This window comes from Bombus huntii, chromosome 1, assembly GCF_024542735.1.
Source record: "Bombus huntii isolate Logan2020A chromosome 1, iyBomHunt1.1, whole genome shotgun sequence".
In the NCBI taxonomy this organism is placed as follows: Eukaryota; Metazoa; Arthropoda; class Insecta; order Hymenoptera; family Apidae; genus Bombus; species Bombus huntii.
The window spans coordinates 10,088,319-11,074,541 of record NC_066238.1 but is presented as its reverse complement, the minus strand read 5'-3'; the positions used below and the strand labels follow the sequence as shown (position 1 = coordinate 11,074,541).

The following is a 986,223-nucleotide window of genomic DNA, read 5'->3' as shown; positions in this document are numbered from 1 at the left end:
CGGTCTACCCACCGTGCTCGACATTAGCTCGACAAGATTACCAACCGCGTAACATCGTGTACCAGCATTGTGTTCGTCACGTTTTTCCACAAACGAAGCAAAGTAGATACGTGCTACCGGTGTAGGGGCATCGGACCCCGATTACGTGACCTGGCGAATAGAAATACTTATAGTCGGGATCAGGGTGACCCTATAAATCTGGCATCTCCCCGATCCGACAAATCCGGCGTTAATACGTCAAGAGGCTCGTGCCTGGTTCGTTAGCCGGTGTCGCTTATGCATACGTGACGCTCACTGAACGCAATAGTCGATCGGTAGACGCGCGTTCCATTGTTCGAGTGACTCCTGGCGTCGATCGGCCTCCGAACCACGGCCAATAATACGAATCCAAGCGCGCATCGAATGGCCCGGCACACGAAGATCCGACCATTGTGACGGTTTGTTTAGTGCGACATTAGAAATTTGTTTCCGCCGCGACAGCTGCAAGGGCAACGGGCATTGTGCGACGCGGCACTCGACAATGGAAACGCCTGGCATTCCCCGTGGTGTCCAATGAGAGCAGAACGAAGAGGGAAAATTTGTGGCCTCGCTCTGAAGGAAGAAAAGGAGCTGGGACGGAGGATAAATGCGCTGATCCGCCCACCAACAACCCCCGTTCGCGTGCGCGCTCCTCGTTTTCAACGTAGAGAACCATCGTGTACCACCTTCGAACGATTAACGTTTAAAAATTCAACCCCGTTGAAACTTCTCTCTTTTTTTTTTCACGTGATCGCCCAAGCTTTACCGCTTTCTCGAAAACACGTAGTATAGTGTATATACGTAGGTATGTATGAGTGCCTGCATTAACACGAGGAACAGATTAGCTTTCTTATCAACAAGGGAACAGCGACGTGATGGAAGATCCTCTCGCGAGATCTCCTCAAAAGTGTTGAGTTAGACTAGGCGGCCGATCGATACCGGTTATGGATGAGAATGACGCTTTAAGGACGGAGGAAATGATTTACAAGGGGGACGCGATCCAGATCAGATTTTTATACTCCCTTCCTGTGCGCCGTTCGCTGTGACTTATCGCACGAAATAGTCGCAAGGGCCGAGAGTCACGTAACGGTCGAACGACAAAATGGAACGATGTACGATCCGCGAGCTGAGACTTCGACCGGTCGCTTTTACGCTCTTTTTCCCTCCACAAGCCGTTACACGTTCCTTTAAATCGATCGATATTCCTTCGCTAACCTCTGACGTCGCCTCGTCTTCTACATTGTCGCACTCCGTACGTGTTCCTCCCCTCCCTCACCGTCCTTCCATGGTCTTTCAAAAGGGCCCCTCTGTCCTCGTCGACTAGACGCTTTTCCAATTTTCCGTGGCGGCCACACGAACGGGCTGAAACAATTTAGGTAACGTGGAGTCTGATCGAATAATATGGAGACTTCAGACTCCGATATGGAGAGTGCATTCTCCTTTTACGATCGCGTTCCAAATAGGTTCACTCGAACGAGCATTGCGCCGCGAGACGATGGATTTTTCTCTCGGAAGTATGCCTCTCAAATACCCCTTTCCTTTTTACCTTCTCCCTAGTTGTCCCTCGAGAATAGCGACCAGAGTCTTCCATTTCGTCGACTATTCTTACGTACCGAAATAAGGATACTATCTTTCATCGATCCCTGTTGTTAACAAACTGCCGGTGTCAAACTGGAAATCTCGTTGAAAATCAGTTTAGAAGTTTCGAAAGAGAACATCGAGACCAGAATGTAGCGCCGATCGAGAATCTAGAACGTCCCAGGTACCAGTGTCCAGATGATTTGTGACAAACTGTATCGCTATAACGATCCCGAAGTGTCTGTCAGCTTTATGTACGACTGATACTCGTTGAACATTTATTACATCTGACAATTAAGAGTTAAGAATCGTTTGAAAAAGTCAACTCGGAAGAGAAAGCGCCATCGCTGGAACGTTCGATAGCTCGAAGCTTCGGTATAGTAACGTTTGTCAACGAGAGAAATCTTGATATCGGCAAAGTGACGCGTGGCCACGCAAAACGCAACTTTTGTCGCAGCGTTATCACGACACAGGTATTAATTGATATATGTAAATCACGACAATATCGATGAACGTAGCACGTAAAAGAAACGCGTTCGCAACTTTGGCAGACGCGAATTCATCTCGATTGGAACCGTATTCTTTATCGATGGGAGCACGCTCGAGAAGCTATCATTATTTAAAGGCGATGCCATAAAATATATAGATAAAAGCATGGGCTGACGCGTTGTATCTGTGCGCGCCATCGAGATGTACTCCTGGACGTTAGGTATGCAATCCCTCCCTGGTGAAGGTGCGTTTCGCTTCATACTTTTAACGATGCCTTCTGTAATCAACCGACAGATATTTTCCTCCGTAAACACGATAAACCGTGGGGCAATATAAATCAGTGAGATCGATTAAACAGCGCGTCCGATCTTTCTATATATGGGATCGCGTTATAAATTCAAATCGAATTCGAAAGCAGACGTAATTGGTCGCTGTTCATTGGACTCGGTTGAAAGAACTCTTATGATAAATGTACTATCGAATGGTCGACTGAATCACGGGCAGCACTACAAAATCGCTTAACGCGTATCCTTTATACATATATTCGAGATTGTTTCTTCTTTTTCTTAAGCAGAATATTTAATAACGTGGGACATTAAGTGGTTATTAAACGATCGTATGAATAATAACGAAGCAGAATCTGTTTCTCGTAAGCCTACGCGTTTATCATGGGAACCTTCGAAAAACGAATGGTCGTATTTCTGGACCGACGTATCTTCTTTCCAAACGCGTTCTCAGAGAAAGCAACGTCACCCTGTGGGAGGCGCGCGACTTTTATTCCGTATTTCCTACATGGTTCAACCCTCTCTGGTGCAACACGATATTCGGAATCTGCCGTTCATCTGGTCGCACACGTGACACGTATACTCGTTACATACGCGTTTGAACGATGTGTTCCTGTAATCTTACGCTAGAAACGTCGACGAGGTGTAGGTCTAGCAGACGCGTCGGTATTTTTTTTTTCTACGGCTGCCGCATCGGGAAAAGGGGTCCTTCGAAAGGGGCGCCACATTTTTTCACGCTCACGACCTTTTGACAGGCCCTGAAAAAATTATACGGAGGGGGTCGTGTAATTGTTGTGCTTAAATTAATGACAGACGTAGCCGAGAGTAAACCTCGACCAATACGAAATTAATTCTGTCCGTCGTTCGTTTATCATTCGTTCCCCTTTCTTCCACGAAGGACAAAGAAAAGGATAACAACGCGAATACTTGTGACAACGGTTCGTGACGATAAAGCACGATTAGCAATGCCAGTTGATCGAGCAAAGGGCGAACATGAACTAACGATCGCGACACGATACGACACGAACACGTCGGAATCGTCGATGGGAGTTTAGGCCAATGAAATTATATGAACCGTCACCGAGGTGTGTATGTCTGACGGGCTGGCGCAACGTTACATTAGCCAGAGGCGTGTCATGATGAGACAATGAATTCAAGATCACGTCTCGTGCCGGTGGCGGGAGGCGCGAACTTAAACCGAGTTACGAAATTAAGTAATTTATATTTATGTATTCACCGAGTGTAACAAGATAGGCGCGCATTGCCGCGTCAACTAGCTCGCTCGCTCACACGAGCGCGACGAAACGCCGTGCCACGTCGCGTTGTCGCTTCGGTATATACAGGAAAACAAGCGGCCAACTAGCACTCCGGCACTCGGCCCTTTTCTGTTTTACACCGGCCCGCAATTTGAGAGAGCTAGGGTCCCTTTAATCAAAGAACTCGCGGACCATGGAAACATCGTTTTGATGCTGTGTCAATTATCTCAATCCTTTAAACCGAGACGCGTATGTTTTTCCTCTCCCCTCTCACGCCCATTTCTGTCCTTGTTTACGATTACTTTTTATATTTCGCTCTTAATACAGGCGAATTTTTCGAGTTGTTTCAAAGAGAATCCGGTAGTAAGAGAAATTTATATTTTATTCATTTCACTGGATTATCGTTATATCGTCGGATCGATATTGAAATTTCACGGTTCGTGGGATTTTATTCGCTTATTGGTCGATTTTCATTAATACGTTTCCTGCTTTTTCGAGAATACCTCCTTTCGTTGATTCAATTTCGCTTTTGTGGCCCACATCCGATTCGTCTCGTTTCATCTCATCGAGTCAGGCCCACATCCGTGTTACCGATTTAACTCGGTTCGTAAGTAAACAAAGCTAATTAAATTGACTTCTAAATTCACCGGGATATTCCGCGATTCATCCGACTTAATTGATTTCATCGAAACCAAACCTGTACCTCGAATTTTCCAGTAAAATTACTTCCTTTTTGCTTTGAAAAGCAAATACGAAAGATAATAACGATTTATTATAAAACCACAAAGAATTAATCTTTCAGCCGTGACAGTCTTCGTCCAAGATTCTACGCGAAAGGCTTGTTAATCATTTAGTTCAGTACATTTAATAAGCGAGCTCTCCACTGTCTAACCAGCGAACCCCATTTGTCTTCTGGTCCGCGAGACGATGAACAATTAGGACAGAGCCACAAAGCAGTCGTCCCTTTGCTTTCCCGTTTGCTTTTTTTTTCCTTTCTTCGACGAAGCGTAAGCGTGGCGAGCGTGGTCCCACGGGTAACCTATCGCGGGGAGCCGAAGTGAGAAATTCGCCGTCGTTCGTCACGCGGTGACATCCCCATCCGTGTGGTACCACCGGTAGAGATCTGCTCGACTCTGTTCCTCCTCTGGGGGAAAATGCGGAAATACCCTTGTCATCTCTTTCTCTTTTCCTGACTGCCGAGACGTAGCTATTGCCTTTTGGTTGCCGCGTCGAAATTGCGTGTCAGCCACGAAAAGCCACGTGGTAATTGCTCCTGCAAAGAGCAAAAACAAAAGGGGAGGCGTGAAACGTGCGTTCAGTGAGAAGGGACCGACTGGTGGATCGTTTTCTCAATAGGTGGTTTCGTTTTCGGTGGTGTTGCCTCGACGATGCGTCGTTCCCATTGATCGTTTAATTCGCCACAAAATTGACGACGAAGTTGACGAAGTGCATCGTATTTGGATAAAATCGATGCAAGCTTCAGCTTGGAAGCTCGACCGAGCGGTGGCGCCAGAGGTCAGAATTCTACGGAAACGGTCCCACCGGGTAATTCGTTCGTCAACGTTCACGGGACAAATCTGACGCAACGTCCATTGTATTAACAACGTTTTGGAATAATAGATCGATGCCAGTTTGTCCGTTCTCTCGGCTTGTCTCCGGCTGGACTGACACCTGTCCTATTGTCTCGCTTGACCGTGCTGATGAAGTCGTCGCTCTTAATCGTCGCTCCGACCATATGCTGTCACGTGAGCTACTCATTACTCGTATTCCAAAAAGAGGGAACGAGTGGCTCCAACATTCTAAACCCGAATTTCTCTCGCCAATATACGAAGCTTCCAAGATTAAATCTAAATAATCCAAGCCGAATCACAGGCGTTACGAATCACCTGTACAAACGAAGCTACACCAATTTCTCAACCAAACGAGCAGACAAGCAGCCAAATTACCAAATTTCATTATTCATGGCCCCAGATTCGAACTACCTGACCGGATACTTTGCATCGGCCCGAATCTCACGCGAGGAGCAAAAGAAACACCAATTCCCCCCGAAAAGATATCTGACCGCGAATCAACGAGAACTGCTCGCTTAGAAGGATCGACCTTCTCTCTTTCTTTTCTCTCTCCTCCTTCTTCTTACTCTTGATCCAAGGCTCCAAGCAAAGCGAGAGTTCGCCAGTTAGGATTATTTACGCAACGACGACACTCGACGAAGGATGGGCCAAGCGTACGTAGAAACGCGGCACACGCATTCATGGCATATGCAAAACATGGGCGGCACTGGACACATACTCGTCCGACAATCTGCACTGTCATCAGCATGCGACGAAACGCGACGTGGCTCGCCGTGACGCATTATAGAGGCGTCGTTGCGCGTCCATCGTACACAGTGTAACTGGCGTCCGTGTACGTAACGTATATAGGCGGGCGTTTAAGCGGACGTGTTTAACGAGTGCGATCTCGCGAGCTTATTTCCCGAACGGAATCGTAATTGACGGTTGTGGGGCATAATTTACGCCCCGTGGCCTCGTTCACAAAGGAAGAACGAAGGAGGAGGAGAATGAGAGTTGGATTTCGTGCGAACTGGCCGCGAAAAGGGGCAAAAAACAATGGGGAACGGCTGATCGGCTAAACTGCTTCTCGTGTACTGTCCGGCAGCGTGTCGTATAGATTCGAACGTGTCAATTGCAGCTAAGGTAACGAGGACGTCGTACAAGAAAGACGTCGCACGACCAGATAAGCGACCGAACTCGCTTCGTTCGACCATTAAACTAAATTCTCGTTTCGACGGCTCGTTAGTCGAACACATGGAAACGTCCTCAAAAAACCTGCCCCTCCGAGTCTCTGTTTTCACCGATATTCGTGAACGTTGTCTCCTCGCCTTAGATCGATTCGATCGTTCTTCGTGCTTGACGAGTCGCGATTATCGACAGACCTGCGCTGGTCCCGTTTTTCTCCTCGTTGCTTCCTCGAACGTTTCGTTTTTTTCTGCTCCATCGACGAAAGTAAAGTGAAATTATTTCCTAATTTTCCAATGCTCGTCGTTCTCAGTAACGCGGACGAGATTCTCAGTGAAATACAGGTATTACTTATTGGGATAAAGGAAGTTACAGTGATCGAAGGAATCTTTAAGTGGCGGATCGCGAGTCGACAAACAAAATGCCATTTATCTGAATTCCGTCTAAATCTTGGGTTCGAACGGTCCCGCAGCACGATAACCAACGAGGACTATCTGGGCTCGTAGTTTCCAATTCGAACGTCCATCAGACCGACCGCGTTGTTCGCCGATTCGAGGCCCCGTTCTCGTAGCTCGTTAACGGCGGACCAACCAAGAGAAAGGAGAAGGAACTCGAAGATGGCATGAGCCGATACAGAGTGAGCTATGCCCATCGCGAGCCTCCTTCCAGAGGATCTAGAGCTTCTCCTCTCCATTTATCAATGGAACAACGTGCAGGAAGACTGGGAAAGAATTGGAGAACGAACAGGAAGAAGAGTAGGCGGAGAAAGAAGAAGAAGAAGAAGGGACAGGCCAGTGCAAACTCATTCGATCCTGGAATAGCGTCTCGTTATTTATCCACCAGCCTAGAAATAGAACCTAGGTAGTCTATAAAGTCGCGTAGCTGGCCGGTAATTGGGAAGAAACGAAGCTCGAACAAGGGAAATTGAGAATGAAATCTGTCTTCGATCCGCAACGACGCGACGTTCGTGACGGCAACGCAATTGCAATTTTCGACTCGTCCTGTTTTTCCTCTATATGCTACGCTTTACTTCCTGGCGTCACTGCTAAAAATAAGAAAATCAATAGGTAGTGGACTAGAATCGTGGTAACTGCTCAAGCTTCCAGTGCTCTGACCTACTTTACGTTCTTACGTATCTCGCTCGAAATCCTCGGCGTTTAAAATATTCACCGTAATAAATATGTAATCTGTTTTGAAAGTTTGCAAAACGTAGAATTCTACTGGTAAATCGCAAGCATCAAGCTGTGAATTGAAATGTTTGGTAGTTTTTGATGGACCGTATTTTAGTCTGGTTTGGTTAGGAAAGGTAACAAGATACGGAGCAAAGATTCGAAATATCGGAACGAGCAGCAGTAGGAACTTGCGCCAGCCTACTTTTCACTTATTTGCTGGACCCTGGCGAATTAATCTTCCAGGAAACTGCGTCTGCCTTTTCGAGAACGAGCAAGCTAGCGCGAGACCCCTTTTCTCCGATACTTTCCCGACAAATCACGGGGAAAAATCTAGCAGAGTTTGCCGTCAAGTTCGCTCCTAACTCGAAAGACGCTAGTTCGACGAAACTTCCTAACCGAGGAGGTGTTTCGAAACGAATTCACGCTGTTTCGGTATTTCGTGGCTGTAATCCATGAATGCCTCGGTATCACTAAGAAGTTCGCTAAAAATGCGATGCATTACGTACGCTTCGTCTGAATATCTGGATATTTTCGTTTCAAACTTTCGCGTTTTCGAACTTCTTAAATTCAGAAATGAAGAAATTAATTTTTCGATATTAAAATGTTTTAACGACAGAAAACAATGCCGGAAATTTTATTCGCGCTATTATAGCGGCTCAGCAAAGTTTCACAAGCCCGGCCTTACGTAACTCACTGTGAATTTTAACGGAATTCTTTCCCCGTTTGTTTCACATAAACACAGACACGTTTTCTTATTTTAACCGTGCGTAAACCTTCCAACGTAACTTAATGCTAACTAGAGTTACGGTCTAATATTTACAAGGAATTTCCAACGGTCGAAACTTCTTTCTCGAAGGAACTTTATTAAAGCAAACTTTCGCAATTCGGTAAAGATTCAAGGAAAAATATTTTTCGAGGTAGGCTAGCGACGTGACAACCTAAGGGAAACTCATCGCCATGCGAAAGGCAAATCGTGGCGCGTGACAGCTCTTCGAAGGGTAACAGTGTCGATTTTTTTCTTCGTAGCCACGCACGGAGTGGGCAAGGGGGTTGAAAGAGGCCCTTGGCGAATTAACTTGCTGCGATGAGTTCCGGTCGTGACTGCACGAGCGGCCGAGCTCCCTTTTTTTCCGCTCGACGGTATTTCAATGATAACGCGCGCGACCTTTTCCCCTGTCACACAGCCAAGTGAATCTTCGATGCTCGACGCTCGTGAAACTGAAGCGCATTACGGGCCCGTGAGTCTCGATGCACGTAATTTTCGTTCCACGAACCGCGCTCTTCCTTTGAGATGTCACGCATTGTTCGGCCAAGTGCCGCTTACGAGGGCACGAATCGAGAAAGAAGCGAACCGAAATGAGCAATTATCGATCGACGGCCCACGCGTGCTTCGCGGAAAAAAGTCATCGAGCATGAGGAGGAAGCTCGTTCGTTGAGCTGTAATAGAATTAGCGGGCGAACACGCACCGCCATGTCTCCGGATACTTTTAACGTATCCTTGAGACAAAATACGCGCGAGATCCACGAACCGGGCACGAGCGAGCTTCAAGGGCGAGGAACGTTCGTTTAAACGCAACTGTGGAAACGTTGAATCAGCTATTCGTGAATTACCTTCCTTCCAATTCCGGCGTTACTTCGTGAACTACGACGCCCGAGGCAGGCGTGTTATATCGCCATCGCTAACGTTTCCATGGCCGTTGCTAAAATACCAGAGCACGGCTACACGGAAGCCTCCTGCTAATCTGCCAAAGCACGCTGAGTGGGTCCTGGAAATCATATTAGCATGCAAATGTGTATGGATCTTCTAATTTTCACGAGCGAGGATTCGTCTAACACCGAATCCAGCTGATCCGAATTTGCCTTCGGAAAATCTTGGTCCTGCTTCGATGCACGTTCGAAGGTACCTTTGAATGCGAGATGTAAATTAGAATGTACATTTGAACTCGGAGGTTAGGTAGATCGATAAACCCTATAAGGGAGTTTGAGATAACATCGTTAAACACTTCGATGTATTACACTCTAATAATAATCAATCTAATTATTTACTTTGCTATACAGAACCTTTCTGAAAGTCTCTGCTTCTATAATATCCTCGGATTGAACTTACCCATGATATTCTATATATTATTCAGCACGTCCTACCTGAGATAAAAAAGGAATGGAGCCTTCATCTATCTTTATTCGGTAATCACCGATACCCTTGCACTTCTCACCCTGACAACGTCGTTCCCGCTCCACTCCTCTCACCCCCTCTCGGGGGTCACTCCTCTTTATCTCGGCATTCGAGCCACCCACCTCCGTGGTAATTGTTAATTTACTTCGGGCAAAGAAGTGCGTCAATGTCAGGATCGAGCGGAGGACAGGGAGGGAAAGGACGAGGAGAGACATTACTCAAATACTCATTAGCACGGTCGAAATAAACGCGCGGTCCTGGTCGCTAATTAACGCACGAGACAGCTCCGGCGTACAACTCGTCTCTCGCAGTCCCGCAGATGGGTTAGGGCGGGTTCTCAAGATATTGTGCCGCGCGTCCCTCTTCTTTCTCCCTTTCATCCTTCGCTCTGTTCTCTTTTATTTCACGGCCGCCTCGTTTCAGTGTGCGTCTACGTACCTGGCATTACCTGTTTTAATTAGCTACGAGACTAATGCGAGATCAACGTGGCCAATCCGGAATCCCAAGATGTCGCGGCCACCTCGCCGCCACGAGGACAGAGACCAGAACTACCGAGGAGACAGAGATCGTCCGAATAAAAGGCAAGCCAAGTGTCTACGTGGATATCATGAAAATTCTAATAGGTTCATTTTTCAACTGGCACGGCCGTTTAAACCGGTTAATGAGAACAAACGCGTGTCGTTATGCGTTTTCTACTTCACTCTTCTTCTTCCCTTCTTATGTGGCGAAAAATTTTACCAGGGTTTAAGGGCTTGAAAGTTAGAAATTCTTCGTAATTTCGTACCAGCGTTGCTGAAATATTTTCTTCTATTTGTACTAGTACATTTTTATTCCCCGGTCTTTCCCCTTCAACTCCACGAATTTTCGCTATTCTTTTCAATTCTAAATTACCTTACAACTAGATTTAGATTTGCTGTGATTTTTACATTTATCTTGAAACGTCGATAAGGATAGGTTTCGAATAAAATGAAGCATATATATAAACGTAACAGCGTAATCTGTGAAGCTAAATATGTAATTATAAAACTACCATAGAAACAATTTCAATTTTAAACGTATTAACGAAAATCGTGGAAATTTTATTTCCGTTCTTTTTATACCTCGTAACTAGGACCGACAGAGCGGAAAGAAAGAGTATCCAAATATTTAGACCTTCTTGCCGTACGAACGTATAAACTTTCCTCCGAATCATGTTGGGATCCACGGATCGGTCACGTTGAAAAAATGTTATGAAAGGAGGGTTTGTAAGAGCCGGCGGGCTTCCCGTGGCGCGCCGAAAGAAATCGTTAATTAAATCGTAGCCGGGGTCGCTTCTTCTCCAACACGAACGACGAATAACCGCTTATAAGCAAACCGTGGAAACGGTTTGCCGAAATTTATGGCGGCGAAGTTTCTTAACAAGGCTGTAACTGGTGCGCCGCTTAAGGTGGATTTCAATTGATAATCCGGCGCGCGAGTGGCGGCGCGGCGCTAGGCCGGGCGCAAGACCGTCAGCCATCGCGGATGAAAGATCGTCATAATTTCTTAGAGACAGGGCTACTTACTCATTCGCAGCGGTTCCAAAGAAATTCAAAAGGAATCGTCGAAAGACGACGAAGGACGAGTAGAGAAACGACGGCCATAGCGAGATCAAGAGGGATCGTGAATTCGCGACGAACGAATGGAGGGTTCCCTATGAAATTTAAATGTACGTCGAGGAGCATTTCGCGGTGGACAAGAGGAAGAAGGTTGGCCGTTCGACCAACCGGAAAGCCAGTGGCGGAAGGGACAGAGAGGCAGCGACGCCGGCCAAATGGAAGAGTCGTACGGGCCACGTAAAACGAGGAATAGAACGAAGGAAGGACCGGTTAAAAGAAAGAGAAACGAGAGAAGAAAGGTACCGCGGCGGTGGCGTTCGACGACACAAGCCCTCTCATTAGCGGATCTGCATGTCTCAGTCCTCAATTATCTCGTCCCCACGGCAGCCGTCACTCTGTTTTCCCTTCGAAATTCCAGCTGGACGCCTAATACAATATAACAGAGTTCATTTCGTGCCAATTTGCATGTACCGCCGGCTAATTCCGCGAAATTGAATTTGTCGTCGCGCCTTCCTCCAGCACGTGCTTCGTCTCACTAGCCGCCTCGTAAACCGGCCGGACAACAGTCTCTCTTTCTCTCCGCCTATCCAATGATCGTTCCATAAATTCGTTCTTCCGTTTTACACCTTTGTTTCCCTTTGTGGCCTGCGGCAGAGGGGGGGTGGGATTTGTTTCACACTTGATAGGGACTTGGAGAGGAAATTTATTCCCTTGTGATTGTAACTTGTATACGTGCAATTAAAATATAAAATATCCTGGACCTCTGCGAATGTCCACGTCTATATCGTTAAACACTTTGGTGGGTATTTACGAGCAGTTGGACGGCAAAGTTTTGCTGATCATTCATCGGCGACGAAACTGAAACTTCATGTTGGAATTCCCAAGAAATCCGGATCCAAACGAGACGAACTTCGGAGCGGATTAACCAGGAGTCAAAAGTCGAGTATAATAGAGCGCGGCGAGTGTAGACGCGTTTAACTGTACGAGCCGACTATACGACGACCTATATTCGTATTTGTATACGAATGTTTGCGGTAAACGCCAACGCCGTCGCGCGAAAACGATCGATAAATCAATTCGAGGCGAGTCCGCAAGCGCGCAGGCCGAGCAATGCCACGTCGGGAAATCGTTCGTACTGCGGCCAGCACGGCAATTTCTTTTTTTCTCTTCTCTCTTTCCCCGCCTCTAATAAAAAGAAACAGCGGGCCGCCTACGGTCGAAGAAGATACACGCGAGCTCGAGGGACGCGTATAAATTATAATCGATTAACGCTACACGTGTCTTAGCGTGCGACGCTTGTAAACGTTCCGCGGTACGATCGTGATACATTCGTCTCGAACCATGGAATTTTTTTTAAATACATTTCCATATTTTTACGGTTGGGCGAGCTTGTAAATAAAGACCTCGCTATCGCCTGTCACAGACAACGAAGAAGACGAAGAAGAAAGAGAAGAAGAAGAAGAAGAAAAAGCAGAAGAAGAAGAAGAAGAAGAAGAAGGGGAAGGAGAAGTGTAACTCAACGGGAATGCTAATGCGTCGGTGCTAGAATTCCGAGTCCAATCGCGAACAATCACGTTCCGTAGTGAATGAGCGAAAAACTTTTTTAAAAGAAGCAACAACCGTCGTCGACGTTCTTATCGCGTCTCGATACGATAGGCGATAGCAAGACGGTAAGATGTAACGGAGTTTCGAATAAGAGGCAAGTTTCGTCCGTTCTGTTCGCATTCTTGGTGGCGCGCTACTTTTATCGGCTGTTCGAAATCGTAGCGGCGCGGCGGGCCGACGCGACGTTCGATACGACGCGCGTGGAACCAACGCTAACGATGTTAAAACGCGCGGGGACGAAGGCACAGGCCGTGATTTCTTCGTTGCCATTTCCCGGGAGAAATTTAATTTGCTTAATCGGCGCGAGGGGCAGAGCAGCTACGGTGGACGGCGGAGAAACGCCGCTAGAAAGTTTGAACAGAGTTGTACTCTCGAAAGCAGAGAGAATTCATTGGCGTAATATCGGGCCTGGCTGCTCCATCTTGCGCCAGTTGTTGATCAACCGGACCGGTATTACGTGATATCGAGCGGAGGCGGAGAATAAGTAAAGAAAAAAAAAGAGAGGGAACCAGGCGCACAGAAGCCACGGAATATTCTTCTATCTTCTTCGACGCTTCCCTCGCCGTTCTTTCTTCCTTACCCTCTTTCTCTTTTCTTTCTTCTTCGCCCTATTTCCGCGACGTATTTTTTTAATGCTCTTTTAAATTATACTTCCATCCCCTGCCTCCTCGTTGTTTTCTTTTTTAACGACGTTTGTCACGTGTCTTTTCTTCGTCGCGTCGATTCCGATCTCAGACAATCCAAGTCGCGTGAATGGCATCGAGGTGCCGTTAGAACTCATTATAAAATTAAATGCGACGACCGCGTGAAAGCTGTCTGCGATTAACAAACGACTACGCCGTCGAGACAGTGAGCTTTCCCGCTGTGGAAGGTGTCGAATGTCGCTGGTGCGAATGTCGACACGAATGAATCCGTGTCGAGGTTCACCAACTAGATGGTACTTGGGTGGCGTATCTGGAAAACGATCGTTTTAACGATCACTGGGATGGTGGAAGAATGAACGACGTTGTTCGATCTGTCGTTCTCGGAGACGTCGATCTAGACGCGATCTATTTAAACAGCTCGACAGAGAACTCGCGGGAAATTCATATGTATCGTTGCAAAGAAATGTATATAGTAAGCTGCGCTGGTAATTAATACGTTCGTTAAATTACATATTTTTGAAAATAATCTTCAGAATTATTAAATATTACGGATTTATTGCGCATACAAGATATACTATGAAAAAGAAAAAGAAAATACTAAAATGCTACGAAATAGAAATGGAACTAGAAATAAAATAAATATGAAACACAGGAAGCAGATACGAAGCGTCTATTAAGTCGAGGATTCGAGAAGCGAGGAAGAAAAGCAAGACTAACAGCTTACAAGTTTCCACGCACCTCGGAACGATCGCCGACGAAGACAGAAGAGAAGACTCGGCAAAGTTTCACGCGGCGTTTTAACCAACGGGTGGCATTGTTCGTAAGGGTTAGTCGGAAAGAGCAGCTAGCGCTAGTTACGCCCATGGTCGTCGAGCTGACGCGCGAAATGCTTTTCTCGGGCGTCGGTCGGGACGACGGGGGTGTGAATGGTCTAAGAAAGCGTCGGCGGAATACAATAATTACTTCACCTCAGATTTACGAGGACCGGGAAATTGAAATTTTCGTGCCACGCCGGGCACGAAGGCACCGTGCCGCGCTCGCACGCAGTACAGAACATTTTCAATTATGGCATTATAATTTGTTGCCTCTGCCGCGGCGAATGCGCGGCTGCTGCCGGTAGAGATTATATTAATTTAATTTCGTCTTCTTTGACCGTGTCGGCCGACCCCGCGGCGTCTCTCCTCTTTCGCCTCTCTCCACCTCTTTCTGCCCTGTCGGTTCTCCATCGCCTGGCTAGGTCCGACCTACAGAAAACGTGCGGCTGTTGCGCGCGAGCGCCTCTCCACCTATGCAAATACCTACGGGAAATTTATGCCTCGACTCGTGGACGGACGCTTTGATATATTTTTCAATTTTTCTGGGTGTGCGCGCGCGCGCATCCGTTCGCCCGCTAGCACACGCCACTCCATTTTGCGGTGACTTTAAAAGGGAATTTATATTTATGCCGGTGGATTTCACGAAGATACCATACTCCGGTTCTTCGGAGTGGAAGTTCGGCCAAAGCCGAAGAAATTAAGCCGCGTAATTGGATAGTTACGGACTGAAAGCTACCAGACGGGGGGAACCAATCCGACCGGTCCTCGTTGGATCGTGTGTAATCAACACGGTTCTCGTTAATGCGACGCGTTCATAATCGAATCGAAAAATTCGAGAGACGGGCGGCTGTTTATAACGAGCCCTTCCGTGACGCGAATCCGACGCGCGTGCAACACAAAAGCTGCGAACGAGGAACTCGTCGGACGAAGGGGTCTGCTCCGAAACCACACCCTCCGATTCCACGCGTGAAAGAAAAACGAAAGGAAGCGCGTTCTCGTGCACGTTCGCGACGCACGAGTCGCTCGCGCAGAAACGATTGATCGTTACGCGATCAGTTTCGTGCGAGGCTTCGCAGTTGACCGTCGAAAAAAATAGAGTGCGAAAGTAATTATAGCCGAGCGGGCGGTTCGGGTTGCTAGAATAAAAGACAAAAAAGCACGAGAAGAATAGATGGAAGAAGAAGAGAGAGTAAGCGAATGGTTCTAGTTCCTCTTCTCCTTTTTACATTCTCTTTCTTTCTTTTTTAAACGAGGTGAGAGTTAGAACAGTCAGGCAAAGTCGGATGTGGTAACGTAGGAGGTGGTTCGGTCGGTGTTAGGGTTGCGTACGGAAGGTGGATACAGACTGGCAAAGGGTGGCTGAGCGAAGGGCCAGAGGGATGGGACCAAAGAGCGGGGGTGGAGTGAGCGGCTAGTGTCAACACTCGCTCACTTTGTGAAGCCGGCAACTCGCTCGAAAGCGGGTAGCGCGCGATATTAACGTTTTCTCCCCTAGCACCGAAAATCCAACCCCTGGCGTTCGCCACCGCCCCGACCTCCGCAAGGCCGTGGCCACGAACGGCCACTTAAATAAACAGCGCGCGCGTTTTATTTGATATTTTACACATGACTCGGCCGAAAATGAAATAACTCCGCGCGATACGTTTATCGAACGTCGCCGTAGCAAACGGTGCCGTCGGTGCACACGCATATTGCGGTGCGTGGAACACGCGGGGAATGCGGGGACTCATCTCAAACAGAGCGCTCCTCTCTTTGACGTCGGCTGACGATCCTTTCTTTTTACGTTTTTGCCCGGCGGGCGAGGCGCGGCAAAGTTATTTTAAAGCGAGACGGACGGGGTGGAGCCGTAGATCGACAGGGAACAGAATCGACGAGTAGTTACGTCACGAGCAAACGGAGCGGCCGCGATTCGTTCGTCAATGTATCGTGAGAGTAATGCTAATCAGACGACTTGTTTGCGGACTGGATGGCTCGTCTGCTGATCTTTTTGAGAATGCTATTGCCACATTAACTTGTCATATCGATTAATAAGGTACTCGGTAAATCGTGACGCGATACAATTATCAGCTTCCACGCTGTAGCCAAGCAGACGTCGTCATCTACCTATTTCATGGTTGTCGGAATCCAAACATCGTGCTCGTATAACGAAAATTGATAGATCTCGCGTTTTTCCTAGATACTCGCGTTGCAAGTCTGTGATTTGAGAAACTTTGATGGAAAGATCGTTGAACTGTCGTTAACCGCGATCTTGATTATCCGTTATCTATCTATACATAGATATACAACATCAAACAGAAGGAAAGCTATCATTATGTTCTTAGCCTATTCTTACCTAAGATTGTTTCTATTATCGATCGAACGCAATGCATCCTCTTCTTTTCTATAAAGAACAAACTTCAAACATCACCGCAGAATGATAACGGTAATATAAAATCTTCGTACCATTCGGTTTAACACGATCGAGTTTCCACTGGCGTATCAGAAATGTACGTACATAGACGCTGGATGTTCGAACACCTGTAAACCATCGGTCGAGCATCTTGCATTTGATTAAAAAAGAAGAAACGAGCTACAAAGAAGGTACACGCACTGTGCACGGCCGTTAGACGGTCAATTTCCGGCGCATTGATTGGCGGTAGCAAGGCGGGAAAACGCTATATCACCGTCTGGCATGACGCTGCAGCGTGGAGTGCAATTTACTGCAAACGCACGCGGCTTAAACCGATGATAAACGAGCTGGCTTGACCGAGGGAAAAGAAGCGAAAGCGGAATGACTTTTCGACGATTTCTACTCGCGTATCGCTTTAGATTACCGTTTCCGAGGCGAGATTGGAAAGGCCCGTTCTTTACGACCAACCAGACCGGAAACCTGACTATAATTAATCGTCTAAAATGTACATGAAATATGAATTGTGGCTGGCGTTTTCCACTGCTTGACCAATTGCTTTGACAAAATGAAGCCATTGTACATATAAATTCGATTAACCGATCATTGTTTCGTTCAAGTAAAAGGAGAACATGTGGAGGAATTATTAAGTGTGATAAACGACTAGCAATTTATTAAACGCAATGACGAATAACGGCGAATTCAGGAATTATATAATTTTAGGACTGTTGTACAATTTTAAGAACAAACGCAATAGATTCGAATAATGTAAATGACTCACACAATTCAACTATTCATCCAGAACTTTCTTGCGCTTTAGTCACATTGCAGTCATAAATATTTCACATACACTATGCTCGTTCTTGTCATTTGCACTTTTTACACGACACTGTGCATTCCACCTTAAGCGTACATTCTCCGAATTCCTCACTTCGTTCAGTTTCTTATCACTTTACACGAATCCCATTTTCGCGTTTACTCGAAATTACGATGCTACAAAAAATAAATGGGAAAGAGCAAAGCACGAAAAGAACGCAATGAAATCTGCGCGGAGTACTCGAGCCTCGTTCACACGCTGCTACGATCAGAGTCGGATGAACAATCGGTCGAACCACCAAACAAGCGACCACAGATAGGCCCCTTTCACACGGTCTACTGGCTCGATACGAAATCGTCAAGCAATACACGGCAGTCGCTGAGAGACAATCTCCCGTCGACCTAGTCGACCGTATAAAGGAAAACTATCGAAACGTGCCAGAAATGTCGGTATCGAAGTCACCATCGAAGAAGTTGGATTTATCGGATGGATCCGTCTCGTCGAAATTTCGTCCCATTTCTCTTCAGCGTTGGCGGTAAATAACGATTATTAAAACGGTCAGTTGAATCCTGACGACGATTAAATCTCGAGTTAGCGATGCGTTCGTCAGTAGAATACGTTGGTATCGAAATAGAATTGGAGAGGTAGGTCCTTTATTCTTTGGTTTTATTGCAGTTACACTATATGGTAATGTCGAGGTTGATACTATGGTTGAGTCATGGCACAGATCAAACTCGTGGTCGATTTCGTGATGCATGTCTGACTACGTTCGAAGTCGAATAATGTACGTATTGACAGCTCGATCTAGATAACTAGATATTAGAAACACGTATCGGAATCAATTACCTTATAAAATATCGTTATAAAATCATTTGATACGTTCTAACTGCTGACAAGATCCATTATTTTCTACCGTTTGTAAACTTTTCTATCAGCCGTAGTAATTAAAGAATTTTTTCTTCGGTACTTTGAAATAAATTCGATAATTTATTATATCTATATTCTACATTATTAATCTTAACAACGTACATAACGTACATAACTCGCCATAATGGAAACCGCGCGAGAAATCTTTTCAGAGCCGTCTAATCGACAATGACCCATGCGGTTGATAATGAGATTATTAAATGAACACACAAACAGTTCTCGTTCATTTGACACCCGAGACTGTTGAAAATTGAAATCAATTTGAAGCCGGTGCACGCTAGTGCATCGTCGTGCGTTCGCACTGGTCCACGAACAGGATAAAAAAGGGGCCAACACGAAATTTATTTCCAGGCTGTCAAGACGATTCTGCATGCACTGTAGGTGCCAGTCCCGATCATTACGGACGTGGTCAGAGCAGCGCGGAGAAAAAATCGTTGGAACACCGCTGGAGAGGCGAATACGGGTCTAAGGGAACGGCAACGGGTCTGCCATCAGTTCTCCGTTCCTTTTCTTCTTTCACGTTCTTCGTAATCCCTACTTAGAACTGTGCGAACCGAGCGAGACGATGCACGTGTGCGTGCTCGATATTCGTCGCCCCACCCACGCATCTGTCACGAGCCCATGGGGATCTGCACGCGGGGCGATCCATGGCCCCAAATGCAGAAAGAGAACCAGCGAATCTTGTTTATCCCTGCTACGCTCGGAATAATAGAAGCGTATATTTTAGCGGGCACGTTAATCGTCGGTTATTAATATTGCATCGATCCCCGAATCCGGGATTAGTCACATATCGACTGAAATATTCCCTGTCACTCTCTTTGCCACGCGACTCGATAATTGATTGTCACGGATTCGTCATTTTGACCCTCGTTTTCGTTCAGTTTGACCCTCCTCTTCGTCGATGGTATTCAGGTCCTCCTGTTTGCCCATGTAATTCATGGAAATTCGCGGTTCTCTCTCTATCTCTTTAATTCATTCACAAAGAACAGTTTTATATGGAGGATTCAGAGTGTTGATTTTTCGGATTACACTGCTGTCGATGATAGAGTTTCGTTGCGTTTTAAAGGATTACTAGAATTATACAATTTTCTTAATGAACACGTCAAGCGGTAAGTGGCTTTAGCCAGGAAACAGACAGGAAAATTTGCCACTCGAGAATACCTACAGGTAATATGTAATAGACGATAACGTTGGAAACTTATGTATATCCAACGTCAATGTTGAACACAGGCAGGTTTTATTACCGTCTGGAGGGTATCTAGTACAACTGGTAATAACATGATCATTCGTCGAACCAGTACTAGAATCGGTACCAGTACTAAGCACACGAAGTCATGCTAGAATTATCACTGAGTAATGATCATTGGATAGACAGGGAACAAGGTGCCCGTGAATCGATATTAATTCCCATTTCTATATTAAACAGCCACGCGAGTGACGGCCGGTAACCCATGATCGGGTAACGAGTATCGGTGCCCGTTGATCAGAGTCATTTATTAATTTTACGATTCGACGATTCAGCGGATTCCGAAAGCTCTGCAAACGGTAGGTACACGCGGCCAGCACGGGATCATTAATCACACGATTGATCGGTTCACGATCCATTTTTCGCACATGCTAATCGCGGTTTATTAATATTGCATCGATTACCGGATCGGCGTACGGCTTACGCGCAGGGAGAACCAGTCCGGCACTGTGTAATTGATGATCGTTCGAACCGTTCTCCGATTCTGTTCTTCCTATCCGTTATACATACGTGTATCTGCGGTAGGATTATGCGTATGAGTCTTTATCCTCTAATCGGTAACCGGGCGTCATCGCGCACATGTTCGCTGCCTCTTATGACGAATAACGCGGCTACCCTACTGCAGATTATCCAGGTCCCATTGTATATTTACGGGGGGTTAGGTGACATAGTGCTTGGATCAGCTGCGAGACAATCGAGCCACCGTAAATTCGGCCCCCATTATGGATAATTCTTCGGTTATTACACGCAGAATGAACGACCACGTTGTTTCTAGTAGCTTACCGGAGGTTTATTAGCTCATTGAGGACCAAGGTTAGGTTGATATAACGTTTCGTTTCAACGTGATCGAATTCTATTCGTTTTGTTAAGAATTTTTTTAATACTTCTGCAACTATTTCTTCTTTTATTCAGACACTACGGTTTTATGAACTTTTCAAGACATTGTATTTTTCGCAGTGTGATTAATTATTTTTAGTCGAGTCGTTGAAATGTTTTTCGTGTTTCTAATTTTTGGAATATTCCTCTTCATAATATTTATTATTCTGTTATAGTCTTTATACATTAAGAAAACAGTATGAAAAGTTACCGCGATAATGTTATTAAACGTTCATTTGGAGTTTCTTGCATTAATCTTTGAAGTTTCGGTCGTCAAGTAAATGAAATTAAATTTCTTTCAAAAATCTACTTCGTGTTAAATTTACAAGATAAGAACATTCAACTTTTCCATTTATCATCTATGGAAGTTTTAAATCACATTCCCCGTTGATACGAATCCTACAGTGAACAGAAGCGAACGATTTTCCGAATATCCTTGCAAACAAAGCCGATTAATCACGCTTTTACGCGCAATACGTCACAAACGCTTGACAATGTCTAGTTTTCCGTACAAGTTATAGGCATATGCTCGCACGGAGAAAGACGAGCGTAAACTCGAGCGTAGTCGCGCCCCTTCGTGACTTAATGGATTGGAATGGGGCAAAGGCCGATCACGTAATTGCAAGTACGACTAGACATCGAGGAAATGGGGGCCAAAGTGATATTTCGTACTTGGTTCGCAAAAGCCATGCCCATTTGTACATGAAGAATGGACCCCTGGTTTCGCGAGATTGTACTTTCCGAATTGGTAGCTCTCCGTTTCTTGCAACCCTGTCGACCGATCGGTTGAAAAGACAATACCGTTGGATCGAAGCCAGGAACCGTTTACGAATGTCGCTTTGAGCTTGCAATCGATCGCTATCGGTACATAGCGAATAGCAAGAGGTACAGTTAAATGAGTATAAATTAAAAGATAATTAAAAAACGCAATACCACAGAATTAACATTCGATACAGGATTTAAATCAACGAATAAATTAAATACAAGGATTAAAAGTTCGGAACTTGTAGCGATCTAACGTAAAGCCTAAAATTACAAAGATTCGATGTAAAAGTCAAAAGTCTCATAGGTTTCGATATTAACTGATCATTGAATCTCACAGTGAAAATTTGTTAGGGACAGAGAACAGTTTATTTTAGAAATAAAAGCATCTGTTTGTTTTGAAATCGTTGTTTCGTGGCAGCGTCCATTGTTACGTTAATATTTATGAAAACCGATAATATCCAACTGGAACGAGGATGGCAGACCCGCATCGATTCAAATTCCCCCATAAAGCTTGGATTTTAATTATGAAACAAATCAATTTGCTCCGCGATAAATTGTTATTAATCATTATCAGCCGGTCAAAGTGGTCGTTACATCAGCTACTTTTCCACTTGCAGTCGCATGATTTATGAGCAAACCTGTTCGAAATCCACGCTCGGTGTGGTCCTTGTCGCGGAATACACTGAAGAAACGTTAAACTAAGGGGAAAAAAGGACCTAACCACAGTGGAGAGAACTATTCTCCATGGTACGTTCACGAAAGTAATCGCGCTCTTTGTGACCAAATACTGGCTACGTATGAGAAACCCTCCGGTTTTTGTTCGTCGAATACGAACAGGCGTGTCGGATTCTATGCAAGCTAATCGTCGCCATTAATTGAGCTGGATTTGTATTGTGTATTATCTGTCGGGAGGGCGGTTAGTTATGAAGGACGATCCATCATTTCTGTAGATACGCCTCCTTGCCCCGTAATCACGGATGCACGCGTGTTCGAAACGTCGAGCCGAAACACGGCCGAGTTTTAATGGCGTTCCCGCGCCAAAAACTTTCTTCTACCGGCGAATTAGAATCCCGTAATTTAACCGAAACTTTTACACCCTGACACGACAGCCTGCTGGAAACGTTGAGAAATACTTTCTTCGTCGTCTTGAACGCACCCTGATCGAGAAGTTTCGTCGTCGTCGTCGTCGTCGTCGTCGTTGCGAGAGAAGCAGGCGGAACGTTCGACGCACGATTAACCAGCTGATAGATTGCTTTGGAATCGGTCCCTTTAATAAATAGGCCATACTTACGCTCTCCATCTCAGCCTGATTTTTCTACCCGTCAATTATTTCGTTTCTGATCCTGCTTGCTCGAACGACAGTGAAGCGGAAATCGTTGATCTTGGATAGGTTTCGTTACGACGTCCCTGGCTTCCTGCCAACACCGGATGACGGAAATTACAAAGTTCTAGGAAACAAATCTCTATTCGTTCGACACTTACTATCCATCACGTATACCTATACTATCTTTACAGCTATTATTACTGGTTAATCCAGTGATATTAAAATCATCGGGACGGGAAATTGATACACGAATAATTTCGAGACCTGTGTCAGCCTCGGCCGACCTTATCGGAGAGATTCAAAGGATGGCTGCAAGATTGCCAGCCGGACGAGACCGGTGTGCATGTTCCCCCGCGGAAATGAAGCTCTTCCTTTTTCGTAATAATCGAGCCCCGTCAGACCAAAATCGTCCGTTGAAAATTGAGGGTTATGTAATCGAAAGCTCGACCAATGAACTACACGAATAATTCTCGTGAAGCCTGGTATCGTGAATGAAAACGGCTACTCGAACCCCTGCCGACAATAATTGAAACCGCATTCTCCGTGCCCATTAATGGCTCTCCTCTCGCCATCGTCCGTTTTTTCTTTCTCTTTCTCTTCCCCTATTCGTTCGACTTTCCCTCTCTCTCTCATTTTCTCTCTCTCTCTCTCTCTCTTACTCTCTTTTTCGCTGTCTCAGTCCAGTCAGTGCTCAGCTGCGCTCCTCTTTTCCTCTTTTCCATTAGCTTGCTCGCCAGGCGAACCTATGATTTGGAAATTCACCGGAGACGATGCGAACAGGTAGGTGTGCAGTCGCGACCGGGAGATATATGGGTTACACGGAAGCGGGGGGCTTCATACAAATTGAATTTGTGCAATTACGGGAGTAATTACGTCGGGATTAGGGCCATTACCTGCCCACCGCACAGATACTCGGCCCTCGTCCCTTCGCTTTGACTTCTTCCTTCTTTACTAATGAACGACTCCCTGAGACCTCTGTTCTCAGTGAACGGCTCCGTTTGTTACATTGACGACAGAACAAAACCTTTGTTATGTTCATATTCGGTTTCGATAAGCGAATGATCGATCGAATTTGGCTTCTTGTTTGATTTAAATAATTTAATACCTGACTTAATTCGAGTTTTGTTGATTTTTGTACGTATCGTTGAGAAACTTCTGCATTGGGTTGAATTACGCTGGATATTTCTTGAGTTTTTTGTTTTCCTAGGTAGATTATTAATTTAAACTTATATTCAACTCTATGCAGGCAAGAGTTTATTTTATCCTGAAGCTTCATTTCCCCTTTCCTCTGGATTTTTATTTTCATTCGAAAAAGTTCTAGACATTTGGCCTAACAAATGATTGTATAATATAGCTATTGTATGATATAGGCATTGTCAAGTGCCTCGCTATTATTTCATATTATTCCGGAGCCTTAAACAACGAAAGAATTTTAGACTTGACCACAAATCATGCAGTTTACTTGTTTAATCCGATAATATATATATCTCTGTTGAGAACTATGTAATACTTTGAAACGATACTCCAAAAGACTGGTTGTAAACCCCATAGAAGGCACTTTCCTGGATCTGTATAAAAGCAGAAACCGACCACTTCTTCTCTTTTATTCTCATCCTTAAATCCACGATCCAAATGGTACCGGTTGCTCGACAAAGGGGTTCGGCCATAAAAATCACGGCGTTCAATGTCAGAAAAACAGCACAGACACAAAGAAGGCAAGACGACAATCGTCGTCGACCCTCTGGCCGTGTATTCACCCCATGATCACGAGGCCCCGTGACAGCCTAATCGTAATCAACGTCCGTGAGCGGCGAGCAGCGCTTTCGCAGCGGGAAGAGTAGTCGTCTGGAGTGGCGGACGACAAAAGAGAATGCTGGCAGTGGCTGTTCGCGGCCGGAATGAGGGGAATCGTTGGACGTAACGCGAGGCTGCTGCGTGTTCTATCTCGTTGAGGGAGATGCAAGGCGCAACCCCCAGGAGCTGGCAAACAGTTGTAAAGAATTCGTGCAACCAGAGCCGGCTAGGCTGGCTCTCGTGTACGCGGACGTCGCTATCTACCTCGAGCAGAGGCTCCGTTAACTACCATTTATCGCGAGCCACGCCGCTGCGTAATCAATTCCTCTGCTCGCGCCCGGAATTTCAAAACTTTTCAGGCTTCCCTCTTCTTCCACTTCCAACCTAGCCCCTCGTCGTTCTCCTCCTCGTTTCTCGACTAGGGGACACGACGAGGACGTAAGAGTAGAGGAGAAAGAGAGAAGGCCTGTTGCGAGGTTTCGCCGAGTGGCTTATATCAGATTAACCCCGCGGCACTCGTGCCGCTAATTTCCAATTAATTATCTCCGCGCTGACGCACCGTGAGAATGTGACGTGATTATCGTGATTTCCAAGTTTCTCGGTTCCTCCGTTCGGTTTTTTTGCCACCCGCTAGTTGACGGAGAACGATTTCCTGTTTCTTTTTTTACCCCCATGTTCTCTATCTCTTTCCATCTCGTTCCTCTTTTGCCCTAACTTTCATCCTCCGACGGTGACTCTCGTCGACGATGCTGATGCGAGAGTATCCCCCGCTGGCACACCTTTAATACGTAATTAAAGTTTGAAGCGTTAACGTACCCACCAAGAATGCGGGGAATACTAATTCCACCGTGAAGTATAATTACGCGGATCTACAATAGGATACGTTTGCTATATCGTTATGATCGAGATCGATAATAAACTTTCAGAATTTTCGTTACTTTATTTCTTCTTCCTTGAACGTTCCATCGAAGCAAACCGTTTAACATTCTGTAATTCCTCAAAGAAAGAAATCCACCTGGAATCAGCATAATCACGGTATCGGTACTCGAACGCTATCGGTATAACGATCCAATCCAGCTCGGCCGCGTTATAACTTCACGAACGCAATTTAGCGGCACAATAATCCTTAATAACCGCGGATGAATTTATCTCGACCAACGACGCTTGAAATAAGAAACACGACGGGGTCCGGATTCGCGGAAGCCTGAACGAAACGATTTTCTTTTTCCGTTCCTTGACGACTAGGCAGATGGAAGCAGGGGACGGCCAAAGAGAGAGAATGGTTACGAGAAAAAAAGAAGAAATGGAAGGAGGGTTGCGGCCGTAAGACGTTTTTTCAACCCTCCACTTAAAAACTACCACCTCGCGGGGTCGCCGCTTAATGGACGCGAAAAATATTGCGGCTGCTCAGGGGATGGTAACTGGGGTAGCTATACACACCGACGATGATCGCAGCGGACCTACGGTGAGAAGCAACTCTCGTCCCCTCCTACGTGACGGCTCATTACGCTCTTTCCATTATTCAATTAATCGCGGCCATTTATTATCATCAGATGGAAGGCGTGAATCGAACGGGGACACGCATTGTCAAGCGTGATATTATGCTCGATAAAGGAGCCACTCCTCCTGTGTGTGATGGTAAAGATGGTGTGGTGGTTTCTGTGCTCGAAAGGGGATGACAGGGGCGGTCTACCAATTGCGAGGTTCGCTGTCCTAAAAAGCATTAAATCGCTCGGGCGTAGCTTCGCCTTCGTGTTCTTTTAATTTCGTCGTGATAATTGACTCGCGCCTCGAGGATAGATTTTTTTCTGCCAATTAATATAATGGTAGAAGTCTCATAGTGGTATATATTTGAAAAGGGAGTAACGATAGGGTGATGCAACAGGGGGATGAACTTGTCACTGGCTGCCTTCGGCGATATTCTTTGTGTTTACGTGTGCAATTTAACATTGTAAGCTTCTATACCGCATAACATTGTAAGATTCTATAGGTTTGTTCTGAGAAATTCTATCAAGCTTTCTATAAATAAATTTAAAGAAAAACGTACAAAATAGCAAAAAGTTCTTCGTGCATATTCTGCGGTATCACACGTTTCATCGGTATCATTAGGAGTAATATCGATGTTATTAGGTTGTAAAGGAAACGTAGGATACTCGAAAGAATATAAAGAGTCGCTTATGATGTACAAAACGAAAAAGATGACGAGAACGCGACTAGTAGGAACGAGGCAGAACATAACGCGTGACGCAAAGGACCAGAAGGGTTGAGCGATGACACGCGAGAGTAGAACAGCCGACGGCGATACTGCGAGAGCAGGAACGGAGGATCAGATTGATTAATAGGGGGTACATCTGTTACCGGCCGAGCGAGAGGGTGGATGGCAATAGTCCGGAGAAGGGTAGCTCGCAGTTAGCATTAATCACTGCAACACGCCGCGGCCTGACTGTCAGGTCCCGTATAATGCCCATTGGCGTGGAACCAGTCGGCCTTTCCACCTGGGACAGATCGAGGGGGTCCCGTTCGAGTACATTCGACCGTATAAACTTACCATATTACCGGCAATTCGGTTACGTGCTCGCGGAGATCCTATGGATTATGGTGCTGGCCAAGCGTAAATTAATTGGGATTGTGTAACTCTCGGGACACCCCAAAGTCGCGTCGTAGGATTATTGAGACGTCTGCTCTGTGTCCTCGAGGTTTGGTAGAAAATTGAAGATTTTCAATATAATCTCAACGTACCGATATTAGAAACGATAAACCGTGAAAAAATTTTTAAACGATTTACGAATCGTTTACTTATTAAAAAAGAAAAAAGGGGGTGATATATTATTTATACTTTTGAAAGAATCATTGTAAAACGACAAGTGTGAGATCCGATTGTAAGACATTATTTTACAAATTGAACTGCCGAATAAAACCTAACTATGGTAAAAATTTTTAGAATTGATGGGATTAGATTAACAAAATGGTAGTAGCACTCAGACTGTCGCTAGGTTGACGGTGTTCGAAAAATATGAACACCGCTGAAAAGCGTCGAAAGCTTTTCCACCTCGTGCTCTGTCGACGAACGATGAATGCGTACACCGACTTCGCGAAAATCCATCATCTGCCCCTAAGCAGAGTAGATTTGACAGATGCAGGGTTCGCTCTGTAAGCATGGGTTCGAAGTATCCAAGATTCCTGGCATATTGCCCCCTCGTGACTGTAATTAATGAAGGGGGTACCACAGGGTTCTTGCCAGAGGGTGTCGACACCGACTCATGGACCCCTGTCGGCTTAGAATTCTATTTATTATATTTATTTCTGTAACTCTCGGGCACAAGTGTACACCGAGTTGGCTATAAACCCCCTGCATTATGTATCGTGCAACGTGTATAAAATCGATTCGTGGAATGAAACTTTGCAACGTACCATGTTTCCTTGCTTTCCAATTTTACTGTCTAGCTTTCGAAAAATATTCAAAAATATTTCAATACTTGAATCGAAGCTTTAGTTAATTAAATAATGTTGTACGTATATTTATACGGAACCTTTACTTGTAACAGCTTCGGAATAATTTAACTCAGACAGAAGCTGTGATAAATACAATCGAAATCTCACACAACTAAATTGACCAGTGATTACAGTGTTACAGCCAAATTATGTTATTCCCAATTATTAAGTCTCAAGGGGGAAACGGCACATTGTTTATCTATTTACCGAACTAACGAAATACACCTATCGTAAGATACATGTACAATACTGTCTTCAGGATACAGAACGCAACACATAAGGAAACACTCAACACATAAGGAAACCGACATCACTCGCAATCGCACAACATATTAGAATTCAGGCATCATGCACGTATAATCGTAAATATAAACGTACATCTAAATGTACACGTGGATCTTAATCAAACTTTAACCAAAACCCAATCGATCATTGTGTATAATCCTGTAAAAATAAAGTAGGTCGTTTGCTCGATTGCTCGCTTCGAGTATTGATTTATTCAATGACTCGTGATGCATCCAAAGTAATATCCTCTATATTATCGTCGCTTTTACCACTATATTTGTTACATCGAATATTTTTACACAATCCTATTTCGTTCTGAACATTTTATATTAATGGTAGGTAAATGTTTTTAGAAACAAGCTTACAAGACCGTTCTTCGAGCTTTCACGTAACTCATTCTGTACGTCGTATATTCTATTGGAATTAATTAACGGGTACACCAGGTGCGATACCTATTGGTCTCTGTACACGCGTACATGGAACGAGTGGACGCGATGTAACCGCGTTCGTAGACCACAACCACCGAAGAGGAACGATCTTTGAAGCGAGAGGAATGTAGAGCCGTACAAGACGCATGTATGGACAGACTTCGTGCAATTGACCCGGGACGAATTAGTATCCTCTTCATCAGAAGAGGAACGCGTGCTTCAGCATAACCACGAAAATACAGTATCGCCTGAAACGCCACGGAATTACGATGCAGCAGAAACGTTTTAACGTTAACATCGGCAATTAAACTTTTTAAGCGCTGCAACGAGTGGATGTTTCAACTTTCAGAGACAAGCAACAAAAGCAGCAGGTCGAAATCCTTTTTCACGAGAACTGTTAAAACGTTCTGTAACAGATTTTTGTTACACAGGATATTTCATTACTCGTTCGTAATAAACCCTGTGTTACAGTCCTTTTTAATGCTGGAACACCACATACGGTCGTTTTGACGATTTTTCTTTTTCCTTTGTGGTTATTTTGATGCTGTTAACTTTAATGTTGTTTAACGTTTGATGACTTCCTGTACCTTTGATGAAATACCGTACGTAATCACTATGATCACGTGTTGAAGCTAATTTCCGTACAATGTAATATAACATGTGCAAAGGGAACATTTAAGATTTCTATATAATTGTTTAATCATTATTGTTTAAAATTATCAATCTTTATAGCTCGATTTTAAATTATCTCAGGTCTAGAAAATTGGATATTCCTTATGTTTCTGTTGAGTATCAAATGCTTCAATCGCTAGACTTCAAAAAACAGAATATCGATAGAAACAACACACACAATATTAAATAAAACGATACATGGATAGAATAACCATTAATAGAATTCCAGATCAAAACTTCCATTGTTCTAGAATGAAGGATTCCATGGTGGAAGTATTTTTGCACAAATTTTACATAAATACAGGAGCGAGTCTCAACAGCTCCTAGCAACAAATGTAGCAACGAGGATCCTTGTAGAACAAAATCCTATTAGGAACGGTTAAGGCCGGTAACGAATATCCCTCACTGGAAACCTGATTCCAATTTCGACGCAACTTCCTATCAAACTAGCGTCGTAGATCACACAACAATGCTCGGCCACGGACACTCGATTATACCGTGCCACAGAAATCGCAAGCATTCAGCTGCTTTAACGCGGAATTAATTAAGAGATACGTTATCCCGGGCATCATTCATCGAGCCTCCACGGCCCGGAGCTAGTGCCAGCCAACTCGATGAAGCGACTGCTTCCGAGAAGGAACCGGTACCGTCTCGAAACAAGGCTGCGATGCACGGTTGCGTAGGTGCTTTGTCGTGTGAAAGACGCGTGTTCGCTTCCAGTCGAGATCGCGGCACAATGTGAATCCCTGGCCACGGTATTCTAGTTACAGGAAAGCCGGTAATACGTCGAGCCTCCTCGACCGAGTTCTAACCACGCAGCGTTTACATTGGTTCCGGGGAAATTACCCTAATTAGCCGCGCCAAGTCGACCTACGAGAAACGACTTCTGCGTTAGGGCGTGTCTACACTTGTGTAGATGTATGTATACACAAGAATGGAATACATAGAACGCAATTGACATTACCGTACGTTGAACGAGCTAGCACACGGCTCGACTCTTTTGTCGTGTTCCGATGTCTTCTTCGATGATAAGGTTCGTACAGATGTATCCACGTAATATAGTAGAATAGCGAGTAATTTACTAACTTACCGTATAGACACTAAAATTTAGTCGAGTAGTTTAATGAAACTATCCACAAATGTGGATGTTAATATATCGAATTTTAAAATTCCTCTTCTATAAAGAATAAGATATGTGACTTATATGTGACTGATCATATTTTTTATCATTATATCTGTAGAAGCACATGAGTCAACGGAAGATTTGAATCGGGAGAGACTCATATTATCGTGCCTTGGAATACCAGCGTCATTTTGGTTTGCTAAGTTCACAGGTAAATGAATTCCGGACAAAATATTATCGTTGTTATTTGTAATAGTCAACCGGAGTTACATTTCAACTTTTTATAATAACACCGGTCGATACAAATAGACGAACGTGCTCTCTAGGAGAGTCATTATAGCGACACATATACGACGAATAGTTAGTCGAATAGCGAGCGTAGTGTTGAACAGTAGCATTGAGCCAGCGACGATTACGACCGGCATACATTATCTTTGTACCTGTACTTAAAGTGATTTTAACATAATTGACTATTATAATTTTATCACTCGTCTCTTTAATAAACCAACACGTTTAATAATCCACCTCACATCTTTCAATTCTGTACAGACCTCCTAACGATATAATTAAGAATGTATAATATAGATATTACGTTAAATTGGGATAATTTAACTAGTCTCTTTATTTAACTATGGCGAGACAGATTTAGAGTCAGATAATGCAGGGTTAAAGTATAAAAATCCTACTTTAAGGAAGCATTACCTCGTTCCTGTTGAACCCCGGATTCAGCAGGAACAATAGGTACTATTCCTAAGACTTCTCTTTGCTTTCCTTCTTCTTCCTCCTCTTTACGCTTTTATCTTCTGTTCCATTGACCTTTCTCTACTTTCTTCTTTTGCTAATTATCGTTCAACTAGCCAGAGATCAGAATCACGCATCAATCACGTAAAATTATCGACTCAGAGATGGAACAATATCAAGCGAAGTTCTCCCATTTGGAAAAAGTTTCTCGATTAAAATGCTCGTTCCTCCTGTAGAGTTTCGTACGTAACGCGAAACGAGGAACAGACACCGGTGGTAAACAGCATTTGTGGGCAACTCCGATATCGGTGTAAATTTTTAACGAATTTAACATAACTTTATATGTTAGTTGCCCTGACTGGACGGCTCCCACGAGAAGTAACTCGTGCATTCTTTCGTACGCGAGAAAGTTGCGGCGGAAAATCGTTATTCCTCGCTCGTAAACGGGATTCGTTGACGCGCTAATGGAATAAGAAAATACGCCCGCTACCAGGAATAATTAATTAACGCGATTAAAATTTTGCCTCGATGCCCCGTGGTTGTCGCCCGTTCACGTAGCTATAACGCAACTTTTTATTTCGCCCATTCCACTCGTCGAGTTTTCTCCACGGCTCAATTTCCCTTCAGAAGCATCGTCGCTAACGACCAAGTAAAAATAAGATATACTTCGCCCGAAGTAACGAACTTCGTTACAGTAATTACGTTTACACTTGAGAAGTTCCTGTCCAAAGCGGAAGTGCCACGGATTCGAAGTCAAATCAAAGCAAAAACGTTTCGAGATATTTCCGCGACTCATGTTTCTTATGTAATTTCTAATTATTTTTACACATTATGTTACGGATGATGGTCCTATTACATCAGGATTCAATCGTCCGGCCGCAAACTTTTCTTTACGAACTCCTACTCACGCAACGCTATCCAACGTTATTCGACAAATTACGTAAATAAGTTCGAAGTTCCAATATTTAAACTTGTAAGTAAATTCTGACATGAAACTACCGAAAAATTAATGAAAATTCGAAGCTGTTTCATCGTACTTTCGCCGGAAAGTAGAAAATTCTAAAAAGAAATATACCGGTTAGTCATACTAGGGTTAAAAACAAACCATTTGGTTCGGTATCCCGGGAACGATCTCTCGTCGGTTCGTCTCGTGGTATCGAGCTAACCAGAGACGAGGGTGCAACGTGTGTATCCGTTTCTGCGAATCGCGCGCGTCGACCAGAAGGAGCTCTGCTGTTTTCTTTTTTTCAAAACAACCAGCAAAACGATGCGACGCGAGCAGAGTGGAGGAGAAGAGCGAACGCAGGCCAGCAGCATCGTTCGAGCGCAAGTTTAGTCTACGGCGGCGCACGGCCACCATGTGTCCCCCATCGGAAAACATTCAGAAGAGGCACACTGACAACTTGTCAGCGCGGCGACCACGTTTGAGGGCCAACGAGACGTCAAGACGGTACACTGTAAACACAGGAAGCGATGACGACGTGGAAGCAGCCGTCCAGGAAGCAGTGACCTCTCATGATCGCTCATTCGCTCTTTTTCTCGTCGTTTATGCGCCATCCGTGCGCCTCGTCGATCTTTGTGGACGTTCCACGTGAATATACATATACCGTGAAATCCATGATAATTCACATCTGTGCAGTTGTAGCAACCGTATGCGTATCTCGGAACACGTGACACGTTCCATGGTTTGTCGTTACGAATTTATTCGACGCGTTCCATTCCACTTACGGGGTGAAAAAAAGTCGAAGAAGAAAGGAAAGATACGGATCGTTGGATGAGTTGAAGCTGGTCGTCGGCGACATCGACATCGCCGTTCGCAGCCTAATTGTGGCTGACGTGGGTGCTGAAAGACGACACAGGAACGGACCGTGAGACTCGGCCGGTTGACACTCGATATCGTGTTTTGGATTCTAATGGCATTTACCGGCGTGTCAGATTGAACGTCGGCGAGCAACAGTTGGCGTAAGTTACGCGTGTGTTAACACGTTGTTGCTGAAAACACTATGCCCGTCCGGTGGTTTGTTTGTTCGTTCCCTGCCCGGTATATATTCCAGGGGGTCCCGTTCGATGTTTGCGCGCGCGTCGTTTTGCACCGTGGACCGTGGGGACGATTCTATTCCGATTATTTGTTTGCCAAATAGCTCGTTGGCTTGCGAAAAATTCCAGCCGCGGCCATTTGGCTCGCGCGCAATCTCCAAACGGAAATTCTATAATCGCTCGTTTAACGCTTGCTGTACGTGCTCTCTACGTTCACCGAACGTTTCGCGTTCCACCGTGTCTCTCATGAGTATCAGGGTTCTTTTTTTACAGTAATTTACAAAAATTATAATATTAGAGAATCGACCAATTACTATTGTTGTAGCTTCTAGGTTTTCTTCCTACACTTTTATGATTTTATGTCGAACAAGATAATCGAAAAACTTGGATTAGAATTGAATTTTAAGTTATTCTAACAATACGCACTCAGAATATCTTATTCGTTGCCCGTCTCTACAAAATCTTATTTCACATTTTCCGTCAATTAGTTATTAAACATTGAATTTACCTTCTTCTCGAAAAACAACTGGACCCGACAGTACGGAATTTGAGCCAGAGCACCTTGTGAATTCTAGTTTCACTAATTACATTTATCAAATAATTCGTAATTTGTAAAATTTATACTTCATTCGTCCCACTGCCATGCTGTTACTGCCACGTAAGAGTACAGTAATGACTTGTAACCAGTAACTCGTAAGATTTCACTAATGCTATGATAGTTCGATCGTAGAAGAGAGATCAGCTTAATCGACCTGTAACTACAAAACGCCAACGTAACTCGGGTAACTATACAGTCGGGATGAAACAATAGACAAATATCGTCCCTCGTAAGTTTCGACTGCCAACGCCTTAGACTCGATAAAATATGAGAGAAAGTATCGCGAAAGGATGTTCTCGCGTGGATTTTCATTGGAAACGCGCTCGTGCGCAGATGGCAATCTGAGATATACGCCGTATAACCCGTTATGCCCGACGCGATGAAACTTCACTGTGCACGAGCCTCCGCTACAATCTGCTACCCATCGTCTATTAAATCTCTATTACACCCGCTGAAAATCTCCAAGTGCAACATAACCGAGCTCTAGCATTTCGGTGTCAGGGGTCGCGCGATATTGCAACCTGACCTACGACCCCGCGCTTCCCACGCAGTTATACCTGAACACACATTCGCCGTGTCTGTCATCACGGTTTCGTTATCGAACGCTTTCTCACGACCGATCGTTGTGTTCCGCCAGCCTCTCTTTCGACTTCGTGCTTTTTGATATGCACCGTGCTGCGAAAACACTCGGTATCGAGACTGCCGGCTTTCGATAAGAAATCAGCCGCTGCAATTGAACGGGTAAGGCGTTCGTGTCGGTCGAGATGAAGTTTGGATAAAACTCGTAGTGGGCTGGAATCGCTGTATGTGTCTATTCGGATGTAAAGTATAGAGGATAAAGTTGTCGATGACTCGGGTAGATTGATTGAATTAAAGGTTTCCCGATTCTAATCGTTAACTAGCAGCGATTCTGCCGATCAGGAGTGTACGATACAGTCTGTTTTGCCATCTTCATTTCCTTCTTTATTTGCCGCATCGTAGAATATAAATGTTAAATTACAGAGGGGGTGGATTGTCGTAGATGCTTTGTCAATGTCATTACGAATAATTACAGAAAACCACAGAAAATGCCCCTGTTGTTTAACTTGCCATTTCAATTATCGTGCAGAATAGGTCTAGTTATTTTTCGGAATTTCGCACAATCAACAATGAAACGGATCGTAACGATACCGTTCACATCGCCGTGTAATAAAAACTTTTGAAAATCGTATTTCAACTTGGTATCTTTGCAACCGTGGAAAAATATCAAAAGTCACACAGCGGGTCAAAAAATATCGTTTACGCTATTCATCGATACATCGTTATCAAATAACACAAATAACGAAAAACGCGATATCATTTTACTGGAAATAATGGTTTCCTATCGTCGATCGAGCGTGCGCCTACCATCGCGAAATCGTCTCGAATCGAAAGCGTTTTCATGGTCAAAATTGCAACCTGGACAGAAGCGCGCCTTCCTGTCGAGAAATCAGATTGCTCGTAGAGCTATGGAAGGTTACGAATTTTCCACGGTACATCGATTCCTCCTGACAGCTTGTATCGCGTACTTCGTCGATGTGCTCATCGATACGGTATTTTTCGCGAAAGGAAACGTGGGCGGATAAGCCTGGAAGTGGCACAACCGGGTGTGATAGAGGCAATCAGAGAACCCATTATATCGCTGTCACTGACTGAAGAGGGTAAACTCGCAGCACGGCAATATTACTTATAAGCCTTTTACTTCTGATTCTTAATACGTTATTACGAGAACGGTTTCACGTAACAGTGAGTTGCGTTACGTATCGGATGCGACGCAACCATCGATCCAACAGGGAGAGGCTTTCATATAAATCGGCTAGCTGCTCGCATTGAGCGAAATACCGCGGCTAAACCGGCGAATAAAATATTCGAAAACTATTAGCGGCGATCAACGATCGGCCGGGGCCTTTCAGCCCGCGGAAAAATGTTTCCATTTGGACGGAACGAGTCACGGTCGGACGGGTTGGCTGGCCGTGTCTACGACGCACTGGCCCCAACCGATTTAAACATTCAACGAGGCTCGTAATCAATGAAACATGCCTGTAAATTTGTTACGGCCGTGCACGGCCAACGATCGATAAGCTTTATTCCACGGCTTCAAATTTTGAACGACGTTGAATTATAGAAGTGACTTTCCTGGGACGTGAAAAATCTATCGAACGAACCTACAAATATACACGTAGCTGGAGTGAAAAGAACATTTTGAGTCGATGTTTTATTATTCTCTTCGTATGACAGTTTCTTTCGAACGTGCCTCTGAATTAATCGAAGTAGATCTATGCTGATCGGATAGCCGAAGGTCTAAGCTTTGTCGGGTGAAGATCGATGTTTGAGCATTAATAGGTAACTGAGATCGAGCTTCGTCTCTCTGTATAATCGGAATGCCGCGGTCTAGAGGTCACAGTTCGCGGGGTCAGGTCGTCGCCAGGTGCAGCTGCAGGTAGACACAATCAGGGGGTGGGCCGTAAGGGCGCAAACGCGAGCGCCCCGTAGTCGAAACGGGAACTATCACAACTTAATATCGATCCGGTAATTCTCGCGGCGCTCTGTGCCTCTCTCCTCCGGAGTTCCCTCGGTTTTCGAGCTCGCTCGTTCCCTTGGCCGGTCTCTTTTCCGCCGAGGCATCTATACGTTTTCTCCGCCGCTCCCTCGCTGCCTCTCTTTCTCCAGCGACTTGCACGGCCCGTTTCTCTCTTCCTCCCTCTATCGCTCTCGAGGCACCCGTCTTTCCGGCAATGGCCGGTTCCTCACTTTCAAACTCCTGACAACCGTGGTGGAGTCAGTCGCAATCAATATGGCATCCTACTTATCTTCATGCCAGTGCTTTTCGACTCTATCTGTTCCATTCAGCCGTTCTTGCGGACCATGTTCGATACCCTGCCACGAACACGTCCTTCGAATCGCAGCTAAATCGCGCCAGGAGCAACGACGATGTTCTCCGCTTCCACTTATCCTTCGTGACGCTCTATGGATCGACGATCACGGATCAAAGTTTCTCTTTTTTTCGTTTGCATCGTTGGAATTCGTTTGAAGGAAATTTTGATGGGATAAACGAACTGCTACAGTATATTTTTCAACGTGGTTGAAGACACGTTGCATGCGAAATTTTCTGCTTTCAAATTAGGGTTCGGTTGCTCGGTTTAAATCACTGCATTATTCGAGTCTTTGATACGACAGTTTCAACGGTTGAATCTTTCCAAGGACACCGCTGAAACCACCGTCGCACCGGTTCGTTGCTCCGTTTAAACTTGAGAAGTGCGAGCTTCCAGCGTGGAAAGGAAGCAGTTTCCAGGGCGACGTGAACTGCAAGTGCGCGACTCGAGAACTGGGTTGTCCGCGAACGACATCGTTCGTGGGATCGTTCGAGCGAGAATACAACGAAACTTGAGCGAATTTTGGCCATGGCGCCGCATGAAAATACACAAGTCCAAGCGAAGATTTTGAGATAACATGGTTTTCTATAGACGTAGTGGAACATGGGTCGCTCGTAATTGTCTCTTGTCGCGGAAAATCTCGCGTAAACCAAAACCTGCGCCATTTCGAAAGAAACTCTGCTCGTTACGTTCGAAATGGCGAACTTTCACCGTGCACCATATCGACGTTCCGTCGAACGATATATTAGCGAGTTTTCAAGCGACGCGTTTGGAGCAGAGCCAGCGGAAATCGGAGTCGTTCTCGCCGACACCGACGTCTGGTGGTTTTCGATCGAAATCTGGAGCGGCCTCGAGACTCGAAATACGTGATTAGCGGTCAGACCGGGCACGGAATTTTATCGATCACGCTCGAGATAGGCACACGCACGGCCTCATACCTGGTACTCGCCTTTAGGCGCTCTGTGTAAACGCGGGTTTCCGGTTGACGACCGATAAAGCGCGGCTGATTCGGATTGCGTAGCGCGCCGCCGCACGCGCGTACACGCACCGCCTGGAATGTTGATCGAACGCCGATAAATACCTGGCTACGGTGTACGCGGACACGAACGGTGGCCGGTGGCCGGTGCCTGGCCATTGGCGGCCTGAAATTTCCACCGGCCTGGCGAACTGTCCCCATCGATCGATGTCTCGTCGAATTTCGAGACATTCAATCGAGTAAAGACATAATACGATATATTACCCAGTGATAAATCGCGGCCTTCGGCATGTAGAATTTCTCGTTGCGAAACCAGTGTTTGCAAAACAAGATACGATTTAATTCCGTGCGTGACTTGAAGGAAAGCGAGCGATTTTTGAAGACAGGATTTTAAATCGGATTTCAAATTATTTGAAGTCGAATGAAAGAGTTATTACGTCAAAGTATCTAGTCAGACAGGAAATTGTGCTAAATGCGCGATACTTTTAAAAGGAAGAATGCTTTTGTTTGTCTAATGTAGATTTTACTTTAGCCAAAAATCATTAGATGGTCTAAAACACGAAAAAAGTATTAAACAATTTTCAAAGAGAAATACAAATCTGTCGTCTACTTGATATGAATGTGCTACTTGATAAATATAGTACCCAAACATAATACACGGAAAAGCATAATTTTGCAAGCTGTATTTTATAATATCTGCACAATTTTCGAGTTCTCAACATTATCGTACGTCAGAAAGTTTTTACACGATCAAAATATGTCGATAGAATGTTGAGAATCTTAAATATTGACAAAAATATTGATCGTCTGAACGCTCCTTTATACGTCGAAGTGACTCTGAAATTTCACATCGCGTAATCGGTGTTACGTTACAAGTGCCAGTACTCGTCGAAGGGAAGCTCGATATACGGAAACGTAACTCCAACTCACGTCACGTCTATCCAGCGTCCACGGACATGTTCTATCAATTACAACAAAATTCTCCGCAACACGCACCCTTATCGCCAGAGGATTCGCGAAGGCGATGGATCACGGAAGATCAAGATATCTCCGTAGATTAGCGGCGGGAAACGCGAAATAAATCAATTAGCCTGACACGTCTCGCCGCGACGTTTTTACTTGGTTTTGTTGAGTCTTCGAACGAATACACGTTCCTTTTTTTCCCTTCCCTATCGTCGCTGGTCACCCCGCCTTAGTAATAAAAGCCACGACGAGATTTTCTTGTCAGTGAACGGCGTAAATAAACTTGCGAACGGCAATGTATATACGTTGGGAGGAATGCTATTCTTTTTGTTTAGTCCTGTGAGCGTGCGCGAACGCCCGGAGATCGGCCGGACGTGTCGGGAGATAAAATGACGCGCGTCTGCATCGTCATCCGTGATAATGGTGGTGCAGACCGCGTTCGAGGAGGCGGGATACCAGCCGCTCGTTTTCGCTGTCATTTCGTCACGTTATTGTTTTGCCTACGCGAAGACGCGTCGAGACTTTGAAAAAAAAGAGACACAGTTGGAGAAAGATAGTACCGGTACCGATCCTCTAATTCACGGGTTTGAGAGAACGGAATTCGCCGAGGTCGCACGCGATCGTTTAATAATTCAGCGGCTGCCTCTTCCCCTCCCTGGATTGCGAGCAGTTGGGAAAATGTGAAAATTTTGAGCACATTTTGCCACATTTTACGACAGGTAATATTATTACCGTTATTGATGTTTGAATGACAGGACGAAGAAAGAAATTTCTCACGTTTTTCTAACGCTAAGTTAATTTGCTCCTTGACGTTTCACCGACAGAATAGCGAGAAATCAATATATAATGAAAAGATAGATAGTTGAATCTGTCAATATTTTCATTGAAAGTAACGCAATGGAGGTTTTGTATATTCGGTCATGCACTTGTTCCAACCATTTACACAGAAGAATAGCATTAGATTTTAACTATAACGTTTTTTAATTTCTAAAACATTCTAACATTAGATAGGATAACGTTAAATTTTAATAGAAAAATCTGTTTTATTAAAATCCTCGAAAAGAATATACTTGTACCCTATTTCCACTGAAACCTTCAAATAATAAAGGACATTTTACTTTTCTCGTTTATAAAAGACAGCTGAAGGTTTAAGACACTTGTATCTAATTCGAATTAGGATTATTTGCCCTTTCCCATTGTCGCCATTTATTCCCTACGAAAGTACCTTCGATAGGAAATAAAAGCAGTTCTTGAAAATTTGCCGCCAGCCAAACGTTTATCATTGAGCCTCGACGGGGTGCACGAGCCCGAACCTGTAAACGGGGCTAGCTATATGTTGAGAATAAAAAGAAGGGTAATTACGGAACGCATATCCAGCTGTGTCCCCGAAACTCAACCTGAACCCGGTTTTGTACGATTGGTAGGGGGTCGCCATACGCCTTTCCTCGGGCTCGCTAGTTGGCGAGTAAGTTGCCTTATGATTCCATTGAAACGTACATATATAAACAGCTTCTATGTATGTACTATTTGGATCGAACGAATAAATTTTTTAATGAATTAAAAATCACGACATTATTGATAAAGTATAAAAGTGGTGCATAGGATTGTAGCGGTACATGAGTCAACGGAATACCTGCGTTATTTTGGTTTGCTAAGTTCACAGGTAAACGAACTCCGGACAAAATATTAGCGCCGTTATTTGTAATCGTCAACCGGAGTTACATTTCAACTTTTTATAATAACACCGGTCGATACAAATAGACGAACGTGCTCTCTAGGAGAGTCATTATAGCGACACATATAGACGAATAGTTAGTCGAATAGCGAGCGCATAGTTGAATAGTAGCATTGAGCCTGGCATACATTATCTTTGTACTTGTACTTAATGTGATTTTAATGAACACTGGCTATTACAATTTTATCACTCGTCTTTTTAATAAACCAACCAACACGTTTAATAAATCACCTCAGGATCAATCGACTATATCTGTCCGAGAAATTCTCCAGTCTTGTGGCACATCTATGTAAGTACGCTGATAAAGTGTGACGAACGTACTGCATTATTTTCGATTGAATTCCCGTTAAATAAACGTGCATGTAGCTCGTTGCAGCACCTCTATGACCGAGCGATACGCACACTGCGTACGAATGAACTCCGACCGGTTCATTTGGAAACACTCTCCACGCAACTGATCGCGCGAAATATGTTTCTTTCACATTGTTTTTACGATACGCTCATATATCCATGCCATCCTCAGACCGGAATGCATCTCGGAATGTAAATAAGCTGTGGCCTCTGAGCGACCTGTTTCTTGCCTCCATGTGATCTGTTAGCAAATAGTTCGATCGTGCTACTATTTAACGACAAATAGTTGTTCTTAAAGAGAGGAATGGATCAGTTTCGGTAGATCTAATACACGGCTTCCTTCTTGCTTTCTTCGTTGCCTTCCACTATGTATTGGATATTTTTTGGGATATTTACTCTGTCCGACCCTCGTTTCTGAAGGCAAGCTGAGGACAGAGAATGACTACTTTGTAATCGGAAACCATTGTGAAACGATCTCGTGTAAATGAAGATTAGATCGTGTACATACCGATAGTGTCGTTCCGCCGAATAGATACAGAAATAAGATCGTAAACGTACAATTTAATTCTTGATATGTAGAATAAATTGCGCAACGTTCTAAGCAGTTCAGTTTATCGAAGTAGCGAAAGATAGATTGAATTTGAAATGATATCTTATTTTGATCGATTTATATCGTTGTCATTTATTATTTTATCATTTACTTATCAGAGGAAATAGTCACTTTTTCGTATTCCGAAGGATACGATGATGAAATGAATGTTTGTCTAGAACAAAGAAGAAAATTGTCGTATATATCTTTTCTACCACCTACTTCTCAAATTCTCTCTGTCCACCGTCCCACGTTACGATCACACAATATACAACATCATATCAAATGACAAATTTCAGTCTTCGTCGCTATTATCATTTACACGAAAGCCTTCGGATCGTAAAATCCACGAGTCATCGACGCTTCCTATAGATTCTCGCATAAAAAATGCGATCTCTTGAAACGCCTCGAGATGGTAATTAACATCGAAGCAGGCGCGTTAATATGCTTGCCGAAATCCTTGACATTCCCCCGAAGAAGGCGTGTAACGCGTTATGTAATAACAATGGGCGGCGTGGCCGCGCGAGTCGTGAGGATCGCAGACAGCGCTTATTATAATAGCACCGGAGGACGTCGCCTTCGGCTACGATGGTTTTCGTGTTATTTGCAGATCGTGCACGCCCGTAACCGTGCAACGTGGATCAATTGCAATGCAGCTCTTGTAGGTAGAGAGCCACGAGGCAGTGCATAGCGAGCGGTACGACCGACGTTGGAGAGACCCATGGCTCTGGAATGGAGAACGGAGGGAAAGGGTTCCCGTATCGAACAGAGAGCGACGGTCAGAAGGAGCCAGGAAAGGGGAGGAGAGACGGGAGGATCCTGAATTGGCGAACAGATGCGCAGCACGATCGCGAAGCCCGATGTATTGCGTTTGCTAATCCCCAGCATGGCTGACAGTATAATACACCGCTTTGCAAACAGCAGCAACATCGGTGCTGCCGGTGGTGCTGCTGTTGCAGTTGCCTTCCAACCCCTTCGGCACCTCTCTCGAGCTAGGTAAGTATGCACGTATGTACCAGCGGCCGGATCCTACGTGAGAGTACGTGTCGCACTTGTGTCCGTGTATATAAGGTTCGGGGGACGTGTACTCATTCATAGGGGACACACGAACACGCGGTCAATGCATAGGGAGTTGGGTACATTGCGGTGGAAGCTGAACGAATCAGCCACCATTTAACCTTCCGATCCATGATCCTGCCACGTTGCTTAACTCACTCCGTCTTGCTTACACGCCCTATAGTCTCCGGAGCGGAGTATTTTAGTACCTGCTGTATTTAAATTGTTCGTGAATACAATCGGAGAATCGAGTTGTTGATGTGAGCGTTGTACCATGATCGGTTGACTTGGCCCGTGAGACGCGACCCCGTTCAAGGAAACCATCCCTCGATGGTATAGAGCGTCGACGATGGCTGGTTGGCTTTTTGTTAAATACGCTTGCTGGAACGACGAGCGCCCATTGAAAGGATTGGAATCGTTCGACGCTGAAACGCCGTGTCGAATGGAACGGCTCGATTAATTCTCACGAATGCCTCCTCTGCTCGAGCCATCCCCGAGGAACGAGGCACCGAAGAAAGGGAATAAAAACAATCGACCGTGAACTTGTTCGTGCCCGTGGAATCGTTCGTTCAGCCGTCTCATAGTATTCGTAATGGAAAGAGAAAGATGTCAGAACGAACAAGGTGGAATAAGAGAGAGAAAAAAAGCGAATGGAGAAGTTTAAAAAAAAGAGAAGAGAAGAAGAAATCGACGGTCAAACAACGTTTACAAAGGCTCAGCGAAGCGTCTGGTATCCACCGCGGGGGTAATTTCATTTTCCTTTTCTTCTAGCTCGAGACGACGAATAGCTAGTGGAGAACCGTTGACAAAACGCATATACGCGTATTTCTAGGCCTTGTTGATCAGGTCCTCGAGTACTCGGTGAATCAAACTGAAACGGGCGACACTTGGAATCGCGTACGTACAAAAGCGCGAACAAAAGCGGTATTCAATGTAAGAATGGAGCTGAATGTGACCCCAGGTTTCCTGGATCCTCTCGATATGCGTATATGTACTTACATACTTAAGCTATTCCGTGGTTGCTGGGCCTGAATGGAGGACAAAGTCTTCCTGGGAACGAGATAATCTCGCTTATAGAACACCGAACTCTCGAGCGAGCGGGCCCCTCGAGCATCGAGCCGCTCCTCGTCCGCTGAAGCTGATAGCAAAAAGAGGGAAAAAAAGCGTGTTCTTCAAACGAAGAAAATCTCGGGTGAAAAGGTTCGTCCTCTTTGATCTCGTCAGGAAATGAATGCAAGGACTGTTGACCTTTTTGCGGCGGACACGGTGAAATGGGGTTAACGCATATTGCCAGCCAACGTTTCCGTCCCTCTTTTGCGCGACACGGCAACCTCTGCGATAGAGATTTTCCTTGAGATATCGATTCAGGCGCTTCCACGAGTTCTTTCTCTCTCTCTCTCTCTCTTTCTCTCTCTTTCTCTTACTTTTATTATCTTTATTATCGCTAATTTCGTCTTGGGAAATTTATTAAAAGGCAAAGATTGAAATATCTTGAAATATGTTTGCAGCGCTGCAACGTATTTCTAATTATTTGGTGGAAAGTATTTTCCGGAAAATGAAAATGTCAACCTTACGCTGTAAGAAATTTTTATGACGCTAAAAAGCGAGAGAAATAGCGACGGCATTGCCGATGTTACTTCCACACGAGTAAATCGTCCGATTCGAGCAACTAGCGGGTAAAGCACGCGATTCTTCCCTTTCTTCAGCTTCTCAACCTCTGACGTGCATTGTCTCTGATTCAAAGACGACACGAAGATTGCCGGTTGATAGGTTATCTTCGGGTGGACTGGTTTCCGTTGGAAAAAAGCCTTCACAGACGGGGGACGTCGAAAGGCTTCGATTGTCTTAATTTTAAGAGAAAGATGCCAGCCGCACGATTTCATCGAGCGAATCTTGGGGGAGAAATTTCATTACTTCTGTCGGTCTTTTTGTCGACGAAAACTTACAAGAAAGTGTCTCCCTTTCCTGTCGGCGTTGTTTCACTCGTTTATTCATTTCGCTCCTTCTAGAGATTTCATCGATACGTTCACATTGTTTTCAAAACGTTAAATCTCTTCCTTCGTGTATCGTAAAAAAAAAAGCGAAGGAACATTCGCTTCAACTCTTTCGAGAACGATGGGATAGTTTTTCTACCATTTTCCTCTCACAATTGTTGCACGTTGCAACACAAATTGTGCGGCCGTAAATATCGCTATAGATATAAGAACTCCTACAGAAAAGAAATAAACTTGCCTCTTAATTGTTAAAAATGCAACATACAAAAATTAAAATACATAGGAAAGAACGAGCAGGTTTAATTACTTTTCATAACGTAGTGTCGGAACGTTCCTCGGTTTTTGTACCTGAAAGAGTTAAGGAAGCAAAATAATTACCCCGAATTAATTATCCCAGCGTCTGGATACTTTTAATAGCCGAAAAAATGGGGAGCGTTAAATTCGTCGAGTTAAAAAATGACTCGAAAGTTGCCAGTGGACGCGGGTTGAACGATCGTCAGACGCGAAGGGCAAGGAATTTCCTCGGTGCCAGGCGCTAAGTGACTGATAAAGCCCGGTGAAATCCAATTAGGAGCTTTTAATACTTATCGGGCCCGTCGCGTCGGCTCGATGCGAACCGGCGCAACGCGGCGCGTCGCCGACGATACTTTACGATTTCTCGAGGTGCAGGCCACGCTCGTAATTGCGCGCACTTACCGCGATTTATCAGTGACGAGGCGAACATTCGAGGGCAAACGGAGCGATCTTTCGAGAAGCGGGCCTGTTCGACAAACAAACAAGCTGGTGTTGCGTTATTGCGTGCGGGATGTACGAAACACGCGTGCAGAATTCCGCGAATCGAACGGAGATACGGACCGATACAGAAAGCAAGGCATCGTTTGATAAACGAACGAGCAAGAACGATGAGATAATGACCGGCCGCGGAGCGATAGACCCTCGTTTCGAGTGAATCGTCCTGTTGTACGCCAGCCTATTCTCGGAAGAAATATTTTGCACGATATCTACGAGCTGCGGACACGTCACGAGTCCAGGAAACGCGCATGGTTTGAAGTTGAAGTTTAACGTGCCGGCAATGTACCGTTATTGTGCTGCGAAAATTGTATTGGAAACGAGGATGGTTGAAACGTATAGAAGAATGTAGGAACATTTTGTAGAGAGTTTGATTTGCTTATTTTTTGTAAAATCGTGTTGGAAAGTGAAAGAGAATAGCTATTTGCTGTTCACCAGGAACAACATGTAGTCATGTTCGACGACCTCGTTCAATTTTACTTTTTACTAACGAATCGACTTATGATCGTTAACATGGGACTGGATTATGTATGTGTATACGTATGTGGAATGCGTCGCGGATTGTACTAGATAGTCATTAACGTCGTTACGCTAGGTTCTTTCGACGTGTTGTTTCTTTCCAGTCGACTTGATTAATAACAGGTGTGAAGTTGAGTCACATCTGAAACAAAGTCCTCGATGCCTCTTGCGAGCCCTACAATGGCACCGATGCGGCGTTGCGTGAACAACCGATAAGCAAGTGAATGCCGACCATCGCGGGTAAATTTCTTTCGTCATCTGGCAAGAACGTCCCCGAGTTCTCGTGATATTTTTGCGGGCAATTTTCACTGCACCTGTTGTTCCCCTCGTTGTCTACGAGATTGCCATTTCTCCTGGCTGTAATTGGGTACTTCACGCAGCGATCTCGTAATGGGCTATTGTCCATTAGAATACGTCTCTCGTGGCTCGTGTACCACCAGCTCAAAGGAGACCTTAGCTCAATGTCTGTGGACCAAATTACCATATACTCGATTTTGCGAAGGAAACGTGAAATTTAACGTAATAATAGGCTGCATATCTTGGGAGTCTCGCCTCTATTTAAAGACCTCTGTTTATTTAAAGACGCTAAACAATAACTAAAATTTGCAATCGTCTTGAGGCGAAGGTTGATTCGTTAGGAATTAAAGGACAATACCAACAGACACGGATGATTAAATAAAATATGTATCTCTCTCCGAAACAGCGTGAACAAACCGCGACTTCGAGGCACCTCTCTCACCCTTTGTACAAGCGAATTGAACCATGGAGAAAACAAGAAATTTCCCGAAGGACCACTGCAGAGCTGGTCTCGAACTCGCTCTGCAAATATACCCGGAACAGTCGTCCACTGAATCTTGTATGTTGATCCTACCGTCTAATCTAAATTTAAGACCTCGCGTTTTCTGCACCGTTTACGTTGTTAACATTGGATCAAAGTGTTTCCGTATCCTTCGTCGATTTCAAATAAAACGATACCGCGCAAAGAATTATTACCCCTTTCTCCGAAACAGTTAGAAACTAACTTATCCCCTTCGTCATTTTTTACTGTTTTACTTTTCTACTTTCTTTCAACAGATCGCCGATAAACGTATCGTTTGAATCTTCAACCCTCTGCCAATAGAGCACGATCGCGTCAGAGAAATAGTCGCCCTCTAGGGCGACGACATTAATTAATTGGCTGCCGGAAAGCGTATCGCATCCGCGACACCGCGTTCGAAACAATAGCGGTATCGTTTTGCCAGCGTATGACAAGATGATCGATACCGTTTATCGAGTCGCGCGGCCTGTCCTCGACCCATCCCCTCCGATTTCGAGTGACTTCGCGTATGACCTTATCGAAAGTTTCGAGCCACCACGTGTGTGTACGTGGAACAAACGTCCGGGAACATAGCCGAAAAGCGGGCAACAGAGGCTCGTCTCTGCCGTTCGAGCCAGGATATTACGGAAGCAGGTGTGTAGGTTGCTTAACAAACAAGCAGTGATTAATGGCGGCCTCTCGTTGGTCTTGGTAACACCGTGTCTTCCTGGCACGCATCATCTTCAAAGAACGTAGCACGAGAGGATGAAATTAACGGTGCGACCAATCAGGAAAGGGAACGGCGGTCACGAACATGATATAACGAGACGAAAAGTACGCGACGTCTACCATAAAGTGCCTACCTGAAAACAGCGAGCACAGACGGATGAACGTTTCGTATCTCGTGTAGATTGTAGACCAGCAGCCCCTCTACCGACGATTACCGCCAACTCGCTCCAATGGAGGCAGACTGACGATGACGACCGATCTGGAATCTAGTTGACATCCCGGAAATTACGTTTCACCGTTGGCGCTGCGGTAATGGGGATGCTGAACGCGATAGGCTGTATTTCGGCAGCCGGCCATGTGGTATTTCGCAGGGATCGAGCGATCCAGACTAGAGGGAAGCTGGAGGGTGAGTTCCCAGCCAGGGAAGAATGACTACCTTGTTTTCGATAGCAGGCCGATCTATCATTCGGTCTGTCTGATATTTTTGTACTGTCATCTTGAAGGTCTTAAAAAAAGAGGGGACTAGAATGACATCGATGAGGAGAAACACGGGGAGGAGGAAGCAGGTGTTGCTCGCGTTTTGCATGCAAAAATAGTAGAATGATACTGAACTGACTTGGTTTTTACGGAATGATACAATTAAAATATATAAAATCATTCTAAAAAGCGAAATTATAAATCTCGTGGCAAAATGGAAAGTTTAGTTCGACCTGGAACCCTGTTGAATTTTAAATTCAAATTTTTCAATTCAATCTCGGCTGGTTCGATCGAACCAATTTCATCTATCCTAGACGAGATTAAATTTGATTCGACGAGCAATTTACTTTAACGAACAATCGAACGCGATGTAAATTTCATGACTATTGCACGGCCACGAATTGTCGTGCGCCGTATTAAAATCTCGTCCGGTGGACGCCGATGTCATTTTCACCTCTGTCTGCCCCACCCGCCCGCCCTTTTTTTCCATTAACGTAATTGTTTATTTTCGAAAATGAAGTTTCGATGACACTCGAGCGCGGCTACGGGCATCGTTAAAACTTTTGTAGACGGGCCATAGGAAAATTCTAATGAGGTGCAGCTTCGTCACGTTTCGCGTTCTGTAACGAGACGTTCGGCTCGCTCTGAATTACGCCGAGAGGGAACGGGTCATCCGGATCGATATACGGCCCGGTATAATGTATAGTGCATCAAAGGTAATAACAGTCGGCCCGATATTTGCCTTCCTATGCACGGTCGCGGCCCGATCGATCGATTATCTACTCTCGCTTTTAAACGGATATCGAACTTCATTATATTTGCCTGTTTAGCCAGTGCCGTTCAATTTCGCGGTTAGTTTTCTGTCCCGCAGGCGCACCGATCCTGATACCGGTTCTCATTATTGCTACCAATTACTAATATGAATATAGAAAAATTTACATACGGCCAATCGATTAAAGCGAATGATTTAACCGTCTTGTTTTATAACAGATTATCAAGCGTGCAGAGAATATTCGTGGCAAATTTCCTTTTGATGAGAAATTAAAGGACGCCTTTTATCGTGTTGCTCGTCGACTTAAATATCGGAACATTTATAAATATTAATAAATGATCGAATTTATCAACAATTTTCACTGGAAACGGATTATAAAATTTTAGATTATCAGGTTATATTGAGAAAATTCGTGCTGGATTTTATTATCGATATAGGCAGTGATAATAAAACAATATCCTTTCAGCGAAAAATTAAAAAAGCAATTTTATTACGTCGCTGGTCAATTTAAATGAACGAAACGTCCATAAACGCGTATAAACAATCGGATTTAGCAACATGTTACAGCAGTTTCGTCGAAAACAAGCCGCGCAACTTGACGTTTTATTCGCAACCCCGTGCCGCGTATAAATATGTAAATGCGCTCGGTAGCGCAATTGCACGAGCGTACGAGGGTCTATCGTTCCCGAAAGGCCACTTAAAAATCAATTCGAGCGTGAAGCGTTAAGCACTTTTGTCAGACGGTTACGTAGCCGTGAAACAACGATCGTCTCACAGAGAATCGTCTTCCTGCGTCTTTTCGCACGGAAAACGACGCCGGTGACAGAGGGAAGGAAGCGCCTCCTGAAAGAGTCGGTTCACTCGGATCGTAAGTACAGCAAGGGACGTACAGGAACCAAGTCGAGGGTCGTCGATTCAAATTTACATTGATCGACCAAGCTCCCGTGTCCTCGTGCCATTAGCAGATTGTATCGCGCACTTTCTGCCCTTAATTAATTTCCAAGTTCCACTGACCCGACGACCGGTGCACCAATTACGAGAATGCGTCGTTACGCCGATTGCCGATGATACGATTTGTTGCCGACGTTGATTTCCAGACTAGAGACTTATGAATCTGTCTCGCGGCATTCTCCCACGTTCGCTTCAATTCTCTCTCTTCTCGAATGGAAAATTGATGATTTTACCCGGGAAACGCAGACGCGCTTTGATCTTTCGATATTATTACGGCGGGTATAGGTACTAGTCGCGGTAGATTCATTCGATATAAAATTTCCTGTAAAAAGCATTGCGCTACGACGAATAACGGGATAAAATGAAAAACAAAAGGGTGAATGCGAAGTAAAGAGATTGGTAATCTGGTTGAGAGGAAAATATGAACGGGAAGGAATACGTGGTTTGTAAAGGTATTCGTATATCCTATAAAAGAGTTAGATTTATGGAAATATCTTATATACTTGTATAATATAATATATTTATTTACTGACATATACAGTAACTATCTCATAATGCAATTTTACAGCGCACTTTTATTATTTTAAACTATAGATTGTGTTAATATCTTTTGAACTTCGGTCTATTTATAAAGCGACTTCTAATCGTTCTACTTGACGTGGTACGAATTAATTACATAGAATTCTATTTGAGTAAAAAGTAGTCTCGTTATAGAATGTATCTTTATAAACGACTTTATGAAGTCGGAGCAAATTTAAGATTGTAAAAATTTATCTCGTGTATTCAGAATTGTTCGTGGTGCCTATAAGCATGCACAATCTGTCGATTTTTCGAATCACCGCTTCTCACCGAACCAGCGCGAGGAATCGTTGGTACCCAAACAGCGTGAAAAACAGCCTCGCGCAAACTCTCGACTTGCAGGCGGTTCTCGAGATCAGGGCAGCTAGAAAAATCCACGCTAGAAAATACCGCAAATCGATTACGGGCGTACGAGGAACAGCGATATCACATCCAGATCATAAATCACTGTCGCGCTGTGGGTAATCGAGCGCGGAACGTTCTCGCGGTGCCAGTCGAGGCCAGTCGATATTAATTCCTCGATCGAATCGGTACGAAGCTTAAAGCATGGAACGCCGGACGTGGCACGGAAAGAGGCTCGTGCATTTCCTTAGGCTTTCCATTTTCGTCGAGCTGCCTGGACCCTTCTATTTTACCAAAAAGAGCCCCATTTCCAACCAGCCGTGCCGATCGTGTCGTCATCCCCTAGCGAGGCAGCCTCCTTCTTTACCTTACTCTCAGAGGCAACCCCCGCCTCTACCCTTCTAGCGAATCGCTAAGTGCACCTCGTCTTCGGCGTCCCTACTTTTCCACTTCGATATTCCTTCTTCCCTTCGAAGCTAGTCCAGTGCGATGAAAAATTCTCGTAGCAAGCAACACTTCTTCCTTCACGTTTCAGCCTTCTTTTTCCTTTCTTATAAATCGTCTACTTCTTATATGTGTTCCTTCTCTCTTTCTCTTAGTTAGATATCGAAAGACGACCAAAAATGAAAGTTCAACAAGTATTTTCAACTTTCGATGGTAGTACCAGACGCGTTCCCACGTTCCATCGAGGAAGCGTATCCACCTCTTGCTCGCAGGATATTTATTCTTCCCTTCGTCCTGGTAAGTATTCTCACCTCGACCGGATACGAGAACCTGTCTCATCCGCCCGGTAAATAAACTTCGTAAATAAGGTATCAAGGCAACGCTTACGCGAGCCTTGGACTTTCCTCGAACCGGTCATTCTCAGCCAGCGTCCAGCCAGCTTCGAGTATGCTATTTGGCGAGGGGACGCAGAAAAATTAAGTTCTTGGTGTGTTGATGACGTAGGAAGGGAGGAACGGTTTCTAACCGCATGTTGGTGAGCGTAGTTGGAACGATCTGTCTAAAGGTCTGCTCACACAGCCTCCTCCTCCTCCTACTGTCATTACAGTGGTGTGTTCTCTGGATCTGACGATTGCTCATCAGTATGTACTTTGTATATCCTCCAAGCATTTCTAACTTCATAGAAGCGTCTGAATAATTCTGAAGAATTTCAAATATCAAACATATTTAGATTCCATACGATTGTCCTTTTTTGATATAATTTTATTAACCCTCTATAACACTGTGCAATTTAAAAGCTACGTACATGTCCATGTATTTTTATGCATACGTATGTATGTATATATGTTTTATATTTTATTACTATCATATCATATTATACCGAATAATTTATCTACAGCAATTATTGTTTTACAATTCTCAAATCGTAGCGAGAACCTGTAACCGATTACAATTTCTCTTCTCATAAGCAAGTAAAATTCCTGTTACAGAACATTAACACAGTATCCGCTTCCTCTAAACGAGTTTAGATCCATTGCTAATAGCTTTGATCTTTTCGTGTCAAAAAGATAATCAGCAAACATAAATAACAAAAAGCTATCGTTTCATAGGAACAGCTGAAGGAAAAATGAACGAAGTATGTACAGCATTTCAGGGTTATAGAACTACAAACATCTATCTCGACACACGTCGAATTTACTCAGGGATGGAAAGATTTGTCGACGGGTCCGACGATAGATCGTGCCGTGTGCGAAACCCTTAAAGGATAGTCCTGTCCGCTTGGAAACGATCCAAGTTGAACAGGGTCGCTGTTGTGTGCCACTGGCATCGGGCAATGGGCCGTGCTAATCGTTCTACTGAGAGCCCCTTTGTCCCCTCCATCTCTACGATCCTCTTTCCCTCCGTAAACCTCCCCCTTTCATCACCCACCCTCTACGACACGTCTCGCCAAGGTCTCACAATGTTCCTCTGTCCCCGAAATTGCGTGAAATCATATCGGATCCACCCTGAGCGTGCCATACTTTCCTAACTGCCGACAGACGTCTTCACCGATGGTAACGCCCTTTCGGCATTCGTGAAAAGTTCCGTCGATTCAACTCCAAGTTTTCCAGGGACAATAGCATACTTTGCTTACTCACGTTCGTTAATCGGTCGCGCGTCTCGCATTCAACCGAATTTTCATTTTCGTCGTTCAATAGAGGGAGAAAAGTTGGTTTTAAGCTGTTCGCTCGCTTCGTTTCTTCGTGATTTTCCCTGTTACGAGCTACTGTTTTCGGAGAGGAGCCGTTGGTAGTGTTTTGTATTAAGATTTAAGAAAATTGCATGGGGCAGGCGAGCTGCAGTGAAGAATCGCTTAAAGTATCTTTAACATCTTTATTCCTATCGAAGGAGTTAAGAAAATTGTATTATAATTCTTTTAGAATTATGCACGAGCTGAGAATTCGCTACTCATGTTCGCTACGGATTGAATTTTTAACGACTTGCGTTCGGTAATAAACTTTACCTAAAACTGTACATCCTGTATTATATTTATGAATTATACATATGTACATTGAATATTAAGATAGATATTTCATTTTCTATATTTTATATATTTTTGTATATTCTGCATTTCACGCTTTAAGACATCCAATGAATACTCAAACAGAATTTCATTCACAATTCCTAGTTTCCATCTCGCTTGCATAAAAGTATATGCGTATCAGCAACAATCCGGGACAAACACATGAGCGTGATCGCGCGAAATTTGAAAGGATTCTCCAATGCTCCAAAAAGGATAGGCGTTCGAGTTACTCTCGTTTTACCTGCCCGATCGAACCAATTCTGTCTTACTAATGACGGTCGACCCTGACGGGCATTCGAAAAAAGGGCGAACGTCCGACTCTCTGGCTTTCTTTCTGATCGTCGTGGAATTGCCGGGAATCGGCGAGCCTCATGCACCCTCGATAATGAATAAAAGGTGAGCCTATTTGTAGGAAAAGAGGGACTCGGCCCGGCAACGATAAAATCGCTACGGATAAATTGAATCGAGGCAGCCTCATCGATCCACGGCCGCCTTTGATCTTCGAAAGGTCAATCCTCGTGAAGTCTCTGGTTGAATAGGGGCTGGCTAACCTTGCGGTCGTGGCAACCGTTGCGATGACTCGGAGAAATCGATGTACCACCGTCGTTGTCGTCGTCGTCGTCGTCGCGAACCCTTTCTCTTTGGAAAGGGGTCCAGTCTACTAAACTCGAACCCCTGTTCGAGAACTTGTCCCATCCTTGTCGCCGTCGTGTAATCACGTGGAAAACGCGGCTACGAAACCCGCTTGTCTACGGCAACAACACACAATCGTCGCTGGAATCCACGATCGGTCTGTTAATTCACGATGGCGATGTTCACGGACACGACGATTTACACGGCGCGATGTTCGCAATCTGACAACTTAACGGTTTAACCGATCCTAGATCTTGTTCGTGAATCGAGACGATTGTTCGATCGATCTACCTAACTTCGTTTATGAATCGCATCGAATCAATCGAATATATCGCTGTGATTGAAAACTGACGAACGCAAGGTATTCGGAGTAGCCCGTATCGTGCACAGGCAATTACATGAAGAGCCGTTTGGGTGGTCCAATTGGAATGGATTTCGCGCATATAATTGCTTAATGGCGCCAGCATGTTTAGGCATTATTACTCACGGCAAACGGAAGGGTGGCGCGTTCGGTATAATAGAGCAATGGTATTGTAACAGTTTAGGGCTCGAATTATTAGAGATTAAATTGTTAGTTTTACGAGTGTATTGTCCGCTTTACGAGAACATGTTGTCGGGCCATTGAAGGCATAAGAAGAGAATTGTGCGGAATGTACGTAATTATCATAATTACTTATACAACAAGAGAATAAATTATTAAGTATCGTGTTAGTGTCAGTAGAAGCGAAAATTGAGATACTAATAACAATAGGAATTCGAAATAATTCGGAGTTAATTCCATATTTCCCATATTTTGCATAACATCTTCCCCGTCTCCCTCGTAATAATTACCTTTATCACGAAGGAGAACGGGACGCAAACGAAGGCAGACATCGTGCAATAAAATATGCAACTGCAATAACAGAGTTGGTTAGAGGTTGAGAGAACTGTCAGAAGCACAAAAGGCGTATAAGTTAATGGGTCATTAGGTAAGAGGTTCTTCCTTCCGGGGAACTCGAGCAAAAATGGTAATTAAGCGAGCATTCACGTATATCCAACAACCTCTGAATTAAACATAAGAAATTTAATTGGGTCAACACAATTGTGCCTTTCGTCTATCTGTCAAAGAGGCTAGAACGGATAACAAATCTCGTCCCTTCTATATCATGCAAATTCCTGAACCAGCTCTGAGGTCACCCCCAATCACTCCGCGAAATTAGTTCTGGTGCTTCTTGAATGGAAAAACAATCATGGTGAAACGACGATAAATTTAGATATCGAGACAAAATATTCAATTTACAACGATAGCTCAGACACTAACGATGAAAAACAAAGCGATAGAAGAGATAATTGGACCTAAAATAGAAAGTAAGAGGGACGTTAATGTTTCTTGATTTACGACGTTCGATATCGAAAAGGAACTCGTTTCGCGGCGGCATTAACAATTCGCGGCAGCACTTTGGAAGATACTTTCGGGAAGGAACGCATTACTCCGCAGCCCGTGCTCGCTGATTAGTGTCGTTTTAGTTTTGAGTGCCAGCGACGACGACGTCGACGAGGAGGAGGAGGAGGACGATCCATCCCCTCGAACGACGCTATTGTGCCTGCCGGGGAAGACAGTGGTGGCTTTGATTACGACATTGTGCGGAGGAGAGTCCCAGACGCGTGACTTTGCCGGCTTAAGCTGCATTCACAACACCCGGTGCCGCGACGACAGCAAATCCTTCGACATGGCCAACATTGTCTCACGCGCTGCGTAATATAAATGACAATTTGTCGAGATTGCTCTAGCCTTTGTTCAGGCGTCGCTTTTAATTCCTTCGTATCGTCGTACCAGACGATTCACAAACGGCACAGGTTTATTAAAAATTCATTAAGAGGATGAGAGGAGAATACGTTTGGTATAGAATGGATAAACGTCTTGGGGATGTTAGCAAATTTTTGGAAAGTTTTTCTTCCGTGAGTTTTGTAAACTTTTAGCTTGTATCGTTTAAAATACACGCGAAATGAAGGTAAAGTTAAAGAGATACCTGTAGTTTAGGTAAATCATATAATATTCTGTACTTATTTCACACCATAAATTGTAGATAGCAAATATTGAAGAAATGTTTCAAAGTACGATCGTTAAAAGTTTTATATCAAGTGTCCTATCTATATCACGTAAGAGTTATCGCGTTAACGCATTCTGAACTCAATCCCAAACTATGGAATTTATCTACCGTAACATCGTATAATGGTAAATACCGTTATTAAATTTTCGAATTAATAATAATAATATAAAATAACATACTTCTTTGCGATAAGTCTATATTATACAGGTTATACCGAAATCACTGATTCCGGTCTAAGTAACCCGAAACGATAACACGAAGCACGTTAGATAACTCACATCGTATCGCGATAACAAATATTATCTCGAAGATCAATAACGTTTTGGATGAAAATATATCAAAATCGAACGTCTAATTAAAATTTTAAGCCCAGACGTGGAAGGCAGTTGCCGCGTCAAATAGACGCACACCTGGAAGCATGGTAACGCGAAATCGCTGGTCTATTCAGAGAATATCGATCGCATTACGTCGGTCAGGCGGCGTTACACCTGTCCACGCTGGCTGATATAGATCTCCAAATTCGCGTAGGAGATGCTCCTCGCGGTGTAGTGGATAGTGGAATTCAGAAAAAGCGACAGCCTCTCTTTCACGCAATTACGTCGAGCAAAATTGCGAGAATCGGTCGGATCCGATCGGTTAAATCGATCAAAGGCCGCGGTCTCCGCGTGCGACCGACAGTCTGCCGATTGGAAATTTCGACAATTTGACGCGACCTATTCGATTTCCCCGAGTGGTGGCGTTCCCTCTCCCGAGGAACAACGACAGAGACGTTCGCGATCCTATGCACAATAAAATTGCACAAAAGAACGGACAATTGTTCCGTGCTCGTGCACACGAATCGCCGTTCCAAATGCACCGGTTTTCGGTTGTGTTTGTAAAGTGACCACCGATTGTGCTCTCGAATTCCACGCGGTGAACCGACCGATGTTATTCGGATATTCTTGGATATTCCTTCTACCGAGAGTCTTGACGCTTTTGTGGCTGGAATTATTATATTTAACGCGTGTTAACATCTAACGGTGAATCCAAAAGCTCACGCAATGTTGGACGCAGCAGTATTAATTATAACATTGTTAAGCGTGGTATTTTTTCTATTGTTCGTGATTTATCGTTGTTCTATGATCGTTTGTAATTTCAATCGTTTATTGGGAGAACGTTGGGAATTAGTTAGGGGAACTTGTTGCGTTAAGCCGAATTTTTATTTTGTATACATATTTATCGCGAGGAGACATTTCAGATAAATTGAATTTTTTCCGGATTTTCTGATGGGATTTACCGGGTTTAGTGGGATATAGGAAAATTAGGGAGTGCGAGAGAGGAGAAGAATGGCACGGAATAGAATTTATCATCAGAGCCAAATGCCACGCGAGGGTTGGACAACGACCACAGTAGCAATTGGGTGCAGTAATAAATTCTGTTCTATTCTGGTCTTCCATTTTCCTTCCCATTTTAGTTCTACAGTTGCAATTCAATTCTTATTTTTCTTTCCTATGAAATTTTAACACATTGGATAATTTAGATTCCTTGAAAGATTGGATCTGCTCAGTGATATAGTACAATAAACAATTATTCACGGGATTTAAGTTTGCAGATTTTACATTTACTGAAAATACTCAAATGCTTTTGACACAATTAATATTATCTTTTATACACAGTAGAGATACATAGTAGAGATAGAAAAGATTTTCATCGTACTATTACACGTACGTATATACGTTTGTATGCCGTACATAGAGCTATTACAGGTTGATAGTTCCAGCGGTAAACAGTAGCATAGGTACATTCGAGGCAAACAGGTGAAGTATCGCGTGTAAAACGGAAAGCGGCTGTTCACTCTGAAGAGGAAAGCGTGAAAGAAACGATAGGAATTATTTACTCAGGGAATTACTTTTCAGTCCGTGTTCTCCTTTTTCAAATTTAATCTAGTTCGGTGCCGGTCAATTTTCAACAACCACGTCCGAGCAGAAGATCGTAAATCTACCGTGGGCGAAAGCGAAAGAGCGAGAGGGTTGTATCTATGGTACTGCAACGCGGACCTAACCCCTTTCGCCAGGAGTATTTCCCATAGGATCGAAGGATGCCCTTTTTAATCCAAACGGACCTCGAAAAATTCCAATTCAACCGTTCCCGGCCAGTTTCCGAACCCGTCTGGAACCAATTTCCATCGGTCTGTTTCTCGTTCACCCTGCCTCCTCCCTTCCAACTCTCACTTTTTCTCCTGCTCTGCTCCTGTCGCGAGTTTATGAAACGCGGGATCCGTACCCCCCAAAAAAAAATTTGCAGAAAAAAGATAAAAAATGTAGAACCGAGGATGGATGAGCACGGACGATAAAAAGCGATGCGCCACCTGTCCACGGAGGAAACCGGTTGGAACAGCGGAACGAACGACAGAGTTTCAAGGGTGGAAAGGGAGGCTAGAACGGTGGATCGTACTCCGGGGACCAGCGGAAGCGATCAACTTGGAGAAAATTACCTTCGATCGGTCGACCTTGAACTCGATCGTACCGGAAGAAAAAACACGGAGAAAAAGAAAACGGATGTCGTTGGGAGAGGAGAATAGCGATAAGAAGGGAATAGATAAGGAAAGAAGAGGGAAAGATCGGTTCATAGCGAACCTCGACGAACGAGGAGGAACGTTAGAGGATGAGGAGAATGAGGAGGATGAGGTCCAAACGAGAAGGAGGGAGAAATGTGAATGGATCGTTCCCGTGGGACGTTCGTGGTAGCCGTGTTCCATGGCGTGCCGCAGGACGTGTCCATGGTGTGTTTCGTGTCGTGCTGCGGTACACCGTGGTACGAGGGAGACTCGTGTGTGTTGTAGGTGTGGCTAGGTGAGCGTACATGCGTACACGTATGGTAGATACAGGACGCTGGATAGAACAGGCATAGAAATACTATAGCTGCCGAAACATCGTACCGCCGCCAGCATCCCCGAGGGACTCCCCCTGGCACAATTAGTGGCCTGGTCGCTGAGAGCCGACCAGCTCCTTAATTATATCTTTTAAAATATCGGACTTAAATTGAAAAGTCGCCTCTTTAATTATATTTCGGATACCGGGTATTATATACCTCGAAACACCCTCCGCGAGCAACCCCTTGTGCAACCTCTATCTCACTCTCTCTTCCTCATTTGCTCTCTGTTGTTCTCTCGCTCTCACTTTCCGGACCACGGCCCTGTACCGATATTGATTTACGGAACCCTCAATTATCCTAGCCGACGAGGAATCTTAGCGACGATGCTCCTTGGACCGAGTCCCCTTTTGCTTCTAACCGCGCGTCCCGATCTCTCGTTTCTTTTCTTTTACGCGGAGGCTCGTGGATACAAAGCCGATCGTGAATCATAAGCTCCGGGCTTAACGAGCCGTGCCTTTAAACGACGAGCCGGTTCGATGATGAATTTAAGGATCCTCTTTAACTATGTTCCCCCTTCTCTAATAGCTCGTTGAAGAATTTGTGGAAGTGAACTCTCGTTGCTCGCAGGACATTGAAATTTTAGACAATCGCCCTTGTTTTCCGATCAAATCATAGCTGATTATCGGTTTCGTTATTGTGGTTAGAATTTGCACGAATTTCTCCGAGGTACGACGCTCTTTTTTTAATGTACTCGCGGCGAGATTCACGGGGACATTTCACTAACGTTATTAACAGGGGACCGCTCTTCTCGCCCCCGGAATCGGCGCAGTTCATAAATAAAATATTAGGTAGCCAATTAGAAACTCCGACTTGGAAATTAATGAATCCAACGGCGAGACACGGGGTGTCAGGTCTTTCGCCTCATTATTAAAACACCGTGCGTACGGGATTTTCGAGAGGTCGAGAACGTCTTTCGGACCGGAATGGAATTCTCCTTGCGTGAAACGTCTAATTTTCTTACCATCGGTTCCCCTTCCGGACAAACTGTGCAAACGGAACCGGGATAATTCTCGCTGAGTTTCCGTACAATCGCACTCTATACAGCTAATCAACAGCTGCATTCGAATTGATGGAATTCAATGATGGTTGGTATATAGTATACAAGATAGTATGGTAATTTAGATGGAAATTGACGGCAGCGGGAGTTTGTTCAGTATTTCTCAAGCTATAATTATCCTATAAAATTTTGATAAAAATCAATATTTTATAGAATTAATCGGTAGCACGAATATTCGCTTTCTACGCGTATACATGGCCGTAAGAATCAAAATCATTCAGTTATTCAAGCACAATTTACGTCATTCTCATAAAATAACCATTAATAACAGGTAACTATAATTCTAAGGTATAACGGTTGTTTCCGAACCAATTTAATAACATATAATCTTCTTTTAAGTGGCGTATCTTACTCGTAATAACAACCCAATCCACGAATCAAAATTTTATTTCCAGATATTCATAGCCATTTATAAAGTTGGAGAAATTCTTAAAAACGAAGCAGATCTCTCCTAGAATTATCGTAATTCGATTTATGGTTTATCGACGTTTCGACATGAACCGAATCGCAGGCTCACGGTATTTTTTAATATCCGAATATTCGGGTGAAGCAAGTTGCTGGAAAGTTCGCTGCAGAAGTTGAAGAAGAAGCGTAACAAAATTCCGTCCTGTTAAAAGTCTGCCGAAAGTTCACGGTATAAAAAGCGGTGTTAAATACGGATACACGAAGGCGGGCTGAAAAACAGTAAGTGATTAATTGCGGCTTCTTATTTAACTCGATGAGAACTTCGTCGGGAATTTCTCGAAGTCCGCCTTTAAAAAGACGAAGCAGCGAGGAGAAGGAGGTGGAGGAGGCTGGCTGCTTCGTTATGCAAATAATAACAGCAACGCGGGACGCCTCTTTGATGCGTTTCATTTATCTTCGTTCGGCCAAGACTTCTCAACAAAAATTGACTCTCGAACGGTTCTTCCATTTTAATCAGCGTTATACAATCCGGAAAATAATCGACAGTTCTTGAAACTCCGTATTTCTTGTGCGTCAATGGATCAATGCATCGATCGTAATCTCATAGAATATTACGTTGTACGCGAAGAACAGAAAGATGTTAACGAGTACCGCGTTACGATCTTTCACTGAAATTTAACGTTCGACGTTAATTGATATAGTGCGACGATTGATCACTACCGATTTCCGGAACAAATATACATTAATTTAGAGATTCGTTCGCAATGCTGATTATCAGATATAAACATTTTAATGCGAAATACATTGCGTCCGGGGGCAAGCTAAATGACCAGGGTAAACATTTTAACGCGGAATTAATTGCAATGCGAAACCATCGTTGCCAACAGGTACGCACCGTTTCCAACGTTGTACTCGATAGAATTCATTAAAACGAAGATCCATGTGTTGCTCGACGTTCCTCTACACGATATATAGCCTATCGTATAATCCTCCGATGGGCATAGTTTTCCACGAGAATCGCTCTGCATGCGGCTCACAAAAGCGTCCTCTTTGTTGAACCAATACGGAGATGACGGTGCTGTCAAAGCTGCACAAATCGAAGATCCGACGTATCTACGTGAAAAGATTCAAAGGAAAAGGTCCTAGACATCTTCGAAGGTGATCCCCTTTGTGAAAAGCCAATTGTAGCCGTTGATCGTAGAAGAAGATTGGTCCCCGTGTTGTAAGAGAGCCGAGAATCGAATCTCACGTCGGCGTTTTCCTCCGCGGACACAATATCGACACCGATCGATTATGTCTAATCTGACTAAAACTCCGCTCCCTGTATGTATATACCTGCCGCTAAACGACGTCGATGCCTCCGCCGAATTTCGTATCTCGATCGGACGATCGTTGCCGACGTAACACCTGCTACCTGCTACTTATACTGACCGGCTTTAAAATCGTCCCACGCGCCCCGTACTCTTGCGTCGCAAGGTCCATGGTCAAGATGGGCCCGTTCAGATAGCGTCCCGACAGTTATTCACTTTGTCGACATTCGATCATGCGCTTCTTGTCGATGAAAGAGGATCGCCGTCCCGTCAAAGGCAGTCGGGTCCTGTTTTTACGGCTAAACCGGGCTGTGATTATAACGAGCCAATTCTCCGGATTCCGGAGAGTCCTCATTGTATTCCATCGATCGATCGATATTTCTTTCCTGCCAGCCTTTGACGATTTCTTGCCCGAATCAGATACTTTCTACCCTTAATACGACGCTTCGTGGCCGAATCCCACGGTAAGAAGGGTCCGAATTTGGAAACGGGACACGTAATTTTGTTGCGAAAGATTTTTGTCGGAATTGCAATTTTTGATACGGAAAACAACCGGATTGATGTGTCTTGTTTCTGACGAAAAATGCACCGTGGACATCGTCGTGATTTCTTTCAGATTCTCGATCGTAATTAACTCTTGTTTCTCGGTTTAGTTTGCTATTAAACTGCGCACATCTATCTATGCATACTTTTATCAACACAACTTGGAAAATAGAACTTAGGGATTTGTTTCACTTAGTAAATATTGTAATAGGTACTAAATTTCGGATATTTTATATATTTTTGTATATAGCGTACATTCTGTGCATTTTTGCACCCTTAAATTTCGCATAAATTCATAAACGTTCGCAATCTATGTGATTATAGTGTATGCTATAACAGCAACGATATCTCTTACGCATCAGAGTGGGACCACTTAATTACCTGTATTTTAAGTCTATAAACGAATCATGTGTCGAACTTGTGCGGTCTGTAATTAATAATACACGAGTCGCATTTACGTCGAAATGCAAAGGGTTAATTTTTGCGATTTCTTATCAAATTCTAATTCTTCGGTAATTACACGTTTCCACGTAATCTCAACATCGATATACCCAACAGTACAAAGTTATCCACCTTTCCGGCCCAGTCTCATTTCTCTCAGTCATGCCCATCGACGTTCCCCAAAGAACATTCGTTTCTCGGCCGATAAAACTGTTTTTTTTTTTTTTCAGGTTTAACGGCGAGCGGAGCGCGCGACAATTAACTTTGTATAATTGCCGGGAGCTGGAAGAAAAATACGCACGGTATGTTCGCAGACCACGAGACGTCAGAAAGACGGATGTCGTGACGAACCGAGCGGCGCATAAACATATTCTTCATGGTTCGCAACACGGCGAATATTTATAGAGAGAAAGGCATTGTTGCGTGCAACTTAGAGCGCTGATCGCGCCTCCATCTTTTCCCTCCTTCGGTTTTTTATTCTGCTCGTTCTAGCGAGTCTGCTCGTTCCGTTCGAGTCTTTCGCTCGGTTTCACAGCAAAACAGCAAAGACACGACAAGCCGACTGCGTATCGCTATAATTACGCGGGCCTCGATAAGTGATCTAGGCTGTAAAAGACACTATACACGGGGGCCGATTATGCACGCCATCGATTCTGGTCACTTTGTAATTTTCATCCCGCGTTCTCCCACCGATGCCCGTTCATTACTTTCACCGGACGGCCGATTATGCTCCGTTATGATATACTCCATTTTTTTTTCTATCCCTCAACTTCTTTCTCTTTCTTCGCGTTCCTTTTTCCCCAATGCCTCGTTCCCTCGGTCGATCTATTCCCCTGGTTTACTTATCGGCGAAACGTTTCCTCGCGTGTGCGCAGATCTCGCGAGCCATCGCCGTCCAGCCAGATGCATTTTCACGCGCCCTCGCGTCCCCGATACGACGATCACCACGGTTAATTCCACCGATTATTAAACTATCGAGGTTGCAAAGCTCGTGCCTACCAACGTTACAGGATCACGCGGCTGTTCTTGACGCAGCAATTACAGAAACGTTTAGAAGTAACTGTTATTACGGTGTGTACGTCACAACGTGTACCTCTACATGTGAGGTCGCGAGCATTAATGGCGCTCTAAAAAAGCAACATTAAACGCGATATCTTGATCGTTCGTCGAGTAGCTATATTTTTTCGGACTGCTTCAGACGGAGGCGAATAATCATGATTCATCTTTTACGGTGGAAGGTTCTTGTAAGTTTCCTTCGTAGCCAAGTTTTATCGAGATAGGCCTGGCGAGGCGGTTATACAGGAACTCGCAGCAAAATGGCCTAACGAAAGTTGCAGCGGTTAGTTAAGCGGCGCCACAGCTGCACCGTCTTCTAAATATTTAATCCTCCCGATGCATCGAACCGCATGGTGCAACGCGCCTTAAACGACACGTTAAATAACGCGCAATAACGAGTGTTCTTCGAGCACTTATCGAGCAACCTCCTGGGTTTGCCCGGCTCGCGCGCCACAATATCTCAATCGACGCAGTGATTAAATAATACAGCGTCCTCGGAACGTTTCGCATGGGTAAAAGCGTTCTCCCATCCGGCGCGTCATCGTCGAGTTATCGGTCAATTAAATATGCCACCGATGTGAGCTACGTTCACGAGAGCTACGACGAACGATAATTCCAGCATCCCGCGAAACCTCCTTATTAACGACGCGTAAACGATAAGTGAACGATAATGGCCGTCAAGAATCTATGTACGCGAGGTTCCTTTTGCTTGCGCCGCGATAAACTACGCGTTATCTTCCGTCTTCGACAACGTCAATCCCCTTTAGCGACGGTTTTAACGTTCCCCGTCGAACGATCCGTGAAATTGCTTAATAAAATCAATTTACGCTGCTCCGTCGATTAGCATATCGTCGCGCGTACGGAACGAATGGAAATAATAAAAGGAAGGGCGGAAAAATCGAGACGAAAGAAGGGAAGAGAGAAGAAAGTAAAAAGGGGTGAACAATAATGAAAGCGCGATGGAGAGGAACGGCCGGACGGCAGAAAAGAGAAAAAAGAAAGAAGAATCGTGTAAACTGTGAGATGACAGAGTTTCGAGGTCCGAACGGTCCGAAATTTTCATGGAAAATCGTTTTTCCCGTGCAACCCATCGACCGTGCAGCCAATCAAATATTAATGCTCGCAGTTGTTACATAGCCGGGCAATTTCGAAACGAGCTCACCATCAAGCGCCGGTTATATGCCTCGGTCATAAATTCGTTCCGACTCGCGCCCTTCTCGCGCCTCTGCTTCGCAAAAACCCCACCTTTCGCTCAGAACCGAACCGCTTTACCCGAACAGGGGATGGTCGTGAAAAGGGGTGGTGCCGAGTTCCGTTGGCCACCAGACGCACAGCGCGGGGGGGGGTGGGGGTTGCGAGCACCTTTCGCCCCCTGTACGCGAGACGTGTCGTAGCTGATATTCCGGGTATTGATAAAATAATGAGTGCATTATTAACTCGGTTTAGCCGCGGGGGGTGACGGTGTAATGTGTGCTGGCATGCGAACCATCGTCTGTGCATGCTAGTCAGCCACGCGTACACGCGCGTTGAGAACGCGAAAGCGTTCCTTCGAGCACGCGTTCACCGGGTGTCCGTAATGTAGCCGCGTTTCTGGCGTTGCAGCGTTGCTCGATTACTGGCTTGAATGTTAATTTTCTGGGCGTCGAGCGGGAACCAGGCAGATAGAAAGGAAAACAGGATTGGCGAGAATTCGTGGTATTGATTAATTTACGGTGGAGATTGCGATTTAAGTATTCCTCGAGGTGGGGATTCTTCTAACATAAAGCAATTTATGTCATTAATATAAGTTGTGTTAATTGTCGCTTAGTTTTTGAGCACTTTATCCTAACTTGTATTCTGTGTTTTATAATATAATGATTGTTATTGATCCCAATATCGCCATATATGATTCTAGAATGGCTCAAGTTTAGTAAAAGAACATTAATTAAATTCGTTGTTCGTACAGATGAAAGTGAGAGAAGAAAAAGAATTTTTAGTTAGAAGATCACCAAAACTACACAAATTTAGTATTTGGTACGAAAAATGGAATGATCGAAGACAAAGAAAATGCGAAACACGTTCGAGGCAGTAATTCAATTTGAAAATTCTCCATACCTCGCTGAACCATAAAGTCGATGGAATACCTGATCTTCCAGCTCGATTGACCCTCTCGGCTCTCGCAACAGAGCGAAAGTAGACTGCACACCCTGAACACCCTGTACATGTGCACGCACGAACGCCGCCCCTTTCGCACATTTTTTTGGTGGATAGATAGGAAAGGCCAGGGAGACGAAGCGGATACCAGCAAGAGGGTGAAATCAGGTACGTGAGGATATGCGTGCACGCGTTATATTGATCTTATAACGGACGAGTGCGTGTTGGCAGGCAGGTAACGCACACGCATTAAGCACACAAGCGTCGATCGTACGAGGGAGTTCCCTTCTGCTTCGATGCGGCAACGTTTACCGACCTTCCCTTGGCTTTTGCGCCCGTTCCACGGCGCGGCTACGATAGCTACTTCTAATTCGCGTTGATAAGCAAAAACTGCGCGTGATAATTCATTGATCAACTGATATCTAGCGTACACGCTCGTGTCCCTCGCCGTATGCATGGAAATTTCACGCTGCCTCTTGCTTGATCGCTTCAAAGAACCATCCCCTTTCTCTATGCGACGTCGTTGCTAGCCCACTTGGAACTTTCAGCGTGCTTCGAATTTGCAGAAGGGAAGAGAGGGGACAGCATGCGCCAAAATTATCTATTAAAATATGGGAACATCTGTGGTTATCATTAAGTGATTATCATATTATAATTACGTTCGAATCCTCGGTCGTAAATACCAGGATGTCTGTTGATTTCATACGAAAATAATTCATCCAGGTTATTCAATCATAAATTATTAAAAATAGGTACAATTAATCTTTACTATAAATACATGTGGCAAAAATTGTCAAAAGTTTCGCACGCAATACAGCAAAATAATGAATTATACTTAGTTTCATTGGAAACATTTACACAAACTCAAAAAAGCTTGTCTAGTACCTGCGTTTGACTCGTGAAATCATATACATTATACTTTAAAACAAATAGCAGCAAATACAAAAGATAAGTTAATAATGTAAATGAAAAAAATATTAAATTTTAATACAGCAACATTCTCGATAAGATATTGATTCTTGAGGATTTTTGTACGGCTTCCTAATGATTTTTCTAGTTCATCATTTTTCTAACATTTTCATGTTAATTAACAAGAGTAAGCTCTACTTAAAATTTAAACCTCATAAACTTTCAGCGCTAATCCGACGAACGTTCGCACAAAAATCGACATTCCTCGTAATCACGGTTTTAATGCTCTCAAAGTGATACGCGCATCATCGACTTCGACAAATTACCACTCACACCAGCAGATCCTAACATTAGTCCGCTTTTCGACGATCATCGATACCGAGGCGAATACAATTCTCGGAAAAATCACTTTCGAAACGGCGAGTTACGGCTTGGTCCCCATTCGATTCCAGAATATGGAGGAGGATTAACGACACGCATGGGGTGTTGTTTAAAAACGTGCTACTCCGTATGCGAATCCCGCCACGTGGCCTAGGTGCAAGCAACGCGCGAAGGGATGGAAGTGGCACGAGTCACTCGTCCAAATGGGATGGTGGCCAGTCGCAGAGGAGGAACAGGGGGTGGTCGGGAAAGCTGGCTCGACGTAGACGCACCTGAGCCCCCTTCGTTTCCCGGAGCATGCTAATTCCCACAGACGGGGCTCTTTAAGCGGCGTCTGTGCGCCACGAATGCCGCTCATTGTGCCAGCACGGAGCGGCGGGAAAAACGAAAACAAAGTGTATCCTGGCGGAAAGGAGACAGTGGCAGGGTGGGAGGAGAGAGAAAATCTTGGTCGTGCTACTGGCGAGCGCAGCTGCAAAGGACTGATACGGGGTTTTTTTTCGGGTTGCGCAGCAATGGGTTCGACGGCGCAGAAATGGCGCACACCGTTTGTGGAAGTGGGCGCATTATCGTCGGGGAATATTTAGAAATTTTCCCGGACGCTTCATCAGGACGAGAGTGCCCTGTTGCGTGTACACACATATTATATGTATACTGTTTTTGCATATACATAAATGCACGGGAGCATTGTACGCCATGGAAAAGCGGCTGCAATCGTCGTAATTATCATTCGTACGGTGGCTCTCATGTATGTTAACATATCGCTGATTGCGGCATATCGCGGTATAGTTTTTCGAACAAAAGGAAGAAGGGAAACAAATGATGGCGCGTACGTATGCGAAACGAGCCGTGGCGTATCCTGATCGTCGCGAATCCACGCGAAGAAACCAAAAGGGAATTTCCTGCAATTCGAACGTCGGTGATAAACGTCGATAAATATTTGCCCTCTGCGACGGTCCGCTCTGCCTCCGACTCTGTATCAAGCTCGAAAAAGGATCTCGTGTATTCCTTAAAAAAGGACAAGCAAGAAGTCTAGATAGACAGAGAGACTTCTCGTTTCTCTCGGAAAGCTGAATGACGCATCTGAAAACCAAGCGACGCCACTAAAAAACCACTACTTGTGTCGGTATACGGTCTTTCGAGGGTGCATGAAAGAATATAAGCGGCGCGTTATCCTTGAGACTGGCAAAGAAGTCGTCTGGTACACTAGCAGACTCTTTGAACGAGAGGTATAACCGGGCAGGCGATCGGCTGTTGCGAAACATCGTTACTCATCCGCGGGGACGGACGTAGAAAACCGACAATTTCGTGTTTTCAAAGGCTGGTCCCGATTCACTAAGCTGTACCGCGATTCGCCGCTGGCGAATGGCCGGTAACCGCGATAAAATTATCGCCCGGCGAACTTGGCTACGCGAAACGAGTGGAGGAACTGCCACGAGAGAACGATAGGAATGGAAGAAGTAGTAGTGGCGCGAGTAGAAGACGCGAGAGGGAAAAAGAGAGAAACGGTGAGACGAAAAGGTGAGGAGTAAGAGCGACAGAGAAAGAGGGATAGAGAAACGCTCGCGAGGCATCAAAGAGCTATAATTGGACGTCAGGTTGTAAGGGGATCTATATTTAGGACGATGCCTGCAAAACCGTATGGGAGGCCAAACGGCCACCTTCTCGCAGGGCCTACGAGCGCAAAGGGCAGACCTCTTAACGTCACGAGAGCCACGAATTATTGCGCCATTCCGGTCACTTAGGGTGCGACCGGCCCTTATTACCGGTACACCCACCACCCCCTTCGCTCTCGCGTCCTCTTTCGCTCGCCACTACCTCCAGGATCGATCAGGAAAACCTGTCGATTCTATCGTTTTCATCAGCGTTCCTACCTCCACGCTTTTTGCTTTGTCCGCTTGAATTATTCGCCGTGTTTCTATTTCCGACGACGAAATATTTGCTCTTTTTGAATAATTGAGCGTTACCCCTCGTTCGATAAATTCTGATTACTATTTTCATTTAGAGGTAAATCCTGAGTCGAAGATTTTTTTTTTAATCGGCGTATTATGAGTGATACTCGAAGATAATCTTTCTTTTTTCTTTTCCTAATAACAGTACAAAGCTTAAGGGTAATTAGTGAATAATTGATGATTACGAATATACATAGTAACTCTGTAGTAAGATCTCTAAATTTGTCTTAGAACTTTAATCTCTAAATAGAATTTCGTATCGATCAGATGAGTCGGCAAATACCACTAACGAGACGTTTACATTAAGTTACCAATGGGAACAAGGAAACCGTGATGAGGAACGAAAATCCACGACGCTTATTAAAAATACAGGAAATATTAATGTCGCAGACAGTCGATGGTTTCCCATTATAGGGGAAACTGCAGGAGGGTGAATAAAATCAAATTTTCGTCTAAGAACGAACGGAACATGATTAATGTATGTCACGTAGGACCACGGATAGAGGAAAATGAGAGCACCCACACAGTTAAACCTGTTTTTCGGCTAGGAACTTTCCTCATAGCTGAATAATACGTTTATCCCGGAGTGAAAATGGCGAGTAAACTGCAGACTTTCTCATACATTCATTTTGGAAGTCTTTAGTAGACCAAAATGATACGGAGATACATCGTCTGAATGATTATTTGTATATTTTTCTTTCAACCCCGTAGTTCTCCACGCCGCGCGTAATTTTATTAAAGGGATCTTGTATTCAATTTAGAAAGGATTCCGAAAAGACATTTTTTTCCCCGACAGATATGGTTACCCTCTGCGGATGGAGAAGAAAGAGAAAGAACTTGTAAGCCCGTAAGCTCATCAAAATATTTACTGAGCTCGTTTCTTTTTCTTCGAAGCCGACCAACGATGTAGTATTTTAATGCGGATCGATGAGGTACGCAGATGTGCTTCCGAAGTTCCCGGGAACACTAGCATGCGACGATTCTTAAGCGTTCTTCGTGGAAATCGTTTGCAGGATGGGTATACGGGGTCATCTGGAACTTCGAGGAACCCAAGGAAAGCGTTTATTCCTTATGTTTCTTAAAACATACACAACGGTTTATTTGGAAAATATTCATCGTATTCATCTCTGATATATTAAAGATACTCACGTCCATGTATGTTGCTATTTTGTTGACTTTTCTTATTTAAAGTATACCGAATGATTCATTCGCAACATTGTAATTATTATTATCTACTATTAATATCATTATTAAAATCGCATTCCTCCAAGAACATCGATTTTTATATTCATTTTCCTATTTTCTGAAATGATGTCTATCAGAGGCTAGTCTGTTTAACGTAACTGCATTCTATCGTTTACCAAAGAACGAAGAAAACCACGAGCAACAATCTTGACTTGTCGAGAAGGAATAAACCTCGTGCAATCGATCAAAGGACGAAAGAAAGCGAGGTTAGAGTGGATTGAAGCTTTGGAAAAACTACGTGCCCATTTAATTAGTGCAATCTATCGATTGGTCGTGTACACGAGCAAAAGTGTCTACATATTCTCGAGCTAGCAGGAATATTGCTCTCCGATCAGCAATTTTCTGACCCGAGTACCTCGAGCACCTTCGACCCGACACCACCCCTCGAAGTGCTCGAGCGTTCATCGAGTGTTTCTGTACACCCTTGGGAAGTCGAAAGGGTAGTGCTCCACCGGCCGCTTGAGCAGCTTCGTCTCGATTTCCGTGGAGCAGTTAGTAACGCGATCTGTCGTCGATATATTTTCCTCCCCTCCTTTTCTTTCTTCTCTTTTCTTCCTCATTTTTTTTTTATTTTTCTCCTTTTTACCTCTGACCATCCCCGCGCTCTATTTCCCGCTGCTTGTTGGCCAGGAGTATCGGGAGCGATTTAACCGACGATATTATTAGAACGCACGCCAGACATCGTTTACTGAATAATTAACAAAGCCAGGGAGCGGACCGAGCCACATCCTAATTGCAATATGAGACACGTCGCTCATTGTTGACGTGAGTATTTACAACGACGATTCCAGTTTCGAACACTCGCTTTTCGGATATATTTCCCATGAAGTTCCGCTAGTTTGATTGAGTGTGTGTAATTGTACTGTCGTAGTTGCTAGGAGAAAGACGTGACATTAATATAATATCAAGATAATAATTAGGTAATATAATAGAAAGATTGTACTAAAAATATAAAGGTACTCAGATATACAAGTGTAAGTACAATATAGAAACCTAATACGAAGATATACAGAAAATTATGATAAGCGAATTGGGAAAAATAAAAGAGTAAGATAAAGACAAATAAAGGAGTAACATAATATAAAATGAAAAACAAATTTAAAAAATACACATCTACACATATCACCTATAAATTATTTCAGGATTGTAAAAATTAGGATTACAGATTAAATGAAGGATGATAAATGACTAGATTGTCTATTCAAATTCATGAACCCACCAGAAGTCTAAACAAGAATAACAATAATAATGTCAATCTTATTATGAGCCATCTATAATCGGGGTTCACAGTCAGAATCCCATGATCCCATCACGTTTTGCAATTGAAAAACGGTAAGAACGTGATTGTCTACGGAGCGGTTGGAAAGTATGCTAAACGCTCGAATAGCGGACCAACCCCTTTGCGATCCCTTCTGGGGGATTAACGGAGTCACAGGGTGCGGGACATAAACACACGTTCCTGTGGCGGGTCAGGATGTGGGTCCTGGCTACATCTGACAGAGGCTGAAGACGGCTCCATTCTGAAACGGGATTAACGCCGACACGAGGAATTCGAAAAAGCAACCCTTGACAGCTTAATGCCGATCAAAGCCTAAGCCGGCCATTTAACCGCGGAGATCACTTTGGTCATACGCGCAGCTGATTTCCTTCAGCCGTCTTATTTAGCTACGAAAAGTTTCTCTCACCCCCGTTGCTTTCCCTTTTTGCCTCGCGGTTAAATTCTTTGACTCGCTCGTCGGCCAATTTTCAAGTAGCGGTGAAAGGGGTTTGTTGCGGATTTTGTCGACGTTGAATATTTTCCTTCGAAGTTTCGCGTGATTTTTGGTAATCCTTTTGCGTTAAGAAGACGTTTTTGAGTTGAAAAGAAGAATTTGGTGATTTTTCGTTGTGAACGAAGAATAGCTGCATCGCTCCTTTTAATCCTACGGTATTGCAAGTTTTATTAAAAATTATATTAAAAATTTTATTAAATACTATTTTTATTCAAATAAATACCTATATATTCTTTATAACATTCCGTCTATCGTAATTTTTGCTTTTCCACGGGAATTTAAATTATGTCCATGAAATTATTATTATGATAAAACGTTAAAAGCAGAATCTTCGGTTTCGAAAGACGGAGATAAAATCGTTTATATCAATCCATCATTTCCTTATCAATACGCTTCATAAATACACGGAAAAATAATATCGCGTAGGAATGTCATGCATAATGCCAGAAATGAATTTCAATTCAATCAACTTCCTTCTCGAGAGTAATTATTCAGACTATACTTTGAGAAAAAGAAAAAAACCTATGATATTACAACTGGTCTCGTAATTAATTCGACGAATGTTCCTCAATTATTTTTAATCCGTTCTCACTCGAGCTTTTTAACTGCCAAAAACCGTATTGTTCCGAACGAATGGCGTTGTTCTACAGGTATATAACGTGGAAGCATTTATTACCGGGTAAAAGAGCGTTGTAACGATAAATTCTCCACACGTAGCGTTGTTCATTGTTCGACGTGATCGAAGGTTCGGTACAGCGCGTGAAGCCTCTTATCGAACACAAATACGCGGAATCGTGGCAAGATACGTTCGATGACCTTATTGTCGTCGCCTTTGTGTCCCAAGGTACATAAAATACGAACCAAGGGATTAGCTCGGACAAGATAAAAGTAGTCATCGTTGTCTCTTATCTGTTGGATTTTAAAACCCTCCCTTAATCGTGCATCGTCCTCGACTTTTTACGTCGGTTTCTCGAAACAGCGTTCCGTGTTTACAATGTCTAACCATTAGCGGCATTATCTACTTGTCGCGTCGCATCATCGTTCAAAATAGAACTCTCTTTGTTTCATGAGAAACCACAGAACGTCTTCTAGTTATCTGATAATGTCATTTTACGTCCCATTAAGGCGCCCTATATTGATTTTTCGTCTAGACGAGCGGGCATTAACGTTAAATATGTACCTTAAATCATTTGTATTGCCGTAAGAATCTTCAAGTAGTATTCTACTAATTTGAAATCTTATTCTTATCATACGACATGTATATTTTGTGTCGATGAATTTAACGATGCCTTTAGAATAGAGGAAACGATAATTTGCTCAAAAGATTAAGCTGGTATAACAGGATATTTCGAAACAAAAATAACCCTGTCGGTCCGGCCGAGCGGTGTTACCTGAAATTTTTATCCGTGTCTAGTCGCAGATGGTGACGTTATGCCTTCGAAAACATCAGAGCTGGCAGGCATCAGCGTAGCCTAGCCGTTTCTCGTTGTAGTTCCCCTGGGATTTAACGAGGGATGGCCAGGATCTAAGCTATGCCCCCGAAGGAACGGCCGGGATATAGGAAATACAGGAGCGTCGATCTCCCGGCACAGGGCAAAGCTCGCGAGCTTACCCATCTAAGCTCCTCTCGGCGAGTAGCTCGGCCATCTTTTGCGCTCGAGAAGGCTTTCGGCAAATCTCGGCCTGGCAACAATATTTCTCATATTCACGCGGAATCGAGGAAACGTCGAATACGCGGTTACCAATTTTTATCGAACGAAATTTCTATCGACGATTCGACGTATTATACATACGATGATATCCATTGAAAAATCACCATGGAAGGAACGATCTTGCGGTGTGTAATATTTTTATAGCGTGCCATTTTTATTCAATGAAACTTCCCATCGGCGAACAACTCACTCGTACATATATAATACTATACGTTCGTTTCTGCAAAAGTGGTGGAGGTTCGAGGAACCCGTTGGAGCGTTGAGGAATTTCGTTTTCGACTTCGACGTTCGGTTTCTCGACGTTCGTTGAATCGATTCCGAAGCGGCTTCGAAACGTCGACGAGTTCGCGCAATATCGATCTACGTCACGAATCCTTCTATTTTTTCCTCATTTCCGTTCACCAACGTTCGACCTCTCTTTCCCTCTTCGAATGCAGGTCAAAAGAGTTCCAGCTCCGTTCGTTGTCGGAATTTCGACTCGGCCCCGTGCACACGGAAGAAGGGAGACAGGATGGGCGATATCTTTCCGGGGTCGTGAGTCATGCAGCACACGTCGACGGCCCGTTCCCAATATATTTCAGGTATGCATGGCGCTTTCCACGATAAGATATTTCAATATTGACACCCTGTCAGTATTTACCGGGCGGCGCGAGAGATTAGGCGAGCAGTCGGTACATATTTGTACGAGTTTCACTTTGGGTGATTGTACTCGGCTCTCCTTCCACAACGATCGCCGGCGAAACGTCCAAAGAGAGGAGGGACGCGCTTTGACGTCCACGTCTTACGATTTCGATAACGTTGTGGAAACGCGGCCACGCGAGCCGTGTTAAAGGTCTGTCCTCGTGCTCGATCGATACGATCAAGCGATAAATATCCTGGCAACAACGAACGCTTGCTTTTGTTTCTACTTTGAAAACAATCATCGAAATACACGTGGAATTCGCGTTCAATTAATCTACAACTGTTCTTAGAAAAGGTGGACCGAGATTAATTGAAAATTTAAAATATTGGGAAGGTTTGTGGAGGTGGAAGCATGGTTCAGACTCTCATCACGACAAAATCGCATGTTTCAGGAGTTAACTGATCTCTTTATTCATGGACTTTGAGCGGAATATTATGTACTTTCTAATTATAGTTGCGAAAATCCGCGGAACTTATTTGAATTTGAAAATACGTTTACGATTTATATATCCCTTTTAATAGGATACATGTGTGTATTTTGCCATAGAGAGACATATTTTGCGGCATGCAGATTAATTCATTTTTCATAATTTTGAAATTCTCTTTTGTCACAACTTTTTAATCTTCTATCGCAACGGATTTCGCGGATTTGTTGGAGGTAACGTTTTCTTTGAAAACATTCCATGACGTTCTAGGATAATCGTGGATACACACACTGCCGTATTTCCCTTAGTATGCTCTTTTATATTACAAATGAATACATAATATTTTTACACCTATTCGCAGAACGTTCGTGCAATCCCATGGAGACGAGAAAACCACGGTTAACTACCACGATCTTTTCTTCGCGAACGGCAACAGCGAAACTGCAGATTCGTCGAGCATCGTGTTTTAACGTGGCAGTAGTAATTACGCGAGCAAACCGCCAACGATGAAGTCAAAAAACGACTTACAAGGAAAGATCGCGAATGATCGCATAGATACGTATATACTTTTTAATCGCTGTAACTCAACGTTAAGAGCTGTAACCCACCCTCCAAATTTCAATTCCTTAAAAGCCAGCTCAGTGAACGGTTACAGATAGAAACAAATATCTTGAACAAAGATTGGATAGATTTTAACATGTTTTACAGAAAAAGTTAGAATGGAAGAAGAAAGTTTTAAAAATGTTTAAAAATGTCACGTCGGACATGTTTATTTGAAAGAATATACTGCACGTTTAAAAAGTACAAAATATAAAAACCGACTGTGCATTTTCAGACGTCTCGTGCAATCAGTTTAGCGCCATTCGCGAAACCGCGTAATGCCGGATGATGGGCGCCATTAATGCAACGCAATTAGTGGCTACACGCCTGCTAGCTATCCTACCACACACCTCTGTTGGCCTCTGTTCTTCGTGAAATCGCGTTTTCTCCATGCGTTCGTAGCGTTGAGTCTGTTCGTAAAAAAAGAAGACGGAGGAACGTTGCTCGAAAATCATTACCTCGTACACTCCGGTAAACGCAGAAAGGATTTATCGAGAATCAGAGGTATCAGCGACGATAATTTCATTTGAAGGTTTCAATCGAGAATTTCGATGCGTTTCGCGATAGTAGTAGTACACACGCAACGATGATCAAAGTTAATATCATTTCGTTAATCTGGCCAGTAGAGTCCAGCAATTTTCATTTGACCGTCTGTTTACGGGGAATCGAAGAACACCGTGGCGATTGATAAAACGTATCGGATAAAACGGATTATAAAATAACGCGGCACGACGCGTCCGTTCCACGCCTCGCGCGGGGGACGGTAAAATCAAATTTTCGAAATTGACGCGCGATTACCATGCGTTAATTTCCGTCTCGCTCACGGCGGAATCGATCTCTATGCGAACAGCCGTGGTCCCCGCGACCGACCCTGGCGATTGTGTTTTCTGAATTATCGTTAGCCGTAATTGTTTCACGACTGATTTATAGCGACACAGACACGGTTCTGTGCTTTTCTTCGTGGGATTGACAAATATTTTCCTATTCGTAATTGTGTTGGAAGAACGACTAAATGAAAAGGATTATTTTAAGATCTTAAGCATAAAACAAAACGTAGTTAAAACACAAGATGAACGTTAAACATGTGACGTTACGTTACAATGAGAGAAATAAAAGTGCATTTTGTCGAAGAATTACTAGTGAACTCATCATAGTATGAATCATAGTAGTGTTAATTGATTACAAATTGACAATGGTAATAAATTCTTTCGCATAACCCTAACCAAGTTTCGAAATAAAACAAACGAGGTTTTAGAAGGAAATTTTACTAATCACAAGGTAGTTGTTACAAATGAAAGTTACAACTTACAACTTATCGATTCGCTAGTATTACTAGTTGGTAAATTATCGTGTGACATCGAAGGATATATGTGTCATAGAAAAGATGGTTAAACAAAAACTCCAAAAAAATCGTGTTTGATATACATTCTCGTAGCAACGAGTGGTAGTTGCGTATGGTTTTATTATACGCCATCAACATTTTTTAATCGTTCGAGATCATACTACACTTCATATACATATCCCACACATGTATGTGCTACGTACACTTCCAATATAGTACCTCGACAACTTCACCCAATCTTCCATCGCCTAATCATACATGTATAATGTCAGACGAGCATAATCTCAAACACCCAACACGATAATACGTTTCATCAAACGCGACGATAAAGGAAGTCATCGTACGAACGATCGTCCGTCGACGCTTTCGAGCAGAAAGGACGAAGGAAATAGAGTAAAAAGCGCGAAGAAGAGGGATAGCCACATTGACCGGGGAAGTTTGCGTGTTCCTTCGCATTCTTCGACTTCGTACGAGCGGACAAGGACACGTTTCAACGACCCTACGATGTACTGTATCCCCGTTGCAATATGTATGCCCGCATTATCTGTCCTAGACTACGCGAGTTACCGAAGTCAGCCGCCGGGGCTAAAGGTCATAGATCCGGACGGCGACTTTGATTATAGCTTCGGATTTCCGCGGAGAAAATTGAGAGGTACAATAAACCGTGCTCGTTCGTACTTTTCTGTTCCCGACGAGAGATCGTACGAGAGGGATCGCCAAGCGTGTGCAATATTCGTTACTGGCCTGCGCGCTCGTTGCGAAGGGAGATTCCTCGAACCGTTCGATAGAACGTTTATATGGAAGTATAGAATTGCCTCGTTATGAAATCAATTTTAGTTGGAAAAAGTGTGTTCCTTCGTTAACTAGACTCGTCGAAGAAAATTGATATTTTTACGTATGTGGTATAGGGAAGATGAAATTCTTACGTTTCTCTGGAGAAATTGAGAATGGTATAAGATAATTTTATATCCTGGCTACACGACAACGCGATACGATACATTGCAAGAAACTTCTCATCCCAAGTATCACCGCAAAAAATAATATCTGGTAGGCAATGATCGCCAGATGTGCGAGACGATCACGGGCCAGTCGTGTTTCATTGTCGTAACGGGTTGTTCATAACTTGAGAACGAACAGGAGCAGCTGGATAGTTGGTATTTAGCATGCGTATTAAACTTCAAAGCTCGACCTGGGTGTTCCGCCTTAACCAAGATCTTCGTTCCATCCACTCAGCTTTACTCGATCGTGCACTGGTGTAACGTTATTTCTTCGAACACCGTTCGTTCCACAATTCTACGATTCATCTGCACCTCATTTTCTCCTCTCGTGTTATACTTCTGCCGTTTCTTGAAGAAATTCGATTCGAATATCGGTTTACGATTTTATACAATGTTGCTCGATAATCGTATATCCGGCACTGATCCGCGAAACCATGACGTTAATGGGGCCCAATAAATGGTCTACAAGAATGCGCACTTTCGGCGCACCCTCTACACCCCATCGTGTCCCAGGCCCGTCGCGTTATGCCTCAAAGTGGCTCTTTATTATCCCGCGATAAACGCTCCATAAAACGGGCAAAACGCGATAAAACTGTGTACGATTCACGTGCACGGTATAAATAGTCACGAAGGTTCTTTCACCGCGGAACGAAAATACGTTCGTACCCATGCAAACGTACCAATCTCTCGCGACGTTCCGCCGCGCTTAAATCAACAGTCTAGCCGCTCGTACGTTTCCTCGTGGACATTCTTTTTTTCCTTCTTCTTCTTCTTCTCCTTCTTCTTCTGCGTTCTCCACTCGAGTTAGATGCTCGCAAAGAAAGCCGTCGCGTATCGTTTTGGGTCTCCTTCGCGCCGCGAAACGACGGCACGACCGGATCGGAAAGCAAACGAAACGCTGCGAAACTTTCCGACAGAGCCAGAAACGAGAACTTTGAAAGGCAGCGAGAAGTACAGTCGACTCGAGAAGAGCATCGATCAGCGTTACCGCTCCTCTCTCAGTCGTTTCGTTTCCTCGATCGAAGCAGGAAGCTTAAACGGTATACGATTCGTAAACTTCAGATTCGTATGCGATTTTTGAGTCCTCCGACTGTGATTTACGCGGCGATCGAATTCTCTTCTTCTGATAACGTCGTATGTAAACGAGAGGTTAGAAAAATGGTAACTGATTTGTAGTTTTAATTATTCTTACGCGTTTTTTAATCCTTTGTCTTATAATAGATTACGGTTACAATAGATTCGACAAAAGCGAATCATAGATGTTATTGTAACAAAAGTTTCGTTTCAGCTGTAGCTTCAACTGCAGTTCTATATAGTTTGAAGATCTGAAAGTTATGAATGATACACTTATCTGAACTTCATAGTAGAACATTTTTCTAGGTCTCGTTATCGGGAATATCCTGTGTGAGGAAAGTTTCAACGCAATTAAAAATTGAAATGAAAAAATGAAACAAGCGTTTCCATATCTCGACTCCAATGCGATGTTGCAACAATGAATAGCTAACGATCGTTTAAGTAGCTGCTAGAAGAACAGTAAGGCAAGGGGTTAATCACAAACATAAATCTTTCGCAAGAAACTACCATCCAAGAACTATAAAACATACGCGACTTCGAAATCGATCACGCCACAAGCTAACACTAGCACTCCGAGTTCGTTCACCGACGTTTATCTCAAACAACAGAAGCGTCCGCGTAAAATCTAAAAATCTCCCTCACGAGATAAACATATCAGGAAAAAGCGGCCCTTCCGACCGGACGTAGGTCCGAAGGAATACGACAATCCACCGAAACAGTTCTGACACTAATGTATGCGGTCGTCCCGAAACCAGACGTCCGTATTCTTATACTCGTCGCGCGATGTTTTCACGGTGGACGTAGCGCGTGTAGTCGAATGTACGCTCGAGTAGCGTGTAACATTAAAAGGACGGGGCTGGTGGCCTGTCGGAATGAATAAGAAGTCGAGAGAATTCCTGGCGGATTTTCCGTGGAAACGCGAGTCTCTCAGTCAGTCGGGTCAAGTAGAAGTTGCGTTGTCCGCGAAAACAGTTGCAACGGAGAGAAAAGAGGGCTAGCCTCGTGGCACCTGCAACACCTGCTTGTTAGCAGCAACTTTCCGCGAGCAAAGCCGGACTCTCCTCTTTGTGAGGTCTCTGCCTCCCACGTGGCGCCTGTGTGTGAGTGTGTACGTGGATATATGGGTGAGCACGTTGGGTATATACGTGACCGTTGGGTGCATACGTATGCACGACATCAGGTGGGAACACGACATGCTGCCGCGTCGAGTCGATGCCGAGGCGGGCTGCATGTGCGCCACGAGAAACCTGTATTTAATCGAGCCGCGTTCTGGAAAGCGATAGTTTACGCGCGATACGTGTAGCGTAAGGCGTTCGGTATCACCAAGCTGGTCGGCCGTCGGTTTTTGCACGAATTTTTGAGGGAACAACGCGAGCCAGGGATTTCTAGTTGAATACGGAGATCCGATGAAATGAGAGGTTTTTTTTCTTGGTCGGTTAGAGTGGTAATAAGGGAGAATGGGCTGGGATAGTGGGGTAAATTTCCACCAGGAAATTCCGCCGCTACTCTTATATGCACTTTGTAGGGATGCGTAGTCTGTATTCTGATGCTTTAGTATCCGAGTTATATGAATAACTACTATTCTGAAATGTAATTGTCAGGATCCTTTCGCACAATGGAAGTAGTATTATCAACGTAATCTTGTAATGCAAAAATGATAAATCATCCGACAATTGTGTTCGACGTAAATTTTGTTAATTTCTAAATTCTACAATGTTACAAAAGGGAAGTCTATAACTTATCGGTTTTAATTTCCCAATTTGCTAGAATTGGCAAACCAATTCGTTAAGTAAATAGCGAACTACGTGCAAAGATTGCTTTAAGAAGAGAAGAAGAAAGCACGTGGCAAATGAAAAGTATGACTACAAGAAAAAACCTTAATCTTAAATTTCTTCGTACCAACCCCATTCGGTAGGAACTTGTGAATGAAGTATCCTCCTGAATAAAGCTCGCATTCAACCCGGGAATATTACGCAAGATAGTGGTTCGTGCAATAGAAACTGAACGGTCAGGGATATGCCTATAGGGTCGCCGTGTAGATTGACTCGGATAATCGAGCGACGGTGGCGTTGCATAAAGTAGAAAATCGCCGCCGTCGCCGCCGCCGCGGGCTAGTAGGCGCGTGAACAAAGAACGGAAGTGCGGGAATCGGTGTATGCACTTCCTCCGTATGCGTTGCTATATGCGAGTCCCAGGGTACAACACGCGGCGCGTGCGTCACTTATCGCGATTACGCGCGCGAGCGCACGTGTGTCGCGTGAAACACGAAACGGAAATCCCCGTACGATCTACGCGTACACGCTGCTGCTCCCACACTACTAAACCACACGCGATACATTCGTACGAACGCTTCCATATATTTATGTATATGCACGGCAGTGTTACTCATTTGTACGATCGTGTGTGTATTGGTAGGCGAGAACGCGCGAGCAACAACGAGGCATACGCGAGTAACACCGGCAACATAAAGTCTCCATTTAATATCTTTACGAGAGCCGGCGAAAATGATGAGGTTTCCTGTTTTTTAATAATGTACCGGCGTGCACCTGAGCCTCGTAATTCTCGCCTTCGCGCGGCTCTCTTTCTTTCTGGAAAAGCTGGTTGCCTCCCACTTTTTACCTCTTATCCCATCGTCCTTCTCTTGCCAGTCACATGCGCCTCGTCCCTTTCAGAGTTGCGGTGTCCGCGCCTTTTGCTCGTTCTTTTATTCCTCGACGATCGTTTCCTTTCGTCACTCGGCCCTCTCCGACGCCAGTCTTTTTCCGTACTTTCCTCAAAGCCGTTACTTACATACATGCATCCTCCTCTTCTCGCGCCTGCAGGTGTTATTGTATCATTCGTTCTTCTCCTCGTCCCACCTAACTCTTCACGCTTCCCTTTTGGTTTCAACGAGGCCGCGATTACCGTTCGTATTCCACCGACCGTTTCTTTCTCTCCCCTGCGAGTTCAACTTCTTCTTCCGCTGCGCTCGTAGATTTTCTTCCTCGTGCATCTCCTTTTGCGTTCCAACAGGCGTCCCTCGCGCCTCTACCTCCTTCCATCCCCCTCGCTCTCCTCTTCTTCCTCTATCCATCCTTCCATCCACCTATCCGGACTGTGTCTTTTTTCAAAGTGAGCCACCTACCGAGGCAGTCGCATTTTCTGCCTGACTTTGCAAATCCTTCGGTAAGCAAGAATCGCGCGTCTGAATTCCCGAGGATCGTCTTCTTTACCCCCTCTCCGGCAACCTCGTTCTTCGTGCCGTTCCTTCCGTATCTATTTCCTGCCCCGCTCCACTCTCATAGTTTTCTTTTTGCCGCGGCCCTCTTTATCCATCGTCGACCTGTTTCTCTTTTCGACGTTGATCTCACTCCGCGAGCTTTTAAATCGCGACCTCCGAGTCGAGAGCCAACCAGTCGGCGGTTAGTTAGGGCTGATTTCCCCTTCGCGAGATTCCCCTATCGCTCGCTGGATCCTGAGGTAGAAAAACAATTTCGTGGTGAAAGGGAAATTGGCGTTTTCATTATTAACACGAGAACCTGTTCGGTACGGAGATTTCATTCGTAAACATTTTCTAGGGAAACTCCAAATGAATGCTATTATCATAAATTATTCCTGTGCATATTAGTGCGTTTCTTACCTTTCGTTTCCAATAAATTGTGGGATAGAATCGTAGTATTGCCTCTTGGAACAATTACAATAACTACATTATTCAATATCATTTTACAAAAACTTCATTGTCGAATTAATTTTGGCCACTTACGAAGATTTGAGAACGTTGACTTTTATGATATTTGTTGCATCCTTGATTTTTGACAAGACTTGGTAAACCTATCATCCACTTTTAACAGATTTTCATTTTTCAATCATTTCATAGCAAAGTACTCCATTTTAGCCGTCAAATGATACCAAAACCGAAAGCTCTGACAAAAATCGATTTCTTATATCCCTCTTGTGCGGTGTTCCAATAGAACAAAAAAGTCGGCTTTCCTCGTAGTTTAACCACGTATCTGTATTAATTTCGCAAAGTATCAAAGGAATTCCGTGAAACTCTGTTCGAGGTGGTGCGGGAGGAGCTTTGAAAATTCCACGACGATGGCCGGTGTAAAACGTCCGCTGGAACGCGGCTGGTTTCCTCTGATGTCCGATATTACAGGCGGTTTCGGCCGTGTATCCACCGCGTGATAGTAAAAGTGACAAAGGGATTCCCGGATAAATACAAATGAAGCGTTTTAACGCGACACTCTCGTAAGTGGTTGGTCGCCGGAAGTTGCTCGAATAAAAAGAGGAACGCCAGTGTTGCCGACGGATTCAACCGCGAATATACTTGTCGCGACTCGTGTCGTTATCCCGCGCCCTCAACGAGCCGGCGATGCTGAATTAAATGTGAAGTGTGTCCTAATGAAATTCGTCGTTTCGCACGTCTATTTCCGGCAGAAAATTAACGAGCACGGCCATTCGCGCGATTTGTTTCGTGTCGTTCGCTGGCCCTGGCAACTTGCGAATTTTCCGTGTTTTCTGAAAAGCTTTTATCGAAAGCGTTTACGAGGTCCTCTGGTGCTTGTTTACGAAACGAAATTATTCGAAACTTTGTTTAACTATCGAGGGAAACGGAATTTTTGAAGCGTATATATTACAATTGTGAGAATCGATTTGAAGACAAAGAAATGAAAAAATTCCCGGTTTGTATCAATTAATAGAGATTTATGATCATTATTCATATTGACATACTGTATCAGAGAATGTTGAGAAAAAAGAACTGCGAAGAAATGAAAGAATTACTACGTGTTATATAATTTTTAAGATATTATTATAAAACAAAAATATATCAAAAGAACTCGTACATTGGGATCTCCCAACCTCGTTGAATTAAAATTCCAACTTTCGCAGCGTCGAAATTCTTTTCTACTGACCAAGTATAAACACAATATATTTCATCAAACATAGTATCGTAGCTCGAAAAAACACGAAAAAGCACGAAAAAACAGAAACAAGAATGGGAAAAGTGCGACGCGTTTAGCAAACAAGAGGAAACGAAATTTTATGTCGCATTATCGCCGCAGATAATTCACCACACCCATTCAACACACACTCTAAACACACACGTCGAACACACCCGCTCGCTCGTCACTCGAACGTATGTAAACGTGTGTATGCTGTTACAGAAAACGTGGACACGGACGCCGGTGAATTTTTCAGGTAATTTTGCAAAAAAACACAGAAAATCAATATACGAACGATTCGATGTATATTGACAGTCGCCGATGATTAACAGTCAAACGAAACAAATTACTTTCTCAATTTATACCGTATGACGATAACACTTGTTCATACGATATGGTATCGGAATATTCCCATGAAATTTTTATCGGGCGTTATATGAAATATAAAAAAAGGGTAGAAAATCTTCTATACTGAATATGCAAAGCGCGCGTCTCTGAAAATTTCATTCGCCCAAAAAAGGATGTTATCGAATATATCCTCGAGCGACCAATTAATTTTAATTCTGCAAAAACACAAATTAAATTCTCGCGTGTATAGCACATTCACGTGAAATTTCTTCTGCAAACGTACTTTGTGTAGGCGCGAACGCCATCGATCGTATGTACCAGCGTTCGATTAATTAGATTCAACGATCCGGCATCTTCGACGGCATTAATGATTCTCAGAAACGCCTTTCTCCTTTCCAAAGACGGTGGCCAATATGAATGCGAGCACACACGTGCTGCCGAATTTTTTTTTGCGCAAATCTGTCACGGACCGGATGAGATTTATCAACGCTGTTGCAAAGTTCGCGCATCACTGGCATCGTCGAAGAGAGGGAAGGCGCGAGGATAAGTGGGTTCCAGGGAGTTTTTTGGCAACGTGGGTATTTTAATTGGGCAAGCCTGTCGGAAGAGATTTCCCAAGGCGTGGTTTCGCCGCAAGCGTTCGTCGCGTGATTTACGGGCGTGCGGTCATGGCGGGAAGACGCGTGGAAAAAACGTGTTGTCCGGAGCCACCCGGAAGTTGGATCGCCCTTAAATGGCGGGGCGTGGCCGGGAATTCCTGAACGGTACGCCGATACGGCAGACCGCGGTGACCGCGCGATAAAAATGGAGCAGCGGGACTATCTCAACCTTGCATGCAACGTAACGAAAAAAGTGGAGGAAGAGGAAGGCGGTGGGAAAAATGGAGGGAGAAACGTAGGGATTTTTTTTCAACTCCCGGCGGACACGTGCAGAATTTAAATCACCCGGCGCGCACGATTCGTTTTATTAGCGACGAGGTATCGCGCGGATTTTGCGCCGCGTTGCCCTCGTAATTTTGAAAGAAGTCACGCAAATTCGGCGTTGCTGTGCGGCCACGATAACGACTGCGCGCTCGTTCTCGGATTAGCCAGTCCTTGGAACGGCCTGAAACGAACATCTGTTAATTTTGAGACTTGTATTTAACTTTTAAAAATTTGAAATTTTATCTCATAGTACATTGATTCTCTAGAATATTAATATCGATGTACCGCAGGACAAAGGAATTCGTAAACTCGTGTCGCATTAAATATTCAAGATCAGTATCCTCTGAAAATTCCAGCATCACGAATCCCTACGTTGCTTTGTATGCACGTAATTCTATGATTCAAACAAAAATTCCGATCACATAACAGCGTGGATCGTTTATACGAGCCACGGCGCAGGAACTCCGCCGATGAGAACTACCTTCATCCCCTAATCACGCTAATATCCGTTTCACGGGCATCCCGGAAAATCCATAAGCCGAAAAGTCGGCCGTCAACGTTCGACCGGATGATTCATTCGTTGAAATCGCTTCTCATAGCGATTAATGGTCCGGGACCACCGCAGCGAGCGACGGATTAAAAGCGGTCGAAACGTTGAAATTTTCACGGCCAATATTCGTTGTTACACACGTATATACACACGTACGATCGTATGCAGACGCACGCATACCGGTGGAAACGAACAAGGAACAGGCATGCAGGACCGGCATGCAGGGTCGTCCTTCTCGAAGCGAGCAAGCTTTCCGAGGGCGAGAGAGGTTCCACGCACAATAGCATTGTGCTAGCTCTGGTATAATGGCGACGGTATTATAAATGAAACGTCTGCAACTAATTTGGGACAAGGCGTAGCTATGGGATCTCTTTAGAGGACCGCCGACTGCCATTTACACCACGCATTACTCTATTCCTCGAGATTCTTGGTTTTAGTTGAGAAAATATAGCGACTATAAAAAGTATTGACACATAACTTATTTTTATATCGATTCAACATATAATTAATATCATATCAATAGAATATCATCCAAGTTATATGAAATTTCTAAACAAATATTTGATAATCAACTGCTGATAAAATTGTACGAGAACAGAAGAAAAGTTTTGTATAATTTATTTTTCTTATTCAATTGCGAGATTGCACATCACAGTAGCCGAAATAACGTTCTTTGACCACAGTCTCAACTGCTGCATTTGGCGGAAGACAATTACAAATGGGCCACTTTGCCCGTAATCGTTTTCCTTTTTTGCTAAAAAGTTTTCACTCGCTAGAAACTCATTGTCTGTTAAAAAAATCCAAATCCACCTATTTGTTCCTCGTTATCCTATTTCTTCTTCTGGTGCGAGCTCGTTTAACTCGACTTATTTCTTTTTGGCCGGTGCGATTCCAAAAACGTTGGTAACCAGAAACTATCGTATGGTCACGGGTGAAAAAGGAGCCAGCGGTACCGGTAAAATAACAGGCATGACAAACGTTCGTAGAATAGATTTCCCACCCTACCAGCCTATGTACCCGCCCCGGCTTACCAGACTGGACTTCCGCCACTCTCGCTGGATCGCCGGGAAATAGGGCCTGGCAGAGTACCAGAGACCAAAGTCCTGCGATATCAGCTTCTCGTTTCGCCTTCCTTTTTCTATTTTCTTTGAGGATGCCCCATGAAGAGGAGCCTCATCCCCTATTGTACCGATGATATCGTCGATATTCGTTCTTGGATTGAAAATCAGCTCGTTCGACGAGCGTTACGCGCTCGTTTCTTTATCGTTCCGTGGAGATGCTCGATCGTTTCGCCGTGCTCGGGAATATTTTAACCGTCAACCGACGGAGTTGCGAATGTTCCGCGTATCTGGCCGTTTAACGATAAAAATATATACCATTTAGATAGCGTGACGTCTCGATCGCGTCTTATATTTCTTAGAGATTGTAATTGCGAACATTTAGAATATTTTCTATCGTACCTTCCGATGGCGTTACGTATACTCTCCGTTGTAATTTCTCTGTATTTTTCACGCTCAAATACCATTATTTTATACACTGTACGTTCATCAAGAGAAGAAAATTCTTTCCTGATGAAAAGTTATCCGTTTTCGTCTAATCACGTTATCCGTGCCATTGGATCAGATACTTTCACGTATATATGTAATTTCTTTCACGCACAAACGCGTCTCTATCCGTTTTCCTTGAGGCAATTGAGGGATCATCATCCGCGTAATCGAGTAAATCGCCAGAACCGTGGAGAGACATGGAAGGAAGGAATTTCTTTTGAGAATTCCCTGCAGCCGTCAGGCCACGTGGCTGTCTAGCGATTCTAGAACCGATCGACCGATGGTTCACCTATTTTTCGTCGGACGAACATCGAACGCCCACCGAACGACTCAAGACCACGTTCACAGCATGTTTGCGTCGGTGGTTTTCATAGAAACCGGAAAGCCATTCGAGGCGATGAGCTATACTCGCCTTCCTGTCAACGACTAACGAGACCCGCCCTCTTCTTGCTTCTGTGTTCGCGCCGCTTTTCACCCTGCCAGGCGTCCCGCCGCGCTTTAGTCAAACACTACCGGACACTTGCGCAGGTCGTTCTTTCTGCCCAAGGAAAACTTGATTTACTGCTCAGGAAGTACTCACATTCCCATATTGTAACACACCTGCAGAATATTCGCGTGTCTGTATATACATGCATATAGATAGAATCGAAGATAAAAATCAATGGCAAGTACTTACCATAATAAGGTATGAACGAAACAGGTATTAGGAAATAAGTATTAATGAAGTCCAGTCAAACTAGTATTAGTGTTACATATTTAACTTTTACTTACCGTACATCTTTGTAGTACATAAGATTAATTAGCAAATAATTAAAATTAATATTTCCATTTCTTTACAAACGAGCCGTATTTAACGAAACTTCATTGATATCTCCTATTTCTACTACCTGTCCACTTACTTTTGTGCCCGACTGTGTATAGCTTCTGTGACTCCTATTATAAGGTACAGCCATTTTAAACCTGAGAATCTCTAACTATAGAAACGTCGAAAGTCAGCCCGCTGTTCAGCCTATTGTCGCGTAACCTCAAGTGGAGTGTCCCAGTGACAAGTTCATCGAAGAAGACTGAAATGAAATCAGGTCGTCGTCGAGTGGAAAGCGTTTCACCGTTCAAAGGGAGGTCAGATCCCGTTCGTTGATTGTTTTTAATTAAAGACGCAAATATAATTGGACAACGAAGTAGACTTTCTGTCTCAAAGGAAGAAAGGTCTAATCACGGGGGCGTAGACAATGGGCCGGAACAATGAAGCCACTCTTTTCAAGGCTCGTTATTAGCCCCGCGACCGTGTTTATGGCAGATTCGTTTCACCGTGAAAAAATCAGCCGCGACCCCGAATAGCTAGACGAGCCAGCAGCAGTCCGCCCCGGTAATTAACCATCGTCGGTTCGTTTCCACGGTCGAGTAGAGCAGCGCAGCATCCGGGGTTTTGCGCTTTTCTTCGAACGCGCGAGCGATATAATGGCGCGTCGTGGGCGGGCCGACAGGTACTTCTGGGAAATCGAAACGTGTCTGGCCGTTATTAATCTCGCATCGACCGACGTGAAATATGATTTCGGCGGAGCACCCCCCGTGCCACCCACCACTGGCAAACCTTCTTGCTATTCTTTCGCGGCGTCGGCAAATGTTTCTTGAAATGCGAGGAATAACATTTTTTCGATGGAATATGTAACAGGTTGTCTTACGAGGAACCGATGGAAAGTAATATCCGGCATTATTGCACTCTAGTGGCTCAGAAAAAGGGAAATACTGAGCCAGGTCGTTGGGTTTTAGTGCACCCAGAAGCGACTCCTTTTGGCTTTACCGACGAGACGGGAACGTTACCGATCACATGTATCTTGTTCCGCTACAAATATCTGAAAAATAGTTTATAAGAATTTTTGCAAATATCGACAAGCTTCTTCAGACTTCGCGCTGAATAATTCATGTGCAGGGATGCTCTTGAAAGCATCGTTTTTGCAGAAGAGAAATTGCGTAATTTCAAACATTTTTTCATATCACTAGTGGATATAATACAGTGACTAACTACAGTGTCTAAATATAGAAATATTTCGTGAATGTATTACGTGTGTTATGCACATCTTTTTGGAAGAACAACACTTACTGGTGCTTCAATGGGATATGACTACCAGAACTATGTTAGCAAGATTTGAAAAACATTTTTTAACGTGACCCAGCTTAAACGTATAATTACTAGTAAAATATAGAAGCTTATTAATATAATGGATAATTAATTGTTCGAATATTTCCGTACATCTCAGCATGTACGTAACGATGAATATGTTGTAACTTCTGTAATATATATCGTTGGATTTATTTCAGACGTTATTAGTATAATCCTGATAGTCGTATCTCTTTTGTACATTGCGTCGTTATCAAACCATACAATAAAGGGAAATAAATGTTAACCGTGTCTGCCTGCAAACCTAAATCCCGCAATGAACGGTTATGTAGCAAAAAGTATAACAAGCACCGGATACGTTTCAATACAAAACTTCAACCTCTCACTCCGCCTCTAATATCCACCTCTTCTCATCCAACGATACTTCACACGTATATATCACGTACACGTTTAAACGAAATTTTTCCACGTAGATTTCCATGTATCACTTTGCGAGGAACACGCGGCGAGCGTTCGGCCGTGCGTGATTCTCATTAATAACAGGATTACGCGGTTTTTAGAAGCTTCTGTTACTAGGTGAGACGCGTTGGTGCGAAACTGTCGGCCGTGCGCGAGTTAAGCTTCGCGACGGGGCATCGCGCGTGAATTATCGCCGTGGACGTTGGTCCTTGGATCGCAGGATTTTCGAATCCCGCGCTCTTCGCCGACATCCGTCCCTCTTCTCTCCAACTTCGCTGTACAGGCATTTTTCTCCGAGTCTCCGTTGGGGGCACACCCGTTGCATTAAGTCCGACGTTGCACCGCATAAACAAAAGGGAAGAATCCAGGGACGTCGCTGTTCCCTGTTTTTGAGAACACGATGCGTCCTGAGTGCGTGTTCGACGCACAAATAAACGAACGTAAGCACGTAAGGAGCCACGTGCGTCTGTATGCGCGGGTGCGCGTACCAGGCGGAGTAAAACGACGGTGGAGCTTTCCCAAGTGGCATGCGGGATCCGTCAGGGGTATTCAAATATACAGAGTGGTATTATTTACGAGCGCTGGATACACGGGGTGCCTTGGATTCCTCTGTAAAAAACAACACGTGTCTCACTACCCCTCGCCCCACGGCCTACGATGAAACCGTGGCTTCAGTCTCGATCTGCCCCTTGCGAGATTTGAATTTAGAAATGACATTGCGTAGCTCCGAGAAGCTGGATCGTTCGAGACAATTAGATATGGATTTCGAACGTATACTTTGTTGAATTGGTTCAGGATGCTGAATTCGTTCTTTCGGAGGCTTCAACTTGTGGCTTAACTTGGTACCGTTTAAGCCTGTTAAGGGATCAAGCGATGGTATAACGCGTAGGAGGTGAACGAAATAAAAGTAACTAACATATTATTTTTTTTTTTTAAACAAACACATATCTTAGAATAATAGATACTTTACTAAAGCTTCTTATATAGATGGTAAATGAAAAAAATATTATTGTGATTTAAAAAAGAGTGGTTTACCATGGTACTACACATATTTAAATTCACTAGCGGAACAGTGACGAAAGATGTATTAAAAATTCTTTGAAGTACTCTTTCATAACCGCAGTGAAAATAAAATTCGATAATCAACGTTGGTTCTTGATAGGTTAAATTTGATCGTAATTCATATAAAATTTGTATCGAGTGTATTTTCATTATTGTGAAACTAGTGATGGATATAATTGGAAAAATCAAGTACGATTTGGAAATATCGAAAATTCGGTGGTATCTGTAGCGGAATATGAAAAAGAAAATATGGAAATATATCGGATGTAAAATAAAGGAAACTGTTCGAAATTCATCGTGTTTTATTTCTACAAAATAAACTAACGTTCATCGGCGTTTGTTCGCAGTCTAAATAAAGCTAGCCAGCCAGTAGCAACTGCAACGCGAAATACCGACGTCAGGTGATTTGTTTCGATCGCGATGCTGGCAAAGCCGGTGTTTTTTCACGTCATTCAAACAGCAAGCGCCCGTTCAACGAGCCGCAAGCTCGCCATTTAATTTCGTGACTGACATCAGTTTACCCGACCACTGGTAAAATCATCGTCGGCTGTCGAAGGGTCTAACTACCATGGCGCAGCGTTTGCCGGTACTTCTGCCTGAAAACTCACATAAATATTCGACTATTTGTTTGGTCGCTGCTAAGGAGAGAACACAGCACACGTCCAGACGCCGGAACTCGTCCTGCTCCAACGAAGTTTACCCACCCGCCACGATTCTTCGGGGAAAGATGAATTAGGGTCATCCTTTAAGTATCGCGATGAACATGGAAACGTATATACCAAACGGTTCCCAGAAAAATTCCGGTTAAGAGGAAACATTTTTTACCATTTAGCATGGAGCCACATTCGAGACTATATTATAATTTATTTTCGTTGTTTTTTCATGCGATGTCTTCAATTAACATTAATGATTATTAACTTTTATTCAAGATTGATCTCTAAATAACAGACAATTTGTAGGAACTGATATTCCAAAGATCATCTTTCTTTATCTTGAAATTAACACCACCTTTTGACTCGCATAATGTTTGCAACATTTCTTCTATTCGCGAGTATTATATTTCTCCGATTGTCTTTCCTATACCGCCTGATAATGATGACACGAATTCCATTATACGATACACACGTTGCGTCACCAGTTTCAAATAGATTAAGAAACTTAATATTCGAAGTAAGATTTTTCGTCTCTTAAATCTTTACAATCATTTTACTTAACAAACGAGTATCAAGCAATCTCATTTACACGGCACATTTTAATCAAACCCAAGAAAATATCGTCCTACTCAAACCATTCACCACGGTGTCACTCTTTCAATGTTGAATATCTCACGCCAGGGCTCAGCACGACGTTTGTAACGGTGCCAATCGAATCGACGTTAATTTCACGCAGCACGTAGAACGATCGTTCTCCACTCGAGCTCGTTCAATGCCAGGCAATAATTAAACGTGCACCATAAGTCACGAGATTAAACGACGAACCGTCATCCACTCTTCTACGTCGTCCTATTGGGTGGCACCCTAGCCGCCCCCAAAGGAGAAACTTAGGGTGTGTCCATATACCCTTCACCTTGGGTGAATCGAAACGAGGCGGCGAACGAGCGGTTTAAGTGTCGGCCGAATCTCCATCCGTTCCCCGTCAGCACGGAGAAATTTCAATAAGCCAATTCGGATAATGGATTGGCACGCACGTGCGTGTGCGCGCGTGTCCGTGCGCCTCTGTACGGCCGCGTCGAAAATGCAACGTATTGTCTGAATCCCTGATTCGTTTCATTCCAGGGGATGGTGTGAAAGAGAGAGAGAGAGAGAAGAGGAGGAGAGAGAGTGAGATGGGTTTCAGTCCAGACCGTCCGTTTCCCGCCGCGAAACTCCAAGTGGACCGCTGTTTCTGACGTGGGTGCAACCGAGGTTCGTAAATACTTCTCGACATTCGTTACGCGTCCTGTTTATTGGTTCCGGCAAATTGTTCCTGAACGCGGCTCGGAAATTCGAGATGCCCACGCGAAGAGCAGGAGCACCACGAAACAACGATACAAGGGAATGTGTAAGAGAGAGAGAGAGAGAGAAACAGGGTGAAAGGGTGGCAGCGGTGTCGGAGTGTATCGATGCGGTGTGCCCACCGGTCGACTGCGATCGACGCGATGATGGGTTGTCGTGATTTCGGCCGGGGTTCACGAAAATTATGGCCAGCTGAATACGGGTTACGAAGCGGTTAGCAAGTGTATGCTTGGAACGAAGATAGAGGGAGAAGAAGAGAGGGAAATAGGGACGAGCAGAGGATACGTTATACAAATCAAGGTGAACCGGTGGCGTTAGAATACACCTGGAGGAGAGAGTACGAAGGTATTTCAGCCCGAGGGTGGCTGTTATTATTTGGCCATCGTGCACCAGGGTAACCTCGTTTCTTCAGCGATTCGTGTGAGTCACGATCAGCCGGAGGATCTCACGTAAATTATTAAACCGGCGTGGCTTTTATGTAGATTTACCGACGACCCAGGAGTGTTCGTTCTCGAGTTGGCTGAGAAAGAGTCGAAGTTAACATGGTTGGTGAGTGAAAATGGTGGAAATAAATCTTTAGTTGGACAGAGTGGGCATTATCGGACATATAGAAGTTCGTCTCGGTCACGAGGGAAAGAATATGCCTGGTATTACATAGTACTGTGGTGGTTCAAGCAAGAAGTATTCGATATTGTTCGATGTGAACACGATAGTTAGCCTTCACTTGACATCGGATGCTTTAAACGCGTTTATACTCGAAATTTCATCGTCACGGTGTCCGCGTCCGGCTCGCAAATAATTCGTAGTTTGCATACAGAGTGGTCGTTCGTATTTTTTCGCGGGACCGAATGCTCGCGGCCGATGGGTGGGGGTTATTTATGTAAATGGCGAAAGTATTTAATGAATAATGTAAATAACGTTACTGCGCGGCTCGCGGCAGGGCCATGTTTTTCAAAATTCTTCGTACGTTCACGCTCGTTCGCGTCCGGTCCGAATTTTGTATAATTAAAACGCGACCCATCGATCTTCCGTATCTTTTGAATTTCATTGGTCGGTGAGCTCGATCGACGTGCAGAAAAACGTACACGGACAAAGATAGAGATAAAATCGAAAACTTAAAGGGGCAAAGAGGGAAAGAGGAGACGTAATTTAAGCTGTTGAGCTCGCCTTGAGCCAACCTCCATTTGCATGCGAGATGAAACGAAACTCGGCGAGGGGACGCCGTGCAGAGCATTTAACAGGTAATGCCGAGATTTAACCGTAAACAGGCTCTTTGTCGCGTGGCGAATTGTCCGCTAGGAGCGACGTGTCGCGTTCGTTTCACGAGCCACGTGAAAACTTCATGAAAAATTCCTTCGAGTGGACTCTTCGGCGATCGAGACGCGTTCGTAAGGCGTGCAATTTATTCGAATCCCCGACCACGAAGCACCCACGCGGGAACGGATTTCCGTTTTCCAATAAAATCTCCGTCCGTATGCCGGCTTTATGCGAGTGCCGCGAGAATCAACCGACCTCCGTTCCCTTTTCCCTTCTCCACCGATCATACCCCTCTGTGGCCGTGCAAACAGCCATCAAACTCCCGTGGAAAACATCGCAGAGGCGAGCGTAATGGCTTCCTATCGGCCACGCGCTCCAAGCTTGCGTACAACCGCGATAAATAGGCGAGTTTATTTTGCACCTGGTTAAGCCGATGCATCTCGCGGTCTCTCGCGCTCCCATGCTATTTTCTTAACGTGTTTGTCGTGTCGGTTTTAAATATACAAACAGGATCGATACACGCGGCGTACAGGTACGCAGATAAACGTCGCAGTGTATAACGTTAAATATAAGAGAAACTATGGTGTCCATTAATAGCCAGTCTCTCCTCGTAACGGTTTCTTTTTCATCGTGACGCTGTATACGATGTTGCAGAAGGTGTCTCTCGCGGAGATGAGAAACCATTGGCTGAATAGGAGCCGTGCATATTCCAACGGATTTCTTGGTCGCCGCGTTATTTACTACCGGTACGTGACCCGTAGCTATGGTACTCCCAAAGACGCTCCAAAGTGGCGGACAAAAAGAATCCGAACTTCTTACCACGAGGATTTAAAGACGTTGTAAAACACCGGGATAAGTTGTTGGGTCGGATGGAATATGGCTGGAAAGAGAAACCAGACCTTCTGACCGAGTTTTTCCCCTTTCTTCTTGAAACCGAAGTCGAAAGAACTGGCCCCTTTGAAGGATTCACGGAGGACACTAGCGTTTCCAGTTGACACAGTGACCTGCTGTGACTCGTTCTTTTTACTCGCTCGATTGTAAACGTCCTTCCACGGTAGCCCAGATTTACTACGACCATAAATTATCAGATGCAGCGCCGTAACGTCTTTAACGAGAAAACGTCTCAATAAGGATAGATTCTTTTCCGAATGGAACAAATCTAATCAGAGAGGCTGAGAAAAACTCAGGAAGATAAGGAATAAGAAAGAAGTTCGAATACTTCTTTACCTCTAAGGGAAAGTTTTTCGTCACGAAACAACCATCGTTCATTTCCGATCCCATCGACACACTGACCTTGTCAACATTTGCACCAGGTATTGTCCCTGATAGCGATAACCGATGCCTGGTCGCTACGGTAACGAAGATTTACAGCTGTCATAAAGAGTTAAAAACAGTTCCTGCGGCTAAGTCCAGCAGACAGAGCTTTATACATGTCATATATACGCAGACCATGCCATACCTGCTATATTGTCGCTAGAGAACAAACAAGAGTAGCGACGAAACGCGCGATCTCAACTTGTCGAAAACTTTCTCGCGGCTACCTTCTTCGATGAAACTTTTCACCAACGCCAGCCATTTCTTATTCTATGTCGCTCCAACAACATAGTGTATGGTGTATAGGTATCCGAGTGCTCGGCGAATGGACTTCGACGACGTTTCTTCTTTCATAAATAAGAATGAGCTTAGGCTCCTTCCGGGCCAGCGTATTTGTCGTTGCCTGGCGAAGCGACAAACGGAAACAGCGAACCGAGGAACATCGAAAACGAGAGTCTGGCTGCATAGGAATTGCCAAAGTCAACAACGTCGAGTTATTTAGATTTTAAATTCTTTTAACTCCTTATCGCAGAAATTTTTCACCGAATTGCTGATAACAACGAAAATGGCTGTGATATTTCTTTTATAAGATATGCAGGATATTTTCGAATCGATGGTGCTATCTGTAAAGAGAGTAAATCTACATGAAAAAGTAAAACGAAAATGTAGAGTGATATCTTTTCGCATGAAAATCTTTTTCCGAGTAAATCAATGTTAAAAATTCAACCAGTATGCATACATTTATACATGTATGATTTCACTCGTACATATGTACTCGATACACCTTCAATATTCGATTTAGTCGAGAAAAATATCACTCTATATTTTAGACTTATTTTCTTTTATGTAGATTCACCCGTTTTTTTAATTGTACCTTCAATTCGAAAAATTCTGTAGAATCTAATATGAAGTTCCTCGCATAACTGATATCGTTATATTCGGAATATATGTTCACGAATTGATCAATCGACTTGCGTTTTTTTTGGGAATAAAAGGATTAATTTACTATTTTTTTTATCTGAAGTTGTACTGGAAACTTAAGCAACATGTTGCATAAACTTATACACATTTAGTTACATACATGCTGAAAATTTCATCGAAATAAGTTAATGTTTCGACAAGCTACAAGCGGTTAAAAATGGTGAAAATCACAATTTTTCATAAAATCGAAAGATTTTTACGTCTTCCGATGCCTGATGTTTGTTTTCCCACCAATAGATCTCAATATAATTTTCAACCATATGTATGACATAAATCTTCAAATTGTGTCGTTTAAATTTTCATCACATGTTCCAGATAAAAAAGTTCTAAAGAAAGAACTTTCCTTTCTTTCTTTGTGATTCTGATGAATTGCAATTGTTTTCCAAACTTTTGTTACACGTCATCTACTAAACCAATCCTCTAAATTTCTAAAAAAAAAAAAAAAAAAAAAACACCCAGTTTGATTCAATGCTTAAAAAATTATTCTGTTTTAAAGGTTATTTGATCAATTATGTAAATAACTCTATGATAAGTTGTATGAGTTAGGACGAATAGTTAAAATAAGAAAACTGTCAAACGATAAGCGTATTGGCTTTACCCATATACGTTGCGGTCGTGCGCCGTTAAGTGGTTAATAGTCTCTTGTGAAGTAAGTGGATCATATCGCTCGTGAATCCCATCAAGCTTTTCCTGTAATGTAATTCCTTTGACGTGCAATATATTCACTGCTATATCAATATTTAAGATCTGCCTTCATAATATTTACAAAAGAATGAAAACTCCGAAGCAATATTTCTGACTTTCAATTACTAAACGCTATTAAAAATTGAATCTACCGAATCTACGTTTCCAGCGGACTCGTTACACGAAAATTTCTAATTTCACTCTAACTACTCGACCGAGAGCACTATCCACAATTAAACAATGAATCTCGACAACTATTTTTCTACGCTCCTCTTCCTCTCTACCTCCGCAATCCAATACTCTGCTACTCTGAGCGTTCTCGGTGCACCGAATCCCATTCACCGAGCGTCCCGTTCCCATTCATCTCCCTAAATACTTAAAAACCCCTTCGGCTGCCATCTAATTTCCTCCCGTCATTACCCACGGTGCTCGCGAGTCTGCCGACATCAATTATCACGGTTGGTGCAAGGGCAAAGAAGGCTCGCGCAACAGCCTCGAATGAGCTGACACTGGCGCTTTCGTTTACACTCGGCCAGGTGAAACACGTCGCGAGAAGAAGAAGCGGCGAATGCTCGTCACGGTGATTTTTTGCCGTTAATGAAGCTGTTCCCGTCCCTGCACCCAGCCAGCGAAACGGCCGAGCATTAGCGGCTACAATGCCCCGGTTCTCGCCGGTGGAAGCTTGCTCCCACGGCGTGCGACAGCGCAATTACAATAAACCGGTGGCATCTAGCTACCAGCACACACACAGCCACCGTCTGTCGACTCGATCTTGCTGCACCCCAAACCAAACCACCGCCTTCCGTTCTCTTCCTTTCTCCACCGGAATCAACCGCGTCCTCGAATGTAAGCTTCGCGCTAGTCTCGCGGCGAGGTCGAGGCTTAAATTAAATCCGGCTAATGTAACCGTCGGGTATATTAGATCTCTTGTCTGCGGCCGCGTGTCCTTCCTCTTTCGCGTGCCGGGATTGGTTCGGAGAGAGGGTGTTCGAGGTAGAGACGGAGAAATTGAAGGACCGCAAAGGGAACCTCTGTGATCCTGTTCTTGGTCGTGGTGGCTTGGTAAAGGGTCTGGGTTAATTTGTATCGGTGATGTATATAGATACGAGCACTTGAGAATGATTCTTTTTATTCGGGATATAGGATTCCCGGGATATAGAAGTCCCGTTTGACGCGATTAACGCGAGAAAAGGTATAGAAGAGGGCCGCCTTCCTCTTTCTAGTATCACGTTTTTTGGAGGAATTGTCTGGGATCAAACGCTACGTGGCTATTCCCTCGTCTAATTTCTGCTTTGTAGCTTTGTTACGATCGCGCCTCACGGAACGCCTCGTCGCGTGTGTACGTTGAACGAGAACAGAATCGTCGTGAAAGGATAGCGATGAGAGCGAATTGAACGAAACAGGGATGACGGGGGATCAAAGGGAATCCAGGCGAAGGCGGCGACGTTGTCTCCCTGGCATCGGATGCCCCGTGATCGAATCGCTAATTAGCCTTCGCTCTCTCTCGGGCGACGAACTCTTTGAGCCGGAGTGGCTGCTCCTCGACCCCCACGCGGCAGGTAATACATTCGGATCGAGTAAATCCACTTTAAGGCTCGTCGCGCCACAGCAACCGGAACTTCGTGGAACGGAGTTGTCTGAAACGATTAATCGTGTTTATTTCGTGATCGACAGAGCGCGGGCGGTACGGACTCGTTGATCGGTTTCTAACTTCTCGAGCAGTGGCCGGCTTGATCTACCGTGAAATCTGCCAGATCGAGGGGGTCTGATTTCATCTGACGCAAAACTAGTTTTATCCTTCTAATTATTTCGATCATTTCGTGGTGTAATAAACCAGATTCGTTAGAATAGTTCAACGAACTTTCCTCGTCAAAACGTCTATCTACAATAGACCTTTTAATTAATTTTTAACTCACGGTAAGATATTCTTGCGCGATTGAACTAACGTTATTAGGAAAATTTTACAAGTAACAAATTCCAAGTTATCAGTACTACGATTTACAAATATTTGAGTACAAAGTTTAAAAACTGTAACAATTGTTTATATTGCTCTCTATAAATTATAATGTATCGATTGAATAATATTATTGATTGGTAAATTATTCCACATCGAAATTCCAAAAGTCCTTACGATTTCATACAAACTTACGAAGCTATTGTTTCCATAATCATAACACGAATACTAAACCTTCCGACGATGCCTTAAACACGATAAGGGACCATAAAGAATTTTCAGCGGTTGTACATAAACCGACTAGCTTATGAATTTCGCGGATACGTCGTAAGAAAATCGTTCCGAGGTGACGTTAATTATCGACTAGGCAACCGTCGCCTTAATAACGAGCACAACGAGAGACGTTCAGTGTGAAGATGATAAGTCATAAAGCCGCTTCGGCGTACAGGCTCCTATCGATTCTTAATACTTGTCAGGTTGTTATACGCTGCTGCCGGTAGAAGGGATTCCACCATGTACTCTGGGGCGCCATAAACATTAATCCGAATCTGGATGGTTCGCGCTGCCCCCACTACGATCGAACGAGTCGAAGCTCGGAAGTGACAAGACACAATATCTCACAATTCTCGCGATTTTATGGGCCTTTAGGGCTGCGATAACGATAAATCCTAGTGAACAATGACGCCTCGAGAATTGATCAGTTAGGGATTAAGAATCCCGCCTCGAACAAACTCGTTAATATCTCCCCGTTGTTTTTCGTTCGCCAATATTATTAACAAACTATATTCGCTCGTACAGATTAGTTCTTACGCGTAAAAGATTTTTTCACGAACGATAGAGTACGCTTGGATAGAGAAAAGAAGAAGGGATGGGAACACAGGCGATTGAAAGACAATTGAGAAACATTCTAGAAACAATCGTGTCAGAAGCTTTAATTGCGGTTTCATAATATTATAATACCTGCAAAGGAAATTTTTAAATGGAAGATTACAATGATTTTTAATAAACTTTGTTCTTCGTATAATAATTCGACTATTTAACTAAAAGAGATAAAACCTCTCTCTTGATATAAAAGAGATAAATCCGCACGTATATATTATGCCACAAATCCATAGACTTTTTTCTTAGAAAACTCCTCAATTTTAGCTTCGTGTTTTAGGAATAAAAATTGAATAAAACAGACTAATGATTAATCGCGACAAAAAATTACACTTCTCCTGCAACATGATGAATCTTGAATAGATCCACGAAACGAAGGTTAAGTACAGACAAGATGATAAGATCGTAATCGCGATAGGCGCGACCTATTCGAAATTCAATCGAGGAATGGCCCGTCGGCGGCGACACGACCGCCCAGAGCTCGGTTCGGCCCGTTTAATTTCAATGGGCTCGAAGTTAGCCGCAAATCGATCGATGGGCTCGTCGACCGGGATTCCAGCCGATCGTCGAAACGCGGAATGACCGGAGAGAGTCCCGGCGCGGCGTGGTAAAGCGTGCTACGAAGGTATATACGCGACGTAAGTCCGGCCGCTTAATTAAGCGTGCGCGAGTGTACGCGCCGCTGCTACCCCTCTCCCTTCCAAACACCCACCCCCTCTAGGTTCGAGCGTGGGGTGGAAAAAAGATCAATAAAATCTCTAGTCTACGGGCGACCGCATTCATCGGCCACCCCATTTCTACAACATATTTTGCAACCTCACCCCCAAGCCGGCCTTGCCTCTGGCCCCCACTACGCTCACGCGCCACGGACCTCCCTCTTTAGCTGCCCCCACGTGCTCGTTTCACCCCCCACCGGATTGCCTTGGTGTTCGTCAAGGGGAGGTGGATGCCCGTACCCGTGAACGAGTTTGCGAGACCGCCACTAGGTGGCGATAGAACGCGAGCAAGAGAGACGCGGCGAGATTGAACGCGAGCAAACCGAACGTTCCTCTAGCCGGAGCGAGAAAGCCTCTGGTAACTGGGTCCCCTTACCCCTCCGGTTCGGTCGCCCCAGCCGCTTCACTCCTTCGAGCAACTGGAGGTTCTCGTCAGCTTGTCAGTTAGTGCCGTGGCGCCGTGACGGTACGGTTGTTGCTTGGTGCGTTGTTTCGTTTGATCGTACGGCTCGCGAAACGTGTCTGCTATTCAATGGGGACCTTGCTCCGGACCCATCGTCGCGACGGACACTGTTACGAGCAGGGAGATAGTCAGTGATTCAGTTTGGTGACTGGAGATTAGTCGCGTGTGCTTATTTACATCAGATTGTTTCGTTTTAGTTTTCTTCTTTAGTTCTTTGACTTTGGTTTTTACCTTTCTTTGAGGGGGGCGGAGGATATATTTTACGTGACTAGTTCGGTAGACCTTGTAATAGTGCGTTTTTGTAATTGCAACGTGTATTGCAAGGTGCGACGAGAGAAAGCAAGTGAGGTATTCTGTATTTGAAGCAGAGTAAGAGAAGAAAAGGCGGGAAGAGAAGATCAGGGCTGTGATCGATGATTTCTTACGTGCTGTTTGGTGTGTGCGCGTTCTATGCCTGATCAACGTCCGTGCAGTACGCGGTATTGTAGATAAGGTGAGCTATTTGTTATGTCCTACTTTAACGTTTGGTTCGCGACGCGCGCGGCTATCGGATTGACGTTACGCGGATACGCCACGTGAACGGAGCGCCGGATCGCGGATACGACGAGCCACAGTTTTCATTGTGCGATGTGACACGAGTATATGACCGATAAAACGTATTGATCGATAAAACGATCACGTTAAATTACCTGAAAATTTTATCCCCGTTTCACCCTTTCTATTACTGAAAAAAAAGGGAGAAAAAGAAGAAACGATATCGACGATATATCATATGAGACATTGACTTCTTTATTCCTCGGTCTTCATAGGATAATTCGTCTCGTTCCTTCAAATCCTGTAACACCAAAGCGTGTTCTTCCGATCGAAAGAATCTTCTTAACGCCAGTATACAAAAAGAGGAGAAGGCTCTCGAAAAAGAAAGGAAAGAGTACATAATCTCGATCATAGAGTGTATCATTGTTCGGCTGAGTTCCGCGTTCGCCAGGGCGAGCCACCCTTAATCCGACTTATTGTTAGAAAGCCGACGGCCGCCGGCTGAAATCTGATTTCGTTCTTCATTCAACGTCAGTCGAGCTTGCATGGCATCGCGTCTGGTCCCGAGTCGAGTGACGTTTTTCACGGTTTTCGGCCGAACGAGCCGGGATTAATCGATGTTATCCCGGCTCGAGTCCCCGAAGTTCTCCAATGAGGAAACTCTCGAGAGCAAGTTGAAAAGGGATAGAAGCGGTGAAAGATGATAGAGACGAGACGAAATAAGGTGGATTAGCGAGAAGAGACCCTCGAAGGGGTCGACTGGATCGGTTGGCACGCAAAAGGGAACGGGACAAATGAAATTTTCGTCGTGGCAAATTGTCCGAGAGCGACGCCGCAGAAATCAGCCCGACGATTAACACGGAGGGATCTCTTAAGACTTGCTAATTTCCTGCCCGGAGCTCGAGGGGGCAAAAAGGTAATATCGAGAAGGAGCGACCATCCATTAGCGAGCTGATCTATTTGCTGGTACCTCTGTAAATCTCCCGGATCGAGACGTGGCCTGCCTCTCGAACGATGCTTTCTTTCCACGGTTTCTCGGAATACTCCTCACGTTCCGGCCTCGGAGTTGGCAAAATGACGCAACAGGCAATGATAGACGAAAGAGAAAGGGTCACGAGCCAGAGAATTGGAGATGGTCCAAAGGAACCGAATTCGCGATCCGATTGAACGATCGCTCGTTGAGTATTCCTTCGACGAACGCGTGAATGTAGCGTAGAACGATCCGACAGAATGGATCTAATCGAATCGAATCTATCTCGTTTCTTCGCTGAAATTCGAATTTAAGGCATACAGAGAAATCTGGGAAAATCGCGGATGTGTCAGAAGATGAAATATGTAGTACCAGCGTCAGGTTATTGAAATTGATAGATTTCAGGATCTCATCTTTCGTGGCCGTCGCGAGAAGGAAGACACGAATCCAAAGATCGTAAAGATTTACGATGAGAAACCATGAATCGTTCGTTCTCGTGACAGGGTACGAGCGTCTGGGAGCCGGTCACATCCGATTTCAGTTGGATTTAAGCGTAGGAAAGTAGGTTTTGAATATTGATGAACTCGGTATGAATATATTCATAAGACTAACAGTTTATTTCTGCAGTCGAGTCGATTCGCTTTCCATTGATCAATCGACATTGATTCGTGGAACCCTTCTCTCCACTGGCAAATTCGAACCAATGTTTAATATTCCCAGGTACCTGCTGCAGGTGTCCCCATGTCACGATGAAATTCCTATAGCCAATCGATTGTTCCTCGTAAATTCTGCCATTATACTCTTCCGATTCGACAATATCTGATTTAACCTTTTGTCATTTTTGACATCATACGTGTTCGGTCTCTCCCTTCGTGTTATGACACCTTCATCGTGAAAGGATGATATTACAAGCTTCGTTCGTACGAAGAATTCTTGTTTAACGACCGACCAATCGAAAGACAAGCGAACAAAGATTTCGCGCGTCGAGATTTATCATACTTATCGAACTTCTGCTGAAAACTTCGATAAAATTTTTACGAGCGTATGCTCGTTTCAGTTAAATCGTATTTGAGTTGCAAGTTCCAAGCAAAAGCACGCGAGGAAACTAAGGAGCGCAACCCTTCATCGAAGAGTAGCCAATGAATTTGCTTACGGTCGAATCGTCGAGATTCCAGACGGCTAGCGTGGGTGGCGTCGTCGAAATAATCGAAATGCTAATTATTCATTTGCATAATTAACGCGTACGCGATAAAGCGACCTGCGGCGCACCGTGAGTGGTCCCACATGCCATCGAAGATTAACGGTAGCCCTGGACCCCCCTGTTAATGTTCATTTTGAATATTAACTCCTTGGAAATGATCGTTGACTCGTAGCCGGCGAATTTACCGTGGCTCGATGAAATTCGCGTTCGACCGCGCGTATCCGACGCTCATGAATTTTCAACGATTTCGAAAGTTGCCCGACGTTTAACAATCGCGAATCGACTCGCAAAGCCACCGACATTTCGTCAACGTTGTTGAACAACGTTCGTTTATTTTTTAAATCGATCCGATGATTTAAAACGTGGAATATTTCTGAAACGTCTTTTTTCTCCTTCGACGTCGCTGCAGAAAGAGCGCGATTTAACTCTTTGTGCCAGCCACTCCTTTGTCTTCGGCTCCAATTAAGATTCTAGAAAGCTTCGCGTGGCAGAGGTCGTTTAAATTCCCATTTTTCCACCACCCTTTAAGGGCGGCGTAGATCCCCGGAATCGATTGAAGAGAACCGAGCCGTCACTTTCCTCGGAGAGCGTAAATTGACCCGGTCGTTTACGGTCAATTTCCGAAAAATCTCGCGTTCCTTCGCTACCGGCTAGAACCACCCTCGAGACGTCTGGACGCCATAACTTCTTTCGGCTACATTTCCTTCCTCGACGCTCGAAATGACAAGCGGGCCAACAATTGGCCGTGTAAATCTTCCGCGTCTTACAGGAAGACTGGTGTGTATGTTTGCGAGTCCTCTGTGTGTTCGATTTCTTGCAACGCTTGGCAGATATACGCGTGTCATCCGGTCGATTTATTCGGACTTTTAGTTGCTACTCGGTTCATTCGACACTCGTAATAAGCACCCTGTACGTTTATTTTACTATGATTACATTTAGTTATCCGTTAATTAGTTTCATTTACGAATCGTTGAATTAATTCAATCTTTGATACTGATTTTTATGAATGATATGCTGGTACATCAAGTATTCACTACTGATTTTTATAAAGATCATTATGATTTCGTAACATTGTTGAGCACATAAAGTCACCTATTAGTGATTGTATTTAATATGACAGTTAGAACCGATCAAAGATATTCGATCTCTGTTGGAACGCATATATCTTGAATTACACTCTATCGATCATGTGTTTGAGATTCGTTACACTGTTAGATATAACTCTTTCAAACAATAACAACAATTTGTACGATAGGAGACAATACATCCAAAGAAACAGATTCTAAACATTTGTTTAACATATTAAAAATTACAATCAGTATCTCTTTACATACATCATACGTACTTTTGCGTACTTCCTGTACAGTTATGCACATTCGATTTCCTCATAGATGCATAAAAATCGCAATTTAACAGTAAATAAAGACGCAATAAATTCACACATCAACTATGGTCGTCCCTGCTTGAGACTTTCTCTTCGTTCACTTTACCAATGAAAGAAACAACCCCTTCCTCTCGACGCCCTAACAGGGACTAACAGCACGTACACTTTCGAAAAATTCTGCAACTTCTGACACAGGGGCGCGAAGTTGTCAAGGGACGAGAAGAGTAGCTTCTCGACGGGGTGTCGGTATCTCGCACGCGTCACTAGCTACGCTAGGCGTAAATCGTTCACGGTCAATTTCCGAAAAAATGTACGGTCCAGTGACGCGTGGTCGAATCTCTCGGCTCCTTTCCCAGCCGCGTTTCGACGTTGAAACACGAAAACGAAGCAGCGGGCGGCCCGTGGCCACGATGATGGTCCCGCGTCAACGAGAATATATCAGGCAGCTGCCGCGCGGACGAATTCAAAGGCAGTTGGGGGTCTGTGCACCTGATTGCCGGACATCCATCTAGCCCCGACAGAAGGTGTGTAGAAACTCCACGGGAATTCGGCCCCTGTCCGCGCGTTCATTGCGCGACGGCAGCGCGCACACACGCTCCGCGGATTATAATGGCTTTCTAATTGCATCGTGCTGCGGCGGCAGTTGATTTGCCATGGAGCGAAGAGACGCGGAAAAGCGAGCGAAAACGTGGATGGAGAACGAGGATGGAGAGGATCGGACGCGATGCGTGTCAGCACCGAACGAAATTGAAAATTGATGGGAGAGATCAGCTCGGTGGTCCGTGGTCTTAAATTGCTCGTGCGTCCAACGAAGGTTTCGCGTGTTTGTCGAGGATTTAGATACTTCGCTGTAATTTAGTAGCTAATAACTAATAGCGTAATACTATGATAAGGATCGACTTTAAGATGATCTTAGATTTTAAACTTTCACGACGATCAGGTGTATTCGAGGTTCTTCGGATTTCAATCCTGCTTTTATTTGTACGTTGCGCTTTGTCCCGACGTTTCGCAAACATTTCTTCAGAGCTCAGCTCTTCAGAGCACAGCTGAACCTGAAGTCTATGATCGTGTGACAAAAGCACGATTTTAGATAATTATTGAAGAACAATGTACAGATGTAAGGATGGATATTAAAATCAAAGTGCAGAAGAATGGACACGGAAAAAAGTGCTTTAATTATTTCGAGCAATGTATATGAAAATTATTTGTGTTGCAAAAACGAAGCTGTCTCTATAATATTTTAGTTTCGCTTCTTCTTTTATGTTTTAAAAAAGTAGCATCGAAAATGTAGTCTTAGAAAAATTGTTGTTACGTACCTACACTTCTCTACACTTTATTTATCAATGTACACAGAAATCAATCTCTAAGTGAAACGAGTGAGACGTCCGATTTTTTATTCCCTTCGTTAGAGCTTTCTGAATGAGACTCGATTATGGCCCCCAGTCCGACATCAAGAGATCGCGAACGAGACCCGGGGGCATAACTCTCGCTTAATAAAGTAAGAATGCCAGGACCGAGGGGTTGACCGCAAATGCGGTTTACTCGTCGAATATCGCGGGGAAAAGGGTTGCCACTCGCGAGCATGACAATTAGCGGCGATTTCTGCTAGTCGATCGTTTGTCAAGGCCAGTACCCGGCGACCTACACGCTTAATCAGGGTCCTGGATGTACAGCAACGACTCCTTCCACAGCTATAAGCAATCGATTCTTTGATCCAGCTGAGCCGATCGTAAATCCGAATAGCTTAGCTTAGACCTAACAACTCACAAAAGATAATGTGATGAGATAAGAAGGAAGAAGATCGAAGACAGTGTTCTATGGTGTATGCTTGGTCTGTCTAAAAAATAATGCGACTCTATTTATTAAAATATTTTTAGGTTACATTCTGGAGAATAAAAATGATGGTTTTAAAAGAGTTAGGCGAATGAGAACTTATTTATTATCTCCTGAATTCTCCTAGTTAGCAGTCTTCATTTTAAAAAACTTGTTCTTCAATGGTATAAGATTGAGGATCTCTCTTTGTCACGTACGAGGATAATTCCTCTGTAGCTAAAGATTCGATAGCAGATCATTTTTATCGAAAAAGAATATAAAATCACGATGAAATATTAATCAAATCGATTAGGAAATATAAAATGTAAGCGAAATACATAAATATAAAAAGGTTCACAAACCAAATATCGATATTAGATATAAAGTAATCCTATTACTTTCGAAACAAACCACGTACAAAGGCACAGGAAGCAAAGAAAGTTCAAATAGTTCACCGTGCACCGCCATCTTCAATTTTAAATGATAGTACAGTTGATCCCTTTCTTCCTGACCTGCAGCAGCCTACCTTCCGTTGTTGCGTTCCTTGAAGAAAAGCGTGTTGCAAGAAGAGGGACCAACGGTGCGGGATAAAATATGCAAGATATAATGCTGCCTCCTGTGGGATACACCTGACGTTGGAGAGAGGCAGAGAGAGAGAAAGAGAGAGTGGAGTCGAGGTTGTACCGAATATATCCACCCATGGGGATAAGCGAACCGGCCAATAATTCATTCTAAATACTTGTATGCTAATAACGATGCCGCGTTGTAACGAAAATTTACTATTCCCAGGCGTTCTCCGAAGTCGCTCGTCCTCGCGCTGTCTCCGCCCGTTCCTTTCCCTTTCCCTTTCGTTCTTTTCTTCTCCTTGTCCCTCGACGTTCGCCAACCCCGCACAAGCGTTACGAATATCCCCCACCGCCTCAGCTGGAATAACCAGCGTATTAGCTTTACATTATATCCGTCGGTGAAATTTATGCAACGAACCCCGGTAATCCCGCGGAACCATAAAGTCCGCTATCTAGATCGTTTATCCGCGACACCCTGCCACCCCATCTCCTTTCATCTTTCAATTCTCTCTCGGTTCGATTCCTTCCTCTCGCGTTTTCTTCTTCTTCTTCTTCTTCTATCGTTTGTAAAAGCGAGAAATGAAAGAAGGGGAATTGAAATCCATCTCGACTCGAATGACCCGCGAGAAACGAACGACTGAGACGCGTCGTCGAAGCAGCGAATGTGTGGCAAGATGCATGAGACGGGAATGTATATCGCGTTCTATAAGCCAGAATTCGATTATTGGCGAAATAGACGGGGCCAAGAGTTAAGGCTGGATCTTGGCATGGTGCTTCGACGCTGACCCGAATCTCACTGAAGGTGAACCGACCAGGAAAATTGACCTTGATCAGTGATGAATGCAGAGGATATGGCTGTGCTTATTCCTGCGGAACATTTGGCTCGTGAATTTTAATGCGAATGAGTTTATTTAAGAGAGAATTGGTCAAAGGTTTTGGTTAGTAAGTAGAAGAGGCAATGAATATTAAGAAATAGTAAAACTTTTTATAACTTTGATTTGCCCGTGTAGACGATGGTAAAAATTCTAATTTTTAATTTATGCATCATGAAAAGATCAAAGAACAATTTCGCCATTACATTTCCCCACCAGAATCTCCCCCTCCGGCCTCGTTTCAACGATTTCATTGAACAAACTGGACGAACGGCTTTCACGAGCCATATATTTCCGACGGGAGTAAGAACAGGTGTTACAGGTGATTAAACGAAGAAGCAGAATGCCCCAGCTTTTTTCTTCCATTAAATTCTTTTCATTTGGTCGCTTTACATCCTTGAATCGCGTAAAAGTCAGGGTTACTTTACAGGCGTGGTTCGATGTTTCCTTTGTACCAACTTTACGACAGCACTAAATCATCTCCTTTCTTCTCTCTCTCCGCGTGCAGCCCTAGGGTTCGATAGGGTTATTACTAACTATTTCTGTTGCAAATTGCACTTTAATCGCGACGACCAATCGTGAACGAGAATCATCTGTCAGAAATGAAACGTTTCAACGTTTCAACTCCTTTCCCTTTGGCACGGAGAAGGTTCGTCGCTGTTGGATATCCATTTTCCACGTTCGAGAGCATGATCGTGAGATGTTTGAGAAACGCATACGCGGACTGACGCGGCAGCATAACCGTAAATCACGCGGTACCGGGTAATTACTTGAGAACGTGCGCTTTCGTGTTTGCTAAACAGTCGGAGTCCGTCGCGCGACGGACTTGTCCCATAACGAGAAAAGTCCGGTCAATAAATTAATTAAACTGTCGTGACTCCGAAGCTGGAATAGCCAGGGAGGTTGGCCGTGGTAATGCGTTCGGTCCTGACCTCATTACCATTCGTGAAATCATAATCGTTTCGAAAATTGCGGAAAGCTTTTAGCCAAGCTGCCACTTCGAAGTTAGAGCCGCCACCCGTGCTCCAATGCGTTACGGGTTGCCCTGTAAAATTTCAAACGATCACGGAATAGCAATGTATCTGCCTGGCCGCGATTAAACCACCCCTGTTTTCAACGATCGAGGGTAGTTTTACCCGTTCGTGGATTTTTATAATCCTTTCAGTAAGAACAGTCCTTTCAGGAATCCTTTTCTGAGAAAGAAAAGTAGAATTTGTTGAAACAATGTTTAATCTGTCAATCAGAAGCATCTGTAATCGTGTAATTAAAAAATTAATGGAGCTGAATCAATTTCAATTACGATGGTTTTGGCTCTTACGAATAAATATAAATAAATAATAAAGAAACGAAAGTTAAACGAAATCTTAGTCTTTAGCATATCAAAGTGGATCGACGTTGTTTACGAAAAGAAGTTCTTACAAGACTTCCGGGTTCTTGCTATTACTGTATTAATTTCTATTATCGCGTTCTTGAAATGTCTATCGAAAATCATACATTTTCTTCTCTACAAATATTATTTATTAGGTGTTAATGATCTCATCGTGATATGCTAAGAATTAAGCAAGAATATTTTTACCAGATTTTGAATTTCATTTCTGAAACTGTAGCATAACCTTAATAATTCCTCTGCAGAGTTTCAAGAATCACACTGCCCCGAAGCAACAGTCTGGTGCAATAATTATTCGTATTAACCGCGCGCGCGAATTTTTACGAGGCCGTATCTCGCCACCACCTATGCAAGCCATACGAAATAAAGTTATCTCTGTATCATACGATCCATATTCCCCCGTTTTAAACGCAAAGGCCCGCCAGCGGCTCACCGGAGGGTTCCAAAAGTCGAATGATATTTCTCCGTTAGCCAGAAGTAAAACTGCGAACATATTGCCCACTTTATCAACGAATATATTGGTAGGAGAACATTAAAATTTTTCCAAGGTGTCAACAGCTGGCTGGCTCGACCGACACTTTATGTAAATCGCGACGCATCAATTAGACGTTGTGAAAGGATGGGGGAGATCGGTCGCGGTTTCACCGAAAAATCGTGGATCGCCTGGAGGAACGACTGAATGGTGAAGAGGGGGAGAAATATAAAGAGAGAGAAAACGAAGACGAGGGCGAGCATACGCGTGGCTAACAAGGCTCTTCCTTTGCGTCTCACTTTGAATGCCCCGCTAACGAGTCAGGCTGGTAAATTATTTCGTAAAAGGGGGCGTTTTACGCGGCCCGCCGCGGCATCCGAGTTATAATTTCCGGTGTGGTGACTTTATAGGGCCGGTCATCTTCACGCAGATACAGCCTCTAAACGTTATCCATAAGCTGCAATCAATTCCCTGGTACGATCGTGCGTGAGCTTAAGCTCGAACATCGATTTCTCGTGAGGATTCGAAGATATGCGTGGTTAAGGATCCGCACAGTGAACCGCTAGGGATCCCAAGGACGTCATTAATTGCCCGTCAAACTGGTGTTGGCGACAGAAATAATTAGTTGAACGAAATGCTACTGGTTCTTACTGATAAGCAACATCTGAGGATGTTTACGGACTTATGGGAAATCTCAGTCTGTAAAATTATATAGAATAGACAGTCATCCACAAGTTATTTTTATATTCTATAAAAAGGATATTTTCTTTTGTTGAAATAACTACTTCAAGAAAAACTTTACATCTTTATTTATGTTTATTCGTGACCTGCAGACTGCTATTACGCAGAAATATTCTAAATAAGGAGCGGTGCATATTATTGTATCCTTGAATATACATTATGTTTTGGGTTGCAAGGTCTAGGAACAAAGGAACTAATAAACAGACTTCTATTTATGTTCCCTGTAGCCTCTAACCAAAGCTATGAGCTTAACTTTTTTGGTAATGTCTTTTTGCTATAAATATATGAAAGTACACCATATCATTCCATTGTCTAGTAACACTAAGAGAGTAAGGATCTGAATTAGTATAAGCTTATACCTTTAATTATTTCAATATACTTTTCTATTACAAATTCATTAACTCGTTCTTCAATCAGTCAACCTCAACATTTTTAAATAAGATGCTAAAAAGATATGTGTTCTTTTTCGAAAAAAGTAGATTTGAACATTTGCACGATTTTTTGCACCGATTACTAAAAAATTGGGCTCCTACGTATTTTGCATTCTAATGACATACTCGTCCTGTTAACTAGCAAAGCTTTGTTCTTTTAAAATTGAACGATCTTGCCTCTGCATAAATTAACAGGCGTAATAACTTCGTTAAGATCGTATAACATCCTCGTATTTTAAAGAAGTAACTTTTTTTAGCAACAAAAGATAGATCAAAACTAAGTCATTTTTCAAAGCCGGTTCTTTGAGAATTATGTTCTATTGGAGATTTTAAATAACTTGGCTTCTTAACGTCGAAATCTTTCGTTCTACGTTCCCTGCCTTGGCAGCAACAGACTTTTGTTATTTTACTGAGGAACCGTAGAAGGAGGTAGAAAAACCCGGTAATCGGTATATACATCTAAAAACCTTGTGTGTGCGTCTGAGATTCGTGGCAGCCGCAAGCAGAATCTCTCCTAACGAGATATCCACCGAGGCACAGAGGCGCATACGTTCTTCTCCATTTTCACGTTCCCCAAGTGCCATAATTCGTCATTCTCGGGCAAGGGAAGGACAAAGGGACCAGGTCTAGCGTGAAATTAGCATGCAGGTCCGTCTGTTCGCACACCTATATGCGCCGTCCTACCGTTGGATAAAATGAACGTTATCCGTATGAGGGAAGCTTTAAAAAAGGAAGGAGGAAAAAGCAGCATGAAAAAGGAGAAGAAACGGTTGGAAAAAAAGTCGATGGGTCGCGTGGCCAACAGGCAGACGAATTTCCAAACGTCAGACCACGTAGAATCGGCCTCTGTCGTGAAGGAATTGTTACCCTTTAATGCATGCGGGCGTCCTTTGTGCCTTTTGAGGATTTCACTCTCGCCCCTGGACCCGCTCGCCTGGCCACACGATCCTCTCCCTCTTTCAGCTTTCTCTGCTTCTCTCGTCTTCTCCCTTTCGAGCACTGGCCACTGTGCGGCGGGGCTGCTCACCCCGCATACAAAAACGTGAAAGTAAAGGGACCCGGGACCGGACATACAACGCGTGCCGTGGTGGGTCGAGAGGTGGTCGAGGGTGTGCGGTGGGAGGGAAGACAGGAGGGTGAGTCGTGTGTGGTGTAGATGAAACGAAAAGGAAGGTATATATGACCAGAGGTAGGCCGTAGCCCGTAGAGTGGGAACGAGGTGGCAACCACCACCTTGACGGACAACACGACATGGACACAAGAAGCCTCCCTTCATTTCGTATTCCATTTCACTCTCATATTCCCTTTTACCCTACTCCACGTTCATTGTCTACTTTTCCCGTGGCTGTACGTATACACTCGCAGCCCACACGTCCTGCTTTCTCTCTTCGACTCTTTCTCACCTACGCTACTGCCAATCGTACGAGTTTGATCGACCTACCGTAAATACGTACAACCAACTCGTTTCTTGTATCGATTCGAGTATACGTTTCCAGTGTACGTTGTCGACGAGGTCTCCCTTCGAAGAAATCCCCCAACGTCGCACTCAAAAAGGATATCTACATCGTTTCCTATGAAACAATCGCGATCCTACTTCTAGTTTCTGGAGTCGTGGCCGTTGAATAGCCGCGAGCACGCGACTGTTCGCGATGCACGGAATCAATTTCGTCTCGGTTTCCGGAGAGAATGTGCGCCACAATCGCTCGTATACCGACGACGATCGCGACGGGGACGAAGGTGGAACAATGAAGGCTGTCATGGCGCTGCGCTTTAAGAATTCAAAACAAACGGTAGACGCAGCTACGGCTGAATTATCCGGACGCGCTTCGGCCCGTCTCTTCTCCGTGGAGGAGCGCTGTTGCTGCTGCTGCTGCTGCCTCGAACCAGATGAATCCACTCCCCAAACAAGCGTGAAGCACTGCCGGTTTCAGCAGGACAATGAATTATTCTGTTCGGGCGAACGTTTTCATTTCGTCTCTACTGTGCTCACCAGCGAGGGAGGCGGCCAGAAGAATCGTGAAAGGGAAAGAGGAATCGAGACACCGCTAGCTACCGTTCTTCCTCTCTCGCCCTCTTCGACCCCTTTGCACGCCGCAGAGAAATTCTCTCTCCGATGCACGAAGGTTGTCGCGGTGGAATCGTTGTATCATGAGGCAGTTTTATCTCGCTCCACAGCGACCACAAAGCCCGGCGTTCGATCCCTCTCCAGACCGTATGTCCCACATTATGCGTCATATGGAGAGAAATTTCCGGCATGACACGGTCCGGATTATACGAATCGAGGGGCGGACTTACGCCAGCTCGTACGGTGACCGGTACGCTATTTGACTGGAATGATTTTTTGATCCGGGATATGGGGGGTTTTGAATGTATTTATTTCACGAGGTTCTGCTATTCTACAATTCGGGCAAATCGTAACGGGTTTGGGGGGATGTTGAAGATTTTAGGGGAGATATATGATATTTAGTGAAACGTCGGTCCTTTTATGCCAAAATTGCGAAATGCACTATTCAACATAGAATAATGTGTATGATAATCCTGGAGATTATGATTTAAGCATAGAATAGAAACACTATTGTAATACCTTTGTTATGTATTTCATATTCACAATTAAAATTTAAAAATATAACAGAAGACATTTAGATTTCTCTCTTAACGGGCAAGTAAAAATTTGTCCATTCGTGGTTTTAACATGGTAATTTAGTCTTCTTCGAAATAGGACGTATTGAACAAGATATTGAATAGAACCTCCTGATAAGTCGACATTCTGTTTTCTATCTGTATTTTAGGTTTACCTAAGCCTTAGATAAGGGATTCGTCAATTTCCAAACAGCGTCCAGCCTATCAACAACTCAAACAACCACCACTATGCGCGCAACTTTTGGCCATTCGATTTAGAATTTCATGAAATAGGGAACAATTACGCGGAGTAGCGGTGAAAAACTTAGCAAAGGCTTAGGGGCCGTATTATTTACGAGCACCGGACGTATTCGCGAATTCCAAGTTCATTCCGCAAGAGTCGAGCAGCGAAGCGTGAGGTATTCCGGCGAACGCTCGCGTTAAATTCCACGGAAAAGCGACTCTGGCGAGGCGGAAAGTCGACGATAAAAATGCCAAAAAAACAAAACAAAACAAAAAGGTTATGTATATAAATATATATACACCGGTTACGTTCGATAGAACAACGGGCGAAGGGTGCACATCGAAACGAGAACGCGGACCGCATTTGTTCCGGAAAATGAAGACGATGTATCTTTTCGATGTTTGCAAGCGCGGTCGCATAAAAGCTGGTTCCCTTTTGTGCAGCACAATTTTATCTCGGAGCGAGATCACGTGGGCTAGATCCCCTTTCCGCGTGTGTTCTTCCTGCACTCACGCCCCTCGTTGTTACACGTCATACGGTAGGAAATTTCCGGGGCGACGCAGCCGAGCGATTAAACGAAAAATCACGACGAACGGCCGATCCCGTGAACAGGAACAGCTACTCCTAGGCGAACTTTTCATCTCTTCCTTTGCTGCCAGTTGCAAAACCGAACCGGCATTCTCATTCATCGAGCCGAACTGGGGCCGCTTTCTCGGGGACTCCGTTGATCGACAGTCTGCTTACGGATTCAATTACGCCGGGTTATCGACTTTGTGACTACGATCCAGTCCAATTACCGCGTCGTTCTGCGAGCGAGCTGCGACAGCGATTAAAAAGGAACCTAACGAAAGCACGGGGGAGAATCGAGCAAGAGAAGGGGGGGGGGGTGAAGCAGGGGAAAAAATAGAAGAGGTAGAAGAAGAAAAAGAAAAAGGAGTTTCCGCGTCCGGTGATTATATAGATCGACGTTTCGCTTACCAGCCAGATATCGTTCGATCGTCGATGGATAAGCGTATCCTTTGTGCGTTCGTTCCTTCCGTTTCGTTCGAACCTTCGTGCATTAACGTAAAAAAATTCGATTTCATTTTATCGCAGTCAAACATCTCGCAGTATGCTGAAACACGCGGCTGATGTTCCATCGATTCGTTTCGATCACGTGTTTACGCTATTAACCGACACGAACGTTCGTTGAAACCGCAGCTCGTTTCCCACTTGCGCACGAGAGTCGAGACGAAGGGTATTGTGTCCCGCGGCCAATTAGCCGCCGCTAAGCTCAAGTGCATTAGTCGACAAAAGCGTGTTCTCGATTAACCGCGCGTTCGCTTCTTAATTTACCGTGGCGCGTGTTGTTGCTCGAGCAATTAGCGCCGGTTAAAAATCGAGAAAGCGGTCGTTCACTAGCGTGAAACTCGGGATAACTTGGAAAGCACGTGCCTTCGCTTCCCCTCTACGTTTCCGAGAGGAGCTTCCTTCCCCTTGCCCTTGCGGCCACATCGTAAACGTTCGAGGCCTTTATTAATCCCGTTACACGGTTCGGCTGGCGAGCACCACGCGAACAGGTCAATCAGTAGTAATTGCTCTTCCGGTTCGGAGATTTCGCTGTGAGGCGCGCGACGCGAGATTTAATCCTTGACCCTTGCTCGGTTTGCCTTTCACGATCGGGTTGGCCACGGGATTATTAGCTCACGACCTTGATCATATGCTTCGTTGCCGTGACTTCATCGAGATTTCGTCGGGCGGTTTCGTTGGATCAGCCGGGACACGGCCGTCGATGTATCGAGTTAATGATAGGGGCGAAAATGTGTTAATAGTTGGTTACAAGATGATTAGAGAATTAGTTGCTCGAGTGACTTTATCGATCTATCTGTTCGACAGCGTAATAAAATGAGAAACATCAAAATTGTTTAGAACATAATTATCTCTTTATCGTCAACGTCCACTGCATTTCTCGTATCGAATATGAAAAATACGCGTATTTACAGGGAATAAATATTTATACTGCGTTATATATAACATTAAACCCACGTGTTATACTGGAGATTAATCTGCGGACTACTTAAAGAACCTATTATGAGAGTAAACTGAGTTTGAAAAATTTCAAAGTAGATTCCTTTTAGATCTTACAAAAGGTAAAGATCGGAAGCTTTATGATATCCACGTAGTACTAGTGTTGTAGTAGGACAGATCGTAGTGAATGGGTGCTTAGGCTTACACGCTCCTTAAGACCGTATAAATACGGGAGGAACCTCTGTGTCTTGTCAAGCACTCTTACGACCTACCGCGTTGATGTCAGACCTAGATCCTTAGCACCCCATCGTGAAACTCGAAACAGATTCCTTTCTATTGCTATTCGTAAACTACATCGTCTCCTATACTCGTCTTTGAAAGTTCAGGATAACCACATAGGAACCAAATAGAATACTAAATCTAAACAAAAATCAGAAACCTACTATTCCAAACACATTAGCCACCGCTGACATTTTACTATCAAACTTATGCATGCTATTATGCAGATTATTCATGCAAGACTTATTCATTTATTACGAGACTTATTTCAATCAATGATAATAAATAAAGTCAATCTATTCAAATGCCAATTTCTATCTTAATTACACAATTGTTTCTGGTTCTGTACTTTAAGACAGCGAATATGTAGAGACGTCTAAATTGGTTATCGAGCCAAAAATTTCCAAGTGTGTAATATTCGAATCTCCATTCGCTTGGTACCGATATAGAAGCATTTCACGGTCTATCGATCGCGTCTGACATCGATCGTAAGACGAGAAAAAGAGTGGATGGTGGATTAGAGGTAAGGGAAGGGTGAACCGGAAGCGGAGGAGCGTTAAGCCATCCGAGTGCCATGCCGGTCCGCTACCCCTGTTCAAATAATAAGTTCGAATGGAAGTTAGATTCCGGTGCAATTGCCCGGGGCAATTCCAGCACGAGTCGCAATATCCCAGCCCCCAACGTCCCTCCTCCTGGCTCCTGTTCTCGGTCCCAGGCGGTGAAGATGGAGGCAGAGGGCAGGAGGTAGAAAAAGGGGGAAGAGCACCAGGCAAAGAACTCGCAAGGCTTTCTATCGCGCTTCGCCTCTCGCCGAGCTTTCGGGGACTTTAATCGCTTTAACTGCTTTTTGCGCGTCGAGGGACTCTGACGGACGGGCTGGTCGAGTCGAACACACATACACACACACGTACACAGAAGAGATAGAAAAATAGACGAGACGAAAGTGGCAGCGAAGAAGAAGGGTATAGGGTGAAAGAGAAGGTTCGGTCCTCTCATTGTTGGATGCGCCAGCGGAGAAACGACTTTTCTGCGGATACAGAAACGACAATAAGATTGTCACACGTCTCCTCGTTTTTCCACTTCCCTTTTCTTTCTTTTCACCTCTGGACGCTGCCCTCCCTGAATCCGCCTCACCCCCTTCTCTTTTTCGCCAGCACCGGTGGATCGTGCTACCGGGCGAGCGTGACTCGTTATTTCGCTCGGAGATCCCTCCAGAAAACCCCTTATGGAAGTTCTTTCCCTCGTCCAAACTCGGCTCCATTGTCGGATCATCGCGACCCCATTGAATCGAAACCCCTCATGGAGGAAGTCATCGTTCTCGTCTGTAGACGCGAGCCTCGCAACAATCCAACAGCTTCTTTTCCTACGTGGCTACTGGTATAAGTAGTTGAAAATCGTTGTCGACGTTGCGGCTACGGAGCCGTGGTTCTGACGAAAACGACTCGACTAAGAACCAACGTGTACCGCCGACACACGGTCTAAAAGCGGAAAAAAGAGAGGCAGAGGGAGTCGAGTTTAATCGATACCACGTTCTCGCTCGTGTGGCTGGAACACCGGGAGAATAGAAAGGGCGGAGTAATTAGAGGGAACAATCGCGTCAACGGAGAAGAAATAAGTAGGGTCTCTTCTTCGTAGTAAATTTCACGCGGGAGTGGCGTAATGGAATGAAATTGCACGTCTCGCGATTCTAACTTTCTCGATAACAGAATGATCGTGCACAGCCTGCGGCAAGAATTAGTGGATATTGTGGGCAAATAATTGAAGTAACTATCAATGAAGTTTAATCGAACTACGAACATTACTCGAAGCGTTATATACTTGAATTTTACTTATTGTGTACGTATACTTATTTTTGTACAAACCAGTCGTATTGAACGAAGCCTCGTTGACACTTATTTCCACTATCTGTTCACTTATTTTTGTGCCAAACTGTGGATGCTCTGGAGTAGAGGGACGTGCTCATTTCGATCTAAAGAATTGAAAGTCTGGGTAGGTGTGCCTGAAATGACAACGAACAGGCGCCATCCCTTGACGCTCTACGAAGAGAGAAGTTCGTGAAAAATTCAATACCATCCTCGTCACGGTGTCTCCGACTGTCACGCGCGCACGAAACGAAAGAGACTTATCCGGTGCACCTGCACGAGCTTGCGAGACGTTCGGAAGTTTATCCGAGTCGCCCCTCTCGGCCGAGAGATCAAACGGATATCTCTGATAATCCACTTAGTCGAGGCGGGGAGTCGCGAAAAAAAAAGAAGAAAAGGAGGGACGAGGTGGAGGATAAAGAGAAGAGCACGATAATAGGACGTCCCATGGAGAGGAACACTCGAGGCCTGGCGCAAATCGCAGTCTCTTCGAATAAACCAACCGAGCGTGAGCTCGCATCGACCAACTGGAATCAAACTTCTCTCCCTAGCTCTCTCTTTTTCTCTTCGAGTGTATTTTTTTTTCTTACTGGCCATTGAAAAGGGGCCTTAAAGAGGGGGCCTAAAGTCAGTGTCTCTCGAGTCCACGGCAGGAAAACTAGATCACCGACAATGGAATAGACGCCCTTTTAAACGCGACCCTACTAAATTCTAGTTTCAGCTGCAGCGCATTATGAACGGGCTGTCAGGGATCATTCGACATGGATCAAATAGGGGATTTCTTTGGGCGCGTTTAAGAGGAGCCGGCTTATTAATTCGCAGCGTGCTCCCTTTGTCGTGCTACGGTTCGATAGATGGCTAGAGCGTGGCGGAGGCGAAGGCGCGGAGGCCGTGTTCGACGGCTTCTACGGAGCGATACCGATCCGCGTGACTCGGTTTATGCGAGATCAGCCGAATCATGAGATGAGATGGAGGCGGTTCGTGATCGAACGGATTTCGCGTAGATTCGATCCGCCGGATTCTCACAGGGAGAAAACGTGCACCGTCGTGCACCACAGGGCATCACGGTATCATAGTTCCTTAACCTAAGAGTCGCGCTGTTGCTTCCATTGATGCGTGGAAATCAGCTTACCCCGGTCAACGGATCTTCCTCGTCGAAGTTCTGTTGGAAATAACACGTTCTCCATTGATTTCTCAAACAATACTCGATCAAGGGTGTTCGTTCGAGGATCAGAAGTTCGAGTCGATGATTCCTCGTCTCGGAATTTCTGGATCGTTACTTCCATGAACTACGCAGTCCGTGTCAGAGAGGAACGCAGCTAACGCGAGATACGAGGAAGATTATTGCCGTTAAAGCGTAACGAGGGCACCAGGAGGTACGCGATTAGCTCAGGGAGAGGCTTCCAGCTTAGAAATGCTCGTTCGACGGTTTCTCGAGGCTCCTAATGCTCCCTGAAGCGTATCTAACGTCGACTCTGGCCCGCAAAATCGACGAGTCCGTGGGGGATTTCGGAGCTTTGTACACGCGGCTTCCACCAGTCTAGTCCAACTGCATCTGCCCCGATAGAATGAATTTCCTCTTCTCTCCTTCGATTCTGTTCCCATCTTGCTTCCGTAACCCAGCTTGATCGTTCGTATATACGTAAAACGAGCTGGAGGCGTCCTAGTTACGTATGCCGCACGAAAGTTGCGATCGACTCGTGTGCAATTTGATCTTTGCTCGCGTAAAAGGGACGTGGCGAGCACAGTTTATGTCACGGAAGTCGATTAAAAGACGACGACCACCCTCGGTGTTCTGGACGACGTGTCACGTCGTCGTCAGATCGAAAGAATTCGAAACATTTTATTGGCGAGGACACGGATATTCATGACTCGCGGTGAAGCATGCGTACTCGGTCTGGTCCGAGCGAAACGTCGAACGAAGAGGCTCGTGGCAATAAAAATGGTTGGCCCGATTCCAGATGCTCGGAATTTCAACGTGGAACAGCATTCCACGATATATCGCGGCCGATTCCAGCGGCTACATTCTCGTGAAAGGTCCGCTCCCGCGATGCGCCACGCGATATTTCTAATAAACGTATTCCTCCATTTTCTTCCGTTCTTATTCGTCCGTTCGCGTCAGGGTGTTTTTCTCTTCCGGTACTTTCACTGTGCTGGTTACATTTCAGATATCTACAAGAGAGAAAGTTATACTTGAGGTTTATTTAATTGATAGTCGTAATGATTCTAAATCACGCAGTACGCCGATGATGAAGTATGTAATGGAGTGCGAGGATGATTTTCAAATAAAGAAATTTTAATGGATACGATTCGTTGTACGACTGCGTTTGTAAGACAAACAAACTATCATTTGAATTACGTTACGTGCATTAACGATTACCAGAAAAGGGCCAAGGTTAAAAAGCATAATTTTATTAAATCATCGTCCACAAGAGAGTAGTAAATAAATAAAACGAACGACCCAAAATCCACGACTTACTAATTACAAAATATTGTATCGTGTAAAAGTTATTGTTTCTCACATATACAAATACCAATTTAAACTTTCTATCTTGCGTCTCTACATATTCATTTCCTGCATTAATTAAACCCTTGGTACAATAATATTCAATCGCAGCTCTCTCAAGCTTATTTCATCAAACGTTATTCGTTACCCCAACATCCAAACTTCGTAACTCGAATGAAAATCGTTGACGCAAACGGCGTCAATTTCTCGAAGTTTGTTGCGATTTGGCCTTTCCACGGCGGAGTCCGCGAAGCGACACGACGGGGTGCCAGAAGGGGCGCGCGCTGTTGCGCGAAAATTAGCCGGACGATCAGTGTGTTCGGGATTGCGCCACGCAGCTGGCCTTTTACGGGGCGAATCTGTATGTAAACGGGTTTCGATCGGTCGGTATCAGCAACTGGGGCCCGAGAATTGGAGTTGGAGAACCCGTTGACGGAAATTAATGCTATCAAGCCAGTGCAACAACGTGGAAAACACGAGACGATCTAAATTCGCGAGCGGCACGTGTTACCGTCGTTGTTGGTGCTTATGAATTCCAAGCGACGAAATCTTGGATCTGCGAGGGGTTTGAACGATGCAGAGAGCGACGACCTACCGTTTCACGGTCGCACCGTGTGTCGATCCTGCCTAACAGTGGAAACCGCATCTCCTGTTCTCCTTGCAAATGGCTTAAATGTCTCGCGTTTATACAATTTGATATTTCTGCGTTGAAAGCTATAAAAATTAAATGTCTTAAAGATTCTTATCCCCGCGTCGTTTCCACGACGGTCAAGCGTTTTAAATGCAAATTGACGTACACAAGAAGATTTCTCGGGAACTTGCTCCTTCGCGGTCCTCAATTTGAATCGTCTCGCGAGAATCGGATTCGCAACGAACTGGGTCCGTGGAAAGTAATCTCACCCGGCGAACCGACCAATTGACTTCGCATTCGGCTCGAATAGAAAATTACAGGCAGCAAATTAGTTTGAAATCGTGTTAGCGGACGAAGGTGGAGGGGCAGGAGCGATATAACTGGGTGCATTTGTATGTAAACAAGCTTCGATCGGCCCGCGACGAGCAACGGGCACGGTCGTTATAATCGAATCGAAAACGCGAGGGCGGACGATGGCGAAATCATTGACGGAAATTAATGATATTAACTCGATACGTCTAGCGACCGACCGGATACGGGTCGACATAACTTTCTAGACCGCACGTTTTCACACCATCCCCGGTATATATTCTCTCGCGTCGAGACAAATGCGTCCTCACGGAAGCCAACCGACTCATTCCTCTGTCCCTTTTCCTCTTCTACCTTTGGTATCCCTTCTTCTCTCACTCTCTCTTTCTCTCTCTTTTGCTGCCTGGTTTCCCGTATCGAAACGTAGAACCGACGCTACGCGACGCCAGGCACCAGCTGTCCCATTTAATAGAGCAATAAAGACGCGAATGGGACTTTGATTTATGCCTCTCCTATTATTAACAATCCCGACTCGAGGCGAGAGGGTATCGTCGATACCACCGCTGTCTTTGACTGGTCGCTCGTTCCAGTTGAATTTACCCTCGTCGATCACGGGGATTTCATCCCTCTTTGCGAATCTCTTGCGAACGATCAAAAGCTTAATAGCTCATCCCTTGATTCATAAACTGCTTCTTTACGAGCCACGCTGCGTCGAAGTTCGTGATATTCATCGATAACTAGTGAACTATATAATGCATTCGAGTAAAAGCAAGTATGTTGTAGTCGAGTAAAAGCAAGTCGAAAAGTACGTCGTTGAAACTCATGCTGAAAAGTTTGAAAAAAAAAATGCACGCTGATGACAGCTTGTCGTCACGTGCCACGACATTCGTCACCGTCTATGGAACAGGAAAGCACCGTGAAAAAACGCCGGTTGAGGGTCGAAGAAGTAGCGACGACGTCCTCGGTTAACGATCCACCTGCCGTGTAGCTCGAGCATAAGTCGGTCTAAATATAGTCCCTGCCACGTGGTCTCCGGCTACCGGAAACGACCGCGAGATATTGTGTGTTTAACGATAATTAATAACAAATACACAGAAAAAGGCAAACACTGTCGAGTTATCTGGAGATAACGATATTGCCTGCTGTTTTACGTAGCTTCTGGTCTTTCTCACGCGTTACGAGTCTACATTGTGCTTGTTTTAACGAAATTATAGCTCAGTTTCCTGCCCATATATTTTCCCAAGTATAAGAAAAAAATAATACGTAAAAGTGCACTCCGTATACGCAGCGCAAGGTTTAAAATGTGAGACCTTGAGATTTTGAAACTCTGGAATCTTAAATCTTAAAGATTTGGAAAATCATGGAAGATTGAGATTTTGAATCACTATACGTTGTATGGAAGCTAAAAATTAAAAATCGATCGATCAGGTCAAAATCCTATTACCTTGGTAAATTTTTCTTAGGAAGCTATCGAAATAGAACAAAGCTGCTATCGATGTATATAAAATTACTCTCAAATTGATAACAAAATTGACAAAAGATACGGTACAGTTACAATTTAGAAATTTTTAGCAAGTAGCGTATAATCCAACAGTTTCCATTGAATTTTCTTACAAGCTGCCGATCCCTGGCACAAAAATTTAAATTTCAGTGTTTTCCTTGGAAAGATCAAGTTTAGAGTCGCGGACTCATTCGACATTCTTGGCCGGTCTCGACTCGTTTGCATGCTGGCGCCACTTCGATGATCTAGACATCGTGCAAGACCGTTTTCTTTCTCTTCGAGTCTGGTTCCGATGGCTCGGCTTGGTCAAGTGTACGCGCGATAGCGCCGATAAGCACCGCCCAAGGAATAAAGGGTCCCTTTTTTCGTGGATCTCTTCCACGGACGTGGAACAAGAGTGAAATCCCGCGGAGGATGGTAATACTCGAGGGAGACGGTTCTTCGAATAAGACTGTGGAATAGTGTGTGAGTGAAGCGTGGTTTTCGGGAATTTAGCGGTTAAATGATTAAGAGAGGACATTGACTTTATTCGTGAAAGTGAGGATGGAATGAAGGGGAGAGATAAATGAAAAGAGTAATAAACTTGAAAGGATCTTCGTATCGTCGGTTTGATAGAAGAGTGATACATCTAACAAACCATCAATTTATTTGTAAAAATACCTATTAAAGTAAGAGCGTAATAAAACTATGATACTTATTTAAGAAGAATAACGTTTCAATTCAAAGTAGCGAGTTATAGTGAATAAGATATTTTGATATTCAAAGAAAGGAGAAAGATTCCAAGATTACTAATTGATTCGAAGGAAAATTATTTCGTTGTTAAGTAATTAATAATTGAAATTTTCTATTTCAATCTTCCTATTTCAAAGTAATTTTCTGGAAACTTTACTTCTTTTAGTTGTAGTACCGCTCCTCTAGGAAACCGATAATATGTAATTCGAGTAGAAGGCGTACCTGTTATTAAGGGTTCCAAGCTTCCATCGATTTTTTTTCTGAATAACTCTGGTGAATAGACGCGATAAAAGAAAGTGATTATAATATTTATGAAGGAATCGCTTATTACGGATTTAATGATAACCTGGATACCGTATAATTTAAAACGATTTTAGAAAAGAGCTGAAAAGTGAATGAAAACACGTTTATGAAGCGTAGTCGTATCATTGACTCTATCTTATAACACAGAAAAATGCGGAAAACGTTGTTATTTCGAAAGCAAGCAGTTTCGAAGCGTGTAGGCTCTCGTAATTTTCTTCGAAGTCACTTAGACGAGTTAACCTTATAAAAATCGTCCGAAAATAACGAACAGAAGTGCGTGTAACATTTACAGCGTTATCTCTATTGAAATCTCAATAATGATCTACCTACATTAACCACCGATTTCTCGTTAAAAGATCAACTTTCTCGGCTCAGGTTGGTTCGCTAAGCGGACGCCCACCTTTGCGCGAATTCTAAATCAAGAGCAGGAATAGGAAAAGGATACCACACTCGCGTAACCATCCAAACGTTTCTAATTAACTTGGAAATAATGCTCGTGTCGCGATTAGCGCTAGTTCGCGTCGATTAAAATTCCATCAAGAAAAACCAACGGCGGTCGCGACAATTTTATCTTAACCACCTGTTTCCTGAGAGCCGCAACCGGTCCACCTACGTCACGTCGCGTAAAACGTAAACTCCCCCCCTCCCGTGTTAGGATCTGTCGGTTGTACCTTTCGTTATTTAAACGGAATTACCGCGACACCAGCGTGACCGTCGCGTCACGTCGGTGCAGTGTGAAGAAAAATTCGCTCGTAAATTCGCGTCACCGGACAGGAAACGATCGAGCAACGTGTTTTATTTCGATTTCGAAACGGAGGATCGTGTCACGGTGAACAACGGGGCAACGAATAGTTGGCCAGTGGCAGGACGAGCGGTTATTACGGCGTTTAAATTCGTAATAGCCCGTTAATTTCGAGGTTTCGTTTGCTCAGCTGCAATCGATTACAAAGAGGGTGGCTCCGAACGAGCCTCGTCGACCCTCGTCGCGCGCGCGGGTCAACTCCGCTACGAAGCGTTAATCGCCGCGTTTTTCCTCCCAGTTTAAACTACTGTTTTCCGATTCATCAATCTCGGACAAACCTCGTTGAAATGCATCGAAGTCGAAAGGGTTTCGACTGGCAGGACGAGGGGCGGTTGGCCCGGAGAAAAACTGCCGCTATTTCTGTCTCCTCTCGTCTTTCTCTGTGTGTGCCTCTCCACGGCAAAAATTGTGTAAACTGTACTCAGGGGCAGAAGAAACGTCCCTTATTATTTACCCGCGCATTATGAGCTTTCGTGAAATACGAGCGCCTCGAGGGCGGGGGTGGAACTCTTCGTCCGATGGTCAACCGAACGACCGTTGCGCTCAGACGGATTTAATTAACGATACGAGTAATTAAAGTTCGGATCGGATACCAGGGGTTTTCGAGAGCGCGCGTATGTGCACGGTCGATCGAAAAAGCCAAAAAGATGTAAAAGAAAAAAAAATATGATGCAGTCGCCGCCGAGAAAGGGTCATTTTTAATTTAATCGAATAAAAAATCGGACGTAAACCGACCGCGTTGTACGACTATTTTTCTTGCAGCGTATACGAGCTCGCGTGGCCGGTATGCGTCCATTTTGAAATATTACTCGATTTCGTTTTGCTACACCCCACCGTCCAGTGATTCCAACTGGTACAGTACGAGCCAACGATGTATTGCATTAACAACCCTCGCTCATTCGCTACTATATAACTCTTTGTTTTAAATATACTTGTTCATTCGATGCAGTCACCAACGAAGCCTTTTGTTCTGTTCGATCGATTTCCTCTTTTTAAGCGTTTTATAAAGACCCGAGTTAAATGGAAGACTTTGAACGATGAATCATCCGACTTGAAAAACTGTCGCAGAGTGTTAGAGAGACGAAGGAAATAAATTCGTGCGCGGTATATAATCAGCTTATAATTAGTCTGTCTTCCGTTGCTACGATCCTCGCCTGGTTGACACATTCGAATCACGTAGCGGCCACGCTTCCTGACGAGAGAGAAAAAAAATCTGTGTTGGCTGCGCGTGTACGTGGAAGATTTTTCCGTGATGCAACGCAAACGCATGCACCGTGCAACGAGCCACGGGGCACGTGCCAGTCGTTATGACTTCCTCCGCAACCGAATTTAATTTACAACGACCGCCCTTGCCGCTCAATTTTCGTCCTCTCTGCACCCTCGCAACCCCGCACCCAGTCGTTTTCTGTGTTGGCATCATTCTCGGGAATGGTCCGCGCGTTTCTGGCGTGCCGTCTATATTTCTCTGTCCAAAGAAACGCCGCCTCGTAAGGAACCTAATTTCATGTTTTCTCCTCGCTCGCGCCTCGCGCTCGCTCGTGGACGAGCATACGAATCGCTGAATTAGAGACAAAACTGTCTCCAGTCCTCTCTCCTTCCTCGGGTTATATGTACCCTTCGTTCCCCTTTCTCATGGAAACGTGGCTCGTCCAGACCCGAGGAAATTTATGCGGATGCGTTGCTGCGCTGGGATTTAAATGGAGAAGAATCGATGGGGAAATTTAGCGAGTGCAACGTTGGAACGCTGAGATTGTTGGTTTCATGGTATTCTTGAGACGAACGTGTCGTGATTTGATTTCTAATTGAGGATAAGGGAGTAATTTTAGAGGTAGTTTCAATGTAAGAATTTCTTTTTAATTTCAAAGATTCGGGGTAGTTAATCCTTTCGCATCTGTGGATCTGTAAAAAATCTTAATGTCCTGTATACGACGTTATGAGGTATCCCTAATGCAACGCTGTCGTTAGTTTTGGTAAGAAATTTGTATGCTAGATATTTCATCTATGAATCCATAGATTCCTGCAGAAATTGATTCAGACATTTTATTCGTGGATTTGTAGAGACTACAGTAAAGTTCTTGATCTTTTACTTTACACGAAACGAAACATTTAGTATTATAGCATACTAAATATTAAATACGTGAAATATTTCGTCGAAAATGTCACACGAACGAAATTATGCGAATGCGAAGGGATAAAATTAATTTCCTTCTGAAGGAACACTTGCAAAATCCCAAAGTGGATCCTAGTAGACCCTAAAGTAAATCCCAAAGAAACCCAGCGAATTTTGAAAGTTCACGTAGCGAAGACGGGTGTGTGACGCGACGCGCGATGATATTTAAATGTGAACGACCGTCTCGAATCGCGCGTCGTCGAATCTCGCAGGACTCTTGCTCCGGGAACAGACGCGCGCGCCGACGACTTACGAGACCGTGTCCTTAACAGGCTGTCGATGATCGATTTCCGATAATCAGGAATCGAAGCTCGCCGAAACGAGAAAGGACGAATCGAGGGAAAAAGAACCGGCCACGGTCTGGTGGACGCCCGGTCCGGTGTATTTGGCGAAACTCGAGAATCCTCTGGTCGTACGCTGTTTCCTTCGTCTCTCTCGATGTCAGTCAAATCGAGCGGCGCGCGCATTAACGGTTATTAAAGTGGCCGACAGAATTGCCCAGAGGGGAAATTGAAAATACTCGAGAGGCTCGATAGGACGTTTCAATTAAAAAGGGGGAAGCCCCCTATCGGCGGAGGATCCCGTCGAATTTATTACCAAAATTAAACGCCCGCGCAAACAGCCCGATGAACGTCAATCTTTCTCGGGGCAATTATTCTCGCGGTCTCGAGAACGGCCAGATACACAACGAGATGCACAGCGAGCTTGGTTGCGATAATACGTCGCGGAAAACACAGAAGGGGTTGGAAAAAACGTGTGTACGTACAACGAAAACAACGGAAGAAGATCGCGAGTCCAGCGATTGTACGTTTATCCTGGCGAAAGCGGAGAAGCACAAGCGAAGGCACACCTATCGCTTAGTCAACCGTGTCCTTAACGGCCTGCCTGGGATCGATTTCCGATAATCAGAAACCGAACACCATCAACGAGCTTGGTTGTAATCGGAGTGGGTGGAGGAAGAATATGAGAGAGGAACCTCGGGCCGTAGGAGCGCGAAGAGAAGAGAAAGGGAAGCTTCACGGAAGCTTCGGAAGGATGAAGATAGGCAATGCACACTGCACAAGTGCACACGTATGTAGAGTGCAGACTACGGTCGAACAAAGTACCCTCGATCCTAGATCGGACTTGTTCTTCGTTTTTCCACCGCATCGGCTCCGGACGGTCGGTTTAATTAAAACTTTTCGCGTCATAATTGCGGGTCTGGTTGCTTGTTGGCGGGGCCATAGTCTCGCGAGTGACGTCTCGCGGCGGGCCGCCCGCTCCACGTCTCGACGCACGAAAATTTATCGTTAATTGCTTTTTATTTACGTCGACTCGGCTACGCGTTTATCAGCCTAAAGCATACTAAAAGGTATCCAGGATTTTACGTCCCAGTCGTTCGACGGATTTTACGAGTGGCTGTTATTTACAGTCGGATTGATTCTCGCGGTACGCAGATGGTTCTCGAGACTGTTCGCGAGAGAATCTTAAAAACCACAGGGACACTGTCAGGGACACGTTTGCGTGTACCTGTACGTGTACGTGTAGAATACTCTTTCTATCTCTTCCCACGGGAGAATACATTTTTGCGCACAGTCTCCGGTTGTAAATCTGCCCTGTTAGTTAGTCAAACGCATAATTCTGCGGCTGGGCCGCGTCCAACGAAAAAATATGTACGCACGAACCCGCGAAATCGCCGTTTCCTGCAATCGTAAATTTCATTAACGGCCAGATAAGCGTTTTATCGTTATCTGGTATCGGTCCGTGAAAAACAAAGGATGCCGTATAAAATAGTCGTTCGACTACCGAACTACATACTTGCGTAAACCCATCGGCGAACGACAGCGAGAACCGGTTAAAAACCGATGCGATGCGACTGGAAAAGGGGGAGAGCTCCGCGAATCGAAAAGCGCCGTGTTCACGGTTGTTCGGATCTGTTCGCGCGTGACGAGTTCTTTTCTCGGTCCATTGGCTTCGAAAGTTGAAAAACCTCGCGAATCGACGATTCAAGCGTTACCCTCGTCTCTGACTTATTAACTCGAGTAGTAAGGTAGTTGGGAAGTCAACCTATGAAAATATAGCCATGACAGTTTTAATGAACCTAGTCGGACGCCGTGGACCGTCCATACCGATTTTCTATCTTCTTGAGAACCAGTTTCTTCGAAACTGCTCGTCTTTTCTTACAGGTACACACACTGCCGCACATCTTGATCGATTCGGACGTAACAACAATACGTGAATCTCATTAAGCTGTATGAATTAATGGAAAACAGAAGATCGTAACCAATAGTTGTTTGGTAAATTATGTTCTTCTGGAATTATTATGAAATGTAAGTTGTTTATTTACAATCTTATCGATGACAAATAAAAAGGACACAATTAGTATAAAAAAGTAAAGGACACAATTTATTGGAATTAGATGCATAATTCGTCTCCTTATTAATTTCGAAGAATCTAGCGTATGTGCAATTTGACACTCAAATAATCTAAGAATAATGAAATAATAAAATTTCTCCATAATACTTGACACTTCCAAACACTAATTTTTCTATATTATATTAACTTCTAACTTTAGCAGACCTTATCGTACCGTAAGGATAAACCATCCTGAGGTTCTCTGTGTGTAATTTCGAAATAATATTCTGTCGAAAAGAGTCCGCTCACGCTTTTCACCAGTAATGTACACATATAACACACTATATCAAAGGGATTACGGTCATAAATAAATAAAGAAGGTGTGTGTCATACGAGGAGGAAGATGACCCAACTGTAAGAGAGTACTCTGTCCAATAGATCATCATTGCAGTCTAAGACGATGGCTCGTTACGTTCACCACTACGATACTACATATCGTTCAACCTTTATGAGACTTTTTGATTAACACGAGAAAACTCTTGAACGTCTCGTTTCCGAGCGTATAGCAATTCCGTAGACGTTACCCCGACGACGACAATAGCTATGGTGGTCCTGTCACGGTTTTTTCTTTCTTCGTCTCTTCGTTTTGCTTTCTTTTTTCTTCCGTCTGAGCTCGCCGGTGCACACGAATCCAGCGGGTTATTAGCCTCGTCTCTTCTATGATTAATGCCCGCTGGACTTTGGAAAATTGGCCGTGGCTCGACAAAAAAGTGGACGGATAAATGCGAGTCACGCGCGCCGACGTGCGTACTGCCGTTGATGAAACCTCGTGGTAGGTGGTTTGACTCTTTCGTGACACGAACGAAGAACGGTAGAGGGAATAGCTACTGAAGAAGAGCGTGGCTACTTGGGTGGGGAAGGCTAAAGAGACCCGGTCGGATGCGTGGCAGGAAGAGTTCGCGTGTAGCTCGTAAAATCGTGTCCCATAGGGTTCGTACATCCGGTCAGTTTGGTCGCACCTGAGCGTGACGCGTCATCGAATATTAATTAAATTTAGTACTGGTTTCGCTTTCGTGGTAACAGTGTCACCGTCGTTTTCGTTTATCCTGTGTTTATTTCCTTCCTTCTTCTTCGTTTGTTTTATAGCTAAAGGGAACAACGAAAGATTGTAAAACAATAAAGAATTCTAAGAAACTAAGTTACAAACTAGGCATCCTAATATCAGTTAGTTTCTATCAATTTCCCCTCCTGTCCTGGATTTTTTCTATAGTCAACCAGTTGCGTAGACTTCCACTTTCATTTCCTCCCACTACAAATTTCACTTGGTATCCAATTATATGCCTTGGATTTTGACTCCTCCTCTTTACTTTCTAATTTCTAACCAATCAACGTGTAGCATATATGTTATACGTAATATTTCCTACGTCATATGGAAAATTATTCACAGTCAATAAAAAAGTGTCAAACTTATACTCAAAACAATGGCGAAATAAATCACAATTAAAAATTATACAAAAATATGAAACAAAATATTTTTATATTTTGAAATATAGAACAGTCAATTTTACCTAACCATTTTAATCGACAAAGCAACCTCGTGCTATTAAATTGTACGAAGAGCATTCAAAGATCCACGAAACTTTAACACATTGCACAAATCTCGCGTTGTTATTTTTGCGATTGTTCGTCTTAATTTGAAACCGCGTTCTAGTATTTTATATACATATATTTTTATACACATATACACGACGCAATTTTTGATACATCATGTATAAACTCTTGAGTAATAAATTGACATTCGAAGTTTTCGTGATGGACAAAATTAATCGAAGACGAATGAACGCGATAACGTCCAAAAATAATTGGTCGATTAAACGCGTTAAACTTTTATCTAAAATAATGCATTACACTACCAGGAACGGTCCAAAACGTGCATACCGCAATACTAGTTATTAAAGTTGGTACATTCTTCTACATCCTTTTCCATTTTGTCATTGTCTCCTGCCATTGTCTTCTTTTATCTTTCATCTTCGTGTCATTGGTATTAGTAATGGCCAAAGGCGATGCCCTTTCGAAGGCATTTTTTTTCGTTGTGCGCCCCTCTCCGTTCGTTGGATGTAAGGGGTGGCTCAAGGAATGCGTCGACACACGTTTCGGATGGATAACGTTCGCAGGAACAAGGAAAGAATTTTAGTGAACGACGATCCCTGTTCGGTACGCTTGAGAAATGGAGCCGGTGTTCGCCTAAAATAGGAGCCGCGGACGTGGCGACAGCAGAGGAAAAAATTGGACGAGTGACGGGTCCGCGATAGGTTGCCACAGGGCGATCTGTTAATTGCTTCGTCCGTTTTTCACGTATGGTGAACAGCGATCGTCGTTATTTTTGTGGTTCATTTAGTCTCGCGAAGGAACAAGAAATAAGCAGGATGAATCACGAGAAGAACTCGTTCATGAAAACTTATACGATTAATTCATCCTTGATTAACACTCGAGTAAAAAGATTGTCATAAAAGCTTGTCGATATTCTCGTGATCAGGTTAGGTTCAATAACGGTGTTCATTGAACTTCGTTCTTGTGTATGACTTCCTTCTTTCTTTTCTTTGTTCTTGCACTTTGCCTCTATGACTCGTGCGAGTCCGGTCGATGCAGCTAAACGATACATTCGCGTGTAAAGCACGTGATAGAGCCGTGATAGCTACTCCAGTTATTGGCTGGTATAAGACAGTGTTCGATGCTTAGGAAAGGACTATACCGGAGAAAAAAATGGTACGAGTGACAAAATCAGAGAAAAGTATTGGTACAGTTAAACTAAACGAATGGAGAAAATCGTATGATCCTAAGTATTAAAACACACTAGCGTATTTATTCATAAAGATTTGCAAATGCATAATAAAGTACTCTAAACAATTAAGAATGTTACGTATCGATTACTGTACTTATCTCGTTTATCGCGCTTCTTTAAAAATCCATTTTTAGCATTCTTCTACCGAGCCATTGAATTGCAATTATAATCTACTTTGCAGTTATATTCATTAGACCATTTATACAGTATAGTTAATAAACTAATGCTCAAAATAGTAACTTCCTATTCCACCTAATTTTACTTACCGAATTATCACACATATACCCAAAACTCTACAGTTATTTCTGCTACGTTACTTTGGTATTAAGTACTTGCAACTTTCATTACTGCTCATTACATTACCATCATTATTAGCACTCTTGATCGTTCCGAGATTGACAAGCAGCTGCTCATCTCGAAGTCCGCAACGAGAGGCCGGTGACCCTTTTCGCTATTGATTTTTGGGATTTCGAACCGCGAAGGGCCACTACTCTGCTGCCGCGAGGGTAAATATTGGATCGTTGAGTCTGACGTTGATTGCGTGGAAGGGAACAAATGTAATTTTAATCGGTGCTCGAGAGGGGGAACGAGGGTCAGGCTCTGTCAACGTCGGGGCCGAAAGTTAGAACAATCCTGTACGTTCTTTCTCTGCTTCTCTTTCTCTCTCTTCGTCCACGCGACACGCTCCACGGAAGTGGATGAAAATATCGATCCACCGTCCGATCGATAGGTAACGGGGGGTGCTAGGGGGTGGCTGGTTTATCGAGCTCGTTGTATCGAGGTCAGTGGACACGTCGGTTGTCCGCAAGCCACGGAATATACAGATCGATTCTAATAAAAATCGATGCGACCGGTTCTATTGTCGCCAGTCGCAAAACGCGCAAGTTTATAATTTTTTTCCCTCGATCTTTGATTCCATGTGAAACAATGATCGTTTCCGGGTTTTCTCTAAAGTGTTTCTAGTAGGCGAATTCTACGGTTATGCGTTCATAAGACGCGGGTGCGTGGCTAGGTTGCTTTTTCGCGTTGGTACTTACGGATGTGTTCGAGTACCAAGATCGAGGCTGTTCACCGCAGTTTCCGATTTCATTGTCGGCGTCGGTAAGCCTGTGTGCAATGTGTCGTGAAATATTTAGATGGACACCGGAAACCATTCCGATGAGCAATATACCGAATGGTCGCGATCTAAGGACAAATTGCTCGAGCAGGCTAGGAAAATTTGACAAGTCTATAAAATCAATCGGAACCTGATTCGTATACTATATTAAAAACAAAGTATAAATACTCGACGTTACAGATCCGATATCTATGATGCCGATAAGTTCAGTAAATGTACCGCTTTATTTGCCAAGTCGGTTAACTTCACAAGATAAAAAGTAGAAGAAATTGATGGAATTATATGAGATAAGCGTAAATCGAAATACTTTGACACCAAAATTGGAAAAATCTGAGAAAATGGAGCTAACCACTTTAGCTTATGAACGCCTCAAATATCAACAAATTTACATATGTATATTTCTCTGAATTGCTTCATCTGAATTTCCTGAAATTTCTGTTTCACGATATCTTCGTCTCACGGTGTCTTTGTTCCAAACAAAGACGCAGAGGAACTTTGACAAATAAGGGAGCGTAGGAGACGACAAAAGACGAGTGAGCGTGCATCATATATCGGCCCGCAGGAATCGCGAGTCATCGAGTGGCCGACGATGGATACAATAACACAGTGATATCCGCGAAAAGATTTAACGATCGCCGTTGCTGGTCGACAGGCCGATGGGTGCAGTAACCTGCAGGGGCGTGACCGGGGCTTCTGGGCGCGACACGATATCGATTCTACTTAACGATAAGAGGACACGACGAAGCGTGTGTCATACAGAAGGAGAACAAATGCTAGCCCGACGATACTTTCGTTTGGAACGCAACGATCTCGCAATCCACGTGCGAACTTTACGACGCCGACGATTGATAGGAGCTCAAACGAGTATCGTATGTTCGCGTTAAAATGCGACCTCCGAAATGGCACGTAAATATAGTCCGTTTTCGTAGATGGTAATTCAGAGAGTAAACTTCCCTTTCGTGGTATCTAGTCGCATAAGGGTAAACTTTTCCATATCGAACACGTTTAATAGAACGTCAAGAAGTTCCTTATACGCAGAATGTTTCAGTTATTAGAATCAAATAGGGAACGATTTTATGTGTAAAAAATAACGATAGGCACGTATAGAGCAAATTTTTTTCAATTTAATGCTTTCTTGTAGAAAAAATTTGCTTTGAAATTCCGTGAATACACGTGTCTGGATAACGCCTACTTCGAATCAAAGTTTTTCCGGAACAAAAGATCATATGAAAAAATTGTATTCTACGTTCCCGACTTGTTTTTTCATGTAGAATCATCCTCTTTTTCGATTGTATCGTGATAACTGGGGCAACGTGTACAGTGCATAGAATGGTATAGGAAACATTCGAGTAGATTGGATCTCAAAAGCGAGCGGTCCTTTTTATCGACACGCAAAGTGTTTGGCAGGTGTATATTTGTTATTATTGTTTCGAAGTCGTTCTCTCGTTGGAGAACACGAAGGGACAAAGGACCCTCGAAGCCCCTTCTAGCCCGGTTAAAATATTGTTTCACCTCCGTGAACACGACGACTCCGACGACGCCTTGGTTGTTTCCCGTTTTTTCAAATTGAATCGCGTCAGTCCATTCTCCCGACTGCACACATACGTAACGCGTAGCTGCAGGAGAGAGAAACGGGATTGTGTAAAGAAGAACAGGAGAAGAAGGGAGAGAAAAGAAATGGAGAGAGGCAGGGCTTCGGTGAACAAACAGCTAGAATTCGATTTGTCGATTCGTACGTTCGAAAATCGAGCAGTCGTTCGGGCGATAAAACGGAGAACGGATGCCTTTCTCTCTTGAGGAGCTCCTCGAGAGAGAAGGGGCCGGGGAGGAGGAGGAGAAAATGGCAGAAAACCCTGTAACTCACCTGACGTTGAAGATTAGTGGCGATCCCAGGGAAATCAATACTTTAAACTTTCGTGTCCGTATGCTAGGGTTTCTAGGGCCTCCGGAATACGTTCGTTCCATGCGAGTTGGCAAGATTCTCTCTCTGTAAGATGCGACCTCGAAATTCGTGTATAACATAGTAACAAGCATTAGATGATTACAGGATCGGGTTTCAAGTTGGTTACAATGTTATTTATACGAGCGTCTAATTTTTAAGGCACACGGTATATTATCGCGCGATGAAGTCATCCCGAGTAGGTGACCCTTTAATTCTATTGAACGGTGAAACTTTTTGCGAACACGCGAGACAATAGAATCAACCACGTGCGGAGGAACTTATAGGTGATAATCAGCTACGAATATAAAATTTAGTAATATAGAATTTATGTATTAGATTAAAACTAACAATAAGTAGATAGTTCACTTGATTAGAATAATTGGCGAATCTCTCCGTTCTACAATTTACTTTCGTTTAGAAACTCGCGATGTGGTTTCGCTTCGCTTACCAAAAAAACACGAATCCCACGAGTGGACAATTCATTCGATTGTATAGTATAAATAATATTGTATCAATTATATCTTCATCTACGAAATCAAAGATTGTGTGAAAATACACTTCAGTCTTAGCACATTCGCTTGAACAACCGAAACGGCAAATTTTCCAAATTCTCGCTCGATCTGCGAATAAAATCTTCAGAACCGACCAGCGCACATCTATTCCGCGATATCAAACGAAATCAACGAATTCGTATCTCCACCCACGTGCCGCTGTCACGTGTGTAACACGTTCGAGCTACGTATTCCGATGCAACGTTTCGCAGACGGCGGAGTCGTTCGACACGTAGAAAAATTGGCTGGTTCGTGTGAAACTAGACGGTGAAACGGCCACGGGTAGAGTTGAACGACGGGGTATGCGTTTTTCGGTACGTGCTCCGCGCGTCGTGCTCGATAATAAAGGGGGTGAGCAGGTGGATGAATAAGGAACAGCAAGAAAGGGTGAATAAGGAAGGTCGAGGAAGGGTGTGTAACGCGAAGGAAGAAAAGGGGCGCGACTCGTTTCGCGCGAAGTTTCAGCTATCACGCGGTGGAATTTATTCCCGTTTCTGGCTCGCTCACCGTGGCCCCCCTCAACCTGTGGCTCGGCTGGCCTGTTTACGATTTATATTTTCGTGCCGCGCGTCGATGACAAATGCCGGCAAAGTCTGCGTTATCCGACGACGAGCGGAAAGAGAATCGGCGTAAACGGACAATAGACAACGCCGTAATAGACAACGATTTGACACTTGGTGAATTAATTTAGAAAACGTGTTCACTTTTCTGGGAAATTTAGTTGCTGTGATTTTTCTATGTTTTTAACTGACGCTTTATGTACACATACGTACGATCGCGTATGTGTTTTTACACTTGTCAGAGAAAATCATAATTCACGAAACAGCAGGAGCGAAAGCTACGCGTTTTTATACATTATTAAGCTTCGTTCACAGTGAGTGACATTTACTCATTGTTAGAGGCATTACTCGGTGACAAGTGGGCCGTATTCGACGTTTCAGATTTCGACGATAACATTCATACATTATATCCTATAGAGAGAAATATTTTGTGATTTAATCTCAACTGTTTATTCAACGAAGCATACCTTGCAGGTTGTATTCGATCTCTATCATTATTTTATAATACTATTACTTTTGTTCTCCTATATTATTTTACCTGACAATAACAAATGGTATTATCCAGAACGTGTTCAGATAAAAAAATACACGATCATTAGTAAACTCAGGAACAAAAACACCCATTCTTCGCCTCATTATCCTTTCTCCAATTCTTCCTCGAACGTAACCGCACAAAAAATCGCACGGGATACGCGCTACGTAAATTTTCGCGCCACTTTCTATCCGTATTTTGTATGTGTCGTGTCCAGTCGCGATTTTCGACATTCGGAACAAACGAGAAAAGAATCCTCGGTTAACGAGCGGTCGCGATAAATAGCGACCGGTCGCAAACCAGCCGAAAATGAATCGCTGAGCAATCGGCTACGGGCCTTGCTGGAGGGAACGACAAAGGCGTGTTGCAGTCGCGTTGGCACAATGACCACGTGGCCATTAATAACGATCAAGCCGTGATCCGTGCCCGTCGCCGAAATCGTGACGCATTGTAACCGTTCGCCGTAGCTGCCGCGACAAGAGAAACGCTCGATCCGCGTTTGCAGAAACGGCTCGATCCTTCCTTTAACCCTTTCACGACGGATTTAACGCGTCTGTACGAGAAACGGGGACAGGAACAAGCGATCTCCCGAGGCTGTCGTAAAGCGAGGGATTCGAAATGGTGAGAAGCGTTCGCCGGTTTTTGTTCGACGATTTATTCGCTGACAGCGGTCCGTATTTCCAGCCACGCGATCCTCCGCGTCTACAGGAGATCGCGCGGAGAAATCTCTGTCACGTGGACCTGTAAATCTGTCCGAAATCGCTTGGTACGGCTCAGTTGAGCGCTGATCGGTAGTTGAAATAGTTGAGATGAAAGCTTGTAAAATTGTAATTATTGACTCCATTGGTATACTTACGTTTTCACACTAAACGTTGGGTATAGCAGAGCGGCAGATTTCCTGACGCGTGACTGTGAATGCTAATGGATTAATATTACAAAGACCAGCAGCGTTATTTGAACCAATCGTGCCGTTCTGATTGATTGATATTAATTAGCAGAATTAGTTTCGTTAACAAGTATAATTATACAATTAGTTAAAAGAAGGCATTATCTGAATTTCTAGGAATAAATGGACTTGAAAGAAAGTGATGAAGTATTTCTTGTATTTTATTGAAAATAATAACGGACATGACAAGGGCATACTTAAGAGGAATATCAGAAAAGGAAACTAGTATTTCTAGTATCGAATAAAAACGGAAGGACAAATTTAAATTGGAAGTAGAGATTGTAAATTTCTACCTACCTGCTTGTCAACGGTTGTCATTAAGGTGTATCTACGCGAGCGATAATCATAGAACGCAAAACTTTCGTGTTCGAAGGTTTGATCTAAGTGCAGACTATACTTCCAGTCGTAGACTTAAGGCAGTAACTTCTATTTGGTAGCTACTTTTTCATCGAGTTAGAGAGATTCGCGTTTTCCTTCGGTGGCTGGACTGCGTAATAAGTAGTCCGGGCGACATGGACGGCGCGGCAAACGAGAAACGCGAGTTTTATGCGAGTTGAGAGGCATTCAGAAAGCACCGTGTGTGTCTTGAATTATACGACTACACGTGGTTACGGTCGTATACGCGATGGCCGCGAGCACCTCGTTAAACCTTTCGCTGTTGCGCATAAATACGCTCGTTGCACGCTACTTGTTTTTCAGATCGGGTAAATACGTTGATTATATTGCCGGTGCCACGAATAACGTATCAATTTCCCTCTTGCCGGTACACGTACGCGTCCAAGGAATTCGTTCGTGCCTCGAATCCGACGTTTCGAGCACTGTCAATGCCCGATCTCTCAGCGAGCACTTCTTTTTTCGATCCGACTAACGAACGAAAATTACTACCGGTACACGAGCGATTAGTGTAGCGTAATCGCGTTTAACTGGCGTCCAGTACGCCTACTCGACTCGCATAAATTAACCGTTCTTTAACACCATAGTTCCGACTCGCAAGTGAAAATCAAAGACCTGAAAAGTATTTAAATCGACAGCAATTCGTCATGCGCGACTTGTAATCGTTTCGCTTGACGATCTATTAATTTCGCGAAAATTATCCTTAACGCGAATTCTGTGTTTCGAGTTACGGTTCAGGTAGCGCAATAACGTACGCAATAAACGACAGCGCATGCATTATACGACACGTACGCGTGCTAAATTGCTGAATTACTTCACTCATGCGACAAAACTATACTACTTAGTTACAACGTAGTTAGTGACACACCACTTGCTCTACTTCGAGAAGATGCGTTACACTTATCCACCATTGACCATTATGTCCGTCATTATATCGGCAGGGTCGTGAACCCTTTACGATATCGCAGCTAAGTAGTTCTTTGAAGCGACGTTGATAGGATCCTTTCATCGAAGGATATAATAAGATTTTAGTATCTCTGAAGCATCGAAGTTTACACGCCAGAATGTAGAATGGACGAATTGTCAAAGTCTAGAATCAGGGACGAATGAGGGTATATCTCAGTTTAATTCTTTTGATTCGACGTGCCAATAGATAGATTGCCAAAGTATGGATATACGTAGATTTTAATCATAACCACCGTCAATTCTATCAATGACTATAATAATTTTTCTCGCATCTAATTCGCTATATCGATTCCATTTTACCTTTCTTACTTGTTGGTATTCTGAAATTGGATTTCTGAAATCCCTTCGATTTTTCTTATCATCGAGTAATTTACAATTTCTATTAAAAGAAGTAAAATACTCGTCCACAAGTATCCACTCTAACAATAACTGTCGCTTACATCAATCGGTATCACTACGTAATGCTTTAATTAAGAACCTCGCCACAGAACGTTACGCTTTTACAAAGATACGGCCGTATCTCTTCAAAGTGTCCGACGTTGTAGTAGAGCCCGAAGCGGACAAGCAGAAACGGCTAATAGAATCGTATGTGAAGGGGAGAGAAGAAACGCGTGGGAGGAGGCGGGGTAAATCGGATTTCCCGCGAAATTCCATTTTTATCCGTCAGCCGTTTTCCCCGTTATTGCGGCGAAGGAGGTAGGCAGCAGCTTGGCCGGAGGTTCGGCTTCGAAGTCGTGGTGTAGGCGTTCCAACTGGCTCTCTTGGAACGCCTAAAGCGTCGGCAGCAACGCTAGAAGGACTATTATGCCCATCTGCCGGCATAACGAGGCGTAATTGAAATCTCTCGTATATACGAACGTACGGTCAGGCTTTCTCACGTTAGGGCCACAATTAGCTTTATTGTCGCGTCTGCTTGACGGGGACATCTCTCTAAGCGCGGCGCGACGGTATTGCTCGACGACCAACGACGTTCACGAAGACACAGGCGCCGCTCTTCCTGGTAGGAGGACAGCTGATTGCTCGGTGTCACGATGATTCTCTCTTCCCCCGTTGTGTCCTGTTGTTATCAGTCTCCAAGCTGACCCATCGCGAAATCCGATGCCAACGAGAATTGCGAGAAAACGAGACTCATAGGAGCGTGCGTTGGCGTAGCGTGCCACTTAGACCTCCCCTCTTCGCAATACGCGGAATTATTGAGGCGCACCGACGTTACGATAGCGCGGTTTCCTTCCCTGCCTGTTTCCATTCGCAAGACGATCGGGCAATGTTACGCCGTAATTGAATATTTTTCGAGGGTTGGTTAATACCGTTGGAGGCGCCAATGACGAAACAGGCGTTACCGTCAGGCAATATTAGCAGGATAGATTTAAACGTATTTTCTAAATGGAAGATTGTATCGAATCGAATGGAAGACAGAGAAGATTAAAACGAGTTTATAATTTTCTGTTACAGGTTTCAGGAAGTTGCAGTTTAGAATTTTTAAACTCTTCGCATTTAGGGGTGAGATATTTTATGATTTCATTTATTTGAATTTATATTAATATTAATTTCTATAAATATTAATCTATGGATTAAATACTTCTTATGTTTGTTTTTCAATATTTAAGATTGAATGTTGTTTCGCGTAAGTGAAGATTGAAGTGATTTTTGCCTGAAGATTCCGACTATTAGTAGAGTAGATTGTTTAAGGAGAAATGGAAGTGAGACATAAATACAGTGTCAGTTTACGAAAGATCAAGGTGCTCATATTTGCTAATTTATGTCTCTATTGTGTTGAGCAAAAATTCAAACAACTGTCTTTGATTTCTATCGCGTGTCATCTTTTCTTCTCAGAACCGAATGATGTATCTCGCCCTAGGTGGCCGACAAGTCCCAGCACGTTGCATCAGCGTCATCGACATCGCGAGATATCTCGTCCATAGATAAGAGAATTTACACTCTCCTTCCTTACGCAACAAAGACGTAAATTATAACGAAAGAATGAGATACTATCTAACAATTCGATCGATCCAGTACGAAACGCAAAACCCTTTCACTAAGGGGGTGAAACCAGTCCAGGAGCTTGTTAATTATTACCAGCAGCTATCGAACATCTGTTCCGAATCATAACTCTGGCGATAATTAAACGTGAAACTTTCAGATCGCCGTTGCGATCGTTTATGCTAAAAAATACTTTGATCTACGAGGGATAAGAAAAGTGGTTCGGTGTCGTGTAGCGGTATTTTTCCGTGTTGCACGAGGGGGGCGAGTTGTCGTATTGTCGTATCGAGAAAGTGTCTCTCGTTAAGGCTTATCGAAAGGCGGCCACCACGCGAGAAAACGAGAATCACGCGTGTATACGCATTCGTACTTCCTAGGGACCAGTGATTGGTTATATCGATACGCATCGGCCGACACGTCCGCGTCAGGACGACAATAATCTCGTTAAGAGAGGAGTGCGTAGAGCTGGCCCTTGCCCTGGGGAAATAAACGACACCGGAGCCCACGATAATTTCGTCACCAAGGAACGTGGCTCGGGAGCCACGTTCGCCGAGTTCCTTCCTAACCTAACTTTCACGGGCACAGACGGACCTACGAGGAATCTAAAAAAGACCTGGTTCCCGGTTCTCGCCGGCTCGCGTCGTCCTCGAATCTTGTTACACGCTCGTAAATTTGATCCCACGATAATGTAGTCATCGACGACACGGAATGGTTGTTCGTTATGAAAAATGACTCGGATTCGAAGCTCGGAGGTCGAGTTAGTATTTCCAAGATCGGTAAACCGCTGGTTTTTACGTTGAATTAAATACGGCTGCTGGCCGCTCAGGCTTTTAGTAGTTGATTTATACGGATGTTAACATAGTCATTAGCGTTCGTTGATGTCCGGTTGTAAGAAATGATTATGCATCAACTGGATTGGTTACTTCCTCGGGATACGGCCTGGAGAATGGTCATGTATTATAATTTATGAATACGAGACACGCGAAATTTTTGAATGTTTAACTCCTCGTGAGGAGCGGTAGGAGGATGTTTTAGTTTACATAAGTAACAAGATAGTAGTAGACCCATCTATTAATCTTGTAATATATTTTAGTCGATGACTGTTTCGTACGTGGATGGAAAGAAATAAATTTGAATAACTACACGATTAGTTTTCAACGACAACTATTTTATCTACTTATTTGAAAAAAGAAAACAGAACACCAACGTTATCTGATTTCGCAACAAAATAGTTCACTGTTACTATCGCCATCTATGCGGAGGATTACAAGTTCTGCAAAACTTACGTCGTTCCAAACGTTCTTCGAAATAAGAATTTCATTGTGAACCTAACTCAATAAAGAGAAACTTGCGAAATTCGATCCGTGTAAATTCCACGGTCCCTGGAAACGATCTCCTTGCAGAGCGAGGCGTTTCCAGGTGAACGGGAGTTAGATCGTTGGTATCATTAGCCGTAGTCTTCGTGCAGCCTTCTTGCCGCGAATAACTGAACAGGGACATTAGGCACGTAGGTAGTTCGCGTGCTACCTAATGTAGGATCTTGATCTGGTACTAGAATAGATCGACGGGGAAGAATGTTCTTCCGAGAGAGGTGAGTCGCCCGCGGAATGTTAACCAGACGTCGTAACTTGCGTTTATCGGTTCTCGATGTTATTAGTTCCGCCCCGTGGTACTCGGAGAGCCATTCAGCAGAGGCGCTCGTTCCTCCGTTCGCTATATATCCACTCCTTTTAATTGTTTACCCGTGGTCCCAGTAAATTAAACTTCACCGAGCACGATCGATACCATACTCGCGCACAACTACCAAGGGCGAAGGTAAGAGGAGCCGAGGCTGACACAGGCCAAGTCGTCGCGTGCGACGAGATTTCAATCGCGTTCAAGATTCCTTTAAGTTCTTCCTTGAAATCGGAAAGTACATATCACGACCGAGATCGTACGAGCTATAACGGTACAGAAAATACGCTATTGTCGAAGTCGTCAGAATTCTATTACAGGGTCAGGATCAACATTGAAGTCTCTTCTCTTTCTCTTTCCGTTGGCACGGTTTAGCCCGAAAATTTTCGATTCACAGCGCGAACTCAATCACGTTCGACTTTCTATAGATAGATACTTCTTCGAATTCGTGAAGCGTAACAGCCTTCGAGCTGGCGAAGATTCCAGTTTCATTTGTTACGTCTGTCTGACGAGCCGACGAGCGTCAAGACGATCACGAGGAATTCTATCGAACACGTTGAACGCGTTCCAAAATTCGTATCGAGTCATCGTTCCGATTACGAGCAACGCTATACTCAAGATCCATCAACCAAAGTACCATTTAGCGAGTCTATGTAACGAACCATGGCAAACGTGAAAGCGTGCTTAAAACCCGTGTAAAAGCAGATCGAGTTAAATAGCTTTATCGAGGTGCGTTAAAACAAGCCTCCTCGGAGGATCGATCGGCTTGGCTCTGGTCGTTGCAGACCAATTACAGTCGAAAGTCATTACCAGCGGGGGGTTGAATTTTTCTGCCGATCCAGGGACCAGTATCTCTTCGACGTAATATCCGTCAGGGACGAGTTCCGTATTTCAGGACGGATCGTTGGAACCGCGTTCAACGTCCATCGCTTCGTAATTAATACCCTCGCGCCGTGGCACGTTGACGGCTCGTTTTAACGCTCTGTCGAGCTTCCCGTTAAAATATAGACGAGCCTTCGACTGTGTTTCGAAGCTGACTCTTCTCTCATTTTCTCCATCTCTGTCTATCTGTGCTGGTGTCCCTTTCTCTCAATGCCAGAGCCGCGGCTTCCGTTCGATTCTCTCGTTCCTCTCTCTGGTCGCCATTCCACCGTGTACTCTTTCGTTTTACGCTAGCCGGCTCATCGATCAATCCGGAATGATGCCGCGCGTTTATACACCTGCGCTACCTGGTCCACTTGATTGATGATATAAAGGTGTAAACGGTTCGTTGTCGATCGACCTCTCGAAACGCACATCGACGCGAGCCAATCTGCACACCAGACGCGTACACTCGGCCGTTTCCTCTTCGACATGCGCGAACCAGCTTAGGGCTTGTTCGTGTCGCAAACAGATTGGACTGAGCTTTCTTTCGACACTGCTCTTGCCTTTGTACATGTATATAGGCTGTGTCCCGATTAAATGTAGAAGAGTTATATAAGTCGAAGGAAGATGTTTCAAATAAAAGCCGTAGAGTATCATTAGGAGTGTAGGGTATATCGTATCGGAATTTAATTAACTTTGCAATGCTGTTAAACAGTTCTGAGAAGATCACGATTAAATTTTCAAATAACCTATACGTAGAATAACGAGTTCTTCTGGAAATTCATATATTTGGGAATATATGTAAAAAGGTAGAATCTTGTTAGAGAATTGTTTTACCTATCAGGTATTATAGAAAGCACTATACTTTGAATATTTTACATATTTTTTCATATTATGTATATCCCGTGCAGCTTTGCACTTTCAAATTCCCCATAAATGCATAAAAGTCACAGCTAATTTATATACATGTTTCGTGTACACGTCTACGCATATACACGTTGTGTTGCATATTCGCATAACTGATATCGAAACATTGTCAAAGCGCTATTCATTTGCACACCCTCAATGCTGATATATTGCGAGCTAGTTAGAACGGACATCTTATACATACATACTAGTTTATATTCGCAGGACGCGTATACGCCATAGGGAACGAATGTCCGTAGTAACCGGTCGAAACGCTACTGACCCGTTTCCTATTCTAATTTCGAACGCCTATGCGCGCCACTGAACGGCAATGGATCGACATACGGAATCATTTTCGTCAGAAAATACAATAAAACGAGATATTTATTGTTCGTTAGTTCGACTGGTCTGCGTAGTCGTAACGAACGATTCGACGATGAAGTGATTTTTTTCCTCGCAAGTAATGTATCTATGATTGGTCGAGCCAGCAACTCGACACTAGCATAAACTCCATGGTCTATTTAGAATCAGTGATCGCCACACGTCCTGGTTAAATAGCGATCAATTATCCAACCGACGTATAGTGACCTATACTCGTAGAGTTGTCAGGGACACAATGCTCCTTGTAGGAAACACTTTCCTTCATGATCAGACATAGACGCGTTAGGTCTTTCTCGTGGCATTTTTTCAGACGACGTTACAATGGAACGTCTTCTTAGAATATACAAAACGGTACAGGAGATGTGTTACACTTTAATAGTCCACAGCCCTAGGACTGAGAAACTCACGGTTCTGTTTAGATCGCAAATCTTTACGACTGATTTATAAAAGCACTGTACCAATTATTACAACAGAAATGCTCCAGTGCCGGTAGTATTAGGCTATTTTTACCCACAAAAAAGATAGATGTAGTACGCCTTATAAACGCATAGCTTTCATTTAATTCTTTAAAACGTGAAAATATCCAATCTCCAATTACTTCAGTTAGACTTACATAAACGTAGTAGTTATATAAACTCGTAACATAGCCAGCCAGTCCATCGAATAATCATCCAAATCTTGAGTTAACGATACCGAACAAGATTCATAGCTCATACAGCAAGCAACTAGGCTGGTCACAGGTTGGTTAGACGTTCTCGAGGAATCTCGATTTCGCCGCTAACAGGATTCTTACTTTATCAGTAGGAGCCGTGGCTGATTAGTCTCGCAGAAGGAAGCGGGAGTAATTTCAAGTCCGGGTGGCGCAGCTGAACCCGGCAGCCAGGATAGCTATGACAAGACGAGAGTTTACACGCTAGACGGGAGTAATTACATCCAAGTTTCGGGGGCTGGCCTCTCTCTCTTTAATTCGTCCCATCTACCTTATCCTGTCTTTCTCGTTCTCGTCGAATCGTCTCTCTCTCTCTCTCTCTCTTCCACCATCATATATTCGTCCTTGTCTCTCTATCCGTTGCCGTTTCCGTGGTTCATCTCGGTCTCTTCGCGCTGTCTCTCGACTTGCCTGGATGCAACCGCTGCAGCTCTCCTCCGCGGCTACAGATAATGCCCGCGTGCGGTATCAAGACGGATGCCGAGAGGAACGAGATGCGGAGGATTAATCAGCCAAAGACGTTGCCCTCCGCGAATTTCGCGGCTGTCTCGATGGCTGTCGGGGACGAAAGGTGGCTCGTATCTAACTGATGGATAGACACGGCTAACGAATCGAAATGGAAGATCGAAGTATCCGTGTGTAATGATTTTTTCTTTTTTGTTTGGAATTTTCACGCGGATCTAACTATCGCGATACTAACCATCGCCGTCAGGTGATCATTCGTGCAAAAGGATATTGATAGCATCCGTGAAAATAAGGAAGCGGTAGATGGTTAATATACGGCAGGAAATTAATCCTGATGGAGGTGCGAGCAATTTGTTTCATAGGGGATACATAATACGGATAGGGGATACGGTTTGATCCATTCATCTCGGCCGCCATTTTCGATGGATTTACGATTAGAAACAGGATAGAAATTACCTATAAAATCAGTTGGCACGAGCTTCGTGTGTTTGGAATAGATGTAATTTACTGGTTTTAAGGTCGATGATATTAGGATTGCAGATATAATATGTACGGGTATTATATCTCTTATGGGAAATACAAACAAAAATTCAATCATAAGTGAATTTCTTTTATAAGCATATTTGTAATTATCCAAATAGATAAATAAATAACTGGGTATAATGACTTTGCGAAATAGCCTTGGAACGAATGTAATTTACTGATTTTAAGGTAGCTTGGTATTAGGTTTAAAGATACGCGGTTGTTATGTATATCTTTCAGGGCACACGAAAACAAATATCGAATCATAAGCGAATCTCTTCTGACAGCACATTTGAAATCATCCATATAAATAAATAAATAACTGGATGTAATGGTTATTGCAAGATAATCTTACTTTATCGATCGCGATCTCCATTCTAAATCCTTCTGTTTGCTACCATAAGCCGACTATAGTTGATTCACGTACAAAAGGCAAAAAGGGATAACCTCATAGCAAGAACGAAGCAGGGGGTGTAATATAAATTCGCAGGAGGATTTTTCCCGCTACGATGCTTGATTTATGACTCGATTTAGCTGTTATAATAAGGAGGTACCAAGGAGCCAATAAGGAAACGTAAATCAATAGTCGTTTGATGGTTTAATGGATCGTTTCGAATCTGTGGCTGCCAGCATACGCTACGTTTCTCGCCGTAATTATAGTTGATCCATTTTCCGGCACTCCACTTTTCATTCTCGCCTGCCTTGTATTGTCGAACTTCTAAATGCCTTCTGGTAAAATCGTAACACGTACTTCGTCGTTCTTCAATTCATTTTATTTCTTCGTTCGATCGTCCATGGCGAATTAATCATAGTTCGACTTGGGGATAGACTCGTGACGAGTACGTTAACCGAGACCATATGTTATAATTTATGGAAGCTCGATACATCTTGGAAGGCAGAGAGAAAACGCATTTCTCTCGTGGGACAGCCACCGTAAGGCGGAAGACGAGAGATTCGTAATAAATAATAAGTCACCGACAGAATGGTGGCGACTCTCGCGCGAGATGATGAATGAACGACGGGATGCATTCCAGCGCAATGATACCGCGGCCACTATCATTAATCTTCCCGGTGTATTGTGTATCTGAACAACGTTTACCATCCTGCCGAGCATCGATTTCCCCTTTGATACACCTGTGTCACAACTCTCTGTGATACGTAAACGCGACTCGAAGAGGAAGGGAATCTGCTGGACAGGAATAAATAAGAAGAAGTATAGAGAAGAGAATAAAAGAAAAAGAAGAAAGGGAGAGAGGGAGAGACACAGAACGCTCTAAACCATTTCTCTTTTACGCGGTACGATCCACACGCCGCAGACTGTGCTCGTCAACTAGATTGCGACACAATGTTCCATTCGCCGAGGCGATTCGTTCGGCAGCCACGAAATCCTTGGCCGCGTTGAAACCCGAATTCAGAGGCGAATAATTGCGCCGGAAGAATGCGGCTAACGAGGCGGCGTCCCGTTCCAACGGGAACGCAAACTTCATTTCCGTTCATTCCGCGTCTCTAAGTAATACTCTGTTTTTTATTATCCGTGGAAAATTGAGTTTCCCTTTTCTCCCGCTCCCTGTCTCGCTTGCCACGCGGACGAAAACGGGGAATTGCGAGGAGAGAGAGTGCGACTCGGGGGATGAAACGGTCGCACGGAATGATGGAGAAAGCGAAGAGGAAACGGGCAGAAGGGGTTGGAGGCTGAAGGTGGTCCAGCTAGATGGACTTTGTCTCCTTCGATTTTCTCTTTGCGCGCGAGCCTTAACACCTCCTTTCGAACTTTTCGTCAACGCAATTCTATCCCCGCACGAGGTAATGAGATTTCTTGGGGCGCGAACACAGCCACTCCGTAATAAGAATTGTTCGTCCAAGTGCCGCACAATAAAAGGGCTGGCTCCTCTCACCGGGCGAGCAGAAGAACCTGCTTCCAAGGAGAACGCCTCGCTACGAATTCTCCAGAAAGAGACAAAATAGTTGTCACGAGAAGCGAGAGAATGCATTCGAGCGCACCATGGTGGATATAGTCGGTGGTAGATGACAGGGGTAGAGGCAGAGCGGGTGGGTCCACGCGATCGAGGAAGAATTGTCTTCTATATTACGTGCGGACTCATGAGGGGTGGAATGATTTATAAACAGGACAACTGGAAATGCCACGAATGGCTTCATGCAGGCTCGTCGCGATCCTCGTAACTTCCAATTAGTCTCCATGGTTTCGAGCATATTCGGCAACTTCCACAGTCTAAATACATAGTGTGTTACTATAAGTACGCGTCACTCGCAAGTACTACACTTGGCAAGTATACAATTTAACTTTTTAATCGTTCGCAGGTAAAAGTTCACTTTTGTTTAAGAGCGATGACAAAAGTCGAAATTAATCAGCAGAAGTGTTAATTTATCGAACGATTTCATAACGAGAGACATTGAAAAATATCTCGGATTTTTCAAACATTTCTGATGTTTTAGGAGATTAGAATATGAACGAGGCTGCTTGTTTACGAACGATTAAATATTATAGTTCTAATATAGGGCGAGGTTTAAAATATCGCTATCAGACTAGTAGACTCCTATTTCCTCATTCTACATTCAAAATGCCCAACGTTCCCCAATCGCGTCGTGGAATATCCCATCAAGAAATATAATAACAAGCAAAACCGAAGTTACCAGATCGGTTTACCATGTAGAGAGATTTTACGAGTGGCAATTCGGCAACGGCGACAGGTTTCATAAAAAGAAACACAGGTGTTCAGGGCCGTGTGGCGAGGTGCAATCTGTGCCACCTGTCTTGCCGTGGCAGGGGAAGAGCAAAAGAATTCAGCGACGCGATTCGGCCGTGCACGAGAACCGAAAGCCACAAGGGGCCACAGAGAATACGGCCACGTCTCCGAGTCATTCTTCATTTCCGAGCCCCACCTTGTATTCTATCGTCGGCCCTCGGAGCAGCGGGAACGCGGCCGCCGTGCGCCGTTGCGATGTTCCTTCGCGAAGATGCCGTTCCAGACATCTGTTGCTCGCTCTCTTCTTCCCCGCAACAAGGCATTTGCATAATTATAATCTCGCCTCGGCCGTCTCGAAAACTCCAGCTCACGGACGAGGGCCCAGGCTACCAGACTTCTTCTCTGCATCCGTTTCTGGACCTGTTGTTGTTAGAAGAGAAGAGAAAAAAAAAGAAAGAAGAAGAATGGAAAGTGGAGGAGATGGAGAAGGAAGAGGAAAGAACGAGTTGCTTCCGTTAACTAGACGGGCCATGACCGTGTCTTATTGAGGCAAAAACAATCTTGGCGCCGGCGAAGGGCAAGTGACGGGTTGGTTAAGTCAGCTTTACAGGAACACGGAACACGACCTTTGCATACGATCTCCTTTTTAAACAAGAGTTCTTGTTATTCTGGGAAACGTTTGACTTTGCGTAAGATCAGCTCGTTTTAACCGAGGTTTTTTTGGAGAAAGTAATGATTTGTACAGAAATACCTGTAGTTGGGAGCGACTGGCCAATCTTCGTCATCTTGAATCTAACGTGGTGGGATCCATTCAAGGAATCTGACCGGATTGATCTAACAATTGGTCTGTCCAGATAAGTTTATCCAGATCAATTGGCGAAGCTAAATTCTACTTAAACAATTTTCTTACAGACTTATCGAAGCAATTTTCACCTTAAAGGGATTCTTCTTTATCCCAAAATTGTTTACTTGCCGATCATCTGGTTGGAGGGAGAAGCCCACTCTATCTTCCACGTAATCAGCAAAGTGACCGTATGAGAAAATTCGAAGAAATCCATCCTTTGTGCAGGTGGGGAAAAAAGATCGCGGCCGACTCGAGGAGGGTGACGATGTTATAAATGGAGCATTTTGGACTCGTGAAAGGTGATGAAAGACCCACGGGGCCACCGAAGAAGCGTTCGACAATACGAGGATAGAGGCGTCCTCCGGGAGAATCCTCGAGGAGCGTCCGAGCTCGTGGGTTCGTATAGATAGGATTACCGAAGGACGTTGGCGAGCTGGTGCAAACGGAAGAAAGGAAGGAAATGAGTATGAACGGAGGTATTTTCGCGAGGATTTCGCCGCTGTCAGAACGCATCTTGGCTATCGTTACTCGCGTCGAAAAGAGCCAAAAAGGTGGGAAGCTTGACCCCTCGAGAAGCGTAGAGAAGCGGAAAGATAGGAATGAGTAAAAGAAAAAGGAGCGACAAAGAAGGAAAATAGCGCGGAAGAGAAGTAGTGGAATGAAAGGGAAGCAGCTCGAACGGTGGATCTTAAGGGATTCCGGCGTCGATATAATTTTTCTTCCTCCTCGGCTTCGAGATCGTCTCATTTTCCGCGATTTCGTCGCGTCATATAGCGCCCCGACAATAGCAGTGATTTCTATCTATTGAATTCCGTGTCCCGCTCTTGCCCTCGCGCGCGCGTTTCCCTTTACCGAGGAGAAGCAACGGCGTTCGCGGTTCTTCTCTCCTTACGTCTACCGGGTGTCAAATGATGCGTATAGAATGGAGTGGAAAGCCGGCTGGATCCATTATCGATCCTTCTTCGCTGCTGGAATTGTGGAATTCAAGCAGCGAGCGACTAACGGGCAGAGGGGCAGGTCGAGTCGAAGTGAAAAAGGTGGGAGCGTAGAAGGAGGAGAAGGCTGAAAGAGGAGGAGGTGAAATAGGTGGAGAAGGAGTTGGGTGGAGGCGGTAAGAGGGTCGTCGGCGGGATGGTAGAGAAAGGTGAAATCCTGGAAGAGAGAGAGAGAGAGAGAGAGAGAGAGAAAGGAAGGAACAACCCTCGTGGAAGTTCTATAGGAGGAGACCAGCTCCCGTGTCGAGGCTTTGGATGCCGTGCCACCCGGTGATAAGCCCTTACCAGCCACGGAATTGCCTTGAAACATCGACCGGACTTTCTGATGACGCGGAATTGCTTCGAGCTTTCGTTCTTCGAATTATTCGATCGCGGGGGAGGATCGTTCCGCGATTCGAGGGGGATAGAGGGTGACCGACCGTCTCATTGGCTTCACGAGACTTTGGTAATCATCCGGACGCACGCATCGAACAAGGAGACATCTCGCGTGACGAATAATCTCTGTCCGTCTACGATCGGTCCCGAATTAAGAGAACAACGACGATCGCATTTCTATTAAAAGCTTCGACTCTGGAAGTCGAATTTCGTGTCTCGAAATTGTCAAATTATAGTACAAGAAGAAAGAGAGGAGTGGGAAAGATTGAGTACGGTGGTCACGTTAAATACTTCCAGGACACGAGCTCCCCTTTGTTCGCGATTTTTCAACCAACGATCGCGCATTGTCTCGCGCAGGAAAGGTTTCTCGGAAGGCTCGACGAGCTTAAAGGTTACAATTCTGACGATCGTTCCCCTCGTCGTTATCCGTACGCCGATCAGAGCAATTTATTATAATCGTGCATGAGCTTCAACGTGTTACGTATACGTAGTGTGGTCGCAACAGTCGTTATGTTTTCTTCGTTCCTTTCCTCCTTCTTCTCGTCGTGTTTTTTTCCATCCCTGCGCGCGGGAGCTCTCGTTCTTTCTCGTTGGTTCGCGGCACGGGCCGCTATATATTTTCGTGGCAATCTGCAATGACCGTCGGCGTCATTTGCATTCGACGTTGCATGTTCCATCAGTTTACTCTAGGAAAACATGCAACCGAGGCGACCAAAGCATTTACATTCAAATTCCTTTCTTAGCTGAAACACATGCGACGTAGAATGCAAACGTTGCCAACAATTGATCCTCGTACGTCGTAACGGAAATAGGAAGGAACGCTTAAAGGAAGAAACAAAGTGAAATGGAGTAAATAGGAAGCGTGCCTCGGGAATTCCGAAATAATCGCGCCATACTCGAAATACGGAGAAGACCGTCGTTTCGACGTTCGTGTACCTCTAACCGACGTGTTCCGTTTTACATTCCATTCTCTCTTTGTGCACACACAATTATTCCGAGTGTTTCTAGTCGACGGAATGCACGAAGAATATTATCGTTCACCAGCATCCGTTGATAAACGCGGCGAGGCAAACTGGAAGAGATTCTCTGCAGACTTACCCAGATATAATCAAAATTCTTCCCTTTCATACCAATTACCTTTTACTCATCGCTTGAGAGAAATAGAAGACTTATATCTCTGTAACAGCAAAACTTATATTTCTATCATTCAAGATAACAATAAAAGAAAACCTTAATAATAATACTTTTTAACTCTAACAATCGTAATGATACCAACAAACCAGAGCTACCTCCTTATTCTTTAAAGCTACTCTTCGCCATTATATCGCGTAACTTAGTTGGCCAACCGCGAACAAAGTCGCTGAAAAAGTTCGCAACGTCGATTCGTTGGTCGAAAAAGAGCAGAAGCTCCTTACAAATTTTAATTAAAAAAGGGGTGTGGCGTCCGAGGTACGAAGAAACGGATGATGGTCAAAAGGGCGGAAGAAATGGGCAGAGTAAACAGACACTAATTGGAGCTCGACCGCCGATGTTTACCGGATTACCTGCGATGCCGACATCACTCGCCAGATGGTTCCTCGCAGACGAAACCAGGGAGATGCTAGATTTCCCGGTAGACATAATAAAAATAGGGGGGAGGGGTTCGGTTCGGGACGGGCTAACAAACGATTCGCATGGACCTTCGACCCTGATCGAACCTCGGCATCAGCATATATTGGATTATGTAGATACCAGAGGGAAGGGAAAGAAGCAACGCGCGGGGATAAGCTGTATACAGAACGGAAACCGAAAAGAATCGGTCGAGTTGAATGAAGTCGGACTACATGAAACGCTCGAAGCCAAATGCTCGGTCGAGCGGAGAAAGAACCAGCGGGGATAGTTAAATTTTATCGATTCGACGAAAAGCTTCCTTCCCTGTGATCCGTTCTGTACAGTCGATTACATTCGTCGTTCGTTTTCTAGTTCGGAATCGACTGGTCTTCGATTTCTTTTCTTCTCATCGACAGCCTGATTTGTCGTTCGTGCTCGATTCGTAGAATACCTGGTAAATTTTTGAGAGCGTGAGGAGAATAGGGTTCCTTTAGAACGTATCTATGTATCTGATTTCAGCTGATTCTAGGAGCTTGAAAATTGTATTTGATTCAACTCTGGTTTTTACCATTTCTTTAGTAGCTATTACAGCTATGTCGTATAATATCAAAATATTGTACGTAATTTATGTTTGATAATATTCAGTTTGAAAAATTGTAACTCGAGTTGAAACTAACTAACTAACGTGCAAACTAAACTTTCTCGCGACTACTCTCCATCTTTTATAAAGTTGGAACTATAATCTCTACCACGAGTATGAGTTGAAGTTCTAAGACAAAGAGTTAAATATGCAAGCATTATAGAACAGTGTAAAATAGAAGACACCATACACCGGGCAACGTCTCGTCTTCACTGGAAGTCACAAAAAGTTTTCCGTATACAAAACTACTATGTATTGCCCTGTAAAAAGAAGCAAACTTCGATATTTTTATAGTGCGTATAAAAAGAAACTTTAAATTCCTTTGAAACATTTGAACTCTTCCAAAACCGAATTGCGGAGGAAGTAGAGTTTTACAACCCTGTTCGAATCAAGGCAAACACTGCCCGAAGATACGTAGCTGTTGAATAAAAGAACCCTTTCGTAACTCCAAAAGCGAAAAACTTGTCGAATCCAAAAAATAACTCACGATTGAAGCGGCGCAGTGTGCAAAAACGAAATTTGCGAGGCTGTTTCTTATTGCCTCATAACGTGGTCCGTCAAAGCGTCCTGGACAGGGTGGGACACAAGTAAATAAGCGAGCCGCGTTCAAACGAAACAACGTTGTGTCCCGCCCGGATTCGGGCGGCTTGAAAATTGCTGGGAACGCAAATTGGCCCCGTTCAAGCATCAATATCGCCGGTCTTTAATTTCGACCCGTTCGAGCTCTCCTCCCGTTTACGCTCGTACTCGCACGCCAGCCCGGAAACTTTGTGCCCTGCAGCTACGACAACTTCAAAAAATATTTGCGTTCGACCAGTAGCGACTGATCTGTAAACTCTTACTTATTTTTCACGGCCAGTCGACGCGCTTCTCTATTTACATAGATCTTGAGGGATCTCTGGTGAATTCGCGTCAGCCGTGGATTAAATTTGGAACGTTATTTCACCCCTGCGCCGAGATCCAAAACGATTTTCGTGCGTTTGATTTGACGCAAAATTTGATCCTGTATATTTTGTTTATTATTTGGGAGTTGGGTATAGTGAGAATCTTTTGAAACAGGCTGATTTCAATTCCTTTGAGGAGAATAGGATGTAGGATAAAAGGGATAGTAACTACACGGTGCGAGACAGATATTTTACACGAAAATTTCTTTTTAATAGGAAATTTTGTTGTTGCGAGACAGTCACTGTTTCGTTTATATGAGAATCAAATTTTTCTTTTGTTTAGCGATATAATATGTCGAATAAATAGACTGCGGATTTTCGTGTATATTTATGTTCCACTTTGAATATTTCGTGTATTTTCTCATGTTGTATGCGGTCTACGTACTTTGACAATTCACATAAAAGTACAAAAATCCGCAATCTACTAATGAACATCGAAACAAACTGAACGAACGCCCGTTGCGAAGGATCAAATTAAATCATCACGGAATCGCGCGGGAATAGCAGGTACGTAATTTCAAAGAACTCACGAACCTCTCTCGCCTCTTATTCGACACGCAAGGTGCGTCAAAAAGCCGGCAGCTTTCATGTCCCTTCGAACGGACCATAAGGTTAAAAGTGTCAGAATTTCTCCATCAGCTCCGTTGGCGGTCGGTTTCAGGGCATTTTTGCGACTTCGTCACGCTCCAGCTGCGCCGGGTGTAAGATTTACCAGGCGCGATGAAGTTGCAGCGGGGGTTCGCGATTGTATTCCAAATTGGCGGGAACCGGTACCTCCCTTCATCTTACGAGTATATTTACGGCGTTTCGCGCGAGGAAAGTCTCGAATCGTTATCCCTCACGAGGTGGTTAAGTGTGAACGCAATTACCGGCGCAACCACCTACGGTGGTAACGGATAACACGTATTAAGAGGGGTGGAGATCGGGGACAGGAACGAGGAGGAGGAACGGAGGAACGAAGAGAGAAAGAGGAGAGACATCGATGCGAAAGACCGACGCTAACGAGCATACCGAACAGTGTACCGCTGGGCAACGCTTGCAAAACAACTTCGATCTCCTCTACCTATCTCTCTTACACATTTTTATCGAACCGTTCGATGGTCTTCGTCGAGCAACACGCGTTACTCAGTTCGCGCCGTACGAACGCGTTCATCTTCGGTCATTGATCGCAATCTCTCGCTAACGAGCTTACCGCCGGGTGCGAAAATCTTACCTGGGGCAGCACGACCTGCGGCTTCTCCTCCTTTGCACGAGTACGCTGGTACCTTTCAGTCTGGTCCGGTTCGGTCAGCGCAGCGTTCAGATTCCTTCGGCGCCTTGCCTGCGTGCTCGACGATAATCGAAGCAGCGGGATCGCCGCTTGCATGTAACGCGTACGGAGAAAGACCAAGTCGAGTGGGACGTGATCTTTATTTACACAATCGATCAACGAGCAAGGCTGCATCCTTATTTATGATCGGTTACGTGACCACCTCCGGGGCCAGGACGCCGCAGGTGCAGCCTCCGGGTAATCACGGAGCCTGTCCTCGTTGCACCGAATCTCCTTGACACTCTCCGATGGAAGAATGGAAGAACGATAAGGGATGAAAGATAGGGAGAAAGGAAAAGGAAGCGAAGAATGGCTTTCAGTGATAAGGCTAGAGATAAGAGGACTTGGTAGATAGCAGATCTTAGATATTGGGAAAGCGGAAGCTACTTAGGTAAAGGATGTATGAAGATGCATGAAAAAGATGATTAGGTGATTGTAGAAATGTCGTTTTACTGCGCGTTTCTCTAATGGCGAGAATTCACGTGGAAGTAGAATTTCCCGTAAGCGATAGACACGTACGACTGACTCGAATACAGCAGTTGGAAACTATTTAGAAGTATATTTGTTCAATGTATCATAGTATATGATATAGAATGTCGCTTCGTTGTAATGAAAGCACAGTGATGGCAGATTTCTATGTACAAACGCGTTTTCCGGTAAAAAGTATATGTCTGACGCGTACAGAAAATTCCACTTAAGAGCTGCTACGTATATCGAACCACGCAGGGGACAAAATAATCAAACGCATTAAAATCGATCTTTGATTTCCAAAAGGTAAATCGCTATTCACATATTGTGATACTAAATTAGGAAAATTGCCAGAAAATGAAATTGACTAATTTGGCTTCGAAATAGCTCATACATGTTAATTGAGAAGGATCGATTGCATAGAGATTACATTCAAATTTAATATAATTCTGGAACGGTAAGGTCGTTAGTTTGAGTACGATCGTATTCGGATTAATAGCATTTGGACGGATATAGGTATAATGTCATGGATTCCCATAGAGCGACGATATTAACGGAGAGCGTTAATGCTATCGATTTTCCATTCGACTCTGGTAGTAGTACATAAAAGAAAACGTCTTCGAATCGGAGTCAAACGAACTGACTCTGGGGGTCATTTCTAATCACGGAAATGGCAATGTCACTACGGCCGGACGACGACCCCCTCAGGATCGGTTTCGCCAGTGAATTACATTGCCCCGAAATCTTAAGGGGGATGCCCGCGACACAATGTCGTGCACGCCCACGCAGATGGCGCACTCCGGGTGTAGTAGTTAATTTCCTCTGTCCAAACAGCGCTAATCCCGAGTGACATAAGCCAACTGACGGCTAGAGCCACGTATATACACCCTAAATAGAGGGGCACAGTGTTAGAGGGACAAACGGACTTCGAAAATGGAACTGTGCTAAACGGAATAGACAGGATAGATTTCTGTCTTCAGCTTCGTTAACGGAGACACTGGATTGATTTTCCTTTTTATTGCCGTGAGAATAATAGTTCCATCTTTTCTATGTCCCAGGGATACGGAAAGTTTTATCGATTGTTTAAAGAGAGATCGGTATTACTCGTGTTTTATGGTAAATAAAAGTATGGAAATATCCGTAAAAAGCGCGAGGTATATTGAAGAAGTTACTTTCTTCGAATTGCATGGAGAACATGAACTAACGCATCACATCTCCTTCTTTTATATTTGCTGATAACACGAGGCTGATTTTCACAAAACCGATACCAATTTTTATTCAGATAGAAACAGAATTATGTGTAGGTTATTTATCCTCACTATACCATTTCAATTATAATCATTTGCATAGAATATTTACGAACATATCGTAGATTAATAGTTGTCCAAAAACTAATATCGTAACACCAATACGTTAAAAGTTCATTGAACTACATGTACACTCATAACAAACACACTACAAAGAAACAAGCAAAAATTGATTTCCTCCCTGATAGAGCACACACTCCACGTGTTCCCACTTTCCCGGCACGATGCAGAATTTTTATTTACCATTGGTTTATTTGCCAGGTCGTTGTATTCATACTCTGATCGTTACAGGACGGGCGGGGGATTCTGACTCAGGCTCTACCCTTTGTACCCCCCGCTGTAAATAGAAGTACGCGCCGTAAAAGGATTTATAGGATACCACGTGACACGCCGTCATCCCATTACGGATCATCGTAAGCCTATTTGTTTAGGATCGGAACGGTCACGGGCTTAGATCGTGGCCTAATTGTCTGGCTGGTGCAGGCTGCAACCTGACGGTTCGATTGGCCGGATCCTCGTTCGCCAGGATCCACCCTAGTCTCTCTTCTTGTCTAGCCCCGGGTGACGCGTCACTTTTGTTAGCACCGTGAGAAGCAGATGCACCAAATGCTCGAAACGTTCCCGACTGATATTTACTTTACTAACAAAGCAAAAGTAGAGTCTTTTCCAAAGCGATGAAGATATCGTCAAAGTCAGAGGAAGATGGACAGTTGTCATGAATAAAGAGGAACCATCATTAAGGAACTCGTTCTGTATAGAACGCTATAAGGAAAAATGTATGCGTGAGATATTAAAGGAGTAAACTTGTAATGCGAACGTGAATTTTTATTTTGGTGTTCGATAGAAAGTACCATTGTATTAAACATTTTTTCGTATGGCTCTCTGTCCAGAACTTTACCTGCTCCTATTTCTACAATCTGCTTGTTCTAACACTCCACTTCACGTTTGATATTTTGTAAAAGCCGAGTAGTGTATGCATGTAATTGATGGACAAAGATCAATTCCCATGTCTTTTTCTCGTTAGTATTCGACTGTTAGTAGTTAGCTAATCGATAGAAGATACTTCAAAATGTTATACGCGACATCTTCGTCATGTAACGCATGTATGTTAATTAATAGGCGCGAAAAACTATGTTTAATAAAATACATGGATTGTTCGAAACGAGACTGAGGCGATGTCGGTACAAGACAGCTTAATTCACGGTGGATTAATTAAGCAGCAGAGACAGCGAGCGAGGGAAGAGTGATCGTTCGAGTTAGAGGAACGAAGTAGATTCATGCTGCTACATTGGAATCTGTTATCGTTCTCTCGCTTGACAGCTGACGTCTTATTTAAAGAGTACAGCTTTCTTTTTCTTTTCGTAACACCGGAACTCAGTGATATATCGACTCCACAATTCGATATCATCTATTTCGCTAAAGCAATCGATGATTCAAGCAGAGTCTTACACGGTGTTCCAGCAGCGAGATCCTTCTGGTTGAGTTTCGTGACCGAATCTTCTTCGTCGATGTTGGTTATCGCGCATCTCTCGAAACTAATTAATCGTGTGTCCAACCACCGATCATCTGAACGAACGTTATCCAGCGAACGATCGACGGGGGGTCACTGAACTGACGCATCGTAAGTTGACTTACTTAACAGGGATCAATCGGTCGTGATACGATCTCTATTGATGTTTTGTCTTCTACGCTCTGTGGTTGTGCTCGTCGATTAACCCCGTCGAGTAGAGGAGAAGACTCTGACAGATAGATTGAAGAAATGTGTACTTGGAACTATGTGAATTGAGGGGTGAAAATGCTAAACGATAGCGGAGAAAAAATGGAAAACGATTTTTTAATGGACTAAGAGATAAATTCTATGTAGAATGAAGCGAGGAAGTTGTGAGTGAGAGCGTAGAGAGGGAATACAATGCTAAAACAATTTATTTTAGCTTTTTAGATCTATTGTAAATGCTAACTAAATTTTTGTTGGACAAGATGTTTACAAGTTATCCTTTCGCTTGACATTGCGTGCGTATAATATTGTATGCTAACAAACTATCAAGCTATCTATTATCTAAATGATAAGTGTATTCAGTAAAGCTGGTGTTAAATTTTAATGCATTAATCTTTTTTACACAAGTCTCGTAAAAAATGAATTTCTATTATTAATAATTCATGACGAAAGTTTTTCTCAAATCTCCAAAATAGTTTGGTCCTGAAACAGATAGAGATAAATTTAACTACCTGCGAACATTTTTCACTACTTACCCTTTCTCTAAAAATGTAAAAATTGCAAACGTTGAAAGTGCACAGCGTCGAAGGAATTAAACTATTAGAAATGAAATTTGTTTCTATTTAAAATCTTCATTCTTTCACTTAAATCATTCTCTGTTTCAGCTCCTCGATTGTTCGATTTGTAATTTTACGTTCATATCGAATTCAAATCTATCGTAGGCAGGAATATTGGAGTGCAATTAATCGGATCAAGTTAATTAAATATCGTCGGTGATCGAATTGCGTTTAATTTGGTTTTAGGAACAGAGGATATTCTAGGAATCGATTGCGATGATAATTTGCGTGGTGTGTTAGGGCAGAAGTTTATAGCAACATCTGCCAAAATTCGGGACAATGTGCGTTGTACGTGTTTTGGTTGTAATTACGCAGGCTCTCCGAGGTTTATCAGAGCCACGAAGCACCGCTGGTAATTGCACAAGTACGAACGAATAGAACCGCGAATGAATGTAAACTAGGAATGAACTACGAAGTGAACCAGACCAGTGCAAAACAAAGCAATTCCTTTTAACCTGTTAAAACCCGCGTAACATGGCAACGTTTAAATTGCTTTTGTAATCAGAATCCACATTCCCGCTGCAGTTTTAGAGCACCTTTTGTTTTTAATGAAACTTCAATATTTTGTGTAAATTATGTACTTCCATTTACATATGATTTTTTAAATAAAATTATTGATATATTTGTACTTTATACGCGTAAGAATGCTTATATTAGCATCTTCCGAGTAGACACTACAATTTATTCTTCGTTAATAAGAAAAATCATTGACACTTTGACATGGAAACGTTCGTCAAGAATTCGTTCGTCGAATATATCAAGTTTGTATTAATTGTAATATTTTATTAAATTTTTCTTTAGAAGATATCGAGTTAAACGATACTTTTCATTATATTTTTCATAGTTAATTAGACTTGTCTAGTTTCGAAGCAAACATAATAATTGTCACGAGATAATTTAGAGCGAAGAACGGTAAACGATAAAGTTATATAATTAAATTGCTCCACACGAACGAACTTTAACGCTTCAAACGAATGCTTGATTATTACGAGAAGAAATTAAAGAGATATACATGTATGTATATATCCGTGAAAAGTCTGAAAAGCAAACTTTCCATGGGGTGTGTCTTTGCACGTAGAACGGATAACGGACTCCCTCTATGAGATATCGAAGGGGCACGTCTGCAAGAGTGGAAAGTAAAATAAAAGTTTGCTTCATTAAGGACTAGTTACCATGAAGACATTCAATTGACGTACCATCTCCCTTGCTTTCGCGGAATTTCTCGTTTTACTACCAGCATCGTTCCAGATTGCAAACTCTTGAAAAGAGAAAGAGAGAGAAGACTGGGCGAACAGGAGGAAAAAAGGAGATGTGCGAGAAGAAAAGTTTCGAGCTGCGAAAGTTTCAGCGACGCGAGAGATCGAAATTACGAGCTTGCCTCGGTCGAAAATCGAGGAATTCGCCAGCAGGTTACCAAGAGACGCTCCTTTATCCCAAACACTCGAGATATCTCTCTAATCGGTCATTAATGAAACTGGCGGATCCCCGCTGTAATTAATTCCTTAATCATAAAACTTTCTCTAGGGCTTCTGCCTCGTCGTTGGAGCGAAGTTTCACCGCGCTATACCGCCACTCCTCGAGTGTCAACGCGTGCAGGCACTAGCGACGCGGCGTAAAAGGCGAACATTAGCCTGCTCGTGACACTGTTTTCGCGAACTTTGCTCCCTGTTTGCCTTCTTGCCTCGAGATTATGACGTTCCCTCTACCGGTTGCTAACTGCAGTCAAGAGCGAGTCAGAATTTCGTCGATCGTCAATGTCAAGAGTAGTTTACGAGGGAGACAAATTAAACGTTATTAAAGCAATAATTGGATCGCGGTGTAAAATTAATTACAGCTGGAAACAAATGAAAGAGATAGGTTAACATAACGCGTTTAGTACTGACAGTGATATACGTTCGACTATCTAAAGTTTCCACTTTGTCTCGGAGGGACGCGTCTTTTTCGTCATTGTCGTTCTTAGATGCAAAACACGCAACAAATCATCAACGACGCGAACATCGGTAAACGTAACAATCCTGTCTGCGTCGCCGATCTCTGGTGTAACAAACGGCTGCGTTGAACCGTCCGGATAGATTGCGAGAGTTACGTTACGATCAACGCGCGTTTACACAGTCGGCTGCCTCGTGGCCGGTCAGTAAAGGGAGTTACTAAATTTAAGCCGTCCCGTCGGTCGTTTCTCAAGTGTACACGCTTGTCTGCTGTTCGTGAGTCCTGCTCTGACGGACCAGATAATTGTCCGCTGTCGGATTAGAGAATATCGTTTCGAAGCCGCTAGCGGCGTCCTGGTTTCGCTTGCCAATTACGAACCTCCTTCTCCTCTTTTGCTCTTTCCCTCGACTTTCCTTACTTCGTTTCTTTCTTTTTCTTCTAGTTTTCAAAAGTATGGTTTCTCAGACTAGTTGCGAGACCATTTGCCTGAAACGATTAACGAAACGGTGGCAGAAAGTGGTAGGATCTTTCGGACCGGTTCTAAAATTACCTTGGAAAAATTCGCCGAAACGGATGAATCCTCCAGCCGGGCTTTGAGGGTAACGAGTTGAGAGTGTCGGTGATCTAAATTTACTGCCAGCCGTGTAAACGACACAGGAGCCCTTCTACATACCGTAACATTCACCAGCAGGCTGTTGCTACAAGTACCGTGAACGGACTGGAGGTTGGAGGTGACGGCAGCTTATCTATGCTCCGATTTCTCTGTGTACTACCATTCATGTTGGTCATCGTCTCGCACGCGTTACGTCCTCCCCAATGTTACAGAGAACACAATGTCCTGATGATTCACTGTTCACCACCTTCATTTTTCAACGCCTTTCTTCTCGCATGTTCACTGAAAAAATATAGCACTGCCTCTAAACTAAAGTATTAACACGAAGCATCGATCTAGATTTCAGATTCTTACACGTTCAAATATTTACTATAGTTTAGTTATTTATTATAGTTATATCGTGGAGCTTTATTTATTGAAGCAAAATTTTAGTTCAATCCTCGAGTAACTAAACTCCCGTCAATTGAACCTACTTATTTGTAAGTGAGTGTGATAATGGAAAAAATTGGTGAACTATCGTATGAATTATTTAACCCCGATGAGTTCTAATAGAGTTCTACACTATTGGCGATGATTGACAAAGTAATACGTAATAAATAAAATATATTCCATACGTTGCTAACGTCAATTTTCGAATTGTTCTTTTTTCTAATTTCTTTATCGTTCGATTGAATGCTCGTCCATAGCAACTTTGACTCCTAACCAATTATACAATGCAACATATATATTTTCCCACCTACCGTATCTTCTCATACTTCCTCCGTTACTTTCTTCAGTATTCTAACTTTCTTCTTACTTCTCTTTCACTTTCGTACCTACGCCTACCTCTCCTTCATGAATCGCGTAAGATCCAAACACAATCCGAGAGATCTTCAGATAGAAACGCGACACCGCGTTCAAGCGAGAACGATGACGCATTATCGGCGTTTTGACTCGGTCCGTGAATTTCAGTCGGCTATTTCTTATCTCCTTTTCTCGACACCCACCTGTTCGCGAGTTGTCGGATCAGAGCACACACGGAGAGACGACCAGGCGGCGTTGGTGGAGAGAAAACGACGAGGAAACGAGCATGGCTACACGGGCACGGCCGTTATCTGGCTTTCAACGGAGAATGGAAAGAAGTGGTTCCACGGTGATGTTAGTCCAGCACTGACGCGATGAAGGGATCTCTTCGGTGTATTGCACGCACCGAGTGATAACGGCTACGAGGGAATTGTACGGAATTACCGAGGCTCTCGGGTATCTGGAACGAGAAGTTGGTTTTATGAGCGCGGAAAACGGAGTACGTCTGATCCCTCCCGGTATCTGAGTACACCGGCGTGTTCCTGGAACAGCGAAACGCCTTTGAACCCAGAAACTTTCGTTTAGAGATAATCGCGAAGAACGCGAATGGAAGTCGAAGCTCCGAGTGGGTTTTAGTCCGTGTGACGTATGCAAGACGTAAAAGAGCGAGGTTTATCGCGAGAGAAGGGATATTGCGTTAAACATTGTATGTACTGTTTCGGTGATGTAGGAGAAACGTCGTTTTTTGTGGTATCATCGTCAAGATTTCTTTTTACGTAGATTTCTGTAGACAAGTCTGACGATCATTTTAGCGATTAAGATGAAAGATTACGTTCAAAATGTTATTCTGTTTTTATATCTACGTTCAAAACAATGGTAAGAATATTTAGTAATTACGTAATCAAACATTTACAAAAAGAAGCATATTGTATACATCCTCGGAAGCTTCTGAGGAAAGTGACACGAATAAGGGGAACAGATTCGTGTTGTTCATATGTTCCTGTTGAATCCATCTGGTCCACAGTTGAATGAACTGACGCCTGAAGATAAACGAGGATTATGTTGGCTACGTTGCGTTGTGTGGACCCAAATTAACAATTATTTTCACAATTCCAGTCGTGTACGATCTTCGCATCTCTGTCTTACACTTCCCTGTACCAAAACTCTTAAATCTTCGATCGACAAGAAGAAGCCCAATATTACTCCAAAAACGTTTCCAATAGCCGGGAAATCGAGCAAAAACTTCACCCTGAAAAAGGATCGATTTCCCACTCCACCCGAAGCAACCAACTACCATGATTTCACGACAAAACGTCGCGTCAGAATGATTAACGAGGGGCGAGATTAGAGCGTCGTCGGGAAGAAGTAGACAAGCCTCGGGATTAGACGCTGAAGGCGCAAGAGTTCGATGCAGCATAGAGAAAGAGAAAGAGATAAAGAGAGATGGGAGGAGGAGAAAGAGAGAGAGAGAGAGAGTATGTATGTGAGTACTCAGCGAGTAGGTGCAGAAAGCACAAGGGATTCAGGCAGTTGGAGTGCGCTCTGTGCTCGCTGATGCGAGAGAGCGCGAATGAGATTGCACCGCCACCGTGGCTTGTACACCACCGTCGCGCCGCCGCCGCCGCCGCCGCCGCCAATTGTAGCAGCGGTGGAGCGAAGCAAACCCCCCTCAGTTCCAGGCCTCTTGTCTCATTCCCCGCATCGTCATCCACTCTTGCTTATTGTGTTTCCATTGTGCCTCCCTTTTCTCTGGCCGCGGCATTTTTATTGCCTCCTCCACCTACGTAGTGGGAGGTGTGCGTAACGCCGGGCCAAACAGCCGTGCAAATATCCATCGGGTCCTGCCTTGTAGTCGCACACATACGGAACGGTCACGAGGCTCTTCGTTTCCCTACTCGATCAAGCGTGCATGCAAACGCGCACATCGCTCTTTTTCTCTCGTTTCCAGCTTCTCTTTGACTCGATAATGAGAAGAGGGAGAGGAACGTCGTGTCGAAGGACTCGTGATTTCGATACGCTATCGAGGATTGTTTGAGAGTTTTGCGAATTGAAGTTGCAGGGAGAAAAATATTCGGTGGGTCGGCTTGCTCTGGTACGGAATTCGAATCCGGATCTCCCGCTTGCCGGGTGGGTGTTCTCCCAATTAAGCTACCCAGGTCGTCGGCGGATAATTCCTCCCAAACCCTCTCAAGTATCATTAAGCGGCCACCTACAAAGTATCATTGGGGGATGAGATCGAGGCCGTGTTATGCTGCATGCACACTGGAATTCACGAGTGATTCCTGGACACACCGCAAATCGTTTTTCGATAAGAACAGATTCAATGTAGACACTTTTGTGAGTAACGAACAGAGAATTCGTCAGCGAACGCTGTAGATTGCTCGCTTAGAAGATGATGCGTCGGACGATCTGTTCGCAATTTCTTATGTTTTTATGTTCTTTGTGAACTACCCGTGAATATCAATGTGGACATGATATTACTTCTGTTCATAATTTACACATACGCAAGCTATAATGAGTAAACACAGTATTTGCACACCATTGCATTTATCATAATATTTCCATACTAATTAATTAAATCCAAGTATATTAAATTTCGTATCATTTGGTAGTATGTACTTTCGTATGTCCCCAAAAATTTGGTATTATGAAAATGAAACGTAGAATCTGATAAAAAAAGCTTCATTGGAAAATAAGAGTATGCGCAAGTTCTCTTTGTAGACGCTGCATTCACGGACAGTTTTAATCAATGTGAACGCGACATCACAGCTCGAAGCTTAGGGAAACTTAAATTGCTATTGAGAAGAAGAGCGAACTTTCTGAAGATTCTACAAAAAGTGATATTAGGATCTTGAGGTACCGTTCAAGTCTAGTAGATGACTGGAGTCAATAAAAAAAGCCTTTGAAAGTATATAAATGGGAAACATGTAATAGTAAGAAGGGAAAGGCTCTCTCTAATACTTTCACTTTGTTGGACGTATTCCTTTCCCCTAAACCTAATACCCTGCAGCAAAGTGTTTCTCTGTTAACGCTGAAATTCATGCGTGATTGATTTTTATTATTCGACGGAGGAAGAAATATACGCATTTTTCCCTGGAGCGATGGTAACATTCTGTTCCACAGGGAGGAAGGAAGAACGAGACGAGGAAGCAACGGATCGGATTATTCTCGTCTCGTGGGCTGGGAAACTAACGAAGGACTTTTAAGACGTCAGTTTCCAAGTCTGGTAGCCTGTCGGAGAAGAAGAGTCGAGTATCGGTTCGACGATTCTCCGGATCGAAACTCTCTGCTTTCTTTTGCCTCCTTTCTTCGATAGGAAACGGCCTCGTGGATCGACCCTCTTCAGGGAGATTAGCCTTACTTAAACAACAGCGTCTCGCGTTGCTCCGATTCAGAGATTTTTCGAACAGCAAATATCCTTGACTTGAAATTAAGAAGCTTCTCTATTCTTCAATGAATCCTGATCCTAGGTAAACAATAAGACACTGTTTAAATTAAACGACAAAATATTCGATCGTAGTTTCGTTGGAATATGTCGATATATCATGAGAACCGTAGTGCAAACTTTCAACAACATAGACGTTTTTTCTGATCTATGAAATCGACGAGGATGGCGTGGAAAGCATTCGTGCAGAGCATTGTTTTACCGATTCCATCTACTACAATTTTTTTTCTGCGTTCGCTTCATAAAACCGAGTTTGCTTTAGGTGTTTTATAAACTGACTGCAAATTTTTGTACAATTTAACATTGCTGCGAACAGAACTAAAAACGTGGAATCTACATAGAAATTTGTTTCATTCATTGAAAATGATAAAGGCTACTCCATTTTAGATTATTATAAATGCATATAAATACGAAGATTATTTATAAATCACTTTCAGAATTACTAAAACTCCTTCTGAATTGTATGTTATGTTAGTTTCTGTTCATTAACTTCAATTGAGAAACAGAATTATTAGTTTATAAACAATAAATATTCAGCAAATTGGAATTGAATTTCGAAGAGAAACGTTACGATTCCTCGCATGCAATCTATTTCACCCCTGACAATTTCGTGGACAATCTAACCGAACGATCTAATAAAAAAAATGGGGTTTTGTCGTATTAGCACTTCAGCTTCCTTTATGCTATAGGTAGGGTGTAGGGTTTCGTGGATCCCGATACTATTGTTCATCGAAATCGCAGTAACGTATTGACACCTCGAGTCATCACCCCAGTGACGATCGGTCCTGCTTGCCCAGTAATTCGAGACCCATCGTTCTCTACCCTCCATCGTGCTGCTGGAGCTCACGTTGCGTTCCGTTTCAAATGAACACGTGTCTGTACACGTTCAAATGCTACGGGAACGTGCGATCGAATATTGTTTCGCGTTCTCGTCGCATTGCCCCATTCGTATTCTACGTTAACCCGGACTGGGTATGAAAAGAATTTGTTCCACGAGTAAGACATCCGAATAGGAAGGGAGGGTAGAACGAAATTTATTTTATTATATTATATATCTTTTGTCATATTTATTAATTATTTTGTCAGTGGCAAGTATTATTTCGTTCGTATCTCTCGATGCTTGACACTAAAAATATTTTAATATTTTTTTGCAACGTGTAATTGTAGGAATTTTCTGGTAACTAAATAAAAAACATGTAGTACATTGTAGCAAAAAAAGAGAGCATCTCGGTTTGTTGAATTTACTCCTTTTCTCTAAATCTAACACCTTGCAATAAAGTGTTTCTATTTCAATGCTGAAATATATAAAAATTTACTTATTCTGTAAGAGGATCTGAAACCTTTAGTACACAAAATTACGTTTAGTACTTAAAAATATCTTAATATCTTCTGATATACGATAGTATTAGTAGATATACGATATATTTTATATATCGACATAAATAAATATTTGGTTCATCGCAAATGCTACTGTAGAACGGTCTCAAATTAGACGATCTATCCCATGAAGAGCCAAAAAAAAAACCCCAGCTGGAACGTCTGACTCATACCTACCGAAGCGTGAACGAGGCTGAATCACAGATGGAAAGAAAGTTTGAATCGTAGCCACCTCACACTTCGTTTCTAACCAGCTTCCCGTGTAGATCAGCCTTTTAACCTCAATTAACGCCTCGACTTTGCACGAGCCGTATAATCACGGCACAATGGGGAGTAGGCTTCACCTTTGTCTCGTTCGACAATTCGAACCTTCAGTTCGTTCGCGGGGGTGTTCTCGTTAACACGTAGAGAAACGGTAGCAAACGAGAAACGGTGTCTCTCACGAAACCACCGAGACGTTTGTCTACGTATATCTTTCTCGCGTGTCTCGTTCGAGGGACATCAAAGGAAGAACAAAAAAGAAAAAAAAGAAAGAGACGCGAACGTGTTCGAGTCGCGAGGGTTGCGCCGTGAACACGAGTTTTCCTATTTACGCGGTGACGCGAGCCAAAAATGCAATCGTTGGTGCGGCGCCACGCGATGCAATTACTGGGGGAATTCCAGGCACGCGGAGTTTGATACCGACCAGCCCGCACGCCGCAGATACGCCGTGCCTTTGCACGAAAACAACCCCTCTGTCCCTCGGTGGACGGACGTCCCCCGGTGGAAGGAGGCACGGCTGAAATTCCAGCCGGATACGAGCCCCCCAAAAAGCGTCTGTCTCCACGAAATGCTTCGATGTATACCTATCTGGCTCACCCTTTGCTCGGTTTTGTCGCTGGACACGGATCAATCGACCCACCGGACGATTCATAGAATCGTTTGTGGCAATACTCGCGTCAATGTTATCGATACACCTGTTCTTCGCCGAGACACGGGATACTGGCTGCTTCTGAGGTGATCTTCCTCGTGTGTGATCTTGTGAATGTTTCATAACATTCCCCTAATGGACAGTAAAATGTAGAGATTGTTACGTTCCAAGATTCTTAATGGTAAATTACAATTAAGTAATGCTCCCGAGTTACTCGTTGCGAATGAATATAATGTAAATGCCTAACATTTTCTAAATGATCAAAGAATTTTCTAACGTGGTTAATAAAGTACAAAAGTAACCTCGCTCGAGTAAAGTCACTCGTTTATATAAAAATCTTTTCTTATCACTTATTTTCCATCATTGAAGTGGGTGCTAGTGCATTTTAAAGAACACGCGTATTGTTTATCGAACTTTAACGATAAATCTAGCAGAAAATATAGAACGAAACATTGTCAGGATATATATTCAATTTATGAATCAGCAGCTCCTCTGTATAGAATGTACACTTTTAAACACAATTGGTCGAGAGTTTGAAATAAATTGCAGATATGGTTGATTTCTTGGAGAAAGTAAAAGTTTCGTTGTTTCTAGTCAATATGGTGCGCAAGGTAGCTGATTTGACGTCTGAAACGGATGCTTCCGGCGGGTTGCGGTGAATAATTCATGGACAGGTAGAGAGAATGGCGTCCGATAAATAAATCGACGGGCTCCATTGGCTGTCGCCCGCGTTATTGTTACGCTATCGATCAATCATCCGAGGGAATTATCGTCGAACGATCGGTTTCGATTGACGTTTCTGTTCTCGGGAGAAGCGTACGCCGAGCGATCGTTCTTCTCCTCCTTGACGATCGTTCGTGTCCGGCTGACAGATTCAACGGAACGAAGAGTAACTAGGAGCAAGAGGAAACGGCGTTTAATACATTTCGCGCGAATTCAGGAAATAACGGGACGTAATTGCGCACGGCCGAGCAGACTACTCTGGTACAAACTTCCAAGGGACGACGAACATAATAATGGCAAGTAAACGGTTTTCGAGTTCCATGGTCGCGTTTGCATTTAATGAAGACCCTGGGTAGAAGTAGGTATTCTCGGTTGGAGTGGCAACCGCGAAGAGCGGCGTAATATTTATTCCATGACAGCGGAAAAAAGGTCTATGTCGCCTAGTCACATTTCCACTTCTTTCTATCCTTCCTTCACCGGGAGAATTTTTTTATCCCTTTCCCGTTTCTTTTTCTTTCCTTTTTTAATGTTTTCCACGGTGGGACGAAGAAATAGCGCGAACAGACGCAAAAATAATGTAACACGAGCATACCACCGCTAGCGTAATCCAAATGGGAAGTTAAAAGGTGGTTGTTCGCGTTCTTTTGGCTATCTTGTCTCGTGGCAGGGGTTGCGGCCACGTTTGAAATCCTCTTACTCGCAAGGCAGCAGAAAAAGTCGAGTTACTGTTATGGAAAGGAAAGAAACAGCGAGTAGGGGAGATGAAGCGGAAAAGACGTGGCAGGGGAAAAGAAAGAAACCGTGGCGAAATGTGCGGATGACGTCGAGCGGAGAAAGAAGGAACGTAATAAGAATACCAATCGCAATAAAGAAGGATTTGCATTTGATAAGCATCGTAAAAAAGCGCCGCGTAAGGTCATTACGTATACGCGTCCGCGAACTGCAACAGCCTACGCCTCCCTGTTCCAACCTTTCGAAATACCTCGTTTGCCGTAGCTCATCCCGTACACGGCGATCCCGGGTTTGGATCGAGTCGCGGGGTTGCCTTTGAAAGATGACTTCGGGACGTCGGTATATCGCTGACTACACTCGTTCGATTATCCAGGGCGTGGAGCTATCGAAAAAAAAAAAAAAAAAGAAAAAGGAAGTGAAGGAGAAACGGAGACTTGTCGTAAAAATCCAATGCGATACGTTATCTTTTTAAGAAGCCTCTTGGAGATTGGAAACGAGAAAGTAGGCTGTATTGTATTTTTCTTTAATTCGTTGATTTACGGTGAAGATTTTGCAGGAGTATCAGAGATCGTGGTATGTAAATAGCGGAACGATTAAGATTTTTAAATTGTTACTTGGTTTTCAATATTTAATTACGATATTTAAAACTAACCTACAACAAACTAAATACAATGCCTGTTTGTGTCGTCAGCTCCATTTCATTGTAAAAGGTTTAATCATCCCTGACGGATAAATCAAAGAAAAATTTGTATTAAGAGATCAGTATCAAAGTGATAAATGGCTGAGCCATGTGATTCGTCTCTCAAAGGATTTTCAAGACAGCATGTTAGAACCTATCTGCTATTACTTGCTCTCTAATATTCTAATAAATCATAAGTAATATAAAAATGACAGAGAGTTGATGGTTCCTTTCACAACTGAACCGAAAGAATCCCCAAAAAATTCCGTGAACCAGCTCGTCACAACAGCCCGCCAGAAGTATAAATCCATGGAACGGTTTCAACGGTAGCGTCCAAAGTCAACGATGCCGAATAAAAGCGTCACTTTTCGAAAGGATGGGAAGAGGGCTAGGGAAAACAGAACGCTAAAATGATGAAGGATCGGTCGGTGAAGATGTCATGGCAGGCAACAATCCCGACGCAAAACTGGAAAACGGGCACAATGGAGTCGGAGGACGATTCATTCGTGCAACCATAGTCCAGACAGACAGCTGGACGCCCCGCAGGGATGAAACAGGAAGCCATTGTCGCCCTCGATCCTCGAAACGTGGCAGCAGCCGCATGCTTTTTTTTCTTTCGTTCTTTTTTTTATACTTTCCGTACACGGACAACACACGCGAACGTATCTACGTGTGGGTACGCGAATGCACGCGCGTGTACGTGCATGCGTGCGTTTCGCTGCACGTCGGTTCCACGTCGCGTGCAAATGTTGCCTTTTGAGCGATGCCTCCGCGCACCGAAAAGTAATTACTCCGCACGCGACCGCGCATAGAATCGTTGCTGATATATGGCTGCGTGGCTAGCTGGAATAACATTGTCCCTGAATATATTCAGAGAGTTCGCGAAATGGCTACTCCGTACGACGTTATTAAAACCGGACGCGAGATTATTACGCGGCGCGTTAACACTCCGAAACGTGCTTCACGGACCACTCTGTGACCAGTATCTCTGATTCTCATAATTAACTCGGGTCCTCGATGAACCTTCACGAGAACCTTGATCGAGGAATCACTCCACGTGTCTCTCTGAGACGTATACAGAAAGTAGTTCTCGTCTCGCCTGTGGAGTCAAAAGCTACGTTGAATAGAGTTCGTTTGAATGGATGATTACCTATGAATTCTATAGGTAGCTATAGAGACATCTAATTCTCACCTCGACACGAAAATATCTAGAAGCTTCACGTGTATCGTCATCCATAACTCTGGCCAAAGAACCTCGGGCTATGACCGAATGACCATAATGGTTCAGCTGCTGCTTAACGCAAGAAAGGGAACGAGATGATCCTCTCTCTGTAGCAGGACGGCGTGAATGCAAACACGTCCGACGCTAAGCGTTAATTAGCGGCCTAATGAACAGCCAGTCGAAATAAAAGAGGAGCCATTTCGAAAGAGGAACAGAGATACGCAGCTTGGGTGTCAGAACCGGAAACCGGTGCTCGAGAGTGTATTCTCGCCTTTCACGGCCGCCGCTCGGAAAGGTCGTTGCAAAGAAGGGGGACAGTTGTTTTACCGTGTGGACCGGTAACGTGTTCGGGACACTCCTTTTTGCTAATAGCATGCACGCGACCATCCGGACCACACGTGCGCAATAATGGGCAGCGCGTGGGTGTGTGTCCCAACCAGTCGGTCGACAGACCGACCGTGGCCAAAGGGTCTGTGCTATCCAACTTTCTGCCATCGTTCCATCTGCTGCTTGTTACCCGCGGTTATTAATTAGCTAGTCCCGATGCATCGTTTTCGTTATGCGACGTCGCGTCACTGCAACACTGTATGTATACATTAGTGTCTGCTTAGTTACAACTCCAGACTTTGCCTTGCAGCCATCCGGAAGTGTGTTTTCTACGGCCTTTCTCAGGCTCGATTTTAGCTTGTCTATGCATAGTCAATTAAAGTAAGAAGCTAGATCGAGTTCTTGTAAATTTCTCAATTTCAGCAGTGAAATTGATTTAAATTGATTATACAATTTTTCAAGAAACAAACGACTTATTTTCACGAGGTACTTTATCATATAAGAAAATCATATAAATACTTGTAAATTGCAGGGTGAAGTATCAGAACTTTTTAAGCGGATAGTGGTGTGAAAGGGAGGAAAAGTAATAATGTAGTGAAAAATACATATGAGGCGTTCAGGAGTCAGATTGATCGACTTCATAACTTAAAAAGTAGAAAAAATAATGAAGTTAGAAACAGCATTGCTAAATCAATCTTACAATTTTCTATCATTTATTCCATCTTTCTTCAATGAATGTACTTATAGAATTAAGACATTTGTTTTTTAATAGCAGAATATTAACTTATGTAATGAAGTTACGAAATTAATACATATCTAGTTATATTTATCCATCGTACATGATCGACTTCTAAACTTCGACGAAGTCGTAATATACGCGTTAAAGTCGAGGATGGGCGGCCCAAGGCGAGGAGAAGGTGTTGAGACACGGAACACCGTACCACGAGGCGGCGACAGCGCAATTAACTCTGAATCTCAGAGCGGAACGTTTCTCCGCCGGGGGTATCGTAAACGATCGTCTCTCGCGCGTTCTTTCTGCCGTGTGCCGTCCTCTCGTCGCGAGATAAAACGCGTCGGGCCTTGCTCGAGGGTGGTTCGAGAGCGATTGTTATTAGCCCGACGGTGCCGCCTCAAAGGGACTTCGCTTCCCTCGTGATCGCCCTTTTTTGGAATCCGTTTGCAACGACACGGTGCGATTGTTGGACGGTGTATAGCGAGACGCGACAGACGGTTCGCGTTTCACTCGAGCTCTCGTTGAACGCATCCGGGTGTATGTTCGTTTTCCAATTGCCTCTCCGTTTGTTCGGAAAGAATCGGGTAGTTTGTTAAATTCCATCGAAACATAGAATAGCTTCAGCGAAAAATCCCCTACTTCAATTCTTGCTACTACTATTGTACTTTCGTGAGTAGTCTTTTACGTCCGGAAGACGTCATTTGAGATCGCAGAAGGGCAAGAGAAATAGCAAGATGTTATATGAGACATCGATAAGACAGATGAGAGCACGAAACATTTAGAATGTTCATTGCGAGAGCACAAATATTATCTGGGTTTTGAAAAAGCGAATCCCCCGCTACTTTTCTATAATTGATACAGATTGTTGGAATAAGTAACTGTTTTAAATTCACAGAAGAATATCTGGTTTAGTTCACTTTTGCTCCCCTCGCATGACCTGATATGCAAACATACAATTTTCAGTCAACGCTTGTTTATTTTTATGATTGCATCATATCTATCAACAACACCGTGTCAGCCACCGCATTTCTTTCAAATGCCTTCTCCTAAGTAACGAATAATACATACCTCAACGACCATAAACTATTCCGTAGACCGTAGACGTCTCTATGTAACATTATGCCAGAAGATACCGAAAAACTTTTCTCGCTGAGGCCTCGTTCTAGCGAGATACCGGCAACTTCCGGCAACGAGCCTCCGGACAAACTTCCCGTGTCCAACTTTCCCCGGGAAGCAACTTCTTTGGCCACGATCGTAAACCGTGAAACCTGGAACCTGGCGTGTGAACACGGACTAAAATTACCGGTCGAAACGAGGCTGTGTGCAAGCTTTCGTGAAAGTTACACCGTTTAATTAAGGATCGATCGGTCGCGTCAAAGCGTGCTTGTTTTAGGGAATAATGGTCCCGCAAGAGGTACTCTGTTGTCGAGAGACGACGACTTTTCGTCTCCAGTTTGCATGGTTCGTCTCGTCGCGGGAGCCGGCAGTCAGCCCTCGGTGTTCTCTGGTCTCGAATCTCCTGGCGATGCTCGAGGCAGGCTGCAGAGGCAGACTTGCCCGCAGAAATGTAAATACCGGTCGGCCAATCAGTCTGATTGGTCCCATTCGCTCGAATGCTCGTCATTCACCGGCGCATATAGCGAGCCGTAAGGCACGGTTGCCGTTATATGCTCCTGGATCGGGCCATTGTTCGTGCAGATATGTGTGCATTCAGTATGCGCGCACACACACCTGTACGTGTACCTTCATGTTACGTACGGTAACAGGTATGCGATAGGTACATAGCCATCGACCGAAACGCGTATCGCTTTTGATATTGCGGATCCGAAAATGTGACTAAGTTCGTTTGCAACCGGCGTAGTTTTCTTCTCCTCTCTGCGGTGAGAACAGTGGCAAAATTTAGTCGCTGGTAATTGAATCTGATATAGCATGCGTAATGACATTTCTATTTCCTGAACTTCATTCGGCGTGTTTATATATTATCGAACGAATAATAGATTAATTAAATTGATCGGGATTAATATAGACTTTGTTTGGAAATCGGTCCTACTTGAAAGGGGGAAAAAGATATTGGACCGTGCCAGATGGAAATATTAATTAAAATCTCGGTGGAGTTTCCAGTAGAAACCCATTGCGAATGGTGTGAAATTTGTTTCATTTTCAAATTGAATTTATTCCATGGAGTCAATGGAACGTAGTATCTCTGTTGAATTACAGGAACATAAAAATACGTATGTACTACCATTTGATTCGACTTTCCTTTTATATTTTACATAAGTGTAGAATTTTCTACAGTATATGACAAGAAAGGAGCGCGTACAAGAGCATGTGTACATATGCTCGACTTCCTTTCACGATAAAGCAGGAGCGAGGTGTTGCGAGAGCTGGCAGAGAAATCGATTCATTTCGCAGTCGGCCGTTTTCTGCGCACTCAGGAAGTTCGCTAAGCCGGCCCCGTGTATGCGGCAACGTCCGTTCAATTTGTACGGTCGTTAGACGGCATGGACGAGGATCGTTCGGTCTACGTGGAAACGCGCCGACGCGACGCGACGATTCCTCGTGCTGATCCCCAGTGACGGGAATCGTTGCGTGTCGTTGGCTCATTGTTATGGCAATGAGCGTTCCCGCCGGTATCTTCCAATTTTAGACCGGCCCCTGCAAATTGTCTTCCTAATCGCAACGTGCGTTTTATTCGCTCGATTACCTGGAAACGTTATTTACCAAATCGTTCGCGTATCATCGCGATGAAACTTAGCGTCTGAGCCTTCCACCTAGACGAAACCCCTTAAACCCATCATCCCTTTCTAAAAACAAATAGAATCGAATTGAATTCGAGTTCGTTTCACAATTACGCGTGTCTTTCTACTATTTATCCTTCTTTTCTTTGTCTCTTTCTTCCCTATGCCCTGTTTGTATATAAAAATCTTGAGTCACGAAAGACGCATCCTAGCGTTTGTTTCTCTTACTTATTCCTTCCTCTCTACATTTTCTTTCCTTCCTTTTGTGTACACAAAAATCCACGAGCCAAGGAAGAGCCAGTGGCGAAGGATCACTAGTCGCGACAGCGTCGCCCATTCCCGGAGATAACGCATTCTTTCGCGAGCTTGTTTACAAGAAAGTCCAAATCCGGTGGAAATTCAAGGAAGAGGAAGAAACAGAGAGGCCCGCACGAGAAGATGAAACGCCTTGTTCTCTTTTCCTAAGTATTCGGTCTCCTCTGTCGCAACCCTTTCTCGCTACGATCCACGTCACGTGTCCTTTTGCTTCTATCCTCGGATGGTACGGAGACGGAAGTGCGAGAAAGGAAAGACCAACGCGCGTGCAACGAGTAAAAACCTCCTCTCCTGGTTTACTCGCTTTACGCTCCTAATCTGGTTTGACTTGTTTACCGGACTTCGATAAAGGAGCAACGCTATTCGCGAGTGGCCAAGAGTCGCGCGACCGTGTCTACCAGCCTCGAATCTCGAAATTTATTATCTCGGTAAGTATAACCATGAAGGGAGAATCTGGGAAAAAGTCAGACCGCGAAAGTGGCAAAGCGAAGGATAGAAAAAGAGGAAATCACGACAGTCGTGATAACATTGGTAGCCACGGTTGATGGTTTATCGGAAAGTCTCGGCTCTAGCAGCCGGTGTTTTTACGACCGCACCATGGTATTGGTTATAAACTGGCTGGTTGTCCTAAAACTGTTTGTCCCGTGGCGTTATGGTCGCCGTTTCAAGGAAATTTCAGATGTCCTGAGAACCGTATATTCTCTGTCAGGTTATCGAACTTTTCGTAAGTTCCGATACCTTACGCGCTGTCGTTTCTTCCGGGGGTTGGAATTGCGAACTTGTCCCGCCAACGAAATTCCTTCAGTTACACGTAGACCGGTATTGCTTGCTGGTTACGCTTTTTATGTCGTTTGTCATATTTTCCACGTACTATTCTACTCGGTATCTTTATACAACAAAGAGACACGAAACAAAACTTCTATAAATTTCAAAGTTTAGTACGGAAACCCGACTTAGGTAGATACATATATTTACCATGGAAATGCTAGAACTTAGATTTCTGAAACTTAACATTTTAAATTACGTTTTAGACGGTTGTGCGTTTTAAAAGTGAAGAAAGGAGAAGAGTCGTTCTGTTTCGTAATCCCGTGGCCCGGCCGCCACGGAATAACGACCCACTCGTCACGTTCGCCAGACAACGAACTTTCCGTCACAGGACACCACGTAGTCCGTATGCGCGGTTACGTGGTGCACGATGACTACTACGACGACTACTACGACGACTACTACGACGACTACTACGACGACCACAACGACAATGGCAACGGGGAACAGATGCCGGCGGTTTTAGCATCGCCGCTGTGTGTCACAGGATTCGCTTTAACGAGGTTGCTCGAGGGGGTTCATTGAGACGCCGGCTGGTTTGGTAACCATGTGACTTATCCTCTCCCACCCCCGCCACCGGTGTCGCGTTCATTTTCTCCGTTCGTTTTATTATTCGCCTCTTACTCCCTTCTGTTCCTCCATTCTCTCGTCGCGTTCGCCGTTACCATCGTCTAACCTTTATTTTCTTCTTCCCCGAATTCTCGGCATTATTCAACGGGCGCACGTCTCTCATTGAGGATGCACGCACGTACCGACTACCTGCGACGACGACGACGACAACGAAGACGAGCACGGAGACGACGACGAGCGGCAGAAAACGACGTCCCCATAGTCGCTCGAAATCCGCGATAAAAACGTCTCGCCTTGTGCAGCCGGTTCTACGCAGAGTCGGGTGCTGGCTTCGACTCTCCCTCGAAACGGTTCGAATATCTGCATCGCAATGAGCTTCGCTCGATCCTTCCTTTTCTTTCTCCGTTCGCCCCTTTTTTTTTTATTTCTTTCTAGTTTCTTCCCGGCCGACATTGCCATTTTACCGTTTTTTGCTCCTCCGCCAGTATCCGAACGATCTTGAGATATAAAAGATCAGCGGATCGACGTAAATTCGTTTCGTTTTAACGCGTGTTTCACGAGTTTTCGCGTTCAAATTTTATTAACCCGCCGCGTTCCTCGACTCCCTGGCGGTGGGTGAAAATGAAATTTGTATCTTTTATTAGTGGGTTCGCGGCCTCGGAGCTCGTTAAACGTCACCGGCGTTATTATAAATTTTATAGACGCGGTTCGCGGCCCGCACGCTTCGCGATATCCACTCGTCGACGTTGAATCCCGATTACACTAGCGGCGTCACTAATTGCACGTATCACATTATAAACTTTAATCACTTTAATTACTTATCGCATGTAATTAAGCATTTATTGCTGTTGCTCCTCGCGTCGGTCGTTCGATGATTTCGGCTCGCTGATGCGCTCGACCTCTTCCGCCCACCGTCCCCTGTTTCCTCTCCGCCGCCGCTAGGGAACCCCCTAATGAAAGTTTGAATCGCAATTTTACCAAATTAAAGCCAGACTAATTGTCAACGTTATTTCGAGGCGCAGGCTATCGCTATTTTAATTATTCTTGGCACCGCGATACGTTCCGCGATCCAATCTAAACGTTCATTAGCCAATTCGAGCGGTGAACGTGGTCACCCCTTTTATTTATTTTTTATTTATCGAGCCCGTACCAGCTGACGTTCGAATATAGGAAAAACCATGCTCCATTGTACTATAAAAATAAATCTGTTCGTAATTATAATTCTGTAAATCCATAATTCTCATCATCGATCATGTCCCTAATTGTCACGTGGTAAAATCACTATTAAGTTTCGTATGAAAACTTTATACTACAAGTTGATTACCAAAACGCTTTCGTGCAACGTATTGCACCAATATATTTCGATATAAACTTTCGAGCACGAAGAATCGTAAGGATGTTAACGACAGGATGTCGCGTCGTAGGAATTTTTTTATTTCCGACATTAGGCATCGTTGGACGTTGTGAGTAGTAGGCTCGAGCACATCAACGCGAAACGCAACGGCGGCCCAGAAATAAAGTCACGCACGAATTTGCCAGCCATTTTGAAGGCTTAACGATCGAGCCAGGCCAAACGGTCGCACGCGTCTCGCCATTCTTCACCACCCCGTGACCGTTTCTTACGGGGTGGCACGGTGTAACGAGCTCGAGCCCTCCGTGCTGCTTTTCTCATTAAAACGCCGGAGAACGTCTTATTATACGTCGTGTTATTATCATTATTGTCGCGTGGATTGCTTGACGTCGCGACACCATGGTGCGAGATAGATATCGGTAATAGCGACGTTCTGTTAGTAAATCTCGTTCGTTGCGCGACGTCGATCAATGTCGAAAATCGAGAAACGTTGGATAGGAATTTCACTGGCACCGGGTAAAATAGATTACCGAAGATACAATTGCTATGTCTGATATTAGAGGAAATGTCATTCAATCTGAGTCAGGTGCTATACTTTGGGATATTTCCTGTAAAATGTCCATAATTTACAGTCGGAAGCTTCAGTTTTGATAATTGTGAAAATTACATTATTTTAATAAATAGTAGATTGTCTTTCTTATATCTATTTGAAGATGTTACATCGAGTAATCACAGAATACAATTTGCAATTATTGGAGGCTTCAATTTGAATAAGACATATACACAAGTAAAATTGAGCAACATCATTCTCTGAAATTTGCGAATTTTGGTACTAGAATATATAACAAGTACTTAATTGCACGGAAATCGTATAATTAACCTGGATACAATCGATCGATTTGATTTCTGAGAGACTCAAGCGTGAAGTGCTTTCGGCCGTAGATTTTTCAATATTCGAATAATTAAATTATTCGGTAAATTAGCGATTATTTTTTTTCGTACGTAAAATCAGATCTACATTAAGCAATCAAAAGCTAATTACGAAATTTGCCTTTTCTGTTACAGGTGAGCGCATCAATTTTGGCCATTAAGCCCTATAGAGAGTGAGACGTTAACGCGATAGCCGAAACGGTGAGTCCCGCGCTCGCGGCTTATTAAATCCTGTTAGCGTCAGTATCCGGCTTCATCCTAGGCGCTTTTCAACGCATTTTGCGAAATAATACGGAAATTCGACGAGGATCGCGAGAGAGGCCACGCAGACTGGGATCAAATGAAACGGCGCTTAACGCATTTAGCCGAGGAACAAAGGCTCGGTAATTTCGAAATGAAGCTCGGTCTCGTGTTTCTGCCTTCTCTTCTCCTCCCTATCATTCATTTTTCTCTTTCTTTTTCCTTTTTTTTTTTACATCTCTCCACACTCGACGTATACAATTGCGTCGTGTTTGATCGCAGAAGGGAAAGACGTAGAAGAGTGAATCCTAGTAGAAAACTGCTCCAGTCTCGGCGCGTCCTACCTCTCTCCCGAGAAGGATCCCTCTTTTCCTACGAAGTAAACTGTTTTCTTAGGCACTCGGAGCTCTTCAAAAATTCCTAAATATTTACTCGAGCGAAGGACCCCCAGACGGACGACACTTAAACGGTATTCCACGGGCACGGTACACGAAGATGGGCTTAAGCTCGCTGAAGGACGGATTAGAGCCACTCGTGCGCATCTCCCTTTCTCTTCTACTCTTTTTCTTTCTTCCTTTCTTTCTTCCTACTGCTCCTTCCCTTCGATGGATGGATCATTCTTTTTCTCCTTTATTTCTTTCCTCTTCTTTTTCTCGAACTTCCGCTTCTCTGACTCACTTGCACCGCGTATTTGCACTAAGGGAGAATGATCGTTCTTTGAATCGGCGGTCCACATTCCGGCTTTCTCGATCCTATCCACGAGGAAACGATCGAGCGCGACAAATCGTCCGTAAAAATCGGGCATTTTTCTACGTGTACGGAACTATAGAACGAAAAATAGAACGAAGCTTTCGAGACCGACAATTACAGCGACAGAGATCCGTTGGTAGTTCCTTCGCCAAGCGACATATCGAATTACCAGCCCTTGTCCTCCTTCGCGAAACCCAAATCTTCTCGACCCTGTTCTCTTCGAGGTCAAAGTAATTGTTACACCGCGGCGTGCTTATCCACGATCACGAAAGTAAATACGTTCCATGCGCCATATTTCTCTGCAACATGAAATTACGCTCTAATTACCAGTTGGTCGGTTTTGTGAACGACGAATAAGTTGGAAGTCATAATCATCGTGATGGAAGAATTCACGAAACGTTCGGACATGAAATCAGAGCGGTACAGAGTCACGCGATTTGATGAGAAAATATATTCTGAACCTGCCATTTCCTTCTCGTATCTTCTACTTTATCGTTTGCTTATTCCTTGCTTGGTAGAGACTGGGTCATTGCTGTCACGAATGTTCCATTCTATAACAATGAAAAATTCGCTTAAAATGTAAGCTTGCTTATATAGTTCAAGATCGTATAAGAAGATTTAATAGAATACAATCTAGAATTTAAAAAGTGAAGGACTCAATAGAATGTAGTCTAGAACGTCAAAAGATTTATCAAGATATATTCTATTATAATAAAGTACAGCCTAAAGTCGTAAAGTTAATTCAGAAAACAATAAACCCGTAGAAATATCTCTGTATGTATCAAAAGCGGACTCAGCTTCCGCCGTCTGAGGGTTAAAACTCCGCTATCTTTACGCTATCCTCGGTATAAGGAAAAGAAAGATCCTCCGATAGTTAGACGACGGGAAGCTCGATATCGGGATCCGACTCCTCAGTTTCTGACGACTTTCTTTTTTCTCAGCCGGTTACAAGGCTCGCGTCGATGCAAAAGCATTCCCTTGTTCGAAGTTCCCGCGCCTCCATCCACCGTTTCCCTAACGTCGGATCCGCGATTTCCGTCTGAGAGCTTCGAAAACTTTCGGCGGCGGTCGGAATACCGGGTTGCATTAAACATGAATAAACGATTTATGAGGACGAAATGGCTGCAGGGGGGGCTGCGCTCGAAGGAGGTGGTATCCGAATAAAAGCAGGTCGACTGGAATAGGCGTCGACTTTTTTTCCATCGTTCGTATACGTGCACGCGATCGCGATCCAGTCTCGCGTTGTTGCACGATAATTAATCGCCGCTGTGGAACACACGTACGAACCAGTTTGAAGTTATCTTCTTTGTCATCGCAACGGGTAATAATTCCTGGACAATAGATACGTGTTCGTCGATCGTCGATGCGTTTGACGCGATAACGTGTACAAGGACTTCAATTTTTCCAGCTTTACAGCTTCTTTTTTAACGCAAGCTGTATTTGTATTTATATACTGGCTAGTTGGTTTTGTTTTTATATGTCGGTTTTTATCCGAGTTTATTCAATTTTATCAACTTTAAAGAACGATGGAAGTTTTGTGTAATAATTGCAATGGAAGTTTTGTGTAACAATAGCGATGGAAGTTAAATAGATATTTGAAATAGGGAAACGCAAATGGCGGAGAATCTTCAGCCACTGTTCGTCGATCGCTTCTTTAAACCTGACTGGAAAATCTAGTAATTTCTAGACTTGATTCAGCCAATGAGAGCGTGCAACGAGTGATGGAAGAGCAGGAATATTTGCTTAGCACTCGCGATATCTCTCCAACTACGTACTCACGTACATATATCATTACCAGACTGCAAATGTCTACTTACTTATCAGAAGTGTAAATTACAAAGATTGGCAAGAATACGTACAAACATATTAAGAATAAGACGTACTTTCTAATTATATCTCACTTTTCTATCAGTATCGGCAGACACGAATTTATAATATTTATTGTACGAACTGTTCAGAAAAACAGTGCTTAATTAATATATAACTCTTTGTTAATCAACACATCTTATAACGAAATCATTAAAAATAGAAACCGTTGGACAACAATTATTACATCTTATACGTGTAATTATTTTATTTATCAGAGGTTCAAAGAACTCAGAAAAACATCGCGCAGTGCGTTCCTATAATATCGTTATTAAAATACGAAACTTTCCAGTTACCTGGTAATACGCCGTTTCTTCAATTATATCGAGCAGAGAAAGATCGCGGAGTTCCGCGGAAGTTCGTACGGATAATTCTCCCAATGTCGTTCCATCCCATCCTGAAACAGATACTCGAGCCGGTTAGCTATGTCTTCCAGAGCGGAACGTGAGTTTTCGAACAGAGATTACGTCGGGATGCATTATCGATGAGAAAACAGATAACGAGCGAATAATTCGTTTTCGCGACGTCTCTATCACGGATCGGGATCAGAGCTCCTGTGGCATCGTTTCACGAGTTCGGAAAGTTTGCTTTGCCACGCGGTTCGCCTCGAGCTAATTTGCGACCGTCAGCTGCGTATTTCTGCGACTATTCTGAGTTTCTTGTGGCGTTCACCCACTAGTCACGCGGAGTGTTGCTCGCGGAGTAGGCGGAGTATCTTTAAAAACGAACACTGTGAAACAATATTTCTCTTTTCGCCTTGTGAGTGATTTTCGTTGCAAGATCATTTTTTAGGGCCTTTGAGGCGGCAAACTGTGTTGAAAAGTCGCGTCCCGGACCAAAGAAACTCGCCGTCATCGTCGGTATAGTGGTAGTGATCGTCGCGATGGAAGGTTGTCTTGAGTGTTTATTGCGCGGGGTGAAAGTTCGACGTTGGTCGGAAATGTCCGCGTCGTGCAATCTAATTATCGCGTTCGCGGGTGCCAGTAACGACTGGTCGTAAATCCGCGTGTAGTTCGAAATAAAAACAGGTCGTCGACAACAGGGCACGAAGAATCGAGTGGCTATCCGTGACACGTCTGTCAGCGTGTCTTACGAAACAAAATGCAAAAACCATTCTTGGAGGTGGTCAGTCGTTAATTCGTTTCGTGAAGAGATCTTTTATTACGCTGTAACTCTTGGTTGTCTAGAAAGATGCGTCGTACGTCTGACATGTTGTTTCTTCTTTCTCCTACGGTGAAAACACGCATGTCGTTGCCTCGATCCGAGGAATCGTCGTCAGGTAACGTTAATTGGTCAGCAGATTTAATTAGCCCGTAAAAAGAGCAATCTCGTTCTTCCTCCGTCTCGAGTCGTTGATTAACTGAGCAGGGAGGAGCCTGTTAATCGATAATTAATTTGCGTCGAAGGCTAATGCTCCGCACCGTTCTCCCCCGGGGAGATAAGCAGCGAAATAAAACGAAGTTTTAGCCAGGTTGGAACGTCACTTGGACGTCGCCTTGTCAGCAATACGCGTTGTTCTCGATATCCATTCCCAATGGAGCGTCGAGCTTCATCCAATTGTCAGGGATCTCCATTTCGTCTGGACCGCTCGCTGTTCGACTGCGGATTTCTCGGCCAATCGAGTTCTCGTTAATGCCTCGACCGACCAGTCACTGAAATCTGAATGGCAAGGTGGCAAAGGGAGTCCTGTTCTCGGGGATATCCATGGCTCATATTTTATGCGCGGGAAGTAATTAAAAGAACGGCAGAGATTGGTGATCCAGATAGGTATTCAGTTGAAGAAAGTTTCACGAATTGATCATGCGATTCCAATTTACTTTTGCCCATTGGAGACTGAGAATACCGATATTCTATTCGCGACTACTTTCCCGACATTGAGGATTTTACTTTGATAGAAGTAAACCGTGCCGCAATTTACTAAGTGTACACATAGTCAGAGACAGAGAGATAGAGAGGCTGGTGCTTCGAATTTCCGGCAAAGTACGCATCCTCGACAACAAGTCACTCGAGCTGGCTCAGCATCAATCACGTGCTCCAGCGTGCGCCATTCGAGGAAACGACATAGGCAATCTACGTGAAAAGGCAGGAAAGAGAAGTGCACTCGAGAAATATCGACACGCATTCAACGTGGGTGGTTATCGTTCGCTACCTCGTGTTCAAACACCAAAACGAAACAAGTGAAAAGTAGAAATACGAAATCGTCGATGATAACAGAGACAAGAAGCAGACAAAAGAAAGTTGATGGAAGGACGAAACTATAGACGAGCCTTCCACTAACGTAACTAAGAAAGAACAACGAAGGTAGGGAAGAAAGGGAGGAGACCCCGAAGCGAAAGACAGAAGAAACAGAAGAAGACGGCGAAAGACGTGGATGGTGAGCGACGTTTCACTTGTTCCGAACATAAACTAGAACGGCAGACGTGTCGGTATGAAAATTTCAATCGGCTCTGCTAAAGTGTCGGCGTAGCGACTGTCGAGGAGGCGACGTCGCCGAAGCTGCAGCAGGGTGGTGATGTAGAAATTCAGGTGGAAGATCCAGAGGGGGAAACGTGGAGGAGGTAAAGAAGGGTAAAGTGGCTCTGGGCCGCGTATAGGTGCGCCCACCTTTATCTCTCTTTTCCTCTCTCTCTCTCTTTCTCGTTACCACTTCGAATAACGCGAACGTTCCATCGTCTCCCTTCGTGGTATTCTCCTCTTCTATCGTGCGAGGCCTTAGCCCCCGGCGAACTGCATAATTCATGGCCCTGCTACACCAACCGCCTCCCTAACGGACCCTCTTCTCGAGGGTCGACGTCAGCCAACCCTTCTCCTCCTAGGTACTGCCACCTTCTCCCTTCCTCGCGATCTCCTGCGCTCTTCCACCTGGCTTTCCAGGGTCAAACTTGGTCGGTCGCGTTATTGTATGTCACACTGCGTGCGCGTCGACTCTCGAGGAGCAAGGTAAAGCTTGCACGCGTCCGGATACAAGGACACGTTAGTTAAACGAGAAAGGGGGAAAGGAGAGGGTACGGTATGCCCGGATAAAGTTGGCCCAAAGCGTTCTACGTGCATCGTAAGCATCGCGCCGGCGACGCGCAGAATGTAGGCGAATATTTCGGCTGAGTTATGAACGGCACCCCCCGTCGAGGTAGCGGCGACCTAACGAGAGGAACGCCACGGGCGCTTCGACCGCTCTCGATCCTCCTTGAATACCTTCCCTGACAGCGAACAAGATTCGAACGCCGGAGTAATGGATTTTTACGAGTCCAGACTGAACGTCTATACACGAACAGGGGAGGAACGCGTCTATGCGAGCCATTGTAACGCGATCGTGTCACTTTTTATTCGGCATTGTGCTCCTTTGGACTGTATTTTAAGCTGTCCGATGTGGTAGGCTGTGGGGTGACTGTTTAGAGGAGATGGATTCCGCGAGTAAGACCGAGTCGAACATGCTGATTTACGTTCGACGAGATACATGTTTCTTAAAGTGCCTTTGGCGAGGATATATTGCTAGACATTATCGAAACATGTATGAATGCTTATGTACGTATACGCTGCTTGAAACAATTAAAGGGTCATTTTCTCTGTCATGTTGATTTTATTAAAATCAGTGTATGAAACTTGTAAAACTTCTTCGCTTGTCAGTTCCTTTGGTTAGCGCAAGAGAATCGTTCGTGGTAGCGGCACTCTAAATGCTTGAGCAACGTACGACACGTAAGAGAACATATAAATCACGCAACATATTATTACAACATTTTACGTTATCATCGACTTGTCTGGCTTAATAAGATAATAATATAATAAACCACACTTTTCTGTCGAACCACGTATACAATTAATATAATGTCCCTGCCCCTCGATGATTTTACATCGCAATACATCAACAAGAAACTACTAAATCAACGAAAAAAAGAGAAGAAAAGACGGAAAAATCAAAGCAGGAAGACGTTCTACGCTAAACGAACCAACGATCGTTCGCCCCATAGAAACCAGCTTCAATCTGATTTAGATACCTGGGGAATGTCGTTAAATCCACAGCACAGTCTCGGCCTGTCGCCGTCGCCTGTGGCTATGTCGCGCTCAGGGTGCGAGTTGTTTCAGCTTTCGCGAGATCGTGTACGCGCCGATAGAAGACAAAGTGTTCACCCGGAGCTACGAAACCGCTGGAAATTAATACGAAACCGGCTGTAAAGCGTTCGCGGGGAGAAACGCGTGATGCGTAGAGCCAACGAAGACGAGTGGAACAAGATGCAGATATCCCGGAGGCTTGGGCCGTTTACTCTCGTCCTACCGGCAAGAGCGTACCGGTTTCTCGCGTTGAATAAATGGGAGATGCACTGCCATCTTGGGCTCCCATCGCTCGCGTTCGAAGATAAACATCAGCGCCAGCAGCGTCCGCGCGAACAGCACACGGTAGTCGAACAGAACCCTCGTAATTAGCCATGCTTCGAGCGCTCCTCTCTTTTTCGCGCGTTCCGCGACGCCGATGCGCCCGAGAATGTCCGATCACGACCATTTGCAAAGTGTCCAGCAACCGATCAAAGCGCTCTGCCGTGCCGAGCCGCACGCTCGCGGAAGAAATTTCTCCCTGATGGATGGCCGAACCCCTGGGTGAATCGCTTCTTTGAATTTCCGCTGATGAAGATTTTTACTAGGAGGAGGTATAAGAGGATTATTGTGAGGGGTATCAAAGCTCGATTCACATTCCATAGTTCGTGGTATTATTTTATGGTGCAAATTAGAAGCTGGCTGCGGGTTACAAGCGCTAAAATGCTTTGGTGGTGGTTTTTGATTGACAGAGTTCTGATTATACGACATATTAGTCTGAAGTCTAAAAGTAGATTCAAAGTGTGAAGTTAAGCGAACCTAAGGAATGTTCGAGGGACTACGAATAAATATTTTAAAATATACTTTTTATTTGTTTTATTTTTGGCATTACGAAGCAAATGGTATCTTGGTATTTTTTGTATTTCGGTCTAAATGTGATCCTTGCCGTCTCTCTTTGTACTATATTTATTAAGTAATTTGTGACGTAGTGTTACACGTTTCAACACGTAGAATTCCCTTATATAAATTATTCGCAGGATCGCGTTAATCTTTTACCATAAAATGCGATGAAATTTACAGTCTAATTTCATTTAAAGGGATTCACTTTCATAGCACATAAAAAAAGGAGCAGATATACCAAGTCATTGGTTGTCAAAGCTACGACGTCTTTCAATTTCATTTTTTTATGACACTCGTGATTGATAGTATTAAGGATAACTCGGACCCCTGTTACATCGGTTTAACAACGGTTACGGCCGTTATCTCGAAAAGGAAAATCGCCGGATGCCAGGAGACAGGAGGCTCGTGTAAATTTTATAGATCCTGCTCGAAGCAAACGGCATACGTCCGGGGACGCACGATGTTGCTTCTGATTTCGCGGAAAGGCCGGCTGTAAAACCTGTTTGTACGTCTCTTCGAGGAGACATCCTCCGACGTAGGTACACCGGGGAGAGAGCACGTTGCATTTCCGGCAAGATACTGTAAAGCGTAAGTGACTCGGTTGACCGCCGCCGGTACTCCGTGGAAATGCTATTTGCGTCCTAGGGAAATCCAGCCGACGTCCATTTCGCTTTATCTCGTGCTTTCTGTCTCGCTCCCCTTGCTTCAATTTGAATCTTGACGACGTCGTCAAAGTGGCCCTTCTCTTAAGAGGAATTTGAAACCGTACAGAATTGTACAAATGAAATTAACAGATTGAATTCCTCTGTCTGATGTGTACAAACGAATTGCGATACTTGAATGGAATAATAAACAAGTTAGTATATAGAAATACCGAATCGGGCAATCTTATAAGGAATCTTTTAAATTTTTTAACCGGGCAAAACCAATTAACTCGTCGTTTAACTCGCCGATTCTCTTGAACATTGTACCGTGTCGTTTCTATCAACATTAAGAATAAATTACATCGTATTTATATTTGCGGCGGCTGAAATTTCGCAAGTAAAACTGCGATGCTTATTTTTGTACTTCTTTTAGCAATATTCTTACGTTTCACTGAAAGTATCGTCGGTCCGCTCCGAGTCTCTACTCGATTGGGTACTTTTACGAAATTTATGCAAAATTTGACATTTTAAACCTCCTAATTCGTTTATAAACTTGTTGAATAACCACCAAATTTCACTCTCTACCTACAAGTTAGATATCAACAAAGTTCCAGTAAAATGAACGTAAATATATACACTAGGTAGAAAGTTTTTTAAAGAAAATTAAGAATACAAGTAAGAATTCTACTCAAAAAACCTATATCGAATTTAACACCAAACTTTCCTAATGCTTTGCTTACATACTACTTGTCTAAATGACACACCCCTCCTGCTACTTTATTCTCTACGATCGCGCTTCGCGTTAGAAGGGTGTAATAGAGGTTCGGATCGAGAAGCCTAGAATTAGTCGCAGGGATTTGCAGGAGTATGAGAAGAGAAGAAAAGAGGTTTCGCGGAGCTGCACACGTGTTTCCACCTTCCGCAGCGTTCTACTATTAAAGCGGTGGCGCGCGGACCCACCCGCGTCGCGATTTCTCTTTCTTTCTCTTTCTCTCGCCGGCGTCGACGTCGTCGTCACGAGAGGGTCTACGAAAATAAGTCGCGTCGCGCCCCGGCAATTACGCGAGGACGACTTCGTCGACTTTTAATTTGCCTGGCCACTCACTCCTATCCATTTCTCTCCCCCTTTCTCTTTCAACCGGCGAAATGCGCAGATTCGCGAGCGCAAAAGTTGGCTTTCCGCGAATTCGCGCGCAAATTTACGCGACATGAAAACGACTGTGCCTTTGAACGGCACGCGCGACCACTTCCTTCCAGCGGCCTCGTAAATCCCCTAGGGGCGGAAAGCGTGCGTGTTTTTCCGCCACGGAAACCGTTGCCGCGAGTTTTCTCGAGCGAACTCGAGGATCTCGTTTTCGCCAGCCGCCACTTAACGATCCGCCAGCCATTAGTCGCGCGAGAACCTGCCGCCGGAATAATACGTTAATTCTAGCGTGCTTCTTCGAATAGGGGTGGAGCCACGTTCATTTGGCTCATTGGGTAGATAGGTATTAAAAGTTGACGTTTTGGTTCTTTTGTAAGTCGGAGAATTATTGCAGGGATTTGAATATGTAACAGCGCGCTGTTTCTTGGAATTTTTTGATTCGATCCACTGGTAAAGATACATATAATTTTTTTAATGGTTTACATTCTACATTTATGGAACAAGTAATACTAAATGTATTATAGAATGTTTGATATAAAGTGTTTAGTTTATCGAAAGACAAAATATAACGAAATGGAAAATATCCGATGATACTACGGATATACTATATAAAATATAACTTATTATTATAATACTAAGGAATATGATAATAAAATTATAGGATATTAAAAAGCATGTAATGTATGTAGATAATTTTCAATAGATTAAGTTCGATTAGATTAAAACGTTATTTGATCGCGTAATTCAATAATTGATCGCACTAGAATTCCCTATAAAGTTGATAGCAACGGCAATGGTTACTTTACCCTCGCTTTACCCAATCAAGGTTTTACCTGGTCGAATACCGAGACTCATTCTCTAACTATTGCAGTTAATGAAACATATCGGGGAAAATAAAAGTTTCGCGAACTTGTAGGGGTAGTTTTACTCCGCTACAATGAACGTACGGTCCCCGGGTATCGAGGAAGTTTCATCGAAATCGGAATTATCGAATGGAGAAACGCCTGTATATTGTTGTATCTCTTTTTCTTCCTCGAGCAACGAGGGTAGAAAGTCGAACGCGATCGCGGAGGATTTTCGTGGCTGTTGAGGAAATGATTAAAAAACTTACGACTACTAATGGGATGGCCGATGTTTTAGGATTTATCGATGGTAGCGAGTGCGTCATATTTTTCACCGAGGTGAAACTACTCGTGGGTGGAGGGAAACTAGTTTGGATACAAATTTTTCCCCGTGCTCCAGAGTTTCCCGACGAGCCCCGGTTAACGATCCAGAAACGTCGGTAGCGTGGGGAACTTGCACGGTCGTTTATATGCCTGTACGCGAGTTCTGCTACTTTTTTCATGGCCCCCTTCCTCGGTCGCCACCATTACGGGAGCGTGTCTTTTCAAGAAAATCGCGGCAGTTCTGCAAAACGACCGTGCAAACGGTCTCGAGCGGTAGGAACTCGCCTCCGTTTTAATTGCGCTCAAATTAGTGGAACCAGACTTACAGAAGCCCGTCTAGGTAAAATCTTATTACAGTCTCAGCTTGAAACGCGAGGATATTCAATAGATTTTCGAATAGAGAAGCGGTAAGATACGATTGTAAAGCATGTTTTTCTAATGTCTTTAATCCTTTTCTTCGCTTGTAGAAAGTCTGGTACAGCAAGAAGGCGAATTCCGTACTTTTAATTTAGTTTCCGTGGAAAAACAGACTTCTGTGTTCGGTCGTGCTATAAATCAGGGACGCGACTAGCAGAAGAACGTCGAACACGTTAAAAGAAAGAGTCGGGTTTATGAACGATGAGTTATTTAAGAAGAAGGAAACGGCGAATAACGTGGAAATCGAGCGTCCAGAGTGAAGTACAAGGGCACTTTATGTAGCGACCCGCGGTAAAAGGGCGAAGGTGCTGCTTCAGCGGATGAGAGATGGCTGTGTGCGTATCCGTAGGAACAAACCGAGCCACTAAATCCACATGATTTCTCCGTTTCCAGGCCCCCGTATCGTCGTCTGAGAGATTTACAGAAGACGTTATGTCGACGCCAATGCTGGAAATAGCGCAAACCGTACCGTTTCAACTAGCGACTATAAACTCACCCCTTACAGCGATTCCTCGCTCGTTTTCTAGATATAGATTTCACGATTGAAATTTATATTGTTGGAATCGGTGCTCGTAGGAATTCCCCAGGTCGCGTTATTTTCACCTAAAATTACTAGACCAGGTTGAAAAGTTCCCCTCGAAATTGGAGAGTTTCTCTCTAATGACTCCACGGTCGTCTGGCGGTCGCGTCGGGTGGTAACACGAAAATCAGACAGACGGGATCGATATTGCGCTCGCGAGAGTAGAACAGAACGGTACGTTGAGCACGAAGCGTTCTAAATAGATCCCGCGGCCGTGACCAATGATTAATCGCGCGTCACGGTGAATTCAAGCAGTCGACGAACGGAACGAGTGCACGAGTCTACGACACGGTCTGTTGCACCGACTCGAGTAACTCGAGCTTCGATGCACCCTATGACCTTAATTACTGCGTCGACTAATCGATCCTCCGCATTGTGATCGTACTATCCCCGACACCGGTACCAACGTAACCGCTTCATGCTGAATGGTATCTTAATTGCCGGTCGGATAATCCGATTCAGCCACTTAATCGATTATGCGCCTCTATGGAGCTGTCGCAGCCGCATTCACCGAATCTTGATGGAATTTCCCCATTTACCGATTAAGTAGAATACCGTTCCCGGATGGCCAATGTACAAGTACACAGACAAACACAAGGCATTACGTACATACACACGCATACATGAAAGAGAAGAGTTACGGATTGCCGAGACGATTTCTGGGAGACGATCGACCCTCCCGATCTCTCAACGACGACTTCATTAAAATCACTCGGCTTACCCTTTTTTCCACGATCCTCTAACGATATCCAAAGAATTACCTGTGGAATTCTCGTCTCGCCCGAAGAGAAAGGTTCAAGATTATTCGCGATGGTAGCCGCGATATACACCGTGGAGAAGAAGGCAAGAAACGCGTCATCGAGTCGAGATTTTTTCCATGGGTCATTGAATAACGAGCTACGCACGAAAGGGGGTCCCTAAACTTGCCAGATAAGCATCGCAAAGTAGTTGGTAGCCGAAGGAACTGCCGTTAATTAGCCAAAAAGTGAAGGCTCGCCTATGCTCTCTCCGGTAGGATCCCTCCTTGCTTTTTTCTCCGGTACGCGCCACGACGGCACCACTGTGAATAAAGTACAGTCCTGCCTCTTCCACATCCTCCTCTCCTTGGCTCCCTCGCGTGGCTCACCCTCCTTTAGTCTCATCCGGTACACACGAGTTTCGCCCCCTCGTTCAAGACAAGAACAACCAGCCCAAAGGGCCCCACGGGCGTTCTCCGTACCTTCTCTCTCGCTCCTGTTATCTTTCATGCTGCACTAGCTCTTTTTCCCCTCTTCTTTTCCCTTCCCTCTTACTCACTCGTTCTTCTTCTCCTTTCAACGTCCGAACTCCCGATCCTAATCTCGATAATGACGCGTAATGGCTGCTGGCGTGAATGTAGCTCTTTGTTCGTGGCTGCTGTACCGGTCGTATATCTGTCCGGTGCGAGAGCCGCGCCATTTCACCCCGGCGAAAAGCACGGGGAGCTCGAAACGGCCGTTTCCAGCCTGTTTTTCTACGTTTACCATGATCCCCGTTCCTCGTACCCCACCCGGATCGGTCGCCGGTTCCCGAGAAGTTACGTTTAATTGCTTTCTTCCAGTCTCAGCCCGCTATCGTTAGCGTAGTCGTGATTTCGTCCCTCTTGCCGGGCAACGTTTGTAATTTTACTTCTTTCTCTATAATTTTGTTGTTTTTCTTACAACAAGTATATACTACTTTCTCATTTACTTCTTGATGTTCGTTCTTGCAGATACGGTTATGAAAGTTCGATGACCAGTGGATAGCGGACCATCCATCGACGCCACCATGGACTACCTGCAGACGTGCCTCATCTTCTACCTATTGATCCTCTGTTTCTGTGGAGGACGAACTATAGACATATGTGAGTATATATGTGCACGTAGAGATGGTAGATCTCTGTGACGAAAGATCGAGTATGTCGCCGAAATCGATGATGCTTAATGATTCTGGCGTCGCTCATCTCACGCCTAGCTAGACGGTTCTCAATTAAACGTAATTGACGTTAAGACAGCGATTGGTAAAAAATAAACAGCGCGCCAGAGCTGTCGACGTTACCGAGAATCCTTTATTGATAATTAACCAGACGAATTAAGATCCTACAATAGCCTATTCCCGGAAGAAACGTACGAAACATCTTCATATTATCTTTATTTAATTTCAGCAATTCTTACAAGGCGAAATTAGTGCACGCTGTATATTATCTGTGGTTTTTCCTTTCTTGTCATTACCTTATTGTCTGATATCGAAAAAACTTACGCTCGTTACGAAACAAATCAGTTGATGAATAACAAAACAGAATACTTCTGCTTTTTTCCATAACCTTAATATTACGTATAACAAATCCATATTATTGGTATTTGTACGGAAAGTATTTGTATAATCATATAATTTGATACGTAGTTTCTACTTAGGTCTAATTGATTGTTACGCAAATGACCTAAACGCAATGGTGTGCAAATACTTTGTAACCACTCTATTTAAGATTGATCCATTAAACAGCTTTCCAGCAGAGTAACTAGCAGAAAAAGGATAAGTTACCAGCTACAAAATAGGTAACAATCAAGTAAAGTAGAACTACCCGACATCCTTAACCAGCCAATTGATTCGAAACGAGCTCCGAGAAGCATGAGACGCGTACTCGAGCGAACCGTGTGCGGTTGTCTTCGACGGCGTATGTTACTCGTCCCGGTGGCAGAAAATCGATGCCACCTTCCCCGTTTCTCCGTGGTGCGAGGTAGAAATACGTGTTTACATCCGAGACCATAATTCTCTTTGGTGGTAACAGGCTCTGCCCGTTTGGGACGGCCGATAAAAACAGGCGCGACCGAGAAAACGGATCCCTCGCGACGCCCTCCGGGGTTGTTCCGCTTCGACCCCCGTCGCCACGCATTTAAACCACCGTTTCTACTCGGCTTGCTTTCCATCCCATTGGCTTCGGATACGAAGTCGACCCCGCGTCAGGTAAACAGGCCGAGGAAACTTGCAAAGTATCCAGCAAGGAGTTCCGGTCTGTGAAGAAAGGCTTTTACGTACTCGTTCGTGAAATCGGGCCCGCGAACCCCGACTACGAAACGTATCTCGCACCCCCGAGGCTGAAACTCCGCCGCCTGGCGAACGTACCAAAAGCGCGAAAGATGGATGGCCTTGGCGTTTCGGTCTGGTTACGCGTCTCTCGGCCTCTCCGCGATACACGTAACAGTTTTAGAAAGAAATAAATCTACGCCCGGCGGAATGTTTAATGGAGTGGGCGGATGCGCGTTTTTGCCGAAACCACGGGGTGGGAAGGAGAAGGTGCGAGGCGTTCTTGCGAGCGAACATTGAAATTTATCGCGACGCTCTAACGTTGGGAATCGCCACGGGCAAACATCCACAGAGACGTTTTGAACGATGTGGCCATTACGTTATATAAGAATCAATAACACAAGACGACGATTTCTACAGATTCTCGCGTTTGTTGGTGGATCGTGCGATAAGTAGAAATGGACGATTCGCAGGTTCGAAGCAATGAAATCAGAGAGAATTATCCGAGAGAGAATTCCATCACGGCCGAGGCCTAGAATCTCCCGCGCAACCCCGCTCGTCCACTCTAGAATTCAATCACGCCTCTAAACTTGGCCGCAGCCGTATATACCAACGTGGCCGTTTCGATCTTCGCGAACGTGCAATAAAACGCGGGTAAAGACACGACGTTCCGCAGCGTCGTTCCATTTCCAGCGACAAGCTTGGCTCGTTTCTCCAAATTTAATAAGCGAGCGGATCGTAAGTCGGTCTCTTACGACGCGAGCGGAAACGATAAGTAACGATCGACGAAAATATAAATAGCGTGTCGGGTCGACGAAAGCTGGTTTAGGAAGGGCACCAGGGGAAACCGTAGCGACGAGGGAGCGGAGATACTCGGCCCTCCTGCGGTGAGTGAACTTGTACGTCGAACCGCGTTGGTAAATTCGCGGTTGTGTTAAGCGGGCCAGCCGACGGCCAAGAGGACGAGAGCCGAAGAGGTGGAAGGGCTGCGGGCCAGTTAAAGCGCGCATAAATTGCGATGTTAATGTTGCCTGCGATACATAAACATGTTGTACGTCGGTCGGATTGCGGTCTGCGCGCGATGCACGCGTAACGCCAGCTTGCACACAGGCGCGTGCACGCACTCGCGCGGAGGTGGGGAATCGAGCCGGTAGTCGCGTTTGGTTTCGCGTACTCGATTCACCGAGTGTACCTCGACTACCGGCCGCGTGTGCAAACCTGCGTGTGCAGAGGCTCCGTGGAGCCGAGCCACGCGACACGCCTGTGTCCGTCTTGCGTGCGCCACTGGACATGATTCGTGAAGCTGCCGCGAGAAAACGAGCAAACGACGATACGCGCCTTCCTCGGTTACCCGTGATTGCTGGCTACTGCTGCAATTTTCTTTGCTCTTTCCCTCATGGGAATTGAGATGATGCGGGTGATTGTGGTTTTCATATGCAAACGATTGATTCAAACGAATACATACCTCGCAGTAGTAAATAAGTACAATGAATAGCGAAGAAAATCATGTTGATCTTCCAAATCTATTTTTCTTATTGTAGAAATTAAGCATCAGAGCAAACAAGTTTGTCCAAGCTTTTAATAGATATTTATGCGAGGAGGTGCCACCTGCGCGTAATACCATTCTGCCAACCACACCTATTTAACGCGATCACAAAAACAATGGTATTTGTTCGGAAGAAGTTAGAAAACGATGAAGGAAGTTGAAAGAGCTACGATAATTTACCACCACGGAGCGCCAACTTCGTCTTTATCACTTTTTTCCTACCTTTCTTACGGAAAGAGCTACGCCCCGTTCCATTCGCATGAATCATGTGCTTCATTCGTGGGAACGAGGCGCGAAGAAAGTGCTTTATTTTGAGAACTTACTTTTCAATGCACCATCTGACACTCACGTTTCTTATCTCCCTTCCGGTTTAATCATCCCAATACAAATCAACGATCGCTTTCAATCGCACTACTGTAACATCCGGTAATTCCTTACCTAGCACGAACATCGAATTCAATTGCCCCCTGATAACAATAACATCTATCAAAACGTACAGTTCACCGCATAAGCGTCTGACGATCAAGCGTTCTCACGTGCATAAGTATACACACACAAACATAATGTGTTTGTACGCGTGTGTGTGTATGTGTGTACGTCCCTACACATCGTCGACGACAGTAGGAGCAGTACACGAGCGTGTCCAGGGTGGGTGAATCGTTACGCGAAGCCCTCTTGCGTTATGGCATTGTCATCGGCCCGTTGCCTCCCTCGAATCCCCATGACCCCTCTGCCCTTCCAATTATCCACAGATCCATTAGTTACGCGCGCATCGTTGATGAAATTGTCGACGTATTAACATAACCGAGCGACAATTAAAGCGTTATGGCGGAGCCGGCATACCGTGCTGATTTTAGGCTGGCACATCGGAATTTTACTGGTGGACAGCATCTTAAGAATCTCTGGAATTCCGGCGTAATTTTTTAATTGAAATGAGTCAGTGGTGTTGGAGGTGGAGCGGATCGCGTCACGTGTGATCCTCGAGCGTTCAGAATTTCCGGCGAATTCAACACATTCCACAGCAAAAGGGTCGAGTCTCGAGATTCCAGCCACCTTCGATTCTCGCTGGCCCCGTTGGTCAGGAATTGTGAAACTAACTTCAACAGTGTGTTACACGTATATAAGTTAACTTTGAACATGAATGGAATTTCGTGGGCGTGTGTCGGTCCATGTAGAACGGCAAACCTAGCCTTTACTTTTGTATATCGTTTTCTGTTTAAGAATGGAGGTGGAGGAAGAGGTTCTGTTGGATTTGCTTAGGTTTTTATAAGCTGTTTTTCTTATAGCGTGGAGGGAGAGTTACATAACGAATTCCATTTGTGAGCAACGCTTTCGTAGTTAATATAGACGTCTCTTCTTATTACATCGTCGCATAAACGAGCTACTCAGAAGCAAAATTAATCAACTCCACTTTCTCAACATATCTTGCTTTTATCTATAATATAGGTGAAATTAATTATCTGTAATAGATGCACTTTATCACTTTACTTCCTGTGTAATATTATTAGCGTGATCTTTCCGAGTGTTAAATTTAAAGCAATACAAATTTTTGCGATTGAGTTTTTACCAAAGTACGGACAGCTTGTTAGATAAATAACAACCGATCGTGGAAAGCACCGAAAAAGACATCGTTATTTCCTCGAACAAAGCTTAATCTCACCCGGCAACATCCTCCGTCACGGCGATCTTACGAACCCGCAGATTTCGAAACAGCGAGCCGAAGCTGCAGACAGACCGACACGTCCGTCACAACACGCCGCGGCAGTGATCGTTGCAATTTGTCACGGCTTTGTACGGGTCGCGGCGTCATTAACACCGCGCGCGTCTCTACTTTCGCGGAGTTTGTTTAAACGTCGAATCGTTGGCACGACAAAGGGGCCGTCGAGCTGCACGTGTGCGTCGTATGTCTCTCGAATATAAAATCCAGCCCGCGTAAACATTCCCAAGCGAACGTCCCGACATCTGTTCGCTCGGCCTGGTTCGCGCGATTCCGTCCGGCTTGATCACGTGCCAGAAGCGAGTCGTTCGCGCTCGTCTTTCTCTCACACGTCTACACACGCGTCTAATGATCACGTTAAATCGACCGAAGTGTCGGGCAATCGACTTAACCGACTCCTTCCTTGCCGTATTCAGAGAAACTCGGAAAGGACGAATCGAAGGAAGAAGGAAGAGAGAGAGAGAGAGAGAGAGAGAGTAGACAGGTTGAAGGGACGTCGACTGTCAGACGTCGACGTCGGGTGTAATAATCCTCGACTTTCGACCTCGAAGGGCGGCCGTCAATCCGACGTTGGATCTGTATTTTCATAAGTCTAGGCCGCGAGAGCAAACACTATATTCCCTGGGTCGAGTACCGTCTCCGAAGGGTTGAAACCCTTCCTCTGTTCGGTCTACATCTCGCACGTGATTGCGGAGGAATCGAAGGAAGAGTCTTTTCTTAAAGGGTGCCGTCTAGGAATTCCGACTTTAAAGCGACGCTCTGTTGAACTTTAACGTATTCGGCATACGCGTATTTTCACAAGATCGTTGCCAGTAGTCATAACTTATATTTCGTATATTTCGTAAATTGACAATGTTAAGCTATGACTATTTTATGTTTTAGATACGTTATTCCGCGATTCTATTCTTCGTGCAGAATTCAATCCAATCGAATCCAATACTTCTTCAATCGCAGTTCGAGAATTGACTGACAAATCGTAGATCTTAATTAGACTTAGGCGACCCAAAGTCGTCATAACTTAACGTCTAGGTTACCATAATCTCGAATATGTTGGAGAGTAAAAAAATAGATAATAAAGTATACACGTTCGATGGAAAAAATTCTACTTTTCCTTTAACCCAATTACGCGAACCACTTTACAGGCGAGATTATATCCAAAATTAATTAAACGCGAACGTCTTGCGGAGACACGATAAACCAGTTCGACATATCACGGTGCTGTAACGAAGAGAACGTTGGAGGTCAGAAACACGAGTCTCGGCCAGCGGCGACGTAGGTTCGCTTTTGATAAATCCAGGCCACGAAGGCGAGCGTAACACATGCTCGCCACGAGGCACGCACGCATAAAAGGGGTTGCAGCTCCCCTGAGAAGTAAGCGCTGCACGCAACTCGAGACGGTGATTTCAAGACAGCGGGGATGGGTCACGCCTGAGGGGTGGTTATAGCGAAGGGTTGGCTTGCGGAGAAGGGTGCAAAAAGACCGCGGACGTGGAAGGAGGGCATGGGATGGGTCATGAGGCAAAAGGGGGACGAAAGGGCCGTGTAAAAGTAGTACTTCCGTTTCTCCAGCCGTCCCGGCGCCACAACGACGAGCATGCGCCCTCGCTGACTCGAGCCGCGTTATCTTCCGGCTGCAACGACTGTTTGTTTTCTCTGAAAGAAACGAAAATGGTTTCGACGATATCGTGGAAAACCGTGTTTTGGTGTTCGTGGCGTTCACGGAAAGAGTGTACTTAAGTAGGGTACCCGAGGGGCGAGTCATCGTCTGACGTGGTCGTCACTCTTACAAACATTCATTCTAATTTCGCCTGGCCCTGACGAGGAAGGCAGAGTTTCACCGTAACTATGGAGAATAAGGAAAAAGAATACCACAGGTGTCCACCTGCTAATCCCGTTAAGTAAATAAACCCGGCTAGGCGTTGTCATAATACGGCAATTAAGGAGGGTCGTACTATTACCGCGCTACGGGATACGCCTTCTTCTGCTCGTCCTCCTTTCCATCATTCCTGGCGCTTTGTAATTTCGGGTTTTCTTGGTTTATACAAACTTTTTGGGCATTTAAATTTTTTGCATCATGAGTTGTTATGTCGGTGATTATCAAGTATAGGATGGTAATTGGATGAGTAATTTTACGAGGAATACGCGATAGCATAAGGTGAATACCTCTTCATTCCGGAATCCATTAACGGTTATTTGGTGAGGGATTTAGTTCAGCAGGTTTTCGGGATTTCGATTAGCCCAGGGAGCCGGCGCTTCCGGGTATGAAAAATAGTAATCCGTAAGTGAGTCATGATTTATGCTGTAATATCGTGCCGTAATAAGGTGGGGCGCTTAATATGTTTTTCGCGAAATACCCGGAGAGTAATTAATTTACATTCACGCCCGGTGGAGGAGGGAGGCGCGCGGCAAAGGGAGAAACAAACGAGGTGTGGGATGGAGAAGGAGAATCAACAGCGGCGTGGCCACGACCACGACCCTCTCGTACATCGTCATTAATAATAATTGTAGAGTTAACAAAGGCGGGCCAAGGTGGAATTATTAAATCCGTCGAGATAGAAAATCTCCGTTGTTAGCCAGGCATTTCGCCGATCTCGCTTTTCCTTTTCGTTTCTTTCGCCGGCTAACGAAAACCTACCGCCCCCCCCCCTCCTCCCTTTGCTTCGTCTAATTCGCTTAATATCCTGCTCGCGGCCGTACCGGAGGCAACAAATCTTCGTGAAGCTCGCTGGATTCGTAACGATTCCGTATAATTCTTGTTTTCGTTCCTCCTTCGAGGTTCAAAGTGTCGCATAAATTATTTAAATCGTCGAAATCAACTTGTCCCGGGGACGATAATACCTCGCGCAGGGTGTCTGGTTTCTCGACGAACGGTTTCGTTCGACTTCTCCGGAAGCTGACGGGTTCCTGAAGAAGACGCTTACTGACGCGGATAGGCGAAAGAAGCGGTTATCAATTTGACAGTGACGTTGTTAAGGGAGGAAGAAGGAGGTCCAGATGGCGTAGAAAAGAGAAGAGTCGCGAGGAGGGGTTGCGAGAAGGCATTCAATTTCCCTCTTCTCGCGGATGGAGGGCGGCACACACCCTTCCGTTCGGAGCTGTCACTCCGCGAGAGTTATGGTCGCCGAATGAGTGGCTGGGGCGGGCCAAACGTCGCATAACTTACTTCTTCTTCTCTCGTTTCTCTGCTCTTTTCCAGGATGTCTATAAATACAGGGATCGAACCTGCCTACCGCTCTACCGTCCGTCACTGGTCCCTTCGTTGTTCCTGCGGGATCCTTTCGCCGATAGGACGAGAAAAGGGGAACCGATATCAGCGTGTAAACGATCGTAATCGCTTGAGAATGTCGATCGATTTGTTTTATTCCCATTTACTTAGGGGCTCAGGGATCTTTCCTCTTTTCAGTAGAAGCGAGGGTTATTTTTCAATGAAATTTGTTATCTATACGATTGGTATTTGGTTTTCGGTGGAAACTCTGTTCTTTTTTTTTCCAATTTAAGTTGATTAAGCGTTTCAGAGTAATCCAATTTCCGTCGAGGGATAGGAGTAGAGGGCATGCTATCTATGGTTTCGGTTGAGTCACGAGATACAAGTGGTCTGTCCAATCTCTCGCTTTATTTTTACTAACTACACTTGAATCACGAAGACTGGCGTGTTTGTTCGAATGTGTCCTGTAATCTGGGGCCTGTGTTTTCTTTTCTCCTGTCACTCTTTCATAACAAGGCTTTTCTCTAATCACTCTCTTAAATACCTCCGCCATAGTTCCCCCCTTCCCTTCCTGTCGCTCACGGTGTCTAAACAATCAATCTCTCGTTCCTCGGTTTCAACTTGTCTCGTGCTCCATTAAGCAAATGGCGTTTCTAAGTTCTACATACTTTATTTCCTTTAACGAAAAGATCTTTTAAAATAATAATTACAACGAAGAGAAGAACAGCGACTTGCAATCAATACTATATTGTCAAAAAAATTCGTCACTGTCGATATTTCCGTCAAAAAAGGGAGGGAAAAAAATATAAAAAAAGTTCATAAATTCGTCAAAATACCGGTTCGGTCGGGTGTACGGTCCAGCGGCAAAGTAAGAACGATTACGCTGAAAGGATTTCGTTGTAAAATCGCGTAGCGCTGGCCGACGAGTTCCCGCCAGGGGGAAAGAAAGGAAAAAACCGGCGGCGAAGAAATTTCATATGGCAAAAACGGTGTTGTAAGCGCGCCGGTTCAACTCCCGGGAACAAGTGGCTCCATGTAGAGGAGTTAATTACCAGAAATAAGCAGCCGCCGAGTCGTAAAACTCGTACGAGGCCGCGACCTACGCTCGGAACCGGGCGTATATCTCGTTAAAAATTTATTTACGTGGAAAGTTCGTCTAGCGAATTAAGACTTGGTGGTGCTCGCGAAAAACGCGTCGCGTCGCTGCGACCGGCGGACAGCTTCTCGCCGGATATAAGACAGAAAGTGGAAGTGACAAGTACGGATCGATATTTTGAAATAGAGAAGTTTGATTTTCGACTTTAGTCAGCCTTTTCAGAAATCACTCGTGAACAGAATAGTATCGGAGGAACAAAAAGAAAAAAAAAGAGAAAAGAAAGAAAAAGGACGAGAGAGTTCTCGCTCCTAGGAATGAGAAACTTTACATCGCTTAATTGCTGTTATTAAAATCATTGGAATTCATTTTGAAAGTGTTAAAGAATCTACCTCTTAACCAGGGAAGATTAGTCGCGTCTCTCGGACGTAATCCTAATTGAAACCCATCTTTTTAAGTTTCTTTCGATTTGTACGAAAATAACTAACTGAAATTGATTTGCCTTTATCAATGCTTAATTGTGTGATCGTAGGAATTTCTGATTTAAAAAATCGCTCAATCAACAGAGGTTAGAGAACGTATAATATAAACATCCATTAAAAGAAACTTCTTCATTATCCTACACGTTGGATTCACATTCCACACAAACATCTCTCCTCGTCCACTCGTTCAACGACAATTCCACGAAACACCTCGACGTTATAATTAACGGCACGACTCTTCCAAATAATTAAAGCCCTCGAATAGTCCCTGAAACTGTTTGTGTACCCAGGCGGTCGTGAATTTAAGATGTTGGAGGCAGCAAACGATCGTGATAGTAATTGACGCTCTCGTAGCTTGAGGAAACGGCTGTCGTTGGCCACCGTGTTCCGACGAATCCAATCCTCCTCCGCACACGGGTTTATCGTGTGCTCTCGCCACAAACGGTGGACGCGTCCGTTTCTCTGCCACGGTTTCCCACTAAACGCTCGTATATTATCCTCGTATTCCCGAGAAGTCCGATTTCACGCGTTCGAGTAAACAGATCCGCTTTGATGGTCTCTCCCCCCCCCGTTGAAGGAGGCGGAGAGAGGATGATGCTCGTTTTTATCCGCACGACGACGGCTCGATCCGGTCGCGTGTTCCCGCACCGTAGCGAAAACCAGTTCAGACGTGTAATTTCGGGTCGTCGAAAATGTTTCTCGCGCCTCCGGACTGGTGATTGAAAAGCGTTTCTTGGTATCGTGCCACGGTGTATCGCAATTATCGCCGGGCCGCAACATCGTCCCGAGAAAAATACGACGTGCCTCCCTGTTTCACCGCCTCGTAATCACGCGCCAGTTGGTTCGAGGCTGCGCACAGGCAACCTCATGCCTGTTTGAGACGTGTAATGAACGCTCGATGAACCGTACACGGTACTCGCCCGAAAATAACGGCGCGAAACTCGCGGATATCATCTGACGATGGAACGTCCCGTCGAAAACATATGGTGGACTCTTGCCACGGTACGCTCTTTTGATATACATCTGAAGTTTATGGTTAAAGTGCATACTTGTACTGTTATATTTCTAAGGGCAGTTGGCGGTACTTGTATGGCGATTGTTGCGGTTCAAGTATGTCTAAGAGTGTTTAATCGCTTGCATTCAGGTTATAAGATACGTGTAAATTCATGAAAGGCGTGCATACGTGTAAATATGATTTGTTCTCTTCTATTGTAAAACCGGGATTTTATTGTTTTAAATTATTGAATTTTGTAATTGATTACCATTTTCCAATTTAATTTTCGACTTGGAGAGGAATCAATCAGTTCGATGTTATAGTATAATGATATGAACCATTCAGAAGCTACATTGATCAACTGTGTAAAGTAAAAAATACAGGAAAGCGATGATGTTATAGATATTACTTCTAAAATTTAGTATTATCCATTGATGAATGAACTTATGGAATCGAGTCATTTGTTTCTCGACAACCAATTATCAATGGTATAATGAAATTAAGAAATTGAAAAAAGCTGGAGTTGATTAGTTTAGCTTTCAAGAGGCTTATTATATTAATAATAACTCGATGATAAACAAATCAAACAAGATTAAATACATAAAAAAAACGATATTTAAAGAACAGAGATGTATGAATAACAGTACAAAACAAACATGCTAATAATATGACTAGAATGTTACTATACACGAGCACAAAGGAACGTGTTCAAATTAATATTATGATTGTTCCGAACAATTAAAGCGTTCGTGCAGTAATCACACCCTTCTTCAGGGCTAAAATACGCGTGGAACGAATACGGACGTGTATATAATCAAAGCAATTTCCTTTGTTTGCAGCACAATGCATCGCACCCCTAGGGATGGAATCTGGTGCGATTCCCGATGCAGACATCACAGCGAGTTCGAGTTTCGATAGCGGAAACGTCGGGCCACATCACGGACGGTGAGTGAATTACCGTGTATTACCGTCTCGTTTATAGAACGCATTATGCAGATGCTATGCAATACACATTCGGAAATATGATAAAATTAACCCCTTTGTGCGCTGCGCCTGGCCAACAGAGATGCAATTTCCCGAAATCAGTGCGCTTCGTTAGGCGATCTATTCGGGGATGAATTGTAGCGATCTACACGACGAAAGATTCTGTTACGTTCCATGAGAGAATTCGAAAATTGTTTCGATACTACAATAGTATGCGCGATATTACACGAAATTTCATCAAAATTGAAAAACTTTCTTTAACAAATTTATCTCGGTATGTCGTTTGCTGATTCAATGTTATTTTTCACTATATAGCTGTATCTTCTCTAGTCGACGAATAAGACAAAAGCGTGATATTAAACAAGTCGCTGGGAGCCACATTGACCAAATCCACGCTTTTAGAAAATTTTCAATTATCCAGATACATGAATGATGTTTAACTTTCCAGGGTACAATATAACGTTATTTTACAAAAATAATTAATCTATTACTAAATACATGGAGTTTATGAGTAAAACTACCGAGCAGTTAAAATAGGAATAATGATCAGAAATCGTAAAACAAAATTAGCCCGTAATCATCCTTCTGAAAGGATGCTACCTAGGTGTGAAGAAGCAGAGACGTTAATTATCCTAACCTTAGCCTCTTACCCCCACCTAAATGAAATTTGTTTTTACGCTCTAAATTCCATCTAAAATTATGTGACACACATTTCAGATTCCACTCTGAATCTTCCCAGTGAGTCATCTAATAACATTGTCTTCCAAAATCACGTCTGAAATCGATCGAGTATAATTCACTATGAAATTTGTCAATGAGATAAATAATATAGATGCGTTTTTTTCCGGGCGCAAAGGATTTATCAAGCGGGTTGATGGACAGCTTAAAACGCGATGCAGATTGATGCGCGAGCGCGATTGTGCGGCGGAGAGTTTGACGACAGAAAAAGAAAACGAGTCTCTGCTCGTGCGGCACGATAACATTTCTGACTGTGAATGCTTTCTACGGCTTAAACGGATGATCCTCTTCCTGTCCGTCATCCTGTCTACGACCGAGATAGCTCACGATCGGGACTCGACCCCGGTCACCGTATTAATCACCGACTACTAAACTGCACGTCTAATTCGGCCTTCAAGCCGCAATGAGGATTAATGACGCGGGATGTCCCGCATGCACAGCCATTTGTATCGAACGTTCCGAAGCTCTTAGGCATCGTTAACGTGGACTCCGCGTATTCCTTTGATTATACGTGCCAGCTAATTACCATTCCAAAGAGAGCATTCCACCGGGTTTGCCAGATATAGACAGAATGCCCGAATTACGATGCTGCGAGACAAGGACCACCAGCGATGTTAACAAACCGAGGCTCGCCAATCGTTTACCAAAGAAGAAATCCTCCTTTACGGGAATCTTAACGATCCACGACGTCATCTGAAATCGTTATCGAGTCGTTTCACCAAGCATAAATTTCCATTGAAAAATGTTGAGAATATAAAATTAATTGAAGATAATATACGATAGTTGTCTTCGGTTTAGGAATGATTTTTTTTATGGAATTAAAAATTTACATTTTCTAGAAATATGAATTGTTAGCATTTCACGGAGAGTAAATTTGCATTAAAAGAACCGGAGAGTATACAATTAATTAAGGTTGATATACGACAGCTGTTTTAGACTTGGAAGTAATTTTCTTATGGAAATAAAAATTTGTATTTTCTGAAAAGATGGAAGTATTATAGCGAATAAAGGGTGACAGAAATTCACGAGCAGAATATCAAAATATAAAAAGATTCTTCTGAAAGAGATGGAAAATAGGATTCTTAAGAAAAACGAAAAGAGGATGAGTTTGCTAGTTTTGTCCGTTTTACATGCATCCTATTCAAAGAAGAAATATTTTATTAACGCGAGTGACATTTACGAACTTCTTTGATAGCGATGGGTGGTCCCTGGCTTTTAAGCGTCACCGTGGGATTCAGAGAAACACGACGAGGAGGCGTGAACATGTTTATGGTCCGGGGAATTTCGTTGAAAAGCTGCATTAATGCCAGTACGATAATTGGAAGTTTAACGTGTAAGAAGGTATCTGCGACGTTTCCTTTTTTCTCTATTCTTTCCTTTTTTCTCTCGGCCATGATATAAAGCAAGGAAAGCCTTTTCGATGCAATACCGATATCGTCGCTTGTGCACACACTCTTTACCGGTAGAGACCGTCTAGACCTTCTTCAACGGCACTTCCATGGCTTCCTGATACTGCGGGCTTCCCGGTGAATACCCTATTTACCCCATACGACTCCCGTTTACCCTAAAATACGCGAATCTAACTCGTATTACGTGTACATGGCTTACCTTTTCGTGAAACGTACGTACATTTCGTTCTCGAATATTTCTGTCTACCCCGTGGACTTCTACATTACCATACATTTTGTCGCAGGAACTCTTACAAATTCTAACCGATTTATTGGGGAATTATCGGATGAAATAATCGTCTAATTTAAAAAATATTTTACTTGCAGTTATATTTGTACATTTTGAATTGTATATTTGATGATGACAATATAGAACTAATTAGCTGATACTAATCTCTAGCTCTATTTCGTATATTCCCGAATCGTCTTAATTAAGTGGCTCTAACTAATTTCCTGATTATATGATTATATTATTTCTTAAATATGATCTTCAATATTTACGGACACTTTACATTTTAATTGCTCCAGAATCATTTAAAATCCCTTTTTCTGCGATACATATTTAAAAATTTAATCTTTCCATTTTCTTTATTCGAGGAAAAGAATCCAAAATGAAAGAGTCAAAGAAACATATTCACTTTCCTTTCATCCACTTTCCGAGAGGACCGCAAACCTCACGTACGAAAAGGTAATCCAAAACCCTGGTCGCTCTCCGGGAGCAAACAACAAAAAGCTAGGAGCCTGGTAAACTTCGCAAGGAACGAAAAAGAAATCCGACGCGTGTAAATAAGAGAGCAAGCACGGCTCCCAACCTCCCAGTACCCGTCGTTTGTCTTCGCGTTCGTGCGCGGCTCGTTCGCGTGCCCGCTCGAGTACAACGTCGCTCCGGGTCCAGGCTCGGCACGTTCACGAAAGAACGTTTTCATCGAGGCGATCCAAGGTGGATCAGCGAGATCGCAGAGAGTGAAATAGCTACGGAAACTGGCTTCTTCTTGTCGCCGGGAGCAACAAATCATCCCCGAGGATCCAGACGGATCGTTAGTTCTCTTTTTCGAAGAAGAGCTTCGAAAAGTGTCTCGCCGCTGGCTCGCGTTCGACAAACCATTCCTCTCGATAATCGACCCGTTCGTCTCAGCGGTGTCGCGCATTCGACGATTTCGCCGACGTAGCTCGAACCGTTCTCGTGGCTAAAGTCCGCGTAATCGTCCGACTAGAGATTTATCACGGGAGCCGGGTGGCACGAGCGAAGCCGCGGAATGTCTTTGATGCCCTGAACTGTATCAAAGTGGCAGCCAAGACAGTTCGAGCTCACTTAATGGGCTATGAGTTATGGTCTTTCGCTGTGCTGGATGTATCCTCTCCCTCTTTCGCGCCTGCCCTCCGCGCCTTCCTATTTACCTTACTGATGCTTCTCTTTCCTTCCATGCCCTTCTTCTTCGCTCTCTCGTTCATCCGTCTGTGTACTCCCTTTTATCCCCGGCTCGTTCTTTTCGACGACGCACTCACAGTTTCTTCGTTCTCCTCTACGAAAGAGGGGTTCGTTCACTCGTTCAGGGACAAGGCCGCTTTTACCGGGGCCCTGCGTCAAAGCGACGCTTAAAATTCTGACGCTGCAGAGAGGCTGCCATGACAGCCTCACCTCTTTATTGCGAATACTTTCGCCGACGTATATAACTCTGGACCCCTGGTGAATTCGTTCGGCTCGGCCTACTCTTCTGGTTCCTCGCGCTCTTCCCTCTGCTTCCGTTCGCGTTTCCAACCGTTCGAGACACCGGCGGCTTCTTTGCGCTCTTTGGGGCGGTGCTGTTCGAAAGTAATCTTGGCCCGAGAAGGCCTGCCGGCAAGAAAGAGAGTGTTCTCGTTTTTTATTGTTGAAATTGAGTTTCAAAGTGACTAGCGAGGGAACGTGTTTGTTGCTCGCGTCAAAGGTGAAACACGGGAAGTTCGATTTTGGGGAAAGGTAAACGCAGTAAACAGTTGCGCTTGTAGGGTAAACTTAGCGTAACTACTTTCTCTGCAAACTGTGTGAGAAATATAGGAAATTGAACAACTGTGTTTCTCTCTCGTTTAGCGCGTCTTTCTACCAGATGATTTTTAATTTGTTGGAGAGTTTTGCATTTTATAAGACTTACCAGAGAAACGAATATTTCCTCCAAGTTTTAATTCTTTTCTGAAAGCTCTAATTATATCGTAATTATAATTCCAACCAAAAGATTAGAAAATCTCGTGAGAAGTTGCTTGGGTATTTTAAAATATGTATAAGAACGAATCAACATCAGACGTCTAATTTTAGTAATGCATAAAATAAACAAATTACTTTAAGATAGATCAATTATCAACGACCTTTAAAAGGATGAATTTCTTGCATCTATTTTAATTAATAATTACAAGTAATACAACGCGTGATATTTGAAAGAAAAACTTCCCAAATTCTTGCCCTTAACTTGATCGTAAATTTCGTTATTAATAAAAATACAAGTCGTAAGAGTATTAATCTCCTTGAACGGTTGATCGATTCATCAAAGACTAAAATTCCTTACAAAAGATATCTTTCTTATTTTACGTCTCTCTTTAACCAGCACCTAAAAAGCGTTATACAGAACAAAACAGCGATGAACAGTTAACAAAAACAATCACAATGGTCAAGTGAGATGTTTCTGATCGCCGACCGAATACAAATGTATACGGACTCGTGAATTCCTTTCGATTTTCTTGGCGATCGAATCGGTGCCAACATTCCTCTCTGCGCGCGTTTTTCACGACAATCACGGACTCTCTATACTAGTCTATAGAGAAGAAAGGGAGCTTTTTAATGCCGTAGACGAAAGGTATGTGCGAATACAATTATTAGCCGGCTCTCGAAGAGTGGCTTCCCCGTTCTCTGGCGTACTCGCTCCAGCTCATCTTTAATTCATGCCATCCAGTGGCTCGACTCGATCGATAAATTATAATTTCACCCCGTATCGGCCCGGCAGAGGTGACGGTTATCCGTCAGCTACCGGCTGGATCACGTATTTATACGATTTCCTTTCCCGCGACGATGTAACATTTCCGATTATACCGTCATCCTCTCTTTACCCGCCGCCTTATCGGTAGATTCTTATCGGCACGTCAATTGCGACTTGCAACGTTCGCATACGATTGTGCGAATACTGCGACGAAAAGGCGTCGTGAATATGTACGATGTGTGTACGGGGGACTCGATTCACTGTAATTGCCGACTTTGCGAAATCCCGGAGGCTACCTGCAAACGTTGAACACTATTTGCGCGAAATGAGCGGATGTCTCAGGCGTCTGATAAATATTTTGTACATATTACGATCATTTACATAATATATTAATTTTATCTTATGGAAAGTTGGGAATTTATCGGTTCGCGTGGTTGTATTTTTAATAAGAGTGTTCATGGATATAACCATCATCTGCGTACGTTACGCTTATTTCTTTTTTAATTTTAGAATTTATGGATCCTTGTGTGCCGTTTTTTAAAAAGAATATTTACGCATACCACGATCATTCGCATACGTTTTTCTGACTTTTTTGATACTTGAAAATTTATGAGTTCGCGTTTGACGTGTAATAAGAATATTTAATATTTATGGATTATCACAATTATACGCTATCCTTATTTTTTACAACTTGAGAATTTATGGGCTCGTGGTTGTCATCTATAAAAAAGGTGCTTCACATTTATGGATATCACAATTACTCGTACATGTTCTCTTCACTTTTCTAAAACTTGAAAACTACCAGTTGGTTGATGGTTGTTTAAACGAATGTATACTATACGTATCGCGATCACTTATATACTTGGTTGTTATCCTATAAAACATGGACGTTTTTTGATTCCTGGTTATCGTGAAAAAAGAGCATGGAAAGGTAAAACCAAGGGAAAGTAGCACGTCGAATAGTTCAAATATCAATTACGTTACTTAAACATTCCGACGTCGGTTCTCCGTGTACATAGCCCATATTCGTGGCATGAAAATTAAATTACACACCGAAATTCCCAAAGAGACCTAGAAAAAGTCTCCTGTTTTCCTACAATCTACATCGACCGCAGTTTCCCCGGAAATGTTTTAGCGTTCTCGTTTCCCTGGATTAAAGAAAAAAGCTAAAAAATTTTACCTTGGAAGAACAGCGGAACAACGAGGACGCAATAGAAACAGGAGGAAGAGATAAAAAAAGAAAAAAAGAGAAAGAGAAGAAATAGGAGGCTGGTAATCTTAGAGCAAATATTTACTCTTGCAGGTTGAGGCAAGAGAGCCACGGAGGTGCCTGGTGTCCAAAGCAGCAGATCACGACGGAACCACGCGAGTGGTTGGAAATCGATCTTCACACGGTCCACATGATCACTGCCACCGGCACTCAGGGACGCTTTGGCAACGGCCAAGGTGTCGAATACTCGGAGGCGTACATGCTGGAGTATTGGAGGCCGAAGCTCGGCAAATGGGTTCGATACAGGGATGTTCGGGGCGAGGAGGTAAGTAATCGCGTCGTTTCAAAGGTGTCGCGATAATTGACCGGCTTACAGGCGTTGAGAGGTGTCGATTGCGCTTTCTATTAGACGAGTATCTAAGTAGCTTTCCCGTTACGTCGAAAGAAGTATCCAGGAAAGAGAAAACGAAAGTACGAAGCATGGAACAGGAAAAGGAGAAAATTCTTCCTCTGGTCCCTTTTTAGAAGACAGTTATAAACTGTCGCGTGTTGTCGGAAGTCGGGAATAGTACAGTTCCTAGCCTTTCCGGCAAGCCGTTCGATTAAATGAACGAGTAGAGAATTGACGTTGAGTTGAGAGAAATTTACGATGGCACGTTTGTTGTCTGACAGGAAATAGAGAAATCTACTTAGGTCAATGAACAAAGATAAGTTGGTGGTTTCTGTGATTTTGTTCGAATCCGTGTAGTTCGATGAAATTGATAGTGTATGGTTAAATGGACGGAAAAATTATACTACAACTTCTATCCCGTTCGTTCAGAATTCGTGTGAATATCTTACATTCCAAGACACGCATGACGCGAATGATATAACAGACTCGTAACGAAATAACTAGGAAATAAAAGCGAGGAAAGATGCTCAATTTGTACTGAAAATTAGCCAGTATCCTAATACTTACGACAGATAATATATGTCTTGCTCACCGCGATTCGTAACTCTATTCTATTAGGATCTCAAATAATAGAAAAAAAAGAACTCTTTCACGTCAAACCTAGCGATGCCTCCTAATAGCGCTCGAAGAGCAACGCGTAAGGAACAGAGAGTGAGAGGTCAGTTAACGATCAATACGTGTGTTTGGCATTCGCGGTCATGGGAGCCGTGTACACGGCACACAGGAGGCGCATAATTCAATTCAATTAACCGGTCGCAACAATTCAGCGGCGGGGCGAGATCCACGCGAGAGGTCGCGCGTAAGCGGAATCGCGGTGGTTAAATTTAGTCGGCGCGCGAGTATACGCGTAAAACGAGCAGAACACTGTGGATTATTGGGAATGATTTGTGGAGGTTGTCCGCGGGTCCATGTGTAGACAGTGTGCTGGGTCCTGGTAACTAAACCGTGACGTTAACAAGACGTAAATCTCGGACGCAATATGCTCCGCCTTGAAAATGGTCCCGCGGTTCTGCTTCGATGGCAATTTACTAGAATAGATCGGTAACCGTGAACTCGGCGACTTTAATTAGCAACACTCGACAATAGAAGGCGGCGGTCGTTCATTTATTACCATCACGAGAAATATAGGTATGTCCTCTACCGCGTTACTCGTTCGAGAATCCCGTGAATTCTACGGGCGGAGAGAAGAGGAGAACCGGGTTGACGTCGATGAATGAACTGTCCTTCGCGCGTACCGGCCACGCGTCTGCCAGGAATTCCGACCGTTGACGTGGGTGTTATAAGTCTGCGCTGCATGCGAAACGTATATTATATTCGCCACATGCTTGGAATGTTTTCGAGCAACACAGGAAGATACGTCCCTTTAATATATGCGAATGTAAACGTGGTTCTTGAAAAAATTTCTTTTTTATCAGTTGTTAAGGATAGAAATAGAAATATTTTTCTGTCGTTGATTTTTCAAAGGAAGACACTAAAATTCGGGTTAGTTTCAAAATAAATATATCGTCTAGTCCAGTACGATGTTACGAGTATGGAATACCAAATGCGGAGGAGTAAACTAAACGGTCGCGTTTTAACTAGAAATTTTTATGACCATGGAATTACAAATGAATTTCAATTATTTGTAATGTAAATGTGGTACATTCAAGATTTCTGAATAGAGAAATTATTATGTCCAAAAGATCGACGATCCCAAAGATCAGGCAATAATTCTACGGTTACCAGGTTAAGAGTCCATCCACGTCCTTCGCAAGAAAAGAAACATTCTCGACATAGATCTCGATCGAAGAAAAAGTAGTCGAAGCGATTCATTGAAGTTGCGAAGTTAACCACCGGTAGCCTACTCTACGTTGGTACGGAATAGATACAAGCCAGCTAGGACTTAGTGACATTGTTTTCGGTTGCACCGTGCGATTTATCATCGTCGTTGGAAAGCCGGTGAAAAAGGAGGAAACGACTAGGTGGTTCCGCAAAGAACTTCCCTTGTTTCGTGATATTTGTTCCGAAGAGCGACGGGGAGACCAATATAAGTCATTTCGTCTTGTCGACGATAACATTATTTTCGAGCCGCGTATTTTTATTTTATTTCCTGACGAATAAGACGCGGACGTTTATTCCGACTGGTCGTGATTCTTGAGACCAGCAAACGGACGAAAGGTGAAGAAGGGCGGAAGGGAGGGAGGATGAAAAGCCAGGAAAGGAAGAGAAAAAAAAAAAATTGAAAGATGAAAAAGAAGAAAGGAAAGAAGGAGGTGAACGTCCAGTCGACGAGGTGGATTTCCTTGGAAGTTAGTACGTAGAGAGGGTGCTTCGAGCTTATTTGTATAGGAGGGTGGATCAATAAAACGAGGGAAGGGAAAGTCGTCGCGTGCTTGCTCGCGGGTCAGACGATTTCGACTCACCTACATAGGCGTACATGGCTTGAATAGCCGAGGTCGATCGAACCTACCAAGCCGCGCATCGCACGAAGGTCGAACTCGACAAAATTTAACCACCCTTATTCAACCATCGCGACTCCATTTACATGCCGCGGCGAAATAACCTTCCAGGCATCGAGAATATTTTTCTCTTGGAAAAAGAACTTTCTGGCACGCACTTTCTTCTTGTTAACAGGGTGTTGGAAAAGGCAGTGAAAGTGTTCGTGGAAGAAAAACTGCCGTCCTCTTGTACCTGTCAAGTTTTTTCCTTCAAACTTTCTGTCTCCGGCCGCTGTACAATGACAGATTTCTTTCAAATTCAATGTTAAAATGATCTTGGTAATCTATAGTAATGCGATAGTCTATATCGCATACTATCATAATGATCATCGATTGTCGGTAGTATCAGGTTGTCCGAAAAGTGTCTTTCTTTTACAGACACGTCTTTTACAACGACGCATCTTTATACAAACATGAAACCTAATCTGCCGAACGTTGTGATCTTTATTTTGATAGAACAAGATGGATCATACGTAATTCGACAAAATAATATAAAACGGAAAATCTTGTGCATCCATTATTTCCTTATAAAACGAAAGAAACTTTTCGAACGACCTAATACATACTTCTGTGGACGAGATGACTATGACTACAAGAAATAATGGATTGCGATCGTAAGCTCGTTTGTTTTGAACATTCACGAAACATTATTCCATTGTATGATAACATGAAACATACACTGTAATATAAATAATAACAGTAACGTAATAATTGTAAATTCATTTCTAAGATTTTACGTATTCGTGAAAGTATTCAATTATCTTAATTAGATAAACAATTGAATTCCTAGAATATTCAATATTTGTAATATTTGTGTTATGACTTAATAATCAATACGTTGATACGTTTAAGTATCTAAAACTATTCTTTCAAAGCAAAGAATTAAATAAGAACACAACTCAAACGCTATTCTCTTTTTGTTACTTACTTAATGCCAACACTTGTCACAGCCACGGAATTTACGCTATCGAATATTAGTTATAAATCATGATCGCTTCCACTCATTTCCACTGATTCTCGTTTTCGTTTAATCTGTGCCATAAACAGTTCAATTAAGCGAGGCCGGCATGCGACGACCGCGAGCCAGGAAACCGGTTGAAAAAAGTGAAAGGAAAGCGAGATTCTCGCGTATCGACGGTTCTTCGTGGAAGCGTGTTCGCCGAGGAAAAAGTCGTTCGTTGAAGCCAGATTCGTTAGAGCGGTTCGGAAACAGGTACTGATTCGAAACGAAACAGCCCACCCAACGAAACTCCGAGAGCAACGCGCCCTCTCGTGGTTACGGGGAATAAATCTGCAGAAATTCGTGTCTCTTTCGTCCTGCTGCGAGGGGCCTGTTCTCCGCTTAATTACACAACGATACTCGGCTTATCCGACGAATAATCTCTCGTAACAGCTCAGCCAGGATCAAGCAACGTCGGTGGTACCGCCGTAGTGTGCGGTTGTCAACGACTCGACCACTTTACAATCCGAATGGAACGCGAGAAAAAAGGCGAAAAACCGGCGGGATGCGTCTAATATTTTTCAACGATCGCATTTGGCGGGACAGAGATAACCAACCGAGCATAAATTATTTCGTTGATCCCTCGCGCAAACTTCTTACCGTCTAACCGAGCTAGTCGTTTCTGTGAAATATCGTTCGCTGGTATTTTCTGTCTCGAGTGAAATTTCGCTTGTCGATTTAGCGAGTGTCATAGGTTATGACTGATAAATGAGAAGATCATAAATTTGAACGAGGAAAGACACGAGTTAGAGCTGTGAAAAATTGGAGACCAGGAACAACTTCTTTCCCGCTGAGTCACAAACTTTCGACTGTATATCTCAATGAGCTAAGAAGCATTATCTCGTTTAGGAATTAATAGGATTAAAGGCCTGAATATTCCAAGCGCTGCTACATTAGGAAATATTGATGCGGGCTTATAGATCTTCGTGAAAAGAACAAACAGGTTTTACGAACACATACACGAGTATTTTATCTTTCGTAATTAATATCGTACATCAGGAACGTTCTCGACGCGGCCATGTTTTCAAATTCATAAGAGATACCACTTCCTTTGAAGTACATAGATATGTTCGCAAATCTCCATTTCATTAGACGCGGCTGCGGATGCTCTCGAGGATCCAGAAGGTCGTTGGACCTGTTTTGCGAGTACATGACGCATCAGGAAAATTCGTGAGGTTATACGTCGGACCACCCGTCGCGTATATCCGTCTAATTAAACCATCAGACAGCTTATCCGTCACGATCTTTCTCGACGACACGGTGCCATCAACGATGCTTCTATTCGGTGGCGGGCCACCGTTGACGATTCGAGATTAAGAGGCGCGGAAACATTAACATAAAATGGGCGTTGGTAGCACGCCACGCCCTACCAGTCATCTTCGTACTACGCTCGGAATTTGTGTACGAAAAATCCCACCAAAACGCTTTTGGAACCGAAACGATGTTACTCCTTCTTACCTATTCCTTTTTCTCTTTCCGTTTGCTTGTTTTCTTTTTTCTTTTTTTTTTTTTTTCGTTTTTAGAGAAGTAAGATGGTTTAGGCGGCGCGGAAATGTCTTTGAGTGGAGTGGCGAAGCATTGCGCGCGTGGGCGCGCAGATAAATATCGAGATTACTTATTTTTCTTGGTTGGACGAGTCGGCGGCTCGTAAATGCCGTCGTATTTTCACCGTCGCGCCTTTCGTTCCCGCGGCGACGATCACACGCCTCAGCTTTTCTCGGAATAAACTGAAAATTTGTGGCACCCCTTTCGCGGATCGTCAGAGCCGATTAAAAGCGACCGCGAGAGGCCTTTGATTGCGTTCGATCTCGAGGTGATGGGGATTTATTGGCGTTATCGGATCGTTTGATGAGCAGCCTGCTCCTTTTAACTTTGATGTCTGGTATGTTTTTGCTGGTAACCGGATGGTGGAAATATTTTTGTTACTGGAACTGACGTTTGAGGGATTTATCGGTGTTGGAAGTGAGGCAGATGTCTTATCTATTGTTTCATGTTAACTGCTTTGTCTTGAATCATTCTGAAAGCTTCCGCTGTATTTCACTTTGAGGTAACGCACGCATGAACATATTGCAAGTATTTATACCTATAAATATCGTTAGACATATTATGTATAACATTATGTTTATAGCAATTCGCAATTTTTTCATTTAAAACAGTAGCTAAGTGATTTTTTGTTCAAACAGCAAACAATGAAGAAAACACAGCAATACGAGAACTGTGTTTTACTTCATCCCTTATATTTTTCCAATTTATCACCAACGAACTTTCTCTTCTTCTTCTTCATTCGACAATTTCCTCGCGCAAAAACGATTTAGAAAATACGAGGATATTAAAAGTGTCTGTTCATAGTCCCTTCCCCTAATAGATTCTGATTGTTATCTACTCGAAGTTAACACATTACTAGAAAATGTGCGAAATACAAAAAATGCTCAATTTCAAAACGTTTAGAAAATTCACGACTTGAAATTTCGGAGGTTTTAATCATTCGTTAAATTACAATATGCTTATGTTTGTTAAAATTTGGCGAGCTTGAAGCAGCAGTTACACAAGAAGTCTGATGCTTCCGATAGAACGTTTGTCTACCGTATCTCGTATTTCCTGCAATGAGCGTGCTTTCCCAATTCGCAAGCGGAGCTACGATCGTGGCGAAGGAAACACGATTAAAAGATGATCGTCGACCACGCGGACCGGCACGTTCTGCGGCGTGGCGGTCCGGTAATTGGGAGACTCGGTGGCTGACACCGTTTTATTCGCGCTCGTTATTCCCTCCGCGACTTTCTAGCTGATGTTTGGCGCATCGAAACGAAATACAATGAGCCGACACGCGTGAAATTCCGGCTGGCGTCGCGCCGCGGACCACGTTTCGTTTCGACTTCGTTACAGCGGCTTAATGAGCACGCCCGCGCTCGTTAAGGGGCCGAAATATGCGGCCGTAAACGGAACGCTTCTGAAAGAAATCTAATCCGAATAAAAAATATTCGTCGACGATCATTGAAATCTTGATAACGTTTCAGCTTGTTGAAATTGTAAATGTTAGAAGCAGCACAGAGATAACGTGTGAATTTATGTGAACTTAAAGCTTGCGCTTTATTAGTTGGTAATTGTTGAAAATCGTATTTTTAAAGGAAAGTTAACGTAGAATTACTTAAAGTTTCAGGGAGAGCTTCATTATAATTCAGAAGATTATAGCGGTTGAGATAATTCTTGTCTCAATCACTACGATTTTTATTGTAAATATCAAATCGCAAGAAGAATGTTTGACATTAGATTGGTAAATTTTCAAAGTTAAGACTGAAATTATTTTCGGAATTCAAGTATCTCTGCTATAAGCGCAAGTGACATTTTAAGACAAGTTGAAGTGGGTTGTGAAACAATCGTGAAGATTTCTTCGAGCACAACCAATTAAGCAAATGAAAGGAATGAAATAAAGTCGGAGAGTAATGCCTTTCTTCTTCTCTTCATTTAATATTGAAATACATTCGCCGAGTATTGAAAGCTTCGCGTTCGATTATTTCTCCAATGAATCTTAGAATCTCTTCGTTTCTATCAAGATCTAAATCTAAGTAAGCCTAAACCTGGCTGCAAAGTTTTTCACCATTTTAAGATTCAACAGCTAACAAAGCGACGATATTTCAGAATCTCTTAAACCTGGAAATTCTTTTAGAAAGCGGTGAAATGCTCGAGGGAACGTCGGTAGAAATGTCGTGGGCGTTCCTGGGTGCCGCGATTTCTCGTTTCACGCGTTCTCAGACGGAACAACGCACGTTCTATTCTGTCGGCGGAGCGCGAGCTGGAAGGCCCAAGCGTTTGTATCGCAGCAGAGGATCGAGAATTTCTCGTGCAGCATCGTCGAGGGTCGTCCCTTCGAAACAAAGGACCTCTTATTTTCCACTTACGAGCTTGACAGCGGCACTCGACTCCACGAGTATGATATTCTCACGTATGCCCGGTTACGTGACCGTGGTTCATCGCGGTCGTGATCCCGACAGGTGTATACGCATACTATTTGAATCTTCATTATCGATACGATCGCCGATAGTTTATGGTATTTTAATGATACGGCCCCGAGAGCCGAATCCGTAATTCCACCAAGTATATCCATGGATTCCGTACGGTTCTACCCGCCGCACCGTATGAATTATTCAACAGATATCCCTCGAGCGACTTTATGTCAGGTGTTAATAATGATCTTCCTTTCTGATACGAATATATCCAAGTTTTCAGCCGGTAAATTTTCAGTCACGCGTAATTTAACCATGCCAGAATTTTGACGAGTGAATTGCGTTTCCTTTAATAATTATCGAGACTCGTGACAGAGATTGAGGCATAAATAGACTTGACATGTTCCTATTATATCTTTGAAATTAATACTTTTATGTTGTAATTTGTCTCCTTCGATGGTTTTATTAACATCCGTAGAATGTTCTTTACAAATCTTACAATTTAATTATGATAGAGAAAGTTGCAAGTAGATAAGGATGAAAGAGTTGAATGTTCGCAAAGAGCAATACTGAATTATTGATACACGACCATAAAGATACCGAGCGTGTAGGTATCGAAATATTATCGAAACATTACGATCAGTAGAGTGATCAAAATTACCATTTTTATACATTTTTGAGTATCTGAACGATTTTTGTTAAAGCGTGTACATAAACGCGTTATTATTTCTTCATAAAAATTTCAAGTTAATTTCTTTAGGGCAATTTTTATACTTCGATCATCAGTTAGCTTTAGCGTTAACGATCAATATTCCAATTTACCAAATAATAAGAGAAATAACACTTTCCAAACAGAACGTATCTAACCTATCGATGAATGGTTTGTCACAGGTGATCAAAGGGAACACGAACACCTACCTGGAGTCGAAGCACGAACTGGAGCCACCGATGTGGGCGAGTAAAGTTCGCTTCTGGCCGTACAGTTATCATCGTCGCACCGTTTGCATGCGGGTAGAGCTATACGGTTGCCCATGGAACGATGGGATCGTGTCGTACTCGATGCCACAGGGCGACAAACGTGGCAACTGGGAGTTCTTCGATGCGACTTACGACGGTTACTGGGACGGCCAGCTTCTACGTGGCCTGGGACAGCTGACGGACGGCAAGATCGGGCCGGATAACTTCAAGATGAGTTATTACGATTTCGATAGAGGTCAGGGATGGGTTGGTTGGAGAAACGACACCAGGTCCGGTCATCCTCTAGAGATCAAATTCGAGTTTGACCACGTCAGGGAATTCTCCGCCGTGCACATATTCTGCAACAATCAGTTTACCAAGGATGTACAGGTAAACTTTGTGAAACTTTGTAACTTTTTGTGGAGAACGATATGAATTCGTTAGAGGGTAATGTTATGTAAATGTAATCTTTCGTTTGTAAGTTCTTTAGTCAAAGTGTATTATTGAATTTTATTTCTTAACGTTACAAATCTAAAAGGAATTAAGATTTATTCGATATTTCTTTGGTTATTATTTCTTTATCCGTTCTAATCTCATTTTCTTTTTTTCTTATTTTCTAAAATCTAATTTTATAAAGTTTTCTTCTTTTAAATCTTCTTTTACAAACATAAATGTATGTTTTGTATGTCTAACTTACACGTATAGTGAACTCTCGTAAAATATCTAGTAAGTATTGTAATCGTGTTTTAATCATTATGCGAAGATGAACAGGGAAACTGATTTTTTCGGTAAATATGACACAGTCAATAAACATATGGATTTACTAGAAATTGTCGAGTAGAAGCGTCCTGTACAAGGTGCACAATATCTGCCATAATTAATAGAACATTGTCAGTATTTCCTTTTCTTCTTTTTCTTTTTTTTTTTTTTTTTTTTTTGAATACTATATAATAAGATAGAATAAGGAAAGACGAAGTCCAATTTTAATTAAACGATTATTGACGAAGTTAAAAAGTTCGGGGTGGGTAACCAATGCAATACAGGTTGATCCAGCCTCGTGATTTCGATAGTAGAGCAAAAGGAAGAGGCAGAAAGGAAACCGGGTAGGAGAAACCAGAGCCTTCCCCAACGTTTGCGGGTCGTGATCCCCACGAACGAACCCTCGGGCAAATTTTTGGCCCGGAGAACAGTCACGTATTTATGTTCCACAACCTGCAGAGCCAAAGTCACGCTCAACGGCGTTTGTTAGCCTGTACCGGTAGCGCTTTCATCACGTAATATTCTCCATCTTCGTTATTTCATCGAGCAACGTACAATAAATTTGCCTGTACTTTTACCTTAAAAGATAAAACAAAGAAAATAGAGGAGAAAATGAAAAAAAAAAAGGATGAAGCCGCTTCTCGATCCGTCTACTTTAAATTTTAATATTTTGATTCGTTCCCGTTATCGATACTCCCGTCCGACGATGGAATTTCCACCGTAATCCCTTTACCGGCGATCTCTTTGAACGCAAGTCCGGCCGCGTTATTTTCAAATTTCCTCTATGATCGTTCACCGAATATCCGCGAAAACGCGTGAAAAAAAGAGGAAGAGGGCGGATAGATACGAGCACGACAGGGAGGAAATTGGAAGGGCCCGGGTCGGTGACTCGCCAACGCGCGACCAAACCTACGATACAGAAGGGTGAGAGAGAGAAAAAGTATAGCGATGAAAACTAGACGTCGAATAGGAGAGCAAAGAGACTGAGCTAGACGTGTTACGAATAAGAGAGAGAAAAAAGAGAAAATAGGAGAGACAAGAGATAAGGGGAGGAAAAACAGGACAGACAATCGCGGCGAAATACGCGCCAAGATCCAACGCCTGCCTTTAAATCGCGCCCTGGAGGAGTAACACGAAAGGGAAAGAAATGATGGCGTACGCCATGTAATCCAGTTTTCGCGTTGAAGTCAAGGTCGGACGTAGGATGGGTAACGAGGCGTAACAACGGTTGGCCCTTGGCTTGGGTTGAAGCGGATGAAAGGAGAGAAAGAGGAAACGAGCCGCGCGATTTTGCACAGGATGGTAACAATGGGCGTTGGCCACAACCGAATTTCTGCTGGCGCTCGCTGGCGATAGTAACGTGCGATGGTGGTGTTGGTGCCGTTCCGACGCCGGCTGTGTTGCCCGTTTCTGGGAAAATTTTCCGGCCCCGCGTGCTTCCGGCCACGAATTTCTATATAATGGCCCCGTCCCGGTATCAAGATTTATTTCAATGGAGCCCCTCATTACCCTGGCTAAGGCCTTTGCTCCATAATCGAGCAACCAAGGGGCTGCAAAACAACAAACAACCAAGATAGAAGGGACGAAGGTATTAGCGAGTGCGTCAGAGAAGGTTAAAGTGCTTTCTTCGTGTCGTCGTCCCTGTTTCTTTGTTTTCTTCGTAAAATAACGAGATACCTAAATTGATGGTTACTTTTGTTCTGTTCGGTGCTTATGTATGGTTCAAAGTAGAGGAGGTAAAGTTTCTAACGTGTATGATCAAACAGAGATGCACCGTTAATAATAGTCGACATAAGTCTACGTAATTAACGTTATTAATATTCTGCAAGTAATCAAGAGGATGATAAAAACACACGTTTAATCTCAAGACAAAATAAAAAACTAGTTTTGATATAGAGTCGTTTGACAATACATTGGAACTTAAAATTGTCTTGTTACAAAAGACGGGTAATGTGACTTATTACGTTTTTTTACCTGTAGCTTTCAATTGGTATGCCAACATTTAATCGTTTTCCTTGATCAAACAATACGCTGAAGAATCTAAATCGGTCTAAGTACCCATCTAAACGCGAGAGGAAAGAAACTCTTCTGGAGGATCAATGGGAGATAAAGATATTAAAGAAGGCAAATCCCTCTGCTCTTCACTGGATTCTTGGCGTGAAAATGACCGGCGCGATCCAGCGAATGGCGAACGATAGAAAATGGAAGCTTTCCGGGTCGACGTCGGTCGAGGCATACTCGTCTCGACAAAATAGGCCTCGAAACACTCTCCTTGCTGGTATCAAGATTTATTTGAATGGAGCGCCTCATTACCCGGCTCGAAGCTCGATTGTGCACTCGCTACCGAGCAAGATGGAATGACGGAGAGGTGGCAGAGGCAAGGGCAGCAGAAACGTTGCATCGGCTCGAAAGGGGGAATCTTCTTCTTCGAGAAGGAAGGATGGTTCGTGGAAGACAGGAAGGGAACGTCGAGAACCAAGAGAAACGGTCTCTACTCTCTAGCGGCAGGAATGCTTGAAGGTGGATTCTGTTCTTTTCTCTCTCGTACGCACAATGCTAGCGAGCAACGAGCCGGAGAGCAGATACGCCACGTATTCAAATACAATACCGACAGTCTGGCAAGTCGGCAGTCTATGGCTTGAGGTATGAGGGCGAGTAAGGGATGAGAGATGGTAGCAACCGCCCCTAAACGTCCCCTTCTATTAACAAGCGCCCGCTCGCGCGGATAGGACACGTCTTCTGAAAGACAGCACTTCAAAGCATCGCCAGTTTCGCGCTCCTTATCTCTCTCTCCCTTTCGTTCTTCCGTGTTCCTCGAATACTATATTCTCTCGTATATACGTCCGTGGTGGTTGAGCACGGTTTCGTGGCCGCCACGTTCGTCTTCTTCGGCTTCCTCATACTCCTACTATCGTTGAGGCCTCCGTCATCGTCGACGAGCTGCTCTAGCAAGGCAAGCTTCAACGGTGTGCGCTCCCTTGAAAATCCATACGCATCGTCGTTGCGTTCGGGGCTAAGAGAGTTAGATAATCTCAGCTTTGTAATCTCCATTTCCAAGCCTCTCGCGCCGTTCTCCTGGTCTTCGCCCTGTTCTTCCTCTCTCTCTCTCTCTCTCTCTCTCTTTCTCTCTCTCTCTCTCTTTCTCTCTCTCTCTCTCTCACACTCTCTGTCTCTTCCCGTTCTCCACTCTTTCGCTGTTCGCTACCTGTTTCTCGCACGATCCCCGCCTGCCACGGGCTTCCTACTCATAGTTTCCGGCTGGCATTCTCTTCTCGTGTAACTATCTTACGCTTTCCCGCAGTGGAATTAGCATTCCACGCGTCTCCGTTCCGGCGGAGTACGCACAGCCACGGGTGGCTGGCAATTATCGAAGTCGTCGATGTCAACCGAGTGTTGCCTCTATAAAGTTGCTCGTTATGTCCGTAGTAAATAGCCCAGTGTGTATTTGCGCGAGCGGAATCGCGAGATATATTAATATCCAGCTTGCCGGAACGACGTACAGGCCAGCGTTCTCTAGAGCTTGCTCGGCTTAAGATGCTGATTTATATATATAATTAATGTTGAATATTAGCCACTACGTCATGTTTAGCGTGCACAATGAGAAGCTTCATTTTACTGCCTGCTACAACCTTTGCCGCGATTTTATATATGAGTATATTTTCCGGGTAACGCGGCTTACGAGGATATACCTGTTGTGCGAGCCTCGTTCAGATGCTTCCGGTGAAATATGAAATAAGTTCTCGTACATTTTATTACGGGATAGAAGATTCGTTTATTATTGCAGTTCTTATGGAAAGTACGTAGCCGTAAAGTACAATCATATTGCTCCTTTCTGAGATTAGTATAGCGTGTAGCTTACTAAATGGGGACTTTCATCTTTCCTTTTAGACCTTGTTGCTTAATTTAAAAATAGAAAACAATCTCCAGGAACTTGATATCAAGAAAAAAAGATCCGTTTATCGTTTATTCGATTATTATGGAAAGTATACACGTAATCGTAAAATATAATCATATTAAATGACGAGGAGTGGTCTTGTGTATAGATTGTTAGATGGGAATTTTTATGGTTCCTTCTATATCATATTGTATAATTAGAAATACGAAAAAACAGAAAGATGTTTCTCTGTCATGTCAGGTGTTCTCGGAGGCCAGTATAATGTTCAGCGTCGGCGGAAGATATTACACAGGTGACCCGATCGTGTACTCGTACATGGAAGACAGGATCTTCGAGCATTCGAGGAACATCTCGATCAAGCTGCATCATCGCATTGGCAAGTTTGTTAAACTGAAGTTCAGCTTCGCCTCACGGTGGATCATGATCAGCGAGATTACTTTCGACTCTGGTAATTACTATTTACGATAACGATATCTCATAGTTGAAAATTACCATCACCATAAAAATTCTTCTACCGTCAGATCTACGAATTATGTTTGAAAAAAAACTTGTATAAATTCAGCAGATAAATTCTTACTACTTTCAAATCGCCACATTAAGACCTCTTGCGCATAATTCGATAATATTAGCATTTAAATAGACACAAGTTGTAGATTGTACTCGTTTTAAGAACTTTTTCTATCCAATTTTACGACACTTTTGTCAAATAGGACAGGTATATAGATAACAGGATAATCGAATGATTTGTAATTTGTAAAATTTACTTCTAAAACGTCTAAAATCTACTAACATTAATACCTCGTGACTCCGAAAACTTCGCAGATAATATTAGTTCAATTCTGCAAGAATATTCTTTATTCAAACGTTATTTTTTATTTGTCGCAAAATGGCATTTCAAGATCACGAAGGAAGCATTGTTGTCGCGTTACAGATATCGCTCACGGAAATTTCACTCCTGAATCGCCGCCCACGACGGAAGCTCCGAGACTTAGGGATCGAATCTCAGCCCGCGACAATCCTCTGCAAGCCGAAGTTCCAGTAGCGAAGCAGGAAGATCCAACCTACATGGCCGTAATTATCGGTGTTTTAACCGCGGTCATCCTCCTGCTTGCCGTTGCGATTTTCTTGATCGTCACGCGACACCGGCAACGAAAGAATTTTGCCAGTCCTCTTGGTACCAAGAACGCGATTCCGTCGAGCAATCATCAACATCTGTCGCCAGAATCCGCGTACGGTACCACGGAGAAGGATCCGTCGTTGATGACGTACCGAGTCGAGGAACTCGACGATCGATACGCCGGAACCAAGCTAACGACGCTGCCTCGCGACTTGAACGATCGTCTACTAGGTGACGTCAGGTTGGACGAGTATCAGGAACCCTTCTACGAGAACAAGCACCGAGAACCGCCTCATGCCGCTTATTACGGTTATAGCACTGTTGTTATAGACAACAAGGACCTCCACGACAGCGTTGAGCAGTCTGGTAAGTGCAATCGATACCCCACAACCGCTTTGATACTTGTTCGGGTGATATTTGATATTTGTAATTATGTAATTCGAGATTTTAATAAGCATTTTGTTGCAAGAATTCAGGGAATAGTTTTGATGAATTATCATAAAAATTCAGATTCAAGTTTGTAGATTAATTTTCCAAAAATTCCAATGTTTAAATTTACAACCGTTCAAGTTTTTCTATTTCTAAATATTGCAATTTTGTCATTTTGAAACGACCGGCTTATTTAAATTTGAAAATTCGATTAGATTCAAATTAAAAAATTCCCCAATAGTAAAATGTTGAAATCTTCGACTTTTTCAAAGTCTAATCGTTTTATTTACAGATGCCACCTACGATTATGCAGTACCAATGCCTGTGCCTAGTGTAAGCAGCGATCAGGACAGCGTGTTCTCCAAGTCTTCATCAAGGGGTAGCGCAAAGGTGAGTACTTAATGGAAACCTTAGAAACTTCATACTTATGAAAATACCACTAAACTAAGTGTCGTTGATTTACCATCGACAATAACCATTTCTGATCATAAACTGACAATGGCTTAAATCAGCACCGTAGCATCAAATATACCATTTCTTCCACGAACAATAGACCATTACATAGCACGAATAGAATATCAAAACCAATACATCAACAGCGCGAAATCATACCCTTTGAAATGCCGTTTGTTTCATCTCGATACCACCTTACATTGCCGAGATATCGTGGTTTAGAGAGAACCACAATTTTCTATTCCCGTCTCGCTTCCACGAGCGGGATCTCGTTCACACGTTTTTCTTGATCTATCCCAAGCTCGAACACCTTCACGTTGGTCAGTGACACACGTGCAGTCAGCCTTTTTTCTAGTGGTTCAACGTACGTATTTCCAGGAAAAGAAGTAGGCCAGGTCTATTCCAAGAATCTCGGTTGTCATTCATATTCCGGTGCATGTTATACCGTAAACTTTGAAATCTCGTATCTCAGCAACTAATTGAGATATCTACTTGAAACAAAAAGCTCATGAAAGCACCCGCTCTTCTCCGATTTTTCGATATGTTTGCTGTAGAAACACCGTAATTCTTCTACATGTATTCTGTGTCTAAATTTGTGTCTCTATTTATGTATAATGAAAGAATACGTTTGTTTGGAATTTTTAATCATTTCACACTGGGTAATTGTAAATTGTTTAATCAAGTGACTATTATTAAGAGAATACAATGATGTTCCAAAGAATTTTAATTGATATTATATAACTATATAATAGCGTTTATTTGCAATACTTATATTTATACCCTTACACTTGTTATGTATTTGTTAAAATTCTTTTAGATATCGCTTGTGGAATATAAAATCGAAAATGTGTCTGTTGGAAACTTTTGTCCTATTCTCTATTGAATGTTTAAAGCACGTAAATACTATAATGTTTAGTTATACGTATTTGTTAGCTTGGAAGTTTACGAAACGTAAATACTCTTTCATTATGGTTTACGTTACTATATTTTCGTATCTGAAAGATCAACATTGAAAGTGTTATATCTCGATGTTTTGTAAACAAAATTCTAGAAATTGTGATACAGGCAATACTATAGGCAAACAAAATCTTAAGCTACGTGTTAAATTCTCTTTACGTTCTGTTGCATTAGGCGTGCTTGCAGAGCTTTTTCCCTCCACCACCGCCCCCGATGAGCGCGCCACCCCCACGAGGCTCCAGTAATCTGACGTACTCGAATCCTCCGAGCCCGGAACCAGTTTGCGAGCGCGAGCGCAGAGGAAGCAAGCGCCGCGAACACTCTTTGCACAGATATGCGTAAGGACTGTTTCATCCTGCGGAATGCACGCGGTACGCCGCTAGATCCAAGGTACGATAACATTTCGTACTTCACCTTGAGAGATCGACCGTTTGATCCAAGTCTTCAGCATCCATAGATCGGCTATCATCTATCGTTCCTATTTTTAATCTTCCACTTTACACGATTCTCTGTTCTCCACGAATCTTACGTTGCAACGATGTACCGCCCAGTTCGTTTCTATTTGATAAATTCGATCGTCGAGTCTAATTCCCCGAAAGAAAAAAAGAATCTACAATGGATGCTGAAGATCTAGCGAAAATTCGAGCGCTGTCGAAGCGTCGAAACGAAGCGGAAGAAGAGGACGAAGAAGAGGAAACGACAAGAGATCGAGTTCGAGCGCAACCGGGACATGGAGAACATTTTTTGTTCGCGTCGGAATTCTCGAACGGCCCAATTAAAAAAAAAAAAAAAAGATTGGAACAGGCGAAAAGCCGTCTACGATTCGACGCAGCCACTCGAACCGCGGTCTCGATCTCATCGAAATCTTTCTCCACGAGCACTGCCATTCGCGCACTTTCCGAGCGTACCGTAGAGTAGAGGCGCAATACCTCGAGTGCCGCGCTTAAGAGGACTTAACCTACTTGCAACCGGCAGGTAGGCGATACGCGTAACCGGAGTTGAAACTACAATTGGCATATCAGTTAAACGGCAGCAAGCTGCCGAGACTCTTCTCTGGAAATTCGTCTCGTCGAAACTAATGAAAAAGAAGCGCGATTCGTGAAATCGACGCGTCGAGCACAACCATCTACGATCTCTATATTTTCTGTCAGTTTTACCGAGTAACAGGGTGTGTACACGACCACGAACCAAGAACAAACGTTGTAGCACGCGTCGTTCTTCGATCTTCAGCGAGTTTTCATGAATTATTATAGTCGAGGATAACGAAGCTTCGATTTCACGGGTCGCTACGAGTCCGCGTTATTTGGAAACGCGTTCGCACGCCGCAGTTGCCGAACTTTCTTTCCGTTCAAAAGACTTTCGTTCCCCGCAGCGAAGCTTTGCGAAGCTAGGCCAGGATGGAACACGCGCGAAAAAGTTATCCTGTAACCCTCTTCTCCCTTAAATTCCAAACTCCGTGAGTGAGTTAGAGGGTTTAGAAGTTCCGGCTGAAAGAAGAGAGTAAAAAGAGCAAAGAGGGAGGAGGTAAAGAGAGTCGTATTTTTCGTTGATACAGCCTCGCGTGTTCGGAACGTTTTTCCGCGCGATGCTACATTTCTTCCGGGCCGATAAAATGCACGAGCGTTAGCAGCTTCGTTGAACCGTTGTTCCGCGAACGAAATTGTAATTCGCGTAGGTCGTGTTTTCGCCGCGGTAAAACGCGGTCGCGATAAGAGAACCGGCGCGATGCAACTGGACGCGACTTGACGCGGCGCTGCTACGCGACCGAGCGGATTTCCAGAAGGAATCGCGTGTTTAATGGTTTCGTCTGTTCGGCGCGCATGTGCAACCAGATCGAGCTCGCTATCGATCCGTGGCTAGGCAAACGATAAAACGGCAGAGTGAAAAAAGACAAAAAATAAAAAAAAAGGTAAAGTAAGAAGCAATCGGAGGCGAAGAAAAAAGAAACAGAGAAGCGGTTTCTTTTTTTATTTTTGGTCTTTTTATTCTAGTAAAAATATTTATTCGGTTTTGGCGATTTCTGCTCACGACCGATAATTAATCGCCGTTAATTGTTGCTTTGGAATGCTATTCATGAACGATTCCTGCGTGATAGAACGAACGTCAAGTATTGTCGTGGTAAGAACAGGAGCGAAGCTAAAAAAGGATAGGGGGACGAGAACGTGCGGAGATCGACGCGATGATATCGAACGGAAAACGGTAGCGGTAGGGACGTGGAAGAACAGGCTTGGGGTGGACGGGAGAGGGGGGTGAACAAAAGATTTGTGGGAAAAGGAGAACGTTAGCGAGCTTCGATCCCGCCTCACACAAGACTGACGTCAGATAAATAATCCAGTATCCCGACTATGCTGTAATACGTGCAAAGAGGCACGTGTACGCGCCTTCGTATGTGTTTTGCCGTATTATTTATTATCGCAGCATATAGCGCCCCGTAAACGAATCTTTAATTTATATACGTATTATACACACGTACGCGTATATGTGCGATATATATACGAGGGAAGAGAAAAAAAATTATATAAATATATATATATATAAATAGATATATAAATACAACAAAGGTAATGCGTAATTATGGCGCGTCGGCGAATTTTAAGCGTATAATAACGATATATTATATATATATTATATATATATTGTATAAGCCCAACTTTATTTCTCTATCACTACCGACATCGCCTTCATGCAACGAGAAAATAAAAATCAAGGGATTAACCGGCGTAAGGAATCGACAATACAGGGATGAGACAACAATAATTAAATACATGTGTACGTAAAAGATGAAAAAAAACGCGAAGAAACGATGCGAGAAAATAATGGTAAATAGATAAACGTGATTTAACGCGAGCATGGAGAGAACCAACCACATTGTGATATGTTAAGAAAACTAATACTAATAAAAGTTAGAAGAACGAGACGAAGACAGTCGCGAGACGTGACTCTAGGCACATTTGATAGATCTCGCGCTAACTTCCACGAGGAAGCTCTTCGTCGAATCTCGGCGCACTTCTCTTTTATTAAGTGAACGATTCTCGAAGCAACTATGTATAGAACGCTTACAAAATATATTTTCGATTTATACTTCGAGCCTTTTACTTCTATACTCTATCGGATGTAAAGGAGTTGCAATGTTTAAGCAAAGATCGTTTAATGAAAGATTCAACGAAGAGTTTTCTTACCGAAGCCGCGTTCTCGTTCCTGGCCGAACGAAGGGATACACGCGTAGCATCTAACAACGATCGGAAACTTACCTATGTATATTTAGTGTTTAATCGTCGCCACCGTAGAATGTTAAAAGTAAACCGTAAGAGTGACAGCTTCGAGTGCTTCGAGTGTAAATATAACCGTTAGGGACCTCGTGACACACACACAACATACACACACACGCACACACACACGTATACTTTCTTACCTATACACACCTTTCAAGCGCCTTAAGTTGGGGGGCACTGAGCAAATAACTTGGTCGCAATAATAATCGTCGTTTTCTGTTCTTTCTTTCTACCGTTGTTATCTTTTAACTTTCATTTTATCCAAGATTTAAAAGCAAAAGAAAAACGAAGAAAATGAAACGAATCGCAAAGAGAAAAAGAATATCACGTACAAGCGTTATCGTTTTCGACGTTATCGCAATAATTCAGCGGCGGACTGACAAGAGCGAACGAGAATGAAAGGAAAGAAGAGAGAACGGTTGCTTCAAGGTCCTTTCTCATTTTGTATCCGGCATCGCGACGATCGAGAAGCTGTGAACACGAGTTCCGGTATCGCGCGTTCCACGATGTTCCTCCGCATCGCGTTCAGCTTTCAAACTTCCGTTGACAGCCTTACGCGAGCTCGGACAGAGAAAGGAAACGGAGATCCTTATTGCGCGCCGCAATTTTTCACCGAACTTCTGCAATAACCCCGGCACCGAGCATTAAGTACCTTGAACTTCCTGCACTTCCAGTACCTAGGCAGTCCGCTTCTGGCAATAATCGTCAATTTATCTTAAAGCGTGCACAGACGGTAAAAGGAGAATGACGTTCACGTGCAGACTATACGTTAAGGAAGAATTAAATCAATAACCGGTCAGGGGTCGGAGAGAATTCCGAAGGTTCTTAGAGATTCGCTAATAAAGAGTAAGAAAAAAAAAGAGATAAAAGAGATGGAAAGGGTGTAAAGGAGTGGAAAAAAATGGAAGGAGATCGTTAAAGATGGTGCACACTCCCTCTTCGTTGGGATACGAAGAGGAAGATAAAGATGACGAAGGACGGTACTTTCGTGCCTGCTCGCAGCGTACTTCTTAGGATACTTTATGGTTCCTTTGTGCAGCGAAGCTGCATGCTGCCGACATGTCAATGACAACGGTGCGCCGAGTATGCACCGAGATCGTCGAGATATCGCACGCTCGTTCTAAATCGTCGCTGCAACTCTCTCTCCCAGTGGCTCACAGCCTTATTCGCGCGAGTTTTATTAAACTTTACACGCACACGTTCTATACTCTCTCGCAGCGGGGAGGGGGAAGATCCGTTTTATCTTCAACGGGATATATTCGCCACGATTTTACATCTCAGGAAGCGATAGTTCTTCTCGAAATCGTAATAATCGCGAGATAACGTAAACGATGTGAGTTGCGAGGATTTTCCCTTCGTCGAGTCGTTTATCATTAAACTACCCGGCAGTTATTTAAATTTATACCCATTTTCTAAAGAAGACGCGAATCGAGAATGTATTTCTTTTGCACCGCTATATCCACCGTCAACCTTTTTCTTAGAACGTCTGTGTAGGCAGAACAATTTCCACGTTAGTCCGGTTCGTAACGACGAAGACAGAACGATCTAGAAGCTCGGCAAGTAGAATGCTCCCTAACAAAAAATCCCTATGAAAGAACTTCGATCGAGCATTGCCCTTTTCAACGCACCTTGTCGTTTGATATTAACATCGACCAAGACTCCTCGCGACCTCCTCGTTCCATCTACTGCTCGTCGAGTCTACGAGACTTTTCGATACGCGCCCGATGCAACGATTACCATACCGTCGCGACTTCTGTTTCCTGTGGCGCGGCCTTTATGAGGCCATAGCCTTTTTTATTCCCGCTGTCTGAACGTCGATGCGACGATACGCGAAAATACGGTCCGGCGATATCGTTCGAGATACGACGCGATCGGTTCTGCATCGGTACCTACGATACGGAAAAGACACGAAGGCTGTAGGGGGAGAGCTGCAGCGAGGCAACCGAAGAAAGTCCCGTGCATAAATCAGCCGTTACAACCCTTTTTCGATCCGACATGAGAAATGCGGGAAGAAGCTCGCCGATAGTGACGGCCAACAGGGGAAAAACTGGCCCATCTTTTATTCCAAGACGTACAAGTGCGTGCGCTCGCGAGCCTCGTAATAGGCGAGGATTAAAAAGAAAACGGGACGAGTCAAAGCGTTTGATCGAGCCTCGGGGTGATATTATGCGTGAGTCTGCATCACACACACGAAAGTGTTGTTAGATGCCCGACGAAAGTTGTTGGTCGTGGCAGAGAAGACTCGGGGATCAGCCAGAATTTATGCGTCGATGGTACTGGCACGTTCAGTAGATGCAAACGTAGTAGTCAGACACGAGAGGCTGGGGCGAGCAACACCGAGGACTATTGTTTCTTGTTAATTTTTTGATAGCGTGATAAACCGACGAATAATTATAAACGTTTTACAAGATACTTATCTCTTTGTTCTTAAGTTTTTTTGTATTTCGGGCATAACAAAAAATGCGTACATTGTGCTTTTTGCAGGAAGCAAATGTCAACAGTTACGTTACGTATGACGATAATATAAAATGTGAAATGTTTTATACCGTATTTACCGTTTTTTTTTTTTTTCAACTTCTCTTAGGTCACGTCGTTGAAGAACTAAAGTAGAATTTATAGAATTTATTGAGCGAATTACGGGGGTACTCGAATCTTGAGGCTGGGATTTAAATAAAAATTCAATCGAACAAGTAACGACCAACTCGCAATTGTTTAAGTAAAATGTGAAAGTTTGTGAGTTTCGTTCGTTTTGTCTTCGTTACTGTGAATTAGATGTTGTACGAGAGGAACGATAATATTGTAAGTTATAGTTTAGAGAAATTTAGCATAACTCGAGAATACAGTATGTACTGAAATCAATGTAAGTTTGCAATAAAACAGCTGTGGCGTCGATCTCGGTGCATTTCTTGCTCAAATATATAACTCTATCGAAGTCTCGTTTGAATAAGCGCCTGTTTGTCGAAACAATCTCTAAATAAAATATCGTCAGAGCGACACTGTTGTTGCGTTCACTTCGACCACCTCGCGTATCGACATCGATCGTGCAAATATGAGGGATGTCGGATGCTTACGTGCAGCTACACAAGCACGCAACGAGTAGAAGGGAACGCGACGAGCAGGTACGAGGATGGAAAACAACGACGATCGGTTTATATCATAGGTTTAACAGGACGACGGTTCAGGAAACATTTTCGCCACCCCGGAACTATTAAACGCGCCGCATTATCTCTCAATGTATATAGCAATTGTAATTTATACATAATATGTGTAAACGTATTATAAATAAGCCCGTCGAGACACGGGAAGTGACCATTTTGTATATAATTGTAACATATAGCGTGTAACTTGTAAGAGAATGAAGAACGAACGACGGAAAGCGTGAAAATTTACATATGAAGGATGTATGTACGCGTGATTGCGAGACATGGAATAATAATAATAATAATGATGAAAAGGTAAAAAAAATAAATAAATAAAAGATACCACTGTGAGTGTAATTATAATTGATCAATAGTAATAACGAGTACCGGATGCATATTTGATATTTGTGTGCCTGTATCCTTTTGTATGCTAACGAGATAGACGAAAATAAAACTATACATATTATATTGTACTAATTGCGACGTAGGAGGAAACAACTACGTGTAACGAAGTGTAACACGTGCACACACGAGAAACACACACGCGTATCGTACACGAAGAGATACACAAGAGAAGACACACACACTCTTCCAGTTGCATACACACAGAGGAAACACAGACCAGTCTATCTGTCCTGGATTGGACGAAATAAAACTTTTAGCGAAGCGAATTTGAGTCTATAAATGTCCGATGGACCCAACGACAATTCGTTTTATCCCTGATTTACGGATCCATCGTCCCTTCTCCTTGCGTTTAACGCGTTCCGCTATTTTCTCGTTAACGCGTTACGTTTGTAATTCGATAGTTTGGCGAGCCTGTCGACGTTGTAGATTGTGGAAGATCGAGGCGGGGAAAACGGGTTTGTCAAAGGTACGCGTCCATCGGCTAAATATTTCATCTCCGCGTATATTTTAAATTTGTTACTTATTGACGTAGTAAGAGCCACGGCGAGCGACGTCGAACGTATGAAACAAGATTGATATTCGATCAGTGTGTTCCGATGACATTTCTACGCTACGGTCACCGACGATAAATCCTCGCCGATAGAAATTAACCGGGCGAACGAGCGTCGACGTATATTTAGAGAGAGGAATCGCGTCAGAGAATTAATTATAGGAAACGAATGCGGGAAATCCGATCGAGTTATCGGGATCGATTTCATCGAAGGCACGAGAATATCAACGAGACGAATCGAGCAAGGGACGTGGCCAATGAAGCGTGGACTCATCGGAAGCTAATTACCAGGTAATGCTACGGTAATCCGGCTACCAGCTGGCTGAATGCGGAACCGATCGTGCTTCGTAAATGCTGCTTAACCTTAATGAATGGATACGCGTTTGAAAGCGGCCCGGTCACTCTTTGATTATTGCCACGCGTATTCTCTCACGTTCGATCGTTAGTCGTCACCGAGCAGAAATGTCTGAAAGCACCGACTTACATCGAGACCGTCCATTAACCGACGAAAAATTAGAACTACGCGGAAAATGACAGTAATAAAGGTGCAGTAATAATCGCGAACAGTCGTCGGTATTTCATTCGCATGACTGTGGGCAAAAACTGCTCGCGTAAACGGTCCGCGTCCTTTGGCAGAGATTTTACAAGCGGAGACCGATGTAGCCGCGTACAACTCGCGTCATGACAGCCTTCCGCGAGGTGACTGTCGTCCTTTCATCGTGCTAATTTGGCACCGTCAACGACGTCATTTGTCATTCTAATGGCCAGAACGACGGGGCTACGGTTTTTAATGACTGCGGGAGCCCGGTGACACGCCGTTTCCTCGCTCCCGCTTTTCCTCTCCCGGTCGTCTCTTCTTCTTTTCCTACGGAGCTCCTCTTTAATTCGCCCTCGACAAGCCGCTTCACGCTCTATCGTTTGTGCGTTCCCCTCCATTTCGTTCTCCATTTCCCGTTCTTTTTTCCCATTTCTTTCCTCCTCGCGCGGCCTTCTTCATTCAGGTATTTTCTTTCACGAAGAGAAACCCAACGCATAGATCTAGAGTCCGATACGCTCTTCTTCTCCTCGTTTCTTTCTTTTCCTTTAGCACGTTTACTGCTCTCTTTTTGCACCGAGGCTTCCTTTCAGCGTTTTCAGCATTTCTGAATCTAGCCAGGCCACCGAGACGGTCTTAAATCCTAGACGCGAGTAAGATGCACACCGCCGTGTTTAAAATGTATTCTTCCGCGGTGAATGTATTCCCTTCCAAGTTATACCACTCTGCCCCTTTGCCTCGGTCGGCTGTTAATTAATTCTCGCGGTTATTAGTGCTCGTTACTTCCCTTAAGCAGCGGCAGCCGTGCAACACTGGCCGCCGTTCCCCCTTTCTTCCAACCCTCGTTTCTTTTATTCTTTAACTCGTTATCCGAGACGGATATAAATTTCAGCGAATACGCACTCGGATAATTATGATGTTTGCAAGCGGTCGCTACCGAAAATCGTACTAATTGCGGTTCACTGGCTAGTTTCTTCATCGAGGGAAGACTCGTTCATCTTTTTTTTTTTTTGCGAAGGGATAACGCGGAACGTTATTGAGACGCACGGTTGTGAGATATTATTGTACCGTTGTTTGCCTCGATACAATTAAATTATCGGCGCCTTCCGATAATGATAACTTAGATTAATATTTTTATATTCCAATCTTTAATGCTATTTTATTCTGTTTTCACCTTTCACATTTTTCTACGACTCGTGGCCAAACTACGCCGTTTATGTTTAGATTTAATTTTAAGTTCTGAGTGCCTACTTGTAGGTATTCGTTTCTAGATATTCTATGTTCTCAATATGTCCAAGAAAATTTCAAGATGCTCATCGATATCTCCACTATATTATAAAATTCTTTCTGAAATCAAATATTTAAGAATATTCAAGAATATTTCGGAAGAATTCAAGTATAAAATTTCACTTGCACTCAATTATACAGCTTGCTTTTATTTATCTGCTTTATCGGAACAGGAATATGTCAGGAACGCAATGGAAATGATTTTTCATGATACCATTCAGCGATAAAAGGTTTCCCTAATGGAATATGAAAGTAAAATTGACGTTATGTCAACGCCCACATAACTCAATGATATTCATTCGAAACACCCCTATATAGGGCATTTCTTAGATGGCTTTCTGGAAGGTTTCAGGAACAGTCGGTGGCCACAATCGACTCCTTCACCTGAGGATGACGAAAAGGTAGGCGCGTTAATGCGTTTCCTGCGCAACCCTCTAACGGGTGCCATTATTGTTTCCCATCCATCACACGGTTCTGACGAACGAACGTGTGATGGCAAATATATCCCCGGTTCGAAAATGTTGCTGCATCACATCCGAAATTACGGTCGAATCGGAGGCATGGGATGACGAAGAGTGCCTTTGTGCCACGCAGAGTTCCGCATTCTAGATGGTTGACATCACGTTTCTTAATTTACTGCGAGATTAGACGTTGGTCCTTGGCACTTATTAGGAGGCAGAGGACAGATTCCGTGGATAAATATGCTCCCTTTTATAAATTTGAAGGGAACAAAGATTAACCGCGAGAAAATAACTGAGTACGTACCGCAATTTGAAAATAAGGTTGAGTGTCACATGAGATTTAAATTTCTTTTTAAATTTGAAATATGACATGCGATATTTTTTTGGAAATTATATATTATATTTCGGAATGGATATTTCGTTTCGTTATGGATATGTAAAGTAAGTAATGTTCTAGCAATATGCGTTCTTAAGGATATATGATGATGTTACCTGTGTTAGTTATAGTAGATAAATATGCAGAGAGGAAAATCCACACAGATTTAAAAGCTCGTAGAACTATTACTCTTAGATTCCAGATAAAATCAGATGACAAATGATAATGTTTCTGATAACCTGTTTCATCTAATTTTCAATTATTTAAAGATGTAGAGAACGTTCTTCGGGAGAATCGTCAAGCAATTCGGAGAAAATTTACAATTACAAACTTCTTGACCAAAAACGAAAGAGACTTAAAATAATAAGACGAATAAGTTGCCAAAGGTAGTGTAATAAAACATTATACACGATATCGATTAGATAGACTTTAATTAAAACATCTCTTAAAGAAACTTCTAAAGAATCCATAAAAAACACGAACAAACTTATATTCAGCTTACCATAAAATTTCCAAAGATGTAATTTTACCACGCAAGTTCCAGATTAATTTCCGCATAATTCTCAAAGAAATAACAGCTTATTTCCTGGAAATTATCGACACGGTATTCGCGCGAGTGTCTGCAACACACAATAGGCGTAACTCAGCAGCGAAGGAGCGGAGAAGAGAAAGAGAGAGAGAGAGAGAGAGAGAGAGAATGGCAGCCAATAGAAAACAGGAATCATGTCGTAAGCGTTGAACTATGACAACGTATCCACGAGATTTCTGGCACGATAAAGCGAGCTTTACCGTAACCCCAGGCTAACAGGTAACTACGTTAGCCGCAAGTAAATCTGAGCCTGCTGCTGCCCACGGTGGAACTTTACGAACCGGATGCTAAGCGAGAGGTTTAACAATCGTGTGCCCCTGGAATTCTGCGCGTATGGATGGACGAATACGTGGTAACCACGAAATCATGGCAGTCAACGCATCACCTACGAAGCGAATACAATTCCGGTCTCGAAAGTTCTCGAAAGTTCTCGAAAACCTCGAATTACGGGAATTCGGGAAACCTCTTTGGCGAATTTTAAACATAAATTCGCTCTGTGAAGTTTAAAGAAGGTTAAGAAAAATAGAGATAATTTGAATAAAAATCAGAAATAGACAGAAACGAAAATGTTAGTAAGTTAATTACGAGTAATATAATGATGTGATATTTTTATGAAATTAGAAAAATAATTACGTAATTTTTATTATATTTAGGTCTACATTATGTGAGGTATATTTAGGTATTGAGGTAAGTTGCACAATTAATATTTATATATCCTATTATATTAGGCAACAGTCTGATTAACAATTTAACAGGAGCTAGGTGGCTAAAAGAGACATAGTCCTCGCATGTAGTATACGTAGGATAAATATTTGAACGTATTGTACCTGTGAAATACCTTGCATACCATACTAACGCAGAAAATATTCTGTAGAAGATTTGTTGCGATGTTCAAGTAATAAAGTTAAAACGGATGTATTTATACAGCCATAAATTCGTTACGAACATTTTCGAATGATAACTTAGCACTGTATCTACAAATATTCCTCTTGAAGTTTTTGCTGTTTTTAATATAAAGCTATCTATTAACTACTATCAATATAAGAAATTTCCTAAACAGAATAATGGGATAACAAACGTGTTTTCTAATATTTAAATAATTATACGTAATAAATCGACAATGCTGCTTTTATTTCTGGCATAACATTTACTTATTTACAATTTATTAATTAATTTAGTATGGTTTAGTTCAAAAATTAATATTGATATTGGAATACTTATATTCGCACTAGTGTGTAAATATCGACAACCCAAATGGATTGTTCTGGTTTACTCTTCATTACGTTAATTATAGGAAATAAAGGTAAACTAGTTTGACGAATTAGCACACACGATATATTCGGTACGTACAATGTGAATAATGAGAACCCGTTGGATTACAACGTGCGAGCTTTCAAGAGATTAATCTCCCTCTGAGCCGCCCGATCCCTTAATCTCCTTTTCATTAAGTGGGGTTTTAGTACTCGACATTAGAAACAAACTCTCTGTATGCCTTGTTACGAACGGGCCGGCTGTTCGCGAAATAACGAGTACACCGGTTCACCACTCACTTAAACGTTCATCAAACGTCTCGACCATATTTCGCTTGGAATATCACGGCGAACGTTGCTAGATAAAGCTGTCCAGTTCGTTTCAAAGTCTAACCAAAAGTTGTTTTAATCTCATTTGCATTATCACGCGCTACACGTGTTACGCTTCGTTCTACGAATTAAAAATCTGGAACAATCGATAAGCAGATTGGCGAAGCTTTGATGTTGGTTTATGTTATTCGTTTGGATATGTGTAGGTATGTAGGATGATGTCGATATAGTCTCATTCAGATAAATATTATTACATGCTATTAAACGTCAATATCTACAGTGGTGAGTATACATTTTGTCTCCACGTCTCTATATATTATACCATTTAATTCTAAACAAATATTAGTATATTGTGAAACGTGAGATATTCGGGAAATTATAATGGACACATAGTGTTTTAAAACGAAAAAATAACATCTGAAATAAATTGAATGTTGAATCATTAGAAGTATTTGTACAACGTATGTTTATATTTAATTGAACAGAATAATGTTTATCTGAATGAAATCGTACTAGACACTGTTAACTATAGATGTGCCTATGAAACTGCACTTTCTATGGTAAATATTACCATATATATGTAAGTATATTGAACCACCGATATCCAGTAAAATACCATCATTTACATCTATTGATTATACATAAACCAATAATACAGGCATTATCGTCATCCCTTCGAAACCATTGCATTACGATTTCATATCCAATCAGCTAATAAAAACCACCCATTAGTACAAACAAAAAGTCGATACCGCTTATTATACTCCCATTCATTCGAAAATACCAACTATCCGTTCATTCATTCCCTCTCGGATCTCGACCACGATGTTCAACTTCCTGAAGCAAAAGGTATCAAAAGGAGAAGCGCAAAGGAGGAAGCAGTCAGCAGACTCTCTCGGCCACCGGCGCGCTCCAATATTTCATGCAATTAGCACGCGCGCCGTCGCTGACACGTTTCGTGGAATAGCCGGACGAGAAGGGATCGAGAACGATTCGAAGGGGACGTACGACGTCCTCCTCTACTTTCGCTGTGGCGACGCCGTGTCGCGGAGTATCGGATGTCAAATGGCCGCGCTCGAAGACAAATATCCTACGGAACGGGGTGAGATATAGCGCTCTGGTCCGTCGTTGTCCCTCTCAACGGGTCGTTAGAACTTCAAGCACGTTTCGCGCGGCATTATTTTTGCCCTTGCTTCCCGCCTCTAATTGCCAACAGGAAGTCACCAGTCAGCGAAATGCTCTTTCGCTATCGCGGTTACGGCCGAGAAGTGTCCTTTGAAAAGGAGCGAAATTGCTTGGCAAATTCACAGCAGCATTTTATAATTGGATCGACGCGACTCGGCCGTGCCAGTCATCGGGAAAAGTTTATTTTTGGCGCGAAGATATACGCGTCTACTTTAGGACGAGCAGTCGATATCGCAGATACAAATGTCAGACCATGGAGAGATCGACGTGGAGGGACTGTTGGAATTCGGGCGAAACACGAGCATACATTATAGTTGATAGAGTATATTTTGGTGAGAACATCTTGCTGTAAAGCGTATTCATAGCAATTGTATTGTAGGTTCTATTATACATAGATTTTGAGCGTATAGTGTCTGAAATATTTGAGCTTAGAAGTATCTATAGATACGCTACCGGTTGAAAATTTAGAATTACTCTTTCAATTTTATCTACGTCGAATTATTTGCTAGTTTTATTATTCATTCGAAATTAATGTTACAAAAGTTCAATTATTTAAGTTCAACATCCTTACTTATACGAGACTTTTCATCAGAAGCTTTTTTAACAGTAAGATTCTAAACTTGGTTTTCATGAGACGCATTACAAATTTGTTGGCTGCTAACCTATAAACAGCACTGATATCATTGACGTCAGTATAAGTAACAGATGGTCTAATAGGAATTTCATAATCGGAGTAGAAGGATATAGAAGAATGATAAACTCGAGTAACGAAGCGATATTTAGAAAGTATATTAATAGATTTCGTTTCATTTTATTATTAGTACGAATAATATGAATTATTAAATACCTTCGGATTAAAATATTCAGGTATTATCAAACCCAAAACAAAAATAAAATAAGATGCAATGATAATAACCTTTTATAGTAGACGTCACAAAATATTAAGAAATACTCTTTTCGATAATTCGCATAAGACAACGAGTTTTTAGAGATAGTTTAAGAAATCGGCAACCGTTTTTAACCAAGGAAAGTTCAACAACGCAATAAGAATATTTTGCAATTAGCATATCCTTTCAGCTTTCCTTAAACTTGCGAACAGTTAGTCGGACACTCGAACATCGTGCGCGATCATCACAGGGCCTACCGTTACCTGATTGACGTAGATATTAGCCTTCCTCGTTCTTCGAAACATTCACTCACCAGTTATACTTCTCATCCCCTTCATGTCAAAAAAATGCCAAGTCAGGGAATTCGAGTGTCCATCCTAGCAACTTGTCTCACTTCAGCCATTTTTTTACCAGTCAGCCTGTAATAAAATTTCATCGAATGCGCCTATCCTGCTTTTTCCAAACTGCCCTTACGTTATAAAAAAACTCGACTGCATTAAGTTGTACTTCGAGGCAGTTGAGTAAAAGTTCGCACGAACGATCTCCCGTACTGCAACACAGCCAATAACCCACTGTGAATACTCGAGCCACGCGATACCAGGTCAGATTCGAGAGAATTTCGAGGAAACGAAGGATCCTTTCGAACGACTACGCGTTCACGAGACGAGTGCCTATGCCGAAGGGGGTTGGCGCTCCCCAAGTACCCTGTCGCTGACATCTAGAGCAACAGAGCAGGAGTGGCTTCGATGAAATTGATCCGATCGAGCGACCCTCTCGAGGCCACTTCGCGAATCGAGCGGTTTGCAGCCAAGTGCTCGAAAATGACGCGGCTACGCTGTCGAATTGGCCAGCCAAATTACCTTCTAGAGCCGAGCAGGATCTTTTTAATCGACCTATCGAATGCTACGACTCGCGTGGGACCATCGTCCCTCTTGGAACAGGGGACCGTGAAGAGGTTGCTCGTTCAAATGAACAACCAAGTTTCGCATTGGCCTCGCGAACACGTTGCACGCCTGTATGCGCCGATTATCTAATTGATCAATTGTCTACCCGCCGTGATAATAAGCAGTCATTTGATTAAAGCCACTCGTCGACATCAAGCCTTTCCTTCTATTGCTCGGTTCCTGCTTCGGGTTCTTGCGCGAATTACGCGACCGCTTGCCTCTTTGTAAATAGCAATCATTGGGTAGATGCTACGTGGGCTCTGATATTCCTGCTGCTTGAAGCTTCCAGGTTTGAGATACGTTCACTTGCAATAATATTGCAACGTTATACTCGGAGAGTTATCTTCCGGGAAATGGAAATTTTGTCTTGGTATATTAGGATCACGTAACGAAGCCTTTTAGTGGATTTTCCGTCGTGCAATTTCTGGATCAGTTTCGTGCACTTACCTTCTGATCCAATTTCTTTTCCTTTCGTTTTCTCGTATTTCTAATTTTTTCTCTTTTTGTAGGTTGCTGGGTATTCCCTCTAGACTCGATAGAATATTTTATCGCATACACAATGGTCCAAGGAAATATTGAAACAGTTGTAGACACCTTTCACCGTTATGATAATATTGATCAAGTCCGAAATAAATTTGAAGAAATATGTAAATATGATAATATATTAATGATACATTTATATATTCTAACATATATATATTTCATATAAGAAGGTATAAATTTTCCAGAGGTTACAAAAGAATTTAAACAACCGTCTGTCCACTATATTAATAAGCTTCGATATTCAGTGGGACCATTTTTAATACGTATAATACGTATATAAATATGTAACTTTTACGTACGTATATAAATACATTTTCAGCTTAGACCACTAACAATTCCAACGTAGATAATATGAAACAAAAGAACGAAAGATCAAAAGTCAATGATCTCAATTCGTACGTATTCATCAAAAAAGTTTCTACGAGACGAATAAGAATCTGTCAAACGAAGAATCGAGACTCATTGAAGCATAGGCTCTTAAAATGAAAACGCTGGTCGAACACATCGAGGAACGGTCTCGTGCTTGAAAAGCACTCCAGTCGTCGGCTGTCACGACAAACGATGCTTCCTAATCGAAACGGTGCATAAAACGGTCAATCATCGAGTCAGTTTAATTCGAGGGGGGCTATAGCCAATTCGAAATGGCAAACACACGCTTGAAATTGAGATTTCATTGGCAGAAGCAGGGGAGAAAAGGCTTTTTCGATGCAGTATGGTCGAAAGAACCGAGATAAAGAACCGCCGTTTGATTATACGTTTAATTCTTGCCGGGTCTTTTGCGCTATAACCGCAAAACGACCAACCGCTGTGCGCCCAGCTGCGGGAACATCGAAACCGACCGGTCATACTCTCGGTGGCTAACTGGTAATCATGTCTCTACCAGTACCGGCGATAATGCTGGCCCTCGGCTCCGATTAAAAGTACTCGTCGATATTAAGTTTTTCCTGCTGCTTCTCTGCTGCCGTTTTACAAGCGCCGCACACGTTACACGTCTGCCATCGTGTCGTTCGAATGCTCGTATCTCCGCCAGAGATTAACTCAAGAAGCGTTGAATGTGACGACGGTATGGTGTTGCAGGATGTTACACGCTCATGAATATCCTTTACGTACATGCGAGTATAATAACGATCAATTAAATTCCAATAAATTCGCACGTCACATTGTTATTCTCGTGGAACAGATAGCGATTTTATTCTAAAGATGTTTTGTAATCTATTCATTTATCTTCGTTCTTATTCCAATTCTATTCCTTTCAAAATAATATTTTTCGTTTACTTTTACTATTTTTGTCAACTAGATTTATCGAGTTGAAGATACGAATAATGGGAAATGACGAACTGGGTTATTTGAATTTTCATGAAACTCTATTGGAAACTAAGAAAACATTAGTTTACTTCCACGGCAACTTCATCTTGTTACGTAAAATATTTTCATTCTGTATTCGAGATTGGTAGACACGGATATTGATCTAGGAATTTATAAACGATTATGAAAGCAATTGATGTTTGCTAGTAATTTGGAAAAAGCATGGAAATGCAATATTGGAATATGTCAATATCGAGATAGTACACTTACTAGATTGTTTACAATGGAAATAAGCAATGTTTGCGAGATTCCAACATTCCCAAGCGAAAGCGTTCCGTCTCGATCGATTTGTTCACGAACGATTCGTCAAAATGCCACCGTATGAATATGCAATGGTGGGATGCTCTCACGACCAGCATATAAAGGAACATTTGTGTAAAGCCGTAAATGTATACGGCACGGTGCCACAGGTTTCTCGTGAAATAGTTCCCAGCGAAAGTATTCTCGAAACATTTCGAAAATATTTTTAATTTCGCTCTAAAGAAAGAGAATGAGTCTTCTCTTTCTGTTGATAATCGTGCGAAGCGGATTGCTATCCTAAAATATTCCCTTAACCAAAAATAAAGAGAAACGTGGGCCGCGTTTTACGATTGTTTACCGCGAAAGGGATGCCTCTGTGGATCTTATGAATTCTTCAGATGCCAATGGGAACGGGAAGGGCAAAAGCAATCTACCGACTGGAAGAAAAAAGGGGAGAGAAGAAAGGAGGTGAAGTTTATTCGAGTTTATGTCGGTTCGCCGTTGTAAAATTCACCGTTGCTCCAGGTATCGAATTTAATTCCGTGCTTCGTTTAATTTAGTCAGTCGCGTCACGTACACGTGGGTGCAAACTAACACAAATATACGAAGGTGCGAATCTCACGTGGAACGACCTATGTTTCGTGGTATTCTTAGTAGAATTATTGGCAGATATTTAGCAAAAGTATAGAAAATATCCAAAGCAAAATAGTCATCGTAATATTTAATAATTAAAACAGATCTTCGTTTAAATTCCATTCCTTTAATCAGTTTTAGAAAAATACGGATTTGCACAAACATCTACAACCCGAAGATTACACATAATTCTATCCAAGTTTCCCGTGGATGTTAGAAAGGGAGCCTCTTGCGTCTACTAATTCTATCAACTGTACCGATGGGGTTGCCAATTCCCAAGGTTATCGCTTTAATCTACAATGAAGACGCCAAAACCTTCGACTGCTTGCAAAATTAAAGTTTCACTTTGAAGGACACGAACCTTCAAACAACATTTCAAACCTTCACGCTACATCTCATGACATCATTTATACATGACTTTTTCAGCAGGATCGCTTCGACCAGTCGCAAGAGGAACTTCTCAAACGAAATCTTCTCGCCAAGTTTTCTTGGAAGCGAAGCCGGCGTGTTTGATATCCCCTGGACGTGGATTCGACGAAGTTGGTTTCGCGCTTAGTTCACGGGACGGATACATCGTGGTAGCCGCGGACACGTAGCGGGAAATCGCGTAGACTGCGCAGGAGGGGGCGAGCGCAGCATCCGGTTTGCGAGGGTGCATGCGTGCGTGCATCGTGCAGCGCGTCGTGCATGCGTGCGTGGTGAGCGCGCGTTTGCAGAGTACGCAAAACAATGCAGACGCTCACCGCCATATATTATTCATCGAACAAAGGCCAAGCTGGAACACTGGGTAACGCGTCGGAGGAAATAAGTCGTCACCTCGAGCAAGCCGTTCAGCTGTCACCGCTACGCCGGTCTATGTGACGCCGTTCGACTTGTGTCTCACCTTGCTTCGACTCATCCTGAGAAAATTTCTTACCTCTCAATGAACGCGGCATTCTGTGAATAACGTTGAAAAATGTACTGTTTACAGGTGAAAGCGGTTACTTTGGAAATTTTAGAAATGTTCTTCACTTTCTACTTCATAGAGTAGTCACCGATTTGACGAATAAGCGACTCGAATGTCGTTTGTTGATGTTTTCAGAAATTTTTAAACGAGACGATGATGTATCCGAGCTGGACGAATCGACTGTTAAAACGATTATTTACAGGGATGTTAAACAATAAGAGTCTAATGGGAATGTTAAGCGAAGACAAATTTTTTGATAACGTTAATTGTATGTACATGTATGAAATCTAGAGTCCATTTGTTCCTTTATTTAGTTAGTTTATATGTGCAGATAATTTAGATAATTCTTCGTAAGTGTAAATGAAGGAGCAATTAAAGAAACATAAGAAAAGTGTTACGTATCAAAATATTAGTCATGATGATAGTTTAGCGCCAGTAAGAAAAAATCATAATACGAAGCACGGAACTCTGTTTCCTCTTTCATAATAGGAAGTTTCGTATATCCTCCTCTCATTTGAATATAGTATTCGCACGTACGAGCCGACAACGTACGTGCATTTGCAAACATTCCATTCATTTCTTTTCATCACACGTTACGTTACATTTTCCATTCACTGTAATTCAGCCGCCTACATTATCATGAAAAAGTAAATTAAGCCTCGTTAAAGTACTACAGGAAACTCCAAAATTACATTCGAAGCTCAAGCGTATTTTTATCCCTCTTAGTGAATACTATTACCAAGAGGCTTTAAACTCTTTCTTCTTAACACTTTGCATACATTGTGCGATATATAATTCCTAGAGTGTATATACGTATACGAGAGCTACAAAAGCTTCTTTTTTTTTTCATACTCTATTTTATTTATTATACAATTTAAATTCTTAGGTGGAAAGTGTGAGAGAGATGGAAGTATCGAGAGAAGAGAAAACTGTTGTGTTTCGCCCACGCGCCTGCTACTCATCAACTAGGGCAACCTAGCAGGACCGTGGTCTAAACACAGGGATATTCGCAGTCCTGTTGAAAGTATAGAAAGCTAATCCCAATCTAGTGGCAAACATAGACGGTGACCTTACATAATATTATATAAACAAATTAATTCATATTCCTACACCTTAATTGCGATCCTTGTACGAAGACAGATAAATTCAGACTAGACTTAAATCTTCGTTGAATCAGAACTAAAAAGAATGGACAAAGGATGCTTAAGGGGTAGGCAAGTTTCACGGGCCATCGAATTTTATGGGAAGAACGACGATGAATCGTGAAAATACGTAAATGCGGCGGACTTAGCGCCATCGAACGTGGCTCGAAGAAAGGGCGGAAGAGGAAGATGCTACAAGCGAAACGATCTTTTCCGGACGATGATTCCAGTTCGCAAACAGAGGAACCAGGATTTATTAGTTTCTTGAGATTCATCGTCGAATTCGATCTCCTGGAAAACTTGTTGAGTCGAGCGTGTTCGAAAAGACTGGAAAGCGTACGGTAAGCGTAAGGTTGTGAAAGTTTCGCTGAATTTATAATTGTTGTTTACAAGGCGATGTAACTTCGACTTGCGGAAGTCGATGCTCAGGTCGAACTGGTGTACGCTTCGTCGACCGAATAGTGACGTGACGGTGGCACTCTCACAGGAGACGGTGCTTGAATTATGAATTCATGAATTGTAAAATCGACGCGAGCATTATCGATCCCGCGCACACCGCGCCGTGCCACGTCCCTCGCCGCGCTGACGTTTACTTACGCGCTCGTCTCCGTTTCATGCAAAGCAGAATTACCGGGCTATAAGCGATACCGGGTTCGGCTTCGATTTCAAGGTGTCACACTATTTTCTCATAAAATCAAGCTTATGACGCGAATTATTTTCTTCTTCCTTTCCGGCGGAATCGATTACTTCGCTTTATACGTACGTTTTATCGGAAATTCAACCTGAATGCCCGGTTTAATAGAAAAGGATTGGGGAACTATTTCTGGTATGAATTTCAGATTCGAGTAATTGTATATTTTGTATGTACAGCGACGGAAAGGACACTATAATTTTAGCAAGCGATGGATAAATATAATACATGATAAATAAATTAGATTATCTTGAAGACACGGCAACTTATCGAATACTTATTGAAATATTTGGTCTTTTGAAAATTGCTGTCGGCGCAGACACAATTTTGTTATTAAAGAAAATTATTGATACCCTGTTTCTGTCGGTTTATTTTCCAACTTCCATCAATTATTTTTTGAAAATGAAACGCGAAATTTCCGCCAAATGCTGTTCTATTATTTATAAGTTGAAATGAAACCAGCCTCAATTTCGTACAAACAATTACAGCGAATAATGCAGTAACGGTACACACCCACATACCAACTTATACCGCTTTAACGGTATCAAAATCATACGTGATAAACGTAGCTTCCATTCTCGTTATTTACGTTAATCAAAAACAGCGGCGTATTCGTGAAACAACGATCGTCGTAACGTTTCCATAAATAAGCGGCATTACGAAACGAAACAACAATGGTTGACGAATTGCAGTCATTAAATACAGTTAATGAATACGCCACGAGCAAATCGGCCGTTTCCGGATTAATATTCATAGTAACGCAAAGAGAGCCGTTCCTGGCCGTAAATTAGAATTCCGTCGGAAAATTCATGAACTCGGCCCGCCGATGACGAATGATCGATACACGGTTCAGCCACGAAATTTCGAAAACTTAATTTATACGAGCAGCTGCGCCGCGGAGAAGACGACCCAAGTATCGTTTTCGTCGCGTCGTCCTCTCTCCCTCTCCGCTCCTAATTCAATTTAAATGACAAATGATACATTACGGTATCCATCAGAACGATTGGTAATTGCTTATGGCTGATGCGGACTAATGGCGTCGAGGTAATATCGAGGCAAGGGTGGCTAGATAATTTCAACGACGCGACGAAAATGCTACATGACGTGTATAATGCGGTTAGCATTTATTCGAACCTCGAACGAGGGTTGTCACCCCCCTTCGCCGCTGCTACTTGGAGAAACATAAACAGGGAACCACCGGGGAACGCTGATGTTTCCGGGAGAAAAATATGTACAGAATCCTTGTTTGTCTTCCTACTCGTTTAGGGGAGAACTTGTCGTGTAAAACAATTCTGATAATTCGATTTGGAACTCTGGATCGAAGTGTGTGCCTTCTTGTTAACAAAGTTATTTGTTTTCTCGTAAAACAAATATGGAAACGTTTCTAATAGAAAATTGTATGCAACTTGATCGTAATCCGTTGTAATTGTTTTATCATCTGAACGTATCGATTGATTGGAAGTTATAGATAGATTAAATGTTTCTTAATCCTGCCACGTTCTTTCGGTCATTTTCCACCAAAGTATATTTTCTAACGTTAAAAGTTATCTTCGGTTTGGAAGAAATACGAAGAAAGTCTTTTTAGATTCTTTTTGTTCGGTAAAATGAGAGTATGGTTGAAATATAAGAATTCGAAAGTCGTGACGGTATTAATAGCCTTAAAAATAGTTGTAGGAAATAAGTTGGCTGGTTACTTTGACAAGCTTTCGTAAATTTAATAGATAATACAGCAAACGTCACGAACCTTAAGTGACACCTCAAGTGATATTTTTCTACTACGTGCGAGACAGAAAAACTTTCTTCTCGGAATTCGCTGAATTTCTGTCCGTTCGTTCCCACCTTTCGGATAAAACTTCGTTTCATCGTGGCGTTTCGTAGACTCAATAATTCAGGACTAAAACGGGGATAGAAACGGAAGAAAAGAGATGTTACAAAATAGCTTCGTAACACCGATATTAATATGTAATAGGATTTCGTGCCTTGGTAGCAACCTTCTCTATACCGATTCTTCCAGTCTCTACTGTCTTAACCGTATCCATCCCAAAGTCAACTTCGCCTGTTATAACTATCGCGCCAGTGGACCAACTCCGTGGTAGCTCAGCTGTTTCGGGTTAATGAGATCGAATTTCAGTCACGAAGTTTGTTCGCAACTAAGAAAGGCGACCGCGCAGCCGCAAACGTAAGAGGTTTCTTAATAAATTCTTTTCCAATCGCGAAGCAACCATTGAAGTTGTCAACGATGCCACATAAATCTTTTTTCAAACGCGAAACAACCTTCGATTGCTGACAGCATCGTATTCACGGACCTAAAAACGCAATTTGTTGGCTACTTTGTACAACGTCCGTAATTTCATTCTCTGTAATTTTTCACCTTCAAATTTCCTATAAGTACATAAAAATCCGCGATCTACCGATAGACCACTGTATTTGTGCCTCTAGAAGATACGATTCGTTGACATTTTGGAAAATCGAGCACACAACCGTGTACGAAAAATGGCTCCTTAAAATAAATTCTTCCTGTGTTACGAAGCAATCGTCGATCGAAAGCGATCGATGTGATTGTTGACGACACCGTGGCCGTGTCCAAAGAAAACACGGAAACCGCGTGGAATCGTCCGAGTCCCGGGATTTCCATAATCCGATTGAAAAAAAATTCCATTTCCCGGACACCTTTAAGTAAATATTGAAATATTTTTTCCCGCGGGAACTGCGGGGGCTAGCGAGCGGCTCCCTCTGAAGGGGACTCGAGAGACCGACCAGAAAAGGGTCTTTCGTGGCTGGTGCCTCGTAAAAGGGACAACCGCACGAGCACCGGCGTCAGAAACGAGACAGGGCTGTAACTTTTCTACGAACAAACGGGACCGGGCACCCCCGCAGCGACACGGCGCATAATCTAATTTGTACTTCGACAACTAAGCGCCTCTAGACCCTCGCTGCTTCACCACCTTCTCTCTTTCTCGCTCTGAACGATGTCTTTCTTGGTCTCCTTTGACTTTGACCATCCGCCTGTCTTCCTCTCTCACTCTCTCTCGCTCGCTTTCACAAACTCACGAAAGTTTCTCTCTCTCTGTTTCTCGCTTTATATTCCATCTGCGTTTCTTGTCTCTTTCTCTGTGTGTTCTCCCTCATCGACTCGGTGCAGACACGTCCGTTCTCGGCGTCTCTGCGAGACTCGAACCGACGAGATCCTTCCGCGACTGACAAACGAACAAATTGGCTCTGGTTGACGAAACAAAGCGCCCCGTCGACTACCGCGACGAGGGACATGGAAATGATTGTTTTAAACCCTCCCACCACGGGGCCGGACCGCTATCATTCTCATTCATCTGTGTCAGTATGTTTTAACGACGTCGTTAGAATGCTGTAGTCTAAGCATTATGAAGAGTATAGCGGGCTGCGAGACGCGCGTGTAAACGAAAATTGATATACGCACCCGTGCTCTGTCAAACCTTCGGTGGAAGATGAGTTTTCAAAATTAACTTTGATGGGAACTCGATCGTTTTGGTAAACCTTTCGGTTCACAGTTTGATTAATCTACGCTATAATATTGTGGAAAATTTGTGATACGGGATATGGTTTAAATTTAAGGCCACGTATTACGAGTCAAAGTTAACGAACATTAATCAAACTTGTCATTTACTTGTAAATTCAAAATGTAGTTAACTGATGGTTCGAGAAATTGAAATGGTGAACAACGTAAATAGATTTAAAAAGTGCAGTTTCCCAATAGAAATAAGAAATGTCTGTTCTGTGTCTCGGTTAATTTCGCTACTTACGCCGTCTTTCAGTTTATGGACATTTTATAATAATTTATTGCAACACTTATAATTCTTTCTTCACGGTATTTCACGTGGAATTTACATCCTTTCTTATATACAAAGAAACATCATTTCTTTACCTTTCCCACAGTTACATCGCCTATCATTTCCACATCTCCATTGCCTTTTCACACATAATCATAAATTAAGTCGTAAGATGAAAAGTTAAACGATCGTTGGTTTATCTTTAGGAAAGAATTTTTATTTTCTCTCCTACGTGTTCCGATAGGGATTAAAACGTCTAAAAATACATTGCGACCGAAAATCGTACAAGTTCGAGTTAAGCCTAGAGAATCTGGTACATGTACATGTGCTAGGGAAACGTCATAAAATTAGTCAGACGTAGACAGTCACAGATAGAACATTTTCAGCTACGTAAGAGTTTGATAGATCGAGTTGCGGTTCCACAGATTCTTGTAATAACTACTATACAGTCTATTCAAATTCTATGCAGGATAGTTACATTGTCGGGAATACAATCGCATAGCTTAACATAGGCAGATTCGCGGAACAGCAGATTGTTCTGCCTCGTGGGATCTAGTCAGACATCAAGAAACTCGGTTCGATCTTGTCAAACTCGATAATATTCATCCAAATTCGAGCACCAAGATGAAATTTCCTAGTTCTGAGTGTATCTAACGACATTTTGTGGTGCGTAATTGAATTTTCCATTGAATCTGATATTTCGATTAGTAAGTTGCATGTTTATTGGATGGTAATGCGGATTAACAGAAACTAATTGTGTCTGTTAATCTATTTGAACATGATTAGTTGTGGTTGCGTTTACTGGGAATTACATACACCATGTTAGCTTTACTGGGCTAACAGTTTAGGCAAATTAATCATTTGGTTGGTCTATATTCAATTAAAATTATTACCATGTACATAATTCTGCGCAACGAGTAATTGTAAAATGGATTACTTCGATTCGAAATATTTCCTCTCTTACCGCGTGTCGTGGATTATTTTCAATAAATTTTTCTACCACTGATCGCATCTAATAAAAAATCATAACTGTGACGCTATTATCAATTTCACGTTATACTACATTTACATAAACTCCAGCAAACGCTAATTTCATACTTTCAACAAACTCGGTGAAACGTACTTCTCAAAAAGCTCGTAAAACTATAAGAATATAGAATAACGAAGTTTCGAAAACTGATCTCACGATATCACCAATAATTTGTGCAGTATCGAATTACGCAAAAAACAACACCATCCAAACAATTGTATCAAAAATACGCTATACCGAAAGCAATAGTACAAATGGTTCAATAAAATCTCTATTTATGCCCCTTCTATTTCAGAGCACACTTTCACCATAGCCACACTAAACGCGCGTAAAATTTCATTCCGTTTCGTAAACGAGAGAAAAACGAATGGACGCGTTAAAAATCGTCTTGCGCGCCGTCTCCGCAATTTACGGGTCGTTTTTCGAGCCCGTCGACATAAAACGAGTCGGTGTCGAGCGAAAAAGTCGCAGCACGACGTGTACACACGCAGGTGCAATAACGAATCTGGTCGATCGCGTGGCGATGCGTATGCAAAACCGATATTCCGGCCCCGTAGAGCCGCGTTATACGCGAATTTAACGGTTCAATTCGTACGGTGCCCCGTGGCCAGCCCGTAACGGCTTTTGATTAACGAGAATGTGAAAGTCGCTGCCGTACGACGGCAACAGCTGGATTAAGGGCTAATAACTACCTCCGACCGACGGAGCTGTTTGAATGATTTTATTTTACGGTCCCGCGGTTTATGGACCCCGGATTCGATCAGACGGCCCGTACTTTACGCCAGATGATATGCCATCGAGGAAGTTTCTTCCCAGGAAATAAACGATCCTTCCGACCCGTCAACCAATTCGATGTTCGATTTCTTGCGATCGTGGAACTTCGTCGACGAGGTAAGTGCTGTTTGATCGTCTTGGACGACGGCTCTTTAACTTCTTGCGAAATTAAGGGAGATTGTTAATTCATCGTTAAAGCGACTTGTCCGGAAGTTTGGTTAAAGTCGATTAGTCGCTTGAGATTGCGTTACAAATGGGGACTTGGGGATTTTGATTATTTTTGAACACAGACGGAATTTATGGACTCTACAGGGGGCATAAATATATTAACTTTTCGATACAACGCGATACATTCGCGTAACGTATTGCTTTAATCCGTAAAGGATTTAAAAAACTCCAATGTTATTATTTCTGGCTACTGTATTATATATTTTTCCACTCTTTTAATAATAATACAAATTTAATTCCACTTGTTTAGCTGCATTAAATTCTTAATCTAGAAAAGACGTGTCACGGTGAACTTTGACTCCTTTAAGAGTTAATCTATAAAAAGATAGTCAGAATGGCAAACAAATGGACGTAGACAGAAAAATCGATGTCCATATACGTTGATACTTATATACTTAACAAGTATTGCATGAAAATTATGCGGCAGAAAATTTGAGCGGAACATAAAGCGAAATAGGACATTTGACAAAGGATACCGTAATTTCGGTCGGCTGTCATATTTTTATCGACTATCCGGCTGGCAGCGTGGGGAAACGTAAACGTTATTTTCCACGTGTCTAAGCAGTAACTTTATAAACGATACGCGAACACACGGCCGGTTGCGCGATGTGAGAGATTGACGTTTCCCCGATAGTCGCGAAATCAATCGCGCGCGCGTATTATTCTCCACGTTTGCGTTCTGCGGCGAACAGCCGATAAACTCACACGCACACACATAGAAAGAAGAAGAAGAAGAAGAAGAGAGAGAGAGAGAGAGAGACAAACAGAATCGACGGTGAAAAGGGAGAAGTCGGTGAAACGAAAACGAGAACCAGCCTCGACCGTATATGCTCAACGTATACGATACCGTGGAAACACGAACGAGGACGAACCGTAATTAACCGGCTTTCATTGGGTTTTCCCGATATCTTACCGTCAATTTCCGGCGTGCAATCCGGAAACCACAACGGCAGTTCGCCGATCGTGCCGCTGGATTGTCTCGTTCGTGAAACGAACCGACAAATTACAGCGATAAAGGGCCGCGCAAGCAAACCTTGGTAATTAAGCGGTTCAATGGTAATCGGGCAACTTTACGAAATTGAATCGCGCAAAGTCAGATTAAAAGTAACGACGCGGGGCGAGTGTACTGGGATTTTCGATCGTTCGAAAAGATTTGGCAAAGCAGGAGAGGAACGAAGATGGAAACGAAGGATTACCAGGGATGATTGTATCGCGAGTGTCAGCTAGACGCGAGATAACGAACGTAACGCGTCGAGAACGTAACGCTCGACGATGAAATGGGCTAACAATAAAAATCCTCGCTCTGATCTTTGTGCGACCGAAAATTTCACGGATGCCTCGAGTAGCACGTCGTCGGCGTTGAGTGGCCCGCCATTAAAAGTTTCACAACGCTGCATTTTATCGCGTCTCACCGACGAGATTTTGCTCGGTCAATTACCGCGACTCGACCGCCACCAGCTTGTGCCTCGTCCCTCCGCCAGGGACACGTCGGCCGTAATAAAGATATTTAAAAAATTATACATTTTAAAGCACTTTATGGCCGCTGCAACGTGCCTCCTACGAACGATACATGTATCGAGGTAGCTTTCATCCTCTTCTTCACCCTTTCGCCGAGCAATCTCCTCCTCTTTCCTTTCTTGCGGCTCCGCCGTTTCCACGCTGTCCCCTTGTAGCTTTTTCTCCAGGCGACGCGGCGTGTGTAGCGAAAGCTGGGCCCCGGTCAGCATCCCCTCGTTTTATAACCCGACGAGTTTAATGCTCGCATCAAACTTTTAATTACCCAACTCATCTTACAAATTACTAACAGATGGGTCGACGTTTATGCGAGGCGGCCGGTTTCCTCTGGAAAAAATTCGTCGGCCTGCGAAAGGGTCGAGCTGCGCGTTTCGATAGCTTACGATCGATCGACGTTATCGAAGTGACATCCGGTGGCGAAGATTTTATCGTACAAAGTGAAATCTCGTAATGATAGAAGAATTTTGAAAGAGACAAAGCCATGCAATTTGGATATATATCGTAATTGAACGCTTTGTTTATCATTTCCCGCAACTATTTACCGAAGATAGGATAAATAAAATATTATAGGGAATTGGAAAGTAGAGAAAATAAACAGAACTGGAAAACACAGTTCATTACATTAAGTGGCAAATACATATTGAATATTCGGTATTTTTAAGACATTTCGTTTCGAAACGTTCATAACGAAATCTATCTCTTTCGCGATTATTCTTAGTTTTTATATCGTTGAAGTACTCTTATCTAGAGATGGCATAGATCCGAATTTTCATAAATTTAGGAAGGAAGGATCAATGCTAAGAAGATTGCGAGTGGTATACGTCAGATGCATTAAATTCGAACGACGTCGTTTCCATTAAGGGATCATGCATTAAAAATGTATTTCGAATGGAGATGTTCGAGCGAGCGTGTAAAAACAGAAAAGATTGCCGCCACGGCGGCAGCATGGAACTGCCGTTCGTGGAAGTTTCATTTTCAGCCATGGACATTAAGCCGAATACAGCGCATACAAGAGTATATTGCGGAATGCAACTTTTATACACGACCGGGCCGATTCTCCCGCGAACGTTCCTGAAAATGTAACAGGTTGGACCGGGCGAGAGAGGTGCCTTTTTCCCCGCGAATAAAACTGCGATTGGCACGAAAACGGCGGTATGTATAAAGAAAAAATACGACTAAACTCGTAACGCACGCGTCAATAGGTGGACGTAGAAAATTCCTGTGAAAAATATTTCTCGATCGTCACGTTCGAACTAACGTACATCTATCGTCTGTTATTCGCTGTGCTTCGAACCTTGTGTACCTAAAAGGTAAAATATTTTTCCAATCCCTCAAGAAAATAGTTCGACGTGAAAGAATTAAACTTTAATCTCTCAGAATAATTCTTCTCTATGTTGTCCTTTTTTTCTTTTTTTTTTTTGTAGTGTAGTTTCTAATAATTAATATCGCAGCTGTCTAAAAGCGATGACAAATATATCCACGCAGCTACATTGAACTTGACGAGTAATGTAATTATATTCGCAAGTGACAATTTAAGTACACAGACCTTTTGAATTAATTTTGTTCCTGGTAGTACGATCTGAATTTAATATACAATTCTGTAGAGTCAGAAAGCATTTTTCAAACAATGTACATAAGTATCCACTTAACTTGGACGAGCTTAAAATATAGCCATTTTGCTGGAAGGGTTAAAAACCTCGTTTCAAGCATGTTATATTTTATTGACGTGCTTAAAGACGCGAATAGTATCTTTGTTTTCGAAAGACAGACTTTCATGTTCGATAAATAATCCAATGAATAAATTTAGCTTATTTACGTCATCTAGACTATATTACAGGATAATTAATTATGTAACATTTCAGCAGTAAAATATCCAGGCTACTGTCAAATAACCCACCTACACCACAATTTAACAACAAGTATAAACAATATAAACTTTTAATAAGCCACTAACGAAGCTAATCTGAAGATTTTATAACTCGTAACAGGTCCAGTATCGTTTCCCACAGACGGCACCGAGTCGTCATTCGACCGTCTATCCCGGAAGGCCTCGAACGCAGACAGAGCTCTCCGGGAGATCCCCCACGGACGTTGCGGACTTGTCATAAATTAGAAACGCCGCGGGGAATTCCGATGCAGATAGAGCGTTCGGCCAATGAGGCTGAAACAAGGACGAGGCCGCGATCGCGTCCCAAGATTTATGTTCAGCTGACATTTATACGATTCTGCTATGAATCTGCCATCGACTTACGCGTTTGCAACGGTAATTAATGCGTGTCGTCGTTGTTAACTCGAAGATGGCCAGCGGATATGATTAAAGTCCGATTCAACTTCGTTGCGATATTTTTCACAAATAATGCTACGTGATCTGACAATTTATTTTTATCAATATAATTGCGTATGCTATAGGAAATATAAAATTGTCGAACGTTCGTCTGTATCGAACCTATATAAAATTTCCTTTTTATTCCAATCCAAAAGTCGAGTAAATTTTAAGTAGCGATTTCAATAAATCGTGAATTTTCGAAATTTTGCTATTTCACATTCCAAAGTTCATACACTTCCGTTATGTAACAACTTACGACTCCTTTACAAATTTGTCTCTTTTTCAATCTCGTGACGCAATATTAAAAAACATAAATCTGTCGAATCCTATAGTATCATCAGTCGTTAGAAATCGCAACGACATTACACAGCTGCATAGAACATTCGTCTCTTTCATTTATATCGGATTTATGTTTCTAACGATGCACAGACGAACATGTAATAACATTGCGTCGTTAGAGATACAAGACCTACCACATTTCGCAATGTATAATCGCAACAAAATCGATATGAATCGCATCATTCGTTGACCTGAAACCGAATAAATACGATATTAAGATAGAAAATTACTTAAACGGGCTAATTTTCCATTTGCAGCCACGAGTATCGTCGTGTGTGTGTGAGCGATACGCGATGAAAAGGCTTTAATTACACGGCCGTATTTAACGAGGCGAAACAGTGGGTGGGATTTCGGTGAACGTCGCGAGCCGGAAGAGAAACGCACACCCTCTTAACAGTCGGCTTCGTAACGCGTCCAGAGGAAAATTTGTTTTACACCGGCGCGGATTTTATGCGCTTCGACAGGCAGAAAATGACCGTGAACCGCGGCAACTGTGAGTTATTAGACAGTCCGCGCGATTAACGCTTAATGCCGACTTGCTGTTCCGAGAGCCGCTGAAAAATAAATTTTACAGCTGTGGAAAGGTGTATCGAGCTTAGCGTAATCAAGTTTAACGAAACGTTTAAATCTTGCGAGAAAATTTCGCGCCTGTTGTTGTGAAGTCGTAACGACAGTTTATGGGTTGCGCGTTAATTATCGTAGATAATTTGTTTGACTAAATTAAATTATCGTTATTTATTGCAGTTATTATAAACTGGTTTAATGGCCATGGTTATTATACTTTGAATAGAAAAATGTAAAACCTATCTGGAATTGAAGAACTCGATGAAAAGGTAATACAATTGTATTTTTCTCAAAACCGAAATAAATACAGGAAACGATACATAGGATCTACACTTATTCAGAGAAAAATGGCTGCAGATGGTTTTTCGTGATAGCAATGCCTCGATACGTTCCCTGTCATCACTTACGTAAACTTCTTATCTTTTGAATAATTTTACACAATATGATATGCTGTATCGTAACACCAAATTATACTCGAGTATGAATAACATGAATTTTTCTACTAGATTTCAATTTCATACCCACAAATTCTTCAATGCAAAAATTTCGTTATACTCGTATCGTCTCATTCACGAGCTATTCGAGTTATCCTGACTCATTCCGCATAAACATTTCGCTATCGATATTCTATACGCGATAAAGGAATTTCACTGGACAACTTGTGAAACTGTTAAACCAATGGATTGTCGCTCTATTCTTAGCATCGCTTTAGACTTCAGACGATCGACAAAAGCATCGTCTAGCTGTCTGACGCATGTGCATCTAATGCCGGTGCATTAGTTCGTTTCCATGGCACGTGCTGTGAACTCCAGTTTCGCGACGACTATCCCCGATGTCCCAGAGATATCTTTCCCCGGAATGGTTACCGATGACTCGTACGTGATGACACGCGATAACTTGCCGCACAATGGCTCGCAATTCAGGCGTTCCTGTCGTGCCGCACCGTACATCCTTTATCTTTGTCAGGTATAAAATGGAATTATGTCCATACGAATCGCTACCTTTTAGCCGTAATGCCCAATTGTTTACGAAATCAACATAATCGATAATTATTTTATGACATTTATATATTTTACTCGACGAGACGAATCAATGCAGATTTCCCATTTAGAACACGCGATAAATGCAGACCGTTGCTCCAAATTACGTATGTTAATCAACTATCGATGTTCAGCAATGAATTTATTATAATAGAAAAATATTAATTGCTTAAAACGTTTTTTTTTTTTTTTATACCATCGCTACATATATATATGAGATGGATATTAAACGTGTTGGTTTGTTTAATAAAGAGACGAGTGATAAAATTGTAGTAGTCAATTATATTAAAATCACTTTAACTACAAATACAAAGATAACGTGTGTTTGTCGCACTCGTCGCTCACTCAATGCTACTGTTCAACTATTCGACCGCTATTCGACTAACTATTCGACTATATGTGTCGCTACAATAACTGTCCTAGAGAGCACGTTCGTCTATTTGTATTGACAGGTGTTGGTATAAAAAGTTCGAATATAACTCCGGTTGACGATTACGACTAACGTCAATGATATTTTGTCTGGAGTTCGTTTACCTTTGGACCTAGCAAACCAAAACAACGTTGGTATTCCAAGACACAATAATGTGAGTCTCTCCCGATTCAAATCTTCCATTGACTCATGTGCCGCTACATATATTATAACACTTGCCCTATCCCAATTATATGATCGCATGCATTTGCTCATTTCTATTAATTCCACCGATTGAACAGATTGCGGATGAATAATGTTCAATATGTTTCACTGTCAAAAAAGATCGTGAAATCAAGAAGTTAATCAATTTTCTGACCAACGTTCCATCTCCGTCCAACGCGATCCAAAAACTTCCAATCTCGTAACCTGTTGCTTAAGCACCGTCGGCGTACAACGTGATATGGTTGGTACTCGGTCACGGACGCATCGATTACGCGATGTTTTGCGCCGTCTAGAAATAATCTGTCTTTATCCGGTGGCTTCCATCAAGGCCTGAGTTCGCGGAAAATCCGCGCGAAACTTTCTCCGGAGGTTACAGTTACGAAAGAGGCGTGCGTGGCGTCTAAGACCTTTGCCTATCCTCCTCCCTTATTTAGAGCACGTTGGCCGCCGACGGAGGCCCGCGAGGCAAATTGTATCCTCAATTTTTAATAAAGCCCCGAAGGGGCCAGGAGGCTTTGTTGAATGTCGGTATAAAGTGAACTTCGACGTCGGGCAAGTCAAGCAGCACCGTGGTGTACACCAACGAGAAGAAGGTGAGGGGATGGTGGAACGGAAGGTTGGGACCAGAAAGAACGAAGAGGATGAGACGAAGACGAAGAGGACAAGGTGGAAAAAGGACGGGATGAATCCTTTCTTCGTTTCATTGTAAATGCCAGGCTCAGGACTTCGCCACTGTGCCCTTCGACCCTGCCCATGTCGGTCCACCTTTTCCTGAAATATTGATTGCAGACGGCGTGGTGTAACGATAGGCTCGTCTAGAATATTCCTGCGGGCCCGTCCCCGCCCCCTTCACCCGTTTGCCACCCTCTCATTTATTCCACATTCCGTCCGTGTCTTTGTATACGTTACTTTCCCATTGCGGTTCACCTCTCCATCTCGCTCGTATCTTCCTCCTGTTCCTCTCGTTTGTACTCACCCCGGTCTCTCGGCCGACCGGACGAAAGGAAATTCTCCGCTGGCGAAAATTTAATCGCGAGAGAAGGGTAGACGGTTTCTTTGCGGTGCGTGTAGTCTGGCTGAAATACCGCTTTTTCCTTTTTTCTCCGTGGTAAAACGTAGAAACGTCAAAGCGACGCTATCAATTATGTTTCGTTTTATTTTACTTGCATTAACTCGCACGTGTCCATATTATTTGTCACGATACGAACAATTTTTTCTAATGTCTGTCTTCGATATAAGAATTTGTAAAATTAGCTACCCATATCTTTGCATAAAAATCCATACGAATCTTGTTAACCGTGTCACAAAGACAACTCACCGATCAAGCATTGAAAAATGTGATTCTTATCAAAGATACACTTCCCATCATTATCACAAAGGTTGAAGATCAAGTTTGCTACGATAATTCATCACAGAAGTTCCAACGGAATAATCAACGCTTTCGAATACTAATTTATTCGCGGTGGCCAAGTGGCGAGACGTAAAAGTTCTAAGCAATTAAACGGTGTGTCGGTGTGCCCCGTTCCCACCACTAGCCACCGTTATTTCACGTTATAATTGCCGAGCCGTGAACGCTCGACAATGATCCTTAATGCCTCGAAGAAGTCGCGAGCTCATTAACAATTATCTCCGATTGATACTCTTCTAACGAGCTCTCTTACGATCACGTTGCTCGTTAACACCGCGTATTGCTGACACATTGAAACGCACACGACGCGGACTCGACCATATCGGGTATCATTTTGCCCTATCATTCATTACATATACCGGTGTATTAATATCCGTCCCCCTCCCGCCGTGGAAGATGATATCTACGCTGCAAAGAGACAAAACGACCCGTCCAGCTCCTGGTCCACGATCGATCGATCTTGTTGACGAATGAGCAGGATACAGAGTCTGGAAACGGTGTCCTATGAATAAAACCGAATGTAGGAAACTATTGCACGGTGGTCTAGCCCAGCAACTATTGCCTGTTTCTTGGAAAAATATTTTCCTCCGGTTATACTCATATTTTACTATGTTCGATTTTACGATGAATAATTATAGAGAAACGATCTTTACGATGATTTCTTTGCCCGATAAAATGCAACGATATGATATTGAGAAAGGATGTTAATCCTCAACCGTGATGCGACCACAAATCGTTAATAAATATAAAGTAAATAAAAAATTAATCGTCGAAGAACACGACTGAGATCTGAGAACTTGCATTATTTTTATAAAAATATATATATCATATGTGACAGCGATTTTAATTGCATCATATTAGTTGAGAATTAAAATAGATCCCACAGAAAGTGTTAGTGTTTCGTCAAGAATCCTAGAAACTACGCAAAAGGACGCGGACCGAGTATATACATATATTCGTCCAGCAATGCAAATTACATCAGATCACATCATCTATTTTAATTTTGTCTTTCATTTTCGTAAAAAGTTTTATTCGTTCGTAACATATTTAAGAGAACTAAAGAAACATTAGTTGCATACTGCAGTATTTTACACCGCATATTCTGTGCTGCATTTACCATTACGATATCGCGTCATCAATAAATAATAAAATCTGGGAGAAACGACGCGTATAATTAATCCGACTCCCCTTTTCCATTTCCAATTCCAATTCTTCCACCTATCGATCTTTCGCTGCAAAAACGCAGTTAATTTATCGACGTTCTGACACGACGAACTTCGACCTCCAGGGAACGTCGAAAAAAGTAAGAAGAAACCGCGATCGTTTCATCGATCGAAAGTTGAGAACAAGAAAGCAGGCAGGAAACGGGACGTCGCGTCGTTTCGACCGCGAAACTCCACGAAGAAAGTCCACGGGACGAATGATAATTAGGTAGGAATATAAAACGGCGGAACCACGTAAAGCTTCGCCGTGGAGTTCCCGTCGTATGGGTACGCGCGTAGGGGTTGATTCTTGTTTACGGGTCGCGCATCATTGCGCGCGTGTACTCCGGCGAATAAATCTCCAATAAAACTGCCATTACGGCGAATGGTTATTCGCGAAGTTCGCCAGCCCGTGGCATTCGAAAGTACACGCAGGGACTCGCCCTTATTGTTTCGTCGCCGGCAGTAAAATATCTTCGAGTCGTACGTCGAAAACGTCCCGTGCTATCGGCTCGTTCCTTCTCCTCTCGTTTCTCTTCCGTTCGCACCGCTTCACGAAAGGAACGTAGCTCGTTTACTCCGGCAGCAACCGTCTAGCTTGTTGCTTATATATAAGGCCGAGTCGCCGGGAAAAGTTGCGTTCCAGACGTTCGAAGAATTCGGATGAGGTGTCCTCCAACGGAGAACGAGCGGATCGAGGGTGGTTGGATGTCGTGAAATTTATCTTGAATTCACAGGATCTTTTGTTGCTTGCTTGTAAAGCGGCCGTTTGTCTGCGTACTGTTCGTGCACGGCTGTTTACTTTCGAGTGAAATGATCTTGTGTACTGTGCTCACGGTGTACCGTCGAAAGGATACGGGCTATTGTAGAAAGAATAATAGCGAAGGAGCAAAGTAGCTTGTGCATCGTTGAAGTAAAAGAAAATTTCTACAGTTTCGAAATGGAATTAATAATTTAGCTGGTTAGATCGTGGATGATTCGCAACGGTTTGAGTTAAGTTACTTAACTTTGCAATAAGCTTCGTTCCATATTTTATACAGAGAACGCGAATAATTGTTACTATCTTGAGTGATTTACTCATCTCTTGCAAATGAATAATTTATATGAAGTACTATGTCTTCTGCGTTACGATGTCTTGAAATGAAAATTAAATATATGTTTAATAACCTAATCCAAATATACCTAAAACTATCGTAGAAAAGAAAGACAATAATTGAACTTTAATATTCCACCGACCATTACGCAAAAATTTCAGATCTACATCTGTTAAAGTTACACTCATAATGCTGTTGAATAATCAAACACGACACAAATCCACGGAAGCGTGAAGCACAAGTTACAACCTCCTTTTATTCCACCGTGAACAATCGCGTGGAGAGAAGAGATCGCTAGCTCGTGACTTGTCTGTCGTTTGATTTTCGCAAACCACGTGGGTGTTTTAAACCGGCGCGTAATCCGCGTGACTCGACCACGCTTCGATATTTCCAGGCGAGGTTATTTTCTTTCCTTAAGCAGCAGTCTCTCGTCCTAGTGCGTGGAACGGACCGGTTACATAAATATTATTCCTAGAAGCGGAGAAGTATGCCTTCGAGACACGGAGCTTTTCGGAAAATGTTTATTCCATTAACGTTCATTCCAACTGCATTTTCAACCCATTAGCGAGTTACTTTTATTCTCGAACGTTGCGCAGACTTAACGCAATCGCTGTTATTCTAACCAACTCCTGAACAGCTTCCTAACACGATACAGTGTGGGAGTGCTTCACGGGAGAACGAAGCGAGTGGTTGGATACACTGACCCATATGTCGCGTTACTCGAATGTGTACGTCCGATTAGAAGTTCCACGATTGAGTCTGTAAGGTCTTCGTACGGTAAATATTGACTTTCGTAACGAGATTTGAACATAAACGAATGACTAATTCAACCGATGATCGAAGAGGGAAAGAAGTTACTGAACTTATATTACTATGCTAGAATGAATCTATACTTTGTAAAAGATAAATAAAAAAGCTGAGAGGGAAACTGTAACTCCTGTTTCATTTTCTTTTTTTTTTTTTTTTTTTTTTTTTTTTGATTCAATGATATCGTTGGAACTACTATCGTAAATCAACTACAACTGATAATTTTAGAGCACTTAATTACTATTTGTGTTCTGAATTATACATGATGAAAGTTATCAACGATATTATAAATAAGTTGTATGTCAAACCTAATTCATACTGTTCTGATGACCAACAATGCCGATTCTCATAGCTAAATTAATTCGCATTAAATTTATCGTATTGCAATTTTAACGTCCTAATGATATTACATATTTATTCGTAACCTATCTGTTTAACCTGACGGTCAATCGCGTTTAATACGCCTCGTGTATGAACGAGCGCAAATAAATTATTACGCGGCTTAATATTAAGCTAACATTGAAACGAAAATATACCTTGCTGCTTCTACATATACACACGTATAATCACAGAAGTCTGACTAAGCTCCATTCACAGACGATATACAAGTTGCAGGATCAAAGGTTAATTCGAGCAATTTTCTACGTTTAAATAAATCCTGCATATTACGCGCATAATTCTGTTACTACAACGTTGTAAAGAAGGAAACGATTTGAAAGGACAGAAATTTAGAAAGGATACGTAAAACGTAGTATATCGTGGTTAATTAGGCGGTCAGACAGCGGACATCTGGCGGCGATAAAACCAGAGGGGGAAAAGAATTCAGCTCGCGTGTTCGATAAGACGTTAAAAAGGAGAAAAAGAATCCGCCAAGGGAATGTGCGTTAGGCACTCGTCGATCCGAGAAATACCCAACTCCATCTCAGCTCTGACTCGAAGTAAGTCGCGTGATACCAGCACTGCGTTCTCCTTTACAAAGAAGAAAACGAAGGAGAAGAATGAAGAAGAATAGTGGGAAAAGAAAGAGAAAATAAAAGAGGGGAGAAAGGTAGAAAGAAAGGAAAGTTCTCGTTCTCGAGCAGTTCGGGTCTTTGATTTTGCTTATCCGACACCAAGAGAAAGGTAATGGCGCACTTCGTTAAATTAATTGGCTCCTTACAGCACGACGGCACCGGGTTAGTGCCACTAAACTTCAGCTTCGATTACACGACGAAAACTCTTCCAGCGATCTCTTCCGTACGGTACATTACAACTGTGTTACCATCTCGATGCCTGTAAATTATAGGACACGAAACAATGTCGATCACCGATCTTCGTAATACGATTTCACGCGACCACTTTCCAAACGCCAATTATTTTCTTATTCTCCTCTTCCCTTTTTATTCCCATCTCTCGTCGAGAAACCATTACGTCGCGTATATCACAAATCGGACACGACGGTTTCGTGTATTGAGACGTACAAACCGTTCGCGAGCCTTATTTCACAACGATAAATGCCGCAACGGATTATGGAAATTTATAATGAAAGAGCGACTCGTAATAATAAGCCTCGTTAAGCGTATACCGCTTCCACGGACCGCTAATGTCCCATAATTCGACGACCACGTCCCGGCAAGAAGTCGTTCGGAAACGGAAAGTTTAAAGGGCCGGCTGGAGGGAGATGCGGAACGTATATTTTACTTAATCGGAGGCTCACGAATCCGAAGGGGGCTGTTTTTGTACGTGGAACGAGGCGGAATGGGTACCGAAGGCGAGGCCATAGGGCTCGTTAAGAATTTCATTCTTAAAAATCGGCGGCCACTTAGCGGCAGGTGGGCTGCCGGCATCAAATCGGACGTGTTACGTTAACTGAATTTAAATTGTCGGTAAGGGGCCTACAGCACCCGTTGACCGTTTGTGCGCGCGCGCATACTCACCCTGGATTATCATAATTTATGCGCCCTTGCGCCTCCGAATGAGCTCGCACCGCTATTCCCAGAGCTCTTTATTATAAATCCAAATCGGCCGCATAATTCCCCGAGATATAAACATCTCGCGGGAGCCAGCCAAGGGGAAATTAGATTACGCGCGATGAAAGATACCGGCTTGCTTCAGGATTCATTTTGCATCATAAAAGAATTTATAATGGTCGACCTATGAAAATATTACGCGCCACCGTACAGTGGACCAGTTTTTCTAGACCATTACCGGAAGCTAGTTAAGTGTGTTTAGGAAAGAAGATGGTGAGGTTATAGAAATAGGTCCCGTACGATTGTAGAACCGACTTGGAGTATTGTGTGCAGCATTCCATTTAATGATTCATTTGGATAAAGAAATGTTATTACGGCGTGCTTTGAAGTTGGAGTATTTTGAAACGAAACGAACGATGGAAAGATGAATAATGGAGAAATATATTTATCGCTACAGATAACTGCGTATTAAATTATACGTTCTCAAAATCTTACGAAAGACCAATTTTCATTCGATGAATATTTCGTTTAGGATGAGTAAATGTCTAGCGAATTATAAACGAGAATGCAAGCACATAATTTTGATAGCTGAGCCCGTTTGTTCGAAATTTTGCAAGCAACAAATGGCAAGTTGTCTGTGTTGATAAATTCTTTCGAGCAACAGTAACAAGTCGGGTAATAAAACAGACGAAGTTCTACAGGTGAATTTCATAAATTACACTGGCGTAAAATTGTAAAATTATAAAAGTTATTTGCCAATTCACCGATATTATTAATTAGTAGATTATCGTGTTTAAGAGCCTCAACGTAAAAGCTGCTAGAGCCAGAGTGACCCAATATTTTCTGGAACATGCTGATGCTACTGTTAGCAAAAAATTTTCGACCCTATATTTAACGGTCTCTTAAATCGATGAAATACGTGCGGATTATACTAAAAGCAACCCAGGGTCCTATTTTCTCCACCCTGTTCAAACTCGGAAACTGGCCTCTTGATTTACAACCGTCGATTAACGGATCGCGCGTTCTAGCGTCCCATTACGGACGATTAAGACAATTCGATGCTCGCATTAGCGAATTCTCTAAACTGTGTTTTCATGTCGAGCAAGCCATCGCACTTCGCTTCGCGACTAAAGGGACCTTTCTAATCGCGAAGGTACGTTAATATGCTTACGAAGCCGCAACAACGCTCGACTCGCCGGTGAAACAGTAATTTATCGGGTAAACAGCAACGCAAAACAAGATGGGCGAATACGGTGTTACAGTAAATACGAGTTCACTGAAACTTTGTTCAATAGCGGCGAATACTCGAATCCGTTGTCCCTTTCCCGTTCGAATGTCCTTTAGAACCGACGATCATGCAAGGAAAACGATGACCTAAATTGATAGAACAGCGTTAATCGCGTGCGGGCGAAAATTTAATTGCATCGAGTTAACAAGCTCGTTTGATTTAATCCAAAGACTAAATCTGGTGTACTTGTTTAAGTAAAACTCATCTTATATTAGTGAAAATCGCATCTTATATTAGTGAGAAATATTCCTAATGTATCACGTCGTCATATTTCAATTTTATATACCGGTGTATCAATGAATAAAATGATACATCTCTATATTTGCCTTTAATGTTTCAAAAAAATACCTCCCAAAAAAGTAGAATATAATGAATACCCAAGCTGCGTGCAGCTAATGGGATCATGCAGTATTCGTTCTCGAAGAGGCGACCAGGGCTATGAGCGTCGAGAATGGATCGCTCCATTCGTGACGGGTAATTTTTTGAATAAACAGCCACCGCCGAAACGAGTCGCATTAATTTGTGACCATCGTGTTTACCTGTGTCCACGCATAACGAATGAGCTCGAGTGACGCGTGATTTTCTGGCAACTGGAGTGCGCGGTCGCGATAAAACTTTGCTTTTTCCTCCCTTTCCTCTCTCTTTCTTTCTCTGTCTCTCACCTGCGTACTGTGGTCCCATCGAAATGTACCTTGTCATCGATTAAACGCGGCCAACAATGAAATACGGTTCCAGAAGAACCAATTACGGTCGCTTCGGTAGGAACGAGTGGTCTTTTATCAACGCGCGGTAGCCAGGGTTTCATCGTTCAACTTTTCAATTCACCGTCGTTCAAGGCGTTCCACAAACAAGCTCGTCATCGTCCCTTTAACGATTTATATTATCGTCGCGGAGGAGTGACCCCCGCCTACTTACACTTCGTTAAGCTTCTTTCGTGTCCCACCGTTGCACCGTCATCGTGATACAGGCCGCTTCGCATCTTGTACTCTGCCCTGCGAGTACAAGACTCTTTTCTGAGTTTCTGCGACTACCAGCTGTCGCTGGGAAAGTTCGATCGCATAGAGACCCTCCGAGACGATAAAGGGTCGGTTACTTAAAGTGTCACGAGTTCTCGTCCCGAGCTACCACGTTGGGTAGAGAAAAATGATTGAAGGACGAGCCCGTAGAATAGAGCAATGTCTCCTCTATGTGCAACGATGAAAGTACACTTTCTCGAGACTTTCGAATTCCTCCAGCATTCATATTTACCCTCCACGATGCTATTCCTCGTTCTTTCACGTCAATCCTCTTTTCAGAGGTTGTTTTCATAGGATTAACGCTCTTCGAATGAAAGTATCCTCTTTTAAAGGATCAGTCACGAATTTAGGAAAATCTATTCTGTCTGAAATGTTTGTCCTATTCCAACCGGCCTAAGGACCATCGTACCAGTCCAGAAGACGCTGGGAATCTTCCACAACGTATATAATTTTTGCCTCTCGTTGGCCATATGGCGCATCATGGGTGTCGACCGACTAATGAGGGTTAAGGCATCGCGACTACGTTTTCGCCATGAATCTCCAAGCGGATCTTCGCACCTACATGGTCCCGTGGTTCTTTTGTGCTCCTTTTCCTTTGGCTCGCCACGGGCAGTCCACTCGTGACGTTCCACTTAAAATTGATTACCTTAATTTATGGAACGGTTAATCTAGGCGCGGCGACCGCTGCGGGCGCTCAGTGATTTATCGTCGCCCTGCGCCCCGCTTGAATCGCCACTCTTCGATTGTTAATTTGTCCGACGCCCCGTTAACGTTCCACGAACGAGGTTAAATCGACTTTTGGAATCACCTTTCGATCCGAACTAACCGAGCTTCGTTGCTGAACCAGCTGTTTTACACGCGTTACCAACAAATTTGCCACGCGTACGTTATCGTGCCGCTTTTTTTGCAGATGTTTGATCGTGTATGTACACGTTGGTTGGGAACGCGGTTTCAGCTAGCGCAGAACACCGCTGGGATTCATAAGCTGGGTCACGAAAAGGAGAGTCAGAGGGGTTGAATTTAGCGCGGCCGTCGCGCCGGTTTAGGCGACTATGCCGGATATTCGTGTTGCTGCGCGCCGCTCCGACAACGATCTGCCGCTTGCTATCGTTTAATCTCTTCGTGCTTCGTTTTCTAGCCTCGTCTTTGCCGATTATGCCAACAAGAATGTTCTGTCGAAAATGTTGCCTCTAACGGTCCTGCTCTTGCTGACTACACGCTGTAACGATACTGATGGGACCTCTACAAAGGCTCCGCTTCGGCTTCTGTATATTCTAGAAACATTTATCTGATAACGAAAGATAAACTTTGCTGAGAAGAATTTCTAGAAATACTACCCGAAACAGCTTATCGCTTCTTGTGAAAATATATCGAGTAACGTTGAGACATCTTCGAGGGATGGTGTAGTCGCACCCATAGAATAAATAAACATTTTTTAATTCGTAAACGCAATCATGTGACAGAAGAGGGGACAATCAGTCGCTATGTATCGATCGAGCAATTATTCTCGTTACATTCGTCTCTGCATAAAATCGCCGTAACCAACTGTTCCGTAATCCGCGATTTAACATTTTCCATTCACTAACATACTTTTATCGTCGCTAAACAATTGTAATAATATAAATAATATAAAAGTGCGGCAATTTTGAATTCTTGCACTTTTATTTTCTCGACGTCGTCGCATAAATCCCAGTCACTCTTCTCGACGACCCCTCGTCATCCGTGAAACGAATCCTTGCAGCGAGAGAGGGGCCAAGCACGTGTATAAATCGCGACAAAGACCAACGTCCACGGCCCCCGTTAATTACTCTAATTACCCGCGAACAAAGGCCTGGCGTACACGAAACGCCTGTGGAAGGCGTGCACCGAGTCACGGAAGGACCCCAACGTCAGTGTCGGTGAAATTCGACGGTGGTCGAGGGCGGAGACGACCAAGCTTGGAACGGTTGTACGAGGCCGGACAACAAACTCCCTCTCGTCGTTATCACGTTTTCTCATTCTGTCTAGGAGCCACCTTCCCCCGGGGCCATTTCTATTTGTCCTCCTGAGAGCCAAACCGTGTCGCAGCTTCCGACGGCACGCGTACACCGACGTCGCTGAACACCGGTCACCGAAGGGTGAGCGCATTCCCATTGCCAAAAAGAAAATGCTAGAAAGAGAGGATTTTCTTGGTGACAACCGACCCTGACTCGTGCCAACCGACTGTTTTATGGTCATGGATACACTCAGAGTCAACGTAGGATAGATAGATAGAGTTCGTAGTGCATCTCTGACCAAACAAGCGAAGATTCGAACGCTTGTTTTGGAGATATCGGTTAATGGAACTTGCATGATAATGAGATCGCGATCCCGGTGAGACACGGAGGATTTGAACTGATGGCAAGGGAGTTGCTCGAGATAATGGGATATCCATAAGAAATTTTCTTGCGGTCCTGGATTATCGTGGTTGATTTTAGGGTATTTTCTTTCGAAAAGGAAGACTGAAAGATTTGACTGCGAGTAGAAATAATAGATAATATAGTTGTGAACTTGTATGTAACAGATGGATTTTATAGGTTCAATTGGCAATTTCATCGCGAAATTTTGAAGTTTCAGATTTTTGTAAATGTGAAGAGGACGCGTCAGCGGATCGATTTTTCATCGATTTAAAGTGGAAGAAAATATTGAAATCTTAGGTCGTTTCACTGTGGACAAGGTGGAAACCGTTCCCAGCGTCGTTAAGTCGCACGACGTTTTCTGCCTCGTGTCAGTTGGCAATTTTACGGCTGGCAGAAGCTATCGGCTGTTTACGACATTACGTGATAGCGTTTCGAAGGCGTTATGCAGCTTGGTGCGGTTCAACGACTTCGTAAAATCACTGTTAACTCTGAAACGCGGTGCTAATGAGATACCTCGTGAACTTCTCTTTCCAACAGATATATTCATCCTTACTTGAAAATCTTCGATCTTTTCTATCTTCTGTCGTCCAAAGTTGTACGTAAAAGTACGTATCTAAATAACTCGTGCTCGTAATAATTTAAATTATAATTCGAAATAATAGAAAAAAGAAAAAAATAAAAAGAGTAGCACGGAGCGATGCGAAATACGCGTGTTTATATCTTCGAACAACTTGGCAGTTGTAAAGTTATGACGTTCTCTAATTAACCAAGGTCAACGAGAAATCAGTAGTCGTTAAACGACGATCATTAGGCGCACGTGGAAAATACAAATGAACAGCGAAGCCAGAGGGATCGAAGCGCGGCTAAACTTACCTCTTCATGCACGGTGTACGTAGAATCGCGTAGCCGTGCGTCGATTCGCAATCGCGACACGGTCGCGATTACTACGTTGAATAATTCATCATTGCCGGTCTTGTCAAAGAATATATCGACGGGGCCACCTTCCCTTTTACACTTCCTCCATCGGTATTCGACTCCTCTCACTCCTTTTTTCTCTTCTTATTCTTGTTTTTCGACGACCGCGACGCACCTCCGATTCTTCCAGGAAAAGTGGGAAAATTGGTACGTTTCCACGGCTAAAAGCTTCAAAGTCGAAAAAAGAAGAAGAAAAGGGGAGGGAATTAAAGAGAAAGTAGTCGACAGGAACGATCGGATCTGAACGAAAAGAACAAAGGTCGACAAGAAATCGGTGCGTTGTCGAAAGACATTTTTTTCGTCGGCTTTTGTTTCCCGGCAAGCCACACGGCAGGTAGTCCCTTTTTCCCCCTTCTCAGCACGAGTCACGAGAAACGCCAGAGGTTCATAGGTACTTCATTCCACTTGTTCCCCTTCCATCGGTCGACCGGATGATCATCGGACTTCGCCTACCGGAATCCACGGCGTGCTCGTCTTCTTTTTAGCCTTTGAGGCGCCGCCGCGACAGAGGTTCCAGCATATTAATCACCCGGCGACCGCCGTTCCTACGCTCGCGCCATTACACGGGCGATTCTATTGTCAAGGTCAAGTTGGTCGAGATTTTTTCACGATATACCGGCAGCTCGTTAATTACACGCGTTAAAGCTGAGGGACGGAGTTCCAACGAAGAGAACAGAGTGCTCTCTTTATAAAACGTTTTTAACCATCCCACGTTGAATTAACTTAAACGAAGTTCATTACATGGACGCGGAAAATTACATGATTGGAAATCGCTTTTATCTTGAGATTCGAATATTTAAAATATTGAAAACGTTGCAAATTAGCACGATTAATAATTACCAGAGCAAATAGCCAATTACTGGAAACGACTTTGCTAATTAAGTTGTAAGTATCCAGGGTTGTTAACCGAATTTCTTCAGCCAGCGACTTAGTCGCCAGCGTGAGCGGCGCTCCGACTTAGTTGCCAGCCCAAAAAATCCCAAATTTTCATGTACTTTGCCAAATGGATGACGTCTTTATGCATGTTTTGTACATTTTAATGATTTCGCGACTAAGGAATGCAGTTCAGTCGGTATTGACAAAAACTACACCCACTTAGTTGCCAGCCTGAGCGGCGCACCGACTTTTTTGTCAACTCAAAAAATCCAATATTTTCATGAATTTTGCCAAATGTATGATAAATATGTTGCAAATTATCGACTAAAGAGCAACTGATGAGGTCAAACCGCGTACCTCAAATACATTAACGCTCAAGGTGGAGGAAGTTTAATGGATCGAGTGTTAGAGTAATCCAGCACTGTATTTGCACTTGTTGTATAAACGTAAAGTGTGATGGTAGGAACACGAGGGTGGTAAGACCTTATTGAGAGTGAAGTATTTCACCCGTACGGTACGATGTCTGATGATGAACTGTCCTCCTACGCTGCTGATTCTCCCTACCAGCCGTTGGGTTTCGTCTGTCCCTCGCAACCTTCCGACTGATCCTTCCAGGGGTTTTTTACTTGACCTTGGAGCCATTAGGTTTACAGCTCGGGGATGACATGTAATTTGGAATTTCCTAAAGAAGGGAATGGGCCTGCCCGTGCTATAAACGGACGGCCGCTCAAAATTTCGAACATACCGCTCCCTTGAACGGTCTCGTTCAAAACATTGCTGGTAGTGGTGTATATTTATTCTGTAGGTTCTTGTTCCTCGTCATTGATAAGTAATGGGCTATTTTATTGACCCCGCGTTTGTATTCTCCGCTATAATCCACTGACCAGGAAGTGTCGTTGAACAGCTTGGCCCAGGAAGTGTCGTTGAACAACTTGGCCCAGGAAGTGTCGTTGAACACCTCGTCCCAGGAAGTTGAAAGTCTCGGTCCTGGAAAGATCATGGACCGTCACGGTCCTAGAAATGTCGTGGTTCAGCTTGGTCCAGGAGGTATCGTTGAAAGGAACTCCAGTGGTGCTTGGTGCAGATTCATCAAACACGACGCGCAGATTTGTAGTTTGGCTCTTGTCCTTGATTGAGTCGTGATGAGGCAGGTAGTAACCGTTGTCTGAAGAGTGGTCTGTTTTGGTCTTAGTCATGTATTTCGTTGGTGGATCTTCGTCGATTTCCCAAGCGCGAGCGAGGTCCATTTGTAGATCCGTTGTGGAAGTGTGAAAGATGTGTGTAGCTGGTTGGGAGACTGGGTTCCCCCCGATGACCCGTCCGAACCGCGTTTTCTTGGTTTACTTTTTACGGAATCCGTAATCAGCGAATCAGCCAGGCCAGCCGCGATGCCATCCGAGACTCTCACGATGAGTCATCGAGCACACTGGGAGTATTACCACGCACAACCTGGCGTACTCTCTGCGGAGTTCCAGAGAGCCAGCCCAGCAATAAATAGTCGCTGGTTTAACCGAGTCGCCGTTATCCGGACTAAACTCTGCGAGACATTGCCGTCGCACAAGGTCCTTCACAGCCTGGGGCTTGCAACTTCTCGAAAACGAAAACTCTAATGCAGTTCCGGGGAAAGTTGAATGCGGTGAAGTTTTCCGAGGAAAAAGGTCGCGCGTCTAGCAGCCCGCGGAACTGGAAGTTTCGCGGAGAAAGGCGAAACCGAACGCCTTCGAGGCAGTCGCATCGGACGTCGAACTATACGCGGCAATTAAGAAGCGGCTGTCTCGATTCCTCGCGGTTTTCAGTGGCGTCTTCATCTATTGGATTTTATTGCTCGTTTATCTGCAACGCGATATCAAAATAGGAGACGTATATTGCAGTAACTTGCTACTGCAGATGAGACAAACTTTTAATGAAAATGTAAGAACAAATATCTAAAACAGGGATGGATGATATCGTTGATTTTCTTGGAAAAACTGTAGAATAAGAAGAACTAAATATGTTAGGAAATTGGTTTGAAGTAGAAAATGTTGAGGTTGACTGGTAGAAAAACGAGTGGATGAATTTGTAATATAAAAATATATTGAAATAAGTATAGGTAGAAGTATAAATACAGGTATAGTGTATGCTGATCCAGATCCTCACCCTTTCAGTGTTACAATACCATTGAAGAAGTACGATAGGGAGCACGTTCATATATTTATAGCAAAGGACAATACCAAAAAGTTAACCTTGGCGTGTAGCTCTAGCTGAAGACTACAAGAAACAGTAATATAAATCTACTTATAGCTCTTTTGTTTCTAGACCTTGTAACCCAAAACAAAATTTCTGTTCAAGGGTACAATAATATGGACCTTTGCTTATTTTGAATTTTTTTCACTAAATTCCAGGTCACGGATATATAAAAGAAAAGGTGTAGAGTTTTTCTAGAAGTAATTACTTCAACAGAAAATCATAAACATCTCGAACATTTGGCGATTAAAAAAGTCCTTATCTCCTTCGCAATGCAGATACCAATCTTTGGATTTCAATTTTTAATAAAACGTGATATCTTCTCCTCGTTAAGTGATGTCCTAGAAAACCGCTCTCTCTCTCTCTCTTAGAATCAATTTTCTCAAATGTCTCAAGCGATGATTTTTAAAATATGATACCCTAAAATATGCATCGTATTTCCACTGGATGCAGAGAAAAAGTGAAAAGCACAAGCAAAATTTAATAACGCTTTGGTGAGTTATTTCCCAACTCTCTGATATCCTTTTTCCTCTACGAGGATAATGTTCGATACGTCGAATGGAAGGTAGATCGTCGCGATACTCGTTGAAATTAACACCTTGGCCGATGAGAAGCCTTCAACAGGGCAGTCGATCATCGATGCTTATGAAACGCGATCGGAAGACGAGCATTGCCACTTCGTGCCTCGTAAACCTAAAATCGATGAGATCCATTTACCATATGATTATGGTACATGAGGCCATGAATATTGACGCGTTCTTTCATTATCAACGAACCAGCGTGAGCCGCTGAAACCGGTAAGGAGAACACGAGTCTCTAAACTAACCACAAGCAACTCGCTTTATTCGCTCGGCACCGATTAAACATATGAAATCTGGGGTCTTGGTTGGCTGAATGGGGGCGCGAAAATAAACAAAATTAGAGATAATAATGGAGACACCGGATAATGGTTATTAAAGTACACCATCCTCGAAATAAATGAAAAATATGGCATCTTGAAAGGAGGACGATGTTGAGCGACGGCAGTGCTTATTTTCATCACACAATACCGATGCTTGGGCGTTTCATCGGTAGAAGATTTATGGTAACATATCGTCCAGATAGCCCTCTTCGTGTTTTCTAAAGAGTTACTATTGCGACGAATTGCGAGGTCATATATTATGTGCTGAATTGATTAATGAGTCAATTGCCCCTTTCATTGAGAACCTTTTTTCCTTCTTCTGCAATATCGTAATCTCGTTCCTATTAGTTTCTGAACATGATGGATACATTCCTTTTTCTTCGTATTATCTACAATCAGCTAATAATTGTGTGCTCGACAGAAGTTCGCAAAAAATGCTGTACTTTAAATTTTGTATAAATTCTTCATAAGGTTTAAAGATCGCGTGCTTGAAATATATTTCTTTTAGAAAATATAAAGACGCTTTATGATCTTGTTCTCTTTTAAATACACTCGAGACTAACGTCTCAAGATAATTTTCTATAAGCTATAAGTTTCTTGACACCATTCAGTGAGATCTATTGCCAGTGTCAGATCCATTGCATTATAAATAAATATCTCACTCTAGAAATTATACTTTATGCATTTCTTTTTTTTTTCAAATTCTGGTATATTGTAATTTGTATTATCAGATCGTTACATTTGTTCCCATTGTTACATTGTACAAAAGAAAAAGCCTCTCAAAAGAAAACAATTCGAAAGAATTAAACAACGATTTCAATTCGCGACAACGCGTCACATCATTGGACCACTTTCCACCCTGTTCACTGGCAAATAGAAGAGGAGTGGATTCACAGTAGAATGCGAGTCAACAACGAGGGCGAGAAAAAAAAAAGCGTAAACGGGGCAAAGGGGAGCGCATTTGCGGTATTATCGTAACACGCTCGTCCATGAATATTTATGAGTCCCCTTTCGTTCTATCATCGCGAAAATCAGCCGTGTCCGACGAAGCGTGCTGGCGTCGCGCGCCGCGCCGTCCTGCTAGCCGCGCCGCGTATCGCTGCCTGTTTCTCGCCCTATCGGACCGCGATGATTAAACTCGAGTTGGCATTCCACGCCGTGGAAACGGTTATTAACAACACGTTGCACCTTCGACGCTCTCTGGCCTGCCGCGCGTCCGAGATCGAATCGATGGCCTCTTCCTCGATTCTCCACTCTCTTTTTCTCTGTCTTTCTCTCAGCGCGATCACCACGAGACGTTCTCCCGGCTATTTATCCTGACCGGATCCATTAGCCGAGATATACGGTATGCAGGTACGGTAACACGAGTAATTCTGTTGCGCGTAGTTGCGGCTGACGCGCCTCGATTTTTCGCCAGGGCGAGAGACGCGCGTCCGTTATCAGCGGCCGTTTATACGGACGGGCTGATGTATATTGCGTTTAATAGAGGCAAAATCCAGGATAAAGAAGCCACGATATATTTTATCTTAAATAGATCCCTATACCATTTATCGCGGGACGAGCTCGATAATTAATTCCAGCTGATAGATCCGTATGAATATTAATCGATAACGTTTGCCGGCCCTAGCAAGAACGACGGGAAGGCTGCGTGGTCGTGTGAGAATACCGTGTAATATCTTGCTACGAACCTCTTGAACGTCCTTCGGTAACCGTGCCATTAACGTGTTTCGATAATCTACACTTGGAGATACGATATCGCAAATATAATGTAATTCGATATAAGGTTCGCCAGGTGAGTGGTAAAGCGTGTTAGATAGAATGCAATGTTCTTGAGATATTCGTAAACAGATAGAACGTCATCGTTGCGACGCGTTATAGTATGATGCTCTTTCAGAAACGACCACGAATTCACGCGGAGATACAATCGAGATTAAATGGTTGGAGGCAGCGCGATTCGCCAATTAAAGCTCTCCTCTCCTTGTGTCGATAATCACGATGCCCGGTGAAACACGGTACGTAACATGGCACGTAACACGGTTGCTATCGTTGCATTCGACGCGACGTCTATTCGTATGGCAGTGGGATCGCCCCGGTGGAACTTGCATTAAGTTTCAGAGCCGGTATATGGCCGATAATCGAACACGGTTGAGGGAAGGTGAGCGTCGTTCGATCGCTTCCCTTTCAATTCGCACCCTCGTCGCGCGGACCGCGAGCACTCGAAAGGGGTCGATCCCAGTGCTTTCCGGAATTTGTAAGGAATTTCGTTCGAGGATCTAAACAATATCCCGCGGAGCATCGCGGCTGGAGACGTTATTGGGATTAGGGTGTAGGCGTAGCACGACCATGACGAAAGAGAGGAGGCAGAGAGGAAGAAGCCCGAGTGGCATCTGTTGCGCCTCCGTGAGCAACATTTACATAATCGCCAGGCTCTACGCCTGAGACGGAACAGTGGCTGCTGCATACCGTTTCCCGCCACGCGGCATCTCTTTCCGCCGTGCTCCACGACCAGGCAAATCCATCGGCTGCCACTCACTTTGCCATTGTGAGCTAGACGGCCAAGTTGATGCGCAATTACTTAAAAATACACCCACTCGCGGCAGCCGGCTGAGCCTTGTTCCTTTCTCCGTTCCGACCACAGAATCGGCCGCTTTGAATGACAAACGTCTGCCGGCTGGCAGAAGCATTTCGTGGGACAGGGAATTACCATTACCAGGGATGCGCGTGTGTTTCTTATGCTGCCATGGTGTTTCCAAGAGAAACACCACGATCGTGTGAAAACGGGCTCGTGTAACTTTAGATGAAATATCGTTTTTACTTTGACGAAATTGACACATTGATCGATACAGCAAGATATTGTTTTTGGTTATGAAATTTATTAGATCGGTTATGCGCGACATTAATTAAATATTTCTGAGAAATGTTCGTGTCGATTATAGAAGATACAGAAGATTAGAGAACTTTTTAATTTCTTCTCCCAATTTCATGCTATATTGTCACGATTCGATAAATGCTTGTGGCATCAAAATTTCTCCGATGTTGCAAATGATTATCTTATACATATTTTGTTATTAGTTTATTTTAATATCGGTATACTTCTTACAATATCAAGTGACAACATCATGTACTAACCGATATTAGATATACTCTGCTCTAATACGACGACATTGATTAAGAATCGACCACTTTAAATCTGACCTATTTCTCTCAAATGAAAAAAATATATCTTTGCACATAGTCGTTCCTTGGATCTCAAGATAGGAAATTTTAAATGACTTCAATTTATTGCAACATGGTACCCCATATGAAATTTCGGACTCGTAATATGATTCCTCATAAAATCTTACACTCGGAAGATATCGATCGCTTCATTGTAACATAAATTCCATAACGAATAAGAGAAAACATTAAATAATGGCATGAAAAGGACCCCCCCCCCCCCTTAACGGCGATCTTATGCACAAATAAAGTCTTCTTCGAGTTGGACGTTGCATTACAATTGGCCATAAGGCGGTTCATTTTAAGTTCACGGTGGATACCTAAGGGGGAATCGGTTATTGTCATAAATATAAGGGAGGCTGCTGTCAACGTGCCATTACTTAAAAGTCTCCTCCTGAGCGACGCAGGAGAATTGTCGTCTGAGCATTGATATCGATGCAGACGGGTATCAGACGAGGAAATCTCCGTCTTAACGTCGACGAAGAAAAATTGTGAAGCATCTCTTCATCGAGTGCCTCGGATGGCAAGCGACGCATCCAATGCCTTGGGAGAAATGTTTTCGAAAGGACCGACGACGTCCCGACGTCCCGACGTCCATTAATACGGGTCATTATACTTGCCGGTTACAACTGTCTTATTCCTTGGCTTTTCCAGAATAGAACCAGCCAAGTCGAAGAAGACCTTCGCCATGCTGCGATGCGTCTCGCATTTTTGTTTTATTATCAGCCAGGAATTTACGAGCATACGTCTGCATCTTGAAAGATAGACTTCTGAATTTGACCATGGAGCGAGGACCATTTTTGCTGGAAGATTTTCTTCCAATAGGACTTCCTACAATGAAACGTTCTTCCGTGTGTTCAGGCCATATAGGTATATTTATTGGATTATCGATAAAATAGCGATGGACAATGAAATGGTATATGTAGGAAGATGATGTCGTTCGAATGTAGAAAATTAAAATATTAACATCCAAGAATTTACAGTCTTTTGAAATTCTTATTCGAGTGAACAACTACCGTAAATTTGCAAATTAATCAGATTTCTTGTATTGCTTTTTATATTATACATGACTGTAAGTAACGTAAAAGAACAGTAACATCCAATATATTTTTACAGCTGCACATCGCGTTGTATCTCGCCAAGTGTCTTTCGGTCTTATTATTAATCTTGACAACCGCTTAAAAAAATAGACAATCGATGGCAAACTATATCTTGCCGCGTGTTAAATATAAAAATGTATCCAAATAACATAACAAAAATATATTCGAACGATATACTCAAATTATATCTTACAGTACCAAACAATATTTCGTTAGACAACAAGACAGCAGCTTAGATCGTTTGTTACATTTATTACCCAAACCACGTTGATAAAAGTATAGCCGTATAGAAACGAGCGTACGACAACAAAACCAATCCATAAGTTTTGTCGTTGTATATCAGGCGCAGAAATATCAGGGTTGGAGACAGGTTTGTTTAAAAATAAACGCGAGAATGATTCCAGTGTATCGAATACCAAAGGAAACGGAACGCGTTAATAGCATTGCTAATCGTAAATCCGATCAACCCTATAATAGAAACATATTTATGTAAGCGTGTCGTTACAGTATCACGCCCACTGCGAGCACAGAAACGCACAGTGGATAGCGATATGATTTGCATGGCGTAGAATGTCTACCCCCGACGCTTGCCAACTTGCTGGCGTCTCTTCTGTCGTATAGCAGCTACACGCTACACGCATTACCGAGACACGTGTGCCTAGAATCTTTAGGTTCCACCTACAGACCCCGATGGAGGTGTGCAACGTGCTACACTGCATACGTAACGAAAGCATTTCGCATTAATCGCATCCACTACACCTCCATCCCTTTCGTCCTCCATCCTGTCATTATCCTGGTTCGATATAAAACCTGACGAACTGTATATATACCACCGAACCTCTTTAAAATCGTAACAATGTACCGTAATTAGGAATCAAATATAACAAAGGCAAGAATTAGATTGATTGGAGCGATTGTTAATTCGACATTTGAACGAAGCTCACGTTTCGTAGTTTTAATCCTTTGCGGAGATATTGGCAGCTTTAAATAATTTCCAGCGAAAGAATGTTGCACGTAATGGGTGCTGTGCTAGAACGAAACCTTTCGAATTTTATAAGGAGCTTTCGGTGATGTCGTGTAGGGGTACAGTTAACAGAGTACAAGGGATTTAATATTCAGAACTTTCATTCTTCAATATAGAAGCTATTCGGTTGGCATACTGTAACAGCACTTAACTTACTTAACTTAAACTTAAGCTTACACGAAGGAAATCACACGAACGTTCTCATTTACTTGCTAATAATATTAGTAGCGTTATAAGTAGCTTAATATATTACATGTCGTAGGTTCTAAATTTTTTCTTTCAAATTTTCATGATTTTGACAATTACATAGGATAATCGGCTAACTTGTGCAAAATTTACTCGTAGAACGTCGTTCGTTTTATTATCATACACGTTATGAGGGAGAATTTATTAATGTTGACAACATATAATTTGTCATTTGTAAAATCAGTTAAGAAATATTGTTTAATCATTCGCGCTTTAATATTCTACATCGATTGCATGATCAAAGCTTACGTACCACGCGTGCATTCGCCATAACAAACGACACGATCGCGTTACGGACACCGAGTACGTCTCGCAACACGAGCCGTTGAAGCACTAAAAATCTCCAAGTCCTCGGAGAGTTCACTTCGAAGAAGTTAGCCCGCAGTATCGCGTTCCCATCTGAGCATACAGGTTCCCGGTTGCTCGCGTTCGCAGATTAGGAGTTCCCTTATTAGGGTCGCTGGCGCTTTTGCGCGACGAAGTTTCAATGAGTCAGAGATTATGCTTGGCGTGCCGCGTCGACGAGATATTAACCACGCTCGAGCAAGATACGTCCGCAATAGCTGGCGTGCGCGCCCGAAGCACAATGCCTCGATTTAAGCGGAGACAACGAGCTGCCAGTTTTCCGTTGAATCGGCGTGCACGTCGTAGAAACGGTAACGAGCAGTCGAAGACACCGAAATTCCGCTTAACGGCTGCATTGTGTTTTCTGACGTGCTCAGCTTCGAATCGCTGCAACGGAAATTACTTCGAAACTCAGCGACCCATATTCCAAAAGCTCCTACAAACGTGTGTAAATATTTTTGTGGCGGAAAGAGAGGGCGTATGTTGTACACGTATATCGTAGGAATGCAGTGATCTAATAGGAATGTTTGTAGCTAGGAACTGAGTCTTGAATGTTGGAAATGAAAGAGAGGATCAAGTACCTGCTTTAAACTCGAGTAAAAGGCGAGCGCGTGATTGTTTAAGATTTTGGGTGGTCGTGACTGAAAATATTATAGGAATGTTTCTTTCGTTTATACAGATTAAAATAAAGTCGTAAAATAAAAAACGAGGGAACGTGTAGGTTTACGTGTTATTTGGAAAATGTTGACTGCAATCGAAAATGAGCAGCTGTTTGTTCTGCCGTCTCGTTTTGTATCGTCAAGTGGTATAGCCATATTATTTTAATATATTTATATATATTTTTATTTGCATGTAAATTCTCATCGTGCCGGAAGTAGTTAAACAATAAAGAAAGAATAACGTATTACGTTCGAACAACAACATCAACTATGCAATAACAAATTTCGTTCATCAACAATTTCGTCTCTCACTCCCAGTACATACCATCGTTCTATTCATAAAATATTGACAGAATCATTGTCCATACAACGGCAGCACGAATTAGTAAGTCCGATCGATCTGATATCACTTACGACAATCACGCAAAACCCGCATCGCGCGATGCCTAGGGGAATTTCACTTTTCTTACCTCCGGCGATGGTATGCGTTATTCAGACACAGTTCGCGTAATCGCGATCGAAACTCGCACACGACCGACCGCAAACATCGTCTGCGGCCCGACGACCAGTTTAGGCGCTTCCGCACATATTTACCTACGCGCTGGTACATCGGTTGCGTGGCGATAGAGCCAACGTTCCTCCCACTGATTCGATATCTCGGTCGTTCTCCGTTGGACAGACTGGCGTGGAAAATGGCGTAGCCAAGCAAGCAGACTCGTAGGATACGCCTTCGACCGCGTAAGAAAGTTATTTACGCGGTAATGATCTTATTTGCCGAGTAGCTTCCGCACAATGGCGACGCATCCGCGGAACGAAGTCCTCGGAATCGAGGGAGGCTGCGAGGGTAACAGAGACACGATACAATGCACCGGGAATAACGGCGACAGCGGGAGTAGCGGGAACAACAACAACAACAACAATGAGAAACGAGCTAGGCAGAGGTACACGGTGCTGGTTCTCGTGTGTAGCGGAGAGGAAATGCGATAAGAGGCGAGGATAGGGCCACGATACGCGGCTACGACCACCCGCGATCATTAGGCAAATGGAAATGCTATTAAACCGGGTGTTCGTCCGCTCGCGTCAAAGCCGCCGTTTCTAGGACGTCGTTAGGACACTTTATACACACTCCGAAACCCAAGCGGTCTAATTAAGATAAGAAAAAGGAAGTTACCACCGGGCGTAGCTAGTTCGATGAGGTACGACCTTTAACCACCCTTCGACCGGAATTACTTCTGTGAACCGTAATTGATCGACTACGTGACCTTCGTCCGACGACCGATTTATTCTGGTTGAATTGCATCGGTTAATCCGAGGTTAATCGCCATGGATCAGGCTTAATTCGATTGAGATTAAGTCACCGCTGTTCACCGACGACGTCGACAGCCTGATTGATTGACAGGCCTGACGCTTCAGCCGTGATTTAATTTGGTTTTATTACACGTGATGGTTGAATTGGTGTCCATTAAAAAATTCGCGTTGCCGGATGGGTTTCGAATTGAAATGTCGATTAGTAAAAAAGAAACAGGCTAATCTTGATGAAGATAAAACGTTGAAAGGAGTGGATCGGCTAAGTATTTGGTGAGTTGTCTGTCAAATTTTGATGCAGATCAACGTTCTAAATTGTACTCGTTTACGAAAATGTTTCAATCATTGTCATCAAATAAGTTTTAATTGTAATTAACCTAGGTTATAATTATATATATAATTCTAGATAGAAAATCTTAACAGAAAATTTAATTGTTTATTGAAGCAGGCTCTTTTAACCGTTACAATAATGAACATAATATAGCCGGCGATAAAAATTTTATTTACCTACAGCTATTTATAAAAATATTGTATTACAACAATTACGTATGTAAAGCGAAGGATCCATTACACTACGCTAATTCTGAGTTTGACACGGTTTTGAAAACGAAATCCATCAACGCTGTGATTATCCAATAGACCAAATACAAAGAAATAATTTACTGTCTGGATCATGTTCGCACAGAATCTGATAGAAGAGACATCTGAAAGAGAAGATCGAACAACGAACGAGTTAACGCTATTGAAAGTGCATCGCCACAAGCTACAACATTCCGGCTTTTCACGCGTTAATGGCCGTTAGTTCGTCAGCGTGCCTAGCAATTCTACCGCAACAGATTCCCAAGCAACGAAGGATATTTAACTCCCGTTCGCCGACACCGGAACGGAATGAGTTTAGCTAACTACCTGTAAGCCGCTTACAAACTATTACATCGCGCAAAAGCGGTTAAAGGTATCCCGTTTCCCTTTTTGCCTCCCTTCCAGCTGACAAGAACGGTCGGCGAAAATTTAAAAACCATTATCAAATGAATCCCTGCCGCGAATGGCTGAATTCAACTGGAAAGCTTGTACACAGCCGACAGTTTACCGTGAATCGTAAAAACGAATCGAACGTCATAAAGAACTGAAAGCAGTCAGCGTGTACAAACGATGTTTCGCGAGTGGAATATTCTATCGAGGATTTCGTGATTGGAATATTCGGCGTTTTTCTCGTTACGTCTCGATTATATAAAAAACAAGTTCAACGTATTTATCGGAATGAGCAAACTCATCACACACTTCATTTTGCGGAACGGCGTAGATTCCAAAATTTTTAATTCGTTTCAAACTATCCTCTATTCACCCTCGCTCGCCATCTACTTACCATTCATAGAGGCGTACGGTACATACATAAACATTCGTGTTTAAAAGTGACGTATCAGACCAATTTGTAAGACTGAAACTAATTTATCAATTCATATTCTCCTCCCATCTCATCCACTGTCGCTTACCATTTATTTGCCATTCATGAATGCATACAGCACATACGTAGGAGAAGCACGGCGTTTAAAAGTGATGATGTTACAAACGTTATTTCCTAACATTTTCCTCAGAATTTATGTACTATGTTTACGTGACGATCCTCTTATGACAAATGAATTTATACAAGTAAGTTACTTCAAGCAACTTGTTTCTTCAGCGTTGAATATCAATCATGCACATGAACAACGAAATTCATATAGTCATAAGAAGCGAAGTTGATTCACCGAGAGGCACGATTCAAGTCTAAATAGTTCGTATCTCTCGGCGTGTTCGTAGCGAAAGGATTAATATTATCAAAGTCACATAGTCATCCTATGAAACAAGTTATCCACCCTTGTACCATCGATCAACTTATAATTACTTTATTATATCATATACCTATACTCTTTACGTTCTCGTTACATTAAGCGTACAAAGTGCTAATCTTTGACAGATAAGCCCGTAGTACTCGTAGCCCTTGTACAGAACCGTAGCTCCCATCATCCAATCTCGTAACCGCATTATAATCGTATCACGATTGTAACCCCCTCTAAACAACTCTCTCGGTTACGGATAATCGCCATGGGTCGCTTAATAAGAATGCGCCCGTGCACACCAACACGCCGTGCGCGTATTAAATTACGGGCAGCGTCGGCGTCGGCCAGCGATCGTCGACGTCCGACCGACGACGCATCGCGGAATCGCTAATGGAATACTCTGGTCCGGCGTATTGTCGAATTTCGCCGTTCCGCCGGATAAAAGCTCGTTAATTCGCAACCCCCTTAACGGGCCACACTAATGATTCCGTTTTGGCTTGGTGGTCCGAGCTGTCACCGAGCCGTCACGCGCAGATGCAGCATGTCCAGCTTATTCCTCCCTTTCTCTTTCTCCGCCCGATTACCTCTCCGCGACGCGTATACTCTCTGTGTGTTACAACGCGACAACGGGGACACGACGCGGTGGCCGCTATCGATTCGCAGCCGAAAATGATTGCGAGTGCGTGCACCGTATTATCGTGCCGCGTTTAAATGCTATTAGAAACGAGCGTTTCAGGGGTAACAAGCGTATTCGAGCTGGTTCCTTTCCGCGATCATTAGGGGTAGTTTTGATGGTAGATTGGTGTATTGTGATTTGGTAATGGTATTGAAACGGGAAGCACGGGGAAATCGTTTCTTAACCATTTGATGGTGTAATTAACTAACGAAGAATTCAGGATGAACGATTGGCGGAATAATTATTTCTTTCGCGAAAAGATCTCCTGCATTACGAAATGATGCGTTGTTTTAACTTTTTGTAGGATACGAATATTAATAATCGCTTTGTGATTTGACATTTAAGACGTAAAAGTCGGTTTAATAGATGTATACGGAGTAAATGAAGTTATTTACAAATATAAAAGGAGCATGATTTTCTACGAATTTGTAAATATTAACATATGGAAAGTTGGTACAATATAATATAATTGATAATAGTTTAAACTACCTTTAAAGAACCTATTTCTTGTATATATATATATCTGTAAGTATTAGTTGTATCGATAGTCGTTTAAATTTCATTATCCGGAAGGTACTTCGTTCCCTTCCACTAATTAACCCTGTGGTCAATTAATTTTTACTATTTCGAGTAGATCTAAGGTTAAAAGAGCTTGGTCACGAAACACTGTCTAACGATCGCCATACATTTCTCCAAGTGCGTGGTAATCTCGCATTACGTACATAGCTACGTATGTCGGTCAGTCTCTTATTGCCACTCGCGAAATCTACTTCCACTTTCCACGAAAATAACAACAATAACATTCCAGTGTCAAACGAACAGCAAACCAAGCGATCTTTCGCACGTTCCTAAAATTTCGCTTTCCTGCAAACGATCCCTCTGAAACACCCCAAAGTTCCTTCACACCGTATGCAATCAGCATTACCGCGGACAGGGTCAGTCTGCTCTGTGCTAAGCGGCGAGGCAAATTCTCCAGGGAAAATACACCGGAATACCAAAACGCATTTACCGTCATGACCATCTAAAACTCGAATATCGTGGAGCGTGCGTTCGAAATCAACCGCCGGAAACGCCTTGGAGCGGTCAGGTTCATTCCAGTTGTTCGCTAGCGAATCGCACCGGTGGTGAACGGTGAAACAACGCGAATAAATATTTGACCAATGTTACCAGACGCTACGATACTACGCGGCTACCACCTTTATCTATATACATATATACAGGCTGTTACATTTTAATTTGCAAATTACCTGCTGTACGAAAAAGATGTTCAGGCAGAAATTAGCTTTCCTTTAGATGAACGTATATTCACTGTAGATAAGATCGCAGTATCTGTAAATGGAATAGTAATATAATTTTTAATGCGCTACTAAATCCGTCTTGATACTCCCTGGAAAAAAATTATCGATCTCGAAAAATCACTAGTCGTTAGTCGAGCAAATGAATTTTATCTTTTATCTTGTAAAACCTGCCGTATGAAAAGCAAGGAAAACGAATGGAAAAGTACATAGTGCCTTGCGTTTTTCCCCTGTTTATACATATGTATATACATAGATGTATATACATATATACATTTATATGTATCTGTATACATATGCATCCCTGTTATCCGACTATTTCGAAGCGTCTTGGCGACAGGCCAAACGCCGATATTGCGGACCTCGACTAACGTCCTTCTGCACCCCGACTTCGCTTGACCATTGTCTAGCACAGAACTATAATGCAACGAGTAGGTTGGCCAGAGTCATTGGAAATTCTGGAAATAACAGTAGCCGGGGATCCAGGACTGTTGTCATCGTATTGGTTTCTCGGGAAATTAACGATAGGCCGTGGTTTATGACGCGAGTGCCAGAGACGGTCCCGCGGTGAATATCGATCCCTTTTCAACGGCAACTTCCACCAGCTAATTCGCTACTTCGACCGGTCAAAGGGCGAGGAACAAAGGAACTTGGTTCCGATAATCTGCGTTGCTCAGCTAGTGTTATTGCTATGGTATTGCGCAGGCTTGTTTCTCGATGGTTTAAGGGCGTGACTTTTGCTGGAAATTGCGTGAATTTATCCTATAGCTGGGTAGATCGTATTGTTTCCAGACCATTATTATCGTTATCTTGCGGTGATTCCTGGAGAAATGGATTTCGTTTTTAAATGTATCAAGTTAAAACGTAAACATTCGAGAATAGTAAATGCAATTGTTATAACGCAATAATTGTCTAAACAGTTTCGGAAATAAGTAGAAAGACCTATGGATCGTGGCTTATCTGTGTTATCGTTACGAATGAGATGGATCACTTCGACAAAAATTGTTCGTTTCGACAAATTAATTCATTACATCGACTTCAAAATCATCGTTACAAACATAATTTTTTGATAAACATCTCGATCCAGAATCATTTCAATTCTTATCACGAAATTCTTATCACGATGAAAAAGAAACGATTATTCTTACAAGAAATTAAAGCATCGATCTTCGTCGAAACTTTATAAAGATATACACTCGAGCGTTACAACAAACAAACAAAGCACTGATACTTTATATAAATAGCATAAACAATAGGAAAATCCGCCTTGAGAACAATTGGGCAACTGTATCTCGGTTGATCTGTTTCATTCATTTATCAAGGTATTGCTTGTACTATTGTTTCCATCCTTTAGATCCGGTTATCGGATACCAGTTAACTACCGCGAATAAGCTAATCGGTATGTACGGTATGTAGTTGCGAGCAGTTCAGTATTTTTATTGACACGCCTATCGCGGTTCTGTCCAAGAGAAAAATTGCACGATTCTGGTGTAGACAGAAATACAGTAGCGATATTGATGCCGAACTGTCAACGGGCTGCATTCGCGCGGCTAAACGAACTCTGATGCCCGTATCAAAATCCAATATCGATTGTTCTTAAATTTTTTAAAAGCCATCGATACCCGTTTGTCATGCTTCGACCGGGACGTTATCGGTGTGTTCGCCATGCGGCAATAACTTCGTCACTCATAGGGTTTGCAACTTAACGATTCCTCGAGTTCTCCCGACAAAGTTCCTTCGTCTTTTCCCCGTCCTAGAAATTCTCGAGAGTCAACGAGCGGTCGAGTAAATAGGAATTCACGGACAATTAATCATCGCGAATGGGACAAGACGAATTTCAGCGTGTCAAGCCTCGCAGAAGAGAGTGAGGAAGAAAAAGAGAGAGAGAGAGAGAGAAAGAGAGAGAGAGTAGCGAAAGTGGTCGTTTAAACTCGTCCAAATTTCTATTACAGCCCTAGATGCCAGCGGGAGCACTTTGCTTATTACGTTGCTCGCAATATTTGAACAGCCGATCGGTCTTCCCTCGGTTTCTCGGAAGAAAACTCATTATCTTAGGCAATAATACAACGACGTTTCTCGATGCCACTCTACCCTGAGCGAAAGTTAGCCCCGGAGGAACAATAATGTCTAGGGAAAACGTCTTCTTTCGGGGGTCGAACCGTTCGGTATCCGCGAACCGTATCGGCTGTCTTTCGCATTAAAAATATCAATCCATCAGAGAACGGTGGCGATGGAGGACTTGATGACAAAACAGGAAGAAATACGGTTCCATAAGCTGTCAGCGATTCGAGAGGGTTGGTAGGGAAAAGCGGCTTCCGACGAACCAACATCGACAATCATATCGGTCTCCTTCTTCTTTTGACGAAGCAACTTCGCCTCGAGAATAATCCAATTTGCGTTCTACCTTGGCGAGGAACAAATGAAGAACCATGCTCGTCGCTATCGGTCGACGTGCTGCGACTTTGCGATTAATCGACCACGCTGATTTCTTTCCCTCTCGGTAGACGCAAAAATGTCGATACTGTCGAACGACTACGATGGAAGAAGTTTTAGGAGAGGAGCGAGAAATTTTGAAATTTATTATTCACGAGATTTTAAAAGATTGGAGAACCTGTACATCAAATTTTATTCGATATTATATGTTATTTATAAAATAAATAATACGTTGAACTTAGGAAGAAAATCCTGCAGGTTAAGTTTCTTAAGGTTGTCGGAATAGAACGAAATAGGATAGAATAGGATATACGAGTGCAAATTTACGCAAGCTCTAGCGCTTTGCAAACGTAAATTGAATTACAGCGGATTAGAGCGGAGTAGCCGTCGCGCGTATTGAAAATTTAACCGAGCGACGAATGCACGTAGCGATGTGTAAATCGATTCTGGAAAGCGAGCGAGAGGAAAATTGGTAGATCCTTACGGTCAATGGAGTCCGCTTCCTGGAACGAGAATGCCATACCTATCCTTCGAAATACGAGAACATATCGAGTGTGCAAATGTCTGCCCTGGCCGTCTGACCGTCGTTCAACGATCGGACTTTTCGTCTGCGAAAGTTCCAGGAAACTTTATTAAAGATTCATGCTCATCTAGCCGTGACAATTTATATTACGTTCCCAAGTTTCGATGTGCCGTCGACACAGCGCTAATCTCATTAGCTTTAATTAAATAAACGATGCCATTCCGTATTTTATTATATACCCCGTATACGTGGACTGTCTTTCGAATATAACACGGTAGAGTTCACAAACAATTTATTCCCCTAAAACGAATAAAGTTCATACGCAAAGCTGGGAAATTATTTTTATTTTCACGCGTCGCCATACACGGTACCTTTCCAGTCCTACGATTTCATATCCTGTATCATAGATAAAACATCGATATTGGCTTTATCGGCTATAAACAAAGGAAAGACGAATCAAACCGACGGAGGAAACAATTTCTCATTTTGTCCGGACGATGAAATCCTTCGTCGAATTCGTCAGCTTAGCCAATAATCGTCACGAAACGCGTGAACGCGAGTCGAAGTCCTAATAAAGGGATAGAATCGCGCGGAATTGCGTGGAGCAGAAAAAAAGAGAAAAACGGCAGAGAAACAGTAAAAGACAGGGAAAAGAATAGTGGAAGAAAAAGAAGGTGAAGCAGGAAGAGAAGGTCGGAGGTAAAGGGAACATAAAGGGGGATGGTGGAACCCTAGTGTCCGCTTCGAACAGAACCCAGTAGCCATTGCGCAGTCCATAAAGTTCTCTCTTGCCATAGAATGGCGCTCTTTTCTCCCTCGAGCGTTAAGGTACACCCCATAGCGAGCATCAATAGGAATGCCATTTGGGACTACTCTAAGAAACTGCTAATAGAGCGTCGAGCTTCGACGAATGAGAAAAAGGCGGCCAAGTAGAGCGAAGAAGGAGCGGCGAACCAAAGAGGGAGACGAATTCAGGAATTCGTTCGAAACGAATTAGAAAACTGATGTTGAGGGCCGATACAACCGATTGATTACATTTCGCGCGTGCCTTTTGACTTTTTATCGGGTACTCGATTCGGAACATTGGCAAAATTGTTCGCGTTTACTTAAGTGTCAATTTTATATCCTAAATTACGAAGGTGGGCCAACTAAATTCACGATAGATTTCTTTTAGCAACAGATCGATATTGTAATTGTTATAACGAATGGAATTATGAATAAGCGACCTTTGAAGATTACACGAATAAAAATATATTACAGCTTTTAAAAAAGATATTTCACTTATATATACATCTATCGCTCGTAATTCGAACTACTTCGATAGTCGATACACGTTGCTTAAGCAATTTAGATTTAAGACACGTACAATTTCTAATCAAAACGTTACTCATTGTGCCAACAAAGGTTCGTACGTGTTGATAATGGCGACGAACCGTTATGTACTTATAATAAAAGCGACGTAAAGCATAAAAGGTCTATCGTTCCAATAATTACAAGTTAGATCTGTGGTCATGTAAAATATTGCGAAAGAAGTTTAATTTATAATGCAGGTAGGTTTACAAGTATAATCTAAAAGACTATTCATATATAGTTTTACGCGAGAATGATATTCTTCTTCACTGAGTTGCAGAATATAAGGAATCCTTAGGAAAGGGAAGAAAAATTGCAAGCATAGGGGAAAAACACGCCGGAATAGCTTTCTTTCCTCGCGAATCCAGACGAAATCTTACTTTCATGCCCCTTTTTTCCCGTCACACCTATACAAAGCCCATTGCGTTCAGTCGCCACTAGCCGTTCTGTAGATCCTTTCAGTGTTCAACCATTAATGGGACTCGATCGACCCTCCGGTGGCATCGCTTTATTTCTTTGCTTGGACAAGACGCCCAAGAGTTATTTCGAGAGGGCAACGCAGAAAGAAAGTGCTGCCTTATTCAATGGCCCCTTGCTGTCATCAAAAGGACCTCGGTTTTGTGCCTTTTGTGCCATATTTTTCTGCCACTATGAAATTTTCATATTTACGATAAAGGCGTTTATTTATCCTTTATCCTCGATCTTTCCTATGCGAAGTTCATATGGTGTTTTCCACGCCACAATATAACTTTTATCGTATATCTCTTTCGAACGTATAAATTTATTCCTAACATTTTCGAGTTTCATGATTAGTATTCCGATACTCTGCAAACAGTAATAAAGCGAAGCTTTCTTTTAAATCGACGCCGAAAATAATTTTTTATAGATTACCCTTATTTATGGATATACTTTTTTTTATATAAATTCATGTTCCTTTTAAATAAGTATATTGTGTTCGTACATATCTCAACGAAATGCACGGATAAGTATGGACCCTACATTTTAGGGGTTGAAATTCGCAAATGGTAATAACAGCATACTGGCGCCATCTATGCGAAAAAACCGCAACTCGTTCAACCCCAAATATCAACCCTCGCGGAAAGTGAAACGGGGTTGTTTAAAATATATCATTTGCCTGAAATTTACCCTATTTCATCCTTCGAGTTTTAAACAGCTGCTGCCATCTGCCATTACTTATTTACATAGCGGACGCTGTCGCAAATTATCGAGCGCGAATTTTAAATATTCGCATCGTAACGAATATAATACACGCAACGAGCGGATAATCCCAAGCGAATATCCAGTTAATCCGTTCATTAGAATACTTTTCCCTCGATCGGTATCCGATGATCGTTTTCGAAATTCGGTCGGCGTTCACACGATCATAGCGGACCTCGAACGCGGGCTGGTTAAACGACGCTATTTGCATATTTGCTGCAACAGGCTTTTCGACTTCCTTTCGCTCGTTTCAGCGAAACGGAAGGGATCCAAGAAGTAGCGCGGTGCGTCGCTTTGTGAATAATAAAATCGCTTCCATCGTCGAACCACTCCGTATATCGCCGCGTACATGTACATATATTTCAAAGATGCATGCACGTACATGCCTATATAGACGCGTTACTTTGCATGTAGCTTAACTACGCGACTCATACGGAACAAAGAAAAGTAAGTCTCGGAGCGTCGAGCGAGGCTGGGGGGCCTTTTGAAGTGGTCGTCCTCTCGCAGAATCGATCCGAACTTTCCGCGTTCCTTCTCCACGCGCGTCCCCTTCAATCTCGTGTTATATCCGAATTCCATCTATTCCACCTAACATACCATCTACCTACCTACCTACCTACGGTCCCGTCTTCTGTCACCGCGTCGTGGGGTGTGTCTTTTTAAGGCACATCGACGCGTGTATAATTTAATTCGCCGCCGAACCACGAACCGGATGATAAACACGTTGCCAAACTGAAAGTTGGAGGAACACCAAAGGCCTCGGAGAATTCCTTTCCTGTGCGCGCGTTTAAATCTGCATCCTCGTAACTGTACATCTGCTTTCAAGAATATCATCCCTGAATTTAGCCAAATCTATAGATATAGCTTCATAGGGCAAAGGGAACTGACGCGTCTAAATCGAACGCGATGCGAATTACACGCAATACAATTGCTCGAAAGTTTTCACGGAGGGGCAGGGGAGCATCGTCGAGCCCGTCAACTTCATTTTCCATGATTAAATCTCGAAATGGTGTGGCTCGCGATGTTTGAGCGGGCTGTACGTGTGCCACGCGTAACACACAGGTTACGAGATTGTGTTCGAAGGGCTGTACGCGAGGGCCACGTAAGGACGGCACCAAGTTGGGTCTGTTTCGGATCTCCTAAATACCAATTAGAGATGGAAACTTCCCCTTTCATGTTGATTCCCGCTTCTCTGAAGTTATCTCGAAGTTCGCATTGTTCTCTCCTCTCTTTGGGAACGCAGTGAGCCTCTCCAACTCTCTTAGCTTCTTGCGCCCCGTATCCCTCGCGTTCCTCCGGCTACCAATCCGGCCGTCAGCGCTCGCGTTAGGGTTGCGCAATAATTGTAAAGCAGAACTTGCCAACTACTTTCCAAATATTGTGTCAACCGTACATTATGCGCCGTCAAAACCACCGGGGGAAGCAGTGACGGGTTGATCGTACGCGGAATATTTGACTTGGATGCTTTTATGCGAATGAAAGGGACGTCCTTTTGTTTCGTAAAATTCGTATACGGGAGTTCTTGGTGTATTGATAATTACACACGTACGTACATACATATTTGGCTTAGTGTTAAAATCGAAATAAAATTTAGTGTTTTAACGGTCATAAATATGTAGAGAGCTCGAACATGACACAGATAATGGCATGTATTTTACGTTGATTGAAAACCTTGATCGAGTTACGACGAAGTAGATTTGGAGTTAAGTAGCGGGGAGGTAGAATATAAAAATCTAACATCAGACAGGGTTATTCCTGTTTGATCATTGGAATCAACAGAAATAAAGATTGATACTAATCCTAATGACCGTCCCGTTCATTTATCTTCTCTCCCCTTCTTCCTTACTCCTTCCTTTGATCATTTCTTCTCCCCTTCTCATCCCATATGCAATTTTTTACAACTCACAATTCTTCAGTCGCAAAACTAATCTACTCTCGTTTGTCGTTTTTCCGCTTCTTTCGGAAATAAAAAAAAAATATCTTGAACCAGCCTGATTTTTCTACGCGAGCGTAGCATAATAAATCTCTCGCCATATCGATGCACGAATCTCACACGAATTACATAAAAGTAACTCCCCAAGCAAATCAAGGCGTGAGAATAGCGTACCTCTCGATGCAAATGCATCGTATTCACGCGGGACGAGTCGAAAAAGAAAAAAAGAAAAATTGAAACACCGGAATAACGAACGAAAGGGGTGGCCGACAGACAGGGAGGGTTAGAGGGTGTTAAAACGCTGAGGTAAGGTGGTATGTCGACGCGAGAGAATTCCACAGCGTGAAACTATCGGAGGCGTTAAATTCGTTGAGTCCACCCCTGTACCCTCTCGCCTCTGCCGTACGAATTGAATTAAATCGTTTAACGGCCTTATGTTTCGATGGGGGAGGACCCTCCGGCCGACATTTGGGGAGGACCACAAACCCAGGGAGATAAATGTAATGAAGGTTGTACCTCGGACCAACGCTTAACCAGGACTCCATTAGTAGCGCTATCCGTCTCGAAAGGCTTCTGTTTCCCTCGTGCCCCTTCGGGTCCCGCGTATATCCCTCGCGTGTCGTTTTTTTTGTTTCCTTGCCTTCCGAGAATTTCAATTATTCGCTAAGAGAGTCGACGCGGGGAAAAAAGAAAAAGAAGAAGGATAGGTAGAACAGGCTAGAAACCGACGACGACTGGACTGCCAAGCTCAGGAGGCGACGACGTGCCTTGCCTGTCGCAAGGCAAATGATTTCAATTCCGTTCCATTAAGTTGACACGCTGGGTCGGGCTTCCTTTCGTCTCGTCTCTTTCTTCGCTTTTGTCTCTCTCCACGTCTCGTATCCTACGCTACTCGTCCCTTTTTCCACCCTTCTTTCCCCTTCGTTCTTCTCCTACTCGAGCAACTCCTCGTCCCTCTTCCCTGTCTTACCCTTCCGCGAAACTAAATCTTCTTCGAATCGGTCTTACGGAGGAGCACCGCAGAATATTTAAGTTGTCGACACAAGGGGCGTCTGATGTTTCAAGTATCTTCCTGGCGCGGCCTGTGACGAGAATTTTGAATTCTCTTGGAAACACGCGCGATGAAATTCCTCCGCTTGCCAAAAGAACTTGAACGTATCTCTAAGTATGTACTGCGGTTCGCACAAGTTAACGTAGGTTAGTATAGGAAGAACGGAAAAGGTACGCGATGAAAACGAAGGTTTCAGTAGCCCCGAGTATCACGGAAACGTAAACATTTCGATTTCATCTTGGGTAGATTCGCCTTTAGTGAGTTGCATGGGGAACTATAAAGATTAAGGGAGAAAGGGCGCGCAAGGTTGCTCGAGCGAACGAAAGCGAACGACTTTCGAACGATTCTCACCCTTCGCGAGGTAAATCGCCCCCGGCGGGTCCTCTAGATATTAAACTGTTCAACATCGACCGGATCGTTCGTTTCGATGCGTTTCCCGGCGACTTCTCCTAGATATTAAATTCGGTTTCTAAATGCTACCACCGGATACGCCCCCAGTAGAATGCTCCGTTTCCTCTCTTGCCTTTTGTTCAATTTCCAAGCTAATACGCTAGATACTTATCCTTCCTTATTATTCTGTACCGTTTCTCGAGTACTTATTATTCTTTCACCTATGTTTCCTAAACGTTTCGAAATTTTATCCAGTAGACAAGCTACTACGTCTAATTGGTAGTACGCAAGAATATTTTAAAAACGACTTTTCCCATTATTGAGATATGTATAATTTTATGTGCTAGATTAAATTAGTAGTGACACACATATGTGAATATGATTGTATGGTAATATGTGTGTGCACAGCGTCTCGAAAAACAGATGAATGTAACTGTTCGATTGGCAGTGTGGCGAGACAAAGAGAGTGCTGAGACGCGTGCAAATGTATATCGACGAAGATCCTGGAAATCGTTTGTTAAATAAATCTAAAGCTATTTGAATATGAATTCTAAGTGTAACCTTAGTATTCCTTTACTTTTATTTCGGCGATTAAGATCCACAATTCTCAACACCGATGATTACCATTAACAATAGAAACGATAATGGTTCTTAACATTTTTGCAAGAGTAGCTGTTTATCGAGTCGCGATAACAAAATGGTATTTTGAAAATAAATTTATCCAATAAGTAGTTGATAACATAACGTTATTTGTAACGAGATCTAAGTTTGCTTAAACGTATATGAAACGGTGTTTCTATGCAGCGCAAGGAACGCACTGGCGATTTTGAATGGCACGGCTTCCGCCCTTTGACCTTGCTGTTGCACTTGTGCAACCTCGAACCGTGAGATCGGCAGCACATGGCGGCCCGTCACCCTTGAGCTAAATTTACGCAGGAGCATTTCCCTCTTTCTTTTCTTATTCCTTGTGAACCCCCCGCGGCCACCGTCAAACCTCTCTTTCTCGTTTCTCGTATTCAGCCGACCATTCTCCAGTCCGGTATGAGCTGGAAAGCCTCCCCCAGGAAAGCTCGTATATTTCATCCGGCCCATAGTGCTTTCCTTTAATGGATGTGGTTAATAATATATCAATCATGTTTATGTTACATCGTTACGAGTACGTTACGTGCGTGGAGGAAATAGGAAGCTTTGCGGGCTGCAGCGTACGTACGGCTTGAAAATAATTAAAAGGCAAACAACCAGGATATTCGGGGCATGTGTTATTAATACACGTGTAAATGCGTTGGAGAGCTGTGACGTGAAGCAAAAACATCTTGCGCTGCTTCGAATTTCTTGAATGTTAATCGCAATAAGAGGTTCCAGGAACCTGAATTTTCTATTTGAAAGTAGATAAATTACGTTAACGATGTCTGAATTATGGACACTGCAAAAGAGATGTTGCGTGCAACGATCAAAGGAATTCGAAGCGATAATTCTAACATTATTGTCTAATTATAAAATGACGATGAGAGTAGAATATTTATTAACATTACGACGACCACTTTAGTTTCCTGCGTGATCTTCGTGTCAACGATTAAACGAGTGTATTTTTTATTACGTTTGTAAAAGAATTTAATAGGTTTGAATATTCATAAATAAATAAATACATGTAAATCAATAGTCATAATATCGCTACAGATAATTTGGTGTATAAATATCGCGTTACGCAAACTGGCTCTTAAAGATAAAAATTCTCATCTATATATATTTCAGTGAGACCTCCTACGATGAATATCTCGCATCTATCACGAGAAAAAATTCCGACGAAGTAGCTAAACTAATTAGCAGAATGTTTAAAAAAGCAAACACTCTGATATACAAATAATCTGCGCGCATAATTCATGAATGAACGTTGAGAGACGCGTATGCTAAAGGACGGGTTTGAAGATGAACCTAAAACGAGAAAAACTTGGATTCATTATCATTTCAAATTCTCGCCGATCAAATTAGCCACATCCACTGGAATAATAAGGTTTGTTTTCTGCGTTCGCGATGGAATTATTCCGGGGACTAATTCATCTGTCCGATGAAGGACGAAGAAAGAAGTCACATTCCCTGGGAGACGTTTCTTGACGTTTTATCTGCTGAAATATTACGGAAGTGTTTGTAGAAAAAGAAAACGCAAAAGGAACACGAAGAACGTTAATTCAAGAGGAAAGAGCGATCAAATTCAATGCTTAACACTAAAATTACAGACAGCTAAAATATCAAACTTGTATCAAAGGAATTAAAGTGCAAAGAATAGAACGAAGTTTTACAATAAAATAAGAAACGTTTGAATTTGTAAGAACGTCAATCTATAAAATTTGTATTCTATGAAAAATTACGAATCGGTTATTTTTATCACTCTAATAGTTGCAGCGTTAATTCAGACACTGAAACCTTAGTTCGAATATGTCATCGTCCGATCGAGCAAGATGACACTTCAATATTCCTACATATCTTAAGAGACCATTGAAAGCAGTTATGGCAGTTGTACGGGATTTAATTGCACGGCTGTTACAGAGATCGCATTTTCCTGGAAGCAACGTTACCCAGGAACTTTTATATCCGTACAATTGGATTAACGAAAGAAACTCGAACAACCGACGCGATCTCAAAAACCGTGCGGCATTTCGACCGTCAGTTTTTCGGCATAGTTTTGGAAAGCGATTAGTCAACATTGTTCCTGGCGCATAGTTGCTAGCCAGGCTGGCGCCGGGACGTAACGAGCTTTCGTGACAAAAAAGCTCTTGAAGCGTCGGATCGCGCCGAATGTCTCTTGTTCCGCTACCGTCATTCATCATCGCGACTACCGGCCACGCCATTAAACCATGCCAAACGATCGTCTGGTAGTTCGACAATGGAGGTCGTGGCTTCTGAACGAAAAAGAAAAAGAAGGTAGACACTGGTAGCGACGAATGGATAGAACGGGCCGATAAAGATAAGCGGGATGACGACCGTCGTAATCATCGTCAATATAAAACAAAACCAATCGACGATTCGTCTAGCGACGGTGTAGAGGAGATAAAGATGAATTTACGAGACAACGTCGAGAAATATGTGTCTAAAAACGGGTATAAATAAAGTAAGGATATATTAGGAGCGCGTGAAGAAAAATGAGGTCGATTAAAAGCTGTGTAAACAGGGGGTACGTGAACGTTTGGACGAAATTCGCGCGTCACGATAAGAAAAAATTGAGGGACGATGCGTGCCATCAAGAAGTCGAGCAACAGTGCAAAGGGCGATGGAATTAATTTGGAACGTCATCGACCAACGTGCCCGTGTAAACACTAAGGGTCGATGATGCGCCCCAGGGCGATAGATAGACGATGGGTACCGACGACCTGTCGCTACGCCCCTGTTTCACTCTCCACGGATTACGAGTGTTTTCTTAAGGCAGTGGTCCTCTCCGGGTGGCAATTTGTATTCGAGATAAACCGTTATTGATGCCATCGATATTTCTCAGTCTTATAAAATAGATGCCACCGCCCCTGGAGACCCACTCCGGGTTCAACGGAAAGCTTCGACGCGGAAGAGGGGGCGAGGGAAGAGCTGGGAAAGAAAAAGGAGCCACCTTTTCACGACCTACAAGGAACCCATATACGGGACAAGGGACAAGAATACAAGTGACTTGTGTAATAGCAACGCGAGCCAGGACAAATGACAATTTATGCTGAAAACTTTAAGGGCGCGAAATAATCCGACAGATCCTGTCGAGGTGCGACTCTTTCTAAGTTTTTCACGCGTTTCCTCGCGGGACTATGATTCAAGAATGATACAGACACACCGTATTTGTTATCAACGCGTACAGCGGAATTTGGTGGCAGGGAACGATGAAAAATACGTCTCGAAAGTCTCGAAGATAGTAGAACAGTGTCATACACTTTGGAGAATTACTCGGCGACGATGGCTGCTCGCGAGGAGGATCTGACCTGTTACTAAATTTCGAAGCTTAAAGGGTTCAAAGTTTATGTTAAATATTAACCCTTGATACGGAGCTTCGTGAGACAGAAATTTCACGATCAGCGAAATTTTGTAATAGTAAATTTAAGATTGGCAGGGAAATGATCACAATAAATATATAAATTAAATAATACGTATAATTCTTTATACGGATAAGAATAAAATGAATATCATACGTTCACGAAATACGCAGCTCGATGCGAAATAAATTTTAAACAAAACTCCAGTCTCCAGATAATAAACAGGCTGTAAAGCCTAGCGGTTATTAATTGAAAAAAATAGGGGTTGTCCACCATTAGACATTTTGCAGCCACAAAAACCAGTGAAATACTACATCCTCGCACGCGAACCAGAAATTACAACACGAAAAAGGAATTATCTCCTTAACCAACAAAGAGGAAGGTCATTGATAATATACATGGTGCTCCTCCCTATGGATTAACGCGATCCGCTTTTAACGGCGTCGTCGCCACCGATATAATTCTTATTTTTCCCTAACACTTTGTCAGCCGATGTCCCGGGGACAGGAGTCGTAAAGGTTGACTGCAATGGGAATGGGCTGAGCTGTAAATACCTCGACACCGTTGAACATCCCCCGGTAAGTCGTAATAAACCATAGTAAGGAGTCCGCAATGTGTTCACCATGGAAGGTAGCCGAATTCCCATCGGGGAACAATACGCGGAATGTCGTGCGTCGACCGTGTTATACGTGTGTGCGGTTTCGTTCCCGAAGGGCGAGGGTTTCCAGGCACACTCGAAGATTCCTCTTAGGTTACCGTGATACCTCCTTATTGGTCGGTATATCGGGAGAGGGCCGTGCCGTTTCGGGGCGGAACGACCTTAAGCGGGATCCACTCTCGGTTTTATATCGCACCCCCGAGCAAGGATATTGGATTACAGTGATTTTCAATTATGAGCACGAGGATCCCAGGGAAACACGAGCAAAATGCGGGAGCAAGCCAGCGATCGGTCGCCGAGAGTAAAAAACAGAAAAACGATCGTGAACGCTTTAATCGAGGCTGCCCTCGAGTCGCAATCGCGCGACTCCCGAAGCGCGTGCATTTTTCCCGCGCGCCACGGCCTTTATTAAAATTTTGCATCGACTCTCGAGCTCCGGCGAAATGAAATTTCGTTGCCTCGAACGGGATCAAGACTAACGAATTCTTTCTCCGTTCTAACAGGAGGGCTGCTTCTTAGATTAGATTAGTGCGCTTTCGATGAATAATCCAAAACGCGATCGGAGGAACCGGAGGTAATACGGAGGTTGATAAATTCGTTCGCGCTCAGAAATTTCTAGCGCGCTGCTCCGTGTTCAATATCGGAGGAGTAAGCGATAAAGAGAACAGCCGGGAAGATAAGGTACGCTCTCTCGCGAAAAACTACCCGGATGAGGGTGAATTTCCCTGTTCCGCTGAATCCTCCGAGTTTATTGGTCCGTCGTAGGGTGGCAGCACCCTTCAATCTCGCTCTTCGCACGCTGCAGTGGTTTTCAGTCGGAGGATGTGCGTTTTAAGAACGGTTGACGTACGAACGATTAAAAATCAACGATTCGTTTTATTAATTCCGATCTGCTCGACGTTTCTCTCTCGGAATTAATAACGTTTCCGTTAACGCGTTCACCAGTTTTGAAACGAAAAACGTCGTAGTCTCGTATTTAGCCGTTTCTTTGACGTATTATCAATGTCGCCCGTATAAATCCCATTTCCGATTCTCCTAATATGAATCTCTTCCTGACATTGACTAATATCGCGGATTAAACACGATGGAATTTACGCAACGACAGTTACAGCCGTATAACGAGGATATTTCGTTATTATACGGCATCGATCCCGCCATCAATCGAGCCGGCCAGCTCGTTCGCTTCGAAACTTCGCGTAACGCTAAGTAATATTGCCTGGCAAAACCGGGTCAACGATTTCAGGCGTTTCGCAATCGTTGCGGTACGCGTGACAGATTGAAAATGAAGGCAAAGGATCGATTAACGGTCGGATGATAAAAAAGAGAGAAAGAAAGAAAAAAAGAAGGACCCAGCAACCCCGTCTTGTCACACAAACGTCACACGAGACCGACGCGTTTTCGAGGGATGACAGCATCACCCTCGAAAAGCAAGTATCGTACGAAGCGCTGTAAACATTCAATTTATCCGGTGTCTTCTTTCAATAGAATTTTAAGATCGAGTCTCACTTAGAGGCGAAACGCAACACTGACATCGTTCTATTTCGTGTAAGATGATCCGCTATTGTTATTCTTCAATTGCAGCGACCCCTTGCTGTTCCACGTGCGACGCGTCTCCATTTATCGATCTGCAAGGACGTAACACGTTTACGATCTCTGCTAGCTAATGCAGTTTAACGACGTTCTGCATGGGAAACGATCTGAAAATGATCAAGAAATCTTCCTACAAAATGCCGATTAATTACCGTTGCCTGCATAATTTGTGTAACATAGGATTCGTATAACAGTGACGGGACGCGATTGGATGATGTACATAATTCATTTACAATTGGGGACAAAAAATAAATGGACAGATAGCGAAAATACGTAGATATGACCGTAATTCGTACGTACGTATGTTCGATATTCTCAAAATGCTCAAACTAACGCGCATCTCTACTTTTCAACCGCAACAGCGAGAAATAAGCGGCTCTCGATAGCACAGCGCGATCGTAGATGTAACAATTATTTCAATTACAAGCTTGTAAGACCCATTGAAACACGCGTAGAATATTTCACGAACGTTACTCGAGACAGAACTTGTTCTCGTGTTCTTCTCGAACACAAAATATAGGTTTATCGATGTTGCTACATGGAATATCGTGTTACCTGAATGTTTCAGCCGCGACTCGATAAATTACTTGGAACCACTCGTCGCGTACAAAGACTGGTACAACGCGTTCGCCGACACGGTGGCCGATCATTACTACGTAGGTTGATCATTATTACGGCCGGTATTAAAATAATGGCAATCATTATCGCTTTTAGCAGCCACGAGGTACCAAGATACCTTGACCATGGTCTTCTCTCCTTCGGTCTTGCCTGTCAAATTTGCGGCCGAGTAGAGCAGATCCAAGGTAAGTGCAATTATGATAATCAAATCAACGTGGGCAAGATGGTCAGAGAAGCAGCGGCGGACATGGGAACGTAATGAGAGGTTACATCGCCTTGGGGCCGGAGTGCCAGTATTAGTTGAGGCTAACCTCAAGGTTCCGGACTAGAGAGGAGGAGAAACCAGCCGGCCAGACGAAGTGGAAACGTTCAGATTTCTTGATCCTTCTGTTTCCAAGATCAACGAACGAGACGGAAGACATCGCCCTGCCTCGTTCTCGAACCTCAAGGAATCTAATTTAAAAAAAGAATCCGAGGATTCGAACCGGAATCCCGAATCCACGTATCGCCTAGTGGGTTTCGCTTCTTTTTCGTCCTACTTTTCCATCTTCTTTCTATACACATCCGTGATTCATCGGGGGACTGGTTCTTTGATCGATTGCCAAATTCAGGAAGACCCGTCGAAAATTGCGAAACGCGTTATCGAACGTCGGTGCACCTGGTCCCCTATTAAGCGACCGGTCGGTTCGACGGGTGGCGAGTTTTTGCCAGCAACAGCGCGTTCACTGGAATTCTATAAAATCGAAGCTTCGTTCCACGGACCTTGGCCTCGAGATCCACCTGTTCACGTATATACATATTTCAAAAGGATTCTCGAACGGTCGTTACATTGGTAACTAACCGTAGCGCAGTTTGTATAGAGGAAATGGCGAATGATACGTGGTATTATTGGGCTGTTAATTCGCCATGTTGGCACGTTCGGGTGGTCGCCGGTGGCCGTGCACCACTCGAGCCGTACGTGGCTCGTTGGAGCAATCAAGGGTCGGGAGGAAAGGGCAAGGAAGAAAGTACCGTGTTTCGAGTGGCAATATAATACAGCCGCGAAACAATGGAGCATCGTGTACGCTCGGCCACCAGGGCAATAAAACCACGAGCGCGGTGGCGTATAAGCCAAGAGGGCCGTAGGAACTTCCGCGGCGGATGAGGGATAGAAAATTAAATATTAATTTCGTTGGCTCGGCTGCCAGAGAAAAGCTCATCGCGCATGCCTCCGGCTTTCTGACCGGTCGAATCCCCCTTCTAGCCACCCCTTTTCTCCCAACTGCACCTTCTCACCCCCCCGTCCTCGTCCCGTCGTCACCCTTCCAATTCGTAAAGGTAAAACTCATCCGGTGGCTCGGCCGGCAGATCCCGGCAGATTATTTTCGTCTGAATTCAGAATCAAATTAACCTCTGCCTTTGCATAAATTATTCCACCTTTCCTCTGGCTGGCCTCTTGCTTCGAAAAACGTCGCGTTATCCCCGCGTACGCGGTATCCACGCGATCAAGCAAAGAACAGCGCGTACAGAGAAGGGATCGCGGAACGTGGATGGAAAATACGGAGAATGAAAGGTACATACGGCTGGTGTTTTTCGTACTACTCGCTGTTTAATCTCGTCCATCATGAAAATGGGTATTTCACGTCTGTACACCTGCATTTTATCCTCTTCTTCGAGTAACTTGTCCAGAAGGGCGAGAAAGAAACTTTACAATGTACGAACCTTGCTAAAACAACGAGAAGAATAATCCTGATGAAAATATAAGTAACGGTAATTCGGATTAACAAAAACCATCAATGTCGGTGTTGGCCTGGCGAAAGTAAAAATTGCAAGTTGTTAAAGCGACGCGTGGTAGTACTCGGCCTATATGAAAGTCAACACGTACCTCGTTCTGTGTCTGCCGTTTCACGCGACGCTGTTCGATCGCAACAACATCATCAGCGCAGAAACGTACGCTCGGATCACGTCCGAATGTTACGACATAAATTCGCCGTACACGTAGAATACGTCCGGGGGTTAGAGGAACGAAATACAAAAAAAAGCACGGCAGGTCAGCGAATGTTTCCTGTACGCAGTGTGTGACGCCAGGCAATGAGGGAACGTAGAGGGGGACGACTGTCGACGCCGGAAATGCAAAAGTTCGATTTATGCGCTAGCACATTGCCACGTGTATACATGTATGCGTATGTACGAACGTACACACATGCATTGCGTGTGTATATACACGCGCAAAATATGCAGGTTTACGTATATAGTATATGTATGTACGTACATATAGGTCTACATATAGATCTGGCTTGCATATCAAGGGATGAAGCGTGAACGATGATGCATGGTCGTTCCGCATGCGTTCGAAAACACTCTGTCTCTTTTCCGTCCACGATTTTTTTTTCCTGACCAGACTTCTATCAATGTTTCATAGATCGCGTGATACGAAACGAAAAAGTGCGCCCGAATTCCGACGCCGATAGCGCGAACCCCCATGATCGTATACGTGCACCACCATAAACTGACGGGGGTCCGTCAGGGTGATGCATTGTGCACGGGGTATCTATCGGCGTCAATGTTGCACGCCACTCGCACATATCTAATATCCGGTCGCACGGCGATCCAGGATTTATAAGCTCAAGATATTTTATTGCATGCTTTGCGTTCTTAAAAGCTCCAAGTGATTGTTCCGATGTAATTCGAACAAAACTGCTCGTGTGTTAGAAATTTTATCAATTTTATCTCAAGAGTTTACATTCGAGAGAAATTTGTATCTTAAGAAAGAGTTGTTTCTTAAATCACAACGCATCTGGTGTGACGAGTATTTATTCGTAAAGCTGCGAAGCATAAAGGCAGAATAAAAGTGAAATGTTTCAATTATTCGGTAATAATTACTGGTTAAATTAATTAGTAAACAATTGAAATATAACTGACGACATATTTGATTTTATACAATGTCCGAATGATTCATTGAATAGCTTTATACGAATGAAACGATTCATTTTGATTCAATAAAATCAACGGGAACAATATTCGTTCCGGATGAAAGCTTTTAGTATAATAAATATAATATACAATTCTGAATATTTGTAAGTAAGGACAAGAGACTAAAAAATTGGCTAGTTAATAATTCCGATTCATTGGTATTGCCTAAATTGAAATGCGCGTCGCAATCAAAATATAACAAGGGAAAAACGATGAATACATTCCGCGCAGAAAATAGAATGTTCAACCGGACAACGACCGCCGCTTGAAATTTTTCGTGAAAATGCTCGATGCGCAGTGATCTGTCTTAATAGTTTCACACTTCCACCGGCAACATTTGTTTTCACCGTCATGAAGTTACACGGTCCAAAGCATCGGTTTACACAAGCTGCGGCAACATACTCCACAAAAGCACTATATTCGTGCCAGTTTTAGTTCCAGCTATACCGTATAAAGAAGGATACTGTTGCCGGATTGAAAATAAATTTCACTGAAGCTCTAACGAGTACAAATAGCTTCGATGCGACTTTAAGGAACATATATCGCCTTATAAAAAGACAGTGGCAGATCCATCGTCTTTTTAAAAGTCGCACGATATAAGAGTCGAAATGATAAACGACGTATATAAGTGGGAAAAAGGTAAAAAAAGAAAACGAGAATTTAGTGGAGAGCAATATAAATTTTATGCGGAATGCGATGAAAAATGTTACGAATATTCAAACGATTTATTGCAGTTTCTAGATCCATCTACATCTGTATACGCTGAAAGTTCAGAGCGTTCGTGTGGTAAATAATGTAAATCTGAAAATTAATAAAAATTCGTTTCTTCATTTTGCTAATCCGAATAACGACAAAATTAAAAATTAACGGAAATATACATTTTGGTTCTATTCTAAAACTTTCCTTTCAGAAGTTACAACGTACACCATTTAAATTGCTCCATTGAAATCACAGAGAATTATAATGAGTGAAAGCATATTACAAAGACAAGTATGATAAATATACAAAATTCTCATATAGCATTAAGGATGAAGAACGATAGATTAAGTAAATCCAGAACATCAAAGTCGTTGAGTTTGCTCGACGCTATACTACACTCGAGAAACTCGGCTGACACGAAATCGGGGTCATGAGATGCGACTTCAGTTACTCCTCATGAGATACGGTTGACACCATTTCAGTTTCAAGAGACTACAGCAAAGCCGGACAACATTGGAAAGACACGATCCAAACCTCAACCAGAGCTATATTGGACAGAAGCGTGCCCGCGAGGTCCAGCGAGTTTCGAGTTGAAACAGGTGAGCCGCGAGTTGGAGTGGACCAGAGCTGGTCGGAGCGGATTCGAACATATTCGCGTGAATTAGAACGGGATCGAGCGGATTTGCGTGAACTGGAGCGGTTTTGAGCGAGTCTCAGTGTTTCCACGCCAATTGTAGAGTAGGTTAGAAGATTTCCCTGAGTTCGAAGATCGGTATATTGGTATTTGAGCGAGTTGGAGCGAATTTGTGCGAGTTGGACTAAAGAAAGTGGATAGAAGACGGTTTAAATTCGCGCAGGAGTTTGTTAAATGAAATCTTCGACAAAAAATAAGTAAATTCTTCGTAAAATAATAATATATTATATATATAACAATAAGTAAATTATTGTTCGTAAGTCGAAATACGAGGTAAGATTTAGCAAGCCTAGAATTCCGACGAGTGGAAGCCAAATATCGTATTGCATGTAAAATTTCATGACTCTGAGGTTTATTAAAGAGACGAGTGATAAAATTGTAATAGTTAATGTATATTAAAATCACTTTAAACACAAGTACAGAGATAGTGTGTGCCGGTGGTAATCGTCGCTCGCTCAATGCTACTGTTCAATTTTACGCTCGCTATTCGACTGTATGACTCGCTATAATAACACTCTATAATGACTGTCCTAGAGAGCACGTTCGTCTATTTGTATCGACCGGTGTTGTTATAAAAAAACTCGAATGTAACTCCGGTTGACGATTACAAATAACGGGGACAATATTTTGTTCGGAGTTCGTTTACCTTTGAACCTAGGAAACCAAAACAACGTTGGCACTCCAAGATACAACAATATGAGTCTCTCTCTCGATTCGAATCTTCCGTTGACTCATGTGCCACTACAACTGTATTATATACGTTAATGCACAGTTCGTTAGTTTCTGAATTGGAATAAACACATACAATTTCCATAATTAACGTTCAGCTTGACAAAGTTACTCTATCTAATCGATGTATGTGTACTAATTCATTAGATCTCTAATCACGTGATAGATGTCATAGACCATAGCAACAAGTTTATAGCGTAATGCGTATTTTGTACGCAGTATCGTATCTGACCGTGGGCAAGAGAATGCGTTGAAAATTAACAGAGTATTGTTACAAATTTTTGTAAAACGCGTAATTTCACGTAGAACGTTATTAAACGTCATATATGCTTTACGATATTACACCGCCCAAGAGAATACTTTTTAACGTTGGAATCGCATTCATTTCTCCGCTGCCGCGTTGTCGCGATAATTTTTCGAATGTACCCACTGATAATCACGGGCGTTTCATGAACTTTTATTCAGCAACATTTAAAATCTGCGATACTCGTTCCGAGGTATTTCGTTTATCGGGATATTTTGAAATACCGCGACGATACTTTTGTCGTTTATTAATAACGCTGATACCATTGAAACCGCCGCGTATAGTCTCCCTACATTTTTCTCCTTTTTTGCAACAGTTTTATGTATTTTCGATAATCCCTGTCAAAATCCGATCGAATATGGACAAGAAATTAATGGAATATTTCCGTTATCATCGGGCGCAGCTTCCGGCGTAGATGAGAGAAAGAAAGCTGTAGAAAATCCGGCGAAGAACGAAAAACGAGTTTATGAAACCCGCGGGAGCTACGCTAATTGGTCGGTTCGCTGTTTTTGGCATACGTTCTCCCGAAAATTCGTTCTCTTTTGAGCCGCGCTTTCGCATTAAATTAATATTACTTGTATGTAAAAAGCCTAGATGGTTTCGACGGTTGGATGGCAAAGAGGATCGAATTTTAATAAACGTATAGTTGTTGAATTTCACTGGTAAATGACGATACATTAACATAAATAAATACCCACTCTAAGCCTGCGCGTACTCTATTCGTTAATTAATTCATTCTTAGTATAATGTGGAATATCATTGACCAAATATCGCGGACAGTTTCCTGCACGTTGAAACAGCATCGATTTAATGCCTCGTCCCTCTTCATCGTTAGACTTCTGCCCTATGAAAACGAAAGCAGTACACATTGGTCACGTAAATACGAGTTTAGTCGCTGGAAGATGTATCGCGCTTATACTTGAAATTTCCTGCTTCGTTTTGCTTTCTTCCTGTACGATCGCGATAATGGTCCTTGACTTCCGCGCAGTCGCGTGCACCATTCGTCGAAAAGAAACGAAAATAAAGGAGAGACGAGACGGCAGAAAGTGAAACTCGTAATTATGAAAACACGGCTCCGGTCAATACGAAAGAGCAATGCGTGAGATAACGCGTATACACAACCAGCGGCGGTAAGTTCGACCGTGGAATGATAAGGAATGCCTTTAGTCTCGCGTGTCCCGCTATTTCACGTCCCGTTCTGAATATTTATAAGGGCTGTCCGTCAACGGGTGGGGAGGCCCGGCCGCGTGCATTTTCATTTCAAAGTTGCGGACCTGTCGCGGCCAGATTGGAGCGAAGATATTATAAGTGAAATATTAAATTTCTGTCTCCCTTGGCTCTCTTTGCTGCTCACCTGTCGCGACTTCTGAACGAATGCTAACGTCCCTTTGGACTTCCGGAAAACAATTAACTTGTTTTTTTTTTCCCCTTCTAAATGCTCGCGGCAGTTTCGGACCTTCTCCAGAAATCGCTACAGAGAACGTATAATTTCTCGCTCGCTTGACACTACGGTGCCAAATATAACGAATACGTTAATAGCTTGGAGCAATACGAGGATCCGGATGAGATAACCGATTCTACTGATTCTTTAGAATCTAGCTTTAGTTTCAAACTTTGTTTCATTGTCAAAGGCAACATTAAAAGCATTGTCTTAAGCATATTATCAAATTATCGCGATTGCCCAACGGAGAATGAATTAATTATTACGACGAATCGCTATTGCGAGTTATTATGAAAAGAATCATTATTCTCGTTATTTTTTGTAAGAATTCCGTGTATCGGTCGTTGAAAGTTTCTCCAAAAGGGCTTTGAATACGGACACAGTATTTATCTTCGTCGAGCAATGGCGCACACATATAACAGTCTCCGATGATCGTCCGCGAACAGATAAATTGTTAAAAAAATAGCCAGCAAAGGGTTCGATCGAAACGAAACGAGTTCCTCCGCGGCGCTGTTCAATTTTCGCCTTTATTTTCTGTGAAAACAAAACGCGCTGCATTCGTCGCATTCGCCAAAGGTTACGAAAATATTCAGATACCTAGCCGGTCTCTGTCGTCTGGCTGTAACATTCTAGAGCACATGCGCGTACACCGCGAGTTGAGAAGCTTTAAAGCACTTGATTGTCGGGGAACAATATTTGGAAGGGTGGTTAGGGTTACTGCTACAAGATGTTCAATGGCAGACGCGTCCCCCTTGACTCGTATACACTCCCTCTGTGTTCCTTCTACCCTGTGACGCGTAAGGTGGTCCCCATCCTCTACCCTTTCCAACTTCCACTCGTCACGCCTTTCTTTCGTGCAGCCGAATCGGGAAATTTCATTAGAAGCCAATAAGTCGAATAAATATCTGTGTCGTTTCGTGTCTACCACTTAACCAGGAAATACAGAGTAACACTTTCTCTATCGATCTCTCCTAACGATAACAGCCACTAGTCCGCGTGGAGAAAAACAATAGGCTAGGAGGAAATTCTTCTCCATTCGAGTAATGAATCTACAGATCGATAAAACCACGGTCTGTTTGACTTTTTCGACCTTTGTGTGCAGTTGCACATTTTTCCGGTGGCACTACCAACTGATCGAAACAATAAATATTTACGGTTTGAAGAGAAATTTCGCACGCCGCCACTGTGCAGGCAACCGATCGCAAAGGTTTAAAGGAACAGTTTTCGTTTGCTGACCCTAGGTCAACACAGTTACGTAAAAAGAAAGTACAGCAAAGCGGCAATATACAATGCGTAATATCACAAAGCGTAATGCTACAACGAAAGGCTTGTACACCTACTTGTACATTATCATATCAGTAGATGTACCAACAAGCCAATCAACAGAAGACCAACAGGAGTACAAGATACTTTCCCTGCAAACCTGACAGACGAAATCAATTGCCTGGTTCCCGAAGCATTCGAGCAGGGTGGAGGTACATCGAAACCCACTCTGACGATGAGGGCGCGTGGCTACGATCTGAGGGTTCACTGATCCCTTAGTCATACCGAAGCATGAACAGACCTGTAGACTTTGAAGCGATGCTGAACCTCGAGATACGAGGCATCGCAGGAGATCTGTCTCCTGACAGAACGTTTAGGAAACGACGATCGACTGGATGATCATGGTACCTAAGGACGACCTCCTCCACGCAGATTAAATTCTGATGATGATTGGAATCTACGTTTTAGGTTCGATACAAACAGATCGTTTGATGTTCTTATCCATACGTTAACCTCTAAGTACGTGATATATAGGACGTGTGTAAAGGATACTTCGGTGACCTCATCTCGTTGTTATTGATATTCGTATAGTTTGAAAATTACTGCCGATCGAAGAGTTGGACTTATCGCGAGCATTTAAATTCAGAGAGCAGATAGTGGTTGTTCGAACGTTCCAAATGAAAGAAGAAGAATTCTGTTGACGAAGAAAATCGCTCAGAATATCGTCTATTTTTGCTAGATTATGTGATCACAATTAAGGTTAGGACTTTAGAATAACATAAATTCAAGTTAGGTTTGGGTTACATGTCTGGACAGGCTACGTAGTTAGAACCATAACGATTTATCAACGTACGAAGTAACAATGTTACTATATTTGTACAAACACGCGAACTTCCTCACAAGATAATCTTATATTTAGGAAGCTGGATGACAAGTCATTTGCCACAGTTCCTGGAACACGCATTTATGCGAACGTCCCGCGGTACTTTCCCCAAACTTTCTCAACGTAGTCCGCTTCGCAAATGGTTGCTTTATTAACGTGTCATATCCTTTATTTACCAAGTTTCACCGTTTACCAACTTTAACGTTAAGACCACGAAACGAGCTTCCTCTCTCTTTACGCACCCTGTAAAACCTCTTACGATGGACTTTTTGGAGACTCAAAGGGTGTACATCATTCGTCAACGTTATTCACGGTCACGATATACGCTCGTAACGCAGAAGGGGTGGAGCAACATCGTTTAAGCGTCGACGATTCGAAGGTCGCTCTCCCACAACGGAACGATTACGTTTCAGTCAATGGCCAGAGAAAACACATTTCGGTTGTACGAGGGTTTGGAGCGTGAATAGTTGCTTTCCTAGACGGTGGCCTCTTCTATGGTGATCGTAGACAGCCATAGAGGGTGCTCTACCCCATGACGCAGCATCACTTTCCACGTGAAACCGATGTAATCTCACGAGGGCGCGCGTGTGTCTCGTGGATGCCGACACGTTATTACGAATGCTGTTGAAATGTTCCCAAGTTGCTGGAATGAATCGTCGGTAATTCTGTATCGGTCTGAAAGGGACCCGTCGAGTCATTTTTTAAAAGAGGCGTTGTTCTCCGGCGACGAATGCTCGTAGATCGTTTGTCAGTGAGAGAAAAGAAAAGACGATCTCAGTGGATATAGCGAATTTCAAAGAACAGCTGGAGAAAGCTGTCTCTGATGGAAAGGAGACGAGGCTTACGCTAGACGCTAGAAAGAAAGAAAGGTACATTCGAAAGTTATATTTTTAGTTCTAGAAGTTATATCGTTGATTCTCAAGCGCCGAGGAATTGATACGAACGATAACGAAATTCGAAGGTACTGAATCTATTTGACACATAATAAAATAAATAAAGAAATACATCAGAATATCTATTCCGAATCTTACAAACCGTTAGCGATGTATCACCGCGCGTATAATTAATTCTTCCATGTTAACAAGGGCGCTAACGGCATCACGCCAACGTTAATGTATTCTCTTCAATTGCGACGAGGCGAGTGGGTCGGATGTTATTTTTCAATTCACGCGGGATGAAATCCGACGCGTGGTGCGCGAAACAGGACCCACGAAAGGGGTGAAACCCCGTTGGAGAGAGGCCCCGATGATAGTTTCAGACGTTTTGAATAATTCAATGAGAGCAACTAATCGTGTTTATGCAAATGGCGAGCCGAAAGGGGGCGAAAGAGCGAGTGCAGTGCTTGATTTCCCAAGGATGCGGGCCGAGCGAGATAAGACGAGAACTCGGTGGAGGGTTGAAACGACAAACGGGCATTGACGATGCTCGCCGGCTCGCTATCGGCTCCCCATCGAGCTCAAAAAGTTGGAAACGCATCGGTTTGGCGTGCAGGGATCGTGAGTCTGACAAGCGTGTTTCCACGCAGCTCGAACACGAGCATATGCAGCCCCTTCGCTATTTCATGGACAACAGATCCCGCCCCTTGATTAAGCCAAACATAACCTCCGAGGGATTATCTAAATTGCTTCGTGAAATGAATTAACGGTGCCCGTCGATGATCGCTCCTCTCCCTTTCTCTTTCGTCCTGGATATGCCCGGAGATTATAGAGCCGGTTGATCAACGATAACGGTAACTAAAGGGTAGTCGACGGCACGATGCGCTTTCTGCGATACGCTGCCGCATATAAATCGGGTATCGGTTATCGAGAATCGGGTATTGCACTTTGCCGATGTTATTCTTCCCGTATTTCGTACACAACGGCAAAAACGCGCTGGAGGAAATGGAAGGTGGAACGAGACGATTCGAAAAACATTTCATGTTCAGTATATGCTTTTATATAAAGCGCTCTGGGATTACCCGTGATGGATTGAAATAAACTTTTCAGCTATTCGGCCGTTTTTATTTGTACCAACGTGAAAAAGCAAGATACCCGGAAAGCTAAAGCTGCGGAAAAATTCTTTATCAAATAGAACCACGGACGCGCTTCGTTCCCATAGACTTTTCCCACCGAACGAAGAAGTATCAAACCGACCGATAACGTCACCGCCGTCTTCTTGCCAACGTCTCCTCCGCTTTACGCGGCCACGATATCTCCCGACTAACGCTATTTTTCACGTTTATCGCATTCCTGTTGCGCGCGAGCCGATTCACGACCCGTGACGCGGTACCGTGTTCCTGGCTAAAGAATAATACGAAAGAACGACCGGAATTAATTACCGGCGCACCGTCATGACGGACGTTTATACCTGCAGTTTCATAGTCCGCAACGCGCGTTTGTCTTTTTGAGGAAAACGGTCTTAACGCTTCTACGGGCGGCAGAGCGGCGTTTACAATCTGCAACCGGGCTCGCGGTCACAAGAAAGCGCTGTAAGTGCATTGTCTTGTAAAAAGAGAAGCCGGTCTCGGGTTCAATTAACTTAATGCAAATTGCCTGTCGTATCCATGCCTGCACACGCGAGCACGTCGAAAAGGAAAAAGAAACGAACCAGTCAGAAAAAACGTGCGAATCGCCTCGAAGGTGTTCGCTCGGGTTAGGTGCCTCTTTTTTCCCTTCCTTTTACGACAACGTGATTGCAAACTGGTCGGTCGGTGTTACGTATGCGCTGAGTGAAAAATCGGGGCTATGACAAGAACGTTCGAAAACCATGAAAGCAGAGTCTTTGTAAAAAGCGAGAGGGGTGAAACATTTCGGACTGAGAACTTGGTAAGCCTGGCGTTATTATCGTGTAAGAATTACTCGGAATTATTGCCGACAAGGGCAAGATAATAATGCAAGACACGATCGCGTCGTTAGCCTTCGTCATTAGTAGCAGGTCGGCTGGATAAAACTTGCAGAAGGTCTTCATCATCCGAGATACTTTGTGACAGATGCTGACCACCTAAACGCTGACAGGTGTCCCTGTCGTTAAACCATCGTTTGTCATGCGACAGTCTAATCATCGACGCTAGACCTGCTTCGCGTTATTACATCTACGTAATACGTACTATCATCAAAATTCATTGCCAAATTTATCAGCATCGAAAGTAGTTCTACAAATTCTATGTAAAAGCTCGTAGTACAGAATACTTTGTATCGAATTCGTCCATACGGCTATACCTATACGCTTCTTCGTAGACATACCATTACCCTAATGTACAGAGCGTAGAATATTCAACTATAATGCTATCTAACTGATTGAAAAAATCCCTCAAAGGAAGAGACTCAAAGAAATCGGGGCTGTCTCTTTCACGTTGCGTTGTTGCGACAGCCGCCTCCCCTTCCAACTCGATTTCAGCGAAAGTCCCGTCAGACAATCTCCCCTTTTTCAAGCGAACGCCTCCGTGGATCTCTTGCGTAGCGTTAAGATCGGCAGCGTATGTGCGAAAGCCAGGATGAATTATAGGGATGGAGGTTGTGTGCTCGACGCTATACTGGTACTTCGCGCGTACGATGTCAATCTTAAGCGGTGGCTACTGAACGCATTTACGAAATTACAGCAATCTGCCATCCGCGTACGACCTAAGGCTAGTTGCGAATAACGCGTCAGTAGTGGGACTGGAATCGTTTAATTCACTCGTTGTACGTTCCTTAGCCAGGTAACTCGATCAACGACTACACGCCCGCTTCGGATAAGCAACCGTATTTCACCCTTGATGTTAATTAACGAAAGATAATTACAAAGTGAAGTTTTCCAGCAACAAAGGAAATACCTTGAAAACTCTTTCTGTGTGTGCGCTTAATTACGCAAAAATACGTAGCTACGGCATTTTAGCTCGGTTCATCGTTCGACGAATGAATCGACCGATTCTCGGAAGGGTTGTTTTTTGTAGTACGTGCCGTTCATTATAACATGGCTACTTGGTATTATAATAATATTGTTCCTTGTAATGTTTCAAAGAAATAAATCCCTTCCGCTTCGACGAGAAATGAGAACCTTTTTTGGAGAACTTTCGATCCCGCTGATAACAGCGAGAATAACGAGGGTAATACGATGATTTGCCTGCAAATCCAGCAGCACCCTCTTCCTCTTCCTAGGATCGCTTTTCATCTCGTAACGTGTAATCCGAAATGGCGTGTGCTACGCTCCCGTGTCCAATGCAATATCCCACGTGCATACGCCACGTACTCCATACAGGGAATTATAAATGGGCGAAACCCAGCTGCTGGATGGCACTCGTGCAAAGCCAAATCGAATGGAGACACGCGACACTTGCTCTCTTACCCCGTTTCCCGCTTTCTCTCCTGTTCTCCCTGTACGCTTCTTGCATTACCTTTTTTTGCACCGTGTTCCGGTTTACGCGTCAGCAAAACGGTAATCCCAAGATAACGATTTTAAGCAACCAGTCGGCTGTGTCGTAGAATGAAATTACCGATCGTTCGTTATGCCGTATGCTATCGACTTTAATTAATTTGATGATCGTAGTTTTGTCGGAAGAGAATCTAATATTAGTAGGAAGTCGAAACTATGGTTAATAGTAGAACATTTTATATCCGTAATATCTCCTGTATTTCAATAGCAGGCGACTGCTGTTCGAAAGAAACTCGATATTCCAACGATAGTCGCATAACATTTTTGCTCGATTCGTCTTCTACTATTTTTCTCTCTTTCTCTTTTTCCTTTTTTTTTATTTTTTTAATTCCCAACGTGACCCAGTAGCTGGAAAAACACCCAGGGTAAGTGAATCGCGCAAACAAGGGAAAACCAATATCCTCGGCCAATTTTATACGATTCGATACCTTTCGAGGATGCCGCGCCGAATTCGTTCAATTTTTTTTCCCTCCTCCGCCGTTCATTTGCTTTTTCCATTCTTTTTCCTGTCTTTTTCGTTCTTTTTATTATTTTTTCACTAACCACTCTGAAAGTCCAAAATGGAATAAATCGATCTCGTGACCGGCACGCCAGAGTGTAGTAGCGGTTTGCTTTTACAAAGTATTTGAGGACAGTAATGCAAACTCACTGTCGAAAAGATTAACTCCGCCTCTTTAATGTTTTTATAGAGGTGATTAACTCCGCGAGCGAGCACGCCACCCTGATCTCCCAACGAGAGACCAACATCATCCCCCTTTGGTCGATGCAGAAGCGCACCGAACCGTGGCTCCGCACGCTCGCCACTCGACGCAATTGCAATTGTGCACGAGTGTCGAGTGCCATTTCGAAATTGTCCTTGCGTTCGCGCCCATTAATCCTATCGGCAATGCAGCACGGCTTAAACGATATTGCCTGATCGCCGCGTTAAAGAGTCACGGTTGATCCAGTTGCACGCTCTCGTGGCTCGGGATGGATTCGCATATCGTTAGACGGGGCGAGACCAGACGGGACTTTACACGCGACTACACAGAGGAAAGAAAGTAATACGATCGATGATATTGCACGTAGCGCGGCCATACGTCGAGTGAAACTTATTCGCGGGACCGTCGACATTCGTTTTGTCGAATTTACGTACGCGGTGTGCATATTTTATTACGACGTTGTATATTTTGGTGCAAATGTCCGGAATTATTCATTGAGGTTCGTAATGGGTTTGTAAATTTCTCGTTTACAGTGGGAAAACACGGCTTTACAACGTGCATATGTAAATACGTTTTAAACGTTAATTCGCCGGTGGATATGTTTGGCGTGCGCATGTTCGTCGTTTTTCGATTAATTTTTCGGCAAGTTCTCCTCGAAATCCAAAACAATACGGAAAAACCACTCGAGGAACCATCGTGATTTACACTCGCGGAATGATCATGAGTTTTTGTAATTTCGTTTGTTATGATCCATTTGCACGAGAGCTCTCGCTCTCGGCGGAAGCCCCTCATTACGGACCACGGACTTTCGAGTATTCGCCAGCTATTTTTACCATCCGCACCCTTAACCATCCGCACTGTTTCACGGGGCCGTAATCACGACCTTAACCTCGCGAAAGTAACGGACGAATATTTCCGGGGTTTGCTGGTTAATATGCTAAACATTTCATGCCGGGGCCTACAATGGCGGCCGGGGAAACCGTTGCCTCTTTTCGTTCTAAAGTAATGGTAGGTATTATGGTCCCCGTGAGGATTTCATGCTCACTGTATTCCCGAAATTATCGTCGTAATTACGACGCATGTATCGTAAAACAGGGACCAGGTGATACGAATTTGTCAGAGTAGCGGAGAAAACACCCTTCGGCTCGCCACTTTCTTTTGTATAAAAAATTCATTTTCGCCAGTCGGACGTTGTCCGATAGATGATTACCTCTGGTCATGAAAAAGAGTAAAGTTTGTTAGATACCTTTCAGGCTTGTGTGTAACTTACTCCTCCCGTTCGTAATGAAAAAACGCATAAATTATAGACCGACGTAAATCACCGTGGCGAAAGGATATTCCAGCCACCTAACGACAGTGAATTTATTCAAGTTCTCTCATTAGCAGCGATACTTTCATATTCCTTGAATTACACCGATCCACGTGAAAACGTCCTTTCTTCGGGCTGGCGTGGATAAATTATCGTCACCTCACGGCTCCTACAGCCGTGTCTGGATCCCGCGCGTTGGTGGGTATCTCGTGTGATTCTTCTCCGGACACGGCCTCGCCAGATCGGGTTTCGTAATCTCACGCGTGTACAGGACTTTTCATCGTACCTTTCTCCCCGCCATGATTAATGATGTTAACATCGTTTCATGGTTGGACAAGAACGTCGCACCGTTTTGGGATATCAGTCGCGCGATTCTTGCTACGTAAAGGGAACAGTTTGTGCGCGGCATCGTGGTGGAAGAGGAAAATGATTTATTTATAGCGGCAGAGCAATCGCAAACGTTTCGTTTTTAGGTTCATAGAGCGACTGAATGTGAAATTCCGAGTCTGTTTTTTCCCAAATTTGTCTTTTAAGTTTATTGCGTGTATTTAGGACGAAAGAAAAAGGACGGAAAGCAAAAGAAGGAAACATGGAATGAAAAATGGTACGCGGTACGAACATTGTGTAAAAGGAACAATAGGGAAAAATGATTTTTCTCCCATTAAAGAGACAAAGTTGCCTGTGAGCTAGTAATACAACGCTCCGACCTGCGTACAATTCACGGTAATCCCATGAAATTATTCTGTTTACTAACCCGTTATTAATTCAACGTTATTCAGCGAATACAACGATGGCCGTATAATCGTTTCTGCTTCGCGGCTCTACTGAACTAAGTAATCAATCCACTTCACCATGAAACGTTTCCATTCGTGTCGTCAAACGGGCGTCGCTACCCCTCGAGGGTCTCGTCTGCGGCGCGACGGTGAAATTTGCGCGCATTTCACCGACAATTCTGCCGCGTTACAGCCGCTGCCCCGCCGAAAGAGCGTGAAAGTAGAGAAAGGGCGGAGAAAAAGAAACGAGCGGGTGGAAAAAGGGTGGCGCGAAAGAAGGGAGAGAAAAAAAAGATGAAGAAGGAAAGAGAGAGAGAGAGAGAAGGAAAAGGCGGGTGGAGGAGGAGTGGGAGAGAAAGAAAAGAAAGAACTTCAAACAGTCGCTGCATAATGCATCGGCTGGCTGGCGCAGTATCCAGCCGTTTCTTCCCGTACAACCCTTCGAAATAAAAAGCTTTTCCGCCTAAAGGCTAACTTTCGCCGGCAGGTATCTACCAACGCCACCCTCGATGTGCTGCTTACACGATGGAACCACTCGTTAAGTAACGATTCAATGGAGGCACGCGTATATCTTGAGGGTTCACACGAAGGGAGTGCACCAGTCAGAAGGTTTCCGCGCATATTAGACTGATGTGCATAACAGTGTGGTCGCGCAAACGTGACTTCGATGCCTTTGAGTCCCGTTCTACACTGACAACCGTATTTGCATCGTGTAATCATCGATAATTACGGCAGAATGACGGGGGCCGTTCTTGCGATATGCTCGTTTCGCTTCAACGTATCATTTTGTCATTATACTACGTACGCTTCCGCACGCCATTGCGCCCCTCGTCGTTCGAGATGTCACTAGGGACCCAGTGATGTTTTGCCAATCGAGTCGTACAGGATAATTACCAATTTCAAATGTTTTAACTTATTGTTATACGTCGGTGGAAAATAGAATGTTTTTGTAACGGGTATCAATTTAATTCCATAAACCGAGTGACGTTGCTCTTTCGAAATATGTACAATTGTGGATCAACCGAAAGAGACGCACAGCGCCTGGATATATCCCATCTCGGACCTATGTTCTCCGCCTCTAGTTCGGTCCCTTTCAAACATTTCTCTTCGTTAACACTTACCATCCTGCACCGCGAACGTACCATTTCCTCTCAAACAAGAACACCACTGACCACCAACGAGCTTAACGAAACAAAAAGAGAAAAGGCAGAGGTAAAGACCATCGGGGAATCGAAATACCACGCGTGTATTATTGAACGATCGATATCATCCTTCCGCCAAACGGACGTATTTCATTTGAAACAATACGTGTCTCGCCGGCCGTGCATTATACATTCCGCCGTATCTTGCCGCGTATAGGATTAATATTTCAAGGCACTCATGAAAGCTTCAAGGCGGAAAAATATCTCATGGCAATATCGGGAAATAAAGTCCAGTAGGGGTAAATCCGGAGGCAGTGGGACGATCTTTCGGTTCGATGCGCTCCTTCTTTGGCTCCCGAGGGTCAGTGTCTGCGAAAGAGGGTGGTCGAGGGTGAGGTCGCGCATAATCTAATTTACCGGCACTCCACTGCAGTGTTACCGGTTGGCGTCGAAGTACGCCACATCTGACAGCCACCCTTCCATCCTCGAAGATTTCGTCGAACCGTTGCAGGATCGCACGACCAACAACTCCTCTCCCTTCACCCCTCGATGATGCAACGGTAACGCATTAATAGGCGCGGTACACGCGCATAATACGGGCGTTCATGCGACGAAGCACGACGGTGGTACGTGCACGCTTGTCTGACCCTTCATAAAGCAACAACCCTAACCTTCTTCGGCCGGGTTCCAGCGAAGCCTGGAATCCTGCGACTCGGAGGGTGGCGCTACGATGCCGCGGAACGACCTTTGTACACGATTCTCGCATTACCACGCTGACCTTCCACGTTTTGCTTGGCTCGCTATTAGTTAACGAGCTATCGAAACATTCCGTGTTTGTCGTCTACGAACGCCCGGCTACTTCTTGCACGTGGCTGAACGATGTTTTATTAGGGAGAAAGGAAGCACTGTTGTATCTGCTTGTGTTTTGCTTTCTTATTGCTAGACTTGTTTTAGTTTCTCTTTCTGGGTTTGTTGCCCCTGTTTTCGTCGAATTTAGGATAATGATAGATTAACAGAGAAAGAAAATAATTAACTTCTCTTTGGTAACAAAGTCATTTAAGAAGAATGCTTAACTCATCTACCGAAATAAAGGGTAGACAGGAAAGAGAAAAGTTCAAGTAGAAATAAATAGAAATTCTATACCGTAGATTTGTGGAATCGACGGTTCTCTCACTCCGGAGAAGTCTTTTATAGAACGAAATTAATATAGTCTGACATGAAGACGAGGGAATGCAATAAAGGAGGCAAACTTCGTTGTTTAATGCCGTGAATGTTCGTAAATGGATATTTACCGAAAGCAAGTCGAGCCGCTAAACCAAACGTCAACTGTAAGAGAAAGTGATAAATGTGTCGTTATCGCGATATGCAAATATCGAATGATTTTAAATGTGTTGCCGTTCTCGTATCGTCCCTGTGCCATCGTTCGATAACTCCAGTAGCATAGAGCGCGTAACAAAGTAATTTGAATAACTGCCCTAATAAACGTCTGACGTGGAGAAAAATGATATCAAACGTGCAAAAGACGGCATCGGTAGACGGTACGAGAGTAATGCGGACCATTTTCACCGGTAACCGTTGCAAGGCGACAGTTCGAAAGTGCATTTCCTCGGATATCGAGTTACTTCGCGCGAAAGAACTCCCGGAGAATTCTCGTGTCCATTAGCGCGAAATTTTTCTTATAAATATAAATAAGCGTAACGCAACGAGAAAGCGTCCCGGTGAGAAAATGAGATGCAACTTTCCCGTTGGGACCTAAGATAGCGTCGGCCCGTGAATGAATAAATTATCCAGATACGACACTGACGTTCGACGGCTGAAAACGTGCAAGAGCGGGCGCTAATTAAATTTGCGAACGCTGAACGTGCTTCCGCATTATCGGATGACTAATGGCGACCGCGTCAGGCCGCTCTCCTTGATTCTGACGGACTGAGTTCGTTCGACGCGTACCGCAACGACGATACGTCACGATATTTGCTTCGCTTGCCTCCGTACTATACGCTGAAGAAAATTACGCTTATATCGGGGATGATTCTTTAGAGGAATTCTCGAAGATAATTCGTCCTGTGAATTTTTCGAATTCTAAACACGTAACTTGTTGTAACGGCACTGAAATCGTGTATCGACGTGAAAATATCGCTTTAGGATTCGTAACAAGTCGTACAAAGAAATTGGGTAGTTGAAAGTTTTTAATTTAAGAAGTGCTGAACAAAGAGTATGATTCTGACAATCGGTAGAAAAGATCCTATTTTCTAAAGATTCGCTGACCCGGCAAGATATGTGAGAATGTATTTTACCATATTATTATACGTGATAAAATAGCCACGCTTCTTTTCCCTCTACTCGATTCGTGGATTTATGCTTAATCAGATAATGTAATATCGCGTATGTTCGAAGTATAAAATTTATAATTCTCCCGTAATCGCGTCCGCATCGCTCGGTGTACGTGAAATACGGGGAAAAAAACTCAGCTTTATCCCCGAGAGTATTCTCGACACGATACACGGATTTACGCTTAATCGCGTAATTGAATAAAATTCGTGCCGGTGAATTCATAGTTCACTTGTAATCTCCGTGCGTGCATTCGCCGCAAGTCGAGCGCGATCGAGTTCGAGAGGGTCGAAAAACAGGGCGTATAAAAGCATTCCGAATCCTATGGGTCGACCACCATTGCGCCTCTCAACGTCTGAAAAATAGACCCGATATATATTTGCTCCCTCGGAGACGGCAGTAACCCTTCGATGGAGGCCGACGTTATGGCGAGTACCTTCGTTCTTGAGATGGGTCTACGCTGTGTCCTGAGGGATTACTAGACGCCCTCGTACCGACCGCTATTCGCGGATGTATTGAATATAAAAGTACCTAAGTAGGCACTGCCCCGAAATAACGTACTGCTCGTCGCTACATAAAAGAGGGATAGAGCGTTTCGGGTGTCTTCGACCCCTCTAGCTCGGTGTAAACGAATAATAACCACGAATTACTTCGCGACCCCTCGATGCTTTGCTCCAGCCAAGAAAATATGTACACCATTTAGATTCCGTCCGTCGCGTCCATATGTATCGCCGCGAACAGATTTTCAGAGGGTGGAACACGAATACGAAAACACGATTGCCTTTTACCGTAATAGTTATTATTGGATTGGTTTCGTAACAACACGACAAAATAGAACGATCGAAGTTGGTAATAAATACACAGTTCTTTCTTTTCTTCGTAGATGTTACCTTCTAAATCGAGATATATTTAAAGATGTATATTGCCATCGTCCTAAGTAGTCGTAAGGATCACGAGTCACGGAGCACACCTCGGGAAACTAATGGACATTGGCCGAAGTTAACAAATTGCTATTAACCAGGAAACTCGAAATATAAAATCGGTCGGACGGTTTACAACTGGCGACTAGATATCACGCGCGAACTCGCGCAACAATACTCAACGCGATGCATTGTTTAGCTCGCGCTAACAATGCACACCCTGAGTTGGTTATCGTCGTTGATAAGTGGCATCCGTTACTCCGTGGGTTTATGGCAATTTGAAACATTAATTGCAGATTAAACAGAGGTCACAGGTATACAGTGCAGAGGTAATTATGCCGCGGTAATCTCCGGCTGACCAACCGCTCACTATGCCGGGGCCAATCCTAAACGTTGCATTGGTTTCGCCGTGCATCCATGCGTTGTGATGTGGACCGTTCGAGTGTGTACAGACGCGGGCCCGTTGCCGTGTACGAGCGTCGAACACACGCACGATTTGCCATACGTGATTGACAGTACACACGTGCCAACATGCCGGACATCGACGTTTGCGCCGATTGCCAACGTAAAATCGTAAACTGTCGTCGTCCGAGTCTGTTCGTGACAACATGAATCTTGACGCAGGATTTAGGAGCGTCGGGCCTGCTATACTGAATCGGGTACGTCCGTCAAAATCGATTCGATGCCACCCCTATTTGTCTATATTCGTTATTCAATTAACGTCATTTATACCGTTCAATGTGGAAGAATCAAATTACCGTGCGCCCCAATGGAGAATAGTTTCGATTTCCGTGATTCGGTTCGTTCGACGTCGTTTGTGACAATCGGAAGTATGTTCTCGAAATTGCTTGCTGTTGAGTCGCTTGAACTCAAATAATTTTACTTTAAGCCTGTGTTCGTGAGAATCAAGTTGTGTATTTGATCTAAAGTCACTTGAACTCGAGCAGCTTGAGCTTAGGTACGTCAAATGGCGTTAAAGGAAACGACAAAGATTGCGAATCGTTAAAAATTTTAAAAGACGATATTAAAAAAGGCTGGTTAATTTAGGTAAGGAAGCGTTAAGCAAGTGTATAAAAGTTTGATGATTTGTTCGGCATAATCAAATGCTCGGCTAACAAAGTTCATAAAAAGTTAACTTGGTTTAAGACACCGACATTAACCGGCACAAAGTACGAGGTAACGCGTTACACAGTAGTTATTATTACTTTTCAGTCAAGGAATATTTGAAAAAGACCTCATCTACTTAGAATTTTGCATAATATTTCGAGTCAAATAACAGATTCGTATCGACAAAAGGAAGTCGAAGTTGTTCAAACTAAAGTAACTTGATTAACCTGAACGAGGCATACATTTCTCTATAAGAATGAGTTACAACGACTTATTTCTACTACAACGTCGTTTCGAGAATCGATTCTACTCACAATTTTCTATTTGCATCTACTTAAATGCAGTTTACAAACTACGACTATAGGTAGCAACGTCGTTAGATCGCATCCCTTGAAAATTGCGTTCGCATCGACGACAAGGTGTTTACCGTTCGCGATCTTGTTTTTCTCTCCTCCTTTTCCTTTTTTCTCTCTTCCAGGTATCTGGAATACGGTGCAGCTGGCTGGAGTAAGATTACGGAAACGAGGTGTCTCAAACGACATCCCGTATTAACGAATTCCATTATGGGGACAGTTATGGCGTGGCGCTATCGTTACTGATGAGCTCGGGGAACGGCGGCACGTATTACGACCTCTCGGTGACTTCCACCTTTACCTTCATCCGCCTAAAAGCCTCGAAAAAACCGATCCAGTCGAAAGGTTGACGCCTTTGAACATTCATAAACATCGGTGAAATTATCTTTCGAAAATACACTTTGATTAGATCTGCGATTAAAATCAGTTAAACACAAGTCGACTAGGTTTAAAAACCTTCTGCGCACCCGTTTACTACGTGTCTCGCGACCTCGGCCAACTCCTCACGCTTCTTCGATGAATAAAATTATCCGTTTAATAAAGATCCTCCCGTTGCATCGCATCGTATCTCGTCTCATCTTCGAGCATTAGCCCGTTGTATCGAGATCTCGCATACTCGTCGTGTCTCAAATCACAGCGAAGAAATGGAGAATCGCGGAGAAACATTTCGAACAGAGAGTTCCTGGCGAAGGCACCCTCGCTGGTTCACGGTTCGTAAACGCAATAGAATCCGCAACGCGTTCTCGATAAAGAGCGAAAGAACGCGAGCGAGATTAACCGAGTAATGCGGCCCGAGTGGAGTGTTCTCTTTCGCGATTCCAGGGAACACGGCGGATCGCGAAAACGAGAGAGCAACTCACCATAGCGAAGAAGATAACATTTAGCCACGGTCCCAGAAATATTCTAATCCTCCCTTTTCCAACGTTACACGCCTCGCGCCGTGGCATGGCAGCTGACGTCCTTGCAAAACTTCTCCACCTCTTTGCTCTCTGCTTCCTCTCGTCCTTCTACCCAGTTTACTTTCTTCCACCCTGCTCGCTCTACCACCAGTTTTTCCTTCCACCCGCCGATCCCTCTTTTCATTCCCCCCTCTCGCCGTGTTTCTCTTTCGTTCACCCCCGTGCGATGCCAGCTGAGGCGTTATGCATCGAAGCACCGGGCAACTCTCTCGCCTTGCCGAGCAACAATGAAGGGATTTATTTTATAAACACGGGATATCTCCCCAGCGAGGTATTGTGCTGTCCGACGAGAGCAGAGAAAACGAGAGGAAACGGTCAGAGAGGGGGGAAAGTGGATGAATGGAGAGAAGTACGGTTCCCGTGACTCACGTGCCACTTCACGAACCGCTCGTCTTTCGTGAGCAACTCGACCGCGATGGAGTACTCTTTTAACCGTACCGGCAACTGATCCGTAGATAATCCCATTTCGGTAAAATCATCGTTCGACCAAAGGTTAAGAGATTACAAATTTTTCGGGACACGATCTACGTCTCTGAATGGGAGTAATTTTCGATAAATTTCATTCATCGAATAGCATCGTGAAAGTTAGTCGACCGTAAAGAACGGAGATATCGATCGAACAAAACGTGTATACACGATATTATAAAAGACATTCTAAGAATGTACGTACATGGTAAATCGAAATTGCACCGACAACAAACGTTCGATGGAGCGTTAAAAGACTCGCGCAAAGAAAATTATCGTCTTGTGTTTCCCGAATTTCACACGTTTCCGGTTGGTCCGGGGTCACCGTGCTTATCTTGCACGAGCAGCTTTGCCGCAATGGTGCGACCGAAACTCGAAAGCTTAATTCTGTCCATCGGTCCGAAGGTAATCTGATTTTGGCGAGACAGCCGCACGCACGACAAGCGATCAGGTCAGAGATTTTTCGGAGTAACGCCAGTCCGGGTCTTTGGGACCCGTCCTAGTTCCGCCTCGTGCCAAATGAAACATCGTGGACGAGAACGTGGTCACGAACGACCGCAAACGCGAAAAATCGGCCAACTTACAATTCCTCGGTGGTCCATTGAACGACTCGTATATCGAAACGATTCCATAGTCGAGTCGAATGGTTGCGGAGTCGATCGGAAATCGGTTAAACGCAATTAACGTGATAAAAACCGATCTCCGATATCCTTCGTTTCTGTTCTCTCGTCCGACACTGGCTTTTTTTCATTGACGAACGCATTTCTGCGATTGTCTCAGGGGGACACGGCCGGATATCGAACGGCCGGTCTACTTTTAACCGCGAGAAAAGATTCTGCGGATGACACGGGAAGAGAAGGATTATTAAGTTGTCAGGGAAGTTGAACCACTCTCCGCGTGTCCACTTTCCGCGCTGTCCGACGATCTCATTGAAATCGTACGGATACTCGTAATCAAAAAGTATCCTGGACGTTCGGGATAAAAGCGGACGAAAGACGCGTTGTCAGGAAGACTTAATAAAGGAGCGACTTGGAAATGTAATTTAGTAGAGAATAGGAGGCGTTTCAAAGTTTTGATACGCTTTATAATACTCGTATACGTCACGATGTGAGACTAAGTTCGTTTCCTTCGGCAAAGAGAAAGTCCTATCTTTAGAAACGAAGTTACGTATAAAATTTTCTTAAGTTTATTTAATGTACTTATTCTTCGACATTTTTCACGTACCTGTCCACAGTTCATTTCAATATTGATTATATATTTTTTTATTTCTGTCATACTTGATCAGTATTTTACTTGTACCTAGAATTATTTATATCTATATATTCAGAATGAATTCAAATGTCACCGATCCAATAAACATTTCCTCGTACCTTCTTACTCGACGTTTTATCTAGCAAAAAATTTCTATAATTCTTTCCCTGTATATTGCTACGTTTCACTAACGTGGCTCGATATATCATGGGTCAAATGGTAACCGTAATTGTGCCATCGAAACGGTCCTCCGAGCCTACCGAGCAACAAGACTATTTGTCTCCCAAGAAGTCTCCTCGGCCTTTTCTGCCTCTGTATTTCGCCCCCCTCCCCATACGTTCCCTGATAAATATTTCAATTGCACCCAACCCCAAGGCACGATGAAATAATGGCAGTGTGGCCCGCGTTTTCCACGTCCTTCGGTTTTTGCCTTTCGTGGCTTCATATTTCATCGTTCGGTGACGTGACTCTCCGCACGGGCCAACGTACGTGTACGTACACACAACGGCACGAATCCGCTAGGAATCGAATACGAGGCGGGTTAAGATGAAAATCCGAAAGCAACGGAAGTCGAAATGGGCGAGGCAACGGAGCTCGGGTATCCCCCTCAAATCGTTAATAATAATTACGGATTACCGTGCCGGTCTAAAGCCACGTCTGGAGGATTCAAATGGCCGCAAATGTAAAGTTATGACGAGGATTTATAACGCGGGCCGGTGCGCGCTGCGATTCCGCGCTGTGTAAATTGTTCGCCCGCGAAAAGAAAGCCTGTAGTTAAACATCACGCTGAAAATGATATCAGGCGCAACGTTTTATCCGAAGTTACGACTCTTGAACGTTTAACCGGTCGGGTTTCGCGGAGAACGAGCGAGAAAAGAGAGGAGAATGAAGAAAGAAAGATCGAATCATGGTATAGTTATGCCATAGCGTGTCACGAGCGGCTGCATCCGTCGTAAGGGGCGTAAGGGTAAGTGGACAGGAAATAGTAGTGGCTCGTTTATTCGCCGCTGACGTTGCCTGGGATAATATTTTTTAATCCGACAATCAGCGAAACAAAACGAATCTTCCGGCGGTCCCCTTCAGATCGTTTCGCTTTAACGTCTACAATTTCCAGGGATGACATTTTCCGTGAGTGAGCAACGGATGCGAGTAGATGGAGTTACAGTTTTATGGGAGCGGGTTATGGCGGTAGTTACTGACCGACACGGTGGAAAACATTCGTTGCGGCGGACGTGCGCGCCCTCGTTACGTGCTACAAGTTGTAAACGCCAAACCTGTAGAGCGATCGCGTACGGCCGATTAAAAGGAAAGGAAAAGAAAAGTGGTAATAAAGACCAAGGGCGGTCCTGCGCGTCACCCTGTGCCGTCTCGAGATCCCGCTCGAAAACCGCCCGCCGCCTCGTCGACCATCTATATCTGTAATTGTCCGCAGCGTCGTTTCGCCGAGTGGAACCAATTATTCCGCGGTGCACCAGTTGCAGTCGAAACTTCTGCCATCACGTGACGAAACTTTTCGCAGCGAAACTACCGTCGGAAAATTCCTGCCCGTGAATTCTCTGACTTTCTGCCCCTCTATTTTCTTGCCAGTTCCACGCTGGAGATTCTTTTCCAATTTTCTTTCATTGAAAACTATCGGTCTTCGGTGTCACGTATAAAGAAAACGGCGGAGAGAGAAGAGAACGAGAAGGGTACAGAAGTAAAGAGAGGGAAGATAAAAAAAGAAGGGGAAACGTTGCAGTTAATCGAGATATAGAGAAAATTGAAAATGATTCGTTCGCGAGGGCGACGTGGAACGCGAGATCGATTCGTACAGCCGGTGACGGACAGGAGGGTGCAGCTGATATAAAAACGTCAATTCAAATTCTTCGTCTCATGAAAAAAATATCGTAGCCGGGACGAAGCTTTAATTTCAGTCTCTCATCGACGACGGACAAAGCTTGCCGAACGATTCGAATTTCTAACTACTTCTCTCAATTATCCGTGTGTGAAAATGTAGCCTTCGCGTCAGAGAAAACTCGACGCTCGCGGAAGACTCGGCGAGGTACGGACCGCGCACGTCAGTTAATTTAATTATTAAGGCTAGTCAGGTGTGAAGGATAGATGCTTTCGGGTTAGCTAATTGTGGTGTCGTAAATAATAGAGACGACCTACCGTGTTGCAATTCACCACCGCCGCTGGAAAAGGGTGGCGGAGTTGGTCGATGAAGACGAGGGGGCAGAGGGGCAGCGTTGAGTGCTCCCTGAATAAACAAATACCAAAGCGTACTCATTATTTACGACTGTACCGCGTTGCGGGGTCCGTTGCGGACGCCTGACGGACAGGCTCGGTCGGATATATATCCGGTTGCGGTATAAACGGGGGTGATTTCCGGTATCCTGGCCACCCTCAAACTCGCGGCGGTGCGCGATGAATAACGAAAATTTCTACGCTCGACGAGCTTCTCGTCACGAATTTTTCCGATATACGGTTTCATCGGCCGTAAAATTCGGTAGGAACTTGTTTTTCCGTTGGCGGCCCTGAGGCGCGTGTACACCAACGATATTAAATCGGCGATGGATAGCGGGAAAGCGTCTGTAAAATCTGGGCCGTACATTTGCTTTAACAATTCAGTTAAAGAGGATTACTTTCTCGGTTTATTACGTCGAACCATTAAACAGAGAGACAGAAATCCGTCGTTGGTAGACAGAAACGTCGACGTGCACGCTAACGTCGAGACGCATCGAATATTTCCATTTTTTCCACCCTCGTTCACGTCTCGTTTTTCCTCTTCTTTTAGAATTTTTTCGTTTTAGACGGAATCGAAATTGTAAGGAAATATCAAAAATATCGAAAACACGTGCGCCATAGTCGGTTATATTGCCCAGAATCTCTCCGATATTTGATATTGATGCACGCTTTCAAAGTAGATGAAATCAAACATTTTTTAAACAAACAATATTGGCTTGTTTCGCACTGGTCATAAAATACATACGGAATATCATTTCATATTGAACGGGTACGGGCGAGATGTATTTTTGTGAAATTGTTGAAAATTCGCGAGCCATCCTGTTGTTTAAATATCTCTGTAGGATGTAAATTCAGGAATATCTTACCGCTGATATCGGTAAAATTATATAACATCAACCCGAGAGGAACCCGCTATTATATTTTATTCGACGCGAAAAGAGGCGACCGTGCGTCGTCGAACCTGTCTTTCTATAGCTTCAGAAACTCTGATCCATTTTTAATTCATTTCCTCCGTACCTCGCCTGGCTTTCGTTGTATAATGCAGGAAATATTTTCCTGATTGATATCCATCACAAAGGAAATTTACAACGTTCTATAAGTTACTTTTTGCTCGTCGCGACAAAATTATTCAATCGTGCTAACGAAATTAGTAAGTAACGTGCTGGCCGTTTTGAATCACAGCGAATTATTAGAGAAACTCTCGTGGTATCGATTGAAGTATCGCCCAGTATATATATGTCCAGAATTTGACAGGAAAATTATGAGATCGCGGTCAACGAGAATTGGTGGAGCAGCGGTGGCGATATAATATTCGGACTCGTCCTAGATTCGCGGTTGTTATCGCTCTCTGCGGGCAACTTCGCCAAATGATATTCCCTTTTTCCTATCATACACGTCGCAAAAAGCGACGAGGGGGTGAAAGGCGGCGAAAACGTGGGTAGGGCAAGAGAGAGGCACAGTCGCAATTGAATCGAATCGATTCGAAAATTTGATCGGCAGAAAACACGGAAAGTCCATTACCAATTTTCGGATCGCATTCCTATCGCGCGCACGCCGAATATAAATACATTTTCCTCCTGATATCTGTATCAATAGAACGCACCGATACGAATACATGGGGCTCGCCAATTTCAGCAACACCGTAGAACATGACGCCAAAGGCGAAAAATTCAACATCACGTATCAGATTCTCTATTCCACGAACAATTTGCGTAACTCGATACGATTGGGAATTATTGAGGTATCGTAGCAACGCGAAACACACCCGTTATTAATGATGTTCGTAATTATGATGAGAATCGATAGAAGTAACTCAGGGACCATTGCATCGTGACGCCATTAATCACGCGCACTTAAGTTCGCAGATTAGAGTGCACGCGCGTGTAATATTCAGTCGATCGACGTACCCGTCGACCGATCCTCGATTGAACTGCTGTCAAGTCAATGTACGACCTCGGATTAAATCTGATTCGAAGCTACCGCAGCTGGCACTCGGTCGATCTCGAGATTCAGATCGAGACCAGACGAATCCCGTTGACCTATCACCCTGCGCATACTCCTCATCCAAGGATCATTGTCTTTGCTGACAATGGTCGACGAATCATGCGTGCTGTTATTTATAGGACAGCACATTAGAATTTAAACAAAGCTCGAGCAACGGACCAGTCATTCATCATCGTTCTTCTATTATACGTCACATAAACGTCCCGATACGACACAAATGTAATAAATGATATTGCAGCGGGGACGCGGTTCACTTTAATTGCCGCCTGAGAAACGATTCTGTACTAATGAATATGTATTACGTTCGTTCTGTATCAAAATATCCAACCACGAATCTTTTATAAAGCGGTTATTGAAATAATGAAAATAATCAAACCGAAAAGTATGATTTTCTATGTAAGAAAGTTTATGATAATTTTGTAACCACGTTTCAACGCGCGTCTAAAATTTCTTTTCAAGGAAATTTCGTAAGAGCTCTAAATAACGTTCGAAGGATGTTGAAAGATCTGCGGTTCGTCAAAATAAATTGTGGATCCCGAAGTTGTATCGACGATGACGTTGTACAAACAGTCTCGCAATTCCATGGCAAAGAAACGGCGAAGGGCGGGCACGTTTTTTAAACCGTGACGAGGACCAGCTGGAGGAACAAACTCATCGAAAGGAAACGAGTCGCGGATGTCGTCACGTTCCTTGCCGACGAGCTTCTTCCAAGAAAGCACGCCGGAAACCTACTCGTAACATCTCCTTTTTATTGCACCACAGACGTTAGAAAAATACTTTCCTATTTATAAAGTAACAATAGACGTTTCCACTGACACGCCCGTTTCAAATATATACAAATATGTATAAACGTTTCTGATCGAAAAAATGAAGGGAAGAAACCACGTCGTCTAGAATATGTCGAACGTATGCATACATTTCATCAGGAAACCTTTCAGGAGCGACAAGAAACGCGACCATCAAATATACACTCGTCATTCGTCTTTGATCATTTAAAATCGAATACGCAGGCGCTTCGGCAAAGACGAAGCGCGAGAACCACGACGTGCCACCATCGACATAAAACCAAATAAGAGGAGCGGTACCACCTCTCGCGGTATCAAGATCCTGAATCCCCAAACGAGATTGACTGCGTCAAAACAGCTGAGTCTCCGTTACACAACGAGCTTCCAGGAAACAGATATCTGTATACATCCGCGGAACGGTGCATTTCCCGCGGATGAATGTTGACTGAGGTGTCCTCTCCTACGAGCGTAGATGTCAACTATCGGCTCGCCGTGTATAAACGCACTACATACGTAATAACACGCGTCCTGCCTGACGATATTCAGGAAAATGTAATGGGTATCGAGCGTGAGGCAAAAGCGAGATTTGTTCTCGCCACGCGGCCATCGAGTACGCGGAGACACGCCGCGCCTTCTATCCTCCCCCTTTTTCTTTTTGAACACACGAGCCTCCAAACTCTCTATTCTCGTCCCCTTCCATCCTCTTTTTCTACTCTCTTTCTCCTCCATACTCGTGCGTATATATATCTATATACATTCCCGCAGAGAATCGTTCCGTAGTGCATTGAAAAATAAATCTCGGTAAAAGTCCGGGGTCCCTGTCGATACACCGACATTATGCAATATCTTTCTGTGTTGCCGCCGCGACGAGCCTCTGCTCGAAGGGCTGGCGAGGGTGGGAAGTGGGGGATCGAAAGGAATGAGCGTAATATCCCAGATGGGCTGTACGTTTCGGATGCTTAGGTAAACCCGACGCGTTTGTGTGTAGCCTGCGTGAAGCCTCTTGTGTGCGTCGCGCACGAGGTATGTGTCTATTACGCGTGCATTCAGCCCGACGGGTAAGCTCTGTGGATACAAGCCGCTCACGAACCGACTACTTTATCTTTATACTTCGAATTTAATTCGCCATGGATCCACGTCCGTCGAACTGAAGCTAGAGTATGTTACGTTTCTTTGGCGAAGCCCGTTTCACGATCCTTTGTCTCCGTCTACGGTTTTGCATCGGATATTCAATATTTACTTTCATCGTATCGAACGCTGTCGTTGAGTTTAGGAACACGGCGAACTGTTTTATAAATATTTATGGAGAAGCAAAGTAATAGCGAAAAATTACTATTGAAGAACGTGTTCGATCTTCTGAAGAATTTCCAACGACAGATGAAACAGTTATCGCTCGAGCTGATATCAGTAGCCAAAGTTCACGTATTAGCAATTACAAATTATCAGAGTTAATAAAATTCTCAAATAAACTACAGTTACAAAAGTTATTTGCGCATCAAAGGCAGGTGCCAGTAAAGATTCATATATCGCGTACCATTTATTAACGATATAAGAAAGATTATTTCTATTAGATGAGTTTGGCACAGACGGAACGCGGTACGATGCGATTCCCAGTGCAATCCCACTTCATTCGGTTGCCGATCATTTTTTTCGATAAAACGAACGTTACCAATGACCTTCGATCGAAGGAAAAGTACCTCGGGAGTTGAGCCGCGGTCCCAAAACGTCGAAGTAAGCATAGCGTGATCAAAGCTGGAGGAGCATCCACGGAACGGCAGCTGGGTCATTTGTCGTTGACGACACCCACGGGAAATCACGTGATCGAGTCTCACTCTCTGTGTGATTGCCACTTCGTGGACGATCGATTTCCTCAGAACACCCACAATACTCCATATAATATGAGCCGGATGGCAACGTATAGTCTGTTCCAGCATCCGTAATCATCAACATTCCTACCCCTGAACTTCGTTTCGAATCGTGCATCACTTTCGCGCAACCTGGCACTCGAAACGGGTAAAAAATTATCTTCGTGCAGAATCAGCGGATATATACGCGCCAAGTTACAAGCAACTGGCTGTTGTCCAGCGTCCTTTATGCGATCGTTTTATCGCGGCTCGCGAATAAATATTGCGAAGCAAAACTGTACAATATCGCGACACGACGATCTCCTCATCTATAGTCGCATCATCTATGCTATGTCATAATAAATCCCCATCTTTTCGCCGAAATATCGACGTTCGGGTAATCCCCGACGAGGTCATAAGTCCTCGAACCGGCGTCAAAGGCCGTGGAAACGGACTCGGAAGAAGTCTCTAACGAAGTAATTCATCTTAGACGCTTCTTACCGAAAACTGTCAAGCTCGTTCTACGTCCGGTCTTAACGGATCGCGAGGATTTAGCTCTCGTAAGTAGCAAGAAGCCTCGAGAATTCGGCTTTTAGGTACACGGGCTAACCTGCACGGAAAGTACGCGGACCCTGAAACGCCGGACTTACTTTATCAAGAGTAGTAAACGAGAAAGTAACGACCGTCTGCGGAACATCGGGCGCAGGTTAGATACGGCATATAGCAATGGGGAACGAAGTTTGCCCTTCCGGATCAGGGCATTCTAGGAATATGTAGGTACGCACTGTGTGTGTTGATATAGAAGGGTCCGTATATAGCGCAACGAGAAGACGAAACTTTGTCCCTCTGAACCCGCCATTTCAGAAGGAGAAGCGTAATTCCGCGACTGATTGGAGTATCTGCAATTCTGTTTAGGAAGATCCATTCCAACGTCCAAGTTTCCTAATGTTTCGCTATGAATCTTCGATTTGTTACGCGATACGAATGGATCGGTCATCTTCGAAATTCCCGCGAACCATTTCCCAAACGACGATCCACGTTTCTCCAACTTCTAGGCTAGACTGAAAATTGAACGGCCCCACACTCTAAGCCACGGTGCTACGAAACGGGCGAAAAGATAATTTATTATTCATTACCGGCGGAACAACGAGAAAGTACTTAGCGCGATGGTTATGAAAAAGTTTCCGTTCTTGCGGATTGTAGCGAAAGAAAAGGATGTACTATCGAAACTCGTAGTTCGTGACTCGTAATATTCTCGATATCGTTATTACTTATTCCATAGACAAGTAATAGGAAACTTGCTTCTTTCACCGTTATAAGGTATTCTAATCCTTTGCATTACTTTGACCCTATTTTCCTTGGCGGCTGCTAAAACAATCGTAACTTTTCCTGTTTCTTGCGCGCCTAGCCGCCTACGTATGCAACCGTGGGTCCCGATGAATATTTCATATTTACGTTATGTAGCTGACTGTGGACGACGGCATAAAGCGATGCGATTTTCAGAAGTTAAATTTAAAAATACAACGCCTACTCGAAGAGGAATAGTCCGCCGGTATCCGGGAAGGGGTAGCGAAGGCCGCATAAAGTGTTTGCAAAAAGTCTGGAAATTATTTGAGAGCAAATTCTACTTACCGCTGTGAACCGCAGAAATGTTCGCGGTAAGTTAGAGAAACGGACGTCCCTTCAAAGCACTTTCCCGGGGCTCTCGTTTAATTAAATGATAAAATAATATAGCTGAATTAAAAGTTCGCCATACTCGTGTCGTTATCCGACGCGACTCCCCCCCCCCCCCCCCCTCTCTCTCTCTCTTATTAATATTCTGACGGATTTCTACGATTTCTATGGTACGGTTTCTATGGTAAACAGAACGCCGTATGGAAGAAACAGATTATAGGACCGGCCCGCTGACACCCTGTATATTTCACGAGTGGTCCGGGCGCGATATTAGAACGGGAGTAAGATTAATTTGACATTCCTGCGGTACACGTCATCGAAAGTGGCAGAGGCAATAATGGATTACACGGTCATCGGATAAACACCCCTCATCGTGGCATACACGACCCCGATCACGCGTAAGCGTTAAGCCGCAAGAATAAGACTTTATGATCGCACCGAATGAGAAAAACACCCACTGCGCGGCATGCGACGTGAGTCACTGTTGCGAATATATACAGTTGCATGAAGTTACGCGCTGGCGATACCAAGGGTGGTTGAAAGGTGATGGCGGTGTAGTCGAGGGTAGTAGCAGCCAGGCATTTCCCTTCGCGAAGCGATCATATCCGTCAATATCACCGAATGTTCTTAAGCCCATATTACAGATCTCGCCGCACCTGCGTTTCTACTCTTGCGCCGAAATCGCTTTGACGAAGAACAAGGAAGAGAAGGAGGCGACGAGATGATAGGCGACAGGGAGAAACGGGGGAGAGAATTCAATTTCTGGGGTGCATATTAAAGTCGCTCTCGAATTGTCCGGCACGTCGGGAGCCAAAGTCCATGGAAAGCGCGACATGGACCGAGTCCAGGATTTTCCTTTTATATGTTCATTTTTGCTCTGGCCTTTCTATCTCTCCCTTCCATCTCTTGATAACCGGAACAAGTGGGTCGGCTTTCGTCTTTCACTGTGCGCTTTAGTCGCGCATTAGGCGGATCACGATGCTGGCTCATTTATGAAATCCTCGCCAAGTTACGGAGCGCGTAAGTGGTTTTAATAAAATATATCTCTCACCGAAACGTTTCACGCCCAACGCGAGCGTTTGGTTCGATTCGGGGATCCGGTGAAGGACCGTAATCCCCGATTAGACGGGATCCTGCCTCTCGTCTAATTTCTCAATTCGTTACGATACCGATTCGAATTCTGCGTTTTCATTCTGTGACCATCAGTCATAAGGCGTTTACCTCTATCTATGCTGTCCGTTCCATCGATTTCGTTACACGAACACCGACCAATCGATATTATTTCTGGCTCGGTTTCAATCCACGCCTTAATTTAATTTGATGCCTTATCACGAGCTCTCGGTCGTCATTTATCACTCGGGGCAGAATCTGAACCACACGCGAGTATTCGTGGCTCATGATTTTCGTCCATTAACGTTCCTTAAATTTATCGGAATTATTTACGTGCAAACGAGAACATCGATTATTTTCTATTAAGACCGGGAGAATTTATGAATTGGTAGAAAAACGTTTTAGGGGACCCATGAAAAAGTAAGGGTACGCCAGGTCACCGAATCGTTATGCAACATATATATTTTTGTTCAACCCTCCTTCAACAATTCAAAAACTTCTCTCGGTGTTCGTCCACGCGTGCAATGCTAATTGCTGTTTGTCGCACTGACTGCAAAGTCATTATTTATACCGGTCTGCAATATCAGCCGTAAATGTCTACCCCCTTTAGAGGGGTAGGGGACACTCATGCAGAAAGAAGCCATGCACGTGCGGCTAATAAGCTTTTTTTTATCGCTGACACGATCGCTTACGTTTGTACACTGCGTGGAAACGGATTTTATTTAATTACACGCGGCATTATATATTATTACACGCGTTGAAATGTCACACGCAGGCTAAAACAGAATTCGATTAATTTCAAGCGCGTCTCTTTGTTCGTGTAACTTCGCTTAGTTGAAAGGCAAAATAAAAAAAACATAAAACAAAAACAAGAGACACGATGAAATAAAATACACGATTAAAAAAAGAACGTTGTCGCGAATAAACAATTCCGAGGCGATTAAAATTCAAACGATAAGGGCTCGGTCTTATTTTGAATTGCCGCTTTTCTACGACGAATCTTAATTTCCCGCTGGTTTTAATCGAATCACCTAATTAGCACTCTTGTACTCGGCACCGTCTCGAAAGTTAACTGACAGACAGCCGCAGATTATATCGAATTATTTGGGATTATTGGATTAATACGGTCCTCCCTTCCTCGTAGAAAAGTTACGATTTCAGTTTATCGTTATACCGGGCTATTCGATGAGCCGAGATTCGAAACCGTGTTATATCAGAAGGCGAAATCGAATGCCGGCAGGGGAACCACGAATTTCCTCCCAGTTTCTTCGGAATTCATAGAATTTCATAGAGGAAACGCGGCCACGTTCGAACGTTTTCGCGTGAGCCAACAATCGACTTCAATCAATAAACCTCATTCAACCAGGCGAACAAAAGTGCACTGACTGTAAAGTTAATTCCCGCCCTTTCTCCGCCCTTCGTCCGTACGTTCGTACAGTTCCGCTGTACAAACGGCACGTCAAACATCACCGCCGTACCGTTTTCCACGAACGTATGAAAATTACACCGATTCTCGTCCAATGAAATTAGTTCCAGCCGACTGCGCTAATTCCGCGCGATGAAAAGGTACTTTGAGAAAAATTGATTACCGGGTGCTAGGATTTAAATGCGATGGTTTTCCCTCCACTTCGTCTCGTATAAGTTAACCGTACCAGAACGATGTAACAAAAAACTTCCTTTATATCGTTTGTCACATTGTTTTCTGCTAACCATAGATTCGCCGTACAAGAAAAGCTGGTAAGTAACTTAAACGTTCGTGCAGCCTGAACGTCGTCAATATTCAACGTGATTAAATATTATCAAGCAACATTCCATAAATACCGGTAGTATCGTGCGGTAACGATACGAAGGTGGATGAAGGAAAACGACTGAAAGAACGGCCAGTGCAGGCACGGTAAAAGAGAGATGGTGTATGATAGGTGGAAAAGGAAGCTATGTCTGATAGAGGGGATCGAAGGGGGACACCAGGGGTAGTTTCAGTCATATCGACCACGCCACTTTGCCCCGCTATGCCGGTGGAAACACCTGAGCCCACCAGCCTCCACCTATTCACCCTCGCAACATTCCCCACCGTGAGTCGGCTACACCGACACCAGGAATTCCTATACACACAAACCTGATCGCCGGTATAGCCTCTAAAATATACTAATTCTTCCTTTTTATATACCGTTCGGGAACCAAATGGCTCCCAGAACCCTAAAGATTTCGCTCAGAACTGAGTTAATGCTGGAAGATTAACAGACAGCAATTAGAAGAAGCGGAGAGGGAAACGGACGATAAAGAGAAAGTATCGAACGAGGCAGATTTCGTAGGAATGGAAGGAAAAGATGGTTTAAAGATTTCCTATCTGTATATATATATAGATCGACCGGCAAGAAGCATCAGCGTCGACGGCAACAGCGATAGCGATGGTTTCTACGGTTTTGCCCTGCCACAACCGTGAAAATACGGCGAGCAAAGTACGTTAATGAAAGAATTACAAGTTGCAGAAGTGAGGGACTTCAAAGGGGAAAGCCTCTTACCTACGGTTAGATATCGTGGCTGACGAAACAAAAAAAAAAGAGAAAAAAGTACTGGAAGGGGACGTTGCAGAAAGAAAAAGAAAGAGAGAGAGAGAGAGAGAGAAAGAGAGAAACCAGTCGGAGATGGTAGGAAGCTTTCGCGTACAGCTTTTAATCTACCTTGGTGGGTGACCGAGCTTGAAAACCTCCGGTCGAGCTTTTGAACTCGGTCGCGGGGCGATTTAAGAAGAGTCAGTCGCTACGAATGCGCGAAAAGTATTAAGTCCAACAAGGGCCACTAATTGAAGCAAATATCGCGACGATATTTACTCCCCTTGGAAACGGTGCCTTAAAAGCTGAACTTGTTTTCACGATGGCAAATGAAATGGAAAGGGGATGGAAATATTTTACGAATCCTTTTCATAGACGGCGGGCATCTTGACCGGCGAACGAGTACAAAGGAAAATTTGTTTCCTTCGAGTAGTTGTATATTTTCGGTATGCGGCCCTGCCACTCTCTTTCTCTTCCTATTTCTTCGTTTCCTTATTTTCTATCAAGTAGCTTGTATTTCGTGAGAACCGACGTCTGTCCAATCTCGCTCACTGTACGCGTCTCACCTGTCTGTACAGAAAAATAATTTCTCGAGAGGGAACAGGGAGCCGGATAACAACGCAAGGTGAAGAGAGTCCGCGTGATAGCGCCTCCAGCTACTGGGTTCAGTCGCGCGAGTGGCCATGAAACAATGCCTCCTAAGCGATAGCTTGGTTGAACGAGGAACATGGAAACAAAGAAGGAATAAAAATGTTTTAATCCATCGCCCGTTCTACTCCCTCGTCATCCCCTCCACGATGACCTCACGCCGCTTCCCATCTTTCCATTCCTTCGTTACCTCCATCCCTTGTCCCGTCGTTTTTCCCTAGCCGCGGTTTTCGAGATGGTTGCATTAAATCGTCGAATACCTAAAGGGCACGCATTCAACGTAATGCAACCATTCCATTCGAGTATACTCGTATATAAACGTCAGGGAGTACAATACGCGTACCGGCCCGCGAATGCCTCAATAACTTTTTTAGAACGCCGCGAATCTCAAACTTCATCCCCATTTCTTTTCCACTCGTATCGGTCGAGATACGTACACGGTATCCCCTCAATTTCACTGTTTCGTGTCTTATAGTCGTTCTTCTACTAAAACAACTCTCAAAGACGCAGGTATACGCGTTCGTCTCTTATGTACTTTGTTCGGTGTAGCTTATCGACAAAGATAAAAAAGAAAACGTAACAGACTGGGATTCGTAACGCCATCGAATGCACGGAAGAAAGCGAAACAGTGGCGCGTTTCCGCGAAAAAGACGCGGCAGATATTCGAATTCATTGCAACCACCGATGTAGCTATACCCTGCGCGACACGCACGGTCGCGTGTGCCGCGTGCACGTCGAACGAGCTTATTTTTATACATTAAACCGAGATCCGGACGCAAAAGGGGGTGCCAGAAAAGCCCGCACGGCTGTCGGAGATGGTATCCTCATCCGGCAGAAAATCCCTTCGCTCGTAACTGAGGCTGGCTGGGCGCAGTAGTAACGCTAAGCTCGACGGGAGATGCCGCCTGCGGTCTCCATAAACAGCGCTTACGCCACACAGGAGGTAGGAAGGGGTGGGTGTAATGTTCCGACCCCTTGTTGTGTACGTCTCACCCTACTACACTTACTACATCGGGGAACACCTCGTCGTTTCGTGGCACCTTAGTCGGTGCCAGCTCGTGCCGTAGCAGGATACACGAGGCTTTAAGGATGCGCCAAGCGCGAAACAAGAGACGTCCCTTTTCGACGCCCGTGAACCGATGGATCGTTCCTTGCCTGTGTTACGCCGCCTCTCTCTCTCTCTCTCTCTCTCTCTCTCTATCTATCTATCTATCTCTATCTCTATCTTTCTCTCTCTTTCGGGCGTCACTCGTGATCCCAGTGGGAAAACCCTTCGAAATATTACCGAGTAAAGTCCGGACGAAGCCTCGTCGTCTATCTCGTCTCGCCGTTGTCTGTCTTGGTCTCGGTTTCCCTTCTGCAAACGTCTTTTTTCCCTCCTTTCTGTTCGGTTCGTCGGAGCACGAAAGAAGTGGCGAAAGGGCCGTGTAATTAATATACAGGACCGGATTTTAATTATCACCGTTGATAAAACTATCGGGCCGCGCCGCACAGTTACGTTATTTAATTATGTGATCGGAGTGAGATCAACGGCTGGAATCGAAATTTGATGGAAATTACTGGACGGGGCGTTAAGAAAATTACTCTACATGAGAAACGCTGGCAGTTTTCCAAGCGCTAAGCTTTAACGGTTTAAATACGGTGCAAATACACGATGGTGATTTCGTTCCACGCGTTATTTACATTTCTGTGTAACGAAATTGACTGGAATCGGGCGTCGATGGAACTCGATTATGGCATCGGTTTGCGGTCAATTCGCTGGAATGTTATTAATTTATCGTCACCGCGGTAACAACCTCGGTAACCACGATTGAAAAGAACGGGTATAGAAGATTAACGGAATAGCCTTAACGTCGCGTACTATTGACATTCGGCTGATTGTAGTCCAGTAACAAGGTATGATCGTACATATATCGATGCATTATGCGAACGCTATAGTCATGCCAGGTACAGTAATTGTGGACTGTACTAATGTAGTAATGCGGATCTAAACCCCTTCATCGTCGAAACAGTTGCGGAGCCATCCTTTCAGAAATAACCTGCCGATACTGGTTGAGCTGAATCTCAGTATGAAGACACACAACCGTGTAAAGTGAGCAATAATAGACAGGCTATATACGTAACCGACGCTGATACAACAATGCGACACATTCTCTCGTGCAGCACTCTTAGACGGAAGGGCTCTCTATATTTAATGCAAGCACGAATGTAGGTCGGGTTTCTGCTTCCAGACGTTAAACAATTCAGAAGCTAGCAGGAGTTTGGATCCTAAAGTAGTTCCGGTACTTAAGAGAATCTCCTCTCCTACGTGCAGCAAAGCAAAAGATCTGCCGGATCCGAAATTGTACTACGACCTAGTAAAACTGGCCATCAAAGGATTCGCGATTACACCGGTGAACGGAAGACGCGATAATTGAAGCTACCGTTTAAATATCCTCTCGTTAACGTTGAAATCAACGAGTCTGAAGGGAACCAGTGATTCATTAGAGCTTGCGAATTGGAAGGAATACAGAGGACAGAACGCGAACGTCGTGGACCCGTATTCAGAAGTCGGTCACTGGATTACGACAACTACGTATTACATGACCCGAGTCGATATACCTTGACGAACGTTTCTTTCGGGTCGTGCAATTCCACCGTACCGTTTATATCTGTCAAGTGGCCGTAATGAATTCTAGTTACGGCCGCTTGTTTCTCAACTTGTTGTAGAAATGATTTACCCTCGTTCTGTAATCTAATTTAAGTTTAATCCGATAACCGTGGCTCTTTGATCAGCACTTTAACCTTTTTTATTCTCTTTCTTTAGTTTTTCTTTTTTGCTATTATTATCGTCTCTGCTTGATTCTATCGCGAGATTCGCGAAACAGTTCCAAACAGGATCGAGCAGTTTTTCTTTACCTGTTCCTTTCGCCGTGGGGAATTCATTAAATAATACACGTCGACGTATCTCCGAATCCCTCGACTTACCGTGTCACGATTTCTCTGGGCTCGTAGCCCACGGATCCACCGCATAAGGAATTCGATCCTTTTCTGCGGTTCAGTGGCAGCCAGTCCAGCTAATTGGAATGTTTGGCCAGAATATCTGGAGCAGCCCCTGCGGATTGACAGTATGTACAATCTTGTTCATCGGCCAACAGAAATGAATTATCCGTCGATACTAATCGAACAGAAGACTCTCTCCCCCAAAAAAAGTAACGATAAATTTCACTCGATCGTTTCTGCAAGAAAACTCGACCAAAATCTTATTTCAAAATACGATATTTGTTAGAATTCCGGATAGCGCAGATAACATCGATTCCTTTCAATCTTGGAAACTTCATTCGAGTGAGAAAACTTTTGTTCTACTCTCTACCGACTTCAGTAACTTCCTAAATCGATTTGAAAATTTTTCACGCAGGAACTTTGCCATGTAAATTCGACGACTATTCTTCGTATCCGTGCCGATCTTTAGAGCATATAGAAGGTCGGCTTTCCCTTTATATTATATTTACCTTTTCGGGACACGCGATCGACGTAATGGAAATATTCGGCCTAAATATCTGGCGCAGGATTTCGGCTGGATAGACGAAATGTCGAGAAGTAAAACGCGGATACCTTGTGGCTGGCATCAGCGCAAGCAGGCGCGGCGCAGGGGTACAAACGTGAAAGAGGAGGCTAGGTTCTACGTAGAGTGGATCGATCCGGCTGCCAGGTCAACCCTCACCGCGGCTCACTCTGCCTGTAGCCGCCCGCCGCGAGGTATTTTGCGTTTATATCGCGACGTTATTACTTATGCGGCAGCAGCCACTGTAAATTGGTAGGAATCAGACAGATCTAGCTAACGGCTAGGCCCTTGATTCGCCCGAAAGAAAAAGACAACTGAAAACAGATATTCACTCGCCGACGTAACGGCCAGAATTTCGAACAGTAGCTACCTAAAGAGGAGGAATAGTGCGTTCGCGCATAATCGTCAGAGATGGTAGAATCTCTGTGGCATAGCAAATAGACCGGGATTGGTTACGATTAATTCATGCTACTTTCGACTCCGTCAGTATGAGCACACATCGATCCTACCTGGAATATTGGCTCCATGAAGAGAACGTCGCTTATGACGCTTCAATCGCAAAGCTCGGATGGAACCGATGGTTCGATGGATTTTGCTATTAAAGGATTCTCATACGGAATTAATAATCGAAAATGGCTATTAGACGCTAATGACATTTCGATAATTGTATGCAAAGATCGAAGCGAAGAATTAATATATGAAGATTTAATGCACGGACCCCGTATGAAAATATTCTGAGGGAAAGAGCGCGTTGTTAAATTCTGGATGACTACTCGTTCAATGGTAGCGAACAAACTGTTTCTCCTTCCTCGACTTCCTCCTCCTCTCTCTCTCGCCCCCCCTCCCTCTCTCTCTCTCTCTCTCTGTGGATGACAATCCGTTTCAATGCGCGCGTTATTTTATTAATCCAATCCGATAAATAACTACCATTTAATGGACGCTTCACCACTGCCGAGCACAATAATAATGAAAATGTTCGAAATTTTAAACTATTCCCTCAGTTAACAATATTATCTATTTAAAGTTTATTTCGACGTGAAATGTTTCAACCATTGCTTGTATGTTTGATGAAAATAAAGAAAGTGACGAAAAATCGAGCGAAAAGGCGAGAGAAATGTATAATCGTAGCGATAAGTGTTCGATTAAATTTGATCGGATCTACGCTGAATTGGCGTAGTCCAAGGTTACAATGGCAATTCGTTGACCCAACGACTACGGTCTACAGTCAGCGGAATCAGCTCATGGAATATAAGTATCCGGCACAAAAATATCGGGAACGCAGCAGTACGTGGGATATCTACATCGGTATCGGATTATTCGACGTTTTCATTAGCCATTGACATCTACTACGTAAAATATCGATTTGCAGTCTGCAGATACGTTGCTTTCTCTGGCCGACGCGTTAATATTAATTTTCGAGCTTTTACATTCCCCTCGCCATTCGGTACACTCGTAACATAGATTAATTGAGAAAGCCTGTTACCGAGAAGCGAGACAGTGGTTATTAATGGCATAACAAAATATCGAACGCGTACCGGCCCACCTTTGAAACTCTACGATTTTAAAGCGCGATAAGTTTTGCCCGGGCGCAAAGGAACAATGCACCTTGATGATTAATGACTTCCGTTTTTCGAGAATTCAAATTTCTGGAAAGGGATTAATTTTTATTGTCCAATTTATCGTGGCAAGAAAAATTGATTCGATATACACGGAGAACGCGAGCTACGCTAAGATTTAAAACACTCTGCGGACCGGCAGATTCCTTGCATGTTTCGAAGTCGATGATACGATAGGAAAAATATCTTTATTCATTTCTCAGACTGGATATTAGCGGAACTAATATTGTTTCGTAAAAATGTAATTTAACGTTGCAACATCAAAGTATCTGCATTTTCCAGATTACATCTCCAACGCTAACTGATAATATCTAAATATTTTTGCTGTCAGATTATGAATAATGTTATACATTATCTGAAATCTCGGAAACGGTATTTTTATACACAGTGATAATACCTTGATGCATATCTTCCGCTGTTGTTAATGCATACGTATAAATCCTACTGAATTGTAACTCCGGTACAAAAACTTTTAATGCACGTCGTTTCCATATTGTTCCATGATACGAGTTATTAAAAATTATTTTACCAAAAGAAAAAAGAATGAAGAAAAAGCATGGATAATCTTGTTTATACCAAAGATTGTAGCAAATTACGGCAACGAAATTTCATCTCCAAATTGTTATCGCTAACGAGTTAATAATTTACGAAATAATTTCCTCCGCAACGTTAAGTAAATCCACTGTACACAGGTTGCCAAGGTTATACACCGTTATCGCCTTTCTAATTAATAGCATACAATTTGAGCAGAAATATAAAAGCGGCCAGCTCCTTTCTGCGCACGAATAAGTCTGCCACTGCCGTAAAAAATGATTCTTGTTGTTCGCTACACCGAAAGCGTTTATTTCTGCGCGCCACTAAATCTAAGCTCCCGGAAGAAAGGAAGGAGTGTAATGACGGCGTAGTTCGTAGAAACAATTCCGGCTTTTCTTTTTCTACCAGCTGGATAAGCTGAACCCTCCAGCCACTTATCAGGAAGGAATTGCTCCGTGGAAATCTTATTCTACATTTCCGATTGCATCACCAGCAAAAAATGAAAGTCGATCCGTTACAGCTTATTCGCAACGCTGCTAAGACTCGTGAGACTATTCTCTGATAGATTACTAAACGATGCGAACATACGATCGAATAAAGTTGTCCTATAAAAAACACGCGACACGGTATTAAATCTAAACAATTGAATTATTAATTTACTATCTTCGCTCAATAATCTTACGACATTTACGAGATATAATATACCGTATGTAGACTGTTGATTTGAAACGAGAAAGAGACAATAAGGAAACGCTTCTGGGAACGAGTTGGAGAAACTGTTAAAAACGACAGCTCGTCGAGTTAAATGGGATTAGAGGTTTATACATAGTGAGGTCAGCGTACGACTGAAGTGTTTCAACAAGGCATTGTGAATACACACTACACACCAACCTTACACATGTCGCACGCAAGATTGTTTGCGTTATACAAGTACGCCTTATACTCCGTTCAGATGCTCACGACACGTCTGCTGATTGATTCTCTGAAGTGATTTCGTACTATCGGCATGCATTATCATACAGAAGGCAATAGGGAGCAATATCTCGAATGGGTACGCTTGATTCATGGACATGCAATATTGTTCACAATCGCATTGCCGCGACGCTCGTCGACATATCGGAGGCGGACGCTCAATCAGAAGCGTGAACACCGCAGCTGAATACCGGAATTCGATTTTACCTCTTTTTAAATCGTAAGAATTTTTATAAATCGCATAAAAAAAAATTTGTATTACACAGAGTGTTTAAAGGCTTTTAAATTGGTATTAAAGAATGTTTATCAGATTCATATCTGTTTGAATGTAACTGAAGAAATTGTGTCTATGCAGAAATTTATTCCACTTATATGTGATTATCGAAGTTGGAAAAAATATATTTACACATGTAAATATATTCGTGTAAACAGTAATAAAGCTCCGTTCAAGTTTAAAATACTCAATGAACAGATAAATAAATATTATAACGAGTACATACTTCACTTCTACTTACATATTGTTGTATCTTTAAATTTTTCATAAATGCATAAACATTCACACTCTATTAATTAATTATTGCAAGATTATACAAACGATATCAAAAACAAATATTTACGTACAATACTTACATCATCATATATTATGACTAATATCATCGTTCAAACAAGAGATATGAATGTGTATAATCAATATTCCTATGTTCGACTACAAAAGAACTAGAGGAAGGGATAAAGATATGAAGAGAATTTAAAAGTAGAGATGTCTTGACAATGTATAGGTACGTATATTAGTCTGAATTCCTATATGAAGTGAGTTTTACTCATATCTGATATTTCTTCATTTTTAATATGTCAAAACATCCGTTACAGAAGCTGCCCTAAGGATACATTTTTGAAAGGAATCCTCTTATACGCTCCGTTCGTTCCTCTACAGAGCCGCTGAATGTTCGCGTCGACGTTTGACATTCGTCGCGCCAGACGAACCGAATCAGACCTCGGGGTCTACCGTGAATCGTAAAACGCGTGCAAGGAGTCGTACGTGCGGCATAGTCTCTCATATACGAAGTTACAGTCATGGAAACGGAGTAGTAGAGAAGCGATGCGGTAACTCAAATTCATTCGAAACGACGAAAACACAACAGGGGAAAAAGGAGGAACCAAAAAAACACGATGAAAAACTACGGTCAGTCGTAAACTTGTATGGTACTGTTCGATGTTGCAAAGGATAAAAATAGAAAGAAGAAAAATGGTCGATATGTATGTGTAGACGTTGCAAACACAACATCCGAATTTTGAAATCCAATGAATTGTAGAATTTTTATGGCAAAAAGCAGCGGAAATTATGATCGAATTGATAGATGTATAAAGTGATCCTCATGAAGCGACCAATACGGTTATTACAAAGTTTTAAGATATATGATAAAAGTATACATGTACAAAATTGTTGTTTTGCAGAGATACGTCGCATGACGTATAAGAACTATTTGCTTTTTAAGGTTATGTGTATCGTAAAATCAAACCTTTCTTTTATCAATTTTTTAATTTATATATACACTGCGCACGTAGGTTATATTGTATATTGTTATTTTCGTGACATGTTCGTAACGCTGTACATTTTCAAGCTTATTTAATTATGTTTAAATTATGATATATGCAAGTTCGAACAGCAATTCAGATACAATATATATCATGTCTTTTAAAGAAATAAAAATTAATTTTCCATTGTCCTAACCTATCAAGATCTATGCAACTGTATAAAAGATCTGACACAATATTGTAATCTGGTGTCTACGCTCTCCATCTATATCATATCGATCAATTTTTATGCTCATATCGATATCTCTCTAATGGCGTCACTTTACAAGAATCACTACATATACAACCTATACATATGTAGCTTATATACATCAATTACAATAATCAAATATATCATCATATATTCTCGAATATCGTCGAAAACATCACTGGGCATGAAAAAGCGGTGTCTTTATAAATATTGTTTGTACTCACAGAAGTAAACTGTACCCCTGTCAACACTTTGACGTTTGATTAGTTCTTATCTCGAAGAGTTTGAAGGAAGGTATCACGGCACTATTACAAATGTCAAACAATTCGATTAGCACTTTACGATCGGATAAATCGAGTCACGCGAAATGAAAATGCGAAAGACGAACAACTTTACCGAACTTCGAAGATACTCCTTTCGTATTTACTAGTCGCGTGTGCGGGCCCACGGCAGACGGTATATACGGGTGCAAGTTTAGTTTACGGTGTCTCCACGGGTCACGGTGGCGCTGTACCGTCAGCGCGATCCTCAGTTCGTCACGGGGTCGCGAGGGGTACGCATTGCCTTCGTCGATTGGCCGTACCCACGTTCGTTCGTCATAACGCGCGAAAACTGTACTCGCACGCTTAACCTCTAACATTACGAAGGACGAAATTTCGTCGATCGTGAATCGTTCGCAGTTTTCTGTTAGTGATTTCTGTGCGGTGTCATGTCGCGAAGTTTCATGTTACGCGCGTGATACTTCATATCCTTACGACGCAACGAAGGAGACAGTGCACCAAGGAAAGAGGAAGACGAAATCAACGATTCAGCGTATCCTGCGACACGAAAACGCAAGGCACGCCGGCTATTTTTGCTGTCAAAAAAACGTGAGTGTTTTCTCTTTCTTCCTATTTTCATTCACTTTCTTCGCTTTCGGTTCTTCGAAATTGTTTCGAACGTGCGCGTGGAACACGTCCCGTAAAGGAAGGATAGTTCCAATCGTTACTGACAGTTCGACAGACTTCGATTCTGACGCGTGGTTTAGAATTCTTGATCGCGCGCGAGGCGACGTGTTTCCTTTACCTTCCTGCCAATATTCTTAGACCGATAAAGTTGAACTTCCGTTTGAATAGCGCGCGTGAGTACATGTGTGTCGTTTCATGTATATTAGGACGTGTAACGTATTCGTATGCGGTGACATACTCGGCATAGATATACACGGTGCACTCTCTGTATACTCCATTTGACAATCGTATACGTTCTATCTCGGTGCTTTGTAAATCCTTTATCGTCAATATTATTAGTATTTCATATATGAGATATATTTATATTGTGAATTTATAAGAAAGCACGAACCTTTCTAGTCCGAATGCAAATTACGTATTAAAAATGTAAAGTTTTTAAGAAAAAGTGACGATTTAGAAGGCAGTAGGAACGAGAAATTTATAATCATAATTCAGGTGACAGCAGTGCAGTTCGCAATCACATAGGTTACAAAAATGGCGCTATTATTTGAAAAGTATATCTTTTTCGTATAACTGCTTATCGAACAATTCTTTTTAATGCAACGATGCAAATAGCATGTTGCATAAAATATTAACTAAACTGAATAACGTATATGAAAGCAGAATATTCTTTTTTATTTCATTTTTTAAATTATGTATTAATAAAAATGAAACGTGTTCTGTATATTAAAAACAACGAATTCGTTTTATAATAATGAGACGAAAAATCATTACGTAAGCTCTATGCGGTAATTTTCGAGTAATTCAGAATTATGATGAAACAGTAATTATTTAAATAGAGGAAATAGGGGAGGTTCAATTAGTACGGAAAATCCAACTCTGCTATTCTATTCAGAGATATTTTCCTCGAAATAATTTTTCCTCTGTTCGATGATAAAAAAAAGTGTAGAACATTCAAATTTTTTGAACCAGAAACTGAAGGCACGAGATGTAAAAATACTTTCTTCAAACATATTCCATAAATAAATGATAAAAATTTCATTTTTGATTCATAAAACAAATCATTGATCTTGTAACTGTTTGGGTAAAAATACAAAAATAAAAATATCGTAAAAATAATGCCAGAAAAGTGATGTAAAAACAAATCGATATATCGCTAACTATACACAGAAGCGCGGAGAAAACCATACAAACCAGAAAAAACCAACACACGTTTCGCTTATTTAAGAAACTCCTAGCTTTCCCCGCCCGCTTACGTATACAATTCTAAACAAGAAGAATTACGAAGAAAAGTTCGAGTCTCCGTTTTCTCTTATCTTTCACCGTTTACCAACTGTTTCGTACACTTATCTCGCTGCGCGTCGCAACTAAGAGACAAGGTAACGTCCGTACACCATTCTCAACTCGCATCTATAGGTATAACGAGGATGTCCCCGTTCACGCATACAGCTAGCTGATATTAATCGTTTCGAAACGTAACTGTCATAAGGCCACGTGGAAACTGCACCACTGGTTGCTTCCTCGCGATAAGCGATTCTCTTCGCGTAATGCAGTAGTGTATACCATGCACGTCATTCTACTTATAAACTACTTCATGTCAACGACTCCTTCGAAGGTTCTTACGATCGCGATCCATTCACGTGTTGGTTTAGAATCTCTCTTGGTGTACTTTCTTCCTGCACTAGGTTAGACACGCATCAACTCGACGTGGCAATCTTCCTGAGATAATACCACGCGCGTTCCGTGGAACGACAGTTTTGCACAATCAACCAGTTACAAGCGTTTTGCACCGATAATAAAGCGACCACCGCATAAATAATTAATCGCGCGTAATCGGCGTATTTACGTCCATATTGCCGTCGGTCCGGCGAAAATTGCTTCTCTTTGTCGTGGAAACGTGAATTGCAAGCTGAATGATGCGTTTTCAAATCGCCCGGCGCGTGTATTCTTGCCTCGGTTATTCGTATACGTGTGCATAGAAGAAACAATTTCGCAACGTAATGTTATTTCTTTCAGAGTAATTTCTTTCGCTTAATGCGTGGATTTAAAAAGGTTTTTCTTTACTGTGCCGATCTGCGTGCCTCTCACTCGCTCGCGCTGTTTAAAGAAACTTTCGGTAGACATCGAAGGGTATAATTCTTCTTCGTCACCACAGCCACGTTTTCCAACAACAAAGAACAGGGCTGAAGTTAAATTATGCTTCCTCTGAATATAGATCGGCCTGAACAGAGCATATAAATGTAGTGTAGCAACATCAATCAACGGCCATATGAGCCATTATATTACTTCGGACTGATAACAAATAGCGTTTCTTCCGCGATAATTTCTCTTCCTGTTCGTTCTCGCGTCTTTGGTTCCTCCGCTTCCTTTTTTCGACCGTCTCTCATTTTCCTAGCATTCAAACGCTCATCTGCACAACAGTGGCCCGAACAGGTGCCTATTTTCTTACGCTCTCTCGTCCCGGGCACACGTACCGTTTACTTACTATCTTTCTTGCCTCTCCCGTCCATTTCTCTCTTTCTTCCTCTCCCACTCTTTCTCGATGATCAGCCAAAACCATAGGAACACACGTATTACCCGTTGCTAGAGCAATGCTCGTGACTTGCTTGTTTATTGATTAACCATTAACGAAATTAATGGTAGCTCCAGGCTGCAACACAATGCCGCTATAAAGCTTATGAAGGTGAATTAGATACGGGACACTTGCGCGAGTTGCACTTATTCATGCATCATGTGAATAGTCGTTGTGACGCAACGATTGTTCATTTAACTCGTGATTTTCATCGATTAATTAAAACAAAGTAATATAGAGCCTGGGTTAATGATGCGTGTTATACACAGTTATTATACAGATATAAATATATCGAGAAGCTATTTTTATATATAGGTATCGTAATAATGATAATATCGTTTAAAAACAAGTAGATAAATTTTTTGTTACGACCTGATAAAAAGCTATTTTCATTAAGAAAACGTACCGTTGTACGATGAATTTATTAATATCCAGTTGCTAATAAACATAAAAAGGAAGAAGCTACTTTCTAAGAGATGTATTTCAGGCCACATATTTTATATTTAACAAGAATCGAATCCTCCAAAAGAGTGATAGGTGAAATTTTTGCTACAACCGGATGAATGAGACGATACCTTTGAACGGGTTGTAAAATGATTAAACTTCCCGAATTTCATTTGTAAATGAAGGGCATCGCGGATGTAGTGCCGTGTTCATTTTATAATGGCAAGAATGTCAAACAAGCAGGATGACAGTGCTCGGCCGAGAAGAAAGCTACACTTGACTATTTTATGTGCCGTATTCCTCTTCGCTCGGAGCCACGGAACCCTCTTGCATGCGCTAGTTCAGTTTCAAACTTTAATTAAAAAGGTGGAGTCGCAATAAGCTACCACCGGCCCCGCGTCCACCCTTCTCTCTTTTTCCCTTTTCACCCCCACCCTTTTCCCTGCTTTCCTCTTTTCTCGTTCGTTGTCGCCGAAACTGCAGGGCCCCAGAGAAGTAGAGCTATTTTAATTTCATTAACCAGAAATAAACAGAACAATCAAATTAACGTAGGCGAGTGAATATGCACGTCCGGCTCCTGCCTTTGATGTATTCCCGAAGTGCGTATTTTCGGAGCAACGACTATCCCCTTTCTTTCTCTTCCCTTCTCTCTCTCTTTCTTCTCCGATATTCTATTCGGGTCTCTTTCTCTCACGCGCGCACAGTTGCAACCGTTGCTTCCATCGGGGTACATTGTAACGCGTGAAAGGATAAAACCACAAGCAGGAATCCGTGAGCGACGATTTGGTATTCACTTTGTGCGTTTGTGAATTAATTAACGGATTTTACCGATGCAGAACGAAGAACGAACGCACGAAACGATCACCCAGGGGATAGAATTGCACAATGTTCACGCCGGTATAGAACTGTTACGAATTCGAATATCGACTTTCGTCTCGTTGCTTTTCGCCAGGAAACGCTCGGATTTTCCGAGTTTCCTAGCTTCGAATTCATAACCCGCGTCCATGGAGAACAATTGGAATCGATGTTTCCTAGCAGAACGATGATTTAAAACGTAGAGAAACAGGCGCGCTGCTAGATACGGTTTTTTTTTTGCGACATATCTCTTTCTGTCTCTGTCTCTTTGTCTTTCTCTTTCTCTTTCTCTTCGTTTCTCTTTCGCGTTTCCTGCTCGTGAAGTGATGCACGAACCTCTATGACTCAATATATTCGAGGAACTACGCAGCTGGATTTACGGCCACGATAATAGTTAATAAGCTTTCATTAAGGATTCGGGGAAAATTGCTCGCATATCTCGTGAAATATTCGCGAACGTTCAATTACGTGCGTTCGCGATAATAAATTTTCCAACGCACGGTTGCTGGGCGCACCGTTTGAATAGAACCCGTTACAAGGCAGAAATTAAATGAAAATTAGCAACCCGTTTTCAACGTTACCTAATTAAAAGCGTAATTATTTAGGAATTACCCGGGCCGTTCGCGGAACAAACAAACGCGCGAGCCGCATCAAAATTTCTCTGTCGATTCGGGAACGAGCCTCGTTGGCCTGTGCTTTCGCGTTTCAACGCTGCCTCGTTTTCGACACCACCACCACCGCTACCGGTTTCGATCGAACAACCACTCTTGGGCCTCTGGTCTTTCGACAACGGATCCTACGCTTTTCACGCAACGAAACACTCTATCCGGGGAGGAATATTTACCGAGACGTTTATTAGGGGCTGTTCCACCATCCCCGACAGAGGAAGCAGAGACGAGCGTCTCTTTCCGCGTCGGAGCAATTATAAGGTCGTCCGATGTAACGAACGATGACACCGGGTCATACTCGGGCGCAATTTACTACGGCACTTTAACCAGGCCTCGTAACGTGCAGCATCGTGGCACACCGAAACCTTAATTTCGCCCGAACAAAATATTTATCGAGGCCCCTAGGAGTAATTGCGTGCACGACATCGTCACGTTGAAACAGCTCAGAGGCGCATAATGAATAATCGACCTGTTCGCCGAGTGATCACGCGCGTGAGATTACAGTCACATTTTGTGCACAGTACTGTCAGCATCGCGTGCGATTAACACGTCGATTTCAGCCGTCAGGGGACTCGGCTTTCTCGTAAACATTTTTATAGGGATTTCGCGATAAACGAGGCTATATCGGCCGCAGGCATCTCGCTAGCCGGCATCGGTTATTATCGCCCGAGTAATTCTTACTTTACTCGTCCCTACCATTAATACGTCAAACTTCTTTGTTTCGTTTCTTTCGTACCTGGTGAAATCATTGTCGTTCCATACGTGCAACGAAAAGAGTCCATTATCCGGAGTAGATTGCTCCAAATAATTAGAAGCGTGCTTGTTTAGTAAAGTGCTCGGTGTTTTAACTACTCTGACCTGTTACGGAGAAAAAATATTACTACTACCTACACGATGTTATTTATTCTTCCGTTTAGAGATCGCAGAAACAGCTCAAATCGTTTAGGTATCGTAGCCATGTTACATAGGTACGTTTCGAACCGATACTTCGCCAAACTGGCATCGAGGTTGTTTAATTTAGGAACCTGTTCTCTCAGCACCTGTTCGACTACGAGACCGCTGGTCGTTGGACGCAGTAACAGTTGTTTAGGTCAGTCCCGTCTTCGTTAGACAGTTTGTATCTCGGCGTCTTTCCAAATAGTCTCGCGACCGTTTACCCATCACGCCTGTTACATTGCTATTTCGAGTTGTTGTTCAGCGCGAGAACGTAGAAGCGCGTCAGGCTTGTACCGCTTGGACAGTAAAGCGATCCGGTTCCACCAATAGAATCTTCGAGCCACCTAACATCCGTAATGGTAACAGTGTTACATAAAACCTGGTGCCGTCTGCGTACTCGTTCAGGAATCTTATGCTTTTAGACCGCGAATCGATCTTTCACCGAGGCTGGCATGCAGCATCGATGAAACAGCCTGTGAGATGCTCTGCCATTGAATTTCTTTCCTCATCTAGCACGCGCGTCATATCTTTCACGCCTGATATATTTCCTAAAGGGCGATACATCATTTGTCTTAGAAGGCGAAATACGCTCTCGCGCCGATACCATGTTCCAGCTCGCGCCACCCGGGGAATGCTTTATATTTATCGGGACTAATACCATTTCCATGCCATAAACTACTCACCGCGACCGCTTTTCCGTTACCAAGCTGCCTACGTTATCTCAGGCTGTACGAAAGTGGATATGCGTCAAGGTAACGAGAACGTTTACTGCGATGCGTGGCGCGCGTTATGTATGCGCCTGTATTAACCCATTATGAAAGCGTTCGTTTACCACGCGTACCCCTATCGACATTACGTTACGAGGGCGGTGTTTAAAAGAGCCTCGTAGAATATTTTTAAAAATGTATCGTTGAATATGTATTCACTGGAGGGCATCGAATCCTCTCCGCTGAAGCACCATGTTCAACGAAATTGCTGTTTTCTAGTGGTTAAAGCGGCTTAGTTTATCCGCGCGATAAAACTGTTTTTTTTTCTTTTTTCTATAGCGGAAATATTTTTGGACGGTAGCTACAATTTTATTGTTATTATCTTGAGGCAACGGTGCGTTAAATTTTTGATACAATTATCAAATTATGGAATTGGGTATTGTATAATACTTAATCATAAATAGTACTTTGTCTTATGTTCCTTTATACTTAGTCGTAAGTCTATCAAAGTGTTAAATCAAAGATCAACTTTCTCGATCGAAGATACATATCAGAACGTTAAGCTCAACGTCTTATCTCCGAGAAGCCTGTTGTCATCAATTGCAGCCTTGCCGTTAACTACGTTGACGAAACGGTAAGCGAACTGTTTCGTAACGGTGGTTGTTCGTAACTAGGAACGCAAACATGCCAAGTTCGATCCGACAAGACCGAGAGAGCTAGCCGCGTCGTTGGCGCGCGTACAACACACATCTCCCTGTGAGATAATGCATTATGAGAGTGCAGGTTCAGCGCGCACCGCACGGAAAGCCTTTCGGAAGGTGCAACTAGGTGCAAACTTCCGAAAGGCGATAACTCGTTCTAACCCAAATAGCCCAGTTGCAGTAGGGAGTAGGGACCACGGGCCGATCGTGGCCCCGTTTGTCTACGTTTGTCCTCGTTTGTCGTGCAAGCTGTGTGCGTTGTGTACGTGTTCTTTGCACCGGAGCACACTCAAGGGCAAACAGGAAGTCTACCGGTTTGCACCACTATCTGTCCGCGGTAGTGTGGCGCAAACATTTGTTCAGGACACGGGGCGAAACCGGGACGAGACGCGTACGGCAGCGATGCGATATCAGTAATAAGATAACGACTGTCTGGTGAATCGAGTCCACCTTTCCTGCTGCTGCTGTTCCTGTTGCTGTCCTCTCGCCTTCTTCAGCGTCGTATTTCTTGTAGCAAAGAAAGATCTCCGCCTCTTCGTCCGCCTATTTCACGCTGGAGAACGTCTAGCCTACGCGAACGCGCGTTTACCGCAACCTCACGCGCCGATACACGCTCGTTTGTTCAAACTTCCTTACCGAGGGTTCTCGAGCAAAGTTGCCAGCTTAACTGTCCGCCGTTCTCTCTCTCTCTTCCTTTTTCTCGCCATTTTGTATCGACCGAGTATCGAGCGAATTTTTGTCAAACCAGCATGGAACCACAAAATGCTTGCTCATGCAGAAATTGTCGGAGATCGACATCGTGAAATGCTAACGTCTCACAGAGTACATTGCGCTCCGTAACGTCGTCGCTGCGAAAACTTGAAAACGGAAAATCATAACGGGGAACTATCGCGCAGCAAATATTGATCAATCGTGATAGAAACTCGACGGTTGATTGAATTAAAGTTGGTGTGTCGAAGCGTCGTTCGTTCGACACGATTATTTCAGTCTTCCCCGATATTGAATACCTGATCCCCGACGATTACTCCTGTCTCTTCCGCGAGAGCCGTCGCTGGAATTGAAATCTTTCAAATGCCTCGGGTACGCCGACGTTCTTACCGGTTCGTAATAGCGTCCGCTCCGTACGAAAGTCCCTACATGGATATCTGGATGCACAAGAAGAATATTTCGTAGTATTCTTGGTCCGGTCGATCTCTCCACGTTCGGGATCCGGCGCTGTCGGACAAAAGAAGAAAAGGAACGCATGCGTGTATGTATGCGCACGGATACGAGAACACACTCTTCCAGATATGTATTATGAGACTCTGGCAGCCACGCGTGATCCGTCTATATTAAGGGAAAAAAGCAGAAAAAAGAAAAGGAAAAAGAAAAGGAACGAAACAACGATCTCTTCCAGAATTTTTGTAACGGACCGCAGTTACGAACTTGTCTAACCCTCTGGGATTGGTGTCCGTATCCCTACGCCAATGAGCCAGGCGCGCGCGTGTGTGCACGATTTTACGTTTATACTGCAGCAACCCCCGGACAAGGAACAACGTATGCTGCGGCAATGGGCGAAGATTGGCATTGGGTGTTTGGGAGGCCGGCGTCGCGGCCACCCAACCCCATTTCCGTACGGTGTGAGAGTCGAGCATGTGGCAATAAACAATTTGTTACGTGGAGGGTCGAGGCCAAGCGGCATACGCTCTCGCACGTTGTATCCATCTTCTTCTGGCATACGCACGGTGTTGCTCCGAACAACGCCGACGTAACAATCAATAGCAACGCGTCACGTTTTCCGCAATACCTTCGGTCACGTCGATCGTTAACCTCTCGATTATCGTTGCGGTGAGTGCGGCAATCGACAACGATCCAACCCGTCGCGAATGTCGTTCATTATCTATGCGCTTTGTTCCATCGATAGCGATTCGCGATGTCTAGCGCCGATAGCACCGAGTAGATACGCCGATCATCTTTTATATCGACTTTCGTGTCGACATTTCTCGAATAGTATCTTACAAAAAGACGAATTTATTTACTTCCAAAAATTTTTACCGGCAGAGAAGCTCGATTAATAGGGTATTGCAAGTAGCCTTTTATAAGATAATGAGAATATAATGGAGCTCGTAATATCGTAAGTTAATTTTGTTCTATCGTATAAAGTTCCGACTTGTTAACCCAGTTACAGAGAATTCCTTTGGCGTATTCCATATATTCCTATCGTTCGTTATCACTAATGCGATTACGCCTGTCATGCCTCAATTCTGGAAAATATAACGGCACTTTCTTTTATTCCGCACCACCCGATCGAGTAGAAGAAATATATCGGCAACGTTTGCCCCCAAATCAATACACAATCGAGCGCGTGAACGTACTGTGCGTTTTGCACAGAAGCGCAAGAACGTCGGTGAAAAATCTACTTGACTTTCGTTTGCGCGAAGACGAGGAAGCGCTGGAAAAGGGACGGAAATTCCTCCTTTTTTTCTCCTTGTTCGACTCCCCTCCTTCTCTCATGAACGCCAGCCGGCGGCGTTATACGAACGCAGACGATAACGGAGAGGCGCAAAATAAAATGAGATCGCATTATGTGCACTCGTGAAAAGGAGCCGGAGGGGTCGAGGTCGCTCGCGCATGGATCATATAGCTGCCGATGCAGATTCGTACAAAAGTGTTTTGTATCACGGATACACGCACGCACACGACCGCGTCTCAGCATTTGCGTCTCTTCCTTTTCACGCGAAAACGTGGTACACGCGGACTCTCTGCGTCTGTCGTCGTGACTGATTTCACAGAGAGTAGAGGAACCACCGAACGCGCGTCGACGCGTTTATAAGACGGCGTTTTATGAAATCGAGGATTTGCCCGAGCAAAGATGGGTGCATCAGTCGAGCTCTCTTCATTAGAACGATATCCATTGACACGTAACATCGCGGCTCTTTTCTACGCACGATTCGTTCGTATTTTTTGCCCCTCGCTAACCCTCCTCTGTTTCTGTCGTTTTTTACCTTCCTCTCTTTCCCTGCGTTTTTCGTTTTGCAAAGTCACGCTCGGCGGGTGACGGTGTTCACCGTAGCAAAAATGTACGTGTTTACGATTCGCGCGAACGATCGCGCGATTCCCTTCCCTCGTCTTTTCATCCGTTAAACCTTTCCGTTTCCACGCGTTTGTATCGCGCTTCACGAAACTCCTGACTGACGTGGCTGTCGGGGCGTCGTGATGAAAACCGCGCGGTAACGGAACTCCATTAATCACGTGGCTTTCGTCGCCTAATGAAAGGGCAAAATATGGCAGGAGTCGAAAACGACGAGATAGAACGCCGCTGTGGCTACTGAAGTTGCCATTGCACTTCTAACGCGCGCGTGTGTCGCTACCTCCTGTTAAATGATTTAAGTCGAGATTTTCAACGTCGTCGTGGAAAATACGCGGACGGTGTGATCACGTTCCGTGTTTCGATAGCTTGTTTTCGCTCGGGAAACGAAAAGGATATTACAGAAACGAGAAATACCGATCCGCTTAAAGAGAGATTGTACTTCGTGTCTTCTATCGTCGCTGTAAAGCTTTATATTTATTACATTTTTCTATCCGTTGCTTGTGTTTATTCGCCATGAAGACCCTTCTGTTCGTTTATCGCAGGTTCCTTTGGCCGGGGATTCTATTGTAAGCTTGAATTCGAATTTCTCTTGTTAAGCAGAAGACGCGAGCAAGAAATCGATAAAAGATCGCGTTGTCTCGAGACTCCCCGCGGCAACTTCTACCGATTTCTTGTCACACGGCATGTAACTTCTCAAAGCCGATAATGCGATAATGGCTGTAGAAAAATTACGTCAGCTCCGTGTATACTTCTCTTTGTACCTACGTTTTACCGACGAAAATTTCACCAGCATTTATTATTGTAACGGTATCTCTTCCTATAACTCGAGACTCTGCTGTAAAAAAAGAAAGTTACTCTCCCGGCTATGTAGCGTTAGACAAGAAAAGATACATCGTGTATATACATATATATATATATATAGGAAGGGTGTTCTATTAAAAAACTTAGAGCGAACTATTCTAATAAAATGCAGCTTGCACATCGAACGAAATATATACGCGTATACCTGCACTCCCTTTGGCGGTTATACATTCAATCTAGGAGATTACAAGTTTCGAAACGAAGTTCACCAATGAAAAAAGTGAAACGAGAAAAATTGGATTACCCCGGCAGGCAACCGACGAGAAAGTATCTCTCCTCGTGAATCTCGAGACGAGGTGGTTGCGGTCAGGTTTCTAGCGTTGCTCGCAACGACAATGAAAGCGCAACGATAATAGCTTATTATTACATCGTATACCTGTCGGGGATACGCACAACCCGTTCACATTGTGAACTCATTAATAACACTGTACGATTCAAGATAACGCCACGAAAACGGACACGTGGTTTGCGAACGCGTTTAGCAAGTGCCTTCTCCGTGTAACGTGGATCGTAGTCACGCATGAACGAGAAACACTTGTCGCTCGAAATCAGTTAATTCATCGGCTAACACGGGCAAAACATCGAGCCGTACAACACGGGAAACCACGAGTTTCCGCTAAATTATCTCGTTTTCATTCGTAGTTAATATTACGCGGAATATTTTAATGGCGAATATCGGCAACGGTACGAAAAACCGATGATTATTCATATTCCATTCATACAGTGCCGCGTGTCGATTTAAGCTCTTAAAAATCCAATTTGCTCGACGAATATCTCAGACCTACGGCATAAATGAATTAAAAATCACGGTCACGCGAGGATCGCGTATGAATTTCACCGAGCGAGACCGAAACTCACAGAATTACCCTTCGTATACATAAAACGCGCGTGTTGCTCGTGTGCATATGCACATTGCAGCTGATGACGCGTGACACGTGCGCGTCGTCGTTGGGAATCAATTAGCCCGACATGCACCGCTGCCCCTGGGATACGTGTAACACCTTCCCTGCCGAGCGAACGAACACTTTTCGACGTTCGACATCGGCCGATACACACCCGTGCGCGAGTATACTGTGTGATGCGCAAAAATTCGACTACATTTATTAGATTTAATTTATTATGTACGAAATTTAATTTTTGAAACTTCATACATAGAAAAGGTAAACGTACATATCTATGAGTATAAAGAGGATGTTTGTAGAGTTCGTGAAATCTTTCTCGAAATTCGATTATTGAATTTGCAAATGTTATCGGTTAAATCGCTAGCGAATATAGACAAGTTTCTACGATCTACCACATCTACCTACGAATTTCACATTATTGGCATCTTACTCTTTGGTGCTTGACAGTCAATATTGACACGTCGTAAATCTAAGGTAGGAAATGCACAGCAATTGGTCCAGATAGAATTACAACGCTTGGGTACAATTTCCGGCCGAACTTCACGTAGCAAATCGAATCGTTTCGAACAATACATCCACTCGGCAATTAGAGGTGATTAGATTTTGGATTTGCACATTTTGCAAGCCATCGGTGATTGAAGGTAAAAAATTGCTCCGATGGAAACTGTCTGGTAGATCCAGTGAAACGTCGGTTGATAGCGATATGAAACGGACGCAAACCAAATTCGGAATGATGCACGTGAAAATCTTCACCGTTGATCCGCGCGTTTTTGATGGACGAAATAACTGAAGCCTGATGTCCAGCTACTATCTAGCAGCGGGTTTACGCGCATCTGCACGTGTAATCCCTGAAGGGTTTATAGGCCACCATCGTAGCATATATGTACATAAAGTTACATACCTCTAGAGCGATCAACTACGGTGGGTGTAGGGGAGTGCATGGAGGTTTCTGCAACACCCTCGCGCAGCTCGACTCGTTAATTAAAACTTGCCATGCTCGACTCAGTAAACACGACTACGCCAGGTCATGTCAAATTTTGCTGATCATTTTCGGCATGTAAACTGGAACAGGTTTCGATAACAACGTATCGTTCATATTTTCTATATACATTATTCCTCTAATAAACGAACTTGTAAACGAGGTTTGGTACGTTAAAAAGTAGAAAATCGAAAATGATTGGGATGCCGAGGGGCGGCGAACGTGCGTGTCGCCACAATAGGGGATAGATAGTGGATGTTCGATGATGAAATGGGAATGTACGGCGCTTAGCATACCGACATGATTTTTAGCCTATCATCTAGATTGCACTAGATTGCGGTCGCCCGTTATCCGTTTATGCACCGCAACGAAGTGATATGTGGCAGGAACAGGGGTCAATATTATCCAATACCAAAATCGATCCATAATTATTAAGCAAACACAATGGAAATGGGCTCCAAAGCATGCCTGGACAAATATGATTACATCGTTGATGTGAACATTCCGATCAATATAAACTGTGCGGTGGTATTCTCTATCCAATTACGCTTATGGGGTTTTGTCTGTAGGTCCGTGGAAATCAATCCTCGCTGACCGTGCATTGATGGTATCGCCTAATTAGTTTGATTATTCCGCGACTTCCTGGACTCGTCAACTGCGAACAAAGAGCGTGTTATGTGCTGTTTTCGGAAATGAATAGCTCGCTTTAAATACCCCTCGCGTATTAACAACTATGTTATATAATATACTTTTTGCGCAACATTTTCCACGTCCGTTCGCTCGCTCGTTCGTTCGGTTTTATTTATCAAAATGTATCGGACAGCCATGAAAGAAAATTATCGAGCTGAAAAACATCCTCGCTGTAATTTCACGGTACGTATAGCAAAACGAGGGAAAGAGAGAAGAGAAATAAACGAATCCAAATAACATCGTGCCTCCGTGTGCAATCCAGAAATAATATGAAAGTCAAGTACCTAGATACGTCGGTAATTCCATTTGATTTTATTGCACTTCCGGCAGTTGGCGCGGTCAAAGAATGGGCAAGAATGTGTGCGTGTCAGTATACGCGATAATCGTGATGCGCGAACGTGTCTGCCGCGTGATGATGGAAGATTCGAACGCGCGATAGATGACGACATAGTCACGAGGCTGACTTGAAGCGTTTTCGGATGAATGTAGTGCCATTCATCGTATGCCTAATTAACACAACCTCGAGGTGTTCTGACCCCGGCATTGTGCGGGCCATGGGTGCGCGCGTAGCGTTCCTTTGCGAACCGCGAGCGGTGAGAATTTAATTAACCTGTTCTGCATTTGATAACCGGCAAAAACTTCCGGTCGGTGTCTTTTGTGAAGTGGTCGTAATTAATATTCCACGACAGAGGCAAAGAGCAGAAGAAGCCGGGGTGGTTGCAAGGAACAGGGTCGGGACGCGGAGCTGCGAGAGAATTTCAGTCGGCATCTCTCGCGAGCGAAGCACGCGACGCTGCCTCTTAAAGGCGGAGCCAGAAGAATTTTCGGATGACGAATTCGTTGCTTTCGCAGCATTCGCACCGAACCATAACGTTGTTCGGAAAGTGTTTAATCGGACGTGCAAATCCATCTATCCGGAACAGTTACGAGTATTTCGCTGCGTGCCGCTTTCACTTTCACTTTTGATTATTGGATTTGAAATAAGTTCGAGTCTAGAGTCTCTTTGACACGGAACGTCTGCAAATTTAAATGGTCTTGAAAAGATCCATTTAGTATGAAACAGAAACAGGCTCGTTCCAGGCGGATCTTTAAGAATTCACGATTAAAAATTAATCGAGAAGCGACGAAGTTATTGATTTAGGCAAAGTTAAATCTTCCTCCGTTTTTAAACTATTTTTATTCGAATATTCTATTAAGGTTTCTACACCAACTTTTATTTCATTTCATCGTTAGATCTTTCATAACTAAATTCCATTACAAAAGCTAGATAAAATCAGAAACCAATTAAGCTGACAATTTTGTTATTTTTCGCTGGTCTGAGTCCAGAGAAAATTGTATATAAAAACTGTACAAACTGTATTTACTTTAAAAAATACACGATATGTAGAAAAAACACTACTTTCTCTGTTCCTCGATCTACGAATGTATACGTATCCATTGACGTAGTAAAGTATTTTTCGCTTGGCGTGTACATTCTCAATAACACCCCCGGATTGAATGGATGTAACGCAAAGTTCGAGCGAGCGGAAGAAAAGTAATCGCAGGTTGGTCGGTGTAGCCGTGAAATCCGAGACTCGAGAGCAACCCCGTCGAAAGTGAAATACGTACACAGTCACGTTACGTCTCGACGCCGAATCCCATTCATGTAGTAGACCCGTACGTGAAACGGTGTGTCTGCGTGACCGAAGTAAGAAAATGGAGAGGAAAAAGTGGCAGGGACAAGGGCGGGGAGAAATCGTATACGCGGGCAAAACACGGCAAAGCAATTTCTGTACAACCGCGTTTTCTCGTTCCCGCGAAAGGAATCTTTGCAGCGAGACGCACGGGAATTTACATACGCGTGTGCGTCACGTCTGTGAAAAAGGATGAACTCTCCATGAATCGGTTCGGAGCGCACGATTCCTGAGGGTTCTACCTTATTGCGAATTATTCCACAGCCTCGTATAGCTTATCGACGCTCTCCGTGAAACTTGACGAGCTCGTGTACACCGACAGACCGCTATCGATTTCGCTGTCGTTAATGATAATTAAGGCCTGGCACGATGAGATTTCGCTAATGGAAGATAATATACCGTCCATGGTATCGTATTATTACTCGATTTTCCGTGTGAAAGGTACTCGTTTACCCGAAAATTTTCCCACGTAACCATTGCAATCGTTTACTTACACCTTAACGATTCTTTCTATCTCTCTTCTTTCTGCACTTTTTTGAGACGCGTTACGCTCATATCTAGAAGCCACATTGATCAACTGTACTTTCTATAAACTTCTATTTTTGTTACTCGAACGAACGATCGAAGTTCTAATTTTCACAAAACAAATTAATCGTTTACATCGACTAAGTTACTTGTAATAGAGAAATGGCACAAATAATCGTAAACTTCAAAGTAGATTTTAATGAATAATATCTATAACGACATTACCTTTCGACTCTTTTAATTCACGAAAGTAATCAGTATGTCTGCTAGGTACATCACGATAGAGCTAGGAAATATAACAAATTGAATTATCGAAAGGAGAAATACTTGGAAAGAAGCAAACTGAAAATTCCCGATATAGAACGCGAGAGGGTTTAAAGCGTACTTTATGAACGTTATATACCACAGAGTGTACATAAACATTTTATCCATGGTTTACCGATGGCGAGGAATAGTACACGGCGAAAGAGACGAACTCATTATCGATTTCTCTGAATCGTCCTTCGTACATTTGCCATTTATCGTTGAGCGATTGGCGCCAACCGACTTTCCGCATCCGGTTATCGGTTTTATTAATTGCCTAGTAATCAAGAACTCTCCGAACGATTGTAATGTAATCAGCGAGTCGTCCGGGTATAATCGTTTGAAGAACGCGCGACTGCCTCTGTTACTCGCCCGCTTATCGATACTCTCGCATTAATGACCACCGATATAAATTAAGAACGAGAGTTAAGGTTAACCGCGTTTTAATTCCGTACTTTTATCGTGGGTACCAATTTTCGTCTATTATTCGTTCGAAAAATTATTTACATTCAGGGCATACAAGAATGGTATAGCGTATTGAGCACTAAATCGACGAGACTTAATGGAAGTTCGTGTAACAAAGTCAAAATAGAAGGTACAAAAGGAATAATACCGGTGGAACGAAAAATAGAGAAAAGGATGTGTTTGTTCGGTTTTATTTATACCAGACTGCTTTTATTTATCCCGCGACCGATATCCATCGTGAATCGATCAAACACTCGATGACGTACAACCGACAAGACAGAGAATACCGCGTATAGCGTGGAGCGACAAATATTCGAAAAAAAAAAAAAAAAAAAAAATAGCTAACAAACTTTCATCATTCTTTCGGTAACCGACGTAACGTGATGGATTGAGAAAGATCTTTCATTATAGATTTTCAATTTATTTTTCGATACAGATAGCGCGCTTCATTCATCTTGCGCGCTAAGTGATCGCGACACGTATCCATCGGGGCCCGATGTGCATTTAGATAACGCAATTTAATGAGTAATTTGTCGACTATGAATCTCTAGCCGGCGATTATAGCCAACTATTACGAATTATGTCAGATCGCGCGGCTATAAAACGAGAAATACGTGTACGTGTACGAGTGGAAAGAGAAAAATATAATACGCACGATCAGTGACGTTGCTCCGCGACGAGACCTGCATGCATATGTATCTCTCACGCGTGCAACAGGAGAAATTTCTCGGTAAGGCCAACGAACGACTCGCTACATATTTATTTCTCGTAGTCTCGTCATTTGAGTGGAAAGAAGATATCCGAGAATATCGGAGTGGGGGAATCGCTGGAAAAAGTATTTTTCTGGCATCACTGACCCTGGACAATGGGAGTGGAATTTGTAACTAGAGTCGAGAAGAACGAGTCACCCTCGGCAGCGACTTCGTTTAGACAGACTCGGTCTTAAATGAGATTCAACGAGGCAGCCTTATCTCCGGCGTCGGTCTATTGCGAGATTGCTGATTGCTCCCTTCGTTCCTTTAATTTACGATGAATCGCGCGTTGCACTCGTAATAAGGCTGGACGCGATGTCTCGTGCTGAATGGTCGTAAGCTTACATTCGAGTAACGAGCTGGTGTCATAATCTCGCTGCGTGTGCTACCGTCACACGAGTTACGATGGACCGTGCAACCTCCACTGGCACGATTACACGCAGAGAGGAAGGCCTGGCATAAATAAGAAATGCCGGCGCGGCCAGTGAGTTATTATCATTTCTTAATTAACTTTAGAGGTTCCTATTAACTTCTTTCCGCCGACGGCTGTACTGTCGCGAAACATTTATTAACCGGCCGCCTGAATGGCGGTAGTAAAACACGCGTTTGATAGAATCCCCTTGTAGAATTTTACACAGTCAATGAGATGTTCCCTCTTGAAGAAGATCGGAAAGTGGTACGAGTTAATAGAGAAATCGTTGTATGTAAATGACCACAGCGATCTTAAGGCGATCGTGATTTTAAGAATCAGACAGTGAAGGAAAATAGGTATGTGGAAATGTCGATGATTCAAGCTCTTTGACTTTCGTCGAGTATAAGAATAGATAGTATAGAAAACAACCGTGAAACACGACCAAGTCATGCGACGTAATGACAGTGGGTGTCGCTGGATGTCCATTTACATAACGAGATTATTTCATTTTCCCCACGAATGGAGCCGTAACCCCACATGTAAATCGGAGACACGTGAAAGGCGTACGATCACGGGTGTTTGAATACGAGGATCTTTGATCGCGATTGTTAGTCTCCCTTGTGCGACAATAGCGCGTACAAAGCGCGCATCATGATTGAAAAATTCAATGACCGGCATAATCCGTCATCTGCGCCAGTGCGTTGGAGATATAGCAGAAAGGTTACGCTAGTAGGTGCGTCACGGTAGAACGGACAATCGGTTTTTCTGGTAAACGACAAAAGGACTGCGCCACGTATTCTCTTAGAGAACGTTGCTCTAACTATGTTTCGTCGGGAAATTAAAAAATAGTAACGAATTACTTGCTTTTGTTCCTTTTGAAGTGACATTGTCTGTAATACAAGCGAACCGTACCAACATCAAAGCGTCGACCAGTTGAAAAAGCGAACGACCCAGCGTTGTTCGACTAATTTCTAACGTTGAACCAGAACTCATCGCGACGAGGGATCATTAATTCATAGCGTATTCAACAGTAGGCTTCCGTTGTCCTGTTAACCGGTTTATTTGGTCGAGTGCGATGTCAAAAGTTATTCGAAAGTAGGCTAACTGGCCGGAGGGTCCGGCGGAGGGTCTGTAATCGCGTGTAAGCTCCCATTTTCATTCCCGTCCGTCCGGATTTTCTGTGAAGAGGGTGGACGCGCGCCTCTGAAAAGGATTTATATATCGTGATACAAGGGATACAAGGGGTACGACGAGTCATGGATAACAGAAAGCAGAACAGAACGAAGGCAGGGAGCAGACACAAGTGGAAGGAAGGAAGGAAGGGAATGAGCACACACAGAGCGAGAGCGAGAGAGAGAGAGAGAGAGAGAGAACGAAAACGAGAGAAAAGGAGAGATGGAAGCAGAACTATGGTAACATCAAATTCAAGCACCGCCCTTTTGTTCAACTTGCTAAATTATTAATGGGTACCACGTAGTAAGAGCCACGCGAGCTACGTTCGTTCTATGTTCGTGCAGCTTCTGCATATCCAGCGACGTGAAAGGAGTCGGACATCGGGCGTGACATAAATATGTAACGTAACGCGTTGCTATGAAAAATGCACTGGAGATTATAAGCAAACGGATATCCAGCCAGGAGAACGGAAAATCCTGTTGCTCGGTGGATAACAATTTTCCATGCGCATCTTCGATATTACTTCGTTAAGTTTCGTTTTATTCTGCGTAACGACGTTTTCTGGCCGCTTAGAGCGTCTCTCTTATCGTGGAAAAGAGAAAGAACCGATCGATCGGATTTTTGGCCGAGATCGAAGCACGGATTCTTTGATCCTCGGTCAGACGGTTTGTCTACAACTCGAACTATCTAGGTCGATACATTCTTTCGCTCTAAACCTGGCGATAGTTCAAGACCATTCTTCTTCGCGAAGCTTGCCTCGTGACTTCAAATATCTCGCAGCCGAGGTTCACCTTTTTTATTCAAAGAACGTATCTCTGAAGTATTTAAATCCTTAAACGACCAGGGATAAATCAAACGATAGGCCTCCCCTTGCGAGATTCGTGGCATATTTCACAGGTATAGGGTATATCAGATGCTAGAGTACTCGATTTTGAACCGGATGACTGGCTCGTGCGCGCACCTTCTTTTTTTTCCATCCCAGCTTTCCCGGGGGTAATCGCGTAACCCGATATATCGACGATATTTTCGGTGGATCTAATATTAATTCCGTCATAAATCAGAACGGATGTCTCGGTGAAAGGGCTCGCTCAGATTTATTGGTTGGCAGGTAGGACGATATGACGAAATAACTCGATAAAGGTCTGGCACGAGACTGAAAGGGGAGGTTCTCCCTTTCTTTCTTTTTTCCTTCCGTCATTCGATGAGCTCGTGCTTTCCTTCTTCGATCGCTGTTGTTTCCCCCGATTCCTCTTCATCACCGTTTCTACCTTACCCTTTTCTGTCGCAGCGAGTCGTGGTTGCATCGCGTTCGAAGCTCGGATCACGGGGATGAAGCGCAGCGTGCAACACAATGCGCCACGGCAGATGTGCCCTACTCAATGGAACCGCGCATAGCCTGGTTTCCCTCTCCTCGAGTACTCGCACGTTCCCTCCCTCTTCAACGACTCTTCTCGACCCCCTTTTTCACTCCGGTTTGGTTCACCGATGCCCCGACACCGTCTCTTTTTCACGCTCATTATGAAAATCCAACTTCCACCCTGTCTATCTTTCCTCTTCCTTCCTCTTCTTCGTTTTTCCTACAAGCTATCCATATTCTCTCACTGTGCGCGCACGCCTGCATGAATTAGCATACTCTCGATATCACTGGCTCGGACATAATCGCTACGAGACGACAGCAATTTCGAATATGAGCGGCAAATCGGCGGTATTCGCTTGATTACGCTTCTTTTTCCCAGGATCGGTTCTCCGAGCTTCGAACGATACGCACCTGGTCTCATTAACTCCGTTCAATTTGCTCAAACAGACGTAGAAACCGAACCGCTCGTGTAGTCACTTTCAATCGTGACCGGGTAATTTTTTACAGTTCGACCCTCGTAATTGCGCACTCGATTGTAACTAGTTAATTCGTGAATATGAAGTGGCTCGTTCCGCTGCTACGAATAAGTAATTAGCAAGAAGGTTTCTTCTTTTTGTGTTGCTATTTTTTCGTTGTTTTTAATTCTACACCCTGTTCTTCGGCTTATATTTTCCGTGCATGTACGTAACACCGATTAACAGATATTTGCTGCTATCCACACGTAAATTGCGATCTCTTAATTAACTGAAACTTAACTGTTTGACGCTATTATTGGAGTGTTGAGTTTTCGTGTTTTAACAAAAAGATTTAGCGAGAGTAATCAACGAGATCGAAGTAGAGGATATTTATTAGCTGAACTAAGGATATTTTTGATGAATAAGGTATTTGATTTTTGAGGTAGAATAATCGTATCTTAGTAGCAGCGGATATTTCTCTTCTAAATTTTTAGAATAAAAGACGATTAACAATTAGAGAAAATATTCATGATATGTCTTTTACAAAATCTATCTACATCTCCGTGCAAAATATCGTAACTCGAATCAGTAGCTAGAATAAACAAACTGTGAAATGGCAGGCGCGTATGTCACAGCCATGTGCACGAAATATTTAAATTCCTGGTAGAAGAAGCTTCTCTGCTTCCTAAATTTTCTATAACATATTCGTAGCGCTTTCGTGTTTACTTTCCTAACATTTCTGGCATCCAAGACAAACGACGAACGTCTACTCCGTAAACGAGTACGGACAACTGACAAACAACGACGATCGTGGAAACTCGGAGTCCCGTAAGAATGATCTTTTGTTTAGAAACGAAAGGTGAAATAAATTGAAGGCAACAGAGGGACGAGAGAGCACTGAAACGCGCCACTCCCGATATCAAATACGGGATCGTTGCACGTGTTCCCACTTGTCGTTTGTTCTTCTTTCGGACCCCGACACTTTTTCCCCCTTTAGAGACAGACGTACGAATTATTACCAGCAATACGAGCGTGCACGCCGCGAGAGTGGTTCCAGTTATAATGGACACGAGGATGGAGGATTCAAAGTGCACGGAGCACTCGTTCCTCGAGTGTTCGCCAGTGTACGATTTGTATCGATGCCACCAATCCACCCCTGGGGTCGTTTCGTGTGTTCAATTGGAAATACCGTCTGTCGTTTCGGTGCCGCAAATTAAGACGGGAATTTAAATGTGCGCTCGTCTGCATTTTTCTGTCTCTTTTTTCGCCTATGTCCCACTCGTTATATGCGTGCACTTGAAAAATCATAACCATTACGGTGACACGCGGTGCATTGTGCATCAGCACACGAAAACTCGTACACGACTCGTAATCAAAATAATGAATTACATTTCTGTATTTTCGATTCCCTGCGTCGAACGCGACGAGTTTCCTCTCTTCGTCGCTGTAATTAATTAAATTTTAGCGCAAGAGCGGCGTTTCCATTGTTGACCGTTCGGAACGCGTCGATTACTTTTTCCAACAATTTTACAAGATCTATACGGTAACGATCGTAGCAGGTACGTACGGCTTCGAAAATCGTTACGTTGCTTGTCGCTAATATATTTCAAGCGATAATCGTTTGCAGTGGTAACGAGTCTCGAGCGTTCTCGAGACACTTGGCGACTTTGCGTGGAAGGACGAGCTCGTAGATCGTGGCGAGTTCGAAAGGGGTTTGCTTGTAAGATCGTAGATTTGCGTCTCGGTGAAAAGCAACGTTCGATGCTCGGGAATGTGTCCGGTGTAGTCAATGGCGACCTCCCCGAGGGAACGCGCGTGGTGCTTTCGGTGAAAGGCGGCCGGACAGCGGAATAACTCTTTTTCGCAATTACTCCGGGTACCTCTGGCGCGCGCAGAAATGCCCGCACGGCACGAAAGTACTCGCGTTCGTGTCGCACTTTATGTGTACGTTGGCTGCGTGCGCAGAAATTGAATCGCTCATGCGGAATGAAGCGTATTAAAGGTGATTCGATTTCTTCGTTTTATTCTCTTCGGATCAAACAGGTTTTCTGTCAAAGGAGGAGAGGGATGTTGTTGCCAGCCGGAGTAGAAGAAATCGTAATCAACGAGCCCCAGTAATTACGTGAGAATAGAATGCTAATAACAGGTAGATCCTTTTTACGCGGCAGATTAGTATGAAAATCGATTTCTAATATGTCAGAAGGAAATTGCTTAAACGAAGCACGAAATTTATTGGAATTCGTCGATTACGGCGCAACATCAATTGAGAATCAACTTGGAAAATTGAGCGACTAGGAATGTCAGCAAAAACAGTTACAGAGATTACGATTTCTCGGAATTGAATGATCTGCGAATCAATCTCTGAAGTTACGAGACTATAAAGCGAAATCGCCCGCCGACACAAGTATACGTACCTTTGCTATTTTGAAATTCATACTTGCAGCAAAGGTGGAAGGAACGATCTTCGCCAGGCGCCCGTTGCCCGCGCGGTCGTTAAAATATGCATCGATCTCAAAAATTGCACGATTTCCAGGCGTCATAACGGACCTAGACAGTCGTGCATCGTCCCGATCTATCTGACTGCTCGCGATATAAATGTTCTACGTGTTTGTAAATTCAATCGCGCGCCAGGTAATACCTTGGATGTGTGATACAGCCTGTCTCGACGATATTGTCTCACGCTCGATGTCGCGTTACTGTCTCGCATCTGCGGCCTTTTCGTGTCTGAACATCTGGGTCTTCCCGTTCGTCGAGACGCAATAGAGCTTCTCCATTTGATTCCGAGCTGTTACTTTATTAGACCGCAGCCTCGGACGGCGATGAACCGATATTTCCGTGATTCCCCGCATCAAGTACCTCGGTATTCTCCGGTTGCAATCCGCGAGAATAGACATCCGTTATTTGTGGTTGGAACGCGTACGCGCTCTCTGGTGTTATAACGTTCAAATTTGCCCGGAAACGTTTATACAGAGGTACAAATTGACGCGATAGGTGGCGTCGATCACCACCCCCGGCATTAGTTTGCCTTTCACAGATATTTCACCGGGCAAATTGCGCGTAATTATCGGCAAGCAACTCTCCATCCCTACCACCTGGTTAGCCTGTAGCGAATTTCCTTTTTCGCTCGCACGCACGCAGGTTCCGAGGTTGTTTTCAAGCTCGATCGATTCCCAGTCGGTTTTTTACCTGGCGCTCATTGGACATCGATGAAAGGGAGCATATGACGGTTACGTCTGTGATCACCGATATATCGAACCCATAGTCGGCGGTTTTTGGGCAATATCGTTGCTGGCGCACCCTATTCTGTCTCGCTCTTTCCTGTCTCTTCTTTCGAAATGTACCCGTCTCTGTTCGCGAGTGTGCGCCTGTATCTTTTTTTTTTTTTTTATTCATCCCGGTGTTTGCCCAAACTGGATATCCACGGTACTTTTCCACGCGTGGTCCTTTGTAACTCGCAATGACCGCTTTTTCGTCCTTTTGTGCCGGTAGTTTTCCATTGCCCGTATTTGCTTTCATTGTTTCTGCCGGACGCAGCCGCAGTTCCCCCGCATTTTCATGCTTTTGATCTGACAGCATACGTACTCCTCCGCACACGTGAACGGACGATAAAAAGCAAGCAACGAGAAAGGAAAGGCAGAGAACGGGTGGTGCCGCGAAAAACTAACTACACCCCACGGACACTCTTTCTCCCTCTTATCGACGATTTTTTTACGCGTACCATCCGATTTCACCCCTGTTCCACCCTTACAGTGGCTTCGTCCCCGTCCTTGTTCCGTCTCTTCCGCTCACCACGGTTACTACCGTTCACGGGCAATAATTTTCGCGGTGCTTACGAAACTTTTGAGAAATAAATTTCCACCTGGCTGAGCCACCGCTCGAATTTTATGTTACCACCGAGGGGGATTAATATAATTCTTTCGCTCAATTTAGGAACGAGGTTAAACAATGGAGCATAACGGTAACGAGCTCGGGCTGTTCATTACGAAGAAAGAGCTTTGAGAAATTAAACAGGTAATAAAGCAGATTTTTTGATAAGGCCGGAGCCGGCTATTTATTTCCCGTCGTAACTATGCTTTAAACGTATTGCAGCGTAATGCGCGAAAGAATCGCGTAATTATATGGAAGAATAGCTCGTTTACAAATATAGAAAGAGAAAGAGGGGAATGAGCCGGAGTCTAAGGCGAATTAAATATTCAGGAATCTAGCGTGCCGGTTTTTCCGTCGTCGTCTCTGTGAACATGAAATTTCAGAGAAAGCGACAGCAGCCAGTCTGGCCACAGTATCCCCTCAAGTTCGTAGTGCGTACTCGTCGGTAGTGGTGTGACTGCACCCTCCGGCATCCCTTGGTGCACTTAACCGTAGAAGGGCTTGGAAGCACACAGGACACCATCCACTTATGTCGCGGTTTCCCCATTGGCATCATACTAAACTAAGTGAACGGGAGAATGAGTATCGTCATTAAGCAATTCCGCTTGTAAGCGTGTTGAAGGAGGAAAACGGACCCCGTGAATTCGACACGGAACGCATCCTCGATGTAGCACGGCGCTCGTTAACCACTAACCATGCAATTACTTATTATCTCGAAAACGAGACGTCCTCGCTCTTCAGAAAATAGAACCGTTTCCTTTTCTTCCATTTCCTCACCACCACTAAAGCTTAAAAGATCCCGATGTCGCGCAGCGTTTCTCACGCCTCCGTTCCACCGACGGCTAAAACTTAAATTTAAACTACTTTCACGCAATCGTTTCTTAAGAAATCTAATACGCTCGTATACGTAACAAGGACGGCCTGTACACGCTCGTTTATCATCCAGTTACAGAGGAAAGTACTACTTGACACAGGGGGCCAATTACGTTTAATATTACAGAGTTCACCGCGATGGCGCGGCGTGACGTGTTATTTCGATCGACCAACGAAGAAACCGATTGCAACGGTATACTGCTCTCCTCGTTTCCTTGTCGTGTTCTTCGTTGAATATTCTCCATTCTTTTCAAAAAATTCAAACCGTACCACTGCTAGGTTGTAACAACCAGCAAACTGCCTTGCTACATTGTAGAATCGCCATACCGATGTGCATTTTATTGATAATGCAATGCATTGTGTCAATAACACGAATTTACCTAATAACTAACTGGTGAAAACGTGAATCCGGATTTTGAAGCGACAGTCTTTGGAATGATGAATAAAATATCGCTAGTAAACAAATTGTAAGTTCGTAATACACGGTACACCCAACATTTTTTATCATATTTAATTTTTTAACATATTTTATAATTATTCTAATTTCTTCGACGTGCGTTCTATTTCTATAATAATCGACAGCTTCCAATTCGTCGAATTTAATCACCGAGTTTAGTCATCTGGTTTTCGTTCCTCTTCGACCAAGTCTTAGCGACTGATCGACGATGCGTAATAGCACCAACAGCTACTACAGCGTGTACAGTGGTGTGTAGTGGAACTCGCGTTCTCGTAGAACGTACCTACACATCTACTTCTATTCTTTTTTTTTCCTCGTGCATCGCCTTCGCTCAAAGCTACGAAATAATTCCACCGCGTAATTACAGCTCTTTGGACGCGAATCGTACGCGCCTTGGTCTACGACGCAACCTGATTTCCGTAGCCCCGTACGAACGGACTGCCACGACGTGGCATACGAAGAGATTAATTAAAGGGGCAAAGAGATTAAATTCGACGCCGTTGAGAACGCGGAGGCGACGTGCCGCGGGCGCGTCAGCGCAAAAATCAGCGTGCACTACGAAAGCTATGAGCATCTCGTGGTTCTCACGCTTGTCGGTGTTTATGAGCGGCCCCTCCGCGGCCGGATCGTGCAAGCATTACATTTGAACAATGAGAACCATTCTATTGAAATGCAACAATGGTGCATTGTGAAACATCGTGCAGGATGAATATTCAAGAACCGGCCGCTCGAACCTGCATTAACGAACGCGTTTCCTTCAAAAGCGTTGACAATTTCATTTGTAATATCCTCTGAGCCCCTTCCATCCGCTAGTAATATCTCTCCGAGTTTCGTTTCATTGATCGATGAATCAGTTAATTAAGATCACGGTGATACGGCACCGAAATCTTCTTAAAAGGTTATAGGGTTAATTTCTTATCCTTTTCCGACGTGCATCGTATCTGGTAGGAAGAAAAACAAGTTCAGCAACCTATGGTAAAAACGCGTGAATGCATATCGTTCTGTTGCTGCTCGCGACGATGGTTGATATCAAAAGCGATACGACGTTGCCAAAACCATCATTCGCACGATGTTTTTAATCAACTTCTGGTTACCTGTAGTTTAGATCACCGCATCTTAGAAAGTCGTTAAACTTGAACGATAAGAAAGACGATATAGAATGAGTTAGGCTGGGATAATGGGTGAACAAACTCGACGTTAAAGTTACTACAAGTTTGTTATTTCGAACCCTTGTTGATCCCTAAGTAATCCCTAAACATAAGCAATTTGTTGTATCGATCAGCGTTCTAACAATCAGTTCCCGTACGGAATTGCTTAAACGTTATGAAATGAGTGGCAGCTTTGCAGAAGCGGTAAAGTGTTTCGTGCTGCGAAATTAGTATAGCTCATTCCGTTCTATATCCCGTTCGTTAAGCAATTTCTCGTATAACCGCGAGATGCGCGCTTTGGATGAACGGATGTTCAATACCGACAGGCATTTCCGTGCAAATGGTACACGCGTGTTGTGTTCGGCTCAAAGGGAATTCGGCCTATTTACGAGAGGAAGAATTAACGGAGTCATGTTCACGGGGTCGCGCAGAACCATCCGAAATTGTGTATATGAGTAAGAATTCTTGCTTAATTACCGATATTACCGCTTATCTCGATATTGAAATTTCAGGAAATTATGAAATTTTTCACGTTCCTCGAGCATCGGCTTGTTACATGTTGTCAAACGATACGGTCGACCGATGATGGAGGGGAACGTTAAATGAAAATTCATATTGATCCGGACATTCTTCCTTCTCGTGTGATCCTTTTTATATATATGTATATATATATATACACGCGCACGTGTTCGTTTCATGATTAAAAAGGGGGCGGCCGATTGTCGTTTCGATCGACGGCGCGACGCTTGCATCGCGAAATACACATTTTACGGCGGCGGCGTGCAATTTTAATCGCACGTAATTAGTTGTATTTCAGTTGGAAATTACGATGAAACCCTCAAACCGGTAATTAATATCTCGAATTAATCAAAAGATCGGCACTAGGTTACGATAATTAAACGCACAATAACGTTTTGCTTCTGCGATTAAACGTTCATTGGAAATGTTGTCGCGATAGTAGCTACGACACGTGTTAAATATTAATTCGAAAGCGTTAAAGCAAAGTCGCGATTTTCTTTGATAAAATTTAAATGATAGGGGATTAAGAGCTGAAGTAGCGGAGCACATAATCTCCAGCGATTTCGTGTCAAGAGTCATCGTGACTTATACATGCTAACGTTTTCGTTCCCAGAAATTTATAAACTCGTGTAAAAAGTTACATTTTACAAAATTCAACGCTTAACAACGTTTACCGAAATAATCGTTCGATGCGATTGACTGTGACCGAGGAGGTTAGCACGTACGTGGAGGACGTTCGTTTGAATTATTGCCAATATTTCCTGGGACGTAATGCACACGATGGAGCCTACGGACAACGTTAATCCTGACTGACAATTTTCGTTCTACCTCTGCGCTCGCGCTAGCGCGTGTTTCCATCTCGTTCGCACACGGTCTTCCCTTAAACTTCGTTTCGCTCGCCATTCGATCGACAAGTCGAAATTCATGGAGTATTTTTCTATCGGATAGTCGTATCGGTATACATCAATTTATAACAGTTTATCTATATCTCTGCTCTCGTGTTGATCCACACCGCCTATCGCAGTTTAGTCTAAATATTTCGGTATAGTTTTATATCGTATATAGTATAGTTTATTCGATGCCGAACTCACTTACGTATCTCTGTTAATCTCAACTCCGAAAAATATTTTAATCGATCCTTCAAACGTTAACAACACCTTTTAGATAGTACGCGTCGCGTAACACCTTTGCCAATTTTCCTTCCGTTTCTTCCGATCGACGATTCCTCTCAGTCCGATAAACTGCCAATTACACCGACAGCCATTCTCCTCGCGTTTCAAGGTGTAACGACAATCGACTCGTTACATCCTTTGCTCATTTCGTATCGACGGTACAAAGACGGTTTCACGGATAAAAAGGGGCCGCTTCGAAGTCACGACTGGGCATAATTTACAATTTAATTAGTCAGAGGGGAGACATCGAAAAATATTTCCAACGACGAATGAAGATATTCACTCGCAACGGCGTCTGAATGAGTCGGTTGTGCATGCGACTAACGAATGCCTCGTAACTTGTTAGACATTCATCCGGCGTCGTGACAGCCGCACGTTTCGTCTGTCGAAGAAGCAACAATCCGTTCGTTAAGCTTTTTCCCGGTATTACGGCAATCGAGTTGAGTCAGGACATTCGATACAGCCGGACGACTGGCCAACAGTCATACGCTGTGAATGCACAGATAAAGCAATGGAAGCGTCTTCCAGATTGCTCGTTGCTTCCAAGAAAAGGCAGCCGGCCCCCGCTATGATAGTTCCTGTCCATTCAATGAGAATTCCTATACGGACCCATAAAAGACCACGCGTGCGATGATGCGCGTGCTGGATTTATCGACGTTCCGCGAAACGATCGTAGAACGCGAAACGGTCGCAGAATTTGTTCCAGTCTCATCTGGATGCTGGTTGATTTTCGCTGGTAATTGCTCAGAAGGATCGTCGATGGCCTCGAAGGTTGATCGACGTAGAATATTCGGGACTAGATTAGAATTCGATTAAGGTCGAGTTTGTTCGAGTTCGATTCAAATGAGTCTGCGTCCCCGATGTTGGCTATTTGGAATATCAAATTGGAACGAAATCGTGGCCTGGCAGGTGCCGTGGTCTTTTGGAAGCGAAGTCTACTTTCGTAACTCCGCGGTCAATTTTCTTATCACTTGGAATTTGTGAATTTGCATTTAGCCAGTCGGTGAATTCGACGATTTTAATAACCTCGCTAAGCGTAAGCTTCAAGTCATAGGAAATATAAATCACATCGTGGATTTTACCACGCGACGTAAATTTCCAAGATGTAAATGTTGCCGTTCGAAAATATGCGACCATAACTCAGACTGTTCGCAGTTTGGTCAGCGGTCGGTAAAGCGTCGAGTGTTTCCGCGGGGCCAATTTTAATAAAACGTCTGAAGTGGCGCAACAAAAGCGTCCCTGCTAGCTTTCAACCACTTTCACACCGATGTATACTCGCTGTAGAATCCCGCGCCTCTTTTCAAGTTGCCTTTCTCGTTCCTTCGTCCAGACTTTCGATTCGATTCGCCACGGCTGTCTTACCCTTTGAACTTGTTGTTCTGTTTCCTTTGGGCTACTTGGTTAAAGCGATTACGGGACAGCTTCACAGTACGCTCGTTCACCGTTCTCCCCGCTTTTTAAGTGCTATCGAGGATTTAGTTTCTTCCGGTCGGTCATTCGCGCGTTCGAGGTACGAACACAATCTCATTGTACGTCGAGCATCATTAACGTGTCTAGACATCGTATTGTGATTTAAACGTAATTTCACTATTCATAAAAGCAAGAGATAAGACGCGATGAATGAAGAGCACACCGTGCACGCGACTCAATCTCTGTCCTCGTGCACTCCTCGTCCTCATCCGTCGAATCTTTGCCGTTCGATTCGCCGGACTGGCTCGTCTCCACTTTTTCCCCTCTCGTTCGTCCCTTGATTGCTTCTTCGCTGGCTGCGTCTCTATCTCCGGGAAAACGGTCTGGACGTTCCAAGCAGAAGGAAGACTTCCGGGCTGTCGACGAGTAATTAGGAGGAGCAGTTGTGGAAGGAAACAATCGGTTCGAGTCAACGACGAAACTTCCTCGGTCGGGTAACTAATCGTGATTCGCGACACGAAAAACGACCAGTGTTCAACCGATCGTATTATCGTTTCGATCGATAGCTTCGGTTAAGTTAAAAGTAACGACAACGCCGGAATCACGTTATATACGCCTGTTTATCGTATTGATATTAATTTAATTGATACAGCACCGCCGACAACGATGTTGTCTTGTTTGATTCGCTTCGACAAATATCCGCACGGATGTAATTTCTCTTCCGTTTAGTGCGCATCGGTATTTTAATTGAACGAAATGATAATTAAACCACCATACTTGCGAGAATACCGCGAAAAGAAGAATAATCTAGTCTTGTCAGTGGAAACGTTGAATTGATCCGACTCGTTGCCACGGTTTAACCACGTTATTTCGGGATTCTAGTCTCTCTCTTTCTCTCTCTCTCTCTCTCTCTCTCTCCCTCTCTCTCTCTCTAACTCCCTTTCTCGGAGTATTCTCGCAGTTCCCTTTGCCTGTCTACTGTTAACGAGGAGACTGACGCAGCAGGTAATTAGTAGGTGCACTTCTTGGAGGGAAGCAGACGTGCAATGCGAAACTCCGAAACAACAAGGCTCGGTTCTCTGTGTACCATAGTTAGTCGTGCGTCCTGTGCGTCGACGGATTTGAAAAATCCCATTGATTTAGAAACTCTCGGTCGGAGTATAACGAAATAACAAACGATCGGATAATCGTTTGAAATGTCGACGAGGTACGCGTAACCGCGTAATTGATGCCGCCTCGTCAGGATAATTAAGCGGAAAACGTCGAGGGAATGGAAGTATAAAATGTGTAGCGATCGAAACGTTAATGGAACAATCAAAAGTGATAAACTAACAAATCGTATCGTTAACCGTTGCAGAGGTGGGAAAATCTAACGCGGCCTCGCAAAATACGCGCGGGGCGTTGTTATAATCTACGATCGAATAATAACGTTTGTCGGGCATAGCCGAAGTCTGCTACTCTTCGGTGGGTAAATTAGCCAGCAATATGCCCGGTGTTGCTGGCAAACTGCTACGCAAAATTAATCCGACCGCGTACAAACAATGAGCGCAATATTAAATGCAAAATCGGCGACCGATGCGATTGAATTGCTCGTACGCGTCGCTAATACTCGGCGCCACTTCGTGAATTTCAATTTCGCAGCTCTCGGTTTCTTGTTGTGGCCAGAAACGTGTACCGTTTGCACGCGTCGAAAGATGGTGTATGGTTCTCAAATTGAATACCTGACACGAAGCCAAACGTTGTTCTTTGTTCGACTTCGTATTCGATCGACGATTATCGAGCTATGCAACGACGCGAAGATTCGCAAATTTACATTCAAAGGACACGTGGTACGATATCGATGACATCGAGTCGACCTCCTCCGGCGAACGTACAAGAACTCGACGAGAACAAGAGAAGCGAATCAGGTTGAAAAGTGCATTTGCACATAATCGTGATACGCGAAATATTTTTTTAAACGAACGCGTTTAATGACATATTATTAAACCGGGACCTGGGATATTCTGCCTCGTCCATCTTCTCGTCGCATGGCTCTCGTGGCGGTCGCTGGCGCTGTATCCTTTGGCGAAGCCGACTTTGCAGGCGCTTTTAATGCCAGGTCCGTGGCGCATTACTCACCGCAATGTAAAGTAGGCGAACATGTGTAGAAGTCGGCCTTAGCTCATGCCCTCTACCTGCCTCGCCAGTACACAGGTAAGTACCTGTGGGCAGCATCGAGTATATATCGCATATATCACGCGTTTAAGTACCCAAGCATAGCCCTTTCAACCTCGCAGCCTCACTCGTGAGCCCTTGAGCCGGGCCGAGTCTACCAAACGAAGACAAAGAACGCTTCCGAAGGAGACTCCCCGATCCTGCGGAGACCGTGACCGATGAAATATGCAACGTTGCCTCGTGCATTTCTGTCAAAATGTTTCTCTAAATCTTCGTGGATTCGTGATTCATGTTTCGTCGCTGCTGTAGGTTCCCGTGGAAGGAAACTGCGCCGCCAGTGCTTTATGCTTTCAAACTCGCCTTTACGTTTCCGTGAATATGTCTCTTTTCTTTCTTATTCTTAGAAAATTCTGGTCTTTGGGGGATATTTTCTGTGCGAATAGTTTCCACGTTTTTGTTGTTGTATGAAAGTAGGATGGTTCCTGTGAAGGATGGATCAAAAAATAATTTCGTCGTAACATTTCGGCCGAAATTAAAATTTATTCGGCGGAAAAGCAACACAAAATACAAATTCCCGAGTTCTATAAAACTCCGATTCGAAACTATTTCTCGTTTGTTTGACAGATCTACGATTGAAAATTTACTATCGCGACAAATTGAAGTTGAATAGTTTTGAAAGTATTCTATTAACCAGGACAATATATATTTAGTTAACGCTAAAAACACCAAATGACACAATGGTTTTTGATACGTATCGTGTAATGGCGCGTACATTCATGCGAAGGAAGTGGGATTTCACATTTCATTTTAAAGGAACAAGCAATCCTCGTGCTTTGTACGAGATCCTGGATATAGGCGTCCGGAAATTAAAACCCATATGTATCCCCTTGAATTTTTTACGGGGAAATAATTTCTGTCCGTGGTAAAAACGTGTTCGTGTAAATAAGAGACTGTCGTCCCAGACAGAAAGAAATGCAGGGAAATAAGGTTGACGATGCCGTTTAGAATTTCCTCGCTAGATACATTTCATTCGTAATCGAGCAACAAGAATATTATGAATTTCACTATTTCCAGAAACGTGATCTCAAAATTATCTGGTAATTTGTCTCCATACACGAGCCCACGAACATTCTGCGAAACACTCGAAAATAATTCTTCCATGGTTTCTAAAAAATTATTTATTCTAGACGAGAAGATAGCAACACGGATGGACAATGCAGCTTTGTGATTCTGTATCCAACACGCTGTACGTTTCGTCAAATTTATGTATCTAACAACAGAACCATAATACGCTCGCTTATATTTCGTTATTAAAGATATAAATCTGTCGAATCGCTATGAAATCGCACCAATATTTCGTCGTTCTACGTTATCAAACCTAAAGTCGTAACGAAAAGTTCCTTGCCTGAACGTCTCCTCTCCCCACTCACACACACGCACACGCACACACACACAGGAACGATTTCGCACCCCATTTTTCCATTCCATAACAGACAGCAACATAACGAGAGGCGCGTTTGGTTCGTAGAACGAAAACCGCGAAGGAACCGCGGCAGGGTTGGGTGTAGCAAGGGGTTCGCTTGCGAGTGAAAAAAAGGAAAAAAGAAGAGGAAGATATGAATAAATGAATCGGTGGCCCCCGTTATGGGTCTGGCTAAACCACGGGACAGCGAAAGCGGCAGGGATGTGAGAAAAAGACGAAGGGCGAGGCTAAGAGGAGTGCGGGAAAGAGAGGGCAGAAACGGGCGAATAAAAGCTAGCGTCGAGCAGATGGCTGGTGCGGCCATTAGCTAATGGATCCCCTAACACCAGTACAGCGGCGAGTCATCCGCTAGGAAGTACAAACCGGTAGGTGGACGCGTCTATTGGTGACGGTGGTGCCGTATCCGTGCACCCTTTCACTCCGTGAACACGCAGCCAACGAAATCGTGCGGCGGCAATCGCGCTAAATCACAAACGGACCGACTGAGTAGCACGCTTTTCCGTCCGCAGCATCCTGCTCTGGCATGTTTCTCGGTTCGATCGACCGTGTACGCGTTTCCACGTACATAGACATCCCGTACCTGTACGCACAATCGCCGCAAGCCGCCACGAAAATTACCAGAATACAACGCCTACGATCCCGGATGATTTCCAATCACTTAACGCGTCATCCAAAACACAGGCACCTGAGCTCCTACGACGACGTGGCTTCGTGTCGTGGTCCCCTTTTTACGATCTCGCTGCGAAACGACGGGACGAACGATCGTCATTCGGATCACGCGTCGATCAAGTAAAACACGGCATCGTTTATCCGTCGACAACGAATGAGATGAAAACGACGCGTACGCGCGTAATTGCTGTTGTTACTGGAAATTAATCGAACCGACCATGTTTTGTCGTTAGCCGCTATTTCGTACCACGCGTAGGTATGTACTTTGCGATCCGTTTTGCTTTAACCCGGCACGCTGCGTGTTTTCGTAACGAGAACCGGTGATTTTTTGGCGTCGCGTATAAACCCGACGTAAATTGGATCAAGCGCCGGTCCGGATAGGGTGAAATGGCTTGGTAAAGAAAGAATATATTAGTCGGCGCGATGCACTGGGTGTATCGTAAAGCGTGGATTTAAGTTTGCAGGTTAGTACGGAGCACGGGAGAGATAAAAAAGTTTGTGCAAATGTTTGCACCATCCGATTTCCTTTCTAAACCACCGTTCTTGCGCTAAACTAGTCGTTCGCCCTTCCTCACGCGTAACTTTCCTAGAAACTATTACACCGTTGCTATCGAAACGATCCGGGTTATATAACTCGCTTAATATTACCCACCGTATGATTATTAAATCCTGTAACGCGAGTTCTTAAATCGCAAATATATTATAACGGGGAATAATAATTAAAACACAAAAGCTCTATCTTTTTATTTTTTTCTTGTCATTTCGGTGCGTTGAATTTACCTCTAGATTTACGTCGACATTTTACGGTACGACCAGCCATTAAATAGTATTAATTACAACCAAAATCCACCGGAATCTCTCCGGATTAATTTTCTCGTTGCAAGAACAGGAAATAAAAAGAGCCACTTCGCGGCAGTGAAATTATTAATTCAGCGAGAATTACGACGTCGAACGTTTTAACAGCCGACGGGGGCGGCTGGCGGAAGGGCCGATACAAATTGTCGGACATTTTAAAGTCTCCCCTCCTGGCTCCCGTTGCCGGGCTATTTCTTTTTTTTTTTTTTTTCGTTTTTTACTTTCTGCTCCTTCGTGGTAGACGCGTGTACGCGTTTTTCTGGACGATGGAAAATGCGAGTGCGACGACGAAGAGCGGAAGAGAGCGACAGAGAAATAAAATAAAAGGGTAAGCGAGTCGATTTTGGCGGACGAGAGGAACCCACCCCCAATTACCTAAAATACACCGGCGACGCAACGTTCCCCGATATCTATAATTAACACGGTGATCGCATGGTACGCCCAGCGACGCGTGAATTCGGTATCACTTTCCAATTTACGCCTGTTACGCCAGCGAAGAACGAAGGCAGTCGTTACCAGCGATGATACGGCCGTGTCACGGCTCGCCGCGCGCTCGCTAATTGAACATTCCGAATTAAAATCCGCGACAGTTGGCGATTCTCGTTATTATTAACCAAGGCTGGCGTGCAAGATCGGTTTTCCTCTTTCCATCTCTCTTTTTCTCTCTCTCTCTCTCTCTCTCTCCCTCTCTCTCTTCAATTCCAATTCTCTCCGTAACTCTGTTTCCGTTTCTCGTTCGCCTCGCGTCCAGTGCGAGCTCGGTTAATTTTCGTTATTAACAACTATCCCGTGACCTTCCGCGTTAATTATTTCGCAAGTTGCTTTGTGATCGCACTTACACGCCGGCACGGTTGATTAGACGTTCATCGGGTATTCCTTGTTATCGTAGTTTCACCGTGTTAAATGTATCTTGGGTAATTACGTCAGCTTTTCACCGGTGCCCGTTCTCCAACCGTATCTACTTAGCGACAAAGTGGTACTTTATGAGGCCCGAAGTTTCCGCGGCACACCGGTTCCAAAGTTTCTTTTTAAGGAAGTATTTGCAAGTATGTCTTTAGCAGGAAACTTTCTACTCGGCGGAATTGAATTTTACCTCTGTAGCGACGGACAAGGCGGGAAAAGGCGGTTTCGGTCCTTGACGGCGAATTAAAATTCACCGAGCAACGTTTATTAGATAAATGCATTTATACAATTCGGATATCTCGCCGTGTACCATCTTCGGGCGTCGATAATTTCTGTTTCGATCTCTTTCTTTCTCGAGTTCGCCGTTACGCTTCTGCCTCTCCACAATAGAGGTAGGGTTTTAATCAGGCAGCGACGTAACTTGCAGAAATTTCATTCTACTTTGGTATTAATCACGTTACATGCTGTTCAACCGGCTCAACTTCTGCAACTTTGACTCGCGTAACTCGCAGCGTAGCTTAAAAATTCCAAGAACTTGAAAATCCTATACTATTAATTCCTAATAACTAACCTTTGCCTCACTTTCCTCTCTCCTCGTTCTTTCTTACCTTCCTTCGTTCCTAGTTTGCCACGCAACAAATTATTCTATCAAACTATACGAAATTGTATTTTTTAAGTAAATTCATTGCATCCTCGTTACGTAGGAGCAACGTTCGGCTACTCGTTCCATTGTGTACTTTACCACTGTTCAATACCCGTGACAAATACGTACAACGAGCATTTCATTTAAAAACCAAATCGATCGACTTCATTACCGGAATATATTAATTTTCTATTTTGATAAAATCAATCAATTTACCTTCTGTATACGTGTATGGATCATATACGAGCCCGACAAAGATTAAAGATTTCTCCTAACAATCTTTTCGAAAATTTCAGTCATTCGGATGATTACCCACTGAGTTTCCTTCGAATCCCTCGTTCCTTTGATTGCTGACGGATTTTCCAGCCTCGGTGTATCCTATTCCGCACCGCAACAACCGACCTTTGTCAAGTACACGCTCCCTTGTAACCGTCTTAGCGAAGTTGCATCGTGGAGGAAACGCACCGTGGAATTTACAGTTTTTGACACAGCGTAATTATAGCAAAGCGTCGTTGGCAAGTTGTAAACAACGTCGACGCAACGAAACGACATACGGATCCCCGTTGGCGGAAGTTAAGACGGAAGCACCGCCTGTTACGTCGCGTTACGAAAGGGATGAAAAGGTCGGATAAGGAGAAGGGGAGGTTAACGTTGCAGTATAGTCGCGCGTCTACGAGGCGTCTTAACGTTTTCAAGCACCACCGTTAAATATTCATCGCGTCGAAACGTAAAGCGCCGAATATCCTCCGGTTCCGAGCGGAATTCGAGCTCGCCGCCGTCGTCGAGCCTCCGTAATCCTCGACGTTTTGCGAATGCCGGAATTAAAATCGTACCGCGATTCTGACTTACGAAAGCGTGCCGTGACGCGCCGCGGTTTTCATCTCCAGGAACCGAATTTTACTCTCTTTTCGCGGTTTCGAGCCGCGACCGCAGGAAAAAGAGACCCGCGTAAACTCGTCGAAAAGTTTGCCCTTTCTCTGCTTTCTTTTCTCCCTTTTTTTCTTCTCTTTTTTCTTTCTGACGAAGACGGATTCTTTCATAGAGGTGGAGATGAATATGCTCGAAAGAGGCATCGCGAGCGTACTGTTTAAAGCGAGATTGCGAAATTTTCCTTAAACGTGTGTACCGTACACGGAGTCGGTTAATTAAAAAAGCTAATTAGCTTTTTTATCACTTCCTTTTTAACGTAATACGTGGATCTAATGCGCGGTTAAGGTTTATCGAAGTAATTTATATGGACAACAAGTAGGTAAAAATGAAGATTCGAAGGGATTTATCGTTCTCCTACGGTCGTTACGTTGATCTTAAGACCGATTCGTTTACACGACCATTCCTCGTCGCTAATAGAACCACGAATAGCTGGAGAATATCGGAATTTATCGGACAAAGGGTGAGATTTGCTTTTAAAGTTTCAAATATACCGGCAGCGTACCGCATTGACGTAACCCTTGAATAAGTTAGCTCACAATTGCGCGCACCATCGGCTGCTTCCGTGCCATTGTTTGTATTCATCCAAGGTATGCACACTCCTTGTCAGCCTCTTTGAGAACTATTGTGCCAAAGGTTCTACGCAAACATACTCTGATCTCAAGGTACCGGCCTAATCTAACTCGATAACAAATGCCTATATGTAGGAGAAGGACAAACGCCTCGAGCGAATAAGGGACGAAATTGCGAATTCCCTAAATGAATTACGCTCGATTCGCTACGTTTCCTCCTTCCTCTTCCGTTTCATAACTTTTCTAATCGACGACTCGCTCACTCGTACGAGCCAACTCTCTGATTTCTTTAAAAAATCTCTTTGATATCGATAATAAGGTATCGATGGCGAATGAGCCTTGACGTCGAACTATGTACATATAAAGAGACGTAAAAAGATCTCGCATATCAAGTGCAAACGTACTCGATTGATATTCAAATACGTTTCTACCGTACACGCTCTTTCGAGTTATAAAAACGACCTCACGTTATTTGTACCACGATTTTGAGGACACGGTGTACATGTAACGGGAAACCACGAAGCAAAGATCAATTTCCATATGTGAATTCACAAAAGGATAAGATTGACAGAACGTTTACTCGGAACAAGAAATAACCTGAATCAACGTAACGGTAAAAACACATCAATCGGGTGTTCTCATCGTCCCATCTGTGGACGCGTTTTCCAATAAGAAAGCAGGTCGGCACGCACGGAGGGGTAAAGACTTTTAAAGGTCGATCCCAAGCCACGTTTCAGAAATTCTCATTCCGGTGGCGTTTGTTTAGCTCGCACGAGGAAGCCCGTGATTGCTCAGAGTTCTTTCTATTGGGGCAAGAAGTCGCTACCGTTTTTTCTTACGGTTTTAACCCCGCCGCGTATACACACGCGCGTATTCTTCCTGCTCGCATTCAGCCGCGTTTGGAATAGCAAATAAGAATGGGCGCGCATCCTTCTTGCTCGGTATAACGTTCGTTTTAACGGAGAATGTCGAGAATGGCGGTCAGACAGCAAAACAAGGGAGAAAAAAGGGGGAAGCAAAGGCACGGAAACGAAAATAGGAAACGGAAAAGGTGGAAAACGGCGAGAAGAGGGGTTAGAGGATGCGGAGAGAAGAAACAGAAAAGGAAGAGTCAGAGAGACGGAAAGCAAGAGGAGTAGTAGAAGCAAAGGAAGAGAAAGCGAAAGAGCTGAAAGAGAAAGATAGAAGCTGTCCAAGACAGCGGGACATTGTTCAAATTGCGGAGAGTGGAGACATCGATCACCGTGGTGCCGCCGCAGCTGAGCCCCCGGGGACAGACACAAGCGACCTAACCGTCCCTCTTCAACCTCTCCTACCTTCGCCCTCTGTTGCTGCCTCCGTATCCCGACTCCATCGTTTGCCGACGCGTCCTGCTGGAAACCGTATCACGCGGTGATCCATCCAGACAATCCCTTCCCTCTCTGCGTTCCGTGGCCGCGCCGCCTCCGCGCATCGTCTAACTGCTGAATTTTTCAAGTGCACCGAACGCCCCGACGCGTTATTACGCTTTTTTCCCTCGTCTCGTACAATTTCGTTAATGCGCGCGCCGCCACAGCCACCAAGCAGGAATAATACCGACAAGATAAAACCGCGAACCCGAAGAAGTCGCGATGGAGAGAGCTGGGAAAGAGGATGAGAGGAAGAGTGTTCTTTCTTCTTTTATCCGCGAAGGTTGGCGCGTGGAAGAAGCGTCGAACAGGATCCGGGAAATAAGCCGCGTTTTCCCGAAGTTGGAGCTGCCAGCGCGACGCCGATACGTCCACTGCACGTGAAAGTAAGTCGATACCCGGCCGGAAAGATCGAGTGGGAAATGGAACTCGAGAAAGATTTACGACGGAGCCGGGAATCGTCGATCGCGACGGACTCGTGCTCGATGCGAGCAGCCGGTCGTTAAACTTCCTTTCCCGATCGGTTCGACCGAGTGATGCATAGCGCTTGGACAGCCTGAAATTATTTTCCGTCCGCCGCTAGGATAATTATATTCCGACCGCGAGATCTTACACGGTTCGTCTTACAAGCGCGTCCGAGACCGAGAGAAACGCGGGTCGAAATAAATTAATCGCTGAAAGCGAAGAGCCTATGTAAGCGAAATCGTGTTAACGTTGTAACTCAAGGTTTGCAATGACTTTATCTTGGATTTAGCGAGAATGTAATGGAATATATTTGAGTACGTTGCTTTTTGCGTCTACATCGTCCGTGTCGCGTCTAGACAATTTTAATAGATGATAGGATAAACTAACGTTTTACTTGACTCGTTGCTTTTTCCAACGAGTCTCGCGTGCAAGGCGTACAAGACTATTACTTTGTATCATTAGTATTATTTATCGAATATTTTCTTTCTACCGTTCTATCCTCAGAATCGTGTTTTCCATTATCTCTAATAAATAGCAGATACTTACGTTCGTGAATAAGTAAGTGAAGTTGTATTCGTTCCTTTTTAAATTTTATCTTCGAGAGGAACGTCTTAAGAAGGATACTAAAAATTCCAGCACACATCCTACAAGCGAGAACGATGTTGGAGAAACAGACCAGCCGTAAATCGAATCGATATCGATCGACAAACTTCTTTTCTTGCATTCGATTCCATTAGATATTCAGCAGTGGAAACAGACTGTAGGTCAAATCCTGCTAACGTTGAAATTTTGATACGCAGACACCGGTGGGATAAATTCTTGGATGACGTCCAACGACGCTTTTGCACCGCGGTCATTCTACATACATTCTCCAATTTATCGCAGATCCAGTTCGTTATTTATTTCTCGTGTCGGACGTAACGTCGATTCGCTCTCGTAATTTTCCTCAACGAACATCTCTACCGTACAATGGTTCAAAGAAGCGTAGTCTCCGATAAGTACTTTTCTCTCGCAAAGTACTTTTCTCGAAAGATCTACAAACTCTTGGAGCAACTTACCTACTAACTTTACCTAAGAAAATCATGGAATTCCTAATTGAAATTATTGCCGGAAGAACGCGAACAATTTTCAAAGGAATCGAGAGCGATCGAGGATTCGCGCGGATTAGTCTTTAGTTCCGTGCAAATAGTTACCTCGAGCACGCAAACCGCGTTGCTCCGTGTATAAAAATACTCGTGGCGATGATACGCGGCCGTCGACCTGAACAAACAAGGGGAATTTCTTCCGGATGAATAGGAAGATTCGGTGTGCGCGCCGGTGCTCGAGTTATGCTCTTGTCTACGGTATTAATGGACGCTGTTAGGAAGGCGCAATTCAGCACACGCCTTGCCGCGTAGTAAAGCGGCTCCGTAAACTATAGCAACATCTTCGCAAGTATTAGTTCTCAAACCGCGGAGAATACTTCACCGGCTAGGATTGGTTGTTTCAACACCGAGCCGTTCGACATTCGGCTCTCATGACTTTAGAGAGTACTCGAGCCGTTACTCCTGCCGAGGTATACAAGCTACTCGAGCCCCAAGTGCTTCTTGTCAGTCTCACTTTCTCAGCCAGGAAGCATATTTGGTAAGATGATACTCCGCCGGCTGACGGATAACAATGCGTCCTCTACCGGATTCTCTTGTTTAACTCATCAGCCGCGTCGCTGATCCTTTATAAACCACCGTCGAAATTTCAACGCTCGCCGAACCGTGAAGCTGATTTTCGCGCGCGGCTGTCGGTGCGCAACGAATTTCGTGCGTAACCGTTGGAGGCGACGCACCGCCTGCACGCCATCGCAGTTCGCGAGGAAAATTACAACCCCCGTCTCTCTGACTCTGGTTGCGCGCGTACCGCGTACAGCGAGCGAGTTATGCAAATGAGATAGGCTCGTGTTTTCTCCTTAGCCGAAGATAAGGGGAAAGAGAAAGGAAAAAAGGTCGGATGGTCGTTACGCGGCAAGCTTCGGCGATTTTATTTTACCTTAACGCATTCGCCGTTACGGCGAATCGATGACCGACGCTGTTAGCTTTAATTAAAACAGCTTACAGCGAATATGCTAATAGCGTCGTCTGCGCGTTGGCTAACGCGGTTCGCGTCTAATTTAATGTTATAATTCGTTTGCACGGTCTGTTTGTCTCGCGACATATGAATTCGCGATGGTTAAGGGGTCTAGTTGTGTGAGACTCGTTAGGTAACGCGTATACACGTTGCGTTCTATATCGGCTTCTTGATATACCGCCCGATGTAGGTACAGGTCGTTAGCGATTGTTCTTATGAAACACACGCCGCGTACTCGCGCAATATCCTCTTAGTACGATGTATTTCATGGCACGATATCGCTCATTGTTTATATCTTACGTCGCGTTGTATAGTTCACTAAGACCTGTTTTCAAACGTATTCGCTTCTTTACCGTTATGTAATAATTAGCCTGTAAGTTATCGAATATAAAATTTCTTACAGCTAAAGATCTAGAGATGTCTCTCGAGTCTTAACAAATGTTAAGACGATCAATATTTTTCGAACATCCAAGAAACTGTCAAAAATACGTTTAGTACGGACCTGTGTATTTTCATCACTGTCACAGACTTTCTCAGACTCACAGTGTTTCTCAAATTATTGATAATGATTTTCACAGTTTAAATCATTCAATGAATTAATCTAACATATATTACGTAACATATATTTGTTTGTCGATATGTTTTTCTTGACAAAAGGTACTTTAATACTGAACGTATAACGCTGTCAGAGACAAGTGGTGTGTAATTAAGGATTAATTTCAGACACTTTCCTTCCATTTGTGGTCTACGATCGATAACGTTGGTTCTGTATTTAAGACGTCAAAGGGTTTTAACGAAATTCCTTCATTGCCGTAAAAATCACGGTCGAAGACGACACTTAAATCAGCCAGCCAAATTAAAGTCAATGTTACGCTCTGTTACAGCTAAATGATCCGATATAAGTCTAGATTCGACGTTCCTGGCTGGCTGGCGCCAGTGTAAACGCAGCCTTACCCCTCGGCAGCCGGTGTTTCATTCTCCCTTCGACGAAACTTTCGTCCCGGCATAATTCTGTCCCGAGGTTCGGTGTCCTCGCAAAAGTACCTACTGCTAATTAATCCTTTTAACAGCGCTTAAATTTAATTAATCTGAAAGTTATGTGGTCGATCCTCGACTCCGTTGCTCTCGGCTGTCGCTGACCTCCGTCGCATTTTCTCGTTGCTGCTCGATTTCACACGCTGGCAAATTTACCGCCGGAAATCATATACGTTAACCAGTTAGCTGTTTTTGACGAGTATACTCGTCACGAAGAAACTGCAATATTTCGTGTTACGAAGAGCCTTGTCGTTAATAAAATTAAAAAGTAAAACGGTCGTTTCGTTACAAGTTCATTCTACACTAAAACAGTCACACATAGTCCGCGTTTCACGAGTATACACGTCGTCGCTTACTTTTTGCCACACATTTTAGGTACACAGTTTTCAAAGAAGCCGCAACAGCTAACTGACTAAACGGTCTTTGGAAATACCATTTCACGGTTTCTTCGTTCCCTCGAAACGCCATGAATCTTCTTTTTCTTCGATTTTCTTGCCTCGTTTCGTTGGTGATTTCCACTCGTTTCGTCCTTCGTCGTTCTCTTGGTCGTTCGATCTTTGGATCTCCGACGACACGTTATCGCACTCAGCAAACTTGTCTTTCACCAGATTGCTAATTCCTCGGCCGACGTTTGCAAAATTGTACGAAGTCGCGCCTGATATCCCCAGCGAGAGGAGAGAAAGAATTCCTGCGCGCTCCCCTGAAACAATTACGCGACCGCCTTTCGCCCTTGTTTCTCCGTATTCCCGACTAGTCCGTTTTCCCCAAGTAATAAGGCAGAACTCCACTTTCTACTTCTGCTTTCCCCCTTTCTCTTACTTTTTTTTTTTTTTAATATACTCTCGAGAGAAAACCATGAGTTCTTCCAAGGGTTCTTCGGATAATCCGATTACAGCTTCGACTGTACAAATTAGAGAGGAATGAACGTCGAAGTATTGGGAGTAATAAATCAAACAAATTCTTTGATCGTTTTGTATAAAAGAGAGCGCGATAACGCGTTCGAGAAAGCGAGAGGCAAAGAGACGCGTCCGTCGGACTTGGCAATTTTCCAGTGCAACGACGCAACAAAACGCTGCATCCCTCATTCACGGTGCCGAATAATGAAAAAACAACATTTACAGATCGCGGCCGATTAACCGCGATCTCGCCGCAAAGCTTATCCGGCTTTGCACGCTCGTCCGGTGTATGTAGATACCTCTTCGGCGCAGTCTATGATCTCACCGGAGGAAATTTACGATCTCCACACTTTGTAGGGGAGCAAGCGCTGCGTACACGAGGCCCTCAGTCACCCCCTCGTGCATTATCGACGCTGGCCCGCGAAGTTTCGCCGTGAAGGGAACGCTGCACAAGCCGATAGGGGATAATCAATCTCGAAACACAGAACGTTCCCCCGGAGAGATTGTTGTAGGGCGGAGAAGTAAGAGGGTGAGAGAAAGCGAGAGAGGCAGGAGGCGGTGATGTTGGTGGTGGATACGGGCAGGCTTGGCTACGTGTGTTTGCATTTGCGTGCTAATTTGCCCTAACCTAATGAGAGACCGGCTTGCGCAAACTCTCACTCTCCTCCGGTTCACCCCCTTGTGCTACGCCGTGGATGAGCAAGAGCTGCCCACCGGGCATAAGCGCGTTGAAAAATTGGATCGCGAAACTTCGCCACTCGCCACGGCTGTGTCGAGGTCCGGTGTGTTTGCCGTGCGGCGATCTTTAATGAAACTAGCCGGAACGCTGGATTATTTGCCGAGCTAGCAGTGTAATTATGCCTGATTAGCGATGCGACCGTAATTGGCAAGAAAGAAGTTCGCTCTAGTAAGGGAGTTTTCCGGCATCTCGTGTCAGGGTATTGTTACCGTAATTGCTAATTGATTTTTCAGACAAAATTTCTCGTTTTGAGATCAGATGGCACGACGCTGACAAATATTAAGTTTCTTTAATTAGAAAAACGAGGATTGCGGGAAAACGCGGTACGATATTGTTGAAGTGGATGCCACTTTTAAGATAACTCCAGATCTTTTCTAAAGTTTAGTTTTCTTAGTCCTGGAAGCCATTGAGTATTGTTTAGCACTAAGTCAATTTGAAGAGCCTCTCAGCCTCGTAGCTTTCTAGGAACATGCCTTGCACAGATGATGCAACGAGGTATAGACAAGCCAGTTTTTCCATAATTATATAAATACCCATAGACCCATGGACTTCGACGCTCTTTCGTAATGTAACGCTGCCAGCGTGCATACACATTGTACTTATACTTAAACTTGCTTAAATATATTTTTCTGTTAGGTCGCCCGAAAAGTTTCTTTCGTTCTATAAGGAAATAATAGACGCACGACGTTTTTTGTTTTATATTATTTTCTCGAATTACGTACGATCCATTTTATTCTGTTGAGATAAACACCGCGATATTTCACAGACTTGGCTTCACGTTTGTATGAAGGTGCACTGTTGTAAAAAACACGTTTGCGAAAGAAAGACACTTTCCGGACTTTCTCTCTCTAATACCTTAGCAAATACGAACTTGCAATGGGAATTATAGTAGAAAGTATCGTATTTGGAATAAGAAATATAGCATTGATGTACTTATAAACCTGAATCTCTAAACCTAAAGGTCGTAGTACATTAGGTCGTTGAATTAGTCTTGATATCAGCTAGTTGTGGAATCAAAAATAGATAGTTCGTTTGTCGATCCTTTCGCTACGGTTTAAGGAAAAAGTCGATGTTCACGGTCCGAGTTTCAAATTTTCAACATGTTGCGTAATATGTCGATAAGCAGAGATAATCCAAGCGGCTTTTAGAATGCTCACGTACGTGCGACGCTGAGACTGTAGAAAGCAACTAGTGCGTCACATATGCGCGACGCGTACTAACGAAAGCTTTTATTCTTTATCGAGAAAAAAGTTCTTTGAAATTTTTAGTATTGCATTTTGTAGCCGATTGAAAACTTGAATAATACGAGTATCTTCGAACTATGCGTGAAACTAGTCACACAGATGTGGTTATACATCGTTTAGAATTGCATTTTCTTTCTTTCTTTCGCGAAAGATCTGATACTTCAACGTAAAATATCAGATGAAAATATTAGATCGCGTCAGTGAATCTCATTGTATTCCAACCGTAAAATTGGTTCATCTATCGAAGAGTTGATGTATTTCTCCGAAGAATTTTCAGTAAGAATAGCGTATTCATCTAGGAAATACATATTTACAAAGGATCGACATCTTCTTTTTCTTCTTCTTCTCTATCTTCTTATTGAATAAAGGCATGCCCCAACATTCAAGTGGAAAAATATGCAAAATTCTGCTACGGTAAAGCACCTTTGCAAGTAGCATCCGAGTGATTCGTGGAACTAACATTTCCACTACGTTGTTCCAGCAAACGTCTTTCCATTAACTACCTCCTCAACCCTGGTGGTATCTTGTCTTTATTTAATAGACTCATTTGTATATTAACCTAATTAATATTTCAAACTGTTCCTGAAAGCGTCAATTTAGACATTACAGACATTACAGTAAGGAAAATAACTTTTGAAATTTGAACTATCAACTGTGAATAGTTACACAAATATAGATTGAAAGCTATATAAATACATAAACTTTGCACCAAAGAATTCAGAACGAAAGATGTATAAAAAAATGTTGAATATCGTTCAAATTTCAAAAATATACCCTTGTAAATTTCCAAAATTTCCACGAATATTTCTATCAATTACGAATCGAGATTACTTGCTGATTATACAGCCAGCGAATCTCATAACCCGTTCAGAATTTTCCCTTTGTACGCTTCTAGTGTCACTGCATCGACACTGACAATATAAAAATTGCTTCTTCTAAATTTACAAATACTCGTAATATTTTCCTCGTCAATATACAACTCTCTGTCCCATATCTTCATAATGAAAGTACACTAAAATCACTGATCAGTCGTACCATAAAAATTTACATTTTCGCAGTCGGTTAAGAAATTCGCACCCTACGTCGGAAATTTCTCTGTCTACCGATGAAAATCCCCGCTATCAATTTTACGTAACTCTTTCGAGCCACGAAAAGTCCCTCGTTCGTATCAATTCCATCCACGAACATCCAGTCGCGATTCTCGCGAGGGACGTACTGTCTCGGAATAGAGGAGAGAGAAATGAAATCAAGGTGCACCTTACCTTGGACGTAATTGTATTCGCCCCAGCTTGGATCGATCCCCTGCAGGGCAAATGTTAGCGCAACAATTAAACCGGCGAAAGAAGAAAGGACAAAAGGTGGAGATGCTGGCAGGCCTTAGCTCGGTGAATGCGACTGCGCTGCTCCCATAGACGCGGCGCGTCATTATGCGGGAGGACGAATGAATCGCGACAAAAGGGGTGGAAGGGTTGGCGAAAGGGACGAAGGGATGGCGGGCTGGAAGGTGGTAGGAAACGGGCAAATGTTTTCGAGTAGTCCCACTTCCACGGACCCATTGTTATTTAACGCGGGCACATTGAGGATGAGCACGGGGAAGACTGAAAGACGAGGCAGAGGAACGGTAAGGAGAGAGGACAGCCCGAGAAAGGGAAAGCATTGTTGAAGTTCTGTAAAATACGATCCTCTTGGCTAGCACGTGTAAGAGTACTTGATATTCAGCATATTTCTAACGCGACGGTTATCAGTCGACCCTTTTCCTTTACCTACCGTAACTGCCTTTAAGACTATTCAATCCGTGCTAATTTCACGTTGCACGTTACATTTAACCGTGGAAATTTCAAATTAATCAAAAACTTTCCCTCAGAAATTATTGTAAATCTCTGTGTAATTCTGTTACGTATACTCCTTTCTATCCGTCGCTATCTACTGGTGTACTTACATAACGTATAGTCTAATTTCCGAGAATATAAATAAATGAAAATAAATCTTCCGAATATGACGAATGAAAAGTTCGCAGGTTAAACAGGCAGATAGAGAATGATATTAAACGAGTCTATAGGATGGGAAACGATCGGTACGACGGTAAACGTTTGGTTTCCAAACGAAAACGTTTTGAGGATTTTTGGGAGTTTAAAAAAATTCATGACAAAAATCTCGCCAACGATATCCCGGCGGAGAATAAGGAAGGAGGAAAGCAGATATAAATTTTTGTTTTCTCCGGGGAGAAAAATTCCGTGTACACAGTCGATATACTCCGGTCGGGACGAACCGTAATGTTTCATCGGTCGGCTTAGCGTGGGATTACCATTATGTTTCCCGGATTACACGTAGCATCGAAAATATCACGGCCAACGGAATATACTTTTTATTGGGGTAAAAGCGTCCAGCCGATTTTTGTTTTTAATACGCGCCCGCTTGCGACCAGGATGCCATGCAAGCGGGTGTAAAGGAGAGAGATGGGATGTATGATTTTTATTTAAATTTACATAGGGGTACGGTAATGCGTCGTCGAATTGGAAACTTGATGCACGTCGGGTAAATGAAAATTTGTTGATGCACACGCCGCATCTATATCAATAAACTACCATTTCATTGTGGAGGGCCGATCGAGCATGTCCGTAATGGAAATCCCAGGCGTCGTTCTCATTCGCGTGTGCTTGTAATTCGAACGCTCGTTTCATGCCTTCGTTTCGACTACGAGCCATCTAAATCAAAATTGATAGGGTTGACAAAAATCCAAGTAGACAGGATTCGAGCGAAAGGGAATGAGGGAAACAGAGGAAATAAGGAATGGATTCGCGACACGGTTTTTAAACGATGGACGTAAGTAGTAAGTCAAACGCGAACAGTTCCGAGAGATGGTTCGCTTACCATTTACTGCCTATAAAGTTTGAAAAATGGCATTTTCGCGATTCGAGCGTTACCTGGTATACTAATAAAAAGAAGGAGAGGAAAAAGGAGAGAAAGTTTATACGCTGTTTTACCTTGATACGCCTCTTTTATGACGGTATAAAAATATTATTAAAAAACGATGGAAAACAGCCGCACACAAGGAAGAAAAGTAGGGAAGGAAAAGACACGAGCAAGGAAAATCAATTAGGCGTGTAGCGTGGCATAAAAATACGGCTAATAAAAGAATTACTCTATAAAAATAGGTTTAAAATAGAAATTTATCGTGACGTTAAATAATTACTCGCAACGAGAGAACCCGTTCGATCTTTTCGTAGTTGCTGTCGTAAAATTTCTAGACGCTACGGTTTATACCCGACGTTAAAGTGGCACGCTGAAAAACGAAATTTCCAGAAAATTTAGCCGGCGAAGTAAAGAAAAGCAAGAAAATATATGATCGTGTAATGGCACGCGTATGTGTTAGCTCGATACAATGTGCGTCGGATTACCTCAAGAATGCTCGTAGCTATTCAGCCATGCCCGGAGAAACCACTCGGCTAAGTATTCCCAACGATCCTGCCACCGATGTTCTCTACTTCCTTCTCTCTTGCTCGGTCAGGTCTACTACGTGCCTCTGAATAACTCGCGGTCATTAGCAGGCGGTCCTTTTTACATAGAGTGCCCGGCATGTAACACCCTGACGAAATACCTCTCGCCCCCCTTTCAACCCCTCGACCCTCTTTCCGACACTCCGCTACGATAATGAGTACTATTTCGGTAATGAGGTCGCACGCCATTGAAAATCGCGGAGAAGCACGCGATCTACACTCGCAGAAACACTGCGAGCCAGTGCTCGGGAGACCGTAAAACTTAATGAACGGAGAAATAACCGTTTCGAAAGAATCCCTGGGATCTATTTCCTCTCATACTTCCAGCCGCGCTACCTCTATCCTTTCTACTTTTCCACCCTCCTCGAGCCAGGCTAGGAGAATGGGAATGCCCGACTAAACGACCGGTCGACTTTTCACTCGCGGAGATTCGATCTATCCGGCCGAGACGCTATCAACGCCCGAGAATTCCTCCGCTCAAAAACGCGCTCGCCGCTGTAAATCGACTTTCTTGTACGTGCGCCCTTCCGTTTTCTTTCTCTCTGTACGCCCTCTGTACGAGCTCGTCCTTTCTCCTTCACTCTTCCTGCTCAAATCTCGCATTTTCTTCAACACCAGCACCGTGGTGCAGCTCGAATTACTTTGCCAAATTTTTTATCGTACCTGCTATAGCCACCGTCGATGGATAATGATGGTTGCGTGTCTGCTGCGATCGGGCAATATTTCACTGTCTATTTAACGTTGTTTTACGTCACTCTTTCGAGGTTATTAACATCATTAAACGGGTATTCTTTCTAATTTTAACTGTTATCGATGCGCCGTTCGTTCAGCGGTAGTCCGACTCCTCAAATTTAACGAGTTTATAACTTTCACGTGTGTGACACACAACGATTTTCGTACAGTGACTCGTGTCAATTTAACGAGACAAACTTCGTTTGTTTAGTGGATGCATGCGATGAAGCGAAGGGAATTTAATGATAAATATATTATTTTGGTAACGAATAACGTAGTTTCTATGTAACCAGTTTAAACCGAAATATAATCCGTTTGAATACGGTGTTTGTTATTCGTATTGCAGGCAATGTGTTTGTGAAAGCTTGCCTGATTTACCGCGAACGGCAGAGTTGACAAATTTTATTTTATATCTCTAGGAGAATGGACCGTGAAGGGAGTAGATCCGAAGTTGAAATAAATGTCGATGACAAATAATGAACAGCCGTAAACTGTAAAATTACAAAGCAGCGAATCCGTGAGTTATAGCGAGACTAGAAAGTGCAGTTTGAACGGGTTCAAGTCGATTGAGTTCTTAGATTATTCTCCGAGGACAAACCAATCGACTTCGTTTCTTGTAAATTTCTCAATTTTATTGTCTAGTACGTGATTAATGTTCAACTCGCCTAAAGACGAACAGACGACACGAACAATCAAGGTAAATCTTAAAAAATAATATATCATCTTTGCTTTGTCTTGATCTACGGAAAATTAATCGGCTACGTGTCTTATTTTATCGAAATGATGTTACTACCAAATTCTAGGAATTCGCGAATACTCGCCGTTTTCATTAAAAAATAAATGACTAAACGACTATTAGGTATCGGCCGTCATAAGAAAGTATTCAGCGCTAGCAAAGATAAAGAAGAAAACGCAATGGTATCGCGCCCATTTCCGAGTATCTTAAAATTAAATTCCCAGGACACGAGAGATCGTTGTTGGCGCGAAGAGGAGGCGAGGATCGAAACTCGCGACTTTAACGATCCACTTCGTTTGCGTGATGTTTCGCCGCACCCTCCCTTTTCTTTCGACGCGGCATCGAAGCCGGTAACTCAATTCGCGTATAATGACGTGACAAGGTACGGTACGCGTAGAACAGGCTGCAATTCCCGCGAGAACTTGTCGTTCACCTTCCTTTGATTCCGTCGTAGTCGCCGGGGAATGGTATCGGTTCGCCTCGCTCTCTCGGTCAACTTTTCACCGAAAAAGATACGATCTAGCCGAGCGGAATGTTATCACCGGGCCGGAAATTTCTAGGGCCGAGGTCGTCGTCGCTTGTACGAAGCTGATTTTCGATTTTGCGCTGTCCCACTTTCCGCTTCCTCTCCGTTTCTTTCACCGATTTTCTTCTCGCCCCTTTTACGAGGTCGAACGCGCAACGTGAAACGTTCCAACGAAAATAATCAACGCGGAGAAAACCGATCTCCCGCTGTCTGCCTCTGTGACTTCCGTCGCGCGAGTCGCTTGTCCCCGTGCACGTGCCTCGCGACATACCGTACCGATAACGATTTCGAATCAATCGTCTGGCGAACACGTACGCGGGGTATTCTCCCACGACCTACGTAATGGGCGACGAACTTTAGGTGGTTACGGTGTAGCCGCGAATCTTGCGGAAATCTGCCGGATACTTGCGCGAAACTCTCGACAATCTATTTATCCCGCGCGTTTAAACTTGTTCTTACGTGCATCGTTTAACCTATCCTCGTCTGTTGCATGGTCGGCGAAGACAACGGTGGAATCGCGCGAACACCCGACGTGCTCCGGTTTTCAGGAAGCCCGCGGGGATTTCAGCTGCGATGTCAGAATTTATATTTATCTCCGTTCGACTGAAGGAGCGCGACTCGCGTTCGCGTTGTTCAAATAATTCTCGTTACAGCCGTGGATTTTGAAATACCGTAGACTGTAGGATATTCGCAGTATATCGTGGATTTTCTGTTTTAATTTCTATCTCTTATTTTATCGCTAATGATTTGTTTAAGTTACTGCCCATTTATTCTTTGTAAAATGGCAAGCTAGTGGAAGGACGAACGAGGATTAATCGAAATGGAAAACCCTCGTATCGGGAATAGAAACGTGAAATACGTGTCCGTTCGAGTATACGATTGCCCGTTTCGTTTACAAACAATAAAACAAGACACAGTGGCCATACAGTGGTTTTACGTTGATCATAACGTGTCGAATTGATGCGAGGACTAATTCGATGAAGCATCCCCCATCACCGTAAATCGTTGCACGCGATCGAAATGTTGCTACCCAAGCACCATTAGATACGAAGGAAATGTATCGGAACCGCGTGAAACCATACGTTCCGTTTCATTGTAAATTAGTCGAGCCATCTGAAACAAGGATTCCCGGTATCACGGACAACCGCTCCGCTTGTAATCTGTGGCGGCTGATTGGACCGGAAAGTCGGGTATGCGAGACACGACGTGTACCGGATACGTCGAAACAACACGCCGCTCATTGTGTCAGTGCCCGGCACGTTCTACAAGGGGCAGCGAAGTAAAAATAAAGAAAGGGGCTGCGTGGACAGGAGCGGCGAAGGGAAGAGAACGAGGAAGATAGACCTGGTGAAGTGGCATAAGGAGCGGAAAAGAGAGTGAAAAAAAGAAAGAGGAGGAGGGGAAAAATGAAAGAGAAAGCGAGAAAGGAGAGAGACATAGGAGTGGCAGGGTGAAGAGGCAGATGTGATAAATGGTAATTGCGCAAAAGTACCGCGGAGGACACGAGTAACACCCGTTCCTCATTAGAGGCTTGTTAGGGAGCCGAGACACAGAGTGACGGAATGCGGAGAGAGAACCGGAGGGCACAGAAGTCGGAGTGTTCGCGGAGGCGCCTCGTCTTTTCTACCGTACACGCTTTATCCTCTCTTCTTCCGCAACGTCTGTTCTCGTTTTAGGTCAACTGGTGCGTGTGCAGCCCGCTCGTTTCTATCCGTCTTAATAACCAATCGCTTTGATCGCGTCGCGCTACTCCAACCAGACGCTTTCGCGCGTCTTCTTCGTTCGTTTCTCGCCGTTTCACTTAAGAATATTATTGTTTTGGTCCGCGTCCGGATTTATAGGGGGCGATTTTTCGCGCTGCTCGTTTTTCTTTTTTCTTTTCTTTTTTCTTTTTCCTTTTCTTTTTGTCCGCAGAGTTCGTTATTCCTCGTGGAACAGCTGCCGCTTGGAAATCACATTTAATCGCGTTGAATCGCGTTCTTTCACGAGTGGCTTCTCACAGCGAAGTTTCTCTCTGGTATTTGATTTAATAGGACGATATAAAAGGGGTGTTCCCTCGCTCGCTATCTCTTTTTATTCCTCAGCGGCGGACGACGCGAACGACGTTATTTTGAAAATGTGGAAGATTCCTTGGGCACAAACATGTCAGAGCGCGACGGGGACATGAAAGGCGTAATTTAAGAACCGCCGCGTCGCTTTGAATGGAAACTTAAATCACTTCGTTTCTCTTTCTATCCTTGATCCGTTTTCATCGGAGCTGACGTGCTTCGTTACGGGCTTCATAATTTGTCGCTTTTGTCCGTTGACGGATCATTAAACGGATGAAGCATTCGATTAAATTGTATCTCCTTCGGCTGAATTCATTCCTGGCTTTTATATAACGTACAATACTATTTTGGTAACGCCGCTTTCACGCTCCCGTCCCGGGCTAATTGACGAGCACGATGATTGATATGAAATTACTAACGAGTACACTGTTATTCACACACCATACGTAATACCTACGTCTTGACTATAGAGATTCCTATAAATTTAATTTCTAATACAGGATATGACAAGAGAAATAAGAAAGTCGAAACAGTTAGAAACGTGAGAACGAATGACATAGAAAGTGACTCGAAGCTTTTCTCTCAAGTCCGTCTAAAATTCTCCAACGCTATTTCATTTCATCGACATGGCTACTTTAAATCCTCCGATGCGTCGCTTCCACCTTAAAAAATATAAGTCTGAAGTAACCGGTAAAAATGGTTCTTATAATTTTCGATAAGGGTCGTGTTAGTTACTAAGTATACATCAGACTCAGCAAGAATCACCGTGAACAAATTAGATCCGAGTAGAATCATTTCCGACTTGTCAAGACCGAGTAAAGGTCATCTTAAACTCATACCTAGTAAAGGTCGACCCAGAGTCAGCAGGAATTAACATCCCTAGAAGCTCAAGGGTGCAGACAAGAACTACCCCCTTGCGTATCTCGTGTCCATAGAAGCCAGATTCTAGAGACTTAGCTAAAACCATCTTTAAGTCGAGAAATCTCGTAACTGCGTGGTTTTCAAGTCCCAAGGTCCAAAGATGACATCGTTCCGTGATGCTGTAGTGAGAAAGGGGGAAAATAAGGAAGCGAGAGTTTCGACGCTAGCGAAGTCGTCAGTAAGGCTACTCATCGCTAAAAGGTTCCTGTCTCAGACGCTGAAATAGTACTACAAGTTAGGTCGGAGATTGTACGTAGAGGAGGATAGACGAATACTTGGAGGAAATGTATTTTCGGCGCGTATATATGTGGATATATATGTAGTAGTACGAACGTAGTACAAAAATAGGAATATTTCAAGAATTTCTCTTTCGAAAATGACAAGATTATCGTAATTTCCGTTAAATTTAGCGAGATTGAGTTGACCTATCGAGTCTGACACGTTTCGAACGATTTCTATGAAAAGTCCGACAGATCTGGGTGAAATTAGATTTGCCGAATCTGACGCAGCTTTTGTTGGATTTAACAAGTCTAATGTAACTTTCGTTGGTTCTGACAAATTTGAGCACATTTCTATCGGATTTCTAACGTGGCTGGAAAGACTTCTAGCAGTCTCGGCGAATTTTCAGCGGTTCCTATAAATTCTTACGAGCCGGGAGTGATATTTTTCCCAACGTTCCATTATATTGGCTATAGTAAGTTCTTAGGGCGTTATATTTTGAGTTTCGTTAACGAATTCCGAACTTGGCCAGATATTTCGTTTCGTTCGTTCGCGTGCTACGAATTCGATTGAAAATAATATGCAATAAACGACGCATCTGCTATACTTGACACAAGAGTTAACACTAGAACTACCTCACCAGTCAAATTGGCTGGTTTTACAATTTTATTTTTAAATTTCTACTTCACGTTATATTTTTTCCCCGCAATGATGTAATGACTTTCGCAACGATAACTAAAAGAATAATATAATGAATTTTGTTTTGTTTTTTATGTATTCGAACTCAAAATAATTTTGTATTGGTCAAAATGTTTATCGAAAATCTGTTTATCGAACTCCAATTAACCACTTTCCTCGTTTTGTACAACTTGCCACACGTTTTTAAAATTTTTACTGCATATCATTCAGTATGATGATATCAGTTATCAGGAAAATTCCGGATCGAACGTTAGATCTCTAGATGCCAATACTAGAAATACCACACCAGTCAAAATGACTCGTTTTACAATTTTAAAAATGTGTCGTCCCTCGTTTATACCAAAAATGGAATTCCTTCTGTAAGAAAGTAACAAATCAATAAATATAAAAATATTCTATTATTACGTATTTTTTAAAGACCAGTCATTTTGACTAGAAGTAGTTTTGTGTTAACTATCGATAGTTCTAGTGTTAATGGTTCCGCTAGACCGCGCGCGCGTTGCTCTATTCGCATTACACAGAATACAAACTCGATTCGAACAATCTTCGCGTTTCCCGTTCTGTGCACTCGTCCGTACCGGTCTCCTGCTTTGTACATTATCCAAAGAGATAAAAAAAAAAAAAGCAAGTCTCGCGTCTCAACGAAACGGTATCACGTCCCGTTGATTTACACGTGTATCGGCGTTACGAGGGGTTGTTATCTGAAAATTAAAATCAGAGCTCCATTTCGGTGGATAGCTCTGGTTTCCTAGACTGCAGGAAAATCCCGCGCTATTAAGGAAGTGAATCTGAAAGAAATTGTAGTAGACCGGATAAAGGAAAGGAGGGAGGAGGGCGCAGGAACCGAGGATGGGAGGGACAAAGCGGGAGGCAGGGTAAAAAGAGTTGGAGGGAAGGCAGTTTATGCATGTAAATCGTCCGTCCTGACTCGCTGTTTGTTGTTCTTTGCTTCGCCAGAGCGCGTCGGCGTTTTACGTGCGCCGCTGTATTTTATTGCGAAAGGTAACTATATATGTAGATACGTATACACAAACATACACACATACGCGCGCATATATATGTATATGTATATATGCATATGTATATATGTGTGTGTGTGTATACACGAATCGGGAAAACGTAGTTGCGCGCATACATATACATGCGCCAGGGGTTTCGCTTTTCCATCCGCTTTTGTATCCCTGAATTCCCTTCGGCGGATCGACTGGTGGTGCATGCACTTTTCGCAGATACGGTCGATTCATCGAAAACTCATGTATTTGCGTTATGCGTATTCCAATAAATAATGGATCTGATATACGATGACCGATATCTTTTCCATCGCCCACCTCCAACCTGTTCAATCGTCGCTAACATTGCATTTCAACGTGTGTACCACTGCATTTCAATTGTCACTCTGCAAGGCGTTCATTGATTTATCGTTTCTAGATTTTTCTATCGGTTAGTAAACGAGAGCAGTTAGGCGTTGAAAAATAGTTATTGGAAGTAAGTCGTTTGAGAATACGACAGAGACAGCCCTGAAAGTCTCTCGAGTCAGATTGAACAGAAATTAACCTGGAAAGTCGCGAGTCGTTAAGAGGCCATCGCAATGCGACACTTACCCGAGCCACATGCACGAACTGCCGATCTGTTTGATTAGCCGGAATTTTATCCCCGTTTTTATTTGCTGAATCAAACGAACGGTCCGTGTAACCTTGCCAATGTCGTCGGCTGACCTAAAAAATTGTACCAGTTTACCCAGGGGAACGCGCGTTCTTTCTCGTCCCACGACCGATCATTATCGTTCGTGCTCATCTCGCGATGATAAATCACGCGAATGGCCAATAAATGCCAGCCAGCCGTACAGGTTAGACAAATAAACCGAGCACGGCCTGTGCGGTTCCCAAACGCATCGGATAAATCTATCGCGTGATTGGTTAATTAACAGATAAACGTCTTACGCACTTGCGACAAATGATTGAACGCGGCGGAAATTACACGCGACGATGAAACGGCCAACTTCCAGATGTCACGTTCACGAATGTTCTTAATTTGAATCACGCGCTTCTTCGTTCAAAGAGTTTGCTAAGATCAAATTTTCAAATTATACACGACATAAGTTACACGAGCGTGCAAGGCGTTTAAACTTCACGTTCGAGAATTTCTAGATTTTTCGGCATACGCGTGGAATCATTACGAGCTATTCTAACGTTATTCTGATCGTTGATAAATGATGGGGGATTTAATCCAATAGCCGACTCTAATACTCAGGATGAAAAGGCGCGAATCAGTAGCAAAGATCGGAATGTGATTCAGCGGGCGAGGAGAATTACGTTTGGAAATGGCCCAACTTCGATTGCGCTCCTCTCAGCCCCTTTTTTTCATTGCGTCAGTCGGATGACTCAGCACCGGTTGTCGCCTTTCTCGGACGACGAACGTCTTGAAGAAGACTAACGACGCGTTTAGACGCCAGATTAGGAAATAAATGAACAAACACTGACGTCACTGAGGCACGCGGCTACGTCGAATAGTTGTGCAAATATCTACATACGTGTGGATCTAAACATTCCAGTGGTTCGCATATATGTTGGCTCACGGAATACGGTTACATATTCTCAACATTTTTACACGGTACGTAAAAAAATAAAAAAGAGGGTCGAGAAGAGCACAGTTTATCTCGACGCAACACGAGATCGTCCGTTCAAACAAGATTTTAAACGCGCGTGAACAGCGTCTCGTCTTCTCCTCGAAGAGCGTCTCGTTCGCTTTTGTTTTGTTCGGTCAGAAAAGAAACATCGACGGACAACGTCCAGCCGTGGTTTCGTTGGATCTGTGGCCGTTACAGACGAACACTCGACGGCGAATCCATGTTCCATCCCCGAGAATAATGGACATTAATGGCAGCCGCGGCTAAACAGTTCTCTCGAGTGTTTGCGCGAACCTTTTCTCCGTGCAGCTCGGTAATCCGAGGGTCAAATAAAATCATTTAGCAGCACAATAAGCAACATACTTTCAGCCACTTCGTCTTGTCGAGAAAAGTACTCGGTTTAAGTGCTGATTACAATCCCTCTACTCGAATGGCCACCAAACTGCCGGATCATCCGACACCATTGTTCCGCTCACCTGCGATGCCAAATACACTCAAAGGCGTTCTCGAGTATTTCAAGAGTGTTGCATTTGCGAAATGTGTTTCGTGGAATCCGCGTGGCAGTTTATAGTCGCACCGGTGCCGATACACGCGTGCCGAGTTTAACGTTAAAAACTATTTATAACGAGACGCGAAGCACGCTGCAGCAGTCAGTTTCTTAATTGACTTTCTACCGTCGCTTTACAGTCTGCTTTGAACTTTACGCTACCCTCGTAATCATTAACTTGAAATATTCACCGTGATATTAAATTATTAATCATCGTCACCGGTTGCCATTTATTATTTTAGTTTGTACCGTGATGTGACATATTCGCGATGCCACGACAGGCTACGTAGAGGCAGAAATAACGGCTCACCCTTTAAGGGAGTATTCTACTGTGAAGCGAGTTCTTTAAGTTTTCTTTTCTCTTGTTAGAAATTGTTTAAGGGAAATTGATCGAAATCGACGCTAATGTAAACCGTGTCCATTCTGCTGAATCGAAATGAATTTGACTATACCGAAACGAGAAGACAAATAGCCAATAATGAAAAAATGGCGACACTTTGAAACTTTGAATCTTGACTCTTTTGTATCCAAGGAAAATACCTTTGATCGTAGGATACGATGTATTTTATTGCATGCAGCCATAAAACAGAATGTAGGAAATATATTCGAAGTATACGCCTGCGACATTAATCGCTTTCTCCACTCGTCGCTTTAATTTACGATACTACACCGTAGCACAAATAAATTATAAGCTGATACTTACATTTAAATTAGAATGGAAGGAATTAAGATTCAAAATTCTACGGAACGCAGGTGCTGTGCAAAAATGTACAAAATACGCGATACCGTGCAACAGACGAAATAAATATTTCGTTAGATTCCAATTTTTCTTCTTTTTTTAATTATCTTAATAAAAACAAATATCCGTGATCTACCGATATACCGCAATCGATATCAGAGTAGCTATCGTCGTTTTGTTAACAGCGTAAAGTAAACGAAAACAGCTGACACCGTATAAATTTGCGATCGTGAAAAATGCGGCTGGTTTCTCCGTGAGCACCTAACCGGGGCACAAGTGTAGCTTCCTGCTCACCATACGGTGGAGTACACACTCACGACTTTGACTTGTATAAAGTCGTTGTTCTAATGCGGCGCCACTCGACGCTCTCCGTCGAGTGCTCGTAGAAAAGAGCTAGACGACGTTCGTCTTGAAGAAGAGGACCCTTTTATGGTTTTGCACCGACTAACCACGAAAACCAACCCCCGTAAGACGTTTTCACTGCAATTCCATCGCGGACCGTGGGGCTTCAACTTCGTCGAGAGGAAATTGAATTACAATTAACACTGGCGGAGTGCTTTACAGCTATCGTTATTTTCGTTCGCCTGAAAACACCATTAACTCGAAACAATTTCCACGAACGAAGCAAAGAAAGGAGAAAAAAAGCAGAAGGATGGAAGACTTTTTGACTGATCGGCACCTTTAATGCATTTAACGATAGAACTACCGACATTTGAGACGTAGCCATCTCTACCAAAGCTAGTCAAAACGATTGATCTTTAAAAAATACGTAACAGTAGAATATTTTTATATTTATTGATCTATTATTATCTTACAAAAGAAACTCCATGTTCTGAGGTCATAAAAACTATATAATAACAACTTTAATAATAACAATAAGTACAATAACGAAGAATATTCAGTACCAAAATCCTTGGTAATAAGAATATTCAAATAAATTTCCATTGGTAAATATAAGAAGTGTAATATGATAATATAATGATAAGCGTAATAAGCGTAATAGAATAAATAAAATACAAATATTACTTAAATTATTAAGTACAAAATTTATCATTCGTCACAATCGATTCAAAATCCTTTTTCATTTTAAAAATACTCTAAGAAATATTATTGCGGTATACTCGAAACGGAAAGATAAGGAAGTTTTACGTTTACCAGATATCGTTTCAATACTAAAATAAAATGATGATCAGCTATACGAAAATGAACGATAGATTATGTTATTGTATCGTTTTACGATATCGTAGACTGCGACAGTATAACGCAAAGCATCCCAACGATCACGTATCATTGTAGAATGGAGTTTAAGTATGAAAAGTAAGCATCGTTAACGCGATACGTATATTCTAACGTGCATTTGTTCTTTCTTCCTCTGTTTCGCAATTGCTTTTACGCGCTTCAGGAAAACTACGCATCCCTTTGTCAGAACATAGGAATTTAATCACATTGACTTTGAACACTGACTATACATAGTCGTACACTCTTCGTTGTGACCGTAGTCTGAAACAAGCGTTTCTGCTACTGTACTTGTAATTCGATCGCTCGCAACGAACAACCGCTCGCAATTTGTTACGATACAATTAATTGCTGGAAACTCGATGCACGTTCACCTGCTCTCATTTCTCGTATTTTCACGATGCCACGACAAATTGATATGAAGAAACAAAAACAGAAAAAATGGAATATACTGGAAAGGAAACAAGTGGCATGCAATATCCACGTAATGGAACGTCAATGACAAACCGCGGGTCATTCTGTCGTCTACCGTTCATAGTAGAACTTATGGCGGGCCAATGGAGGATACACGTATCCGTAAGATGGCTGGAAATATTTCACGGTACATCTCTTTAGTCCGACGATCGGTAAAACTCTCCTTTCGTCAGCATTGTTACGGAAAATCAGTGTGCATTTTTCACGAGTCGGCGCACAATAGGAAGGGAACGTCGAAGCATCCGAAGCCGCCTCCCATTGTGATTTTTCCATCCGCGTTTTTCCTTTTGCGGAACTCCATCCATTTGTTCGCGGGATCGAAGTTTGCGGATGTTTCGCAGCCATTCGGACCGAATGCTACAGGTACCATTCTGATAAATGGAACGTCGACCGGCCTCTACATACAACGCTATAAATCTAAACGTCGCGATACACGGTTCTCGAATAAAGCCCACCATAATTCCATGGTATCTTATCCACCGATGTCTGTCGATGCGAGACGATGAACAGTCGGTGGCATACTTTCTCCATTACGTTCACCACGTAACGTTGCATCTTAGACGAGCGGAAAATCCGTGTTGAAATCGCCGGAAAACCATTTCCTTTCCCATCTATCCTGATCGTATTTACGACCATCGCGGTTTGCAATTTTCATCTTGAGCCAAGGACAGAGAGCCTGTTTGGTGGGTAAATATTTGAAAGGAACACGAACGTGCATCGACCGAACCGACGAAATGCCAGGAAGAAAGTCCGTCAGGCGGACAACTGTCTCTTTTCGGACACACGAATTTTCAGCCTCGGAATGGATTGGAATCGTCGAAGCGTGCTGTCGAACAGGACGCGGGGATCACGCGAAGGATCGAACCGCAAACTTGCCCTGATCCGTCCATGTTTTTTGTTCGTTGTTAAATTCCCTCGTCGAAAGGCTGACATGGTAGCGATGAAATACCAACGGTAAAAACGTGAAAAATTGCCATCGATTGCTATGTGAACAATTCCAATATCGCCAGCGTCCTCCTTCGGTCGCCCTATCCTTCTCTTGAAACCGAAGGAAAAAAAGGAACAAATTGAAAAACACGAACACGGGAGAATTATTTCAACTATCTTAACGAATCTTTAGAAAGCTTACTGTATCTGCAGCTATACGTAACATGCATATTTACGTAGATTCTAGATTCTAAAGAGTTGATTATCCGACGAAACGCGGCGATTCTTTCTCGTTGCATCGAGCGAAAGAGGAAGCATAAACGAGTCGCGTTTTTTCACGAGGTCGAAATCGACAACGAGAAATTCTGTACGGCCGTCGTGATTCCAGAAAACACGCGGGCCGCGCCCACGCGTTACAAGCACGCCGGTTCGAAAACGAATCCCCCGCCTCGGGCGTTTTACAGATAATTAACTGACATTAACATTTCGTTCGGACATGGAGCGCAGCGTGCTCGTATTTCTCCCATTTCCGACGTGTACGCATATTTCCATGGCGGATAAGCATCGCTTTTCCACCAGTTCCACACAGCCTTTTATTTTTTCTCCCTTTGTCTCCTTTGCCTTTCCCGTTCTGCACCATTTGGTCGGTTTCGATGATGCGCCGGATTACCAATGTGCCGCGTGTATCTTCTTTTTTTCTTCTTTTCCTTGCTTTTTTTCGCTTGCATCTGGCTGACGCGGGAACGTCGAGAGCGTATCGAGGCTCTTCTCGATCCGTAATTAAGGTCAACGCGGCGATCCACCGCGCCAGTAACGACTCCTTTTTCACCAGTCTTTTTACCGTGAAATCTATCCGCGATGCCATCCTCGTCGATGTTATCGCGACATCGATTACGTTTTAACGCCCCGTGCAATAAAATAGCCGCTGCGTGGGCGGTTGTACGTTTAATTGCGGACAATGGAAGGTTCGATAAGCGCGAGACCCGTATTTTATCACGTTTCTTTATGCATTCGATTTCACGAGAAAGGAAATCGATGCTGTTTTTTGCAAGAAAAAGAGACGAACCTTTTCGTATATGTGGATTTAATCCTTCGCATATATGCACGAGATACGAGTATCTCGAGCTGCAGCGTTGTTCGTGCAATACTTTGCATAAGATATCTTTAAGGCGTGTGGTTTTCATTACGACGTGAGATACGTAAATACATCGTCTCGGTGTAAAAGTCAACTCGTGTGAAAGTGGCAATTAAATACCATGGTACTTAAATAAAGCGTCGATTAGAGAATGTACTGTCGCGATAAATGCTATTTCTCTCGCTTTCGTTACTGTTACGAATAACCTAAAATTGAAACTGCGAAAGGGAAAATGTAAATTATCTAGTTTAGCAATGCAAATCCAGCGCATCCGAAGGATAGAAGTTAATCAAGAATTTCCAAAGAGTAAACATTAAAAGGTATACAAAATTTGCAATATCTCAATTGCGCTTTGCGATAGACGAGATACGTATTTCGAATATTAAAATATTGTAATCTTTACGAATCTAGAAACATTTAATTACACAGGAAATTACAAAATTACCCTATATATATATATAAAATACCAAATATAAATTTCCATTTATATGTACATATTTACGTCCCGTATACAGCCAGAATTAACGCCCATGGAAATTTCAGATCTTCAATAAATAGAAATAAAAGTCATTTGGCCAGACATTTCGTCTGTGAATGCTAATGACAGCGTTACGCTATTATTCGCCATGCTATTCATACTAAATACAGTGTTACAGTTCAAAAAACAAATTTGTTTTATCTTTTATCTTCTTTTGCACGAAGTGATATTCAATCATAGTATGAAAAACAGACTCTCATGTTTATTCAGTCGAATATCCCGTCCAAAACGTGATACGAATATCATATCGCGAGATATTTCGTCTACAGATGCGAAACGTTAAGGGTAATTCGTCTAAGGAACACGATGATGTTTAATTTGAAAAGGGAGGTCGGACAGGTGGCAAACAACCATGTAGCACTTACAATTAGAACGTGTTAGTCAAGATGCAAACACCAGTGTTACAGCTTTTGTATCGCAAAGTGGGCAGGAGGGCAAACAAAGCGAACCGTACAAGGCTTGATTACAATAACCACCCCAATTGAGCGCTAACTGTCCTTGGTACTAATTGTCTAATCTCTGTCGCTCTTCCGCCGCTCAAACATACCATTCTTCGACAGAATTTGGAAACACATAGAGCAATTCCGAAAGTAGATAGATCTCGACGATGAAAATGTTTCGAATTTGGTTTTAAACGATTACGTTATTTAAACTTATTCTACGAGAATAATATAATCATTTTCTCAAGCGACAAAATGATAGCGATTCTTATAGCCACGCAAAGTATGATTATTCATAACACGAATTAAACTCTCGATTTCCATTAGATCTTCGTAGAAATATGAAACATAATCGTCAGACACGCTCGACCACGATCACTTGAACGTTTGACAGATGATATAAAAAGATAGCAATCTAATCTCTACCTGAATTACCTTACCATCTAACTCCTTTCTCTTCTGCTCTTCGGAAAGCAAACTTGTTTTTTTTTTTTTTTTTTTCAAAAAACCGGTATCCATAAAACGAAATCAATCAGGAAGAAACGCATCGTGTTCTAAACGAAACACGACACTAAATCTTCCCCGATAAATCCTAAGCCCACGTTCTAGACTACCGACATAGCACGCGAACGCCGGAGCACAACGGGCCGGATCAGCCCGAACGAAAAAAGAAACACGAGAAGAGAAAACGAATCGATATATACCGGCCGTATATCGGGCTTCTATCATTCGCTAAACAGCTTGCGGACCGGTGGGCTTATATCTGATCCCAGAGAGACAAGCAGGCCGACCCAGGCTATTGTTTGATAAAGTCTCAGAGCCGCGGATTATAACTAATGGAACTGCGAGAGGGAGACAAATCGCGGGTGTAGGTTCGCGACGCGCGTGCTGGGTTTATGCGATCGGGAATCCTTAAGCGCCCGGCGCCGCCAATAAAATATGCATGCACGCTCGCGGGATCCGTGTAGGTACCGGTGCTTTACATCCCACGAGACGTTGTACGCGTAGACGTACCGCGTGTATTAATCTGCATAAACTCATTGCTATGCAAACGAAGAGATTCGACGTCGAACTAGGATATCACGGGGAGCCTCCGCGGCTTACACCGTGGCTTAACCGGGCCTCTTACGTTCGTTCGATTCCACGTGTGCACACCCGCCGAACACCTAGTCAAGATAAACGTATAAACAGCAGGTAGCTTGGTCTACAGGTATATACGTAAGTATATAGACATTGTAAGACGATACCGATCGTAAAACGGACCTCCTTCGTCGATGGAATAATAATTGCAAAAGCTTGGCCTAGCCTGACGAGCAGGAAAATCGAGTCAGGTTTCGTAAACGAGATGAAGACAACGGCGCGCATCACCATCTGTTCCCTTGCGAGCATCGATAATCCGCCCGCTCCCCCGCAACAGCGAGATGAAAAGAAAACAGTCGATGAATAATTTCGTTATTGGAACGCGCGACAGGAAACAGGTGACGTGAAATTGATTGGAATGTTTAAAACCACTCTCGAGAGTCACGGTATCGAGATAAGAGTCGAGGGACTCTTTCTCGCTCGTCGTTCCGTCGAACCATGGAACGGAAAAATTTGCATAGCCTCGAATTTTACCAAATGGAAGATATTTCACGAATCGACGTGGTCGAGTGATTTCGATTTTCTTTGGCCGCTTGTGGTCGGCAGAAGAGAATTTCATCGTTTCACCGCGGATGAAGTCTAGAGGATCGTAGAGAAAGTTCATCCGGGCCGCAATAGGCGTAATTGTAGGCGGTTGAAGCACTTTGTTTGATCAGCAATTGAAGCTGCCGTGCCAGTACGTCTCGTAACAAGCCCTGGCCGAGTTGAAAGAATTTTCTAAAAGAGCGCCAGAGAGAAATATTCCAGGGAGATAGACGCTAACGCTGAAAAGTATCAGAACGTTTGCGTACTTTGGCGATATTATGGACAAATTAAGATTGCAATGACTTGATTCGAATAAAACTTCGGGTGAGCCATCGAGTAGACGCATCGATTGATTTCATAAATTGGAAAGTACAGGAAACTTATGACGCTACGAACATTGTTTTTTTCAAATTTCCCTTAAAATTGACCATTATTTATGTCATCCTGTTACGATGAATCAACCGCTAAGGCTACACATCTTTTGCTTCTTCGGAATTGAACATTAATCGTGCCTGTCTAATGAAATTGAGAAATTGATAAAAAATGGAGTCGATCAGTATGCCTTTCAAGAGTCTCGTACATTACTGTCCCATCTTTTAACAGGTAATTTTTTTATACCCTTTTAATTCCAAAGGTAGCACGTACCGCTTCTAATTATGTCAATTCACCATTAGCTCGTACACTTTGATCAACTTCAAATACTCTCGCTAGAGATCGACCAAAGCGTCCGGATACTTATGATACGGCAGTGTATGTATAGATATAGAGAGGAGAACGTCGGTTCCGACGTAGCACAAAGTATACGGGGCGTACACGCACTAAACTGTGGATTTTCCGCCTCGTCGGCCGTAAGTTGCCGCATGTATGTTTAATGCGAGCACGCGAGGCCTACGACCGGGCGACTTCTTACTACCGTTCGCCATTACTTATTCACTTCCGGCGCAATTACCGCCGTGTACTCCATCAAAGTCCAGACACGGGAATCGCACCTTTCTTACGAGCGTATCGTCCCCGTCGTCTCCTCGACAGCGCGCGCGTCTTTTCTCTTGCCGCTTATTCGCTTGACGCGTTACGCCGACAATAACGTCGCAATCAGGCATCGTACTGTCGAACTAATAAATCCATAGCCATCTCCCGTTGCGTCGTCCACGGTCGTGAATTAGTTATTCGACCTTTCGCTTTCCCATGCCGCGTCACACCTGCGTACACCGTGTCTCGAGATATCACGTCGCGCGATCAGTTAACGGTAAGTGACACGGGCATACGCAATCGAATCGCTTTGCCTTATCATTCGTATGTACGTTTGCTTCGTACAAGATTGTTGAGAATCGTGGATCTTAATCGGCGAAATAAATGTACAGGAACACTTAGATTACATTTAGAATTGATATCAAAATAGTTTCAGATTTATTTAATATGTGATTTACAAGATATTCGTCGATACATATTTGCACGCGTTTCAGCACTCTTTTTATCTCACCATCTTCTGTACCACGCTACTAACGAAACGGTTGCATTTATCTGTTTTACGAAACGAGTAGCGCACAAAATGGCACAGATGTTTCCCAATTTTGTAGAAGTTTAACTTGGGTTTGTGGCTTTCTTTTTAAGTGAGTACTTTTGAGAATAAATCCTGATCTGTCGCGAGGAACGTTTAGCTTAGATTATAGTCACTGAAGAGCAGTATTTCTCGTTCATCTCGAAAATTTTAAATATAACAGACTTCGTATCGCTTTTTAAACAAAATTCTTTGTAGATTCGTTCGTTTCGTGATAATTTAACGATCGTCGTAATCGTAGTGTAAATCGATATTTCAAGTATAAATTTGTTGTAACAACAAACGCAGAACGCTATTTTATGCAAACAAGTGGTAGACTAATTTATATCTCGGGTTTGTAAGCCTCTTGTGAAAGATCATTATTCGTAGATTTTAACTCAACGAGGACTTTATTCCGAAGCAATGGGACAAATTATTTATCCCATTACAAGTTATTCTGAAACACCAAGTATATTTCAATGTCATGCAACGATGTATCAGAGATTCGAGCAAAGGATAATTAGGAAGGTACATCTCTATCGTTTTAACGGCACCCTGTCTGAGCCGGAATAAAAATGGATCGGTTGACATCGACAAAACGGCCGCGGGCAGCCCTTCAGGGCGCTTTTTAAACGCGTTATTTTTCGAGTCTGCTCGTTTTGTTGGTTTTGCTTATGAAACTTTGTTTTACCGACACGACAAACACGATACCCGTTTGTTGTCCCTGCGCTTTGTTTTTAGAAGCTCCGTACGCTTCCACAAATAAGATAAAGCACGCTAATGCTGAGAACGTAATAATTTTACAATTACGACATTACGCTCGAGCGTTGATTTAAGTTTAAATTGTTCGAACGAGCCGAATTTCGCTTGCTTTTCCTCGGAGAACAACAAATTAACACGGTAGGAAACGAAAATTTCACGGTAGCTTTGTCCGGTTTGAATTTTTCATTCGACACGAACGGGATAATTTCATGAATTAATCGCAAACGCTGCGCGCAATATCGCCGATATTCTCTTCCGCGGTATTGCCAACTCATCGTACGTTGTTTCAAATTTTATAAATTACGCTTTGAACGTTACACGAATCAAAGTATGGTAAAATTCCGTGCAACCAAGAGTTCATGTATTTAATTGAAAATCATATAATAAGAGTCCATTGGTTCTCCCAATTACCTATGATTTTTTATTCGTATAACTTCACGTTCGAACAAGCGAATTAAATCAGTAAAAATTGATTGAACCGGTGCTAGCCGGAATTCGCTTCCGATAAATACACAGTTCTATCGTGTATATTCTCGAACGTGGTAATTTTCGAGGAAAAATTTTTCGAAATCAACGCAACAAGTGAAAAGACCGATCAGTCAGTGATCGTTGAAAGTCGAAACTCGTTTGGGTGTCTGAGAACCCATACCCTATTTGTATTTTCATTGAAGATAAAATCGATGATCGGGCCGGGAGACACTCGACTCCCTTACCGTTGTCATCTCCCCTCGAGTACCACCCTAACGAAGTCATCGAACTTGCCAGCGGAAGAGGTACCGCGCGACGAAAGCGTTCGAACGCGAAACGAGAGCGAGGAACGACAAAACACACCCTCGAAATCCCTCACCCCGGGCTATGGTAGTATATCGTTAAAGGTGGCGAGTCTCATAACGGTTTCCATGTTTTTCTCTACTTTTTTGTTCCAGGTTGACGAGGCAGAAATGGCACGGTCGGAGTCACGGTGAGAAAAGGGCGAGGGTGAAGCCCTCGCGCGAAACGGGAGCTATGGTGAAAAGCTTCGGTTTCTTCGCCGGGAGGGCGATACCTGCCGTCCACCTTATGCTTTTTCTCGCTCTGGCCGACACGACGAGCGCCGTAGACCTCTGTAAGTAGACCACTGCAAAGCCATGATCTGTCCCCTTTCCCTCGCCGGAGGTTTATAGTTTTCATCGCGAAACTTCCTCTGTAAGTTATTAACGAGCAAGACGCGGAGCGCCGCGCGCCACGACGATACACGTGGCGCTTGACCGCAGTCGACGAACTTTCGATCCGGAATCGACTTTGGCCGCGTTCGCATGGAAAAGCTGGATTCGCGCGTTTGTAACTCCGTCGTCGCCGCCCTCTTACACACCCTCGACCATTTGCCTCGCAGTCAGACTGCTACCCCCCCTCTCTTCAAATTGCAAACTTTTAGGCAGAAGTTGTGTATTTAAACAGTGTTCACGAGGCTGGCCGTTGGCAGGGGGAGTAGAGCCGCACCATGGAACTCATGATACGCCCGCTCGATACTACAACCAGCAAACCTTTGTGCGCAATGCATCGACGACAAGCGATTTTGTTCGATCCAAATTACTTCGCGGTGATCGACCAACTTTCGTGGAATTGAAACGGACGGTGGTGTTGGTACGCTCGAATGCCGGAACGTACGCCAACTACACCGAGAAGAATCGTACATATGTGTCTCGGGTTATGGACTTTCATTTCCGACGGGTTTTCGCTTCAAGGGTGAGATTACGTTCTACGTTTAGCCCTCTATATTGTCGCGAGACTTGAAAGTTACCTGGATATTTGCGTTTCTTATATATTTAGTTTTCTGATTAGGTAATATTTTATTTATTTAATTGTAGAGTGAACGTTGACCGTTACAAATTATGAAATTATTCGCATTCGGAATTAGGAGCAATTAATTTAATTGTAAAATATACGGTGCTGTTTTTGTACGAGTTTCTGGTATCCTAAATTTGATATGAACTCATCTTATTTAACGTTTGGTTGGATCAGGCTAAAGAATTTTGATTACACGAAACAACAAATACATTTGCTCGTATTTTTTAAAGGTAAAACAATACGTAGAGAAATTGCCCATTACTCGGTTGAAAGTATAGTACTGGTACCTAAAAGGTACCTCAATGTGTCCGCATTAGTGGCACTTTTTCTGAAATAAAAGAAGACTTTTACACCCATTCTCGACCGAAGGTCTCCGGAATTTAATGGGTCAATAAACGTCCAAGTAAATTTCCCGTGGTAGACGTCTCGCAAGTTGTCCACATCGAGCGTTTAATCGATCATCAGTCCACTGTCCGTACGAAAAAAGCAACCTGCATCGATTTGCATGTCGGAGTGGCTTAGTCAGCATCCAGCAGGCCCGTTAACTTCGCTAAACGATCTGTCGGTGTCAGGCGCGTTACTTTTCCTTGTAACGAGTTCAGCAGTTGAAAGTATCGAAATCGTTTGGGAGCCGGGATAAACGATAGATCGTGCTTCGAATTCCGATTCAAGAAGGAGAAACATCATTTCGATTTTATCCTTTTCAGAAACTAAAAGTGTACATATAAATTCATAGATGCAGGTATACGATGGTGGAGCACGTATCGCGGTGGTGAGAATTCTTTGAGAACGATGAGTGATAGAAAACTGAATGAACGTTGAAATGCCAAAGTACCGGTAGCTAATGGAAAGCAATTCGAGTGGCAGAGAGAACGCGCAAGTAGATCAAAGCGTAGAGTACCATGTGAATATTCGACAATTTTTCAAGTTTATATTCGATTAGTTTACGAAACTGAGGAGATCGGAGAATGTGTGGATACTGCTCGTATAAAGCGAGAGAATTTCGAGCGAATCACTAGAGTATTAAAAATGTCGTACTAGTTTAAAATCAAATCATTATCGTCTTATTTTTCTGTTGCTATTAAATAGAGTTTTATCGATGTTACTTTACGTGTAACGAATAAAAACCTACCTGCAGTTCGACATTCTTGCAAAATTCGTATAGTTGACGTTTTACAGAAAATTCCCGAATCGATATTCAAACAAGCTTGGCCAAGTGCGCTGCTTATCCCTGTACGTTCCTTTCGCCGAGATAGCAAACGTATTAACCTGTTGCTACACGAACATCACGAGAATTTTCAACGTGCGCGATAAACTTTCAACCAGAGAATCGTTTCGTAAAATGAACGAACCGGTTGCCGTAACTATGAAAAAATTGGCAATATCCCAAGATAGAATTTCACTGGCTGAAACAAGACCTTTATATTTACACCAAGAGCATTTGCAGCAAAGTACATCGATTCTATAAACTGTAACAGACACTCGTTTCTCGCTGTACCCCTTAAACGTTCAACTCCTTACCTCCAGCACGAAAAGGGGCTCGTTAATGTAATACATAGCGCAGAGTCGTTTCCGGAGAATCAATTCAGAATCGCGTTTCGTTGAGCAACCACGAGTCACCTACGAAAAAAGGAGAAAGAGAAATAAAGAGAGCAACTAAAAAAAAGCGAAATATACATGGCAAGAAGAGAAATATCGCCATAACTTTCGTTTCGTTGAAAATGGTTGTACGGTCGTACGTTGAAAACGGTTTTTCATTAAAGAAATGGAAACGCCATCGTCGGGCTTTATCAAATGCTTGCTCTTAATTGCGATATAAATTTTCCTGGAAACCAGCGGAAAGAAATGTCCCCGTTTCGGGACCATTCATCCCAGTGTCGATAGAGTAGAAGCAATTAATGATGTTTCCGTAGCGACCAAACGCAATCCTTAAAGGGTCCGCTACGTTGAAAGAGACAATTCGCGATTGGACAACGCGAGAACGAGGCTAACAGCGACGAAAAAAATAACGTTGCCGCAGAACACTTAGGCGAAATTAACAGAAACAGGGAAGTAAGTTTTCCACGCCGCGGAAACCCGTTATTCACGATCGATTTACGAGCGCGATATCTCACCGTGGTGGCTCGTTAGGGAGAACGTGCCGACAAAGGAAACGGATTCTACGAGAGGAACGATTCAAGTTTACCTCGCGAAAAGGGAGAAGTTGCAACGACAGCCGAGGATCGTGAGAATTCTAGAGGGTGCGAGCGATATATCGAGGCTTCATTAATAATAATAGCGTGCTTGATTCACGGGCGACCGCTTTGTTTCGCTGATGGGTATCGTTATTGATTCTTACTCGTAAATTTTCAGGACGCGATCCATAATACAAGTAGACGAGACGCTATGGATCTTCGTGCTATTTTTTCCTCTTATCGTTCTTTATTTATTTGTAGCTGTTATGAAATTTTAGAGTGCTTTAATGGATAGAAATGCTTCTCCGCTTTCCATCTCCCTTTCGTTGCTTTTCTCATCCACCTACTTTTTTCTTCTCCTACCCCATGCTTTCCCATTTCTCCTCTCCTGTCTTCTCTTCTTCCTATCCCCTTTCCCCTTTCTACTTCCCTTTTATATTTCCCTTGCTCTTACTTCTCCCTGTATATACGTATACACAAACGGAAGGTATTCGGCAGAACAAACATCCATTGCGTTTTCGCATCTAAATTTCGTAGAAACTATGGCGTATAAATATCTTACGAGACGTAGCTCGGTAAAAGCTATCGATATAACTATTTCGCGAGCTGCTCGTTTCGCGAGAATGCTTTCTCTCGACATAGTAACGATAATTTTCCAAAACTTGGGGGCGCCGTCGAGTTTCATCGATGCCCCAGTTTTCGGGGACACGTTCGCGCGACAAGTTCGCGGAAATTAATTCATTTACACGCGAGTTACTTCGTTAGCCGGTTCGAAGCACAGAGTAACGTGCTTTTCACGACAGGCTCGCAATCTGTAGAAATTTCATCTTACCGACGATAACACGACGGACCCTACCATTGCCATCGTATCCACGAAATTACGACGTCGCGGATTCGTCCAAGGATGGTGCAAAGTTTCACCGATATTAATGGCTACCTACGTGGCCATTCTGTTTCTCGATGGCTTAGCACGGATTCCTTCCGTTATAAGCTCGAATTCCCTGCTATTAATTCTCGCGGGGTCTCTGGTTATTCGCGGCACAAAGCTGCAACCTCCCATCACGTTGTTCCGGTACACCTGCACTCGATATCCGGCATTACGTATTATCGTTTATTCGCCGCGTATTCGATCCATTCAGGCAAACGATGCTCCAGCAAATTTTACCGTGGCGCATTTTAGTTGGTAATAGAACTTCGATATGCATAAATTGCAATCGATGCGACCCGCGCCATGAAGCGAAACCACCCCCCGGCCCCGTCGCGCACCAGTCGCCCCTCGCAGCATCCTCGATAATCGAACTATGTTCGCGAGACAGCCAGACGTCCTCAAATTTAGAGAATTCGACGCGTTCTTCCTATTGTATATCCAATTTTACTAGTAATGCAAAGTGTGTATGATATTTAGGGGTTGAGGAAAAATGCAGACATTCGTGAATATCGGACCTCTGACTGGCAAGCTTGGAATTCCATCTCTATCGCAAAGGCGTCATTTTAATTCTTCGCTGTTATCGTTCCCGTTTGTCAGATACGATTCCCTCGTGTAAATATAAAATTGTTTTATCCGGATTTTCCGCTTCTCCTGAAAACGCGATAAAGTAAAGGATTAACGTTAGAACCATCGATAACCGAAGCGTAAAAATTGTATCGGAGAAATTGCAATGAAAAGCGTGAATACGTGGGAATATATAGATAACGCGAGAAATATTTTACGAGAAATTATTCGAATCTGCGAAATTGCGTCGTTATAAATGTTGAAGCAACTACTTCAAGAAAAACTCTACATCTTTGTTTATGTATATCCGTGACCTGCAGACTGCTATTACGCAAAAATATTCTAAATAAGGAAAGGTGTATATTATTGTACCCTTGAATGTACATTATGTTTTGGATTGCGAAGTCTAGGAACAAAGGAACTAATAAACAGATTTCTATTTATGTTCCCTGTAGCCTCTAGCCAAAGCTATAAACTTAACTTTTTTGGTAATGTCCTTTTGCTATAAATATATGAACGTGCTATCATAACATTTTCTAGTAACACTAAGGATCTGAATCAGCATGAATTTATACTTATACCTTTAATTATTTCAATATAATTTTCTATCACAAATTGATCCACTCGTTCTTCAATCAGTCAACCTCAACCTCAACGATAAATTTACAAAGTTTCCATGAAAATCTACGTATCGATCATTTTGTCCGTTCTAATAACTCTGGTGTTCATTGATAAAGTGATACACAGATAGTTGAGCAGAGCGTAAAGAGTGAAACGTTACGAACACTGAATATTCCAGTTTCTATTACAGATGCAAACAAGTAACTATATTCCGCGACTCGACGATGAAATCACGAGCATCGATGACAACGCGGAATATCAATTTACACGAACTGCCATCCGAATCGTAATTTTAGTTCCACCGACGATTTATCGTGCCACGTTACAGGCACAACGTCTCCACGGTGCATGTTTCGTTAGCCACGATTTCGAAGTTTTCGCCGTGGCGGAACGATGGCAAAACCGTAAATAACGCGGCCAGTTCTCCATGGCCGACAATATTGTATCAAGATAGGCCCGGTTCCTGGTAGCAGGATACATTGCGTCCCCGTAACGCTGCTGTGTTCCCCTATGAAACAATTTGATCGGTCCCGAAGATACGAAAACGTTGAGGTAGTCCTTGCCGTCGTCCTAACTCTTCTCGTTCTCCTCGCATCGAAGCTGGAGGAAAGGCGGTCGTATACAAGAACGTAAACCGGCTCTATCCGACAGATTCATCTCGGTTACCTGGTTATTTAGCCATTTATGATCCGCTGGCGAAAACAGAACGAGCATCGATACCCAACCAAACCTTTTCCTCTCTGCCTTCTTCCTTTAGACTCGTATGTAAATTTTTCGTTGCAAGACGAAACTTTAAACTCAATTGTTTTCGTTTGTTTCAGCCCAATGCATCGCGCCGCTTGGTATGGAATCCGGCGCGATCCCGGACGCGGATATCACGGCAAGCTCTACGTTCGACACGGGAAACGTTGGTCCGCACCTAGCACGGTAAGCGACGCTTTTTCATTTCGATAGCCTACCCTCCATATCATTCGTCATCCCTATCTATCGGTGACTTCTGTTGCTGTGGCCGCGCGCCATCCAATTGCCATCGGCCACGACCCTCCAACGTATACTACGCATGCATGGAAAGTTACTTGCTGAGGGACAGCTTGGGGATAAGAAGAAGAGTGAGTTCAAAAATGGTAAATGTAGGAATCTGTAAGATGTTTTCGTTGTTTGTCGATCGATTGTAACGGATATGAAACTTCTATGATCCTAAGCGATCAGGACAATGGGAGAAAATAGAAGAACACCTTAAAATTGTATTTGAGCAATGGAGTAGCAGGGGCTGGCACACAGTGGAGCGTTTGCACCGAAAGGCCGAAATAATTACTTTTCCATGAAAATCACATGATAGCCAAGACATTTTGTATTATGCGCATTCTGTGCAATTTTGCATTTTCAACTTTCCCATAAACGCATAAAAATCCGCAGTTTAGAGATTGTTGAGAATTTTGGATCTTAATTGGCAAAATAATGGTATAGGAACACTAAATTTACATTCAGAATTCATATTGGAATAGTTATATATTTATTTGGTAAACGATTTCAAAGATATTCATCGATGCACACTTGCACGCGTCTCACCTTCTTCCATACCAGACTGTTAACTGAACAATTTACATTCCTTTGTTTTCGAGGCGCCGCGCACACACATACTTCCACACACTCATATTCACATACATGTATCACTACTACGCGGTCAGTCTGGTCTAGCACATAAAATTATACACATCTCAATAGAGATAATTTATTACTTCGAAGAAGAGATAATAAATGTAAAATCTTTGTAACAATTTGTTATATAAATAACAAAAATACGTTTCCTGTGAATTATACTGCCCATTTAATTCCAATAGCTAACTTTCAAATCTACTTTGGGAATCTGACAATGAGTTAGGTGTTCTACAGTACTTTGTCTTTACGACAATGTTACGCGCCTTCCTGTATCTTCGAATAGCCGTTATAACGATGGATTTCGCGAGACAACCAGTTTAGAGCAGACGGGTATCCAAGATGAAACTGCGTGCCATTCGAGTGGCAAGAGAGGGTTGATCGAGGGTTTTACTAAGGTCGTTAGATCGAGGGACGAGGGTTTATGTTTTCGAGAAATAGCGGTGATCTTGGGAGACATGTAAACGAAGGGGGACGAGTTGGCGATGGTAACGAAGGCGGCGACGGGAGAAACTTATTTAGGAAAGCACGTTTACTAGTCATGCAAAACTTAAATGGGATTGTGGAATGATTTGTAGTTTCGGTGGTTGTACTTTACATTTCTACAAACATGTATTGTCTTGTGCGTGTATGTTGATTTGGTATGTGAGTATTACGAGCGACGTGTAAAGAATTTTATTTGTTCGGATGAAATAAAATTTATTTATCCAGTTAACTAGACGGGATATTGGAATTATTGTTCCATCGATTAATAATCGAGCGTGACGTTGCAAAGCGAGCAAAAGCTTCGGCGAAGATTAGAACGTACCTACATAATATATGATAGTTGCTTAGTTACAGAAGATTAAGAGAAGCTCATTAGAATTCCAATTTTATATTGAAAAAAATAGCAACCATCGTTTATAACAAATCCAAAAGAGAAATCCAAGAAACTCGAAACATAGATTGAACGATCTCGCGAAGTACTCGAGCCTCGAAAATTTACTGCCTATTTCTTCTCTACGCCCTTCTTCCTTCTCTCTCTCTCTCTCTCTCTCTCTCTCTCCCTCTCTCTCGACGAAATATTATCTCTTACATTTAAATCACTCTATGTGATCAAATGCACGACTAGCCAAAGAAACGACTCCCCCGAGGGGAGTTCCTTTCGAGGCTCCGATTTGCTCACGCCCAATTATACCATAATTATTTCAAGATGCCAACCAAGCAGTTATTCGGTGAATTATTCATACGCGGCGACGATGTTCGTGCGTCGAAAACCTCGTGGCAAATTCGCGAAGACGTGATACGCAGCCGGGAAAAGTAAATCAGCGCCCCTTTCCACGCGCGGCAGCCAGTTTAATCGCGGCCGAAACGCGAAGGGAACGAAAATTAATACTTCAGGATTCATTAATCGCGACGCGGCTCGCATGAATATTAAAAATGCGTTGCATCGTGCCACCATGGTAACTCGTTAATACGTAAAATCCGGTTTATCGAGTTTGCGTGCACGCACGACGAAAGACGTTATCACGCGTAAACAAAGAGAGCAGAGTGGGAAAAGCCGCCAGTAATTATTTCTAATCTGACCGCGTCACGCGCTTTTTCCCCCGATTTATACACGGAAACCACGTGACGACTACGCGGTATTTCTCACTGTCGCGACTCGTGCAGCCAGATAAAATTAACAAAATTTTTCAAGTATGAAAAAAAAGAGTATACGCGTGTATAGAGGTTGCGGTTGTACAAACGTATTGGACAAACAGGCAGAAGGTAATTCTTTATGCAAAAGTGAGCGAAATATGCGGGATAAAATTTTTCAGTCCGAGGTTCAATTTGTGAAAAACCTTGATTTTGCATACGCGATCACGTGATTATTGCGGTATATGAAATTTGTATTGAAAATTTTCAGTGTAAACTAAAAATATCGCTTTGGGACTGAAAAAGCTATTATAAATTATTTCGTCGCTTACAACGTTCGACGCTGTATCCAACATGGAAATTGCCTACATCATCTTACAATGAAAAAAATCTTTACGCCATTTAAATCGCGCAATTATAACGACCACGCGACTTTCGCGAGTTGTTTTAAGTACGAAAAGAACACGAAGCACAATGGTAATTAGCACAGAGTAAACGGGGGATGAAAAGTAACAAAACGGTTATTAACGAAAGTATCGATTAAATGTAGATTGCGGATCTTTCTACGTTTATAGAAATTTTTAATTCGCAGAGATATTCACAATACATATATGTAATATACACATACACGTTCAATGTCGCAACTATTTTCCATAATATGTAAGGAGCGGAACAAATCTAAATCTCATTTCTTCGGTTTTATTTGTAAAAATATGAATTTGCATAATAAACCACAGTCTAGTTGTGCGATGAAAAAATAAATAGTTAATCGAAATACATATATCAATGCCCTATCAGTGCAGGTTCATTTATTCGGATAGGTGAAATAGAGGGGAGAAAAAAGGAAAGAAACGGAGAAGGCTGTTCGATTCTCGCAACCCGCGAAGAGGTTGATGAATTTAATCGCAAGGGTGATGCATATTCCAGGAAGAATAAATCCTAAGATAATCCAACGTGCAATTAAATCACCGGGATCGCATGTTCCACACTTTTTCGTACGCGCGCTGTGTCGCTCGGCTGTAATTAATATTTACGCGAAACACTTCCTTCGCGGCGGTGTTTATCCAGGCCGCTCCCCGTGTAATTAATCCAACCGGACGATAGTTCGATAATTCCGCGGTGATCGAACGCATGCGAACCTCGTTCCATATTCATCGGTCTTCCATCGACGCGATCGTATCCGCGCCCGTACTTTTGTCTGCTAATAAGTAATTTTACATGACAATGCGTATAACAATGCGTACATGCGATGATTGGGAAAATGGATTAAACAATTTATGATTTTATTGGAGATAAAAGAATAAATGTTATTGAGGATAAAATCATATATATTTGCAGTATATCACTGGTTAAAATAAACAAAAGATATTCCATTGTATTAATACGTTGTTTATATATTTATCTGTATAGTGTATTCATTCTATGGCGGATCTATATTGATAAAGGTAAGACAAGAGAGAAACGAACGTTTACTGCCAGTCGGACTTTTATTTTATCCTTCTGTAAAAGAAATTCCCCCTTTTCTTAGTTTTTCACTTCAATGTAAATTTGACATCTTCGTAAGAAGGAATTACGAATATATGTATAAGCGGGATGTTCGTGTCTCCTTCGAGATTCATTTGCAGACCTATATTAATGAGACATTTCTTGCTTATTTTAATACAGTAGCTGGCAAGAGTTTGCAGGTTGCACTTCTCCTGCTTGAATCATACGTTAATAAAGTCCCTTTTACACAAATTTAATAACACTGTATTTCATAACTCACGGTAGAAGCTATACTCATAAAGCAGTCCTTTATCATCAAAAACTCTTTATTTCGATCTAATAAAATTACACCACGACAGGAAACTTCTGACAGCCATCGTCAAAAGTACTATATCCGTCGAGAGCTCTCCTTTGTCCGAATCTATCTAATATATTTTTCAAATTCATTCTTTCATCTCCAACTAGCCAACGCAACTGAAATTCAAATCGTCTATCCACGCAACTCCTTTGCTACCCTTCCACCGTAAAACTTACAGCAGCCTCGAGCCTCTAATACAATTATCACGGGGAGATGTTTGACGTCGGCCAGCGACGTAAAAAGAATATTACACCTGGCTGGTGGCGAAAGGGTTGGCCATGTAACGCCTCTTGTAACCGACGGTGCAACGCATGAATACGAGATGCGACGGCAGCGCGTGCGCTATACCGTTTCTCTTGCTCTCTTCCATCGTCACTCCATTCGTCTCGTTCTCTTTCTGACCGACTCCAGTTCTCGTTCCAGCCAAACCCTCTCGTGCACCCTCTCGTCCCCTTGTCTCGCCCCACGGATAGCCTTCCGTCGGTGGCGTTTAGATATTAATGCGTAGGGTCCGGTATTCAGCGGCGGTTGCAGCGCAACAACGGTTTATACGAATATTCCATCCCACGGGACATATCCGCTCTGGTGCAGGCCGCGGTTGTAACTCGAAGCGAGGGCCAAACCAACCAGCTCGGGCAACGTGGAACACGAAGAGCGTCGGTCGCCGGCCCCGCGGGCTCTCCGATATTAATACATTCCATTACCGCAGACAATGACTGGCTGAATGGGCCTGACTCTTGATGAGCTTCGGGGCGCCCCCGCATCGCATCCAAGTGCCTCCTTTGCCAGTCCACGTCACCGTCTAATTTAATACACCGCGACCTCGGGCGAAGGTGCTTAGAATGGCTGACGATGCACCGCCGAGCAAACCGCACCAAAGAACAACCATCGACAATGCTATTTGATACAGCGTTCTTCTTCCAACTCGAAGATTGTTACATGGGTTGCGCTATTGGACGGTGGGTGGGCGCTATAAATTGAAATCGAATCGAAAGTACCGCGGTTTTGTTGGGTTTCGCGCGACTGCGGTGATTGGATACTCTACTCACTGTACTGGGTATTGTGTCTTGCTTGTAAAGTTTCATTTAAGGTAGATGGACTCGATCGATTTGAATGTATCGCGCTGTTCAGACTATTCCAAGTATTCTCTCGGGTTTATACGCGTATCTTTATTTCACATAATTCGATTAAGTTTCCTTCGTACAGAATGTTTCTGCATTTTGTCATCTAAGTTTCTCGATGAGCGAGCTGATCGGTCCCATCGGTTTTGCTTTCTCAATTTCGTTGCACAGGTACGTTGTCATATTCCATTTTTTCAAGAACGAATCACTTGCAAACCTTATTTTACTTTATTCTTACGAGTGTATTTATTACAGAGAGATGTAAGTTGTAAAAAATACTGTTTTTGAAATTTCGTAATATTTCCCTATTTTTCTCTCTTTCAAGAGAGGATCGGTATGGTTTTCTAGTACTTGGCCCTCTTAAGTTTCAAGCGAAATTGAGATTCTTTCAACTATTTCATCGTTTAAAAGGAACGATAGTTACTAGGTAACGTAATGTTATTTCCAGCTTCGTTATTGGCTTCCTAAATCTAATCTACTCTTTATGAACTTTGCGTTTAATCATATCGCGCAAATCATCAAACTTTCCTACAGACCTTCCGAGATGATTTTTATATTCTTCTTTATCTTCCTACAGCTAACTTTTTTAACAAAGTCTCTGATGTATTCATCTGGTAATTTACTTTCTTCCTCAAATTGATTGTTTTTCAGTATTGTCTTTCTAGACTTCTAGCAACTCGTTCTCTGTTTTTCTCGTTATTATAAGTATCGCAGACAATACTTTCTTCCACGCTATTTTAAGCATCCGCTTGCCATCAACTAAATTCTTTTATCTCGATCTCGTTAAAACGAGCATAAAAGCACCTAAAGCTATAAAAAAGTTTTTAATATCGATCACACATCGATAACGATTCTTCCGTTTTATTTTCGAGATTGAGAAACTTTTTAACGATAGAGGAATACGATTAGATGAAAAATGATTCGAAACGGTAATAAGATCAAAATGACGTTACTTAAACGCGAGTAACTTAACTTGTATGAACAGAAACGTAAATTCAAGTAACCCGAATAATCCAACCAAAGCTTAAAAATAATAGATTTCAAAGGTAAAAGATAGGTCTGTACGATGTCTCTTTCGTTGCGGTTACGATAAATCCTCGATGGAACGAAACGTGACGCACGAAAAGAATACAATTACGTAGCTTGAAAAGGTAGAATTCCCAACTGTCTGCATATTTGAATCGATGAAATATTCAAGCACTCGGTCTTCTTTCCGCAAAAGATAAAATCAGAAATAGCTCGTCCTATATAAACTTCCTGGCCAGGGAACCGACAAAAATGCCAGACGTCGTTCGATCGTTCATATTGACTTCAATTAAGGCCAGATTATCCCCAGTAGGTCGTGTCAATCCTGTTCATAATTGATGTATAAAGGTAACTCGGTCTGTCTGTGGCTTGGAAACCTGCCGAGAAACCGGGACAGAACTCGCGAAAATTAAGGACGTCGAGTAATTGAGAAAGAGCCGCAACAAGCGAAACGACGAAAATACCGAAAATCCGTATCCGAGACCGTGGAACACGAACGATCGCCGTCAGAGCGCGTCAAAGCACCGATAAATCGGTGTCATGCGGTGTTTCCACAGTCGCGGCAGCGTTGCGAGCGTGACATTTAAAAAATTGCCGCGTTACTTCTCTCGGCTTCTGGCAAAAAGTTCGTACGGATGTCAAACACGTTCGCGGTGTAATTTAATTAACGGTGTTGAAATGGTAACGTCGCCGTGATAATTTCATTTCGAGCGGCTTGCGGGATAAAGAGGCAACGGCTGATCGATGAACGAATCCCCGAAGACGCTTTTCGCGTGGATGGAATGTTCAGAGATGGAAAACGGGGAACAACGGATAGAAGGGAGAAAGAAAAACGGGCGAGAAAAGAGGAAACGAGTCGAATACAAAGTTTCCCTTGAATGCAGCTTTTTCTTCGTTGAATGGCGAAACATCGGAAACGATGTTACAGACAAATCTGGAGTAGCCGTTTTCTGTAGCGCGAAACGATCGTTTTCCATATGCGAGTACACAAAACGATTCTCAAGCGCGCCATCGTAAGAAGACACACGACTCGTGCTTTTACTATAAGAGACACCATGGCTTTTCCCTCTTCTTTCGCGCGTCTTTTTCCCTTTTCTTGCCGTGTTCCCAGTTTCAACGATATTTCCAGAATGGACGCAATTAAGATACTGGTTAGAGAGCGTGCGCGGTATATAAGAGAGCGGTCTCCTGTGGAGAGAAATAGCAGTGGATTGAGAAGTCAAAAGGCAAGTCGCAACTGCGAGTTTGCCCGCTGCTTCACCGTGTACACACAGTCCGATTCAACGAGCGAATTCAATTGGAATTACGCGAGGGGTGAACGCACTTTGGAAAAACTGGAACGTAACTGCCCGGTTTCTTCACGTGCATCGTGGAAACTTGTTCGAATAGCCGAATTCGAACTCCTGTGGACATCATTTTTTATACTTATCTTCTAAATTCTTGCATTAAGAGGCTGCGTATTATATTCGAACCGATAAATAGAATAAAATTACTTATACAGTTCGTTTTTATTCGAGTATGATAAAAACTCTTTGAATACAATTTTATCGTATTTTATTCTGAAATAGTATCACAGAATGTAGAGGATACGTCGTCGTCGTCGTCGTCGAAGAAATTAAACAGAGTACGTAGGTAAAAAGGAATAAAATTAATCGAAATGCTCTGGTAGGAACATTTTTCTAAACCTACGATCCGATCGTGGAATGTCTTTTCGTTTCACGATTCCCATTTGCTGGCCGATGAGAACGCGTACCTGGCAAAAACAATTTTCCGCGATACCGCTTTTAACCTCTTAGGAAGAAAGGAATTTTTTTTTTAATGAAACTGGAGGGAAGTACGGGGCTGTTTCTCTGTACAGCAGAGTTTGACGCGAATTACGCGTAAACGATACAGCACTGCAATGTGTGACGGATAATACTGTTCTATACGTAAGCACATTGGAATAAAGTTTTTGATAATTAAATTGTAATTTTTCTTAAAGATAGCATATACTTGAACTTTAATAATTTACTTTATAATTGATAATATAATTGTGTGTGATATATTTTAAAGCACGGTACGGCACATAGACACACGTCACAATTTTCACACTCGTAGCGCGATAGTGTTTTTCAAATTGCTGTTCGTTTTCTATTTTGAAGCGACATTTTCAGCTTGAAGATTCTACAAAATTACAATGATGCGGATCGGCAAGTTAAAAAAAGCATCTAACAATGGTATATTTATTTTAACGGAAAGCAACATTTGATATCTGACACTGGCGCATCAAAAACAAAAACTATATATTCTATCTGTATATTGTTAACAATGTTATAAAACGTTGCGAGAACAAGGAAAGTGTGAAGCAGGACAAATGAAAAAGAACGTTCAGTTCAAACGGGGAGCAAATGAGTAAGCCACTATAGTGGCGCGTCGTAATATAAAATGACATCCGCGAAAACCACTATAGTGGCGCATCGTACCTAAGAAGTTAAAGGAACGAGGAATCTTTGTGTTCCCTGTTCGTAAAAATTAAAACTGTCAAGATACGATGGCGAAACAGCGCCGGCTAGAATAGAAATACTTAGCTAGTGCAACGAGGAACGCGACGACGTCCAGCCCGGACTCTTCATGCGAGTAATGGCTTTTAAAGTCATTACTTGATACACTGTAATTTTGAAGAGGCAGATAAGGTTGCTGCTACGAGGGTTATACGCTGGCTTTGTATCTCGGCAGTCGATTACACACTCGCGTTTGACGATACCAAGGTGAATCCCATTTTCGATCTTGCTCGCGCTAGGCTAGGAGGAGGGTAATTCAGTTCCATTGTTCGTTCCTCGAGCTTCTACGAAAGTTCCATAAAATTTCGAGGCATCTGATAAAATCGGAAACCCACGATCCCTGGGAAAGATGTGGTAGAAAAATTGTTCGTAGAAGATACGATGTTCCGTTTAGTTGTTCCGAGGAAAGAAATTTTTTTTTAATGAAACTAGAGGGAAGTTGAACTGGGTCGTGTCGCGATAATTCGGGAACGAGAAAATCAGGCAGCCTGTCGTTATCCGCGTTACACGCGTTCTCCGCTGATACCAAATCGAAAACCGGAATTCAATTTGCACGGCTGCTGTATCGAATCGTACGGGACGAGAACAAATTTCAACGGGTCCAATAAGCGAACTTCTGATATTCCTCGAAGCAATACCAACCGCGAGAGAATAGAAACGTTCCTGAATAGGGTGGCAAGATAAAAGAACGAAAAATGGCCAACGGAGGATGATAGTTGGTTTCCTAAGTATCGGCAGTGTGCTCTTGATTTCGCGAAAGAAAAACGCAACGAACCTTTAAGGAAGTAGTTTCTTATCTAAGAGCAGAGCGTATCGCGATAACGTTTATTGCTCGAACGTAGTAGCGTCCACGATGCTCCGTATCGTTTAACTTCAATTTTCCAACTGGCTAATTTAAAATTTCAAACGTGTTTTAGTCGATCAATTGAATAATCGAACGAAAAAGATAGTGGAGGTTAACGGGTATAAATAGTAATCGATTGGAAGAGGAGAGGAGAGAAGTGTGAAAAAGAAAATCGTAGGAAGCCGTAGCTATATCGCTTGGTTTCGTCTTATCGAATAAAAATTCTAGCAACGATTCATAATAACGTTCGAGAACGGTGTTCAGAATTATAAAGCTATACTCGACCGTGGTAATATATGGGGAAAATAAAAGCATCGGAGAACAGGAACCTTGTTAGAGTACCTAACAGCGATTGCCGAGGTCACACAGTGGCCAGCGAAGCATCAGCGAAAGCAACGAGAATAGGAGACACATGATAATTGCAGGAACGTGGTCACACTCCAGCTTTAACCTAATCGAGTAACTATCTCCAATTGCGGTACCTGATCGCGTACTTGTTACCGGGTTTAATTCGGAAACGTAAGAGTATTTTAATTAACTGAAAAACATGTTATCGAGGGAAATTGCACAACCATTTTGCGATAAGAAATTCTAACGATACCTTTCTCAACGAGTAATACAAAAACATTTATTACAATTAGACGATCGATAGAGAAACTCCGGAGAATACAATTAGAGGAAGATAGAGGATAATTGCAGGGACGTGACTACATTCTAACCTTAATCTTATCGGTTGGATTTCCTCCACTGCGAGATCACCTCATAGTCACTAGATTTACCTACAAATTTCCTACAACCGTAAATCCACCCCTGTTCTAAACTTCCGAATTCTCATCGAACCGTAATGTCAAAGGGAATTTCTCCGACTTGCTGTAACGGCGATCGAGACGTTGAATGGAAGCAAGAAGTTTTGTGTTTAAAAAACAATGATCGCGGATATCCAACGGAACTGGAAACGATCCGACTGCGAAAACGGAGCAGGCAAATGTTCTCGTGTGCTGCGTCGATACGAAAACGCTGAAATTTACGGTTCGACGTGAACTCGAAATTTCCATCGGTCAAGGACCTATCGGGGAATTACGACCTGCTCTTCCTTCCCTCTTTCTTCCGTCGTTTCTTTTCCCTCCTTGCTTTTCTTCTTTTGTTCGACGCGCGTCTACGCAACCCGAATCAGATAAGTCTACCCGCATGTCAATTCCCCTGGCGAACATTTTGCATAATATAAACGGTATATCGTTGCTAAGAGACAGCTAAGAGGAGACAGTGTCGCGTCTCAGCTAATTTCAGCGAAGTCGAAATCATCCGCGAAGCGGTTAACGCGATGGGAAATTTAAGCCGGTCACGGTATCTCTTTTTGGTCGTGGTCGATTTAATGCAGCCAGTAAAGGGACAGGATTTTCGAAGGTTCGAAACAAAGTCTCCTCTCGCGGAACACACGCGACCGATCGTTCTTTTTCGACGGACGTCGGACCACACACGGCGCTCGATGCTTTTCTCGAGACCGGGCCCCGCAAAAAGTCGCTTTAAATGGCACGTGTAGGCTGTAGCCGGACGAAACGTCGGCTAAATGTCGGCTGAAGACAGAAATGATGGAAGGGGCAAACTGCGATGATCGCGGCATTACTTTTTCGACGCCAATAGTGATAATAATGGAGAGTATTTTAACCATCTTGGCTACGACGACGCTAATGGAGAAATGTATGGAAATGTTGAATGTAACATCGGTCAAAAATTGAATAGAAAATCGTGGAAGTGATAGAATGAAATGCTGGATGAGTCGAGAGTGTCTAGGGCAGAGAAATAGACGTGTGATTAATTTACGCGTTCCAAATTTAAATTAATGTAGATGTACTTAATACTACAAATTCAGAGACGCGTCGATTTTAGTAAAATTCATGTGAAAGAAAAATATTTCTTCTTTTAATCAGGAATTGTCTGCATTAAAGGGCGAAAGTTTTCAAGATAGTAGTTTGAAATCGTATGTGATAGTGTATCTTGTATATTAAGCGCGAGAATGATTTTTTCTTTTTAAATCGATCTTGCTTTGCGTTGAATAGAAAACTCGAAGTTCTGGATAAACGTTGAAAACGAAGGAAAAAGAGCGAAGAAAGAATTTGCCGCGTGCAAGCGTAAGTGGTGTAGAATTCATTGAAACGTGAAGTTCAGAGTTCGGAGAAAGTATGAGTGTATCTAAGAAAGTAAGAGTTCTCGACCGGCTGTTTTATAATACAGAGCAAGAATTATCGCACAGTCGAATTATTATTTATTAGACAAATTATTATTTACTAAACGCAGCTACTACTATTTTACATGAAAATTTACGAGTCAAAAGTCTACCACCATCCAACATTCCTACGGGTAATACGTTTAAATGGATTTACGGGGTACGTCCGCTATAACATACACACGCATAAACTACCAATAAACTATCGATAAATCTCATGGCCGAGAAATATCTAAAACCTAAAGCAGAACGTCCGAAACGCTTTAAGATTCTTTAAGACAGACAGCAGCTAACCGCATCGTAAACTCTGTGTAATTAAATATTATTCGCATCTATATTTGCATATACGTTCCAGAGGCACTGTAAATTACGTTAAGTTACGTTATCGTAACAGATGCAAACCCGGCAATATCTTAGTTACACCACGTCAGCAAACACGCGACATCTATGTATACAACGATCCATGCCAATTAGTCGTTAATGCCAAACGGTATCAATTAACGTTTTGTTGTAGCCGGCCGTACGACGATGCAATTTTACGAGACGACTTTGGCTCGCGTCTGTGGTCCAGCTAATGCCCCGACCAACACCATAAAACCGACCTACGCGTCCATTTGTCTATTATTCCATCACGGAATTGCAGGTTGCGTTTGGGTTCTCGCCGGCCGTGGTATCGTTGCGCCTCCTTGTTCGTTGTTCCAACAACAGGAAACCGGACCGTTCGAGCTGGTTGTTAAGGATAAAGAGGCGGTTGCATCGTGAGAGCTGTAAATCTCGCAAAACCAGGCCCCAGACGTTGTTATAACGACGCGTTGCCCTCGAGAACGCCGCCGCGTTATCATTCTCGGTTTGATGGCCGGTAAGCACGATTATTAGCACCACCACGCCGAGACACGATACCACGCCGAGGCGATAGGAGAATATCCTGGAAAAATCCCCTGGTACGCATTAATTTTGCCGGCCTGTTGCAAATTACCTGAAACACCAGCGAGTAAATACTATGTAACGCGCAAAGCTGAACGAGCGGTCAGGTGAGACGAGTTTAGATAAACTGGACTCAACTTCAATCCTCTTGAGATAGAGGCAGCGTGAAGTGATAGAAGCATCATCGTTATTTCTGCAGGCGTGAGTAGTTAGTCAAGGTGTCGACCATCTCACGAGGTGTCGAGTTCTTGGGACTGCACATGGAACGATGATCTCCGATCTCCGTTGATTTTTTTAAACGCTTTGTTGGATCGTTTGATTACGTTTTATCGGTGACACACCTAGAATTTCTCTTGGGAATTTGAAGCCGATGAATAATTTATTTTTACGCAACGGGTGTGGCTAGAGACACTCTTTCTCTTTGAAGAAAAGATGGCGAGTGGTTTAATTTTATAGTAAATAACAGAGCCGTAATGTTAATATCTGCCGTGATTGGCCTTGTAGTTAAAAATCGTGGGATGGATAGACTAGAAATAGAGAGAGAAGATGGAGGTAGAATACGAAAAATCTAGACAACAAAGTCGTTAAACGGATACATTTACGTGTCACGCTACCTAGAAAATTGAAAAACATATATAAACACTGGACGATGCTGCTACATACCTTAACTTTCTGGGTTTATTCCTACTACGTATCTGATAACAAACCTTTGTAGAAAGCTAATTCTAGAGGAAAACCTGGTCGATAGACTAGACCTGATTTTTCCTTTCCATCGAGCTCGAAGAACGAAGAAAAATAAAACGTTTTCCCCGCTGCAATTTGCATCGAAAGGCAAATACACCGTTAATTAAAATCAACAAAATTAAACGAGGGAAGACCCTGTCCAAATCCTAATTACATTCTCAAAATTCCGCAAAGATTGCAAAGCTCGCGTTGGCTCCCTCTTTTCCTCTTACGAAAGAAACCGAATTATCCTCATCGCGACCAAAAGAGAATCGTCGTCTCGTCGTTGTCGCCGCCGCCGACGCCGTCGTCGTCGTCGTCAGGTCGATTTCCCTAGCGACAATTAAGGATAGAGCAAATATCGTCAGGTACACGTTGTTAAGACACGCCTCCAAATATTCCAGTAATGAAGAATAATGCACGATGCTAAAACAAACTCTCCCGAGAGGGAGAGTGCCGCTTAAACCTCGAAGACGTCGGATGTCCCCCATCCACGGTGTAGGCTTCTCGTCTCTTTCCGCGCCATTCACCTCGCACCATCCAAAAGGATATACCAACACGGCTGTATACAGGTATAGCGTGACGTTACGACCGGCAGAAGCTTCCCTCTTAGCCAAGCATTTAAACGGTCCACGCAATTAGGGAAGGCGCTTCGCGCCTCATCTTTTATTCATGCCGACTACGGCCAGCCTCTCCGCGCCTTGCTTTCGACCCCCGGAAAGATTAAAACCGAACCGCGCCGATCCCTCAGCTCTACAGCTTGCACGTATTAAATGGCCAGCTTGCACCTTCGATCGAGATCACCTGTGTGTATACGCGTCAGGATGGATCGAGCTGTCCAGAGATATCGCTGTGTCTCTCCTCGACAACCTCGAGCCTTCGGCTTCTTTCTTTTTAAGGATCGTCATCTGGACACATAATGCGAGCTTCTACGGTTTCACGTTCATCTTTCAATTTGGCGAGCTACAATTTTTATTATCCTGGCGCTGGCTTGTGAATAATTTATATTTGATCGCGGTGCTGGATGCGAGCGAGAACTGCGTGTTAAAAGTTTTGAGGAAAATGGCTTTAGCCATGAATAACGAAACAGTTGAATGGGTTTCGTAATTGGCGAGTGTTCAGAAATGTATATTTCAAAATATTTCGTGTTTCTTCTTTTCAGGTTTATGGTTTTTGGTAAGAAATATGCGTAGTAAGTTAAATGATTGATCGAAATTATAATTTTCTTTGTTTCTCGCTTGTTTCGTGCAAGCAGTTAAAAAGAATGCACGATATCGTGAAATGACTACAAAATTTGTGAAAGCGAAGATCTTAAGATAGTTCAAGTCAGCCAACATAGTCCGATTCGAGTCTAATTTCATAGACTAATTCTCGTTAAAAACTGGAAATGAAATTTGCAGGAAATGCGGAAGAAAGAAGGAGAAACGCGTGCAAAACGTTCTATGTTTTATGCAAATGGGATTCGAGTATTCCGCGCAAGATTCTTTCGTCCAACAACGCAATTTCGTTGTTTACTTTTCACCGTTCTTTTTTCTTTACTATTAATTATTCGTAATAAGCGTAAAGGGGGAAAACGAGAGAAATACGTTAATCCTAGAGGGTGGAAGTTGGGGCACCCGGTCCCACAGGCGGTGAAGTTTCGCGAGGGTACGAAGATTTTACAGCGTTATGATTATTCTACTCGTTTTTAATTTCAAATGAGCCTCGCAGCGCTCGTGTCGCTGTTTCTTTCTTAATGACGATTGAAATTGTTTGGTCTGGGATAGCAGGGGTGGAAAACCAACCTGAGAATCTCAAAGTTTCTCGAAACGTTGTAATTTTCGTGAGAAAGGAAGCTCCCTTCTATGCCGGAGAAAACTATTTGCTACATTGCTTTATGGAGGAAACATGGTACGTCTTTGTCGTGGTTAAAGCGCGCTAAGGGTTCACGTGACAAAGATGATTTTGAAAGTTTCCAAGTATCACTTATACTTCTCCCGGGCTATCTGCTCGTGCTGGATCCCATTAAGTAGTTAAACTCGTGTTTTTCCTTTCTTTTTTCTTATTTTTTTCCTCCTACTTCTTCTTTCTCCTCGTTACTTCGAGAGTGTATTTAATGTGCAAGATCGAGCAAGAGTAAGCCCGAGTCTAAGAAGTTGCCGCTGTAGGGTGCTCAAATTTATTATTGGAATAATGAAAGTATTAAAAGTTGCCGATGAACGAGCCATCGTATTACGATATCGGAATTTAGTTTGAAAATCCCGGCTAACCGGCTGGATTGAGAAGGAGATGGTGGGTCGCCGGGTATCTTCACGTTTAATTAATTCGTTACGTTCGCCTTAGTATTGAAAGACGAGGTGAAAAATAGCCGATCCTCGCGAACGTTCCAGGGCAGAAACGTCGAAGTTCACGGAATCTCCCAAGAATGTTGTGTCTGATTACCCCGATGCTTGAAAACTTCTTCGAGCGTGCCTGGAGTTACAACCCTCTCGATTGCGTTCCCTTTAACCTTTTCTCTCTTTACACACTTTCGCGTTGATTTACGAATATCAGGCTTCTGTCGATTCTCTCACAACAACAAGCTCGCTAGTTCGTGCAACGAGAAATGACAAATAAAAAATAGTCGATAAATCGTTGCAATTATTAACTTTAGAACTATCAATGATTGAAGTACGATACTCGTATCAAGAGAAATCTAAACGAAAGGTGTACAAGAAATACATTCCGAGCGCAAAACGAGCCTTGTTTCGTAGTTAAAAATAAATCATAGAAATTCTTGAAGATTTCTATATAAAAAAAAAAACTCATAAAGTTTATATCGGAGAAATTACAAATTAATTGTTACCACTCTGATAGTAGATTCTAGTGTTAAGGAAGCAAAACTCCTCGAGTTCGAAAGGATAATAACCTTCGACGTTTAACCATCTGTTTCAGATTAAAAGTGGAGAATCTGGGTGGCGCTTGGTGTCCGAAAAATCAGATCACCCAAGAAGCCCGAGAATGGTTAGAGATCGACCTTCATACGGTTCACTTGATCACGGCTACCGCTACGCAAGGTCGCTTCGGCAACGGTCTCGGTGTTGAGTATGCAGAGGCGTATCTGCTCGAGTACTGGCGACCGCGTCTGGGCAAGTGGGTTCGATACAGAGATATCAAAGGAAAAGAGGTGAGTGCCCTTATCTCTTCCGGAGCTCCATTAACTAATTTACTGACACGAAGTCATCTAGTTTCGATATACCTCTCAGACTTTCTCGGACTTATCACAAATCTAGTCGATCATGCTATTTAAGTTTCAAGACTAACTGAATATACGTAAGATGAGTTGTAATTCGCTGTACAAACGCGTTGCAGAAGATTCCGCGATTAAATATAAATCGCAGTGATAAAATAACTTTTTGTCGTACGATGCTTCGCTTCGTACAAAAATATTATAATTGAACGTTAATCGAGTACTTATGTATTATGCGTAATTGCTTTCGTTGCACGATATTAATTCATACGTTCGATTATTTCTTCCATTCGATTCAATGTTATGGTAATAGGCATTGTATCATTCGTAGAAACGGTTAGGTACTGACATAAAGTAATTTTATCGTTTCGATTTGTTTCAATCCACGCAATTTACCGATTACATATATACGATACTACCTTTATAGGTTTTTCTGCGACATAATATAAACGAATTACGTCGGAAGATCGGAAGGCGTAATGAAATAATCAACTCAGAGACCGAAAGATCTCTAAAAGAGTACACGATATTTTACCACGAAGGTATCAAGCGTACGATGAGATACGGAAAAGGATGAAGCGATTAAAATGCTTTGTTGTCTTTATATTCGAAACGAGTAACTTTCCAAACGAAACCAAAAATTGTTCGTAACGTTGAAAATATTAATTTAACATCCCTGTCTCTGTTAATACGTTTTAACGAGATTCTATCTTACGTTTCAATTTCGGGATATGTTTTGCCTTCTGTTAACGAGCGTCACGATCAATGGCACCGATCGTTGTAGCGTTTCAAAGAAGCCAAAGGGTCGCCAGCGAAAGTGCACGCGCAGCCGCGAGATTGATAAAAACAGCTTACGATATCGTGATTTATGAACGATTCGCGCATCTGCTCGCCGTCGATCGGCAGCAGCTGCGCTCGTAATAGTCGAAACCGAATTGGCAGGCTGGTCATTGGCCTGAAATAATAATTCCGTGACGATTAAAGCGGCGTGATTGTTATTCCTGGTTGTGCTCTTGAAGCGCAGAAGCGCGCGCCGGGCGAGTAGAACGCGCAAGCTCCGAGCGCTCCGGCCTATGATCAAGAATCGAAGACCAACGGGAAGGATTATCCCGCTCGAAACGTAAGCAGCTTATCGCGAATCCGTAAGCTAATTTCGTACCGACGATGTGCCACTTTGTCGAGGCCCGTACCGAAGCCGGAGCCCTGCGGTCTTTGTGTTCCTGAGTTTCGCCAGCGGCTTCTGAATTATACAGAACTTTTCGAGAGGCTGCGGATCTTGGATTTTTCCCTGGCAAAATGTTAGATTAATGCTCGAGTTCCGTTGAATCTTTAACATTTGCCGTTAGAACTACTGGTCGAAATGATTAATTCGTAACGTCTCGTAGAAATTTGATGGATTTACAACGATTTTCAGGCATTTGTATGGTTCCTTTATTTTTTATAAAATATTCAAACGAATAAAAGCTTGCCTCTCTTTTTTCGTTATACGTTTTTTATCTCCTTGATACAAGTTTTACACTTTAATTTTCTGTAGCATTATACAGCTTTAACGTTTTCAATAATATTGGAAAATACGCATTACACACGACCTGTATGCTTTCAATTTCGTTAATCACAAGTTTCAATAATCGTTTCTTTCAATTTTTCTACCGTCGTGACGAAACACCCGATGGACTATTTCTGAAAAAATATCGATATAATCTCCAAACGCTCGATTCATCTTGTATTGTACATTTTCCTATACAAATAGTATCTGAAATATTTTATAGCATTACGAGAAACAAAGGAGGTATTTAGGTACTCGAGGTACATGATTAGGTACCGTTGTCAAAACACCGCCTACATATCAAAACGTAAATCGAAAGGGTTCAAACAAAAAGATTGCGTACAAATAGCATGAGAATCCTCGAACGTTTTAACATCCTGCCAATGAACCGATCGCGCCTCGAATAAACCTGTCAATGTCCCAATAAATTTCAAACTAGATTAAGCGTGCAACTAAGGAACTTATCGAAGAATTAAGAGCACTTGAAACGGCGGGAATAGCACGACAGAGAATATACCGGGGCTGTTTCAACAAGTACCGGTTTAAAGTAGAAGCAACGTGCAGACTAGCAATAAGAGACTCGTAAGGAGTTCGCCAAGGGCGACACGATACGTTTTTACCAAACTTATCGTCCTTTGGTTCGTCCAGTGTTTATGGACTTCGTCGGTATGGCTATTACGACACTTTAAACACGGTGTGTCCCTCCAGGGCGCGATTTCCAACTGACGTGACGGTCATTAATGCACGAATGGGGTTCTCGCTTCGTTTTACGACGCTACCAACGATACGCTGCCAACGAAAGGCGGAATGAAAAAGCTCGGCAGGTCAAATTGCCTGGTCTCTCGATCGTCTTGGTATCTCTGCTGTCCGGTCTTTGGGATCTTATTAATATTGATGGACCGAGGCGAGCCAAGAATCGAACGTGCCAAGGGACCGGCGGTCTCGTCTGCGAGCCACGATGGTTTCACGTCGCGTGTTCCACTTCGTGATTTCGTGTAAAGACTAATTTCGACGCCGATAACGATCGCCAGACTACTCTCGGGGCACGCTTGAACCATCGTTCCTACACTACCGAACCGATAGAAATTAGCGTTGAACGTTGCACGTACACCGAGTATTCCGCTTCGTGATTTATAGCCTATCCTGAAACGTTCGCTTTTCTAACGGTTATAGTTTCCAACAAAACTACGGCACGTTAATCCGATCGGATATTTTCAAGAAGGTGAAAAAGGTTCAAAGACACGGCGGACTGTGTAGGCGAAACTGCGATTTACCAAAGCTATCAACAGCATCGAGGCTCAAAGAAATTCTCGAATCAGGATATCGAATTACTCGCCGGCAGATATCGTCATTAAATGCAAATCCCTGGCTACTAGGCGTCACAGGATTAATCATCCCGTCGTCGTCGTCGCCGTCGTCGTCGTAGTCGTAGTCGTCGCTGTCGTCGAACTTTCACGTTCCGAGGGAGAAAAATTCTGCCCTCGTAGCCAGCATGCAAAATAGAACTGTAAATTTTCCCGAAGGCCGACCAATCGCGAACCTCCTGTCTTTCTCTCTCTTTTCGGTAAATCGGTTATCCGATCGGCCATCTCTATACATCCGCTGTCCAGTTACTGCCTTATTAATATTGATGGACCACTTGCGCCGGCGCTAATGTAGCAACACCAACAGACTGCACAAGTTGGCTCTCGGCTTCTCAGGGCGACGCCTTCCCCGTCACGTGTTCAACCTTATGATTTCATGCAAAGACCAACTTCCATCTTCAGACTCATGATTATTCACTGATTCGCGACCAGGCTGTCCCAATTATCGGTCTCCAGCGGGATCTTCGTCGGTGTAACGAAGTCCATCCTCGTGCTTGTAAATTGGACGATTACAACCGGTTGAACATCTGAAAATCGAATAACATCTCGATGATTGAACGGTTTCCTTTTGCGACGAAGATCGTGCGCGTTTGAAGCAAATAAACGACGATTTATTAAGTTGACGCATAGGTTCGCGTATTTTTTCTAAATACAAAGTACTCCGCCATTATTCATCGCTTTTTCCAACGCTGACAACTTTCAGATCTTCTTCTCTGACACGCTCGTCGAGCCACACTTGTAGTTTCGCGTCGTTGCAAAGGGAAACTCTACTTAACGCGTTTTGGATGAAGCGAAAGAAAGAGCAAAAGTAAAACGGACGCTGGATGACTTGGCCGGGTGAAGCGATACACAAGGGTGTTATAACCACGCTGCGGATATTTGATATTTCTGCGAATATTATTTTAAATACAGCCATACTTTCTACATACGGTAAAAAAAAAAGTGAAACGTGGACAAAAATTCATTTTATCTACTGAATATATTATTATACAGGGTGGTTGGTAACTGGTGGTACAAGCGGAAAGGGGGTGATTCTACGCGAGAAAAGAAGTCGAAAATATAGAATAAAAATTTTTCGTTTGGGGCTTTATTTTCGAGAAAATCGACTTTGAATTTTCGCTCGGTACGCGTGCGGTACGTTATAATGGATCTCACTGTAGATCGTTGTCTCGATGGAAAAATTAAAAAAAAAAATTTTCGACTTCTTTTTTCGCGTAGAATCACCCCCTTTCCGTTTGTACCACCAGTTACCAACCACCCTGTATATACCTAGAGCACTGCACTTTGAATATATTATATATTTTGCGTAGTACGCGCATTTGCATAAAAATCCACAATCCAGTTACCACATATGCATTTTATAGAAAATGAGAGGTTAGTATTTGCGCGGAATAAGAGAAACCTTGACCAGAAACGTAATCTTTTGAGACGTATCCTCCTAACCGTGAAAGCGGACCAGCAGATTCCTTAATTACTTGCGGACTCACGACGAACCTTCCTCGTCGACGAAAGCCGAATTTCTTCATTTTTTGGCCACGGTTTCCACGACATCAACGTGTACGCTTAACTCGTCGGAATTTCTCAGATATTTCCACGAAATTATCCATAGAAGGGAGAGAAAAGAGTGCTCTCGAATACCGTGCGCCTCGCTATGGCGCGGAAGCCTCAAGTTTTCAAGGCAGCCGGGTGCCATCCGTGTTTCGTACCGCGCGTATAGGTTACCACTAGAGCGGGGAAAGCAGGCAAGAATGTCCTCGTAGCTGTTTGCGTACGCGGCCGTGCAAGTTGTACCGCGTAATAATAATTGTCACCGAGCCAAAGACGGTAGCGGTGTTGCTTCAAAAGACCGCCAGAGGTAATTAAGGCTGCAGGCGCCAACAAGCTTCTCCCTTCTGCCAGTACCGCGAATGCGAGTGCACGTTCTCGTTCTGGGGCAAGAAGGAGGCCTGCTTTTCTCTGGTCCTCATATTTGATAACGAACGGCTGCGCTGCATCCTAGTCAGCGGAATAATTAAATGGCGTTTTCAAATGGCCGAGACTTTTGTCGATTCTATAACAATTCTTGCGATACTTTTTGTAAATGGAAGGAAATGATTAGTTTTTAATTAGAAGGGATGGCAGACAGTTGGAAATTTCTTTTGGCGAGTTTCAATGTATCTATCGCGTTTGATAATTGAAATAATAGCGAGTTTGTAGCGGTCTCTAACGAGATTTTATCCACTTTTACTTGTTCGGTTACTCGTAATTAATGGAATTGACGAGAAGTTAGTATCTTTGTGTAAAACGAATAAGTATAAGTTTCGTTCCACTTATTGCGTTTAATGATCCAAGTAACAGCGAGTCCGCTTTTAATAATTCAAATTCCACTGTTGGCGACAAGAAGTCGCTGTAATTTTCCAGAATTATCTTTCGATTCGTTTAAAGTTTATATTCAACCCCAGTTCGGCCAGTAGTTTTGGTCTCTTCTTGGCAAAGGTTTCATTCGGATGCCGCGAACGAAACGATGATTTCGCGATAAAAGGAAACATTCTTCCCCATTCAGCCACTCGTGCCACGAGCAACGATCCGAAACTGATAAACGCGACGTGTCGAGATTTATTTCAACGACACGAAGCGTTCTCGCGGCTGATTGTCGGATTATCGACGCGCTACTCCGCGTGTTCCCGTTTTAATCGACGTGTCACGCCCCTCGCGAACGTCGTTCTCTTTTCTCGTACGAAAAGACCAACAAGAACGAACAAGGAAAAATGGCAGAGAACATATGGAAAAATAGAAAAATAGGCGTTCCACCGATACTCGAAGCCCCTAGAATCGTTCTACTTTTTGCCTTTCCTCCATTGCGATAGTTTTTAATAAGCACTGACGTACTTCCCGTTCCACTTTCTGTCTTCCTTTTTCTACGACCGCCATTCTACCTCGTTATTTTATTTAGTGCAACGTAAGCTGTTAAACCGGGATTACATCTTTTGATAACCGGCCGTCCCGCGTCTGCAAAAAAATTCCATGCCGCCACACGAATATGCAAAACCCTGCTAGACGATATAAAAAGTACCGTTCAGTGTTTTATAGAGTGGTTCGTGGAATAAAGGGCCTTCCAACTGACTCGTACAAAATTCTTACCACACATTTAGAAAGTATGTTCGTGTTGAAAAATGATTTATTCGAGAGTTATAGCAGGACGCTAGAAGCGAGTAAAATGAAAAACTCTTCAATTTCTAAAAACTCGTTTTCTTATTCAAATATTAATTTCGAGCGAGGCTTGTAGCTCAACGCGCGCCTCGTCACACTTTGCAAGAAATGTAACTGGTTTTCTTAATGTTCGTTTACCTTAACGTTAAATCGGTCACGATCAGCGATATAATTTTGCTCGACCTCCTAAGTCACCGGGTTTCACATCGCGCGATTTTTATTTACGAAGCCATGTAAAGCTCTCGACAATACGAAAATAGAATGGAAGATAGGCTTCGAAGGTATTAAAAATGTAATTTCTAAAAATTCCTGAAAAGCCAATATAAAGTCCCTCGAACGCTATTTCGGTGTGTGAAGGACTACATTATCGTAAATGAAAGAACTTTCGAAGAAGAAGACGATTTGTTTGATTTCAATTTTCCTTTCGCGAATCCGTAAACATTTGCAATCGAACGATCGCGCTCGTCTTCGATATCGGAAAGATTAAATTCCTATAACGCCTGGCCAAACCATTCTGATACATAATCCCCTGAAAACCATTTTCTTTTCAACCTTCATCAAAATTAACCTTTCGAAACACTCTGTATCTTTTTATCGAGAGCTCCCAGCGGGACGATACGGTTGCGTAACGTCGGCCCACAGAGGGATGTCACGGCATTAATTACCCGTATTTTAATGGGACGAAAATAGAGAAAGGATCGGGGCAGGCAAGATCGGCCGGTTTTCGCAAAAACTTCAATTAATCAGAGTGACCCGGTTTCGCTCTCAAAGGAGGCGGCCGTGTATCCCCGTGTACGGCAGCTTTAAAACGACCCTTAATCATGCTTCTCGGTAGAGTCCAGTGACCCTCGACACTGGAGGGACGCTGTCGTTCGCCTGCCCCTTCTCCCATCGTCCACCACCCACAATCCATCGTTAACATTTTCTCTTTCACGAACGTCCTCTAGCTCGCGATTTTACTATGACAAACTCGCCACGTAGAATCTCGAAACGTCACTTAATCACGGAGTTCCACGCACGTTGCACCGATACAAAGGTTGCACGCGCGCGAGAGAGAAGCGTCGCGTGCGCAGCCATCTATCTATCTTTGCTCGACAATTTATAGGAAAAGTTGCGCTCTGTTCGACCACGTTTAATTTCCATCAGTTAGAAGGGAAAAGTACCGAAGAAGAAAAACGCGATGGTAGCCAGTAACATGGTGAACAACACGGACAACCACGTCCAACGACAGCCGGTGATGGTTAAAACTGACGCGTCACGCGAGTCATTTCCTCGACTCGTTTCACCGTCGAACGTCGCTTCGTAAAATCAACGAGTTCGTCGACTTGTCGCGCGAAACGCTCGTCGTTAAGCGAGATAGCGTGCGCCGTTCGCGTATACGGAGTGTCTGAAGATAAACGATATAGTTGATAATTATAAATACCATATTATTAATCAAAAATATTCAGAATTTCGTGAGTGCACGTGCACTTAATGTTGGACAATGGACGACGAAATATCTGCAGTGTAACTTCTGACGATATACCGATGACATCTATACGGAATTTAATTTTCTAGAGAACAAAACCTACAATAAACGAATTCTATCTTACATTTCATATTCTTGTCTATAAAGTAACTTTGCTTATCGTACTACCACCCCTATTCGGCTTAAAGAGAGCCAAGTACACGTATAGCCGCAAACTTGCAACCCTGATTTTCTTCAAAACGGAGCCTCAAACGGGAAACCTTTCTTCCTTCTATCCCTATAATTTTTTCACGAAGAATAACCAGCTGCTCAGGTGTATCACCAGGCTGAAAGCACCCTATACGCCGATCGTTCAATTCGTCATTATCGTGTCACGCGAACAACCAGCTCGAACTGTCAGCTTTTCTTCGTGTGTACCTCGACCCGTGACGCGGGAATTCCGTGTGGAAATCCGATAATTACGGAAAGGGATAAGTATAGAGGGGCGAAGGAGGGTGCGTGAGGAGACGAATGCCTGCGTGTCGACACGCAAGCAACGTTGCGTTGGTTCCCAGTCCTGGAACCTGGCTAAGCCACGATTCCACGTAAATCACGGGCTCGTACGCACGCAAACGCACGCAAACGCATACACACACACGCATACACGCGCACACGTACATACGTAAATGGTAAATGGCGCGCGATGGGGTGGTGGAAAAAATAAGGGTGACAGGTCGACGCGATATTGCGGCCGGTGTGTAATGTTAGTTATAATGTCGCACGCACAGGAAGCCGGGAACATTAGCGAAATGTTGTCCGCGTGATAATTCGGCCGCGTCACGGAATACGCTCGGTCGAAGCTTTATCACGGCCGATTGTTATTCTAACCGGTACCATAACTGTTTCTAATGGGCCGGATGAAGCGAGGCGCGCTTCGACGGAAACCAGATCTTCGCCCGTTGCCGGAGATACCACCAGGATGGATATCGAACCACGGACAGACTCGAAAGTTTAACCACCACCGGTCTACGCGGCGGGGATGCGAAACGCGAAATTTCCTGCGATGAGCGAACCGTACAGCCGTGCTCGAGTATGTATAGGTACGTGTATTTTCAGAGTCTACCAAAAAGCTTGCCAACGTTTCCGAAAATTAAACATCTGTGCGATTTTACACGCTGAAATTTTACAATTGTCGAATACTCGAGGGAAAATATCTCAATGGCCTGCGGTTTGCGGCAAGAGTAATACGATTAAGAAAAGCAAATTTTTCGGAAAGTTTGGAACAAAGATTTTGAAATATCTGAGTTACTCGAGCAATTCGCGGTGGAAAAGTTTGCTTTCTTTTATAATTCCCCCGATAGTTTTCTAAAGCCAGTTTCTCATTCGTGTTATTCGATAGCGTTCGACAAATAGCATTAACTTGATTCGGTGAAATGACGACATTGTCATCCCACTTAATATCTCGCTTTAACAGATTTAATTGTAACAGATATGTGGAAGTTGAGGATTTTTGAAATATGTCACACTCCTAGCGAACAGGTGATATGATACATCGCATATTGGATTACGTATTCGAACCGTCAAATTGTACGAAATTCCTTGTGGAGCAGCGTTCGTCGATTTAACTCGTCGATTTACCGCGAATACGATGTTTGCATTCGTGTAAAAGGTAATCAGCTGGATCTGCAGATATATAGTTACGAGTAGCGGTGGGAGGCAAATAAGTAAAACGTTCTCGTAAAAATATCGTTCTATCGAGAACCGAAAATCCAATAACATCGCGAGTGTAGCGGTTCACGGAAACGCTCGTCCATGGTACGCGACGTACACGCTCCGATGCAATAAATTTCTTTTATACGCCGGCTCGATAGGCAAAAACGGTCATGGGCATAAGTTATAGGTACTTGAAAATCGCGTATCTTAAGTGGAGGACGTTGGAACGCCTGGCTCACCGAATTTTTCCTCCAAGCATCTCTTCGGGGATAAGCGATCTCTTTAGCGTTTTCCCGTACGTTGCTTCCCATCCATATAAACGGAATCAAAGTTGCTAACTTTCGATCGACAGCTCGTCCAAACCTATGAAGCTAAACGATTTTCAAAGAGCCGCGAGTGTCTCGACGACACAGGAGTTTCGAGTATCTCGATTCAGCGAAATCCATTTCTACTTTTGATTCGTCGTTGTTAATATTCTCACGAGCAAGTTATGATATTCTCGTCATTCTCAATCTTTTGCAATTCAAATGAAACAAAATGGATGTTAAAACCTCAGTTTTCGCCGTGTTACATTTTAAAGCGTTTGAACGCTTATAGATATTTTTTATGAATATATATTGCACGTGTTGTAGGAAACATATTGAAATCTCGTTAGTACTGTAACGAGACGCGATTATCAAGACTATATCGGTAAAATTTGGAACAAACCTGAAGTTACACGATATTCGTTGCAAGTTTGAATAATCAATTATTCGCTATATAAATAAATCACAATATTCAGCGAGACCATCTTTCATACTAATTATATGTTTGAGCTCATTATTCATTCCGTTCTTTTATTTTTGCTCGGCGAACGTAGTTTGCGATAAATGTCTGGTAACTTGCACATACGTTTTCGAACTGTTCTCAAATTTTACCGATATAATCAGAATTCGTACAACATACATTATATATTCATACAAATTTTTTTATGATAAATTTTTGTGAAAAATGTTAAAATACCTTTCTGTAACAAAAGGAATATTATGTAAAATCTATTCCAGTATCTTTTTGCTAAATCCCTTTCTAGTAAGTATATACAATAATTTCTCTTGTATTTGTGCTCCGAATCTTGAATTTATTTTCTATCGTCACACGAACGAAAGATGATCTTTATTCGGTGGCTTCCAATTAACGTTCGGTTGCTCGATGCGATGTTTACATTCAATTTCCTTGGCCATAAAAATGAGGGCTTGAATAACGATGTTACTACAAACATATCTTTATATAGTATACGATAGATATAGCTGGAAACAAAGAGGTAAAGGTGGATACCTTGATTCCGTAGCGAGACAATAACAAAACTCGTTCGAGGCTAAACAATCGCTCTTGAGAAATTTTCCGCGTCGTTTGCTTCTTCAAAAATACATCGCATCTTTGATAGTCGCGGAACGAGACCACGATGTAATTTTATAGTGTTTGAATGATGAATGAAAGGCATACAAAACAACGGCTATCTTCGCTGATATTGTCTCGTGTCCCCGAGTTATTAACAAGATCAACTCGCTTCATACGCCTTACAATTTCACTTGCTTAATACGTAATAAACTCGTGGTAAACGTTTATTTATCTTTTTTTTTCGTATTCTGCGCTCCCATAGAGTGCTGCTATAATTAAAAAAATTGTTTCAAAACATTTCGACGTTACAAACACGCTGAATTGTTCCAAATACTTTTTTAACTTCTGCAGTTCCGTTTCCTTAATTCACGATTTAAAAATCTCAGGAAGAAACGATGATAAGTTTTTTCTCGTTGACCTTTTTATAATTAAGAGAAAGTGCATCGTAAAGAACAGTCTGTTAGGTCCAACGATGTGAATCTTTTAACAGTAGGAAGTAAATCCGCAAAGTTTCATGAAAATGTCAATGGGATTACTAGCGTGTATTAATCTCTTTAGTATTGAAAATGTTCAAGAAAATAGACAAAATATATAATTAACCCAAAAGACCAAATAGAAACATAGTCTTCCTGTAAAAAAAAATGATTATCTAATAACATATTGAATTTTGAAATTGCTCCCTTATAAGAACAAAAGGTTTCACTTATCACGTTCTTCCTCTATCATCTTCATATACAAAATATGAGGAAAAATAGAAAATAAACAGGAATGCTTAATCGACACTTAATTCACAAACAATCAACGAAAGAATATTAATGCCACGATGGAATTGTTCCAAACATTTTATCAGCACGCTTTCCATTATATCGATGATAATGGTCAGACGAAAGGGAACAGTGGCAGATAATACGTATCACACGAGCAAACACTCGTGAACCGGAGAACCCCGAACAATAACGCAGATCGATATCAGCTATAATTGCTCAGCGCTTAACACTTGACCCCTGTGCGCATGCACTGGCGTGCTACGCATGCACGCACGCACGCACGCATTCGTGCATCGAGAGGGGAAAGTAAAAGTAGCAGGAAATCGCATTAGAAGGGCACGCGACGTCTCCCTCTCCGTCTCCACAGCTTTGCCTCTTTTCCTGTAAACGTATTCGGTTGTGTAAACGTAGTAGCGAACAGGTAGAGTTGCAAGGTCGTCTAGCGTTTCGAAGGTCTCGCGCTGCCAAGGTAATGAAAAGTAATATCTACCCTTTTCAGTCATCGCCCTGAAGGCTAATGCGCGGAAGAATGGCGTGCATCTGTTCAATGGCGTCGACCCTCGCGAAAGTATCGTACTTTGTTCGGTGTTTATCACACGAGACCTACGACGTATAGCAGACAGTCTGGATATATACGGGATAAATTGCCTCGTTGACATTTCAACTTCGATCGTGGAACGAACGAGGAAGTAGAATGGCAAGCAATGGTAGAGTTTTCGGTATTAGACATGATTTATTTTTCAGCTATTAACGATGATTGTACAAAGATTAACTTAACTTGGATTTACGAATTCAATTGTCTGAACCCGCGCGAGCCAATGGTATTAGCGAAATTTCACAAGACACAAATTACCAGTTAGCAGTAGTTAAATAAACTCTCTTACGTAACAGCAATTAATTTGACGATAAAAGAATTTAGATCTTGCGATTAAATTTTACAAATTGCGAGGTGGTAATTTCGGTGCGAAAAGAGTAGAATTCTATTTATCCGAGCGTAGCAAGCGATACATACGTATAACCAGGATTCGCATGATAGAAGTTCAAATAAATGTATTCGATTTGCGAGTTTATTTAATCGACCGTAAATAAAGATTTCGTTCCAATGAATACAGTTCCACTGCGTGTATATGACTATGATTACCAATTTCAATGTGACGTCAAGAATAAAGAAAGCAAAGGTCGAGAATATTCTAAGAACGAATGTTCGCATAGGCGATAGATTTAGCGGATCCATTTCGAGAAATTAAATTCTACTCGCACGTGGCTATCTCATTAAATTCCAAGGGAACAAACTTACGCTTCTACGCCAGTGGAAAGCGTGGCAGAGGTGATGGTGTAACATGCTACTGGTACGGGTCCCTGGGTGCCCGAAATGAGAAAGAATCGACCCCAGACAGAAGGGTGGGTTGCTACTCTGCGTTCTGTAAGGTATATGCCGACCAAGAAGTAAGGGTTCACCTCGGGGAACGCTTTCCAAGTGGCAGTTTCTCGAAGGAAGCGATGACCTGCAAGCCGGCTAGGACCAGCTTCGGGGTGGAAAAAGCCTAAAACTTGCTCTCCAGCGCTGAAAAACCTTAATTATATATTTATAAAGAAAAGTCGATATGTATGGCGGGCACGTTCCGTATTCGACGACCCGTATCCGTGTCGTACTCGTAGAAAACATTTTTGGTACGGTTAGGTTAATAGAATATTTCTTAAAGTTACGTCATATTTATTGAATGCGGTACATTATAATTTATTTAAGTAATCCTGAACTTATATTACATATAAATGACCGGATTTCCAACGAGGTATTGTTTCGGTCTTTTTTGAAATTATAAAACTTGCAACAAACGTATTATTTTTTCCCGAAGAATTCAATCCGTTAACCGCTGTACCGATTTGATGATATTTTTAGAGCAAATCTACTTCTCTCAAAATACAATGAACGTTAATTCGGAAAGCCCAAACAAACAAATTACAATGCGAAGGGAGAAAAGAAAAATGACACTTGGAAAACATATCGTAGAGAAATTCTATCGGTTAACAACTGCCTTTATCCCGCTAAAATGCTGGTATCTCCCCTAACAAAAAATAAAAGTATCAACGGCAACATTCGAAACACGCTAGAAACAGTGGACCAAGTAATCCAATATCAGGAAGAGCAAACAGTCGACCAAAAACAAGGTGGAAAAGGTATTTCAATAACCGCGCAAACAAATCGAAAGAAACGGCCTCTCGGTTATACATGGAGTGACGCCGGTGGTACAAAGGAATGGAAGAGCGCGGTGGGAATAGAGGCGGTAATAGTAGTCGAAGTCGATGCTTAGTCGTACCAAAAAGAGACAGAGGCTGGCCGATGGTACGGAACGTGTATATGTTAAAGGGTGGGAGGGATAGGAAACGTGCACAGAATGTGTCGTGCCAGCCGCAAAATGCTCCGTCACGCAACTGTGTTGCATGCTGGGCCGCAACACACAAGAAACTGCCGGTTTGTCCACACATCCACGTAGATTTATCCGCTCGCCCCTTGTGTACCTACACGTGTATCCGTGTGTCGAGGTGTGTACAACGTATACCGTATACACAAGAGTATCTCCGTGGCGGTAGCTATCTACTCGCCATGGGCAACGCCACTTCGCGTGATCCCCAGAGACCTTGCACCCCTTTTCCACCTTAGAGTTTCTGCACGCCGTCCACACCAGCCTTTCCCAACGTCAGATAAACCGCTTATTTTATTCATAAATCCACAACGTGAAATCAATATTGCATCACTATGTGCACGTTCCAAGACGTAGACGTGGAAACGTATACAAGGATATAGAGGGAAGAGAGAGAGAGAGAGAGAGAGAGGAGTATCTGCAATATGTTCGTCTCCCTAACGAAGATCAGAGAATGCGGGCGATGGACGTTTAACTCAAACCCTCGGACTATATCTCTCTTGCTATATACGTCTATCGCTCTTCCTCGACCTGTCTGTGCCTCTGTGATCCAACCCACGTCGATTCCCGGCTCGCTTCCCACTCTCTCCCTCATCATACCTAACGTGGTGGAATGTGGGATGAAATTAGTCCTTAGCCCCCGTCTGATGCGATGGAACGCGGTGTCCGCCCTGTGACGGGATGTCCACGGTCAGACGATGGTATGCCAGTATGTGCCGAAGTGCAGAAACGCATCTTCCCGGTGATATAAATGTCATCACGAGCGAGGGAGGTGCTTTGACAGAATACCGTGTGGACAGAAGAGGGGCCGAACTTGTCGCAGACACATTGACGCGCGCCGATTATAGCTTTTCCCATTGCCGCCGCGTCACATACGTACGTTGAAAGGTTCGCGCATGGGAAAGCGGAAGGATCCACGTCGAAAACGTTCCCCTCGTGAACCATTCGTTCGAAGCACGTCCCGTTGCGAAACATCGCACCGTGACGCGTGCTGCTGCTTTTTGGTTTGGGTTAAGTTCAAATGTCTTTGGCTTAGGTGCCGGAAAGACCTAAAGTCTGACCAAGCAAGAGTCAGAAATTGCTGTACGACCGACGAATCGTCCCGGCGATTCGTTGAAACTTTCCTCGATGCTGTTCGAGAGTTGAACAAAGTTAGAGTGTCCCCGAGTGACGTATATGTTCCTAATGATCTAAGTTGAAGGTATCTAGGACAGTGGGGTGAGAGGGAAAGGGGAAAGAAATAGAGAGAGAGGAAATGCCACGTTCTCTCGCGAGGCTGAAACGACAGAACTCAAAGGTTAGGCCGAAGTCCGGAATTGTCCTGGTCTTTAACCAAGGTTTCCACGGTTACAGGTAATACAGGGTAACACGAACACGTATTTGGAGTCCAAGCACGAGCTGGAGCCGCCTCTGTGGGCGAGCAAGATCCGTTTTCTGCCCTACAGCCATCACACGCGGACGGTTTGCATGCGGGTCGAGCTCTACGGATGTTACTGGAGCGGTAAGCTGTTTGCACTCTCCAATTTTCGTTGAACTTGCCGCCGCTTAGAATACTCACTGGACTGTCCATTAACCCTTATGCCATTGCCGTGTGCGCAAATTTGCTTTTCAGAATCTTGCTTGTACAATTATCCCTTTCTTCCTTTGATGAACCAACATCGAATTAAACGTTTAACCAAACGGAAAGGTACACACCAAGCAACATAGACCTACTATTGTGTCTTGCACGTTTGCAACGCGAGCGAGTCCAATTAATTGTGAATTCAAACGCCTTCGGGTATTTTGCCAGACTTGCATCGACTGCGCTCTCTCTCTCTCTCTCTCTCTCTCTTTCTTTCTTCCTTGCACGCACGCGGGCGTATGTCAATGATTGTCACAATAAAAAAAACTGCAAATTTCTACGTTTAAGCGAACTCTTAATCAACCAACGATGTTGCTTCGGATAAAATATCCTTTTAGTTTCAACGTTTAATTGAAAACGTCCATTATTCCTCGTATCATTTTCCATCGTACATATTCCGTTAATTACATTCACGCGGTATCAAAAAATTAACATCTACGGATTGTATATTCATTAAAATACACGTATTTGTGTATCATTAATCTTTGTTCCTTTCACTGCATTGTCGAAACTCCTAACGTATCCCGTATCGTGTTTCTATACGATCATAACGATGTCAGCCGACAGAGTCGAAGCTTTTACACGAGTCATTAAAAGGTGGAGGATGACCATTCAGCAGTGACTTTACACCTTGACCTCCTGATCGCAGATGGCGTGGTATCCTATTCGATGCCGCAAGGTGATAAAAGGGGTAATGGATGGGAATTCTTCGATGCCACCTACGATGGACACTGGGACGGGGAGCTACGACGTGGACTGGGCCAGCTGACAGACGGCAGGACGGGTCCTGATAACTTCAAACTGGGATACTACGATAACGATCGCACGCAGGGATGGGTTGGATGGAGAAACGACACACGTGGACAACCGGTCGAGATCAAGTTCGAATTCGACAAGGTTAGAGAGTTCTCGGCCATCCACATCTACTGCAACAATCAGTTCACCAAGGATGTTCAGGTGAGTGTTTTACTGATCGTTGAATTCTTCATTCGTTAATCGTCTCAGAGCGTAGTAGTAAAATTTAGAGCCAGTTTTATCGGAAACGAATATCTTTGTCGTTTAGTTAATTAACGATTTTATTAAAGTACAATATCGTATACATGTAACATCGAGCATGAGAGATTTGAGAAACAACATCGTGTTTCATTCGCAATCTTCTATCACTTAATTTTGCATTATTAAATCACCCAAAGTTTTGTGGTTATGACGGAGAATTTCAGAAGTTTGTATAATATTCTTTTTATAAGTTGCTCTCTTAGATTGTACAATCTTACGAACTTCTATAGAATTGCGATAATGTACTCTGTACGAACTGTACAAATTTTTTCTCATCGTCGACTGTACATAGCGAACCTCCGCAAGAATCTATTATTCTAACACATTTTCCATACCTCGCAGTATTTCTCTGCTCGCCTTAATTAGCTCTAAGTTATTTCAAGATGGCAATTTAACGCGATTACGAAGAGGTCGTTGCCTCTGACCCTCGGCGCGACGTGAATCTTTAACGAAATTCCACACGTAAAAGCGCTGGGAAACATCATTCGATGGTTGAAATAAAAGATCCGAAATAAAATTCCACCGTACCTTTATAAATCGTGGATCTCGGTAAAATAAAGATAAAGTGGGAATTAAGAAGGAACAGGTTTTACGTCTAATTACGTATCCACGCCCTTGTCGCCAGCGTAAACACACAGAAAGCGAAATCGTTTACCCTCGCTTTGGCGACGTTATTCCTGTAACCCCCGTAAGGAATGCGCAAGCAGCGCACGATCAACAGGCTCACCATCCACAGTTGTTCGAGATCCTTTTACCGTTAGCTCGCTCTAGGTTGGTCGTTTCGGAGCGTCTCTTCCTTCTCCGTATCCCCCCACGGTTGATCGAATATTCCACTCGACGCTTTATCAGTCAGACGCCGGCTGAATATAAATACAATTTGAAACGGTAATTCCTGTAGTTGGGTATCTTCGGAGCGTGCCTTATTGGCTAGATCGCGCGATATTGCTTAAAAGCAGCAATAATCGGGACACGTGATCTCTGTTATTAAACAGCCCAGCGACTTACTTTCATCATCGGCGATCTAGCTTTCATTAGCATATGCTTTTAAGCCGAACGCATTAACGCTCGAATTCGCTCCCTTTTCGCTTTCAACGTTGGTATCGTGAATCTTTATGCTTCTCTGCCGGTCATTCGATTTAACGAAAATGATCCACTTGTATAAATAGGAATTATGTTAGGTTGTTACATGAAAATGCCAGATAAATTATCTGTATCTACTGCACAGGATCTGTGAGAAGACCAGTGTCGTTCGATACTTCTTTCGAATTTTAACCTATTTCCTATGGTCTATATAATAAATAATTCTTAATGACAAAGTGGTATCACTATGATAGTATGATTCCGTTACGTGATTATACATTACGAATATTTCTTTTAACGAAAAATAAAGAACGTTTCCTCTTATTACATTTATATTCACTGCCGAGCATACGACTGAATCAGGATGAATCATACATGCTGCGAGACAGCCTGTATATAAAAATTCCACTACGTTACGTTTGCTAACAACGTTACGAACGATCGTCGTTGGGAAAGAGCAGAGTAACGATATGACTGTTACTAATTCATTCCCGCTTCAAAATGCCATGAATTCGAGACGAGCTCGAGTCAAGGAAAGTTTCGCTTTAATTCCCCCGTGCTTCGTTAATTACAAAAATACGCGAGGTATTACACGCATGCCGGACGATATTAAAGTGTGTTCACGCGAGCCTCGATTCTGACGCTTCCTCCTGTCCCTTCTTCTTTTTTTTTTTTTTTTCTTTTTTGGTCCCGTAAAATTAATGTAAATTCGCAAATCTAATACCAACGCGCGCGTGCGCGAACAGAAAAACGCTATCGCAGGTCGTTTGAAAACGCGGAAGAAACGTTGCCGCGTGTCGTTCGTTACGATTATAATCCAATGCGTGACGACGAACCGGAAATGAGTTGGCAAACTCGTGTTATTCGTGACATTCTTCGTCGCTTGGCCAATAATTCGATCCCTTGTACAATTTCCGTTTCGCTGCGATTTCGCGACCCTTCCGCGTCGTCCGCGTTAAGTTCGATAATATAATGCAAATACATCCGCCACTCGATCTGCTCGCCTCTCTCTTTCAACCCCCACGGCTCCACGCCACCCTCTGCATTGATACGGACACGATAGCGGCGGACGCATGCGACTCGAATGCGAAATCGGCCCGACAATGGAATTATTTCCGCCCGCGGAATAAAATTCACGATTACCATGCACAAAGAGATCAAAACTGCAGATTTATCCGATTCGACGAATCGTTGCTGACCCAGCGATTTGTCACTGGTATATCGATAACCAGAAGGATAATGTAACTCTTAAAGACAATGGTCGTAAAAGCTTTAATGTTTATTGATAACGAAGAGAATAATCGGAGGATTTGGAGCAGACAGCTGTATTTAACCCTGCTATGTTCCATTTGTATTTCAATCTCGTTCTGATTTTAGCAAACAGAAAGAATTCGTAACGTTTAAAACCGTGTTTGACATAAAATTGAGACGAGAAATCGTGCGCGCTAATGAAAATTCTTTCTTCGTATTCTGCCCAAATCGAATGTATCTTTTAACGTTAGAAAGATATAATCGGGTGGTAAATAACCGATAAAACGTGACAGGATTAAATCGTAACTGTTGAAATATTCAAATGTGTAAAAGCTTATTAGTAACGCGTATTAGGTGACTATCAATTTGTGGCACGTTCCGCAAAATGATTTGATTTCGATCGATGTCGAGTTGGTTTTTGTTGGTTTCCTCAAATTACTGGAAAACGGATCTGTTTTCAATTTTGATTTTCATGTGCCTGTATATTACGTATGCCCGAGTTTCAAATATTTGAAAGTTGAGAAACTGACGATGAATATCTAGGATTAACTCCGTGCAGATCATGGATAATCTGACTGATATAAGCGAAGTCTTTTGAGAGAAGATAGAATAGGAACGGAGAAGGGGGAAAAGCAAGGAAAAAAGGAGGAGAGAAATAGTATAATAGGAAAGATAATAGGGACGAGAAAGTAGGGAATAAGAAGAGAAAAAGAACAGAAACCTAAGAATCGAAGAGAGAGAGAAGGAAAGAAAAAGGAAGGAAAGAAAGTAAACCCCCGGTACCTATCTTTGCTAGCACCTCGCTAACCGATTCTAAATCTCTTTTGCCAAAAGTCAATCAAGACTCTTTTGCCCGTAAACCGTCTATATCTCGTCGGAGCTTTTTACCACTTCCTAACCGAGTAAAAAAGTCAAAGAAGCGTCGCTTATACAATCTTCGAGTTTCTACGGCAAGGGATTTTCGCGCGGCAGTAACGAAATCACGTTCCATGGAACGCGTACAACATTCTTATATAGAATTAATTATTTTCGCGTAATTAAATTTCTCCTCTATATACAACTTATAAACGAACTTCCCGCCAGAGACAATCGATAATATGCCAAACGATAAATAATCAAAAATGTTTCATTTATCTCGTTTCGCCACTTTCTGAAATAACATAACGGCTTTGATCTGAAAATTATTTATCGTACGCAAAAGCAACGCGCAAAAGCAAACACATCGCAATTAATATCGTAATCTTTTTCTTCGGAACGATAAACGCGAACACACTTTCGCTCCCGTTAACATCGCCGTGCTACGATAACGCAAATACTTGAAACGGCAATAACACACCGGTAGAGCGCGTTTGCCAGGCCACGCAATCCACAGGGTGCTCGTCGCAAATCCGCTTTAACTCGCGCGGCTGTTTTGCTCGTCGGCGTAGCGCATTTAAAGATTTGGTAGCGCGTGCGATGAAATATGCATGGACGATTATTGAACAGTATGTACTATAAATGGGGAGTGGCCGAATTTTGATTCGGATAAAAGCGTTCCGGGTATTTCGTGTATTTCGTAAGCGACAGGGTGCGTGGGTGGCCGAGGGTGCCCCTGGCATGTTCGGCTTTCAATCAATAAGGCTAAATCATACAATGTTAATCGAACATCGGTCGTATTCTCGCTCATCAAAAAATCATTTTCAATAATTGTTACCGTGATTATCTGACAACGGTCGTTCGTGTTCGCAACAGCGTATCTCCGTGTGCAACGTTGATAACCAGCCTGATGAACTTTAAAAATTTCATACGACGTCACGCTCATGAATACATTGACGCGGAGCATTTTGTCCGAATAAATAACACCGTTTAATTGAAACGTTCGATCTCCGCAGCTCGGGGCCGTGCTGTTCGACAGGCGCGCACCACCGACCAACACAGGAAGAGACTATATTTTCGGTATCAGCGATTTCACGCGCGCGGCCACGGTAAAGCTGACGATATTTTATTCAGCCATGACCAGTGGGACAGGTAGGGATAGGGTTGGGTAGAGGAAAAATCATCGGGACATTTCGACGGGGCTTGGCTGGCGTGCACGGCCCACGTTTTTCAAGGCAATTAATGCCGAAGATCGACAAACTGAGCGAACCGGAGAACGAACAAAATAGAGAGAGAGAGAGAGAGAGGGGAAGGGTAGAAAAAAAATTCCCGCCTGCAGGAAAAGCGCGTTCACCGCGGAACGCAAATACGCGCGGCGGCGAACACCGGCGGGCGAAAAACGCGTTTGCGTTCCGATTCGACGTGTTGCGATCGTGGGAGAGCGGTCTTCCTCTGAACGACCACGGTAAGCGCTTTTTCGCCGTTCGACCGCGGAACGCGTGCAATTGAAACGAACCTGGGGGCAGCGGTAGATACGTGACGTGTTCGCGAGACCGACAAAACGGATGGATAAAAATTACGCGTACGAAATTCTTCACTTATCCCGGTCGCTAGCGTACGCAAATATGCATGCTCACGGGCCATCACGAATATTGTAAAAGAATGAGAGAAAAGAGAAACAGAGAAGAAGGGAGAGACAGAAGGAGAGGGAAAGAGAGGGAGAGAATACGGTAACAAGCGCGTATAATAAACTATGAACGGGAGGACGCTCTTTGACGCGGCAGCCCTCTGATACCGCCATGTCGGTGCCCTCTTGGTGGTCGAGTCTGGAAACAGAAGCACCCGAACACCCGATCGTCCTCCAGATTCCCTTCCGCGTCGCCAGGTTTTATATACAGAGTGACCCCGTCTACCGGCGTAGTTTCGCAAGCTCATAAACCGGAACCCCTCGCACAATGGCTGTGTCGGGGCTTTGCCCGTGGCGCATCTTTGATATCCAAATAACATTTTCCCCTTCGACGGAACCAGCCAACGAAACACGCCGCCTACGGGCGATAATAGACTGCGATACGAAACGCTATTCTCCTCCCACGCGTTTAAAAAAGCCCTGACGAGCGGCGTTTTGCCCGACGTTGCCAAAAGGGGCGGGCCTCTCCCGTTCGGGACAAAAAGGAGACGTCGCGTCGCCGTCGTCGTCTTTAAAGACGACAAGAAATTAGCTGCAAACGAACTGCGAAAGGAGCCGCTAACTTTCTAATTATTACGGGACTTTTTGGCTTGCAAACACGTAGTTTGTATATACCGGAGATGGAATTTTTCTTGTGAAACAATGTACTTGCCGAAGGATTCTAGATATGTACGCGTTGCAGTACGAGAGATCGTTCACGCGAACTTTTACTCGGCTCCCTCGAACTGCAACTTGATGCAATCGAGTCTCTTTGAAGCGCAAGGACAGTTTGAAAAAAGCAAGATAGGCGCGCAGACTTGTAGATGAAATACGTGTGCTCTCGATGAGTTTAGTCTTAAATGTTGCGGACTTGTGGAGGAAAAATGATTGTGAGTTGGACAAGTTGCTGGGGGTGGACAGTCGAATTTCCTGACTTGGTATTTTCTCGAGTGCATGTTTCGAGGAATTAGAAAATCCAATCTTTAGTTTATAATTAGTCACATCGAACTAACAGCTATAAAATAACAAAGCCCATTGGATTTAAGGAAAGAAAAAGGACTGCTAATTGCAAAAAAATTCCGCGTCATTGAGTTTTTTTCTTTCTTTACTATGTTATGAACTTCCCTGTTCCTTAATCCTTCCATTGCATATCTGAGATTGCACTTTGCGTAGCGGCTCACAGCAATCGTAAAATTTTCTCGCACATTTGTATTATAAGCGAATCGAATCCAATGACCTCATAGTCGTGCTCTAGTTGGATCATGGGATCGTCTGGATATAAACCCGGAACAATGGGATTTATTTGACATTACCGTGATAGTATCCCGGTTCCATGGCATACTATATCCACTATGGGACCTACCTGAGACTTTCCACGATATACGCACGGACTTACAGGATTCAACTAGAATTATCCCAAATCCGTGGACTCTGACAGTCTCTGTGGTCAAACACATCAAACTTACTAGCAACCATTTCAAAAACAAAATCACTTCAAATTCTCCTGATCCGACAAAAAACTTTTCAAACTCGTTAGATTTGACAAAATTATGGCGGAGTCAGTTCTACCAGTCCTGTGATATTTTCTAATTCGAGTGACCCAGAACTAGCAGGTAACAAATCTTAGGACTACGATAATTCCAGCTAAAACTCATGTATCCACGATTGTGCCCACCATAGCGTGTTAAATGTCATGAGTTCTAAAAAATACTCTTAGCTGTCTTCTGGTCAGTCCTAGATGATCTTACACGTTTCTTAAAACTCTCTGTTTGATCAGGTATAGTAATAGAAATTAGCTCACGTTTTCATTCTAAACGAAAACTTATAGACTTATCTAGCTTCTCTCTCGCTGAATGGTAATAAAATCCAGCCACGCGAATTTTCATTATCGAAACGACGAATCGAAATGAAGTGCTGAAGACAAAATCCTCTGATCGTACATCAACACCGGTTGTTCTAGACCGTAGACTATCGCGGTCTAGTTGCTCAAGCTGGAAGTAACGACACCGGGATATCGTTAAACGCGTGATACCTTGAGTCATAGAATTTCATTCGAAGTTCGAGCAGTAGATCATTTTAACGCGTTTGCTCCGATATTGGTTGATGCGCATAAACGAGATGGCGGCATCCGGTTTGATAGAAGTTGACGAAATCTCGAACATAAGTAACGAGATCACTTTGTAATTTTCTTGTATACGCGGAGAGATGTTTGGCGTAGCAATTTAATAAACGTAACGACCGAGACGTCTGCGAGTCGATTTACTTATTCCTTCTTCGTCGAAGAGAAGGAAACGAAAACGAGCAAACTCGACAAGCTGATAAGATCTTTCACTGCGTTTCTGACAGTGTGCAAATACTTTTCCTTGGTCGTGTAAGGACCGAAACCCGGTCTACTTTGCCGCCGGTTCACCGTTCCGGCTTGTCAAAGTGCATAAATTTCCGTGATTGCATCCTCTACCGGGTCTCGATGCAACGGTTCTTCGCCCCCTTCAGGTCCCAGGCTGCTCTCGTGTCAATTTTGTTTACGAATGCTCTTTCCTACGGACTCCATTTCAATTTCACCGGTGGGTGCGTTCCCTTTGACGGTCACGAATGGAAGCGAGCACCGTCTATTCCGCATAATACATAAGACTCGACGACCGGCTAATGGGCGAAATGAGCCGCGTTGCACTGACCAAGCCTGCCGACTATTTTCACGCGAACCGAATCGAATCCGGCTCTGCATGATTTTTTAAAAACGTCCGAGCTCTCGCTTTGCAGGATGTAACGAAACGTCGAGTCGACTAATTAAAAGCACCATCCAGTTTCGTCTGTCAAATCATCTCGTTAAATTACACGTAGGCCACTGGATCTACGTACGTAGATGGAGGAAGCATGAAAGAACCGACGAATCGATACGATGACGAGATAGAAGGAAAAATCCGTGCATGAACGAAAGATTAGAACGTTTTAAAACGTTTATACACGCTGCTACGTTGTACTCGAATCGTCGATAGAATGAAATAATGTTGCTCTTTGAGCGTAAGGCTCTCTGTTTGCGCGAGAACTGCAGATACGTTTCAACGAAATCATTTTCCCGGTCCAGAGGAAAAAAGAGCCGCTCGCCGGGCCGGGCTTCTCCATTTTTCTTCGTTGAACCGTACTGTAAAAAAGAGATTTACTTCCAGATCAGTTATTGCGCTTCATCCGGTATATTATATCGGATAATCCGTGCGCGGCTTCCGTCTCTCTGCATCTGACTCCTGGCGCGGTCGCGCGCGTTCTCTACCCGCACACATTCGCACAGCTTTTTCTCGCTTGTCTCTCGTCGAGCTTCGATTGAATACACGGCCGGTGTCGACGGACCTTCGCCACCGAAATCCACCCCGAAGAGACGACAAGGGTGAAGCAAACGAGTTTTATGACGATCCACCAGCAGGGAACCACCAGGCAAAGCGACGGATACAGGAACATCGATATCGATAGCGGCGGGATAAACGCCTCGTTCTCTTTCTCTTTCTCGTTTCTCTGTCTATCTCCGTCCGTCTCTACGCCGTCGTTGGGATATCGTTTCCGACTCCCATCGGGCCTGAAACGAATCTTTCGTAATTGGATTTACATGACGCGAATTACGATAACGAAATCTTCGGGAACCGATTCGACGACGAATCCGTTCCAGATGTTGCCCCGCGGTTGTGACAATCGCATTATCGACTTTCGGCTCGTACGCCACCGCAACGCCGCGCCGGCTGAAAGCAAGTTTTCCTTCCACGGATAATTCGATAGCCCGTAAAACAGCGAATAGTAGTTTTTCCATGGTCTTTCGTTCGAATTGAAATTTCAAGGATTTCCTTTTTTTTTTTTTACGGAACTCGTTTCACCTTTTGAGGTCTACATACGTATGTTTATAGCTGTTGGTTCAAAGTACGGTTTTACCATTTATACCGATACAATGAGAAAGTACATTGTTAAGAACATTTCCTAGAAGCGATTTTCAACAGGTCTACGTCGGACACATGCGTCTGGATCGTCTTCAGTTGGTGACTAATATATGCAAATAAGCGTTAAACTGTCGCGGTAGAATCGACAAGTCGCAAAGCAACACGTTACCGTACACTCGTACGCTCATAACGTTGTAGTCGGTGAAAACGATGTAACGAGTAAATTAGAAAATTTCCTACGGTTTACGTAACAAACAGCATCTATGGCATATATCGCGTGTAATATTGAAGACGAATGTAGCCGATGTAGCCTATGATCGAAAAATATGTATATCCCTTTCGTAATATCAATCCTCGTATCGTAGTAAGAAAATAGCAATCCTTACAAACTGACAATTCCAAATTCACATCGCGCGTGCTCCGTACAAAGTTCGAGCTCGTTATACACGAAATGTCTCAAATAACTCGTTTCAAACCTCGTAACATGTAAATTTCAGCCGCTGACCTATTTTAAAATCTCGTTTCACAAGTTGCGCCAAGTATACCCGTATTATTCGACAATATTTTTTTACCCGGAAATTAACAAAATTTCCAATTATCGTTCGTGTCTCTCGATCCGGAGCGATTCGCATTATTATCCACTTTGGATTTCACCGCTCGACAGGCTGCACCGTCGAAAATTCAATTTGTCCTCTTTCGCTCGTTATTTTGTTTTTCCTTTCTTCTTTTTCTCTATTTTTCTTTTTTACTTGACATTTTTGTCAACGTGAAATTCGATGGTGGCTGCAGTTTTTATTCCTTTCGATAGCTTCAATTTTCATCTTCCACGCGACGTTTTTTACGTGCGCTTTCATAGCAAAGCAAAAAAAAAAAGAAAGAAGAGCGAGATAGAAAAAATGTAGAGGGGGAAAGGAAAAAAGAGAGAAGAGAGGGAGAGACGGGGAACAAAAAACGGACGAGATGGATCGTAAAATACTCAAATCCCGTGACGACCGGCAAGATCATACGAACGTAGCGCCGATACAACGCTGGCTAAGTAAAGCCTTTTGCGACCTCGGATAATATCCCTGATTTATGATCAGATCATATACCCTATCGAACTTCAGGGACGTATTAAACTTTTATAACGTTCTCAAAAGTCATACGACTTTCGTTTTGCCTCTTCGTTCTATCTCTTCCTCTGTTTCTTCCGCGCCGGAGGATCGTATTTTACTTTGTTCCTAAATCTTCTTCGGCGAAGAGCGGGTTTTCACGTCGGCTCTATCCATCAACGTCTCACTTCGTCTACGTCTGTTTTATTTCGTCTATACGCCGGCTTATTTAGGTTTCCGATGTATTTTAAGGCCACCTCGATCAATCTCTCCCGGTTACCGCCACTTTGATAGAAATGGATCTTTGTTTCGTTCCGTTCTCTTCTAATATGCAGATACTTTGTTTCTGAACTTCGATCCAGAGGATAAAATAGACGAGCATTCTTCCTATCGAATGAAACTTGGATCGTCAGATCGTTGAAGTTTGGTCAATTCTTCTATAGAAGAATTTTTCAATCTCGTAAGATGTCCACGTATTCGAAATAAAAATCTAAAAAATATTTCAATATTCAAGTTACAGATCTGATCAACCGCCGTTTTAACTACAATAGCCGATCCCACCATCTCCAATTTCTTCTCTTTTCAAATCTTTTGACCTTCCTCTGTCAGACTCGCGCTGTATTCATTCAGTTCTAACTTATTGTTAGATTTCTATGTTACTTCTTATTGGATCGTAAATCATAAATCGCAAATAGAAAAGATTCGACCAAGAACGCCTCAAAATTTCATATTATATCGCGCCCCAAACCTAAACCACCCGAGGTTGCGTGTCTCCAATATCTTCACGTGTCTGTTTACGTGTCTCAGAGCTGTTTCCTATTGGCACGAAGAGTTATATTCCACTTCTATTATCGTACAAAGTCCACGGATCTTCTCTCTCAGAAAATTTCTTCCTTTCTCTCTCTCTCTCTCTCTCTCTCTCTCTCTGTTATTCTTTCTCCTATCTGGACTGACAAAAAATTATACTTTATTTTTCAGATATTTTCCCAAGTCGACATACTGTTCAGTATCGGTGGCAAATATTACACGGGCGAGCCAATAACATATACCTACATGGAGGACAAGATCTTCGAATCATCTAGAAACATCACCATCAAGCTCCATCATCGAGTCGGCAAGTACGTGAAGTTGAGGCTTCACTTCTCCGACAGATGGATCATGATCAGCGAGGTGACCTTCGATTCCGGTAAGCGAGCAAAATTCCTCATGTTCGAACAATCGCGCGCCAGTCGACGTGAAAATATTGGGATTCGCGGCTCCCTCTCGAAAGAACAAGCACACGAAACACGCGATCCCCGCGGTATGATATATCGCACAATCTTCATCGAAACATTTCTCGTTCCCCGGTCTGAAGTGTCGAGCGATAAAACGTACAGTACCCGTAGTACGTTCACGCATGTACATATATATATATGTATATACATATAGGTTTATATCAGCGTTCGTTCCCCGGGTCTGAGGATAAAAACGTATCGCAGGATAAAAACAATAGCTAAGGAAGAAAGTCCTGTCACGCGTCGTACTGCCGCCGCGGCGAAAACTTAAAACGAAAAATTTCTGCTTGTGACGCAAAATCGTTTTTGCGGCACCCAGACTTTTGGTCGTGAACGCCGTAGGGAGAAGGAACGCACAAACGGTATTTCTTTTTGTAATTCCAGTCGTTTCATTCGGATTTGACGTGACTCGTAGTCTGCCGGGGCTCGCAGGCTCCGCGATTCCGCGCTCAACCCTCTTTCCACTCCCACCGATTTTCCACCCCGTACACACCAATCTGACAGACCAGCCAGCGACTGTCAATCATCGAGGAATAAAACCAGGCCCGTGTGTATATAAATTGATACACGGTAATTGACAACGGCTTATTATATATCTGTCAGTCAAACGATTTCGATTAAGTCGTACACACGCTGTCTATAGACAGAAAGAAAGAAAAAAAGAAAAGATAACAGCTGGATAAGTTCTCATGCAGAAGGATGAATCGCAAATCGAACCTCGCTTCGCTACCGCTTCTGCTGCTCGTTGCTTGTTTTATTATCCTTTGCCCTGCTTTTTTTTCTTCCTTTCCTTCTCTCTTTCCCGCTAGCGCTCCATATTTTTCTTCCACGCGAATGAAAACCAGGTCTGCCTTCGGTATATACGGACAGGTCAGCGTAGCTGTTTCAATAGAAATCAAGTTGTCCGGACGAAGACAGCAGAAATAACGACACGAATGTTAGACAGGTTAAAGCGTTTTATCAACGAGACGATATAAAATCGCGAACGTACGAATAACGGAGTGTCCTCGATCCTCTCGACCGAATACAGCTTCCGTACGATTTAACGCGGCATTCGATGGAAATCGTCTCGTTGCGTCGAGTTTAGCCGCGTTTACAGAATATTCTGTCTTCCGTATTGTATAAAGAGGATTTATAATAGAAACACGAGGTTATCCAGGATCGTGAAATGCGAAGCAGATCTTTCATTTTAAAACACGATATAAGAGCTAAGATTTTAATAAATATCCACAAAAATTTTGTGCGAATCGAGAATTGCGAATCGCGATATTCGACGAAGAAGTTCACCCGAGTTTTTGGCGTTGAAATACTAAGCGTACGGTTTGATAAATCTTCTGAAAATGTTTGTTAAATTTAATAATTGGGAATCGAGAATTGTAGTCTCTAGTCGATCGAAACAAATTCTTTAGATTTCATGCGTATTCGAGATACTCGTACATAATAATATTTGAAAAAGATTCTGGAAAATGTTTGTCGGATTCAAAGATCTCGAATCGACGTCCCTGTGGATAAGGTTCTCCGTCGAGTTAGCGGTAAAAATTAACGGTAGCCTCGAATGCGAGTCTTGTCCCGTTTCGTTCGCGTCTTTCGAATTAGTTCATTTTTCCGTGCGATTAAATCGACGAACGGTCCGGTTCGGCGCAGTCACGGGAAAAGAAATCCAATTAATTCGAAGATGATGTACAAACCGGCGGATAGAAGGAGGAAGAAAAACGAGAAGCAACCGAGGGCAGAGAAAAATCTAACGGGAGAAGAAAGAAGGGATTAAACAAGCTTTGGCGTTCGTTGAAAAAGGTACCGGAACAACAAGAATGAAACGCGCTAAAACTCTCCTCGTTTCCAGCGAGCGGCCATGGTTCTGTGAAGAAAAATTCTTTGTTATCCGTAGCGGAGGGATTAAACGCAACGGTGCTCGAGTCACCGAACAATTGAACAGAAGAGTCTGCCCTCCTCGTATAAACCGTGTCACGAAACTCGACTTCCGAGCTTTATCATTTAACCCAAGAGCATTTCTAAATAGACCTCAAAGACGCTCTTCGAGCGGAAGAATCGACGAATGAAAAGAGAATCAGCCAACGATCGAGGCAACGTTAAATGCGCTGGTTTTCGTAGAACCACGTGTGAAATCAACTTACGTGTGTATGCGCTACGCGTACATGGAACACCGTGTAATCTGTTTTTCCTTCTTTCTTCTTAAATTAAACGCGGCAAAACGCGTCGCATCGAAGATAACGCGTCACAAACCGAGACCACGAAGGAACAGCGCTGAAAGAAGACTTAACATTATACAAGGTATTCGTGGCACAAAGGGTCCTTTGTCAGCGAGATTTGCCCACCTAACAACAGGTTCATAAAGTGGGCATGAAACTCTTCCAGGCTACGTTCCGTCGTCCGCTGTTTTTTCCATCTCAAAGGATGTACATGGAACTGTACGGCGGACAATTTTCCCGTCGAGCAAATAGCGGTTGGAAAAAGCTGAGACGTAGACTCAAGCGAAATACGGGATCGTTGAATCGATAAGGTCGTATATCTGAAGTATATAATAATATTCCAAGAGGATATTAAATATTTATGTATAGAAAATCGAGATCTGAAAAGAAACTTTCATAACCGTGGCACAGAAAATATTCCATCGAGAAGGATCGTCAAGGTGTTATACGACCTAATAAAGGATTGGTCATTATATCAGGATTTTCTGAGGATAATAAATGATCCGAGAGAAAAGTACCATTGGGAAGGGAACCCTTCTTAATCGTGTTCTATCATTTCACGAGATCTCCGGAAGGAATCCTAATCGAAATCGTGTTTTTACACAGGTAAACGAATCGGCCGGCAACATCGACGAAACGAATCCGAAACGATTCATCGATTGAAAGGATAAGGCTTTTGTAGGAGCCTCGAAACAGAAGCTTCTGCAACGGGCTGTTGCTAATGACGCGTCAGCTCGACTACTTTATTTGGACAAGTTTGCCACCCTATCGGGAACAACCCTTTTACTCGGTGCACCCTTTTCGAAATCGACCCCTCCTCTAGACAGATAATTTCATACGGATCTCATTCGCGTGCTCTGCGTGAAATTCATGCTCGTTGATCCAGCGGCAGCCGCTCATTTATTTCGAAAGAAAAGGATCGTAGGGCGAAAGGGGGATAGAAAGCAGGAAATAGCAGTCGAAGAAAAATGACCCGGGTCTAACGGCACACCCTACAAATGTGACCACCGTGTGACTGATGTCCACGAATAATTCCTGTCCGCGAAATGGGAAATCGTTCTCGGTGCGGGAACGCTTGTCGCTGGAAATTGATTATGTAAGCGTCACGGAGAACCTCCAAGAAGATCGATAATTGTATTTTCGACTTTAAAGTCACAAATTTATACGAGACATTACCCTTATAAAATAGATTCAGTCCGTTTCACCGTTAACAACTTTCAACCGACATTTTCATCGGATTCTCTCACCTCCAGTGAAGCTTAACGAAAACATCGATGCTTTGGAATAACGATGAACAGCGTCGGAAACGATGGAAAGAAAAGGCCAAGGTGCTCGAAAGAAAGAGACGAATCGCCTGGAACGTGGCAATCGAGTTTCGCGAGTCCTTGGAACAACCTCGCGTCGCGCGACGCCTCGTCGATGGCAAAAGGGATTCGTTAAAAAGTTTATCGACAATTCCTGCCCGTTTATTTCCTCGCAATTTCTTTGAATACAATCGTTCGATCCACTTTTAAAGCACGTCCACGATAAGCAAGAGAGAGAGAGAGAGAGGAGAAAGGAAGAATAATAAGAAAAAAACAAGGGAATACTATAATGGATGTACCCGGTCAGATTCTTTCAGCTCTTCCTCGTTCCATTTTTCGCGAAGGTCCTGCAGGGATTTCTACGCTGCTTCTTCTTGTTCTCCTCCACGAGAAACGTAATTGGACAGGGAAATACGAGAAGCTGGGTCGTGGATCGCCTTGCCAGGTGGAGGAGCTCTGCCCCCTTTTCTTCTCCGCCTCTCCGGTTACCGGTGGCTGCCGTAAAAATGATTCACCGTCGAGGATCGCTCATCCCATTCTGTTCCTTAAATATTCAAAATATCGTGTCCCAGCGCTGATATATCGCGAGCATTTTCCTGGCACGCCGGCCGGGTTCTTGTGCTCCGCTTCCGTGTTATCGGCCCCCGGAAACCGCCTCCGGCGAGTGTCTACTCTAAAGACTCTACGCCGGATACTCGATTATTAATTGACAGAGAGGAACGTAACTGGCCCGCGAAAAATTCCCTTAAACTTATCTCGTTAATAATCCCATTACCGGGACACCGCTGGTACGCCTGGCTCCCAGATTAAGTCACTCGGATCCATGGGAAAACCTTACAAACAGGGGGACGAAATTAATCGCGAGTCACCCCGTTCGAGAACTTTGTTAGCTGTTCCGCGTTAAATTTGTACCGTGTCACATTGTTCTAGTTACGCTTCTTATATTTTTACTCGCGATTTCTCCCAAGACAAAACATCACGGAGAAAAAGGAGATTAACGTTAGATTAACGTTAGTTTCCTTTTTCTGCTGCCTCGTTTCTTACAAATTATGGATAGACAAGGATTTGCCGTTATTTTAAACGAACGCAAGACAAACGCAAGTTCGACTAATCAATCGATGAATCAAAATGGCAAAGAATACCAGGAATTATTAATCTGCGATTAATGTAATACTTTATTGTTCGATAGATATGCGGATTTAAAGGTGGAAACTGAAACGATAAGCCGAGAATAGGAAAATCGTTGGACAATAGACGCGATATCGGGCAATAAATAATGGTAAAACGAGGGGTGGATGTATTAAGGCAACGATTGGCGGCGACGTCTGACGTGCTCCAAGCACCGAAAGCATCCTTTCGCCAGACAATCCCACGGTGGCCGATTCACAATGGCCGTCGTTCGATTAAGCGGCCTCGCTCTCTGTGCTTGAAAATGAGGTCGAACACGAAGGCCGAGAAACGAAGTTCGCGGCTCCATTTCCGTTTGCAGCGGTAAATCAAAGCGCTTTTAAAATTGTTGAGCCTTCCTTTCCCCTTGCCTCTCTGCCTCTCTTTTTCCTATTTCTTCGCGAGGAAACCGCGTCGCAAGATCAAGGAGCGCATTAGTTGCATTTGACGTAGAGCGTCAGCTGCGTGTGCACGCTGCACGTGCAACCGTCTTTGCACCGTCTCTCGTTGTCCTTGTCGTGGCTGTAACGTGCCTGTTGCACGGACCACGCAAAAGTAGAGACGAAACGAAGGGTACAAAGAAACAGCGAGGAAAAAGAAAGAAGGGAAAGATACGAAAGCGTAGCGCGAGGAAATCGCGGGACGTAAGAACGAGGTCTCTTACCGGACTCCTCTTTTCGTCTCCCTTTCTACTCCCATTGATTTTATTTTCATTCCTGTTCGAAGAAAGGCATCCCGTTGCATCTCTCGGTGCACGATGATTTATACGCGGAAGATCCACCTACGTAAGTTATGGCCCACCCTTGTCGCAATCGCGCAGCATCCTGATCCAATCGTAAATCTGACTACCACTGTACTCTGGAAGTGTGTATGCAGCCACGGGAGGACGGCTCTGTTATTGTTTTGATGGCGAAATAATCACGGGTCTAGAGAGGGCCCGCTATAATTAAACGGGAATTCGGTATCGAGGCAGGCCGAAGGAGCCACTTGGAAAATATTTAGTCGAGCTACGGTAATGTATAGCTGCCTCTGACTCTATTTCCAGTTCGCAATTTCCTTCGTTTTTGGTCCGCTGAATCTGCACCGCGTATTTCGTCGACGTAGATTGAACATTGTTTTAGTAATGGTCGTTCGGACCTGAGATATGAAAGCAAGTGATCGTTTGTCCGCTTCCACGTATCGAACGTGTACTTGCTTGATGATATTATTTGGTGTATTGATACGACGTATAGTAATCTTTGTGGCTGGTTGGAATGTTTTACGACCATTTGCCTGAAAAAATGAATGTCGGATAGCGGAAAGAAACCTTCTGTTAGGAAAACGACGTTTTCTAACAGAAACCTGGAAAATTCGAGTCATTTGTTGCTATTTAGAAGTTGCTTCTTAAGAACTGCAGATCTGAAAAACGCTCTAAGCCTCGTACGTATCGATCAAAAGCGATACTCATCGCATTTCATATTTGACGTAGCAACGAGGAACAGCGTGGCTGGCGAATACCTAAACACGAAATACCAAAACGATTTCTCAGTAAGAGCTGCATAGCTAGCTCGGCATGTATTTAATAAATCAATTTCACAAATCACGCACGAATCATCATCTTGACTGATCGTCGCGAATAAGAATAAGCCAGACTCGACTGCGCGTAATTCAAATACCATAGATCGTAGTATATGAAACGTTGCGTCCTTTCTTTGACGTTTTACGTACGTAATTCGAATAAGAAAAAAGTCGGTCGCGTTAATCGCAAGACAGACGCAGCAATTCAACGTGTACGAGGACGCGCAACGAGGATAACGAGCACGCCGGATAAAGAATTTAATTGAAAACTCAATTTCGATTATGATACTCGAAGTCCTTTGCACACGCGCAACCGTGACAAGAATTTAATTGTTGCGTAAAAATAGGAGCACTGCTTAACACGTTGTTCGGCGCGGCGTTGTCCGGCAGGCTTTTTAATTTAAATCGCGCTCGAAGTATCAATCGACACGGTTAACACTCGTGCGCTCGCGCATGTCCCCTATGGAAGCAACCTCCGCCATAGAATCGCATTTCCTGCTCTGTACAGCAATCGCTTCTTCTAAAGTGGAGAGGGCACCCGATGGAAACCAGAAATTCGTTTTTCAATCATCTCGGCTCTCAGCCACCAACGATCAATTGTACAGAGGGATTATATGGCTACAATTATTCGAGTACCAATCAATCTGCGAACAATGCATCGTTTTTCTAAGAGACGCAATCGTTGGTTTACGAAAATTGCTCTTCGATCACCTTTGCCCTTGTCAAATCCACCTTTATCGTCTGCCAGATCCATTTTCATCGAATTACCACTGTACAGCTACAGTGTTTGCACGGTACAGCTTGAATCGTTGTCGCTTCATTTACGATTTCATTTTATAGTAATAAAGGGAACAACTGATCGAAAAGCAACTTTATCCTTTTACATATTTTTCCTTGCATTTACTTCCAAGCCTACTACAAACCGTACAATTTTAATTTCCGATAGACATACTTTTATCTAGTAGCAACACGACAATGATAACAAATACGATATTCGTTTTTGATTCGTTCAAAGAATTATTAAGGTATTAAAGAATTTTTAGATAGTTGAACGAATGAAAGAAGTCTTCGTGTAATCTGAAAATTTTTATCTATAAGCATACATAGCTTGATAGAACGTATTGATAAATGTGATTTACAGAGAGGTAAACATAAAATACTTACATGAGTCAGAGTTGATCCGCTCTTGCCCATCCAAGAGTTAATTAAAACCGGTCAACATAGTCTGCTGTAACCACACAATTTCTACGAGTAGAACCATATTTACCGATTCACAGAAACCATTCCGCTCGAAACGGTGAACAGTGGTATGAAAACCTCGTTCTTCAACCACCTTGGTTCTCGTCAGCAGCACCTGCAACCCCACTGGTTTGCATCGCATGCATACTCATTACCGTTAGATTACCAGCGTGCCTGTAACTATGGCTGCTGAACGGAACGAGAAACAGACAGAAAGAGAAAGAGAGAAAGAGAGAGAGAGAAGCGAACCTGACGCACTGTACCACCTGACGGTGTGGCCTTCGCGAGACAAAACCTCTTTTCACAGTTAACCCCCTGGGCCACGCAAAGAATGTTTAATATCAGATTTCATACGGGATGCACGGGAAACGGTAGACGGTTTGTCGGAGGCGACAGGAGAGGGCAGAACGCTTGCCAGACCATGTAAAAGCCGATATCAAACGCGACGACAGCTTTGTTTCGTGCGGTATAATCCTGCCAGGAACCCACGGAATACGGGTTTGCTCGTTGGCGCGAGTGGAAAAAGCTTGGTGAATCGAGATAGAGAAGGCTTCACCTGTGAAACCTCGGTGAACCTCGCTACCCACTTCTGCGAGTCAATCTTCCGTCCTTTCCTTTTTTCTTCTTTTCCTTTATCACGCCGTTAACCTCGAACCGTTTTTGCTGCTCCGCCCGACGGCTCCGCTACGTCGCACGAATGTCTGGCAAGATCTTATTTAACGAAACAAACCGCGGAGATAGAATTCAGCAGCGAGCGAGGGCTGGAAAAAAAATTTCCCCACAATGAGACGAGAGAGAGAGAGAGAAATAGCAAGTTTTATCAATAGCCCGTTTTAATTAATTAGCGTCGCGCGCCATTTCGTTAATTTCACGGTAATCTTCCCGCTGAATCATACGGGACGTTCTTAATATAGAAAGTAACTCGTTTCGGAATATACGTTTCTGTTCATAAGTCACTGAATATTTTTTGACATTACGTAATTTCAACGTAGTAAAGATTATTTGATAATGCAAAATCGTGTATACTTTAATTTGACTAACTTATTATTTAACTAATTTAATTTAACTACAGAGAAACTTTTTCTTCTCGACGCGTAGGTCCCGCGTTTGGCAATTGGGCGGCAGAAACTAATTTCGTACAACCCGCACAACCGTCTTTTCGCGGTGCTTGAATTATTCGAGCGTCGTGCAACCGAGATAAAGGGACCACGAGTTAACCAGCGAGAAACACGTGTGTGTCGCGTCTCGTGTCGAAAAAATTCGCTCAAGACTCGTACGCCGCGTTTAGTTGCTTGTGACAGCGTGTAACGTGGTTCTGTCGCGCCTTTCGCGGCAAAACAGCTTGTTGAAATATTTTTCTTCCGACGATTTCCCTCTTTCAAGACGAAGTTTCGTCGTTTCCCGAATTCTAGAGTAGCCGACGAATATTAAAAATCTCTCCTCGGAGATACGTAAATGAAATATACCTACAGCTGAGGAACGAAGAGGTAATCGGACAATCGGATCACTCAGTGCCGTTGCAATAAAGCAAATGGAGAACTTGACGGTATACTGCGCGCTTTTTTTCATCAAAACGCATATAGGTTGATTATGCGGTCTATATGCGCTCAAGTATCTTCCTTCCGTTTAATGATTCCGCGTTTACCCGTTGGTTCGTACGATAATGTTTTTCTGCCCCAAATGCTCGCGGCCGACGAACCTCTGTAGTAGGCGCTACATTACGCATGGTGTAATCCCATAGAAAAGATAAACCCCTTTCCCCTGAACTCTCTCGAAACGAACGGGATTTTCATACCACGGAACACGAAGGAGATAAAATAACGTTGAAGCAAAATGTTGCTCCATTTTCCCGATATTTTTAGTGCCTTGGTTTTGTATAATTTCCACGATAATATCGGATAGCGAACGAGAAACTCGTTTAATTTCATAGTCGTCGAACTACGAGTAACCCTGTGCCGGTGATTGTTTTCACGCAGACGTGGCTCACGGTAACTTCACGCCAGAGGAAGCACCGACAACCGAGTCACCTATTCAGAGCGACGTCTTCGTGGAGAAAAACGGTGCCGCGGAGGGTGAACTTCCGGTCTCGACTGCGAAGCACGACGACCCGACGTACATGGCGGTCGTGATCGGCGTGCTAACCGCCGTGATCCTTCTGCTCGCCGTTGCGATATTTCTCATCGTCTCCAGGCACAGGCAACGAAAGTGTTTCGCCAGTCCTATGACTGGAAAGGCACCATCCCATCTTGGATCTACCTGCGCTACGGTCGAGAAAGGAGCCGCACTCATGGCGTACACTTTGGAGGATGATGAAAGGTATTCGATGAATGAAGATTATACAATCGGGGGCAAAAGTAAGTGGACAGCTGATAGAAATAGATATCAACGAAGTTTTGTTTAGTACGGCTTGTTTACGTATAAATACAAATATTGATTTCAATTATCTGGTACATAATACGTGTACTATAAGAATATATAATGGATGAAAATAAACTGCACGGTATTGGTATTAGTTCGATTAAACTTCAGCAATCTTCCACTGCCTGTCCATTTATTTTTGTCTTCGACTTTATTAAAAAACGACAAAGCGAAATTTAAGAATTTTAGACGTTTCTTTGATTGGAGGACGATTTGTAGAAGAACAAATTTTTATAGGCTCATGGGAAATTTGTAGGTTCAAAGATGCATAGAATACACGTAATATGTAAAAATGTATTTAATATTTAATAGGTAAAACAATTTTCTATCTACATTTAGGTAAATTTGATTCGGTTAGATTTAATTTTTTCCATTTCTTACTTTAACATGAATTTGCTTAAATATTCACAGTGTAGTAATTCATCGGTTGACAAAATTTGCCAAAGCTGGATTAGGTATTTGAAAGAATAAGTAGAAAAGATGACTATTATAAATCGTTGAGGATTACGTAGACAAACAAAGATATTTTATTTATTACCATTGTTTAGTTACAATAACTCGAAATATTCGTTGGAAATATTTCGTGCAAATATTTGAAATCAAATGATAACGGTACGATACAATACTGGCACCGCGACACTCGGTTACGGTGAAAGGAAACGGTGTGGACACAAAGGATTTGCGGCTTTCGCTGTTATAGTAAATATTACTACTAATAATATTAGCTTTCGTGATAGGCCTACGGTTTCGCGTCGATTTCGCGTCTACCTTGTGCAAACACCACGGTTTACCGATTTTAGTACCTTGCTTAGGTTCCGATGAAACGATGTTTGCCAACTGTCGGCATAAAATGGTTGCAAAACAGCTATATTCGATATATGTATGGTTATCGTCGCGAGACGAAAGAAATACGTTAAAACGATTTATATTTTCACGAATGATATTTAAAGTACAATTTAATCTCAATGCATCTAAACATTTAAAAACGAAATTGTGAAGGCATACAAACAAATTACTCTGCATATCATACACATCTATAACACAGTATAAATTCGATCTAAGAAATTTAAAATTACAAAGATTTCCAGATAAATAGAATTCCAGTAGCATTCCAATACATCTAAAAGATTAAAAAAGAAAAAGAATAGGAAGATACTCAAATAAATCACTCTATACATCATACGAATTTGCAATAGGCTATAAATCCAAAATATCCAAGAAATGTAAGAAAAATAATCAGAAAAATTTTAAATAAATCTCTCTCTATATTATACTCTTAAAAACTCCTTCAATTAGCGAGGAATACTTTTAAGATTCTTATTCTGCGAATTATGAAAGCAACCTACTTGATTATAAAGATGTTCTAATAACGTGGAATTCCGCAACATCCTTTTCCAACTTTACAACCATTCACAGTACTCCATGACGGCGGAAGCCACCTTCCAATAAACTTTCCATCCGTCGTGCTCGTTAGTAGATGTCCAATAACGGACATCCTCGGGCAATATATCGAGTTTGTATGGCACGAATGTCTCCAGACGAGATCCTCGAGCCACGTCGTAACTCGGACGCGACCTACACGTTTCAACATTGATCTTCAACCTTGGCTCCGCTTTGTGCAACCTAATATTGCCGTTCGAAGAATGTCCTAAAAGAGAACCGTATAGACGAGTGCTTCAAGTGCACGTACGAACGTTTTACCACCCTTTGACGAATATCTGACGTGCACTTAAGTTGAACGGCGAAACTCGCCGAGTAAAAAGTATCCACTCGAAAAACGATGCACTTTCGTCGCTACAAAAGACGCTTTAAAGCCGGCTTTCCAGTCGCGCTGTTCTCTTTAACGGTGCATCCTCTTCGGCTAATGGTTGTCGTACAGCTTAAAAAATACCGTCACTCTTTAGCGACGATTCAAAGGTCACAATCGTGAGTTTGTGAGTTTTATTAAATTCTATCAGAGAATCTGGGTCTAGCCTAATTTCGTACATACATACGTAGATACATATTTCGTTTGAAAGACTCTTCGTTGGAACAGTGGAATACGCTGGAACTCCATTTATCTGAACTTGTTCCGGGACAAATAGTTTATATGTATAATTGGAGTTTGTATAAAATAGGCTATCACTACTTACCGTTTCCCAATCATATAATAGGAACTCACGTTCAGATAAGTGAATTCAACTAGCAAAAGTTCAGTTAATCGGGCATTAACTACAATTTCGTCTGAGTAAATAGAGTTCTACTCTAAATGTATTTTTCCGAAATATTAAAAATACTTAAGATTCGTATTTATTTAGAAGATTCGGTGTTTAGAAGCATACAGATTATTCTTTGTCAAATCAAAGATTTCATCACACATACCACCTTTCTTCTCAACTCTTCCTTGTTGTTTAGCTAAAGCAAACCTTTAGCTAAAGCAAAGAAAAAAGCAAACCTTCCAACTGAACAAAATACTAGAATACAAATTCTAGTCGATTTCTCGACGGTGCAACCCTGTTTCCATTCTACGCTATCGGCACGGTGTCGGATAAACATAAAAGTACCAGACATTTTCACACCCTAGCGAATCCGAATTCTGCGTATTCCCGTAGCCACCTCCCATTCGCAGTCCCACACGATGCATCACCGAAACACAGGGAAATCCCACGATGGATAATCCGAGTGAAACGAGTGTCTCTGTTCTTTCTGTTCGTAAGGTACGCCGGTGGTTCGCTACCGACACTGCCGCGGGATTTAGGGAACCGTTTTCTGGACATCGTGAAACTCGACGACTATCAAGAACCCTACCAGGCCCTGAAGTACGCACCGTACTACAGCTACAGCACCGTCGTTATGGAGATGAAAGACATGATGCTGAACAACAAGGGCAGCAACATCAATCACTCAGGTATGCCGTGCTCCGTACACGGTCGCCCCGCGTTGTTTTGCGTGCATACATACATACGTACGCGTACCACGCGCGTGCACACACGCGTATCAACCGTATATTTATACGCTGGCGCACGTTGGTCCCTGTGCTCGCTACGAGCTACCGCTGCTACGCGTACGTATGTACCAAACAACAAAGCATTCGCCTGACCGCAATCAATACACTGTCCCCCTGCACTCTCTTCTCCCTACCCTCCCCCTGTTCCGCGCCCGTTCCTCCTTTGCTATATCATCCACAGCGGTGTACGCGAATGGTGCAGTTGACACATCGTACGATTATGCGGTACCGGAACTCGGCACGGTGCCCCTGCTCAACCAGGACAGCACAGGACGCGGGCCTGCCGTTTCCAGCGGCACCAGCGACCAGGACAGCATCTTCTCCAAGACCTCTTCGCGTGGCAACAAGACAGAAAACAAAAAGGTACGAATCGTCCTTACTTTGGTACGAGTTGCAACGGGTAGCAGTTCGATTCGAGTGCAGTCGCGTCGCGTTAAATGGATGACACCTGGCTCTACGAGATGTTGAAATTCAATTCGTAGGAAAGTGTCTAATCCTGTATCCATGTCGGTGTCCGTGAACAAATCATAGATCGCGTTCGATAATAGCGTCGACGCATTTCCCAGCGGGCATTGTTCATTCGAGAGATGATATATTAACGCGTTGATCGCGGAGATGAGATGGCGATGGTTCAGTGTGAGTGAATTTTTTTATTTCTTAACACGCTGAGTGCTAATGACGCCGACGTGGTGTCGCTCGTCTTCTGGAGCAGCCAGGTCATGACATCACTGTGGAATTATCCGCACTCAACGTTTTAAAGGATCTGTTCACGACACGTCTGGTTGTACTCTGCTCGCGAGTTGTTCGCAAGTTCCAACGTAAACACAATGCATTTATTCGCGATAAGAATGCCAACAACTCGCTACCTGGTGGCGAACAATTTTATGCGAAGCCCCGGCATAACGTTGCTTTCGTAAAATAAACAAATGTATGTATCTGACTCGCAATCAATGGAGAAGAAATATACTCGCAATTCCCTATGCCTCCTTCGATAATTGGCCAGATAGTATACCTACTCAGAACCAGTTAACGCAATACTACTGCATTTGTACGATTTCTGTCTGAGTTTATCGAGGTGTTTTATGAGATGATTATTCTCCCGATGGAACTAGTTGCTCGTAATTTTTATTACGAGTATTTTATTCGAAATTAACAAGGGAAATTCGAGCACGTCTGTAGCCGAGTTAGAGGAAATAAAAGTTGAATACAACGTCGGAGTGAATACCGTAATTTATTACTTAGGAGATAATCTGGAACGTAACGTGTATTTGCAAACATTTTCATAATGTACGTTAAAACTACTCTCCGAATGGGTCGGATCTTTGATATGCAAACTCTAATTCGATTTCGCAACGCGAAGATATGCAAAATGGCGTACGGGGAGAGGAGCGGGGTGGGACTGAATAGGTAGAACGCGTATCGGGACCGATAAAACGGCGTCCGGACGACGAAGGAAATAATCGTAACGTTCGATCGCGAACAAAGTAAACGAAAGTCGACGCGCAAAAATTCAACTACGTTATCGCTGGATCTATAAATAATAGCCACCCTTGCTCAAATGTACTTGTATTTCTGCAGTAATCATTAAACGTGCACTCTATTCGTCGAGGGAAAGTTCGCAATTAATAATTTAAATCAATATGGCGGAACGAGTGCAGACCATTTGGGGTAGATATACCTCCCGTGGGTACAGTATAACGTAGCTCGTATCCGGAATACCAGAACGCCGGAACGTGAGGGCGGATGAAGAGAGAAAAGAGTAAAAAAGCGGAGGAGCTACGCACCGTCGACGTCAAACGCGCGAGACGTTCCCCAGGGCTCTCTTTTGGCATAAAAAATCACCGAATCGCGACTAAAGGTCAATACGAATACTTTCGATCGATACCGCGGGCTTTCTATCGGATTAGATAATAATTCGTGTAACCAATGCAATAGATGTTACAGATGCAAAATACGCTCCATTGAATCTGGCCGTTAACAGATTTGTTTCGTCGATATTAGTTTTAACTGGTTGAGATAATTTAATTATACGTATTTTGAATATAGATCGAGCAAAACCAATACAGTCGCGTTACGTAAAACTAACAACTGAAAGATTTTTAGATAATACCTCGCTCTGATATATACCATTATTTCTGGAATTAATCCTTAATAATCCTTTGACGAAACTAGCTTCAATCAGTTTTAATTGTGACTGTAATACTGACATTGTATCGATTACCAATTCGGATGATTGATCTTTAGTTTTCCATACTACCCTTCAAAAATTTGCTAGATTTTCCAACATTTGATCGAACCAAACCACCCAATATCTATCGTACGATACAATAAAAGTAATAAACGTTGTATCGACCATTTTGCATAAACATCAAGACACCGAGCACGATGGATAACGTTGTTTACGCATAACAAGTAACGTAAAAGGTATGCACGCTGGCAAACAAATAAAGTATCGCGCGCATTCAGGAACGTTTCCGCTCAATCTGCAGAATCATTCGATTGATCGGTTTGTCGACGTATAAACGAACTGCCGTCAACGGGCTGCGTCGAACCCTTTCGCGAATACCCTCGGAGCAACCCTCGTGGAATGTATCATCATTACGCGGTCCGGTGGCTTCCGGGCCAGTTCGCTCTGTTAATTGCGGAGAGAAAGCGCGTCGTGTAATCACGTTTGCAATCCTATCTCCCTTCTGCCACCCTCTGTCGTTCTAGCCCTCTCTCTCTCTCTCTCTCTCTCTATCTATCTTTCTCTCGCTCTCTCTCTCTGACTCTCTTCCTCTCCCCAACTTTCTCCCTCTTTTTTTCTCTTTCACGTTTTCGCGTGCTCAACCCATCCCCCAATTTCCGTCGACTCGCGTGCCGACATCGCAGAAATATTACACATAGGGGGTGGTTGATTCGGCAACCTGCGCCTAAATCGGCGCCTACCCGCCGCGATCTGTTGGAATAAAAATACGCCGCGGCAAATTTGTAGCATGCCGGTGATTTATTTTCTGCAACGCGTACGCCGAATACACACCGTGCCAACCGACGGAACGACGTATTTTTCGAGAATACCGATCTCGTGTTCGCGCGCCCCGTTTCATCGAGCACCCAGTCATCCATCCCCTGTACAACCAACATCTTTGCCCGCCACAGAGTGAAAAGGAATGGATCGATCCGACAGCTGAATACGAATCTGGGTCTTTCGTTCGTCGCGTGAGTTACCTGTCCATTGAACTTCTTTGAATTTTCTATAAGCTTTATGTTTGGCGACGTTATGAATCGCTACCTGTGCAGGTGTACGAATTTTACCTGTAAAGGCTCTTAAAGTCAGAAGTGATAGATCGTCGATGGCAAGATTTCTTTCTGACGCGAAGACGCAACACCGACTATCGGACGGAACGATTGCAGTGCGATCGCCACGATTTCCGCGGTATGTAGACAGATTGATTCGAACACAATGCTCCCAAAGTGGTCGTCTACGTCGAGACGTCTGCGCGTGATTGACAGACGACAGCGCCACTCGAAACAGTCAAAACATTTCGGGGTGGCTCGTCGAGCCTGGCCTTGACGCATCGTAGCGACGCCAATCATTGTCCCCGCGCGATCCGTCATTAGACCCAAACGGCCGTCCTCCGAAAACATCGCGCCAGGGGTTATCGGTGGCTCGATGCAGTTTTACAATGGGACGTGTCGAATGTTATACCCGTCACGTTCGACTGGTCCTTTCGACGCGATCTCTGCTCCCCTTTTTTTTCTCCCTCTCTCTCTGTCTCTCTCTTTCTCTAACTCTCTCTCTCTCTCTCTCTCTCTTTCTCTCTCTCTCTCTCTCTCTCTTTCTCTCTCTCTCCCTCATCTCCCACGTTTTATTTCACGTCGGTAACAATGAACGTTTTAACGTAAAATTGAGAGTATCGATGTGACGAACGAGTGTATGCAATTCCCGATCATAGACATATGGAAATTATTCGAAAAATAGATTTTTAGTCGACAGGAAGCTTTCGAGGGATGTCAAATGGATGAAATCGACGATGAACGAGATATTTTATACAGAGAGAGAGATATAGGCTCCGATTTATAGAGATAATTTTGCCACTTAAATTATTGTATAAGTCTGTCGGGTTTGTAATACATCACAGGTAATTTACTGGCGCGGGAAATGACGAATAATTCATCCGCTGACCGGCCCCCATGAAACCCTCGTGTTACCGCGGTTAGCGTGATCATAGATCGTTGATTATCGATCGATACCACGAACGATGCATTGTTCTTTCGTTGTTTCAGTCGCCGACTCAACAGGAGGTACTTTCGGCCCTGAAGAGACGTCTGGAGCAGACAAGCGTCCCGCTCTTCCCACGGCATCGCCTCCGCATGCTCTCGAAACTTGCCGAAGGGGCCTTCGGAACGGTAACGACATTGTTATTACGTACCAACCACATATCTATTTTAAATTAGACACGCGAATTGGACGCCACGATCGACGATTCGTCACGTCCACTTCAATAACGAATTACCCCCGTGTTAGGATTTGCTTTATTATCCTCTTCGCATTGAAACGTAGATACTTTGTTCATTTTGATCTCGATCTTGTACGATAGGCTTCCTCTTAGTCGGTCTTCACGAGACTGGATATAGAGATGCATGAATGAGCAATCAATTAAGCTGAAAATATATGCAGAATATCATTTGTAGGTTGTAAATAAAATGGAATAATTTTTGATACTTTGTTTACGAAATATAGATATTACGACGACATATACGCAAACAAATAACGTTTCATCGATAATTTTCGTTTGCTCTCTTGATCGTGATCCATTTGTTGCAGGAAAATCGTATTATTTTCATTTTCATCTCCATTTGGAGTTTCTAAATTTTTAATTCCTCATTTTCCATAAATTCTCTTTAACTTTAACCCGCGTTCAGAATATTAAATGGCAAGAATATTTATCTATACTTTATTATTTATCTAGGAAAACAGAACTCTTTAATTAAACTTCTTACACACTTCCATCTCCTTCCTTTTCTTCTGCTTCAAAATTAGATCCAAAGAATGTCCTCGTCATTCGTTCGATTGAAATTTCCTTTACGAAGTTCTCTTATTTATCCCTTTGGACTTCGTAACGAAAATATAATTAAAGCGGAGTTCTATTAAAGGAAAACCGGATAAGAGGAAATCCTATTACCTTCTATCAGCGCAATTCCGAAAGAAGACAGTTAGAGACATTTTATCCAAAAAAAAAAAAAAACAAATATATCCCTACATCGTATAACATCAAGTTGCTTCTGAACGTCACATAATCGCCCCATATCATTCGCGTTCATCACAGAATCACGAAATTAGCGATCTCGCGTTTTCCAATGCTATTGTATAGTACGTCATATCATCGGGGCGGCGCTGTAACCTCAGACCTAACCTCTCTATGCGATTCCCGCAACATTATCATAATACACTGGCTGTTTATAAAGTGTCGCTTTACCCCGCTAATACAGACCAACGGAAACACCTACTGAAATACCATCGAGCCACACAGGGTTAAATTACAAACGGCCGATATTACGAACGAACCGGATGTTGCGTTGGTAGCACTGCTCGCGCAACCAATCGACAACAACGAGCGACAGAGGCATCGTGACGGGTATTCCCAGCCGTCGATTTTGCATGAATTCGGGAATACGCGCGATACACGTCTAGCTTTCCTTGCACGGTGGTGGTTAAACGACAACCAGAGAACACCGTAGCGACGAGAGAAACCGAGAGTAGAGCCAGTGAGAGAGAAATCAATCCGTTTGTTGACCGTACACGGACAATTCGCCACTGGCTACGCGCAACAATACGTCGATTAACGAAGTGTCCACCCTGTTATTCTTCCCGTCACAATAGCGCCTCGTCTAGCTCGTCGAGGATAATCAGTTTCGAATGCGTTAGAGCGGCTAATAATTCCCTTTTGTTTCCTATCCGGCCGCTGGCACACCGTTAATGACCGGGCCAAGAGAGATGCTTCTCTCCCGTTCGAGTTTCGGCCGTGTCAGCCGGCCGCTGCATCTACATGCACGCGATCGCTTTGACTTCGAAATCTCGACCGCGGATCAAGCGCGGAATTAATCGTTGTTCGCTCTACATAGGATAATGGTGTCGGTTACCATCAGAAAATTACTAATTTCCCAGCTGGATTTCGATGTATATCGTATGTGGCAGCGACAATACTCCAATGTTGATTGTTTAACCCATTCGCTTTTACTAAAATACAGCCTAATCCTGTATCTACGATTGCTGTTCTAACGAACGGCCTACTTCTTTGTAGAATCGCGGGATGAATTTTGTTGACACGCTTAAAGCATGAAGACGCGGGAATCGCGTCGGTACCGTTACTTGGTTAATTGCGTCGACGTAATTCGCACGTCGATAGCAGAGAATGTGTTGGGCTTGATGCGAACGATGTCGTAGCAGTGACGCTGTGCCATTATGTAAATTCAAAGTCGACTGGTATGTTCGTAGTGATAAGCTTTCCTGTTTTTGAATATGAAACCCATACTTTTCTCTCTCTCTCTCTCTCTCTCTCTTCCGATAAATACAATTTCGATATTGTTAACTCCATATCGCTGCGAACCTGTCAATTAATGTATTTCTAATAACGCGATGCACGCAAACATACAGTATCGCCGTTGCAAACGTAAAGTTGAATCGCGCGATGTCACCGCTACGAAACTGAAACGATATCGTATCGCTCGTGTGTATCGAACCTTATCTGACTTCCGGTGTCTGACTGGCCGCTATCGACGGCCATCTTCCACAAACGTGGCGGCGAGTATAACCGTTCCGGTGAAAGTTTCGCGATAAATTCGCCGTACGACGAATAATCTAATTCAGGGATCATCCATTCTCGTTAGACGAATTTATAGCTCTAACGAGCAGCTCGCGATACCCAGACATTTTATTTTGTAATAAACGGTCGGCACCGGGAGTATTCTTCTTCATAGCTGACCGATCCCAAACGAAAACGATTCCCGTGTAAAATGTAAACAAATTATGCCCATAAAGGTGTACGTGGCGGAAGCAGAAGGGATCCCGGAATACGGAACGACGACCACCGTTGGCAAGCGTCTCGTCGCCGTCAAATTTTTACTGCCGGAAGCCAGCGAGAAAGAAAAGTGAGTATAGAAAAGTTGCGCGCATCGCTCGCACGTAATTTGCATTCCGTTTCGCCGTTACAACGAGCTCGATCGAGCCATTGCCCCGCATCTTCTTGTCCCGCTTTTCTCGACGTCAGGGCGATAAACATTTTACAACCGCGGAAGAACGGCCTCGGTTACGCGAGACCTGATTTTACGCAAGATTTCTTCTTCTATTCAACCAAGGCCGTACTTTCCAAAGAGTCAACTGATCACCGGGAAAGATGTTGGTGATAAAAAAGATGAAAGATCGGCTCGTTACGGCTAATTTTTTATATTTAATTTATCCTGCCTCGGTAGTACAAGATAGCGGTAGATTTAATAAAACGAGAATTCGAAGTTTTCAAAATACCGATTTTTATTTATTAATTACCATGAAAAATGGCAGCAAATTCTTGAAATAGCGGGTATTGCAATATTACCAATGTCTTCGAAGGAATAGAAAAAGCAAAAAGCGGAGGAGAAAAATACGAAAGAGAAGAAATAGAAGGAAACGTAAAACAGGAGAGAATGTTAAAGCAGAAGGGAAAGGAGAAGGATAACGTTTATCCCAAGATTCAAGTAGAAATAGCCCAATACTTCCCTGACGTAAGACGTTATTGCCCTATCTTTCAACTATCCAGTTGGAAAACCTGATTAAAAAGAAACCCGGATTACCTACCTTAATTGTTTCGTTAAAATCGGCAATCGAAAGTAGAAGTCCTCTGCTTACAAGCAACAGTAGTCGTTATAACAAAAAGAAGCTTCTAACACTTCTCGCATAGAAAATAATGACTAGAACCTATCTACAAAATCTCTCTCAAACCCATTCAAAAGTATTGCGATTAAAACCAAAAAAGAAACATAAATGACACCGTTCGAGGAAACGGCGTCCTCGATACCGATGCTACCTGCAAGATACACAATGGCTGGCGAGCATAACGCAACGAAATCGGGTCTATTTCGCTAGCAGCACCGTGCACAGGAGCAACGTAGGTCGTGATACAAACCGATTGCGAATGCATCGAGCGATCGCCATCCCCGGAATAGCTGCCCTGTGCATAAAATTCATAGCATTGCTGGCTCTTCCCAAATGTGTCCCGGTTTTTCTTTTCCTCCGAAACCGGGGCCACCGGTTCTCTCTGCCCCTCTCCTCCTGGTTCTAGCGGTCGCATCGTGGCCGTGTCGTTTTATAGAGGAAACCACACGGCGGTGAAACGTCCAGATATACCGGCGAAGACGATCGTTCTCGCGGCTATCAAGCTAGACATCAGAAAAAGGCCAGTTCGATTCCACGAATGGAATAGATTTGCATACAATGACCAGAGAGATAGGGTATCGGGAGTTCGCCGCGCTTCGTGGCGACGCGAAAGAGGGATCATAGGGTGGTTGGCCAGGGGACAGGAAGAGCAAACCAAACGAATCCACCAGGGACAGACGACAAAGCTTTCTTCCGAAACGAATATCGACAACGTCCATCGGACATCGTTGCAGCTCCCTCCAGCTTTTGTGACCGAGAAACTCTGTGCAAGGGAGGGGATAAGGAAAGTTTCATCGTCGCGAATGAGTTATCTGATGCTTGCTGAAAAGGAGAATGGAAAAACGATTCGCCTTCAAGACTTTTAAGACCGTGACGTTCTAGTTTCTAACTAATTTCGATGATGTCGCACGGGTGATGACAAGAAGGATGCGAAAGACGAGTCGTTTACGTAGTCTATTTAGTTCGTAGAAGATTTTTCTTCTTCTTTGAGCTTTTAGCGAGGAGATCCTGGGAAAAGCTCCACTAACGTACAGTTTGCTCCAGCGTCTTAAAGCACACGCTTCGACGCGGTGTAACATCTTTCTCTTTAGAATGGTATTTTACATGCAAAGATTCTTCGCTGTTTCTCGTTATCTTTGGCGTCGTACAATTTTCTTTTTTTTTTTATGAAATACTATATTCTCTTTACATCTCAACCAATCGTACGTGACTGCGATAGGTCTAAAATTAGGTTTCAATTAAATCACATAATTCTGTAATCATTTATGACCCGTTAATATCACTCGGACATTTCAATGAATATAAAAAATGGTAACCGTGTAACATAAAATGATAAATGAAGAACGTACTTAATCGAAGCTGCCAATGTTGCTCACCAATGATCAACACGGCAACGCGTCAATTTCAATGGGAAAATCATTGCCTCGCTTTCAAGCTGACCCAATAGATTTCGAAACTCTCCTCGTAGTATTAACAGAGGTAATTGCGTTCATGATTTATCACGTATACCAATCGTTTCTACTAATATACTCTTGTCGTTCCGCCTTATCGTAAATAAAAAACGAAACGATCCGACCCATGGTTCCTCCGTGGTTTCCACGGTTCTTCGAACGTCTGCTCACGCAACAAGTCTCCCACCGCGAGGATGACTTATCGCGCCCCTATCGTGACTGGAACTTGCTCCACTTCCTTTTCCATCTCGCGCTTCCACCTTGTGCTTTCAACTTATCCACGTGATCTCACCATCAAAGACAAAAAAATCTCGTGTTTCTTCGGCTTTCACTTTGCAAATGTTTGATGGTCGCTTAACGATCCAACCAATTCAACTTTCTCGTCCAAACACGCAACAAGAATACCAGCTCGCTCTTGACAACTGGTCTACGTTCACGAAAGATCCTGCTCACAACGAATAAGGAATATTTTATGCGTTATAGCCGGCATCAAGATATATACAGGTATTGACTCTCTTGATGGCGTACGCTTTGTTCAAAACAACGTTAAATAACGAGCCGGTTAATGTTCTGCCGGTCATATTCTCGTTAAAAAACAGCACGTTGAATTCTTCGATCCTGGATACGCGATATGATTTAATCGCGTTCACGTTTCCCGGCTCTGAGCACCCTTTTACCGTTCCATCGTTTCGTGTTTCGTTCATTATTGAAGAGAGTTTTTCTCCCTCCGTTAACAATCGCGGCCATTTTTCGGGGAATATGTATAACTTCGGTCCTCCAGCCATCGAACAATGCTTTCAATTTTCACGAACAAACACAGAGTCGCTCGAACATTTCGATTTTGTGAAATCCAATTTTTTTTTTAGAAATAATATTTTTCAACGTAGCTTTACTTTTACGTTCAACTCGATTGCAAGGTCAAAGGCAATATCACCACTGTAGTTCATCTTTGTTCGGACACTTCTCATTATATCCGTGTTTCTTTACTCGCCAACATTTTCATCTCTCGATTTCTTGCCTTGCCTATCTTCCATGAATATTCATTCGAAAAATGAATCGCGCCTCTTAAGCTTATCCCTGCGGAACAGATAGCGTAACGACGTTCCCTGGACGCTTGATCACGCGGACATTTGATAAGGAGAATCGGAAGACGATGGACAAGCTGCAATTAACGCGCTCCACCTACGGACATCGAGACGGGCAACGTATTATTTCGCTTACAATTTAGCCCCATCAGGGATATATTTGTCGCCCACGCGACGTTCCGAGGTGCCAGGACCATGGAGCGCACCAGAATTCGCAGTTTATGGAGAATCGATACGAGCCACGTAGTTTTGTTAACGGCCGCATTAAGCTATCACGCGAGAGTGCCATTACCAAGTCGATCGTAAGTAAGGCTGAAGTAACGATGCTGCGTGGAAACGCGTCTTGTTACCGCGTTTCTGAAAAGCAGAGCTTCCCTCGACACGGCTACGTCTTGGGCTCGTTTTACCTCCGGTGCCTGCATACAAACGAAACGTCGAAACTTTCTTCGAAAATCTTACGGTTATTTCGCGCGATGGACACTGCCGAGTCAAGCAATGGCTCCATTTGCTTTAACAATCTTCCAGTTGCCTCGCGTCGATGTAAAATTGGACGCTGTATACGATTTTCTACGTTTATACTTGTTTTTTTTTCCTCTTTTTATTTCTTTTTTATCGTACGGAATTTCTGTTTATGTACACGGGTCTTGGCGATAGAAATTTGAAGAAGATAACAAATAACAAGATTACCTAAGAAAAGAACACGTTAGAATGCAGAAAAGAAATTGGAATTCAGATGTTTCGTTTTGTCGAACGATCGAATCATCTAAACCAAATATTCGTAGGTAATAAAGCCACGAGTTAGTAAATCCTATGGATCTGTTAAGGATGGATTTCCAACGAGACGTCAGGATCCTGGCAGCTCTAGAGGATCGCAATATCGCCCGGGTCCTGGGTGCTTGCTGCCGCGAAGAGCCATATTGCGTAGTAATGGAGTACCTGGAACATGGAGATCTCTGCCAATTCCTCAAGACGCATATCACTGCCGAAGATGCCCATTCTATGCCGATCGGTGTCAAAACGCTCAGGTAACTATCCATTTAACGACGCTAGAAAACCAATCATCCGCGAATGTTCGTGCATTTGTTAAATTTAAACGTAGAAATATGTACCGAATGCGGATAATATGCAACAGTATGAAAAACATCCGAAGTAGAATGTACCTTGTTACAGCATTTAGAAAATGAAATCACAGTCTGATAAACTTCAGACAGTAAATAAAAATTGCATCAGGTAGAGATGGGATCTTGGAAATATCTTTAAAATAGTAAAATCGAAACTATTCGCGTACTTTCAAACACCTAATGAGTGACGATTTCGGAAAAAAGAGAAAATACTTTTAAGTAGATTCGAATCTTCACAAGGTGGGTTAGAACTCTTTGCGAGTATCCCGAGTAAGCGGTACTTTCAAGTACAATCAAACTTTCAGCAAGGAGATTCGAGCCTTTTATGAGTACTTTAACCAGAAGATTAGTCTGTGTAATAGCTTTCCATCTACAACATCGAACTCTAGTAAAATCTTAATCCACGTTGTACATAATCTATAGTATTTACGCTTTCTATACTTATAACTACACGTCGTATTTTACAGTATTCGCCAACGTTATATCACTTTACAAGTACAGAAACTGCAATAAAGCATCAGAAACTGTAACGAATATCGTTCGGATCGTACGGAAATTGACCCGGATTCGCAAGTACACAGTGAGATTGATCCCATGCCTACGAGGCAACGCGTGAAAATTAATCAAACGCTAAAATTTCAATAACTCCTCCGGTGAAACATCGGCGTTCGTCAGCAAGACTCGTGGTTTAGTTCCATCCGCTGTGGCGAGGCGTCGCGAAGTTAACACCCAATAAGTTTCGCCCAGGTTGGAGTTTGAAGCGTTTATTAATCGTGAGCGACGTAGCCTTCGAGTACAGTCAGCAACCCCCTTCGCGTTCCGTCGTTTCCGACGAACCCGTCCGTCTCTTTCCAACCAACCAGGCCTTCTTCGTCTCTGTTCCTCTATCTGCCTTTCCTATCACCCCCCCCCCCCTCCCTCTCTCCTTGACTCACCCTAACTCTGAAAAGCTTGCAGTCTCACGCCTTAACTTCGTCCTCTTGCAACTCACGCCGCTTTCCTCGTTTCAGTTTCAACTGTCTCATCTACATGGCGGCGCAAATCGCGTCGGGCATGCGGTACCTGGAGAATCTGAACTTCGTGCACCGGGATCTGGCTACTAGGTGAGTACGACGAGAAGTTCGAGCGAACGTATCCGGCCGGATCTCTCTTTCCCACGAGGATAAACGCGTCTTAGAGGCGCACATCCAAACTATCATCGTTTCGTTCGTAGCGCAGATGTTTTGTTACTCTAAATAGGAGGAGTCGACAAGAAAGAGAGAAGACAGAGAGATACGTAAATGTTGTTTCGACTTCTAGCCCGTGGAATACAACAGGGAATGCGTATAAATGACGTCCTTTAATCAAGCTGTTTCGTACTCTTCGCGATTTCATTTCCCTTTAACCGCTCGTCGCGTCGGCGCAACACAGACGTAGCTACGAATACGGAGAAAGCAATTTTCGAGGTTCCTGAAAGGATTACCGTGATGTGATATTCCATAGAGGAAGACGAATTTCTGTAGCTTTCGCTTTGGAATATAATCCTGTGTTTTCGTACTTACATTCGATTCCGAATGGCATTTTCTGGTTTTTCATCCACCATTCCGTCTCTATAAGACACTATGCGAGCTAAGAAAATTTTACTTCTTTGTTCTATGATTACACATACTTGTGTACAAAATATTCCAGTAGCGTGATTATTTTTTTGTACCGGTAAAAATGTGTATCGTAATTTTGAAAGTTACTTTTGTGTTTATAAAAGAAATCGTATAATCGATATGCCTCTAAGCATTCTGGAAATATTGATATATGGTATAAAAATAAAATTGAAAGAATTGACGATTAACGAAATGGTCAGAAATAAATACCGCTTAAAGAAGTGGTTCTTTAGAACGTGATAAGCATCAGTTCGCAGGAAAACGAAAACCCGATATCGGGGTTTGTCGCTGAAGTTGAAATTAAATTATAGCTTTCCCAGAGCGCATTTCCATAAGCCCCCAAAACAAACGAAGCCGCAAAACCACATGGGAAATCAGCGATTCGTTAGCGATACGTCGAGCGGAAAATAGCAAGAACGGTAGTTTATTTTCCCGTGGAATAACGATTAAACGTGTACGTTGCAGTCATTATCGGCTATGCGTCAACATCAAAATTGTTTGCTCGGTTTATTACAACTATAAATTAGTTCGACCTGGTTGTTCGTAAAATCCGGCGTAACTTTCCAGTCGTACGAAATTATCACAGCACGAATCTCCTAACAACGTACCAGTACCAAAATTACATTCGATTCGATAGGAAGGCCCGATAAACTTTTATAGAGTGTACAAGCGTGACACCCCGTAGAAAGAGTATTTTCGTAATATGGGACATTCCCAATTCTACGAAACGTTCCGATATCGGTGCGATCAATTTTATTTCGATGTGTTTCACGCGTCATTCAATTTCGCCAATATTGTTCCTCGCCCAGTACGTGATAGTAATAGTCCACTATATTTATATTTTTCAATTAATGGACCCGAAATAAATTTGCTCGAATATATTTTATGTCCAACTGTATTTCATAAAAAAAAAAATTACTTCGCTTAATATAGGTATTTACTTTATTTTTATTGATATCGACGAGGCAATAGATTTGCTAAAAATTTCGGAGAAAATCCTAAAGACTAACAAATGCTCTGTTATTGGCCAATAGAACTGGATGATCTTTGACATCCCGCACAAGGCGTATAATATCCAGGATCAGAAACCCTTGACTTTCACAGACAAAAGCGTATATGTATAGTCAGTATGCAACGAAACCCATCCATGTTCCTGTTATTGAAATGCAATGGCCATCCCCGTTGAATCGATGGGAAGTATAGATGCACATATGTGCATATGTGCTCTACATACATATTCACGCTAACCGCGGTGCTCTTACAACACGTGGAACCTAGTTTCCGGTTGACCAGTGTCTCTCAAACGACCGCTCGTAAATCTTAATAGAATACCAGGATGCGTTTCCTGTACGTTCTCTCCGTAGTATTATTAGAAGCAGATTTAAGTCGATCTCATCATCATCCACGCCATTCCCTAAATACATCGGACATTTTTATTTCTTTTTATGTTTCGATAACAATTAATTTAACATTGACTTTAGAAAAATGATATTTAATTATTTTCATATTATCGGTCGCAAGTCCAATGTTTCTGATGCAAAGCATGATGTTTCCTGCATTATTTTTCTTCCTCTTTCTTTAGTTACGATGTAGGTTAATTATAGAGATGGAAATTCCAAACATCAAAGTTCGTACGGTCCGAGTCCTCAAACGATCCGACGAAAGAAAACGTATTTCTCGGTTGCCACAAAGCTTTAAACAGCCCTTTGTCGATTCAAAGAGAAGATTCTTGTTGTGAAATTGCAAAAACTAAAGTTATTTTACTATCAGCTTTATTAAATCTTCGCGTATAACATGCGATATCCGTGATCGCGAGAGAGCTGCACACGAGATCCGTCACACACGAATTTCAACTTTTCACGAGTGAACGGAAAACCGGAAAATAACCGAGCTCTGTTTGAATATTAACGAAAACACGAAGTTACACGTTCGTTGGGCAATGTTTAACAAGGAACGTTTCATAAAATAAAACTCTGCAATTCGTTCAAACAAAATTCGTGGCCCACTGGAGTATTTCTTAAACAATTAAACACACGTCACATGTTTTTCCATTCTTTGTTTTACCATTTAACCTATTTGACCACTGCTGAAATATTTATATTTCAGTGGAAAATTCAATACAAAATTCAATTAACAAGGTAACAATTCTCGAAATCAGAAGAGAAAAATAACTGTAAATAACTCGATGAATTTGACTCGTTAAATTTTATCAGATCGAATCGTGACTCGTTCGATTTTCGAGAATTCGTAACGAGGCGGCGAGAGGACGTTCGACGAAAATATTTAACCGGCTTTTACCGAGCTGGTCGTCGAACGTGAACGACCTGTTGTCGCACGATGTAACTGGAGAGCAGCCGCAAACGCGGTGAATCCATTTGCAAAGGAATCAGAATTTCATGGTGGCCCGGAATTTAATCAAAATGTAATGCCGTAGATAAACGTTCGTCCGGATGATAAGCGTTGACGCGACGAACCGACGATTTCCAGCGAAACATATGATTCTGTGGGAATTTCGTCATGATCGTCGCGTAAATTCTTCCGCTGACTGTAACGCGTTGAAAGAGCAACGTCCACGATAGGTGGCCCATCCTCTGGCATAAACCTGATTTCTTTCGTCCATCGAAACATCACGCGTGCATCGCGTGCCACGACCAATTAAGCTCGCATCGTGAAAAAGGAACTGCTTTCTGTGAAGTCTGAAGTAGCCCTGAAAAAGGAATTAAGAGATCAGCTTATTACAGACCTCTTACGAACCTCGTAATCCAAAGCTTATAATCTTCGTCCCTAAAAATTCTCTTTCAAGAACAGGTAACTTTGTACCTCTGTTACATTCCTACATGTTCTCTTCTTGATTCATAGTCGATGACTCGTTACTTTTCCAACTTTGTCTAACATTGCACGGGATAACATTGATTGACCAACATATTGTAGTCAGATATAAAGAAAGAATATTTCGTATTCGAATTTGAGACCCGAGATTTGAAGTACTTTTCAGAGGGTAAGATAAATCTCGCTGGGAACCAATCGAGGTTTAAGCGAGCATGATGAAAATCTGAGTGAAGGTAAAAGGGAAAGAATCAATTGGAAGGGGCGAGTTCACGTATGTATCGCCGGTGTCGGAGAAGCTCCGCAACCCCGACTGCCTATCCTAACACTCGCCAGCCAATTTCTCCTGGCACCTTATTTTATTCGCGAGTGCGCGCCGTATAAAGTCATTCTCGGAGCCGGACCAAGTGGAAAAGAGGAAAGAATCGATCGCTGATCAAACGGTAATGCAATTCAATTGGCACGATCGAAAAAAGGACGAGAACGGACGGAAGGGTTCTTCCTTGTACGTGTATACGTGTGTATACGTACGTATATTCGTGTGCGTCTATAATAGTCGAAGAAAGGAAGAACGTGCGTGTGATCGGGATATAAGAGAGTATATGAGTAAGCGCGTATGAGTGAAACACTTAAGGATAAAGAGAAAGACGATAGAAAGGAGCAGCACACAAGCATACACATACACAGAATGGTTCTATGTGGTCGTCAGGATAAGAGCAATACCAATAGCGATGGTGGTGGTTCGTGATGGTGATGGTGTTACCAGAAACGGCAATAGTGGTCGCACACGCCGCAAGAACGTGTAGCTCGATCATGGAGAACGACGAAGACTCAATGTAGGTACTCCAACCCCGACTAAGCGTGGCTCTTCCTTTGTTCCGACTTCGATTACAAATGTAGAGAATAGCTTTCTCTACCTCCCACATCCTTCTACCGTCCCTTTCTTCTTTTCCTCTCTTACTCGCTTCCTTTTTCTTTTTTTTTTCTTTTAGATCATTCACCTCTCCCGTCACCCTCTTTCTAGCGACAAGAGCAACCTCTGCTACTCGGTTTTCGATCTGACGGCGTCCAGACATCACGAGGTCGAAGTCCGGCCGATCGCACACAGGGCCTTCGAACTCCTTGGCTCGACGACTAACGCGAGAGCATCGCCGAAGACACTTGAACGCAGTGACAATCGATAATAGCCGTACGAGTGACTCTTCTCGAGTTGTCGAGGGAAAGTAGATACCCTCTGTCTTCGGGGAGAATTCGTTCGTCTGAACTCGAGCAAGAAGTCTTCTGTCGCGCATTACGGACCCCCTGAATATTTCAAGACTCTCTTTGATGAATAACTTAATACCGGGACTGAGTAGTACCTAAGTAACGAAAAATCGTAAGCAAAGTCTACAGTGAGTGTGGAAAGCTCGCGAGCAGTATTTATAAAATATAATTAGCGACGGAGTACAGTTTAACAGAGTAGTTCGAATTAGAACATCAGTGGTTTGAGGTTGGTTCGTCAGTCGTTAGCTATCGCCGCTTGTCGCGAAATCCAATTATAATCGAGTCAAACATACTGGTATCTGCAGATAGACACTTCCACTTAATATAATTCACACAGAGGCTCAATAGGATCCGGCTAGTGAACATTGCTTATTGCATTAACGTTCTGACCCAGGACTTCCGTGGATCAGGTTAGCATCGTTGTCGCCGCCGTCGTCGTCGTCGTCGTCGTCGTCGTCGCCATCCGTGTACTCCAGGAACATGCTATAGCCAATAACGTGATCGATAAAGTGCGGCTAATTACCTAGGTTCTGGCTGCAAATTGAAGCTTTGTTCCACCGTCGAAATTAATTGACTCCATTCACTCGATAGCGCTGGATACTCAAATACCGTTCAGTTGCTCGTTTGTCTCGGCGAGAATTATAGTTCGTCTTTGAAAGCAGGAGGCAGTCCGCCGACCGACACCAAAATGGAATGCTGTTAGATGGATATTTCGCGGTGTTCGAGTGTCCTCTATGAAGACACGAATTAACACCGTTTCGCGACAACGAGAAACGTATACGGATGTGCTCGACCATCGTGCAACTTCGCTACAGAATTGATTCATTTCTATTAATGGACGAACTTTGTAATTCGCGTCGGTTATCGCGTGACAACGTTCTTGTCACTTCTCCGTAGCCTGATTCCCTTAACTTCGTTCTTGAAAGCCTTATGAAAGGAGAATTCACCTCCGTGATTTAGAGTTAATGGGAATCTATTATTACAAACGGCGAATTAATTACAGAATTTGGTGCTTCTAAGAATTAGCAACCGTTTATTTCTTAAGTTTTTATTCTTCTAGAAACATTCCATCCCCCAAAAACCATAGAAACGAGACGTTTAATAACATATTTAAACGTTCAAGTCTATCTTAAACCTCGCTAATTATCACAAGCAATGGACGTTTCGGGATAGATCGAGCCATAATTAAGCACAACTCGTTTCAAATCCAGTTAGAATTAAACCAGCATCTGAATTATATATTATATATAAACTAGAATTATAGCAGCATCCATACAACCATACACAAACGTATATAAATCTGCTAATGTATACAGTACATACATAAACGTGTACACGTGATAGAACACGATACGTCCGTATTTAGATTCGCATTCTTTTACGACCGCGAACCTTATCCCGTCTCATAACGATCCGCGATGATCATTCAACGGTCCAGCCGGTCGCTTGTAAACTTTGCCACAACGTTACGTTCGATTGTGGAGTTGCGCGTGCTTGTACAGGAAACGTAGCTCATCTACACGTACGTGCAAATACAGCCTGCAGGCAGCCATTCCTGCTTCCGGTCGGCTACCATGCACAGAATGCGTACGCGTATGCAGATTGGCGGCTACGCTATGCACCCCACATACCGACGAGAGATCGATTTGAACCGTGCCTTTTTCATTCGAAATGAATCGGTCGGAAAAGTATTCGAATTCTCCGGCTGAAGTCGAAACTGATTCACGTATCTGCGGCCGAGCCTACAATCATTCCCAAAGTGTTCTCGATACAAGTTTCCCCTTTGAGGTGCACAGAGAAAACTGCACCCTTTTAGCAAGCGAAAGCTACAAACGAAACACAAGAGCCGATCAACGTTTCCTGTCCACGTGAAACGCGCTGGAAACGAAATTTGACAGACGAAATAACACGAATCAAAAACCTATGGAAGCAGTTATCGTGCGGTAAATTAGATGATCGTTAGCAATAGCGATAATAACGATAAAAGCTCGTTCGATGTTGTTTCGGAAGTTAATTAAGTGGCGCAGATCGGAACGTTTGTAGAGCAGAACAGTCGATTCATCGCGTTCATCGATAACGATGATTTTCGATTACAGGAATTGCTTGGTGGGCAAAGCTTATCACATTAAAATCTCGGATTTTGGTACGGACAACGAATTGTACGCGAGCGATTATTACAAAGTCGATGGCACGGTACCCCTGCCGATACGCTGGATGGCCTGGGAATCCATATTCCTGGTAAGCTTTATTCGAACGATACCAATCGAACGCGATATACATTGCCTCATGCATGCATGTTTTCGAATTGTCTACAAATCGTGTATGACCGATATACGAAGCTATTGTAGTTCAAATCGTCGCAATATGCCTGTATAATTCAACTATATCTTTTTATCGTATGATCATTTAAATATATCTTTAAGCAATCGTTCGTACTAATTTTTACTGTTATCAGCTTTTGTTTTTATTACATACATACATATATGTTTTCTATATATCTAGTTTTAAGCATTATCGAGTTAAATATCAAAACAATGATTAAAAAATGTTCGATTCTCATTACGCACGATAAAGTCCATTTACCGTTACTTTTACTGCTATTTATTTTAATAGTCGTGACATGGATATAAAAAAGATTTTATCGATTAGACCCAACTCGAAAACAAACATACATAGCTTTCTAAGATCAAATCTAAGCAATATCACGTGCAGCCAAATTCTTTGTAACCAGAAGAAACCAATAATCGATACGATCGTTCACAGGGCAAGTACACGACGAAGAGCGATGTATGGGCGTTTGCCGTGACCCTGTGGGAGATCTTGAACCTGGGCAGACGGGTCCCCTACGAGCACTTGTCGAACGAGGAAGTGGTCCAGAGCCTGCGACGATTGCATCGCGCCACGGAGTGTACCGACGCCGATGGCGAGAACAGCGGCTGCAAAGAGAATACCGATAACCTTTTCAACTATTTACCGCAACCGACCGCGTGCTCGAAGGATATTTACGATTTGATGCTGGATTGTTGGCGACGTGAGGAGACCGAGAGGCCGACCTTCCGGGAGATCTCGATGTTTCTCCAGCGGAAGAACCTCGGCTACGCGCCCACGTCCTGATATTGAACGTCCGGTAAAGTCGAGGAGCACATGGTTCGTGGCGGTTGCCACGCGTGCCCGGCTAAACGACGCTCGAACATAGACCATGGGCTGGTCGAAGACGCCGTCTACCCACATTGGATAACCATGAGAACAAAGTTCTGAATTCTTCGACGAGGCGAGCTTTCGATGTACTCGAACGAAGGATCGAGACGCGTAAAGGTATAGAAACATCGAAGAAGAAGATACAACGATAAGGTTCAATCTTGGTTTCCGGCAACGAAATCGAACTCTTCAGGCTGCTTACATAATTTATTCCACGAAACAGTTCTTTCGAACGATGCCGATACGAAGAGATATTCCGTAGGGGCGTTAAAGACTTCGAAACGACTTTCAGGGAAACTGATGTGAATAATCCATCGCGCAGCACTGTCGTAGATATAAAAGGACTGTCCGTGTCAAAGTCGAAATAGTAGGAAGATACTCGAGGAAATATCGTATTTGCTTAGTACATAAGTCAGCGAGATTCGTCGAGACGCTAGATGATCTAGACGCGAGAGCATATTCGACGAGACCGTTGTTTAGACGTAAGACGCATATAAGGAATACAAATGTAAAACTGTGAATTCGACAATCGAACGAAGAGAACGCGAGGCGACTTTTGTTCACCGAAGTTGTTGGACTGCGCGAAATCTGTTGACAGTTTCACGCACGAGACAGCAAAGATCTCGAGCGATCCGTTGATCCTCGATATGATCGTCGAAAATTTAGGAGCAATATCGTGTAATTATAATTCAGCTGTGAACATTCCTGCATGGATTTAAAGATATGTCTATATCTTCGAGGTAAATAAGAGATACTCGCCGTTTAAGATATTAGAAGTTACCCTTTGGAAAATGTCTTTCCTTTATAAAGAAACGATAAAAGAAAAATAAGAAAATGGCTGAACAGGAGAAGGGAAAGGAAAGAAATTGCAATTGTATGGCAATATGGTAACTAAGTATCAAACTCCTCCGTGGGTTGTCAATCGAGTAGACAAAGGGAAAAAAGATTATGACATATGAAAAAACGAGTATGAATGCGTGTGTTTGTGAACGTATAGGTGGTTACAATTCATCGTGCGTAAATTTATCGTAATCGTTAGGCAGCTCGATAGGGTTTTGCTTCGAACGAAGCGAACGAAGACTATCGAACTTCTCGTGTAATTCGTACACGATAGGGCTCTCATCGCATACATCGTAAACTAGAAAGATTCGCCATGGTATTATTTTATGGCTTCTGTATTCGGTCGGATTACATTAAAATTAGGATAATATTTAGGAACGAAACTAAATCGTTAAGTTATTAAGCAGAGAATCGAATTGTAGATTGAAAAAGACTTAACAAAGTTTTTAGCCTCGGCGAATGTATCGAAGTAGCAATTTTCGCGTGAGAGCTCGGCGATATCATGTAGTTCGTGATTCACGAAGATATACATATTTCGCTGTTGACAAATGGTGACTCTCACCATGACTATGACACATCATAATTGTAACTTTATATGATAGGCGGGATCAATACAAAGACAAAAAAAAGAACTAGTATATTGTACATATAGACGTACATCGAGAAGTAGGAGACGTTTATCATTGCGCTGAGAGAGACAAACGCGAACGAGACGACGAGATTAACAGCGTACAAGCAATTCGTCTTTGCGTGTCGTCTTTGGAACCGTGTTCCTTTTTGTCTCTTTCGTCAACACGATTCCGTTGAGAAACCAACGGAATTGGTCGTTCTAAGGATAGCAACAGAATATTTCGGTGTGAAGTCTGGAACGTTATCAACATATCGGAGTCTTGGTTTCGTAATGGAACGAAGCAAGAAAATAAAAATGCGAAGGGACAAGAAAACGACGAGTTTATAAGATTTCCAAGTCAGATGTTCGTTTAGCGATGCTATTCTCACGACATTCAACTAATTAATCATTCGATTCGTTATGTTCCGTATGTATTTATACAAGATGAATACTATTAATAGCATTCGCAATATCTAGTAAGTAGGTGATGTTACCGTTATAACATTAAAAATACTATTTATATATCTTAATGTAACGCCGCGTAAGAAGTAGATATATCAGAGACATAGCCGTTCGTATATAAATCGTACGTGCGTTGAATTTAAACGTAACATATTCGTAAGTTTGCTTCTCTGTCGTTGAACAAAGGAAATAAAGAGTCGAGGAAAGAAGTGGAAAATAAAAAAGGGTAAAAATATACGAGATAATCATAATATAAATTCAAATCAAGCGTAGATCAGTTTACGATGTTATCGATAATAAAAAAAAAAGAAATATTAAGGGACACTGTTTTCCGTATTGATAACGTAGGACAGTTTAACAGTGTAGAATTTTATACTGAAATCGGGCACCTTGTTAAAATAGAGATTCACACGAATTCATAGTTTTCACTTCATTAGCGTCAAAGTAAAGAAAAAAGAAAAAAAAAAAAAGAAAAAATTGAAAAGAAACTGCCGTCACTCGCATGTGACATCAGAAAAACGAATCATAGTTGCGTTTAGATTCATCGATATAAGCATATTGCTGCCTTTGGCTGTATCGTTGCCCCTACTGCTAACGAGTAACTCACTTGTCTACTCATGTGATAATTTAGTATATCTCTACGTACCTACCTGTACCTACACCGGTTCGGAAATCTCAGTAGTAAAGGGGTTTATTTATCTTACGTTGCGTTCTGTCTCAATTTCGTCGACTGACAGAATTATCTTTATTGATAGAAACTAAAAATGAATATCAGCTGATGAAGGATAGCTTAAGGAACGAAGTTTTCTTAAGAGAACTTCATAAAAAATTATGTAGATTCGCTTCTGATCTCCTAAGATTCAACACAAAATTTTCTTAAAAATGCACGTTCTTCCCTCTATTTAAATATCTGTCCTGCATTATTCGAGTAATTTAGTATTGTTTCCAATGATCGTTAAGAATTAGAACATTGAAGAAATCTATTAAAACGAAGAACAAAGATAATCCATTTATATAGTAATTATTTTAACGACATTGTTACAACGAATCTTATCTCCTGTGCTTTTAAAAGTTGATCCTTTCCTTTTCGAAAAGATATTCTGTCAGTAGATATTCTCCATCATTATTACATCGATCGCTTGAAAACAATCGTTTCAACGAACCTAATAATGTTTCATAAACGTCACTTTGGTTCGTGAGCTCTACGTTGATTTCGACGATCCCAGTTAACGGGGTGAATTGGAAATCGGTCGAATTTTCTGTGAAGCGAACGAATTTCGTTTCTCTTCTGTTCCCTTTGAACGAATGTTTTTCGACAAGTGTACGATCGACAATCACGTTTAAGCCCCAAGGCTTCCGGGATCGCTCAATCTTCCATGTTGGTGCTATTGCAAATAGTATTGACAATGAGAAGAGCATTGCGTAAACAGTGGAATTGCCGTTTCGTTCCAATTTTCTACTGTAACCGAGTCCACGACGAGTTTTATATTAGATTTTGCAAAGTATTTATTTGCATTTTCCTCAACCCGTTTGTTTAAGTACGTTTTGCATGGTATGAAATAGCAAAAGATTTCTATACAGGGTACTTTTCCATTATTGACTTACTTAATGGATTAAGTATTGAAGAAAAGAAATTCCTATTTAATCTCGTGGCCGAATTGTAATAACTTTCGTATATCGATACTCGCATAATATTTTATTAATTGTACTGTATTTATTATATATTATATTTATTACAAACATATCCTAAAATTTCTAAAGATAACATTTCTTTACAGAAAAGGTGTGATCGTTTTAACAAGCATTCGATTTAAAGATGAATACAAGATTATCGAAGGTGCACAAATATTTACGAGTTGAGAACAGGATTAAATAGATTAGATGAAAGTTATTTAGCAATTTTCCAATACTTAATTTATTTAATTCATTTAAAACGAGCCCCGTTGCTGAAGCAAATCCCTATTACATTGTTTGCAAGAAATAAACAAAAAATACTCAGCTAACGCAGATTATTTATTGTACACTGAAATAGGAACTTAAATATATAAATTTGACAGGGTTAATTTTCCAGTCTATGTTTACTGAATATTTCTTGTTTATCTTCATCAATACAGCTAAAATCTGTAACTCTTTTTACGACAAATATATCAACGAATTTGTTAATTAGTTATCGAATTCCATCATGTAAAACGAACTTTCCATAGTTTCGACTGTTTTAAGCAAATTTCTTTTATAATTTCGCAAAGATAAAAGAGCGTCATTAACTGTGGTCTTATTGAATCAGATTCCCGGCACACCCGATTGTTAATCTGACGTGGAATTGAGAGAAATGTAGAGGTAATCACGGAAGACTGTGCAGAGCTCACCTAGCTATATCTTCTACTCAGGCACAGGCAATCTCTGGCTTTTTCACTATAACATACCATCATACATTTAGTTTTCGATTCATCTTGCATTTTTCTCTTCGTGGGACAATAATTTTCAACAACCAATAATTTAAATAAACTACCAAAAAATTATCAAATATTGTATTGTAATATTTCATCTAGAAAATAATTTTTCATCGACTTGAATCATTTCTTGTGGTTCTATCTTGGCATAAGAATAATATAAGATAGTTCTCCTTGCTTTATTCTTGTCAAAATAATACCGAATAATTGTTACAAAACATTTGGTAGGCAATGTTCGTCATCGGTTAGCATTATAATGAAATCTGATGTCAGCCGGTTGATGTTCTTCCTGGCAACTAAGCGTATTTGGTAAAAAGTGGAACTTAATGTTGCAGAATCTGTAAATATCACACTCCAGGCGAATCTGGTAAATGTGAAATGTTTCATCTGAATGATTATAATCATTAACACGTTAAAAAAAAAACAAGGAAGAGGGAAAGAGTGGGAAGGAAAGAGAAAACCTGCTAATAGGCCGTGAAAGGTTGCCTAGGCCTGCTCTATGCTATTAAACCTTAATCGTTATAGTCATAAAATTATTTTGTACTAAAAACTGTTTATAATTTTGTATCTAATCTCTGTAAATACCAAGCAGATTGTCTATGGCTAATAAAGCTTAAACAAAATTGATATAACTAGACTATGTAAAGGGAATTATATATATATATATATATAGGTATTTATAATATATACATATATATATATATATTTTAATTAGTGATAAGAAAGCGAGCGAGAAAATGTAATTAAATTTCACTGGAAAACTGGTAATATACCAATGTACAACGATCTAGGAATTATTTGTACTATACAGGTGACAATTTAAGGGACAAATCATAAAAGTATACATGTTACTCAATAGCCACGTATGTGTATAGGGTACTCCATTCCATATTTGTTCTGAAATTCCGATCGAGAATAATTATTATTATATATATAGAAAATAATTATCTTACATTTCGTTACAAATTTTCAAGGTATTAAATAAATATAACATAATAAACAGTCTTAACGTTAATTTATCATGTCTGATTAACGAGAAAAGTTATTTTCTATTATCGTTTAAATTATTTAATTAATATTAACTTATATACGAACACAAGATTGTCGCGGAATTTTAGAAGAAAATGTTTCGACACTTGAGAAACCCTGTACAGTATTACGGTGTAGAATCCAACTAGTCATTTATGACACTTTATAATAACTAAAGTAAATCTTTTACAAAGAAACACGGCATACGAAGAACGTGTTGTTCTAAATTATGTTTTAATTAAAAAAAAAAGAAAGAAAAAAATTGAAATGTTCGCGCCCTAAAAATAAATGTTTCCACATGCACCTTTAACATAATGTCCTTTTTATTTCTTCTATTATAATTACATGTACGTTTGTACATTGTTATAAATGAAACCTATTTGTCAACTATTGTATTATTTCTATTTCTATCTGTCTGCCTCTAAGTGCGAACTATCACTTAAACGTTATTGACGGTAATCTAAGTCTTGCGTAAGATAATTCTATTCGTATATCTTATATGTATGTGTCGATAAAGACGGAAGTACACGTTGTAAGTTCAAGTAGCAGGAAATCGCGGGAAGCACAACGATAAAACCTATTTGTATCGAACAGTCAAATGAAACAATATTACACATTTCAACGAAAACCTACTATTTAGTAATTCTTTGCCTTTCTTTCTCTTCCTAAGATGAATTAAGCATTGAAAAATTGCTAAAAAAATTTGTATTCAATCTATTTAATTTTACAAAGTAAGCATTGAATATATCCAAATATAAATTGTATTCAAATATTTAATACGGTATTATTAGACATTGGATGAAAGTAATTTATGCTATCAGTATTAATATATAATTCAAATGACTATACCAATCTCGTTAAAAAGAACAGGTGTTCTCAAATCACATGATGTTCATAAATATACTATGTTATTGAATTGAAATGAAAAGTATAATATTTTTGTTCAATTAAATGTTGTATAGCAAATTAAAAAATGGATTTAAATGTGAATAAACAACACGAAACATACAATTTTAGTAGTCATAAAAAGAATTACAAAATATTAAAATACCATTGTTTAAAAATTAGATTGACAAAGAAACAATGAAAATGTAATCGTAACTTATTTATTTGCTCAGAATATAAGTAAACTATGAAAATATGTTAAACATATAAAGATCATGTCTTAAGTATTGCAATAAAATAAATTTATATGTGACATTCAGTCTTGATTATTCAAGTATAGTTGGACGTAATAGTTTCGAACAATGTTTAACGTTAGCAATTATTCAGATACAAAAATGTTTTGTAATTAAAAAATAATGATCTTTAAAAGTATTATTTATTTAAAAAATGTTTTATATTAAAACTCCTACAGGACAAATATCGTTTCATATTATAGAAAAGTGCGTCCTTGATAGGTTAGAATACTTACAATTATTGTACGAAGGTAAACCTCATGAATTTAATGGTGATTTTGAGTATTTATTAGAAAATTCAGTATATGATAAAATTGGACATTTTATATTGCGGTAAGTTTTTCAAGCGATTACAATAATTATTAATCTTCAAACATACAAATTTATGAGGTTTTTTTTAATATAATTTATTAATTCATTATTTAATGTAGCAATTCTGTAATATATAAATAACTGTTTTAGATTATTAACATCTGTGTCACAGGAGATATGTAATTATTGGGTAATCAGAGAAACGTTATTATTCCAAACTAGGCTGAATTATATTTTACCAAGGCAACTATATAGGCTATTTAAGAGTATTTTATATCAATTAGGAGAGCTTAAAAATAAAAAAGGACTGATTAATAGAACATTAATCGATATATGTAATTTCTTCTCAAAACCGCTTGTCTTTAAACATATTGTATCAAAAAATCATACAGAGGATTGTGATTTTCTTAAAACTAAAGGTATACATACACATACACACACACATACACACACGCGCGCGCGCGCACACACACACACACACACACACACACACAGGTCAATTTATATTTCTAATTTAATGACTTAAAAATTACGTTAATTTTTATTTTTTCAAGTGAGACATGAGGCAATACCAGATTTAATAAAGAAAAGAAAACTAGACTTGAGTGAAGGATATGCTATTGTATACTGCTCCAACTGGAAAAAAATATTAAAATCATTGTTTTACACTTATATAAGTAATGAAGTAATATGCATGAAATCAAAAGCGCAATATATTATAAATCAGGATATTAGACTTAATTACTTATATTACAAAATTCATTCTAAAATATTGCAAGAGAATCAAATATCTATCAAATATGGACATATAACTAAAGAAAATATAGACATAGAAATAAAAAATTTTCCGCTTTGTATGCAACACCTGCACACAAAACTAAGGACGACACATAGACTTAGTCACTATGCTCGTTTTTATTATAGTTTATTTTTAAAAGATGGTGGAATGAAACTAGAGGATGCTATAAATTATTGGAAAGAAGAATATTCTAAACCTCATTCCTGTTCTTCTAATTGTTTACATAATTGGAAATCAAATGAACGAAAATTTATATACAGTATTCGTCACCTTTATGGTTTAGAAGGATCTCGGAAAAATTATAAATCTCCTACTTGCGAATTGATATGTGTAAGTAATATTTTCTTATGTCAAGAAAGTTTGGTATCTAGTTCAAACTCATCCCTTTTTATTATGTTATCAGATGAATACATCAAATCCCATGTATGAAGGAGGATGTCCATTTAAAAGCTTTGATGTAAATACTTTAAAAGATCTTTTATCTTTATCATTATCAAGTGATTGTGTTACAAATTTATTGAAAACTACATGTTCTCAAACTCCTCAGATTTCTTGTGCTAAATATTTTAGAATGCTAAATCAAAATAACAGCAATAATATTGTTATTAATAGCCCTTTACAATATTATTTTACAATGATTAATCAAATTTAGATACATAAAACATGAATTTGTTATTAAATATAAATTAGAAGCATTTTAATCTCAAATATTCAGTGCAATAAAATATAAAAATAAAGCTATTTATTATATACATTTCTCTTAAATTATAAAAATTAAAATTTTTTAAGGACGCTTTCTACAAGTGCATGATTCACACCATTTTTAACAAATATACAAGTAACACCAAGTTTACCCACATCAACAATATTTCTATCTTCATCATCAAAAAACACCATATCTTTATAATCAATTCCTGATGCTTTTTGAATCCTAAAAAACAATAATTTATAAAAACAACTTTTCCTAGATAAATGGGAACAAATAAAGCTGAAATTTCATTGATACTTACTTAGAAAAATGAGTTACTTTACATCCTGGATAAATTTCTTTATATTTCAAATACTTGTCCCAATTAAACAGATTTAATAATTGTTTGGCACCTTGTATTTCTGATGTACGAGATGCAACACCAAGTTCATATCCTTCTTCATATAAATGTTTTAATACATCAGGTACTTCTTTGTAATATTGAATAATTTGACCACGAGAATCTACTACATCATTTCCTTTCCTTAAACGAATTCAATAGAAATTTTCACCGATCATAAAATCATATATATTAAAATTATGTTCCTTGAACTCACTTTTTAAAAGGAGGTATAACATGAGTATCAACCCAAAATGGCCATAAAGTATAGTCTGAAACGTTATTAAATTGGTATTTTATTAAAATAGTAATTTAATAAAATACCAATTTGTTTATAAGAAAACAATTAGAAAAGTAAGAAAAAAAGAAAAAGTTTTTAACCTAAATCAAAGATAATTATTTTCGGTTTACAGTTTGTTTTACACATTTTGTTCCTGATTTTTACTGTTTATAACCTTAAATTGGAATTATTGCACAAATAATATTGAGAGAATTTCTGCAGTTCTATAAATTATATATATTTAAAATATAATTTTTATTTAAGATTGACGATGATATCAAAATGATAACTCTATATACGTAAAAAAACTACGATCATATATTGCTAACGTAACTACAGTAGTACTTAGTAGTATAGTAAAGTACTAGCAATTGTTAAAAAATTGTTTCTTATATAAAAAGGAGAATAAAAATTATATTTCATATATAAGAGAATAATATTAATTCTTTTAAGATTAACTTTGTATTTTTAATGAAAACAATCTTATACGATCATTAGATTTTCATATATGCGGCAATCTCTTATTTCCACCAATAACATTAAATTCCTGTATTTCGTTGCAACCAATCAGGAGGAATACATGTTAAGGCAATTTTCTAACTTATGTGCCTTGTTGTATGTATCTTCAGTAGTAGCGTCAATCTCGCTTAGCGAATTTGTGGAATCGTGAGCTGTTGATTAAAAATAATTATTAAATTTATCATAAAATTACTATTTTAAATAACAACGTCTGAAGGTATACACGTACGTTATATCTATTTGTATAATTAACAACAATAAGTATTATATATTGTTTATACATCGCAAAGATTACGAACGTATATTTTGTTACATTGCACGCTATTGGAGTTGTTTTTATCAGATTGTATTGTTGCTTAAATTGATTTTAGTTTTTTGTATATTTATCATCATACGAATATATTTTATAATTACATTAATTTAAACAAAAAGAGCGAAGGAAAGAAAGTAATATAATATATTTTTTTGTATTATACCACATCTGAAACAATTTTGGTATGTTATATTGCTAATTTGAATAATTTTTTGATATTGTAAATTACTCAGTAATTTCAGTTTATAGTTATTTTTGATCTATGCAATATATCTTGTATATAATAGAATGTTTTATTTACCCTTTTTTAATAATAATTTGTTAATTTAACCTCTATTCGTTTAATTTAAATCTAAATTAAAAAAGTATATGATACTATATTTAGAAAAAATATATTTTATTACTAGCATTTCTATCCTTTATATGTATGTTTATATCTTTATATATCTTATATATTTTATATATCAATAGTATTTTATATCTTTATTGCAGAAATGTCTGAATCAGATCTTTTAGCTGCTGATCATATTGATGGTCTAGACGGACTTGAAAATGGTCAAGATGGAGATGCTATTATGCAGTGCGATGGCGTAAAACGTGAATTAAATGAAGCAAATATTGATGATCCGGTAGCTTGTTTTATTTTATTATAACAAATAAATAACAAATGTTTTTGTTACTTTTTCTTTATAAGTTAAATTTTTTTTATATTTTAATTGTAGGAACTAGAGGCTATTAAAGCACGTGTTAGGGAGATGGAAGAAGAAGCAGAAAAATTAAAACAATTACAATCCGAAGTGGACAAACAAATGAATATGGGTAGTCCACCCGGAATAAGTAAGTTATAGATTATATTAAATTTAGCATATATCAAAATTTAGTGCTATAATTTTGTACATGAACATTTTTTTTTGTAAATGATTACATAATATTTTGTCAAATTTTTAGCAAGTCCATTAAATATGTCACTTGAAGACAAAATGGAAGTTGATAATAGGTCCATCTATGTTGGTAATGTAAGTTAAATGTTGCATCCAAATTGCAATAAACAACTTTTTATTTCATTAAGAAGTTATTAATTAATATACATTATGCAAAATTAAAGGTTGATTACGGTGCCACAGCAGAAGAATTAGAGCAACATTTTCATGGTTGTGGCAGTATTAACAGAGTAACAATATTGTGCAATAAATTTGATGGACATCCCAAGGGTTTCGCTTACATAGAATTTGCAGAACGTGATTCTGTACAAACAGCTATGGCAATAGATGAATCTATGTTTAGAGGACGTCAAATTAAAGTAATGCCTAAAAGAACAAATAGACCTGGATTATCAGTGACAAATAGGTGCTTTAAAAATACATTACATGTATATTATATCTATATGTTTCTTAAAGATAATAACTACAGTATATTTAAATAACTTTAAGGGGGCCGCGGGGAGCACGAGGTTACCGAGGTATAGCCAGAGGAATCATACGTGGTAGTGCATATTTCGGATATAGACCTATAAGACGACCTAGGTATATTATAGAATTAAATATATATTTATTTATAATTCAAACAAAATAATATTTCTTTTTAATATTCTCTATACATAGAAGCTATAGGCGAGGATACTACATGCCGTATTGACCGTTTTAATGTATTTTACTGCAATTTGACAAATTGAGGTAAGTTTTTATATTATTGTGATTTATAAGATATTTTGTTTATGTGATTGTTCAAACATAAAATATCTGATGAAAGTATAATAAATTTTTATACATAAAACAATTACATGCATTAAACAGAAGATTTCTGATATGTTTTGTATTGTACAATCACACTATAAAGTTAAAGATCTTTTTGTTTGAACAACCAATGTATGTATTATAGAACAATGCATTTATAGGAAAAGCTGGTGAAATAATAAATGTTAAAAATGATATTATTCCAAAATTACAAATACTAAGATAAATGATAAAATAAACTATTATAACATTCACTAGCCATTCCTGAATAAATGTAAAATTATTATTTTTCCAGTGACAGTTATTGTATGTACTAGATCCTTGTTTTAATGTTCTGATGTATCTATATAATTTAACAAATCTTGTAAACTTTTTATGACGTCAAATAATTTAAAATTAAAAATGCTATACAGAGTATCCATCAATCTTTTACAGTGGATATTATAAAATTTATATCTAGATACATTAGCTTCCTTAGGAATGTGCTCGAAATTCGTATTCATCCTTAACACTTGGCCATATTTTAAATATTATTAAAAACAGAAGAAACACTTATATTGAAACATTTTATTTTTTTATTGTACTCTAATCTACTTATTGCCAAAAGTTTTGCAGATTTACATATTTTGTATTGTGCTGTTCTTAAATAAATAAGTGATGTTCATATTTATATTGTAGACTTATAGAATATGGCCATGTGAACTGTAACACTAAATATTGTAAGTTTTTGTGCATATCTTATTTTTAGGTTACACAAAACTTACATATTTCTATGAACACGCATTACACTATCATGCAGTTAAAGTGTTTAAGTAAATTCTTATGATATGTCCACAGAAAAAAAAACTGATACGATGGGGAAAAAAAGAGAAAGAAAAAACCTCATGTCAAAAGAAAAAAAAAAAGATTGGACAAAGATGGGCACAATTATTCATATTTGATTTAACAAATCTTCATATAAAAATTACAAATGTAGATCAGCGATAATTTGCAATTGCAGTTCAATTGTATTTTTTCATAATTTACAATGAAATCCAAACAATTTCGTAGTATCAGCCTTTATTAGTTCCCAAGAACTTCAGTTTGTTTAGATTACAAAAGTATATAAAACACTGGGATGTTAAAAACATTATATTGATACATACAAAAAAAATGCACTGATTAAATGAGCGCGCGCGTGTATGTATGTATGCAACGTAAACGCATACATATATATATATATACGTACACACGCAAATTTATATATATGGATATATGCATAAATATACAACTCTATAATTACTAAATACTATTTTAGCACAAAAGAAATGTAATTGTTAATCTGTTATGCATTTTGAAAAAATTTATGTTTATATCTTGGGTTATTACAAAATAAAAAATATGTCATTCCTTTTCATGCATATCTAAATAATTGTAAGATATCATCATCCGTAACTTATGTTATCTTTCTTTTTGTAACAATTATAGTAAATTTCTTAAAATGTAATTTTTGTTTTTTATACCTGACATATTAGCATATTGTAGAAAAACTCAAATATTTTTATTATTTGCTAAAATTTGTATTTAACTCAATATATTAGACTATAATGCATTTAAAATTAGATTTTTTCCTACTTAAAACAAATTAATATAATATATAAAAGGATCATCTCTCGATTTTAAATTACTTAAATATAATTGTGACTGTTAATAAAGATGATAATAATATTAAATATGTTAAGATAATATTAAATTGTACACAGAGAGAACAATTTTTATAGTATACGCGATATTCAAAGAAGTATATTAACAATTTAGAAATTGATTTTAATAAATTATAAAATAGCAATAATAATTTTAGAATATTTTTTGGTATAGTATAAAGGCTGATAATATAATTATGGTTAAAAATAAAGTTCATGGTGTGGCTATTTAAGTAATGTTATTACAATATAGTTTTCATATATTTGTAATAACTCTAAAATCAATGTTTAATAATTTCATATTTTTCAATTGTATAAGTTTATATTTAAGAATATACTTTAGATATACGATGAAAAGAATTGAACTGCAATGTAAATATCTAGAGTAATATCATATTACTATAATTTATAGTAACTTTTGTATGCTACAGTAAGTGAAAGTTGCGGAGAGTAATGATTGTTACAATTTCTAAAATGATATTAATAATGTGTGCAACTTTCATTTATTTATTACTAACTATACATCCTCAATTTTATCTCAAACATATTGCTACTAATTTGTAAGATGCGTGTAAAATGTTTTTGAACTATTAATCCACTGTGCTATGATGTTAGGAGGAGAGCCAAGTTTCCACATATTAATAATCGAACCACATTTCGTAACGTTACTTCCATGTCGCTAAGTATTTTGCAGGTGCAGTGCAGCATCAGCATCAATTGAGTGATAATCATACAAATTTCATGAACAGTTTTTACGTTCCATTAAGAAAAAGAAAGAAAGAAAGAAAAGAAAAGAAAAGATAATTAACATATAAGTGTAATATATAAATGTAACATGATCGGGTGGTCAATAAAGATTTTCTTGGCTTAAAAATCACATGTTGAATATATCACTGGATTTATATATATTTATATTTAGCATTATTATAAATAGGTAAAATAAAATTAACTTCTCCAAGGATTAATGATTTGTGTTTATTAACAGTCAGTAGTATTTAAACCGATATTTTTACATTTCAATTAATGTTACCAGGTGGATAAATTTTATTCTTATATAAATTAGTAATATTTTAATAACAGATATAACCAGAATATTGTTGTAGTTGTTTTATTAGAACAATTTGTTTGTTGTTTTATTAGAAGAATTTGTATTTCTTTATATCTCTGAAAGCATATAAATGCACAATTGATTTTTAAAAAGTTTACAATTCATGGGAAGGTTGTAAAAGGGGTATAACAGAAAAAATTGAAGACCGGAATTCAGTATGTTAAAAGTACAACATAATAAAATATTTACCACTGTATCTTTTAATAACTACATAATAATGTAAATAAATTACATTTTTGAGGCATATATTTATTAGATTCTAGTCTAGTTATTTTGTTTGTGATGTTAACACGAAGTATGTGTACAGATTCTGAATATTTCTAACATAATTAGTACTTTTAATGGCCACAAGAGATATATTAGATACCTAATTTTAGTACAAATAAAAATACCTCAAACATGTCAGTAAATTAGATAAATTTTTCAATAATCTACTTAATAATTACTGAATTTATTAGGTTGGAACTTTAAAATGAAAATATATTTTCAAATTTTATAATATCAAACAATATGATTTATAAAAGATAACTAAATTAATTCTTAAAAAATTATCACTTATTTATTAAATCATTTCATTTTTATATAATTAAGTCACTTTGAGATACACAAATATTGGACATATTAATATATAATTAATAATTAAAAAATATTATTGTAATATTAGAAGGTTAAAAATTTGTCTCTTTTAAACTCCCAATACATAACTTTAAGCATTTAAATGTATTCTTTTGTAATAATCAGGCTTTAAATGTAACTTATTCTACAAATTCAACATACTTTTTTGAGTATCAGATCTATAATATTATAATATAATATAATTATATAATGTACTTCATAATGCACAGCTATTCTTTATAATTCAGGTCTTCAATGTAAATCTACAAAATTTAATAGCAACATCCTGGACTTGTTTCATTTCAGTCCTCTTTTGACAAATATCCATGTTCACATAATAGTTTTAATTATTTGGTCTACAGAACAGGATATAAGATTGCATTGAGATAAACATTGACTAGTATACCAACTTCATGGTTTCAACAAATTTAGTTTGGAAGGCAATAGTGATCATTGAGAATTTAGTTCAAGTGTTTCAAAAATTGATCGACATAAACTTTGTAGGTTTGGTCTTGTTGTCTGATCTGTATGCATATTCTCCAAACATTTTAATATCTCTACTCCACCTTCTCTGACTAACATACTGCAATACCGTTTTGCTACAACAGTGTAATAATATAAACATAACACATAAACAATAATTTTTGTTATTAATATGATTAAATATATGTCGGAGAAGCGTCAGGAATAGGGTTGTGGGCGCTTGATAAATCTTCATTGGAATTGGTCATCGTTGGGTTATAACGAAGGTACGGTCTGATAATACGAGTATGGATACTACCGACTCGACAAACAACCGCGGCGGTTGGACATTCGCGATACTAGTGATGTTGGTCTTAGGTTCAATAACGAATCCGCGGTCAACGGGATGATAGATGTACGTGCTCACAAAAATCTAAGTCGGACTCTTTGCGAAAACGTGGAATATCCACCGAGCGTACAGACTCTAAGTAACTCGCTAATACGACCTCACGAGAGAATGACTCTCCGCCGCGATGATGCTGCAGAGGAAAACTATGATGGGGTGTGTCTGAGGACACGAGATCATCGGATTCGTCGAGGATACCCTTCGTTCAGAAGGTGAGGGAATTTGGCGTTGCTGCTAATTGGTCAATCTCCATATCGGTGGTTAGAAAAAGATGCTAGCCGCCCTCGAGGGAAAGTTGCTAGTCGTTCGTTGAAAAATAGGTCTCTCCTATCTTCCCGTAGCTGGGACAAAGACTGTTTGTTTGAAGGACTTTAGTCAACTAAATCCTAAGATTTATGACGGGCCCTCAGGCTAGCTGAACATGTACTGCGGAGACGCATCGACATCTGGCAATCATCTTGCTCGAAGAATAGGGTCTGCGTGTGGCGAGCCACGGGACAGAAACCGTTGGAATGTTTACTGTCGCGTGCCGCCAGAAATATTTCTTTTAAGGAGAGCTATAGAATTACTCCATTACCTTTGTTAGACAAAGCGTTCATCCCGTGACCGCGGCTACGTTCGGCGACTGGCTGTCGCCTCGAGCCCAAGCTCATTATCACAACTCGCGAACAATTACAATCGGATTGAATAACTACAATTGTTTAATTACAGCTATCGTAGACTTTAGATTACAATGATGCGGGATTATCCAAAATTCCAAAGGCTCCGGTGTTCTTTCATCTCCGACATATATATAATCACATTAGGTATATTCATTCATATAAATGTACTTACGATTTTTTGTGCATACATGATGTATTGCCCAAACTGCCCAAAGTTGAACAGGATATGCATCTGAACAATGAAGAAGTGGGAAAAATGGATGGAAACTTCTATATGCAACCATTTCCCCTTGAGGAGTTTGCCAATGTGTTATAGTATATGCTAATTGTTCTAATAATACATCTCTACTTGGCATTAAGGATATTGTAGGCCATGTATGTGGACCATCGCTAAGTAAATGTGCAGCAATACCTGCTGCGAAATAAGATACATCAATATGTACAGATGTCAGTAACGTAGAAAGCATAGAAATGAACCTAGGTTGCATAAGTCTTGGTCTTAGATGAACCACCTATAACGAATTACAAAATATAGCCAATTATACGAATCTGTGTATGTGTACTTATAATCATTAATAGATTAAATCATAACCAGACAATAACTACTTATATAATAATTATAAAAAAAATTAAACTAAATTTACTGCATTTATAAAATCATGAATTATATTACAAACCTCTGCTATATTGTTTAATGAACCGAGTACTTTAGTTTCAACACTAAACTGTCCTTGGAAACTTTCTAACACTTTCAGAAACAATTCCATCCCACCTTCATCTAGAAAGACTTCACATGTTGTAGCACTTTCATCGGTTAAATTCCATAGAGCACTTAATGTAAACTTCATTGTTATGTCTACTGATCTAGTTTCAACTTTAGTCCTAACCATTGCTAATAATTTAGACATATATTGAGGTTGAGCACCAAGCATAGATGTTTCCACCGTTGATATTTTTGCTGCCAATATGGAGCAAATGGCAACAGACATACGATTCATTGAGGGTTCGTTAAAGGTCAACAAAGAATTTAACACTAATCTTGCACATCTACATAAATGGAAAATAATTGAACTATAAATTGTAGATAGATTTAAAGAATGCAATTATATATTAATAAATACATAAAATTTTAGACAGAAGTAATATTTATGCTTTCTATTGGGTTGGCAACTATTGGCAACTATCAATACCATCTATTGACAAAATCCGCAATCACTTAGTTACCAATCCAATAAAATGCAAAAGATATAATTTTATGAATTTTGATTACCTGTATTTGTCAAAAGTAATTTCCTGTAGAATTCTGTCACTACATAAAATTAATAATGTATTCATTTGAAGTCGATAGTTGGCTGGATAACATTCCATTGCAATCATTGTTAGTTCAACAACTTGTTTGAGAATTGATGGGTGAATCATAATGGAGAATTCACCTTTTGTGAGATTATAAAGACATGCAGTACATGGCACTTGTACACGTACTTCTTGTGGATGTTCTCTCATTGCAGGCAACACTAATTTTATAACATCAATCCGTGATTCAAGAAAGTTGTGTGTTAAACGGAATAAATTAAATAAACATTTCTCGAGATAAAGTGGTCTGCATGTATATCTTCTCAAACCTTCCAAAATTTGGGATTCTGTGGCTGTACCAGTAACCTACAGTAAACATTAAATATCTTAGAACATACAAGTATATTTTCAATCATTTGTCTATTTAAATGTTAAGATAGGATATTTTATTCGTGGAAATCTTATGTAGTGGACCCCAGTATAACGCAGGTAAAAATATTTTTCTAAGCTAAAGTCAAAAAATATTTTAAAATGTTAAATTTATCTAACATGTCATATGGTGCATTTATTACGTTTTTATGAATACTGGTTGCTATTTTTTCATCATGTTATATGGGAGTCTACTGTATTTTTTTTATTAATAACTGTCTTTCTATAGAATATCCTAATAATACTTACAACAAGTCCAGGCTTGTAATATTCATCTGCGGGATTTGTTAAACTGTCATCATAACAAGCATCTGTACTTACAAGTCCCAAAAACCTTAAATATGTATGAGCTTTAATAAATTCTTTTAAATCTTTTGAATTTATATCACTTCTACCTATATTAAGTATTAAGACAAAGTTCTTAAATTGATCTGTATATTATACAGAAACACATTATAAATTATATAATTACCAGATAAATCTAAACTAGTTAGATATGGCATACAATGTACAGCTTTCAAAAAATCTTCTATGTCTGGCTTTCCGGGCACAAACATACAGTTAAGAGCATGCATATCTTTTTCATCCGAAATATCTAAATTCCTTAATTCATTCAGCTCCAATAATACTGAGACTAAATCTGTATTTTCATCTATCTTCACATTATACATATTAAGTGTTTTTAGACGATTTTTACACTTTTTCAGTGCTGTTATATCATTCACCTTTGTACATGAAATGTCTAAACTTTCTAGAAGAGGCAGATCCTCAACTACTATCCCCAAACCATGTGTATTAAACTCTGTACATGACACATTTAATGTATGCAGTGACCTCAATTTACTTAAAGTTACTACCACACAATACCTATTATGAAATAATGGATATATATAATTTAAATATTTTAAAATACTTAATTATATTTATAGAAATAAATTAATTGCATTAAATACCGAGAACAGTCTATAAAACTTCCTTTTGCTACACTTAATGATCTAAGATTTTGTAAACTCCAGTCACCTAAACAACTTATAAGATCATTAACAGTTATTTTCAACCCATTTACCATTAGATCTACCACTTTATGCTGTTTTAAAACTTTTAAGCCTTTCGCTGATAATGTAGATGCATCTTTCAACCGTACATGTCTATGGATAATAAAAAATAGTGAATACTTCATTTTTTATGTAGATTTTACATTCCAATCAAATTTGCATACTTAAAATGAGATATGAGTACCTTAACCTTGTGGACTTTGCGTTGAAAAGTGTAATTGTTAAATCAGATAATGTCTTTTTCTCACAAAGGTGAGCCAATAATTGTTCTGATACTTCAGCAGGTAAAAAAGCATCTGGATGTCTAAAACTAAGTCTTGTAGCTGAACTTGATGATCCATCGTTAGATGCTTTACCTATTGCATTTGAAATATCTGTATTATTACAATCTATTAAAAGTTAACTAACTGATTTAAGACCTTATAACAAATTGTTGCATTAAAATAGCTTCCTCTAACTCTAATGAAATATCTAAATTCATTTTAAAATGAAGTAAAATATGAATAAAATATAAGATAATTGAAAAAATATTTTCTTAAATAATTATGATGAATACTTACTACATGTGTTTGTATCCAGTGAATTAGGGGAATGTTCTTCCATATCACCTAGGTGTACGTCACACAAATCCAAGACATTGTTACAAATAAAATCTATGCAAACCTCAAGGAGGCTTTTCGGTGACTCAAACATTTTACTTTCTTGTTTACACACAAATATTCTTCCTTTATTTCCTCTATAGCTTTTTAAATAATTGATTATTTCAAATAGTTTAACATCTCATTCTTTCATATTTATTTTAAAGAATCTGTTAACATAGAACACACATATATACATGTATATACATCTGATGCACTATGTTTAGAATGTAAGTTTTCTAATATTAAACATACACTATAAAATGAAATACACTAAGTTTATGAAAATCGATACACCTGTCATCCGAAAAAAATTAGATCACATGCAATTTAACTTTCTTATGATAACAAAATATTAAAAAACATTCTAATGTACACTTAAAAAATGAGATACAATTGTATACGCGACGATTTCTAAAGGAAATGTCGAGAAAAAACCACACACATAATTTTATTCCTAACATACAGGTGACAGAATTTTAAATAATGATTACATAATGACAAGTCCATCGAATGGAATAAATATTTGTTTCTAACCAGTTTGTGTAATCTAAGCACGTTGTGTATAACACGTAGCGAAAGAAACGTATGAAATTAACAAGTTATTTATTAGATACACTAAACTTTATTTCGCGAGTAGAATATTCTTAGAAAATTATTAAATGATTATGTAAACTTATTTATGCAAATAGCACTGAACGCAATTGTGAAAACAACTGCAGAAAATTGTAGTCTCTCACCTGTGAAGAGGACGCCATATTGACTTGCTAAGTGTCAAAACAGATTAAAAAATACGATATAGATGCATATTGTTAAATATGTGAACATGATTATTAAGTACAATAATACAATCAGAAAAGTATATTGTCTACTATAATTTTTTTGTTTGGTTTAATTTCTAAAATCGTTTTATGTTGATTCATGATGATTTTAAACATACATACCTCAGAATTAGAAAAAACTGACATATTTGTTATCCTTATAAAAAAAATTTATTTTGTGAAGAGTATTTGTAGGTAAAAATTAGAGAACATTCCTTAATAGTTACACAAATCTTTTCATTCTTGAAGACATAATAGAAGATAAATATTACTTGTAAGGGAATTCATCGGTTATTGACACACTATCAATATGGCGGTAAAGTGGAAAACGATGTGCTTTTCAGTATGTATTACGATTTCACTTCTGTATAATATACATAAGAATTTTTTCTAGGTACGATTATAATGTCTATATAAGGATTGTTTAAAAGTATTTGTTTGTAGTGAACTTAATGATTATTTTATATTATAGAATGATAAATATTCTATCCTAAAATTAAATGAATAATGAATATGTCAAAGAAACTGATTTAAAAGTTTTCAATTTTAAGAGTTGTAATGCATCTAATTATTTAATCATTTTTTTACTCTGCATTATATTAGATTTTTCACATATATAAGTATGGATATAAATATGAATTATTAAATATCTCATAGAAATGGCGATATATAGTTTGTAACTGTGATATAAATTTCTTTGTTTTTAAGGTTTAGATAGGAACGTGTTTTCCAAAATAAAATCATGGTTTAAGTGCTCACTGATATGTGTCAGTCATTTTATAACGTCATGTTGTATGTTATGTGGCATTGATCATTTTGCTTGCATTTAAATTTTATTTCATAAAAGAATGCCAAGTTTGCGAAAAAAGGTTGCTGGTTTTATGCGACAACTATCTATTAGCAATTTGGCTGGAGCTGTAGAAAATTTAAGTCAGGGAGAACAGACTTTACGTAGTCCTAGATCATTAACGCAAGATTTTACAAGTGGTTGTTTTATTACACGGTATCTTGATGGGTAATAATCTTTTTGCAATGTGCATATGTATAATTTTTATTTATTAACATCTTAAATAAGGGTTGACATATGTTGATATATATATATATATTTTCAGTTTGGAAACAAAACAGGAAGGGCCAGCAATTTTGCATGGCAGAAATCCAGAGGAACTTCCAATTAGGCAGCTTGGAAATTTTCAGCAAGATAGAGATGTAGTTTCCGCTCATACAGGTCCAGATAATGGACTTACAACTGTTAATGTACAACAAAGACATTTAAGTATTAATGATATTGATATAGATTACATTGATATGTTAGATCAAGGAGAACAGTATAGAAATAGTATGTATTGAAGGCATTATGAAGTTATGAAATAATAGCAAGATACATTAACAATATTATTTTCTTTAGCATCAACAACAACAACTCCTACAATTGCTGGTATTACTGATTGGTTTAATCCTCATGAAATGGCTTATGGAATTGCTACTACATTATATGAGAAAAATCCTACAAATAATACAAATAATGGTGAACCAATAGCAGATTGTTTTGGTATTGTAGCAAGATCGAATTCAGCTATTTTAGCACTTGCTGATGGTGTTAATTGGGGTATGATTATAGATGATAGTAGACTATCTTAGATAAGATTATATAAAGATATGGCAATATATGCATATACATATATATATGTGTTTTATAATGAAATAAAATTATTAGGTACCAAAGCAAGTATTGCAGCAAGGTCTGCAGTACATGGAAGTATAGAATACTTAAATAAAGCACTTTTTTGTCCTTCGATTAATGGAGAAATGACTACAACAAAAGACGTTTTTATAGCACTACTTCGTTCATTCCATGCTGCACATTCGTTAATTTTGCAGGAACAAGGAATGCTTACAACATTAACTGTGTGTGCAGTTCTGCCACTGCCAAATTCTGATTCTAATACAGAAAAAAATAAATATATGGCATGTACCTGTAATGTTGGTGACAGTTTAGCTTATGTGTATTCAAGGTAATACATAAACAAGAACTTATAAATTATCCCTACTGATACTAAGTAGAATATTGTTTAAGATAAAAACAATATTTCATATTGACAGAAAAACTGGTGTAAGAGAAATAACAAGAGGATCCCATGATATTCACTGTATGCGTGACATGCGTGATGCTCTTGGAGCTTTAGGCCCTGTGGATGGATCTAATCCTGAATTGAATAATTTGACTCTTGCAATGACCGAAGTTGAGAAAGGAGATATTGTATTTTTGACTAGTGATGGAATTTCGGATAATTTTGATCCTGTAGTCGGAAAATTTGCTATTTTACCATGTCACAATTCCGTACCTGATTCAAATGTAAAAAATCACACTGAAGGAAGATCAAAAACACGTCGAAAGTCTGCAGAAAACTTGAGACATGCAGAATCCGGCAATAGTAATAGAAATAAATCTAACTTGCCTGTAGTTGAGGCATATCAAAGACACGAGCTCACATTGCTTAGAATGGAAGATTTGTTAAGAAGGGGTGTATCTGGAGAAGGACCACCATGTAATAGTGCCAAACATCTCTGCGAACTCCTCTTAGATTTTGCAGTAAGTTATTTACCATTTAATAGTAATGAATGCAATACAATATGTATGTACTGTAAGTTCTTTAATCTTTTTATGAGGGAGGAAAAGAATAAGGCGTAGTGTTAATTTTAATACTAACATTTAATTTTTATACATAATAAGGTACGCATAACTGCCGCTAAAAGACGAATATTGGAAGATACAGATTTATATTATGCACAAAATAAAGATGGCCAATTAATTCAGCTTTCCAAACAAGAACAGAGAACTCGACGAATAAAAACTTTGGATAAGGTTTCCATGATCCCTGGGAAATTAGATCATGCTACAGTTGTAGCATATGTAGTTGGATCTATCAATTCAGAATATGGTTTATAATTAATTACAATAACAAATTACAGTTTCAATTTGTAAGAAAATTAATAAATTTTAGAATTTTCTTCAACAGTGATATTTTATGAATGAATTGAGTTGAAATTAATGTTTTATTGTGAGATTAAGTTGTTTATATAATTTTTTGTTATTTAAAATAAAAACATACATTTAAAGATAAGCATGTAGCAATACTTATTTCATTATAAATTTAATTTATAGATGTGTGCAAGTAAAATATACATATATATATTTATGTATTACATTACGTTATGTATATACATAATGTAAATGCGTTGGCAAATAATTTCAAAAATCACTTATTCATAATAATAATTGTCGAGTTTACTAAGTACTTATGATATAATTGAATAAAAATGTTTAGCGAATCTGTATTGTTTAAAATCTTGAAAAAGCTATCATATTAAGATCATCAACACTTTCTATTTACTGATTGGTCATAAGTAAAATATTGGCCAATCAGGATAAAGATTTTGCTAAATGGGTGCTGCAAAAAGTTACAGTACCATAACCGAGGTGTCGCCAATGGTAAAAGCTCTGGGATTTTATAGACTTGTGCTAATGGCAGCCTTGACAAATACATGATGGCCGTTGCCACCGAATAGTGTAACGCGTACATGAAACTGTCGTGTACCAGAGAAGTTTATTATTTTAAGTAGAATTTTTCCTCTTATGTACCTAATCTATATTGTTTCTGTTTGTAAAAGAATAAAATTTTGTGCCCAGAACTAAAATCATGCAAAAAGAAGTGTGAAAAAACGTAAAATCGCGAGAAGAAAACACGGGTGGCAAAACCGCGTTCGCGGAGGTAATATTGACAATTTTTCATCACGACGCTATTCGCATTTTTCCGCGTCAATATGAAATAGTTGTATCCAGGATACCTTCTTTGGGTTTCTCAGCTATTCGAACCGAAAAATTTTTCACAGATGGTTGCTTTTTCTTTTGTTTACGCCTTGTCAGTTGGGCTTTTGTTGTGTGCATCCGCGCGCCGCTGGTACCTATAAGTGAGAGTGAGATGTATGCGACCCTTGTATGCGTGTAAGTGGCTTGTGTGGCACGTATGCTTGCACACAGGCGCGCAAGTTATAACCTCAAAATATGCTTCCAGCTGTCGAATTTTTCTACAAAACTTTTTTTCCACTTTAAAATGGTTACTTGTACATGCAAGTGTTATTGTGTCATAAAATTGTCATGATTCCTGACATAGTGTACATGACATTATTACCCAGTAGTATTATGTATTTTGTTCTATAGTACAAGTTCTAACAAACTTAAATATTAATAGTTTAGTGCAAATTCGAAAGAAGTAACGCTATTCGAATGAAACTATAAAGTGTTATTCTATCTACAATGACTAATTGAATATTGTTTACATGTTACAGGGTGCAAATTAAATATAGAATCTGTGAAGCCATAAGTGTAGTGTATGTGACATTTTTAAACAACACCAAACTTGAAACAGTTCTGAACTATGTTTGTAGTTCAAATGTAAAATGACTTGATATTAGTGCTTTAAACATTACTAAAGAATATCTATGGATTACTAAAGGATATCTATTAAATGTTATTTGATAAATTGGGATAATACAGAATATAGTATTTGTAAAGTGATAAAATTGTTTTATATGCCCAAATTCTGATGTTATGTCATGGAAAAATGTAGTTCAATTGTGTTTATACATGGATGTAATTTTGCAACAAATGTGCTTTAAAGATAAGTCAGAGTACTTTCAAAATGCAGTTGTGCAATTATTCTTTAATGGATAATGTAGTTCGAAGAAGAACTACCTACTATATACAAGAAATTAATATAAAAACATGGGTAACATTAAAGTGTGATATTAAAAACTAATATCAACAATCCATGTAAATAAACATATTTTGAAAACATAAAAGGGTATTGCCTAAACAACAGATGAAGTAAGAAGTTACATGCATGACAGGAATAGGAGACGTAGGTCGCAGACGCGTTGAATGGCGCCGTAGCGCAAATATAGTCTTCTACTGTCATTGAGTTGTAATTTATGAGTGGTAAGTTCTGCAATTGGTTTACATACAATATTTATTAAAAACTTAAAATATGAAATTATGTATAATTTTATATAGCTATATATTTATATTAAATTTAGTTATTATTATCTTGATTTTAGTTAATAACTTTCATAATGTCTTACAAATATATAGGGGTATATAGAAACAAACATAGATAAGCTGAAAAGGTGGCTAGACGCTGCCCGGAGTAAAGAGGGGCTGCGTGGGCATGCAGCAGCCTCAGTCACGCCCTCTTCTCGGGGACTCAGTATCCTCTACAACCTCCCCGACTGCTCGGCGTAACAATCCTGTTGCTGTTTTGACACATCAGCAAGTATGAACTTTTTAAATAAACCTTCAATGATACTCTAAAATTCATATAATACTTAGTATCATATTTTTACTGCAATTTATTTCAGTTACAACAGTTACAACAATTGCAGGCTCAAAATTCGAGTGGCCAATCGTTGACATTTGCTTTGCAACAAACATCAAACAATGTAAGTAATTAAAAATATATATTTATTTGGAAAGATATATCATTAAAGTAAGTAAGTAATATTTGTTTCTATTACAAAATCTTACAGCCGCAAGACCAAGGAAATAGGTCAACGACTGGGAACCATATAGTATATGTAAACCAGTTAAACCATTTAAATCAGGGTACCATAAATCCCTCGGGGACTGGTATGGGCCTACCCCCGGCCACCCCCACTTTTGGGGTGGGCCTTAATATGGGATTGCCACTATCACTTCTAAATACTAGCCTTACATCCCTCACATCTAATGTTATCACTACATCAAATCCTCTGCTCAATTTGGGCCTGCCAAGTATAAATACAGGACTAACTACAATAAATCCTAGCCTCAATCACTTGAATACCATAAACTCAAATTTAACTTCAAATATTGGTTCAAACAGTATTAATAATGGTTTATCTGGTTTGGGACAGGATATAAATAGTATAAATACTGGAATTAATAGGCTCAATACATTAAATTCAACAAATATAAATTCTGGATTGCCCAGTGTGAATACTGGAATTACCAATGTAAATCAGAATTTGACAAGTTTAAATTCAAACATAAACCAGAATGTTACCAGTTTGAGCACAAACTTTACATCCCCAAGCTCTGGTGTATCTGGCTTAACTGCTATTACCCCAAATATAAATACAAATTTAACTACTACCAGTATAAATTCTGGTATAAATCAAGGTCTCAATCGACCTATTAATGCTTTAACAACTGGATTGACTCAAACTAGTCTAAATTCCAGCAGTACACAATTTCCATTCCAAGCCATACAAAGTATACAAAGCATTGCACCACACATTGTTGGATCAAATATTGCACATGTACCAAGTTCTGCTATATCGCAGCACCCGAATTCAAACGTTTCTACTATTTCACAAATGTCAAATACCGGTACCTTGACAAGTTCCAGTATATTCACGAGCACTTCCAGCGAACCAATTCATTCAACCACAGCAAATGTGAATCACGCTTCAAACGTGAATCTCACTACAAATATTCCACATCTTGGTACAATGCACTCAAATTTATCTAATGTATCAACATCTAATGTGCAGCATATATCTGCATCAAACGAACCGAATATGTCACTGAGCCATACTTCTTCTTTAAGTTCTTCTCAGACAACTGGATTTCAACCTCAGCGACAGTATTCACAGGGAATTAACCCTGGTTTAAGTTCATCAGTAACATTAACGGGCTCATCTCAGCCATCAAATGTGGTCAGTACAATAAATACTGTAAAATCTATGCAGAACATTCAAAGTCAAAATATTAGTTCTCCAAGCAGTCCATTTTCAATACCATTAAAAAGTCCAGCATCTAATATTGCACCACCTACACCAAGCCCTAGTCCTAACAGACTATTACTTAGAAGTCCAGCATCAAACTCAATACAATCTAATAGAAATAGTCCAAGTCCTGTTGGAACATCGACATCAAATAATAATTTTAATATACAAATGCAAAGTCCAATGCAGAGTCCAATGAGTGTTAGCCAAATACAGAGTCCTGTACTTAGTCCATATCCTCCTGCAAAAAGTCCTCATCTGTTAAGTGGAAATAACTCTCTGAACAACAGAAGTCCAGCACCCGGTGGGAGTCCTGGTCCACCTGTGGTAAGAAGCAACTTACATTAATGTAAAATAAAAAAAAGTTGAACACAAACATTTATTTCATTTCCAGGTTAGACCCAATACACCAATACTTCAGCAAGGCATGCAAGTATTGCAAATAATTCATGGTACACCACAGGGGTATCAATCAACACCAACACAGTTGGTTACTAGGACGCATTTAATTGGAAATCAACAAATTCAAATAGCTGCGACTAAACCGGCAAAACAGCCACCACAAATTTTACCAAAACCGCCAAATCAACAAGCTGCTGGATCACAACAAAAACAACAACGTGTTAATACTACAATTACAAATCAAGTAATATATTTTGAAATGTCTATTCTATTCGAAATATCTTAGAGACATTATTTATTTCTATTAAAACATGAAATATTGAATTATTATAAGGTGACACAACAAACTCAGCCACAGTTAGTTCTTGCTGGACCACAACCAAATCCTACAACAGCTACAATGATACCAACAGCACAAGGTCTACTGTTAAATCAGGTAATAACATCTGTTTAAGATATTCATCATGTGCATGTCTCTTTGTTATGTGATCATTTAAAAGTTTACACATTGTGCCTGTTTTAGCAGTTATCAATATTATATGAAATATTTTTAATATGCTTGATATCTATTGTAAGAGCTTACATGCATTTTAGTGTCACAAATATCTGCTTTGTGCTTCATATGTTTATCACATTTCATACATAGGTTTTGCCGTCAACCGGACCCGTTATTGTACAGCAACAACCAGGTGGTGTTCAGCTCATACTAAGAACGCCAGCAAGCGCCCAGCAACAAACACATACTGCACAGGTGATGGTTTCATCCATTCAGCCATTCAACTTCATCATGTTCACAATCATTGCTTACTTAATACTTTATGAATTTATTTTTATATGTCATTTTAAATATTACTTAAGTTCATCAACATTTTTACATGCTATATCAACAGTTGGATCTTATATGTGTTTTATGTTTTATATGTAGCATCTTTGCAAGTTTCAGATAAGTTACTTTAGTGTAAATAATATTACAATATTGAAAAATATATTAGGATAATAACATGAACAAAATTAGGAAGACAATTTTTTTTGTTAATATAGTGGAAGAAATATATTCTTGTATAAATCTGTTTCTTTTTTTTTTTTATAGCTAACACAACAGCAGTTAGTAAGAGTCGTCACAGCACAAGGTATGCAGTTACAAGGCATTACACCTACATTTTTTGCTGTACCTAATGGTTTTCCTCCAGCTGCATCTCCAGTAATTAGACATACTCCCTCTAGTCCTGCACCTTGTAAGTGTTTATAATATACTTGAAAATTTGTTTAAATATATTTTTCTATAAAAGAGTTAAAAAATATTTATATTAAAATTATTTATTTTTTAATATAGCTGCTAATTCAGGGACTGGTAATTCCATAGTGATTCAAAATGCAATGGTACAAAGCCCTCAGCCACAAATTTCACAAGTAGGTTCAGGTTCCAATACTGGTAACACTCCATGTACGCAAGCTGTTGTTGAGCAAACTTTATTACCACCTCCTAAGAAAAAAGCAAAGAAGAAAAAGAAAGCAAAACGGAAAGATGATGAACCACCAAGACTGGATCTTGCTAGTATAATGAAAATATCAGGAATTGGAGATGATGATGATATTTTTGATACTGATCTTACAACTGAATCAGATGTTTCTTGTCAAGTTCAAGTTGAATCAAGTTCGGGACAAAACCTGGGACAACTTTCATCTCAAGTACCTACAATACCTACCAGTTCTGCTCAGAATTTGATACAAGTACCTGCACCAAATACAACGAACACACAAACGTCTGCATCTCAGACATTTAATAGCCAACTTGTTGCCCAACTTCAGATGCCTGTGCAGAATGTACAAGGGCAATTACGATTTGCTCTTGGAGAAGATGGAAGAGTTGTTTTACACCGTACATCAGAACTAAATCAGCCTGAAATGGATCAAGCTACTGCTCAAGCACTGATACGATCATTAACACAAGGTGGTGGACAAAATTCACCAATTATTTCTCATCTTCTTGGACAAGCACAAACGACGACACAATCTACACAAAGTACTGTGCTACAGAGACAAAAATTCGTTAAATCACCTTTATCATCCAGTGTTTCAGCGGTTACTACTACTGTAAGTTCTGCAGCTCCACAAAGTGTTACTTGTGCTACTAGTCCACAGCATGTGCAAGTATGCTCGAAATCAAACAATCAACAGAAAAGTGTAAATGTTCCTCAAGAATCCAGTCCTGTGTTAAATGTTTGTGTTCAAAACAATCTTGTATCTCTACAAACATTGGATATGCAAGCATCAAAAAATATTAATGTACAAAATCTCACACCAACAACAAAAGCTAATCAGTCATCTAATTCTAGCCTTCCACAACCAAACAGTAATGTTCTAACTTCTGATGTTTTAGCAACAAAACCTTCATGTACTACATTCAGTGTACAAAATTCTCGATTGACTAATACAAGTCAAACGACTACTAATCAACAAAATTCTAATGTTTCTGCACAGAAATCTAGTCAAGTGCGACTTACAAATGCTTGTGTTACTACTAATGTGCGACAAAATTTAAATAAAATATCTCAGAGTGCTGCTCATGTTCAAAAATCCTTACCAAATAATTTAACTGTACAAAATGAACACACAGTGACAAAAAGTAATCAAAGTCATCAGCAGGAATCAATAACACTGCAACAAGAAACACCAATATATCAGCATAATCAACATCAGCAAATAACAGCACAGACTGTACAAACGCAGAATGTCCAACAAGTTTTTGAACAAAATCTTCAAACTTCTGGATCAAATGCTCAACATAATTCTTTAAACATGTTACAACAACAAAGTTCTTGCAATACCGCAATGCAGCATGATGCTATGAATGTTTTGCAACAACATTCTAGTATTCAACAAAATACAATTAATGTTTTACAGCAAAATGCATCTAGTAATGTACAAAACATTGAACAAAATTTGCAGTCTGCCATTGGTGATTTAACTCATGCACAGCAAAATGTTATTACGAGTATGCAACAACAAAATACATCTGCTATTTTGCATAATACAAGTGTACAACAAAATGTAAATGTACAGCAACAAAATGTAAATGTACAACAACAAAACGTTAATGTACAACAACAAAAAGTTGTTGCAGCAAACACATTTTCTTCTGTGAATACGCATCATTTTGAATCCCAGAATACGGTTAATGCTATACAACAAGGACTAAATACACAGCAAAATAATCAACATCAAAATATTCTGATTACAAATGCTCCACCTCCTAATGCTATGCAGCAAAATGAATCTCAGAAAGTAGAAACCCAAACTGCAACAATGCTTAATTCAACAACAAATAATATATTAAATAATGCACCAAAAATTACTCCTGAAATTTTAAATGCATTAAGTAATTTAAATCCTAATGAACAGTTATTAATTGCAAATGCAAACGGACAAATGCAATTAATCAGTCAACAGTTGTTGCAACAATTTTTAGCAGGACAATTAAATGCAACTAATCAGGTACAAAATCAAAACCAAACTCAGAAAATAGTGATCGGTGAGCCAGATGCAAATAATCAGAATTTACAAGGTGTACAAATCAATACTCCAACGAGTCAAATAATTGTAAATAGTTCTGGTGGAGCTCCTACAATTCAAAATAATATACAGAATATTGTAGTACAAGCTGCTCCTTCGCAAATGCCGCAACATATACAAATTCAAAATTCTAGTTTTCCTAGTCAATTTATTGACAATCTAAATCAACAGCAAATCAGAAATTTAGGTAACAACCAGCCAAAGAAGACAAAAATTATTAAAAGAACAAAAACTGCTGTTACTACTCAAAATTCTGGAAATACCCAGGTATGTGTAGGTTTTTTCCATTTTTCTATTCAGTCTCCTTTTTGTTGTTAATTTAATATAATAACAGGTGACAAAAACAATTACGGTTCCCCGCCCGACAATGATTTCAACAAATACAACTAATCTTCAGAAAGTTGATAATTCTAACAAAATAAACACTGTAGTGTCTCAAAGTACAAATCCAATTAAGAGTGAATCTTCTCAAATTATTACAAATGGTCCTGTACTTCCATCTTCTCCTGGAAATCATTTATCAGTTCCTTCAAATGGTCAAATGGTTCAAAAAGTACAGACTATTCAACTTACTACTCAAAAACAGCAATTATTAAAAAATATACAATCTCAAATACAAGTTATATTAACTCGTAAACCGGGTTCACAACCAGATCAAACCGTTTTAACAAAGTTATATCAAGACCAAGCAAAAATTGTGGCAAGTGGAAAGGTTGTCGGTAATGCAACACATCACGTTAGTAGTGTAAGTCTTGTTATATTATTAATACAAAAAGCAAAAAGTTTGTAGTAACTTATAATGTAAAAAGTGTAAAGTAATGTAAAAAGAATGTATAATGCTATGCAATTTTATTTTATATAGGGTACAGAAACGGGTTTTAGTATGAATGCAGTTTCAACAATGGCACCAAATATAATATCTCAGAATTCGTATAAAAATCAGACATCAGCTGTACAAACTCAAACACAACCATCTACTACTGTGGTAACTTCACAAAGCTTGAATCCAAGTACATCTTCGACGGTACAGAATAATTCATCTAACAGTTATATGAATAACCTTTCGGTATATAATAATTTTTTATATCATAATTGAATTTTCATTTATGTTTTTATTGATGACTTATTGGTGAAATTTACAGATATCACAGAATGTGCAAGGACAACAATGTGTACAACAAAATAATCAAAATGTACACCAAACGCACACAAAACAGCACAAGATTTATCAAAATCATGGAAATCAGATATTGAGTCCGTCCTCTGCCAATATGCAAATTTTTTCACCACCAATTACCTCTGTAGCTACTGTACAGAGTAACGCACAACAATCACCTTCAGTCCAAACACAACAAATGGGAATGCAACAATCAACCCAATGTCAAACAGACCCATTAGACATAAAACCAAATATACAAATGTCAAGTCCTGTTAAACAAGAACTTTCTTCACCTATTCAAATACAAGTTCAAAGTGGATCACCTGCAGGACAGGTGGCCTCACCTAGAGTGATTGGCAAAGGACCACAAAGAATTCAAAGTCCTGTAAATACCAGTGGTAATCCCAATAAACAAACCGTTAGTCCCAACAACAATTCAAGTCCTTTAATAAGTCCAAGACAAGGTATAAAAAGACCTGCATCCAGTCCAATTTGCAGACAAATTAATCGTAGTGATTTGTAAGTATAATCTTTTATTTTAATATAATGATACGCATACGAATATATCTTTATTTTTATATTTACAGATTAGAGCAACAATTGAAAATTGATCAAAACGGTGCGATAAATCCAGATGTAAACACTCCATTTTTGAGTAAGCGTGATGCTTGTAAACGTCTTGTACGGTATCATTGTTTAAATGAGCAAGTACTTAGTTCTAAGGACTTGGCAAAAGCTGATGAGATGTTTGAAGAAACAGCCAAACATTTACTATCAAAATTCAATTCTATGATGAACAAGTACACGTATCTTCTTCTGATGGAGAGTATGGTATGTTAAAAATATGTAATTTTATTCTTAAAATTTTAATAATCACTTAATTTAAACTTACAGCGAGAAGTGAGGACGTCGGAATTGATGATGATTGATAGAACTTTTGTTGCTGAAGAACAAAGTATATTAAATAGGTTACGAGAACAAGAGGCTAAAGTTAATGGTAAAGTTAACATATTAATGAATAAATTTCTTCTGTTATGTTATTTATTATAATAATCTTTTTCTTGTATTTATTTTATAGAAGAGTTCAAAAAAGAAGAGAAGCCATTAGTGCCAAAGGTTGAACCTGGTCTTACAGAAGAAGAGAAATTATCACCAACATTAACTAATGTATCTGTAAAACGTGAGTTAGAAGATGACTTTCTAAGTGATGAAATGGAATGTAAACCAATGCTTAAATCAACAAATTGCACTAGTGGTGATTATGATGAGTGGGTAGAAATACAAAAAGAACTTGGTGTATATCCATCTACCACAGACTCGTTTAAATGTAAAAATATAAATAATAGTGGTAGTAATAGTGCATGTGCTGTGGCTGTTACAAGGTCATCAAAAACTGAAAGAACACGAGCAAATGGTGAATGTCGTACTACTGTACCAAGTACGAGTATTTCTGGAGTTCAAAACGCAGTTATAAAGGACAATTGTGAACAGGATAGTACTCCAGATTTTGAAAAACGTTGGAATAGTGCTACTGATCTCGAGCGAGATTTGTTAGAAGATACAGACAGCCTAGATGGACTGGCCTTACATTCTCAAACTCAATGTCCAGGCTCTCTTCAAGTAACAACCGAAAGTGGAAATGGTAATGAACATGATGACATTACCGCACAGGTACAATCTGCCATTGATAGCATTCTTAATCTTAAAAAACGTCCTACAAATACATTATCTGGCAGTAGTGGTAACAGTGCATCACAATCCAGTGAATCAAAGGACACAGTGCTTGACCAAGCAGTCCGCAGCATTTTAGGCTCGTGACCCTCCTTTAATAAAGTATGTTAAACAAGTGAAGTTAATGGTGAACATCATGCTAATTGTTCGTTTAAAAAATTTTTAAGAACTAGACATTTTTTTGGTGATTTTTTTGTGGTTATGTGAATAATATAAAAACTATGTTTGATATTAAGAATGCGACATTATCTTTGGCAATGCATATTTGAAATCCTGCAAATTGTTGCTAAGTTATTTGTACAAATCCTACAATTTTAATTTCATTTATACATAAATTAAAACGACTATCTGGATTATCCAATTTTGTATACTTCTCCAAAATTTGTCAAAAATTTTTGTCTGCAATGGCAATAACTACTCATAATATAAAAACAAGTATACTTTCCAGTAGTTTAGCTGTAATAAAGCCATCGCGTTTACCTAAATTTAGCAGCTGTACATGTGGATAGATAGACAAATAGATTAATAGCTAGATAGTAAAATAAATAGTTAATTCGCTCAGATTTTTGAATCTGCCACTTTGTAATGTAATTTTGTAAAAAGTAATTATTTAAAACAACTTATTCCACTTTGTCCGTAGTACTTGTAGAAAAATCTTACAGATACTTAAAACTGGGTCGGTAAATTGTACATACATTTTTAATGTGTATTAATATTATTATTATTATTATTGGTATTATTTGTATTATTGTTATTGAGATTCACATTCTCAGAATTATAATTGTATTATTATTATTATTATGATTATTATTATTATTATTATCATTATAATTGTCATTAATATTATTATCATTATCATTACTATTATCATTATTATTATTATTATATTATTATTACAATTATTATTGTCAATACCATCAACTACATTGATGAAGAGAATGTATGGTATAAAGAGAAAGTAGTGATTTAAGAGACTGAAATGGAAGACAATGAAAACAAAAGGCAAATGATATATAAGGTGAAAAGGGAACACAAAAATTTCTATGATAATTTGAATTTATTTCTATTTAATGTATATGCAGTCTTAAATGTTACAATGCAAAATCAAACAGATAGACATTTTTTAAGTAGATATAATATTTTACAAGTTTTTTGTCATCACATGAAATCACAATAGATCTGAGTAAATGAGTACATGTGTAGAGAGCACATGTGTGGAAAAAGGGTAATTACATGTTGGTGACATTTTAAATAAACAGTAGATGACCGGTGAATAAGATTTAAAAAACAAATCTTTCTATATGTGCCTTTTTATTTTCTACATAGTTGATGACTAATATATCTTATATGTACACCTGACTTGTAATTTTTATTCGATCAATGCTAACATGTTACATAATGCAGATTTCTTAATCAGTATGTTATACATACAAGATTATGGTCTGATTTAATCATTTTCTGAAGATCATACATTAAAAGAATAACTTATTATCACCAGCAGTGCTTTTGCAACAAAGATTTAGTTACATGGTTGTATTTTTACATCCTTTTCCCACAAAACTTCATGATAGCTCTCTATACACAGAGGCAATGAAATGTTTTTGGCAAAAGCAATCCAAGACTGACATATATACAGAGAATCAAGCAAAACTATGTAATGTATTACAATAAGAAATAATCATTTGTACATAATATCAATTACACTCTCGACGGCAATCGTGACTTAATGAATTCTTCAAAGATTTTAAAATTTGGATATGCTATAGTTCTTTTGATCCTAATAAATTGCCGATATTTCACAAGTATGTGTATGAAAATATTTTTATCCTTGTCTATAATTAAAATTTCAGTTTGCAGCAGAATATTCGATTTCTAATACTAAAAAGCTTACACAGTAATGTGAGATGCCTGACGAGAGTGAAGTCAAGTGGTTAATATGATAAAATGTAATTAGCATTATCAATTACATGATTTTGAATATCATGAATATCTTGTAGTGAACAATTCCTCTCCTAATATTATGGAAATATTGATTTCAATCACAAGTTTAGGTGCCTTTTAAGATAATGTTCAGTCAACTTTTTTATCTTGTCAGGATTATATAGTATTTTAATAGAGGCACATAAAATTTATATTAAATTACATGTTTTTTACGTGTATCTATATTCTAATATATCCCACAGATTACAAAATTAGTTGGAATTGTATTACAGTACACACTATTTAGTTTCTAACATGTCTCAAATTAATGCTTTCTACTTGTAGATGTATATTATCAAAATTATTTCAGACTATTTTAATGGATATCTTAAAGTATTTAATTATTAGTTATGAAAATTGTTGAATTAATAGAAATGAAATAACATCAATTGGATATATGAAAATATTACCAAATTTAATTATAAAACTTAATATAATATTTCAACTCATAGAACTTCAGTAACATTGACATTTAATTTTTAGTGAGTTGCAATTTTATTAAAAATATATCATTTCTTTATTTATAAAGAATATATAAAAAAAACTTTACAGGTAAGTTAAATTAAAAATATATATTATAAAATTAAAACCATAATAAGACATCAAAAAAGTATTTAATAAATAATTTGAATAATTAAAAAATTAGACGTATGCAAGAATTGTTGTAAAGAGCTTCAAATTTATAATTATCTTTGTGAATATTATTACATTTTAAGTATGTAATGTATACAGTATACATAGGTGAATATAATCTATACAGATTTTTCATGTTGTATAAGCGTACGTGATTTAAGTACTAACAATAGGTGTGAATACATGTGTATGCAATACGTTCATAGATTTATGGTATATGTAAATGTATTTGTTTGTAAACAATTTTTATTATGTACAATTTAGTGTATTAGTATATGAAATGATATAATTTCAGAAATGACTAATAGAAATATAGAAGACAAAATGAACGATGCTAGTAAAGATGATTCTTACGAGGTAGCAAAATGTGGTAAATGGATTAATGAGCGTAATTTAAATAAGGTTTGAGTCTTTTATTTCTGTGATAGTTGTCTTATTAATTAGAAATATATGACATATAATATAATTTTAATAAAATATTTAACTTTCTTCTATATTTCCAATAGGCTAAAAACACGATTTGGAGGTTAGATGTATCTGTCATTATATTGACATATACTATAATATTTCATGAATATATTTACAATTGAAAGCAGTCAAGTTCATAATTATAAATACATACTACAAATATTGGTCTGATAACTGTTCTATATTTCTAGGTCTGCCTACAATTTCCTGATAACCTTTTACCAGATTCAGTAGAAATTGCATTACGTTTGGAAAACTGTATCAACAAGAAAGTATATATTTTGGGAGATACTTCTTATGGTAGTTGTTGTGTTGATGAAATAGCTGCTCAGCATATTAATGCTGATAGCATAATACATTTTGGTCACGCTTGTCTAAATCCAACTACTCGTTTACCTGTGTTTCATGTGTTACCCAAACAAGAAATTGATATATCAGAACTTATTAGTAAATTTAAATTAAATTTTGTGGATCAAACTGAAAAAATTTTATTTTTTTATGATATTGCTTATGCACATAAAATTGGTAAGTATCTTAAATCTAAAAAAATGTTTATTTAATGTATTCAATTACTTTTACAAATATATTTCTATTTCAGAAAAGATATATAAAATATTAAATGCTGTTTATAAGAATTTAATCTTTACTTCATTAAACTGTATCTCTAATGTAGAATTCACAGATGTCAAAGATGATGCATCTACGATAATCTTAGGTAGATGTTTTAAATTAGATAAGGAATCTAAAATAGAAGATTATATAGCATTTTTCTTGGGAAATGGTGGAAACACATTTACTAGATTAGCAATGACAATCTCTGCAAAAAAATGGTACTATTTTGAAAATAATAGCGTTGTTGAATATGAAATTTTAAATACACCATGGTTAAAAAGAAGAAGATTTGTAGTTGAGAAATTAAAAGATGCTAGAGTTGTTGGTATAGTTGTGGCTACTCTAGGTATTAAAGATTATCTTAAAATAATAACAATGGTTAAAAACACCATAAAAGAAAAAAAGAAAAAATCTTATATTTTAAGTGTTGGTAAAATAAATCCAACAAAACTTGCTAATTTTCCTGAGGTATGTTGAATAATGTTACTTGAAGTATTAAATACATTGCTAATATGAGTAACAATGTATTTTATCTTTCCAGATCGATGCTTTTGTTGCAATAACATGCCCCGAAAATGAAATATTTGATTCTAGAGAATTCTTAAAGCCACTATTAATGCCTTATGAAGTAGAATTGGCATTTAATAGTTCAAGGGAATGTTATACACAATATTGTATGGATTTTAGACAAATACTTCCCGGAGGAGTGAATTATGTTGATTTTAAGCCATCAACAGATTCAGATGTTTCTTTAATTACTGGTGAACTTAGAAACTGTGATGAAAATATTCCATGTACAGACAAGATGAATGCTCTAGCAATTAATAATTCATCAGGTATTTACATGTTTTAAAAGATATCAACAAATTACAATAAAGCATATTTTGTTTAATACCATTATTTTAATGGATTTAGATGTTGTTGCAATTGGGAAAGCAGGAGCAGAATTTTTATATAATAGATCGTGGAAAGGGGTTGAACAAAGATTAGGCAAAGATGCAGTACATTCAGCAGAAATTGGCCGCTGTGGATTACCAAGTTGCTATGAAAACGAGCCGATTTCCAGAGAAGATAATAATGAATGAACATAATAAATATAATAATTTCTATACTCTATTCTCTATATTCTATTATTTCAAGAGAAAGAATGTTGTTTAATTTCTCTAATCTTTACACAGAAGTGTTAGTGATATAATTAATCCTTTCACATACTTTATGTTTCCTATGCTTAACTATAACTGCATAAACTATAATTTCCTATGCTTAACCATGTATTTTGACAAACTGTTAATTAATTAAACGATAAATGTGGTTAATTTCGAAAAAAGTGTTTCTATTACTGACAATTGATTAAAAATACACTCGTTAATGCACTGATTAAGAATGACAAAAAGCATTCGTTCCTGAAAGAGTTAATTTTTTTTAATTTTACTGCGTTCTTTATTAATTTATCTGAAACAGTATTAAAAAATAACTTATAGTTTATATGAAACATTTTAATTTACGTCTGTATAAATTTCCCTGTCAAAACCATAGACTTAGACAGATAGACTACGCATTCTTATATGCGATCTGAAGACCACATTGAAGGGCAAGGATAGTACCGAAATCGCCGGGAAGTATCGCGCTCTCTTTCGCATTGTGCAAAAAGTGGGGAGAACAATAAAGGAGCGACCCATCGTACACCGTCTACGACATAAGCTCTTCCTCTATTTTTTCCCTTTTCTTCCTCCATCAAAATATCCATTAAAGAGAGAAAGGAATAGTCACAATATTGCTCTCTCATTGCTGGGTTACCTTCTCTACCTCTTACCGACCGTGTTACATTACGTCTTACGGAAATGCGTAGTATATCTGTATATGTCTATGATTGAAGTTGAAACACGTGTTCAATATATGACGTAAGCACATAACGAGATATTGAAATAATCTGAATCAGCTGTCATTGCAATGTTAAACATAACCAGAGAAATGTACATCTAAGTGACGAAAATATTTTAAAAATGAAGTTTTATTCAATTAGTAATAAACTCTTATATAAAAGTTTTATAATTTATATTATATTTTTTGGTTTTAATGTGTGGGCCGTAGTGTCAAATGCGCAAGAGGTTTCTAACCTCAAGCACGAAAATATCACATTGGATAGTACAAATATCGTATTAAAACATTTCACGCCAACAAAGATAAGTACTGATGTATCAGTAGAATCGCATACATCAGAAAACTCTGATAGCAATAATTTAAAATTGAATGCTACTACTTCAAATACAGTAAATACATCTCAAAATGTACTTACAACCTCAGTTCGACCAGATCATGATATTAATCAAACAACAGAAAAAGTTAATATAATATCTACAACGATTATTAATGATAAAAATGGGAACAATATGTCAGATTTCACAATTCCATCACAAAGTCCAGATATTAGTAATGTAACAAACACAAGTACAACAACAGTTGTGCCAGCAGAACCAGTATTACCCGATAAGGGATCCGCAGAAGAAGAACATAATAGTTCTATGTCCATATTTTTTGTCCTCTGTGTTTTAGCTTTAGGTATTTTACTTATACATCTTATGTTACAAACAAATTTTCAATACCTACCAGAGTCGGTGGTAATTGTTTTCTTGGGGGGAGCTATTGGTATGATTATAAATCTCATGTCAAATCAAAATATAGCTAATTGGAGAAAAGAAGAAGCCTTTTCTCCAACTGCATTTTTTCTCGTACTTCTTCCACCAATTATATTTGAATCAGGATATAATTTGCACAAAGGAAATTTCTTTCAAAATATTGGTAGTATTTTAGTTTTTGCTATATTTGGAACAGCAATATCTGCATTTGTTATTGGAGCTGGAATTTATTTGTTAGGATTAGCACAGGTAGCATATAAACTTAGTTTTGTCGAAAGTTTTGCATTTGGATCATTGATATCAGCAGTAGATCCTGTTGCTACTGTAGCTATATTTCATGCTTTAGAGGTAGATCCAGTATTAAATATGTTAGTTTTCGGTGAGTCTATATTAAATGATGCCATTTCAATTGTATTAACTACATCTGTGTTGGAGTCCAATAATGCAACAACTACCAGTGAAGCCATTATACTTGGCTTAAATAGATTTTGTCTTATGTTTTTTGCCTCTGCTGGCATTGGAGTTGTTTTTGCTCTCATAAGTGCTTTATTACTTAAACATGTGGATCTCAGAAAAAATCCTTCTCTTGAATTTGGACTTATGTTGGTATTTACTTATGCACCTTATGTTTTGGCAGAAGGCATACAACTGTCTGGTATGAACATGAATTTTTAAATTTAATATAAAAATGAAATAAATAAATTAAGATAAGTAAATAATTTAATAGTTTAATATAATCAATTGTTTCAGGTATTATGGCAATTTTATTTAATGGGATTGTAATGTCACATTATACACATTTCAATTTATCAACTGTTACTCAAATTACAATGCAACAAACTATGAGAACTTTAGCGTTTATTGCTGAAACTTGTGTATTTGCATATCTGGGATTAGCTTTGTTTAGTTTCAGACATAGGGTAAAGTAATATGATATAAGATTTATATTTAATTTTCATAATATATTTTATATTAATACTGATTATCAATTGTAGGTTGAACCAGCATTGGTTATATGGTCTATAGTTCTATGTCTGATTGGAAGAGCTGCAAATATCTTCCCTTTAGCTTTTCTTGTAAATCGTTTCCGGGAACATCAGATTACTAGAAAAATGATGTTCATAATGTGGTTTAGTGGTTTACGTGGTGCTATTTCTTATGCTTTATCATTGCATTTGGATTTTAGTGATGAAACACGACATGTGATTATAACCACTACTTTAATTATTGTATTGTTTACAACATTAATATTTGGTGGTTCTACTATGCCATTACTGAAATTTTTGAGAGCAGAAAAGAAGCAAAAGAGTAATAGTAGAAGGAAAAGAAAAGATAAAGAAATTTCACTAAGTAAAACTAGAGAATGGGTATGTTTATATATAAAAATATTTATATAAAAAAGATATTTATATTTTGTGTATGTTTTTATTTTAGGGACAAACAATAGATTCTGAACATTTATCAGAACTTACAGAAGAAGAGATTGAAGTATCTTTTCTTCAGTCCCGTATTCGTGGTTTTGCAAGATGGGATCTAAAATTCTTTATCCCCTTTTTCACAAGGAGGTTTACACAGCAAGAACTGAAAGATTGTAAATCTCAAATGACAGATTTAACAAATCAATGGTATCAAGCCATTCGAATTAGTCCAATGGAGTCAGATGATGAAGTAACAACTGCATCAACAGCACAATTAAATATAAATTTGTCCGTGGAAAATCAGAATCAAATACATGGAAAGCAAAGCAAAAGACGTCCAAGTCATGGGTCTATATTAAGTATTTAATTTATTTTGTGTGATGTGCTAAATGTGCTGTCATTGCTCTGCTTATATTGTAAATGTATATGAACTTTCCTTAATAATGACATCCACTACAATTTAACGAACAAATTTTCTGTGATTCTGAGCATAGTTTTAATTTTTTCTTCTACAATATTTTAAAATCCAAGGTCGTAACTCACTTTTTTCTGATTTATATTGCAACGAAATAATATTCTCTACGACAATAAGGTATTATTTCAGAAGAAAGTATATCAATAAAAAAATTATTTATTAGCTCAATGAACAGTTTACGATTGTTATATAGTTATGAAAATTTAGTAATGAAGATCATATGGCATCTAAACATTGCTTTGCTGTCAAAGCTTATTGTTGGTGAGGGGTGAGTTAGGGTATCACTTAAAATTTTGAAACATTAATTGCTATTAATTTACAGAGAGGACGAGGATTGGTCTGATTAATTAATGATCAAGTAAATTTAGTATCAAGTAAATTATATATAAATTTATGAGTTGTTTCATCAGTTAAAAATACCTGCAAACTCATATTGTAGAAATTGATATTACATTAATATTGGAGAAAGTATAAAAATAACAAATTCCTACATTATATTAACAATGATACAGTTGATCATCTTTAAAAACTTACAAGTTATAATTTTTAAATCACTATGTAATATTATAAGTAATGGACGAGAAAAAGTATTTAATTCACGTTGATTTAATTAACGATGATTAAATAATATAATGTAATAATGAGAAATGTGATATTTTTAAAAATATTTAAATTTCTGCACAATACAGATTATATACATTATAAAATAGTTATACTGCATATCGTGCAAAATAAATATTTGTATGAATTATAAAATTCATATGGCACTAAAAATATACTTATTAGGAAGTATAAGTATAATTTCATAAAAATATAGATTAATCTAAGACATAGAAATTTTAATTATTTAGTGCGAATATCAGTTTGACGATTAAAATTTTTTTTAAGTAACTAGTTCTTTGTGAATTATATAAAATAACATATTTTTTATCTGTGTATATACATATATGATACATAAAGATATATTACCATAGGGTATTTATACATTCCATTTTTTCAATAAAATCTGTAGCAGTTAGTGTTATAATAGCATATAATTCTAAATTTACACAAGGTCGCTTACTATTGATCATACTATTTATAAATACCCTATTATGTTATTAAAGTATCAGTGTATAAAATGATTACATTTTGTACATACAATATATATGTGTGAAGTATTATATTTTAATTTGTATGATATAAAAGATATATATTTTCTTGTATCTTAATATATGTTTTTATTATATGTAATATTAATTAATAATATGATCCGTTTCCGAAATAAATTTTAGATTGTACTACTTATATTTCATATCCAAAACAGGAAAACAATTTTTAATTTTTTAATAATAACAATTTACGAAAGTATTTTACTTTCATATTTCTTTTATATCGTACTAATTATAAATCACAATATGTGGATGCATATCTTGATTTTTTATGTTGTAATATTTTATTTATCTAATAAATTCGATTATTTTAATATAGTTAGATCGAATAGTTATATTTTCTCAATTTAGGAATAAATATTTTCAATTGTAATCTATAACTTTCACAATTAAAATCTCACTTAATGTATAAGGATATTAATAATTCGAAATATATAGTTTGTATAACAAACCATTGATTCTGAAAAAAGTTTTTTAGTGATTTCAAAGGCCATATGGAGATAAAAGAAAAAAATACAGTAAATTTTATTTTAATGTGAATTTATTTTTAATATCATATACCGATCTCGGAAGGTGGGTACATGGGTCTGTTATCTTATTTTTCTGCGGCAGGGCACATAACGGAGGCAGCGTCTAAACATCAAATCCGTTTATTTGTTCGAATCATTATCTCTACTTTATTATGTCTACACTTTTCATGCCTCATCTGGTTGTACATTGATTGACTGGAGCATAAGGCATATTTGTCTTTAAAAACGATTTGCTGCAATTTCCTAATACCCTTCTTATAATTGATCTTTTACGATATTTCCTTTTGATCATGAAGATATAATGGTATGAAGGTAAATGTATATATGTATGTATATAGGCATAGAAAACAGTAGTTTTGATTTTATGATACATTTCTTTCCTCTATTAGTGCAAAAACACATCGAGTATAGGAAATACAGTGATGAACGTTGCATGAAATTTAAATTCAATGTAAGATATTTTTAGAACGATCGAAGTTGATAAAATGAGCAAAATTTGCACCATTTCTTTTTATAAAGAGCACATCATTTGTTTTTATGTTATTTATTTTTTATTTGATATTACGGCAATTTAAATTCTATTCAGCCAACGTTAATACAAGGATAAATATTATTATCCTTTTGATTAATGAAGTATTGTCTGAAAGCATGGTAGAACACACTTGCCTCCTTTTCTGCTAATGCTCCAGTCAGTTTAATTATACATATTCTCTGTTCAAATATTATTCACGCATTGGATTATCACCCAATAAAGTTCTAAAAAGGATCTTCATATATCATGAGCTTCTATATGCATTTTTATCAATAGTTATATCCTTATTAATGCTCAGTACAGTACATGTGTGTATGTACAACATCGAGCAATCGACTAAGCATGCAGAGTTAAATAATCCTACAACGCTATGACCATTATGACGATATATCAATTCGTAAAACAATATCATACCCGATTGTATCCATTTATTACAGAAAATGTTCCAAGGGATTATAATCTGACTAAGTGGTCGTTATACAGCGTGCATAATCCATTGGAGTAGATTTTCAAGCACTTCCCTAAACTTATAAACTTTTTTTTTTAATGCAGACGCTTCGGTCTAAAAATGTGTAAAATCCCCAATTCCATTTCAATATATACAATATCTCATAGATACGTGTGTGTTACACACGCCACAATTTACATAATATAACTTGGTGTTCATGTAAGATTCATTTTCTTTTATTTTATCAAACATCAGATTTCCATTCCGAGTCCACAATTTTATCTGCCGATCCACGTTTTTTAACGTTGCAATATTACAAAAAATCACATTGTATGTTCCATTTACATACGTTTCCTTGATACTGATATTGTTTGTTCCTCCTCAGTGCGTTAATAGTTTTTATAATTCATTTACTATTTTCTTGCTTTTTTATGATCGAAGAATCTTATCCCAACGATAGCAGATTGAAAGAAACATGTAATAGTGAGAATTCTTGAAGACCCAGTTCAGACGAATTTTAAGAACAAAATTAGATTTCCTATATCGAACTTAGCTCACTATGTATAATTAATGCGCGTAAATTTTAATCATTCAGTCATATCTTTACATGGCGCATGATTAGATCTACTGACTGGAACATAAATCTGTAAAAGTTCCAAATTTGGGTCCCTGTATAAACAAGCCTCTTTGGCTTTGCTTAACTCTTCATTGATCTTTCTTGTTCTGTACTCGCAGAAGTGGTTCTTCTATTATGGAATTATATAATATATTATAAGAAAAAAAATGATGCGCAACGAGCTTTCAAGTTTTAATATATGTACGAATACATTACTTCTTCAAACCTTAGAGGGAAACGAGGGGGGCGGGCGGTCTCTCGTACATCAAGCTATACACATTTTTTGCTGTTAATGTATGTTAATTTCATCCTAACTATCCTAGCGCCAAGCAGCGAATCACACCTACATAAATTGTCATTAGATTTATTCTATGTATATATGTATATCTATATATATATATTTATATATTTATATGTATATTTCGGTATGTATAATCGTAATGTGCGGCTACGCGGTGAAATCGCATGTCGTTGAAATCCGTTGAACCGTTACTAAAAAAACCAATCATTCGCTTATCATACAACATGATTGTTGCACAATTGCAAATTATCATTCGTTTTTGAAGATCCTCCTCGCTTGGTAACATACATCGTATTATATATTGTTCTTCATCAAAATGAGAATTATCATTAACAACATAGAAACACACAATGATCGGTTACCAGTCATCAGCTAGAAGGACGGCCGTGCAAAAATTCGAGATGTACTTTGGAAAAGACATTCTTCCATGCAATTCCTTGTGTCCTTGTTATTTACTGCACTGTTTCCGGATTTCACTGGCCGCGTTTCATAAAATAATATCGGTGTATATAACTACGATAACTTCGGTTGCGTACTGTACAAATTCAACACGATTGCCATCATCAGTCCCAAGATCATAATTACGGTGGGATCACATGATTACACGGGGATAGTTAAGCAAGTACGATAATGTGAAATGAAAAGCTTGAATTTCATCGATCACAGTACAGGTAGAAGAGGCATTTTCGTTAAGGATATGCATAGAAATAAAATAAAATAAAACAAATATTCTTACGACCTGAATCATGTATCTCTATTAAATATTGTAAAAGTCAACATCAACAATCCCATATCTTTCCTTTCATTTTTCGAAAGTACGAATATTAAATGTTAAAGTGAATTATGGATTAAACTACTAGAGTAGTCTCTTTTTAAGACTCATCGATTTACAAACTCTTAACAAAAATAAACGTAACTATATTTAAATAGCTTACTTTAAGTAATTATTTTTCTCTTTTACCCGGAATAAATATATTCTCAACTAATGAAACGTAGTTAATAATAACTGTCCTTTTCATATGCATCTCTACCAGTTTCATTCAAAATGCTTTTTAACTACTCAGTTTTTTGATGATGAAATGATTTTAAATTGGCAGACACAGCGAAACAGAACATTCGTTTGGAAGCATAAACAGAATTCAACAACACAAATATATTTGTGATGTTGAATGTTCACTAGTTCAATGATCGTACTGTTTCGCTATCTTCATTATAAAATAGAAGACAATTTATCGGCAGAGAGCTTAATAATCAGTCAATAGCTCGAAGTAAAGAAGGTCGCGCAGAACTTAACATCGTATCTCCTTTACCATGGTTATTTTATGTTTACCGAAATTTCAGTCATGATGTAGAAACTAGTCTCCCTTTTTCATAATTGTACAATATGTATATGATACACGCTTCTCAGCAGTATAAAGAAATGTATAATAAATAAAAGTGAACGAAAATATATACCACAAATGTTGAATGCCTTGGTTATTGTTCGAAATCCGACAGTGTATATGCATTTGCAATAATTCCATTACAAATTCATTTTTTGATACCTATAAGTTTATTATTTATGTGATAGTTAAAATTTATAATTATTGTAAGATTACTATATATTACTACAAGCTCGAATCCTTTCGTCTGGTTTATTTTCTGTAGTTCAATAAAGTATGCACTGTCTTATTCCGAAACATATCTGTTGTTTTACCAAGAATCTGGCGACCAACTCTTAATTATACTAACAATATATGTATTTCTGCATTCATTGAATTTGTACAAAGATTCAGTTCCTTAAACACACGTTCCGGTATGTGCTATGAGTATCTTTTTAATCAGTATAGAGACAATGATAGTAATGATTATTATATTTTTTTCTAAACACACACTAATTAAGCACAAGGAGAGATCACAGAGAAAAAACCTGCTATTAGTAAATTTCGAATAATCAATTTAATGAAAAAGAAATATTTTAATGAAAATTTCAATATTCGTTATAATACAACAATGGGCTTGCCCTTTCTTAAAGTACATTATGAGTAGGTCCCATGACTCTTGGGATATTTTATAAATTAAGTGACAAGTAGTGTAAAGGATAATATAACGATGACCATGTAAAATAATAAAGTACTATGAAATTTTAATTTAAGGTAGCATTATACTAAATGAAAAACATGATTTAACAAATTTATAAATACACAAGTAGGCAGCCATCGTCGAGAGTGTTACAATTAGAAGCATACTCAACTGTAGCAAATATTGGAATTTGGTGGAATGTAGCAAGTTCTTTCTTTTCCAATTGTCCCAATATTAAATATCTCCTTTGCTGTATGAAATTAGTCATAATCACGTGGACGTAAATGATAATCAAAATTACCAATAGCTAAAAAAGGTAAAAATCATTTCTAAATTATAATTTATAAAATATATTTTTAATAATTTTGCATTCTGTAATATTAAATATTATAACATTATTACATTATGTATGTATATTATAATAATATTATAATATTAAATATTAAATAATTTTATACTGTGCGTTTTCTTCAGTGGTGATGCACTCGTCACGCAAAAATAAAGCTATATGTATAATGCGAAAGAACCTGACCATTGTCGGTCGTTGCCTCTTGTCACACTCCCGACATATGTATAATTACATCAGGATGGTAGAAGTGTAGTTGTGTTGAAGAATTTAAAGATAAAACGATAAAAAAAATGATCACTTTTTGATTTTCAGCCACGGATGCTTCAGGCACTCTGCTGCTGTAGCTCGCATACTCGGGTCAAACGCTAGCATCGGAGTTAGGAACTCTTCAAACTCGCGCGCTTCTCTTGGCGACCAATCGTACTTTTCTGTAAGCACCTCGTACAGTCCCCAAGGTTTTAGTCCAGTAATCCGCTTCAGTTCACCTTTCTTATTGAAGTACATTTTTGAGTTTTTGCCAGAAAGAGCAATATGTCTTGGTATTTCTCCAAGCAATTCAATAATATGTGCTAAATGATCTTCGTCTCTGTAATAAAGAAGCAAAATGTACTTTATAATGATACTAATAAATAATTTTAAACAATTACAAAAAAAATGATGCTTTACCTGCAATAATAATTACCACTATGTGGTTCAAAGAGATAATCACCAGTCGCTAATTCAAATGCCATACAGGCAGTGGACCATATATCTGCAGATGTATCATATCCAGAGCCTAATAACACTTCTAATGATCTATATTGACGAGTTTGAATATCATCTGTAAATTTTCTGTAGACCCAACATGCATTACCAAGATCTGCTATTTTTACTTCAACATCACATTCTACTAGGGCAGGATCTAAAGGAGCTACAGATGCTCTTTTCAATTGTTTACTTTCAGGTGGATGTAAATTGCGACCTATAAAAAATAATAAATGTAAAGTTATTGTAATTATTTATAAGTTATATAATATAGTACTGTAAATTTTACCTTCACTACACTCGTCTGTATCTTCATGATCAGGTGAATGTACTTCTTCACCACAATTCTTCTCTATGTCACATGAGTTTGCATTTTCCATTTTTTCAGGTTGTTGAGGTAATTGATTTTCTGCTTTCTCTTCAGCTGTTAAACTATCTACACCATTTATGTGTAATGAAGGTGCTGATGGTTCTAAGATATCAGGTGAACCTTTGCTTTCAGTATTATCTTCTATACTTTCTGTATTTATGTCTTGATCTGGACTATTTGTTTCTAATTCTCCATTTGCTCTTGTACTATTTGCGAGTTTATCTTGTTCTTCAAGTTCTTCTATTTGTTCCATTTGTTTCTTTAATAATTCATTTTGACGTTTCGCTTTCTTCTTAAGTTTTTTCTTTTTATTTTTTGACATTTTAGAATTAGGAGTAGGTTCTTGGAATTCCTTTGGTGCAGTTGAGATTAAAGATACTGGCAACTTCATTCCAAGTGAATGTAATTCTGTAGCTTCACAAGCCAATTTTCTTATATAAGCTTCATCAACACAAACAAGGACATTTTCGGGTTTGATGTCTGTATGAATAATTTTACCTAAAAAAGAAAAGTATTTTAGAAAAGTATGCTAGTAATTAATTCCTATGATAATAATGTTAAATATGTCAAATTTAAATCATGTTAGAATAACCTATTGACACAAATTGTATCCACTATAGTAATATTAAATACTAAACACGGATTAAAAAAATCTTACATTTATTATGTAGATAATCAAGACCTTCAAGAACTTGTCTGATGATACGTTTAACATTGTTTCTTGGAATTCCTCTATAGTTGGATTTGATGATCAATTTTAGAAGATTATGCCCAAGCACTTCAAATACCATGCAAACATGCAAACCATTAATGCCACTGATCTTGAAGTCATTGAGTAACTGGACGGTTTTATTGCGTTTAGGATCACTGGGATCTATATCACGCACATCTTTTAATAATTTAATTTCATCCAATGCAGTTTCAGTAAAATGAGATGCAGATTTGACGACTTTAAGTGCCACAAATCGTTTATCCTGAAGAACACATTTTAGAACATTCCACTTATAATTTTACCGAACAAAAAAATGCCTTTTATTATAAATCAGATATATACCTGTAAATCCCAACAAAGCCAGACTGTTGAAAAATGACCCCAACCAAGTTTACGAGTTACATGATAACGATTTAAGAATAAATCTCCTATTTTAACAGGATGATATCCTCCTTTACAATAGTCACTACTGTCCTCTTGTTCTTCATCCTCACTACTGTATACTTCATCACCATCCTCCATTGTTTCGTTACTTGAGCTATGACATGGTTCCAATCTGTAAGTTCCAGTTAGGAAAGGTAGGGAGCAAGTCGAATCAAAAAATAAAAGACTACAGACTGCTTTCAAAAATTTTCATGGGGCTTTCAGCAGATAAAAGTTTCTAAATTAAATTATTCCATAATAAAACGGAACACAACGAAATACATTTATTCAAATATTTATTATTTTTCGCAAGAGTTATCGAATGATAAAATTTATCCATGTCGCTGTGTAAAAAAGATTTTGATAGAAAGTTTGATGGAACTTTCATATCATATCAACGACATTTACATAAATAACAAAATGACAGTTAGAATAGTATCAACATAATAGAATAAAATGACATATTAAAGAAACTCAGATACCTGTTTCCATTGTCACTGGAATATGGTCTCTGTGCAGAAGCATCCTGATAGAAACCCGATCCTTGTCCTTGTTGAGTAGCCGAAGCTTTCGAGCATTGAGCTCCTGATGTTTCTGATTCATCTTGAGCGTTACCCTTTCCTTTTCGCTTACTTGGCTTGTGCCTTTTTTTTTTGGCCTGTATTGCTAGGACTCGCCTGTTCACGTCTGTCTTTGCACTCATACCGTTCTCTGCACCTCGATTCGTCGGGCCGCTTTCGTCTCTTTCTTTAACACTTCTCACACTTCCGTCTTCGCTTCCTTCCGTAATTTTTCGTTTCAATGGAGGCACTTACACCCGTTACCGTCACCCACCCCGGGTTTACGAACGATATGATTATGATGCGGTTTATTATCGTCTCATTTCTGCGCTGTGCCGCGCACTTCGTTCGGCGGTTGTTTGAGTATGGCCGCCCCCGCCCACTCACAATCTCCTACTTCTCTCTTCGTTAATGCTTGTTACTCAATAATTCAGTATACTTTTCTATCCCGTGGTAGGAATCGAGCTTCCAATTCGATCTAAAGCCTTTAAATAATTATTTTATAGTTTCTGATGCTTCGGTTATACTAAAGTCTCTATTCTATCCTTTGATGAAATTCATAGAGTACTCTGTACTTAGCTTAAGGTTTCCTTTGGTGAAACTTGAAACACGTTTCGATGAATAATGTATTAATCACATCGCAGCCAATCAAAAATAATGTTTAGTATCAGCTAGTATCATATTATATAACGATAACATACCAATTATAATTAACACATATATAATCAATGGAAGCACATTATACGAAATATATCTAAATTAATCTCTTATATTTTGTATAAAATTCTTCTGTATTTTTTCATTATGCTCAGATTAAGATCTTATATAAGAAATCATTTATGTATAAAATAATTTCTATGTTGATCTATATAAATACTTTCTATATAAAAAAATTAGATAACTATTAATAGTACGCATGAATAACGAATTTTAAATGAGAAACATTTGGTTATAATTGTACAACTATAGAATCTGTTACAAGATGGCAATACTATATACGTGAATCATAATATCCAAAAGTACCGCCAACTGTATATGACACATTTCTGGTTATAACCAAAAAATATTTTTGTGGGTGACGTTTGATCGTAGAATCTTATTAGATTTTTCGACGTATGATTTGGTTATTACATAGTATTTATATGTCCCACGCACTACGTTAAAGAAGTGTTAATAAAATGGACACCATATTTCATGAGAAGGTAAATAATAATATACATGAGCATCTAATGACTTTCTCCAATGTAAATCGTTTTAACGGCAAAGTTTATTACAGCAAGAGGGATTTTTATGCGCACAACATTGTTTAAACGCACTTCTACAAGGACCATATTACAATGCTGTAGATCTTGCTAGTTTAGGTCATCAAATGGATGAAGAGGAGAGGATAAGAATGGCAGAATCTGGTGTTGACAGCGAAGATTATAAACTTTTTCTAGAGGTGAATCTGTGCATTGTAGATATTTTGCATCTTTTATTGCCATGTATTGCATAATATAATAACAAATTATAACTTTTTAAACATTCTATGATATTCGACAATTTATTTTATTTGAAATATTAATATGTACTAATAATATCATATGTGGTAAAGGGCATTAATTATTTTGCTTAGCAACCATCAGGAAATATGGATGACAGTGGATACTTCTCAGTTCAAGTAATCAGTAGTGCGTTAAAAGTTTGGGGATTGGAGTTAATTCCATATAATAGTACGGAATCAGCAGCTATAATGGCACAGAATGACCCTTTGTATGTTACTTAATTGTTTCTAATTCATTTAAAAGATAGTTTAAAGATATTTATTAAGTATAATTATTTTGTATCACTATAAATGGAGAAATTAATATGTAATTTATATTTATATATTATATATACATATATGCATGAATTATTATATATCAAAACTTACAGTTAAATTTTATTATTTATGTATAAATTTAAAAGAGGCCTATTATTTTTAGAGAAATGAAAGCATATATTTGTAACTACAAAGGTCATTGGTTCACTATAAGAAAAATCGGAAGACAATGGTTTAATTTAAATTCAGTCCTAAGTGGGCCAGAACTTATATCGGATACTTATCTTTCAATGTATTTAGCCCAGTTGTTACAAGAAGGTAAACATCTTAATGAAATATAGTAAAGAATAAAATTATATACAGGTAATTACATATTTTTATAGGTTATTCTATTTTTATTGTTATTGGTGCACTTCCACAATGTACTGCAGATGATATTCTTATGAAAAATCCAATAGAACCTATGTCAAAAGGACAAACATCATTAAGAACAAAACCAAAAGGTTATTATCTAGGTATCAAACGAAAAAATAATGAATTTCTAAATACTGTTCATTCTAGAAGAAATTGTATTATTTCACAATAGCATATTTTCTTCTACTACATTGAGCATTTTTCGTTTTACAGCTGTAAGTAATAATGTGATATCAAATACGTTTACCAGAACATTAACTAGTAAAGAAAAGGTACCGACAAGCAAGTTACAAGAAAAGATAATTCCCATAAAGATTGAGAAAAGTGATGAAGATGATGATGAAAATACAGAATTACAAAGAGCACTTCAATTAAGTTTTGAAGAGAATAAAAGAAACGATGTAGATAAATATCTTAAATTAAGTTTGGATTTTCATGATTACAATAAAAAAGCATGTGGGACTGATGACACAGATGAGGACGATGATTTAAGGAGGGCTCTTCAATTAAGTTTAGAGTGTGCTACTGCTCCTTCAACGCCAGAATCTGAAGATTTACACTGGCATCAATTAAATCACTTTGGTACATACTCAAGAACGTCAAATGGAGAAACTTCACAGAAATTGAATATTTAATAATATGTGCAAGAATATTTTTAATATTATATTAAAATAAATTTTATTTGTAAATTATAAATAACTAGTTACTTTGTGTAGTATGGATAAGTATTTCAAAAATAAATATATAAATAAAAAATCTGTACATGTTATAAGTTTTAATTGACTGCATTACTGGTTTATTTTACCAATGCTTAATGTTATTTAACCCTTAGAGTGCTGAATACTTGCGGCCTATGCGGTCCGTACGGACGGCGCGCAGCCAGCACTGACGATCGCTGTGGACAGAGTACTTTTTCGCTAGACTGAACTCTGTTGATTGACTATTCAAAGCGTAAATCGTAATAAGTTATAGTAATTCTTTTGCACAAGATTAAATGATTCAAGAGCGTTATTTTTTAGTATTAATTATTTATTATAAGCATAAGTTAATAATTCAGTTGTGTGTGAAAAATTGCAAAACAATTATCGATACATAATCCGACATCGCATTTTCTGCATTCGTATTGCGTGTCGCTCCTTCTCTTATTTTTCACACAAACAAGACATTTTCTTCTTGATAATTGTGCTGTGCCCGCATGATTAGGGCATTTTGATGGAAAATGCCTATCAATTAAAGGAAATGGTAAATCCTCAGACTTTCTCTTTCCTCCTCTTACCATGCTTCTACGTTGGAAATATTTTCGTAAAATCTCTTATCAACGCTAAATGAAATTCACTAAATTTTTGTTTCGAAGCAGTAGATTTTTGATATAAAATATATGTATTATATATAGCTAAATCTAACAAGTGAAAAAATAATTTTTTGTACCACTTTATAGTTTCCCATAGGGAATTAAGTGTACTCAAAATCATATCAACTCTATCTACAGCACCCATGTTGGAATTATAGTTGGCAATACATGATGGTTTCTTCTTATATAATTCTGTACGATAATCTCTTTTCTCAGATTCAATCAATGCAGCTGCATGTGCAGAAGACAACATCCAAACCTCCTTTTTATCATGCCATTTCATTGCCAATAAAATGCCAGTCGATCTGTAGCACATTTCTCCTCTCTTCAACTTTTCTTCCATGTGGGGCATATCTCTCCTATTTTTACGAATGGTTCCAAATGCGTTGGTTTTGTTTTCATGTAATAAGGTATATAAATGTGGACTCGTGTACCAATTATCCGCAATTAGTGTATGGCCCTTTCCAAGATATGGCTGAAGCAGCGTCATCACATCTCCAAAAATTCCAATGGCTGTGTTACTTCCACTAATGTTTGTTTTTTGTCCAGTATAACTTATGAAGTCCAATACATAATTAGTTTTACAGTCACTAAGGAGAAATAATTTAATGCCGAACCTACTTCTCTTGGATGGTATAAACTGTTTAAAATAACATCTGCCCTTGTACAGCAATAGACTTTCGTCGACGCATAGATTTTCGTAAGGTGCAAATGACCGCGAAAAGGAAATCTTTAATTTATCGATTACTGGTCGTATTTTTGCTAAAGGATCGTCACTTGCTGCATTATTATCGTTAAAGTGCAATATTTGTAATAATACCACGTATCGATCTCGTGCCATTATTTTGCAGAAAATATTGCCTTTCAACAGTTCGTCCGTAGACCGATATTCTCTCAAAGACAGCTTCTACGAACGCGGCATTAGCATTGAAATGCATAAAAATACATACATTTCAGGGACTGAAACATCCTTCCAATTCGTCAAAAGGGAATTCTTTTTATATGCTGTACACTGTTGTACGCATTTGAAATAATTGTTTGCCTGCTCGGTAATTTGAGCGACTAATTCTTCCGAAAATATCATTTGAAAGGCGTCTAAAGGTGTTGATTCTGGGTTCAGATTTCCTTTTACTCCTGCATTTTGTTCGTCAAAGATATGTAGTTTAGGCATTAAATTCGTTTTTGACCACAATAATATTCCTGTTTGGTAAGAGGTCTCGATATTTGCAGGTACTTCTGAACTTTTCTCTTCTGAAGATGTACTTAGTATTCTAGGCCGTTTTCTATTTATTCTTTGATCGATCGATTCTTCACTGTCTGATGATGGTGGATCAAACTGGTACACATCATTCATCAAATCGCCTAAATCGTAATTTTCTATTTCGCTGTCGTCTCTTGTAAAATATTCTTCAATATTACTTGCCATTTTGAAGAGTGTCACAAGTAAAAGATAATCAAATAGATTATATAGGGCACTATCGTGAATATAGATTATATAGGGCATTATCTTGGACTCTCCGGTACGTGACGAGCCTCTGAGGTTCTTGGAAGTTGTTATAAATTGTCTTTATGCCGCGGATTTTCTGGGTGTCCTCGGTCGTTGTCCGGTATGGAACAGTCCGCGAAACAGACGCGACTGTCCGCAAAACAGGTAGACAACTGTTATAACGAGGCATTATTGGCATTTGTTTACTGCCGTTACTAAGAAATGCATTTATATTTATCTCACACAAACGTAATAGTATTACTTCTGCGTAGGTGTTCGGAAAAATTGACAAACGCATATATGCGTCCTTAGTCCATGCCGGACACTTACAAAAAATGCATATATGTGTCCTTAGTCCACACCGATAGCTTTCGCCAGACGCATATATGCGTCCATAGCACTCTAAGGGTTAAAGAACACTCCATTTTGTATTTTTAACACAAATATGAAACACTTGCTTTTTTGATAACTTCGGCAAAATATTAAACTTGACAGTTTTTCGAACGCACTTTAATATCATTGGTTTAAATTTTTCCTGGACATAACTCAAAAACGTTATGTTGAGAACACACTTTCATTTTCATGTGCACCCTATTTCTATAATCAACCAATTATTTATTCTTTATTAAATTTATTAGCTTTTAAATATAAATTTATAGTTTTCTACGGTTAATAGGACTAGCGAATAATTGTTTTTGTAGCAATATTACCAGATGGCTATGAACCCAAATTTTTAGCTGTAGTCACTCTGTAGTTGCTCCTGTTTTGTATGTGAATACTGAATGTTGACATTCAACATGGCGGCATGTCGTCAGTGCTGTGCTGTGTCGTGGTGAGTTTTATAAATCTTTTTAAAGCTATTCGATTATGAGCTTTGCAATGAAACATTTATAATTAGCAGAATTATTTGCTTCCTGACAATTGTATATATATTTTATATGCATACGGGACTTTGATAAATCATTATGATACCCAAAGAAACGAGTGACCTCATAAAAAATTAGATTCTCGTAACTAGCGAGCATGTAAAATATTTCAGATTTTTGTTTGGGTACATCCTATAAACAGTTATCGTTATATTGAATTCAATATTATCTTGCATGAAATTCCGTTGAATGAAACGTCTGTTTATTTACTTTTTAAAGAAACTTGTAATTGCTTATATTGTTACATATATTTCAAACATTTTCATGTGGGTGTTCAAGTATTGCATCCTATTTACAGTAAAGTTCGAGAATTATGATTTAAATGATAAATTAATGATAACGATGTTTTGACTAATTGCATCATATCGATAAATGAGACTTTGAATACGAGTAAAATTTCGAAAAATAAATAAAAGGCAATGAAGAAACAGTGCCAGTTGGAGTATAAAAAGTCAATGTCAAACTGGCAGTCAATTATTGTAAATATCTTATTTATCTCATATGTAACCACAAATAGATCACAAGAAATATATTTTAGAATGCTATATATATTTGAATATTGTGGGTTGAAAAATATATATAATAACCTATATATACAAATGAGATATTATTCCTTTTATTTCTGATAACAATTTTTTTACTTTAGTTAGAATAACACTTCTGTTCTGATTTATGATAGCTAATTTTTTAATTTTGCATGTTGTAAAAGTTTATAATTACAAATTAAAATCATAATAAGAAACAAATAATTTAATTTTATATTCCAATATGTTTATAAAATAATCTATTACTACAAATGTATAATACTTTATCTAAGATACATAAACAATATTGTTTATTTTTTTATTTTAACATAAAGAATCTTCTTTAGATATAATCATATAACTTAGTATATTATTTTAGATACTTTTTTAAGTATTAAGAGGAAAAGTAATTACTTACTATTATTTTCATAAAGCTCATAATCATTATGATAATACATTTTTATTTCTCTAATGTGTGCTTGATTATATTAATTAAATAAATGTTTTTTATTTCAGCTTGTGTAATTGTTAGTTTAGGACATTTTTGAAACCAAGGCTCACTGTAAATTCCATAATTAAATGCTGAAGAAAGAAACGCTAACATAGAAATATTGGAACAACACAATCACACTCAGCACGCATTGAAGACATCTGAGGATTTTCAAGTCAACATTTATCTTTTAAATCTCCTATGTTTTTTGATTTACTCCTTTTATAAAGGATGACTGCTGTTTAAAAGGAACACAGTTGTTCTAGTGTACGCTAAATTGAGTAAATATCAAACAGTTGTTATAACATGTGCATACATATATGGAAAGTATCAATGGTCTATGACGTGCTAAGAATTTTGTACTTGTATTAATTCGTAAATCAACATTAACTATATTGTTCATTTGTATATTGTGTACACAAGCTTTGTGAGAAAGAGTTAGGTGAGCTATAAAGTGACCGTGATTGTGATTGCGGCTGAGATTGTGCTGCTCTTGACTAATAAAACACTTGTATTCGTATTTAAAGAGTGCCAATTTTGCACAGAGTTGCCTGGGTACTCTCTTATAAATAATTTATGACAAACGTCAAAATACTTTCAAACCCTTCCTTCCACTTCTTGGTCACAAAGGAGCCTGCATTTCTGCAGCATTTTAAAGAGCCTCTCTTCCTCTGTATTAAGTTCTTGTAACATTATAATAGTGAATGAAGATATAAGGTACCAAGAACCGTTCTGTGATATCTATGTTAACACTTAAATAATTGAAAAGACTAAAAATTTCTAAATATAAGTATATATATATAAATATATATTGTGGTGAAACAGAAGTGAACATAAAAGAAATTAAGTAATTGTTTCAAGAAAAGAGGAAAACTTATACGTAAAGATTACATTTAAAATTCTGCAAATTCGAGACAATGTCCAAAAATCCTCAGTGGAAAACGTTCCAGCCGCCAATCATGAACTCTGACCCTGCAATACTTGATTACAAGTCTATGACTATACCAAGTCCCAAAGTTATAACGGGATCACATCAACCAACAACCAATATCTACAGAAATGGTACCAATCATAGTGGTGATCATTATATGATGGATTCACCTCCTGGGAATGGAAAAAATTCTATACAATATGCCGGTTATCCCAACACTAAAATGTCACGTAATGAAGTTACCAGATTTCCTTTTGGAACATTTACAGGAATGGAAGGAAGTACTGGCTATACAGAAGAGCCAACAACAAATAATTCTACTTATCAAGATCAATTTGAGAATCAAGGACCTCGAGAAACTGGAATAATCGAAAAATTATTAGTAAGGATCTTGTTACTTATTCTTTATTAGCTTTTTAATATTTGTTTTACCATATAATAATTACAATACTATTATTTTCTTTTAGCATTCATATGGATTTATACAGTGCTGTGAAAGACAAGCAAGGTTGTTCTTTCATTTTAGCCAATTTAGTGGTAATATAGAACACTTAAAAATTGGAGATCCCGTTGAATTTGAAATGACTTATGATCGACGGACAGGCAAACCTATTGCTAGTATTGTTAGTAAGATTGCTCCAGAAGTGGTTAGTATATCATTAATATATTTACACAAAAATTATCTAAAGTATTAAATATAATATATAAGGAGCACAGAATCACATAAATATATGATATAGGTGCTAAATGAAGAAAGAGTACTTGGAAATGTAACAACAGAATTGCATACAAATGGTGATACACAAGGACGTATCAGTTATGAAAATCGTGGAGAGTGTTTTTTTCTGCCATATACGAAAGATGATGTTGAAGGAAATGTTACTTTACGTGCTGGTGACAGAGTGTCATTTCAAATTGCTGAGACTCAACGGTAAATCATTTATTTATTATCAACTTTTATCATATTTATACATTATAAATTGTCGCAGAATATAGAGTTAATGCAATACTGCTAATTACAGTGGAAATTTGGGTGCATGTCATGTAAGGTTGGAAAATCCAACACGTCCAGTTCGCTATCGTGGAGTTGTATGCTCGATGAAAGAAAATTTCGGCTTCATTGAACGTGCTGACGTAGTTAAGGAAATTTTCTTTCACTTTAGCGAAGCTAAATCTATGAAAGAAGAACTTAGACTAGGAGATGACGTTGAATTTACAATACAAATACGAAATGTATAAATATTTTCTTCATTCTACATGAACAATTATCGTGCGCGTTTCGTTGAGATAAATTTAATTATTGTTAATATTTCAGGGTAAAGAAGTAGCTTGTAATATTACTAAGCTACCACCTGGTTCAATAGTTTTTGAAGAAGTTAGCAATGAAGTAGTAAAAGGACAAGTATTGAAACCTCTGGAAAGGGGCACTGCAGCTCGTCATCAGAATGATCCATTGCCTGGAAGAATTCGATATAGAGATACACAGCATTCTGAAGTTGAGATTCCTTTTGGTGATAAAGATCAAAAAGGAGATTTTACTCTCAGGTATATTTATAGAATATTTTTATTCATTTTTAATTTTCATTGAAATAATTATGACTTTATATTTGTAGACATGGGGACTGGGTCCAATTTCGTATTGCTACAGATACTAGAGATCAACTCAAGAGAGCTACTGAAATTTTATTGTTATCTGAATCTTTTACTGTATCCGGCGAAAGACGAGAACAAGGCATTATAGTTACACTCAAAGATGGATTTGGCTTTATTCGTTGTGTAGATCGAGATACACGACTTTTTTTCCACTTTAATGAAGTCTTGGATGTTGATAGAGAAATTAGTGTAGGAGATGAGGTCGAATTCACAGTAATTCAAGTATGATTTACATATTTTCCGAAATTATTTTAACATTTTAAATATATTTTAATTAATTATCTTTACATTAGGACCCATCCTCTTCATTTTCAAACAATCGACAAAGTGCAATTAGGTTGAAGCATTTACCAGCTGGTACAGTTCAATTCGAAACAATTATAGAAAAAGATTTATTGGGTACTATAATTCAGGGTATAAATGGTGTTGTACCTGGTCTTATTGGATATACAAAAGAAAATCAACAAAAGAGCGTTATTTTCTTTAGTAAAGATTGTGATCCTAAGAATATTCCAAGACTTGGTGACAAGGTATATTAATATATATATATATGTACTATTGTAATTTTATTAATGCATTTCTTTTAAAGTATTAGTGTTTCAGGTTCAATTTAGTATCTGTCAAGTAAAACGAAATAAAGAACTTGTTGCAGTTGACATATCTCTAGTGAACTCTTCTGGTGAAAAAACTCAAAATGGCAACAAAAAATTGAATGATCAAGTTTGTCAAGGTTTCATTGCTGCACTTAAAGATGGATTTGGTTTTATTGAGACTGTAAATCATGATAAAGAAATATTTTTTCACTTCAGGTGAATAATTAACATATACGTATTTAAGAAAATATTATTATATTTCTATTTTTTTTATCATCTTTTTATATTTTCATCATTTCTATTTTCTAGCAATTTTGAAGGAGATGTAGGAGCTTTGGAAGTAGGAGCTGATATTGAATGTACGATCAGTTCTGGAAATAATAGAGGTAATGGTGGTTGCGTAGCCGCGGAATACGTCACATTGCTACCTCGTGGAAGCATTCCTAGGCCAACGCCAGTTAGTGAAGTACTTGATGGAACGGTTATTAGACCTTTACGAAGTGCAAATCCTGACCAGGCAGAGTATGCTGGCTTAATAAAGATAAATGCCGCTAATGAAGACGAAGATACTCCGGAATATGAATTTAGAATTATGGGACTTGTCAACAAACGAGAACTATTACAAGCTGGTGATCCTGTACAATTACAGGTTGATTCGGCAGGTCACGCCTGTAATATCGTAGCAGTTAGGAAAAAGAGGAGAGCAACAGTTGATGCAGTGAAAGGTCCTTTCGGTTTTCTTGCTTATGAAGTTGATGAGGGTAAGAAGTTATTTTTCCACATGAGCGAAGTTCGAGATCATGCAATACTTCAACCAGGAGATCAGGTTGAATTCGTTTTGATTACGAATCAACGTACTGGTAAATCATCTGCATGCAATGTAACGCGATTAAGGTGAATTTTTTAAATTGTTTACTTAAATATTTTCTTTTCGTTAATATCTTGATTAATTGGTATATCATTCTATTTTCTTTATTATACAGTGATGCAGTTCAACAACGACCCGAACGTCTGATCAGCCGTTTACGTACTACATCTTTGGAAGACACAGGTCCTAAATTAACAATAGTTAGACAACCAAGAGGGCCAGACGGCACACGTGGATTTAGTCAGGAAAGATCCCAGCATACCCCTGGTGCCATCCAAGAGTAATGTCGTATTGAAAGGATTATTGCTTATCCAAATTGTAATCTACATTACTTGTTTTTAGTCCATACACTTCGGTACCGAGATTATTATTATTATAAGCATCGTAAACATTTGCCAAATTGAGACTAATGTGACAACAATAATAACATTGATAATAATCAATTGGATTTTCTTGTTGAGAAAAGAATATAAAATAAAACACAACGAGTCATTTTATCATCTTATAAAGTATGAAGATAATCAGAAAGGCAGTTTGTCTGAACCATTTCAATTTCTTTAAAAAATTTACTGAAAATCTTTTTTTCGAGAAGCATGTAGATTTTTATAATTGTGAACAATGGTTACGAAATATTATTAAAACTTTTAATTACTACATTTTCTTTTCAATAAAAAATTTTAAGATATTTCCTTCATTCAGTTTATTATAGGTACAGTTATAGATTGGAAAATAATTTAACATTGAACTGTTTGACAACCTGTCTGTTTGTAACGTTCAAAGATAATGTCCCGTCTGTCTTTATAAAAATATACGTACATGTTGATAAAATCTTTATTTATATTATTTTCTTTAGAATATTTGTTTTACCCGTAATGTGTATTGCGATCAGTTAAAATAATGTATAATAGTCGGAAATGAAATCATATGCAATACACGGCATATGTGATAATATTAATTGGCCATATAATCAAAAAAATCGAAGAAGACGCATTCGTATTATTTACTAAAATTTGTGAATTTACATAATTTTTTAATGGAAGAAGCAGACATGTGTTTTCTACTACATAAATTATTGTAACATGTTACTCTATTGAGGAGAAAATGTCTATGAATTTGTAAAAAAAGTTACAACTGGCCAATTGTTTGTCCTAGATAATATATAACATATAAATATATATACATGTCGTTAAGTTCCTGATGCAGTCTCGTGTTATAAAATCAAACTAGTATTACGGATTCAGTCGATATATAATACAAAAAATTACAAAAAGTACTTATGCGAAGAATAAAAAAATTGCATTTTATAAGTTCTGCCATCAGAAACAGCAAGCGAGGTACACGTGGCATTATGTAGAAAATAGGAAAGGAGTAAAATAACAACTTGCATTAACGCAAGCACGATACAAACTAAACGTTTGTCAAAAACTCATGGATCCAACACATCATGTGCATACATATTGTAAAATTATTGATGAATAAACAGTGAAAATATCAGATATATCTTCTTTCTATGAATTTCAGAGATTTAAACAATATATAAAAAATTGAGATTTCTATAGATTATAATTTTTTTAATGAATATTATTTGTAAGTAGTATTTTAATAATTTTTTAAAATATTTCTAGTAACAAGACGATTATCATATATACAATATATTTATTATGTATGTACAAAGATGTGTAAATTTTCGCAAAATATGTTTATTTTTTGTACTTAATATGTATTTGATTTTTGATAGATTAAAAGAAGGTAAATTACAAATTAAATTACAACACACTCGTAAGGAAATGGTCCTCGAAAACGTTGGTTATTTGGTCCTGGGCAAGCTGCAAAATGTATCATTTCATTAAAAAATGTTTTGTTATATTTTCTATTTACTAGTCTTATTCAATTTTATATCAAAACAATACTTCAATTTTAAATAATATATTATTAGCATTTTTAAATAATTGAAAATTGAGTAGATTGTGTTTAGTACCGAATTGAATAGTTATCAATTAGTTAGTAAAATATATGTCTGCAAAGTTTATAATTATAATCATTACTTATCGATGATAATAATTACTAACGTTTATCACAATGTGGTCCGTAATAACCAGTTCCTTCGCAGCGACATTTAAATCCAGGATCTGATGATATTTGCAAACATGATCCTCCATTCAAACAAGGTTTCGATCTATAACATATATCACTACGCCTACCTAAAAAATAATAATAAAATAATAAAAAGCAATCGGTTAATTCTCCCAGTATTAATATTGGATACTTATATGTATTCGTCTAAGTATCTATGAACAAGTTTAACAGTGATATTTAATATCGTGGATAAAATTAACAGGTAAGTTATTACCTCTTAACGCTTCTTTGCAATCTTCGTTAGTATTGTATCTGTATTCAGAAGAACAACCGTAACCGCATCTGCATTGTGCATTATAGATACGACATCCATATTGCATTTGATCCAAATCGCAAGCTTTTGATAATGTGCCTATTATTTAAACCAAATCGAAGTACTTAGTAAATATACATATAACAATATGATACAGCACATAATAATCAAATTCTAACTATTCGTCGTATCTTTTATGTTATTTTCATAAATATCAATATGTATATCATTTAAACTATAAAAAAGACACAAAGTAATTAATTTTTTAGTTCCCTTCTTTTATTAAGAATAGCATGGAAATATATAATTTAATACATCTTAAGAGTAGTATGGAAATATATAATTTAATACCATATTCATATTGTATTTTATGTGTGATTCTGGAAACAACAATAAGCGGAATATAAAACGTTTACCATCGGATTAAATGACAATAGCATAAAAAAATACTACTTCTATCAGTAGATGATAAATAAGTCTCTATATGAAATCAATTATGTAACTTCTAATATAACTAAGTGGATTAAAACTTAGTGAAATTAAATGAATATTCATTTGGAAATAGAACAAACTTTATTAGTAATAAAAATAATTTTGTATTACGAAATAATGCGATAAATATTGAAACAATAAGTTATAAATTGCACATTTTCTACAACATTTTCTGTTCGCAGTGAATATATCTGCAGTTTATTTACCCTGAAAAGATAATGCTACGAAGAAACACGCTGCCAGAGGCAACTACATATTTGTACCGGATGTGTCCACTGCACTTCCCACTTGTCTAGATTGATAAACATTTAACGAGATAAAGCATGTCTGCGCGGGTTAATTAATTTTCGGGTATGCATCAGAAATTACTATTATTTTCTTCTATAAATAAATTCATGCTTAAATATATTTCTTTTTATTCATGCAAAAGACGAAATTTAATTGTAAACATATTTCATAAGGTACAATCGAGAAGAAACGTGGAATGTGCATCATTGAAAGTACGCTTTATTATCGTGACACATTATCTGTCTACTCGGTGAATGAACCGAGACGTTTCTTTTAACAGAACGGTTGCATTTATTTTATCTTAAGCAAATTACTATTAGAGAGTTACTATTCAACATTTAAATCAACGTTGTTTAAGGAAAGTAGTACAAATAATATCATACAAAAATAACTTTTCCATGATCTTAAAATAAAATCTATCGCCTTCAAATTTAAAAATTTATTAATGTAATTTTTATATTTCTTAAGGTCATCTTTATACAATTGATGAAGACACGCATGCAGAAGTAAGTTATTATGAAATGATAAAATACAGTTGCAATATGCCGATTAAATTAGAAGAAAAATTTTCATAGTGATAACATACCGCCATATAAATTACGTTATCGTAAGCGAAATATCGATTTCTCGATCCTCTCTGATATGTTTAATCAGTATGAAAATTCTAGTGAAACGCAAGTAACGTGTTCGTACCTATAATAACGAGTAGCAGAATTATTGGTAGTATCAGTCTTGGTAGCATGATGGGCTTAAAGCTCTCACAAAATCCGGGGGAGAACTGTTCCGATAACGATAATCCAGATAATTGTAGATGTCAGAAGACAGAGATCGACGACCAGCGCCTGCAGCTAGGCTATTACTTGAACTCAGTAGGGTTAAAGGTCGTTCGTTAAAAGGGGGTTCTTTACACATTCACTATCGCGAGGATAAAATTTGTGCTCCAATGCAACGTTCCCTATGTCAGCTAGCATCTATACTCGCTGAACGCGTCAACTGAACTGAACTCCGACTAGCCGACTCCGGACAGCAGCAGAGGCAACTGCCTCTTAATGACTATGACTATTAACTAAATGCGGACTAACGCGCTTAGCTAGTATACCCACCAGACTCTACTAAGCTAAAGAACCATGCGTGGGGTGTAAAATAAGCCACTGACTATATATAATATATTTCTAACAAACATATACATATAGATTTACAATTTCATTTGTTCTACCGATATGAATTATTATTTATATTTTGGACTTTTGTTCAGTTAATTTTAAATTTAGTACTTTTTCAAAATTTGTTATAATTTTTTATTATCAATATCGTTCATTTGTGCATTTATATATTATTTTAAACAAAATAACGAGAGAGGTCTTGAGATTCCGAACTAATATGACCTGAGACACGGAACGTTATATCGGTCGGGATTAGCCCCAGTCCGTTATATGATTCCGCACATGTTTTTCTAAACAGAACACATGGTCGGCAGAAAACATTATTAGCTCTTTACTTTTGTAAATAACTAAAATATCTTTTATAGTTGAAATAGAATGCCAACGAACGTTAATTTTTACCATATTTCTCTTATATTGTACATTTTTGCAATGACACCTATTTTTTTAAGTAAATTTAGTGCCAATAGTAACGCTGGGTGGTTAGGGAAGTACATTATCACATTTTAAAGTTCGATAACATTTGACACGTACAGTCATAATTCCGGAAGTAGATGTAGCTTACAGTTTATAGTACGGAACGTGTATAATTTATTCGTTCAATTTTCTTTTGTGGATAGTTGTTTATAAGATAAGGATAATCAGTTTCAAAAATGTAATACGAACATATTTAATTTTGCGTATAAACTAAGATTATGATATCGTAATAAAATAAAAAATTAGGTCAAGGCAATTTATTAATTAGAATAATAATTTATTAGAGAAGAACATAATCTCTCTTTTGAGACTTGGACGGATTATAAAAAATTTAAGACTTCATTTACAATGTATAAGTACATTCGAGTATTAGTACTGTGAATATTTCACACAAATATTTCATGTTTTATGCAGATATTTAAAATATTTCAACACATATAACAGATATAAAAGTTTATAACAATGATTTTAATTATTTTTCTAAATATATGTGTATCTGATATTTTGCATTTAATTCATTATATCATCAAAGGCAAATCTTCTTGTTTATTTATATTCTAAAAGAACAATATTTATGTAAAATATAATTTTATGTTATACATAAAAGAATTAAAATATTAACTGTTAGTACCTTACATGAATGTTTGATCATGTTGTTCATGAATCATTGTTGCTCTTCTAGATTGAACTATACCACTTTGTCTATTATACAATTCTCGTACCAAGTTGTCCTTTTCTTGTTCAAGTAATGCTATCCGTTGGCTTTTTTTACTGACTTCCTAATTTTTAATCATCAAATGTGAATTAAATATATTATTAATTACATATATATTTATTTCATTTACCTCTGTTAGTCTATGATTCTGTTGCTTTAACCTAGATAATATATCTTGCTGAAGTTGGGTCGATGTAGGAGTGCTAAGAAACGCAAGATTCATGTGAAGAGGAAGTCCACCACGTTCCCAACTACTTATTAGTGCAGCTAAGTGTCTGTTGACTTCTAAGACACGAGCACGTTGTAATTCTAAACGTTCTTGCTGTGCCTCTGTCCATTGTTCCTAAATAAAATCATACATGTTAACACAGAATATTTCAGATAATTTTATAAAGTTGGAAAGCATATTTGATACCACATGAGATCCCATACGCCCAAGATGTTTAATTTTTTCCTGAGTAGCAGATATTTGTTTCAAATACCATTCTCTAGCTTTGTCAACTGCAGCTAGACCTTGAAGTAATACATCTTTCTCTTGTTCAATCTGTTTCATTCTTTTCATCTAAAAAAGAGAGCTATCAAATAGTTACTGCTGTTAAAAATTAAGAAACAGGCTTCCCAACTATGTATTAAAATATAATATAAACATATTATATACTATGCTGAATTTAGTATAAATTATATTATGGTCTACATGTTAATAATCACCAAATTTCATGCATACCCAAAACCAATCACCAATCGTTAGTTGGGAATCCTAGAGAAGAATATCTTTACCATATTGTAATCAATACCATTCTGCAACGTATGACGCCTAGGTTCTCTGCGTCTATTTAATGGTTTCTTAGGCTGTAAGCCAACTTGATTATTTTGCAACTCAACTGCTTTACCATCTCCCAATACTCTGGTTGGTCTTAATAATGTTCTAGTGTCAGATCTATAATTTACCGTTGGTAATTGTCTTTTTTCTATAGCTTTATCATCATTCATTAACAAACCCATCTGCCAATTTTGTAATACAGTTCGAATTTCAGATTTGTCAAAATTTCTTTCTGAATTAATAGTTCTAGCTTCTAATGCAGCACCCATCCGTGGAGGTTTAGGAGGTCCATATGCCTTATTTAGCTTCAATTCAGGACCTCCTCTACTATCCATTAATTCTAAGTGTGTATGATTAACATCTTTTCGACCTGCTAATAATTGTGGCATGCTTAAGGTACGTTGCTGTGATATAGCATTATTTGGCCTAATAGTTGCTGTATTTGGAGATGTCCATGTTGTTTTATTTTGATTATCAGGTATAAGTATTGGAGCAGATGGCGGTCTATTTGGTTGACCATCATGCTTTTTAGAGTCACCATCTGTTTGAATTTGCAACAAACATATCTTGAGTCCTGTACAAAATCTTTCAAAAGACAATAATCCATTAGGTGGAGTGACTTTTTTAAGGCTGTCCAAAACACCTTTTGGTAGACCTTGCGTTCCATCATCTTGCCATCTGCCTTCAATATCAGAAAATTTTACAAACCCTGTATTTTGGTCATCCATTATATCAAAAAGTGTACGCATAGCGGTGACAAAGTGCTTTGGTAGTCCATCCGCGCTCGAAGTTTGTATTTGCGCCATATTTATATGCAAGCGTATTTAAAATATAGTTATTAAGAAAACATACATTCATTTAAATATTCCAGACTCATATATTACCTTCCTGGTAGTGGAAGGTATAACATTGTTTCTTTTAAGGAATATTTGTCCGATTAGTCATTTCGTTAATTAAATATTGTTTCATTCATCTGATAAATGTCTTTTTGTTTATTTAACATTTATTAAAGTGTACTGCCAAATTATTAGTAGAATTATTTGTGCCAAATATGAATACACTTAAGGCGTTTTGAATACATTTTCCTTTTTTGTATTTTATTAACAGTTAACTTTTTGATAACCTCTTTAAACCTTCGATTGTATGCAACTAAATATGAACGCAACAGATGAAACAGGTGTGTCGAAGTACGAATCTATCTAGAACGTACTACAGTTATTTTACTCATAGAAACAGTTCTTAAAGTATGATATTTAATTTATATACGCATAATATATACATATATAACTTAAACAATATATGAAATTAATATATTACAAAAATAATCATGATATTTTGATGTTTGATAAATAAAAGAAATAAGATGCTAACTATAAATTTTTGAATTTTATTTATCGATTGTTGATACGTATTTGTCGCAGGGATCTCGATAAAGCAAAAAAAGATAATTGTTAATATCAAAAAACATGTTATAGACCGTATCAAAGAGAAAATCAGACGAGTTTTTTAAAACAATACGATTCACACGTAACAGGATATTTTATGATGAAAGTAAATATGTTAGTATATTAAAACTTTTGATTACTATACTTCACATAATTTTTTATTCATTTTCATTCTACTCAGTGCAACTTTAGTAATCTTCTAATTTAAATATCGTTTTCTACAAGCATAGACAACTGTGCATATTTCATATACATATTGCTAAACTCTATAATTGTATACGTACAATCATAATTTCTAATTTTGATAGTTCTATTCGCAAACTACGTTTACAGAAATAACGTTCATGAGTTAACAACAATATTGTCAGAAGAATAGTTTTTATTCTGATTTTTTATTGGTTTCTCAGGCGACTCGACATTAGGACTTCTATCAACATCGCTGTCAGAAGACGAAGAATCTTGAGGTAATTCGATACCTTGCGTTAAAAGGCTGGTTATCCTCTCAACGTCCACCGTATCATCCTGTTCGTGTATCTTCTTTAGGGCATTTGAGACGATACAGAGGTCACCCCTAAGTTCACTGACTACCGCCGTGATTTTTTGAGCGTCCGTGAGAACTTCCACTGATTGAGTGTAGGGATTATAGCGTAATCCAAATGGTCGTTGTATTTGGTTCGCAAATGTTCTAAAAGCAGAAATTGATATTCCTTTTACAACCTTCTTTTTTATTGTATTTTTATTTCAATATTTTAGAATTTTGGAATATTTTTATTATATTTTAATATTTTAGAATTTCGGAAGAATAAAGTATGTACAACATTACCGCATTTTTTCTTTTGCTTCTTCAAAGCTATCCGTGTAATAGTACGCATTTTGAAACGCGGTAATGATGCATTCTTGCTTGCAAGTCACTTCTGGATCGAATCGGAACGTCTTCTCGGGAACGGACACAGCATGTTTCAGTTCCGCGACAGAAGACAATAAACCAGCTCCGTAAACGCGAAGTATACCATCTTGCTTGCATAATCCAAATTCCACCGTAAAGAAATAAAGCTAAAAACAAAAATAAAACAAGGACGAGCTCAACATAGTTAATGACTTCTACAATTAAAACTAAAACAAAATACAATCTTCTTGTTTTCTGAATTTTCTTCTTATTTATAAATATTAATTTCTTTAATATGACGTTCTTTACACTCGTGAAATGAGCTTTTATAAATTTTTGATGAAAGTAAGAAACTACCTGGAGCATAGAACACTTACAGTAGCCAATTTATTGATGTCCTCGTCCGAAGCTCCAAGCGAAGCAAGTCCAAGTTCCTGCGAGAATTGTGCGAAACTTGGATTCGCCAGAAGCGGCATGTGCCCTAACAATTCGTGACAGCAGTCCCTATAAATAATTCAATAGAGTTAAAAGAAAAAAGGAAAAATACAAAGAAGAAATGGTAAGAAAATATGTTTACAGCTTTATTTTTATTCTTTAATTTTATCTAGCTTTACTTTTATCTATATTATCTATTTGCTGTATGTACAACATATTTATGTTATTTGATATGATTTATACACTTTTAAATTACTCACGGTTCAGGCGTATAAAAAGGATCGGATGAATGTCGAATGTATTGTGTACAATGAAATACTCGAAAAGCAAGACCGGCCAAAAAATCTCTTGGTGTAAGGTAGCCTGCTACGGGTCGAAGTTGAAATCCAGTTGTTCCTAATAGTATCATAGACAAATTGTATTTGTTTATTTTTCATTCATTTCTAATTAAAATAATTCTATTATCATTAATCGTATACTTACGTTTCAAGAAAACGTTTACATCTTGCAACTGTGGTATATTATCCTCTCTGTCGATCAAATATGAAATTTATTTAAATTAATTATGTTTGATATCATTTGATTTAATCCTCAGAAGAATCTTTACCTATAGCCACAGTATTTCTCCAGTTTTGGCCAATTTTCCAGATATTCCTTACAAGCATGTTTTTGATAAAGCTGATGCAATTCGCGGAAAACGGTTCCCCTATAGAAAACGAATGTTATTCATTGATAAATTTTAAGAACATAAAATTGCAAAGAATTATTTATAAATATTATTAACGATGATGTTAAGTTTTAAATTAATTGGCGTTAAATCTTCTCATTCTTGAATATGTCTCGTAGGTTTCAACGAAACTAGATTACTTATCCACGCTTCTCGTATACACATCTGGAGAAAATCGTATTAGGGAAGTCACTCGAAGATCGCGAGGATAAATTAAATAAGGACAATTAAGGAGTGCATTCAACGCGGGCCAATCTTGGCTGATTCATACGTCCCGTAGGCGACGGGTGAAGTTGAAACTTTCCTTGTTATACTGGTAGAACTAGGATATCGTTTCGTAATTGAAGGGAAATCTTGCGAAGTTATCAAAAGAATTTGTTCTTCTCCGTCATAGATTGCTTTCATGTTTGTCGAAGCACGTACGAAGATTTCTTGCAATGAGCGAAAGTTTTATCAGAAACTTCATACACACAACGAACATATTTATTTTTATCGGAACAATGTTAAAACATCTTTTTAACAAATAAAAAAAAAAAAAAGAAAATACGTAACGCATTGATGTAAATTTACGAACCAAGTTCTGATCTCCTCTGGCGTGTATTGAACGCGAGGAATTGGTTGACCACTAAAAGAAAATTAATGTTAGTAGTGTTTTATATCGTAATTGATAATTATATTTTTTTTCGTAAAAGATCGTTGATTTTTTTTTAACGTACTATCTGTAATTGTTTGCGATATCCGCGAATTGCACACGACGTTTGCGATACACCGGGTCTTTAAAGCCCTGGAAATATTGAATTAAACGTATTATATAATGTTGCATATATCTTAGGTACTACGTATTTAACAAGAGAGAACAGTGTTTGAAAACCGAAACGTACTGGATGATCCGCGTCTAATTCGGATCCGTACATGAGCACATTTTGAGCTTGATCTAGATCCGATATTTTTCGTGGAAACCAGGGCATATCTACTTCGCTGAAATCTATAAAGTTTGAACATGATCAGCACTTGTTGGTTCAGGAAAGTTTTTTATTTTCAAAGTGATTTTGATTGTAAAAGATCATTCAACGAAATTGCTCTAAAAGAATTATCGTTCGATGAAATGATCGTTTAAATTTTAAATTTATAGTAAAAATTAATAGTAGGTATTATAAACTTCTAATTGATAGTAAAAAAGTTAGAAGTTTAAGTACAAAATTTAAACAATGTAAAATGATATTTAACGAAGAAATAAAATCTATTGACGACTTACCAAAACTCGGAGCGGCGGAAAGTGATGGAGCATGAGGAATATTTCCTGTTTGCTCGTACTGTGCCAAATTAATGGCAGCGACTTCTCGGCTCAACATCCTCGTCAACTGTTCCATTCTTTTCGAATCACATTCAACATCGACGAGAATTTCGAATTCGGAGCCGCGACGCAATGATTTCCGTGACTCGATATGAATAACATTCACACCCAGGTCCTTTACGGAATATTGATTTAAAAATACATTGGTACATTTTCATGAAAGTTTCTACGCATTCTAATGTTTCTAATGTTAGAGGACACTTTAAAAAGATGTTACAGATATCTTTATTGTCTATAAGGATTCTGTAGTTGGTAAATAATCAAATATCGATTTTTAAAGAAATGTAAGTGTTAATAAAGTAATGTTAACATATTTTTATGAAAAATGACAGATTAAAAAATGTATTATTATTTATATGTATGCAAGAATAAATTTTCAAAATTCTATTTCCTTTCTGACCCTAACGTGGGTGAGACAGACGTGCGTGAGAGTGGGTGGATATTAGGCCCTGTGTAATATCGTTAAACATCATACCTGAAAAACTTGCAGAGCTCGTGCCAAGCCACCGATTTGGTTTTTCAAGGAAAAAACGACAGAATTTTTATTATCGCTGTTTGATTTCCGTTCGACCATGGGGATCTGAACGAATGAGAGAACATATCCATGCGTTACGTTTAACTTTTACCACACACCCAACCGCCTTTTTTCCCTCGTTATTTGCTTCGATTTTCTACATTGTCTTAAGTCACGTAATAATCTTAAGAATGAAATACATATAGGTACGAGAAAAGGTCTCAAGAAAAGGAGGATTAGAAAGATTGCTCCAGCTTGGAACAATTAAGAAACTCGGAACATGAATTTGTCGAAGAAGAAAGAACAACGAGTTAAAAAAGGCATTTTATATTTTGTAACAACAGTTCAAAAATCAACGCACATCGCTCGACTTATGTATGGGACTTCCTTCTTTAATGGCCCAGTGTTCGCCTCTTCTGTATAGCCACACCCCGAGAAGGCCCTTTCCGGAACCACTCATACTGATCCTCGATTCAAACTGAACAAACTTTCTAATTTTTCAACAAAATTTTCTATCTATACTGTAACATATAATATTTTCGCTCACCAATAAGAAAATCAATCGAACGATGCAAGTAGGTATTTCTATTTAAAAATCTATCTAAATGTTGAACTTGGATAACACTGAAACAGTTTCTCTCGACGGAATCGGCAATAGCTGTTAATCCAATGAATCGTCCCTCTAAGCACCGCGTGCGACAGTGTCCCGGTACCAGTGTCTTCTGCTCTTCTTAAGACCTCGGTCCCCTCCGTGTACGTGTCCTTCTCAATGACGATCTGTTCGCGATTGGTCGACGCACAGTAGTACGAAGTTCCCCCATTGGTCGGATAAGACTTTTCATGGGGTTGAAGAGGAGTGTTGGCTCACCCCATTTAACGGCAACTGTGCCGGTTCCACGATGTATTCTGTGTGACGTCACTGGAGTGCACGAAATGTGGGTGGCGCAAGAACTAGCAACGGTGAATGGGGAGAAGAGATTGCAAGGTCTTCGAAACAGGGATGTTATACTTTTCTTTCGGTACCCCTCTTCGCTATTCTCCAAAGATTTCTTCCCTCCCATCCGCACCATACGTTTATACTCAGAGTTTCTGGGCCAAGTGAAATTAGTCTACCATGGAAAAGACACGAATCCAACCATCGATTTACCGAGTTCACGCTTTTCCGCGTTCATTTAGCAACTCGTGATACTCCCTTCGACTTTGACTTTGTTTTGGTAACAATTACATCATCGAAGATTTTTCGGATTTCTTTCTCGATATTTATTTTTCTGTTTAAATATATAATGTTGTTAGTCATAAGTTAATAACGGGGCACACGTTTCAATTGTTATTAAATATCAGCAAGTATATGTCTGTAATAGACGACGTGTCGTAGAAAATGTTACGCAATTTATCGTATTATTAACATTTCTGAATTACTAAATCCACGATTGTGAAAATATTGTGAAACGATATCGCGAGTGAGTGTGAACCACATACCTAAATGGAGAAGTGCTTTTAGAGAAGTGTAATCTTCTTCGGAGAATTTAATTTTTTTCGTTCTTTTCCGTTTCTTTTTTTCAACGAGACAATCATTCTCGCTTTTGTGTATCTTTTCCACAGAACAAAGAGGCTGTTTAATAAAAGCTCGAACAGCCGAGAACACTCCTCCGCCTCGTGGCAAAGCAGATGCAGCACATTACCAATGTCCATCACTTACGACTATCAGCTAGCACCCTTGTTGAATTATACCGAGCGTTCCTCTGGCATTAAGAGAATTGAGAGTATCGTTCGATCTGCGGAGAGAATCTTTCGTTTATCTGCCCCGTCTGCCAGTCACTAAATCGTCGCGGAAAATATCTTTTGGATTATTTTGTCAGGCAATATTGATAAATAGCGAGATTTAACTAGTAGATAAGAGACACTGTGTTATAATGTTTTGCTGAAACAATCGGTCGCATCGATTTTCGATACATTCTGTTGTTTAAAGTGTTAAGGTGTTGAGACTGTGTTACTTTAGTAACACGAGAATAATTAAAAGTACCGATGGAATCTTGACAAAAAATCGAAAGCTTTTAGTAAGATAGTTTTGCTTTTTGCAGAAAATATTTTACTACATTGTACAAAGTTTCTTTTCGATACTTCCGTGTTGTTTCATATATTTAAGTGAGCCTAAACTGAGAATGGCTGTTACATTTGTTAATTAATTTTTTTTTCTGTGATTGTTCTCTCACCTAAGAGACCTATACCTTAGACACAATGAGAGAAGAGAGAAAGTGAGTGTTTCGTCCAAGATCTACTAGTATGGACTCTTCAGTAAGGCTCTCACTTAACAGTTCTGTGATTGTTATTATGGTTATTTAAAAAATTTCTTTATAATAAGAGTAAATATAAAGATACATATGCATTTATACTTGTGATATTAAAAAAAAAGATGATATTCTGGCATTTGTGTAAATACTTATCTTTTTTGCATCTAATTGCATAATTATGAAATATTAACATATGTATAATTATAGTACTGTAACACAAAAAAAAGATAAGTGCTGTAGTCATAATATCAGCTTGGATACTTATTCCTATTTTATGTTAAATTTTTTAATTTTTCGTATCTTTCTATACTCGATAAAAATTTTATTTTTGGGCGGTCCATGTAGTATATGTCGTATGAACATAAATAATTATTGTACTATTCATCCTTTACCCGTATCGCCAAATTCACTTCCCATTCACAGAGATTCTACAAAGCATGATATCTCTTATCATACTGTCGTCCTTTGAGCCCAAAGTTCAACATTTGTAATTTGCTTCTGTTGTTTTACTAATAACTTTAAGATTAAGATATCGTTGAAACACAAAGTACCAATTCGATCTTTATCTAAGAAACGAAATCCTTTATACAAATTTTTGTACAACATCGACGATATAATTATAACAACTTGTTTTCTAAGCACACGGATTAAATTGGTCGATACCCCTTCTTTTTTCTTGTTTAGTGCCAGGATCTATAAATATGTTTCCTTGGAAAGGCGTGCGAGCCATGTATGCATACATATATTTCGTCTTTATGGATCTATCAAACAACTTACGATAATAATATAGATTTTGTTCGAAACTAATGTCAATTTCATGAATATTACTTTAATAAAAAATCAATGCAAGCATCTTAATATTTTTATACTAAACTTTAAATATTGAACGCGTAGATCAATTCGATGGTTTCTTAAATATAACTAATATTTTATTTATGGTTAGTGTAATATAAATTTAATACTCCGTTGGAAGAAGCAAGATTGGCTTGGGTTGGCAAACTGGGTCATTTATATGTAAGCCTAATCTTTGTTATTGTTCTAGGCTTCTATAAAGTCTGGAAAGCTTATAAGAGGTCTATACTTATCAACGTATATATATTACGTTATATTACATTATAATCGCTCGTTAAGTCAAACATTTGAAACTTTACCCAATAGAAATAAGAATTCGTTTCGAAGAAATTCAAGAGTGAAATCTCGCTTGGGTTGTCAACGACCCAGTTTGCTTACGGAGGGCTAATCATCGAAACCGTCTCTTTAAACCTTCACCACTTTTTTCAAATACTACATTCTATCGCAAAAAATGTGTCGTAGTTTGGATTCGATGGATTCTTCTGTATCTTTCCCTACTTCTTCGATCATTTTAACGTGCCAGATTAAAATGAGACGAATTAAACAAGTTGAAAATTAGAATCTGTAGCCAAGTTTGAAAAATATAATATATATTGCAAGACGTCTTAATGAAGATACAAACTTGTTGCTTTTGTAACCTTCCAGACACAAGATCTTATGCAACAAAATCACTACTTCTCATTTCTTCTTCTGTATGCTTACATACCATCTCCTTTCCATGTCATCAGCAACTTAATTCAAAGTACGAAGCTTTTGTAAGTTTTTAAGATTAAAATAGTTATTTCGAAAACGGATAATTCCAAAGTTATCGAATTAATATATCCTAGTATGGATATTAAATGTTTATAAAATGTTATAATCCTTGGATTATTGTGGTACGTATAATCGATATCCTGAAATAATATAGCTTTTAGTATGTACAAAAGTGATGAACACATTATTATGTAAAATACACAACTTTTTATTTACCTATTGTGAAAAAATCGCCCGTTATCATCATTTTATCATCAGTTTCCATATAAATTGAGTCTCTACTTTCTTCTTAATTCTTCTATTGAAGTCTTAATACAAATCGGCTTCTTCAAACCATTTAATCGATTAGTGAAAAATAGGCAACTAAGTAAGGACAAGACGATGAGTATTCGCTGTTTGCAGACAGGAAGATCCTCTTGGAGCGCATTCTCAGCACGAGTGATTCAAAGGAAGAAGTTGGCTGCACGAGAAGACGAATAAAAGTCAAGATACGGTAGAAAAAAGAAAACATTTTACAATCAAATAGATTGAAAACGATATTGTTACTTTATAGGCAGATTTACGAACAAATTTAATCTTAGGCGCGAATCGAATGCAAACTGTCGTGCTGTTTCCTTGCCAATTGTATTTTATATAACTAAATAACGAAATCTTCAAACGCTAAGGATTCTGATTCAGGAAATCGAGAAGAAACGCAAGGTCGCTCGCAAGGTGTTTCACTAAACTTCAAGCGCTCGCAACTTCCTTAACTCGATTAACCGGCATTAATTACTCTTCCTGGATCGTTCATCTCAACTTCCCCTTCTACTACAGTTCGTTTTCATTAAGTCTATACTTCACTACTATGCGTCCTAAAATATACTTCTGATATCCCCATACAAACATAATTCGAGAATATAGTATTCGAATGTAGGACACGTAGAACGTTTCCTTCTGGAATTTGCTACTCTATACATCTTTCCAACCAATATAAAAAATTAACGCTCTTGACTTGCCACCATTTTGGCAGTTCAAAGGTGATCTATTTATGGATGACGGTTTTCTTAATTCCTAAGTGGATTGAACTTTAAGATAAGCGCTTTTGGTATGAATTCATTAAAAATCGCATTAAAATGCACGTTTTTTCTTCCGATCGTCAAATTATGAGTTTTATGCATTTTCATATTATCAAAGTTATTATTTTGAAGACGTGTATGTGTAATTAGAACATGAATACTCATAATTATAAATTCAATGTTAGCTTGTAGCGATATACTACATTTCGTCGACTCAGAAAATCGCATAATTCAACGAATGATAGCAATAATCCTCGTCATAAAACAAAAGAAATCATTTTACACAAAAATAGTTTATCGTTACATGTCTGTAAAAATCAAATTTCTCATCATACTAAAAAATATAAAAATAAAAAAAGCCACGATTCTAAGATCCCCTGAAGAAACACGCTCCTTCTACGTACATACACAATTTATAGTGGACGTCGAACGCGTTAAAAGGTTTCTCATTAACGAAAGCAAACCGCTCCATCGAAGGGAAATTTACCCTCCTGTTTCGAAGTAAAAAACTGGTCGTTAGATCTCAGTACATGGTGTGTCGATATTTTTGGTTTTGCGCGTTTCAAGGTCGTCAGTTCGGATCGGGTCAGCTCGATTGAAATATTAAATCGAGGAGCTATGGTTCGCCAAGGCGTTTCGGCTTACATTCGGCCGGCTGGCTTCTCCCGTTCGATTTCCTGGCGGCGCGTTCACGGAAAATCATCGAGTGCACGCGGGGGTGTGCGCGACGCTTACCACGCAGGAATCAATAGGGCGTCGCGAGTAGCGTCGAAGCGGTGGTACTCGACCGACGTCGTCCCCAACGTCAGCGACATCTTGGCCCTAACGGTTTTCCGGGGGTCGCCGAGCAGCTCTCCATCAGGCCGTCACGGCCGCCTTCAGGACCGACCCCACGCCGTCTGTTTTTCGCTGGCTGTTGCAGAATGGCCGATACCGAATTTGAGGAATTTCGACACTATTTCGAGAGGCTTCCGCAGCATCTCAAGGCACCACTTTCCAATTACACGTGAGTACATGGCGTTCCATTCTCCTGTTTTGCCTTTCCGAATATATTCCTGTACAACGTGCGATGTCTCTGACGTTTGAAGGCGAATCGTTAGAAAGGATGGCGTGAAACGCACATCGGTGACACGTCGATGGGACATTCTATTTGTAGAGTCTTCCTTTTTCCTTGTTTTATTAGAAAGGTAGATTTTTGAACATGTTGGCTTTTGCTACGATGACTGAATTAGGACGATCTTTGACGTAAAAGTACACCTCCTTAAATAGGGGTTGCGCTATCGACACTGTGACAAGGCTTCTGACAGTATAGTAGGTGATCGTGTTTTTTAGGGTCGAGCTGTAAGGAGCTGTAAAAATAGTAGAGACGAGATGAAATTAATTGGCAACGTTCGGTGTAAATGAACGTCTATGATATAGCATGTCTATTGTAGCAATTGTGAAATTGGGAATTAATTGTATGTGATTACAATGGGAAGAAAAGCAACCCTCTTGATTTAACTTGTAGTAGTACGATTACTTTCTTGTAGAAATACTTGTGGCCTTTTTATTAATCTGGTCTGACATAGCTTCGTCATTGCAAAATTTTAACCATTACGGAAAAGCGTCATTGTGTTTTTGTAGCTCGTTTCTGTAACTGATGATTAATTCAATACATTTCGAGTCGAGTTGCGTTAGGATTTTATTGCTTAGGGAGTAGGTTTCGACCCGATGAATCGCACATTCGGGAGGAGATTAAAGGGGTAAGGTATAAGTGCATCAAAAAGATACACTGTGGAGGCGCGGTCGATGCTGTTCCCTGTCTGTGAAATAAATTCAGTGCGGAAGAATGCAGTATATACGACACTTGCCAAATGTTATCGTTTTAGAAATAAGAAAAGCTACAAATTTAATATTTTATTAAACTGATATTATGATTAAATCAAATATTACTTTACCGTTTTTAACGTTATATGTCATCTTTGATTTACTATTATAAGATTTTTCCTTTTTACTTTTACAAGTGTATAAATAACATCCTTTTACTTTGTCTATTTTAATCATAAAAAATAACGAATTAATGTAGAGATCTTAAACACAAAAATATAAAAATGAAGTATCTTCTTTATTGCTACTAATAAGTCAAATCTATAAATCAAATGGTATTTTCGCAAGTGATCAACCGTGATTTGAAAATGCAAAATGTGCGTAAAAATTTTATTTATTTACGGTCAACGATACTCGATACAATGGCAAGATAGAATGAAATAAAATCAATTGGAGTCTATCGTATACGTGAAACGATTTCCACTTTAGCTGTCAGTCATGATTACTTGCCTTTTGTACAAAACAAGCACGCGCTATTAATGGACCAGTCACGACTCAGTTTTTATCGTTAATTATCTAATCTGTCGTCCCCATTTCTTTACAGCAACGAATTGATTATAAGTTTCGAGGTTCGTAAATAGAATCGGATTTAAAATGACTGACCATCTCTCCGTTTTCGATAATAATAAATAATTATATTTATAAAACAACCGTTATATTTTCCAGAAAAATAAAATATAATTTTTCATATAACTGTTGGGCGATATGAACATTGAAGTTTGTAGAAGATACGTATACATATACCGCAAACCACAAGATTAAAATAACACGTCGTTTACCTGTTGGACAATGGTATCCGAGTATTTCTTAGTCGCGAAACGTTTCCTAGCATTTCCGATCTGTCAACTTTGATTCACTTGCTTTTTAAATAGATAATACTTTAACAGAAGACGTATTAAAACACGACATATTATTTTTGTTAGAAAGTTTCAATTGATTCTGATATTCGTTGAATATGACATAAAAGATCTTACTTATTCCCTAGAAACGAAAATATACCTTTCATATTATCCGTTGTATAACAAGAACGTCATTTTTATATTATAAAACATTTAATTATTTAGTAGAAAAATTAATCTAAAGAATATATCATTCATTTACATGATATAAGATTCACTAACAGTTGTATAGTCGATTCCTTGGTACATACAAACATAGACTTTCCAGATACAGCTCCTGTTATCATTACATTCTCATTCTGTTAATATCATCCTCCTGCTTTCTCAATTTCTTAGTTTCACGCTTAAAACTTCTTCGTGTCTCACTCTTTGCCTCTAAAATTAATCAAGAATTTAATATAATGATCATTGCTGGTGTTTGGTAAGAACATTAGTAACATTTGATCTTTGCTCTTAAAAGTTTTATATTTTAAATGATCAATTTCAATAATTAATACTGCGAACTATTACTGAAAACAGGCTCGTTCACGATGTGATGATAGACGATTCACCGACCTCGTCGCAGGATAGCGACCCAGAGGTCGAGAGATCTTGCGATGGAGTCGCAGGCGATTCCGAGGACGAGGAAGTGGTGGTCATTCATCGGCACGAGAATCAGAGCGGACACACTTCCGGTGACGATAGCGAAGATCTCGATCACAACTGTTCCATCGTCGCTGATAGCGACTTTAGGTTGGTAACATCGTAAGTGCACACTACTTCTCTTTTGGCCTGCGAACATATAAATTCCATAGATCAATATTTCTGATTCAAGACTGTGGAATTGAAAAATTATCGAGAGATCGTGCAATTTTTGTTTAAGTCAGAATTTTCCTCTAAAAATTATAATGATATTGATATAAGCGTAAATCAAAGTGGCAATTTTAACTAACTCGTCTTGAATTTTGTTCGAGATAATCAGAGGACTCCTTGCTCATGAGAAATTAACTCAAAGAATAGATTGAATTTTAGTTATAATTTTCGAAATGAGTAGGCAAGCCTCTAATTATTTCCAACCATATGTCATGTTCAATAAATTACGTGTCGTTTGATATTAAACAATTTAGATGGCCTGTTTAAATTCAAATTTAAATTTAGTCGTGCATCTATGTTTCCTCTTTGAATGCAACTTCTTGTAATTTCTGCATGCAAGAAGTTTTTGTTCCTCTATTAATTTAAACATTTCCAATTAAATCTTTATAGATGTACAAGGTTACAATTATTTTTAAGCACTCGTTATTCTTTCCAAGAAAAAAAGCTATCGATATTTTTTTAATTTTAGAAATGCTACTATGGTAAAGGCAAATTTGCACGTCGATTTACTTATGACTAGGATAGTGACTCGTGCAGTGCGTTCCAGTGTCATCTGTGTATCCTCTTGCATCTCCTGAAGAAATGATCTCCCCCTGTCGTTAAAGCATTGAGAACAGATTACATAACATCAGGCACTATACGCGATAGGATCTGAAATTGCGTGCGATATAGACCGACAAATGAAATGAAATTTATTACAATAAAAAGGAAAAACGAATGACCATTCCGCTGATTGATTAAACAGAAAAGATATAAGCATGCAAGGATACGAGTGTCGTGGTGCTTTTGTGTAAAGAAACAAATTTTGTTATCCGTTCTCAATCGTGATGGGAATTTATTAGTGGCACTCACTATTGTGGAAACCCAATTAGAGAGAAAAAGAAAGTAAAATCTACACACTTTAAATGGCATGGTGAAAGGTAGCTTAGCTCACTACACGACTACCCTTGGGTGACATTAGCTTGTTCGGTGGACTGAGCAGCAGGGGTCGATCGGCAGGCGTCGGTGGACCGGGCCCTGGTGGAGGTAGCGCTGCCGGAACCGGTAACGGTGGTAGAGATAGCGTAGTCAGCGACGTCGGGGATTCCTGTTCGAGTCTGAGTTCCTGGCCGACACCTGAACATGTACCCTCGAATCGTCCTGGAAGTGGTAGCACCGAGCGCAGACGTCGGAGATTACCGGAAATTCCTAAAACGAAGAAATGTAAGAAACTTAAAACTGTAAATATCGATATACATATATACATATACATATGTTTAACCCTTTAGACATAATATCACCCAGTAACTATTAAATCCTTCTTAAATTACGTATTATAGAACTGTAGCAGTCATAATAGTTTATCAGAGACAATTCAGCTTTGTTCATGGTTTTTTCTTCCATTCCTTTGTAAATCAAAAAGATAGGTTATAATAGATATACAATAAAATTGCTACGATATTTTATACTATAAAAGGTCAGTGAGGAAAAGATTGTTACGCTATGATACCTTGGCAACGTGACCCTCAATGTGTAACACGATCCATCGCGAATCAGCCTTATCTTTTGCGTTTCTCATCACCTGTTTTGATTCACTGATCTTGACGATACCATGCATTCAACCGCAGAATCGACGACCGCAACCAAAGAAAATCCATAATGACATCTAACTTACGTCACGTCACTTGTTGAAGATACATATAACTGAGACTTATTGACCTGTGATCACATTTGTACTAATATGCGTCGAACGCATTATGAGTAGTCTATCATTGTTTATACATGAAAATTAAACATGTTAAATTTACATGATTTGAAGTACCTGCTCATTCAGGAAGAAGGTAGCCATTTATTAATTATTCAAATTGCTTGAATAAATTTATTTGTTTTGTAAAATATTTACTTTTTTTTTAGCTCTGTCTATCGGTCAGACGTCTACGCAGTCGTCATCGTCTCTGGCAGATGAATTGAATGCAGCAACTGGTTCGAGTTCTAGCCGGCCGCATTTAGTCTTACGAAAATGTCACTCGAGGCTTCGTCATGAGGATAGTTCACCTGACAGCGAGCGAATGGCTACTGACAGTGGTCATTCCACTGCCCATTCGCCGGAAAATGGACCGAAAAGTGTGTCGCCGATTCCCTGTAACACGTTACAGAACACTGACTCTGTTTCGCCGAGTAGTACACCAGGTGATTTTTTCCTCGATATCATTCTCGTAAATTATATATAAATATTTTACTTAGTTTTACTTGGTCGTGTGTTTCGTGCTAAGAGTTTCTATTTGTTTCTCATACGATGAAATGTCATTGTTCATTGCAACTTTCAATACAATTTTACATTATAATTTCCATTATATTTGTTTCCGTGTTGCTTCGAAGGAAGCGGTGGTGTGCCTTTTACTCAATTAGAGCTGTTGGAGGCGACGCATCGAGGATTGCACAAATTCGTACCAAGACATCATGATGAGATCGACCTCGAAATCGGTGATCCTATTTACGTTCAGAAAGAGGCTGACGATCTATGGTGTGAAGGTTCGAATATTCTTTGACTCTTAGGTTTGACCAACCCGTTCTTTATCTTGAGCAATCACACAAAATTTTAATTATTCCTAGATAAGATCAAGGAAACTCTTCTTATGACATAATGTTGAACAATCTGAAATTCAAGTTAAAGAACATCAATGACAATGAACTTGTTAGTAATGATTGATATATGTTTATATGTTTGTGTTCGTATTGAAGGTGTGAATCTGAGAACAGGTCGCCAAGGTATCTTCCCCTCGGCTTACGCGGTCGACATGGATTACAGTGACTTTGATCCCTCGGCGCCGAAGGTGAAGAGGGAAAGATACCTTCTTGGTTATTTGGGATCTGTGGAGACATTGGCGCATAAAGGCACTGGTGTCGTTTGTCAAGCAGTTCGAAGAATTGTCGGAAACTCGCAAGAATCTCCCGTTTCACAAAGCTGTATCTTGGAAGTGTCCGATCAGGGTCTTCGAATGGTCGATAGAAGTAAACCACGGGTATATTCAAGATTTAAAAGTTCTTCTTAAATTTCCTTCTCCATCGTATCTATTCTTTCCTTTTCTTTTAAACAAATGGTACGCTATGTTTTTGCAGAAGAATCAAGGACCCTGTCACGATTATTTCTACTCGCTTAAGAATGTTTCATTTTGCGCGTTTCATCCTCGTGATCATCGCTACCTCGGCTTCATCACGAAGCATCCTACCTTGCAAAGGTTCGCTTGCCACGTTTTCATCGGTCAAGAATCTACGAGGCCCGTTGCCGAAGCCGTCGGGTATGCATTTCCCTGTACTTTCTTATTGTCAATTTGTTTTTATTATAATTCATAATTTCATTTAACCCCTTTACTCACAACATAAAATCGTACTCATGAGAATTCCTTTCTTGATTCAATAAAGATAGATTACGTTCAGAATTCTATCTTCAGTTTCAATTCCTTAGACCGAAAATGTTAAATAAAAGTTGTATTATAGCAATAAATAGTTACTGTTTAGTCATGAACCAACTAAATCATTCTTGTAATTAAAGGACAAGGGGTTAATTTCACGACTGAATTAAAACAAATTTTTCTTTATCGGCCGTAACGTTATGTAATTTAAATTGTTCTTTTCATTGAACATTATAAGCCACCGTATAAACCAACGTTCGTTTCAAACCACCTACGATTGTTAAAAAGGTTACTGATATGTAAGTATATTATGTTTTCTTTCGTAGGCGTGCTTTCCATCGGTTCTACACGAAGTTCATCGAGACTGCTTTCCCGATAGAGGATATCTATATCGAATAGATTGTACTGCTGGCCTGTCGTATAGCGGCTACGGAGGAAAAGATAAATCTCACATTCCTTTGTCCCTTGTACATACTGCCCTTAGTTGTAGATATTATAAAAGAAAAATGATAGACGCGAATCAAACACCCAATTTATGTACATATACATATATGCATATACATGTACACATAAGTACTTACCTGTATGTAGACCTATATGTATGTACATATATCTGTATGTATCGAGCAATTTCGGGAAGCGTCACGTCGGGACCGATTATTCAATGCCATCTATTGTTTCCACATATTCAATTTATTATTTATATTTCTTGTTTTTTATTAATTATTAAATTTAATCTATTATTTATATATTTTTTAATTTATCATTTCTACAGATCTCGACCGTTTTCCATTATCTCATCCATCCATCCTGCCTTCACCACTTTCCATTTATGCACGAATCAATCCATAGTTCCTGTGAGGCAATTTCATTAGTCGCGAAATCATTTTTCCTCGCTTTCATTACGTTTTGTTACTACGATGGGATGCGGCGACTTAAACTCCGGGTGAAAAATCTTTAATATTTGAATAACGTACACTAATTACTTACCAGATAAGAATTAATCGTTAACCTTTCGATCCTTCGACCAAGATATCCGTATAGCGACACATAGAACGAGACAAAACCGACAATAGTGTGGATCGTTCCAACATTTTATTTCAGAATAAAAAAAATGGTAGCGAACAAAATTTCAGTTTGAATTTCTTTTGTCGTGCGCGTGTAGAACGACCGATTCATTGCTTTCAACCGTATAAACGTTTCGAATTTGCTCCGAATTACGTTTAAATCGTGGCAACGAAAGAATATCGTTTTCTTCAAAAAAGAAAAAGGAAAGGAAACGATCTCCAAACGCGCCAAGAGATATTATTATCGTATCGTATTTAGAGACACGTCTATTTTTCTATCTTTCTTTCTGAAAGAATCGTTAATTATAGATTGCGTTGTAAACGATAAGGCTTTAACGTTTTACGATCTTATTCGATTCCGCGACCTCCGGATGATTCGAATCGCAAAACGACGATTGAAACGCACATTGGCCTCCCTGAATCTTGATTATTATTATCGATTGTACTGCGTTACAGCGTTTCGCGAACTTTCATGCAGTACGAATCAAATCGCACGCACCGAACGATAAAAGGTCGATCTATAAATATAAACAATGAATAAGAATGAAAGGTATATATAAAACAGTCGCGATTATTAATTTGTACCATACTTATTATAATGTTCGATCGTGAGTCTCATGATAAGTCTCGTAATTCGAAAATTCTTTGACATCCTTCGTTGTATCGCTTTTGTCAACGAAAATACTCTTAGATTGGTGCATATGAAATGTCGTTGATGGGATGCCCATTAAATTTTGTCTTAATGCCAATTATCAACTACAAATAAGAAGAGGAAATTTATTATAAATCAAGTATATGTAACGTTAAGACGATTTACATATTTAAAACATCACAACCTTATTATTGGCCGTCACGAATAATTATAATATTCGTATAATTTTCTTATATACCATAAAAGCTACTGTATACATATATGTATTTACCATTTGGAGAAGGACGTGATATTCCCTATTTCATCTTAAAAGAAATTGTAACAGCTTCACCTCAAGACCTTTTGAATTTTAGAACTGATAATTCTCATAAACCTAAAATAATAAATAATAGATAATGAATCATGTGGAAATTACTTGAATTAAATATGTGGTATTTTGAAGAAATTACATATTGTTAAAGTTTTATTTGAAAAAAACGACATTTTATATGTAGCAACCAATACAATTACTAATATTGCTCTTCGAGTTTCTTTTTTTTTCTGTATATGTTAAAAATGAATCAGTCTCGTTATAGGTGTCATTTAGTTTAGATGATTACGTGCTTGGGATTTGATCCACGCTGTACACGTATTGAACAACTCAGTTACACACAGTATGTTGAATAAAAATTGAGAGACAAACTGCAGTGCTTACTCATTACTAAGAGACTCTTGTCTGCACCATCGTCTATCAAATATACGTGCCTTTGATTGAGATCGCCTCGAGTATCGTGCCTTTACGATTATTTTCTCATACAGGTACAAATTAATATCATCCGCGTGTGTATAACTCATTATTACTTACTCTTGAATTTTTTCATGAACTGCATCGTCGAGTTAGAATAAAAAGGTGCGTGATGCAAAAAACCATACTTTGACTACATTTATGTCCGTTACCTTTAAAACTTGATTAAAAAGGATTTACTTATGACAAAAGGAAGAAAAGGAAATATTACCGTTGATCATTTATGGAAAGTGGAACCTATATTTATCGTTCTATCTTTCGATTTGAAGTTTTTCGATGTTTTCGTCGTCGAGATATTCGATTGGGAATTCGATTAGAACCTTCACTCGATAAAAAATCATAAATTAAGGTTGCAACTTTTCAATAGCTATACAGAGGAATGAATCCTCGTTATCGATCGTGATTTTTTCTTTCTTTTTTAATTTCATGATAAGGTAAATGGGCAAAATGCCTTGTTTACCAAGTTACCAAACATACACGCTTTGTTCGTTCGTGTACTATAAGTATGTACATACCTACATTGGAAGCGCTGGCCAAATTGTTCTTTTCTGACAATTGTTCTGATCTAAATGAATCCTATATGCTTAGCAGAACTCTTTACTTATTTCTTAGTTAGATGAATGCTAAGAAGAAAAAAGCAAAGAAAAGAAAAACAAGAGAACAACAGAATGTTTAAGAATAGCAGAATTCTATGGGGACAAATAATGTGTTATAAACTAGCAGGAAAATAATCACAGTCCAGCAAGAACATGAAGAAATACTGTTAGTTATGTTGACAGTGTTTAATGTGATAATGTCTGTAATACTTTGCAGGGCGGCCAGTCTTGCAGTTACTTTAAGATCCTGTTATGTAATAAATATAAACTTATCATTTTAAATATTTTATTATCTTACTGTACTTTCTGTTTTGTTTTTATTGAAACAATTAAATATACTGAGGAACGCATATCGATGCTATGAAATAGACAGGACATTAGGATTAAAATACATATTTGAACGAGGGTTGCAATGTTTGCAATTTTTTCATATAATTTCTACATATATTTATCCCAGGCAGTATTATTTACAAAAATGTTATGCTTTCTACAAAGTCTTGATAATTCAGTCTTGACACAAGTTATACGTGTACATTATTCCAATCGTTATATTTCAGTATTGAATATACTAAGAATTTATCTTTTTTTCATCCCATTATTTATGCTTCTCTATATATGTATTTCGTTTTTGTATTATCATTTAATCATATTTAATTTATTTGGAAACAAAAATTAGGAAATGATTACTGCAAGAATGCGATCTACTAGATATACAATCTTAAGACCAATTTTTAATGCTAATCATGTAAACAAAAAGACAAAAATTTAATTCAATCATGTTTAACATCTTTTTTGCTTTAATTTTGTTTCATTAAACAGCGGAAAACGAGTCCCTCGAAATTAATGTTTGTATACATGGTAAACTCTTGTCTTTAGATTCATTCATTTCAATATCTATGCTGCACTGAACAACGCGACTGTAAACATTTTTATAAATTTCTGCATGAATCTCCTCATCGTGCACAGTAATATCAATTCTTTCTCTCAATTTGAAAAAACAGAGAAACGGAATTCAGTTATATTTTCTATCATTCTTTGGCAATCTACGAAGAGCTATACACCTCCAATATTACAAGTTTCTTATAATTCTCAACACCTTGCTTTGATTATCATTCACCAATATTAACATATTCGAATTGAGTATAAATATATATACATAAAAACGTGGATATAAAATTAATATAAAAGCATTCAGGTCATATACATATATGAATGTGAAAGTACTTAATAAAGATATACGATAACTGTAATTAAACAGTTATATAACTTTTATTATGCTTTCATGTAATGTGCAAAGTGTAGTATAATTTGGAGGCGCATTTCTCTTCAAAGAAGCTCATAAAAAGCGAATTACATTCGCAGGTATCCTAATAGCTACGGCGAAATTTACATAGTGTTCGATAAGTTTTCGAGAGCACCGAAGTTAAAAGCTAAATTAGCCTGTACAATGATGCTTAGTCGGTAATTAATTCTGTACACACAATACGAATGCGAATATATGTGTCGTTTTTATTTCATTACATAGTGAAATGAGAAAAAGAATAGGAACTAATATTTCCAATTTTCGTGTCAAAGTACAACTGTGCAAGCTTGAAAAAAGAAAAAAAAGAAGAATATATATATATATATCTGACAATAGAAAACGACTCACATATTGCATGATGGAGATTTTAATTTAAATTATTAGTTTTCAGTATTTCTAAAAAGTAATGATTAATATATTACTATGCGGTTACCTTACGCAGAAGCGTAATACTGTCATCATAAAGTTCAACTTTCTTTTTCCTCCTTTCTTTCTCGTTTTCTCCCTCTCTCTCTCCCTCTCTCTATCTCTCTTCTTCTTCGTTTCCATTTTTACAAACAAGATTACGGAGAGACGATCGCTTTACATAAAAATTTTTGACATTGCTTGCACAGCAAATCAATATTGTAATTCGATCATACAATAATTCGAAAATTGTCATTTTACTTGTAAAGATATATGTATAGAAATGTACAAGAAGGATGTATAACACAATCGTTTTGAATTGTGCTATGTTATCTTACAGAAAGAAATTGTAAAAATCACTAATGTGCAAACAGCAGAGTATAAAATATAATAAAGGTAGTATTTACAGTATTATAAGATTAAATATATAGCGAATCCTGTAGTGCCATCTGTTTATGTCACGTTTTGTTCATTTTGTAACATATTTTCTGATCGAGTAAAGATTTTGATTTCTATTTGATGAGGCAGGTTTGTAATTTTCTTTCATACCAAATGACTATTACATATTCTTTCACTGCCATTAATAAATGTTCATATAAATACGAATTATATATTGTTATCTTATTACAAGGCTTCAAGAAACACATAAAAGTCACTTATATGTATTATAATATTTTTAATTAACAAGATATAATAGATACTACATAAATTAACCAATTTGTAATTGGTTCAATAACAATTAATTGTAGAAATATCATTTCTATGCATACTTTTTTTAGACATACAAAACATGAGCACGGTGGCTAAGCACAAAATGCATCACCAAGAATCATAAAACATATGAACAATTTGCTTGATAAATTAAAGGGATCAAGAGTGACACTAAACATAGACACTTTAAATTTGCTATTTGTACTATGATGATAATGACAAATTGGAAAATCTGCCATTCACTTAACTAAACACCCCCATAATATAATGATTACACGCGGGATCATTTATATCTTTACTAACAGTATGATAGTATGTAAAAAAGTTTAGATTCTTATCAACGTCAAGCGATCATGAGGTAAGAATAGTCGAACTCTCTTAACCATAAAAATGAGCATAGTTTATATCTTAATATATTATACTTTTCTTAATATATTATACATTTATATATCATAACGCTAGATGAAAATGAAAATAGAACGACGATCTACCTCAATACGCTTGACATCGATGTCAATGACATAAAAACGAGTTAACGATCATTTTTTTTACAATGAACATGATGTATACACATATATGTAGATAATTATACGCAGATAATTACCCTTTTTTCGTAATTTCATAAATCTTATTTGTACAAAGCATCGTTCAAAGATAATCAGGATAAATACATAATCTATATTAACTTTTGCTAAGTCATCAAGCACATAAAATAATATAAATTGTATTCTCTGATTTGAGTCTACTCGAATATTGTTACTTTAAAAAATATCATTTGTACAATGCTTTGTCGTCATATTTCAAAATACGAATTTACGTTAAAAAAGGGGTGATGGTTGCATGAACATTAGAAGATTATTTGTAAATTACGACTCTAAAATCCTACCTATCATCATAACTCGTATCAGTAGGTAGGAGCATGAAAAACTCTTTAGTGTATTTAAGAAATAGCACATGAACTGTAAATAGATATACAACATGAATGAATGATGAACAATACACAAAGAACAGAAGAAAACGGCCTAAAAGGAAACGTATTTCCTTAATCGGTAATACGATCAATAAAATATTCGAAATTCTTATTTACAATCTATCAGCCTTATTGATACTTGTACATAGGAAAATGGGACTAAAATGATATACATATTATTCATATGTATTGAATACGTCCATAATGTATAATTTTTCCTGTGCACAATTTCATTTTGTATATTTTAACATTCTTTTTACATTCAATGGCAAATTCATTTGCCTGATTATGCTACTTATGGATGGATAATGAGACCAATAAAATCTAAAAGTTCGTCATAAATGACGATCGCAAACACGAAATATAACATTGATTTACGTATATGTACAATGGAATTGAACTCTCTCAAAAAATTTGTAAAAATAACGAGTTAATGCGTCAAATGCTTAAAAGTGCATATGTATGTCACAAGTAGTATATACATGAATAGAGAAATAATAAGCAATCCACACAATTTTAGAAATTGTTTTAGGAAAAAAAGAAATCGATAAGAGTCGAAACGTTTATAGTTAATATGTGATTGTTACTATTTTCAAGTAACAATAATAAAAGCTACATACAATTATGTATCTAATATTCCTTTTATAATATATTCTTTTTTAAAGACATAGTTTTTTTCGTTCAAAACAGAAATTTTGTACTACCATCTTGCTTTTATTAGTATAGATTAAATCGAATTTCGATAATTAGTACAATTTAAACAGAATTGTTGAAATCCATTCATACATATACATATTCTAGTCTATTCGACGTAGAAATAGTTTTCGTTCTCAATCGAGAACAACGGGTGAGCACAAACGGTCCTGAAGGCTAAAGAAATAGTGTGTCCATCCAAAATTGGTTTTACACTATACACAAGTTTACTATGATAAAATTTGAAAACTGCGCAACACTGGACCTTGAAAAATGTAAAACACGCTCACCACTTACAATACATAAATTGTTCATGTTTACGCCAAACATTAGGCGATGTGTAGTGCGTTTTAAAAATTCTGCATACACACGACGTAAAGTATCTTAATTAAATAGTTTGTTTTCTACTTGCAATGCTTTTTCTTCTTAGTTCAATTTGAAAACAAAATATTGAAATTCTTTCAACTGACACTTTATTTTCACTAGATGTCTCTGATAATAAATATTATTATCTCTTCTTAAATCATAGAACGGAAATCGACCTCGCTATATTGTTGGATTGTTATTACATGTTCTTTCACTTTATCGTTGTGTCATTGATAGACGAATAAGTTATTGTAAACTTCATTGGAATATTCAGTGCGATGGATGTGCAACAAGACGCACATCATTACCAACTGTATACTTCTTCTCAGTATACTTATCTTTTAATTATTATGACCTTGGTGAAATAAAACTTTCCTTCTTAAAGGAACAATTTGCTAAATTTAGAAGTATTTTTGAAACTGTGTTGTAGGCATTCCCGAAAATTTTTATACACCAATATTGTGTTTTATGTTTATTTGCATATGATCTTGTTGTAGTGTTTCAAGAATTTGTTTCTGCTTATTATGTTCTGCCTAAAATTCAAAATAAAAAGTTGCGATTAATTTTTTAAAAATAAAGTGCATTAAGAAGATTATAATTAGAAATTGTTTTTTTATCCATACCTGTATGGATCCCATTTGTGGTGTTAAACTTTCCCTTTTTGCTCGTAAAACTGGATTTTTCAGGTCTCTTTCTATATTATTGAGCTCCGATTCTTGTAATGCTATGCTATTCATGAGTTGGAGATGTTTCCTTTTTATCTCTTTATTGATAATCTATTATAAAATTAATAATAATCGATATATTTTATTTTATTTTATTTATTCTTAGTCCGTGCCTTTTGGCTTTGGACGACTTTCGGAATAATCGATATATATTCTGTAATACTATACCAAACATTTTTAACAATCTACACTTACATTGTTATCAGGTAGTTGTTGTACTTGCGTTTCATTGAAGGGATCTGAAATATTAAAAAAAAAAAGTAATTTGAAAAATTCACCTAGATACGTATTTATATTGTATAATAAATAAGTATATATATACTTACTTTCAAGAATCGGTACATATCTTAAATCATCAATTATTTTCATTATAATATCTGGAAAAGATTTTAAATTATCATTTATTGAAACCTAACGTAAACAAAAAAAACCACAAAAGTAATAGATATAAGAGAAAGATTTGGACATTTAAGTGTACATATTTTTGCCATTTTAAAATTATAGAATTTTATCAGAAAGCTTTTCATATTTTGAACAAAATACGATTGAAATATAAATGGAAAAAAGTATCACCCACTGTTTGCAATATACATAATTTGTTTGTTTACTTTGTTTGTAGATGAATGCAGCGTTACTTTACTCAGTTCGGTACCTGGATTTGCGCCCAGGCCTGGATTCAGCAACGGATCGTCCTTCAGATCCTGAAGGCGGTTAAATTCGTCATCCAAATGTGGGGATATAAACGGTACGCTAGAATCCACCTGTTGTTCATAATCGATAACGACGTCGTTTAAAATTGAATTCGGAGATTCCGCAACATTTATCGACTGAGGATTTATATTGCTGTACTGATTGAAGTCCGATGAATGTTCTGAAAATTCCTGGTCAATAAAAGACTTGCATGAAACGTTCTGTTGATCGTCGCTTGAGTCAGATGACGCGTAAGGGACGTTACTGTGTCTTTTTTTACTACAACTTGTATTAGTATCTTCGTCGCTATATATCCTCTTCAGTGGAAGATTCTTCGAGTCAGATGTAATATTGTTATCGACATTATTTTCAACATAATCCATCACAGGCTTCTGTTGATGCGTATAAGCATCTATGTTATGTTCAACTTTAATTTTACATAGATTATGCGAACTTGAAACATTTTTGGGGTTCTTGATAGCTGCAGTAGGACTCAAAATATCCACATTCTGAGAGACCTCAAAATGAGACATCCCAGAATCTCGTTGAGTACTTATGTATGAATCCACGGTTGATGTATCCATGTTACGTTCAACTTTAATTTTACATAGATTATGCGAATTTGAAACATTTGTGGAGACTTTGACAGCTGCAGCAGTAGGACTCAAAATATTCACATTCTGAGAGGCCTCAAGATGAGACATTCCAGAATCTCGTTGGGTACTTATATATGTTTCTGCAGTCGACTCATTTGTGGTGATTATGCTGTTCATTTGTGGTGAACTCTGGTTGTCTTGTGAATTATCATGAAGATTGTGCTGTTTTGTTACTTCACGTAGCGTTATTTTTTCTTCAGGTGACTTTGATTTGTCTTGCCTCTCTTTGGAATCGTGTTTATTATTATTTGCTTTTGACTCTTGTTTTTGATTCCGACTTCCTTTGCCTTGTACCATCAAATAATGATTGATCTTTTTAATGCCCAGTTTCCGAGCTTGAGCAGCAGCTGGCGGTAAATGTTGCGAAATCATTGCAGCCTTTACGTATTGTTCGTTTGGCATAGGCGATGCTGTGAGGCGATCCTCCGGAAGAGGCGACGATAAATCGCTAACTAGATACGTAATTGCATCCTCTAGTTGCGAGGGATCCTCCACACTACTTCTCGAGTGTTGCGAATCTGAACCCTGCAAGTATGATTAAATATTTCTAATAATTTTCTAATAATTATTTTAGTTCAATGATATTCTTCCATTTCTTTATCTTATATCATTCATTATCATTATATCATGTAATCTTATATCATTCGTTACGCATAAATTTATAAAGTAAATTACCAAGTCGATCGATGCATCGTCACCATTCTGAATCATTGCTCTCATAGTCTCAGAGATCGTAGCAGAAAATCTCTTCTTCATTTGATTCATTAGCTTGACACCCTCTTCCTCCCTATCGTAATAGCCATACCATAAATTTGTTTGTAACAAATTTAAGAAAAGAAAAATTCGCGTCATCCCAGAGATATACCGCGATACTTACGATACTAATGTGTTTATGCATACGAAAGACACTGCGATTTGCGAATCCTTATCTACTTCTAGATATCCATGAGTGCGTAAATAAATGGATTCGCCCGTTTTCGAAGTTAGTCTATAGCAGGATGATCCGCAAGTCTCCGCGCGATCGTACACTATAAATTTATTATATTAATTAACGAAACGTAAAATAATTACTGAAGAAAATGAGAAGAAAAATGCAGGATTGCAAAAAATGCAAGCTTTTCTACTCACTTTGACGTAGTGCAACCATCGCCCAGATACGATCGTCCATGTGCATGAAACCGAAGGCGCTCATACCCGACACCTCCTCTGATAAGTAACCAGCCACTACCGATATCCTGTGATCGCAGTAAATGATCCGGCCGTCCACCAAATGTCGAGTGATATACTCGTCCTTATTCGCGTCTATGATCGATATTTTGGTAATGGGCCGCCTCATCAACAATCTCGCTACACCCACAAAAACGATATCGTTGCTGGTTGATGTGATTTCTGTAAAAGAAGATTAGAATCCTTGGTATCTTCCGTTTAATACAAATTGCATGGAATCGAATGGTCCAGCGACTAAAGCACGATTTAATACATTTTGGAAATAAGTGTTTTCTAAGCTACACTGCTCCGCTAGTTTCAAAAGTCTAATGTGTTTCTTCTGGTCAGGAAAGTATCTGCTACTTGTGTTTATTAAAACGATCAACAGAGTCTCATACTTTGCTGTTAATTCAACTTTCACCAAAATGTGCAATAGATCTTTTCTTCCAGATTTCCATATAATTCTGCTCGTACGGTATCATTGAAAAACGTGAGGTAACAATTGGAAAGCAACGAATAGTATTCAAATATAAGACGCATCTGCATGCATTTATGCGTGTTCTAATCTGTAGATTCACGAGATTAAAAGCGGAGAATCTACACAGTTGAACGGATCTGCGACTCTACGCCTACACCTTTTGCCGACGAAGGCGACGGTCTAAATTTAAATACATGGCTAGGATAAATATTTGCGATACCCGTTTCAAAACCAACGTTACCGGTCCCGACGTGTCGTGATAAAAGAGGAACATCGTCCCATAGAATCCGAATTGGAAGAAATTCGACACGTCTTTGCCTCGAATCGATCAAGATCCATGGACTATTTGCTTCGTGTACGAATGAGTATAATTTATCGAATAGAATATGAATAAATCGTAATGACAAAAATTACATTATTGTTATATAGCGTAGATTATTGATAAAACTAAATAATACTGTTATTCCCGAGATTCGAGACTCTCATAATAGCATAAAAGTATAAAAATTATATTTTCAGGGGTATAAGTCGTGTCTTCTGGAAGAAGATTCTAAGTTTAATATTTTAGGTAACATACAAGCTTGTTATTAAGGATCGACATTTAGTCGTAAATATTGAAAAATGGCCATGCAAACATCCTGTCTCGTCTGTTACGTGCAATTAATTATTAATAGCAAATCACCATAAGCATCCTATCCGTAAGTGATGAAACATCTGCTAATGTAAAAAATAAAGCATAGTAAAACGGATCAGTGTAAAATCTCTCTTAACAAACACGCATACTATAAAGAGAACTAAATCATGCTAAGTACTTACTACGTTTTGTGATTACAACATTTTCACATACATCTGTCTTGAACGTGCAAAGTGATTCGCGATTTATGAATGGCAGAGTACATTAATAATGTACTCAGTGTCTTGTTCGACTTCTTATGAAATTAGTCAGGATGTTTGTCAAATATCGGGACATTTTCGCCAAAAAAACACAACTTACACCCATGAGCCTCAATTTTAACGATTATGAATGCTGTTACGGTATCTTAATCAACTTCACTACACGTCTTTACCTCGATGTTTCGTTCGATTGGGGTTCGAATCGGAATTTTTGCAAGCATCCGCCAGCCTGAGCATTCCTGAGATCTCGAACCATTCGTATCGCGTGTGCTCGCGCCTCGATGCAGTATGATGCAGCATTCTAAGTTCAAAGCCACGTCTCTGCTCTCTGAATTGTTTTCTATCGTTCTTCGGTGTTGTCGAATCTTCCGACGAATTGGAATTATCGTTCACTCCATCGGTGATATGCGGCGTAGACGAAGACACCAATCCCTGCATCTCATCCGGGGTGAGGTTTTTCGTTAATTCCTCGTGATCCTTGGGATGGATGAAGGTGTACAGCGAATGTCCTAAAAGATCTGCCTGCAATACCATACGTATATTTTTTAAAGTATTTATCGATCGATCCCTTTCTTCTGCAATTTGATGGAGACATCAATGTTTAATACTTTGATAAAGATTGATACAGAAGGATTAGGAGTATGGAACATCTTGAGTTATATAATAATTACAATTAAGCAGAATTATTCGCTTGATTTCATTTTCTCAACTAAAACTGTTTAATGAAATAAACAAAATGCGGGAAAAGTTGGTTTCAAAAATTGATCGCACGAGTACTCTTTATTCATCTCATCGCTTGGTTTCACGTAAATGAGAGTACATTGAAATTTGAAAGCTGAAATTCTAGAAAATTCAAGCTCTTTATACACCTTCTTCCTTCGCAATTATTACATCATATACTTTGCAAATGTTGTATATCTTTATCACTTCGAAACAAACGACTTTCCTTTAAAAATTATCGGACCTCAGCTTATTTGCACTGTTTGCAGCAATTAATTCTATTCCGTATTTAACACTGCATTTTGACCGCCAATAGAATATCGATAGAATATCGTCTGAAATATAGAACAGAAATAAAAATGAAATACCTTGTACTCAACTGACTATACCTAGGCTCAAATCTATCTATCAAACTTCACCTACGATCAAACGAAACCAATCGACTTGCTTCAGATCCAACTCCAATCGCTATTATTGGAACTTTTGTAGCTTTTCTCCGCTCGAATCCCGATTCCGTCGAATTCCACGAACGCTTTCGTTGAAACTGGCTACACGTCCACGCGTTCCTGCTCGGTCTCCTCCTGCATCTCGATGGCGGAGTTGCGATTTAATCGTGGCAAACGCGGTGCACCACGTCGGCGACGGGGCTCGTTTTCACCGCGGGGAGTTTCTCCTTGAGAACAATACCGGCTGATTGTGACTATCTTCTTAAAAAACCCGGAGGATCCCGCGCAAACAACTCCTCGCTCCACCACCACCATCTTTCTTCCTTTCTCTCTCGATCCTCCTCTTTCTCGTTTTCTTCTTTCCTCTTGGTCTCTCGTGTCTCTGCCTCTTTCATCTCCCTTCATTTCCCACCTCTTGGCTCTAGCCCTCTTCTTTCTTTCAACCATCTTCTGGTATCCTTACGCTTTCGAAGTCGGAACTCGGCCGAACATCAGGTTCGTTACGCTCGAGCGTCGAATTATCGTTATGCTCGAATCTGGAACGCCACGAAGGTTCCTCTATTACAGAACCACGTGGATCGATAGAACAGGACTTTTTGCCTTTCACGGTGCCAGACTCTGTTCAGAGTTTGGTCTTCGTCGTTTGCTTCCTCGTCGAAGCTGCAAAAGCTTCGTCGTCCATGGTGGCTTGCTTTTTGCTTTCTTTCGCCTGTTGCTACTTGTTGCAGCTTCTCCCTTTGGCATTTGTAGCATGCTCGGGCGGCTATGAAGCACGAAGACGCTTGATAAAAGGGACGAGTCGTCCGAGCTGAGTCTAATACGTTCACCGCTGATTGGATTTTTATTACTGTGCCGTGTGCTCGTACGGATAATTTTCGCTCAAGATCTATTTCTATATCGTCTTTTTCAAAAAATCTACAAAGATCGGCTTTGTACGCAACGTGTAGCGTTACAGACGTTTATGTAAATTTATATCTTTACGAGCGAGATTAATGAGACGGAACCTAAAAAACCGTGGTTTCTTTCACGCCGTAACTAGCTCTCTGCTTTGGAAATTTTGTATATTTTTGTAACTTAGGTATATAGTCTGTGCATTTTTCCATACTTAAGTTACAGTTGGGCTTGTTCTTATCGTCGTTAAATCTATAACTCGAAAAAAACCTTGGACTATTTTCTTTTAATGATAATTAGGATTATATCATCAATGTGGTAAAATTTATTTTAATTTATACACATTGTACAATCGTATGCAAATATAAATTCGTATCGTTCGAAACGTACGATGCGATTGTACATCGAAGATAGAACAGATGAGATTGAAAACCGAGATGTTCCATATTAAAAATATTCTCAATCGCAGTTTCCGTAATTATCGGGATACCGTAATGTAAAGTTCCAGAGGAAACTTTATTCGTTATTTCCATCATGTTCCTTCACTTAGAGGACACCGGTTATGAAGTTAATAACGAAGCGAAGTCAACGAGTAAGTTGTGCAACATTAGCTTTAAGAACGTTTAACGATACAAATAAAACGAAAAGGCAGAAAGAAATGTCAATATATTCAACGCCACTGTATTTATCATTTTGCCAAGGAAGATTCATCATCGAGAAATACGCGACAATTAACGTTCAGCGAATTATAAAGTTTAAATAACGTTTTCTCTACTTTATGAAAAAATCGAAGGAAAAATATTGGAAAATCTCTGATGTATCTTATTACTATGTTTCTTGTTCCCTCTTTTTTTTTTTTTTCTCTTTTTCTGTTCGAAACATCGCTTTGAAATAGGAACGAAATGTCCATCGACAGGCTATCGAGTTGTTACGAGAAGAAAAAAGGAAAAAAAGCTTATCGACCTCCGAGTGATTTTTTTGTAAAATAACTAACTGCGCTTGCCGTTGAGATCGAGTAATTTTTTTACTGTTTCAACCTCCCATGTCAGAGGAAAGCGTGGAACACGTGCCACGTAAAACTTCACTCCTACAATGCAATTCTTCCCTTCTTTTGCTTCCTTCCTCTTCGTCGTTGCATGCGACGTTTCTTTCTTTTCTATTATACGCTGAAATATTCCACATGGCAACATTTTTTCCCATTTCGTTTCAATTTCTCTTTCACTTTTTTTCTTTTTTTTTTTTTTTGTCTTTTGAAATCACACACGCCACGGTATTTGTATTCATCTAAACCCCGCGGATTCTGCTCGAAATAATTCGAATCCGAACACGTGCAGTAAACAATTCGATTGAAAAGCGAGCACGAATCGCGTAGCTAACTGGTTACTTCCCATAAGAATGACAAATGAATGATTAAGAAGGATAAAAAAAAAAAAGAAGAGAAAGAAAAGAAAGGAAAAAGGCCGAAAATACAGGAACACGGGATAAACCGGTATAACGATAGACCAAAAAAGGGGCAGATAATGTTTCGTTTTCATCGATGTTCCTCTTCGTTACGCAAACACGCTATTCGCTATATGCTGCAGCCTCGTTATATCATTCGCATAGTTAAAAATAACACTGATTAGTTGTTCCTTATGTTCGTATAAAAACGTATGGCAGTTCTCTTTTCATGCTTTTAATCGTTCGTTTTAAAATTGAAATATTACGTATCTAATATTGCTCGACGATGCCTTGCTACGAATTATCGTCGATTTGCATCATTTACAGTTTCATTAACGTTTTCTATCGAATTTCAGGAGAATATGAGAGCACCGTTGTTTATAAATGTACGTGATCTAAGATATCAAGAATTTTTTCTTCTAGGTAGACAAAATTACAGTTAAAATTGGGGGTAAAAATTCGGGGACTACTCAGATTCTTAATAAATATGCAATATGTAAATGATCAGCAACGTTTGATCGGTCTTGTATTGGGAGAATATCAAAGGCAGCTGATGAGAAGTCTCTGATAGCGAGATGAGGAACTTACGGAAGAGAATATGTACATATATTATATTCGTCAGAGTTGATCTGCGACATACCGGTAGAAGATTAAATGTGAAAAACTCGTTAATCGATGTATATAGTGATTTCTGACAGATGAAATCGTCCGTTTATATAGAATTTTCAGAAGGACATAACGCGTTGAAAAGGTACTGCGGGTGCACGTCAGTTACCATGGCGGCCTGGTTATGCTCATTTGATCGATAATTCCGGACCCTTGGCACGAGCTACGTTTCACCGTAACTGCAATTGGTTCGGTGCTTTATTAATGCATCGCAGAGAACCGCAATCGTACAAAGGGAAGTTTCGTAAGGCAGTAAATGCTTTTGGTATTATTAAGTCACCGAAAGGCTAACTCGACCCATTTAGTTGTAAAAAGGCTCTTTCTCCAACTTGTTAACAAATTTTCTCCAGTGGATTAACGAAAATGGAAAGATCTAGCTTTTTTTCAATGTACAAATTATTCCTTCTTCAAACGACGATGTTAACATCTCGTTAATTTACGTTGAACTATACTCTACGTTCTAACGTTACGAACTATATATAAGGAACACGGTTTTACGTTATAAAATATTTGAATGAAAACACGAAACGTGTAAATATCGAATATTATTTCACGTTCGTATAAAATATGTTGTGTAATAATGTAAAAATCTTCGTAGCGTAGACTCCCGCCTAATGACATTTCAAGAGTTTGGGATTCTCATTTCTGAATTTGTAGACAGAGACAGATAGGGTTTCCGGATAAAGTAAAATGCGAACCTATATGAACGAATGTGACTTAAATCGTGAAGATTCGCGTTTGTTTCGTTACGGGATAAGAAGTTACGTGTCGGTGTATATGTGTGTTTGTGAATGGGCTGAGTGTGGTTTTAAGGGTGGATAGCGTGCGATGAGAGCCGGGAATGAAGTTTGAGAGGATCGCGAGGAGAAGGAAAGTTTTAGAGAAAACGATGAACAGATTATCTAGAGACTTTAGAGGGAGGAAACTTTTCGTGAGAAACAACGTTATGGTACGGAAAGGCTAAAAAAGATAGAGGCAAGACGAAGAACAGGTATAAAGTCATAGACGAAGGATCCACTGTATTCTTCTATCTAATTCTTATTTAAAAAAAACCTCAATCTTAAAACATAAGACAAAGAAATTTATCCAGACTGTTGAACGTTTCACGATTTTGTTAGAATTGTTATATGCCGTTGCACGACCTTGACATTTATTGGAGTTGAAACCAGGTTTATTCGAACGCACATAATTTTTACTCCATCTAAAGAGCGAAGATACTCGAGCCGCAAGTTAAAAAGATTATGAAATTTTGGAGATACTTAGAGGATATTATGCAATCTTTTTTGCTACCTAACTTTACTTTAAGGGGGTGAAATCCACGCCTGAACAACTTACTTTCCGATCTTGCGTTATAACTCGCCAACTATAAGAAACAGGAAAAGGATTTTCTAGCGAAAGATATTTCTTTTAATTAGGACTATCATTCGGTAGAAAATTGAGTATCACGTACCCGTATATTCTCTACATATTCCCAAAATTTCAAAAGTTTTCGAATTCGCGGTTCCAGGATCTTCCCTCGTAAATACACTTGGATTAACGTCGTTTAAATTCGACGATCGATCGAATTTAGAGTTCCATGTAGTCAGCTTTACAATCTCGCTAGATTTTAGAACCACGTTACAACATTTACTTACGGATTTAATTTTTTATTTCGTCCAAATTTTACTTCATTTAATAGCGATTGAACCTATGATCGAATGTCACTCAACGAACGATTATATTTCCAGATCCAACCGTTTGGAAATGTTCGCTTATAAAATAGCAGGAACGTGAGTAAAAGAAAATTTACCTGGGTATGGCCAAGGTGTTCCTGAACCTGCCGGCTGACGTAAACTATCTTCCCGGTTGTCGTGATGACTATGAAGAACCCCCCGCTTTCGATCAAGTTCTGTTACGGTTAACAAAAACGATTTTAACGTGTTCAAAACGTGTGTAACAGGACTGGATCGATTTACGAGTACTCACGTCGACGATATATTTTTCCAGGTCCAGCTCGCCAAGCTCTCGAGGGAGGAAGTCAACTGTACCACGACCGACCGCTGAAAACGTACGCAAATCAATACGTATAAATCGATTAAATGAGAAACTATTAGCGTTTATATGTTCGAAGAATACGAATAAACACATTCGTATTTCAATCTATTCTTGCTACATTACTACATCGACTTACTGTATCGCATTCTGAGGAAGGCTGCTGCCAACCTCAGGATGGATATCTTGTCCATTTTCCTTGGACTCTCGGCGACGGTAGGAACAAGTGTCGCCATCGCAGAGATATTCGTATTAAGATTGTCGCGTCTTTGTTTCTCTGCCATGTTCCGTGACGCTCTTGGATTGCTGTAACAGAAACGAGAAAGAGCTTCGTTTTAATCTCCGTCTATCTTTAGAAACTTTTAATCCCAGCGGTTATGCGAAAATTAGAGACGATTCACTTGTACGATTTATAAAAAGACAACGGATTAAGGGATTACATCGCGATATTCCTTAAATCTCTACTCTCTTCTTTCATTGTAGACGAATACTGTCTTAAAATACAGGTAGGCAATCTTAATTCTTCATCAATCGAATTAATCGATCTAATACATACCGTGTTTTCCATTTTTTCCCGCTCTTTCGTAATAGTCAAATAAAGTGCAATTATCTTCTGATTTTCGTATGAGATGGCATTTTTCTAACGTGGGCGATGAGGCACGCATTAGAAACAGACTTCTCGGAACATGTAACTTTAATCTAATATTTTATCGAATCATACTATGTGAAAATAATTATCGCGATCGCTTTTCTGAAAAACGCTCGCTGCTCGCCCTTGGGGATGGCATCTATATTTAGAAAATTTATTCGCTTATTCGTTCCTGTTTAACTCCGTTAAGACCAAGGAACACGAGAATCTAATTTTTACTTAGAAACTTTTTACCTTTTTACGCGTCGCATCGCTTTCTGTTAACAACTACATCGTATTTACACGTTGAACGATTGAAATCGACTGAAAAACGACTGAAATCCAAATCCAATGTCTCTGTTCATTTTTAATTTTACGATCATCGAGAAGTTCCGTTAAAATCAACCGGTTAAAGAGAGGGAAAGCAACGAGAAAGGATACACGGTGCAAGTTGTTCGGTAATTTCATTAACTGGCCCAATGGGTCCATCGTTCAGGATCTACCGGGATATATCAGGATACGATTTCACTTATGGCGTGAAAGTACTCTTAGTATTAGCTCTAGCAGATCTGCAAAGGAAACGTTCGCGAAATTACACATTGTCGCAAGAATAGGGGGCAATGAGAGTGCAAATGTCACGGGTGTTATTAGATAACGATGCTTATTTCTGTCGCTTGGTCATGAATGGGTCCGTGCGAATCCCAACGCAATTTCTATTCTCTGTGATCGTGCGGGAAACTCAAGATATCGGGAAATCCCTACGAAGCTTGTTTGTTTTCGTATCGAGTTTCATCTGCTGCTTTTCTCATGGTGAGACGCAGAAAGCCCGGCGAATGCAATGTTTTTCGACGCGTCCAAATTTCCTCACTCGTGTGAGGCCGTGTGTGTCAACTGGCAGCATCGTGTAACCACGAAAATAATTCGACCAGCCCAACCCTCTACGATTTGCCAGAACGGAAATCAATTTATATTTTTAAACAAACTGTAGATTTTTACGCATTTATGGGAAATTTCAAAATGCAAAAATACTCGGACTAGGTTCGTAACGTGTAAATCTTATATAGCGCTCGTTACAATGTTGGTAGATAATTGTAACGATATTAGTAGATGATACATCGGGAGATAGAAAGATCTTCTACTTGAGTCTCTTTTTCTTTTTTTCTCTTTCTTTTTTATAAAGTTCGTAAAAGTATAAATTTGCATAAATATCCGCAGTCTACTCGTAAAACCTGAGAACTCACCGGACAATGTACAAAAACCATATTAAAATTTGTATACGTTAATGATTAGACTGTGGACTTTTATGCATTTATGCGAAATTTAAAGATCCAAATATGCATAGAATGCATGTAATACGCAAGAATATAGAAGATATCGAAACTACGGTTCTTATTAAAATTTTTAATACGCGAAGCACATCTCTGTCCAAGTTCTACTTCCGTATCTATGTTCACAAAAATGTAAATTTGCATATAAATTCGCGATGTACTAGTAATAAATTAAGGTCTCCCGAATGTTTCGAGGCCAGAAAGATTTAATTATTCTTTATTATGCCGAAGAAGATAACGGGCGTGTACGTAGTCCACTGAGCATTAACATCTTCTATATCTTTCTATTTTTTAACGTATAGTTTATTTCGAACGTTTTCGCTAATTCGATCAAACGACATATATTTCATACCAATAGAACGCACTAAATATAATTACGCTACTTAAAAAAAATTAGATCAAGAATACGACGGGCAGTTTATTTTAATTAAACTTTCGTTCGAAACAACTGCCTCTCACCTTTGATATTTAAATAAGCGATTTATTTCTTCGTACAAATGACGGACATGCAAATAACTGACGCGTGTATAGCGAATAATGAAAACGTCGAATGGTAGAAACGGCAAATAATGCGAATAACGTATAAAATATCTTGAAAAGAGTGCACATGAAAAATTGTTCGAACAATATTGATTCAAATTTTCAACCAGCGTACACACTGGATGTTGATCGATCCACTTCATTGTACTTCAGTATTGCAAATAATATGCGAAAACATCGCTTGCAAAAGTTGTATAATTAGAAGAGAAATTAACTTTATAACTTCGTGAATTCTTAATATTAAACTTCACAACGTAACTTCGTCAAAATAAAATAGTATCTTTACTTACTATCTATTACTTATTCATAGTCTAAGTAATACGAATGTGTTTCATATTAAAAGTACTGGTGGCTGAACGAAGTTAAATAATCCAGCGACGATAAGTTTTACGATAAACGTTATCTTATTATCTCTATAATAAAAATTCATTATGCCATCAAATACGAATGTATATATAAATAGGATAGAATAAAATCTAACTCCAAACTTTTTTCTTTCCAGTTAAAAAACAGAACATTGCTACTATTTTACACGCGTAACCCTACGTTCTTGTTACAAATAATTTCCCTTTTTGCTTAACGCAACGAAGAGATTTTAAGCAAACGTAACTTCATAGAGTTACTTCATCGAACACTCGTCTACTCGTTTCCAGTGACCAAACGTCTTTCCCTCTCGACGATCATCTCGATTTCTATTCTCGATTGTAGACCACGGTCTGAATAACTGTCCGACGATAAAAGGAGGCATTGAGAAAAAACCGTGTGCGGTGTCACATGTATAGGCCATCAAGCAGTCGTCGGGTGAAATGGTCTAGCTCGTAACGACCGTCTTCACTTTGACGCAGATTCGAAGGGAAATATTCATCACGTGTCAGGCTGTACGAACCCATCTAGACTACAGCATGACCCGGCCAACCTCTTCGTCGGTCTATTCCCGATGAATTTCTCGCTTTTTACGTCCAACTAGCAGCGTCTGTGTGTCATCATCGAGCCTTGAAACGTGGTTTTTTCGTACGTTGAAACGAGTCGGTAGTACAAAATTCGAAGGTTACATAAAACGTTTAACACGTTTGGTCTTTCCGACTGCATCGAACGTTCGTACCATCGATTTGTCTACGTTTCTCGCGTAACACTTGATGTAAAATTGAACCTTATCTGTGGGTGATGTAACGGGCCGAACTGGTTCACAGTTCGGCGAGCAACTCCCTGCGTGAAAGCTGAAAAACTGGTTGCTGTTTATGCACTTTGTGCGGCTGAAGTTCGATTTATTATGACTCGTTTTATATTTTCATGGTTACTGTTAGAAAAAGAGACAGAACACACGAAGATTTGAGTAGGCGTACTATTAAGTAATCGATGATCGACCGTTGCGACTCGACTTCTTCGTATTGTAACCGAACTGACTAGTAATAAGTTAATGAATAATTGTATTTTTATCGATAGATTCTTTACGTACGAGACATTATATAGAAAAATACGTTGTTATCTATAGATGATAAATCATAGCAGTTATGTTATATGCGAGGGAATTAGAAAAGCGATAAGATCTTTAACCAGAGGAAACATTAAGCAGAATTAGACTTTAAATGTATGCTTACTTAACACACTGTTATACATAGTCATAAAAGCAGGGAAATTTACGATTAAATCGCGTACATTTGAATCTTATGTATTCCTTGTTATCTCGATTCAGAGGAAAAAATGCACTCGTGCGATTTTTCTTTAAATCTCTCATTTAATTTAACCTTGTTCATTCTTCTTTAAACGTTGCTACGAATGCTACGTGTACATTTCGTTTGAACATAATTGCAAAAAAAAAAAAAAAAGCGACAGTTATTTTTCTGAGACACTTCAAAATACTTGGAATACGTTTTACGATAATACGTCTTTCAATATTTACAAATATATTTTAAACAAATATTGTGTAACAAAAAGAATTCTGAATCTAATAAATTCGTTCCCGAAGAGATCAATATAGATGATGATTAATGGTTTGTCTGAGTTTCGTTCGTGTTACAGCACAAAGGTTAATAGTAAAATTAATATCGATGATAATATTTATTAATTATCGATTACTTAAAATCGAATGACTCTTTTTTTAGTAAAAACGAGATCCAACGACCAATTATGAGTTGGGCATTAACGTAACCCGTTTGTACCATGATCGAATGCAGAAAGTGATAAAGTCAAACCATAAATCTCTGTTTTTTAATATTCTTGCGTAATGGTACAGCTGTTGTGTACGCGCATATAATAATCAAGGTCTTTGCTATGACTATAATCTACGTCTAAGTTAATAATAGAATCATTGCCATAAATGCAATGGCGGCTTCAATTGCGGTACTACGCGTCTCATAATCTGATAGAACGCACTGAAAGATCGCATTTTGGCCAATAGTTGAAACATCTTGTCCAACGTCACGAAGTTAACGAGAAATACTTAATAAATTACATTTTTTGGTCAATTGACTTTTCATATTTAAAAAAAAAAGATATTATTTACATTTTTCAAAAAATATAATATTCTCTCTTTTTCTTTAGTCTGAAATCCGATGAATAATAATTATCATAAATAAACGATGTAGCGAAGTAAACGAAATAAAAATGAAAAATGTAATATAACGGTAGGGGCAAGTAAAACTGAATAAAATTAAAAAAGATTATGCGCGTCGATATGTAACTTCAACATGTAGCTTTATAAAGAGTTAAATACATATAACAGACAATTCACTTCATTTACAAAGCTGCGATATTTTTTAGGTATAAGAAAAGAGATTACACGCTATATATTCTATAACTTTCTGTGTAGAATAATGTTATAATTTTTCGAAATAACTGGCTACTATAACGAACTTATCGTACAGTTTACAGTAACATTAACAGTTATAACAAATTAAAAAAATTAATTGACTGTTACAAGAAACTCACATCTGCAAAACAACATTATCGTATCGAGTTTGCCTTTATATGGAGTAACGGTACAATCAGCTTTTTGTTAATTACGTCCGCGACAATAAACAACTGACACTTTGGCCCGGTGTCTGATATTTCTGTTGCGTATCTGGCTAAGTGGCCGACTTGGCAATCGTCGACGACCATGTGCCATCGCGTATGCAATCATTGGCGTTTCTACAACGCCAGATCAAAACAGTCGAAATTGCTCGAAATTTCACACACACGCACATACACATATATATCTCATTTTAACGTTATTATCCAAAAAGAATAACGTTACAACAGTCTAGGGTATCGCTTTTAGCCGATTAACACAATCAAATTTGTAATTAAGTCGTTTGACACGTTTCTTTTTAATTTTCCATTCTAATGATATTCTCGCGCGAGATTGTTCAATCGCAGAAACTCGAATCGTTCCATCCGATTGTTCCTCTCTCCTTTCTTTCCTTTCTTCCAGATCTATCGTTTCTTTCCCCGTAATCGACGTAACAATGCAGGAAACTTCGAAAAATCAGTGCGTCAGGGTTATCCGATGTTACACAATGCTAAAATCACTTTGGCCAATTATCCCTGCCTTGTCGGCCTTGGGACGCGTTATCGTTCAAGATAGCGCCGGCTAAAAATTCCTCTTTCAATGCTTTCAGTTATAGTCGAAGTCCATGGGGAAGCGATCTCGAGGAGCTGGACAAAATAGGATACGAAAAGGAATCGATGATAGTGGAAAATTATCACGGAAAGCATATCATACGAAAAAAACATAAATTATTCAAAAATTAGAAAATATTCGAAGTGCAGCTTCTACTTTTCACGGATATAAGATAGTAAGAGATTGACTTTCGTATAATGAACGAGTACTTTGTTTAGAAAATTATAAATACGCAATGAACTTGCGGTAGCTATAATTAATACTGAAATCATCATCATCATCATCATCATAAAGGCAAGACGGTATAAGCTCGCATACATACGCACGCACGCGCGCGAATGTTTGACCCAAACACTTTCTAGAATATATATTTGGTAGGTAAAACAACTTTCTACCGAGATTCTATATCTTTAATTATATTCTAGAAAATACGAATTTGCATAAAAATCCATGGTTTAATGTGATAATCCCGTGGTACAAGTTTGCCTCGTGTTCCATAGTCTGGTGCAAAGTATATATATATATATCTATAATACACGATGCATAACGTTGATTACGAAGCAAAGTATATTTGTAGAGGCGGAAAATAGAACAGAGTTCGACAAGTATCTGGTATCAAGAATATCCTTATCGCGAGCTGTACAACGAACCTAATCGTTATCAGTGGCGGGACTAAAAAAATATTAGTAACACTTTCGCCGGGATGTGGCTCATTTCGAGCAGAATTGCGATGGTCAGGTCGCGCGGTCTTCCACGGCCGACGTAGGAGTTAACTGCTTCCGTGCTTTGTTCTGTTACTCTGAAATATGCGTAAATGTATACATCGGTGTGCAACGTATGCTCGAAACATTGATTCAATTTCGCGAACGTTCGCAGTTTGTTTATTCTACATTTTCATTATGAACCAGAATTGTCAGTGTACGAACGGGCAGCGTTATGCAGCAAGAGATCAGATTAAAAAAATTAAAGATTTGATATAGGAGACTGTAACGTTAGCGTAAGGAAATAATTCCGTTTGCTGAATTTTTCTTCCTTATACGTCGAATATTTCGATATTTTAATTTTAAGATGTCGATCTTTCGTTTTATAGGATTCACGAGTAATAATATTAATCCACGATTGTGATAGAATGTTGAAACGATTACTCTGTTTAAATGAACGGTGTGGGCCAGGATTAATCCTTTGGGATTAAAAAAGTATTTGTAATTTATGTTTTAATATAGGTTTTACGAAAGGTTCCAGAATATTAAAGTTCTGTATGAAATGAACTTTGAAATTCCAATGACTGTTTGTACTAGTGCAGAAGTAATTACACGATAATTAAAACTTTGATATATTAGTAGACGTTTCTCAGTAGACCGCATAGCTGGGGGGATAAGGAACAAGAATAAGTGGAACTCGATTCGCGTTACCTCTGTATCAGCAATTAATTATAATTCTTAGAACAAATACCTTAGAGGCGAAAACGAACGTCCCTATTTAATTTACGTCACTCGTCACTTTTTCGAGCATGTACGTATCTGGTGGCCAGACGACCAGGAACAAAGGACAAAGATGAAGAAGGTCTGTCATAAATGACTATAATGGACCGTTATACATACTCGTTAAAAAAAAAAAAGAAACTATAAAGCAACTAATAAAATAAATATTCAAGCAACATGCTATTTATTCTACTTATAAAACCCTCTTATATACCGTAATTATCTAACTCGATTTTTGTCAGGTAAATTTTTGAACAAAAGTCAAGGTATGTTCAACCGACATCCAACCTACATGAATATTCTACATACCACGCTCATGCAAGTTCATTTTTACCAAATGAATTTTTCACCAAAAGAGAATGAACGTTCGAGCAACAGCCCACGTAGTTCTCCCGTATACCTACCTCTCTTCTAGCTGCATTTTTACAAAAATCAATATTCGCGAATCTGTTAAAATTAAACCCTTTAGAAAGAACATCTCCCCCGCCCAAGAGAAAACCCCACAAACACCACAAAAATCATGTAACGTCCCATTAATTCGAACCACGCCGCTCATTAATCTCATTAAACCGCTGTGTGAAATCTTCGATTCGTACGTTTTTATTATTTCCATGAAATATAACCCGTCTGATGTGCGTGCTTCGGATACGTATCCCGGGGATCGTCTGTGAAACGATTTGAGCCGGTTTCACCACAACTCCACCATGGAGAATGTATCGACTCGCCAAAAGGATCAGGAGGCTCTCCATCCAGTTCCACCAGATCTTTAGCTATATCGAGAACGTTACACTGGCGTATCGTGTTTGATACATAACAAATACATGTGCACGCTGTCAGCCACGAGTATTAATAATTATTATTTAGAAATTTAGTAGAAAGCGAACACGTCTCGCTGTCTTTATATTTCGCAATTATCTTGTTACAGCTTGTTACCTTCACCTCGCGCATCTTCGCGTGTACACAGGGAATTCGAGGACGCAGAGATACGCAGAATTCATATAAAATGCAAATATAATAAAAATATGGCAAAATATACAAAACATATTGCATTGTTATGATATCCGATAGGCGAAACAAGTTTTCGCTTATATTTCCTATTTTTATAAAAGCGTGAATTTGCATAAAAATCCGTGGTCTGGTTATCTCGTTTATGACGCAAAATACTCGGCAAAGTAAAATTTGTTAAAGTTTTCCAACGAATGTAACGAGCAGCTGTGTGTTCATACTTATGGTATCCAGTGTATAAATTGGCACGTTGTGGTTGTGCATAAAAAGGTGGTGAATGACGGAGAGATAGAGAGAACGGAGGAGAGACGGAATATACGCAGACGGGACGTAATCGTCGTACACGTGACGGGATGCGGTTAGCATACGCACACGAATACACGCGCTTGCAGGCGGCGCGGCAAAGTCCTGAAGTTACACGTTGGATAGGTCGGGGCACCGTGACGAATGAATCGATGCACGTGGACGGGCGACTGGCTGTAATACGGCCGAACCCTTCTCTGATCCTGGGCCACTGGCAGCAGCCAGCCGGTCGAAGCTTTGTTCTATTCACAAGCACCAGACGTCACGACTATGACGAATCCGAGAATCGTGATGGTTTTCATAGAAGCATCGCTTAATTGACAAATTCTAAAAACTATAGGGCGTAGGTAATGCTTTCTGCGATTTAAGGTTCAGATTTTTCAATTTTCCGCTACGACGGCGGACCAGTTACCCGACGTTTCCACGAAATATCGCATAATTGTCAGATTAATATCAGCGTTCAAGACGTAAGCGGCGTCTTTTTGGAAAAAATGTAGATTTCTTGTAATTTCTGTAATCGCGAGACGGTCGAAGTGCTAATGAAATTTCAAACAAAAATGTTGGAATGCTTTTGCGAGAAACTGTACTGTACATACGTTAGGTGTTAGGGGCGAAGAAAAGATGGGGAGGAGAACTGACCTACGGGTGACAGTACAATTCGAGGCATTCGAGCGATCGAGAAATTGGTCAACTTACGTAGAAATTTATTGACACGGGGAATAAGCGGTTGTTTTTCGAAACATTAAAAGTCTAAACAGATACGTCGATGTTTCTAGACATTTTATGCGCTGCACAGTGGAATAATAGAATTATCGAACTTGGCAATATTTCCAGGTGTGAATCGAGTTTTCTCCTTGAAAAAAATTTATTACAAGGTTCGTGTTTTAACTACAACTGTCGAGTCCATAAGTTTGTTTTAAAAGTATTTAGCTTCGTAGATGCATCCGTGTTATCTGAGGAACGCGAGCTAGAGAAAACTGACCTAGACAGTGCTCGAAGCAATAGCATTTGAAGCGTCAGAAACTTTACGACCAGTTCGATAATTCGTGTAAATGTTGGTAAACTATCGCAAAAACTTTTCTCTTTTCGTTTTCTGTTTCTTCGACCTTCTTACATTTTTAACGATCCAGGGTATACAATAATTATCCAATTTAAAACTCCAAGTATAGCACACACCGAAGATCATAAGTATCAACGCAACTTTCGTTACTCTATTTAGTATCTTGTAATAAACTAACTTCAAAGTTAAAGCAACGAAACTGTTCACTGTTTATTAAATATCTAAATAACAGCTGTAGTGTCCTGACATTCATGGCCAGACAGTGTAAGCTACATTATCCTCTCTCGAAGAAATTCCTTCCTCGACGTTTACTCTAATCAGTCTGTCATTTAACGCTTAATGAAACTGTATTCTGATATTCCTAGGAAAAGCGTACCACACAAACCAGGAAACCGCAAATTTTGATAATTACTGCGTGAATCACGCAGATCTGTGCGCGCGTTCCTCGTCAAATGGATATTAAAATCGATGCGGGAGCAAAGCGATTGAAATTGAAGCGGTTGACGCAAACAGAAAGATCAGAGAGGATTTGATCGAGGGAGGAGGGATTTTCAGATTGTTTACGAAGGTGATCCTCTGTAATATCGGGGGCAGGGGGCGGGGAGAGAGTTAATAATGAAACTAGGAATCCGCAAAGTTAATTACGACGAACGAACAAATACATCGGTGAACGATTGATGGATTTAATTAGAAAGCTAGCTCATTTTAATGATCGATCGAATATCGATTGATAAACAGCTACTGAAAAATTGCTCGTAAATTGACCGAGCGTGGCTGATAAGAGGCAATGAAAAATAGCCGATAAATTGGCGAAACGTTCGGAGAAAAAAATTATATCGTCGATAAACGTTATCTTGCTCATAACGTTGGAGAGTTCTTTTCGAAGATCAATTTTTTTTTTTTTCTTTTGTCACACAGTCCAATACGCTTCGCTTATTCAGAGTTTCAAAACCATCAATTTCGCTTCTTACAGATTTCTCAATTTTAACAACAATACTCACTCTTGCGTAACAGTTTACTATACTAACCGAATACTATATCAACGAATCGACAAGTTACGATGTACGAGTCACAGACCTTTTCTTTGCGATTTTACGGAAAAGTTAATCGTGAAATGTAATTTACTTTTTAAGGAAACTCGTTGCTACAACAAACCGCTGCACGAGAGTAATTATTGCCACTGATTACTCGTAACTAGCGGCTTGTAAAATTTCGCTAATGACGTCGCTCGAATTATGCAAGAAATGGCACGACACGCGATTAGATTCATAAATCAAACTTGTCCTTGACGAAGTCGATCACAGTCTGGCATCTGTGTGATTCATTTAATCAAAGAAACTACTATCTCGGTGATATAACGTGCAAGTTACGAAAATGCGGCCGCAATTAATAGCACTTTATCGATAAATAATAGAACGGGGCAGCGAAAAGATTATTTTAATATCCATAGGTCGAAGAGTTGCGAGAGCAAGATGCAACTGAGCAAATTTTATCGTTGTTGTTTTCTTCGATTTGACACCGAAAGGGGAAACGAAATATGCAAAAGTTTCGGGGACCAGCTTAGAGCCGAAGGTTCAAGGTCGAAAATATTTCATCGTTATCTAAAAAAACGCCATTGGTCACGTCAGCGTCTGCACACGATACGACGCCGTTTATAGCGATGATGTTCGGAGTGACGAGCTCGAAAACAATGCAGTCGGCGTAAGAAGTTACTTTCCAGTCGAATTCCTGTCTCCGGTTTCCAGTCGCCGCGATCGATCGCGTAGAAATTTCAAAATCGTGGTCAGCGCGACCGTCCACATCGTTTCCGAACGTATGAGACAGAAACGGTAATTGAACTTGGTGTAACTACAATATTCCTCTGTTTTCAAATTCCTCCAGTTCTAATAAGAAAGGACGAGAAGAATATATAACTGTAGCATCATCTCCTAATCCTGTGGCGCTCCTATTTTTATATTTCCACTCGACTTCAATCTTATCGAACAAAAAGGATTTCTAACGTTTCAACGTAGACACGTAACTCGGATTTTCAACGAGAAATCACGCATACCGATAAGAATTTCTTCATATTCTACTATTCGAAGCAATAGCTAACTACCATTGCTAGAAAAATACGAATGAAATATTTCTTATCGTTAGAAAAATACAGTTTCAGTGAAGACTGCCGAGAGGAACGCAACAGGATTAACCGATCTCAAATAACATCAGTTTTTATCGAGAATTCCATTTCTATCGAAACTGCGATCTTCCTCCGACATCTTTCCACCTTTCCGCTCTTCCCAATCCCCAAAACCAACAACACGATCCAATTCGATCCCTTAAAACACCCTTGGCAACGTGCAAACCTTTATAAAAGAAAGCCCATAGAAACGGCAAGTCGGACGCCAAGAGGCAAAGATTAGGCTCAATTAGCTTCGTTTAATATCGTTTGCATCGTAAAGCAAGCTACGCGATGCGCACGACGACGCGTTATGCAGCGATCTTTGAGACGAATGGTTCGTAAAATGTCGAACAGTGCCTTTATCAAGCTATCATTGGCGCGTTTTATTGGAAGCTTCGAAGGTTCTATCGCCCCAGCTCATCTGCTCGATCCCCTTTACTTTCGCTTTCTCTCTATTCGTCGACGTTTTCACGCGGGGACGCGAAATCCATGACCCTCGCGCGCTCTCGCCCTCCGTTGTCCCCATCCTGACGACCGGTTCTCTCTTTCTCCCTTTCTCTCTCTCTCTTACTCACGCTAGCTGTCCCTCTCTCTCTAGTCAAGGCCTCCAGACTTTCGACCCGCCGACGGGGAAGGGGTTGTTACCGGAGCACGGGTTTGCGAATGGGATAGGGCCGACAACTTCGTTTCAGGATCGATACTCCGGTCTACGCGGAGCTCGATGACGAGAAGAGTAGACTCCAACCCTCTTGACGGTTCTCTCTTTTTCTCTCTGTCTTTGCGCCTGGTACACGTTCAAGGTCACCAGATGAAACCGAGTTACGCGAACACTGCACAGGCGCAAGCTCTCTTCCGTTTTTCATATCGATATAGCGAACATCGGCTCGATGACAAGAATCGGTGCGGATTCAGGATGTTGCAAATTTAGAAAATTCTACGATTTCGCGTTTTCAGGCCGGCAAACTTTCACGCTTCGACATTTTTGAAATAGTTTACATGAACTTTGATATCTATAAATTTCTAAATCCGCCAACTTCGAAAGTTGGAAATTTGCAAATGCGCGCAGTATATCAACGCGTTCTCGAATTATCAAATTTCTAGGTTCACGTAAATTTCTATATTTCCGAATATTTCCAAGCTTTTTGGAATTTGGAACATTTGGAATTTGCAAATCCGTGCGGTATACCAGCACGTTCCCCAATCATCAAATTTCCAAGTTCGCGTAAATTTCCATATTTCCGAATTCCCAAGCTCACAAACTTCCGTAATTTCAAATTTTCAAATTTCCAAGTTCACAAACTTCCTCCGTACCTTCGAATTTCTAAATTTGCAAAACTTGCAAGTTCAAAATTTCCACGTTACCACACTTCCACAGCTTTACGAATGTATTGATATTTTCAAACTTTGAAGCTCGAGAAGTCGAAAGTGGCGTTAGTCGAAGCTAGACGCTAGCGAAATTTGAAAATTTGCAAGTTCGCTCGTTTGGAAACTGGAAATTTTTAATCTGGAACTTTTCAAATTCCCTGGGAATATGAAAGTTCGGGTTTCATGGAAACCGGTGATTCGTGCGCTCTTCTCTGAAAGATTATCCGACTTTTTTTTGGTAATAAACTCCCTCCACTAAACTCTGATATCTCTCGCTATTGAATATGTTTTATAAAAGTTTGAATAGGTGATTTGTATCGGAGTTTTATCATTCGATGAATGAAATCGCAGGCCAATGGATATTTTTTTCTTTAATTCTCGTTGCTATCTAACTAATATCGATATTTGTCAAACGGAATATTTCGTTGTTTGACAAACGCTCGGACTGATGCATCATTTTCCAATTCTACGAAATAAAAGGAAGAATATTGGTTGTCAGATTAATTGTTTCTAAGAAAGGAAGATGATAAAACTCGTTAAAAAATATTATCACTTATAAAAGAAGCAATCGAAATTTTGATGAAATCTGTGATGTAATTTAAATGGTCAGCGAGAAAGCTTTTTAAGAGACTGATAAGGTTCAGAGATAAAGATTAGAATAGATTAAATTCATCGAAGATGTAGAAAAGTTTGGCCGTGCCAACGATATACTCTGTTCTATCTTTCGAAATCGAAAAAGAATTTTGTCGTAGAAGTTAAAGAATTTTCGAGTTGCTTACAGAAAGATACGACGAACGGATTTAAGAAATTTGGCCGAAGAGTGGGCGCGTTAATTATAAATTTTGAAAGTGTTTGCTTACAACGATTTCCAATTATTTCTCGTCGATGCAGAAGTGAAAACAAACTCGGTGATAACTCCGGTGATAAGACTCTCAAGATAAGACCTGCTCGCGATACGTGCATAACTGAAATTTCGTTTGCCTCATTTTCGTTGCGTTCTGCATGTTTTAACCTCGTGAACGAAAAAAGAAAATATGGATTATGATAAATTTGCAAATACATTGTATAAGTCTGTTATGTAACTCGCGACTATAAACTTTTGACATTATTTGAGAATTGGTCCGATAACGTCGAGAGATCGATACTTGCATCAACAAAACCACGTTATCTCTATTCCTTTTTTCAGTTTGTCATTAAATCAATAAATGCGTTTTATATATCGTATTTTTCACGGAACGGAGAATTTGGTGTTCTAGATTTTTAAACTAAACCGCTGACCAGCGTATACGTATAATTTGAAAATTTTCGAAGTTTACGAAAATAAAACGAGATTCTATCTTTTATAATTTTAAGAACGTCCTCTTTCCTGCTTTTTTCTTTCCTTCTTCTTTTTTTTTTTTTTTTTTTACGGGATAATGTCAGAGGTCAAGGCTGATCTAATAACCTTCGCATGACTTGAAATATGCACAGTTTAAAAATATATTCCATTAATGGAACAATTACGCTAAAGAGATTAGTGGAAATTTAATTCAACACATATACCTAAACAACATCCAATTTCTATATCCTTGTTAAATAGAACGACTCTTTTACTTCTCGTTGCGTTTGCAGAAACGAATAATTACTCGAATCTCAAATCCAACTGAACACGATCCTTCCACCTATTTGCGAACAAAGCTTGTATTTTATATATATTCAAGAAGACACCCTGTATATATTCCATACATTTGCCAGCCGTGGGTAAAAGGAATGAGCGAGTATCGCCCTAGCAACTCAGTGCAGAATTCGACGATGCAGTAGAGGGAAGGTCTCTCGCACCTAAGCGAGGCATCGTGAAATTCGGGCGGTGTCGGCGACTGCGTTGTAGCCGTTTTCGTCGTTCTCGTCGACGTCGTCAGCACCGTCGCGCATCCGCGTCCTGCCTCACTGCGAGCCTGCGTGAGCCTTTCGAATTCGAAGCCCGGTCAACAGCCCCGAATTCTCTCTTTCTCTCCCCTACCACCAGTCGAACCCGACCGGCACAGCCGACTCTCTGCTCATTCCTCTTCTGGTTCCCCTCGCTCTTTCCCTTTCTCTCTCTTCCTCTCTCTCTCTCTCTCTCTTTCGCGAAACTACTTCCCCGTCGCTGCGAAACCGAATCCCTTTTACCACGGAACCCCCCTTTCTCTTCTCGCCCCTTTGCCAAAAACCTCCTCTTGCCACCACTTTGCTTCGCCGTCTCTTCGTTTCCATTCCACACAACTCTATCCGGTGTTTCTCCTCCGCCTCCGCCGCCTCCAACACCGCCACCACATTCATTCCGTTGCTCTTCGTCGTTTCTCGTCTCCGTCGCTCTTGCCCAACCGAGAATCGTAAATCATCACGCCCCTCTCTATCCTCGAATACACACACGCACAGACTATACGTCCAATCGACCAGACTTTGTCCTCTCTTTCCTTCGAGTTGCTTCTCTCCTTCCTGTCCTCCCTCGTCCTCCTCCGCCTCTTCATCCCGCGCTCGTTCCATCGCTGGGCCACCACACACTGTCATTTTGTTTCATTATTTCTTAATCGAGCGCCTCCTCCTTCTTTTCGATTGCTCTTTTTATCCTCCCTCGTGGGTCGAGGGACGTCGACTTCCCCGCCGATTCACCAGCCACGTCCATCTAGTTATTTTTCCCTTTCTTTGCCTGCGAACGGGACGTCTAGCCTCTTCTTCGTCGGCTTCGGGCGTGGTTCTCCACCTAAGGCGGTTGCATGCACCGGCGTTTTTATAAAATTAGCCAGCAGCAAGAGCGCAAAGGAGAGAAACGACGCAGACAGTGACCAGGTGCACGGTTTGGCTCTTCGTCCATCTTTTCGACGATTTGGCACGCTCGTTGTTGTCGGGTCGTCGTCGGTGTAACTTTTGCTCGCACAAGGGTGGATTGACGCGAACGAGATCTATTTAAGGCGAGATTTTCGTACTTGCAGCGGTAATTTTCCTCCGTGAATCGTAGATAAACAAGCAACTTGAGCGAATTTCGTTGGTTCGTGGAATATTATTTTTGGGCCAGGTTCGTTCGTTGAGCGAGTATCGTGAAGGCCTGTGGGCGATCGACGATACGCATTTAGAATTTCGTTTTTGGCTTCGAGTGTCAGGTCTATTCATTTCTTTCTAGAACATTTGTTTAGTTTTCTGCAAACGCATCTGTAGTGTCCGAGTATAAAGGGGAACGAGAGCTTCGTTGAAACTGACCTACGAAACGATGCCATCCGTAGCACCGGAAATTTCATCGTCTTAATGGTAATTTATCGGTACGGAAAATATACGCGTTGTTATTTTTCGAACTAATCAAAGTCTAAAAGAGTCGTTCAGTTTACGCGAAACTAGAAGGTCGCTGTAGTGTATGTACTTACTATCTCAAGGTACGGCCAGAATAAATAAATCGCTGGTAAAAAACATACCAATTATTGCGAGACGCGTTTAGATAACTGTATCTATCAACGTGATCTTGATAACCGAGTGATAGGCAACCTCAAATATCTCGAATTTCTAGTCTAACGATAAAGAACAATCATGCACAAGAATTCAAACGTACTACATTTACATACTCTTTATTTTTAATAGAATTTCAATATTTGAGGTAGATCGTAAGAAACGACACGTACTGATACATTAACGCTTCTTTTCGTTGTATAAAATATCAAGTGGAACGATATATGTTCACATTCTGTAGTTTCCAATTTTGAAACAAATATTGAAACAAACTCTTTTTGCACCAGTGTACATTGCTCGATATTTTATAATTTATACATGTCATTGAAATAAAAAACAAATTCTCATCTCAAAGCTTCGGTCTAATCTGTTTAGTCCAACGATAAGCAACAATTATATATAAAAATTGCAACACCCTATATATATATACCGGGTTTACATTAGAATTAGGGTTAGGGGCGTGAAACGAATCTTCGTTTGGATTACACGTCGTCGTTATGCAATAGAGAAGACATTGGCTAGTGCAAATACGATTATCACAGAACCGGACAAGTGACCGTGGTAATTAGATACCCGAGAAACTAATGACAATGATCCTAGATTCAGTAACGAATCCACGGTCGACGGGATGACAGATGAACGTGCTGAAAAATCCAAGTCGGACGCGTAATATTCACTGGTCGTAAAGGGGTACTCCTCTCATCGATGAGATCGCGAGAGAGAATGACTTTCCCGTCCCGATGATGCCACAGAGGAAAACTATATTGGGGTGTGTCTAAGGACACGAGATCATCGGATTCGTCGAGAAAAGCCTTCGTTCAGAAAGTAAGGGAAATTGGCGTTGCTGCTAATTGGTCAATCTCCATATCGGTGGTTAGAAAAAAATGCTAGCCGCCCTCGAGGGAAAGTTGCTAGTGGGAGACGCTGCTCGTTGAAAAATAGGTCTCCCCTATTTTCCCGTAGTTGGGACAAAGACTGTTTGTTTGTTTGAAGGACTTTAGTTGACTAAATCTTAAGATTTATAACGGGCTCTTGAGCTAGCTGAACATGTACTGCGGAGACGCATCGATATCTGGCAATCATCTTGCTCGAAGAATAGGGTCTGCGTGTGGCGAGCTACGGGACAGAGACCGTTGGAATGTTTACTGTCGAGTGTTACAACTATTTCCTTTTTAAGGAGAGCTATAGAATTATTCCATGCCTTTGTTAGACAAAGCGCTCATCCCGTGACCGCGGCTACGTTCGGCGACTGGCTGTCGCCTCGAGCCCAAGCTCATTATCACAACTCTCGAACAATTACAATCGGATTGAATAACTACAATTGTTTAATTACAGCTATAGTAGACTCTAGGTTACAATGTTGAGGGATTAACCAAAATTCCAAAGACTCCGGTGTTCTTTCATCTCCGACATATATAAATAGGGAAGAACGTACAAATTTAACCAACTGCATTACAAGTTTCATTTCTCTCTTCATTCGTTCGTTTTAATCATTCGAAAGATAACAAATCTTCTAAATTTTTATATATTTCCCGGAGTAATTACAAGCAACAATTCAACAATCTCAAACAAGCTGATTTCGACTTACAACGATTTTTTCTATTTATACAGCCACCGCTGTAAACTCGAATATTTTATAACTTCTACGTGTGATATTTAAAAAAGAAAAAAGGAAATTATTACTCTTAACTCGTTAACTGAAACGAGGTATTTTTTCGTCCTGGAGGACTCTCACGTAGCTGCTTCTGAAGGTGTATGAAAAACCCGCAGGACACGCCTTCGCGCATCCTTTTTATCCCAGTCACCCTCCTCTTCGTAGCAGTGTTCTCTGTCTGGCATGAACCACGTTCGACCATGACCACCCTTCGTTAGGGTGCGTGAGGGTGGTAGAGGAAGGTGACCTTCGCAACGTTGCCGTCGTTCTCCCTCTCTCAGTCCCGAAATCCTGGCAGGGAAAGGGAGAAAGGAGCAAAAGGGAGATCTGGCTGGTACTCGTGGAAGCCACGTTCCAATGCTGCCTCATCCCGTTCCCCATCATCCAGCCCTCCTCTGTCTGGCTTGGTTTTACACTAGGGACGAAGGGTGAACGTATACTTCACCGTACTGCTAGTTCGCTGTTATATTTAACGCGGTCCGTATCCAAGTAATGGATGTGAATTGCTCGCAATTTCACGTCGCTTTTACGAACTTTCGACGGATGGATGTCATTAACTACCACGGAATAATTTCGGCCGCGTTTCGTCCTTTAAGGGCCTCTCCAAATGTTTATGAATACAGCATTCGATCGATGCTACAGAGAATCCTGTCAGTGAAAATTAGCAAAGCGTATGGTTCTCCGTTCGATCGACGATAAAATGAATTCTCTGCTAGAAGAATATACCGAAGATTTGGACGTTGTAAAAAATTGGAATTCATAGGTTTAGCCGTATAAGCCTCTGCTCGAAGGAAGGATTTCTATATTTGCTATGAGAGAGCTACGAAATCAAACTGATAAACTCGTATCGAAGTTGATCGTTAGCTTTTCGAGGAATTGAGCGTTAAACAAAGATCGTATTGTTTTACGTCCTGCTTTTCGTTCAACGATTATAATGTATCATAATGTTTCAGATCGGTTGACATAGTCTATCGATTAATATTTGGCATGACTAGGTGTCTCATGGAAATCAAAAATTTCGTGAAAAAAAGAGACTCACCTTGGAGATCCGCTATTTTACAAAACAGATTCATAAATTTATCAAAGTAGATAAATCGTTATCAGTGTCTAAGGCGCTACTAGTTTCGATTTAATAATAAAATCAACAATGATCGAATATATATACCTGGCTACGATTACAGAAATAATTACAAATTTCTAATCAAGCGGATAACACGTTTCAGCGTGTAGATCGCTTTAGCCTAGAGCTCGCTGTACGGTGAAAAGCAAGTAGAAACAGACGGTACGTAGCCAGACCATAGTAACGCCGTCTGACCGCTCTCACCTTCCACCATGTGCAACCAAGTTTCATCAGGACATCCACTGCTGCACGCGACAACTCTCTTCCAGTCCCTTTTCGTTCTGTCCCTGTTCCATTAAAATTACGCGTTAATTCGCTGAATTGCGGGTCTCTATCTCCTTATTGCGAGTTACGTGTGCATCGTGCACAGTGTACGTTGGTAGGAACTGTTCAAACTACGAACAATTCCGTCAGCGTACGAATATTATTCAATTTCGAGAATGGAAACAGAAGTTTACATGTGTCGTACAACAGCGAAGCTTCTTACTTTTTAAAAATACCCGACGATGAGAGTAGCAACTCGTCTGTGTATATACGCGCTGTTCGTTTCTCGTTTCGCGAGACTTTTCGAGTCTTTTTCGCCCGCGCATCTCGTACACTTGGATACGTCCCTCTGTTTCCTTGTTTCACTGTTGAGATCCAATTTTCTTTGAGCAGATTTCAGCGGTATACAAAAAGTATAATTACGTTTAATTAGGAAAACCAAGGCTTGCGAAACATATGAATTGGTAATAAATTGATAGCGTTAGTAATTGATAAGAAGTACGCTGATAGCGATATCTACGTAATAAACAATCTATATAATAACAATTTGGAAAATGTTTCGCTCGTCAAGACGAACAATTTTTATCTAAACTTGATATACCGCCTGAAAATAAAATTCATATATATTACATTACATTACATTTAATAATTTAAAATAGATATTGATTATTTGTTTACATAAGATGGAACGATAGTAGCATAATCTAATAAAGCTTTATGTTGATTCAATTTAGCGAAGATAAGAAATATTATAAAAGTATCGACTTAATCGTCGCTAATCTTAAACACACATAGAAGAGTATAAATAAAATCATCTTGTTAAAATTGTTTGCACGAGAACGATATACCTTCAGAACTTCTCATCTTCATTTCGTATATGTATTTGCAATTAAATTCATCCCGTCTATTCGGCAGTAAGCAAGAAATTGACGAGATGATTTCAGAAATACTTTATGTATTAAACAACTCCTCTCCTCTAGTAGCTACTCGGTACAAATACTACTTAAATAATTATATTTCTCATTATGTTGACCTTATTACGGGGCATCATTCCTCCGTTTTCTCTCCCGTGTAAAAAACAAAAATTTAATTTCAAGAACCGCTACGAAAAAAGCGAAAGAAAATGATGGAAATATCTTGCTCCCTCTAATTGCCTCAATTTCGAGCGACTTACGGCACCCCTCCTTCTTTTTCACTGTTAACGAGCCAAGCAACTAAATTGTACGCTAAATTTGTGCCAATTGTAGCCAAAAAATCTTTGTCGAATTTTGGAGACGGCCGTATTATTTTGGGTAGCCGCAACACGTTGAAAATTGCTGTACTTATATCAGCCGGCCTCGTATTACGAGTAACGAGCAGATATCCCTCTGAATGCTTCGGACGAACGCTGTAATAATGTCAAATAGATATAATGATTTTCTCCCACGTACCGTTCACTTTACTGCCTGATTCCACGTTTTTAATCCTATCTTCGTATGTATAAATTTTTACGTCAGCCTCCAGTCAGTCTTTTTTTTAACAGTCAGTTAAATCTTTCCTTTGGTAAAATCGATATCTGCTAAGTCGAAATTTATTTCGTTGCAATAGCCGGAACAGGATTACTTTACGGTATTAACCCTTTCCAAGAATCCTCTAACGCAATCGACCACTTACAATTCCGACACTCCTTTGCAGCGAAGCTTTTCGAAACGAGAAAGGTTTCCTTTCGAAAAGAAAAAGATTATCGATGTTTACGAATTTATTTATACGCGTTAACATTCCCTATTTTTATCGACGAAGATAAAAATGAAACAAAGCTGTGCGCTGTAAAAAGTTGGAGTTCCTTGCGGTGGAACAGAAGCGTGCAATAAACGGTAAGATGGTTTGATAACAAAAATTACTGGGTCTCTCATACTTTTATTTATACGATCTTATAATCTTATTACTCGCGATAACGAAAACCGTATTATTAATAACGTTCGTGCGGTGGTTGCGCGTCACATTTACACGATGCATTTCATAAAGAGAATCGATAGCCACCGATTGATATTACATATACACGTAAAGATACAAATTACGATTTAGTACGCGTATTCTATGATTTCAATAGGATCGTTGACAATTACAAATCTCGTCTTCCGTTATATTTCTCAAATACAAATATTAGCATATCGATATGATGTAATATCCAGGAGAGGTCAATCGCAATAAACGAATATAATATAATATTTAATACAACATAATATTTACAGCGTTAGAAAATACGCTATACAGAGTAACTAGGAGAATCGAATCTAATCGAGCAGTCACACGCGAAAGAAGGAAACATAGTCAATAAAATGTGTCGAGATAAAACGTAACTGGCCGATAAGTATTTTTAAAGGCCGTTTTGCACGTGTGCAAGCGACACGGGCTCACGTGATATACTAAAACGTAAATGTTACCTTCGAACCTAAAATTTGTGATAATAAAAACACGCGGCTGGGACATGCGCCGATGCACAACGCCGAGACTTCAACATCTCTACCTACGTAATCCTTATTACTCTAAGCACGAAATCTTCGAAATAAAAGAAAATAAATAAGCGCAGACATCCCACGTATCGCGATTTCCATTATTTGAAAAAGAAAAAACACGCGGGATCGAATTTATCAGCATCGAACATGTCGCGGATGGTTGTACGCATCTTGTATACTCCGAGGAGACTAAAAACGCGTGACACGAATTATAATCTCTCCGTACGAACGGATACGGACTTCCGACCATTCTTTTCCGCCCTTCCTCGCCGAATTTCCGCGTGTATGTGTCTCGATGATTGTCAATCGGAACACGTCCGCGTGAAACAACGAATGGCTCGAAAATGCGCTGAAATCGATGCGAGAAACTTTGCTGCGAACGCAGCTGCATGTACGAGACGATGCCAGATACACAGATTTTTACATATCGGTTCATCCTTGACTTTGTTGTTTTTCGTACGTTTATCGCCGTTTCGAATAATTCACGAGGATCTAATTATCATTATCATAATTACAGGTAGGACATCATCGTTGTTAATCTAATCTAATTGTGATACATAATAATAATACTCTGTTAAAGTATACCTGTCAAACAATTTGAGAACGAATATTCGTAACGTAAGAATATTGCAAAAATTCTAATAATATTCTTATTTTCGTTTTGTTGTTCGCGTTATGCAAAAGTATAGTATACTGTATCCTTGTCGGAAGTCACGATTTCGAAGTGGAACTATCGTTTGTTCGGCAATAACGCAATCTTCTGGATTCTATATCCCTAAATGGGCTCTTGCAGAGAAAATTTGTAGAGATAGAAACATAGAGGCCTTTCTCCGTACCGAAAAATTACAAATTACGTTTGAAAATATTCGACATCTTTCATCTGTGTCTTCGGATCTATTTGTCCGTCCTTTTTTTTATCACAACAGCGGAATAAATAAAGAAACAAATAGATTATCGTAATTATATTCTTCAAAGTGATCCAAGCGCCGTATAAATCTCGGTTCCCCTCGGCCGACTCGCAACAAGGTATTTTTAAGCTGGAAAAAAGAACGGCGTGACTCGCGATCGTGGAAATATGCACCGAAATGCACGAAACTGCCTGGTGTGCTTTTAGACCCAGAGCTTTCGCGATAGCCTTTGCTGATCGATCTCGCGATTAACGTCGCGTGCACAGCGAATAAAAAAGTCGTATCGTTCGATTTAATTACGTTTCCACTTGTGTATTATTTACCAAGGAATACAAAGAAACAGGCGAACGTTACGAATTTCTTATTCGACGAATGCAAAAGCAAAAGTTGTCGAAGATTCTATGTTCCTCGAGATATAATCTCGAAGGTTTTCTGTTTTTTATCAATTTCGCCTGTTTCCTGCGGCAGTATGGCCGAGAAATGCGAGCTTCTATCGTTTATATAATTCGAAATCTCGTTGAAAGTACGCGAGAAGAATAAATCGCACGTTCTAGCCAGTTCGACGTTTCGAGGAATCGAGTATGTATATAGAAAATATACATTTTCTGTAAAGTTAATTTACCTAGCAAGTGAAAAATCGCACGAAATTGCTGCGTCATTCAAAATACAATTTCAGATGAAATTATAGTACATACGATATATATGCCAATAAAAATATACCAACGTTTCTCATATTGCGTATATATTATACGTTCTATTATATGTCAATGTCGAGACAATTGCTCTCCTGCAATTAACACGAAAGGTGAACCAGGTAGAACGAAATCTTGAAACTCCATAAAGAAACAAGAAACGCGGTTCGTGAATGTCGATAACAATAGAAACTAATAGAATGCGCGAATTACGTAAAAACGATATTATGTACTCGATTTACATTTTCTTTCGGGACGATAACGTCACTTATTTATGCAATCCATTTTCAAGTACAAACATGTGCGTCAGTGAATGCATACGTATCGGATATGTAGAACTATTTCGCTACTAGACCCATCCGACTTTCTATAATTGCATATTAATCGCGATAAACGTAAATTCGACGAGCGATAAATTCAACGCGGTTGTACGATCTTCGATGCTTCTGATTTTTTCGAGATTTGAATACGCAAACGTCCGAACGATGCCATCGCGTTAACGATGTTAACAGCGTAAACTTTTCTAGCGCTTATTCCTCGAATAAACATACCTCGGATAGACACGATGGACACTGTCACGATTGTGCTGCCTCTTATATTTATAATTACTGAGTTATAAATTGAAATTGAAATCGCAATTCTTTTTCTGACGAAACCATTACATCTCGCTGTAGAAATTTTCATATTGTAAAATAAACTCGTCGAGATTAGTTTTCTTATGAATTAATAGAATCATTTTCTTTTTTATTTTTTCTCGTATAATCTGCGTATGTGCAATGTACGACATAATGATAATCAGCACGGATCGTGGAGATTTAAATTGACAGAAATGCGAGTACACCCAGTGATCAATGGTAATATTTAACTCGTGTAGTTAAATTTGTATCGTAGATGTAACAAGTGATGTCTCGTTAATCTAGGGAATTGTTATAGGAAGCGACGACACTTTCCAATAATCTTTGTAGTATAGCACGATAACATACGATAAGAAAAGATATAAATAGTAAATATAAATGTTTAAGTTGAACAGATAATTCTAATGTACTTGTTTGATAGCTTCGACTCAGACCTACCGCACAGTCCTATAACATTTATCTCTAAGATTTACCAATAAAAACATAGTGAATACACGGTCGATGTATCGTTAAAGAAATTTCTATCACTCGTAGTATCAACGTATCGTATGACTGTAACGTATAAAGTGCGTGTCACAACATAGGATGAAATAATTCCAGATTAAAGAACGGTATAGTTGAAACTCTTCCTTTCAATCTTCACCAAACTACAGATTATGAGACAAAAAGTGAATCTGCCAGACTTCTATTTTCGATACGAATCACACCCGATGATCGGTGCTAATTTTTCTGCGAGTAAAACCAAAGCAAACGATGGTTAAAGGAAACGTTACAGGGTGAATCAAACCGAGTCGGTTCGATAACGTTAGAAGAAACCGCGTAGACAAAATTTTCCGAGTAAATTGGAAATTTGTACCTATTTAGGGGGGAAAATTCGAAGATACAACAACGTACAAAAGCCGTAGAATACGGAAAGTGGAGTACCAGTTACGACGTTTCACGGATAAAACGAATCTTCGTTTAAATTCCTCTCCTTTAATCTCGTATCTGTAAAAATATAAATTTGCGTAAAAATTTGCAAGTGTATTTGCAAGTAAACCCGTGGACCAAAAGAAAGAAATGTTTCTTCGCAGAAAGGTTCGAAATCTGGCAAAATGTTTGCCTTGACGATAAAAAACTGACCTGCAACGATAATACATGGAACGTATACGGCAATTAGTCGAAGAGATCGTGTTAATCAAGAACTGATTACGGTTTTATATCGGTCGTCGCGTTCTTTATACGAAATCCACACATGTGGTTCGCTACGAAGGACACAAGTGTGGCAAAGTGTGGACAGCTGTCGACGGGGGCCAAGAAACTATTAACGACGTCTTCGTTTTGGACATTGTTTAGTCAGTTGCATACGTACTGTCAGATTAATATCGAACTAATACAAAATGCTTGGAAGAAAGCCGTAGCAGAGGAAGAGTCCGTGCGATCAGAATTTTTACTGTAGATACTAGATACCGACCAAGCTGGACAAAACGTAGTCGAGACAATCTATGGCTGGTCTAAAAAAAGAATCGACGCGATTCTGGAGCAACTACGAATATATTCCAAGGATCGCAGCTTCTCCATCCGAACCGACCTTGCACACGAGAGAACAGCCACGCTGTTGCGTTTATATAACCGAGGAATTTTATATGTTTCTTATATGTTATATGTTATTGGTCGTTTATCTGCGCAAAGTTAAACGCATAAAGCGTAGCGATGAATTAACTATTATTGGAAATACATGCAATAGAAAAAAAAATATTAATAGATTTTTTTAGCTGTTTTTTCGTATGTTTTTCTATTAGTCGATTATCTATGCAAAGTAAAACACATAAAGCGCAACGATTAATTATTATTCGAAACATAGATTACTAGAAATAATACGGAAAAGATATGAACGACGAACGACGATTTCTTTCTTTCTAAAACTGTTCCTTTAAATGTGTTTTTCGATGTGCGTAAGTGCAATTTATATTCTAACGAGTGTAAATCTGACAATTGCTCTATGTCGATGAAGAAATACCCACTACGTTCTGCTACTCACCGAGCAGATACGCATTGTAAATATTTCGTAATAAAATGTTTTCCTACTTTGAGGAAGCAGAATCACTGGCGTGACTTGTTTAAGTTAAAATACTAGCAAATATAAAGTATTTGTTTTATAATATTATCTTTCCTTTATCGACGTATGATTTATGGTTATTGAATATTTAAGATAGGCACGAAGGTTGCAAAAATATGAAAGTACAGACTATCCTCATTCTTATAACACTTTTTAACATTTTTATCGGAAAAGTTGCGTCTAAACGTGGTTGAAATATTAAAAAGTTCACGAGGGAAAGAATCTATAGAATCGTTAGAATCCGCCAATCATCTTTTGCTATTCTCGCTAATATTATTTCATTTGTCATAAATAGTACAATCGTAATAAAAAAATATAAGCGTCTGATCGTCAAAAAGTCGCCTTATTCAAAACGTCGCCTCTCCTTGTTAACTCAAATAGTTGAAGTTCCGCGTCGGTGTCATTAGCCGCTGGAAATGGTATACAGACGATACGAACGTTCTCATGACTCATTCCTTGTCTGTACAAACAAACCAGAGCACAAAGTTCCAGATTTAACGCATCTGACCTACTAATGCCACTTCATGCGATCAATTATCTCCTTCTGTTGCATGTAATTACGCACGTCCCATCACCTCCACGTTACATATGATTAACGATCTCCGTATATACTCGCGATATCATCGCAGTGCGAGATCGCTCGACGGAAACAACAATTTGCTGCCACGATTTTTCCTCGTTAATTCGTTACTATTGTTAGGGAAGTGATACATTTACACTGTACATGAGAGTGTGTGTGTAAGGGTTAGAGGGCGTCAAGGTCTTAGTGGAGACAAAAGACTGTTGCCAGATGTTAGAAGAATCTAGGATAGTCGGTTGGCGACCAGCGTGCGTGCAAGACGTTCTTCAGAGAGTAATATAGATGTATAACTGTTGTGTGGGAAATACAGTCAATAATTTGTATTCCCAAATCCTCGAATTTCCTTAACAACTATCTCTGTGAGAATTCTATCGGTTGCATAAAACGAACACAAAGGTCGTTACTTAACGAGTTTCACGGTTTAACGTGAATGCACACGTCGTTTCGACGCTAATTACCGAAAATATGTCAACTTACTCTTCGACTATTATGACAAATGTACATATACATACATACATACCTGCATAATAATTTCAGGTATACGCGCATTTTAGTGTCGAATTCTGTTAGCAATAATTATTGTTTGCTTTATAGGATTGATTTTCTAAAGTTTAAAAATTGACAGAATTCTAAAATCCATTGTAACTTGCAAACTAACAATGTTAACGAACTAATAAACGACCAATCGTATATCACAGATTTCTCTTTCATGCTGTCGCAATTTCATGTGATTTCAAGTTGGATGAAAATATTTCGTTTGCTCTATCGTGAAATCTCGTAAAATTTCGATAATTCTATTAGTTGGATTACACAAGAAATCCCGTTCGAAACTATGATTTGTCGAGATACATACGTTACAGATATCGAGTAAACGTTACAAAATTCAATAGCATCCTTGCTATTCCATTTCCATCGTACATTTGAAAAGTTGGAACCTTACGATGCGAAGGAAATATAAAATGGAAAAGCGTATACGTCAAACGAACGCTGACACTATTAAATTTTATTATACTATTGAACACTTGAATTTTATTACGCTATTGAATTTTATTGGCATATCAAAAGTTAACTGATTCAATACAGTGAGCGTTGACATTTAGCGACAAGAAACGCGCCCTTCCATTTCACGATACGTCGTTTGATACGTCCAGAGATTTCAGTACCAGAGACCTGCATCGGATTAGTATGACTGCGATCCAGTTATACCATCGAAAGTGATAAAACTCTCTCGATGTGTCATAGGAGATTCGCTCGAGAGAGGTAGAGTTTGTGAAGATTCAAAAGAACAACAGCTTAACGATTTATCTGTCGCTTACAAACTACATTCACATTATCATGTTACTATTATTAAAATAATATCGATTATTCAGAGATTAACAGGCTGTTGTTAAATGAACACCGCCAACGAAAACTCGATTTATAGGTTGCCAATCGATAAGCGATGGATGGCGTTGAATAGTCTATCTGTTCTCTCGAAATTGTCCATGGTCCCATGATTTTTGAATTTTCTTTCTTTCACCATCGATATCCACGAATTAAAATAACGATATTTTATACTGCACAGTTTTTGCAACACTATCCTTTGCATATTCATTGCGAAACTAATGGTAATCCACGCTACGCCTACACAAACAACTGTCACCCAATTCTATCGTTTTTGAACAAATAGCATTCAGTAATTTCCTTTCGAATAACATTTTTCTTTTCCGTACATTGAACTTTATCTTAATCTATTATTTTTTTCTTTCATTTTAAACAAAAATCTCTCTCCAGGGAAGTAGAAATCTAAAAAGATAACAAAATAAATATCTCATTCTCGGATAACGAATTCACGCCAGATACGAGTTTATACAATTTTTACCGGAAGCAAACTCCGGACATTGAGAGATTTTGAAAGAACGTTTCAACGAACGTCCACGATAAACCGATCTTGACGCGTACATCGCGTCGTATCGTTCGATAATCACGTACGACACACAAGCTGCTTTTACTCGAACAAAATTCCGGGCGAATTAATTTTTACCTTGACCAATATAGATAACGATACTCCTTTTTTGTATCATAGGCCCTTACGTGTAGCAACTTGCAGCATAACTAAAGTAGGTAAGAGTAATTTGCTAATGGATGCAATTTCCTACCTTCAGGAACAAGGCGTGCGCCAGCTCGCAATCCTGGCGCTCGGTTTCAATGCAATTTCACAAAATTGTGCTCGATTTTTACCGCACAGCCTGCTCGTGCAATTTAATATCGATATTCCCTTTCTATCCTCTTCTATTTCTCCTGTACAGGCCGATGCCTCGTGCAAATGAAACAAAAGGCAGCTGTTTTCGCTAAACGATGAAATGGCGTTTGTCGATTATCCGCCGATTGTAATTAGAAAAGAGAAACGAAACTCTCTTCGTGACTTGTAATCGAAAGAATGGCGAAGCCGATTTTTAACCAGTGCTTGTAAGAGGCTGAAATTTGCAAATGGTCTTTCTTTGAAACGTTTATCTCTCTTCTATTTGACAGTATCTGCCGCTTGTGATCGGAAAGAACGCAAGTACTTTCCTATTACACTGTCACCAGTGAGAATAGCAATGCTGATTTTTTAACGGGACTCTAAACGATCGATAGGATCCGAAAAAACGAAACAAATGATACTAACGTTTCTAAAAGAAGGTGATCAACGATTTACGCGATATCATCTCTTCATCTTAAAACCTCGAACGTATAAATTTTCACACTTTCGTTAAAGATATTAGTCTTGTTCTTTAGCTATGTATTGGGTTGGCAACTAAGTAATTGCGGATATTGTCAATACCACCTAATGAAAAAATCCGCAATTACTTAGTTGCCAACCCAATATTTAAAAAACGAGTGTTCTAACCAGTCTTACAATGTAACATATAATATTATAATATAATAGTATTGTATCTTGTCCATTGTAAGTCGAAAGCCATCCTAAGCCGACAGGCATCGATTGCGACGAATAATGGAATACCAAGAGGCAACAACGTTATCAGTCAGAATTATCCAACAATTCTATACCCAATTGCGAATTTGTATAATTTATCGAATGGGGCATGAATGATATTGGCATAAGAGGAACAGCGTTTAGTATGCAAATTACTATATTTTAAGATTTATATAAGAGGTTCAGTTACGTTGCTGCCTGTCGTGGGCCAGTTACGCCGAATAATCGAGTTAACGTTCGATTATTAGCGAACGTGCAATTCAATAACGTGATACCGTCTCCGATGATATCGGGAAATATATTGTGCCTCTGCGGTTTGCGGCACGCATAGTTAATAAGGTGTCGCGAATAAGGCCGATCAATTAAGGTTGACGAACCGAGCTACAAATTTCGCTGATAGAGTAATAGAGTAGAAGCTCACGCCGATTACGCGAAATAAGCTAATTAAAGGAACATTCACACCGAAACCTGAATGTCAAACGATTTCTCTTCTCCTTTCAATTTCGTTTCCTTTCTCGTTTCCGATACATTGCAGTTTCCAGAAAAATATCAATACAATTTGGAACATATGCGCGAATTCGATTTACAGAAATCTTTTCAATTTTTCTTACTTCACAATGTCGCGATATATCTATTCGGGTTATATAGTTGCCAGTGTGATATCGCATTTATTTCATATCTCGAGTTGTATCCTAAATTCCTCGACAATTTTCCTAAATATCAGCAACCGAGTTTCTGATCGACCGCGTTACTTCCTCGCGGCTTGTAGATAAATGCTGATCGTACGTCAATTTTTCCGTAACACTATAACACCATTGCTATGCACGTTTCAGGATGCGTTTTTAATATTCCCCTATAAGTAGATTACGAATATTACGATGTTCCATAGGAAGTTATATTATCCACTTGGATATTACAACTAGTACTGTACATATAGTATATTGAATATTTCACGCATATTTAAATATTACATGCTACATACTGCGAATTTTTACGCTATGGGAGATTACCCATAAGTGCAAGAAAAGATTTATATCGACGTATTTGCCAGCAAAACTTCGTCCCATTTATCTCTTGTACTTGCGTGCATAGATTACGCTTCTGCGATTTAATAGGAAGATTGAAAACAGAAGAAGAAACTTTTCCAACGACCCATTCGACGGTGTACTACAACAAAACTATTAAAAATCTATTCGATCGAACAAATAAAAATCTCGGCTTTCCCTGCTGGCTTTTGCATCGTCAAACTTGCATTCTTCGTAATTACGCAAGTGAGGAGAGCTGACGCGCGTCTGACAGAATTCCATCTTATAGTTGCAGGCCTTAGAGAACGCGGAAACCGGTAAGCAGACGAGATGCAGACAAGATACAGACGTTATCGCGTTCGTGATACTATCCATAAACCAGATCTCAGAATCCGTCGTCTGGCAGACGACAAACGATACTCGAGAACGAAAAGCGATCTCGGAGGAGCAAGCTGTCTCTCGTCGGTGTACTTCTCGTGTCCTTCGTGATCAACCGATCTTCTCTCTACGTGGAATTCATGAACGACGTCTAAACACGCGACAACTTCTTCCGGACACGACAGCAGATTTCAGCACCGTTAGCTTCTAGATGTTTCACCAGGCCGTGTATATTACGGGAAACTCGTGCAACATGCACGTTTCTAATGTCTCTGGTGTTACTCAATCGCAAGGCCGTGGACTTTGGTACGTTCGAGGAAAACACAAGGTGCGGGTCGTAACGCAACGTGGAAAGCCAACATTTTCATTTCGATCAATATTAAGGCTTACACAGATGTATATTCATAAAAACCGTGTGTTTGCTATTCTTTTTCTTCTGCGGATCGGTGAACGAAGTAAACATGTTTATGTGTTTAGAAGTATGCAAAATACAGTAAACTAAGTGTAATAAAAAACGATCGTAGAGTTGTGTTTAAATAAGAGTGCGACTGTATCCCGCATCCGCGTGCATCGGTGAATCTGTGAGAAAAGTTGTAGAGTATTACGGCATAGCGTGTTAAACAGTAAAATTTTCCTCTGTCGTTGTTTTCTGATTTCATTTGCAACAGAATTATACTGTTCCCGGTTACTAGAAACATCCTACACGTAAAATACCTGAAAGAAAAAGTACTCGTAATAATCTACCTATTATAAGGTTATATTCAGTAGATAGCATCGATAAATTTTAATTTATTTAATATTTTTACGTTATAAGATGATAAACGACCGATTTATAATAAAATAGCCAGAAAATAAACGCGACGAATGGCGCTCAATTTATACTAAGTATAAGTAGATATTCTAATGTGTACACATATCGGTCGGTGATATACGTTCGTGAAAATATACATTTGCATAAGCATCGGCAATCGAACATCTCTAGGTTACACGGACATATGTAAAAACTGCGTATCGCACACGTATCTATCCAATGTCGTTCTATTTCGATTTCTTTACGTAAGATTCGAAGGGACAAAGTTTATACGAATAGTTAGATGGTAAAATGGTTAGAAGATAAAGCTTATCTAGCGTTTATGGCAGCTTTTTATAAATGCTTTTATAGCATTTCTAAGCATTTTCGTTTCACGTTTGGAGATTACAGTTCATGAACCTGATGACAAGCGGTCGAGGAATTTCCAGTTCGTTTTCTCCACGAAAGAAGACGTAAGTCTGAATAGGTGAATCGGATGGAATCAAAGAGCAATACATATGCGAAAAGATCGTTCGATCAGGCGAAGTTGAAATATTAGTAGTACGAACGTTAGCATTTTAGTCGCAGCATCAGCTAATCGTTATCCAAGATCGCGTTTATACCATCGTAGGTAATATACGATGAGATAATATCACTTCCGTGAAAGAATACGATTATGATGACTTTTTTCAATGGAACTTCGATAATTACATTGCCTGCACATTTGCTTAAATGTTTGGAATTGCTTCTTCGATAAGAAGAAAACTTGGATCTTTTAGCGGTAAATAGATGATCGCAAAGAAATGAATGTCGCGTATATTTACTTCTTTTTCTATTTCTTTCCTATTTTTTTTCTTTTGCTAGAAAATTAATCGGACGTCTAACACGAGGCTGAGATATCGCGATTTTTACGATATGTTGAAATAATTTCGAATTAAGGATTTCCAGAATTTGCGAAACTCGAGGCGCATGAATTAATATAGAAAACAGCGGAACGTAACCGTCTGCAAAAATAAAAGTCACACATGACAATACAAAGGAAAGCCTGGAACAACTAATTTAAAGAAAATAAACAACGAACTGCAAAACCTTTTATTTTCTTTTCATCATACACCATAAATTGATCGCAAAATTTTAACCTGCTGTATCTCCGACAATTTTATCGATACTCTTCTTGTTGTTTCTTCACAAGTCGATCAAACGACTTACGGATATCACAAGTGATACTTTGCAAATTTACGAGAACGAAAAAGAACATGAGGCATTTGCAACGCGAATCGCAATCGATTTACAAAACCATTTCTTCCCCTCGTTTCAATCCTCTTTCCACGTACGTAGATATATCACGGACAAACGATAAATTATCACACCACCGATCGAGATTCTATTCCGCTTCTGCGAAAACAGATTAAGAACCGAACGTGTCGTTGTTCGTGCAATCGAACAAAACTGCATATTACTTCTTACACTTCGAACAACACCTTCGATTTATCAAAGTCAGGTTATGCCTCGTCAATAATACGTATTTCTTGAAAATTCTCTTATCGTGTCTATCAATATTCATTACTCACAGATAACGGACTAATGACGATAAAAATAAACAATGTTTTACCGAAGAAACGATAGGCTCGTACCAGAGAATTTTGTTTTTTACGAACTATGTACATTGAATCATAGAAATATTTGAACACTTGTTGTACAAACATATTCTACGTATATAATATGTGTAATAAAAAAAAATTGTTTGAGAGTTTGATATATACCGTAGCGAGGCACGAGTACATATACGAGTAAAATTTGAAACAGATCTTGAAAATGTATATGGAAGTTACGAAATATATTTGTAACAAATACACGCTTCACAGAAGTCGGAAATTATTTATTGTACCGATAAGCCTCGATATTTAGTCGGATCACTTTTAGCGTTAATTATACGTTCGGGATGATTATATCTGTCGTATCAAATATTTTTGTGACTTTTAGGAAATATGTCTGAAGTAAATACCGCTTGTAACTTTTGCATAACATTTCGAAATTGTGTGTAAAACTTTGGCAAGATAATCACGATAATCATATTTCATCATAGCGCTAACAAAATTTAAGGGAGTGTCATATACGATATACATAATTAGAAGATACCTAAATTCGAGCTCTAACTTTTATGAATTTAAATATCACGATGTGTGAATATAATTCGTATAACTATTCTACAAATATAATTATTGTACATTTTCTCTGCATTTTTTGCATCCCTGAATTTCCCGTAAATCTATAGTCATCAACAGTATGTACACGATATATCCATAAAAATTGTCTACGGTAAGTGTCAAAGTATTTTCGTGAGTCGGTGTATTTCGAGGACAGGTTTCCTAACTTCCACTCTCTCCCTAACTGTCTAGACGTTTTTTTAAAAGCTTTTCCAACCGACCGTTCATGACTAGGGCTTGTCCATGTAATTTCGCCATTCTTTCCTTTCGCCAACAACCATTCAATCTAGCGCGTCTAATGCGACGCGTAGTCACGCGTGCATTCATTTTTCAGGGCTGTTGCCCTTGCTAAAAAAAAAAAAAAAAAAAAAAAAAAGAAAAAGAAAAAAGAAAAAATATCAGTGTGCGTATTTTGGTGCTTCCTATTCTCTGCTCGTAATCAATGCGCGCGATTATCTGTCCAAAGTACGGCTGGGCTATGTAAATTATTCCGTGACTTGACTGAGGTGTTTCACGATATTTTGCGGATATTTACAAGGTTCTTTTGCAGGCCGTGTGGTAGATAAAATAATAATAAACACGTTTGGTGCCGATAAAAGAAAGGCGATAGTTCATAAAAGCAAAAAATTCCACTGGCTAAACCAAGACATTCTGTGCTACATTATTCAAGTAAGATAGAAACAAAAAGAAGAATACGCGTATATATTCATATTTTTACATCATAACGTTATCTAAATTCACTATTTGCACATTTTTATGTGAAAAGTTAAGAATTTCTAAATCTTCGGACATTCTGAAAATTTAACTTTAATTACTTTGCAATTGTATAAACGGTATAAACATTATAAACGATTCTGATCTCAAGCAGCATACACGTACTGCCTCGGTAATTTTCAATTTAGATTGCCTCACTTCTTATCTTTATTATTTTTATTATTTATTGATATACCCGTTTTCGAATTCTACAAGGTCCATATAGACAGCATAGACTCTCGTTTCTCCATGTGTCGATGACTCCTCATACGCTATGGAGATTAGAATTTCTCTCTATCTTCCTATAAATTCTTCTACGTTTATAATACGATCACTTACGTTTCTTAACTGTATACTATGTATAAATTTCTTTTTATCTTTCTATCAGCTCTTTTAGGCTTATGATAGGATCACTTATGTTTATAAATTGTATCTAATGTCTAGGTCCGATGATGAATGAACTGCGACGAATCTCATATTTGAAGATTAGTATCAGCAGCAAGATGAATCGCGCACTAGCTTTGTCATTCGATAGATCACGACGTATTCGTACGTTTTTAATCGTCTTCAGGACGTCTATCGTTGATACTCGTTCAGACATCTTAATTCTATCTCGTCGTTACATTTTTCTTAACGCTCTCGCGTTGCTCGTTTTACTAAAGAAATTCTTTGTTCGCTGTATTTGAGTTATTTCTTCATCGATAGAATGCCTGATCGCTTAAAGGGAAGAGTCATCTCGTTTATAGAATGATCGCTAGATTCCCATCGTGGTAGAATTGCTTCCCAAACGCGGCAATTTTTCATCGAGGCAGAACGTATCTCACAAAGGTATCATCGAGAAAGAAAATTCATGGTATAGTAGATCGTTCCTCGTTATCGATACCAAACGAATTATTGCTCACGGATATCATGTACAATCATAATCTACGTAATTACAGATATCGTAAACGATATATATTAGGTGGTCCGAAAAGTTTCTTTCGTATTATAAGGAAATAATGGATGCATAACATTTTCCGTTTTATATTATTTTGTCGAATTACGTATGATCCATTCTGTTCTATCAAGATAAAGATCACAACGTTCGACAGATTAGGTTTCGTCATAAAATACGTGTCTGTAAAAGAAAGACACTTCTCGGACAACCTAATAGATAGAGAAAGCGGCAGATTAGTATCTTTGTTAATGATGCAAAATAACTTAAGAGCCGAGACTCGGGGGAATTAAGCAGACTGGAATTAATTAAAAGCGCGGGTAAAATCCGCGGTGCTTCGACGAACCTTCGTCATCGATGCTTTACTTGGAAAAATATCTGATTAGCGCGAGCGCATAGCGATATCTTTAACAATCATTTTCGAAACACGAAAAATATACTCGATGACATTTTCCAACTTCTTCTCTTTTCTTTGTTTTCTTTTTTTTTATTTTCGAACAGAAAATTATTGACTCTGAATTTCAAAGGTAAATATTAAAGTATCGTAACATTTACAAAATCTCAAACATGCGAATCTCCTCTTTGACGCTTTTACATTTACCATACTTTGCCATGTTAGTACTTATGAAAATGTTATGTAAATGTTCAAAATACCTGTGTCATAGCAAATTTCTTTAATATGTTCATTCATGAAATAATAAAAGTGTTCGAAACGTACACGCTTATGAATCTCTGATATGTAGAATTTTTGTGCATATCCACATTCGTTTGTGGGCAAAATTGAAGAAGTCACGCCGAAACAGAGATTCATTTCACCTACCACACGCTCGTATTGTAACAGGTACGTGTGCGCATTCTAATTTACATATTTTATAAATTTATACACATTATATACATTTTTGCACCTTCAGATATGTAAAAACCCACGATCTAGCGGTGTCTTCCAATATCCTAACATTCGACAATCCAAATAAATGTAGAAAAAAAAAACTGAAACACCCTCTACAATAATATGTATTCAAAATTCAAATATCATAAAAATCTATTTTATCCTCGTACCTCTCGTTCTCTAAGGACAACGACTTACGACCGAACCTTACTTACGTCATTTTTATTTCGAAAGTGACGTAAGTTGATTTTTCGATAAAATCGAGAAAATTAGGAATTTACATATATTTTCGTGTGAACCTCTTACTTATAAAGAATTTACAATTTAAATATTGAGACGTTCGTTCGTATCGATCAAACGAAACAAATGGAATTGCATAATCATTGATGTATTTTGAAAATGTTGTAAATCCATTTCCTGTAACCCGTATAGCCTGTCCAAACAATCGAGGCACCGATAATAAAAAAACAAATGATACAGAAATTAAACGACGTTACATTTCGTTTTCCCGCTCTTATTTATAGGCAAAAATGGATGACAGCATTGGACGTAGATTTTAAATAATTAAAATTCACCGGACCGTTAATTTCGAAAGCAGCGTGCAAGAGCATTCATGATCGTGAAAAAGACATATTTCGTCTGGTTGATTCTGAAAACAACTATTTGTATAACAAATTTATATCTACCTCCTATACAAACCAAGTTATAGAAAAATGAAGTAAACCTTATCAGGATTACTCGATCGATGGAAACGCAAAAACTTTGACATCTCGAAAGAAAAAGAAAATGTTTCTACGAAACGCTTTCGAAACGAACGACCCACACAATTCACTAATTTTCCGTATATTCTTAGCCGTCAAAAAGATATTGATCTAGTTAATTGTCAAAAAAAAAAGTAAAGAATTATTTGTACAATGAATTTACATCTTACACTTGTACACATAGAGTCGTATACAAACTAAACGGGCCTGTTATCAAGATTATTGAACCGATAGAAACGCGAATACTTCGATAACTCCAAGCAAAAGGAGAATGGACCTACGTCGCTTCGAAAACGAACGGTCCAATTGATAATAAATGCGAGCTATTAATTTTTGTACAGCAGAATAACACAGACGTGCAACGTAACAGAGTTTGATCCTATGTTATTATCGTCGGGAAACTCTGGTCGACGTTTCTCCTCGAACGACGCGAAATCGATCAGTGTCGAAGGGGAAAGAACGGTGCGATGTTATGCCTTCGTAACTCTAGAGAAAAACGTCACAGCCTTTTATCCTTCCTCTGGTATCCTTTCCTGCCAGGCATCCTGGACGAACGAGAGAAGAGAAAAATATGGAAAAACTCGGAGACGCGAACCGATCGATCGAACGACGCTCGATACGTTTGTTTTCGCGTACAACGAGCGTTTCTCCTATGGCGATTACACGTTCCGGGCAAAAATTCTTTGCGTCGCAACGAGAGAAATAAGTCAAGGCTGTTATATCGTGGCTCTACGGGCGTTATCAACCGATGCACGAAACCGGGGGAACTTTCCGCGGCCGCGACTCTCTGGCCAGGCGTCGCCTCGGAACGCGTCTATTCTGCAACTTTCCAGACGATGCAATCGTGTCCTGACACCAAAAACGCTCGGAAAAATCTACACGTTGCGGAGCTTCGCTCGGTGTTCTTTACTTTTGCCAGGGCAGTTACTGTTATCGTGGAGCGGGAATTTTGATGCGTTTGCGAGAAATTTGAAAATGTAGAAATACGCAAAATACAAATAATTCAGAAAAATGTATAGAATACCTAGGGTATAGTAGTCTCTTACAACGTTCAGCAGGTGGAACACTTTTCTATTTAGGTTTCGTTTCTTTTTGCTTATATTTGTAGAAATGTAAATTTCCGTGAAGATCCGCAGTCCATCAATTTGCGTGGGAAAAATCTTTTAAATGCGCGTTTGCAGACTGTGGACGTTTGAGTAAATTGATATTATCATAAATGTGAGATTAAATAAATGGAAATTGAACGAATGCTTGCTTTAGTTATTGGATATAGCGAGTTGTCCAAGTTATTTACTACTATTTGCTTCAAATTAATTATACAGCTATAACATCCTCAGCTGAGTATTACGACATTAGACGTTACATATTCAATTAATAAATGATAGATAGAAAATATATAAATTGACGAATCTTTTGAACCTTTCTGGTACATATGTGTACCAACTGTACGTATCAACTAACGATATTGGAATTTCCTCTTCAAACGGTTAAGAACCGTAAGAATCGCTCCAAAATTAGTCACGAATATCTTTTTAAAAAACCAGGTTCTTTTTAATGGAACTTCTGTTACGGTCGTGCAACAATCCATCGTTCCATTTGAACAGAGAAATTTCGATTCAAGGAGCAAACGTAACGTCAACCCAGATATTGTACCTAATGCATTCGAAACTTTACCGTAAAAATAGAATCCCACTTGCCAATAGCTCAGAAATCAATTCGACGATTCAAGCGAAATTAAATTCCTATCATATTAAAAAAGAAGCAAAAACAAAAGGAAAGATCACGAGACAATAATCTGGATAACGTTTAATACTAAATAGTACTTGTCCAGATAGAGAAAAGCAAACAAAGAGGAAACATATACTGCAATAATCTCGATAATGCTCAATACTAAATCGTATCTATCTATAGAAAACAATAAACGAGAGGAAAAGGTATAACGCAATAGTCCAATAATTTATATGTGTATTTATATGTGTATATATATACACATATAGAATATCTAAATTATTGAAATATTGCGTTATATATATATAACAAAAGCAAATGTCGGAAACCAACAATTATTTCATAAAATGTTTCCACTTTTGCTGCAAAATTAATTACTCATTTTATATCTTTCTCTACCACTCTATGTTTATGTATGTAAATTATACCGAAACGCGAAATTACAAATACGTGTAGTACAACGTACAATTATACAAACTATAATTAGTTTCAAAACTTTTAACGCTACGCTTGGACATTGATTATATTATAAACTTACATAGTTGAACAGTGTTGAGTCAATACTTCGTTAACAACGTAACCAAAGTAATTCCATATTGTAACGAGTCGCCGGGTTAAATCGACTTTGGAAAGGCCGAAAAACAAAGGGGGAACTGGGAACCCGGGGCAAGAGAGAGCGCAAGTCCACGTCAGGTGTTTCGGACAGGAACCGGACGAGGTTGTAGAAAGAGAGGGACCGTCGAATACGGAAACACCGGCGCGAATAAACGTTGCGGTAGGACGAGAGAGGTTGCGGTAGGACCTTGAACCTGTTGCGCAAGGAGAAGTGGCCTCAGGTTAGTTCAGGAAAGCCTCGTCTTCGCAGAAAGCCGTTTAGTCGATAAAGGAATTATAACGAGGTCATGAAATTGCTCGAACATCATCATAGAGTTAATAAATTACGATGAAGCTACCCAGTGTGGCCAAAATAATCGATTTGTAATTCTTTCGTGGAAATATGATAAATTTAGCTGTAAATGGCGTGTTTCTAGAGTTTGGATGATTCTTGATAAAATACATGGATGAAAATTTGTTTATTATATATATATATATATATATGAAATTTTTGTATTAATGATATAGTACGCGCCATGTAACTTTAGGCTGAAACTTTGATAGAAATAATAGGTTGAAGTAAATAGATATTCTGTAAAGAGATATTAATACTTGATATCGCATAATATGCAGTGATTACAATAAATATTAGTACACCATTGTATTTAAACCATATAAGAGTTTCTACAACACGTAGTTCTATATTTTCCTTCTCGTTACCACACGCTTGCTAACTTTATATACGTTTATTATCAACTAGGTTTTTACGATAATGATGTTAGCAGCTAAATAGATTAATGTCTTTTACGGTACATTTTCCAGAGAAAAATGATTCTATTTATCAAGAACTGCTCCCGGCGATTAGTATAATAGTAGCTCATTTGCGTAATAATTTACTGGGCAATTTTCTAAAATTAACAAAAAAAGACATTATAACATAATTACATTTGCAAGAATTTGCTTGCGTTAACCTGTTAATCTGTTGATTGACCACATCTTTAAATATCAAAATCGTATCATTTCTATTTAAAAAATAAATATATCATCTATCCTCTCGTATTCACATGGGATAAAATTACTGGTTCTGTCTCTATTAATTTTTAATTCCGCGGCTGAATAAATTACTATAGTCGATCCCCCTGTTGAAAGGGTTAAACTTGCTTCAACATATTCCCTACGTTCCAACGACTAGACAACAGCAGCTGTCGATATTTGTAATTAAACTGCTCGTAGTTGTATAGCGCTCGACGCAAGCTTCGATAAATTGATATTTCCAAAAAAAAAAAAGAACGTACAAATTGAAAAAGAAAATGGTTTTGCAAACGGTAGAAACGATACAACTAACGTGGAGGAATAAAACGGGGAATAAGAAAAAAACAGGATAAAAAGACGATTTACCGAAAACACTTCATCATCTGAATGTTTCTCAATGTTTTCCTTGAATGTCACGATAATTTTTCAAAGCAACGTGTCAGACGATAAATGTAAATTTTGCACGACGCAATCGTACGAAGATAATAGATATTTGATTATATGTAGTTCTTAATCGTCGGAGCAGGGACGATTTAAATTAGCGAGTGACGAAGTTTAATTAAGACAGAAAGGAAGTGAATTTTTTCGCGGTAAAGGGTAACTTACGTATCGAAGGAAATGGACTTCGGGGAACGCATGTACACGCTACGTATCAAAGTGGACGATCGTCATAGCTATACGAAACGCGGGAACGAGTTGCAGGATAAACTTAATCAAAAAGTGCAACGAGAAGGAAATGCCTCGCGTTGGATGAGTGTCTCGAAAGAAGAACCGAGCAATGGTATATACTTTAAATTATACATTAAATTCCAAACAAAATTATCATTCGTTTAACCGATATGAGTTCCTTATGTTACTGTGATAGGCTACGATATAGAATAAAAAGGCATCACGCTTTTACACATCGTTTTACACACGCCTTACACTGTTCGAATGTGTAGAAACTTGGTCTATGTATTTTTCATAGATAACAAATTCATCTTCTCGCTGTATCGATCTTTTCATTACTGTGTTTATGAATGTCAAGGAAGAAACGAGGCTAGGGAAACGAGGACCGACGAAAGATAAATGTACATGAAAAGAAGATACGTATACTGATAATTTCACAACAACATTTACGCATTATTAATGGGCTGTTTCATGTAATAGAACGTACCACTGACTTTGTTTATAACGTGTCTTTGTAATATGCTTCATAACGAAAAGAAAAATAGAATAAACCTAAATATATTTATTCGCGTATAATCTAGAAGAGAAACAATATTCGACGTTATCTAATACAAGCATCGATACGTTAGAATAGCTGGAATAGTTAGAATAAACGACGTGTTACAGAAAGTAGAAAGGAAAAAAAGAAGAAAAAAAAGCAGGTAGCAACTGAAACGCAACTTCTTATTCCATATGTCCTTTGAAATTACAGATCAAAGGGGCATAATATTATCGTTGGTTCCTGCATCTCATGCTAATATATAATATTGCGAACTAGAAATCTTCAAAGAGGTGCGAATACTTCGAGAAGAGTAGAGAGACGAAACTAAAAGAGAAAAAGAAAAGCGAGGAACGAAGATTGGAAAAAAGTAAACGCACAAAGAGAAGCTTTGGATATGCATGACAAGACGTCACAGTACGACGTTTCATAAACGCGTATGAGAAGCACATCTTGAACAGTCAAGCATCGACAAATTGGTAGATATATCATTTCGTATCTTACGCCAGCACGCAAATCTATTTTCTTAGCTTTGTTTACGAAGTTCGTTACGCGATAGAGAATGACGTAACCAAAATCGAGGCAACGTAGACTGCCATGTCCTAGGTAGAGGACAACGAGATCGTAGATGCGGCTACGTCATCGTTGTTTCTATCAGAAGACGCGCAGTTCTCTGCCAATTTAGAAACCTTCTACTCCCACCTTGACAAACCTGAAATTAACCAATTAAGAACGAAGCAGAGGAATAATACGTAACAGCTGCAAAATAAGAAGTAAACGCGATATATTAAGAAATTCAAATAGAATGAGCGTTATATAGATTGTTTCTTCAAGCCAGGACGTGTTAATACGAGCAACGTACAGGCTGTTTCGTTCTTGTCCCGCCAAATGCTGCGTCAGCGTATTCTATGATTAAAAGTAAGAAAAACATGTGATATAAATACAGAATCGTGAGAATGCTTTGGCACAAAGTTGTAGCAAAGATAGCGAAATTTTAAATGACTGGCCCCTGTTGTCGATCCAGCGTTCAACGAATGTTTTACTTGCGGGGAGCTTCAGAACGCGACTTATCTGGTAGAAATTAATTCGCGTCAGGAATTAATATCAACACGGAGGATTTACGTTTCATTTGGTAAAATGAGATAAAATCAAGATGAAATTCAGACGAATATCAACGATGTCAATTTTCCATTTACAAAGACGTACGATACTTTGAACAAGAACCGATCGATCGAACGAGAATCCCCGGTCATTTTGTAACTCGAACGAAAACAACAAAATACATTATCCGCAATAAAATAATCTAGCGTGTTATTTCCAGGCTGTTTTTTTTTTTTTAATTCTGCGAAAATTCTTAACTTTCTCGTACAAACAATAATACGACGATTAATCTGTTCTCGGAGGATCGACAAAGAACAGACCGTATCGGCGTCTAGATTAAAAGCTGTCGATCGGATAATACGATAACGAGCATCGCCAACAAAATGTTTGTGATTGTTGTAGCCGCGTGTGTTATCCTTCGAAATGGCACAGGTAGTTGGAAATATCGAGTCACATGTATAATCGATAAGAAACGTCTTCTCGGACGTGTTACACCAGAGGACAAATCCGACGACGTATTATTGTTATTGTCGATTGTTATCGAGACGATGTTTCACAAACATATTAAACCATAAACGGTGCTCTATCGTTCGAGATCGGCACAATTAACTTTGCTGGGAGAATTTGCGCGTTATCGGTGACCGTAGCGAGCTATGCACATACTTTACGCCCGACCTTCTTCAAACGACCTATTGGTAAATAACTTTTTGTTTTCTTCTTTTGCCGGCTGAACGCTATCAAGAATCTTGAACGAAATTCAAGGTAACGAAACAATAAATACGCGAACGAGAATCATCTTATCGCAGGCAGCGAACGAAAGCTTCAATCGTAAACTGTTACGTAAGAAAATTAACGATCACAGTTCCTCGCCAAGAGCTGCAGGTCTCACTGAGACTGCATTCTCGTTCTCCGATTGGAAAATGTTGCAAGAGTAGCATCTTCTTTTGCCAACTTTTACTTACGCGCGAATATTATCGCTGGTCTATGGATCTGCACTTTTCGAAAATTTAAGATTCCAAAAGTCTTAAAGAGATATTTCAAGCAGAGCGTTTATCACGATGTTTCATAGACGAAACAAATTCGTTTAGATCCCATTTATTTAATTAAGTTCGTAAAAATATAAAGTCGTCAGACATATAGAATAGTATTTTCTCGTGGCGGACCTCGTTTTGCAGGAAATTCAGTTTGAAGATTCGAGATTTGTCTACCACCGTGATAGTGCCGTGGTATTAGTCGTCAAATCGAAGATATTCAAATGTTGCTCGAGCGGAAGGAACTCGTGTTTAGAATACCTCGTTAAAATTTGCTTCGCCAATGGTTTTCTCGAACTAGAGATTATGTCACTCGTGAAGTTGTTCAACGGAAAAGCATGTAAAAGAGAATTGCAGCAATAGACAACGAGGTTCTGTAACTTTGTCGCCAACGTCATCGTACGATAGGTGAGTTCAAGTTCACGGATAAATTTGGTTATTCTCGTGGTGACGGATCGAGCGTTACCACTTGCAACGATACGTACGATGCACCGTGACGTGGCTGACCTCCAACCATTTCTACTTTAAGAACAACGCTTGTCCGATTCTGTTCGTCTCTTCCACTAAACGCGTCGAACCGCGTAGAAATCCTGTCTCATCGAGTTTCTCATCGATCACGGTTCCTTCCTTTTCTCTCTGATTCTTCATTGCTTTCCGTAGCTCCGATCGATCGGAGAACATTCATTTTTTCTTTTTTCCCTGTTTCTTTTTCTTATTTTTTTCCTCGCTATCTGCCTGTCCTCGACCGTGCTGGAATGCATAGTAGCGATTCGCTACGACTAAAATAGTGTGGTGATGGCATCCGGTAAATGTTTAAAAAGGAGAAACTGACAGCATTTTGAGAAATGTACGTATGTACGAAACAATCGAGATGACCGTAAACAATCGACGACGTGGCAATAAAAATTTGCGATCCATCGACTCTATCGCAAAGTACGCCTTTATGAAATTCCATGTTCCTTCTTCTTCCTCTTATCTCGTTCCATCTGGCGAGTGACGCTTCTCATTTATTTTATACGCCGGCAATTCATTTATGCAACAATGTTACCGCGCAATTACGCTAATTGCATCGTACGCACAACATCATCCTTTCAATTAAGTAATTTCCGCATCGAGAATGTTCCGATAAAAGAAGTAAGGTCGAAGATCGCGATAAACATCGCCGTGACAGCGAAATATTTTTCCGTTAATCTATCCGGCAATCAGCTGGATTTACAGCGGATCGTGACGGTATTTGAACATTTTTATGCATTTCGAAATATCATTAGAATCGTAACGAGACGCGACTGTCGCGATTACACTGATAACGTTCGAAACCAATTTGAAAACGTATATACAAAAGTTACAAGATATTTACAGTAAACATGTATTAGGTAAAAGATTAATGTTGATACGAGGCTTCTCAATACAACGAATAATTGACTATTTAAATAGTTTCATGACATCTGCGTGATATACAGATATCCTTGCATCAAATATTTTGTAGTTTCCATGTCTAGTTTTCTTGATTCGTTTCGAACTTTACCAAGCCAATCAGGATAATCGTATCTCGTTATAGCGCTAACAATATTTACACAAGTTTCGTATAATACACATAAATAGACTGTTTATGCAAGTAAACACAAACTAGTTTTGCTCGAATCTTGTATCCTGTGGACACAACTAAAAATACGAAACCAACGTGGCTGATGTATTTTACTTGGTTAAATTTAATAACGTGATAGTTTCGTAATTACGTGCGTTTAGTCCATTTTTTCCTCTTTTTTTTTTTTCTTTTTCTTTACACCTTTCATAATCTCTGCGGAAAACACATATATTTTTCACTGTATATTTCGTAGCCTCTACGTACATCTCGCAATTCGCCTAAAACTTCACCAACGTAATCACGATAACAGAGTCTCGTCGCGATGTTAATGTAATTTCAAAATGTTTCGCATAACGCGCACGATAAATATTTAGAAAAGATTTCTGCAAATGTCGAAATACTTTCGCGAGCTACTGTACCTCGAACTTAACGAGATATACAGCTGCTGCACGTCCTTGTTGATGATCTCGTTTCGCCTTCCGTTAATTAAACCACATGTATATTAATATAATATCGAGGGCCGTTTCTTTTGTGATTTATTTGTTATTACGGAGAGAAACAACATCGGTTTCCAAATAACAACGTTGCACGTTAAAGCCGAGATACTCGTGTTTCCATAACTGTATCGCTTTTCGCGAGCATAACATTTATCAGTTACCTCTGCTCGTGTATTTTCAATAATATTTCGAACAGTATTGCAGGATGGTTTGTAATTCGCTTTGAAAGCCGAGTGAACTTCTCCACGTGCAATATGTTACACGTGGCACGGGCGAGTTTAATTAAAACATAATCGAGCTAAAGGTGCATCCTCCCCTGCACCTTCCCATCCTCATATTCGTCCTTTTCCTGTAATAAAATTATCAAACAATGGATTCACGCGTTTATCTTCAAAGGAAAAATATGTCCGACGTTTCTCTGCAGTGCAACTGTGTTTCCTCCCGGTATATCACTTTTAGCCGATCGATGACGAACTCAATCAACGAGTAAAATATAGCAAATCGGTTTGAATTTTTCAAGAAGAAACGAATCAATTCTTCGTGAAATAGAAACGGTACTTCACGGTGAAAGAAATCGTGAAATTTTGGCTTTCTAATAGATTCTATGATAGAAGCTGTAGACGTATAGGTATCGTATAGGAACGGAATCTCAAAGCTTCGTTTTCAATTAGCAATTTGTATAGAACGTAGAACTTGACTTGGAAATTGTACGTTACGTACAAATCCCGTTGAATGTGCTACGAAGGAAGAAATAATTCTCAGATGATAACGTACGATTTTTTGATTCTCGAAACGTGTAAACTCTGACACTCGATCCACTTCGTGGCCTCGCTGTGAGCTTCTCAGAAGGCAAGCTCCAACCAACTGCGTTTTCTATTAATTTCCTAATTTCATTACGAACCAGTAAATGACTAACAATATCCAATTATCAAGAAACAAACGACTTACTTCCATAAGGTGATTCGTCGCAACAAGATGGCACGAATAACAGGAAATTCTAAAATAAATTTAAAACGCCAAAGCGTTTGCAACATCGCCGCTTCTCTGTATTTTTCGACCTATGGAACCGATCGATATCGGTTTGTACATCTTCGAAACCTACGAGCCCTTCTGTATCTCGAAACCAACTCGTGAAAATCGACTTGTTTGTTGAAACCGACCACGTTTTTCAAACGCGAGAACCGAAACAATCTTTTACGAATATATGAAAGCAATGAAATAGAGGCAAAGCGAAAACCATTTTTATCAGAATCCGACTTAAATTCGCGAACGCAAATTGAAATTAATGCCATCCCTACTATATTATATCGCAGCGATTCGACGAATTTCTCCTTCCCTCTTTTATTTTCGCCTTTTATTTTCCATTCATTACGAAAACATTTATACGCCGGTTACATATATTCTGAAACGAAGTGAATCGTCAGCGGCGACGGAATGAAACTCTAGACCTCGTTAAAAGACCATTCACGTTTGTTTTTCCACTTTGGCGAGAGCACGAAATGTCATACTGTGGAAACTCGTCGAAAACGACATCGATCCACCCACGAGCCTGTATTTCACGTGTACCAACACATAGCTAGGTGGTATAGCAACAGGATTGATTCACGTTCCTGGATCCATTCAAGAGAGAAGTTGGTAAATTTGAGCCAGATCGCCTACTAGAAAACTGATAAGCGACCCATACTCGATCGAATAACGCAACGGTAGAATGTGCTCATGGCTCCTCGGATCGTTCGAAACTCCCACGTTTCGCGTGCATAATACGAATAGAATTAAATACAAGCACGGGAACGTTTCTCTTTGACGATCCAGTTTATTCGGAATATCGATGCGATTTGTTTGGAAGCGTACGTGGGCGGATGTAAACTGTAAAATTACCGAGATAGAAAATTCATCCAAGTTGTATATATTCAGGAAAATTCGTTTCTTTAAAACGTAAACAACTGTTGCGTAGCTTCGTACAATGTCTGTAGTGTTGCAACGATTGCAACAATTTGAGAAACGTTTAAATAGTTAAGTCGTTTAAAAAGGTATTCTAGATAAGATACGTTGCAAGATACAGGGTATATTGTAGGACTTTAGGATTTTTGCGGAAAACCTGAACAATTTTTCTATTCGATATTCCGCGGATATTTATTTATGTTGTAATACGTCAGAAATTTTTTTTTTTAGCGAAATAAGAAAAATCGATGGTACCGTAGAGTTTGAGATTTCGAGATAAAGAAAGAGAGAGAAAAAGGAAAAGATTCTTAATTAGGACGAACTTGGCTACAACAGAGGTAGCAGAGTAAGTGGATACACAGTATTAGCTGAAAATGAAATTGGACTATAATCTTGTTATCTTTGCCGTATCTATTGTGGATTTAAAAAATAACAAACACTCGTCACGACACGTACATCGAAGGAGCATGCAAACTTCGGAGCCAATCGATCGAGTATGTTTTAAAATATCATAGTTTGGAAGAAACTGTGTTTAAACGCTATTCCGCTAAACTAAAACGCCCACGAACGTCTTCAAGACTGATTCTCACATCATTCCAACAGTTATAACTTCTTCGATTTTAAGGATCCGAAAGACACACGATGTTTTCCACGCGTATTCTTGAAACTATACTCTTCGACAAACTACGAAGACTCGATTTCTTCGAAAGTCTACGATACTACCGTTCACGCAAAACGCTAGATAACCCAAAAAGATAAGATATAAAACTAAAACTATAGTACTAGGAATCGTGAGAACGATCGTCTAATTAGCAACAAACGAGTGCATCAACGCGTCATGTTATCTCATTTGCAACGAAGACGCGTCACATACGCGTTGCAGAAAATAGAAGACCCGATCTGGTAACTAGCGGTAATTACATAGAAAAACAGATGCATGTTGCGTTACATAAACGCAGGGACGCGATCGAAATTATTAAACATCGGAGAGAATACGTTTGTTGGCAAACGTTGGGACGACCAATAGAGCGAAGTTTCGTCACGAGACAAGGTGGCGGATTGTGTCGCGTCCCGACGCTTCCAGTAAAGGAAGAGTTGCTCGCAAGGCCATAAAAATCATTCGTACGACACGTCCGAGAGTTTCTCGATTCGATCCTTCCAAAAGGTTAAGCCCGTGAAAGAACGATTTAACCTTCACCTTCGCCGCAAACATCTCTCTGCGACTACCGATCGTACAAACGGATTAGCGTGGCGTCCAGTTGCGCGTATGAATGAAGCATCAATAAGCGTAGATAGATGCCGATAGACACGCGGTTATCGCGACGTGAATTTTAAATACCGACGCTAAGTACATTACTCTGACGTACAATGCCACTCATAAATATTCGAACACTTTCGTCGACGCGTAGCAACAATAAGCGAATTTTTGCTAAGTGTACATACAGATTAACTGAGCGATGGTACACTGACAGCCTTTCGTGAATAAGTTTGGTCATAAATATCCGCACACTTTCGTCCATGTGTAAAATGAATTTCGTGAATTGTATAGAAGGTACAAATTGATCGTGGAACGGTAGATACACGGCGGGGAGTCTTTCGTACCACCAGCAGGATTCTGATTTTAGTTACGCAATATAATTGCAAAGAGCAGGGTTATTTTCGATCGATTGAACTTTGTCAAACCGAGACCACATTCTCGAGAACGTTTCTGTGAATTCTAATACACTTTTTCGAATCTGAAAGTATTTGACAGCTCGTTAAAAAAAGCAGCGTATTTGGTAATGAATTAATACGAGACTTATTAGCTGTTTTGTGTAATCATCGAACTATAGATTAAGCTTACCTGCTAAAAAAAAAAATACCACGATCGCAGATAACTTGATTACATTTTTCATCCGTTATAGAGATTTTATAGAACTATATTAACATTCTGAAAGTCGTCTACGTTTCTTATCAAAGTAAGCCAAGCTTCGCGTGAGAGAAAGGAATGGAAATTGATTATGAGAAAGGTTACAGTTGAAAACACAGGCAAAATTACATTTTCTATTATTTATAAAAGAAGGATATTAAAATTCGAAAAGTTTCTGCCGCTTACTTCCAAAGCAACATAAATACTTCATATTAAGCAAAAAAGCTACAAGTTGATTTCCATTCGGTCACAATAAATATCCCGGTGCTCTATAACCGAGGATCTATTCAAATATTTCCCTATCTCTCTTTTTCTCTCTCTCTCTCTCTCTCTCTCTCTCTCTTTCTCTCTCGCTCTGCCTATGTACAACGGTAAAAATCGAAATTATCTTCTACCTGTGAAAAATGTGATTCGAACTGCAGAATTGGATGTTGCGTAACGACATTGGCAAGGAGTCGACGATACCGTGTCTGTGTCAAAGCGACAAGGGAAAAGCAAGTCACCAGAGACAGTGTAATATACGGATCGTAGATCAAAACTACGTTCTAAAATCACAAGAACGAGCGGACACGAGTTGTGCTTGTAAAAAAAAAAAGTAAGCAAGGTCGACGAGTCGATCAAATCGTGATCGCATGTGTTTCTATTCGAAGTTGGATGGTGTTCGGATTAGTGGTAAATGGAAAAATTATCGAGGAATATTATATATCAGTGAAAAGAGGAAGACGGACGAACTATGATTAACTCGCGAGTACACCGTTTAAACATTGAACAAAAAAACAAACGATCAGTAAACGCGTTAGTATCTTGGTTAGCGCATATAACCTTCGAAATTTGCATATTTATAGCATGAGTCTTTTCGATAACAAAAGCGTAGACACAACAGACTCTTGTTTATTTGCTAATTATAATAGTCCTTGGCTAATTTTAACAAATTAATCGGCGGCGTTCGTCGCCCTTGCAAAAGGAAACCTTGAATATTCCTATGAATCCTAATGAAAATAACACGAATGCAGATAATACACATTATTTTCATCTGCAAAATTCCTGATCTATATTCTCTCTGTTATTTCATGTTTTTCTTTTTCTTTCTTTTTTTTTTTTAAGTTAGCTATCGTTCAAGTACATCGTTCATCCCCTCAATCCTCGTTCATCCTACGCTTTCTTTACTTAATTTTTTCTCTGATATCAAATTGACACGATGGTGAAAAATGACTGGAATATTTATAACAAATATACATCGATATTATTAATAATATTGATAAAAATATTTGGAAATTTCTTCGTTGAACATAAAAAGCTGTAAGTGGAGTTAAACTTTGATAGAACATTTGATAGAATATTTGTATGCTTGCAAAAGCTAAAAGATTTTGCTATATGTACTCGTAGAAGCTCGCGTGAAAATTTATAATGAAGTTGCCTATCGTTTCCTGTGTTTTTTGCCGATCTCCTCAAACGATACAGCGGAAATTACTACCTTTTTAGAATTTATTGCACCATGTAAAATTGACACAAAGGGTAGACGAGGGTTACTCGTGATACATAATCGTTCGATAAAAACGTAGTACGTATTTTCTTCGCAGAATTTTATGTTCTACCTGGACTCGTTCGACGGGTCCATTTTACGAAAAACGTAAAAACCACGCGCGGCTCTACCCTTTGCTCTTTCCATTCAATCTGCCGAAAACGTCTTGAGAAGTATGCACACAAAATCCTCAGCTATAGATACAAAGACGTCGTTAACACCACCGGCGGATCCTTATAAAGGTCGTCGCAGTAAATTAATTTGTCACGCAAATTACGTAGCGGATTTTCCACGAATCATGTGATAAACAAAATTGCACGTGCGTCTTAAGCGCAGAGGAAACCGTAACGATCCATTGAATATAGTCAATGGACGAAAAATACGAAAAGAATACAGCTCGATGCGTCGTTTGTTGCGTTCATCTTTCTTCTATCGTCTTCGATTGAGTTTAACGTGGCAGATTGTTAAGTGAATGTTGTCAACTTTGGACAATTTGGACGCAGTTTTCGTATCTTTTGATCTTTAAACTTGACAGACTCGTCGGTCGGCAATTTTCGTGAAATTTTAAAACGAAAACATTGCATCGCTGTGAACCAGATATGGAAACGAACGCGTTCACAATACGTTTAATAAAAGCTACCATGTAACTTTTCATGTGCGTTACAAGGTGCGATATCGGAACTGAAAGCTATACAACACAGTACCGTAAATAGTTGTCATCAATGTAACAGAGAGATCTACGATAAATACTACTGTTCCAGGTCGGGATTGCAAGTTGCGTCCTTGTGTAAAACGTTTCCAATGTTTCACCAGCGATGCAACTGGCATCACCAGGTATCCGAGAAAACGTACTTTCCGTTATCTACTTCGCATTACTGTAACGTAAGCAACGCGTTAAAAGTATTTTCCATTGGCTAGCGATTTATAGCCAACATTAATATTCAAAGTTCGAGTCGTTGTACATATATCGTAAAAACTTCTTACAACTGTATAATGTATTCAAGATAGTGTTCTTTTTCTGTTTTTTACGTAATTTCCTGTGTATAACTTGCAATGCTAAATGAAATGCTGGAATAACAACATTGTACGCTCTTCCAGTAGACTTCGATTTTTGTAGAATCACGTGTAACGTTCACGTGTCCACTGACATTAAATACGCCAGTCAACGTTTATGATAATCGCTGGCTGCAACGATAATCGAGTGTTCGCAATGATTTATAAAAAAGAAACAATTTGTAAAAAAGCATACGGGTCATAAGTTGCGAACGAGAAGAGACAGCGTGTACTCTGCATCAAACTGTCGCCATGTTTTTTCATTCAACGTTCGATGACAGAACATTCCTTAGCTAATTCCTAATTCGATTATCGAGACGAGACGCGGATGGGGAAAACGAAGCTTCCGCGACCGTCTGTCAGCAAATTTAAAACGTAATAAAGAACATTTATAGCCGCCACGTGTTTCGAGCTTGCATTCTCGAGAATGCGTCAATCGAAGCTTGTTTGATAATTTTTCAACGATGATCGCCGTTTTTTAAATTATAATGCCGTAATTTTAAATGCAAAGAAGGGGTCGCGTGTGTGATACAGAACAGGAATAGAAAACATAAATAGCAGTTAATTATTAATTTAAAAAACGGAGAATTTCAAAGAAAAGGAATGAAACATTCTGCCATTTCGAACGTTGAACGATTCAGAATATCGAGAAGCGGAGAGTTCGAAATCTTCGATACGAAAGAGTTTAGAACTTTGCAACTTTCAGGATTTTTTGAATTTGCAATTTTATTCAAATTGTTCATAAAGAGTAAGAACTATTCTAAAGGTATAACAGCGATAACTTGGGGAAATCTTAATATAGAAACTTTTTCTTAACGCTTTTCTTTAATATAACGCTGATATTGTCTCGATTTATTTTTAATGGACCACCCAGTACTGCTTCAATCCATTAAAGCCGATTGTCAGAGGACTGATAATACACGTTGATAATAAACATAATGTCAACTGCTATCTATGCTCGGTGTAGAATATAGATTGCAAGGTTGAAGCAATATGTACGCGACCTCTGCAATCTCTGCGCGCTCCTACCTACATATGTAACTTACACCGTTCTCTGTCGCATTAATTTTCAAACTGACCGTGTCGACTAGAACGCGATATCAAAGGAAACGAAAATGGAAGAGAAAGAATTTTCATTACTGGAATTTTGTCGATCGTTCGCGGCGGATATCGGGATAGACAAGCGATCGAGCTCCACGAACCGGTTACTTTATAATCCTGGCGATTAGTTAAAACAAAAATTCATTCGAACGAATCGCTCGCAAAAACGATCTGTCTCGTGCTACTGTTTAACAGATCTACAAGAACAGAATTATAGGTATCGATGTTTGTTTGTAACGCGGCAAATAATGTCGATCGCAGTGAGAAAAGTTCGATTCAGGGCTCGCGTTATCCACGCGCGCGAAGAATTTTCGAACGCGATGGAAAAAAGCATGGAATTTCTAATCTATCAAGATGATTCTTATTCGTTCAATTGCAATTTAAATTTTCCTATTTAAATATCGAATGATCGAGCAATCTAATATTCATATGCAATAGAGTTGCGTAGTAAATGTAAATTCCAGCTTGATTTTTTCATTACGGTCAAATAGGCCGGCATCAGCCGATTACGTAACAAAAATATTTCACCCTAGCCGGGCAACAGGGTTACCCACGAAACGATTAACGCTGTACCTTTAACATTACACGGAATTACACGCATATCCGTTCACCTTGACGCATCCTCCGACATTATGTCGTTAATAGAACAACGAGTCTGACCTTGGAACTGGCAGATCCATGGTGGTGATGTTGGTGATAGCGGTGGATCGATGATGGTGATGGTGCGTTTGCTCGGCCATGATCCCCGGATGTAACGTTTGGTGTTGCTGAGGGTGCAGGTACACTTGTTCCTGTTGCTCTCTCCACAATGTTGCCATCTTTTCCAAACGAGTTTAGTTTACCGTGTCCAACGAATTTTCTCTTAATGATTCGCCTCAACCATGTGCAAACCGGTTCGCATGGCCGCGCGAATGTCGAAATTTTCTTGTACCGTCGAAACAGAACCTCGAATTCGATAGATCGTCATCTTTGCTTCTCATATCGTAACGTTCGCATGAATGTCAATCGTCCGAGTCTGATAAAAATTCGACCGTGTCCGATATCTCTCGTAACGTTTCACTGGATAAACGGTATACTTTGTATGGTCGATTGTGCGCCCTTCGACCGCGATAGTCGACACTTGGAACGGGATACGTTCGATTCAGAAGACAACGAAACCACTCGAGATACTGGACTCGTCTTCGGCGTCACTCGCCATATTGGAGAACACGCGAACAGCGACGTTCGACGTTACGGCGGCGATGTTTGGCCGTTATCGCGCGACAATCGCGTCTTCGCTGCTTGTTTGTTGCGCGAATTAAAATTAGCCAGGTCGCCGGTTAATCTTGCTTGCGCGATCGCGCTTGTTTCTTCGCGTACAGATAAAGAAACCTCTCTATCTGCGTCCAACAGCGGACAAACACTCGGCGAGATCGAAGCTTCGTAGACGATGCTTCGGACGCGCGCGTAAAAAGAAAAAAAACGAAGAAAGAAAGACGAGGAGAATAGAAAGAAAAAAAAAGAGACCGATTATTTTATCAAATAGCGCGTACGCCTTCCTAGTAGCGTTCGTTTCGTGTCCCGCCAAATTCTACGTCAGTTTATCGCTTCGTGCGCCAGCCTGTAGTCCAATGGAAGCTCGCATCGATGGAAAAAAACTGTAGAAACACGGTGACCTTCGTAGACGCTCGATAGATCACACGAGAATTACATTCGAAGCTATTTATTATTATTATTAATATTATTATTATTATTATTGTTATTACGTATCAGCTTCGAATCGTCACGACTTATTTGATCGTGGTAACGTTCTTCTCCTAAAATCGTACGATCTTGACAACACTCGCTACGTTAGATCGACAACTTTGAAAAACACTGATCCTCGTACGATGAAACGTCACGTATCGACGAGCGTCTAGAAGCGTTTACAGACTGCTGTTACTGCTTACGGATGTCTGACATGCACGCGAATTCTTGATCGGATTCTCTTGACCTTGACACCGTGTTCTAGATCCAGGCGCAGCAGGAAATCCGTACACGAAGACACAGACGGATCGCGAGGGGGCATCGATCGACGAGCCGAGCTGTTACCATCGGATCCAAACGCGTTTCAGATGCATAAACGATAGCCTTTACTTCCCGCTCAGGCGTTCCGTTACATCGTGTGAAACGTGATAAAGACCCAAAGGCACAACGTAAGTTCGAAGAATTTCCGGCCTTGACACACTGTCCCAAATGTCTCTTAGAACGGAGAAAATGTTTTCTTATTTCGTCGATTATGCGTTCCGTGGATAGAGCCAAAAGAATATCTGCTACATTCCGTTTCGGCTAATGTCACTTCGATCGGTACACGTACGAAACCCGTATGGTTGTTACAGACGTTGATTTCGAACTGCGGTTCCCAACTACGCTGTCTATCGATATACGCGACACACTGCGATTCAATTTTTCGCGTGAAATACAATGCCACGGCACGATTCACGGTTCGCCCGACGATAACCTCTTCGAATGCACGGATACGTACGAAACGCGTGTCAAACTGTCAATACGGTACTTGCGCGTACGCTTGAACGAATGTACAAAGAAGAATAGTCATTTGCCAAAAACAGGCTAACGAACATCAAGACGCAACACGTACGCTAGTCTGATGCGAACTGCCGGTGGAGCGCTACCCCCACTCTGCCTAACAATCAGCGTTTCCCCTCCCATGCGGACGACCAATCGTCGTTCCCCTCGTCTTCTTCCAATGCTACCTACCCGCGCTCGGACCGCGCAGCATGATAACAACACATTTTTAGGCGGTTCCCTTGTATAAGGCTGCTTCCACTCGCTCCGATAAGAAACAAATTCTCGTACGTGTGCTCTTACTGAATTTAGGCGCGAGATTTCGAGCACAGTCGATCGATGACCGAACGCTACGACGAATACTGCCTGTTTATCGGTATCGCGAATTATTCGCGCAGGATAAGGAACTGGACACGTGGCGCGTGATCGAAATGCATATCGACGAATTATACGCGCGTACGTACAGTCAGAAAATTCTATCGCTTGTTTAAAATTATTCTGGCATCAATTTAAATTACAGGCTATTCGTTGTTTGTGAAATTAACAAACGTCGATACGTCATCGTTTTCAGTCTTGTATCTCGCATTCGTATATCTCTCGATGCGACGCATCTCCATATTACTGAGAATTACCTGATGTATCTTTCGTCGAATAATTTCTAAGAAATAAATATACGATGAAGGTAACGCGTTTGTTAATTCCAACCTCTTCCACCTTGAACACGATTCGGAGTAGAAAAACTGGACTCTTACCCGTACGAGATTGTCGTTTCCGGCACAGAAGTGGAAGACAACGCGCCAGCATCATCCTCGTCCACGTCATCCTTCATTTTTTTAATTATTTCCTGCAATGTAATAAAACATATGATATTTACGTTTATTGCTATCGCGTCGTCGAAACCTATCTTCTTTGAAAGTTCTTTTTTTAGCGAATTACGACAACTCGCTGTCCGAATATTGTTCTTTGAAAAGCTCGAGATAGCTTTGATCGGATACGTCCTTTAGTTATCACGATGCATTTCACGTATCATTTCGAATCAATGGAATAAACCAAATTGTTCCCTTTGTGATTTTAACAAAGAATCAAATAAATCAAAATGTTTTTTCCTCGTTCTATACATATTGAAATTTTCTTTTGTACTCGTAATTCGCGATGGTTAAGCTTCAACGTCTCGAAGCTCTTCTTCTCATACTTGTTTTATCGCTAATGCTCATCTGTTAGGTACAGACAGTGATGATAAAAAGACCTACGATACCGACCAACGAGAAAGAACGATGTACATCACACGGAAGACGGCGATGACAGTTGATTGCTTGATAATACAAAAAAAAATGATAATTACCGGCGCTAATATATAGCAAAAATGACACGTGTCTGAATCATTGCAATCAATTCAACGTGAAGATCGATCGACAGATCCTGTCACGAACTATTTGCAACAAAGTTGGTCGAATTTGTAACGTCGAAAATATTGCGAATACGATAAAAAATTGCAGGTCATGAATAATAGATGAAGTAGGATTCAAGAGAAAGAATTTAAGATTTTTCAGTGAGTCGTTGGCAACTGTAAGATCGCTCGTGATATTACTCCGAGAAGATCTATTACACACTTTCCTTTCTCTTTCAATAGCACGGAATTTATTCGATCAAACGTTCGATGTCTGAAGACTTTCCCGAAAGGATGTGCCACATGTCGATCGGGTTGAGAATTATTCGTCGAACCTTGAAGTGAAAAAGGTTCGATACACTGTTGATTTTCATGCATATATTCTTGTACTGGTTCAATGAATATCTGATGTAAAGGTATACTTTTTCCTTACAATGACAAGATGTGTGGAACGAGATACGTATCTTTCTTTTTTTTTTTTTTCGTTTTAGTGTATAAAAAGTATGGTAGATGCTGATTTTCTATTTTCTAAAAAGTTTCTTGAATTTAGCATCGGAATATACGATTGACGTTTAGCGATTATTTTCGATGGAATTAGTCGATCCGACTTGCGTGTTACTTTAAAAAGTTTATTCTCGATTTGGATTAAATCAAGGAAACGTTGTCTATTCTCTTTAGATTCACGCGTACCATGTATAAAAATTACATAAATTAATTTCATTATTTATATTTTGTACCCTATCTTTCCCGCTTTAAATCGTTATATTGGATGGTAACTACGTGTCAGACTGTGAGTCTAAAACGAAATTACCCTGGATACGTATAACGCGAAATAACGTTAACATGTATTAGCCGTTTATTTATTGACCATACTAAATTATAGCATATCGAGGAAACCGTACTTAGGATCTACCTCGAGACCTTGCAAACTAACCGATGAACATTTCCTTCAAAATCTATCTGATAAATTATGAACATCGATATACATATTCCAATAAATCCTGCAACGAACATATGCCACCACAAGAAAGTCTATAATTAATTAAATTCACCGTAGCTCGCTTCGCTCGATATAGTGAAATACATATAAAGAATCGTGTCAATCGCAGTCGATCTGATTAATAACGAAGTACCTGATCCATCAAATCGTACGATATCTACCTGTCTACCTGCAATTCGCATAACCACAGACCAAGATACGATCGAAGACGTATTGCATGAACGCCCACGCCACATTTCCACTGTCAAAGCAGTCTAAACCTTGTTCGGAAGGGAATCTCGTCAAGATCGTACTAAGGAAGCTATCAAAACGAGCGCATGCCTCCGTTATACGTGTAACTTGCCAAGGAAACGATGGCGTTAAATGGAAACCGACAATGTTCATCGATGCAACGCATAATCCAAGTAATTTCAGTCGGTGGTCGCGAACAAAACATCAAGTGGCGTGGGCCGATTGCGTATTCTCTCGAATAACAACGCTAATTCGAAACAATCAACCGATGCTGCTCAGGATCAACGGTGCCTTTGTTCGCGTTCAGCCAATTCCGCACAGTCGCATTACAGATTTGCTTTTACTCTATCGCACGGAGAATTCCTCGTCCAACTTACAGATGAGCAGCCTGTTGTTCGATGGTTTCCGAAAACAAACGTCGGATCGTATAAACGAAAAGGAAAGAAAGTAAGTGCAGGAAAACGTTTCCTCCTTTTCTCTTCTCGGCGTGTCCGTCTTCGTACCGACGATATTTCGTGCGATCGAGCAGGGTGAACGGTTCTGTTTATCGCTCTTATCGATAAAACCGTTCTTTAAGGAATATTGACTTTCGTTACAATATCCGGAACAGTCGGAATCGGTTCGCTTCGACGCGGCCACGGTACAGTGGTATTCTTTATATTTCCTCGCGTTCACTGCACTTTCCAGTGTCTTGGGACAAGTCGAATACGTTTATCGCGAATGTTTCGTGATACCCTATTTACGTACTCGAGGTTTCTTGTTCCATCGTATAGGGTAGTCGTATGAATGGCTGAGAATCGGAATAACGTAAGTCAGACCATAGCTACTTTTTTCACGAAACGATTCTCTTCTCCTGTTTATTACCGTAGAAAGTTCGTTATATTTTTCCAGGTCGTAAAAACGTACCGCGGTTGAGAATAAAGTTGTAACTTAATTACGAGACTCGAGAGATGATGCTTTTAAGAGTCGAAATACGTTGACTTACACTACTGTAATTTTCAACCCGTCAGATGTATTAATAGAAAAGTTATGCTAAGATTAAAAAAACATCTAGAAAATAGAATCGACCAGTACTTGGCAAACGTTTATATTCTTTCCTCTATTTATCTAAATTTTTGAAAAATAAAAAGGAAATAATATGTTTACGTCGCTCATCCACTTCGTCGTACAACATCCTAACACGAAAGCAAACTCCCAACTGAAAACTGAAAATACGAGAAACTGACTGTCCAATTCGCTTTCGGTATATTTCGAATCCAAACTTATTCGCGCTCCAAGATACGTAGATAAAACCAAGAAGAAAAAGAAAAGAGGAAACGCGTGTATTTCACGACGCAAGAAAGACAACGAAAAAACGTAGTCGTGTCGATTCGCAAGCACGCGCCGGCAAAAAGATTCCGATATCGAGGACGAATTATCGAAGAAAGTTATCGATCGACAGTTCGAATTCTATAGAATGGGACCGTAAGGGTTCTCCATGGTTTCGAGGTAGCTCGACACAGTACGGAGACACACGAGTTTATAGATAGACGTCTGTATCTAGAAGCTGGCGTCAGGTAGGTCTGTGTTGATACATCGGGTCGTCGACATCGTTCTACTATCGCTACGTTGCGCTGTGTGTGCGCTATACAACAGAACTGATAAGGTGACGAGAAGCAACTTACGTGCGATGCACTCGTTTTAAAACCGCTTCAAGCTCGCGGATGAACAATTGCGCGACGTATGGGTCTCTTTCGATCGAATCACAAACATTTTTACGTCTTATCGTCGTTCAGCTATCACAGAGTACGTTATTTAATATCCAACGATCAGATTTTCCTTGTAGTTAAAAAAGAAGATTATCCATTAGTCGATTGTTTCTTCGTTTCGATACGAGAACCAACAAGAAGCACTCTGTTCGATCGACGATGGAACGCACAGATTTTTTAATAACGAAACGAAAATTCGTGCAACGTTATTCTTAAACTATCGTCGTCTTTTGTCGTTCTTACGTAGCTTCTCTTCGTAATTCTACGTATGTACGGTGTTTGGCCGCAGGGAACAATTACACGTAATAAGATATTACGAGAGAAGCAACTTGAAAGAGCGACTTTTTAACGAGCTCTGATATTTTAACGAAGTAACTTTTCAACGTTTCCCTATTTTTTAACGATGTTTTGACTTCAGCAAACCATTTAACTTTAAATTATCACACGAATCAACAGTATCGAATTTTCCCACCGCAAACTTTCAACGACTAGTCTCAACTAACGATAACGCGTAATTTTCCTCTTGAAATTCTTACATTCTATGTAACATAGATAATATATGTAACATAATAATAACATGTATAATTCCAATGTTTTAGTCGGTGATTAACCGCGTCAGGCTAATCGATCCTTCGGAACCAGTTCAATAATCCTACCACTTGAGATCTTCAAAGATCCATCGTCGCTTCTGACTGATATAGCGTACAACGAACGACGATCGATGTAAGAAAAACGAACCGCTGAAACGAACCCAAAACCCTATCTATTTAGCTGTCTGAACATTTTGGAAAATCGCTTGAAAAGCAATCATGCCGCATAACGCGATCCAGATACGTATCTACCACGTAGCGCGATAGTCAAACCTTCCTAGGTGCGCGTTAGAGGCTGACATTATATGGCGCATTAAAAATACGAAGCCGAGGCAGCAACTAGGCAGAGGCGTATCGAACGACCGAAAGAAACAAAGAAAATGCGATACACGGTGTGCATGTCGTCGCCGCCGGTAATATCCAGCCGTCTAGACACTAGACTCTTTGTTCGTTCAGGGGCTGATTTTCGGGGGTTGTTCCTGGTCGAGCGTAGGGTAAACCGTGCCCGTGGACGGAGGAATGCACGAGTCTACGGGAAAGAGAGCAAAGAGAAAGACAGGAAGGCACAGTGCGAGAGCGAAAGAGAGGAGCAACGGTTACACGAGGATAACCCCAAGGTGTGTGCATGTGTTTGGTCTGGTCGACGATCGACACGTTCGTGATCAACGACGACGAAACTGTGGGCCGTGACGGTGCACGCGCGACCGCCCGTCGTTCCACGACTCTTCTTCTCTCGAGCAGCGAGCGCCGGTTAACGACGCTCACCTACCAATTTCGTTTTACTCTGCCGTCTCTGTCCGATTATTATCTGCGAATCGTGAGACGTCTGTCTTCTTTCTTCACGCTCGATCGATGTCCATTTAGAAGGTGTCCGATCGTGTTCGGCTCCTCTTTAGCTCGAAGCTGCCCCTGCGTGTCTGCCGCGCAATCGAAGGGTTGCTGCGATATTGGCACAGCAAATCCTCGATTATTAGAGGAACGATCGACGATCGATGATCGAGACGTTGATTAATGGAGAATTTCACGGTGCCCCTTCGTATGAGCAGAAGTTGAAGGAAATTGCTACGTTTCCATTCAGAAGCTGTTGTTCCTGGTTAATCAACGTTCTACCGTAACGGCGTGATATATATCACGTTTTAGGGGAGCACGGACATTTCTTTAACCGCTTGACGCGTTAAATTCCGTGGGGTTATGTGGTTACTGACGTTAGACACGCCGATAACGCTATAGGACGGAGGGGACACTGATGACCCATAATGTCAATTCTTACGGATGGATTTGAAATTAAAGAATAATTGTATTTCTTGGGAAAATTTGTAACAGCGACAGAGCGCGTTAAATACACCGTAAAGCACTTAGATAATGTATCGTGCTGAAACAAACGACAACTTACGCCTCAATGCCGTAGGTGTGTTAAATCGATAAGGTAACAGCCCATATCGACAAGAAGGGACCTGGTATCGTCAGAGAACAACATTATTCGCGATTGGAAGAGTTTACATAGCTACAAAGACAACGGTGCGATTAAATTATACGTGCGAAAGTCTGGATATTGATATCGAAAAGACTCAAGGATAAACTGCTTCGTAATCGGAAGAGTCAAAAAACTGTGTCTTCGACACCTTAGCCTCGGTCGAGTGAATTAACATACATATTGCATCAGTTGCCATTGATCGATTACAACCACCGATATATCCCGTGCATATAAAATAAATGACAGCGATCGCCGGTTCCTACGTGAATCGAATTAGAAATTTCACGAAAACTATAGAACAGAGAACGTGTTAAAAGGCATTCCACTTATCGTCCCTCGTAGTTGCAAACTAAAAACTTGACGCTGATACCAGGGTGATATAACGATAAGCTGTAAGACCAACGCCCCAAGCACACACAAAAGCACAGGTGCGATGACGCCTTTCAAGAAGAATCGTCCGCGTGTCTTCGTTGATCGTAAAATGCGTCGAATCGACCACGATCGTCGTTACTAGACCGCGAGTTTTTATGCGTTTATGTAAAATTTGTAAGCGCAAAAAATGCAGAGAAAACTGCGCGTAATATGCAAAAGCACGTATAAAATATACAGTTTTGCCCTGCCTATCCGCGATATTTAGTATGTAAAAGAAACTGCTTAGATTCTATTCCTCTATCTGCTTTTATAAAAAAAAAAAAAGAAAAAAAAACGAATTTACATAAATATCCGCGATTCAACGATCACGCTTCATTGTAGCTCCTTTGGGAAACGGGAATATTCGTTTGAACGAGCACGTATATCGATCGGACGCGGGAACCGTTGTTTTGGTAGTCGAATGGCTGAGTTTATCAAGCATCTCCACCTCGGCGCGGATCTTCGTAGCATCGAACTCTTCTTCCTTAACGATATCTCGAAGCACAGGCGACATTCCTTCGCGGAAATGTAATCGCGAAAGTTCACCGAGAGTTTATAGATATCGCGGACATTTCATATATACGTGTGTACGTATCCATGCACATCCAGAAGAAGAGACACGCGGAGAATATCGTAGAGAAGGTAAGACAGAGGCAGAGTCCTTTGCCCCTGAAGCACGGGGCAGGACGTACACGTGGAACACTATATCCCGAGCGATACGCTGTATGTGGAAGGATGAGACTTCGCTCGATTTTAATATCTGCCGTTCGAGTACGAGAACTACGGCTCGCGTGCATTTGCACAGGAAAAATTACATTACGTAACTATATTGCTCTCTTTGGGCTAAAACGTGGCATTTTTTCGTTTCTCAAGACATATCGGAACGTTTGATGTTCCTCGTGCTTCTTCGTTTTCCTAATAAAGTTATATCATGATGGAAGCTGGTACGAAACACTGACCGAATAATTTACATTGAGTGATAAACAAACTCCTTCGGTTTCGAAATAGCAGATAAGATATTTTAACCAAGAGGGGTAGTACAGAACCAGAAATTTCTAATTATATTAATTAAATTTCTCAACGTTGGGATATAACGTTCGTAAAAAGAAAAAGAAAAAAAAAGGATACTCGTGTAATCGATTTATGCGATTTTCGGGCACGTTATACGCGAAGAAAGAAACGAACGTTTGGATGGTAGAAAAGATTCAGACGATTAGTCGTTACCTTGGTTTCCCAAATAAGAAATTCGTGGAACATTTCATTCCAAGAAAAGATCTGTCAATTTTAACGAGTCTACAATGGATCAAAGGACGAATTTCTTTTATCAACTCCTCTCCCTTGTAATCATCAAGAAATTGTTCCCAAAGATATAAATTAATCTCACTGAAAGCAAGTAGTCGTGATTTATAGCGACATAATCGGTTATTAATTAGAAGAGCTGATAGAAAGAAATATTAAAATCTCCACGTGCAAATGGATTAATCCTTAGCGCATATAAAAATGTGTACAAGATAAAATCACCAGCTTCGATCGTATCAATCTTTCAGAAGTCAGAGCCTTTTCAACTTTATTTATGGGATTAATCGATAGATGCGACTTCCTGCGAGCCACTCGTATCTTCTAATTATGTTACTTAATTATTTTCAGAGATACGAAGAAACTTCATTTACAGAGGTTGTACAGCACTGATAACAAATGTACGAGCTTTAGTAATTTAATGATTGCAATGTTACGTCAATGCAAACGGACACCACTTCCAGCGCGTCTTATGACGTAAGACTCGTCGTTTTACTCCTTCGCTCCTTTACTTTTAGTTCTTTATTTGACATTGTATGTATTTGCATTATAGGTCGTTGAAATTGTCCAAACATCCGCCGCATACGAGAAAATATACCGTGCTTAAGTTTAAAAAGATAACGCGATCTCTCGAAATCCCCAGAAACCCTCTAACGGCCAGGAAACGACTATTTAATTCCGAAATAAAACTTTTTGTCGTATATTTAAAAAAAAAAAACAAAGACGTTTAAGACGACGAAAATAATTGATCCATTCGATGGTAAATATAATTTTTAGATCAAGAAAATTCTCTATACGAAAGAAAGTTGCATTCACGCGTGGAACACGGGTACATAATTTTTGTTAGCACGTACATCTAAGTGCGCTCGAGTAAAGCATTTCGTGTTTTTAATATAACTTCGTGATATCATTTTTTCCAAATCTTTTATTTTTCTTCCTTCTCGCGGACTCATCTGAAATAACTGTTTTCGATGAAAGAAAAAATGTAATCTTTTCGCGCATTTTTCTACAAAATTCGAAACGTTCGTACACGTTGAAGGGTGACGATGTACGTGCCCCGATGTCGATTGTATAATTTTAACCCTTTCGTTACGAAGGAGTGTCATAACGAACGGTACACGAACAACCAAATTACCGTTAAAATATTTTATCGCCGTCTTATACAGCAAGTAATCGATAAACTGTAGCAAGAGCGAGTATGGTTCGTATAAACGAATAACTTCAACTGTTTTCACAAATCTGTTGATCGAATAATTCGATTTTGAACTTTGTCCTACAGTGGTGGTAGCTTGCTGATCGTTCTCACTCCAGTCAGAAGATCGACATACAACAAATCACTCGAAAGAACCTCAACGTCACGAGCTCGATGATATTTCTCTGCTTCAATTCTATCGTAATATTAATTCGGTATTTCTTCCTTGCGAATCGGTGATTCGCGTCAACGGACATTTTGCAGCGCAGCTGAGTTTATTTTCTCATCATTTTATCGCGAGGGTCGTATTTACCACTGTATTACTACGCGTAACTTTTACAGCTTACTATGTTTACTACGTTTTTTCTCTAGGCAATAAATAAACTACTACCTCTTTTAACAGGCCATCTTATTTCACTGCGTTTCTCTGCTCCGAATAAAACGCAACAGGTTCACGATTATTCAAAACTGACGAGATTTCTCATCTATCGTAGATACGTACGTACCGAACGCATTTTCCATTCAAATATTCCAACTATTACTTACTATCGTTTGTTGTAATATCTCTCGATGAACTTTATACCCATTACTTTTATACAAAGTTCCTTAAGATCTGTTTTAATTAGCAATCCAATCGTAGCCAATATCCAGAAGATAGACGTAAAGCTTTTAACGCAATTTTCTCGACCCATTGTCTTATCTTACGCGCTGTCTTACCACGAAACTTCTCCATTCTTACGATTATTTGCGATTAATTGTAATTACTTTTTCCACGATTATACGTTACAGGGATCTATCGATTTTTGTAAGAATCCTTAGACGTGTAATCGATCGCTGCGTTTATCCGACGATAGCAAACGAAAACGACGAGATCAGTGGAAAGGAGAATTTCTCGCGAAGAAACGAAGCACCGAGCTGGACGTTTGCCTGTTGGTTCGGCTGCGTTCTCGCACGCGAATGACGCGCGAAACCTATTGCAATTGAACGAATTCGCTTGGTCAAAAATAGAGCCGCTGTATCTAAAGAGGCGCTCGCTGAAAATCGTTATGGCACAATTTCTGATACTCTCTTTTTATTGCGCCATCCACCTCTCGATGAACACCCACGCGGTTAAATCAATGCTGAATTACTTTCTCGGAAAATGGATGCTATTCAAAGATTCGTTGGTTCGTACGAAACACGTGTGCGTCGCGCATCACCTACAAAGCCAGCCAACGAAATGCACCGATACAATGAGACCAACGTGCAGTTTAAACGAATCTTTTTGCGCTCACATTTGATCACAGGAACCGCGCGCATCAATGCGATCTGTTTCCTACTCGTCGCACACGAGCTCGCGAAGGTATATTCGAACGCTTACCGCAGAAGACTTCTCTTACGACTATCTTGTACAACTTATACGAAATGCGTAACGAAACGAAATTATTATATTATATTATAATATATACAGGGTGGTTGGTAACTGGTGGTACAAGCGGAAAGGGGGTGATTCTACGCGAAAAAAGAAGTCGAAAATATAGAATAAAAATTTTTCGTCTGAGGCTTTGTTTTCGAGAAAATCGACTTTGAATTTTCGATCGGTACGCGTGCGTCTATATTTTCGATATATATTGTATATATATTATATATTATACAGGGTGGTTGGTAACTGGTGGTACAAGCGGGAAGGGGGTTAGGTTAGATAATATAGAATAAAAATTTTTTTTTTATTTTTTTTTAATTTTTCCATCGAGACAACGATCTACAGTGAGATCCGTTATAACGTACCGCACGCGTACCGAACGAAGATTCAAAGTCGATTTTCTCGAAAACAAAGCCTCAAACGAAAAATGTTTATTCTATATTTTCGACTTCTTTTTTCGCGTAGAATCAGCCCCTTTCCGCTTGTACCACCAGTTACCAAACTTTCCAACGGCTTCGCGATACAAAGCGCTATACCTTCAAAGCGTAAGACCAACATGCCTAATGTACCATCGATATTCCTATGGTTCTTTCGCCGAATATTCGGAAGATTGCATACGCGGCAACCGTCGCGGACATCTAATAACCGCGTGCGTAGTGGGGATATCGAGGGACAACAAAGAAAAGAATCCGTTGGTTTCGAACCAAAGATTCATTCTGCCCGGAGCTGCGAAGTGCGAAAGGTTAAGCGTCGTAGCAAAGCAAACACAATTAGAGAAACGGATTATTGACTCCTGATAGTTAATTGTTAATCGTTAATTGTTCTTAGTTGTTGATAGTTTGATAAACTTTATCGTTGAACATTAAGAGTATTTCTCGTGGACACATTCACCAACGACCACCTTAATTATAACGAAATTATACGAATTTTTTTTTTTATTTAAAATTTCACATTCACAATTTGTCCAATTTGGACATTTGGTAGAGTATACGAATTTTTGTGGAATTTCGTTAGCACCGTAACGAGACACGACTACCGCGATTGTAATATTGTGTTGGCAACTAAGTGATTGCGGATTTTGTCATTATCCGTAATCACTTAGTTGCCAACGCAATAGTAACACACGAAATGTGTGGAAAACGAATGGGAACGAACGTATGTAAATATTAGGTCGTCCGAAAAGTTTCTTTCGTTCTATAAGGAAATAATGGATGCACAATATTGTTCGTTTTATATTATTTTATCGAATTACGTATGATCTATTTTGTTCTATCAAAATAAAGATCACAACGTTCGACAGATTAGGTTTCATGTTTGTATAAAGATGCATTGTTGCAAAAGACGTGTCTGTAAAAGAAGGACACTTCAACGGAAAACCTAATACTTTTTCGTTAGCCGAAGCTAGAACCTTCGTCAACGAGACAGTTCAATAATTATAATTTCACCGAACAGCGAATCTGTTACAACGATTAAATTGTTCCGTTGATTGCAATTCTTTTAACGAGACGATATAAGGAAGAAACGATACAAAGAAATTTACACCGATTGCCTTCTGGGATATTTCTTCTGAAGATATTGTCGCAAACATATACTTAATGAGAAATCGATATACAGCACGAACAGTAGTCTCAAACAGATCGAATGATAGCCTCAAGCGATCTGTAAGCACCGTATCTTCCGGTTTATTAATATATCTTGTTCGCGAAATGCGTGTTTGCAACAAATGCCTCGTAACTTCCATATAAATTCTCTTAGAAATCCGTTTGAAATTTTGTCGATATTATCACGATAGTCGTGTCTCGTTATGAAATTTCAGAACGTTTTGTACGATATATCGTACACGGGAAGCTTCTACGAGTTTTCCAACACTTTCGCCAGTCATTGCGCGTAAAAGATTCGAACGCGTTCGAGTTTTGAATCCAACGAACGAGTGACGAACGACGTTCTACTACATTACTAAGATACGCGACAATAAATAACCATTGCTCGTATCAGTAGGCTATTTACTACGATTCACGAAGATAACATCCGACGACCGGCCTATTATTGACCTTGTCGCACGATAACTAGCCAGCGACGAGCTTCGAAACATTGTCGAAGAAAATAATTGGATCTTGTTATGCAAGCAGCAACTGGTCCATTCGGAAATTGAGAAAATTTGAGTTCGAAGGTTCGTAGCGATTTATTTTGTAGCGTTACGTAATTTCTATGGGAAGCTCGGATTCAATTTAAGTCTGTTCTGTATGCAGCGTACATAAATGTTAATAACAATGGAAGGACGAAAGAAAATTCAATTCATTGTAAAATCCAAGCACGCGTTTTAAACTGCAGCATTCTGTACAGAACACGCGAGTATTGAAATATTGTATCTAGCGTGGATAAAAATGAATCGATCCAATCCTTTCTTTTTTCTTCTCTCTCTCTCTTTTTTTTTTTTTTTTTTTTTTTTTTGTAACACGTAAGCGTATTAAAATATGTACAATTCAACTTTAGACGAGTTGAATCGACAATTCGATGTTTACCGTAATACGATCAACTTTGTTGGATTATTCGGAACAAATAGCAAACAAATAGTGGAAGTAAAATCGTGTTAACATATCTCGTAAATGTTCGAATGGATTTTTTTCAAATTTACACGCTGCGTTGCTTCGTTCATCCATTTGAGCAAACATTTGTTACTCTTTCATTACTACTTTTTAACGCATTACCGTATTCGTATCGAAAGTACCGGCATGTACTTTTAACCGATATACATAATTCTTCTTAAGCACCTTTTAATTTCTTATTAAGAAACGCGCCAGTTAACAGGCTCAATTATCGTGTGAATTATTCATTTTTCACGTTCGATAATCTTCGCTTTTCGCAATTGCTTTTTTTCTCCTTTTAAGATAACGAGCGATAGAAAATTTGTACTGCGTCGTCGTTATTCGCGACAAGGAATATTCCCTCGAATTTTTCAAACGGACTGCAATAACGTTGCGACTTGTTTACTGTACAAGATAAGATATCGAATGCTACGTAAATGCATGCTAGCGACGCAAGGTTTTCGCTAGTTGCGTAGTTAGCATCAGCTACTATGTGCGGTAAAGCCTCCTGTATCCTAATTACCATTATCCAAATATTCTATAATATCTGACCTTCTGCTGTACAAACGTTCTTTCAACCAAACACGAAACTCGTTATGCTAATAAATATTCTCTCCAGTTACAAATACAATATATCGTTTATTCGTATTTCATTTACGCGAGCAAACTAACGCTGGATTTGAGATACTCAGAAACTCGTAGACGAGACCCTATAGTAGAAGCTGTCGCGCTCCATCGTATTAACTTTAATTATTATACAAACGCGCGTATTCTTCGAATGAATATAGTATACGATGGCTTATCTGTATTTAAAGTAAATGTCGTGTGTCGAAACGGAAGATGGTCGAACGAAATACGGAAACAACTGATCAACTTCCGTTTTTCAAAACCTTGTTATCTTACTATCCGAAGTAATAAGACGAGTCGAGAAGGACAGCTAGAGAATTTGTATTATCCGTTATCCAAACTATTTGATTTGAATAATCGCAAGCTGCTCGGATACAGATGAGATTCCACTGTACTGTACGTTATACGCATCGTGGCACGAAAGACGAAAATAAACGACGAGGATGCACTTTCTCGCAACCAGGTATTTGGATAAGAGCTTCGATGGTGTGACACACAATAAGAAAGCGACTTTCGTAAGAATATACTTTGAATTACGTTTCTACATATCTTTACGCTTTGCACGGTTACCCGCGATGAAAGATTTATAAGGTCCACTAGCCAAAACGATAAGGGGCGATTGCAAATAAACAATGACAAGTTTCTTCGTCTCTATTTAACACTTCAGGGACTGCAAATGTCAATTCGCGCCTTACATACGTCTACTACCGTTAAATAAAACAGTAAAAAAAAAAGAGCAACAATGGATGCTATGAACGAAACGTTTCTACGTTACATGCTCGAATAATACGAAAGAATTATCGATGTATCAGATATAATATCGATTGCTCGGAAAGTTCGTTCTGATTTTTAAGGAATTTAATAAAACGATCAATTTTGCTTAGTACCTCTCCGTCGAGGAAATTGTTTTCAAGCATATCGCGCTAAAAAAAACGTCACTAGAAGTATCTTTAAATATGCTCGTTGATTTCCAATAAAATGTTACACGTTCGTTAAACTTCCTTCCAATTTTTAACTCTTTGGTCGACGTTAAAAATCAGAAGTTTCTCGCCGAAAAACCTGAAAGCTTCCGAAAGGATGGAACGTCCAAATTGCGCGAAAGATGGAGAAATGTCGTGAAACGAAAAGCCACGTGTATAATTCGATAAACGTATTTCGGGTGGAAATGTAAATCGGAACGAGATTTCCGAGCGACCGTTTGAATGTTTTTAATCGGTCGAAAAGTATGCGAGAACTCGTGCTATATGCTTGTCAGAGCGTACGGTGGTCAAAGCGTGGAGCGAGTGGAATTTAATACGAGAAAACCGATTGTTCCATTAGCTGAAAATGCTGTTAGTTTGAGCTGTTAGAGAAGACTCTACTATACTACGGCTACTATGTAGACAGATAGTCTGGAGAGGAAACGGGGTTGCCATCGAAACATGTTCACCGAAACCATCGATGTCGTGGTGAACTTTTTGGTCATCGGCCTGAAACGATATTTCATTGGCTCGCAGCTGCACCTGCGGCAGGTGCAGTTCCGATGGAAATAAGAAATTCACGAGCCGCTTTGCAGATTTGACTAGCGAGAAGAATGACCGTATCGTTGAACCCGGTCACACCCGGACGATTAAAATCGTTAACTCTTTTACACGTCGGAGCTCGATTTGGTACGCGCGAACGCGGCTACGTCAAACCGCTTCCTCCTTAACACTTTGACTGCCACGTTGGCCATTGGTAACCGGAACGCCTGAATTTCTCACAATTGCAAAAATTGTATGAAAATTGACAGTTAGGGCATTTTGAGTATAACCGATAAATTAGAAGACACTTTGAAATGAAAAGTGCACCATTGAACAATTGAACATTTTTATTAGAACATCGATAAAAAAAAAAATAAGAACGAATCTTGCATCTAACGGTGCACTGTGTTTGCATCCATATCTTTGAGGGATAATCTACGAATATTATTATAAACACAGCTTAAAAAATAATCGTAAATGCTGCTTTATTATAATCATGTAATTAAAGTTACAAGTGTGCACATACCTTACTATTATACAGGGTGGTTGGTAACTGGTGGTACAAGCGGAAAGGGGGTGATTATACGCGAAAAAAGAAGTCGAAAATATAGAATAACAATTTTTCGGTTGAGGCTTTGTTTTCGAGAAAATCCACTTTGAATCTTCGCTCGGTACGCGTGCGGTACGTTATAACGGATCTCACTGTAGATCGTTGTCTCGATAGAAAAATTAAAAAAAAAATTTTATTCTATATTTTCGACTTCTTTTTTCCCATAGAATCACCCCCTTTCCGCTTGTACCACCAGTTACCAACCACCCTGTATATAGCATGAGCAAATACTGTTTACTAATATCTTCTACACGTTTCAACAATATATTCTGCACGTTTTGCTTACGACGAAATAACAAATGCGAATGGTTTGTTGAAATAAACAAAGCCTTGTCATAATATGTCGCTATCAACTGTTAGTAAAGTGGTCAGCCGTGACCGCCAATAAGATAAACGGTCCATTGAGGAAGAATGTTGTCTTATATCGTGAATTTGTTATTATTTTGCCATTATATGCTTTGAATAATAAAAATACTGCCGCGGCGTCCTCAACGAAACGTGTGATTTTGGTGTGACAGTCAAAGTGTTAATTCGTTAACTTTCCATCGCGAGACCATTCGAGCGATTAGCAACGTTCGTATTAGCAACGTGCACCGGCTTCTCATCGACCGTTAAGATTACCATCGATCAAACGCTGAAGTTTCCGAAGGTGAACACGCTAAGTTATCTCCGCTTCGCTTTAAGAATCAACGTTCCATGAGATCTCATTTGGATGCAAGATATTAACTTTCAAGATAAGTATGTTCTCGAGGGAGGAAAATTACGAGTTCCATCGTTTCCGAACGTTCTTTCTCGAAGCAATCGATATCGATCGTACGTTAATCTCTATAGAGCGTTCTATCTTAGGAAAAATTGAACGGAATCGAACAATCATTAGGAAATGAAAAAGTGCACAAGAATTACTATCTTCTAAGAAGCTTTGAGCAATTAGCGAATATTTATCTTTTCTCTCCTATATCTTGCAACGAATTTTACCTTTTCTATTACGTTTCTTATTTGCTTGCGTACATACTCGAAATGATTCGACGAGTCGAATACAGATTTTTCACAGACTTCTCGGTGTTTCTTATCCGATTTACCGCCAGTGTTTTACGCGATCAAAGGACCATTGAAAGCCAACACGTAACACCTGATCGATCGTTCCATGAGCCCGACTAGTTGTTTTCCTGCGGATTTGGCTCGACTATCGCACCCGGCGTAGGATTAACGAACGTTCTAACATTTAGAAATAGAAGTATCGGTGCCGAAGACGCGCGCACGATGAACGTTTCGTACAAAAATCGCATACAAATAGCAGCAAACAATTACCGTACTATTTGAATATTCCATATTTTTGGATCCGACATATACACGTACGAATAAATTGCACTGTCTAGAACGATATATCTTTTCACCAATATTATCGATCGCTCGTATACGCGCAAGATATTCGACCATAATATACAGGGTGGTTGGTAACTGGTGGTACGAGCGGAAAGGGGGTGATTCTAGGCGAAAAAAGAAGTCGAAAATACAGAATAAACATTTTTTTTTAATTCTTTTTTTTTAATTTTTCCATCGAGACAACGATCTACAGTGAGATCCGTTATAACGAGACGCGATAAAGTGCACGCGTACCGAGCGAAAATACAAAGTCGATTTTCTCGAAAACAAAGCCCCGAACGAAAAATTTTTATTCTATATTTTCGACTTCTTTTTTCGCGTAGAATCGCCCCCTTTACGCTTGTAGCACCAGTTACCAACCACCCTGCATATTAATAGAAAACATAACGCGGAATGCGACGAGTATGAAAGTTATGCGAATGAGAAAGACCGTGTAAATCCGTTAAACTAAAACTAACGACAAACAAGTTTCTGATCTTTTTCCAAGAGAGCTGCGCGTCAAGCATCACGCGGTGCAGCAATGTCGGAAGCGCGTTGACAAAGCGACGCTCGGGAAATCGCGTAAATGTAAACGATATTTTTACGGGCTGCAGCATCTCCGCTGCGTGCAATGCCAAGAATAAATATTAGCCGGTCAGGCATGTAAGCGCGTCACTCGCCTGACCTAGTTTAATCCACACGATCATCCTTCTGTGCTAATTAAGTAGACACGTCCGCTTTATTAGTAGCCACTCTAACTCTACGATGCTTGATAACGAACACCATCGTTTATTCGTAAAAATATTTTTGACTCATGTGCGATAACCGCGCACGAATCCTGCCAAGACGTACAAACTAATGGCAAATTGATAATCCCAGCGGTGTTCGACTCGATTCGCGATAAATTTGAACGATTTGTCGAGAGACATCGGCGAGTAACGTATTTCGCTATTTGTTTCATAACAAGCAGGATGAATATTTATGCATTTATAGGATATTTGAAAATTGCACACGATTCTCGTAATACGAGAAGATACGTGAAATATCCAAGGTACGATGCTTAAATCGTGCAGTAGCTGCTATTGGCAACTAAGTGGTTGGAAATTTTGTCATTAGGTGGTAAGTGCAGGATTTTCTCATTCTTCGCGTCTCCAACGTATGTTAATCACATTTTACATACTACAATTAACGTATGTTAATCGTAGAAACCCTCTCACCTTTGCTTAACTTCGAGCAAATTCATCTGTTTGAAGATATAATTGGAAAAGTAGAAATTCGATAGAAGGTTGCTCTATCTATTGGATTGGCAACTAAGTGGAAGATACGTGAAATATCCAAGGTACGATGCTTAAATCGTGCAGTAGAGCTGCTATTGAGTTGGCAACTAAGTGGTTGCGGATTTTGTCATTACCACCTAATGACAAAATCCGCAACCACTTAGTTGCCAAACCAATAGATAGAACAACCTTCTATCGAACTTCTATTTTTTCAATTATATTTTCAAACAATGGCGAGAGGGTTTCTACGACTAACATACGTTAATCGTAGTATGTAAAATGCAATTAACATACGCTGGAAACGCGAAGAATAAGAAAATCTTGCATTCACAGCGAAACGACGAAAGACGCAACGTATTATCGTGGAATGCTTGAAAGAGATACGGACGTTTTAATTTATAGAATGCAGAACGTTAGAGAAAACTTGCGATGTTTCAGGAGTTTGCTGTAGTCGTGGAACCGTTCGACAAACTTACGCGAGATGCAAACTCGCGCGTAGTTTGCCCGTCTGTCGATCGACGCTATCCGCCTAATCAAAAATAGGCGGTGATTTATTAATAATTCGTTAGTCGACTAACCGACAGCGTCGTACTAAAAATAACATCCTATCGAACGCTTCTTGTACGTGAACCGGCGTTAAGCCTCGTTCTCACGTAAACCGTGCAAGACGTTGAAGAAACAGATGTCACGAACGAAGGAGAATCGAAGCGTCGTTCGTACTTTATTCGATCGAATGCTAGGGAAATAAATGCGAGTCACGAGACGACAACGATAACGAATTTGTCGATCGATGGCACGATCGAAGATAATTACGACGCTCGAGTTCTAATCGAAGCGGATGGAAAGAGAATTCCCGGTTAGATTCCTCCTATAAATACAACGGAACAGACGCAAAGTATCTAGGTCAAGATGAACGAATTATGTTTACGCGTGCTTACGCTTCGCCGAGTTTCGTCCGATTATCGTTGCTAAATTTGCTGTTTCGATAATAGCTCGTTCTATCGTTGAAACGTTATTCCATGTACACCACAAGATAAGTTTCCGATCGAGTTGAAACGGCAAATCTGTATCTTACTGAGCGAATCACTGACAACACATGGAACACCACCTTAAACTAAAATTTAAGAAACTAAAAAGCTTGAAAGAGGTAGGTAGAAACGGAAGAGGGAAAAATACTAGGACTAATTAGAGAAGCTCGATGATCCGCTAACGAAGATATTAATGTTAATTTCCTAGATGTTAATACTATCATCGGCGAAGTAGAGAAACAGAAAAATTGAACCGACGATCGGTCTAATACGATGGTAACTGACTGCCACACACACGCCCGTCGATCACAGACACGAAAGAAAACATTCGATAGGTTATGTTAGATAACGATCATATAAGCTGGATAATGTAGTATTACGAACAATTTACAAACGTAAGTCTTAATGTACGGTCCACCAACAAACTTTTATCGTGTATTTTAATATTGCATTGGAGTGTGAGCATTAGCTGCCTGAGAATGTGTGAGAACAGGAGGGACGAGCGAGTGAGAATGTATTAATGTGTTCCAAATATACAAATGGTTTCTAATGTGGAGTAAGCGAGATATAGCTGTAGATGGAGATAAAATAAAATAACACAAAAAAGATATACGTTTTCTTGAAACAGGCATACCGTAAGCCGTTAAAAAGACAACCATGCTTATCGATACGATTACGATACACGTACTCGCAACAAGTTTGTCGTAATTTTAATTTGAATGAGCACGCTGGTCAGAATCGATCGAATGATAATAACGAGTCTCACGATCACCAAAGGAAGTCCAACGAAGCAAGTTGACCCTAAATTCATCATACAGGGGTCAGAATAAAGAAACGAGCGAGTAATAATGAGTCACGTAGTAATAAACGTATGCTTTCTATTAATAAGAATGTTTTATTCGGTTGACTAATGGAATGTGTAATTTGTCGTGTTTTACTTATTATTTTTTCTTCAGATAAAATATATACATTTAGAATAGTTGTAAACAAACTGTTATATAAAATTCTAAATATAAAAATAAGAAATTTTTTCTGTAGAGAAAGAAACGAGATGAATATTTTTCACTGTTAAGTTTGAAATATGTTTTTAGGTTCAAGGTCAACACGCTCTACCTCTGAGTATTTTCTAACCAAGTCTAACTTAGAAGACAAAGCATCGACCGTGCTTAGCTAATTCACCAATGTAACTAGATGATTTGATAAAAATACGGAAATATTTGAAAACGATAGTAATAACTATAATAATGAACATTACAAAAAAGTGTTTAAAGATGATAATCATGTAGGAAATTAACAAGTTGGCAATATCGCGTTAAATCCAAATCAAGAATTATCTATTCTCAACGTAAAAAGAAAAAAACGAACGTTAGATAAAACGTATTATTCGGAATAGATAAGCGTAATTTGTTATTACGTGTGATGAGTGTTGCACATCAAAAACTACATGCCCAACTTCCGATCAAACTTCAACTGTGTTAAGAAGAAGAAATAAATTATGAATATCTCAAACGGTGACCTCTATCGTCGAATCCTATGTGGGTAATGGAACGAATTTAGCCAATTAAAGACTGTTTTATCGACGGAGTAAATCCTGGGGCAATGACCTCGATGTTGAGGAGCGCTTGACCTATATACCAAGTACCATACTAATGTATCCAGCATGCGTACACGTGTATAACTCGTGTTCTATTATTCGTTATCACAATCATATAATTAACTATTTCATACCTCGTAATATTTTCTCTACTATTTTTATCGTTTTCAAAGTCGGAATGAATAACACATTATATACGTCATAAAAACAAATAACAGAAAAACATTGACATTTTGATAAGCGTTGTACAAAATAGAATGTGAAGGTCATTTCGTAATTCCTAGTTGTAAAGTGTCATTCAACCATATTTCATTCATTATAAATAGCAGTGTAAATGCGTGTGTAACGCTAAATACAATAATCGAACGTTATCGATCAAACTTTAACTAATTTAGGACTCGAACAAAAGATGAAATACGTATTCACGGCCATTGCCAGAGCAGTCGCTTTAAATAGCTAACCAACGGCAAACGTTTTAACTTAGGTCAATAGTATGTGATTGATCACATTGTTTACGTATGAGAAACGCTGGGTGGTGCTACTGAAAATACAAAGTTCGATTCGATTCTTATCTGATTATCTAAAACTTTTGAATTTCACGATGTTTTTCAATGATATCGTTCTTATTCAATCCGAGCCTTAAGAACAATGAAATACGTTCATATTAATATGTATTTGAAAGGAATTAGAATAACCGTAGTTTATGTTGTTTAAGAGCAGTTAAAGGGAAAGGTCGAACAAGGGCATATCTCAAGGAGTCAATGTCCTGTTGATGACAACAGGGTACACACCCGATTCAGGTCGTAAACGGATCAGTATTAAGGGATAATAACATCAAGGGAATTTTACAACACAGTATACAAATAACGTAATAAATTTGTTAATGATCGTATTCATAAATAGTATAATGATAGCTGTAGAAATAACGCTGTAACGTTTTTAAGGGTGATTTTCTGTATTACGTACCTGCCACCTCGAGGGCACTGCCAATTATACGTCTCGTGTGACGACAATCCAACACCGAAAATCCGATTCAGCCGCGAGGGGCTGTTATTTTCGTCACAAAACACTGCACATGTTATCACTACGCATTGCACACTATCATTACAATGTTGTCTTTCCTATTTGCTCAAGAAATCGTCACAAACAAACGTAGTTTACACAAATTCACCTTCGTACTCGGCGCAATGCCGCCATATTTCCTGTTGTTCCGACTTTTCAGATACTATAGCTCCATGAACTATAGGGCAGTATAAGATAGGCATACTTAAAGCATGTTTTAAACATTGATCGTTGCTGCGCTTTTACATGGCCAAATGTACGAAGCAGCATAGGAAATATCTTTTTCAGGTCGATATTTCAGTATATGAAACGCAAAATGCCATAAGATGTCGTGTCTATTCCGTCCTTCGGTCTTTCGTCGATACTCGTGAACCATGCGATACAAATTTATATAGTGTGATAAATCTGTTTACGACAAGTCTATGGTAACAGCATATATTATGTACATATCCAGTAGACTGTGACCGTGATTTAAATTCAAAGCAGTCTTTGAGAAACTTCAAAGTCAATTAATTCACCACGGTTATCCATTGTTATCAAAAAATAATCAATTTACAGATTTATGTAATGCACAAATTACCGATCTTCAGAAAAACATCATTAAGTTCAATAATTATTGCTTTATATGCAGCATCATTATTTTGAAACTTTTCCATCATACACACTAATAATGTTCTATCTTGCATTAATTTTTTGACAGAATATTCTACATCAATAACATCAGTTCTATTTCTTAACTTAACCAATTTCCAATTTCATCAGTATAATTATTTATTTTTTTCTGTTTTGCACTTATTTTTAAATCTAGAGCTTCCTAAAAGTAAGATAAAACAACAACAAAATTAATTATTATTTAATTAAAATATTACAAACAAAAATCTTAATTCATTATAATTTTATTAACAGCAAAATTTATTACTTTTGATAACGGTGGATAAACGTGATGGATCAACTGACTTATTAATACTCACATCCATTGTTTTACGGCGAACAAACCAAAGTAATTAATTATTATTGTCTTTAACAAATTCTTGATTAAAATTTATGTAGCACATTATGTTATAAATGAATATATTCTCCTCAGGAGTTAAACGATTCTGAGTAGTGAAATTTATTCCTTATTAATACAAATATAGTATATAGTATTTTATTTATTTATAGGGGGGTTTAAACAGTCACATTTCCTAAGATAAATAAAAATTTAGGCTCAACTTTAACTCCATCCCTTAAAGTAAAATTTACCTTTTATTTCTAATACAAAATAGTAGCGTGTAATATACAAAATGTATTGTATTATTTGGTATTATATACCATCGCTATCGATAGCTATCGATGGTCGATGTGTCCATCTGTCGGAAGCTATCGATAATGCCGACTATCGATATTTCACTATACCAGCAGACATAGACACTCTAGACAGTAGTTATTACATCGTGCATTATTAAGGATGTATATAATGGTATAGGCTATGAAATGTCTTTAAGACATATACATCAATTTAAAGATATTCTCAGAAATTAAATAAATAGGACATAACAGGTATGATATATATCTGAAAAGATAAACCTTCTTTAATTTAATAAACCTTTTTTTAAATCTTCTTTAATTTATCAAATATGTGTAATGTATTTCTTTTTTTTTAACTATCTAATTTTGCTTATAGGTTCAATTATACAATTCTCAATTTGTATTATCTATGTACAAATTCAATATATAGGAATGCAAGAAATAGAGACTTCCAGTGATGTATCTGTTGACCTAGAGTTCTCACCTGACATAAAACCATACTGTGAAGTAAAAATTACATCTTCTGACAGATTATTATGCTTCACGTCAAGTGAAACCAATCATGATGCCTCAAGTTCTAAGTCTTATTCAATTTTTTCCAATGAAAGTGACAGCAATAAAGGCGATATTAATGATAATATCAATTCACAAGATCAAGTATGGATAAATCCAGTTGGAAATCAACCTGATATCAAGCCCTTTGTGGGTATACCTGGATTAAAATCATTTAAATGCAATCCAAACAAAGAAGAATATTTTTACTTATCGCTAGTTACTGAAGCAATATTTCAAGAAATAGCACACCAAACTAATTTATATGCAGCACAAGTATTATCACAGAAACGATCAAGTCGTTTGAACCAATGGGTTCCCACTACCAAAAATGAAATAAAGAGACTGTTTGGTCTTCTCATCTGGATGGATTTAGTAAAACTACCTCAGTTACACTTATACTGGTCCAAGGATTCTATATATACACAAAGTTTCCCACAATCTATAATGTCACAAAGTCGCTTTGAATTACTTTTACAAATGTTGCATTTTACAAATAATGAAAATGCAAATTTATTAAATGATCGACTTTATAAAATCAGTCCAATTATTGATACATTAAATAGAAATTTCACGAAATACTATGATCCACCTGAAACTCTTTATATCGATGAATTTGTAATACCATTTCATAGCCGTATTAAACAATTGATAAAACAAAGAAAATATAAATATGGTATCAAGATATTTAAATTATGTTTCAATCCAGGATACACTTATAACTTTCAAATATATTGCAGTAAAAAGTCAGACCAAGAAACAGCGAATCCTACAAATGCTGTTATTTCACTTTGTCAAAATATATTTTATAAGGGACATACTGTATGTACTAATCGTTGGTACACGAGTATAGACTTGGCTCAAGAATTAATCACTAAAACTACGCATTTAGTAGGAATGGTCCAACGAAATTGTCGTGGTATTTCTAAAGAAGTTGTCACAAAGAAATTAAAAAAAGGAGAAATATTTGCAAAGGAAAATAGCATTGGTATAACGTTGATAAAATGGAGAGATAAACGTGATGTCTTGTTATTGTCTACTAAACATTCTGCAGAAACAGTTACTCTTAGAAGAAGAAGATCTAATTATATTAAACCTAAAATTTTGTTTGATTATAATGAAGGCAAGCCTCCAAGTGATATTTCTGATCAAATGACAATATGTTGTATTTCATCACACAAGAATGTAAAATGGTATAAAAAATTAGCATTTGAACTTTTATTAAATACAGCTGTTATAAATGCTTGGGTAATGCATAACAGTGTAAAAAATAATCCTATTTCATTAATAGAGTTCAAAAAACGATTAGTCATTTATCTATCACATTGTCAGGATGAGAGGTTTCAAAATTTATCTCGTGAAATTGTAACCATTAAGAAACGTCATGAAATTAAAAAGAGAGAGGGTAAATTGGTATCAGTAAGAAAACGTTGCATTTCTTGCTATAAAGAAAACGTTAAAACCTTTGGTACCGAACTAGCACGAAATAAGACAAAACGAGTAGCAACATTTTGTGCTGATTGCCCTAATGAGCCTCATTTATGTTTGACATGTTTTAATAAAGAACATCGTAACACACCATTTTAACCATAAACTACATGTATCAAAATATTGGATTTGTTCTATAATGTTCCACTTGTTTTATAAATACATCATTTTTCATCAATCCTATTGTAAGATACGTTTTCTATATATATTTTATGTATATATGTATAAGAAAACCTTACTTAGTACAAAATTGCGTGAAAGCTATGCAGCCTGGAGCACATTATTTATTAATTTTATATTTATTTTTTATTTGCATTATAATTTTAGAGATAACATTTAATGTTTAGTTTCGAATTTGTTTTTTATTATATTTTGTTATGTAAAAAATTTGTTATCTAACAATTATGTACAAAATAGTTGAATTAAGTTTCATTAGTAATTGTCATATTTTCTTTAAATAATAATTATAAAAATTGTGACATGAATAATCTTTTTATCTTCTTTTCCCAATAAGACATAAAAACGAATTAAATTTATTCAATTACAAAATTCTTAGATTTACGAAGATAATTATTTGGTTACAAATTCCAAAATTTATAATTATGGCTTATTCAAAAATTTTGAGCGTAATATAACAAATAATTAAAGTCGTTCTTAATTTTCAAAAATTGAGTTCTATTGGATTCATAATTAGGTTCAAACTTAAATAAAATATATTCACTTCATTACATTCTCAATATTGTTCAGCATTCATTTTTGAGGTATTTAAATTTTGCACGTAGTTCAATATTAAATTTTGTTAACACGCCACAATTTTTATGATACCAATATGCAACTATATTATCTTTTTATGAGAAAAAACTTGGTGATTTTATGTATAATGTATTATACCTTACGTTATACATTAACTATTTCTGTGAAAATAATTTTATACCGTTTATATAAAGGCAACGTTACAAGGCCCCGAATTTTTAAATTCGGACGATATAGAGCTTACAGTAATTTTTTAATTAAGTTTTATACATGTGTTTTCCTACTTCATATTTTAACTTCTTAATTTGTTCACTGCCTTTCATATTAAAAATGTATGACCGAAATAGTAACATGGCAGTGAAAATTTGCTAATTCAATATTTATAACACGTTATTAAACTTTTAAGTTCACATGGACGGCAATCGCTTTCCTATATGGTACTTGTGTATAACCATGACAAAGTTGCTTGTATAAATCTATAAATAATAAAGAGTTCCAACAAAGTAATGTACAACTGCCTTCAACAATTAACATTGAATTCAATAACTGTCTATTTGTATAATAGTTCAATGAGTTTGTTTCACTTCTAATAATTGCGGATAATTTTCAACTATGTTCAATAAGATCCCATCAATGTATGCCCTTAATTGTGTATTGACCTCTTGTTGCTCCTTTAAAGCTTGTTTTACCTATAATAATTTAATAATTATTGTAATGAAATAATGTAATAATCGATATAATTAAGTTTAAATTATACATATACACATTTATAACTTAATATGTACATACTTCAGATATACTACACAGTCCACCATTATCTTCAGGAAGCTGATCGTCCATCTGTAAAAAACACAAATTGTAAAAAGGAGAATAAAATGCGAGACTAAATATTTATATTAGTTATTTGATAAAGAATTATGTTTTCTATAAAAATAACGAGTATAACATACTTGATCTTGGTTCATCCCAGCTAATAATTCTACAGCAAGGCTAGGTCCTTTTTCAGTAGAATTATTACAGGGGTTTAACATTAAAAGTTCACGGCCTGCCTGCAGAGCCGCTGCAGCTTGTAATTCATCTCGGGATTCTTCCAAACCTTATTAGAAAACATTCAAAGAATGTATAATTTTTCATAATATTATCGCGAACAATCCTAATCAATTACTCGTAAATAATCTTGATCAAAAACGTACTTTTATTACGAGCCCGAAGTTGTGCCACTTCTTGCATTAATTCCTCTATTTTTTGTTGATCTTCGACTTTCATAGAAAGTTCTTCTCTAATAGCTTCAAGTTGATAGTGAGTTTCGTTAGCCCGGCTTATGGCTTGTCGCTCACTCTCGCGAACGGTATCTATTTCTCTCCTAGCTTCTTCGAGATCATTTTCTAACCGACTTTTCTCTCCCTTAACCTTTTCGAGTTGTTCGCGTAACCTTCCTATTTCATCTCTTAAATTAGTTCCTTCTAATTCTATCGCTTGCAATTTGATGGCATAATTTTCTAGTTGCAATTGTCGTTCGCGTTCTAGACGGCTTGCCCATTCTCTATGTCTTCGTTGTTCCGCCTAGGATACAATTATAACATATTATAAATTTACAATATATAATATATACACAATAATTATCAACTATATTATAATGAATGTTATAATTAATGAGTTACCTGAAGTCTTTCTTCAGCCCTCGTTTCAGCATCTTTGGCAGCTTCTTCTAACATTAGTATTCGTGCTTGCAACATAGCATTTTCCTGTTTTGCCCTAGCATACCGTTCTTCCCCGACCGATTGAGTGTCTACTAAAGCATGCATTTGTTCTTGAATCATTTGAACCTGAAAAAATACAATATAATTTAAAATTATACTTAATTTTTAATTGGATAATTGTTTTAAATTATTCCTTTAATTATATATTAGTGCTTTACATGATTTAATGCTCGAAGTTACGAACATAATTTTCAAAAGACATAGCATAGAAGTACATAAAGAAACCTAATCTGTTGAAGGTAAAGATGATAATTTCGAGTTTAAAACCCTGTGCACGTATGCGTTCACACTATAGACTTCGTCAGCCAGTGATTCTCAAGCCGAAACAATTAAATCCTATTAATATTATGCTTTATTGCATTAATATTACGCTAATTTTTATATAACAAAATTTAAATATCGTTATGAAACCTAAGTATTAATCACCAGAAATAGTTTCAGACAATCTCATTTTAAATTCAATACGTTCTTTACAAATCTATAATTAATTCATACCATATGTTTAATAAGCACCACTGTCTTCAATTCTAGAATACCAGACATAAATGCGCATGTAATGTAAATTTACCCTGCTATGAAACTGAAAGACATTTCTGTTTTACACGATAAAATCTCCATCTTTATAAAAAATGTTATTATTATATTATTATATTAATGTCACGTAATTATGTTGATTAGCTAAATAAAATCCAAATTCCATTAACAGAAGTAAGGAGTTCATTGACAGTATAACAGAATGAACATATCTCCCTCTTCTTTCGCCCTTCAATAATTCCTCAGACGCGTTCATCGCAACTACAAAGGAACTACCATTCTAATTCTCACGTAACTATTACTTCATTTAAACTAAAAATTGAGAGTAAACGAGTAGATCGTAATTCTGATACGTCCAATTCATTTTTTCTATACGGCTGTTATCTACTTTTCTGTTATGTTATCAATTTTTCATTTTATCATTAATCAGTATATCAGTTTTTACTAATCGATTATAGTAGCAATAATGTGTTAAGAAAAAATTATTACTAACGATAAGCACTGCATAGCTACTATGGATGCTATAAAAGATATTCAATTAAATTATGAATCATCATAAATATAATTGTTACTAAAAATACCTATGTTTGAATTACAGTGCCGTGCAAATGTTTCCGGCCAATTATATTTTTCACTTTAGATTCCGAAATTTCCGGTATTTCCAAAGATTTTAAGGAATATTATACAACCATATACTAGTATTTATATATTTTACTATGTTTTTTTTATTTATCATACACTTCTATTTACTATCTTTTATTTATCATGCCCAATAGGATAATTTAAAATTTTTTCAGATATCACTTTTGGAATACAAAGTAACAAATTTATCTATCCGAAAATTGTTAATGATACATTTGATGTTCAGTTTACATTCAATGTTACGTTATCATTATCATAATATTCATAAGAAATGAATAAATCATATGTGGAAAATGATCTGTGATGATCTCAATATACTATCTTACTTGCTCGGTAAGCCGAGGACCACGACGACGAGGTAGTCGACTACCGCGAGAAGACGGCTGTCCGACAAATTGAAACTGGCCTTCCCATAAATCATATTCGAGGCCGGCTCCAGGTCCAGGAGACGGCCCCTCCCCGGAAGTTATTCGATTATCACGATCGTAACGTTCGATCGCACCTGTGTCTGTTTGCTCATCGTAATTGTTCGAATCCATTCTAATTCGTGATCTCTCACGTCACACCTGTGTCAGGTAGACTCGTCATCCTCTTTGACTAATCCGATACAGGAGATTATTCCGTTAGAACGACGTGAAGGCACGCCGGTTCCCTATCCATCCTCTTCTACGGTCAACAATTCTTGTCACTAACCTAACCTCGAAATTTCATGTGTCCAAGTACACAACAATAGGTAAATATCGAGAATAAACACGAAGACAATCTAAGATGTACAGAGAGAAGCACAACACTACGCGCACATCCGTTTCTTTGGGCGTACTTCGAATATAATCGGTCGTCTCAATCGCCCACTGTAACCTGGGAGTAGCCGAGAGGCTATTTGTGAACTCCATACTACGTATCGACTAACTCCACTGAATGTATACACATATTGTACGTGGCATGTTATACTGAACAGAATTTCGCCCACCCCTACGCATGCCTTAGAAATCCAATTAAAGCCAATAGAATGTATTTTGTGTGCTTCTTTCTACCTACTAATGAAGTAGAAAATGTAAATGTTTTTCTCATTTAGTATATAGTTTCATAAAAGGAATAATATAATAATGAATTAAAGTTATCGGAATTTGAAATTATTAAGTAAATAGTGTATTATATTACAAACCATTTTGTTTTAATTGTAAATGATATTCCTCCGATTAGTAACGCATATTTATGTCATTATTAATTTACATATGTAGTGCGATAGTTTTAATAAATATAGAAAACTATGTACGCCCCAGATCATTTTACAGATGCATGGTTTGTGTTACTATCAAACAGATTTGACGTCAAAATTATCTGTGAAACATCGTACACGTGACTAAGAGCTACTTCCATGAACAGGCCATTATCATTATAAACAAATCGTATATACATGTATAAATGACTACAAAATTTACGTTTTAAATGAACAAAGGTTTAAACGAAGATAGTAGTATATTATAAGTTTATATTATAAGTTTATTCAATTCAGAAAGAAAATTTTTTTCTGTAACCTCTTATATTTATAGAGTTGTATCGACTGAATGAGTCTATTAAAACTTATTCGTATAAGATTGTGTATAATCTTACGTATGGAATCAATACTTCAGTGGAAAAGTATCTCATGATCCTTGGTCTTCATTACATCAAATCTGGAACCCGAAGTCCACCCGAATCTTTTAATTTCTTATAAACAGTACATGCGAGATAACCAATCACAACAAGAATAATAAAAAAATTTATAAAAGGCCAACTTCTCCACTCAATAATTCCGTCAGATTGTAATCTAGTACATGTCATACTTTATTTCAAATTAATTTCCGATAAACTTGTTAATTTTTACGTTTCTGTTTTACTTGTTAACACCTGACTAATTTAGTTCGTCAAAGATTTTATATAACAACTAATAAATTTTATCATCTCGTATGCCGATCGTATTTGTCTATCGAGCTCAGTGTTGCATTTGTTTATTCGATGAAAAAATGTATTATGCATTTTATTATGTATTTTAATAAACTTTATGCTTATTTTACGAGTCATCGTGAGTCATGATTCATGACTTTATTCGTTCGTATCATCTAATGAAGTAGTTATGTTTAGTTTTCTAAAACCAAGAGTTTAATTAGTTCGATTGAATATCTTAACGCGGTTCTTTTTATTGTGCCCCATTATTGTTCACGCGTTTCTATAATTGTTTCATTTATACCAACTTATTCTATAAATCTCTTTAATTTACTTTTACTCTCGTGAAGATATATTCAGTTTTCCTTACGCGAACAATTAAAATCGCGTAAGCATTACATAACAGAGTACATAAAACTACATACTAATTTATCTTTTTATGAAAGTTAAATATGTGTAATTTTTTATTCGAGGTTCAAAAATGAATACGATACAAAACCACAAAACAATATTTTCCTCGCTACTTCACTCTATTATTATAACAATAGATGGTTTATTGTTGCGATAAAATTTTTTATAAATTTTATATGTTCATGTTATAAAAATATACACATTAACAGAGTGTCTAAAATCATTTCTATATCAAATGTATAATGTCATAGTAAATGGTTGTTTTTAATAACTATAAAGAAGTAACAAATTCTGGAATTCTGTTTTATCCAATGAATTAACGGACTTCATTAATTCCGTGTTTTGATTACACTTGTCTAACTCGAGAATCTTATTTGTCTTCATTAAGAAGCAGTATTAAACCTGTAATAAATATATCGGTTTATGAATAACGTACAATTTGATGCACGATAAAACATGCAATTGAATTTACATCAAGTACAGACATCACGCCTCTTAATAAAATGAGTTACCTTACTCTTATGCAATTCACTCATTTACTCGTAATTGTAGAATTTCTTCCTCTAGTTATCGCAATTATTATCTGTTCGCCTATAAATTTGTAGTATTATGTGTAATATGTAAACAGTGAAGTACCAAGAAAAGGTGTAAACATCGAAAGTTTTCTTGATATGTATTAAATTTAAATTCCTTGAATTTTTATTTTTATTATTCGATTTTTATCGCTTGTCGATATTGCTTATTTGATATTTTTTTTATTAAATCTTGATCACTTGATTTCTGTTTTTATTCAACTTTCATGGTTCCAAGTAGCAACCGATCGGGAAACTTCTTTCATGGACGTACCAGATATATCTGTAGCAACATTGACTTTATTCTCCGACGAATATTCTATGATACTTTCATTTCTACTTCTGTCCCATATACAGTCCGGCTGATTTCCACGTTGACGATCCTCGCATCCATCGCAGATAATATTGTAATCTCTATCGAGTGGATCAGTTACATCAGAATATAGAACAAATTCAGCGGGATAATTCTGTTTCGCATCCCTTTTTCTGTCCGCGGTCTACAGGTTCAGAAAGATCACCGTTTTTAGGGGTTGTCCGGTCAGGAAATCGTTTTTTTTAAAGGACCCTGTCCCCACGATTATAATCCTGGATGTGAGAAATGTTTGTGCTCTCTATTTATTATTAATCTTCTAAAACGCACTCCATTTTTTTAAATTATATCTACTCGAAATTAATTGGAAATATCTTTACGTTTATCGTTTACACCAATCGCTATCTTTCATTTTTAATATTATCACTATTTACGTCTCTATACATTTATGATTATTTATGATTATGATTGTACTCATTGACAGTTAAAATAATCGTGGAATATCTAGAAAAAGGGTTCAAGATTTGTAGAACAATTGATTTATCTATCTATATAGAAATAAATCTAAAACTCAGTCCTGTGAAAGCAATAATGACTGTCAGTTTCAATATTACAATGAACTAACTTCCTCCTATTTGTAATGTCTAGTATTAGTACAACTTTATCATTGTAGACACATCTTCCTGCTTTATTGTTCACTGACTTTCACACCTTTAACAAAACAAACACCTTTTACAAATAGAAGCAAGTTAGTTATTAATGATACCGGAACTATGATTTTGCTGTAACTAATTTGAATTGCCTTTCGAATCGAAAGAATTCATAAGTAAGTGCTTCACAACCCAAAAATCTTGAATCATTTCTTTTGAACGCTCTCTATTTAATTTTGTAACGATCCGTAATTAACCGGCGTTTATGCTTTTAAAACAATCGCGCTAGCGTAACGTTAGTGGGGAAAAATGACAATAAAAAATAAACTACAATTACGCAACAACCGGAAGCCAGATTTACCTGCGCTGGTTGCACTAAGGTGGGCAGCCTGGCGTTTAATCTTCGCCGACTATCACGAGACAGGGATCGATAGAAAATAATGCTAACGACGCACAGCAACAAAAAGACCAGTAACACAATGCTGAACCAAGAGGAACCTTTCGATTCTTGGGATACCTCGTTACAGTAAGGCGGTGAATAAAACGCGCCAGGATGATACGGATAAGGACCGTACGGATTCAAATGTGGATAAGGCGGCGGATAATAAATATAAGGTGGTGGATGTGGTGAATGTTGCTGATGGAATCTGACATCATCTGTAGGATTTTCGGTTGGAGATCTTGATCGAGGTGGTGATCGGCAGGGTGTGATAGTAGCACACATCTAAGATCCTGATGATTTATAAAATTCCTTTTCTCTCATCACACATTAAATTTGAAATACGTTCTCTGCAAATTCGGCAAAACCTTAGATTTTACTCTTGTACTGTAAGAGCGATAATTTTGTTTGGAAATAATTACAAACATAAGGTTAAACGTCATTTCGCATGGATGAATTTTGACATGATTAATATTCTAAAGAAATTTTATATCGATATTGATCTTTGGCTGAGGAACTTCAGATACATGAAGTGTTGTGATATTATGGAAAGCTATGTAGTACTTACTAGGTATCAAATCGAATCTAAGTTAATAATTGGTAACAATGGTACTTACTCTATGATTGAGATCAATGACATCATCCTCAAGGGAGACATCGCTGTACATATCGTCCGCGGGATCACAGTTGGAGCCTCTACCAGAGCTATTGAAGCTGCCGCTTCGATAAAGTTGGCTATAAAAAAAGTAAATAGAATAACCAAATATCAAATTTTAATAAACGCAAAATACTGAAACCTCAATTTTATTTAAAATTTGGACTCGATTGAATTAAATTTTTCTGTCTGAAAACCATAAACGTTCGATATTTTGAATACGATAATACGATACGAAATTACGATACGATTGAATACGATATTAGCAATATAATCACATTTTCGAAACAGGATACCGTTGGAAAAAAATGAAATGTCGTAAGAGGATAAATATAGATAACGAAGTAAAACGTATATTTGAAGCATTTATGGAAGCGTAAAAGGAAATAAGATGTGGAAGTGCGTGTGCAGGCAATGCCCACGCTTTAGAAAGTCTGTCGTTTTGCGTTTCGTGAAAGGAACGACTTGAAAATTATCAGTTGAATAAGGACACCCTGGAAGGTTCTTTCTATGAATTGTAAATTCTCCGCTGTTGAGTTACATCGTTGCTATTGTTATCCCGTGACGTCAACTCACCAACTCCAGAGATGAAATACGTAAAAATATCTTTTGCTAGTTTTTATAGATACCTTTCCGTGTTTAACAAATTCAAGAATACACAAAATATCTGGTTTCGTCCGCGTAAATTTTATATTTTTTTAAAATTTTAATTACTAATTGAACCGTTCAGAGGGTTGACTTCACTACTTTTATATAATTTCATTAATTTTCTTTCTACTTCTTGTTTTGTGGAGTTAATCGGTTTAGCAAATAATTACAGCGGTTCTCAAGCTATCGTTAAAATAGGAAAAACGATTTACGTAACACATAGTATGTTGTTATCGTAAGAAAAAAGAAACAAAATATGAAATTAACGGTTTGTTCTTACCTTGCTAATGCATTGGAACTAAGTCTCTTCCTTCCGGAACTGAAAAAAAAAAGATAACATGACCGTGAAAAATATGCCAAGATATTGTTACGCAATAGAACTTTTCGCTACACAAGTGTTAGACTTAACTTAGAATACTGTTAATGAATTTCAGCTATCAATCACTCTCCCCTTCAACACGTACATCTGATCTTACAATTATTTATTTCAATTTCAAAATCATGAATCCTATAAAACTTTCGAGTAAACTAGCATCGTGTCTGCTAAACGAGTAAATACCTAAATCCAGTCAAATTACAATTTCTATAAATGAACCAAATGCCTATATAGTCGAATAGAACAGATGAAGGCCAAAATTAGTTACGAAATAGTAAACGATGCCAACAAGGTATTAAGTATATATATTTATTACCTATAATTATAAAAGATGAACAACAAATTGATCGATTCTATTCTGATATAATTGGCAAGCGTACAATGTGCAACTGAAATTGTAATTTTCCACATACGGTGATTCATAAAGGTATTTGAACACTTATCATAGACAATTTTTATGAATATATTGTGTCCATTATATGAAACTTTTTAAAATTTCATTCGCACCATCACGAGCCACGACTTTTTGTGATTATATTGATAAAATGTAAAACCAATCCGAAAATGTATGTAGAAATTACAATATAATGAAATTTCAAAATGTTTCGTATATATTATAACACATAATTTATGCATAAGAAGTTTCGTCAATCCATATATGTAGACGTGGACAAGACTCACATATGTTGTTTATTTATACTTTTTCTGCTTTAATACTCAATAATAAACGTAGAAATAGAAACGTTTAATTCACGAAAACGCTTTCTTCTTTCTTCCACCTCGTTTCTCCTAATAGTCGGTTCAAATCATCCGAGACCAATTTTACCAGATACGAAGAACACCACTAACTTGTTTATTTATAAGTCTGATGTCACGACTGATGAACAGTGAACAAATTGTAAACACGGTACTGTTAGTTACAACTACACAGACCGAGTAATTGTCTTTGTAAAGTGAATATTATCTAGGAAAATTCTTATGACGCAACATAGAATGCAGAAGCATTGTGTACGTTATCTTAATATTGTTCCTAGCACTGTACTATTGGTAAGAACTTCCGCCATGTCCTACAGATCGTTATAGACATGTTCCTGGAAAAAATTTTAACGAGTTTCTTGTAGATAACTCCAGGATACCTCTCTTTGGGAATTAAACCAGTTTCTTATCTGCCTCGGTCTATTAACACGACCAGACAACCGTAATTTATCAGACGATTTCACAAGAGCAATTTTTCGCACGGTAACCTCGTCATTGTTCCATCTTTCGAATCGAAGGAAATTCTCCCGCGGCGAATTAAATCTAACACACGACGATTATAGTATCAGCGGCGCGTAAACTTCGTTTTTGCATGCCGTCTAACTTTCGTGCTACATTCCAAGAGCTTTCTTCCAACCAGGACTTATTGCAGACATAATTTACCTTGTCTTTTATGTATAACTGTTGCTTTGCATACTTAGAGGCTCGAATTGAAAAGTTAAGGTACCTATTTGTACCGAACACTTGAAAGTTTGTATTCAGAAATACAAATGCAAAATTATTATTTTCAAATGCGTGAATATTTGAAATACTTAACGTTGAAATTCAGTATACTCGAAAAATTTTTATTTGTTTGAATAATATACATATTACAATTTTTAAAAGATAAATATTTTTGAAATAGCAGCCTCAAGCAGATATAGGACACGAACCTATCTCAATTACTTGAGTAAATTAAACTTTTTCACTAAGATTCTCATAAAACGAACAGAATACGAATTGTAGGATTTGTAATTCCGAATAGGAAGACGTTTGGAATTTTTGCAAGAAAAAAAGTAAAGAAATCTTACCACGGAGGAGTTCGTCTAAGTGACGTTCGTAGCCAAGAATGCCTTCCTATGGTTGAATTGGGGCTTCTTGGATTTCTAATTAAAACAGAACAAAGGAGCTTTAAGAATATTTGTAGCTGTATTTAGAAATCCTAATAATAGTATGTATATTGTTTACTAATAAACGAGTAAGATACGCTATAAACACTTCATTAATTCCATTAATTAACAGATAAGCATCTTACGATGTTAAATGAAGGTATTAAATTAACAATTTACAAAAATGTATACCATCTACATTATCTATAAATTAGTGCATTGTATCACGTTGTCATGATAAAGCACATAAATCTCAATTATGACTAACATTGAATGGCTTTACGTACGTACATACATCTCGAAACCTTCTAAACTCAGATTTCAATTTCTTGTGCCAATTATTATAATTTTGTTGATGGTTTCAGTTTTAATAATGATAAGAAATAAATATGGTATATATATATATATATATATATATACCATATTTATACGAGATATTATATACTCTTAGATATAATTATATCGAAGGTGATTACATATACAAGGTAACAGAATATACGCAGTACAGTTCGGAAGAAAATAGGAGGAATTATACGTATTAATAATTCCGGAAAACGCAGAAAATAATAAGATGTTCAGTTATTTTCTCTTTTTACGTGAAAGTTTTTTGTCTACACATCACATCCACCTAGCGAAACATTGATCTAATCGTGAGAATAGATCTGTCCGAATGATACTCATATAAAATGTGAGAAAAGCTGTATTAAGTTTCGACGTACAAAATACAATACGTACACGCAGTTTCGCAAGGCAAATAATTTAGTGCCTGACGTGAAAACCAAACACATTTCGGTGCAGCAGTTTTGAAATAAGCATAATATAATATGAATATTATATTATCAAAAATTTTCATTTATATAGATCGTTATTTCAAACAAATGTCAAAATGTCATTCGATACGTTTCAATAAAGAAACGTATTATATTTATTATATCTATAATATTATTTCTTCATGTTAAAGATTTAAGAAAAAAGATGTGCCTGTCGTTATTCTAAATAATACTTTACTAAATAATCTTCCTTTCCTTTATTAGAGTCTAAATTGAATGTATCTGTTACATTTTATACACCACTGTTCTCTATTAATTTATTATTCCAACGATTCAAACAAGAGAACAAAATTAAACGCAGATAGTATTGCCAGAAATCACAAAATGCAATTATCTTCTTAATTATCCTGATCGTTCTTTTAAAAGTTTCACAGGCATACCTGAATTATAAATAGACTATAAACATTTATACAAATTTTTTTTATCAATATAATTAAAAAAATGAGATCCAAATAGAGATTTGGTTCATTTAATAAATATTATAACGTGTGTTTGCCTTTAATATTTTACATACTTTTTCATATTTCACGTACTTCGCAAATTTTTGCATCTTCCAATTTTCCATAAATATATAAAAATTCGCAGTCTACTTATAAACACAATTATTTCATTAATTCATATACGTGTGCCTAACGACCAATGCACCCTCTACAGGTCACGTCCGGAATCTAAGTTTGTCGAACTTAAAAATGTTCGCGCGCAAAATGTACTTCGATCTCTCCAAACCAGTATAGATACTACCGATACTATCGCGCAAAAAAACGATCAATATACAGGTAGTACGTATATATAGAAACAGAGAAGGCAACGAACTTACTTGACAGTATTGTTTCCTGTGGGTGAGGGTGCAGAACTGCTACCACCTGGTGATTCCACCCCGTCATCAGCGTCACCCTCAACAGCTCCAAACGCCTCGTAGCTTTCCTCTTCCTCGTGATTTTTCGCAGATTTAACGTTACAGGATGACGCAGAGGCATCGGCGTGTTCGAGACTAGCGGAATAATGCCCAGAGTCTTGGAGATTCGGATTGATGAGATTATGCAGGTCGACGGACATAGAAAGCGAGGGCGGACCGCTTTGGCTCCATTCGACGGCACCAGGAGCTCCGTTTACGTGACCACCCTCGTCCTCCACGCGATATGATTGGCGGGTGCTCGGTAAGATGGCGTCACCATCACGAGCTACGTCACTGTCAGACACGACGACACGTGATGTAGCCACGCTGTTAGCTGGCGAGACATTTACACCGGGCGAACGGGAGCTTACCATCCTTCGTTATCGGCCAGATTGGAGCCGAAGCTCGGTGAACAACGAGAACGGAGGGATGCCCGAGCTCCTTTAATCGCCGACTACCTCGCCAGTAAAACCGGTCGTTACTGAAAAACGTTCTTAATGAGTCAGACGGTCTGGAACTGCAAGAAAGTAAGACTGATCGCTTCTAGAAAAAATGACATGAAATGTAACACGATCTTCGTTTTATCTTCTTAGCTAAGGATTCAACGGCTAACTAAGCTAAACTAGATTAATACACTAAATTTGAAAACATTTGCTTCAATTACATCTATACAAAAAAATTTTCATCAAAACCTAAGCTAAGCTAATTGCACAGCTTACCGAGAATCCACTGAGAAGCTAAAACGAATTTGCACCTTCACATTTCGGATGATCACCGTGGATGAATCATCTGTGAAACATGTGAAAGATGGCAACCGGAATACGTTTAACAGTTCAATTCATCCAAAGTAGAGATTGATTTTGTTTACTGGTCACTTTGGAAAACGCGGATGAAAACAATATTTTCATGAAATGAATCATTCAAAAGTATAAATTCGGCTAAGCTACCTGAAAAATATCTCTCCGAAGCAGTCTAGTCCGACCTTAAGTGAGTAAGACCGTTCGCGAATAAAAAGATGAAATGAAAAGTAACATGATCTTCGTTTTATCCTTTTAACATTCTTGACCGGTGAACTAACGGCAAGCTTCTCCTCCAAGGAAGAAGGAGATAACGATATTTTGTACCGGTAAGAACGCTTCTCCTAACTTTACGGAGCAATGAGTTTACAATCTATGTGAATGTGATTTAATGAATATGCAACGTTAATACAGCTTAGGGACCGACAAAAGCGTGAGAACCGAGCGCACTAACAATAAGTCATGGTACACTGAGTCAAACTTCAACTACATGAGAAAAGTCCAAGTAACTAAGTGTTTACATACATACGTACTACGTATGTAGGTAATGTATTAAGGTATATTTGCATAGTTCAAGGTCAAGAAATATGTATCTTTTTTCTGTTTTCCCTTTTTTTAACGAAAGCAGAATTCAAAAAATGTTATTCATGTTAGATCGCACGTGAGATAAAAGGGAAAATTCTGACAGCATTTTCTGTTCGTTCTACTGACTCGTAAAAGAAATGTATGCCAGACATGACTGTGACAAACGTGTATGTATTCAGTAACATAGGAGAATGACTGATTGAGGACAGTAAAAAGAAATATAACCATACGTTCCATGATGAGTCATCTTTTTGAAGGATTTGAAAAAACCAGAAGATAAAGACTGTCATTAATTTTATGTTACAACATCAAGATTTGTTTTAAATAAGTGCTCAATGAAATAATGTTTATTGTATATCATGTTAAAAATTTCATTGATTTGTCAAAAGAAATAATATTCAATAATATTTATATGTACAATATAAGTGCTTAACACGAATTTAACGGTATTAAATGAAATAATCATGGATCATTTATATCTTACAGTTTATCTTGTACTCGATCATGTGTCATTAATTTAAACGATTTTCATATCCGTGTTGAGTGTGCCTTATACATGTAAAATGAAGCCATACTAATTAAGATAGTCAAAGAGACAATCACGAAAGGGAACATCATTCGGTAAAAGTGTACTTTAATAATCGCGATATCATCGGATATTGCTGTTTCAAAAGCAGCCCGAAACATTTTACTTTATATATTGAGTTGACAACTAAGTGATTACGGATTTTGTCATTACCACCTAATATAGAAACCAATAGAATCTTTTCACTAATACAAATACTAATTTAAAAATATCTGTTCTAACATGTGTTTCGCTTTTTTAGTAAAAATGCGAGTTATTCGAATGAGATGCATTTTGCAATTCTATTCCAAATACCGAATACATTATTTATTTAAAATAATAATATTTCTTTTTTCTAATTTAAAATTACAACCATCAATTGATATGAAAATTATCAAAATTACAAAATTTCAATCATACAAATTACATGAAATAAACCATCTGCATGTAATGCCTTGCATACTATAAAAAGGAAACGATATAAGTAATATAACACCGCGATTTTAGTGATTCCAGATCGTCTTACAAATATGTTGCTGCGATTCGCTGTTTCAATTGTCATTTTGGTAACGAAGGTTTTGAAGGTTTCTTAGATGCATGTGCTAATATTATCGATAAATTTTGCAATCGTTTAGATAAATTAGTGACATTAGTCTTTTATTATTACTTATCTACAATGCAACTGTATAATAATTAAATAATTATACTTAAATTTTCACAATACTTTTAGTTACATGTTAAGAAACTATTAGTTCGAACGTATAAATTGTCTTAATTTACTTTATTTATGAAATTTTCTATAATTGTTATTTTTTTATATTTTTGTCCTATACATAAATGAATACACGGTGTGCTGCTTTGAATACAAACATCTTTATTAGCATTATTACGACTAGTTACGAAAATTATCCACGAGATAACTGGCGTCTCGGTTTCCAGGTACTTGTCACTCGGAACGGAATGCGTAGATGCGTTTCGAATCGCCAGGAGATTCCAGTACGCTATTTAGAGCAAGCTCGAAAGTGTAGACGAAGAATATATTTAACGCTCAGCGTATAATACCTCTAACCTTAATTATAATGACACGGGAGTATCGTTAACTTTGTCATTATTCAGGCTTTGATGAAAGTAATATGGTTCTCTTTTTTTACAAACTCTCTTAACTTACTGAAATATATGCTTCATAATGATTAACGTGGATATTCAACGTTTCGCGATTACGAAAATCGCTTCTATCAATTATTCGTTATTGCATACGAAATATTATTCAAAATATCATTTGTTACTTAATGAAAAAGGAAAATATAAATATCACGTTTTCCTGTCTATTAAATAGTTATCTTCAATGTACCTAAGTAACGTTATTTATTGATCAACCATTGCACAAAACTTATTTAGTAATAACCTACAAAGGAATGATATACAAATTTTGGTATTTAAAAATGAAATGAAAATACTACATTTGATTTAGCATAATTCATTGAAATAATTGATGTTTCGTTCCCGTTAGTATTCATTTCACATAATGTATTTTTTGTAGTATTCAGAGGGTGAGAATTTTAGAAAGAAACATCAAGATGTTCCTTGCATTGTTGCTCGTTCGTTGACTCACCTTGAACCGAACCGATAGGTAATTCCAAAAAAATGCAGAGAAATTATGTTCACTGATGTATACGAGATGAAGTTTTTCAACTTAGAATAATCGGTCGCAATGGAGTGAATGAGTTAATTATGTACGCTTGAATGCGGAACGTATAGAACATAAAGAAGAATGAAAAATCCGAGGCAGATGCACCTTTCTAGCTGTCACCTGAAGTAAACACCTGTATACACTAAGCCATGATCAGGTAATAGACGCACACAAAAAAACGTCACAGCAACTATCTCTGGTGCAGACAGGTACGTCCACGAAAACACGTAGTTAAATCCACAGTATCGAGTTCGAGGCAACAGATGCATGAACACTACCGTCTTATGGCAATCGCGAGCAAACTAAACGAAAGCACAACCGAATCGTAACAGTAACGCGAAAACGAACGAAACGATCAGCCAAGAGGAGCCGTGGCAGGTACGCATGCGCAACGAAACAGGAATGTTCGTGAATACACGAATACGTTTACTACACCTATATACATCACACTAAACATCACGGTCGTACCCGCAGGTACGAGAAAGCACCAGTATTTCTCAACCTACGGAGTATTGACTTATTTCAAGTTTAACTTAAGCCTATATAATTTTACCCTTTGTATCATATTTTCAATCTATTAATTATTTAATTAATTTTTCTAAATAAAAATTAATTTGCTTTTCATTTCACAATGTAAAACGATTCTGATAAATTAGTCGGGTCCAACGAAACATGTATGTAAGTATTTATATCTCTGTTACAAAATATGTACTCGTTTTTAATATCTCTGTCTTTATGATGCTGTAACGCCATCCGAATTTTTCTTATAAACTTCCTTATAAACCAGCTCTTGCATTTGCATTCTGAGTAACATTCTTTTGTCAGCGGACAGTGTTCTTATATGAGGCAAGAGACTCATAAGAAAATAATAATTATCATCGAAACGGTTGCCTTCTAAAGGATCTACCGGGATATTGTCATTGTCACCCATGAGCACCTGTTCAGGAGAAATATTTTGTAGCATCATTTCGTTTTCCGTTAAATTGTCAGAGACGCTCTGAAATTCAAGATTATCAAAATTCTCCTCGGGTTCTTGCTTCACGTCTATATGATTGGCAGCGTCGATTTTTAATCCGTTATCGTTATTTATCGACAGTAGATGATTCGCAATTGTATTTCGATCGTCCATATTCCTATTTGTTACCGACGAACCATTCTGTATTAGCGTTCCATCACTCTCACTTTCGCTAGGCACCCGATCATCATCTTGACAAGAATTACTTCGTTCCCAAATTGGAGGACGGGGTAACATTTGCTCTTTCAAAAATTGCAGACTTTTAAAATGTATCCATACTGGCCTATTTCGATGAAATTTACTTTTGCGATAAACTTGGTCCTTTTTTAACTCCGCCCGGAAAGTATCTCGTAATCCTTTCCACTTTGCTTTTAATACTGGTTCTGAAAAATGTATGAACAATGTATTTTTATTTACTTTACTAATAAAAATACTTGCAGAATTCTAATTTAATGATTTATATTAATATTTTTAATACTTTAATCAGCTTTGCGTTAATTTAATTAGATTATGTAATTTTAATTGAGTTAAAAAATTATCTTATTCTATGAACATTACACTTTACGATTCGCATATAAAATTATATACGTAAAATTATGTTAATAAATGATTTTTGTAAAATACAATTATGAATTAATATTTGTATCATAAAAATCTTAAATATAACAAAAGTAATTTATAGATACGATAGTCGAAATTTATTGGCTGCTTGTACGCATGCGTCTTCACCTAAGAAGTCTGTATGTACTTGCGATTTAAATATTCCAGAGTTTTAATACTGTAAACCACAATAGACTGTAAGTTATTAATGGTTCATAGAGTAAGATTTGATGTGATTATAAAGTTCATACATTAAACAGTAAACATGCAAATTGATTTAAAGTACAATATATCCGGTAATGTCACCCTACGAAAAAGTAAGGTTAACTAAACGGCGATTCGTACTAGCGAGTACACTAAAATACTATACTACACAAATAAGTAATAATCGCATTGTTTAAATGTATATACATATTTTGTGCACTAATTGAGGCAATTACAATATAAAAAACCTTTCCTGTATAGAAGTAAAAATTTGTACTATTGGTCTTACACGCCGTTGTAAAATTTAGATTATTGCATAAATATGTAATGATTATAACAAAAACATTGTTCTCGGTTAAGAAAATAAATAATTTAGTAATTATTTTATTGTATCAATAATATTAACAGTTCACACTTAGAACGATATTATGCTAAAAATGAGACTAAAAATTTTGCTGATAGTTTGAATGAATGATAAAAATGTGCGCGGGAATAACATATGATTGAAAAACGATTTCATCAATGCACCTACTGGGCAATTTGAATATCGATGCAATCTCCATCCAAACGCGGTTCGTCACCTCGCGATTGTGATAAGAGATATGCCTTTGGTTCCAAAGCGCTGGCCGCTTATAAACTTCGGCGATTAGCCGATTCGCGTCCATCTTCACCTCGTCTCTCATTTTTGCCAGTTAGGTATATGAAAAAGCGTTTTTCTGTAATTTGAACAAGGCAAGAAAGCACAGTATTAGCTTGTCAATCCGATAGGAACAAAGTACAGGCGAATACTAGCGCTGGGATAGCGATTAGCGCGCAGGACGCTCTCGGGTAACGATCGATTCGCGTTTTGCCCTCATCTTGCCCTTGCTAGCGCGAATAACTTCATCTTCCCTTCTCACGAATAGCAACTTGCTATTTGATTTTCTATTACATATAAAAATTTACAACATTAGTCACGTGAACATTTTTTAATTACGGGTTATTAGATATTGTTTTCAGTTTGAATAACATTCCAAATATAATAAGTATTCTTTATATCAATAATGTGACAGTATAACTTTGTAATCATAGAAAGTGAATTTAGTAAAAGAATGCAGTTATATATTATTTTTTTTTGATTTAATGAAATGACTCATATAATTCATAAAATGATACTAAAAAATAACATGATTAGAACGTATACGTATGCGAGATCCATATTTTTGTATATATATTTCAGATGTTGAATAATATGAATGATTTCGAATTAATAGCACAAGGTGCCGAGGCACGTGTGTATAAGGGTATTTATTTAGGTAAACTAATGTTAATCAAAGAGAGATTCGAAAAAAAATATAGACATGCTGATTTAGATAAGCGTCTCACAAAAGATCGAATAAAAGCTGAATGCCGTGCTATAATTCGTGCTAAAGCCGCAGGTAAAATAATACGAATATCATTACTGTCAAAATAATTTGACAAAACATATCTTTTTTCTAAGATTTTACTTTTTTTAAGGGATTGCAACACCAGCTATATATTTGGCAAATTTAGAGCGGCGGTGTATTTATATGGAATATATACAAGATGCAATAATACTAAAAGATTTTATCGATGAAAAAGTTTCAAAAGAAACAAATGATGATCGTTTATTAAACTTTATAGCGCAAGGACTTGGAACAATTATTGCTAAATTACATTCGAAAAATATAATTCACGGAGACATGACTACCTCAAACGTACTTTTGAAAAATATTGATGAAGATCACATTGGAAAATATGGTATACCATTTTAATGTCATAAGATCACTTTAATGATATAATATTTATTTCTTTTTTTTATCTTCTAGTTGCGAACAATTTTGTTATAATAGATTTTGGTTTGGCTCGTATAGAAGCGAACGTAGAAGATAAAGCAGTTGACTTGTACGTTCTTGAACGATCATTACTAAGTGCACATTCAGAAGTACCTCTTTTGTTTTCAAAGATATTTGAGATTTATCAGAAACATTACAACAGAACAGATAAAAGTCAGTGTAAAGAAATTGTTTCTAAATATAAAGAAGTACAATTACGAGGACGGAAACGATTAATGATCGGTTAATTTCAACATATTTTTTATGAATATATTAAACGCATTTTATTAACATATTCTCAATAATTTATACATGTTAAATATACCTTAAATAAACCACCTTATATGAAATTTGAGCTGTACTGTTTTATTTTTAAACTATAATTTTAAGATTATATATTAATTAGTTCTGATTTATTATTTTTACTTGAACATTAATAACTTTATAGGTATAGACATTTTTTTCCATCAGTGTCATTTACTTCTCAGAAAAATGTTCTAATAAATTGTTATTAATCAAATTTAACATATACACAGTTATATTAATATTTCAAATTGATTTTTTATATAATAGCCTTGTGCTTATTAAGACAAAAGCTAAGACTGTTAATACATAATATATTTAAACAGTAAAAACAATATTGAGTATAAAAATTTTATGAATGATACATCCAGTATTAAGTCTGGTCAAATATTGAGCAATATGGTTATTTAAAATGTTTATTTATATTAATTATCTGCACAGATATATAATCTGATTTGGCATATGCAACATGTTTTCGTAACATAGTTTACAGTACTTACTTGTATCAATGATATGCAACAAAAAAACTAAATTTGAAATAAAAATATTTTATAACTAATATTTAAAAACATTTTCTTTAATAGCAAATAATTGACCTTTAAAATATAACACATAATTTTCTATACAAAAAATGAAACTCTTTGATGAAGAAATACTTTTTTGTGATAATGTTTAATTCCATATAACAAGTTATCCGAGTAATGAGAAATTCTTTTGTATATTTATTGCGCTACAAATTCAAAGCGCATATAATCTATATGATAAGTAATTGCTCTTCACAGAAATGTTTATGAGGCAAATTGCATATATGCATGGAGCACTTGATTGTTGAAATATATGTATTAACATCTTTATCAGTCAAATCATCATTGGTACAGTTTTGAAAATGCTCAATCAAAATGTAGTCCTGAATATATAATGATCCAGGTCACCTATGAATAATAATTTTTTTATAACGTTATGAGATAAAGAGATTAAAATAAATAGCACTAGATAACTTCAAATTACCAAAAAACCAGCAAATGATGTCATAAAACCTTCTTTAGTTAATTCCCATATACCACCAAATTCTTCCTCATCAATTTGTTGAAAATTACTAAAATACAGGTATGTAACACCTGCATTAACTAATACAAATCTGAAATATCAAACCATATATTTGAAATGTATAATTATAACTTTGCTATTATATATTGCGATTATATTATGTTTTAACTTACAATAGTAGAGCTATGAAACCTTTTAAAGGTATAAGACCCCATCCTATACCAACTATAATACCAATTGCTTGTCTAGCCCAATATATAACATCAAGAAATTCTTCCTATAGTAAATAAAAAGCGCTTATGAATGAAATCATGAAAATATATACAGAACATAATTAATTGAAGTGCGGTTATGTTTACTTTATCCGGCCATTCGGAGTTTGCTGTTATCGCACGTGTCCATACACTTAATTCGCATTTACCACCATTTCCAATCTTTTCAGGTTTTGAACGTGACATTTCTACACCTTCTCAGCTTAATAATATAAAACATGTAATAAAACTCATTAACATTTCCTAAGTGAAACAGATTCCATACACTTTATTTCCTTAAACCTTCTGCTGTTATACTTCCATCTCTTGAATTATGGAAATGTGCCACACAAGACGCATTTCATACAATTTTTCACGCACGCGCACTGATCTTTTTATATTTTATTCGTTTTATATCTTTTGATATTTATTTCAATAAATATCACATATACTTTTAATAGTTTAATGTTTAATGTCGTAAACAACACATATATAAAACTATTTTGTCTTGCATATATATTTTATATACCATCATTAATATTTAAAAATATAATTGTATAACTATATACTATACCACCGCCAAATTATTTCATTGAAACATATTGTGAACGTATAATAATACATAATTGTATCAATGAATACCATATTAACTTTATTATAAAAACCTGTTGAAGTAACAACAATATAATTTTATTATTATAGCAAATAAATTTTATATTTTTCCAAAATTAGCAATGAAAATTTAAATATTTAAATATACAAAGTTGCTAGTGTATAAAATAAGAAAAACAATTAATGCTGCATATGTAATAGGAGTCTTTATTTATTAGTAAATTATATTGCATGATTAATAAGCAACGTATCGAAACCTGCAAATACTGATATTTATTGGGTAATAATACATATATAATAAAATTAATAGCAGATTTTGAAACGTGCTTCATCGCAACATATGTATACATGTGTAAATGTAAATACAGGAATGTAATGAAGAAAGAATGTGTGTATATGTCGTCTGATTTTCTCCGCACGCATCATGTGATTGTGCGATAGAGTGAATATGATATTACTCACTCATTAGTACATAATATATGTAGTAATTGTATTTAATATATTTACACACTAAAACATGGTTTATTACAGGTGATCTTTTTAACATGTAAAGTAATAATTAGTATAATATAGAAAAATTATATTTGTTTTTAATTTCTAAAGAAGAGATAAAGATTTTAGAAATTCAGCAAATTTTGTTAATCATACATATAATATAATTCCCTTTTTGGCACAGTTGCTTAAATTTTAACTCTTACATTACATTTATAGAGTCCAATGTAATATTTTTTGCTCATAAGTACATAATTAATTTATCTGTATCTTTATACAAAAAATCACCTGCAATGTAATATGTATACAAATTGTTAATTGTATGCACTTATGCAAAAGTACAAGTACATACATGTTTACAAATACTATTTTATTATGGAAATAACTAAATTACAATTTTATTAGTGAACATTATTGACAGTGAAAAGAATTATTAAGTAACATTATGATTAGCTACCTTTTATGATACTGATTTGTTTTATATTATTTGAAAATCTTTTACATTGATTTGAGGAAATGTATGATTTAACAAATACTTCGTGAATTTAATTTACATATAGCAAGATTTAGAGTAAATAATCACCTGATAGAAAAAGTTTTGAATTAAATGATTTAAAAATTTTATGTCCAATCTATATCATATATATAATTTTAAATGAGGGAATATTAAAGTAGAATGTGTTTGTTAGAATACAACATTTCACAATTGATTTAATTATGCCTGAAAAAGAATATTTCCAGTTAAACATCTAATATTGTTATATGATGTATGTTGTTAAATATATACCTGTATCCAAAAGGACTTATATATTTCATTAGTCACAGTTATTAATACATAAACCCAATATCAAATAGATATTCAAATATTTATTTATCTATAAGAACTGTAACTATAGTTATGGCTAATTTACCTATATGTAACTTTTTTACATATATATGTACAGAAGTCTTTTGCTATTCAAAAACTAGCTTTTAATATATTTATGTAAATTGAATTTTATGTTAGGTGTTCGTATTTTGCGATACATTTTTACATCATACAAAAAAATTGTTTGTAAAAAAGCTGTTCCTTTATAAGAGGACGCAGATAGCAGAAAGATTTTACTAAATTATTCTTAATCACAATATATCTTCAACAAGGTATAAAATAGCGAATACAGCTTACAAATATCGCAAAAGAATTCTTGAAATATAATAATAGTCTGCAATATCTTTTTTCTAATTAATTTAGCTGACAGTTTAGTTTATTTTCTTTTTTTCCATTTACGCACATCATATATATGTTATATATGCATTACATAATGTTTATATATTTTGTTACTAAATTTTTATAAATCAATGATAGTCATGGACAGTATCATATCTTTTATATAAAAATCTTTTAATTTTGTCCTTATTATGTGGAAAACAAAGCATTTATTATTTTATGTTATGTTATATGGCACACTTCATACGTTTTATGGTTCTTGAATCTCGCTTTGTGCACTTATCAATTCCGATTGTATTTAAGAAATGTTAAATAACTTAATACAACCTGTATGAAAACAATTATAAAATATTGTAAACAATTATTGACCTGACCTAAATAGAACCGTTTTTGTTAATGATCACAGTTTTGTTATAACTGGTTGCATAAGAAACAAATCAAAATAAAACAAATACAAAAACTGATTTCGGAAGACAATGCGACATTGATTAAATAATAGGAAGAAATATTGTTTTATGTCGATAAGAATATATTGTGCTTATTTTTTGGTAACAAATCAGCGGTTGTACACTTAAAATAATTAAAATCATGTAATTTATGATCTATATTAAAGTCTATCAGTTTAAATATACAGACAAACAATATATAAATATTTAAATGTTAAAACAAACATAACATGGCTCATCTTCCAAATAATATCATTGACAATATCAAACTGATTTCTTTCTAAAAATCTGGAGGAATGTAGAAGCATTTAGTATGTTCTTCATAGAAGTAAGTGTTTTAACTTATTGCATTGAAAATATTAAATGATTTTAGTACATTAAATAGAGATATTTACTTCTAAATTAAGATAAACTGCGTTAAAATTACAGTTCTATAAAAAACTATAAAATTTTTAATGCCACCTTAATAATAAATTGGTACTTTCTATAAAGACCCCAGTACCCTGTCCCTAAATATTGAGTTAGCACACTTGCTTTTGCATTTGACTTCATATGGCACAAGTACAAACGTGTCACATCGTAGATTTTTGTGCCCAATATAAAATACTTTGATAAAAGATATCTTAATAAGTATCCAGTCATTGACATTAATTTGTAAATTATTACTGTATTAAGTCACGATCAAACGTCAACTACGTCATTATTGTAGTTGAAATTTGAGTCACGTAAAAATGAAGTACGTCGAAGTTTAAAACTTATACGATTTTCTTCAACCGTTTTCGGCACTTCCGTTACCTAAAAATATAACGATTGTATATATAAAATTATATTTAACCCAACATGATACTTCAAAGTATTTTTATAATTTTGTAATAATGTTTTTGTGTAATGTTAAGACAAATAAACTGTATCAAAAAAAGTAAAAATATAAAATCACGTTAATGGATTTCAAGCGCAAAACAATTTTTTCAAGCTATCATAAAAGGGCTTAGGACGCTGCACACTTTTAAAAAATTATATTAAATGATTTAAAAAATGAGAAAAAAAAGAAAAAAAAACAAACATTACATAAGGTACCTTGACATCTGGTTGGTTGATAGAACGTTGAAGCACCGACCTCCATGCTGCAGGTGCGGTATGCTCTAAAATAATATATACAGCAAGGCTTCTTAATTAAAGGATACAACATGCATATTCACAATGTACTTGGAATTAACAGGGAATTAATAATTAATTAAGAATTATGCGTGAATCGCGAATGGTGTTTAAGATGTTATTAGATACATTGAACATGCAGTAGAAAAACATATTTTTGCTTCTTACCATTCTCTTTTCTTTCAGTTTTACTTTTGTTTAAACTAGCTGCCAATTCCCTCACTGACCTTTTCTCTACACTGGCATTGCTTAAAGAACTAGCAGTACTACTTGCTGATAACGTCGGCGGTAATGAAGCAGGACCACTTACACCACTATCCGTTGATTCATCAAGTGCATCTCCAGAATCAGGTGTATTTCCAGCTGAAGTATTTGGACTAGAACCATCGCTTAATAAATTAAATTCTCCTAAAACATTAAACACATAATATATATTATTATATAAGCTAAGAATTTTATTATTAAATAATTTACATTTTTCATACCAGATTTTCTATCAGTAGCCATGCTCCAGGGTCTTGGTTTAGGAGCTGTTATAGGCGGAACAGGTTTAGTTTTGGAAAGAGCACCATTGCTTTTTCCATCTGTAAGTGAACTATTTCCTTTGGTTAGAGACCTTAACACTGGAGATTTCGATACTTCCGAATTACTTTTTGTACTGCTACCATTTGTTGGGCTACGAAGATCAAAACCTGTCGATCTTAATTTAAGAGAAGGTAAAGGTTGATTTGCAGTCTTATCTGTATCTACTGCAGATTTTTTTGTTAAACTTTTCCTAGTTTCGTAATCTTTAGGAACAGCTGTTGCATCTTTATCCGAGGAATTTGTAGCAGTTGTTTGTTGTAATACCTTACTATTTTCATCCGAATCTCGTAAACTGCGTGTACTTGTACCAGAACCAATAATGGGTAATGTACTACGTTTAGATGTATCAGCTGTATTACCGACACAATTATTACATACATTATTACTTGTATCTTTGTTGCTATCAGATTTTGTAAGAATTCTTTCATGATTTTGCGCATTGTCTGTTGTATTTCGCCGAGTTAATGGAGATGCAGTTAACGGCGAATCACCTTGAGATCTCCTGCCAACAAGAGGAGAAAACTTTTCTAAATTATCGCTAGATCGTGATCGCGGGGCAGGCTCAAGAAGTGTTTTTAACATTGGAGAGCTACAGCCAGGTTTTTTATCCGTCTCAGGTGGAATACTTTTATGACTCGTAAGAGATAAATTTGGGCTACCATCCGTTGGAAAAGTATGCAAAGAGCTACAGCAAAATAAAAGGAAGTGTAATGTACATAATTTTCATAAAATATTAATGAATTACAGTTTTAAAAATAATACCTGTCATCACTTGTGGGGGATATAAGAGGTGTTGTTGGTGTAGTTGGTCTGAAAAATACATCGAGGCCTTCTCCAAGAGCAAGACCATCCACTGGTTGATCTGGTCTCAGCATTGGTCTTGTAGGTGCTCTAGTTTTTGTTCTGCGTGGTCTAGATTTTACTAAATGTTGCAGTTGCTGTCCTACAGTATTAGGTAATTCAGAAACAGAATCTAGTGATTCTGTTAAAGAATGTTCTGTTTCTGAAATAGCTGAAAGAATATGTTGATATCAGGAATGATAAATATATCAACTATAACATTTTTTCATGTTAAAAAAAATTAACCTTCTGCTTGACTTTTTGGTAAGGATGGTAACAGATCTGGAATGTCATCAGCTGAAAGACCTTCCACAGAATCGACTACAGATTTCGGCCGCAATTTCCTTCCATGTAAACTTTTTCGTTTATTTGATAAATGTGGCGTAGCCTACGTAAAGAACAATAATTAATATCATTAATATGTATTTTAATTTTTTACAATAATTGTAATATGTTAATTCATTATTATGTACTACAAAAGATTTGGTATACAAAAGTCAACCAACAAACATTATATTTTTAAATATGTATTTACTTTACTTACAAGATTTAAATAATCCAATTTCTGGACAGACATGGAAGTTTTATATTAAAATTATTATGTAGCAAAGTTTATTCTAATATATATATTACATATATTATACGTAATACATATATAATACATATAATATATATAATATATACATAAATAAAAAAAATTGTGTTTTTTACCATTGGAGATTGATCACTGGAACATTGACCGATAGAATTCACAAGTGAATAAGTTTCTGGTGGACAATCTTCTTCTGAGGCAATACTGGTTCTACCAACTGGTAATGCTGTAGATACACCTACAGTACTTGTAACTCCTATAACACTTCCACTACTCATTGAACCAGCACTAGGCCGCAACACATCAGGCGTACTGCTTCTTGTTCTACTATCACAGTCACCAATCTGAAAATATAAATATGAACATCAGTATCAAAATTAAAGGATTTTAATACTAAACTTTTAGTATAATACCTTTTAGCATGTATTTAACACATAGTGAAGTATATTATACATACTAAGTTTTTATAGCTTCTTGACAATGATTCAATTACTTCATCTGTTATTCTGTCGGATACATGTGCAGCAACTGCCAAATTTAATTCACTATAAAAATATTAATAATAGATAATTACAAGCAATGAGATAAGTTAGTGATTATTTGACAGATATGTATTAAAGTCAAAACGAATAAGTAATTATGATCCATACTTGACTCTATTGACTATATCCGCCCCAGCTTGCTCTGTGATAGTGGTATGTATGAATTCACTACTAATTTGATTTTTTTCTTTGCAACTACTTCGTAGATCATCTTCCACTGCAACTGATTCACTTTCATCGCCTCTAATTACCGTTTGAGAAAGTATCGTAGGACACTGTTCATTTGCACACTTTATCATAGCATCTAAGGAATCCTGTATTTAAATTTTAATAATTGAAACGTATTATGTTTAATGTAAGAATAATATATATCTGATAATAAAATACCTGTAAATATATGGTTACAACTTTATGCAATTCATTTGCCATTTCGTGTAATTTTAATTCTATTGGATTATTTTCATCTCGTCGTTGAAGAACTTCGTGCAATCTTGGTAAAAGCTACAAAAGTATCATTTGCATACAAATTTATTCAAAATGTATTTATTATTCGGTATTTTATACCTGTTTTGAATTATCTGCATCTTGTATGAGTCCAGTTGCATAATTAATGTCATTATTAGCATCGCAGCTTTCCGCAGCAATAGCTTTAATAGTGTCTTGCGTCTGTACAACCAATCTATCAACCATTTGTTGTGTGGAGCTTAACAAAAATCCTTGTTGCAATCTAAATGCTTGTCCATGACTATATTTACAAGGAGTAACGTTTCTTTGTAACAAGTCCTGGATTTTTTTAGCTAATTGTTCCGTTTTTTCAGCTGAAGTTTTCATACAAGGTTGCAAATCATAAATTGGAAATGGCATATGTCTTACACTGCAATTCCTGTAAAAGGATGTCACATATTAGAAAATATATTAACATATTCATTATTAATATGAAAGATTGCGTACTTTTCTAAAGCATGAACAATATCAGCATAACCTTGAAGAGTAATATTATTTTTATCATAAATAATAGTTCTCAAATGATTATTAATTTGTAATGCCTTTGCTAATAATCTGGCACCAGGATCTCCAATCTGATTACCACTAATATCTAAAGTATGAAGACATGTGTTACTACCAAGGGCATTGATAAGATTATAGAGATCAGATTTTAGTCGAGAATCTGGTAAATGTAATGCTTGCAAAACGCAATCATCTTCTTGAAGCATTTGCACAAGGGCATCCATTACAACAGCAATATGTTTGCTTTTCATACTAACAGTGTTGCGACCCATGTATAATTGTTTGATCGACTTGTTTTTTCCTATAGCAGTTATTACTTGTGCTAAATCAACATCCATATCTGTGAAAAGACATATTTACAAGATATAGAATCCAAATATTAAAGCAAATAATTTATTTATATTATACTGTACTTACTACTATCTGATATATCCAATGATGCTATGCAACGTACGCCATGAATGCATGATTCTAATACATGAGCACCCATAGAGCCCAAATTGTTTCCACTCATATCAAGTTCTAAACCAACTGTACTTTCATTGCATGCCAAACCAAGTAACAAATGTTTCAATGCCTCTAGCGGCAATTTACAACAAGATATATTTAAGTACTTTAATGAGAGTGTAGCAGTAAAGAACTGTTTAAAGCTGGGAGGTATTTCTTTGGTCTTTTTACTTGAAAAGGAGTTACGAGCAACATTTAAATGGACTAGATTAGTTGCACAACCCCGTAGTAAAGCACCAAACAGCTAGATAGAGTAAATGTAAAATATGAGCTTATTTGCTCTTACATGAGTTTTACGTATAGAAAACTAAAATATACTTACACATTCTAATGTTGTATCTGTACCACTTAGATCTAAATGAGTTAGACTATTAGGTTGTGCCAAAAAATTACATAAATTCTGTAAATATGTAATAATTATATTAATTGCATTTCCTACTATTATAATATTAATATAACCATTTATTATATTAAATTTTGGAATAATATTTAGAAACAACTTACATTGATATCATCTTTTAAAGAGTTTTCTGAAAGATTTAAATATTGCAAACTAGTTGGCATGCTTCTATTTAAACTTAGTGCATGTGCAATTTGACTTATTCCTTTTCCAGTTAGTCCACAATGTGCCAAATTTAATTTTTGTAAACCTTTGGGTAATTTTCCAATAGGTCCGCTTAAATGTGCACCTCCTTAAAAATAATATTATTATAAGTAATATTATTAGTAGACACATATATTAATTAATATTAATAATTAATGGTCAAATTAAGCATAGCAATGTACAATACTATTTATTAAGTATATGTAAGTACACATTATGTAAGTTAAACAATTAAATATACACTGTAACAATCATCTTTTTTTCATGGAAAAGAGTAAAATTATAAATGGAGGATTATTTCTAAACATAAAAGGATAAGGATAAACTTAAATAACATTAATGGTTATTTGCACACCTTGCAATTTGGCTATTATCCCACACAAGCTAGAGGCTCCTATAAAAAGAAATTTGTATAGGGATACTTTAAGAACATACTTAAAAAGTGAGTAAAAAAAGAAGAACTGAAACCACAAAAAATGGATCTACTAAGGAATAACATCCTACATAAAAGTCTTTATAATTAATACTTACCTTTATCTTCAATGGTATTATATGATAGATCAATAGTCTGTAACATTGTATTAGCATTTGAAATTAGAGCTAATGATAATTTGTGCGCAAAGTCCCTAAAAAATCATATTTGGAATTTATTTATTAAAATTAATTGTATCATAATTATGCATTTATTTTAGCTTTACCATTTTATTCCAAGATTATCTAGATAAAGTTCCTGAATGGAAAGGGATCTACGCATAACATGTAACAATCTTTCCAAAGGCTCGTGACTTAGTTTAAGATGAGATGCCCTTAATTTTGTAAACCAAGTATTATATTCCAAGGCAGAAATGATTGGCACCAGATCTTTTTGATCCAAATGATCAAAATCTCTTAAATTTAGCTCTCTTGTATCATGAGAGAGGTATATTGTATCAACATCCTATAAATATAATTGTCTTGAAAAACGTTTAATAATAATAGTAGGACATTTTCATATACTTTAACAAGTTACCCAGGCTACTTCTTCTCTATATGGTACACCATGTAAATCACACATACATGCATATTGGGTCGAAAACCCCCCACAAGGTCCAGTATGTCTTGTTGCTTCTGTACTTCTAGCTAATTCACTACCTCTTATACTCTGCAGTCTACTAGCTGGTATTACTTCTATTTTTCTTATAATATAACTATAATAAAAATTATAATTTTAATATCAGTTATTCTAATATTATAATAATTAAAATAAATATAAATTTGTACATATAAGGTAACAAACACATACTTCAATGGTACAGTGGGAAAGATATTTCGAATTGCAGTATGTAAGGCCTCAATCATTGCATCTACTTCTGTAGTATCTGCACCTGCTCCAGTAGTAGTAAAATTGTAATATCTTTCCCCAACACTTAAAGATAATTGGTTTGCTCTTTTTGATTCTATAGATGTTATTTCTAAATAATGAAAATGGCAGTCGATCTGTAAAAAATATTTTAAACACAATTATTAAAATAATCATATAATTTTATTTGTAAAAACAAAATAATCATATTATCTTACTCTTGTGGGCACTTTGGCCGTTAAGAGAAACAAACGGCATGGTGAAAAAACCTTAAATCAGAAAAATTTAATTTTGAATCACTTTAAATCTAAATAACTTCAAATTCATTATACATTATAATATTGCAATACTGCAAATATTACTTACCAGAACACGATTTTCCTGTTTATCTTGTTTTGTTTCTAATTTTACGACATTCTTTAATAATATTTTCACATGCTTACCTAATAATGCTTTCACCGATTCTACAAATAATGAATAATTTATGAAAAATGATAATTAAGCTAATGGCAATTTTGTAAAATATACGAAATTAAGGAAAAGGTTTAAAAAAATTGTATTATAATCCAATTTGTATTTTTGTGAAATAAAATGAGGATTAATGAAACTTCTATAAACATTTTATAACAATAACTATTTGAACAAGAAATATATTTTTTTTATGTATGACAGTTCCATAATACGAACGTAAACATTCAGTAGAAGACAAACCATTTAAATCTTTCGTAAGTTGCGATCTAGTTGACATTTTGTTAATTGGCTTATTTTTCAAACATCAACGAATCCATTTAAGACATTGTTTTTTTCGTCACACGGTGACCAAAGTTTTCTATCTTGCTTAAAAAAATGTTAAGATAAAGGGCGATGTCACGAAACTATAAAGCTGAATAGCCGCCATATTAGCACCTGCCCGCGATCCATTCTGTTCCACTCCGTTCCGTTCCATTCTTACAAGTGTATTTATTTAAATTCTTTTACTATATTTTTTACTCTTACCATTTACTATAACATTATGTTCTGTATAATAAAACAACTGATTTAAATGATAATTAATGTATTAATTGTAAATGTAAATTGTAAATGTAAATAATTAAATTGTACAGAATAGGTTATTGAGATATCTTTAATAAGTTACTTAAGTTAGTAGCAGAGAGAAACAAAGGTAAAAGATAGCAAAATACAGTACAATATTTTAATAATATTCGAAAATAATTGTGAAGTGTGCAATAAAAAATTAAGGTGAATAATAATATTTGTGTATAAATAAATAATATTTTATATTATATAATTTCAGGATTTAATCCATATCTGATTAAACATGTTTGCTATAAAAAAAATTTTGAACAAAATACGAATTCCTTTATACCAAACTTATGCCACAAATTCAAAATTAGTTGAAATTTCAAAAAATGATACAGGTAATATCAGAATCCTAATTTTCATAAGTTATGTTTTTATTCAAGAATATTTTTTCCTAACAGGTATTGCTACAATATCTATGGCACGTTCACCTGTAAACAATTTAAACAAAGAATTATTAAATGCTTTAAACACGTCCTTAATGGATGTACAAGAAGAAAAATGTCAAGGTGTTATATTAACATCGTCATTATCAAATATATTTTCAGCAGGACTTGATATAAACGAAATGTATAATCGGACTGAAGAACAGCTAACTGAATATTGGCAAACATTGCAAGACACATGGTTAACTTTATATAATTTGGAAATGCCAATAGCTGCTGCAATTAATGTATTATTATAAATATTATTAGTATAATTATTTTCTGAGAAATATATATATATATATTTGTTACTTTATTTATAAAGGGTGCCAGCCCTGCTGGAGGATGTCTTTTAGCAATGTCTTGTGAATATAGAGTTTTAGTTGAAGGAAAGCATACTATAGGATTGAATGAAACACAATTAGGAATTATTGCTCCAGAATGGTTTAGAAATATATATGTTGACATATTAGGACATAGAAGAGCTGAATTAGCACTTTTAAAGTAATTTATTGTTAATGAATGTATAACAAAACATTTATCCCATTTAGTAATATCTATAATTAATTGAAAACTATTGATTTCATAGAGGAACCCTATTTCATCCAAAGGAAGCATTAGAAATTGGAATTGTAGATGAATTAGCTTCTGATAAAGCCAATGCAATCCAAAAGTGTCAAAATTATATTGAATCTTTTAAACACATACCCTGTAAGTACAATATTTATTTAATTAAGATAAGTACGCTTAATATTTACCATATAAAATATTTATAAAGCCAGAGCTAGACAAGCAACAAAAATGGAGTTAAGGAAACGTAATTCATTATGGTTGAAAGTAAACAAACATATGGATCTAAATCAATTTTTAACACTTATTCAATTACCGGAAGTACAAACTGGCCTAAAATTATATATGGAAGCTTTGAAGAAAAAATAAGAAACTTTAATCAAAGTGTCGTATTTTAAACTATCACGTTAAAGATTAAATATTTTTATACGATTTTTATAGAAATAAAATATTTTATACGAGAATATATTCATGTACTAAGAGATATATTATATTGTTTAATAAATATATACAGTTCAGCAAAAATACTTACTTCTATATTAATTTTCAAAGTAATACGTTTATAATATAACTTCTGAATGATCATGCATCATTTTATCAAGTCACTCATCAAGTGCTAATATAATTTCTGAATCATCAACATTTAAATTTAATTGTTGCAATACTTGCAGAAATTCTTGTTGTTGAGAATCTGCAAAATGTGATATTTCTAATATTTGTTGACTACTTCTTTCACTCTCATGCCTATTAAACCAAAATAAGAGATTTCGAAAATTAAACTTCACAAAGATATGAAAATATCTAAAAAACGAAAGAACTTGCCTTATTAGCTGTTCACTGTATTCTTCAACCCAATTTTTTAATCGATTTATCATGATATCTTCTCGAACATCTATTATCTGTAATTAGAAAATTCATATTAGTTTTTAAAGTACAAACAATAAAAATATACATAGATACGCGTACATACTTGTAAATGCCTTTCATGAGAATTATTAAGATTGTAATTTAACATGTCTTTATCTTCACATAGATTTAATAAATGACGTGGCATTTTTGCATCATCTCCAATACCACTAAGGAAATACAGAATTAATCCGTTAATAGTGTCATTATACTCTGCTTCACAATTACGTAATTGTGAAAAATATCCTCGTGCAGTTGTTAGAAAAGAATCCACCATATCAGAAATGTTGATCCTAAATACTTCATTTATATCCTTTATTAAATAAGTTTAATATTATTTTCAATTTAATTTTCCTATATGTAACTCATAATAATTAAAATATACCTCCATTTGTTCATGCAGATCTACTTCAATGGACATTAATCTTGTCCATGCATCAGTTACCATATCACTAAATTCTTCAGAATATTGTTGTGCTATTTCAGTTACATTTTCTAATGTAGCAGTATCTACATCTCCAACTAGCTTTTTTAATAATTGTTTAACAGTTGCTAAAGCGTCAGTTTTCCTGCGCAAGACTTCATTTACAATCCTATAATTTGAAATAGTACAAATTACCATCAATTTTGAATATTTTATATTTGATGCTTATGTATATATATCACTCACATTCTACCTTGATTTTCTGAAATGGTTTTACCTTCATTTACAGCAATATTGTAAAGATTTATTTCATTCATTCGCTTATTATGTTCTTTCAAACCTATCTCACAAAACTCTTCGCATATAGCAGTAAAATTTTTTTTATATTCTTCATGTGCATTTTGTGTATCATCAGTTACTATAGATAAATCTTTTCCTTCTACACACAAAATGCACTTAATAAATTTTTATGTGGAAGTGCATGAAAAAGTAAATAATAATTATTGTATGTATAAATAAATTGATAAACCTTTGTCATCTTCAAACATTTGATGAAAGAGATAATCTCCATCAAGATGTTCTACATATGCAGCAGTGAGGATAGCTAATTTCTTTTCATATTTTTGCTGGGCATCCAATTCTTCTTGTTCTTTCATTTCTGCTTCTTCCAAAGTATTTAAAGTCCTACTAAATTATAAAATATAAATATTTTAAAATAAATATATATATTGTTTTTTATATATCTATTTTATGGATATTTTATAATTACTAATGTTTTTCTGTAGCATCTTTCCTTTGTTCATTAGTTATCATTTTGTATTCATAGTAAATTAATTGTGGTAAGAATGCAAATACATAATGCAAATATCCATCTTCTTTAGTGCATGGATTTCCACTCATATTCAAACTACGTAACTTTTTAAATTTTCTCAAATATAGTACCTAAATAACAATACAAATGTAAAAATATAAAATATTTAATATCCATGTATATTTTGCACATTACATACATGTTTTGTATCTGTTATAATATTATTACCAATACTAAAAATCGTAAGATGACATAATTCATCTATGTTTTCTATCTCACGAATTTCATTATTAAATAAAAGCAATATTTCTAGTTTTGTTAAATTGTTTAAATTCTCCATTATTTTAATGCGATTGAAAGAAAGATCTAATTCTTTTAAATTAACGAGCACATTTAGGTTTTCTATTTTCTCAATTATATTATTGGATAATTTTAATGTCATTAGATTTGGCATTACCCATAGATAATCAAGTTTTAGAATATCTAGAAGAAAAAATACCAAGTATACGTATGTATAACAAGCTAAATGCAAGTTTAAAATTTATGTATAATACGTACTAAGAAATTCAATTCGAATTTCTTTTATTTCATCTAATTTAATACCATCTTCGTAAAAAAGTTTACCAGCTTCTCCTTTTGGCCCTTGTTCAATTACCAAATTTATTAACATATCTTGATTTATTACACGAGGTTGTACAAACTCTTGTAATATAGTAGGAACGTCTTCCTCAATCATCATTTTTAGATATTTCATAAATATCCTATACAAAATTAAATGAACAATTATCACAGTACATATACATATGTATGTACTGCTTTGTATCGAAAAGATTTAATTTATATAGCCTTCATTTGCGGTTGCCGCGCAACAAAGATTTATTAATTTTGTGGCGAACTTCAGAACCATGTCGTGTCAATTTCATACCAAAGAAGTTTCCTGTTTTATCGACCCGAAGAAATCTATTTTATCAAAATTTATCTTTTAAAAACAACATTTTGTTAAGTCAGATTATATCATTGTTATATTCCTTATTATTTATTATTTGATCACGCCGTACAAATGTTTTCAATTATTTTTTATAAATAGTTACAGACAAAAGTTTAAGAAATAAAAAGTGTCACTTAGAGAGTTAGAGAGAGAGAGAGAGAGAGAGAGAGAGATTTCACTAAAGTTTGATTGTAAAATGTATAGTTCAATTTAAAACTTAGTAAGTTAAGTTTTATTTATTAAATTAAGTAACATTTATTTACTATAATACTATAATTAATATAAATTAAATACAAACATTTATTAATTAAAAATTGTTTGAGTTATTTTAAATAAGTCGTAAGATCCCTATAATTTTGCTTTACGGCGCTCTCTAGTGTTTGATCACGTAATTATGGAGATTTATATAAATATTGATCCAGAATGAATACTGTCTAGGAATTACATATTCTATGTTCAAATTCCTAAGCTAATTATCATTGATAAGTGTAAAATTAAATTACGTTTTTTGTATCGTAACGTTACGTACAAAAAGTTAATAACGAATTACAAAATATACAATCCGCCTTTTCTAATTTGTCCAGTTACTACTAAACTCTAGAGAAAAGTGTTAGATTAAACAGATAAAACTAGATAGAAATTTAGGTAGACAGATAATAGTAATAAAATTTCAATATCCTTATTTTCACAAAATATATAGAATAAGTAAATATTTCGTTCCTTCTTATTCGAGAAGATATATTTAAAAAGTTATTAATACATTTATTTTGAATTAGAAATTTGAAGTATTCGTAAAATAAATGTATTTATTTTAAATGTTAGATCCAATCAAAATGGCATTCTCAGAATGCTGTGCCTGATTGGTTAGAGTTTTATGTCACTTTGTATTTGACGTCTGACTTTATCGTCGTTGGGTCATATGATACTGTCACTCATTATAAGAAGTTTTTAATTTATTATCAAGTATTGTTCCTGTCAAAATTTGTTACGTGCCTTACATAAGCACAAGTGAATCAAAGTAATATTATTGAATATAGAAACAGTTTCATACAATCTGCAACAATGTCATTTTTTGGAGTAAATGTCAATCCATTTTCAACACCAGTAGGCCAGAAAATAGGTAAGTTTTATTATTTACCTTTACGAAATCCATTAAGTCCGTTATTTTATTATTATGTTAATAATCAGTTAATAAGTTCTTTTTATATGGACAACTATTTGTACATCAATATTAATGAATGCTTAAATACTTATAGATTTTTTCCATGTATATGTATATATCTTCAACATTCACATCATGAATCATGACCTATCTAACATCTTTTATTCCAATTAATAAATTATAACATCTTTATTTGTATATTTCAGAGCAAGCTACAGATGGTAGTTTGCCAAGTGAAAATTGGTCACTTAATATGGAAATATGTGATATTATAAATGAAACAGAGGATGGGCCAAGAGATGCAATTAAAGCAATTAAGCGTAGACTAAATCAGGCTGCTGGAAAAAATTATACTATAGTCATGTATACTCTTACTGTTAGTATTTATATATTTGATAATACTTACATTTCATATAAAACATAGGCGATATTTAAAAGTTATTTTGTACAATTAAATAATATATATGTATGTAATATAAAGCATTTACTTCTTAACAGAATTAATTTTTCAAAATAATTTGCTTCTTTTTACAGTTATTTGAATTAGGTTTTAACCATACTTAGCAGCTATGATTAGTAGGTTAATGATAGCTGTTTTGTTAGAACTCATCTATTTCTTACTTCTAGTCTTCTTATTTTCAAATATCCATAAGCATTAATTTATATATGTTAATGGATGAATGCCAAAAATAGGTATTGGAGACATGCGTAAAAAATTGTGGAAAACGTTTTCATTCGCTTGCCTGTTCACGAGAATTTGTACAAGAATTGGTTAAGTTAATTGGACCAAAAAATGAACCACCAACAGCAGTGCAAGAAAAGGTCTTGAGTTTAATTCAAACATGGGCAGATACGTTCCGCCATCAGCCACATACCCAAGGAGTTGTTCAAGTATATCAAGAATTGAAAGTAAAAGGGATTCAATTTCCAATGACAGACTTGGATGCCATGGCACCTATTATCACTCCAGAACGAGTAAGCTTTTTTTTGTGGTGATATATGATCAAAAAATTATTGTTTTATATATTTTGTGATTATTATAATTTCTTTTTATTATAATATAATTGTAGAGTGTACCTGAGTCAGAACAAAATATCATGAATGTACCTACAGTTGAACAGCAATCAGTAACTTCTGTAACACCACAAGTCCAACAACTTCAAAACCAATCATCTGGACAAGTAGCTATATTGAATGAACAACAAATGGCTAAAATACAAAGTGAACTCGATGTTGTACAAGGAAACATGCGTGTCTTATCAGAAATGTTGGCATATTTTACAAGTTCAGATCAGAATAATAGTCAACAACCTGATCCTGCTGATCTTGAACTTTTAACTGTATGAATATAATTATTTGTCTTATATATATGAATAGCAGTAAATACCTTATAGCAAATACCCATTAAAACAAATGCCTTTTCTATTCAACAATGTAATGCTGTATATATGAAATTGAAAAATATATTTTTATGTAAGGTAGACATATATATTTAAATTATAATACTTATCATTTGTAGGAACTTCATTCCACATGCAAAGCAATGCAAGAACGTGTTGTTGATTTAATTGGAAAGCTGGCACATGATGAAATGACAGCAGAATTATTGCGTATTAATGATGAATTAAACAATTTATTTTTGCGTTATTCTCGTTATACAAAAAACAAAGCTGTTGCTGCAAGTACTATTTTAGCACAAACAATTGGTCATCCTCCAAACATAGATTCTGCTTCATCAATTAATAAACAAGAAGCTGATTCTCTTATTGATTTATCTGATGAAACTGATACTTTAGAGAAAAAAATGACAGAAATAGGTAAGTATTATATTTGTAATAATTGAATAATGTTTGTGTGTGTGTGGATAATTCTTTTATATTAAATTACAGGCATAGCTGATAATATTGACCAAAATAGGATAGATCGGAAGGAGAAGAAAGAAGGTGATAGTGATGAATTTGATATGTTTGCACAATCACGGAATACATCTTACGAAACTGCAAAAAACAGGTTTCTAATATTAAATTAATTGCAACTTTTAAATGTGTATACCTAATATATAACTATCCACTTATTTTTATTGTAGCGGTAGCAAATATGAGGATAATTTGGAGCAGGTGAGCGGAGGAAGTCTCAGTACAGCGATTCTCAATCGCAATAATCCTAAGTATCCCCAGCAGACTGCTTCTACAGCTGCTTCTACTACTGCTACTTCTGTGCGTAATCCCTGTTCCTATAATTATTGCTAAGCATTTAGTTAATATCATGAATAATATAGATACTGATTATTATTGAAAAGAGTAAGATTATTACAAAACTTTTTATAAATTTAATTACACAATATTGCAAAATTATATTTTTGTAAGCAATTTAGTTACGATTTCATACAATGAGCTTAAAATTACTCTCATAAAGGTAAGAATATCATACTTACTACACATTGTAATATTAAAACGTTGTGATTATATTCTTATTCATTTAGTAGATTTATTTAGAAGTTGCTTCCTTTCACTGCTTTCTATAGCATGAAATAATTAATTTTCTCTTATGTTTCCTTTTGCTTTATTTTTGCCTATATATATGCATATGTTCAGATTCTTATTGTTTCGTTTGGTATGTTTATTTTTATTTTTTTGTTTCTTTCTTTTAATATTCAGCTGAACCGGGAATCTGAATTTAATGAGATGGCAGCCTGGTTAGATCATACGGTGAGTTATATATAACAATGAGATTAAAAATTTGTAGTATAATCATTTAACACATCATTAAAATTTTCTTCAAAATGTTCAATTATATGTAAATTGCATTTAATTATATTTCGTAGTTATTAAAACAACTTCTTTTTCAGCCAGGAGCACATGGTGATCAAGAATCTCTAACATCTTCAGAGTTCGAACGTTTCTTAGCAGAACGAGCTGCTGCTGCTGAAGCTCTACCAACTCTACCTACAACTACTACTAGTACAGGAAATACTACAAATTCTGAAAACTCTAACATTCAGCGTCAAATTAATAAGGATCAAGATAAATCTTTATTTGCTCTTTAAATGTAATTTTCATATTTACATTTTAGAAAACTGATGAAAATTAAATTTATTCTAATTCGGTCATCAAATACACTTTTTAATAAATCAATGCTTCTAATAATAATATTAATATTAGAAACATTGATAAAATAAGTTGAAGAAAACAATATAAAAAAAAGTAAAAAGAAAATGCTTTGTGCTTAAATGTACTTAAGAATAGAATTGATACTAAATGATCGTAAATTAGCATTTTATTACGTTGTAAAAATTTAATAACAATGAATAACTTATTTTAAAATAACCGTTACGCGTAAATATTATGTAATGCAAAAATAGGAGAAATACTAACTTATGTTATTTGTATATAAAAAAACACATTGTATGCAAAATAATATTCATATTACAATGTGTGGTCTCATGCCTTGGAACTATATAAGAATTATTAATTTATGCAGTTGCATTTTTCAAATTTGCGGATTTAAATAGAAAAAAATTAATATTTCATTTTGTGATCGATTTTGTTACGCTATAGATCGAAATATTTTTATATCTTAGATTTGTCGATCATTTGATATTTTGTATAAATATGATACGTTCATTATTATAGTAATTTTGATCTTTATGAAGTATTATTATTATAGAGTAATATAAATTTATCGATAGTATTGTTATAATTATGTAACGATATATTACAAATAACTAATATATTCTAAAATTATATTATAGGAATATCATTGGTAATAAGGAACGTTATGTAAATCTTATGTTTGTAATTTAAAATTATAGTTTTACTTTGAAGAAAGCAAACATATTGACAGTACTATGATAAGAACTAAGATTCTTTATGCAATTTTAAAGATGTGATAAATCATTATGAAACTATCTTTAAATGTTTGATTTTATAAGGCTGTATCCTTCTACCAATGAATATTTTATTTTAATATCAAATAGTCAAATATTTTTACTAAAAATATATTACTTTTGACAAATAGTGCAGGTATAGCACTAAACATGTTAATTCTTTTATTCTAGAATAGATGAAATATTTAAGAATATTTCAAATAGATGTTTAAAACAAGATGAAAGAAAAATTAAATTTGCTTATTTGTGTGAATTGTATTTACTTCTACGTAAATACTTGTAATCTATGTAAGTAATAACATAAAAAATTATTCTTCTGTTTTATGTGATTATTGCAATTTTTATTGAATATTGTGAAAGAAATTAATTTTATATTTTTAATAATTTCTTTATATTTTAAAATTATACATCATTTTTTCGTTTTGTAATAAACTTTTCTAATATTCCAACATACTGATGATTATATTTAAAAATTCTAATCCTTATATAAAATTAATATAAAATTACAACATATCAAGATCTTCTATAATACAGTTATATAAATTACAATTTTATATTTATGTTAATATTTAATCAAGATCACAATTACAGACATTAGGTATTATTTATATCAACAATATTTCTATATTTTAAATTATTTTGATATTTGCAAATATATTATCGAATATAACATAAAAAGGACTGAGAAAATTGTGTCGTACTGTAAGTTTTTTTATTTAAAATTCTATTTTTCAAATAAATTTTTATTTTGTTAATCATAATTATATGATCGCATGACCTATTTTATAATAAAATAATATTCATATTAAATGGTTATCAAACAAATTTTCTTTATCAATATATACAATATAACATATTATATATGTATATAAATTATTTCTCTCTATCGTTTCACTATATGAAAAGATACATATCCGCATTCAAATTTCTCATATTGGTCCATCGATGTGTAAGTACAGATACATATGTTCGTGAATATATATCATTGCGATACCACAAGCTAAGGTCACGTGGTTCACTCATCGTGTATTTCACGCTGATCATTTCAACCCGTGCGGTTGGTCTAATCGGTACCAGTTGAACGCACAGTATACAATTTGATTGATTCTATACTAATATTTCAAGATTAATCTCGGATGATCTGGTATCGAAAATATAGTTCAAAGTTATTGTTGTGCTTTTCTCATAAGAAACATGTATACTGTATCAAAAGGACCTAGCAAGATAGCCGCTAAGACACGAAGAGGTACAGATACCAGAAGAATTTTTAACTGTATTTATAAACAGTTATAATATCAACTTCGTTGAACATTATCATCTTTCAGGGATTAGTCAGAACCTTGAGAGGCTGGAAACATTGCGTGATTTAACGAGAAAAGCAGATCCTGATGATGACCACGAGGCCACCCGGTAAGTAATGCTTGAACCCATGTTAACCCTGGTTCGTTTCTTTCCTTTCTCTTTTTGTAACTTCAGCATTTCGACATTACGCAATTCATAATTGTCCGTTGATAGTAAGCACGTGCAATTCCTATGTTGTATTCCTAGAAACTCGTAAATTATAATTCATAAAGTATTACACAATCATATCATTATCATATGCTTTTAGAAAAAAGTTATGTGATGTACTATGAGCAGTTTTTTCGTACATTAATATGTATAATAAAAACAAATATTATTTCACAGCCATGTGCCAAAACCAGTCTTTCACATGAATGGGAAATCTAAATTCGGTTCACAGAGGCATCAAATGCAAGAAGTTATTACACCTCAGCATGAAGAACTTATTAAATTTGTCTATGAATGTAGGTTAAACATTTCTGTTACTTGATTTTGAAAGTTATAACAAAATTTTTATTTCACAGTGTATAAGGAAATATATTTATACTGTATTTGTATTGCATAATATCATAACACTACAATTATAATTTTTATTTATCAGCATGGAATCAAGTTAATACACGACAAAGAACTGAGTCTTCTGATGGTTCAGATTGTTCAGAACCTTCCAGTAAGTTTTTTAAATCTAATTGAAGCAGACTGTAAATTTTTTACTTTTATTTACCTTTCTAAGCATTAAATATATATCTTGTGATTTGTATATCTTTGTGTATATACAAATTCATAAGTAACTAATTGAAATTTGATTAAATATTTATAATAAACAAAAATATTTTGTAAATTTCAGGTCCTAGTTCTATAGTGTATTACAATGATGGTGAACCAAATGATACCCTCCAAGGTAAGCTATAATTTCTCTCTTTTAAAAAAAGACTATATATAATTGAGATAGATTAAAATAAATATACTATTTCAGATTTTAAACCATTTGATTTGGAATCATGGTGGGGTAAACGATTATTTAATAATATCACAAAGTCACTTTGAAAGACACAGAAATTTATAACAGTTATGGAAATACATCTTGAAGTAGTACAGAATGGCAAACAGTGCTAAAGATTAGCCTGTTTTGTAATTTAAAAGTAATTGAAGAATTAAGTGAATAACTGTGTAGAATTGAATCTAAAAATTAGAAATTAACATAATTTGTTGGATACCACAAAGTTGCAATTGACGAATTTAAACTGTTGTAGAATTCATACATAATTATTTGTTACAACGAATTTCTTGTATGAAATATCAACTTTTTATTATACATGCAACTTTAAAAATTAATTTGTTTGGATCTTTAAATACATATACATATGTAACTATAGAACAGCATTTTTTTGAATATTGTAAGGGATTATGATTGGTAACTTGCATGAGCTTAAATATGCATTATTATCAACACTATCCTTGAATTGTGATATAACAATACACATAAATTATACATTTCTGTTTGAAGCTGTTCCAAAATTTTGATTAATGTAAAATTGTACAGAAAATTTGTTCAAGTTCAGAAGATATTGCAAATTTATAAATTAACCGGTGAAAAATTAATGTGATACAAAGTACGATTGCTATTTCCGTTTGTAGATTTTTAAAGTAACGCAGGTAAAGATACAACTCATAAATACATACCAGATAGGGTTAGGCAAACACAGAAATCCCTGCGTGGTATGAATGCAGCGTGAAAATAATGAATTTTTAAGCATAGAATGATGTACATATTACATGCATTGTTTGTGTGAATGCATGACTACATTGCTGATATTGTTATGACAAATGTATCTAAATACATTTATATAAGCAAATTTTAGTATAACTTTGTAGACTGATAATGTTTAAGGTTGTTACATGATTATTAGACAAGATAAACCTTGTCACCAATGTATTTGCAACCTTTGCTTTCAAAGTTCTTATTTCATATTGATCTGACTTAATCTTATCTAATTATTAAATTTTTACTTTAAGTATTAAAAAAAATGATTATCAAAAATTTTTATATGAATTGATACTTTTGAAAAGCAGAGTTTGCAAAAGTAGTCAAAATGTAGTGCAACATTCGGCCATTTAAGGCTGAATCAAGCAGTTATAAATAAATACATCTTTATATACACGATATCTTTCTTAATCTTTTTACATTAACTTTGATACATTAAATTTCATAGTATTAATTTGATTTCTACATATTTTTAACAGCAAATAAATTTTAACATTAAGTATAAAACTGTCAATTCATATGAATTTCTAAAGATTGATTATGTATAGGTTTCTAAATTATATATGTCTGTATTCAAATTTATAAAAACTAATTGAATTATTGTTTCATAATAAAATGAATAACAACATTATGTTTTGAGAAATAAGAAAAAAAAATATAGCCTATTATAAGGGATCAAATTGTACTTGCCTCAAATTAGGTAGGTTAACTGTTTAAATAACCTTTTCAATTTACAAATATAAGATATTGAAAGCAAATATTTAAAAACTATAAGTTATATTTTTAACATAATATAATATATTTATTATAAATATTTATTTAAGTTTATTCCACTAATATATGAAGGTAATATTTTTATGCAAAAGGATGTGTGAATTAAGAGAACAAGAATATGACTATTTTGATACAATAATGAATAAAAGTCTTATGGGAATGGCAAAAATACATAATAGTTTAATTGCATTAGAAGAATGTAATGCAATCTTACGTAAAGATTATGCAAATATGATTGGGAAGGTATGTAATTTGTCATGATTAAATAAAAATTTTAATTACGATATTATATGGCATTATAATAATAGGTTAAATTAATATCTGGTAGCAGAGCTGAAAATGAATTGATATATCCAGGAGTTGTGGGTCCTGGGATGTTAACAGCTGCAGTTTTAGGAAATACCTTTTCTGCACCTTCTGTTGATAATATATTAAGAGTTATTGAAGAAGTTGGATTTGATTACACTGAAGGTAATAAGATATAATTATATAATAAGATATTATTTTATATTATTAAATAATTAAATAAAATATATATACAGGTATATTGTTAATCGTAGAAAATTATGCAGAATATTCTATAAACTTTAATTTGGCAAAATTATATGCTGAACTAAAAGGGTATGTTGTTAGACTAATAACAATAAATAGCAGTGATATGCTTTATTTTGGTAATAGTGTAAAAGAACATAATCTTTTACCTACACTTTTTATATGTAAAATAGCTGGAGCTATGTCAGAAGAAGGAAAATGTTTAGATGAGATCTATTCTTTTTGTAATTCTATTACAAATAGTGGAGAAATAGTACTTTTAAAAACAGGTTACACAATTTTCTTTAAATTAAATTGTCTAATAATATAATATAAAGAAAAGATTATATTTTACAGATAATTATTTTGAAAATATAATTCATAAAGGATATAAATTGGAAATGTTTCCAAATTTAGTTAAACAAGTACTCAAACCACTGATAGATATATTAAATATAACATCACAAAATCAAACTAAAACAGATATACATGAAACCAAAAAGTTTTGTATTGGTCATGAGGTTGCAATTATAATAAGTAACTTTGGTATAAAAGAACTAGACATTTGAAAATTTTGCTTATCTTTTAAACCCTGTTCGTTACCTTGAAACATTTTCTATTCCTTAGGTTGCGGCCAAATACAAGGAAACATATTTATCTTAGAACTTTTGCAACAAATAGAAATAAATGGATTAAAACTAAAAAGAATATATATGAAAGAATTTATGAAATATTCAAATAGTAATGGTTTTCACATTTGTCTATTAAATCTTTCATTCAATACAATATTAATTAAATATTTAGATTTTCCAACATTTGTATCTACTTGGCCAGTAGCATTAGGTTTAGAGGCAATAGAAACTAAAAAGGTATTGTAAAATTTATGGAATTAGCTTCTTCTCTATTTTTCAATTTATATTATATTTTAACTTGAAACTAAAATTAATTTCTAGCATGACAAAACAAAATTAATTACATTAAAAAAGGATCATAAGGTAATTACATTCTATTAGTGCATTATGGAAGATGTAGTATAATAAAATCTCAATGAATGTGTAGAATATGGACTGGAATATTTTAAATTTACAAGGACCAACAATGAATCATAAAACCAGTCAAACATTTTTATTAATCATATCAATGGCATGTGAAGCAATAATAGCATGTGAAAGACAATTGAATATAATGGATCAAAAATATGGCAATGGAAATTATGGTACAAGTCTTGCATGTGGAGCTAAAGCTATACAAAATGCTGTTCAGGTTGGATATTAAATATGTTTTAAAAAAACACACATAATGGAATTTTAATTAAAACATTTTACAGAAAAATGAATTATTGGGAACAAATTTATATATAACATTTTTACAAATTAGTCATATCATTCAAAAGACAGTGAGTGATATACGAGGAAGGCTATATTTTTTATTTTTTTTCTATATTGCTGAAGTAAGATATAATATATTATGTTTAACTTTTCGGTTGCATATATGGTTAACTCCTTAAATGTATAATACATTTTAGGCTTTTTCAAAATATGAAAATGATAAAGAGATAACAGTAGATGTATGGTTACATGTGTTAATTACTGCAAATAAAGCAATTGAACAATTTAAAGCATCCTCTGTAGGTGACCAAATTCTATTAACGACTTTAACAGCAGTACAGATAGATTTACAAAATGCATTAAGTAGAAATGTGGATCCTATTGATGCATTTGGGATAGCTGTGAAAGCCGCTGAAAATTTTACTACAAATGTTTTGTATACACAATCTTCTCATGTAAAAAATATAAAATATTATAGTTTACTTCACAAATTTTAGTTTGTAATAATATATTAAAATAAGAAAAATTTATTTAAAATCTATTTCAGGAACTCAAATATCCTGATCCTCAAGCACATTCAGTAGGTATATGGATGAGAGCTGCATATGAAGGCACTAAATTAAAATTAATTTATCGTAATACAAAATAATAAATTTGTAATAAGTATCTCATAAGTATTATTAGTTATATTAATATTAAATATATTAATACATGAGAAAAGAAATTAATAAATATTTAATGATATTACATGTTACACCTTAGATGAAGCGATTCATTATGCTACATAAATATATTTCTGCTTTTACTTATATGTACGAGGTCATCAAAACTATGAGTGTATGCGTGAGCAGGCATCATACAAACGAATGATATAAATGTATGTTCAGATATGTATAAAAGACTATCATAATGTCACGTGTTCTTGGCTTCTCTTCATTTCTGTCTTATCACGTGAAAAAGCTGAAAAAAATTAATTTCGTTGTTTCAAAACGTGAACTAAAAATTAATAAATAATACACTCACACTGTGTTTTTATATTAGATACATTTTATATCTGACATTATGAACAGAGGTTATGTTTAAAATTATAATTCTAACTTTCTAAATTCTTAAATATGTATAACATTTAAATATTTTATTTAAATCTTGCGAATATATTGCGTTATTTATACGCATACACACATACACATAATACATAATGTGTGTGTTTAAGATGATAAGAGTGATAAGGATATAAAAATATATGAACAGTAAATTTGTAACACTCATATAAAAAAAACAGTAATATTAACAATGAATGCTGTGATTGCTTTATGTATTTTCTGTGAATCACATGGACCTAAAGTGATATTTACAACTCAATCATATCGTAATTATGATAATCAAAGTACAGAGAAACTGAAATTCTATGGTCCAAAAGAAATACTAAGACGAAGTCAAAGTGTTATGGAAGATGGACAGCATGAATGTGAAGGATGTCAAAGTATTGGTAATGTGAAATATTTAAGTAATGAACATGAAACAAGGACATCATTTCTTTCTGCTCAGCAATCATTAACTCAAGATATTTGGTGCTTGCTAAAGCATGCATGCTTTAGGTATAATAATTATGAAATATTCCTTCGTATTTTTTAAATATATATTTTATATATATAATAACATGAATTTATATATTACTCAATCCTCTAAAATTTGATAATCATATGTATGTTTTAATTTTTTAAGGAGTCTAAGCTGTGAAGTACATCCTGGTAAAGAAGGTGTTTGCTACTTTGGAGATGAATATAGGGGGCATGTTTTAAGTCATACATTTACATTAAAAGATGCCCAGGTGAATTATGCAACGAAAAAGCATGTTTGGTAGCTATTACAACAAATTATTCAAACCATGTCATTAATTATAATTTTAAATTTTTAGAAAGGAATTTAGAAAGTAATTCATCAATATTAAGGTATTCTCTTTTTCTTTTTACAGGCAAGAGGTTTTCGTAAATGGTGCAGTTTTATTGTTTTCATGAGGGATAAACAATTTCTGTTAAATATGTGGCCCTTTTTAGTTGATAATTTAAAAGAAGTAATTCGAGAATTACAAGATTTTGCTGAAAAGAAGTACAATGCAGAAGAAGCAGAATGTCCACAAAGAGTTGTTCGTTTATCAACAGCCAACAATGGACCAGGATTATATAATAATTCAAACAGACAGCCTAGAACTTTTAGTGATATAACCAATGAGAAACATGTTTTTATAAGGTCTGTTTTATAGTTATGGGATAAGTATTCAATACTTACAAAATAGAATATTAATAAATTACAATTAAACCAGAATCCACATGTGGCTGGTATGGATTCTTAGTGCAGGAGCAAGACATTTCATAGAAATTTTTCCCATGAGCTTATTAGATGATGAATTAAATTACAATTTGGAGGATCAAATTGGTTAGCATCACAAAAAATACCACATTTATAAAGAATATATACTTGAATTTATTTCATCAAATAGCATTTCTCATTGTTTAGAAACTGAAGATGGATTTACTTTAGTAAATGCCAAATTACCTGTAAATTTAACTTTAAACTCAAATGAACCAGAGACAACACTTGAATTCTCAGAGGTCTCAGGGAAATCTACTACAGTGATACTTAAAGATTTGAGAGCTGTACTGGGGAAGGATCAATTTAGACAACTTTTATATTCTAGTTTAACAGGCGTTCAAATTCTGGTAAGAGGTCCAAACATTGAAAGATTGGAATCTTTATATGGACTTAGTTCTCTTATTCCACGTGCATGTAGAAGAGTTAAGACTCAAGCGACAGAATATATGGATCCTAACAAGTGTAACTTTATTGGTATGTACATTATTGTTACAAAGATATTAAGATATAGATATTTTATTAAATATTTTATAAATAATCACATTAATTTCAGGTGTTGACACGTCAGTAGCTGTTCCTTTACCTTGTGCAAATGTATGTAGATTAGATATTGTTACTGATGAACACAAAGTTGAAAATTCAAGTTCACATATTGTTAGATGGACAGGAACATTGCCACTAAAGTTACCAACGTTATTAACAAAAATTGAAAAATCACTTGAAAATGAGAAACTTGGAAATTCGACCTTAAAGGCACATTTTGCTGCACTACAAGAGGAATGGGCAAAGTACAATTATATTGTGTATTTTATATTAATATTCAACAATATTTCTTGTGTTAACTGTGAATTCTTATTATAATTATAGCATTGCCAAAGTAGTTCATGCCATGCGAGGACGTGGTCATAGTGGTGATCTCTCTGGACTTATGCTTAGTTTAGGTGCTGGACCTCATGATAAAAAATTATTAGATACTTGGTCAATGGGATTGCCACCAAATCCGGCATAATCATTTAATTAATTTATCATGTTTTATACAATGTAGAATATTGGGTAATATTTAATTTAATATATAAAGTGTATTCTCTCTTATTTGTTCATACAATATTTATGTATTCAAGGTTGTGCATAATTTTTTATTTATAATATAGTCAACACATAACGAATATTGATATCAGTATAAAATAAATTATCTTACATACGTCACTTAATAATTAAGATTTGATATCCAGTTTTATAAAATCATATAATATCTACATGAAATTTTTTGATAAAATTGATATCAAAATAAATTTTAATGGAGATTTCGCTCACTTTTCATAAGTAATTGCTTATCTTCATAAATAATCGACCCATGTCTTATATGTATATGTAACTGTAACGTACCTTTCATTAAATATAATTTATTTAGTAGGTTGTATTTATAGCGATTTTAATTTCTTCACATTTCAATTTAAATGTTCAAAAAATATCTCGAAAACGAATATAGCTTCAACATTTTGTGAAATGTTATTTGTTGTATGTCATAAAAATATTAAAAATTGATAACTTTCAAAGAAAAAATTAAATTGCTTAATTGCATTAATATTCCTTTTTTATATTCAGTGTCTTAATTTTTATGATTATTTAATTTTAGTGAATATAGTAATATATTCAATTTACTAAAACTACAGTGTATTGTTATAAATATCTAATAAAAGCATTTTCTGAAATGGAAATTCAACCGCAACCGACGTATCGTCGCAAGTCATGTATATTCGAAGACTTTAAAAAGTTTAATATTTCTGAACAACGTTTTGAACAACAGTATTGTAGTATTTATAAAGCAAGATTAAAAGCATTAAAAGATTACCTTTTGCAAAAAGCGAAAATTAAATGGGGTAGATATTTTTATATAAATTACATTTGTTATCATTTTAGGTTATATTTTTTTATATCTAATATTTTGCTGTAGGACACAATAAAATAGTTACTCTTGAACAACTTAGTGAAAGAAACGAAAATGATACTTGTATTATAATAGGCACTTTATACAAACATCAAGAGTTGAAACCATCGTTATTACGCGAACTTAGTACCGAACTTCAATTACAAACCCAACCAGCTAGAGCAAATTATGCATCATTTAAAGATATATTGTACTTGGAAGATGAAACATTACGTATTAAATTGGTTGATAATCATATAAATATTCAAGATGTAGTTACTGGTATTGTTTGTGCTGTATTGGGACATGAACTAAAGGATGGTGAACTTTCAGTAAATATCTTCTTTTATACAATTTACAAAAATAATTAAAATTACAAAGAAATACATAATGTAATTAAAGTAAAAATTGTAATTTAGATTTAGTTTGATATTTTGTCTTTTTGATTTGATTGAGTTTTGCTCTTTTTTTCTTTTATAAAATGTATTGATTCCAGGTAATAGATTGGTGTTTGCCAGGATGTTGTCCAAAATTATCAATATTTGATCGGCCACTAGAAACGCAAGGAAAGATTTTAATAATTTCAGGTCTAGATCTAGCAAATAATTTACAATCGTTAAGTACAGATTTATTATTTGAATGGATCACTGGAATGATTGGTTGTGAAGAAGTTCATAAAAATGTGGCATCTATTGTGTGTATTATTATAGCAGGTATTTAATGTGTATTAATAATAATAGTATTTGCAATAAATAACAATAATATTAACATAGGAAATAGTGTAAGAGGATCTGTGGAGACCCACAATTATAAAAATTATTTTGAGACAAATGCACATGATGCAGCGATATTTAAAGAGACTGCAAACATAACGCATAAATTGGATAACTTTCTTCATCCTATCATACAATGTTGTCCCATAATATTAATGCCTGGAGAATTTGATCCAACATGTCATACATTACCTCAACAACCACTTCATCCATGCATTTTGCCACAATGTTTCAGGTAATGTAAAACATATGTGTATATGACAGAATATCATAATATTGTTAATATTCATATTATATAGGTTTAAAAGTTTTTATGGAGTTACTAATCCATGGATTGGTAGTATAAACTCTCGCATTGTAGCTGGATCCAGTGGTCAACCAATTATAGATATCATGAAAGTTGCTGGACTTGTTGATATTTCACCTTTAATGTGGTTAGAACGTACGTTACTTTGGCGACATTATGCTCCAACTGCACCAGATACTATACCAGCTTATCCATCTAGCACAATTGATCCATTTATTATAACAGAATGTCCTGATATATATTTTGTTGGTAATATGGAGAAGTACGATACCAAATTATTCACAGGTAAATATATTCTTTATTCATTCTTATTTCTATATTTATAATGAAGAAATAGTCTTGGTAAAATAAAATATGTATTCACAGCAGATGAAGGACAAACAATACGATTGATTTGTATTCCAACATTTTCTAAGACACAAACAGGTGTGTTAGTTAATTTACAGGATTTAGAAACCTGGCCTATTTCCTTTGCTGTGAATTAATTTCTTAAAATATTTAATTGTTTTAAAACAATGACATTGGACAATGCAATATAGTAACATTAGATAATGCAATATATAATAATATATTAATATAAGAAAATAATCAGTTTTCTTAAATAATCTCTCCATAATTTGTACATGGCAAACATATTATTTATTCTTCTAATGAAACGATTTTATTTGTATACCTTTTTCATGTTTTTATGTAATCTTTACTTATAGAGATGAAAAGGAAAAGAACATGAAAATAAGTACATAAGTAAAATATATCTTTATTTGCCTTTTACTTATACATAAATATATGAAAAAACAAACTATAATATATATTCACATAACAAATTATAACATATATTCTATAAATAATTCATATTTGGTAACATTTATAGTATTCTTAAATGCTCGTACATATATATTATAAGTATTCTTAATTATTATATTAACAGTATTTAATTCAATATATGGAACAATATACCATGCAATTCATAATTTCAAAACAATTTAAATAAAATATTTTGCTATAATCATATTAATATTTCTTAATACTACACAACATATATATAGTAACTACTAGAATATAATACTGCTTCATTTCATGAAAATAATAGTATTCTTTGGCACTGTATTTTCAATAATACTGCTAAAAGATATAAATAAAACTAAATTAAATGAGATTAGAATTATATATGAATTTATTAATTCTTTGATCTATTATTTAATCAGATATATGAAGATAAATCTTGAATGGAAAGATTTACATAAAGTAAAATTTAACAGCTTTTTGATACTGCTATTAATGTAAAATATTTGTTATTATTTCTGAGGCCTGCAGTGTTTTTAGAATTGTTTCTTTACGTGTATGAATAATTATTCCAATAAATATTGATATTTCCCTAACTACGGGATTTTGAAGGAATAGGAATATTCATATTTAGACAAATATTTATGTTCTTAGATGATTCTTGAGATTGAGAAACTTCTGACTGTGAATCTATAGTTTTTTCTTCACTTCTCATTGCACATATCACATCTGTGAGAGCAACTATATAATTTTTTGCCAAAGTTAAGGTTTCAATTTTGGATAATCGTCTTTCCTTTGATACATGTGGAATTACCTCACGTAAAGACTACAAAATACAACCATTTATGTTTTTCTACAAATAGATAATTTTTGTTACAAATTACTACAGTTATATCTACCTGAAAAGCATCATTTAAACTATGCATTCTCATTCTTTCTCTCTCATTACTTTCCAATCTTCTAAGAGTTCTTTGTCTAGGTGTTGTCCCTTTAGATGAATTTGATAACTTTAGTCCGGATTTTTTAGTTCGCTTACTGTTCTTGTGTACTGTTTTATTAGTCCGTGTTTGTTGTTTAGGCCATTTTCCCTCCCAGTTATTCCTATTCATCACTTTGGATGTCATTCAGAGATTTCCTTCTTAAAAGTGTCATGTATTATTTATAGGATAAAGTCACACTTTGATTAATTATTTTTTATTATTCCTTGTTAATGTTAAATAATTTAAATATTTAATTATTTCACAAACAATATTTCAAGGTCAATGTATAGATAAATAAATATCCTTACTTTTATAGAAAAGAATAATATTTTTAGTATACAAATTAAATAAAAAATTGTAATATCTAAAAGTAAGATTGAAATGTTATTTATATACTTACAAGTAAGATACTTTGTTTCACTATTAACAGATCAATGGAGAAATAAAGTATAAGGATAATGAATATGTCTAAATTTGTTAATATTCTTGAAACGCGAGTGTCTCGTTACGCTTTTCTTCGATATATTTGGAAGCAAAACAAGATTACAGTTATCTTATATTATGTGGTACATTTTCAAATATTTGAATCAACTGTACACTGCCGCGTGTACTTGTTGAGCCACGTTGGAATGACGACTAACGTAGCGATGCCGGGGTGCGGCCGAAACAGCCTTCCACCCCCGGGAACTATGCGATCTACCCTGTGACCTTTTCTTAATAACTTTTTCGTAAAACATTGTTTGTTTCTCATAAATTTTCATTTGTGTATATAAAATTAATTTACGATATAATATTTATTTGAAAATATTTCTGTTTAAGTTGCTTGTAATAGCGCAGCGCTAACAAAAGTAAAAATTAAATAATATTCTGCGAAATTGTAATTTTTTATTTACGATGTAATACATAGATTATAAACTATAATTTTGTGAAAATATGTGTAATCGGCTGTAGTAATGTTAAATATAAATCTTTTAATAATTTGTAAATTCTAGGATTGAAAAATTTGGTAATTGTGTAAAAATTATATTTGCGACATACACTTATTACTCACATTCATAAAAGGTACTATATAGATGTGCGGCTACAGGTGGGCGTATGACGTAATTCGCCCACGCGGACATTTCTATAATCACACCACTACTCATGAAGGTAGCGTGAAATACAGTTAAACGTATCATATATGTTTGTTGCATATAATATATTAAATGTAAATTTTGTTGCATATAATATATTAAATGTAAATTTTGTTGCATGTAAAATAAAATATATTAAAAACTAAACAATAAATAATCATTACCTTTGTTACTGAATTTATAACAAAGTAATATTGGGTCAAAAAGCATTTGTAAATTATTAAAATCTTAACAATATTACTAACCATTTTTTGAATAATACTTAAAAGACAAAACTTCTAATGGTATTAAGTTAAATATAAATTAATCTTTATTGTTTATGTTTTATCTTTACATTTACCACAACAAGTGTTAGTTTGTTTTTCTAATTCAGATTCTTTGTAATTAGGAGTCCATGGCCCAAGACTAGCTGAAGCATAAAAATCCATAGGATATGGCTTATCATTATTAAAATTTATCATTTTTAAAGCAGCAGCTCCTTCATATGGTGTGAGAAAAGGTTTTTCAAACGCTGTTCCCCAATCTATACTTAATCGTGGACATGCAATCTGTAATATAGGAATCATACAATATAAATTCATCATAATTATGAAAATATAATTAAGAGAACAAATTTTATATTTATAAACAACCTGTATAAAAGCATCAACGCCTTTAAATAATTTAATTTTATCTGGAAATATTTCTGAGAGCAATATAATAACATTTTTCTTTCCCAATAAATTAATTCTAGTTTCCAAATTTTTCAAAACATTAAGATTTCCTTGTCTTCCTAAAGTACCAAGTATTAATCCAAATTTTCCAATCTCTTTTGCATGTTCAATTGCTGCTAATCTAGTTTTTAGCATTTGTTCGTGATCATAAAATTCTTCTGTCAATTTCTTCTCATAGGGATCATATCGAAATGCCCTTAATTTTGGATTAGCAATCATTGCTGCTTCTAAGTGAAACCTACCATCTCCTACATAGATAACTACATCAGCACACCGAATCTGTGGTGCCGTACAACCTAAAATCTTTAAGCAATAATATGATTTATTTATGATGTAAAGATTGCAATACACGCAAAAGGATATATATGTAATTTGAGTCTAGCCTAATAAGATATACAAATATCAATACCTCGCCAGGACTTAATGGTTTACTTTGTGGAGTAGATACTTCATAACCATTTCTTCTCATCTCCATTGCAATTGCTTGTAATGTGCCAGCAAATTGTATAGTACTTACAAGTCCAATTTTTGTTGTAATTGATAATGTAGCTTGTAAGCATTCAATACAATGTGAAGTATCAATTTTTATGTTAACAAATATATAAAGTACTTTAATACCAACAGTTTGATCAATTGGTATTAAGCAAGAATGGCCATAATGAATTAAAAAATCTGCACCTAATGCTTTTGCAGTATAATCATCTATACAACATGCTCCTGTATCAATTATATTAGTTTTTATTTGGAATTATATATACTTATACAATATATATTTAAATTATGTATTTTAGCAATTAAAAAGTACATAGAAAACCTACAATTAAATAATCTTTTTATTAATACACAACAATAAAATTCCTTACCATAAGTAACATCTCCCATTATAATAGTTTCTGCATCTGTAAAGTCTTCAATAATATCAGCTAGAGTTGTAGCATACATTAGAAGTCCTTCAGGCATTTGTAATGCAACTCTTTTAGCTTTGACTTCCCTAATTCTCCATACTGATTTGTGTATTTCAAAATTGTAATTACAGGGTAACGCAGCAATTGCTGCATTTAACAATGAATTGTTTAAAATTTCTTCAGGTATTTTATTTATTTTAACTGGAGCTTTAAATACCTTACGAACAGGTTTCGCTTTAATTATCACAACAGAATCAGATTTTTCGCTCATGATTGCAATTTTTTTCAATAATTTTATTAACCCTAAAATTTATATCTACGTTTCTGTTAAAAAATGTTTAATATAAGGGTATATTATACGAATATGATTCATTTATTTTGTATATAATATATAGAATTCATAATGTACAAGCTCATTCTTTATTCATTTCGATAGAAATTTACGATACCTATTATTAAAATTTTCTTCTATCCAAAAACTAAAAACGAAAGGTTATAAATTATCCTAACCTTTTAAATTGAACGAACCCGCAATGAACTTCGAAGTGACAGTTGACAACGACGCCCTCTTCTTTAAATGTATACTTTATGAATAAAAATATTTTGTCTTGTTCAATTTGCAACAAAAGAAAATAGAAGTTTTATAAAAATAATATAATAATAGTAATAATAATAATAATAATAATTACTATTATTCTGAATATTAAATGATATTATATTTTGTTTTCATAACTACCTACTTCAAAACAAATTATTAATGAATATGTTATTCATATAACTATTATAAAACTATTATTTTTATATATTACTGAATCTTCAAAATTTTGATATAAATTTTTTATTTTCTTTAATAAAATTATAGTAAATTTTTTATTGTACTAGAAAAAAATGTTCTTAAGGTCCCACCGAGATTTGAACTCGGATCGCTGGATTCAAAGTCCAGAGTGCTAACCATTACACCATGGGACCAGTTATACTAAACGTTTTTATTTTTTAAGATTTTACCGTCTAATTAATTATCTTAATACATTAAATTATATGATTTTGTTAAGTTGTTTGTTGTACTAACAATTAAAGGATTGTAAATTATATTTCATTATACGTATTACATTATATTAAGAGAAATATAATGGGTCACTGTACATATTATACTTATTTATTGTTGCCTGTTGTACTTCTATGCATATATAGTTCAATTTAAAAATTCTTGTAATTGTATACAGTAATCATAATACAATACATAATCTTCCAAATTAGCAGTTTATAAATTTTTAATAAAAACTTGTAATTACAAAACTCTTTCTAGTTATATTTAACTTAATTAAACATTTTTGATAAGATACGTATTATAAAATATATACATAAGTTTGTTTACATAAAAGTCTTGTACGTCAAGAATGAAAAGAATACGTTAAGAAAATAGTAAGAAAAAGAACAAGGGAAAAGATCTAATACTGTTACATAGTAGAATTATCTTAAATTTATTTTTATAATAGAACATTTGAATAACATTTTACTTAGAAATAATACTAATTTTAGCAAAAAAATATTTGGGAAAAGAGTAAAAGAGAATAAGGTATTATTTTTCTAAAATTATCTTTTATTTATTCGGTAGCATTAATTATGCACCTATTATATTATTCATATTTATTACATTAGATTAAATTATACATATAATCTTTACATCTAACATTATAGACGTAATTTTTGCAAAATTTTGTTGTATTTAATTGCGATCAAATAAAACATTATATGTTATATTTGTAATTGCCATTAAATACAACATTTAATGGTTGATATACAACATTATATACAACATACAATGGTTAAATACAACATTTAATATATATGTATATATATATATATGTTGTATTTAATTACCATTAAATCTATTATGTACATTATATACTGCTACAACATATGTATGATAGTAGAAATAAAAAAAGTATTATTTAATCGTTGTAACAATTTATTAAATAGTCAAACATACACATAATATTGCACTAATCAAAATGTTACAACTTAGGGCGATCGTTTAGTCAGAATACATTCATATTAGTGTGTAGCATTGGAGATAGAAAGAGAGCAATAAAGCAATAGATAGAATAGAGGGGCAAGAATAGAACTGGGTTTGGCAAGCGTGGTGATTTTACACCTACCTTTTAACCGGACCGTAGCCGATTGTATTGTATTCGGTTTACGATACGTATCATGCTTGGCCCAGGTGGTTTCCCTAAGAAAAGTGTATTTCTATTTTACATACTATTGCAACACTTCATCATCGCTGTGACAAAGTTATTTAACAACATTCTATACCGAAGCTAGTTTCCAATAGATTGTAGACATCAAAAATATGAGATTACAGATAGTTGTGATATGTGTGTCGTAAAATTAGAACGTGTTACGATCTACTAGATTTTCTCAGCTTTTGCAGTCATGCATTTTTTCAAGAAGTAATACATTTTTTAAGAATGACTTAAATAGATCGCGATCACACCATTGAAGAGTTTCAATGCGCGATGCTGAATATCATATTATGTTGGATATGTTGGCTGTTTTGGGCGGGTCTTCCGACACTTACAGCCTATCCTGTATCATCTTCTATACTGACAGGTACGTTAATTGCATATTTGAATATTTATTTTGATAACATGTTGCTAATGAGAGGTTATTTTGCTTATAATAGATTTGCCATACTCCTATGCCTCATCAAAATGGGAACGATATTGGATACAATATATCCTTGGTCTTTTAAGCGTTACTGCTACAGCATTTACCTTAGTTGGCTGTCTTTGTTGTCGAAGACCTAGGAGACCTAAGGGATTTCAGGTAATTTATTGTCATTTATTTTGTTATTTATAACAAATGAAATTCCTTACCGAGGTTACTTATTGTCTAAGAATAATGACTTATATGTTACTAATTGTAGGACAAAACAGGAAAGTGCAATCAGGTAAAATTAATGCTACAAATTTTTTGAATGACAAAATTTAAATATAGTTTTATTAGAAAATCATATTAGAATCAACAAGAGTTGTAATTAATCCCTTCTATTTAAGTATTCAAAGCATGATAGCAATGTGAATTTAAACAAAAGATTGTTTTAGCATTAAATACTATTTGTTTATTCTACATGTTCAGATATATTGTTGATCATAAAATTATAACAGTTTATATAATTTTTACAAAAGCTTTCTATTTATGAATGTAGAAAAAATCATTAATATTCATTACATTTAAATATATTGTAAAACAATCATGTTATTTTATATATAAAGAAAGTAATAAATGTATCATGTCTGTTATTTTTCTTTCAATATTTAGATATAGCTGCATGTGTATTATTTGCAAGTAATTGTAGTATGTAATATAATTTAATATATTTTAATTTTTTATGAAAAGATTTAGAAACTACAATTGTGGTTTTATGTTATAGGAATTCAAAGATGGGAACAATATTGGTCAGGAATCAGTATTTGAACATTCTCTCGATGGTTTAGAATTGAATGTTCCACATGTGTTAGTTGCTTCAGAGAGAGTACAGTTTGAACCTTTGCCTGTAGAACATATTATATCTGGACCTAGAAATACTACAAAACCTAAACCATTACCTTTATCAACGTCTTTTTTTGAAGAACACGATTCTGATTCTAATACTCTCCCAGAACATTGTCACGAGTGGTTTGATGCACAGGACTTATGTGTACCCAGAGAAAAATTGAAGTATTTAAGAGAGATAGGTCATGGTTGGTTTGGAAAAGTTGTTGAAGGTCGTGCAGATTTAGAAGGACACAGGAGAACTTCTAAAAATGGTGGTGTTATTGTGAGAATTCTTACGGAAGAAGCTACTATGAAGGAAAAAGCCTGGTTTCTTGGAGAGGCTACTCCATATTTGAAGCTACATCATCAAAATATCTTAACTTTATTAGGATTTTGTTTAGAAACTGATCCGTATCTATTACTATTTGAGTCATGTTCAGTAGGTGACCTCAAAGGTTTTTTATTATCAAATCATGATAAAAAATCTCAAGAAGCACTTAATAAAGAAAACATCCCAATTCGGATGGCACTAGATATTGCTGCTGGATTGAAACATATGCATAGTCATGGATTTGTACATACAGATTTATCTGCCAGAAATTGTTTAGTAGCATCAGACCTATCAGCAAAATTAGGAGATTATGGAACTGGTGTAGAGAAGTACCCTGAAGATTATTATGTAGTTGGAGATCGCGCATTACCTATTAGATGGTCAGCACCAGAAAGTGTAGAATGTACTGATACTACTATCGAAACTAGAGAAATTACATCTCAAGCAAATATGTGGAGTTATGCTATCTTTCTTTGGGAAATTATTACATGGGGAAATAGACCATACCACGATAAGAGTGATGAACAAGTAATTCAAATGCTCTTACCTTTAAGAACTGATCTTTTATCAAATGGTATACAAGTATTGCAAACATACCTAGAAAATTGTCCATCAAATATATATCAAGCAATTCATTTATGTTTGAATTTAAATCCACAGAAAAGACCAAATTTGGATGAGGTAAAGCAACTTCTTTTAAATGAATATACAGAGTATTTGGATTTTGAACAAAGGTGGGAGAATTTGCGAGTTAACACTAAACATGTTCGAAGTGCTAGTTTACAAGATCTTCGAGGAAGTATAGATTCAGATTATTGGACCACTATTGTCGACGATACACCTCGACAGTCGTCATTTCGGCTCGGACCTGGTGAACTAGTAAAAAACGTACCAAATTTTAAAAATATTATTCATCATGAATCTAGTTCTGAAACTGAAGAAGAAAGTTGGAAAGGACGAATTGAACAAGGAGTTTACACTGAAAAAGTGAAACAAAAATCTAAATCTGTTACTGATTTAATGGTACTTGTACATATCGATTTTGATTCTGATGCAGAATTATCAATGGGAGCTCAAATGTCAGAAAAATATGGGAAAAAGAAATTGCCCGCTACCGGCAGTGATAGCGATCTTAGACATAGCATTCATGCAGATGAATTTGACGAAGCATTAAGAAAATTACGAGATCCTTTGCCAAATAATACTTGTAATAAAATCAGGATGTTAGACATTTCAGAAAGGCCAAAATTACTGACATTAACTATGGATCAAACTCAAACTCCGATTTTGAGATTATCTTTAAATGATCAAGCATCTGACACTAGATCTGTTGCAAGTGCAAGTACAGAAGCATGCAGTGAAAAACATGTATTAAGACTTCTGTCAAAGGGGGATCCTAATTTTCCTCTTCTACGTTATGTACCTGATGATACACCTTCTTGCGAAATGTTAGAAGAAAACAATAAATCTCAATCTAATGATCCATTTAAGTATGAAAACAGCGACAATATTTGTTTTCCTAATAATTTCTCAGTTAGTTTTGGGACTGATGAAAGCAATTTAGTTGATGTTGCACTTTGGAATCATGCATTGGATTCTGCTTTAGAAAAGAAAGTACCTGGTTTCTTGGATGAAGGTGAATTTAATGAATATATAGAATCTTCGTCTAAACAAGAAAATAATACCACACCAAAATTAACTGTAACTATTGAATCTACACCAGATACTTTACAATCTCAGAAACACTCTATGTATAATGCAAGTGATAAATTTTCTAATGAAGAAGATATAGACATAAACCGAAGATGTTTACCAAATGAAGATGAAGAAGAAAGAAAACAATTATCTACACCTGATGATGAGCAAAGTTCTGATTCTGGATTTAGAGATAAAGAATCCTGTGAAGAAGAAGAGAATGTTTATGCTTTAATTCCTTCCACCTCTACTAATGATTCTACAGCGAATATACCAATATATACTGAAGAAGAACAGTTACAAATCTTATTTGAACTTGATACTATTCTTGATGCAGAGTACTATGCAACACTTCCTGATTCTGGAAAAATGACAGAAAACTTAACTTCAATTAATTATACAGAAAATAAAATTCTTTGTACAAATGAAGATGAATCTGATTCTATTCATACTATAGATACTGTAGTTGAAATAGAGAATATTGAAAATTGTACCCCTAATATTAGTTTAGTAGAAACTGACATAAAATTAGTATCAGAAGATAAACAAGAAATACAGGCAGAAAATGTGATTGATATTAAGAAAAATATGGAATTAAAACATTTAAGTGATATCAATTTTTCTTCTCAAGAAACAGATTTGGAGCAACATAATATACAAACAGATATTAAGTATCTCAAAGAACAAGGTGAATTAAAACAATATTTACAAAATAAGGGCGAAAGTGAAATTGAGATTAAAAATAGAAATGAAATTGGAATTAGTAATGACAATGATAATGTAATTATTAATGCAAATGAACATGAGGACAAAAATAAAATTGAAAATAAAAGCAAATACGAAAATGATATTAAAAATAGAGAAGAAAATGAAAATGTAAATTCAAATAAATTTGAAGATGAAAATGATAAGAAAAATAAAAATCAAATTGAAAGTAAAAATGATAAAGAAAATGAAAATAGAAATAAACATGAAAATAATATTGAAAATAATGATGAAAGAGAAACTAGAAATAAAATTGAAAATGAAAAAGAAATAGAAAAGATATATGAAAGTGACAATGAAAAAGAAATAGGCAAAATAAATGAAAATGAAATTGAAGATGAAGATAGTTCTACAATGAGTTTACGTAGTGATAATTCTTATGTATCATTTGATATAGAAGAAGAGTTTGTAACAGCAATTCGAAATGAACTTAGAGAGAAATTACCTTGTGCTCAGATGTCTGTTGTAGAACCATTAGAAGCTCACGATGATGATAATCCATCTATATCTAGTGATATAGATAGTAAACATTGGGACGATGATGATAGTGAAGAATCTTCTAATCAAGGTAGTGGAGGAGTGGGTATTTCAATAAGGTACTGTTTTATTTTCCAACAATATAATACAAAATTATTTAACCCTTTGCGGACGGGACGATTCGTAATCAACTGTACCGTGGGGCCCAGCTGCTGCCACGATAGTTATTTAAAATTACCAGCGCACATTTCTGCTTAGACACGCTTTTCGTTCATAGATGTCAAATTCTAGACATATGTAGATGCACAGATTCTCCACAGGATAAATAGAATGACACACATATGAGTCTTTTGGTTCTATCATTTGTTTTCTCCGAATGCATATATGAGTTTCACGCCCATAGCGACGCGTTTACGTGGGACACATATATGAGTCATTCGGCTTTATCAGTTGTTTTCGCCAAACGCGTATATGAGTTCCTCAGCCAAATTGATTTCTTACGCAGAACGCATATATGCGGCGGTAGTCCGCAAAGGGTTAATAATGATTATAATTTATTTATTATTTAAAACCAAACTTAAAAGTCTATTATTATATATAGGTATAATGTATATGATTCACCACTTAGTCCAATCCAAGAAGAACGTGAAAGTACTCTTACCTCGGAGTCTTTAATATCAAATTCTAGGGATACATCAATCGCTTCAAAAGAATCTGTTACTTCGGATGATGTATTATTAGTTGATACTCGAACAAATAAAATGATTTTGTTAGAAGGACTAGGAGAAAAACTACAAGATGATGAACGAGATACAACCAATGGAGACTTATCTGAAGAAGAAAATCTGGATTATAATTGTTCGGTAGTTCGTTCTCGTGATGATAAGTCGCACATTATGATGGCGAGTGGTGGAGCACCTTTACCAAGTCCAGAGGAGGAAACTAAATGGCAACAATTGCCTTCATCTTTTCCATTGCCATTACCTTTACCATTAGAAGATGATTTAATGTCAACAAGTTTTGGAACAGAGCATGGGTGGGTTAGTCAGGATGAAGATGATGAAGAAGAAGAGGAGGAAGATGACGAAGAAGAGGATGAAAATAATAGCTCCAGCTCTGGTGAATTTGTATGGAAAGTAGGTGCATTATAAATAAATAATCAAATATATATGAATTTATTTTTTATATATGTAATAATTTCATATTGTTTTACAGAGGTATAATGAACCGCATGTCGAGCAAGTGCAAATTCGAAGTTGTTTAAGTAATAATGAAGGAGAAATACTAGATGCTGATATCGAAGATGAAATGGATGCAGAAGAAGAAGGGGAGGATGAAGAGGAAGAAGGTGGAGAAGAAGGAGGAGAAGAAGAAGAAGAGGAAGAAGAAGAATTTACACCATCAGCTTGGAATGCAACATTAGCGCCTCATCGTTCTGCACTAAGATCTCCAGATAAAACATTAAAATCTAGTGTAAGTTTTATAACTTACTATACAGTTGTTTAAATATAATGTAAATATTTATATCTTTCTATATTTGCTTTTGCTGCTAGGATGAATTGGTAGGTATTCCTTATTTAGCAATATTTTCTTTATATGTATATTACGTATATTAGATTACATTTATATAATGTAATATAAATTTTATTAGATTTATAATGTATGGTCTATTCAGGATCAAAAAAAGAGTGTGTGGTTTAAGAAACAGCGCTATCACTGTGTATACGAATACCCGAAGGAAACACTGGCTACAGAAACTCAAGGAGAACCAACCACTACTTGGGAGCCAACTTCATATAGTGGTAAATTTTAAATATTTTAAAGTACAAATAAATTATATTAGAAATTGGAAATTCATATATAAGAAAATAATTGGAAAATTATCTATGACGTATATAATTTTTCTCTAATTTTAGATTGGGAGGAAATGATAGACGAACCACGATTAGATCTGTATCCCCTTGATTATGATGATACCAATCATACTGGTATGGTCTAGTATTATATGCATTATATATATATATTTTTTTTTATTTAGTTAATATAACATATGTGAAATATTTATGAATTTATATTTTACCTTATATCATCAAACTTATTTTGGTTATAGGACACGAAGAGTTTTTTGTGAGCAGTTCAAATCGTCCGTTTCAATTTCAAACTAGCGAGAGTAAATATGTTAGTCAATTCTTTCCTGGTGCGTCTACGTCAGTGATTGAAGAACGAGACGAAATAGATGGTGATGAACAAGGAGTACCACAAAACGGAATAGACTTGTTAAATGATTGTAGTCAAAGTCAACAATATCAATTAGGAGAATTAAGGCATACTAGAGATCGTTTAAAATTGAATTTATCTACAACTGGCTCACCCTTTGTTTCTAATAAACAAACAAAAGAGGATAATGTAGAACAGTTGCATGATAAAGAAAACATGTCAGAATTCTTGCAAAGTATAGACTTTACACAGGACCAACATATTCTATCAAACTCCTTGAATTACAATACGTTACCAACGGTGCCTCCCAAAGACATTCAACAAAAAAAGAGTCTTGATCCGACTTCTTCAAAAAGTGCCCAATGTGATAGTCAAGAAAAAATTGAGCCTATTGACAAGTGTAGTGTTTTGACTCAGAACTAATGTGTTTCGAAGACGTTAGTAAAATGTTAAAAGAAATAATTTAGCTGAAGTCCGTCCGAACTAATTTCGTTGCAAAAGTATAGTGATTACTCAACGATTTCACTATTAAATGAATCTCGAATTATTGTACATAAGATGTAGCAAATTTTTATTGTGGCTGAGATTCAATCGATTGTCTATAGTATTATATTAAATTTTTGTTTGTTGTATAGAAACATTAACATAAATAGAGCTTAATACTGATATAATTTTTTATACAATTAGCTTCATGTGACGATAAAGAAACGTAAATATTAATTGAATCAAATAGCAGACAATCGATTTTTAAAAGCTACATCAAAACTAACGAATAATTTCATTTCATATCTGTAAATATTTATTAAAAGTTGTTCAGTACGTAATCGTTATGAAAAAAGTAAAATTTGTGTAAGTTAATGTTATTACTTTCATTGATGATATATGATAATTATTCATATTGATTTTTAATTATTGTTATCTTTAAATACGGTATCTTTCTTGGTATTATATTAAAATTATATTAGTAAAAAACAGCTCTCTACTCTAAAAGTATTATAGTGTCAATCGAGGGACGGTACTATAATTAAGTCTCAACCTTTAGCTAAACGTGTACAGTAACTGATTCACAAATAATTCTTTTTAAATGTACGTTGTACTGTTATTTTTACTAGAACTGTGATGGGCACAATTTGTGCACTTTTATTTCAATTAATTTGATGAATCAAATTAGTAAAACTGCAGATGAAGTAGCACAGAAAATATGCTGCCGTACTTTCCTGCATACTATTTTCCATACTTTTAAATATTTTTGAGCACCTCTCATAGCTTTTTTAACCATTTTTAATATTTAGATAATTTTTTACAGAAGAATAATATTGCGTGAGACATAAGTGCACAAGAAAAAGTTTGTTTATTATGAATATGGTATTAACTATTAAATTCACAATATGCAAATATTTATTTGAATATAAAAATGAAAACCAACAAAGATATGTTAGTAACTGTTAATTATTAATATTATACAATTTTTGGGAAATATCTTTCAAAGTTTCCAATGTTGCTACAACAAAAGTAAATCATAATATAGCGGCAGAATAGATTAGATTAATAAAAAATATTAAAAAATACAAATAATACCAATATACTTGATATTTGCACCGATATATAATTTCATTAACATATGTGAAATCGAAAACGAACATGTTATAACTACTATTAATAGCACTGCGATTATTATGCAGTTTTACTACCATTACAATTACTATTACTATTATCACTATTGATAATGCTAACTCCATGCTCATTATAATACATAGGATATTAATAGAGAACGATTAATATATTGTTATACAAAGCAGACATTGATTTAAACAGAATATGTGTTTCATTGTTATTATTTCCTATACCGTTATAACATACACATTTACGTACGAAATATTTTAGTTTCGTGTATTTTGATTAACTTCACTAATTTTAGTTTATTTCTACAGAAAATCATAAAAATTTAATATAGTATTGGATAAAATACAGATGATATAATTAATTTGCTCAAGTTCCAAGACAGATAAAGAACATTTAAAATTTTATTATAAATATTTTACTTATAGTAATTAGTTTTATAAAATGTTTGTATAATATTATTTTATGTTTGTACATTATTAAAAGTTTATATATGACGTTGACGATTACGCCATAAAATAATAAGTCCTTGATAATCCGCAGATGCAAGAAGAGATTCATCATAATTAAAAGATAAAGCAATTGTCGGTGTTGCATGACCTTCAAGTCGGTTGATTTTTGCTGCTTTGCCTTTTCTTGCTGAATCCAATAAATGTATTGTACCATCTTCAGAACCAGTGGCTATTAAACATGTTTCCATTTGTGGGCAAAAAGTAGACCTCACAAGGTATTGTCTGTTAACAAATTTATGAATTACATTTTATTGTTATAATTTTATACATTTTTCGTATTAAAGAAACGTTTATGCTTGTAATAATATTCAAACAACTTACTTGTGTTTTATTGGATATTTTGTCCACAGAGATAAAGAACCTTGATTGTCAATAATATGATACAATAATACTACATTACAAGCACTGCTCACTAAAAGTGCTGGCCATGGAGCATCTTTTGAAAGCCATGAACGCCAAGAAAGACTACTTATCATTCCACCAATTTCTTGTACTCTCTTTAATTTCGTTAATCGTCCTGATCCTGATTCCAATTGAAATGACATAATAACTCCTCTATCATTTCCAACCCATATTATGGAACCACCGCTACCCTCACAAGTTAATGACAGAATCTGAAATAGAATACTTCTCTTTTTATTTAATATTATTTTTTAAATAAATTTTTAAAAAGTGAGAACAAACAGTATTCTCATAGAACTCATTAAAAAAATAATAATAAAAAATTAAGAAAATGGCAGGTTATTATAAGAATTAAAATGAATTATAATTAATTTTAACATAAACATTTATCATTAAGAAAGATTAAAGAATACTAACTTTTCCACCAATTTTGCAAGATCCATTGCGAGTATATATACCAGTAGATATATTCAAAATCTGTACTAGTCCTTGAGAATTACCAGCAACAATCAAATTATTATTTACGGGTATAAATTCACAGCATAAAACTTCTGCTCGCTGTTGATCATTAACCACTCGTAAACAAGTTGGATTATTTTCTGGATTCAGGACATTCCAAAGTCTTATTGTACCATCTAGAGAAGATGAAACTATAAGGTCATTACTAATACTCCAGTCTAATGCAGTGACACCTTTTTTATGTCCTTCCAATAAAGCTATCACTTTTGGAGGAGTACTGATAGCATCACATATCGATAATAATCCATCTAATGATGCACAACATAACTTTGATCTATCATTATTTGCAAACTTAAGCATCATTACAGGTGCATTGTGTTGATCAAAAACATGATGCATTCCATCAAAGGCAAAACTTTCTGCAATTGATTTTCGTTGTATATTATAAAGTTTTGTTTTAATTTCAGATTTCTCTTCTTCAGCTGTATAACTACTAAAACTATTTTGTTCTAAGTTTTCGCCATATCGCAGAAATAACAGTTTTGCTCTTAATTTTATATAATTTTCTCTAATATTTGGATCTTTACTAAACTTTTCTTTTAACAGTTGATTTCTACGACGAATATAAAGCATTCCTGTAATTATCTTATATTAATCATTTGTAACTCTTAGTATGTTACAATATATTGAATTATAAATATACATATACAAACCTAAAGTAGGTAATTTATTTACACGTTGTGCATTGTATTTAGCATCAAGAGCAAAAACTTGTTGATGCCACATAGTAACAATTCTATATATTTATACAAATCAAATAATATCAAGTACTGATTTTTTAAAATAAATATAGTATTGCATAAGATAAAACGCTACATAAACATGGACATTTAACCTATTAAATAATTTATGTTTTGTAAAAAAATATATAATACAAATGTTTAAAAATGTTTTTATTTATTATTCTTTTGTGCATTTTTCTTTCTTTTTTGGTTTAGTCATAGCTTGAAGCAAAACATACGTATTGTGCCAATTTTCTTGGGTCTATTGACGTTAATAAGTAACATTTTTTTAAAATATTTCATTAACTCGTACGTTCTCACTTGCAGTATATTGAAAATTTATATAAACGCAATTAATAAGAATTTTAAGTATATTGTCCTTAAAAATGTTAGATTGAATCGTTATCATTCATTTTTGTTCTTCGTTACAAAATAGGCACGGTAGACATATGTATGTACATTTATATATACATACATATGTTACATAAAGCACTCGTATATAAAAACATATATGTATGCATATATATTTAAATTACATGTTTATAATAAATCATTTGAATTTTATCTTTATTATATACATTCTTTTACAGTATTGTTTTTAGATATTAAACTATTAAAATTTATATATTTAAAATGTATTTATATGCAGCCACGTTCCGTTAATACGTAAATAATAAAATTAAGGATCAATAAGTGATAAATATTTATAAAAAATCCAAGCTGATTTTTCAAATCTGGTTTTAATTAACAAATAATTGAAGATCTTAAATATCTATAAAAATTAATTACTTTATAGTGAATATCTTGTTTCTGCATTTTAAATAATTTCTCTTTATTTAGACAACTAAAGATTGTTTAAAAAATTATATAGTACTGGTTGAATTAAAATATTTTACACAATAATTATATATATATATATATATATATATGTATGAATGTTACAGGTTTTTTTTAATACATTTATTCTCAGATACCCATATTTATACACAGTAGTGGTGGCTATTTTTTTAATAATTATATAATAGCAATAATGACGCAATGAATTTTGCATCTTTCGATAGATCATTACTTGATAAAAATACAAAAATTATTAATGCTTAATAATTGTTATAATGAACTCTTTAATTTAAATATTTAAGTTTCGTTTACATTCTATCATTTTGTAGAATATTTTGCAACTTTATCTTTCATCGTACATTACATTTAATATACTTGCCCCTAATTCATTTGAACATACACATAAGATTGGAAATATTTGAAAATTTATATTGAAAAAAAACAAAAACAAGAAAAGTAATTGATTTTTTCAATTATCATACCAAACCCTTAAATGTTTACATGAGTGGATTTATATAAATATGCGTATTTTGAATGCGTAAAGATGTTCTAAAAATGTTTAATATAAATTTATTAACTTATTAAAATGTTTATATAACTAACATAAACGCTCTAAATATATTATATTTTCGATTTTAGGTGACTGAATAAGTACTATAATGTAAAGCTAAAGCAATCAAAAACAATTTTTTATATATAAAATGTGTATAAAACATTTACTTAAAGGACTAATTACAAAACGTTAATTAAATTGTATATTTGTAATAAATAATGTATCTTAAAAAGAAATTTCTTTAAAAAAACAAGATGGTTAATATGTAAATTTGAGTTTGTTAGATTGAAAATAAAAGTAATATTTAAGTTAATTTCAAAGCTTTTAATGATAACATATTTAGCAACCATTTAAAATCATACGTATATTTGTAAAGTTTTCTTTGTATAGCACAATATTTTAAAGTTATTAAGTCATTAGTGTTACACAGTAAAGTTTCGTTATCCTGTATAGTCAGGATGATCGAATAATCCGTATCCGAGAATGATTTTGTCGATAAAATCGATCATTTTTTTCTCGGTAATTTATGGTTACAGATTTACATTTTCTTTGTTCTTCTAAAGAGAACTATTCTACACTTGGTCTCCCATGATTTTCAAACATATCCTATCCATATCGATGTCATTCAATTTTGTATATATTTATATATATGTATAATGCAATTGCTAACAAGATTTTACTTACAATTATGTACTTTTTTTTCGTATCAGTGGTACTCGGAAACGGTACTTGTTTTGCGATAAAACAATTTATTCCCAAAGTATAATACATGCTAGGTCGTAAGGATTTCAACAGCATCTCGTGAAAATACTTTACTCATATCTTCGTTTACTCTTAATGATAGGAATTATATTGTAATGATTGCTATCCACAATGCAAAAATGTAATGTATGTTTCCTAAAATGACTTGTGTTAATTAATGTATTATTTTACTCCTTTTCGTCTGATTATTTTATAACTGTACAATATGTTTCTAATCAGCATAAATAATGTAATAGTATGAAAATTGTTTTATCAGACGGAATCGACAATTACATTTTCCTCTTTATTATAATCTAATTAAAATGATACAGGTCATTGTGAATACTTATTAGCGGTACACTAACATCGACATTTGTTTTTTATTACATTCGTTGAAAAATTATATTAATATTAAATTAAAAAAATGTAAACAGTGCGGGTTGATCTCGTTTATGTACGTATTTGTAATCAGCATGTAATGTTCAACATAAATTTATTCAACATTCAATACTCAATACTTTGATCAACTAAAATTCATTTTTATTTATGTATTAACAAATATTACAGTTTTTAAGCAGATCCTAGAAATGAGTATGAATTAAAAGCAAAAAGTAAAAAAGAAATTGAAGAACTTACGACGTAGCCACATAAGATTATTATTTGGACTATACATTTTGTAAACATCAAATAGAATGTCATAATATGTGTCTTATTTTTCTTCTATATCCGAAGAACTTCCTTACATAATAAGTTTCAAAAATGTAGTTTTAAAGCTGGTGTAACTATTTCATAATAATTATAAATAATTTGTTGACAAATTAATCTTTTTATCTGTTTTCAGATATATTGTATTTGTATAATGCAATTATTGATCCAAGAATCATTTGGATCTCTTTGAAAACTATAAATTTGGAGAGGGCAAACAATACTCTGCAAACGAAAACTTTAAAATTGTTATTAAACTAAAGCATCAACTATTATTTCCTAGAAGATAAATTACATGGATGATATAGAGTAATTAGTAAAAGTTAATATATGAATAAGGGTAAGGTAATGTACGTTTTAGATAATACAACTTACAGTATGAAAGGATTGTAAAAAGTTATATGAGAAATTCCTGCAAAAAGCAGATGTTTGAACTCTATTATTTGAATTTTATTCAAGGCACCACAAGAAAATTACTGAATTCTGCTTGTTTTTCTTAGTAGTTTGTGGCACTATCTAATCTGCAACGCCGCTTTTATAAACATAAGATATATTAAATAAGTACCGCTCTCATTTTGAAATCAACGTTCTTTGAAAACATGGTATGACGGTATCTTCTTTTTGGTTTAATAGCTTTTTGTTAATAAAATATAACGTTCATAAAATTCTGGTAACTAAAAGAAATGCAAGGCGACCAAATCAAATATATCTATATATGGGTGCGCGCAAGAATGCGAAACTAGTGCGATTATACATTCGTTTTTAAATACCAAAAGTGACAACATTATGATGATTATAACTTTATATACCTGATGTTCCATGGTTAAATACATACAATAATTGTAATTTACATAGTATAGTTTTATGTTCCATCACGTATGGGGTGCTTTGTTTTCATGTAAAGAAGCACTTTAGATGTTAATGAGCCGAGATGCCTACATCATACAAAAAAACTATCACCCTTTGCAGTCGATGCAGTATATTCGCAATTGCACAGTAGTATACAGATAAGAGATCGGAAGTAAATTTAACAGTCAATTACTCTTCTAGATCATCTTTTCAGTATTTCACACGAGAGCTACTCACAAATCTTGATTTTCCTTTTCTCATAGCGTTTCAACATACTACAATTAATTCTGTTCTTCTTTATCTTGACAAATATGTACGATCATTCGTTTCACGGTTTTATACGTTATAAACGCTATAAATTTATTTGGCACGAATGCGCCTCACGTAGGAAGAACTATGCAATTTTTTCATGCTGCATTTGACCACTCCTCTTTTTCTTTTTGCGTATTACATTTCACTTTAAAGAAATATATTTATATATAAATATATATATATGTATATTGCATTATACACACCAAAAACTGTTTAATACAATTAATGAATTATATATTATTATAAGTAAAATAATAACGTGTCAAAAGATTTCTTTGTAATTCAACTTAATATCTCAAGATATAAGAATGTAGAAATTAATATGACTAATTAAAAAGAGTATAACGTTTTTTCTAACTAATTGTTGTAGCAGATTTATGTGGAAAAGAAATATTACCACCGTGTTAAACACAAAATCTTTAAAAATTGCTTAATCCTTCCACATTTTAAGATTAATTTTATATTTTACATTAACTCGTGTCATACCAGAATCATTTAGTTTCACCAAGAAAGAAAAAAAGAAAAAAATCGTCTTGTCTTGTGTCCTTTGTATCATTGTGTCAATGTCCTTATTTCACACCACCGTGTATCATATGGCGAAATGGTAGTTTGTCTAAAATGGTGCAGTTTTGCTTTTATCCTCTCATTTTCCTTGCGCAGTCCAATTTTTTAATTACTTCCAGTCCAGTAACTAGGACTATATCCAGGCTTTGCTTGGGCTTTGTTTTGGGAACTTGTATTGGACCTTTGGCCTGCACTGCTACCACCATCTTGATGAAGTGGCTGGTGCAGTTGATGAGGCATAGTTGGGATAAACAAATGTGGTGTTCCATATGCACCAGGCAAACCAGCATTTTGGCTCCCAGTCAGACTAAATGGCGGGGGAGTTGCTGAGTGAAAAGTTTGTTTATCGTAGGACTGAAATAACATTAAAGCGTTATTAATTTTCGCTGAAAATAATACATTTTTATGAAATTGGATTTATAGAAATACTTACATTCACTTTACTAAGCGCTACATGACTCTTAGCATACATAGTGGCGCTTATATCGGTTGCAGATGATCCACCAGTATTCGTATTTCCGGTAGATGTTCCTGTTTTACCAGTTTGTGTGGTGGTATAGCTGTTTCCCGCACCTTTATATTCGGCCGCAGGACCAGCAGATGCTAAAGCATCATAACTTGCTCCAGCTCCATATCCAGATCCATAACTTCCTGGTTTAGCACTATATGCACCACTGTTCGTACCCGCGTTACCAGCAGTCGCTATCTGCTATAGTAATTTTGATAAATGAAATACGAATGTTTTATTAGAATATATTAAAAAATAAATAAAGAATTAATTATATAAGTTGATTAACTTACAGGATAAATAGCAGGGGTTCCATATTGAAAGCCACCTGGCATTATTCCACCACCATATGCAAAGTATGCATATGTTGGAGGTAGTGTAGGATTCATCATTGGTTGTTGATGCTGTGTAGCAGTCTACAAATAATATGAATTAAAAAAATTGTTTAAATGTAATACAATACTGTAATTTAGTCGGAAATATCAAAACAATGTTTAAGTATTATAACAATATTTTTAAGCTGATTGTCATGTCTACTAAATGTTTATAAACCTCACCTGTTGTGACATAGTTGATGGAACTGGAGATGCATTGCTGTCGTTTCTGGCGAACCTGGCGTCACTAATACTGGTATAGGCTCCTTGTACGCCTTGTACTCCTTGAACACCTTGTACACCGGAAAGTGCATCTCCTCGTCCCCCACCGAGACTGGTAGCAGGGCCGGTTGTCTGATAGCCCAAGGCCGCGTCATAGTAACCAGTAGTTGGCTGCAGGTTAGTCAGGAAGGCCAAACACAAAACTACATGCATACACTGTGTACTCCAAATACAAGAAGGCTAACTAATATCTAAGTCTACGCGTACTAGGTTGGGGGTAGGTTACATGCGGTTTGGTTGTACCTATCTTAGAGTCTTAGACTTTAACTTAAAATTTCTTTAGATGTTGTAATTTAAAATCCATTATTTTCTACGTTTTAAAATATTATTGTTCTAATGTAAATTTTTATCTTTAATATTAACAAACATACCAGTGTAATTTATTTTAAAATAGAGTACAACTTAACCACTTGAAAATTATATTATATATTTTTATACAATTTCAAATACGTAACATGAGGTATAGAGCAAATGAAACCAATAATGAAGGAAGATATATATATATATATATATATATATAAACTACAGTTAGTCTATGATCAAAATGGTATTTTATATTATCTGTAATAGGTTCATTTCAGCGGACTAATCTTTCATGATAATATTCCAAATTAATCACAGACAGTTTTACTTTTCTACTAAATAATGTTTCAGAAATTAAAATGTTTTCAATAATTTATCTGATGCGAAACATCTCACTATAAAAAATACAACAAACTTCGTGTGCCACCTTGAAAATGTGAATAAGAAATCCATAATTTCTTAAAAAGAAAAAAGAATATTGAAATAACGAGCAGCTACCAAGCATTAAACAAATGATTACTTTAGCATTCTTCTTACTAAATAATCATGACAAAATAGAATAGCACGCAGAGTAGTACACCCGAAATATAAGTTTTTCTTTTTGATTATGAATGCTAATATTATTGTTTCAAGAAATATAATAGTTATAATATCTGTTATAGTATATGAAATAAAATGATATACTTTTTTTAAAGTGTACATTACTCTAACGAAGCATTTTAATGGAATCAAGTACAAATTACTTTTACGATTAGCATATGAGTAAGTTGTACTTGAGACGTAAGATAAATAAATTGAGGAATCAAATAGTAACTGACCATATGCGGTATTCTTTGTTGCATAAGCTGTAATTCCTCATAACTGTACATTGGTTGTTGGAACGCATAAGGTACACCTTGGCCCATAATATATTGATGACTTAGCATTGGAGTCATGCTACCAGCTGCACCACCACCTGTCATATTTCCAGTTCCACTACTACCCGTTACTACACCACTCGATGTACTTTTCGGTACCGCTTTAAAAATCACATTACAATTTTTTTTTTATCTGACCATAGAAATATTTTTAGTGTTTAGATACTGCTTACCATTAGAATTTGTTACTTTAGTTTGTGAACTATTTACGGAGGCAGAACTAAGACCTAATGTGGGTGCCGTTGTAGTCGCAAGAGAACTATTTGATGTCGTCGTGTTACTATCATATTGAGAATCTTTTGTTGTATTACTGTTCAATTTATGATTGTGAGACGCTGTTTGTTGTTGACTGGCGTATGTGCCATATGCATTTGCATATACCTGTAAGTATAGTTTAGTAATTTCTTGCATTTAAGTAATATTCGAGCTCATGAAATGAAATACTTACAGACTGTGCTGCGCTTTGGTAAGCTCCGGATGTTTGGGTAATAGGTGAAGTAAATGTAGTAACAGATGGTTGATAAGCTTGTGGGGTCGACTGAAACGAAGACGATCCTTGATATCCACTTGTTTGATAGCCTGTACTACTATTTGATACAGTATTTGTAGCTACAGACTGTGCTTGATATTGAGATGTTGTGGTAGGTACATATCCAGTCGCAGACTGATATACCTATTTAAATAAATGAATTTTATATAATATAAATCATTTTAGTATTATACAACATAATAATTACCTGATTTGTAGTTGTTGGTTGGTTATAACCTGAAGTTGCAGATGCAGATGCAGAGGGAGAAGCTTGACTAAAGGTTGATGTATTAGATTGAGGAAATGATGATGAAGAATTATAACTTGCTTGTGAAACAGTTGCTGTTGCAGAATAACTATTAGCACTCGTGCCGGATGCGGTTTGAAAAGATGATTGAGCAGATTGAGCATTTGTAGAATATGCGTTATAAGTGCTGGGAGTCGCTGTAGGTGCTTGAAATGATGACTTTTGAGATTGATAAGTTGTTGTTGTACCATACGGAGGTGCATTTCCTGGTGAGACTTGTGAAGTGAAATCTTGTTTAGTTATATCTAAAGTTTGTCCAGAACTGCTACCACGAGCAGTGAATGTTTGAGCGTTTATCGAATGTTCACTCGATACCGGTAAATTGTCGCTATTTGATAACTGTAAGTAAATATAGAATTATTCAATAAATTGTAAGCATTAAAAAATGACAAGTAATAATATTTATATAATAAAGTAACCATTTGAGAAGTAGTATTAAAAGGTGTCGTCGATGATGGTTGCGTTGTTTCGATATCCATGGAATTATTTGTATTGGCAGTGTTTACAGCATTTGTAGTAGAAGATACCTCTACACCAGCTATTGTATTATTAGCTGAATTGTATTTTTCATTTGCAGAACCATCAAGAGAGCTTGAATCACTACCAAATTCCAGTGCACCAAATTGGACATCAAGAAATCCAATGCCACTATTAACAGCATCTCCAGGCATTTCTACAGCGCTTGATGGTATTTTTGATGGTGGTGGCACCCTTGGACGTTGTTTTGTCTGCCTCTGAGGCTGATATATTTAAGAAATACAACGATATTCTAGTTTATATATTACATTATAAAATAATTCGTAAACATGTATATTATTTAGCTACCTGGCTGGATATCGACGAGGAGAATGTATTTTGTCCAGCAGATTTCAAGTTTTCACTTGTTTGTTGGGTAAGTTGTGTTAAATATTGTGTTTGGGCAGCTGTTAATACCCCACCACTTATAGCGTTTGGTTGCTGTGATAGCTGCATTGTAGGTAAGCTCAATACAGGTTGTTGTTGTTGAGTTTGTTGAATTAAAGTTTGTTGTTGTATTGGTTGTATTTCTGATAATTTTGGTAATTCCTTATATGCATAAATAAAAAAGATACTTTTTGTTACATGTAATTACTAATATAGATTTAAAAAGCAATGTTACATACTTCCTGTTGTAGTAATGATAAATTTACAGTCTGGTTAGGTTGCACTGGTTGCAGATCTTGAGTTTTTGCTTCTTCTGTAGAAGGTGTAGGTTCTGCTGCAGAAGTGCTCGGTGTAAAAACTTTTGTATCCGCCAATGAACCTGTATATTCTTCATTCTCCCAGTCTTCTGCAGAATCCAAATTATTCCATGCATCTACTCACATATTTTTGTTGTGTGAGATAAGATTAAATAACTTAAAATGTGAATAATTGAAATATTTAAACAGACTTACCCATCTTTGGCTCCTGAGCAGCTTGTTGTTGCTCTTCATTACCTGTCCATGTATCAATTGATCGATTAAAACTATGAGCAGATGAAGTAGATGATGGGTCATTACGGTTAGCAAATGTTCGTGGACCAAGTCCTCTCCCTCCACCTCGTCCTCCTCGACCTGGTCTTCCTGGACCACCTCTTCCTCTTCTGTTACCACTGTAACTTCCATCACGAATACCATCTTCCATGTTTCTTTCGTTCTCTTTATTTTCTCGACCGCGCCCTAAATAAAGATTTATTTAGACACGTGGCATCAATAATATATATCAATATGTATAATATTTATCTTAACGTACATCCACGATTATCATGGTTAGCACGACCTCGCATACGTGGAGGACCACCTCCTCGTTGATTACGCCTCTCATCCCAATCACCACCTTCATCTTGACCACCAGAGGTATCCATATTTTGTTTTGAACCACTAGGTTGACGAGGCTTCTTTTTTTTCACTTCCCATTCTGTTTTTACTCCCTCCAAAAGATCATTAACGGCACGGTCCAAGTCACCATCACTATCATGTAAAGCCATAACAACTTCATCTTCTGATCGTCTAGTCATATCCATGACTTGCTTTATGCGCTCTTTCAAAACAGGATCTTCACCGCTACCCATTCTAGTGTCAATGATTTGTGCATGCCGCATCTGAACAGTGTTTGGCTACAACGCCATATTTTTTAATAAAAATTCTTTATTGAATAAACAAAAAACAAAAGTGCATAAAAAGATATCTTTCTATCACTCATAATAATAAAGTAATTAGCTATATTTACTGACCTGCGTTTTTTCATGCTTTATCGAATCCGATGCTTTAGTTAGATGATGATCTGATTTCCCATGTTGTTGTGATGATTTATTTTTATTGGTGCCTCTCCCACCGGAGGACACCGATTTGTTGCTTGAACTCATTGCCAACTAAACTGCCGCACACCTATATCACTCCCTTATCACACTATATACACTCTCTATTTACAGTCTGTAACAAAGAATACAATTAATTGTGTATATCTAATATAATATACTGAAAATAAATACTATGTGTTATAAATACATCTATTAACTCAAACTTAGTTTTATTAACTAATTAAAATATAAAAAGTCAAAAACATTATTTTATTTTATTGCAATGTATAATATATTGCAATAACAAAACTACATATAATTCTGAATTTTTTTTTAATTTTGTGAAAATTGAAAATATTTGACATTAATTATAAATTTTACATTCTGAAAGTTATATAAGAATTAAAATTAATGTATGTAAGTACTTCAATTATTATCTTTATAGAAGTATATGATAAAATTATACATTTCTAATAGCAATTAGCTATTTTTCACTAATGATGAATAAAGTATAAATAATGCACAAAATTAGTGATTCCAGATTATAAAATGTAACTTGTAATATTATAAATAAAATACATACTTTTAAAACACTTTCTAATTTTCTAAAAATAAATAACATCTTCTAGAATATATGATAAAATACATAAATTAACTAAAAAGTTAAAAGACTAATTCAACAAGCTAAATTTTTCAGTAAATGACCATAGATTAATATCACATTTTTTCTAAATAAGAATTAATTAATATTAATTAAGAATATTAAGTTGATATCAAGAATAAACCAAAATATCATACAATAAAATTTCATACCATTAAGTAGATAAAATAATGTAAATATATAAATACACAAATTAATATTTATAAAAAATGTATAACCATAAATTACTTGTATATGTACTATCATCAGATAGATTGTATAACCATGATTATCACACATAATTATATCTAATAAAACTATGGATTTTGAAGAATTAGCGAAGAAGAATAAAATACATCTTGTTCAATTTAGGAATTTTTAGAATACCCACATAACCCACGGTATTAGCAATTATACCATAAAAATATGCATTTTGAAAATAACCTAAGTGAGAAAAACAATTGGTATTTAAAAACATTTTAACAGTTATAAAACATGTCAAGCACAATATCAAATCACATTTATGAAAATGTGTGTATGAAGAATTAACAATAAAAAAAGTCGACATTAAATAAACGTCTGCAAGATACAATTTTATTTCTACCTTTTAAGCATAGATGAAAAGGTTAGGGTCGGCTAATGATGATAAATACAAGATCAAACGATTTAACAGATATTTCTTAAAATAGTCACGTTTTTCCTAAAACGGTTGTCTAGAAGAAGAACGAATAAGTAAGCGTCAGGGCGATATGCAGAATGATCTAAACCTTATCCACAAGATTTTGCGAAATTCCCAAGGACCATGTCGTTCAATGCAAACGATTAAATTCACCGAAAACACCGAAAAGATTTGTGAGCTTTCTTCCCGCAACACAGAAGATTTCAAATGACGATGAAGTAATAAAAAAAAAAAAGAGAGAAATTTTGACGTGCGCGGTGAGAATATGACGAAGGAGGATTATCTGGCGCATCACAAAAAACACCTTGTCCGTTGCGTTGTTGTTCGTAAGCGAGTTGTGAAAATTCTTCAAACGGATGATAAAGAAATTGGCCGTGTAGAGTTCGTTATATTCCTGAATCGGTACTATGACGTTGATGTAGAATATTTTCCGCAGACCATGTGCACGGTAGACGCCATTTCTGGTTTTGCGAGGAAGGCTTGTCAACCATCGCCGCGGTGGAGCATCGATAGATCTCCGTAAGATGATTGAGTCAAAGTATTTGCAAGTAACTCACAGTTATTATAAGCGTTGTTTGCGTACTCGAAGGACACGTCCGGAGTCAGAAACAAGCGAAATTCACGACGCCTCGGCTTTTTCGGCCGTGGCGCGCGAAAAACCACGAAAAAAACAACGAATTTACTCGTACCTGGTTAGTGCGCTCAAAACGCAGCTCGGTCACGTGACCGCGGGCCCCCCTCCCTGACTTGGCAGCACCGCCTCTATGCTTTATCGGGCTCCATACGGGTAGCCGATTTTATACTAGAACGCTCAGGTTTGTTAACTAGACAATCAGAAATTTCCTAGGTATAATCAACACTTAATGAAGGCAAGTTAAAAAGCTTATTTTCAATTACACTATTGGGCATGTAATAATAGAGAGAAAATCCTTTTTGAATCTATTTCTAATAGTTATTATATTGCACTATTTATTTTATTCAAATATTTAATTGTTTCTTCTATATTAATATATATGTTACATACAGTTAAAAATTTATCCATATATTTTTTATTATTTTTATTAGTTAAATGTATCCATTCTGAATAACTCACATAATAATACATTATTTTAGATAATATTTTATCGATATTGAAGTACGTTTTTCTCTAGAATTTGAGGATATGCGTATATATTCTATCTGACTCTATCAACATGATTAATTGAATCAGAAAAGTAAAATCGCGTGATCAAAATTTGAGCGACACGAAGTAAAATTTACAGAACAGAAAACTACTTTTTCAAACATTAACCTCTTAAATAATAATATTAGATGTATATTTGTTACCGTTTAAATGTACTATATTTAGTCAAATAGTTTAAATATTTTCTATAGTGATATCCCTGCAAATCATAATTCACTAACGACTGCTAACCAATTCCTAGAGCCGTTGCACATCTATCACGTGACCAAGTTTGTTTATAACCGCAATTATGCATTACAACTGTAATTCCTAGTGATTCAACTTTGTGTATATGTACATGTATCACGGATGTGTACATTGCAAATTCAGTTATATGTATCTATATATATATATATATAAAACAAATATTTCTGTATATATTTGATAAGTTTTAATTGCCGAACCATGAAATGTTTTCCTTATTATTTTATTGAGTAATTACAGATATTTGTTAATTTAAGACATTTGTTAATTTAATTGTGTTTAAGCTATACGATTATATACCATCAATTTGTAATTTCAAGTAATGTAATTAAGTTTAAAAACAAAAACATTTTCAAAATAAATACATGTATTAAATTACACATGTTACAATGGATTCGTATATAATGCAGGTAATGTGTTAAACATTTAATAACATATAATATGCTGTAATTAAAGAAATCATTTATTTCGAGGTTATATTTACGTTTATAGATCAGACGTATGTGGTTGAATCAGGACGGCGATGGTTTAGCGGTAAATAATACATATTTACATTAAAATATATTTACACACACACCAATTTTACATAAACACTTCATATAATTTTTTAATTTAAGGATTTATTGTCTTTACGGCATAATCATGTTTCAATTCCACAAATTGGATCTGAAACTGCAATAGCAAAAGCAATGGAACATTTATCTGCTCCACTTGATGACTTAGTACTTTACCACTTAAAGTAACTAAATATGTTAAATATTGGTATATTTTTATAACTATTATTCTAAATGTTGACTGTAATATTTATATCCTTAGAACTATAACAACAATACATAAAGATGACCCATTGTCTATGTATAATTATCAAAGTTCTGCAGTTCAATCTTTGACAAAGATTCTTCAAATGCAAAAGGAAGAAAATTGGATGTTGCCTGTTATGAACGTAATGTGTTTAGAATTACGGTTATTAGCAGTTTGTGCAGAGAATACAAGATCCAGCAAAAATATGAAGCCTGGAGAAATTTTGGAGAAATGTGCAGATTGTCTAATGGGATGTTTTCGAGTATGTGCTTGCGACAATCGTAGCTCAGAAGATGATACAAAACGATGGGGAATGCTGGCATTAGTTAACCAATTATTAAAAATTTATTTTAGAATAAATAAATTGCATTTATGTAAACCTTTAATAAGGGCAATAGAATCGTCCCCATATAAAGCACATTTTGCATTAGCACAACAAATTACTTATAAATTTTTCGTGGGCCGTAAAGCAATGTTTGATAGTGATTACAAAGCTGGCAAGTATTAAAATTTGATAGTTATTATAATAAACTTGACATTTTAATCATTTTATAAATAATTATCTTATTCATCTTTTAGCTGATGAATATCTTACTTATGCTTTTGAACATTGTCATAAACAATCTTCAAAAAACAAACGATTAATTTTAACTTATCTTGTGCCAGTGAAAATGTTATTAGGGTATATGCCTAAACATAACTTATTAGAAAAATATAACTTAATGGAGTTTGGAGAATTAATGGAAGCTGTTAAGAGAGGAGATTTATGCAATCTTGAAAAAGTGATGGAAAAACACGAATTATTTTTTATAGGAGCAGGAATATATTTAATTGTGGAAAAATTGAAGATAATAGCATACAGAAATTTATTTAAAAAAGTGTATTTAGTATTAAATATACATCAGATTCCTATTCAACATTTACTTTCAGCATTGGAAATGCAAGGAATTGATGATGTTGATATGGATGAAGTAGAATGCATCGTGGCAAATTTAATTTTTGAAGGAAAAATTAAAGGATACATATCTCATCAACATAAAAAATTAGTCATCTCTAAACAAAATCCTTTTCCAAGACTTTCAACTATACTTTAATTATCTTTAGATTACATGTATCTTTCTGTAAGAAATAAATTTAAATTCAATAAAATTGATTTAATTGATTTTAGTACCTTCAACAATTCTAGATCTAAATGTAAATATCTATAATCTGCATCATCATATAAATAAAATCCAATTTGTTTATTATATTTTAAGATTACAAATTAATAAAATTTGAAAATCTAGAATATGTACATATGTATGTATCATTAGCTCTTTTTGATCAATTTAAATTAGTATTAAAATGTTTAAATTTAAATGATCCTAAATTCCTTAGTGATGTAATATAATAAAATGAGATTTGATGAAATATGTATATACAGAGAGAAAATTCTTCCTGATAGAAAGCTCTTTTTATCCTTCTCTTACTTATGACAAGAAGTGAATAGAAAAGCTATGTATTCGTTTTTCTTAATTATTTTTAATTATACACACATTAATAATTACATACATATGTAGATTTCCTGTTGCAGTAATAATACTTTTTTATTTTAATTTATATATATTCAACAAAGCAAAAGTGTATTTGTATAAATGATGTAAAAATCAAATTTGTATTATTTTTAATACAATTTTGTATGTAAAAAGATAAATTTAAAAATAAGAAATATTTTGCGAAAATTATATATCGATATTTTCTTTCAATTTCATATGGATATAAAGAATTTCGACAACTCCACTAAACGAGTAGACATACATATATATATATATATAATATATAATCATAAGATATTATTTCTATACTCATTACTTCCATTACTTAGTAAAAAGTTTAAAGTAACCCTTTTTTACAATTATTTATTAGAACTTCGAATTTCGAATGATTATGAATCGTAAAAAATGATGACTATTAATATTTACGTATCTGTATTGAAATATAGATTATGGAATGTTAACCTAGAGACTTCCTCATATGACATCTTTCACGTGGCTTTAACAAACCCTAAGCAATTTTAAATACTTACGAGATTGTCTACGTCATGTATTGATTGTTAAATAGATATTAATTGTTTAAATATATCAAATACTTGTACCTATAATTTACTAAGAAAATGACGGTAAGTTACATTATTATTTAAAATATCGTTCTTTTTCTCTTTTTTTACATCTTAACCATTCTGGATATGCAATTATTTCCGTATGATTTGTAATGTGTCATTGCATAACAAAGTCAATCAATAATTATCATTTTTTATAAAATTGCTTTATAACAATATGAGTACTAGGTAAAGTCATTCATTACATTTCTAGATAAAAAAAACTAAAGCAGCAACAAAAGGTGCAAAACAGATAGTGGAAGAAAATAAAACTACATTAAATTTTTATCAAAATATGATAATTGGAGCAATAGGAATATATTTTACTGTTACAATGTTGTTCTTTAACTTTACAACATTATCAACTGTGAGTTTTGTATTTAAGGTATTATTTTTATTTTTAAAGTGTACATATATAACAACATATATTATTCTATTATGTATTATGATTACAGACATTAACCATATTTTCTGCAATTGTATATATAGGAAGTTATCAGTTTATGAAATATATAGCACATGCAACATATTCAGAATCCGGACAGCTTTTAGATTCTGGAATTGATCTTAATATGGAAGGAGGTATAGCAGAGTAAATATCACAACATATTCTAATGATTTCTTCAAATAATATAACACTTTATTAGACTGTAACAGCTTTGATAAATATAATGACATTTTAATGTTATTTCAGACATGTAAAAGATTTAATTATATTAACTTCAGGAGTACAAGTACTCTCTCTTATATCAAATTACTTTTGGTTGTTATGGCTTCTTGTAAGTATACTTAGTAAATGATAGAAATATAAAATAGTACATTGACTCATCATAAATTACAAAACAATTTAAAATAACATTCTTACAATTTCCTCACGATTTTCGAGTTAAAGCGTACATAAAATGTTTAAATAGATTATGAAATATTTTGTATTATTACAACAGGTACCATTCAGGGGAGGTTGGATGATATGGAAACAAATATTAGCTCCATGGTTTTTTGCCTCTACTCCAGAGCAACCTGAGATTAGTGAGAAGAAACAACGGAAGTTGGAAAAAAAGATGGCTAGACGGCATTAACATTTTGAATAGAAATAAGCATGCATTTTGAATAAATATTAAAAAATTTAATGGGTGTAGGATAAAGTTGAGCAACATTGTGAAACAAGACTGCTTATTATTTTACTTTTGTCTTAGCCTGCATTGTTTCCTACATTTTCTATGTTTATGAACAGATTATTTTCATGTCCTCTTATAAATTTATAAACTTTTACATAAATTATAAGGTCAACTTTTTACAAATTGAATAATATTTATGAACACTATCATATTAATTTTGGCAATTTTTGTATCTAAGAAAAGAAGTTTATGAAGTGTAATATAAAAATAAACTTTTTATAATTTTTAATGTTTTATATGTCGTTAACGACTTCTCTATGTCCAATTTCTAATTTTTGGATTAATTCATTTTATATATTACTAAAGTTATTATTCTGTGTGATAATTTAGAAAAAAATTATTTTTATACAACTTAAATGTAAGTAAGCAAAACATTCATTTCATATGTACATACGTATATATACACATATATGTATTTATAAAAACAAATTATATTTATTACACGACAAATAGTAGTCTATATGCAAACAAGTAACATAAATTAAATACTTTTATTTGGCTTTAATGAAAATTAAATATAATACTAAATGGAATGTACTCATCACCTATTTTATATTGTTTTTCTTTATATATATATATATATATCGCAAAAAAGTGCATCACAGTTTATTGAAATACAGTGGTCCATATACCACATTGGCTTGTTATGTTACTGTTATGTATAGTTATAAATGTACAATTTTTGCAATATTGCAATGTACTAAATTTTTATTTTCACTATAAAATTGCACAGCAAATGAATACTTCCTAACTGTATGCTTCTTTTCTATGAAGAATTATTGTTATATGCCATACTATATGCCAATATTACTTGGAAAGAACTTTTCATTTTTACTAAAGTTTCAGTAACAAAATAAGAATATGATAAAATGCTGTTTACAAGCTTAAAATATTTATGATTTAAGAAGTATCTACATCTAAACCTTTCTTTTTTCTGTAATCATGTTCTGATTGATACCCAGGTGGATGATTATGATCATGTACACCTGTAGGCATAAATCTTTCTGCAATAACCGCACATTTACCTTTACAACCACGATGCTGTTCAGCACACCTATAATGAGACCTATTCAATCCCTCAGAGCGAGAAGTCAAATTGTAAACATAACCCTCATGCACTAATTGTGGTCGACCTCGTGCAGAAAGCCTGTAAATTACTGGTTCAACATCTATAATGTTAAAATATAATATTAAGACTAAATTTTATTAGTTACTAAGTTTTTTAAATTTTATTAATTTCAGAATATTATTTCTATGTTAATCTTAAACCACCTATATATTTGATATCTATATACATCCTTTACCTTGCTGAGTTGAATTTTCTCTTGAATTTTCAGTATTCAAGGGAAAAGGTAGCAAAGGGTTATCATCGCTTTTATTATTATCATTGATTTTTATAGTAGGAATATTAATATTTTCTTCCTCATCTACAATTTCATTTGTCTCATTATTTGTGTCAGTCGTCAAAAATAGAACTTCGTGATTATCATTATCCACTTTCTCATTAGATAGATCATGAATATTTTCTGCTGTTAAGGACATATCTTGTTTTTTTCTCTTGTAACTTTTTTTTGTTATGTCATGGGATCTCTTTCTTCTATCTATCATTTCTATTTCTTTGGAAGTTCTATTTATTGTACTTAAATTTGATTGAGCAACATTTTGTATATTACAATCAATATCTGATTGAATATCACAACTAGGAAACGATTTTGTGCTATTTGTATCTTCTGTTGTGAGTCCTCTTATCTGTAATGTTTGTGCTACTTTTAGAAAAGTAGATAAATCTTCTTGATTGATATTTATTTCACCTTGATACATGAATTTCAATAGTGACTCAATTTCAGTATACTTCATGTCCTTAAGTATAATTACTGGATGTTGACAAGGATTTTCCTACAAAATAATTCTAAGAAGTTCTTTTCTGAGCAATCACAACTGATATAGATATAGATATTTAACATGTAAAAAAGATAATTTATATACCTTAAATATATTTTTAAAGTATGGACTACATATTGACAGAACCAGTTTGTGTGCTTGTAACAATTGACCTTCCACTGCAAGTGTAACATCAACTAGATCATTTTCAGTAAGATGACTTAGAAACCCAGATGTTAAATTGTTAGAAAAATTGTTCCACTTTAAGGAGAATTGTTCTGACAACGAATTATTTGCCATGTTTATCTATAAATAATAGGAATTTCTTTAATAACACATTTCATTAAAGCTTAAGAATAAAATATATAATTATAAAATTAATAACTACAAATTTAATAATTATTTATGTAATTACAAGAAAAATTCAATTCCTCCTGACTATTATAAAGTATTACTATATCTAAGTATTTAAAATATACAGAATTGTACATAGTACCTACAAGAAATATCTGTAGATATCAAAGAATACAAAGAATGGAAATATAATACTATGTTATGTGTTATGAATCATATCATGGTGACAAACATACTATTGATTTCGAAATAATCGCAGGTTTAAAACTGATAATAAGTGATAATAAAAAGAATATTCTGTGTAACATATATTAAATATATATTTTTGATATGTATAGAATAATTATTATGCAGACAATTTAAAATAAAATTGGTTTAAACGAATAATAATGATAAAGATAATTTTAGCTGAAAATGAAAATGATGTTACCTTCGATAGATATGTGAGATATGCTTGCTAGAGAAGTAACATTTTTTTAAAAAGCATTCATAAAATTATATGAAATTCATTACACTATCAGTTATATAATTATACCTAGTTAAAAATTGTTACTTATTATAATTTTTAAAGTGTTAACATGAGTTAAAAGGTTTATGACTAAGAAATTAGAGCTGTATTCTTTTTAATGTCACGATTAAAAAATATATCGGTACATATCAGTACATATGTAATGTAAAATTTATGTAATAATATGTCATTACGTAAAATCTATTTTTAATAAATTAATTTTTTTAGGTATATTTTATAACACTGATAAATGACAAATCAGTAAATTGTTTGTCAATAATGACAACATTTTTTGCTTATTTATTTAATTCACTTTTTAAGATATATAATACTAGATAGTAGGAATTTAGTGTTATCCTCATAAATTTGAGTAACTTATATTTTAACTATTGGTAGCTTACTTATATTTACTCTTTTCATAAGCACGATCCATGAACATATGAACATACTCACGACATAATATATTAATATTTGTTATTACTATAGTATACTAAACTGTGAATATATCTATGTCTATGGCACCATCATATAAATAGGTCTCGACACTAATATATTGAAGCCTAGGGAAAACCGTCCGAAAATTGAATCATGAAAATCAACATGGTAGATAAGAAAGTTCTTATTCTGTGTATGTGTGACATACTATGAATGCTCAGATAGAAACAGAGATAGTCTACTCATCTCTGTTTGTCTCGAAAAAGCGAGAAACTTGTCTTCCATATTGATAGTGACTAGTGACTGCCGAAACCTGTGTATATGACTGCGTTCATAAGTGTGCATTATACTGAAGTTTGCAGAGTACAATTGCATACTTGTCGTTAGTCGCGTGTAAGTTTACGTGTCCTATAAGCCACGTCAAAATATTTGATACAATGGTGAGTGTAATATTTATTCTATTATGAAAATTTATATCACATAGAGTAACGTCACTTTTTATTATCCTTTTATTATATTTAATCCGGTATTTTATGTTGTAGTACAGTTATAATTTTATGGAATCCTTTCCCAGCATTTCTTCACCAAAGATGTATATCTTCAAAACTTATTAATATTAAACTATATATTTATTTAATTGATAATATGTACATTTATATGTGTTTTACGTCATATTGTTTTTATAAAATCATTCATGCAAAAAGTTTTATTCTGCTTGAAGAGAATAGAAAACTGTAATTATATTTACATTAATTTTAATTTTGAAATTTGGAAACAGGTTTCATAAAGATATTTAAAAGTTTGTATGTATGTCAAATAAATGAGAATAATTATTTGTTTTCCTAATAAAATCTTGTTATTTTACTTTAGGTGGAAATCGAGTCTATGACAAGATATGTCTCTCCCATAAATCCTGCAATTTTTCCATTACTGGCAGTGGTGTTACTAGGAATTGGAATATTCTTTACAGCATGGTTCTTTGTTTATGAAGTTACTAGCACAAAATTTACAAGGGACATGTTTAAAGAATTATTAATCTCTCTAGTAGCAGCAATATTTTCTGGTTTTGGTATATTATTTTTACTCCTTTGGGTTGGAATTTATGTATAGGTACATTATTTTCTAAAAATTTAAGTCAATACAATTAAACTGTAATTTTTTATAATATTTATAAGCCTCACTTTTTTATTGCAGATTGATTCGATTAATGAGAAAAACTAATTTTAGGATTATGTGTAATAGCATTTAAGAAATTATATAATAATCTCACATCATTAGGAATAAAAACAATGTATTTTTACTAAATCGTGCAATGTAGTGATCAATCTATACATTTATCACACAGTGAACAAGCATTTATATTTTTTAATATGTATCTAAAGTCACTATTTGAGGTATATGACTTCTTTCAATAGTTTTAAAAAAGTCAATTAAAAACTACACACTTTTTACACATTTTTAAATACATTACATTTTGAAATATAATTTCGTAAAACAAAGATATTTATTTTTAGTATAATTGTTTAAACCTTCATTCGTTCATTTTGTGTGTGTGTGTATATATATATATGTATGTGTTTGTGTATGTTTTTTGTTCAGTTTTATGTATAAAAGTTTTACGTTCAAGTCCTTTGTTATGAACAAAATGTATAGAACATGAAACAAAAATACATCACTGTATATATAGCATACAATTTCTATAACGAGGATGCTTCTTTTTTATAACATATATCTCTATCCCTCTATTATTGTGGGATTTATATAGTTTGTTTTGCGTACATCATTTGTAATAAAATAAAATATTGAATAGTGTAACTTCGTAAAAATTGAGTATAATGTTTAACCAGCCAAACCCGCTTTTTGGCGACAGCGTTGCATAAGTGCTCTCAGCATAAATTGTCTGCGTGAAAGCTGTCGCACTTGTTTCAAAAATGCATCTAAATCTATGATACCACAACGTAAAGCTTCACCCAAATAATATATAGCATCTTCTGTGGCTGCTTCTTCCGCAAACGCGTTTAACATTCTACAATTGTACAAAAAACAATAATGTTACTTAAAAGAATTGAAAACAAATAACTATTTAAAAATACATACTGTTTATAAAGTGGTGCGATCGTTGTAACAGCTTCATCAACATCTATTGACTGATTGTCAGAAAGTTTTGCAATTTCTTTTTCCAATTCAGCTTCTTTGTCTTGGAGTATAGTTATATTTTTTTCAAGTTCGGCTTTCTCTTTTTTTAATCTTTCGAATAAGTCGGTAAGATGGGTAAATCCGCTTGTGAGTTCTTGTTGTGTTCGACGTAACGTTTCCAGCTCGGCTACCAATTGTGAGAACTGTTCTTTAAGTCTTCGTCTTAATTTATCTTCTACTGCTGACAATAAAGATGCTCTAATATGTTCTTCTGTAATTGTACCTGATGCACCAGCTGTGGCAGGCACTGTTGGTGACTTGAAAATTGTAAAAAGGAGATGAGTACTAATAATGTATATTATTTACCTGTTAAAAATTATAACTTACTGGCTGTGTTGATGGAGGATATGGAAAGGAACCAGTACATCCCTGTGATGGATAATTTGATGCACTTCCTCCATATGAACCGTACGAGCCCTGGTATGGAAACCCAGAAGATGTAGTAGACATGTATGGAGAATAAATATTACTCCCACCTGGATACTGCGAATTTTGTGGATATGGTGGGAAATTAGAACCAGGTATATGTGTTCCACTTCCAGGTACAGGCATGAAAGCTATATAAAATTGTATTCTTTAATAATAGAATAATAGAATTTTCATGTGAATATTTAAAAATGACAAATACTTACGTTGTACTGGATAAGGTGTAGAACTTGTTTGTATACCTTGTCGTGGTTTAGCATAAACAGGTGGTTGGTCTCCAAATGTTACAATCATTATTTGAATTAGACTAAGTAAATCAGATGAGTGCTAAACATAATAATGATACACTACTATAATGATATCATAAGATAATGGATAATAAGACATAACTATATACAAGTTACTTACTGGCACCCAATCATGAAGATATGGTAAATAAATTTTCCCATTATGATCAACAAACATGCTCACTTTAATGTCCATATCAGCAGTAGGCTTAACATAGCACATAGGTGCATTATTAGGATGTGTATCCATTAACCATATACATATAGGAATGTTGTAATAGGTACCTAAAATCAATATAACATAAAAATTTGTTTTGTACTTCTTCAATTGCTTTTTACAGAAGTATCTAATTATATCACCTTTAAAAGAGACAGGTATTGTTCCTTGTAAATTAAACAATTCTTTGCGTGATCCATCATTAAATACTGTTATAAGATAAAATACATTAGCAATAAATTAATGAATTCATGTTTCTTATATTTATTTTTATATGTTATTATAAGGTTGGAAATAAATACATTCTTTTTTAAAGAAGATACATTTCTTACACTTACCAAATGGTTCTACATTATATTTTAGACCCTTATAAAGACTCAAAACTTTCATGACATGTTTCTTAGTGATGTCAGCATTTTGATACTTAAAGATAAGATACATTTTATAAATATCATTGAAGTGTATGTATTAGAAATAATATTAAAAATATATGTATATACTCCAAAAAAATATACAGTACACACCTTTGATAAGCTTTGCTTTATTTTCCCTTCATCTAGAGATGTCATTTTCACCATCTAACCTCGTATTTTAGAATTACTGAATATAAGAAAGATAAATAAAACGACGCTTTTCTCTTTAAAGTACGAATGATTTTCTACCGATGTTAAATATCAAAATTTCTTAACAATGAATATTCTACGGAGCAATTATATTACCGTGTTATCTTTCGTTATACGTATTTGAAAGCTTCAGACTTACATTACTGTCAACCTTACATGCATATAATGAAATGTTGTTTAATTTTTTCTACTGCTACAATTTGTAAGTAAATAAACTGAGTTGATTCATTCGTCTGTCACTTAAAGTGTCTTGAACATTACAATACCATGATTCGGTATTACTTGTTACATACTTTGAATCAAGGAACAGAGAAAATTATTGAAAGGAGGTTGCAATAATCATCGACTCCTCAATAACGAGTTAGTGCTGCCCCCGGATATATGTATACCGGACATTTTAAAATCACACAAAGAGAAAAACTAAGAATATGTTAAATTCCTTGTTATTTATTGCCACATACAATAAGAAGAGTTATAATATAAAATTTTAAAAAATGAGGACATTTTTTATGAATCTATGAATGATAAAGAGAATATTTTAACGAGAAGAAACTGTTAGATAAGAAATATTTCTGAAACAATACAAATTTGATAATTACTACTTTTGATAATTTGCAGTTGTTTATGTTTATGGTTTAAACATCTTTTATATTGTTATAAAAGTTAAAAAAATGTATGTATTATGTCAAATGTTTACAACAATCAAATCTTGCTTAACTAATATAGTTTATAAATATTTAAAACGATAAAAGGAAGATTAAATATAGAATAACTGTATTTATTAATTATTCATTACCAAATTTTTTAGAAGTTAGATAAGGAATTAAAATATAGTAATAAAGATGTATTCATCATTTATGTTATTACAATTGTATTAATATGTACACTGTTTCTGTACATATAAGCTAGAAGAATCTTCGGTATTATATTCTTATATTTTTTATTGATCGATACATTACGATATATCGTAACATTAAAATAACAAAATGATTGAGAGTTGTAAATAAACTTTTATAGACCGTAATTTATCAAGATTTAAGTTTCAGACTCTATCTTCTCCTTTGTTTCGTTATTTTCGGATGTATTTCTATTTTTTTCTTCAGATTTTGATTCTTTGTCAGATTTCTTTTCTTTACTAGATTTTTTTTCGCTCTTTTCTTTATCAACCTTGTCACCCTCATTCTTTTTGCCATTATCCGATTTATCTTTGCTTCTTCTATCTTTGTCTTTATCTCTCGATTTTTCTGAATACTTTGATTTCGAGGATCTGGACTTAGATTTAGATCTTGACCGTCTAGACTTGGATTTTGAACGTTTACTTCGAGATCGAGAACGGCTCCTTCGACGAGGAGATCTTTTTTTGCGATCTTTGGATTTAGATCTTGATCTACGTGATCGAGAACGTCGAGATCTGGAGCGGGAACGATGTCGGCCACGAGAGCTACTTCTTCTACGAGAAGGTGACTTTCGTCTACGATCTTTAGAACGAGAACGTTTCGAACGAGATCTTGATCTTCGTCGATGACGTGATCGTGAACGTCTGTGACGAGAACGTGATCTTTTGCGCGATCTGGACCGTCTACTACGTCCTCTTGATCTCGACCGAGATTTTCGGCTACGAGAACCGCTACGGCTTCGTTTGTCCTTTGACAGCATTCCGATCATTGGATCTATTGCAGCCGAAATTAAATTGTGAGCTTCCTTTACCCGGGACATAGCTTCTTCTATTTCTTTTTGTGCTGCTTCATTACTTTTTGCTTCAGGTTTTGCTATTGCTTGAGTCGAATGATAAATTTTAATTGGTCTGTCCATAAGCAGCTTTCCATTCAATAATAATGCAGAAACTACAGCAGCTTGTTCAGAGAGTTCTACTAATGCATAGTGCTCTGTATCTGAATCTCTAGTACACATGCGTAAATACTTCACTTCAACATTGTTATTACTGAAAAAATCTAGTAAGTGGTCTGTTGTCGCAGAAGGATCTAAATTGGCAAGGACAAGTGTTCTTCTTATTTCTTCAATCCTTCTGCTATCTAAATGGCCAGGTAAATGTGGATAAGGTGGTAATCCGTTTGCCTCTAATTTTGGATCCATAGTGGTAATAACATGATTTGGAGGAATCCCTTCTATTGCATTTACAACATTTGGTGGCAATTTGGGCTCAGAAGGATAAAGACCTATGAATAAAAATTATATACATATATAGAACTGAAAATGAAGTTTACGGAAGGATGATATAAGATAAAAATTTGATTATCATTAATGTTTACCTGGAACAACTGTACCATTATTTGTCAATTCAAGGGCTCTTTGTTCATCTGGAATGTCTCCATTCTGGTAAGGTATTACAATCAATGCACGATCAATAAAAACAGTGTTTGTCATATGTTGAGCAACTGCAACGCATCCCTGATCGTGAAATTTTATGTAGCAAATACGAGATTGAACAGGTACTGCAACGTCCCGTATAGTAGGATATAATCTAATATCTTCTATCTTTCCGAGGTACCCGAATAAAGTTTGCATTTGATCTTTTGTCGCTTGAGGTGCAATATTTGTCACCTGTACTACTTTTGTAGATCCAACCGCCATTCTTTTCTCAATTTTGTAAAAAATCTCTTTAATATACTCGAAAGAGGTTAGGTTTCTGAAGGATACGGCTTCAATACTAATTCTGCATGCGAACGAATTGTACACGCTACGCGAAAAAATTAATTTAATTGATACATTACGGCAAAAAATGGACGAACATGATATTAGTTATGTGTTTTTTACTTTTTCATATCAGATTAAGGTTCCAACGTTGTAGTATTCTTTCATTCTATATAACTCGTACATTCTTTGCGTCTTCTCGACAATTTCATAGCGACGTTGGGGGCATGAACTATAAAACTCTAGATGTTTTTCATGTAGCTTATCCTTAGGAAGATTTATCATTAGTCGATAACAGATGTTTATAGATATTTTGTAATAATTTATATATTTCTACAACTTTATTTGAAAAATATCCGTTTTTTAAATCTAAAAGTCCAGTTTATGCATATACATTTGGAATGTGTATGGTATATATATGTATATATATGTATATATATATATATATATAATTTATATATACATTTATGAAATATCACGCTATACAATACATACCTATCCTAACATTACACTTGTGTCATGTAGCCGTGATCGCAGCTCGCATATATCGTACGGAAATGAAAATGAAATTTATGTATGTAAACACATAGTAGTTTAATTAATCTTAATCTGTCTTAATATCAGTGTATAGAATTTATTTTACTCTTACAAAACCTCGATAATTAATTAATTATGCAAATTTAATAGTTTTAATAGCTTTATCTGTCAATATAAAAACAGCATTATATTTTACAGTATATGTAAACAGAGGGGAGTATAGTTTCATTGCCTATCTATAAATGGATGTAACTAAAAATGTAAAGATGCAAATATTCACTATCGAATCATTTATTTCACGTATCTTATTATTGCGCACAATTAACTACTTATTTATGTGATACGACATATGTATAATATCTTTTTCATTTTCGAGGTTATACACGGAATTAATAAAAGTTTGTATTATCTTTTCATGTATAAGGGTTCAATATTTTTTATTTCTTTCTCAACATACAACCGGGGTATGCAAATAGTTGTAAATGCATACAAAACACATAAAACCTTCAAAACGGGTGCATAATAAGATTTTTGTATTTGCATAATAATAATTCATGAATTATATAAATATATATTATGTATATAGGAACACGAACAAACACTGTGTTCATTAACAGGGTGTTCACAAGGCAGTCAATTCGACGTCATCAAACATTCATTTATATAATATAAACATTCTCTTTTTTTAGACGTTAAATTCGCATATTTCAATGTTAGAAATGTTCATTTTTACATTCATTCGCTCTTGAGCAGTACATATTTCTGATATGTATTTCCTTGTTATCAATTAACGTATGCTCGTATTTTCCTTTCAAGTGCGATTTTTGATACATTTTCATTTCTCTTCAACTTTTTCTTAGCTTGTTAATAAAAGATGAGATAATGCTGCTTAAAGAGGGTATGCAAAAATATATAATCGCGTCAGCGGAAGAATGTTTCACAGTACATATCAGCGTTTTTTAAAGATTGAAAGACTTTTTCAGGTTTACATAGTTATTATACATATGTACCTATCTGAATTTTTATGATTATATCGAATGTCTCAATCATTTTTATATAGTTCATAAATAACGTCATTTCTCGCGTTCTACTAAAGTTTCTTGATTTAATAGTGGATATTTTAACAAAGGTTTGATACGATTAAAACTGTAGTCTCTTATTATCCATAGATACGTAACTAGATACAGGATATGTATAGATTTGATAGATATGATATACAATATGTATACATGTATATTATTTGTTTTTACTTTTTTTTTTCCTGAATTTGGTCTTTGATATTGTAATAATCTGCTCTTCAATAAATTTTGCATCTGACTACGGTCCTTGATTGAACTGCATCATCTTTTACCAATATTTTAAGAAAAATATGAGTACAAGCACCCGTATTGGCCATTTAGATAAGAAGTGGTGTACAAACTACAAAGCATAGAGTTTGTTATTGTAAAAAATTATGTACATACATACAAGACATAATGTAGAAGATATTTTGTTTAGATTCACTTCTATTCTTTAAAATATCTTTCCACAATTGTTAAAAATCTTTGGACAATGTTTTCTCGCGATGATCACGTATGGAACATCGTTATTTACGTCCACTTTTTCGAATTTGCTGAATTTATTCCACACGTGAATGGCCATCGCCTTGTCCACGATCTGCATCGTTGTGTTCTTGTCCTTTGTTTCAAAATATATCTTCCATTTCTCGTAATGGATCGGATAAAAGGTCGATGGAGAGAAAACTTTAAAGCCATGACACCGACTTGTTGTCATGTCACGAACCTGGGAGAAGATAAAATGTTATATATTCGTTTCTTCAAAGTTAAATCAACGAATAATTTGAAATATCGAATTTTGTACATTTAACAAAATATTGAAGAAGTTTCCCGTATCGTATAATCATTATTTTCTAACTACATATAATATAATAGCATAGTACGCAATATGTAATAAAGATAAATTATCAATTTTCCTGAATATCATATTTAGATCTGCTGACTTCGTTCATTTATATATTATTAATACATATATCAATATATATAATATATATATTATTACTTTGAAGAATAAAATTCGTATTCGATACTTATCCCACTTTACGTTATAGCGATATTAATTTATTTCAATGCCGTCGTAAAAAAATAATACTTTTCAACGAATCAAATTGTTGTACAAGTATCAAATTATTGTACTCACGTATTTAGTTGAACAGAGTTTTTGCAACGTTCTAGTGATCACACCAGGACCATTGTTACCCCAGACGTCACCTCGGAAGTTCGCTCGCATATCGCGAATGCAGGCATCTGCCATACGACGACCCAACTCTGTAACGTCAAATCCCATAACACCGGCAGCAACATTTTTCCAGTCTTCGGCACCAGCAAAATTTGTTAAACGTTCGAGGGATCTGACACAAGCGTTTCGTACAATATATTATTGATTGATTTTGTAATTATAAATATTGTAATCTATCAGAATCCATGAAAACATGCATGATTTCCTTGTTTGTTTACATGTAAAGTACATAAATAAACAAAGCATTCCTCTTGTTTAGTGTAGCAAGTACGCAAATAGCAAGCAACTCACAACTCTACTACACTTAATACGAGATTAATAGGGATGCGCGAGATACCGAAAATATTGAGACGGGTCGGGCCGAAAAATCTTTTCAGGATCGAGACGGATTTAGAAGCAATTTCGGGGCTTGAGAATCTTGGGATTCCCAAAAATTTCGAAAATCCGATATACATTTGCAGTAATTTCAAACTTCTTTCACAAAATAAGTTTCCTTCCTTTCGATTTTAAAACATATAAAATGACGATAAATATGCAGAATAACGAAGCCACCTTCAATTTCTATCGAATTCATGAATTCATAGAATCAATTCTAATCGAAACCATGGTCGTATTAAACAAAACTAGTTCTCGAGATTCTCGGGAATCTCGAGATTTTCAATCTCCGAGATACTTTCGGTATTCATCCAACCCGAATCGATCTCTTCCTGAACCGTCTCGAACACCGGGATCCCGACATTTTTGGGACTTTGCACACCCATAGAGCCTATACAATGAAAACTTCCTCTTTCGTGAATAATATTTACACGAAATATACTCATGACGGATTTCTCGATATTCTCATGAATTTGTCATTTTACAGTTAGCAGAATATATGAACATGAATTTAGAGTCACGTTATTCTAAACTCACTGACAATAAATATTTAACAAGTAGATATTTAACAGTGCTATATAATTGCGCTTACGCGATGACAACAACATCCAGATCCAAATATATTCCTCCATATTTCCAAAGGGTCAGATATCTGAGAATATCTGACATATGACTTCTTGGCCAATAACTTTTTTTCAATATGCCACTACTATACCATAGATGCAGAGGCGTGTCCCTCATGTATTTTTCAGGTTTAATATGCCTGATCCGAACGTTCGAATAGGTTTGCAGTTGATTGAACATTTCTCTTGATTGATCCGAAATCTTCGAAGGGGAGATGAACAGCAAATACACGTTCATACTTGGATTCATTTTAGCCGCGGATTCGACGGCACATGCTTGACGAGCGTTCAGCACCAAACCATCTTTGTCGAAGCAGGATGTCTCGTGGAAGAAGATATTTCTATCCGTCATTGGTTTATCTGTTGTCGATTAGTATAAAGGATATATAGTTATACGGTTACAAAATTTGCTAGTAAAATGGTAAAAGATCCTGATAAGCAGTCTTAAAACAATATAAATGATAAGATATAGTAAAAAGCATCGGTTATTTTCCATTTAAAATGTTAATCGCGTGATTGTATAGACACGCTCTAAATTGTTATTATCAATTTAGGTGATCATATTAAGAGTATGAGATATATCGTTAATGTTTGGTTTTTTTAGTATCACGAGGAATTTAAATTAAAACAATTAGCTTGAAGCATTTGGGTGTACCAGGCACGTCTACATAACAACAAAGAAAAACATGATGAAAAATATTATTGAAATATTAATTGAAAATTCTTCTTCTTTCAATGATAATTTCATAATAATTCGCGATAATACTTCCCTCGAAATTTTACATTAAATCTTGAACACTTTTTAGCGTATTAATTATGTTACGGAAATAACTACCGATTAGACAATTCCTATCTTGAAGTTATATGATTTTTATCTTGTAGAGAAAGAAGACAAATTTACATTGGAATTTGTATTTCGTCCTTGGACAAAAACATTTGTTTATTGAGTCAAGCACTATCAACGCCAGCTATCTAGCCTCAAGAAGATGAATAGCGAGGCACAAGCGCAATTTTGCTAGCCTGAAAAATGTCTTACAATTAGTTAATGATCCCCCGCCTCCCATGTAAGTAGGGAGAAAGTTGCGTTGTTACATAATGCCTTAGAAGGGATGGTCCGATCCTAATCAACTTTGTCTAATTTTTGAAGCAAAATTAGCTCCACCCACCCAGGACCTGCTCTTTAGCTTCACGAGTTTGGTTGATGAGTCAGTCTTCTGCGATAAGCTAAGGCAAACATACAGAGAATGAAAAAAAATGCATCCAAAATTTTTCCGAGTTGCCTTCTTGCACCAAAGAAACAACGACGTACGTATATAAATACACTTCAATCGACACAATTCACAGGAAGAGATAAAATGTGTGTAAGATTGGTTGTTCCGATTAGAAACACCGTAGAGATGTTTCATTGGAATATTATGAAATAGATGATTTGTAGTAAGGCAGTTGTTACATGTATCATAAGGTAAGCAATATCAATTACAAGGGATGATCGTAATTAAATAAGATAAATTAAATTTAACTAACCTAACTGCGGATCAAAATCCGGAAGGCCATCCGGCGCGCCTTCTTCTTCGTAACACGTGATGTCGTTCCAAACACCAATCACGAACGGTGATATGTGTTGAATGAAACCGTTATCGGTGGAAATCATCAGGATGAAAATTACGATGGTGCACAGGAAGCCGAGGACAAACCTCTTTTTCATTTTCCTTGAATGACAGCCGATTACAACTTACAATAGTTTTACTAGTTATGCTGAGTGGTCAGCAACATTAGTGTATATGCGTATAACTAGTCAAAAAGGTCTCCGTACACCCTTCAAACTACAAGAATAAGACAAGAATAAGTACAAGAATAACTTTCTTAATATTGAATCAAGCAACGTAGTTTTATTTTTGATATGATAGAAAGATTAGTTTAATAGGCGACGAGTAAAAAAATATTTTGAAAGAATTGCAATTGGTCGAAATCCGTGTACCTGGTTACTCAACGAGTTGGGTAGTAACAGCTCTAGCCCCTGTCCTCTTTTCGAATTAGTTCATCTCACAGAATCAATAAACCGGGGATTGATTCTGTCGTTCTGCTTGTTCTGCGCGTATCGTTCAAGGAACATAACGTTGTACACTTGTATCGAAGTAATTGGCTTTTTTCCACAAACACTACTAAAACTACTTGATTACTTTCGTCAATACACATCATTTTTGGCTGGCTACACTAACGACACTCTGCCAATAAACATTCATCTCCCAGCACTTTTCCAGAAAATTTTCAGTCAAATATTTTTTTCTATTCTTTCCTTGTCATTGTGAAAAAAAATATGAAGGTTGTCATGCACTGATACACTGGACGTATGAATAAAATATGTGAAACTTTAGAATGTAAACGTTTCCATCATGTGTAACGCATAGGTTTAACTTATTATTCAAGGCTGTCGTAACGATCGTAGAGACAATTTTGCCAGTAAATTAACAATTTCGTATTTATATTTCTTTGCTCGATACTGTACGCGAGTAACACGTCTATCGTCTGTACGTGGTCGAACTGGTGGTCGCGCGCATGCGAAATGAAACCTAAACGTACATTGCGCGATCAACATTTTGCTGAAGACGGAGATTCTTTGTCTGCAGATAACTAGAAAATTATGAATTATCTTTTGCAAATTGTATCGTGCTATTGTATCGGTCATCTTTGTTATAATTTATGTTTTTAGTCATTTTTCAAAATCTATTATGGATTTCCTTAATTACTATTCTTTACTTGTTGATAAATAATATTGATAGAATCTTATTGACAGCTAATAGATTTTAGAGCCTCTAGATGTTCATATTGTTGAAAGACATAGTTTTAAATTTATTGTAATACCTACTTCTTTAGTAATTTCCCTGGATGTTTTCAGAAATCAAAAACTAATTACAAAGGGCTTGTTCCTCTCTATACAGGGTGGGTCGGAAATCATAGTCCAACCGGCCTCGGGGTGATTCTAACATGGAAACATAATTAAAAAGGGTAGAATAAAATTTTCTTATATGTAGCTTCGTTTCTGAAAAAATCGAGTTAAAAACTTTACGAATATATTTTATATAACTTGATTGGATATCAACTACGTATAACTAAGCAATCGGCATATATACATGCGAAAATAAGTTAAAAATATTAAATGATGTTAAATAATATCTTCCCATTCAAGGCCTTATTTTCAAGAAAATGAAGTTTGAACATGTTTAATCACGAATTGATCTGATATACGTACATGATACATTTCTAAATTTATTTTTCTCGAAAAAACGAAACATCTTATGAAAAACTATCGTTCCATATTTTTTTATTTACTTTCACATTTCGTTTAAACTGTTGTCGATTATTTACACTTGTTTAGTTCTGAATTAACCAAATTTAAGTATACATCCCTTGTCCGGTTGTATTACCATTTTCATTCCACCTTGTATTTTATGATTATAATTATATTTGCATTCGCGTACCTTGGGAAATGAACAGTTGTAAATGTTACGCTATATGCTAGATCCTATACATACACATACATGTATTATATGCTATGCTCTATTCGACTACAATAATTGATGGTCTATTATGCTACAATACTATTCGTGCAATTGCTATTTCTACGATTTTTGCTTAGTTCAATGCCGCAATTATTACAAATGTCAATCGCACTCTGTGTTGTGGATATGGTTAATAACACAGTGATATAAGATCAGACATATCATCATCTTCCGGTCGACGGCAATTATAAACTACGTTTTGGAATATAATTTGCGACATGCCAAATAATAATGAGTCACATAAATGTAAAAAGTGGTAGTTTCTGATAATCATCAATTAACAAAAAAGCTGGAAGTAAATTTGATTGTTGTATTTGTTTTACAATAGTTTTTTAATTGCGCTTAATATTAGCGAAAATTTATAAAAAATTACCTTAATATTTTTGGAACTCGTATAGTCTGTGAATTATGACTAATACAATTCATAATTATATATAACATTAATATTACATGAATATACGAGTGTACAATAATGGTGTATTGATTATGTACTACAGATTCTATATGCAATTGTAATTGTGTAATGGTTGCGATAAATTCAGGGGCAACAATGGAGATTGGTAAATGCATGATCTTCCTTAACATATGTTGACAAAGCAGTATGTGGTTAAGAAAAGAAATTTACATAACAAGTCATGTTTATTTTGTATTTCGTCTGGGCTTAAAGTTATACATAATTTTGTCTAATTCTTCTACTGTAATATATTTGGAAATATCGATCTTATTTTCATCTGCAAATTCAGCAAATAGCGTTTTATACCTTTTCCTTTCTTCAAAAATAAATATGTGACAGTATATTTATTTTGTAAATGTCTACAGTAAAATAGAGCTGGTCGTTTCATAAATATGTAGAACGAGTGAAATTATTTTTAACTGACTTTTTGTGCAATAGTTTTCAATTACGCAATCGTCGATAAAAAATAAACGCCGCCGTGCTATTAGTTGAAGATTGATCTACGACATCGAGGAGGGCGCTTAGATCGTATAAGCCGAGAGTAATCAGTACACAGTGAAAATGGCGCCGCTTGAGTGAAGGTGGGTGATTCTGTGCGTGCGTGTGTCCGGAAAGTGCGTGTTTTCGGAAATGTGGCAGGATCTGGACGGTCTGGGGGGTGCGGGAGTAAATTCTGGTGCTCACCAGCTCGACCAGTTCGGCACAACGGGTAAGAACATTTTCAATAAGCCTAATTTATCTGTCTCTATGTACGTAGCAACCTGGCAAAAATCTAGGTTTTCCCTGTCAGAGCGCACGCGCTCTCTCTCTCTCTCTCTCTCTCTCTCTCTTTCTTTCTACTTTTCCATTGTGTACATCCCGTAAACAAAACGAAATTTTCTTTTCCTCGAGAAAATCTAAGGGATTCGTTCAATTCTGATTCTCGTCTCGTAGCATCTAACTGTCTGATAAAGAGTTATAAAACGTTCGAAATTTTTTGAACGTGTACCTTCCATCTGTCAACAAAAATGCAGCTTCTCGTAGCATTAAAGAGAGAGACAGAGCAAAGAAGATTGAGCGACCGAGCAAGAGATTTACTGGAATTCGGGAATCTCGCGGAAACAATTTTATACCCATTAGCGATCGATATTGTACAGTACGTGAGAAAAAAGGAGACCTTTCCATGCATTCGTCGTTTCGATATCTTTTTTGTTTACATTCGCGCATCTTGAAACAAAATATCTTGGTGATTCACACGATTACGCAAAACGTCGTATCGCGTGTTATACCTACACGCGTTGGGACGGTCCCAATCTCGTTGGAAATACGATAGTACTGTTATCGCTGCAGCGTCGTTAATGTTGCTGACAATCACGGATCGTAGTATCAAGATCGGCGACGAGATGGTTTCTTAATGTTATGGTATCCATCGAAGGTATTGTATCAAGAGTTAACGGTATTGCAAATAGGATCTATGAGACCCTTTCTGATTTGTGAAACACGACTATCGACCCCGTTATACGTTCCTCGTGCCATCGACGAAGCAACAGTTTCTAATTGTTCCGCTCGACCACGTAACCTAGCCTAATCCGAACGGCGCGACTTTCCGTTCGTCGCGCGAAGGGAAGAGGTTAGCGTACCCGTTCGAATTACATAACCTCGCGCGGAGGTCGAGACACGGGATCATACGGTACCCTTGCGACGTAGCGCAGGTGGCAGAACGCATTATGAATGGCGTATGAAACGCGGTGCACCATTTCCTCCTCCTTTTCTTCTCCCTCCGTCGTTCTTCTGTTGTATTTTCATGTTTACGCTCACTCGGGAAACGAGCAAATTATACGCCACAGTCACCTTATTAACTTCCGACACTCATTCGCGTTTTATTATCCCTATGATCGTGTCATTCCGATTCAAATTTATCACGGTATGTTACTTCTTTGAAATTTCTCTTCTGCACCATCGTTTAATCGCTCGATTTTTGTTCCTTTTTATTAGGGCTTAAATTATAACGGGTACGCGCCTAACGTTCGAAGGAAGAAGCGCAACCTAAGTTCGTGATGCTTAAAGGTTAACGCTTTGAGATTCTAGTGGTAGTATTTTTGCCGTAGCATTTAAATTGTTCGAGCGTCGTCGTTAGTAATACTATTCACTTGTACAAGGTGTCCCGTAATTACGGTACGACTAACAAGTTCAACGACCTTCTATTCGACTAAACAAGTAAAGAAGCATAAAACGATATTTCAAAACTTTGGAAAATTGTTTTACCTAAAAACGATGTGTCAATGAATTCTGTGTAATTTCAATTCGATACGAAGTTACTTATATACGATACATCCTTATATTTTTATCAATCCTCTGTGATCGATATCTCGTCTTATTGCTCATTCTTTTTTTAAAAACGATCGATGCGATGAAGAATGCGTGTCTACTGTTACGTGATTGTATGCATTGATCTTACACACGCATGACTGGAGTGCTAATTATAGGGACGAAAGTATCCTAAGAATATAACGAATAATGTCAATCTATTATAATGATCCTGCATTAGTGAAGCAACATATTCGTTTTTCGCGTACAGTATACATAAGTGTTTCTAATAAAAAAAATATATACAGGGTGGTAGGTAATTGGTGGTACAAGCGGAAAGGGGGTGATTCTACGCAAAAAAAGAAGTAGAAAATATAGAATAAAAATTTTTTTTTCTTAAATTTTTCCATCGAGACAACGATCTACAGTGAGATCCGTTATAACGTACCGCGCGCGTACCGAACGAAAATTCAAAGTCGATTTTCTCGAAAACAAAGCCTCAAACGAAAAATTTGTATTCTATATTTTCGACTTCTTTTTTCGCGTAGAATCACCCCCTTTCCGCTTGTACCACCAGTTACCAACCAGCCTGTATAATAAAAACATTATAATTTGGGCAACGGTCAATTACTCGCATATCGTTCAGCTACAAATATCGCTCGAACGATGACGAAATGAAAAAAGATATAGCAGCACGTATGATTTCGATGACAATAGATGAAAGTTTTGCAAAAAGCGGTTCAAGGTTTTTATAATAAAAGCTACTTATTTGCCACTTGTTCCCCTTCGAAGTCTAATCCTATTTGCGTTTATTCAGTGCGTGTACCACGACCCCAGCCTTAATTCGAAAGACCTATTTTTAGATCTGTCGTTAAATTGCTTCTAATGAGGCCCCTTCCTCGGCCTGACTGGCATCGAGGATGCGCTATTGTGTTCGAACGCTGCTCCAATCGAGACCGGTTGTCGTCCAATCAAGTTCACGATCAATTATTAATCGTTCGTATCTGTTTGTTTAATTGATTCGCGATCGAGCTTCTGTCTCCCTTTTGTACGCCGACACGCTACGAGACCGAAGAATGGAGCACGTGTAAGTCGTTCGTGAGTAACAAGCAAATCTGTCATTCAACGGTTTAGTATAAATTGACGTTAGAACAAAACGCTCGTAAGGTGTATCTAAATATACCACGTACTTAGAGTGCTATTAGTAAAATTACAACCAAAGTGATATGATAAAAATAAACAGTCGTTTATGTAATGTCATAATCACGTTCCTGTGTTCGTTGTAAATGAATCTTCGATTCTCAAACGAATGCTCGAATCTATCAAAGGTATCGTGTAAACGAGCAAAAGAAGATATTAATTTGATTTGAAAACGTTGGATAGTATTTCTAATAAATCCCTTGGAAAAAATACTACCTAAGTATTACTATCTAAGTGTAATAATTGCGAATATAAAATATGCAAAATTCACCATTCTGACGAATTCGATGATTCTAGCGTTACTAGACGATTTTCGTTGCTTCTTTGTCTGGACTAAATACGATAGGAAAGCCGTAATCTTCTATGTAATTAGTTTCCTCAAAGTACAAAGTACATTTTCTTTTTCCACGTAGTTTACGACAAGGATGAGACGATCTGGAATCTACTAAATTTTTGGCATTTTTTCATCGACGAACGTGCGTTGATATTGATTTGATTTTATAACTGATTTTCTTCGAAACAATGGAAATGCAACATTTGCCGAACTGTGTTACTTTGACGCTAATGTAAAACGTTTACGCGAACAAATTACATATCACAGTTGCATAGCAAAAGAAAGTGCACGTAATAAGATTGCTCTTTTTTGTTGCGCAGAATTGACGCCAGAACACCAGAAGATTCTAATAGACATCAGGCGAAAGAAGACGGAGCTGCTACTCGAGATACAAGTGAGTCAATTGCCCTGTTTCTCTTGCCCTCTTCTTCTTCGCGATTCTGTTCTAGCGACTCTGCCTGTATAAGCGAAACGGTGTCGTGAGAAAGAATTTTTCACAGTTTTATCCGATATCTCGCGTACCGAAATTTTACAATATTTCTATCGTTCTGCTTGTTATCCGTTCGTGTTATTTGTTTGCCCGCGAAGAACGTGCCCTATCGAAACCTAGTTTATTCGATTTTTTTGGCTATGTTACCAAGCTGAGATATTTAATGGGAAAATATTCGACGTCGGTAATTTTTACTATATAATAATACTCATATTCCCATTTTGAGTTTAATTCTGTAATAATGATGCATCCTCAATGAAACTTGAAAGTAAATATACAGGGTGGTTGGTAACTGGCGGTACAAGCGGAAAGGGGGTGATTCTACGCGAAAAAAGAAGTCGAAAATATAGAATACAAATTTTTCGTTTGAGGCTTTGTTTTCGAGAAAATCGACTTTGAATTTTCGTTCGGTACACGTGCGGCACGTTATAACGGATCTCACTGTAGATCGTTGTCTCGATGGAAAAATTAAAAAAAAAATTTTATTCTATATTTTCGACTTCTTTTTTCGCGTAGAATTACCCCCTTTCCGCTTGTACCACCAGTTACCAACCACCCTGTATAGTATATGATGATGCGATGATGATATATAATAACATTGTTGAACTTCTTCAGGAGTTAACGGGCTTGAGTCTTTTTCTGTTACGGTTTATTGGTAAAGAATAATCAATTTCTTTTCGCACAAATTTACTTATATTCACCGTTTAAGAAACTTTTTCAATTTTCTTCTATTTAATCTAAGTAAATTTTCTATTATCCTTCTTACCTTTCTACTATTGCTCCAAGAAGTAAAGTGTTTTATTCGACGTATTTTACCGTGCAGAAGAAATGTCTTATACAAAATAATTCTGTACGAGGCAACAATAACTCAACAATAGCACAATAATGATATAGAAGTAGAAGATAGAAGTATCGGAAGAAAACACTACAAACAGAAAGGATACTGATCGCCGCTTGTTCAGCAACTAAAGGAATGGATAGGAAATGTTAACATACGTACAAGTAGCAAAACGTATTATTGTTTCACTCACATTGACATACATTAACATCAACGCAAAGAAGCTACTGATTAATCTTAAAAACAGATTGCACTCGGAAAAACAATATGTTTTGTCATATATATAGGAAGTCGTAGATTCGATTGGTAAACGTCAGTGGCTACAGCGAGCAAACTGCCAATCGATATTAATAATAAATCGGTCTTAAGATATTTTTTCACTAACAACCTTCGTCCTCGTACGTATTTCATATAGTTACCATTTGGTAATTTTCGTCGCGCAAGTTGTATCTTTTGTAAGAAGCGAATTTTGCTGGCAACGAATCAAACGAATTTCGAACTCGTTAAAAAAAAATCGCATGTCCGATGTATCGTGCCCTTGTTACGTTTATTACAGTTAGCCTACGGAAGCTGATGCTGTGCATTATCACGAACAATAAACGTGACCGCGTTAGAACAACGATTCAGTTTCTCAACTGGCTCTCTTATCGTAATAAACAAGAAATGATCTCACTTGTCACTATCAGTTTTGCTTCATCGGTAATTCGTGCTCCGTTCCGAAGTGTTTCTTTCAATAATAATCGCGATAAGGGGACGAATGAAAAGGGAGCTTGGGGCTGTGAAATATTCGTATATTTCCGGGGAAAGATATCCATCGACTTTTGCCATGCCTCGTACCTTGGCCAGGTGTCTCGGGGTCTTCTCGATGTATCGTCAGCTGTTGTCGTAGTCTGGGAATTTTCGACGGATAGAAAACAGTGAGTTGGAAGTCTGAACAGGTCGTTTGCTTTTTGAATTTACCACCTTCCGACAGAATTATAATTAAAATGATAAAGTGAAAATATGTAACTCGCGAAACATATACAGGGTGGTTGATACAAGTACAACTGATGGTACAAGCGGAAAGGGGGTGATTCTACGCGAAAAAAGAAGTCGAAAATATAGAATACAAATTTTTCGTTCGAGGCTTTGTTTTCGAGAAAATCGACTTTGAATTTTCGCTCGGTACGCGTGCACTTTATCGCGTCTCGTTATAACGGATCTCACTGTAGATCGTTGTCTCGATGGAAAAATTAAAAAAAAAAATTAAAAAAAAATTTTTATTCTATATTTTCGACTTCCTTTTTCGCGTAGAATCGCCCCATTTCCGCTTGTACCATCAGTTACCAACCACCCTGTATATATATATTTTGAGTAATGGTGAAAAGAAAATATTTCGTTCGAATGAGTAGTGTTTTACCATATGTTGGAAACTCGGTACATTCTACATGTTTCAAACGATGTATTTTCGCAAACGATAAATTGACCAAACATTCAATGATCGTTAAATTAAATACCAAATCAGGAAAAATTAAGATGCGATTTTCATAATTTTAACCTGGACTGTGTTTTATTTGTTAAATGAAAAAGAGAGAGAGAGAAAGAAACTTATTCTATGCGATTAAGCGTTCCTGGTCGAACACATAGGTTTTTCCTATAAACGGTTGTTTAACAACAGCTTGAACTATTTAGCGAGATAGACGCTCATCGAACATCGGCTCAGAGCAGCTCGTCGCGTTTCTCCGTGTCTATGTGGACGTTCGTTTTGTTACTCGGAGTGCATTGTACCTACGTTTCTCCTTTTAAATGGACGCGCAACCTGCTGTTGTTGTGCGCGCACCGTGTTCTCATTGTGTCCTCCATGGTAGACATAGGTTCCGAGGGAACGGGAGTCCTCGTCCGCAGACGAGTCTCGGGTAAAGACTGGTCAGGTGCTTTTTTTATCCCCCACGGGTCCATCTATGGAAAGAGGATCTTGGGATCGAGCTTAGACTTCTTCGATAGCTGCGCTCTGAACCGCCCTTAGTCTCGCTCAGGAAAATCCTCCACGCTTCTTTCATCCTATACTCGAAGAAACTCTTCGATTTTTTGAGTTTCTTTATCGTTTTTTCATTACTTTTATTTTTTTTTTTTGTTTGTTGTATTGTTGCTGAATATTTAAGGAATCAGAAGACGAGGATTAAGTATTTTCTGAAATTAATTCTAAGTTCTAATTGCGAAGAAAACTGTAATGTTGTTATAAGCACATTGTTATGCCAGATTTCGTAGACAGAAAAGCGGTTTTTAGAAAAAGGGAAAGATTGCATGATATGAAAATTGGTCAAACTACCACGAGTTGATCGAATCGTAATGTCATACGAGTCAACTAAAAGGAAGTTTATTAGGGAATAGAAAGAGCCCATTCGTTGGCAGCAGTTACTTAACGTTACACTTTAAAGAGCCAAAACCCATGATATAGATCATAGATAGTTTCTTTTCTTATTCAGTCTGACTTACCTGTGCTTCTCCTGTCCTCTTCTGTCGGTAACAATAGACTTCTTATACGTTTCCTTTGCACTTACCGCGCGGCAAACCGTTATTTCTCGAGGGAGGAAGATCTATAACACCGAGGAAATTGAATAGACGTCGGAGTGCTTTGTAAGGGAAACTCATTATGAAGGGAAACTGGCTCCAATGACTTCGGTGGAGACTTAAAACGAACACGGGAATGCAACGAAGTATGCAGCTTTGAAGTACCGTTGGACGGATTGTGCTAGACAATTAGCAACGTTCAATTAGTAATCGCGATTGTCGTCCGAGTGACTACCGCTGCCTTGTCAGATGGCAGTATGCACCAGTTCCTGCAACTTGAAATATCAATTACGACGTAAAATGAGTTCGTGTCTTATTACGTGAAATGTTTATCGTGAATAGCAATATAGTTGATATAAGCAATGAGGATAGTTTATAGTTCCGTAGTAATTTTGTAGATCCAATTTTGAAATTTAATATCCAGCTGCAATTAATAATTTGACCGTTTGAATAGGTCTGTAAAAATGAAAAATCTGTGGGACAAAGATTAATGCATGTCTTTTTTAATAATGATAAGTTTAATAACAAATGTTTGAATGGTAATGTAGTCGTTACTAGATTTCTATGTTATCGATTGCTTAAGTTCACAGTCGCGAACCATGAGGGCGCCACATACGCAATTCTATCTTATGTTTGTAAACATGAATTCTAAACTTTCTTTTTTCTTTATTATGTAAGACAATCTGAAGTCGTGATATTAACTGACTTTGAACACAGGTCAGGTCAACAATTCGCATATACACGTATGTTATCAATGAGTAACATAAATAATTACCTATCGTTTGTGTTCCTTATTTAGTATGAAATATGAATGGAATATTCCCTTTATACAAGAAAAACATTGTATCTTAATTTCTAAATCAGTATTTCGCAAACTATTAAAAGACACGAAAAATATTTTAACCTCATATGTATTTGCATGTAAACATCGATGAGAGTTCATAACCTCTAATATCGAATCTTAAATATTTTTTTGCACAAACTTCCCATAATTCACAATGTGTTTCATATTGTATGTAATTTTGATAATTACATTCGAGCATAAACAAGACACGTTGATAGCTGCAATAATGTTTCATAGAGGGCGAGTCGAATGATTTTCTTTTTTATCCGTAGTTACGTTGGTGGGCATCGTGTTTACCTTATGGTCGAACAAATGACCGATTGCCTAAAAATTCCTGACTGCTATCTATCTTTGGCGCTTGGCACGCGCGCATATCTGCCCTCACAAAAATTCCAGGATGTCGTCTTTATGATAAAACGTTTCCGTGATAATTGATAGGGTTCTCGTTTACTTATACATCTCGTATAATTTCTATAAAATAACAAACGCTTGCGCGCATGCGCATTTCATATTACGACGCTTCCGAGAGAAAAGGTAAATATCGAAGAATATAGAGTAACGTTAAAGTTTCCGACGTCGGGAATTAATCTATTAACACTGTCCCCATAAACGAGTAATTGATTTTGATCGACCTAATTAAAAAGTTTGATGGATGAATTTCTTCATGCTAGTGAGGTCGAGGAGTACCGACGATATTGACGTATAGCATCGAGTTTTTGGTAGTTGCCGGAACTAAGTTCTCGAGCATTATGATCGAACATTGATTTAGTTCCTGCAAATATTTACAAAACATAACACACGTGTGTAGTCTACTTATCAATATCTATTTATTTCGTACGGAGATCTGTATCATTTTCTAAGCATGTTACCGATCGAAACTGAGAAATTAGCCACGAGGAATCTCGATAAACATCTCCCTCCGATTAAGCTACTATTGACATTTCGCGGGTTTCATCTTTTGTTTAACGTAATTAAACGTGAATCAAGGTATCGTTCAGTCGCGATAACACTCGTAGGGGTTCTCAGCGTAACCCGCAACAAGGTTGCAGCTATCAACAAAGGATTCGGTACGATACGCGTCACGTGTCGCGTTACGTTCCCTTTCAGTTCCAATTACAGAGACATCGGTGCGCTGGTAGATATCGATTATCCCTAACCTTTTCATCGTTTCCGTTTCTATTGATCTCGCGCGTACGCCTTTCATTCAACGTGTTCCACGGAGCAATAGACGGGAACGAAGCAAACGAGTGTAAACACGATCGGCAAAAGAGAAAAAAGAGAGTCGACTAGATATGTAATCGGTAAAGTCGCATGCTGAATATCCTCAGTGTTTCTTGCGCTCGTCGGTCTTCCTAAATGGATTTAATCGATCTAGCGGTCCGTCGTCTGATCCATGTGGATCCTGACTCTCGACATCCATGACGTCAAGCTCTCGTTGTGGCGGCGGACAAGGATGGCTCTGCTGCTGCTCGTGCTCCGTTATCTGGTTCTGCCCTGGCAAACGAGCTCGAAAGGTGAATTTCGTTCTGATAAAGCTTGTTTGGATACGATTTCCTGGTGCTCGTTTTATGATGTGTGTGTGTCTGGTTTTCCTATTGACAGCGTGTTTTCAACGTCATCACTCTACTGTTTCTATAATTTTTGTTTTGTTCAATATTAATTGCGAAGGAAGGGCAAGTTTATATCTTTTAGTCTAATTTTGATTACTAATCCATCGAGCGTATTAAAATCGGTCTGAAATCGATTGCCATCCAAGGTCACGGTTTTGACCTTTCAAAAGATCAGAAATAATCTTATTTTTCGAACTTCGACTTAAAGATCATGCTCTTTTTTGTATTGAACTTTTATATCAATTCGATATGAAAGGATGATTGTCCGTGGATCTTGATCGGCAAGTTGATTTCGAACGAATCGTGTCAGCTTTAGCTATTGCGTTAAATAACAAAACATGAGGACGAAGTATTCAAAGATATACGGAGACAAAGATGATGCAAGAGTCAATCAGTGACGATCGTATTGACAATTGAAATCGATCTGGAAACGAAGCAGCGAACGATTAAATCATAAATATTTGGCTAACTTTGAGGTCGTTCTCGAAGTTGCTTATTACTCTAGCGATGTAAATAGAATCGTTCGCCGTGATTTTCGCGCGTGCAAGAATGACGAAAGTCTCGTGCAATCGCATCGGCAATTATCATGACATCACAAAATCTTAACACATATCGATGCATCTATCCCCGAAAATATTTTAATTAATTTCTACCTTATACCTATATTTATTTCGACTCCCTTCCAAGCATTCTAATCTCATTGTTGCTTATTTAACATATTTGAAATGTGAGATAAAAACGGACGAACCTAAACGTTTCGGTTTGAAAATAACCGTGTACGACTGGCGTTTGTTACAAAGTCATGTTAGTAGACCTGTTGATTTCAGCGTTCTTCGTTGACCGATTCGTACAGAAACGTACTTAGAAAGTTCAATTTGCACGCGTCTCGGCCACGGAAAATATGAAAAGCGAGGAATGGGAATCGGGTCAGTGGGCCTCGAAGCGACTGCTGCGATTTTATTAGCCGCGATGGATAGTGAATACCGAGGAAAAAAGAACTCATTTTTCTCCCACCCCCCGCGATATCTCCGGCTCATCTCGCTTCCGATTCTTTCCGATTTCTCTATACCGTAGTTTCAAAAACTTTCCCTCGACTTCGCTTGCTCTTGGAAAGTCGCCACTTTCGATTTTCTTCTAGGTAACCGCAAAATTTTGCTTCACGCCTCGTTGCCTGTTGTAATTTCGAAAAAATAAAATTGGCAAATTCGTGTACCGAAGTCGAAGTTTCTAGAATCAATTGCAGTGGATCGTACGTGATCGAACGTTTATACATCGATCGAATATTTCCTAGGTTCCAAGACATTCGAGTTTCATGCAAATTGCGTATCACTGCAGTTAATGTGTTTAAGATAGATTATCAGCGTAATGCGAAAAGAAAGATTTCGTAACTTTAGTTTGTTTTCACGAAACGGGGCAAACGAGGCTGATACGATCGTTGCACTCAAAATGCCGTATGCAAATCAGTCCAAGTGCCTCCTTATCGTTGCTCGCATGTTCTTTTATTTCTAACTGCGGTTAGCTGTATCGTTTCCATTAATAATTTGTTCCCAGATTACCGAGATTGATTACGTAATGTGATGTAACAGTTTATTTTATTTAGAATTTTCACTCTCTCTCTGATGGGTCGTAAGAAAAGTCAATATTAAGAGAGTAAAAGAATGAAAAAAATTATCGCGTAAAGATCTTTCAATCGAATACCGTTATTCGAGGAATTCACACAAAATCGAATGTCATACGACGTGACACGAAGCGTGTCTTCCGTAGCTGAAGAAAATTAATTTGTCTGGATGTTGATAATATTCTCGTATGATACATGGCTCTGAAGCAGTAGAACAGCTGCGCAGAAAATAATTATTTTGCAAACTATTCGCTGTTCGAAGCAATCGTATTACACCTTCGATGGAGCATTTCCTCGATCTCAAAACTTCAGAAGAAAATAGGAATTTCTTGCTGTTGATCGACGTAAAGTTAATAAAGTTGTGTATGCATGAAACTACGTTACCATCGGAGGATGTGATTGCAATCAAACGTGTCTATTTTTACTTGTGAATTGAATAGCTCGACGACGACGACGATATGATTACTTCCGAGAAATTGTATTGCGCCATGGTGCAAGAAATTATTCGTACAACGAAGGTCGTTCGAAGATAGAACTCCATTGATCGAGTAAAATAAAAGAGAAGAGGGAACTGTTTCTCAAAAAATTAAACAGCATTCAAAAATATGCGAGAAAGGTTTTTCACAAGTTCTGACATTTTTCTTAAATTCACCAGTCACTTTAGCGAAGTCATTTCTTTTGATGCCCATTTAATGCGACCGCTTAAAAGAGAATAAATCGTCAAATTACAGTGACAAGCACCCATGGAGGAAGCTTGACATATCAATGCAATAACTAGTAGATGTGCTTCGCGGTAACGCTAATAGGTAACGTGAGTCATAGGGCGTATCCTTTCGCGCGTATAATAATTTTCACGATATAGCAAAACTCTAAATTACATCAGGACTGGATTGATGCATCGATCGTACAAACTGAACTACGTTCGTAGTAGCCTACCTTCTTCGACAGAGACTGAATCAAAGCTAATGCCAGTTCGGTTAACAAGTTCGTGGACGGGTCTCTTGGCATATTATTAGTCGATATTCTTATTCTATTGTACCGTATTAGTACACAGACCTCGTGCAGATTCAGCTTCCCACGGTGATCAATCCACGGACATGTCTAAATCTATACGGAGCGTCTCACGCAGCGGGGTCAAGTCAACGTTAAAACGGCAGGAGATAAAAAGAATTTAATTAGGAAAAAATGTAATGATTTTGAATGATGCATCACGTGATGCATGTGTCTTCTCCGAAAGTGGAGACGTTCCAAATGTTCCAAGGTCGCCTCTATTTTCTTAAATGGAACTCTACATTTTGTCATACGTCGTTCGATGCATTTTTTAATTTTCTACGAAAAAAGCAAAATAATAAAGTAAAATAATATTAAAAAAGATCACGGATTTGTATACGTAATTTTATATCGGCTAGGAATCGTTCTGGGAAATTTAATGATGTATCTGGAGGTGGGAACTATGACGAGTTCGTGATGGAACGCGAGCAACAGCGAACCCTACATCGTTGACCGGCATATGGCATCCCCTGGGACTGAAAGAGCAAAATTCATGACACTCGTGCGTGTACTTTCGTCGAGTAACGACACCCGTTTGCTTGTATCGTGATTTCGTGGAATTATTTAAACCTGTGAAATTGCTTGTTAATGGATCATTAACAGTGTAACGCCTGCGCGTTGCTTTTATTGAGAAAATAGACTCGTTTGTTTTGTTGTTTTCTGTCGGTTAGATTGTGTCCTCGGTTATCGCATAACTGGGAATCTTGCCAGCGGTAATCACTTTTACCATTCGAATTACCCTCCTCTTGAACGCACTTTTATTCATCCCGAACCTTTTTACTTTGTTTTCCTTGGGTGTCTGTTCTATTATTATTTCGTCGTTGTAATTGAGATTGACGACTGAAAAACGTATACCCAGAAAAAATAAAAACGTGTATTCCTCGTTTTACCAAAGCTTCGCTTCGGACGATAAACTTTTTATTCGTTCTCTCTCACCGTTTTGTTACCTGTGTTTGATTGAATCTTTTCCTTACTCGCATTGCATCAAAATAAAAAAGCGTCTCGCTATAAATAATATGATATAAATAATATGTATTCTGAGACGTGCTATACGTATATTCTCATTATTCCATTGTACGTACATGTCTGTATGCTAGCACAATCGATACTTGAAAACCATTCAGTACAAATCGGAGAAAGAACCATCTCGTTTGTTACGTTTTCCTATTCCATGCAATCCATGCGTATGCAATTTAGAAAATATCGAATTGCGAATTCTGGTCAAATGCAGTGCGAGTCGAGCAAAACAAATCGAGGCAAGTTTGGTGAGGGGCGTGCGCGCGCATCTGCGTAACCGTCACGCGATAAACGCGTGCACGCCTGGTTAATCGTCTCGTCCCGTTCACGATGCAGCTGTAGCAGGTGCAACGACGACACGTCGTTGAATCGCGTTTAAACACGGTGATCGAATCACCGATTCGATCACTCCAAGGAGATATCGTTTGCAAATGCGAATGAACGCCTGTTCGCTGCTTCGCAATATTGGGCTGTACGCGTAATCTGTTTCTCGTTCGATTTTTCGTCTCTGGTTAGAGTGGGGAAAGAATCGTCAGCCGATAAAGAAGAGAGCAAACAAAGTCGAACGTTTCTTCCGTTCGTTTCTTCTAACCGTGAATCGTGAATCACGCGGATGGAATTCAATTCTTTTTTGCGACGAGCAGATTTCGTGATCAGCAATTCGGCAATGAATTCCTCTTTCTCTCTGCGTTTCGTCCCACGACGATATTTATCAGCCCCGTAGTAGTGGAATCCGAATTAGAATAGGAACACGTCGTTATTTACGAATAGGATACGCATTTGAGAAACGATGAATTATGCGATGTTTTGATTTGCATTGTAATTCCGTCGATAGAGCTGCTAGCGGTTTTATTCGATCTACAGCTTCGACTTTCCGGGTCATTTCCCAATTACGCAGTAATTAATCAACGAGCTATATATTTAGTTGCTAACTATTGGAGAAGCGCGTCACTTGTCCACATCAGCGCGCATTTTCGTATTTTTTTCATTAAGATGGATAGTAGCGAGCGAGATCTATGTGAGTTATATTTGATAATTTTCGCAGCATACGCAAATTATATTGCTGACCGTTGAACCAACGGGCCGAAGAAACGATAATCCGCGTCAGAATGAACCCCACTTCGTTATTTAATTTAAAATTTTTTATCAGTGTTTTTTAATATGCTTGATGCGGTTCAATGGATACTTGACGTCGAATTCGATAGCAAGAAGCAAAAGGAGCTTCGTCGAGTATCATGTTTTTCGCGGGAACGTTCTATGTTTAATTTTCAATTTTTTCATCGTAATATATACATATTAATATGTAGAAAAGCGTAATCGTTCGATAAAATTCCGTTCCAATGGACGAGATGGCTACTTTAAATAGAACCGTACATTGACGTTCAAGCGAGTGCTGTATATAGCTACGCGAAATAGCGTGGTAACCTAAGTAACGTGAAAGTTAGGTGAAATAATTTACCGAAGAAGCCCAGACGAGTAGATAAAACGGTCACATTGAACCGTGGCCTGTCAACGCCCTGCTCGACACTCAAGCGACTCCAATTGATAAGCAGTCGGCGAAATTTCAGCCTGTCTCGTTCTCGGAAGCATTCTTTTCACGATCTTCGGCAAGTATGCGTGCTAGAGTGTACACTTGGTGTTGTCTGTATGTTCAACGTTCGAATGAAGTATTCCTAGAAATACAACTTACAATTTTAGCCGATTACGATATATGTATATATATATTCAGTGGACACTTTGAAACTATAGCTTTTTGACAATACATTCAAAAATTTCATTTCGAACAGAGTCTATTTCTTTCTTTTTTTTTTTTTTTCTTTTGATTTATGCGAACCTGGTGCAATGAAACTTGGAACATCCTTGCAAAAAATATAGCTCGCCATAAAAAATATCTATCGTTCTTCAAATATCGATCTTTCGAAAAGCACTGCTCTCGGTATATTGTAGCGCGTTAAAACGACCGAAATTACGTTGCTGAAGTCTTTTGGTAACGAGGAGATACTGCATCATGCAATTGAGAAATTCCCGCGGTCCGCGCGCCTGCGTTCGCTGCCTTTTTAAACCGTACTTCGCCCATGAAGAGTAGGATCGGTTTGACCTCATACGAGAGCCACCGCAAACGTGGTATAGTGTACAGGCTGCTCCTTGCAATTGGAGTGGCTCGTACTTCATTTTCGCGATGAACGGAAAGAAACCCTTGGCAGAAAAAAGAATGAAACCGTAGATCGATTCAGAAAAATTCAAGTTGTATCGGTTTTATTTCTTCCGTAGGTGGATCTGTGCAAGATGCAACCTTGTTCGTTTTCTATTCTCATGCTGCGTACGTCCGCGATTGTGTATCGCGCGTAAAAGAATTTTTAATTAAATTGTTCTTTACATAAAAATTTCCATACACTTGAGAAAATAAACAAATCATGGAAATGAATACTTCGTGAAAAACAAAGGTCAATGTGATTAATTGGGATTCACGTATCTGCATGTTTCTGCGCATTATTACTGTATACATATTTACCAAGCAGCTAACCGATAGAACGTATTTAACGTTTTTAATTTAGTATTGTTTTATTTCTTATATTTTAAATACACGAATAAGCGATTCATCAAACGATTCTAATAATATTTTCTATGCATTTATCTTTATTTAGAAGAAAGCTATAAGTTATACCAGTTACGAGAATCAGCCTGTATTCGCACACGCGTGACTGAGTTCACGATGCGTCCACCACGAGGCGCCAGCGCGTTTCCAGCGCGACCGTTTACTCTAGCTCGCTGTCGCGAGTCGCACGGCAGCCGCTGCGTGAGGCAGATCGTTCTTTATCCCGCAGCATTACGATCTCAGCTAACCCGATACAATCGCGGTCTCCGGTCAAAATTACGCTGCTTTCGTTGTTGTTATCGGAGAGAGTCGACTTTAAGAAGATAAAACGATCGTGCGACAGTGTTTTTTTCTAAATCTCGCGGAAGCTTTAAATTGCTCGTATCATCTCGCGTGACTACTGTCATTCCAACTTATCAGAGTTTATCGATGTTAAGTGATAAATAAGGTTTAGTAAAAAATTCTACACTTCAGACTTTTACTTCGTTCACCGATATTTTCATCGATAGACGAGTGAACATTATTTGATCAGGAATTCCGAGACGTTTTTCGAAATTTTAGATGCGTTTATTGATAGATTATCACGTGTAGTGGTCAATACGCGTCAGTGAAACATCGATCGTTGATCGATCGGAAGATACTAATTTTGAAGGAATTGCATTACTGATTCAGGGTCGTTGAACCGTTGAGATCTTCGATCTCGCGTGTCGACAGTTTCTTTCGACAAAGGGTCACGTTTACTCGAGTACTCGTAACGCGAGCGATCGTTTTTGATCGCGTTAACGATCGGTTAACGATAGAAGCGTATGTCAATGTCACCCTCGAGATCGAACGGCTACAGTGTCGCATGCAGCGCATGGTGTCAGAAAGTGTGGTTAGGTTGTTCCTGAAAGTATCACGGTTCAAGAGAAGTGAAGGGGGCCGAGTGGAACGAATTCCATTGGTTTGTGAAGTTTGGCAACGCGAACTCGGTGCCAAGCATGATTTTCACCGGCAGGTCGGTGGACGCCCTCGACGAAGTTCGCGGTAGCAACGTGCAGACGGACAACCGTCGGGACGTTAGCGCCGTCGCCATAGCCGCAGGATGGTTTTCCAGTTTGCGCAGACCCGGCAAAAGGAACAAGAAGGGCTACCAAAAGCAGGCCAAGAGCACATGGGACCTTAGCACATTATCTATGGTTAGTTGAACGTTCTGTCTGGCTGCTCTTATATCCCTCGAACGATTTACGTGTCCCACTTGAAATTCCCTTACACGTGCCTTGCTCGATTTGGCAGGAGCGTATTTTCCAAAACTTTTTTATTTTATCAAACATACGATTTATCTTATTTATCTTCATTTATATTTTCTTTTATTTACATTTACGTGCGAATAAACGAAAACAACGTGCAAATATTCATTGGTGCGCTTTGTGTTTACAAAGGGTTTTTAGAAACTCCCGCCTATTTCTGAATCGTAAACACCGGCTTTGATCATCGAAGTAAGTACGTACATATATCGCTACACGATAACGTGAAACTCAATACGCACATGAAGTGCAGTCGAATCATAGTCAGCGATGTCAACATCTCTTCTTAACATTCTTCTTTGTTTATTTACCTTCTTGAACACGCGAACAGCTCCTGTCAAGCGTAAAGTCAGTCGATCAGAGAAAATAAGAATATGTCTGTTTAAGTGACATATACGATTCCTGAAAACTTCCGAAAACGATCGCAAGATGTTGAATTTATTTGAGCAAATGTCAGTGATCAACCGTCGCGTGAAACACCGCGGTAAAATTTTGAGGTTATGCGCGGTTACTTCGAGCGACTGAAACTCAAACAAGAAACTGCGATCGATCGATGTATGTGTCCGATCTCGACGATCGGTAATTGAAAAGCCGCCAAAAGGCGCTTCCTAAATAAATCGCGGACGCTATTAAGAACAGAGAAACGATGTAAAATAAGAGTACGGTGGCGCTCTGGAGTTGGCTGACCAGCCAAATTTATTTCTAGGGACTTAACACTGATGAAGCCAATTCGACGTACACTTACACTCTCGAAACTTGTTTTCATTTCTATAAGAATAAATTTAATTCTACCTCAGTCGACTAATAAAGCATATAACTCATGCAGTATAAATTTTAGGTATTTACGAAAAATTTAGAGTCAGATATAGAACAGAATGTATATATTATAAGAAAATACGTAAAATGTGCAACGTAAAGTACTTGTTATGGTATTTTGAGAGATGAGCGAAACAATTTTTTATTCAATTTTCATTTCTTCAAATTTATTTAAGATGAAAATCTGTGGAATCGCGTGTCTATAATTCCTACGTGTTTACGAATATTACGTACGTGAGAAAAGTGTTTGTAATTTTTGGAGGGAATATGCTCGATGACGTTCGAAGTCGGTAGACGAAATCAGTAAGTCCATCTGATCGCGTTCCGTGAATCAGACTTGTTATTTTCTAAAAAATGCCAAAGTTCTTACGCGCGAACATACACATGAGAAGAAATAAAAGGATGACACGTTCCTATTTTGCATATCGTTTCAACAAGAAGTGTGTAATTTGCGAGACACTAGCGAGACAAAGTAATAGTAGCAACCATAAAAAGAAACGATTTCGAGAATAAATGATTTGACGAAGTGTTGTTTGACAATTGATGTTAGATACACACCACGTAAATAACATTTGTTTGCAATACAAGTAGTATATCTTTGGTGTACCTTGGAGGCTGTACAGCTGACAAAGCAAACTACGCATTTTTTACTTGTCTTATTACATTGCTCTTCTCAACGATAATGCATCACCACGTCGTGTACACAAAGTACAAAGATCAATAAAGTTTCGATAAACGTTTCTACACACCAGTAACAAGGTAAAAGCAGGCTAGTGGAAACTATAGAATTGCATGGCCTTCTGTATTCTTAGGACTGCACTACTGAACCAAACAAATAGGTTCGCCAAAATTTGTATCGTATCTCTGTTGCAAAGGCTGTCTTCAGTTTTGTAATACTTCGTCTAACGATCGTGAATTTTCATCTTTTGATCATAACGATCGTTTCTTTCAACGGGTCTTCGTCGAAATAGTTGTCTTCTTCCGTAAAACAAAAACGTTTCTGTATGAATGAATTAAACGAGTGGAGAACACCGTGTCTCTGTAAACAACGACGTGATTCGATCGTTTACAATGGCACCAGGCTTCTTTCGCATTCCTGACGAAAATATCATTCCATGATGTTTCTGACGTCACGAATCGAAGATCGTACAGACGAACCAAGTCAGGGTGACTTATTTATAGAGAGAATCAGGATACGAATGGATCTTACGCAAATAGACGGCCATTTGATGCAGGGTTGCTTTGATCGTTGAGCTAATCGCAACCCTGCGTTCCATTCTCCCATTCTATTACGCAGCCAATTATAATTATTCTCGATATTTCGTTTGTAATGCCGATTTACTTTTTATTTGCTTATAGTGATCGGAAAATTGCTGGTCGTACAGTAACGGATTCGCAGAACCGTAATCTAATTGCATAAGTTGTTAACGAAGTACCGGTAGATAGTTGAGTCAGCTTTTCGTGAAATCGCGATAAAAGGATGATACATCTTTTTTCGATGAGAAAATTTCCCATTTTCGCTTTACTTTCAATATTCTGTTATCGCTACGTAATTTCCTATTTAGTACTAAAGTACTAAAGGTACCAAAGTACTAAAGTACTAAAGGTACCAAAGTACCAAAGTACCAAAGTACCAAAGTACCAAAGTACCAAAGTACCAAAGTACCAAAGTACCAAAGTACCAAAGTACCAAAGTACCAAAGTACCAAAGTACCAAAGTACCAAAGTACCAAAGTACCAAAGTACCAAAGTACCAAAGTACCAAAGTACCAAAGTACCAAAGTACCAAAGTACTAAAGTACCAAAGTACTAAAGTACCAAAGTACTAAAGTACCAAAGTACTAAAGTACTAAAGTACCAAAGTACTAAAGTAATAAAGTACTAAAGTATCAAGTACTAAGTACTAAAGTACTAAAAGTACTAAAGTATCAAGTACTAAGTACTAGGCACTAAGCACTGAGTACTGAGCACTAAGCACTGAGTACTGAGCACTAAGCACTATGTACTAAGTATTTGCTCGTGGCACTAATGATCTACGTACAGTAACCTACGAACATATTCGAACAAGTATCGAACAATGTTGGAATATCTTCGTGAACCTCTGCACAAGTCAGTGATCGAAATGCATCGTGAGAACGGCTAGCAATCGTTGCCCTATGGCAGGCTGTTAGAGGCTTTCAATTTTTACGGTCGCGTCAAATTGCGTGTTCACAGATCAGGCGTCGAAGAAATTTGCCGGTCGCACGACCTTGCCGCAGTGAAATCAACGCGTAACACGCGCGCGCTTCCTAGAGCGATGCTTCCTAGAAATCTTCTTCCTCTATCTCGAAAGACCCGGTGATACCTCGGTAACGAACAACGCGAAAGAGAGAGAACCGTAATGTCGAGATTTCTATCTCGTATATACCGCTTATCGAGGATTTACGCCGACCTAAATAGTCTCGAATGAAATCCGTGGAATCTTGAATCGCGTACTGGTAATCGAGTTGTGTGTCATTGAATATTTCGCGGTATACGGATTAATCGGAAACCTCCTCGATAAAGCGAAGCGAGAGGAGAAAAGTATCAGTTCTTCCTTTGTTCGTTGCCAGTTTATGGATTTATCGAGTGTATCGTGGTACACGTGGAAATTACGTAACATCGTGGCGTTACGTGCGCGGCGGTACACTTTATGATATTAGTTATTCAGCTTGGTGGTTGCCGGCAATATTTTTAGGTTAATGGGGTGGCTCGGTGGCGGTCGGAAAGAGCGAGTGATCCGTGGGGAATAGGAACAGCGACGATCGTTTCAAAGGAAACAGAGAAATTTTTTTCTCTTTCTTTTCCCTTTTTCTTCATTCTCTTTTTGCTTTTTGTACCATTTTTTCTTCTGTCTCTCCTTCTTTGTTTATTGCTCTTTGTTGGCCTGCAGCGTGTTGCGATCGATAAAACTGTCGCATTTATTCGTCGTGTTGCGTGGCGTTAAAACATCGAGTCCTCATAAATCGTCCAACGGGAAAAAGTGTGTCGATCGGTTTCCGAGTTTCACCGTTGTCCGGCGCGAACCTACGCCGCTTTTACATAAATTACATTTCGCGACGAGCCATCGGTGCCAATACCCGGCATTGTTGCATGCCTCGCGATACAAATACATATTTCGGCAGAGAAAGCTTCTGTCTTTTGTTGTGTCTGCCTCTGTATCGAATATTGAGTACTACGTGCTACGATTACTACTATCGTGCTTGTGATGTGTAGAAAAAAGTAGCCGGAGAAGCATTTGCTCGAGCAATCTTTACTACGTATATATATCGTGATATTAAGTCATTCAGCATTTTAAAGGTCTGTAAGTATAGAAGACACTGGCTGTATGAAATGATTGTGGGTAGGAAGGAAGGCTGTTAACTCTTTTGTTAAAGAAGGTGAGAAGGATGGCGGTCGAGTTTAACGTTCATTGGTAACGTTCGTGGTAGCATGTGATGTTAAACTTGCAATTTCATAACAAATTGATCTAACTCGAACGTAAGCACGATTACATCTTTAGATTCGATCAGTTTATGAGTTAAGAGACAATTTCCGCGTTTGGAGTCGTTCAAGTTTCGTCTTTGCTTCATGTCGAATTATGTAACGCAGCATCGGATCATGGCTCGAGATCTATGCGTGGAACGGTAGATACGTTAAAGTTGTACGGACTTCGTGCAAAACACAGTTAGCGTTTAGATAATCGAACGTCGGAGAAGCATATAACGAAATTAAAGTACTCTATAAACCATTGACTAGTATAAGTTGATTCGAAGAATATGAATCACAGCTGTCAATTTTTCCTATGACACCTTCTAGTAGATAAATCTTTGTTACGTCCTGACGTAAATCGTACGACAAACAAATCGTTTTATTATGGCGTCATAGTTGATTATAAAAGCATCAGAATATAAATGTCTCACGTCGCGTGAAAATTTTATTGCCAGTTTACTACAGCGAGTCCTTATCGGTAGCCATGGCACCTGACTTTGCTTGCACGGTTGTTTATCAGTAGAACCTTAATCGCCTCATTTGACGTCAACAGTTTCACGACACCAGCGACGGTGACATCTTCTCGTCATCGAGGATTACATAAAGCTAATAAAACAGGGTCGTTGTCACTTCGCGAGTGTCCAGTTAAATTGCTTCGAAGTAATTGGCTCGGACAAGGTATAAACGGCAAAATCGATTTGACAAGCGAATGTGGCAAACGGAATCGCGAGTAAGAACTGGAAATCTTGATAAGCATTCTGTTGACTATAAGTTATCTTTTTAATGATCGAACGAGACTGACTCTGGGCGCGCCACGGACGAAGATATTCAAAGAGAGACATCGTGTCTCACTGATTACACAGACGAACTATTTTAGTGTGCGAAAGTAATCTCACGTTTTTATTTAAAAGTTTTGTCACATTTTTTCTGCCTACTATTCGTCGCTATCCAATTTTATTAGGACACAACGAGGCGTGGCCGAATAAAGGAAGAGGAAGGAGGAAAAGAGGAACGAGAAAGAGAGAGACGCGGTGAACAAAGGAAACAGGTTCTGTTTTAAGCGGCGCGATTCCTCTTTCCGCATCCGCTCCGTTTGTTCCCGCCTTTTGCGACCGGCACTCGTGTATCTGGGTTATACGGCTGCTTTTTGGACAGCAAGGGGGAAAAAAGAATGTGTTTGGGTGCACGCCAGCCTGGTGTGCGCCGCGACGATGTTGTAGGAGAATGTAACGTATAATTGGGTAAATACGTGAATGGAAGAATTCGGAGGTGCTAAGACGGTGCCGCGAATCTGAAGAACTGGAGCGCCAACGTCGAGGGACGTAATATAACGAGAACCGAAGAAAATCGTGCTTCGTTGGCGAATTATTTAATGAACGAGCCGTAACCCGTAGACGGTGGGGATAGATACTGGATAGATAAGAAAATGAGGAAAGCGAAAGTATGAATAGAGAGACGATGTATGAATTCGCAAAATGAAAGGTTTGGAAAGGAAAGAGATTACGAAAATTTGAAGTTACAATACGTGGATTTCTGTGTACAAAGATGAATGGATTAAAATATACGTGTACTACGTAAAAGCCAGAAATTTCGCAAGAACATGCAGCGGAAGAGAAGAAGAACGTGTGTATGTTTTTTAAAAGACGTAGATAAAAAGATAAATAAACGTAGATCGAGATGAGCAAATAAACAGACTATCGAACGGATGATTTAGCTCATCTACTTTCAAGATTTCCAAGGCTAGAACATATACAAGGCTGTATACATATGATACGACAGTCGGGAACACATTGCGATATTGGCATCTGTTGTAACATCGTACAACGCTAAGGACGACAAAGTTGCTGAGAATAATAATATTCGCACAACACGATGTGCATTATACTCGGTTTACCGAGTTGCTCTGCCACAGTTGAGCAATAATGTAATAGTCGCTCGAAATCTGAACTCGAACCGTGAAAAGACAAGAACTTATTTACCAGGAGCTTCTGGGAAAAGAATCGCCATTAATTGGCGTGTTATTCGGACCTTGAAATTTGCATAATTCCAGCAAGCTATGTAAGCGACCGAGGGTGATTTCGCTGAACAATATGTTAGCAAGAACATATGGGTCGTGGAGAAAATTATATTTATCTGCAGAACGCACGTAGATGTGTTTACCCTGGTGAAACACGTGTCACTGGCTAACTCTAAACGCGGCATTGTGTTTACAGTGAGACATACATATCGATCTTCTCTTGCTTCGTATGCATACCGCGTATCGACGGCCATTCGGCACCGCGAATAGACCGAAGCGAACTGTGTGACCGGCCGATTCGCGTAGCTTTTAACGCTGCATAGCTTGTACGTTAGAATTCGAAGGTATTTTTTTAAGGTATTTTTTACCTGGTGTCCCTTCTTAATCCTTTCACCGTTGAAGTCACCGTACAGTCACACCGGAAAGTATAAACTGTCAAGATTTGTTAGGATGGCGCATGAACAAAATTATATATTCCCTGTTTTAAAATCCACATAAAGGAAGGGTACATATTAACGAATGGATAAGTAACTGTACACGTAAAGCAACTTCTCTTAGAGTTTTGCAACACAATTATCGTAGTTGGGACATCGTCGTTTGAATTCACAGTGAAAGTGGTAAATAAAAAGTAACGAGCGAGACCAAAGCACGCATAACGACGTTAGAAACATTACAAGAATACTGTTATTATTATTAACTTGTTTTCGAGCAACCGATCCTAGTTGCATTAATTGCATGGTACACGTGGTATTGCTTTCTACCAGAGACCCGCGAGCATTTAATGGACGCCCCTAATGTCGTTTACTAAACCGAGTTTCAACACACGTGCCGACCTATCAATTTTCAAAGTACATTTTCTCGAAGCTAAATTATCGTGCGCGTAAAAACGAGAAAAAATAGACGAGTAGTGGTAGTTGCGAATCATAAAGAGGACAGCAAAGTCGTAGGAACGATCGTTTGCGATTCGAAGAGTCATTCGTCATCCATATTTACAGAACGCTGATGGCTAATGTAATAGGGCGATTGAATGGAAATATATTTCCGCAAGGATGCGATTACTCGGTTGAAGCCAATGCCGGAACCGAATAGGGACCACTCGGTGAAAGCCTAACTCAACGGACATTCGGGACACTTATCGATTAATTAGGTCCGGGTACTTAAGAAAATTGCAATGGACGAATTTAGTGGCGCGTGATGTGCCGCCGTAACCCGATCGTGGTACGATAATAATCGAAAAGCTAACAAACCTCGACGACGATTGTTGAATTAATGACTAATGGGTAACTCGAGTATAGAGGTTCCTTCTGGGAACGCGATTCGTGGCTGACTCGGTTCTCCCGTGTGTTTGCACATTACACAGTCGTCTGTCGAACGATTGTACCTATCTACTTTTTATAGCTGTTTCTGAAGGACCGAGAAGTCGTTTGCGATGAGTAAAAACGTCAGGGTTACTTTCAGTCAGAGTCTCTCTGTATGCAGTTAGGTCTCCACGAGCTGATCTTCATGGTGATCGATCAGTTGATCCATCTACGTAAGCCTTCCCTGATTTATTTGATTCGATCAAGTTACTGTGCCATAGTAAACTGGGTTTTCTAAATACACTTTGATATTATTTCATTATTGACTTGTCTGACAAGTGAGTGAAATTGCTTAATTTCGCTTTAACTTTCTGCTAGTTTCTCAATTTCATTATCCTGATACATCGGTGGTGTGTAATTTCAAAAGAGACGAATAACTTATTTTTATGTGGTATCTTTATCACAAAACTCTTTGTGCATGAAATTAACGTAACGGATGAGCTGCTGATTTTTCTGCACTAATGCGAAATTTAAAAGCACGAAAATGCAGAGAATGCATATATTATGCAAAGATATATGAAATATCTAGAATACTCTCTGTAATATCTACCAGATGAAAGAAATTTCTGTCTAAGTTCCTTTCGTTCCATCGCAATCGTAAAAATACGAATATGCGTAGTTAGCCACGATCTAGCGTTAAATATATCCAAGTTAGAACGTACCGGTTCAAAGGGTCAATGAGAATCATCGACCGCTACGATTTTCTCGCGAACACGTTCATCGGTTTAGCTTCGATGAGACACGAGGTGAGCTTTGTGGTTGGAAGAGTAGTAGGTCGGTTGAAGATCCGATACAAAAGGTTTTCGTCCTATTAAAAGGAAGCCTTAAAAAGTCGGAGTCATCGTCCGTAACGCGAGCACGAGTGAGAGAAAAAGGTAGAAAAGCAAAGATAGACATCGAGAACACTTTTATACATCATTTATGGGCTAGCTTCCCTTTCTTTCACCGATTCATAATTTCTGGAGTGTCGCCAGGCCCGCGCGTTCCGCCCTCTTTTTAATAAAAGAAATCTCTGCTGGTATTAAGGCAGTTGGATGCCTTCCAATTACGTTTCTCGCGTCCTCGGCCTTGCTGGACGCGTGCGAACATTAACATCTCTCACGCCCACCGATCGACTTCAAAGATTTCCGCCGTTTCTGTCTCTCTTTCAACTAATTGGGACATCGATATTCTTCCGATTACCTCGATTTAATGACTCACTGTCAGAAATAAATAATGGAACGCTACCGGTTTAGAGGGCAAACTTTCAACGCGTGGGAGGAACCTCGCTGTTGTAATGTGCGTTTCATTGAGGTGTTGATACGAAAACGCCCGAACGAATCGCTGGAAAACAGAGCCACGCGACGTTCTTTCCATCGATTTGCAATTATATTTTGATTGAAAATGTTCAAGAGACTACGGCGATTAAGAGGTTACCGTGTACTGCTTATCAGTTTGCTACTGGTAAAAAAATTAAAAAAAAATCTTACGCAACAGATAGTTGTACTCGAGTACCGCTACTATTAGAGCGAATAGTGGCAAATATAATGATGCAGGTGTTTTGCAAGTGTCGCGATGGCCTCTGCGAAGCAAGGTTACAGAATCTGGCAAACAGGCGATCAAAGAACGAATGAATCGTAGACGCAGCTGCCGTTGAATATTCTATGTCGTAAATGGTATCTATGAACTCTTTCAGGGTAACGAACGATTATTGAAAAGTCTCGTTGTGACTTTGTTATCGTAGCGCAAAGACTGCTTCTCTCGATTGTAAATTATTTGGAATGGCACAGACATTTGCGAAGAAGATACACACAGCTGCTTTGGAGTATCAATTGTCGACTGTAGTCGAGGCATTGGTCTCGCCATAGTGGTTGGTTATAGTCGATGCCAATAGTCGTTCAAACTTCGAACACCGATCGAATGGAATGAAAAACGAAAAATTCAGACCTGAGAAGGAAATGCGTTGCGAAGTATCGTTGAACGTTTAAACGGCGGGAAGACATTAGCGAAATGGTGAACGTTCTAATTTAATTGGAAGACGCAATAACACACAAGCGTCCGTTCGACCCGAACTTCCTCCCGCTTCCTTTCTTAAGGCCAAGGACTGTTAACTCTTCCGTTATGACGTGAAATGCAAAGGGCACAGACAAACCGAGTCGTTTGGGTATACACAGAGCTTGGCGGTATAAGGTTTCTTGCGCGTTATACATACACTATGTTCCTTCGTTGGCGAACTTCTGTTTCCTCAGGACGTATCCACCTTCTCTAAACGAACATCTAGTTCTCCAGGATTTACATCCTTATGCATGTTGAAATGAAATGCACGAATTATACAAACAACGTTCACACTCACAACGTTCGTCCATAAACGATCGTTATTTCGAATATGTTTCGTAAATGGATACAGCGTACGCTCTTGTAATAGTGAACATTGAAATTTAAATTTCATATACTGAAGGACATTTCAAGGTTATATCGATAAGCATGCTTAAAGGTATGCATAACTATCGGCTTGTGTAATACTACAACTTCAACGTTGAAATTCAGGTTTTCAGCTTTAACGAAGTCTCAAGATAGTATCGACGAGAGCATTGATTGAAGAAACGTAAAAATATAATTGTAGGTACGATAGCTGTATGATCACTGCAAGGTTCAGACTCAGCATGGCAATTTTAAATTCTCAATTCGCAGGAATACTGGGTTGCAGACAGATTTTTAATAAAATAGTAGCGAAACGCTATAATGATACTCGTTCGAAGATTTCACATGCGTCACACGTATCTTGCCATACACAGGTAAATTTTTATGCGTGTTCTTCGAATCGTTCGTCACTCACGTCAATAGTCTAATATAAGCGTTCGCTCAATCCCCGATCGCTCGTTCTATCACTCCTACGCACTACGCTAAAAAATATGATAATCTTTTTACATCATACGATATTTCGGTTTCTCCTTTAAAGCAACAACGTGACTACTTTTGAACCGAATTGTTTCACGGTACTGTGAGAAACGTGTATCATCCGGAAGAGGAGGAACCAGATGCAGACGAAAGGGTTATAAATACAATTCGTAAACGAGCGAGAATTCATTCATATCAGCGAGAAGACGACGTACGAAAACGGTGGCGGAAGAAATCGAAGTTGCGTTACTGGCGTCGATGAATCATTCGTTTAAATAGCACGCGCAAATTCCATCCCTGCAAACTCGCATACCGTTCGAATCTGACGCACCTTTCTCGCACAGAGAACTATTCTTATCGCTGAAATTCGATTGTTCGTATGCCTGCTTTTCCATAACGAAATATAACACGACAGGGTTACTTGAGTAAGCAAGCAAGTATTATATGAAAATTAATAAAGCTAATAAATTATGATAATTACAAACGAGGATATCAATGTTGGTTCAAGAAACTTATCTTTGATGAATGATGAATACAAGATACATCCTTGAAGAAACCTATAAGCGTCGTCGACTTGTATAAATGTATAAGATATATTTCGTTGCTTATCACGCTACTAATAACGAATTAAATAGTCCGTTTTCAAATGCAAATCGCTTAAAAGTTGTTCATAGCCGGGTTTGGTGTATTACGAAGAAAATCGCTTAATTTGATTCAAACAACTTGAGCTCATCCTACTTGTCCTAACTTTATTTATCCTAAGATTTGATTCGATCGAGCCGTGTTCCCATTTTATTTGAAAAAAAAAAAAAGAAAAAGAAAAAGAAAGACCGTTCGCTGATTATACGTGGTATGCTATTCTTCGCCGCCGGAAGTTCTGCAGTTCCATCGAGAGCGATTCTTATTTCCGTCCGTCAGGATCGTTTCCTTTTGTCCTGATTTGCGTATCCTGCATCGAGCGTATCGCGCTATCAGGTCATAGTGGTTGGGGCAAATTTTATAGCGAACTATGAAACGGAAACGAGCATGTGCGATTGCTTCTATGTATCATCAACGGCAAGGTTAAATGCGACCGTTCGAGTATGATCGAACAAACACTTCCGCGAACAATGACTAATTGCGATTTTTTTTAGCAAAAGACAAAACAAAGTACTTCCTACATTTGCACAGTTAAAGAGTAATTAATTCTATGATGTAGGACGCCAACTTAGAAAACGTGTCACACCCTCCTCCTACTTAGGGTTTAACTGTTAGGACTAAAACTGCAGTTGCAACTCGTTATATCGCGATGTATGTCTACGATTGTAAGTTGCAAGTTCACGTAACGAAGTGGAGCGCTACTTTTAGTTGCGTGTTCCCAAGAACTGAAGCGGTTTACGATTTTCTCCTTGTAAAATTTATGTTTGTAAAACTGGTATATATTTCCATCCATCTTTTTATAATTAATCAGATTTCACTCATTAAGCGTATTTTTATCGCACGTTACGATGCTGCAGCATAACGTTCAAAGATTATCGATAATCGGAAAGCAAAGTTAATGGTAGCTACGATAAAACCGTAATAACCGCGCTTGATAATTTCACTGGCGCAGGTGTCGGGTTAATTACAACAGAGTACACGAACGATGGTTATAATTGAGCGTAGAATGGCGTCGTTGCGCGTTGCAGCGTATAATTTCAATCAACGTATTCGAGCAGCCTTGCTAGAAGGTGAAACCACTAAATTCAAAAGCAAAATCGTTCTTTCTGCCGTTCCAGCTGAAAAAGACGCGTTAACAGCTCGTAATTCCATTAGTACCGTTTTTAATTACCGTGACGACTTGTAACGTCTGTGGTAAGCTTCTCTCTCTCTTTCTCTCTCTCTCTCTCTCTCTCTCTCTCTCTCTCTGTCTTTTTCTTTTCTCTTTGCTTTTCTGCGATCAGGAAAAAGTTAATAGGATAACGAGAACCTCTAAAAATCACATGCTAAAAAATGTGCTACCAGTGGTTATTAGCCCATCGTTATTTCTAATGACGTTAAATGTCACAGTGTCACGCTAGTGTTAAACGAACTTAATTTCACGCTATCACGTACCATTTTCTTATCATCTTGTATTAGGTTAATAGGTGTGAATGTGATTTATATGTACGACTGTCACGATAAAGTGTGAAACCAGTCTTGGCTCATTTTTTTCGTGAGAAGCGATCGTTCGATCGATCTTCAAAGGACAAAATTTACCGTGAAACGAAAAATGCATGCATAAAGTATTCAGAAAAAAAAAAGAAAAAATAGAAAAAGAAGATAAGAGGTAGTTACGCGATCTAATCACTGAAGTGTGTTTCCACGACGCATTTTCCGGCAGCGGAGCTCCGTGTCCAGCTAGATGAAACTGCGCGCGGCTGCTGACCGAGCGAAAGGGGGAATTCCCTCGTCCTCTCTTCTCTTGTTGCTCGGCCGACGGCCTTGAGAGGTCACTTTACCGGGACCGTTCGCTGAATACCTGGCGAAGAAAGGAACTGGAACGTGGTAGAAGTAACTGGTATTCCGCCAGGGCATGATAATAACGTCTGCGCGTTTCCAACGAGTCGTCGTTTTCTCTCGGCGGAACGCGTATCGTCTCCCTAATTCACGCTCCACGTTCCACCTTGCCTTATCATTCTACGACCATTTATTTTTTATCTTCTCCTTTTCCGCTTTTCTTTCTTTTTTTCCATCTTGTTTCTATTTCCTCTCCCCCCGCCCCTTTTTCATGCCTGTTATTATCCACCGTGAATACTCGCGTACTAAGAGATTTCTGGCGAGAAAACGCGAAATACCTGTGTCGCGACATAGCCGTACCGATGTTGTGCAAAACTCGTCGGACTACAAGTTTTTCTTCTAATCGTACAAGTATCTACTAACCGTGCGTTAGAGCCGAACGATGTGCTTACTCTCTCGCTTACGGTATAGAGACGCGCTGTTGAGTGACTCGATCGTAATCCTAAGTTTGTTAACCGATGTTCGTTTTGTTGGTTTATTACTCTGAGAAGAATGGAAGACCGTTTCGATCATTGGGTCTCCAAGAGTTGAGCGATAGAAGAAGCGCGCCAGAGAATTTAACGCCGAAGGTTTAGCCCGCTTTTAGCTGCCATTTCCCAGTATGCATCGGATTGAATAGAAACCGCAGCACATGGTCAACGTCTGGCATCTCTGTTGTGCGGTAAATACCGTTGGTTAGATACAAATCTAGTCTTTGTCCGTTCTTTTTTGTTCCCTCTTCTCTCTGTTACTATACCAAGAATTTAACTTTCAAAATAGCTCTTGTCTGCAATCTTTTAGAGAATCGTAACAAAAAATCGCGCGTTCGATTCCATCAGAGTTCATTTACTATGTGCGAAACACATAATCTGGATAAACTCTGAAACTTGCGATCGTTACAAGCTTTAATAAAAAAGTATAATTAAACAATTATTCGTTAGCCATCGTAAAAGCCTAGATTAACGCTCGAGGCGATCGCTGAAAAAAACCGAGGTAAAACTTTAGCAGTCAATTTTAAAGGCTGCTCTTTGAAAAAGCGAAGATTGCGCGGATGATGATGTCCAACTTAATCGAGGTTCATCGAGCCGTACAGTCAGTTACGAAGGTAAAAGGACAATCGGGAAATAAGAAAGAGAGGCAAAGCTGCGCGGATAGTATGGTAGATAAATTGGAAAACTAACCACTCAAGGCCATGTCGAGGGGAGCCAAGAAAGAAAAGAAGCGAAGAGCATTCTAACAGCACGTGTCTTGCACGGCGCTTCTGATCTCGCGATTACCGTGGTGTCTTTTTTTCGCTTAGCGAACCAACCTTTCAAGGACGCGAAACAAGGCTGTTGGTCGCCAGAAAAAATAGCCGGACCTCCTTTTCCTTTCCATTTCGGAGTCGCGGCGCGTAGTGGTGGCCGCTATGTAGGTCGTCAAAAAAATGGAACGAAAGTTGGTGTGGTTGACGTAAATACGCTTCCGGCCAGACAAATCGTTTTGAACCTGTATCTTTTGTATTTTTATTTGTTTTCCTCTGTTTCTTTGAAACGATGAATGGCATTCGTAGTGCGTGGGTTACGAAATTTTTATTGGATCGGTTTTTTAAGCACGAATCGTTCATTCATGCTAGTCGTGAAATTTTGTCCCTCTCCGTCTTCCGTTAATATTTCACATCGAAAAGACTCGGGTATTAAAATATATGAATATATCTTTTGACGAATGTTGGTCTTAATACGGAGAAAGTGTCGCGAAAGGACGCGATTCGCACCAGGAAATTTCCATCTCTATCGAATCCTTTGTCGTCGCCCGTTTGCTCCCTGAAGACATAAAAAAGGAAAGACTTATTCCTGTCAGAAGGATACAAAGAGAGACACGACGCTACGTTAGAGTCATCGCACTTGCCAAGGAGAAAAGAAATAATATTACGTCAAAGGATTCTATTCTTAACGCGTGGGAAGGCGTAGGCACTTCGTCATCAATCGCAAAGATATATATTACACGGCCGAAGAAAATGAGACAAGGAAGAATAAACGATCCTACAAATACTGTTAACGGAAACTAATATAATTCATATCGAAGTCGGTATGTACCAAGATCTTGAGACTCGTTGCAGATGAACTTTCAGTCCACTTTTGAGCCGTATAAGCGTGTCACGAGCCAGGTAGCCGACTCTCGTGTAACAGAAACGGTGCAGTCTCGTCTCTGGGGGTCTAAAATAAACGTGCACGAGCTATTATTGGATTAAAGCAGGACAGGAGAGGGAAGAAAGCAGAAGGAACGAGCGTCGATTGTACGAGAAGTCACATGTTTTACGAATCGCAACTGGACACGAGCACCGAGGGTGTACAGGAGATATCCCTTCTGAAATGTTGTATAAATATTAATACGGGCCCTTCAGGACCAATACACGTGAGCTAACCTAAGAATAATGGAAATTAGCATAATAATAGCTTCCGTTATTAGCGGTGAACGAATGATAATTCCAAGATAAAGACTCCTTGCTACCAGATATCGTGGTTCTTCTCTTATGATAATAGCCGGGGGATGATGGTACGTCGATGTGTTCCACAATTGAATATTTATTTGTGAAATATCATTAATATCACGATATCCATATAGGCTGAACTGTGCGGAAACTTTTGTTGCAGCTGCAGCGTTAGTTTTCGTTTTGACAGAAGTTTACAGGATATTACGATGGGTTACGTCCATCATGGCGACTTAACTGGAGAGGAAAGCATAGTTCTCGAAGTCTATCCAATTAGATGCCACGTCCACCTCCGGATGAATATTCAATTTCGTCGGTATAAAATAACACAGTAGTAATTTAAATACACTATACTTTCCAAAGTTTGTCCAATTGGACGCTACGTTGACCCACCATGAATATTCAATGCCACCGCCATAAAACAACAATAACGATTCAAATACACCGAAAATAGAAAGAATAAAGGATCAAGTATGTATTACCTTCACGGTAAATTAATTATATACCCTAATAGGCACACGAATTTCGCATACACAGCCAGAGCTAATGAATATCAATAGAATCGATCTCCATAATCTACTCTCTCTTCTATGCGTCTACAAAGAAATTCCCATTGCAGCTTTACGCCCGTGGCAATCGCGAACGTATTTAGTCGTCCGATTTTAATTAATTTCTTCCATTGTCCATTGGGATTTAATTATCCTTTTGCAATAGCGGACACCCGCATTCGCCGGCATTTATTCACGCGTACGTCGTGTAATCACGATACATGGAAATTCGACCTTTGCAGTAGGCCATCCTGTAACACGCGTAACAGACACGTTCCGCATTACACGGACCACGGAGCTTAAAAAAAATTATCGAACCAAATTACTCATCCGCGAAATAAAGTTCGTTTATAAAAATTTATAAAATCCTCGTGTATCGTTGCACTTTGAAATTTACCCACCGCGTTACACCAGAGGTTGATGATAAAATTTTTCAAATTTCCAAATTTATGAATTTTGCTCGCGGTAAATAATGGCTCGTGAACGGTTAGACAGAGTCACACTCGAGGAGACCACGAAACGAAGCGAAAGGAACCAATCCTGAAAGTCACCGATATCCCTTGAAACACTGGAGAACGTTGGCGAATATCCGCGAAAGTCTCTCTCGAGCGTGGAGACGCGGATTTGTACAGAAGCTGGCTGTATTTCGAGCGCGCGAGGATCGCGCCATGCAACGGAGGGGAGCGCAGAAATGTCGAGCCGCCGCATTCCAGCGACTTTTAACGACTGTAACCCTCTTTTCCTCGACGGTCGAGCCGTTAGCCACGCTCGCGGACACCGACTGAGACACTCGGCTGCTTTCCAACCTCTTTGTACCTTACCCTACGATCGCTTTAAATTTCCTTGTAATTGTCGCGATATCCTGTTCCCTTGGTTCAATGCTTGCCGGATGAGAATGGCACGCCGTGTATGGATGGGCGGATGAAGCTTGTCGTGGGTGGTTAGACCGATCGATATCGGACAATGAGTCGACTGTTGGTCTGGCTGAGTTATAATTGCGCGAAAGGGGAAAAGGAAATCGTGGAAATGTTTCGTGTGCACGTTTTCGCGGCACCTCGAGGGTGCTTGATATCTGCCAGGATGGATGTGTTAAGTAAATGTCGGCGGCCAAGCAGGTACATTGTCTGTCCGATGAACGTGATATTCGTTCCTGTTATTTCGTATGTTCCAGGGGAATCGTAATATCGAAATTCCCCATTCTTGTCATTTTTCTTTGTGCCATGGATTCTGCGTTTCGAATCTCAGACACGTTAAATCTCGTCTAGCGGTGGCAAACGAGTTTTGCGTAAAGTAACGCGACTAGTGTAATGCTAGAGCGTATCAGAGCAGCGGATATAAGGGAGGGGGGAGTGACTTGGTTCAATAAATCAGTAATCCGGACTTCCCTTGCCAGGGAATCAATGCCTCTGTAATCGAAGGCTCGAGCTCTGCTGTATTCGTAGTTTGCGGAGTATAACAGAATCTCGTCCGTACGAAGAAAGAAAATCTGATTCGATGAACCGGCAATAATACGAAAATTACTTCCTCCGTTTAATCACAGAGTGGTACTTGAACAGTGTAGCGGTCGTATCGGTCTGTCAATAAAGTAGAAATTCATTTAGAAACTCCATCGACTGGTTTTCAAGGGACCACTTTAATAAACAATTGCGTCTTTGTCATAATTGCATTCGTTGATTTCGTGGAAATTGAAAAATTAGGTTCTAAAGGTAGTTGGCCAACAGGTGGGAAAGATTTGTACTCGTAGAAGCAATGGTTTCTCCAGAGGACAAAAGGGAAAAGAAAAGGATAAGAATAGAGTTCGTTGATTCGCATAAAAATCGGTTGGTTTGAACGAGGTACGGGTTTTAGTCGGTTCTTTGCGAATAATCTACGCTCTCCTTTTCCGGATACTCACAAAAGAAAACACATGTAGGCCAGGTCAGGCCTATCCGAATACGTGTTACGGGCTTACCAAACGGTTAAGACAGACGTTATTAAAGATTCAGATCTTTGATGGAATCCGTCGTGCCACTTTGACTCACGCGCTACAACTCTACGTTTTTGTCCCATGCATTTCGCATCGTGATTCTTGTACTTTGCTTCCGTGAGTGGCATGATTAGTTTGACACAGCAGAAAATACCGAATTCATATGTGCACGCAATATAGCCAGCGGAGAAAACTAAATTGAGCTTACAATTATTAAAAGAGATAGTTTACAGGTATTTATAAAAATCTTGAAAAGAACGTCTCCGCTTCCTAACGAAAGCAGTTTTCTTCTTCGCGAAAGAAACGCTATACGTAAACGCCAGAATGCATGGAGAATCGTAAGGGTCAGCTTTTTGTTTCTCTCCGCTTGGATTCACAGACTTGGATTCCTTTGCTTTAGGTGCTGTTTCTGACCGTGGTTGGTATCTGTTGCTAGTTTTCGTTCCCCCGAGTGCGTGGTGCGACGATGTATTTCAATTCGACGCGAAAGGAAATCGCCGCGCCAGGTCAAAATACGAGGCGATATCTGTGCGATGACTTGGGGCGGAAACCGCGCATTCCATCATCGTGTTTTACGCTCGTTGTCGTCGTGAAAAACGAACACACGGCTATCGATAGCCAGTTGCATTTATCTTCCTTTCTATGCTGTTTGCACCGTAATTCGATAGAGGTAAACTCCGTGAGTTTGAACGCTCGGGAAAAATCAGGGAGAAGGGAACGAATTGTTCACTTTATATTTGGATTAACGAATCGAATAACCGATAAGTAGATATAGGTATATCTTAGTCGTACAAAAGTTGCTGTTTAAAGGGATGTTAAGCGATCGGAGTTCCAAGAACGCGGAAGCTCGAGGCTTGCGTGTTTCTGACAGATATCTTGCTTTTCATTTTAGACGACTTAACTAGCTCAACAGGCAAGGCGAGCATTGATCTTGATGAACTGGTCGACCTAATCGAGCAGAGATACGTCTTTCGCCGCTTCTAGTAAATTTCGAGGATTATCCACGCACAAACTGGTTGAACATCGAAGCTCCAATACAAAGATAGCATTTACGTTGCAACAATAGATGGAGAAAATTTTCAGCGACAAATTTTTACGCTCGACTGTCATCAATTACATTTACAATTACAATTAGTTGTTTACAGTTTTCGATAATGAAATTTTGACGAAATAAAATTCAACTTTCACGACCTTAGGATTACGGAAGATAATGTTCGAGCATCGTTTTGTTTCATGATCATGTTGCGCACCGAGTCTTCGATCAGTACATCTAACCTTTACATCGTTACTTCGTAGAAAGTAACGTTTGACTTTTTACGATAGCGTGACAATACGGTGTGCGTTCAAGGACTACAGACTGTAACAAGAGATGCACGAGAAGATACGTTATTTTCATTGTGTTTTCTCTACTGTGTTGGTGCCACGGCCAATCAAACTTCAATTTTCTAAAAGTTTCTCTCCGAGAAGTATAGTATCCATTCTTGTTGAACGCTGGTTCTGAAACTCTTTATATTCATCTTCTAAAATTTCTCCTTCAGTTTCTGTTTTCTGTCAAGCTCACAGTCTAACCGCGCATGGGTGTAACCACCCTTGGTGTAACGTTTACCCCATACACGTGCACAGGCACACGTCAAGACAATTTACCCATTTCAGCCACCTCGCCGCGGGCACGTTTCAAACGCTTAACGGCAGAAAGGCTAACGTTAAATCATTCGTTAGAGAGTTTACGAGTGTACAAACGTTTGCAATCCTTTTCCCTTCGAGAAAGAAGCATCCGATCGAAGAACGTAAAGGCGTGTCGGAATCGATGGTCGATCGAATGAAAAAATTCCGCGAAGGAGGATCGGTAGTCGTCTTCGAGATATAAAATGCATTTACATTACAACGTTAAACGACATAGTTAATTTAATCACGAAATCTTCTCGCACTCTTTTCATACGTCGAAGCATTTGGAACTTTCATTTCCTAGTAATGCGGCAATTTAAATACAAGGATTCTCAATTATCCAGAACAACGTGTATCGACAACGAAATCGAAACCGGTTTATCCACTCGAATCATCTTCGCAGGGACAAAAGGACGAACGAAGATTTGTTCTAGATCTCGTGCGGAGGAGGAACGAAAGATGACACAATACCTGACATCTTCTAGTGAATGAATCGAGTAAATGGAATAGTAAAATGTTCAGAAGGGGTGAGTTTCTTCGTCGAAAGGAAATGTGCCAAACACGAACGCAGCTGCGTTAAATCGCTTCTCGCTTGCACCTGTGCCAATTCGACGGATATTCTAGTAGAATGTCACGAGGTCGTGCAGAGGACAAAATAGTCCGCGAAGATGTTTCGAGAGCAGACACGGCTGTCGCGTCGTTCCTTCGAAACGAATCGTATATTCGACTCGTGGAAGTTACGGGTGAATACTTTTTTGGTCATACCGAGTGCTTGATATTTTCTGCCATGTCTCGGCCTTACGAGAAATTTGAAGTTGTATGCGAATTATGTAACGCGATTAGAGTCGGTTCAATTCTTACCCAGTCTTTCGTCGACGTTTCCTACGTGAAGTTTGAATACAAAGGGTCTTTCATTTCGTCCTCCAACAACAGAGGTCTCTTTTCTAACAAGAACAATTTCACTCAGTTATTTGTATTTCATCTGCACTCGATGAACAAGAGGGATACTCGCGAGGCTCTTGCGACTATTTTCTCTATTTTCTCTATACGTATACTCAAATTATTTCAGACCGATCAACCTTCGTTCATTATAAAATGGTACACAAATTCCATCTTAATGCGTGTCTAAAGCCCCATCATCGCCGTATCTCTGCCTCGTCCTTTATTATTCGTCGAATTCGAGTCCCTTATCGTTCGATCCTCCCCACTCAGTGTCTCTCATTTCTGAAGGAACATCGTTCCTCGTGGTTCACCGATGAATCGATAATTCGCGACTATCTGACTGATTTCTGAAGAAGCTTCCCATAGGAAGTAGTTCGCGCAAGGAAAACGATTTCGTTGGTTGTCCCCGGTGGAAAATAGCTGGTATTGTTTCCGACATGTCAATGGGAAGATGGGAAAAAAGACGTCCTCGATGCAGATTCCCCGAGGCCTTTGGTCACGTATTGTATACGAGAGCCTGGTACTGTTTCCTACGGCAAAAGTATCGAGGAAAATGTGAAAAAGGAGCGAGCCAGACTTCCCTTCTGGTTGTCTCACGTGTGTGTGTGTGTGTGTGTGCGGGAATCCGCTTCGACAACGGCCAAGAAACATCTTCCGGCAGACTTTTAACTGGCATGCTTTTTCGCTTTCGCAATAATCCGAACGATGCTCTGGTTTTACCGTGTACGGAACAAGAGGAATGGAAGTAACGAATATTGCGTGGAGGTACGAATTCCTCGAAACGTTGCTGCTTTTGTTTGCCGGACCTTTAGTCGTAGGCGGTAGACATTTTCTTGTATCGGACTCGGCAAGTTTGTCGAAACTAAGTTGGAAGCGGTAGCTTCGCAAATGAAAGATTGCCTCGCATTCTTGTATATCCGATTTCTCTTTTCTCGTCGTTACTTCGGTTTCGGAATCTTCAAAGGCTTACTTCACGGGCAATGTATGTGGGTAGTATTGTTAGGAAAAGTAAGCTTCGGTAATTCTACGAACAGAATTTTGTTTTCGTCATCTGGTTGGGCAGGTTCGATCGGCGTGGACACGTTTTCGGGCCTCATCGCAAGCAACAAAAGACGGTCGAGCGAAGCTTTTCATTTCTGGACGATTAAACGAGGGTTCGTGATTAAAAGCACCGCTCTCATGTGGGTCAAGTGATCGGGTACACAGATCGAATTCGCGTTCGTGGAAAATTCCCAGGTCGCTCGATTGCGCTTTTTTCTTTTTTTTTTTTTTATTCGTAACTTTACTGCAACAAAATTCGTTTCATCTAAATTCGTTTCTAACGCTGCAAGATTTTGAAAAGCTCTTTGCAACATTGTTTTAAAAGAAACAAAAAGGAGAAAGGAGAGGGAAGAGTATAGAAACTATCCAGGAAAGAGGTGAAATGTAAAACAGCTTGGAAATATTTGTTCTTTTTTTTCTTTTTTTTTTTTCAAGTACAAGTGAAACAGTAGGTAAGAACGCAATTAGTGCAGTGCATTTAGCTGTGCAGCGAGGTTTTCCTCGGACTCTGCTCGACCGTGTTTCTTTCCCTCGAAAATGAAAGATACGGTCCGCCAAGATGAACTGTAAACACAATAAAGGAGCAAGGGAGAATAACGAGAAAATGTAAATAACGTGGTGAACGATTCGAAGCAGATGCATCCTGAGATGCAACGAAGAAGAGCAATGTGCATCGCTATGAGCACACACAGGATGCGATAAGCTATATACTCTCATTTCCTTTTCGCACAGATTGTGGAACCTCGTTACGTTCCAGGCCTGTTTGCTTTGATAACCGATTGCAGATAATAAATAATACGATTTACTGAAAAACGAAGAAAAAAAAATGTTTTGCTAAAAGTTAATCGCGGTAACTTCGTTTGACCCATTATTTTAATACTTTCGACACGAAAAATGACTATAAATCATCGATCGACGAGATTGTCGAGTTAGTGGGTCGTCTTTTATTTTATCTGTAAAACAAACGTCATGACTGTATCTTTCTTTTTTTGACTTATTATTCATTTAGATTTCGTACATCGATTAAGCTCGCATTTAACGTAAACATCGAGATAGAATCCTGAGAATTGCAGAGCCAGACAAATTGCGATTAATCTGGCGATCAGTTGCTGCGATTAATCTAACGATCAGCTGCCTCGATTCGCGTAGCCGGCGCAACGACGTTACACGTCGTACATATGTATGTATTTCGCTCGATATTATGTAAGTGTTTATCGCGAAAACGACGATAATGCGCGCAGGCCCGCGCGAACATCGACGTTCGCGAATGATTCATCGTTTTGCGATGCTCCTCTATCTGGAAGGGACTTAAAATGCAAATTGCCATCGCATTGAGCGCGCGGTCTCGCATTGTTCGACATGGGAAAGCTGAAAGACATCGGAGTTTAATTTACAATGGTTAAATGTTGAATTCCGCGGAATAATAATGGGAAAAAGCAACGGTATTTAACAGAGCCAACCCTAAGAATTTTTCGAATTACATAAATTACTTTTACAGTTTACGTCATCCTTTTAAAATGGCATTTAAGTTATTCATTAACGTCACAGTGAATCATATTCGTTGTATTTATGTTGGAGAATTCGTTTTATCTTTTTTGAAAATTCTAAATACTCCACTGATACGAGGTAAAAGAAAAATGCTGGATAAGAGAAAGGAAATGCGAGTCGATTGCGAAGCAGGACAGTTCATAGTTCACAGAGATGGCGTCAACAAAGCTTCCTGTGTCACGACAGTAGTTGATTTACCGTGGGACGCATTGTCACGGACTGAATTAATTGACGGGGTCAGGTAAGGACTGCCGTTTGTATTTTCTGTCGATGATGACAAACACGTCTATTAGCAATGCTAACCACCATGCGACACCTTGCACGATCGCATACCTTAGCTAGAGGTTGCTCGAAGCGATATTTTCGTTGGAACGAGTGCGTTGTATATTTTATCTAACGTTCAACGACGACTTCGTTGATTTAAACGATATTTATTCTTTCGTACAAGGTGTTTTAATATTTGGAACACCGCGTATTAGCTCTATATCGTGTCTGGCAATATTCCCACAGTATCTCGTTTACGATAACATATGGAGACCAGGAAGGAAGATAAGATTAATTTTATTTAAATTGTCGATTATCGCGAATGGATCAATGGAATCGTCCATTTGATTCCAGGAAACAATTAATTTAACGGAGATTAGTGGGAAACTAACTATTTTAGATCGTAAATTCTAAAGAGGTCTAAAGCTTTATGAGTCCATTGATCGTAAAGTTAGAAAGATCCTTGGTTGTTTCGAAGTGAACCTCCTTCGGGTCAGTGGTCTTGAAATTCCACGGTTAGGATGAAACGGATCTTGCAATTATTCTTAATCCTCGAATAAGTTATGAGAGTAACATTAAATAATGATGGTATATAACAGTGTACGTTTTTAGATGCGCTCTGCTAAAAATATTCATATAGGAACAACGAGGTAAACGTGTTGCTCTCGATTCGCTCGAAGAGAGTAATTCCTTGGGTGAAGAGAAGAGGTCATCGTATGGTTGATTAATAAAAGCTTCTATGGGGTCGATGTGTAAAAATAAAGATCACCCTCGCGAGTCGAGAAATAAATAGCGCATGCATGTCGTTTAGGTGAATCAAATGGAGTATGCTCCGCTGAACGACGACTCCCTTTCTCTCTCTCTCTCTCTCTCTCTCCTCATTTGCGTGCGATTACTCGCAGTAATTTAACATGTTCGAACCAAATCGAAAGTCGATATCCCTTCGCGAATGTGAACGTTTTAAACAAGTTGGGAACAGGGGAGGAAAAAAAGAACGGGATGAAAGATTCGAACAAATCGGTGCGTTTAAAGAACATTTGACTTAAAGAGCCAGTCACCAACTGATCTAATGACGAATATAGTGCGGAGCGGTGTTATTTTAGAAACGGAGAGTCAGCCGTAAAAGTAGCAACGCGCTGCGTAACGGGGTTAACAATTACGTTGTGGCGTCTCGACAGGATTCATTAGAGTTAAGGTTAAGGTTCATTAAACTCGAACCGCGGTGAAGAAGTCCGCGGGGCGACTTTACTACTGGGAGCTTGGCAATTTTAGCGATAGCATCGTTAAACGTTCCCATGTAAATTACAATACGCGATGCGAACCCAGTGGCTGTTATGCGCGATTTCCCGCGCTGTTCTTCTAACCTAACTGGACGTTTCTTCTCTCGTTTCGTCTAACTGCCTTCTTTTTATCTTAAGACATTCTCGGCAACACCGTCAATTCGTGTGAAAACCGAATGCGCATGCCACGCTGCGTTATTCAACTTGCAAATGTTCACTGTCTACAGTTATCGAAGCCTTCCTCAAGGCGTATTATTCATATTTCGAACTAGCGATAACTTAGAATACGTATCAGCTGCGAACATGAACCTGAAACGCTCTTTTCAAACACCCCCATCTTCTACTTCGACAAAAATTGAACATAGACGCACAGTCAATTACTTAGATTCCCCGAAACAATTTCTCCATTGAGGAGCGTTCAGCACCGGATGGCGGCGTCGAATCCAGTGGCCGCTTCATTGAGTCGCGCGCGCTTACGCCCTTGAGTCGATGTTACTCAAGGTCGAATCGGAAGGACGATCGATTTTACCGGCACAGAAGCATCGAAGCTGCAGACGGTTGGCATTTTCGCGTCTGGTCTGCGCTCGGTGTATACAACAGATACCGCGAGAGAGAGTCACGCATGTTTTCTCACGCATCGACGAGAAGATGGCGTGGAAGGACGGGGCCGCGTCGTGGCCGGATGCGGAGCCGAGAACGGACAAAAGAAACACGGCTGCATAACAGACAATACCACTCTGTGCCGGCACAGACGACCAACGTTATTGTTCGTGACTCGCGCTATATCGCCGCGACCGCCCGTTAACGAGGTCCATCGAAGACAACGAGAGCCCACTTCCGGTCTCCCTGCCTTTTTTCCTGGCTATACTGCCACGAGCAAAGAGTTCTGCGTCGCTGATGCGAACCAATCTCTTCTTCGTCTCCTTCTTCTTATATTCTTTTTTCTTTCTCGCTCCTAATTTCTTCGTTTTTTCCCCTCGAACAACCGTTTCACAAGAGGGTCGAAGACGAAGCGGACTGGGTCTCTGAAGGTTTGCGATGTTGTCAAGGAGTAACGCGATCGCCTCTTTAACGCGATGTGCGCAAGAGTACAAACTTGGCAGAAGTTTGCCTGTCTTTCGTTTGTTCAAGCCAAAGGTTTGTCGTACAGGGTGGTTGCTGGTTGTCCTGCATAGTAGGATTTTAGATGCGTGATAGGTCTTGGGGCAAGTTCCCGTTTGATATTGAGGATTGGAGGTTGATAGGGTTTCGTTGAACTTCAAACGAACAATTCGATTGCCTGTTTTGTTAACGAAATATTTGTTTTGGAAAACTCCCTTAAACGATCAGTTTACTTGTGGAAAGAAAAAAGTTTCTTTGTAGCGACGCGTCCTTTCTTTTTCTATCGACTATTTGCAGCTCGTCGAATAAATTTTCTGTTAAATTGAAGATCACCCATGATTACTATTGATGTTGCAGAGTAATTAGAAGATTGTGCTTCTGTAATACGAAGCAATTAAAAAAGCACCATTTGTGTGAAGTGAAAACGTTAGGCGAGATAGAAATGTTATTGCTACTAATTAACTCTTGCATCGCGATTCTTATTCTCGAAGGAAAGGAAAAGTAAACTTAATTCGTCTAAATCTAGAACGGTGAACTGGCCGGAAAAAGAGTTGGCGTTAAGAGCGAGCACGAAGACAGTTGGAAATACGATTAGTTTGGTGTGGCGTTGCAGAAATTTCAGACCAAGTCAAAAGGGCTGGTCTCTGTATAGGAGGGTGAAGTTCTTCTACCTTCCCTCTGGGACATTATCGCCCCTCCGATCAGCCTATCTATAGGAAAAGGGCCACACCTTCCGCAGACGTAGCAATGGCTTAACGACCGAGGCAGCCGGTCGCGTTTCTACGTCAATGTTTTCGCGCTTTAAGTCCCTGATACACCTCGATATTCATCGTTTCACCCTTTACTCGTTTCACCCTTCACCAATAGTAGTTCCGGCAGTCATTTTTGGAACTATCGTGAACTATGGTTGTTGTAAGTAACAGCAGGAAATTTAATGAAAGAATTATTTGCGGACAATTTTTTAAATAGAAATTTACCATTACGCGACGTATACTTTTTACGCGACAGATATTTTCTAGTCAAAAATTTAAGATTCGAAATACTTGTTTTTCTGTCCGTAATCCTTACGTACCCTTATTAACCCTTTCCGTATAGTTAAAGCCTACCATGAAGATAGGTCAGCTTGAGGGTTTCTTTTCCGCCAGTAAACATCACAAGGGTGGCTTAACTGTACAACGCCCTCCGGGTAAACGTAGATGATATATCCCTTATTTAGAATCATAGCATTCTTTTTAGATAATCAAATCTATCTAGAACGATCTAACATCTACAAAATTTTAAACTTTCCTTCTTCTTTTTTTTTTTTTTGTTTAAATGTTTTTAAACTTGACTCGAGTTAACCAATAACTTCCGAAAAAGGGTCAATTTACCGGGTGATTTCAGTGATAGTCGTATTTTTAGTTTCTTCAAAGTGGTCGTGGTAAAAATAAAAGACATGCCTCGGAGCGACGCGGTGAAATTTCTTTTTCCCTGCGAACGAACTGCCGATCGTGGAACCTGAATAACAAGTAGAGCGGCGTAAAACGCGCTTAATACGGTCGGTGTACTCAGGACAACGTCTCCGACCTCTTCCCACCTCTTTTCGATATTACCGAGGGCTGGCTGCCTCCAGGAGGGTGTATCGTGTACACAACTCCTGCTGTTCACCTTTGCACAGTTACCTTTCGCGTTCAAACAATGTTTCTTCCTAGGTTTTCTCTCTCTCATCAAATTTGTCTAATGTCTAACGCTTCGAATGGCGGGATCGACACGAAATAACATCGCGCGTTTTATCTTCCTGCTCGATATAATTAGCGGTGGTGTTAATGCAATAAGTTTGCGAGCTATGCGGCTATAATTACGTTAACATTTTAGATTACGTTTGTTGTGAAATTGTAAGTTGCACATAGCCATCGTGGACATTAACGAATAACGAACATAGGATTGTATAGTTTACGAGATGCGACGTTTTAAGGAATAATTGATGTCGAGCTCGTTCTATCGGCTAAATATTAAAACGATGAACTAGTACACGTCAATCCTTGACATCGTAGAACGTGTAAATGTCGTTTCCAATTGATCGATTCGAAATTTTGAATATAATAATATATGAAATCACGGCGGTGATAAAAAATTGTAAACAATCGTGAGATATGTATTACGATCAAAGGCGAATAAACGGATAAAAACAGGCTAAAAAACGGATTACCTAAATTACTCTAAACTTTTAAAAAAAAAGAAAAATGAGTAAATACTTGCTACAAAAAATTGATGACTTGTTTTCGTGTTGGAAATCAGTAAAAAAAAAGAACAAAATAAAGTAAAATAAGATAGCAGTTGAACAAACGATTTAACTACTCGGAATATTCGAACGTGAAATGCATTACGACGGTTTGTATCGTTTTCCACGACGGGCAGAATAAATATTTTACGATCGCGTGTTCGCGTCGTTTTCCAGGGCGACACTGGCGAAGATCGCCAGGATATCGCGCGAACCACCGCGTCGTTTGCACGTATCCATCGATTTTTTCTTCCATCCTTCCATTCCCGACAAAGCCTTCGATACTCTTCACTCGTCATTTCGCGACCAAACCGACCAAGGTTTAATCTTCGTCGAGACAGAGAGGATGGATATCGAACGCTCTACAGTCTACCGGAAAGCGACCGATTGTCCCTCGCTCTTTTCAACGCGAAAGTCTCTCGCGTTTCCTTCTCCTTTTCATACGATTCTCTGCTTTCTTTGATCGAGCTTCCACGTCTACACGATGAACAACTCTGCGAAAAATATTGGAATCATTGTTTCGATGCAGGATTATATTGCGGGGGAATTGTGTGAATTGGCCGATTGTAATTGATAAGGGCGAATGTAATCGTGATTAAAGTAGTCTAATATCATTTAGGTCGTCGTAAGACGCGACACGTATATGAGACTTTTCTACAGAATTAATAGAGACTGTTTATGGTAGGTGAAAGATTATCTATTTAGACGAGGCAATTGTATGTCTCTTGGGTTAATTTTCGTACGTTTAGCTGGTTATTTAAAAGTCTAACTATTATGATTGCTCTGGGACAAAAATTCAATAGCTCTGGTTTAGACCAGACTGTTTTGTTTCGACGTTAAAATAACGTTTAATAATTCGACGTTTCGGCGTTCAATTAAATTCTTCGCGACGAAATTGCACTGTTTTCTTAGAAATCTATTCGAACATATGAAAACGCGTTTGCTCTCTTCCAGACATAGGTATCGAGTCTGACCCGATTGCATCGCGACACAGGTCGAAGATCTCTAAGGATATCAAGTAAATAATTATACCTATCCGAAGCCGTTTGCTCTTCAGGGTCTTCCGTTAACACCATCGCATTCGACATTCGTCGCGTAACGTAGTCTCTTCTTCATTTTTCCCAACATTAGTAGCTTTTCTCAACAACTCATATTATCCATTGTTTTACATTCGACTTACGTAAGCCTGAACGGTGCACGAGTAACGTTCCACCGAACAGATCCAAAAGAATTTTCAAGAATATTTTTCTTCTCTAATTCGATTGTAATATCTCTTCTTTTCGTTTGACTCTCGATATTTGTCTAGAAACGTGACCATTGAATTATTTGAAGCGTCTGCTTCATATTTTATAAGCACAAACAAGCTTCCGTTGTATCATTTCTCCGCTAACGAAATTTCGATGTCAGGCTTTCATTGACAAGTGTCCCGCGACAAAACGGACGTTGACGCGCTCGTAAGCGCGTGGAACGCGTCGTGAATGTATCCGGTTAAAAATAAACTGTACTTCCTTGGGCGTAGGGCCTCGATAAACAGCTTTTGGACGAGCTGGCTGAAAGGAAGTGGAAAATTTACTCCGGCCCCGGATTCTGATCCCCGACGAATTCTCTTTCCCCCGTTTCTATTATTCCGAGCAAACAGCGCGCTCGTTGTTTTCCTCCGTTATTACTCAATTTATTGTTTCATATTTCGGATTTATCATATTTGCGACTAATATTTGATATTAAAATGGATGCCTCTATGTACAGTATACTTACGTCGAAATGATTTCAGTAAGCAGAAATCGATACGTTTGTATAAGCAACTATACTATTTTTGTATTATTTAGTAGTCTGTTGATATTCGCGTGAAATCGTAGTTTTACAAACACGACTGAAGAAATAGAGTCTAAACCGACGTCTGTTCAACAGGCATATTTTGCGTATTATGTGCGTATAGTCTTTGCGATAGACAGTGAAAATACATCATGAAATATCGTAGGTTATTTTCGAGCGAAGAATTCTTTCTTAGTCATCGAGTTTAGTAACGTTTTCTAAACCATTATTCGAGTTTTCGGTTTGAGTCATCGTGTCTCTCGTTCAATCGTATCACGTTGGAAAATTCCTTACGATATGGTCGAAAGTATAGAGATAGAATCTTTCGAAGCACTCAAAAATCCGATTAGCATTTGTAAAAAGGCAATCCTCGTTTCCTCTTCGAAGTGCACATATCACTATAACAAATAACTTACTCAACGAGTTACTTTCTCTTAGCAAAGTTACACAGCGATAACCAGACGTTTCAAGCGGCGGCTAACGGAAAAAGTTAATTCGCCAGTTCGATGCACCCACCTTATTAAGTAATACATTATATTATAAACACGCGCAATTAAAGCCGACAGACGGCTTGTTATACCTTAGCACGCAATTACCAGCAGAACGGAAGACAATATCGCAGAATTCCTTTCGATTCGTTTCATGATCGTGAATCGAAAGTTATCGCGGAAAAAAAAAGAAGAAAGAGGAATTTTCATGGCTCCGCGAATAAAGATTCGCGCTCAATTAGTTTGACAATTTCTGGAAATCGGGTTAACAATTCAATGGAGGAGGGCAGAGAGCGAGATCGTTGAATAATTTCCTCGCTTAAGCATTCGAGAAATATCGCGCGGTTCTCGCGAGAAAGAAAGCCGACCCCGAACATTAATTAGGCCGGATATCCTTTTGTCGGTAATTAAGCAGAATTTATCTTTCTGCCGTACGAAAGGGCAACTTTTTCTTCCCCTTCATTTCTCCGTCTTCTTTTTTTATAACAAAAAAAATCATGCTTTTTCGAAAAGTTTTCACGGTTCTTTCAAAACGGAAAAACCGGAAGATTTGTTCTCGATGGCTGTCAGAGATGCTCATTGTTTGAGCGGAATGAATCCGCGGACGCGAGAGCAAAAGGAGAATCGTTTGTTTAATAAAATCCCCGGGATTGTTACTCGTTCGAGTCTGTTGTTAATTAAAAACTTACAAGGGGTGAGCGTACCGTGAGCAAGAATTCAATGAATAGAGTATTTCGCGGGAAAATTGCATTCAGAATTTTATATTAATGTTTTCTACGCGCGATCTTCTCAGATAAAATTTCTATACCGCGCTGATCAGTTACACGAGTAATTAAGAGTAATTTGAAACTCCATACTAAAGATTTATACGTGAACTTCGGTCGTCGTAAAAATTTCGTTTTTCCAACGTATTCGTAATTGGTCGGCATTCGTGACTCACCCTACTGCGACGATATTAAATTTTGATACAGTTGAGAAGATACTTGGCAAGATCGTGACGCCTCAAGCCATTTTCCAAGACGCGCACGCTCAATCACGCTAATGTCTTCATTTAAAACCTATTTTGATCATCTACAAAGAACTCATCTATTTCACTTCTCCTAACGAATCTCGCATGGAAATTGCCATAAGATCGTAAGATCTCGTGTCCGCTTGTACTTATCGAAACACAAATATTCAGCTTGAAAATATATCCGCAACTCTGATCAATTATTTACATAAGTTCTTTATCGAAAAACTTATCAGATTCAAGGATTCAAGATATACCGGGCAAAGATGATCATCCTAACAAAACAGGCATTGGATGGGCAGGCAAAATTCGCAAAGATAAAAAACTTCTGGGTGGATAAATAAAACCGAACCGACAGATTTCGAAGTTTCCTCGACACGATATCGTAATTAAGAGACGTGACTGCGTTTTTCCGGAAGTGTCTGATCCCGTATTAAAGTCGGAGGTGGTGCATTCTGGGAGGCGGCCGGGTCAAAACATAACCGTGAGACACGCGTTCGCGTACGACACCGTGGAAATATTATTCCAACGTTTCTCGTTTCAATTTTTTCTCTTGTTCACCTCGACGAATGAAAATGTACGCTCGTTCCATTGTCATACTACGTACACACATCGCGGCTTCTTCTCTTTTTCCTCCTTTTTGTTCAACGTTACAAGAGATTGTGTTTCGCCTTGATTTTCGTAATTGTGATTTTCCGGCATGGAATTATTTTCTGCCACGGAAGATCGTTGCATCGTGTTCGATGGGTAATTAAGTAGAAGAAATTGACACGTATTTCTATCCAATTCAAACGTCGGTGGGGAAAGAAAATGGGAAAGGGGAGCAAGTTCTCGTAACACATTCGATCGATCTTGTATTCTTTTGAAAGTTAAGCTGTTTTGCAACGTATTCGTTGATAAAAGTCGATAAAGTCGAGCCAATTACGGTGCAACGGTCGAACGATTTTTCGCTTCTTTCGCAACGATACGGACGTATCTAACTAACAATAAGCAAAACTACTGCTTGGTCGGTCGAGCACTTTCGATGATTTCGACGTAGTTTAGCAGCTCGAAGAAGGAAACAAAAAAGGACACCGGAATCCGCGGCATGCCCTCCAAATCCGGCGCGTACAGCGGGAAATACCGCAGAAGGAAATTGCAAACGACTGGTAGAGTCAGACACTCGGCAGGAAGTCCGCGTACTGGTACTTGCGATCGCTGGTGAACTGCTTGGCGTTTACAAACCTCGAAAAAGAAGGTTGCACGATTGTTGCGTGCGACATCTGAAAGCAGAAAATCACCAAAAATGTACTTGTCATGTTTCTCTCCTGCGATATTCGTATCCTCTCCTTCTTCAAAATTGTACAGAAGATAGCGAAACGGTAGTAAATCCTACATAGCGAGATCAGGAAAACTGGTATTTCCTGCAATTTTAATCCTAAACCTTGAAACGCGAAACTCAGCGTCTTATTTGTGATTAATTCCGTAATGATAAAACCGTAGATGGTAGCTCGAACGCTACGTGGGCGAGACAGATACCGGTGTGACACTCGTGACGCTTCCCTCCCGGTATTCACCCTAGGAAAGTTCTTTGCTTATCTAAATCGGAAAGACGAGACCATGTCGGCTGAAGGACTTCCTTCAAACATGGGGTGCGTCCGTAGCGATGATTTTTATAAAGGGACGACAGTGAAAGAGGAGGATGGAAGTAGTAAGGCGCAAAAAATCGAAGGAGCATCAGGCAAGAACGAACTTAGAACCGTAGAAACTTGGTCGATTTTACGAAATCCTACGGTGTTTCTCGCATCGAATCTTAACGCGATATTACTATTTGCTGCAATGCGGTTAAACGGCCGATCGTTTGAAAGAGCCTCGAATAATGGTGGAACAAATTGTCGTTGGAATTTGATGTTAAAAGTATCGCTACAAGTAAAGATACACGAAGAAATCAACCGTAACTGTAAGTCGCAGTTGCATTCGATTCTATCGGATTTCTTGACCTCCTTTGCAACTTTCCTACACGATGTACATATGTACCAGGTTCTTCGGGATCTTTCGTTTCCGGGCAATCTGTCCCAGCAGATTGAGTTACTTCCAAACTTCATTCGTCCCTATATCCTCGACGTCCACAGGAAAAGCTTCGCCGAGCAAATGTTTCGCTCGTCGTGGCGACTAATTCGAGCGATACTCGATCTACCTGGCATTACACGCAACATTAATCAAATGAAAGCGGAGACAGGTTAAACCTTCGATCCGCGAAGCAACCTTAGAACCTCGAAACGGCACGTTCGATTCGAACCTTCCCCCTGGCAAATCGCGTTACACCGATCGTTCGATTCGGGACGAAGAGGACGATTCAAGGGTAGATGGAAGCGTGAGTGGAGATTCGCTCGCGAGAACGAGGAAGCCGTTGTCGTGCACGTTTCGCTGACCCGTCCGTTTCTGTTGCAGCAACTGAAAGATGAGCTGGGCGAAGTGGTGGCCGAGATGGAAGCGATGGAGGGCGGTGGTCTCGCGGCCGACGAGACCAAGCCGTCGAACAAGGCGAAACAGACGTCTATCGGCCGTAAGAAGTTCAACATGGACCCTAAGAAGGGAATCGAGTACCTGATCGAGCACAATCTGCTGGCCCCGACGCCCGAGGACGTCGCCCAGTTCCTTTACAAGGGCGAGGGCCTGAACAAAACCGCGATCGGCGACTACCTGGGCGAACGACACGACTTCAACGAGAGGGTGTTGCGAGCGTTCGTCGAACTGCACGATTTTACAGACCTGATCCTGGTACAAGCTCTTCGACAGTTCCTCTGGTCGTTCAGATTACCCGGTGAGGCGCAGAAGATCGACCGGATGATGGAGTGTTTCGCGCAAAGGTACTGCCAGTTGAACCCGAACATATTCACCAACACGGACACCTGTTACGTGCTTAGCTTCGCCATCATTATGTTGAACACGTCGCTGCACAATCCGAGCGTCAAGGATAAGCCCAGCGTGGAACAGTTCATTTCCATGAACCGTGGCATCAACAATGGCGGCGACCTACCTCGAGAACTCCTTGTGGTGAGTGCAAAAGCTCGCTCTCGCTTTATCTGCGCTTCCTGTGTCATTTGTCTCTCTATGGGAACCGTTCCTCGAATCGTGTATAGCTAGCCTACAACGTCAGATCGCAGCCAGATCTTTTTGCTCGTACGACGATAAATAAAGTCATGCGATCTATGTTTAACGATAATTTACAGACTATCGACGGGGGACATTTTTGGATATTTTCTAGAATGCTCCATTATTTCTCTTCGTTGTTCGTTACAGCGTAATCGTACGAACCTCGAGCGACGATGAAAATGTGAAAGTTCCGAAGGTTAATTCGATCTTGCTTCGCTTTACTTTTCGCGTATGTGCCTCGAGATTTAATCTCGTTCCCACCTGGACTCGCAGTTTCACGTTTCGCGTTACAATTTTCGCCCGATATTCGTGTTTCGCGAAAAATGCAAATTCTCCTTGTTCCGCAAACCGTGCCGCGAAAACATACACGAAAGATTTCCTGCAATTAGGGCAGAGCTGTTGGTGCAACGATTTTATTACGTGTGGGTAACCGTAATGATTAGGTGGAGCTCTATCACCGCAAATAAATAAAGGCGATACACACGTCGAAATTAGATCGCTATACTAAATCATCGATAATAATCGGTGCACGTTCGACGTAATTCAAAGATAGGGCGCTATGAAATTCCAATTTGTCGTTTTTCTAAAATGCTGCACGTGCCATTAGAATATCGTTCGGAATATCGAGTTGGATCGTGTTTCCAGATGAGACTTGTATATTGCTTCGGCTGACTTTAATCAGTTCTATCGATGAGGAAGCAATCTTTACGATATTGTTTGCGGTTTAACCGAGTTATTGAAACATTCTGCGTTTATTCCCGTTCCCGTTTCCGATGACGTAAAGCGTATTAATCAGAAATTTCTGGTAAATTCCTGGCAAACGTTTGCGTCACGCGTAGATTCTCGCTTGACCGATCGATTCAGTCGTCCGCTCGGAGTATCTACACGGAGTTCGATAATCCAAATTCCAAACGACTAGGATTTAATCGACTTATATTCCAATGAATATCGGACGATTGGCATTAAATGTTAGACGAACTGGTGCAAAAATTCCAAATTGAATAAACGAGCCGAGGATCGGTGAAGAAGGAGGCAAGTGGGTCTTAACAAACACGATAAATAACGCAATAGCGTGTGCAACAAAGGACGTACGTCATTCGCGTGCAGTGGCCGACCTTTCGTTCGTGTTATGTCGTGATGCACGCGTGTTTCCATCCGCGTGATCCATGGCCAGGATATAAAGCAATTGGCGCGCTTTACAAGTCGCCTCACAACCGGCGGATCGCAGTTATTAGAATGAACCTACTGACTAACGGGGAAGTCCGTTGCGGTGATTTCTTAATGGTAGATTTATGCAAAGTGGCGCGTTGCGTTTCACCTCGTCTCACCTCGTCTAATCGACGCGTTGCCGGATCGAAAACGATTCTAGACTGGCGATCATATGCAGCTGCTCTTATGTAAGCATAGATTTACCAGTTGCAGGATATCATCGATTTTATGTATCGTCTTCGACGAGCAGAATGGAATGCCGATACTGCCCCTGTCCAGTACATCGTTGATTTTCTTTCGTGCCATATAAACGGAGAATAAACGTTATAGTTCTCATTTATGCTTTGGCGATAATGGTTAAAGTGGATAATGGTTGAAGTTTTGTAAAAAATGAAACGAGTAGCTTCCTTTTCTCTTCTCAGCGAGATAGTCTCTTTTGCTATTTGCATCGTCTGGAGTAAATCGATTTGTACTTATAATATTATAACGTCGAATCCTTTTTGTATAATGTTCGCAGTAAGTGTTTCCTTACGGTTGCGAGAGACGTTTAGGAAAACTAGAATTTCCACTGACGACACGTTTGGCTCGCAGAAACTCGAATTTCCTCTAGTATCTTCCTCGTTGCGTACCGTCGAGACAAGCGATTCCATCGCACCGAATTATCCGAATTTTGAAACAGCAATGAGAGATACGAGATCATATCTCTTGATTTCGAACAACCAAATGATTTACTCGCAAAGATCGTATTGGTATTTTAAAAGCAGTACGTTACTTTTGCAGAGCTTATACGAAAGTATAAAGACGGAACCGTTCAAGATACCGGAAGACGACGGGAACGATCTGATGCACACGTTCTTCAACCCTGACAAGGAAGGCTGGCTCTGGAAGCAAGGTAATTCTTTCGTAGACTGTGTAACGTGCAATTCGACTTTTGACCCTTCTGACGTTTCCCTTCTCCCCTTCACCCGGTATGAATTGAAACGAGAAAACGTTTTTTGCGTGGCTGAGAGAAGGACGAAGAAAGAACGCTGCTCGAGCCATTGTTGATCGAATAATGTTGCGAATGTATCCCGGCTTGCATGCGATCCCCTTTCTTCCGGGGAATGTTACGAGTGCATGAGGATGTTAACCCTTTACAGCGACGGATTTTTTTTTTTTAACAAATTTTCCATCGACCTTTCTTTGCAACAGGGAGAAAGCTTTTTCTCCGGTATACAAGTAGAGAAGAGTAATCGAGAGAAGATTGCATAAATAGTAAAATAGTAATTTTCGCCTAAAACGGAAAGTGATTCTAAAAATCGAGGAATGTTAAAAGAGGCTGCGTATAGTGAAAGTAACTTGTTCCTTTTCTTTAGGTAATCCTCTGTAGGTAAATTGGATTAGCGATCCACGAAGTTTCGTACATTTGGCTTAGCGTACGATATTCCATAGATAGATAACACAGACTGGAGATGTTTCTTAGATTTTCTTAATGCCTGGAGCAGTCTGCTTACGAGGTATGAAAAATACGTTTACCTACGGAGGGTTAAGTAGACCTGTCTGCTTTTTTGTTCACGTAGAGCTTGTAGCTTTCGACACAGTAAAGTAAAGTAAATACAAGTAAAGTAATGATCCGTACTGATTGATGTCGTAAAAGATACGTTTCTTGTTGCAAAGTAATCACAGGTGCAGGACTTAACGAACTTCTCACCCACTGAGAATACTTTTTACATTTCACATTGTACGTAACTTTCTGGTCTTAGAAATTTTCGTTATTATTTTATATTAATCTACATGGTAAATATTTTATATCAATCTAAGCCGTTGAATCCTCTAAATTCCCAAGATCGTTGTTTGAGCTAACGCGTTCTCTATTGCCAACGTAGTTCCGCAAGTACACGCCACCCATGGCGCGTAAAGCGATCCGGATGGTTTCCACGATGTATGCGGGTATTCAAAGGCCTACGGGACGGACAAAAATACTCGCTCGATGCATCCGTACAAGGAATCGATCGTTAATAACCAGCCATAATCAAACGATCGATTCGCGATCGAGAACAGCCCACTCTCCGTGTACAATCGAAACCAGATGAGACGATAAGGTTGTCGCTGCAAAGGGTTACAGGGACGAGTGAGAACATCCTGGAACAGCGTTTCCCAAACTGTCCGGCCACAGAGGTCGAAAGCCTCGGTCGGGCGACTCGAATATTTTCACCATTATGCCCAAGCATTCCAAAGATACTGGCGGTGATTCGAGATACGACGCGTGACTGCTGGCATTCTATGTTCAGTCGCGCTGAAACGCAAAAATAGAATTTACAAATTGACGGACGTTGCCTGCCTCGTAATTACGTGTATTACGTTCATGCAAGATTTGAGGAAGAACGAAAAATGGAAAATACGTTTGGGAATCGTTGGTCCGGAAGCATTCCCCGACGACAACGAGACGAAAAACCCGTCAAAGTGTCTGTACTTTTCTTATATCGTATCGCTTTGTCCCTCTGCTGCCCTGACGGAGACAGCAGGTAAATAACGCAATTATAGTTGTGCATCGATCGTTAGCTTTTAAATCGTTGATGGTTGTTTCAGGCGGACGCTACAAGAGCTGGAAGAGACGGTGGTTCATATTAAACGACAACTGTCTGTATTACTTCGAGTACACGACCGACAAGGAGCCACGAGGCATCATTCCGCTGGAAAACATTCAGGTCAGAGAGGTGCAGGATCGGCACAAGCCGCATTGCTTCGAGCTATACGCCGCTGGCTCCGAGTTCATCAAAGCGTGCAAGACGGACAGCGAGGGAAAAGTTGTCGAAGGTACCTAACCGGGGATCCTAGATGAAAGCCTTAATTGATCGGTGCCGTGACCTACCACCCAATCCACTCGATTACGGCTATCAGCGCGTTTAATTACTCGAGCCTGCGCTATGCTATACTTGGACACTTTTAACAATCGTAGATTGTTGAAACTTCGATCAGCTCGGTCAAGTTACCTTTTTTTTTGTACGTGGAGAAATCCTCATGGACACTCCGCTGTTGCAGTAATTGCGTAACAGCAGAGTAGTATCGGACCTCTTACCGACTAAGACTCTCCACGATGACCATCCAACGCGTATGACAGGGGTGCTCCAGCAATCACTTTTATGAATTAACTTCAGTTGCACCCCCTTCACGCGTTCTCTGTTCTAGCCAGCCCTAATATTTCCTGACTATTGAATTGGCCCAAAACTCCAAGGGCGAAAAATGGCTTCGGCGCGTCTCCTCTTCGTCAACGCCTCACGGAGCGGTCACCCATCCTAGACCGCTCCCGTGACCGCTGCTGCTTAACTTTCGTGATCGGCCGGGAACGAGTGTTTCCAGCGCGGCTAACGGCGTTGACCGGTCAAGTCACCTGAATTTAAGCAATTTTGCTTATCTGAACGAGAGTCAATCTGTCGAGGCAGAAGAGGCGAAATAACGCGTGAAAGTCGCAAGTTGTAAACGCAGTATTACGGCACGAATTATATGACTTCGATGTAATCAATTGGTCAAGAATATAATTATAAATGAAACGTTGATGCGTTGACGTGACTTTGGTTCTTATAATGGGTTAATGATTATCCTACGCGTGGGAACCATTAAGAGAATCAGCTAAGCGAATGCACATTGTTTTTTTTAAATTACGTATCAAAAGCATTACGCCGCCTTTTCTCATGCGTAATTTCAGCGTAGGAACGAAATGATCACTTGGAGAAAAAAATGCAATTTTAAACGCACGTTGGCTTCTCTAAATTAAAACCTGGAAGAGCCAGGGAATTAATAGAGCACGAAGGATAAAGAATTCAAGTATCGGTCGGGCAAAACGTCTTTCTCGTGTGAAACGATCGAATCCTATGCGTGTTGCGTTGCCATTTAACGCAGCCCTTTTTTTTCATAGCACGTCGTCGTGCTCGCAGTAATTACACCGGAATTGTAACTGTTGTTCTTTGCTCTTTACAGGCAAACACACCGTGTACAGAATGTCTGCGGCCACGGACGAAGAGAAAGAAGAATGGATCAAATGCGTGCGGTAAGTTGTTATTCATTCTGTGAATAATTCAAAGAAGACTTCCATTTCTGACTGAGGTTAGTGCTGCTTATTTAACGCTTCCGTGAATCTTTTACTGAAAATTGTGGACGGTTTGAGTTTATATAATTTACGCTTTTAATGGTCGAGGGTTTGTAACACGATTCTTCCTCTTTTTTGTTATTAAAAGTTTTTAAGCACAAACAACTTTTACACAAACATCGCAATTAATTTTATCAGTGATTTAATAAATTCAAATATTTCTACTATCGCCTAAAACGTATCTTTCGCTCGTAATGCAATCCAAATTCGCTTCTATAATTCGCAATTTTTTCAATTCTAGGCAAAGCATATCGCACAATCCCTTCTACGACATGCTTGCAGCCAGGAAAAAGAAGGCGCAAAAGACAAATGTACATTCGAAGAGTTAAACTTTACCATGGACACAGCTTCTAGAGAAGCCTGGCGAGACACAAGACTGTCTATTCACGAGCCTACGTTCCTATCAGGATCGTGAAATACAATCAAACTAATCTGTACGGAGGTCCATCCGACTGCGCTGATCTAGCAGAAGATATACAGATGTTCGCTTCACCTGTTGATGAATGTTCGTCAACGTAGTTTAAGCGACACGCAAGACACAGGGACAAATACGAAAGGAAGGGGAAAACGATGCTATTGATTGAGGATCGTTCGACATTATGTTTTGTATAAGAATTTACGCTGCGTTTTAGGGGCCTAGATGTGTATTATTTAAACAGATTTCGACGATAGACACGAAACGTTTCCCTAAAAGATGAACGAGGAGAGAGAGAGAGAGAGAGAGAAAGGGGGGGAGAGAGAGAGAGAGAGAGAGAGAGACGTTGAAAGCTGTAGTAACTTCGAAGGTAGTAAACCGTATACACATCCAACGATCTCGTCGACGGTGCTGGACAAGTTCGAATTAGACGCGAGAAGACTACTTTTTCTTTTCGTAGAATTCGCAAAAAGATAGGTAAAAGATGTTCTGAGGGAAGCTTCGGCGGAATGTTTGGGAAAGTTGATAGAAGAATATGACGCGTGTAGCTTATCGATCGATGGGATGATAGATTCGTCCAGAACAAAGAAGAGACAATTTTGGAAAGAGTGAAATCTTTCTTATTTTCTGGCAGCTTTAGAGAATTACCGAAGCTCGATATTGCTTCGAGCAATCCAAATATGCGTAAAATATTTATTTTATACGGAACCTTCGCGCGTGACAATGCCGTTTCGCGTTCTTTGCAAGGAAGAAGAAGAACCGGAGGTTCTTTACCTCCAACCGAAGGTGATTAGGAAGTGTAATGGAACAAAGACTTTACAAACAATTATAAACGAACAATTATAAACGCGAGAACGAATTGGTAAGACGCGTGCATTAATGTGATAGTTGTGTATTTATTTGAGAGAAGAATGAAAAGTGTATAGATAAGACTAGTTCAAAACGTTTCCTCGATATGCCAGAAATCATCTTAAACTGTACATTGTCGTACAGTTTGTAAGTATGGCATGTTAGCCAATTACGTGACAGTAGGCTAGAACGATTTGCGTTTTTTTCGTTTGAATTATATATATATAAATATAAATATATACATATATATAAATATACATATTACGCACGAGGCGCGTAACTTTGTGCATTATATATATCGCAATATAATAGTTATGATAGTACGCGAAAGTTAAATAGTAACTTGATAAGATCCAATTAAGAGCCTGCATCCTGACAGTATTTAAATTCTCGCAACAAAAAACTGAAATATAAGCTTAATTTACAGAAGCGTGGATCCGCGTTATCTACGAAATCCATAGATTTGTTATTATGCGTTAAAATAACTTATTCGTCTAGGTTATTCTTCCTGCTTTTTCATTTTTAAATGATTTAGGCAAAGAAAAATATATCACGATAGATTTTTCGAATACATTTGGTAATGATTTTTGTAGATAACCGCAACCTTTTTTATATTACAAAGTGTATCGATTGTCACTAGTCAAGCTCTTTCTACTTATCGAGCCCTTTTTACAGGAAATAGCGCATTTCAAATGTTCAAATGTTCAAATGTTCAAATGTTTATTTGTAATTAAGTAGTTGCCGAAGCAGATTTTACACTACTCGCTATTGTTCTCCGATTCTAGTTTAAGAAATCATACCGATCCGTCTTCGTGTCGCAATTTCTAAACGTAGGTCCATCTTAGCGATTACCTAGCGAGCTTAAATCATAATCGTACCAATACATAGAGGAAAGACAAGAAGATAAAAAGGAAAGGCAAAGATGCGGGTGCCTTTGAGATCTTGTTCAAGCTAGTCGTAACAATTAATCCGTCATATGCAAGGAGTATGTAATAGAACTCCAGGATTAATTATGTTCTCTTTTTTTTTTCTTGCTACATACGAGAGAGTCAGACATCGAAGAAGCCTTATTATACATACATTAAATAATGAAACGCAGAAGTAATTATATAGGGCCAAGACTAATAGGATATAAGTTTTTTAACGTCACGCTACTCATGGTAGGATGTATAACTGTTCTGCGAGACAGTAATTTGTACCCAATTGTAGTTTTCGAAGAAACGCACTATTTCTATTCGACTAATGGACAGACAATTGATTCGTGGTTACCGACCCGTCCTTGAATCATCTTTGTACAGACTATTTTCTCTTTTTTCTTTCCTTTCTTCAACTGCCTGCAACCACATTATACAAACAATTCGAGGGACACCACGTTGATCATTATTCGTCTGTAATATTTATCCAACAACGTCGATGATTCCTTCCTTCCGTAATGCTACAGTAACGATAGATGTAAAAAAAACTGGTCACACATTGTTAAGGAGTTGTGTAAAGTTAGTTTAGGAGAATTGCTTAACGTGTTCACATCCTTCATATCATGTTTCCTTGAAGAATTGTTTGTAGGTTGATGTAATATAATTTGTACTTTATTTGGGGAAAAATTGATTAATTACATTTACTACTACACCAAGTTATTGAAATAACACGCTGATGTGCAGAGATGTAGAATTGTTCGAATACCTATTTTAAAAAGAGTAACGATACGACTTACGAGAAATTTTTTCATAAGAAATAAAGTGATAAAAAGAAAAGAAAAATCAACCCGAACAATGTGTAAAGTTATAATTTAGTCTAAAATACTCTAATCAAAACGATTGATTGAATTCGAAAATAAGAGAGCACAAATTTTGTTTCTTGATGAAGAACTCGTCAAGTGATAAAAATAATGCACACTTGCAAGTAATAAAACTTGTGTATTAGTAAAGTGATTTATTCAATCTAAGAATTGTATAAAGAAAACTGTATTTTACAGTGCAGAATTGTATATTTCGTTGTATATTATTTTCACTCGATAATTGTTATGTATTCATACTGATCTGTGTACTGTATTTACGATCTTATATGTATTAATTTAAACGTAATTAATAAATATTTCCATTTCGTAAAAAATCTCGTAGACAACTATCTTTATTTAAAATAAATAAATTTAAAGATTGGAAAGTCTTTTTTGTACCTTTTTAACTAAATATACGATTATATATTTCCGATAGTTTTAATGTTTTTAATGTCCAATAAAAAATATAATGTACGTATGTATTATGACCGACAAGGCACAGACTACACGCGATATTCAATGCTTTGTCGTGAACCATGTTTGGGGTTCACCTGACCCCCCATATCATTTTCTTGTCGCATGCAACGTTATCGATTCAGTATAGTGTGAAATTACAAGTAACGTATAGAATAGAATAGTTTGCGAAGGAAATATAGAATCTTATACTTCTGCAACTGTTGAAACAGTGATTTTGTGCAGAACATGTTATATTCTTAACATTTTCTAGTTTAAATACGTCCCGACTGCATAAATTAATGTTCGTTTTTGAAACTATTAAGTGAAGTTATTTTTTATTTTCGAACTATTAAGTAAACTGAAAATCTGAGCTTTTTAAACAGTAATATTTTAATGCGTTTTAATACAACTATCGAATTATTACAAATCGGCTTTTATTTTACTATTTTCTAACGAAAACATTTTTATCATCAATGGTACTATAGGCGTTATAAATTCTCTAAAATGATCCTAGATGTCGTGGTGAAACGTTTGATCCATTTATCATTTCTTAACGTTTTCATTCTCATTGTTCGCTATTTTTATGTGAAAAAAGTTTTAGTTTTATAAACCACTGTAAAATGAATATAATGCATATGTTACGATTTAGCTGTCAAAGGAATATCCATCAAATTCGCCAATTTCACAAATGGTATGAATTATTATGTTGAAAATATGCAATTTAGTGAAACGTGATTGCATAACCTCACTTTTCTGGGTATCTTTAAACTACTATTTAATATATAAAATACAGTCCGAATAATTACATCAAAATGATGTAACACAGTATGAGGAAACAAGTTGAATTGTAAAAAATGATGTGTCTATTTTACAATAGTAGTTTTTGTAGTTTTAGAAAATGATCATTCACACTCTCTTAATTTTATTTTAATTCTTATGTTTTAGTATTATTCAACAATCAGAAGTTGCAGCTGCTGCTACAGCTAGTACAACTTCTGTGTCTGAGTCTGTTTCTACACAGCAAGAATCAGCTAATGCTAAAATAGAGATGATCGCTAATCACATTGTTTCCTTAAATCTTATAGAAGTAGCTCAATTGAGTGACTTACTTAAAAAAAGATTAAACTTGCCAGATGCACCTGTAATGCCTATGGGTGGTTTTGTTGGTGCTGCACCAAAAGTAGAAGTATATATGCTGCTATTATAAGAATTTCATAAAGTTAAGAAAAATTATATACTTATACATATATGCATAAAAATTGTCTTGTTTCAGGAAGAGAGTGAAGAACCTCAAATAGTTCAAACTGCATTTACTATTAAACTTATTGCTTTTGATGAAAAACAAAAGATTGCTCTAATAAAAGAGATAAAGGCCATATTACCAGATTGTAATCTTGTTCAGGTAACTCTTTTGCCTTATATATTGTGTACAACAAAATCCTATCAAGTTCATTAAAATTTGTAATTTTTTTTCTATACAGGCCAAAAAGTTTGTTGAGAGCGTACCAGTTACAATCAAATCTGATATCCCGAAAGAAGAGGCTGAAAAGATAAAGGAAATTGTCACCAAAGTTGGTGCTACAGTTGAAATTGTTTAATTTCTTTATGTAAATATATATGGAAATTCATCTTTTATGGATTTAATAGAATTTTATAATAAAGTAAGCATTTACAATGATCCATTAAACAAAAATAAAACAATTCCACTATTTTTATCATTTTATCAACTTATTTTCCATGTTTTTGCGTACATTGTTCATAAATAAATCTCACAAGTAAAGATTAACATTTAAGTGTACATTTAAATTATGCTTTACACTATTGTTATATAAAAAATTGTAATAATTTTAATCATATAAATAATTTAGAATTGTACAGAAAACCATAATGTGAAATAAAAAACTGTGCATTTTAATATTCATTTATTTAATATTATCAATTGCATGTTTTCAAATAAACGTAATTTCCATTTCTGCAAATTCTAATAAAATCGGAAAAAACGACTAAAAAAATTTAATCGCGTTAATAAGAGTTGTTTCTTCGAACATTTGCAAATAACTAACATATTTTCAATATTCATTCGAAGTCCTTCGTTTAAATTAAAAGCACATGTATGTTAATAAGCTGATACGTATGCAAAGTACTGCATTTCAGCTAATCAGCGAATTGAACAACTGGCACTGCGATAAAAGCCGTATCGATAAAATAAGGACCGTATCAACTAACTAGTCGTCTTTTCTTTAATTACCAGTTAATGCCAGAAGAAGAATACAAAATACTTTTATCGAACCTAAAGTGTATCGCGTTTCGAGGGTATACATCTATATAAAATCTATTTTTAATCGTAGAACGGAAATTGTGGGAATTTTGCTAGTGTTCAGCGGCGGTGAACGGAAGTCGAATTGCGACGGTACTGCGCCACGACGACTATTGCCACGATGGCTGAGGAGACTGACACAAACGATAAAGCGACGATGGAAAGTATAGCGCAAAACATACTCGAGGTTCGTGTCAGCCGTGATCAAGACAGTGCGTGATAACGTAATAGTAGCTTTCGAAGTGTCGAAAGAAATTTTGCTACCGACAATACCGTATTATCCCGGTCTTTTCGATCATTTTGACAGGTCAGTACCGGAGGTGGGTCTACGTCGAACGAAGTAGCCGCATTAGAGTTTCAAGCCTCGCAGGTGATATCAAGGCTCGAGGAAGCTGTCGAAAAGGCAGCAGACGATGGCGGTACCACCTGGAACAATCCCTCTGGGTTCCTCTCGCAATCAAAAACTGCCGACGAAATATTAACTTTAATTCAGGTAGGTAAATACGACGCTAGCAGAAACCATTGATTCGCGGCTATTGGTTGTTTCCCTTAGATTTGCATGTTAATTGGTCGGTATAGCTCTGATTTTGGCGAATACTCGTCACGTGGCTCTATGATTGTTACGAATCGTTTAACTGTTCTTCTAGAATTGGAAGCTGCCGCTCTTTTTTCAATTATTTAAATTGAACGTATCTGCCAAAAAATGTAAAAATTTTCAAAAATTTTGATCCATTCATGTCAGGGCTTTAATTGAACGTATCTGCCAAAAAATGTAAAAATTTTCAAAAATTTTGATCCATTCATGTCAGGGCTTCAATTGAACGTATCTGCCAAAAAATGTAAAAATTTTCAAAAATTTTGATCCATTCATGTCAGGGCTTCAATTGAACGTATCTGCCAAAAAATGTAAAAATTTTCAAAAATTTTGATCCATTCATGTCAGGGCTTTAATTGAACGTATCTGCCAAAAAATGTAAAAATTTTCAAAAATTTTGATCCATTCATGTCAGGGTTTCATTCTCACTTTTCATATATGATTTCATGATGTTCTTACAAACATGTATCGATTTGTATTTATCTTTTATTGGATGTAGTAATAGATATATTAATTGTAATAGGTAAACATTATTCAATTTTCATTAAAATATACGTAATTTGAGTTACACTCACGACCATGTATTTATTATAATACACATATATTTCTTGTTCATACATATATATTTCTTGTTCATACACATATATTTCTATTTAGTGATTGTAATTATACTCTTGGAAAAACTTGAAATTTAATTATAAATCATGCTTACAGGACTTGGTAATTCACGAAGACGCTCCCCAACCGGTAAAAGATGATACAACGGAAACGGCAACGAGTCAAGTGACTACCTTACCAACATTAACAGAGCCAGCAAAATTAGCGTTAATCGCACACACTGTTTCTGCTTACGCGCTCGCACTTCCAAAATCGCATGCTCAGAGATTAGCTGGCCGATTGGCCGCAGATACAACCAGATGGCTAAGTCATATTTTCCGTTTCGTCGATTGCGCTTCTTCGTTTCACGAAGATCACTTGGAAGGTTTAGTCAGAGTGACCAGGTTGGCTTTACACAGGAAATATCCCCGGTATATGGAGGAAGGTTTCACCGCGCTTGCGGCCTCACCACCTTTAATTTACAGTTCTGTGGCCGCACCTTTAGGTGTGGTTCAACATCTGTGTAAACAGGTATATAAACTTAGAGTCTGATTCACAAAAAATGTGGGCGTATAACCATAGATTTGTGTTCTATTTTTTAGCTTTCTTTGCCACTCCATTGTGTAAGACCCATCCCCCATAACACAATGTTTGGATCGCGATATAGCATGGACGTGTCAGCTTTGGAACGCCGCCTCGCGGAAGACACGCAATCAAATAGCGTGACGCCGCTCCTGGTATTGGCAGAGGCGGGATCAGTATTAACGGGACACTGCGACAATATCGCTAGATTGCGTGCAATTTGCGACAAGTACAATGTCTGGCTTCACCTTAGAGGTCATTCTTTAGCCGCGTTAGCGTTAAATAATTCTGCGAAGGATCTGGTGTGTTCATATTTAGTATTTATTTCATTTTATCCTTTAAGGTTAAAAGTGTGTAATATACGGACTTTTTCTTGATTTTCAGCCTTCGAAGATCGCAGATAGTGTTACGTTACCTCTTGGAATATGGCTTGGTATACCATCACTACCAGTAGTAGTATCCTTTTATACATATATACATTCGGTTGAAAAACTGTTTAGGTATTGTTGAAATTTTCTTAATGTATACATAGACACTGTATAGATTAACAGATACGAAAGGTGGTCGACCTACTCCAAGAGACACAACTTTGTCTCTGGTATCAGGTTTAATGACAGATTCGTTGTCAAGACGTTTACCGACTTTACCCTTGTGGGCCACTTTGCAAGTGTTAGGTAGAGATGGTGTACATAATAGATTAAAGAGATGCTTTTTGACTGTGGAAGAATTATACAATAAAATTAAGAAATTTTCTTGCATAAGGATATTGGTAATTGATCCGAACAATGATATCCTGTTCCATAATTCGAATTTTCGTTCCAAATCGTACGGTTTGTTTTCCAGAGTCAACCACCTGGAGGAGAAACAGGGTCGTATACCATAAACGAGCTCCTAACAAACCCCGTGAATAATCCACAACTATTCGAAGCTGTAGCCAGTGCATTAGTGTTTCAATTTGTACCTGCAGACAGGGATCCACAGACAACAGAACGTGTTCCTCCTTATTACGATAAATTAAATTCCTGGTTAGGACAAATTCTTCAAAGAGACATTGAAAACGTACAAATAGAGCTGTGTGAAATAGAACATCATGGTATTGCGATTCGTATTTGTCCTCTAGAAAATCCAGATCAACCTCCTACGACCGAGGATATAGATAACGTAATAGCTTGTTTGGAACAGCAGATAGTGAGTATATTTTAAAAGTGATGGTCATATGCAGTTAAGGTAGTGACAATTATTTGTCAACTAACCACTGCCATTTGCATAATAGGAAATATTACAGGCAACGGTCGAGCATAAAGCAACGTTCGTGCGATTAGTCTCAGAGAATGACTCTTTACATTTGGTAGAAATGCCTGATTGGGCAGGTTTAGGCGGTGTACGATACGCACCTCCTACTTGGATCCACGTCATGACCGATCAGGCAAAAGAGGAATTGAACAGATTAAACACGCAATTAGTTGAAGCTTTACGGAACACAGACGCGGCATTTTCTCTAGGAGAAGGCGCCGACGGCTTAGCTTGTGTACGATTTGGTATGGTTACACAAGATACAGGTGAGCAAAGATTTACATTTCTTGTCCCACAGTTGATTTGAGTTTATCTAGCATGTGGACTTGAAACAAAATATAATTTTTCACAGATGTGGCCGAATTACTATCCTTAGTTCTACAAGTCGGTCAAAAAGTAGAAGCTAGCTCCAAGCTATTGGATACTATATCCGAAGTGGTGAAAAGAGGTATCGAAGCAGCACAGACGGACTTGGAAAGAGAAAATGCAGAAAAATTATGGCAAGAAGGTATTCTTAGACACGTGCCTGTCGTTGGAACTTTCGTCAATTGGTGGAGTCCACCTTCGAAAGAAACTGGAGTTCGTGGACGTAGTTTAAATTTACAAGCCGGTACATACTTTATTTACACGTTAAACTTCCTTTACGTATCCATAATTAATTAATTAGTCAATGACATATTTTTCGCATCCAGGAGTTGTCGAGAGTACAGAGAATATTTACAAATACCATATGCAATTGCAACCAAACTCCACGGTGATTAATGGATCTGGTGCTAGAACTCCACCACAGCCCCTTGTACAGACTCCAGTTGGCGCTGGTAGCCAAAGTCATAGTCGTTCATCGAGCCATTCCAGTTTACAGAGCGGAAAAAGTATCTCTGTAATCACAAATACCGTACCCCACCCGCAGGTAAAAGAAGAATCCGGTGAGGTGAAGTCGTAGTAAACATTAAACGATACGATTAATCGAAGAAGATTCAGTTCGTTAAGTTCAAATCTCTGAACTTGACAAAGGAGCGATGCTCTAGGTGAAACGATCGAGCGTTTTCGGTAGAAGCTACCCTTTACATTCTCAGAGCACAGCAAAAGAATTAGCGTTTCTAAAGCGTTCAGGAGCTTAATAAATCGACAAAGGTAAAGCCACGCTGTCCTTTCTGTCGTTCTTTCTTCAATAAACTATTTTATGCTACTTTTCTGTCATCTTGGATTAGTCGTATTATTTTTTTCTATTTTATCCGTTTTATTACTTTCATCGACAATTTAATTTCATGGATACTAGCAAGATCTATCGAAGATGGCTTGTGTACTTATTAGACTGATAATAAGCAAAGATGTTAATCTTACTACGAGTTAATTTGATAACAAGTGATAACTGTTCCTCATTCATTAAAGTATTTCTCTCGTAGCACAATAATCAGAAGCGTATCTTCTTACTTTCATAACGCAACATGAAAAGAGTTGCCTTTAAATTTTTAGTTTATCGAATGAGTATCGATTTTACAATAAAACTACATAAATTGAACAGCTGACTATTTAAGTTTCCAACAACAGTGTTTTACATCGATATGTACACATACATTCTGAATAAGTTTATCAATCAAACTTAAATTTTTCCACATTTTACTTTACAGACTACATTTTTTACATTTTATTTGCGAGTTCTTTCTTCATGAAGCACAACATACATTAAGAACGGAAAAAAGACACATACATAATAAAGTCGCGATTGCTTCGAGCATTTAAAAAAGAAGGTATTACGCACGCGTTGTAAAGTTTATTCGAGAAAATTAAGCTTTTCTTTAAGCATCTAACAAAGCGTGTAAAAAAAGAAGGAAAATCAGAACAATGTTCCGATATTAGAACGATAACCAAAGAGAGAGAGAGAGAGCGATAATGTAGAGTTACATTGAAGCAATTTGGATTGTTACGATGTAATAATGTGTAATTTGCAACGGAATAGGAATTACTTAGTTCTGTTGTGTTAAAAAACATAAGAAATACGTTCACATTATTACAGTATTCGGTAAATTGTTGATAGCTACATTGAATGGAAAGAAATTAAATTATATGTATATTTATGTACCAAAATTGTTTTAATAAAGTACTGCAATTCAATAAATGATCTTAACATAACTTCAAGTTTTTGAGTGCTTTTTTAAATTGAAATTAACATTTTTTTAAAGATATAAAACATTTCCTCGAAAGGGACAAAGGAATTTAGATTGTTACATGTAATTAGGAAATTACGTATAGATGGCATTCAAGAGAATATAAGATGTAATTATTATATCCTTTTTTTAACGACTTTTTAAAGATCCAGGACAATTTTCCATTGTTTCATCGATTAAAAATCAAACATCCATCTAAAAGGAGTATGCTTTGTACAGATTATACACCGTAGAGGGAGCAGTGGTGTTATTTAAACGTAGACAACGGTGGATCTTATGTCTTTTTATTTTCTCTCTTCATAATATTCGTGTTACCATTACAATAGGAGGAATTAAGTCTGGAATATGGCAATTAGACGTAATTCGCAATGCACAAAAACGGTATCGATTAACGAGTTTCGTTTTGCTCTTTATATATGCCTCTCAAAGAATTCTCTTTACAATACACGCTTGAGAATGCATCTTTCCGCGCGTACAAAAACACCATAGAAATCTTAAACTTACGTAAAATCTCAATAGCCTCTGCACACTTTGTGACTAAACCTCTTTCGTACGTCGAGAGAGAAGAAACACAAGAACAAAGGGGCGATACCCTCTATTATCTTCGTGAATCGATATTTCCAAGGTCCAAAGATCTCAGTTGCACTTCATTTTCTTTCTTTTTGGTCGAACGAACGAACGAACGAACGTGTTCATCGATGTACACCGAACGATCGCGTTAAAATTTCTTTCATTCGAGTGCGTACATTATATCTTGAACTGTACAGTGTGTGCAATTCGGTGCGATATTTCTTTTTCCCAACAAATCGACTGTTTCTTAGCTGTAATTTATGCGTGTAAGATATAAAACGATTATTTATTAAATGTGATACTAATCGATTAAATGCTGTTTGATATTCGAATAGATAGTATTGAGAAGTTCGTAAACGATAATTTTACATTTATTGCTGAGATTTGATCCGTGAAATCATACACACTGTATAGTCTATTATACGAACAAAATTTATCGAATCTAAACTTTCTAGTTCTAAGTGGCGAATATTTCTCGCGCGATGTTTGCGTCGAACGAATATCAAGTTTTTCAGAATTTCAGTTTTAATTAAATTAAATTATCAACGAAAATTCGTCAATATCCGTGTTCGAAAGAAATTGTGATTATCGTGTTAAAGGATCTATTTCGTGTAAAGAGAACGTGCGCGTTCCAACAAGACATTATCTCATTGGAAAACGACACCTTTCGAGAATCGATCGTACATTCGTCATGGATCCAGCTTTGGAAAATTAGCCCTCGTGAAAATCGAAACGTTATATCGTTCGATAATCTTGACGTTTGATTTGTTTTTCCTTATCATCTAATCTCATTAAAGGTTCTTCGTTAAATTAATTAAAAAGTTTCATAGGCCAGAACAATGCACCGATTAGAGAAGATTTTTTTACGTCCTATATTCGTACTATATTTCCACTATATATATCAACGCCTCTGAAAATAATTAGTTCTCTCTCGCTCTCTCCCTATCATACATTCGTACACATATAACTCTCTTTCACGCCACTTACACAGTATCAAAATGATGCGAAAAATTAAATACGGTTGTACTCATCGGAAAAAGTGGTTCTCAATTTGATCTCGTGCAGGTTGCTGCTCGATACACAATGATACAAATTGACAAAGGATTAGAATTAAAGTTTCGTCAACGACCATCTAGACTACGTGCACGTATATTTAGAATTTATCGATATTTTCGAGTCTCTCTCGCGAATTCGTGGATCTGCCCTCCTCTTTGAGAGACGAGGATTTACTCAGACTTTCGTGTCAGGCCGATTCTGATTAGAACATACAAAGATATTTTCGAGAAGAAAATACAAGATAGTCTTCCCTTTTTATCATACGATCTTCTCAAATCGTGCAAAGATATTTGTTTCGTAAATCCGGAAAATACCGTGTTGATCCCGTTTGCGCGTTTTTTTAACAGTCTTGAAGACGACAGAGACTGGTCAAGGTTTTTCTTTCGACTGTCTCGCGTCGACTGTGTTCATACAGTGTCTTTCTACGTTAATTCTTTATTCTTTGCTCCCCACTTTTGTTTAACCTACTAGAACTTAAATACTCTATCATTTGATTAATTAAAAATTTTAAATAATACTCGATACTCTCGATACTGAGCGACAACGATGCGATGGAGTCAATAAAATATACGATAGAAACTAAAAATACTTTTTATTTTTAAATTATTCGCAAAGAATCTCGAGTTAATCTTTATTAAAATAAGACGAAAATAAAAATATATACACTTTTACATAAAAAGATATTGCAGTATACAAGATATATATATATATATATATATATATATATATATATATATATATATATATATATATCTATATATATTATCCAACCCCATCGTACCAACCGAAACTAAAAATTGACATATGAAGGTCATCGTATGATGTCGCTCGTGTTTTGCTTCACGTACTCGAGATTACTAACTTCGCTTAAAATCTAAGAACGACGAGAAATTCATTTGGATCCAAAGATTTTCCCTTGCCAGCTAAATTCTTCCTCATCGATAGTTAATTAAGTAGAATATTTAAAATTAAGGGAAATACATCAATTCAAGGTATAACGAACTCTTCTAAAAAAAACGTTTGAAAAATTGAGCCATGTGGAAAGGTTTTGGCAAGAAACTCTGTCGTATGCAACTGCCGGACAAAGTCGAACGTGTACGAAAAGAAAAACCTTTGTTTTTCTCACTGACTAGGATGTTCCTTTTCTTCGATAAATTCAAGAAAACGAAGTTCACATATACACACACATACGCACGCTCTAATTCGTTTCCGATCTCGTTCGTCGATTCGATCTTAAGATTATGATCAATTAATGACTAAATCTATGTGTCGCTATACTCTATGCACTTTATGCACTTTAATAAATATTACAACTATGTACAATGGATCAAACGTGTTTATACCTAATCATGCTTTTTCTACCTACACCGTTTCTATGCTCGTTGCGAACAGTGAACGTAAAATCGTATTTCCTCCTCTAAACTCTCTTGATAATATCGTGTAAACGTAAACGAATAGTAAAACATTTCTTCGGTAATGGCGGCTCTCCTTCTCAGCGATATCGCCGCTCGTTTCCCCTCCCTTGTTCCTCCTTACAAGCGAAGAAACGATAAGAAACGAAAGAAAACGGCAGAGGAGAACGATATTATCTCTGTGTAAAATTTGTAACACCTAAATTTAAGTTATATCACACGTACATCTTCTTGTTCCTTCTTCCTTTTTCATTCCATTTTTTTTTTTTTTTTGTTTGTTCTTCCTCGCATTTCCTCGGCAACCTTATACGCCTATCGTATTACTGCCTATTTACACACGTTTTCGCTGAATAGGATGCGGAATATAAAGTCGTCCGCTGGTTCGTTGCAATTATCTTCACCAATCGCGAATGATCTCGTTCGGACACCTTCAACTAGGAGTACCGTTACAAGGAAGACTTTGCGCTCCGCAAATAATTCAATCTCGACTTTTTGCTTTATTTCCTATTCGGTTGAAAATCACCGATATTACGAAAACTTTGTTCTGATCGACGAGAATACCATCATCGTGCAACGATAGTTGCTTCCAGTATATTTGCGAATAATCTCTCACTGAACTTTTTAAACAGTAAATATACAAAGAGAAAGAAGAGAAAAAAATGTTCTGACTGTCGATAATTCCTTCGTTCAAATTTTATGATCTAAGTTAACATCGTGTGTGTGTGTGTGTGTGTGTGTGTGTGTGTGTGTGTGTGTGTAGGCGCGCACGCGCGCGTGTGTGTGTGTGAATCATAGATTAATTGGTATTCTCATCGATCTATCCTTCAAGATCCCAACATTCCTCTGGCTCGAAGGATAAATTCGTGAAATGCAATCTGGATACTCGATATCGATACACCAGATGATTCTAGAACTTTCGTCACATATAAAAAATGAAAAAAGACCTGACGTACATAACGCTTGCGCTTTCACCGTGTTTGTACTTAAAGACGTATGCTTGCCTGAGTATTGGCAGAATTTTTTGTTTCTTCTTTTTAATCCGTTTCTTCAACGGTTATCGTTAGTTTTCTCGTTTCGGTTCATCGTGATGTATTTTGCGATAGAAATTCACGAACACTCATCGTCTCGTTGCGAACTTTAAATATTAACGTTGATAAATATACATACACATATATATATAATATATATATTTATATATATATTTATATATTCATATCACTCGTTCTGTATTTCGTGCGGTAACTTCTTATGTTAATATGTATATACTTATCTCGCAAACGTATAAACTGTATACTGAGATGGTTCACCGAAAAATCAATGATAATTCTGTCTCGTGCTTTCTTCGATAAAAAGTATACAAAAGTATATAAAAATTGTGTCGTGGAATATCGTTTACATTTGGTATAATCGCCGTATAATTCGTGTAAAAAGTTGTTCAAAAAGTTTCACCTTTACAGCTCGGTACGATATAGTTAATTTAAAAGGAGACGGAACCGAAATGTCGGAATGAGATGACTTTGCGTGGGCGAGTAACGATGCACGTAGCTTAGAACGATTATATATAAGAGAAAGTAGTAGGCCACGATAACGACTAAAAATTAACAGCATAAATTATCTCCATGAACATGAAACGTTCAAACGGAACTTAACAAATTTCCAGCATCTTCAAAGATGCCTGATAAACGTGTTCTCTGCATCTTCCTTGTAGGCGATTTATACATACTAATACTTTATGTATACAGTTGTGCTTTCTTGTGTGATGTTAATGAAAATGAATAATTAACAAGCAATAATAAATATGGCAATCAACTTCTTTGTTCGCATAACCTATCATTCGTCTGCTCGATCAAGAAGCAATAATCATTTACAGAATAAACTAACGTAGAATGATAAGAATAACTGTACATGATATACAATTACGAAGTCTCGGGCATACAAGACTTCGCAGGTCTAAATATTCATTGTTTCGAACAAATAAACGATAAGAAGAAAAGTGATCGTATTAGTGTTCTCCAAGTTTCCACAGGAAAATTCCATATAGTAATATTCATGTAAATATACTTCGATTATCAATGTAAATGAATCCTTTTTACCTTTTCTAATCGCTTTTCAATTTCAGCGCGAATTTTTACAATGCGGTATACATCATCCCGCTGGTGATCTTTGCGATTCTAAAATTCTTTTTTGCCCCCATTTTTCCTAACTCACATTACTCGCCGACCTTCTCGATTTTGTCGCCACTCCTGCTTGCACAACTATCTTCGTCGAAACTCTTACACGTTGGTATAGCAATTCCTTTATTGTTTTTCATCCTTTTCGTTCGTGAAACTGATGAGAAATATTAAATGTGCGAATGGTTATCGTATAGTTACAAAACATGTATGATCTTACTCTTTCTCCCCTTTTGTTTTGATTCCCCGAAAATTCTGAATATCGTTGCGGAAAGCATGGGTGAAAACTCTAGCTCCGCAGTTTCCACCGATTGTACTCTTAAAACGTAGACCCTTTATGAAATCTTACGTTTAAACGTATATAAATGTTCGTGATTCTTATCAAAAGTTACCAAACGGTTGAGCCATTCTTCTTCGGGTTTAGCGTATAAAATAAGAACGCATATATGAAAATATGCACGTTGGTGCTTGGTCGCTTTCAAAAGGAGTCCCTTGGGACAATGATATTGTGCATTGACGATTTAAATTTTTTAATAGACATTGAATGAAAGTGACCACAGCGAACTTTCCATCGGACGATATTCCAAAAATCTTAATAATGGCAGTTTTTATGCGTTTGGTGTGTCGTTTGATTTTATAACTCTGTTACGGAGTACAAATTGGGATCGCTACCCTGTACTTGACTCAACGTCGCCACCGTTGACTTGTTTTCTTGCCTCGATTGCGCTCGATTGTACGTTCCGTACATATTTGGTACAGCATTGTTTTGCGTCGTACCGTTGAACTGATTCCTAGTGAAATTTCTATCTAATGTTCGCACCTGATCTTGCATTTGGTCTTGAATCCGAATGTTTGGCGTCTTGTTTCGCACCAGGGATCGAAACTGATTCATATTGGTCTGCGAACGAGACTCGAACTCCCAGGTCGGTTGACTACTGGGATTTGGTGGCAACGGGCGATTCTGATTCCAAGCTGGAGTCGGGCCTCTTTTTAGATTCGCTAGATTCTTCGGGTCTAGAGTCTGTGTTTTGCGAGAGTCTTGGAACGTGGCCAGATGAGCAGGTCCGTGAGAGTTGTGAGACAGGGTACCGGTGAAGGACGCCACGCTTGGTGTCCAAGGTGGTTCTCTACCTACGATTCCAAAACAGAATCTTCATTTCAAAATTTGAAACTTGTATTTAAATTAAAGAAAAGATTAACGGTGAAATTACCGGGCCCTGCGGGGGCGTGCCCTCAGTAAAAGTCACTGGACTCGAGGGTCTTGCATTGTTTGCTCAAAGTCGCGTACTGGCCAGGTTGATCTCCGAGCCCAGAACGGTGCTCAGCTCGTCCACCTGTCGATTGCTGATTATGCTGAGACGATTTGTGATCCCCGCCTCCTCCGCTCCCGTTAATACCCCCACCTCTGTAAATGGCAAATCGAAACGAACAAAGTTGCAGCATTATCTTTCTCTCGGACGGTTCTCTGATGTCTAATTCCTATCAAGAAAACTCTGTATCATTCGTTCATCTCGTAAAATAATCTAAACATGAACGTTATGAAAAATGAAAACACGCGCAAAAGCATACTATCGCTAATGTTTTCATGTATAGAAAAAAAGGCAAAAACGAACTCTCTTCCTTGCTTTAAACATCGATTAGAAAAAGTAATGGAGAAAATTGAGAAACATATCTATATGAATATTTAAAAAAATTTGAACTGACAGAATGCTGTAAGAACACCAAAGAGGAAACCAAACGATTGTACAGTTATTGTCCTGAAATATAATTGGCGATAACCATGATTAATTCGTCTTCAAGCGATTATGTGATTTCGTTCATTTCATTGTAAAGGTTGAAAGATCAATAGCTGTACCATATTGTTTGCATTATTGCCACCAGAGTGTTGTGAACAATTAAAGCAACATTCAGACCTAACATAGTATCTATCGACATAAACAAATCACATCGTAAACCGTAAACTGAATTGATTCAACACACTGGTAAAAATAGAAAATTAATGCATCTCATAAAATCCAATAAAAAACACATCGTCTATGTAAAGCGAACAAGTAAAGATTTGATGTAACATCTGTACGTTCGTTAATATGAAATAACTATGTAATTCACAATTGATCCGTTTAAAATTTCATGGTTCTCACATCAAGTCTTCAATTTGATGACAGTTATGAAAAGGGATTAAGTGCCAACTTTTTGTACTAAACTTAATTTAACACCCATCGCATGATCCGAAAGAACAATCGTCATAAAACTAAATCCCACTTCAAACCGCATCGTAAAATTAATTTGACGAACTGTCGCAGTTCACTTAACGTTCAACCTTTATCGTATTAAATGCAGCTCCATAATTAGCCCGTTTATGAAGCTGAAGTTTAATAATCTGGTACTACTTAAATTCACGTTCTTACTAGCCCACTTACGGTCTTCCCATTAACTCGAAATTATGGCTTGATAACTTCCACGCTAATAACTATCTTCGTTGAGCGTTCTCCCCCTAAACCGACGTTTACTTGAGCAACCGGAAGGTTCGTGTACGATAAAGGTAGACGACAGCTAATAAATGAAACCGAATAAAATCTCATGCACAAACTTTAGCATGCTCTCGTGCAGCTGACGTGCTCGAGCAGTCGCAGTAGCGTAGGACGGCGGGGGCGGCGTTAGCAAGAGAGGCTGCTTAATGGTATTTTGAGTGCCATGAGCATTCGGATAAAATACAGAAGGGGCTGTAGGCGGGTACGACCCTTGGCCTCGAAGGGTCCGCGCTGCTATCGCCTGCGAAGCTGCCGATGGCGGTAGATACGGGTCCTGCTCATCGACTTGATGGTAATCTCTTCTAGAACAAAGTCCTCGTTAATCATACTCCGCGCGTTGTATCTTTTAGTTGCGTTAAACGTACACACTCACCGCTTTCGAATATAGATCCAAGTGTGAGAGTCTACCCAAACTAGCACGGTGAAGAACAGTCCCGCGGCTAAGCTCGCCAACAGCATGAAAGTTAGTCCGTATCTGAAGAATTTCAACGGTGTTACGGTATTTCTTTAATTACATCTCGGATAGTTAATGGAGTGCTTTAACCTTCCGCGATCAATCATTTCGCAGCAGGCAAACAGTTTACACAAAATACCATAGAAACAACGCGATCGATAGTTTGAATCGTACATTCGCGTTTCGTATCATTCTGAGAATTTATGATACATGTACATATATAGTTACATCAATTTCTCGTGACCCTCGTTAAATAGCGAAAGAATAAAAAATAGTGCCAAACTCACAATCCTAAATGACATAAGCTCTTCGCGGCATGTACGTATTGTTTGTGAAGAGGCTTGCAATCAAGTAACGTCGTTAATCCCGACATGAGCTTGTTTACGGTGTTCACGTCGATCGAAAGGCTGGTCAATTTCGGCTGCAATTGTTGTTCCTTGAATAGTTCCAGTGCCAACCTGGTCACAGTACTCATGTTGTCTCTCATGTTGTTTGCCGCGATTTGACCGTCGTTTAATCTCTGGCTGAATGGATTATTGCGCGTGTTCTCACAATGCGTGTAATACGAAAGAACCTCGGAGGCTAGAGTGGCCGGTACCGCTCTGGTTAGGTAACCGTCTGGGGACACGCAGAGATCACCTAAGGCCACTGAAGTTGCGAGATACAGCGAAGCCATCAACCACGAGACTATCACCGCAAATAATCCAAACACGGAAAATCTGAAAAGAAGATTTCAAAGCGAACGATTATTACAGTAACCAGAACTAATCGATCTATTATTCCCATATTTTTCAAACATTTCTACTTGATATTTATTCACATTACCGTGAAATACTATGAAATATTATCGTATCGTGTTGTCGAATTATGTTCAAAGCGATTCTCATCCTATCTCTAACTTTTAACATCGTCAAGACGTTTCTGAAATTTACCGATGTAAGATTACCATCGTTCGTTCGTTCGTTTGCAGCTGCGAGAAGGCACAAAAACGTAGTAATTTAAGAGAGTTGAATCCAGTCGGACAGGAGAACCCTGTTTTCGCACGGTTTTTGCCAGACATACGAAAGAAAAGAAACACGTACGTTATGAGAACGCATCTGGAATGTCGCGCAACTCCGACGACCAGCACCACACAGAGGACGAGTAGCGCGCTGAGAACGGCCATGGTGACGGGCCACCTTAATTGCTCTATCTTCTCTCCCATCCCGATCGCGCCAGCCAAGCTGATTCCGCTCAACGGTTTTCGAATTTCGAAGCTGCGGTTCACGGCAATGTTCGTGTTTTGCTTCATGCTCTGCAGAGCGGCCAACAGCAGACCGAGCATGGTTTTATTGCTGACGGGGGCATCGAAATCGTCCCCCAAGGCAGTCAACTGTAGCTGCACCTTCTTCTTCAATGTCGTCTCGATGGTGTCGGTCTTGAAAAGCAAATACCTTTTAAGTGATTTCAACCGCCAAGGTAATACTCACAGTGTTAACGGGATAGCCATATTTAATAGGGTAATTTGTGAGAATGAAGCGAGCATAAAGGTGACAAATGAACTTTATCCTCTCGCATGGCAGACAATCACATTGGCATAAGTCAAGATTTTGAAAATTTGGATTTAATCGCCTATTCAAACTAAATGAATTTATTATAATGTTGAAGTTTTTTTTTATAATAATGAAGATAGAACGCTATTGCACGAAAAATGGCACCGTGGATCGTCTTACATCTTTATCGTGCTCGATCTTGCGAATGTCCAATAAAATCACGCTATGCTATAATTCCAAAACTGATAAAAAAAAAATGTTTTCTTCCTTTACCGCGGAAATAATTGAAGTAATCACTAGTTCTAGGACACGAGTGATAATTCACTCGCCGAATTCTTTAAAAACGAAGTTAATCCCGTTTACGGCGATTCGGTTAAATTAAGTCCGTCAGATAAAGATCTTTAATTAAAAAATGGAATCTCCTTGGTGGCTGGAAATCGGATTATTTATCACGAGACGAGTCTCTCTTCTTTCAGGTTTATTTCCATTACGGTTGTCCGCAAACTCCTCGCTATTCTTGACCCGAATTAAAAGCGCTAATCAAGGAACATTTAAATGTAAAAAAGAAAAAGGAAAAGAAGACAAGACCGTGAACTAATTATGAACGAGTTGCAGCTCTATTTTTTCGGTTAAAGTGTAAACATGAATATACGAAGGAACAAGTAGTAATAAGAAAGTTGAAGTGGACGAGATGTTTCCTTCGAGAAGTGACTACTGAAGATGAACGGAACGAAGGTTTGCAGTCGTTGAACGTCGCTAGAGAGCAGAAATAGTAGGAAAGATCTTTCTTGCATTACGTAGTAAGATAACATTCTTCGTTTCCTTTATCTTTCTCTAAAAACAACATTTTCTCCAAACGATTTAATTTAATTTATAAATACGATAAAAAAAGATAAAAATAATGCATAGATCGAGTAAAACATCAACCAACGAATTGAATTTCGAAAGAACCAACAAATCTACTCCGATTAATTATTTCATTGCACAACATAAACGTCGCTATCTTAAACATCCATAATTTGTTCTTCCAAGTTCGCCATTGATTTCGAGGCATCGATTATCATTCTGAATCGACATATTCGCCTATGTAATTGGAACGAGGCAAATAACGATATCATCATCGGAGCGTATCTAATTAGAATCGGGCAGGAGGACGTTTGAGAGTCCGTGTCAGACAGACGTATCTCGTGATGGCAGACCAACCTGATTCCGTACACCCATGAGAATACCATCGACGTTCTTTGCGGCGGCCACCAATTGCACCAAACCGTTGTGCACGTCGTCGTTACCGTAGAGGCCGACGGCAACAGCTCCGCTGCAAAGTAACGCCAGGATGGCCAGCGAACACTTCAGCAGGGTTATCGACCTCCTGGGGCGCGGCTTCCGGTCGCAGCATCTCGTTACCAGGTAAACCAGGAGCACCAGCAACGTCAGGATTAACCAGGCTGCAGGGATACTTCCAAGTATCCCGAGACTCTGTTAATTAAAGTTAAACGTTAGTTATCGCCGTGCATCTTTAATAAAACCGTTCGCGTATACCACCTCCTTATCTCATTTTTATCGTTTCCGTTTTTCCTCCCCCCGCATCACCGTTTGCATTCGCCTTACTTTTCTGGCAATTAACGTTCGAGTAGTGTTTCTTTCGGCGTAGACGGAAATCTCGAGGTTTAATTAAATCTAAAACCATCGCCGGGATGCTCCGTTTTCTTTCGTGTCTTTCGTTTTTCTTTTTCCAAAATTTCCTGCGAGCGCTAATGACTCCTTGTTAGAGAGCGAAAGAGAGAGAGAGAGAGGAGGGAGAGAGGGAGAGAGATCAGAGAAGCTTCCCAGCTACTTTCTAATTAATGATTATTCGTAGCTGCCGCTCACGCGACCAGTACCGTTAATTAAGCTTAAAACTCGACTTCCTGAACGCATAAAAATTGCAATAACCGTCTCGATATCGTGGAGCACGAGGTATCACCACGCAGAACACGAACGTCACACTCGGCGGCGATCTAAAAGAAATGCGACGCGAACGAGTATTTCCAGTAACCACGCGGACATCCGCGACTAGACTCGACGTTCTCTTAATTTCCCGGCCCGATAACGCGAACGTTGAACCGAATCGCGGCCGATCGCCGACGGATGCGTGCGCTAATCGGGACCACCGGTTACGCTCGATCGGAGCATATTATTAGCGAACGCCGCTATAGAACACGCTTGTTGCTCTTGTTCGCGCTAATTAACTGCCTGCAAGGATGTCGAAAGGTGATCCGCCTGTCTCGCGAAGATCGTCGCTCGCCGTACAGTGACTCACACCGAGTGAATCATAGTGAATTCACGTGCTCCAGAATGCTCGCCGATCGCCGATCGTCGATTGCCGTCAGTATCTTAGGCATTACGAGGGAAGATTGAAAAGTTTTCGAAATCGCCGCTACAAGTTGCTGTATTTGTTATCGTTATTGACACTGCGGAAACTTCCCTCGTAAGAATCTGTCCTCGTAAATGCGTTTTATCGACAGACGGATGGATATTTGTTATTTGAAATTTCATTTCTTTACCCATTGAGTTTTCTTTATACGCAATACGAACCTCTAAGGAGCCAGATTGGTCAATTTCATTTTTATTTATTACCACGGGGTCATTCGCTGTAAGATGACACGAGTAACAGTAAAGTAACGGTAAGGCAAATTAGCAAAATGCATTGTTTTTACAATTAGCATTGTCGTCTTTCTTTGCTTTTCGATTTATGCAATTGATCGAAGTGGCTTCTGTGAGATGATAGGATTCAAAAATCCAGGATCGAAAAAGCACAGGCGAGACTATTATGGAATAACCGAATTTCACGACTGAAATTATTTTTTAATGGCGATGGTCAATTGAATTTTTTCACGCGAGCTATATTGGCACCGTGATCCAACAAAGATAAATCGTGTCGTCGTTATCAGCTGCGTAATAACTTTTATCGTCGTTATTCTATTAATCCATCTGGTTTGGTAAAGGGTGGATTAACGCGTAGCGGAGAGTGCTATCGCATATTCTGTTTAGCGAGGAAGCTTAGTACGCTCGAAAGGTGTATCGCACTGTCGTTGTTGCTGTGACTCGCGGAAGATTTGATTTTTCTGTCGTGTTACTCAAAGGCCTGCACGCCACCGTGGGGTCAACCACCCTCGCGGCTCGCGTGCCACCCCGTGAAACCGGCTACATCGACCGGTGTATGTACATATTGCATTTCATTATTTACGCGACATCGATAAACTTCGCCTATAATTCTCGATGCCTGTGATTTTTCGCGGAAGCCGGTTGTCTCTATGTTTCCACGTGTAACAAACAGCGATAACGGCAAAATTTTCATTCGCAGGGATATTAACTGTCGCACAAAAATCGTAGCAAAGTTTAGGGCTTTTTAAAGCGGTTCGAATATAAGGACAATAATGAAATTAAAATGAGAGACGAATTTTAATTTCAGTCAGTTTGTCAGTTTATTACACCGGCCGGTTAATAACAAACTGAAGTATAATTTATTTAATTGGTGCGAATGTTCTCTAGACTGAACAACACGATTGCGAGTGTTACATATTTCAGAACGTGTGATGAATATTGAAAACATCCATTTCGTCCATTTCGACTGTTTCGAACAATGCTTTTGGAAAGAAATTGCTGAAGCGACGCGAACAAAGCAAAGTCGAATACAATAGTTTGAAAATATATAACGAAGATATCACCAATTTGATGTTTTACATTTTTTCCAAATATAGAAATGGAATTCCTCTGACAAGAAACTATTTCATTACCTCGATTCGTATAAGAGAAGGAAGAACGTTTTTGACGAGTATACTCGTCATGAAGAAATGGCGATATTTTGTGTTGTGACGCGAGTTTACTCGTCATGCATAAGGAAAATAAAACAGTCATTTCATTACTCAATTCTCTATTATAATAATCACATATACTCTGTGTTTGACGAGTATACTCGTCATCGCTTACTTTTCGCGACACATTTTAGGTACACACTTTTCAAAGAGGTTGCAACAGCTAACTGGTTAACGAAACCCGTAAAATATCTTAAATATCGCGTTCGATGTAGATAATTACATCCTTAAAAATCCTCGAACGATCATCGGTGGCAGAGAAACCGAGTCATCCAGCAACGATACCGAGGTACCGAGTAGCACAACCGATTCGCAAAGAAAAAGCAGATATGTGTCGCCAAGTTGGAGACAGAGAAAAGAAAATGATCGCAAACCGTGATGCTAGCCATCAGGGAGATATCTGTTCCTCACTTTTGTCGAGAACTTCAGCGACAGTTTCGAGTAGTTGAAGACGAATGATACAGAGAGACGTGTGAATTTATGGAAAATCTTTCTTTCACTGGCGCATTTCCCAGCCGGCAACCGATATGCTTTTCTTCCAAACAAACCTCGTTGCGCGTCGAGCTGAATTTCGCACGTACGGTTGCTCTACGATCGGAAGAATCGAACGTATGCAGTTTTTCTATGCTAATGCGATTTCTTGACATTATCCACCTAGATCATTTTCTAGGCAAACTTTTCGAAAATCAATACTACAGGAAAGCAAAGAAGTTGGTTTGGAAACGATTTCTGTTTGGTTGCGTTGCAAATCGTGGAGCATTTTCTGTGCTGCAGCTACAGCACAGATATAATATGAATTGTAATAGCCATTCTTACTGTATTAATTACTCTCGTTTGAAGCTTGATAGTCAAAGATAGAGGTAGAAAGAGTGGCCGAATTTCGAGACCTGAATCGCGTCTAGACAGCAAGCCTCTGTTTACAGTTTACGGAACACGAACTGAAGACGGTCGTTGCACCTAGTGCGACAGAAGCTCTGGAATAAATCCGGAAGTGCACTCGAGATAGAGGAAGAGAGAGAGAAAGAGAGAAAAAGAGAGAGAGAGAGAGAAAAGAAGGGACGTGCGGAAAGGGCGTGCTCGAACTTCATGGGACCCGGTTGTCTAGGAAGGTAGCACATAAAATCGCAAATGAATTCTCTTTCGAGACTCGCGAATCTCTGAAAGAGTAAATACGGGCTTCACCGCCCTCTCTTCTTGCATCGTTCGAAAAACGCGTTGTTTCTTTTGCCCTGTTAGCATACTTGGTTCTTTTATATCGTCACGTTACAAAACTCTGCTCGAATTTGAATGATCGAGTTCGTAAGTGAAAAGGATCTCGACTGTGTGTTTCGACACCATTCTGTTTGTTCCGTGTCGCAACGTAACACGTGCGACTTCGTGTTCCTCTTCACGTTTACACCACGTAGCCGCCACGTTCGTAGTCGACGAATCGTAGAAACGTTCTACTTCCTTTCCTTCTCTTTTCGTTGTGTCCGTGGCAGAACGTCGACGCGTAAAGAACTCGGACGCATTTATTCGAGTGACTGGCGAAGAGGGAAAGAGAGTAGGAGCCCGCCCCGAACAACGATCAGTGGAATTAGCAGGAACGTTCGTTGTAAATCGACTTTAATCAGAAAAATCCGCCGCGTTTGTGCCACATTAAACAAGCTCTTTGCAGTGCCGAGAGACTTGTCTTGTTGAGAGGGCAATCACAACTCCATCTATTCTCGGAAACGTTTGAAAAATTTGTTGGCAAAAATCGCTGGTTGATCTGAATTGTTTCCCTGATTTTATCAATCGAGGCACATGGTGTGTAAATCTCTGGATACTTTCGACTATTTTGAAATATTCGATACTTCGATTAAGTCGCGTAAGTACTTTGCGTTACATAAAACGTAATTTACGGTAGTTAATCCATCGGAACGAATTTTCTGTACACGGAAAATGACTTTCTATCAAGGGAGGGAAATAATTGCGCAGTGAATATTGCGTAATTTTACTAAATACATGGGAAAGGGTATTGAACATTTTAATTATCAAACGTGGACATTGAGAATGACATGGTTTCGTTACTATATGGATAAAAAGAAAATGACTCGTTACGAGGAGATGGACGTATGTGAAATTAATTAAGATACCTCCCGTCGTTAATCTCGATCGATAATATCCCTATTTGCACGTACATTGGCTTAAACCTCTACGGTATGGTAATTCTTTAAATTGCGACAGTATAATTAAGTTGTGTCATATTATCTGCTTGTTATGCTAATCTGAAAATAGAATGAACGAGAGAGGGTTACCAGCAGGGTCGTCGTACCCGGGCTTTTTTCCGATTTCTTTCAAGGCGTTTGTAAGTACGTGAGATACCTTTGGAACAAAAATCCTCTTAACTAAAGTACAGTGCCCTTCTTTAAGGCAGTCACGCACTTCGATACCAGAGGTCGTCAGTTCTTTCTTCCTCTTTTCTTTTTTCAACTTCAAACATTATGGAAATTGTCTATTTAACATGGCAATGTAACAAGATACGATGAAAGAAAATTTGCGTAATGAAACGGTAATTTCTACAAACCGATTTGTACGAAAATGAAAAAGACAGAGGTGGTAGAGGTGGTAAAAGAGAGAGAGAGAGAGAGAGAGAGATCGTTAATCTACGGTCGAATTGGAGGTTAGAATACAAACGATGAAAGATACGACAAAACGCCATCTCACGATTTAATTACCCGGCGCGGCGGTGTCGTTGCAGCGGGCGTTTCGTGAAATATTTTCAAGCAGCAGGAACAATAGCCGGGGACCCAATTACCAGAGCTCGTGTTGCGTCGAGGGTGCTCAGACAGGCGTTTCCTCGAGGCTTCTCCTTCGCTGACTACCCTACCGACGACGCATACGAGAGTAACGTGTCTGCGTGTGCATGCCAGCTAAATTTCGCACGCTTTCGATGTCACCGATATACTACGATCAACCAGGCCAGTGTGAACGTTCCACGTTATGACGCTATTTACCTTCCTCTCTTTTCTTCCTCTTTCTCACTTTTCGTTTCTGACGGTTCGTACGATCGTTGAACGATTTCGAGCGATCCGCCGATATTATGCCAATTTAAAGACGTTCGAACGTTCATTCAGGTATATAGCGTATAACTTGATACAGAACAGACGATACTGGGAAGGAATATTATGAAAAGCGGAATATCTATATTATTTAATTCCGTTATACGCTGAAGGTAATTCCATCTGTTTCGATTCAAAGGCAGAAAATGGCGGAAATAGCGCATAAAACGGCACGTTAATGGAACTTACGAAGGAACAGAAAGAAAACGTTAAACAGTCTGAAAGAAAGGGAAAAATGAAATATCCACCGGTTGACTGAAGCAGAAAAAGCAGCAACGAAGTAGTGGAAGGACAGGCGGGGGAAGGAGGGAGGGGGGTAAAGAAAAATGGCAGACAAAAGAGGAAGCGAAGGAAAGCTGGATACGAGAAACAACGACGCGAGAGAAACTGGAATCTTTCCTCTGTAATCTACGATGATTGAAAACGCATGAACAAGAAATATGATTGATGAGAAACTGGAACAGGAAACAGGAAACGCTCTGTATGCGGTAATGAAAGCGTAATCCACGATCGGTATCGATATGGATGTGCTCATTAACCGGCAAATGCTTGTTATTCGCGAATTTATCGAGGTCGTTACACATTCTTGTTCCTTCGACCTTTTTTCAACGATTTCATGAAATTGAAACAAGAAAAAAAAAAAAAAGAAAGAAAATAAAAGATTAAATGCGATCGTACATTTATATTGCAGTCAAGGTTTATGTACATCGCTGACGCAGCGTGCAAACAAATAATTACTTGGCACAAATATTCACACTCATAAAGTTTGTCCCCAAATCGAAATTGAAAATTATACAAATTTCACAATTCGATGGCGAGCTCTCGTACGATATGAACGTTGTCAAAACACGTGCTACTTCCTCCTGTTGCTCTCGTTATCCGGCACCTGCCGCTACGATAATTGGGCGGACAGCGTTCGTTTCGCCGATTATAGGAAAAAGGATCAATGTACGTGAACACCGTTGCACGCACCTCTTTCCCAGGAAATCTCGCGAACGAGCGACAATCGAATTGCTCAAACGCAACGAGATATTCGTCTTGATCCCGTAGTAATATGTTGCCCATGCCCTCGACATCTGCAACGAAAGACGTTGCACCAGGCGATCGTACTTCTTGTCGAGAGGCACGAGAACCCGATGCTTTTGGAGTACGGGGCAAGAGGTTGCTGTGGTAGAGGGAGAGAATACCGCGTAAGCAGCGATGGGGAAAGGTTCGTACCGAAACGTGAAATATCGATGTTGTTCTATTACGTTCGGTAACTTTTGTCGGGGTAAAAGTGCAGGATTATTCTTCCACGATATTTTATTAATATATGGAAATATAATCGTACGTTGACAGATTGAAATTTGAATGCGACGTAGTTTCAAGTATCTCACAATGAACATCGATCGCAACCGTTTCGATAAAAAATTTTGTAATTTACATTGGTTTTCGCCGTTTCGTGTTTTTAGTTTAGCGAAGTAATGGTTCGATTCATTTTCGAAGACCTTAGAAATCTCGAAGTTATTGATATTATTTTTAATAATTAAGATACAGGATAACAGTGATGGCACGTGAAACGAACGATCAATGTTCGCGTTAGTTTCACATCTAACTGTGGAAACCTCTGAAGGATCACGAAGACGGAACGATAACAGGCTAATTCGGTAACCGTTAACTCGGAAATATCATGTGACTGACTGGAGATACTATTCGAAGCGATTGGAAGTGTCTTGAGCCCATCGCTAGTTAGCGGTCTGACGTTTCGAGCCCGTTAAAGCCCACACGTTGCCCCAGGCGTATTATACGAAAGCCTTTGTGCATTGTTTGAGCTTTCCCGGCCATTGTGCTTTCCAGTTACACACAGCTTGGATTCTCGTGCACTCGTGGCATCCAGCTGCGTTTCTCTTCGTCCTTTTCCTCTTCGCTTCTCATCCCGGCCGTGTCCTGTCTCTTCTTTCCTTCACCTTTCTTTCTCTTTCTCTTCCACTTTGTTACGCCGAACCGCGCGATTCTTTCCTCGATACAGCTACCTTTTGGACAGCTATCCGTCTGGACGGGACAAGAAACTGGAAACACTTCGCCCGAATAAAAAAACGTACCGAGGAACTGTTTCGTGGCGTCTGGGATACCCGTTTCCTTCGGGGTAGGTCACCGTCATTTTTCCCGCTTTCGTCGAACGTTCGCGGAAAAGGTTACGTCTGTCAATCGAGATATTTCATCCTCTCGAACGGTTTTTACGAGGCGTATTCACCGATAAACAGTTCGCGAATACTTTACGTGCACGTCGTTAACATTTTATTCGCACACTATCGCGATACGATCACGTTTCACGAACGCGTTTGCGTCAGTTCGCGAATAACACGCGGACAAACGATAAACGGTGAAGATTTCAGATTTGAAACGAGCGGCACGCGACTGGATCCAGGTAGACCCAGCGCGGTTGACGAAAAAGAATGCCAGTCGATTAACACGTCATTATCGTTCATTCGTATAGAGTTTCGTCGAAAGACACGGGAACACGAGGCAATTCACTCTCGTCGACGGACGTGTGGCGATGGTCAATAAAATACGAGGCAGAGAGGCAAAGAAAATAAGTGGAAAAACGAGGATTCGAACGTCCGATGGGACTGGAACATCGTGTAATTTCATCTTGCTGCGACTAGAGGATTGCGCGCCTCTGTTAATTAGCACGATTCAAGGAAATATTTTTACGGATAGTCGCGGTCGCTTTCGAATTGAACGAGACGTAATATGTTTCTCCACTAGTTATTTTACAGAGTTCCACAGATTTTATACGCGGTAATTAATTTCCAGAGTAAATGGTACAAAACGAGAGAATTAATAAGATTCGTCGAGCTCGACGATTTCACGGTTATTTCACGCACAGCGGGTTCGGCGCCCAATTTTCGAACTCAAATAGCTTTTAAAACGTCCTATGAAACGATTACTCTAATTAACGTGCTAACTGGAACCACGAATTACAGGATGATTTTTTTTCATGTAACAAAGAATTTAACGTTCCGCAATCAATTTTCATATTTCTCTGAAACTGCAAATAAGACGAAATAAAGCTTCGAATCGAACGATAATCTGATTAAGATAGGATATGCTGCTTTTACTTTATATATGTCCGGTTAAGTTTGGAATTTTGGGCGTTTGACGAACCATCAGTTATAGCTGATATTTATTGGTACAAATGTGGTTATTACAAGAGGCTACAAGTAATAGGGACGATCGGATGGTCGAGATGCTGATGACAATGAATTCAGGTTCGATAACGAATCCACGGTCAACGGGATGACGAATGCGATGCGATACACGTATAACTCAACGTACAAGTAAAACTTATCTGAATGAACTCACAGTCCAAGTGGAACTGCCCTTATATATTCTTCTCCCCACCTCTCGGGTCAATCTTTGTTTTTAAAGAGAGCTATATAATTATTCCATACCTCTGTTAGGTACACGTCCCTCCCGTGACCGTGGCTACGTTAGTGACCCGTTATGTCACTTCGAGCCCAAGCCCATCGTCATAAAATCGGATTAGAACATTAAAACTATTTCTTAGTTTTATTACTTAAGTGTAGCTATAGTAAAAGTCTGGACTAGGGTATTGGGGTTTTTCTGGGGATGTCCTTTCATCTCCGACATATATATTGTATTACACATACATCGATATTAAAATATTAATATTAAGCTTAATAAAAATTGTACTACTCATGTACAACGAATTCCATCGAACCACCACATCTCCAAAAGATTCAAATTTAGCCAAACAACTTTTTGATTCGTTTCAGAAACGGATCCAACGCTTGTAACTATCTCGACGAATGCTCGGTTCACGGAGCATTGCCAAAGAATCTCTCATTTCTTTAGGACGGGGAAAGCATCGAGGAACATTTTGCTTGAAATCGACGGGAATGCTCTCTGTACGTTGGCCAAAACGGAATCGAGCCTGGATTGCTTTCGTATACTGCCCTAACTAGAGAGCAGAGCCGGTGGATTGATATCACGATTCTGTTAACCACGCGATACGCCATTTATTCCGCTGACCCAGGCGAAATTTACCGGTGGCGTGGACACGATTCGCGCATTTCTTCTGATCGTCGAGGAATTGACGAGATACGATAATATCCCGATGAGAGTTTCGTTTCTCGTCGAAGAACCGAAAGGTTTCGGATAAAATTTAAGAAACAGCAGAGAAGACAAATTTGCACTTACCTCGAGATAGATTTCGGAATGTGGATTAAAGGTGTTATTGACCGAGTGGAGAGAGACGTTGAGGTGCGGCAGGCTGTGGAAGACCCTAGCGAGCTGCGGAACCGTGTACTGTTCGGGAAGCTGCTGACCGCCCGCCATTTTGGAGAACCCTTGTCTGCCGAAAACCCCGTTGAAGAGCCTCTCCTACTCGTCAAGACATGCTACGAGAACTGTAACACCAAAGAGTCAGCGGATTAAGAACTGCTTCTCCTTCTTCTTCTGCTTCTGCTTCTCCTTTCCCTCCTTTCGAATTCCAATATTTTCAAGTTTAATTGAAACTGCCAAAGCAATCTGACGTTAAACCAATACGTGTATACGGAAAATATTGTAGAAATTGACTCGGTGATTCTCGGGTAGAGGGAAAATTAAAGGTTCCGTGAGGATGAGGCGGATCGGCGAATCGATCAGGGAAATCGACGCTCGGCGATAGAAAGAAAGCCGGCTAATGCTGTTATATTTGACGCGAACCGATTATCCGATTTAACGTGCAATTAAACCGGTAACCACCGCGCAAAAAGGTGGATCCAATACGATCCGGATACCATTTAGTTTCGAGTCGAATTGGCCGATCTTGACGCAGTTTAATCTTTGTTAGATACGTCACGCTGCTCGATGATGTGCTCTCTTTCTCTTTCTCGACCGCTCAGTCTTTGTCACTTCTCCGAAACGCTTTGCCAGGACTGATTCAATTACGTTCGAAGCGCCGTTGTGGAAGCAACGAGCGCTTAATTAATGAAATCTGTGCCAGCTGCTCCGTTCCGCTCTCGTCGACGACGATACCCGACAAGAACACGTGCCTCTTCCGGAAGCATCTCGAGATTCTTTTTAACGAACTATTACCCTCCGGCAGCTATGTTCGAATAGGTCCACGAATAGGACCGAAGCTTTATCGAACATCGGTTTCCCTATATTAGTTTCGTCTTTTCTTCCTTTGTTGCGTTTATGCTCCTTCCTTCGCTTGTTCGTCATTGTTCTATTTGTGTTATCGTCTTTTAAGATAATTATCGATTCACTATTCCTTGCGATTATTTCGGAAGGATGTCGAGTAACTTGAGCTATGAAACTTTCGCACAGGAAGTGGTTAGGAACTTTCAAAGCTCTTCCGTTGCAGATTCAGCTTTCCGCATTTAAACCGGTTGAATTAAAATTCTGTTAAACTGAAATTATCAAAGCTGCAAAATTATCTGTTACAATTACGTAATACCGTGGCACGTTAGACGCGCTAGGCCAATTAGAATACCCGCATAAATACATTATGACAGTTTTAATCGAAGGAAGACGAAACAAAGACACAATGTAAGCTCAAGAGATTGAATTTCAGCGAACTGGAAGTAGGGTAGAGGAGAAATCTTTGATTAGACGGCATCCCTACGCGTAGCATTTGATTTACATAAACCGCTACGGGTTCTATTCCTCCATTCCACCCCTATTTCGACAGCCACACCCATGTATAATATCCTCTATACCCGCCGAATCTGACCGGCAGACTACGAAATATCATTTTCCCGGTCCGAAGCGATATCCTCTGGAATTTTGCAATTGAGATGAATGCGTGAACACAGATGAATCTTCTTTACGGACCCGATATCCTCCTACGTATAATATTTTCTATATATAATATATATTATATATTATATATATATATAAAATTGTATTATATAAAATTTAGGAGATTTCGTTCTGAATCCAAGCAGCAAGTAGAATATTAATACATTTAACGTCGTAGAAAATTGATGATTTCCGGTAGAATCTGATATACAGGTTAACCAGCTGCAAGTAGAAGCTTCAGCTGCACGACATCGTCGATTGCCATCTTCCTAGATGTATCTTCTCTGCCTTTTCCTCGTTCCAATGAAATGTAACAGGAGGCGATCGTTTAAAATAGAGAAAGTTTGTCTTTTTTTCATGTATACTGCGAGATTCATAGGAGGCTAGAGATATCGCCAGAGTCGAGTCGAACGTGTCGTTTAAAATTAGAATCTTCCATGGATCCGAGTCGAACTAGAATTTATTCGATATCTTGTTCACGACATAAATTGATCCCCTTCCTCTGTTGCACGCCGTCATCGATTGTGTCGATCTCTTCCTACTTTCACCGTCTTTTCTTTTCCTTGTTTCAGTGATATTCGCTTTCTGAAAGATGACGAGTTCCCAACGTTTCTACTCTCATCCATTTCCTATGTTTTTTAACGTAACTTCTTTAACTTGGAACGACACACGTTAAACTCCTTTTATTTGCAATCTTATTCGCAATACAGTGATCAAATTACGTACGAAGTATAACGTTAAAACGATCTTCCATAAACAAACGTAAGCTTTTCACAGGACAAAACAATGATCTCTTCTTAGAAGATAATTTCAGGACAGATAGTATCTATACGTTAACAAGTGTTTGCAAAACCGTCGATTCAAAGGTATCGTTGTCCTGTGACCACAAAAACGTTCAGAAACGGGGGTTCTTACTTTGCATTCCCAGTTAGTTCTTTGTCGTCGTCGTCGGAATTATAAACGCAGGACCGTAGAAGAGCGGATCCCTCGGACAAAATAGGTGAAAAAAACGACGGAGGTGGAGCAAAGGGAAGTACGATGGTCCAGTCCATTCTTGAACTTCCTCGGGCTGCCGTGAACACCGTGGGAAAAGGCCAGCTGCCACATGCCGGCTTTAAACTACGTTACACCTGGTTACTTCTGCGGGCACAATTTCGACCATTCGAACGTTTCCATCGTGTTATTTCGACGTTTTCGCGGCTTATATCGTAATACTACGAGATAATACCGCGTGTTCGCGAATTTAGATTTGAATATTTCATTCGTCAGGCAGACTTGTAAATATCAGGTTGCAACGTGGTTTGCAACAGTTGAGGTATACGTGGTCCCACATGGGATTAAGGATAATAGTTGAGTTGGCTAGTGATATCTAATGCATTACCCGCCTACAAGCTTATGGTGGACTTATTTCATAGAATATTTAATGATAGAAAATGCAAGGAGCCTTATGCAAGCGCTGTAATGGTCCTGTAAAAAAAAAAAAAAATCCTCAGAATCTAAACGAATAGTTCCCATATGCACGAGCTTAATTTTTTACTTTCTAGGCTTCAAAAAGTTCGAAAAACTTCCGGTAATGTTTTGTTATTGCATAAACTTCTTAACGTCTCTACTAATTGTAGAGTCGTTGGTTAAACGTCAAACGCTTGAAACTTTATTCGATAAAAATTCGAGCGAAAGAAATTCGAGGGTGAAATTTCGTCTGCATCGTCGACGATTCGGTTAGTGGGTTCAGCCGCATAAATTATTCTTCCACGACCTTTCTTTCTACCCTCGCTTAAACCAGATTTCAAAATTACTCCGCTCGTAAGGAAACTCGCGAATCTTCTTTTTTCGCTCGACTCTTTCTCAAACTTTGATAAATATTTCAAAATCGTTTCTCCTTACCCTAACCACACCTACGCTTTCATTCCAAAGTTTCATGAAAACTTTTCATTCTTAATGAACATGACATCCGCTATAAATCTTAAATCACGTTCGAAATTCTCTGACAATCTGGAATCAGTGGACACGGTGTAGCTCGCAGGCGGTTTCGTTGGAATTAAAGGAGGAAAGAGTGGCAAGCTACCGCGGCAATTGCATTGCTTATTGTGACGTTGCTCTTTCGTGGTTCCCATACGCCACAAAGGCATCCAGCTGCTCGAGCATGAAATTCTTCGGATCCATCAGAGGTTGCATCGCGGGAACAAGTGCACTCGTTCTCAGGTGGCCGTGCATTCCGCCAAGATCGCGGCACGCTGTTTGAATAACTTTGCGAAACTATTCGTGCGAGCATCTCTGCTTTGCCATGCTGCGTAATTATTTCAACAGATTCCATCGAGCAGTGCGATCCGTGAGCATATCCACAAGGTCATTCCGGCGAACAAGATCGAGCGATTTCCGTGCAGATCCACGTGCATAGCTTTCGTATGACGAGAGCGTCGATTACGTTGCAGATATTCAGATAAACGAAGCGTGTTCAAAATCATAGAAAATTGTTAGATTTATATAATACAATGCACGGAGTGGTCCATTTGGATTACAATCGCGCTGTGCTTTGACAGATAACAGAAGGATTGGAAAGTTTGAGAGTGGTTAGTTTTTATTTGCGGTATTTCACGAGAGCGAGAGAATTTCGATCGGAAGTAGAATCGTATCGCGTAAATTGAATGCATATGGTGATCAGATTAGATGTTGGAAACGCATGTACGTTTGATTGATCTGGAATAGCCTCGATGTCGTCGACTAATACAATTTAAGGTACCACTAATATACCTCGCATGTATCTTTCGTAATTTGCCTGATTCATAGAAAATAACGTTTCTCGCGATATAAATACGGCGAAACGCGTGTCTCGTATCATATCGAATTTTCAAGATATTTGCAGAGTCTGATTAACACGAGACACCTTATGCACGACACCTCAACAAATATTGTCAAGCGCGGTACTTAGCTCTCAAGATGCTACACGTGTCTAAGCCTAACTCAAAGGACAGATTAAGCGACGTCTCTCTGTCAATAATTACAGTTCTGCGATTCGATTGCAAATAATATCATCGACTATCATCACCTATCGGTTCTACGATCGAATCGAAGTTTCATATTAAATATGAAGGAATCTTCAAACTTCAGCGATATCGCAGCGCTAACGAAACTCCAAGACGTTCCACGTAACACGCGTAATATATGCGTCAAAGGTTTTTACGGCAAGCGTTGAAATACTCTCACGAGCAATTGTATAGCGTTCTCGACAAATAGCTCGCAGGTCAGAGAAACGCGGGTTCTAACTTTCCACGCGCTGCTTCCACCTGCATCTTTCATTGCAACAGCAACGAAGGTTAAATACATCGTAGCGCGGGGAACCGTTCGCTCGTGTGCACGCTGCATTAACAAACAAGCCCGAAATTGTTGCAGGAATCACCTCGACTCCGCTGGGAGGGAAGCCAACGCGGTGTACAACCGACCTGGATTAGCCTCACCGGGTATAACGGTGATTAACATTTACGAGCCGTGTTTCAAACCGGCCCACGAAAGAGTCGCACATCATCGTTTGTGTGTCCACGCGACAGAGACTAGACTACCGTGTTACGGTTCCGTCAGTCATCACCGAGAATTCGTACTTCCTTCCTCTACGGCTACTGTTTGTGGCAAATAATCGCGTCCGAAACGAGTCCACCCTCGCGGAAGCAAGGATGGCGATGCTGGTACCGACCTTTCGTTTTGATTCCAGTTAACTGTCCTCGAGTTTGGACGATATGGACACGTCCCCGCGGGATGTCTGACAGAACGAATTTGGAAAAGCTGGGCTGTTATGAGAATTGCGCGATCTCGAGTTCGAGGATACTTGTACACAATATGGTACGTAATCACTTTCGGAAAGGAAATTTTTATCTCGTAGACGATGCACGTTCTGGATGTGCATTTCAGGTAGACGAAAATAGATGGAGCAGGAATTCGATTTTCAAATCCAAGCTCGAGCCAAGTGAAAAGGGCCAGACGCTAAAGCGAAACCTACATGTTGGATGACTTAGTGGGGAAAATTCTATTCCGTGTGCTTAGTTTAAATAACAGTAATCCACAACGAATTGATTACAATGCACGTATCGATTATAATGACAATGCAACTGGTCTTTATACAGAGATAGAAGCAATTTGCTGGGCATTAAAGAAAATAATGGAGCAGAGGATGGACAATTATGTTATTGGAACGATTCCCTTGTGGACATTGACGATCTACTTCCTTCGCTCTAATTCGCCACCGTTTAGAGAAAATGAAAATAACGATAAAGCAGCATGGACAAAACGGTTTGCTTTTAGTTTCGTTGTTGGAGGACCTTAATGTCTCGTTCAGAGGATTTCAATTGTTTTCAATTGCGTTCAATGATGATCTGTGTAACGCTTTAAATTTGGATCGATCGAGATCACAGAGCGTGGCTGCGACAAACGAATATGATCGCAACTGTACGATGAAATTTCGTACCAAGATTTCGGAAGATTTACAATAAAAGTCGAACACGAGGTACGACTTGAATTTCCTATTTGCCCGGTAATACGCGCGGTCAACGATTTCACAGTTATCAAGATTATCTTATCAGAGTGTGCCTTTTACTACGCTTCGTGTTGTTACACGTGACATTCTTGGGACCTTTCTATGTCACGTTCCAAGCGTCGCAACGATTCACGAGAAAAATCGTGATTATTCCGATAAATAACATACACGGAACTACTGCAGCTCTTATTACAAAAAATTGATTAATTATTGCATAAGAGAATGTTGCAAGTTAAACGTCGACTGAAATATCAGCAACGTTGCTCAACATATTTTGTTGACAACTAAGTGATTGCGGATTTTGTCATTAGGTGGTAATGACAAAATCCGCAATCACTTAGTTGCCAACAAAATAGATCATTATATGCGATACCTATGCCCTTGTGAGAATATGAATTTTTCATTTTTGCGATCTTTGTATGAATTTCTCACCTAAAAGCTAAAGAAAGAATATATCCGCAAATCACATACGTATGGCTGCCTATTCAATGTTAATCAACGTTTACTAATTAGTTTGATGCAAACGTTATTCCACTGATCTTCCACTCGTTGTTTTTATATTATTTCCAAAAGTCTCTAGATTTACTTAAATTTTTAGTAAACTTTGCACGTAATTCTTAGCGAATTACTTGATAGGAAATACAGAAATGTCCAGACGATATAGAAATCGCGAGTCATCAACGATTTCACGCGACGTCTCGATGATTTATCGAGACCACGTAATTGTTTAAACAGTCTGGCGCTGATTTCTGTTTCGCACGGTCGTAGTATATACGAACGATGATAATTGCAGTGTTTACAGAATCGCGCGTAAAATCAAAACGACGAGCGGTGCGAGTAATTATTTCCTCTGTGTAATTTCCGTAGTGATCATCGGCTAGCCACGATTCTTCCTCCGAAATGTCAAATTATTTCCGTGCGTTCCTCCACGAGACAAAACTCGCCAACGACGCAGAAAATCTCCGCGACATCGGAGATTTTATTTCTTAAGAATTTATGAATTCGAACAACGATCCGACCGATCTGTCTCATCGACGATAATTTGTATCTTTCCACCTTCTTTTTTCGTTTTTCCTAGCTCGGTAACTATAAGAGATAACGGTGCACGTGATATAAAGCTTATCTACTCGTCTCTTATCTATTAACGCAGCCTCGTAGTAACGATCGTACTTGGAATTCGTGCAATTTCAACTTCTCCGTGGAATATCATAGATATACGGACGATTGAAAACGTTTCCTGAAAGTAGTCGTAATTAAACGTCGATTCTCGGCTAAGTAAATTACAGTTATTAGACACGAGACGCTTCTGCAACGAGACGATGGGGTTGGAAAACGCAGCCTGTTCGATGAGAAAAGTGCGCTACCGCTCCGTGAATATTTCCTGTTGAAATTACCGTTGCTTCGAATATTTCTCGAGTCTCCGGCTTTAACCCCTACCGTTTCCCTCGCCTCTTTTTCGCGTTTATGTTCGTATCTTCCTCTCGAATTATCAAATTCCCCGATAACGAAGACCGTAGGGTACACAAAAGATTGTCTGAAAATCATCCGCGATAGAATCGAAGAAATTTTAGTAATCGAAGAGAGAAGGAGTTCCCCAAGGAACGGAGTTGTAGGAATAAAAGTTGGTAATTAGAGCAATGTAAGCGGCGAAAATTACCTCCTACCGAGTCGCCTAGGAATACTTCGTACAAGTTGGGAACAGAGGATACAGACCCAGATCGAGGAAGAACTTTCCTTTGAATAGTACTCTAAGTAAAGGGAAACTCTCGAAGACCAGGAACGAAACGGAAATGTAATTTGAAACTTGGCAAGGCTGTCCGAACATCGTCGAATGAATCTGCTTATAAAAATCGACATAACAATTTTTCTATCTACTTTACATTGAATACTTTATATATTATATATATTTTTCTTTGTCGTACTCTTTGCATTTCTGCCTTCATAAATTTCCTATAAATGCATAAAAATTCGTCGTTTAATCAACGTGTACGTGTCTCGCTTCGTAGATAAAGCACCGCGTTTAATTACACGCGATGTTATCTATCCTAATGAAAGCGACGTAGTGTTTCTAAACGGATATCTATAAACCTACCTTAATCCAGGTCTCGTTCCATCGATATCGTTTTATAGTTGGGTACAAACTTTCAAGTTCTTGCAGAGTCGCTTAAAAGCTGCGCAAGAAGCTTTCCGGCCGTTTAATATCGCGGCTGCATAAAAAGGAAATCACGCCTGTGGATTATAAATCGCTTACGAACACGTTCAACCTGTTCCCGGTATTTTCTTTATCCAAAACGGCGAACCTAGGTGGGACGATATTAACGTTAAAAGCTCGTTGCAAATGAAGCTCGATGGCGGGTGCGAGCAGCTGGCAAAGTACGACGAGCTGTCGATAGTTATCTTCCACGGAATTGCAACGAAACTTTTCCGCGCTCTGAGACAATGAGAAAACTTTGGCGAATCGACTTCCCCCCTCCCCTTCACCCTTTCTCTTTTGCTCTTTTCCTTTGTCTTTCTTTTTTCCCTTTTTTTTCTCCTTTTAGAGAAGAGATGGCTGCAACCGGTCGCGACGTAGACCAAGCGTCGGATATTTGAAATTTCCGTGGAGAAGTTTTGCGCGCATGAATTACCAAGCTGAACCGACGGATGCTGATCGCTCGTTATCATGCATGCAACGCGCGTTGAATTTTAACGGGAGCACACGCCGAGCTGCGAACCGGCAGAACGCGCTTCCTGACGGCAATCCGACGAAAAAGTTTAATTAAGTCGCGGGTAAGGTGTTTTGTTTGTTTCACGAGCAACTTGACTTGTCGGTGGCGATGATTTAGATTTCAAACTTTAGATCAGCGCCTCTTCGTCTCTTCGTGTTCTATCATAGCCGAGTAACTTTTCCATTTAGAAATTATGGGATTTGTTTAAGGAAGAGATCATCGTGCCCAAGAAATTGCCAATTCGAGTAACGTTAACAGATAAACAAAGGCAATTACGACTAGCGTTTTATTCGCTTTATAGATCGCCACTGTGAGTAGAAATGGGTGAGTGAGATTTAATTTGTTTGCAACGACGACACGATACCGTTGTTTCGGCTAATTTATTTAATTGTATTTGCGATGAATACAATGGCGAAGCAATTGCGGTAAAAGCAATTATGAATCATCGTTTATGGCGTGGCAGATTACTCATTGGTCGATCGACTGATTGCATTTCAAGTTCCTGAATATTTCCGGGCGTTGGATGTTTGTTAAAGATTCATTTAACAGATACCATACGTCAACGAAGAATGTACATTGAAGTGACCTGCGTGCACCAGATCTGGCCTAGTAGAATTTTCAAAAGCAAGGCCTAATGGCATTAGGTCAGGTCAGGTCGTCCGAAAGGACACGGCTATATTTCAGATATCTACGTACCAACGAAGACCAAACTAAAAATGGCAAGAGTCTTCGATATTCGGACGAATATAAAAGAAAGCCCCCGAATAATCTAATTACTCACTAACATCGATGATATATTGAACCCTGGAAAATTCTAGTTCCGAAAAAGCTAACAGATATCGTAATGAAGCGAAGTGCGAAGGATCAAGTGTGTCAACGAAGCAAACATAGTCGAGAAGCAGGGATTGTTGATTGTTGACTGTTGATTGTCAAATAAATTATATTGTTAAACATCGAGAGTATTTCTTGGGCACTTACATCTAACACCACCTCAAATCATTTTAACAAACATCAAGATACTTTATCATCGAGTTACGCGACACGCCCTATAAATTACAACGAAAACGTTTAATCGACGCAACGACAATCTCTATTTGCGCTTCTCCGGAACTCTAAACACCTGGCACAATGAGCGTACTTATTGTTCCGCCAAAAGCAATTATACCGTCTCGTAAGTTTCAACCTGGTAGGCCTCGCGCAAAGCAACTTCGAATCAAGTTCATTGCAAACGCGATTGCTAATGCCACGAGCCAACGATGTTAGATTCGATTTATTTCCACCGATTATACTTTTCAATGGAAACACGGTGACGTAACTGTCGTGATATATCGTAATACACGTCGTAATGTACGTCGCTGTTTCTACCTGGAATTTCACGGCCAGATTCAGACACGTTGGTATATATGTACATTCATTTGTCTAGCAACAAGCGTATGCATCATTCAAGCCTAAGCAAACAGCGACAAGTATTTCTGACACAACCTCGTCGATAAAGATCGGCCTGTAAATAGTCAAACTCCTCTTTCGCCTGTTAATCCTTCGCGCGACAAAGGAAAAAGTTGTCCGTATCTAGGCGTGTACCCGGTATATCTTCATTCACGTTTTCCATTCAAAGTTCCCGATTATCAGGAGTTTCGTTTTACGAGGCAACGCGGCTCTCGCCGGACCTTCTCCACGAACGAAAGCAACGATTTCCTTCAACGTTCTCTTCGACGTACATAGGCAACTTTTACGAGCGAAGCTACACGCTTTACGATGACGCGCCGAATTATCGCGTTTTTCTCCTTCAGCCTGTCCATTTCCTACCCTCTCCTCTCGTTTCGTTATTCCTGGAGAAATGCTTTATTCGCGATGAAATTGCATCGAGAGTTTTCTATGGGATGATCCTCAGTTTTTTTACGATCGGCCACGTTTACGACGAAAAGAATCGCGTGACGTTAGTCATCGCCGCGTTGTTTCGACGCGACGAATTTCTATCTTTCGCGATACGCGTAAAATTCTATCGTCAGAATCCTTTTGCACGACCAAAAGCACGAACCATCCGCGCTCCGCTGCCACTTTTTCTCTTTTCTGTCCCCTTTTTTCTTTCGTCTTTTTCTCTTTCACCAAGAGAGGGAGGAGGTTAGAGAGCTTTTAAAATACGGGAGCAGAAAAAAGCCGAGAAGCAGCGGGCGTGGAAGGTAGGAAAAATTTGCATCCCCTGTATTTCGAGAGGTAAAACATTTTTTACGGGGCAAGTTCGTTCGGTTCGGAGCTTGTCGACAGCTTGAAACGTTGGAAACTACTGCACACGGCGAGTTGGCTATTCCGGGCTCGATACAGTGTCGTCGACTATGAATCTACGAGGAAGAGGATCAGGGTAAAAGGCTGGACGACAAATTTCGAACGACCGCGTTCAACCGGCCCGGATAATTCGAATTAAGGGGGTACTTGCACTTTCCACTGGACGGTGTCGTAAAACGTTTGCAAAATCGCGATAAAGATCATGCGGGACATTTTCCTCGGCAGTTTACTGAATTTTAACGTACCACTTTTGCCACGTAATTTTCTTCCTCTTTACCTCGCTTCTAATAGTTTAATTATAGGTCGTGTTCATCCCCAAACCTTTGACTCTAACGAAGATAACAAAGTGCTTGAGAAATTGCCAATTTACTAAATTATCGCGCAGATACATCGAGCGGTAACTTTTATGTATTTAGCACAAAGAGACCTACACATCGCGTAACCAGACCGCATTCTACGGAAATTGATAAAGTCTTTTACACGCGTTACAACGAGAGAAACGGGGCATGTACCTCAAAAACCGTTCCCAATGCGTCGAGCGCAAGAAAGCGTCAAATAGGTCAGGCTTCGTTATCTTTCTTTCGCTCGTGGCCCCAATTCCTCAGCCACCGCTGGTACGCGGAATATCGAATCGACACGACGCGATACGCCACATCAACTGCAAGAAGATATCGCCGTAAAGAAGATGAAAAAAGAAGAGGAATAAAAGAAAATACAAAACGAAAAAAGAAAAGAGAAAAAGAAGAAAAGAAGAGATAGAAAAGGAAGTTGCCGCATTTGTACTCTCGATGAATTGTGCGTTCCTGGTGATTTAAAAATCATGATTTTCCTTGATGCGTATCTAGGCCGGCTTTTTCGTAAGCGGGTATTTCCGGATCGCAGCAGTTAACCGGTGATTTTGAATGAATCGCGACGAGTAATTCCTGTCTCTGGGCGTACGATGAACCGGTGTACGTCACCCGACACAACAATGTCAGCAATACGTCGAAGAGGAAACGGTGAAGCTATACGAGGAGAGAAAGAGCGAGAGAAAGAGCGAGAGCGAGGGTGAGCGGGGTGGACGAAAAAGGGAGAGAGAGATGGAAAGCAACGACTTCCGCCGATCGATTTCTGCGCTCTCGCGGTTAACTCCAGCGGGCTCCTTTATGCCACGCCTTCCCAGTTCGATATTTCGCTTCGTTATCGAACCGTTGAATCCAACCGATCGAAATCTATTCGCGATCCTTAGCCGCAGCTCTTCGTTCGCTACTTGATCGGTTCCGTGGCTCGATTAATCGATACGAAATTGATATCCTGAACGCTATTACGGAATGATCGTGTTCGGTGACATGCAAGTTTTCGAGCTTTCGAATTAATTGGTTGCGGTTTCGTGAACTTTGACAGTTTTAAAGTAGCGATAAACCGTCTCGTGATATCCGCGTGTCTAGGGCAGCGTGTATTCGTTCGTGGTTCGTGCGGTGACGTTTGATCGTAACGATATTTTGGTAATTACACGAGGTAATAACGTTCGTGGTATTCCGTGAGATAAGTTCGCTCTTGGAAATCTTCGACTCCGTCGAGAAAAGAAGGAAACGGGAAAACCTGGTGCAGCGATAAAGCGCCGTAATACGACGCGGGCATCGTTGTTACGTTCGTACAATTAAATAGAAGCTTCGTGTTACAAGCACGAAGATATATTTTGCAGACGTCGTAAAGGTATCGTAATTAGTCACGAATTAGTTTGAGAAACGACAATTCTAAAACGAACGATTCATCGTACAATGGATTATATGGGTATAATGTGTCTCGTTGTTAGAACGCGATTGTTCGTCGCGTACATCGATCCACCTTTTGTCTCCGCGGAACGAAAAGCCCAAAAGGGAAACGTACGCGATCGGAGGAGGTGCATCGATAAGCAGCAGGGCGCTTGATAAAAGTGTACGCTTGCAGCGAAACGAAATTACGAGGACAGAATGGTGGCGGGAGGGGTAGGAAAACTTGCCGCGACGCTATTATCCGCGTTACAAAGTTAAACCGCAGCTGCCGTCTGTTACAAAGATTCGAAACGTCGATGCTCCCCGGCGAAAGAGAGTCGCCCTCTTTCAACGTCTCCCCTTTCCGCGTTTCTTCTGGCGCCGCGGCGTGCTCGTAACCTGAACAACGCCAAGAAAAATTTCACCGCTAAATAACGTAATTCCTTCCAACCCAGAAACCGGAATCCGGGATTCCAGTTTCGTTTTAGATTGGTAGCGATAGTTTCTAGCCGACATCTTTATCCATTTAACCGTGATTCGATTCTTAGATCACTACTTAGATTAGTCCATCGAATACAAAGAATTTTCAGTCTCTAACGTGACGTTTAATATTCAAGAAATCGTAATATCGAAATCATCTGAACTCTGACTTCTACGTTTATTTGTAATGCTTTTAATCCTTTGCACTCGAGAGGCGACAATTCCTGTTTATGCTAGATTTCCACATCTTCAATTGATGAGAGTGCAATATTGGTTCGTAAATGGGTTCCTTAACTCTTTGTGTTCTTTGTTATGAAGTGCAAAGTGTTTGACTTTAAAATGCAGATGAAATATTTAATCCCATGTCTCCTCGAAACTATGGTTCCGACAACGTCTCCAACGTTAGTTCGGATTCGACGATCATGGCAAAAGTATTATAGCTTAGAAAGCCTAAAAAAATGGTTTTTGGAAACCTATTTATAAATTAGCTGAAATGAAGATTTTGAAAGAGCTTGATTTTGAACTGCCGAAAAATGAGATCGATCATATTCAAGAATGCATCTTGGTGAATGCTGTATGAATTATCATAAAAAAAATACAGAAATTAATATTGCAAAATCATATCTTCAAAGATGTAAATATAGATAAATTATTAGAATATAATGTTTTTGTAAGTTAATTTGTATATAAAATCAATTTACGCTAACTGTAAGACACGCATCACGTATACGCTAAATCATACGGGGTAGCTGGTACGCCCGACCGAAAAAGTTCTCGAGTGCAAAGGGTTAATTAAAATTATCCAATGCCGATGTTCGTCATTTTGCTTCTTAATTTCTTCTTGATGTCGATGCGCACGTTTCGCTCTGCGAATATCTTTAATTCTGAGGAATTGCGATCGTTATTCAAACATTCGTTTAATAACGTTCCCTTTAATACCGAATGAACATAAGTATTACGAGGGCATTAATTTTTCCTAGCTCGTTGACAAAGTGGAGCTAGAAGAAAGTGGAAGCCAAAGGTAGAAAGGAAGAACGAAGCTTGACTGTTTTAAATCTTCAAAGGCACTTCTCCATTCCGGAGAAGGAATCAGTCAACTAAGGATCTCTTTCAGTTCTTCGTATTATCCTGGCTCTGCCGTCGAGCTTCGAGGAACCAATAACGTCGTTCAAGGAATGGTTACGGAATGCAAATACCGAATCCAGTTGGTCGATGGGAATGCCAGCCAGTTCCTGGAACCAAGTATCGATGAAAATCGCGGATTCCGAAACGATGGATTAATCCGATGTAGATCGATACCCATTGGTGTCAAATTCTATTCGAAGCAGGCTAGAATACTAGAAACCTTCCAATTATAAGACTAATTAATTATTACTCGATCCAGTTTAACATCCGGCCTAATTATTATACGTATAGTTGGGAAGAGAAAGCGATAAGAAATATTGGTCGGAATATGCGATGTCGAAGAAAGTATATAATTGAAATTTTAATGACAAAGGAAATCGAGTGCCTATGAGGATACAAGGGGATTACATAAAATGTGTTGCAGTTTCATTTTTCACGTCCCTTAATTCCTATGCATGGTTGTTCCAAAGTGTGCCCTATATCATGCCAAAGGCGTTTTATGAAATTCCAAATAGGCAATCGGTGCCATTGATGCATTACCAAGCGACCATTTTGCAATTTTCCTCGTCATAAATTTAAAAAGATCGTCTCCGGTAAAGATAAACGAGCTCCTCCGTTCTATCTATCTTACGCGTCGACCACGTCTGCGAATAGTTTCTATCAAGGCTTGGCAATCCTCGGGAAACAGCAACCGATTAATACTATTTGCGCCATAATTATTAATCTTTCTTCCAACGAACACCCACGAACTCACGTATCGTGTATATTTCTTACAGCGACGAACACGAGTTAACGAGACTCCGCCGTTTGCCCGTGCTTGGTCTCTCTCTAGCACCATTCCTCGGATATGTAATTGAAAGTCGAGCTGGAAGAGACCGTGCACGAATCCAATTCGAACAATTTAAGTCGCGACAGATAAAAAATCGCGAGAGTCTCTGCCGTATCTTGCACGCCACAGTGATAAATTCACGGCAAGGTACTAGGTAAATATTGCCGCGAGCACATTAGCCGGAAGTTGGCCAGTTTAAATCCTAGAGAAGGACTTTAAGAAGCGAGACGGATTTACTGCGGCAGGGGGAAAAGAAGGAAGAAAAAGCACATGCGACGAAGGCGGATTGGGCTGGCTAGAAGGTGGAGCAGGGACGCGATTTTTCGACCAGATGCCACATCGTGTGTCTTCTCGTGGTAAACGCGACGATTTACAACGTTCCCAAAGCCGAATGCACCATGTGACCGAATAAACAGTACTGTCGACCAGATGCTTGGGAAATTTTTCTTTGGTCAACCTTTCCTTTCCGCGTGGTTTCCGGTGCCTTTCGATTACCGTGCTTTCTACGAGCGGCTCGTTCGATTCGATTTTCCATTCTCCCATTGGAATTTCACGTTCTTCGTGATAGGATACGCTGCTTTTTATACAATTCCATAATAGCTCGATCGATATCTTTTTTACCCGGGTTCGATGTTTTCGATATTGGAAGGTAGTTTTATGGTACGGAGATCGCAGGAGATTTTCTGATATTAACGTCACTTTACGATTGAAAAATAGTACCCTGATATAACGTACTCGAATAATACAAAGAATATTAACTCGACATTATAAAGTCAAAGTGGATTAAGTTGACCGATGAACCATCGCTTCGATGAATCACCGTTGTCGCAGAATGACCGTTCCAAATCCCTTGATTATTAGTCATTCGTCTTTATCGAATAAAAATAAGGACGCGAATACGTAAGAGTAAACCGTTCGGAATATAACACAAGAGAATAATGGCAAATGAAGATAAAAGTATCGAAAGAATAACAAATAATTGCTCGATCGATGCCGCTTCGGCTGCCCTATAGCTATCGAGCGGTCATTCAGAAGGTCGATGCCACATGACTTACGGTCATCGTCGCTAACGATAGTTAACTCTTTGCGATCCTGTACTTGCATATTTCCCTTGCGCGTTATTACGTAATACAGTAAAAATCGTATTAGGCTGTTTCACTTGTCTTTTCACGGTCGAAACGACGGTAATCTTCGTGGAGGAAAAATTTTAGGACACCAGCCAGAGGAGACGAACAACCTGACGTTCGTTTATTCGTAGAAAGAAATCCAACGCTTTAGGTTTAATATTACACGCGTTTTATGGTAATTATGTACTTTTCTCAGCGTCCATTACGTTTCACGTCGGACATTTGTTGCTAGATGCACGGGGATCGTACGCATTCCGGGACCAGGCTATAACGCTGTTTACGCTACTTTTTCTGGCTCGTTTTTAATTATAAAAGTTTCCCTTTAGCGACCCTTTTCGCGCTACCCAGTTCACCGATCCAGTGCAACTTTTAAAATGCACTCACCGATACGCGACCGCCTCGTTTCTCCCTCCAGAAAATAACCTCGCAATTTTTTCCTAACGTTCCTTGCAACGAATGTACGAATATTCTTCCACTGTTTCCCTCGTAAAAGATGTAGGAAACGAATTACGTACGATGCACTTCGCTGGGAACTGTAAGCAAGCGTACAAATACGTTTTGCAGTTACTGTGCTATTGTATTTCATCGTTTCGTCTTTGTATCGTTATACTGCTACCGAGGAATTCGTTTATAGCGGATTTCAGATCAGCCAGAGGTAAGATACGACTCATTCCGATAGTTGTTTTAGAAGCAAACAAACTTCCAATTATAAACCCATAGAGACATCTACGGATGGACAATCGTAGACGACCATCGAATCGGTCGCTTCTCATTGAAACTTCCAAAACGATTAACCAAATCGACCGAAATAAACCTAACTCTGATGCTGTCTCACTTTCGCGAAACAATCACCAACTTGTCTCTGACAACGCAAATTCTCGCTACATTTGAAAATGCCGCTTGAATCGGCTGGACGCGCTTCCTATCTCGATTGATTGCTTGCATATTCATTCGAACGATCCTCTAACCAGATAGAGGAAGAGGCGCGTTAATAAACGGCGTTGTTCAATCTCAAGTTACTCGAATAATTAGCGTAACGTGTCGAAGGCGGCGGACAACTGCCGTATCCGAGGGATAATTTATTTGTGCTCTCTTTCTGGCCGGGTAATTTTTCTTTTCATCAAGCCACGCGAAAGATAAAAAGAACGAGAGAGACGAAGATGCTATACCCGAGGCGCTTCTACATAGTTTGCTTTGCAATTCTACTGTTAAAAAGTCCCTGCCCTGAGCCTGCTTCTCTTCTCGCTTCCTCTCGTCTCGATCTCGCAATACTCTAGGTAACTTCGTGCAACGAGGCCCGAAGCGTTTGCACGGAAAATTCAACCTTTGAAAAGGAACGTCGTCGTCGTCGTCGTCGTCGTCGTCTTCGTCGCCGCGGAGAACTATATTTCGCGATGTTAATTCAAAGATAATTTGCGACGGAAACCGGCTGAAAGTTGCTCCTTCCGGACCGTTCTTTATATCTAAATGATTATAACAGCGCTTTCAGCTACCCGGCGCCGCTTTTCACGTTTCTTCGAGCTTACAGGTTGACTTCACACTACTCGCGTTTTGTTACCAACGTTACGGGTGAAATGGGAAAATCGGCAAGAATAAAGTTCAGTTTGAATCGCTTGGACCGCTTGATTAAAATTTTATCGCGATACCACTCTGCGCGCCGACCTGAACCTTTCTTACTCGAAAATGTATCGATCGATAAACGTTAGCGAATCGACAAGTTATTGAAAAAGTCGCGTATTAGAAACTTCTATCGCACGGACGATTACGAGCTTCTTTGCAGCGTACAATGGCAATTTAATGAATCGAGCCTGATAATTGGACGAGCGCGATTCGAAATTAAATTCGTTCGGTGAGAAATTTCGCGAAAGAATCCAAGAGGATATAGGAGCAGCTACATAAGGCAGGTTTTTTGTCACTGCCCTGTTCATATATTTTCCTTCCCGTGAGCAGCCTAGAAAGAAGTTCCTTTTGTCGCAGTACGCCGAGTTTCGCCCTCGGCGTTTTTCCTCCGTGCTAGATTAACAGCACTAGAAACTCTTTATTCCTTCGGGATTAGTCGTTATCCAGTTCTAAATTCGAAAACGTTTACGTAATTTCGTTCGGCTTCGGTTATTGCCTCGTAGTTGTCCGATAAGCCGAAGAGAAAGCTTCGAAAGAAGTTATCTGGTGAGCTGTTTCCCGACCAGTCCCCACTTACTTCACTCTACGAAAGTGATTTTTGGAGTTTGTACAGACCATTTCCGCTCGATATTGCTTAATTTTCTCTCAAATTCGATATACGTATTTACCATATCATCTATCGAATCGTTTTACCATATCATATCGTTTTATACCAGAAGATTATGTCATATTACATAGAATATCTTTTTCCATACCAATATTTCCTCGTTTTTTTTCCTTTCTGTTGAGGTTATTCGATGTATAAACAGAGAAAACTCGTGGATAAATTTTAAGGCAGAAAATATATTTAAATAGAAGTGTAATTATAAGTAAGAATACTATTTAAGCTGGTTCAGATCCGCTCGCTAGCTGTGTTGCCCAATAACTAAAAACCCCGAAGCCAACGTCGCCTGTCTACCGTTTATGGTCTGTCTTTGTCGCAGTCTTTTGTCTACACGCTGTCGATGGCTTCAATGCTTGAGAAAACTAAAAAAGACCAGATGTAGAGCTTTCTTAGAAGTGGTGACCACTTCAACACTTTCTAATTTTCATCATAAACCAGCATGAACGCAACGATTATTAATACCACATAACATGGTAATTATAAAGAAATCACAAGTATCTATGTAGTCAACTTCGAGTACTCCAAAAATAGTGATGCAGCCTCGGAGCCCACCCATGTCTAACTCGAAGCAGCCATAAGACCAACCACACGAGAAATTCGTGTCCAGGATTTTTTCCAGTCAGTGCAGGTTGTTGGAAGCATAACAAGCTCGAACAACTGACTACTCGTCGATAATCGAGAATTTTGTCAATATATCAAACATCCGATATACATGGAAGCGCGATTATTTTTCCAATGCAACCCTAGAGCCTAACTCGTTCTCTTTTGCTTTTCCATTCGTTGAAACAACATCTTCCAGTAGAAGAAGCACGTGCGTAACACGTTTTGTCCAGAACAGAACGAATTCTCCCGTACGGATGAGGGTTTCAGATTCCCCGGCACGTTTTCAAGGCTGAAGAAGCTGGCCGACAAGCGAATAACGGGCTCCAGGAAGACTTCCACTCGGTCAGAAACTAGTGCCGATACCTTTTGTCTGGAAACGTCGGCTTTTTCTGCATTCCGTCGAGGCCTGAATAGGTCGGCCTCTCACCTTGCATACCGATCGTTTGTTTAAGCCCGAAGATGCGCTATACACATCGGCCACCGGCACCCGCCAGCTTCACGTATATGTATATAGCGATGCATCACTGCATTCCAATGAGCCACTCGGCCGTATTGCCGATTCAATAACGCTTCCGTTCGATTCAGCCGCGAAACATGCGTGCTCTGAGAGAACGTGGTCGCGTGTCACGCGAAAATCTCCTCGTCTCTGGAGAGCCTGCTCCTCGTGGAGAGGCTCGCACACTGCGACGAGCCTTTCACGGGCATCATGAATCACCGGGAATTTCAGTATGAAGCGTTTCTGCTTTCTTTTCTATACGGATGAGTTCCTGTGGATGGTTCCTTTCGTGGATCGTTGATAGATGTCAATGGGATGTTTGAGATTCCGAATCGTAACGAGAGGTATGTCATAGTGTATTGTATGTTAATAAATATGATTGACGTGTCCGATCGTATCCGGTGGTCTACGATAGGTAGCTACCGGAAGTATTTTCATTAAGAAGGCAGAGGTACGAAGATACGAGGGTAAGAAGGCGAATTATCGATGGAACGAAGAGCGTGCAAGCGTCGAGGACTCGACCCGATCATTGTTTTATTTTAGTTTATTACTATACCATTGTGTCGATAGGAAGCAGCCTGTTCAGCGCAATCATTAGCTTTTGCACGCGACTTCGTTCGCGTGGACTACTAATGTACGCAACAATTTTCAAGCGAATTAATATTTTTTTATGCTAACAATTGGGTTATTCCCTGTAGTAAAAAATATTAAATTACATGACGTGAAAAATAATCATCGTTGCTTGGCTTTTAGGAAACGTGGCAGCACACACAACTCAGATGACAGGCTATTTCTCAGCTTCCACGAAACGGATCGAGATGAAACACACCCCGTTATCTTTCGTGGTCACTAGGCTATACGACAGAGAAAATCTCATCAAAATCCATTCAGTCGTTTCTACGTGATGCGAGTACAGAGGAAAGTTCAAAAAAATTAGCTTTTCTCGATTCCATAGCTTACGGGCCGTTCCTGGTTCATTGATTTATTTTTTTTATTCGACGTACGGACACAACCCTTCTACTGTTTTATGTATAGATTACTCCGTCTTAAGACTCCACAAAGACGACGAATTATATGCCGATACGTTACAACGATAGCCATCTGTATGATACAAATTATACATGTAGATAGAACATAATATAATTCATAGCTCGTTTATCGACTACGAATTGAGCGCGTTATGATGACTTCGCGCGTGATTTGAGTTCATTAGAAGCGAAGCGTGTACTAAGGGTAGTCGTAACTATTGATTGGCCCAATTATTTCCACCGAGTTAGAAATCTGGTGCGACGACATTTAAACGTTCTGACGATGTTTTCTTACTTTGTTCCTTAGTCTCCATTTTCTCATTCTACAACTGATTATCGATTGTTTCGATTATTAAGCGAAGAGTAGACATCGTACATCAATATATCCTGAAATTAATGTCGCAAGAATTACAATACATGGAACCTATTCAACGAAGAGTGAATTTAATACGATACGCAGAATACAAGTACCTATTCATAAACTAACCCGCATATTCATATTTAACATCGTGTTAACAAGTGCTTATTAAAGCGTAAGGGATGGATTACCGCATAGTATTATAACATTAACTATGAAAATCTAAAGCATTACATTTAGTTGGGTACATGAAATAAAATCGTTAAACGATCAAAACGATTGGTCATCGGATGTGTTTAACAGTATCTCAATTATCTTAATTTCAAATAAAATAGACGAGATGACTGGATTATTTTATCATCCTGATGGCCTTCATGGTTTTAAATACAAATCTCAGAAAAACCACATTAAGGAATAACATAGCGTTAACGCTTAATATTCTTGTGACTAAGAAGAAGGAAGAGAGGATTCGATCAATATTCTTTTTGTCACTATTCCTTCTACTTACATTCTCTAATTTTCCCAATGAAGAAATTCAAGAAATTCATACTTATAACATTGTGATAAACTGTTTCTTGATCCTTAATAGGTTAAGACGCGTGCTCAACGGCGAACCAGTTCGTGAACAGTTCACGAACAGTACTGGCAAGATACTCGCAAACATTTTGTGTCCATTCTATGTCATACCATGTTTCATAAATATATGTGTTTGCAGATAATACGCAAACAAATGACAGACGACAAACTATTCGCGAATACCAGTGAAGATACATCTTTACGAGATAACCTAACATTTCATTCGTTACTCGGCCGGTTGATTATCTTTGCTCGTGATTCAACGAAGAGGTTATCATTAACACAAACGTACCTCTGTTTCCAGATAACTGTTTTTATCACTATACACGACAGCCGAGAGTTAGTTTTCGGTCGAAAATATAAATTTTCCGCAAAGCACGGTAAGTTTGAATGAACCGCATACCTCGGGACTAACCTTTCCATGCACACCGCTTAACGAAATGATACTGTCGTGTTCTAGTTTCACTGAAATTGACACCACTTTCAGTTGGTTTGTTATTGATTCGGAACATCTCGATAGAGAACTCATACCTCGAACAAAAGCGAACTAGAGTTTTGCTGCGTAGCAACGTTACGTGAAACGCAAATTCTCTGTTGACACACAGGCGTTCTGTTGGTTTTAAATCACTGAAAAAAAATAAAAACTAGCAAGAAACAACGAGTCCGAAGTGCCAGCATGTTACTAATGTAGTGTACACAGTTTACACACACCTGTTTTGATTTTTTCCGCTGTTTACTAACCTATCTTGTCGAGTACGTACATACAAGGATAAAATTTCGCGTGAAAGCCGTGACTATCGAAGTATACGTACATTGTATATTCATATTTCGTGTTTAGTTCTTCGTTTCGATGTATCGATTTGAACGACTTTCAGTCGTTTTAACAGCGTAACTCTTATTACAAATCGATTAATCGCGATTCCACGATTCATCACGTTCGTGCCGTAAGAAGCATTAAGGTTAGTAACGTCGTGCGATCTGGGTTGCCCTAGCAACGAAAAAAACGCGCGAATAACACCTGTACTTGCTTTACAGTTCTCAATACGCCTTGTGTCGTTTTTATTGCTTATGAAATTCCTCAATAGTCTTTACGAAGCTTCCTACCACTACGATTATTAAGTGAAATATATAGCATTAAAAAAATCAAAATAAAGAAAAAAGCAAGCCTTTATCAATATACGTTTGTACTTTACAAAAAAGGTATTGTATCACAAAACCACCATTGCAAATCCATCAAATTTCTGTGGAAGATCACGAATTGAATATTATTATTCTGCTATCTTTTTGGTACTATTAGCAGATGCTTTGGAACAAAGAAAAGTACACGACCAGAGTTCCTGTAGGATCACTTTATATATACATATAGGTTATACATTAACACACATGAATATAGTAAAGTCATAGATGAAGGTGAGTCATAGTCAAAGGATGCTTCACAGATGGTTCATGCAACAGATAAGGCTCGTTAAAGACAACTACTGGAGCAATTTAAATAATAATCGTAGATGGCATGAATAGTCAAAGATGGAAAAGATATTTTCTCTCAGTAAAAATAATTACTGGGAAATCGTTAGACAAAAGGTTAACGTTCGAACTTGAATAATTAATTGTAATTAAGTATATGCATAGCAGTCAGAAACGTATAAGACAAAAGTAAGAACTACACACGGAGGAATTTTCCTAAAACATTGATGTATCTATGCAGGTTAGTCGCTAGTAAATACGATTGATTGTTCATCCGATAAATAGGTTAAAATATTAACAAATTCTCATTACGTAAAAAGTCACTGACTCAGCGAATCCTATCCTAATCTGAGACGATTGCGCGCACTGCGATTCTTCGGTTCCCACAATCTGTCCAGCGTATTACGATTATCCTGCTGTCGGTCACCATGCCGACTTTCAAGAGAACACACGAAAAAATGTCGGATTCGATGCGAGACGAGCGACAGCTATGTGTGCTTTTAACTCCTTGTTCACCTTTGACTTCCTCTTACAAGGAAAAAGAGAATATTCTTGTTAAAAATTCAACTGGAAATATTGGAAATACAGTAGCGTGCAGGTTATATAGCGCGGTGAAAGAAGAATTTGCTTCGCGTTATTGCGCGTTGTCACGCTAAGTTTAATATTATTTTTCTATTGAGGTTAAGAGGTGTATCATGAGTGGAATTGTTTTTATGCGAACTGACTGACAGTCGAAATAAACCTATGCTTGTCGTTCAATCTAAATAGACTTTTGCCGGTTAGTGGATCGTGAATATTTTGTACGGCAAATCTAATATATAACTTATATTTCAAAGTAACGAATTCAAAGTAAAATGTTATTTTTCGTTAACTCTTCCAAAGTGACAATGAACTTAGTTTAAATCGTGTCCACGAAAGAACAGTCGTAGTATGTGTATAATAGATATAAGTATATTAATAGATTTTTCGTAACTTTTATAAAATAACTAAGATTTCAGAAATACCTAATAATCTTGAAGTTTATAAACTCAGAGAAGAAATTAGAATGAAAATGCTTCTTGTTCGGATACTTCGACCATAATCCATCACAAGCATGACTTGATATTATAAGACAAGGCTAATTTTACTTTAGCGAGATTATCCTTCCGTCTTTTAAGCCAAGCAATAGTGGTCAAGGTAACCGGTAACATTTTCTATGTAATGTATTCATAGAAAGAAAAGTGCACAACAAGTCTCATTATTGTAATTCGCAGTGCGTGAAATGCCAAACACCGAATCTTCCCTTTGAATATATTCGTAGCACTTACTTGTCATTTTCATGCGTTTCTTTTCAGGATCGGTTGCCGGCACGATAGCCTTGAGAGAGGGTGCGTTTCACGAGGTGCCCGCATAGTACGGCGCGTATACTTCTCGATTTCTTTGAATTTTGTCTCGTAGCTAGACCAAAAGTCCACCCTCGTTGTTAGGGAACATGCACGTAAAGAGGAGACACGTAATACAACGGAACGACGACGCCGCGAGAGACAAGCGTGGAAAGAGGCTGCTATACACACCCGCATGCGATCCCGTACAAACCGTAACCTTACACGAACGTCGCGCCAAGTGTGTACTGTGTATCGATCCCGAGAGTACACACGAAGACAGCTCTGAGCGCCACCACGTTCTCTCTCTGTCTCTCGTAGGAGAGGCGCTGTCTCTTGTTGTTGCTTTCGTTAGAACGCCGACGGTTACTTAGACCCGGTACGTATTTCAAACATGAGCTTGGAAAGAAATTATTGAAACTCGATCGCACACCACACCAATCTTTTCGTTTCCATGCAACATCGGCTAACAATGAGAACAAGGACATGGTTAAAGGCTTTTCACGCGACTTATTCGCCGGCTCCGTATACCGGTTATGATCGTCGAATAAATCCAAAGGATACGTATCGTTGTTATGTATTTAGGTAGCTATTAAGTGAAAAAGTTCTCTTACCTTAATTTTCAGTGAATAATCTGAACACTGACACACAACGATACAACACACACTCCACACCCGACGAAGGTTCGAGCTCGACTGAAAGTCTTCGCGGAGTGGGTTGGCGGGTGGCGCCACGGCCAATCCCAACGTACTAACACGCAATTCCATCTTCCTCGTAAGACGTATGTACAGTTCGCTCCGACGAATTGTTCCGCTCGAGGTAAATATCGAAGAGAAAACACTTCTCCTGTTCTGCACACCCTTCGATTAAACGCTCGATGACATTGTTTGCTGTCTCTAACCCTATCCAAGATCCCAATTGTGCCCTGACGTGTTGAATAAGAGAAGCTTCGTGATATTCTCGTAAATTGAAACGATCTATTCGAGCAGACCGTGCAATATAGGAGCCACTTGACTCTCTTTGCTCTACTATGCAAGGAATATGTATGAATTTCGATGTATTATGAACAGCGATACGTTTCATAGCTTATGCTTATGGATTTCTCGTATCTCTTCGCGTATACAATAAACGTGCAGAGTGTGCTGCATTATACATGCTGTGATTTAAATATTCCTAAGCGCCTGATATCGGTATGAATCGAGTTGAGAATCGAGATATTGAAGATATAGATTACATTATCGATTATTACAAGATAAATCCTGATATCATTTTTAATCTTTTCTCTTCAATATTAAAAATTTCTGTATTAACTAATTTAACCTCAACATTGATCGAATCAAATGATTGTTTTGAAAAATGTTTCTAAATAAGTTAGATTCAAATAATAGTAATAATGTAACAACGTAAGTGACTGTAATTTGATAAAATATCACAATTGTGGTTAGCTATTAGAACTACTAATAATCAATACATCGTATGAAAAGATTAAATACAATGCGAAAACGCTAGATAAGTTTAAGAAGATTTAGATTTTAGAATTTATTTTTACATGCCTGTATTTCTTTCTTATGATGTTATAAATTTTTTTCGTCATACAGTTAAAAATAAGTTGCGATTATATTAAGTTATCAGCTGTCAACAATGATCACCTACTAACAGTTCATGAATGAAAATGTTAAAATTCCTTAAGAAATAAAATTCTACTTAATAAAAACGGAATTTACTTTAAACTTGATAATATTAAATAACATAAATAAAGGATAAAAAATTTTAAGAAAAATACAGAAACTTCCTTCACGGATAGAACGAAAGTGAGAAACGCAACCTTTGTTCAACACTTACATTTGCGTAAACTGTTTAGTGGTAATCAGATGGCACGAAATTACAAAATTCCGATACAGAAGGATGTATTCTCCAAATACTTAATTCCTTTCATAGCATAAGTTGTATATATATATCTTTCCGTTTAATATTAATGGCATATTTATTATTAAAAACAAGTAATCATATATCGCAATTGCTAAATTTCTTCATAACAAAATAAAGACTATATTTGTATTTAAAGAACAGAAAAGATCGGGGAGTCGATATAGTGCTGAAACGAACGCATGTTTTATAATCGAATTTTAATGTAAATAATAGCCAAATACATAATCGTTTTCTTTAAATTACTATATTCCAAATACTTTACGTATGAATATTACTTTTTATTGACAAATCTCTGTATATTACGATTTATTTTATCCCTAATTATTTATAAACTTTTTACATTAGACTTGAATAATAATATTATACAATATTTCGTTTCAAATTCAAATTTGCTTTCTCACCTATTCGATCTACATCCTATCCATGAGCTGGTGTGATTAAAATAAAATCGGATGAACTTGATATTCGTCCTGTTAGAAGTTTCGTTTTCGATATTACGTCGTTACAACAAATTATCGTATATTTTGCAAGCTATAATAAAATATATTAGACTAGTATACAATTGGTCGATACTTTCTTTCCACATTAAAATTTTCATCCATTGATACGAGGAAAATTTCCCACGCGTGCTCTTTAAAAGTCATAAAAAACGTGACAATTAATTCCTACTTTTAAACATAACAAGCTCCAACAATGATTACTTCAAAAAAAACGCGAAGTATTTAGAATCATAGGTCAAAGCATTGACATAATTCAGGGTGTACAAAGTGGAATGACGTTCTTTGATCTATATATATATATATATATATATAAATATATAAAAATATATTATATATATATATATATACATTCTTTAATTTATTTCAACAAAAACAGCAGCGATAATATGAATAATTAATAACGTATCCCTCAGTCGATTAACGTGAATGCACAAAATTCTAAAATCATAGAATAATAAACGGGTAGCGGCTTTCCTCTGCTTCATCTTCCTATCACGCATTCTGCACGTTCATTCTACCTTTTTAAGTGCCACGAAGGGAACGTTTTATCTTTAACTAAACGATACTCAGCCACCTGACGCAGTGTTTGTTTCCAAATCCAGTAATTGGAATATTTATAGAAATATCACCTGTTACTTTTTTGTAACTCGATAAATAGAATTGATTGACTATTCATTTAAAAGACTCTGAAGCTTTCAATTGCTAGACTTGAAGGAAACGATTCTCTCGGGTGATCGAGTATGAAAATATTGAAAGTTTTGTTGAGTATTATACCTCCAGGACCATCATGGCACTTGATTTGGCCTAGTCTTGCCACAGGAACCAACTTACGTTACAAACACTGTTAGAACGAGTATACCAAAGTATACATCACGTTGTTTTGCTACGATCGAACGCCTTTCTTTATATTACTTACACTGAATTCGACGTTAATTACATTTATAATTCATCACATACATTCTTTATTCGCCACCCCCCGTCCACGATACGTGTGACTAGTAATAAAAAAATGTTACTTTTAAAATAACTTAAATATCTTTCACTCGTAAATTATACACTTGCGTGCATGTATTTATGTATACGTATATATAAATCAGTTTCACTTTCATGCTTCCGTGCTTTCCATCATTTTCTATTTATAAACGCGTCTAAGTGGAATGATCGTTACAACTGAGAGATTAGAGTATTTGACAATAAAAGAGAAGAAAGAAAGAAAAAGAGAACATCGCTGAAGGATATATTACGAAAGCCACCGCTTCTAAGAACCGACACGTTACTTTTCCCAATGATAAATTTCAATTGCACCGATTGTTTGCAGGAAGAACAAGACTTTGAAGTGGAAGTACATGTATTGATTTTCTTGGTCGTCGATTCGTCAGAATCCAAAGAATAATTAACGATACGTACGTTACAATTTGGTGGCTTTCATGCTACAATGTCTCAATGTTCGATAATAAAACGACGTCGAAATAGTAAATATGCTTGTATGATTGCAAATGACATATCAATGTTAATTACTGAGATAAGGCCACTAGTGGGTGATACAAATACGATATAAATATTAGAGTTAAGCATAGATTCAAAACAATGGTTAGCGACTACATAGTATGTCCAGGCAAGAATTATCATTGAAAATGAAGTCTCTGTAATACGTGAATCCTGCTACACACAAGATTCAGTTATTGTCATAGTTTCATTGTAACGCGACGGGTATGATACATGAATCGCGTGTTTTAAAAAATTTCGCGTACAAAGTTTCTTTGACACACGTACATTCTTGCTGGACATATGTAGAACATTAATTACCTATTGCGTTGAAAATCTACGTATTAACAATAGACAATTCGTAAATAAGGGATTCGTAGTTTTTGATACTGAATATAATATTTGTCCTTTCCTTAAAAAGTCTTCTAACAACTAGAATGTACAATACAATTCACGCAGTTTGTGTAAACACGATATAAATACAAAAATCACTAATGCCTCCAGTTACGCTTGCATTGTCAACAAACATCCGTTTAATGTCGCAGTTTCATTTTTTTTCTTCGATATCAAAACAAAGAAATTAGAGAGGCTCTTAATATTCTTTGCTCGGTCGATCGTTAGATAATATAAAAGAAAAGCATTTTTTTTTTAATGTATAAATTCGGAACAAAATATTTTCTAAACGGACTATGTTAAGTCTTCGATACGAAACGAATGGACTTAAATTCCGCGAGAAATTGTCTTGAAAAATTGTCTTCAGTTCTAATTTGTCTCTGATCGTTTACACACCATGTTCCAGGCACTATACATTGAGCGTTGCTCGAGCCAGACCAGATCTGGCTTAAATTGTGTGTTACAACGTCGACTCGTGTATTATCGTTGTGTCTGGATCACTACTGGCACTGTGAATTATCGTAGATTGCGGTATTAACGTAATGGACGACATTTTTCGAACAGGCTTCGGTGAGGCCTGAAAGCATACATATACACCAAAATTAAAAAGAGAATACTCGTACATTGTCCAGGGTCCAAAATTATACGTTGTTGGTTCTGAACTTACCCATTCTCTTCTGCATGGTGCTTCATCGTCTGAGTAATGATCAATCTGACCGATATCCGTTTCTGTCGCAACATTCCTTTTCTTGGGTTGTAAAGTAGCGTAATTGCGACATCCCCTATTGAAATTCGTTATGTTCTTTTCTTCCACGATCTTATCTTGACACAACACTTCCTGCGATTTACTTTGATTGTTATTTGAAACGTTGTTATTAGTCTTGTTGTTGAAATAAAAAGGCGGCATTTTCGAGACCCAATGATCAAGTCCGGATCCGGCTGAGCTTGTGGAAGCAGCCGAAGAATTTCCAGAATTATTAGTTAACCCTCTTCGTTGATAAAATAACATGTACGCAGCGTTTGTTATTAAATTGGTATCGTTCACGGCCTCTACTCGGGTATCGTCGAAACAATACCACTGAGTATCGTACGGATTCCGACAGAACGCGGTATAGTGACCTCCCTGTAAATCTTGCCCATGATGATTACAAATCGCATAAAGATCGTAAACGTTTTCGTCGTATTTTGGAATATTTTGTTGGCGTGGTCTGGGTTTCTTCCAAGGCGACCAACCTAGACCACCTAAACTACTAACGTTATTATGCGTTTGTACTCCATTATGAGCAAGATGTGGAGTCATATCGAAACCGTACAAAGGAAAATCGACTAACATGGTCAATTTCGACGTAGACCTTTGTTTAGACTGTTGTCGAAATCTTTTTAGATGAATAACTAAGATATCAGGTAAAGACCAAAGTCCCAACTTCTTCACCACCTCTTGCTTCTTATTGCAATACGGACAGTGCCACGCGTCCTCTGCCCCTAATATCTCGGCTCTCGTATACAAATCGAAGCATTCTTCCAAAGTAACAGCTCCTCCTAGTTCTGAATTCGTTTTTAATTGCTTCACACTGGCGTGCTCTTCGATTTGATCATTGTCATCTTGAATAATATTACACTTAGTGGCTTCGTCCCACTCTAGAATTAATTTTACATGTTGAGGACCGGAGTCATCGGCACAAAGGGCCAACGCTTGTTCGATCTGCTCTGTGTAAAGAGGGTGCTCCACACAGGGATCTATACATGGATGCTCGTCCTGAATAGGTGTAGCAGCGGGGTCCGCAACACGAATGTTAAACAGTCCAGGACTCTGACTCGACGTAAGAACATCGTCTGCCAGAACACTATGCATCTCCTTCAACAAGAGTTTTTGTAGATCTTCGTACGACGTTTCTCTAGACACTTGCATAGTGTACGGACTGCTAAAACGCTGTCTTAGATCTCCTTTTGTGAGAACGTTGATCCACACGAGTAAGATATACGCTTGCTCCGCTGGTTCTTTCAGCTGTGGCAGTTCTATACAGTAGAGCGGGTCATTTTCCGTAATCACAGATAGAGGTTGGCAATCGGAGAAAGTTCTGTAAACAATAAATAACAAACAAAGTAGTGGAAAATTAACGCGATACCGATCTATTTAATAGGCTTGTCCGTACAGCAATGAAGTTCTACCTGTGAAATCCTTCGTCGTGAATTTCCGTGAGTAACATGTGATTCTCATCGATACCGGTGTCACTGGCCAAGATCTCTCTCAGCTCTCTGACATTGGCCATCTGGTTTACGCTCACGCCTATCTTCACTTGCCGCGGTTGTTGCGACGTATAGAGGACGTTTACGAAAAGGTTCATCTGGCGGTGATTTTGCGGTACAGGTACTGACACGCAGAGGAAAGGGTCGAACGTGTTCGACTGCCGGTGACATCTTGGGCAAGTTAGGCTAGACCGAAACTGGGCTTGGAACACCGCGTGCACGAACGAATTGTTGCAGCGGACATGGTTCGCCAGAGTTTCCGCCGCCACAATGTCATCCGGTCTGCCGAACGAATTCTGTAAATTACATAAAAAGATTTCCATTAGTAAATGAGTACATTTGAGACTATCCATCATATTTGATTTGTTCTTTTTTTATCGATTTACAGATAACACGCTAAATGGAAGCAAAAATGGAACGAACCTTCCGAGAGAAGATGAAGAAACTTTATAATTTGCAAAATATTATTTTACGTTACTTTATCATATGTTCGAAGATTTGAAGTACGTACCGTTCCGGTATAGCTTCAGGTTTTTTTTCAATGAATTACACGATAGAATTTGAGATTTTATTCATCATTGTTATTTTTAGAAAGTTAAATTAATAATAATATGCCAATTTGATTTGTCGCGTTATATTATGAAATTCGGTTTACGATCATTTGAGATACACTAGCGGCCTTATCGTCGTGATATCGAAAAGCATTCAAGTAAATATAGCAATGATGACAATGTAATTAATCCTTATCATGAATATTGTAAGAATATTGATAGTGTTTTATGAGACTGCAAATAACTGTGTACACTTTTGTACACCTGCATTTAATCAAGCTTAGGAATATTTTAGTTTACGTCATCGATTGGTTAAACACGATGAGAAGCCAAACAAACAATATATCATACGAATTAATTTGCTAAAAGAAAAAAACGACGGAAAAATACTAGCAGGAGAAACTTAACGTAAAATCGTAAAACTTTATCGGACAATGCGCAATTTAGCGTTCTCGCATGCTGCAATATACGAATAAAGGAAACGAGAGTTAAAAATACGTGTTGCGAACCGAGAGATTCGTAATCAAACGAAGATTTATCGAACAGACAATAATCTTAGTAATGAGTAATCTCATTTAACGTATTTAACATATTCATCGTCTTTAAGGATAAGCAATAGCGTCGACTCGTCGATACGTTGAGAAGAAAATTAAGGCGACAGAAAGAAAGTAAGATATAAATAACCTTAAATTGCTTCGGTAACTTGAAAGTAAGTTTACCACTTCGTCTTCCAAGTATTTCCGTGTTTTATACGACAAGAGTGCGTACCATCGCTGTCATGTTTGATACTGTACATTGTACACGAACGTTTATTTATACGTAACACGGAATCCTGTGGATTTATTTTTTAACTGTCTTAAGATGGATCGAGACATCGTACAAACAGTTCATCACCCAAGATACATAAAGACGGATCATTCATAACACGTTCGTTCTAATAATAGCTGTCTACCGGTAGTTCGTTGTTGTCTATACCGTCTGTTGCACTTTTCAGTTTCGCAACAGGCCCGATAGAAGACGCGACGTAAGTGGGATATCCTAATGGACACCGGACGATTGCCGTTCACTCGCTAAAATTCACAAGTTCATGTTCGATCTGTTTGTTTAGTAATCGTAACAATGTCCCAACAAACGACAGTGATCATTTACAGAATGTATTTATTTTTCACGGGCGTAGGTATACATAACTTTTGGTCGTGAATATATCACACACACGCGTATACCTTGGCGTATATATTGGTATTTTGTATGTATATTTTTACCTTACATCAGTCGGAAATTTTAAAATGATAATTCGATTAGCGTCATCGGTAGTATATCGAAACACGTTGTTAAGCCTCGCATGCTTTTTCTATGCCCCCTTTCAGATCAGCGGATTCTCGAAACAGCATGCTCGGTCGGCATAGAAGGCTTCCCTTAATAGGATCGCGAAACGTGCATTTTCATGACCTTCCAATTGTAGCCTTTGCAAAGGAAATATATATGTTTTATATAATCGAAGGTTTTGAATAAAATAATCTTCGATTGAAACCAAATACCGTCAGGAATTATCCGAGTCCATGTTGTCTATTCTAACCTTTAATGAAATAACGAGAAAGGGGATAGTTAAGAATGAAAAAGCTATTTTTAAGAGGCTCCAGAGTAAAAGCATCAAGTGGAATTATGTTGTGTACCCGGTGAATAAGAAAAAGACTTCCTTCTGCGAGAAAAAAGCGATCTTTTCTTTCTAGATAAGGTTAAATCATCTGCTGCAAATGACAATTCCTCGTATGCGTCGAAAAACCACGAAACGCGATAATTGTAGAGAGCTGTGGACAGGATGTATCGTCGATCCGGTCGCCGGAAATAATTTTCGATGCTTACAGGTTGTATCGACACACGTTACAATTTGCAACTTCACAATTGGTCAATGTCACGTTCGTACATGTGTAGTTACGTAAAGATTGAACAGGTTTGGTCAACCGGTCGGTAACCTTTACGGAATTCATTAATATCGACGAAGTCAACTTTTGTTTTTTCGCCGTGCTCAGCTTCCGGTTACGATTTTACATTCTTTTCACTTCTCTTGTATTTGAACGAAACTAGCTCTTCGCTATAACTTGACCGTATACTTACAACTTTACGCTGCATTCACTTTTTACTTTTCATTTCCTCGTACATTGGATATGAAACGTTCAGGAGAAACACATATACGTTTGGTTTTAACGAAAGTCACGCTCGAACTACAAACATCCTCTCTTTACCGACCTTTTTAAAGACAAACAAAGTGATTCATAAAACGATTCGTTGGAAATTGCCGGTGCTAGGACAAGACGCGACAAATATCGATGCATCGGTGTTTCATTTCTTACAAAATCGCAAAACAAAAAACAGGAAGCGTAGCTTATCTAAACATTCTTTACGTAACAATAGCAATTAACGTCCCTCGACCCGTAACTTATAATTAACTTCTTTCAGCTCGACAGCCATGGAATGCGTTGAAATATGTTGCAGTACAGTGGCTGGAATCCGAAAGTACTCGAGTTTCTCCATCGGTATTTTTTAGTCTACACAACATCATCGCCATCGGGAAAAGGTAAAGCACATTACAACATCATTGATCTTACCATATAGTTGATGTATTTGAAGTACAACGTATTCATGCTTTGATCGACAAAAACGTTTTCTTTTTATCGTTAGTACACACTCAATGAATTCCTATTTTTTTTTTTACTCTGTTTTTTTCTTTTATTTTTTTGTTTTTTATTGCGAATCCGGCATCGCTGACTAGATCCGATAATAGTTATAAACTACATCAGGGCCATCAGTGTTCTGATTAGTAGCAATTAGACGAGCGGAGAGATAGTAATTAATTCGATGTTATGACTCAAAGTATATGTAATACTACGCCAAGGCCGTCATAGAAACGGCACATAATGATTATAAGCAAGAAATCAGAGCTCTGGATGCATGTTTATATTTCTGTAAAATCTTAACGTGTCTAATTATTTCCTAGCGATTAATTTTTAAGAGTCGGCAACTTGTATCTTTACGCAGAAGGATCTGTTCGTCGAGATGAAAGAGCGAAGAACGTAGGATCTTTTTAATCTTTCGACTCGCGCGTGTTATTACACGTCAATTGACTGATAAAATGGGAAAAAACCCATTTGAAAATTTAATTTCTAATCGAAACCGCTTCGAGCAAATTTTGTCCAGTACAGCATCTGATTAAAATGTTTTAATTAATGGAGAGCTTTTAAATATAATACATATGTATACAGTTTTTATGATAAATTACGTTTCCAACTGGTAGGCGATCGCGCGACAGTTTCTAAACCTTGAAATTTGGACTTCTCGATAACTTGTTAATTTGAGCGTATCTATATCTTTGCGACTAATGTTAAGCTTGCAAATTGTTTCGTCGCTTTGGCGATATCATCGCTATTAAATGTATCGTTGGCACGCGGTAAAAAACAGCACGAAGATATTATGCTTGGTACGAAAAATCCAATTACTTTATTACATTACATTACATATATTTTTATATGTCAAGGATTCATAGCCTAATTAAATTTAATTATATACCTATATAGCTTTGAACGCGATTAAATCGTATTAAATTATGATGGATGATGATACGGCCGAAATTGAAGAAAAGAAAGAATATGAATGGATCAATGAAAGCTACATAATGTGGCCTTAGAACGATGACTGATTCGTGGCCCCATTCAAGGTCAATTCTTACTTATAACGATACTGTATCACACGCTTTCGTCTGTCTATAATATAAACGAACAAATAGCTAAATCACATTCTAAACTACTTACTAAAACGATATAATACCTAAGATATAAAATAAACATGATACAAATTATTATGGGTGGAATGGCCGAAAATAATGTCATTTTGTAGACATTCGAAGAATTCCGTCGTCAGGAAAGCAATTTATCGGATAAATTACTATTAAAGTCCGGTAAAATATCAAGAATGACGCCGGCGAAGTACGCTGAACCAACTATATGTCGGAGAGGAGTCAGGAACAGGGTTGTAGGCGTTTGATAGACCTCCCTTGGAGTTGGCCATCGTTGTGTGATAACGAAGATACGGCCTGATGCTACGAGTATGGACACTACCGATTCGACAATCAACGGCAGTGGTTGTGCACTTGCGATGTTAGCGACGTTGGTCTTAGGTTCGATGACGAATCTACGGTCAACGGGATGAACGATATACTTGCTCTAACTCGAACTCACTGATCGTCAGGCGCTGCTCCCTTCGTTGGTGGGATCTCAAGAAAGAAAGAATTTTCATCCCAATGATGCCACAGAGGAAAACTACGATGGGGTGTGTCTAAGGACACGAGATCATCGGATCCGTCGGGTATAGCCCTGGTTCCGAAAGTAAAGGAAATTGACGTCGCTGTCAATTGGTCAGTTTAGGACAAAGACTGTCTATCAGTTTGGAAAATCTTAACTGCCGGAAAAACTCAGGTATAGCGGGTCCTCGGGCTAACTGGACTTGTGCTGTGTACGTGCCTCAACATCAGGTATTCATTGTCCGAAGGAACCGTTGGAATGTTTTACTGTCAAGTACCTCTATTGGTATTTCTTTTAATGAGGGTCGTACTATAATTCCACACCTTTGTTAGGCGAAGCGTCCGTCCCGTTGACCGCGGCTACGTTCGGCGACTGATGGTCGCCTTGAGTCCAAGTTTATTATCACAAATCGCAAACAAGTACAATTGGGCAGGATGACGGCAAATTGTTTAATTACGACTGTAAACTTTAATTAAAATTTTGCGGATTTCCCCGAAGTTCCAGAGAGAAGGCTCCGGTGTCCTTTCATCTCCGACATATATTTACTTTTGTAATTTTAAAAAGATCACAGAGTTTTTGATATATCAGCCTAGTAAAATGTCTATTTACGAAAATCAGTAGAAGATTTCATTTTTAATTTAAATTTAGAAATACCACGTTATTTACGGGGAAACAATGCTTTAGTGTCAACAAGATGCTTGGAGCGAGGATGCACGTTGCTGATCGTTTGTACGACAGAAAATATTTGACCTTACGTGGTCGGGTCTTGATAAGTTTATTATCTTTTCTCTTTTTTTCTACGCAAGCCTTATCAAACATTCCATTCAACGTTAACTTTGAAAAAAAAAAAAAAAAAAAGAAAAAAAATACTTGTTCATATCTACGTTCTCTGTAATCAATTTTAGCGACGCGTATCGTCCGGAAGAATCGAATCTCTGTTGATTTTTACACAAAGGAACGCTATTAATAAATATTATTAAGTAACAGTAAATATTAAAAATAAATTGTGCTTTTACTTGGCCGCAATGTTAAATTATATATCTTTAAAAAAAAAAACTTATATCTATCGATCTAACAAATCTTATTGCACGTGATATAGAAATCAAGAATTAGCAAAAATTGGACTGGTTTTTTTATTTCAGACATGTAACCATAACACGAGTAAATGGGAAATAAATTATATTTAGATTTCACTTCGAGGTGTATAAATTTTCCTTGAATTTTCATCGCGATTTGCTAGAGCGGCACGACCTTTGACGACATAAAAATACGCATCGCGTTGCACGCGTCCTCAAGGTCTCATTAAAGGTAGTTTTTCATGAGATGTTGCGTCACGGTGTTTCGAATTCAAACGTCTGCCACCTTCGACAATTTTCTACCCATGTCTGTTTTTAAATCAATTCACGTTCGTTGGCATTCATTTACAAAAGAAAACTTGGCGAAGGACATCTGTAAATTTTATTCGACCATGCCACGAACGAACGCATAATCGAAAGTTCGAGGAACAAGAGAGGCGATAAGCCATTGGCAACGAGAATCGTAAAATGATCGACCAAAGCCACGTGGAGTTTGCTCGTGAACGCGCCAAGCGACGCGATTTTAGTGAACGCTTAGGAATTAGTTCGTGCGACGTCGCGTGAAAATAATCGGAAACCATAGATAACGATGTTTGCAGATAATCTGTGGAATTCGTGCATAATAAGACACATGAGCAAACTGTTTGACCGATAAAACGGTCGATTATAATCTAGGGATCTACACTAACGAGTAAACTTTACTTATTCAAATTTAAAATTTGAATGTTTACTTAGTCACAGATAGGTACGTATGCTGTAGCGTTAAGTGCGATACACAATGACGTTTATTTAGTTATATAAATAAAGTTGAAAGAATTTTATTTTGTAACGCAACAAGTTGGTATGCATAACGATCCGAAGCTTTCATTGCCGTTATGAAAGAGATTATTCACACAGTCACTTTTCTCTGTGATAATTAAACCCGAGAAGTCTCGTTTCGTGATCATTCGATTTATAATAAATAATATCAGCAGCAGCAGCATACTATCTTCATCTAGGTAAACTAGGCATCCTACTTTTAAAGCGACGAGAGCTGACGATCTTATCGCAAGGTCAATAATACGTGCACTGTCGTTTAGCACGTGCTCGAGTGGTTACATGCATTTTGAGAAGCGTCGAATCTCTCTGAAATACTTTCCCAGCTATCGATTTATTTAAAATTATTATGTTGCGCACACCGAAGCATATAAATACGCGTCTGTCGCTTCAAATTATTTTTCCCTTTTCGCTGTTATTACTCTATTAAACGTACTAATTGCATAAAATTTACAAATATATTGTTCAGTTTAGCCTTATCAAAAAGTTTAGTATATCGGTAAACAAGATCTCTGTTTCGTTCTTAAATAACGAATTAATCGCTACACGTATGGTTGAGCGTGTAATAGAAAAAACTTGTACAGAACGAATGTACCGACTTTCTATGCAAGAAGGCATTAATGCCTGCGGAGAGCATCTTCGAATTTTCAAGGCGTTTCAATGACCGGTTTCGAAGAAGTCGGTCAACGTAGCCGATGAAGGGCACTCGAGGAAAAAACTAGTTACGAAAAAGTGGCACGAGCAGCGAGTTAACAAGCCACAGGGGCGACATGTCGGACATTGTTAGTTCCTAATCCGGATTATCGACTTGTTCGTCGAAGATCGCTTCCTTATCTGATGCTCGACAAACACTTGGATAGTGTGCAAGAAATGGCTGATAAGATAACGGATCGAGTGGGCCCGTTTACTTACCTAGAGGATGAAGTACGAAAGAGAGAGTGAGAAAGAACCAGACAAGATGCGTCAAGTCGGTAACAACCTGCGGTAAATGTGTCAAACATCTCAAACAATTTTTATCGCAGGTATCTTTACTCCGCGAAAGCAAAAAAAAAAAAAAAAAAAAGAAAAAAAAAGAAGAAAATGAACAACATTTGATGAACGTATTATGTGTTATACAAATCGAACTTAGAAATTCATTAGCATTACAACGAGACATGATTACATTGGTAAAATTTGAAATCAATCTGAAAATATATACAGAAACTATATTTACTACAAGCAAAACAGAGCTGGCAAAAATAAACAAAATACTCGAATAGTCAGTTTTTGATTATATTAGTAAGCCAGACCATCATTAACATTAATTGTATGTTTAAGATCGCTCTTCAAGCTGCATATTATTAAAATTATTTTCGTAAGGTTATGTTTGGAATAAATGTTCTGTAGCTTCTACATACAACTTCAGACTGGTTCCAAATCTTACTAACATTAGGTTAGTCCGAAAAGTTTCTTTCGTTTTATGAGGAAATAATAGACGCATAACGTTTTTTGTTTTATATTATTTTGTCGAATTACGTACGATCCATTTTGTTCTGTTGCATTGTTGCAAAAAACACGTTTGCGAAAGAAGGACATTTTTCGGACAACCTAATATAACCGTAGCAGTCGTGTGTCATTACAGTGTTATAAAAAAGTTTCCGTGGTAAATGTTGGAATATTTTCACGAGTTACTGTAAAAAATAATGTCTCGATACAAACAAATTTCCATTTTTGTATCTCTATTTACAATTGTGCATAATGTCATAGTAGAGTGAAACGATGGGGAGATGGCACAAAGATATGCAATTGATGAACAATAAAATTTTAACGAAAGTTGTGTGTAAAATAGAAAGTGCGAACATACATTAAAAAGAAATTCAGCTGTTTAGATAATTAGCGATTAAGTTTTACCGAGTTAGCAGTCGTGGTTATTAGTTTCACTAGCAAAGAAGTACATATACTGAGAAGCGAAACGTCAGGAATAATTTCACATTTTCTCTTTTGTTATGAATAACCATTGTTTCTCTACGCGACAAATACCTTGAACCTTTCTTTACTTTTTACTACGACATAACACAAGTCGTTCCGAAAGGTAGTTCACGCTTAACTATATATAATTACTTTTGTTCATTACTGTTTTTTGAAGTACGATAAACAGACAATTTAACAAGATTATTGGATATATGTGTCACGTAAAAAAAAAAAAACCGAAAGAACATAGAATTGAAAGTTAAATTTTAGTATTTATTAACCGAACTCGTCATCCCTAACGAGTTTTAAAAATATCAAAACTGCCAATAAAACCTATTACCGATATAAATGATAAAAAGTTCTACATTTTGTAATATGTAACCAAAATTTCGTTTTACTGTCGATACTTTTGAGATATTCGGTTAATATGTGTTACCTCATCGTACATATAATCACAAACACGTTGTTTCGTGAGCTAGCCAAGAAAGAAACGCAGCATTCACGCGTGTAACTACATACATGGAAGAAATATTCGATTATTTAATCATGATTCGGTAGTTGTCCTTTAAGTAATAAATATCGAATTAAAAAATGGCGAAAAACGAACAATTAATTGGCCAGTATGATGCGCACTTTTTTCTCATTACGTCACTTATCATTGGCGGGCATCTCGTTGCGGTGAATCAGCGAACTAAAATTTGTTCTGTCTCTGCTTTATTATCCCTATCTTGTTCTATATGTATGATACATTGGCATAAAAAGCGATTCACTAGTCAAGTTCGCGGTTTATTGAGTGCAAACTATTTTTAACTTCAAAATACCACTACCAGTTTATGTTTCAATGAATCTGTTTTGTTTCGTTAAAACGAGGTATTAGGTCTTATTTCATACAGAGGATTATTCTCTTTGTTCCCTGCACAATCTATTATGGCTATGTTTAAAAATGATGATTTCGATAAGACTTCAATAATTTTTCTATTGTCATATGCAACTAAAAAATAGATGTTATAATACGTAGATAATTAACTGATTAGCAGATATCTTTTGTACTAATTTTTTCTGATAGCTGCCTCTAACAATGCCGATTTGGAGCATCAGATAACGAACATAGGATAATTATGATTTGTCAACAATTACTATATCTGATAAATTAATAAAATTTATATAAATAATAAAAATCGTAATTCATCTTCGATAAGCAAACGTTCGTATTATTGTTTCAATATTTACTGATGGATATATTTTTATTGGTTAAATATTTAAAAGAAAGAAACACACAACACATGCATTAATAAAAAAGTCAAATGTATCATTCTCGATAATAAGTACATATATGGTAAGTACACGATTTGTTTTACCCATTCCTTCTTCTGGAATGCAAGCGTGAATTCAGCCGAATTTCGATAGAATCCGTTTAGAAAACGCGGTATGTACTTTTTGAACGTGGAACGAATTTAGGTTAAGGCCTGATTATAACCGTTTGCGATTGACTGGATTTTCTGTTTCTTCGAGTAATAAATAAAATTCACTCAAGGTTTGTGTTCGTGTAAACACGTCTTTTTACAGTGCACACAAGAGCAAACCAAGAAAGAATCGAAAACCCATTGCGAATACTTTTAGCATCTGTGAATGCATAAATTCGCTTCACGGTCATAAGAGAATATCGAAGAACGAAGAAATTAACGTAGTTGGTTAATGATTATTCATATCACTGGCATTATGTAATCGTTCGCAATGAATGACTACAAACCTGTTCGTTATGTGGGAGACGTGTTGTCAAAACGTGAGCATAACCTTAAAAAATGTGTTGACTCTCTCACCTTGATGATTTTATACTTTTTTTTGGTAGCTTGGTTCAGGTCCTCGTGCACTTTATCTAATAGCCATAGCAAGAATTCCTGAGCGTCGTGCTGCAAGTTCCCGCGATATTGACTTCCGTATTTGTCGACGACGCTCTTGAACGCCGTGCTCATCTCTGGGTCGTATTGGCAGCTCCAAATGGCCTTCAACAGCAGGGCTAACTGTTCAGTGATCTCTCCCTTCGTCCCGTACTTTTTCGAGTTCAATTTATTTCTTCTAGAGAGATCGATCTTGTACTGATCCAGCACGAAATATTCCGCTAGTATGTCCGTATGCGACAAGCACTGCAATACAGCGTTCATGAAACACGTGTTACCGTGATTGCGTAAACCTATGACCCCTGGCACCTTATCAGGTGGTATATGCGCCGGTCTAGGTGGAGGTACCCTTATGTCTCCGGCACTGGACCCGAGATCGTCCCTGTGAGACGTTTTGTGATTCTGTGTGCCCACATTCGACATGTGCTGGACCATCTTGTTGATGAACTTTCTCCACGAAGGTCTTCGAAACACTTTTTTCATACCTGACCTATCCGGATAACTTTGACTGCCGTGCAATCGGCCTATATTCTGCTGCATACTTTCCACTTGCTGTTGATGTTGCTGCATATTGTGTCTGTCTTTGGTGCCCGCCGCACTGCCACCGTCTTTCGAATCGCGATTTTGTTTCGCACGTCGTCTTAACATCCTGCTTGCACTATGAAATGGATTTCTCGACAATGTAAACGTACACTTTAAACGCGAGACGGAATCCTGTGTTTTTAGCTTCGGTAATTTAACCTCTTCCACGCCCAGCTTACCCTCCGACACCGATTTCATCACCGCACTAGCATTCTCACCGTTCATCGCCGGCCACGGAAACACCGTTTAAGCTTTCGCTTGTCGTTCACATCACGCTTTTCGTTGATCGCTCAACCCACGCGTCTTTTACATGCCGTACGTCAAAAACTGCTCGCGGAAAAACATCATACACGTAACCCGCACTCGTATACTACGGCGGCCATTTGCCTTTATCACACAGGCTTCCACGATTTCATGATGCTTTGATCATAGACTACACGAAATGGATGATGGTAGATGTATTATGTTTGCGACTGAAGCGCTCCCTGACGAGAGTGACCAATACCATCGTTAGTCAAAGTGTTGGCATTGACTAAAGACATAATAGACGTGACATCGATAAGGTTTCGTGTATCACGCTCTGAAATACCGACCTCGAAAAAAATCATAGTGCTTTTCATGCCCTCTACAATTTATAACGTTGTGTCGCTACGATTGTAATTACCTATGGTAATTAACTATGTATGCATGTTATTTGTTTGAATGGCAAATAAAACATTAGTCAACGATCGAATAGATAAACTTCTGGTTATTGAATTCATTTATCGGAACATCTACTACTATTGCATGAATGGAAAATTGTAAGTACATAGTAAAGAAATAAGTACTTGTCGCATGGCAGGTTCAAATAAATAGAAGTCAACCGTACATTAAATACAAGTTATGGACATTGTTGTATAAAATAATGTAAGTAATTAAATTAATAATTGGACCAAAACAATACTTTAACGTAATCTTATATTAGAAGGTAAAACAGAGTTGTGTTTGTGAGAACATATTAGATTTATATATTTGACGGTTAATTGTTGAACAACGGTATATGCTTACAATTTAGCTAAGAAAATGTACAAATTGTTCTAAAATATTATGGTGGGTCGTAAAAATCACAAATCTAGTGATAGAGTAATGAATTTGAATCTATTCCATGCCGAGATTTATTTAAGAATCTAATATGTACAACTTAATACGATGACTTACATCCTCTTCGTCGTCGATTTTCATAGAATGCTGATTTGCAAACTGCAAATATTTCCACTTTTGCTGACGCTCTTTCAGAAACGATACAGTCTCAAGTCGTCGATCCATTTGCAAAACTCATATTCTTCGTATCAATTTTCACCATGATCGTTCTACAGATTATATATTTTACAGCGCGATACTTTCTTCCTTCGTATTTGTTTCCATTCCACGAATTAATTGTCGGCAATTTGCTTCCATGAGTCTATCAAAAGATTGTTTTATCTGGAAATTCGCCATCTGACGAGGTCGTGTTTTCTTTGTGATTCAGAGGTATCGTATTATCCACATTTTTTAATATTACACATTTTATCTGCTCGTAAAATCTTATGTATTTATATATGTCATTTAATCAATAGTAATTAAATTCATAATAAGAAAGATATAAAACAAAATTTCATATTGATATCAAGATGGCGACAAAAAGACATTTCGGATAATGGGGATGAAATGAAAAAATGAAATGAAAGAAAAGGAAACGATTTGACCGGAATTTAGCTTTTCTCTCCTCAATATCAATAAAATGTTCGCGTCTAATTTTCATAATAAACGTGTAAACGATGGATGTCTTCGATCAGTCATGGAATTGGATGTCTATGTTTAACGATGTCTATGGTTATTGGAAAAGCCAAATAATTTCGCTTGTTCAGCTAAGATTGTTATCTATAACTTGAAACAAAATAACTAGCTAGTAAACAATATATTCTTACATTTTATATTTTATCTATATGTATTCTGACAATAGTTAACATTTAAAAAATGAATAAGACATTCATCGTTTAAAAAGCAAACATTTATTCAAACACGTGACATACGGCAACTTGGAAAAAACTTTGTTTCGCGGTATTTCTTAACTACGTTTTATGTATAAAAATACTTTTTTTTAAGTTAGTTTCTCAAGTTAGTTAAGTAATTTAATTAATTTAATTAATTTAATTAATTTAATTAATTTAATTAATTTAATTAATGCGATCTTGAAGATGCCGTCGGCTGTTTTAATTAATGTTCCATTATGAAACTTAGGAACTTCTGTCCTCGGTTATTCTGCAAGTAAAACATATACTGGATATCTTGAAGAAGGACCGACTGTGTCAATCATGTCAGGTAAATGAACGGAAGAAACGGAACAATCTTCTTTTCTAAGAAAAAGAGAAATTTTACATCTGCAATAATTTCGTTTTAGGGAACGGAAGAGGATAAAAAATCATCCGTTGGTCAGACGTGTCGCATGTTTTCGGTACAGGTCTCACAATTTCTTGGAAGAATTCATAATTGTACATGACTGGTTCCAATACTCTCGGTTCGTTTAACACAGATTTAAAAGAAGCGTGAAACGAACGAAATACTTTAGTTCCTAACTTCCTACGTAGAATTATTATTATTATTATTATATTATCATTTTTATATTTTTACACTTTATGTTACAATTAATTTAGAAAGATTAATTTTATTTTGCAGCTGACATCGTACGATAAAGCAGAAATGGCGAAATGCAACGACTATTTGGCATGGTACCAAAGTGGACGCATCCAGCGGGCTTTTTTGTGACGTCAAGGATGGACTTTGTTGTTTCATATCCTCGGAAAGGGCCGGTGGAACGTTAAACTCCTTTTAAAAGTAGCTCATTTCTTAAATACGTTGAAACGTTTTTCATGGCGAATCGACTTTTTGGAAAAGCAAATTGTGTTCTTTTATCTTCTGGTTGAAAGCTATTCCATGCTTGTCCAGAATCGGAATTACCCTTGCACAAGCGACTATGCTGTAGATAGCCAGAAAAGTATGAAAAGAGAATTTATGATATTCGTGGTGCCCTTACACTAATCATTCTTTCGTGTCAGTGCCTCTTAAGTCGAGAGCCATATAAATTGAAAAATATTCGTTCTCATGAATTTAAATCTAATTTAAAAGTGAAAAGCAGATTATATAAAATAATCATTTGATTACACCTTCTGGTCTTAAATTAGAAGGAATTTCCCGTTTCTTATCGTAATAATAATTATTCAATCACACATCAATAATTTAATTTTTACTGAATAATATTTCCTAGCTTGAATAACTATTAATAATTTTTAAGAAATAAAACACATTTAATAAACGTTTTCAACCTGGTCAACATGTCGAGTAATTATGATAATGCGTGTTATACTCAATGAACGGTAAACGAATAATTAGATTTAATGAGATGCTATGTGTGTACATATAGTCGGAATTCATTATGTAACGCGGGCTAGAACGATCAACGCCTGTCATCGCATTAGATCGATATGAGAGACATGTTGGACTCACAAAATTAAGCTAGTCGTCGGAAAATAATTGCCGAAAATTAATAACTATATAACAATCGTGCGAAACATCGACACTAGAAACTAATTCGAGTGGAACAATTTTCCCTAATCACATTAATATTATCCATTAGAATGGAATTGACGTAACTATTCGGGACTGTATTAATATCTCGGTTAACGATTTAATTCCATACTGTTCTAACGTGTTTATCTACTTTTTTATATACCTTTCACATTTTGCGTGACATCGAGATGAATTTATAAAGAAATTTCAATCACGACATTGTCAAGCTTAATTTCAGTGCATTCATATATGCAAGGGAAATTATTAACGATACTTTTGTACGTGACAAAACGACGAAAAATACAATGATATGTTTACATAGGTATTACCGTTTCTTTGCAGTAAGATTCGCTTCGTTTCGTAAGGCCATTTAGAAAACGGCCTGCGAAGCTTTTTATTTGACACTGGTCGATATTTGTCCAGCTTCGATGTTCCTCGAAGATTAAGTCACTTTGTACAGGATGCTCGAAGGAAAGCGTTTTATGACTAGATTAACCCCTTTCGACAGCATCGACAGTATATAGCCTTTCCTAAAATTTTCTATACCGTTTCTCTCCCAAAGCTTCGATCAAATTGATAATACTTTTTGAACAACGTCAAGATATAACTGTGTCTAATATTCCGCTACAACTCAAACGCTATCGCTAACGATATTAGTTAAGATAATATAACGCGCAACCGTGGTGTTTCAGGCGCGTTGCTTCCGGCTTTTAGTACTATTCGCCGGCAGAACTCACTAGTGGATGGATAGCCACCGATGCTCCGGAACAGCTGACGGAATTCTCGATGTAATCTTGGAAGTTACTCTCGATCACCCACATTAGATCCTTATAACCAGGAATAACTCCCGTTGGTAGTCGACACTCTCCAGCTTGTTCGACTAAAAGGAAGTTGTCTTGGACGAAAGGAGTGTCGGTGTTCCACATGTAGATATTGGAATCACCTAAAAACACAATAAAAATACCATAAATAAGGTTTAGAAATGAAATCTAATTTAATTTAATTGAATTTCTTTACCCTTAATTCTGAAAAAGATGGCAGATCCATTGTCAGTGCCCAGAAGTACGATCTTGTTCTTCTTTCTGCCGATGTCTACTATGGATCCATTCGCGTTTCCTGTTCTCAGATTCACTGCTTTGACCGCGAACATTCTGCTGGAGCCTAGATACGTAAAATAGACGACCGATCCGCAGCTCTTCCTTCTAACGAGCGCCATGTATAGGACGTCGGGTTTGTCTGTATTGGATGCCACTGCTGATGGAAGAACCACGCGATATCCGTTATCAGTCGTGACATTATAAACGATGATGGCACCGGTACCAGCGTCAGAAATGTACACATAGACTTGACCATCTTCTGCGTAGTCAATGACCATGTATTGGAGCTGCGAGGTATTGTCTACCAACGAGCTCAAGTCGATCACTTTTACAACCTGAAATCGATAATATTTCCTCTTTTTAGGATCATGGATTAACGATGATGCCATTTTCAAAGATTGTGGAAATCTTCCAACGATTCGATCCTTAATTGCTACCTTAAAGAGACGCTAACTGATGTTATAAACATCAATGTAATTTCGTTTATTAGGTAACGCATGGCTCGGTAGATGTCTCGGTAACTTTTAATTAAGTCGAGGCTTATAATCATATCAGGCACTTGTAGCTTCAGATTCCAATCTCCCTTTAATTAACCAGAATTTTACTTTCTACTATGTTTAACTGCCATTCTATTCATTCGGAACGATCCTATCGTCAACCACGATTCTACTTTCCAACAAGTGTATATTTAACCCTAAACTTCATGTCTATAATATCTCACAATAATCTGGAATTTTATCTCCAGACGACCTCAACAGACTAATTCTACTCTCGCACAATCTTTGACCTAGATCAACGATCAAACTACCACTTACCTTTCCGCTCTTGGCGTTGACTCCAACGACCTTCGGAGGACATCTACGTACAGGTTGCTCCAAAGTGTTGACGATTCCAACATCGAGAACCCACAAGATATCTTGTACATCCAGAACTATATCTACCGCACTCTGCAGTGCCTGGCAATTTCCTTCTTCCTGAATTGCCCAGCAGGGGAATGGGGCTACCTTTGGCTCGCAACTTTGCGATTTCATGGAAAGAACACCCAAAGTAAATGGTACTCCTGGTTTATAGCGTGGCAGAGCTAGGATCGCTTGGTCTTCGTATATTTGTGCTCTGGTAGCGATCACGTTTCTTGTGATGTAACGACCGCTTGTCTCGTAAATGTTCTTCGTACTTTGACATGGCCAATTTAAGCTAAGTCCTGAGAGGATCAAAGGTTTTGGCACCACTGGTTTACCGTTACTCGGCGGTACAATATTTGTTACGGTCGTTAGACAAAGGACGATGTAGATCAATCTTTTCATCCTATCGTTTCTCGTAGAAAATGATTTACGGGACTGTAAAAGGGAAGTGAAAAAAGAGAAAAGAATACGGGGAGTAAATATTAAAATTGTTCGAAACTCTGAGCAATTGTGTTCGGTAGAAACTTTATCCTGACTTTTCGTCATCGTTGTAGCTTCTTTTTATATGAGACCGACCAAAACACTTGCACACGAAAATCTCAAATATTTAGAATCAGACTGCGGATGTTTCTGTATTTATGAAAATTTTCAAAGGTGTAAAAATGTACGAACATAGAACGCGTAGGATGTACATAATACACAAAAAGTATAAAAAGTTATTTAAATTGCAGTGTATTTATTACAATATTTAATGAACGAAATATTTCCGATTAGGTTCCATTTGCTTAGTCGCGTTCAAGCAAAAATATAGATCTGCATAAATATTCGTAGCCTAATTATGACGCCGTAGAAACATGAAATGCTTAAATTCTTCAAATCGAAAATCAATTAATTGGATGAGATAAAGACTTACGCGATTTTACGATGTGAACAACACAAACTCTCGAATACGCGAATCTTATATCTGACATGCGGCTTATATACAAACTGTCCGTAGAACCCTATGCAGCAATTAATCATGTGCACTTTGTATATTTATAAAGTAGCGTGTTCTTCCGGTTGTCGCAATACTTCCGCCCGGAGCGAGACGGCACGAACTCTTGAGAGCAACAAGGAAGCGTATTCTCGAAGTTATTTACCAAACAGCGAGTAATGAACGAGGAAGCTTCGCTTGTAAGATGAACTTCCTTCCTTCGTATAAGAATTTTATAAATAAATTAATCATACTCCTGCATACACCAGTTTACACAAAATTACGTGACAAATATGTAATTCTGAAGTTGTTCAAGCTGTATTAAATAACACTGACACGATCATAGTGTTAGTTGATGAATATACCGATGACTAATTTGGTCAATCATCGTGACAATTAATTGTAAAACGATTATTAAGCATCCGATCATTTACGAATCTTCCGGGTTCGATATATAGGATAACAATGTTAAGGGATGTCAAAATGCAAAATATTTCTTCCTGTATTTCGCAACATGGCGAACATATTACCTCGTATATAACTGGCGTAATTTTAAAGACTCTTCAGTTTAGTCTCCATAAAGAATACTATGCACATCGCAAGACAATTTATTTCTGTGTTTACGACGACCGCCATTGTGGTCATTCTTGCGATAACGAACGGTGGAAACGCGACTTTACCCGAAACCATAAAATGGACCGGTGGAAACTTCGAGTGGCCTTGTCCCACCACCAAGAACATGTTCAAAAGTAGTGGAAAATACATTTCGAAAAACGTAATCGCGACCAGGGTCGCGTTGTATACCAACAACGCCATTGTGGCCCTTCCCAGGTACAAGTCAAAGAATTGTAATTTCGATCCTTCAGACTCAGGAAATTGCTCGATGAATCGGCTAGAGTCTTTGGTAAGACTATTGGTATTACGTCTAATTCATTTCGAACAAACCGGTTTGCGATGTAGGTACAAGGCTGGTATTCCCGTGACATTGGCGAAGATCTCTCAGGATGTCCAAAGCTGCGAAGCAACCCTGGTCCCCTATCCTTGTTGGTCTCTTCAGGAGGAAGGAACTTGCACGGCACTACAGAACGTGGTAGACATTTATCTGGATCCTCAGAACATTCTCTGGGTTCTCGATACTGGAGTGGTGAACACTTTGGACGAACCTATGCGAAGGTGTCCGCCAAAAATCCTCGCTGTCAACGTCGTCACAGGCAAGGTAAGCGTCGTTTGCTAATCTATAATGTCTCTGTGTAATCCTATTAATACTTTCGCCTAGCGTAAACAAAGTGGCTACTTTTACGCTTGTCAGTCCAATAGGAGCGAATGGATTATAATTATTATTATCTGTCTAGTTAAGTGTCGATTGCATTACGTTATCACGGAGAACAGATTTGCATTCTTTAAAGTAGAAGTTTCAAGTTTATTATCGTATGGCATAAATTATCGACTAGCTCGAGCAACGCTACGTCAAATCTCATATCGTAGTATTTATTAACGAGGTTGACTACTATCCTTCTAACTGTTTCACACTTTTTTAACCACTTTCCACTCCATTCCCTGATATTTGACAATATTCAGCTATCTTTCAAATCGTCTCCAAAAACTGGGAAATGTCGTTAAATCCTATAGTTACCTCGTTATTTCTTCCATCGTTTTTCTGGCAGTTAGTGAAGACCGTAGACCTGACTGGATTGACGAGTTCGGCGTCCCGATTGCAATACCTGGTGTCCGATTACAGTCAGGACGGCAGAGTGTTCGTCTATGCGTCAGACGCTGCGTCAAGAGCCATCCTCGTCTACGATGTCACTCTAGGTCGAGGCTACCGCGTCGTTTTGCCCCAAGCCGTCGCCATGGGTACAACCCGAAGAGACGTTTTGTATCTTGCGCTTCTCCGACGTTCAGACGGGAGCACATGTTTGATCTTCACTTATTTAAGCAGTAGCCGTTTGTTCTCCATCAGAACGGAACATCTACGCAGTGGTTCTGCGAATGGCAAGATCCACGATCTTGGTATGAAACCGAAGAAAATGATCTTCTTGGGTACGGACAATGGCAGCGCCCTTTTCTTCCGGTACGAAGGCGAACCGGATGTTTACCGATGGGACGCGGTCAATCCATTTGTTTCACGATGTTTCGACAAGGTGTACACCAGTGCCGAATGTTCCCTTGTTACTCATGTGGTTGCGGATTACGCGAGAGGGAGGATGCGAGTGCTTGAATCGAACTTTCCTGATTATATGCAAGGCTCGGTTGGATGCGGTGCCACACAGGCATTGAATGTTATGTGACGTTGAGAATCGTAGGGTAGGTTTAGCATTAAATAAATTAAATTCTAATGAAATATATTATTTTTCTATTTATCGTATCTTTTATTCTTAGCCTTGCCTCGTCTTGAAATATTTAACGTTCAATAGTTCTGCAAAGATCGACTGAAATGTTCGTAGATTTTCGATGATCCTACATTTTTATGAAAAGGAAAGAGAAACAAAGGAATTAAAAATATTTATGCATACGGTTCGACTGTCGATTCAAATCGATACCGTAAAACTACACCAGCAGTCATTTCTACGGCCGTTTGCGTCAAACAGGGCTATAAATCAAGATGCAAATCATTTCGTGAGGCTGACTATGTATCCCGTAGCTGTAATGCAACGGTACCAAGGAACTTCGTCGGAAAAAACGGAACCTTTCTCTCTTACAATCACTCCTTCGTTGCTGCGACCATGATTAGTCGGCGTTAGTCGACAACAAGAAACGTTTCCTCTAAATCGAACGGGCAATAATTCACTGGAACGTTGAAAAGATAAAATAGAACGCGTATCCAACTTAATATTTTTTCCAGCTGTCACATTTGGCCAACAGTTGTGGTTATCAGGTCACGCAACTGCGCTAAGATTTGCACAGTTACATTTATAGGTAAATGAGACCATTGTATAATAACAGTTGGTCGCGAAATGTTTTTAAATTATGATATTTCAAAATATTATGCACATACGTATTGGGTTGTCTCAAAAGTTTTTTACGTTTTAAAAGGAAATAATAGACGCACGATATGTTTTATATTATTTTATTGAACTATGTATATAAAATGATAGATACGATAAATAATATAAAACAAAAAATGTCTTGCATCTATTGTTTCTTTGTAAAATGAAAGAAACTTTTGAGACAACCTAACACTTACGACTATCTTTAAATTCTCTTACAATCAATACGATTGCATAAATGTTTTAATAAAAAGAATTGGAAAGCGCATGTCACAACGTGTTATCACGTTTCTGCAAAGAACGAAACTCTTTCTTCAAAGCAGAAACGCGGCTTTCCATGAAAATCGATATACGGTATTGAATTTGTTTCCTGCATTGCAACTACCCGAGTGAAAGCTCGTTCCATATATTGTTACGCATAAAATAATCCATATCTCTTTATGCCTTTCGTATTAATTACCATTTACAACAGCTAATACGCATAAATCCAATAAAACCAGCCTAGAAAGTATTTTTTCAGCGTTGAATTTATTCGTTGAAGAGTTGAATATCTCGGCCTTGTATCGTTTCTACAAATTTTACTATTTGGCATTTTAATTATTTTTCTATTTCTAGGTTTCCAAAGCTTTCAGTTCTAATCATTGTCGACACAATAAATTAAATAAAAATTCAACGATATCGTTTATGCTAATTGGGTGGTATAGCGTGCACGATTACCATCAGAATTTCTTATTATGACACGCGTAGAGGTCTGCTGGGATCACGACTTCGTTTAATTAGCCTCTTGCGACGTGTATGAGCGTGCACGCTGTCGAAACGTGTTCCAACCATGGTTGAGATAAAAATGATAGTTACTGGAGCTACTACTCTACGAAGACACGTAATTGTAGTTCACTTGACGAGGTGATTTGCTACTCACCATGCTACGTAATTTTCATGCGGATTTTTCTATGAATTTCCACGTCAACTATTATTAAGCGTATTTATTTACAGATTATACAATTTTATAATGCAGTAAATTATTGCGTTGACAATTATGTGATTGAGGATTTTGTCATTATCACCTAATCACTTAGTTGCCAGCTCAATAGATAGTAACATAAATGAAATAAGTATTTTGAAATAACAAATGAATACTACGAGATACTTAAGTTTCTTCAAACGACATCAAAAATTCCTAGAAACGTAATTTGATGACTGAAACTATCAATTAATACTGATTGCTGGAAAGTTAAGTGGAAATCGCGAATAAATATTACAAATTCCTTTCACGTAGGTAACAGCGTTCGAGTTCTTCTAAATTTGGTATCTTTGATTCGTTCCTCAATAGGATAGCTTGTTGTGGTTGCTAGAAATCAAAAAATAGAAAAAAAGTTAGAATCGTGTGGTGTTCCACTTTCATCGTTTCTTCGGAACAGGTCCAGCGCGATTTAAACCTGTCGTTCACCGTGTCTTGTCCAATACGTCGCGTGTCAATAGCAATCTGTATTTTACATTTAAGTAATTCTATCGTACGTTTGGTTTCAGATTTACTAAAATTTCAAGTTCCCACATCTCAATTTAAAACTTTTACGTTCTAAATTTAAAAGCTTAAAAGTTGAAACATTTGAGAGTCTACGTTAAAGAGTTTAGAAATTCAAAAATTGAAAAATCCAAGTCTAGAAATTCAATAATTTGAAAACTTAAGTTTAAATATAAATTTAAGTACAAATACCTTCGAAAATAAGGAACAAAAGATTGCGTGCAAGATCGCGATCGAGTTTCGATTTTTGACCATACGATTATCCGAGCGTGCAATGTAACCATTTTGTACCACCGATCGAATCGTTTCGAACCGACCGCATTAAGGGTGATATTTTGAAATCTTGATCGTGACAGATTGACACGCGCTTACTAAACGGACGATCATGTTTTTGTAAATTGAAACTTCAACACAGATCAGAAGGTGTGTGTATAATAATATGGAACAATTTTTCAAGCGATGGTCAAGAAGCGTGAAATTTTTCGCAACAAATCGACCGTAACATTTTTTCCCTCTGTTCTTTTCTTTCTTATCTGCTGAATGTCGGCGTTAATTAGATTTGATAGAATCCAACGATTACGCGGCAATTACTCAAACCTCGTTACACGAATTATACGATGATTAGCACTGTGCGATGATATAACGAATTAACAGAGTATCATTCTACTCGTACTAATCTGATGAATGATCGAGTTTTTATTTCCCTCTCTGCGCTTTTTGCAACGTCCCAAACATTAAATTCCTTACAAATTTTGCCAAGAATTATCGATATTAAAAAAAAATATGTATCTATCCGCGATCTAATTTTTCTAGCAACAGAAGTTCTTTTACGTAAAAAATAAACGACGAAAGTCTAAAACGGATAATTCAAATTATATATTTATTTTATTTATTGTTATTATTTTTTACCGTTAGCTCCTTTCCATTCTCTTAATTTGCAAAACCTTACAAACACCGTCTTCAAAAAGAGACTTCGTTCTACGCATGAGAAATCTGCCGGAGAATAAAAAAATTCCTTTATGGGAAAAAATTTTCTTCCAAAAATTCACCGACGCAAGTAACTGAGGCGTGGCACGACTCAATAAATAAGCGAAATTAAATCAGTGGAATTCAGCAAAAGATCTCGTAACTCAGAATGTGTACGACAATGGTGTACATGGTCGAGCAACCGCATTCGAACTTTCCAAGACGGACACGTATGCGTGCAGGCGACGCTGTTCCGTATTGCAGAAGAATGAATTCGGTATGGAAACACGCTGAGAGCCGGATTCATTGAATCGCTTGACGCAAGTCCTACAAAACAACCTTGCAGCACCCGTACTTTTGCGCGGGCAGACCGTTGTGTCTTTGTGAATAATCTGAACGTGAAACGACTTATGCAACGAAAGTGTCCGAGTAGCGAGACGTTGTCCAGATTTCTCGCGGCAGATAATTGTTTTCCTCGCCAGTTTCCTGGTGATAAGGTGAGAATTATCGGTTTCGAGCGGTTTTAGTCGACGGTGCCTTGGATTCTTGAAGAATCATAAAACGAAACAACAATTCAAAATTTGATAATAATAGATTGGACTATTTGTTTCGCCAATGATCCATTATTCGGAGGAAAATTTTAGGTATCGTGGTTGTCTAGAATAATTAGACAACCACGTTGGAATTGGTCGCTAGTCTAAAGAAAAGAGACGAATGATTTCGCAAAAACGACGCGTACCTGACCTTTAATAGTCACAAATCATTTATCTACTGTCACTTTCGCGGCTTTCACTCGACTGTAACATTACAGTAGCACATTGTTCATAGATTCTACATATTCTTTACGAACAAGAAAAGTCGTTGACAACGATACGCTACGAAGCTACTGGTCGTAACAAACTGGCACACAGTATCAATCGCACGATCGTAACTGGACTGCGGCTATTTGTGCGAAAAGTACAAGTAGCATTCTGCGAATCTTGAAAATTGCGTCTGACAGTCTGATCGTAAAAATCTCCAAATAACTCAAAATTAACCCCGATAATATTTTGCAGGATTCAAGCTTACAGAACCTTGGTGGATTTAAAACTCAGCTCGTTACATTTGAAAGTATGAAATCCGATACGTGATGGATAATAGACGTTCTAGAAAAATGAAACGCTCTCCTGGGGAACATAATGCCAAGCACGATTCTGAATCACGCGAAGTGACAAATGATCGTCGTTGGTAATCGTTTATCGAACATCCGCCCTGTTTCGCATGATCAATCACGATGGAAGGGAAACAGTGAGATTTCGTTGCTTCCGTTTTTCCGTGGGAGTTCTTGCGACCCTATGCACTCAGCTATTCCCATGATATTTCAAGTCGAACATCTTGCGTAACCCTAAAATGCTTCATTCTTCGCGGCTATAGATCAGCGACGCGGGCAATTCTTGCGCAATATTTACCTTGGTACCCCGTAATTTCTTTTAGTCTTGATTGGAATCGACTGACGAGGGCCGCCTTATCGCATCCGTTTTATTGGAATTGTTCTTAAGAAATTGGCACGCGAATCTTGTTCAACGTTACTTCAATCGACGGATACTTTCTGATAAATCTGAGTTTTACGAGGTCTTTTGAATTCATTTATAGCGGCTGTCTAATCCTCTTTCGTCTTTTTTTCTCTATTCTCGCGAATAGAATAAAATAAAAGAAATATATACAGGTAAAATGAACGTAAAATTTGCAAAGCATGTCGATAAATCCTATTCGCGTGATTAAACGAAGATTTATATTTTCAGGCAAGAATTATTCTCGAGACAAAGCAAACTGTTCTATCGTATTTGATACCGTGAAACGGTTTGTTCCAATCGATCGAATTCATCTTACACGATTTGTCGTTAAAGTACACGTTGGGCTATAGCTAAAGAGCGAACGAAACGATGAATGCCGTGATTAAAATCAAGTATGGTATCTCCGATACATAGTCGCACCGGTGCGCCAAGAAAATGGCAATTGAACGAGCTACATTAGTGGTAAATGTTATGTGGAAGGCCTTGATACGTAACCCCGATCGAAAGTCCCCGGAACTATAGACCGCGCCCACTCTTCTTGATACACCTACGTTTTTGGCTGGCTCGTTCGAAAAAAATGTAGCAATCTGACCCTGGAGAGATGTGAAGTACAGAAATTACTTTCGTAATAGACGATAGAGCGGACACGTGTCCAATATGGTTAACTGTTAACTAAATTTATTAGAGCTATTTGTTAGAACGAGTAGATAATACAAGTGGACAAATGGAATCCGAAGCGTTTGAAACGAAATACTTGTAATTTTCTCGTTTGTATTGTACAGCTGGGACACTGCGTTCAATGTGAGCGTTTTACGTAGCTGGTCACCATGAATGTTGAATGTTAGTCCCTGTAGTATTGTCCGTAAATCGCTTTCTCCATTATAGCGATTCCTATCGGATACACTCTGATTCAAAGTCCTGAACGCTCAAATAGTAACCTTTGCTCGCGTGATATTTGATTCCCTCAAGTTTGCCGTATCATTGAAACATTTGAACGATGTCATTGAATCGTTAATACTATAGAATCGCAAGTTGGTGAGATTTTAGAATCTTATAAACGTAATCTTTTGGCTACAGCGTATAAGAAATGAAAATTATCCAACCAGAACTTTGAACCACAGTTAGTGCAATTTCTTATCTGCGAATCTTTACTTTTATCGAAGAAGTTTGCGAACATAAATATTCCAGAATTATTTCTAATCTTTCGAAAGTTTCGAACCGTAACCCCGTTTGACCCATCCTTATCTTAATTCAAAATTCCACTTTCAATAATCTAATCTACCAGAATTTAAGTTCACTTGAATTCTACCGGGCACTAGCGTGACTAATTTACAGAGAAAATTCGAAAGTAGCTTTTAAAGATCAGTGGCAAGATCAATGGTAACCTTTGTCGAAAACACACCCACCTTGATCTATCGAACACATTTCGCAAAAGTGTATCCCTGAATGTCACGAAGGATCATTCGCCTCACTGATATACCGTATGTATACTTATACAATGTGTCGATTTTCTGTGGTTAGCTTGCCTCCTGTCACTCGGACCGCTAGGATCCTAGTCGATGCAAGAAAATTAGACCAGTCGGTGTTCAGACAGCGGGACTTGGTACACGCTCGTTCAACGGATTTGCAGCTAGTTCGAGCTGGGTGCACGACCTCGCTGGATGAGTCTGTTCTTTCAATTCCTTTGGATTTTCTTATTTCAAGTTTGACGATTTTTAGGCTGAACAAGGTTGGTTTTTCATATAATTTTTATTGATTTTTTTTCGATCTTTGGCAATGACAGTGACGAACAGTGGCTCACGAATAGCTTGCTCGAACACTTAGAAAATTCTTATGGATATATTACGTGCGTAATACAAAAAGTTTTGAAATTTTAATAATATTTCAAGTGTCATGGATTATTATATAATAGAAAGATCGTTATAGGTAAAAAGCATTGAAACAGAATATTGTAATATAGCTGATAGTAGTTTTTCAATGTAGCTCGACGATACCCGAGGATGTTTTTGCTCGATCGCGAAACATTTTCGTTGATCGATGAAAATTGCTGCGGAGAACGATTACGATACGTTAGAGCGTAAATTTGTAACTTTCCGGGAAATATTTGAAATATTCGAGTTGTGTAACGTTTGAAGATCGAACGCAACGTTTAATGACATCCGAGACCCGTTGCACTTGAACCGTGTAAAAAATTGTCAGAGCGGAGAATTAAGACCGTGACTTTGTTGGAATTCAATAATCGATAACTTTCGGTCGCGTCAAATCACCGGTTTATGCTCCGTTAGTTCGGAAAATTGTAACATTTTCGTTCTTCTCGTTTGTAACATCGTTCAAATCGAATATCAAGATGAATAAACAAAAACATCATTTTTATAATTAATAATTATCGAAACAGCGTAGATAGTGAAAATTCGTATTTTTAAAGTTTGATGACATTTCATGTAAATAATGCATAATTTTATAAATGATCGATAAAACTGAATGTACGAAGTCATATTATATTCGATTGGTATTATTAGCAATATCTTTCAGCTTTCTAATATTTACATTTTACAATTTTTAACATTTTATTTAACATCTACAATTTTCTGAAATGGAAAACACCGTTACGTATGAGAAACGTTTGCCTACGCTTATAAAATTTATCATCGCATTACGCAAAACTACGTCTAGCGAGTTTGCATAACTATTGACTAGTATGTAATTTATGCTTGAATATCGAAATCGGATATCCGATGAGTTCAAGATCAAGTTCGATGACTAAGTGGGAAAATTCTTCTCAAAGTAATATCACGTGTTACTTTATCCAATTATGATGCATAGAAAAATTTCCAAATTTCATAATTTTCGTCGAATTTTTTATAGAAACTTTTATGAAGATAATTGCTCGATTGATGCGATCTTAATTTAAGACGACAATAATCAATACGAATGTTGAGTGAGACACTCGCGTGATAATATTCAATAGGTGCGTGATACGTGTTCTTGCTAACGCATGTCCGATCAACATCATTGTGTCGCGTGCATTGTGACCGTTGGTTGTTATAAAATACGCGGAAAATTAGTTGACGAGCTTACTCGTGCTCTTTTCGGTACACGATACAAAGTTTAATCGATCAGTTCTTATTTGAATGTCTATCGGTCTTTGGAATCGAAAATTTGTACGTTCGTGTCTTTCACACCATCAGAATTTCTCAGCTCCAAGGATGCATAAAGGTGTAATAAAAATATTTTTACGACATCAATTGCAACACAACTAATAACCAGTTGCACTGAGATATTATGTATCGGTCATCTTTACGTACGTATTAGAGTTACGTCCTTATTTCGTTTAAGTGGCAATATAAATCGTTTTATACAGTTAAATCGTCTGCCATAAAAAGTACTCGAGGCAAAGACTCGTTAAAGCGATGTAAAGCTGCATCGTTTCGTTTCAAGAGCTACCATTCAAATGCTAAGAAACCTTGGTTTTCGATATTTAAGCCATTTTGTGTACCTTCTACACTTTCCACTGAATTATTCTTATGCAGAATCTACTGTTCTCGCTGATAAATCGCCACAAACAACATAAATTACGTGGTCTTCGTTCTAAGTCACTTCTGTTGTAGAATGCAGCTACTGATCCTCTTAGCAGGACTCGCCTGCGCCTCAACGACCGCAGAAGTCCTCGAAACTATAGCTCAATGGCCGTTGCTAGACTTTGCACTTCCGTACGACCAAGAATTTCTCAATCAGTATCGTCCAGAGAATGTAGTACCTACTGGAATAGAGATTGCGTGGGACAAAATCTTTATAAGCGTCCCAAGATTACGAGCAGGCGTCCCGGCGACCTTGAATTACATCCCGAGGAATCTTCCGCTAGAAAGTAGCCCGCAACTCCAAGCTTACCCCTCTTGGGACTGGCACAGCGCTGGAAAAGGCGATCTGAACTGCTCCAAGCTGATCTCCGTGTACAGGACCAGGCTGGACAGATGTAATCGACTATGGACCATAGATAGCGGCGTAATAACGTCAATTGATGACTTCAGACCGGTTTGTCCTCCGAAAATAATGGTGTTCGATGTGAAAACCAATCAGCTGGTGCGACAGTTCACGTTTCCACGAGAGGTGAGTCTTGAACGTATCTTTCGAACAGTTGATTGATAAGGAAATCAGATTGACTGATAGCGAATTTATGAGATGGTTTAAGTTAGATTCTTTTAAAAAGTCAACTTTTTGACTTTTTAACAACAGGTTTTAAGACCAAACACGTTGATGACGAATCTCATTATCGATGATACCGCGGCAACTACCTGCGACGACGTGTTCCTTTATATATCTGACACTGCAGGACCTGGTAAATAAAAATCTCTAATTATTTATTTCATTTTACTTTTATTTAGATGCTATAGTGTTACTGTTGCTCTTTGTCTCAAGGTCTATTGGTATTCGATGGTGCCACGGACAGGAGCTGGCGTGTGGTGCACGCAACCATGTATCCACATCCAGAATTCTCGACTTACAGGGTAAGAAGACTATAGATTCCTTCGAAACATTCTTTTCTTCCTCTCTGAAGTATGGCCAACAGCGTATGGCCAACAGCAATATGGCCAACATGGATCATTAAATATATCGTAGTACTAATTAAGTGTATTACGAACGAACGCGTTACGCACATTCAATTCGTAACCAACACAAGATTGTACGCGTGGCGAATAAATCGAGTTGTAAAATTCTTCCGTGGTGAGTTCCTACGGTTATGCGGCTTCTGATCGCGATGAATAGTTACGCAGCCAGAGCCGAGTCGAACTTCGTAATGTTCGCCACGATTTTACTTTCCTGCGTCGAGTATTTTACTATCTAAGAAATGGCAAGAAATTTCACGCTGAGGTGATTGCTTTGTTCGTTCTGGAAATTTATAGGAAGTGAACAGCCAATAACGATATCCTATAGATAAAACAAAAAGAAAAAAAAAAAAGATAATATGATAATCCTGAAAAAATTGAACAAAATCTCCAATTCATTTTCAAGAATAAATCACTTTGACCTCTTCAGGATTAGATCTTTTTCGTAGTATCGGAGAAACTTTTGATAATGAAAATCCTTTTTTTCTTCAACTTTTGTAAAAACACATTGTATCGATATCTAAGACCACAGTTTTCTTTTATATCGTACAGATACTATTTAAATCGTAAACGGATAAACGTATTTTATACAGATTGGCAGCGATACGTTCGAATTGCTGGACGGTGTCGTTGGACTCGCATTTTCTGCCAGACTTGGAACGGTTTACTATCAACCTCTAGCGACCGATCGTCTGTTCAGCGTGCCAACCACTGCACTTCAGGCGGGTCCACCAGCATTTGGTGAACAGCTACCGGTGACCTTGGTGGGTAAAAAGTCTAGTCAAGGACTTGCTCTGGCCGTTGATCCACGAGACGACACGATCCTTTTCTCTCCGCTTACCGAAACAGCCATTGCCGCCTGGCAACCACAAACTAACCAACAGAGGTACATGTTATTATCATTCTACAAAGACAACCTTGTGTTATATTTAAATGAAGATCGTAAGAATGACGATACATATTTGTTCTTCGTAACCTCGTTTGCTTTACAAATAATTATCAAACTAAAAAATTCTCCGATATTTAAACGATTTCTTAACAAGTTATTTTTTTTTGTAGTCTATTTATATACCTTTTTATCGATTCGAATCAAGTTGAAAAACATACATATTTAGAGTTTCATGCGAATTTTTAAACGGCAGAAGATCCTCCTGGAGGAAGCCTGTACCATGTATTTTTATCTTCCGACTAGATCTCAAACGTCAGAGAATTTTTTAAAAGATTCCACTCTTTGCCATGATCTATCTTTTTATTCGTATCGATCGAATTTTCCTCAGGATCTTAGCTTACAGTCCGGAGAAGCTGCAGTTCGTCGCTGAAATTCGATGGACGGAGCGCGATAGTGGCAACTTTTGGTTAATGACTAGCAGGTTCCAGAAGTTCTTCAGGCGAGAGGTGAATGCACGCGATATCAACATTCGAATAATGAGGCTAATGCCCATACAGCGTCCGCTGAAACATCCGATCCTCGATTCTTTTACTCGGACCTACTTACTTTCCGACTTTCCATCGCATTTCTACAACAACACCATAGGATTCTAAAAGGAAGAACAAGTGTCGAAGAATCGATTGCGTCTTCGACGTACCTACGTACGTCTAATAGGAAAATTTCTTAAACTTCCCTAATATTAGACCTAGAATAATCTAGATGTATATGGGTAATCCCATTACCTTCGAACAAGAGAAATCGAAGAAGCTTCATAAATTTCTTTTAGCAAGGAATCTCGTTAGAAAAGAGGGAAAAATGTTTATCGTTGACATCTTAGCAACTGTAGAGTAGAACGGCAATTTTGTAAATCATATACTATAAACATGGATAAATATTTATGTTTTATAGATAAACATTTGTAAAACAGAGAGTAGTGAATGTTGTTGTTAAGCAATTTCAGCGTAGGTGTCCATTGAAGAGTATCAGAAACGTATCAGTAATTTGTAAAACCGAGTATTATGTTATATATAGAAACAGAAGTATTTTATACCGTTATTTATTCATTAAAAGCTAACGCTGTTTAATCCTACGATCATTCGGACGATTATTTACACAGTGAATCACATTATGTTCTAATACAGCAGATAAAATTCCAGGAGAAGTATTTTGTTTAAGGCGTGGAATGTTTTCTTAACTCATACAGCTCCTTTTACATCCCATATATCCAAATGTCACTTTTTCAAAATGCTTGTGAAATATCAAGGTTTCTATATAGGCTGTAAATTATTAAAAAGTCCGTGAATATAAAATTCTGTATAAATTATTAAAAATCGATAAATTATTTCGAACTTGATAAACTCAGTGCAAATGTATGTTTAAGTTATAATTAATAAGAAAAAGAGTTATAACAAATAAGAGAAAGAAAATTTTAGAAACAGGCAACGTTCAAAAAAAGATGTCCCGACTGAATGGGATCTTTAGAAATTAAGAAACAATCGATAGAACTACGCAACTCGCGTACAAACTCGAAATACAAACTCGCAATGATTATGTTTATCTATTAAATAAAATTCTGCATGCGTAAACGTAATTACACAATTGATATTGTCGCAATCGTCATTTATATCGTTCGGGTCTTTCACAAAAAGCGAAAATTCCTGCTGTTTATGTATACAACGTCACAGATAAAATTTCTATTAAACAACTATGGAGATAGAGTTGCACATACTTATTACGTAATTCATGAATTATCTATGTATAACCGAAGAGATATGAATTTATTGCAACGTCCGTCACACATCGATTTTAAACGAGAACAGAAAAATGTCGAAATCCATTACTGGGTTATTGACAGTTCATTGACATTAAGAAAATGTAATAGATTTGTTATCTCGTAATTGAACAAGGGAACAAGGAAAATATTAGTACAAATATGCCAATAACATATTCGTATTATGTAAATGTTGTTAAGTTCATTCTGTTGATATTAAAATACGTGACAACACGTGATGTATTGGAAAAATGTAGAAGACCCTGAGAAACGAAAGTCTTCAATTCCATTTCCTGTAAAATTTGTTAATTTCGGTGTAAGAAAATATATAATTGTCGTTTAATTGTTCAAAAATCAAACGATCGATCTCGATTAATTCATTTTCTACTCATTCATTTGCATGAAGCTCAGTTTTAAAAGAATGTAGCAATCACGCAAGAGTTTCTCTCTAAAAACAGAGAATACGCAATTCCTATTTCGCAACTAATTTACAGTGTCGGTAGTCGGCTGGTCGACAAAAACCTAATTCAGTGTGTCGAAAAATTTACGTGCAACTAACGATCTCGACTTTTCTCTAAGATGACGATCTAAGAAAAAGGAAGAATCAATCATATTTACGTAAAATCTTAGATTAATTTCCTCGGAACATCTTGTCACCGTTCAAATTTATCACACTCATTAATTGTCTCTCTAAATATACTGGGATTTTCCCACGCGTTAACCTTTTTTAATGCTATCTAACGTTTTGCTATATAAGACAAAGACGAATATATTTAACTGGCTGATAATTATATAGCCAAGTGAAATTCTCGGATTCTGTGGTCCTGGCATGTGACCGTGACCAAAGAGATCACGACATTTGAAGGAGCTCAACTCACTCGATCTTTGTGAAGAGACTTTATTCGCAACAGAATCGTTGCTCCACGAGCATCTCTCTGTTCAGTCGGTGATCGAACGCGGTGACGCTATGTGCTACGTTCCGTTCTGTCTTGTTTTGTTATCAATGAACTGATTGCATGTAAGATAGATTCGTTGTTTCTTCTACAAAGCTAGACAATATTCGTGACGGTTTTATATAATATCCATTACGCTTCAAGTATTCGCATTAAGCATCGAGAACTCTTGAAATTCCAACGAAAATTAATCAAACTAAGTGATCGTTTGCATGGTTGTTGATCTCGGAAGAATTTTAATTTGTGCATTATCTTACGCTGATACTCGTATGATTAAAGTGCCGATATAAACATCGTCGACAGCGTTAATGTTATTTTGCATTTTACCACTTGGAAGATACCAGAATCAAAGTGCGTCAACGTCACTGACACCGATTCTCCCGAAAAAAATTTGAAAAAACGTTGAGAATCGAATCTCGACACTTTCGGTCGCACGAATCCAAGTCGATGTCATTGGGCTGTTAACAGCTTTTGTTAATGTCTTGTCCGTAACGGTGAAAGTTGCGCGGGAGAAAGAGTCAGGTGACACCAAAAAGAGATTAATTTCATGAGAGAACGAGCAAGAGAAACAGAATTTTCCTGAACAATTTGACACAACGAAATTTTGGATCGGTCTACAGATCGCCTTAAGAATTGATAGTGAGCTAGTGCTACGCGACGTTTCGCTACGTTTTTACAATCTTGTGGTGAGTTTTAACTCTGTTATCGTAGGCTTCTTAACAACTATAATCGTTTTTTCTGCTCTATGAAGAAATAGCGACAATATGATTCGATTCTAAGTTGTTAAGACTATGCAAAATAGATTAGACAGGTTTTCGTATGCGTAATCCTAATCTCTTTTATTTCTGCACGTGCCTTTCGATGATAGTTCCAAAGATGCGATAAACATCGCGTATTTATGTAACGCAATAAATGTTATCGAAGTTTTAATCTCACATTATTCACAGCCTCCTTTTTAAGTACAATCGTATGACTAAATATTTTCACCTCTGTTGTCATAAAATGGCTCTCTCAGCGCGTTGTTTGAGTATTCATATTTTTTTATGACAAGATACATCTATTTATTCAAGTGTTTTAAGAAAGATAAACATAGGTCGATATTGTAATTACCATCGATTGGAAATTAAGATGCCGGATAATTGAGAGGTATAAAGTTTTTCTTAGAAATGGTAAATCACGCTGATGCTTCTAATCATATGCTATTACAGAGAATTTCTCATGAAATGAAACCGAAAAATTGATTTTCCCGATAATATAGCGTGGAATTACTTGCGAATAAATCACTGTCAACGTTTAATCGGCAATGATTTCGTTATTTTTCAGGAGATGAGGCAGCTTTGCACGTGGATCCTGCTGCTTTTGACGATCGTCAATTTGCGGGCTCTTGAAAAATTGAAGATCATCTACTCGTGGAAATCGTTAGATTTTGTATTTCCAAGCGAGCATGCTAGATTGGCGGCTATTAAAAGTGGAAATTTTATACCTGGTTCGCCATTACCCATAGACGTCGATGTTTACAACGGAGGTAATAAAAAAGACGTAATATTTTCTAGTTCAAAATATTTTTCCAGTTAAAATCATCAATCTTACTTGCAAAGAATTTTCCACGATCTTACGAATGATATATTTTGTTATTGTTTCAAGAGTCCAAATCGACGGTGTTCATCGCCATTCCAAGGTTTCAGGATGGCGTACCTCTAACTTTGGGTTATGTCACCGATGAGGTATCGCTCGATGGAAATACCCTAATCGCACCATATCCAAATTGGAGTTACAACGACGCAGGAAACTGCGCTTCGATAATCAGCGTTTACAGAATGCAGGTACGATCGAGGTTTCCAATCATACGAAACACCGTTTTCGACATTTAGACATTTGCAACTTGGAAGACTACTGTTTTAAATATTTCGTATTGTTACTTTCATACTGTTACTTACATATTTGCACATTCTTCGACGAAGTATGAATAATACTCAAGAAAATGCCTACGTTTACTCATGCATTGCATTTCGTATGTAAACAACGACTGATAAACTTATCAACAACCTATTTTTCTACGTAGTCCACAACTGAAATATGTTGTTCCGTTTTCCTAATGCAATCGTTAAGCCGAATTTACCATTTCCATTGACGCATTCTGATAAACAAGTTATTAAATTATTACCCTCGACCTCGAATAAAAGGAAATTCCTTACCGAGCAAGAAAATTCTATAAATTCTTGATGTTGCGAAATTTAGTTCAGTCACTAAAAAATACTCAATCATTTGCCATTCAGATAGATGAATGCGATCGACTGTGGGTTCTCGACACCGGAAAGCTAGGGAGCAAACAAGTATGTCCGCCGAAGCTGCACGTGTTTTCCCTGCGTGACAATAAACTGATCATGCTGTACAGATTTCCCGAGCACCAGTACAAAAATGAAGATTCTCTATTCGTCACGGTGGCCGTTGACGTCCGAGACAGAACGAACAACTGCAAGGACACGTTCGCCTATATCGCCGATGTGACAGGATTCGCGTTAATCGTCTACGATTTTCGTAATTCAAGATCCTGGAAGATCAACAACAACCTGTTTTACCCTTATCCGCCATATGGCACATTCAACATCAAAGGTGACACGTTTGACTTAATGGACGGAATCCTTGGCCTCGCATTGGGGCCGATTCACAACGGCGATAGAATTCTTTATTTCCATTCGTTAGCCAGCAGAGTGGAATCCTGGGTATCTACCTCTGTAATCAGGTGAATTCTCTGTGACTGTTAATTTATGATAGTTAACTTATGATTGTTAATATATGATTGTTCCGACATTTCTCGCTGTCTTGACGCGGTTTAAACGAGCTTACGCGTGCAGGGAAAAATATATTCAATCGATCCGGTTGCTGAAGCGAGATTCGAATTTGGATCTTCCGGTTGCCGAACGAGTGTAACTTCGATCGAGCCAGCCAGGCCGTCGATGAATATTTTCTCCCAAACTGCCAAGTCTCGAGTGGCTGTCGTGTACACACGACAGTTACAAAGTTGTTATAAAATTACATAATTACAAAGAGGTACTTTTAAAAACGATTGTTCGTTCGAATCCAGGAATTACACACTTTTCCATGAGAAACCCGAAGCCGCTGCAAGGTCGTTCGTGCCGTTTGAACATGAGAGGTCTTCGCAGTCCGTAGCCGAGGCTATGAATCATGACGGAGTTCTTTTCTATGGACTGTTGTCTGATCTAGCGATTGGATGCTGGAACAGCAAGCATTATCCTCAGTTTGGAGGAAAGAATAACGAGATAATCGTCAGCAACCCGGAGACGTTGCAGTTTCCCTCTGGTTTGAAGGTATAAACAAAGCATCCGGCATGTTTCGTAGTTTTCCTCGTTAGATTATTTCGCATTGTTCGAAGCGTTTATGTAGAATTCGTATAATTATTCCGTCAATGCTTTACAGAAGCATTTAGTAACACGCCAAGAAACGTGTCGTGTCAATGGAACATTGTTCTTTAACGTGTCGAGGAAATTTCCTAGGAAGATCCATTCGCAAAATCCATTACTAAGTCTAAATCTTCCTGATGACGTAACATGAATTCCAACACTGATCGATGTTCTCTTTTAGATCATCACATCGAAGAAGGGTAAACAAGAACTATGGGTCCTGTCGGTGTCTTTCCAGAGATACATGAGCGGTACTTTACACTCGAACGAAACCAATTTCAGGATCCAAGCTGGTTTCGTGGATGAATTAGTTCGCGGCACCAAATGCGATGTCTCCACCCTAAGAGGACGTTTTCATCGGCAATGAGAGTCGTGGCACCGCGAGCAGTTCTCCAACTATTATCATCGGAGCTTCTGGCCATCATGGCAGTTCTCGACCTTCGCCAATAGACCATTTTTTATGAACGATCGTTTGGAATCGTATTATGCCCAAAACCACTTCCATTCATGGCGTCCTTTCGCTATCAGATCCATGGACGCGTATTCCTCGTGGATCAGAAACGAAAGATTCTGATGTCAATCGCATGATTTTGAAATATTCAGATCAGGATAAATTGTAAAGAAGGATACAAATCCTTACCAACCACAAGGTATTAGTCAGCGGAGAAAAGTCACGATTTTGGAAGGAAGGTTGAGTTTAAATACGAACTTTTGTTGCTGCTCGTGGTGCTGTAGAGGTTTCTGGAGTTTCGAGAGCCTATTTTAAGATAGACAATATGAAATTGAAAAAACGGTAACTCCATGAGTTAGATTTGTAATAGAAATTTGTGTAATCGCGTTAATTGTTAATATAGATTTATTAGGATATGTTATTTATTAATATCGGCTTATTTGATCTATGTTTGTACAGGTTTTAGTATTGTAATAAAAAATGTGTATGTGATGTTATACATCGAATGTATTTACCCTACTCCCCTAAATTGGAATTTTTATATAAGGTAAAAGTAACGAGTGCTTCCAACAAACGATTAATAAACAAGTAATAAATATGTCTAGATACTGATATCATATATATTATACACATTAATTAAAGGATGTTTCACAATACCAATAAATACGTACACCATGGAGAACGTCCTATTTGAAACGAAAAGAATAAAAATGAAAGTGGAAAAGAGTATTAACAATTTGACTTCGTGATTTATTGAATTTTATTATGTAACATACAGAAACTGTAACCTAAGCGTTTCTTTCGAATTGAATATGAAATACTCACATATCGTAAGAAATTTTAAAGACGTATTTTCCAATAAACTATTTGGGAAGGAATTTTCCTAGATACTTTACGTAATTACATTTCCAACAGCTATAACAAATTTCCCAAACTTTGATCGTCTATTATGTTTCTGTACCATAATATATTAACCCTGACATGTGACTAATGACTAATTGTGTTAAAAAAATTGCATTCTTTTATCTACTTTTAACTAATCTTTCTACAGGAAATTATTATTGGAAAACATTTACGTGTAGTCAAATAATTATTTTTATCTAAAGTATTTCTTTCCATGTGATTAAGCCGAAAGCTTTTACGAGTTCTAATTCTTAATCTTTCCTTCTCCGTTTAAGTTTATGCTTCAAAGGGTAATTGGCACACTTGATTTTAGATCGTCGTGAGAGATTTGCTATAATTTGAAACTTTTTATTACAATAGAATTGCGACAATTGCGTCAAATTTTTACTAAATACGTATGAAAAACTGTATCAACGGTACAGGACATGTTATCCTATTTCATCAGCTAATCCATTCACTCACCAAGAATTATTGATTATTAAATCATTACCTGTCACTTAATATCTTAAAAAGTGTCCAAGTTGCAGGAAACATAGGCCTTAAATATAGAACAATACTTATTATCTTATCTGTCTGATATATAGAAGGCCGTTACCACTTGTATTTATTGCCCGAACATTGGTCATAATTTTGCATTTCCTTGTTAGAATCCTTTCACGCATATTGCATTTCCATTGCAACAATTTCGCGCAGGTGCTATTGTCTGTATCTGCATATTCCATTTGTGATTTTTATCTTGTCTGACGAGACAAATTATTCTTCAGAACCATGTTAACGCCATGGTTGTTGGTTGTGTTCCTTGGTATCATCTGTCAAGGCTCAACTTCCTGGATAAGATCTTATAATCCATTTGCGAGGAACTTGGAAAATGCGATGCATGTGGTTTACGAATGGAAATATATTGACTTCGATTTCGGTAGTGAAGAAAGAAGGCAAGCTGCCATTAGTTCTGGAGAATACAATTATACGACAGTCAATCCCATAGACGTGGATCGATGGCGCAGTAAAGTATCAATTACTATATTATTTCTCCTCGCTGAAAACAGTTAATTAAATGTTCTTCGTACTTTTCATTAAAGATCTAATATTTGTCACGGTGATAAGGGACGAAGGCGTGCCTTCGTCTTTGAACGTCATATCTGATAAACGTGGACCTGGTGGCCCTCTTCTGACACCGTACCCCAATTGGAACTGGACAAGCACTAAAACTTGTTCTAGCATTATAAGCGTTTACAGAGTTTCGGTAATTCAAAATTTCTCTATAATTCCAACAGAACTCTATTTATCTGAACACATCTGGCTAGAAGCCGTATAATAATTTCTCACCGTTAGTAGCAACTCTTCATCCGTATAGGAGGAGTTTGTATTTAGATAAATTCGTTTGATGGAAGATAAATTCGCCATCATATAATATTTACTATTATATTTCTATCAGATCGACAGATGCAACAGACTGTGGGTCTTAGACACAGGTGTTATCGGTGATAATCGCGTGTGTCCCGCCAAGCTCGTTGTCTTCGATCTAACAACCTCTGAGCTGCTGCAACAAATTGAAATACCAGAGAACATTGCGATAAACTCGACGTTGGGTCAGGGATTATTAATAACTCCAGCGGTTCAAACTTTTGATTCCGATTGCGACAGAACCTACGTGAGTCTTCATCCATGTCTTATCTGTCAGGGTTAAGAGAAATCTTGATCGCACATCTGTAACTCTACTGGAATTAGTGAAATATACTTGTTGATGCTACAGGTGTACATAGCGGATGTAGATGGTTATGGTTTAATCGTTTACGACGGCAATTCATTTCGCCGACTAACTTCGAACGCGTTCAACTTCGATCCCAGATATATAAATTACACGATCGAGGGGACAAGCTTTCAATTACAAGACGGTATCGTGGGGATGGCTATATCCCCCTTGACGAACAATCTTTATTTCAGTCCTATGTCTTCTCACAATTTGGACCATGTTGACACGTACCAGCTGATGCTGGTTCGGGGCGATCAAGTGCAGTATCGAGTGTAAATATATATTGATAAATAGCGTTCGTTGATATGTTACGCTGTGGTTAACACGTGAATGCGTGTCCACGACGTAAGGATGTAGTATGTTGTCGAGCTAAAAACGTAACGTACTCTATCTTTACGTCTTTATGGCTCTGGTGAATTATCGTTCTGGCGAATGAAACGTTTGAAGATTGAAATACATTCACTCATAAGAATTTATATATATATTTGATTGGTTTGGCGTTATTCGTTAAGACGAGAGTCAGAGTCGTAACTGCTGGGCAATATGGACGGGAAGAGAACCGAGAATTATCGAAACATTTTATCAACTTACAAGTTAAAAATTTCATAAACGTTTATGTTTCATCCATGATGTTCAGGGCCGAAGATATTCTATGGACTCAATCGAGCGCTAAAGCGGTATCGAGAAGCGGAGTTGTTTTCTTTGGACTCGTGAATGACACGTCGATTGGATGCTGGAACGAATTTCGTTCGCTTAATAGGGAGAATATCGTGAGTAGTCACGTATAGACATTTTTAATCTTCTCCTTTCGATTATATTGCTCGCTATATTTTTTAAGAAGCAAAATTAGAGAAATTAACGCAATTTTGCAATTGTAGGGGCTAGTCGCTAGGAATAGACGGACTCTCCAATTCACCAGCGGTCTCAAAGTGAAGGATTGCGATGGAAAAGAAGAGCTGTGGGCATTGACTAACAAATATCAAAGAATAGCAGCAGGCACCTTAGATTACGATGACGTGAACTTCCGAATTTTGAAAGGAGATGTGGGAAGATTGATAAGGGGCACTCGCTGTCAATTATTCGACGTTCTGTGATCTATTGATAAATCTATTAAAATCCTGTTCTCGATATGAAATAAATATTACTCGAAATTCGGTTATATCGTAGGTCGGGGATAAAATAAAGAAATATATAATATACTTGGTGTGATAATATTGGTATGATATTTTTCGACTTCATTGTCTTAGTTTCAGTGTAGCTTTTAAGAGTTTATTTCCACTGCGAGCGCAAATACAGCGTTTTACATTTACGAACCGAGAAACGAAGTAAGCAAGGAAAAATAAAGGAAAATACAAAGAAGGAGTAAAGGGAGGGAAAAGAAGATAAGGTTTATTGTCTAGAGATAATCGAACCTTAAAGCCTAATTATGCGATCACTCGAACAGAATGACCTGTTCTTTCGACACTTGTTTCTGGATACCTACGTTTTGATCGTCATAGCTTTATTTTTCTTTAATTAAATCGATCAATTTAAAACACTTACGCAATAAAACAGAAACTCTCCTTTCTGTTTGAAAAACCTGTTGCATGTTGAGTAATTCTCCCCGAACTGACCGTAGGGGTTCCTAAGAAATCAATCGTTCTTAAGATAGCAGAAATGACGTAACTTTTTGACGTTTCTTAGACCGAGTTTGGTCTTATGTAAATTATTACAGTACATTGTTAAAGGGGATAAACAAAAATTATAGATTATGGAACACGATAAGTACTATAAATGGCGATGACTCGCGTGGGCTCTAGTCGGCTATATAAGAAACAGGTTTTCTTAATGACTCCATCAGTATGTTCTTTTGTATTTTACTTGATTCTTCGACCAAGAGTTTGTCAATTTGTTACGATAGTTGGTAAGTTGAATCGTCCAAAGGTCACACCAGATCGAATCCGTAAATCGGAAAACAGGAAAAGGCGATGATACTACAGACATTATAAAATTTATAAAATACGCTTTTCGAATCTACGATTATTTATGTTTTTGTGATAAATAAATTTACAGAAACGAGTTATCGAAAAGATAAACGCCAGTAATGTAAGTTAGATCACCCATGAGTTTCACATTCACTCTATTATTCGATAATTAATTAAATTCGTAGCGTCCAGAACGATTGGACGCGAACAAAGTTCTTGAAATTTCTATTCGCGATGGCTCGATAAAATTTCAAGGTGTATGTATTCCAGAAGCTTATCCATCCATATTAACTTTCCCGCACAGTTCAACATTACCTCCTAATTCACTTCGTAATTCAATTAGAATTCAAAAAACAAATGAAAGTAATAGCGAACAGAGAATATTACACAACACGTTTTAGATTAAATTTCATTGATATTATCAAAGATATTTCGATGTTCCCCCCCCCCATAATTATAATCAGATATAAATAAAGTATGACGTAACGTAAACGTTACAGTAATTATTCGCTGAAGTAACTACCTGCGTTTAACGCGGTTGTTATCGATTAAAAATTTTATTAGATGCATTATTGTGTTTATATAAAAAGAAAACAACGAGCACGAAAAGCGGCGGTTGTAGAAGTAGAAAAACATTACTTTCTGCTTTCTCGGTTCGGCCGAACCGTACGATCCAATTTCAGTCTGTCCATCGGTCCTCGAGTGTCAGTACGCGCGATTAAATAATCTCGGGCGGTTCTGTGCATCGTTCTGTGTACTAATTACATCTGAGAAACTCGAACAATTGTAAGAAGTGGCACCTGAAAAGAAGAAAAACCTACGTCTCGATGTATATTTTCTACCATACCGTTCTCAAGTACCTCGTGAATTTAAAAGAATAAAAAGGCTTGGAAACTTTCGTCCTCATAAATCCGTAATAGCATGTTCTTGTAATTTATTATGATACGATGTTCTGTATTCGATCGAATCAAACAAAATTAAGAAATTTCTAAAGGAAGCGAGGATCTTTCTACACGTTTCTACGATTGTAACTATACAGAGAAGATACATAAACAGGTAAGTCGATGAGAATTAATCATCTGAAAAATAACGTAGTTTCCTAAAAGTATGTAGATATATTTGTTCGTTCTGATGTATTCGTCTGGACGATAGTTCACCAGGAAATGTATCCACTGTAGCAATACGTTTAACCGTGTTCTTCCTCTTCGATAGTCGATATTCCGTAATATTCCTGCTCGCTGAGAGAGAGAGAATTCCTGGATATAGACAGGAAATAGTTGGCGAAACCGAAAGTACATTATCCGGTGAAAAGCAGTGTTTACTCTTAATTCGCGGCATTTGTCTCGCGCCACTTGTCGAACGAGTCATTGGAACGAGATAGGTAGCGTTTCGGATAATGTGGATCATTTGTTTCTGTGGCTTTTCAGTCGGTTCGACCATGAGCTTGACTTTTATACGATCGAGACGAATCGCTAGATATTCGTGTTTGAATAGCATCAAGTTGGAGGAAGGAACGTTTCCGCTTCCTTCTGTTATTCTTTAAACGCGAACGATTCGTTCGACACATCTCTCGGTAATATTTTAACGAATACGAGTGAAATTTACAATATGCTGAAGGCAGGATGTGTGCGGTAAAAAGGGAAAGCGTATCGATATTTAATTGCGTCTAATTTACATGCGCAAGCATGCATCTTTCTCTTGATGCACTTGAGTTCCGTGCTGATACTTCGTCTTCCGGCTTGTTCACACGTTTGTTAAGCAAGCGCGTTAAATGTCAATTCGTTGACGCGAAAATATTAACGCGGCATTGGTTCGAATTTCGCGTTATAAATGTAACGAATGCATTCGATGTAAGTACCTTCGTAAGATCAATGTTTATTCATTGCAATATAGCATGTTACATAATATGTACACATAACAAAGCTGTTACAAATTTCACATTAACAAGTTTTAACTCGCGTATATTCTTCTTTTAAGTAGGCAAGTAGCGTGATTCTTGCGACAGCATTTGAGATTAAAGTAAACGGTTTTTAGCGTGGGCTGTGGGGAAACGTGTACTTTTCTTTTTGTGTTTAAATAATTCGCTTTTTTCGGGTTGTATTGTGAAATTGCTGAGTAAACAGCGAATATTTCTCTCGCAGCTGCCGAGAAAGAACCTTAAAAGTTTAATGCACTTCTACAACCAGAAGGTACAAGATAAAAGCCTGACATTTGCCAAAGATATTTTTCAGCGAATACTCGCCGACTTAGCAAAACGTTTTTAATCGATAAATTAAATTGAAACATTGCCGTATTAGAAAATTATAGAAGGATTAGAAAGATATTATTATTCCAACAGCTGAAATTAATACAGAAACTGACTCGTTCAAAAAAGTTATCATCGTACAAATAGTTTTACACAGCAAAACAAGAAAAACTCGTAGTCGAGCGGTCGCAGCTATTACGAAATAGTATGTAGCGCCTTGAATGGCAGCCTATTATATTGCGGTCCACGTTTTTCCACGACGCTTTCTCGATGACCTAATTGCGCCATTTAATTGAGACGTACAGGTGATCTCTCGTCTCCCTTTTTTGCAGACATGCCATGACGAGAAAAAGGAGAAGTATCGAATCGGAAGTTGGAACGCGCGGTTGGTCGAAGAATTCATGGACGTCGACCAACCTCATCAAACAATCCAACAGCTATGCCTACGTCTCTCCGACTCATTCTTTCGGTTACAGCTGGGACACCCCTAATTCCAAGTACTACCATGGCTGTTTCGGTCAAAAGTTACCTAAAGTGCGTGACACATCTGGCACAGGCAAGTTTGAACGTCGGTTTGCGACTACGGTATGAAGCGTTTGTAGTATGAACTTTCTTCTAATTGCGAAACATCGTATGAGATTATATTTAGAAGAACGAAGAAATAGTGATACGTATTACCAATGATTGTAAAAATAGCAGCGAGCGACGTGGTGTAACAAACGTAGCAGTAACAGTAACGACGAAAATAATAGTATGAGGTTGAGAATATTTAGAATACAAAAATATTCTGACACGTTAGACCGCGGATAAGAAAGGTGTAAAAATGTAGATAACGCGTATGATATGCAAGAATACGTAAAACGGTGGATTCGTGTGAAATCGAAACGTCGATATGGAATATTCCAATGAAAATTTGCAATTCATTTTAATTAAAAAAAAAAATACTCAAAATATAAGTCGAATAAGACCGCGTGCCATAACGTCGTAAAATTAAACAAAGTTTCGCCGCGTAAGAACAATGCTGGCGTTCGGCCGGTGTGTCCTCGTAAAAATAACTTTGCCTCGTAAAACAAATCACTTTCCGGGAAAACCTATATACACGTGCGATTGTTCGGTCGTTTTTCACTGCTTCGACGTGGCAACGACTATCGCAATTTGTCATTGTGCAATGCGATTTTCCTCGCTTTCGACAATCGAACGACGCGACGTGTGTGCCAACCTGCTACGAGACAATGTCGAACATGCTCGAATTATCCGGTCGTTAGGTACTCGAGCGTGGCGAGCTATTAAAATTCGCATTAGAATTTTGAAGTTATCGATCAATTCACAGAAGCAGCGAGCACCCAAGAAGAATCTATCGCATCCATATAAACGCAGTCCCTCAAACGCATACTTTTTCCAAGCGATCGTTAAACAAGTGTGAAATGCTTTTGCCTTGAATGGCTGACAATCTCCGCGGAATTTCAATCATCCGCACGTTCAATTTATCTCTGTCTCTCCTGTCCCTCTTTCTTCTGCTCCCTCTTCTTCTTTATCCTCTTCTTCTTCTTCTTCTTCTCCTCCTTCTTCATGATTCGTATCTGCTTTGATCGAAGAAACTAAAGAGTTCTCACGAGATTAATGCTGGCGTAACGATGCTCCGATGCATTCGGCCCAACGAATCCCCCGTTTCGTAACTTCGAACGATTGCTTCAAAACTCGTTCGGAATATCGAGCATCGGGGCAAGTAGCGAGTTTGTTGCTGAGCTAGATTGCGAGAAACGTTATGGCAGAGCCAGAATTCATGTTCCTGAAAGTACAGGTACAGTTACTTAATCGATAAACGCTTGGCCAACATGATTTACGATACGAAGAAACAATAACAACAATCTCGTTCGTTTAATTAAATCATTCGTCCAGTTAACATACTCATTAATCGTAGCCGGTGTCTATCGTTTCTTATTTTAGTTTAGACTGGAATCGCTTTGGACTGAAATTTTCCAACGATAGAAACACACGATCGGATTGCAGCTACCTCAAAGAACATAGTACGATGTAAAAAACATCGCCATGGGAGAAGCTATCGAACGAAATTGTCTTTCGACTATTCATCAAAGTAGTCATCGACTTATTTGCAATCACCGTCGGTAATAGCCTCCACTATAGTATTAGTACGTGAGCAATTAAGTGCACGCTCAAGTACGCTAAAATGTCACCTATCGTCGCAATTATTGTCTTCGATCGATTTCGCCATAGAGCGCATTTATTTCGACCGTTAATTATCAGTATTTCTCAAACGAAATTTCTGTCGTTTTCTCGTTAACTGTTACGAACAACGTTCCTATATTTACGCGTTGTATTTATCAGATAAATTTCCTACGTGTGAAACGATTTATAACGATAACGATAGACTCGATCTGCAAGCGTTAAGGAAGAATGCAATTAAAACGGGTTAACGAGTTCCGCATGGTGCGTAGCTCGTGTTACCGATCGTTAAAACATTTTCGCGCGATATGACATAGTTGCGGGTGTGGGCGGCTCTCTTTTTCTTCGTTTCACGAGCACGGAACGAGCTCTCATGAACTCGCCGCCAATGACCTATACCGCGGTGCCTCCGACGAGAGGGAAAATCTTCTTCGAGAGAAGGGATTCGCCATTCTCTCCTTTCGTAGTACACCTAGACACACTTATGACCCGGATAGTGAATATGGCAGTCGGGTAACATCCACGCTCTCATCCCGAGCGAACATCTTCATTTGACCGTCATCTGTCGCGCGTTGTTCTCGATCCTTCTTGCAAAAGTCCAGCTGCAGTTTCTTGCTTACAGTTTCTACGCTCAACTCGAGTATCAGTCGATAATACATCGATCTTTCCGACTAATTACCGTGGCCAAGGAAGACCGAGAGTCAGTGGGTCACCTTGAAGAACACTCTTCGTACTTCCGAGGAATCTTGCAGGTACTTTGATCGAAAGGATAGAACCCACACTGTGAGTTCAATTATTTCGCAAGCCTTCCTTTGTCTTATTCCATATCGTCGGTTTATAGCGGCGAAGCGTGAAATATCATTGGAATTTATTGGCTATGTCCCGCGCTTCACTTTCGCGGTGATGAGATACGCGTCGTTGGATGCTGGATGAAACTTGTCGCATTGCAAAAAGGTGAATAGTAAAGTTGGAATAATTTTGAATAATAAAATGAACAAATTCTGGGATAAAAAAGTTCTGAATAATTCTGTCAAGAGCAGGTGTATATCTCGTAAGGACCGATAGAGGATGACATTATGCGACGAACATAACTTTTTTGCGTGTGAAGTGACGACATTTCGAAGCTAATTTTTGTTTTTCTTTTTTTTCTTCAGTCAAATGCTGTATACTTGTTTTTGCTCCAAATTTGTTTGCGTTAAAACACATTCAACGAGGAGACGACATACTGTGATATTTTACGTGGAGCGAAAAATTGGGTGATTTTCCTTTGTGTCGAAGAAATTGACATTAGAGACAAAAATCGTTTTTCTATTCCATTTTCAGTGGATCGTTTTTCATGATTTTCTTGAGGGAAAGTCTAGTCAAGCGGCTCTCGTCACCTTGAAAGTTGCTAAACTGCAAAATCATCTTGGATTTACGAGCGCGTTCGCTTTCCTTTTAAATCCGCCGTCTTCCTGGCTGACGCGAACGTACTCGTGTTAATTGCATGTTATATACTACGGTCTCTCACAACCGGTGATGCAACTCCAACATGCGTATTTTGGTGTACTTAATACCAAGCTCGATTTTCATTCACAAGTCTCTATCACGAACGATCATCATACTCAATGAGATTCTTTTCAATTTCTTCGATTAATTTTTTACATTTCTTAAATATTCTACTAGCTGTAGTAAATTTGTACAGCAATTATTGCATTATAATCAACGCATCTTGAGAAAAGATGCTTATCTTATCTTGTTGCTGGATAATACAATACAGTGGCGTAAATATCTTGTTCACAAGTTTTATACTCACACGCATCGTGTATTTAAATGAAACGTTTAAATGAAACAGTAAAGCACGAATGACAAAGTACATAGAACGAAATGGCAAAATGAAATGTCCTGCAAAGTTCTATTTTAATGTAACATTTCAATTTCTTCGAGAGATAGGTTTTTAAAGATTTGATATTTTACTGAAAAACTAAAAGCAAGGCTATAAATTTATCCATTGAGAATAATCGTTTTATTCGAATCTCGCTTGCAATGACATTATTAGAGTTATAAACCTGGCCAAGAAACTATACCATAGAGAGGTATCGATAGGAAAGTAGCGATAACTGTGGAAGCTTGTCACGATATCGCCAGGTATAGGACACCATTGCAGCCGTAACTCGCGTTCTATCCTCCGGTGACTTTCGTAGATCCAATTTGGTTGAAAATACCGTTATGAATTTCTTATCATCGATCGAACTTTTATTCGCTTACCTTTGCTTCGCCAAATGTCAAATAAATGTCTATGGCATTCAAACGAAAAAGTTCAATGTAAACTTTAAGACGATCTCTGTCTTCTTTCTCTCTTTCAGATTTATATTTCTCGAGACCATTTTTTTAAACCAGTATTGTCGTAAAAATAATTCAGAGACTCGTAAATTCCGTTATAATGGTATTGATTAGCGTAAAAAATTGAAATCTCGATCTCACAGCTGTCATCAGAAATAAATTATACCATCGATCTTTCCATGTACTGCTGCCTCCTGTTCGTTTATTATCCAATAGCCATTGCATAACGATTATCAAATTCACGTCGCTCGGGGCAAAACGGTTACGCTCGATCGCGATAACCGGGTCAACGTGAACTTGGTTGAGAAATCGGCTAACGAAGGTCGTAATTCCCTCGCATGTATCGGAATCTCCTTTCTTTTCAGGCATGGCGAACATGATGCCGTGGCTGCTGTCGATGTGCCTGCTCGGTCTCCAGGAGATCGCGATCCAGCCTGCAAGCAACGCGCTTTCACGCGATCTTGGAACCATCAGCCAAAGAAGCGTGCCTTCGGGCTTTCGCTCGGTACGAACACTTTCCCTCTGATGTAATTTAATGACATACAATTACCTCTTGTAAGTGACACTAAAGTAATTCCGAATGAGAGTAATCTAAGTTCATTCTCGAATGGATTTCAGGATAATAACACCGAGTTGATAATTGAAATTTTCCATCCTAATTATTGGTAACTTTAAGAGCAAATTTATGTAACATAGTACTTACTATAGTTGCTACACGGTATAATTTCCACGGATTCTGGTACTAAATATCGAATACTCTAGTCTTTAAGGAACTACAAAACCCTGATATCGAGCCACGATGAACTTCCTGGCCACATAAACTGTGACTCACCAAAACTCGAAGAGAATTCGCTGGAGAGATCGCCCACGACTCCAGAATACAACAATCATCTTTATGGTTCGACGCCGGACTCGAGGGAATATTTCTCGAAATCTTTCGAGAAAAGGCTTCGCTCCAGACTACCGGAAAGAAACCTACTTAGGACGGATCCACATTCGGTGAATCAACTGGAATCTCATGGATTTAATTACGATTCTGGACGAGGGCAAATCGAAGACGATTATGTTGGACCTGCTATGGAATTGGTAAGTTTCACGAAGAATCCAGGCAAATAAATAAACACGTTTCGGCTAAAATTTCCAAATAATTCGACAGGTTTACGCGTGGTCCACGATTGACTATACTTACGACAGCGTCGAGGCTCGAGATTCGGCTATTTACGACGGAGATTTCATCGCGGAGAACAACCTACCGCTGGGACTGGAAATTTGGAGAGACAAGGTTTTCATTACTCTTCCAAAGTGGAAAGACGGTATTCCGGTTACATTGGCTACCGTGCCAAAACCTTCCAAGACGAAAAGTCCCAAATTGAGACCTTATCCAGACTGGGGATGGCATCGACCAGGTTAGCGTACTTGAATACATGCAAGATCCGAATAACACAAATATAGTACATGCATATGATAAATTTTCAAATTAATTTTTCTTGGAAACAAAGTGTCTTGCGAAGAAATTTTATTCTACATTTTCGACTAACTTGTTTTCACACGTAGAGTGATCTCCTGTCGATTATTTAGTTCCGTCCAGTCCGCTATTACCTATGTATACTTGCTGCACTTCTAAATTCAATTTTCTCGAAAACTAAGCCGAGAATGAACAAATTTTATTCTACGTATTTTTCTTATTTTTCACAAGGAATCACGCGGTGTCCGCTTTTACATGTTATTCGACCGGATTCTGTATGTGTAATGGCTCACTAGAAAGCATTTATTATAGGGAGAGCTTTGATATCGTATCGCTAAATATCGTTGCTTACAATGCTGTCGCGCAATATATGATTCTTAAGGTGAATATTAGCGAACGTTATTTTATTACCAGGTAACTGCGATGGACTGACTTCCGTCTTTAGAGTGCAAGTGGACGAATGCGACCGTTTGTGGGTCCTAGACTCGGGCAAAGTAGATATCGCGAAAGGAGGCAAATCAGCCTGTCCTCCGGCCATCTTCATCTTCGACCTAACGACAGATACTCTTCTCAGAAAATACATTATACCGAGTGACCAAGTAAAGGAAGATTCGTTGTACTCGAACATCGTGGTGGACATCAGAAACGAGAATTGTGATTTGGCGGTAGCTTACGCTTCGGACGTGTTCCGCTATGGATTATTGGTCTACGACTTCTTCAAGGATTCCTCTTTCAGAATCCAGCATCACTTCTTCTATCCTGATCCGTTGGCCGCCAAATACGAACTCCATGGTATAAAATTCCAATGGACGGATGGAATTTTCGGGATAGCGCTGAGTCCAGTGGATATCCACGACGATAGAACCTTGTTCTTCCATCCTATGTCCAGTTTTCGGGAATTCGCCGTTTCGACGTCTATTCTCGCTGATAAAAAGACAGCCGAAGAGAATACGGAACTTTTTATGCCGATTGGTAGACCTAGAGCCAAAGACTACGGTCATTCTTCCGGTTCCGTGATCGATAGAAACGGAGTGATGTTCTTCAATATGGTGACCAGAGACTCTGTTTGGTGTTGGGACACCAGGAAGGAATATATTCCACAAAATCTTGGAGTTATAGGGACTAGTAATTTGTCCTTGGTCTTCCCCAATGACATCAAGGTTGATCATGAATACGATCAGAATATTTGGCTCATTTCGAATAAGTTGGCTATGTACCTTTATGGAAGTATCGATAGTAGCAAGATTAACTATAGAGTGTTCAAGGCTAATGTTAAGCAGGCTATCAAGGACACCGTCTGCGATCCTAATTACGTCGTGCCTGGCTCTGAGCACGGTTACGACGAGATTTGTTGAAGATTCTTCGCGTTTTGTTAAGAGATTTGAGGTATACGTGGTGGGCAAGAATTTGTTAAAAAATTGGAATATTTGTGAATGAAAATATATGTTGGGGATAAGGGAACTGGGGCAGTCGTTCCTGTTATCTCAGGAAGACAAGTGTGAATAGACGTTACGCCGCGACATGTTGAGAATAGAGAAAACAACTACCTCGAATTCGTCTTCACTGGAAATAACGGAGAAGCTTTGTATTTTTTAATATTTTAAGCGTGATAAAATCTCTAAGCAAATACATTGGGTGATCACTTTGATCACAATGTTTTAATTCCATTCGTATATGGTATTGAAGATGAGGTAACGAATAAATGTACACACCGAGAGATCGTGCGACCAGGAGAAAGCGTATCGTTAAATAAATGTAGCATTAAAATATTCTTATGAGAAGAAAGATTTTCCCATGTTTCCTCGTTAGATGAAATATAAACTATAGATACTCATTATCACTTTTGATATAAATCAAGCAAGTTACGGGGAAAGCCAGCATTTAGAGTGGATGAAAATTTTCTCACATACACTGCCAGTTTTTATTCATTGTACGTATGCTACGCTTGCGTGTTTAGAATATAGTTAAGCAATAAAAGTAACTTTGCTAATTAATCACGCGATTACTCTCTTTCTGACTCCTAGCGTTATGCAACCCGCTTCCACGCGAGATTCGACGTTTCTTCAACCTGCAGGCGTCTTTTTTAAACTTTTTTTTATTATTTCGTTAAATGATTGTTCGTATGAAATTAATTGATTCCACTGATCACAGAAATGGTATTAAAATATATTTATGTAATCCATAAATGTAAGAGAACACACTAAAAATGTAAATAAACAAACAGACCGAAAATGTAACTAAATAAAACGTTTGAATTCGAATGGGGACAGCATGTAAATAAGTAAATTTAATGGATTATACTGCGTATAATAAATGCATCACTGTCTTAACGTAAACGAATGGAAGCTCAAAAATGACGTACTTATCGCGAAACGCGTCGATGCGAAGAGGAAAGCTCTCGCAAAGAACCGTACACTTGTTAGAACAACCTTGTTAAAAGATAAATGATCTCTCTGGAGGGAACCGTTCCTTCCATTTGCGCTAAGCGTTTCAGAAGGGTTCATATGGTTGCTGTAGGTCACGCGTGTGCGGTTTCAAGTAGCGCGAATCGAGGACACGATGCACCAACTGCATCTCTGTTCTCCTTCCTGTTGATCTTCGCCCGAAACCTTCCTTCCATTCCTAATAAAATCGTACGATATTTGTAACGATTTTATAAAATTTAAAACCTTCCCCAAGCTGGAAACTGCGTACAAATACAAAAATTTATTTCAAAGATAGTGTTCGACATGTTTTTTTATTTTGTGAACAAGGAAACAGGAAACGATAATTATTTGTATTAATTTAATAATTTTCATTTTAATAAAATGCGATTATTAATTTTACCATTTGTAAGATTAAAATTAAGTTAGTGGCGTCTAAGGTTAAAAAGTCTTATACGTAAAATATTGCAAGTTTTAACTTGAATCGTAATACATATACAAAATGTTCGGCTAGAGGTGTCGGAAAATTTAAGTGTTCCTGAAGCCGAAATAAGAAAATCAAAAATAAAATAATTGCGATTTCAGCTTTCTTTTTTACTTATTGACAATTAAAAATTGGCCAAAATATCCCTGCACGCGAGCAAACCTCCTTACACCAACGAAAGTAGGTCAGCCTAAGCAACAGGGCGCACAGTAATTCTCAAACCGAATGGCACATAGGCAGCAGCAGTTTATCTCGTATAAATCGTAGAAAAAAAGACCAGAATATTCAGAAACGTAAACGACCCCGTGCTACGTTTTAAAAAAAAATGGTAGATTGAACATTAACCCTGCTTATTTATGGAAATCGATAAGAGGTGTGAATGGAGTTGATTAATTCTAGAATAGTCCATTTTTATTTATAATTGACTAAGTACCAAAAGTATTTCACTAATGAATATACCATAGATTCGTTTATACGAACACCTAGTCAGGATCGCAGCTAATTAGCTCATATTATTTGCCATATAATTAATAATTATACCAGTTATACAGTTGCTTTACAGTTAATAGTAATAATCTAAATGTAATAAAGGGAAAGGGGAATTCAATCGAAGAAACAAATTCAATTCAAGAAATAAATTTAATCGAAGAAACAAATTCAATCGAAGAAACAAATTCAATCGAAAAAACAAATTCAATCGAAGAAACTTAGTAAAATTCTATAAAATACGTATAATTACTCCGTGATTGTATATGTATAATTACTTCCTGTTCCGCCGTTCGAAACTTACACGAATCGAGGTCGATGGCGCCGACCGATGATGCTAGTGATCTACCGGTGATCAAGCCGTGGATCCAACACATAAGCCGGCAACTTAACACACTCCAACTGAACGAGTGGAACCCGGGGAGGGATCACTGAACAGTATTATGAAAGTAAGTCCCCATCTGCACAGTGGGGTCCACCCCCATGCGGCAAAACAAGCTTACAGAAGACGTAAAAAAATTGCAGGTCCCTGACCGAGTACCGAAATACCAATCGGACAGGACTGCAGATCCACGACTGAATCCCCAACAGATTCGCAAGGATCACCGTCGCGACGACAACTCCCGTGATCCGATGCAAACGTCGAGCAGTCGTCCAGCAGTCACCAAGACAGAGGTGTCCTTGGGACGACTTACGAATCCGAAGAGTTGTCTAGTGCACATTGACCCGTATGCACTCCAAATACGCGCAAGCGAGTACGCCACGCAACAGTTTGAAAGAACTGAGTGATCGCGAACCGATAAATCGCAAGTACAATAAGTACTGTGTGGTAAGCGAGTGAAGGGAGACGAGATTTTTCTTTTTTCGTTCCAAGGTGGATAAATATCGTTGTACAGAATAAGCTCACAATGCACTTAACACAGGTATCTACCTTACGATTAATGAAGACTAAAACGTACGCATCCCACGGTATCCCACGGTATCCCACGGTGTCCCACGATGTCCCACCGCGCCCCACGATGTCCAACGGTGTTCAACAGTGTCCCACGATGTCCAAAGGTGTTCAACAGTGTCCAACGGTGTCCAACGCTCTTCAACGGTGTCCCACGGTGCAGTCCAGTCTAGATCATCCAAAATTCTTTTCGCGGCTTTTGGTGATCCAAACTGGACTGTTGCGTAGTTCTTGGCTTGGTATCGTTTTCCAAAGATTAATCAGCTGATTAATTTTTGGAAAACGATGCCAATTACCAGGTCTCACCACGAGGAGGTGACTACGCACGAGACCCGCCCATGAGTTATTCAACATTATGCATGGGTCTCGACATTCAACCTATTGGCAAGAATGTCGAGTTCTGACTCTACTTGATCATGGGCCTGCGTAAAGAGATAGTTATTTCGTAGCCTAACTGCGAAACACATATCTCGAACGCAGCGCTTACATAAATCCTTACAAACGTAAAACAACATACATAACACACCACCTATCTCCCACACAACGATTACATCGATCAGTACATATATCGTACAATAATTCGTAACCCTACTGGCATCATTCGGTATCAAACACACATTTATCTAACTTGGAATGAAAGGAAGAAAATGTAGCTACTGACACTGTATATACCATTTCGTGTCTCGCAGAAGGGACATACGAGTCGCTGTACTAAACTAGTTATCGTTCTATTTTTGCGACACTGTAAGATATTCAAGATACTGAAAAGTTATAAACTCTAACGTGATCTCAATAAGTATCCCTTAAAAATGGGTAAACAAGAAAATGCCCGATGAATCAGATGATAAAGGAAAAAATCGCGGCGCGCCCGAAACGAACGAGATCGCGATCTCTCGAAAGAACTAACAAACCTACACGACGTACCCTCGTACAAGAGATAACCCCGAGGTTCAGCGGAAAGCCCAAGAATTGACCGTAACTCGATTCCTGTTTCGCCGTTCGAAACTTACACGAGTCGCGGTCGATGGCGCCGACCGATGATGCTAGTGATCCACGGGTAATTCAGCCGTGGATCCAGTACATAGGCCAGCAACTTAACACACTCCAACTGAACATGTGGAACCCGGGGATGGACCGCTGAACAGGATTACGAAGGCAAGAGGCCTCAACTGAACAGTGGGGTCCACTCACGGGGAGGGACCGCTGAACAGGATTACGAAGGCATTGACCTCAACTGAACAGTGGGGTCCACTCCCGCGGGCCCGAACAGAATTACGGAGGACGTGAAATTGCAGGTCCCTGACCGAGTACCAAAGTACCAATCGGACAGGACTGCAGATCCACGACTGAATCCCCAACAGATTCGCCAGCATCACCGGCGCGACGACAACTCCCGCGATACGATGCGAACGTCGAGCAGTCGTCGAGCAGTCACCAGGACAGAGGTGTCCTTGGGGCGACTTACGAATCCAAAGAGTTGTCCAGTGCACGTTGACCCGCACGTACGCGGAATACGCGCGAGCGAGTACGTCACGCTACGGTTTGAAAGAACTGAGTGATCGCGAACCGATAAATCGCGAGTACAATAAGTACTGTGTGGTAAGCGAGTGAAGGGAGACGAGATTTTTCTTTTTTTCGTTCTAAGGTGGATAAATGTCGTTGTACAGAATGAGCTCACAATGCACTTAACATAGGTATCTACCTTACGATTAATTAAGACTAAAACGTACGCATCCCACGATGTCCAACGGTGTCCCACGGTGTCCCACGATGTCCCACGGCGTCCTACGATGTCCAACGGTGTCAAACGGTGTCCAACGTTGTCCAACGTTGTCCAACGGCGTCCAACGTTGTCCAACGACGTCCAACGGTGTCCAACGGTGTCCAACGACGTCCAACGGTGTCCAACGACGTCCAACGACGTCCAACGACGTCCAACGACGTCCAACGACGTCCAACGACGTCCAACGACGTCCAACGACGTCCAACGACGTCCAACGACGTCCAACGACGTCCAACGACGTCCAACGACGTCCAACGACGTCCAACGACGTCCAACGATGTCCAACGATGTCCAACGATGTACAACGACGTCCAACGGTGTCCAACGCTGTCCCACGTTGCAGTCCAGTCTAGATCATCCAAAATTCTGTTGGAGGCTTTTGGAGACCCAAACTGGACCGATGGTATCCCACGGTGTCCCACGTTGCAGTCCAGTCTAGATCATCCAAAATTCTGTTGGAGGCTTTTGGAGACCCAAACTGGACCGACGGTTTCCCACGGTGTCCCACGTTGCAGTCCAGTCTAAATCATCCAAAATTCTGTTGGAGGCTTTTGGAGACCCAAACTGGACCGACGGTATCCCACGGTGTCCCACGTTCCAGTCCAGTCTAGATCATCCAAAATTCTGTTGGAGGCTTTTGGAGACCCAAACTGGACCGACGGTATCCCACGGTGTCCCACGTTGCAGTCCAGTCTAGATCATCCAAAATTCTGTTGGAGGCTTTTGGAGACCCAAACTGGACCGACGGTATCCCACGGTGTCCCACGTTGCAGTCCAGTCTAGATCATCCAAAATTCTTTTCGCGGCATTTGGAGACCCACACTAAACCGACGATGTCCCACGTTGCAGTCCAGTGTAGATCATCCAAAATTCTTTTCGCGGCATTTGGTGACCCACACTGGACCGACGATGCCCCACGTTGCAGTCCAGTGTAGATCATCCAAAATTCTTTTCGCGGCATTTGGTGACCCACACTGAACCGACGATGTCCCACGTTGCAGTCCAGTGTAGATCATCCAAAATTCTTTTCGCGGCATTTGGTGACCCACACTGGACCGACGATGTCCCACGTTGCAGTCCAGTGTAGATCATCCAAAATTCTTTTCGCGGCATTTGGTGACCCACACTGGACCGACGATGTCCCACGGTGTCCCACGTTGTCCCACGGTGTCCCACGGCGTCCCACGGTGTCCAGCGGCGTCCAACGGCGTCCCACGTTGCAGTCCAGTTTAGATTATCCAAAATTCTCTTCGTGGCTTTTCGTAATCCAAACTGGACTGTATTAGCGTGGTTCTTAGCTTGGTATTGAATTATTGTGCAATGTTTGTACTTATGGATGTTGTGGTTTTCCAAAAGTTAATCAACTGCTTAATCTGCGAAAACGATTACATCTATCAGCACAAACATTGTACAATAATTCGGTACCGTACTGGCAACATTCTGTATCAAAGATACATTTGTTTAACTTGGAACGAAAGAATGGAAATGAAGCTATTGACACTGCATATACAAATTAGAGTCTTGCAGAAGAAGCATACGACTCGTTGTACTAAACTTATGAAAATATCGAAAAGTTATATACTCCAACGTTACCGCAATATGCTTCTTTTAAAAATTGGGAAACGGGAAGAAGCCTGAACAATCAGACAATGGAAGAAAAATCATTTGGGTATCTAGCATACATATTTAATATGCTATGAAATGTTCATATATGTAATTGAAATGTACTTTCTGCAAATTGATAAATTTGAAACAAATTCATTTACTTGATTTGGTATACGAAAGAAACAGGTATCTTTAAAACGAGAACATTATATACATGGAAAATAAACTACTAATAATGGTTAATTATAGATCAAATTACTATTGATTAAATTTTAGCAAATATAGAGAATCACTTGTATCTTTTTAATCGAAACTAGGGTTACGTCGAAAACAAGTATTTTAAGTAATTGAATTTAATCTGAATAAAAAATTCAATATGAAATTCGAATATTTATAAAATTCTACATTACTGATAAAAGATTGAAAATATCGCGGTCGAAAAATGTAAAAGTTATGGTTCTAGGACCGAACAATCACCAGCACTAGTTCCAATTGCGATGAATTAAATTTTAAAAAATATTTTAAGCCTTCATAGCAACATTAACATATTTCATTATAATACTTTGTTGCGCATGAAATCGCTCACAGATTCATATATGTAAATATATATATATATTATACATTCGTAATAAAGTTCTGTATTTTAGCAGTCATGGTAACGTTAAAGCTGACAAAGAAATATGTCTTATAGCAGTATTTTCAGCAATAAACGTGCTAATAAGGGGCGCTGAAAAGGAAACAAAGCAGTAGCCAGAAGGGCTACTAAAATTCAATCGTCTTCCACTCTATGTAAACCCGATCAACACGCCGAGAGTGGAACTGAATATTCTTATTTCGCAACACTAATTTACTACTAATATTTATGAAGCAGAAAATTCTCAAAAACAAACGCGATGAGTGCTTCGTTATATCTGCAATATCAATTAATCTACCATTAAAAAAAAAAAAGAAAAGTCTGAACATACTCGATATTTGATACGCAACGCTAATAAGTATAAATCTACGCACTCGTATTTAAGCAATACGCAACACTAATAGCGAGAGATAGAAGTGCAACCATGTAGGAGGTTGCCGATGAATGATCACACTTGTACAGCTCTTGCAGCTGTACGTGTGATCCAGGAACAGTGTCCGACAATTGCAGTCGGAGGGTTTGGGCATTTTGTAAACGCAACTCTAGTAAACAAAACGCGATCATTCATTATCGCAACGCTAACAGGAAAAATTAGCAGAACTCGCGATGGAACATTATCGCAACGCTAACTCTTATAGTGAATTTAATAAAAATTACTATTTACTATATAAAAAAGCTACTTTGAATATTCTGGTATTGCTACTTGCAATACTATAAAATTAATTGAAAACTAACACTTTTATAATCTAATTTTAAACAATAGAAAACAGGAAAAATGCTAAAAATTGCAAAAGACAATCGCGATATCGTAATTCGCAACTCTAAAGCAAACGCGATTATCATTTCATCGCAACTCTAATTCAAACCGTAATCATTTTCTCGCCACACTAATGAAAAGCCGCGATGTTATTTCGCAACTCTAATACAACCCGTAATTAATTTGTCGCAACACTAATAAGAAAAATCGCGATTTGCCCAATGGGACGATGGACCGATATATACATCGGCCAAAAAAGCAAACTACTACTACTACTACTACAAATACTAAAATCGAGCATAGTGACAAAGTAGTAACAATAATGACTTCCCATGCTCTGGATGACCCAGAGGATGGGCAGCCATTAGTAGTTGCCCTCTTGAGTGGCAGTTTGCCGGGCCTCTTCGGCTTATAGCCTCTTCTTTCTTCGGGCGCAATGCCCGCTGAAACTTAAATCTAAGCTCGAGACTTCTAAATCGCAAACAAAAAAATAAAAACTTACCAAGGTAAAATAAAAATATAAACCGCGGAAGCTGATTGAAGTGCACATGGACTGACCAACGATCACAGCAGTGATCGTTGCTCACTCGCATGTGCGTGCTCGAGCGATAAACGTTCGTTTCGACCCATTCGCGACCGCGACCGCGAAATTCGAAAAATCGAAAGGCAAAACCAGAGACGAGTGCATGCTCTACTTGTGCCAGTTTCACCGTCGATTTTTCAAATTAGATTTCCAGAAACAGGTTGGTCACACGAAAACGCGCTTACCCGACCAGAGACTGTGCCAACCTGCCCGGCCCTACCTACTTATAATTAACAGACACACCAGAAAGTATACTACCTATCCTACCTAGCGCTATATTTAAAAAATAGCAAAACAGGCACACCAACACACTCGCTCCACGGTTCTCACACAAACGCTCGGGCGCAAAGGTCCTACACTAGAGAGGACGTCCCGGGACGCCTCCGACACCCGAGCTTAACACACACCATGCACACTCTAAGGTACGTACCGTTTTCCTGAAATCGACTGACGAAGGCTAGTGACCATTGCGTAAAACGTGATAAAACACGTCTGAGGAAATGATATCGTTAAAATAAATGTAAGTAAACTTGGAATTATAATTGTAATTTACGGCAATATTTAAAGCGTGGTTACACTTAATCGCGTGGGCGATATTATCACAAATTGTGATTGTATCGAGACATAAATTGAATCGATATATGTTTCGACATTTTTAATATTTGATGTTTTAACGAATGAAAAAAAGCGACGCAGTTCCACGGCCTAACAACACACACACATAACGTGGAAAATACGTCGTGCACGGTACACTAACACATCGTCAGTCGCTGACAAATTATTACATTACTTAATTCTAGATCATCGTGCCCAGTGTCTTTCTCCCATTCAAGTAGCACCTGGGCACGTGAATGAGATCCTGACAATGGGCACGGAAAGGGTTAAACCTGAAAATCCTGATCTAAAAGAAATGATTAGTTTGAGTAATTTTTATTTAACGGACTAACGTTCTTTGATTTTATATTTTACTACTTCGTTTCTGATTAAATCTACTTTATTAATTTAATAGTAACTAAGTAACTCTACTTTATTAATTTAATAAATCGGAACAAAACTTTAATATTGCAAAAAAGGTAACGTTAATTGAAAAAGACTGAGACTCGATCAAATGGAATAATTGACTCTAAATATATTACTAAGAAAGAAATATTCTCAGGCGATCTCTTTATCAAAGCACATACTCGAAAGTGCAAAGGCAGTGTTCAAAATTATTGCTTTGATTAAAAAATCTGCCTGTCGCGAAGTGTCCTCTTGCACATAAAATTTCACACATTCTTGTACGGGAAAATTGAATTTTGACTCATATTTTAAATTCTAACCGAAATGAAATAAACGAACGTGACTTGATATTGTCACGATTAATTCATTGTTTAAAATCAAGTATGTTTATGTTAAACAGGTATATTCGTGTACATATTTGCCATTTGCAAATATTTATACGGAATATTAACATGCATATTTATAAATAACACGAATATATTCTCAAGTGTATGTATTTAAACTAATTATTATAATCGCGCTGTGCAAGAAGACCTATCCTAAACTAATAAATTTAAAAAAAGAATGTTACTACTCACGGGTATAAGAAATACCCGCGGTCACTATGCTCGCAACAAAATTCTACGTAATACAACCGGTCACCCGTGCCGATTCGGACCTTTCATCCTACGACATGATTGAGTGACCGGAGGAACAAAAATGCATGCGACTCACCGTTCGATGCGGAGAAACAGAGGACGTACCATGGATGCTGCGCCACCCCAGCGAATATCATCAGGGAGACTAACATCAGGCAGGAACCGTGTAAAGTCCAGTGGTGGAAATGGCGGTTGTTTAAGGGCGGGGGGGGGGGGGGGGGGGGGTGAGGTAGAAGCGAAACGTCGTTTCGACAATTTTCTTCTTTTTCCTATCGAACGTTTATTTAGAAAATACTGCTATTTTTTTACGCTTAAAAATTATTATTAAGAAATTGGAACAAGTTTGAAAAATATTATTTAGTTGAAAATTGTGAGATATTTTTCGATAGCAAACAAATGCTCATGAATAACGTGAATGCAATGCAATCGTTTGCAAGAATAATATTGTTCGCAATTAGAATATATACTGTGAATTTTCGTTATTAGAATACGAAATATACATTTCAGTAATACATTACAGTCGCGTGTTTTAACTAATGGAAAATATTTGCAAGAATTCAAAAGTTCGCCACTAAATATATTTAAAGAATACTGTGCAAACGCGAGCGAAACCTTGTTTCGAGGTATTTGAATCTACCTGTTACTAATTTGCAAGTTTATGACGTTATAACTCAATTTGAAACAATAAGATAATTCGTTAAAAACTGGTTTGAAATAAGAGAATGATTTCATACATCGGGATCTTTCAGAAGAATCAATGGACTCACGCGACGCACTCCTGTGCACAAAATAACCGCAAGATTCAGTGGAAAAAAAGAATAGATTTTTATATCTCGTTCCAAGTCAGATAAGTATCATTGTACAGAATGGGCTCAGAATGGATTCAACATAGCCAAGACATATCCCACGGTGTCCAACGGTGTCCAACGGCGTCCCACGATGTCCCACGGTGTCCAACGTTGTTCCACGGCGTCCAACGTTGCAGTCCAGTGTAGATCATCCAAAATTCTTTTCACGGCATTTGGTGACCCACACTGGACCGACGATGTCCCACGTTGCAGTCCAGTGTAGATCACCCAAAATTCTTTTCACGGCATTTGGTGACCACACTGGACCGACGATGTCCCACGTTGCAGTCCAGTGTAGATCATCCAAAATTCTTTTCGCGGCATTTGGTGACCCACACTGGACCGACGATGTCCCACGTTGCAGTCCAGTGTAGATCATCCAAAATTCTTTTCACGGCATTTGGTGACCACACTGGACCGACGATGTCCCTCGTTGCAGTCCAGTGTAGATCACCCAAAATTCTTTTCACGGCATTTGGTGACCCACACTGGACCGACGATGTCCCACGTTGCAGTCCAGTGTAGATCATCCAAAATTCTTTTCGCGGCATTTGGTGACCCACACTGGACCGACGATGTCCCACGTTGCAGTCCAGTGTAGATCATCCAAAATTCTTTTCGCGGCATTTGGTGACCCACACTGGACCGACGATGTCCCACGTTGCAGTCCAGTGTAGATCATCCAAAATTCTTTTCGCGGCATTTGGTGACCCACACTGGACCGACGATGTCCCACGTTGCAGTCCAGTGTAGATCATCCAAAATTCTTTTCGCGGCATTTGGTGACCCACACTGGACTGACGACGTCCCACGGTGTCCAACGATGTCCCACGGTGCAGTCCAGTCTAGATCATCCAAAATTCTCTTAGAGGCTTTTGGAGACCCAAACTGGACCGACGGTATCCCACGGTGTCCCACGGTGCAGTCCAGTCTAGATCATCCAAAATTCTTTTGGCGGCATTTGGAGACCCAAACTGGACCGACGGTATCCCACGGTGTCCCACGGTGCAGTCCAGTCTAGATCATCCAAAATTCTTTTGGCGGCATTTGGAGACCCAAACTGGACCGACGGTATCCCACGGTGTCCCACGGTGCAGTCCAGTCTAGATCATCCAAAATTCTTTTGGCGGCATTTGGAGACCCAAACTGGACCGACGGTATCCCACGGTGTCCCACGGTGCAGTCCAGTCTAGATCATCCAAAATTCTTTTGGCGGCATTTGGAGATCCAAACTGGACTGGTGCGTAGTTCTTAGCTTGGCATCGTTTTCCAAAGATTAATCAACTGATTAATTTTTGGAAAAGGATGCCAATTACCAGGTCTCACCACGAGGAGGTGACTACGCACGAGACCCGCCCATGGGTTATGTAACACTACACATCGATCTCGACATTCAACCTGTTGGCAGAATGTCGAGTTTTGACTCTACTTAACCATGGGCCTGCGTAAAGAGATAGTTATTTCGTAGCCTAACCGCGAAACACCTATCTCCTACGCAGCAGTTACATGAATCAAACGTAAAACAACACTCATAACACACCATCTACCTCCCACACAACGATTACATCGATCAGTACAATAATTCGCAACCCTACTGGCCGCATTCGGTATCAAAGACACATTTGTCTAACTTGGAACGAAAGAAACAATATGAGGCTACTACGGAAAGGAAGCCCCAACAATCAGACGATGAAAGAAAAACCGCGGCGCGCCCGGAACGAACGAAATCACGATCTCTCGAAAGAACTAACAAACCTACATAACGTACCTCTGTGCACCAGATAACCCTAAGGTTCAGCGGAAAGCCCAAACATTGACCTTCGCCCGATTCCTGTCACGTCGTCTGGATCTTATCACGGTCGATGGCACCGACCGATGATACTAGCGATCTAGCAAATAGGCCTGCAATTTAACACACTCCAACTGAGCAAGTGAGGGTCCGGGGAGGGACCGCTGAACAGGATTACGAAGGCAAGGCCCCAACTGAACAGTGGGGTCCACCCCCGCGGGTTCGTCACTTGAACAGGATTACGGAGGACGTGAAATGCAGGTCTCTGCCCGAGTACCGAAGTGCCAATCGGATAGTATTGCGAATCGCAGGCATCACCAATGCGATGACAACTCCCGTGATTCGAGGCAAACGACGAGCAGTCGTCGAGTAGTCATCAAGACAGAGGTGTGCTTGGGGCGACTTACGAATCCAAAGAGTTGGCCAGTGCGCGTTGACCCGCACGTACCCGGAATACGCGCGAGCGAGTACGTCACGCTACGGTTTGAAAGAACTGAGCGACCGTGAACCGATAAATCGTGGGAACAATTTTTCCAATGTGGTAAGCGAGGGCATCACGAGAGACGAGATTTTTATTTTTCGTTCCAAGATAGATAAGTATCTTTGTACAGAATGAGCTTACAATGCACATAACATAGGTATCTATCTTATGATTAATTAAGGCTAAAACGCTCGCATCCCACGGTGTCCCGCGATATCCCACGATGTCCCACGATGTCCCACGACGCCCCCGCGGGGGAATATTAGTCCGGTCTAGATCACCAAAACTATTTTGGATGATCAAGACCAGACTATATTGAAGTAGTTTTTAGCTTGATATCGTTTCTCAAATAATAATACTAATATTCAAAATAGTACTTGGTGTATTATTATTTGGGAAACGATACCAATTACCGGGACCCACCACGAGGAGGTAACTACGCTCGGGACCCATTTACATAAACAGTTTTTAAGCATTGGAAGCAGAGATGCAAAATTATTTTATAATAAAGCGACATTGTAGCAGCGACATTGTTTTGCCCGGAGTTTATTTGTTCTTACATTACTTGTAATCTAACGGTCTCGATACTCCGAGGCAAAAAAACAACATGATTTGAAATGTCCTCTGACTGATGTCCAGCTACAGATAAGATGTGGTTGCCTTCGGTTAAATTGCACTCGCTTCCTTGATTCCATGAATATGGTGTTGTTTCCTTAGTTTCGAGCAGACATAGAAAATTACATCTTAAGATTACACTCTGTGTTAAGACAGGTTTTATACGAAATAGTGAAATGAGAAATTAAATACTGTATTTAAAATTAAAAAATAATGCTATATAGAAATAAAATAGTACTTCAAAGACTTGATAGATTTCGTTAATAAAATGAAACAAAATAAATCATTAATTCACTCACTACGAATTGATGGTATTGATTTAAATCAATGAATGTAGAGTTACTCCCGATTAACGGTACAACTGTTATAAATTAAGAGCATCATTACTTTGAATTAATGGGAGAATGTGGTTATAAATTATTGGTATAACTGTTAAGAATTAATGGAGTAATTGTTTTAGATTAATGGCTTAAATGTTACAAATTAATGGCTCAGATGATATAAATTATTAGTTTAAATGTTATAAATTAATAGCTAAATGTATAAAATAACAGTTCAAAAGTTACAAATTAATGGCTTAGATGTTGTAAATTAATAGCTTAAATGTTATAAATTAATGGTTTAGATGTTGTAAATTAATAGCTTAAATTTTATAAATTAATGGCTTAAATGTTATAAATTAATAGTTTAAATGTTAGAAATTAATGGTGTAATTGTATAAAATAATAGCACAAATGTTAAAAATTAATAGTTTAAATGTTATAAATTAATGGCTTAAATGTATAAAATAACAGTTCAAATATTGTAAATTAGTGGCTTAGATGTTGTAAATTGATAGCTTAAATGCTATAAATTAATAGCTTAAATGTATAAAATAACAGTTCAAATGTTGTAAATTAATGGTTTAGATGTTGTAAATTAATAGCTTAAATGTTATAAATTAATAACATAAATGTTATAAATTAATAGTTTAGACGTTATAAATTAATTCCTTAAATGTTATAAATTAATGGCTTAAATGTTATAAATTAATAGCTTAAGTGTTGTAAATTAATGGTTTAGACGTTATAAATTACTAGTTGCAATGTTGTTATTTGATATTTTTTTTTATTTACCTTATATTTAAATTCTTCTTCGATGTTCACTCTCCGGAATTTCAGGCACAAAAGAGCTCGCGCGCGACTTCCGTGTTCCTTATATACCTTGACAAGGTGTCGAGATGTCAATCAAACGGCAACGATTTTTTGACATAGCAGGAGACGGTTTTTCCATTATAATAAAATCAAATTGAACGATTTCTTAATTTTTATCGTAAATTGGCGACTTCAACGATTTAATACGATATCCATTTTTATCATTTTAATAGTTTCTGCAAACTAAGACTACATTCACACTTCTTCAATACTAGTTTTCGACTATCAATTAGTTTGAACAAAATTTTCTTAGAGGCTTTTGGTGATCCAAACTGAACTGTTGCGTAGTTCTTGGCTTGGTATCGTTTTCCAAAGATTAATCAGCTGATTAATTTTTGGAAAACGATGCCAATTACCAGGTCTCACCACAAGGAGGTAACTACGCTCGGGCCCCATTTATGTGAAGAGTTTTTAAGCATCGGAAGCAGAAAATGTAAAATTATTTTAGAGTAAAGAAGTAGCGTGTATTGAATTTTATTAATCATTAGTTGCCGAATTCTTATGAGTTGTTAATTGTTAAGTGTGAGTTATGAATTATCAATTTGGTTGTTTTAGTTACACATTAAATAACCCTCGTTTCTTGTTTAAATTTCAATTTATAGTAATTTTGATGACTCTATAATATTGTTATAAATTAAAATCATAATTGTTAAAAATTAATCGAGTAATAGTTTTAGGTTAATAATAAAATGCTATAAATAAATATCGCAATTACTATAAATTATTAGCTCAATTGTTACAAATTAATAATTTAATTGTGAAGAATTAACATATCAAATGTTGTTAACTAATGGTTTACATCTTGTACAGTAACAGTTTAAATATTATAAAGCAATAGTTTAAATATTATAAATTAAAAGCTTAAATGTTATAAAATAATAGTTTAAATGTTGTAGATTGTTGGTTCAAATGTTATAAAGTAATAGTTTAAATGTTGTCGATTAACAGTTTACATGTCCTTGATTAGTTATTTAAATGTTGTTGATTAGTAGTTTAAATGTTATAAATTAGTAGTTTAAATGTCGTTTATTAATAGTTTAAATATTGTAGATTGATGGTTTAAATGTTATAAATTAATGATTTAAATGTTATAAAGTAATAGTTTAAATGTTGTTGAGTAATGGTTTAAATGTCATAAATTAATGGCTTAAATGTTATGTTCTTGTTTCGCAATGATCACTTATTATTAATATTTATGAAGCAGAAAATTTTCAAAATCGAACGCAAAATCGAACAAAGGGTGCTTCATTATATCTGCAATATCAATTAACCTACCATTTAAAGAAAAAAAAAGAAGAAATTCTGAAAATACCCGAAATTTGATACGCAACGCTAATAAATATAAATCTATGCACTCATATTTAAAAAATACGTAATGCCAATAACAAGAGATCACAGTGCAACCATTTAGGAGATTGCCGATGAACGATCACATTTGTACAGCTCTTGCAGCTGTACGTGTGATCCAGGAACAGTGTCCGACCAATGCAGTCGGGGGTTTGGGCATTTTGTAAACGCAACACTACTTAACAAAACGCGATCATTCATTATCGCAATGCTAATTCTTATAGTGAATTTAATGAAAATTACTATTTACTATATGAAAAAGTTACTTTAAATACTCTGATATTGCTATTTGCAATACTATAAAATTAATTGAGAACTAACACTTTCTCAATCTAATTTTAAACAATAGTGTTACGCCACGAGGCTTGCCACAGGCTGTATTTTCTAACCGTCGCTCGCGGTCCTATAACGTCGCAGACGGATCGTCGCGGCTGCCCGGCAAACAAACATTGTAGTGGCAAGCGCATGGTTCATTAAGCAGGGCGACCTCCAGAAACGTCGACTCGTGGCCGTTATTTTACCTCGCGTAAAAGAATGTGGCGTGATCCGAACGTAGTGGGGGTCGCCTTCCAGAAAAGACGAAAATAATCGAAGGGCGGGCAGTTCCTTCTGACGAGTCAAACATGACACTTCGACAAATCTGACGAGCAAACGAATTTATCTAGAGATATCGCAAAATCGAGTCAAATTTCTGTAACATCTTCATCATATTATTGTAAAATATATTGTTCTATGTTAACCTGTTAATACAGTGTTATATTCATTAAACCACCTCTGTTATCCTAAACGAAACAGGGGAACGACTATTTCGCGGCGTCGATTAACATGATCGTAGCGAGAATTTACAACTCTCGTTGACGTGCTATCTCGCGATCGCGTCTCTCCGCGAACGGTCGTAACAAATAGAAAACAGGATAAATTCTGATACGCATAGTTCTATAAGAAATTCTAAAAATTCATAATAAAAATTGCAAAAGACAATCGCGATATCGTAATTCGCAACTCTAAAGCAAACGCGATTATCATTTTATCGCGACTCTAATTCAAACCGTAATCATTTTCTCGCCACACTAATGAAAAGCCGCGATGTTATTTCGTAACTAATACAACCCGTCATTAATTTGTCGCAACACTAATAAAAAAAATCGCGAGTGGAGGGCTGACATATCGCAGTGCAACCATGTAGGAGGTTGTCGATGAATGATCACACTTGTACAGCTCTTGCAGCTGTACGTGTGATCCAGGAACAGTGTCCGACAATTGCAGTCGGAGGGTTTGGGCAGTTTATGAACGCAACTCTACTCAACAAAACGCGATCATTCATTATCGCAACGCTAACAGGAAAAATTAGCAGAACTCGCGATGGAATATTATCGCAACGCTAACTCTTATAGTGAATTTAATAAAAATTACTATTTACTATATAAAAAAGCTACTTTGAATATTCTGGTATTGCTACTTGCAATACTATAAAATTAATTGAAAACTAACACTTT

At 39.4% G+C, this 986,223-nt stretch overlaps 54 protein-coding genes, 7 long non-coding RNA genes and 1 other non-coding gene across 164 annotated transcripts; 33 read left to right on the top strand and 29 right to left on the bottom strand.

Moving 5' to 3' along the window:
• The first annotated feature begins 100,594 nt into the window (after positions 1–100,594).
• Positions 100,595–235,083, top strand: LOC126868202 (discoidin domain-containing receptor 2-like). 4 transcript variants are annotated; one of them, XM_050623451.1, is made up of 11 exons: positions 100,595–101,209; positions 140,687–140,734; positions 180,581–180,646; positions 193,908–194,039; positions 205,076–205,181; positions 211,658–211,889; positions 220,325–220,780; positions 225,285–225,492; positions 225,976–226,527; positions 226,883–226,980; positions 228,175–235,083. In XM_050623451.1, the coding sequence occupies exons 4-11, from the start codon at positions 193,964–193,966 to the stop codon at positions 228,340–228,342; spliced, it is 1,896 nt and encodes a 631-aa protein (XP_050479408.1). In that variant the 5' UTR covers positions 100,595–101,209; positions 140,687–140,734; positions 180,581–180,646; positions 193,908–193,963; the 3' UTR covers positions 228,343–235,083. The 4 variants fall into 4 exon arrangements, with proteins under 4 accessions (XP_050479408.1, XP_050479418.1, XP_050479426.1 ...); XM_050623461.1 differs by lacking the exon at positions 180,581–180,646; XM_050623469.1 differs by lacking the exons at positions 140,687–140,734; positions 180,581–180,646.
• LOC126868260 (uncharacterized) lies at positions 233,918–350,942 on the bottom strand. Its single transcript, XR_007690560.1, has 2 exons — positions 350,774–350,942; positions 233,918–242,686 (listed from the first exon to the last, which is right to left on the bottom strand). It is a non-coding gene; the product is annotated as an uncharacterized LOC126868260 (long non-coding RNA).
• Positions 350,943–351,089: 147 nt separating this feature from the next.
• Positions 351,090–510,368, top strand: LOC126868183 (discoidin domain-containing receptor 2-like). 3 transcript variants are annotated; one of them, XM_050623414.1, is made up of 16 exons: positions 351,090–351,418; positions 420,443–420,621; positions 426,452–426,557; positions 443,062–443,293; positions 458,536–458,683; positions 459,453–459,760; positions 470,701–470,908; positions 480,450–480,789; positions 483,588–483,778; positions 484,080–484,240; positions 488,144–488,266; positions 490,899–491,008; positions 495,129–495,329; positions 496,436–496,528; positions 503,248–503,389; positions 503,915–510,368. In XM_050623414.1, the coding sequence occupies exons 2-16, from the start codon at positions 420,522–420,524 to the stop codon at positions 504,263–504,265; spliced, it is 2,814 nt and encodes a 937-aa protein (XP_050479371.1). In that variant the 5' UTR covers positions 351,090–351,418; positions 420,443–420,521; the 3' UTR covers positions 504,266–510,368. The 3 variants fall into 3 exon arrangements, with proteins under 3 accessions (XP_050479371.1, XP_050479354.1, XP_050479362.1); XM_050623397.1 differs by having other exon boundaries at positions 351,091–351,418; positions 484,059–484,240; XM_050623405.1 differs by lacking the exon at positions 351,090–351,418 and adding an exon at positions 368,964–369,083 and having other exon boundaries at positions 484,059–484,240.
• Positions 510,369–510,769: 401 nt separating this feature from the next.
• On the top strand, positions 510,770–512,781 carry LOC126868227 (uncharacterized). The gene is made up of 4 exons (XM_050623486.1): positions 510,770–511,251; positions 511,381–511,649; positions 511,785–512,359; positions 512,433–512,781. The coding sequence occupies exons 1-4, from the start codon at positions 511,073–511,075 to the stop codon at positions 512,679–512,681; spliced, it is 1,272 nt and encodes a 423-aa protein (XP_050479443.1). The 5' UTR covers positions 510,770–511,072; the 3' UTR covers positions 512,682–512,781.
• On the bottom strand, positions 512,755–513,734 carry LOC126868230 (magnesium-dependent phosphatase 1-like). Its single transcript, XM_050623500.1, has 4 exons — positions 513,499–513,734; positions 513,335–513,389; positions 513,040–513,261; positions 512,755–512,960 (listed from the first exon to the last, which is right to left on the bottom strand). Exons 1-4 carry the CDS (start codon positions 513,542–513,544, stop codon positions 512,804–512,806), a joined length of 480 nt encoding a protein of 159 aa, XP_050479457.1. The 5' UTR covers positions 513,545–513,734; the 3' UTR covers positions 512,755–512,803.
• A 244-nt stretch (positions 513,735–513,978) lies between these two features.
• Positions 513,979–515,902, top strand: LOC126864026 (polyadenylate-binding protein 2-B). 3 transcript variants are annotated; one of them, XM_050614929.1, is made up of 7 exons: positions 513,979–514,133; positions 514,722–514,858; positions 514,952–515,066; positions 515,178–515,245; positions 515,335–515,576; positions 515,660–515,752; positions 515,831–515,902. In XM_050614929.1, the coding sequence occupies exons 2-7, from the start codon at positions 514,724–514,726 to the stop codon at positions 515,862–515,864; spliced, it is 687 nt and encodes a 228-aa protein (XP_050470886.1). In that variant the 5' UTR covers positions 513,979–514,133; positions 514,722–514,723; the 3' UTR covers positions 515,865–515,902. The 3 variants fall into 3 exon arrangements, with proteins under 3 accessions (XP_050470886.1, XP_050470896.1, XP_050470904.1); XM_050614939.1 differs by having other exon boundaries at positions 513,987–514,141; XM_050614947.1 differs by lacking the exon at positions 513,979–514,133 and adding an exon at positions 514,249–514,411.
• A 2,703-nt stretch (positions 515,903–518,605) lies between these two features.
• On the bottom strand, positions 518,606–525,405 carry LOC126863835 (protein zyg-11 homolog B-like). Of its 5 annotated transcripts, XM_050614434.1 has the most exons (11): positions 525,257–525,378; positions 525,053–525,079; positions 524,235–524,482; positions 523,859–524,030; positions 523,573–523,767; positions 523,092–523,486; positions 522,869–523,014; positions 522,168–522,556; positions 521,575–521,944; positions 521,070–521,409; positions 518,606–519,966 (listed from the first exon to the last, which is right to left on the bottom strand). In XM_050614434.1, exons 3-11 carry the CDS (start codon positions 524,365–524,367, stop codon positions 519,818–519,820), a joined length of 2,289 nt encoding a protein of 762 aa, XP_050470391.1. In that variant the 5' UTR covers positions 524,368–524,482; positions 525,053–525,079; positions 525,257–525,378; the 3' UTR covers positions 518,606–519,817. The 5 variants fall into 5 exon arrangements, with proteins under 5 accessions (XP_050470391.1, XP_050470423.1, XP_050470401.1 ...); XM_050614466.1 differs by lacking the exon at positions 525,053–525,079 and having other exon boundaries at positions 525,257–525,405; XM_050614444.1 differs by lacking the exon at positions 525,257–525,378 and having other exon boundaries at positions 525,053–525,197.
• On the top strand, positions 525,329–528,258 carry LOC126863904 (PP2C-like domain-containing protein CG9801). Of its 3 annotated transcripts, none has more exons than XM_050614628.1 (7): positions 525,329–525,476; positions 525,842–526,148; positions 526,246–526,472; positions 526,542–526,742; positions 526,851–527,148; positions 527,237–527,726; positions 527,868–528,258. In XM_050614628.1, exons 2-7 carry the CDS (start codon positions 525,982–525,984, stop codon positions 528,081–528,083), a joined length of 1,599 nt encoding a protein of 532 aa, XP_050470585.1. In that variant the 5' UTR covers positions 525,329–525,476; positions 525,842–525,981; the 3' UTR covers positions 528,084–528,258. The 3 variants fall into 3 exon arrangements, with proteins under 3 accessions (XP_050470585.1, XP_050470593.1, XP_050470598.1); XM_050614636.1 differs by having other exon boundaries at positions 525,392–525,527; XM_050614641.1 differs by lacking the exon at positions 525,329–525,476 and adding an exon at positions 525,559–525,753.
• A 131-nt stretch (positions 528,259–528,389) lies between these two features.
• On the top strand, positions 528,390–540,625 carry LOC126863772 (mucin-4-like). Of its 4 annotated transcripts, none has more exons than XM_050614283.1 (16): positions 528,390–528,906; positions 529,484–530,132; positions 530,286–530,466; positions 530,576–530,632; positions 530,720–532,285; positions 532,353–532,604; positions 532,695–532,796; positions 533,007–533,111; positions 533,451–533,595; positions 533,694–536,200; positions 536,268–536,678; positions 536,796–536,999; positions 537,076–537,611; positions 537,680–537,923; positions 537,987–538,089; positions 538,171–540,625. In XM_050614283.1, exons 3-16 carry the CDS (start codon positions 530,362–530,364, stop codon positions 538,908–538,910), a joined length of 7,077 nt encoding a protein of 2,358 aa, XP_050470240.1. In that variant the 5' UTR covers positions 528,390–528,906; positions 529,484–530,132; positions 530,286–530,361; the 3' UTR covers positions 538,911–540,625. The 4 variants fall into 4 exon arrangements, with proteins under 4 accessions (XP_050470240.1, XP_050470250.1, XP_050470233.1 ...); XM_050614293.1 differs by having other exon boundaries at positions 530,552–530,632; positions 536,796–536,957; XM_050614276.1 differs by having other exon boundaries at positions 528,395–528,906; positions 530,552–530,632.
• Positions 540,626–540,758: 133 nt separating this feature from the next.
• Positions 540,759–543,632, top strand: LOC126863956 (2-(3-amino-3-carboxypropyl)histidine synthase subunit 2). Of its 3 annotated transcripts, XM_050614767.1 has the most exons (7): positions 540,759–540,769; positions 541,333–541,355; positions 541,732–541,838; positions 542,096–542,429; positions 542,503–542,984; positions 543,058–543,352; positions 543,432–543,632. In XM_050614767.1, exons 3-7 carry the CDS (start codon positions 541,734–541,736, stop codon positions 543,599–543,601), a joined length of 1,386 nt encoding a protein of 461 aa, XP_050470724.1. In that variant the 5' UTR covers positions 540,759–540,769; positions 541,333–541,355; positions 541,732–541,733; the 3' UTR covers positions 543,602–543,632. The 3 variants fall into 3 exon arrangements, with proteins under 3 accessions (XP_050470724.1, XP_050470709.1, XP_050470717.1); XM_050614752.1 differs by lacking the exons at positions 540,759–540,769; positions 541,333–541,355 and adding an exon at positions 541,527–541,649; XM_050614760.1 differs by lacking the exons at positions 540,759–540,769; positions 541,333–541,355; positions 541,732–541,838 and adding an exon at positions 541,568–541,649.
• Positions 543,633–544,026: 394 nt separating this feature from the next.
• On the top strand, positions 544,027–549,866 carry LOC126863848 (sodium/hydrogen exchanger 8). Its single transcript, XM_050614488.1, has 5 exons — positions 544,027–545,807; positions 545,903–546,072; positions 546,148–546,519; positions 546,587–546,918; positions 547,368–549,866. Exons 1-5 carry the CDS (start codon positions 544,520–544,522, stop codon positions 547,390–547,392), a joined length of 2,187 nt encoding a protein of 728 aa, XP_050470445.1. The 5' UTR covers positions 544,027–544,519; the 3' UTR covers positions 547,393–549,866.
• Positions 549,867–552,542: 2,676 nt separating this feature from the next.
• On the bottom strand, positions 552,543–556,540 carry LOC126863854 (SRSF protein kinase 3). Of its 2 annotated transcripts, none has more exons than XM_050614502.1 (6): positions 555,765–556,540; positions 555,202–555,415; positions 554,806–555,121; positions 554,067–554,645; positions 553,700–553,994; positions 552,543–553,619 (listed from the first exon to the last, which is right to left on the bottom strand). In XM_050614502.1, exons 1-6 carry the CDS (start codon positions 555,983–555,985, stop codon positions 553,328–553,330), a joined length of 1,917 nt encoding a protein of 638 aa, XP_050470459.1. In that variant the 5' UTR covers positions 555,986–556,540; the 3' UTR covers positions 552,543–553,327. The 2 variants fall into 2 exon arrangements, with proteins under 2 accessions (XP_050470459.1, XP_050470468.1); XM_050614511.1 differs by having other exon boundaries at positions 555,202–555,397; positions 555,765–556,537.
• Positions 556,541–556,827: 287 nt separating this feature from the next.
• On the top strand, positions 556,828–558,836 carry LOC126863979 (ataxin-3-like). 4 transcript variants are annotated; one of them, XM_050614807.1, is made up of 6 exons: positions 556,828–557,044; positions 557,109–557,283; positions 557,458–557,594; positions 557,807–557,961; positions 558,027–558,158; positions 558,271–558,836. In XM_050614807.1, exons 1-6 carry the CDS (start codon positions 557,037–557,039, stop codon positions 558,690–558,692), a joined length of 1,029 nt encoding a protein of 342 aa, XP_050470764.1. In that variant the 5' UTR covers positions 556,828–557,036; the 3' UTR covers positions 558,693–558,836. The 4 variants fall into 4 exon arrangements, with proteins under 4 accessions (XP_050470764.1, XP_050470756.1, XP_050470774.1 ...); XM_050614799.1 differs by having other exon boundaries at positions 556,832–557,044; positions 557,119–557,283; XM_050614817.1 differs by having other exon boundaries at positions 556,836–557,044; positions 557,119–557,283; positions 558,027–558,146.
• A 2,735-nt stretch (positions 558,837–561,571) lies between these two features.
• On the top strand, positions 561,572–568,377 carry LOC126863832 (cold shock domain-containing protein E1). The gene is made up of 11 exons (XM_050614419.1): positions 561,572–561,726; positions 562,861–564,147; positions 564,233–564,412; positions 564,506–564,696; positions 564,788–564,998; positions 565,081–565,310; positions 565,379–565,640; positions 565,712–565,948; positions 566,022–566,227; positions 566,321–566,905; positions 566,995–568,377. The coding sequence occupies exons 2-11, from the start codon at positions 563,752–563,754 to the stop codon at positions 567,161–567,163; spliced, it is 2,667 nt and encodes an 888-aa protein (XP_050470376.1). The 5' UTR covers positions 561,572–561,726; positions 562,861–563,751; the 3' UTR covers positions 567,164–568,377.
• Positions 568,378–568,578: 201 nt separating this feature from the next.
• Positions 568,579–571,774, bottom strand: LOC126864044 (platelet endothelial aggregation receptor 1-like). The gene is made up of 4 exons (XM_050614973.1): positions 570,742–571,774; positions 569,230–569,367; positions 568,949–569,080; positions 568,579–568,705 (listed from the first exon to the last, which is right to left on the bottom strand). Exons 1-4 carry the CDS (start codon positions 570,788–570,790, stop codon positions 568,641–568,643), a joined length of 384 nt encoding a protein of 127 aa, XP_050470930.1. The 5' UTR covers positions 570,791–571,774; the 3' UTR covers positions 568,579–568,640.
• A 153-nt stretch (positions 571,775–571,927) lies between these two features.
• Positions 571,928–574,378, bottom strand: LOC126863971 (suppressor APC domain-containing protein 2). 2 transcript variants are annotated; one of them, XM_050614786.1, is made up of 5 exons: positions 573,178–574,378; positions 572,816–572,962; positions 572,531–572,743; positions 572,317–572,464; positions 571,928–572,242 (listed from the first exon to the last, which is right to left on the bottom strand). In XM_050614786.1, the coding sequence occupies exons 1-4, from the start codon at positions 574,024–574,026 to the stop codon at positions 572,318–572,320; spliced, it is 1,356 nt and encodes a 451-aa protein (XP_050470743.1). In that variant the 5' UTR covers positions 574,027–574,378; the 3' UTR covers positions 571,928–572,242; position 572,317. The 2 variants fall into 2 exon arrangements, with proteins under 2 accessions (XP_050470743.1, XP_050470738.1); XM_050614781.1 differs by having other exon boundaries at positions 572,322–572,464.
• Positions 574,379–574,795: 417 nt separating this feature from the next.
• Positions 574,796–584,409, bottom strand: LOC126863883 (tryptophan 5-hydroxylase 1). Of its 6 annotated transcripts, none has more exons than XM_050614614.1 (16): positions 583,941–584,159; positions 582,694–582,937; positions 580,061–582,617; positions 579,129–579,849; positions 578,943–579,072; positions 578,543–578,647; positions 577,969–578,182; positions 577,595–577,698; positions 577,430–577,497; positions 577,288–577,338; positions 576,594–576,692; positions 576,470–576,516; positions 576,247–576,382; positions 575,929–576,055; positions 575,489–575,718; positions 574,796–575,350 (listed from the first exon to the last, which is right to left on the bottom strand). In XM_050614614.1, the coding sequence occupies exons 5-16, from the start codon at positions 579,039–579,041 to the stop codon at positions 575,008–575,010; spliced, it is 1,623 nt and encodes a 540-aa protein (XP_050470571.1). In that variant the 5' UTR covers positions 579,042–579,072; positions 579,129–579,849; positions 580,061–582,617; positions 582,694–582,937; positions 583,941–584,159; the 3' UTR covers positions 574,796–575,007. The 6 variants fall into 6 exon arrangements, with proteins under 6 accessions (XP_050470571.1, XP_050470526.1, XP_050470554.1 ...); XM_050614569.1 differs by having other exon boundaries at positions 578,943–579,059; XM_050614597.1 differs by having other exon boundaries at positions 578,943–579,849; positions 580,061–580,356; positions 580,795–582,617.
• LOC126863942 (JNK-interacting protein 1) lies at positions 584,389–593,922 on the top strand. 6 transcript variants are annotated; one of them, XR_007689028.1, is made up of 9 exons: positions 584,395–584,538; positions 586,817–587,041; positions 588,111–588,352; positions 589,043–589,318; positions 589,508–589,660; positions 589,871–590,151; positions 590,249–590,427; positions 590,868–592,688; positions 592,722–593,922. XR_007689028.1 is itself a non-coding variant. In XM_050614739.1 (8 exons), exons 2-8 carry the CDS (start codon positions 586,894–586,896, stop codon positions 590,938–590,940), a joined length of 1,302 nt encoding a protein of 433 aa, XP_050470696.1. In that variant the 5' UTR covers positions 584,389–584,538; positions 586,817–586,893; the 3' UTR covers positions 590,941–593,922. The 6 variants fall into 6 exon arrangements, 5 of the variants coding, with proteins under 5 accessions (XP_050470696.1, XP_050470686.1, XP_050470668.1 ...); XM_050614739.1 differs by having other exon boundaries at positions 584,389–584,538; positions 586,817–587,029; positions 588,149–588,352; positions 590,868–593,922; XM_050614729.1 differs by having other exon boundaries at positions 586,817–587,029; positions 588,132–588,352; positions 590,868–593,922.
• On the bottom strand, positions 586,878–588,104 carry LOC126864061 (uncharacterized). Its single transcript, XR_007689046.1, has 2 exons — positions 587,660–588,104; positions 586,878–587,068 (listed from the first exon to the last, which is right to left on the bottom strand). It is a non-coding gene; the product is annotated as an uncharacterized LOC126864061 (long non-coding RNA).
• Positions 593,923–595,156: 1,234 nt separating the features above from the next.
• LOC126863805 (circadian locomoter output cycles protein kaput-like) lies at positions 595,157–688,390 on the bottom strand. Of its 7 annotated transcripts, none has more exons than XM_050614375.1 (14): positions 688,126–688,390; positions 666,596–666,687; positions 609,071–609,237; positions 608,866–608,939; positions 608,690–608,788; positions 602,911–603,259; positions 601,288–601,548; positions 601,037–601,187; positions 600,835–600,946; positions 599,466–600,684; positions 599,140–599,190; positions 599,009–599,052; positions 598,712–598,864; positions 595,157–598,621 (listed from the first exon to the last, which is right to left on the bottom strand). In XM_050614375.1, exons 2-14 carry the CDS (start codon positions 666,670–666,672, stop codon positions 598,535–598,537), a joined length of 2,844 nt encoding a protein of 947 aa, XP_050470332.1. In that variant the 5' UTR covers positions 666,673–666,687; positions 688,126–688,390; the 3' UTR covers positions 595,157–598,534. The 7 variants fall into 7 exon arrangements, 6 of the variants coding, with proteins under 6 accessions (XP_050470332.1, XP_050470341.1, XP_050470322.1 ...); XM_050614384.1 differs by lacking the exon at positions 688,126–688,390 and adding an exon at positions 628,838–628,920; XM_050614365.1 differs by lacking the exons at positions 666,596–666,687; positions 688,126–688,390 and adding an exon at positions 663,960–665,910 and having other exon boundaries at positions 599,466–599,976; positions 600,022–600,684.
• LOC126864037 (uncharacterized) lies at positions 668,728–675,705 on the top strand. The gene is made up of 3 exons (XM_050614960.1): positions 668,728–668,908; positions 674,332–674,457; positions 674,534–675,705. Exons 1-3 carry the CDS (start codon positions 668,730–668,732, stop codon positions 674,709–674,711), a joined length of 483 nt encoding a protein of 160 aa, XP_050470917.1. The 5' UTR covers positions 668,728–668,729; the 3' UTR covers positions 674,712–675,705.
• Positions 688,391–689,598: 1,208 nt separating the features above from the next.
• LOC126863864 (piggyBac transposable element-derived protein 4-like) lies at positions 689,599–692,266 on the top strand. Its single transcript, XM_050614523.1, has 2 exons — positions 689,599–689,760; positions 689,885–692,266. The coding sequence occupies exon 2, from the start codon at positions 689,941–689,943 to the stop codon at positions 691,645–691,647; it is 1,707 nt and encodes a 568-aa protein (XP_050470480.1). The 5' UTR covers positions 689,599–689,760; positions 689,885–689,940; the 3' UTR covers positions 691,648–692,266.
• A 148-nt stretch (positions 692,267–692,414) lies between these two features.
• Positions 692,415–708,743, bottom strand: LOC126863923 (rab11 family-interacting protein 4A). Of its 5 annotated transcripts, none has more exons than XM_050614689.1 (11): positions 708,596–708,743; positions 705,225–705,334; positions 704,776–705,147; positions 703,051–703,125; positions 701,129–701,167; positions 700,163–700,280; positions 693,963–694,127; positions 693,495–693,864; positions 693,252–693,397; positions 693,091–693,141; positions 692,415–692,990 (listed from the first exon to the last, which is right to left on the bottom strand). In XM_050614689.1, the coding sequence occupies exons 3-11, from the start codon at positions 705,012–705,014 to the stop codon at positions 692,868–692,870; spliced, it is 1,326 nt and encodes a 441-aa protein (XP_050470646.1). In that variant the 5' UTR covers positions 705,015–705,147; positions 705,225–705,334; positions 708,596–708,743; the 3' UTR covers positions 692,415–692,867. The 5 variants fall into 5 exon arrangements, with proteins under 5 accessions (XP_050470646.1, XP_050470637.1, XP_050470610.1 ...); XM_050614680.1 differs by lacking the exon at positions 708,596–708,743 and adding an exon at positions 708,413–708,554; XM_050614653.1 differs by having other exon boundaries at positions 704,776–705,334.
• On the bottom strand, positions 704,141–704,767 carry LOC126864065 (uncharacterized). The gene is made up of 2 exons (XR_007689047.1): positions 704,473–704,767; positions 704,141–704,338 (listed from the first exon to the last, which is right to left on the bottom strand). It is a non-coding gene; the product is annotated as an uncharacterized LOC126864065 (long non-coding RNA).
• A 240-nt stretch (positions 708,744–708,983) lies between the features above and the next one.
• Positions 708,984–711,522, bottom strand: LOC126864005 (uncharacterized). The gene is made up of 2 exons (XM_050614872.1): positions 710,842–711,522; positions 708,984–709,888 (listed from the first exon to the last, which is right to left on the bottom strand). The coding sequence occupies exons 1-2, from the start codon at positions 710,990–710,992 to the stop codon at positions 709,224–709,226; spliced, it is 816 nt and encodes a 271-aa protein (XP_050470829.1). The 5' UTR covers positions 710,993–711,522; the 3' UTR covers positions 708,984–709,223.
• LOC126864010 (EKC/KEOPS complex subunit TP53RK) lies at positions 709,023–713,380 on the top strand. Of its 4 annotated transcripts, none has more exons than XM_050614898.1 (4): positions 709,023–709,168; positions 711,529–711,727; positions 711,807–712,070; positions 712,139–713,380. In XM_050614898.1, exons 1-4 carry the CDS (start codon positions 709,163–709,165, stop codon positions 712,390–712,392), a joined length of 723 nt encoding a protein of 240 aa, XP_050470855.1. In that variant the 5' UTR covers positions 709,023–709,162; the 3' UTR covers positions 712,393–713,380. The 4 variants fall into 4 exon arrangements, with proteins under 4 accessions (XP_050470855.1, XP_050470873.1, XP_050470845.1 ...); XM_050614916.1 differs by lacking the exon at positions 709,023–709,168 and adding an exon at positions 709,898–710,401; XM_050614888.1 differs by lacking the exon at positions 709,023–709,168 and adding an exon at positions 709,898–710,422.
• LOC126864053 (respirasome Complex Assembly Factor 1) lies at positions 712,850–714,093 on the bottom strand. The gene is made up of 4 exons (XM_050614985.1): positions 713,854–714,093; positions 713,668–713,771; positions 713,456–713,585; positions 712,850–713,379 (listed from the first exon to the last, which is right to left on the bottom strand). Exons 1-4 carry the CDS (start codon positions 713,950–713,952, stop codon positions 713,338–713,340), a joined length of 375 nt encoding a protein of 124 aa, XP_050470942.1. The 5' UTR covers positions 713,953–714,093; the 3' UTR covers positions 712,850–713,337.
• Positions 714,094–716,645: 2,552 nt separating this feature from the next.
• LOC126863789 (F-actin-uncapping protein LRRC16A) lies at positions 716,646–724,534 on the bottom strand. 4 transcript variants are annotated; one of them, XM_050614316.1, is made up of 24 exons: positions 724,386–724,534; positions 724,041–724,138; positions 723,893–723,943; positions 723,618–723,811; positions 723,345–723,522; positions 723,034–723,272; positions 722,867–722,961; positions 722,691–722,729; positions 722,236–722,423; positions 722,054–722,131; positions 721,642–721,975; positions 721,168–721,564; positions 720,781–721,099; positions 720,604–720,717; positions 720,325–720,530; positions 720,132–720,219; positions 719,794–720,018; positions 719,627–719,647; positions 719,329–719,470; positions 719,005–719,254; positions 718,143–718,927; positions 717,826–718,065; positions 717,580–717,644; positions 716,646–717,297 (listed from the first exon to the last, which is right to left on the bottom strand). In XM_050614316.1, exons 1-24 carry the CDS (start codon positions 724,420–724,422, stop codon positions 717,184–717,186), a joined length of 4,497 nt encoding a protein of 1,498 aa, XP_050470273.1. In that variant the 5' UTR covers positions 724,423–724,534; the 3' UTR covers positions 716,646–717,183. The 4 variants fall into 4 exon arrangements, with proteins under 4 accessions (XP_050470273.1, XP_050470300.1, XP_050470283.1 ...); XM_050614343.1 differs by lacking the exon at positions 717,580–717,644; XM_050614326.1 differs by lacking the exon at positions 719,627–719,647.
• On the top strand, positions 724,375–726,276 carry LOC126863995 (enoyl-CoA delta isomerase 1, mitochondrial-like). 3 transcript variants are annotated; one of them, XM_050614850.1, is made up of 6 exons: positions 724,375–724,399; positions 724,969–725,092; positions 725,156–725,427; positions 725,505–725,683; positions 725,769–725,890; positions 725,958–726,276. In XM_050614850.1, exons 2-6 carry the CDS (start codon positions 724,993–724,995, stop codon positions 726,116–726,118), a joined length of 834 nt encoding a protein of 277 aa, XP_050470807.1. In that variant the 5' UTR covers positions 724,375–724,399; positions 724,969–724,992; the 3' UTR covers positions 726,119–726,276. The 3 variants fall into 3 exon arrangements, with proteins under 3 accessions (XP_050470807.1, XP_050470817.1, XP_050470797.1); XM_050614860.1 differs by lacking the exon at positions 724,375–724,399 and adding an exon at positions 724,581–724,836 and having other exon boundaries at positions 725,962–726,101; XM_050614840.1 differs by lacking the exon at positions 724,375–724,399 and adding an exon at positions 724,582–724,836.
• On the bottom strand, positions 725,670–728,890 carry LOC126863870 (dynein regulatory complex subunit 3-like). 3 transcript variants are annotated; one of them, XM_050614546.1, is made up of 10 exons: positions 728,449–728,890; positions 728,090–728,373; positions 727,849–728,021; positions 727,609–727,766; positions 727,326–727,515; positions 727,041–727,248; positions 726,720–726,968; positions 726,572–726,648; positions 726,282–726,493; positions 725,670–725,888 (listed from the first exon to the last, which is right to left on the bottom strand). In XM_050614546.1, the coding sequence occupies exons 1-9, from the start codon at positions 728,642–728,644 to the stop codon at positions 726,352–726,354; spliced, it is 1,677 nt and encodes a 558-aa protein (XP_050470503.1). In that variant the 5' UTR covers positions 728,645–728,890; the 3' UTR covers positions 725,670–725,888; positions 726,282–726,351. The 3 variants fall into 3 exon arrangements, with proteins under 3 accessions (XP_050470503.1, XP_050470512.1, XP_050470493.1); XM_050614555.1 differs by having other exon boundaries at positions 727,326–727,518; positions 728,515–728,879; XM_050614536.1 differs by having other exon boundaries at positions 727,326–727,518; positions 728,449–728,875.
• A 440-nt stretch (positions 728,891–729,330) lies between these two features.
• On the top strand, positions 729,331–734,379 carry LOC126868839 (TOM1-like protein 2). 5 transcript variants are annotated; one of them, XM_050624779.1, is made up of 10 exons: positions 729,331–729,523; positions 729,916–729,998; positions 730,247–730,416; positions 730,734–731,015; positions 731,111–731,380; positions 731,560–731,857; positions 731,930–732,050; positions 732,127–732,256; positions 732,698–732,748; positions 732,889–734,379. In XM_050624779.1, the coding sequence occupies exons 2-10, from the start codon at positions 729,941–729,943 to the stop codon at positions 733,084–733,086; spliced, it is 1,578 nt and encodes a 525-aa protein (XP_050480736.1). In that variant the 5' UTR covers positions 729,331–729,523; positions 729,916–729,940; the 3' UTR covers positions 733,087–734,379. The 5 variants fall into 5 exon arrangements, with proteins under 5 accessions (XP_050480736.1, XP_050480726.1, XP_050480754.1 ...); XM_050624769.1 differs by having other exon boundaries at positions 729,843–729,998; XM_050624797.1 differs by lacking the exon at positions 729,331–729,523 and having other exon boundaries at positions 729,590–729,998; positions 732,127–732,157.
• Positions 734,380–734,636: 257 nt separating this feature from the next.
• On the top strand, positions 734,637–737,431 carry LOC126868907 (MAPK regulated corepressor interacting protein 2). The gene is made up of 6 exons (XM_050624892.1): positions 734,637–735,172; positions 735,252–735,336; positions 735,613–735,731; positions 735,869–735,937; positions 736,115–736,168; positions 736,244–737,431. The coding sequence occupies exons 1-6, from the start codon at positions 735,121–735,123 to the stop codon at positions 736,312–736,314; spliced, it is 450 nt and encodes a 149-aa protein (XP_050480849.1). The 5' UTR covers positions 734,637–735,120; the 3' UTR covers positions 736,315–737,431.
• Positions 737,432–737,583: 152 nt separating this feature from the next.
• On the top strand, positions 737,584–743,458 carry LOC126868915 (triokinase/FMN cyclase). Its single transcript, XM_050624900.1, has 17 exons — positions 737,584–738,049; positions 738,115–738,277; positions 738,349–738,627; positions 738,695–738,883; positions 738,965–739,206; positions 739,291–739,332; positions 739,397–739,600; positions 739,665–739,787; positions 739,863–740,120; positions 740,213–740,274; positions 741,114–741,263; positions 741,391–741,496; positions 741,641–741,915; positions 741,989–742,101; positions 742,183–742,512; positions 742,592–742,826; positions 742,906–743,458. Exons 1-17 carry the CDS (start codon positions 737,873–737,875, stop codon positions 743,045–743,047), a joined length of 3,090 nt encoding a protein of 1,029 aa, XP_050480857.1. The 5' UTR covers positions 737,584–737,872; the 3' UTR covers positions 743,048–743,458.
• A 138-nt stretch (positions 743,459–743,596) lies between these two features.
• On the top strand, positions 743,597–748,478 carry LOC126868860 (DNA polymerase delta subunit 2-like). 4 transcript variants are annotated; one of them, XR_007690766.1, is made up of 7 exons: positions 743,597–743,918; positions 743,993–744,297; positions 744,462–744,678; positions 744,739–744,973; positions 745,038–745,330; positions 747,801–747,957; positions 748,330–748,478. XR_007690766.1 is itself a non-coding variant. In XM_050624822.1 (6 exons), exons 1-6 carry the CDS (start codon positions 743,750–743,752, stop codon positions 745,528–745,530), a joined length of 1,269 nt encoding a protein of 422 aa, XP_050480779.1. In that variant the 5' UTR covers positions 743,597–743,749; the 3' UTR covers positions 745,531–745,633. The 4 variants fall into 4 exon arrangements, 3 of the variants coding, with proteins under 3 accessions (XP_050480779.1, XP_050480774.1, XP_050480766.1); XM_050624822.1 differs by lacking the exons at positions 747,801–747,957; positions 748,330–748,478 and adding an exon at positions 745,412–745,633 and having other exon boundaries at positions 744,062–744,297; XM_050624817.1 differs by lacking the exons at positions 747,801–747,957; positions 748,330–748,478 and adding an exon at positions 745,415–745,633.
• LOC126868892 (protein dimmed-like) lies at positions 745,975–747,805 on the bottom strand. Of its 3 annotated transcripts, none has more exons than XM_050624871.1 (3): positions 747,209–747,805; positions 746,728–746,966; positions 745,975–746,654 (listed from the first exon to the last, which is right to left on the bottom strand). In XM_050624871.1, the coding sequence occupies exons 2-3, from the start codon at positions 746,950–746,952 to the stop codon at positions 746,421–746,423; spliced, it is 459 nt and encodes a 152-aa protein (XP_050480828.1). In that variant the 5' UTR covers positions 746,953–746,966; positions 747,209–747,805; the 3' UTR covers positions 745,975–746,420. The 3 variants fall into 3 exon arrangements, with proteins under 3 accessions (XP_050480828.1, XP_050480837.1, XP_050480820.1); XM_050624880.1 differs by having other exon boundaries at positions 746,728–746,963; XM_050624863.1 differs by having other exon boundaries at positions 746,728–747,805.
• Positions 748,229–750,189, bottom strand: LOC126868884 (2-(3-amino-3-carboxypropyl)histidine synthase subunit 1). 2 transcript variants are annotated; one of them, XM_050624847.1, is made up of 5 exons: positions 750,070–750,189; positions 749,518–749,883; positions 749,064–749,371; positions 748,574–748,957; positions 748,229–748,489 (listed from the first exon to the last, which is right to left on the bottom strand). In XM_050624847.1, the coding sequence occupies exons 2-5, from the start codon at positions 749,828–749,830 to the stop codon at positions 748,259–748,261; spliced, it is 1,236 nt and encodes a 411-aa protein (XP_050480804.1). In that variant the 5' UTR covers positions 749,831–749,883; positions 750,070–750,189; the 3' UTR covers positions 748,229–748,258. The 2 variants fall into 2 exon arrangements, with proteins under 2 accessions (XP_050480804.1, XP_050480795.1); XM_050624838.1 differs by having other exon boundaries at positions 750,009–750,126.
• Positions 750,190–750,456: 267 nt separating this feature from the next.
• Trnaq-uug (transfer RNA glutamine (anticodon UUG)) lies at positions 750,457–750,528 on the bottom strand. Its single transcript has one exon. It is a non-coding gene; the product is annotated as a tRNA-Gln (tRNA).
• A 990-nt stretch (positions 750,529–751,518) lies between these two features.
• On the top strand, positions 751,519–760,401 carry LOC126865129 (rho-associated protein kinase 2-like). 4 transcript variants are annotated; one of them, XM_050617279.1, is made up of 9 exons: positions 751,532–752,172; positions 752,246–752,388; positions 752,489–752,512; positions 752,996–756,486; positions 756,969–757,503; positions 757,583–757,840; positions 758,043–758,169; positions 758,284–758,355; positions 758,478–760,401. In XM_050617279.1, exons 1-9 carry the CDS (start codon positions 752,079–752,081, stop codon positions 759,005–759,007), a joined length of 5,274 nt encoding a protein of 1,757 aa, XP_050473236.1. In that variant the 5' UTR covers positions 751,532–752,078; the 3' UTR covers positions 759,008–760,401. The 4 variants fall into 4 exon arrangements, 2 of the variants coding, with proteins under 2 accessions (XP_050473236.1, XP_050473247.1); XM_050617290.1 differs by lacking the exon at positions 752,489–752,512; XR_007689450.1 differs by lacking the exons at positions 758,284–758,355; positions 758,478–760,401 and having other exon boundaries at positions 751,519–752,172; positions 757,583–757,929.
• Positions 760,402–760,590: 189 nt separating this feature from the next.
• LOC126865253 (WD repeat-containing protein 13-like) lies at positions 760,591–762,841 on the bottom strand. The gene is made up of 4 exons (XM_050617589.1): positions 762,291–762,841; positions 761,536–762,212; positions 761,038–761,330; positions 760,591–760,938 (listed from the first exon to the last, which is right to left on the bottom strand). Exons 1-4 carry the CDS (start codon positions 762,361–762,363, stop codon positions 760,692–760,694), a joined length of 1,290 nt encoding a protein of 429 aa, XP_050473546.1. The 5' UTR covers positions 762,364–762,841; the 3' UTR covers positions 760,591–760,691.
• A 1,217-nt stretch (positions 762,842–764,058) lies between these two features.
• Positions 764,059–774,565, bottom strand: LOC126865141 (protein lingerer). 7 transcript variants are annotated; one of them, XM_050617310.1, is made up of 15 exons: positions 774,448–774,565; positions 772,374–772,572; positions 771,893–772,256; positions 771,556–771,819; positions 771,283–771,476; positions 770,966–771,205; positions 770,560–770,880; positions 770,042–770,479; positions 769,753–769,977; positions 769,478–769,685; positions 769,206–769,405; positions 767,986–768,195; positions 767,722–767,844; positions 767,354–767,629; positions 764,059–767,274 (listed from the first exon to the last, which is right to left on the bottom strand). In XM_050617310.1, exons 2-15 carry the CDS (start codon positions 772,503–772,505, stop codon positions 767,026–767,028), a joined length of 3,444 nt encoding a protein of 1,147 aa, XP_050473267.1. In that variant the 5' UTR covers positions 772,506–772,572; positions 774,448–774,565; the 3' UTR covers positions 764,059–767,025. The 7 variants fall into 7 exon arrangements, with proteins under 7 accessions (XP_050473267.1, XP_050473296.1, XP_050473318.1 ...); XM_050617339.1 differs by having other exon boundaries at positions 767,354–767,626; XM_050617361.1 differs by having other exon boundaries at positions 767,986–768,156.
• A 172-nt stretch (positions 774,566–774,737) lies between these two features.
• Positions 774,738–778,147, top strand: LOC126865273 (PCI domain-containing protein 2). The gene is made up of 5 exons (XM_050617647.1): positions 774,738–775,594; positions 775,677–775,718; positions 775,802–775,923; positions 776,001–776,482; positions 776,565–778,147. The coding sequence occupies exons 1-5, from the start codon at positions 775,574–775,576 to the stop codon at positions 777,077–777,079; spliced, it is 1,182 nt and encodes a 393-aa protein (XP_050473604.1). The 5' UTR covers positions 774,738–775,573; the 3' UTR covers positions 777,080–778,147.
• Positions 777,995–779,536, top strand: LOC126865316 (transmembrane protein 208). Of its 2 annotated transcripts, none has more exons than XM_050617751.1 (5): positions 777,995–778,143; positions 778,337–778,489; positions 778,578–778,714; positions 778,817–778,901; positions 779,067–779,536. In XM_050617751.1, the coding sequence occupies exons 1-5, from the start codon at positions 778,138–778,140 to the stop codon at positions 779,199–779,201; spliced, it is 516 nt and encodes a 171-aa protein (XP_050473708.1). In that variant the 5' UTR covers positions 777,995–778,137; the 3' UTR covers positions 779,202–779,536. The 2 variants fall into 2 exon arrangements, with proteins under 2 accessions (XP_050473708.1, XP_050473698.1); XM_050617741.1 differs by having other exon boundaries at positions 778,337–778,507.
• Positions 779,537–779,772: 236 nt separating this feature from the next.
• On the bottom strand, positions 779,773–782,424 carry LOC126865276 (protein abrupt-like). Its single transcript, XM_050617661.1, has 4 exons — positions 781,966–782,424; positions 781,287–781,487; positions 780,605–781,196; positions 779,773–780,469 (listed from the first exon to the last, which is right to left on the bottom strand). Exons 2-4 carry the CDS (start codon positions 781,479–781,481, stop codon positions 780,201–780,203), a joined length of 1,056 nt encoding a protein of 351 aa, XP_050473618.1. The 5' UTR covers positions 781,482–781,487; positions 781,966–782,424; the 3' UTR covers positions 779,773–780,200.
• A 157-nt stretch (positions 782,425–782,581) lies between these two features.
• Positions 782,582–783,981, top strand: LOC126865323 (transmembrane protein 258). The gene is made up of 3 exons (XM_050617764.1): positions 782,582–782,918; positions 783,349–783,588; positions 783,673–783,981. Exons 1-2 carry the CDS (start codon positions 782,916–782,918, stop codon positions 783,586–783,588), a joined length of 243 nt encoding a protein of 80 aa, XP_050473721.1. The 5' UTR covers positions 782,582–782,915; the 3' UTR covers positions 783,673–783,981.
• LOC126865260 (tumor susceptibility gene 101 protein) lies at positions 783,753–786,593 on the bottom strand. 4 transcript variants are annotated; one of them, XM_050617621.1, is made up of 9 exons: positions 786,367–786,593; positions 786,129–786,303; positions 785,943–786,027; positions 785,748–785,813; positions 785,509–785,672; positions 785,307–785,427; positions 785,002–785,231; positions 784,576–784,931; positions 783,753–784,504 (listed from the first exon to the last, which is right to left on the bottom strand). In XM_050617621.1, the coding sequence occupies exons 2-9, from the start codon at positions 786,180–786,182 to the stop codon at positions 784,318–784,320; spliced, it is 1,263 nt and encodes a 420-aa protein (XP_050473578.1). In that variant the 5' UTR covers positions 786,183–786,303; positions 786,367–786,593; the 3' UTR covers positions 783,753–784,317. The 4 variants fall into 4 exon arrangements, with proteins under 4 accessions (XP_050473578.1, XP_050473587.1, XP_050473569.1 ...); XM_050617630.1 differs by having other exon boundaries at positions 786,129–786,204; XM_050617612.1 differs by having other exon boundaries at positions 786,384–786,593.
• A 457-nt stretch (positions 786,594–787,050) lies between these two features.
• LOC126865225 (probable splicing factor, arginine/serine-rich 7) lies at positions 787,051–789,133 on the bottom strand. Its single transcript, XM_050617493.1, has 3 exons — positions 789,003–789,133; positions 788,498–788,925; positions 787,051–788,404 (listed from the first exon to the last, which is right to left on the bottom strand). Exons 1-3 carry the CDS (start codon positions 789,008–789,010, stop codon positions 787,263–787,265), a joined length of 1,578 nt encoding a protein of 525 aa, XP_050473450.1. The 5' UTR covers positions 789,011–789,133; the 3' UTR covers positions 787,051–787,262.
• Positions 789,134–789,691: 558 nt separating this feature from the next.
• On the bottom strand, positions 789,692–802,020 carry LOC126865284 (lactosylceramide 4-alpha-galactosyltransferase-like). 6 transcript variants are annotated; one of them, XM_050617697.1, is made up of 5 exons: positions 801,800–802,020; positions 794,234–794,418; positions 792,679–793,069; positions 791,613–791,823; positions 789,692–791,198 (listed from the first exon to the last, which is right to left on the bottom strand). In XM_050617697.1, exons 2-5 carry the CDS (start codon positions 794,412–794,414, stop codon positions 790,929–790,931), a joined length of 1,053 nt encoding a protein of 350 aa, XP_050473654.1. In that variant the 5' UTR covers positions 794,415–794,418; positions 801,800–802,020; the 3' UTR covers positions 789,692–790,928. The 6 variants fall into 6 exon arrangements, with proteins under 6 accessions (XP_050473654.1, XP_050473649.1, XP_050473640.1 ...); XM_050617692.1 differs by lacking the exon at positions 801,800–802,020 and adding an exon at positions 794,688–795,663; XM_050617683.1 differs by lacking the exon at positions 801,800–802,020 and adding an exon at positions 794,688–795,662 and having other exon boundaries at positions 794,234–794,532.
• LOC126865230 (cytohesin-1) lies at positions 797,182–857,732 on the top strand. 8 transcript variants are annotated; one of them, XM_050617528.1, is made up of 7 exons: positions 797,182–797,432; positions 800,864–800,937; positions 848,320–848,925; positions 851,014–851,125; positions 852,799–853,029; positions 854,191–854,260; positions 854,601–857,732. In XM_050617528.1, exons 1-7 carry the CDS (start codon positions 797,354–797,356, stop codon positions 854,686–854,688), a joined length of 1,260 nt encoding a protein of 419 aa, XP_050473485.1. In that variant the 5' UTR covers positions 797,182–797,353; the 3' UTR covers positions 854,689–857,732. The 8 variants fall into 8 exon arrangements, with proteins under 8 accessions (XP_050473485.1, XP_050473494.1, XP_050473514.1 ...); XM_050617537.1 differs by having other exon boundaries at positions 797,202–797,432; positions 852,802–853,029; XM_050617557.1 differs by lacking the exon at positions 797,182–797,432 and adding an exon at positions 799,927–800,096.
• On the bottom strand, positions 802,708–806,566 carry LOC126865358 (uncharacterized). Its single transcript, XR_007689518.1, has 2 exons — positions 804,347–806,566; positions 802,708–804,040 (listed from the first exon to the last, which is right to left on the bottom strand). It is a non-coding gene; the product is annotated as an uncharacterized LOC126865358 (long non-coding RNA).
• Positions 857,733–858,376: 644 nt separating the features above from the next.
• LOC126865312 (39S ribosomal protein L12, mitochondrial) lies at positions 858,377–859,566 on the top strand. The gene is made up of 4 exons (XM_050617727.1): positions 858,377–858,544; positions 858,799–859,039; positions 859,127–859,255; positions 859,335–859,566. Exons 1-4 carry the CDS (start codon positions 858,474–858,476, stop codon positions 859,449–859,451), a joined length of 558 nt encoding a protein of 185 aa, XP_050473684.1. The 5' UTR covers positions 858,377–858,473; the 3' UTR covers positions 859,452–859,566.
• A 374-nt stretch (positions 859,567–859,940) lies between these two features.
• LOC126865177 (putative pyridoxal-dependent decarboxylase domain-containing protein 2) lies at positions 859,941–865,370 on the top strand. Of its 3 annotated transcripts, none has more exons than XM_050617405.1 (10): positions 859,941–860,357; positions 860,478–860,663; positions 861,480–861,893; positions 861,965–862,246; positions 862,329–862,400; positions 862,477–862,713; positions 862,788–863,132; positions 863,230–863,503; positions 863,590–863,847; positions 863,930–865,370. In XM_050617405.1, exons 1-10 carry the CDS (start codon positions 860,292–860,294, stop codon positions 864,178–864,180), a joined length of 2,385 nt encoding a protein of 794 aa, XP_050473362.1. In that variant the 5' UTR covers positions 859,941–860,291; the 3' UTR covers positions 864,181–865,370. The 3 variants fall into 3 exon arrangements, with proteins under 3 accessions (XP_050473362.1, XP_050473353.1, XP_050473344.1); XM_050617396.1 differs by having other exon boundaries at positions 859,948–860,357; positions 862,338–862,400; positions 863,218–863,503; XM_050617387.1 differs by having other exon boundaries at positions 859,950–860,357; positions 863,218–863,503.
• A 6,137-nt stretch (positions 865,371–871,507) lies between these two features.
• On the bottom strand, positions 871,508–911,919 carry LOC126865193 (protein tweety). Of its 9 annotated transcripts, XM_050617436.1 has the most exons (10): positions 911,453–911,908; positions 903,053–903,201; positions 886,272–886,480; positions 876,335–876,607; positions 874,682–875,016; positions 873,887–874,318; positions 873,519–873,620; positions 873,205–873,447; positions 871,826–872,019; positions 871,508–871,745 (listed from the first exon to the last, which is right to left on the bottom strand). In XM_050617436.1, the coding sequence occupies exons 3-9, from the start codon at positions 886,407–886,409 to the stop codon at positions 871,848–871,850; spliced, it is 1,695 nt and encodes a 564-aa protein (XP_050473393.1). In that variant the 5' UTR covers positions 886,410–886,480; positions 903,053–903,201; positions 911,453–911,908; the 3' UTR covers positions 871,508–871,745; positions 871,826–871,847. The 9 variants fall into 9 exon arrangements, 7 of the variants coding, with proteins under 7 accessions (XP_050473393.1, XP_050473375.1, XP_050473421.1 ...); XR_007689468.1 differs by lacking the exon at positions 903,053–903,201 and having other exon boundaries at positions 871,826–872,021; positions 873,358–873,447; XR_007689469.1 differs by lacking the exon at positions 903,053–903,201 and having other exon boundaries at positions 871,826–872,021; positions 873,358–873,444; positions 911,453–911,902.
• LOC126865370 (uncharacterized) lies at positions 879,847–896,042 on the top strand. Its single transcript, XR_007689519.1, has 3 exons — positions 879,847–880,834; positions 891,249–891,692; positions 891,762–896,042. It is a non-coding gene; the product is annotated as an uncharacterized LOC126865370 (long non-coding RNA).
• On the top strand, positions 911,185–925,218 carry LOC126865347 (uncharacterized). Of its 2 annotated transcripts, XR_007689512.1 has the most exons (3): positions 911,185–911,217; positions 920,401–922,468; positions 922,571–925,218. It is a non-coding gene; the product is annotated as an uncharacterized LOC126865347 (long non-coding RNA). The 2 variants fall into 2 exon arrangements; XR_007689509.1 differs by lacking the exon at positions 911,185–911,217 and having other exon boundaries at positions 920,099–922,468.
• LOC126865172 (ubiquitin carboxyl-terminal hydrolase 31-like) lies at positions 912,946–928,950 on the bottom strand. The gene is made up of 4 exons (XM_050617374.1): positions 927,901–928,950; positions 917,315–917,688; positions 915,813–917,223; positions 912,946–915,722 (listed from the first exon to the last, which is right to left on the bottom strand). Exons 1-4 carry the CDS (start codon positions 928,783–928,785, stop codon positions 915,606–915,608), a joined length of 2,787 nt encoding a protein of 928 aa, XP_050473331.1. The 5' UTR covers positions 928,786–928,950; the 3' UTR covers positions 912,946–915,605.
• Positions 928,951–932,846: 3,896 nt separating this feature from the next.
• Positions 932,847–935,648, bottom strand: LOC126865332 (major royal jelly protein 1-like). Its single transcript, XM_050617775.1, has 3 exons — positions 934,058–935,648; positions 933,163–933,577; positions 932,847–933,088 (listed from the first exon to the last, which is right to left on the bottom strand). Exons 1-3 carry the CDS (start codon positions 934,688–934,690, stop codon positions 932,862–932,864), a joined length of 1,275 nt encoding a protein of 424 aa, XP_050473732.1. The 5' UTR covers positions 934,691–935,648; the 3' UTR covers positions 932,847–932,861.
• Positions 935,649–935,668: 20 nt separating this feature from the next.
• On the top strand, positions 935,669–937,414 carry LOC126865338 (major royal jelly protein 5-like). Its single transcript, XM_050617787.1, has 2 exons — positions 935,669–936,333; positions 936,782–937,414. Exons 1-2 carry the CDS (start codon positions 935,707–935,709, stop codon positions 937,403–937,405), a joined length of 1,251 nt encoding a protein of 416 aa, XP_050473744.1. The 5' UTR covers positions 935,669–935,706; the 3' UTR covers positions 937,406–937,414.
• A 6,321-nt stretch (positions 937,415–943,735) lies between these two features.
• On the top strand, positions 943,736–949,682 carry LOC126871285 (protein yellow-like). Its single transcript, XM_050629919.1, has 6 exons — positions 943,736–943,874; positions 945,754–946,252; positions 946,379–946,481; positions 946,562–946,650; positions 947,343–947,635; positions 948,027–949,682. The coding sequence occupies exons 2-6, from the start codon at positions 945,755–945,757 to the stop codon at positions 948,289–948,291; spliced, it is 1,248 nt and encodes a 415-aa protein (XP_050485876.1). The 5' UTR covers positions 943,736–943,874; position 945,754; the 3' UTR covers positions 948,292–949,682.
• Positions 949,683–950,221: 539 nt separating this feature from the next.
• LOC126871280 (protein yellow-like) lies at positions 950,222–954,773 on the top strand. The gene is made up of 6 exons (XM_050629911.1): positions 950,222–951,087; positions 951,725–951,926; positions 952,046–952,224; positions 952,678–953,144; positions 953,487–953,730; positions 954,005–954,773. Exons 2-6 carry the CDS (start codon positions 951,728–951,730, stop codon positions 954,188–954,190), a joined length of 1,275 nt encoding a protein of 424 aa, XP_050485868.1. The 5' UTR covers positions 950,222–951,087; positions 951,725–951,727; the 3' UTR covers positions 954,191–954,773.
• Positions 954,774–955,770: 997 nt separating this feature from the next.
• LOC126871291 (major royal jelly protein 2-like) lies at positions 955,771–958,129 on the top strand. 2 transcript variants are annotated; one of them, XM_050629937.1, is made up of 7 exons: positions 955,771–955,870; positions 955,942–956,180; positions 956,257–956,420; positions 956,613–956,828; positions 956,931–957,202; positions 957,568–957,700; positions 957,809–958,129. In XM_050629937.1, the coding sequence occupies exons 2-7, from the start codon at positions 955,946–955,948 to the stop codon at positions 958,022–958,024; spliced, it is 1,236 nt and encodes a 411-aa protein (XP_050485894.1). In that variant the 5' UTR covers positions 955,771–955,870; positions 955,942–955,945; the 3' UTR covers positions 958,025–958,129. The 2 variants fall into 2 exon arrangements, with proteins under 2 accessions (XP_050485894.1, XP_050485887.1); XM_050629930.1 differs by having other exon boundaries at positions 955,806–956,180.
• Positions 958,130–958,280: 151 nt separating this feature from the next.
• On the top strand, positions 958,281–969,104 carry LOC126871267 (protein yellow-like). 3 transcript variants are annotated; one of them, XM_050629888.1, is made up of 6 exons: positions 958,281–958,833; positions 961,472–961,695; positions 966,011–966,150; positions 966,408–966,731; positions 966,802–967,051; positions 967,525–969,104. In XM_050629888.1, the coding sequence occupies exons 2-6, from the start codon at positions 961,479–961,481 to the stop codon at positions 968,463–968,465; spliced, it is 1,872 nt and encodes a 623-aa protein (XP_050485845.1). In that variant the 5' UTR covers positions 958,281–958,833; positions 961,472–961,478; the 3' UTR covers positions 968,466–969,104. The 3 variants fall into 3 exon arrangements, with proteins under 3 accessions (XP_050485845.1, XP_050485837.1, XP_050485854.1); XM_050629880.1 differs by lacking the exon at positions 958,281–958,833 and adding an exon at positions 959,438–959,950; XM_050629897.1 differs by lacking the exons at positions 958,281–958,833; positions 961,472–961,695 and adding an exon at positions 963,298–964,075.
• A 2,252-nt stretch (positions 969,105–971,356) lies between these two features.
• Positions 971,357–981,065, bottom strand: LOC126867459 (uncharacterized). Its single transcript, XR_007690317.1, has 2 exons — positions 980,850–981,065; positions 971,357–971,988 (listed from the first exon to the last, which is right to left on the bottom strand). It is a non-coding gene; the product is annotated as an uncharacterized LOC126867459 (long non-coding RNA).
• Positions 981,066–986,223: the final 5,158 nt, after the last annotated feature.

Excerpts from the sequence above, each read along its gene's own strand:
- LOC126863864 (XM_050614523.1), top strand. The coding sequence starts at position 689,941 with ATGCAAGAAATAGAGACTTCCAGTGATGTATCTGTTGACCTAGAGTTC.
- LOC126864026 (XM_050614929.1), top strand. The coding sequence starts at position 514,724 with ATGTCTGAATCAGATCTTTTAGCTGCTGATCATATTGATGGTCTAGAC. Across the intron at positions 515,067-515,177 it reads GGGTAGTCCACCCGGAATAA|CAAGTCCATTAAATATGTCA; the intron begins GTAAGTTATAGA and ends TCAAATTTTTAG. Across the intron at positions 515,577-515,659 it reads GGATTATCAGTGACAAATAG|GGGGCCGCGGGGAGCACGAG; the intron begins GTGCTTTAAAAA and ends AATAACTTTAAG.
- LOC126863971 (XM_050614781.1), bottom strand. The coding sequence starts at position 574,026 with ATGGCGCAAATACAAACTTCGAGCGCGGATGGACTACCAAAGCACTTT. Across the intron at positions 572,963-573,177 it reads ATGGTATTGATTACAATATG|ATGAAAAGAATGAAACAGAT; the intron begins GTAAAGATATTC and ends TCTCTTTTTTAG. Across the intron at positions 572,465-572,530 it reads AGAATCATAGACTAACAGAG|GAAGTCAGTAAAAAAAGCCA; the intron begins GTAAATGAAATA and ends ATTAAAAATTAG.
- LOC126863956 (XM_050614767.1), top strand. The coding sequence starts at position 541,734 with ATGACTAATAGAAATATAGAAGACAAAATGAACGATGCTAGTAAAGAT. Across the intron at positions 542,430-542,502 it reads TGCTTATGCACATAAAATTG|AAAAGATATATAAAATATTA; the intron begins GTAAGTATCTTA and ends TTTCTATTTCAG. Across the intron at positions 543,353-543,431 it reads AGCAATTAATAATTCATCAG|ATGTTGTTGCAATTGGGAAA; the intron begins GTATTTACATGT and ends TAATGGATTTAG.
- LOC126865260 (XM_050617602.1), bottom strand. The coding sequence starts at position 786,182 with ATGGTGAAAATGACATCTCTAGATGAAGGGAAAATAAAGCAAAGCTTA. Across the intron at positions 785,814-785,942 it reads ATATAATGTAGAACCATTTG|TATTTAATGATGGATCACGC; the intron begins GTAAGTGTAAGA and ends ATCTTATAACAG. Across the intron at positions 784,932-785,001 it reads ATCCTCCATCAACACAGCCA|TCACCAACAGTGCCTGCCAC; the intron begins GTAAGTTATAAT and ends ACAATTTTCAAG.
- LOC126868230 (XM_050623500.1), bottom strand. The coding sequence starts at position 513,544 with ATGTGTAAAACAAACTGTAAACCGAAAATAATTATCTTTGATTTAG. Across the intron at positions 513,390-513,498 it reads AATAATTATCTTTGATTTAG|ACTATACTTTATGGCCATTT; the intron begins GTTAAAAACTTT and ends ATAACGTTTCAG. Across the intron at positions 513,262-513,334 it reads GTTATACCTCCTTTTAAAAA|GAAAGGAAATGATGTAGTAG; the intron begins GTGAGTTCAAGG and ends AATTCGTTTAAG.
- LOC126865230 (XM_050617508.1), top strand. The coding sequence starts at position 814,137 with ATGATTTTCACCGGCAGGTCGGTGGACGCCCTCGACGAAGTTCGCGGT. Across the intron at positions 851,126-852,798 it reads AGGCTGGCTCTGGAAGCAAG|CAGGCGGACGCTACAAGAGC; the intron begins GTAATTCTTTCG and ends TGATGGTTGTTT. Across the intron at positions 853,030-854,190 it reads CGAGGGAAAAGTTGTCGAAG|GCAAACACACCGTGTACAGA; the intron begins GTACCTAACCGG and ends TGCTCTTTACAG.
- LOC126863772 (XM_050614276.1), top strand. The coding sequence starts at position 530,362 with ATGCAGCAGCCTCAGTCACGCCCTCTTCTCGGGGACTCAGTATCCTCT. Across the intron at positions 532,605-532,694 it reads ATACTACAATTACAAATCAA|GTGACACAACAAACTCAGCC; the intron begins GTAATATATTTT and ends AATTATTATAAG. Across the intron at positions 538,090-538,170 it reads ACAAGAGGCTAAAGTTAATG|AAGAGTTCAAAAAAGAAGAG; the intron begins GTAAAGTTAACA and ends TTTATTTTATAG.
- LOC126863942 (XM_050614703.1), top strand. The coding sequence starts at position 584,456 with ATGGCCGATACCGAATTTGAGGAATTTCGACACTATTTCGAGAGGCTT. Across the intron at positions 584,539-586,816 it reads GCACCACTTTCCAATTACAC|GCTCGTTCACGATGTGATGA; the intron begins GTGAGTACATGG and ends TACTGAAAACAG. Across the intron at positions 590,152-590,248 it reads TCGATAGAAGTAAACCACGG|AAGAATCAAGGACCCTGTCA; the intron begins GTATATTCAAGA and ends ATGTTTTTGCAG.
- LOC126868860 (XM_050624809.1), top strand. The coding sequence starts at position 743,750 with ATGGAAATTCAACCGCAACCGACGTATCGTCGCAAGTCATGTATATTC. Across the intron at positions 744,298-744,461 it reads TAAAGGATGGTGAACTTTCA|GTAATAGATTGGTGTTTGCC; the intron begins GTAAATATCTTC and ends TATTGATTCCAG. Across the intron at positions 744,974-745,037 it reads ATTTTGCCACAATGTTTCAG|GTTTAAAAGTTTTTATGGAG; the intron begins GTAATGTAAAAC and ends CATATTATATAG.
- LOC126868839 (XM_050624779.1), top strand. The coding sequence starts at position 729,941 with ATGTCATTTTTTGGAGTAAATGTCAATCCATTTTCAACACCAGTAGGC. Across the intron at positions 731,858-731,929 it reads GAAAAAAATGACAGAAATAG|GCATAGCTGATAATATTGAC; the intron begins GTAAGTATTATA and ends ATTAAATTACAG. Across the intron at positions 732,749-732,888 it reads CAGCCTGGTTAGATCATACG|CCAGGAGCACATGGTGATCA; the intron begins GTGAGTTATATA and ends CTTCTTTTTCAG.
- LOC126864005 (XM_050614872.1), bottom strand. The coding sequence starts at position 710,992 with ATGAGAGACGAGGTGAAGATGGACGCGAATCGGCTAATCGCCGAAGTT. Across the intron at positions 709,889-710,841 it reads ATCGATATTCAAATTGCCCA|AACCAGTATTAAAAGCAAAG; the intron begins GTAGGTGCATTG and ends TACATTTTTCAG.
- LOC126871285 (XM_050629919.1), top strand. The coding sequence starts at position 945,755 with ATGCAGCTACTGATCCTCTTAGCAGGACTCGCCTGCGCCTCAACGACC. Across the intron at positions 946,482-946,561 it reads ATCTGACACTGCAGGACCTG|GTCTATTGGTATTCGATGGT; the intron begins GTAAATAAAAAT and ends CTTTGTCTCAAG. Across the intron at positions 946,651-947,342 it reads CAGAATTCTCGACTTACAGG|ATTGGCAGCGATACGTTCGA; the intron begins GTAAGAAGACTA and ends TATTTTATACAG.
- LOC126865338 (XM_050617787.1), top strand. The coding sequence starts at position 935,707 with ATGCACATCGCAAGACAATTTATTTCTGTGTTTACGACGACCGCCATT. Across the intron at positions 936,334-936,781 it reads TCAACGTCGTCACAGGCAAG|TTAGTGAAGACCGTAGACCT; the intron begins GTAAGCGTCGTT and ends TTTTTCTGGCAG.
- LOC126863832 (XM_050614419.1), top strand. The coding sequence starts at position 563,752 with ATGTCCAAAAATCCTCAGTGGAAAACGTTCCAGCCGCCAATCATGAAC. Across the intron at positions 566,228-566,320 it reads GAAATATTTTTTCACTTCAG|CAATTTTGAAGGAGATGTAG; the intron begins GTGAATAATTAA and ends TCTATTTTCTAG. Across the intron at positions 566,906-566,994 it reads TGCAATGTAACGCGATTAAG|TGATGCAGTTCAACAACGAC; the intron begins GTGAATTTTTTA and ends TTTATTATACAG.
- LOC126865273 (XM_050617647.1), top strand. The coding sequence starts at position 775,574 with ATGGATTCGTATATAATGCAG. Across the intron at positions 775,595-775,676 it reads TGGATTCGTATATAATGCAG|ATCAGACGTATGTGGTTGAA; the intron begins GTAATGTGTTAA and ends TTACGTTTATAG. Across the intron at positions 776,483-776,564 it reads TGATAGTGATTACAAAGCTG|CTGATGAATATCTTACTTAT; the intron begins GCAAGTATTAAA and ends TTCATCTTTTAG.
- LOC126865316 (XM_050617741.1), top strand. Across the intron at positions 778,508-778,577 it reads CTGTGAGTTTTGTATTTAAG|ACATTAACCATATTTTCTGC; the intron begins GTATTATTTTTA and ends TTATGATTACAG. Across the intron at positions 778,715-778,816 it reads ATGGAAGGAGGTATAGCAGA|ACATGTAAAAGATTTAATTA; the intron begins GTAAATATCACA and ends ATGTTATTTCAG.
- LOC126863995 (XM_050614850.1), top strand. The coding sequence starts at position 724,993 with ATGTTTGCTATAAAAAAAATTTTGAACAAAATACGAATTCCTTTATAC. Across the intron at positions 725,428-725,504 it reads CAATAGCTGCTGCAATTAAT|GGTGCCAGCCCTGCTGGAGG; the intron begins GTATTATTATAA and ends TTATTTATAAAG. Across the intron at positions 725,684-725,768 it reads GCTGAATTAGCACTTTTAAA|AGGAACCCTATTTCATCCAA; the intron begins GTAATTTATTGT and ends TTGATTTCATAG.
- LOC126863883 (XM_050614588.1), bottom strand. The coding sequence starts at position 579,041 with ATGAGTGGTTCCGGAAAGGGCCTTCTCGGGGTGTGGCTATACAGAAGA. Across the intron at positions 577,699-577,968 it reads TTCCGCCGCTCCGAGTTTTG|ATTTCAGCGAAGTAGATATG; the intron begins GTAAGTCGTCAA and ends CAAACTTTATAG. Across the intron at positions 576,383-576,469 it reads TGTAAACGTTTTCTTGAAAC|GAACAACTGGATTTCAACTT; the intron begins GTAAGTATACGA and ends TGATACTATTAG.
- LOC126868884 (XM_050624847.1), bottom strand. The coding sequence starts at position 749,830 with ATGAGCGAAAAATCTGATTCTGTTGTGATAATTAAAGCGAAACCTGTT. Across the intron at positions 748,958-749,063 it reads AACCATTAAGTCCTGGCGAG|ATTTTAGGTTGTACGGCACC; the intron begins GTATTGATATTT and ends TATTGCTTAAAG. Across the intron at positions 748,490-748,573 it reads GCGTTGATGCTTTTATACAG|ATTGCATGTCCACGATTAAG; the intron begins GTTGTTTATAAA and ends CCTATATTACAG.
- LOC126863835 (XM_050614466.1), bottom strand. The coding sequence starts at position 524,367 with ATGTTTGAGTCACCGAAAAGCCTCCTTGAGGTTTGCATAGATTTTATT. Across the intron at positions 523,487-523,572 it reads AGTTTTATAGACTGTTCTCG|GTATTGTGTGGTAGTAACTT; the intron begins GTATTTAATGCA and ends ATTTCATAATAG. Across the intron at positions 521,410-521,574 it reads CATTAAACAATATAGCAGAG|GTGGTTCATCTAAGACCAAG; the intron begins GTTTGTAATATA and ends AATTCGTTATAG.
- LOC126865332 (XM_050617775.1), bottom strand. The coding sequence starts at position 934,690 with ATGACGAAAAGTCAGGATAAAGTTTCTACCGAACACAATTGCTCAGAG. Across the intron at positions 933,578-934,057 it reads TCAACGCCAAGAGCGGAAAG|GTTGTAAAAGTGATCGACTT; the intron begins GTAAGTGGTAGT and ends TATCGATTTCAG. Across the intron at positions 933,089-933,162 it reads CATCTTTTTCAGAATTAAGG|GTGATTCCAATATCTACATG; the intron begins GTAAAGAAATTC and ends TTGTGTTTTTAG.
- LOC126865284 (XM_050617697.1), bottom strand. The coding sequence starts at position 794,414 with ATGAAAAAGAGGTTTGTCCTCGGCTTCCTGTGCACCATCGTAATTTTC. Across the intron at positions 793,070-794,233 it reads GGATTTTGATCCGCAGTTAG|ATAAACCAATGACGGATAGA; the intron begins GTTAGTTAAATT and ends AATCGACAACAG. Across the intron at positions 791,199-791,612 it reads AACTCTGTTCAACTAAATAC|GTTCGTGACATGACAACAAG; the intron begins GTGAGTACAATA and ends ATCTTCTCCCAG.
- LOC126865225 (XM_050617493.1), bottom strand. Across the intron at positions 788,405-788,497 it reads TAATGGTACAGTTGTTCCAG|GTCTTTATCCTTCTGAGCCC; the intron begins GTAAACATTAAT and ends TTTTATTCATAG.
- LOC126871280 (XM_050629911.1), top strand. The coding sequence starts at position 951,728 with ATGAGGCAGCTTTGCACGTGGATCCTGCTGCTTTTGACGATCGTCAAT. Across the intron at positions 951,927-952,045 it reads CGTCGATGTTTACAACGGAG|AGTCCAAATCGACGGTGTTC; the intron begins GTAATAAAAAAG and ends TATTGTTTCAAG. Across the intron at positions 952,225-952,677 it reads TCAGCGTTTACAGAATGCAG|ATAGATGAATGCGATCGACT; the intron begins GTACGATCGAGG and ends TTTGCCATTCAG.
- LOC126865276 (XM_050617661.1), bottom strand. The coding sequence starts at position 781,481 with ATGGCAAATAATTCGTTGTCAGAACAATTCTCCTTAAAGTGGAACAAT. Across the intron at positions 781,197-781,286 it reads ACTTTAAAAATATATTTAAG|GAAAATCCTTGTCAACATCC; the intron begins GTATATAAATTA and ends ATTATTTTGTAG. Across the intron at positions 780,470-780,604 it reads AGAAAATTCAACTCAGCAAG|ATGTTGAACCAGTAATTTAC; the intron begins GTAAAGGATGTA and ends TTAACATTATAG.
- LOC126863979 (XM_050614799.1), top strand. The coding sequence starts at position 557,021 with ATGGACACCATATTTCATGAGAAG. Across the intron at positions 557,045-557,118 it reads ACACCATATTTCATGAGAAG|CAAGAGGGATTTTTATGCGC; the intron begins GTAAATAATAAT and ends AGTTTATTACAG. Across the intron at positions 557,595-557,806 it reads ATGGCACAGAATGACCCTTT|AGAAATGAAAGCATATATTT; the intron begins GTATGTTACTTA and ends TATTATTTTTAG.
- LOC126868892 (XM_050624863.1), bottom strand. The coding sequence starts at position 746,952 with ATGACATCCAAAGTGATGAATAGGAATAACTGGGAGGGAAAATGGCCT. Across the intron at positions 746,655-746,727 it reads GTTTAAATGATGCTTTTCAG|TCTTTACGTGAGGTAATTCC; the intron begins GTAGATATAACT and ends TGTATTTTGTAG.
- LOC126868227 (XM_050623486.1), top strand. The coding sequence starts at position 511,073 with ATGTTTTATATTAAAACTCCTACAGGACAAATATCGTTTCATATTATA. Across the intron at positions 511,650-511,784 it reads TGATTTTCTTAAAACTAAAG|TGAGACATGAGGCAATACCA; the intron begins GTATACATACAC and ends TATTTTTTCAAG. Across the intron at positions 512,360-512,432 it reads CTACTTGCGAATTGATATGT|ATGAATACATCAAATCCCAT; the intron begins GTAAGTAATATT and ends TTATGTTATCAG.
- LOC126863805 (XM_050614355.1), bottom strand. The coding sequence starts at position 664,117 with ATGGCAACATTGTGGAGAGAGCAACAGGAACAAGTGTACCTGCACCCT. Across the intron at positions 600,685-600,834 it reads ACGATGCATCGATCGACTTG|GGTTCAGATTCGCAACACTC; the intron begins GTAATTTACTTT and ends TCATACTTGCAG. Across the intron at positions 598,622-598,711 it reads CACAAATGGGATCCATACAG|GCAGAACATAATAAGCAGAA; the intron begins GTATGGATAAAA and ends TTTGAATTTTAG.
- LOC126865141 (XM_050617310.1), bottom strand. The coding sequence starts at position 772,505 with ATGAGTTCAAGCAACAAATCGGTGTCCTCCGGTGGGAGAGGCACCAAT. Across the intron at positions 770,881-770,965 it reads CCTCGTCGATATCCAGCCAG|CCTCAGAGGCAGACAAAACA; the intron begins GTAGCTAAATAA and ends TAAATATATCAG. Across the intron at positions 770,480-770,559 it reads TTAATACTACTTCTCAAATG|TTATCAAATAGCGACAATTT; the intron begins GTTACTTTATTA and ends ATTTACTTACAG.
- LOC126871291 (XM_050629937.1), top strand. The coding sequence starts at position 955,946 with ATGTTAACGCCATGGTTGTTGGTTGTGTTCCTTGGTATCATCTGTCAA. Across the intron at positions 956,421-956,612 it reads TAAGCGTTTACAGAGTTTCG|ATCGACAGATGCAACAGACT; the intron begins GTAATTCAAAAT and ends TATTTCTATCAG. Across the intron at positions 956,829-956,930 it reads CCGATTGCGACAGAACCTAC|GTGTACATAGCGGATGTAGA; the intron begins GTGAGTCTTCAT and ends TTGATGCTACAG.
- LOC126863848 (XM_050614488.1), top strand. The coding sequence starts at position 544,520 with ATGAAGTTTTATTCAATTAGTAATAAACTCTTATATAAAAGTTTTATA. Across the intron at positions 545,808-545,902 it reads AGAAGGCATACAACTGTCTG|GTATTATGGCAATTTTATTT; the intron begins GTATGAACATGA and ends CAATTGTTTCAG. Across the intron at positions 546,919-547,367 it reads AAAAGACGTCCAAGTCATGG|AGAGGACGAGGATTGGTCTG; the intron begins GTCTATATTAAG and ends ATTAATTTACAG.
- LOC126865177 (XM_050617387.1), top strand. The coding sequence starts at position 860,292 with ATGGCTGAGGAGACTGACACAAACGATAAAGCGACGATGGAAAGTATA. Across the intron at positions 860,358-860,477 it reads TAGCGCAAAACATACTCGAG|GTCAGTACCGGAGGTGGGTC; the intron begins GTTCGTGTCAGC and ends TCATTTTGACAG. Across the intron at positions 863,504-863,589 it reads TATGGTTACACAAGATACAG|ATGTGGCCGAATTACTATCC; the intron begins GTGAGCAAAGAT and ends AATTTTTCACAG.
- LOC126868183 (XM_050623397.1), top strand. The coding sequence starts at position 420,522 with ATGGTGAAAAGCTTCGGTTTCTTCGCCGGGAGGGCGATACCTGCCGTC. Across the intron at positions 420,622-426,451 it reads GACGAGCGCCGTAGACCTCT|CCCAATGCATCGCGCCGCTT; the intron begins GTAAGTAGACCA and ends CGTTTGTTTCAG. Across the intron at positions 458,684-459,452 it reads CTACGGATGTTACTGGAGCG|ATGGCGTGGTATCCTATTCG; the intron begins GTAAGCTGTTTG and ends TCCTGATCGCAG.
- LOC126868202 (XM_050623469.1), top strand. The coding sequence starts at position 193,964 with ATGGACTACCTGCAGACGTGCCTCATCTTCTACCTATTGATCCTCTGT. Across the intron at positions 205,182-211,657 it reads GTCGGGCCACATCACGGACG|GTTGAGGCAAGAGAGCCACG; the intron begins GTGAGTGAATTA and ends TTACTCTTGCAG. Across the intron at positions 220,781-225,284 it reads AGTTTACCAAGGATGTACAG|GTGTTCTCGGAGGCCAGTAT; the intron begins GTAAACTTTGTG and ends CTGTCATGTCAG.
- LOC126863789 (XM_050614316.1), bottom strand. The coding sequence starts at position 724,422 with ATGTCAACTAGATCGCAACTTACGAAAGATTTAAATG. Across the intron at positions 722,730-722,866 it reads TAATACCATTGAAGATAAAG|GAGCCTCTAGCTTGTGTGGG; the intron begins GTAAGTATTAAT and ends TTCTTTTTATAG. Across the intron at positions 718,066-718,142 it reads GGCTACTGATAGAAAATCTG|GAGAATTTAATTTATTAAGC; the intron begins GTATGAAAAATG and ends TTAATGTTTTAG.
- LOC126868915 (XM_050624900.1), top strand. The coding sequence starts at position 737,873 with ATGAAGGTAATATTTTTATGCAAAAGGATGTGTGAATTAAGAGAACAA. Across the intron at positions 742,102-742,182 it reads CAATTTGGAGGATCAAATTG|AAACTGAAGATGGATTTACT; the intron begins GTTAGCATCACA and ends CTCATTGTTTAG. Across the intron at positions 742,827-742,905 it reads CTACAAGAGGAATGGGCAAA|CATTGCCAAAGTAGTTCATG; the intron begins GTACAATTATAT and ends TTATAATTATAG.
- LOC126863904 (XM_050614628.1), top strand. The coding sequence starts at position 525,982 with ATGCCAAGTTTGCGAAAAAAGGTTGCTGGTTTTATGCGACAACTATCT. Across the intron at positions 526,149-526,245 it reads ATTACACGGTATCTTGATGG|TTTGGAAACAAAACAGGAAG; the intron begins GTAATAATCTTT and ends ATATATTTTCAG. Across the intron at positions 527,727-527,867 it reads AACTCCTCTTAGATTTTGCA|GTACGCATAACTGCCGCTAA; the intron begins GTAAGTTATTTA and ends ATACATAATAAG.
- LOC126864037 (XM_050614960.1), top strand. The coding sequence starts at position 668,730 with ATGCTGCTCAGGATCAACGGTGCCTTTGTTCGCGTTCAGCCAATTCCG. Across the intron at positions 668,909-674,331 it reads ATAAACGAAAAGGAAAGAAA|AGATACGAAGAAACTTCATT; the intron begins GTAAGTGCAGGA and ends AATTATTTTCAG. Across the intron at positions 674,458-674,533 it reads CTTCCAGCGCGTCTTATGAC|GTCGTTGAAATTGTCCAAAC; the intron begins GTAAGACTCGTC and ends TTTGCATTATAG.
- LOC126871267 (XM_050629888.1), top strand. The coding sequence starts at position 961,479 with ATGACGAGAAAAAGGAGAAGTATCGAATCGGAAGTTGGAACGCGCGGT. Across the intron at positions 966,151-966,407 it reads TGCCTTCGGGCTTTCGCTCG|TCTTTAAGGAACTACAAAAC; the intron begins GTACGAACACTT and ends CGAATACTCTAG. Across the intron at positions 966,732-966,801 it reads TTGGACCTGCTATGGAATTG|GTTTACGCGTGGTCCACGAT; the intron begins GTAAGTTTCACG and ends ATAATTCGACAG.
- LOC126865172 (XM_050617374.1), bottom strand. The coding sequence starts at position 928,785 with ATGAACGGTGAGAATGCTAGTGCGGTGATGAAATCGGTGTCGGAGGGT. Across the intron at positions 917,689-927,900 it reads AAAAGTATAAAATCATCAAG|AATTCGTTCGGCAGACCGGA; the intron begins GTGAGAGAGTCA and ends TGTAATTTACAG. Across the intron at positions 917,224-917,314 it reads CACGACGAAGGATTTCACAG|AACTTTCTCCGATTGCCAAC; the intron begins GTAGAACTTCAT and ends TATTGTTTACAG.
- LOC126863923 (XM_050614653.1), bottom strand. The coding sequence starts at position 705,227 with ATGGTAAGCTCCCGTTCGCCCGGTGTAAATGTCTCGCCAGCTAACAGC. Across the intron at positions 693,865-693,962 it reads GGGCTGAAGAAAGACTTCAG|GCGGAACAACGAAGACATAG; the intron begins GTAACTCATTAA and ends ATTGTATCCTAG. Across the intron at positions 693,398-693,494 it reads ACTTCGGGCTCGTAATAAAA|GTTTGGAAGAATCCCGAGAT; the intron begins GTACGTTTTTGA and ends TTTTCTAATAAG.
- LOC126865193 (XM_050617436.1), bottom strand. The coding sequence starts at position 886,409 with ATGGCGGGCGGTCAGCAGCTTCCCGAACAGTACACGGTTCCGCAGCTC. Across the intron at positions 873,448-873,518 it reads TGGATCTATATTCGAAAGCG|AAGAGATTACCATCAAGTCG; the intron begins GTGAGTGTGTAC and ends ACTTTGTTCTAG. Across the intron at positions 872,020-873,204 it reads CTGCACGAGAGCATGCTAAA|AGGTGGGGGTATTAACGGGA; the intron begins GTTTGTGCATGA and ends TGCCATTTACAG.
- LOC126865253 (XM_050617589.1), bottom strand. The coding sequence starts at position 762,363 with ATGTGGCATCAACAAGTTTTTGCTCTTGATGCTAAATACAATGCACAA. Across the intron at positions 762,213-762,290 it reads AAATAAATTACCTACTTTAG|GAATGCTTTATATTCGTCGT; the intron begins GTTTGTATATGT and ends AGATAATTACAG. Across the intron at positions 760,939-761,037 it reads AAATATCCAATAAAACACAA|ACAATACCTTGTGAGGTCTA; the intron begins GTAAGTTGTTTG and ends ATTTGTTAACAG.
- LOC126863870 (XM_050614536.1), bottom strand. The coding sequence starts at position 728,644 with ATGAAATATCTAAAAATGATGATTGAGGAAGACGTTCCTACTATATTA. Across the intron at positions 728,374-728,448 it reads AATTCGAATTGAATTTCTTA|ATATTCTAAAACTTGATTAT; the intron begins GTACGTATTATA and ends TTTTTCTTCTAG. Across the intron at positions 726,494-726,571 it reads TACAGTGAACAGCTAATAAG|GCATGAGAGTGAAAGAAGTA; the intron begins GCAAGTTCTTTC and ends TTGGTTTAATAG.
- LOC126864010 (XM_050614888.1), top strand. Across the intron at positions 711,728-711,806 it reads AATTCGTGCTAAAGCCGCAG|GGATTGCAACACCAGCTATA; the intron begins GTAAAATAATAC and ends ACTTTTTTTAAG. Across the intron at positions 712,071-712,138 it reads AGATCACATTGGAAAATATG|TTGCGAACAATTTTGTTATA; the intron begins GTATACCATTTT and ends TTTATCTTCTAG.
- LOC126864053 (XM_050614985.1), bottom strand. The coding sequence starts at position 713,952 with ATGTCACGTTCAAAACCTGAAAAGATTGGAAATGGTGGTAAATGCGAA. Across the intron at positions 713,772-713,853 it reads ACTCCGAATGGCCGGATAAA|GAAGAATTTCTTGATGTTAT; the intron begins GTAAACATAACC and ends TATTTACTATAG. Across the intron at positions 713,586-713,667 it reads GGTTTCATAGCTCTACTATT|ATTTGTATTAGTTAATGCAG; the intron begins GTAAGTTAAAAC and ends TTGATATTTCAG.
- LOC126863854 (XM_050614502.1), bottom strand. The coding sequence starts at position 555,985 with ATGAGTGCAAAGACAGACGTGAACAGGCGAGTCCTAGCAATACAGGCC. Across the intron at positions 555,122-555,201 it reads GGCTTTGTTGGGATTTACAG|GATAAACGATTTGTGGCACT; the intron begins GTATATATCTGA and ends TGTGTTCTTCAG. Across the intron at positions 554,646-554,805 it reads TGATTATCTACATAATAAAT|GTAAAATTATTCATACAGAC; the intron begins GTAAGATTTTTT and ends TTTCTTTTTTAG.
- LOC126865129 (XM_050617279.1), top strand. The coding sequence starts at position 752,079 with ATGCTGAATATCATATTATGTTGGATATGTTGGCTGTTTTGGGCGGGT. Across the intron at positions 756,487-756,968 it reads GGAGTGGGTATTTCAATAAG|GTATAATGTATATGATTCAC; the intron begins GTACTGTTTTAT and ends TATTATATATAG. Across the intron at positions 757,504-757,582 it reads CTGGTGAATTTGTATGGAAA|AGGTATAATGAACCGCATGT; the intron begins GTAGGTGCATTA and ends ATTGTTTTACAG.
- LOC126865312 (XM_050617727.1), top strand. The coding sequence starts at position 858,474 with ATGAATATAATGCATATGTTACGATTTAGCTGTCAAAGGAATATCCAT. Across the intron at positions 858,545-858,798 it reads ATTCGCCAATTTCACAAATG|TATTATTCAACAATCAGAAG; the intron begins GTATGAATTATT and ends CTTATGTTTTAG. Across the intron at positions 859,256-859,334 it reads CAGATTGTAATCTTGTTCAG|GCCAAAAAGTTTGTTGAGAG; the intron begins GTAACTCTTTTG and ends TTTTCTATACAG.
- LOC126868907 (XM_050624892.1), top strand. The coding sequence starts at position 735,121 with ATGTATACTGTATCAAAAGGACCTAGCAAGATAGCCGCTAAGACACGA. Across the intron at positions 735,938-736,114 it reads AGATTGTTCAGAACCTTCCA|GTCCTAGTTCTATAGTGTAT; the intron begins GTAAGTTTTTTA and ends TGTAAATTTCAG. Across the intron at positions 736,169-736,243 it reads ACCAAATGATACCCTCCAAG|ATTTTAAACCATTTGATTTG; the intron begins GTAAGCTATAAT and ends ATACTATTTCAG.
- LOC126864044 (XM_050614973.1), bottom strand. The coding sequence starts at position 570,790 with ATGCTACCAAGACTGATACTACCAATAATTCTGCTACTCGTTATTATA. Across the intron at positions 569,368-570,741 it reads TCTGCTACTCGTTATTATAG|GCACATTATCAAAAGCTTGC; the intron begins GTACGAACACGT and ends TTTAAATAATAG. Across the intron at positions 568,706-568,948 it reads CGGACCACATTGTGATAAAC|CTTGCCCAGGACCAAATAAC; the intron begins GTTAGTAATTAT and ends TACATTTTGCAG.